At 42.6% G+C, this 1,153,433-nt stretch overlaps 2 protein-coding genes, 4 non-coding genes and 2 pseudogenes across 7 annotated transcripts; 4 read left to right on the top strand and 4 right to left on the bottom strand.

Annotated features, from left to right (window-relative positions):
- Positions 1-1,040: 1,040 nt before the first annotated feature.
- Positions 1,041-1,158, bottom strand: LOC124803506 (annotated as a pseudogene).
- A 189,245-nt stretch (positions 1,159-190,403) lies between these two features.
- Positions 190,404-190,477, bottom strand: Trnat-ugu. The gene has a single exon. It is a non-coding gene; the product is annotated as a tRNA-Thr (tRNA).
- Positions 190,478-241,321: 50,844 nt separating this feature from the next.
- LOC124802913 (prolyl endopeptidase FAP-like) lies at positions 241,322-1,002,178 on the top strand. The gene is made up of 16 exons (XM_047263983.1): positions 241,322-241,424; positions 457,090-457,184; positions 573,731-573,805; positions 610,449-610,501; positions 781,396-781,607; positions 836,810-836,979; positions 893,907-894,022; positions 901,711-901,834; positions 910,965-911,188; positions 919,937-920,083; positions 930,546-930,753; positions 940,238-940,350; positions 962,606-962,800; positions 963,228-963,385; positions 989,705-989,916; positions 1,001,152-1,002,178. The coding sequence occupies exons 2-16, from the start codon at positions 457,167-457,169 to the stop codon at positions 1,001,293-1,001,295; spliced, it is 2,169 nt and encodes a 722-aa protein (XP_047119939.1). The 5' UTR covers positions 241,322-241,424; positions 457,090-457,166; the 3' UTR covers positions 1,001,296-1,002,178.
- Positions 436,596-436,713, bottom strand: LOC124803661 (annotated as a pseudogene).
- Positions 582,550-582,624, top strand: Trnas-uga. Its single transcript has one exon. It is a non-coding gene; the product is annotated as a tRNA-Ser (tRNA).
- Positions 747,234-747,317, top strand: Trnas-gga. Its single transcript is given in 2 exon segments — positions 747,234-747,273; positions 747,283-747,317. It is a non-coding gene; the product is annotated as a tRNA-Ser (tRNA).
- Positions 980,908-980,981, top strand: Trnas-cga. The gene has a single exon. It is a non-coding gene; the product is annotated as a tRNA-Ser (tRNA).
- A 49,942-nt stretch (positions 1,002,179-1,052,120) lies between the features above and the next one.
- On the bottom strand, positions 1,052,121-1,150,674 carry LOC124802994 (protein Spindly-A-like). Of its 2 annotated transcripts, XM_047264096.1 has the most exons (10): positions 1,150,521-1,150,674; positions 1,149,729-1,149,902; positions 1,125,792-1,125,965; positions 1,111,850-1,111,981; positions 1,104,816-1,104,995; positions 1,096,565-1,096,774; positions 1,096,347-1,096,448; positions 1,096,121-1,096,233; positions 1,079,795-1,079,967; positions 1,052,121-1,052,522 (listed from the first exon to the last, which is right to left on the bottom strand). In XM_047264096.1, the coding sequence occupies exons 1-10, from the start codon at positions 1,150,524-1,150,526 to the stop codon at positions 1,052,356-1,052,358; spliced, it is 1,431 nt and encodes a 476-aa protein (XP_047120052.1). In that variant the 5' UTR covers positions 1,150,527-1,150,674; the 3' UTR covers positions 1,052,121-1,052,355. The 2 variants fall into 2 exon arrangements, with proteins under 2 accessions (XP_047120052.1, XP_047120053.1); XM_047264097.1 differs by lacking the exon at positions 1,125,792-1,125,965.
- Positions 1,150,675-1,153,433: the final 2,759 nt, after the last annotated feature.

The raw sequence follows: 1,153,433 nt of genomic DNA, 5'->3' as shown, positions 1-1,153,433 counted from the left end.
TAGTTAGGTTTAAGTAGTTCTAAGTTTTAGGGGACTGATGACCACAGATGTTAAGTCCCATAGTGCTCAGAGCCATTTGAATAGTAGCCACCAGTTTCCTTTCCTTGTTTGATGGCTCCATTCATTAATATGTCTATGTGAGGTGCGGTACCCACACTTTCATGCTAAATTGAGTCACCTCTAGTAAATTAAACTTAATAAGACATCCAATGTGTGACTTCGTTTGTTTTAAATTTTCGTGATCTTGTACGAAGCTTCCCTTCCCCGCAAGTCACGGTGGATCGGATCTGTAGCTCTTAGGGCTACGCTAAACACTTCAAACGCCTCCTCATACAGGAGCAGCTCACCATAACGTCGTTGTAATGGTCTTGCGTTGCATTCAGTGATCCTACACATGGGGCGCATATTGGCCAGCTCTTCTTCAGTATACCTGTCTTTATTGTTGTGTAAGACTGTGAAGATACGACTAATACTGCTGGAGAGAAAAGAAGATCAATGCAAGATTCAGGGCGCAGAGTGAAGTGGGCTTTACTGATTGTCAACGGCAGACACCATGAGTTAATGAAATTAGTATATTTTACTTTATTTTTTTATTTATTTTTCCCCTAAGGGATACGAAGAACTACTGTTGACATCTACACTGTTGTGCTGATTCTTTCACTGTAATGTATAGAGGAAAATAATTGAGGGTAACGAATCAAACGAAATACAATTACTCTGTAACGAGCCACCAGAGACCACCGTTACCTTGTATCAAAATACTCAGAAATATCCCTGGACAACCTACGAACATTTGTAGTGGGGTTTGGGCTCACCATGTATACAGACATTTGTTTACTTAGCACTCCGTTTTCAGGCCACAAGTGGCCAATCGGGACCATCCGACCGCCGTATCATCATCTGCTGAGAATGCGGATAGGAGGGGCGTGTGGTCATCACACCGCTCTCCCGGTGATGATGGTTTTGTTTGACCGGAGCCGCTACTATTCGGTCGAGTAGCTCCTCAATTTGCATCACGGGGCTGAGTGCACCCCGAAAAATGGCAACAGCACATGGCGGCCCGGATGGTCACCCATCCAAATGCCGGCCACGCCCGACAGCGCTTAACTTCGGTGGTCTGACGGGAACCGGTGCATCCACTGCGGCAAGGCCGTTGCCTTTTCTTACTTAGAGTCCAGTTTTATAAGGATGTGGCATTATAGTATGAACAGTACTGGCAATCGCTTGAAGTATTTTAGGAATACCTAATAAAACTTTAATAAGTATAACCGGATAGGTATTAGAGATTGCATCCACCTTGAATACAAGGCCAGCCTGTTAAATAAAGCGCAGCCTCATTCCATATTTGACTAGTGTTCCATAATTTTTCGTTTATTTTTGCTAATATTTTAATTCATCATTTAGAAACCAGTGTCACACTGTTTATTGATTTTTCATCACCCAGCACGGCACACACAACATACGAACACTACATCCATTACGTTTTGTACTATAAAAGGCTAGTGCTACACTGTTCATTCATTTTTCAACACCATTCATTGACACACTGTAGATAAACAGTCAGCTGCCATCGAGACCATGATCATATACTTCGGTGTTAGGAACTCAAGGTTACTCGATGTTACGTTCGAAGTCAGATGTGGACAGAAAACGTTTTTATCACTTCCACTCATACATTTCCAACTAGCTATAAATGTTGCAGTACACTTGAGATTAACGTATAGATTTTGCTAAGATTGGTGGGATCTTTACGTTTGAAGGTTGTCCCCCGAGACAGGTACTTCGTGTTTGTGCAATCACAGAGTGTGCTTTTGGAGTGTGTATGTATATATATTCGTTTCTGCGACATCAGTATCTTCTCAACCAGTCAGATATAGAGAGATTCACGGTTTACAAAGAAATAATGAAACAAACAAAACTAACTTCTAGTATACGTTTAAGTACGCAGCTGATAATATCTATTATTCCATTATCGTGAGAATGACGAAAGAGTAAAATAATTATAGAATGAAATTTTCACTCTACAGCGGAGTGTGCGCTGATATGAAACTTCCTGGCAGATTAAAACTGTGTGCCGGACCGAGACTCGAGCTCATGACCTTTGCCTATTCGCGGGCAAGTGCTCTACCGACTGAGCTACCCAAGCACGACTCACACCCCGTCCTCACAGCTTCAATTCCGCCAGTACCTCTTCTCCTACGTTCCAAACTTCACAGAAGCTCTCCTGCGAACCTTACAGAACTAGCACTCCTGGAAGAAAGGATATTGCGGAGACATGGCTTAGCCACAGCCTTGGGGATGTTTCTAGAATGTAATGATCACTCTACAGTCCCGAGGTCCCGAGTTCGAATCTCGGTCCGGCACACAGTTTTAATGTGACAGGTAGTTTCAGTAAAATAATTATTTAGACCTATAAAACGCTTTCAATCCCAGCACTGACAGTATCTTAAACTGCTAAGAGAGAACCTAAATTAAAAGCTAACAGGCGATTCTCTCATGCTCCATGAACGTAGATAACCCAGTGTATTCGTAAGCCGATCCAATTTGTAAATCCATTTCCTTAAGTGTGTTAACGATTTTTTCCAAAATACCCGTACTGCAATTGTACGAGTATTATTTGAATAAATCAGTAAAAGTAGACCAACATTATAGTAACATGATTTTTCAACTAAATTATTTTTAGAACGTATCACTTTATTCTGAAATAATTTTTTTCTATATCGAGAGAACTTGCTAATTGAATGTGAAACTCATATAGATCTGTTTTAAAAGTATGATATTTCTCCTTATTTTGCAGCTATAAAAATAAATTGCTCCCTGGGGGTCGTTTGAATTTATGGCGACCATAAACGAATTGCCTTACGCCTGCAATTATGCATACTTCTTAATCTGATTATGCTTCCTGGAGGCAAAGAAGAAAGGAAGAGAAGTTTTTATTACGAGGTGGTAAAATTGTATTGGCAGCAAGGTTATAATTTCAGCAGCAGTGTGTACACATTAACGATGGTTGTTACGTACGTCTTTCAGACCTTCCTGAGGCAAATCACTAGTCCGAGCTTGTGGTACAGCTAATGACCTCGTTGTCCGCGGTACGTTATACTCTAACCTTACTTCCTTCCTTCCTTCCTTCCTTCCATATCGTAACATCAGCTGTCAAGTCCGTTGTGAACTCATTAATCGCAACTGAATTCTTGACTTTTCATTCTATTTTAATTAAAATACTGGCTTCAGTGTATTCGCCTTATCAGTGTAGGAGTTCGTGGCGCAAAGAAAGCCCTTTTCACAGCGCTCCTCTTTACGGGCTATTCAATTCGCCAAGTCCTTGTGGTTCTGCTCTGAATCAGGCTCCCACGAGTTCTGTAGCTATTCACAACCAAATGTAATGACTCTGTAGGTACCATTGTCAAATAGTCAATTGCGTAATCCAATTTTCCAGTGTATCCTACATCGTTGTTAGTTTTTTACTCGAAAAGGCGTGAGAACTGACCATCTGTGAATCTTATTCTCTTTTGGAGGCCAAATCAAATTTTTAGGTCATAATGGCGCTTTCTTGTTGTTTTTGTGGGTGGTTCACTGCTCTTACACCAAGGGACGAACGTTGTCTATACCTGCTGACCTTTTCAAATGCACATTTAACCACAGTGACTGTATTTTATGTCTGTTGTCTGATTTGTCTATAGTATACTAACAGCGATCAGCCCTTGCTTTGCAAAGGGCAGCACTAAGTATCTTTGATCATATTACTGACGAAGCGGTAGTAAATTATTACACAAATCTTCCCTGTGATCAGCCTGTTTATTAGAGGAAACGTATCAAAAAGCCTAAGGTATTTCATGAGAGATACGGACTACATTAATTTATTAAATGTATATAATAGGTTAGTGCATAAGTTCGTAGCGTTTTTGTTTTGAATCTTATTATTTCAGTTGCTATGGATTTATTTATCGACTGTCATTTTTATTTGTACTTCACTGTGCTGTTTCAGTTAACATATTGTCATTTTGCCATTTGAAGATAATGAGTGGAGATGTGGACGCTGGAAAATGGAGTACAAGATGGAGAAATCTGAATGTTTACGACGTATTCTTCTGTCTGAATTCGATAGAGGGATGGCAGCAGCTGTGGCAGCCAGAAATACTTGCGCTGTGTATTGGCAAAATGTCATTGGACAGAACACAACAAGAAAATTGTTTTCTCGTCTTAAGGAAGATCGTTTTGACGTTAGCGTACTCCACATTCAGTAAGAGCTTGGGTGTTTGATGAAGATTGTTTACAGATATTAATCAACGACTTTCTACTCGAGAACTGGCAAATGTGATGAACTGTGATCATTCCACCATCGTGATACATTTGGATGCAAAGGGAGTGGTTCAAAAATCGGGTGTGTGGACATGTTCTAAGCCCAAATCACAAATAATCAGCGGTTGGCCGTATGTACACATCTGCTTCCTCTCCTGTATAATTACTGGTGACGAAACATGGCGTCTTTACGGTAACATAAGCGAAAGAAAGGACTGTTGACACCAAAAAAAAAGCAACATCGTACAAAGAACTGCTCCATCCACAAAATACACTACTTGCCATTAAAATTGCTACACCAAGAAGAATTGCAGATGATGAACGAGTGTTCATTGGACAAATATAATATACTAGAACTGACATGTGATTACACTTTCACGCAATTTGGGTGCATAGATCCTGAGAAATCGGTATCCAGAACAACCACCTCTGGCCGTAATAACGGCCGTGATACGCCTGGGCATTGAGTTAAACAGATCTTGGATGGCGTGTACAGGTACAGCTGCCCATGCAGCTTCAACACGATACCACAGTTCATCAAGAGTAGTGACTGGCGTATTGTGACGGCCAGTTGCTCGGTCACCATTGACCAGATGTTTTCAATTGGTGAGAAATCTGTAGAAAGTGCTGGCCAGGGCAGTAGATGAACAGTTTCTATATCCAGAAAGGCCCGTACAGGACGTGCAACATGCGGTCGTGGATTATTCTTCTGAAATGTAGGGTTTCGCAGGGATCGAATGAAGGGTAGAGCCACGGGTCGTAACACATCTGAAATGTAACGTCCATTGTTCAAAGTGCCGTCAATGCGAAGAAGAGGTGACAGAGGCGTGTAACAAATGGCACCCCATAACATCACGCTGCTTGACACGCCAGTATGGCGATGACGAGTACACGCTTCCAATGTGCGTTCACCGCGATGTCGCCAAACACGGATGCGACCATCATGATGCTGTAAACAGAACCTGGATTCATCCGAAAAACCGACGTTTTGCCGTTCATGCACCCAGGTTCGTCATTGAGTACACCACCGCAGACGCTCCTATCTGTGACGCAGCGTCAAGGGTAACCGCAGCCATCGTCTCCGAGCTGATAGTCCATGCTGCTGCAAACGTCGTCGAACTGTTCGTGCAGATGGTTGTTGTCTTGCTAACATCCCCATGTGTTGACTCAGGGATCGAGACGTGGCTGCACCACCCGTTACAGCCATGCGGATAAGATGCCTGTCATCTCGACTTCTAGTGATACGAGGCCGTTGGGATCCACCAGGGCATTCCGTATTACCCTCCTGAACCCACCGATTCCATATTCTGCTAACAGTCATTGGGTCTCGACGAACGCGAGCAGCAATGTCGCGATACGATAAACCGCAATCGCGGTAGGCTACAATCCGACCTTTAGCAAAGTAGAAAACGTGATGGTACGCATTTCTCCTCCTTACACGAGGCATCACAACAACGTTTCACGAGGCAACGCCGGTCAACTGCTTTTTGTGTATGAGAAATCGGTTGGAAACTTTACTCATATTAGTACGTTGTAGATGTCACCACCGGCGCCAAACTTGTGTGAATGCTATGAAAAGCTAATCATTTGCATATCACAGCATCTTCTTCCTGTCGGTTAAATTTCGCGTCTGTAGGAAGTCATCCTCGTGGTGTAGCAATTTTAATGGCCAGTAGCGTATAATGTTATGTGTCTGATGGAACAGCGTCGGTGTGGTGTTCTACTAATTGCTTACGCAGGATGTAACAACAACTGAGACGGCTTACAGACGCAATCCAAGAACAACAGAAGGAAGGTTGCGTGAAGCGATACTACTCAATGATAACCCTCGCCCGCCTTCTGGTAGACTGACCAAAACACTGTACAGGAGTTGGATTGGGATGTCATGGCGAACCAACATTATTCACCTGATTTTGCGCCCTCAGATTTACTCCTTTGCAATCTATATCGAACAACCTTCAAGCAACTTCATTTCTTAATGGAAATGCTCTCCGAACATGGCTCGACAAGTTCGCCTCAAATCAACGTGATTTCAGCAGTTGCGAAATCGAGAAGTTACCCTAGCGTAGGCAGACGGTTGTAAATAGTGCAGGAGAATATTCAGGATGAATCACCAAAAAGTTGGACCACAAATATTACGGAAATCGGAAGCGCTAATGGTGCGCGGTTTTCACAGAATGGATTTATAGCGTATTGTATTTTAGCCAATCAACACATTGTAGTAATACTTAGAAAATGAGTTTTTTGTCCAAACGTACACTTCTGTAAATGGTACAATGTCATTGGTGTTTTTTATAGGACTCTAGGGCAAGATTTTTTTACGAGATATCGTGTTCTGGAATGTTCCCACAGCGATACTTGCACAATACTTGCGGTAGCACACTCTACAGAACAACACAAGTTTATACATTAGTTATGTTGTTTCCGACCGGTAACGAGACAACTAACCATAACAGGTTGTGTTCAAAATGACCACCGACAGCGGCAAAAGAGTCTTCCAGTCTGGCATGAAATGACTAATGCACATACGCTATCATCAGCGGAGATGTCCGAGTAGGCTGCAGTAATACGTCGCTGCACATCATCGAGTGTAGTTGATATGTCCTTATAGACAGCGTCTTTCAACTTTCCTCACAGAAAAGAGACTACATGCGTCAAAGTCGGGGAACGGGCCGCCTAACGTACAGGTCCTCTGCGTTAAATCCAACGATTGGGAAACAGTTTGTGAAGACATGCTGTAGTAATGCGTGCATTATGGGCTGGACAGTCAAGTCATTATGTAGGTACTACAGGCTCCTCCTAGTCAGCAGAGACGTGTCTTCTAGCGTGCGTGGAAGATGCTCTGTTAGGAAGCTGCGTTATTTGTTCTGAGTTCCGTCTATGAAGAACGGGTGTATGAGCTGATGGTTCTCTATCTCACACCGCACGTTTACAGTCTATGGACGCTGATGTTCCACCTGACGAAGCCAACGGGGATTATCAGCAGACCAATAGCGCGCGTTTCGGTGGTTTACCTGGCCGTGATTAGTAAATACGGCCTCATCACTAAACAAGATACAGTACACATCTGGAGTATTCTGTCTCATTGCCCATGTACAGAAGTGGACATAGTTAATATAATCTTTTCCACACAGATCTTGGTGGACGGAGATATGATAGGGATGGAAACTATGCCGATGAAGAATGCGTAGGACACTTGGCTGATTCACACCACCACCTCGTGCGATTATACTGAAGCTGTTGTGCGGATCAATTGAAACAGGAGAAAAGATATTATTTTACCCCTATTCTGTCGTCAGTCGTTTCCTTCTGTTACGTTGTCTAGGCGTTACACTGACATTTGCACGTAAGTGGCTGAAGAGACCGATAAATAATTGCCGAGATGGTTGACGGCTATTAGCATATCTTGCCGCATACACAGTACAACAACTAATTGCATTCTTCCTACACTCTTCTACACCATGAACAGCGGCCTTAGACTATGTGCCGATGATGCTGTAGTCTATAGGAAAGTAGTATCACACGAAAGTTGTGAACAAATCAATGAAAATTTGCAGAAAATAAATGCGTGGTGTAATGACTGGCTGTTATCTTTCAGTATTAGTAAGTGTAACCTACTGCATATAACAAGGCGAAAATCCCCATTAATGTACGAGTACAAAATAAATTATCAGTCTTTGGAAATGGTAACGTCCGTCAAGTATCTGGGTGTGACTATTCGAAATGATCTCAAATGGAATGATTAGATTACACAAGTAACGGGTAAGGCGAACTCTAGATTGCGGTTCATTGGTAGAATCTTTAAACGATGCAGTCCTTCAACAAAGTAAATAGCTTACAACACATTAGTTCGTCCAGTCTTAGCGTATTGTTCGTCTGTATGGGACCCTTACCAGTTGGGTCTGATTCAAGAGATTGAGAAGATTCAAAGAAGAGCGGCAAGATTAGCGACTAGTACATTTAGCCATCGCGAGAGCGTTACAAATCTCATAGAAACTTCGAAGTGGGACACACGCGCTAAACAGAAGGGGCTGCTCACTAAATAACAAAATCCAATCTTCACCAAGTATGTAGAGCATATATTATTACCACCAACTTTCAAATCGCGTAATGATCATCATTCAAAGACAAAGGAAATAAGAGCTCGTACTGAGGCGTTCAGACAGTCGTTTTTCCCTCGCGCGATCCGCGAGTGGAACAGAGGGGGGCAAATATGACTTTGGCGCGAATTGTGACCTCCGCCACAGACCGCTTGGTAGCTAGCGGAGTATATGTGTAGATGTAGATGAACATGTCAGATCTCTCCGTATTGGTAATCCTATTGTCCACTCACGACTTACTGCTCGGACTATTACACACTATCTGACTAGCAAAGAGCGATGCACTCAAGGTATACACAAACTCACTGTAGGCAAAGATAACGACATCCTAGCTAGCAACTACACAGGTTGAATTGTACAACCAAGTGTTCGAGTTGAACCTTTTCAAAATACGACATCGTGTAAACAATTAGCACTAGAATCCTGCTACAAACACCACGGACATTCTAATTTATCGTTACTTTAGTTTCTTTTCTCGATAGGCATTGATCCATTTCTAAAATGTACGTTCGCACAAAAAACACACGTTCTAAGTAGTATTAAAATCTGTTTATTGACTAACAGTACGAGTCCCTGACTACCAGCCCCTCCTATAAAAACTACACATCAATAGCACTTTCCATTTCCGCAATATGTGCAGCTCAAGTTTTCGTGATACATCCTTTAAAATGTATCTGTTGTGTTTATTGAACCTATGTTTTATGGCTGAAAATTACGTACAGATTCTGACCACGACTCACCGGCCGGTGTGGGCGAGCGTTCTAGGCGCTTTAGTCTGGAACCGCGCGACCGCTACGGTTGCAGGTTCGAATCCTGCCTCGGGCAGGATGTGTGTGATGTCCTTAGGTTAGTTAGGTTTAAGTAGTTTTAAGTTCTAGGGGACTGATGACCTTAGATGTTAAGTCCCATAGTGCTCAGAGCCATGTGAATCATTTAGACCACGACTCGCTGCTCTTTGGAACTGCGGCGGCTGTGTAGTGATTTTCCTGCCAGATATCGCCTCGTCTGTAGCTGAACAGATCATAACTCACATAAGTGCCACAATCATGTCACTCCAAACGCTAAATAAATGTTGACCAGATAGCAATACATATATTACACCATCATCATTACCTGGTGGCATTAAATTATATCCACAAACATTCCTTGTGAATCAGTCCGTCTATTAGTGAAAACCGTATCAAAATCCTTAAGTGATTCTTGAGATTAGCCTTCTTATACAGGTAAAAAGTGCAGCGGAAGGACTTCAGTTTATTAGTATGTACACTGAAGAGCCAAAAAAACTGGTACACCTGCCTAATATCGTATAGGGCCCCCGTGAACACACAAAAGTGCCGCAACACGACATGGCATGGACTTAAATAATGTTTGAAGTAGTGCTGGAGGGAACTGACACCATGAATCCTGCAGGGCTGCCCATACCTCCATACGAGTAGGAGGGGATGGAGATCTCTTCTGAACAGCGTGTTACAATGTATCCCTGATATGCTCAGTAATATTCCTGTCTGGGGAGTTTGATGGCCACTAGAAGTGCTTAAACTCAGAAGAGTGTTCCTGGGGCCACTCTGTAGCAATTCTGGACGTGTGGGGTGTCGCATTGTCCTTCTGCAATTTCCAAAGTCCATTGGAATGCACAATGGACATGAATGGTTGCAGGTGATCAGACAGGATGCTTAAGTATGTGTCACCTATCAGAGTCCTATATAGACATATCAGACGTCCCACATCTCTCCAACTGCACACGCCCCACACCGTTACAGAGCTTCCACCACCTTCAGCAGTCCCTGCTGACATGCAGGGTCCATGGATTCATGCGTTCTTTGCCATCAGGTTTTTTCGGATATAACACTTTTTCAAGTTTGTTTTCAACAAATGTTTTCAATTTCAATCCGTACTTTCCTGCAAAGGAATGCCAATTTCTTGTATGACTCCAATCAATGGCAGAATAACTGCTTTAGCATGCAACTGCTGTATTCGTTGCCTAAATTCTTCTTCAGTAAAAACACTTCCTTTAGTAACCGATCGTACCCAACGTCGTGTTCTTTAGCAATGGCATCAGCTGCACTTCGTGGTGCGTCTATATTTATAGGGTTTCCAGGCCCAACATAATCGCTACCTGGTAACGTTAATCCTTTATTTTTCACTCTTTCAATTAATTTCGTTGTCCTGTATGCTACTCCAGCATCTGCTAAAGCTGTTACACCAGCAGCGCCAGCTATTTGCGCTGTTGATAACGAGGCGCTTAAGGTCGCCCCGTCTATTGCTGTCTCAGTCGCTGGCCGGAGTGGCCGAGCGGTTCTAGGCGCTACAGTCTGGAACCGAGCGACCGCTACAGTCTCAGGTTCCAATCCTCCCTCGGGCATGGATGTGTTTGATGTCCTTAGGTTTGTTAGGTTTAAGTGGTTCTGAGTTCTTGGGGACTGATGACCTCAGAAGTTAAGTCGCATAGTGCTCAGAGCCATTTGCTGTTTCAGTCGCTCCAGATAACAGCGCCGTAATTTGAGCTGTATCCATTTCTATTGCTGTGTGTCCTTCCTCACCGTACTAATATGGATGGCGCTGGCACAATCCAGTATTGACTACTTCTGCCGGCTTTGGCTCCAATTCAAATTCAACAACTTCGTCTAAATCATCATATTCTGGATTTTGACCAAATCTAATTTCATTTTCAGCATTTTGCCTATCAATTGTCCGTATACTGTTGCTGCTATTAGCATTAAAATTTTCCCCCCTTTCCACCATTTCAATGTCGTCCACCCGTCCTGGATATAAAGTTCCTCCGTCGTACTGTATTTAACTATGTTGTCCTGTGCTTAAATACTCATTTAAGCACGACATTGTGCTGACTAAAAAAGATTTACTAGTATCTCCGTTTATATAAATATAAGGCAAAAAAGGCGAAATACCCTCAGACTTCAAGAAGAATATAATAATTACAATCCCAAAGATAGCAGGTGTTGACAGATGCGAAAATTACCGAACTATCAGTTTAATAAGTCACAGCTGCAAAATACTAACACGAATTCTTTACAGACGAATGGAAAAACTAGTAGAAGCCAACCTCGGGGAAGATCAGTTTGGATTCTGTAGAAACACTGGAACACGTGAGGCAATACTGACCTTACGACTTATCTTAGAAGAAAGATTAAGAAAAGGCAAACCTACGTTTCTAGCATTTGTAGACTTAGAGAAAGCTTTTGACAATGTTGACTGGAATACTCTCTTTCAAATTCTAAAGGTGGCAGGGGTAAAATACAGGGAGCGAAAGGCTATTTACAATTTGTACAGAAACCAGATGGCAGTTATAAGAGTCGAGGGACATGATAGGGAAGCAGTGGTTGGGAATGGAGTAAGACAGGGTTGTAGCCTCTCCCCGATGTTGTTCAATCTGTATATTGAGCAAGCAGTAAAGGAAACAAAAGAAAAATTCGGAGTAGGTATTAAAATTCATGGAGAAGAAATAAAAACTTTGAGGTTCGCTGATGACACTGTAATTCTGTCAGAGACAGCAAAGGACTTGGAAGAGCAGTTGAATGGAACGGACAGTGTCTTGAAAGGAGGATATAAGATGAACATCAACAAAAGCAAAACAAGGATAATGGAATGTAGTCTAATTAAGTAGGGTGATGCTGAGGGAATTAGATTAGGAAATGAGGCACTTAAAGTAGTAAAGGAGTTTTGGTATTTGGGGAGCAAAATAACTGATGATGGTCGAAGTAGAGAGGATATAAAATGTAGGCTGGCAATGGCAAGGAAAGCGTTTCTGAAGAAGAGAAATTTGTTAACATCCAGTATTGATTTAAGTGTCAGGAAGTCATTTCTGAAAGTATTCGTATGGAGTGTAGCCATGTATGGAAGTGAAACATGGACGATAAATAGTTTGTACAAGAAGAGAATAGAAGCTTTCGAAATGTGGTGCTACAGAAGAATGATGAAGATTAGATGGGTAGATCACATAACTAATGAGGAAGTATTGAATAGGATTGGGGAGAAGAGAAGTTTGTGGCACAACTTGACCAGAAGAAGGGATCGGTTGGTAGGACATGTTCTGAGGCATCAAGGGATCACCAATTTAGTATTGGAGGGCAGCGTGGAGGGTAAAAATCGTAGAGGGAGACCAAGAGATGAATACACCAAGCAGATTCAGAAGGATGTAGGTTGCATTAGGTACTGGGAGATGAAAAAGCTTGCACAGGATAGAGTAGCGTGGAGAGCTGCATCAAACCAGTCTCAGGACTGAAGACCACAACAACAACAACAAGACAAAAATCTGTCACCGCATGGCACTCTCATTTTAAAATTTCTACACGTTCCAACCTTTTGCTGGCGCGGCTGCTTGCCCAGATAATGTCCTAACCGGACTATTATCTCAGCGGGACAGTGACGCCGCCATGCTGACCTTTGTTGATTCCGGTCAACTTCCTTGGGTGTCATGAAACGAAACGACACACGTCTATCCGCTCGATACAATTTGAAACGAGACTCGTCTCACCAGGTAACATGTTTCCAGTCAGCAACAGTCCAATGTCGGTGTTGACAGGCCCCGGCGAGGCGTGAGGCTTTGTGTCGTGCCGTCATCAAGGGTACACGAGGGGGTTTCGGCGCCGGAAACCCATATCGATGATGTTTCGTTGAATGGTTCGCCCACTGACACTTGTTGATGGCCCACCATTGAAATCTGCAGCAATTTGCTGAAGGGTTGCACTTCCGTCACGTTGAACGATTCTCTTCAGTCGTCTTTCGTTCCGTTCTTGCAGGATCTTTTTCCGGTCGCAGCGATGTCGGAGATTTGATGTTTTACCGGATTCCTGATAGTCACGGTACACTCATGAAATGGTCGTACGGGAAAATCCCTACTTCATCGCTACACCGGAGATGCTGTATCCCATCGTTCGCGCTCCGACTACAATACCACGTTAAAACTCACCGAAAGTTTGATAAACTGCCATTGTAGCAGCAGTAACCGATCTAACAACTGCGCTAGACACTCGTTGTCTTCTATAGGCACTGCCGACAGCAGTGCCGTGTTCTGCCTGTTTACATATCTCTGTATTTGAATAAGTGTGCCTATACCAGTTTCTTTAGCGCTTCAGTGTATTTCTGTGTCTTGATAAGAATACGATAAATAACATACATGTTCCTGTAGTTAAAGAAGTTTACTAGGTATTAAAATAGGAAAAGTAATCTCCCTAGTCATATGACCAATTGAAGCTTTAGACACAGGTGTTCTGTAGCATCTACTTTGTGTAACTGTTAGGTGAGAGAAGTTCTTTAAGAGTGGTTGAAAAAGCGAGAGGAATGGCCCTACGTATATACGTCGATTAACTATCGAGTTTCCTATTCGCCGTTGATTAAATAATATTGGCTACAGATCACTATGACATTGTACAATGTAAACGATGAAAAAAATCTCAGAAACATGCAGTAGGACAGAACTAACAATAATTTTTTCTTAAACAGTATGTCCTTCTATAAGAAGATGGATTAGATTAGATTAGATTTTCGTTCCATAGATCCGTGCTGGGGGAGGACCTCGTGGATGCGGAACATGTTTTTTTTTTTTTTTTTTTAACCTGAAATGACAGTACTAATAGCATGAGTATATACAATTCTGCAGTTCTGTGGTGTGCTCCTCCGAGCTGAATTTATTATCAAGTTGTAATTCCAGGAATTTAAGACTGTCAACCTCCTCTATCTGCTCTTCTTCACACTTTACGCATATGCTGGATACAAACCTCTTACAGGTTCTGAATTGCATATAGTGAGTCTTTTCGAAGTTTAATGTCAGTGATTTGGCTTTAAAGCATTTATTAATATCCATGAAAATATCCTTAGCAGATCTTTCTAGAACTACACTCGATATACTATTTATTGCAATACTTGTGTCATCTGCAAACAAAACGAATGCTTCTGGCAGTGTAACTGATGAGAGGTCATTAATGTACACAAGGAAAAGCAATGGCCCTAAGATGGATCCTTGTGGGACACCACATGTAAATTCTTCCCATTCTGATGATGACTGATGACTTAATTTACTAGTCCCTTGCACTGACACCCTTTCTTTCCTGTTAGTGAGGTATGACTTGAACCATTTTGCAACTGTGCCCGTGGCACCATAGAATTCTAATTTATTTAAAAGGATGTTGTGGTTCACACAATAAAATGCCTTTGACAAATCACAGAAAATACCTGCTGCTTGTAATTTGTTATTTAATGAATAAAGTACATTTTCACTGTAGGTGTAAATAGCTTTCTCGTTCTCAGAACCCTTCAGAAATCCAAACTGTGTTCTTGATAATATGTTATTTGTGGTCAAATAGTTGAGAAGCTGCCTGTATATTACTTTTTCTAAGATTTTTGAGAATGCTGGCAAAAGTGAAATCGGTTTAGTTTGATGGTATCTCATTATCCCCTTTCTTGAATAGAGGCTTAACATCTGCATATTTTAGCCAGTCAGGAAATGTCCCAGTTATAATTGACTGGTTACACAAGTAACTTAGAATTGTACTAAACTCACAAGAACATGCCTTAATTAACTTTGTTGATATTTCATCGTAACCACTAGAATGCTTTGTTTTTAAATATTTTATTATGGAAGTTATTTCTTTTGGTGAAGTGAGTGACATATTCATGTACCTGAAGCTGTTTGTAAAGGCTAGTTTCAGATATTCAAGGGCAATATTTACTGATCCTGACAATTCCATTCTATCAGTAACGGATATAAAGTACTTGTTAAATAGATTTGTCACACTATGCCCATCGGTTACTACTGTGTCATCTACCCTTAATGTTATTTGCTCCCGTTCCTTTCTGGTTCTATCAGTCTCCTCTTTCACTATATCCCATATTGTTTTATTTTGTTTCCTGACATTGCTATCTTCGTCTCGTAGTGCATTTGTTTAAATGTCTGAATTACTTTTTTAATATTTTACAGTATTCCTTGTATTTAGCTAAATCATCAGCATTGGAGCTATTCTTGGTCGACAGATACATTTTCCTTTTCGTCTTACAGGAAATCTTCATTCCTTTTGTAATCAATGGTTTTATTATAGACTTCTGTTTAATTAGAGTAACTTTTAGAGGAAAACTGTTTTCAAACATGGTACTGATATTTTTCATAAACGTGTTATATGTTAAACTATTTAGGCATGCCAAAAGTATATCTGGGGGCTATAATCTCAGATCGGAGTTGGAGCAAACAAGATATAAGGGAGAGAACAAGCTAAACAAGCAATCAGGAAACTAAATTTCGTAGTTTGGTGAGATAAAATTAAGAAAAAGTCGAAAAAAGTGTATATGAATCAATACTACGAAGAACATTTCTATGGAACGGAGTCCTGCGAAATGACAAAACAAGATAGAAGAAGACCTGAAGCCGTGCAAATGAATTTCTTGAGAGGAGCTTACAGAGTGTCAAGACGAGGGAAGGTCCTAAATAAAGAAACAACAAAACGAATGAAAACTCCTACTTACATCACCGAAGAGACGGATAAACTGCATTTAAAATGATATGAGTGTTTTATGAGACCATGAGATAAATGATGGCCGGAAAATGTATTACGTTGGAAACTTCCATAAAAGAGAAAAAGAGGAAGACTGGATGCAGAATGTAAAAATCAACTTGATGAGACAAAGTTTCGTTGCCAAATATGCAAACATGATTTACTCAAACTTTTGCTTATATCCGTTAATTCGTTTCTCATGAAACAGATGGGGAGAGCTAGATTTCCGTTAACTAACCTCCGATAGCGACAAGATCGTTTGAAATCCAGGTACAAATCTGCGAAAGCAAGTTGGTTCCTTATCGCTTTATGCGACCCTAGGCCTGAAGTTACTTGGAACTAGTATTTGTGTTCACGGGGAGAATCTGAGTAAATCGACTAATCTGAAGTTTACTGCTGGCGACCTTAAGTTTAAGAAGAGCGATTCGCAGCATACGTATTTGTTCGGAATTCCTGCCTCGGACCGGTCCGTGGAAGCACCAGTTTCTGCGAAGTAGTTCTGTAATTACCGACTACCCCAGTTCTACACTTTACGTAATTAGTTGGAGAAACGCCTTCGGGACGCTCTAAGCGTAACTTGGTGGGCAGTGATGAAGTAGGGAAGGAAGGAAGGAGTGGACACCACGCGTTCTTGGAGGTGGCAACTACGTCTCTGGTTAATGTTTTAACTAAACACAGACGTGACACATGACTACTTCTAAGTCCCTGAACATAAAACATTCTTGGCGTGCGTGTTATAATTCTAAGTAACTTTCCACTCTCTTCAAAATCCGAGATCGGTTGTCCATATGGTTTATTCGAAATCTGTTCCTTTAGATGAAAACTACTTTGTTCGTCATAAATTAACTTATATGTGATAATAGCCACTTTCGGTCACCACATAAAATAGCTCGAATTTTCCTGTTGCTTTGAATATAAATCTTTTTATTCATGTTTACTTTACGAGCTTCTTTCGTCAGATTCAGATTTTCGTATTTATTTTGTCTGTTTGGAATTAATCCCTGCCGCCCTAACACGTAATGGAAATCAGAAGCACCTCTTACTCGCAATGACATAATAGTTTTTGTGGGAGATAGTCCATCAACCAGTTCTCCAGAGCCTGGTAATAGGACACTGCTCATCTTGATTTAGTCACAATTTTTAGAATAGCCTTACAAAACAATTTAAATATTTCAGGGATATAACAGGTTTTTCGATGGTAGCTTCCATCAACTATCCTGCAATGCCTGACAAGAGAATAGTACTAATCTTAATTTTGACGCGCTATTTTTTTAAAAAAGCCTTTTGGAGCAACTGATGTATTTCAGTTGAAGCACGAGTTGAAAATAGTAAGATTCTTATACTTGCGAGAATATATTTTTGAAGAAAACAAGCATTATTAACATCCTTTATCTTTGTTCTTCATGTCTGTATGTTTTCAGCCCTCTGCCGCTATTGGGCCCCGAATTGTAGCATGTAACATGGTGGTGTGTATCGTAACTATGTCGGTGCGTGAGAAACAACGTGCTGTAATAACTTTTCGAATTCGAAGATATCGTCCATACATGACCGCCATCTCCTGCAGCACGACAATGTCAGACCGCACACGACCATTGTAGCGCATACATCAAACCGACGTTTCATGTTTACTGTCACCTTGGCCCCATGATATTTTCATCTGCCTCCAAAACTTAAAAAACACGTCCGAGGACATAACTTTGATAGTGATGGAGTGGTGCAAGCAGAGATGAGTTTTGGTTCAATCAATAATGATAAACGTTCTACAGAGACGGTACCAACGATTGGTCAGCTCTTGGTAGAAATATGTTCGTTGCCAGTTTGACTACATTGAGGAGTAAATATGAAGAGATAAAGAATAAAGATGGAAAATGTTAATAACGTTTCTTTTGTTTTAAAAACTTTAAGAGTTTTCACATAAAAAATTCGGAGGCATAACTTTTCGGCACACATTCGCAGTTTCACTTAAAAGATGATGATCAAGTTTTTATGAATAAATTAAACTATCGGTAAGGATTCACAGATAACTGTTGTAATACTTTCCCTAGATGAAATTTAATTTTAATTCCGTATCCTCTGATGAAACGGAACTGCTTGATATATATTACGATAAATTGTGATTGATTTTTATTTTGGAATTATTGGTTACTTTTTCTTGCATGTTTTAAATCCTACCACTCCCTTTGAATCCGGTTCAGTCGATATATTATAAACACGATTTAGATGTGAAAAATACCGGCAATTTGCGAGGGCTCCCAGCGTCATCTGTACGTAATGAATTATCTGTGTAATCAGCCGTCAACATAAATTTACATGACATTTAATTGGACTCGTAGGACACCTCGTAATTCTAACGTAGGGCTCGACTGACGCATTGGGAATGATGTCACAAACCACCAGAATAGTAACGCAAGCTTTAGCTGAAGGAAGACGCTTGACTAGTTGTAGTGATGGTCTTGACACTGTGCCGACGGGCGTAGCTACAGGACGCTTCGACAGCGACAAATGTGCGTATGTTTCCAAGATACCAGTGTACTGTTTTCGGGGCAGCGTACCTCAATCTATAAACGCCGAATCTTTATAGGGTCACTCTGGAGTTCATATTTTTATATGTCCGCCTTTGCCACTTTCTCTACATCTACATCTACATCTACATCTACATCTACATACATACTCCGCAATCCACCATAGGGTGCGTGGCGGAGGGTACCTCGTACCATAACTAGCATCTTCTCTCCCTGTTCCACTTCCAAACAGAACGAGGGAAAAATGACTGCCTATATGCCTCTGTACGAGCCCTAATCTCTCTTATCTTATCTTTGTGGTCTTTCCGCGAAATATAAGTTGGCGGCAGTAAAATTGTACTGTAGTCAGCCTCAAATGCTGGTTCTCTAAATTTCCTCAGTAGCGATTCACGAAAAGAACGCCTCCTTTCCTCTAGAGACTCCCACCCGAGTTCCTGAAACATTTCCGTAACACTCGCGTGATGATCAAACCTACCAGCAACAAATCTAGCAGCCCTCCTCTGTATTGCCTCTATGTCCTCCCTCAATCTGACCTGATAGGGATCCCAATTGCTCGAGCAGTATTCAAGAATAGGTCGTATCAGTGTTTTATAAGCGGTCTCCTTTACAGATGAACCACATCTTCCCAAAATTCTACCAATGAACCGAAGACGACTATCCGCCTTCCCCACAACTGCCTTTACATGCTTGTCCCACTTCATATCGCTCTGCAATGTTACACCCAAATATTTAATCGAGGTGACTGTGTCAAGCGCTACACTACTGGAACGGAAAGAGGTATCAGGCTGAAACAGTCGTCAGATACTAAGATCTACGGTCCCTTGGCGAAAACATTTAAAGTTCTAAGTCAATACATTCGAAAGGTACGGCCATTTATGCCCCATATTTTGATATTCGCAAATTCACCCATCAAAATCTACACTGGCGCCCAAAATTAAAAGACAAACCGCGAGTTTTCCCTCCTGTGTCTAAGTCACTATATATTCATGCACAATGTCAACCGGTGTCCTGACGGTCGTGTTCTGCAAGGAATAAGACATTACAGTCAACGGACAACCACGCCACCTATGACGTCAGGGTATCTATGAAACGGAATAGTGTTTGCCGGGTAGAATATCCAGACACTCTGGGATGATAATGGCATTGAAACAGAGGATGACACGCGTAAATCTGATATACTAAACACCTTTTTCCAAAGCTGTTTCACAGAGGAAGACCGCACTGCAGTTCCTTCTCTAAATCCTCGCACAAACGAAAAAATGGCTGACATCGAAATAAGTGTCCAAGGAATAGAAAAGCAACTGGAATCACTCAACAGAGGAAAGTCCACTGGACCTGACAGGATACCAATTCGATTCTACACAGAGTACGCGAAAGAACTTGCCCCCCTTCTAACAGCCGTGTACCGCAAGTCTCTAGAGGAACGGATGGTTCCAAATGATTGGAAAACAGCACAGGTAGTTCCAGTTTTCAAGAAGAGTCGGCGAGCAGATGCGTAAACCTATACGCCTATATCTCTGACATCGATCAATTGTAGAATTTTAGAACATGTTTTTTGTTCGGGTATCATTTCATTTCTGGAAACCCAGAATCTACTCTGTAGGAATCAACTTGGATTCCGGAAACAGCCATCGTATGAGACCCAGCTCGCTTTATTTGTTCATGAGACCCAGAAAATATTAAATACAGGCTCCCAGGTAGATGCCATTTTCCTTGACTTCCGGAAGGCGTTCGGTACATTTTCGCACTGTCGCCTGATAAACAAAGTAAGAGCCCACGGAATATCAAGCCAGCTGTGTGGCTGGATTGAAGAGTTTTTAGCAAACAGAACACAGCATGTTGTTCTCAATGGAAAGACGTCTACAGACGTTAAAGTAACCTCTGGCGTGCCACAGGGGAGTGTTAGGGGACCATTGCTTTTCACAATATATATAAATGACCTAGTAGATAGTGTCGGAATTTCCATGCGGCTTTTCGCGGATGATGCTGTAGTATACAGAGAAGTTGCAGCATTAGAAAATTGCAGCGAAATGCAGGAAGATCTGCAGCGGAGAGGCACTTGATGCAGGAAGTGGCAACTGACCTTTAACATAGATAAACGTAATGTATTGCGATTACATAGAAAGAAGGATCCTTTATTATATGATTATATGATAGCGGAACAAACACTGGTAACAGTTACTTCTGTAAACTATCTGGGAGTATGCGTACGGAGCGATCATATAAAATTAATTGTTGGTAAGGCGGGTACCAGATTGAGATTCATTGGGAGAGTCCTTAGAAAATGTAGTCCATCAACAAAGGAGGTGGCTTACAAAACACTCGTTCGACCTATACTTGAGTATTGCTCATCAGTGTGGGATCCGTACCAGGTCGGGTTGACAGAGGAGATAGAGAAGATCCAAAGAAGAGCGGCGCGTTTCGTCACAGGGTTATTTGGTAAGCGTGATAGCGTTACGTAGATGTTTAGGAAACTCTGGTGGCAGACTCTGCAAGAGAGGAGCTCTGCGTCGCGGTGTAGCTTGTGCTGTCCAGGTTTCGAGAGGGTGCGTTTCTGGATGAGGTATCGAATATATTGCTACCCCATACTTGTATCTCCCGAGGAGATCACGAATGTAAAATTAGAGAGATTCGAGCGCGACCGGAGGCTTTCCAGCAGTCGTTCTTCCCACGAACCATACGAAAGGGAGGTAATGCCAGTGGCACGTAAAGTTCCCTCCGCCACACGCCGTTGGGTGGCTTGCGGAGTATAAATGTAGATGTAGATGCAGATGTAGATGTAGTCCCGTAACTACAATCGCTGCTCACACAGTCACAGACGGCGCAGTATTGTACAGAGAAGACTCTATGCGCTGGGTGACCATAGGAAGAATGAAAACAGGACAGTGGCAAACTGATGTGGCCCGACGGCTTAAGGCGAATCGCTCTCTTGTTTCTCGGGTTTGGCGACAGTGTATAGAGACCGAAACTGTCTCCCGAAGAGCACGGCAGGACCGACCACCTTTGACATCAGAGAGTGGACCGTAATTTGGCTGTAAGAGCACGACGGTACCGCCTTATTACTGCAAGGCAACTGACATCTGACCTCGCAGCATTCACTGGACGGGTTGTATCGAGGCAAACGGTGTACAGAAGGCTTCGGCAGAGTGGCCTTTATTGTCGGAGACCTGCTGTATTGTCTACATCTGACGCGTCTTCACACAACGGAACGTGTAGAGAGAAGACTTCAACATGCTACATTGACGGTCGAACGATGGGACATTGTTCTTTTCACAGATGAGTCCCGGTATGGTCTAGATAGTGATTCTCGACAGACTCGCAACTGGAGACAACGTGGAAGACGATTTCGGGACCCAAACACTAGAAAGAAGCCTATATCGAGGGGCATCCCTAGTGGTGAGGGCAGAGATTATGTTGACCATTCGAATACCTCTTCATGAAATTGTATGGGTAAATCGGCAAGGTTTAACTGGTGTCAGGTATCGTGAAGAGGTCTTGGGACCTCTTGTGCGGTTGTTGTGGTGTGATGTGGGCCCAGATATCGTATTAATGGACGATAATGCTCGATCTCACAGAGCACAGGTGATTGATGTTTCCTTGGAAACGGAAGATACCGCAAGCATGGGGTGGCCTGCCCGCTTTCCCGATTTGAATCCCACGGAGCATGTCGGGGATGCACTAGGCTGACGGGTTGCAGCAAATAAGCATCCACCAACCACTCTCCAAGACTGCAAGCAGCTCTGAAGAAGAATGGGTGTTATTGCCTCAAAATGAGATAGCTGCCAGAAGTGGTCACACCCAATACAGAGCACATTAACCAGTTGTCGGAACGTGTGTGCAAATCCGTGAAGTTGGAAAAAATTAAGAACATCTTCGTCTACCTTTACACACATAGCAGTTGTTTACGTTATGTGTTCTTTACATTGTTTCTACTTTACTACCATCTCTTTGTAGTATTTTGCGGCAAAACAAACGCAACTTCGCAAAATTTCCGGTTTTTTGACACCAGTGTGTGTATGAACTATCTGTCTATATACATAATTAAGTTTGTACGAAACCCTCACAGCGCCAGTCCCGTTCAAACATGTCCGGTTTATTTAGAGGTAGCAACACTGAGGCAGCGAGGTACTTGAGTGTATCGCACTCGCGTTATTGTTTTCGTACTGAGCGATAATAATAATATCAATGTCATTTGTAAAGATCATGCCCAACATGTAATGAAACCGTGGACCTGCAACACTGGGCGACCAACGACTGTGAGATAAGTATATCCACGGGAGTTACGGATTTGGGATTCTGTGTCATTAGTGATTGCTCGTATTAAATCCATTTAAAATGCACTGTAGGTAGCTCTCACCTCTTCATTGCGAGCCATGTAATCCGGACAATAACATAATAACCCACTGAAACATCTGAAAGAGGCATAATAAGTTTCATTCTGCAATTTCTGTATACGGATGAAGTGACGAACTCGATTGCAGATCGATTAAGAAGTACAAGATATCTGTCATAGAACGCTTTCAGCGTGGCCAGCAATGCGTGGCAACCAGTGTCCCGTAGTCAGGTTGCGATCACCATATGACGCACCGGCCCGTTTCTCGGAGTGTGTTCTTGGCGCGTGGGCTTATAGAACTTCTCACACAATGAAACTGACACCTGTTTGAGCCCTCATTCAATATAGCACCCGAACCCCTCAAAAGCAACGTGTAGGTATCAAGAACGTAATGTAATGAATTTGATAGCAGCAACGGACTCCAGGTCTATGATCCCAAAGTTTACGAATGGTCTCAGTTTTCACAGCTACGTGCAATGCAGATATTGATTAATAAAACATGTCTTCAAATCTCAGTATTTATTCTGTCAGTAACTCTTGTAATTTCATGTAATCACCAGTCGATATGGATACCGTGACTTTCGTACAAGATGCTGCTGTTATGTATGTGCGAACTTGGACGCTACTCTTATCAAAGAGTGTCAGGCGTGCATATATGTAAACCACTACAAATATCTACGTCCAAACGCTAATTTATTACGTAACGCAAGTACTCAACTTTCAAGTCATCGTTATAAATTACTGGCCATTAAAATTGCTACACCACAAAGACGACGTGCTACAGACGTGAAATTTAACCGACAGGATGCTGGGATATGCATATGATTACCTTTTCAGAGCATTCATACAAGCTTGGCGCCGGTGGCGACACCTACAACGTGCTGACATGAGGAAAGTTTCCAACCGATTTCTCATACACCAACAGCAGTTGACCGGCGTTGCCTGGTGAAACATAGTTGTGATGCCTCGTGTAAGGAGGAGAAACGCGTACCATCACGTTTCCGACTTTGATAAAGGTCGGATTGTAGCCCATCGCGATTGCGCTTTATCGTATCACGAAATTGCTGCTCGTGTTGGTCAAGATCCAATGACTGTTAGCAGAATATGGAATCGGCGGTTTCAGGAGGGTAATAAGGAACGCCGTGCTGGATCCCAACGGCCTCGCATCTCTAGCAGTCGATATCACAGGCATCTTATCCGCATGGCTGTAACGGATCGTGCAGCCACGTCTCGATCCCTGAATCAACAGATGGGGACGTTTGCAAGACAACAACCATCTACACGAACAGTTCAACGACGTTTGCAGCAGCATGGACTATCAGCTCGGAGACGATGGCTGCGGTTACCCTCGACGCAGCATCACAGACAGTGATGGTGTACTCAACGACGAACCTGGGTGCACGAATGGCAAAACGTCATTTTTTCGGATGAATCCTGGTTCTGTTTACAGCATCATGATCGTCGCATCCGTGTTTGGCGACATCGCGGTGAACGCACATCGGAAACGCGTATTCGTCATCACCATACTGGCGTATCACCCGGCGTGATCGTATGGGGTGCCATTGGTTACACGTCTCGGTTACCTCTTGTTCGCATTGACGGCACTCTGAACAGTGGACTTTACATTTCAGATGTGTTACGACCCGTGGCTCTACCCTTCATTCGATCCCTGCGAAACCCTACATTTCAGCAGGATAATGCACGACCGCGTGTTGCAGGTCCTGTACGGGCCTTTCTGTATCAGAAAATGTTCGACCACTGCCTTGGCCAGCACATTCTCCAGATCTCTCACAACCTGAAAAAGTCTGGTCAATGGTGGCCGAGCAACTGGCTCGTCACAATAAGCCAGCCACTACTCTTGAACTGTGGCATCGTGCTGAAGCTGCATGGGCAGCTGTACCTGTTCACGCCATCCAAGCTCTGTTTGACTCAATGCCCAGGCGTATCTTGGCCGTTATTACGGCCAGAGGTGGTTGTTCTGGGTACTGATTTCTCAGGATGTATGCACCCAAATTTCGTGAAAATGTAATCACATGTCAGTTCTAGTATAATATATTTGTCCAATGAATACCCGTTTATCATCTGCATTTATTCTTGGTGTAGCAAATTTAATGGCCAGTAGTGTACAAATAGTCCTAGCCTGTGCTAGTGTCCAGGTCAGTGAATACGACTATCTCCTTCCCGGTGTAGACGCTGCTCCCTGGCTATGTCTTGCTTTCTCCCTGGACTGCTGATTTCTTGTTGGATTTGTCGTCGGCGAGCAAGGCGAATCCATTAGCAAACAGATAACTAATGCTACGTAAATAAGCTAGGATAGAAGTGCTGAGGTCTACGGAACTGTAGCTGCCGCTAAGTCCCAGAACGCGGCTTATATCATGGTTTGGACAGTGATATGAGACTGCAAACTGCTTGCTCCAGTTCATTGCTGACGGACAATACAGCTCCTGTTAATGCTGGCGTCCTTGCTTGTAGGCCGTTCAATTTGCTAGAGGTCTCTCTTCGCCTGGGGTGCTGGCTGCCCCATGCAACGTGCCTTGTTAGAGTGAAGACTACCTTGCAGTAGAGTTCCGACCGTATATCTAGCTGTCACAACTGATACAAACTGAATACGACTGTCATCGGGCATGTTCATACACTGTTACCAACCTACATTTTGTTGACAGTCACAAAAATTAAAAATCTTGCGTGTCCATATGACCTAACACACATCACCTCACTCTTCGCATTTATTCCCACCAGTTCGAGAGATGTCATGTCACAAAACGAAGCATAAAAATGTGCGTAATAATAGAACTAAGCTGTCTGAACGTTACTTCTGTTACCATTGATACAGTGTGTTTAATAAGAACCGTCGCATATTCCCACAGGAGGTAGTATTTGTAAAAACTAGAAAGAAATTCCGATAATTATATGTCCGGAAACCAATACTTGTTGAGATTGCGCTGGTTTACTTGTGAAGAGTAATGCGCAATATTTATAGATGTTTCAGGGTTCACAAGAGATGGCATAGTAATTTATCACAATATTTATTTCTTTATTTATCTATGCGGATAAGATTAGGGACATCTTGTCGTCCATTACATCGAACCAGGTTTTCACGTCTGTAGTATCTTTTTTACATCATGGTTACCAAGGAAACAACAATTTTAATATGGCAAATTGCATTAAAAATTATTTAAATGTGTATAGAAAGAATGTGAGTAAATATTAGTGACTATGAATTAATAAAGTTAATACATGCAGTATTTCTACTACTGCTGCTGCCACAAATAATAATGATAATGATGATGTTAACAATAGTGGTAGTGGCAGAAACAAAAAGAATTTATAGGTGTACAAAATAGATGTTTTATGAAATAGCTAGTTCTGGGAAAGGAAATTTAAGGAGATTACACCAGCTAAGAATGTTAGGAAATGAGGACAATCTGACTGGGAAGAAGGATGTACAGGGTAAATGGCTCTGAGCACTATGGGACTTAACTTCTGAGGTCATCAGTCCCCTAGAACTTAGAACTACTTAAACCTAACTAACCTAAGGACATCACACACATCCATGCCCGAGGCAGGATTCGAACCTGTGACCGTAGCGGTCGCGCGGTTCCGGACTGTAGCGCCTAGAACCGCTCGGCCACCGCGGCCGGCTGTACAGGGTAACTAGTGCGTGTAGAGACAATAGTAATCACTGTTGTTATTTCAGCAGACATGTCATTAACTGCCTTTCGAAGATAGAGAAATTATTCAGTTCTCTAATAAAACATGGGAAGCTGTTCCAAAGTCGGGTTCCGCTACTGAGAAGGACTTCGTGAAAGTGGTTGAAAGACGAAGTGGAACAGAAAGGATTTTTCATCTGAGGGGAACGGGTGTGTCTGCCATGTTGTTCAGAAGAGAGCATGTTAAGGTCGAGGACAGATACGAGCGACAGTGTACGTTGAAAAGACAGAGGAGAGTATGGAAATTACGCTTGTCCCCACGCAGCCAGGATAGCTGTGAATATGATGGTAAATCACGATAAAACAGTCGAACATCACAGATATAACGAACACAGTCATTCATAACCAGTACCAGGCGCCGTGAGTTTTCCTGCGAAAGATCTTACAGGATAACGTCATTGTACTCAACAATTGGAAGTATAAGTGTTTGCACAACTTTCTCTTTCACGTGAAGAGGGCGCGGAGAGTTGCTGAAGCCTTCCAGCACACTGCAGTTACGTCCTCAGTCCAATTAAGATTTTCGTCTATTATTACTGATAGACTCTTCTCGGGGGGGGGGGGGGGGGGGAGGGGGAAGTTGATATTTTTCCCAGTAGGGTTAAAGATGCCTGGGTTTTGTATGGCTTGATCTTAAGTCCTACACTGTAATTTAGCTGGTTAGTAGAGGCAATTGTAAAGCTTTCTTTACCTTTTTAAAAAAAAATATTGGGTTTCAGGACGTGCCCATTGAGCCGTCTCAATAGTGGAATGTCAATTATGACGATACGAACGTAAGTACAACACAACACCCGGTCCCCGACAGACAAAATCTCCTACCCGGCCGAGAATCGAACCTGGACCCCTTCAGTTAGCATTCCGCCACGCTGAGCGTGGAGATACCGAGATGGTCGATAGTAACGTTGACAGTCGATAAAAAAAAACTCATACCAAACAATAAAAGCAAAATCAGATTATCGTAAACGATGAAACTGGCTTTGGAAGAGGGGAAATTGCCAAACGTCTGAATTTATCGCATGAATCCCAGCGAAGACAGAAGACCATCGGTAGCACGACTTATTCGTAGACAATCTCGAGGAAAATATGCTTATGTCAAGCTAACAAAATCCATGCTATTAAAAAATAATAATGTTGATCATCATGCATTTGGTGAAAGACTAATTTCAGAAGGATTCTGTAATGCTAAGTCTGAAGGAAACAGGAACAGGATGCAGATTTTGGTTCCAGACGAGTCATCCAAAGTATAGCAACCAAAATGCCCGAATCCGTACAAATGAACCATAGAAAATTTCTGCAGTCCACCAAAAAAAGCAAGGATTGAAGATAATGGTCGCTGGTGCATCTGTGGCTGTGGGCAAACGGAATTACTGATGCAAAAAGGGCTGTCGGTAGTGGTTACTATTGGGAAATTGTTGTTCCCCTCTGTGCTAGAGGAGTTCAGAATGGTCTTTTCCCAAATCCAGACGATGCTGTCCTTATGCAAAATAGAGCAACAGCTCACACCGCCAAACAAACAACAGGAATTGTGAAGAGAACATTCCTTGTTGTCTGGTATGACTGGCCTGGAAACAGTCTAAACCTAAACCTGTAGCGCACCTGAGGGTCAGGCTACAGGATGCGGTCTTCAAAGAACCTCTGCCACGCAACACAGGTCAGCTTACTGCACGTGCTCAGCAGGAATGGAACTCAGCCATCCCTGATGAAGAGACAACCGAGCTCGCGGAGGGTTTTGACTGACGAATTAAATATGGTCTTCATAGTCAGGGACGTGATACAAAACATTGAAAGAGTGAACAGGTGACGGTTCAAGTAATTCTTTCAAATTTAGAAATGCGTTTTTGTAAAAAAACATTGTTTAATAGCATTATTCTAAAACACTGGAGAGAGAAACTTCCCGTCAACCTTGTAATAGATCAGCAAGTCAATTGTACTGTCCATTTTGTATGTACGTGCTAAACCATAATTAGACAGTCAATGAAAAAGTTGTGTAGTACGAAGCGATTGATTCTTTGCTTCGCTAGGGAGATATTTTTGGTACAGATACGAAGAATTTGTAAATCCCGTGAAAATAAATTCTGGAGTGGCCTGGTTCACCGATTTGGGGCTTTGATCCATCCCACACCGTCATAACAATCGTTTATTTGCTTGTTCGTTCGTCTGTTTGCTTATATCTTGTCACTGATGATGCCGTTAATGTCGGATTAATTGAACGTTACAGGAGCGGAACGATGAGATCGTTTGTGAATCAGACGCTTAAGCTGTCATTACTCCATGTTGCAAACCTGTCTGAACAAATTCAACGTAAGCAGAGCTAAAATGTAAAAACAACGTTCCATCGTATGAGCTCGAAATGCCAATTAGTTCGTTATACTCAATGCCGTACGAAAGCAATCATAGTTCTGTGTTCAACATATCGCAAGACCTCTTTGCTGTTCTTGACATGTGCTGTGCCAATTCAGAATGACTCAGTATGTCATATGAAATATCAGTAACAAAAGTTAGAGAAGAATTTAAAAAGCTGACAAGTAATTTTCCTTCCCTTACGGTGAGGAGCAACGCGCGAAAAGAAATTATGGGATTTTCAACACGGGAGAATAGTGTTATGAGAAACTGGCGTGTTTGTATAAACAAAGAGATTTTTATTACAAATAATTTCAGTAGCGTAAGTTATGTTTTAAAACACTTCGTAAAATATGTTTAGCAGTTTTCCGCGTTACCACTAGTTTCTATCAAGATGGATAGTATTCGTGATAAATTTTCAATCATAATACAAGACGTATTTCTTCTTTTACGGCTCTTATAACGTCTCATTTGAATGAGGCATCTTTTGCTTTATTTGTAGTATCTTCAACCACAATTGTGGTTTCGTTTACAAATCAGTATATTAACACAGAAAATCAGTATCACGTTTAAAATTACTTTTATTACTGCCACTTTCTGCCTCCTGCCTTATTTTCATGCGCTCTCTTATACACAGGCGTTCGATTTTTAGCATATTGCACTACACTTTCAAACAAAATGTATATACCTCATGTACAAAATACACTTTGCCAGTTACTATATATCTTTTCCTGCTTGCGATTCCGTTTTCGTAGTCCCGCAGATCCCTTAGTTCACACTCTACTGTTTTCACCGTACGGAAAATCGCCAGTTTCTCGATAGCCCGCCATGTTACACGGGGCTTTAATGTACCTAAGGCGATTGGTCGGAACACAGAACTGCCATACGGTGACCGAATGCCACTGTGCGTTGCGTTACGTGACCGTTTAACCCATAACTGTCCCGTAACTAATATGAGCCAGAGTAAAAAAAAAACTAATCAAATTGGAATAATTAATCCCCACTGGCTAATGATATGTATATCAGTACCAGTGATTTCCAGTACCTAACGAACGCAGTTTACATTTTTACACGGAATTGAAGTTTTCATCTAAATAAAAGGTGATTCTGGAGGTATATGAAGTTGAGCTGCAGGCGAGCATCAAGCCACGTAGGCCGACAGAGTGGGTACTACCCACGAGGAGAGTTTCCGGCAACCATTAGGTGGCAGCTGCTCAGGTCAGCGTAACTTGGTCGTCCTGCCTTTCTCTGTGAAGTCGACGCTGGGTGCCAGTCCTTGAAGTAACAATATAGATACGATCTTCCACAGTGTAGGGCCAGAAGCAGAATCAATCTGATAAAATGTATCCTGATACTTATTAGAGGACATGAACACGGGTGCGTCCATCATTCAACTTATTTACGGCTTGAACTATGCTGGGGACAGTCTCAATCAGGTGTCTAAGTGCCCGTGAAGGAATGGCAGGCTGTTCTTCCTCAAGAGCCGAAACCAGACAAGATTGTGATGTTTGACGTTGCGCTCTGGGGAATCGACGTTCTGACTCATCCCTGAGGTGTTCCGTTACGTTCAGCTGGTACTCTCGAGATCCCACCTCATTTCAGGGATGTTATTATCCATAAAACATTGCCCCACAAGTCCTGCTACCTGAAAGAGTCCATGGTCATGCTGGTATCAACAACAGTCGTCGTCCCAGATTGTTCCTCTACCTCACGCAGTGCACAGTACTGTAAAATGTGTACATATCCTTCCGTATTCAGCGTTTTCTTAAGTGCAGGAAAGGGGCCAAACTCGTGTGTCGCAAAAGCCGTCAAGCGCCGACGCCACACGGCAATACACAGCCGTCTGGCTGGTTGCCAGCTCAGCCCCTGCGACTACTCGTCGGTCCGACTCCGTCATTTGCAGAGCGCGACCTGCAGAGGGCCAACAAGTACATCGGGCCATAGTCCAGAAGGTGTGTAAGTCAGAAAGAGAGGTAATTCCTACCACAATCCTTTTGCTGCATCCACCAATGTCAAGAGCAGCCAATCAGGAAGAACTGTACCTCCACCGTGCGGGTGTTTAGGACCGCGTCCGTGACAATCACGGCAGTTTACTACGCAAATAGCCAAAAGAGGAAGCCTGCTCCGGATTCAGCACCGCCGGCTGCACGCCGCCGCCGGCGCCGCCCCCAATGGACCTCGGAACCGACTCGCGGACCTGTTGGTATTCTGTCAGACTCGTTTCGCAAGCCTATAGAAACTGTTAACTCGTACAGACTATTTCAATCTATTCCAATGTGCACCGCTCAACGAGAGAGAGGACTCAAACATTTGATAGTTAACTAGTAGTGGATGAAATCTGACTGTGAAAGCCTTCCCTTGTTGTTTCAGGTACTTGCCTTTAGTTGTTAACTTATTTCCCTCTTAAGAAACAGTTAAAAAGTTGGTTCTCGTTTCTTTTGGGGGGTCAACGAAGACCTTTTGTGATGAATTCATTGTGTTCTTAAATGTAGAGCATGAACTACATGCTTGTGTGTTTCCTGTAGAAGCGTTCGAAGTTCAGCGTAATACACACTCTAACGACGAGAAACATTCCCAACATAAAAACCATCTCTGCCATACTTCCCTGTTCGTACTACACGTTATAGCAGGTACAGTTGTTCAGGCATTCGTGAAACTTACACTCATCTGTTGGATTATCACAGGGTATACCGTGATTCATTGCTCCGAATCATTCGTTTCCAGTCATCCACAGTTCAGTGGCAACGCTCTTCACCGCTCTTTATATCACCTAAAGCATCGCTTAACATTGATTACTCTCAACGCACAGTCATCGTACTAGTGGGACCACTGGTAGCACTTTGTAACACTCGAGTGATTGCTTCCTCCGAATTTATGCAATTTTTTACAATCGCCCTCCACAGTGCTCAATGGTCTCTCTCCGTCAGTGCATGAGGTCCGCCTATTTTTTGTTTAGCTGACAACCAACGGTTGGACAACTGTAGAAGGGTTGAGATGGCTGCAAAGAACTTGTTACTGAGGTGGCACCCAATGACCAGTCGACTTTTGAAGTGGCTGGGTTCTCCTGGCCGACACATTGTACAGTTACTGGCACACTACTGACAACATAATAATCCCCCGGATCCTTTTGCATCCTCCGGTTCGCCCCTCGTGACATGTAGTGGTCCATTCCGCGCTACTTTGGGGTGTCCGGATACTTTTGATCAGGTAGTAGTGTACAATGGTGGCACCAGAAACAGTACTTGCGCGACTTCCTTGATATCGGTTCTCTAAATTTGCGCAACAGTGTAATACTCTAGGTCACACCAGCATTTTGTATGCTTTTCCCTTTATGGATACACTGCACATTCCCAAAACCAAGTCATCAAATCTAAGTCTTCCAGGTCCTCTCCGAAATACTCATTTTAATTGATCTTCCCATCTCATATTGCTTCTTAATATTAATCACTTCTAGCGATGTGAGATTCTCCAGATCTATCCACTCCATCTTGTAGTCAGATAATATCGAGTTCTTTCTCTTCATTACAGCAATTTTCTGCCATCTATTCACGTTTAAATGGAGTTGATACACATCGACCAAATGGAAAACGTTGTCCATGTTTTATCGATTTCCTGAAGATCATCGAATGACGATAGTTACCTGTAGACAACAGGGTCGTAAGTCAACGATCTAATGATACTGCTCATCCAATTGCATTGTTTATTTCCGTTGTGAACTTGACCACAAGCCAGATGTTACTTCTGTTGAACATTCTCCATCCAGTATACGTACTGATTTCTATTAGGCAATCGCGTATCTTCAAAGGTACCGGTACTGTGTTTCAGGAAATATTGGTTATTAGTGGGAGATGTCGAACGCTCTAGAAAAATCTGTTTTCCTGCACTTTTATTTTGAATTTTATCGTATTTGAATACAGGAGGCTATTTTCCATGTGGCGTGGTTTTTCCTCAATCCGTACTGAGTTTTTAAGTCCTCCAGGAATGGCATAATATTTCAACTTAGAATACAGCCTAGGATTCCGCAACAGATGTTCGTCAGCTATATCGCTCTGTAGTTCTTTGCAATCAGACCTTTCTCCATTTTATAGACAGAAGTGTCCTGTGTTATTTGACAATCGCAATTCGACGTTCGCTGCACATGACAGTCTCAATAAATACGACCAAGGAATAGGGCTGATTGCGCAGCGTATTTAATGTATCAACTTTAAAGTGGCAATTCTTTCGTACCGTACAAGAACTCATCTACTCCCATGCTCATAAATCAAGGATAATGCTGAATCATGGTGAAACAACGCTCTGGTGGGCGATTTTGCGGGTTTAAATCACCTCGGGGTATGACCATGAGGAACATTTGACTTGCGGTCGTCGCACGGTGACGCTGGGAGCAGTCCACATACGCAGAGATGTGTTGGTGCATATCAGAGTACACTGCAGCGAGTAAGTGTGCAAACGTTTCCAGACGTACTAATGGTGGCTGTGTGTTGAAAATGGCTCACTGAACACATATTGGTGACGTTATGAGGGGTAGAGTACTGGGGCGACTGGATGATGGTCAAACACAGCAGGTCGTAGCACGGTCCCTTCGTGCGCCACAAAGTGTGATCTCAAGATTATGGCAATGATTCCAGCAGACAGGAAACGTGTCCAGGCGCAACAGTACGGCACGTCAACAGTGTACAACACAACAAGAAGACCGATATCTCACCATCAGTGCCCGCAGACGGCCACGCAGTACTGCAGGTAGCCTTGCTCGGGACCTTACCGCAGTCATTGTAACAGTTGTCTTCAGACACACAGTGTACCGACTATTGAACAGACATGGTTTATTCGCCTGGAGACGTGCAAGGTGCATTCCACTGACACCTGGTCACAGGAGAGCCCGTAAGCCTGGTGTCAACAACACGGTACATGGTCATTGGAACAGTGGTCCCACGTTATGTTACAGACGAGTCTAGGTATATACTGAACAGTGATTCTCGGCGGGTTTTCATGTGGCGTGAACAAGGAATCAGATACCAACCTCTTAATATCCTTGAAAGGGATCTGTATGGAGGTCGTGGTTTGATGGTGTGGGGTGGGATTATGATTGGTGCACATGCACCCCCGCATATCTTTGACAGAGGAACTGTAACAGATCAGGTGAATCGGGACGTCATTTAACGCCGGTATGTCCGCCTTTTCAGGGGTGCAGTGGGTCCCACCTTCCTCTTCATCGAAGATAACGCATGGCCCCACTGAGCTACCATAGTGGAGGAGTACCTTGAAACAGAAGATATCAGGCGAATGGAGTGGCCTGCCTGTTCTCCAGACGTAACCTCATAGAGCACGTCTGGGATGCTCTCGGTCGACTTATCGCTGTACGTCTTCAAACCCCTACGTCACTTCAGGAGCTCCGACAGACACTGGTGCAAGAATGGGAGGCTATACGCCAGCAGCTGCTCGACCACCTGATCCAGAGTATGCCAACCCGTTGTGCGCCCTGTGTACGTGTGCATGGCCATTATATCTCATGTTGATGTTGGGGTATATGCGCAGGAAACAGTGGCGTTTTGTAGGACAAGTGTTTCGGATTGTTTTCTCAACATTTCACCAATACCGTGGACTTACAGATCTGTGTTGCGTGTGTTCCCTATGTGCCTATGCTATTAGCGCCAGTTTGTGTAGTGCCACTTTGTGTGGTATCACATTCTGCAATTATTCTTAATTTAAGAGCATGAGCATATTTTTCATGATTTACAATCGGAATTAGGTATGATTTGATAAGCTGTACATCGTGTATATGAATATTTAAAGAAGACCGGTATTGTCACGTACACCTTGTAAATAGTTGTTAACGCTTATTCCATAAAAGGTGATGTATTGTCATTATTATCAAAACGGCATAATGAATGATTGCTTATAATGGCAGAGGTTGTAACGACAGTGTAAACGAAATTGCAGGTGTAGCTCAGGCCCTGGGTGGTAAAGCCCGCACAGGTGTGTTGGTCCAGCTTAACACAGACTGAGTGACAGGAAATGGCAGGTGTGAGATCCTGGCTGCTTAACACATGAGCACTGAAGCACAATTACAGTGGTGGCCGGCTGGTGTTGTAGAGAGGTTGGTCGGCGTTCGGAAGAATCTGTAGAGAGGGAGAATATTTCGTGGTTTCGAGAATATGATTCGCCTTCCGCAATTACGAGGGAGAGGAGCCGAGCTTTTCTAGGAAGCGAGTGGTGGAGAGAAAGTAGTCTTCCGTTTTTGAAGGTCGCTCAGTATCAGCTTTTGTTGGTACACACAGACTTGCTGTCGTTGTTCTCAGGAGATTTTATAGTTATTGAATGTCTATGCATTGTGCTGTTGCGAACTTCGTCTACAGGTAGGGAGTCGTCGTTAAGTACGCAGCGTTCAGTGATTGAGAGCACTTCTTCTGTGTGTAGTCAGGTTGAGACATTACCTGATTTCCGTCCTTGTGGCTGGGAGTTCGCGTTTCCCGTCTGTAGAGCACAGAGTGAAGTAGACAGTATTAGAGTATATTAGTCATAAGACCGCCTTCTGTTGTCCTAGTGTTCGAATGAGGTGTTTTTTTTTTGTTTTTTTTTTTTTACATTTTTTGTGGCTGGAGTCTTCCGTCGTCCCAGACGTGTACTAGGGCAATCACTCTGATGAACTGGACGCAGCACATGCGGTGGTATTGCTAATCACTTCGTTTATTAGGGCTATAAAGCCAAATAGCTGTGATCACGTAACTTTATTTCCACTGAGGTTGCACACCACTGTAGATCATCTTTGAAAGTAGTGTCATCTAGTATTTGGTGCCGGTCGCTGTGACCGATCGTTTCTAGGCGCTCCAGTCCGGAACCGGGCTGCTGCTACGGTCGCAGGTTCTAATCCTGCCTCGGGCATGGATGTGTGCGCTGTCCTTAGGTTAGTTAGGTTTAAGTAGTTCTACGTCTAGGGGACTGATGACCTCAGATGTTAAGTCGCATAGTGCTTAGACCCATTTCAACCATTTGAAGTATCTGGTACCTAGATGATGTCAGGCAGCTCGCGTTATTTATATTAGATTGCATATCCATAGAAAGGGCAGATTTGGGCAATTGATTAGTAATATTGATTAGCAAATTCATTTCTATCTCTTTATGCCATTGGACATTGACATACTGTATAAACATTTGTGATGTATAAAGGGGTTTTAATTTGCAACTAATGTATAAGCAGAAACGATATTTATCATTTTGTAGTTACTAGTTCCCTTAATCACTCATTATGATTTATGTTGTAATTTATATGTTGAGGAGTAAAAAGGAGGAAATATCATCACAATTAAGAGTTCCTAAGATCTACTTCATGGGGTAGTCAGACAGGGCCAAATTTTCATTTTCGCGTTCAGTATTTTCCATTGCGCACATTAATTTTTACAGCCGCCTGGATTAGCAGCATGGAAAACTATCTGGCATTATACTGCGGGGGCTAGGTGCAATGTTTGCTTTCACTAGTCCTTAATTATCTCTAGTGCTGGAGGTGCTTGGATCAGTATCTACCTTTTTGTGAGTCTGTATGTCGGAAAACATTGGTACAGAAGTATCCTCATACATAAAAACATGTAATGCGATAGTTCGAATTTATACTTCCTGCCTGCTGTTCTCGCTTTCAATACCATCTGGTTTGGATCGTTTCCTCGACTTTACGTACGGCCTGAACTTCCTAGCATTTCCTGATAGGTCTTTCGGCACACCTGGTTGTAAAAATTATTGTAATTTTCACGCACAGCGCTTCTTAAGGTTGCGCTTAAAATGCCACCTCACTGTTCGCTGGCATGTCCTGCAGATATGAAACAAGCCCACTGAGTCTCACCGGCGCATTTAATATGCACCGTAACTGCTCGCCCTACTGCTCGCAACGATAGTCACCGGGCGACGACACCAAACTGGTCTGTACACAGTCGAGTGAGATTAATTTACCAACTGTCAAAATCCTGAATAACCACCTTTTGCAGCGCGGCCATCTGTAAGACGTATAGGAATGGAGTCAGCGACGTTGTGGGAGATACATACAAGGATGTGGAGCCAGGCCGACTCCAGATTCGTGGCCAGATGCGCTATGTTTCTCGGCTGAGGAGCCATGGCGTGAAAAGCGCGATCGATGTGGACTGACAGATTCTCTATTTAAATTCGGCTGTTTTCGTGTCCAGGGGAGTACGGTAGTGCGGTTGAATACTTTTGTAGAACCAATGTGCCTTCAATGATGAGGAGATAGCGCAGAGAATGCCGAGGGCACATTCCAGGGACAAAATGCTCCCTCCTGGATGCCTGGTGTTTCTTTCCTGACGATCCAAGCCGTACACGACAATGGACATTTGTCCGATGGAGCATAAAAACGTGATTCACCTGAAAAGACACCTGTCGCCATTCGGTGGACGTCCAGTGGTACTGGCTTGCGAATTCCAGCTTTCTTCCCCGATGAACAGCAGTCATAATGGGTGCATGAACCAGACGCCCGCTGAGGAGGCCCACACGCAGCAACGTTCACTGAACGGTCATTAAAGACCTTGGTTCATTTTGAAGGTCACATCTCTATCGCCATCGTACCTCTGTGATCCAAGGCACGCGGTGTTCCAGAATTTCCTCGGTACCAGATTTGAATAACTGCCATGCACTGTATACTTCAACCATGGCGGCACATAAACTGTTTACAAACTTAATCGTTTCTGAGAAATGCTTCCACCCTTGTCCGGAAAGCCAATAATCATCCTCTTTTGGACGTCAGATAAATCGCTCTGTTTCCGCATTACAACGACTGCACTGTTTTCCGCGTCCTCCAGCGTGCTTCATGTAGCTCCACTGCTAGTGCTGCCACCTGAAGTCTGTGTGAGGTTACTGCACGTTGACGTCGAACGTAAGAGGTGGTCACATTGATGTGACTGGACCGTGTATTTCGTGCTGTGTTACAGTTGCCTCTAGTACTGAATGTTGAGCCTGGTTAGAGGTCACTCTGGTAGTGTTTGCCTGTTCCTCGTTGCGCGGTTACCCGCACAGCGTCTGTGAAGTGCATCGCAGACGGTACTTTCTATTGTACCATATATAAAGCGTGAAAATATGACTTCTTAAATGTCACTGCGCAAGTTGTAATTAGATTAATTTTATCTTCTCGATCACTGCTGTCGGGAGCTAGATCCTCACTTAATACTAGCACTCGAAATATTTTAAATAATCTGTCGAAAGATAGCTTGTGTGCAGTTTCTCAGTATTCTGCCAATAAAATCACCATACGCAGACAGTAATATTGAGCGGACTACAAGTGACTATTTTAAACAGGCACTTACTTCAATATTTTTGGACTAGAAGCTGTCTGGGACCAGAATCATACAGATCATCATAAACACTTCGTGATGGATCGTATTACGCGTAATAACTTTTTATTTTTTTCAAATTAGTGCATCTGTTCCACCTAATGTATCGATTTTTTAATATATGCGCGAAAATCTGAAAGTGGCAGATGTAGTGGGTGATGCAGACGTGGGTGGAAACTGAGTAAATATTACCTCAGAGTGAGTATCCCTGCAAAAAGCTGTCCAACAGAAATTATTCTTGTAAGTTTGGGTCCAATATTCTTATCGTACTCTATTCTGGTTCAATAATATTGAAAATAAATTGGAAATTTTTCTACGGCATTATTAACTTCCCGAAAAAGCACACTGCATGATTTTTGAACTTACCAACCACTTTGGTATTAATTCTTTTTATTTTCATCCAATATCAGCCACAGTCGATCGCACAGTAATTTTTTGTTGTGAATAGCTTACGACCATCAGTTTGGAAGCATGGCCTCAGTCGTAAACGTAATTATACAGTCCCACCAATGCACATGTAACCAAATATTTATTAGTCCTCACTAGTAATCATTACATAAATGCAAAATGACAAATTTCGCATGAATATACAATGCTACTTCTTACCAGTCATTGTATACTCAAGCGAAGTTTCTCATTTTGTATTTATGTAATGATTACGAGTGGGGAATAGCGAATATTTAGCTACATGCACTTTGGTGGGACTGTATGATTATACTTATATACGACTGTGGTTTTCAAATGGACCTGGTGGAACCGAAACTTGTCACCAGAAAGAAATGACTATTATCCCAAATGTGACGTATACTGGAAGAACATAAAAAAAAAAATATTCCTGAGGTGATGTCAGAATTGGTGAAACATCTGCTGTGTGGGAGCTCTACATTCAAAGGGTGCATCCATAACTCTTTCTTCTAGTTTTGAACAACCGCATTTGAGGCATGAGCGAAACAGTATTATTGCTGTCAGACGATGCAAAGAAAGTTGCCTTTTGCTTCACACACTGCAGGCAATCCACTCAACTACTCATGTGTAGGGTCGCATGGTAAAGGCTCCTGGTGGGAAAGTGAAATACTGTGCAGCGATGTACCAGCAGCGCAAATGTAACAAGGCTCCCGGCGAGCTGTGAGATATTTGCCAGAAGCGAGCTGCCAAAGGCATAAATGTACGATAAGGGTGTACGAGCTATTTTTATTTTTTCTCTGTCAGCTTCGCTGCAGTCCCTTTCGAAGCGAGACTGTAGACGTTGGGGAAAATTAATGTGGCCTATAAAATATTTCATTCGCCTTAAGATACGCAACCCAATTTGCATCATAAATTACAGCTGCATATAATATAAGTTGGATTGCCTATCTTAAGGAGAATGAATTTTTTTTATTTTCAGGTCACGTTAATTTTGCGCATCCTGTACTAGTCTCTGCTTTTGCATTTGCTGTTTGCAATAAATACCTGAATAAAGCAAGCTGTGTATCTCACGTGTAATATTTCCTGAATCCGTGCTACTTAGCCGAGAGTGGCATAAGACGACGTGAAATGTAATGTGTACATTGACTTTTGCTATTCCCGATGCGCCGGCAGAATTATAGTCGCGCGTCTCCCCACGTTATCCGCGTGATCCCCAGTGCGATCCTGCACGTGTCTCTACACCGGAAGACGAAGTTTCGTCAGGAAGTGGAGAGGTGAGACGGCGTTGTCTTCAAGACACCGTGGCTAATGGTGGACGACAGTGAGATAGCTTCCCTCTAATTGGTGACACGTTAACTGCCACGAGAACTCACGGCCCTCGTTAATGCCGAGCTGCTGGCCCCGAGGGAGCTGGAATGGATGGAAGCTGGGGAAAAGAGAACAAATTCCAGGACGTAAGCTGCGAGAGGTAGAGCTGACGGCGCGACGTATCTCCGGAGCATCGGTCAGAGGGAGGGTGTGTGGGGTACTGGAGGGGAGTGGAGGGAGGGTAAGGTGTCGGCGGGGCAGCGAGGAGATGGGGGGAACCGTAGAGATGGCGAAGACCATCTCCCCCACGTGGGCCTGGTGCGACGGCACGTGCCGGGGAAGGAGTTTTGACCTTGCAGAAACTGGTAGCGGGGAGGGAGCAGCAGGGTAGACCTGGTGGAATGGGGCTTGCAATTTCCTGCGCTGGGAGGCGTCGCGGCGACACGACACTGGAAATCCGACGCCACCTGCTGTTAAGCGGCCGAGATAGCGGACCGTGGCTGCAGCTGTAATTAAAACGCTCGGAGGGGCTCTGCGAGAGCAAAAGGCCGGGGGGAAAAATCTGGTGGAAGAGGGCGGGCGGCCGCTCGGAGCCACGGCAGTTAAGCGGCCCACGGCGCTGTTAAAAAGGAGCGCGGTTTTCCGAACGTGTTACGACTCTCGTGTCGTTATACAGGTGCGAGCAGTCGGTCGACGCACTGTTTTACAGCTCGCTGCGGAATGACCTCGGCGAGGGGTCGAACGGGGCATAAAGGCACAGTCGTTTTCTTGTTAGACATCCTGGAATTTCTTTCTCTGGCAGAGGTTCCTGGTTAACAGCGCAGTGAAAACTTCATTAAACCCGCAAGTTTTTTTTACACTTTTCCCAAAAGCTACTTCGAAAGAATACGACTGTTCTCTTTTTTTTCTGGGCACTTTGCTCATGTTGTACAGGGTGTCGTGTTAGACCAAATATAACGGTTACTAGCAGCGTTGTAAATGCGACATGCCACCGTCTGCCGAACCTAGCGCCGCCGAGGAGCGATAGTCACACAGTCCTCAGTAAAGTGTGGAGACTTCTCGTTGTGGCGGAATCCAAATGGCGGCAACAATAGCGCAGATAGACCCAGATGTAGCGTATTGTCTCTCTGTACTTTCTTGTCAGTTCAACAAAATAGTATATCACTGAATTTATATCTCACACGTATATTGTAATGCCGTAAAGAGCACCATAGCCACATCTACGAGGGCTATTCGGAAAGTGAGGAACGATCGCTTGCGAAATGGAAACCACTGTGAAAATACGACGAGGCTTTACATAGACGTTTTGGGCAGTGTCTCTAGTATGCCCTTCGATTTCATCAAGCCCCTCTTTTCAGTTGTGTGCGCACTGTGAGCGAGTAAAGGTGCCTAGAACAAAAATGTCTCCCGCCGAGTAGGAGGGCCCGCTAAGAGGCATCGCCTTGATGAATGCAGCCCACCTAACACAACTGCCACGCACTTCCTTCATGGAAATTCTCAGCCGCAATCTTTAGGGGCAGTGAAGACACTCCTGCAGCCTTTTCGATAGGAAGCGTTCGATCACCCACAACACAGCCCTAATTGGCTTGTCCTGAGTATCATCTTTGTTCACATGAAACACAGGATACGAAGACAACATTTGGGCGCAGGCTATGCGATATAGACCAGCATAGAGAATTATCGGGAAGCACAGGCGGCTGCCTTCTACGACGACAGTGTTGGAAATTAGGTATAACGCTCCGACAAATGTCTAGTCGGAGCGGCGACTATGTAGAGTACCTGGAAGGTGTAGCTGAATGTGAAGAGAAAACAGTTTTGATTTTCACTGTGGTTTCCATTTAGCAGCCGATCGTTTCTTACTTTCCGAACAACCCTCGTAAAAATGCCGGGTGTCCATGAAGTCCCGCTATCATTTCGACGGATGGCAACTCGGAAACTATTAGAGACAGAGAGCTATGATTTGTTGTAAAAGGGTTAGCAGCTCTCTAAAATTATTCCTTTTCCTTTGTTGCACATTTGACGTGGACTGCATCAGAATGTATTCTTAGCTAGTGTGCACTCTTTTTTAATTTCTTATCCCTAGAACTCCCTTTATCAGAATACATCAATTTTTGACACCTATAAATTCATTTTATATTTGCTACTATTTATTGTCATTATTATTATTATTATTATTATTATTATCATGATTATTAGTGGCAGCAACAGCAGTAGATGTTCTGCCAGTATTAACTTTATTAGTTCATAGTCAGTATTATTTATTCACATCGTCTATATAGGCAATCAAATCATTTTAATACTATTTCTCATAGTAAAATTGTTATTTATTATTTTTAATTACGATAAATAAATAAAATGAAACGTACACCAACAGTAGGATTTTGGGCTCCGAAAACCGAAACAACACAAGTGAACACACCCGTGCTAGCCCTGAAGCTTTAAAGTTTGGTGTTGGTGAGAGACCCGTTTTTCTTCGTAGAGATAATCATGTAGATGGGAGCTCAATTCTTTAACAGCCGGTATATGAGGGGGAGAGGGCGTCATTGATGGTGATCAATCGCTAGACACTTCCATCACCGGAAATTATGTACTGCGGCTGTAGCGATTTCATGTTGAACTAACAGACATAACTAATTGTAGAAAATGTAGATACCAATTTCATTAATTGTAGCACCGTAAGGCTATGTGCAGGGTGGTTATAATTAAAGTGTCGCTGCTTGAGAGGGTTTCCTTGAATAGCGATTGATTGTGGGACAAGACACACATTTCCATATGAGAAGATAACATTTGTCAATTGCCTTACCTTATTTAGCTTTCAGGCTACAAACATTGCTCAATGTGACGAACATCCGCGTCCACGACAGCCTGAAACCGCACTAAAGTTTGCTCTGCTGCTGCCTGAAATATCTCAGGTGGTCCGTGGAATGTTCAGCTGTCGTGCCACAGCTCGTGCGCTGCTTGAAGATCGCCCATTGCGTCCAGCTTTCACAGCCATGGCAGCAATAACTTTTTCAACAATTTGTGGCACGGCCATCGGCGTCTCCCAGGGGCAATTCCCAAATCGCCAGTTAATTCCAACTTCAAAAGCAAGTTTTTCAACCCCGTTGCGACGATACTTGCGAAGAGCAGCAGCACTATTTCTGTTGTTTTGATAAAAACAACTGTACGAGTAAAACTCTGTTCAGAGTGTCGAGACCCATATTGACGGTCTGCAACTCTAATGCATACTGGTGCCTGTGAGTCAGCACCACCATACCACTAACGGCGCCTAGCGGCAAGACAGGTCACTAACACTTTTAACAATTAAAATTCTGAAGCACAGTGTCTGAACATTGTTGCCATGAAGTTGGATACCAATACAGTAAATCATTTTCAATTTATACTGGCTCAAGTAGCGATAGTTTAATTACAATCAACTTCTGCTTCGCCCAAGAAGATGGGGTTTACAGATTATTTTTCGACAGATTCTTCTGTATTAGTGACACCCTTCGAGGTAGGATTAATACAAAATACCGTCTGTGATACCTATTTCTTACACCAGATATCGACCAGATGCCCCGCACTGTCCTCTGTTCTGTGCCTCTTTCTTAATCCGCTACTAACTTCGTATATTTTTAATATTAACTAGCATTCCACTATTTCCTCGTCTGCCTTCCCTGTAATCTATCCTGTAACTCTTCGCTGCAGGTAGTTTCTTCGCAGTATACAGTACGTCCCAGTACTCTACCCCCAAGTTACCTTTCTTCTCTTTTTCATATAGATACTTCCTTAGTCGTCATTCTGTCAGTGCAAGTCACGGAGCGACAATGTTTCCATTTGAGGTCATCTGAGGTCTCTCCGTGACACCATCGACCTCAGATCTCCTCAGCAGATTGTCTGGAAGCCACACTGATCTTGTGCATTCAGTAACAGTGGCACTCGTTTGAACAACTCACTGAAATGAACATACCGCTTCCAAAAATCCATGTGAACACAGCTGTCATGTCCAGCATGTTGCATTTACCACTGAAACTTTAAAAATATCTACCTCCATAACCAAACTTTATAGCAGTTTGGTTTTAAATGATTTCTACATAGTTGGTCTAATTCCATCAGCTACGTGATAGGAAAAATACTTGCCACCCCCCCATATATATATATATATCAAATTCTCAGCAAATTGAGTAAATAAACAACAATTTCCTGAATGGTAAAACTATTTTTAATATCCGCAGTAGGCTGTCTAATTATTTATAGAAGACTAGCTAAACCTGCCACGATTCGCTGTGGCTCACTCTGATATGAAATGAATAAGAAAGTAAATAAGAGTATTATAGTGAGCATACATTCACCAAGAAAGAAAATCATTCAGTTCAATACCCTCCTCTCGATTCAACTTGTAAGGCATGTAGCCTTTCTTCCCGCTGATCTGCCGATCCTTCTGCCCGTCTTTGGAAGTTGTGTCTCTATAATACGTTCATTTTTGTTTCAATACTCTTGAGCAGTGCCGTTTCATGTCCTTCGACATTATGTGCTAGCGTGTCGAGAACCGCGCCCAGTGTTCGAACGTGGGCAAGGCATTACAGATGATTAATGAATGTGGTATTATGACTTATGACTGAAGGCTGCCGCGCTATAACTGATCCTTTTTCATTGTGACTTTAGGATACGTAGCCCGATCATGCAGAAATTGCAACTGTGTACGCCTTAGCTAAAAGTTGTTGGCCTAGTTACTCTTCTTCTCTTTGATTTAACTCACAAAACTTGTACTATGGCCGGCGCCAACACTGACGACGATCCACTGGGAAAAATTAAAGAAATTAATTGAACTGATTGCAACAATCAAATTCAAAGTGAGTCACAGTAATTAAATCACTTGCAAAACAAAAGAAGCCGGCCGGAGTGGCCGAACGGTTCTAGGCACTACAGTCTGGAACCGCGCGACCGCCACGGTCGCAGGTTCGAATCCTGCCTCGGGCATGGATGTGTGTGATGTCCTTAGGTTGGTTAGGTTTAAGTAGTTCTAAGTTCTAGGGAACTGATGACCTCAGATGTTAAGTCCCATGGTGCTCTGAGCCACTTGAACCATTTTGTAACAGAAATTATCAAAGTGTAGCACAGTCAGTAAAGTGGTTTACCTTTTCAATTTGCGGATGTTACCGGCACTTGAAAATGATTACGGTGTGCAACTGGTCTGTAGTGTAGGGGTAACAGGTGGTGCAATAACGGCCTATGGTGGATATTTAAAATGATTTTTTCATTCGATAATTACGTCGAGACTGTGGACCCACGCATGAAGAAATTAATAAATGCTCTATAACTCCGCAGAAACAGTACGCTTCTTATGTTTACCTATCTATATAAATATACTATTTACTAATTATTTTGTAGATTCTATAGAGAAAAGTTTGTCTGACACATCCTATAGACTATAGATATGAGCTCTTGATATTAATACAGTTTCTCGAAAGATATCTATAATTTTTCTATAGTTTTGATTTTAAGGTATAGAGCTATGGAACTCACTACCCAGTTACACATGCCTTGTCAAAGGAGAAGACTTATGTTTTTTATATAATTATTGTTGCAGATTCTGTTTTTGTAGCTCCCCGCTGTCCTCCCTCGGTCCAATAGCGCACTGTTTCTGCTGTCCCGTTATGTATTAAACAAAGCCTTCGATTTTTACGACGAGAGCCCACTATGAAACTTAAGTTCGCGAGACCGAGGAGATTCAAAACATCTTGAAGTGGAACACTGACTCTCTCTGGGAGCAAACTTGTTGATTGAGGAATAAGTTAAGGAACAGCAGCAAGACAAAGCCCATGCCGAAACTAAACACGTGTGTTTGTCTGACAAAGTGCCCGGGAGGCCGCTAACCGAACATTTCAACCCGAGTGCTCTCTGCCGGGATCAACAGAGCACGGAAAGGGGGCAAGTGATCCTTCACGGTTCTTGACATTTTCATCCGAGCTGCTGACTAAAAGTGGAAGGAGCTGGCGTCCAGTATTCGCGCGTGACCTTGCGGTAGCAGCCGGGCCCTTACTCTGATGCCTTTTCTCACTTCGGACGTTTTTGAAACAGAAATTTTTCACAAAATAGTTTTTCTATAGGCGAACACTCGTTTTCAATTACATAAACATCATCACTCAGGCTTAGAACTCGGGATCAATAAGGCTGAGGCTGATTATTTTTCTCCAATGCTTTGTGCAAAATGGTTCAAATGGCTCTGAGCACTATGGGACTTAACATCTGTGGTCATCAGTCCCCTAGAACTGAGAACTACTTAAACCTAACTAACCTAAGGACATCACACACACCCATGCCCGAGGCAGGATTCGAACCTGCGACCGTAGCAGTCGCGCGGTTCCGGACTGCAGCGCCTTAACGGCGAGACCACCGCGGCCGGCCTAATGCTTTGTGTTCGATTAATTTGCAGAGGGCTTCATGTTACCGAGACTGCGAATTTCACCCATGCTATGAATCATTCTTTCGGAACCATACGTTGGTAATCGTTTCCCCGTGTGTTACTAGGACAAATGTATTGGAAACATTTTATGATTGAACTGAATTAAAGGAAGAAGATGTAACTCAGTGTCTGAATGACTAGAATTCAATGTGTCTGTAACAGCATTAGAATGACTCCAGAGATAACTGACTAAACACAATGGCGATACTGTTACGTATTTCTTGCTTTCATTCGGTAACGTTGGGAGAAAACGTACTTCCATGAACTGTCCTAATACTGTTTAGTAATTTGTTGCCGCAGATAAAACTGAAATCAAAAAGTAGAGTAACCCTTTCAGAGCACACTGATATTTATTGTCTGTTTGAGCGATTACACGTGTGCTCCTGCCGAAGTGTCAATCCTAAAGTAATTTTGGACAGACCATTCCGAACCCAGTAGTGCTTCGCAATTGCTAGATATGTGAAGGTATTGGATATTTCTCCTAATCTCCTTCTGCCTCCTCTTATCTGTCCATTTCCTGCTCCCCTTCTCTTTATCACTCTCCTCATTCTCCTCCTCCTCTCTGTCCATCACTTCCTCCCCACTCTCGCCGTCCTCTTCCCCCATCTCCACCTTCTCCTACCCCTCTCTCTGTCCATCTCTCCCTGCCCCCTCTTGATATCCATTTTCTCTCCCCCTTCCCTGTTCATCTACTCCTCCCCCTCTCACTGATCTTGAGCCTTTCTTGTTACTACTGCAATTTAGAGTCTGTAGTAGTACTCTCATCTTGAGATGATAACCCATAAATGCAACTTTGTGTTTTCTATGAAAATCGACTTCGATGACAAAAACAAAACAGCAATTTCTTCTGTACACAGTTTTTATTTAATAGTATGTACCTGTATAATGAAAGAGGATATGTCTGGGAGAAACAATTTTTCTAATAGTTAAGGCGACATTTACGCCATTATCAACACCTTATTGAGTTTGAACGAGTCGTGTAACAGGCCTACGAGAAGCTGGGTGTTGTTCTGCAACACTGCAGAGAGACTTACCAGGAATGTACCACTGCACATGTTTGCTCGCAGCAGAGATAACTAGAATGTGCGGTCGTGAGAAGACCGGCCTCCGGACGGGAACGTCGCACCACCGAGATGGGAGAGCATCGCGTTCGGGGTATGGCTCTGGGGCATCGTAACTGCATCTGCAGCAGCGATTTGAGCATCAGTTTTCACCGTAGTGACATAACGAACTGTTAAAAATCGATTGCTTCGAGGGCACCTGCGAACCAAATGTCTTGTGGCGTCATTCCACTGACAACAAACCACCGCCATTTGTGACTTCAATGTTGTCATGCGAGAGGTCACTGAAATTTGGTTCGGCCTCGGTTCCAGTGATGGCCATGTGTTGGTTAGGACGAGGCCAGTTGGGGGTCTGCTCCCAGCCTGTCTCATACTTGGACCTACACTTGGAGTTACGTCTAGGGAGCGATTTCGTATGACATGAGCACTCTCGTGGTTATCCCACGCAGCCTGGTACCAAATTTTTTTGGCAGTCTGGTGATTCGACCTTCCTGCCAATCATGAACAGCATTCCAGGGGGTGTTTTCCAACAGGTTGACTCTCGTTCACATACCGCTGCTGTAACCCAATATGCTCAAGGAGTGTCAACATGTTGCCTTGGTCTGGTCGATCACCAGATCTGTCTCCAGTCGAGCGCATATGGGACATCATCGGGCGATAACTCCAGCGTCATCCACAAATAGTATTAATCATTCCTGTATTGACCGGCCAATTGCAACACGCACGAAACTCCGTCGCTCAGACTGACATCGGCGCCTATACAGCACAATGCACGCACGTTCGCCTGCTTGCATTCAACATTGTGCCGGCTGCACTGGATATTACTGTACCAGCATTTCACATCTGCATTAGCTTATCTCGCGCTTACATTACCGAGACAAATGCGTTTCCGAAATTTCATTACACTACATTAACTACTTTTTGGTGATATGGATTTTTTCAATCAGTGTATATGGCTAATTTCTATATCAATTGAAGTAACTTGATCAAGAACGTTCCAAAATTTTGATGCCAACGTTTCTCTGTTACGGTATTTATTATATATAAACTTACATTATATTGTATACTCGTATATTAAAAACGAATAACCTGTGTCCATCGGACTGTTTACTAGGGTAGCGTATACGAAGTAAAGTTCTTATGGGATCAAACTGCTGAGGCCATCGGTCCCTAGGGTTACACACAATTTACTCTAACGTACGATAAGAACAACAAACACACCAATGCCCGAGACAGGACTCGAACCTCCGACGGGGAAAGCCGCGATCGGTCACGAATTTTTGTGATTTTTGGTAAGAACATTTTCCCTTTCAATATTAGACATGTACTTATATAAGATAGCGCTCCAGTAGTTGCATAAAAACACTCGTGTATTCAAGTGCAACATTGTGTCGAATTTTCAAACCGGTTGGTGCAGGACTTCCGGAGATTTAAGATTTTGAACAAACAAACATATACATTTTGATTTATATAGACATATGTACTGTTTGCACTACAAAACATACATTTCTCTGAAGAAGCCTAACGACCGTAGCAATACAAACCGCCGTCCACTGGAACTAATGTAAATAAATAACACAACCTCACTTTATATCCAATCAAATGCAGACATATTAGCATGTTTTTACTATTGAAACAACGTATAGCGTGGCCCTGAATATGGAAATACTCCTGTGCAGTGCAGGAGTGGACGACTTGATGTTGACGAATACATTAATGTAATCGGATAAGTTAGGCATGTGAAGATGTGCGTGGTTGCCTGAATCTGGTTATGGCATTGAACCACAGCTTTTTAAAAGTAGTTTTGGCTGATGACGCCATTCATCAACATTCCTTGCCGACCACGGATTTCAGAAATCCAACATGGAAGAAACATCATCAAATATGGATGCTGACACGGTGATTTGAATTGCTATTCTCTCAAATCAAAGTCCAGTTAATTTCGACTTTGTTTGGTATTCATTTAGGAATTCGATCATTTATGCTGGCGTTAGTGGATGCTGATGACCCGTGACAGCTTACCCGAGACAACAGCAAACGAAAATTAGATACAGCTTACGTCAAAATCTTAAACATGGCTTCTACTCAGCAACTACATAAATCTGAAGAGGTTGAAAAAAGTCTGCTAACCAGTTGCAAACCAAAACTTTATTTACCCCTTGACCTAAGTTCTGATATTTATAAAAATATCTTCTTCAGAAGAAGTGGACCTTAAAAATGTATATAAACGGTTACAAACTATTTTTACACACGTAACAAAACATTAATAATAGAAAAATGTTTGTGAGATAAGCGTACTCACTTTTTACATTATCTGGTGGTAAATTACACTAGCTGAAGCCGAGCGGCTCTTGTCATGTATAAATTTGATATAAAAACTAGAAACATGACATGCCATGGCTTAAGACAGCAGCCAAATTACATTCATCGTACGTCAGAATAAATGCACAAATGTATTCGCCCACTGTTAAAGGCTTTTGTCTACATACAATTATAAAAAGAGTCTAAAGAATAAAATATTTGCCTGACATAAGTATTCACCATGCCAGAGACAAGGGCCAATTGTTCGAACGTGCAGCCTTGAGCGATAAAGAAATATCGTGATGCAAAGGGCGCTAAATACATGCGCGTAAGAACTGCGCGTTTTCGTTTTTCCATTCAGCAATAAACCGTTCTATAACAACGCCACTTTCCCCATACGATTTTCAGAAGAAAGTAATTTAATTAAGTATACTGCTAGCTACAGTGGTTATAAACAAGACGTAATCCACCAGATACTTATTAACAAAAGGGCAAAAAAAATTTAACGATGGATAACAAGAGTAATGAAGATGAAAATGGCAAGCTCATTTCGATTCCATTTTTTGATAATATGTCTTACAGGACTGGCCATCTTCTGACTAGAAAATTCGACTGTAAAGTTAGCTTCTGCACTGACAATAGTTCAATGAAAAATTTAGTACATTCATTAAAATTTGAACAGAATCCTTTCACAGAATCAGGCGTTTATCATATCGTCTGCAAAGATTGCTCAAGCTATTATACAGGGCAGACAGGTAGAGCTGTTAAAACCGAATATGAGGAGCACCTGTTGGGTAAGAAAGAGGGAAATGTTCATAATTCTTCTTTTGCTGAAAATTTACTCATTTCAGGCCATTCTCAGACGGATGCTTAGCTGAGTGATAACTTGTTTGCGTACCATACAGCGGGCCAGGGTTCGACTGCCGGCCGGATTGGAGATTTTTTCCGCTCGTGGACTGGGTGTTATGTTGATCTCATCATCCTCTCATCGTCACTGACGCGCAAGTCACTCAATGTGGCGTCACCTCAAATAAGACCTGCGACACGGTAGCCGTACTTCCCCGGTGGGGCCCCCCGGCCGTCAGTACCACACGATCATTTCATTTTTCTTCCGAGGGAATAAGAAGAAACCGTAATTTTACCTAAGGAAGTAAAAGTTTGGAAATTGGATTTATTAGACGAACTTGAAGTTTATAAACATTTTGGGAAGAGAGATGGAAACATTCTGAACGATCAGTATCATCTCGCGAGTAAGCACTTCACTGATGGCTTTAAACCGAAGCTCATTGTTACATAATACGTATTTACCGATCTCCGCTAACAGCGGCGAATGAGCAGTTTTCCACAAAATACTTCCTCTCTACTTACATTTCATATCACTGGGTTTCTTTTCTCTTGACCTTTTCAGCCTCTGCGTAAACATGCGTACAGTTAGGCAGAAGGTTCTTATTTTTTAGGTTGCGATGTAAATTTATCCATTTCACTCTTTCCTCCAACTTTTTGGAACAGAGGTAATTTTTTGTAATAGAATTGTTATCTTCTGTACGCAAATTTTACATGCAGTATCACTCTCTTATACAAATGTTTTACAGATAATTTTGTATTTCATGCTTGCCTCTAAAATGGTTGCTTTTAGTACTGGCCTTCTCTAAGAGATTCTCGTTTTGCTTTAATGTAAAATTACGTTACGTAACACCAGCAAGACATAGTGCTTTGCGCATGCATACAGCGTCCACTGCATTCCAATTTTTCCTTATCGCTTAACCTTCCCAAGTTTTAAGAGGACGTTTCTCATTTTAGTTATGTTTCTTAGCTCCCATTTGCTCTTCTTTCCCCATGCATTTGCAACAGTGATCGTTTGTAAACAGAAATCTCGTTTCTGCACGCTGATTTTACGTACAGTAATACTCAGTCAGGTTTCATAGATTTTATACGTAATGTATACCTGTACATTTATTGCATTATTTGCAGCCTTGCGGAAGAAATTTTCATTCTTACTTTTATGAAAAATGTTGTTACTTAACACTAGCAAGGCGTGGTTCTTAGGCGAATATTTTTCCTTATTGCTTGACGCTGTACCTTTGCACAGCCGGCCTTCGTCTCTTGCATGGTGAATAATTATGTTATGCAGATATTTTATTCTTCGGACACCTGTTATAATTTCATGTAGACAAGAACCTTTACCAGTGGGCGAATACAGTTGTACATTTATTTATACGTACGCTGAGTGTAATCTGGCTTACGTTTTAAGCCATGGCTTGTGGTGTTTCTGGTTTTTATATCAGTTTTATTTATGACAAGAGCCGCTCGACGTCAGCTATACATGTATGATTATCTCACAAATACTTTTCTGTTATTAATACTTCGTTATGGATATAAAACTAGTTTGTGACAGTTTATATACATTTTTAGGGCCCACTCCTTCTGATGAAGGTATCTTTATAAACATAGAAATCTACGTCAAGTGCTAAATAAACCATTGGACTGCAACTGGTTAGCTGATTCTTCTCAACCTCTTGTCGCTACGTATAATATTTCATTGTGCTAGTTGCCTTTTTACAGTGGATTGTTTCACTTCGCATAAAATTTTCTATATTTGTGTCTGATTGTTCACAGCTGACCTACACGCATTAAAAAAAAGTTTTGCATCACCTCGGTTCCGAGAGTTCCGGAACCTGTACCAAAATTTGGAATAGAGAACAACATAAAAATGATTTCCACCCTCTGTATTGCTCATGAAAACCACACATTGCACGTTGTACCACCACAGAGCGAGACCTTCAGAGGTGGTGGTCCAGATTGCTGTATTCACCGTACTTCTAATACCCAGTAGTACGTCCTCTTGCATTGATGCATGCCCGTATTCGTCGTGGCAAACTATCCACAAGTTCATCAAGGCACCGTTGGTCAACGGCGATTCACCGTAGATCCACGTTTTCCATAAACAGCATTTTTCAGTCTATCCCAGGCATGTTCCATATGGTTCATGACTGGAGAACATGCTGGCCACTCTAGTCGAGCGATTTCGTTATCCTGAATGAAGTCACTCACAAGATGTGCACGATGGGGGCGCGAATTGTCGTCCATGAAGACGAATGCCTCGCCAATGTGCTGCCGATATGGTTGCATTATCGGTCGCAGGATGCCATTCACGTATGGTACAGTCGTTACTGCGCCTTTCATGACCACCAGCGGCGTACGTCGGTCCCACATAATGCCATCCCAAAACAGCAGACAGCTCCACCTTGCTGCACTCACCGGACAGTGTGTCTAAAGCCTTCAGCCTGACCGCGTTGCCTCCAAACACGTATCCGACGATTGTCTGATTGAAGGCATATGCGAGACTCATCGGTGAAGAGAACGTGATGCCTATCCCGAGCTGTCCATTCGGCATGTTGTTGGGCCCATCTGTACAATGCTGCATGGCGTCGTGGTTGCAAAGTTGGACGTCGCCATGAACGTCAGAAGTGCAGTTGCACATCATGCAGCCTATTGCGCACAGTTTGAGTCGAAACACGGCGTCCTGTGGCTGCATAAAAAGCATTATTCATCATGGTCGCGATGTTGTCAGGGTTCCTCCGAAATACAATCGGTAGTTAGCGGTCATCCACTGCAGCAGTAGCCCTGAGCGAGGCATGTCATCGACAGTTCCTCTGTATCGCCTCCATGTCAGGACAACATCGCCTTGGTCACTCCTAGACGCCTGTACACTCCTCTTCCTAAGAACCCTTCCCGGCACAAAGCAACAATGTGGACGGGATCGAACCGCGGTGTTAACCGTCTAGGCATGGTTGAACTACAGACAACACGAGCCGTGTACCTCCTTCCTGGTGGAATGACTGGAACTGATTGGCTGTCGGACCTCCTCTGTTCTATAGGCACTGCTCATGCATGGCTGTTTACATCTCTGGGCAGGTTTAGTGGCATCTCTGAACAGTCAAAGGGATTGTCTCTGTGATATAGTATCCACAGTCAAAGTCTGTCTTCTGGAATTTTGGGAATATTTATTTTAGTGTGTGTATTTAATGCTAAGTAAATGAAAATAATGCTAGTAATAATCATGAATAAGCTGCATGTGTTGACACTCGACTTGTTACGTAAGTTCTGTGGTTGTCACAGTGATCCCCACTAACCTGGCTTTTTATCAATATTACAGTGTCCAAGAATGCACAGAACGATCACTTATTTTGTCATTCCGTTTTTCTCTAAAAGATTTTCCTTCATAAAGCTGAACTGAATCCTTTCTGAACTGAGGTTCCATGTCGTTTGAAGATGTATTTGTACGTTAAGAGTTCAGTCACTTGTAGCAGATTGTAGTGTCTTATTTTATCCTGTTGTCTATAACGTAGCTAGTCTCGAACAGCAGAAACAGCTTGGAAATCCAATCAAATGGCGCATTTCTATTTGTACCGGCTAAATTTGCCATTGCGCCAGCAGCGTGCTACGAATGCGCTGATTATTCAAATTCCCTGCAATATACGTCAGTTATTTGGCTGCCGCCGTTATTTTCGGCATTTACATTTTAATCCGCAGCTATTGTCTAGTCCCTGAACTGATGGAGCACAAAAAATAAGAGCTGCTTATTGGTGTCCACACGAGTAGCATTATACGTAATTTCGTTTTCTTTCTTTGCGAAGGGTGCAATATGGTTGGGAAGTACTGTGCACTGGAAATTAAATTCTCCACTGAGTTTAAATATCTACTGAAGTTTAGATGACAATTGTCTTCTAAAATTTAAAAATGTAGGCCAGTGAGGTTTCATTATTCAGGAACATTTTACTAGGAGGTCCTCATTTTTTCCTCGTTATCGGTGTGGTGCTCACCATGACTAGGCGTAATTGAAAAGTTAGCGGTGAGCAGCTTTAGTGGAATCTCCGTTATTGAAACAGAAGGTAATACTGTTCAGCTAGAGCTTATGAATATTGCATATGTCTCGTGGGGGGTCGGGCAAGAAAAACCGGATAAGTGAACAAGCGGATGTCGGGAAACGTAATGATTATTACTCACTTATTTTTCATTTTATTTGATTCAGTCTTATTAGTCCTTCTTATACATATTTTTTTCTGATTATTTTCATCTCAGATTCTGTTAGTGAGGACGTGGTAATATAAACAAAATTTTTAGCGAAAACTGAATCCAGAGGTACACTATAAGACAAAAAACAATCGACGCACCACGAACGAATAGTCCGAAAGGGACGGGAATCGGTAGATGTGATGTACATGTACAGACAAAGAAATGATTTCGATTTCAGAAAAATTTGATGTAAGAGACTCACAAATTGATCAAGTCAATAAAACGTTGTTCCATCCCTGGCCCTTACGCAAATAGTTGCTCTGCTTGGTTTTGATTGAAAGAATCGTTGTATGTCCTCCTGAGGGACACCGTGCCAAATTCTGTCCAGTTACCGCCTTAGATGGTCAATATCTAGAACTGTTTGGAGGGCCCCGACCATAATGCTCCAAATGTTCTCAGTTGGGGAGAGATCCAGACCCTTACTGGCAAAGGCAGAGTTTCGTAATCACGAAGACAAGCAGTACAATCTCTAACTGTATGCGGCTGGGCATTATCTTGCTGGAATGTAAGCCTGGGGTGGTTTTCCACGAAGGGCAACAAAACGGGGCGTAGACGTACCGCAGTGCTGTAAGGCTGCTGCGGATGGCAATCAAATGATTTCTGCTATGCAAAGAAATATCTTTCCAGACCATCGCTCCTGGTTGTCTGGCCATATGGCTGGCGACAATAGGTTGGTATCCAACCGCAGTCTGGGACGTCTACAGACGTGGAATCTCATTGACTGGAGTTGAGTTGTCTTCAGTGATGAGTCCCGCTTAGAAATGAGCCTCGATGACCAGCGACGACCTGTCTGGAGGTGCCCTGGATGGCGGTGGGATGCCAACTTGGCTGTTAACCGCCATACGGCCCGACCATCAGGAGTAATGAACATTCCTTGGAAGTGCCCGACATTTTTCCAAATTTTAATGTAACACGTCAGGCTTACTGTCTTGTCCGTATGATGTCACAAGTCAACAGATATAGAGTGATATGTTGCAAATGTGACAACTATAAAAATCAGTCGTTATCATCTATGCGTGAATGAACAAAATAATAAGTTATACTGAAGCAACCATTTCCTCAACTGAAGTGGTTTTTGCTACATTAAAAGTATATGTAATCTGCTTTCCTCTAGATTTGCTCGTAAAACGATTTTTCTCAACTTAAATACGCCGCTTTTTATATCTTTAGAAGTAGTAACAGAAAGCGAGATCATAGGGCATATAGACAGATTGAAATTTTTAAGGACCATGCTACATACGGAGGAGACCTAGATCAAAAACACAAAACTCAGAAGTTCAGTTACCTGAACGTGACCATTATAAAATCTCTCCAAAATAAAATAAGAGCAGGAACGTATCTTATGTCAGGTCCAGAACTGCTGTATGGGAGTCAGCCTTCGGTACCGAAAAAAAGGCAATATATAATTACAGGTCTTCGAAATGAAAATCCTCAGGATAAAAGCAGGATACATGAAGTTTGATTATAAAAGAAGCACAAATACAAAAAAAGAATTGGAAATAATTTGTATAAATGAAAAGTTTGAATAAAATAGGGAAAACTGGATATACCGTTGCGAATGGAGGGATCAACATTATCATTTCATTATTGGCAATATATTTCGCAAGGTAAAAATATATTGTAAGACCAGCAAAAAAACTGAAGGACTAAATGTAGCTGCAACAGGCCGAACAGCCATAAAAGAAGAAGAAGAAGAAGAAGAAGAAGAAGAGGAAGAGGAAGAGAAGGAAGAGGAGTAGTTTACGATTACGTAATTTCAGTGCTGCAATTATTACGAAGTTTCAGCGACTGAGGTCAATCGACGGTCCTGCACAATGTCATCTTCAGCTGATGGTGCTGTCTGAAGATGGCCTAAGCTCAGGCCGAAACTAGTCAATTTAAAAAAATACCAATCGCGATCTAGACTGTTTTTCACTGATTTCATACTTAATGCTCTTGTCTGAATAACATGACAGAAACACACGTTCCCAAAATCCTTTGACTTATTCCATTGTTCAGCCACTTTCTCGAGGTCCTTCTCACTAGCAGGAACCCGCCACTGGAATAACCTCCCGCATTATACACACATCAAAAAACGTTTTGCATCACCCCAGTTCCCAGAACTCCCGAAGATAGACGTTGACTGTGGATATTGTATCAGTGACACAGTCCCTATGACTGTTCAGAGATGTCATTAAACCCGGCCAAAAATGTAAACAACCATGCATGAGCAGCGCCTATTAGACGGAGGGCGTCCGACAGCCGATCACTTCCAGTCGTTCCACCAGGAAGGAGGTACACGTCTCGTGTTGTCTGTAGTTCAACCATGCCTAGACGGTCAATACCGCGGTTCGATTGCGTCCGCATTGTTACCTTGTGCCAAGAAGGTCTCTCAGCAAGAGAAGTGTCCAGTCGTCTCGGAGTGAACCAAGGAGATGTTGTTCGGGATGGAGGAGATACAGAGAGACAGGAACTGTCGATGACATTCCTCGCTCTGACCGCCCAAGGGCTACTAATGCAGTGGATGACCGCTAACGGCCGGCCGGAGTGGCCGTGGGGTTCTAGGCTCTACAGTCTGGAACCGGGCGACCGCTACGGTCGCAGAATCCTGCCTCGGGCTTGGATGTGTGTGATGTCCTTCGGTTAGTTAGGTTTAATTAGTTCTAAGTTCTAGACGACTGATGACTTCAGAAGTTAAGTCGAATAGTGCTCAGAGCTATTTGATGACCGCTACCTACGGATTATGAGTCGGTGGAACTATGACAGCAACGCCACCATGTTGAATAATGCTTTTCGTGGAGCCATAGGACGTCGTGCTATGATTGAAGCTGTGCGCAGTAGGCAGCATGATGCGCAGCTTCACTCTTTAACTCCATGGCGAGATCCATCTTTGCAACTTCGGAACCATGCAGCGTGGTACAGATGGGCCCAACAACATGCCGAATGCACCGCTCAGGATTGGCAACACGTTCTCTTCACTGATGAGTGTCGCATATGCCTTCAACCAAACAACCGTCGAAGACGTGTTTGGAGGTAACACGGTCAGGCAGAAGGCTTTAGACACACTGTCCAGCGAATGCAGGAAGGTGGAGGATCCCTGCTGTTTTGGGGTGGCACTATGTGGAGCCGACGTACGCCGCTGGTGGTCAGGGAAGGCGCAGTAACGGCTGTACGATACGTGAATGGCGTATCCGACCGATAGTGCAACCATATCGACAGCATATTGGCGGGCATTCGTCTTCATGGACGACAATTCGCGACCCCATTTCAGGATAATGACATCGCTCGACTAGAGTGGCCAGCACGTTCTCCAGACATGAACCCTATCGAACATGCCTGGGATAGATTGAAAAGGGCTGTTTATGTACGTCGTGACCCACCAACCACTCTGAGGGATCGCCGAATCGCCTTTGAGGAGTGACACAATGTGGACCAACAGTGCCTTGATGAACTTGTGGTTAGTATGCCACGATGAATACAGGCGTGCATCATTGCAAGAGGACGTACTACTGGGTATTAGAGGTACCGGTGTGTAGAGCAATCTGGACCACCACCTCTGAAGGTCTCGCTGTATGGTGGTAAAATGTGCAATGTGTGGTTTTCATGAGTGGTAAAAAGGGTGGAAATGATGTTTATGTTGAACTCTATTCCAATTTTCTGTACAGGTTCCGGAACTCTCGGAATCGAAATGATGCAAAAACTTTTTTAAATGTCTATTAATGAAGTGAATTAAATTCCATCTTCAGAGGACAGTTCATTATATATCTGCTAAAGCAAACAGTAATGGTTACCATTGTCCCTGTACGCAATCATTACTCTTACACATGGTATTTATTTATTTATTTATTTATTTTCCACCAGATCTTCCTCATTTCCCAGTATTCGTAGTATTAAGTTTCCTTTCCCCAGAATTCGTTACATCTGAAAACATCTACTTTGTAGACCTGTAAATTCTTTTTATGTCTGCCACTATCATTATTGCTATTATTATTGTCATTATTACAATTATTACTACTAGCACTAGTAATGGCAGATGCAACAGTAGTACACGTCCTGCAACTACACTACTGGCCATTAAAATTGCTATACAAAGCAGAAATGCAAATGATAAATGGGTATTCATTGGACAAATACATTATACTAGAACTGACAAGTGATTACATTTTCACACAATTTGGGTGCGAAGATCCTGAGAAATCAGTACCCAGAACAACCACCTCTGGCCATAATAACGGCCTTGATACGCCTGCCATTGAGTCAAACAGAGCTTGGATGGCGTGTACAGGTACAGCTGCCCATGCAGCTTCAATACGATACCACAGGTCATCAACAGTAGTGACTGGGGTATTGCGACGAGCCAGTTGCTCGGCCACCATTGCACAGAAGTTTTCAATTTGTGAGAGACGTGGTGAATGTGCTAGCCAGGGCAGCAATCGAACATTTCCTGAATCCAGAAAAGCCCGTACAGGACCTGCAACATTCGGCCGGGCAGTATCCTGCTGAAATGTAGGGTTTCGCAAGGATCGAATGAAGGGTAGAGCCACGGGTCGTAACACATCTGAAATGTAACGTCCACTGTTCAGAGTGCCGTCAATGCGAACAAGAGGTGACCGAGACATGTAACCAATGGCACCCCATACCATCACGCCGGGTGATGCTCCAGTATGGCGATGACGAATGCACGCTTCCAATGTTCGTTCACCGCGATGTCGCCAAACACGGATGCGACAATCATGATGCTGTAAATAGAACCTGGATTCAAGCGAAAAAATGACGTTTTGCCATTCGTGCACCCAGGTTCGTCGTTGAGTACACCATCGCAGGCGCTCCTGTCCGTGATGCAGCGTCAAGGGTAACCGCAAACATGGTCTCCGAGCTGATAGTCCATGCTGCTGCAAACGTCGTTGAACTGTTCGTACAGATGGTTGTTGTCTTGGAAACGTCCCCATTTGTTGACTCATGAATCGATACGTGGCTGCAAGACCCGTTACAGCCATGCGGATAAGATGCCTGTCATCTAATGATACGAGGCCGTTGGGATCCAGCACGGCGTTTCGTATTACCGTCCTGAACCTACCGATTCCATATTCTGCTAACAGTCATTGGATCTCGACCAACGCGAGCGAGCAGAAATGTCGCTATACGATAAGCCGCAATCCCGATAGGCTACAATCAGACCTTTATCTAAGTCGGAAACGTGATGGTACGCGTTTCTCCTCCTTACACGAGGCATCACAACAAACTTTCCTCATGTCAGCACGTTGTAGGTGTCGCCACCGGTGCCAACCTTGTGTGAATGCTCTGAAAAGCTAATCATTCGCAGATCACAGCATCTTCTTCCTTTCGGTTAAATTTCGCGTCTGTAGCAGTTCATCTTCGTGGTGTAGCAATTTTAATGTCCAGTAGTGTATTAACGTTATTAGTTCATGGTCGAAGTTACTTACTCTCATTATTATTATAGACACTCTTATCATATTAATGCTATTTTTCGTATTAAATTTGATATTTCTTAAGTGACTACACAGCAAAAAAGTACTGTACGTGTGAAACCCAGGTCAGATGTAAGAGAGGACAAGATGGCTCTAATCATATCAGGTTAAATTAATAAATAAAGTTTTCGTTTGGGCTGAACAGCTGAGATTTCATTAATACATTCTGAAATAACTGAGTTCAAATCCCCGTTGGCTCATCCAGACGTAAATTTTCCGTAGCTTCCCTTACTGGCTTAAGACGAATTCCGGTGTTATTCCTCTTTAAAGGACATGTCAGATTTCCTTCCTCAGTCTTGCCCCATCCGACCTCGCCTTCGATGGTATCTTAAACACTAAACCTGCTTCTGTGTTTCATTCACTGTTCTGTAATCACGTCCGTTTGTTATCGTTTGCCGGCCGGTGTGGCCGAACGGTTCTAGGCGCTTCAGTCTGGAACCGCGCGACCGCTACGGTCGCAGGTTCGAATCCTGCCTCGGACATGGATGTGTGTGATGTCCTTAGGTTAGTTAGGTTTAAGTAGTTCTAAGTTCTAGGGGACTGATGACCTCAGATGGTAAGTCCTATAGTGCTCAGAGCCATTGTTATCGTTTAAAGACACCTTTTTATTGGCCTTACAGACTCCCTGTTCTCTCGAATATCATCTATTGAATTGTAGAATAGAATAGAATGTTTTCTGTGGCAAGTACATTTCATTAACGGCATACGAAACTGGTTCATCTCTATGCTTAAAAGAGGGAATTTCCTCACAGGGATAAAGAAATTTTGTTGTTCCAATATCTTCCCATCGCCCCGTGGCTTGAGCTAACCCGCTATCCAGACGTAGGAAGGCCGTTTATCTTCTAGAAAGGTTAAAGGTTAGCCGAGTCGTATATATGTCAACGCTACATTGACCTAGGCGCAAGGCGGTATACGACGACAGCATCCAGATGCATCTATGCGACACAACGAAACATCCAACCAATTTCTTAGCCTTACTTGCATCAATAAAACCACGTAGTATGAGAGCTCACTTACGTAACTACTAATTTCTTTGCTTACGAAATCGTTTTATTTCTGTCCATTTATCGGCATAGCTTCTTCTCAAGTGATCGTGTAACGAACGCATTCTCAATCGAACACCGCGTTTTTAAAAGAATAACTTTCGTTGTGAAGTCTAAAACATTGTCACGGAAAAGGCAATTCAAGATCATTTATAACAAAGTTACAAGACACAAAGGAATTAATGGCGTTAGCTGGCAATGGGCAATGATTTACGTCGATGGGGCTCCAGGATCAAAATGTCCCAAAGAACTGACACAACATACATAATTAAGGCGAGGACGGCCAGTGATCACTTCAGTGCGGATACACACGACACTCGAACTCTTACAGGAATCGGCAAAATGCCACGTGTATTGAGGATAATGCTCAAGAGGCACTACATCAGTAGCGTGAGTATAAGTTGAAAATTTGCATTTTACGGGAGGCGTGCTACGGTAGTCCGTGCAGTTGCTATGACCACTGTGTCCACACGGCGCAGTGTGTGGAAGAGCTGACTTTTTCTGTGCAGGCTGCAAATCAAAATTCACCTACCTCAGAACGGCTTCTGCTCGATGCCCCTTCACCCGGCAGCATAGATACTTACAAGATGATGTAAAAGCAGCGTTGATAAAAACTCCGTCTAATATCTACAATTACTGAGGCCGCGCAACTCTAATAATGAAATAAAGTTCTGTAGAATATCTGTCATTCAATTTTATCGGGCAGTAGGAAAATGGATTGTCTTCTGGAAAATAATGTCCGAAATTTCCACACAAAGATCTTTATTTTGTCCTTATAGCCCAAGAAATGGTTCCGTTCAGTCCACTTTTAAACTATTGGCTATTACCCTCCGGTTCGTGATTCATACATGCATTTCACACGCACAGCAGCCAGATGTCCGTCCAAACCCGACCAGAATTAAACAACGTTTTCACAGTCATTAATTTCACCACTAATTTGAGTTATTACATTAGGTCCTTCTTGTGGATTTCTAAAAAAGAAACTGCCCGCCAAAAATGTTCAGTGGTTGAATAGTGAAACATGCCACGCGGATACTATGAAGGCCAAATTTTCACATGTGAATAATAATACCAAAACTGTCCGTAAATACAACAACGTCAGTCACGAAATGTATTAAACGCGACGAACTCTATATTCCTTCGTTATACACATAATGAGAAACATCACATTTAACATGTCCTTCCGCGACAGAAGCTGACGAGTGACTCCCTTCCTGCAGCCTCACTCCCAGTATAACTATCAGGTAACGAGTGGGAACTGTCTCAATTCTCATTGGCTGACCAAACGCCCTGCCAATCAGAACACTCGCTCATGATCACACTCGCGCCAAAACTGGTCTGCACCAATCCTTATATACAGATGCATTTACGTCATTCTGACATGCAAATATTAAAGTAATGTTTAATAAACGAAAAGGCAGTAATTCTGCAAATATTCTTTAGATACAGATGTTACTCCAGCTGACTTTCTGGCTACTCTGTTACAATAGCAATCACAGCCAGGCATACGTCATCAGCAAAGCGAGTAAATCCCCTAGGATCATTTTCCCACGACAGGCTTGTGTAACTCTTGCAAGTTAGTTAAGACAGTACATAATGCAACATACACACTCTCATTTACTCACATTTACTCCCACAACCATATTAGACACAAATAATAACTTTGTCTGATTTTTATATTACGAAAACTAAAAATAATTAAAGTTATAATATGAAAATTTCAATTAATTCTGCACACTAAGAGTTCTGTTTATGTTTTCCATTTATACCAAAAGATAAACTATTGTATTTCCTAACTGAATTTAGTTCCCTAAGTGTCGGTGTTTGACCTTTTTAGTAACTTTTTTAATCTCCGAAACTATAATACTTACAATGTTGAAAGTTTAATACAATCTTCTCCTGAATAACAAAATGTAGTGTACCGATTTTGAAAATTATTGAATAATATTTAACATCATTTATTTAGATTCATAGGTGGTGTGAATATACAGTCACTCGAAGTGACACAGGAGCCATTCTCATGCTGCAGTGGCAGCAGGAGACTCATTTATAGGACACAACGTGCCGTTTCCTTTATCAGCCTCAGACTGCAATGTTGCTGGCTGTATAGCAACGAATGTTATAGCGCATTAACTCGCGACGTTACAAGTGGTCAGCGCATCTGCCTAGTAAGCAAGAGAACTGCATTCGAATCTGTCAGGCACAACTTGTCGACGTTCCCTACTGATTTAAATCAATGCCCATTTGTAGCTAATATCATTAATTCCGCCGGCCGGAGTGGCCGAGCTGTTCTAGTCGCTTCAGTCTTGAATCGCGCTACCCCTTCGTTCGCACGTTCGAATCCTGCCTCGGGCATGGATGTGTGTAATGGCCTTAGGTTAGTTAGGTTTAAGTAGTTCTAAGTTGTAGGGGACTGATGACCTCAGATGTTAAGTTACATAGTGCTCAAAGTCAATCATCATTAATTCCTTTGTGTCTTCATACATTGTGGCTGCAGAATCAAGATGGTGTCTGTTTTTCCGCTCATGTACGAAAGAAAAGACACCACATACACTGATGAGCGAAGACATTACGACCACTGCCCACCGCGAGGTTGTATGCTAATTGCTGTCACCGAGGGCACGTGACGCGGTGATGGAACTATATCTGCGGGAGAAGAGACAAATAGGGAATTATTCTGGAGAAGATAAGCGGCGCAGATGCTGAAATCTGCCGACTTAAGCGACTTTGACAAAAGGCAGATTGTTGTGGCCCAGTGCCTGGGAGCGAGCATCTCGGAAACGGCGAAGCTAGTCGGTTGGTCGAATGCTACTGTCGTGATCATCCATGGAAAGTGCTTGAAAAATGCTGAAAACACGAGTAGGCGATAAGAAGTCTGACGTCCATACCCCATCATATAACATATGGGTCGGAGGGTTGCCCGGTCTCCAAAACAGGATAGGCAGCAACCTGTGACAGGCCTGACGTCAGAGTGTCAGAGTACAGTGCTGGCGCAGGCACCGAGTGTTTCGGAGCGCACTGTCCAGCACACAGAGTTCAACATGGTGTCCCGCAGTAGCGGACCCTTTCGTGTTTCCGTATTGACCCAACAACGTCGTCAATTATGATTAAAGTTGGCCCTGGATCATCGAGATCACTGGAATCAGTGGAATTGGGCTGCCTGGTCGTATGAATCCTGTTTATTGTTACACCAGATTACCGTAATCCAGGAAAACGACTGCTCGAAACATAGCTCGCCAAGGACGTAGGCCGGTGGGAGCAGTATTATGTTATGGGGAACATTCACGTTGGCTCCCATGAGACCTGCAGTTGTAACTGAAGGCACCGTGACAGCTGTGAATCATGTGAACTTTGTTAGGGACCACCTGCAACCCATTATGCTTGATGTCTAACTCGACAGAGGTGGAATCCTCCAGCAGCATAATTGTCGATGTCACAGCGCCAGAATCGTACTGCGATGGTTTGAGTAGCAGCACAGCAAACTCAAATTGATATTTTGTCCATCAAATTTAGCTTATCTGAATCCGATGAAACCCAACTACGGCGCTATCGGGCGCCAGCTCCGGGGCCACAAACCAACCGCCCGTAAATTACGGGAAGAGTGTGACCTGTGCGAAGGCATCTGGTGTCATAATCTTCTGGAAACTTGTCGAATCAATGGCACGCAGAATCACTGTTGAACTGTGTTCCAGAAGTGGACCAACACGCTTTTGAGCAGGTGGTCACCACAGCTTGGCTCATCGGTGTACATGACATTGATACAAAAAAGACCAGAAGAGAAGGAAATCTCTAGAGTAAGATCTGATGTATAACTTCTTATTGTAAACAGTGCCTTCATCTCTGCATAACTACTGCAACCTAGACCTATTCGTAGCACCTTAGCGTATTCAAGCCTTGCCCACTTTCTACGGTTTGTATCCCCTTAGTTACTAAACTAACTTCGTCTCGATGCCTCAGGATATTTCCTATCAACCTATTTTGTACGCATATCGATTCAGTGCCTATTCATAAGTTTTTCTATATACCCACGTAATCTTCAGTATTCTTCTGTACCATGCTATTTCAAGGCAAAGGTTACGAGGCGCCACGGTGAAGAAGAGTTTTTACTTCTTTAATACAGACGAATTTTGCATGAGAACGATACATGCATGAGAACGATACACCCCCTCCTTATCTACCACCTAATTAACTATGCGCACAACGGTAATGGAAGGAAATGACAATGGCCCCTGCTAGTTGGTAAAATAAGGAGCGCATACTCACAATAATTTAATAAAAATCGTAATCTACTCAGAAAAAAGAACTTTATCATAATAAACAATAGGAAATGGGATTCTCCATATATCTACGAAATGAAATGCGGATTAAATGTTACAATAAGATTTATTATACATCAGAACATAAATTCACATGATTATCGACACAAACAGTAGGTTAAAGGATAGTGTATACTGAACTATTGTGAGAATAAATGTTGGCTCGAGAACAAGGGGCTCCTACTCTCTCTGATGCAATAGATTGACAATAATGGCTGGAAGTCCTAATGAATCAAATATTAATATCCCGACTATATATCAAAATCGCAGTTAGTCGTGAGAGGTCAAATGATATCACATGGAGAAACAATCAAGGTGTACTTGGGGCAAGCGAGCGCGAGTGCTCCTGAGGACTTTAGTGTAAAATTGATAGGTCCTACGACGCCGGAGCCCCAAAATACTTTACCAATCCTGAAATTTGTAGCAGGTCGTCGGTAGGCAGCTTTCTGATGATGTAGGCGCCGACTTCTGATGTGCAGCAACTCTGTTTCAACTCCTGGCCTCGAAGGCTGTCAGAGACTTCTAAGTTCTGCCGAAAAAAGTGCGACCAAGTCGCAAGACCGTCCGACTCCGACGTAGATCAGATCCCCGAATCCCCTGCGTCCGCGCAACGCAAGAGCGAAGCCAACATAGCTCAACTCCCTACTCTCCTAGACTACCACAGAGAGCATTCAGTGCTGATTCCAAAATTCCCCCACACTGTCTCAGAACATCATTCGCGCCAATAGTGACCGTTCCCTCCAAATTCGAGCAGGGCATTATAACGTCAACTAGCCTCAGTTTAAGTTGACCAATGATGCCTCTTCTATTCAGCTCAGGGCACTGAACTTGCCGTTTGACCAGTTACGAAAACAACCTGCGTATACCACCGGCCATCTGGCGCCAGACAGTTGCACCCAGCAGGGCACGGTCCACAAGTATTCTTAGAATCAAGAGGACAATGCAGTCAGTCAGTGCCAGGAATCTTCGTTCCTGACGCGCCAGAACCGTAAACACATAAACTGCAGCGACACTCAGACTTCTCGCAAGTCGTTTCGCCCTGCATAAAATAGGTGAAACTCCACCGACGTCATTCGTTCCGCCAGGTGTTTAAGCCCATTGTACGAACCCCTCAGAATTCGGGGAAGTGCAGCCCCCAACCGGAAATGCAGTATGCCGAGTCCTCCGATGCTTGCCTCGCACAGGCCACACAGGTAAGTAACCCAACATGCGTAGGAATCATGTGTAAAGTACAAATACTCTCATTACAATAACCTTATTAGGTCTGTTACCACCGTGCAGTGACATAGAACATTAATAAAATTGATGAAAATTAGAGGCGACATGCAAAAAAGGGCATGGAACCTCTCAAGGTTCCAAGTCTCGATCCGGGAGCCAGTTTTAATCTGCCAGGATGGTTCTGTGAGGCGTGTTAACAACCCTAAATACAACACTAATGCACTCAGATTTCGTTTGATCTGTCAAATAGAACTGGAACTCTAAATCATTTAAATACTTGCCAACAATGTGTTACGTGTACGAAATTGCATTGACAATCTATCACACAGCGTCCAGTCACATTAATCTGACCACCTGTCAAAAGGCTGAACAACCACCTTTTTCAGCGCAAACCACTCTGAGACATGTAGGATGAGATTTTGGGAGGCACCGACAGGGACGTTAAACCATGCCGACACCAGTTTAGTGGCCAGCTGTGCTAGGTTTCTCGGCTGAATATCGATAGCATGAACAGTCTAAACGAGATGGTCCAACAGATTCTCTATTGCCCTTTAATACGGAGAGTTTGGTGACGTAGGGAGTAAGGTAAACTCACCCTGGTGCTCTTCCAACAACATACATACACTGCGAGTTGTGTGACACACTGCATTGCCCTGCTGGTGCATACCGTCGGGCTAAGGAAACACAGACTGCACGTAGGGGTGGATATGGTCGCCAGGCTAGATGCATACTTGGGTTCATCCTTTGTGCCTTCCATCATAAAGACATCACCCAGGAAATGCCACAAAAACATTCCACAGGTCAAAACGCATGCAGGGATTTTGCTTCTACAGGTTTCACGCCGCACACGCCAACTGCCATCTGTCCGATGGAGCATAAAACGTGATTCATGTGAAAAGATCACCTGTCACCAGTCAGTGGATGTCCAATTGCTGTATTAGCATGCAAATTCCATCCTCAATCACCGATGAACAGCAATCAGTATTGGTACATGAAGTAGGTGCCTGATGCGAAGGACTTATGCAGGAACGTTCGCCGAAAACCCGTTGAGGAAACGCTGGTAGCTCCTTCGTTCATGTGGGCGGTGAACTTCCCAGCAGTTGAACGTCTATTCACCAGTATACATATCTGCAGCCGTCGGTCACCACTATATTCTAACGCCCTTAGTACAGGACTTTTGCCTCGGCGACAATTGGGAAGGTCAGTTTGGGTTCCTTAGAAATGTTGGAACACGTGAGGCACTACTGACCCTACGACTTATATTAGAAAATAGATTAAAGAAAGGCAAATCTACGTTTCTAGTATTTGTAGACTTAGAGAATGCTTTTGAAATTGTTGACTGGAATACTCGCTTTCAAATTCTGAAGGTGGCGGGGTAAAATACAGGGAGCGAAAGACTATTTACAATTTGTACAGAAAACAGATGGCAGTTATAAGAGTCGAGGGGCATGAAAGGGAAGCAGTGGTTGGGAAGGGAGTGAGACAAGGTTGTAGCCTATCCCCGACGTTATTCAATCTGTATATTGAGCAAGCAGTAAAGGAAACAAAAGAAAAGTTCGGAGTAGGCATTAAAATCCAAGGAGAACAAATAAAAACTTTGAGGTTCGCCGATGACATTGTAATTCTGTCAGGAACAGCAAAGAACCTGGAAGAGCAGTTGAACGGAATGGACAGTGTCTTGAAAGGAGGATATAAGATGAACATCAACAAAAGCAAAACGAGGATAATCGAATGTAGTTGAATTAAATCGGGTGATGCTGAGGGAATTAGATTAGGAAATGAGACGCTTAAAGGAGTAAACGAGTTTTGCTATTTGGGGAGCAAAATAACTGATGACGGTCGAAGTAGAGAGGATATAAAACGTAGACTGGTAATGGCAAGGAAAGTGTTTCTGTAGAAGAGAAATTTGTTAACATCGAGTATAGATTTAAGTGTTATGAAGTCGTTCCTGAAAGTATTTGTATGGAGTGTAGCCATGTATGAAAGTGAAACGTGGACGATAAATAGTTTGGAGAAGAAGAGAATAGAAGCTTTCTAAATGTGGTGCTATAGAAGAATGCTGAAGATTAGATGGGTAGACCACATAACTAATGAGGAGGTATTGAATATAATTGGAGAGAAAAGAAATTTTTGGCGAAACTTGACTAGAAAAAGGGATCGGTCGGTAGGACATATTCTGAGGCATCAAGGAATCCCCACTCTAGTACTGGAGGGCAGCGTGGAGGATAAATATCGTAGAGGGAGACCAAGAGATCAACACATTAAGCAGATTCAGAAGGATGTAGGCTGCAGCAGGTACTGGATATGAAGAAGCTTGCACAGGATAGAGTAGCATGTAGAGCTGCATCAAACCAGTCTCGGGACTGAAAAATGGTTCAAATGCATCTGAGCACTATGGGACTTAACTGCTGTGGTCATCAGTCCCTAGAACTAAGAACTACTTAAACCTAACTAACCTAAGGACATCACACACATCCATGCCCGAGGCAGGATTCGAACCTGCAACCGTAGCGGTCGCGTGGCTCCGGACTGTAGCGTCTAGAACCGCTCGGCCATTCCGGCCGGCGTTACCCTTTTCGGAAATTCTTCCATCCTTGCCCAGACAGCCAATAATCATGTCCCTTGGACGCTAGATAAATCGCTCCGTTTCCGCATTACGACAACGGCTGCACTGTTTCCGAGGCCTCCCGACAACCTTCACACACCTTCCAGTGATACAGCTGCCACCTGCCATCTGTGGTTCTAGGGCGCTTCAGTCTGGAACCGCGTGACCGCTACTGTCGCAGGTTCGAATCCTGCCTCGGGCATGGATGTGTGTAATGTCCTTAGGTTGGTTAGGTTTAAGTAGTTCTAAGTTCTAGGAGACTGATGACCTCAGATGTTAAGTCCCATAGTGCTCAGAGCCATTTGAACCTCTTTTTTTTTCTTTTGCAATCTGTCAGTGGTTATTTCAAGTGGAAGTCGAACCTTTGCGGTGGTCACATTAACGTGACTTGACCGTTTGTTTCATGGGAGCTTCACGGTTTTTTTTTTCTTTTTTTTGTCAGGAGTTGTATAACAAGAGGTAAATGCTTCTTGTTTTAATTGTGCAACGTTTAGCACTGGCGGAACATAGGGACGACGACAACAGCGTATTTTGTCGCCGGCCCGTTCACGGCCGGCTGGAAAAGGTGATACGTTACGTGTACCGAGGCCGCAATACGCCGGGTCGGCCTCTCTCATAGGGCGGAAGGAACTTCAGCACGCCCCGGGAGAGCGACGGTCGTTTTGTTAATGGGCCGGAAGGCGGCCAGCTGCGTCTATCTGGCCGTAACGAGCCCATCTCCTCGGGCAGCGCCTCGCGGGAAGGCGCGGAATTGGAAGACGTCGGCGGTACGGGAACACGCCGTGCGTGCCGGCCGCTGATTACTGCCCACGTCTCCCACCGAGATCGCCGCTCCCCCCTCCCACACCTAAGGTAAATAAGACTTTTCCGCGACGAGAACGAGTCCCGGGCTGCGCAGTTTGCGGGCATTGCTCGCACCGTCGTAACGACCCGACGATAACAGACCTTTGTAATTGTGGGGGATTGTTCTGTCACTAAGGCTGCGGGGCGCTACGTCTTCCCGGATACGGCTCCCAGTGTGGTAGCCACGTTCGCACCACATTTCTTTATTACCGCGAATAACCTCTGGCACCTGGCGAGTCTCTGAATCTACTGCTACGTTTCTAACTTGCGAGGAGAACACGGAAAATGCTGTCACCCGATTTCCCAGGAACTTTTCTCATTGGAGGGGGAGCTAAATTAAGTGAACACCTGTCTTGGCTTATCCGTAGATACTCCTGACAAAAAAAAAAAGGTTCGAATGGCTCTGAGCACTATGGGGTCATCAGTCCCCTAGTACTTAGAACTACTTAAACCTAACTGACCTATGGACACCACACACATCCATGCCCGAGGCGGGATTAGAACCTGCGACCGTAGCGGTCGCGTGGTCCCAGACTGAAGCACCTAGAACCGCTCGGCCACAGCGGCCGGCACTTCTGAAAAAACGGCGGTCAAATTTTCTGAGGTATTTTTATCAAAAATATCCGGACACCTGGCTGAAAATGACTGACAAGTTCGTGGCGTCCTTCATCGGTAATGCTGGAATTCAATATGGTGTTTGGCCACCCTTAGCCTTTATGACAGCTTCCACTCTCGCAGGCATTCGTTCAATCTGGTGCTGGAAGATTTCTTGGGGAGGAGAGGTGTCGATGTCGGTTGGTGAGGTCTTCCACGAAGTCGGCGTTCCAAAACATCCCAAAGGTGTTCTATAGGATTCAGGTCAGGACTCTATGCAGGCCAATCCATTACAGGGGTGTTATTGTCGTGTAACCAGTCCGCCAGAGGCAGTGCATTATGAACAGCTGCTCGATCGTGTCGAAAGAGGCAGTCGCTATCGCCGAATTGTTCATCAACAGTTGGAAGCAAGGAGGTGCTTAAAACATCAATGTAGGTCTGTGCTGTGATAGTGCCATACAAAACAACAAGGGGTGCAAGGCCCCTACATTCAAAACACAACCACACCATAACAACACCACATCAGAATGTTACTGTTGGTACTACACACGCTGGCAGGGGACGTTCACCGGGCGTTAGCCATACGTACATCCTCCCATCGGATCGCCAAATTGTGTGCCGTGACTCGTCGCTTCACACAACGTTTTTCCACTGTTCAGTCGTCCAATGTTTACGCTCCTTACACCAAGTGAGGCGTCGTTTGCATTTACCGGCGTGATATGTGGCTTATGAGCAGCCGCTGGGCCATGAAATCCGAGTTTTCTCACCTCCTGCCTAACTGTCATAGTACTTGCATTGGATCCTGATGCAGTTTGGAATTCCTCTGTGATGGTCTGGATAGATGCCTGCCTATTACACATTACGACCCCCCTTTAGCTGACGGCGGTCTCTCTTACTTCACAGACGAGGTCGGCCTGTACGCTTTTGTGCTGTACGTGTCCCTTCACGATTCCCCTTCACTATCACATCGGAAACAGTGAACCTAGGGATGTTTAGGAGTGTGGAAATCTCGCGTACAGACGTATGGCACAAGTGACACCCAATCATCTGACACGTTCGAAGTCCGTGAGCCACGGAACGCCCCATTCTGCTCTCTCACGATGTCTAAAGGTTGCTGAGGTCGTTGGTACGGAGTACCTGGCGGTTGGTGGCAGCACAATACACCTAATATGAAAAACGTATGTTTTTTGGGGTGTCCGAATACTTTTCATCACATAGTGTATATGCCTTTTACTGTGCGATATCCTCAGACTGTGTGTCAAAGGTTAGCGTCATTGGATACGAGCCAAAAAATAGATTGGCGACCGTGACAAAGGTTTAATACCTTTCACATAAAAATCGTGTCATTTGGTAGCTTTTCTATTGTTCGGCTCGTATCCTATAAACGATGTAGTTTCCATCCTTTTATAATTGAAATTCACGTCGAGGTTGTTAGCCAACACTAGACAAAATGTATGTCCCCCTCTGCTTTTGCTACAAGCCGGTGCTCAGTGGCTTGTACATGCTTTTAATTATTTTGATAAGGCCTTTATTTACTTTAAATTCCTTTTAATGAATATTCATATTCTTGGCTAGGCTCATCATGTGTCTGGTATCGAACAGTTATGAAATTGCGTACTCAAGTGATTACAAAATGAAAATCGGTGGAAATGAATTTAATCTGAGAGGCAATCGGACTTCTTTTACAAAACGTAGCAGGTTCTATTTTAGAAATACTAAGAAAATAAAATGGAGCAAAATTGTGCTTAACAATGACATCGTTAAAATTACGAATCGGTATCGTTTATGACATTTATATTCATTCAGAACATCATTGTACTGACGAGGAGAGCAAGCTTAAATCAGTATCGCGACACATATTTTAAAAAATAGATTATTAATTCAGTAACATTAGTCACGTACACAAAGGATGACACTCATGACATTACAAGAGCCTAATCAACTTCAGAGTCAGAGAGCTGAATATTGAAAATATTATCGGTTTGATAGACCAAAAACAAAAATGTTCAGCTACATGTTCAGTTACATGTACTTAGCTTTTCTGTTATTTCGTTGGGTTTATTACATTGATTACTGTCGTATGATATTTATATTACAAAACATGAATGTAATATAAGAAAAAAAGGGGCGATAAACGCCCTGTTGAATTTTGTGAACAGACGTGCTTACTTTTCTCATTCACAAAATTCAACCATAGCGACAACATTATCACCTCTTTATTTTGCGCCCCCTTGATCGAAACCCGACTATTATTTTCATTTGTTTTTTTTTCACTATTATTGATTCCTTTAGCTACCCATGCCGACAGAAGGTTACAGTAAAAAGGTTTCTTACCAAATTAGGGAATACAATGGCGTTATATTAATTTTAAAATTCCAACTGGATTTCACAATAAGTGTCACACATTTATTATATAATATGTGTGTGTGTGGTACACTGAGGGCTTAAAAATCTTTTTAAATTTTCAAATTCTCTTATTTCATTCACATATCAATTCTTACATTTATTGATATATTTTATCCATTTGTTTATTCTTCAGGAAGGTTACTTGGATTCCCTTGGATGATATCGGTCGTAGAAACATTTGAAACATAGATTTCCGGACACCACGTTTGCCACAGAGTATTTTATTCGTACGAATCTCACTCCGGAAAGAAACGAAGTTAACACTGGATAAATTTCACGTGTTGGCAATTATTTCGCGGCAGCGATGAATAACGCATTACCTTTCCAGAAACTGGCGTTGCAGTTGACTATGAATCAAGATACATAACAGGAATTTCACCGAAAATAATATAAAATAATTTTCTCATTTTTTTAAAACCCAGTCATCTGACATGCAACTGGTAGACGAATAATAATAACGTTATATCAGTATATACTGCAAAACATTCGTGTAGTAGTCTTCTACAGACATGGCTATATGAGTGAAAAAGGAAAAATAAAAGTGATAGTCAGGTTTCGAACACGGGGTGAAAAATTAAGAATCCACGACGGTAACTTTTTTTTATCTTTTTGTTTGGTCGTTGCGGGCGTCACATGACATTCGTTCAAGTTCGTTTGTTGATCCTTCCTCTCAGTTTTTTACTACAGAGCCATTGAGCCACCATTTCTTCTGAGGATATCAATCGGTGAAAGCCACAGGAAGTACCTTGAAGATGCGTCGAAAACTTTGACCGTCGTTTCTCTCGTAAGCGTCGAGTATTTTCGGATAAGCCGAGACCTGTGTTCGCTTGTTTTGACTCCTCTTCCACTGCGCGAAGTTTGTGAGAAATCGAGATATGGCACTTCCCGTGTGCCCCTCGTCAGTCACGGAGAAAACAGTACTCTAGCCGCACATGAACATGGGCGAAATGGTAGACGCATGTAGTTGAATCGACATAAATCGAACTTTATAAGCACAACGGACAAAAATTAGTAGCTCCAAAGATGTACCACACTAATATTGTGTAATACGCCTCAAGTTACGCAGCCGGTAACGCGAGAAAATGTTATTGGTTTATACTGCCGTTAGACGACGCAGACTTGCAACATGACTGTTTCCGTCGTTTCAGAGAAGAGTACCGGCAGTATACATCGTGAAAGTGTAGAAGAAAGGTGTACACTCGGGAGCGCCCATGTAGCGACTGTTACGGTAATAAATTCGTCTCTTCTCTCTCTCTCTCTCTCTCTCTCTCTATCTATCTATCTATCTATCTATCTATCTATCTATCTCTCTTTTACAAAATCAGCACTCCATCAAGCGTGCTTATTAAGGGATGCTGTTCACCTGAAGTGTCTGTTGTTGTACAAATTTTTTTCGTTATTGGTGGCGGCTTGGGTACTTCAGCGACCAAAATCATGGTGCAGAAACGTCACATAGTCACCTAGTAGCGGAACTGCAGTGGACTCGACGTCTTGCATCATTGCGAGAGAGGCAAACTAGCAATTGGTCGGACTACCCCTACGTACCTCAGTTAGCTAATAACCAGCATGTAGTCCCTCGAGTTCCCGCAAGACTCGGAAGCGACAGTACACTATGCTCACTCAATATAAATCTTGGCAACAGTTCAGTTATAGTATAAATAAAAACTTAAAATGAATCAGACGCGTGCACCTCCTCCTCCTCCTCTATATACAAGAGAAAATGTCCTGATAAACTGGCTGTCAGGTCCCGGCGGAGGTTCGAGTCCTCCCTCGGACATGGGTGTGTGTTTCTCCTTAGGATAATTTAGGTTAAGTAGAGTGTAAGCTTAGGGAATGATGACCTTACCAGTTAAGTCCCATAAGATTTCACACACATTTGAACATTTTGAACTAGCTGTCTCAACATCGCCCAGCCCAATGCACTAAGGATAGAAACTTGAAGTTTGGAGGGGGTATTGATCTTATACTGTAGGCATCGTTTAGGAAGGTATTTTTCGAAATTCAGTCTCTATGTGGATTGAAATGTGTCGCTATTAAGGGAAATAAAAGATAATCTTGGCTCTGAATTCCTAGAAATTTAACCCTTGTGGATGTGGAATAGTGAGTAAAAGATTTTTTTTAAAAAATAAATCATTATTAAGGAACTGCTAAAGCGTTTTTAAAGCTACATCTATGACATTGGTTAAAAATAAAAATACATGTCTCAGTGAATTCATCCCGTAAGGGATCAAATAGTGGATGAAACGTTGTATGAAAATATGTCATTATAAAAGATGATGATGATGATGATGTTTGGATTGTGGGGCGCTCAACTGCTCGGTTATCAGCGCAGGTACAAATTCCCAATCTTTTCTCAATCCAGTCTTGCCACGTGCATGAATGGTGATGAAATGATGAGGATAACACAAACACCCAGTCATCTCGAGGGAGGTGAAAATCCCTGCCCCCGCCGGAAATCGAACCCGGGACCCCGTGTCCGGGAAGCGAGAACGCGACCGCGAGACCACGAGCTGCAGACGCTAGCCCTAAGAAAATTCCTATTTGGCTTCTCGGTAGAAATGAAAAAAATACGGGTTTCAGTGTTTTTGGAAATTCACCCCTTAAAGGAGTCAGATATATTAAAATATTTTTGAACCTAACAGTGTGAAAACTGGTCCATCACTTCTTGGCTAGAAATTAAAAAAAATGTGTTAGGGGATGAAAGTTTCTATGGAGATATCACCACAAGGAATCAGAAGGCAGAATTAAGGAAAATCTCGGACACCAATTACCATGCTTCTTTGGCCTTAATTAGCGTGAATAGTTTAGAAGGTGTTGCAATTTGTGAACAACTTAAAAATTCCATTAAGGAAAAAAAAGGCTGTGCTAACCATACACCCTACATGAGCGAAGCACCGAGAACAGAACTAGTTACTCATAAGAAACATCTTACAAACAGTAGATGCAGGTAAACTCGTACATTTCCTCACCACAGGTTTCCAAAAGGCGCATCAAATCGTCGGCTGCTAACCGTTACAGTTACATAAGGAGTATCTTCGCGGATATGTCATTGCATTGCTTAACGTTTTACTAATAGAACTTAGTATGTTACAATGGACTGTGAATGTTCAACAGAAACGAAATATACGAACGTGCTTCAAAGAAGCATAAATACACAATTTATCGGATAAATCCATCGTCGATATCCCGTTATTTCATTATTATGCAGTTATATAGGAAAGCATCGTCGTTGGACAAATGCAGGGGAATGTAGAAAATAAATTTTCACTTTGTATAATGGATGGCAGCTCTCCTTAAATTTGGATAAACGCAAAATAATGTCTATAAGAAATAAAACGAATATTATCCGATTGAATGATTACTGTTGAATAACCGGAACATTTTACATAGTTGAAATGTTTGTAGACAATATTAAGAAGCACGAAGAAACTTGCCGTTCTCGTAAAATCAGTATTAGTGAAAGTGTGTGGAAGACTTAGACTTGTTGGAATAATTCCAGAAAAGTGCAGTTTATCTGTGAAGCAATCACGTACAAGACGCTAATACTACTAACTATGGAGTATTCTTCTAGCGGTCGAAGTCTTCATCAAGTAATCATGACAGTATGAATCGAAAACATACTGCTGTACCCGAGTCGAAAGTTTAAGACTCTTTCATGTCTCTTCAGTAAAGGCTGGCACGGCATATTAGACTAATAACAGGGAGAAGACAGGCATTGAACCTATCATTCCCCCCGGACTTCCTACGCGAGTTGAAGGAGCCTAGTATGCGGTACAATTGGAAAGATGGCATACATGACACATACATAACATACCGTGTGCAGAGCATAGATGTATATTTAGAAGAAGTGTTCTTCTCGCAAGCTAACAGTGTATACTGCGTGGCGAATGCTATTTCGTGTCATCATTGGCAGTTTTGTATTCTATTACATCCAGGTAGTGTGCGAGGAAAAAAATGTCTACATGCCTCTGTACGTGCCCCAATCTCTCTTATGTTTTTCTCATGCTCCCTACGTGAGATATACAGGGTAGAAAAAAATTGCTGGCTTGGAAAATACACTAAGCAAATGAACCAAAGAGTCACTTTCTTGAAACCTAGTCACTTTCCCTCATTGCGCGGCAGAAGTTTGAAATCTGGCTCCAGGGAACCTACAACCTTCCTCTGTAATATGAAGATAGTAACAGTTCTCGAAAGAACAGATACCATTGATGACCGTATGACCGTGTAGCTCCTCTAGAATAAGTGATAATTAATCTCACGGGATGCGTGCAAGGAATAAGTCCCTGCAGTCGCGCTATTCAACTGTGTCCTCGGTGGCTCAGATGGAATCAAGGTGCAATATGAATCCCTTGCACTGCCACGAGATCGTGGCGGGGTGGGACTGATCCACGTGCCGACTCGTGTCAAGGCACTTTACGTCAGCTCCCAACTAAAACTTTGGCATCGTTGCCCTCACAGCCTTACTAGCCTCCTGCTTCACAACTCTGCGCCGGCCTCCTGCCCTGCCCCCTTTTATTACATCCAACGATTTTTCCTGGAGTTCAGTTATGTCTGCCGCTCCTTACCACTTACACGTTTGTACCTCACGAAAACAGTCTCCGAATTGTTACAACAGTGCCGCCCGTCCAACGCCATCGAACGTAAGTGTCCTCAGTACGTGTGGCGACACATATGGAAGGCGATCCATGCGCGTTTTCTCGAATCAGACGTTCAATCAGCGTGGTACATCACTGTGAATGGCAAACAAGTTAACCGAGATCGTCTGCACCGCATCCATCTCGCCGATTCATCCCTCTGCACCCACTGTGGAGTGGATGACACGGATGTCCACCGGTTCCACTGTGGCACACCGTTCGACGTCTGGACACTTGCGCGGCGAATTTTGGCGTTTCTTACTCGACAGACACCAGCTCAGATCGACGTCCACATGCTTTTGTACCCCGATAAGACTTTCTACCCCTCTGCCAAAACTCACGCTGTGAACTGAATCTGTGGCCACACGATCTGCTATCTTTTTACTTCTGGTGACAAGTCTGCGCTAGGATATTGGACTTATCTCAACGAACGACACTGTGCCCTGATACGCAACCTGCGATATAGGCAATATTTTTCCAATTTCTTACGAAGCAACTTCGATGACCCACCTCGTAGCTGGAACGTCCAAGCCCTGAGAAGCTGAAAACTGTGTTAACCGAACCGAACTGAATAGATCTGCTACCCAGAACCCAAGCCTACGCAATAAGAAGACACGTTTCGACGAGCTGGCCTGCTGTAGGCGGAGACACTTCAGGCGCTCCTGTAAGAACTGGTATTTAACTACAAGTCGCACGACGACATATATATATATATATATATATATATATATATATATATATATATATATATATATATATATATATAAACTTTTCCTTATTTATTCCTCATAATTTATTCTTAAAGGAAAAAGAAATTAGATTTTGGCTTTGAGAAACGTTTTTTGTTCCAAAAGATTGCTTCTTCGCCATCAAGACGAAGGATACTAATTTTTGTTTACTGGAAGGAGAAACCAGTATAATTGGAGTATTTGTTTTCTAAAAAAAATGGTGAAAGTGGTGGAAAAAAAAGAGTGGCCTTGCGGTTCTAGGCGCTAAAAAAAAGAAAAAGAATGATAGAGCGTCTGTCATGTAAGCAGGAGATCCCGGGTTCGAGTCTCGGTCGGGGCACATATTTTCAGCTATCCCAATCGAGGTATATCAACAAGACCTGTAGGCAGCTAAGGGTTTCAATTAATTATCATTTCCTCTGTAATGGTGAAAAAGCGTGGCGCTCTGCTGCGGTACCATCGGACTTTGCGATGCTTCAAACGGCAAGGTGTCTACACGTGTGAAGTAAATGCCAGAGCTCTAAATTTCATGTTCCGTGAAAAGTCGGTTAATGATGTCACATTGGCCCCAAATTTCACAAAAATGTTGCACCGCGCCACCGTGGATGTGCCCCACGATGAAAAAGTTGGCTCCCACACCCTGCCCCCACTCCTCTTCATCCACATATCACCCATTCTCTTTCCTCTGCGGACAAAATTCAAACCGCAACATTTAAAACTGAAATCCCACAGTATCCTTATGGGTAGGCAATGAAAATATTTACCCAGCAGAATACACACAACACGGCCTCAGGAAGTGTCGTAAAAGGCATCACTGAGACCTTCATTTGGGGCGTTCATTTATACACAGTTCGTTGTCGAAAAGGCAGTTTGCTGTGCGATGTGCATGAGAAAGACTTCCTTGACAACCTCTGTTACTGCTGACGGCCTCTGAACGATTGAATCCTTTTCTAACGATATTGTGGGCTGCAACCCCGCTGAACGTATCTGACCGCTTTGGAGTGCAGCGTGATTGCTATTTTTGTTCCGTTATGTGCGGTACAACCGCTAGGAGCCATTCAGAACCATTCAACAAAGTTTTAACACGATCCGAAGAAGCGCATGGTGTTTATGCTCTTTCAGCCTACCTGTTTTGCGCCCTCCTTTGGCGTGATGACATTGCATGCAACATTGACAAGTGCATGTATAAAATGGAAACGACTCCCTCTAAGACCCCACGAGTTCGGGAATTCCCCCGTTGCCCCCGTGCACGTTCGTTAAGCATTTCAAAAATATACCTGCACAGAGTCCACTCTTGATAGATTCCCAGGCGCCTGCAGGCAGGTAACCCCTCTGACACGCCTCAGGTTCTGCATTCCCACAAGCAGCCACCAGACCAGCAGCATAGCGTCAGCCAGCTGAAGGGTTCTGACCTCCATTGCAGAGGAACCAGGAGAAGGGGCGAGATATGTGTGATGGTGTGTGTCGTTTGTTTACTGTGTGATGTGTCCAAGGTGGCGTTAGGCTTAATTGTGATGAAATTTGGTGCCAGTATCACCTCATTAACTTACCTTACACCTCACATGAACCTCTGAGCTCTGACCTTCTTTGTACATGTTTCGACACACTGCTGTTTGAAGCATCGCTGAGCCACATAGTTGAGCCTCAGGGTGTCACCAATTTGCATCATTGCTGAGGAATACCATATTGCAGTGACTATATTTTCCAGAAGTACGATGCAATGTTCCTTTCGACGTATACATAATGGATGTATGAGTGCGGTTGTAGACATATGGCTGACAACGAATGGAAGTTTGGATCAGACCTTGAAGTGTGCTCAGACAGCCTGATGGCAGGGATATCGCCCTCCATAAGTCGGAAATCCAAATTCGAGTCCCAGTCTGGCAAAAATTTTCATTGTAATAGTTCCGTTGTACAGCCGTTGATTGTCCATATCCGCAACAGCGAATACACTTCATTAGCACTGAGGAAGGTTACAGGCGCCTTTCAACCAAATTTCAAATCTCAAAGTCGCAATGGGGGAAAAGAATGCTTTCCAGAAAATGACCCTTTAATTCTCCCAAGTAGTGTATTTGCAGGCCAGTTTTATTTTTCCCACCTTCTATTTCTCGTGTAGATAGCATGAGTAGTACAAGAGAGACTGAAGCACTTTCAGAGATATATAGACAAAGATTTTCCCCTCTCTCTTTACATGGATATAATAGAACAGAAGTGGGGAGGAATTCAGCCTTGTAACTTTGTTTTGATCCAAATGTGTTTCAGTGCTTCTTGAGCTATCTTCAATGGTTTTATCTATTTTTAAGGTTTGAATAACACTTAGGCTGTTTTTTGTTCTACTGATTTTTATTCTGCAGAACTGTTGTCATATGTTAACCTTTAAAGAAACTTATGCTAAAAACATTTACATTTGTAAAATAAGCGATGTAACGGAGAAAGCATGCGAAGTTCAGAAGAACGCGAAATCCCGAAGATTGGCTAAAATTTACAGACGCGCGAAATTTGGCACGGACTTCAATGTGAGATGCCTTTAATAGGTTCCACAACGAAACATTGTCTCGAAATTTGGTAGAAAATCCGAAGAAATTCTGGTCGTATGTAAAGTACAGAAGCGGCAAGACGCAGTCAATACCTTCGCAGCGCAGTGCCGATGGTACTGTTACCGACGACTGTGCCGCTAAAGCGAAGTTATTGAACGCAGTTTTCCGAAATTCTTTCACCAGGGAAGACGAATGGAATATTCCAGAATTTGAAACACGAACAGCTGCCACCATGAGTTTCTTAGAAGTAGATACCTTAGGGGTTGCGAAGCAACTCTAATCGCTTGATACGGGCAAGTCTTCAGGTCCAGATTGTATACCGATTAGGTTCCTTTCAGATTACGCTGATACAATAGCTCCCTTCTTAGCAATCATATACAACCGCTCGCTCACCGATAGATCTGTACCTACAGATTGGAAAATTGCGCAGGTCGCACCAGTGTTTAAGAACGGTAGTAGGAGTAATCCATCGAACTACAGACCTATATCACTGACGTCGGTTTGCAGTAGGGTTTTGGAGCATATACGGTATTCAAACATTATGAATCACCTCGAAGGGAACGATCTATTGATACGTAATCAGCATGGTTTCAGAAAACATCGTTCTTGTGCAACGCAGCTAGCTCTTTATTCGCACGAAGTAATGGCCGCTATCGACAGGGGATCTCAAGTTGATTCCGTATTTCTAGATTTCCGGAAAGCTTTTGACGCCGTTCCTCACAAGCGACTTCTAATCAAGCTGCGGGCCTATGGGGTATCGTCTCAGTTGTGCGACTGGATTCGTGATTTCCTGTCAGGAAGGTCGCAGTTCGTAGTAATAGACGGCAAATCATCGAGTAAAACTGAAGTGATATCAGATGTTCCCTAGGGAAGCGTCCTGGGACGTCTGCTGTTCCTGATCTATATAAATGACCTGGGTGACAATCTGAGCAGTTCTCTGAGGTTGTTCGCAGATGATGCTGTAATTTACCGTCTAGTGAGGTCATCCGAAGACCAGTATCAGTTGCAAAGCGATTTAGAAAAGATTGCTGTATGGTGTGGCAGGTGGCAGTTGACGCTAAATAACGAAAAGTGTGAGGTGATCCACATGAGTTCCAAAAGAAAGCCGTTGGAATTCGATTACTCAATAAATAGTACAATTCTCAAGGCTGTCAATTCAACTAAGTACTTGGGTGTAAAAATTATGAACAACTTCAGTTGGAAAGACCACATAGATAATATTGTGGGGAAGGCGAGCCAAAGGTTGCGTTTCATTGGCAGAACACTCAGAAGATGCAACAAGTCCACTAAAGAGACAGCTTACACTACACTCGTTCGTCCTCTGTTAGAATATTGCTGCGCGGTGTGGGATCCTTACCAGGTGGGATTGACGGAGGACATCGAAAGGATGCAAAAAAGGGCAGCTCGTTTTGTATTATCACGTAATAGGGGAGAGAGTGTGGCAGATATGATACGCGAATCGGGATGGAAGTCATTAAACCAAAGACGTTTTTCGTCGCGGCGAGATCCATTTACGAAATTTCAGTCACCAACTTTCTCTTCCGAATGCGAAAATATTTTGTTGAGCCCAACCTACATAGGTAGGAATGATCATCAAAATAAAATAAGAGAAATCAGAGCTCGAACAGAAAGGTTTAGGTGTTCGTTTTTCCCGCGCGCTGTTCGGGAGTGCAATGGTAGAGATATAGTATGATTGTGGTTCGATGAACCCTCTGCCAAGCACTTAAATGTGAATTGCAGAGTAGTCATGTAGATGTAGATGTAGGTTTGCATACAGTACAGAATAGAGACGTGTATCATTGAGTTGAAGCATTTTGTGTTGTTTATTTACGATGTGTCAATAGGGTGTAGTTTTGTAGTACATTTGGAAATAAGGTGGACGTATGTATTTGTTTGAATACTTCACATGAAGCTATTAGATGTTTATGCCAGTAGCTCAAGGTCTACTACGCAATCTACAGTTTGTCGACTGCAAACAGCAAAACGTTCTGTTTATTATCAACGCCCGACAGGAAATCACTAGCTAGGGTGTTAATTAGCTTTTTGCTTACAGTTTTTGACGTTGTGGTGTTTTTGCTTTGTCTGTGTCGAGGTAACGCGCCTACTTCTTGTTCTTTTGTCGATGCACTTGCACTTTCTACGATTTGTTCGCCAAGCACAGAGTTTTCGTAGTCATTACTTGTTGTTGGGGCTGTGAGATGTTGATTTGTTTCGTAGCTTGTTTGTTTAGAATGTACCGAGCAGATTTAAAATGTTTCAAATGGCTCTAAGCACTGTGGGACTTAACATCTGAGGTCATCAGTTCCCTAGACTTAGAACTAATTAAACCTAACTAACCTAAGGACATCACACACATCTATGCCCGCGGCAGGATTCGAACCTGCAACCGTAGCAGCGGCGCGGTTCCGGACTGAAGCGCCTAGAACCGTTCAGCCACAGCGGCCGGCGTAGATTTAAAGTTTTGTTGACGTTTGTGATGGTTAGTTCGTTTATATATATATATGTATAAACGAACTAAAATCAAACTCCCTTCACCACAGACTGCACACCATTCACTCTACAAGTACGTGCCTATCCACAGCCTCCTCACTCTCCACTCCCCTTCCCCCCCCCCGTCTCTCCACCTCCTCCCCCCCTTTTCACTTGTGTCCCTCCTTGTCTTGGAAATACACACACACACACATACACACACACACACACACACACACACACACATATATATATATATATATATATATATATATATATATATATATATATATATATATATGTGTATGTGTGTGTGTGTGTGTGTGTGTGTTTCCAAGACAAGGAGGGACAACATATATATATATGTGTGTGTGTGTGTGTGTATGTGTGTGTGTGTGTGTGTGTGTGTGTGTTTCCAAGACAAGGAGGGACAACATATATATATATGTGTGTGTGTGTGTGTATGTGTGTGTGTGTGTGTGTGTATGTGTGTGTGTGTATGTGTGTGTGTGTGTTTCCAAGACAAGGAGGGAGACAAGTGAAAAGGGTGGGAGGAGGTGGAGAGACGGGGGGGGAGGGGAGTGGAGAGTGAGGAGGCTGTGGATAGGCACGTACTTGTAGAGTGAATGGTGTGCAGTCTGGGGTGAAGGGAGTTTGATTTTAGAGGGTCTTATTTGCACAGTTCTTCTATTGCACCATGGACGGTTTTACTGCACAGTGTTTAGTACACTCCTACTTTGAGCTATTGATTTCTAGATGTGATAGTTTTTTTCTCTTGTTAATTTTTGGTATAGGATTTTATTAGTCTTGTGGAGTTTTTAAGTTGGTTTAATGTTCGTTGGATGGTTATTCTGGGCTATTAGATGATATGCAAATGCTGAGTGTGAGCTATTGCTTTACAGTGCTCTGATGTGTTCTGTATACCTGGTTGTAAAATTCATGAATGTTTGACTCACATATACAGTTTGACAGCAATTGCAAGTCTATATTTCTTCCTAGTCTCTTCTGCGTGAAGACAAAACTACAAAGGTGTCATGCATAAGGTGAAATTCCTCTCCAATTTTCTTAGTAAGCACGGAAATGAGAAGAACTGCGACATTCAGAAGGTGATGAATAGTACAGAAGATTTCTGATGATGACATAAAACATCATCTGCCATGCAATATAGAGTAGTAGCTTGCGGTGTCTATAGGGAGTTACAAAAAGGTACGGCCAAACTTTCACGAAACATTCCTCACACACAAAGAAAGAAAATATGTTATGTGGACATGTGTCCGGAAACGCTTACTTTCCATGTTAGAGCTAATTTTATTACTTGTCTTCAAATTACATTAATCATGGAATGGAAACACACAGCAACAGAACGTATCAGCGAGACTTCAAACACTTTGTTACAGGAAATGTTCAAAATGTCCTCCGTTAGCGACGATAAATGCATCCACCCTCCGTCGCATGGAATCCCTGATGCGCTGATGCAGCCCTGGAGAGTGGCGTATTGTGTCACAGCCGTCCACAATACGAGCACGAAGAGTCTCTACATTTGTTCCCGGGGCTGCGTAGACAAGAGCTTTCAAATGCCCCCATAAATGAAAGTAAAGAGGGTTGAGGTCAGGAGAGCGTGGAGGCCATGGAATTGGTCCGCGTCTACCAATCCATCGGTCACCGAATCTGTTGTTGAGAAGCGTACGAACACTTCGACTGTAATGTGCAGGAGCTCCATCGTGCATGAACCACATGTTGTGTCGTACTTGTAAAGGCACATGTTCTAGTAGCACAGGTAGAGTATCCCGTATGAAATCATGATAACGTGCTCCATTGAGCGTAGGTGGAAGAACATGGGGCCCAATCACGACATCACCAACAATGCCTGCCCAAACGTTCACAGAAAATCTGTGTTGATGACGTGATTGAACAATTGCGTGCGGATTCTCGTCAGCCCACACATGTTGTTTGTGAAAATTTACAATTTGATCACGTTGGAATGAAACCTCATCCGTAAAGAGAACATTTGCACTAAAATGACGATTGAAACATTGTTGGATGAACCATTCGCAGAAGTGTACCCATGGAGGCCAATCAGCTGCTGATAGTGCCTGCACACGCTGTACATGGTACGGGAACAACTGGTTCTCCCGTAGCACTCTCCGTAGAGTTACGTGGTCAACGTTACCTTGTACAGCAGCAACTTCTCTGACGCTGACATTAGGGTTATCGTCAACTGCACGAAGAATTGCCTCGTCCATTGCAGGTGTCCTCGTCGTTCTAGGTCTTCCCCAGTCGCGAGTCATATGGTTCAAATGGCTCTGAGCTCTATGAGACTTAACATCTATGGTCGTCAGTCCCCTAGAACTTAGAACTACTTAAACCTAACTAACCTAAGGACAGCACACAACACCCAGCCATCACGAGGCAGAGAAAATCCCTGACCCCGCCGGGAATCGAACCCGGGAACCCGGGCGTGGGAAGCGAGAACGCTACCGCACGACCACGAGATGCGGGCGCGCGAGTCATAGGCTGGAATGTTCCGTGCTCCCAAAGACGCCGATCAATTGCTTCGAACGTCTTCCTGTCGGGACACCTTCGATCTGGAAATCTGTCTCGATACAAACGTACCACGCCACGGCTATTGCCCCGTGCTAATCCATACATCAAATGGGCATCTGCCAACTCCTCATTTGTAAACAGTGCACTGACTGCAAAACCACGTTCGTGATGAACACTAACCTGTTGATGCTACGTACTGATGTGCTTAATACTAGTACTGTAGAGCAATGAGTCGCATGTCAACACAAGCACCGAAGTCAACATTACGTTCCTTCAATTGGGCCAACTGGCGGTGAATCGAGGAAGTACAGTACACACTGACGAAACTAAAATGAGCTCTAACATGGAAATTAAGCGTTTCCGGACACATGTCCACATAACATCTTTTTTTTATTTGTGTGTGAGGAATGTTTCCTGAATGTTTGGCCTTACCTTTTTGTAACACCCTGTATATGCACACATGGACGTGGAGTGCAGAAGCTGTGAAATGGAAGTGAAAAGACTAGCTTCAAGGGCCAGTAAACAGAGTAGCCTGAAACAGCAAGGACGGGACTGGTGCATGTAGCGCCGGCCGCGGCTTGCATTCATGTCGGCAGTGAGCGTTAGCAGAGGCGCTCGCTGTAATAAATCCTTCAGTCGCAACGACCGACGCAGCAGCCGCCGACCCGTCTCTCCTCTGTTCGTTTCATGAGCGCGGAATACCGCGGTCGGCCATTCTTGCCCTCGTCTGCGAACGGCCTTCTCAGCATTCCACCCTGCTGCCCGCTTGTTAAAGGGGCCGCTTCGTTCCGAAGCGACATCCCAGGGCGCCTGTGTAGCGACTGTTACGTTCGCAGGATCGTTTCTTCTCGGCTTATTGCTGAAGGAAGGGCTTTGTTACACTTGCTGGTGAAGAGTCGCTATTCACTTGCGCCAGCTGTTTCTACTGCTGGTTACGAATACTATTCTTTACGTTGGTTCTTGGCTGCTTCGGAATTTTAAGGATTATGAAACTTGCGGTAATTCTGCTATTTTGCTGAATGACTGGGTTGCTCTGACGGAATTTGAATCTTCAGTTCCTGAACTTCTTAGCTCTGTAATAGTAGCAGTTTTGCTAACCTCCGGTGAACTGACCGTAATAGGGGCCTCACATAACAATCTCCAAATATTGTCATTTCGCCACTAAAACAGTCATATTAGCACCCTAAAATTTTCGATCTAACAGCGAGTTGATATCCTTGAAAATAAAGTATCGTGGCTCCGGGCGCGTATTAATGCAGACAGTTCTCAGCGTTTTGAAAGTCTCTTCGGGTTTGCTGCCGGATCCTAAAATCAACTTGACTCGATATTTCGGCGATCCAACTGGTCGCCATCTTCAGGAAAATGCTGCTTCTGCTGATGAGTCCCTCTGAGAACTGACGCCAGGTTGCAATCGACGTCCTACACAGGCCACCGTTCAGTACACGACGCATGCGCCGCCCATCACGGTTTCTGTCTTCCAAAACAGGGAGGTGGCGCCGCCTTTAGTGAAACACTGCTGGCAACGATATATCGCAATCAAGGCCGCACCGAAGAACGTTCAGTTTTGATGCCAGATAATACAGGATTCCACGTCTTGCTAAGAGGAAACCCTTGTCTCTGTTGATTAAATTATCAACCAAGCTAATTTCAATCACCTCTTTATAGACACTGTTCCAAAAACCGGAACTGTTGGCAAGAACCACAGTTTCATCAAATTTCATACTGTGTCCCTCATTTAGGCAGTGGCCTTTCTTCCTTATTCTGGTGGCTTATCGTTTAAGATTGGACGAATTTTAAGGAATTTTAACATTAAGAGTGTGTTCCGTCCATCTTCTAAGATTAGGGCTCTGCTCGGCTCTGTGAAAGAGGATTTGGGGCTTAGGAAAACCGGTGTGTACAAAATTCCGTGTCAATGTGGAAAAACTTACAATGGCTGTTCGATTCGCACATTGCATGACAGGTGTGGGGAACATCGCCGTCATACGAGGCTACAACAGCCGGAAAAATCGGCGGTAGCAGAACACTGCCTAAATTAGGGACACAGTATGAAATTTGATGAAACTGTGGTTCTTGCCAACAGTTCCCGTTTTTGGAACAGTGTCTATAAAGAGGCGATTGAAATTAGGTTGGCTGATAATTTAATCAACAGAGACAATGTGTTTCCTCGTAGCAAGACGTGGAATCCTGTATCATCTGGCATCAAAACTGAACGTTCTTCGGTGCGGCTTTGATTGCGATATATCGTTGCCAGCAGTGTTTCACTAAGGGCGGCGCCACCTCCCTGTTTTGGAAGGCAGAAACCGTGATGGGCGGCGCATGCGTCGTGTACTGAACGGTGGCCTATATAGGACGTCAATTGCAACCTGGCGTCAGTTCTCAGAGGGACTCATCAGCAGAAGCAGCATTTTCCTGAAGATGGCGACCAGTTGGATAGCCGAAATATCGAGTCAAGTTGATTTTAGGATCCGGCAGCAAACCCGAAGAGACTTTCAAGACTTATTACGCCGGGAAATCCTACGTAATCACAGTTCTCAGCGTTAATTCTAAGAGTAACTATAAGGACTTGATATTTTTAAAAATACTGATAATCTGACATATCGATATTTTAAAAAATATCACTATCGTCCCGCTATCTATAGAAAATAGGTATTGACGTCTTGACGGAAAAAATATCGTCGCATCGACATATAAAAATGTCGACTTCACATTGTAAACATTGTAAATACGCTGCCGGTTTTGGAGCTGTGTATTTAAGTATTGATTTATTATTAGATATTTTACACATCAACAAGCTAGCAGCCCGCTCATCCCCCTTAGAGCAAGAATTGAACGGAAAAGGAGAAAAGGATGCACGATCTCGCTTGGCGATAACCACTTTGCTAACAAGGGTAACTACATGTAGGTGGCACAATAAAAGGTGTCTGACGGTCCGTCGTTCTGTTTTGTTACACATCGGATTAATCCGGAACACTTCATGTCTACTCCACTGTTTTTCCATTTCTGCAAACGCAAGAACCCAGCTGTTGCAGTGCCAGAACTGTGTGCTGAAGTTCAACGTTGCAGTTTCGGTTGGTAGCGCCGAGCGAGGATTACGTCAGCGTTTACCCTCATACGTCTCCACCCACCGCAAAGACAGATCTAGTATTTAGATTTCCGTTCATCATTTTCAGTAACTGTTTTTGAAGAATGTAGATGTGAAGAAATAGCACACAAGTTGCGTTACTTTTTTTTAAGAACTGGTGTGATATTTCTTCACATCTGAAATCTTTCCGTGGTGCGTGGGGTTGATCTTCTCTTCTGTTATTCTGTGCAACAGATTAATCTGAGATGTACCCTTTACCCTGTGGCTCCTGTAAGATGCAATTTCCACCCACACACTACTACAGAAGTCAGACAGACGCTCCTAACGTTCTAAAGAGAAATCCCTGAAAAACTTTCAGCAATAAATATCTTCTGGAGTCGTCCGCTGTAAGGAAATAACACAAAAATTCACAAAATTTCTTACATAACTAGTGGGATACTTGGGTACTGGAGTAGTGCTACTTAGTGTAAGAAAAACATGAAACTAACGAAAATTATTATTTATTTTGCAAAAATTCTGATAAATCACAATGGCACTTTTAGTTATGAATTGAACAAGTTATATCCTGGTTATTTTCGGAATGTGAAGTTACCTCTCAAGGATAGGATTCGCTAATGAAATTTCTATACAAAGTTTAAGATTGTTATTGACTTGGCAGAATGGCTGAGAGACGCACCTACTCAACTCGAATAATTATCCTTTAGAATGTTGCTAGGTACGATCGAGGCTGTTGCGTGTGAAATGCAGTGAAGTGTACTGTTGTGGACGAAATATGGGGCTCGCAAGAGCTGTAGCGCACAATACCGTAAGCTGCGATGACTGCTGTTTGCGCCGCTCGTTGCTGACAAATAAGGTAACTCTCATTCTATCTGGATTGACCTTCGCCAGTCAAACTCTCCCTACACCTTGATGAAGTCAAGGATTGCTATTCGCCCCTAGTCTAACTATTGGCGTGGTACACTGGTCAGATAACCAGTCCACTGTGATGCCACTGAAAAATTCGCTCGCAGGCTTTTAACTATAACTCTGTCTGTTCACACCGCACAATAAGTGTGTCGGCCAACACAGTGAACAACGCTTAATCGCAAGGACTCAATATAGAGTCGCACTTCGATTTGCTCTCGACCGAGGTGCTCTCCCAGTGAAGTACTGAGGAGAGACTTGTTCCACACTCCAAGAGCGACAACAGAACGGTGCCTCTCCATGCCAGACGTGAAGGGGTATATCTTTCGGTCTCTTCCATTACTGCTTCAGCTCATGGCGTCAGAAATATAGTCTGCCAATCAGCATTGCTCTTCTAAAACAGGAGAATGACGTTTCGTTTAAGGCGACCAATCCGGAAATATGTAGTATCAGCGTTTGGCGCTTGCTGTCTCCCTGTGTAAATCTCTGAAACTGCATGCTATGTGTAAATAATGCATTGGTTGGACTCTCCCACACAATGTAGCGGAATTTGTTTTTAAGCCGAACTCGGGGTTGTTCCCCCTTTCACTTGAGCACATGCTGTCTGCTCCATGGGTGGCCGAGGTTGGCTCGTCCTCTGAAGGGACCAGCCTCCCGGTGTGTGGTCTGCCTCTCTTTGAACTAAAAGCTCCTGTGGCTGTCGTTTCTCGAATGTATGTGTGTACGCCAGCCTCGAGTATTATGACATGAATTCATACAACATTTACTTTATTTTATCGAGTTCAGGTTCTAATGAAGCGTCTTGATGTGCGGAATATGATTGTGATGGCGGAATATGTAAGCAATGAAGGTCAGGAGACCATGACGCCTTACATCCTGTTATTCCATTTACACTGCCACCCTGCAGTGCAATTGGAATTCTTCTTTGTGCCACCTATACTTGCTTCACACAGTCAAAGAGAAAGAGTGGACATCTTGAAACCTTGTAAAGTAGTGAGACTCCTTCACACAGTGTAAATAAAATTATGTTTTACTAAAAACAATGAACAATTTCAAATATTTACCGAAAACTGCGAAAAATATGATACCAAATAAAAATATCGGCCCTTGATATTCCATTTCGACTTCGGTATACCGATATATTGTTGTATGATGAGCAAAAAATATCGATACCGTTCAGAAAAATGTTTATGTATGGATATATCGATATTTTATCATCAGTCCTCCTAACCATCCCCTCCAACTTCGCGTATCAAGGAGTAAATAAAAAAAAGCTGCACTGCACAGCAAATAATGAAATACAGGTCGCCACAGTGTCACTGAAATTCTCTCATCATCTTAAATTAAAACCGTAGAAGTGCGAGTCGATCTCGCGCTCTGAGGTTTCCGTACATATTTGTTTTCACACAGTTACGGAATAACGTATTCATAAATTGTTATTCATGTAGAATAATTGTATTTTTTAGAACGAAAGATCACAACCTGAGATTTCTTTTTTTTTGTACACTAACAGTAAGGGGTTTCCTTCGTAATCCATATACATAAAATGATTAACTAGGACAGACTGCTGCAAAAGTACGAGTAATTAAATCTTCTATACCAGTTGGCGTCACTGAATGCAGAAAAACATAATGGTACAAGCAAAGAAAATTCCAATGTCCATATATATAATAACAATGTTAGTACTCTGTAGTCGTTCCTTCTCTATGTGTCACTTGTCTTAAACTTTTCATCATGGACTTAACCTGTTTTGGTAGAATTTGAAGTAATATTTTGCCATTCAGGGCATAGACATTGTTTCAGAGCAGTATTACTTCGTATTTCATGTTTTCCTCCTCTCTTTCAAGTGTACTCCAAAAATGTTCAGCAGGATTAATATCTCTGCGCTCTCATGCTCGAACGTGAGAACATGGGGAGTATGGTACGAGAACCAGAGACAAACAATTTCCATTGTACTCCTTGAGTGAGTGTCTTGTTGCAAGTGGCAGACAGTGCCTAAACCTAGCAACACTTTTTTGTAGTTTTAGATTTAGAATTTTTAAATACTGATATCTACCCACGTTACCTTCGTCAAAAACATCTTATTCAACACGAGAGATAGCCATACATCCCTAACCCATACCAGAATTCCTTCACTACCGCTTTTCAGTTGGTAGGGAAATGTGTCCTAAATTGACATGTTACTTCTCATACGACAGTATTGTGATGCCGTTTTTCTAGAGGATAAGCGCAGTCGTGAACAGCACTTGTCTGTACGAACTGTCTGCGTGATGTAGAGGTGCTGCAGTGGCCAGCAAGATTCCCAGATCTGTCGCAGATAGTACATGTGTGGGATAGCTTGGGCATCAACTCCGACCCTGCGCAGGTACCCAGGATATTGAAGACCAGATACAACAGTTGTGGATCAAGTTGCATCAGTAGAGGATGTAACGGCCTTATGACATTTTTCCCATCCTAATCAATACGTGGGTGTGGGACAGAGGGGATGCATTGACATACTGATGATTGTGATCATACTGTAAAGTGCTTTTTAAATTTGACTAGATTTTGTAATCACTGCAGTAACATAACATAGCCGATCAATTCGTAAAGTTTCAGTTTATATTCTTACTTCCCTTTTGGATGATTCGCTGTTTTAGTCAGGCAGCATAATTAAAACTGTACACACGGCTGAATGGAAGAGAAGTGGTAATACCAATTCTTTGTTCTCCATTACAAAATATTTAACACCTGACTTCCTCAATTTCCAGCGCTATGGAGGCAGCAAAACGGTTATATGAACATTTCGAATATGTCACAGTTCGGATGTAGGTTGAAGAATCTTGTGAAAAATTTTCCAATAATGTTCATAGCATCTTGATGGAAGACGATCCCTGTAAAATTCCTGATACTATGTAGATGGCTGACATCTCATTTGAATGGGCACTTAATACCCAGAGAAAGGGTGTAGATATGAAGGCTACACACCAAAGACGTTCCGTTGTGATCATTTCATTGTTCCATCTGGAAAAGTTGGAGCGTATTGGAAAGACCAACAGAAAGCTTTATGTGACTGCGGACGAGATGTGTATCATCTAGAAGATGAATGTATAGCCGAAACTGTGGGCGGCCAAACGTGAAAGAGCTCCAGATCGAGCGAAATAGTTCTGGCGACGAGAAAATTGATGGCTATCAGTTCTTATGGCTCAAACTTCTCTACTGAAAACATCTCACGTCTTTTGTTGGAGAAGATAGAACTGCAGCAGTTGGCCCAAGTAATTCTTCTCTTTTATCTAAACAATAATCACAACCACTGTAATGTTGTTAAGTGTAATGTTGTTGCATTAATTTATTCTGAAAGCGGTGCTGATATTCAAGATAATAAAAGCGGGTTAAAAGCCGTGAGCTATCTGGGGAAGTTAACATTACATTATTGCGCAACTGTTTCACCAGGTATCCAGTCTAGCTTACGAAATTCCCAACCAGACTAACATTAATTATAATCTTTTAGTACTCATCTTACGGTAACCGGTGATATAATATATATATATATATATATATATATATATATATATATATATATATATATATATATAAGACACTTTAAATAAAAAGAAATAAATCAGTTTATATTTGGAGATTTATTTTAACATTGATCATTGTTCCATTAAAACTTCAGCATATCAAACTTGATTCATAACTAAACTGGTGCCTTATTTAGGATTGTGAAAATGTGAGTTTGTAATCTTACGGAACACATCAAATAGGGAGCCAAGATTGGGAGACTACATACAACACTGCATTCATAAAATAACACATGAAGAACGTTGAAACATATCCAAGAGGAAATTAACCACAACCAACCGATTCAATTTTCACCCAAAGAAGTTACGTTCGTAGCGCAATCCCATCCATCATGAAATTACCACACACTGGTGTACTAAATTCATACTAACTCTCTGTGCAATCTTTCCGAAAAGAATAGCTGAGGGCTACTTTGATTCTTACACCACATGCGTCACGTGGTCAACTTGGTTTACGCAAAGAGTGCAACTCCACAATACTTTTATAATTAAAATAAATTACATCGAAACGCAATTTACAAAAGAAAAACCTCGAAATGCTTACTATCGTCTTACTATTAACCTGATGGGTCAAACAATTGTATAAGCACATGGTACTGGTCTCACAAAGTACACCCCACGTGGGTTGAACATAAAGAAAAGTTGCTATATTGAAAAATATTATCAAGACGAGACATTATAATCTCACGCACATTCGCATTTAAGATTGGTGATCTTAGAGTTACTGATCAACACGTGGTTCCACTTTACTCACAAAGTAGTGACAAAGCAACTACCGGAAGATATTCTGAACTTCACACTCGAATTACACTGCGTTGCAATTTAAGATAACATTAGATGTTTTAGAGCTAAACCTGAAATAAAGGTGATTAAATTTTCAGTTAGGATGAACTTAAGAAATCCATTGTCCTACGGACTTAGCAAACACGTGCTTAGCTGGAGATCTTACCACTTCACACGCTCGCCGCGGACAGACTGCCATGGGTCCCTCCTGAGGGGTGCCTCACAAATACAAACGGAAGTGACCAGAGAGGCAGCTTCCTATACCAATATGACAAGGGACAGACAGGACCATACTAAGGATAGAAACCTCTTTGCTTTTAGAAAGCTTAGCTACCTGTTCCGACGTTGGTCCTACAGTTCTCTAGCAGACAGGCAGGCTTGTCTGCTACCATCCAGCATGCAACTACAAATACATTTGCTCATTCATCCTCTCCCACAGAAGGGAAGGGGGATGACAGTATCTTATCATATACAGTATATAAAAGAAAGCGGATGTAGGTTCCGTATGAGACTGTGTGACATGAGTTACATATAAACTGTGTTTTAAAGTGTAGTAGTGTTACAGATCGTTCTTGTTTATGTGTAAAAGTAACACGCTTCACTGCTCAGTCTCCTCCCAGATAGTCAGAAAGACCACAGTAAATTTAGAAGAGGAATTTATGCCGTAAATGACAACAGATTTAAGAAATTAACATGAAAGGAATCCAACAGATACCTTTCACCACTATACGGTATCGGTTCCCAAATGTGTTATCTGTTGTAATTGATTCCCTGCCGCAATCTTACCCTTATCAACTTTTCGCCCTCGTACAACTGCATCACCCGTTTTCTTACTTTTTTGGTAAAATGTATCTCTGTGCCAGCCGGAGTGGCCGTGTGGTTCTAAGCGCTGCAGTCTGGAGCCGAGCGACCGCTACGGTCGCAGGTTCGAATCCTGCCTCGGGCATGGATGTGTGTGATGTCCTTAGGTTAGTTAGGTTTAAGCAGTTCTAAGTTCTAGGCGACTGATGACCTCAGAAGTTAAGTCACATAGTGCTCAGAGCCATTTGAACCATTTGTATCTCCGTATATGCTGTTGTGCGTAACACGTTTTTATCATTGTTGTATGCCAGATCACTTCATTAAAATTTCCTTTTTTTGAAAAACTTCTGGGATAGGTTTAGGGAAGGTCTTGTAATTTCCTTGTTGAGTGTTGTTATCGTGTCATGTACCATTCGCCGTATGGTGACTTACGGAGTTCAAATGAAATGCACACAAAAATACCTCAACCCATTTTTCAGTGGATGAAAAATTGTTTTATACCGCCATAGTTCCTCCGTTAGGTTAATTAGTTTATCACGATTAGCTACTTTCGGTCCTGTAGCAATTTTATTGTGTTATACTTGTCTCATGGATCAGTCATTTATGTACCGGACCAACTCATCTTATGCAGGTATGATAAAATACTTGACACAAGTAAAAAGAAGAGTCAATTGTTTCATGCAACTGACTACTGTGTTTTATCACAAGAAACCTCATTCCCAGAACTTAACTGACCTTACGAATTTAATACGTAAAACCAAACTGTAAAATGCTTCCTCCATGCTACATATTCAACGATTTGTCCTTAGATTGAATGTGTCATTATTCTGAAGTGAGCTGCATCGAAGGGCATATCCACATACAAAAATATTGTTTTTACTTTGCAGATTGTTTTATGCCTTCTTTAGGGCACGATAGCCTCGGCAGACTGTCCTGTTGTTGTTGTTGTGGTCTTCAGTCCTGAGACTGGTTTGATGCAGCTCGCCATGCTACTCCATCCTGTGCAAGCTTCATCATCTCCCAGTACCTACTGCAACCTACATCCTTTTGAATCTGCTTAGTGTATTCATCTCCTGGTGTCCCTCTATGATTTTTACCCTCCACGCTGCCCTCCAATACTAAATTGGTGATCCCTTGATGCCTCAGAACATTTCCTACCAACTGATCCCTTCTTCTGGTCAAGTTGTGCCACAAACTTCTCTTCTCCCCAATCCTATTCAATATTTCCTCATTAGTTGTGTGATCTACCCATCTAATCTTCAGCATTCTTCTGTAGCACCACATTTCGAAAGCTCTTATTCTCTTCTTGTCCAAACTATTTATCGTCCATGTTTCACTTCCATACATGGCTACACTACATACAAATACTTTCAGAAACGACTTCCTGACACTTAAATCTATACTCGATGTTAACAAATTTCTCTTCTTCAGAAACGCTTTCCTTGCCATTGCCAGTCTACATTTTATATCCTCTCTACTTCGACCATCATCAGTTACTTTGCTCCCCAAATAGCAAAACTCCTTTACTACTCTAAGTGTCTCATTTCCTAATCTAATTCCCTCAGCATCACCCAACTTCATTCGACTACATTCCATTATCCTCGTTTTGCTTTTGCTGATGTTCATCTTATATCCTCCTGTCAAGACGCTGTCCATTCCGTTCAACTGCTCTTCCAAGTCCTTTGCTGTCTCTGACAGAACTACAATGTCATCGGCGAACCTCAAAGGTTTTATTTCTTCTCCATGGATTTTAATACCTACTCCAAATTTTTCTTTTATTTCCTTTACTGCTTGCTCAATATACAGATTGAATAACATCGGGGAGAGGCTACAATCCTGTCTTACTCCCTTCCCAACAACTGCTTCCCTTTCATGTCCCTCGACTCTTATAACTGCCATCTGGTTTCTGTACAAATTGTAAATAGCCAGCAGGCCGAAGTGGCCATGCGGTTAAAGGCGCTGCAGTCTGGAACCGCAAGACCGCTACGGTCGCAGGTTCGAATCCTGCCTCGGGCATGGATGTTTGTGATGCCCTTAGGTAAGTTAGGTTTAATTAGTTCTAAGTTCTAGGGGACTAATGACCTCTGCGGTTGAGTCCCATAGTGCTCAGAGCCATTTGAACCATTTTTTTGTAAATAGCCTTTCGCTCCCTGTATTTTACCCCAGCCACCTTCAGAATCTGAAAGACAGTATTCCAGTCAACATTTTCAAAAGCTTTTTCTAAGTCTACAAATGCTAGAAACGTAGGTTTGCCTTTTCTTAATCTTTCTTCTAAGATAATTCGTAAGGTCAGTATTGCCTCACGTGTTCCAGTGTTTCTACGGAATCCAAACTGATCTTCCGGAGGTCGGCTTATAGTAGTTTTTCCATTCGTCTGTAAAGAATTCGTGTTAGTATTTTGCAGCTGTGGCTTATTAAACTGACTGTTCGGTAATTTTCACATCTGTCAACACCTGCTTTCTTTGGGATTGGAATTATTATATTCTTCTTGAAGTCTGAGGGTATTTCGCCTGTTTCATACATCTTGCTCACCAGATGGTAGAGTTTTGTCAGGACTGGCTCTCCCAAGGCCGTCATTAGTTCCAATGGAATGTTGTCTACTCCGGGGGGCTTGTTTCGACTCAGGTCTTTCAGTGCTCTGTCAAACTCTTCACGCAGTAACGTATCTCCCATTTCATCTTCATTTACATCCTCTTCCATTTCCATAATATTGTCCTCAAGTACATCGCCCTTGTATAGACCCTCTATATACTCCTTCCACCTTTCTGCTTTCCCTTCTTTGCTTAGAACTGGGTTTCCATCTGTGCTCTTGATGTTCATACAAGTGGTTCTCTTATCTCCAAAGGTCTCTTTAATTTTCCTGTAGACAGTATCTATCTTACCCCTAGTGAGATAAGCCTCTACATCCTTACGTTTGTCCTCTAGCCATCCCTGCTTAGCCATTTTACACTTCCTGTCAATCTCATTTTTGAGACGTTTGTATTCCTTTTTGCCTGATTCATTTACTGCATTTTTATATTTTCTCCTTTCATCAATTAAATTCAATATTCCTTCTGTTACCCAAGGATATCTACTAGCCCTCGTCTTTTTACCTACTTGATCGTCTGCTGCCTTCACTACTTCATCCCTCAGAGCTACCCATTCTTCTTCTACTGTATTTCTTTCCCCCATTCCTGTCAATTGTTCCCTTATGCTCTCCCTGAAACTCTGTACAACCTCTGGTTCTTTCAGTTTATCCAAGTCCTATCCCCTTAAGTTCCCACCTTTTTGCAGTTTCTTCAGTTTTAATCTACAGGTCATAACCAATAGATTGTGGTCAGAGTCCACATCTGCCCCTGGAAATGTCTTACAATTTAAAACCTGGTTCCAAAATCTCTGTCTTACCATTATATAATCTATCTGATACCTTTTAGTAACCCCAGGGATCTTCCATGTATACAACCTTCTTTCATGATTCTTAAACCAAGTGTTAGCTATGATTAAGTTATGCTCTGTGCAAAATTCTAACAGACGGCTTCCTCTTTCATTTCTCTCCCCCAATCCATATTCACCCAGTACGTTTCCTTCTCTCCCTCTTCCTACTCTCGAATTCCAGTCACCCATGACTATTAAATTTTCGTCACCCTTCACTTTCTGAATAATTTCTTTTATCTCATCATACATTTCTTCAATTTTTTCGTCATCTGCAGAGCTAGTTGGCATATAAACTTGTACTACTGTAGTAGGTGTGGGCTTCGTATCTATCTTGGCCACAATAATGCGTTCACTATTCTGTTTGTAGTAGCTTACCCGCATTCCTATTTTCCTATTCATTATTAAACCTACTCCTGCATTACCCCTATTTCATTTTGTGTTTATAACCCCGTAGTCACCTGAGCAGAAGTCTTGTTCCTCCTGCCACCGAACTTCACTAATTCCCACTATATCTAACTTTAACCTATCCATTTTCCTTTTTACATTTTCTAACCTACCTGCCCGATTAAGTGATTTGACATTCCACGCTCCGATCCGTAGAACGCCAGTTTTCTTTCTCCTGATAACGACATCCTCTTGAGTAGTCCCCGCCCGGAGATCCGAATGGGGGACAATTTTACCTCCGGAATATTTTACCCAAGAGGACACCATCATCATTTAATCATACAGTAAAGCTGCATGCCCTCGGGAAAAATTACGGCCGTAGTTTCCCCTTGCTTTCAGCCGTTCGCAGTACCAGCACAGCAAGGCCGTTTTGGTTATTGTTACAAGGCCAGATCAGTTAATTATCCAGACTGTTGCCCTTGCAATTACTGAAAAGGCTGCTGCCCCTCTTCAGGAAGCACACGTTTGTTTGGCCTCTTAACAGTTACCCGTCCGTTGTGGTTGCGCCTACGGTACGGCTATCTGTATCGCTGAGGCACGCAAGCCTCCCCACCAACGGCAAGGTTCATGCTTCATGGGTGGAGGCAGGCTGTCCTAGCTCACAAAAAATTAAATGACGACAGGATTGCGAAAATCTGGCAATTATCAGATTACGCAATGAAGTATAGTATCTGAACTTTTAAACGTTTCTTTTCTAAAACTTTCCACATGTTGTAATGCTTTCTACAGAATCACAACACGACTTGACTACCATTCACTACAACTTCCTGCCAAGTCTGCACACGATAAAGAAGACAGACATACCTACGAAGCAAAGAGTCAATACGACTTAAATAATGAAAAACTGCACCAGTTACTCTTCTTTTCCTTTTTCGTGCTTAGCACAACGCGTTCCCAGAATTTATTCCGATTTTCAACTGCATTTGTTTACATAAATATTTTCTGTGATGGTTGCATGTGTGATTTTCTGCCTCTCTTGGACTGTAGTTCTCTTTTTGATGCTATACTACAGTCGGAAAATCGGATAAATAAATCTTGGATTGTTTTTTACATGCTAATGTTAGAGATAGCATTTTTTTCTGCTTACAAGTATTGTGCATCCTCCATTACGCGGAGTATCAGAAACACGCAAACCATCACTTACACTGTTTGTTTTTGTAATATTATGTTGCTGCTTGTCGCCACGACAACTTACGTTTTACGGCTGTAAATGACTTACTATTAAAAGCCAACAGCGCTACAAATGAACGAAATATTTTATAGGAATGGCACAGGTAAACGTCTGATGGGAGCATAGCGTCCCCTGCTGAAGGCTGCTAGCAATTTCAACACATGGCGAAGGAAAAGAAGGGAAATTTTGGGAGAAAGCAATTATGTAAACATAAGTTAGTTAGTCAGATAATTGAGTGTTCCATTGATGAATCGCATGGTACAGTAGCCGTTATGATGTGGAACGTGGCAAGTGCACAAGATTATATATATATATATATATATATATATATATATATATATATATATATATATATATATATATAGGGTGGTCCATTGACAGAGACCAGGCAAATATCTCACGAAATAAGTTAGCATCAAACGAAAAGACTACAAAGAACGAAACTCGTCTTACTTGAAGGGGTAACCAGATGGCGATATGGTTGGCCCGCTAGATGGCGCTGCCATAGGTCAATCGGATATCAACTGCGTTTTTTTTTAAATAGGAACCCCGATTTTTTATTACATATTCGTGTAGTACGTAAAGAAATAGGAATGTTTTAGTTGAACCACTTTTTCGCTTTGTGATAGATGGCGCTGTAATAGTTCAAATGGTTCATATGGCTCTGAGCACTATGGGACATAACATCTGAGGTCATCAGTCCCCTAGGACTTAGAACTACTTAAACCTAACTAACCTAAGGACATCACACACATCCATGCCCGAGGCAGGATTCGAACCTGCGACCGTAGCGGTCGCGCGGTTCCAGACTGTAGCGCCTAGAACTGCTCGGCCACTCCGACCGGCCGCTGTAATAGTCACAAACGTGTAAGTACGTGGTATCACGTAACATTCCGCCAGTGCGAACGGTATTTGCTTCGTGATACATTACCCGTGTTAAAATGGACAGTTTACCAATTGCGGAAAAGGTCGATATCATGTTGATGTGTGGCTATTGTGATCAAAATATGCCCAACGGGCGTGTGCTACGTATGCTGCTCGATATCCTGGTCGACATCATCCAAGTGTCCGGACAGTTCGCCAGATAGTTACGTTATTTAAGGAAACAGGAAATGTTCAGCCACATGTGAAACGTCAACCACGACCTGCAAAAAATGATATTGCCGAAGTAGGTGTTTTAGCTGCTGTCGCGGCTAATCTACACATCAGTAGCACAAAATTGCGCGAGAATCGGGAATCTCAAAAACGTCGGTGTTGAGAATGCTACATCAACATCGATTGCACCCGTACCACATTTCTATGCACCGGGAATTGCATGGCGACAACTTTGAACGTCGTGTACAGTTCTGCCACTGGGCACAAGAGAAATTCACCAACAGCGGTAACGTAAACCGGCATAATATGCACTATTGGACAACAGAAAATCCACGATGGCTGCGGCAAGTGGAACATCAGCGACCTTGGGAGGCAGGATTCGAACCTGCGACCATAGCAGTCGCCCGGGTCCAGACTGTAGCGCCTAGAACCGCACGGCCACTTCGACCGGCAAGTTATGTTCGACCAATGTTAATTCAAGTTGTTTCACTGCATGACAGAAAGGCGATGTACTTCCAACATCATGGATGTCCGGCACATACCTCGCATGTGGTTGAAGCGGTATTGAATAGCATATTTCATGACAGGTGGATTGGTCGTTAAAGCACTATACTATGGCCCGCACGTTCACCGGATCTGACGTCCTCGGATTTCTTTCTGTAGGGAAAGTTGAAGGATATTTGCTATCGTGATCCGCCGACAACGCCTGACAACATGCGCCAGCGCTTTCTCAATGCATGTGCAAACATTACGGAAGGCGAACTACTCGCTGTTGAGAGGAATGTCGTTACACGTATTGCCAAATGCATTGAGGTTGACGGACATTAGTTTGAGTATTTATTGCATTAATGTGGTATTTACACGTAATCACGCTGTAACAGCATGCTTTCTTAGAAATGATAAGTTCACAAAGGTACATGTATCACACTGGAACAACCGAAATAAAATGTTCAAACGTACCTACGTTCTGTATTTTAATTTAAAAAACCTACCTGTTACCAACTGTTCGTCTAAAAATGTGAGCCATATGTTTGTGACAATTACAGCGCCATCTATCACAAAGCGAAAAAAGTGGTCCAACTAAAACATTCATATTTCTTTACGTACTACACGAATATGTAATAAAAATGGGGTTTCCTATTTTTAAAAAAGCAGTTGATATCCGTTTGACCTATGGCAGCGCCATCTAGCTGACCAACCGTAGCGCCATATGGTTTCCCCCTTCAAGCTAGACAAGTTTCGTTCTTTGTAGCTTTTTCGTTTGACTTTTATTTCGTGAGATATTTGCCTCAGTCACGATCAATGGACCACCCTGTATATATTACAGTATAATGTTAAAGGCTAATATTTCTGTTATTTATCCCATTCCCTTAAATGGCACAAAATGAATATATTATATTCAGAGACTTATTTATTCCTATTCAAGAATTCGTCTATGGTATAGAAGGAGTTGTCAAGGAGATATGATTTCAATTTATTTTTGAAGCTATTACTGCTGTCTGTCAGACATTTTATTTCATCCGGTAATTTGTCAAAAAATTTTATAACAGCACATTTAACCCCTTTCTGTGCTAAAATGCAAGTTGAGTAAAGAGCAGCCTAAGTCTTTCTTTTTTCTGGTACTATAATGATGAATGCCAGTGTTGGTTTTAAACTGGTCCATGTTGTTGAGAACAAATTTCATTAGTGGGTAAATGTACAGTGAGGGTTTTTTAAGAATTCCCAAACTTCTAAAAAGATGCGTACAAGATGTGCGACTATGAACGCCACGTTTTATTCTAACCACTTTCTTTTGAGCAGTGAAAACTTTTTGTCGAAGTGTTGAGTTATCCCAAAATATCAGTCTGTATGACATCAGAGAGTGAAATTATGCAAAGCATGTTAGCTTACTAATTTCTGTATCCTCAATATTGGCAATTATTCTGATTGCAAAAGATCCTGAACATAGTCGCTTTAGAAGATCCAAAATGTGAATTTTGCAATTAAGATTCTCATCTATACATACAGCCAAAAACTTAGTATGCTCTACCCTGTCTACTGACTTCTGTTGACGTGTTCTATTTATTGAGGGAATTGTACTTTTTGCAACAGAAAATTAAATGTACTGTGTTCTTTCAAAGTTTAAAGCAAGCCAATTTGCAGAAAATCAATTAATGACTATTCCAAAGACGTTATTTGTATCATTTTGAATTGGAGTTTCTTTTACTGGATTAATAATAATGCTTGTATCATCAGCAAACAATGTCAGTTCAGCATCTTGTTTCATATAAGAAGTGAGGTCGTTCACATATATTAAGAACAGAAGGGGGCCCCATTATTGAACCCTGTGGAACACCTAATGTAATTTCACTCCAGTTAGATGAAGCAACAAGCTTATTTAAATCACTTGATCCATATAAAGAGACTTTCTGTTTCCTGTTCTGTAGGTGTGACTTAAACCACTCATATGCTATTCCATTTATACCATAGAATTGTAATTTCTGTAACTCAGTGTGATGGTTCACACAGTCAAATTCTTTGGACAAGCCACAGAAAAGTCCTATTGGTGACATTTTACTATTTAAAGACTCTATTATGTGGACAGTGAAATTGTATATTGCTGTCTCAGTGGAACAGCATTTTTGAAATCCGAACTGTGATGTACTAAGTATCCCATTACCGTTGAGATGGCTAACCACTCTTGAGTCCATTACTTTCTCGAAGATTTTTGAAAATGCTCTAAGGAAGGATACTGGCCGAAACTTATTGACATCTGTGGTGTCCCCCTTTTTGTAGAGAGGCCTGACAAAAGCATATTTAAACCTGTGTGGGAAAATACCTTGAGTTAGTGATGCATTACATATGTTACTCAGAACTTCAGCTGTAATTGTTCCACATTGTTTAATATCTTATTAGAGATCTCATCTACTCCAACAGAACATTTATTTTTCAAAGATTTAATAATTTTACTTATTTCACAAGATGTTGTTAGGTGAAACTTAATCTGACTAAATTTTTTCAAAACTGACTCTTCTATGTACTGCCTGGCTTTTTCTTTTGAACTATTCTCACCAATGTTTTACCCTACACTTAAGAAATGGTTGTTAAATACATTAGCTAATTGTGAACTGTTGGGTACGATGGTCTCATTAGACTTGACGTTATTCAACAAACGACTTTTGTACGACAAATAAGTGGGCATGGAATGTCATTAACCAATAGCATGCAGTCCTACTACAAAAATGAACATGTCCAGAGTCAAATAATTGCTGTAGTCTTACGCTCGAGAATCTGAGTACATATATTAATCAGAATTATCAATGTACTATCGGAATACGATGATAATACGGACGCATTCGTCCGGTATCCACATGTATAATATTAAGATCAGACAAGAAACAAACATGAAAAACGGAGACAGTAAGTTACATTGAGGAATAAAATTTTAAAAATACGATATCTACATATCAGACGGAAATTGAAAGTATATTGATGCGCGGTTCTCACAGAATGGACTGGTAGTTATGGGTTTGTATTGTTAGCCAATTAACAGATAGTAATAACAATTGGAAAGAGCATTTTTTGTGCAAACATAAACTCTTTAAAACGTAAAATGCGTATTGACATTAACAAACTAAAAGCAGGGTAAATTAAAATGTCAGTGCTGCTGGTTGCAGGATTCTAGTGCGAGTCATTTACGAAATATCGTATTTTCAAAAGTTCCCATACCGACACTTGCACAATACCAGTGGTAGCACACTCTAAAGAATAACGCAAGTGCATAAGCTAGTTGTATGGATTCTGACGAGTAACGAAACAGTTGGCCATCACGGGTTGTGTTCAAAATGACCACCGGCAGCAGCAACACACGCACTTCCAGTCTGGTGTAGAACAACTCCTGCACACATGCTAGTACTTCAGTGGCCAAGGTACAGGTCCTCTGCGTCCAATTCAACGATCTGAAAACAACTCGTTAAGACACGCTGTAGTGCTTCGTGCACTATGGGCTGGACAATCATGATGGTGGTACCATAGGTTCTAAAAGGAACGTCTTCTAGCATCTATTAGGAGGCTGCGAGACTTTTGCACGTTCAGTATTCTGTCTATGAAAAACGGGCCTATGAGCTGATGGTTCACAATCCCACACCATAGCTTTCACTCCATGGACGATGATGTTTCACATGATGAAGCCAACGGAAATTGTCAATAGAGCAATAGCACATGCTTGGGCTGTTTACCTGCCCGTGTTCTGTGAATGTGGCTTCATCACTAAACAAGATACGTAATACATGTGGAGAATCTTGTCTTAATGCACATGTACAGAAGTTAACACGATTATCTTAAACGTTTCTCTGCAGCTCTTGGGCCGGCCGGAGTGGTCGAGCAGTTCTAGACGCAACAGTCTGGAACCGCGCGACCGCTACGGTCGCAGGTTCGAATCATGCCTCGGGCATGGATGTGTGTGATGTCCTTAGGTTAGTTAGGTTTAAGTAGTTCTAAATTCTAGGGGACTGATGACCTTAGAAGTTAAGTCCCGTAGTGCTCGGAGCCTTTTGAACCATTTTTTTGCAGCTCTTTATGGAGAGAGATGTGACAGGGATGAGACCTATGTTGATGGAGACTGCGAGGACACTAGCCCAAGCCGTGCCACTTCCTCGTGCGACTTGGGCGTAACGTGCAGATCAACTGCAACAGCAGCAATAACATTAATTTCTTTCCTTCTGTTAAGTTATATGTGTGTTACTCTACCATTTTCACGTAACTGCTTGAACAGGCTAATAAAAAAATTGCTGAGATGGTAGACGTTTGTTGGGATATCTTGCCGCCTACACCGTTCAAAAACGAACTGTATTCTTCCTACATTTTCCATATGCCATGAGCATGTCCGCTTTTTCTGCATTAGTAAATCATATCGTCCACTCACTACCTACTGCTTGGTCTGTCACACACAAACTAACTAGCAAGTTGCAGCATACTGTACGCAAACATACGATCATATCTAGTAGCTACGCTGGCTGAATGGCACAAAGAAAAGTCAGTGTGGGAACTTTTTAAATTACAATATCTCGTATAGACTCGCACTAGAATCCTTTAACAAACGCTACTGACATTCTAATTTACCCTACTTCAGATTTGTTAATGTCAATAGGCATTGCCCCATTTTAAAAAGTGTACGTTTGCACAAAGAATACAATTTCTACATATTATTACAATCTGTTGATAGGCTAACAATACGAACCAAATATCATTAATATACCTATTTCAAGGTTGCTTTTACTATTGTCTGTCGGTTCATTAATACACAACACGAACAACAACCATGGCGACACGAGTACCTGGAACACTCCTGAAGTTACCCATACATCTATCGATGACTCACGATCGAAGACGACGTGCTGATGCATCCTTCTTATCAAGAAATCCTTATCCCATTCTAAAATTTTGTTTGGTACCCCGTATAAACGTACTTTTCTTCATCAATGTTGGTGTGGTACCAACTCAAAAGCTTGACCTTGACCCATGGCTGTCTAGATGTCGTGTGAGAAAAACTGAAGTTGAGTCTCCCATGATCCATGTTTTCGGAATCCATACTGGTTGGAATGGAGGATGTCATCCTGTTAGAGACATTTTATCACGTTTGCGGACGTAAAGCGTCCTAGGATTCAACAATGAAAAGAAAAAAAGGGTCCAAATGGCTCTGAGCACTATGGGACTCAACTGCTGTGGTCATAAGTCCCCTAGAACTTAGAACTACTTAAACCTAACTAACCTAAGGACACCACACACATCCATGCCCGAGGCAGGATTCGAACCTGCTACCGTAGCGGTCGTGCGGTTCCAGACTGTAGCGCCTTTAACCGCTCGGCCACTCCGGCCGGCAACAATGAAAAGATGTGAGTTGTTCTTTCTCAAATTACTAGGTAAGTTCTCTTTTCTTTAAATTAAAATGGAAACTATCTCGGCCGCAATTTCTGTACAGAAGTTAACATGGATGCCATGGGGACCTGGAACCTTGCTTACTTTCAGCAATTTCGCTGTTTGGCAACGCCATTGACTACATCTACGTCCAGATCTATACTCCACCAGCCACCTTACCGTGTCTGGCAAAGGGTACATTGTGTAACAATGTCACTGCCCTTTTTCGTGTTGCAGTCGATTATGGTTTGCAGGAAGAACGAGTGCCGGTAAGCCTACATGTAGGGCGACTCTTTCTAATTTTATCTTGATGGTGTTTTCAAGAGATACACGTAGGAGGAAGAAATAAACTAGATCGTTGTTTTAGCAACGTATGGTCTCGTGATGCAGAACGCCTCTCTTTTAACGTCTACTACTAGAGTAGACTGAATATCTCCTTGAAGTTTTCGCTCTTAGTAAATAAACCTGAACGAATCGTGCTTTTTTTTTAATGGCCTTCATTTCCTTCGTCAATTCTTCTGAAATGGATCCCGTATTGGCGAGCAGTATTCAAGTATTGGTCCAGCGAGTGTTCTGTAGGATCACATTTCCTGAGGTGTTTTCCACTGAATCTGTCTGGCATCTGCTCTATCCGCGATTAATTTTATGTAGTCGTTCCACTTCAGATGGCGACGAGGGTAATCCCAAAAGTAAGGTCTCCTATTTTTTATACGTACATAGACCTGTTTATTTCTACAGTGGTTTACAACAGTTTACAGCTTGAACATGTAGCTATTTTTCGACATAATCACCATTTCTGTCGATGCATTTTTGTAGGCACTGTGACAGTTTTTGTATGCCCATGTCATACCATCTCGTCTCCATGCTGTTCAGAAAGTTATGAACATCTTCTTTCACCTCGTCGTCGGAGCTGAATTGCCTTCCGGCCAAATGTTCTTTTAACCTAGGGAACAGGTGATAATCACTGGGCGCCAAGTCAGGACTATAGGATGGGTGGCTGATTGTGTTCCACTGAAACCGTTTCAGGAGAGCAACGGTTTGCCGAGCGATGTGTAGGTGAGCGTTGTCATGGAGAATGTGTACGTCCTTGCTCAACATTCCTCTTCTCCGGTTCTGAATTGACCGTTTGAGTTTTTTTCAGAGTCTCACAGTACCTGTCAGTGTTAACTGTGGTCCCAGCGATTCAGCTCTGACTATGAGGTGAAAGAAGAGGTTCATAACTTTCTGAACAGCATGGCGGCGAGCTGGTATGAGATGGGCATACGAAAACTGCCACAGCGTCTACAAAAATGCGTCGACAGAAACGGTGATTATGTCGAAAAATAGCTAAATGTTCAAGCTGTAAACTGATGTAAACCATTGCAGAAATAAAGAGGTCTATGTACTTATAAAAAAATAGGAGACCTTACTTTTGGGAGTACCCTCGTATTATCATAGATATATTGTAATAGTAACTGGTTCCAGTGATTTGTTTCTGTCTGTGCACTCGCAATATGTCACGTGCTTATTTTGAGGGTCAAATGCCAGTTCCTGCAACAATCGTAAATCATTTGGAATTCTCCCTCAAATTCGCTACAATTTTTCTAGTGTTGCGGCTTCTGTGTGTGCAACGGCATCATCCACGAAAAGCCTCGTAGAACTTGCAGCGTTATCTACTCGGTAATTTGTGTATATTGTGAAACGTAACGGCCCTATAACACATTCTTGGAGTGTCTGAAGACTTCTGTCAGCTAAAACTCTTCAGTTCAGTTACACATTGGTCTGATATTCCGTATGCTCGTAATTTGATTGTTGTGGCAGTGTGGAACGGTGCTGAACGACCTCCGGAAGTCAAGGAACGCGTCATCTGCCTGGACGGCTGTAAACAGGACGTTTATAATTAAAGTTTCGGTCTTGAGCCAGTGTAGACGGAATACTGTTTACTGTATGGGTACCCAGCTTCAAAAGGGTCGTGTTCATAGTGTGCGCTGCGAGATTTGGGTTGTTAGGAGTGTTAGCCTCGCGACTTGCCATTAGTGGTAAGGCGACGTGGGATTGAAAGACAAATATTAGTGTGCATTACAGCTGCAGACTATCAGCTTGGGGCTGGACAATGTGATCAGGACCTTACTTGTAAAATTGTTTTGTCAAAACAACAACAAAAGTGCTGCTGACGTTGGCGAATATCGACATATTGAAAGAATACGGAGGGGTCCGGTATCCTCTTACCGCACCGTGGTTGAAGAACATGATTCGGAAGTTCGAATTAACTGGCGGTTTGGGAATTACTCCTGGAAGAGTCCGACGGGCAGTTGCGCCACACGTTGTTCACGAAGCCACCGTTGTCACGGCTGAGAATGCTGGACGCAGTGTGCGATCTTAAGCAGTGCGGGAACTGTCTCGCGACAACTGAATCTTACATGCTCCATCGTTCGAAAAGTGCTGCGAACAACTGTGGAGTAGTGTATGTACAAACTTCATATTAATCACCAACTTTTGCCGCCTGACTTTTGTAACCTGGAATGTAAACATGGTTCACAAAATGGTTCAAATGGCTCTGAGCACTATGGGACTCAACTGCTGAGGTCATTAGTCCCATAGAACTTAGAACTAGTTAAACCTAACTAACCTAAGGACATCACAAACATCCATGCCCGAGGCAGGATCCGAACCTGCGACCGTGGCGGTCTTGCGGCTACAGACTGCAGCGCCTTTAACCGCACGGCCACTTCGGCCGGCACATGGTTCACAATTAACAAATGTTACCCTTTCATGTGAGAATTATAATGTGTTTCTTTCAATCGTTTATTCGTTATTTCTCATCGACAACTCCTTACAAACTTTGCCACGAAGCTTCAATGTTCTACGATCACTCATTTTTCATGAAGCCTTCTCAAGTAGCGAACGTTCAATTATAACCATCGTGTAGTGCTTTCTGGATCTCTTGAACGAACAGAGCGAGCTCGGTTTTCACAAATTCGTTGTTTTCGGAACCCGTGCTGACTCCTACAGAGCAGATTTCCGGTGTCCAGAAATCTTATGAGGCTAATATAGTCCAGGGTCACATCCTGCAATATGACTGTCACCAGCAACTGCGAGTAAGGTTCCAGTTCATGAAATAAAGACAGCCAGTCAGTTGCCGGAGTGTATTTATAGATCTGACCCATGTTTCGATACCGTTCTTCAGAAAAACGAATTACTTGGATTACATCACGTAAAACGTGTTACATCCATCACAAGCTGAGGTGGCCAAGTCAAATACAGGCAATGTAAATAAAATATCTATCAGAACTACTAGGATTAAAACTGTGGAGTCTTGCCCACTCGTCTCGTATAGCGTGCCTAAAGGATGCTGCAATCTCATAATGCTACACAACAACTCAGTCAAAATAACATTAATAGTTTTTATTACAAATAAGAATATTGAGAATACTACAACGGTGTCGCAAGCGATAGGTGACATGCAACATAAATCGGAGTCCTTCGCTATATACAATGTTATGCAAATTTGACACACAATTTGTGGATCACTAATAACTGCTATCGTAGCGTTCCCTGCTAGGCCTGTCCGTATACTGCCCAAATACTGAGCGGCAGAGGTTGGCAGGAGCGGCGCTTATATTCTCCTCTTGTAGAGGCCGCTCCTGAGGTGGTGCGGTCCTAATCAGCGCACCATTGGCCGACGTCGTTTCACTGCCTTCTCTTCTCTTGCATTCTTCATCTTCGTTCTGGCGCTTGTGGTTCTGCCAGAACAAAAACAGCTATGGACAACGAAAAGACTAACGTCAACTTAATGTCAGTCTAAAAATAAATAAATTTCAGCAACTGATTGTGTTATTACTTTATTAATTGATAATATGTCATAAACAGAGTGTATGGGTGTATCTCCTCCCAAATCCCTAGACCGATTTCAACCAAATTAGACACAGGAACAACAGGCCTCGAGTGTAGTAGCACAGTGCTGTTTACAATTCTTGTCTCCAATAGGAGCGGAGATACCGCCAAAAACGTGTTTTTTAAACACCTGGCTTATAGCGAGAAATGGCTTTATGAGCCCCGACAAGTAGACTACGGTGTATGACAAGCATGTTCTGTTCTATCGGCCAGCTTTGGATGATGTCATGTGCTTCAGGGCCAAATAAATGATTCTTAGTCCCCTGGTAGGTAGCTTGCCCTGTACAATAGATGTGTTGTGGGAGAGGTATTGGCCGACTTCATTTAACTATATTCCAGAGGCTACATGTGCTGATGATCATGTTTTTCCAACTCCTGGCTTATAGTGAGAAATGGCTTTATGAGCCCCTACAATTAGGCTACGGTGCATGACAAGCATGTTGTGTTCTATGGACATGCTTTGCATACTGTCATGTGCATCAGAACCAAATAAATGATTTTCAGTCCCCTGATAGTTAGCTTGCCCTGTACAACAGATGCGTTGTGGGAAAAGTGTAGGGCTACTTCATTGAACTGTATTCTGGGGGCTACATGTGCTGATGATCATGGCTAGGGACAGGTTGAGACGTATAGAGGAGGGGATGGACAGAATGGGGGAGGGGAAGAGATGGACAAAGAGAGGGGGGGGGAGAGGAAAAGTATGAGGCAGGTGGAAGGGATAGGAAGGTAGCGTACAGATAAAAAAAAGAGGAGGGGATGGAGAAATGGAAAGAGAGAGGGGATCATGATATATCAGAGGGTGAAGCAAGGAGCCGGCCGCGGTGGTCGAGTGGTTCTAGGCGCTTCAGTCCGGAACCGCGCGACAGCTACGGTCACAGGTTAGAATCCTGCCTCGGGCATGGATGTGTGTGATGTCCTTAGATTAGTTAGGTTTAAGTAGTTCTAAGTTCTAGGTGTCTGATGACATCAGATGTTAAGTCCCACAGTGCTCAGAGCTATTTGAGGCAAGGAAGATATGGTCAAATGGTTGGAGGAAATGGTTGGAGAGGGATGGGAGGAGACGATGAAGAAACAGAGAGAGTGGGGAGGAGGAAATAGTGATGGGAGGATAAGATGGCTAGACAGATAGAGAAAGAGGCAGATACAGAGAGGGGTGACGCACGTGTGTTCAATATACCTGTCAAGAACATACATAGATGAAGCTGTGGGGAATGGTCTACTAATATAATATAATACTAATGGGTCATAATACTGACCTATATATCACTCATTGTTGTGGTTTGAGAAGAAAACTGGGGCCGTACCACTTGAAAAGTGCCAGAAACCCGGAACTAGCTACCTGTAACAAATTAGTAGACATGCTTACCCAAGACTATAGCAGTTTAGGCAGAGGAAAAGATGGTTCTTCGCTTTACAAGTATTCACGAGGCCGGGGAACACAACGAAACGAAACTAACTCAACTAATTTGTTCAGCGAAATCCCTGTGCAAAGAGGCAGTACCAGGCAACGATAGTGTTAGTATGTTCCCTTGGCCGTAGGCATAGGAGAGTTGGTGGAAGACGGGGGCATTTTGTGATGCAGATGACGTGTTGCGGCGCTGCCTAGCGAGTGCTCGCAGGCGGCTCCTGCAGTGTGGCGTGCACAGAGGGGAGGCGCGCCTTGTCTCGGGTGGGGCCGCGGCCTTGGCAGAGTGCCGGCGAGGAGCTTCTAATGGCACCGTGAGAGCCTCAGCGCACCCCCCCCCCCCCCCCCCCCCTCCCCACACACACACAGCGGCGGGGTGTTTCACAAGTCACCTCGCGACCCGCTCCTCAAGTAATGCACACCTCAACAGCTTTTGAGTACTGGATGGCGCAACGACAGCGAAAACTAGCGAAGATGCATTTCAAGGACTGAGGCAGAAGTTAGTGTCTTTCGTAATATCTATGAGAGTCATTACGAAATTACGAAACAAATGACTCCTATTGTTTTTTGTTGACTTTGAGTGTTAGAGTCAGATTATCTTCTAGAGACCACAAGCCAATTTCATACAATAAAAAATTATTCATATATTGATTGACATCCCTAAGAGCAATAAACTCCTGAATCATTTTTATGTATGTACATCTCTGCGAGCAGTGTGTCATGGAAAAATATCAGGCTGTTAACAAGACATGACAACACATGGGTAAAAATTAAATATTACTTTATTTCAGTTAACTAACGTAATAAGTCCGCCCCGATAGCTGAGTGGTCAGCTCAGCGGTCTGTCACGCCAAGGGGCCCGGGTTCGATTCCCGACTGGGTCGGAGATATTCTCTGTTCAGGGACTGGGTCTTGTATTGTCCTCATTACCAAAAAAAAAAAAAAAAAAAAAAAATGTTCAAATGTGTGTGAAATCTTATGGGACTTAACTGCTGAGGTCATCAGTACCTAAGCTTACACACTACTTAACCTAAATTATCCGCCGGCCGCGGTGGCCGAGCTGTTCTAGGCGCTGCAGTCCGGAACTGCGGGACTGCTACGGTCGCAGGTTCGAATCCTGCCTTGGGCATGGATGTGTGTGATGTCTCTAGGTTAGTTAGGTTTACGTAGTTCTAAGTTCTAGGGGACTGACGACCTAGGATGTTAAGTCCCATAGCCCTCAGAGCTATTTGAACCTAAATTATCCTAAGGACAAACACACACACCCATGCCCGAGGGAGGACTCGAACCTCCGCCGCGACCAGCCACTCAGTCCATGACTGCAGCGCCCTAGACCGCTCGGCTAATCCCGCGCGGCCCTCATCATCATTTCATCATCATCAGTGGAAGACAACGGGAAACCACCACTGGAAGCTCTTCCATAGACGCTCACGCGGTGGACCTCTCTGACGAGGCTTCCCCATGATAAGACCTGCCGTAAGGCAGAACGCAAAGTAACATAAGCAAAACTTTTCATTGCACTGTAAATTGCATAATATTCTTGATAGTCTCTTTACTCTTATTTATTAAGGTAAGGTGTTATTAAGAAACATTACAAATTTTAAAAATTGCAAAAGTTATGAATGTTGTGCCTGTTCTTTCTGACATATCCGAAAGGACAGACACCATTTTGATCCTGCAGCTACTACAAATCAAGACACAAAACAATTAAGGACGTTAACTACCAGTGGATATTAATTCATATCAATGGGGTAAATTGAAAATTTGTGCCAGACTAGGATTCGAACCTAGGTTTTCTGCTTACTAGGCACTACGCCATCCAGACACAATGGTCACCTCAATTGCACGGACTACCCTTCCACGCTTCCCATTAGACCTAAATTCTCAACTTGTACTACACACTACTTATATAGTGCCTCTGGTCATTAGCCTAATCGCCATCTCGCAGAAGTCGTAAGAGTTTGCGCTTGGTGTGCAGCTTCACTGAGGGGATCATTGGCCGTCATCGCCTTAATTACACTCCTGGAAATGGAAAAAAGAACACATTGACACCGGTGTGTCAGACCCACCATACTTGCTCCGGACACTGCGAGAGGGCTGTACAAGCAATGATCACACGCACGGCACAGCGGACACACCAGGAACCGCGGTGTTGGCCGTCGAATGGCGCTAGCTGCGCAACATTTGTGCACCGCCGCCGTCAGTGTCAGCCAGTTTGCCGTGGCATACGGACCTCCATCGCAGTCTTTAACACTGGTAGCATGCCGCGACAGCGTGGACGTGAACCGTATGTGCAGTTGACGGACTTTGAGCGAGGGCGTATAGTGGGCATGCGGGAGGCCGGGTGGACGTACCGCCGAATTGCTCAACACGTGGGGCGTGAGGTCTCCACAGTACATCGATGTTGTCGCCAGTGGTCGGCGGAAGGTGCACGTGCCCGTCGACCTGGGACCGGACCGCAGCGACGCACGGATGCACGCCAAGACCGTAGGATCCTACGCAGTGCCGTAGGGGACCGCACCGCCACCTCCCAGCAAATTAGGGACACTGTTGCTCCTGGGGTATCGGCGAGGACCATTCGCAACCGTCTCCATGAAGCTGGGCTACGGTCCCGCACACCGTTAGGCCGTCTTCCGCTCACGCCCCAACATCGTGCAGCCCGCCTCCAGTGGTGTCGCGACAGGCGTGAATGGAGGGACGAATGGAGACGTGTCGTCTTCAGCGATGAGAGTCGCTTCTGCCTTGGTGCCAATGATGGTCGTATGCGTGTTTGGCGCCGTGCAGGTGAGCGCCACAATCAGGACTGCATACGACCGAGGCACACAGGGCCAACACCGGCATCATGGTGTGGGGGGCGATCTCCTACACTGGCCGTACACCACTGGTGATCGTCGAGGGGACACTGAATAGTGCACGGTACATCCAAACCGTCATCGAACCCATCGTTCTACCATTCCTAGACCGGCAAGGGAACCTGCTGTTCCAACAGGACAATGCACATCCGCATGTATCCCGTGCCACCCAACGTGCTCTAGAAGGTGTAAGTCAACTACCCTGGCCAGCAAGATCTCCGGATCTGTCCCCCATTGAGCATGTTTGGGACTGGATGAAGCGTCGTCTCACGCGGTCTGCACGTCCAGCACGAACGCTGGTCCAACTGAGGCGCCAGGTGGAAATTGCATGGCAAGCCGTTCCACAGGACTACATCCAGCATCTGTACGATCGTCTCCATGGGAGAATAGCAGCCTGCATTGCTGTGAAAGGTGGATATACACTGTACTAGTGCCGACATTGTGCATGCTCTGTTGCCTGTGTCTATGTGCCTGTGGTTCTGTCAGTGTGATAATGTGATGTATCTGACCCCAGGAATGTGTCAATAAAGTTTCCCCTTCCTGGGACAATGAATTCACGGTGTTCTTATTTCAATTTCCAGGAGTGTATATATGGCGTAGTGGTGAGTGCTTCTGCCTAGTAAGCAAGAGACCTGAGCTCTGTTTACGGTCCGGCACAAATTTTCATCAAGCCCCATATTATAAATTAACGCCCACTGGCAGCTAAATTCTTTCGTGACTTGCCAAAGTTTTATTGAAACGAAAAAGAAAATGAATGTAGTAGTATTCTAAGAATTATAAAACTTATTGGGACAATAAGTCTTAGTTAAGAGGAAGAACACTTCGAATTTGTCAGGCTTGAATAATCAAATCTCATGCAACTAATCCTTTCCTTCTTTCTCTTTTCCACTAAGGTAGTGGCTGAACTGGTTTTCCTATTCTTATTTTCCTCCTCTCCTTTATCACTTTCCACTTCCTCGATATCTGCAGTTCCAAAAGTGGATTTTCTAGTTTTAGTTTCATTGTACATCAGATTTTCGGATGTATATTGTTGAAGAATTTACATCATACTATTTTCTTCGACATTCCTCTTCTCATACAATATCCGTGGCAGCTGTTGAAGCCGAATCCGAGACCTACAACATTTTAGTGCTGTTTTACAAAGCATGCTGAACTCGTCGGAAACTACTTGTCGATGGGCGCTCTTGACACAAGCAATTATTCTGAGGATCACAAGCAGCTAACGTGTTCATATAACAGAGTGTACTGAATAAGATAAACATTACATCCAAAAGGAATGCAGTCCACTTTGGGAACAGGCACAATGTAAAAATACGTGCGGGCGAGGAGTTGCTAGATTGTTTGTCGGTGCTGTACGAAATTTTGGCCTTTTTGCTAATGTCCTGTTGCTTTTGTTGTTCTTCGGCAGACAGCAGCATCGGGGAAGCGGTACAGAGTGGCATCTCACACCGAGGTGTCTATAAAAGAGGAATGCGTCAGATTCCTTGCTGCTGAACAAATTATGTCAATTGAAACCGATCGACTGCTGCTGAAGTGTATGGAGATGATGCAATACATGTTAGTGAGACACGGCGTTGGGCGCTGCATTTCAGAAGTAGCGGAAAGGATGTGCGCTTGAAGACACGTCCTGGTCGACCCTGTTCAGCGACTATCCTTCAGGACGAACAGCTTATCTATCATCTTACTTTTGATGATCAGCTGGTGATGAATAATACATGTAATACCGTAAACAAGTTGTTACGCAGCCTCTGTTATGGAAAAGGTTGTGCGAGGAGGGCCTCGTTGATGCTTACACAAAACCAGAAAAATCGTAGATTGGAAGTTTATCGGGACTTGCATGAGTAGTATGAGACTGAAGTTTCCTGAATGCTGTCGTCACCGCAGATGAGACGTAGTGTTCTTACAGCTAACCAGAATCCAAAAGACAGTCCATGGTGTGGCAACATGCAAATCCTCTAACAAAAAAAGCGTTCAAGACTCGGCAATCTGCAGAACAGTCATGTGCACAGTCTTCTGGAACAGGCCCTCGTATGTCTTGGAGTTTAAGGCAACTGTCAGTTCGTTATTTAATTGAACGCATGTTGTCTATTTTACGGATACTTTCGAAAGAACATACACCACATGGAATTTGCAACTGTGATACATTTTATGTGTAAACTGAAGGTGGAGGGGGGAGAGGGAGAAAGGAAAAGAAAGGGATTTGCTGATGTCAACTACATCAGAACATTTGAAACTTCCTGGCAGATTAAAACTGTGTGCCAGACCGAGACTCGAGCTCAGGACTTTGCCTTAGGGGTGCGAGTAAGTGCTGTATTGACTGAGCTACCCAAGCACGACTCACGACCCGCCCACACAGCTTCAGATCTGCCAGTACCTCGTCTCATACTTCCAGACTTCACAGAAGCTCTCCTGCGAACCTTGCAGAACTAGCACTCCTGCAAGAAAGGATATTGCGGAGACATGACTTAGCCAGAGCCTGGGGGATGTTTCCAGAATGAGATTTTCACTCCGCAGCGAAGTAAGCGCTGGTATGAAACTTTATGGTGGATTAAAACTGTGTAGCTCCGTCGGTAGAGCACTTGCCTGCGAAAGGCAAAGGTCCCGAGTTCGAGTCTCGGTCCGGCACACAGTTTTAATCTGCCTAGAAGTTTCACATCAGCGCACACTCCGCTGCAGAGTGAAAATCTCATTCTGGAAGCATCAGAACATTATGCGCAATCAGCGGCGACAAGTGAAAATGTGAGCTGGACTAGGATTTGAACCTGGGATCACCGTCTTGCTAGGTAGGTACGCCAACCACTGCACCACCCGGGACACGAGTTATCGCAACTGCGCGGACTATCTCGGCGTGCCACATTCCCACCGAACGTCAATTACCCCCAGTCACCGTCCATTTCCCCCATGATCGCTACTCTAGATTCACGATGGAGGTCTGATGTACTTGTGCATTTGTACTGAAGAAGATGGATCCACTGTCCCTCTAGGCGAATCAGTTATATGGATGCATTGTCTCTGTTCTTTTGAAAACGTCCGAAAGAACAGGCACCACGTATTCGTATAACTGATTGGCCTAGGTGGACAATGGCTCTATCTTATTCAGTGCGGATGCACAAATACGTGCGACCTCCTGCAGAAATCTCAGAGTAGAGGGCATGGAGAAAATGGACAGGGACTCGAATAGGCGGTGCTCGGTGACGATGTGGATCGGTAGTGAGGCGCGCCGAGATACTCCGCGCAGTTGCGATAACCTATGGCCCGGGTGGCGTAGTGGTTGGGGTAGCTACCTAGTAAGCAGGAATCCTAGGTTTGAACCCTGGTCCTGCAGTAGTCCCTCCATTTTCCTTTCCTTTATACCCCCTCCCCTTTAAATTTAAATATAAAAGAACAAGATGTCACTGACTAGGCTGAAAGCCGCTATTTTTACTGAAGCCACAGCAGAAGACAAACTTCGTCTTGTAACACGATAACTCCAAGCCCCCACGGTAAGTTTGCTACCCCCCCCCCCTTCCCCGTCCCACCCAGCCCTTGTTCGTAGCAACACTATTACCTACAATACAGAAGGAAAATAAAGGCAGCAAAAAGGTCATTATTCACAATGTTGATAACGGCTGTGATGTGGGATGAGTCGGGTACTGTCAAGTGGGGGCTGCCCCAGGGATCAGTGTTGGGGCCACTCCTGTTCCTTGAATGAGATTTTCACTCTGCAGCGGAGTGTGCGCTGACATGAAACTTCCTGGCAGATTGAAACTGTGTGCCCGACCGAGACTCGAAATCGAGAACTTTGCCTTCCGCGGGCAAGTGCTCTGCCAACTGAACTACCGAAGCACGACTCACGCCCGGTACTCACAGCTTTACTTCTGCCAGCAAAGGTCCCGAGTTCGAGTCTCGGTCGGGCACACAGTTTTAATCTGCCAGGAAGTTTCACTCCTGTTCCTTATTTATATAAATGGTATGGCCTCTAGTATTACGGATAACTCTAAAATATTTCTGTTTGCTGATGACACTAGCTTGGTAGTAAAGGATGTTGTGTGCAACATTGGCTCGGTTCCAAATAATGCAGTACATGCCCTTAGTTCATGGCTTGTAGAAAATAAACTAATGTTAAATCACAGTAAGACTCAGTTTTTACAGTTTCTAACACACAATTCAACAAAACCTGACGTTTTAATTTCACAGAACGGGCATTTGATTAGTGAAACTGAAGAGTTCTAATTTCTAGATGTTCAGACAGATAGTAAGCTGTCGTGGTTCAGGATCTTGTTCAGACTTAATACTGCCATTTTTACTATTCTAACGGTATCAGAAGTGAGTGATACTTCGACACGAAAATTAGTCTGCTTTGCTTATTTTCACTCGCTTATATCGTATGGTATTATATTTTGGGGCAACTCTTCCCATTCTACAAAGATATACACTCCTGGAAACGGAAAAAAGAACACATTGAAACTGGTGTGTCAGACCCACCATACTTGCTCCGGACACTGCGAGAGGGCTGTACAAACAATGATCACACGCACGGCACAGCGGACACACCGGGAACCGCGGTGTTGGCCGTCGAATGGCGCTAGCTGCGCAGCATTTGTGCACCGCCGCCGTCAGCGTCAGCCAGTTTGCCGTGGCATACGGAGCTCCATCGCAGTCTTTAACACTGGTAGCATGCCGCGACAGCGTGGACGTGAACCGTATGTGCAGTTGACGGACTTTGGGCGAGGGTGTATAGTGGGCATGCGGGAGGCCGGGTGGACGTACCGCCGAATTGCTCAACACGTGGGGCGTGAGGTCTCCACAGTACATCGATGTTGTCGCCAGTGGTCGGCGGAAGGTGCACGTGCCCGTCGACCTGGGACCGGACCGCAGCGACGCACGGATGCACGCCAAGACCGTAGGATCCTACGCAGTGCCGTAGGGGACCGCACCGCCACTTCTCAGCAAATTAGGGACACTGTTGCTCCTGGGGTATCGGCGAGGACCATTCGCAACCGTCTCCATGAAGCTGGGCTACGGTCCCGCATACCGTTAGGCCGTCTTCCGCTCACGCCCCAACATCGTGCAGCCCGCCTCCAGTGGTGTCGCGACCGGCGTGAATGGAGGGACGAATGGAGACGTGTCGTCTTCAGCGATGAGAGTTGCTTCTGCCTTGGTGCCAATGATGGTCGTATGCGTGTTTGGCGCCGTGCAGGTGAGCGCCACAATCAGGACTGCATGCGACCGAGGCACACAGGGCCAACACCCGGCATCATGGTGTGGGGAGCGATCTCCTACACTGGCCGTACACCACTGGTGATCGTCGAGGGGACACTGAATAGTGCACGGTACATCCAAACCGTCATCGAACCCATCGTTCTACCATTCCTAGACCGACAAGGGAACTTGCTGTTCCAACAGGACAATGCACGTCCGCATGTATCCCGTGCCACCCAATGTGCTCTAGAAGGTGTAAGTCAACTACCCTGGCCAGCAAGATCTCCGGATCTGTCCCCCATGGAGCATGTTTGGGACTGGATGAAGCGTCGTCTCACGCGGTCTGCACGTCCAGCACGAACGCTGGTCCAACTGAGGCGCCAGGTGGAAATGGCATGGCAAGCCGTTCCACAGGACTACATCCAGCATCTCTACGATCGTCTCCATGGGAGAATAGCAGCCTGCATTGCTGCGAAAGGTGGATATACGCTGTACTAGTGCCGACATTGTGCATGCTCTGTTGCCTGTGTCTATGTGCCTGTGGTTCTGTCAGTGTGATCATGTGATGTATCTGACCCCAGGAATGTGTCAATAAAGTTTCCCCTTCCTGGGACAATGAATTCACGGTGTTCTTATTTCAATTTCCAGGAGTGTATTTGGCACAGGCTCAAAATGGTTCAAATGGCTCTGAGCACTATGGGACTCAACTGCTGTGGTCATAAGTCCCCTAGAACTTAGAACTACTTAAACCTAACTAACTTAAGGACAGCAGACAACACCCAGCCGTCACGAGGCAGAGAAAATCCCTGACCCCTCCGGAATCGAACCCGGGAACCCGGGCGTGGGAAGCGAGAACGCTACCGCACGACCACGAGATGCGGGCATTTGGCACAGAAACGAGCGGTTCGGGCAATAAGTGGTGTGAAGACACGAGCCTCTTGTCGACCTCTGTTCACGAGTCTGGGTATTTTGACGATGGCCTCTCAATACGTATATTCATTATTGTCGTTGCTTGTTACCAATATTAGTTTACTCCCAAGAATAAGCAGCTTTCACTCGGTTAATACTCGGGAGAAATCAAACCTGCATTTGGATCGGACTTCCTTAACTCTTGTGCAAAAAGGTGTGCAGTATACAGCTGCATCCATTTTCAGTAAGCTGCCACTCGAATTCAAAAATCTTAGCAGTAACCCACGCGCTTTATAAATCGAAACTGAAGAGCTTCCTCATGGGTCACTCCTTCTATTCTGTCGAGGAGTTCCTTGAAAAATTAAGCTGATTCTTATTTTATTGTTGATAGCATTTACTTAAACTTAATGGACTGACATTTTTCAGGTTCATGAACATTTATTTTTATCTTTTATTACTTTTATGTTCTAATTTCATGTGCTGACACGTTCCATGACCTTGGAGATTTGATCCTCAGTTGGGCCCTATGAAACTTGACGTGTAAATAAACAAATAAATTGACAAATATGGCATCACCGTTATGTCGCGAGTTGGAAATGACGTCCGGTATCCATAAGCTCAGCCCACCACGGGCTACGAATCTTCGTGCAGAAATGATGCCCTGTATCGTTTAGTTCCAGGGCATGTATAAAAAAACTCGCAGACGACGCGGAAGGAAAGTAAGGGGGCAGTTTGGCAGCTTGCCACGCTAGGACGTCCTCCGTAGCTGCAAAGTACGCCTTCGCAACGTGGCCGCACACGACGTTGGCGGCTTCTGCTTGTTGCCGCCGACACCTGCCTGTCGGCTCTCTGGGTCGATCGATCAATCGATCCTTTCCTTCTCGCTTTTGCAACGCGGACGCGTCTCTGGCGGCGGCGGGCAGCGCGATGAAAAATGGCCGCGGCGGGCGCGTGCGGACATTAAAACAACCTTTCGCGTCCGGCGGTATCGTTCCGGCCAGCGGAGCAAACGGCAGCCGACCACAATAGCGGCCGGAGCAGCGAGCCGCGTGATTAATGCTCGCGGCAGACCAACAATTAGAGACCAGCTGTGGGGGCGTCGTCCGATTTATACGTCTGTGTGTCTCTCTCTCTCTGCTGTGCCGTTCTGCTGGCGCGGCGCTGGCCAGAGAGAAATCGTCTGAGCCGAGACAATAGCGGGAGGGACAGGTAGTGGTCCAGCAAAAAGCGCTCTGAGCGATGGCCAACGGGGGGCTCGCAAATGACGTCTCATTTTTCCACCACTCGCTGCAATCTCTCCTTGCGGAAGCAGTAGATTATCTTCTTTTACGTATTAATTTATCCTAGTACTTAATGAGGGTGTGGGGGTAAAAAACTGAAGCTAACAAATGAGTTCCTTTCCTGGCAGTGATAAATTTCACATGTTTTTGACCAAACTATCTCAGGGACTATTAGAAATACTATTACAATTACATGTTTAAAATTTTTGCCATATATATACCAGGAAGGAGTTTACTCCGTTTCCCGTCCGAACAGGACACAGCCGAGCGATCTAAGGCGCTGCAGTCATGGACAGTGCGGCTGGTCCCGGCAGAGGTTCGAGTCCTCCCTCGGGCATGGGTGTGTGGTGTTTGTCGTTAGGATAATTTAGCTTAAGTAGTGTGTAAGCTTAGGGACTGATGACCTTAGCAGTTTAGTCCCATAAGATTTCACACACATTTGATCATTTTTTTGAACAGGACACAGAGTCCCAACGGTACCGACCGACATCCGTGTCACGCTCACCTGTTAGGCATCATTGGATGCGGATGTTAAAATGGCACCCTTAATAGTGAGACGAGGGAAACAATTCAATTACCACTGACGCTGAGTGAGAAAATATACAGAATATCAAGCTCTGACTATATTTGGAAAGTGGTAACAGTGAATTCTCAATCATACCATCGGAGCAACTCAATAATTTGGGCCTCCACCACTCATAAGCAGAAAAACGAGTAAAACTAGAACATTTCAGTCACAGTTAATGAGAGTTCACGCAATAACCTAACTGCTCCATGTGATGAGATACTCAACTTTGATATTCCATGGGATTGTTACTTCAGAAAGTCCTAGGTCCTTGCGTGGCTGTGTTACTAATTTCTAAATAAAACACACAGTCTAATACTTTTCTTGTCATATATTGTGACTGATTACCAAGTACGTATGTGGAATATACACTGGCCGTCCGGCACCCTCCGAAAGACTCTCATACAAACAGCTTTCGAAAGACAATAATACAGACTGACCTAGTGACTCATGCGCCACTTCCTTGTATACAAACCAAAACAATAGAACACATTATCGAATTTGAGATTTACAAAATAACAGTTAAAAGTCATTAGATAATTTTCGTTACATTTATCAAATAATGGGCCACAAATTGCACTATATGTTCTGATATAAAATTCGGAAAAGCTTAGATAGCCCCATGAGTAATTTCAAAGAATATGAAGTAAAAATAATATAAATTATATTTTAGTTGATTGTAACCCAATTACTTTGAATAGAATATTACTAACAGTATTTCGGGTTGCTCTCAAGTAGAGCTATCATTTCAGATGATCTTAATGAATAAACATCGTACCTTTTCAGAAATAGGGGAGAGGTAAATTGTCAAGAATATTTGGTGCAACATGACTGCATAGTTCATATCACGAAATTTCAAAATTGAATTATTAACAAATGGCTTATTCCCCTTAGTAGTATATTAATGTGAAATTTAATCTAAGATAATAAATTCATTTGTACTAATATTTAAAGGGCAGTTTACTATTGGAACTGTGTACAGACATAACAGTATAAAGTCCAGAAAGTTAAAAACTCGAGCTAAAATGACCTCTTCAAAAGATATTGACATGAGGAAGGAATTTCAGATGGAACGACTTTACAGCTCTGAAAAATCGTACAAACTCTTCCCTACGACTTAGACATTGTCTTGGTTGTCATCTTGAAGGAAAATAGGTCAACTTTGACTGTTTGGTAAGATGTCCACGATTTCCTAAAATTCCGCTTTCAATGTAAGCGAATGTGGGACAGCTGCATGGACCGCACGTTTACTTGACCTGACACCTCTTTACTTTTTATTCTGGGCAATCAATGGTAACGTGCTTTTCTACCCTTATCTGCTTCTCTGTCATATCTCAGAGCTAGAATCCATCTCGTAAAAGAACAAATTACGTCTGGCACGCTGAAGCTTGCTTGGCAAGAAATCGACTTCAGATTGGATGTGTGAAGCAAAACCCATGGAAGAAACCTTCAACCTGTTTAGGTTTCTGGTAAAAAAAGTTGCTGTAGTTTGCTATAAAATGATACCAAAACCATTTTTCCAGGTTACAAGAATAAATCTTAATGATTTTTCAAAGTTGTAAAGTCCTTCTTGATACACCTTATATTTACTGTAGATTTGTTGTCACATTGATCCGCTGTAAGGCATTTAGCATTAATACGAAAGGATTCACATTTTAATGACACATTCCATACAACTGTAGAGATAGAAGTATATTAATAAGTTATTCGAGGTGAACATACACGTTTGTTAACGCTACAACTATAGGTTCACCCAAGATGCTGAAGAATACCGCAAAAATACCAACACTAAGTTGGGTATTCGAAATAACAAATATACAAACTGAGAAAAATTCATTTAAAACATTCGAATAGAATATTTTTAAGATTTTAATGAGACATAAATTAGAAACACCTCAATGGATATTGTTAGACACTTTCGCCACCATAATTCTATAGTAACAGCTCTGCTCTCCACTTCTCGTCCTGTTTTGGAACGTTTTTAGTCAAAAATATTTATCAATTTTTGCCGTAAGCAGTTCATGAAGTCTTATAAAAATATTCCCTTGCTCATGAAAAGCAGAAGTCCCGAGTTCGACTTTCGGTTCAGCAAGCAATTTTAATTTGGCAGGAAGTTGCATTCAACCCTAGACTCTTAAGCTAGCATATCAAACGATCTCAGTTTACCGCCAAGAGAATGGTGGTTCAAGCCTCCCCCCTCCCCCTCAACCATCCACTTCGCTGTTTTGTGAAATCTGTCAAAGCAAAGGATAATTAGTACACTATTTTAGAGTTTCGAGTTCACTCAAGATTTCTTGTTGCAACAGTGCATGTGGAGTACAGGAAATAATTACATTTACAGATCAATAGCGCAAATGGTCCTGACGTACTAGGTATCTACGGATGCTGAAACATCCATATTACCGCGTGTTGTACTTCCACGGGCGACAATACAGCCGCTGACTCTAATGGCGAATACTGTCCTGAAACACCTTATGCCGCACCTGCTCGACCTTTTCACGTAGTTCTCTAACAGTGTTGGTTGACGAGTCGAAAGAGTCACTTCTCCTCCCACACGTCCTCGATTAAAGACAAGACCAAAGATCGTGCTGGCCAGGGAAGTTTCTGCACGTCTTGTATAGCACGTAGAGTTTCATGGGCAGTGTGTAGACGAGCATTACCCCCTGTTGAAACAAAACGTCACCTTCCTGCTGTAACCACGTATCAAACAACATTTTGCACGGACCGAGAGCTGATTAGCGTGCCCCCCCCCCCTCCCCCAAGAAACAGCAAAGCTGAATGAGAGTGGGGGCCAGTGTGCTTTGGACGAATGCACTCGACGAGTCAGTGCTGACGAGGTCTATGTAGTACAAGCAAACGGGCCTCACTTGCGTGCAGGCATAATCTGCTTTCATAGCTGAAGACCACGAGGCGCCATTTCATCTTCCGAGTGATCTTCTGACGGCACAGGTCGAGCCGTGCACGCCCATACTGTGGCATGAGTGGAATTCGTGCTAGAGGTAGATGTGCCCGTCGTCCCATTGCTAATAACCAGTTCAGAACAGTTCGTATTGACGAGTCTGGGCTCACGAGCACTTCTGTTTGTGCTGTGGTAACTGTACGATTTGACACTGCTGCCCTTACGATGCGACGATTCTGGAGGGCATCCGTGCTGCGTGGACGTACAGAACCTCACCTACGCGTGTGAGAATGTTCACGTGACTTCTGATACCAGCATCGTTGCACAACTGACGCAGCAGCTCCACCCTGTGTGGTAAATTTCCGAAACAACCATTCTACTACTCGGAAGGCCAAAATTGGAACCCTTTCAAATTCATTCAGTTGGATGTAGGAAGCACGAGTGCGTCTCTGTGGCATGGCTGCCTGCTTGCTTCACCCGTTTGCACCACAATGAGCGTTCTGCCTGTCAACATTCCCTTTAAAGGGAGTCAGACGGCGCTCTGGTATCCGTGTCACTACGCTATCTTTTGGCGGACGACACTGAAACCATTATCAGTACATCTACTATCACCCAGGCGCCGTATCCTGTCATCGGATCAAATTCGACGTCGCTTCACCAGGTAAAAAAATAGAAATGAGCATATGGCATCGCTGGCCGGGAGGCCCCACCGGGGAAGTTCGGCCACCAATGGTTCAAATGGCTCTGAGCACTATCGGACTTAACTTCTAAAGTCATCAGTCCCTAGAACTTAGAACTACTTAAACCTAAATAACCTAAGGACATCACACACGTCCATGCCCGAGGCAAGATTCGAACCTGCGACCGTAGAGGTCGCGCAGTTCCAGACTGTAGCGCCTAGAACCGCTCGGTCACCCCGGCCGGCCCACCAAATGCAAATCGTATTTTTCATTTCCGGCAGTGTATTGAAAACGTTTACCATGAATAGGGTGCATCAAAAAGCACTTCACAACTTCGAGAATTCGTGCAAACGTGTTCGTAAGACTTACAGTCTTAGTCTTGGAGTAATCTTGAAGGAAAATAGATCATGTTTTGACTGTTTGGTAAGTCGTCCAGGGTTTCCTAAATCTCCGCTTTCCACGTAATTAAATAGGCCAAGGTGCGGCAATTGTACAGCCCGCATGTTCACTAGATCTGACAACTTCTGACTTCTTGTTTTGGGGGATCATCAAGAGTACCTTTTTGTTTCACCCTCACTCGCTTCTCTGTCACAGCTCAGAGCTACAATCTACCTCGCAATTAAACGAGCAAAATCTGACGTGCCGTAGCGAGTTCGGCAAGCAATCGACTTTAGATGTGGTTTGTATGCCACATAAACGGTGAAGGTCACATTAAACCTGTTTAGGTATATGATAAAAATCTTGATATATTTTGCTATAAACTGAAAAATTGAAAACTTGTGGTAAGGTCTTATGGGACCAAACTTCTTAGGTCATCGGGTAGATTAAATGAATATGAGTTTGCAAAGTTTTAAAACCTTTTTTTATACACCCTGCTCTTACTGTAGTTCTGCTATTATACTTAGCTGCTATAAAGCTCTTGGCATTAATACGAAAGCATTCACGATATTTATGACACATTTTGACTATTACCAATCTAGACATATAAATATATTTATAAATTACTCGAAGTGAATGCATTGTTCATGCTACGTCCGTAGATTCATCTAAGATCAAGGACACCACGGTATGGGGCAAAGGGCGGCAACCCCACCCTGTAGCTCTTAGAGGAAGGAAAAATGTAGTACAGTCAGGTGCTGTTATTTCAAGAAAATAAATTAGAAGTCGGTATTACGTAGGTTTTTAACAGGGTCGGAACTGAAACCTTTATATGGCTACTTACAAGTCGCCATTCGTCCTCCAAAATATTAAAAATACTCCATATCAGCCCCCCCTCCCCCCCCCCCACCACTCCGGTATAGGACTGGGTGTTTGTGTTTTCCTCATCACTTCATCATCATCATTCGTGACGTTGGCTAGATTGGATTATATTAAAAATTGGGACTTTTTACAGTGGCTGATTACAGCGCAGTTGAGTGCCCCACAAACCAAAAACCAAACCAAACAGAAAAAAAACCGGAGAAACAGACACTATGTTTTCATACAATCGATACGCCTCGATGGGCAGTGGATCCGCAATCTTCAGTGCGGATGAACATTCTGCGCATTGGCGCTGAACAATGCATCCGGCTGGCGCAGTGCTTAACGTGGTTAACGCAACTGCCTAGTAAGCAGGAAATACTGGGTTCGAGTCCCACTCTGGCACGCTTTTCCACTCACTGCCTCTGATATTGCTTTAAATCCCGATGCAGCTGATATCATTAGTTCCTTTCTTTTCCTTTCTCCCCCTGCACCTTCAATTTACAAAGGTGGCTACTTGAAATCGCAAATAGATGAACCGAAAAAAATTCATTTAAAATTTTCGAACACAGTTTTTTTGCATTTTAATGAGATTTTAATGAGAAAGATATCAGTGCACACTGTGAGATACTTTCACCTCCAAAATTGTTTAGTACCAGCTCTGTTGTTCTGTTGGAAAGTTTTGTGCCCAAAATTTTCTTAATTCTTGCCGTGCTCACTTCAGGAATTTTTCAATAATATCTGGCCTGCAAAATGGAGAGGTTCCGTGTTGTTTCTCGATCTGGCACACAGTTCAATCTGCCAGGAAATTCCTTTCAATCATTCACTTCATTATTTTACGAAATCTGTCGAGGCAAGGGGTGGGATAGTTGCTTTGAAAATATTTCCTTACCAATCCGAGCTTGGTTTGCCCCTCCAGTGAACACGTCCATGACGGGTCGTTGAACCGTAATCTTCCTACCATTGTTATGCGTAATGACCACACCGTAAGCCCTTATTTATAGGGCCTTGATACAATTTAAAACATTGTTGTGGTTTCGATCGATCCCGGAACATACCACACACACACACACACACACACACACAGAGAGAGAGAGAGAGAGAGAGAGAGAGAGAGAGAGACGCAGACACGCCTTTCTTCTGTAAGAAAGAAATGAGTTTACTAAAAATAAAATTCCTTGCAAAACATGCCGCATTAAACAACAATAGAACTCCGAGACGGAACCATCAGTTCGAGTAGAGTCAGAGCACAAACAAATTACAACTGTAAACAATCTTTACTTATCAGTTTTATAAATATGTCCGGTTAAATTAAGACTATCAGCGCGCATCGGGTCAAGCCACATGAACAATGCAGCTGTAAAAAGGAAAGCTGATGAGGCAACGAGAAAGTTTCTCCCGGTTGCATCGGAAACTTCGTAAAATTTTGTTCTATTTGACGAATTAGTAAAATAGAAAAAAATATTGATTTTCATTAGTCAGCCAATTCTTAACTTAAAGAAGTGGGTTATAAGCTCAAAAACAGATTACAAATTTCTGAGGATTTAATGGTTATAACCACTGACATTAGATACGAAATACAGCAGCTAACTGCTACGTTGACTATGGAAACATTTCACGAGCCTTCAAATAGTAATAGGTTGTAACAAGCGTGGTTTTGTAAAATGATATGCCACTGTTACAACTATTACAAGTGACTAAAAATTTATCGTTTTCGACATGAGGCTTTCTACAACCCACTAAATCTTCGTGAAAATTAACTCCGAGAGTGAAAGCCTACGAACCTCCAATTTTATACTACTTCGAAAACATTTTTGTTTATCATATGGGTCCCATTTCTCAGTAGTTTTGTTATGCCCTAAGTAAAACAATCAATAAACTGCGTTTCTTTGTCACTATAATACAAAGATAGAAGGAGAATGACCAGTAATTGTATTATTGCGTAATTTTTTAACATAACCCTACATCTTTGTTGCAAACCATTATAGTTACGAATATGACCTGTACGTAAATGTAGCGCATAAAAAAGGGATTCTTCCTGGGCTCATACCTCTGGTTCTGTTGGTGATAGAATGGTAGGATCAAGTATTCTGGATAGCACTTCAACTATTTGTATACGTACCTAATAGAACGATCGTCTTACTGTAATTACACTACAGCTGAGGGTCAAAGTATGAATATTATATCCTTCTTACTGCTTACGCAAATGAAGCAAATCTGCAGGCTCTTTTTGCATTTGATGCGGTGTATTGTGGACCTTAAGAAGCTTATGGAGGCACCATTAGTTGATGGGTGGATCCTGAGAAAACCCCACAAAAAAGTTTTTTCCCAATTTTCTGTATCAAAACCGAGCAGCGGATTCAATGACGGCTATGCACAGAAAATGGATGAAACTTTTACGATATATACCTAATACCCCTATCTCGAAAGACCTTGCAAATTTTCTTTATATCTTTATCCATTTCCGAGATACAGATGTTCAAAGTTACCTCACATGTACGCGTAAAATATGCACGTAAAATAGGATGTGAGGACATAACGTTGTAAAGTGACACAGCACTTAGAAATATGCTGTAAAGTGTCTCCGTTATTATCAGAAGAGACCTGCGAACTCCATGATGTGGTACTCAAGCACATGCAAAATTTTTGTGCACGTAAAATCCTGTCTGAGATGTAAAATTAGTTTTGCGTTATATCGGCTTGACATAAGTAAACAATCAAAATTTTACTGACACATACATTTCTTTTCATAAGAGTGTCATGCCATGCTGTAGCACGCAAAAAGGTTCCAGCGGAAAAATGATCCTGTCAGTGCACAAAACAAGCAAATATGCTTCTGTGTATTAAAAAAATCTAACTGAAAAGTGAGGTACCAGCTGACTCATCCTACCTTCCTTAGCAGCTTTAAACGTTTTGCCAAAAATGTTGGCATGCAAATATATTTCCGCTTTTTTATGCCGAGAGAGAAGGAGACAGTGGCAGTGGGATAGAGACGAAAAAGTAATAAACAGTGGAAGATAGTAGACACTGGTGTAGGAAGAGCGTAGGAGACAATGACAATGTGGAAGGAAAAGAGGGACGCATCGACGGTGGAAAGTAGTTGACAGTGGCAGAACAGGGTTGGAAAAGAGTGAAAGGGGACAGTGTCATTGGGAGACGAAGAAAGAGAAAGCGAAAGAGGAGGTGGGTGAGAGCCAGTGATAATGAGAGATAGTATCTGTGGATGGCAGCGAGGAAGAGACACCAGTAGTAGGAAGGAATGAATGAGATTGTAGAGATAATAGAGAGTAAGAGGGAGACTGTGACAGCGAGAGGAAGCAGCGGTGGTAGGAGAGAGCGAAGGAGGCTGTGGCTATGAGACAGGAGACAGTGAGAGTTGCAGAGCCACAGAACGGTAATGACAATAAGTTGGCTGAAGGAGTGGTGTGAATGGGTGAATGGGAGTGAGTGGGTATGAGGTGCTTACAGCGGATGACTGGTGACTGTGAGCGAGATACAGTAAGGGAGTTTATGAGTGTGAGAGGTGAGTTGCATGTTAACAATAGTGCAAATATGTTCGCATTCCAGTATGTTTGGAAAAATTTTTAAAGATGTGCTGAGAACGGTCTTTTAAACAGGGATATATTCATATTTCTTATGCTTCGATAGGAGCATTTTCCCGCTGTTGGCAAAACTGTTTTCGAGTCATTGATATATAATTATTCATTGTTGCATGACATAGTTGCAATCTCTGTGGCGCTCTCGTGGTACCTCTTTAAAATTACGCTGCATTGCATCAGTTAGAACTGAGCTCGTATTCTATCGGAGTACATTTCTCTCTCGTCACTCCGTACCGCGCAACCTCCACTTGTGCAGGAGTCTCGTCTGGCGGTATAAAAGGTGAATGCGAAGTAGAAGGCAATTCTGCACGGTACACAAAAGCGACAGATGGGCCTCATTATGTGGACAATAAGAGGTGTGAGCTCTCTTCTGTCTTGCTTTTGCGTTCCTCAGCGCCTGTGAGTCGCCGGTGAATGGATCGCCGGTAGGCAGCTTGTGCGTCGCTCTCCTTGTGTTGTCCTAGTGCGCACAATCTGTGTACGAATAAATTCGGATTTGAATTTGTATTATAGTTACCTATACTGTAGACAAAGCTCACGTCATTCTATGCTACCGTTTGTACGGGGGTCACTCCAAAAGAAATGAACGCTTTTTTTAATCCATCTTTTATTCTACATGTTTGAAAGTTTTACAGTGTATAGAGACATCGTTTAGGAACAATATTTTCATTTCTCCACATAATTTCCATCCCTCTCAACTGCCTTACGCCATTTTGGAACGAGCGCCTGTATACCCGTACGGTAAAATTCTGGGCCAGCCTGTTGGAGCCACTGTTTGGCAGCGTACACGAGAGAGTCATCATCTTCAAACCTTGTTCCACGAAGAGAGTCTTCAGTTTCCCAAAGAGATGATAGTCACATGGAGCTGGGTCAGGACTGTAAGGCGCGTGTTTCAGTGTTTTCCATCCGAGTTTTGTGATCTCTTCCATGGTTTTTTGACTGAAATGTGGCCGTGCATTGTCATCCAACAGCAAAACATCCTGCTTTTGCCGATGTGGTCGAACACGACTCAGTCGAGCTTGAAGTTTCTTCAGTGTCGTCACATATGCATCAGAATTTATGGTGGTTCCACTTGGCATGATGTCCACAAGCAAGACTCCTTCGGAATCTAAAAACACCATAGCCATAACTTTTCCAGCAGAAGGTGTGGTTTTGAATTTTTTTTTCCTTGGGTGAATTTGCATGATGCCACTCCACTGATTGATTCTTCGTCTCTGGTGAAAAATGATGGAGCCATGTTTCATCACCTGTCACAATTCTTCCAAGAAATTCATCTCCACCATTCTCGTACTGTTCCAAAAGTTCTCTGCATACCGTTTTTCTTGTTTCCTTGTGAGCCACTGTCAACATTCTGGGAACCCACCTGGCACAAACCTTTTTTAACGCCAATGCTTTCAGTATTCTGCAAACAGTGCCTTCCCCTATCCCAACGTAGCGTAACAATTCACTCACTGTGAGGCGTCTGCCAGCAGTCACCAATTCGTTAAAACTCTGCACATTGTCTGGAGTGTGTGCAATACGAGGCCTGCTGCTGCGAGGACAATCCTCAATATTGCCGTGCCCGCTTTCATCACGTAACCTGCTTGCCCTTCGACTAACTGTACTGCAATCGAAAGCAGCATCTCCATACACCTTTTATAAATTCTTGTGGATGTTTCCCACTGTCTCGTTTTCACAGCGGAGGAATTGTATGACAGCACGTACCTTCTGACGAACGTCAAGTGTAGCAGCCATCTTGAAGACATGCTGTGACGACGCCACTCACGGGAACAGGTTGAACTAAGTTTGAAAACAAGCGGGAAGGATGTATCTACACACTGTAAAACTTTCACACATGGAGAATGAAAACTGTATTTTTACAAAAGTAGTGTGCATTTCTTTTGGAGTGACCCTCGGAATATAACGTGTACTGTGCCCTAGTTGAGAAACGTTATTTAAATGATGTTACTGGGATGAAACCAGGACCTATTGTTGCGCCATTACTCGCGCTACCGACTTCAAGTCAGCACTTTGCACAACTAAGACACAAACCGTGTTACACAACATTTCAAGCACTTTTTGGGGGTGCGTGTGATCATGGGTCCTTTCAGATAGACGAATGTGCAATGAGGCGGCGGACTGTGCATACACCAGATTTGGAGGAGCGGTATCTTCGGGATATTGTATAACCCGATCCTCCAAATATGATTCTACAGGATATGCATACACGGGGTGTCTCCTCTAAGAGTCATCAGGCATATTTTCTCTGGTCTTTCGGCAGATATTTGCAATTTTGTTTTTGTGGTGTATTGTATTCGTTTTATCGATATGTATTAACAGGGCAGTAGAACACGATGAACAGCAGCAGTCAGAGCAGTCTAAGGCGGTGCCGTTGCTGCTGAAGCATTGGTTATTCTTCCGTTTCTTCCATCCCTGTTAACAAATACTGATGAAGTGAACATCGCGCTAGACTATTTTGGGACCACTCTGTGGAATCTAGCCTTAAAATTATTTTGTTTCTAACAGGAAACAAACCGATGCATCTCTTTGACGCTGGGTGTGGGATGAAAGACACGAAGACCAGTATTTATGTGGGCTGACTCAAGCTACATATTTCAAAAAAGATACTCCGTATATACAAGGTGTTTCACTAATTGTGTTTGCCCCTGTAAGTTACGGAGTAATAGGCGACGGAAATAATCATTGCGGTAGGTCACCATAAGAAACGTTACACTGTCTGCGGAGCTATGAACATAGTTTATTGTGTTATTATCCAAAGAGTTACAACAAAAGATATAATTTTTAAAATGGAACAATAGTTGTTTCTGTCATTCGCTGGAATCAGTAACGCCAGCTGTGTATACATCTATTTAAATTACATTACTATCTTTTTAGTTTGGGAGCTGCACCCCTTCAAAATTTCAGGGGCAGATACTACACGCTGTACATAATACATGGCTTTGTGTTGGGTGATGGATGTTCTGGTAGTGGGAAGTTGATTTAAATGAGATGTTCAAATGTGTGTCCGTGTTCCTGAACGCATAATGCAATGCGCCGTCTAAAGGATCTGCGGACGAAATGTAACATCGCCGGTGTCACGGAGCAACATGCGTCCTCGATGCGCCGGTTTAGATCATCTGGGGATGTGGGCTCAGTGACATAAACACGACCCTTTAGATATCCCCACAAAAAGAAATCTAATGGTGTTAAATCGGGCGACCTTGCGGGCCATGAATGAGGACATGGCGCCCCCAACCACCTTCCTGCGAACCTGTTGTTTAGTTCTTCCACGACAGCACGAGCAGAATGGGCTGGGTGACCATCAAAAAGATGGCTCTGAGCACTATGGGACTTAACATCTCAGGTCATCAGTCCCGTAGAGCTTAGAACTACTTAAACCTAACTAACCTAAGGACATCACACACATCCATGCCCGAGGCAGGATTCGAACCTGCGACCGTAGAGGTCGCACGGTTCCAGACCGAAGCGCCTAGAATCGCTCGGGCACCTGCGGCCGGCGGGGTGACCACCGTGCTGCATCCACATATGAACTCTCGTGTGTAGACACACAATTTCAAGGAGACCACCCAAACTGTCGACTACAAACACGCGAGATAACTCACCCGTCAGTGTACCTGGGTAGTAGTGTGCACCAATGATTTCATCCCCAGGGATTCCACACCATACATTAATAGACCACCTGCGTTGACGGTCGTACCCACCGAGGATTGTCTGCGGCCCAGCAGTGCACGTTATGGCGATTCATTGCACTATAATTTGTGAAAGTGGACTCATCAGAGAACATAACACCGTGTAAAGACTCCAGCGTGAAATTACGCATGGACCATTCTCGTACGGAAATCGTTCCCATGCAGCTCCTGGGTCTGTGACTGGCGGTGCGAGCGAAACCTGTGGCCGTGTTCTATACGGCACACAGATGTGAGACTGACACCAGCGACTGCATCAACGGCTCGTAAGCTGCCATGAGGATCGTGGTGTACTGCAGATAAAAGAAACACCTCCGTCTCCTCACTTCTTGCAGTTCTTCGTCTGTTACTGCGGCGCATTACCAACTGGACTCGGATTCGGGAGGACGACGGTTCAATCCCGTCTCCGGCCATCCTGATTTAGGTTTTCCGTGATTTCCCTAAATCGTTTCAGGCAAATGCCGGGATGGTTTCTTTGAAAGGGCACGGCCGCTTTCCTTCCCAATCCTTCCCTAACCCGAGCTTGCGCTCCGTCTCTAATGACCTCGTTGTCGATGGGACGTTAAACACTACCCACCACCACCACCACCACCACCACCACCACCACCACCAAGCTGCCTGTTTCCCGAAGTTGTTGTTCGGCACGTAAGAACGTAATAGCTGCCGGAGCTCATCGCCTAGGATATCTCACGGCGTACGCCATGGCTGCTTCAGTGGCAACGTGTCGGCACTCGCCGAGCATCAGCAACATGTCAACGTACTCGTTGTTCGTGTATGCCATCTTCATCGATGTCAGTAACTGTGGTATGTGGAGCCCCGTTTGTTTGTGTGGCTCGGACTGTCGGGTATAGGACCGTGTGCGGCGACAGTCGGTAGTCTAACAGCGCATCGAGAAAGCTTCTCGGTCCGTCACACTGGCGACATTAAAACTCGGCCGCACCACATTTAGAAGGCGCATTGCGTTATGCGCAGCGTGTGTGATATCTGCCCCCGAAACTTTGAAGCGTTGTAGCTTCCAAACTGAAAGTGATAGGAATGTAATTTAAATTGATGTATACACAGCTGGTGTTACTGATCCCAATGCATGATAGAAACAACAATTGTTCCATTTAAAAAATTGTATATTTTGTTGTAACTCTTTGGATAATAACACAATAAACTATGTTCATAGCTCCACAGACAGTGTAACGTTTCTTTTTGGTGACCTACTGCAATAAATATTTCCGTCGCCTGTTACATCGCAGTTTACAGAGGCAAACACATTTAGTGAAACACCCTGTAAAGTGATTCAGGAGGAATGTACATAATTCGTCAATTGTTTCTACACGCGAAAAACCGAAAAGTCTTATGAACACGTGTCCGATCTGCTCCAGTCCCGTAACGATCGAAAATCGAACACTACACCCACCCATGAATAATGATGAAGACAAGTGTGAATATTACAAACCGAAATGCTGTGTAAGCTCTGTAGTGGATAGAATAATAGTGGGACGGATGACTAATCCATCCTACCAGAGTTGTTCAAAAAGTCTCCACCCATCTCGATGCACTTTTCATGCGTTGGATGGTATGTTGCGTAGCACACTGAACATCCTCTCGGCGGGATTTAATGCTGGAAAGAGCTTCGGTGATACCAGAGACAAGTTCTTCACTTTCATCCATATTTATAGCGTACACATTCCCCTTTAATCAGTCCCATAAACAGAAGCCTAATGTGATTAGGTCGCGTGATATGGCAGGCTAGTTAACGGGAGCGCCACGGCCAATTCACCGTTGAGGAAATGTGTTCTTCAGATAGTGAGATACTTCACTAGTACGGAGAATCGCGATTCATCAAATTGCAGCTACATTTATCGTCGTTGCTCTAATGCCCCCTCTTCTAGAACTACAAGAAGGTCTTCTGTCAGGAAATGAGGGTATGCTGCGGCTGTCATGCATTCTGGTAGAAACACGGGCCCTATCACCAGTTCATCAATCTTTCCACGCCAGACGTTCACTGAGAAACTAATTTGGAATCTTGTTCCCCTAGTGTCATGTGGAGTCTCATTCGCCCGTGTATAAGAAATACGAGTGTTCATAATACCACTGCCCGTAAATGTAGCCTTATCTGTAAATAAAGTGCACTGCATAATATTAATGTGTACAACCAACACTCACAAAATTGTTGTCTGCTTCCTGAGTCACTTTGATGCAGGTATTGCACGGGTGGCATATGGAATGGGTTCGTGAGCTCAGAATATAACGTACGCTACACTCGTGTTTGTGGAATTTCGAAGTGACGGCTAATGCATTTCGTACCGGTGGTGGGACATGGTTGTACCATTGTAGTAATGTCACCCCTTTCCTCAGCTGACTGGATGGCGTCACGTTCTGACGTTACGTGTACACTGGGCAGTGTTCTTGATTCAAGTAATGTTTGAAAAACCTTGTGTAATGCCCTGGCACAGTGGGTTTGGCGATCAGGGAAGCGTCTCTGACTTCCTGTCTCAGATGCACAGGCAGTGCCATTACACTACCCATATACAAACAACATCTCTGCATATTCTGCATGGGTGAACATAAGCAGCATGTTGGTATTCACGGACACAATGGACTTGCTCAGTTAAATAACACTCAAGCACGACACACACACACACGGCCTCAAGACTGCTAACTAACCCAACAAAAGATTGCATACTGAGTAAGCTTGCAGCTGTTGCCTCAGTGTGACGTTACCAGCAGTATCTGTTAGAGCGCCCCCACACCTCTTGCGGATGATGCTGTGGTGTATCGAGAGGTTGTAACAGTGGAAAATTGTACTGAAATGCAGGAGGATCTGCAGCGAATTGACGCATGGTGCAGGGAATGGCAATTGAATCTCAATGTAGACAAGTGTAATGTGCTGCGAATACACATAAAGATAGATCCTTTATCATTTAGCTGCAAAATAGCAGGTCAGCAACTGGAAGCAGTTAATACCATAAATTATCTGGGAGTACGCATTAGGAGTGATTTAAAATGGAATGATCATATAATGTTGATCGTCGGTAAAGCAGATGCCAGACTGAGATTCATTGGAAGAATCCTAAGGAAATGCAATCCGAAAACAAAGGAAGTAGGTTACAGTACGCTTGTTCGCCCACTGCTTGAATACTGCTCCACAGTGTGGGATCCGTACCAGATAGGGTTGATAGAAGATATAGAGAAGATCCAACGGAGAGCAGCGCGCTTCGTTACAGGATCATTTAGTAATCGCGAAAGCGTTACAGAGATGATAGATAAACTCCAGTGGAAGACTCTGCAGGAGAGACGCTCAGTAGCTCGGTACGGGCTTTTGTCAAAGTTTCGAGAACATACCTTCACCGAAGAGTCAAGCAGTATATTGCTCCCTCATACGTATATCTCGCGAAGAGACCATGAGGATAAAATCAGAGAGATTAGGGCCCACACAGAGGTATACCGACAATCCTTCTTTCCACGAACAATACGAGAATGGAATAGAAGGGAGAACCGATAGAGGTACTCAAGGTACCCTCCGCCACACACCGTCAGGTGGCTTGCGGAGTATGGATGTAGATGTAGCATGGATCAGTCGTCTGTCCCACCATTATTCTGTCAACTGCAGCGCCTATACAGCATTTCCGTAAGTAATATTCACACTTGTATTCATTTTCATTCGTGGTTGTGTGTAATCTCGAACCCTCGAACCCGCTCCAGTTCTGTAACGATCTAAAATCGGACACCTGTTCACAGGACTTCTTCGCTTTATTTTCACAAATTGACATTCCCCCCTGAATCACCCTGCCGGTGTCTTAAAAAAGATGGCACTATGGGACTTAACTTCTGAGGTCATCAGTCCCCTAGAACTTAGAACTTCTTAAACTTAACTAACCTAAGGACATCACACACATCCATGCCCGAGGCAGGATTCGAACCTGCGACCGTAGCGGTAGCGCGGTTCCAGACTGTAGCGCCTAGAACCGCTCGGCACTCCGGCCGGCCTTGCCGGTGTCTGTTGGGGAGCAAATAAGCTTGGTGAGGGCGGACAGTCCTAATATGAAGTATAATGCGACGAAATGCCTTGCATTATACAGAAAACACTGATCGGACTTCCCCACAAGAAATTTAAACTGCAAGGTCTAATTTATGAAGAACACAAATTGCACACAATGACGCCTGTGAATGGCGCGCAAAACAACACGACACAAAACCAGTCGCTTCCTAACGTAACAAAAACTGAAACAGAAGTAAATTCTGGAAATATCTTTAGTAACATGTTCTCTATGAGGCTACTATAAAATAAACACGTAAATGCACTGGGGTACTGTTATTATTATTTATAACAGCATAAGTAACGTGAAAATGCATTCTTGCTTGAAGGACGACAGGTGAAAAAATATGATATTCAGTACATTATACGTATGTCAATTTTTTTAGACTGAATACAGAAAATCCTAGCAACGATGGCCACAGAGTAATACAGATACAACACAATTTTATCTTAGAATTATAAAAAAGATTAATTTATTACTTATCTTAGAATTATAAAAAAGATTAATTTATTACATGTTGGTCATTCATTAAATTTCGACGAGGTACACTGAAAGTAACTAGTTTTGTGTTCTGAAAGGGCGGTGTATTTTTAAACCCAAAAGGTGAATATTTTAATGAAATTTAATGACAAAAATTCAAAGAGATTGATCTACGTAAAAGTCTGATATCTTTTTAGGTATTAAGTTGGTTGTTAATGGGTGATGCAACTTGGATTTTTGTGTGTTAAAACTTCCTGGCAGATTAGTACTGTGAATTTTGGATGCTGAGAGATGATGCACCAGTGGGAGTAAAGCTATGAGGACGTATTGTGAATTTTGCTTCGATGCTCAGAGGATAGAGGACTTGCTCTTATAAAGCATAGGTCACAGTTTCCAGTTCTAGTCCCATAAATAGTTTTGATTTGCCAAGAAATTTCAGGTTAGCGTAAACTTCGCTGTAGAAAGAAAATTCTGTTGGGGAATGTAAGTCCTTTCACATGAAATAGGACTACATCTGTGTTGGCATAAGCTGTCGCCAGCTCACTGGTCGGCAAAGAGGCTGCAAGAAGATCGATAACAGGTGAATCAAGTGCGCCAATCAGGAGAGAGGCCAAAGACAGACTCGCAAGCAACCAGCCGCCAACGCCTTCTCGAGCACCAGTATTTAGATCGCTGTGCAGACCAGAGGGCCCAGTCAGTCAGAGACAACCAGCCCAGTTCTAGTCAGTCACAGCCTCTCAGACCCAGCCAGTCGCAGTCTCAGTCCCTATTCTTGTTGGCAGAGGCCAAAGACAGACTCACAATCAACTAGCCGCCAGCGCCCTCTCGGCTACTAGTATTTAGATCACTGCCACATACCAGACGGCCAGTCAGCCACAGACAGCCAGCCCAGTTCCAGACAGAGTCAGTCGCAGCCTTACAGACCCAGCCAGCCTCAGTCTCAGTCCCTGTTCCAGTTGGCGTCTGTCAGTTCACCTCAATGAGTATGAGAGTGTAGTGTTTATAGCGGGACTTGTACTTCACCAGCAGTGAGGATAACATGGACTCCTACAGAAGAGCTGGTACCACAATTTGCTTTAAGATAAGTAGCTTCTCCTTCTTGTGAATAAATGTGTGCAGTTTGTGTTGTAGGAAGAGGATACCACCCACCAAACAACATCCTCTCCCTTTCTTCCCCTGGTACAATACTCTACAATGTCAACGACGACAAAAAGCATCAGCGCAAGGGTACTCCGTTAAGCAGTAGTTGAAGACTGAGGTGATTCGGGTAATGTCTACAGATGTATAGATTCTTTCGTACCCCACTTGTAAAAGGAATATATTTTTCTTCTAGGAATTTCCAGTCAAATGGCTCTGAGCACTATGGGACTTAACTTCTGAGGTCATCTGTCACCTAGAACTTAGAACGTCCGAGGCAGGATTCGAACCTGCGACCGTAGCGGTCGTGCGGTTCCAGACTGTAGCGCCTAGAACCCTTCGGCCATTCCGGCCGATCATCTCCAGTCAAGATGGGTGTAGATAATACTGCCAACCAGGATGTAAACAGAACCCAACAGTATCAACCAACTTCAATTTTGACGTTTTTATCTAGCCGACCACCTGTCAGGTGCCATTCTGGTGAGGGTTTCACACACTCAGGGGAACTTTAAGATTATCTAATATCAATCGTAATGTTTACCATTCTCGAGGGGTAAATTACTTCAGTAGCAGGAGGGAGAGATGTGAACTTCAGTTAATTGATTTAAGTAGTTACAGGCTCTGTTTGTAAATTTTCGAAATACCCAAATGACGTGGAGAAACCCAATTTACAGGCTATTTAAAAATACGTATGAATGGATGTTGTTCAATTATACGAGTAGAAAAATAACATAGTAGAATAAATATTTCATTTAGTAACGATGAAAATAATATGTTTTGCTCTTCATAAGACATATGATTCTAAACTTAAGTGGAGATATGGAACAGAAAGAATTTTCAAGTTTTCTGTAGCTTCCTATAGAAATAATCCTAGATGCCTGTCAGGCATTTACATTATTATTTACATTAGTGGTCAAAATATTGGGTAGCAGAATGATTCGCCCTTAAAACTCGAGCAAATGAGTCCTCGGTCACAATTTTTTAGTCTTATTAACCAGGTTTCAACACTTCTAAGTGTGTTGAAACCTGGTTAATAAGACTAAAAAATTGTGACCGAGAGCTCATTTGTTTCATTTTAAATTTATAAATGGTCACTGAACCAAGCAGCCATGTTCAAAACTTTGTGGTTCATCCTATTCTGATCTCAAATCAGATTTACTTAAGAGCATAGAAGGCTATTTCTTTCTTCTAGAATAATAATTATGAAAACTGTTCCTCATTTTGCACTGAAGTGAATTATTAAGATAAAATGGTGTAAGAAAATATACACTCCTGGAAATTGAAATAAGAACACCGTGAATTCATTGTCCCAGGAAGGGGAAACTTTATTGACACATTCCTGGGGTCAGATACATCACATGATCACACTGACAGAACCACAGGCACATAGACACAGGCAACAGAGCATGCACAATGTCGGCACTAGTACAGTGTATATCCACCTTTCGCAGCAATGCAAGCTGCTATTCTCCCATGGAGACGATCGTAGAGATGCTGGATGTAGTCCTGTGGAACGGCTTGCCATGCCATTTCCACCTGGCGCCTCAGTTGGACCAGCGTTCGTGCTGGACGTGCAGACCGCGTGAGACGACGCTTCATCCAGTCCCAAACATGCTCAATGGGGGACAGATCCGGAGATCTTGCTGGCCAGGGTAGTTGACTTACACCTTCTAGAGCACGTTGGGTGGCACGGGATACATGCGGACGTGCATTGTTCTGTTGGAACAGCAAGTTCCCTTGTCGGTCTAGGAATGGTAGAACGATGGGTTCGATGACGGTTTGGATGTACCGTGCACTATTCAGTGTCCCCTCGACGATCACCATTGGTGTACGGCCAGTGTAGGAGATCGCTCCCCACACCATGATGCCGGGTGTTGGCCCTGTGTGCCTCGGTCGTATGCAGTCCTGATTGTGGCGCTCACCTGCACGGCGCCAAACACGCATACGACCATCATTGGCACCAAGGCAGAAGCGACTCTCATCGCTGAAGACGACTCGTCTCCATTCGTCCCTCCATTCACGCCTGTCGCGACACCACTGGAGGCGGGCTGCACGATGTTGGGGCGTGAGCGGAAGACGGCCTAACGGTGTGCGGGACCGTAGCCCAGCTTCATGAAGACGGTTGCGAATGGTCCTCGCCGATACCCAAGGAGCAACAGTGTCCCTAATTTGCTGGGAAGTGGCGGTGCGGTCCCCTACGGCACTGCGTAGGATCCTACGGTCTTGGCGTGCATCCGTGCGTCGCTGCGGTCCGGTCCCAGGTCGACGGGCACGTGCACCTTCCGCCGACCACTGGCGACAACATCGATGTACTGTGGAGACCTCAAGCCCCACGTGTTGAGCAATTCGGCGGTACGTCCACCCGGCCTCCCGCATGCCCACTATACGCCCTCGCTCAAAGTCCGTCAACTGCACATACGGTTCACGTCCACGCTGTCGCGGCATGCTACCAGTGTTAAAGACTGCGATGGAGCTCCGTATGCCACGGCAAACTGGCTGACACTGACGGCGGCGGTGCACAAATGCTGCGCAGCTAGCGCCATTCGACGGCCAACACCGCGGTTCCTGGTGTGTCCGCTGTGCCGTGCGTGTGATCATTGCTTGTACAGCCCTCTCGCAGTGTCCGGAGCAAGTATGGTGGGTCTGACACACCGGTGTCAATGTGTTCTTTTTTCCATTTCAGTTTGCCGTGGCATACGGAGCTCCATCGCAGTCTTTAACACTGGTAGCATGCCGCGACAGTGTGGACGTGAACCGTATGTGCAGTTGACGGACTTTGAGCGAGGGCGTATAGTGGGCATGCGGGAGGCCGGGTGGACGTACCGCCGAATTGCTCAACACGTGGGGCGTGAGGTCTCCACAGTACATCGATGTTGTCGCCAGTGGTCGGCGGAAGGTGCACGTGCCCGTCGACCTGGGACCGGACTGCAGCGACGCACGGATGCACGGCAAGACCGTAGGATCCTACGCAGTGCCGTAGGGGACCGCACCGCCACTTCCCAGCAAATTAGGGACACTGTTGCTCCTTGGGTATCGGCGAGGACCATTCGCAACCGTCTTCATGAAGCTGGGCTACGGTCCCGCACACCGTTAGGCCGTCTTCCGCTCACGCCCCAACATCGTGCAGCCCGCCTCCAGTGGTGTCGCGACAGGCGTGAATGGAGGGACGAATGGAGACGAGTCGTCTTCAGCGATGAGAGTCGCTTCTGCCTTGGTGCCAGTGATGGTCGTATGCGTGTTTGGCGCCGTGCAGGTGAGCGCCACAATCAGGACTGCATACGACCGAGGCACACAGGGCCAACACCCGGCATCATGGTGTGGGGAGCGATCTCCTACACTGGCCGTACACCACTGGTGATCGTCGAGGGGACACTGAATAGTGCACGGTACATCCAAACCGTCATCGAACCCATCGTTCCACCATTCCTAGACCGGCAAGGGAACTTGCTGTTCCAACAGGATAATGCACGTCCGCATGTATCCCGTGCCACCCAACGTGCTCTAGAAGGTGTAACTCAACTACCCTGGCCAGCAAGATCTCCGGATCTGTCCCCCATTGAGCATGTTTGGGACTGGATGAAGCGTCGTCTCACGCGGTCTGCACGTCCAGCACGAACGCTGGTCCAACTGAGGCGCCAGGTGGAAATGGCATGGCAAGCCGTTCCACAGGACTACATCTACGATCGTCTCCATGGGAGAATAGCAGCCTGCATTGCTGCGAAAGGTGGATATACACTGTACTAGTGCCGACATTGTGCATGCTCTGTTGCCTGTGTCTATGTGCCTGTGGTTCCGTCAGTGTGATCATGTGATGTATCTGACCCCAGGAATGTGTCAATAAAGTTTCCCCTTCCTGGGACAAGGAATTCACGGTGTTCTTATTTCAATTTCCAGGAGTGTATACGGTTAGAAGAATGAAAAAAACACTCGAAACAACGTAACTGCAAAGGAAAGTTCCACTCTATTTCTTGTCTTGTATTGGATCAATGTAAAATCAGGAACGATTTCGAGACGCAGTCTTTTGCCAGCAAATGACCAAACAAACGTGATCTATCAGTTGTTCCTCTGTAACAGTTGAATAAGAATTAAATTTTTAAATTTGTGGTCCCAGCTGAGGTTATCGGTCCCTAGGCTTACACTACTGAATCTAACTTTAACTTACGCTAAGGACAACACGCGCGCGCGCCCACACACACACACACACACACACACACACACACACACACAAGCCCAATGGAGGACTCGAACCTCCGATGGGGGAGCCGAACGAACAGTGCAAGGCGCCTTAGACCATACGGCTACCCCGCGGGGCAATTGAATAGGATGTCACAGCAAACATGTCTGGCTTAAACAGTCTCACTAACTACTCTTTGAGTAAAATAGAAAACATCTAAAACGGATATTTCAGATGAAAAATCGCTACCTATTTGGGGGGGGGGGGGGGGACGTGCAGAACATCACAACCAAGTGACTACAGGACCCGATTCTGACTTGAGAATATTGTGCAGATGAAAAGAGCACATACCTTGGGAGCTTCACAAGCCTACCATTCATGGAAGGGCTGCAACTGTGAAATCCTTCGCAGAGCTTCAAAAGAAACGGTGCTACGATAATAAAACCTGGACATTGATCACTGGATGTATGTGGGTGGTAACGTCCAATGAATCATTATTTACATTGTTTACACTGTTACCTGCAGACGGCGCGGTTTATGCGCGGAACAGCAAAAAAAAAAAAAAAAAAAAAAAAAACTGGTATCGTGTATGGCCCCACGAGCACGCAGAAGTGCCGCAACACGACGTGCATGGTCTCGACGAATGTCTGAAGTAGTGCTAAAGGGAACTGACATCATGAATCCTACAGGGCTGTCCATAAATCCGTAAGAGCACGAGGGGCTGAGGATCTCTTCTGAACAGCACGTTGCAAAGCATCCCAGATATGCTCAATAATGTTCATACCTGGGGAGTGACCAGCGGAAGTGTTTTAACTCAGAAGACCGTTCCTGGAGCCACTCTGTAGCAATTCTGGACTTGTGGGGTGTCGCATATTCCTGTTGAATTGCCCAAGTCCGTGGGAATGCACAATGAACATGAATGGATGCCGGTGATCAGGCAGGATCTTTACGTACGTGTCACCTATCGGAATCGTATGTAGACGTAAGAGGGGTCCCATATCACTCCAACGGCATACGCCCCACACAATTACGGAGGCACAACCAGCGTGAAAAATCCCTTGTTGACATACAGGATCCATGGATTCATGAGGCTGTCTACATACTCCTGTACGTCCATCCACTCGATGCAATTTGAAACGAGACTCGTCCAACCAGGCAACATGTTTCCAGTCATCAAGAGTCCAATTTCGTTGTTGACGGCATAAAACCTTGTATCGTACAATCGTCCGCTCCGAAAGCCCATATCGATGATATTTCGTTGAATGGATCGCACGTCGACACTTGGTGATAGCCCAGCATTGAAATCTGCAGCAGTTTGCTGAAGGGTTGCCCTTCTGTCACGTTGAACGATTTTCTTCAGTCGTCGTTGGTCCCGTTTTTGCAGGATATTTTTCCGGCCACAGCGATGTCGGAGATCTGATGTTTTACTGGATTCCTGGTATACATTCGTGAAATGATCGTACGGGAAAATCCCCACTTCATTGCTACCTCGGAGACGCTGTGTCCCACCCACTCATGCGCCAACTATAACACCACGTTCAAACTCACTTTAATTTTGATAACCTGTAATTGTAGCACCAGTAATCGATCTGACAACTGGGCCAGACACTTCTTGTGTTATATAGGCGTTTCCGACCTCAGCGCCATATTCTGCCTGTTTACATATCTCTGTACTTCAATACGCATGCCTATACCAATTTCTTTGATTCTTTAGTGTATATAGAGAACGCCAAAAGGAGCCGACCATCCGGCCTGCCTGCCTTCTAAAGTCAAGCACGGGAGAGGTTCCGTTACGATTTGGGCTGCTGTATCGTGGTGTTCAGATGGTTCTGTCGTTACCCTCACTGCCCGGATCAGTGCGAATGAATGTCTCTACATTGAATTCCACCATACTACTGTCAAACACCGCCGTATGCCAAGTTCATAATGCGCCCATACACAAAGTCAAAAGGTTCAGGAGTGGTGTGTGGAGCATCAGGATATCATCTAACACATTCCCTGGCCAGCACAATCAACAGGACTCATCTTTCAACTGCTACAAGGAGTTGTAGAGCAGAGAGTGAGGAGCACATTTCCAACCCTAAGCTCGCTTAAGCAGTGGGCGGACGTTTTGCTAGAAGAATGGGAGAACATTCAGTTGGAAACTTTTCAGACACACAATCGATCGATAACGTGAAGAATCGCGACTGTTCTCAAAGCCAAGGAGGCCCAAATCCTTATCAATAAGTATTGTGTATATGCCCGGTTTTCATATTATAGTCCGCAGCTCGTGGTCGTGCGGTAGCGTTCTCGCTTCCCACGCCCGGATTTCCGGGTTCGGTTCCCGGCGGGGTCAGGGATTTTCTCTGCCTCGTGATGACTGGGTCTTGTGTGATGTCCTTAGGTTAGTTAGGTTTAAGTAGTTCTAAGTTCTAGGGGACTGATGACCTTAGATGTTAAGTCCCATCGTGCTCAGAGCCATTCGAACCATTTCATATTATATTGTCCACCTCCTGTAAGAGTGAATCTACTTGGAGTGTCTAATTTCTTGGAGCAGTGTAACAAGAGGCGATCATAAAGTTTCCGTTCGGAAGACATGAAGTCCAGAATCGGAGTGCTGATTAGGGAAAATTGCCTTGAACATGGAAGCAATCATCAAGCGTGATATCTAGTTGGAGTGTCTAATTTCTTAGAGCAGTGCATAAAGAGGCGATAAAAAAGTTTCCGTTCGGAGGCCGTGAAGTCCAGAATTGGAATGATGATCAGGCAAAATTGCCTTGAACATTGAAACAGTCATCCCACTGACGCACCAAGCTGAAGATACACTTTTAGTAAAATACAATGTCCTTCTGTGTAAAAAAAGTCCATAACTGCGTGCTGCAAACCCTCGTCCGACACGAATCGTCGACCCTTCGAGAACATTTTTAAGGGACCGAATGCGCGATAGTCACATGGGGAGAGAACAGGACTATAGGACAGATGCCCTTGTGTCTCCTACTTGAGAGGGGGTAATTTCTGCGTTACGACATTTGGGGTATGGGGACGTGAGTTATCATGAAACAACTGTATCCCTTATCGCCCAGTTCCATAACGGTGGTGATACGCACTGCTAAACCCACAGGTCAGTACAAGTAGCTTCAGTTGTGGTAAGGGGCCAAAATAAACGGCTCTCACCTACACTCGAACAACCTTTTATTTGATCAAACATCGCAAGAACCAAGGAAAAATTTAAAAAGAAAAACTGCTTTAGTTTTGGAAAGTAATTAGCGGCTGAATGCGCCGTACAATCTCATGTCTTAAGGGCAAGACCACTTTCATTTAAAAACAGCTGAAAGCCAATAACTTAAAGCTCAATCAAGATCAGAAATTTAAAAGGCAAATCCTTATCTTAAAACAGTACCTTAATTAGGCTGAAGATCCAAAAAATCTGCCACTTTAAGAGCAAACAACCTAAATTCAAAATCGGCCGAGGGCCCAACACTTAAGACTGAATAACATTAATTTTTAAAAAAACTGCCAAAGGCTTTATGTAAAACAGTTCTTAAATTAGGCTGAAGGCCCAAACCATCTGATGCCTTAAGGACAAAACAACCTTAATCTAAAAATCGGCTAGAAGCCATACAAGTACAAACAACAAGAACAAACAAGAAAAAGCAGTACACCCAAGTTCCGACAATCGGCCTGGAATTCAAACACTAATGCTCGCTTAGGTGGGACAGGCAGTTGGCCCAACCATTGTCGATCCGACGACAACCCAACTGACGGACAGCCAATGGAGCCACCGACAATATAACCTCCGCTTCACCCAACCAGCACACAACAGGGAGTTCAATGGAACACTGTAGAAGGTATTGGCGCCCACAACCAATTACACATTGAGCTGTCAAACTACACACCATTCTGGACAGCGACATCACGATGAGGAAAATCCACTGCCTGAATTTACGTCAATGGCCAGGGCAGGTAACCAGAACGTTGACGGCAACAAGGCAGAAGATTTCGCTGGTGCACTTCAATTCAAATAACCAAGTACAGTTAAACTCCACCGGAGGGTGGCTAAAATTTGCCAACTTGAAAACATATGTTGTTGCTCGTGGGAATATCCCAACAGCCGACAACGAACGCCAAACGACACAATGTGAACAGTCATGACTTGCTGGTAGATTAAGTCAAAACTCAACTGTAATGTCCAGGATCGGTGAGCCACGAACCTTGTAGCAATGGGAAGAGCCCCACACACTCCGACACTGCATAGAGGCTGCCATCGGGCCCGGCCAAACTACGCGCCACAGAGATTTCCTTGCTGCTCCACGCCAACCGACCAACAACCCAGGCCCAGAAATGGTGAAGCGACCAAATATACGTCGGCCGATGAGACGACCAACCGAACCCCGACTTCACTGCTGCTGCGTCCCGAGTGCACTGCTGGTCCGTCTCCAACTGATTGCCAGACACACGACGACCCGGATATGCTATCAGTCGCTCCAGAGATGGTACAACAATGAACTTATCGATGAACGCTGCTGCTGCCACTCATGGGCAAGTAAGGCAGGAAGTTAGTGACGCCAGTAAATGGAGTAAGAAAATGAGGCGGCAGTACTGTAATAAATGGCATGAACACGAGCCGTACACGGCTCAGGTAGCTTCTGATAGACATGCAGCTCTATAAGCGGTTTTCGTTCTTCAATGGATGTCTACCGGTGTTTGTCCTTCGGGAACCAAGAACAGAATAACAGTACGTTGGTCCTGCTTGGACGCATTTGGTAGTGCAACGCCAGAGTTCACATTTCACATTGACCGCACTTCACGTCCGAAAGACGCGTATGCCACACTGATCCCTTGCCTACATGTCGGTGCTTATATACGCGCATCGGTGTCCCACCACGTTGCATATACACTACATCAACGCTCCCAAACGGAAACCTTAATGATGTTATAATACAGGGTGAAAAGTATTTAAACCGACGAACTCTGGGAAGCTGTAGTGGACATAAAAACAAATATTTTTCCCTAATGTAATTTTTTCCTGTGAGGATTATTTAAACCTGTGGAGGTCGTATTACGCTCTTCAGATTTTAGAGGCCGTATTACGATCTTCAGTTGTAGGCAACTGCTGTCCACCAGTGTCTCTGTTTACTAAAGGAGTGATACACCTGGAGTGAATACACTGACATGGTTGGTTCGTACTACGTAGCGCACCACAACGGACGAGCTGCACAGCGAGTTTATCAGCAACAATATCCTAATCGCCGTATCCCGCATCATACGACCTTTGCTGCTGTGTACCAACCTCTGCGTGAGACCGGGTCATTTAGCAGATTACGTGGACAGGGACGCCGTCGCGCGGTAAGAGAGCTGCAATTTGAGGAAGCTGTCTTGCAGCATGTGGAGTGGGATCCTTCAATCAGCACTCGTGCAATTGCATTTAACATGGGGACGAATCAGACGAATGTAAGAACAATCCTTAGAGAGCAATTGTTACATCCATTTCACTTATAGCGTGTCCACAACCTGGAACCAGTTGATTATCCACCCAGAGCACAGTTTTCGCAGTAGTACCTGGAACAGTGTGAAATTCATCCTACGTTTCCATCCTCTGTGTTGTTTATCGATGAAGCAAGGTTCGGGCGTGATGGAGTCTTCAACATGCACAATTCGCATGTCTGGAGTGAGGATAAGCCACATGCCACAGTTACTAGCGCTCATCAAGTGGGGTTCTTCGTTAATGTGTGGGTCGGTGTCGTTGGGGACTGTTTAATTGGGCCGTATCTGCCACCTAGGCAATTAAATGGCAGGTACCATTAAAATTTTCTCGCCAGAGCATTGCCAGAATTGCTGGAAGACGTCCCACTCCCTACAAGACAACGCATGTGGTTCCAACATGAGTGGGCGCCTGCACATTTCATTCGTCATGTGCGTCGATTCATGGATCGACGGTCTCCAGAAACATGAATTGGCAGAGGTGGTCCTGTATCATGGCCTGCTCAATTCCCAGATATATTCCCTCTGGACTTTTTTGCTTGGGGAGAGATGCGCAACCTTGTTTACGCAACTCCTGTTGCATCACAAGAGGATCTGGTTGCCCGTATAGTAGCAGCAGCAGGAACAATTTAGGATACTCCTGGAGTTTTTTCCCTTGTCAGACAGAACATGATCCGACGGTGCAACCTTTGTTTACGTGTCAATGGAGGCATTTAAGAAAATCTACTGTAATTGAAATTGGGTTGTGTTAATTTGTTGTCTCTAGGTCATAAAAAAATGGAAAATTGTTTGTTGGTTTAATTAATTTGCCGCCAGAGAAATCTTCCTCTTCCGGTTTAAATACTCCTCATAGGAAAGAATGACATTAGGGAAAATATTTGTTTTGATGTCCCCTAGAACATCCCAGAGTTTGTCTGTTTAAATACTTTTCACCCTGTATAAGGATAAAGAGAGTTGACATGTGTTTCAGAAGTAGTGGACAGCGAAGCACCAAACTGGAAGCGACAGTTTCCCCAGTGAAAGCTGGCAGAGCTGCCACTTAGACGCTTTCTGCGCTCAGGGCCGAGTTGCTCGGCAGAGTCTTGGTGTGACGTCAGCTGCTACCGTGAAACTGCCCCCATCTCCGCCGGCGTCGTCCCGTGGGGACGCGAGCCGCTTAATCCTGAGTAACGATCCGATCGCCCTCCGCTCTAGGGGGCTGACGTGGCTTCCGTCTTCCCTGAGGCGCCGTACAGGCCGAGCGGTCTTCGTTTCGTAACACCTGCCGGATGACACCTCACGGAGAATTGGCCTCGTCTGAGTCGCCAGCTTGCTACGCAACAACAACGCGAAAATTACACTGACGGGCGAAAACATTACGACCATCTGCTTGCAAGACCCACGTATGAGAGAGAAATCTGAAATCTATCTGAATCCCACTTTACTCGAGAATCACCCACAACCTTGAAACCCAGTGTTAAATTAAGTGTACACAATGGATTTTTTATGCTTTAATTAACTGGCCCCAGAAAATATACTGAAGATGGGGAATTTGACATTATATTATCATTTAAAGGGCTAGTTATCATAATGAACACATTATTTAAATAACACTGTGGTTTACTGAATGAGATTTTCACTCCGCAGCGGAGTGTGCGCTGACATGAAACTTCCTGGCAGATTAAAACTGTGTGCCGGACCGAGGCTCTAAATCTGGACCTTTGCCTTTCGGGGGCAAGTGCTCTCCCAAGCACGACTCACGGCCCGTCCTCAGAGCCTCACCTCTGCCAGTACCTCGTCTCCTACCTTTCAAACGTTACAGAAGCTCCACTGCGAACCTTGCAGAGCTAGGTTTATTATCAAGAAACACACTAATGCACAAAACACAATTATTATGACAAAAGCGTTACAGAGATGTTCCCTACTATACGGTATGTACAATAGACGACGAAAGTCATGGGATACCTCCTAATATTGTCTTGAATCTCCTTTTCCCTGGTGTAGTGGAGCAACTCGACGTGGCATGGACTCAACAAGCAGTTGGAACTCGCCTGCAGATGTATTGAGCCGTCCACAATCGCGAAAGTGTTGCCGGTGCAGAATTTTGTGCACAAACTGACCTCTCGATTATGCCCCATAAAAGTTCGATAGGATTCATGTCGGACGATGTAGGTGGCCAAACCATTCTTTCGAATTGTACTGAATGTTCTTTAAACTAATTGCGAACAGATGCGGCCCAGTAACGTAGCGCACTGATATCCGTAAAAATTCCATTGTTGTTTCGAAACGTCAAGTCCATGAACGGTTGCAAATGGTTTCCGAGTAGCGGGGTATAACGATTTCCAGTCAATGATAGGTTTAGTTGGACCATGTAAACACAGCCCACATCATTATGGAGCCACCACCAGCTCGTGGCTTGGTGACATCTGTGTCACAGTCGAACCCTTCCGCCGGCCGGAGTGACAGTGAGGTTCTAGGCGCTGCAGTCTGGAGCCGAGCGCCCGCTACGGTCGCAGGTTCGAATCCTGCCTCGGGCATGGATGTGTGTGATGTCCTTAGGTTAGTTAGGTTTAATTAGTTCTAAGTTATAGGGGACTGATGACCTGAGAAGTTAAGTCGCATAGTGCTCAGAGCCATTTTTTCGAACCCTTCCACCAGCAGCTACCAACTGAAATCATGACTCTGACGAGGCCACAGTTTTGCAATGTTCTAGGATCCAACTGATGGAGTAACGAGCCCAGGACAGGCGCTCCAGGTGATGTCCTGTTGTTAACAAAGGCACTCGCATCGATCTTCTGCTGAGATCGCCTCTTGTCACCAGATTTCGCTGCATTGCTCTAACGGAAACGTTCGTCATATATCCCACATTTATTTCTGCAGTTGTATCACGCAGTGTTGCTTGTCCGTCAAAACTGATACATGTACAAAAACACTGCTGCTCTCGAACGTTAACTGAAAGCCGACAGGAACTGCGTTGTCTTTCGTGAGAGGTAATATCTGAAATTTCGTATTCTCGTCACACCCTTTGACAATGCAGATCGCGGAATATGGATCTAACTACCATTAGACGTTCAAAGTCTCGTGCGGCCATGAATCACCTAAACACAAACGACACCTCCACCAATGTAGTGCCCATTTATACAACCGCCACCTTTGTTAGTGCATACAACTAGCCTATGACTTTTGTCACCTCAGTGCATAGCTAACTAACGCTCTCGGTTTGCAAAGTTACTAAAAGAAGCGGAGTTGCATCAAATTTCGGTTTTAATATTCTTAAAGCGGCGCAGTAGCCTCACTATGATGAGCACAGCTTATCTAGAACAAACACCCGTAGGTCCTACAGAGCTGAGGAAGTGCTGATAAATGAGCCAGTGGCAGTAATCTGACATCTGAGCTGCAAGGCTCTCAATTTGCCTGATATGCTTGAGTCGTAAGTGATACTTATCACAGTTTTCTCAGAAATGCGAACAGACAGGAGATGTAGCGACATGTTGATTTCAGAATGTAGCTGCAATCTAACTTCCATGTCTCTCGATCGACCACTCTCTTCCACTTCCCGGACATGACTCAACTAGTCCACGTCTTCCCATCGACTTCGTTCTTCGCATCTCAGAAAGGAAGCTTGCTGCTGCCTTCCCGCCAATGCTTAGCGTCCACCAAACCTCTAAAACGCTGCCAGCGCTGTCCAATGGCATGACTGTTTCATAGACAAGCTTCCGCCCCAAAAACTACCAAAACGCCAATCGACCAATCAATCACATTTATTCCACTGTTTTCCAGAAAGCTTTCTTTTGTTTTTTACATTCACATGACATCACAATTAACACACAATTCGTTTATTCTGTCATCATCTGGCCTCACATCACATGTCCCATGAAAACGTAAAAAGCTTATTACTAGGCTAGTAGCCGATTCTGCTACAGTGTCTGTTCACAAAGTAGGTCAGAATGGCTTTCGAGTTTTTTAGGAACACCTGGAGATGTTTATCTCCCGTACTATGTCACTTCACCAGCTTGCAACGCCTGTCACCCAGTGACAGAGTTCTGTTTTCTGGAACGAAGGCCTTTTTATCTTGGCCGCCCATTGACCATCATAAATGAACAATGGCCAGTCCACCAGTGGTCCGTCTGCCCAAGTGACTTTCATGTGATGCCAGTCTCGTGTTCGCAGCACTCCTCACGTCCAAACAAAGCCTGGAAAGTAACTGAAGTACCCAGCACGAAGTACGATTGTAAGAAAACTAAGTAGAGATAGTAAACTCATCACATACCGTCACAGTGATAATACATACTCCATCAAGATAATTCAACTCCCATCCATTTACGTAATTATAGCTGACAAATAATGAAAAGATGCTCGCCAAAGGGCTTGTCGCGCTTCCTGGTTAGTAGTGTTTTGGTCCACCTTTCGAATTCAACTCCGCAGTTATTCTGTTAGGCATGAATTCGACAAGTCTTTGGTGGAGCATTTTTTTCCATCAATGTAAGAGCATTTCGCGAAAACATTAATATCTTAACTGCCAAGGATCTCATCTAAGCTCACTGTCCATATCTATGTAAAATGTATATTTATCAATTAGACTGGTAAATAATTAAACAGTTCGCCTCCTGAATAATTCCATCTCCAGCTTTATTCCGACCTGTTACAGATCCCAACCACTCCAGGAGTACACTAGTATATGTTATACTAGGCTTCTGTACCGAGCCCTCTTCATGGTTCCTACAACTTCTCCGTCTATTTGACTGTCATGGCGCGGTATGGGGTTGCCACAGACTACCTGTACACTTGAGAGCTCCAGTTGGAAACTCATATCAGGTACAACTTGGCATATTACTGTCGATCACCTGGCGTCTTCTAAAGCTGATGATGTCTCCCTTTGGTGCAATAGATACGCTACTGACCATTAAAATTGCTACACCAAGAAGAAATGCAGGGTATTCATTGGACAAATATATTATACTAGAACTGACGTGGGATTACATTTCCACGCAATTTGAGTGCATAGATCCTGAGAAATCAGTACCCAGAACAACCACCTCTGGCCGTAATAACGGTCTTGATACGCCTGGGCATTGATTCAAACAGAGCTTGGATTGCGTGTACAGGTACAGCTGCCATGCAGCTTCAACACGATACCACAGTTCATCAAGGGTAGTGACTGGCGTATTGTGACGAGCCAGTTGCTCGGCCACCATTGACCAGAGGTATTCAGTTGCTGAGAGATCTGAAGAATGTGCTGGCCAGGACAGCAGTCGAACATTTTATGTATCCAGAAAGGCCCGTACGGGACCTACAACATGCGGTCGTGCATTATCAAGCTGAAATGTAGGGTTTCGGAGGCATCGAATGAATGGTAGAGCCACGGGTCGTAACACATCTAAAATGTAACGTACACTGTCCAAAGAGCCGTCAATGCGAACAAGAGGTGACCGAGACGTGTAACCAATGGCACCTCATACCATCACGCCGGGTGACAGGCCAGTATGGCGATGACGAATACACGCTTCCAATGTGCGTTCACTGCGATATCGCCAAACACCGATGCGACCGTCATGATGCTGCAAACAGAACCTGGATTCATCCGGAAAAATGTCGTTTTGCCATTCGCGCACCCAAGTTCGTATTTGGCTACACCATCGCAGGCGCTCCTGTCTGTGATGCAGCGGCAAGTGTAACCGCAGCCATGGTCTCCGAGCTTATAGTCCATGCTGCTGCAAACGTCGTCGACCTGTTCGTGCAGATGGTTGTTGTCTGCTAGTGATAAGAGGCCGTTGGGATCCAGCACGGCATTCCGTATTACCCTCCTGAACCCACCGATTCCATATTCTGCTAACAGTCATTGGATCTCGACGAACGCGAGCAGCAATGTCGCGGTACGATAAACCGCAATCGCGGTAGGCTACAATCCGACATTTAGCAAAGTCGAAAGCGTGATGGTACGCATTTCTCCTCCTTACACGAGGCATCACAACAACGTTTCACGAGGCAACGCCGGTCAACTGCTGTTTGTGTATGAGAAATCGGTTGGAAACTTTCCTCATGTCAGCACTTTGTAGGTGTCACCACCGGCGCCAACCTTGTGTGATTGCTCTGAAAAGCTAATCATTTACACATTACAGCATCTTCTTCCTGCCGGTTAAATTTCGTGTCCTTAGCACGTCATCTTCGTGATGTAGCAATTTTAATGGCCAGTAGTGTACTTTCGCTCGTGGCTTCGTTTGTGAAATGATACTGAAACGGTTATGATTATAGTAAAATGAGGTTGTACCTCTCAGTAAATAACGTAACTTAAGGGATGTCATGTTTCATTCTGTGCTATAAGTCCTTCCATGGAATCGCTACCACTAAATGATTACACCACATGATCACACAATCTGTCACATGCGCATATTGCTGAAACACGAATACAGTGTTGCTTGATAACACTTTGTCATAACTATTCCGTCCTGTGACCTAAGTCTAGAATAATACCACTCATACTATTAACAGAACCTTACATTGGCTGTAAAAGTGACTTCAGCCGACACATATGTATCCATTCATTTTGGCAAACACCGTCGAATTCCGCTATTGCAGTACTTCTTAACAGTAATGTTCCATGCGGGACCGCACTCGGCAACACCCGCCACCAACTCTAGCAAGTACTGATAACGGAGTTCTTCTCTCAAATCTTTCAGATAATCTCTCAGCCAATAACAAGCGTCCATACTGTCTCCAGGCGCCGTTTGGCGCTGTAACTCGTCACCACGACACCTTCCCTTGGTAATAAGCTCCCAATTTCAGGGCTTAATACATGTTGCACAACATAAAATTTGATGGACCCTTATTTGCCATAAATATTACAATCAGCTTCACTCTTCCAGCCCTCTGAACAAAGAACACAACTTGTGTTCGAGTGTAGAGAACTGATTATGCCCATTGTTCACAAAGTGTATACTAAATAAGTTGTTGTGAATACACGCAAGCCATTATAACAAGGCTTTCGCTCCATGGAGTAGGACTCTACCATGGCTAGTACCGGCGTCTAAAATGGTTCAAATGGCTCTGAGCACTGTGGGACCTAACATCGGAGGTCATCAGTCCCCTAGAACTTAGAACTACTTAAACCTAACTAACCTAAGGACATCACACACATCTATGCCCGAGGCAGGATTCGATCCTGCGACCGTAGCGGTCGCTCGGTTCCAGACTGTAGCGCCTAGAACCGCACGGCCACTCCGGCCTGCTATTTATTCAGTAATTCCTGTAATTTGTAATAAAGTTGAAAGAAGGTTCCAGGAATCCAAATGCTAAAAGCCGAAAATTCATTTATTGATTTGGTAGGGCTATCTATGGTACTGTCTACCTTCATAGCTTTTCTAACATTTATTATATATTACATGTTAATCTAATCTATTTATTGATGAATTTCATTTCTTATTAAATAACGCATCCATTTTTCAGAAACAGTTTAGTAAACTGAATGAACTAAGAGTAGTTTGAATTTTACGATAGCTGTGGTACAATAGAGAAAACAGCGATCCGATACTTATTAGTCACTGTTCTCTGACTGTGTGAAGTGCGGGAACGATAACCGCTTGTCGTTATCTATTTTGCATAGCCATATGTACTCAGAAACTCGGCTAACACTGGTGCCTGCCGGACTTGTTTTACATATATTGACGTTGTGTTACGACGTGGTGTGTGCATTCGTCTGATATTGCAGCAGCTTTTCAACTGACGAGCTGCAGAGCAACGTGTGGACCATTTCATTAGTGGGCACTGTTATCGGGTGTCAAACAGGCAGTGACACATACAGTTTACACGATGCAGTCTCAGTTCATAACAGCTCCGCTACTGGAGTGGGGACGAATGCGAGGGAGAGGTCACTCACAGGCTTTAGTGCACAAAATACGTTTCGCATTTCATCAAAGCTTTCAAGGTACGTTTTATGAATGGGATTATTCATACCATGAGGACATTCCATCCTTACAGCTGTAAATTTACATTTTGTAAATTTGTTATATATGAAGCAGAGTCTACGTGTGTATGTCCGGGATCTCCTCCGAAACGCTTGGATCGATTTGAACCAAATTTGACACAAAAGCAGAATCTCTCACGAGCACCAGCATTGTGGGGTTTATAACTTTCTAGCTCGAATAAGAGCAAACGTGTTTTTCTCAGCCTTACACGACAAGCATGTGCATATATATAATCACATGAGATTAACAACTTGACCACAGCAAGAAAACTGAGACTCACCTGATGAAGTTCGTCAAATTCTGAAAACAGGGCATTAAATCTCAGGATCTTAGACCTACAGCTCTTCTCTGACATGTGCATAAACCTTTTGAATGATTACCTCAGCGTTGCCGAGAGACTAATTAGTAGGGTCCGGCTTTTAATGACAAGTCATATTTTTTTCTTGAATTTAACAACATTTTACGCATGTATACAGGTATTACAGTGCAGAAAACTGTATTTTCGTTGCGCTGAAACAGTCATTACTTTTTGTAGTAATAGGTCATGTTACGGCCAGCTTTTACCATAATAGGCCATATCTCGACCCACGTTGCTAAAAATGCACATATATACTATATACATATATATATATATATATAGCAGCGTTGGCCTAAATATGGCCTATTATGGTAATATATATATATATATATATTTAGCAACGTTGGCCGAAATATGGCCTATTATGGTAATATATATATATATATATATATATATATATATATATGGCCGAAATATGACCTATTTATGGTAAAAATTGGCCGAAACATGACCTATTACTACAAAAAGGAATGACTGTTCATGCACAACGAAAATAGTTTTCTGCACTATAATACCTAGATACATGCGTAAATTGTTGTTAAATTCTTGAATATATATCTGTACTGAGTTGTTAACTAAATGCACACATGACATGCAACATGCGACTATTTGTCGAAGTGGCCGACAAATGTCTCCTTCCCCACAAGCCGGTAAACGAAACAGCAGTCGAAGTAATTGATAGGAGCTATTTTCCATTGCCACTTAAGGTTATGTCCACCTCATACGACGAAAATGGGTGAGTATTTTGTGGGATAACATTGGAAAGGGGGAAAAAATAACAGACGAATATTAAACAAGTGGACAGGACTAACCGCTACGGTCGCAGGTTCGAATCCTGCCTTGGGCATGGATGTGTGTGATGTCCTTAGGTTAGTTAGGTTTAAGTAGTTCTAAGTTCTAGGGGACTGATGACCTAAGATGTTAAGTCCCATAGTGCTCAGAGCCATTTGACAGGACTAACAAGATGAAAATGCAGGGGGGAAATGGCCTGGCTTACACAAGAGAGGAAATCATATTTTAACGCAACAGCAAGGACCGAAATGTGCTTTGGTATTGAGCTAACTCAGTAGTACACAGTACGAACGGTTGTAACGTTTACACTAATATATACGGCACCATCTTGCTTCCTCTTTATACAGTAGTATGTCTTTAAGAGGTGGACATACAATAGTCCGTATAATGAGAGAAAGATTTTGCTTCTCAGGCTTGGCACGCTCTTCCAACCACTGTATGTCCAGATGGACTGAATGGACACCCAGTGCATGTTTTGTCTGTTGGTCAAAACAGAGGGGATTTGACAAATTGACGACAGAATAGGAATTGAGTTGTGCCATATTGGAGGTAAATAGTATTCAAGATTAGGAAGAACTGCTTTTAGAAACCGCTTTCTTGGCGAGCGGTTATTTAATAGCATGGGAAGAAGTGTGCTATCCTCGTGTATTTCCTTCTACAGACTGGTAGGTGCCTAATAGTCACTGCAGTAGAATTACGGCTGCCAGTTATCCTCTTGTCTCAAAGGAACCATTAACACTCAGAAATGCGACTCTGGGATAACTGGTAACACAATGGGTCTACTAATGTTTACTTATTTTCAGTCAGCCGGCGTGGCCTAGCTGTTCTGGACTCTAGACGCTACAGTCTGGAACCGCGTGACCGCTACGGTTCGCAGGCTCGAATCCTGCCTCGGGCATGGATGTGTGTGATGTCCTTAGGTTAGTTAGGTTTAAGAAGTTCTACGTTCTAGGGGACTGATGACCTCAGAAGTTAAGTCCCATAGTGCTCAGAGTCATTTGAACCATTTACTTGTTTTCACTGTAATATCTAATGGAAGGTAGCAATTGTGTTGGGATGAGTTTAACTGACCCAGATCCAAAACCGGTATATTTTGTGGAAATAAAACTGTTATTCTATACTCTACATTCCTACTATAAGCACACCAATCCATTTCTGTGTCATTAATTGCAAATATCCCACTGAAGTGCAAATAATTTCTATAAGCAGACTGAGCTGACAGATCAAAAATTTGTACCAAGTCTGGGATTCGAACCCAGGTATCCGGCTCACTAGGCTGATGCGCTAACCACTACGCCACCCTGATATAGTGGCAATGCATAACTGCATATCCTAGCCTAGCGTGCTTCCATCCTCAATTCGAATTCCCATTCTCGCCTCACTCCACTTGTTATTCCCCCGAACTCTTATCAGCATTTCAGAGATGTGGTAGCGTAGTCCGTGCAGTTGTAAAAAGCCACTGCGCCAGAGTGGCGTAGTGGTTGCCGCAACTGCTTAGTGAGATGGAGACCCGGGTTCGAATCTCAGCCCTGGTGCAAATTTTCATTCGTCACTTCAGACTGCATATATACATCATAGATGGCTGAGACTTGAACCATGTTGTTTCATTTTATCAGTCATTGCCTGTAATCAATTAAATTATTCGTTCTCTAACTTAGTAGTGTATGAGATCCATCTTCAAAATTCGCACAGCAAAAGCAATTTTTGGTTGAGAATGTTTTGAGTCCCAGGAAAAATTTACGGTGGATTGACATTTTGCAGATCTTCCAGAAGCACACTTAAGGATGAGATTTTCTTACTGATACTTATTAAAAAACTGACCAAAAAGGTAACTATGTCTAAAACAGTTGTATTCTTAAGGACAAAAGACGTATGTTTACTACCAAGTCGACAAATATTCACGTTGCCCACATACAGCACATTCCTCGAATGTTGCTCCTCCATGTTCATCTACAGAACTTTAGTTTACTGTCGACGAAGGGCAGCTGAGGTAAGTGACGAGTTTCCGTGTGAGGGAGCAGGCGGTCTGAGACAGCAGAAATAATGCAGCGTTGCACCAACGAGTCCCCGAAACGAGCATAAGAAAGCGCCGCGTGCTGCAGTCCGGGACACACAGACTGCCTGATGAGGTGTGCACTGCCGTCCCCTGGCAGCAAATAAACCTCATGTCGTATACCAGCTACCGACCAGCCTCGGAAGCCCATCTAGACGTAAAGGACAAAACACGTCCCCTTATGTGTGGCTGCCAGAAGAACCATGCTCCTGAGTACAAGACCATAACCGTTTTCAGAGGTCAGTTTTACTTTGTTTTTAGAATGTTCAACAGTTCATATTTCCTACAACTCCCTAAACGAGGAACATGTCAATATTTTTACAATTACTCATACTGTCAGCGAGAAATTTTCTGCATGCATATCGTTTGGACTATCGGACTTTTATTTAAATTTTAATCCACAAAAGCAGAAATAAAAAGTAAGCAAACAGAAAACAGGCACGACATGTTCAGAAATTGTGGGATAGAAGGAGCTCATGAGCGTAAAAGATCTAAATCTGTGTTTAAAACTGTCAGTCATTGCCTTTAATTCACACAGTAGATGATCAAATAATATGATTTACAAGTTCCTGTGCTCCAGTATGGTTATGTTGGGGGTAATGGCAGCCATTTTAAGTTTTTGAAAGTTGGTAAGATTGTCAGACGGTGGGAAGTCTTTCAAACTGAAGTTCATCAGAGGGTAAATATATTGAGTTGTTGGATGCCTAGCTTCTTATAGACAATTGCCTACGTGATGTTCGAGGATCTACACAATGGATACTTTTTGTCTGAATGTAGAATTATACCAGAAGATAATAAATACAATTATGTAAAATAAGCTCTTTGGTACTTACGTTATCATACTAAGGAACATTTGTTGCTGAAGTCTATCGCTTGAGAAGATGTACAGTATGGGATTTTTCAAAATATTTTCTGTGAACTATAACAACACTGTAAACAGTACAAATAGAAATGTGTAAGAATCAATATATATCAAAAGAATTAAGGTGAACTATTGTGTGTAGCACATACGTATCCATTAAGTAGGTTTAAGGAAGGTTTCTAGGTGCCAAAAACATAATTCTTTTTAGCTAAAGTTACAGAATACGTAAAGACGTTAAAACATGGTACGCATATGCTTACATATTACAAGTATACACACATTTAACGTGACTACCTGTCAGTCACTAAGTGCACGAATTAACAGTCCATTGCACTATTTCGCATAATGTCTCACCAAAGCGACTGCTGTACACAGTAGTTCATCTTAACTACTTTAACATCTACAATGTTTTGCACCTGAGGATAGAATGCTTGGGACAAAGCACTTGCTTCGCTGCCACTATCTAGAAGACGGCGCACTGTTATTCCTGAGATGTTAGTTTTTACAATAGGGTGAGTTATTCTATTTGAGCAGGTTCCTCATGAAAGCCTTCTGATAAATCATTTTCAGTTTGTCTCCAGATAAAGTAATTTTGCTCAGTTGCAAATATATTTACAACAGATTCACCGGGTCATCAGCCTCTACATCCGCAACTGCCTTCACCAACCTGCCCACCAATTTTAAAGTAAATCACTTGACGACTTCCTCCGCTTTCGTTTGCTACTCATCGGCTAAAGTATACACTACCTCTGAACAACTACGTCCCTGAGCGATACTGCTATCTATAATACTGTCGTCTGCTATTACAATTTGTCGCACGTCAATACAGCTAATAAGTTCCCTGACCTCAATGTTATTGCTACCACCTTCATCCCAAAACTCCTCCTCTTCAAAACCTTGCAAAACTGACTCTACTTCCTCCACCGAAACTTTAACTTTCAGATTGCCATTATTGTCGAAGGTGCAAGCGTTTACTTCACCTTCGTTCGTATCTGATTCAAGCCCGTTAATTTGTTCTTCCCTATTATATGTAGCTTTTTCTTTCTCCTTCCTGGCCCATTTTTATAATGTGTCCAAAACGCTGTCAACTAGATAATGAGAGACGTTCAGCACATTACGGGTACTGTCTGTTCCTGTTTCATCATCCGTGTTATCGGTTTACTCGTGATGACTGACTGTGGACTGTGTTTTCGTTACTGGTTATCTTACTGTTTCTGCCTGGTGAGCACCAGTTTCCTCATAGACCGGACTCAGTTTCCCACATGCGGCCCATTGTGTTCATTCTATTCAGAATCAGGTCGGGTAGCATTCTGCTCTCCGTCTTGTCTCAACTGTACATTATTTATATTTCTTCCTTCGAATTACTGCGAAATCACGGTGGTTGTCCCTCTCTTCTTCCTCCTACCACGGCCTTGACCACAATAATTAGATGGTGTAGTGTGAACTTCCGTACTTCTAATATTCACGTTCCCACTGTCATTATTTTGGTTACTTTTATGACTGTCAGAGAACCTATTATTCTGCACCTGCTCGTCAGCAGCAGCTACTCTTTCTACTCGCTCCTGAACCTGTCCACATTATCTCCAGGCGTAGAAATGATTCTTTTCTGCCAATACTAAGGCAGTTTACCTTCTAGTCCCATGATGATCATTTCCGGTTTCATTTTTTCTGTCAGATGTGATAGCCGTGAAACACACTTTCAACAAAACTTTTTAACTGCTTCACGACCTGGAGTAAACATTTTACCGCTCCAAAATTCTCTCTAGACATCGTTTTGTTTGTTTTATGACCAGTACTCATTAAGAAATGTAGCTTTAAATTCAGAGTTTTGCTTCTAACCCCTACGTCAGCTGACCATCGCAAAGCATCTCCTGACAAACAGCTTCTTCTGAAAGATATTTTCTCGTATTCAAACATGCATTTGGTAAAATATCCTCGAAATCATTCCAGAACTCAAACGATAAAAGATGCGTCAACCGCAGCGACATGGTGTACAGTAGAAGTATAAGAACTACCGCAGGTATACATGTAATACTACCTTTGATGGCAACACTAGTATTAATTCTTCTATTTGTAGTTCTACTGCCTCCACTCTGTCAGAAATATTTTTATCAACATCCTCACATAATTTCACAAGTCATATTTTAGTTTCTTAATATCTTTCTGACAAGCATTTTCTTTATTAGCTGCTTCCTTAAACCGATTAGGACAAAGTTCGGATTCATTGCATATTCTTTATGTGAACCTCCCGTCCATAAGATCATCTGCGTCTCTGAAATCTTTACGAATTTCAACAATCTCTGTTTTGAAAATAATATGCAATTTAGTTAGCTGTTGCCCAACTTTTGACTCGCAGACCATAGTGGTTAGAATCATTTTTATAATTTAAGCTATTCAGTTTTGAGGTCATTACATCCTTTAGTTCTTTCCTACTACCCTTTATTTTATTACTATCCTTTACGTCTTTACTACTATATTCAGTCTTATTGTTCAGTTGTTTATGATGCGATTCGTGTTTAGAAAACAATAACTCCAACCCATATCAAGGCGTTTCAACCGTTTTTAAAGGAGTTTCTAGGAATACGTGACTTGGCTGAATTTCAGAAATATTGAACTCGGTTTCATTATCTGATACCTCCATTACTTCTACATTTTCTTTTTTGACATCATTATTAGGAATTTAAATCTGAAATACTCCAATTCTACTGTTGACAAATCACCTTCGTATTTAGGCTTAATTTCAGTTTCTAATTATGAGGATTCATCGTCACAAACTGGTTCCATTTTAACTTTCACATAATCCTTATCATTAGATTCAATTTTTAATAGCCTGTTAGAAGCAATTAACAAATACTTCAAATATTCTTGTATTAATTGTTTCACCTTGACGAGGGATGTCGGCACGGTGTACCAGCAAACGTGATATGACGTGTGACGCGTTGCAACGTAATATGGCAGTGGGAATCGCCTACTGCCTACTGCAGTAGCTTCGTAAGGCACCAGTCAGCACGCCCAATTAGTTCGAACACGTTATGATAAGAAATGGGTCCTGGTCTGTAGAAGCTACCATCATGGTATATACGCCCGAAATGTTTTAAGAAAAAGAGGAAAATCTGAAACGAGACGGATGATAATGATGGGGTAATGGTCGTGCCTATTGAAATTCAGTGGCGCTTCCCGATGCTAATAGTGATGAATGTGCTATGATACCCTCCGCCACGCGCCGTATAGTGGATTGCGGAGTATGTATGTAGATGTAGATACCGACATCGGGTTTCACCTTTTCCTTTCTGTGATGCACTGTTCACCTGTTCCTGCATCCAGAGGAACCTTTCCGTTCAGATACGCGTTTTATATTACTCTCATCTTATGTAGAAATTCTTTTTTCTAGCACACAGTTCAAGATATTTAAAATACACGATTCAAAGCCCTACTGATTGGAGCAGGCTATGCAACAAGTAGGATTAAACAGAAAACAAGTTGTCGGAAAAGGGAGAGGGGCAAATTACAAGTTTGCCCCGGGTGCTAGTTCTGTTAGGCTGGTGTACTTGGGTGACGCCTGGAGTATATAAGGTCGCTTACCTAAAAAAAAAAAAAGTTGGTGAAATTTTCCGGAAGCGGTGGTCTTTACTACAAAATGAAATGTACACACTATGTATCATTACGAAACTACAGTGAACGTTGGTTTACTCTCTTTACATGTATTTTTCAAAATGAGCTTACAGATACGTTTGGATGACACATCATTTACAATAGAAGGTGGGGAAATGACAATATTGCTTTTTAAGAGATTATTTAGAAACGGCATGAACAGAGGATGTTTTACCAGCTTCCTTGTGAACAACTCCCTCTCCCCGGTTACCCACCCCTACTCCTGCACCCTTTGTGTCTCTCTCTCTCGCATTCCTTTTGTTTCCGCGTATTGACTAAAATGTCCAATGGAAATTGATGCCCCTATTTACTCCACAATAATTCCTGCATCAGCCGTGCATGGAGGCAGTTGCCACGTATCGTACAAATAAGTCAACAGTAAGATTTACAGTGCCATTCCTCGTCCAGCGGCTCATAAGAATTTCCATTGGGCTATTACGGCTCATTCTTCATGCAGTCCATCATTTGGTGCCCCGACCTCCGACGCCGCCCAGTGCTTTTATTCCAATGAAGGGAAGTGAACATCGCATGTCCCTCGACGCTGGGAGGATGCGTCCCGAAAATTGACCTGTAGACGTAATTTACAGTTAACAGCCGGTGAGATACTCTGCGCCGTCACGCAAACCAGTATGAAGGAACATTTTGCACTTGGAACAAAATTCTGTAATCCATGCGACAGCTGAAGAATATTAATTCATTGCCCGCGCAGGATATAAGAATAACGATATAATATTAGTGTCATCTACACATGCTCTATTCTCGGACGGAAGAAAGTAATGAAGGTCTTTTTTTTTATGAGTTCCCTCAAAGGTTGAAGTATTCCTTTAACGTATCCTCTTTTAATCACTACGTCTCCTTACACGTGTCGCAATAACTCGGTTATCATTGCAATGAATTCTTATTCGTAGTGAGTGTGAGTCAAAACCTCTTGCTGCCATCTTGACTGAAATTTTCCACGTTACACCCAAATGACACTATGGTACTAACAGGATGACGTCTTTCAAATATTTATATATGTATACTCGGTGAACACTGTCCATTGTGAAATGTGGCTATATAAGCAAAATTTCGGTTACTACGGTGTGATACTGCCTAATTAGCCTACATAAATTGCACAGATGTCTTTTTGTGTCTGCTAGGACATTCAGAGTGCGAATACGTACACTGAAGGAAGAAAATCACGACACCAAAAAATAATTGATCGCTAATAATGAAATTTCTGTATTACGTTTGTCTAGGTAACAAAAATGGCTCTTGAGCACTATGGGACTTAACATCGATGGTCATCAGTCTCCTAGAACTTAGAACTACTTAAACCTAACTAACCTAAGGACATCACACAACACCCAGTCATCACGAGGCAGAGAAAATCCCTGACCCCGCCGGGACTCGAACTCGGGAACCAGGGCGTGGGAAGCGAGAACGCGTCTAGGTAACATACTTAAGTGATTAACACAGTGTAACAATCCAAGCTTACGATTACCACCCCTGCATTATGTAATAGTAGGTCAATACTCTTATATTTCCAGCTATAATTAAATTCAATTACGTTTCGATAATAGGAAAAAGGCTTTTAGAAGAATAATAGCAATACCAAACAATTGTAGTTACAATACCGTTTGTACCATAAACAATCAAAATCAGATTCAGGAAATTAATATATCGAAAATGTTTAAATAAAAGAATAATATATTTCGTTTTCATCATCTGTAAATGTTAGGAATTAAACTTCGAGCTTAATTAACAAGATATGGATAATTGATCGTTTAGCGTCGTTAGAATGCTTATTTCTGCAATTTCAATATTAATGTGATTTATATGTGTTTAGAAAATGTCTTAAACTTGTTCTGGGAAAGTAGGAAATATTATAGTGTGTTTGATAACGTTGTTATACTATTTAATATCATTAATTATGTTTTGCATTATTATAACCAGTAGTACATCGTAGGAAGAGTATAAATACTCGGCTTCGAGTATTGCTAGGGCAGATGACTGTTTGACCCACTAGAGAACAGATCTGTGCCTACAGCTAAGTTCTTGGTGCATGATTCAGGTTTGGATTTACAATAGAGCAACTCGTGTGTTTGACATTGTCTAAAACAGGATGTTAGAACAGTGCAGTGACGGATTATTTCGGAGTGTTAAACAGTTTGATTTAATATCGCAAAAGGCAGAATGATGTGTGACATTATATTTGTTGAGAATTAGTGTTGAACAATGCAATGGACCTCACACACTCATTTCTATCAAATTACTGCATGTGGACTATTTAATATAGTAAGTGTAGTATGTGCTACCATCGGTTAGCTGTAGTAGTAACAACGAGGCTTATTATACCGAACATTGATCATTAGCTCATAAGCTACAGGTTTTGAAGTGAATAAATCTGCGTACTTACTTTACTTCAGTTGTGGCCTACATCATTGTAGTGAAATCCGTTATGGTATCCTGTATTTATTGAACAAGCATATTTTAGCTCATGTATGCAGTCGTCGAGGGACATCGACGGCAAGACATTCACAGGTCTTTAAACCATTTTCAGCTACTCACTAACCGGTGGGACGTTACAAAGGTAAAATCACAGGGTAATGTAAACGCGAGATAGAGTGTGAAATGTTTGTATGTTATGCACCGGCGTAACCGCCTGAATGTTGTATGCAAACTTGCATGCACTGTGTTGTACAGTTATCGGATGTCAGTTTGTGGGACAGTGCTTGTAGCACTTGGACGGTCAATACACCGACGGTTAATGCTGTTTGTGGATGACGCTGGAGTTGTCGTCCAACTATGTCCAATATGTACTGGTTTGGAGACTGCTCTGCTAATGTCAACACTATGTAGAGCATGTTGTGTTATAACAGCAGTATGCGGGCGAGCGTTATCCTGTTGGAAAGCACCCGCTGGGAATGCTGCTCATGAATGGCAGCGCGAAAGGTCGGATCACCAGACTGACGTAGCAATTTACAGTCAGGATGCGTGGGATAGCAACGAGAGAGCTCTTGTCATACGAAATCGCACCCCAAACGTAGCTCCAGGTGAAGATCCATGTGTGAGACAGGTTGGTTGCAGGTCCTCAACTCGCCTCCTGCTAACCAACAAATGGCCATCACTGGCACCGAGACAGAGCCAGCTTTCATCAGAAAAATCAACCCTGCCCTCCAGTCAGCTCTCACTTGTCCCCATTGAGGTCGCAAATGGCGGTGGTTTGGAGTCAGTGAAATGCACGCTACTTGGAATTTGGTTCTGACCTGCCCTTGAAGTACCCGATTTCTACCAGTTCGTTGTGTCACTGCGATGCAACTGCTGTTGTAATTACTGCTGCAGATGCAGTACGATGCGCCACAGCCATACGACGAAAACGATGGTCTTCCCTCTTGGTACTGCCACGTGGCTGTCTAGAAACTTGTCGTCTTGCGATTGTACATTCTCGTGACCGACGCTGCCAGCAATCGTGTACAGTGGATACATTCCTGCCTTCTGCAATATCGCAGAAGGAACATGTAGCAGCCGGCCGCGGTGGCCGAGCGGTTCTAGACGCTACAGTCTGGAACCGCGCTACCGCTACGGTCGCAGGTTCGAATCCTGCTTCGGGCATGGATGTGTGTGATGTCCTTAGGTTAGTTAGGTTTAAGTAGTTCTAAGTTCTAGGGGACTGATGACCTCAGAAGTTAAGTCCCATAGCGCTCAGAGCCATTTGAACCTTTTTTTTTTTTTTTTGAACATGCCTCTTGTGGCGCTATCACAAGATCTCGTTCAAACTCAGTGAGGCGTTTTTGTCTCCTTAAAGGAATTCTTGACTACCATGGTCTACTAGCGCTACTAGCGCCACTCTTATGCGACCCTCTGCCTTGTCTGTATCACAGAGGAGTATTTCAGACATTAATCTCGGAAAGGCATTTGCCAAGAAAGTTACACGTTTCTCTGTAGAAACTAAATTCTACCATTTCCGAAATTCGTCTGCAGCAGCCTCTTCACCCGCTGTGCTGTGTGTTATGGGGAGCCATCTGGTTCGGCACGTGCTGAAGGCTGAAGGCAGTAGTTGGGCAGTTGGGGCAAAATGTTAAAATGTTTTATACAAGTTAAACAAATTTCTTGATACAATACGCGTAAATTAACGAAACATACACACAAAAAATTTAAATAATATCAGACGGCTAATCCAAATATAACTACTTCATCTGAAGGGTAGGAGAGAATCTCCCGTACTGGATTACAAGGAAACCGCAGCGCAAAAGGATTTTTGTAACTTTTTGTTTTTATGGTACGATAAATTCAGAAGGCAAATACGAATGAACCGTAACAGTTAAATAAAGCTCTCAAGAATTCTCAAGAGAATCGACGTTGATGTTTTCCGAACATCTTTAACATACTAAAGTAAGTAAAGTAAGTCCCATTGGCGGGGGAGGGGTTTATGTGTAGTAGAACGCGCACCTGTCACGTTGGTGGCCTGACTGATGCAAATTTTTAAACGAAGGAAGATATTCGGCGAACATTCCAGGGAAGTGTAAAAGTATATGAAGATGGAAATAAATCGGCAGCGTTCGAAAGTAGTAATTCGTGGATCAAAATGGTTCAAATGGCACTAAGCACTATGGGACTAAACATCTGACGTCATCAGTCCCCTAGACTTAGAACTACTTAAACCTAACTAACCTAAGGACATCACACACATCCATGGCCGAGGCAGGATTCGAACCTGCGACCGTAGCAGCAGCGCGGTTCCGGACTGAAGCGCCTAGAGCCGCTCGGTCACAGAGCCCGACAGTTCGTGGATCAATGGTTTCAGTCTCATTTCAATCATGTTTTTTTTATTATTTTTTTTCTTCTGTTCGATTCCAATACCTACGTCATTTAAGTATAAAAGTTATCAACTATATGCTGATTAACACAAATATGACTGTCACTTTTATGAAAAATGCAAATACTTTTTTCCTGTTACATATCACACAAAAATAGCGAGTTTTCATTACAAAAATAAATTCTTAAATACTTACCTTTTATAAAAGATTGTTAATAAATATTGTATAAATTATTAATCTGTTACATATTTTTTTATCTTTTGTGTTTTACGGTTCACTGAAACGCTCATACAACTCGTACTTCGGTTTAAAAATTCACTCCTGCTCTGAATAGAAATTGGGCGACCTACACTGCAGTTGAGCATTCTACCACAGATCCATAACGCCCCTTCGAAATAAAAACCTTATATTAGGGTACTATCTTAGTGCCCGCTGCTTCGTTCGTACAGACTTTACTGTCTGTACACTTTTCTTTTTTCTTTTCTTTAACCGAACATTTATGTTGTTCACGAATTCCAACTTCTTCTAAGCTTTTTACGCTAATTGATGCCACAAAAGGCTGGCTTTTTCCGACTGTACTTTCTACTAAAAATCGAATCTGATAACTGGTATCGGAGGCCTTACTCAATCCTTCCTTTCGCTTTCTTGTAGTGATATTTCCATAGAAACTTTCACCCTCTAACACACATTTCTGTAGGAGTCAAATATCACTTTTCATATATCTAGCTTTAAAAATATTTTTATACAACGAAATATTTACATAAAAATTTTCACCCGTGTTTCATACCCGTAGGGGTTGAATGTTGAACTAGCAAAAAAAATAAATAAATAAATAAATAAAAAGAAAAAGAAAAACAAAGTAAGTAATAGAGGGGAAGAGACGCCAAGTACAAATTGTCTTCGATTTACCGTTAAAAAGGCCTTCGTAATGAATTACTTTCGTAAAAATTTTCATTCCTTGTTTCTTCCCCTGAGGAACTGTATTTCCGAAAACTCTGAAACATGTACTTTCTATTTCTAACCAATAAGTCAAATGGCAGTTTTCATACATATAGCTTAAAAATGCCTTGCTAGTACTTTAATAATGATTTATTTAAGGCAGCTTTCACCCACTGTATTTATCCTCAGTGACTGAATTTCAAAAAATGCTGAAACACGTTTTTCTTTGTTTGTGACCAAGAAACCAAATACCAGTTTTCGTAGTTCTAGCTTCAAAATTTCGTTATTAGCGACATTTTTCCAAAAACCTTTCATCCCCTACTTCATCATTTTACATGTGTAACTATCTCGTACTAAATTATGCCTACAGTATAAGATAAACGTCATCCTCTCATTTCAAGTCTCTGTCCTGAGCAGTTTGGGATGGGCGATTATGAGTCAATCAGTCAATACTAATCAGTCGGTCACGACTTTCTCTTTTATATACAGACAAGATTAAAGGCACTCAAAATATCTGAAAGTCGATTTTATAGAGAATTTTTTAGAATTACATCGAATTACCGAGGTGGACTGATATTTTAGTTCTGAACCTCAAATAGCACAAATACTTCAAAAAATCCGACTACCAAGTTGTTAAATGTGAGTACATAAGGCGGATGTATGAAACAGCAGTCATGCTGAAAGCAAGAAGCAGCTATAAAGGGACCAGGAATTGGAGGGCTGCATCAGACGAAGTTCAGAGCTAATGACGAAAACAACATCTACGTAAACCATCTCTTTCCAAATGCGCGCACCCTTTTCTGTTTACTCAGTAATTTACTACGTGAGCTACAGCTAGCAATTCCACTGCTTTAGTTAGACAAAATTAGAAGGAAATGAAATGTTTTCCCCAGTGTCAGTTACGTAGAAGGCCAATTTCATCACTGTCACAGAAGTAGTCATGTGGTACATATAGCTCTCTGGATGACGGAACCGGGGTAATAAACAAGACGCATTATTTTCCATTACACATGTCACCCACCGTAGCTATAATGGAATGCTGGCGGCCGCTTCCATTTCGCAGTTGTTTTTCACTGTTCTTTTCTAGTACGCTCGCACGTGCTGTCGCAGGGCGAGGCGAGCTGGAACGTAAGCAGTGAACAATTCAGGAGAGTGCGGCAGTAAAAAAAACCTACCGAGCCCGCAACCCAGATTTGCGCTCTGCAAGACGGCTGTAGACGTGTGTGTGACTATATCGGCAGAAGAGAGCCCTGTGAATTGCTCGGCATCATAAAATACTCGTAGATGGGATTATATGTGGCCTGTAATCGTAAAACCGAAACGCGCACACAAGTGAGACACTTTTGTTAACAGAGAAAGCCCTAAATTTAAGTTTTTAAGCGCTCATTTTAAATGCACCTGCGGCGTGTTTCACATACTACACATCAGCAATTTGTGGCGTTACGCAGGAACCGTAGTTCTGATCTCCAGTGACGCCAATGTTCGTTCCCCCCCGGGCTCTGGCTGGTGGCGTATCGCTTTTAGCTGTACCGAAAGGGCAGCAATCAGTCTTTAGATGACTGATGGATCAGACAGAGAAAATCGTTGCACATTGAGCATATCAGACTGCTGTATTAGCAGCGTCTTCGTACAGGGCTCTTCACAAACCAAAATTAAACATATTGTTGCATTACTGGCCATTAAAATTGCTGCACCAAGAAGAAATGTAGATGATAAATGGGTATTCATTGGACAAATATATTATATTTGAACTGACAAGTGATTACATTTTCAAGCAGTTTGGCTGCATAGATCCTGAGAAATCAGTACCCAGAACAACCACCTCTGGCAGTAATAACGGCCTTGATACGCCCGGGCATTGAGTCAAACAGAGCTTGGATGGCAAGTACAAGTACAGCTGCCATGCAGCTTCAACACCATACCACAGTTCATCATGAGTAGTGATTGGCGTATTGATACGAGCCAGTTGCTCGGCCACCATTGACCAGATGTTTTCAATTGGCGAGAGATCTGGAGTATGTGCTGGCCAGGGCAGCAGTCGAACATTTTCTGTATCCAGAAAGGCCCGCACAGGACCTCCAACATGAGGTCGTGCATCATCGTTCTGAAATGTAGGGGTTCGCAGGGATCGAATTAAGGGTAGAGCCACGGGTCGTAACACATCTTAAATGTATCTTCCACTGTTTAAAGTGCCGTCAATGCGAACAAGAGGTGAACGAGACGTGTAACCAATGGCACCCCATGCCATCACACCGGGTGATACGCCGGTATGGCGATGACGAATACACGTTTCCAATATGCGTTCACCGCGATGTCGCCAAACACGGATGCGACCATCGTGATGTTGTAAACAGAACCTGGATTCATCGGAAAAAATGACGTTTTGCCATTCGTGCACCCAGGTTCGTCGTTGAGTACACCATCGCACGCGCTCATGTCCGTGGTGCAGCGTCAAGGGTAACCACAGCCGTGGTCTCCGAGCTGATAGTCCATGCTGCTGCAAACGTCGTCGAACTGTTCGTGCAGATGGTGGTTGTCTTGCAAACGTCCCCATCTGTTGACTCATGGATCGAGATGTGGCTGCACGATCCGTTACAGCCATGCCGATAAGATGTCTGTCATCTCGACTGCTAATGATACGAGGCCGTTGGGGTCCAGCACGGCGTTCCGTATTATCCTACTGAAGCCACCGATTCCATATTCTGCTAACAGTCATTGGATCTCGACCAACGCGAGCAGCAATGTTGCGATACGATAAACCGCAATCGCAATAGGTTACAATCCGACTTTTATCAAAGTCGGAAACATGATGGTACGCATTTCTCCTCCTTACACGGGGCATCGCAGCAACGTTTCACCAGGCAACATCGGTCAACTGCTGTTTGTGTATGAGAAATCGGTTGGAAACTTTCCTCATGTCAGCACGTCGTAGGTGTCGCCACCCGCGCCAACCTTGTGTGGATGCTGTGAAAAGCTAATCATTTGCATATCGCAGCATCTTCTTCTTGTCGGTTAAATTTCGCGTCTGTAGCACTCATCTTCGTGGTGTAGCAATTTTAATGGCCAGTAGTGTATGTGTGGCAATCTGCTCTTTCGAACATGTAGTGTGTGACAGGTTAGGAATTTAGGTTGGATGAGAAGCGTGCTCGGATAGCTGAAGCGGTTAATGCGACCGCTTGCGTAAATCGTGAAGTCTGGGTTCTGGTTCCGATCTGGCACACATTTTCACTTGTTGCCACTACTGGATTTATTCCACTGCCCGATTGAGACTGAGGTATGAGTGTCTGTTACGTCATCAAAATGAAACCTTACAAAGTAACGGTAGTGCATCAGCGGACGCCATCACATACTGTTACTCATTGTCCATCTCGCTCGTAATCGGAGACTGCCTCCTAGGCATAACTTCGCGCGCAACGCAACACGTAGCACTTACGTATTAGCCTACTTGAAGAGAGCCACATTTCGAAGCTACTAGTTCCCATTTCTAGGCACAAGGCTCTAAGGATCGATTGACATTTGTGACATACATTATGTGATACAGGGCTCGAAAAACGGGATCATACATCCATGTGTAAACAATTGCGCACACATCTCCACTGACTCACCCAACTAAAACGTCGATTTCGGCGTTTCGTTTGTGTCAGTTAGTTGAGGGAAGTTTGTTGAGGGAGCTCTTTTTAATAAGGAAACGCTTCGTGAATTCATGCTTCACTGCTCACGGATTGTTTGCTAATGGTTGCTTCTGGCATGACAAATAGCCGTTGTCATCATTCTCGAGGATGTATGTGTCGTCAAACGAACAACATTGCAACCGATGTATCATACGTGATACAAGGTTCGCTAGAGGATTCTCCAGAATTTTCTAATGATGGTAGTATTGTACGCCAAAGTTATGGAATGAGAGATAACAACGAGAAGCCTGTGTACCACAAATATCTACATATCATCGAAAGTATCAATACATTTGCCAAATACAGCATTGTTTGTAGAGAGCGGGTCAGGGGGAAAGGAAACATTCTTTTAGGGGTGATATTATTGACGATTCTGAACAAAGAACTTCAAATGAACATATTTCCTTTTCTTCACCGTGTCCGACAAACTGCCGTCTCAAATTCATAAGCGTCAGTCGCATGTTCTTCGTCTCCGGCACTCTCATTCTAATACAACCAAAGGTACTGAATATTGTCTTTACTGATCATTCCAATGCCATACAAATATAATATAAAATAACTCTGCACAAAAACAAACATACTTATCAAACACAAACGCGGTATCTTAATTTCCTTCCAAACACGTCAGCAGAATACTAGGAGGATATTCCTTTGGTAACACGAACGTCATCTGCACATTCAGCACGACAGAATATCTGCACGTTCCGTACGTCCATTGATACAGTACCTCCCTGAAATATATCCTTGGCATTAGATCGGTCGTCGTAGGGTCTTTTTCTTTCTGCCCTCGAGGTCACCCGATCTTATTCAATTACATTACTATCAGTGGGATTGACTTAAGAAAAAAGTCTGCAAAATCAGAGTGGACACTAACTAACCTGTCACACGTATTTTATGTGCAAGGGCTCAAGTAAAGGAATGTCTGAATGAGCTCAGATAAGCAACATAGCAGCTGTGTACAACAGCTTCAGAATGTACTGCAGTTGACGCTGGATGTTTTGAACACCTTTTGTGAGGAAATGTGCATAATTGAACAAAACACTAGATCGCAATTTTTATTTACTGTAGCTGCATTTTTCCTGTTCCCCATTGTTTTCATTAATTTCCGCTGAAACCGTTAAGAACAGGATACATGTTCATATGACGATTTTTGTACAGGATCGTTAATACTATCACCGTTCAAATCATCTCTACTCTTGACTCACCCAGTATAACTGTAATGAGTATTAGCAATCAGTAAGCAGTCATTCTGTCAAATGAATTTAACTAAATACAGAGAGTAAATATTGTTAAATGGACGAAACACTCACTTAACATCAGTGATCATTTGAGTCAAGCTAAAATAAGGAGGCTAACTGTCGAAGGAATTTTGAATATGTCTCTGACATGAGAACAAGATAAGACTGCAGAACTGCTTTTCTGTTTTATCTAACATTGTTAGAGGCATGAGTGTCTGGCCCAGCTGATAGGTATACAGCTGACCTGTGCTAAAGAAGTGAAGAACGGACACATCCAGTCGGTAAATCCATACTCTCAAAAATTAAGCTTGGCCGATTACTTGAAAACTAGCCTTTTGAAAAAATTCAACAGGAGCTATTTCATTTTTACTTGCCCTGCGTATGTGTTTGTGTCAAACGCTCAAAAAGATACATTTTTTGCATTAAATTTCACCACCAATAACTCTTGACTACATTAAAAGATTCGTTGCAACGTTGTGTGAAAAGATAGCATTGTTAGTGTTAGACACTGAGGCCTGTATTTCAGATATATGGCCACTTCGGAATTGAACATCATTCTTGTGAGTGAACAGTGAATGGAGATGCTAAGTACAGGACCAAAATTGTAAAGCTTGCTGATTTCCAAATATTGTTCTCAATTAGAACCACTGTATTTTCCTCTGACATCTGTACTAGTGATCAGTGTAATTAAACAGCTCTGTGAATTTATTTGTTTTCAATATAATGAAAATATTAAAATTTTTATATAAGTTAAACAAATTTCATGGCTAAAATATATGTAATTTATTATCAATGGCAGACCTCTCCCACAATAAATTCAAATTACAGCAGATACCTATTCCAAACGAAACAACTTATTTTGGATGGAGAACACCCTCTTTATATGATCTAATTGTATTAATGAGGCAGACATGTGATATGTAAATTTTCATAACTAAATTATTTGCGTTATTGTAATATAAATTTCAGTTGTTGAAGAACCGATATGAAATCTATAAAAAGTGAAAATAAAGGAATACCAATAAGGACAGTTACATTGGTGAAAGCATTATACTAGGAAATAATTTTATTAATATCGTTACTTTCAAGATAGAATTTCGATGTATCTGGTAAAAAAAATTTGTGTGCTTGGATTGCAATTAAAAAAACAGATATGTAACTGGTTGAAGGTGTTCAATAACCATCTTCAGGTCTTTGGAAAAAGTTATCAGTAACGAAAATAACGGTGGTCATAGGATAAGATACACAAAGTTATTTTTAAAAAACTTCTAATAATTAAGACTGGTTGTTGTACCATGCCTCCCCCCCCCCCATGATATATCATAAAGCACATTGTGATTAGCCAATACCGGTACATAGCAAACATCAAATTGTCAGAGCACTCAGTATATAACCAGTGTACTGCAATGAATTTGTTATTGGTCTCTTCTGCAATAAGTTTTATAAACCGAGCTACGATTTAATGTTTTTATATAGTCTGGCTCAAGTGAGCCACCACTGTTTAGGGCCTAAAATAAAAAAAACGGGAAATATTATTTTACCAATATAAAAATCATTACTGGGACCGTACAATGCGTATCTGATAATCTGAATAATGTTCTACCACTCTGGACATGACTGAGTTCCAGGCAGTACCATCTTTGAAAATAGGGAATACATCATTATCACCGTTCCGCTTGCCAATTAAAAAGACTGCAGACTCTACAACTGATTGAAAGTAATATATTTTCGCTTCATTTTAGTTCAGTTTGTACAAGAAAACGACGAACAACTAGAACAAACTTAGTCATATTTTTTTAAAGAAAAATACAAGCAGCACACGTGATGCTGATTCACAGAGTTTTTGAAAACGTTATGAAAGATAACTAAAATAAAATTTTGTTTCTGTTAGGATCCACAGCCTTTAAATACTGGATGAAAGAAAACATGATCTGTGGGAGGCTGTAATGTAATTGTTCTATATTTAAATCATGCAGTTAGCTATTTCAGTCATCAGTCATTTCTGAGCACATCTGACATTACTTTTAAATATTGTAATTATCGGATTATATTTTTACGAATTTATTCTTAATTTAATTAAGGAATATGATGTCTGATTTTGCATGTGTAAAGTAAAAGAATCTGATAATTACTATATGCATTATGTACCATCACACATGTGCTTGAAAATGACTAATGGTCAAAGTCAGCTAATCATCATCATCGTCGTCGTCGTCACAAACAGTCCACTAAGGCCCATGGTAGAAGAGAAAAATATACAAATGAACTGTTTCTAATATGGATACCACACTACAAATTTTCCTTAAAATCTTGATCTCAAGTGCACAGATGTGTTCTTTCATTGTCTGTGTACATGCTCATGTCCCACAAGCAAACAATGTGATTGGCTACACTAGTGACATGTACAACTGTATCTTGCTTTCTTGCGATACATCGCGTGACATGCACAGATGGTTTGAACTGTAGTGCAACCTGTTCGCTGCTATTATTCCTTGTCTAATTTCCTTCTTCACCCCAGGTACCTGAATGTTTCGATTCTTTTAAAATTGTGTCTGTATACGAAATCCTACCGAAATTAGCTTGTCGCACGATTTAAATAAAGAACGTTTAAATTATAGCCTACTGTGAACAACGTTTTCTTATAATAGGTCGCACACATGTACGTCGTTCAGTCCAAAATGGATACAAAAGAACAACTGACTAATACGTATTCAAATAAAATCTTCTTTAGCGACAATGGCGGACTGTCGATAGGGCCTCCACCACTTTCGCATCCATCGTCGAGGTACTGTATTCCCAAGAACTAGAAGCTGTGTGGTAGCTCAGAAGCTCTTTTATCATGATGTGAAACAGCATTCTTCCACAGGTATTGCTAAGAGGCATTTTACCAACTTTACTGCCGTTTTCATACCACTCTGCAACAACTTGAACTTAATATCTTAACACACTTACCTTTGAAATCAGTATTTTGTTGAGGGCATAAAGAACGTATGTAACTTGACTGTTAGAAGTTGTAGGAAACGTGTATCATCATGGCAGAACGTTACGCACATTTTGAGCACCTTGACACTTTGCAAATAAGTGAACAGTGAATGACAGTAAAAGATGCCCACTGTGTTTTGACTTACCAAAAGTCTAAAAATTGTTATTTCAGTCTCTGGTGGGATGATCTTTTGCCTTATGACATGGACTTTACGTACCTTTCGGATTACTTTGAGCAGAACATTGTTTAACATACATACCCTACTATCCCCTGAACGCCCAGTCTTCTGGGGTCGCAGAAACGTTAACTGCATTTAGTCCTACGTTCTACCACAAACGAAACGTGCAACATAAATCTAATTATTGGACTAATGATCAGTCAGTCAGAGAAGGAAATTTACTAAATGTTTCCTAGTATCTTTCTCTAATGGGGTTAATGATCACACGATGAAGGGAGGCATGCTGGATATACATTGGGGATAAGTTTATCAAACCAGATTGATATTTAATGGACATTTATTCTCAAAGTGGAGTGTAGCCCTGAAATTTCAGTGGATAGGGAACGCATTTCCAATTCCAGCACCATGGTTCCGTAAGGATAGACTGTATTAAACACCATTATTCAGGAAAGATTAGGCTGGCTCAGGACTGTAACATAGACGCCCAGATACTCACATACAAATACTCAAACATTCACTGAAGTATCGAAGGCAATATTCATTGTTTTCTAGCAACAGTCGAGTCATCAAAACTGGCTTGTACCTCGCAGCGGAAATAAACACTAAACTCAGTCGGAATCACGCTACATGAAGTGAATCACGACCGGCTAAAGATCAAGTACTGCTAATTCTGAATTTAGGTAAATAATAGCGAAATTATCACTCGCAACAACCTCATAACGTTTCTAATAAACGACTAAATTACAGAAAGTTCCTCACTCGAAAAATCTGATCTAATTCCTGTTAAAAGGCACCGTCTAAGTGTCCACAGAAGTGGCACATCATTACAGAAAGTTCCTGACTCGAAAAATCTGAACTAAGTCACCGTCTAATTGTGCACAGAAGTGGCATATCATACTCATCACACACCAGCTCACCAACTCTTCTACGACTGAGCAATGCTGTACAGAATCCAGCCTCCCTCATCTCCGTGCATGGAGGTCGAAAAAACTTTGAGAGAGAGAACTGACGAATCAACAAGACGAATTAAGACACAAAGGAATTACAGACATTGGCTGCGAGCGGGCATTGATTGAAATCATTGGGGAAAGTTGAAAATTTGTTCCAGATCAAGACTCGAACCCAGGTCTCCTGCATACTAGGTAGATGCTCTGATCACTAAGCAATCCAGACACTATCTTCATTGCAACTGCATGGACTATCATAACACGTCTCCGTCATATCCCATTGATTTCAGTCAATGCCCGCTCGCAGAAAATGCCTGTAATTCCTTCGCACCTTAATTCATAGTGTCTGCTGGATCAAAATGGTGTCTATTCTTTCAGACATGTCCAAAGGAACAGACATCACATGTAAACAAGACGAATTTTCCTGTGGTGCAAGAAACCTTCTCCAATCAGAAAGCAGGAGAGTCGACACGTGTCTATTCGTCCCGAAAATTTTCTATCGGTTCCACGTCTAAAATCTGACCAAACGCGCCCTTCGCCCGTGGATCTGAAGAAGCCAGTCACCACGGCGTGCGTTAGGAAAAACCGCACAGATAACAACTCGCCTGAGCGGCACCACAAGCCATCTTTGAAAGCTAAACTCAACACCCGTCCCAAACCTGAATTCACCAAGTTGCATGCCTTGGCAATTACAACCACATTCATTCAATCTAGCGATCATCCATGCTTAGGTTACAGGTTTATGGTCTACTGAATATCTAACGTAATGAAAATGGAAATAAAACCGTCTGAATTTCAGTTCCAGTTTGATTTTCCTCCTTAACATGGAAAAAACATGAGCGCTGATATATGTTATTTGATATTTAAACTGCAGATGCAATCAATCGATATTAAAAATTTAATATCTAAGGTACTACTTTTTACTGTCTGTCTTTCCGTGCCACATAAGCACTATAGTTCTCATTGGCAGATTTCTTACCGACTCCAGCTACTACCAACCTTCTCTATTCATAGGAGTATTATACAGACTACCTCTTTAGGAAATAAATACTTTTCTTGCCATAGCTACAATTCTGGATCCCCAGTTCAAGCACATTCACTCCGATTTTCCCCATGCAGAGTCAACTGCAATAGCGGAAATAGCTAAGGAATTTTTTTCCGAGCTTAGGCGGATTGGTCAATTGACTCCTGAACATAAAGTTTCAGATGTAACACAAGAAGACTCTAACAAGCGCTCTGTTTAGTCACGAAATGAGAAAGTGTTGCCCCAAAGCTCGGTCACGCAAGAATTTAAAACTCTGATTCTGTGCTCAAGGAGCTAAAACAATAACCACATTTAGGATGGTACTGTGATCCTGTAAAGTTCTGGATTGATAGTCGTCATTTCATCCCAGTTTTGTCATAATTTGCTTAACAATACTTAATATGCCAAACCTCTTCTGTTTTGTTCGCAAGAGTGGCTTGTTAAATAAAATTGGTTGCAACTGATAACAGGAGCAGCCTGACAGGGAACATTATAAAAGCAAGACCTTTCTTAATGTCTATCACTGATGATTATTGGTTTCATTTATTACTTTTTGTAAATAACTACACTGTACGTCTTTTTTGATTAATATTGTAAATGATAAAATATTCTTCAGGTTTTAGATGTTTGCTAATCAATTTCGTGGCTTTATAACTTTTTAAAATTCCTTCTCATATTAAAACTTTCATGCGATACCTCTAAATACAAATAATGCCGCTCGATAACACCGATATCCTTAAAAGAAGACTTGATTCAATACACAATGTTATTTTCTAGAACTTGCCCGTCCCTGAAACACAGGCAGAGAAACGACACAAGCAGAACTTGATAAAACTATGAATTGTATGAAATGTAGACTGACTGACGTTTTTCACTCTGTTTGACGTATCAAAACTCAGATGTGTCGAAAATATGTAATATTTTGGTGTGTAAGTTCGCAGCATTTTTAGTTTCTTTTAAAAATGCAACAGATACACATAGCATACACTTTAGTCATCACTAACACAATCTCCTTCACTATTTACAACAATGTGCCAACGCTGGGGTAACTTCCCGATTACAAAACTGTAGAAATCACGTAGTTTTTTGGCAACGAACTTGCCGAGCCACGTTCGAAGCGCATTTTCATCCGGAAAGTAAGTTCTTTTAAGATTGTCTGATGGATAGTGGGAAAGATGAAAACCTGAGGGCAGAAGATCAGCTGAATAAGGTTGGTGTGGAATGATTTCGAAACCACTTCCTTTAGTGTTTTTTGTCAGTCTAGTAGAATGCGTTGTCGTGGAGTATCATCACTTCATGCAACCTTCCTGGTCGTTGTTCTGGGACTGACAAGACATCTCTGTTTTCGACAGTAAATGTCTGCAGCGATAGTTACATATTGGGAGCTATTCATAGTATACATCACCATCGCTGTTCCACCAGATGCATAACATTATCTTCTGTGGATATGAACAGGTCCTTGTAAGGAGAGTTGCTGCTTTGTTTCGTTCAACTATTACCTTTTTTTCATTATGTTAGCATAAAGACAGTATTTCATGTCACTAGTAACGATACAAGACGAACGGTCGCTGTTGCTCACAAGCCAATTGATGACAAGAAACCAGAGATGCTCATAACGCCACAAGCTATTTTTTTTTTATTTTGACTTTTAGTTTGTGGTTCCCACACAACCGATTTTTGAAGCCTCCCAATGCATGCAAATGTCGCACAATGGTTGAATGATCACAATGCACCACATTTCTAGTTCTCGATTACACTGACTTGGATCATTGCGGATTAATGCGTCTAAACTATCTTCATCAAACCCCAAAGGTCTTCCTGAACGTGGAGAGCCATTAATGTCAAAACGATCCTCCTTAAAAAGAGAAAAAAATTTCCTTGCCGTGCTCTGTCCAATGGCATTATCCTCATACACGGCGCAAGTGTTTCTGGCAACCTCCGCTACTGTCACTGCTCTATTCAACTCAAACAGAATAATACGTCGGGAATATCTCCACTTGGCCCTTCGTATTCTAGCGTCCGCAGCTCCACTCACTATCTTCAAATGACAATATATAAATTCAAAGAGTAACAATCAATTACAAAAATAAACCACAATCGATAAAATAAACCTATAGGAACCGGAACACCAACATGCAAACAAACAAACAAAACAAAAAAAGAAAGGCTACGAACTTATACATCAACCTGTTACACACTGAAGAGCCAAAGAAACTTGTATAGATACGCGTATTCAAATGCAAATATAAGTAAACAGGCAGAATACGGCGCTATTATCGGCAACGCCTATATAAGACAAGTGTTCTGCACTGTTGTTAGAACGGTTATTGCGGCTGCAATGGCAGGTTATCAACATGTAAATGAGTTTGAACATGGTGTTATAGTCGGCGCACTAGCGATGGGACACAGCATGTCTAAGGTAGCGATGAAGTGGGGTTTTCCCGTACGACCATTTCACTAGTGTACCGTGAATATCAGGAATACGGTAAAACATCAAATCTCCGACATTGATGCCGCCGGGAAAAGATTCTGCAAGAACGGGACCAACGACGACTAAAGAGAATCGTTCAACGTGGCAGAAGTGCAACCCTTCCGCAAATTGCTGCAGATTTCAGTGCTAAGCCATGAACAAGTTTCAGGGTGCGAACCATTCAACGAAACATCATCGATATGGGCTTTCGGAGCCGAAGGTCCAGTTGTGTACCCTTGATGACTGCACGACACAAAGCTTTACGCCTCGAAATGCGACATCCCACACGTCCAGAATTGCTACAGAGCGGCTCCAGGAACACTCTTCTGAGTTTAAACGCTTCCACTGCCCACCAGACTCCCCAGCCATGAAAATTATTGAACAAATCTGGGATGCCTCGCAACGTGCTGTTCAGAAGAGATCTCCACTCCCTCTTACTGTTACGAATTTATGGGTATCCCTGAAGGGTTCATGGTGTCAGTTCCCTCCAGCACTAGTGAAGACATTAGTCGAGTGCATGCCAAGTCGTGTTGCGGCACTTCTGAGTGCTCACGGGGTCCTACACGATATTAGGCAGGTGTACCTGTTTCTTTGGCTCTTCAGTGTATTTTTGAGACTACTTATCGGGAAGTGATGTGCCGGCATTTCATAATACTTTTTGCTGCTTGCAGCTGGCAGAAGGACAAGCCCCGTCTCGGAGTACAGTGAAGTCCCTTCAGTGCCTCTGCCCAGTCCCCCTCCCTAGTGCCCACTACCCCATTAGATTGTGCTCCACTGCGCTTACTGCATGTCGCCTGCCCTATCTGTCCGGCGCACGCCTGCAGCCTTCTCGCGCCGCTACCCGCTACCCACTACCCACTAGCTGACTAGCCGCTAACCAGCTTCCAGCTCCCAGCCCCTAATTCTAGTGGCTGCGGTCCCGCGACACAGAAACGCACCGTTGCCACCAGCTCGCTCCTACGACCCTATTCTCCACGCGACACTCTCATTACTTCTGATTTATGAGCACTAAATGCTGCTTCCGCAGATATAGAACTCCCGCTAGTGGTCTTATTGATCTCTCTCCAGCAGCTTCTCCCGTTCCAAAGCGCCTTACAGTCCCTGGAGATCGCTCTTAATGGACGTCATAAAGGAAAGAAGGGCTAATTTGTCATTAAAAGCCCCTTTCAGTCTAAGATGTTCAATGTGCCAAGGAATCAATCTACCTCGCTAAAGTTACTGTCATTTTGAAGACGCCATACTAGAAAAACTTCCTGACAACCTGCTTACAGCGCCAGAGTGAAAATTCAATCTCCCGGTCATGGTGATCAAGCTAGATACACTGACGGAAAAAATCGCAACGCAAAAAAGTAGAGTAATGAAATTTCGAGAATACATTTTGTAACACGCCCGGGAGTACAAATGAGTGGGTACGGACCCTTAAACTGTTTGTCGCTCCTTGACCGTGCGCCCTATCCACACCACGTACCTGGTAATCCCGCGGCGGTCGTATTGTTCTGCTCCACACTGCTGCTGGATTGCCAAAAATTATCTATCTAAATATGCAAGCGGGTTTAGGGGAGCCACTCAGCGTTAAGCACAACACTACTCTACGTCTGGTATGAACAACTATATTCTGAGACGATTAAAGAAAATCGCAAGTTGCACTGTTTACATTCTAAGTCGTAAATTTTTCTCCCAATTAACAATCTTGATGATTATCTGTCCACAATATCACTCAAGACGAGCGTACGCGTAACCGACACGAGGCGGGTGATTGTTGATTATGCGGAAGCCGAATGATCGAACGAAACTTCTTACGCTCGTTACACATACAGAGATATTTGGTACCAGTCCTCATTGTCACTAGTAATGGTATTTTTACACTGTTCATAAAGTTAATTTTTCAGTTCTCAGTTCTCACTTGTACGAGCGTGCGCGTAACCGTCGCGGCGCGGCTGATTGTTGATAATGCGGAACGCGATGACCGAGCGCACGTCGTCACGCTCGCTACAAGACACTGGCACTTGACTGCACTCTTTTATGGTAACTAATTTCTACTGATTCACATCAGTTCATTTCGGGAGACCGAACACGGAGCGGATGATCAATGCTGTGCGACAGAGAGCGAGAGGATACATAAATACGTTATTGACGGCACTGCTCATTTTCAATTACTTCTTGATGCACTTTCCTCTGAACTATTTCTATATACACTCCTGGAAATTGAAATAAGAACACCGTGAATTCATTGTCCCAGGAAGGGGAAACTTTATTGACACATTCCTGGGGTCAGATACATCACATGATCACACTGACAGAACCACAGGCACATAGACACAGGCAACAGAGCATGCACAATGTCGGCACTAGTACAGTGTATATCCACTTTTCGCAGCAATGCAGGCTGCTATTCTCCCATGGAGACGATCGTAGAGATGCTGGATGTAGTCCTGTGGAACGGCTTGCCATGCCATTTCCACCTGGCGCCTCAGTTGGAGCAGCGTTCGTGCTGGACGTGCAGACCGCGTGAAACGACGCTTCATCCAGTCCCAAACATGCTCAATGGGGGACAGATCCGGAGATCTTGCTGGCCAGGGTAGTTGACTTACACCTTCTAGAGCACGTTGGGTGGCACGGGATACATGCGGACGTGCATTGTCCTGTTGGAACAGCAAGTTCCCTTGCCGGTCTAGGAATGGTAGAACGATGGGTTCGATGACGGTTTGGATGTACCGTGCACTATTCAGTGTCCCCTCGACGATCACCAGTGGTGTACGGCCAGTGTAGGAGATCGCTCCCCACACCATGATGCCGGGTGTTGGCCCTGTGTGCCTCGGTCGTATGCAGTCTTGATTGTGGCGCTCACCTGCACGGCGCCAAACACGCATACGACCATCATTGGCACCAAGGCAGAAGCGACTCTCATCGCTGAAGACGACACGTCTCCATTCGTCCCTCCATTCACGCCTGTCGCGACACCACTGGAAGCGGGCTGCACGATGTTGGGGCGTGAGCGGAAGATGGCCTAACGGTGTGCGGGACCGTAGCCCAGCTTCATGGAGACGGTTGCGAATGGTCCTCGCCGATACCCCAGGAGCAACAGTGTCCCTAATTTGCTGGGAAGTGGCGGTGCGGTCCCCTACGGCACTGCGTAGGATCCTACGGTCTTGGCGTGCATCCGTGCGTCGCTGCGGTCCGGTCCCAGGTCGACGGGCACGTGCACCTTCCGCCGACCACTGGCGACAACATCGATGTACTGTGGAGACCTCACGCCCCACGTGTTGAGCAATTCGGCGGTACGTCCACCCGGCCTCCCGCATGCCCACTATACGCCCTCGCTCAAAGTCCGTCAACTGCACATACGGTTCACGTCCACGCTGTCGCGGCATGCTACCAGTGTTAAAGACTGCGATGGAGCTCCGTATGCCACGGCAAACTGGCTGACACTGACGGCGGCGGTGCACAAATGCTGCGCAGCTAGCGCCATTCGACGGCCAACACCGCGGTTCCTGGTGTGTCCGCTGTGCCGTGCGTGTGATCATTGCTTGTACAGCCCTCTCGCAGTGTCCGGAGCAAGTATGGTGGGACTGACACACCGGTGTCAATGTGTTCATTTTTCCATTTCCAGGAGTGTATCATCACTTTACTGTAATAGCACTTGTAGCAACACTTCAACTTCCATACTAACAATGCCTCTCACATGCAGAGCTACACACTACACAACATAACAGTTCCGTGTTTGGTGCTCGACTCTCAACACGCGGCTGCGCGCAAAGATACTCCACAACTAAACCAGCGATATGACAGTACACTTACAATTTGTGTAGGTAACATATTTCAGTGATCAACATTGCAAGATCACAGGTCAATGTCAGGGCGACAAAACTATTGAAAATGTATAATGGGGACACTTTAATAAACGGTATAACTCCGAGGATGTTGAATGCACGCATGCGGTTACAACTGCGCTATGTGTGCGCGCGTTATCCAGTTGGAAAACACCCTCTGGAATGCTGTTCATGGCCGGCCGGTGTGGCCGAGCGGTTCTAGGCGCTTCAGTCTGGGACCGCGAGACCACTACGGTCGCAGGTTCGAATCCTGCCTCGGGCATGGATGTGTGTGATGTCCTTAGGTTAGTTAGGTTCAAGTAGTTCTAAGTTCTAAGTTCTAAGTGACTGATGACCTCAGAAGTTAAGTCCCGTAGTGCTCAGAGCCAAATGCTGTTCATGAATGGCAGGACTGACGTAAAAATTTGCAGTCAGGTTGTGTGGAATAGCTGTGACAGTGCTTCTGCTGTCATACTAAATCACACTTCAATTCATAACGAGAGGTGTAGGTACAATATGTCTAGCACACATACAGGTTGGCTGCATGACCTCAACTGACCTCCTCCTAACAAACACATGGCCATCACTGGCACCAAGGCAGAACCAGCTTTCATCAGAAAACAGAACAGATCTTCACCCTACCCTCTAGAGCGCTCTCGCTTGACACTACTGAAGTCGTGAATGTCTATGGTTTCGGGTCAGTGGATAGCACGCTACTGGGCGTCTGGCTCGGAACTGCCCTTGAAGTAATCGATTTGCAAGAGTTCGTTGTGTCACTGTGGTGTCAACTACTCAAACTGCTACGTAAATTGCTGCTGCAAATGCAGTACGATGCGCCAGACCCATACGCCGTACACGACGGTCTAACCTCTCGGTAGAGCCATGTAGCCGTCCGAAGGACGGTCTTCTTGCAACCGTACTTTTTCGTCACTACCGCTGCCAGCTGTCATGTACAGAAGCTACTTTCCTGCCAAGTCTTTCCGCAGTATCGCAGAAGGAATATCCAACTTCTCGTAGCCCTGTTACACTATCGCGTTCAATCTTAGTGAGCTGTTGATAACGGATCCTTTGTCACCTTAACAGAATTCTTACTAACATCAACTAACCACATTCAGTCTAAAAGGTAACTCTCATGACGTTACAGCGTATATTTAAAGCAAACCTGATTTGCATCCGCATAGTGCGGCTACTATCGTCATTCTTATGCAACGCCAGTTGATCAGACAACGTATAGAAACACGCCTACCAACTTACGCTTATATTGCACAACTCCTTCGTAGTACTGAGATTTTTTCCTTCAGTTGACGATATATCAGGTTGTAAACCAAATAAATCAGTTTCTCTGAAACTCGAGAAAAACCCATTTTAATGTTTGAACAGCTTCAGAAGTTGTTGTTCGAGAGCCGAAAAAACTTGGTGACGCAGAACCGTGAGACTATTACAATGCAGTGTAACAAATGATTTGCATGATAGTAGCAATGTTAATCGGACTCCGTATAAAGAAAATCAGACGGCAGTTTCCACTTGTAAAATCATAAATGTACATGCAATAGCGAGTTGATGGTGTCAGCCAACCCTCTGCTTACCTAGAAACGTATAAATGGTTCACAATTTGTAAGAAAGCATCATAATAATCAAGAAAACTAATATGACAAAGTGCATTTCGAGTTATTAAGCACGTTGCAATACTAAATACAGAACTTCTTTCTGTGCACATTCATTCGAGAGAGCGAACAAGGAGCGAAAGCAAGAGATGAAAGAAGATTAAGTCTTACATCAGTTTTTCGAAATCAGATCATTCTTATGTATTACAGAGATGTACTCTCTATCCTTGACTACAAATAACGAATCGTTACAGCCTGTTGAAAGGAAATGGATATTAAATTACAATGAAATGAACACCCTTAGCTGCTTACAGGCGTTGACATACGTCAACGGGGACAGATGAAAATGTGTGCTCCGACCGGGACTCGAACCCGGGATCTCCTGCTTACAGAGCAGACGCTCTATCCATCTGAGCCACCGAGGACACAGAGGACAGCGCGACTGCAGGGATTTATCTCTGGCACGCCTCCCACGAAACCCACATTCTCAACGTATTGCCCCCGCCCACTATACTCGTTACGCGCGGCGCGTTGCCGATTCCCGTAAGAGTTCGGGCACTGTTTGTGCATTCGCACAGAAGAAGATGATGTTCAGGTGGCCGGTGAGCATTAACTATATATACAGGTTGTTACAAAAAGGTACGGCCAAACTTTCAGGAAACATTCAAAAAGTGGTTCAATTGCCCCTGAGCACTATGGGACTTAACATCTATGGTCATCAGTCCCCTAGAACTTAGAACTACTTAAACCTAACTAACCTAAGGACAGCACACAACACCCAGCCATCACGAGGCAGAGAAAATCCCTGACCCCGCCGGGAATCGAACCCGGGAACCCGGGCGTGGGAAGCGAGAACGCTACCGCACGACCACGAGATGCGGGCCAGGAAACATTCCTCACACACAAATAAAGAAAAGATGTTATGTGGACATGTGTACGGAAACGCTTAATTTCCATGTTAGAGCTCATTTTAGTTTCGTCAGTATGTTCTGTACTTCCTCGATTCACCGCCAGTTGGCCCAATTGAGGGAAGGTAATGTTGACTTCGGTGCTTGTGTTGACATGCGACTCATTGGTCTACAGTACTTGCATCAAGTACATCAGTACGTAGCATCAACAGGTTAGTGTTCATCACGAACGTGGTTTTGCAGTCAGTGCAATGTTTACAAATGCGGAGTTGACTGATGCCCATTTGATGTATGGATTAGCACGGGGCAATAGCCGTGGCGCGGTACGTTTGTATCGAGACAGATTTCCAGAACGAAGTTGTCCCGACAGGAAGACGTTCGAAGCAATTGATCGGCGTCTTAGGGAGCACGGAACTTTCCAGCGTATGACTCGCGACTGTGGAAGACCAAGAACGACGAGGACACCTGCAATGGACGAGCAATTCTTCGTGCAGTTGACGATAACCCTAATGTCAGCGTCAGAGAAGTTGCTGCTGTACAAGGTAACGTTGGCCACGTCACTGTACGGAGAGTGCTACGGGAGAACCAGTTGTTTCTGTACCATGTACAGCGTGTGCAAGCACTATCAGCAGCTGATTGGCCTCCACGGGTACACTTCTGCGAATGTTTCATCCAACAATGTGTCAATCCTCATTTCAGTGCAAATGTTCTCTTTACGGATGATTAATGTGATTTGAAGAGAAGTAATAAAATGAGCTCTAACATGGGAAGTAAGCGTTTCCGGACACATGTCTACATACATATTTTCTTTCTTTGTGTGTGAGGAATGTTTCCTGAAAGTTTGGCCGTACCTTTTTGTAACACCCTGTATACTAAGATGGTATCTGTTCTTTCGTACATGTCGTCTCACAGCCCTCTGTGCTGTAACGTTCCAGGCCGACATGCCGCCGCTTGATGTTACGCCGAAACACTCACACAATCTTAAACTGTTATTAACAAATAGACCTCGAGTGACACGGCTTAATGTAATTTGTTACTAACAGATAAACACAACATAATCCTCTCCCTATGATGTAGAGCTCCAGAATGTACCTCACCCTCCCAAGTGCCCCAGTTATCAAAGATGAAGACGGGGTGGGGGTTTTCAGTCGTTCAGTCGCAGAGGAGGGGTGGCCTTGATTAAAACCAAGTAGTTCGCTGGAGGGGAGGGGAGTGGGCGATGACATTAATTATAAGGCGCTCAAATATGTAGACTGCCACTGGGTGTGAACATGTACCCCCCCCCCCCACCCCACCCCACTCGGTATCGTATCAGTGATATTAAAATAACGTCGTTATGGGCCCGTTCTCTAAATGGTTCAAATGGCTCTGAGCACTATGGGACTCAACTGCTGAGGTCATTAGTCCCCTAGAACTTAGAACTAGTTAAACCTAACTAACCTAAGGACATCACACACAGCCATGCCCAAGGCAGGATTCGAACCTGCGACCGTAGCGGTCTCGCGGTTCCAGACTGCAGCGCCAGAACCGCGCGGCCACTTCGGCCGGCCGGGCCCGTTCTCTCCTTGCTATCCTGCTGAAGTCACCTGAGGACGAATCAGAATTTCATCGGTTGGTTACATACTCCCGTTGCGATCTTTTCTTGTAGGGGAAGAACTGAGCAGGGCAGGTATTTCCGCGTCACTTGTAAACACTCATAAGTAAATTGCATCTCCTAAGTATCGCAACCGCACGTTAATGTTGGAGGACAAACAGAAGCCTAAAGTGAAACCGCTGGAAACGATAATTTATTCCTGTTGTCTCATCCGCGCGGATAGCCTTCTCTGTATAATGTTTAATGTGCCCTAATGGCCATTTACGTAATTCATCTCCGGAGGTGCTTGTCGGTTGTTCCATATACACCGCAATGGCTTGTGTTGATCCTATCTCGATGTTGTTAACTGTGAACCACTGTCATAAACGTTACTGGAAGTACGGATGTTACTTTCGAAACAGACGATAGTAGATTAGTAACGAATTTTTTAATGTAAAGATTAAAGTTAACACAAAACGAATAATCTAAAGAGGTGGCACAGCGGTTAGCACACTGGAGGACGATGGTTCAAACCCGCGTCCGACCATACAGATTTAGCTTTTCCGTCGTTTCTCCAGTTTTCCAAATCGCTTAAGACGGAATGGTTCATTTCAAGCGGCACAGCCGATTTCCTTCCCTGTCTTTAACCAATCCACATCTACATCAACATCTACATGTTTGCTCTCCAGTTCACTTTCATTTACGTGGAAGAAGTTTCATCGAACGGTTTCAGACTATTTCTCGAAAAGTGCTCGGTAAAAACGAACAATGAAATGCCACCTCTTTGGTGTGACGTCATAAGCGAGTGACTGCTTGTGAGATCGCTCTCTCAGTTTTTATATATTTTTACGTTTCAGATACATATTTTAACGGTTTTTGCGATAATATTTACTATATAAGTGACTTATTAGTGGTTTCTTCATTCGCCTCTGCCTTTCTTGTGTTGTGACGTGATATTTGTGAGTGTTTCGTATCGAGCAACGTAACCTCTTAGCTGTGGTTACATTCCGCGCTGACCAGTTGCAGCTGTAGCGGCGCATCGAAAGCTAAGTACTGATTATTTTTTTGTGTATAGTGGTTTATTTAGGAACTTTAGTAGTCTTCAACCGGTGTTTTTTGTGTTTTCTGGTGAAATAATTACAGAAGAACATTTTGGGAACTGTTTTCAGTTTCGTTACTGTGTCATTAGACGTTTGATTCTCTTTCTGTATTAGTCTTTTGTCATATTCACATTTGTTGTTTATTAATACTGTTAATAATAGTAGTTTCTTCCCTTGTAGAGTAAGTTTGTGATTATTATAGTCAGGTTTTAACATCATCTTATTGTAGTAGCGGAACTTAAAAAAAGTAAAATTTTACCATGAGTGAGAAGTGTGGGCTTTGCCGTAGGTTCGTCAGTAGTGGATTGCGGTGTGAGACTTGTTCGAAGTATTTTCACTGGGGGGAATGCAGGGGGGAAGCCAGTGGGCATTCTGGTGAGATCCTCTCCTGGAACTGTAGGTTATGTAGCAAGAGTAAGTTGATAGAGGAGCAGGAGCGTAAGATCTGTGCCCTTCAGGTGCAGTTGAAAAACGCACAGGAGGAGCTAGATAGGATGAGGAGGGAGAAGGGGGTTGGGGAATGGGATCTGGCTGTTGGCAAGAGATCTGCTAGGAGAAGAAGATTTTCAGATAGTTTTATTATTGGTGTTTGTAATAGATATGACCAACTGTCAGAGTCTAGTGGAGAGGAATCTCTAGTAGCTGTAGATGTAGGAAGTATGCAGCAGACCTCAGCAGCTACGGTGGCTAGGACAGTTGCAAAGTCTAAGAGAAAGAAGAAGGTTCTGCTGTTAGGTAGTTCTCATGGTAGAGGTGTAGGCCAGCAGTTGCAGGAAGTTTTGGGGAGTGAGTACCAGGTCACCAGCATTGTGAAGCCTAATGCAGGATTGGCTCAGGTGACTTTTAACATAGGGGGGTTATGTAGGGATTTTACTAAAGAGGATCAGGTAGTGATTGTGGGTGGGGCTGGTAATAGTATTGATAGGGATGGGGAGTATGACGTAGATGGTGACCTGGAAAAGATAGCCACTCACACTGGCAACACGAATGTGCATTTCGTGGAACTGTTTCAGCGTCACGACCGGCCTCATCTTAATACAGCCGTCAGGCGTAATAACATGAGACTTGGGGGTGCGCTGATGACAGAAAGCATGGGTCACATTTCAGTGATGTCGGTGGAGTCTATCAGCAGGACGGGTTTCACTAGACATGGCCTGCACCTCAACAGGTATGGGAAGGGGAGGTTGGCAAAGCTTATAGGTGACAGCATAGGTGGGGTTGGTGGGATCACTCATGGGAAAATTCCTGCAGTAGTGGGTGTTAGAGCTGCACCTTTTTTAGATTGAAGTCAGCTGATAGGTATTCCTGCTTAAGGGAAATCTCTCTAACAAAGGAACCACTTTTGACAAAGCTTAGGTATCCGAATAATGAGGGAATTAGTATATTTCATCAAAATATACAAGGTATTAGAGATAAAGTTAGTGAATTGCTTATACATGTTGACTCTGAAATTGTTGGTGTATCTGAACACTTCTTAAATAAGGAGATAATTCAGAGGCTTCCTTTACCAGTATACAGGTTGGCTGGCAGATTTTCGAGGAGCTCTTTGCGGTGTGGGGGAGTAGCCATGTATGTGAAAAACGGAATCCCATTTCAGTCAATTGATGTTTCAGAGTACTGCACTGAAAAGGTGTTTGAATGTTGTGCAGGTGTGGTTAAATTTAATGGAGCTAAACTTCTAATTGTTGTTATTTATAGATCCCCAGACTCTGATTTCACAACATTTTTGCTAAAGCTAGAGGAGGTTCTTGGTTCACTTTACAGGAAATACAAAAAGTTAGTTATATGTGGTGACTTCAATATTAATTGTATAAGTGATTGTGCAAGGAAGAGGATGCTGGTAGACCTCCTTAATTCATATAATCTTATGCAAACCGTATTCTTTCCAGCGAGAGTGCAAGGGAACAGTAGAACAACCATAGACAAAAATTTTGTTCATTCCTCATTAGTAGAAGGGCATTCTGTTAGCAAAAAGGTGAATGGCCTTTCAGATCTTGATGCACAAATTTTAACTCTAAAAGATTTTTGTGCTGCAACACGTGTTAAATATAGTCATCAGCTATTTGGGAAAGCTGATCCAGTTGCTGTAGAGACCTTTGTAAACCTTATCAAGGAACAAGAGTGGCAAGATGTTTATAGCGCTGATACAGTAGACGATAAAGATAATGCTTTTCTCAAGACTTTTCCCGTGCTCTTTGAAAGTTGCTTTCCGTTAGAACGTTCAAAACAGGGTATTAGCACAAACGGGCAGCCTGGGTGGCTGACTAGAGGGATAAGAATATCTTGTAGAACAAAGTGGCAATTATATCAATACGTTAGAAACAGTCAGAATCTAAATGCAGCAGCCCATTACAAACAGTATTGTAAGGTGCTTAAAAATGTTATAAGGAAGGAAAAAGTATGTGGTATGCAGATAGAATAGCTAAGTCTCAGGATAAAATTAAAACCATATGGTCAGTCGTAAAGGAAGTGGCTGGTCTGCAGAGACAGGTCGAGGATATACACTCCTGAAAATTGAAATAAGAACACCGTGAATTCATTGTCCCAGGAAGGGGAAACTTTATTGACACATTCCTGGGGTCAGATACATCACATGATCACACTGACAGAACCACAGGCACATAGACACAGGCAACAGAGCATGGACAATGTCGGCACTAGTACAGTGTACATCCACCTTTCGCAGCAATGCTGGCTGCTATTCTCCCATGGACACGATCGTAGAGATGCTGGATGTAGTCCTGTGGAACGGCTTGCCATGCCATTTCCACCTGGCGCCTCAGTTGGAGCAGCGTTCGTGCTGGACGTGCAGACCGCGTGAGACGACGCTTCATCCAGTCCCAAACATGCTCAATGGGGGACAGATCCGGAGATCTTGCTGGCCAGGGTAGTTGACTTACACCTTCTAGAGCACGTTGGGTGGCACGGGATACATGCGGAAGTGCATTGTCCTGTTGGAACAGCAAGTTCCCTTGCCGGTCTAGGAATGGTAGAACGATGGGTTCGATGACGGTTTGGATGTACCGTGCACTATTCGGTGTCCCCTCGACGATCACCAGTGGTGTACGGCCAGTGTAGGAGATCGCTCCCCACACCATGATGCCGGGTGTTGGCCCCGTGTGCCTCGGTCGTATGCGGTCCTGATTGTGGCGCTCACCTGCACGGCGCCAAACACGCATACGACCATCATTGGCACCAAGGCAGAAGCGACTCTCATCGCTGAAGACGACACGCCTCCATTCGTCCCTCCATTCACGCCTGTCGCGACACCACTGGAGGCGGGCTGCACGATGTTGGGGCGTGAGCGGAAGACGGCCTAACGGTGTGCGGGACCGTAGCCCAGCTTCATGGAGACGGTTGCGAATGGTCCTCGGCGATACCCCAGGAGCAACAGTGTCCCTAATTTGCTGGGAAGTGGCGGTGCGGTCCCCTACGGCACTGCGTAGGATCCTACGGTCTTGGCGTGCATCCGTGCGTCGCTGCGGTCCGGTCCCAGGTCGACGGGCACGTGCACCTTCCGCCGACCACTGGCGACAGCATCGATGTACTGTGGAGACCTCACGCCCCACGTGTTGAGCAATTCGGCGGTACGTCCACCCGGCCTCCCGCATGCCCACTATACGCCCTCGCTCAAAGTCCGTCAACTGCACATACGGTTCACGTCCACGCTGTCGCGGCATGCTACCAGTGTTAAAGACTGCGATGGAGCTCCGTATGCCACGGCAAACTGGCTGACACTGACGGCGGCGGTGCACAAATGCTGCGCAGCTAGCGCCATTCGACGGCCAACACCGCGGTTCCTGGTGTGTCCGCTGTGCCGTGCGTGTGATCATTGCTTGTACAGCCCTCTCGCAGTGTCCGGAGCAAGTATGGTGGGTCTGACACACCGGTGTCAATGTGTTCTTTTTTCCATTTCCAGGAGTGTAGAATCAGTGCGTAGTGGGAATGTCCGTGTTACTGATAAGTCGCATATGTGTACAGTATTTAATAATCACTTTCTGAATATAGCAGGTGAACTAGATAGAAACCTAGTCCCAACAGGGAATCATATAGCGCTCTTAGAAAAAAGTGTTCCGAGACTGTTACCTGAAATGCTCCTCCATGATACTGACAAGAGGGAGATTGAGTTAGTAATTAAATCACTAAAGACCAAAAACTCTCATGGATATGACGGGGTATCTAGCAGAATACTGAAGTATTGTTCTATGTATGTTAGCCCAGTACTTAGCCATATCTGCAAATTTTCCTTTAGGAGTGGTCGGTATCCTGATCGATTAAAGTACTCGGTAGTGAAGCCACTTTATAAGAAGGGAGACAGGGATAATGTTGACAATTTTAGATTTATTTATATGCCATCGCTGTTTGCTAAAGTTATCGAGATGGTTGTATATACAAGGTTACTGGAGCATTTAAACTCACATAATTTGCTGTCAAATGTACAGTTTGGTTTTAGAAATGGTTTAACAACTGAAAATGCTATATTCTCTTTTCTATGTGAGGTTTTGGACGGATTAAATAAAAGGTAGCGAACGCTAGGTGTTTTCTTTGATTTAACGAAGGCTTTTGACTGTGTTGACCACAAAATATTATTGCAGGAGTTGGACCATTATTACAATTGGTTCGCCTCTTACTTTAAGAACAGAAAGCAGAAGGTAATTCTCCGCAATATTGAGAGTGGTAGTGATGTTCAGTCCCAATGGGGCACTGTTAAGTGGGGCGTTCGCCAACGATCGGTGCTGGGGCCACTGCTGTTTCTTATTTATATACATGATATGCCTTCTAGTATTACAGGTAATTCAAAAATATTTCTGTTTGCTGATGACACCAGCTTGGTAGTGAAGGATCTTGTGTGTAATATTGAAACAGTATCAAATAATGTAGTTCATGAAATAAGTTCGTGGCTTGTGGAAAATAATTCGATGTTAAATCACAGTAAAACTCAGTTTTTACAGTTTCTAACTCGCAATTCAACAAGAACCGATATTTTGATCAGACAGAATGGGCATATTATAAGAGAGACGGAACAGTTCAAGTTCCTAGGCGTTCGGATAGATAGTAAGCTGTTGTGGAAAGCCCATGTCCAGGATCTTGTTCAGAAACTAAATGCTGCTTTATTTACGATTAGAACAGCATCTGAAATAAGTGACACCTCAACACGAAAAGTAGTCTACTTCGCATATTTTCATACGCTTATGTCGTATGGAATTATTTTTTGAGGTAATTCTTCTGATTCAAAAAGGGTATTTTTGGCTCAAAAACGGGCTGTTCGAGCTATATGTGGTGTAAGTTCGAGAACGTCTTGTCGACCCCTATTCAATAGTCTGGGAATTCTGACATTGCCCTCACAGTTTATATTTTCTTTAATGTCGTCTGTTGTTTGCAATATTAGCCTATTCCCAAGAGTTAGCAGCTTTCACTCAGTTAATACTAGGCAGAAATCCAATCTGCATGTGGAATGCACTTCCTTGACTCTTGTGCAGAAAGGAGTGCAGTATTCTGCTGCATCCATTTTCAATAAGCTACCACAAGAACTCAAAAATCTTAGCAGTAGCCCAAACACTTTTAAGTCTAAACTGAAAAGTTTTCTCATGGCTCACTCCTTCTATTCTGTCGAGGAGCTCCTGGAAGAGCTAAAAAATTAAGCAAATTCCAGTGTTACATTGTTGATTTTCTTTATTTAAACTTACTTGTCACCTGAATATGTTTTTTATATTTCATTTTATCTGTTTCGAATATCGTGTTATAATTTCATGTATTGACTTGGTCCATGTCCATGGGGACTTCTCCTTAATTTGGTCCCACGGAACAATAAATAAATAAATAAACTAACGTGCGAGATCTGATTTACATCAATATATTACGATAATCATTTCTTCCTATGTTCAAATGTGTGTGAAATCCTATGGGACTCAACTGCTACGGTCACCAGTTCCTAAGCTTACACACAACTTAACCTAAATTATCCTACGGACAAAGACACACTCCCACTCCCGAGGGAGGACTCGAACCTCCGCAGGGACCAGCCGCACAATCCATGACATTTCTTGTTAAGTCGGTGGGCATCAACACATGTTTTGGCAATCGTAGGAGAAAGTTGGTAACAAAATTTCGTGAAACGATCTCGCCACAATGGGTAACGCCTTTGTTTGAATGCTATTAGTACTCGTGTATCATGTCTGTAACCCCGTCTCCTCTAATACGTGATAGTACATGACGAGCAGCCCTTCTTTGAACTTTTTGATGACCTCCATCATCCCTGTCGGATCTAAGTTCGTAATTCTCATCCCTAGGCATTTAGTTGAATTGACAGGCTTTAGATTTGTGTGCTTGATCGTATAACCTAAATTTAAGCATCAATTGCCACTTTTTTGAGTGTGGGTGCGGTCCGTCTCTAATGACCTCGTTGTCGACGGGACATTAGACACTAATCCTCTTCCTTTCCTTTAAAGACCCATCAGATACGCATTTATGCGTGACGGAATACATCAGAAGAAAAAAAAAACCTTACGAGGCCGCACTTGTGGCTAACGTCAGCGATTTTATTAAATCTATATTCATGCCATCAGTTACAGACTAATTTTAAACATTTCTTGAACCTCTGATGCTAATGTTTTGATTTCCACATACCTTCATTCACGAACACTATTGATTATATACAGAACACGTATTTAAGAACTCCTTCAGTCATACACTACTGGCCATTAAAATTGCTACACCACGAAGATGTCATGCTACAGACGCGAAATATAACCGACAGGAAGAAGATGCTATTATATGCAAGTGATTAGTTTTCAGAGCATTCACACAAGGTTGGCGCCGGTGGTGACACCTACAACGTGCTGACATGAGGAAAGTTTCCAACCGTATTCTCATACACAAACAGCAGTTGACCGGTCTTGCCTGGTGAAACGTTGATGTCATGCCTCGTGTAAGGAGGAGAAAAACGTACCATAACGTACGTAGCCTATCGCGATTGCGGTTTATCGTGTCGCGACATTGCTGCTCGCGTTGGTCGAGATCCAATGACTGTTAGCAGAATATGGAATCGGTGGCTTCAGGAGGATAATACGGAACGCCGTGCTGTATCCCAACGGCCCCGTATCACTAGCAGTCGAGATGATAGGCATCTTATCCGCATGGCTGTAACGGATCGTGCAGCCACCTCTCGATCCCTGAGTCATCATATGGGGACGTTTGCAAGACGACAACCATCAGCACGAACAGTTCGACGACGTTTGCAATAGCATGCACTATCAGCTCGGAGACCATGGCTGCGGTTACCCTTGACGCTCCATCACAGACAGGAGCGCCTGCGATGGTGTACTCAACGACGAACCTGGGTGCACGAATGGCAAAACGTCGTTTTTCTGATGAATCCAGGTTCTGTTTACAGCATCATGATGGTCGCATCCGTGTTTGGCGTTATCGCGGTGAACGCACATTGGAAGCGTGTATTCGTCATCGCCATACTGGCGTATCACCCAGCGTGATGGTATGAGGTGCCATTGGTTACACGTCTCTGTCTGATCGCATTGGCGGCACTTTGAACAGTGGACGCTATATTTCTGATGTGTTACGACCCGTGGCTCTACCCTTCATTCGATCCCTGCGAAACCCTTCATTTCAGAAGACTAATGCACGACTGCATGTTGAAGGTCCTGTATGGCCCTTTCTGGATACAGGAAATGTTCGACAGCTGCCCCGGCCAGCACATTCTCCAGATCTCTCACCAATTGAAAACGTCTGGTCAATGGTGGCCGAGCAACTGGCTCGTCACAATATGCCAGTCACTACTCTTGATGAACTGTGGTATCGTGTTGAAGCTGCATGTGGAACTGTACCTGTACACGCCATCCAAGCTCAGTTTGACTCAATGCCCAGACGTATCAAGGCCGTTATTACGGCCAGAGTTGGTTGTTGTGGGTACCGATTTCTTAGGATCTATGCACCCAAATTGCGTGAAAATGTAATCACATGTCAGTTCTAGTATAATATATTTGTCCAATGAATTCCCGTTTATCATTTGCATTTCTTCTTGGTGTAGGAATTTTAACGGCCAGTAGTGTACATTTTCGTCGTACAGCGACCACTCCCATTAGTTTTTATTACACTTGCATACCTATATTTCCGCTATAAATATCCATCTTCAGTGCTAAAACACAAGGAAAATTGCAGAATCAGAATTAATTTACTTTACATAGAACAACAAGTAAATCACCGTGTTGTCCAACAGTAGCAATCCATTTCGGTCAACACACAAATGGTTTGCTGCTATTGGATAACATTGCCGGACTCGCTAAATTTGTAAACTGTTGGCGTGTCGCCGCGGTTAAAGTATATGGTGCATGGCAAAATTGGGCTATCCAAAACCGGCGCCGAGGTTACTGTGCTGCACCATTATCCATAGATGCCAGGGGTGAACGACGGCTGCGGAAATGGGTAGAAGCGAACAAACGTGCAACTGTTGAACACTTGAACGTTCAGATTAGCCAAGGGGCTGCCAATAGTGTCTCTTCAACGACCGCTCAGCGAATGTTGCTCTGTATGAGCTTCTGCAGCAGGTGCTTGGTTCATGTAGCCACAATGACTGCTGTTCATCGGCGATGAAGGCTGGAATTTTCACGCCAGTCCACTACCTGTGAACTAATTGCGAAAAAACCATGGGTAACAGAAGAAATATTTCAGTTGACTGACGAGAGAGGGAAGTACTAAAATGTTCAGGGAAATTCAGGAATACAGAACTACAAGTCGATTGTTGTTGTTGCGGTCTTCAGTCCTGAGACTGGTTTGATGCAGCTCTCCATGCTACTCTATCCTATGCAAGCTTCTTCATCTCCCAGTACGTACTGCAGCCTACATCCTTCTGAATCTGCTGAGTGTATTTATCTCTTGGTCTCCCTCTACGATTTTTACCCTCCACGCTGCCCTCCAACACTAAATTGGTGATCGCTTGATGCCTCAGAACATGTCCTTCTTCTAGTCAAGTTGTGCCACAAACTCCTCTTCTCCCCAATTCCATTCAATACCTCCTCATTAGTTATGTGATCTACCCATCTAATCTTCAGCATTCTTCTGTAGCACCACATTTCGAAAACTTCTATTCTCTTCTTGTCTAAACTATTTATCGTCCATGTTTCACTTCCATAAATGCCTACACTCCATACAAATACTTTCAGAAACGGCTTCCTGACACTTAAATCAATACTCGATGTTAACAAATTTTTCTTCTTCAGGAACGCAATCCTTGCCATTGCCAGTCTACATTTTATATCCTCTCTACTTCGACCATCATGAGTTATTTTACTCCCTAAATAGCAAATACTCCTTTACTACTTTAAGTGTCTTATTTCCTAATCTAATCCCCTCAGCATCACCCGACTTAATTCGACTACATTCCATTATCCTCGTTTTGCTTTTGTTGATGTTCATCTTATACCCTCCTTTCAAGACACTGTCCATTCCGTTCAACTGCTCTTCCAAGTCCTTTGCTGTCTCTGACAGAAAGAGTACACTGAAGACATCTGTGAGGGGAGGACCTGTCTGATGACGTGATAGAAGAAGAAACAGGAGTCGACATAGGAAAGATGGGGGATCCAGTATTGGACTTTGAAAGAGCTTTGGAAGACTTAATATCGAATAAGGCAGAAGCGATGGATAACATTCCATCAGAAATTCTAAAATCGCTGGGGGAAGTGGCAACAAATCGACTACTCACGTTGGTGCGTAGAATGTATGAGTGCGGGAATATACCACCTGACTTTCGGAAAAACAACATCCACACAATTTCAAAGACTGCAAGAGCCGACACATGCGGGAAGTATCGGACAAACAACTTAACAAATTATGCATCCAAGTAGGTGACAGGAACGATATACAGAAGAATGGAAAAGAAAAGTGAGGATGTATTAGATGACGACCAGTTTGGCTTTATGGAAGACAACGGCATCAGATAGGCAGTTCTGACGTTGCCGTTGATAGTGGAAGCAAGATTTAAGAAGACACGTTCATAGAATTTATCGACTTGGAAAAAAACGTTCACCAGTGTCAGATGGTGGAAGATGTTCGAAATTCTGTGAAAAATAGTGGTAAGCCACAGGGAAAGAAGGGTAATATACAATATCTACGAAAGCCAAGAGGGAACAGTGAGAGGGAAAGACCAAGAACGAAGTGCTCCGATCAAAAATGGTGTAATACAGGGATGTAGTCTGTCTTTACCTACTGTTCAATCTATACATCGAAGAAGCAGTGACGGAAATAAAAGAAAGGTTCAACACTGAAATTAAAATTCAAGGTGACAGGATATCAATGAATATTCGGTGATGACATTGCTTTCCTCGCTGAAAGTAAATAAGAATCGCAGGGTCCGCTGAACGGAATGAACAGTGTAATGAGTACAGAATACGGATTGAGAATAAATCGGAGAAAGGCGAAATAAAGAGAAGCTTAACATCGGGGTTGGTGATCACGAAGCAGATGGCGTTAAGAAATTCTGCTACCTATGCAGCAAAGTAACCCATGACGGGTGGAGCAAGACGGACATCAAAAGTGAACTAGCAATGAAAAAGGGCATTCTTGGCTAAGGAACGTCTACTAGTATCAAACATAGGCCATAATTTGAGGAATAAAATTCTGAGAATGTACGTATGGAGCACAGCATTTCACAGTAGTGAAACAAAATGTGTAAAAACCGGAAAAGAAGGGAATCGAAGCATTTGAGATGTGTTGCCACAGAAGGACTGATAAGGTGAGGAATGAGGAGCTTCTCCGGAAACTTGGTGAGGAAGGGAATATATGGACCACACTGGACCACAAGAAAAATGGACGCGAAGGTAGGGCATTTGTTAAGTCATCACGGAAAAACTTCCATGGTACTTAGAGGGAGCCGTAGAGGGTAAAAACGGTAGAGGAAGACAGAGATTGGAATACATCCAGCAAATAACTGAGGACGTAAATTGCAAGTACTACTCTGAGATGAAATGTTTGGCACGGGAGAGGAACTCGTGGTGAGCCGCATCAAAGGAGTTCGAAGACAGTTGACTCTAAGAAGAAAAAATGATCTCAACTAGATGTCCATCGAGCGACGATAGGTAGCCTTTCCAGGTGAATCACGTTTTACGTGGAATTGGACAGAAGACGGTTGGCGTGCACTGGGTGAAACGTCTGAAAGCAAACGGCCTGCAACAGTTACGGTCTGGAAAACGTTATCGTGACATTTCATGGGTGACGTTATTCTGGAAGGCACAGCAGATCAACACAATTTTTGCATGTATCTCAGGAGATGGCGCTACAGTCTGGAACCGCGCGACCGCTACGGTCGCAGGTGCGAAACCTGCCTCGGGCATGGATGTGTGTGATGTCCTTAGGTTAGTTATGTTTCATTAGTTCTAAGTTCTAGGGGACTGATGACCTCAGAAATTACGTCCCATAGTGCTCAGAGCCATTTGGATGGCAGGATCCAACTTTGAACCGCCGCCTTCCAGAAATCGAATGAATAAGGATAGTCTAACTCAGGGCTTCCCACCCTGTGGTCCGCGGACCCCTTAGAGGTCTGCCGGCTCTTTCTAGGGGGTCAGCTGCCACCTTTCACCAAATCGTGTAAAATCATGAGTAAAATTATTGAATAAAAATGTGAAAATCAAATTCATCACTTTTTTAGTGTGAAAAACTCGTGTACCTTTACTTCAGGTCGTAACCCCAAGCAGCCTTTACGGTTCCTAAGTGAGAACGTATACACAGTTAGTGCCGGAGACTGCGACTTCTCTGATCGACTGTTTAGCAACAATACGGGGATCGTTTATGCGCTGGCTCACGGCGATAGATGCGCTGAAACATTTTACGCATGCGTGGAGCGAGCACTGTCGACCAATCACAGCGTTCGCTGGCACATGCGGCCCCAGGCATCATTAAATGTTAAAATTGCCTTGTCAGTGCACTACCTGTTTCATAAGTCGATTTTTGACCAGTTTATTACTTCTAACATGGATCGGTGGCTGAGGTCAGGATCATTGAAGAAGGCTGCAGTTTCTTCATCGCCTTCACAACAAGGGAAGTTTCCAGCTGAAATGAATGAGGAGGGAAGACGACCAAAGGAAGCCTTTGCATACATTTGAACATTTTTCTTCGGATTTCACGAAAAACCACACACACACACACACACACACACACACACACACACACACACACACACACACACACGTCTTACGAAATATGCATGCTCCTTACACAACAGCAGCCAAAAGTGGAAGTGAACAGACCATAAGTGACAGCTTGTCAACAGCGAACAGTTTGCACGTGACGTTGATTGCTCTTCGAGGAAGAAAGCTCCATCGTGTGAAATTTAATTACCAAGTAATTTTAATCATTCTATAGTGTGTTGAACAAAGGGAGTAAATCCACTAGTAAGTGTCTGGATACAGTTGTTTTCATTCATCTCTAAACCAAAGACTATTGATACTTCGGGGGGGGGGGGGGGGGGGGGTCATTGGTAACATGGCACCTGCATTAAGAAGCTTTCAGTTACCATTGTTTTCGCTCTGAAATTTGAAGTTACTGTGCTCTTGAGTGACTAGGGGTCCGCCATGGATTTTCGACTGAAGAAGGGGTCCTCCAGCTGAAAAGGTTGGGAAGCCCTGGTCTAACTGATTAAGGCTGATAAAAAGGTTTACGTGGAGGAATTTACGATAGAAGAAGCAGCAGAAGGTGTTTCTAAAACTGAGTTGTAACACTGGTCGTAATATCAGAACACTTTTTATCAAGGAAGAAGCTCGTGAGCTACTCAGATTGATATGAGGGTTCGATCGCAGAAGGCTCACCTCATATAAACTTTGACTAGACAATGATATTTGTAATCTGTTTTCACCTAGGTAATGCAACTGTGGTTCAATGACCGATGCCAACTCTCAGTTAGACACCACTTTGACCTGCTTGTTTCTTGTTTGATTTTTTATTAGTTTCATGTACCGGGTATCATTTGTACAATTAATCGCAATGACGTGCAGCGAGTCATAATAGATTCACATTAGAGATTCGTGTGGTAATATAGTTACATGCTGATCGTGACAAACTTTTTTTTTAGAACTGTTGTGAGTTGATAATGTCTACCAATCACTTTTTATACTTTATAAAACTAGAAATTCTTCTGCAGAATAGGAAAAGTTGCCAACGAAGATCTTTTTCAGTTTCTTTCCAAATTTAACTTTGCTGGCTGTCAGAAATTTTGTATCGTCCGGTAAGTGATCAAAAATTTTGGTGACAGCATTGTGCACCACATTTTGTGATAAAGACAACTTAAGTGTGAAGTAACGAATGTAATTTTTTCTTCTGGTGCTTTAATTACGTACATCATTGTTCTTTCTGAACTGCAATGGTTTATTTACAACAAATTTCATGAGGAATAAATAAATTGTGTGGCATTAGAAAAAATTCCCGTCTCCTTAAACAGATGTGTTCTAGCTGATAATGTATGAGCTCGACGTATTACTATTACAGCTCGTTTTTGAGCAATGAACAATTTCTTTGTTAAAGTTGGCTTAGTGATTCTCTCTTCCCAATATTGGAAATGATTCTAACTGCAAATGTAGCTGATCTAAGTTGTTTTAGGAGTTCTAAAACGCGATTTTTTCCCTTTAAGTTCTCGTCAGTATAGACACCTAAGAATTTTGAAGTTTCCATCATACTTATTATTTACACACTGTCTTTCATGCGTACCATTGGTGTAGTACCTCTGGTTGTGGCAGCTGAATATGTTATGCCGTTCTGAAATTGAGTGACATCACTTGCAGAAAGTAATTCTATAATACTTTCAAAAAATGATAGTACTAGAGTCATCCACAAAAAGAACCCATTCTGCTTGTCCTGTGTCAGACGGACAGTCGTTTGCAAGTATGAGTACCAATAGTGGACCTAAGACTGAGTATTGTGGAATCTTGTAAGTGATTTCTCACCATTCATATGAGTCTCCCTGGTTAAACTGGTTGAATTATTAAATATAACTTCCTACAGACTTTTAGTTAGATATAGCTTTATCCACTGGTTTGCTACACCATCAATTCCGTAAAACCTCAGTTAATGCAGGAGATTATTGTGACTCACAGAGTCAAATGCCTTACATAGGTCACTGAAAATACGAACTAGTGCAGTTTTGTTATTTAGTGTTTTTAAAATTTGGCGAGTGAATGTGTAAATGGCATTCTCATTCGAGCAACTCTTCTTAAATCCAAACTGTGATTTAATGAGGATATTATTGTTGCTCAGGTGATGCTATTTTACAATACCAGACGTCACCAAAAATTTTGGAAAATTGTACGGTAGTGAAATAGATCGGGACTTATTGACGCCTCTCTTATCATCTTTCTTATAGAGGGATCTAACCCTAGCATATTCCAATCTCTCCGGAAAAACGTCCTAAGTTAGTGATGTACATCTTTCACAAAAGACATTGCTTATTATGTGGGAACAATTCTTTAGAACTCCGTTGGAAACCCTATTAAATCCAGAAGATTATTTCTGAGAGAATATATAATTTTCTTAATTTCTGAAGAAGAAGTGTGTGAGACATGCATATGATTTAGTTTTATATAAGTTGATTGTTCAACATTCACTCCTGATTTTTCTCTTCAACTGTTTCTCGTTACATTTTCTACTCATTTAAGGTTAATATACCCCAGTTATCCAACTGAGACTGGGGAAAGCGGACCCACAAATTAATGTGGACTTCCAACCAAGTGTCGTACCTGACAACTCCTCACATCGTTGAGAGATGAAAGCTTGATTAAAGGTGGAGAGGAAATCTCCGAGGTTCGGCCAGGATTCGATCCCACAACCTCTCGGTTTCCAGGCACGTGTGTTTATCACAAGAGCAGAGACAGCCACAGCTTCGGAGATTAGCTTTTCTTTCTCTCCCCTTCTCCCCCTCCCCTCTCCCTCCCCCCTTCTCTCTCTCCCCCGCCTCTCTCTCTCTCTCTCTCTCTCTCTCTACCCCTCCCTCTCCCTCTCCCTCCCCTCACCCCCAAAGGCGATTAGCAAGTTACTCATTAAAAGATGGACTCATGCCTTTGAGCCTGGCAACGTGGAAACCAATATCTTGGCCAATTTACGTTCCTAAACTCGATATCTCTAGCAGCAGCGCTAAATAAGGAAAGAATTTGTGACGTGTTAGGATCCTGACAGCGTGTCGCACCTTTCGTTCGATGCCTGTTGCCATGCCTACAATAGAGACTCCAAACAATGGAACAATGGCACTAGCGTCTTATTTCCGATTCCGTTTACAGACGCTCCAAGCATTCTAAGAACCCTTCCAACAAATTTATGTTTGTTGGAATGATGTTTTCGCCATTCGACTGCAGAAACTTCATTTTATATTACTATCATTGTTTTGGCGTTAAACCAATAGCGTGTGTAATTCGACTTTGTTAACTTTAATTATACCCAGTATTGTTGTTTTTGATAAAGGCTTAAGTGCGAAATCACGAAAATAATATAAAATAAATAAGTTTTCACAGTAAAAACATGTAAATATCATTCAAACATTATTACACGAATGTGAGCAAAAAAATATGAAGAGATTATCGAATCTAAGATTCCGAGTCTTCATCCGTAATAGTGAATTTACATAATCGTCCCATTTCAATTGTTTCTTAGTATTTCCCTTCAGTTCCTGCACGATGTGATGTGCTCACTATTCCCACCAATAATCAGTCGATAATAGGCTATTGGGTTCTGTATGTCTGTTATAGGCACATCTCTTTTTATCCACATTTAAAGACAGCTACAATTCTTTAGACAAAACCAATTTTGTCGAAGTTTTTACGTGTTTCCGTACGATCGCCCAACGACGATACTTCCCTGTTGACCTCGATCGAACCAGAACTCCATTTCCTCCCCCAGACCAGAGAGGTCCGTGTGTGGCATTGGGACCTCGTGGGAACGCTGAAAGTTGGGCCTAGTGATAGCGCCTTCATCTGAGTGCCCGCCGGTCGTGAAAAATTAAAGGCCGACCTCCATTTACACCACGACTCCCGTAAGACGTAAAACAGGAAGGCCTTCACCCTCCAAGAGGGCGTAAAATGAAGAGCGCTCGGTGATAAGGTGCTCGGTTGTAAAACATAATAGGGCAGCGCGCGCCTTCGTCCTCTTCTCGCTGCTATATTGGTCTGCTCACTTTTTCCTCAGACAGCCGTTCGGCCATTACTAGTTTTCTTCTTTACGGCTGTTCGTTGGTTCACGGCTCTGTTCTTCTCTGTTTCCCCTATTAAACCTCCTCCTTCCTGGCGGTTATATAGTATGATACTTCATCTCAAGATTTTAGGAATCTTGTATAACTAAACAATATGAGGTTGTTTGTACTCGGAAAAAATTTATACATAGTAAATTTTATGTAGATGGTGTTAATTTTTAAAGGCCGTCATGACCGCTAGGTTACTAGTTTGTAGTGCGTGGATGTAAACGTAGATGATGATTGAGCAACTAATACCTAAACCTCAGATTCGTAAATGACATCACATATCACATCTGTATACACATCAGGAACACCCCCATCTGTACCACCACCAACGATTCTTTAAAAAACCTAACACCTGTGCATAAGACATTTGGCAGCCACATCTCATTGCTCATGACGTCGTATCTCCTGTGCTATGTATCGCATAATGTCATAAAATTCCAGGTTCATGAAGTGGTGAATACTGTCTGCAACATGTGTTGCGAATAGTATTAGTAGTAAGGCAGTAATAGATTGAAAAGTCATGCCTAACGCTGAAGTTTTTTTCCATGGACAGCGAAAACGTACTAAGTGATACACTTTTTTCCTTTCATCATTTGTGAGCGATGTCCATGAGAAACAGTTTCAAAAGAGTTTGGAGTTTGATGTATAGCTTGATAGATGTCTCTAAACGCTCTGAATCTCAAACACTGTATGAAAATATTCATCATACTTTGCGTGGCGTGAGTTATACTGCCTTAAGAAATGTACAGTTTCCAACCGTGATATTTGACTTCACATGTTAAACCTTAAACGTAACATTATACTCTTAATGAGTAAATTACTTCAGAATTTTAATTTTTTTTAATTTTGTCTAATGAAATCCTAGCTGTTTCCCACCACACGTTGCTGTGCCTCAGTCTGGTTAAGTAGAAAGGGAAGAAAACAGAAAACACAGGTTTCTAATATGTGTGGGAATTGAATACACGCCCTAATCTCCTTCTCTCACCCGTCACTATCCATCTCTTCCTCCTTCAACTCTCTTTGTCCATCTAATCTTCCTTCCCCTCTCTCTGTCCATCACCTCCTTCCCTCCCTCTCTTCACATCTTCTTCTCCCCCATCTATGTCCCTCTCCTCCTGCCTCTCTCTCTCTCTCTCTCTCTCTCTCTCTCTCTCTCTCTCTCTCTCTCCCTATCTCTATCACCCTCTCCCCCTTCTCCCCCTTCCCATTTTTTCTGTCCATCTTCTCCCACCTCCTTTCTCTCCATCTACTCTTGCCCCATCTGTCTCCCACTCTCTCTGTACCCTTCACCTCCCCAACCCTTTCTGTGTCCATCTCTTCCTACCTCCTCTCTCTCTCTCTCTCTCTCTCTCTCTCTCTCTCTCTCTCTCTTCTCTCTCTCTCTATCTATATATCTATCTCTTTCTCCTACTTTCCGCTTTCCATTTCCTACCACCACTCTGCCTTTCTCCTCTTACCCCTCCCGCTGACTATGAACTTGTTTATTGTTATTACATATTCAGATTCTGTAGTATTATTGTAATCCTAAGCCGATAAGCCATTAGCGCAGCATTCTTGTTTGCTAACAACGTTTCACTATTATAAAAGTATAAGTATATATATGAAGAGAAAATGTTATTAGCAAAAATCTCGAAAACCCTAATGAAAATTCTGACTGATATAAAGTATGTCAAGAACTTCCAAAAACTTATCGAAATTTTTGGTAATAATTTTTCCCTTATATATATATATATATAATAGGTACACAAATGCACACGCGCTATCGAACGCAACTTTTTCTTAAAACAAAATCAATCGCTGAAGAACTTTCGGAGAAGCGCGATTTTGAACAAACGGACATTTACACTTTATTTGTATAGATTGAAAATCAGATTTGTGTTTCCCCCCGAAGCTGTTAGACAGGCAACGAACGTAAAGTTGAGTCTGGGTGTCGGCTGTTTACTAATGTAGATAAAGCCGCATGACGTTAAAGTACCGAACAGTTCAAATATTTCCTAATTCATAGTCTGCTCCCTGACGACTACATATGCCGGCAAGCAAAGGAGTCTACGTGATGGAACTTGCCTCCTTCTACGTGTACGATCCGAATTAACACAATGTAAGTTCTGACTGTCAATGACTTCTTGTCACTGCTGTTTTTGCCAGGCTGGCAGAGAACTAACGTCGTCGACAGCGTATTGGCTTGAACCAAATCGTATTGGAAGAACAGACTGAGTTCGGTAGGAAATGATTCTCGCTGATTGTGTTTGACATTTATTTTAAAGAAGATCATGAGCACGAGAGTAAGCTGCTGCTCGAATAAAAACATTTTATTACCAGTTTCTGTCGATCAAACAGATAATCATCTGACTCGGAAATGACATAAAGTTTTACAGTTTCCAATATAATAACAGTTAGGTTTCAAAATATTGTGTTGCATACTATATGCCCATTTTTGGTGTTACGATATGGCTTAAAATGGGTACACGTTGACACACTATTACAATTACATCAATAATATTGTGTTAGTTTTGTCGAGGCTGGGACCGCAGTCATTGTAAACAGTTCGAAGGAAGACATTCGATCCGCCATGAGAGTATATTCGCTGAGAACACTATGTAATGTTCCCACAACTGGGAGACTACCGCTATAGAGCCATTTTCAAGTGGACCTGATTGTAAAAAATCCTGAATGCAAGTCATATCATGTTGAAACGTTTGATAGTTTCCACTGCACACAAGCAAAACGATAGCTAATCATGCCCTGTATCTTAGAAGCTATGTAAGGTTTAATTGTCATAAAGCGTGCAGAACAGATGCTCTCTTTTTTCTGTATATGCCCATTCAACAATGATTTTTTGTTATAGTCAAAAGACTTAGCAAACGAAATTTGAATTCAAAATAAAGTGTTTAACATTTTCATACTGAGAGCGATCACATTGTGTGATTATCATGGTCAGTTTTCTGCTTCCTAACAAGCTCTACGTACATTGTCGAATTTGGAATTAATATCATGAAGTATTCCAAGCATACATTAATTCGTTACAGTGGACGTCAGAGCCTGCCTGCTTTCAGAAATATCCACATTTCTTGCATTCTTCAGTAAAAGAAGAAACTTGGAATCGACTTGTTTAACCACGAACTGTGGACAAGATTCATCACTGTTTTATCAGCCGTTTGAGTTTCATATTTTCCTTTCCTCTGCTCGCATACAGTCATCTTCACATGGGACTCATTCTCCCTACTTTTCTCTTAATGAGAGAGCACACTGTTGAGAATAAAACGGAATACGTTGTGTCGCTCACCTTTAGGTACTACATTAGATGGATAGGTAGATAGCCAGATACATAGACAGCGTTGACGAACGATTTTAACTGTTATTTAACGTATGTAATGTTCACAGTACTAAAATATGACACAACAGTGCTCTCGAGAAGTCTTGGTCGAGTCACAAGGTTTATTTTCTTCAACTGATCCCAAAGCGACAGCCTTTACGCTTCAGAAAATATGAAAGTGTTCCTCGTTGGATCGATGAGTTTAACACAGGTGTTGCAAATTTTAAGAAGAATAGCCGTTTTATGAAACTAAAGGAAGAGAAGTTAAAAAATATGGCCTGTTGACTTCGACGTCATTAAAGACGATTTATAAGAATGAAACTATGAATTCTACATATGAAAGCCAGAACTGTTTTGTTGGATTGTAAGGAATTGCTGACATTATACAAACAGTTTGTGTAGAAAAATGGGTTTTATATTCCACTGTATGGTCACGTCAGAGCATATATAGAACCACAAAATGTTCTGAAATTACAATTTCATGCTGATTATTTGTAGGGTTGCTCTCTATAAAGTATTGCTCGCAACGTTTTTTAAGGTGGTTACAAGTGATTTACTTCAACAAACAAATTTTAACAAATTCAGGTAATCTCTTAACCCATTTCTGACATGCTTCTCCCTCTTATCGGTGAGATATAGTATCCCTTTCGCAGTGGACAATGTATTTTGCAGGCAATAAAAGAAACTAAGTTATTTTAGTTACCAAATCTATTTTATCACTTTTTTCGATGGTTCTTTCTACGAATTTTTTTCATCCTTTCTACATTTAACATTTGACGAAGGATGTGTTGCATGTACGAATTTTACTTTAATACAAGTGCCATTGTCTTTGGAGTAGTCGATGCCGTCACTAAAAATCTAGGAAGCTCTAGGTTTGTGGACACATTGACCGTAATGTAAATATCTAATAGTTATTGAAATAAAACTTTTTAATATAACACGTTTTCAAAACGGACTAAAAAGTGTAAAACAACTTCTCCTAACCCCATACAGACTCCAAACTCCATAAAGATTGTCCTGAAAATTTGTGCTTTTCAATTATTAACAGCTATGAAAATATTTTTAGAATTTAAAACGAGAAACGAGGAATGCAAACAAGAGATAATAGTAAGGAGGTGAACTAACCCTGCATCAAGTATGTACTGCATGTGCCCCACGTTTTTCCTTTCAAATTCTACACTAAAATTCACAAGTATAAATTTTCAGGACTATCTGGCTGGGATTAGGAATCTGTATGGGGCTCGGAGAAATCATTCTACACATTTAGTTCTTATTAAAAAAATATTATATTAAAAATCTTTTTATTTAAATAATTATTTTCTGTAAATACATGACATTGTCGGCTGGACAGCGATCAATGTGTTAAATGTAAAGAAAGCTTCACTATGAAATTTTTATTGGCTTGATCACGTATAGGTACACTGGATTACTAGTTTCCACAGAATTAAGTTGCCTTCTTCAGATTCACAGTGTACAGCTTATGAAATCAAGCTGTGCGATAAACCGCACTTTTGTTTTGGACACATAATAAAAAGAATGTAGATCATGACAAGTCAGAGTCATACAAGTGTGGCACATGAAGTAGTGTTGCATGTGTGAGGGCTGGCTCCGGCAACAAACGTGCGGGTTTACAGCACAGCATGATTTCATAACCTCTACAATGAGGATGTGAAGATAGCAGCTTAGTCCTGTAGAAACTAGTAATTTAGTTTACCGACACGCGATTAAGGCAATAAAAAACTTCATATCAGAACCTCTCTTTACAGTGAATTGTTTTCTGCTTTTTAGTGTTGATTGCGTCAAATTTTTCCATCAATTTCAAATATTTTGATGAGGTGTCAACAGCTACATGTGGTAAATTCGAGGATTATTTCATTTTATCTTCATCTGAGTCATCCAATACATTACTTCCTCCTACGATTATCTCACGAAAATAGCTAGAAGGTAAGAATTAGCGAGAATCGAGCTCACACAGTTTCTTACCAGTAACCGTACTTACCACGTAACATTTGCAAGTGGAACAGAAAAAGGAAGAACTAGCAGTAGTACACAAAGTATTTTCAGCCACACATCAGACAAGAAAAAGGGCTTATATTGCATTGTTATACAGTTCTGAACTATGTTGAAAGTTTCAACTTTCTAGCGCATCGGAAAATTATAATGAAGAGCCAAAGAAACTGGTACACCTGCCTAACATCTTGAAGGGCCTTCTCGAGCAGGCAGAAGTGCCGGTATACGACGTGGCATGAACTCTACTAATGTCAGAGCTAGTGCTGGAGGGAACTGAAACTGTGAATCCTGAAGGGCTGTCTATAAATTCATACGAGTAGGAGGGAGTGGAGAGCTCTTCTGAAAAGCACTTTTCAAAGCAACCCAGACATGCTCAATAATGTTCAGGTCAAGGAGACGTTTTGTGGCCAGCGAAAGCGTCTAAACTCAGAATAGTGCTCCTGCAGCCACTCTCTAGCAATTATGGATGTGTGGAGGGTCTCATTGACCTGCTGGAATTGCCCAAGTCAGTCGGAATGCGCATTGGACATGAATGGACGCAGGTGATCAGACAGAATGCTTACGTACGTGTCACCTGTCAGAGTCGTATCTAGACGTATCAGGGGACCCGTAGCACTCCACCTGCACACGCCCCACACGAGCCTGAACAGTCCCCTGCTGACATCGAGGGTCCATGGATTCATGGGGTGGTCTCCATATCCGTAAAAGTCCATCCGCTCGATAAAATTTGAAACGAGATTCGTCCGAGCAGGGAACATGTTTCGAGTCATCAACAGTCCAGTGTCTTGACGGGTCCAGGCGAGACGTAAAGACGCCGGCAGATGTGGCCTAGCGGTTCTAGGCGCTTCAGTCTGGAACCGCGCGACCGCTACGGTCGCAGGTTCGAATCCTGCCTCGGGCATGGATGTGTGTGCTGGCCTTAGGTTTAAGTAGTTCTAAGTTCTAGGGGACTGATGACCTTAGATGTTAAGTCCCATAGTGCTCAGAGCCATTTCAACCAATCGAGGCGTAAGGCTTCGTGTCGTGCAGTCATCAAGGGTACACGAGTGGGCCTTCGGCTCCGAAAGCCCATATCGATGATGTCTCGTTGAATGTTTTGCACGCTGAGACTTGTTGATGGCCCAGAACTGAAACCTGCAGCAATTTGCGGAGGGTTCAAATGGCTCTGAGCACTATGGGACTCAACTGCTGAGGTCATTAGTCCCCTAGAACTTAGAACTAGTTAAACCTAACTAACCTAAGGACATCACAAACATCCACGCCCGAGGCAGGATTCGAACCAGCGACCGTAGCTTTGCGGAAGGGTTGCACTTCTAACACACTGAACCATTCTCTTCAGTCGTCGTTCGTTCCGTTCATGTTGGATCTTTTTCCGGCAGCGGCGATGTCGGAGATTTGATTTTTTACCGGATTTCTGATATCCACGGCACACTCGTGAAAGTCCGCTCTTCATCGCTACCTCGAAGATGCTGTGCCCATCCCTCGTGCGACGACTGTAACAACACGTTCAAACTCACTTAGATCTTGATAACCTGCCGCTGTAGCAGCAGTAACCGATTTAACATTTGCACCAGACATTTCTTGTCTTATATAGGCGATGTATTCTCTCTGTTTACATACCCTTGTGTTTGAATACGCATGCCTGTACCATATTCTTTGGCGCTCGAGGCTCTGCGCACTATGGGACTTAACATCTATGGTCATCAGTCCCCCAGAACTTAGAACTACTTAAACCTAACTAACCTAAGGACAGCACACAACACCCAGTCATCACGAGGCAGAGAAAATCCCTGACCCCGCCGGGAATCGAACCCGGGAACCCGGGCGTGGGAAGCGAGAACGCTACCACACGACCACGAGCTGCGGACGTGGCGCTCGAGTGTAGTTTAAAATTGCAAACTTGGTACCGAACAAACAAACAAACAAGAAAGCGACCAAATAAAAACATTTAAAAGAAAAGGCATAACAGCAAGAAACTATCGTGCATGGAGAAGAGAAAAAAAAAACAGTTCCTTTGTTATTTTATTTAAATCATTTACGACGCAGCTGCAACATTAGTTTTCCTTTCTTGTATAGTCACTAGTGATGAAGTAAGTATTACCACAAGAATAACTGGTAAGGAATGGTTTATTCGTATCACTGAGAGCGGAATCGCTGTCTAGTGGTTTTAAGAACTTCTCTGTTGGTGTGTTATTTTCGGTCCTTATTTTTCATTTTTTAGGGAGAGAAGTACTTTAATTATCCGGAAATGATCCGCGCGGCACTTAGCGGCACGCAAGGAACTAGTGGCGGAGCTAACTAGGTCAGCGCTTCTAGCCTGCAGTTCCTGCCGGGAGCTGCAGTGCCGACCGGAAGGCGTCCATCAGGGCTGGCTGGTCACGAGAAGGCGACCGTCCCTACGCGAGACTCTGAGGCTCGCCCCATGTCGCTGCCGGGACTTCACGTCACCATAACGTGTGGGAAGTCTGGCCTCCAAGTGCATACACCACCAGCCTCACACGAGGCGACCTGGTTCAACGTCAAACACCGTTCGTGTGAAACTTATTATACTGACAGCGGGTTCGCGTTCTGCACGTCTTGTAAATTTCAACTCAACAAGTCTTTAAGAGGCCTCTGCACAGATATTTAACCGTACTGCCTCTATAGGGTGAAAAGTATTTAAACCGACAAACTCTGGGAGGCTGTAGGGGACGTCAAAACAAATATTTTCCCTAATGTCGTTTTTTCCTATGAGGAGTATTTAAACCGGTAGAGGAAGATTTCCCTGGCGAAAAATTAATTAAACCAACAAAAAAGTCCAGAGGGGACACATCTGGGGATAGAGCAGGCCATGGTACAGGACCACCTCTGCCAAACCACGTTTCTGGGAGCCGTCGGTCCAGGAATCGACGCACATGACGACTGAAATGTACCGGCGCCCCGTCATGTTGGAACCACATGTGTTGTCTTGTGGGGAGCAGGACGTTTTCCAGCAATTCTGGCAATGCTCTGGCGAGAAAATTGTAATAGTGACTGCCATTTAATGGTCTAGGTAGCAGATACGGCCCAATTAAACAGTCCCCAACAACACCGACATACACACTGACGGAGAACAGCACTTGATGAGCGCTAGTAACTGTGGCATGTGGGTTATCGTCACTTCAAACATGCGAATTGTGCATGTTGAAGACTCCATCACGCCATGTCAGTGTACTCACTCCAGGTGTATCGCTCCATTAGTAAACAGAGACAATGCACTACTAAACTGGTGGACAGCAGTTGCCTACAACTGAAGATCGTAATACGGCCTCTAACAACTGAAGAGAGTAATACGGCCTCCACCGGCTTAAATAATCGTCATAGGAAAAAACGACATTAGGGAAAAATATTTGTTTTGATGTCCCCTACAACCTCCCAGAGTTTCTCGGTTTAAATGCTTTTCACCCTGTATAGGCGTCCACAATTTCGAAAGTGTTTCCAGTGCAGGATTTTGTACACGAACTGACCTCTCGATTATGTCCCATAAATATGCAGAGAGATCTGGTTGGCCAAGTCGTTTGCTCCAGCAATGAGAGATTTTGTTTACTTTGTATCAAGCAGTTTTACCTACGATAGTGGGACATTTAAACCATTAGATATATTGTTTGTAAAATATACGAGGGGAGGTTGAAAAGTCTGTGCAAAAATAAAAACTACTTACATGTTTGGGGCAATTTTTTTTTACTTTTCGGCATAGTCTCCTTTTAGACTTATACACTTCGTCCGAAGTTGTTCTAATTTGTTGATCCCTTCCGAATAATAGGGATTGTCCAAGTCTGCAAAATAGCTATTAGTGGTTGTTTGAATAAAATCTTTGTCCCGCCAGCCATTTATTCAAATTGGGGAACAAATATAAGTCCGAGGGAGCCACGTCTGGACAATAGGGGGGATGTGAAACGAGTTTGAATCCAATTTCCATTAATTTTGCGACCACAACTGCTGAGGTGTCTACTGGTGCATTATCGTGATGGAAAAGGACATTTTTGTTGTCCAATCGCAGGCATTTTACTTGCAGCTCGGTTTCCAAACTGTCCAATAACGATGAATAATATACACCTGTAATAGTTTTACCCTTTTCCAGATAGTCGATGAGGATTAGCACTTGCGAATTCCAAAAGAACTTTCCGGCCGGAGGAATGGTCTTCGCCTTTTTTGGTGCAGATTCTCCCTTGGTAACCCATTGTTTAGATTGTTGTTTGGTCTCAGGAGTATAGTAATGTATCCTTGTTTCATCCACAGTGATGATTCTCCCTTGGTAACCCATTGTTTAGATTGTTCTTTGGTCTCAGGAGTATAGTAATGTATCCATGTTTCATCCACAGTGACGAAACGGAACTTAAAGTCCTGTGGATTCTTCGTGAACAGCTGCAAACCATCCTTGCAGGACTTAACACGATTCAATTTTTGGTCAAGCGTCAGCAATCGCGAAACCCATCTTGCACACAGCCTTCTCACGTCAAAATGTTTATGCAAAATATTATGTACGCGTTCATTCGAGATGCCCACAGTACTAGCAATTTCACGCGCCTTAACTCTTCTGTCGTCCATCGCCATATCATGGATTTTATCAATGATTTCTATAGTCGTAACCTCCACAGGGCGTCCAGAACGTCCAGCATCACTTGTGCCCATACGGCCAGTCCAAAAATTTTGAAACCACTTATAAACTGTTGTAATCGAAGGGGCAGAGTTACCGTAATGTTTATCAAGCTTCTCTTTATTCTCCTGAGGCGTTTTGCCTTTCATAAAGTGATGTCTAATCACTACACGAAATTCTTTTTCGTCCATTTTTTGACAATCACTTGACTTCCTTGATTCACACGAATGCCAAACACAAAGAAATAGACCAATATGGATGAAACTTGGTGTGCGTTCTTTCCAAAGATGCTACAAACTAAACATGACCTCGATATGCGCCGGTGGTGCCATCTCTCGGACTTTGCACGGACTTTTCAAACGCCCCTCGTACACTGACAAAAAAATTGCAACACCAAGTACGAGTTGTGCGACATAAACGAAAGACGGCAGGCAATTTTAGGGCCAGTAGTGTAGTTGAAGAAAAGATTCCATTGGTATATACGATTTCCGTCCAATCGAGATCAATTTTTTGTTCAGGAAACTGTCAACAGCGTCGATATACTTGGAGAAATGCTTGATACACACTATCAGTTTCGATCATAGACCACCTTCGCATCTGAAATATGATGTCTTCAAATTTCGTGCTCATCGTGTAGGAGAGCCGCTAGCAGCGTCACTATGAGGACGCAAATCAGATATCCATTGAAACACGCAGTAACGGTCGTGAGCGTTAATTACGTTGGAGATTTGACGTGGCGAGTTAACGTTAGTCAAGAACGCCTTTAAGGTGAAAAAGACGTCGTTATCAACACCTAACTAAGTTTGAATGAGGTCGTATAATATGGTTACGAGGAGCTGGATGTTTCTTCTGTGAAATTGCAGAAACATATGGCAGAAATGTAGGCACCGTACACAGTTGATGGCGGTGGTGGTCACGAGAATGTAGGGTCTCAAGAAGACCAGGCTCCGGATTAGCGTTGCGTTGCGTTGAGTTTATCTGGGGGAAGAGACCAAACAATGAGGTCATCGGTCTCATCGGATGAGGGAAGGATAGGGAAGGAAGTCGGCCGAGCCCTCTCAAAGGAACCATCCCAGCATTTGCCTGAAACGATTTAGGAAAATCACGGAAAACCTAAATTAGGATGGCTGGGCGCGGGATTGAACCGTCGTCCTCCCGAATGCGAGTCCAGTGTGCTAACCACTGGGGCTCTGTATTACTGCGTTTCACTACCGATAGGGAAGACCGTAGTGTTCGGCACATGGCTCTGTCGCATCGAACTGCTCTGCAGCGGAAATCTGAGCAGCAATTCGCACCATAGTGACACAACGAACTGATACAAATCCGTTACTTCAACCACAGCTCCTAGCAGGATGCCCTGTAGCGCGCATTCCACTCACCCCGAAACGTCGCCACTTGCTAATTCAGTGGTGGCAGGCGAGTGCTGTTTGGAGGGCGGGGTTAGCTCAAGTAGTGTGTAAGTCTAGGGATTTCACACACATTTGGACATTTTTTGAACTGCCTGGGCTGTTTGGAACAGTGGGTGGTGATGGTCGTAAGTTCCTAGGGGACCAAACTGCTGAGGTCATCGGCCCCTAGGCTTACACGCTACTTAATCTAACTTAAAATAACTTACGCTAAGGACAACACACACACCCATCCCCGAGGGAGGATTCGAACTTCCGACGGGGAGGAGCCGCCCGAACTGTGGCAAGGCGTCCTCGACCGCGCAGCCATCCCGTGCGGCCAGCGGGTGGTAACTGCAGTGTCCGCGGTAAATAGTATTTCTACGGGATCGAATCACCAATGAGGGACTTGTGGACGCGATCTGAAGTGAGGATTGCTAGTTTTTTTTTTTCTTTTTTCTGGTGTGCTTAAATGGAGGTTCTGGTCGAGAGGCACAAAAATGGGTGAAGTTCAGAATTTTATTTTTCATATGTGGATTTTTTTATTATAATGTGCTTTTACCACTTTAATGTACGTACATTCGTGTAATCAGAAAGTTTGTTTATCTTATAACAAATTAAAAGTGGCTGCTGCAGTTGTTATCAAAGCACGCACCAAGCGGCGTGTCCTGATTTACGCGAAGCGTTGTGCAGACTCGCGGATATTTCTGAAATCTATAAAAATAGAAATTTCTTAAATTAAAATTAATCTATGGTGTCATCACGATATGGTTTTAGAAATATCAGGAAAAAATGGCGATTATTGGAAAAGAAATAAAGATGCTAATGTCTGGGGATGTCTTTCCAAGTTCAAATGTTTGAAAAGTATATTTAAGAATCTAATAACAAAAAAGCCCTGGCAGAGGCCCCCTCAACTTAATTATCTTTCGTTAAAAAAAACAGAAGAATTGGTTAATCTCTCGAGGCTACTCTGCCAAGTTTTAGCTATTCGTCCCTATCAAGATTGCTAACATGTTCATGCTCTTCACAATAGATGAATAACCTTTGCTGAATATAATTGCAGCTATATATGCTGCTATTTCAACAGTTTTTGCTCCACACTGAAGATGTTTCGATACCAGTTTCCAAACGCGTGCTTTCGACGCCTCTTTTTCATTTTTCACATTGGCACCGTAGGTCTTTCAAGCTAATTTTAATTACCTGGGGAAATCCATGATTCACACTGTCCTGCTTACAATACATTTATTCACTACCGGTTTCGATCATCGACCATCTTAAAAGTGGAAAAATATGTATTATAACAACTTCAGATGGCATATATGCTTTTACAGTAGATATTTTTCCACTGCGAAGGTGGTCTCTGATCGAAACTGGTAGTGTGTATCGAGCATTTCTCCAAGTATATCGACACTGTTGACAGTTTCCTGAACAAAAAATTGATCTCGATTGGACGGAAATCATATATACCGATGGAATCTTTTCTTGTACTACACTATTGGCCCTTAAATTGCTACACCACGAAGATGACGTGCTACAGACGCGAAATTTAACCGACAGGTAGAAGATGCTGTGATATACAAATGATTAGCTTTTCAGATCATTCACACAAGGTTGGCGCCGATGGTGACACCTACAACGTGCTGACATGATGAAAGTTTCCAACTGGTTTCCCATACACAAACGGCAGTTGACGGGCGCTGCCTGGTGAAACGTTGCTGCGATGCCTCGTGTAAGGAGGAGAAATGCGTACCATCACGTTTCGGACTTTGATAAAAGTCGGATCGCAGCCTATCGCGATTGCGGTTTATCATATCGCGACATTGATGCTCGCGTAGGTCGAGATCCAATGACTGTTAGCGGAATATGGACTCGGTGAGTTCAGGAGAGTAATACGGAACGCCTTGCTGGATGCCAACGGCCACGAATCACTAGCAGTCGAGATGACAGGCATCTTATCCCCATGCCTGTAGCGGATCATGCAGCCACGTCTCGATCCCTGAGTCAACAGATGGGGACATTTGCAAGACAACAACCATCTGCAAGAACAGTTCTACGACGTTTGCAGCGGCATGGACTACCATCTCGGAAACAATGGCTGCGGTTACTCTTGACGCTGCATCACAGACAGAAGCGCCTGCGATGGTGTACTCAACGACGAACCTGGGTGCACCGATGGCAAAACGTCATTTTTTCAGATGAATCCAGTTTCTGTTTACAGCATCATGATGGTCGCATCCGTGTTTGGCTACATCGCGGTGAACGCACATTGGAAGCGTGTATTCGTCATCGCCATACTGGCGTATCACCCGGCGTGATTGTATGGGGTGCCATTGGTTACACGTCTCGGTCACCACTTGTTCGCATTGACGGCACTTTGAACAGTGGACGTTACATTTCAGATGTGTTACGACCCGTGGCTCTACCCTTCATTCGATCCCTGCGAAACCCTACATTTCAGAAGGATAATGCACGACCTCATGTTGCACGTCCTGTACGGGCCTTTCTGGATACAGAAAATTTTCGAGTGCTGCCGTGGCCAGCACATTATCCAGATCTCTGACCATTTGAAAACGTCTGGTCAATGGTGGTTGAGCAACTGGCTCGCCACATACGCCAGTCACTACTCTTGATGAACTGTGGTATCGTATTGAAGCTGCATGGGCAGCTGTACCCGTACACGCCATCCAAGCTCTGTTTGACTCAATGGTCAGGCGTATCAAGGTCAGAGGTGGTTGTTCTGGGTACTGATTTCTTAGGATCTATGCACCCAAATTGCGTGAAAATGTAATCACACGTCAGTTCTAGTACAATATATTTGTCCAATGAATACCCGTTTATCATCTGGAATTCTTCTTGGTGTAGCAATTTTAATGACCAATAGTGTAATTCATCGAGCGCCTACAGCTGCCTATATTTCTGTCAGCGCACTGTTCCCTTCAGCACGCTGTGACTTCTAAAATACTTTCACAATCAAAAACTTATTTTGCAGGCATAATCCATAGACTTGCAAGTTAAATGTAAAAAATCCGTTTTTTCATCGGTATCGACCATAACCTCCCTTTTAGTTACTCGCATGTGTATGCCGAAGTGCTTGCTTCTTGTACATAAACATATGCAGACATATAAACCTATTTTCATGATAATACTAATATTTGCTTGAACATAAAGTGTACTGTGCAAGCTATTTTACGGTGAGTGGCGGAGGCACTTTCTGCACAAGCATCATCTCCCGCACTATTCCACCAGTGGATGGCAGGCTGGAAGAAAAACTGTCGAGAACCGTCCGTATGAGGCAGAATTCCTCTCCTAGCTATGTTTCTACAGTCCCTCTGCTTCGTGGCGTGCATTCCGTCCTGGTGACTTGGAGCAGTGTCTTGTTTTGCCGTGTGGCCAAAGTACGAGGCTTCTGTAACAGCCGCTGCGAGCCGAGCTGTCGATGCTTGCTTACTCGGGAAGCCGGCGCCGCGCTATGTAGTTTCGGCGCTCCAGAGAGCAGTATGCGGACGCGGAACAGACGCACAACTTGTCTGCGCGGAGGGGAGGAGGGGGGAACGGACCAAGTTCGCTCGCGACTTCCGATGACTTGTGACGCGGGAGAGGGGAGGCGGCAAGGGCGGAAACGCAACAGCACCTCTGGGCGCGTTTCCAGTTCTGCCCTCGCCGCTCCCCTGTAGCTATAAAGCTACCAAATGAGTGGCGAATGGAATAGCAGCGAACAGTGTTACGGTGGGACGTTGATGAAATTTACCAAAAATGTCAACTTTCGATTTATTTTCTATTTGTTAGTACAACTCATGGACAGTAAGTTCCCAAAGTTTCAATGTTGAAATCGCATCCGAAGTGCCTGAAAATTAACTAAAATTGTGACGCGGCTTCCCTGCCATGCCCACATTTTGAAACAACACTTCAAAACCAGCTCAGTGAACAACGATTCTGTGTGTTACTTTCAACCAAATGTGTGCGGGATACATCTAGAAGGCCGTGATACATACTCTTTGATTTTATAGATCATCTTTGACTTTGTTCCGTATCTTATAAACTCATATGCAGACGATGCGCTAAAAACACATTTTCATCTGCTACAGTTGTCAGAATTGCAACTTATGATGCAGTTATTGTATTTAATGATGGGAACGTTGGGAGGATGAAGGTATTAGAAAGATTGGGGTTGAAGATAGGAAATTTTACTCAAGACATCCTGAAAAAAAAAATTGATTTACAGCGCCTCTCTGCAGCTGAAAAGTCAGTTGAAGACCTGATAAAGGAAATGAGACAGACAACAAGAAACCAGAAGAGAAGCGTTGAAGGGAAAGACGACCCAGGGTACAAATGTGGTGCCTTCTGAAGAAGTGACATAAGGAAAAAAGTTAGGTTGAACTTGAAATTGCGTTTCCTGAAAAGTTTGTTTTTTAAAGTTTATGTACCTTTTCTTCAGATTCTATGAAGTTTTGTACACATATTTCTGTAAACCTAGTAAATGTTGTCTAAAGAGCAAATTTTGAAATTTTGATTGCAAGCTGAGATATGGGGCAAAGTGCTTGGAATTTTGCATGGACTAAAAATTATACTTATGGAATTATAATTTAAAAAATTTGAAAATTCTCCTATTTGACCTATTCCAAAAACCTCATGAGAGAAGTTTACAACAGATAAAGAGATGAAACAGAGAAATTTTTTGTAGAAATCTCGTGAATAATTTCTGAGAAAAAGGAACATACATTAGTTTTGAAAATAAAGCTTCAAATTTCATTCAAAAAAAGTTGAATATATATAATCAAAGTATTTTGTATGTAAATTTGTTACTTTCATGTAAATAGTGTGTGTTTTTCATCAACGCCCCCCCTTAAGGCGCCCAGCCTGATTATCTACAGTATGGTCTCCAAAAGTGGATCCCTGTCACCTGGCAGCGCTGATTTCAACTGTGTGCATGTCACCATCAAGTAACTTCAATAGGACACTAGTCTATCTTCATTAGTATTACCATGAAGACAACAAGTATGTAGATTATACCTGCAAAAGAATTTTTTGATTGTGAAAGTATTTTAGAAGTTACAGCGTGTTGAATGAAACAGTGAACTGAGAGAAATATAGGCAACTATAGGCGCTCGCTGAATTAGTTCAAAAAAAGATTCGTTCGGTATATACGATTTCTGTCCAATTAATATCAATTTTTTTTTTCAGGGAACTGTCAACAGCATCAATATACTTGGAGAAGCGCTTAATACACACTGCGCTATGTTACAATACATTAATTCACTAACAGTTTCGATCATGGACCATCTTCATAGTGGAGAAATATCTATTGTAATAGCATGTATGCTATGTGAAATTGTTACAGTAGATAATTTTCCGCTGTGAAGATGATCTATGATCGAAAGCGGTAGCATAATACACTACTGGCCATTAAAATTTCTACACCAAGAAGAAATGCAGATGATAAACGGGTATTCATTGGACAAATATATTATACTAGAACTGACATGTGATTACATTTTCACGCAATTTGGGTGCATAGATCCTGAGAAATCAGAACCCAGAACAAACACCTCTGGCCGTAATAAGGGCCTTGATACGCCTGGGTATTGAGTCAAACAGAGCTTGGATGGCGTGTACAGGTACAGCTACCCATGCAGCTTCAACACGATACCACAATTCATCAACGTAGTGACTGGCGTATTGTGACGAGTCAGTTGCTCGGCCACCATTGACCAGACGTTTGCAATTGGTGAGAGATCTGGATAATGTGCTGGCCAGGGCAGCAGTCGAACATTTTCTGTATCCAGAAATGCCCGTATAGAACCTGCAACATGGGGTCGTGCATTATCCTGCTGAAATGTAGGGTATCGCTGGGATCGAATGAAGGGTAGAGCCACGGGTCGTAACACTTCTAAAATGTAACGTCCACGTTCAAGGGGCCGTCAATGCGAACAAGAGGTGACCGAGTCGTGTAACCAATGGCACCCCATACCATCACGCCGGGTGATACGCCAGTATGGCGATGACTAATACACGTTTCCAATGTGCGTTCACCGCGATGTCGCCAAACACTGATGCGACCATCATGATGCTGTAAACAGAACCTGAATTCATCCGAAAAAATGACGTTTTGCCATTCGTGCAACCAGGTTCGTCGTTGAGTACACCATCGCAAGCGCTCCTGTCTGTGATGCAGCGTCAAGGATCTCCGAGCTGATAGTCCACGCTGCTGCAAACGTCGTCGAACTGTTCGTGCAGATGTTTGTTGTCTTGCAAACGTCCCCATCTGCTCAGGGATCGAGACGTGGCTGCACGATCCGTTACAGCCATGCGGATAAGATGCCTGTTATCGGGACTGCTAGTGTTACGAGGCCGTTGGTATCGAGAACGGCGTTGCGTATTACCCTCCTGAACCCACCGATTCCATATTCTGCTAACAGTCGTAGGATCTCGACCAACGCGAGCATCAATGTCGCGATACGATAAACCGCAATCGCGATATGCTGCAATCCGACCTTTATCAGAGTCGGAAAGTGATGGTACGCATTTCTCCTCCTTACACGAGGCGTCACAACAGTGTTTCACCGGGCTACGCCGGTCAAGTTCTGTTTGTGTATGAGAAATCAATTGGAAACTTTCCTCTTGTCAGCACGTTGTAGGTGTCGCCACCGGCGCCAACCTTGTGTGAATGCTCTGAAAAGCTGATCATTTGCATATCACAGCATCTTCTTTCTGTCGGTTAAATTTCGCGTCTGTAGCACGGCATCTTCGTGGTGTAGCAATTTTAATGGCCAGTAGTGTATGAATCATCCATTTCTCCAAGCAGTTAGGATTAGCTTGAAAGATGGACCGGTCCCAGTGCGCAAAATGAAAAGGAGAGCATGAATGTACGCGTCTGGAAACTGGTACCCAAAAATTTTTACTGTGGTGCAAAAACTGTTGAAGTGGCAGCATACATAGCTGCTGTTACATTCAGCGGAGATTGTTCATCTATTCTGAAGAGCATGAACGTAACGCACTAAGAAACGTATGGAAACAGAGCAGAGTCATGGGAATGCCCTAGTGAATATATCCACTGCAAATGGAGAAATCCACTGAAATAAGCGACTGTTTCAAAGGGCAGCTTATTATTATGCAGAGCCTGTGAACGAGTATCTCGAAAACTGCGAACCTGGTAGAATATTACTGTCGTTAGCATCTATGGAAAGTGATAGACGAGCAGCGTAACTACCACCAGTCGCTAAAGTGCTTGGACATCCACGACTCTTCACGGAACCGTGGGGTTTGGAAGCTTTCTGCTCTGTAAAGTAGGACAGATGGCGATCTGTGGCACCTCTGGAGGAAGAGCATAATGCTGTAGACGCACATGTGTTTTGGAGGACACGATTCAGTGCATATTTTTGAAAATGGGCTCCACAGCAGACTATATTGTCTCTCTCTCTCTCTCTCTCTCTCTCTATATATATATATATATATATATATATATATATATATGTATATCTCCCTCTCCCTCTCCCTCCCTCCGCCTCTACTTTTTTCTTTTTATAGAAGGTTTCGGTTTGTTACGTTTGCAATCGTGGATGAAAATAGTTATAAGTCGTGACGTCGTGTATATTTCTCACACTTGTAGTAGTTGCTAAAATATACTAACGATCCTGAATGTCGCTAAGTAGACAAATAATTCTGAATAAGTCTACTAGATTGAGTTGTAACAATTTACTTATGTTTTCAACACATATAGCTAATTCAAAAATACGCTTGGTTTATTTAAAACCTTACTAGTTACTGCCCGATAAATAAATATTGTTGCAGAGAGAGACACGCTATAATCATCTACGTAGCTGCACTGCTATTCTCAGTGTTACGTAAATTCTTTGTTAAACACTGACCCTTTTATACTGTTGGACCAGAATCACTAGGAACACAATTAACGCTGACAGGTACTGTGAGATTATGAAAAAACTCAAACGGGCAATTCAGAACCGGAGAAGAGGAATGTTGAGCAAGGACGTACACATTCTCCATGACAACGCTCGCCCACACATCGCACGGCAAACCGTTGCTCTCCTGCAACAGTTACAGTGGAACATAATCATCCGCCCATCCTATAGTCCTAACTTGGCGCCCAGTGACTATCACCTGTTCCTTAGGTTAAAAGAAAATTTGGCCGAAAAACGATTCAGCTCCGACGACGAGGTGGAAGAAGAGGCTCATAACTTTCTGAACAGCATGGCGGCGAGCTGGTATGACATGGGCGTACAAAAACTGCCACAGCGTCTACAAAAATGCATCGACATAAATGGTGATTATGTCGAAAAATAGCTAAATGTTCAAGCTGTAAGCTGATCTAAATCATTGTAGAAATAAACGGGTCTATGTGCCTATATAAAAATAGAAGACCTTACTTTTGGGATTACCCTCGTAATGGTAAATATGGCTTTAAATTATCTGTGATGCTATTTCCACTATTTCTTCATTGTACTTATAGCCAAGTAGCATACAACTACATTGATGTTCCTATATCTGTCTTAATTATTTATATATTTTTATCCAGTTTCCACATGAGAAAGTAGTAACGATAATAACTTGATTCATTTCATGTCATGTCATTAAACTGCCGTCATTCATGATTATTGTTCTATTGGACCTATTAACCACCCATAAACACCTCAAATCATTACATTTTCTTTGCTGTTTTTGTTTTCTTTTAGCACCTATGTATGTCACGGAAAGCTGGATGCTTACCAATAATGAAAGAGAAAAACTGAATATTTTGAAAGAAAAGTGATCTGGAGACATGTGCTGGAGAATGGCATACGGAGGGTTCGAAAGAACATAGAAATATAACAGTTAATGAATCTGCGTACTGTCTCACAGTGGTTCAGAACGGCCGATTCCCTGGTCAAAAGTCGAGAAATGAAGGTTGAAAGATCGATGTGTTTGGAATGGATTCTTGTAGAGAGGGGGGGTGGGGGGGTATGGGGTATTCAGATCGTATAAGCAGAGATCACAATATTGTATACCTGCTTCCTTGCGACGGTCGCAACTTGCGTCTCGTAGAAACACACGTACGACCCTTCAGTGCCAAGTTATACAGTGCCTCAGAAAATCATACAGAATTTTACAACGACGCATCCGATTCCTATTTTCCAAAATGGAAAATGTTGATGAAGGTATGTAGAAACATTTTATGTACTTCAATTTTCGAAAATGTTTGATGTTTTTTATGAAACGTCATGCAGAAGGTAGTCGTGATTATCATGTTGTTTCGCTTCTTTAGAAATACAGTTTTATCGATACAAAATAATCTTAACATATTTCAACGCTGGCATTGACAGGGACATGTTTGTTGAACTATCTGTTAATGAAATTTTCATGAATTAGCTGCTCGAAAGTTGCTCATTTTGAATAATAACGATTTTAGTGTTACCGTGTACACTGTCGTGCGCATTACGCGCTGTGACTAATGGCCATATTCTCCTCTCAACTTTCTATACCTGGGACTCGAATGGTCCCAAGTATGGAGGGTTTTTCATAGATGTTTTCTATCTCTTTCTAAAGTATTGTGGAGATAAGTACGGTATATTATTGCAACGGTGTGGCATTGTGAATAAAGATTTTAAATAAAATTCCAACCGAAATGACGATTTTTATAGAAATATCGAAATATGTCTACAAATATTATTCAAAACATTGTTCATGGACAAAAAACCCAATTTGTAAAACATAATAATATAGTTTTTTAATCGATTGTTCATGAGTGCAGGATTGTTTATAAAATTTTTACGTTACATACAATATGTATTCTGTATATACACAGGGTGTTACGAAAAGGTACGACCAAACTTTCAGGAAACTTTCCTCACACACAAAGAAAGAAAATATGTTATGTGGACATGTGTCCGGAAACGCTTACTTTCCATGTTAGAGCTCATTTTATTACTTCTCTTCAAATAACATTAATCATGGAATGGAAACACACGGCAACAGAACGTACCAGCGTGACTTCAAACACTTTGTTACAGGAAATGTTCAAAATGCCCTCCGTTAGCGAGGATACATGCATCCACCCTCCGTCGCATGGAATCCCTGATGCGCTGATGCAGCCCTGGAGAATGGCGTATTGTATCACAGCCGTCCACAATACGAGCACGAAGAGTCTCTACATTTGGTACCGGGGTTGCGTAGACAAGAGCTTTCAAATGCCCCCATAAATGAAAGGCTAGAGGGTTGAGGTCAGGAGAGCGTGGAGGCCATGGAATTGGTCCGCCTCTACTAATCCATCAGTCACCGAATCTGTTGTTGAGAAGCGTACGAACACTTCGACTGAAATGTGCAGGAGCTCCATCGTGCATGAACCACATATTGTGTTGTACTTGTAAAGGCACATGTTCTAGCAGCGCAGGTGGAGTATCCCGTGTGAAATCATGGCGGTGAATCGGGGAAGAAACTAAAATGAGCTCTAACATGGAAATTAAGCGTTTCCGGACACATGTCCACATAACATCTTTTCTTTATTTGTGTGTGAGGAATGTTTCCTGAAAGTTTGGCCGTACCTTTTTGTAACACCCTATATATATATACTTTTTTTTAAATTTTAATAGGAAATACATGCAAAGAAATTATTTGTACACGCAGATAAATATTCTTGGCCCTACGTGTTGAATGAAGCTCAAAATTTGACAATCAAATAGAAGTTCTGGAATAATATTTTACCGAATCCGAAAGATGTCGTTTCGCAATTTCAGTTGATGAAAGGAAATGTTTGAGGAATCTCCTATTTACAATGAAGAAAAAAATGGCAGGATAGACGCAAAATTCTGGAGCGCTTTTACGCCAATCATGAAGAATGGCTTGACCAGGACGTAGCTATTGCGGTTTTACTATTTTGTTGTTTCTTATACACTGGAATCTTATTTATGTTGACTGCCGCAAAATCGTAATCAGCGACCTCGAATACCTATTGGTGCAAATTTTCGGACCAATGAAGTGATTATCTTTCCAAAATGTCCGCCATTTTGAGTTTCTTAATTTTGATATCAAATTCGTAATCAGCAACCCCCAAAACCTAAAACTGGAATTTTTTTTAATTATTATTCTCATTTATCGTCTATTGTCCAAGGATTAGGCCGTTATGAACCACTGTGTGTCGTCCAGAAATTTAAAAGTAGGAGACTGCAATCGGCTGGTCATGTGGCTGCAATGGAAACTAACAGAATTCCTAAGAAGGAATTTGAAGGCACACTCCAAGCAACAAGACCATTGGGCCGACCTCGCACGCGCTAGAAAAATGGCACAGAGAAGAACGTACCAGTATTAGGAATCGCCGCAGAGTGGAAAGAGACACGAGAGATAGAAGAACATGGAAGCAGATCGTTGATGCAGCGCATCCTCTACAGGGTTTGTGATCGCTGAAAAGAAGAAGAAGGAGAAGAAAAAGTATTTGGTTTAAGTTTCCGTAATGACTCAGTTCTTAGCGGCTCCGCCATCTTACCGAGAAATATTTGCTTAATAGCAAGCACGAGCTCGTGCAGAAAAGTAATCCTTCCGAATTTTGTATGTGGATACTCTTACAGCTTTTTATGTAAAATAAACGTCACTAGCATTCTATATCTTTATTCTTCATGTCTACATATTTGCAACTGTCTACCGCCGGAGGGCTCCGAATCGTAGCGTGTAACATGGCGGCGTGTAACGTAGCTACGTCGGTGCGTGAGAAACAGTGTGCTGTAATCGAGCTTCGAATTCGACGAGTCTGTCCACACATGGAGCGCCCTCTCCTTCAGCATGACAATGCCAGATCCCACGCGAGCGCTGCGACATCTGCAACAGTCCGACTCCTTTGGATCACCGTTATCGATAATCTTCCATACAGTCTCGACTTGGCACCGTCCTTTTTTCATCTGTTTCCAAGGCTTAAAGAACACATTTTAGGACATCACTTTAATAGTGATGAATCGGTGCAAGGCACAGGTGGTGGTGTGACACCGTCAACAAAGTTCAACGTTCTACAGTGACGGCATCAACAAACCGGTCTCTCTTTGGGAGAATCCGTCACCAGGGTGATTGTGTTGAGAAATAAAATGTGACATGAGTAATAAAGATGTAGAATATTAATAACTTTCGAATTATTAGAAAAGCTTTTAGAGTTTTCAGCTAAAAAAGTTCAGGATAGCCCCGTAGTAAAATTTTTTTGTTTATTTATAGACGCAATCACATTCTTATGACACAGTCACAACCGATTTCGGTCGTACAATGACCATCTTCAGATTCTGTAACAATAAAAAGGAAAATTTATATAAAAACCTAAAAATTAGTGCAATATTAAACAGAGCTTATTATTAATCTAACTGAATTCATGCGAAATACATGTAGTTCGTACCTAAAGACGGCATACGCTGAACACAGGTTCATGCTTTGTCAAACTAGCTATAATATGTAAAACACCGGTCTTATATAGATATAAAAATTTTGTTACTTTTGTTCCCCCTCTTTGCTCTAGATGCGCGCGTCCTCTATAAGATAGTCTTTATTTTTCAAAAGCCTAAAATATGACAAATTTACTATTAGTATTTAGGTCAAATGTATATAAGATTTAAAATTACAGAACAGATCGAGTATTGCACATTCTACATCTACATCCATACTCCTCAAGCCACCAGACGGTGTGTGGCGGAGGGTACCCTGAGTGCCTCTATCGGTTCTCCTTTCTATTCCAGTCTCGTATTGTTCGTGGAAAGAAGGATTGTCGGTATGCTTCTGTGTGGGCTCTAATCTCTCTGATTTTATCCTCATGGTCTCTTCGCGAGATATACGTAGGAGGGAGCAATATACTGCTTGACTCTTCGGTGAAGGTATGTTCTCGAAACTTTAACAAAAGCCCGTACCGAGCTACTGAGCGTCTCTCCTGCAGAGTCTTCCACTGGAGTTTATCTAGCATCTCCGTAACGCTTTCGCGATTACTAAATGATCCTGTAACGAAGCGCGCTGCTCTCCGTTGGATCTTCTCTATCTCTTCTATAAACCCTATCTGGTACGGATCCCACACTGCTGAGCAGTATTCAAGCAGTGGGCGAACAAGCGTACTGTAACCTACTTCCTTTGTTTTCGGATTGCATTTCCTTAGTATTCTTCCAATGAGTCTCAGTCCGGCATCTGCTTTACCGACGATCAACTTTATATGATCATTCCATTTTAAATCACTCCTAATGCGTACTCCCAGATAATTTATGGAATTAACTGCTTCCAGTTGCTGACCTGCTATTTTGTAGCTAAATGATAAGGGATCTTTCTTTCTATGTATTCGCAGCACATTACACTTGTCTACATTGAGATTCAATTGCCTTTCCCTGGACCATGCGTCAATTCGCTGCAGATCCTCCTGCATTTCAGTACAATTTTCCGTTATTACAACCTCTCGATACACCACAGCATCATCTGCAAAAAGCCTCAGTGAACTTCCGATGTCACCCACAAGGTCATTTATGTATATTGTGAATAGCAATGGTCCTATGACACTCCCCTGCCGCACACCTGAAATCACTCTTACTTTGGAAGTCTTCTCTCCATTGAGAATGATTTACTGCGTTCTGTTATCTAGGAACTCTTCAATCCAATCACACAATTGGTCTGATAGTCCATATGCTCTTACTTTGTTCATTAAACGACTGTGGGGAACTGTATCGAACGCCTTGCGGAAGTCAAGAAACACGGCATCTACCTGTGAACCCGTGTCTATGGCCCTCTGAGTCTCGTGGACGAATAGCGCGAGCTGGGTTTCACACGACCGTCTTTTTCGAAACCCATGCTGATTCCTACAGAGTAGATTTCTAGTCTCCAGAAAAGTCATTATGCTCGAACATAATACGTGTTCCAAAATTCTACAACTGATCGACGTTAGAGATATAGGTCTATAGTTCTGCACATCCGTTCGAAGTCCCTTCTTGAAAACGGGGATGACCTGTGCCCTTTTCCTATCCTTTGGAACGCTACGCTCTTCTAGAGACCTACGGTATACCGCTGCAAGAAGGGGGACAAGTTCCTTCGCGTACTCTGTGTAAAATCGAACTGGTATCCCATCAGGTCCAGCGGCCTTTCCTCTTTTGAGCGATTTTAATTGTTTCTCTATCCCTCTGTCGTCTATTTCGATATCTACCATTTTGTCATCTGTATGACAATCTAAAGAAGGAACTACAGTGCAGTCTTCCTCTGTGAAACAGCTTTGGAAAAAGACATTTAGTATTTCGGCCTTTAGTCTGTCATCCTCTGTTTCAGTACCATTTTGGTCACAGAGTGTCTGGACATTTTGTTTTGATCCACCTACCGCTTTGACGTAAGACCAAAATTTCTTAGGATTTTCTGCCAAGTCAGTACATAGAACTTTACTTTCGAATTCATTGAACGCCTCTCGCATAGCCCTCCTCACATTACATTTCGCTTCGCGTAATTTTTGTTTGTCTGCAAGGCTTTGGCTATGTGAAGTTCCCTTTGCTTCCGCAGCAGTTTTCTAACTCGGTTGATGTACCACGGTGGCTCTTTTCCATCTCTTACGATCTTGCTTGGCACATACTCATCTAACGCATATTGTACGGTGGTTTTGAACTTTGTCCACTGATCCTCAACACTATCTGTACTTGAGACAAAACTTTTGTGTTGAGCCGTCAGGTACTTTGTAATCTGCTTTTTATCACTTTTGCTAAACAGAAAAATCTTCCTACCTTTTTTAATATTTCTATTTACGGCTGAAATCATCGATGCCGTAACCGCTTTATGATCGCTGATTCCCTGTTCTGCGTTAACTGTTTCAAATAGTTCGGGTCTGTTTGTCACCAGAACGTCTAATATGTTATCGCCACGAGTCGGTTCTCTGTGTAACTGCTCAAGGTAGTTTTCAGATAAAGCACTTAAAAAAATTTCACTGGATGCTTCATCCCTACCACCCGTTATGAACGTTTGAGTCTCCCAGTCTATATCCGGCAAATTAAAATCTCCACCCAGAACTATAGCATGGTGAGGAAATCTACTCGAAATATTTTCCAAATTATCCTTCAGGTGCTCAGCCACAACAGCTGCTGAGCCAGGGGGCCTATTGAGACATCCAATTACCATGTCTGAACCTGCTTTAACTGTGACCTTCACCCAAATCATTTCACATTTCGGATCTCCGTCAATTTCCTTCGATACTATTGCACTTCTTATCGCTATAAACACGCCTCCCCTCCACTGTCCAGCCTGTCTCTGCGGTATACGTTCCAATCTGAGTTTAGGATTTCATTATTGTATACGTCTGGTTTGAGCCAACTTTCTGTCCCTAGTACCTAGTACTACTCTAGTGCGGACCGCAGCAGATGTCAACAACCTTTAAGGCGGAGTAGCGTGCCAGCCACCTGCAGCAGAGCACTACTCTCATCGTCCTGCTTGTGTCATCCTTGCCGTATTAATGGACAACGGTATAAACAGGCAATGTAGATAGAGAGGTAAAAATTGACACACGTGATTGGAATGACATGGGGTTTTATCAGAACAAAAAAGAAAAAAAAAATATTCCCAAAATATCCGACAGATGGCGCTGGACAGCAAAACTGCTACCGTGCCGGGTGAGAGGTATGCCGTTATGTTACGGAATCGCATCATCCCCAGCCTGGCTGATAAACTCCTGCTGTAACGTACGATGTTTATGCAGGATGGCTCTCCACCCCATATTGCTAGACGTTTGGTGATGATCGTGTGCTCAGCCGCCACTTTCGTCATGCTTGGCTTCCCAGGTCCCCAGACCTCAGCCCGTGATATTATTGGCTTTGGGGTTACCTGAAGTCACAAGTGTATCGTGATCGACCGACATCTCTAGGGATGCTGAAAGACAACATCCGACGCCAATGCCTCACCATAACTCCGGACATGCTTTACACTGCTGTTCACAACATTATTCCTCGACTACAGATATTGTTGAGGAATGATGGTGGACATAGAGCATTTCCTGTAAAGAACATCATCTTTGCTTTGTCTTACTTTGTTATGCTAATTATTGCTATTCTGATCAGATGAAGCGCCATCTGTCGGACATTTTTTGAACTTTTGTATTTTTTTTGTTCTAATAAAACCTCATGTCATTCCAAGCATGTGCGACAATTTGTACCTATCTATTTACATTATTCCGTGATTTATTCAGTTTTCAAATTTACACTGACTTTTTGATCACCTGGTACGCTCTACAAGTGCTACTGCTATTTTCATCTATAGCAATATTTCGACTTGTTCTGAAATGTTATTTCACTCATTTAACTATCTTTTCTGCAATTTTAAATTTTGTATACATTTGACTAAATATTAATAGTAAATTTGTCATAATTTAGGCTTTTGAAAAATAAAGACTATCTTATAGAGGACGCGTGCATCTAGTGCAAAGAGTGGGAACAAAATCTAAAAAAAATTTATATCTATATAAGACTGGTGTTTTACATTTTATAGCTAGTTTGACAACGCATGAACCTGTGTTCAAAGTATCCCGCCTTTAGGTATGGACTATATGTATTTCGCATAAATTCAGTTAAATTACTAATAAGGTTGGTTAAATATTGCACTTATTTTTAGGTTGTAATATAAATTTTCTTTTGTATTGTTATAGAATCTGAAGATGGTGATTGTATGGCCGAAACTGGTTATGACTGTGTCATAAGAATGTGATTGCGTCTATAAATAAACAAAAAAAATTTTACAAAATAATCAATCACTTACTCAATTGACAAAATGTCGTTTTTCCATAGCCCCGTAGTATTTCGTAGTAATTAAATATTGTTCTAATACTGTGGAGCATCGTGATGTCTCCTGGATGTGACAATTTTTTTGTGTGACGTGTGTATACCAAAGTGGCAGAGACATGTGATGTGTGCTGGCTGTGCCCTCTCAATCATAAAACTGTAGATCTATTGGTACTTCCCCTCAGTGAGAACTGCAGAAAACTGAGAAGTGCATTAGCATTGCTCGATTGTCGGCCGCCCCCTCCCTCCGTCACCTGTGGAGGGTCCGGATCAAAGACGGGAGCGGTGACACATGTCGATATCACACACGGCGGCCGTAATTAGCTGAAAGCCCATCGCAGGATCCGTCTCTTTGACGGACGCGCCACGAGTAGGTCCGCTCGGCGCTAGTGGCTGCCAGTACGGCCTTCAAAAGGATGTTTTATCGACAGCGCTGTGGAGGTGCTCCATCAGCCATAGGCGGTGAGCCAGCAGTCGGGAAATCCCCGTATCGCATTCGCGGGCAGTGCTAGCTGGTGTCGTACACGCTTTTACCAATCCACAATATTCCACCTATTTTACTTGAATAATCTAAAATATTTAAAATTCTTATTTATTGCTGGTATACATATATGTCTGCTACCCAGAAAGGTGGAAAGGTAGAAAGAGTGTATAGAGGGTCTATAGAAGTGAGATGAACTTGAGGGAAGTACTATAGAAATGGAAGAGGACGTAAAAGAAGATGAGATGGGAGACATGATACTGTTAGAAGATTTTGACAGAGCAATGAAACTCTTTAATCAAAAGAAGTCCCAGCGCGTGGTAGCCGAGCCGTCTGAGGCGCGTTGCCACGGTTGGTGAGGCTTCCCCTGTCGGAGGTTCGAATCCTTCCTTGAGCGACAATTACTGAGACCCTCTTGGGGCAATCTGGATAAAAATATAATGGCATACAAAGGAAGAATATTACAGAGCTAACAGCGAAGCATTCTGGCGGCCACGCCAACAGAGGACTCTGATTACTTACTACAACTGTCGTTTCATCCATTTGGCTTCTTTCCCCATCTATTTCGTCACTATTAAATATTGTTCTGTTACTTCTGTAAGCTTGTTATTATGTATGTCATTATATTTTTAACTAGAAACCCCACAAGAGAATGTCAGAATTACACTTTGTAACTTAACTAGTTCCTTTTTAACCATTTAATTTTTCGTTGTAGTTTTAATTATTTCATTTTATCATTGAAAGAACTTATAAACTTGGTAAGGTACTATAGACTTTACCGATTGTATTCCTCGCACCAATTCGTAAAATCATATAATTTACGAATATGTGTACACCTTCAGTAGCGACATGTAACAAACTTCAGACACAAACACTTTGTGGCTACTGTACAGCAGTTTGCTATGGACAGTAGCGCGATTAACAAGATGACACCGCCGACATTAAGGCCCAGTGTATAGCACATTTTAAACATGTGCGACGATGCTATTATGACTTTGTGGGAATCTTTTGACGATGACACTGTATCTTCACCATATTAGGACATGTTTTAAAAGAGGTTTGCCTCGTCATATTTTAAGCCCATGTTCTTCACGTCTATGTGAGTAATACTTCTCATTATGACCTGCTTTTAAGATGTCGGCAGTCCACTAGTCGTATTTGTTTTTTTCCCATGTTTTGTTGCAGATCTGAAGATGATCATGCCTAAGGGAAGGTGATAGTCTAAGGGTCTAACGGCCTTGTGATGATAGACGGAAGAAAAGAAAGGGATTTTTTGTTGCTTATGGAACTGTTCAGTTCACTTCAATTCAATTTTTGACCTGTTATCTGGTAACTCTAAACAGATCATACATATTGGTTAATCATGGTGACAAACCAAGTTTTATATTTTATTTGTAGTAGTAAATCATGTTAACAGAAAGCACTGGTAATATTAATGCATAAATAAAACAGAACATTTGAAAACTAAGAATTAATTTAAAAACTAAGATGGAGTTAACTCAAGTTCCAAGTGAATAGCTTCCGTCTTACATTACTAGACATGTTACTGGCATCCTCGGAACAACTCGAGGATTACCGACTAACTACAACTATACCCACTTCTAAACCTATTGTTGCTACACTATTCTACATCTACATCACCCACACCATTATGTGCGTTCCTCGGCAGTCCTCGAGTTGCGCGTCCCTGTATAGGTGGCCATAGCATTCTTGCTCTTCTTTTTATTTCATTTTTGTCTTTTTCTTATATGTATAACGGTCCATTTTAAACGGGTAATGTATCACGAAGCAAATACCGTCCGCACTGACGGAATGTTACGTGATACCACGTACTTACATGTTTGTGACTATTACAGCCCCATCTATCACAAAACGAAAAAAGTGCTCCAACTAAAACATTAATATTTCTTTACGTACTACAGCCGGCCGTGGTGGCTGTGCGTTTCTAGGCACTTCAGTCCGGAACCGCGTGACTGCTACGGTCGCAGGTTCGAATCCTGCCTCGGGCATGGATGTGTGTGATGTCCTTAGGTTGGTTAGGTTTATGTAGTTCTAAGTTCTAGGGGACTGATGACCTTAGATGTTGAGTCCCATAGTGCTCAGAGCCATTTGAACCATTTTACGTACTACACGAATATGTAATAAAAATGGGGGTTCCTATTTAAAAAAACGCAGTTGATATCCGTTTGACCTATGGCAGCGGCATCTTGCGGGTCAACCATAGCGCCATCTGGATTCCCCCTTCAAGCTAGACAAGTTTTGATCTTTGTAGTTTTTTCGTTTGACGGTCACGATCAATGGATCACCCTATATATATATATATATATATATATATAAAAATTGAGGAAACACTTCTTGTAACCTGTTGACATTGTTTTGATATTCAAAACGCCCACTTGCTCTTATAGACTGAAAGTTAAGCTGTTGTCTTTTAGATATCCGATGTGCTATCATATTCACTTTAGTCCACAAATTTCGGTCACTTACAATTGTTTGTAGATCGGGAACGACATGATCAGCCGAACCTTTCTCTCCACATTCACAGAATGGTGTGTACTACGTCCCACTCGATGCAGATGTTTGGGATATGGACCGTGACCTGCTAACAGGTGCGCCGTACCTCGACTAAGGTCAACGTAGCGCAGTTTGAGCCTGTTCCTGATGCTTACAGTGCTCCTAGTGTCCCAGTCAGACTGACATTCATCTGGTTATGGAAACCGATGAATGGGCAACCTGCAACTGGGACTGCTTCAGTCACTGAGAAATCTGAATGAACTTGAGCAGCTGAGAGAATCGCGCACCTCTGCGTCTGTTGCAGGAGCTGGTGGCGACCGGGCCCAACCAGCGCAACTGGCGCGGCATCCTGATCGCGCTGCTCGTGATCGTGGCCGTGCTCGGCCTGATCGTGTTCTCGATCGTGCTGCTGTCGCCGCCCGACGAAGGGCCCAGGGTGAAGGGCACGAAGTTCACGCTGGACGACGTGCTGAGTCCGCGCTTCCGGCCGCCGCCCTTCAACGGCACCTGGGTCTCCGGTGAGTACCCGCCGGCCCAGCACAGCACGCTGCATCTGTCCACCGGGCAGGCCAGCTCGCGGCCTCAGTACGGCTTGATGTATTCTGACTGATCCGCTACATAACCGTGTTCGTACCTTATGGAGTAACTAGCTTAGCGCCCGCTGCTTCACTCGCGTTTGCGTACTAATTACAGAAAATAATTTTATGAACATACATGAGGCCCACTGAAAAATTAAAGATGCGTTTCTTTTTATCTGCAGTTCTGACAAAGTCGATTTGTCTTCCTGACTGTTAAACAGCCTTCTTCGATTTCGTTCACTGATTGCAACACATTCTAAACATTTCATGCTAATAATCATTGTTGTGTTGGCAGAAGAGCAAACACCGTCTTACTAGGGGAGGCCGAAATGCACGCGTTTTAGCTCACGCAGGCTGGCGTGAGGAGGGAAGGACTATACTGACGTGAGGTCTCGAACATGACAAGGAATTAGAATTCAGAAAGCGGACGTAATTAGTTTGATACTTAACTTTAATCCATTAATGATGAACGTCGCTCTTGACGGTACATGATTCACAATATTATCTGTTCAGATTATAGTAACTGAATATGGTGCCTTGCTAGGTCGTAGTAAATTACGTAGCTGAAGGTTGCGCTAAACTGTCGTCTCTGCAAAAGAGAGCGTATGTAGACAGTGAACCATCGCTAGCAAAGTCGGCTATACAACTGGGGCGAGTGCTAGGGAGTCTCTCTAGACTAGACCTGCCGTGTGGCGGCGCTCGGTCTGCAATTCACTGATAGTGACGACACACGGGTCCGACGTACACTAATGGACCGCGGCCGATTTAAAGGCTACCACCTAGCAAGTGTGGTGTCTGGCGGTGACACCACAATCATTTTTGGGTTGAAGCTCTTTTTCCCATGTTTGCTTTGACACTTACGTTTTTGGACAGGGTCCGCCTGTAGCAAAACACAAATATGTTTTTTAATCCAAACATGTTTCACTGCAGTTGCAGCATCTTCAGTGGGCTTTTATTTTATGGCTGTTAAAGATAAACAATATTAAATACTGTTTGTATACATGGAGCTATTAATTTTTAAATCCTAATTACAGATATTTGAAAAGAAACCCACATAAAATTATAGATTCATATCTTTTTGCCACATGGTGTGGTTTTTCTGATGCATTGTGTTTCTACAGTGACTGTTTTGTTTCACAGTTTGTCATCTGCAACCGCTTTTGGCTTAAACAATTTATCTACTTTAAGGTGTAAGTGGTTGCAGATGACAAACTGCGGAACAAAACAGTCCCTGTAGAAACACAATACATCACAAAAACCAACCATGTGGCAAAATGGTATGAATTGATAATTTCATTGTTTTTTTCAAATATCTGTAATTGTGATTTAAAAACTAAAAGTTACATGTTTACAAACAGTAAAGAATATTATTTTTCTTTATCAGGCATAAAATAAAAGCCTACTGAAGATGCTGCAACTGCAGTGAAACATGTTTGGGTTAAAAAACAAAATTCTGTTTTGCTGAAGGGGGACCCTATCCAAAAACATATGTATTTCATGCTAATTAAGGCCAAAGATGCAACGTCTTTTCCTAATGCATTTGTGACCATAAATCGAGTCTGCAGCTGGAGTCTGAGGTTACAGATAATCCTGTTTTTAGACCTCGTGTGGTGATGTTTACGTAGAAACGTTTGTCCTGTAACAGATTCAACAACAGCAACAAATTAAAAATAGACTTCCATAGCTCACCATTCACTAATACGTCCAGTGTCTCATTCACCTGAATTTCCAGTGCCAGTTTTCAAGGAATTATCCTCTTTGGTTGCATAGGAACGGTAGTCTTGTAAAAGTCGAAGTTACCTCAGCGAAAAAATTTTCCCAATGAAAATGATTTCATTCGCAAGAGATTCGAGCTCATGAGTGGAATGACTTGGCACGAAATTTGAGACTATCCAGGAAATCTTCAGAACTGTTAGCAACACAACTGAGAGCGGAAAACCTGCTTGAAAAGAGAGCTGAGGTATCCTACTTTTGATCAAGAGGAAGTGCGTTCCTGTAATACTTTCGAACGGATTTGTATATTGCTATAATGTATGTTGTTTAATGGACTATTTGATACTTCAGCTTATATCGCAAATGAATAGCGATTATTGGTCGATAAGTGCAGTCCCATTAGGCCATTCAGTTCGTTTGCTTGAATAATTTGAAGACATAAACTGAGTCATTGATTCCTTGCAATATAGCATGCATCAATGGATCATCTGTGCTGATCCTAAAACGGTCTGTTTCCTCCTTGATTGAAATATGAGCAAAAAATTGCGTTTTCTACATAGCCATCTTTCTCACTTCCCGGAAAATCTTCGTGCAGTCAGTGATAACCAGCATGTGTGATTCCATAAAGGTTCCAAGGTGATGGAGGCACTGTAAGAAGGTAGATGTGATGCAAATATGATGGCTGACTACTGTTGGAGAATCAGGCGAGAGTGACCACTGATTAAATACTCCGGAAGAAGATATAAGCAAAAATTTTTACTTTATATTTGCCTTTTGGTAAAAAAACTTTACTATTTGTATGAAAACAGTTTAGCTCTCAGTAATTATTACAGCGTTTGTATGAATTAAATTGTCCCTCATCTACAGAATATTTGATAAGTTTGGAATTTATTTTCCTTTGTATTTACATACTGTATGACTTTTGAAACAAAGAGATGGTATTCTGTATGTTAAAAAAAAGTGACTTGAAAGAAAAAAATCTGCAGTTTTTTTTCCTTTTTGATTCAGACTCCAAAAGTTAGTCAACATCAAGTCACAGATCTAATACAATCAAACTGCTTTTCTCCAGTGTAATGGTTTATTTTGAAAAAAAAAATTTCACCCATTTTAAGCCCTGTAGGGGTTTAATTTCTGAAAATTCTGAAACATATACTTTTTTAATTGCTGGCCGAGAAACCAAATACCAAATTCAGTAGATCTACTGACTGGTTTGATGCGGCCCGCCACGAATTCCTTTCCTGTGCTAACCTCTTCATCTCAGAGTAGCACTTGCAACCTACGTCCTCAATTATTTGCTTGACGTATTCCAATCTCTGTCTTCCTCTACAGTTTTTGCCCTCTACAGCTCCCTCTAGTACCATGGAAGTCATTCCCTCATGTCTTAGCAGATGTCCTATCATCCTGTCCCTTCTCCTTATCAGTGTTTTCCACATATTCCTTTTCTCTCCGATTCTGCGTAGAGCCTCCTCATTCCTTACCTTATCAGTCCACCTAATTTTCAACATTCGTCTATAGCACCACATCTCAAATGCTTCGATTCTCTTCTGTTCCGGTTTTCCCACAGTCCATGTTTCACTACCATACAATGCTGTACTCCAGACGTACATTCTCAGAAATTTCTTCCTCAAATTAAGGCCGGTATTTGATATTAGTAGACTTCTCTTGGCCAGAAATGCCTTTTTTGCCATAGCGAGTCTGCTTTTGATGTCCTCCTTGCCCCGTCCGTCATTGGTTATTTTACTGCCTAGGTAGCAGAATTCCTTAACTTCATTGACTTCGTGACCATCAATCCTGATGTTAAGTTTCTCGCTGTTCTCATTTCTGCTACTTCTCATTACCTTCGTCTTTCTCCGATTTACTCTCAAACCATACTGTGTACTCATTGGACTGTTCATTCCGTTCAGTAGATCATTTAATTTTTCTTCACTTTCACTCAGGATAGCAATGTCATCAGCGAATCGTATCATTGATATCCTTTCACCTTGTATTTTAATTCCACTCCTGAACCTTTCTTTTATTTCCATCATTGCTTCCTCGATGTACAGATTTAAGAGTAGGGGCGAAAGGCTACAGCCTTGTCTTACACCCTTCTTAATACGAGCACTTCGTTCTTGATCGTCCACTCTTATTATTCCCTCTTGGTTGTTGTACATATTATATATGACCCGTCTCTCCTTATAGCTTACCCCTTCTTCTTTCAGAATCTCGAACGGCTTGCACCATTTTATATTTTCGAACGCTTTTTCCAGGTCGACAAATCCTACGAAAGTGTCTTGATTTTTCTTTAGCCTTGCTTCCATTATTAGCCGTAACGTCAGAATTGCCTCTCTCGTCCCTTTACTTTTCCTAAAGCCAAACTGATCGTCACCTAGCGCATTCTCAATTTTCTTTTCCGTTCTTCTGTATATTATTCTTGTAAGCAGCTTCGATACATGAGCTGTTAAGCTGATTGTGCGATAATTCTCGCGCTTGTCAGCTCTTGCCGTCTTCGGAATTGTGTGGATGATGCTTTTCCGAAAGTCAGATGGTATGTCGCCAGACTCATATATTCTACACACCAACGTGAATAGTCGTTTTGTTGCCACTTCCCCCAATGATTTTAGAAATTCTGATGGAATGTTATCTATCCCTTCTGCCTTATTTCACCGTAAGTCCTCCAAAGCTCTTTTAAATTCCGATTCTAATACTGGATCCCCTATCTCTTCTAAATCGACTCCTGTTTCTTCTTCTATCACATCAGACAAATCTTCACCCTCATAGAGGCTTGCAATGTATTCTTTCCACCTGTCTGCTCTCTCTTCTGCATTTAACAGTGGAATTCCCGTTGCAATCTTAATGTTACCACCGTTGCTTTTAATGTCACCAAAGGTTGTTTTGACTTTCCTGTATGCTGAGTCTGTCCTTCCGACAATCATATCTTTTTCGATGTCTTCACATTTTTGCTGCAGCCATTTCGTCTTAGCTTCCCTGCACTTCCATTTATTTCATTCCTCAGCGACTTGTATTTCTGTATTCCTGATTTTCCCGGAACATGTTTGTACTTCCTCCTTTCATCAATCAACTGAAGTATTTCTTCTGTCACCCATGGTTTCTTCGCAGCTACCATCTTTGTACCTATGTTTTCCCTCCCAACTTCTGTGATGGCCCTTTTTAGAGATGTCCATTCCTCTTCAACTGTACTGCCTACTGCGCTATTCCTTATTGTTGTACCTATAGCGTTAGAGAACTTCAAACGTATCTCGTCATTCCTTAGTACTTCCGTATCCCACTTCTTTGCGTATTGATTCTTTCTGACTAATGTCTTGAACTTCAGCCTACTCTTCATCACTACTATATTGTGATCTGAGTCTATATCTGCTCCTGGGTACGCCTTACAATCCAGTATCTGATTTCGGAATCTCTGTCTGACCATGATGTAATCTAATTGAAATCTTCCCGTATCTCCCGGCCTTTTCCAAGTATACCTCATCCTCTTGTGATTCTTGAACAGGGTATTCGCTATTACTAGCTGAAACTTGTTACAGAACAATTAGTCTTTCTCCTCTTTCATTCCTTGTCCCAAGCCCATATTCTCCTGTAACCTTTTCTTCTACTCCTTCCCCTACAACTGCATTCCAGTCGCCCATGACTATTAGATTTTCGTCCCCCTTTACATACTGCATTACCCTTTCAATATCCTCATACACTTTATCTGTTCATCTTCAGCTTGCGACGTCGGCATGTATACCTGAACTATCGTTGTCGGTGTTGGTCCGCTGTCGATTCTGATTAGAACAACCCGGTCATTGAACTGTTCACAGTAACACAACCTCTGCCCTACCTTCCTATTCATAACGAATCCTACACCTGTTATACCATTTTCTGCTGCCTTAATAGCGATATATTTTCAAAAAAAATTTCATCCTCTGTTTCACCCTTGTAGTATTTCTACGTTATAAGGTCAACAATTACTCCAAATTTTTCGTTTCCATTCTTAGCAGTTGTGGCTGGTTAATTATGAATCGGTGAATCAGTCTGAAAAGCTTTAAGGGGTGTTGCAGGGTAGCTTGTGCTGAGAAATAACTGTTAATACAAACACTCGATACATTTCTGCGTCTCTGAGTTCATTGGCATTGACCGCAAACAGTCTCTGTCCCCAGAGACGAAGTCGCCAAACATCATCTTTGTTTGGTTTCCTAAACCCGAACAAGAGAGCGATGCAAAATTTGACATAGAAAGATAGAGGGATCGAACTTAAGCCAAAGGCTAAACAATCCAGTGCGCAGTTACGTACGCTATGCCAACAACTGACATTGTATCTGACGGGTCGCTTGAATTTGTGCGTGCAACGGCCTGATTGGCTAACTTCAAAGCTAATTAACTCGGAATCGGCGCAACGTATCGAGTTCTTTTCTGGACAGTTATATCTTAGCACAGTGTATCCTGCAGCACCCTGATAAGCTTTTCATACTGTTTTCGAACACCCTTTATATACAGATGAATACGTAGTGACAATAGAAAACTTGTTTGGATGATTTAGTGTCACCTGAAGATGTTATTTTCCTTAATTAGTTGTACGATTGCACAATGTCAGTTTTAGAGCATTGCAAACTACAAACAATTCATCTATGACTCATTGTAGCGTTCAAGTCTATGCACCTGTGAAATTTAAACTTCATTCCCTGTATCGTGTGTGTCAGTGCAGGTGTTGTAATCGTCATAAGTTTGAAAACACTACCTCGTTAGCATTTTTAAAATTACAAACATTTCACATCTCATCTCAGTCAACGTATATCGTGTGCTTACGTGCATGTCTGGAAGACGAACCGCAGCTGCAAGAAATACTTCGAAATTTATTCGGAGACTACGATTTTATCACAACCATCAAAGCATTTACGACTGCGTGTCAATTGCGTTGCCGCTTTTACAAGTTCTAATGACGACTAGAAATCCAAAATCATTTATTCATACAAGTAAGTTAAAATGTGACCACGCATGCGAATTTGTAAGTTTTGTAAAAGTTCAGTTCTGAAAGAAATAAAAATAAGAAGGAGGCAAATAAGACTGGCTTGGGAGAAAATAAAGTGGCTGAAAAAATGGACAAAGATGTTAGAGGATGATAGCAGAGAAGTAAGAAAGAAATGTTTGGAATGTCATCTTGGAAAATCAAGTTTTCTGCCGCCAACTGACATCGTATTGGCTCGATATTTCGATCGCGTAACTCGCAATCTTCAGCAGGTGCTTCCTGAGGCGTTTAAGTATGACGTCTATTACAGACAGAAAACCCGATTTTTTAAGACGACAGCACCTCAGCAGGAAAGCGTCAAGACCTGCTCTATGGAATGGATAACTGTAAGAGGAGAGATATAAGAAAGAATGCAACACTAGTGGACAGGAACGTGAAAGAGGACAATAGGTTGGTTGATTTGTGGAAGGGGTCAAATTAATGAGGTCATCGGTCCCATCGGATTAGGGAAGGATGGGGAAGGAAATCGGCCGTGTCCTGTCAAAGGATTCATCCCGACATTTTGCCTGAAGCGATTTGGGAAATCACGGAAACCTAAATCAGGATGACCGGACACGGTTTTCAACCGTCGTCCACCCGAATGCGAGTCCAGTGTGCTAACCACGGCGCCACCAGGTTCGGTAGATTAATAGAAGAGAAGATACTGTGGAAGGGTACTTTCAGCACTTGCTAAATCCAAACGGACTTGGAGATAAAGGAAATAGACCAAAGGAGGTAGAAGTAAACTCTGGGGCGAAACGGACCTGACATGAAAAGAAATGTAAATGGCATTGGACAAGATGTAAGGCGAAAAGGCACCAGGATGGACGAGGTAAGTGTCGAAATGGTGAAAGCGGCAGAGGAGGTTGGGAAACAGTGGTTATATCGTGTGATGAGCGTTGTGTGGAATGAGAAGAAGACTGTAGAAGATTGGAAGGGGGACACTAATTGTCCCTATACTCAAGAAACTGGGTAGGAAGGATTATAGAAACTACAAGTGAGTCACTCTGATACCACACTGTACCAAGGTATAGGAAAAGATCCTGGAGAGCAGGATCCGAACTCGGGTCGAGAACACATTGAAAGAGAAATGGCTTGGCTTCAGACCTGGAAGTTCAACTTCTGTCCTCATACTTGTAGTGAAGCAGCCCCAGGAGCATCACTATGAATATGGGGAGAACATTGTAATGGCCTTTCTAGATATAGAAAACGCATTTGATAGTTTCTCTAGAAGAAAGGTATATGAGGCTCTGGAAAAGAAGGGAGTGAAAAACGAGACAAGATGCCGAGTGGAGGATATATACTGTGGAAGTATGAGCTGTATGAAAGTGAGAATGAAAGGATGCGTTGATTTCAGCAAGCAAATGGTGTGAAACAAGGAAGTGCATTTTCATCTCTCCTCTTCATTCTAGTCTTGGATGAGAGGCTGGATACGACAAGATGAAAGCAATGGTGTCTGCGGATGACTGGATGATCTAGGGAAGCAAGGAGAAGAAGATTTGGGAAACAACTGGATGTTTAGGAAGAAATTGTAAGACAATATGGAATAAAATTTAGTGTAAAGAAATGTTGGGTCCAGATTACAACTAGAAAGAAAGATAGGCCATCTAGTGGAATAGGGACTGGAGGTGAACAATTGATGAGGGTGTCAAGTACTTGGAAGCGTGATAGAGGAAAATGGAAGAAATCGTAAAGAGATCAGTGGCCTTGGCCAGCAGGCAGAACCATTCCTGCGAAGTGTTATGAGCCTGGTTTGGACCAAAGATGCAAAGAATATATAGAAGTTACTAGATACCAGTACCGATCTATGCATCTGAAATATGGGCAATGAAGAAAAGGGATGTATGTAGATTGCAGGCATTTGAAATAAAGGTCTTCAGAGTACAGTAGGAGTAACAAGGATATGTAGGATGAGGAATGGAAGGTTAAGGGAAATACTGAAAGAGGAACACTTGCAGAGAACAATGAAAACATTAAGGCGAAAATGATATGGGCATCAAAAGATAGTGGAAAACAAGAGGATTCCTTAGAAGAATATGAAATGGATTTGCGAAGGAAACGACGAAGAAGAAGACCAGATGATAGATGGCTGGAGTAGTGTGTTGAAAAGGAGGCGAGGAAGGAACCAAAGTAAACTCAGATTGATTGTGGGAAAACAGGACTAGATGGCGAGGCGTATATTCCAAACAGGCCCAGCCTGGGGCTGGAAGCTGTTCGAGACGCTAATGATGATGTCAGCATTCGAAAGTATTGCCCACCAGAGAAGTTACAAGAGCCGCTCGGCAGCATTGCCATCCAGAATTTTGTTTCTGTACACGGTGACGCTAAGCCGCCCACCAAACCAACTAGTGCCGCGTCGTCTCAGTACGTCAGCTGCCGGCTTTTGCGCCTGAATCCCGGCAAACGGCCGTGCCGTGCGGGCTGCGTCAGCCCCTGCCACCTGTTGCTGTGCTGGTGATTATGCCAGCCCAGAACACCACAGCACAGCCTGATGGCGTTACGGACAGTTAGCCGAGCGGCGTTCCTTCTGCGAGCTGGCGTACGTGACGCACTGCCAATGCACTCGCCTCGTTCGTTCAGAAGCTTGCCGTGTTTCTAAGCTCCTTTTCGTTATCTATCTCTAGAGAGAATGTCATAGGAACATTATTGGTAGGTTGCCTGGGGCCCGTACCACTGACTCATATCTTCTTAAACTTAATGTTTTATTGACGCACAGTATTTCAGCGTAAAGCAAAACTAAATTTTATTTCTAAAACTAGCTGAAAAACCCGCTTCGCTTGGTCATGAAGCCGGTGTTGTGTTGTCGTGGTCTTGTCTTGACTGTAGATATTTTAGTATGTGGTTCTCTTGGGCTGTGGCGTCGTCATGTGTGCAGATCTGTACGTAAATCGTTCTTGGTGTTACCAGAATATGCCAGATCTTATTTTGTTTGAGTAACACGACGTCGAAACTTCAATTCAGTTATCATACTCTGGTCACTTGGAAGAAAACAGATTATGAACCGACATCTCGCTTCAAGAGGAGACAGTTCGTTTAGATTTTATTTAAATAGTTCATAGTCACTGCATGCAATACTAATGAGCTTTGCATTACACACGCTGCAGAACGGGCTGCGTAGACATAATTATTAACCATTATTATTTTTAATTACAGGTTTGCAAAGTTTTCTGTCTTTCTTCTCTCTTGTTCTTTAGACAGTCCAATAAATATTCATCAACAAGTCATCAAGATGTTCCAGCTACCTCAAAGTTCACGTCCAACCAGTGATTATGACAGTCTGCTTTATTGAAATATTATACTAACACTTGAAATTAGATATCAATACTGTTAATGTTTGTTAATATTCACACTAAAATGCAGTTAATTTCACCTTTTACTTTTCACTTGATAATTCTCTTTAACGTCATATATCACAAATTTTGAATTCTAGTCAGTACAGAATCTTTCTTTCTCTTTAAATAAATTCAAGTCCCTGGAACTACATCTCTGGAGATGAAAATTACGCCGACTTGGCGCAGGTAATACTACAGTAAAATGATCGGTACACTTTTTAAATAACTTTGATATTTTCAGTACTTCACTCTACACAACACGTAATACTAGCAATCACAACCACAGTAATAACAGCAATCACAGGACGGGAATCAGAGCAGCAACCGAAATAGTAATAAGTATAGTAATGGGAATAGTATTGAGCTAACAATGATAGGTATGTGCATATTTAAACAAACTGCGATATTACAGCTTTGTTTTTTTATAACTTTATATTGCTAGTCATTTTACTACCTTCTAATTGAAATTTTTACTTAAATATTTCAAATAATGCTAATTAAAAGTTATTATGAAAGAAAGCCCCCCATGAACCATGGACCTTGCCGTTGGTGGGGAGGCTTGAGTGCCTCAGCGATACAGATGACCGTACCGTAGGTGCAACCACAACGGAGGGGTATCTGTTGAGAGGCCAGACAAACATGTGGTTCCTGAAGAGGGGCAGCAGCCTTTTCAGTAGTTGCAGGGGCAACAGTCCGGATGATTGACCGATCTGGCCATGTAACATTAACCAAAACGGCCTTGCTGTGCTGGTACTGCGAACGGCTGAAAGCAAGGGGAAACTACAGCCGTAATTTTTCCCGAGGACATGCAGCTTTACTGTATGACTAAATGATGATGGTGTCCTCTTGGGTAAAATATTCCGGAGGTAAAATAGTCCCCCATTCGGATCTCCGGACGGGGACTACTCAAGAGGACGTCGTTATCAGGAGAAAGAAAACTGGCGTTCTACGGATCGGAGCGTGGAATGCCCGATCCCTTAATCGGGCAGGTAGGTTAGAAAATGTAAAAAGGGAAATGGATAGGTTAATGTTAGATATAGTGGGAATAAGTGAAGTTCGGTGGCAGGAGGAACAAGACTTTTGGTCAGGTCATTACTGGGTTATAAATACAAAATCAAATAGGGGTAATGCAGGAGTAGATGTAATAATGAATAAAAAAATAGGAGTGCTGGTTAGCTACTACAAACAGCATAGTGAACGCATTATTGTGGCCAAGATAGACACAAAGCCCATGCCTACTACAGTAGTACAAGTTTATATGCCATCTAGCTCTGCAGATGATGAAGAAATAGATGAAATGTATGACTAGATAAAAGAAATTATTCAGGTAGTGAAGGGAGACGAAAATTTAATAGTCATGGGTGACTGGAATTCGTCAGTAGGAAAAGGGAGAGAAGGAAACATAGTAGGTGAATATGGATTGGGGGGAAGAAATGAAAGAGGAAGCTGCCTTGTAGAATTTTGCACAAAACTTAATGATAGCTAACACTTGGTTCAAGAATCATGAAAGAAGGTTGTATACATGGAAGAAGCCTGGAGATACTAAAAGATATCAGATAGATTATATAATGGTAAGACAGAGATTTAGGAACCAGGTTTTAAATTGTAAGACATATCCAGGGGCAGATGTGGATTCTGACCACAATCTATTGGTTATGAACTGTAGATGGAAACTGAAGAAACTACAAAAAGGTGGGAATCTAAGGAGATGGGACCTGGATAAACTGAAAGAACCAGAGGTTGTAGAAAGTTTCAATGAGAGCATAAGGGAACAATTGACAGGAATGGGGGAAAGAAATACAGTAGAAGAAGAATGGGTAGCTCTGAGGGATGAAGTAGGGAAGGCAGCAGACGATCAAGTAGGTAAAAAGACGAGTGCTAGTAGAAATCCTTGGGTAACAGAACAAATATTGAATTTAATTGATGAAAGGAGAAAATATAAAAATGCAGTAAATGAAGCAGGCAAAAAGGAATACAAACGTCTCAAAAATGATATCGACAGGAAGTGCAAAATGGCTAAGCAAGGATGGCTAGAGGACAAATGTAAGGATGTAGAGGCTTGTCTCACTAGGGGTAAGGTAGAAACTGCCTACAGGAAAATTAAAGAGACCTTTGGAGAAAAGAGAACCACTTCTATGAATATCAAGAGCTCAGATGGCAACCCAGTTCTAAGCAAAGAAGGGAAGGCAGAAAGGTGGAAGGAGTATATTGAGGGTTTATACAAGGGCGATGTACTTGAGGACAATATTATGGAAATGGAAGAGGATGTAGATGAAGACGAAATAGGAGATAAGATACTGCGTGAGGAGTTTGACAGAGCACTGAAAGACCTGAGTCGAAACAAGGCCCCCGGAGTAGACAACATTCCATTAGAACTACTGATGGCCTTGGGAGAGCCAGTCATGACAAAACTCTACCATCTGGTGAGCAAGATGTATGAGACAGGCGAAATAACCTCAGACTTCAAGAAGAATATAATAATTCCAATCCCAAAGAAAGCAGGTGTTGACAGATGTGAAAATTACCGAACTATCAGCTTAATAAGTCACAGCTGCAAAATACTAACGTGAATTCTTTACAGACGAATGGAAAAACTGGTAGAAGCCGACCTCGGAGAAGATCAGTTTGGATTCCGTAGAAATGTTGGAACACGTGAGGCAATACTAACCTTACGACTTATCTTAGAAGAAAGATTAAGAAAAGGCAAACCTACGTTTCTAGCATTTGTAGACTTAGAGAAAGCTTTTGACAATGTTAACTGGAATACTCTCTTTCAAATTCTGAAGGTGGCAGGTATAAAATACAGGGAGCGAAAGGCTATTTACAATTTGTACAGAAACCAGATGGCAGTTATAAGAGTCGGGGGGCATGAAAGGGAAGCAGTGGTTGGGAAGGGAGTGAGACAGGGTTGTAGCCTCTCCCCGATGTTATTCAATCTGTATATTGAGCAAGCAGTAAAGGAAACAAAAGAAAAATTCGGAGTAGGTATTAAAATCCATGGAGAAGAAATAAAAACTTTGAGGTTCGCCGATGACATTGTAATTCCATCAGAGACAGCAAAGGACCTGGAAGAGCAGTTGAACGGAATGGACAGTGTCTTGAAAGGAGGATATAAGATGAACATCAACAAAAGCAAAACGAGGATAATGGAATGTAGTCGAATTAAGTCGGGTGATGATGAGGGGATTAGATTAGGAAATGAGACACTTAAAGTAGTAAAGGAGTTTTGCTATTTAGGGAGTAAAATAACTGATGATGGTAAAAGTTGAGAGGATATAAAATGTAGACTGGCAATGGCAAGGAAAGCGTTTCTCAAGAAGAGAAATTTGTTAACATCGAGTATTGATTTAAGTGTCAGGAAGCCGTTTCTGAAAGTGTTTGTATGGAGTGTAGCCATTTATGGAAGTGAAACATGGACGATGAATAGTTTAGACAAGAAGAGAATAGAAGTTTTCGAAATGTGGTGCTACAGAAGAATGCTGAAGATTAGATGGGTAGATCACATAACTAATGAGGAGGTATTGAATGGAATTGGGGAGAAGAGGAGTTTGTGGCACAACTTGACTAGAAGAAGGGATCGGTTTGTAGGACATGTTCTGAGGCATCAAGGGATCACCAATTTAGTGTTGGAGGGCAGCGTGGAGGGTAAAAATCGTAGAGGGAGACCAAGAGATGAATACACTAAGCAGATTCAAAAGGATGTAGGAAGCAGTAGGTACTGGGAGATGAAGAAGCTTGCACAGGATAGAGTAGCATGGAGAGCTGCATCAAACCAGTCTCAGGACTGAGGACCACAACAACAACAACAACATGAAAGAAAGAGTTACTGAAATATGTCCCTAAACTGACGAAAATGAGAGAGTGGTTGCAGTCGTTTCTTTCATTTGTTTTCTGAGGACATTCTACATTACTCGAGAACATTGTGAACATCGTAAAAATTAAAACGTTGAAACTCCACTTAATACACTGTTTGCTATCTCTAGCGTTCCAATTGCACTTAAATTGGATTCATTCTCTGTCCCTTTCACTTTCTCTTGGATTCTACGAATCGATTTCTAAAAGTACGAGGGCAGTTTGTTTATTAACGGTCGATCGCAAAATGTGAACCACAGTAAGCTTTGCGCAGATGTATAGGGCAGAGTTTCTAGTATACCAGTCGATCGCGTCACGTCGCTCTTTCCACTTATGAGCGCACTTTGTGTACGTAAAGACGCCTATAATGTAGTGTCACCCGCCAAATATGAGAGCCCGCTGGGAGATTTCGCCTGATTTCACGCAGTCCACATAATGTTTCTGTCGTACATTTGCTTCTTCGTGGCGGTCTTTAGCCGCACGTTACAGCGGCAATGATGACGCTCCTGTAGTGATTTCGCTGGGAAGTGTCTGATCACCGACCATCCAGCCCGGACTTAGTTCCCTCCGATTTTCATCTCTTTCCTAATATGAACTGCTAATTATGAAGGCAACATTTCGGCACCAACAACGAGCTGCAACCCAATGTAGAAAATTCGGGAAATGCACAGACGACTGTCTTATATGACGAGGGTATTGCAAGCTTGTTACCACCCAACGACAAACGTCCAAGCAGAAGCGGCGACAGCGTAGAGAAGTAGCTGGAAGCTGTAAATAACTGTTGTAAATAAAGCATTTTTGATTTTTACTGTGATTCGAGCTGCGAGGTACCACTAGCACGACAGGATAATGAAACTTTCTACAACATTCTGCAAGCTCTGGAAAATTCTGGAATGTTCTCGACCACTCCTATTTTAAACGAGCTTCTGAGAACGAGTGCAGATTGTCCGTGTTTTGGCCTGACTGGCTAGCGCTCATGTACATTTACAGCTATTGTCGTAGCTTTTGTTAACAGCGAATTTGTAGTGAAGCTTCACCACGCCATTAGCTCTACAGTCGTCTGTTCCACTTTTAATTTGCGACCGTTACGACTGGTCGTTTATTAGTCAGCCTAAGTTCTGCCACACAGGTGGGAGGAGCGACCAACCGTGACTGCGGCCGCAGTTTGTGTAAGTACGCAGTGTTTGGTTCAGTTGAGTCCGCTTTTTCTAAAAGAGTTTCTGACAAGAAGTGAACACTACCTGTATTTTAGATTGACTGGTGTTTATTTACATTCAGAGCTTCCTTGTTCATTTCTTGCAGCAGCTTTTGTGAAAGCCACCTTCTAGTGACAAGTAACTGTACATACACCTCTTGTCAGCAATGCTATTTAATTCTGATTTAAGAGCTTGCGAATATTGTGATCTCAGGCTATCTGATGGTTCGATGCGTGGAGCTACAGAATCCTCTCCTGTACCAGTTGCAACATACATTATCAATTATTTGCTGGATGTATTCCAATCTGTCTTCCTCTACAGTTTCTACCCTCTACAGCTCCCTCTAGAACCATGGAAGTAATTCCCTTAAGTCTGGATACATGTCCTGTCACCCGACCCCTTCTTCATTTCGGCATTTTCCATATTTTCATGTATTCCGATCCTCTCCGATTCTGCGGAGTACGTTCTCACCCCTTACCTTATCAATTCACCTGATTTTCAATATTCTTTTCTAGCACTACGTCTCAAATGCTTCGATTCTCCTTTGTTCCGGCATTCCCACAGTACATTGCTGTGCTCAAAGCGAACATTCTCAAAAATATCTTCCTCAAATTAAAGCTTACGTTTGATAGCAGTAGATTACTCTTGGGTAGGAATGCCCTTTACGCCAGTTCTAGTCTGTTTCTTATATCCATCATGGGTTACTTTGCTTTCTAGCTTGCATAATTCCTTAACTTCGTCTAATTCGTGATCCCCAGTTCTGATGTTAATTTTCTCGCTGTTCTCATTTCTGCTACTTCTCATTACTTTCGCTTTTCTTCGATCTCCTGGCAATACATACTCTTTGCCCATTAGACCGTTCATTCCATTCAACAAATCCTATAATTCTTCTTCACTTCCACTGAGGATAACAGTGTCATTAGCGAATCTTGTGATTGATATACTTTCATCCTGAATTTTGCTACTTCGATGTGTAAGTGGAACAGTAGTGGAAAAAGGCTACATCCCTGACCTAGACCCTTTCCAATTAGAGCAGTTCGTTCTTGGTCTTCTAGTTTTATTTTCCCTCTTGGTTCTTCTACATATTGTATGTTAACCATCGTTCCCTATACCTTACCCCTAATTTTCTCAGAATTTCAAATATCTTCCCCATTTTATACTGTTAAACGGTTTCTTCAGGCCGACAAATGTTATTCTCTCAGCAACTTGGATACATGAGCTATTAAGCTGATCGTGCGATAATTCTCGCACTTGTCCGCTCTTGTTATCTCCATAATTGCGTGGATGATGTTTTTTAGGAAGTCTGATGGTATATAGGCAGTCTCATTTATATTTACTATTAAAAAGAGTAGGAACCTCTTTCTGCTGCAGTAGTAGTGATTCCCCAGCAGAAAGAGATTCCTACTCAATATTCTGAAGATGACCGCAGTAGTGGTCGAAACCGGTCACCTTAATAAATAAATCGTGATCAAGACTATTTTTAATAGTAAATATTTGTAACTCATTGATCACTGCTACTGCCATAATGTATTTAAAAGTAATTAGTCTCATATATTCTCACACTAACATAAACGTAACTGCATCTTGCAGTTATCGAGTGTGAGTCTGCGGCCGTCACTTGAATAGCTTGCTTTTAGACTACCAGGTTCGACTCCTCGGTATAGTTATCTTCAGGCCCTGTACAGTAAAAATTACTGAACATCAGAGAAACACATATTAAAATGTCATACATAGTATTATACAAACGGAACAGAGGATACAAGTAAAAATTTGTAAGTAAAAGGAAGCCAGTAATGAACTAACACACTCAGGATACAGTCAATAATATACTGTGAATATATAACACACACTCATGTTCAGAAAAAAACAGAACACTTTGAATGACTAGAGATAGGACTTTCATATTCACAGGACATGCACGTTAGTATGTTCTGCAGAAATGGTAAGCATTTGCTCCATGTCCGCATGCGGGTTAAAGGCCAACGTCGATATCGTGGCGCAACACCGGTAAAACGTGCCTGGGCTCTCGTTGTCGCTATAAACCGAAGGTAATGGACCAGTGTGACTTGATCAGACGTGTAGAATGCCTCGCAGACGTATGAGCGAACCGTACTGTCAAGTCAGTGAGTTTGAAACAGGGCGCATCATTGGCATCAGAGAATATGATGTATCTATCCGGGAAACTACTGTTGCCGGCCGGAGTGGCCGTGCGGTTCTAGGCGCTACAGTCTGGAGCCGAGTGACCGCTACGGTCGCAGGTTCGAATTCTGCCACGGGCATGGATGTGTTTGATGTCCTTAGGTTAGTTAGGTTTAATTAGTTCTAAGTTCGAGGCGACTGATGACCTCAGAAGTTTAGTCGCATAGTACTCAGACCCATTTGAACCATTTTTGAAACTACTGCTCTTGTAGGACGAAGTGTTTCGGCAATGCAACAGATTGTGCCGAATGGTTCACGGAAAGCCGTAGAACACAATGAGATGGGTCAGGTCGCACACCCTGAGAAGATCGACACCTGATGCGAATAGCATTTCAAGACGTATCTGCGTCCTCCTAGGCTCTGCCGCAACAGTGGAACAGTAGAACCCATCATACGCTATGAGGGGTAACAGTCCTTCGCCGCTTCTTACGGCACGGGTTACGTGGGTGTTGTCCACTTGTCTCCCTACCTTTGATGAGTGTGCAGAAACATGCTAGACAGCAATGGTGTATAGAAGGACGTCACTGAGGACAGGCATGGCATCAGGTAGTCTTTCCGGAAGGATCCAGTACCTATTTGTTTGAAAATGATCACCTCATTTTGGTTCTCCGCAGAGAGAGGGAGCAGCATCACTGTGACTGCATTCTTACAAGACATACAGCGTCAACTCAAGGCCTTACGGTGTTGGGTGCTGTTGAGTACAACCACAAATCACAGTTTCCCTGTTCGTCCATTACGGCCACGGGACATCAGCTGGTAGGTACTTTTCAATAAACTTTACCAGCAGCCGTAAACTTTAAGATATTGTATTTTATTCTGAAAGCAACCAGTTCGGAAATTCATTTTGCCATGTTCAGGCCCCATACGCTTTTTTCAAATCAACGAACTTATCGTATAGCCTCGTAAAACTGGATATCGTGAATTCCAATCGTTATGCAGCTGCTTTGTATGAAAGCATGACAGCGCGACTGTACGTTTTCGTATCAAACAGCTGCGCAACGATTGGAATTCACGATATCCAGTTTCATGGCAAAATGAATTGCCGAAACTGGTTGCTTTCAGAATAAAATAAAATATCTTAATGTGTACGGCTGTTCTCTGCCTCGTGATGACTGGGTGTTGTGTGATGTCCTTAGGTTAGTTAGGTTTAAGTAGTTCTAAGTTCTAGGGGACTGATGACCATAGATGTTAAGTCCCATAGTGCCCAGAGCCATTTGAACCATTTTTTGTGCGGCTGTTGGAAAGTTTATTGAATTGAAAACAAATCACATTTGGTGGCCGTCCAGGGCATTGTGACCTACATGAATGTCACCCTGCGACTAGTAGATATACAGCCACACCCTTTCTGCACAACACTTTAGACGCCATTTTTCAACAGGACAATGCACGACCAGATGTTGCTGCACGAACATATGCCTTCTTTGTATCACAGTACGGCAGCCTTTCGCCCTTGCGCGCCAGATCACAGACCTGACGCCAATCGGAAATGTGTGGGATATGGTGAAGCGACGGGTGCAGTGCTGTGACCCAATGCCAACCACCACAGATGAGCTTTGCAACCAGGTGAATGCAACATGGGTTGGTATATCAGAGGACGACATTCTCGCCTTATACGTGTCGATGCCATCATGCGTGGAACAAGTTGTCACGGCCCAAGGCCGACGTTGTGACTGCTAGGGAAAAGGCCACATGCTGAACCGAGGTGACTGAAATGCTAATGTACACTACTGGCCACTAAAATTGCTACACCACGAAGATAACGTGTTGCAGACTCGAAATATAACCGACAGGAAGAATATGCTGTGATATGCAAATGATTAGCTTTTCATAGCATTCACACAAGGTTGGCGCCGGTGGCTACACCTACAACGTGCTGACATGAGGGAAGTTTCCAACCGATTTCTCATACACAAACAGCAGTTGACCGGGGTTGCCTGATGAAACATTGTTGTGATGCCTCGTATAAGGAGGAGAAATGCGTACCATCACGTTTCCGACTTTGATAATGGTCGGATTGTAGCCTATCGCGATTGCGGTTTATCGTATCGCGACATTGCTGCTCGCATTGGTCGAGATCCAATGACTGTTAGGAGAATATGGAATCGGTGGGTTAAGGAGGGTAATACGGAACGCCGTGCTGGATCCCAACGGCCTCCTACCACTAGCAGTCTCTACCCCTGAGTCAACAGATGGGGACGTTTGCAAGACAACAACCATCTGCACGAACAGTTCGACGACGTTTGCAGCAACATGGACTATCAGCTCGGAGACCATGGCTGCGGTTACCCTTGACGCTGCATCACAGACAGGAGCGCCTGCGATGGTGTACTCAACGATGAACCTGGGTGCACGAATGGCAAAACGTCGTTTTTTTCGGATGATTCGAGGTTATGTTTACAGCATCATGATGGTCGCATCCGTGTTTGGCTACATCGTGGTGAACGCACATTGGAAGCGTGTATTCGTCATCGCCATACCGGCGTGATGGTATGGGGTGCCCTTGGTCACACGTTTCGGTCACCTCTTGTTCGCATTGACGGCACTTTAAACAGTGGACGTTACATTTCAGATGTGTTACGACCCGAGGCTCTACCCTTCATTCGATCCCTGCGAAACCCTACATTTCCTTTACGGGCCTTTCAGGATTCAGAAAATGTTCGACTGCTGTCCTGGCCAGCACGTTCTCTAGATCTCTCACCAATTGAAAACGTCTGGTCAATGGTGGTGGAGTAACTGGCTCGTCACAATACGCCAGTCACTACGCTTGATGAACTGTGGTATCGTGTTGAAGCTGCATGGGCAGCTGTACCTGTACACGCCATCCAAGCTCTGTTTGAGTCAATGCCCCGGCGTATCAAGGCCGTTGTTACGGCCGAAAGTGGTTGTTCTGGGTACTGATTTCTCAGGATCTATGCACCCAAATTGCGTGAAAATGGAATCACATGTCAGTTCTAGTATAATATATTTGTCCAATGAATACCCGTTTATCATCTGCATTTCTTCTTGGTGTAGCGATTTTAATGGCCAGTAGTGTACCAACATATATGTCCTGTGGACATGAACGGTCTTATCTAGTCGTTCAGGGAGTTCTGTTTCTTCTGAAATTGAGTGTACTTATACCCCTAGGACTCTGTACATACTTGAAAATAGTGAGAGTAGTACAAAAACTTCTGAAGCACTGAGGTCGAGTAGATTATACGGAGGTGGCAGCGTAATTAAACGCTTGGCGAGGCTGGACACTGCGCTCGAGAGACAAAGCGCTCGGCGTGGTCGCCGTATTCGCAGCAGTAGCAGCCGCCGCTCTACGCAGCGCGTTGGCCGTAAAGCAGGCGTCTGGCAGGTAACGGCGAGTCGTGATACATCGCGCCGGCCCCTAGGAGCCGCAGCCGACACCTCCCCAGCGTGCGCCGCCGGGCTCCGGCCGCGGCGATAAATTCCGGGAATCTCCGCTAATCCTGAGCTGAGCTGAGCGCCGGCAGCGGGACACGCCGCCTCAGAGGGCCGCCTGTCTTTCCAGCCTGCTGCAGCCGCCGGCAACACTGCGCTACCTGGCACACGTTCTGCCCTCATAAAGAGGGACGGCAAAATAAACCTGATTTCGAAGATATCATGCACCTTAAGGATAGGCGACCAACTTACATCTTCCACACTTGCGGCAGATGACGTAAGTTGAGTTTTAAAGTGCATGAAATACCCTGCCGAAAGAAAGAAACAGCAAAAAAAAAAAAAAAAAAAAAAAGTTCAAAGGTGTGTGAAATCTTATGGGACTTAACTGCTAAGGTCATTAGTCCCTAAACTTACACACTACTTAACCTAAATTATCCAAAGGACAAACACACACAACCATGCCTAAGGGGGGACTCGAACCTCCGCCGGGATCAGCCGCACAGTTCATGACTGCAGCACCTGAGACCGCTCGGCTAATCCCGCGTGGCAATGAAACACCCTCCAGTACTGTGTTCCGAGGCACCTTTGTACAGGGCGATTATAATTAAAGTTAAACTTTCAAACCGCTTTAGAAATAACCCGCTGGTCAGAATGGCGTCAAAGTGCAACGGTATATTATCGGAGAAAAGGGAAAACGTATGGCAGAAGAAAAATAGTTACACAATGTAGCAATAGATGGCCCTGTAATCATCATAATTTAATAACAGTCGACTACAAATGACAAATGAATCATATAACAAGGCCTACGGTGTACGCTTCACGTTAAACAGACTGTACTACTTAGTGTGCATGGGTGTACAGGTCAAATACTGTTAGTTACGTAAGCCCAGACACAATGGCAGGTTCAAATCACGTAGGATGGGAAAAATCGGTTTTCAATTCTCCTGAGGCCAAAAGTCGCATACAAAGCATCACTCACTTCGCTTTTTAACTATCCTGAGGGCAAAAACCGCACAAAAAGCGTCAATCACATCGGGTTTTAATTGTTCAAAATGGTTCAAATGGTTCTGAGCACTATGCGACAACTTCTGGTGCGAACAGCTCGAGCGAGGTGCTCATACACATTCTCGATTCGGTTTAAATTCGGGTAGTTTGGTGGCTAGGACAGTAAACTCATCGTGGTGCTCTTCAAACCACGCCCGTACACTGCGAGTGTGTGACACGTTACAGCGCCCCGGTCGTAGATGCCATCGCATCAAGGAAAAAGCAGACTACATGTACGGGTTACATGGTCCTCAAGGATAGATGCATACATCTGTTGATCCACTGTGCCTACAAACTGGCTATATCACCCAGGAAATGCTACGTAATCGTTCTCCCGGTCATAACATTTTCTTCTCCTGCCTGGGCCGCTTCGAAAATTGCACACGCCAGTAACCACCTGTCCGGAGTGGCATAAAATGTCATTCATCAAAAATTTTACCGCAGCGGCCGTTCACCCCTGTCATCTATAGGCCATCCATTGTGCACGACCACTGCCTCGGCACCCGTTTTCGATAATGTCATTTTGCCATCCTTGGCATATATTAACGACGGCAGCACGCGAACAGACTACAAACTTAGTCCTGTCTGAAATGCTTCCATCCTTTGCCCGAAAGCCAGTGGTCATGCCCTTCTTGACCTCAGATAAATCTCTCCGTTTCTGCATTACAACGACTGCACTGTATCCGCGTCCCCCGGACATTCTTTATACAACCGCCTCTGCTAGTGCTGCCACCTGACGTCTCTGAGCTGTTATTACACGTTAATGTCGAACGTAGGTGGTGGTCACATCAATGCCAACAGGCTGTGTATGCTGTATTAGAATCAAATATACACTACTGACCATTAAAATTGCTACACCAAGAAAAAATGCAGATGATAAACGGGTATTCATAGAACAAATATATCATACTAGAACTTACACGTGATTACATTTTCACACAGTTTGGGTGCATAGATCCTGAGAAATCAGTACCCAGAACAACCACCTCTGGCCGTAATAGCGGCCTTGATACGTCTGGGCACTGAGTCAAACAGAGCTTGGATGGCGTGTACAGGTACAGCTGCCCATGCAGCTTCAACACGATACCACAGTTGACCAGACATTTTCAATTGGTGAAAGATCTGGAGAATGTGCTGACCAGGGCAGCGGTCGAACATTTTCTGTATCCAGAAAGGCCCATACAGGACCTGCAAAATGCGGTCGTGCATTATGCTGCTGAAATGTAGGGTTTCTCAGGGATCGAAGAAGGGTAGAGCCGCGGGTCGTAACACATCTGAAATGTAACGTCCACTGTTCAAAGTGGCGTCGCTGAGAACAGGAGCTAACGGAGACGTGTAACCAATGGCACCCCATATCATCACGCCGGGTGATACGCTAGTATGGCGATGACGAATACACGCTTCCTATGTGCGTTCACCGCGATGTTGCCGAACACGGATGCGACCATAATGATGCTGTAGACAGAACCTGGATTCATCCGAAAAAATGACGTTTTGCCATTCGTGCACCCAGGTTCGTCGTTGAGTACACCATCGCAGGCGCTCCTGTCTCTGATGGAGCGTCAAGGGTAACCGCAGCCATGGTCTCCGAGCTGATAAACGTCGTCGGACTGTTCGTGCAGATGGTTGTTGTCTTGCAAACGTCCCCATCTGTTGACTCAGGGATCGAGACGTGGTTGCCCGATCCGTTACAGCCATGCGGATAAGATGCCTGTCATCTCGACTGTTAGTGATACGAGGCCGTTGGGACCCAGCACGGCGTTCCGTATTACCCTCCTGAGCCCACCGATTCCATATTCTGCTAACAGTCATTGGATTGCGACCAACGCGAGCAACAATGTGGCGATACGATAAACAGTAATCGCGATAGGCGTCATCTTCGTGGTGTAGCAATTTTAATGGCCAGTAGTGTAGATGAAGTATGCTTCATTGATACATTACCTGCATATATCCAACTAACTGTGTGCTTATACACAGGGAGTTAACAGGGCCCACGTTATACTGTTTAACAACGAAATTCACGTATTGCTAGAAGAGTTTACATGTATCAGATTTCCTGCAGACACAGCTCTGCTGCGGTATGGGTAATAGGAGCATCACGCTGTCCGAGAGAATTTTAGACTCAACACAGTCCTAAGTTTTAGTACGCGGGATAGTGCAACGTCTGAGATTAAAATCAAATGATAATTAAATCAAGACCCTAAGCTGTCGACAGGCGCTGATATATATCAAGGGGGACAGTTGAAAATGTGTGCCCCGAACGGGACTCGAACCCGGGATCTCCTGCTTACATGGCAACACACCATCCATCTGAGCCACCGAGGGCACACAGGATAGTGAGGCCCACATTCCCAACTTAATGTCCACACACTTCATTCGTTGTGCCCCTGCCCATTTCACTCATTACTCGTGGCAGACATTCTTACCGAGTCCCGTAAGAGTTCGGGAAATTGGTGTGCATCCAGCACAAAAGATGAAGGTCAATGGCGGGTTAGCTTTAACTATTTGAAGTTGGTATCTGTTCTTTCGCACATGTCCACACACACTTCATTCGTTGTGCCCCTCCCCATTTCACTCATTACTCGTGGCAGACATTCTTACCGAGTCCCGTAAGAGTTCGGGAAATTCGTGTGCATCCAGCATCGGTGACCATGCAGCTCTCTTAGAATGAAATGATAATTAAATCAACACCCTAAGCTGTCGACAGTCGTTGGTATACATCAAAAAATCTAAACTGCACACATATTTGCCGTGAAATTCTGGTAATATATAGACCAAATGCAACGCCGCGCCCAGCTTAATGAAACGATGCCAATAATTAGCTCATTGCCGCAGAGACGTGGGTGATGTTGTTCTGGAAGTCCAAATCTTGTATACCCTGCGATTTTGATTTTTATAGCGAGCTGAAGGAATATCCGCAGGGGCAATAGGTTTTCCAACGATGAGGAAGTACACACAGCGGTTCTCGAATGGCTCCGCGACGAACAGGCGGATTTGTATAGCGGAATAATTTTAACGATTGGTAGATCTTTCCGACTGCTATTTACAGAAACTTTGTGAATATGTTCAGAAGTAGTGTCATGTATCTATGTTACTTCGAAGTGCTATACAGTATTCATGGAAAGTTGTTCGGCCTTCTATTATAATGTGGAACTTACTTTCTGAAGTCCCCTCGTAGTTAAAATATAATGAAATTTTTCGTGGGTGACTGACTACGGCTCTTAAACATTTTGAAAAAAGCATATTTGTGCCATTAGCTGAACAGTTTTTTGCTTATTCCCTACCGGGTTCACTTGTTACAACCTGCTTCAAAGGAGGAAACTATAAGGTACAAAAAAGAACCGATATAAAGTATACACTGATCAGCCAGAACATTATTACCAGCGTGAACTATCAGTGAGCGTGCTGTCCGTGTGTAGAATTGGGAAGGCGCGCGATCTATCTGCGTTTGATCGTCGGTAGACTGAGTGACCCGGAGGCTAGGCACAAGCATTTCGGGAACTTCACGGTTTGTCTTCAACACGTGGCGAAACCTGTATGAAAATACGTCCAGACGTAGTGGGGCTGGGCGGAAACCCATCATTACAGACGTCGGACATCGTAGGCTGGGCAGACTGGTAAAACAGGGCAGGCAGAGAATTGTGGCGGAACTAACATCAGACCATAATGCTGGGTAGAGTACAAGTGTGTCTGAACACACAGTGCACCGAATACTCCAATCGATGGGTCTCCGCTGCCGACGAACCCTGCATGTGCCAATGGTAACACCACGACATCGGCAACGACGATTGAAATGGGCACGTGACCATCGGCACTGGACGTTGGCGCAGTGGTCTGATGTGTCCCGATACCTTTTTCATCATGTCGATGGGAGGGCGCCAATCCGTCGTCTTCCAGGGGAACAGCCCTTTGACACCTGTACTGCGGGACGGAAATCAAGATGGCGGCGGCATCACTATGCTCTGGTGAACATTCACGTCGGCTTCCATGGCTCCATGATGGGGAAGGAGTATCGTGCACCTGGTTGCAGACGACGTACGACCCTTCATGACGATCATGTTTCTAGACAGGGGTGGCATTTTTCAGCAAGACGGTGCGCCATGTCCCAAGGCTGGGAGTGTGCTGGAGTGGTTCTAGGAACACAGTGATGAGCTGCAATTAACGTGCTGGTTCTCCAACTCGCCAGAACTGTACTCGATCGAACACATATCTGGGATGTGATTGAACATCAACAGCCGGCTGGAGTGGCCAAGCGGTCCTAGGCGCTACACTCTGGCACCGCGCGACCGCTACGGTCGCAGGTTCGAATCCTGCCTCGGGCATGGATGTGTGTGATGTGCTTAGGTTAGTTAGGTTTTATGTAGTTCTAAGTTATAGGGGACTGATGACCTCAGAAGTTAAGTCCCATAGTGCTCAGAGCCATTTAACCATTTGAACATCAACAGCTTTCCTCCTTCCCCGGAATTTCCGAGAATTAGGTGACTTGGGTGTATAGATGTGGTGCCAACTTCCTCTAGCGACCTACCAAGGCCTCATTGCTTCCATGCCACGACACGTCGCCGCTGTTATACGTGCCAAACGTAGACATATCGAGTACTTGGTAGATACTCATAATGCTCTGGCTAATCAGTGTGTATGAACATAATAGCTACTTTAAAGGTTTTTTAAATTACCGCTACCAGTCCCAAACTTTGTTTACTATTCCATTACTTATTTATTTAGCGACATGGTTCAATTGGCTCTATGCACTATGGGACTTAAAATCTGAGGTCATCAGTCCCCAGACTTAGAACTAATTAAACCTAACTAACCTAAGGACAACATACACATCCATGCCCGAGGCAGGATTCGAACCTGCGACCGTAGCAGCAGAGCGGTTCCGGACTGAAGCGCCTAGAACCGCTCGGCCACATTGGCCGGCTTAGCGACATGTTTCGAGGGACTACGTCATCTTCAGGCTAAACAGCATTACAAAAAACAATTTTACAATAAGGATATGCTGATGTTACATAGTATTTTCATAAATGTTGTAGTTATCCTGTGAAAAAAGAGAAATCTTAGTAAGAGGCGATGTCACTTTGGAAGCTGGACTGACGTTTTTATGAAAATGTTTTGTAACGGTCGCTCACTTTGGTCTTCTGGCGTGGAAGTCTCGTTGTGATGAGCTGAGGTGTTACCATTTCCGTAGCTCTCTTGGCTTTCTTGATCACTGTTCAAAAATTTTCACTAACGTAACAGTAACTTGGAAACACGATCACACAAACAAATCTGTAGTGCAGTGGACAAGATGGCGGTCGAAACACAGCTGGTTTCGATTTGACTATCGATTTGTCTATCTATGTGGTGTCAGATGTTTACATGTATTCTGCATGTCTTGTTATCGTATTACAGATGTAGGTTGACGAAATACATTACAAATTGAGCACCTGTTACAATATTTTTGCACACATCATGATATAAACTATTTATTTTACGTATTTCTAAGGTATTACTGGGGCTAGAGTCGAACGACCGTCATGTTATGTACCTTTGTAGTGAAATTGGAAAAGAAATGTGAATTTTAAAGTCTGTCGTTTCATTCAGGATCTTGTTATTCTCCATGTGGCCATGGATGAATATTTCCATTTCTTCCAAGATGTCCATTTTCCAGCTCTTTTCTGAATTATGTAGTAATTTGAGATCGTTGTCTATTGTAACACCGTGTCCTGTTTCACTTATATGTTTCGTTATAGCTGATTTATTCGGTTTGCGAAGTCTGAAACAGTCAATGTGTTCTTTAAAGCGGGTTTTAAAATGTCTTCCCTTTTGGCCAATGTAATATTTGTTGCGATCACTGCATGTAATTTTATAAATTCCTGATTTGTTAAGTTTCTCTGTGGGATGTGAGATGTCGTGTATCACTTTCTTTTGAAAGTTGTTGGTGGTGAAACTGATGTCTGTTTTTTAAACAGCTTTGCTATTTTGTCTGATATGACACCTAAATATGCTAACGTTATGCACTTGGGTTTTTGGATGTTGTGTGAGGAACCTGTGTCACATTGTTTGTTGTTATGTTTATTTGTGCATTGTGACTGTGTGTCTATTTCATGTCCGTGATAGCCATTATTATGTGCAATGTATTTGATAGTGTTCACTTGTGTCTTATAGTCTGCAGCATTAAGTGGGAATTTCTGTGCTCAGTTTAAGAAGGATCTGAATGCAGCTTGTTTATGTGAGTTGGGATGTGTGGAAGATTTATTAATGACTGTGTCTGTGTATGACGGGTTTCTGTATTCATTGATATTTAGGGTTTGGTTTGTGTTACTTATTATAATGTCTAGAAGGTTAATTTTGTTATCTTGTACATGGTTATTCTGAAAGAACCCAAGTGTTTTATTTCAATATTCATGCTTGTCCATGATAACTACTGTAGTGCTTTTGTCAGATTTTACTACTAGTGCATTGCCTCAATGAGCTTCTTGTTGATGTTTTTAGGTAACTGGTTTTCTTCTTTAGCTTCTTTTGGTCAATTATTGTTGAGGTGTTTGCCTATTAATTTGTTAGTTTTATGTCCTATTATTATTTGTTCATTTTTGTCTAGTTTGGCTATATCTGCTGCCATTTTGACGGAGCAAATGATGTCTTTAATGTTCTGCTGATTGAGTTCTGTTTTTAGGTTATGTTTAAGGCCTTTGTTTAGAAGACTTTTAAGACTGGACCGGATTAATGGTTATTTGAGACACAGGTTTTCTACGCCTGTTTCCAACAGTCTGGTACTTTGATTGCCTTTGTCGATCTGTATGCATAATAACTTCGTCTGCAATTATCAGTTAGTGCAACTTTTTTAAACGTTTACTCCATTGCAATGTTAGTGTAACTTTTTTGAAAGTTTACTCGACTAAAAACCTTTAGAATGATTACTTTCACAGTGTTTAGTACAGTTAAATACCTTGTCTTTGATTTTGATACCGCTAAGGTCGACATATCACGCTATATCAGGATCGATATGTAAGCTGTTCAGAGAATGGACGCATCTAGCTGGTTGTGTGATTCGAGGGAGGGAACCAAGCAGCAAGGTCAGCAGCCCCATTCTATTAGGGAAGTAGGGGAAAGAAAGTTGGCCGTTCCATTTTAACGGAATCATCCCGGCATTTGCCTTAAGCGATTTGGGGAAATCACCTAAAACCTAAATTAGTATAGCCAGACACGGCTTTGTACCGTCGTCCTCCTGAATTCGAGTCGAGTGTGATGACCACTGCGCCACCTTGATCGGTGTCGTAACTATATTTTTGTAACTATTATCTATGACTAGATCAAACATTTGTAACCGTTTAGGTATTCATACTTTGTATGTCTGTCAACTTGGTCTCTTTGAAGATCACACAACGTTTGTACTTTTGAAAGTTATACAGTGTCAGTAATAATGCATGGAGTTCTCATAAAGTGTACATTATTGTAAGTGTACAAAGGTATAGCATATTTATATGGACTGCGCTCTCGAATACTCTTAAAGCAGTCGTATGTTCTACGTTTGGAAGCGTCATATTTGACGAATACGTAATTTTGATACACTGACGTTCGCTATGGAAGTACTACGGTTTAATTTTCTGTTATTTATATATATTTTTTATTTTTGTTCTTTATAACACCTTACAGTTTTCTCCTGTGAAGATAACTGAGACCGGTAGAGAAAAAAAATACAATTGTGCAGCTGATGGCACAAATATACTTTTTGCTGTATAAAATGTAGTGGATGTAAGCAGCATCTGTACAACTGTTTCTTTGATTAATGAGCGGTTTCGACGGTTTTAGAAAACTAGTAAGGGATCCGCAACTCAGTTGATAGAAACGGAACCCTTATAGGACCACTTTCTTCTGTCAGTCCTGTCTGTCTGCCTGTCGAGAAGCCGTATTCTCGGAAGTGGCTAGACGTATGAAGTTGAAATTTGTGTCACATACTGAGGTCTACAGTCCCCTGGCGGTGTAAAGCGTTGAAGCTTCTAAGTCAATGAAATCGCACAATACGGCCCTTTGTGCCACATATTTCGATACTCGAAAACTTTCATCAAAGCCTATAGGGTACTTCCATTATTCTAGAATCTGAAATTTGGCAAGAAGCAAGGTTGTAATGTACAAGTGAGGGAAAAAAATTTGAGAATTATGAATTTGTAATCATGTCATACGAAAAATTTTTTTATTTGCCATCCGACTATGTCTGTCCGTCTGTGAAGCCCTTTTTGCCTCATGAACGGGCAGACGTATGAAGTTGAAATTTTAAGTCACATGCTGAGGTTTAGTCGTTTGGTGATGCAATAGTGTTAACTTCTAAGTCAACGCAGTCAAAAGATATGGCCATTTATGTTACATGTTCAAGTACTCGCATACTCACTCATTAAAATCTGTAGGGTACCTCCCCTTGACGTAGCATCATGAATTTTGGCAAGAACAAAGATTTCACAGCGAAACCACGCGAAACATTTTTTTTTTTGTCATTTGTTATCCGACTTAAAACTTGACGTGAAAACATTCTCGAAAATCAACCTGCACTGGAAATGTTGTGGTGTCACTGTAATACTGGCGAGGTTGCTCGTATATCAGAAAACTGGTATCGTTGTGACGTAGTAGCTTTGCATCAGGCAACTATATAACAGGTCCCATCGTCATTAGCCCGTTGTTTAAAGTGTCGCACGAAAAACCGGCCTCGACTACTAGACTGCTCATTGACGCCCGTCAATATAACATACTCTCTTTCAGCAGTCAGTTAATGAAAACGGTTAAGTTTATTTGTGCTGTTCCTCGTTTTGTCGGACGGCACATGCAGAACCGAATCAGCCGGAACACAGCGCGGGTATAGTGCGCCATTGCGTCTTTCTGCCAGCAACGTGTAATGGCACGGGCTGAAATCATTTCAACAGAGACTCATTGACAAACCGGAATTTTAAAGCGATTTCGCGTCATTTGCTATTCTGCACAAAATCTGTACCGCTGTCTGGGCTGCGACAGCTAAAGTTAACGAGATATTGACGATATTCTGGAGGCCGTAGTGTGCAACCGCAGAAGTCCGCTTGTGATGCCGCAGCCGCTATCATAATATACGCAGCGTGGGTGTGTCGGGGCGTGGGCGGCTGCTGATGGCGTCCCGATACTGGGAGGAAGCGGAAAATTCATGGAAATTTGGTGGCCAGGTGCGCGTCAGGTACACCTGTATCACTAAATGGCTTAAATCGTCATCCAATACAGTGGCAGGTTGCCTATCTTACGGCCTCCAGGGGAAGCCAACATTTGATTTTCAGTATTTCATATATTTACTAACCGATTTAAAAAAGAAATTAAAATTATGTCCAAATCTGCTCATTAAGAGGTGTAATCTTGGATTAAATGTTTGACGCTATAAGCCAAGTAGTGAAGTGTACATTTCTTCATGGACCACATGGAAAGAATGTTACTCAGCCTATAGTCAAACTATATTTGAACGACTTCCAACAAAATTGACACATAATTTCTAACTAATCTGAAATTTCCAGAATGAAATTTTCACTATGCAGTAGAGTGTGCGCTGATATGAAACTTCCTGGCAGATTAAAACTGTGTGCCGAACCGAGACTCAAACCCGTGACCATTAGATGGCTTGCGCAGTATGATGTACATGTACGTAGATGTAGAATAACTATCGGAACACGGTGCAGGGCAGAGAAGCAATATGAACACGCCCACGCCAAAAAGAGATACAGTATGTACGAAAAGAAAGATGAGCATAAATCTGTATTCTAATGCTTCCTTAAGCCTATATCAAACCTTTCGCTATCTGTCTCTTCTCGTCCGTGTTTCTCGGTGGATGTATTGCTTGAACATCAGACAGCAATACACATATCTGTGTAAAGGTTTTTGCACTATATCTTCTGGAAAGGGAAGCAGTTTCATTTCTAAAGAGCTCATTCTGATAATGATAGCCGGATACACCGTAGCCTGCAATCATCGGATATAGGCGTAAAGGCGGCATTATTTATGATGATATTATGCTGCGTTCTTAATCACTGAATTAGATCCCAAAGCTTTTTCTTCAAGAGATGAGAAGTAAATATCACTCTGTTCAAAACGTGTTAATGTTGTTGTTTTGTGGTCTTCAGTCCTGAGACTGGTTTGATGCAGCTCTCCATGCTACTCTATCCTGTGCAAGCTTCTTCATCTCCCAGTACCTACTGCAACCTACATCCTTCTGAATCTGCTTAGTGTATTGATCTCTTGGTCTCCCTCTTCGATTTTTACCCTCCACGCTGCCCTCCAATGCTAAATTTGTGACCCCTTGATGCCTCAGAACATGTCCTACCAACCGATCCCTTCTTCTAGTCAAGTTGTGCCACCAACTTCTCTTCTCCCCAATCCTATTCAATACCTCCTCATTAGTTACGTGATCTACCCACCTTATCTTCAGCATTCTTATGTAGCACCACATTTCGAAAGCATCTATTCTCTTCTTGTCCAAACTGGTTTTCGTCCATGTTCCACTTCCATACATGGCTACACTCCATACAAATACTTTCAGAAACGACTTCCTGACACTTAAATCTATACTCGATGTTAACAAATTTCTCTTCTTCAGAAACGATTTCCTTGCCATTGCCAGTCTGCATTTTATATCCTCTCTACTTCGACCATCATCAGTCATTTTACTCCCTAAATAGGAAAACTCCTTTACTACTTTAAGTGTCTCATTTCCTAATCTAATCCCCTCAGCATCACCCGATTTAATTTGACTACATTCCATTATCCTCGTTTTGCTTTTGTTGATGTTCATCTTATATCCTCCTTTCAAGACACTGTCCATTCCGTTCAACTGCTCTTCCAAGTCCTTTGCTGTCTCTGACAGAATTACAACGTCATCTGCGAACCTCAAAGTTTTTACTTCTTCTCCATGAATTTTAATACCTACTCCGAATTTTTCTTTTGTTTCCTTTACTGCTTGCTCAATATACAGATTGAATAACATCGGGGAGAGGCTACAACCCTGTCTCACTCCTTTCCCAACCACTGCTTCCCTTTCATGCCCCTCGACTCTTATAACTGCCATCTGGTTTCTGTACAAATTGTAAATAGCCTTTCGCTCCCTGTATTTTACCCCTGTCACTTTCAGAATTTGAAAGAGAGTATTCCGGTTAACGTTGTCAAAAGCTTTCTCTAAGTCTACAAATGCTAGAAACGTAGGTTTGCCTTTTCTTAATCTTTCTTCTAAGATAAGTCGTAAGGTTAGTATTGCCTCACGTGTTCCAACATTTCTACGGAATCCAAACTGATCTTCCCCAAGGTCCGCTTCTACCAGTTTTTCCATTCGTCTGTAAAGAATTCGCGTTAGTATTTTGCAGCTGTGACTTATTAAACTGATAGTTCGGTAATTTTCACATCTGTCAACACCTGCTTTCTTTGGGATTGGAATTATTATATTCTTCTTGAAGTCTGTGGGTATTTCGCCTGTCTCATACACCTTGCTCACCAGATGGTAGAGTTTTGTCATGACTGGCTCTCCCAAGGCCATCAGTAGTTCTAATGGAATGTTGTCTACTCCCGGGGCCTTGTTTCGACTCAGGTCTTTCAGTGCTCTGTCAAACTCTTCACGCAGTATCTTATCTCCCATTTCATCTTCATCTACATCCTCTTCCATTTCCATAATATTGTCCTCAAGTACATCGCCCTTGTATAAACCTTCTATATACTCCTTCCACCTTTCTGCCTTCCCTTCTTTGCTTAGAACTGGGTTGGCATCTGAGTTCTTGATATTCATACAAGTGGTTCTCTTCTCTCCAAAGGTCTCTTTAACTTTCCTGTAGGCAGTATCTATCTTACCCCTAGTGACACAAGGCTCTACATCCTTACATTTGTCCTCTAGCCATCCCTGCTTAGCCATTTTGCACTTCCTGTCGATCTCATTTTCGAGACGTTTGTATTCCTTTTTGCCTGCTTCATTTACTGCATTTTTATTTTTTTGTCCTTTCATCAATTAAATTCAATATTTCTTCTGTTACCCAAGGATTTCTATTAGCCCTCGTCTTTTTACCTATTTGATCCTCTGCTGCCTTCACTACTTCATCCCTAAGAGCTACCCATTCTTCTTCTACTGTATTTCTTTCCCCCATTCCTGTCAATTGTTCCCTTATGCTCTCCCTGAAACTCTGTACTACCTCTGGTTCTTTCAGTTTATCCAGGTCCATTCTCCTTAAATTCCCGCCTTTTTGCAGTTTCTTCAGTTTCAATCTGCACTTCATAACCAATAGATTGTAGTCAGAATCCACATCAGCCCCTGGAAATGTCTTACAATTTAAAACCTGGTTCCTAAATCTCTGTCTTACCATTATGTAATCTATCTGATACCTTTTAGTATCTCCAGGATTCTTCCAGGTATACAATCTTCTTTCATGATTCTTGAACCAAGTGTTAGCTATGATTAAGTTATGGTCTGTGCAAAATTCTACAAGGCGGCTTCCTCTTTCATTTCTTAGTCCCAATCCATATTCACCTACTACGTTTCCTTCTCTCCCTTTTCCTACTACCGAATTCCAGTCACGCATGACTATTAAATTTTCGTCACCATTCACTCTCTGAATAATTTCTTTTATTTCATCACACATTTCATCAATTTCTTCGTCATCTGCAGAGCTAGTTGGCATATAAACTTGTATTGCTGTAGTAGGCGTGGCCTTCGTGTCTATCTCTGCCACAATAATGCTTCACTATGCTGTTTGTAGTAGCTTACCCGCATTCCTATTTTCCTATTCATTATTAAACCTAGTCCCGCAATACCCCTATTTGATTTTGTATTTATAACCCTGTAATCACCTGACCAAAAGTCTTGTTCCTTCTGCCACCGAACTTCACTAATTCCCACTATATCTAACTTTAACCTATCCATTTCCCTTTTTAAATTTTCTAACCTACCTGCCCGATTAAGGGATCTGACATTCCACGTTCCGATCCGTAGAATGCCAGTTTTCTTTCTCCTGATAACGACGTCCTCTTGAGTGGTCCCCGCCCGGAGATCCGAATGGGGGACTATTTTACCTCCGGAATATTTTACCCAAGAGGACGCCATCATCATTTAATCATACAGTAAAGCTGCATGTCCTCGGGAGAAGGAGTGTTAATATAGATTTCAATTTAGAATGTTATAGTGGTAATAGTAGAGAGAGACTGTGGAGGTGCTAACTTGACACATGAATTGCTGTTGGTGCAAGTATCCGCCAGCCACACACCTCGAAATAATGCACTATATTCGCACCTCCTTACGGTGCCAGTACTTAAACACCATCATAGGGCTAAGGAGAATCCCGGTGGTATGGTGGCAGCGAGGCATCAGCAACTCTTCAGCCTCAACGTAAGGGCGTGGTTTATTAGCAACCACCTCGTGGAACGTGTCATGCTTCCAAAACGCCCAACAAGCGAGGCACCTCTGCACTTCCTGCTGGTGATTCTGTCTCCCCTGCTGAAAGACGTGCCTAGCTTAAAGTCTAATACAGGCAGAACACTCCTACAGCCTTGTTTAATCTCGTGTGTTGCTTTGTACCGGCGCTGTCAAAGATCTTATGTGTCCACCTTGGAACGCATTTACGATGATACGTCCATGTGACTTTTTTGCTGCTTGTACTGTCAGGGATCGTTTCAGGCACTTTGCCCCATTCAGTAAAATCATCCAGTATCCATATTACGAACAATTTATTGGGTTGCTGCAAAAGTTCATTGCGTTTTTCCATGAATTTAATAAACACAAGATATACAAAACACATACTTTAGCCATTAATAATACAGACTCTTTCACTATTTACACCAATGTGCCAGCGTAGGAGTAACTTTTCCATTCCGCGACTGTAGAATTTATGTGGTTTTGAGGAGAAAAAGTCGTCTAACCTTCCCCACAACACATGTTCTTTCCGAGTTAAATTGTTCGTAATTATAATTTCTAGATATTTAGTTGAATTTACAGCCTTCAGATTTGACTGATTTATCGAGTAACCGAAGTTTAACGGATGCCTTTTCGCACTCATGTAGATGACCTCACACTTTTCATTTTTTAGGGTCAATTGCCAGTTTTAGCGCCTTACACATCTCCTTTCTAAATCATTTTGCAGTTTGTTTTGATCTTCTGATGACTTTGCTAGACGATAAACGGCAGCATCATATGCAAAAAAACCGAGCGAGGTGGCGCAGTGGTTAGCACACTGGACTCACATTCGGGAGGACGACGGTTCAATCCCGTCTCCGTCCATCTTGATTTAGGTTTTCCGTGATTTCTCTAAATCGCTTCAGGCAAATGCCGGGATGGTTCCTTTGAAAGGGCACGGCCGATTTCCTTCCCCATCCTTCCCTCACCCCGAGCTTGCGCTCCGTCTCTAATGACCTCGTTGTCGACGGGACGTTAAACACTAAACTCCTCTTCCTCCATATGCAAAAAACCCAAGACGTCTGCTCACATTGTCTCCTAAATCGCTTCTATACACAATGAACAGCAGAGGGCCAATAACATCGTTTTACTCGATGCCATTCCATCGATTAACACGGACTGTGACCTCTATGACAAATAATCACGATTCCAGTCACATTACTGACACGGTATTCCAAAAGCTTGCAATTTCACTAAAAGCTGCTTGTGTGGTACAGTGTCAAAAGCCTTCTGCAAACCCAAGAATACGGAATCGATCTGAAGTCCCTTGTCAATAGCACTCAACACTTCATGTGAAAAAAGAGATAGTTGTGTTTCACAGGAACGATGTTTTCTAAACCCATGTTGACTGTGTGTCAATAGATTGTTTTCCCCGAGGTAATTCATAATGTTCGAACGAAATATATGTTCCAAAGTCCTGCTGCATATCGATGTTAACGATATGGGCCTGAAATTTAGTAGATAACTCCTACCTTTCTCGAATATTGGTGTGACCTATGCAAATTTCTAGTCTGTGGGTAAGGATCTATCATCGAGCGAGCGGTTGTATATGATTGTTAAGTATTGAGCTACTGCATCAGCCTACACTGAAAGGAAGACTTGCTTTTATTAAGTGACTTAAGTTGCTTCACTACTCCGAGGATATCTACTTCTAAGTTAGTCGTGTTGGCAGTTGTTTTTGATTCGAAATCTCGAATATTTACTACGTCTTCTTTGGTGAAGGAATTTCGGAAGGCTGTATTTAATAACCCATTTTGATTCACAGGAACTAGCTAGTTCAATTACGCCGTAAGATAAACTACTTCTAACAGCAACAAACACGCCCACCGTGTTTAGGGAATCCTCTCTGAACACCATTGGTCCTTCGCAAAAACTTCGGTTGAACTTATCACCGGCTTTAGCTTGCTTTCGGTGCCTATAACGATATAAGCACCAGTGCTTTCTACTAACTTTTGATGCTCTGGTACGTTCCGGACACAGCTACGACAATTTTCAACTATTATACCGTTCGCTTCTGAATCTACATTCTACCTGTGCTCAACCTGCACCCCATATGGTCACCTACTGGTTTTTGTGATTTAAGCTTAGAACATGTGGTACCAATACACCCGATTTTTGACCATTTTATGTTGTTATTGTTGTGGTCTTCAGTCCTGAGACTGGTTTGATGCAGAGCTCTCCATGCTACTCTATCCTGTGCAAGCTTCTTCATCTCCCAGTACGTACCGCAATCTACATCCTTCTGAATCTGCTTAGTGTATTCATCTCTTAGTCTCCCTCTACGATTTTTACCCTCCACACGGCCCCCCAATATTAAATTGATGATCCCTTGATGCCTCAGAACATGTCCTACCAACCGATCCCTTCTTCTAGTCAAGTTGTGCCACAAACGTCTCTTCTCCCCAATCCTATTCAATACTTCCTCATTAGTTACGTGGTCAACTCATCTAATCTTCAGCATTCTTCTGTAGCACCGAATTTCAAAAGCTTCTATTCTCTTCTTGTCCAAACTATTTATCGTCCATGTTTCACTTCCATACATGGCTACACTCCATACAAATACTTTCAGAAATGAGTTCCTGACACTTAAATCTATACTCGATATTAACAAATTGCTCTTCTTCAGAAACGCTTTCCTTGCCATTGCCAGTTTACATTTTATATCCTCTCTACCTCGACCGTCACCAGTTATTTTGCTCCCCAACTAGCAAAACTCCTTTATTACTTTAAGTGTCTCATTTCCTAATCTAATTCCCTCAGCATCGCCCGACTTAATTCGAACTACATTCCATTATCCTCGTTTTGCTTTTGTTGATTTTCATCTTATATCCTCCTTCCAAGACACTATCCATTCCGTTCAACTGCTCTTTCAAGTCCTTTGCTGTCTCTGACAGAATTACAATGTCATCGGCGAACCTCAAAGTTTTTATTTCTTCTCCATGGATTTTAATACCTACTCCGAAATTTTTTTTTTGTTTCCTTTACTGCTTGCTCAACATACAGATTGAATAACATCGGGGACAGGCTACAACCCTGTCTCACTCCCTTCCCAACCGCTGCTTCCCTTTCATGCCCCTCGACTCTTATAACTGCCATCTGGTTTCTGTACAAATTGTAAATAGCCTTTCGCTCCCTGTATTTTACCCCTGCCACCTTCAGAATTTGAAAGAGAGTATTCCAGTCAACATTGTCAAAAGCTTTCTCTAAGTCTACAAATGCTAGAAACGTAGGTTTGCCCTTCCTTAATCTAGCTTCTAAGATAAGTCGTAGGGTCAGTATTGCCTACGGAATCCAAACTGATCTTCCCCGAGGTCGGCTTCTAATAGTTTTTCCATTCGTCTGTAAAGAATTCGCGTTAGTATTTTGTAGCTGTGACTCATTAAACTGATAGTTTGGTAATTTTCACATCTGTCAACACCTGCTTTCTTTCGGATTGGAATTATTATATTCTTCTTGAAGTGTGAGGGTATTTCGCCTGTTTCATACATCTTGCTCACCAGGTGGTAGAGTTTTGTCGGGACTGGCTCTCCCAAGGCCGTCAGTAGTTCTAATGGAATGTTGTCTACTCCGGGGGCCTTGTTTCGACTCAGGTCTTTCAGTGCTCTGTCAAAATCTTCACACAGTATTGTACCTCCCATTTCTTTTTCATCTACATACTTTTCCATTTCTATAATATTGTCCTCAAGTACATCGCCCTTGTATAGACCCTCTATATACTCCTTCTACCTTTCTGCTTTCCATTCTTTGCTTAGAACTGGGTTTCCATCTGAGCTCTTGATGTTCATGCAAGTGGTTCTCTTATCTCCAAATGTCTCTTTAATTTTTCTTTAGGTAGTATCTATCTTACCCCTCGTGAGATAATCCTCTACATCCTTACATTTGTCCTCTAGTCATCCCCGCTTAGCCATTTTGCACTTCCTGTTGATCTCACTTTTGAGACGTTTGTATTCCTTTTTGCCTGCTTCATGTACTGCATTTTTATATTTCCTCCTTTCATCAATTAAATTCAATCTTTCTTCTGTTACCCAAGGATTTCTATTAGCCCTCGTCTTTTTACCTATTTGATCCTCTGCTGCCTTCACTACTTCATCCCTCAGAGCTACCCATTCTTCTTCTACTGTATTTCTTTCCCCCATTCCTGTCAATTGTTCCCTTATGCTCTCCCTGAAACCCTCTACAACCTCTGGTATAGTCAGTTTATCCAGTCCCCATCTCCTTAAATTCCCACCTTTTTGCAGTTTTAATCTACAGATCATAACCAATAGATTGTGGTCAGAGTCCACATCTGGCCCTGGTAATGTCTTACAATTTAAAACCTGGTTCCTAAATCTCTGTCTTACCATTATATAATCTGTCTGAAACCTGTCAGTATCTCCAGGCTTCTTCCACGTATATAGCCTTGTTTTATGATTATGTTAGGTATGATTAAATTGTGCTCTGTGCAAAATTCTACCAGGAGGCTTCCTCTTTCATTTCTTAGTCCCAATCCATATTCACCTACTACGTTTCCTTCTCTCCCTTTTCCTACTACCGAATTCCAGTCACGCATGACTATTAAATTTTCGTCACCATTCACTCTCTGAATAATTTCTTTTATTTCATCACACATTTCATCAATTTCTTCGTCATCTGCAGAGCTAGTTGGCATATAAACTTGTATTGCTGTAGTAGGCGTGGCCTTCGTGTCTATCTCTGCCACAATAATGCTTCACTATGCTGTTTGTAGTAGCTTACCCGCATTCCTATTTTCCTATTCATTATTAAACCTAGTCCCGCAATACCCCTATTTGATTTTGTGTTTATAACCCTGTAGTCACCCGACCAGAAGTCTTGTTCCTCCTGCCACTGAACTTCACTAATTCCCACTATATCTAACTTTAACCTATCCATTTCCCTTTTTAAATTTTCTAACCTACCTGCCCGATTAAGGGATCTGACATTCCACGCTCCGATCCGTAGAACGCCAGTTTTCTTTCTCCAGATAACGACATCCTCTTGAGTAGTCTCCGCCCGGAGATCCGAATGGGGGACTATTTTACCTCCGGAATATTTTACCCAAGAGGACGCCATCATCATTTAACCATACAGTCAAGCTGTATGCCCTCAGGAAAAATTACGGCCATAGTTTCCCCTTGCTTTCAGCCATTCGCAGTACCAGCACAGCAAGGCCGTTTTGGTTAGTGTTACAAGGCCAGATCAGTCAATCATCCAGACTGTTGCCCTTGCAACTACTGAAAAGGCTGCTGCCACTGTTCAGGAACCATTTTATATTGCATGCAAATTTTGCACGATGGTGGAATTATCACAGTTCATCACTTTTGCCAATTCCCAAGCACACAGATGTGGATCATTGCGGATGAATGTGTTTATTTCATCTTCTTGCCGTGCTCTTGTAAGGCGTCTAAATTTTATTTACATTTCTTGAGTTTGATCCATAATGACAGGAATATACAGTATGAGATCCTCAGAAAATAATAATTACATTATATCAACAAAAGGCAATTGCAGTTCAGTAAATCTCATCTACCGAAATAAAAAAAAAAAAATCTCTACCAATATGTACTGGCATGAAGAAGCAAGTTAAAGTGAAATGCAATGTGGAGATGAACCGAGCAGGTGGTTAATGATATCGTAAAACTCCCATTTAGCAAGAGAACGGCGAGCTTCAGGACAGAAGGGATAAGACCAGAACAATACATTATTCCTTTTAACGAAAAATAAAGCCGGAACTGAGGGTAAGTGGCTGCATGTCATTAACAGGGCTAGGCTGTGACCCTGCAAGAAAAATAAAAATGTATTCACGTCTAGCGAGACAGTGATTGGCTGAAGCCCTACTTGGAGATGCAGATGCGACACGGTGGGGAGATCCCCATCATATAAAGTCATTTTTAGAGCTAAAATTTCTATCTCGTCTCATGGCGGACCGCACAAGTGTGTGGAAATAAGCGAGGGACAGGTTTGCTTTCTGTGAAGTGATGGCGATACACTTCACGTATCATGGCGACAGATAGCAAAGCAGTATTTAATTATTCCTGGGGGAATTTTTGCAGGCGAAGAAATTGTCCAAGTCAGTCCAGCGTATAGCATGTATGCAATAGCCGTTATTTCGACTAGGGAAAGATAACCATTCTACGGAATGCAGGAAAGTTGCGACTGAGTGAATTCAGTCAAGGCCAGAGAAGGGAATTACATTTTCCGATCCAGCACGGAGACAACACCATTGCAGATGCCACTTGGTAAAATACCATCACACATTAAGCCACAGTAAATGTTCAGTCTAGATTTTGCTCACTCCAACTTGCGTACGCTTTGACCATTGAATATCAAAAGCTAGGACACTAACCTACCCTCACATTGAGTACGTGAAAGTTTTTTCATTGGTTCAAAATCTAAATTTGTTCTCCACCAACTCGGTGCATTGACCAGCTACGACAGTGTAGGTTTAAATAAACTAATGAGGATTTTTGACAATCATTCTTTCCCGTGATAAGAAAATTTTATGTGTAGAGATAACGATTTTAATAATCGTCATTTCAATATATCCAGGAATTAAACATTTTGTTATTGAGTGTCAGAAGTAATTGAACATGATTGTTGTTTATCATTTAACCCTTGTAAGCAATCGTTGATAAATTTTATGTAGAATAAAAAAGGGAATAGCTGTCTTGTCTTTCCAGAAAAGACCCCAAACGTTCACTTTTATTAATTCATGCATTCAAGGTACGTGATAGCAGCATTTCTAATGATTTTTGTTATGATCTGCACCCGATATTAGCTGCCTTACAGGGCAATGGTCATATTTATTTAGAATGTCTGTTTGACACCGTGGGTTTGAGGAGACAGTTCAGATGTTTTGTCCATTTGCGCGCTAAGTGGCAAGCTAAGTTTGCACACATTAGTCCACTCTCCGTGCAGATACAAAGGTCGGATGTACGACACTGTGTCTAATGGCATTATCCCCATACCCAGCGAAAATGATTCTGGCTGCCTCTGCTGCTGTCGTCACTCTATTGAACTCAGACCGAAGAATATGACGGATATGTTCCGATTTCTCCACTTGGCATTCCATGTTCTAGCGTCCACGGCTCCATTCACTATCTGAAAACGATAATATGTAAATTCAAATAGCAACAGTGAACTAAAAATAAAAAATTACAATCGATAAATAAGCCCACAGAGACCAGAATAGCAACATGCAAAATAAACATTCTACGAATCTATGCATCAGCCTTATAAATACCTCACACCTAGCTCTTTAGGATATGATAGACATATTTTATACAAACTTTATTTCATAAAATCGCTGCCATCTTCGTTCAGTACCGGTACTGCTAGTCTTCAGATTATTAGCAGCCATGGTTTCGCAGCCGATGCATTGCTCCTGTGCCTTGTATGCGCAGACTCTAATCATTCCCTTTGAAAGTGGTGATTAATGACAGAGAATTATTAATAAATAGTTCAGCAAGCCGCTTACAACGAAAAATTCAGGTTTTCATAACTGACAAACCTATTATTTATATCCCATCTTTGTAGAAGATGGCGGTTGGGACGTCGGCTGGCCAGTTTGAAGTAAACAGTAGTACACCTTCGACCATCAATTTTGAACTGTTTATTAACCTACTGGCTTCTACGTCACGTTACATCGTTACCAGGCCTCTGTATAAACAATAATATAATCAAACGTAATAATCAACAGTACTGAAGAGGACAGTTATCTGATGAACGAACAATCGTTTGGGAGACGTATTTACTGTCAACAGACCATATAATACTTATAGGGATCAGTTAATATAATAGGGAGGTTAACATAAATAATTACCAAGATTCAATTTAAGGAAGCTGTCTCATCAACATGGGTGTAATAATTAGCAATATTAAAATGGGATCCATATAAAATAATTAAAAGTAATAGCGAACGAATATACATTATACTCAAGTCATATAAAAAACAACACACAGCAGTTGGACGTTAACAGGAGGCAAATGACAACTCAAACAATTTATGGTATTTTATCTCTTTAATAATAAAATAATCTGCAATGGGTTGCCAATGCTAACTGCAAGGAACTTCCATTGCGTAAAACTACCTAAGAAACATAGAAAATAAAGAGATATAATCACAGATAAAATCATAGCTGGGTAAATAATCCATTCATTAAGTGAATAAACCATGTTTGGGCAGACAAGTAACAGATAAAGTTAAAATTGCTTGTACATGACGCGACTAATGCATTTGTAGGGAATAACACCATTACATAATGTAAAATAGGAGGGAAGAAGGAAAATGAATAATGCAAGTAGCAAAAAAGAGTAAACTAAGAAGAAGACAACAAAGTGGTTGTGTACGTAAAAGACAGAGACAGTAAATCCAGAAACTATATCCAAACAAGACCATATGGAAGCAGGACAAGTATCTATTCTAGAAATCGTCCTATGTAAAGTAATACAATGTCTTATATGTAGATTCTTGGATAAATAATTATGGATTTACCAGAATGAGATTTTCACTCTGCAGCGGAGTGTGGGCTGATATGATACTTCCTGGCAGATTAAAACTGTGTGCTGGACCGAGACTCGAACTCGGGACCTTTGCCTGTCGCGGGCAAGTGCTCTACCAACGGAGCTACCGAAGCACGACTCACGCCCCATCCTCACAGCTTTACTTCTGCCAGTACTTCGTCTCCTATCTTCCAAACTTTACAGAAGTTCTCCTGCAAACCTTGCAGAACTAGCACTCCTGAAAGAAAGGATATTGCGGAGACATGGCTTAGCCACAGCCTAGGGCATGTTTCCAGAATGAGATTTTCACTCTGCAGCAGAGGGTGCGCTGATATGAAACTTCCTGGCAGATTAAAACTGTGTGCCGGACCGAGACTCGAACTCGGGACCTTTGCCTTTCGCGGGCAAGTGCTCTACCAACTGAGCTACCCAAGCACAACTCACCCCCCGTCTTCACAATTTTACTTCTGCCAGTACATCGTCTCCTATCTTCCAAACGTTACAGAAACTCTCCTGCGAACCTTGCAGAACTAGCATTCCTGAAAGAAAGGATATCGCGGAGACATGGCTTAGCCACAGCCTAGGGGATGTTTCCAGAATGCTTGGGTAGTTCAGTTGATCAGCGTGTTCGGTCAGAGGGTTTAGCCACCCTCTGTAATAAAAAATTAAGTAAATTGATCAACGAACAAACTGAACGAGTGTCATCGGACGTCCGTCACGAACAAATTCAACGAACAATATAGAACAAAATGCATGCCGGCACGGTAGCTCAGCGTGTTCGATCAGAGGGTTAGCTGCCCTCTGTAATGAAAAAAACTGAGTTAATAGATCATCGACGAACTGAAACGGATGTCTTGCGACGTCCGCCCCGAGCAAATTCAACGAACGAATACGAACAAAATGAGATTTAAAAAAAAAGTTGGTAGAGCACTTGCCCGCGAAAGGCAAAGGTCCCGAGTTCGAGTCTCGGTCCGGCACACAGTTTTAATCTGGCAGGAAGTTTCAATTATGGATATACATTACTTTTCGTTTTACTATTCATATCTTAATTATGGATTGATTCTTATGCGTATTATTTGATTTGTTGGCAATGTTTACTTGTCGCAAACTATTGTTCGTTCATCAGATAACTGTCCTTTTTATTGTTTTGACTCTTACATTTTCTGTTAATGCAGGGACCAGATAAGGTCGTAATGTAGCTTAATAAAGACTTCAAAATTGACGGCAAAAGGTGTACTGCTGTTTATTCCTAATTGGCCAGCCAACGTCCCAACCACCATCTTCCACGAAGATGGACATACAAATATTAAGTTTGTTATGTTAAACTGAAATTTTTGTTCTAAGCAACTTGCTGAATTAGTTCTTAACAACTCTATGTCATGAAATATCACTTTCAGAAGATATAATTAGCGTCAGCTCATGAAAAGCACAGCAGTAACGGATTGGATACAAAATTGTGGCGTATTGCGGTTAACTTCTACTTGACAAATGTTGTAATAGTTGAAATGGCTTTTGCTAGGCGTTACAGAATTTTGGTGTAGGGACTACCAACCTCACAAGATGCATACTGAATGTGCAACAGGCTATAGAAGACCGTCTTCGAGACTTTGAGAATAGGGAGTTGGACAGATATAGCTCTGCCACTGGTAATACTCCCTTCTGCCGCCTACAGCAGTCGCGACGTATTTTCCTGAGTGCCGATATCGTATAGCAAACGGATCCGGCTGTTATCACAGTGTGTTAGCGTCCCCTTTCCAGAGACGGCGTCGATAAAAGCGAATTCCCCTGGGAAAGGGCTATAGCTGGCGTAAGCGTCACAAATAACGATCACGAACTGGGAGATGGCGCCCGAAGAGTCTTCAAGAGCGAAGCTTCGCGGGCCCCGCCTACTGCCAGAGGGATTCCTCCGCATTCGCGAACCAAGCGGTTGCTGAATCTAGTCGCGTTATGGCTTGGGCTTTCCTCCTTGAGACGGGAGAGATGTGGCGAAGGAAACCACGTACTGCCGATATTCTCGAAATTCAGCGATAGCCAACCCAAATGTAGCAGTGTCCCAAAAAATGAAAACGAATAATGACGCGTTTCGAACTACACCAATATCAATAATACAGCTGGTACTCTGAGTACTCCATTTGAGTGCATCTGTATTACCTTACCTTTTGTCGGTATCATATCGTACAGATTCTCCAACCTTCTCAAAGGTGACCGAATCCAGTACCAGATCATTCACACCATTCTAAGATTTCTTTTGCGACTCAGGAGTCTATAGACTCAGTTGTGCTCAATACCCTCATACAGATCACGAGGTTACATTACGGTTTCGGGAGCACGTAAGAAGGGCGCTGTAAGAAAATCTTCCGCTGAAAATCTTAGGGCTAGTGGCCATTGTGAACCGACGCTCGATTCTCTCCAGATGCTACATGTTCTACCTAAAAGAAAAGAAATTAACCATTCTGGAAGATCTACATCTACATGGATACTCTACAAATCACATTTAAGTGCCTGGCAGAGGGTTCATAGAACCACCTTCACAATTATCTATTATTCCAGTCTCGTATTGCGCGCGGGAAGAATGAACACCTATATCTTTCCGTACGAGCTCTGATTTCCCTTATTTTATCTTGTTGATCGTTCTTCCTATGTAGGTCCTTGTCAATAAAATATTTTCGCATTCGGAGGAGAAAGTTGATGACTGGAATTTCGTAAGAAGATTCCGTCGCAACGAAAAACGCCTTTCTTTTAATGATATCCAGCCCAAATCCTGTATCATTTCTGTGACACTCTCTCCCATATTTCGCGATAATACAAAACGTGCTGCCTTTCTTTGAACTTTTTCAATGTACTCCGTTAGTCCTATCTGGTAAGGATCCCACACCACCCAGCAGTATTCTAAAAGAGGACGGACAAGCGTAGTGTAGGCAGTCTCCTTAGTAGGTCTGTTACATTTTCTAAGTGTCCTCCCAATAAAACGCAGTCTCTGATTAGCCTTCCCCACAACATTTTCTATGTGTTCCTTCCAGTTTAAGTTGTTCGTAATTGTAATACCTACGTATTTAGTTGAATTTACGGCTTTTAGATTAGACTGATTTATCGTGTAACCGAAGTTTAACGAGTTCCTATTAGCACTCATGTGGATGACCTCACAATTTTCGTTATTTAGGGTCAACTGCCACTTTTTGCACCATTCATATATCTTTTCTAAATCGCTTTGCAGTTTGTTTCGGTCTTTTGATGACTTTATTAGTCGATAAACGACAGCGTCATCTGGAAACAAGTAAGACGGCTGCTCATATTGTCTCCAAAATCATTAATATAGATAAGGAACAGCAAAGGGCCTATAACACTACCTTCAGAAACGCCAGAAATCACTTCTGTTTTACTCGATGACTTTCCGTCAATTACTACGAACTGTGACCTCTCTGACAGGAAATCACAAATCCAGTCACGTAACTGAGACGGTATTCCATAATCATGCAGTTTCACTACGAGCCGCTTGTGTGGTACAGTGTCATAAGCCTTCCGATAATCCAGAAATACGGAATCGATCTGAAATCGCTTGTCAGTAGCAACCTTGAAGACTGGGCAACAAAACAGCTACGAGTATTTATCTGGGGTATTAATAATCGCTTCAGTTGCATTTAGTCCTTTATTACTGGATCACTACCGGTTTCGTGGCACTAAAAGCCTCATCACCAGGTGAAAATACAAATAAAACATTAGAGCGGAAAACCTCAGAGTTTTTTACCCAACATTTGTTGTCCATCAAAACAAAATGCCGCTAAAAGACGGTATGTCGTAGATTAAAAACTGCCGGATTCCAATCAGTGGATGGGTCCAAAACAAATCGTACCATAGTGATCGCTATTCCTATATACGAAACCGCGTACAGGCGACACAGCACGCGGCCGCGCCCCCTGTGCGCGGTTCCGTATAGAAATTAAAAGTGTAAGACTTTCCCGTGACGTAGGTTGATTGGTTGATTTGTCAGCGAGGTCATCGGTCCCATTTCAAAGGAACCATTCTGGCAAAGCCTGAAGGATTTAGGGAAAGCCTAAATCAGGACGGCCGAACGCGGGTTTGAACCGTCTTCCTCACGAATGCGGGTCTACTGTGCTAACCACTGCGACATACCGGTGACACACTAATTGTGTCGTTGACGACTAACGACCCTGCAGAACAGTTGAAGGGAACAGAAAGTGTCTTTAAAAAATGCTGCAGTTTTAGCATAAATAAAAGTTAAAAATGAGTAATTAAACACACTGGAATTAAATTAGATGATGCTGAGGTAATTACAATGGGAAATTGGACACTAAAAGTAGTTAGTAAGTAATACTACCTGGGCTGCACAATAACAGACGACGCCAAAAGAGAAGAAGATATAAAAGTAGAATGGTTATAGCGAGAAAAACTTTTCTGAAGAGAGAATTTTAAATTTATATAAATTAAATTAATATTAAATTAATTAAAAATTAATATTAAATGTATATAAATTTAAATATCAGGAATTCTTCTCTGAAACTGCCTGTTTTTAGTGAAACGTGAACGGTAAATAGTACAGACGAGGAGACACTAGAAGCTTTTAAAATGCGATGCTGCAAAAGAATACTGATACTGGCCAGATAACTGTGAAGGCGTGCTGGAAAAAAATACCGATTAAAACCGTTAGACGATTGTAAGATAAAATACAGTACAGCACATCATTGTTAGTAGAGACGCCATCTTGTGGAACTGAGGAGTGTCCAGTAGAGGATTCGTGTCCTGCTTTTTTCCCTTTCAAGTATTCTTTAATATTCTAGGGCTTTCGTATGAAAGTAACGGAAATAATTTATACATTATTTGCTGTTATGTAAATATAAGTATGTTCTTTGTCAGGAATAAGATTGTTCGATTTAGTCAATTTTTATAAGCCAGTGCCCTTACTAACTCGACGTGTACCTTTTCTTTTCGTCTTATTACATGTTCACGGAATTGAAGTTCCAATTTGTGGATACCACACACAGAACAACACGGCTGCTATATGGACAAGGCAGGAAATGTGCATTTTAATAGAGCCAACATAAGAATTTTACGCTCCTTCATTTACACGAACAATCTGTATGACTTGCGAGCTAAATAAAACCAACAACTGCCGCTGGAGAGCGTTGAAAGCGCAAACTCACGTTAAGCCCGTGTACCAATGGCTTTGTGTCTCGTGACGCTGGATATCGCGCCTGCATGATCGTAAACGTTAGCTGCCTCGTCCCGTGTGACGACGGCCTTACGTGCGGCCGCTATGATCGTAGATCGTGGGAAATCACCAGAGACACTTCACGAAGGCCTTACCATCTTTGTCGTTTTCAGAACGAATTACGCATCGCAGAACCACCTGGTCGTATTACCGAGTCGGTCATGTTATCTTCAGCTACGTTAGAACGATTTTGTCGCAAAGCAGGAAAATCAGACTCGGCAGCGGGCACCGCGGCACCAGAAAGCCTGAAGCGAGGTCGGGAGCAGGCGGCCGCCATCTCTTTTTAATAGGAGAGGTCCCACCGCACGGCGACGCGCCTTTGTCTCCCGGAATTCATTAACCGCTTTCCTGGAACGCCCGTAAAGGAGTGACTGCGAGAGCCCGCGCACACCGGCAGCGCGGCACAAATGGGCTTTCGGGATTTCCGCGTCGTTTCGAAACCACCGCAGGCTCTCGGGCAGTCGTGAAAGAGACGGTCGTCCCTTTTTATTTAGCTAGAGAGCAGAAATATCTGTAGGCAGAGCGCAGCGAGCTCCGCATGTAGCCTATGTCAAACCAAAATCGTCACGTGACACTGATATCACACTTTTTTACATTTTGGCTAAGACCGAAAATTTCTCTTATTTGCTCCGTTTCATACATTTATTTATTAGTAATTGTGACGGCGTAAAGTTCGAGAATGATAGAGAACACTTGGCTATAAGAAGATGTCAGCCAATTGCACTCTGACCGACACGTCTCCAGGACGACAGCGGCCCCTATGTGAAGAGGACATAAGCGCCACGACCGACTGGCGACGCTCCAGCTGAAGAGTAGCTTCAAGATTAGCATGTTGTACAGAAGCGCCAACACTAGTTACTTCACTTGTATTCTCTAAGCCACTCAGACATGGAAATGTTTAATACGGAAGAAGGTTGATTATTTAGTATGTCGCCCTTTGCTTGCGACAGATCTGTGTAATTGCAAAGTACTTTCTCTATTCATTTTGTAATCAAACTCATTAATACAATTTGTTTGAATTGTTTGTCTAGCGAACCGAATGTTAAGGGTTCCTAGACACCCCATATTTGACGTCGAGCGTGGAGATATGCACTACTGGCCATTAAAATTGCTACACCACGAGGATGACGTGCTACAGACGCGAAATTTAACCGACAGGAAGAAGATGCTGTGATATGCGCATTATTAGCTTTTCAGAGCATTCACACAAGGTTGGCGCCGCTGGCGACACCTACAACTTGTTGCCATGAGGAAAGTTTCCAACCGATTTGTCATACGCAAACAGCAGTTGACCGGCGTTGCCCGTTGAAAAGTTGTGATGATGCCTCGAGTATGGACGAGAAATGCGTACCATCACGTTTCCGACTTTGATAAATGTCGGATTGTAGCCTATCGTGGTTGCGGTTTATCGTATCGCCTCATTGCTGCTCACTGTTAGCACATTATGGAGTCGGTGGATTCAGGAGGGTAATAACAGAACGCCGTACTGGATCCCAACGGCCTCGTACCACTAGCAGTTGAGATGACAGGCATTTTATCTGCATGGCTGTAACGGATCGTGCAGCCACGTCTCGATCCCTGAGTCAACACATGGGGACGTTTGCAAGACAACAACCATCCGCACGAACAATTCGACGATGTTTGCAGCAGCATGGACTATCAGCTCGGAGACCATGGCTGCGGTTACTCTTGACGCTGCATCACAGACAGGAGCGCCTGCGATGGTGTACTCAACGACGAACCTGGGTGCACGAATGGCAAAATGTCATTTTTTCGGATGAATCCAGGTTCTGTTTACAGCATCGTGATGGTCGCATCCGAGTTTGGCGACATCGCGGTGAACGCACATTGGAAGCGTGTATTCGTCATCGCCATACTGGCGTATCACCCGGCATGATGGTATGGGTTGCCATTGGTTACACGTCTCGCTCACCTCTTGTTGGCACTGACGGCACTTTGAACAGTGGACTCTACATTTCAGAAGTGTTACGACCCGTGGCTCTACCCTTCATTCGATCCCTGCGAAACCCTACATTTCAGCAGGATAATGCACGACTGCATGTTGCAGGTCCTGTACGGGCCTTTCTGGATACAGAAAATGTTCGACTGTTACCCTGGCCAGCACATTCTCCAGATATCTCACCAACTGAAAACGTTTGGTCAATGGTGGCCAAGCAACTGGCTCGTCACCATAAGCCAGTCACCAATCTTGATGAACTGTGGTATCGTGTTGAAGCTGCATAGGCAGCTGTACCTGTACGCGCCAGCCGAGCTGTGCCCAGGCGTATCAAGGCCGTTATTATGGTCAGAGGTGGTTGTTCTGGGTACTGATTTCTCACGATCTATGCACACAAATTGCGTGAAAATGTAATCACATGTCGTTTCTAGTATAATATATTTGTCCAATGAATACCCGTTTATCATCTGCATTTCTTCTTGGTGCAGCAATTTTAATGGCCAGTAGTGTAATACTAATATCAATGGATGTTTAGTTGTTTGTGTTAAAGGTGCAATTCCATATTCATTAAAAAAGAAAAGTTACTTTTCGTAAGTAAATACCACAAAGATATAACTATTATACATGCGTAATAGGCTCATTACCTGTTTATTAATATCGAGAGACAGTGTAAAAAAAAGTTAATATGGTAGGGATACCAGAACGAAATTTTCACAGTGCAGCAGTGTTCGTTGATATAAAACTTCCTGGCTAATTTAAACTTAGGGCCGGATCGAGACTTGAACTCGGGACCTTTGCCTTTCGTGGGCAAGTGCCGTACCGACTAAGGTGCCCAGCCACGACTCGCGACCCATCCTTATAGTTTTAACCTGAATGAAAGTTTCACGTCCACGCACACTCCGCTGCAGTGTGAAAATTCAATTCTGAAAATATCCCCCAGGCTGTGTCTAAGTCACATCTCCGCAATATCCTTTCTTCCAGGAGTACTGCTCTTGAAAGTTGAGCTTCTGTGGAGTTTAGAAGGTAGGAGACGACGTACTGGTGGAAGTAAAGCTATGAGACAGGATAACGAGTCGTGCTTCGGTGGCTAAGTCGGAGAGTGAAAAACACTTGAGCGCAAAAGGCAAAGGTTCCGAGTTCAAGTCTCGATATGGCATACAATTTTAATCTGCGAGGAAGTTTCACTGTAGGTATAATTTATGTGCTTTTATAGCCGCCGGCCGGAGTGGCCGTGCGGTTCTAGGCGCTACAGTCTGGAGCCGAGCGACCGCTACGGTCGCAGGTTCGAATCCTGCCTCGGGCATGGATGTGTGTGATGTCCTTAGGTTAGTTAGGTTTAATTAGTTCTAAGTTCTAGGCGACTGATGACCTCAGAAGTTAAGTCGCATAGTGCTCATTACCATTTGAACCATTTTTCTAGTGCCACCGTGTCAAGCAAATGTTTAGTTAGTAACACTAGCGTGCAGTGCCACGCATTTTAATGAATTGTAGCACTAAACAACTTTTTGCTACCCTGGACGTTTGGGCTGACTTAATAGTAACATTCAGTTACAAAATCACAACAACACCAACGCACCTCGCAATACCACATGTCGACTATCTTACTGTAGTATTGTTTCTTTAGGACAGCTTAATGTCTCAACAGATTAATGGCATTACGGTGCTTTCAGCATAGTGTGTTTAGTAATAAATAAATACCGTACGAAAGTAGCGTCTAAGTAAACAGCCGTTGTTGGGAATTTATTGTTTACCTACCTTCGAATATTCATCTGAAACTGTTAGCTTCAGCTATTAGGACTATGCTCCGCAGAATTACCGGTTATTAGCCGGGGCAAGTTAGTTTAAATGCACACACTTAGCTTCCTAATGGTGCATTTGCGACATCTGGTTGTGTGGAAAAATTTGCTCGATTTGACGCCTGCTACCCTGCTCACACACCATCGGGATTTCTTTCTCCAGTCTGTACATTTCGTATGCTGTTTCAGTGAGTGATTATATGGACTGGAAATTTCGATGCTAATAGTCGCACTGGTTAATACATCCTCATAGCCGAGAGAGCAATTATGGTTGGCGCGCCGGGCGAGCAGGTCGTGTATGGCTTCCGCCCCTACTGTAGTGCCACGCATGCTTGCTTCGTTTTCCTGCAGTGCTGTGTGTATCAGATCGTCGTTTGTCAAGCAGCATTTGTTGTTAGTGTGTCACTTCTGGTCACGGCATTTGCCTGAGGCGGTGATGTCTACCATGATTCCCAAGCATGTCCAAATAAAGGTACTGTAAGTTTCACTCTCGACAAGTGCACGCTTCATATTCAGCCTGGGTCCTTGGAAATTCATGACTGGCTTATTGTCAAGGTACGGGTAACTACAGAATAGGTTCATATGGCTTATTTTTATTCAGAGTTCTACATATTTTTTGTCAAGTTTCCGCGTCCAATCCAAACAGACAGGTTAATTTCGCTTCATGGTACCCGAGTTCCTTCACCCGTCGCGGTGGAACTACCAGTATGGTTCTTCTTACTAATGCGGAAGTCGAATAGGCCCCTCTCGACGGAGGTTCGAGTCCTCCCTCGGGCATGGACTTGAACATTGTCCGTAGCGTCAGTTTAATTTAAAAGTCTAGGGTCTGGATACCCCTACAGCTTGGTCCCTTAGGAATTCACATACATTTGAACATTTGAAGTCGAATATACCAATGTCAGGATTTATAATTTTCCACCTCAAGTTGATCATAGTTTCCTTAAGGAAGTATTTCTCCAGTACGGGGAAATACGGAGTATGCGACGAGAACACTAGTCCCCCCAACATCGATTTCAGCGTAGAGCGGCAATCGTTCGGTGGAAAAGTGTGTAAAACTGAACATCCTCTTTCACTTACATGTGTGTGGATAGAGTGTTCGTATTACTTATACAGTACAAGTAGGGCCATGCTTTGTCTGTAATGAAAGTGGCCACCTCGCATCAGATTGCACGCATCTCGTGGTTGCTTTAAAATCAACGTCGTAAGTTGATATTGGGAGACCTTGTTCAAAATCATGCGGAAGCTTTGGCTTCTGATGTTACCAAACAACATCAGGAGCTTCTGCCTGGCAATTCTCGAGATTTTCCACTCTTAAATTCACGTCGTGACGTTGCAACTGTAGCCACCACACTGCCGGCGCGTGCAATTCAACACAATCGTCGACAGGCGCAGGATGTTGACAACTCAGATGAATGAAACTTCCTGGCAGATTAAAACTGTGTGCCAGACCGAGACTCGAACTCGGGACCTTTGCCTTTCGCAGGCAAGTGCTCTACCATCTGAGCTACCCAAGCACGACTCACACCCCGTCCTCACAGCTTTACTTCACCCAGTATCTCATCTCCTACCTTCCAAATCAATCAGCGCACACTCCGCTGCAGAGTGAAAAGCTCATTCTGGAACTCAGATGAATGTCCCACTTCTCCCTCAGCCCCCCCTGGAATGTTTCAGCTCAAGGACGCTTCTTCCCATACTGAGTCCCCACCTTCTGCTAGAGTAGGAGAAACTGCACGGGATCAGACTGATTCCGGTACACCCCCATCCCCACCTCTGTTATTCCATTGAAATCAAGAACGTTCCTTCGGTATCGCCCAAGGATGGAGATGTTGTAGCGTCTCAACGGAATCACAGACCACTCCTGGGGCACACATTGCTTACATGCTTCTTATCCGCCCCCCTTCTTGAGGAAACCTTGCAGCAGGTCCGTAATGATGATTTAACGGCGACACTGCAGTGCAGGATGTATTGCCTGATAGCTCAAGTTCTTTACTGTCTACTACCTCTTTAGTCAGTCAACTAGATTCCCAACGCTCACATCCAGACGGGTGGGGAGATTCGTTCCTCCATGTTGGGCTGTTACACGTGATTTCCCCACGTTACCGCATGCGGAGGCTGTGTTGCCACGAAGCAGCAGTAAACGTTTTCAGCCGGAACGTGAGACTTCCCACAAAAAGAAGCAGCATACGGAACCTGAATAATCTATATTTGGGGCACAAGCACCTTACCCTCCCATTCGCGCTTTGACTTCGCCGTGGATTAGAAGGCACAACATTGATGTCATCTTTTATTCGTGATTTCTAATTGTTTCTGTAAACAGCGGATGCGGGCATATATCTTTCTTACTCTGAATGTAAATAGAATCGCTTCTGCACTCCTTTTCGCAGCTCTGCGCCAATTAATAAATAATTCAAGTGCCGATGTGATGCTTTTCCAAAAATATGTTGTTTGATCAGTTTTCTTTCCTGGATTTTCTACGGATTCTTACGTGGCGTCTGAACATTCAACTGGGACTGTCCTGTAGGGAGGGTTTGCCAGTGACTAATATCGATAAACTTGAAACCGATCGGGGCATAGTCTTCTTTTACGACCTTACTTTAATTATTTTTATGTGCTATCTGGATCTGGCCGTTATCTGGATCGTTCGCGTTTTTACAGGGAAGAAATTGTATATTTATTTTATAAAATTCCGCATAGAGTTCTGTTAGACGATGATTTTAACTGTATGTTGTACCCTGTGGACGAAACCCATAAATTTAAATTTCAGGCAGTAACTTAATGTTTTGCTGAGCTCATTACGATTACGTGATGTATGGATCTGTAAATCTCCTACTCTTATCAAGTATCCATAGTTTACAGTTGTCTCCAGCAGCAGGCTTGAAGTTTTCTTTCTGATTGATTATGTGCGCAATTACTGGTGATGGATTGTATACCCGCAAGCTTCACCGATCACTGTGCCGTAGCCGTAACTTTGAATCACGGATGACGACCAGTGCACCTCTGTCGTTCCTCTTGGATGCTAAATACATTTAATTTAGAGGATCCTTCTCTCGGTGATGTTATTAGCGAAGTATGGGATCCCAGACTTCGATCCAAGGGAAAACATCCCTTGGAGAAGGAATGCAAAACTGCGGCTCCAAATGACGTTAATGCGATTTGGCATTGTAAGAATGAGGGACGTCCGGAAGACCCACCAATTTTGCTATGCCATTTTACAAAATCCTTATGATAGTGTTCGGCACGCTGCCCTGTAAATTACAGACGTTCGGCGCTTCAAACTAAATTGCTTCAGCTTACACTACAGCAAATGGAAGGTTTTTGGATGAGGCCAAAACTACGCTCGTTGACTCAAGATGAGTTAACCTTCTTATACAGTCTCATTCCGTTTCGAGCACATTGTAAACGCGCTTGTACCGCGACTCTTACAAATAAAGATGGGCACGTGATGATGACGCAATGAAACGTATCGTATACGATACACCAATACTTTTCTGATCTTTATGCAACGCCGGCTTCTGATACTATGTTTTCTGATGATTTTACTTATTTTCTGGATTGTGTAAACACTCACACATTAAATGCTGAAATTTTAGGTGACATTCATCTTGGTGACATCTATGATTTTATTTTTCATTCACCCTCGAGTAAATCACGGAAATTACATGGCCTCCCTAAAGAATTTCAAGTGCACATTTTTGTCATTTATTGGGGACAAAATAACATCGCTGGTAAATGAACTTTTGGGGGGGGGGGGGAGTGGCAGGGGGGTGAAGGTTTGGTTCCCGCCCCTTTCAAGGTTGGTAAGCTAGGCTTAAGCCCGTAAACATCTGGATGTGCAAGTATTGACAAATACTGCCCAATTACAAAATTGTTTCGAGTGCAATAAATAGCCGCATGCCGGTCTTGCTTGCCAAAATCCTTGCAGTTCACCAAAGTTCTGTTGGTGGTCACGTGATCCTGAGCCCTATCGCAGAGTTTCGTGGTGTCGAGTCGGTGGCTGCCACCAGTTCTGTTCCTGGGGTCTTACTTTTTATTGATTTTAATAAGGGTTTTAACCGAATGTCACAGTCTGTTATGGCGGGTATTGGAAGCTGTCGGTTTTAAAGAAAAAGCGCATCAAGTGTTGCTCAAGCAATCTTTGGCCGTTACTGGCCAACTCACTTCTTAAATCATAACCTGTTGGTGTGTCCTACAAGGGAGTCCCCTCCCCATATCACTGTTTGTATTATTTCTGGCTCCCTTACTTCGTCGTATCACTGCTCAGCTCCGTGGCTGGACGATACTAGGGGAGCAGTTTTCGGTACGAGTTTATGAGGACGACCTCATTGTCTTATTTCCTAAATCATATGAAATTCCCTTGCTCAGCGGAGCCTTGGGTGCCTTTTATCATCTCTCTGAAGCCCGCATTAGTGAACGTAAATGGATTATATTGAATTTATGGGGCTTCACCGAAGCTGTGATCCCATGGGCCATGGTGGTTGATCACCATAAATCGCTGGGTGGCATTATTGATAGTTGCCCGATGAAAAGTGCCGCATTCAACTGGGAATCGGTTACAGATAAAATGCAAGGAACGATTCTCGAACACGAGCGACGCTCCCTTACATTATAGCTAAAAGTCCTGATCTTAGATACCTATTTTTTGTGTAAAGTGTTTTGTGCCGCAAAAATTTTGCCGCTTCCTGCGATGATAATCCGTAAACTAAAGCAGTTATCTGTATCTGGGCATTTCCTGCGGGAATATCATATTTTTAGAGTACGATATGAAGTGATGGCTTCCTAACATGCAAATGAAGGCTTGGGTATTATTTATCCGGCGCACTATCTTAACATATGCTTAAGTCGCTCATTGTATCATGTATCGATTGTTTATCTGTCTCCGGCTGGTCAGTATAGCTCCCACTGTCGATAATGGCCGATGAAACGCAAACTGGTGCATATATGGGAATTTTATTTCGCTGTCATGTATTTGTGGGCTGATATCCTCTCAGTGATACATCTCCCTACCAACCTCTTGTTACGTCACTGGCAAGGTCTCGCTTGTGTCTCCCCTAATGAACGTGCGTCACCACATCTTGGAAGCGGGTGTAATTCCATAGTAGTCTTACTATTCTACCGATGGACATGGCATCGCCGTGGTATAAGGTCGTTCAAAAGCTGGTACAAACCAATGAACGTCTTTTTCGCATCGCCGTCGTATAAGGTCGTTCAAAAGCTGATACAAACCAATGAACGTCTTTTTCGTATTGGCCTACGGGCGGTCGTCCAGTGCACCAACTGTCTCCAAACTACCACACTAAAAAATAGGCAAATCTCAATGGCCTCAACCACAAGAGACTTGCCTATGGCTTAGTGTATCGGTTTGGAGACAGTTGCTGCACTGGTCGACCGCACTTAGACCGCTGAAGTTTCAACCCGGTAGCAGAAAGATCCCAGGGGACTGAAAATTTGTTTCATAACGTGTCTTGGCATGCCGAATTCAGTGGGTAAACCCAATTTACTAAGCAACATTATTTTTATATTGTTTGATTTTTGAGTTTTGAAGAAATCGATACTTTTTCAAACCCATACTTGGAGTTGTTCGTTATCAGGTAATGTATTCTCAAAAAAGCCAAATTTTTTAAAAAATTGACAGAGGAGTAGCATTTTCTGTTTTGGCCATTCTGTTCTTTGAAGTATAGTGTCCTATTTAACTCTCTACGCATACGAAAAGCGTAAATGAATTATAAAAATTCTGCATTTACAACACGTGACAAGAAATTAGCGTAAAATAAAATTACTACATTATGCAGTGTTTGGCCCAGTGTAAAATAAAAGTAAATAAAATATGACTTGATACGTTTGAAAATTGTTTTTTGTATTTTCAATTTGCAAATTGCATCACACATTCCAGTCTCCGCTGCCTCCACACGGGTGGGTCGTGTGCTGCGGGTATAACTGTCTACGTGCAATACAGGTGGGTCTCTTCTGGCCGCCAGGCGTCTTGCTGTCATCAATCGCCAGGCTTCCGCGTCGCGCTAGACTTGATAGACTGCAGACTGCTGGGGCTTTGCCGCTAGAGTGTGTGTATGTATCATGGTATGAATGAAGTTATGTAAAGAAACTGGACTGTGTCATGATTGGCTGCTTGCCCTTAAGTACCTCATACCCCACCGCTATCCATCCTGGACCAGAAACCTTTATAAATATTTACTTTTCAGTTCACAGTTGAGTCCGCCGCGAACGTAGATCTAAATGTATGGAAATTCCAAAAAAGTAAATTACAGCTACATGCATTTATTTACGTTGATTTCGGATGTACATATACTCGTAGATTAGCCACAATTCCATACACGATTACGGATGTTCGCACAGATTATGCACATATACAGACATATTCATATAAAATTAATGTTTCAGTAAATTTATGTACCAAATTTATCTGTCTGCTGACAGAAAACTAACTATACTAAACTTCTTTTAAAAAAATCGAAATGGTCAGAGTAAGAAAATGCTACTCCTCCTTCAGTTTTAAACATTTTTGGCTGAAAATGTTTTATGTATACATTCCGTTACAGCCAACCAGTCCATGTATGGGTTTTAAAAAATATTGTTTGCGAAACTCAAAAATCAAAAGGTATGAAAAAAATTGTTCAGCAAACTATATTTACCCAGTGAATTGAACATGCCAAGATACGTTATGAAACAAATTTCCAGCCCTCTACGATTTTTTTACAAGCGAGTTGAAATTTCACCGGTACCTCCCCCTAAGAGAAGCTAGTTCTCCACGCCCTTCAATGTTTACAATGTCATTGCTCTTGAATTATGTGCAGTTCAGTGGTGTAATTCTGCAGACAAACTAACTAGCGCAGGGGTTGGACAAAAATACGGAAACAGCGCAAGAAATGCTTGCCTGCAGATGCTAGCCAAGCCTGCAGGCTGCGCTGTTGAATTCCACCGCGGACGGCAAAATGGTTCAAATGGCTCTGAGCACTGTGGGACTTAACTTCTGAGGTCATCAGTCCCCAAGAACTTAGAACTACTTAAACCTAACTAACCTAAGGACATCACACACATCCATGCCCGAGGCAGGATTCGAACCTGCGACCGTAGCGGTCGCGCGGTTCCAGACTGAAGCGCCGGCCGGCCGCGAACGGCACCTCGGCAATGTCCTCAATAAGCAGCAAGTGTCAGTCGTGGTCAGGGGAGAGCTCTCTGTAGTTGTGACTACATTATATTGGAAAAGGGAACGGGAATGAGAACCCAATGATCAGGCCCTGAAGACTACGCGGTGTTCGCCCGACGCCGTGTCATTCTCTGTTTTTTCATCATCGGATGCGGTATAGAGTCACACAGAATCAGTATACTGCACTCGCCGCCGTTATCAACGTTTCGACCTTGGAGACACTACCTCCAAACAGCTGTCTCCTCAGTTGACATTACGAGGCTGAGGGCACCACTGTCCAGTCTTCCTACCGAGGAAAAATGCCTGGCAGCGCCAGGAATCGAAACCGGATCCCGCACACAATGGTCTGTCTCGTCGACGACTCCGCTACGAAAATGGATGTGTTTGTTGGAGCTAAGTCAGTTCGTACGTGGCGAAATGTTGGGCTCGTGTGTTCGGAGCTACCGTAACCAAGATATCCGTAGTTCTTGGTGTTCCAAAAGGCACCATATCGAAGATTTATAACTCATACATAGAAAGCGAGAAAACATCATCCGCTAAGTCACAACGCAGACGGAAGTGTGTGTTGAGTGATCGTGAAGGACGGTCAATTAACAGAATTGTGTCTAAAAATAAGGCGACGGCGGCTGAAAAAGCTACTGCAGAACTGAACGTCGCACCAGCACCAAAACTACACGAAGGGAACTCCATAAACAGGGAATTTCAGAACGAGCTGGAATTCTAAAACCACTCATCAGAGATGCAGATGTCCGTAATGTGTGAACGTGGGACCAAAGCTGTAAAACTTGGACTGTGGAGAAACTGAAGAAGGTAATGTCAGAGTTCAGTTGAAATTACGCTGCAAGAACAAAAAGTAGCTGAGATTAGGTTCTGGAACACTGTGGGGATAGTCCAATTAACTGCGCGCTGATGCAACAAGTTTATAGTGGCTGCGCCGGCCGGAGTGGTCGAGCGGTTAAAGGCGCTACAGTCTGGAACCGTACAACAGCTACGGTCGCAGGTTCGAATCCTGCCTCGGGCATGGATGTGTGTGATGTCCTTAGGTTAGTTAGGTTTAAGTTGTTCTAAGTTCTAGGGGACTTATGACCACAGCAGTTGAGTCCCATAGTGCTCAGAGCCAATTGAGCCAATTTATAGTGGCTGCAATACACAGGCTGACCATGGTAGCTTAATTAAAAGGATAGTACTGGCTGCAGATAACCGAGTTGGCGTGCGAATCATTCAACGAAACATCATTGATATGGGCTATCGGAGCCACTCGTGTACCCTTGATGACTGCACTACACAAAGCTTTATTCCTCGCCTGTGTTCAACACCTTGGCGGGTGGAGCGGTGGCAATACACTGGACTGTGTAACACCTACAGCGCCTCCGAGTTGAAAAAACGAAAATAACTCCCAAATTAGCTCCCATGTCCTTAAAATATCAATTCACAAAATGACCCAAGTCCGTCCAAGAGTAGTAGTTACGAAAAATAAAAAACAAATAGAGGGAAGTATCTAGTATAGAAAGCAAAAGAAAAGAAAAGGAAAATTTAATTATAGAAACATGGGAAGGGTGAAAACAGTAGAAAATATTGAAATATTAGTTATTCCAATACGTAAGAAAATCAATATTATAGTCATAGAACGTAAGTCTGGGACACCAAAGATAGTGTTTATTAAAGTATAGCCGGCCGCGGTGGCCGTGCGGTTCTAGGCGCTCGAGTCCGGAGCCGCGCTGCTGCTACGGTCGCAGGTTCGAATCCGGCCTCGGGCATGGGTGTGTGTGATGTCCTTAGGTTAGTTAGGTTTAAGTAGTTCTAAGTTCTACGGGACTGATGACCACAGCACAGAGGGAAGTATCTAGTATAGAAAGCAAAAGAAAAGAAAAGGAAAATTTAATTATAGAAACATGGGAAGGGTGAAAACAGTAGAAAATATTGAAATATTAGTTATTCCAATACGTAAGAAAATCAATATTATAGCCATTTGAACCATTAAAGTACAAATAGCCATACGTTGTAATTACGTTACTCCAGTCTCTAGTCTGTTCTAGTTCGGAAGTTATTTAGGACGTACAGCTTTAGAGAACAACAATTGGGACTTTATTAAACGGGGATCAAGAATAGATAGTGACGAGATTGTTTTTGAGGATTGTCAATCCAAGACCTTAATTTGGACATTTATCAGATTAGATAAACAGGAAGGTGAATAGTAATCTCTTTGGCTTTAATGTCAATTCGTGTAAATATTTAAACGCTTTAGTGAATTGAGAATTTTAACTGGATTCGGACTTTGAATTGTGATAGTGGGAAACTTTAACTTCACGCGACTAGCGATCATAGTTAATGATAGTTTGCGGATATTAAATAGAAATAACTTATTTACCGAAAATGACAGGATATTATCTAACATCTCTGATGGTAGCGGGAATCCTAATTAGACATCTAATTAAAGAACGTCTTTGAATGAGATCGTATGAGTGAACCTATTTATTACTAATTCTTGTCAATAAACTGACGTTATTAATTTGAAACATAATACAAGTCTTGAACATTAATTTAACTTAGATTAATAAACGTTAAGGTTACGTGATCTATGCCAAGAACAAACTAGCGATTCGTAACTAAAACAATTGAACGAAACGTTAAAGTATCGTCGTCTGTAACATTTGTAGTAAAGCTACTAAAGATTTTTTCTCTCAGAGTTGGGAAGACTATACGTGTAGTGACCCACGTTTAACATTGGGTTTTAAAAGTAATCGAACTGATACTTAGCCGGGACAATATTAAATAAAAGTAAAACCCTTCAATGACAGTCAATGTGTAAATAAATAAAATCAAACTTTCACCTATTAGACGAAAAAGCGAAAACAGAAAAAGGGCTGCTACAACTGGCATTCGAGAGAGCGACTATTTGGAGCTCCGTACGACAGTCAACATTTAAGATTTCTGGTTTTCTTAGTACAGTTGAGGAAAATTTCGGGGTGATTACTTTCTAAAGGACACGGCCAAGTCGTGCCGGGCCCCTAACGACCTTTTGGGTGAGGGATGTTAAATCTTTACATTACTTCGTTTTCGAATGCAAATGATGGAGTCAGAAGTAGGTGAATTTTTCATTTGGGTAGCAAAATAACAGCCGGTGACAGAAGCAGAGACGATAAAAAATTCAAACTGTCATAAGAAGAAAAGCATTTCTGCTAAAGAGAAATTTGTTAACACAGGATTTAAATTTAAACGTTAGGGAGTCTTTAGTAAATACATGCGTCTGGTGTGTACCAAGTCAAACGTTGCCGATAAGCAGTTCAGACAAGAAGAGAATAGAAAATTCTCAATTTAATTGCTGCAGGGAACACTGAATGTTAGACGGATATGTCTGGTAGATAATGGGGTGAATGCGGAGATACGAAATGGAATTCGGTAGTCTTCTGTCACAAAAAGAAGGGATCGTCTGATAGGACACATTATGAGGTATCAGGCAAGGTAAGGAAGGAAGGGGTGGAGGGGGGTGGGAACTCCGTGGGAGACCTTTGCTCACACAAAATAAGCGGATCTGGTATATGTAGCCTGCATCAGTTATGCTTAAATGACGAAGCTGGTCAAGATAGACTAGCGTAGAGAGCTGTACGGAACCACAGTATAGTGGAGTCTGCAGAGGCAGGAGTTGTAGTAGACTAAACAGAAAACTCGCTGAACAGAGAGTCTCAGTGGACAAAGTTCAAATGGGTTATTAGGGTGCTGCACCAGATATGAGATGCTACTGTTCAGTAGTGACACTCCAGTTAGCTACTAAAAACCAAAATAAACTAAACTCCGTTCGGACAGGCCCTCGAAGGCCAACGGTACCGACCGGCCGTCGTGACAACCTTAGCCCACAGGCGTCACTGGATGCGCATATGGAGGGCCATGTGGTCAGCACACCGCTCTCCCGGCTGTATATCAGTTTACGAGACCGGAGCCGCTATTTTTCAATCAAGTAGCTCCTCGGTTTGCCTCAGAAGGGCTGAGTGCACCGCACTTGCCAACACCGCTCGGCAGACAGGATGGTCATCCATCCAAGTGCTAGCCCATCGCGATAGCCTTAACTTCGATGATCTGATGGGAACCGGTGTTACGACTGCGGCAAGGCCGTTGGCTACTCCAGTTAGCTACAATGGCGTGTAACTTAATGCGCCAACCACCAAAACTGGAGGTGCATTATGACTTTGTCGTCGTAGAAATCATTTCACTGAAACGAGGAATTTGAGGCTTCTTGTAGGTGTTTTATAGCTTCCCAATATAATCATCAGCCATTCGATATTTACAGTTTACCGCTATAGACAAATGCATTATACAGGGGTTTGTTTAGGACCACAATCTGCCGTTGTTACAAAAATCCAAAGTAACATTATCCCAGAATTACTACAACAACTCATAATAGCCGTAATTTTGAAAAAAAAGGGAAAACAATACAGTACAGCAAATATTATCTGAGGTCATGAACTATCCAAAAATATCTACATCACACTAATAGATGTTGACTGACAAATTATACAATTCAAGTAAATGTGTCGGATAAAATAAGCCATCAAAGAATTCCTACCGCGTAGTAAGCCTGAGGTATCAACCGTGACCTTTAAACACGTCCGGCTGCTGGAAATCCATGCTGTGATTCACTGAGGACACACTGATCGAAAGGTAAATAGGTAATTAAAACACGTGTACACCAGCTGTCAAACTATCTGCCAACACGGGTCGTAACAAATGTCCAGAGAAAACAGCGACTGCGACATCAATGGCGAACTCCACATGAGTTTCAATTTAGGAAATGTTACTACAGTTAAAATTTCTGCCTTAAAATCGCTGGAATTGCTAGAAAGAGATTTCAGGAATGGAAAACAGAATATTATGCATCAGAATTCTCTGTCATTTATATCACGGCAATGTGCGCTGCAGCACAACTGCACAACATACTCTTTAAAAAATATGGCGCACAGCGAAGGAATAATCCGAAGGGACGGAAATAGGTAGATGTGATGTTTATGTTCAGACAAACAAATGATTACAATTTCGGAAAAATTTGGTGATTTATTCAAGAGAACGAGCGTCACAAATTGAGGAAGTCAGCAATTCGTTGGCCCACCTCTGGCCCTTATGCAAGCAGTTATTCGGCTTGACACTGATGACAGTGTTGCTGGAAGTCCTCCTGAGGGATATCGTGCCAAATTCTGTCGAACTGACAGACCGGAAAAATCCAGATCTACTTGGAGGAGCCTGGCCACAATACTCCAAACGTTCTTAGTTGAGGAGAGATGGTTCAAATGGCTCTAAGCACTATGGGACTTCACATCTAAGGTCATCAGTCCCCTAGACTTAGAGCTACTTAAACCTTACTAACCTAAAGACATCACACACGTCCATGCTCGAGGCAGTATCTGAACCTGCGACCGTAGCAGCAGCGCGGTTCCGGACTGAGGCGCGTAGAACCGCTCGGCCACAACGGCCGGCTTGGGGAGAGATACAGCGATCTTTCTAACTAAGGCAGGGTTTGGCACGCACGAAGACAAGAACTAGAAACTCTCGCCGAGTGCGGGCAGCTGTTATCTTGCTCAAACTTTAAGCCCAGGATGCCTTGCCATGAAGAGCAACAAAACGGGGTGAGGAACATCTTAGACGTACCGCTGTACCGTAGGGTTGCCGCGGATCACAACCAAGGGGGTCCTGCTGTAAAAAGAAATGGCACCTGTAATGAATCTTGCCTCCTTGGAAATTACGTATGTCAGTTGAAATGTACGATTCCGTGTACATTTTGCCAGTCCTGGATTAGTTTTCATACTTAAATTGTACATTCCACATCTAAAGATATTTCTTAATCTATTTGATTGCCTAAAATCTATTTTATGGTAATATTTTTATATTATTCATATCGATACAGTTCGTAATATCGATCTTGAACTTGGAAAATTAGTAATCACAATTATCAACTTTAATAATATGGAAAACAGTTTACAGGAAGTCAGTATTATTATGTTCCAACTTTCATTCAAACAAAGCATCCGTCTTCAGTTTTTATTTTTCTAGGTTTACTATAGATAATTAAACCGATTTTATAAAATTACTGGAAGTAGCTGTTTTTCATATACACTCCTGGAAATTGAAATAAGAACATCGTGAATTCATTGTCCCAGGAAGGCTCAAATGGCTCTGAGCACTATGGGACTCAACTGCTGAGGTCATTAGTCCCCTAGAACTTAGAACTAGTTAAACCTAACTAACCTAAGGACATCACAAACATCCATGCCCGAGGCAGGATTCGAACCTGCGACCGTAGCGGTCTTGCGGTTCCAGATTGCAGCGCCTTTAACCGCACGGCCACTTCGGCCGGCGTCCCAGGAACGGGAAACTTTATTGACACATTCCTGGGGTCAGATACATCACATGATCACACTGACAGAACCACAGGCACATAGACACAGGCAACAGAGCATGCACAATGTCGACACTAGTACAGTGTATATCCACCTTCCGCAGCAATGCAGGCTGCTATTCTCCCATGGAGACGATCGTAGAGATGCTGGATGTAGTCCTGTGGAACGGCTTTCCATGCCATTTCCACCTGGGGTCTCAGCTGGACCAGCGTTCGTGCTGGACGTGCAGACCGCGTGAGACGACGCTTCATCCAGTCCCAAACATGCTCAATGGAGGACAGATCCGGAGATCTTGCTGGCCAGGGTAGTTGACTTACACCTTCTAGAGCACGTTGGGTGGCACGGGATACATGCGGACGTACATTGTCCTGTTGGAACAGCAAGTTCCCTTGCCGGTCTAGGAATGGTAGAACGATGGGTTCGATGACGGTTTGGATGTACCGTGCACTATTCAGTGTCCCCTCGACGATCACCAGTGGTGTACGGCCAGTGTAGGAGATCGCTCCCCACACCATGATGCCGGGTGTTGGCCCTGTGTGCCTCGGCCGTATGCAGTCCTAATTGTGGCGCTCACCTGCACGACGCCAAACACGCATACGACCATCATTGGCACCAAGGCAGAAGCGACTCTCATCGCTGAAGACGACACGTCTCCATTCGTCCCTCCATTCACGCCTGTCGCGACACCACTGGAGGCGGGCTGCACGATGTTGGGGCGTGAGCGGAAGACGGCCTAACGGTGTGCGGGACCGTAGCCCAGCTTCATGGAGACGGTTGCGAATGGTCCTCGCCGATACCCCAGGAGCAACAGTGTCCCTAATTTGCTGGGAAGTGGCGGTGCGGTTCCCTACGGCACTGCGTAGGATCCTACGGTCTTGGCGTGCATCCGTGCGTCGCTGCGGTCCGGTCCCAGGTCGACGGGCACGTGCACCTTCCGCCGACCACTGGCGACGACATCGATGTACTGTGGAGACCTCACGCCCCACGTGTTGAGCAATTCGGCGGTACGTCCACCCGGCCTCCCGCATGCCCACTATACGCCCTCGCTCAAAGTCCGTCAACTGCACATACGGTTCACGTCCACGCTGTCGCGGCATGCTACCAGTGTAAAAGACTGCGATGGAGCTCCGTATGCCACGGCAAACTGGCTGACACTGACGGCGGCGGTGCACAAATGCTGCGCAGCTAGCGCCATTCGACGGCCAACACCGCGGTTCCTGGTGTGTCCGCTGTGCCGTGCGTGTGATCATTGCTTGTACAGCCCTCTCCCAGTGTCCGGAGCAAGTATGGTGGGTCTGACACACCGGTGTCAATGTGTTCTTTTTTCCATTTCCAGGAGTGTAGTTAAAATTTACAACCTTTTTTATTAACCACTGGGCATATCAATCTTCAAGGAAACAAATATTTACAGAAAACATTATCTAAATTAAATCTAAAAACATTTCTGTGAAGATAGTAATGTTAATACTAATTTGGACTTCAAACTGTTCTGGAAGTTCCTGGAAAGTGGATTTGTAATACTTACAGAGCTTTTTCATGCCAAGCACGCCAGAGTTGTTTCAGAGTTGCTCTAGACAGATTCAGAGGAGAGTGGATTTAGCAGTCATTGAGTTTGGTATACGCTATTTTCTGATGGCTATGTTTTTCGTCTAGTTAAAAAATGCTGCACACTGTGTTTTCTTAAGTATTGTTGTGAAAATACTGCAAGAACAGATCAATAAATGAAAACTGTGTTCAAAAGTAGCAAAATATTCCAGCAATTTGCTATTAAAAGCAGATACATTAAAAGTTTATATAGAAACAATGAAGCCAGTCTAAAAAATCGAGAAACTTGGCAAGGTAAGTAGATTTATGTTCCAGTATAATGTTTATTCCCTTCCAAAATTATTTGAACTTTGACAACATTAGAATAATCAATTTAACGTGGTAAATTTGCTTTGTTTTTTGTATGAACAATAAGTACAAAACAGTTACATTATACATCCCGGACCATCGCCACTGGTTTTCTGGCTGTAGGGAGGGCAACAGTCTTGTTGATATTCCACCGCTGTCCGGAGCGTCTCCAGACGCTGGTCCTCGGGGCTCTGTTCGAAGTGGACTCATTAGCGAAGACAATTCTACACCAGTCAATGGGATTCCAGGTCTAAGACGTGTCTGGAGACATCCCAGACAGTGAGAGACACCAATCCAATTCTCGCCAGCCATATTGCCCGATACCAGGAGTGATGGTCTGGGATACCAATAATCATTGTTTCTCGTCTGCGGCACCCTTACAGCACAGCGGTACGTCTACTATATTCTACGACCCGTTTTGTTGCCCTTAATAATCGTGGTCCTGCGGTAACGTTCTCGCTTCCCGCGCACGGGGTCACGGGTTCGATTTCCGGCGGGGTCGGGGATTATCTCTGCCTCGAGATGACTGTGTGTTGTGTGTCTTTCATCATCATTTCATCCTCATTCACTCGCAAGTCGCCGTAGTGGCGTTAGAGAACTTGTGGAGAGGCGGCCGAACCGCCCCGCAAGGGGTCTCCCGGCCACCAATGCCATATGTTCATTATTATGCCCGCCTGCACTCGGTGAGAGTTTATATTGCTTACCTTCGTGCTTCCCAGATCCTACCTTTCCCAGCGAGGTCAATGGCTCTCTCACCAACTGAGAACGTTTTGAGCGTTATGGGTGGGACCCTCCAAAACTCTCCGGAGTTTAATAATCTCCCTCAAGAGAACAACTAACAATTCTGTCAGTTAATGCCAAGCCGAATACCTGCTTTCATAAGCGCCGAAAGTGGACCAGTGCGTTATTGACTTTGCTCAATTTGTGAAACTCTTTATCTTGAATAAATCCTCGAATTTTCTTGAAATTGTAATAATTTGTTTGTCCGAATATCTACGTCACATCTACCGATTACCGTCATATTCAGATGATTTCTTCGTGGTGTAATTATTTTGCTCTTCTACTCTTAGAAAACACCGTAGATTTTTCTGACAAGATAGTTCTGAACATATTTTAACAGCATTGTTTTGAAATTGAGAAGCGCAGACTGAAGAGTAATTCAAAGTGGGAAACAATAATTTTGTTGCAATCAGCACGTTATGGAAACCACACTGTTGTTGTGGTCTTCAGTCCTGAGACTGGTTTGATGCAGCTCTCCATGCTACTCTATCCTGTGCAAGCTTCTTCATCTCCCAGTACCTACTGCAACCTACATCCTTCTGAATCTGCTTAGTGTATTCATCTCTTGGTCTCCCTCTACGATTTTTACCCTCCACGCTGCCCTCCAATGCTAAATTTGTGATCCCTTGATGCCTCAAAACATGTCCTACCAACCTATCCCTTCTTCTAGTCAAGTTGTGCCACAAACTTCTCTTCTCCCCAATCCTATTCAATACTTCCTCATTAGTTACGTGATCTACCCACCTTATCTTCAGCATTCTTCTGTAGCACCACATTTCGAAAGCTTCTATTCTCTTCTTGTCCAAACTGGTTATCGTCCATGTTTCACTTCCATACATGGCTACACTCCATACAAATACTTTCAGAAACGACTTCCTGACACTTAAATCTATACTCGATGTTAACAAATTTCTCTTCTTCAGAAACGATTTCCTTGCCATTGCCAGTCTACATTTTATATCCTCTCTACTTCGACCATCATCAGTTATTTTACTCCCTAAATAGCAAAACTCCTTTACTACTTTAAGTGTCTCATTTCCTAATCTAATCCCCTCAGCATCACCCGATTTAATTTGACTACTTTCCATTATCCTCGTTTTGCTTTTGTTGATGTTCATCTTATATCCTCCTTTCAAGACACTGTCCATTCCGTTCAACTGCTCTTCCAAGTCCTTTGCTGTCTCTGACAGAATTACAATGTCATCGGCGAACCTCAAAGTTTTTAATTCTTCTCCATGAATTTTAATACCTACTCCGAATTTTTCTTTTGTTTCCTTTACTGCTTGCTCAATATACAGATTGAATAACATCGGGGAGAAGCTACAACCCTGTCTTACTCCTTTCCCAACCACTGCTTCCCTTTCATGCCCCTCGACTCTTATAACTGCCATCTGGTTTCTGTACAAATTGTAAATAGCCTTTCGCTCGCTGTATTTCACCCCTGCCACCTTCACAATTTGAAAGAGAGTATTCCAGTCAACATTGTCAAAAGCTTTCTCTAAGTCTACAAATGCTAGAAACGTAGGTTTGCCTTTCCTTAATCTTTCTTCTAAGATAAGTCGTAAGGTTAGTATTGCCTCACGTGTTCCAACATTTCTACGGAATCCAAACTGATCTTCCCTGAGGTCCGGTTCTACCAGTTTTTCCATTCGTCTGTAAAGAATTCGCGTTAGTATTTTGCAGCTGTGACTTATTAAACTGATAATTCGGTAATTTTCACATCTGTCAACACCTGCTTTCTTTGGGATTGGAATTATTATATTCTTCTTGAAGTCTGTGGGTATTTCGCCTGTCTCATACATCTTGCTCACCAGATGGTAGAGTTTTGTCATGACTGGCTCTCCCAAGGCCACCAGTAGTTCTAATGAAATGTTGTCTACTCCCAGGGCCTTGTTTCGACTCAGGTCTTTCAGTGCTCTGTCAAATTCTTCACGCAGTATCTTATCTCCCATTTCGTCTTCATCTACATCCTCTTCCATTTCCACAATATTGTCCTCAAGTACATCGCCCTTGTATAAACCCTCTATATACTCCTTCCACCTTTCTGCCTTCCCTTCTTTGCTTAGAAATGGGTTGCCATCTGAGCTCTTGATATTCATACAAGTGGTTCTCTTCTCTCCAAAGGTCTCTTTAATTTTCCTGTAGGCAGTATCTATCTATCTTACCCCTAGTGAGACAAGCCTCTACATCCTTACATTTGTCCTCTAGCCATCCCTGCTTAGCCATTTTGCACTTCCTGTCGATCTCATTTTTTAGTCGTTTGTATTCCTTTTTGCCTGCTTCATTTACTGCATTTTTATATTTTCTCCTTTCATCAATTAAATTCGATATTTCTTCTGTTACACAAGGATTTCTATTAGCCCTCGTCTTTTTACCTACTTGATCCTCTGCTGCCTTCACTACTTCATCCCTCAGAGCTACCCATTCTTCTTCTACTGTATTTCTTTCCCCCATTCCTGTCAATTGTTCCCATATGCTATCCCTGAAACTCTGTACAACCTCTGGTTCTTTCAGTTTATCCAGGTCCCATCTCCTTAAATTCCCGCCTGTTTGCAGTTTCTTCAGTTTCAATCTGCAGCTCATAACCAATAGATTGTGGTCAGAATCCACATCTGCCCCTGGAAATGTCTTACAATTTAAAACCTGGTTCCTAAATCTCTGTCTTACCATTATGTAATCTATCTGATACCTTTTAGTATCTCCAGGATTCTTCCAGGTATACAACCTTCTTTCATGATTCTTGAACCAAGTGTTAGCTATGATTAAGTTATGCTCTCTGCAAAATTCTACAAGGCGGCTTCCTCTTTCATTTCTTCCCCCCAATCCACATTCACCTACTATGTTTCCTTCTCTCCCTTTTCCTACTGACGAATTCCAGTCACCCATGACTATTAAATTTTCGTCTCCCTTCACTACCTGAATAATGTCTTTTATCTCGTCATAAATTTCATCAATTTCTTCATCATCTGCAGAGCTAGTTGGCATATAAACTTGTACTACTGTAGTAGGCATGGGCTTTGTGTCTATCTTGGCCACAATAATGCGTTCACTATGCTGTTTGTAGTAGCTAACCCGCGCTCCTATTTTTTTATTCATTATTAAACCTACTCCTGCATTACCCCTATTTGATTTTGTGTTTATAACCCTGTAATCACCTGACCAAAATTCTTGTTCCTCCTGCCACCGAACTTCACTAATTCCCACTATATCTAACTTTAACCTATCTATTTCCCTTTTTAAATTTTCTAACCTACATGCCCGATTAAGGGATCTGACATTCCACGCTCCGATCCGTAGAATGCCAGTTTTCTTTCTCCTGATAACGACGTCCTCTTGAGTAGTCCCCGCCCGGAGATCCGAATGGGGGACTATTTTACCTCCGGAATATTTTACCCAAGAGGACGCCATCATCATTTAATCATACAGTAAATCTGCATGTCCTCGGGAGAAATTACGGCTGTAGTTTCCCCTTGCTTTCAGCCGTTCGCAGTACCAGCACAGCAAGGCCGTTTTGGTTAATGTTACAAGGCCAGATCAGTCAATCATCCAGACTGTTGCCCCTGCAACTACTGAAAAGGCTGCTGCCCCTCTTCAGGAACCACATGTTTGTCTGGCCTCTCAACAGATACCCCTCCGTTGTGGTTGCACCTACGGTACGGCCATCTGTATCGCTGGGGCACGCAAGCCTCCCCACCAACGGCAAGGTCCATGGTTCATGGGGGGTTATTAGGTGAACAGAGAAAATTTAGTAAACGTTTTTAGTTTCATTATCTTATGCGGGCTGCCGCCGAAAAACAGCTTCGCAAAAGTTTAAAATTATGTGAAAAGTTTGTTGGATTTTGCTAAGTTCTGACATTCTCAAATAAGGGATTATAATACTCTAGGTAATTTGCGAGCCATAGTGACGCCGCCTCGAGACATATAAACAGTATCTAGCTTTGGTGATTATTTTGTTAAACCTTTAACGTAAGTTTATAGCTCTAAATGAGTATATAATGAGAATATTAATGTTTTTAATTCGGTCAATAGTTATATAAATTATTGAAAATCTTATTGAAAAAGATCGCTTCAGCTGTATGATAAATATTTATTTATTATCGAAATGGTTTCGTAGCGTTAGAGCCACATCTTCAGCGATACATGTGTGTATAAATAACAGACGACGTATAAAGATTCTGCTTCCGGGAAGAATGTAACTAAAATATAAGTGAAACTACATGGGAAAATTGTGCACTCACATTCATTCATAACTTACTTCAGGCGATAACCAAAAGATGACCGAACACTATCTGTCAGTTTCTGACAAAAATGGTCTACCGTAAAGAGGTTGGTAGTCCATTTAAAAATACTTCAGAATGCAGGCAGCATAATCCCGATCCCATAAATCTAAAATAAGGATAAAATGGCTACGTTGGCTGACGGCCATTGCGGAGACAATTTTGGCAGCCCCTTGGTTCATCTGATTGGTCAGCTGATCAGCTGTTGCAGATCCAATTGTCTGTACACAAACCTACATCCATCGGTCACATCTGTCATCTGTGGCCCGCGATTTTGGATAGCGCCATTGTGCTACGTACGGTATACTTTAACCACGCCGGCAAGCGAACAGACAAACTTTGCTGTTTCGGAAATAATTCTACCCTTATCCCAAAAGTCAATGATCAAGCCCCTTTCCAAGTCGGATAAATCGCTCTTTTTCTGCATTACGGCAATGGTTGCACTGTCCTACCTGCCTCGCACCCCCCCCCCCCATCACCCCCCCCCCTTCCAACGAGCTTTATATAGCCTCCAGCACTAGTGCTGCCGTCTGTGCGCGATTATTGCACGTTGACGTCGAGCATAAACTGTGGTCACGTTAATGTGACTGGCCGTGTAGTAAATGATAACAAAAAATTATTACACTGTAAATTAGAAGGGCCGTAAGAGGAGTAGACATAGGGCTTTAAATATCGCCCTGAAGAAAATAGAACTACATAATCAATTTTTTGTTTGTTTGCAGATACATGTTTGCAGTCCTGAAACTCATTGAGGTCTGGACGCCACAGTATCGTAGGAAACTGCTAGGCTCTAGGTGATTCAAAAGAAAATGGGGCAGCATATCTACACTTTATTTAGTTTAATTGTGTATCACAGATCACACAAATGACTTCGTAGGTGGTTTAGTGCCATCATCATTGTATTTGAATACATTATATAATAGTTCATCAACAAATTTGCGAGACGGTGATTGCCTTATGTAGCATGCCTATATTAAAAAAATGGCAATGTTGAGGAGTTGCAGATTCGAAATCTGACATAGGCCCCAGTTAACCTAGTTGTCCCATGTGTTGATGTAGCGATGCAATTTTTTCTGGCTATAGTGTATTAGCAGACAAGTAAAGAAATATTTGCTTGTCTCCTTAGTCGTCATTCAGGATATTCGTTCAACCTAGATTTCTGGTCAGTGAGGCCATTACTTGTGTGCAAGATATAAAGGTATTATATTGCATTTGTGCCACCAATCACTGTGAGTGGACTGTGTAATTGGATCGCGCATTACTGCAATGGGGTATTCATTACAGAGGAGGTGCAAACTGAACGTCAGGTGGGAGGCTGCATTTTTCTGGGTGGGCGCGCACGCATTGTTTGCCGCTGTGCGCCGTGCCTAAAAGCGCCGTCTTTACCGTGGAGAGAGACAAAGGGAGCACGTAGCGGCGGCGGCAGTAGCAGCTGTTGCGCCGGGTCGATACCCCGCTGCGCCCCTCCCCACCCCACCCCAACAGACCCCGGCGCCTGGACCCTCCTCACCAGCCGACGGTCTCCATGGCAACGCGCCGTCGGTAAACACATTATGCCCGACAGCTTTCGTGGGCGCTTTTCGCCGGCGCCCGGACTCCCGCCTCAGTAGGATTGCAGCCTGTCTGGCGTAAGTGGGAGCTGCACACGACCACTGCACGAGGGCTGGCCGCATCTTCAGCGAATTATTCTGTGTGCAAACCAATGGTGTACTCGTAGAAGGTCTGAGCGATAAACTGAGTGATTAATGCTCAAAATGACCTTTCAACGTTTATTATTTTTATACTACAAATCCTAATAACTAATATTTGACACTTACATGCCACAGGAAAGTATTCCTAGCTAATTAGCCAACCCTGTCTCAGAAATTTCCATTAACGCAATTAGCAGCTGGCTTCATTCCTAAGGTAATATTGTGTCTTCTCGTTTACACATGGTTTCGCCCACATATGCGTTCGACACATATATTGAAAACGCCTCATCTTCTCATCCTTCCTTTCTCTGTGTCGCCACCATCCTCTCACGGCTATCTACCTATCTCCTCCTCCCCACTCCCTCTGTCTCTTCATCTCCACCACTCCCAATCTTTCTCAATTTCCTCCACCCCCTCTCTCTGATAATATCTATCTGCACCCTACCTTATCCTCCTTCTCCTCTACCTTTTTATTTCTGCCTTCCTCTTTTCATTTTCACCTGCCCACTACCCCTCTACATCTTCCACCTGCCTAATGCACCCCACCCTTCTCCCCACACTCCATGTATTCCCTCTTCTGCTCACTCTGTCCATCCCCTCCCCTATCCATCTCAACCTGTCGCCAAAGGCACTTGTACGATCAGTTGAGCTGGCTGATTTTACTCTCACAACACACATGTCATGCAGGGCAGCCTACATTTTGGGGCTGGGAAAAGCGTTTCTTGTGCCTGACATGTATGCTCACAACACCAGAATCGATATTCTTTATACTTATATCATAAACTTCTTTCTCTGCTTGTATCTAATGTGACATCTGTGTAACTGTCCTCTTTGCATAACATCTATGTAAATGTTTCATTCATTATTTATGCCCCTTTATGTCAATATAATTAATCTATGGATGTAATTTTAAAATTAATGTTGTGTGAATGAATGGAAATGTTAAAAAATTACATGTAATACTGATTCATGCATAGGGTACTAAACTCTTTAATGCTGTAAAGCTGGAGGGAAGTCCCTCCACAACAAAATTCACTTGGCAGGAATAGAAAAGGCGGATTTGGCAGTCGAAGTGTCATGTTCCTTAATGGTACAAGTTAGTCGTTTGCAAACAGTGAGAGTCGGTGGTTATCAAGCAAAGTTTTCGCATCTTGTGTGCTGAATGAGGCAAGAACAGCAGGAAGATTACATGATGTACCATCAGATGTGTAAGTAACTTGGCTTCTTAGTTATGGCTTGCACCAGTTAGCTTGGTACAAGGAAAAGTCGTCGTGAAGAAGAGAATTGTCAGAGCTTCTTACACAGCAAGAGTCATGGGTACTCTTGCAGCCTTTTTGAGTAGCCACAGAATCTTGTGGACCAATCATAATTCTATTTTGTTTAAGCTATGTGTTGAAGATCCATATTTAATCTCTTGCCATTTATAGAGACACGGTCCTTCTCGAAGTGCTGCAGTGTTTCCGAGTATCCTAACCTTTTTAATCGAAAAGTAATTATTTTCTGTAACAAAATTTAATAACTTTTGTGGAGTAGTAAATTTAATAATTATTCAGTGAGCCTAGTTTTAAAACACTCCACGTGTTTTTTGATAAAAGCACTGTCAAAGTTTTGCCAAAACACAATCGCAAAGAGGTGATCTAAAGTGTTTTGCTTAAATTTTGTCCTGCTGAAAGCTCAGTACAGTTTTAAAGATACATTAATAAAACTGGGATTATTCAGAATAGTTACTGTTCAGTAAAACAGAAGGGCCAACATTAGGAACAATTACTGCACAGGTTTGCAATAATATTTGTATTTTAATGTGTATGAAGTTAAAAGGCGTTTCTCTTATTGTGTGTTAACTAAAATGTTCTGTCTTAATCTGAGTCAGTTTATAAATAGTTTTTGCGTCCCCATGCCAGTTTTCAAGTTAGTTTTACCAATAAAAATACTAAAGAAATGCAACTTTCATTCTTATAACTTGTGGAAACTGTAATAGACTTCAGAACCACATGTTTCTGAGCTATGTAGTATGAAGAAGTAAATGCTGATTGAGGAAACAAATAGTAATCAGAATAGAGAATATAATTACCCCCATTTCAGTGACAGTATTTTCCAATAATTAAGCTGGTAACAGAACCTCTTGTCGACGTTAGTATTCCTCCATCATTTGTAATCATTTACCAATAATGATCACTAGATTCCTACAATAACGTACATATGGTGAGTGTTGCTGAGAGACGGTTGCTGACAAAAGTTTCAATATTAGTTCAGTGATGTTCATATCAAATTGCTGTTGCTTTCAGTATCAAGAAAAGTCAGTCCCAGTAGTTAGTATCTTTATAATCAGAGCTAGTACTTGGAACAAGTTCGCATAATTAGGCTGGCGACCGTTTCCTTTTATGTAATTGCCGTTTACTTATAACTGAGAGAATCTTGGTGTGAGTGCCGATTGTTTATCTATTGCTAAGAATAGTAGCACTTTTAGCGAAGTGTGTTGTAGCCTGCCCTTCACAAAAGATTGATTTGGCTGGCTGATACTGTTCCCACACAACGTATCAGTCGCACAGGCCACTCTATACGCCAGGAGCTGGAAAAACCACGTTATTGCTTGTATCTCCAGTCATATTGGAGCTAGGTGGTTATAAACTCAAAGTACTTGTAAAACCTGTTGTTTCTGTACAAAATTTGGCTGAAACATCCAGGAGTTTGACTGGAGATGCCTCACACACACACACACACACACACACACACACACACACACACACACACACACACACGCTCACAGACTGCATCATATATGCAACACGTAACTGTAGCTTAAAGACCATCAATGTTTCTCGACCATCAACTTAAATACATTACACTAATGGAGAACTTTGCTCAGCTGAGAAACAGATCACATAAGCATCACACCTAGATAGCAGTAAGTGCAATGGATACATATCACGTTTTCTGAAAGGCCTACAAATTAAGTTTTTATTGGCGTATTTAAAACAATGAACTACCAGTAACATTACATTACTTTTTAATGAAAACATTATTCCATGGGTTGAGGTAAAAACTTACAAAACTTACAATGGCATGGTAGTTAACAACTTCAAAAACATAATTTTGAAAAAAATGCTTTAGCCTGCCCAGCAGAACCTACCTTTTAATAATCCCGAGAACGACATGCCTAGTAAAAATAATAACAGAAAAACTCTCCCTTAAAAAAATGGTTCAAATGGCTCTGAGCACTATGGGACTTAACTGCCGTGGTCATCAGTCCCCTAGAACGTAGAACCACTTAAACCTATCTAACCTATAGACATTACACACATCCATGCCCGAGGCAGGATTCGAACCTGCGACCGTAGTTGTCGCGCGGTTCCAGACTGTAGCGCCTAGAATCGTTCGGCCACTCCGGCCGGCTCTCCCTTAAAATGAATGTTTTGCAAAAGGCTCTATTGAGTACCCAGGCCAATGACTAAAGCCCTTAACCAATGTTAAACAGTTTAAGGTACAGCCCATGAGCAGTAGAAACAAAACTATACTCCAATTAAAATCACTTTTTGATTGACAGACCACAGTGGCGGGGGGCAGTGTTGCCAGCATGCAGCCAGTCACGCTTCACTAAATATTGCAAGTACTTACAAAACAGGCAACAGCCTGGTGTTAGAGAAAGAACTGCAATTCGAGGGCCGTTGTCCCCTACCACTCGACTCTCTGAGACGTCAGTCACAAAGCAGTTTTAACCTGAGTATAAATGACCAGTGTACAACTCGCTCATGGCATACACTGACAACAAGCTGCTCCATACAATAGGCGCCCCAGGCAAGTCTTTGCACAACTGCTGGACATCAAATGCTTGTAACCTTAAACCAGAATGTGATCATTCATGGGGAACTGTAATTAACTTGACGTAATGCCATCTGCAAACTTTTCTATGAGCCAGTAATTGCACAAACAAACACTGTAAGTCAGGAACCAAACCGTCGACCTCCTGACACGTCAAAACAAATTATTTTATCCAAATACGTGAATAGAGAGTTCCTTAAACGCACTACATTTTGTGCCACAAAACACCGCAGGTTAGCCCCAGAGTCGGAAGGCAGTGTGGCCTTGTTCCATAGTACTTTCGAAACTTCGGAAAGTTCAAGTACTTGACAAGAAGGGACAATCAAATTAGCAACCACTTCTGTAGTTAGAAAAATGGAACCTACCACTTCCGTTCACTAAGTTGTCGAGTGAACTGCATCTCATATCGAACAGATGTGCCAAGACCTCATTGAGAACATCCACAGTGCACCACACTACACACGAGTTCCAGCACAGCCCACGGTAAACGTCGCGTTGCGAATCCTGACGCAACTATCGGACACATTACCAGTGACACTACAATATACCCACTCGGTGTTTTCACATTCTGGCGTCTTGCCGAAATGTATTTCTTCTCCACAAGGAGAACGTTCACGTTTGGCTGCCAACACACCACAGTCTGACCTTCCTCGGCTTCGTTATAGAGGAAACCACAAGACTCAGAAGCAAGGGCCGACTTCTGTGTGGCCAGTCGAACCACGCCATTTGCGACATAAACAATGGTATCTGCTATAACAGAAACTGGTGATGAATGTGCCGCTCTTAGCGGTACACCTCTGTGAAGCGCATTATGGTTTCTTTCCGTCAAATTCGTGTATGGGAAAACTAACTGCTTAAATGCCTCAGTAAGCGTCGTAATCGGTAGGCAGGCGAGGAGGCCTGAAATAATCTGTCCCGTGCTCCCTTCAGCTCTATGACTGCCCGGAGCTTTCCGAAAAATATTGCTTTACAAGTTGGTTTCACTGTCAGCCTTGTGTTCCATTCTTCACCTAACAATGATTGTAATTCCCCATCTAGGCCAAGTATCGATGTGGAACAGAGGACAGAAATAATAAGTCTTTATCCAACAGCCGTAAGTTGCTGCGACTAATGGTCCTACCGCCACAGTCAAGTTCGACAAAAGAGAGGATGGACAGGACACGTCGTTTCCTAATGTACTTTACTTGCCATAGAGGGAGGCAGGAAGCTTAAATTTTGTATATGAACATGGGATGTGTGGCCTTTTCTTCAAGGGCGGAGGGCCAAAAAGAAGCTATGTTATAATGGACAGCCGTCTGTCACGGGTAGACAGCCATGAATTCATACCCAAAGGAACATTGCATCGTAATTTGGAATACCACAGGCACTGCAATATCGTATTTAACCGCCGACATCGTGCAAGCGACTTTCAAGTAAAACGTACCCCGGAATATACGCAGTGGATGTACGAATACAGGTTGTAGACACATGGTTTTACGACACATCGAACTTTGGATCTGGCTGTTAGTCGTATTCGGATAGCTTAACACTAAGGCGATCTCGGGTAAGTAGGAAATCCGGGTTCGAGTCCCCATCCAGCATAAATTTTCACTGTCTTCATTTCATTATACATCTGGTGTCCGTACTTTGCGAATAAACTTCATGTATACTATCAAAGTGAAGTCCTTGAAGGTGTTTTTTAAGGTTTTGAAACAGATGAAAATTGTCTGGGGCCACGTCGGTACCCTATGGAGGGTCATCGGTGACAGTGAACCGAAGGCTTTGGATTGTTGAAGTTGCTTCTTATCTGTGGTATGGCATTCTAATGTTGAAGGAGAGGATGCTCCATTTTTGGACGAATTCATCGAATTCGAAACTCGATTACAGCATGCGGTTCCCCACGCACCAATGTAGTTACATTAGACATCGCCATGTTACACGCTACAATTCATCGCCCTGTATTCGTAGAGGACTGCAAATATGTTGACATGAAAAGAAAGACGTAGAATGTTAATAATGTTTGTTTCATTTAAAAAGATTTAAAAGTTTTCACATAAAATAATCCAGAGGCATCACTTTTCAGCACGCCCTCGTATCACCATTGCAAGTTGGTTAGTGGCAACCAGAATTTTTGAAGTCCCGCCCGAATAAATTTCGTACCTTAAGCAGTCACTGGCCCACAGATATTCGTGAGTTACTGCATCTCATCGTTCAGCAGTCTTCTGAAAAAGAAGTACTCTCCATAATATCCCGAGAATTTTGCCGAAACACACCACACACAGTTATTGTTCAACGCGAAAATTCATACGCAAATAACTTCCAACAAATCCACTTAGCATATCCAGACTTTCACTACAACATTTAAAACTGAAGTCGCTTCACAATTATAGCAAAGGGACCGAAAGAACGAAGGAGTTTTTCATATCAGCCGGAATTTGTACGTCGCGATTCTAGATGATCTGTGCAGTAAGAGGTTTCAACGAGCGACTCTTCCAGACATAGAACTGTAGCATACGAAGCCCTAGCCTAATTGCTGGAAATGCTTAATTCCTATTGTCTGACCATAAAGTAGCCAATCGGAAAAGCTCCAACCCTCAAACACTCGCGGTCGTCCCTAACTTATCTACTGGAATTACGCAAAGCGATTTATGAAAGAACTGCTAAATTTACTACAGAAAGTTCGAATTATTCTCAGAAAATTAATATTAATTGCTGTACCGCCCATCTTTCCTTCTCGCTGCTTTTATACAGAATCATACACACAGGGAATACATCACAAGACAGATGGTTCCACAAGAATTTTCCCTTACATACATTTACGTAGTTTTCAATAAAATAAAACATCCACACTTTACGTTTATCCTCCGTGCACTCTCTCATTCTGCACGATACTCACAAATCAAAACATGATTAAATAATGATTTTAAGTTGATCACTTTTGTCATACAGCTATTGTAACGAAAGCAGTGAAAAAATCTAGAAAGACGATATCTAGGAAATAAATCTTTCTAGTTACTTTAAGATTAGATTATGAGTGAATACATTACAATCTCTAGTTCACATTGTTAGTACCGGAAAAGTTATTACGGGCTTTAGCAAAAATTTCATACCTATGAAAGTAGTGAAGATAATGAGCTGAGGTTTCAACAGTATTGTAATATCAGTACAAGTCTGTATATAGAGAATTAAAAAGATCGAATATAGTTTTAATATTACTTTTTTTTTAGATTCATAAGGAGTGTGCATAACGTATCGCTCGCACGCTTAGCCAGCTCATTGGCCAGCAGTTTCAGCGTCAGTTGTGCCAGTTGTGCGAATACGAGACCCAAAGAAACTGCCCTCCCTCCCGGCTACAGGACCAGACACTCTCTAAGATCACTTACTTTACGACAAGGAGTTAACACTTGGAGTAAGCTGCTACGTTACACACACTGTGCGCAAACAAGCTATTTCTTTTTGCTGTGGTTTTCTGGATTTAAACGCAAAATTTGAGGCCGGCCTCCGTATTTTTTACATTAGGGCGCTCGGCTGTACAGCTCCCCTATGTGACAGAGTTGGCCATGTTCGCAACTGGCATACCGAAAAACTTCATTATATATCCATTCGTCATGAGGAGATTCACTGGCAAGGGATGAAACCGATCTTGAGCCTAAGTGTTGGGTTTTTTTGTAAATGTTAGTAATATACTTAAATGCGCTCCAAGGCAAAATTACAGAAATGAAAGAGGATATGGATGAAGATGAGCATTGACGGACATAAGCCGAAACGAGGCCCTTCAAGTAGACATCATTCCATTAGAACTACTGATAGCCTTGGGAGACCCAGCCATGACAAAAATCTTCCAACTGGTGTGCAAGATATGTCAGACTGCCTATACCCTCAGAGCTTCAAGAAGAATATAATAATTTCTGTTCCAATAAAATCAGGTGCTGACGTATGTGAATATTACCGAACCATCAGTTTAATAAGTCATGGCTGCCGGCCGGAGTGGCCGAGCGGTCCTGGCGCTACAGTCTGGAACCGCGCGACCGCTGCGGTCGCAGGTTCGAATACTGCCTCGGGCATGGATGTGTGTGATGTCCTTAGGTTAGTTAGGTTTAAGTAGTTCTAAGTTCTAGGGGACTGATGACCTCAGAAGTTAAGTCCCATAGTGCTCAGAGCCATTTGAACCATTTTAAAGTCATGGTTGCAAAACGCTAACACTAATTCCTTACAGAAGAACGAAGAAACTGGTAGAAGCCGACCTAGGGGAAGATTCCAGAGAAATGTAGAAACGCGAAGTTAAACTCACCTTAAGGGTTCTCTTAGAAGATGTGTAAGAAAAGGAAAACCTATATTTATAGCATTTGTAGACTTAGAGAAAGCATTTGACAATATTCACTGGAATGCCCTGTTTGACGTTATGAAGGCAGCAGCGTAAAATACAGGGACCGAAGGCTGTGTACAATTAGTATAGTAACTGGACGGCACTTATAAGAGCCGGCCAGTGGCCGAGCGGTTCTAGGCGCTACAGTCTGGAACCGCGCGACCGCTACGGTCGCAGGTTCGAATCCTGCCTCGGGCATGGACGTGTGTGATGTCCTTAGGTTAGTTAGGTTTAAGTAGTTCTAAGTTCTAGGGGACTGATGACCTCAGCAGTTAAGTCCCATAGTGCTCAGAGCCATTTGAGCCATTTGAACTTATAAGAGTTGAGGAGCATGAAAGGGGAGCAGTTGTTGAGAGGGAGGTGAGACACGATTGTAGCCTACCCCTGATGTTATTCATTCTGTGTATTGAGCAAACAGTAAAGGAAACCAAAAAATATTTGGAGTAGGAATTAAAGCTCACGGAGAAGAAATAAAAACTTTGAGGTTTGCGGATGACATTGTAACTCGTCAGAGAAAGCAAAGGACTTGGAAGAGCGGTTGAACAGAATGGACAACGTCTTTAAAGGAGCATGTAAGATAAACACCAACAAAAGCAAAACAAAGATAATAGAATGTAGTCTAGTTTAATCAAGTGATGCTTAGGGAATTAGAGTGGAAAACTAGACGTTTATAATAGTAGCTCAGTTTTGGTATTTGGGCAGCAAAACAACTGATGATGGCAGAAGTGGGGAGGGCATAAATTGTAGGCTGACAATGGTAGGAAAAGTGTTGTTGAAGAAGAGAATTTTGTTAACATCGTATATAGAATTAAGTGATACGAAGTCTTTTCTGAAAGTGTTTGTCTGGAGTGTAGCCATGTATGGAAGTGAGACATGGGCAATAAGGAGTCTATACAAGAAAAGAACAGAGGCTTTTGAAATGTGGTGCTACAGAAGAGGCCGGCCGGAGTGGCCGAGCGGTTAAAGGCGCTACAGTCTGGAACCGCACGACCGCTACGGTCGCAAGTTCGAATCCTGCCTCGGGCACGGATGTGTGTGATGTCCTTAGATTAGTTAGGTTTAAGTAGTTCTAAGTTCTAGGGGACTTATGACCACAGCAGTTGAGTCCCATAGTGCTCAGAGCCATTTGAACCATTTTTTTACTACAGAAGAATGCTGATCAGGTGGGTAGATCATATAACTAATGAGGAGGTACCGAACAGAATTGGGGAAAAAAGAAATTTGCGGCACAGGCTGACTAGTAGAAGCAATCGGTTGATAGGCATATTCACAGACATCAAGGGATCACTAATTTAGTTTTGAAAATAAGTGTGGGGCATGGGGTGCTAAAAATTGTAGAGGGAGACTAAGACACGAATACAGTATGTACACTCATGCTCATAAATTAAGGATAATGCTGATACATGGTGAAACAACGCTCTGGTGGGCGGTTTGCGGGTTTAAATCACCTCGGGATATGACCATGCAGTGCATCTGACCTGCGGTCGTCGCACGGTGGAGCTGGCAGCAGTCCACATACGCAAAGGTGTGTTGGTGCATGTCAGAGTACGATGCAGCGAGTAAGTGTGCAGACGTTTCCAGACGTGCTAATGGTGACTGTGTGTTGAAAATGGCTCAGTCAACACGTATTGATGACGTTATGAGGGGTAGGATACTAGGGCGACTGGAGGCTGTTCAAACACAGCAGGTCGTAGCACGGGCCCTCCGTGTGCCACAAAGTGTGATCTCAAGATTATGGCAACGATTCCAGCAGACAGGAAACGTGTCCAGCCACCACAGTACGGGACGTGCACAGTGTACAACACCACAAGACGACCGATATCTCACCATCAGTGCCCGCAGACGGCCACGGAGTACTGCAGGTAGTCTTGCTTCGGACCTTACCGCAGCCACTGGAACAGTTGTCTCCAGGCACAGTCTACAGACGACTGAACAGACATGGTTTATTCGCCCGAAGACTTGCAAAGTGCATTCCACTGACCCCTGGTCACAGAAGAGCCCTAAAGTCTGGTGTCAAGAACACAGTATATGATCATTGGAACAGTGGTCCCACGTTATGTTCACGGACGAGTCCAGGTATAGACTGAACAGTGATTCTCGGCGGGTTTTCATCTGGCGTGAACAAGGAACCAGAGACCAACCTCTGGATGTCCCTGAAAGGGACCTGTATGGAGGTCGTGGTTCGATGGTGTGAGGTGGGGTTATGATTGGTGCACGTACACCCCTGCATGTCTTTGACAGAGGAACTATAACAGATCAGGTGTATCGGGACGTCATTTTGCACCAGTATGTCCGCCTTTTCAGGGGTGCAGTGGGTCCCACCTTCTTCCTGATGGATGATAACGCACGGCCCCACCGAGCTTCCATCGTGGAGGAGTACCTTGAAACAGAAGATATCAGGCGAATGGAGTGGCCTAGCTGTTCTCCAGACCTAAACCCCATCCAGCACGTCTGGGATGCTCTCGGTCGACGTATCGCTGCACGTCTTCAAACCCCAGCCCACTTTAGGAGCTCCGACAGGCACGTGCTAGAATGGAAGGCTATACTCCAGCAGCTGCTCGACCACCTGATCCAGAGGATGCCAACCCGTTGTGCGGCCTGTGTACGTGTGCATGATCATCATATCCCATACTGATGTCGGGGTATATGCGAAGGAAACAGTGGCGTTTTGTAGCACATGTGTTTCGGAACGGTTTTCTCAACTTATAACCAATACCGTGGACTTACAGATCTGTGTCGTGTGTGTTCCCTATGTGCCTATGCTATTAGCGCCAGTTTTGTGTAGTGCCACGTTCTGTGGCACCACATTCTGCAGTTATCCTTAATTTATGATCACGAGTGTAAATTCAGAAGGTTGTAGGCTGCAGGTATTCGGGGATGACGGGACTTTCACGGGGCAGGGTAGCATGGGGATCTGCATCAAACAAGTCTTCATGCTGAAAGCCACAATAACAACAATATAAAACAAACAAGGCAACATCGTGGTTCTAAAAATTATGCATAGAAAACAATGCGTTAAATTTCCTACGTTGATAGGTGATTTACAGTACAGTTACGAATACATACAAACGGCAGCGTTGGTGCTGCTGTGAAATAATGATTATGTGTCAAACATTATCATTACGATGGAAATGAAAAGATGCATACGATAATGAGTCTATTAAAGAAATTCAAAAAACATGTGTAACAGAGTGAATGACACGGAAAATTAGGCAGAAATGCCAGGATACATTGGGTTAAGAGTGTAATGGGGGCTGTGGGTTATGACTGCTGGAAAGGCTAAATGTCGGGGTGAAATTCCAAGTGAGGTAGTGTCTGCAGCAGAATACATACGCAACATACTTTTCAGACATATATTGTTCTTTGTCAGTGTCATGCATTCTCATTATTGTGCTTTTACTATCACTGGCCAAATATCTCACTGGGTTTTTTATGCTTTTAGCAAGCCCCTACCGGAAAGCGAGAATTTCATGTCGTCATGTCGAATCGTGCCCGATAAGACGTTTAGAGCTTCTTCACGAGTCGTCCCAGATGTCTCTCAGATCGCCATTAAGATAAACTTTGACAATCTTCTGGAACTTCTTCGCTATTCAGTTCTGAGGATGACGCAGGCGTTGAACTGATCCCGGCGATGCTCAGTTGGTAATATTCAGGTTTCTGTCAGAGACTGAGTTATGTTGGCGCTGCAGTCGAGCCCACGCCATCGAACCCATTATCTAACGGACGCAGAATAATTCCGTTTGTGATTTATCGCCCAAGGGTAGCAGCTTAAAGACCTGCAGCAGCAACCGATCTCCGCCTGCCTCTCGATTAATTTCCAGTTACTGCTGAACGTACCGTTGTCTGTTGCCAGTATAAGGAACACCCACTCTCTGTGGGTATAAATCTAATCTACAGATCGCACTAAACGTCTCAATGAAAATTGTTATTATGATTTACACATGGTAACCACGTACTTCCTCCATTATATAGAGTGCCGATTTGTTATACAATACAGGGCTAATCAGCATTCTCTTTTGACAGACACATCGTTGTTAGTTTGTTACTTCCAGCTCCGTTAGAGTTTCCCGTTGCATGGGGAGCAGGAAGAATGATTGATTGAATGTCCTCACGATGCGGGGGTGGGGGGAGGGGGGTTATTGCAGTATATTCCTGGAATCCTTACTTACAGCTGGTTCTTGAACCTGTTTAGGTAGGCTTTCACCGGATAGTCTTCGTCTGTCTTCAAATGTCTGCCAGTTCAGTTTCTTCAACATCCTAGTGACACTCAAACCTGTCACCGTTCGGATTGCTCTTCTCTGTACACGTTCACCATTCCCAGTTAACTCCTACATGGTACAGCTCCTTTATACTTGAAAACGTCCTAGGCTTCGTCGCACATGTAGTTTGTAAGCAGTCTCCTCTGTGGATTCATTGCATTTCTCTAGTAGTTTACCAGTGAAGTCTGCCACATGCTTCATCTAACACTGTGTGTATATGATCGTTCAATTTAATACCCCTACAAAGTGTTACACAAAAATATTTCTGTGAGTTGAGCGAATCCAGCAGTGGCCCGTTGACGTCGTAGCCATAGGACACGACGTTTTATCATTTTGTGATGTGCGCAGTTCTGCATTTCCGAACATTTAAAACAAGTTGACAATCTTTGCAACATTTTGACATCTTATCAAACATCGTCAGAATATTTGTGCAGCTTTCGTGAGACAGTACTTCATTATCGATAATCGGATGATCTGCGAAAAGTCTGAGGTTACAAAAGTGTGTGTTATTGCATGGTGGTGCGAAAATGAAACTAGAATAGTAGTACTGGATTTTGCCGTTGTGTAGGAACAGTGAAAGACGTTCTGCATTTTTGCTTTTGCAAGGCTACCCTCAGTTTCGGTTCCCGTGTTATTGATTCGAGTCAACACACCAGCTATGGTCCCTCTGAGAGTCCATACGACGATACTTTCTTTCCGTTCCTTGAGATTCTCTTACAATGGTCACTGAAGACTACAAATTTCCCTCTTGAAAGTCCAGTGCTCATCATTCGGCATCCGTTTATTGCGTAGTCCTACTTTTTGTTTTGTACCGATTATTATGTAGCAGTCACAGTTCCTTTAATAGTTAATTTCAAGTGTTGTTTCTTTGTAATTTCCTTACAGTTCTATCTGTCAAAGGATACAACTAATTACAGAGCCCCAGAGGAAATTATAGATTAAGCAAATCAGTTACTTGTATTTTAAACATGCTTTTCATCATGAAACTTAAATGTCTTTCACACATATCGTTCTTTAACAGGCACCGTTGTGTCAAAAAGGTTATAAAGCGTCTTCAGTAGTGAATCATTTGCTTTATTTACAGCGCCTAAAGGATTTTCCCGGATTTCTTCGTTTATCTAGATGTTGTACGGCGTATCTGATTGAATACTTTTGATGATGATGCGATAGTGCACCACACATCTTCTCACAACATATTACAGAATCACAATATTTTGGGATGAACATGTTAGCTATCATAAAGATACGACGGTGATTCAAAAAGTAAGAGCACACTATTTTTTGCGAAGCATATATTTCACTTACAGATACAAGCAAGATGCCATATTTCAGCACAACTGCCGTCTTTTTCGATACGCTTCTCATACCGTTGCACCAGATTTTTTATTCCATTCGAATAATAGGATTTCCGTTGTGCCCGCAACCAAGAGAGCACCGCTTCTTTAACCTCATCATCACTTTCAAATCGTCGTCCTCTGCGGGCGTTCTCCTGGGGTCCCAATATGGTAATACGAATGAGCAAGGTCAGCACTGTATGGGGCATGCAGTACGACCCAAAATCGCAGTCTCCGAATGGCAATAGTTGCAGCGGCGGTGTGGGGGCGCGTGTTGTCATGAAGGAGAACAGCACTTCTAGACGAAAGTCCTCTGCTACGGCTCCGTTTTGTTGGCTTTGGCCCATTCTCCAACATGGCGCTGTACCGGGCACTGTTCAGTGTTTCACTCCTTTGCTGACAGAGCTCCAAAATCGGCCCATTCGTATCCCGAAAGAGGGGGAAAGACCTCTCCTGCAGAGAGCTGAAAGTTGAATTTCTTCTTGAGTGGAGAAGATGGGTGTCGCCGATCTGAAGACGGTCTTTTGCTTTCTGGTTCGTAGTGAGGCACCCAGGTTTCGCCTCCTATGACGGTAAGTGTCAGAAAGTAGTGACCCTCACAAGGGAACCTCCCCATCGCACCCCCCCTCAGATTTAGTTATAAGTTGGCACAGTGGATAGGCCTTGAAAAACTGAACAAGGATCGATCGAGAAAACAGGAAGAAGTTGTGTGGAACTATGAAAAAATAAGCAAAATGCACAAACTGAGTAGTCCATGGGCAAGATAGGCAATATTAAGAACATTGTAAGCTCAGGAGCGCCATGGTCCCGTGGTTAGCGTGAGCAGCTGCAGAACGAGAGGTCCTCGGTTCAAGTCTTCCCTTGAGTGAGAAGTTTTACTTTTTATTTTCAGTTTATGTGACAAACTCTTATGTTGTCATCACTTTTTTGGGAGTGATTATCACATCCACAAGAAAACCTAAATCGGGCAAGTTAGAAGAATATTTTTACCCATTCGCCAAATGTACTAGTTGGGTGGGTCGACAACATATTCAACGCATATGCTGTCACCAGTGTCGTATAGAATATATCAGACGTGTTTTCCTGTGGAGGAATCGGTTGACCTATGACCTTGCGATCAAATGTTTTCGGTTCCCATTGGAGAGGCACGTCCTTTCGTCAACTAATCGCACGGTTTTGCGGTGCGGTCGCAAAACACAGACACTAAACTTATTACAGTGGACAGAGACGTCAATGAACGAACGGACAGATCATAACTTTGCGAAAATAAAGAAAGTAAAATTTTCAGTCGAGGGAAGATTTGAACTAAAGACCTCTCTTTCCGCAGCTGCTCACGCTAACCACGGGACCATGGCGCCCCTGAGCTCAGAATGTCCTTAATATAGCCTATCTTGCGCATGGACTACTCAGTTTGTATATTTTGTTTATTTTTTCATAGTTCTACACAACTTCTTCCTGTTTTCTCGATTGATCTGTGTTCAGTTTTTCGAGGCCTATCCACTGTGCCAACTTATAACTAAACCTGAGGGGGGGTGCGATGGGGATGTTCCCTTGTCAGCACTGCATAGCACTAGAAATGATGTATCAGCCTGAACACGCATAAACTTGTGTTCATCAGTGAGCATCCTAGGGACCCGTCGTACACACAAAACCAGTGTTTGAGCACTTCGCTGATAATGGTATGAGCGGATTGGACAGTGATACTTAGTTCCCTGGCTAAAGCTTCGACAGAAATACGGTGGTCTTCAGGAATAGTGGTGAAAACGCGTCTCACAGCCGGCAGTAACGGCCGTGCTGGGACGACCAGAGCGTTGCTCATCGGTGACTGACGTATGTCCACTTTTGAAGGCATCTGCCCACTCGTACACTCCTCTCTCACTAATTCAGTTATCTTCATTCCTTTCCAACATCCTTCTACGGATTTTACGCCATTCGACCACAAAAACCGTATTACCGCTCGCTGTTCTTCTACGGTTCACGCAGTTGGTCCCGGCGGAGGTTCGAGTCCTCCCCGCGGGCTTGGGTGTGTGTGTTTGTTCTGAGGATAATTTTGCACGCAATTAGGGACGCGGCCATTTGCTTTCAACTGTCTTTCCTATTCAGCTTGTCATGCCATCGTTCGACAAATGTCAGAACTTCCTCAAAGCATACATCTTCACTTCCCGGGAGTTTCAGATGTCTGATGTGTTAATTACATTTAATACTGTTAATTTGCTGTTATTTTTTCAAACTATCCTCACAAAAGATTTCAGCAGGAGATGCTTGATAGATTCTGAGATACATTAATGTTATAGTGTTCTTAGCTGTACACAATATTGTAAGCAAGAATTTGACTACTTTAGTCTTAAAAACAAATCGAATCTGTGATGAGAATGAGAAGGGCAGAAGATTGTAACTTGGAAAGCTTTTCAGACATTTGACCCTAGGTAGCCCTGTAATAGAAGATTAATGTATTTCCTTTACTCTATTTTGAAATGGTAACATTCACTTCATGTTTGCTGCAGTCTTTTTCTGAAGTTCCAAAAATTACCCCAGAAAAGTAAGGCTTTTCCAAGTGCGCAAAACTGTTTCAAGGTACAACTTGGTCATGTACCTAGCAACAAATGTTCTATTTATGTTTAAAATTGTTACAATCGAGAAAAGTTTTTTCAATAGTGTACTTAATTGTCTAAGTGATACATTATTACTCTATAATGCTCATTTTGTGGTCGAAGCTTGCTTCCTGATACGGTATGTAATAGGGAAATGTTGTCCTCCAGTGGGCAAACGGAATTTCTGTAGTTTTACCATTCAGACATGATTTGGAGAAGTTTCTCCATCTTCAGTGGGTTTTATTTATTATCTGTAAAATAATATAAAAGGAATTTGAATTTACGCATCTTGATATTTACCAGATTTTGACATTTTAGTATTGACAGAAACATTAACTAGAACAATAAATATACAATCAAAATATCCATAGGCCATCGAAATTCGCACCAATGAGGACCTCATAAACCGTGACTGTGGCTATAATCTTAGCAAGGCTTGGGAACCAGCGATTGGGTTAATCAAGAGTAAATCGAGCAAACATATAGTTGTGGCGACCACGGCGGACAGAGCCATCACACCGACGTCATCTCAGACGCCGTCACAATCTGGTCCACCGCGCGACCGTGGCACGGGGCGCGGAAGGCGGAGGGAGCGCGCCGCGGGCGGAGGGTATTTAAATAGGCCACCGCCGCTACCGAACCCATGACGATCTTCGACGACTAAGTCGAAGAGAAAATCCCAACACCCAATCCATCATCCTGTTCCTTCCCATATAACACCAAACTTCTCGCCTACCTCAGGCAAGTACCAGACACACTCACAACAATCATCACAAATCACAGACACCAAAAACTATAGAAAAATCACACACACACGTTCACAGGGGAGTAAAAGCCGAAAGGCTACAGACTCCCCCTCACACTTCCCCAAAGAGGGGAAAGCAACAGATGAGGGCAGCAGGCAGCAGCGACCGAACCCAGTTCCCTCTGAGCAGCCATAGCGTACGGATCTCCGTGCCGGCACGTTCACAGGAACTCAGTCCGTCAGTTCACCTGATGATGGCGACATGTATGATCGCCGAAATATTGTGCCCGTTGGACACTGTAGACCGGCAGTACACCAGTGGATATTTTAATTATCAAATACGCCGGGAGAAACTCAAGAATCACAATAAATATATACCTTATTACTACATTTTGGTGCTCACATGTCTGCTTGGTATTTGCTGCACAGGTACAATTATTGACATCCAGGATGTCATCTGCAACTAATGAGCACTTATCAATGTTTTCTTGCGTAATTCCTCAAATTTCAGGGCTAATATGACACAGATTTTTTTCCGAAGCTCTACTGTCATTTTATTGTTTTGTAAACATATGTTTGCTATTTTACTCTTTGACAAACGGCAATAATATTACGGTATTATTTTTCGAAAACTTGTTGGATTGTAGGCTGATAGTGATTAGGCACTGAGAAATGATGACTGGGGAGAGAGAACAGACTATGTATATACATGTGTGCTTACTTCTTGTAGATCTCTTATTTTTGTGCTTCTACAGGGTGTTTGAGTGAAACTTCGTAACACAAACCGTTCACTGTTTGTGTGATGTTCACTTGTTCCTCAGGCTTGCCCTGGGTGAGAATTTTGAAGTTTGCAGTGTCATTAGCCTAAGGGAGTTTGTGTTTTTGTTTGTGAGTGTGTGTGTGTGTGTGTGTGTGTGTGTATATTATCTGCCTTGGTCTTCTTACAACTGCTTTAGAGCTGTTCTGTTGCATTGTGCTGTGTATTCATTCAACAATTCTTTTCCTTTCACTACTACTTTTTGTATAAAGTAATTTTCTTCTTCTACAAGTTTCTGTGGAGGACAACTACAAATATGGACTTCAAATAAATAGCAGTTGAAAATGGATACAAACAAACATGTTAGACAAAACTAAACCAAAATATTAGAACAAAAATGAGAACTGCACCCAACACTGAGCAGCAAACAGATCAGCACCAATACACAGACTCGCAGAATATACTTGCACAGAACACAAACACACACAACACTTCTGAAAACGAAGCATCAACAACAACAAACAAATTGCACATACACACCCCTACAACAATAAAGCATCTCACAAAATAGATAGTATATTCAGGAAAACTGCCTACACAACAGATAACTCTACACATAAGAAACTGAGAGTAACTAACACACAGCCGGCCGAAGTGGCCGAGCGGTTCTAGGCGCTTCAGTCTGGAACCGCGCTGCTGCTACGGTCGCAGGTTCGAATCCTGCTTCGGGCATGGATGTGTGTGATCTCCTTAGGTTAGTTAGGTATAAGTAGTTCTAAGTTCTAGGGCACTGATGACCTCAGATGTTAAGTCCCATAGTGCTCAGAGCCAGTAACTAACACAAACACAGACAAACACAATGTATCTGGGATACAGCACCTCATGCTTCAAGACTGCAACTCTATTTACATTGTACAAACAATTAAAAATTTCAACATTAGGTACATTGAACGCAGAAGGGAACTTAAGAGTAACAGCAGACATTCCACATTTACAGGCCAACAGACATAAAGACAGACTTAAAAATTTTTAAATGCAGCAATAACCCTGCTCAGAAACTTCTAATAGAAGATAATTACCATGCATAAAAAGCCACCCATGACAAGATAGCGGAACAAGCGAACATCACACAAACAGTGAAACTCTGTGTGTTATGAAGCTCAAATCAAACACTGCAGAAGCACGAAAACGCGAGATTTGCAAAAAGTAAGTACTCAAGTAAGTACACACATTTACACAGATAATCTGCTCCCATTCTGCAATCAATATTTCACAGTGCTTCATCACAATCAGCATACATTCCAACATCTTTTTCAAATAACTGTACAGTTACATGAAAAAATGCTAATCAGAGTAAACTTGCGAATCTTTGAGTATAAAACGGCATAATATAACCACAATAGTGCTATAGAAAAAAATCTATATTATATTAGGTGTAGAATTTGAGAAGTTACGCAACAAAACATTGATAAACGCGTATTAGTTGCAGATGACATAACGGAAGCCAACAATTACAGCTGTTCTGCAAACACTAAGCAGACTTTCCATCACCAGTATGTAATAAAAATCTATATATTTATTATTCATGTTAATATTTCTGGCAATACTTTTAGTAAAGTAAATATAATATCAAAAACTGGTAAATATCTTAATGTATAAATTATTTGCGTATTGGTCGACACATAATATATAAAACCCACTGAAGATAGAGGAACTTCTCCGAAACATATATGAGTAGTAGAACAAGAAAAATTGCGTTTGCTCAATATTTCCTTACTACACCAATAATCACTATACGAAATCATTTTCAAAAGTATTATCAAAAACCAGTTACGAGTTTTTAAAAAAAAAAAAAAAAAAAAAAAGCTATTGATAATTAATACAAATTTCCATTTTCACGAAAGGGAAAAATGTTTGGAAATTAAAGAAACTGCATTCATTTGGAAGTACCACATGTTCGATGGTAGAAGTTTGATTGCGTTCTCGCCGTTGCTACATCACTTTTCGTAAGAAGCAATAGTAAAACAGAGGAGAGGGTAGACTTGCACCACACTGTCTCAATATCGTTGAATCGCTTGATAGCACTGTAAGTTTCACCGCTTAACAAGTAGGCAAATATATAGAGGAAAGATGCCTATTATGCTATAGTTCCCTAATGTGCGACACCTCGAATTTGCTCATAATAGGTGCTGAACTCTGGTGGATAGTTTCTTAAATAGGTCTCTAGCGTGTCCAACGACGACACATCGACGAGGGAGCCATTGTAGAGCTGGACAGAGTGCGTAGAGGCTGTTATAAAATGTTCAGTGTTTGAAGTTTTTTTTTCCGGCAATGGTGGCCGAGCGGTTCTAGGCGCTACATTCTGGAACCGTGCGACCGCTACGGTCGAAGGTTCGAATGCTGCCTCGGGCATGGATGTGTGTGATGTCCTGAGATTAGTTAGGTTTAAGTAGTTGTAAGTTCTAGGGGATTGATGACCTCAGAAGTTAAGTTCCATAGTGCTCAGAGCCATTTGAACCATTTGAAGTTTTTAACATTGGTGCTAAGTAAATATACGTTCTTACACGTGAGTGGCTATTTCTTTACTCTCTTATTGTTGTTATATGGGATGGAATTAACTAAGTTTATTGACAATTGGGTTACTTTTTTCACGAACTTTGTTAGCATAAGCGTGATTATTTGTGCAAGCCGGCGAGATTCTTAAGATGCAGCAGTATGGGCCTCCAAAGATACCTATAGCATGTTGGTGGAACTTGTTCTCTCACAATTTGTTGTATATAATTTATAGAATAATATCTTAAAATAACAATATGAGTGAAAAATATGGAGATTTTCCGGATCATTGCTCTAGGGGAGCATTTTGTTCCTCATTCAAAGTACTCAGCTTAAAGTACTGATAGAAAGAAATCTAACACATAGAATCAAAAAAGTTGAAGTGTTGTGAATATTATTTGCGATTATTGTATTTATTCTTAGTAGGTGGCATCGGCATCTGAAAGGAAAACAGGACAAAAGCCACAGTGCGTGCCATTACATGTGTCAGGAATGGCGAAATATGAAACTTAAAAGCCCCGAAACTTTTTGCTGTACCAAAACGTACGACGGCATACTGAAAAGTAATGCTTCAGATTTTTATATGTCAACATTCTTGAAACTTCGTAAATAAAACAAACTTTATTAACATTCTACATGTTTGTTATTCATATCTACATATTTATTTCTCAAAATTGTCACCCTGGTGGCGAACACATTCCTTCTTCATGTTGTGGAAAAAGATGAAAAATCAGATGGGGCAAAGTCGATACTGTATGGAGGATGATCGAGGAACCCAAGCTGTTGGATTGTTGCAGATGTGACAGCACTTGTGTGTCGTTTGGTATCGTCATCCTGAATGAGGAGTTTCTCTGTGTGTGGACGAACTCGAATTCGTGGTTTCAGGAACTCAATTACAGAACGCTGTTTCTCAAGCACCGACATAGCTACGTCACACACTACCATGTTTCACGCTACAGTTCGGAGCCCTCTAACGGCAGAGGATAGTAACCTGCGCCATCGGCACAGAAAAACCGACGGAGTAATAAGCGTGACATGTGATACCTCAACTGATATTCCATCTTGATGGGAGGACTGACTCAGAGAGTAGTGACGACACAGTGCACTAAATGTTTGGCCGGCTGCGGTGGCCGTGCGGTTCTGGCGCTGCAGTCCGGAACCGCGGGACTGCTACAGTCGCAGGTTCGAATCCTGCCTCGGGCATGGGTGTGTGTGATGTCCTTAGGTTAGTTAGGTTTAAGTAGTTCTAAGTTCTAGGGGACTTATGACCTAAGATGTTGCGTCCCATAGTGCTCAGAGCCATTTGAACCATTTGAACCAAATGTTATATCTGGGCCCATGAAGATTGCGGTGTCGAAGAAGACAATTTTGTTTGTCCGCAATGTCGTAGAGATACACATACATATCGTGAAATGAGTGAATCTCAACATATATCAATAACGATGTACAAGTATATGTGTCAGTTCATACACTCCTGGAAATTGAAATAAGAACACCGTGAATTCATTGTCCCAGGAAGGGGAAACTTTATTGACACATTCCTGGGGTCAGATACATCACATGATCACACTGACAGAACCACAGGCACATAGACACAGGCAACAGAGCATGCACAATGTCGGCACTAGTACAGTGTATATCCACCTTTCGCAGCAATGCAGGCTGCTATTCTCCCATGGAGACGATCGTAGCGATGCTGGATGTAGTCCTGTGGAACGGCTTGCCATGCCATTTCCACCTGGCGCCTCAGTTGGACCAGCGTTCGTGCTGGACGTGCAGACCGCGTGAGATGACGCTTCATCCAGTCCCACACATGCTCAATGGGGGACAGATCCGGAGATCTTGCTGGTCAGGGTAGTTGACTTACACCTTCTAGAGCACGTTGGGTGGCACGGGATACATGCGGACGTGCATTGTCCTGTTGGAACAGCAAGTTCCCTTGCCGGTCTAGGAATGGTAGACCGATGGGTTCGATGACGGTTTGGATGTACCGTGCACTATTCAGTGTCCCCTCGACGATCACCAGTGGTGTACGGCCAGTGTAGGAGATCGCTCCCCACACCATGATGCCGGGTGTTGGCCCTGTGTGCCTCGGTCGTATGCAGTCCTGATTGTGGCGCTCACCTGCACGGCGCCAAACACGCATACGACCATCATTGGCACCAAGGCAGAAGCGACTCTCATCGCTGAAGACGACACGTCTCCATTCGTCCCTCCATTCACGCCTGTCGCGACACCACTGGAGGCGGGCTGCACGATGTTGGGGCGTGAGCGGAAGACGGCCTAACGGTGTGCGGGACCGTAGCCCAGCTTCATGGAGACGGTTGCGAATGGTCCTCGCCGATACCCCAGGGGCAACAGTGTCCCTAATTTGCTGGGAAGTGGCGGTGCGGTCCCCTATGGCACTGTGTAGGATCCTACGGTCTTGGCGTGCATCCGTGCGTCGCTGCGGTCCGGTCCCAGGTCGACGGGCACGTGCACCTTCCGCCGACCACTGGCGACAACATCGATGTACTGTGGAGACCTCACGCCCCACGTGTTGAGCAATTCGGCGGTACGTCCACCCGGCCTCCCGCATGCCCACTATACGCCCTCGCTCAAAGTCCGTCAACTGCACATACGGTTCACGTCCACGCTGTCGCGGCATGCTACCAGTGTTAACGACTGCGATGGAGCTCCGTATGCCACGGCAAACTGGCTGACACTGACGGCGGCGGTGCACAAATGCTGCGCAGCTAGCGCCATTCGACGGCCAACACCGCGGTTCCTGGTGTGTCCGCTGTGCCTTGCGTGTGATCATTGCTTGTACAGCCCTCTCGCAGTGTCCGGAGCAAGTATGGTGGGTCTGACACACCGGTGTCAATGTGTTCTTTTTTCCATTTCCAGGAGTGTATTATACAGTAATGAAAAAAATACGATTACTGTTTCCTTTTAGGAAACCTTTATCTCATTTCTGTGAAATGCATTTTTTTTAATTAATAATTACATTGAAAGTTCGCTTATTGTTATCAATATGATTTTTTATTTAATTTATTTGTTTTATTTAATCGTATGGCTAAGGCCCCCCGTCGGACAGACCGTTCGCCGGGTGCCGGTCTTTCCATTTGACGCCACGTCGGCGAGCTGCAGTCGATGAGGATGATGAGGAGGACAGCACAACACCCAGTCTCTAGGTGGAGAAAATTCCCCGACGCAACCGGGAATCGAACCCGCGCCCAGCGGACTGCCAATCCGTCACACCGACCATTCAGCTACCGGGGACGAACTTCAATATGATAAATGTATGGGACGGTTAAATAATGAAAGCCGTTGTTACCAGGATAAAAATGTATTTGCATTTACTTTTAGGTCTTTATAATAGATTTGAGAAAGCGTCTTTCACATTAGGCATTCACAGCCTATTTACGATTATCATATCACCGTCACTAACAATCGGCAATAACACTATATACAGGATAGATTGTGGAGTTCATCAAACGACATTTAGGACTTCAGTAGCTTAAGAAATGTCAACGACATATTGCCACTTCGTGAGAAAGGAATGACATTCGTGACGAATTGCATATTTTATAGATTTCCGAACAAAATTTCGAACTTGTAGTATATCCCACTGATCATAAATATTGATAATGTTCGATGGCACATAAAACTGTCTGAATGTATTGCCGATTGATTATAAATAATGCTGTTGCTCGTTGGCACATAAAACTATCTGAAAGCTTGCAAAAAGTGACAATTCATTGACGAGAGAACGGCCAAGCTTGATGGATGTTCTGTCTGCATCATTAGATTCAACAGGCGATGTGCTTCAGAATTTACAACTTTTTTCATGAATATTTTTCCTGCTTTTCTGCACAATATTTCGACGTCACACCTATTTATCTTTATCAGATGCTGCTCTTAACGTGTTAGTAGTCAATCTCCAAACATTATTACACAGCACTTATGTATACAGAACTCGTAATATCTATAAACGCTGCTTAAAACACAACCTCATGTCTCACAACAACAAGAACAGTACAAAATGCTTATGGCAGTTTCTAGGGCCACTCCTTCATGTGATTCTAAAATCAGTTACTAGCTTGAAACATCGATTGAAAGGCATCGTGTGTTCCTAATTACACTCTCCTCCGGGTACGACTCGCCCCCTGTTACAGATATGCAAATTTTGGCAGGTTTATATTCTTGCATTTCATACGAGGGACGTTCAGTAAGTAATGCAACAAATATTTTTCTTAAAGCAGGTTGGTTTTGTGCATGATTCAAACACACCCTATAATTCACCCCTCTTTTGGCTAAAAAATTCTATTTTTCAAGACAGTCTCTGTTCAAGGCGTCGGCCTTAAGTCACCTTACTGCGAGGATCTTTGCGACGCAGGGTACCTCTGTGATCGACGTCGGATACAATGTCTTGCTGCATCAATAACCTCTCTGACATCCACGTACTGATTCCAGCACAGTGCATCCTTCGTTTGGCGAAACACATGGAGGACAGACGGTGCGAGATCCGGGCTGTAGGGTGGATGAGAAAGAACAGGCCAATGAAGTTGCTATCGTGACAGACTCCTCTCCCAGGGTTTCTCAGCGCTTTTGTTCACTGTCAGGTCTCCGTAGATATTCTGCAAAACGCCTATGAATATCTACAATGCTCTGCTTCTTCACCAAAAGAAAGCCAATGATAGTTCTCTTCTTGGAGCTCACCTTCGTTACACAAGCCATTTTGAAGGCTGCGTACAATACCGCGATCTATCGGAACTTCATCGATCTGTATGGGCTGCAGCTGCAATATTGCGCGAACTCTCCCAACAGATTCCGCATTTTTTTTTTTTCAGTCGAAAATGTAGGAAGAAAAAAGTGATACATTACTTACAGAACGCCCCTCGTATAATCAATTAGCATTATTTCCTTGAAAATTAAAAGTGAAATATGATCATAAATACCTTTTATAGTTTACTGTAAACAATATCGATTGCCAATGGTTGTAGCTGGTGAGATATCACCCAAGGAAACATACATTATGTGATCGAAAGTATTCAAACACCTAACTGAAAATGACTTACAAGTTCGTGGCGCCCTCCATCGGTAACGCTGGAATTCAATATGATGTTGGTCCACACTTAGCTTTGATGACAGCTTCCACACTCGCAGACATACGTTCAGTGAAGTACTGGAAGGTTTCTTGGGGGAATGGCAGCCCATTCTGCACGGAGTGCTGCACTCAGGAGAGGTATCGATGTCAGTAAGTGAGGCCTGGCACGAAGTCGGCGTTCCAAAACATCCCAAAGGTGTTCTGTAGGATTCAGGTCAGGAATCTGTGCAGGCCAGACCATTACAGGAAAGTTACTGCCATGTAACCACTCCGCCACAGGTCACGCATTATGAACAGGTGCTCGATCGTGTTGAAAGGTGCAGTCACCACATCAGATTGCTTTTCAACAGTGGGAAGCAATAAGTTGCTTAAAGCATCAAAAATGTTCAAATGTGTGTGAAATCTTAAGGGACTTAACTACTAAGGTCATCAGTCCCTAAGCTTACACACTACTTAACCGAAATTATCCCAAGGTCAAACACACACGCCCATGCCCGAGGGAGGACTCGAACCTCCGCCGGGACCAGCCGTACAGTCCATGACTGCAGCGCTTCAGACCGCTCGGCTAATCCCGTGCGGCTTAAAACATCAATAGACGCTTGTGCTGTGATAGTACCACGCAAAGCAACAAGGAGTGCAAGTCCCCACCATGAGAAACAGGACCACACCAGAACACCACTGCCTCCGAATTTTACTGTTGGCACTACACACGCTGGTAGTGACGTTCATCGGGCATTCGCCTTACCCACACCTTGCCGTCGTATCACCACATTGTGTACCGTGATTCGTCACTCCACACAACGTTTTTCCACTGTTCAGTTGTCCAATGTTTATGCTCCTTACACCAAGCAAGGCGCTGTTTGGCGTTTACCGGCGTGATGTGCGGCTTATGAGCAGCCGCTAGACCGTGAAATCCAAGTTTTCTCACCTCCCGCCTAACTTTCATAGTACTTGCAGTGGATCCTGATGCAGTTTGGAATTCCTGTGTGATGGTCTGGATAGATGTCTGCCTATTACACATTACGACCCTCTTCAAGTGTCGGCGGTCTCTGTCAGGCAACAGATGAGGTCGGCCTGTACGCGTCCCTTCACGTTTCCACTTCACTATCACATCGAAAACAGTGGACCTAGGGATGTTTAGGAATGTGGAAATCTCACGTACAGACGTATGACACAAGTGACACCCAATCAACTAACCACGTTCGAAGTCCTTGAGTTCCGCGGAGCGCCCCATTCCTCTCTCTCACGATGCCTGATGACTACCTAGGTCGCTGATATGGAGTACCTGGCAGTAGGTGGCAGCACAATGCACCTTATACGAAAAACATATGTTTTTTTTTTGGGGGGGGGGGTGTCCGGATACTTCTGATCACATAGTGTAGTTAACTTTTTCAGTCACTTTTATTTCAAAGACCTCCATACGTTTCTGTGGTCATTTCTACTTCTAATATCATAATCTAATTAAAAATGTTAATTTTGTCAGTTACAAGTAAAAATGAGCTACATAAAAAATATTCATCTAGCTCTTTTGTATTTGTAACTTTGAAAGAAATAGTATTTGTAATTAGCTTATGATATTACAACTAGAATGACCACCGAAACGCGTTTGAAATAAATGTGACTGAAGCAATTAAACTATTTTTATTGGAAAAAACGGTCCAACATGTACAGTATACTTGTTAGTCTTTACTAACCAGATAAAGTTTTTGATTTTGATTGTATTTTAGTTTAAGGCTCGGGAATTATTGACAGAGGGAACTGAATATTCGTTTAGCTTGAGTGAGGTTGGGATAATGAACAGTGAGGGAACGGCTTATCATTGCTGCTGAGTAATTGGTGTGACATGGCCGTGTTGGATAGAGCCCTGGGGCAAATTTGGTGAACGCTATGTTGCTGCAAAAACGCATCGCGAAAATTAATGAACTGGGATCACAAGCAGGACACTCAGGTCATTAACATGTAGAATGCTACTCTTTGCCTGGGACTGTTAAGGCTACTAAAATTTAGTGTGAGCAGAGACCGCTTGACTTTAGTGAAGGTTGGATTTGAGCAAACAATCATGTGTAGCCTGTTCCTAGTTTTAGCTTATTTAAATTCTGTGGGGTTTGTTATGTAAGATAAGAAGATAGAGAGCAAGTGTCAGCACAAGACTCGAAGTTAGTGAAATTCTACCGCTGAGGCATACATTTGGGAAATAGAATAGTCACTCCGTGCACAGAGATATTTGGCGTTGTTTTCCTCATTGTTTCTCAGTAATTTTTAGCCTTTCCGTTACCCCGCTAAAACAACTGAAAACCTATGAAAACAAAAAGTTTTCCATATAGGAAATGTGAAACGATAACGATTGTTGCAGCTTGAGGGTAAACAGCGGTAAAAGGACTGTTACACTTTTGCCTTCGTGAATAAATTTCTTCACTGCACTACTATTTCAAAAGGCTCTGTCCGATTGCCACTAAAGTGAATAATTAAACAAACGTGTAAAGGCGATTGTGTGTGTGTGTGTGTGTGTGTGTGTGTGTGTGTGTGGTTCGGGATGGGGGGGTGGGGGGGGGGGGGAGGCTCGTCGCAGCCAACGTTGCCTAGTTTTCCTACTACCTCGGGACGTGTCGTCTGCGCGAGTCTATTTTACGTACTATCATATTTTACATGGTACCTTTAGTTGGGCATGTGGGATGCGTAATGTTTGGCGTGGTGGTGCACAAATTAAGAGCTTTGCCCTTGGGTTTTAGTTGTAAAGTCCCAGAAATTGTCAGTGGTGATCTATCTGCGTTATGCATTCGTGGAACTATAGTGGTGCACAAAACTTAGGGATCAAAATAACTTTCGCATAATGTGTGAATGCCAGGTAGCTTAGGTCGATGAAACTTGGACCGAATGTTGAATGAACTGCTACAGTATACTACAGAAGCAAACCGAAAGAAAGGCCCAACAAGACGGACTGTACTGACACTTTTATTTTAAGACCATAATTACACTGAAGTCACCACGATTTATGATGATCCCCTGGTCACTGCGAAAGGCGGAGCGTTGTTCTTAATATGGTGCGTGAAAACCACGGACGGCAATGTATGCTCGCAATGTGCTCCCACGCTAGCCACGACGTTGGTAAGGAATTCTTGTGCTAGAGTGTTCCATTCCTCAACTGGCGTGATTGACAACTGTTCAATGGTTGTATTGGACGTGCTCCAATATGTCTCCACACGTGTTCGATGGGATTACAGTCGGGAGAACAGGCAGCTCAGTCCAGCCGCCGAATATCTTCACGAGAGGAACGATCCAAGAGCTCCTACACCTGCACTAGTGCTGGTCGCTGTGGCCGAGCGGTTCTACGCGCTTCAGACAGGAACCGTGTTGCTGCTATGGTCGTATGTCTTAAAGTTTAATAAATATATTCATTCAAAATACGTGTATTCTTTTGAAACACGATGTACTTAAATCTCATGGGGAGAGATCGAAACTTTATCGACGATGTGTAGGGCTTCGCAGAGAAACTTTTGCACGTAGTCGAAACAACCTGAACAACACTTGAGCCCACCCATTATGCCCACTACATTGTCAAAGTGTCACTGGAAAGCCCTTAAAAATCCTCCATAAAATACCGGCCTCCCACCCCCACCCCCCCTAAGCCTTAAAATTTTTCAAGCCCTTGCTTCGGATCAAGAGGTGCACGGCTTGGTACCATCATGGTTCCGTAGGCAAGCGCAAACATTTTTCCATGAAGGCCAACGTCTTGTCTCACAGTGGGATAAATTAATAACAGTTATGGCTATTACCTTTGAAATAATAAAGAAATTACCAACTTTTTCCAGTTGTGTCCTTTTCATTTGATTGCCCTTAACTCGTTTTTAACTTTTGTAGAGCAGTTGTGTTTGTTTCTAATAAGTATGTTGTTGTGTTTTGTTCTGTGCGTCAAGTCGTGTGCTTTAATTGTGTGTATATGTGCAGAGCATTAAATTGTTAAACTGTATAATTTGTAGGCACATTTACGTATAGTTACACATCAAATGACGCTACACTCACTAAAGTGATGAAACAACTTATCACGAACATATTACACAGTCTCTTATTATGGAAATATTAACTGAAGGTTTAATGCCCGCAGTATGAAACACGTGAAGAGTGGTGTGAAGCACCGTACTAGCTCGTATGTCAACAAAACCTCTCAGGTTCTTTTGGCGTTGCAGTTTCATTGAAAGCAATACTGCTTTAATGACATGGGTTCGCATAGATAAATAATATTGTGTGGCTTATTTATCACCGATCATTATGGAGTAAGTTAATTTCAGAGATAAAAGATGACCGTTATGCGCGGGCGACCACAAGAATTTAATGAAAACTACCATTAATCTTTGCAAATTAAAATGATCATCATCATCATCATCTTGGACAGTTTCCAGCCACTGGCTGGGTCTGTCGGGAACACAAGCCTCTCCATCGTGTTCTGTCTTTCCACCATTCCCCCTCTTCCACCTTCGTCCAGTTCTCTCCTCTCCTCTTCTCGTCACACATTCCTTCACTCCCTTCACCCATCTATCTCTTGGTCTTCCCCTGGGCCCCTTCCCCTCCAGTTGCAGATCAAACATCCTCTTTGGAATTCTTCCCTCATCCATTCTCTTCATGTGTCCATACCACTGCAGTCTTGATTTTTCTATCCTGTCCTGTACTGGTTCCTCCTTTAGTCTTTCCCTCACATACACATTTCGCAATCTGTCTCGTCTTGTTACACTCAACCTGCTCCTCTGGAACTTCATTTCACTAGCTTGTATTCTACTTTTGTCGCTTTTGTGCATTACCCATGTCTCACTTCCGTATGCCAATATGGGGACAAAGTAGGTTCGGTATATAATTCCCTTGGATTTCTGTGGAACCTCCTTGCTCCAAATAAGCCCCCTAATGCATTTGAAGAACTGCCCTGCTTTTCTGCACCTTTCATTTATTTCCATTGCGTTTCCCCCCTTACTTTCAATCATGCGTCCCAGGTACTTGAAGTTCTCTACCACTTGTAGTTTTTCCCGTCCACAAGTTATATCCACATTTGGCCTATTCTTCTTCCTTGTTGTGACAATTATTTCACTTTTCTTTGCAGAGAAATGCATTCCATATTGTGCTGCCGTTGCCTCCCATACATCTAACTGCTCTTGCACCTCCTTCTCGCAATTTCCCCATAACATCAGGTCATCGGCAAAAAGCACTGCTTTCATTTTATGATCTCCAATTGCATCTGATACTTGCTGTAGGATTTCATCCATAACAATAATAAACAATAAAGGCGAAAATGCACTTCCCTGTCGCAGCCCATTTTCCAGCTTGAACCATGCAGTACGTTCCCTCCCCACTTTCATACAACTCTCACTTCCCTCATACATTTTTCTGACTTTTCGTGTTATCTCTTCATCTATCCCTTTTGCGTTCTGCACATCCCAGAGCTTGTCCCTATAGATACTGTCATACGCCTTCTCAATATCTAAAAAGGCCATGATTAAGTCCTTCCCGTACTCATAGTGCCTTTCCTGCAGTTGCCTTACCGCAAATATGAGGTCCGTTGTTGATCTTCCCTTTCTGAAACCATACTGCTCCTCTTGCAGTCTACTTTCAATACTGCTTCTTATTCTCTTCTCCAGGATCATTTCATAGATTTTTCCACAGTGGCATAGCAGGGTGATTCCTCTGTAGTTCTCACATCTCCTTTGATCCCCTTTCTTGAAGATCGGGACTATAATTCCTTTCTTCCAATCCTCAGGAATTCTGTTCTCCTTCCACACCACCCTCATATCCACTGTTACTTCGTCCCAACCTGGTGCCTTGCCCCCTTTCATCCTCTTTATGGCTTCTTCCACTTCATTCCAAGTCAGATCATCAATTTCCCCACTATTATAATCGTCTGCTGCCTTAGGCTCTCCATCGCTGTTAGTTACCCGCTTGACGGCATTCAACAGATCTTCAAAGTACTCCTTCCAAATCTTTTTGAGCTCATGCATTTCCTCCACAACTCTTCCATTATTATCCATGATCCTCAGGCACTCGCTTCTGTCGTTTCTCTTATTTCTTACCATGGTGTAAAGTACTTTTTTGTTCTTTTCACTGTCCTCTTCTAACATTCTTGTCCATTTTTCCATCCACTTCTTCTTCTCCGCCCTTACTATGGTCTGTGCCGCTTTCTTGCTTCCCTTATATTTTACCCTAGCTTCCTCTGTTCGGGTCTGGAACCATTCTCTGAAGGCTTTGTTCTTTCGAAGTACTGCCTCTTTACATATGTTGTTCCACCATGGGGTTTCCTTACTTCTCCTCTTTGTGCTAGTTCTTCCGCACACAGTCTCAGCTGCCTCGACTAGAGCCCTCTTAAAATCTCCCCATTCTTCTTCCACTGTTCTCTGATCTTCCTTTGGCAGCTTCTTCCTGATCAGTGTCTGGTACTGGGTCCTCCGTTCATCCTCTTTCAGCATCCATGCCTTCAACCTTTTCTCCTGTATGTCTGTTGCCCTCCTATCTTTTTTCTCTCTCAGGGTGGCTACCAACAGCCGATGGTCACTGTCTAAGGCCTCAGATGGAATGACCTTAACATCTGTGAGGCTGCTCATCATCTGCCTATCCACTAGTACATAGTCTACTACTGAAGTTTGGGACCAGTCTCCACTGTACCAAGTTATTTTGTGGCTACTTCTCTTCTTGTACCAGGAATTTGCGATCGCCAGCCCATTCCTCTTGCAGAATTCCAGCAACAATTTTCCTTCTCTATTTCGGTTCCCCCAGCCCTCTGGTCCCATTATCTCCTCGAATCCTTTCCTGTCTGTGCCAACATGTGCATTGAGGTCCCCTATTATAATCGCAAATTAAAATGATACTGAAGTTAAATCATACAATTAAAATGTAAACTTTGTAAGTTATTGTCGAAGCTCTGTGCCCCTTATTATCGGTAATATTCAAACGACACATCGCGGCCTTCCAAATGGCCGACAACAATCAATCACAGTTCGCGCTGTATTGCGCGTTCTGATATTCTGAAAAATAAGTTGTTAGCCTCTTAACATGTATGGATGCTAAAGATACATAAATAAAGGTTTTAAGAGCAAATAAAGACATATATATTAATCAAAATGCAACGTAAGTACACTTACAATGACTCTCACGTCTAACCTCATCCTAGTTCAAGGTCAAAGTAAGTAATTACATAAAATCATTCGACTGTTTCACAGTTATTAATATTTTTAACATAGAACAAACAGTGATACACAAAATAAATGGATACTGTTTTTAAATACAATTACGTTGAATGATAAATGTTTTAGTACATTTTTACGCACGTCATTCAAGAATCAAAAAAGTCTCAATTCATTGCATTGTTCGTAATTTCATATGAATAAATATTGTTCTCCCCAGGGCAACCAATGCACAATGCAAAAAAAATGGCTCTGAGCACTGTGGGACTTAACTTCCGAGGTCATCAGTTCAAAAATGGTTCAAATGACTCTGAGCACTATGGGAATTAACACCTCAGATCATCAGTCCCCTAGAACTTAGAACTACTTAAACCTAACTAACCTAAGGACATCTCACACATCCATGCCCGAGGCAGGATTCGAACCTGCGACCGTAGCGGTCGCGCGGTTCCAGTCTGTAGCGCCTAGAACCGCTCGGTCACTCCGGCGGGCTGCACAATGCAGTTTAATTATTCAGCCTTTCTGGCCTTATGGTGGAAGGTAGTCTTCTGAAACATCCAGTGTTCAGAATAAATTAATTCACATTATCAGAGGCTGAACATTTCTTTTGTCGCTGGTTACATTTGAATAGTTTTATTGGATGTATTTAGTTAGCATGTAAGCTGGCAAGTATCCGCAAGAAGGTAGTCGAACTTATAACACACTTTGTGATAACTAGTTTTGTGGTGTTGATCAAAGAACGAAGTCTCAGCGCAAGGTTGGTACCTCACTAAGGAACCACAAGTAAGCACGAAACAGTGTTGCAGTGCCTTTGTCATTCCGAATTACGATGCAAAGTTCCTTCGGACATGAATGCATCTCCGAAGAAGCAGGCACTGCGGCGACTACAGCCATTGTGACATATACGAAATGTTCTCGCAGTTGCAAATATGGACAACAATCAGCTGTATAACGGAAAGACGATAAAGAAAATTTGTGCCGGTAAATCCGGTTTCGAATCCCGGTCCGCACAAATCTTCACTGTCATCATTCCTTTATATAGATGATGGTTGCCGCTGTTCGCAATTGCGAATGCGTTTTGTGTACAAGTAAGTACAGTCGCTGCTAGACGTAAACATTAATGAGCGACGTTGGCGTAAAAACACTATTAATTATGCGTGTCCTTTGGAAGTCAGATCTGGAAGCTGGAGAAATCTGGAGAGATTGAATAAGAGTCCCTGACCGTTCTTTCCACCAACCTGTCGTCTTCTAAAGTTGTGGCCCCAGCGCAAAAGACAGCTCGTCGTTCGTGGGATGCTCTTCGGCGGAGGCTGCTATGCTGTCATCTCGAACCTATGATTGTACTTTTTATGGGATACCACTAACCCAGGTTAGTCTCTGTATCTACAGGGGGCAAAACCTGAAATACTGACAGCCGACCGGGGAGGCCGGGCCGTTCTAGGCCCTACAGTCTGGAACCGCGCGACCGCTACGGTCGCAGGTTCGAATCCTGCCTCGGGCATGGATGTGTTTGATGTCCTTAGGTTAGTTAGGTTTAAGTAGTTCTAGGTTCTAGGGGACTGATGACCTTAGAAGTTAAGTCCCATAGTGCCCAGAGCCATTTGAACCATTTGAAGTACTGACAATGATGGTAGGAGACACTTCTCATTAATGTATCCTGTTATTTAAATATTCATAAATTTTACACTGTCTTTTACAACACTCGACATAGCTTGCTTACTTGTACGGTAACTTTTATGACAACTTCCGATATAGAATATGACATGTTCAGCCCGAAGCAGAGACACATGTGCTGTTCTGAAGAACGCCCGAAACAGTCTGACCAGCGCAGCCGAAGTACGCCTCTCAGGCGCGCCATAGCGACCCGAAGGTGTCCGAAGCACTTCGGTTGTAATATCGTTACTCTTATGTTTCTCAAAACTAGTGAAATTTAATAAACAAAAACGGTGGCCATGTAGGGTAACCGTGAGAGATTGTTATACTGAAAACTGGGTTAAATACAATGAAGAGTATATAAATAATTAATAAGAAAATTTATGCGACTTGGCGCCTAGTACCCGTATATGCCGACCAATCAGAAGCAAGTTCAGTACAATTGGCGGACTCTCGCACGGAACTGGTACATACTGTACCGTCTGTTGCTTGTACCTTGTCCGCAGCTCGTGGTCGTGCGGTAGCGTTCTCGCTTCCCGCGCCCGGGTTCCCGGGTTCGATTCCCGGCGGGGTCAGGGATTTTCTCTGCCTCGTGATGACTGGGTGGTGTGTGCTGTCCTTAGGTTAGTTAGGTTTAAGTAGTTCTAAGTTCTAGGGGACTGATGACCATAGATGTTAAGTCCCATAGTGCTCAGACCCAAGCTTGTACCTCACTCCACTTTTGTACCATATGCTACTTCACGTCTATGAAGCTGCATCAAGGCAAGCTTCTAGCAAAATAAAGTACTGGCGGCCACAGCCAAGAATATTACAACACCCTCAAGTGTTCCATGCGCCACCGCTGTAGGATGCTTAGTTGCATGAGAGTGGTGTACCGCACAGCCCAGTCTACAATCCTCGCCGAAGACGACAGAGTCGTCTCCCTACAGCCAACAGTGCGAGAGTTACATCTGACTGTCGATGCAGCAAAGTTTAGAGACATTTGTACTTTTAGAGAGAAGACTAAAGGCTTGTGATGCATCAAGTGATACTTTAGTGTTCAGTGACAGTAACAAATGGTTCAAATGGCTCTGAGCACTATGGGACTTAACATCTGTGGTCATCAGTCCACTAGAACTTAGAACTACTTTAACCTAACCAACCTAAGGACATCACACACATCCATGCCCGAGGCAGGATTCGAACCTGCGACCGTAGCGGTCACGCTGTTCCAGACTGAAGCGCCTAGAACCGCACTGCCACAACGGCCGGCCTGATAGTAACAAATATATATATGACATTCCGGGAGCAATGGATTGTTTCATAGCATGTCGTCTTGTGCAAGTTATAATAAAGTTATGTAATATTTTTTATGTGCTATAGCATCAATTCGGCCTTCTCCAGAAGGAAATCTAAGAACACATCACAGGGTCGAAGAGATTTATTTCGCCCGACACAAAACTTTAAAATCGTGCTAGTGCCAAGTTTTCTCTCATCAATAACTACGCTTCACAGTTAGTAAAATACTCAAGGTCGGTAAAAAAAAGACATCGAAATTTTAGATTCACTATTTCCGCGTAGTTGCACGCTTTGTTTAACCTTAAACTGAGGAAACACAGCGTTTCTCATGCAAGGTATTGGAGTTGCGGGTAAACAGCACCGATTCTGAGGTCGAAATGTGAACACTCCACCCAGACAGTTTTGGTGTGACTAGTACCGTGCGTTCTGAATGGCTACACGGATCCGCACTAGAGCTTGAAGTGTCTTAGTCGGTTCAGCTTTTACTACCTCCATAATAACCTTTTCGAGGCTGACCATTCACATTCAGGAAAACCAGTAGAGGGATGTGTTTGGACAGTTACGTGCTGAGTTGTGATATATTGGAGAGAGGAACAAGGGCGGAGAAACTGTTTCTGCAGTGTTCAATGCGAGGTGAGCCAGAATTTGTCCTGTAGGTGTCTGACCTAGGAATACTGCATTGAAATGCAGTTAATAAAACAAAGAACCGATTTGAAGCCTACCAAGCAAAGGGCCAAAGTAGAAATGGAAAAGTCTGCGGGCTCAGTCCTCGTTCAGATCTAGGCTTCTTTTTATCTAGGTTCTTATTTCACCTTCAGAAATAATTTTTGTATGAGAAAAATGCTGACTTCCACCGTGGATAGGAGTACAAGCCAAACTGTAGGTCACCTATTACTGTCTGGATAAATTAAGGACCTGGAGGAAGACAAAGGCATACCAATGACAAGAAGATAACATTCCGTCGTGTCCTGACATAGTCTAAGTAATTTAGCTGGGCAGCCTGTAGCAGCAAATACAAACATATTTTAAAATGTACGTATGTCTTTTGAATGTATATATGTATGTATGATTGTATGTACCACATCTCCTCCTACACCAGTGGACCTATTTCAACCCAACGTGATACATATATCACTTACTGTCTGCGAAGAATCGCTATGGGGGTAAGAAAAACTTACCTATCAAAGTGGTGGGGGCGAGAAGTGTATCCACGACACGCGAAAACCCAGACGTTATTCATACAGTATTTGAGAACGAGCGTACTTAATTGCAACAAACTTTGTATGTAATTTGAGACCGTCACGAAACTTTTGTCGCTGACAATACACACAAAACGATAACAGGCAAAGAAGTTAAAACTTTGAACATAGCAGCTAAGGTTCAGTGACCGTGTCAGTTATATTAGAACAAAAAAGCCCTCGGTCACAAATATTAATTCAAAATTGACCAGGTTTCGACGCTACTATGAGCGTCGTCTTCAGAATTAAACCAACTGTTCTAAAACATAATAGATATATAAGACATTAATAAACTAAAGTGTGTACTGACTGGAAAGAGATGCAGTACTTACAAGCCACATTCTAAAACGAAATCTAAGCCGGAAAGGCGACGTCATGAAAAGTTGTAAATAAGATGGCGAGCCGCTAAGGGCTGCTCGTACTTGAGTGAACATGGGTTCTGAAGACGACGCTCATAGTAGCGTCGAAACCTGGTCAATTTTTACTTAATATTTGTGACCGAGGGCTTATTTGTTCTAATATAGCAAAGAAGTTAATCCTTTACTATATTTTCGTTGTTCATGCAGTAAAACTTCAGCATCAGACATTACTTCTTATTTTATTTCTTCCTTAACACTAACTGTTCTCGCAACACATTTTGCAGACAGTGCCGACATACACCACGGAATGCGCTTACACTGTTATTTCATTGTATCACACCTAGGTCAGGAGATATGACGTCATAAACTGTGAGAAATGTGAAAAACTACTGCATCGTACTTGTCGTTTAAATTTATTACTTATTCGCTACTAACTCTATTCGTAATCCATTTCGCAAACAGAATCGACATATGCCGATGAATGTACCAACAAAATTACACTGAGGTGACAAAAGCCATGGGATAGTGATATGCACATATGAAGATGGCGGTAGTACCGCATACACGAGGTATAAAAGGGCTGTCTATTGCCGCGGCTGTCCTTTATACTCGGGTAATTCATGTAAAAAGGTTCCCTACGTGATTATGGTCACACGGCGAGAACTGACAGACTTCGAAAGCCGAACGGTAATTGGAACTAAACGCATGCTACATTCCGTTTCAGAAAGCGTTACGGAATTCAGTATTCCGAGACGCCTAGTGTCAAGCTGGTATGGAGAATACCAAATTTCAGGCATTACCTCTCAACACGGACAACGCAGTGGCCAACGGGCTTTTCGTAATGACCAAGAGCAGCAGCTTTTGCATAGAGTCTCCAGTGCTAACAGACAAGCAACTCTGCGTGAGATAACCGCAGAAATCAATGTGGAACGTAAGACGAACGTATCCGTTACAACAGCGCGGCGATATTTAGAGCTATGGCGTGTGACAGCAGACGACATATGCGATTTCCTTTGCTAACTGCAAGACATCGCTTCAGCGCCTTTCCTGGGCTCGTAATGATATCGGTTGGATCTTAGGCGACTGGAAAATCATGGTCTGGTCAGATGAGTCCCGATTTCAGTTGGTAAGAGCCGATGGTAGGTTTCGAGTGTGGTGCAGACCCCACGAAACAATAGACTCAAGTTGTCAACAGGGCACTGTGCATGCTGGTGGTGGCTCCATAATGGAATGGACTGTGTCCTTTGGTCCGACTGAACCGATCACAGACCGGAAATTGTCATGTTCGGTTACGTGGAGACCATTTGTGGCTATTCATGGGATATATATACGGGGCCAGATGACACGAAGAATAATCAGCAGCTCAGCAGTGACATCATCCCTCTGGACAGCGCTCAACGCTGAATGTTACCCCCATGCAGCAGCGCTGCTCGTTCGCTGATGGAGTATAGGCTATTCACCGTGTTGTACTGCCCTGTTAACAAATGTCGATGAAACGAATAGCGCACTAGGATAATGTGGGATCACATAAAATACCGCCTTGCTTTAAAAATAATTTTCTTTGCAACGGGAAAAAAATCGACGCTTTCTGTCAACCTTGGGGCTCATATTAAACATGTGACTGACAGTTTTTGTTTGGTCCGACTCCAGCTACGAAAACGAAATTGCAAATATCCGACACATAATATCTATTCAAATATAACGCCAGTCGGCAGGAGCTAGTCTTTAGTAGCGTCAGTATGAGGATGCAAATCAGGTTTCCTTTAAACACACTCTGTTACAGTTGTCAACGTTACTTACCTTTGAGATTGGAAGTGGTGAGTTGATGTTAGTTAAGAATGCCTTTAAGACGGGAAAGATGCCATTTTCAAAACACCACTGAGCTTGGTTCAAAAATGGTTCAAATGGCTCTGAGCACTATAGGACTCAACATCTGTGGTCATAAGTCCCCTAGAACTTAGAACTACTTAAACCTAACTAACCTAAGGACATCATACACACCCATGCCCGAGGCAGGATTCGAACCTGCGACCGTAGCAGTCGCGTGGCTCCAAACTGTAGCGCCTAGAACCGTTCGGCCACCACGGCCGGCACCCCACTGAGTTTGAACGAGTTTGTGTAATAGGCCTCGAAATGATGGATTTCCCTCTGCAATGTTGCAAACAGACTTGGCAGGCATGTAGTTACTGTACATAATTACTGGCAGTGATGGTCACGAGAATGTACGGTCACGACAATACCGGGTTCCAGACAGCCTCGTGGCACTACTGAGAGGGAAGACCATCGAGTTCGGCGTATGGTTCTGTGATATCGTGCTGCATCTGCAGCAGCAGTATGAGAAGCAGATGGCATCACAGTGACGCAGTGAACTGCTGCAAATCGAGTACTTGAAGGAGAGCTACGACCCTGATGCCCTGTAGCGTGCATTCCATTGACCCCAAACGTCTGCCACTGCGACTTCAGCGGTCTCAAGCGCGAGCTCACTGGATGGCAGGATGGAAGTCGTTTCTTTTCTGATGAAGTCTCGCTCTGCCTCGGTGTCAGTGATGGCAGTGTGTTGATTGGAAGGAGGCCAGTTGAAGGCCTGCAACGAACCTCTTGGCATGCTAGACCACTGCACCTACACCTGGAGATATGGCTTGGGGTGCGATTTCGTATGCCAGCAGAAGCACTCACGTGGTTATCACAAGCACCCTGCCTGAAAATTTGTACATTATTCTGGTGACTCGATCTGTTGTGCTGCCATTTATCAACAGCATTCCAGGAAGTGTTTTCCAACAGGACAACATGTACCACCGTTGTAACCCATCAATTTTCTATAGAGTATCGACATGTCGCCATCGCCTGTTCGATTACCAGAGCTGCCTCCAATCGAGCAAGTATCGGACATTATCGGACGACAGCTTCAGCGTCATCCACAACCAGTAATAACCGTCCCTGTGTGGACCAACCAAGTGCAACAGGCGTGGAAGTCCACGGAACAAACGGACATCCAACATTCAACATTCTGGCGCTTACACCGGTTATTAACGTGCCAGCATTAACATTTGCAAAGGCTTATCTCGCGCTTTCATTAACCTTTGATCTTACAATGTTAATCACTTAAATAAAGTACTGGCCCTTAAAATTGCTACACAAGGAAGAAATGCAGATGATAAACGGGTATTCATTGGATAAATATATTATACTAGAACTGACATGTGACTACGTTTTCACGCAATTTCCGTGCATAGATCCTGAGAAATCAGTACCCTGAACAACCACCTCTGGCCGTGATAACGGCCTTGATACGCCTGGGCATTGGGTCAAACAGAACTTGGATGGCGTGTACAGGTACAGCTGCACAAGAAGCTTCAACACGATATCACAGCTCATCAAGAGTAGTGACTGGCGTATTGTGACGAGCCAGTTGCTCGGCCACCATTGACCAGACGTTTTCAGTTGGTGAGATATCTGGAGAATGTGCTGGCCAGGGCTGCAGTCGAACATTTCCTGTATCCAGAAAGGCCCGTACAGGACCTGCAACATGCGGTCGTGCATTATCCTGCTGAAATGTAGGGTTTCGCAGGAATCGAGTGAAGGGTAGAGCCACGGGTCGTAACACATCTGAAATGTGACGTCCACTGTTCAAAGTGCCGTCAATGCGAACAAGAGGTGACCGAGACGTGCACCCCATACCATCAGGGTGGGTGATACGCCAGTATGGCGATGACGAATACACGCTTCCAATGTACGTTCACTACGATGTCGGCAAACATGGATGCGACCATCATGATGCTGTAAACAGAACCTGGATTCATCCGAAAAAATGACATTTTGCCATTCGTGCACCCAGGTTCGTCGTTGAGTACACCATCGCAGGCGCTCCTGTCTGTGATGCAGCGTCAGGGGTAACCGCAGCCATGGTCTCCGAGCTGATAGTCCATGCTGCTGCATACGTCGTCGGACTGTTCATGCAGATGGTTGTTGTCTTGCAAACGTCCCCATCTGTTGACTCGGGGATCGAGACGTGGCTGCACGATCCGTTACAGCCATGCGGTTAAGATACCTGTCATCTCGACCCCTAGTGATACGAGGCCGTTGGGATCGAGCACGGCGTTTCGTATTACCCTCCTGAACACTCCGATTCCATATTCTGCTAACAGTCATTGGAACTCGACCAACGCGTGCAGCTATGTCGCGATACGATAAACGGCAATCGCGATAGGCTACAATCCGACCATTATCAAAGTCGGAAAAGTGATGGTACGTATTTCTCCTCCTTACACGAGGCATCACAACAACGTTTCACCAGGCAACGCCGGTCAACTGCTGTTTGCGTATGAGAAATCGCTTGGGAACTTTCCTCATGTCAGCATGTTGTAGGTGTCGCCACCTGCGCCAACCTTGTGTGAATGCTCTGAAAAGCTAATCATTTTCATATCACAGCATCTTCTTGCTGTCGGTTAAATTCCGTGTCTGTAGCATGTCATCTTCGTGGCGTAGCAACTTTAATAGCCAGTAGTGTATGCTACCTGGACAAATATATTACAGAAACATCGTTATTCTGCATTAATTATTTTTTCTGTTGCGATTTTTTGCCTCAATGTGTGTGTGTGTGTGTGTGTGTGTGTGTGTGTGTGTGTGTGTGTATGAACGCGGGTGGGAGGGTGAGTGAGCGGGTGGGTGGGTCGTGTATGCGTTGGTTCGAGATTGGACGGGAATTGCACACAGTGCAAATTAAGTGATTTATTTGTAACCTCGAGGGAGCCCCGGCACCACACCAGTATCAGTATTGAGCTGCGCTGAGCGCGGGCCGATCGCCCTCGGCTACGAGCCGCTGAGCGTCCAATTTGACGCCTCGCCAGCGACACCTCCCGGGGGCGCCACAGCTCACCTGTAGCTGCGGACCGCTCTCCGCTGACGACCTTCTCATCGCCACTGTCGCCGTCCACGTCGCCGGGCAAATTCATTTACACGCTGCGACAAAAACAAATTGCTTCGTCTCGCGACGTTGCTACGCTGGGCGTTCATTCAAGATACAATTTGGAGAAAATCGGGCCGTGGGGACTGATGGTTTAAGTGATGATTTAAGGATCGGTGGTTGTAGGCCTAAATCTGGGGACATAAAAAGTAAAGCAGACGCAAATTTTCAATCGTTACGTACACTATTCAATCAAGAGTATCCGGACACCCCCAGAATCATACGTTTTTCATATTAGGTGCATCGTGCTGCCACCTACTTCCATGTACTCCATATCAGCGAATCAGCTTGGTGTAAGGAGCGTGAACATAGAACGATCGAACAGTGGAAAAACGTTGTGTGGAGTGACGAATCGCGATACACAATGTGGCGATCCGAAGGCAGGGTGTGGGTATGGTGATTGCCCGGTGAATGTCATCTGCCAGCGTGTGTAGTGAGAACAGTAAAATTCGGAGGCGGTGGTGTTAATGGTGTGGTCGTGCTTTTCATGGAGGGGGCTTTTACCCCTTGTTTTTTTGCATGGCACTATCACAGCACGGGCATACATTGATGTTTTAAGCATCTTATTGCTACCCACTGTTGAAGAGCAATCTGGAGTGGCGAGCTAGCACCTGTTCATAATGCACGCACTGTGGAGGAGTGGTTACGCGACAATAACATCCCTGTAATGGACTACCCTGCACAGAGTCCTGACCTGAATCTTACAGAACACCTTTGGGATGTTTTGGAACGCCTACTTCGTGCCAGGCCTCACCGACCGACATCGACACCTCTCCTGAGTGCAGCACTGCGTGAAGAATGGGCTCCCATTCTCCAAGAAACCTTCCAGCACCTGATTGAACGTTTGACTGCGAGACTGGAAGCTGTCATCTAGGCTAAGGGTGGGCCAACACCATACTGAATTCCAGCATTACCTACGAAGGGCGCCACGAACTTGCAAGTCATTTTCAGCCAGGTGTCCGGATACTTTTAATCACATAGCGTAAGTACAATCACACAGTACACTGTATTACTGTGTTATTACCAAAGAACTGGTACTATTGTACTGAATAAGTACAAGTGTTCATTAAAAGTACCAAATAGAGGACGGTAATAAAAATAAATTTTGCACCCATAGAATCCTCTCAAAGATATTTCAGGACAACACGTACCACCGCTGTAACACATCAATGCTCTATAGAGTCCTAGGAATCGAGGATAAACAACTTGGAAAGTAATAGGAGGTTGCTAAAAGACCGCTCCTGTGCCGAACAAATTTTTAATTTGAAATAAATAATCCGACACAGAATGCTGAATGGCAAAAATATAGTGACTTCAAAAAAGCCTTTGACTCGGTGGATAGAGAGACTCTAGATAGGATCATCAGAGAATTTGGAGTTAAAAGCAAACTGGCAAACATTGTCAGAGAAACTTTAACAAGCACAACTTCCAAATTGAAGTTTATGGGAGAATTGTCCCAACTATCTGAAATCAAGACAGGTGTGCGACAGGGCGATGGATGATTACCAATACTATTTAACTGTGTCCTGGAGAAGATTCTGAGAATCTGGAATTCCTAACTTGAAAATCAAGGGATTAGCCTAATCTGTCTAATAAGAAAATTAGGGTGAATCAAAGTGAACTGCTTGGCTTTCGCTGATGTTTTTGCAATACTTTCAGAGAACTTGGAAGAAGCGGCCATACGGATCAACCTACTAGAAAGGATCGCTGGCAAGACAGGACTTAGGCTCTCGAAAGAGGCCAAATTCATGACAAGTGACAAACATGGTTGACAGAGATTGGACGGATTGAGAGGGTAAAAAAATTCAAATACCTCGGTGAAGCCATACAAGAGAACGGACTGGAGAAAGCTGCTGTGGGGGACCGGATCACAAAAATGGAGAGAGATGACGGATTAACTAAAACATTTACAACAAAAAATTCATCTCTTGGAATACTGCTGTGGTAAAAACAGTGCTGGTGTGTCTGTATGCCAGTTGGAAAGGCTGGAGATACTAGAAAGAAAAATATTACGGAATATCATGGGTACAGCCCAGGTTGAAACTGGTTGGAAACTTCGGAGCAACAATGAAATCTACAAAAAGGTGGAGAAAATTTCGGAGACCATGACAAAGAGGTTATCATTTGTAGGTGACCTGTACAGAATGGACAAAACCAGACTAACCAAAAGGATATTCGACAACCTGTGGAAAAGAAGACAACAACATTGATTAAGGATGCCCGTATAGATCTGGAAAGGTTCAACATCCACGAAGTTTAGATGTTAAACAGGGATAAATTTCGGAATACGATACAAAATTTGGAAGGGTTTGAAGTCCAAAGAACTAAGAAGACTGGAAGAGCCTGGACGGATGAACAGAAGCAACAGCACAGCGTCCATATGAAGGAGTACTGGAGAAAGAGGAAACTTCAGACAAAGAAGAAATGAAATTGTAGCGTGATCCTAAGTGATCAATCAGCAAATTAAAAAAATTGATTATTTATTAGTCTTCAGAGATCTGAGAAACGTTTTCAATAGCAGCAGCTGACTGAGGAATGGAAGTGACTGTGTATTAAAGGGGCACAAACGTATTTAGTAGGCACAGTTTTACTGTAACAATCCGTATCTAGCTGATCACAATTGTCAAACATCAAGTAAAGCAACAGCAAGAACATTTATATCAAAATGAGCAGAGGAATCATAGAAACCTTAACTGATTCCCTTTTAATTAAATTCAAAGACCAATTTTGCCGAATTCTTACGTGATTGAACAGTCAATTCCTTAATATAGGTTATTTACCGTCTCTTTTAGACCATGGGAATTTCACTTTATTTCGAAGTGTCGGCAATGGCCACTGTAATAATTTAGCATTCTTACAAATGTGTTAGACAAGGTAGTAAACAGTTCTCATGTTTTAAATTACTGGTATTAAATTACAAAAAGCACTTTATGCTGAATTTTCAGGCATAAAAAGTGCATGAAGAAATTAGTGGTACGAATAGGAAAATTTCTGAAATTGCACCCATTATTCCGTTCTTTTCGACTGAATTGAACGAAAAGTGTGAAGACTTTATACACTACTGCAAAGTACGCTGGTTAAGTCAAGAGGCGTGCCTGGAACCATATTTCAATTTAAACACCGCTATCATTGAATTTGTGAAGAGGAGTGCAGGAGCAAAAACTAAAACATCCGGAATGGACTGCATACCTCGGATTTTAAGAGCACTTGACCAGTGGCGTGTGGTGACCTTTTTTATAGCCGAAGATCTGAATATTACAATTATCTGTAAACAATAGCAAATTAAGGGACAGGCTCGTCTCGATAACACTCACAACTGGTAATATCTTAAATTAGAAGAATAAATATCAAAGATTGAAACGACAACTGGTAAAGTTTAAGTTGAAAGAATAATACTGATGTAATTAGACCTAATACACTGGTCTGCGTTTCAAAACTTTTTTTCTGAGGTCAGTGGTTTTGTAGGCTATCTTTTATATTTAGTGCACACTAAATTTAAAAAAATCTAATTCACTTTGCTCAATCAGGTCACGTTTCTTCGCTACCTCAGACAGGTAATACGCTACTACCTAAATACTAAGTCATTCAAGTGTTCGAAATTTTCAAGTTTATTACCGCAAAACAGAATTCTTTCCATATCATATAGCTACATTAGATATATGCTATTCAAATAAACGTAGTTAACAAGGATGAAAACGTACTACTATCTGTGTTGTGTTGTTTAAGACGTTGAAAATTACGCCAGAGTTAGTCATAGCTGGCAGTTCTGTACACGGAGATGGGGGGGTGGAAATTCTGTTGGAGAGAGAGGCAAGGATTAAGCTGATCTTGCTCCTCGCTTGTAGCAACTTGCAGACTGTTATAATTTGAGCTCTCTGAGTGAAAGCAAAATTGTTACAAAATGAATCGAAAGTGCACGGATCATCCTGACCGATTTTGCTAGATTTATGATAAAGTCTTTATGGTACATAGGAAGTTAAAAATTATTTCCTTTGCGAAGAAAATGTATCATGCTGACCGTGGAGTTAAAACTGGTGATGATGACAAGCCCCTCGTACCACACGTGTGCTACAAAACGTATCTTGAATGTCTGCGGCGCTGGAGCATAAAGTAGAAGAAGTGTTTTTATTTTGGTGTAGCTATGATTAGAAGGAAAGGAGGAAATCACACCACCGACTGTTAATTGTGCATGACAAATAGACAGCGCAAGTTAATGACTTCGATTCTCATTAGCTTAATACATCTCTTTACTAGTACCATATAAATTAATTAGAATAAGTATCTTAGTTGAATTAATTTACGAATTTATCTGTCTTCACTTTTAAGTGTAAACCAAAACTACAAAAGGAGTATGGAATATCCGAACGTGCCATTTGCCGTAAGACCACTGCCTCACGGACCAGGAACTACGAGTACAACACCCTCTGATAACCACAGTGACTTTACTGACCCAGATAATGAAATGGCTGGAGAAGGTACCGGGGGTATTGGGGGTACATATCATGTTCCCTCAATTTCGTGCAAACCAAAACCACTAACTCAAGCTGACCTGAATGATCTGGCACGATATTTGTGCTTATCCAAGAATCTGTCAGTTACTAGGGTAATGTCTTCGTAGAAATGTCCGCCCCTGGTAGCTGAGTGGTCAGCGCGCCGGCATGTCATATCTAACGGCCCGGGTTCGATTCCCGGCTGGGTCGGAGATTTTCTCCGCTCAGGAACGGGGTGTTGTGTTCTCCTTCTCATCATCATTTCACCCCCATCGACACGCAAATCGCCAAAGTGGCGTAAACTCGAAAGACTTGCACCAGGCGAACGGTCTACCTGACGGGAGGCCCTAGCCACACGGCATTATTATTATTATTCGTGAAAATAGATTGTTAGCTCCTGGAATAACCTTCTAATTGCACCACAGTCATCGAGAAGACTTTCGACAGTACTTCAGAAAGGATGGAGAAACTTCTTTCATTTACTGTCATGGCACTGGCGGAGTCACTGAAACTTTGGGTATAACGTATATCTCTATTGAATGGCTGCTTCTCATAGATTCATCAAGAAGTAGTTTGAAAGATGTACTACTCCACATCAGTAAAGTTCGTTCTAGTGGGCCATTCATCACAAATTAGTAAGAGCTACAGTAATATGGAACGTTTTTTTAACTGCTGTGAAATATGGAAGTCACAACTGGAAGATATGTGGAGGTACATTTTTGAGCTTAATACACGATATGCTTAATGTGTCGATGTAGGCTTAATGTGTCAGGTACACAGTAACCCTATTTGCTACGTGTAGTGGCCATGATTCTGGGTCTACATGGTGGCTACGCCAGATATGCATGCTTCCTATGTCAATAGGGCAGTCAGGCACATAAGAAATACTACGTACAATGCATCGTGGGAGCAAGACCTGCCGTGACACCGGTTTGCGCACCATTAAGCCTCAAGCTCTCATTGATCCTGAGAAAATAGCGCTTGCTCCGTTACACGTTAAACTTGGTTTAATGAGGTCGTCTACAAAGGCAGTGAGCAAAGAAAGGAGTGGTTTTACTGTCTTAAAACATAAATTTCGACACATTAGTGAGACCAAATTTGATGAAGGTGTTTTTGATGGGGCTCATATCAGTGTGCTTGTGAAAGATCCACTATTCGATGAGAGTACTGAGGATACGGAGACGAATGTCTTCTTAGCTTTGGAATCAATAATATTAAACTTCCTTGGCCACTATAGGAGCCCCCAATATGAAAATTCTGTCGAGTTGCTGATGCAGAACTTCAAGGTACTTGGTGCTCGTCTGTCAACAAGTATGCACTTTCTCAGCTCACATTTTGATTACTGCCCTTACAACTGTGTAGATTATAGTGAAGAGCAGGGTGAGTGTTTTGTAGAGATATTGAAATGATGGGGGAGTTTGTGAACACGCTTGCGGACAGTTGTTTGTGCTTCAAGAGAGACATTCCAGATGCAAAACGCAACCTAGTCCTTGAAATGAACCTTTCCTCCATAAACTGATGTTATTGTACGATCTTACAAACATACTTTAGACGTCATCCAAATGCAAGACTGTTCTGAAATCATAATCGGTACATACATTATATTAAAAAAGTTTTTTAAATGTCATATTTTAAAAAGCGAAATAGCAATAATATCTGACCTGACTGAACAGAATTAGTTACATTTCTCAGTTCAGAAATATTAAGAATCAGTTTCAAAGCCTTAACCTCAGAAATGATGCAGAGCAGTGATTCAATTTTTATCACTATAAGCAAACTGTTATAGAAAGTAAATAGTTTCTTGCGCTGGATTCACCCGTGACATTTCGGTAGACCACCTCTGCAAGATCAACGCTACTGAAACCCTATTTTTGTCTCTTGAAAAGCAAATTCGGTATCCACCTCCTCAAAACGTTTCTTCTTCCTGAGTTCTTCAACTGGACGAGCTTCAATTGAAATAATTCCAAAGTGAGACAGTCTTCTTCTCCTCAAGCAGAATTTCGAAAGTATCTTTTTATTCTCTTCAGCGCTAGAAGCGACCTTTCTACCGAAGACCTCGTCTCAGGAACTGCATACAGTAGTGACACTATGGAAGCTGCTTTCCGGGAATTGGTTTGAATTTTGTCCATAGTTTTCATGTAACAATAAATTTAAGAATTTCTGTTTAGGATAATCTAACGTTCTTCTATCTGAGACACGGTTTCCTGGAAAACTTATTCACATTCGTGAAGTAGCGCGGCTAAGGAGCGGCGCTATTCTTGGATTTTCTGGTCACAGTAGAAAATCTTTCTTGGTTCGGTAGGTATAGTACAATACATAAATAATGTAGTAATTAATAGGATTACCGGTAGTATTGGTAGCATTGACAGGGAAAGAAAAATAAGTGATGTGTAAGAGACGAAGTGGGAGCTGACGATTTTTCTATCTCCCTCCCCCCCCCCCTCTCTATTTCTCTTTCTTTCTCTCTCTCTCTCTCTTTTGACATAAACAGAACCGCACATCATTTTCAGTGTTAGTTCGTTGCGTATTTCATATCCTCACAGAACACAAATTGCATTATATGAATAATAAAAGTGAAATGCTCGCATAGGAGTGCTTTCCTCATGGCCGGTAATTTGAACAACAGTAGTTACATTTCTAACGTCTTAAGGCTGGTGGCGTGCCATGTCTTTCAGGTCTCCGTGCCGTTATCTTTCAGCAAGTTAATGCGAGTCCGCATGTCACAAGCGCTGTCTTGGCAAACTTCAATGAAGAGCGAGTTCGACTGTAGATGTGGCCAGTTTCGACTCCAGATCTCTCACCTAGTGGCATGCTAGCGCTCGTCAGCCTTTGCTATTGATGAATTCTGACTTACAGCTGAAACATTTCGGAACCAGCGGAGAAATACCCCTATTGGAGGACAAAGAAGGTGCCTGATTCTACCTTTCTCAGCATCCTTAAAAATGTACCCAAAAATTTTGGTATACGCAGCGCCATACATCTCACCCTCACAAGCTCACCTAACTGTAAGTCGCTCACACCCGTTAGCCCGTTAGTCCAGCGCTGTAAATAGCTGATGCCTCCCACTTGCTCATTCTCACTCATTCATTGAGCCCAGCTCATTGTGATTATCTCTCTGCGTCTCTCTGTCACTGTTTACTGTCCCACAGCCAGTCTTTTCCGTTCTGTCCTACTAATACTGCCTTCTCTCACTGACACAGTTCCCTCTTGCTCTCTCTTACTGCTTCAGTCTCATTCATTCCTTCCCACTGTTTCTGTCTCATCTCACTATCTCTCTCTTTCTTGTTGTCATTGTCAAAGACTCTACATCTACATGGATACTCCTCGAGGCAGAGGGTTCATCGAACCACCTTCACAGTAATTTTCTATTATTCTAGGAAGAAACGAACACCTGTATCGTTCGGTGCGATCTCTAATTTGAATTATCTTATTATGATGATCATTTCTCCCTTTGTAGGTCGGTGATAGTAAAATATTTTCGGATTCGGAGGAGAAAGTTGGTGATTGAAATTTCGTGAGAATGTTCCTCCGCAACGAAAAATGACTTTTTTTTAAGTATCTCCACCCCAAATTCTGTATCATGTCCGTGATACTCTCTCCCCTATTTCGCGATAAAACAAAACGTGCTGCTCTTCTTTGAACTTCCTCGATGTACTCCGTTTATCCTATCTGGTAAGGATCCCAGACAGTGCAATAGTACTCGAAAAATGGACGGACAAACGTAGTGTAGACGGTCTCTTTAGACAGATCTGTTACGTTTTCTAAGTTTTTTGCCAATAAAACGCAGTCTACAGTTTGCCGTCCAAACAACATTTTCTGTGTGTTATTTCCAATTTAAATTGTTCTGAATAGTAATTTCTAGGTATTTAGTTGAATTTACGGCCATTACATTTGATTAATCGTGTAACCGAAACTTAACGGATTCCTTTTAGCATTCATATGGATGACTTCATATTTTTGATTATTTAGGTTCAGTTGCCAATTTTCGCACCATACAGATACACTGGTGTCTAAAATTAAAGCAACAAGCCGCTGTTTCCACGTCCTGTGACTAATCCACGATTTAATCATACAAACTGTCAACCAGATGTCCGTACGGTCGCGTTCTGCACGGAAAATAGCATTCCAGTCAACGGATAACCGTGCCAACTATGGCGTCAGGGCACCTATGAAGCGAGGTAGTGTTTGTCGGGTAGCCCCACATCCACAATCGCTTTGACGGTGCAGCATGGCACAGAGAAGATGCCTACGAGACTCTCTGCGGTGGAGGACCATAGAAATAAAGGAAGGAAGCAGGACAGTCACAAAGCCATTTAGGCCAAATGGCTTAATGTGAATCGTTGTGTTGTTTCTCGGATGTGGTGACAGCTTATAGAGACCGAAACTGTGCCCCGAAAACCAGGGCAGGGGCAACCACGTGTAAGTTCAAAAGAAAGGACTTTTATTTGGCTGTAAGGGCACGACATTACCGTCCAGCATCCACTGGACGTGTTGTACCAATGCAAACGGCGCGCAGAAGGCTACGGCAGAGTGGCCTTTATTGTCAGAGACATGCTGCATGTCTACCTCTGACTCGTCTTCACAGAAGGGGACGTCTAGAGTGGAGTCATCAACATGTCACTTGGACACTCGAACAGTGGGCCAATGTTGTTTTCACAGATGAGTCCCGATTTATCCCGGAGAGTGAGTCTCGATAGATTCGCATGTGGAAGGAACGTGGAACACGATTTCGGGACCCAAACATTGTGGAAAGAGACAGAGATCCAGGAGGATCCCTAATGATGTTCAAAAATGGTTCAAATGGATTTGAGCACTATGGGACTTAACATCTATGGTCATCAGTCCCCTAGAACTTAGAACTACTTAAACCTAACTAACCTAAGGACAGCACACAACACCCAACACGAGGCAGAGAACATCCCTGACCCCGCCGGGAATTGAACCCGGGAACCCGGGCGCGGGAAGCGAGAACGCTACCGCACGACCACGAGTTGCGGACCCTAATGATGTGGGCAGGGATTACGTTTACCATACGAACCCCTCTTCATGAAATTGTACGGGTGAATAGGCAAGGTTTAATTGCTGTCAGATATTGTGACGAGATCTTGGGACCACATTTGCGGTTGTTACGAGGGGCAGTGGGCCCAGACGTCATATAGATGGACTGTAATGTTCGATCTCATAGAGCACGGGTGGTTGATGTTTTATTCTGCTCGCTCTCCCAATCTGAATCCTACACAGCATGCCTGGGATGCCATAGGAAGACGGGTTTCATGACGTCAGCGTCTACCAACCATTCTCCAATACTACGAGCAGCTCTGCAGAAAGAATGGGCCTTATTGCCTCAGCGAGATGGATGGCACCATTCACAGTATGTTCCGTCGTTGTAAGGCCTGTATTGTTGCCAGAGCTGGTCACACCCCATACTTAGCAGATTAACCAGTTATCGGAAAGTGTGTGCAAACCCGTTAAGTTGGAAAACACGAACATTTTCGTCTACCGTTATGCATTTTGCAGTTGTTGCGTTCTGTGTTCATTATATTGCTTCTGCCGTAATATCACCTGTTTATACTGTTTTGTTACGGAATAAACACAGCCTTGCAAAATTCCCTTTTGTTGCTTTAATTTTGGACATCAGTTTATCTTTTCTAAACCGTTTTGCAATTTATTTCGATCTTCTGATTACTTTAATAGACTATACACAGTAGCATCATCTGCAAACAACATAAGATGGCTGCGCAGGATGTCTCCTAAATCGTTTGTATAGATAACAGCAGAGGACCTATTACACTACCATGGGGAACGCCAGAGATCACTTCTGTTTTACTCGATGATTTTCTGTCAATTACTACGAACTGTGTCGACTCTGACAGGAAATCACGAATCGACTCACATGACTGTGACGATATTCCATAAGCAAGCAATTTCACTACACGCCGCTTGTGTGGTACATTGTCAAAAGCTTCTGGAAATCTATAAAAGCAGAATCAATTTCAAATTCCCTGTCAATAGCACTCTACACTCCGTGTGTGTAAAGACTTAGTTGTGTGCCGGCCGAAGTGGCCGTGCGGTTCTAGGCGCTGCAGTCTGGAACCGCTAGACTGCTACGGTCGCAGGTTCGAATCCTGCCTCGGGCATGGATGTGTGTGATGTCTTTAGGTTAGTTAGGTTTAACTAGTTCTAAGTTCTAGGGGACTAATGACCTCAGAAGTTGAGTCCTATAGTGCTCAGAGCCATTTGAACGTAGTTGTGTTTCACAAGAACGATGCTTTCAAAATCCATGTCGACAGTGTGTCAATAGACCGTTCCCTTCGAGTTGGTTCAAATGGCTCTGAGCACTATGGGACTTAACATCTATGGTCATCAGTCCCCTAGAACTCAGAACTACTGAAACCTAACTAACCTAAGGACATCACATAGCACCCCGCCGGGAATCGAACCCGGGCCCTTCGAGTTAATTCATAATGTTCGAAAATTATATGTGCTCCAAAATCCTGTTGCATATCGACGTAAATGATATGGGCCTGTAATTTAGTGGATTACTCCTACTACCTTTTTCTAGTATTGGTGTGACTTGTGCAACTTTCCAGTCTTCCGTAACGGATCTTTCGTCGAGCGAACCGTTGTGTATGGTTGCTAAGTATGAGACTATTGCATCAGTACTCTGAAAGGAACCTAATTGGTATATAGTCTGGACCGGAAGACTTGCTTTTATTAAGTGATTTAAGTTGGTTCTGTACTCCAAATATATTTACTTCTTAGTTACTCATCTTGGCAGCTGTTCTTGTCTCGAATTCTGGAATATTTACTTCGTTTTCTTTTGACGGCTATGTTAAGTAACTCTGCTTTGGCAGCGCTGTCGTCGATAGTATTTCAATTGCTGTCGCTCAGAGAAGGCATTCGTCGTGTCTTGCCGGTAGCATGCTTTACGTACGACCAGAATCCCTTTGGAATTTTTGCCAGGTTTAGAAACGAAGTTTCGTAGTGGAAACTATCATAAGCATCTTGCATTGAAGTCCGCGCAAAATTTCGAGGTTCTGTAAAAGATCACCAATCTTGGAGATTTTGCGTTCGTTTAAATTGGGCTTGCTTTTTCCGTTGTTTCTGCAACAGTGTTCTGACCCGTTTTGTGTACCACGGGGGATCACCTCCGTCGTTTGTTAATTTATTATTATTATTATTATTATTATGTGCGTGTGGACCCTGTCGGATCACGCATTACATTTATGATTCGCCTTTCTATATGCCCACATACGTTTCATTCTTTCGCTATGTGCTTTCTTCTTTTCTTCTGACCACTTGGTCCCTAATCTTTTAGGGACTTCATTCTCTGGCTTTACTACCCAGCTATTTATCTTGTGACGGTAAAGTTTCCTAATATGTCCGATGTTTCTATCTGTGACTTTTCCAAGTCATATTTGACTTCTTCTATCCATGGAATGTTATTCAGTTTTGCAGTGTTGTCAATTTCTTGTGAGTTAGCCTTGACGGTGGGAGTCTATGAATATGTTTATAGATTTCAGCCTTCGTTTCCTGATAACTGCAGCAAGGTTTGATAGTTCTTGGTAGCTTTGCGCGATTTGAGTCTATACCCCTCTTCTGTTTTATCTGGTCCCAGCATATTCCTCATGATAAGTACTACGGCCGTAATTTTTCCCGAGGGCATGCAGCTTTGCTGTATGATTGCAGATTCAGAAGGATGTAGATTGCAGTAGGTACTGGGAGATGAAGAAGCCTGCATAGGATAGAGTAGCATGGAGAGCTGCATCAAACCAGTCTCAGGACTGAAGACCACAACAACAACAACAACATGTCTTTTCTCCCTCAAGATGTTCTCCAGATCGCCTTTTCTATTAAGTACCAAGGGGTCGCATACAGCACTTCAGGTTTAATCGCTGTATTATAATGTTTGATCTTTGTATGAATGGACATACATTTCTTGTTGTAGATTTCACGCGTTCTCCCATATGCTCGTTTGAGCTTTTGAAACCGAAGTTTCTGTGCTTCCTTTTCCAACCTTGTTGGTTCTATGATCTCACCGAGATATTTGAAGTGTGGTACTCATTTGATCTGCCCGTATTTTGTGTTCAGTTCATGAATGTCCAATTTAGTGCCAATGAACTTGGTCTTCTCGAATAAAATTTGTAGTCCAGTTTTTCTCAGCGCATTCCTTGAGGACTTCTTATCTGTTTAATCGCTGTATTTTCGCAGACCCCAAGTACCGGTAGGTCGTCTGCGAAAGCTAAACAACTGACCTTGATGTCATTATTCTTTCGCCCGAGTTGAATGGGTTTCCAGTGGTCCTGAGTTTTCAATTCTTTCTCCCATTCTCGGATGACTTTATCCAGAACAAGGTTGAAGAGCAGTGATGACAATCCATCACCTTGTCGCAGACCGGTCTTTGTCTAAAAGGGCTCTGACAATTCGCCCATGAACTTCACTTTCGCCTTTTTGCCTGTGAGTGTTTCCTTGATGAGTCTTAATGTCTTTCGATCAAGTCCTTGTTCTTCTAAGATGTTAAAGAGGGACTGTCGATCGACCGAATCATATGCCTTCTTGAAGTCGAGGAACATTCAGATGATCGGGGAGCTTCGGGTTGCTCTATATTTCAATAGCATCTTCAAATTGAAAATTTGTTCAACACAAGAACGCCCCGGTCGGAAACCGGCTTGATAGTCACGAATTTTGTTTTCAAGCTGTTCTTGTGTTCTTTGAAGAAGGCACGCGTATAGAATTTTGCAGGTGACTTCAAGGAGAGAAATCCCTCTGTAGTTACTGACATCTGTTCTGTCACCTTTCTTATGTAACGGATGGATGAGTGCACATCTACATTCTTCAAGCTCCTTTTCCGTTTTCCAGATGTCTACGATGATTTGTGTGAGATCCTCAAGTGTATTTGGGCCTATGTTCTTCAATAGTTCTGCAACTATACCATCTTCTCCAGATGCCCTGCTATTCTTGAGTCTAAAGATTTGTCTATGGATTTCTTCTTTGGTAGGTTGCGGAGATTCTGGTTTTACTTGTGTGGGAGTCTCTTTGGGCCATCTTGATGTGGGCTCCTGGCAATTGAGTAGCTATGAGAAATATCGAGCCGGTTCTCTACATTTATCTTGGTTGGTCAGCGCGAGTTTGCCGTCTGGTTTTCGGAAACATAAGTTCTGAGGCGTGTATCCTCCAGTCCTCCCTGCGAACGTCCTGTAAAAGACTCGAGTATTGTGATCTCGGAGGTCTTTCTCTATCGATTCCAACTGGTCCTTCATGTGCCTCTTCTTTGTTTGTCTGATAATTTTTGAGGCTTCCTTTCCGACCTGAAGATAATGTTGTTGAGTCTCCAGTGACTTCTTAGAGTTATATTTCTGGAAAGCACTCTTTCGTTCTTCCAATGCCTCTTCACATGTGGAGTCCCACCACGAGTGTTTCCTATTCTTATATAAAACTCGCAATTGCAGTCGATACTATTGCTTTGAATTCAAGCCACGTCTGGTCTACACTTAAATTGTTAATTTGGAAGGAATGGAGACTGTCTTTCCGGAAGACGTCAAGTGAATTTTTATCTGCTTTTTTGAATAGTTACATTTTTCGTTTGTCTCTCATTATCTCTGGCTCCCACACACTTCCACCTTCTTCTTCTCTTTATTCCTCTCCCACAGGCACTGTCGCTTTCACTCTTTTTCCAGCACTGTTCTGACACTGCCAACTATGTTCCACTGCCATTGTGTCTCTCTTTCTGTTACACTAACATCATTTCCTTTGCTCTTTCTGTACCATAACCACTATCTACTGTCTTCCAGTATTTATTACGTTTCCGTCTCTTTCCCCACTGTCAGTGTCTTCTTGTCTCACAAAAACGCTAATATGTTCGCAAGCCAAAATTTTTGGGACAGCTTTTTACGTTACTGAGGAAGGTAGAGTCAGGTAGGTGGTATCACACATTAAAGTCAGTCGTTTAAAACATGAGCATACTTACCTTTATTGTGCTCCGATAGGAGCATTTTTTTCTGCTTTCCTGCTTTACTTTGCTATAGAATCGTATTCACTCATGTAAAAAGAATTTTATGGGCCAGTAAAATTTTTGTAGTTTACTGACGTGAAATTTAAATAACTCAAAACAGACTTTACGTCTCATGCTGTATTTTACGTGAACAAAAGTTTTGCATGTGCTTTAGTACTACAAATGCGGTAACGTGTAAAAATGCGGTAACTTTGAACCTCTTTATCTCAGAACAGGATAAAGATATCCAGAAATTTATCAATGATGTTCGACATCGGGATCTGAGGAAGAAGTTGTTAAAGTTTGTCATTTTCTGTGCATAGGTTCCTTCGAATCAAAGGCTCCGTTTTGGTACCAAAAGATCATGTTTTTCGAATTTTCTTAGGAACCGCCCATCTCCTAAATGGCGCCTACGAAAGCATCTTAAGGTACACCGCAGACCTCATCTTATGCAAAAAGAAACAACCGATTTTCTCCATTTCTCTAAACTGGAAGAAGTGTGTAACATTCAATCTTTGACCCTGTGGTGTAGGATATTCACATTAAGACGACCCTTCTGCTGGGTATACACATGGTCCCTAGTCGGAGGGCTATCGAAAACGTCTCTACGTTTTTATCGCCAACAGAATCCGATGTATAAGCCTCGGAAAAGTCCCGTTTTTATGAGGAGCGTTTTGGAGCATGCGTGCCGATAGCGTACCGTTAATGTCAACCAAGCTCGGTCCGACTTGATGGCCGGCCGATATGGAGTCATTGTTCCTGCCAGAGGCGGCAGCGTTTTGGTACATGCCTCACACTGAATATCTCCATAACATCTACAAATCTAATCACGTAACGTCCAGCAACTGTGTATACACACAAAATGTAATTTTTTTAATACCCTGAGTATAAGTCAACAAGAATTACAGGACGTGTTGAATGGAGTAAACACTGTAATGAATAGAGAACATAGACTGACACTAAACTGAAGAAAGACATAAGTAATGAGAAATAGCAGAAATAATACTGCCGATAAACTTAACACTGAAAGTGGGTATCACGAAGAAGACAAAGTAAAGAAGCTACCTTGGAAGCAAAATAACCCTTGATGGACGATGCAATAGCACACGCCAAGAGGACATTCCTGGCCAATGGAAGTCTCCTAGTATCAAACATCGACCTTAGCGAACATCAGTCTTAATTTGAGGGAGAAAATTCTGAGAAAGTATGTTTTGGAGCAAATCATTGTACTATAATGAACCTCTGATTGTGGGAAAACCGGAAACGAACAGAATTGGAGAGTTTGGTGACGTGGTGCTATAGGAGGATAATGAAAATTAGGTGGACTGATAACGAAAGGAATGAAGAGGTTCTACAGACAATCGGCGAAGGAAGGAACGTACGGGAAACACTGACAAGAAGAACAGCGAGGTTGGTCGATTTGGGGGAAGGGACCAAACAGCAAGGTCATCGGTCTCATTGGATTAGCGAAGGATGGAGAAGGAAGTCGGTCGTTTCCTTTCAAAGTAACGGAGAGGATGACATGGTATGTCTCATAAGAATAACTTCTGCGGTACTAAAGGGAGCTGTAGAGGGTCAAAACTTTAGGCGAAGACCATGATTTGAATACATCGAACAACCAACAAAGGCGGTTGGCACAAGAGAGGAATTCGTGGCGGGTCGCATTAAGTCAACAAAAAGTACGACTAATTTTAAAAATTTTAGGAACTTAATGAACCATGGACCTGGGCGCCGGTGGGGAGGCTTGCGATACAGATGGCCGTACCGCAGTTGCAACCACAACAGAGGGGTATCTGTTGAGAGGCCAGACAAACGTGGGGTTCCTGAAGAGGGGCAGCATCCTTTTCAGTAGTTGCAGGGGCAACAGTCGGAATGATTGACTGATCTGGCCTTGTAACACTAACCAAAACGGCCTTGCTGTGCTGGTACTGCGAACGGTTGAAAGCAAGGGGAAACTACAGCCGTAATTTTTCCCGAGGGCATACAGCTTTACTGTATGGTTAAATGACGGTGGCATCCTCTTGGGTAAAATATTCCGGAGGTAAAATTGTCCCCCATTCGGATCTCCGGGCGGGGACTACTCAAGAGGACGTCGTTATCAGGAGAAAGAAAACTGGCGTTCTACGGATCGCAGCTTGGAATGTCAGATCCCTTAATCGGGCAGGTAGGTTAGAACATTTAAAAAGGGAAATGGATAGGTTAAAGTTAGATATAGTGGGAATTAGTGAAGTTCGGTGGCAGGAGGAACAAGACTTTTGGTCAGATGAATACAGGGTTACAAATACAAAATCAAATAGGACTAATGGAGGAGTAGGTTTAATAATGAATGAAAAAATAGGAGTGAGGGTAAGCTACTACAAACAGCATAGTGAACGCATTATTGTGGCCAAGATAGACACGAAGCCCACACCTACTACAGTAGCACAAGTTTATATGCCAACTAGCTCTGCAGATGATGAAGAAATTGATGAAATGTATGATGAGATTAAATAAATTATTCAGGTAGTGAAGGGAGAGGAAAATTTAATGGTCATGGGTGACTGGAATTCGAGAGTAGGAAAAGGGAGAAAAGGAAACATAGCAGGTGAATATGTATTGGGGGTAAGAAATGAAAGAGGAAGCCGTCTGGTAGAATTTTGCACAGAGCGTAAGTAAATCATAGCTAACACTTAGTTCAAGAATCATAAAAGAAGGTTGTATACATGGAAGAATCCTGGAGATAGTACAAGGTATCAGATAGATTATATAAAGGTAAGACAGAGATACAGGAACCAAGTTTTAAATCTTAAGACATTTCCAGGGGCAGATGTGGACTCTGACCACAATCTATTGGTTATGATCTGTAGATTAAAACTGAAGAAACTGCAAAAAGGTGGGAATTTAAGGAGATGGGACCTGGATAAACTGAGAGAACCAGAGGTTGTACAGAGTTTCAGGGAGAGCATAAGGGAACAATTGACAGTAATGTGGGAAAGAAATACAGTAGAAGAAGAATGGGTAGCTTTGAGGGATGAAATAGTAAAGGCAGCAGAGGATCAAATAGGTAAAAAGACGAGGGCTAGTAGAAACCCTTGGGTAACAGAAGAGATATTGAATTTAATTGATGAAAGGAGAAAATATAAAAATGCAGTAAATGAAGCAGGCAAAAAGGAATACAAACGTTTCAAAAATGAGATCGACAGGTAGTGCAAAATGGCTACGCAGGGATGGCTAGAGGACAAATGTAAGGATGTAGAGGCTTATCTCACTAGGGGTAAGATAGATACTGCCTACAGGAAAATTAAAGAGACCTTTTGGGAAAGGAGAACCACTTGCATGAATATCAAGAGTTGAGATGGAAACCCAGTTCTATGCAAAGACGGAAAGCAGAAAGGTGGAAGGAGTACATAGAGGGTCTATACAAGGGCAACGTACTTGAGGACAATATTATTGAAATGGAAGAGAATGTAGATGAAGATAAAATGAGAGATACGATACTGCGTGAAGAGTTTGACAGAGCACTGAAAGACCTAAGTCGAAATAAGGCCCCGGGAGTAGACAACATTCCATTAGAACTACTGACTGCCTTGGGAGAGCCAGTCCTGACAAAACTGTACCATCTGCTGAGCAAGATGTATGAGACAGGCGAAATACCTGCAGACTCCAAGAAGAATAAAATAATTCCAATCCCAAAGAAAGCAGGTGTTGACAGATGTGAAAATTACCGAACTATCAGTTTAATAAGTCACAGCTGCAAAATACTAACACGAATTCTTTACAGACGAATGGAAAAACTGGGAGAAGCTGACCTCGGGGAGGGTCAGTTTGGATTCCGTAGAAATATTGGAACACGTGAGGCAATACTGACCTTACGACTTATCTTAGAAGAAAGATGATGGAAAGGCAAACCTATGTTTCTAGCATTTGTAGACTTAGAGAAAGCTTTTGACAATGTTGACTGGAATACTCTCTTTCAAATTCTAAAGGTGGCAAGGGTAAAATACAGGGAGCGAAAGGCTATTTACAATTTGTATAGAAACCAGATGGCAGTTATAAGAGTTGAGGGGCATGAAATGGAAGCAGTGGTTCGGAAGGGAGGGAGACAGGGTTGTAGCCTCTCCCCGATGTTATTCAATCTGTATATTGAGCAAGCAGTAAAGGAAACAAAAGAAAATTCTGAGTAGGTATTAAAATCCATGGAGAAGAAATAAAAACGTTGAGGTTCGTCGATGACATTGTAATTTTGTCAGAGACAGCAAAGGACTTGGAAGAGCAGTTGAACGGAATGGACAGTGTCTTGAAAGGAGGCTATAAGATGAACATCAACGAAAGCAAAACGAGGATAATGAAATGTAGTCGAATTAAATCGGGTGATGCTGAGGGAATTAGATTAGGAAATGAGACACTTAAAGTAGTAAAGGAGTTTTGCTATTTGGGGAGCAAAATAACCGATGATGGTCGAAGTAGAGCAGATATAAAATGTAGACTGGCAATGGCAAGGAAAGCGTGTCTAAAGAAGAGAAATTTGTTAACATCGATTGTAGATCTAAGTGTCAAGAAGTCGTTACTGAAAGTATTTGTTTGGAGTGTAGCCATGTATGGAAGTGAAACATGGACGATAAATAGTTTGAACAAGAAGAGAATAGGAGCTTTCGAAATGTGGTGCTTCAGAAGAATGCTGAAGATTAGATGAGTAGATCACATAACTAATGAGGAGGTATTGAATAGAATTGGGGAGAAGAGGAGTTTGTGGCACAACTTGACAAGAAGAAGGGACCGGTTGGTAGGACATGTTCTGAGTTATCAAGAGATCACAAATTTAGCATTGGATGGCAGCGTGAAGGGTAAAAATCGTAGAGGAAGACCAAGAGATGAATACACTAAGCAGATTCAGAAGGATGTAGGTTGCAGTAGGTATTGGGAGATGAAGAAGCTTGCACAGGATAGGGTAACATGGAGAGCTGCATCAAACCAGTCTCAGGACTGAAGACCACAACAACAACAACAACAATTTTTTTTTTGAGTTAAAAATTAAGATTTCGTGACGAATAATGTGCCTTATGGTTGTCGTATTTCCAAGTAAACAGCCCTTGCATGAGTTGCTGTAGTTGCGCGACAGTGGCGTGGGCGCTAGGCGACGGCTGCTGCAGACGCTGTCAGGACGGCGGGGGTCCCCATTACTCGCCACCCCGCTGGCGACAGACTGCTCCGACCGCAGCGCCGACTTCTTGAAATATTCAGCCGCTGCCGCCCACACCCAGTGCAGGACAGGACGGACGCCTCCGCGGGCACATCCAGTGCCGCCGCCCCCGCCGCCGGTCCCTCTTCCGATTGCGACTGCCGGAAAGGACGCAGTTCTCCTTCGCTAGCTGCGATCCTACAGAGCGAATTCCCCGCTCCGCTCTTCTCTGGGCTTTCATTACTGCCACGACGCCGCAGAGAACAGCGACTTATGACGTCTCTTTAAGAACCCCATTTCTTTGAGTGTCAGTTTTCACTTCTGTTTCGAGAAACAAAGTTAAGAACAGTCTCGGCATACATTTCATTCAGTGGAAGAGGCCACAACAACTGTGCGACGAGAAAGTACAATGAACGTTCCATAGGGCTCAGTTATGGATCCAAAATTGTTTGACATAATTTGCCCGCAACCTTCACGTTGCAATTTTAATGGCCAGTAGAGCAGACTGGTAAGCAAATAGTATCATTAGGAAATAGACGCTTAGGCCTTTCTGTCAGAATGAGCGATGAAATACGAACAGGAAAAATAAAAATTATTGTGTGAAATCGATTAAACAGTGCAGTATCAAAAAATAAGCCTCAGTCGTATAAAATGTTAATGTAGCTTTCTTATCAATCTCCTGACTGGTCTGATACTGCCTCGTTTCCTGTGCTAATCTGTTCTTCTCAGAGTAGCGCTTACACCCAATACCATTTGCTAAACGTTCTTTATCGCGCCTCTCTCTCTCTCTCTCTCTCTCTCTCTCTCTCTCTCTCTCTCTCTCGCCCCTCAGTATTTCTGCCCTGCACAGAATCTTAGAGTACTATGGATTTTATTCTCAGAAGTCTCAAAAATGTATTATAAACCTAGCCCCCTCTTTTAATTTGTGTCGATTCTGAGGAGAACCTCTTCATCTACAAACGTTTCGGTTGTATTCTCTTCTGATTTCTATAGAATTCAAAATTCCCTTGCTTACAACACTCAATATGCAGCTTCCCAGAAATTTCTGTCGCAATGCAGTTCCTATCTTTGACGCCAGGATACTTCTTTTGTGAGAAATGATCTCATCTCATTAAGTCTGTTTCCAATGTCACCCTTGCCTCGTCCGTCAGGTGGTGTTTCGCTTACAAAGTAGCAGAATTCCTTCACTTGGTTTACCACATCATCCCTAACTTTGCCGTTAATTATGTCGCTAATCTCACTTCTTCTGTGCCTTAGTACTGCTACATTTCTTCAGCTTACTCTCTATGCTCAGTAGAAAGTTTATTCCATTGTACACATGTAATTCTTCCTCACTTTTACAAAGGTAGCAAAGTTATCGACTAAACTTACAAGTAACATCCTTTCACCGGGTGTTTAAACTCGCTTCGGAACTCCCCCCCCCCCCCCCCCTTGCTTTCTATAAGTAACGATCAAAAAGCATCCGTTTGAGGACCGTACTGCGGCTTGTACGCAAGGTAGCGTGACTTTGATGTGGATATGTAAGCGCGGGCATGTGAGCAAGGGAATATTGCAGCATTAGCGTCTTAACAACGTGCGCGTGGTAAATACGGAAACGTGAACCATAACGACGTTAAGGCCAAATCGGTCCAAACATGACTAACGTGATGTTATTCTTTTCTTTCCTGTGGAAGAGCAAACGCCGTAGACATCCACTGCAGATTTGTTCTCGAAACCTAACGTCTGGAACGGTGCGCTAAGTTCCGTGCTGCTTCATGATAAGGCACGTCACCATATCGCAAATGTCATATCGTAGAAGTTAAGACATGTAAAAGGTTAGACACTGGAGCACCTGCCCTATAGTCCAGTTCTCTCCTCAAGTCACGCCTTCGCTTCCTTAAAAATAGGAGCTGAAGGGTCGACAATCACTGTCAGACGAGTATGTAAAGCAGACAGTTAAGGACTCCTTCGCTCCGCACGATGTCTTACCACACTGGAATCTTCAACATGATGAGTCGGTGGAATGATTGCCCACAGTATATCTTTCTTAAGTCTTATTTAATCCAAACCCTTGTCTCTTGTGCTTCCACCTGTGCGTTTTTGCATATTTTGTGTATTGTACGTCATACTTTTTCTATCTGTGTTTTCATAATGGAGGAAAGCACGTGAAACTATAAGTAATTGCTAAGCGTGAAGAATTCGTTGGTAGTAATACTGGCCGGCCCTTGGTGGCCGACCCGGCGGGGTCAGGGATTTTCTCTGCTTCGTGATGACTGGGTGTTGTGTGATGTCCTTAGATTAGTTAGGTTTAAGTAGTTCTAAGTTTTAGGGGACTGATGACCATAGATGTTAAGTCCCATAGTGCTCAGAGCCATTTGAACCATTTAGTAATACTGTTACGCACCTAAGACGACAAGCGGACGATGAACAACAGAAGTTGAGAAGCGGAGTACGAGGTGTAATCACAAATTGTTAATTAATAACTCAACTACAAAAAAAAAATGTTGGAAGATGCAAGTAGGGCACGATTTCTGAACGTTCCGCAAGAACATAATGAGGTATGTAATTTAATTAGGTATGTCGATGCAAAGAATCGAGAATCTCGACCAATTTGCCTGTTACCGAAATTCATATTGGCAACATATCGGTCCCAGGAATTCCAAGACTTTCGAGAATGTTTTAATTTTAAAGTCTGACAACAAATCACATAACAAATTTTTCTCTTGTGTGATATAATTACATATTAACAGTTTCCATATTTTTCTCTTTATTTGGACTGCAAAACTTTGCTTCTTGTCAAATTTCGTTATGCTAGGCCAACGGGAAGTACCCTATAGATTTTGAAGAGTGACTAGGTACGTGACGTGGCTGTAGGATTCTGCACAACTGAACGAAAAAAATGTTGCCCTCTCGAGTACTAGTTGCATGGCCCATTGGGTGTGGTCGTGCTGAATCCATCGATTCCATATTCGCATGACAATCGTGGGGTACCGACCATCATGGGGCAGCAATAATGTGGAACGATAAATCAGAAACTTGATACGTCACTGTCGAGTTCCGACACGTGTTGGTATACGTTTATCATTCCTACATGATACATAACACAATTTTGCCACAAATAAACAGCATTCACAGGCGATTTCTAAATAAGAAACACTGTGTGATCTCTCCTTATACGCATCATACACGTGGCGTTAGTCTACCTGCGTTTTGTGGTTCCATTAAAATTCTGATCATTTTTATTTTCAGAGCCTAGCAAACTTCTTGTGAATTTGACGTTTGCCGCCTGCTGCGTTCATTTTGTTGAAATTTCTTAGCCCAGCTGTCTGATTTCCTGTCAGGCAAGTAATGTTAACGTTCATGCGAGTACATTTTAGTAATTTTTGTTACTGGGAGGTAAACCGAGAAAGAAAATCGGGCATTCAAAGCACGATCCTCCTGAAATCTTTTGGAAAAGCAGAGTTGAACAAATTTTTAAATTTCAAAGAGCGGAGCAGCGATCTCAGGAACAATTTGAGATTCCACAACTAATGGATCTGGGTACAACATGCGTTACATGTTCCGACTTTCTTCCGACAAATTCTGAACTAAAACGTCTGTGAGGTGGCGAGCACTGGACGTGAGTTAAATTTGCCAAGATGGTGTGTTTGTGTGGGGGTGGCTGGGAACCGGGGGGGGGGGGGGGGGGGAAGGGGGGAACGGAGGGAGGGGTGGTAGTAATGCAGATCAGAGATTCATACTGTGTGCACTGACACTATAGTAACTAAGGGTAAGTCAAACAACTCTGTTCAACACAGTTTTTATCGCAACCTACTAGGTGTGAGCCCTGATCACTATCCTTTTTTGCACTGCTACAGACTATTTTTGTTCAGTTTCATTTGCTCAAAAGACCCTAAAATTCAATTCTCAAAATTTGGAAAAAACAGTTAATACGAATTGTTGAGATCAGTTATGAATACGGTATTGGTGGCACTATTAAGATCATAACTGTATTTTGTTGCCGGCCAGAGTGGCCGATCGGTTCTAGGCGCTACAGTCTGGAACCGCGCGACCGCTACGGTCGCAGGTTCGAATCCTGTCTCGGGCATGGATGTGTGTGATGTCCTTAGGTTAGTTAGGTTTAAGTAGTTCTAAGTTCTAGGGGACTGATGACCTCAGAAGTTAAGTCCCATAGTGCTCAGAGCCATTTTTGTATTTTGTTGAACGTGTAAACACAACCAGATAATTACGCCCTAGGCATGTTTTTCAGCAGTCCACTAGTGAAATCAGCTAATTATTTTCAGCCCCCCCCCCCCTTCACCAGAATAGTATTTACTTTTTGAAAAGATTGTCTAAGGCAACAAGATGGCAACTCACTTGGCACTTGTCTTAAGCAGAATAGGAACCTATGTCCGTTCTGCTAGAGCTCGATTTCAAACTCATGTCTTGCTTAAATTCAAGACAAAACTTTAAATTTACTAGTACGTGACACCATTTTTCTAATTTGTATCCTAATATAATCTTGAAATCAGGAATAATTTCTTTACTTTCTTCCCACTAGCAAGGGAACCGTACGAAACTTTTGGTTCACACTCGAAAGGTATGTAGAGCACATGCAGGGTGAACATTAAGCAAACGGGCAAGGTGCGGGGACGGATTCGTGACTGGAAATGGGGAAATGGAGGGAAAAATGTCGTATGAACGTGTGTCCGGAAATGCATCATTGCCACGTAGACGACTCTGTCGAATAACAGTTCCTCTGACCACGTGCCATGTGTTGACGCAGAAAATTGTAAGCAGCTGAATGATCCGGTATTCATGTCGGGAACAACATGAGATGGTGCCTGTGCACGGCCAGTTTCGCGTTCATTGAACGAGTTGCATATAGCAATAATTATTGTTTTCCATCTTTCTACGATCAGTATTACGCTGGTTCGTGCAGTGTTCTATAGTGCGGCATTACATTTGTCACAAATGTAGATGCAATAACATTAAAAAAATGATTATACTGATTTCACTGAGCAACATTTTTGAGATCACTTGGTTAGGTATCAATTCGTTAATAGAACCTGGCTCTTCAATAACTGATTAAGACAACCTACGTTTCTTGAAATGCTGCTCTAAACACTACAATTAGGATTATAGCCCCTAAAAACTTTCTGTAATGTCTTTGATTAGATGCACAATAAAATTGTCAACTCCCTTTTAATATAGAAATAAATAGAAAAATCAGACTCAAATTTTCTTTTGGCTTCGCCTTTTCTCTCCTTTTCTTCCCTTTTTGAATTCTTTAGCCATTTATTGATTTCTTTTTTTTTCTTTTGATGCAGCTTAGAAAACAGTAGCTCTATGAGAGTGTCAAAAAATCATAGACCTCACCTTTTGAAGAATAAAAATCTGGCGCTACCGTCACTTTTTCCCTAAAGTTAGTTAAAACAGCCTATATTATTTTCCCACCTCAGGCGCATTTAAAATCTCGCTATGACTGCTGAAGAAAGGACACTATCTATAAAACTGAATAAAAGTCCAGAAAATGCTGTTATGTTGGATTAATGGCAAATAATCAAACATTCTCTCAATGCTGCCGTCCGGTGTGGCCGTGCGGTTCTAGGCGCTTCAGTTTGGAACCGCGTGACCGCTACGGTCGCAGGTTCGAATCCTGCCTCGGGCATGGATGTGTGTGATGTCCTTAGGTTAGTTAGGTTTAAGTAGTTCTAAGTTCTAGGGGAACGATGACCTCAGATGTTGAGTCCCATAGTGCTCAGAGCCATTTGAACCATTTTCTCTCAATGCTGCCTTCCGTCAGACGACTCATAGAAAGTACTTTGCAATTAACCTGAACCACCATTCAAAATTCCACAAAATAGAGAAACGATACTGCATAAAATATCACCAATGCTACTGAGACGTCAGCTCGCTCTCAGTGCAATTATTCACAGCGCCAGTTATCCAGTCATAAACCAGAAGTCATTCAATTACCTAGAGCCCTCCGAGCAGATTTGCCATCCTAAGAAATCGGAATTAAGTATTGGTTTGTGCTCCGTTACCGTAAAATTTAACAGCAAATTCAATATTATTTCCTCCACTTACAACCAGCAGCGTTCCACGTTAAAGTGTCAGATCTTGAACGAAATTAGCGCCTGGACTTCAAAAACTATCCACATGGCCTTAACCGCTGTGGACAAGATCAACTATTAGCAACGACCTCACGAACATCAGTTATACTCAGATGGAATATCTGACTCACCTCCTGTTCGCATCTAGTCCTAACTTGCGTTGTAGCATCGGTCTTCTTCCAACTAGGTTAATACAGGGCCGCGCGGGATTAGCCGAGCGGTCTCAGGCGCTGCAGTCATGGACTGTGCGGCTGGTTCCCGCGGAGGTTCGAGTCCTCCCTCGGGCATGGGTGTGTGTGTTTGTCCTTAGGATAATTTAGGTTAAGTAGTGTGTAAGGTTAGGGACTGATGACCTTAGCAGTTAAGTCACATAAGATTTCACACACATTTGAACACACTTTAATACAGGATGCTACCTATGGCATTTCTTCCAGTCCATATGTGGCATACAGCAAACCAGTGCTTAACAATATTCGTTAAAAACAGTCTTGGTTGCAATTGTAGTTTTTTTATTTTTGAACGACGCGTTTCGCCTTATTTAGGCATCCTCAGGTAATCTTTTCTAGATGGACGCGAGACGCACCAACATCTGCATAACGCGTTCCCGTTCACAGGAGCGAGTAACAGAGTAAGATGGGGCCTCAGGAAGTAAGCATAATGCACCACAGTGTCGTGTGCTAGTCAACTCGCTGTGGTGCATTATGCTTACTACCTGAGCCCCCATCTTACTCTGTTACTCGCTCCTGTGAACGGGAACGTGTTATGCAGATCTTGGTGCCTCTCGCGTCCATCTAGAAAAGATAACCTGAGGATGCCTGAATAAGGCGAAACACGTCGTTAAAAAATAAAAAACTTTAATTGCTACCAAGACAGATTTTAACCATTACTGCTACCTATGGACAATAACCCAGCTACAGGGGTGGAAATTCAAGAACAGCCACTCTGTTAAATCAATGTAGAAACCATTAGCAGACCATTAAACGAATAAAAGAACAGCGCTTTCCACCCTTTTTAATAATAAATGCATTTTTATCGAAGCCGTCAGTCGCTGCTTCTCATTCTCTGCTCGTCGAGGCCGCCCAAACTGCTTGGCAATGAGAAGGTAGCTTTAACCCTCGACGGCCGCCTACATTACTTGCAGTACGTCTACAACAATGATTTGAGTACTAACATTAGTACAACATCATCATACAACACAATAACCATACTTTGTAAAAACATTTACGTAAATTGTAATACGTAATAAGCAAAGGAGAACAGAGAAACAATGGTGTGCCAAAAAGAAAAAATAAAAAATATTTTCGCGCACCATGCACATCACTGGTTACACACGTAAGTGTACCCTTGTCTTATTTTACATGTTTCTATTTTTTATACTTTCACAATAAGCTACAAAATTCTGGAACCCTGTAATGAGGGAGGTTAACGTGATGGATGGGAATGGAGGCTTTAGTTAATTTAAGCTACTTTTTCCTAGCTGTAGGAATGACCAGCAACGAGCTGACTAACGCGCCTGCGAGACCGGGCTTCCCACTCGCACAGTGCCAACATTGCAGAGCGTTATCCTAGGGTGCGAACAACGCAGGGTCGCTGCGGGCTCTACCTACGGCGAACGCTTGCGTGATCCGTGAGGAGTCTGTCCCGCTCGTCACAGCATTTGCTTCGGTGAGGGTGAACCTGACAGCTATCCTCCGCTCGTCCATGGACTGCTGAGTAAAAGTTCACTACAACAACTCGATAAAGAAAGGCGTGAGGACGGGATGTGTTGTTCAAATACACGGCAAGAGGACTCGACCTTACATCCGAATCCAAAAAACATATTTGCGGCATTGGGATGTACTTCAAAAGTATAAACCGAAGAGATCAAGGACGTGCCAACAGCTAGACTCTTTCGCACGAAAACTTGTCTTCCATCTTCTGTCTCTAGTGTTAGCAATGAGCAAGGCCCCATATGTCACCACTGCAGACTCCGACACCTACAATAAGTGAAACATGATTCCTCTACTGTGATATGTAGTATTATTTACTTTATTTCGGCTGCAATACATTTAATTCAAACTACACTACTGGCCATTTAAATTGCTAACCACGAAGATGACGTTCTACAGACGCGAAATTTAACCGACAGGAAGAAGATGCTGTGATATGCAAATGATTAGCTATCCGAGCATTCTCACAAGGTGGGCGCCGTTGGCGACACCTACAACGTGCTGACATAAGGAAAGTTTCCAGCCGATTTCTCATACACAAACAGCAATTGACCGGCGTTGTCTGGTGAAACGTTGTTGTGATGCCTCGTGTAAGGAGGAGAAATGCGTACCATCACGTTTCCGACTTTGATAAAGGTCGGATTGTAGCCTATCGCGATTGCGGGTTATCGTATCGCGACACTGTTGCTCGCGTTGGTCGAGATCCAATGACTGTTAGCAGAATATGGAATCGGTGGCTTCAGGAGAGTAATACGGAACGCCGTGCTGGATCCCAACGGCCTCGTATCACTAGATGTCGAGATGACAGGCGTCTTATCCGCAGGGCTGTAACGGATCGTGCAGCCACGTCTCGATCCCTGAGTCAACAGATGGGAACGTTTGCAAGACAACAACCATCTGCACGAACAGTTCGACGACGTTTGCAGCATCATGGACTATCAGCTCGGAGACCATGGCTGCGGTTACCCTTCACGCTGCATCACAGACAGGAGCACCTGCGATGGTGTACTCAACGACGAACCTGGGTGCACGAATGGCAAAACGTCTTTTTTTCGGATGAATCCAGGTTCTGTTTACAGCATCATGAAGGTCGCATCCGTGCTTGGCGACATCGCGGTGAACGCACATACTGGCGTATCACCCGGCGTGATGGTATGGGGTGCCATTGGTTACACGTCTCGGGCACCTCTTGATCGCACTGAATGCACTTTGAACAGTGGACGCTACATTTCAGATGTGTTACGACCCGTGGCTCTACCCTCCATTCGATCCCTGCGAAACCCTACATTTCAGCAGGATAATGGACGACTGCAAGTTGCAGGTTCGGTACGGGCCTTTCTGGATACAGAAAATGTTCGACTGCTGCCCTGGTCAGCACATTCTCCAGATCTCTCACCAATTGAAAACATCTGGTCAATGGTGGCCGAGCAACGGGCTCGTCACAATATGCCGGTCACTACTCTTGATGAACTGTAGTATCATGTTGAAGCTGTATGGGCAGCTGTACCTGTACACGCCATCCAAGCTCTGTTTGGCTCAATGCCCAGGCGTATCAAGGCCGTTATCACGGCCAGAGGTGGTTGTTCTGGGTACTGATTTCTCATGATCTATGCGCCCAAATTACGTGAAAATGTAATCACATGTCAGTTCTAGTATAATATGTTTGTCCAATGAATATCCGTTTACAATATGCATTTCATCTTGGTGTAGCAATTTTAATGGCCAGTAGTGTACAACGTTTTAGTCCCATTCTCAGTCCCCTTCCCTGTCTTCTGAAACGGGGGAAACTACACGTCTATAAATTTTAGTGTGGAAAGAAAGCAACCCAGTAAGACCCAAGAAGGTCAACACATAGCAGAAGTTCGACAAATCGCCATTCATTCGACTGAAACAGTGGCCCAGCAGTGCATGTAACAATTGATACTACGACACGTTGCCCGACAACTCACATTAACGTTAGTTACTAATGAGAACCTTACCTTACGTAATTGCGAGTTTTTCTGCTGGTGCAGTTGGTTTCGCCACTCGATGGTAAAACTGGTTGGCTATGAATCTGATAAAATATATAATACTTGTCCACATCGTCGAGTAAACGCTTTGTTACTATAATGATATACTCTCCTTCTTCGCAATGTAAAATCATTTGTATGGCTCATTTGCTTTTCCTGAGTACTCTTTCCAGTGATAAGTAGTCTTCCTCCTCCACCTTAACTTCCATGTTTTGGGTTAGTGCATAAGTTAGTAACGTTGTCCCGTAAGCTCAATAAACGCAACAGATACACACAACAGAGACATTAGACATTAATCATATATTCTCCTTCATTATTTACAACAAAGTCGCGACTGCAGAAATCACGTGGTTTTGAGGCGAAGGACTCGCCGAGTGATGTTTGGAGCGCATTTTCATCCGGAAAAGAAGTTCCTTGAAGGTTGTTCGATAGGAAGCGGAAAAGATGAAGATTTGAGGGCGTAAGATCAGATGAATAAGATGAGTGAAGAATGACTTCCCAACCCAACTCCTGTATAGTGTTTTTGTCAGTATAGCAGAATGCGAGTGGCCGTTATAGTGGATCACTTCACGTAGTCGTTGTTCTTGGACTGCGTCTGCAAGACTTTTAGTTGTTGCAATAAATGCGAGCAGTGATGGTTACACCTCGGGGAACCATTTCGCAGTTCTCCACACCGCCGCTGTTCCACCAGATGCATAACATTATCTTTTGTGGATGAGCGAAGGTCGTCGTACGGTGAGCGGGAGCTCAAACATTCCTTTGTTTTCCCTATGTTAGTATAAAGACATCATTTCCTGTCACCAGTTGGTGTTGTTCACGAGCCAACTGATAATGAGCAAGCAGGGATGCACATATAGTCACTCGCTGATTTTTGCCACTTTGGCTTAAAGTACGATGTATCCATAAACTCGACTTTCAAACCTCCCCCATTGCCTGCAAATGTTGCACGATGGAGAAATGATTACACTTCATCACATTTGCCAATTCTCGAGAACACTGACATGAATGATTGTGGATTAATGCGTTTAGACGATCTTCATCAAACCCCGAAATTCGTCCTGAACGTGGAGAATCACTAACGTCAAAAATGATAATCCTTAAGCGGGAAAACCATTTTAATGGCGTGCTCTATCCAGTGGCATTATCCCCGCACATGGAGCAAATGTTTCGCTGCTGTCACCCCTCTACTGAAATCAGAGAGAGGAATATATCAGAAATGCTCGGATTTCTCCACTTGACAGTCCGTTTTGTAGTGTCCACAGCTCCACTCATTATCTCCAAATGACAATATGTAAACTCAAATAATAACAGTGAATAACAAATACGAATGACAATCGATAAATAAACCCATAGCAAACGGAATAGCAATAAAAAACAGAAACGCTATGATGAACCACACAATATCGTTCTCGCGTAGGTGTAGCACCTTCTGCACTACTGTAAACTATAAAAATAGATTCAAACCTTTCCGAAACTTTGTCTTGCCTCCACCCCCTGAAAAAAAATATGATTGGGAAAAGAGTTTGTCGCTTACTACATTGCGGATATTGCTTTGGTAAAAGTACCAGGTTAGGTGAGAGAATTTAATTTATCATTTCATTATTACTGAATCTATTGGCCAGAAAGTTTGCAGACGTTACAGACACATACTACCGAAAGCAATTACAAAATTAAGTTGTTGCACGATACATGGTTTAGGAGATATGGCGTAATAAATATTGAGTAGCGTGAAAAATTTCCTTTTCTTAAAAACTTAATTATTTCTCTTCTTCAAAGCACAAAATTGTCGAATTAAAAAAAAGGTGTCAGAAGGTAGCCCTCATATTATACTCTATCATGTACAGTTGCCGTATTATAACAAACACCACTTTCATTTTTTACGTTCTGACGCGCACCGCCCCGCGTCTAGGAAAACGTTTCACGCAACCACCTAGGAACACGTAGCTTTAGGCGTGGGCTCTAGCCTTCAATTCGTTTGAATCTCGGCAGAAATGATATCGATCCTCCTCTTGTCAGTGGAATTGCAACGGGACACTATAGATGGAGCCGGAAAACAACCACTATTATGCAAGCTGTTTCACAACTCCTGTTACAGGCTTCTAAAGGTGCAGAAGGGACTTAGTAGGTACAGCTTTAACAGGAAACCCGTGTCCGGGAATCTACAGGTTGAACATCGAATGACATTCAAATATCCCGTTTCATGGTGCGTACACATCGGTGACAGTAAGCTCTGACATGTGTGCTCTACAGGAGCTAGTGACGTGAACGATATTTCTAGTACTCGTGGTGCGGTTTTTCTTCCACGTAAGGAAAGACGTCCTCTTCAAAGACAAGAGTGCGGCGCATTCGTCGAGCACTGCAGTTAACTGTCCTGGCTACCATCGTACTTCTTTGCCCAGCTGTTGCTGTAGTCGGACAAAAATGGCATGTGGAGTCACAAGTTCAACAGGAACTATTGTATGCGTACCGTGAAGCGATAATTTGAAAATGATCTGATTTCCAAACTTACTTTATAGGCAAACGGTACATTTCCGGACGTGGGTTCCTTATCAGAATTTTTATCTGCTAAGTGGCTCTACAACTACTGAAGTGCCGGCCGGTGTGGCCGAGCGGTTCTGGGTGCTTCAGTCTGGAACCGCGCGACCGCTACGGTCGTAGGTTCGAATCCTGCCTCGGGCATGGATGTGTGTGACGTCCTTAGGTTAGTTAGGTTTAAGTAGTTCTAAGTTATAGGGGACTGATGACCTCAGATGTTAAGTCCCATAGTGCTCAGAGCCATTTTTGAACTACTGAAGTGTGAGACACCTGTACACAGGCGATGCTCAACCAGTCCAGTACTTACACCAACTCATCCAGTTCCCGCATACTTTTCGCTTCCTAGAGCGCCTCCGTCCCCACCAAGTAAACAAGAATGGCAAGTCCCAGTTTCCAACATCGTTCATCACAAGAATAAACCTGACGTAAACATTGCACTATGTATTCTTCCTAAAACCGCAACACGTTATCGTTTTTAGCTAACGTATTATTATAATTAAAAACAAGAATGATGAAAATTCCTGACTTAACCACAGGGTAATTTTTCGCCATGAACAATGTGTAACGTAAGGGACTGATGAAGGATTTCACCGTATAATTAAATATTGAAGCCACTGAAGGTATTACTTACAGTCAGTCGTCTGTTAATATCTTAGCTCCTTCCTTATCCGAATCCGAGAAATTCTTTTCAGTTCTGGAAGAGTCACCTGATACGTTGATAACGAGCCTATCAACAACAGAATCCACGAAGCCAACCAGGCGCAGCATTTTCTCTTCTTCTTTTATGACGAGCCGTTCTATATCACGCCAGCGATCTGCAGTGACGTGTGAAAAAGCTGCGTGCGTTAGTTCCAGTACGTCTGGCAGCTTAACAGTCTTGTTACTTCTCAGCCCAAATCCCGCAGCTTGGCTCCAGATCAGTTCTGTTGGTTTCATATTGTAATGGTACAGCAGCAAACGTAAACATTCAGCATCTGTACGACGTGCTCGATGTTGTGAAAATGATTGTTTTTTTCAAGTTTCTATGAAACTTATCTACCTCTGTTGTATAAAACGATGGACATAGTCCAAATAAAGAGGATTTCGTTTTTCATATTTGCCTTAAAAAATTAAATATTTATGTTTTTTTTTAATTTAAACAACTTTTATGAAAACTCTTTCATAAAACATCGATGATTAAGAATTTGTATTTGAAATGGAAACAAGAATTTCGCGTCCAATATTTAATTACAAACAAAAAGACGTGCATTATTCATAGAAAATGATGATGAGTTTTATAATTACAAGATGTAGGTATTTAAAATTGAACGAAAAAAAGATACTGGGGAGGTCTGATACAACGCACGAATTACCGCATTTACTTCACATTCCATTACGCTACCAATTGCGCTACACGTTCAACCTGAGTTTGTGTATCAACTGTATTATATACACAACTGGGAAAACTTCAAAGCCGATTATGTCCGTAAATTTGTGAAAAACACTAAGAACAGCTATTTCTCGGCGATTTTTAACCGAGATCCACTACGGAACAGAAAGCAGCCTCAGCCATTTTCATACTGCGCATTAACAGCGTTACAATCAGAGCACGACGCTGCAGAGGCTGTGACTGTACATGATTTTTGAAACGAAAACAACGTAGGAAAAGCGTGATTATGAAAAACGTTGATGACTGTTAATACATTTGAATATTTTAAAGATTCATTTACCGTAACTTAGTAATAAGATATCTAATAGAAAAGTCGGTCCAACTTCCAAGAGCGTAACAGGAACAGTGTACGTGTGCTACGGGTTCTGACCAATCATCGTGTTTGTGTTTGTTTACATCAGGTTTACTCTTGTGATGAACGGATATTAGTCTATAATTTCCAATCGAAAGAGGTACCCTGCTTCGCCATTACAAGCATATTCCACCTTGTACACACCTTCATACCTGGTCCATCTTCTGCTTATCTCCTCCTGCGGAGCTTCAGCCAATTCCACTTCCGAACAGTGAAGTGTACATATAAATAATATGTAACTAAAAGACACTGCATGTTACACACTGATGATTGGATTCTAAGGGCATTCGCTCTGGTTGTAGGATTGGAAACAACGCATACAAGCCACAGTCTATGTTCCCCTTCTTTTATTATATCAGCACGTCTCATAGTCCCAACGGTCGCCCCCCCCCCCCCCCCCCCCATCAAAAAATTGTCCTTCGATACCTGTTGGACCTTCGTCGTTCCTTCTGTGCCCGATTATAGAAATTGCCGTTTCATCTGCTTCGGAAACGTGATCGTTTCCAACGGCATAAAAAATATCATTTCTGAATATTTTCTATTATTTCACAAATAACGTACAGGGTGAGAAGTATTGAGTTATACGAAACAAAATCGTCACAGCTTCTGAACGGTTTGCGTTAGGACACTGAAACTGCACTGTTGGCCGCGGGCATGATGGGAATTAGAATGCGCATTATGGTTTGGTTTAGCGACGAAGCCCACTTTCATTTGGATGGATTCGTCAATAAGCCAAATTGGCGCATTTGGGAAATCCAAAATCCTCATTTTGTGAACGATAAATCTCTTCACTCTCAACGGGTGACTGTGTGGGGTGCAATGTCCAGTCACGAAATAATCGGTGCGGTATTCCTTGATAGCATGGTGTCTACCGAAAGGTACGTGAGGGTTTTGGAAAATTACTTCACCCCCATTATCCAAAGCGACCCTGATTTATACAAGATGTGGTTCGTGCAAGACGTAGGTCTGCCCCATGGAAGCAGGAGGGTGTCTGATGCTCTGGAGGAGCACTCTGGGGACCGTATTCTAGCTTAGGGTACCCAGAGGCCACTGGCATTGGCCTCGATTGGCCACCATATTCTCCGGATTTCAACAGGTGCGAATTCATTTTGAGGGGCTATATTAATGACAAGGTGTACAACAATAACCCGAAAACCATTGCTGAGCTGAAAACAGCCATTCAGCCGATCATCGACAGCACTGATATCCGACACTTCACCGGGTCATGCAGAATTTCCATATTCGTCTGCGCCACATCATCGCAAATGATGGCAGGCATATTGAACATGTCATAACCTAAATCCGAATATCTCTAGTGACGTTAAAATGTCGAATAAAGTGTGTGCACACCACTGTTTGTAAATAATTTATGTCTTTCTTCATATAGTTCAATAATTGCCACCCTGTATGAAGTCTTTTGATATTCATCACATTTCTTCTCTTAAAATCGTAAAAACGTTTCTACAGCTCCTTTTTTATTTTTTATATCCTACCTGCATTTTCAAACTGTAAATATTTTAAGCTGAGTGGGTATTTTTCGTTAGCAGCCCGAATAGGAAGGATAATAAAACGAAAGAAAATGAATGGTCCAGTGCACAGTTTATTTTGAGTCCACAGAGGAAACATCCTTAATCTGCTGTCAAAATACTGTGGAAAAAATTATATCGACGTAGCTGCAAACTGGAGACATGGACAAGCTGGCAAGATCACAAATTACTTGGTTTGTTTGTTAAATTTAACATTCTTATATGGAGTGAAACGTTACTCCGCACTATAAAAAGCAAAAAACAAAAACGAGATATTCGTGCAAATCAGAGGTGTACTAATTATTTTAAAAAATGCACTGCCCTATCCTGCGTTAGTAATTACTCGCGGCGTTATATAGGTAAACAATATTTTTCATAATTAAATTGCCACCATGCTCTGAATGTACGAGTATGCTTATAAAAACCATGTTTTATATCGAGAATTTCACATTATTTATGCAAAACAACATCACTTGAATCCCTTGTAGTTTTTTCATCAATCCATCGACAACATTTTTTAAAAATGTTGTTTATTTTATCGGTATGTATCTGTTTTGTGTCTCGTGGACACCTAGGTCATTTATGATGTTCTATTCGTGTCTATGGAATTATCAGTTACATCTTTGTGTCCTCTACACAACAAACTGCTCGTTTTTGGGGAATGATAAGCGATTTTGTGTACACCTTGGCTTTTATTTCGTTGGTGGAGAACGAGTGTTACTGTAGCTAACTTTCTGTCGTCATCACCCCAGTGGTGCAGCTATTGACAACAACATTTGGTTGAATAAACGCAAAGAAAATCAAATGCTTTATTTTGTACTGCATTTCGATATGCCACGTGTCGCCTGAAGTCCGAATATGCGGTTTCGCTCTTTGTGCAACACCACTCAAAGGTAATTAAATTTTATATTCTGGTTTATTTCGATATGGAAAATTCCGCTTGAAGTCGCTATTGTGTTGTATTTCGTTTTCATAAAGCTTCCTAGTGGTAGACGCGGTATAGTCAGTGAGCTAACTGCGATCAAAGCACTGAGAGCTCCTGTGCGTAGGTTACATCACATCACAGCACGTCGTATCTTAGTGCTAGCGAAGGGTTTATTATGTTTCGTTGTTGCTTCCGCCGGTAAGCGAAGGTTTACATAGACTAAAAGCTGCTTACAGAATACAGGAACGCTATGGCAGAGGTGCGAAATTTAGACTGAGGTGACAGTAGTCGCAGAGAATATCGTGTCGGACTGAAATCTGGTTTCGTAGCACAGAGCGGATCAGGTTCTGGAAAGTGGCCCAAATCAGTTGCTGACAGTTGCTCAAACATACAAACTTTATTTTGCTGAAACACTTAATCACACATGAACTTAAAAGAATTCAGAAATAATACGGCTGAAGGCCAGAACACAAGTTATTAAAATTGCCTTAAAGAATACACACGGCTGAAGGCCTTAGTTACAAAATAGAAGAACTCAGGGGTTAAGACCTGGATAACCAGAATTTCAGTAAGAAAATTTTAAAAGGATTTTAATTTTTATTTAAGACAGCTGAAGACCTTATCTTAAAATATTTCACATAAAGTTCGGCTGAAGGTCATATACTGAACATTAAAACAAACTAAATTAATACGCGGCTGAAGACATCGCACAGTATTTGAGACTAAAAGAAAATCACGATCCAAAATAACAGGACGGTGGTGTCCAGAAGTGTTCCAAGGGTCGGCCTGGGAAGGAAACTCTAACATAAGTATAGGTGAGGCAGCCAAGCGTAATACTAAATAATCAGATGGCAACACGACCTAGGGACGGCTGAAGAACCAACCAACAACCTAATCAATTCCCTTCCACCTGACCAATGGCACAACAACTGAAAATATCAGCGAGGACAAAGAAACAAGCAGCACTTTGTCTTGACAGTTGGCTTCTAAATGCAGTCAAGGCACAATAACCACTAAAAAAAATATGAACAACGCCAAGGCTTGCCGGACAGCATCAACACGGTGAGGAAAACACACTGCCATAAAACTATGCTAACGACCAGGGCAGGTAACCAGAACGTTAACGGTCACAAGGCAGAAAATACCATCTGTGCACATCACTAGTTATTTACAAACAATTCAACAGTTAAACACCATACAAGGAGACAGCTGCAAAATTTTGCCGACTCGAGCACACCATACGTTGCTGCTTGCGGGAACGACCCAGGAAGCAATAACCGGCAGTGAACAAAGAGATGTCACAGCAGTTGAGGTTTCATAACAGGTTAACTGATTACTCAACTCCAGTATCCAGGTTTGGTGTGCTACGAACTTAGCAGCTCTCGCAGCTAGCGCCTCACAAATTCGACCGCGCGTGCAAGCCGCCAGCGGCCCTCGCCTGACCACACGTGGCGGAGACTTCCTAGCTGCTCTGTCGCAACCGACCGACTCCTCACACACACCACCACACGGAAATATAGCGGTCACACCAAAGATGGTACAGCAGTACTAGTATCGATAAATGCTGCTGCTGCCACTGACGGAGGCAAATCAGGAACTCATTATGGTAGTAGCTCACGGAGCAATAAGACGCTACTCGATTTTGAGAAAATGCCAAAGAAGGAATGGCATCTACACAAGCCAACCACGGCTCACAGACCTTCTCTTGCCCAGCGTAGTGCAGGTACTCGACATGGCATGGACTCCACAAGTCGTTGGAAGTCCCCTGCAGAAATATTGAGCCACACTGCCTCTATAGCCATCCGTAATTGTGAAAGTGTTGCCGGTGCAGGATTTTGTGCATGGAGTTACCCCTCGATTATGTCCCGTGTCAGATGGTAAGGGTGGCCAAATCATTCGCTCAAATTGTCCAGAATGTTCTTAAAACCAACTGCGAAAAATTGTGACCCGGTGATATGGTGCATTGTCGTGTATAAAATGTCCATCGTTGTTTGCGAACATGAAGTTTATGAGTAGCTGCAAATGGGCTCCATGTAGCTCAACATAACGATTTCCACTCAATGATCGGTTCAGTTGGACCAGAGGACCCAGTCCATTCTAGGTAAACACAGCTCACACCACTATGGGGCCCCTGCTTGCTTGCACAGTGCTTTGTTGACAACTTGGGTCCGTGGCTCCGTGGGGCCTACGCCACACTCCAACCCAACCATCAGCTCTTACCAACTGCAGTAGTGGCTCGTCTGACCAGGCCAAGGTTTTACAATCGTCTAGGGCGCAACCGATATCGTGACGAGCCCACAAGAGACGCTGCAATCGGTGTCGTGCTGTTAGCAAAGGCATTCCCGTGGGTCATCTCCTGCCGTAGCCCAGTAACGCCAAATTTATCCGTACTGTCCTAACGGATGCGTTCGTCATAAGACCCACATTGATTTCTGCGCTTATTTCACGCAGTGTTGCTTGCACTTGAGTTCTGACAATTCTACGCAAACGCAGCTGCTACGGGTCCTTAAGTGGATGCTGTCGACCGCGGCGTTGTCTGTGGTTAGAGGTAATGCCTGAAATCTGGTATTCTCGGCACACGCTTGACACTGTTCATCTCGGAATACTGAATTCCCTAACGATTTCCGAATTTGAATGCCCCATGCATCTAGTTCCAACTACCATTCCGCGTTATAAGTCTGTTAATCCCCGTTGTGCGGCCATAACCACGTCGGAAACATTTTCACATGAATCACCTGAGTACAAATAACAACTCCGTCAATGCACTGTTCTTTTACACCTCATGTACGCGTTACTACCGCCATCTGTATATGCGCATATCGCTGTCCCATTGTTCAGGTTCGCTCATACGGGATCAATTTCGACGGCAGAAAAATTGTAATACAATGGCACCGTTCTTTGGGACGATAATCAAATTCTCTAATATAATACTGTTGCATAGAAATAATAATAACAATTGAGTGTGTCTCAGTGACGAGTATATGTCTTTCGATTGGATGACACTTCGGCTGGCCGGCCACTGTGGCCGAGCGGTTCTAGGAGCTTCAGTCTGTAACCACGCGACCGCTTCAGTCGCAGGTTCGAATCCTGCTTCGGGCATGGATGTGTGTGGTGTCCTTAGGTTAGTTAGGTTTACGTAGTTCTACGTTCTAGGGGACTGATGACCTCAGATGTTGAGTCCCATTTGAACCATTTTGAACACTTCGGCTACTTGCGTATGCCTAACGTAACCCAGAAATCCTCACTAGCATACAACTGAGCGTACAGTTTAGCGTGGAATCATAAACACGTGTCGTTCCTGGCGACTTCTCACATCGTCAACAGGTCGAGGTTAGATTAAAGACAGACTGAGAAACACCGTGGTCCAGCCAGGATTGGATGCCGCTACCTCTCGGCTTACACACTGCGAATGCCTAAGAAATAATGGAACGGTTTGATGTGCCGCTTAGGGATGCGAGACGTTTATCGTAACTGTTAAAATAACACTGCTACTAAGTCGTACGCAATAAGCAAATAATACAGTCCGCTTTTGACCTACTACAGTTTTTCCACCAACAAACAAGTGAGTTTTTAGCAGTGAGACTTTTATTACAATGCTTTTGATCACTTTTAAACAAATCAATAACATTCGCGGATTGTCGCTCTAACAGACAGCCCCAGAGTTTAGAACGGTGAAACTTCTTAAAAATGATATTAGTTACTTAGAAATAACTGAGAAGACGAAACTTCTTTATTAAGTTTTTACTTAAACTGCTGAGTGAAACTGAACCTAACTGAGCCTACTTTCTCTTTACTTATTCTCATCACTTCAGCACTGACCTACTGAATTTGGCCTGACTAACAGAACTCAAACTTTTCCTACATATTAATTACCCATAATATTCAACGGTAACGTAATCTAGCTGCTCTAAAGGTAACTCAAAAGAATGACCCTAACAAGAAGAAATCCTAACAATAACCTACACATTATATAAGTCACTCACCTCACAAAAATCTTCATTACCCGAATTACTTCAATTCAGCAAACGCCAATACAGCCAGCTAAATAAAAGATGATAACCGCTGTAGGCTCTAACTACTAATAGGCATACGGTTAGCAAAGGAAAGATTTTGTTGCAAAGCTGTGGTGTCACCGCCAGACACCACACTTGCTAGGTGGTAGCCTTTAAATCGGACGCGGTCCGTTAGTATACGTCGGACCCGCGTGTCGCCACTATCAGTGATTGCATGCCGAGCGCCGCCACACGGCAAGTTTAGAGAGACTTCCTACCACTCGCCCCAGTTGTACAGCGGACTTTGCTAGCGATGGTTTACTGACTACATACGCTCTCTTTTGCAGAGACGACAGTTTAGCATACCCCTCAGCTACGTCATTTGGTACGACCTAGCAAGGCTCCATATTCAGTTACTACGAATATATTCTCAACAGATAATATTGTGAATCATGTACCGTCAAGAGCGACGTTGATCATTAATGGATTAAAGTATCAAACCAATTACGTCCGCTTTCTGAATTCTAATTCCTTGTCATGTTTCAGACCTCTTGTCAGTATAGTCCTTCCCTCCTCACGCCAGCCTGCGTGAGCTAAAACGCGTGCATTTCGACCTCCTCTAGTAACAGGGTGTTGGCTCCTCAGCCAACACAACAAAAGCAAATAATATATTTTTACCTTAATAATGTGACATCCAGTTCAAAAAAATATATAATCTTCCGTGACATCTAGTTCCAAAAATTGTATAATCATGAATAATATCTCCAAGTCGGACAGCCGACCTGGGTGGTCGAGCGGTTCTAGGCGCTACAGTCTGGAACCGCGCGACCGCTACGGTCGCAGGTTCGAATCCTGCCTCGGGCATGGATGTGTGTGGTGTCCTTAGTTAGGTTTAATTAGTTCTAAGTTCTAGGGGACTGATGACCTTAGAAGTTAAGTCCCATAGTGCTCAGAGCCATTTTTTCCGAGTCGGACACGTCCAGATCGTCCGCTGGCGCTAATACTGCAAACCTCCAACACTGCTAATTATTAACGTCTAACCTCCATCACTGCTGACTTCACACACCCAACTTCCATCACTGCTGGCTGTTCACCTCCAGCTGATGAGTCCGACCAATCACAGAGTCTCTTACAGAGTGCGCACAGCGCTGTCAGAGTTATTAATGCAAAGCGCTGCATAACGCTAACAACATACAAACGCATAAACAGCCTACTTACAACGGCAACCAGACACAGATAGCCCTGTATGGTCAAGATGTTACACAGCCGCAAAATAAATAAATAAATAAATAAGTAAATAAAATAATGAAACCTGGTTGATCATTTTAGAAGTCAGCAGGATTTAATGTTATAATTGTACATGTGGTAGTACATCAAATTATTTCCTTTACAGATCAATAGCCCAAGCGATTCTGAGGTACCAAGTATAAACCCGTGCTGAAACGCCCATGCTAGTACGTGGTGTAGGCTCCACACGCAGGTGCTGACTCTGGCATCAAGTCGATCGTACAGACGGCGAATACTGTCCTGCGATACGCTATTCCACGCCTACTCGACCTGTTCACATAGTTCTGTAACAGTTGTTGGTTGACTAGTCACACGAGTCACTTCCTGTTCGTCATATCCCACATGTGGTCGATTGGAGACAAGTCTGGACATCGTGCTGGTCAGGGAAGTTCCTGCACGTCCTGCAGACCACGTTGAGTTTCACGAGCAGTGTATGGGCGAGCATTAGCCTGTTGGAACCACACATCACCTTCCTGTTGCAAAAAGGGGAAGATAACGGGTCTAGCAACATCCTGCACATACAGAGCGCTGGTTAGCGTACCCTTCAGAAACATAACAGATGAATGAGAGTTATGGCTTATCGTACCCCAGACTATAAGGCCTGCGGTTCGGCCAGTGTGTCTTAGATGAATGAACTCTGCGAGACAGGACTCAGCAAGTCTACGTTGTTCACGCAAACGACCATCAGTTGTGTGCAGGCAGAATCTTTCATCGCCAAAGACCGTAGCGCGCCATTCCATCTTCCAAGTGATCCTCTGATGGCTCCAGTCCTGCAGTACACATCGATACTTTGCGTGAATGGAACACTGGCTAAGGTGTGCGTGCCTGTAGTTACACCCGTCCGTAACAGTTCGTGTTGACACGTCTGGGCTCACAAGCCCTTTTATCTGTGCTGTGATAGCTGTACGATTTGCCACTGCTGCCCTTAGAATACGACAATCCTGGCAGCCGTCTGTGCTGTATGGACGTTCAGAACCTCGTCTACGGGTGTGAGAATGTTCACTTGACCACTGATGACAGTATCGTTGCACAACTGACACAGTACGTCCAACTTGTGGACAACTTTTGAAAGGACCATCCTGCCACTCGGAAGGCCACAATTTGACCTCTTTCAGATCCACTCAATTGGCTGCAGGAAGCTTGAGTGGCATGGTTGCCTGCTTGCTTGCTTCACACGTTTGCCCACACTGAGGCTTCTGGCTGCGAACATTCCCTATCAAAGGCCAGACACAACTCTGGTAACTACTATGCCGCTTCGCTATCTGTTGGCGGACGACGCTGAAACAACTATATCTACTCGTACTATCCCCCCAGGTGGCATATGCCGTCATCACATCAAAATCGACATCGTCTTTCCAGATGTATTAATTTTTTTCGGCAGCGTCTTTATGAGTTGGGGTGGGTTGTTTGGGGAAGAAGACCAGACAGCGAGGTCATCGGTCTCATCGGATTAGGGAATGATGGAGAAGTAAGTCGGCCGTGCCTTTCAAAGGAACAAAATGGTTCAAATGGCTCTGAGCACTATGGGACTTAACTTCTGAGGTCATCAGTCCCCTAGAATTTAGAACTACTTAAACCTAACTAACCTAAGGACGTCACACACATCCATGTCCGAGGCAGGATTCGAACCTGCGACCGTAGCGGTCGCGCGGTTCCAGACTGTAGCGCCTAGAACCGCTCGACCACACCGGCCGGCTTCAAAGGAACTATCCCGGCATTTTCTGGAGGAATTTAGGGAAATCACGGAAAACCTAAATCAGGATGGCAGGACGCGGGATTGAACCGTCGTCCTTCAAAATGTGAGTTCATTGTTACATTTATGAGCTTGCAACATCTTACTTACTTCCATGCGTGCCACCACAATCTGACCATGCGACCTTTTTGTGTAGTTCTGTTTGTTTGTCAACAATGAATAAAACACAGACATCTAATTATTTATAGGCTATTGTTCTGGAAGACACAAAAGCAAAAAAATTTTGGCAGTGTCGTATTTGTGTTTAAACATTATGTTTCAAAATGCATGTGCGTAACGTTATGAAAGGTGGTGTCACTACTAAGGCAGACGCTTTCAATTGTCTTACAGCAGATAAAATTTTCGCGTTCTGGTTTCTTGTTACGAACGTTTCAGCGCACTAGACAATGTACGTGGGTCATAAGAAATAATTAATAGGTTTCTTGAGTCTGTAATTTTGTATCCCGCATAGATAGGCGGCGCGTGGGTCTGCTCCTGTAAAATGAAAGGTAGGCTGAATGTAGGAAGCGAATAGGAGCAGGAAAAGGTGAAATACTTCGGTACTGCTTGCAGATTTTACAAGTTTACTATAGTCAAAATTATGATTAGATAATGGTTACTTAACTTTGGCTGAGATGAGCACGTAGGTGCGAAGCAGTACAGGTATGAACGCTAACAGCTACTAGTAGTTGTACAAACTATCATTGAAGTAACTGAAGTAACAAAGTCTGTAATGGATAGCCCCCTATGAAGTAGAAGCTAAGATGCTTGATCGTCGGCTCGGAATCAAATGGGTAGAATCTGGAGCGGCGTAGCGCCGGCTAGAAAGTGCTGTCGTCGGTGTCGGTGTCGTAGTGCCAATCTAAGAACTTTCACCTACGCCGTGGCATCGTAGCTATCGATACCACGTATAAGATGCTTCACACTAAATCTCTGTAACTTATTACTCGTAATTAATAATTCGTAGTACGTCTGACGTACCTTCCTATACGTAAAGCTCAACTGAAAACCACAGCACTTCATTAAGCATTGTCTAATTGGAAGTGGTATGACCTTAGCTTTTTCTGACCTTTCAACTGACTTACCAAGCCAGTTATCGCAGAACCTATAATTTAATATAGACTTCATTACACAGCTTAGCATTTTTCACGTCAACAAAACGTTTTTGAAGATAAAAATTCGATACCTCAAAGAGGAAATTGTACTTCCGCCCAAGAAAAACAATATTAGGGAAAGGAAATTAACTCTGCCAATGTGCTGGATCGATAGTATGTGTGAGTATATCTCTTAGTAACTGACATACGTGTTTCTCTTCCGAGCGCGCATGCGGACATCCGACCCATTGCCAACTTTATGAGGTAGCCCTCCTTGAACTCACGCAAAGCAGGTGATTTTCGTCCTTTTTTTTCAAATAAAGTAAAAGGAATCACTTTTGTGTTCACATCTTACGCTCCCTTTAACCGCCGCACCATGTGGAAGATTCCCCTGCAGCCCTCACATTCATCGGCGGCGGCAATTCGCGAAGCCCTTCTACAGGATATGTAACAAAATAATTTTGTGTAATTCGTTTTCAATATATTATCAGTATACATAGGACAATTAAGGTATATTATGTTCAAACTAAATAGTGACGGATTGAAACAAATACCATTCTCTGCGCTCGCAAAATCGAGACAAAATCGTGCACCGAAAATAGAATTTCGAAAGCGGTCAAGGGCGCTGCAATCATGGACTGTGCGCCTGATCCCGGCAGAGGTTCGAGTCCTCCCTCGGGCATGGGTGTGTGTGTTTGTTCTTAGGATAACTTAGGTTAAGTAGTGTGTAGGCTTAGGGACTGATGACCTTAGCAGTTAAGTGTCACAAGATTTCACACACATCAGACATTCCAGTGTATCGCAAGAAGGCTACATAAGCTGATAGAGAATTCTATTTAGAATGCCGGAATCCAATGCCGATCAAAATCGTTTGTATCATTCATATGTTATGTTTCTCGCCAATTTGAAAAATATGGTTTAGAGAAAAACGTGTTTTAAATTTCTGAGTTACCTTTTTTTTTACCTCTAGTCAGTGCTGCCAAAGCTGAGTTACTGAACACAGCCTTCCGAAATGCCTTCATAAAAGAAGACGAAGTAATTCCGATCGAGAACAGCTCCCGACATGAGTAACGTAGAAGTAAATATCCTCGGAGTAGTGAAGCAACTTAAATGACTTAATAAAAGCAAGTCTTCTGATCCATACTGTATACCAATTAGGTTTCTTTCGGAGTATGCTGATGCATTAACTCCATACTTAACAGTCATATACAACCGTCCGCTCGACCAAATATCCGTACCCAAAGACTGGAAAGTTGCACAGGTCATACCAATATTCAAGAAAGGCAGTAGAAGTAATCCACTAAATTACAGGCCCGTATCGTTAACGTCGGTATGCAGCAGGATTTTGGAAGATATATTGTGTTCGAACATTATGAATTACCTCGAAGAAAATGGTGTATTGACACACAGTCATCATGGGTTTAGAAAACATCGTTCCTGTGAGACACGACTAGCTCTTTATTCACATGAAGTGTTCAGTGCTACTGACAAGGAATTTCAGATCGCTTCCGTTTTTCTGGATTTCCGGAAGGCTTTTGACACTGTACCACACAAGCGGCTCGTAGTGAAATTGCAAGCTTATGGAATATCGTCTAAGTCATGTGACTGGATTTGTGATTTCTTCTCAAAGAGGTCACAGTTCTTAGTAACTGACGGAAAGTGTTCGAGTAAAATATAAGTGATTTCTGGCGTTATCCAAGGTAGTGTTATAGACCCTTTGCTGTTCCTTATCTATATAAACGATTTTGGAGACAATCTGAGCAGCCGTCTTCGGCTGTTTGCAGATGACGCTGTCGTTTATCGACTAATAAAGTCACCAGAAGATCAAAACAAACTGCAAAAGGATTTAGGAAAGATGTCAGAATGGTGCGAAAAGTGCCAGTTGACCCTAAATAACGAAAAGTGTGAGGTCATCGACATGAGTGTTAAAAGGAACTCGTTGAACTTCGGTTACACGATAAATCAGTATAATCTAAAAGCCGTAAATTCAACTAAATACCTAGTTATTACAGTTACGTACGACTTAAATTTGAAGGAACACATGGAAGATGTTGTGGGGAAGGCTAACCACAGACTGCGTTTTATTAGCAGAGCACTTAGAAAATGTAACAGACCTACTAAGGAGATTGCTTACACTACGCTAGTCCGTTCTCTTTTAGAATACTGCTACGCGGTGTTGGAGCCTTACCAGATTGGACTGGCGGCGTAAATCGAAAAAAAAAATCAAAGAATGGCAGCACTTTTTGTATTTTTGCGAAATATGGGAGAGGGGGTCACAGAAATGATACAGGATTTGCGCTTGAAATCATTAAAAGAAAGGCATTTTCCGTTGCGACGGAATCTTCTCACGAAATTCCAATCACCAATCTTCCGAATGCGAAAATATTTTGTTGACACCGACCTACATAGGGAGGAACGATCAGCACGATAAAATAATGGAAATCAGAGCTCGTACGGAAGGATATAGGTGTTCATTCTTTGCGCCCGTCTATACGAGATTGGAATAATAGAGAATTGTGAAGGTCATTCAATGAACCCTCTGCCAGGCACTTAAATGTGATTTACTGAGTATCCATGTAGATGTAGATGTAGAAGTAACTCATTTGTAATGTAGTCAGTCACCTGAAGCTGTTTTATACGTGGGAGTGCAATTCCTTAAGGGGTCAGGGAGGCGGGAGAGTGAGAGTGTTACCGGTGTTCTTCTCATTTGTATGACACACATTGGAGAACTCTTTACGGTATATTCGTTTGCGTTTCCGTACACAGTATTCCGCTGTTCCACATATTAAACGTACATCTGCGATTAGGCACTTCCCCCAAACCCAGAAGACATGTTATCAATCTCTTCTGCCTCATTTTGTCGCAAATCTTTCGTGAAAGACAGCAGCTGTAAACACGTGCCTCTCACGACTTGCTTATTCGAGGCCTGCTACGCCTGAAGTACTCGTTGGCACCCATTGGTTCTTTGTCTCAAAATATTCAGATTAGAATCGTCTACACTCTGTATAATTGTTACTCCGAAGTTAGAGGCATCAACGAAAAGGACGAAGAATAATGGAAGGGAGAAAATATATAAAAAGCAGCTACTGCAGCAGGCAGAAAGGAACACAGACGTATAAAAAATTATACTGGTATAATGTTCAAAATGGCTAGGCTCTACAGCATGCACGAAAACTATAGAGATAGATGCCGCCTATAGGGAAATCAAATATTAGGAGCCTATATGGAAAACGAAGCATCCTCCTCTTATGTACCTCGCTACTAAGCAACGAAGGCAAAGCTAAAATGCAGGCCACAGTAGGATTATATAAGGAAAATGACAAGACTAAAACAGAAAGGGAAAAGGAAGTAAATGATGACAACGTGGGAATTGTGATAGTGCGAGAAAAATTTGACAGAGCTGAGTTGAAACATCTGGAGTAGATGATATCCCCTCATAATTGTTCGTGCATCCTGTTTTTTAAATAAAAACTAAACGAGGCATACACTCAACTACGTATTCCAGAAGATGATGATTGACCTTCGATAAATCGCGGAACGTCCAGACTAGTAATAGTTTATCATTTAAATATTTTATTATATGCTCAGTAAATGTGTAAGTAGATTACTCAGTTAGTGGCCTTTTTCAGATCCAAACTGTAGCACATTATTACGCAGATGGTTGACAAGCCTGTATTACGTACCATCTCAAAAATTTTAAAAGATGTAAGGAGTGATACTGGGCGATAGTTATTAACACCTGTACAGTCAGCCCTCTTCAGTTGAAGAGCAACACAAAATACTGGAAGTGCCAAAGTGTTCATTTTCTGTTTAGAGCAGACCGTTTGTCTCCTTTACACAGAGTAAAATGAAAATGACTATTTCGTGCTGACTACATGAACTATTACTCTCTTGTCTCTCCTACACTACTGGCCATTAAAATTGCTACACCAAGAAGAAACGGGTCCCGGGTTCGATTCCCGGCGGGGTCAGGGATTTTCACCTGCCTCGAGATGACTGGGTGTTTGTGTTGTCCTCATCATTTCATCATCATCCAGGAAAGTGGCGAAATTGGACTGAGCAAAGATTGGATAATTGTACGGGCGCTGATAACCACGCAGTTGAGCGCCCCATAAACCAAACATCATCATCACACCAAGAAGAAATACAGATGATAAACGGGTATTCATTGGACAAATATATTATACTAGATCTGACATGTGATTACATTTTCACGCGATTTGGATGCATAGATTCTGAGAAAACAGTACCCAGAACAACCACCCCTCGCCGTAATAACGATTTTGATACGCCTGGGCATTGAGTCACACAGAGCTTGGATGACGTGTACAGTTACAGTTGCCCATGCTGCTTCAACACCATTGACCAGACGTTTTCAGTTGGTGGGAGATCTGGAGAATGTGCTGGCCAGGGCAGCAGTCGAACATTTTCTGTATCCAGAAAGTCCCGTACAGGACCTGCAACATGCGGTCGTGCATTATCCTGCTGAAATGTAGGGTTTCGCAGGGATCGAATGAAGGGTAGAGCCACGGGTCGTAACACATCTGAAATGTAACGTCCACTGTTCAAAGTGCCGTCAATGCGAACAAGATGTGACCGAGACGTGTAACCAATGGCACCCCATACCATCACGCCGGGTGATACACCAGTATGGCGATGACGAATACACGATTCTAATGTGCGTTCTCCGCGATGTTGCCAAACACGGTTGCGACCATCATGATGCTGTAAACAGAACCTGGATTCATCCGAAAAAATGACGTTTTGACATTCGTGCACCCAGGTTCGTCGTTGAGTCCACCATCTCAGGCGCTCCTGTCTGTGATGCAGCGGCAAGGGTAACCGCAGCCATGGTCTCTGAGCTTATCGTCCATGCTGCTGCAAACGTCGTCGAACTGTTCGTGCAGATGGTTGCTGTCTTTCAGACGTCCCCATCTGTTGACTCAGGGAGACGTGGCTGCACGATCCGTTACAGCCATGCGGATAAGATGCCTGTCATCTCGACTGCTAGCGATACGAGGCCGTTGGAATCCAGCACGGCGTTCCGTTTTACCCTCCAGAACCCCCCGATTCCATGTTCTGCTAACCAACGCGAGCAGCAGTAACGCGATACGATAAACCGCAATCGCGATAGGCTACAATCCGACCTTTATCAAAGTCGGAAACGTGATGGTACGCATTTCTCCTCCTTACAACAACGTTTCACCGGGTAACGCCGGTCAATTGCTGTTTGTGTATGAGAAATCGGTTGGAAACTTTCCTCATGTCAACACGTTGTAGGTGTCGCTACCGGCGCCAACCTTATGTGAATGCTCTGAAAAGCTAATCATTTGCATATCACAGCATCTTCTTCATGTAGGTTAAATTTCACGTCTGTAGCACGTGATCTTCATGGTGTAGCAATTATAATGGCCAGTAGTGTATTTCTCTGCATCTACTACTCCTGCTGCTGCTGCTGCTGTTACAATTACCTGTATTTATCTCTCAATATTTTTCCCTTATTCGTCCATCACTCACTCATTCACCCACTCTGCTTTTCGTCTTCATTATCACTCTATTCCCTAATTTTGTCTCTCATGTTTTCCTGTCCTCTTCCTCTCTCTCTTCTGTTTGTCTTATTTTCTATCATACCACTCTTCACCCAACCACCCCCTCTCTTAGTGCCTGTCTTCCATTCCCACTTTCTTTTACACACAATTATTTTCCTTTGTTTCACCTCTGCTCCCTTCTGCTCCCACATCCTTTCTATTCTCTACTTCTCTTCCTTCTCTTTCTCTTATTTCTCCTTTCCTGCGCTGTCCTTCTGTGGTGTGCGTACTGTAAGACCTTCGGTACACACACCATCAGATTATTTGACTTGTCGCTCTAACGAAGTAGGCGAGTGTCAGCAATATGTCTCGTGGTCTTATCGTGACGTGTTTATCTTCCGCCGATAGGTCAGATGATAGAAATGCCACTTGCACACTTAGAGTAGCAGATTGACGGTGACCAACTTTAAACTGAACTTGATTAATTTTCACACACATTTATTAAATATGGTCTTGGTACGTAAATCTTATTCTCACATATCTCTGATACTTGACAAAGTGTCTATACATTTCTGTTCATGGCTATGTACAGGAATATGATAATCTTATTAGGTGCAGACTGAAACTTGACTATAGACTGGTACAGACTAATGCAGACTGGTACAGACTGGTGCAGACAAATGCAGACTGACTAATCGGAGGTCTGGACACTTGTTATAATACATCGCGCATTCAGGTATCACTGCGCGAGTGTGATCCGCGAGGAGAAAAGGTTCTGCATTAGCAACAATCTCATTGGCTGCGTTACGTATTAATACGCGGATCGGCTGAAGCAGAATTTGGTCCGTCTCTAAGGCAGCGCCATCTCGTAGTGCGGAGATGGACGAGCACTGCGCGTGCGCTGTTGTGCTTAGCGGGGCGCGCTCTAGTGGGAAAGTTGTGTACGCGCTGACTACCGAGAACTATGTACACAACACCTTCCAAATCTTCTGCAACCCCCTTTCTTTAGTCTTCTAAATTTCCTCTTCACTGGCCCTCTTCCTCTCCCTTCAGTTCCACTCCTTCTCATCCTCCTCATTTTGCTTGGTTTTGTTTTCCTTTGCTCTTGGTCTTTCTTTTGATGATTTGCTTTCTCATTTACACTTCTCACTCTTCTTTTCTTTCACGTATTCCCTGCACAATGTGCCTGGCCGGCACCATGCCGCAGAGATAGCCTCACGTCCCCTGCCCACCGCCGCCTCCGCGCTGCTCGTGGTCAGTGGGCCTTGTGCTGTCCTGGCGGCCGCACGCGTGTGGGGTCACGCAGGGGGCAGTCGATACGCGCGCCCGACACTCCGGAAATAGCGCCACCATCCGTCACAGCCGCAAACGTCGACACGGCGCCTCGGACGGAGACCCTCCTTCCTTCCGGCCTGCGCGACATATACTGCCCTCCAGAACGACGCTCCGTAGATTCGCCGCCGGAGCAATACTCGTCTACGTCTACGTTGCACACCGGAAGCCACAGTATGTTGCGTGCTGAAACGCACTTACAATGGGAGGCCACGACGTTTGGAACGCTGATTTACTGCAAACTTCGTACAATCGTAGTACTCCATGAGGACAACAAGATGTGTAAGCCGTAGCGCGTACTTCTCAAGCGTTATTGAGAAAATCGTAAGATAATTTCAGTCGTCGAATGTATATCTATGCCAGCACGGCAACTCAGCGTGTTCGGTCAGGGGGTTAGCTGCCCTCTGTAATAAAAAAACTGAGTTAATGGATCAACCACGAACTGAATCGGGTGTCTTCCGACGTCCGCCCCGAGCAGATACAACGAACGAAAACGAACAAAATGCCGGCACGGTAACTCAGCGTGTTCGGTCAGAGGGTTAGTTGCCCTCTGTAATAAAAAAAAACTGAGTTAATGGATCAACGACGAACTGAAACGAGTGTCTTGTGACGTCCACACCGAGCAGATGAAACGAACAAAATGAGATTTTTTAAAAAAAAAAAAAAAGTTGAATGCGTAATAAACTGTGAGCCAACTGTTAAAAGAAAAAGAGGGTTAGCCACCTTTTATAATAAAAAAACTGAGCGAACGGATCATCGAACAAACCTAACGGGTGTCATCGGACTTCCGCCCTGAAGAAATTCAACGAACAATATAGAACAATTTTTTTTTTTAAGTGTTTAGCGTTCACCCCCGCTGGATCGCTCGATCGAGTTTCGTTCGTCAGTTTTTATTTTTATTTTCAACACAGTCATTTTCTTTATTATTTATATTACAATTGATATAATGGGGAAAATACGTGTAATCGGATGAAATTTTATTAATGTTTCAATGTTATTTGGCAGTCTACTAATTTTTATTATCACAAATTTTGTAATAATCATAACTATCGACTAGTAAACGACCAAATGCGTAAATTCATACTGAAACTGGATGCTTGTCCGTGATCTGAGAAATCCCTTATACCTGGAAGGAGCCCGAAACGACTTGTGACCTCCAAGTTTTGACCGACACAGACGGCATTCGAAAGATGTACAATTAATCGTCGCTTTCGAAATTACGAGTAAAAGTTGCAGGATGGTATTTTTCGTAAAAACATGGAAAACATACAGTTAAACGGCACCAGCTACATTGAATAAATGCTATGTTTCCGCATACGCAAGGTCTTTTGACGTTTTCCGTGGAAAAACAAACCTCGTTAACATTTTCAAAAACCTCTCTTTCACATGATAATCTGGAAGCAAACCATGCATAACGCAGTATTTCCTAAAAAATCGGCTGTGATAATTGGTTATGCAGTATCGAGTGTATTTTAATAGCGTCTTCCGAGAAGCAATTTTTCGTTCTCTTACGATTAAGTTTTGAAGACACGACCAAGCACGCATTTTCAGTATCACTTTATGCGTTTGGTCGTTTACTAGTTGATAGTAAACGAATGTTTATATTATATTATGAATATTATATTATTTGTGATGATAAAAATTAGTAGACTGCCAAATAACATTGTAAATTTAATAAAAGCTCATCCTATTACACGTATTTTTCCCATTATATCAATTGTAATATAAATAATAAAGAAAATTACTGTGTTGAAAATAAAAAACAAACTGCGAACGGAGCTCGATTCAACGGCTTGACCGCCAACCACTTTTTTTTAAAAAAAAAAGGAAAAGAAAAAACCATTTTTTTTCTATATTGTTCGTTGAATTTGTTCAGGGCGGACGTTCGATGACACCTGTTCAGTTGCTTCGACGATCCGTTTGCTTAGCTTTTTTATATTATAAAGGGTAGCTATCGCTCTGACCGAACACGCTGATCTACCGTGCCGGAACCGCTCGGCTGCGGCCGTTTCGTGGTAAAAATGGCCACGCACAGATTGTATGTTTGACGACCGAAATTATCTTGCGATTAGCTCAGTAACGCTTGAGAAGTACGCGCTACTGCTTACACATCTTGTTCTCCTCATGGAGTACTACGAGTGTACGAAGTTTACAGTAAATCCACGTTCCAATCGTTGTTCCCTCCCCTTGTTAGTTTAAAAGTATTATTTTCCTTCACTCCTGTTCCATTTACATTTTGTAAGACGGTAGATAGATATTCCGTACCTTTGCACATGGGTTCTGTCCTGAAATATATTAATTAAAATTGTTATGTCTTCCTGGCTCGGTGACTCATTGACAGAGCGACAGGCTATGGATCTAAAGGTGTCCGTTTCAACCCATATAGAAATTTTCTGACTGTGCGAATAGTCTCATATTATAAAAACGTATGTATGTATTTTTGTCCAACATCCCCTCCTAGACCACTGGGCCGATTTCAACCAACTTGGTACACATATCGCTTACCGTCTGTAACGAATCGCTCTTGGGGTAAAAACTGCCTGCCCGTCAAAGGGGTGGAGATGGAGGCGAAAAAGGAGTTTAGCTCCTACATTAGTTCCTGAGATTAGCCTTCATTTTTATAGAATCATCAGTCATCTGACAGGGTTGATGCGGCCCACCAAATACTTCTCCTGTGGCAACCTTATCAATTCAGAGTATCACTTACAACATATGTCCTCTTATTTTCTACATGTGTTCCAATCTCTGTCTTCCTCTACAGTTATTACGCTCTACAGCTCTCTCTAGTCCAATGGAAGTTATTCCTCGTGTGTCTTAACATATGTCCTGTCATGGAGTCCGTTCTTCTTGTCAGTGTTTTCCATATATTCCTTTCTTCGCCGATTCCGTTGAGAACCTCCTCATTTCTTACCTTATCAGTCCGTGTTTCAACGTCCGTCTGTAGCACCACGTCTCAAACGCTTCGATTACCTTCTGCTCCGGCTTAGAGCTAGCGTCTTTGACTAGCAAAGATGTCCTGGGTCCCGGTTTGAAAGCCAGCCGCTGCTCATGTTGTGAATAAAATTCATAATCAATGGTGGACGAAGGTTTTTGGCATAAGAAGTTGCCCTCGTTCTCACAACGGTCTTCTCAGAGAGGGCGGGCTAGCGGACAGAAGTTCAGGGCGCTCTTTTGCCCAAACGGCTGCGTTAAAGACACACAGTGTGTGTTCACAGGATACGTTGCCTGTAATTGGAAAAGTGTTATGTTGATCTCTCCATTGGCAAAAGATTCCGGACTAGTCCCCCATTCGTATCTCCGGGAGAGAAATGTCAAGGTGGAGGGAAATGTCAAGTGGCAAAATGGTTCAAATGGCTCTGGGCACTATGGGACTCAACTGCTGTGGTTATAAGTCCCCTAGAACTTAGAACTACTTAAACCTAACTAACCTAAGGACATCACACACATCCATGCCCGAGGCAGGATTCGAACCTGCGACCGTAGCGGTCGTGCGGTTCCAGACTGTAGCGCCTTTAACCGCTCGGCCACTCCGGCCGGCGTCAAGTGGCAGGTGACGAACGGAAAAAAAGGAGTAATCACCGAAAGGATAACGTTCTACGAGTCGGATCATGTAACGTCAGCAGTTTGAACGTTGTAGAGAAGCTAGAAAACCTATAAAGGAAATGTAAATGCTCAATCTAGATATGGGGGTAAGTGAAATAAGTACTGATGATAAGGACTTCTCATCGTACGAATATAGGATATAGGATACAGAAAATTGTAAGCGGCAGTAGGATTTGTTATGAATAGGAAAGTAGTGAAGAGAATCTGATAATGTAAACAGTTCAGCGATACGGTTGTTCTCATCATATTCTACAGCAAACCAACACCGACAATAATAGTTCAGGTATACATACCGACGTCACAAGCAGAAGATGAAAGTGAGAGCATACACTGATCAGCCAGAAAATTACGAGCTCTTACCTAATAGCCGGTATATCCACCTTTGGCACAGATAACAGCGGCGACGCGTCGTGGCATGAAATCAATGAGGCCTTGGTAGTATGTTGGAAGGAGTTGACACCACATCTGCAAACACATAACTAACCTAATCCCCGTAAATTCTGGGGGGGTGGGGGCAGAGGCTACATTCAATCAAATCCCAGACGTGTTCGAACGGGTGCAGAACTGGCGAGTTGGGGGACGAGCACATCAACTGTAACTCCCTACTGTGTTCCTCTAACCACTCCATCACGCTCCTGACCTTGTGATATGGAGCATTATCCTTTTGAAAAATGCCACTGTCGTCGGGAACGATGGTCGTCATGGAGGGGTGTACGTGGTCTGCAACAGGTGTGCGATACTCCGTGGTCGTCATGGTGCCTCGCACGAACTCCGCAGCACCCACGGCTACTCACGTGAATGTTCCCAAAGCATAATGGAGCTGCCGCCAGCTTGTCTCCGTCCCACAGTACAGTGTCAAGGAACTGTTTCCCTGGAAGACGACGGATTCGAGCCATCCCATCGGCATGATGAAGAAGGCATCGGATTCATCAAACCACGCAACGCTATGCCATTGCGCCAGAGTCCAGTGCTGATGGTCACTCGCCCATTTCAATCGTCATTGCCAATGTCGTGGCGTTAACGAGAGCACATGCACGGGGTCGTCGGCTGCTGAGTCCCTCGTCAGGAATTTTCGGTGCACGTTGTGTTCAGATACACTCGTACTCTCGCCAACAATAAAGTCTGATATTAGTTCTGCCACAGTTTGCCGCTTGTCCTGTTTTCCCAGTCTGCTCAGCCTAGGACGTTCGACATCTATAACGAGGGGTCGCCGTCCAACCCCGCGACGGTTGAATGTGATTTCACCCTGGTTTCACCACGTGTCGAAGACACCACAGCACGCCTCGAACACTCGTGGAATTTCCGAAATGCTCGTGCCGAGCCTCCGAGACAACATAATCTGCCCTCAGCCGAACTCAGATAGATCGCGTGCCTCCTCGATTCTACACACGGACAGCACGCTCACCGATACTACACGCACAGTGCGTATGGCTGACTAGCAGTCATTTCTCACCAGGTGACGTTGCTATCACCTGGACGGGTTTGGTTCAAATGATTCAAATGGCTCTGAGCACTATGGGACTTAACAGTCCCCTAAAACTTAGAATTACTTAAACCTAACTAACCGAAGGACATCACACACATCCAGGACCGAGGCAGGATTTGAACCTGCGACCGTAGCGGTCGCGCGGTTCCAGACTGAAGCGCCTAGAACCGCTCGACCACTCAGGCCGGCCTGGACGGGTTATGTCGATAGTACGTCGGTGGTCAAAAGTTGTGGTTGATCATGAGTATACTGAACAGATAATTCAATGTTAGGGGAGATGAAAATCTAATGTCCAAGAGAGACTGGATTGCGGTTGTAGGGAAAGGAATCGAAGAAAGGGGAGAATATGGTATTGGCAGAAGCAAAGAGGGATGGGACTAATTGAGTTCTGTAATAACTTTCAGGTGGTAATAGCGAAGAACCACAAGAGGAGGAGATATACTTGGAAAGGAGCCGGAGACAGGGGAAGTTTCCCGCCGGATTACATCACGGTCGGAATTGGTGGATTGTAAGACGTGCCCGGAAGCAGATATAAACTCAGATCACAGTTTAGTAATAATGAAGAGTAAGACTGATGTTTGAGAGAACCTTCCAGAAGAATTAGTCTGGAAGAAAATGGGATACTGAAACACTAAAGAATGATGAGACGCGTTTGAGCTTCGCTAAGGATGTGGATACTGCCGATACGGAATACCAGAGTAGGCAGTCATTTGAAAAGCATTGGAAATCTATAAAAATGGCAGTCGCAGATGTTGGACAGGCAAACGTGTGCACAAGGTAGGCGACGTTGAAGAGACCTTGGGTAACACAAGAAATACTTCAACTGCTCGACGAAAGAAGAAAGTACAAAAATTCTCAGGGTAAGACACGAATACAGGAATATAAAGTGCAGTGAAGCCAAGGCTAAATGGCTGCAGGAAAAATGTGGATGGATAAAAAAAAGAGTCAGAAGGACTGTCTCAGCATATAGAAAAGTTGAAACAACATTGCACCAAATTAAAACAAGGGTGGTAACATTAGCATAACAATGGGAATTTCACTGTTACACGCAGAGAAGAGAGCGGATAGACGGAAAAATTACATTGACGAGCTCTATTAGGGGGAGTACTTGTCTGACGGCGTGACTGAAGAAGAAATTGGAGTCGGTATGGAAGATATAGGAGATCCAGAATTAGAACCAGAATTTGAAATAATAATAATAATAATAAAATCTGGAAGCCTTGATACCAAATAAGGCAGAAGGGACAGATAACACTGCACCGGAATTGGTAAAATGATGCTGTTCAAGTTGGTGTGCAGAAAATACGAGACCAGCGACATACCATCAGACCATAGGAAATATATAATCCACAAAATCCGACGATAGCAAGGGCCAATAATTTCAACATAAACCGCACAATCAGCTTAACAGCTCATACATTCAAGCTGCTGGTATAACTAATTTACAGCGAATGGAAAAGAAAAGTGAGCATCCGTTTGATGACCATCAGTTTGGCTTGAGGAAAGGTAAAGGCACCAGAGACGCGCTTCTGATGTTGCGTTATATGATGGAAGGAAGAGTAAAGTAAAACTAAGAGACGCTCGTAGGATTTGTAGACGTAAAAAAAAGCATTCGACAAAGTAAAACGGTAAAAGTTGTTCGAAAGTTTTAGGAAAGTAGTAGTAAAATATAGGGAAATGGGTGATATTTGGTATGCACAAGTCCCATGAAGGATCAATAATATTGGACTACCAAGTACTCGGATTAAAATGGATGTAAGACAATGTTGCAGCCTGTTACCACTACTCCTCAGTCTGTACATTGAAGAAGCCCTGACTGCCGTAAAAGTAAGATCAAGGGTGGGGTTAAGATTCAGGGTAAGAGGATCTCAGTTATAAGATTCGCTGATGACATTGCTATCCTAGGTGAAAGCGAAGGAGGCTTCCAGGAACTGCTGAATGCAATAAACTGTCTAATGAGTACGGAATATGGACTGAAAGTAAACCGGAAAAATACCAAAATAGTAGGTTCAAATGGCTCTGAGCACTATGGGACTTAACATCTATGGTCATCAGTCCCCTAGAACTTAGAACTACTTAAACCTAACTAACCTAAGGACAGCACACAACACCCAGCCATCACGAGACAGAGAAAATCCCTGACCCCGCCGGGAATCGAACCCGGGAACCCGGGCGTGGGAAGCGAGAACGCTACCGCACGACCACGAGATGCGGGCAAAATAGTAGGAAACAGCAGAAATGAGACTAGCGAAAAGCTTAACATCAAAACTGGTGTTCACAAAGTAGACATAAATGAGTTCTGTCACGTTGGAAACAGAACAACCCATGACGGAGGAAGCAAGGAGGACGTCAGAAGCTGACTAGCGCGGGCATAGAGGGCATTCCTGGCCAAGTTAAGTTTACTCGTATCAAAGACAGGCCCTAATTTAAGGAATAAATTCTAAAAGTGTAGGTTTGGAGCACACCATTGTGTGGTAATGAATCATGGATAGTGCGAAAATCGGGACACAAGAGAGTCGAAGTGTTTGCGGTGTGGTGTTGCGGAATGCTGAAACCTAGGTGTATTGGTAAGATAAGAAAAGAGGGGTTTTTTCGCAGAATCGGTGACGAAAGAAACATATTGAAAACACTGACAAAAAGAATGGACAGAATGATAGGACATGTGCTAAGAAATCAGGGAATAACTTTCATGTTACTAGAGGAAGGGGTGGAGGGCAAAACTGTAGGGGAAGACAGAAATTGGAATACATCCAGCAGATAATTGACGATTTAAGGTACAAGTGCTACTCTGATATGAAGAGGGTGGCTCATGATATCAGTCAGAAGACCGATGACTCAAAAGAAAAAAGGTATCGCTTCACTGCAATTGCATGTTTCCTATCTGCGATGAACATGTAACAGTTCTCTCAGTTACCTAGGGAGCCAAACCGTCACTACTAAGCGTGAATTGCTAACTAATATTGGCGAGTCAGTTGCAAAGACAGGCAGAACTCGTGACTCATCGCCGCTGCACAAAGGATTCAAGCCAACACTTTCTTTCAACTTGCATTTGACGCATACATTAGCCCGTGCACTTGAGAAATTTAGCCAACACTATCTGATCAAAAATATCGGGACACCCCTGTGTAATGCAGAGTTGATCATTAGATGCGTATGGGCCAATATAAAATTAAATGGAGAATATTCTGTTGTCAGTAGAGAAGAGATAAGAGCAAATGTCGGTCAGAACAACGTTGACTAGTCATTGGGTGTCACCTGATCAATAAATCCGTCAGGGACATTTCAACCTTCTTGAAGCTGCCCGAGTAGACTCGAGATTGTGAGACGGAAACACGAAGTAAAAACCACAGCTAAACCTAGATCGGAAAGGCTTCTTATACTGACGGGTAGGAACCGTGGACCATTGCGAAAGATGGCCGTAAAAATCGCATGAAATCAGCAGCAGTAATCACTCTTGACTTCGGTTCGATTCCCGGCGGGGTCAGGGATTTTCTCTGCCTCGTGATGACTGGTTGTTGTGTGATGTCCTTAGGTTAGTTAGGTTTAAGTAGTTCTAAGTTCTACGGGACTGATGACCATAGATGTTAAGTCCCATAGTGCTCCGAGCCATTTGAACCATTTGAATCACTCTTGACTTCCTAAGTGCTACCAGTGGTCCAGCTAACACAATTACTACTGTATTTTACGGACTACAAGAGGCTACGGACTATAAGACGCGCCTTAATTTTTAAGCATTTTTTGAATAACTTTTTCACCATTATTAGATTGCAAATCCAGATTTAAAAAACTCTCAGTTTTGTAACGTCCCCTTACGTTGTTTGATTTTCAAACAGCTCAGCAAAACTGAACGTACTCACACATTTCTCTCTTTACTTACTCTGACCATCACTAAATTAACACACAATATTTTTTTAGCGCAACTGACTTTCAGTAATCCCTACAAAAGAATGGCCCAGACTAGCAATAACCTATACCTTTCATGAACCACTTACCTCACAAAAATCTTCGTTACTCGAACTACTGCAGCACAGCGAGCGCCAATACTGCCAGCTAAATAAAGGACTCTAACCACTGAAGGCACTAACTACTGATAGGCATAGCTAGCAAATGAAAGATTTTGATAGAGAATAAACAACGTATTTACCTTAATAGTGTTCAAAAGTCATATATATATATATATATATCAGTTCATGACAGCCAGTCTTACAAATTTCGTTTTTCTGACGGACACAGGTCCAGATCGTCCGCTCTCAAAACTCGGCCATCTCTCTTCCCACATCCACCACTGCTGGCGGCTCACTTCCAACTGCGCAGCGCTACGAGCTGTTCACATCCAACTGCCCAACACTACAATAACAAATATTCCAACAATGCAAACCAGCCACAGACTTCACACAGCACAGTCAGTGATTTTCATATAGAGTGCTGTGTGGCGTTACCAACATAAAAACCTAAACAGCCTACTTACAGTTTATAAGACCAAACTGACCTTTAAAAAGACTTAAAATGATCATCTGAACTTTCCTCTTATTGTTATTCTTCTTTTTTTCTTCTTCTTCCTCCTGGTCCTCTTAGTATATGAGATGGTCTTAACTGCCATTGAGAGCTTTACGTATCCCTCACTTCTTGCAAGTTTTAACAATAATGTCTTCTCTCACTCTTTCTGACCGCGACTGTTTCATCCATTGACACACCTGTTTGATTGTAAGTCGTTTTAAAGCTCCATTCGGCGTGGATTAATGTTGGGTTTCATCCATCATCCTTTTTTTCCATTCCTCTCTCATGTACACTTTCAATGGTTTATTTATTGAGACATCAAGAGGTTGCAGTTGTGAAGTCATTCCTCCTGGAATAACAATAATCCCCGTATTTCCCCGTCTCAATTTCTGTTTCACAGAATTTTTCAAATGACTAATAAACTGATGCAGCACAAGAAGAGGACTCTTTTTTCAATGAATCACGTTTCCTTCTCTCCAAAACTCTGTTAATCCATGGACGCCATCGTCCGTCTAACCCTTGTCATGTACGTGAGCAACAACACCTGGCGATATTTCAGAAGGTTACTCCTGAATGCCTTATGGGAGTGACAGTGATGAATGTGTTAGAAATATTTACTATTAAAAACGGTCTTGATCACAATTTATTTATTACGGTGACCGGTTTCGACCACTACTGTGGTCATCTTCAGACCAATGAGTAAGAACCTCCTTCTGCTGGAGAATCAGCAGAAGGAGGTTCTTACTGACCGAGCTATCTGAACACTAGTCACGACCCGTCATCACAGCTTCACTTCTGCCAGTATCTCATTTCCCCCAGCCTCTAAGCCTCTGCAGCATCCTCTCATCCAGAAGCCTGCTAGTCCTGCAAGTTTCGCAAGAGAACTGTGAAGTTTGGAAGGCAGGAGATGAGATACCGGTGGAAGTGAAGCTGTGAGTATGGGTCGTGAGTAGTGCTTAGGTAGCAGTCAGTAGAAAAGTTTCCAGCGAAAGGCAAAAGTCCCAGTTCAGAGTCTCGGTCCAGCATACAGTTTTAATCTGTCAGTAAGTCTCGTGCAAAATATTTTTAATAAAATATTATCACTCCCTCTATGGGAGTTACTGCACTATCGCAATAAAAGTAGTCAAACTGAAAGAAATGTACAGCAATTTGTGATATATCCGATCACGTAAGCACAGTGTGATCGAAACAACAAAAACTCTTCGCACACAACCAGATGTGTGCCACATCGACCTGATTTTCTAAAAAATAAACGTCGAATACAACACTTTTTTACATTTAGGTCTGACACGATATTACGGTGTATGCCGTGACTTGTCACCTCTGTGTATGTTCAAGCACGCATTTCTTGAGCCGTTTCGATATTTTCGTCCATTCCCCGTACTCCCTTCTGATAATGCATCACTTTTTTACGAAACATGCGAGTGAAGTGCGGTTCTGTCCGCTACCATCACGCCCTTTCCTGAAAAACTGAAAAAAATAATAATGAAGAAAAGCAACAATTCATTTTAATAGAAATACGCCTCTTGCCTTTTTATGAGCCAAAGTGTTGCCGTCAACCCTTTACGTGAAACCTATCTTCTGTCTTTTTTGTGTATCCTTTAGACCTTCTTCCCAAGCCAGTTACTGTGCAGAATAACCGTTACACTTCGATTATCTGTGATCATTATGTCGACCTCAAGAGAGCAAAATTCGCTGCGAGCCATCTGCGCTGCTAATGGCACGACCGGCTGTTATTAGCAGCGACAGCCCGGCTTTACAAAAACGAGGTCGCAGTGGCAGTCAGCTGACAGTCGAGGCGCCGCAGAGTAGCGAAACTGGGGCGCTGCCGTCGCCGAGCCCCGCCCATCCCGCGTCGCGTCATTTCAGGACTGCCGTCATTACTCAGGAAGCAGCCGCGCTCGCCTCTCCGCGCCAGGTTTGCACGACAAACTATCAATCCTGCCTCGTTCCTCGCGGCTTTCTCTCCCACATGCACGCACGCACACGCACGGGGCAGCTTTCATCCGCCGCTCTTATTCCGGAGCTCGCTTTCAGTTATTCACTCCGCGGATGCACGACTCTGGCAACAATGCCGCCAGCTATAAACGTGCAGCGTGCCCTCTCCCTTACGTAGGGTGAACGACTTCTGCTCTACTCCTGTCCCACGCAAGCCGCGCTGTTAACACCGTTTCTCTGAAATAATCGGTAATAATCTCTTCACAGTTCATTTGTAGCATTAACTAGGCACAGTCGACTCTTGCTAATTTGAACCTCTATGAATGGAATTTCTCAATAAAATGAAATACGAGCGTCAGCCAAAAAGTAATGCTTCCTATTTTTTATCTCCTTAAGGGGGGTAGGATGTCAAACGGGCCGACTTGGAGCAGGAGAGGCATCACAGGACATTTTAATTTCAACTGTCTATACTTTTACAAATAAATTCATAAAACTTTGTCGCAATACCAGGAAGGATTCAGAATTTACACTCACAGCAGTGGAAGTTCGAAAACATAACAAAATAATTTTTTTTTTACATGTGAAATTTCATCATTTTTTCACTTACTAATGGCAGCATTTGTTGCTATAGGTCCACTTTTCTTCATAAGTAAGAGAGATTCTTCGATGAATTTTGCACAGCATACAAACCATACGCAAAGGTGTATGAAACTCTAGAATTTTACAAATCTATTAAAAACTGTGGTAAAAATTGAGGTAATTAACTAGAAAATTTTTGTTTTTTCTAAACATGAAGTTTAAAATACAACAGCTCATTCGTTTTTTCATAAATTAAATAAATTCTAGAGTTTCATACACCTGTAAGTATGGTTTGTATGCTGTGCAAAACTCATCGAAGAATCTCTCTTACTTATGAAGAAAAGTGTACCTATAGCAACAAATGCAGCCATTAGCAAGTGAAAAAATCATGAAATTTCGCACGTAAAAAAATTTATTTTGTTATGTTTTCGAACTTTCACTACAATGGGTGTGAATTCTGAATCCTTCCTGGTGATGCTGACAAAGTTTTATGAATTTATTTGTAAAAGTATAGACACTGGAAATTAAAATGCCCTTAATGCCTCTCCTCCTCCAAGTCGGCCCGTTTGACGTCCTACCCCACTTAATTAAAATTGAATTTTATGTTCGGCGATCTGGGTGGCCAAACCAATCGCCCAAAATGTCCAGAATGTTCTTGAAACCAATGGCGGACAATTGTGGCCCGGTGATATGCATCTACTCCAGTTCAATGCAGTAATAACTTTCTACGCCACTGACGCTAGTACTGCAGTCGTTTGCAAAATGGCCGATACTGATTTGCGTATAAGGGTGCGTTCACAGTGGCACCGAGAACGTTCGTCAGACACAGTCATCTGGTAACATCGACCACAGTGCGTCCAAACTCCGTCAGATTTTGGCTGGATCAAGGACGTGAGTTTGGGTTAGGTTAGAATCTATTCTCTAGATGTAGTAGGTTAGATTTTAACCTCTTAGAGTGGGATGAATACCGCAATGCCCCTGTACTTGGAGACGAATGCTACATATCAGCTTTTGCTATTCAAAAGACACCGAATGCATACGAATGAGCTACGTCTGTCTCGAAAAGAATGTGGCGAGTACAGTACACTCTGTCCTCAGTCATTGGAATAACCAGAAAGCTTTACGTGTATATGAGATGATAGGAGAAACGTTCTGTTACATGCCCGATATAATTCGTGACGATCTTGAAAAGCAAGTTATAAAAACTCCGTTTCGCTGTACTTATTTGAAGCTGGGTAGACGTACTTAAATTAACCTTAAATGACTGTCATTCAGCACGCGTGTGAAAGACAAGCATAAGGTATAGCCAAAGATACTCTAAGCAGATAAAGCACTGAAAAGTGGAAATACATACGGTACACCACATTTGCAAACCACCATTCTTTTCCTTCTTGTCATCGTTGTTCAGAACATTTCAATTTGTTCGAATTTAAAATTCTGTGGATCAATGGGGCTCATCCAGTGAACCTCCATACCGTTCTCACAGTCCAGTTATTTACATTGGCATTCGATTAAATCCTTTCTACTAATGTTCCTGTGGTACTAAGTTCATTGTGTTGGAGACTTAAATTATAAATTCAAATAAAAACTACCTTGCCTCCCAATTTTGAATGTGTCTTCGAGACGAAAGTGAGACGGAAATTGCATATCATCGGGGCACCAAGACGGCGGTGACCATTACAGAGAGTCTTATGTGGAGAAGGACGCCCGGAGCGCAAGAATACCTTTCTGGCAGATTGTAGGTCGTTAGGAACAGCCAGTTGATGGCACCTAAACAGATCTTGAGAGTTCCCTCAAAAGTTGCTTTTTGTAGATACAGTCGTTTAGGGTCGCAATGGAAAATAATGCCTATCCTGGGAGTCTGGTGGTTTGTTGCTCTGGCCAAATCTTGAAGTAGAATCCAGCATTGTCACTCAGCCTCTGTGTTCTGGAGCAGTCAACACTCAGAGTCCGCATCGTCAGTGTCCATCACAGAGGACCTCGTGGTATCCGCCATGTTGGTGAAAGTCGGATTCCAAGTCCTCACATGCTTAAGGAAGTAGACAGAGCCTTTGAAAATCGTATGACGTTTACGAGACGTAAGTGATCTATTTTTCCATTGTTTGTAAATTTTAAGGAAATCTGGATCACTTCCATTGTTATGCACCACCAACACTATGTGATCAAAAGTACCCGGACACCCTCAGAAACATACGTTTTTCATATTAGGTGCATTGTGCTTCCATCTACTGTCAGGTACTCCATATCAGCGACCTCAGTAGTCATTAGACATCTTGAGAGAGCAGAATGAGGCGCTCCGCAGAACTAGTGGACTTCGAAGGTGGTCACGTGATTGTCACTTGCGTCGTACGCCTGTACGCGAGATTTCCACACTCATAAACATCCCTGAGTACACAGTTTCCGATGTGTTAGTGAAGTGGAAACGTGAAGGGACACATACAGCACAAAAGCGTAAAGGCCAACCACGTCTGTTGACTGACAGAGACCGCCGACAGTTGAAGAGAGTCATAGCGTGTTATAGGCAGACATCTATCCAGACCATCGCACAGGAATTCCAAACTGCATCAGGATCCACTGCAAGTACAATGACATTTAGGTGGGAGGTGAGAAAGCTTGGGCATGGTCGAGCGTCTGCTCATAAGCCACACATCACGCTGATAAATGCCAAACGACGCCTCGCTTGGTGTAAGGAGCGTAATCATTGGACGATTGAACAGTGGAAAAACGTTGTATTGCGTGACAAATCACTGTTCACATTGTAGCGATCCGATTGCAGCGTGTGGGTACGGCGAATGCCCGATGAACGTTATCTGTCAGTGTGTATAATGCCAACAGTAAAATTCGGAGGCGGTGGTGTTATGGTGTGGACGTGTTTTTCATGGAGGGGGCTTGCACCCCTTGTTTTTTTGCATGGCACTACCATAGCACATTCCTACATTGACTTTTACGCAACTTCTTGCTTCCCACTGTTGAAGACCAATTCGGGGATGGCTATTTCATCTTTCGTCACTATCGAGCACCTGTTCATAATGCAACGCCTGTGACGGAGTGGTTACACGACAATAACAGCCCTGTAATGGACTGGCCTGCACAGAATCCTGACCTGAATCCTATATAACACCTTTGAGATGTTTGGAACGCCGACTTCGTACCAAGCCTCACCGTCCGACATCAATACCTCTCCTCAGTGCCGCAATCAGTGAAGAGTGGGCGCCCGCATCTCGTGGTCGTGCGGTAGCGTTCTCGCTTCCCACGCCCGGGTTCCCGGGTTCGATTCCCGGCGAGGTCAGGGATTTTCTCTGCCTCGTGATGGCTGGGTGTTGTGTGCTGTCCTTAGGTTAGTTAGGTTTAAGTAGTTCTCAGTTCTAGGGACTGATGACCATAGATGTTAAGTCCCATAGTGCTCAGAGCCATTTTTTGAAGAATGGGCTATTCCCCAGAAAACTTTCGAGCACCTGATCGAACGTATGCCCGCGACAGTGGAAGCTGTCATCAAGGCTAAGGGTGGCCCAACACCACACTGAATTTGAGCGTTACCCATAGAGGGTGCCACGAACTTGTAAGTCATTTTCAGCCACGTGTCCGTATACATTCGATCACATAGAGTATATCTGCATAACTAGTTTTTAGTTCACACTTAACTGCCTGGCAGAGAGTTCGTGAAACCACCTTCAGACTATTTCTCTACCGATGCACTCTCTAACAGCGTGAAAAATGTACGCTTCAGTCATCCTCTCTCGTTTCTCATATTGTATTAAGATTTCATTTCATCCTATGTCGGTTACCGACAACGCGATATTTTCACATTCAGAGCAGAAAGTTGGTAACTGAAATTTTGTGAAAAGATATCCTCGCAACGGAAAATGCCTTTGCTTTTAGTGATTCCCATCCCAACTCGCTTATCACTTCAGTTTCACTTGTAAGTAGGCTGTTTATGTTTTCTTATTGGCAACGTTACGTAGCGCTCTGTATGAAAATCACTGGCTGTGCTGTGTGCAGTCTGTCGCTAGTTTGCATTGTTGTCTGCCATTGTAGTGTTGGGCAGCGGCAGCTGGATGTGAACAGCGCATAGCGTTGCGCAGTTGGAGGTGAGCCGCCAGCAGTGGTGGATGTGGGGAGAGAGATGGCGGAGTTTTGAAATTTGTAAGACTGGATGTCATGAACTGCTATATATATTATGACTTTTGAACACTAGTAATACATTGTTTGTTCTCTATCAAAATCTTTCATTTGCTAACTATGCCTATCAGTAGTTAGTGCCTTCCGTAGTTTGAATCTTTTATTTAGCTGGCAGTAGTGGCGCTCGCTGTATTGCAGTAGTTCGAGTAACCAAGATTTTTGTGAGGTAAGCGATTTGTGAAACGCATAGGTTAATGTTAGTCAGAGCCATTTTTTTTGTAGGGATTTTTGAAAGTCAGATTGCGTTGCGCTAAAAATATTGTGTGTCAGGATAAGCACAGTCTTTTTTAATTGTTCGAAAGGGGACGTTTCACAAATCGCTTACCTCACAAAAATCTTGGTTACTCGAACTACTGCAATACAGCGAGCGCCACTACTGCCAGCTAAATAAAAGATTCAAACTACGGAAGGCACTAACTACTGATAGGCATAGTTAGCAAATGAAAGATTTTAATAGAGAACAAACAATGTATTTACCTTAATAGTCATAATATATATAGCAGTTCATGACATCCAGTCTTACAAATTTCAAAACTCCGCCATCTCTCTCCCCACATCCACCGCTGCTGGCGGCTCACCTCCAACTGCGCAACGCTGCGCGCTGTTCACATCCAGCTGCCGCTGCCCAACACTACAATGGCAGACAACAATGCAAACTAGCGACAGACTGCACACAGCACAGCCAGTGATTTTCATACAGAGCGCTACGTAACGTTGCCAATAAGAAAACATAAACAGCCTACTTACACACTCTCTCCCCTATTTCGCGATAACACAAAACGAGCTACCCTTCTTTGAACTTTTTTCGATGTCCTCCTCCACTCCTGCCTGGTAAGGATCCCAATACTCTAGCAGAAGACAAACAAGCGTAATGTAGGCAGTTTCTTCAGCAGACCTGTTGCCTATTCTTAGCACTCTACCAATAAAACCTAGTGTTTTGTTTGCCTTCCCCACAACATGATCTGTGTGATCATTCCAGTTTAAGTTGTTCTTAATTGTAATTCCTAGGTATTTAAACGAATAGACAGCCTTTATATTTGTGTGTTTTTCGTGTAACCGAAATTTAACGGATTTGTGCATGTATTCATGGGAATGACCTGACACATTTCCTTATTGAGAAACAATTGCCACTTTTTGCAGATATCTTGCCTAAATCATTTCGCAATTGGTTTTGATCATCTAGTATTTTAGTCACTTTACTAGATGATATGTGACAGTACCATCCGCAGACAATCTAAGACGTTTGTTTAGATTGTCTCTTAAACCGGTTCTGTAGATCAGGAACGGCAGAGGGCCTATAAAACTTCCTTGGGGAACGATGGACTTCTGTCTTATTCGATGATTTTTCGTCGAGTTCTACTATTCTGACCAGCCTTCTGGGAATCTAGAAACATGAAATCAATTTTAGATCCCCTGTCGATAGCATTCATTACTTCGAATAAATTAAGAGCTGGTTATATTTCACTAAAACGATATTTGCTGCTTGCTGCCTGTTGTCAATTGGAGCGTTACTTTCCTGATAATTTACAATGTTCGAATGTAGTGCGTGTCAAAATCCTATTGCAAATCGACGTTAGTTCTTTTGTTTCTGCTTATTACAGGAAATAATAGGTAGGTGAGGCGTACCGCTACATTATGAAGGTGTGGGGAAGAAATAACGACAGGAATCTGTTCGTTCGGCGTGTCATGGCTACATCTGAAAGCTTTCGCCCGCTGTCGGTAAATGCCTAGTTCAATTACTCTCAGATACATGATTCAGAGCGGCATAAACAACGATGCTTATAAGCCGACAAAATGCAAAAACGATTCAACATTTGTAGTTCAGCTTCACTAATAATCCAAATTATTTAGACCTATATGCATCTTTCAGTGTACTCCCGATGCACGCACTGGCTAATTACCTTCAGTTATTACCTACTGACGCTGCGCTTCGCGAACGGGTTGTGGACCTGTCGCTTACAACATACATGTCCGCGCTCAAACTACGTAATCCATAGACTGTAAGAAAGATACAAGGTTTACTGTAACATACGTTTATTTCAACACCAAATGTGCTACGATAATGGAAAAATTCTTTCAATGTGCCAGGAGCCTCCAACAGTCTTATGTTAAAGCAGCAATGTAACAGACGCCGGTAGATCTTCCGCCTTATTACAACACGAAACAACCCTGTCCTAGGCGTCACTTGAAATAACGAGATTCCAAACGCCAGAAATTTATTTTAGCCGTGTTCTTGAGTTTGTGACTTATTATGGGACTTGGCTTACAATGTCAGAATGAAAGGAATAAATCCATTTCGCAATCCTTATATAACGATTACAATTCGTGAGTTGTTTCGCTGCTTCACTAGATTCATCCAATTAAGAAGGAACTTCGTATACCAATTAGAAAGATACAGGAGCACAACGAAAGTTCCACCGAGTGCGTTTCACGAAAGGCTCGTCCTAATTTCGCTTTCGGCACGAGGTCGAGGCTCCTTCAGGGCATCGAAAGGATAACAAGAGAAATCCCGTCACCTCTTGATTATACGTCGACCATTAGCAATCCCGTCAAATTTCATTTCCAGACCGGAATATTTTTTCTTACGGCCCGTCTACATCTACATCTAAACGCTAAAAATCAATGTGAAGGCACTTTCCACTGTACCATTAATTAGGGCTTTTGCTCATTCCATTCGCATATTTAGCGTGGGGAGAATAATTGCTTAAATGGCTCTGTGCTAACTGTAATTAGTCTGATCTAGTCTTTGCGAATCTACGCAAGTGATACGTACGGGCTTCTAGTACATTCCTAGATTTCTGAATACTAGTTCTTGAAACTTTGTAAGTTAAGTTTCTTGGGACATAACTGACTTCATGTGTGGGTCCAAAGACGCGATTTTATTTCTGAATGTTAAAACCATTTCAAATGTCCACCGCAGGCTGTCAAATTTTTTTATACAGGTTAAGTGCATTGTATCATGTATTACATTACTCACCAGTTTTCAAACGTAAATGTCGTCCGACATTTCTGTCTGGGATATCCCGAGGAGCGGTTTCAGCTGTCTGTCGGAAAGGATGCACCTCCTCCCCACACACTGGCCCCTTTCCTTGCAGATATGTGAGAATTATGCCGTATGTATGTTTGTGGAATGTATGTGACTGTAATGGAGGCGTGTATTGTGCAGTGTCGTGTTTGTGTTGTATGACGATGATGAAAGAAGGGAGAGGATAAAATCAAATCAGGCGCCAGGACATAGTCTGCTCCACTCGTGTTTATCGTAGACAAGTGTATCATCAGGAGTGGCCTAGGAAAGTGCGATACGACCGCTATTATTTAATATACTCATGGATAACCTGGTGGACACTGTGGGATGAAATCTGCAGTTGGTTGCTGATGATGCTGTGGTGTACGGGAGGGTGTGGGATTCGAGTGACTGTAGGAGAATACAAGGTGACTTAGACAAAATTTCTAGTTGGTGTAATCAATTGCACCTAACTCTAATCACAGAAAAAATAAAGTTAAGGTTCATGAGTAGGAAAAACAAATCCTTAATGTCTGCATACAGCGTTACAAATATGCTACTTGACACAATTACATCGTAAAATATCTGAGCGTAACGATGGAGAGTGATATTGAAAGTATCTAACCAAAGTTGTTTCCTTTTTAATTAGTGAAAGTATCAATGACAAGATTGTTCCAAATTAATTATTCAACAAACCTGCATCTGACTGCGTCTGCGAACTTGTTTCATGCACTCCTCCATTTTGCCAGTAATGAAATATCTATTTGACTCAGCAATCAAGTTTAAGAAAATAATGCCGTTTGTGCAATAGCATTAAGATGATACTGAAAAATTAACTTTTGGCCCTGATGTTTACTTCACGAAATTATATCTTGCCTTGAACAATGCCAGTTGTGCAATGGCATAAAAGTTGTTATTTGAAATAACTTTGCTCTGATAGCTTTAGTTATACCAAAATCGATTTCAAACCATGAACTGCACATATATATTGCATAGAGGCCTCATCATCTTTATGTTCTTTCGTTGGTGAGTAACTTTACTTTACTACTCATTTTCATATTCAATACAAGCAAAGGATGTGGATTATGATTCAGGCTGTTAGATTTAAACACAATGTTGATCTCAATATATATATTGTTAAAATTTTATGTCATACACAAAAGCTGCAATTTCCAACATTTTTGTAGCACGAATTACTCTTACAAAAATTTTTACAAAATACTTACTGCGTCAAACCTTGGACATACAAATCCTAACTCTGAACATTATCTAACAAAAACCATTTTTGAAATCATTATATATCTTCTCTGATTTTTGTGCTAAAGTTTGCTCAATGTAACTGCGCAGTGAGCGTGCGTCCTACCTTAAAGCTGTCACCACATATCTGCTTCCTCCGGGCACCTAGCTGCGACTCCCGAGGTTTTTACTGCGCGCTCTCGGCTCTCTTAACCATCAAAGATCCTCCTACTCAAAGATATTATACTTGTTGTGTCTAGACAAGACAGCCTAGACACAATGAGAGGAAGCCGAAAGGCACGCGCTTAAACTCACGCAGGCTGGCGTGAGGTCTGAAACAGGATACGTAATGAATGCTATAAAGAAAAGTACGTAGCTTCTGGAATACTTAACTTTAATCCACATTTGTAGAACATCGCTCTTGATGATACATTAATAGAATCTCAATATCAATTGAATACGGCGCCTTGCTAGGTCGTAGCAAATGTAGCTGAAGGCTATGCTAACTATCGTCTCGGCAAATGAGAGCATATTTGTCAGTGAACCGTTCCTTGCAAAGTCGGCTGTACAACTGGGGCGAGCGCTAGTACGTCTCTCTAGACCTGCCGTGTGGTGGCGCTCGGTCTGCTATCACTGACAGTGGCGACACGCGGATCCGACGTATACTAACGGACCGCGGCCGATTTAAAGGATACCACCTAGCAAGTGTGGTGTCTGACGGTGACACCACAATACTCATTTCATCTTGCGGTTGGCAACTACCGACTTTATTTTCTGGATCTACCCTGATCAGCCCTTAGCACATACCTTTCAATATGAAACGGAACAGGCATGTGATGATTGTGGTAGGATTGCGAATAGTCGACTTAGGTTTATTGAGAGAATTTCGGGAAAGTGTAGTTCATCTGTAAAAGAGACGATATACAGGTGCTCGAGCGTTTGGGATCCACACCATATCAAATTAAAGGATGATATCAAAATGGCTCTGAGCACTATGGGACTCAACTGCTGTGGTCATAAGTCCCCTAGAACTTAGAACTACTTAAACCTAACTAACCTAAGGACATCACACACAGCCATGCCCGAGGCAGGATTCGAACCTGCGACCGTAGCGGTCGTGCGGTTCCAGACTGTAGCGCCTTTAACCGCTCGGCCACTCCGGCCGGCCTAAAGGATGATATCAAAGCCTCTTAGAGGCGGGTGCTAGACTTATTACCAGTAAGTCTGAACAACACGCAAGTATTATGGAGATCTTCTTGTAGAAATAGTAAACAGCCAGTCAGTTGCAAAATGGAAGATTTATTAAAACCACTTCACCATGGTTCCAAAGTTTATAAAAACGTCTTCCTCAGAAGGAAATATTGACAGCTGGATTATATGTTGTGGCAGAGATACATTAAAATATAGCCTAAAGGCGTCAGTGAAATATAAAATTTCACCCCCATAATAATTAAAAGATGCAGAACATGGTATGTGTAATTTGTTAATTCCTCACTAATGTACAAGTAGTGTAATGACATTGCGTTCTGCATCCGTTGGTGATTCACTGTTAAAATTCCGAGAGCTTTCCTTCTTAGAAGATTCAACCAATATATTACTTCCCCTTTACATATATCTCTCGAAAAGATCATGGAGGTAACGAGACTCTATCTCACATGGAGGCTTAAAAACAAGTATTCTTCTCAAACACGATTCACGACTGGAATATTAAAGGGATGAAGTGGCAGTGGCACACAACGTACACTCCGTCACACACCATAAGGTCGCTTATCCAGTACAGGTGCAGATGTATGCCAGATCATTATGACCACTGCTCACCGCGACGCTAGATGCCAGCTGGTGGCGTTTCAGGCACGTGACGCTTTAAAGGAAGTATGGAAGCGGATGGGGGATCACGCTAGCGAGGGTATGTGCTGAAAATGGAGAAATCCACTGAGATAAACGACTTTGATAAAGGATAGATTATTATTACGCAGAGCCTGTTAACAAGGATCTCAAAAACGGTGAAACCGTTCGAATGTTGCTTGCTACTGTCGTGAGCATCTACGGGAAGAGGTAGAAGAACAGTCAAACTACCAGTAGGGGCTAAATGGTTGGACGTCCACCACTCTCCTCAGAACGTGGGGTTCAGAAGCCTGTCTGCTCTATATAGTAGGATAGATAGTGGTCTGTGGCATCTCTGCCGAAAGAGCACAGTGCTAGCGCATGCACAAGTCTTTCGGAGCACACTGTTCACCGTACGTTCTTGAATATGGAGCACCGCAGCAGACAACCCTTACGTGTTGTCATGTTGGTCCAACGACGTCGTCAATTACAACTGCAGTGGACACGAGACGATCGAATTCGACCGTCGATAAATGGAAACGTGTCGGCTTTTCGGGTAAATCACAGTTTTGCTACACCAGCTCGATGGTTGTCTCCATAAACGCCGTCACCGAGGTAAACAGTGGCTCGAAACGTGCAGCGCGCCATGGATGTAGCCTGGTGGGAGCAGTATTACGCATTCTCCTGTGCTTACATGGGCTCTGTGGTAGTAATCGAAGACATGCTGCCAGCTGCGACTAACCTGCATCCCTTCATGCTTGATGTCTTCCTCGATGGCGAAAGTATAGCTCTCCTTGTCTTGGAGCTCGAACCGTGCTACAGTGTTTTCAGGAGCGTTATAGTGAACTCACGTTGATGCCTCCCCGCCCAAATTCACCTGATGCAAATCATAGGAAACCCATCTTGCTCGCTATCGGGCGCCATCACCACGTACGCAAATCAGCGACCCATTATTTACGCGAATTATCTGAGCTGTGTTAAGACATCTAATACCACATGCCTCTACAAATCTACCAACAAACTGTCGGATCCGTGATCCGCAGAATCAGTGCTGTATTTCGTTCCCAGAATGGAGAAACAAGCTATTATGCAATTGGTTATAATGTTCTGACTCTTCAGTGTAAATGTTTAGTATGGACCTTTGTGTCATTGTGCTGGTTTTATTTTCAGTTTTCAGGGTTACACTTCTTTATTGTTCTACTTTTTTTTCATTTAATTTCTCATATGTCATACCGAAATTTGATTAATATGAAGTGGCCATAGTCTGAAGTGCTTTATGGAAAGCATGTGTCAAATAAATGTCGTGTGACTAGGGCCTCAGTCGGGTAGACCGTTCGTAGGGTGCAAGTCTTTCGATTTGACGCCACTTGCCGGCCGGTGTGACCGAGCGGTTCTAGGCGCTGCAGTCTGGAACCGCGCGTCCGGTACGGTCGCAGGCTAGAATCCTGCCTCGGGCATGGATTTGTGTGTGGTTAGTCAGGTTTAAGTAGTTCTAAGTTCTAGGCGACTGATGACCTCAGATGTTAAGTCCCATACTGCTCAGAGCCATCTGAACAATTTGACGCCACTTCGACGACTTGAGCGTCGATGCGGATCAAATGATGATGATCAGGACAACACAACACCCAGTCCCTGAGCGGAGAAAATCTCCGACCAAGCCGGGAATCGAATCCGGGCCCTTAGGATTGACATTCTGTCGCGCTGACCACTCAGCTACCGGGGGCGGACAGTATGTGTGTACTAACCAGTAAAAAAAGCTTATTGACATTTAATCTGTCGCAGGCTTTCTCATTGTGAATTCTGCTACCACTTTAAAGTCCTTCGGGACAGAATTAAAATTACTCCTTGCTGGAATACTATTTCGAGCACACAGTTTCGTACTATTTCGTTTGTCTCAATGTCTTATCCTAGTACACACTTACAACAAAGTGCCGCTCAAGTCGTAATTCAAAGCCTCCACGCTTTTAATAATTTGAATTCCCTCTCACATATCAGAGAAGGTCTGTTTGCTTCCACTGCGTACAGAGGGAGAGTTGCGACGACTAACGTCATAGATGTCTAACTTCTCATTACATATTAATGGAGTTTAACAATAGGGAAATACTCACGATAGTCGTTTGCAGACGACATGAGAGGCGATCAAAATGTTTCTGTTTGACGGGGTTGCTGCGGCGTATATGCAACGTAACGTGACTCCGATGCGGGTATATAAGCACCGACAAGTAGGCAAGTGATTATTGTGGCATTCGTGCCTTTTCGGCTTGCGTGCGGAAAATGTCGAAAGTAAGCTATGGCGACCTTATTAAAGAACGCGTCCAAGCAGGACCAAAGTGCTCCTATTCTTTTCTTGGCTGCCGGTAGACATCCTTAGGAGAATGAAGAATGTCTATGAGATGGCATGCCTGTTGTAAACCGTCTTTGTGGAATGGTGCGCGAAGTTCCGTACTGGTCGCAGTTCGACCCTAATCGGATATGTAACGCAGAAGTTACGCCAATTCAAGTGGGAGACAATTGAGCTCTCGCCCTATAGTTCTGGTCTCTTCCCATGGTATTATCCCTTAGAAAGACCATGAAGGATCGACGATTGCTGTCGGTGGAAGATGTGCTACAGGCAGTTGCATACTTCTTCACACAACAGCACACAGTGTTGTACCAACCTGGTGCGTCGGTGGGATTTTGTCTCAGTGCTCACGGTGATTTTGCCTGGCTGGCAAACCAATTCTGGACCTCTGGCTTCCGAACGGAAACTTTTTGATCGCCCCTTATATGTAGCCTACAAGAAACGAAAACAATAGTGTTCGAAAATAAATTCTCCAGGAGCATATGGTATCACATGACTATATGTGGTCTATTCTGTTCGCAAATCTTAAACCTTTGATAATTTTAGAGACAGAATTGTAACAGTAGCACCTATTTCCTTAAAACAAGTTATTTAACTTATTTAAAGATGCCAGTGTTCTCCTAAAGACAAAAAGGTTAAATTCATTTTAGCACAGCACATCATTTATCCACATTTGACAAACAGTTTTATACAGATGCGGCAGCGTCCATAGTACGATATTAAAAACACACCACCATGCTGTAACTGCAATTTATTTATTACCTATTATGTCAATTAATAGTTAAAGGTATCCCATTTACTAATGTGTAACTCATTGTCCATTGTGTGGATTACTTTTTGAATATGACTCCTGACAAATGATGCCCCCTCTGCACAACACATTCATCTAGGCGGTTGGAAGCTTTCCGTAACTCAGCGTAACGTATTCCCTGGGACATTGCCGACGGCTGTTCTGATGATATCCTTCAACTCAGGAATGGTGGCACAACGTGTTCGGAACACTTCTTGCTTCAGCCAGCCCCAAGGAAAAAGTCTCCACATGAAAGGTCAGGTGAGCGAGGCGGCCAGGAAATGTCACCAAAATGGGAAATTACTCTACCGGGAAGTTTCTGTCACAAGAAATCCATGTAAATTCTGTCCACCATTCCTGAGTTGAAGGATCGCATCATAACTGCCGTCGGCAATGTCCCAGGGAACTTTACGCCGAGTAATGGAAAGCTTCCAACGCCGCCTAGATGAATGTGTTGTGCAGAGGGGGCATTACTTGACAGGAGTCATATTCAAAAAGTAATCCACGCAATGGACAATGAGTTACACATTAATAAATGGCATACCTTTAACTCTTAATTGACATAATAGGTAATAAATAAATTACAGTCACTGCCTGAGGGTGTGTTTTTAATATCCTACTATGAACGCTGCCGCATCCTGTATTTTTCTTTGTTGTTGTATAAACTGTGACAAAGGAATCTATAACGAACCTTCCAATCTGTATCCAAATACGTACTGTTATAAAAGTGAGCCCGATCTGACCGTGGCCGCTTGCATTCCGCAGACAACGTTTTTCAGAACGAGTTACTATGCGAACTGTGTATTATAGCACCAGTGCTGTAAATTTCTGTGTGTGCATTTCAGTAATCAAAACGAAAGTTTAGAGACCCAGATTTTGGGTACGTTCGATTAGATTGCTTTCCCATTCATTTCAGTTGCAACTGTAAACTTCTCTTATCTTTTCGATATTGTAACGAATCGAAGTACAGATAGGAGAGTCGCTTTATCTCGCAGATGATGTGATTAATCTCTCTGTGTCTACGGCGTTATCAATAAAATTTTATCGTTCACGTTTTCATCGACCCAATTCGTACAATATTTGGTATCTGTTAATAAAGTGAAGTGATACAGTTAGATTTTTCTTTATCTGGCTGATGAGTGTATGTGTTTCCCTCATAACTAATGCTCTCGGTAATACCCTATTTACGATGATATTGCCTACATGTGAAATACTGACTTTTATGTAGTTATTCACTTTTTGCTTGCAATATTTTACTTTTTAGACCACAGCACAGATTTTTAAATGTTTCCTCACAAAAACATACGTAGTGTTCCAAAACTTTAGGGACAGTATTACAAGGATGCTAGCACTCCGTCTTCACACTACAAGTGGCCCATGGGGACCACCCGACCGCCGTGTCATCCTCAGCTGATGATGCGGATAGGAGGGGCGTGTGGTCAGCACACCGCTCTCCCGGTGCGTTATGATGGTTTTCTTTGACCGCAGCCGCTACTATTCGGTCGAGTAGCTCCTCAGTTGGCATCATGAGGCTGAGTGCACCCAGAAAAATGGCAACAGCGCACGGCGTCCCGGATGGTCACCCATCCAAGTGTCGGCCACGCCCGACAACGCTTAACTTCGGTGATCTGACGAGAACCAGTGTACCCACTGCGGCAAGGCCGTTGCCATAAGGATGTTAGAGGGTCCTAAAATCAGTGCTTTGACATTGGGAACTAATGGTTGCAAATAAATATTTTTTGTTGACATAAATAACTTTTACCTTACAGCAACTACATAAACTCAAGATGGAGAAGCGGGGATAGGTAAGTTAGGGACGACATTACATTATCTGCTCAAAACTATCTCGACACCTACTAGTGGATATTAATATGAGGTGCGTCATCCCATAGACTTCATGGCGGCTTGAACTCTGCTCGGGACGCTTTCAGTGAGGTGTCTCAGTGTCTTTGGGAGGATGGCAAATCATGTTCCTCAAGAGCCGAAACCATAGAATGTAATGATGTTGAACGGTTGGATCTGGAGCGACGTCTGCGTCCTGACTCATCCCAAACGTGCTCCATTGGGCTCAGGAGGACAAAATCGGCAGGTCAGCACATTTCTGGGATTTTATTGTCCAAAAACCATTGTCCCATACATGCCGTTTTATGGCAATGTGCTTTGTCAAGCAAATACAAACACTCATCGTCTGCGAACTGTTCCTCTACAATGCACAACAGAAAATGGTGTAAAACATATTCATGTCCTTCAGCAAATACCGTTTTCTTAAGTGCAATAGGGCTACTGTGCCCTAGCCACGGAAAAAAAATCGTGCCATTAATAGCATCTCCTCCATACTTCAATGTTGACACTACACATGATGGTAGGTAACTTTTTCCAGGCCTTCGCCAAACCCTAACGCATCCATCGGATTGTTACTGGGGATTGCAAAATTCATCGCTTAAATAACTCGTATCCAGTGATCCACTGTCCACTGTTTACAGCATCTGATGTGTCACCTAGCATTAACTGCAAAAATGTTTGCATTATGTGGAGCTGCTCTACCATTTCACTGCATGCTTTTTTAGTTCCCTACGCACTGTCACTGTGATAGCTGGGCGACTGGCAACCCTACTTATCTCTTGAGTGACCCCTCCGACTGATTCCATGCTATTTTTTACAGTAACCGTCTGCAATGTTCGACGGTCACTGCAGGTCAGTGCATGAGGTCAGCTTGCTCCTGGTTTAGCTGTGGCTGTTCCTTCATGTTTCCACTTCATAGTTTCATGACCATCAGTCGACTTCAGTAGCTTTAAAATGTTGGATTGTCCTTGATGTGTTTCTTTCTCACAAGAGAAACTCCCCATCGCTACCCCTCAAATTTAATGGTAAGAGGACCCAGTGGACAACCCGTCAAAAACTGAATACAGATCAAGCATGGACTGTGAAAAATAAAGCAAATTAGAAACAGTGAACAGTCCAAGAACAAGAAGTGCAGTATAGAGCAGCAAGGCAAACAACGAGTGTCGTGGTCACGCCGGCACAGTAGCTCAGCATGTTCAGTCAGAGAGCTGCCTGATCTTTGTAAAAAAAAAATTAAAAAAAACTGAGTGAAGGAATCAACAACGAACTTCAACGGATGTGATTTAACGACCATCACAACCAACAACAAAGAAACAAAATTATAAAAAAAAGAAAAATGAAAAAGTGGATACCGAGTGGGACCTGCCTGCACGGTAGCTCAGCGTGTTCGGTCAGAGGGCTGCTTGCCCTCTGCTGTTGTTGTTGTGGTCTTCAGTCCTGAGACTGGTTTGATGCAGCTCTCCATGCTACTCTATCCTGTGCAAGCTTCTTCATCTCCCAGTACCTACTGCAACCTACATCCTTCTGAATCTGCTTAGTGTATTCATCTCTTGGTCTCCCTCTACGATTTTTACCCTCCACGCTGCCCTCCAATGCTAAATTTGAGATCCCTTGATGCCTCAAAACATGTCCTGCCAACCGATCCCTTCTTCTAGTCAAGTTGTGCCACAAACTTCTCTTCTCCCCAATCCAATTCAATACCTCCTCATTAGTTACGTGATCTACCCACCTTATCTTCAGTATTCTTCTGTAGCACCACATTTCGAAAGCTTCTATTCTCTTCTTGTCCAAACTATTTATTGTCCATGTTTCACTTCCATACATGGCTACACTCCATACAAATACTTTCAGAAACGACTTCCTGACACTTAAATCTATACTCGACGTTAACAAATTTTTCTTCTTCAGAAACGATTTCCTTGCCATTGCCAGTCTACGTTTTATATCCTCTCTACTTCGACCATCATCAGTTATTTTACTCCCTAAATAGCAAAACTCCTTTACTACTTTAAGTGTCTCATTTCCTAATCTAATTCCCTCAGTATCACCCGATTTAATTTCACTACATTCCATTATCCTCGTTTTGCTTTTGTTGATGTTCATCTTATATTCTCCTTTCAAGACACTGTCCATTCCGTTCAACTGCTCTTCCAAGTCCTTTGCTGTCTCTGACAGAATTACAATGTCATCGGCGAACCTCAAAGTTTTTACTTCTTCTCCAAGAATTTTAATACCTACTCCAAATTTTTCTTTTGTTTCCTTCACTTCTTGCTCAATATACAGATTGAATAACATCGGGGAAAGGCTATAACCCTGTCTCACTCCTTTCCCAACCACTGCTTCCCTTTCATGCCCCTCGACTCTTATAACTGCCATCTCGTTTCTGTACAAATTGTAAATAGCCTTTCGCTCCCTGTATTTTACCCCTGCCACCTTCAGAATTTGAAAGAGAGTATTCCAGTTAACATTGTCAAAAGCTTTCTCTAAGTCTACAAATGCTAGAGACGTAGGTTTGCCTTTTCTTAATCTTTCTTCTAAGGTAAGTCGTAAGGTTAGTATTGCCTCACGTGTTCCAACACTCCCCGAGGTCAGCTTCTCCCAGTTTTTCCATTCGTCTGTAAAGAATTCGCGTTAGTATTTTGCAGCCATGACTTATTAAACTGATAGTTCGGTAATTTTCACATCTGTCAAACCTGCTTTCTTTGGGATTGAAATTATTATATTCTTCTTGAAGTCTGAGGGTATTTCGCCTGTCTCATACATCTTGCTCACCAGATGGTAGAGTTTTGTCATGACTGGCTCTCCCAAGGCTGTCAGTAGTTCTAATGGAATGTTGTCTACTCCCGGGGCATTGTTTCGACTCAGGTCTTTCAGTGCTCTGTCAAACTCTTCACGCAGTATCTTATCTCCCATTTCGTCTTCATCTACATCCTCTTCCATTTCCATAATATTGTCCTCAAGTTCATCGCCCTTGTATAAACCCTCTATATACTCCTTCCACCTTTCTACTTTCCCTTTTTTGCTTAGAACTGGGTTGCCATCTGAGCTCTTGATATTCATACAAGTGGTTCTCTTCTCTCCAAAGGTCTCTTTAATTTTCCTGTAGGCAGTATCTATCTTACCCCTAGTGAGACAAGCCTCTACATCCTTACATTTGTCCTCTAGCCATTCCTGCTTAGCCATTTTGCACTTCCTGTCAATCTCATTTTTGAGACGTTTGTATTCCTTTTTGCCTGTTTCACTTGCTGCATTTTTATATTTCCTCCTTTCATCAATTAAATTCAATATTTCTTCTGTTACCCAAGGATTTCTATTAGCCCTCGTCTTTTTACCTACTTGATCGTCTGCTGCCTTCACTACTTCATCCCTCAGAGCTACCCATTCTTCTTCTACTGTATTTCTTTCCCCCATTCCTGTCAATTCTAGCCTTATGCTCTCCCTGGAACTCTGTACAACCTCTGGTTTAGTCAGTTTATCCAGGTCCCATCTCCTTAAATTCCCACCTTTTTGCAGTTTCTTCAGTTTCAATCCGCAGTTCATAACCAATATATTGTGGTCAGAGTCTTGCCCTCTGTAGCAAAAAAGAAGAAAAAAAAAAAAAAACAGCTGAGTGAAGCAGACCACGATCAACTTGAATGGATGTCTTGTGGCGTCCGCCCAGACCAAACGCAACGAAGTACATGTAAAAAAAATAGAGCTGCCTGCTCTTTGTAATAAAAAAACTGATAGAAGGGATCAACGACGAACTTCAACACATGTCATATAACGACCGCTACGACCAATAACAACGAACAAAATTACAAAAAAAGGAAAATGGAAAAAAGTTAATACGGAGCGGGACTTCCATATGGGCGAGCCATGTTCGAATCTCCCTGGCGTCAATCTTTTTCAGCTGTTGGCTTTATTCAAATTTGTGGCTGCGACATGTTGTAACGTCCGTTTTCAGTAGTGAGGTGTAAGATATAATGACAGTTGATTCTGCACAACTATTCTATTAGCAGCCAAAAGGAAGTAGCTTTCGAAAGGGAACCGCATACGTTTGATGAAAGGCGACAAGTCAACCGAACCCTCCACCGGAAAACACGTCTGGTGTGTCATACACGGCATTAGCGACAGCACGTGTGTCATGTGATAGGAATCTCTTACCGATGCACCTAATTTGTACGACTGGTAAGTGGGTGAGATATGCATTCTTGGCCATGTGCGTGTTCGTATGAATGTGAATGTGGTCACTCCCAAGGAAATGATGAAAACGTAATAATTTGTCACATATGCTGCAACAAATGAACGCAACGGTTTCGCAGTCACGCAGTTTCTCTGTAGTCTGTCAAAACATGTGTTTCAACGTTTTTAAAATTGCGTTCCGTTTTCGAGGTCTTGACTCTTGAATTCCTTTGTTGTATCATAGTTCACATCCGTTTTTCTTGTTTGCATTTCTGTGAGATGTCTATGTTGTTCTCGTCTGCTCTCAATGTTCATCACACTTATTTGCGGCGGTAACGTATTCTAACCACTTGACTCATATTCTATAACCAACGTGTAGGATGACAACTGCCAAACCTACAGAAAGAGAACAAACATTTCAGTGATCCGACGGACAGTTCATAATGTCACGGTACAAAAATACGGCTCGTGCGCGTGACAATACAAGACCGTTTCCACTCCACCACGGTGCTATTAGTGTAACAACCTACTCTATACTACTCTTGTTGTTCTTGGTCTGTTCACTGCTTTGCTTTCTTTTTCACAATTCAGTACACTTACTTCTTGTTTTCATTCTTGATCTATGCTCAGTTTTTTACGGCGGACTATCTACTGGGCCATCTTACCACTAACTCGGAGAGGGTGCAGAGGGAGGGGGCGGGGCGATGGGAAGTTTCCTGTCGGGTGACATCCCTAGTCAAATGGTTCAAATGGCTCTGAGCACTATGCGACTTAACTTCTGAGGTCATCAGTCGCCTAGAACTTAGAACTACTTAAACCTAACTAACCTAAGGACATCACACACATCCTTGCCCGAGGCAGGATTCGAACCTGCGACCGTAGCGGTCTCGTGGTTCCAAACTGCAGCGCCTCCGGCCGGCCCATCCCTAGTCCACGTTCGAAGACACCGAGCTCTCATAAGCTACGCATTCACTGCTTTTCTACAAACAACAGGATACTCGCAGCCTCCTTTTATATTTTCGGATCCGCGTCTCGTGACATCTAGCCGTCAATTCTGCATTAAGCAGGGCTGTCTGGATGCTTTTGATCGGTTGGTGCATGTTGTCTCACAGAGCTACACAGTTACGTTATGCAACGTTGAACGATAATTTAAGAAAATGTTGATCAAAACTGAACCATATATTCGTCACCAAGTTAGTGTTGAAAGCATTTTAGAGTTCCCATTTTTTTAATGAGTTTCTGAAATGTTTTGGAGCATATCAAATATCAGTTGAGCTCTGTTTTATTGCATCACCCTACAAAACAAACCGGGGTGGCTGTAATTATCATTCAAATACTAGCATAGTTATAATAGTATTTCGAAATTCTAAACAATTTTTATATGCTTGACATTACTCAAGTATGGGCGTGATCGAGAATAACATCAAATACAGAAGTAAAAACGTCAAATTGCCAAGATCGCTAAATACAGCTTCATTCTGATGATCGATTTCGGCAGTCTAAGCTGCCGTAATCGGGTCTTTTGAAAATACCCCTCACTCCATCATATGTACAATATACCATGTCACGTCGTAACAAGTCAGTCCAGGAAGATGCCGGTGTACAGCGTTGTTCATATCCCTGGAATGACTGTTTATGATGCGACACGCTATACTGTACATATGATAGAGATGTATTTAGGTCTATTTGCATAAGATCCGATGATGGCGACTCAGACTGTCGAAACCGGCTATCAAAGTAAAGCTGTATTCAGCGATTTTGATTGTTTGAGATTTTTACTTCTATATTTCTTGTAAACAATTTCTTAGCTCAGTTCATGTTGTAACGTTTTCTTCACTAGTACGTAGATACTTTCAAATGATACACAAGACCTTTTTTCTGGAGACGCGCTTTCACTAAGGGATTATGAGACAAAAAGGTTATTCGTGGGTTTTTCCACTGAAAGTATTCATCATTGCCATCAGCTGACGCAAAACACAGCTTGTCTGTGAAGATGGTGCTCTTGAATCGTAATGCTGAGGTCTTGTGGTAGACACCCGCCTCGTATGTATGTGTGGAAAATTTTTTAGAAATTCTATGGTGAGTTCCTACGGGAACAAACTGCTTAGATCATCAGTCCCTAGGCTTACACACTACGTATTCTAACATAAACTGGACTGTGCGGCTGGTCCCTGCGGAGGTTCGAGTCCCCCCTTGGGCATGGGTGTGTGTGTTTGTCCTTAGGATAATTTACGTTAAGTAGTATGTAAGCGTAGGGACTGATGACCTTAGCAGTTAAGTCCCATAACATTTCACACACACATATTATAACTTAAACTACCTTACGCTAAGGACAATAAGCACACTTATGACCGAGGGAGGACTCGAACATCCTACGGGGGGCCGCACGAACCGTGGCAAGGCGCCTAGACCGCGCGTTAACTCTGATGACACGGCATCTGTAGCAGTATCATAGGTATGAATATTCGATATTAATCACGAAGAGAATCTCGCGGATTTTGTAACGCTGCTGTGTCTTTCTGTAGCTGTTTACCATACAAGACGGTGGTGGAACTATTTTTTGCCAAATACCATGCAGCTGCTCGTAGATCTTTTTCCCGTATCTACAGGCAATTTGCAATTCATGAATCGGGAGCCTGTAGCGGCAGCAAAAAGCGAGTGAACACACGGCGTTTTCTCACGCGTTATTTCCAAAGCCAGGTCCAGTCAGGCCGCTCTGATTTTTCGACCGGCCTGCACAGTGCGTCCCAAATCCCAACGACCTGGGAACAGCGAAAGCAAAATACTTAAAATGCAAAGCGGTTGTGATCGTCAGGTGCCGCGGAGAAGCAAAACCTCGCTTATACAGCAATTCCGCACGCGGAACTGTCACTGAAGGCGAGAATCCTATTCCGTTACTCTCCAGTGGCGTCGTGGCCCTTCGGGGTTAAGATAAACAGTGGGTGAGGGCCTGCTGCGCGGCGTGTTGTGTCTCATAACACGGACTCTGGCAGCGAACCGCCGTTCTCTTCCTCGTACTGGTGTCTAGACCGAACTGCGGGGCACCTCAAATGCAAAGATTTATATGTGCTATGAGGACTTCAGTCATAGACCCAGAGAAAGCATTTGATAATAGTTAATGCAAAAATTAAAAGTCATGAAGGGTACGCGTTTGGGCTGAATGGACAGGAGAGCACTTTCACATGATCCGAACTATTGAGACTAATAGAAGACAAGCAACGCAAAAATTATGAGAAGAATAGTTGGAGGATGTATCTTATCATACTTACACAACATCATGAATGAAAATGCCACCAACACCTTTCATTTATTAAATATGTAAACCAATTTTTGCCGGCCGTTGTGGCTGAGCGGTTCTAGGCGTTTCAGACCGGAATCACGCTGCTGCTACGGTCGCAGGTTCGAATCTTGGCTCGGGCATGGATGTGTGTGATGTCCTTAGGTTAGTTCGGTTTAAGTAGTCCTACGTTCTAGGGACTGATGACCTCAGATGTTAAGTCCCATAGTGCTCAGAGCCGTTTGAACCATTTTGACTTTGAACCAAATTTTTTATTGTACAAAACCTTTCTGTGCCTAGACCGCAATTTTCAGTATACGAGTATAATTACAGCACGATGACCATTATCAATTTCATAGTGGTTGATACCTGACTTTGGGCTCACATTTTTGTCACATCTCATGACGAACTTCGATTTATTCTACCTTACTGGAATTGCGGAAACGTCTACTTTTATTTGGTGTATGAATATTACATTTTAGTAAAAAATTGGGCAGCTTACGCGGTAATATTTAAGAGGAAGCGTGCTTTTTCGGTCATTTTTTGGCGAGAGTAAAATTTGAGGAGTCATAGAAGTCAGACCGCAATTAGGAGAAAAAATTCCTTCACACAGTTTAAAGATACAACCATACTCAACTTTCAGCCAAACTGTCGCTGCTTTCAAATTAGTCGTTTTGTCCTTATAATGGTGGGCGTAGATTGCTGCAATTCGTCGAATAGTGACATATATTAACAAGACGAAAAGTGTAAATGCAAGCTCTGCTGGTGAATTTCACAGCTGTTATGTTTTTATGCACGTAAATCCACATAAACCGCTAATATCACATCTTTTGCTTTTGCGTTTCTGTGCCCCGCGTTTGATATGTTGCTGGATCTCTGAACAGTATTGCAGCCACTTCGAAGAACTGTGCGTCAGTGAGGGTGAAATGATGATGATGATGAATGATGATGATGACGACGACGACGACGACGACGACGACGACACAAACAGTCCCTGACCATAGAAAATCTCCAACGCAGCTGGGAATCGAACCTGCGGCCCCTGGCATGTCAAGCCGGCGCGCTGCCCACTCAGCTACAGTGGCGGACCACAGCGAATAAACATTTACACAATGCGCCCTTGAATTAACAACTTTAAATTGCTTAATGCGATTTCAACAAACGATATCTCAGCTAACAGCATAGTGCTATAGCTATCATCTCTGAAAGCCATATATCTGTATCTATTTTATTTATGATTTGCGTCGTCTTTTATAGCTTTTCATTATGCAAGTGTTTGTCAGAAGCTCATATCCTCCGGAATTCAACAGCAAATGAATACAGCGTGAGTGCCTCATGGGTTGTCTTTCTTGTGCAGTTGTGCAATGAAGAATTTACAGTTTTTCCGGTAGCTTTCGCTAAATGTTAACTGCAAGTGCTATTAAAAGACTGTTCTAATTTGGAAGTGGTCAAACGCATGCGCTGGCGAATATCACAGTTTCAAAAAGAACTGAAAGACGCTTCTGTCAAGAAGGAGTAAATAGTTGGTTCAAATAGCTCTAAGCACTAAAGGACTAAACATCTAAGGTCATCAGTCCCCTAGACTCAGAACTACTTAAACCTAACTAACCTAAGAACATCACACACATCCGTGCTCGAGGCAGGATTCGAACCTGCGACCGTAGCAGCCGAGTGGTTCCGGACTGAAGCGCCTAGAACGGCTCGGCCACCGCGGCCGGCTTGTAAATAGTTGTTTAAATAATATTTAACGACAGTCTTATGTCATTTATCGTGAGCACACTTGCGCAAGAATGCCGGTTTATTTATGTATAAACCAAATATTACTTATATTTATTGTAAATATCTGAGTGTAACCTAATGTTTGTGAGATTCCTTTATTTAAATATTGTTGTAATATATTAGTTCAGTCTACGAAGTAGTCATGTTGAGTCATATCATGCCTGTAGAGCTTAATAACGATGGGGGGACAGCGTTCAGCCAATCGAAAAGTAAACAGTAACAGAACGCTACAGGAATCAAGTATAAACTGTGACTCTCAAGTGAAGAGATGAAGGGAGCAATTCTGGACTTGTGCGTTTGTGCTTGAAGGAGGCAGACCGACCTGTGTAACGAGTTATAAATGATTGTGAGTGTGATTGATTATGTGCGGTGAACGGCCGCTACCATACTTTAAATTCTGAATGTACTTTATATTTCTAGAGGTCTCAATGTGCTCCAGTTACGATAGACAGAGTATGAATTATTACTCTCTGTTTCACGTGTGTCCGTTTGTGAATCATCATGTTGAGCTCTGAACTGTTTTGAGCTGGTGAAATTTCGTGGTTTGTGATTACGAAATTGACTTAATTTTTTTTATCTTAGTTTGAGAATTTTGCTACCGTTCTAGTGACGCTTTCAATGTAAAAATGTTCAAATGTGTGTGAATTCCTAAGGGACCAAACTGCTGAGATCATCGGTCCCTAGACTTACACACTACATAAACTTATGCTAAGAACAACACACAAACTCACGCTCGAGGTCCGTGACATGGCGCCTCAAACCCCGGGTGGCCGCTTTCGATGTAACTTTAATGCATTTGATAAGGATATTTTCTGTCTACACTTTCAATGAAAATAGTAGTAACACTTGCGTTTATTTGAAATGTCTTTTCTTGAAAAAACATTATTCAGCATAATTCTCTGCCGGCCGGGGTGGCCGAGCGGTTCTAGGCGCTACCGTCTGGAACCGCGCGACCGCTACGGTCGCAGGTTCGAATCCTGTCTCGGGCATGGGTGTGTGTGATGTCCTTAGGTTGGTTAGGTTTAAGTAGTTAAAAGTTCTAGGGGACTGATGACCTCAGAAGTTAAGTCCCATAGTACTCAATGCCATTTGAATCGTTTTTAATTCTCTGTTGTCTGTCTCAATTGCAAAAGTTAGAATAGACACCCTTGTTATTAAATTATTGATTTAACTTTTGTTTTGTATTTCTATTTATTTTATTAACTCGCAATTCAAGCCAATTCATAGACTGTTTAACTGCAGGGCCACAGCTACAGGTTATTATTTGCAGCGAATTAGTTGCGGGGCATGAAAGCAGACGTGTGCCACTCGACTCTATGACCATATCGAGCCATTCTTTTTAAACAGAGCCGTAGACAGCCCAAGTACGCCGGCCGCTGTGGCCGAGCGGTTCTAGGCGCTTCAGTCCGGAACCGCGCGACTGCTACGGTCGCAGGTTCGAATCATGCCTCGGGCATGGACGTGTGTGATGTCCTTAGGTTAGTTAGGTTTAAGTAGTTCCAAGTTCTAGGGGACTGATGACCTCAGATGTTAAGTCCCATAGTGCTCAATGCCATTTGAACCATTTTTGCTCATTTGGGATGGTGTTCAGAAGAGCAACTACACTAGCAGTAACCGCTAGGTACCGTCGCATAACTCCGTCTTCAGATGTACCTGGTATTGTTGTTCCCGCGTAGTGATTTGCGAAGATGGAAAAAATCTAACTGATACGAGGTACGTTTTCCATAGGATCACATCTTTCTGCCATCATCATACAGCAGTGGCGTGGGCTGTAAAACCTGTGTCCACAGCAAAATTCGTGATCACAGTAATCTGTGATCCTATGAAAAACATATCTCGTACCGATTAGGTGTATACAGAGTGTTTTGGTAAAAGTGTTTGCCTCTGTAACTTACAAACTAATACGTGACGCCAAAATTTATTGCGGTAGATCAACATAAGGAACGTTACACTTTCTGCAGAGCTATGAACGTAGTTCATTGTGTTATTTTCCGAAGAGTCACAGCAAAGAGATACAATTTTATTTAAATTTAACCATTGTAGTTTCTATCAGGCATTGGAATCATTGAAACCAATTGTGAACAAATCAGTTTAAATCACACTCCTATCACGTTTAGTTTGGGAGCTACAACGCTTCAAAGTTTCAGGAGCGGATACCGCACGCTGTACATAACGCAATGCACCTTCTCAAGGTGCTGCGGGCGAGATGTAACGTCGCCGGTGTCACGTAGCGACAAGCTTCCCCGATGCGCTGTTAGACTGACGTCTGTCGCCCTACACGGCCGTATACGCGACAGGTCGAACCACACAAACAAACGGGGTTCAGTGTGTCGCTATTACTGACGTCGGACGGAGGTGGCATACACGTATAACTACTACATTGACATGTTTCTGATGCTCGGCGAATGCCGACACGATGCCACTGAAGCACCCAAGGCATATACTGTGGAACATCCTAGGAGAAGAGCTCCGGCAGCCATTACGTTCTTACGTGCTGAACGACGGCTTCGGGAGACGGGCGACTTGGGAAGGCGCAGCAGTAACAGACGACGAGCAAGAAGTGAGGAGACGGAGGTGTTTGCTTCAGCTGCAATACACCGCGATCTCCATGTCACTGGGGTTAGCCTTGCATTTATGTGGCGTACAGTACAGGGTCACAGGTTTCACCCGTACCGCGTTTCACTAACGCAGGAGGGAACAATTCGAATCGGAGAGTTACTTTCTCTGAATGGACCATGCGTAATTTCACTCGGGACCCCTCAAGCCGTCGGCATACGGACCGTGCTGTCGAACGTTAACGATGAGCGTACGAAGTCCAACGTGCTGCTGAACGCTCAGGAACGATGCGACTCGTGCATACGGTACGTGGGCCCCAACGTGGTATACGCGATCGCAACGCACTCCAGCGGCAGTTGAGGGATGTTTCTAGTTCGTAAATCACATTGTTTACTCAAAGAGGCGCGTAAAATTCCCACATTTGCTCTATTAAAACGCACATTTCCTCCATCGTCCACGAAAAGGAAAGTACCATGTCCAATCAATAAGGACACAGATTTATAAAAGTTCCATTACAAACAGTGCGGTACAAATTTGGAATACTTCTCCGCATAAGAATAACATTATTTCATCATTCCTACATTTTAGTAAAACCCCAAGGTCAGTCTTACTTGATCAGTGTTCCTACTCAGTAGCAGAATCTTTGCAATATGTGAATTACGAAGCGTAAAAGAAGAAGGAGCAAAATATCTTTATACAAGTAGCGCAAGCTGTCCTGTAGATTAAGCCAATCGAACAAAGTCACCCCTCAAAAACAGGTGAATTTATATTTACATAACATCAAATATTATAGTATATACTTATATTAAACTAACAATAAAGTACCAGAACCCAATAAAAACGCGAATGTCAGGAAAAAAATTTGGAAGTGGGACGATGCGAGCCAACGCCCAATTACACTCCTCTGTAGCGTGCAGAGACGCTAGTCGTTACGCTACAGCAATTACTTGCTTAACATATCTAATGATAGTATCTTAGCTCCTGCAGAAAACATTAATCGTAGATATGTTACTAATTGAAGTTTAATTATAACAAATTGTACCAAGAACAATGCGTTTTGGGTAGATCTTCAGTGAGTCGTTCGCTTCAAATAGGCTAATCTCATAATGCGCAAGTTAGAATAATTCTTTTGCCACGAATATGATGCTTTTCATTATTTTATTGGAACGAATCACACAGTTAATAACAAGTTTTCCAGTGATTCTCAATTTGCTGGTGCTCAGAATAGGCATATATACATATAGGCTTGAAATGAATGCCAATATGGCGCCTCACAACTCTGTACTGAAGGGAGACGGCGTGCGTGTGACGTAGGTGGCGTTGTGCCACCTCATTGGTCAACTTGTTAGGAATACGATTTAAATTGATTTGTACACAGCTGGTTTCAATGATTTCAGTGCATGACAGAAAGAACTATTGTTCCACTTAAAAATTATATCTTTTTGCTGTAACTCGTTGGAAAATAATACAATAAACTATTGTTATAGCTCCGCAGAAAGTGTAACGTTTCTTATGTTGACCTACCATAATAAATTTTTTTCGTCAGTTATTACTTCGTAAGTTACAAAGGCAAATACTTTTACCGAAACAAGGTGCGTCTCAGGATGGAGCCGGTAGCTCCGAAACTGAGCACGGTACAGTTAAAAGAAACTGAAGATCATTTTTATAGTTAGACTCAAATTTATTCATAATCTCAAAACAGATAATGGAAAGGCATGAGGAAATCATATATAGTTTATAGTGTGGCAGAGATACAGGCTCCCTACGGAACAGAAAAAAATCGGCTATGGTATTCCGACAGAGAACCCAAGAATACGATAACATATAAAGCCTCTTGATTAAGGGGCGTTTTTGGATAAGACGCCGATTAGACGATACTTTGTTCCAGGATCGTATGAAAGATTTGTAGAAGAAGATGCACAAAGATTTAGTGTTATGCAAACGTATGGTCAAGGTACTGGACGTATCCGGTCTGGTATTGCAGTTATGGAATTGGTGACAGGTACTTTCTTTGTGAGGAAAGATATTGTGGGCATAAATGTTTAAGAAACTGGTGAATTAAATTGAGTATATGAAAAAAAAAGACGCCTATCCGCTCGCTTCCAGAATTCCTGAGCACAGGATGGGTCGAGGTGACCAAACAACCGCATGCTATACGCACATCTTACGCAACTTCGATCCTCTTAGAGTTGTGCACACTGGAGACGTTCCAGTGCTCCTGAAGTGTAACTGTTCCCTGTGAACTTCGCTGTGGGCGCTTTAGTGGTGCTCTGTCGCCTACTATTTATTTATTTTTTTTCAAACAAACTTCTTACAAAGTCTGGTATAATGCGATTTTATAGCTCATCTGTATACCAGATAAAAGTCAAATATAATTATTGACTTTTATAAAATAATGACTGCTTAAGTTCCCTAATTTAGATGCCACAACATCTATACACACCCTATTTTCAGAAAAGTGACGAAGCGTTTTTGGAAAAAAAAATACGGTCCAAACTGAGAGGCTACGTGAAGAATTTGTTCCACAGCAGCACACAAAAAAATGAAATCCTTCAAAAGTTTTCAACATATTAGTAGTACGCTTGTGCTATTACATGGGTTTCTCTTTGTGTATCCTCTTCACAATATTAGTTTTGTATCGGTATCGCTCATTATACAGTCCTCACAATGTTATTTTCATGCTTACACATCTCTCTTTCAGACAATGAACCAGTAACTGCACCCGTGTCACCCCCAATTCCTTGAAGAATCGAACTACTACGTATAAAACAAAATATCTCTTTACTTGAGAGACAAGGTAATGTGTTAAATAACATGTCTGTCGAAAAGGCCTTTACAACTTTGAAAACTCGTACTGATTTATTCATTTATCTTATAGACATGGCTTGGGTGTCATTTTATAGTAAGAGACTCAAGCTTTCTGCCTTATGCCTAAAAAGGACTAATGTGACTTCCATTGCTTATAAAGCACACATTCCATCAGAAGTCGATTTCCTGCCAAAACTCGCTGTAGCATGTCATGTATGAGTTCCTCAGTTGAGAGGTAGTGTCTAGGTCTGAGCTCTGGTAGAGAAGCCAGTAATGGTGGAATAAACTTAGCGGCCGTAATGAATCCCCAAAAGAAAAAGATGAGAAGTGGTGGGTCTGGTGAACGTATAGGTTATGAAATTAGAACTCCTCTACCCATTCACAAAGCTACTGAAAAGTTCTTGCATCGTTGTAAACTTCTGTGGTTTGAAATCGAACATTTTCTCAACACACGCCAAACTATCATATGTGAGACACCCAGTCCAGGTACATGGGGACGAGCTGAGGATTTGTTACATCTTTCAGGACACCTAGTTTCAATAAAACACTTGCGCCACTCATTAACAGTAGACCTACTGGGAGAATTTTCACCATACTCCAAACGAAAATTACGTTTCACAGTGTTGAAGACTTTCACTCTTCAAACGAAACGCACACGCTCGGAACCGGTAGAGGCAGCCAACTTTGCTGCAACTGCTGTGGCGCTTACGGTGGCGCGATTCTGTACTAGTGTACCACATGTGTCAAAAGGTAATGTCTCCCCCCCCCCCCCCCCCCTCCCGCAAGGTAACACCAACACTAAGTCTGTAAGTCGTGTGAATTATTCGCCCATAGACTAATGGCAAAGTCAGAACGAAAAGATTTGAAATAATTTTTAATTTTTTTGCGGATACTCTCTGCAACATGTGTTACGAAAGGATAAATAGTAAAGAAGTAATAAATTACAGCGTCATGCCAAATGCGGTGTTTTACTACATGAAAAGCGAATATGTAGTAAGGGATAAATTTCTTTCCTCTTATTATTTTGCGGGAGAAGTTTCGAAAAGGTTTGAAATAATGTGTAAAGTTTGTTGTAAGTCTCTAAGTGCTCACATTCTCAAATAATGGACGAATATGGTCTCAGTAAACTGCGAGCCGTCGTCAGTTGAAATGCCTCAAGACATGTACAGGGTTTCTCAGTTTACTTGTCTTGTTGCGTTAAATGTTTGACATAAGATATACCTGTTAATGAGTAGCTTATTGCAGCATTTTAAATTTTGGAATTAGGTCAAAAATAATATGAAAGATTGAAAATCAAATTTTATTGCCCTTGGAAAGCGGAAATGGGCAACCTGCGACTGGTATTGGGTGACCCTTTTGGCCGCTTGATAATTATACGTTCCTTAATCCGAGAAAAAAATTTAGATCAGTGATTGTACGTTTTTTCTGGTAACAGGTGAACCGTATAATTGCGCACGCCTGTTATCTGCTATTTCAGTGACCTCGCAGCCTCACGCAACTAAACTCGCTACTGGCGGTGCATTATTGGTTTTATGAAGCGATCCACTAACCAGCTGCCCGCCTGCAGAAAAGGTAATCTCATTCTGTGCAGCAAGCCGAAGTTATTACGTGGCTGAACATAAAATGTCAGTTTTGGGAATGACGTAAATTGGATAGCCCCAGACGCTCCCAGACTGTTATCTGTAGGTGACACGTAACCTGGTCTAGTACATTAACTGGTGATCAGCGTGACGATACAGGGTTTTTTCGGTATAAGTTATCGCAACAACGACGTATGGTTAGTGTCTACCCGAATTTATTAAAGTGCTGTTAATTCTTTTTGAGAAGTGCAAATGTGTGTAGTTTCTTTTTTATGTTTCATGAGGGGGACTGGAGCTAAGCGCAGCCGAGGGGATCTTGTACGGAATGTTTAAGTTGCCGGAAGTAGACGGACCCGCGCGAGTCGAAGATGCCGGAAGCTCCCCTTAGATGCTGTGGCCTATGTTAATGAAGCAACGTAAAATTGTTTCAAAACAAAAATGAACTGATGTGTGTTCTGTTTTACTGAGATCTGTATCAGAGAACGTCTGTGACAGCCACGTTTACAGACATGCATATTAAATTATTTACGTGGCAGTAGTCGTGCGTACTGATCAGAAATAAAACGTTTTGTGTATCCTGAAAAGAAGATAAAGTGTTTATGAAACGAATTGTTTTGAAAAATACTGAACCGAGTTTATTTATATTGATATGTGTTTGACGATCAAGAACAGGAGTGATCATTCCTGAAGGACAATTTAAAATGCAGTTCGACACTAAAAATATCGCTATTTAATCTATGACTGGGTAATCACATAAACTTGTTATAAACGGTGAATACTGAAATATTTGGAGACCATAAGGAATATCACTCAAAACTAATCAGTTTTATTATTCAGGAAGTGTCTAAAGTGATCAAGAATTTCGTAAAATAACTTTCCACATTTGAGAATTTTTAATACGCCAACCAGAGATAATTGCATTCGCTGATCTTGGTGGCAACAATAATCCATGGTCGGCATAGTAACCAGTTAAATTGATAAAGGGAATCTTTGATTCAACTCAGGCAATTAAATTTAGACCATAATTTTCTGCAGTATTAATACTATTCAATGATTCGGCTGCTGGAGCAGAAAAGAACCGGTTTAAATAATAATCTTGCCAATATTCGGATAACAGGGTGTGCCAAAACTCTCGTTACAGACTTTTAGGACCTGTAGAGGGAATAAATACATAACATCTTGAATAATAACTCATGTCTGGAAATGTATTCCAACGGTGCTAAAGAGCGAAGAAGTTAAAGGCGCCGGGTGTATATACAGGGTGTTTCAGTGATGATGTTACAAACTTTCTAGCATGATGGATAAATGTATCAGTCTGAGGAGTCTCCAAATACATATGTGATGTGACGAGAGCAAGCCATTAATGTTTATTTCCACCTGGGCTGCAGATCAAGCGTTGAAGTGGGGACACATGGACGCAAAACGGTTAGTCTATACCGACAAGCATAGTCCAGTCAGTGGTGCAGTTACGAACGTGCTGGAAACAAGAGGTACTAAATTACATAAACTACTGTTCCATAGTACCCCTATAAAGAAACTGTAATGTAACCAGGCTGAGATAATCTCAAGATGCCCCTTGTCGACAGGACTTTCTAATCTAACGTTGCGTAATTCCTTTTAGAATGTTAGCACGTTGTGCAGTGGTACGGACTTAATACGATCTTTAGGCAAACACCGTTACTTCTTTCTTTGTTAATTAAAATTTTACAGTCGGTAGAACGGTAAGGCGACCATTTAAAAGATATCCACGCTGACAAACAGAAGCAGTGGGTATTGACAAACTACGAGCTTTATCTTGAAGGCTGATTTTCCTCATAGGGTATCAAAGAACTGCGCGTGCTTTGTTGCACACGTTTTGCCAACTCCAAAAGACTTTCGAAAGTCAAGATCTCCGTCCCTACTAACGTCTTCGTCAACGGCATATTAAACCCTTCCAATTCTTCTGTTATACAGGGTGATTCACGAAGATATGCAAATATTTTAATATGTTATTCTACAAGTGAAATTAAAGAAAAACGTTCATATAAACATAGGTCCGCAAATGTTTGGTTACGAAGTTACGGGTAATAAAATATTTTGAATGAAATTTAGCAACTTTGCTAATATGAAGCCATCGCAAAAGTGTAAGAGGTTAAAGTAAAGCACGATTGCCATTTGTTTTGTTGCTATTGATTTGGTGAATCTAATAAAACGTGTCCCAGACGTGTATCTGCAGTATTTTCCAGAGCATACAGAGAAGCAAAGAAATAATTTCGTAAAATTTTTAATTTATTAACTGCTAGGGCCAATTTGTTTTTTTAAATTCCATACAATTGCACTAAGTTTTCAACAGGAGTTGTATATAATTTAATCTAGGAAAAATGATGGTAATAACGTTAACTGAAACTGTATGAATGTGTCAGATAATCTGCTTTTATTAATACCATAGCACACGTCAATTCATGCTACACCGGAGGTTAGACAATTTAATTTATTTGTTATGTGCACAGGGACCAAAGTTATCAGTTTTGAACAGGGCCAGTTGATTCAGAGCCTAAGGAGCTGAATGTATTTTGCAGTGACTGTATTTCTTTATTGGTATTGGGAGCTGCATTGCCCAATCAATTCGTCTACAGTTTTGCTAACAGTAACACAGAGTAAGCACACCATTTGCGTTTACAACACGCAACATTTCGAGTTCAGTACTCATTTCACAGATCAGACATTCATTGAACGTAATCGAAAAGTTTATTATTTCGTATTTTAAAGAGCGTTACAATATGACGTCACACTCATTCATATGTGTGAAAAACTTTTCTTAAAAAAGAAAGGCAAATTTCCCAGACTGTACTCATCCAGGGTTTTATAATGAAAGCACTTAGTGACTTCGAACAAACTTTACGCGTAGTGTCAAACGTTTTTCTAAACGTGTTTGCCATAATATAGGTCAAACAGCTTGTCGCTAAATAAATGCTCTTCATTCAAGTGGTAGAACTACAGTATTAATCATGATGTGAAGGTGCTTTACACAAGCGAGTTTAGTCACTTAAGGAATCAGGTACTTCAGGGAGTGGTGCGGGGGGGGGGGGGGGCGGTGTGTAGAGGGTACTGGTATTCCCGTACTACAAGAAGTATGCATTTATGTAAAAGCATAACTGAAGAATTTCCCGTAGTAACGTTACTTCACAGGAAATATAGCAGAGGTAATTTGCGCTATTAACACATTTACGACACGTTGGTGTATGTATCTTTTAAAATTCTATTGCTAACAAGTAGTATACAATTATCATGAAAACACTTTGAGAAGTCTCAAAACATTATGCATTGTTACAAGAATTCTTAAGATCGGAAGACTCTCACCTGTTCACGAGGCTACTGATCATATGCTTAACATCTGTACTGCTTGTACCCGACCGTTTAGTCATAACCCATTGTGAGAATTATGAACTGCTCATTTAGTGCTCTCAACCGTTTATGTTTGGACACGATATTTAGTGAAAAAGCATAATTACAGATAATAGCTACAGGTCGAAAATTAGAGCCAATATGCAGATTTTAACGATACTTTTGAACACAGTTGCATCAAATTAACGAATCTTGGCTCATTTCATTTAAAATATTTTGATGCTGAACAGTGTCACAACGGCATATTGCAACTTTATTACTATATTACATATTACTAGTTGAATGCATTTTGTTGCAGTTTTCTCATTGTAAGCCACATTTTAAAATGTACAAGTGATATGTATTAAGTAATTTTCTTGCTACCTATGAGCTAATCTGTCAATAAAAGTACTATTAAACGATGAAACGCATCGCCATCTATGCCAGCGAATGTATGCGTAGAAATTCATACAGTGAAAATTAATAATGTAACCTATTTTAAAACAGGATTCTTTCATTAGAAATACTTTAGGAGCATATAAGAATCATAAAATGTTGTGTGTGGTTAATCAGAAGGCAAGTGTGTGGCACAGTATCTTGCCTTGTGCTCCAGTAGCCTTCTCGCTGCCACGAATATTTCGAGCGTGGTCTCACCTGGTACTCCACTCTGTTACAGAGACCGAGCTGGTGTTTCGCGACCAGTTTGGCGGCGTCTCTCTCCTCAACGCCGAGAACCTCACCACTAGGGTCATCATGACCAACTCGACCTTTGTAAGTACGCGCTTTAGGCTGGGCCATATGCATTAGACTATTAGCTGCCAAACATTGTGCGATAATTTTACACCCGAAAATGTTTAGACACCCCAATAATGTTTACCACCTACCAAATGTTAGACAAAAAACAGACCTTTCTTCACACTACGAAAAATAAATTATAATCAGTCGAAGATCTAACAAGTAAAATTTAAGTATTTTGCAGGCATTGTATTAAACAAAGAAATAATAGAGTCAAAGAGAAGATTGGTGCTGCTTCTTTCCAACAATTTTGTTTGTTCGCGGTTAGATGTAAACTCATTCTAGAAATTCGTTCAGCTCCTCATTCAAGTTTTTATTGCTATCACACGAGGTGTGGGAAAAGTAATGAGACTGATCTAACAAAACTTTTATTTTTTTCAACAACAATATTGTCCCCATTTGGATATGCAGCTCCTTGAGTTTACCGTGGTTGCAGTTAAAATTGTTGGATGTAAGGTCCGCAAGTTACGCGAAACACAATATTCAGGAAGCCAACAACCACAAGAATCACCATTCACAACCTACCAAACCACCCATTGACACATAAGCAAGCAAACGTCAGATTCATGCTCCATAGATTAAACAGAACAACCATGAGTAAACAGAACTACACACAAGAACTGAACACAATAAAACAAGTAGCGGTGAAAAGTGGTTATGACACCCATAATGGTAGACAAATTAAATCAAGAAATACATAAACAGTACAGAAATGAACATATCACACACACACACACACACACACACACACACACACACACACACACAAGTCCTTAACCAACACAGAACAACACAAAACAAAAACAATGACCACACACAAGACAACAGAGTAACAACACACACAAAACGAAATGGCACATACTCACCTACAGTAGCAAAATTGTTCACAGAATAGGCAACATATTAAAGGAACAGGGACTCCAAATAGGATACAGGACAAAGAACACAACGCAGAAAAAGATCAGAACACAAGAAACACCCACGGATAAATTTAACAGACCAGGAATATATGAATTCACATGCAACATTTGCCAGTCAGTATACATAAGACAGACATGCAGAAACTTCAAAATCAGATATTCAAGTGGTTAGCACTCTGGACTCGCATTCGGGAGGACGACGGTTCAATCCCGCGACTGGCCATCCTGATTTAGGTTTTCCGTGATTTCCCTAAATCGCTCCAGGCAAATGCCGGGATGTTCCTTTGAAAGGGCACGGCCGACTTCCTTCCCCGTCCTTCCCTAATCCGATGAGACCGATGACCTCGCTGTCTGGTCTCCTTCCCCAAACAACCCAACCCAGATATTCAGATTCTCAGAGCTTTAAAAAGCAACAGGTCCCGTAGCACCTTTTCTGACCAGCTAATACCCCACAATCACCACCCAACTACTATGGAAACAGACTTAAGAATACTAAAACCCAGCCACAGCCTGTACAGCAAACTGACCATTGAGGAAAAGTTCCACATACAGGAGGCAATAGCAGAAGGAAAACAGATCATAAATGAATACACTGCACTGTGCAAGGGCACACTATGTAACACATTAAAGGAACATTACAAAAACGGCAACACAAATAGCTAAAAAGTCTACACACACACACACACACACACACACACACACACACACACACACACAGAAAAACAAAGATAAAATGTAGACAAAATTCAAATTTGGCGCCAAACTCACTGGTGAACAGATGAACACTGACTGGGCTGGCACACACAACAACAACGATTACTGTCCGTTTTCATGAATTGCAAAGTGTTTTTAGGACCATATTTGTTAAAATATGTGTTATATATACGTGTACTTCACAACACCTCATCAGGATGCTGAGAAAAATGGGCTTGCCACCCCAAAACGTAAGTAAATACGAATATAGGTGCGAAATATCGCGATAGACTAAACTACATTTAATGCATAAAATGATAAGGTAACTCCCAACAAGATGTCTCATCAACATCGTTTGGTTGCTGATGACAAGCTACCAGTAAAAAAAATACACAAGTGGTCCTGAAAAACCATGCAAACCGAATGTAAAGGTATTAAGAAAAAGAAACAAATTCTTGTTTGAAGTAAATATTTCTCTAATTTGGTAATCGTTTAGTAAAAATGTTCACATTGCAGATTAAATAAAACAGAAACACACTGATGATGGCACAGAGGTGATGTTTGGGTACCGGGAGAAAACGGTGTTTTGCATAACTGGCGGACCTTACTTCCAACAATATTTTCCCTTTCACAGTATTTCCTTTCGGCAGCTATATGCCGGCGGAGTCGTCGTTCCCAGTCTCGGTAGCAATGATGAAAGGCTTCAACTGGTAGGGCCTGTAACATGTCGGTCACATTCTTTTGAATGTTCTCCAGGATCTAAGAATTACGTCCTTTTAAGGTGTTTTTCAGTTTTGGAAAAAAAACGCGAGGACAGATCAGTTGAGTAGGGGGCCAGTGGAACAACAAGAATCCGTTTTGAGATCAAAAATTTCTTGATGGAAGTGGCCGTTGTCATAATACAGCATCCACTTGCCTGCAGTGTCCAATCGCACTCGATTCACCTTCTTCCTCAGCCGTTCAAGGGCATCTCTGTGAAACACTTGGTTGATAGTTTGGTCTGGAGGAACAAATATTGTATGCACGATACCCCTGCTACAAAAAAGCAAATCGGCATTGTTTTGATCTTTTATTGGTCGAGGAGATGTCTCAGTGTGCCATTCCGCATTTTGTCGCTTTGTCTCAGGATCTAACCTAAAAATCCAGGATTCTTTACGTGCTATCACACGACTCAACTATTCTCAAGAAGATAATCGCAGACGTTTCTTCGATTGTCCTTCTGCTCAGTTGTGAGGTTTTGTGGCACCATTTTGGCACCAACCTTTCACATATGCAAACTTTTGGTCAAAATTTGATGTACAGTGAATGTGTTTAGGTTTAACTGGTCACGCATCATCGTTATTTTAAACGTCAGGCTGATTATATACTCGTTTGACGTGTTCGTCGGTTCTTGAAGCTGGAAGTCTCCCTGAGCATGGTTCAATGTGTCCTTGACCTTCGAAAAATGATTTGTGCCAACGAAAAACTTTTGTCCATGATAAGGAATGTTGCCCATATGCTTGTTTCAGCTTTTCAAAAGTCGCACTCGCAGATTCCCCAAGTTTAACGCACAACTTCATGGCATAACCTAGCTAACTTAAGGACATCACACTTATCCATGCCCGAGGCGAGATTCGAATCTGCGACCGTAGCAGCAGCGGGGTTACGGACTGAAGTGCCTAGAACCGCTCGGCCGCAGCGGCCGGCGTTCCATGTCACATGGCTGCTTCCATCACAGAATTTTTGTTCCCAAAAGGCATCATTGTTGTTCTACAGCTACCTATTCGTCTTACCTGAGTCCTTGTGATTTTTTTCTTTTCTTGAAATTGAAAAAGTTTTAAAAGGACGTCATTTTGGGACTCAAAAACAATTCAAAAGAAAGTGACCAACTTGTTAGAGGCCTTACCAGGTGTATAGCTGCCGAAGGGAACTACTGTGAAGGAGACTATTGTTGTCTGAAAAAATAAAGACGTTGGTAGATGAAAAATCAGTCTTTCTTCATACACTTCGTACGAGCAATGCGGTGGGCAGACACGGTGTTTGTCCGAGAATCTGGAAGAAACACATCTTCGTTGCCGTAGTGTTCCTGTCGCAGAAATGCACGAATCCTCCAAAAATAGGCAAACGAAGGACCATCATGGGCGTCATTGTTGTTGTATCCTGTAGCAGTGAGTGGGTTCTGAAGGAAAAAACCGGAAATGACACAACAACAGATGTGTGAAACGCATTACCTAACTCTATGGATCGTCCTATACAATGCAGACAGATCCAAAGTTCGTAGTCAAGTCTGTTATACTGTACTCACTGATAGAGAGAGGATGTATACTCATTCACGATCCAGTAGGGGGCTGTTGGTCGCTCTTACACACGATGAGAGCGGCGGTGCAGGCTCCGGCCATGGAGAGTTTGACAGTGTTGCAGCCATCGGTTGGCGTCCGCCGGTCGTTGTGTGGCTCTCCCCGGGGTGACACACGACACCACAGTCACCTTATGTGTGTTCTTATCAAACAAATGTATAAATCAAGATCCAAAGGAATTAAATAGTTCAAATGGCTCTGAGCACTATGCGACTTAACATCTGAGGTCATCAGTCCCCTAGAACTCAGAACTACTTAAACCTAACTAACCTAAGGACATCACACACATCCATACACGAGGCAGGATTCGAACATGCGACCGTAGCGGTCGCGCGGTTCCAGACTGAAGCGCCGAGAACCGCTCGGCCACACTGGCCGGCAAAGGAACTAAAGGTATTAGCTGCCAGACGGTACCGATTTGTATCAGTGAGGCAAACTGTAAATATGTGCCAGCCCGGGATTCGAACCCGGGTCTCCTTCGGTCACCAAATAAACATAATTGAGAAGATGACGGCCAGTGATTCCCTCAGTGCAGATGTACACCAGGCTCAAACTCAAAAGGGGTATCGGCGAGACGCCGCGAGTAATGGGGCAAGTGCGCAGGGGCAGCACATCACTATTTGGGTCTGAAGTGAGGCGCGCCAGGGTAGTCCACACGACTGTGGTCACACTGTGTGCATATGGTGCAGTGGTCAGTGCATCTGCTGAGAAACCAGAAGACCGGGGTTCGAATCTCAATCCCGTACAAATTTTCATACTACGCTACTGATATATATAAATGCCCACTGGCATCTAATGTCTTTAATTCCTCTGTGTCCTCTGTGTTTTTATTCGTAATGGCTGCAGGATGAATACGGTGTCCGTTCTTTCCGATGTGTTCGAAAGAAGAGATACCAGATATAAAATGGATAAATAAATGTTTTTACTGTGCTGTACACTTAGCATTATAGAGAATACGAATTCGTTTCCTGCAGGTAAATTTGAATTTGTTATCGTGAGAGATACCACAATGACCATAAACTTTCGTCACTTCTTAGAGATTCAGGCATTTTACGCAAAAAAAAAACTTCAGTTACTTTTGGTTTCGCAAATGTGTCCAATTTTCCCGTTCCATACTTAATTTCTCCTCATTCCACGTTTTCTAGGTCTCACGCGATTTTCTGTTCCTTTTACACCCATGTCCAATAGCTTCTACCACTTTCCTCTGTCGGAGTTTCTGCACGTCATCAATTTAAATCTCATAGGCAACTGCGAGGTATTGAATGGAATCGGGGAAAAAAATTCAAGGCACTGATAGACTAAAGAAGGGATCAGTTGATAGGACACATCCTCAAGCATCAAGAAATTGTCAGTTTTGTAAGGGAAACAAGTGTCGGAGATCAAATTGAACAGAGAGACTGAGGCATGAACGCATAAAGCAGGTTCAAATGGATGTAGGTTGCAGCAGATAAAGAGGCTTGTGCAGGACAGATTAGTGTGGTAAAAAATGCATCAGACCAGTCTTCAGAAAAATACAGGCTATGCGATATTGGTTTACCGGTGACGAAGTGTTATGAACCTGAAAATTTGTAGCCAATTCATTTCATGGTACAGACTCATTTTGTTATATACCTTATTGCAGTACATGTTACAGTTTCTTTATTAAATCTATTTGCTTCGTCTTGCTACGTCTACTGACAATAAATAATACGTTCAAACGAAACATGATGTATATCCAAGCAGACTGACACGACGAATGAAAATTTGTACCAAGATCAGGATACGAACCCCGCTTCATATCCCGGTCTTGGTACATATTTTCGTTCGTCGCGTCAGTTTGTATGTATGAATAACACATTAACTATAATACATTCCTACGTAAATAGCCAATTAAGTTATGGTTCTCATAGTAGTTGATGTCGACACACTTAATCGTTGCGACGGATTTTTGTGGTGTAATCAAGTAATAAGTGTCCTGATTCTCAAACAGCTCAGACTCTCCTCGTTCGAAGAGGTCTCGTAAGACCCAACGATACTGGCCAATCGTCGTGTCATCCTCAGCCGATACATGTCATTGGATGTGTATGTGGCGGGACATCTGGTCAACACACCGCTCTGCCGGCCGTTGTCAGTATTCGTGACTGAAGCCGTTACTTCTCGATCAAGTAGCTCCTCAATGGGCCTTATAAGGGCTGAGCGCGCAGCGCTCAGAAAAACCGAAAGGTCACCCATCAAAGTTTAGCCGATCCCGACAGCGCCTGGCTTCGGTGATCTGACGGGAGCCGGCGTTACCACCGCAGCAAGGCCACTGGCTGAATCACAAGGAGAAACTAGTTAAAAAGATACCATACAGCAATGTGTTGAATGGAACTTCATCATCACATACAACAGAGAAACACTTTGTTATACTTGCATTGCCAGCTGTTGCTTTAGCTGAAGGACAGCTATAGTCGTCAGGGAGGGTAAAGCGGCCACTTCGTTTCATACTCTTCGAGACTGGTGCAGCCTTAAGACCATAAAAAGAAAATTCCTTGGTTTTGTCAGCGAGTTTCATGGCGACAGTTGCGAGCACTCCTCTGTAGTGAAATATTATGTGTGTTCCAATCGTCTGATGTAAGGCAAGTGATGAATTCATTTGCCCTCATGACATAAATTTTATTGTGCTGGTTAAATGCTACAATGCTGATGAAACGTTATATTTTAGGCTTCGAAATCACTTGTTCATGAATTGTCTAAATTATGTAATTTGGTATTCTGACGACACGACATTTAGCGTAATGGCGGCTAGTTGCGCACAGCGACCAGTTCATTGACAGGAATAACTGGCCACTTTGCTCAGGTGGCCACTTTCCCCGAGAAAATACTTTGTAGGGCATTTGCGTCGTTTCAAGATAACGGAATTGATAATATGACAAGAGTATTTCATGAAATAAGTATACTGACGCGTTAGTATATTAATAATTTGTTGAAAACCAAGTACTCTTATTATGTGGGTATGTTAAGATGTAATCAAATTATTTTAGAAAGTTACTACAACGATCATGAGATTCTCAAGGAATGCAACAGGTATTGAATCCTGTATGGAAAGAAAAGATGTCATTCCTTACAACTTTCATACTACTCAGTTTCTCATGAAACGCACTTTAAAGAAGAGCTCTTAAAGAAATCGTGACGCTACCGAAGATAAAAAATTCTTGGGAATTTGAGATGTGTATTCAGCCAAGAGCAGAAAAAAATGGTTCAAATGGCTCTGAGCGCTATGGGACTTAACAGCTGAGGTCATCAGTCCCCTAAAACTTAGAACTACTTAAATCGAACTAACCTAAGGACATCACACACATCCATGCCCGAGGCAGGATTCGAACTTGCGACCGTAGCGGTCGCGCGGTTCCAGACTGTAGCGCCTAGAACCCCTCGGCCACCCCGGCCGGCGGTGAAGAAGGTATCAGTATTAATCAGACCACGCAACGCTCTGCCGCTGCGCCATCGTCCAGTACTGATTATCACGTGCCCATTTCAGTTGTAATTACCGATGTCGTGATGTTAACATTGGCACATGCATGGGTCGTCGAGACACACACATAGTTTGCCCAGCATTAAAGTCTGATGTTAGTACCGCTACAGTTAACCGCCTGTCCCGTTTTACCAGTCTGCCCAGCCTACGGCGTCCGACCTCTGCAATGACTGGTGGTAGCCCAACCACACAACATTGGGACGTGGTTTCATCTTGGTTTCGCTACGTGTTGAAGACTTTCTCCACAGTATTCCTCGAACACCCGACAAGTCGTGCAGTTTCCGAAATGCTCGTGCCGAGCCTCCGCCGCTACAGTCTGGAACTGCGCGACCGCTACGGTCGCAGGTTCGAATCCTTCCTCGGGCATGGATGTGTGTGATGTCCTTACGTTAGTTGGGTTTAAGTAGTTCTAAGTTCTAGGGGACTGATGACCTCAGCAGTTGAGTCCCATAGTGCTCAGAGCCTCCGGGCCACCACAATGCCCTCAGTCAGAGACAGTCAGATCGCGCACCTTCCCTATTCTACACACGGACAGCACGCTCACTGATAATGTATGTACCGTGCGTGTGTCTGACTAGTGGTCACTCCTCGCCAGGAGACGCTGCTATCGCCGGTACTGGTTTATATCGATAGTAGGTCAGTGGTCATAATGTTCTGGTTGATCAGTGTTAGTTAATCTATTAAGACATCAGGGAGTAACTACCACGGTAACTTGAGGCAGAGAGTAAAAACTGCAGAGGAAGACAGATATTGGGATACAGTAAATAATTGAGAGCGTAGGTTGCAAGTGCTACTCTGACATGAAAGGATTGACATCAAACCAGTCAAAAGTGTGATGACTCAAGGAACAGTGTGGACGGAAGAGCCATACTTCGCCGGTCGTACACCGAAACAGAAGCTCTATTGTCATGGAACATGAGATATTTGAAAATTCAGTAACTTTCGGTAATGTCTCGACAATTTTACTTCTCTTGAAAATGGAGATTTGTGTTCGTTTCCGATAGCTTCTATTTCAAAATGTATTCAGCTTGTAACTGTGTTTTTATAATATTTCTGCTTACTTTATGTCACTTGCTGATTATTGGTCTATAACACCCATAATGCAACAGATAAACTACTAAATATAGTATTGATAAGATTTTAAATTTCAAAAGAGTATTTCTTCCTACATAAATTACCATATTTTGCATTCGAAGATGCTTTTACGTTTGGAAATATATCAATTTTCTGGAGCAATTTTTGTAATTTCAAAAAAGATTGCAGAACATAAAAACTGAATGATCTCGTTTAAATATGGAGTAAGAAAATATACAGGGTTATTACAAATGATTGAAGCGATTTCACAGCTCTACAATAACTTTATTATTTGAGATATTTTCACAATGCTTTGCACACACATACAAAAACTCAAAAAGTTTTTTTAGGCATTCACAAATGTTCGATATGTGCCCCTTGGCGCAGCATGTCCCCATCAATGAGTTCGAAAGCATCGTTGATGCGAGCTCGCAGTTCTGGCACGTTTCTTGGTAGAGGAGGTTTAAACACTGAATCTTTCACATAACCCCACAGAAAGAAATCGCATGGGGTTAAGTCGGGAGAGCGTGGAGGCCATGACATGAATTGCTGATCATGATCTCCACCACGACCGATCCATCTGTTTTCCAATCTCTAAGAAATGCCAAACATCATGATGGAAGTGCGGTGGAGCACCATCCTGTTCAAAGATGAAGTCGGCGCTGTCGGTCTCCAGTTGTGGCACGAGCCAATTTTCCAGCATGTCCAGATACATGTGTCCTGTAACGTTTTTTTTCGCAGAAGAGAAAGGGGCCGTAAACTTTAAACCGTGAGATTGCACAAAACACGTTAACTTTTGGTGAATTGCGTATTTCCTGCACGAATGCGTGAGGATTCTCTACCGCCCAGATTCGCACATTGTGTCTGTTCAGTTCACCATTAAGAAAAAATGTTGCTTCATCACTGAAAACAAGTTTCGTTCTGAACGCATCCTCTTCCATGAGCTGTTGCAACCGCGCCGAAAATTCAAAGCGTTTGACATTGTCATCGGGTGTCAGGGCTTGTAACAATTGTAAACGGTAAGGCTTCTGCTTTAGCCTCTTCCGTAAGATTTTCCAAACCGTCGGCTGTGGTACGTTCAGCTCCCTGCTTGCTTTATTCGTCGACTTCCGCGGGCTACGCGTGAAACTTGCCCGCACGCGTTCAACCGTTTCTTCGCTCACTGCAGGCCGCCCCGTTGATTTCCCCTTACAGAGGCATCCAGAAGCTTTAAACTGCGCATACCATTGCCGAATGGAGTTAGCAGTTGGTGGATCTTTGTTGAACTTCGTCCTGAAGTGTCGTTGCACTGTTATGACTGACTGATGTGAGTGCATTTCAAGCACGACTCCTGTCGCCATTTTGTCACACTGCGCTCTCGAGCTATCTGGCGGCAGAAACCTGAAGTGCGGCTTTAGCCGAACAAAACTTTGAGTTTTTCTACGTATCTGTAGTGTGTCGTGACCATATGTCAATGAATGGAGCTACAGTGAATTTATGAAATCGCTTCAATCATTTGTAATAAACCTGTACTAATATTTCACTTCGGAGCTGGCTAGATGCGAAAGTCTGATAGTGTTACTCGGTACAATACCATTCAGACAGTGCGCCATTATCGCTGCAGAATGATCTTAGCTTGGGACGACATGTGTAACTTACTTTCTGAAGTCTCTAAGTATTATTTTATTTAGGCAGGTAAGGTTCAGATACGTGGAAACATTGTCTATTTTCACCTTTCAGTAGTTTTTATCATTGTCTGGTAACAGGAGAGAAAAGAGACAACAGCAAGTAGGACCCGCACTCCGAGGGTCCTGCACAAACTTGATCTATGTAGATAGTTTTTCCATACCATTGAGTCGAATACATCGACGAGTTTTGCCTGCTATTGATATCGATACTGGCACGAATTCCAAGGCTTTCGGGCTAAAGTTACTTATTAAACTCCCACTGAAACCTTGTATGTGGTATCTGTAGCTCAGACCGAGGTTGAGGTTAGGCTGGACGGTGACAGTCTGGTTGTGAATTGGCCAAGCCAACTAACGTGAATGCACAAAAGTTGTGGTAACAAAATGACTGGCAGCGTAGGCTAGCGTTTACGTCTGCGCCCTATTGAAAAATGCATTGAAGGTCCCACATGTAACTACCATCAACTTTGAAGAACTTTTTAATTTTGAGTTTAAATTTGACATTCATTATTCTTAACTTTTATTTATTTTATTAATTTTGGAATTACATTAACATGCTGCGCTAACTGGCAATTGCAGATGCTTTGATTCCGTCTGCTCTCACCCCTGCTGCCATTAATGGTGTCATTTTACGGAAGTCTCCTAAGAAGAGAACGGTACAGTCAGTCGTAAGACTATTGTCGTTACGCAGATGTCGAACTGTTCTGTGGAACGCTTCAATGGATATTTTATAGGGTATGAGTATCTCATCCCAGGCAACAGAAGTTCAATCCTGCATCAATTACCAGTATTATTTTGCTTTGAAACATTACGTATGTTGTCGAGTCATAGGCACAGAGTGTCAGAGAATGATTGTATGTAGAATGAGCAGTTCGTAAAGGACCGATGATGCTAGTGCCCACGTTGTATCTGTTACTATTAGGCGGCAAAGGTACCAAATTTCACAGCGGAAAGAGACTTCACTTCATTGTAGCTAATCCAGTTAGCACCCATTTTTTTTTTGTAAATTACGTACGCAAACTTTCCTCGTTTATCACTCAACACATTACTGAAAACCATATCAAAATCTCTGTAGTTTGTGTTCATCTGGGCCCATTGCGCCGTATATGTCATATAAAGACATTACATATTGTGCTATGAGACCAAGACGCTGCTATTGCAATATTGTGTTGTAATAGTTGTAATACCGCAATAAAATATAATCGAACACAGCAGCGTCTTGGTCTCATAACATAATCCCTGCAGTAGTTCCTGAGATTCTGGTAGATTGCTAATGCAATGTAGTCTGCAATCGCAAGTACATGTGATATAATTACAAATTATAATTTTCGTATGTTTTTCTTGACTTGTACTGTGAAAACTTGTTTCTTGCCAAAAGTCATGATTTTGGATCAACGGGAAGTATCCGTAGCGGTTTTGATGAATGAATTTGCGAGTAACAAAAAATTGTCTTATCTTTTAATTGCATTGACTTAAACCCTTAAATATTTGCCATCGCGGAGGGACCGTAAGCGTTAGCATGTGACACAAATTTCAGTTTGATACCTCAACTCGTTCTTGAGAAAAAGGGATCTTAACAGTCAGACAGATAGGCACGCAGACACGCGGACAACGAAATGAAAAGGGTTCTGTTTTTACCGTTTTCAATAGCAAGTACAACAGTGGTGATCGGGAAAATATTTTTGAGATTTCATGAAAAATTCCCCTGGATACACTTAGGATTAGTCAGCGAAATAGTGGGTGAAATAAAAGTCGCCCGGAGATTAGAGTTCCAGGATACAAAGAAAAACAGCAGAAGAAAAGAAATACAGTTCGTAACTGACTGTAGCAGATCTTGAAAGTGATCGCAATTCATCTCTGGGCACTCTTGGGCCTGATCAGCAAATTTCTGAAGGCGGATCGAAGCTGGACTGCTAGAATCGCTGCAGTCTAATCCGAAATGTTCTGCTGCAGTTTTTGAAGAGTATTAGGATTGTTGCGATGCTCCTTAGACTTGAGGGCTCCCCACGCAAAGTAATTGCACACTGACAGATAAGGTGATCTGGGTGGCCAGCTAGGACCGCGAACAGACTGATCTCTGCTAACAACTCTGTCAGGTCTGAAGACTGTGTAAATGTGCTCCAAGGTTCGGCCGGCTGTATGGACAGTTGTTCAATCCTGTTGGAAGTAACCGTAGGTCTCTTCCTGCTCCGTTAATGCTACCACAAATGGTATCAAAATGTTGGCAATGTAACGCGCCGAAGTCAGTGTCTGATGAATGAAGATGGGGCCAGTAATGCTGCATTCAGACACTGAACACCAAACCCCAACCTTCTGATCTTGCAATAGTGTTCTACATCTACATTTATGTGATGCTATTCACAATAAAGTGCCTGTCAGAGGGTCCAATGAACCACCTTCAAGCTGTCACTCTACTGTTCCACTCTCTACCGGCACGCGGAAAAACGAGCACTTAAATTTTTCTGTGCGAGCCCTTATTTCTCTTATTTTATCGTGATGGTCATTTCTCCCTATGTAGGTGGGTGCCAACAGAATGTTTTCGCAATCGGAGGAGAAAACTAGTGATCAAAATTTCATGAGAAGATTCCGTCGCAACGAAAATTGCATTTGTTTTAATAATTGCCACTCCAATTCACGTATCATGTCTGTGACGCTATCTCCCCTATTTCGCGATAATACAAAACGACCTGCCCTTCTTTGTACTTTTTCGATGTCATCCGTCAGTCCCACCTGATGCGGATCCCACACTGCACAGCAATACTCCAGAATAGGGCGGACAAGCGTGGTGTAAGCAGTCTCTTTAGTGGACCTGTTGCAGCTTCTAAGTGTTCTGCCAATGAATCGCAGTCTTTGGTTTGCTCTACCCGCAATATTAACTATGTGATCGTTCCAATTTAGGTTATTTTTAATTGTAATCCCTAAGTATTTAGTCGAATTTACAGCCTTCAGATTTGTGACTTATCGCGTAATCGAAATTTAGCTGATTTCTCTTAGTACTCATGTGAATAACTTCACAGTTTTCCCTATTCAGGGTCAATTGCCACTTTTCGCACCATCCAGATATCTAAATCATTTTGCAAGTCCCATTCAGGCGAAGCCGGGCCTCATCAGACATCAAGAAGAGACCCATGTCCAGGCCATTCATTGTTGCCTCAGGCAACAGCCACTCACAAAACTGGAGGCGCTGAGGAGTATTTGCTGGTTTTAATGCATGAGGAACAACAGATGCTCGGTAGGGATGCATGTGCAGTTCCAGGTGGACTATCCGCCTGCATGGTCGACGTGATGTGCCAGCCTCTTGTGACAGGCGTCGGGTTGATTTGGTAGTTTTCTGAACAATTTTATGGTGAACCGCAACCATATTTTCTGCTGTGCGGGCACCTTCCGCAATTTTTTTACTTTATTTTATTTTATTTTATATATATATATATATATATATATATATATTTTTTTTTTTTTTTTTTTTTTTTTTCTACCTGTTCAAATAGATGCTGGCTGGCGCCATTTTCGGACTAACCGTCGCATGGCACTCTTTGCTGGCACTTTGACACCATTAAACTCCTCAGAAAACAACCGACCACACCGTTTCCACGACTTTGTTGTCACGTAACTTTCCACAAATAACACCCGCTGCTCCACAGTGAGTACCCCTGTTCCCTTTGCACTCCACTCATACTGATAAATCTCGCACTACGCTCTGAACCGGTGTGGATCACGTGGCCGGCTTACACGATATGTGCGTGTCGCGGAGTGTGGTTATTTGCCCCATACAGTGTGTTCTGGATTTCTTGAAACTGATGCGATTTTTCCTCCCTACAGTGGTTGGGAATTTCATCATTCCCGCCTTCGCTGAGTACGCCCTTAAACTGATATCAATCTGCGAAGTAATCATCCGCAGTGGTCCGTTACTTTATGTGTTACCCTCGTATAAAGCGCACTCTAAAAAGGTTTGGTGAGCCGCGGGCAGCCTGTAATGAGTTTTGACGCACCAGAATATTCCGCTGCGCAAGTGAAATTCATTAATGAAATCTAGTAAGCGCACTCTAAAAGGACGTCACGAGCTGGACAAACAAACGGGACGTAATCACGTGACTGGGAGCGTTCGGTTCGGCTGGGCCCGGTTCGGCTACTGCATACAATTGGGATGCAAGCCGTCGACGCGGGGGTACGAGTCGGGGCCGGGTCCGTGTTTGCGCCGGTTTCCGATAGCAAACGCCGCCGCCAACTCCGCTAATTGGACTTGCAATCACGTCCGTCTACGGCCGCAGGTGGAATTAAATGGAAAGCGGCGCCGTGTTGCCCGGGAGGCCGGCGGCGAAAGAGCCGCAGCCGCCCGGGACGGGACTCTTAGCTCCAGCCGGGGCGGTGGGGGCTGCGGGAGTAAAGCAGATCAGGCGAGGACCACGGGCAACAAACTGACTAGACTACATCAAATTATGCTTGACTCTCCGAACGGCATGGGCTTTATCTGTAACCTTTCTCGGTAAGCTACTGGTTCATCAGCCAGCGTTTTCCAATGCTAGTACGCATTAGATACAGTGCAAGAAAAAAAAGACTCACCATTAAGGAATTTTCCGAATGGGACGGAAATCGGTAGATATGATGTACGTGACAGACAAACAAATGATCAGTTTTAGAAACTCTGAATGATTTGTTCTACATCTACATCTACAGTTATACTCCGCAAGCCACCCAACGGTGTGTGGCGGAGGGCACTTTAAGTGCCACTGTCATTACCTCCCCTTCCTGTTCCAGTCGCGTATGGTTCGCGGTAGGAACGACTGCCGGAAAGCCTCCGTGCGCGCTCGAATCTCTCTAATTTTACATTCGTGATCTCCACGGGAGGTATAAGTAGGGGGAAGCAATATATTCGATACCTCATCCAGAAACGCACCCTCTCGAAACTTGGACAGCAAGCTACACCGCGATGCAGAGCGCCTCTCTTACAGAGTCTGCCACTTGAGTTTGCTAAACATCTCCGTAACGCTATCACGCTTACCAAATAACCCTGTGACGAAACGCGCCGCTCTTCTTTGGATCTTCTCTATCTTCTCCGTCAGACCGATCTGGTACGGATCCCACACTGATGAGCAATACTCAAGTATAGGTCGAACGAGTGTTTTAAGCCACCTCCTTTGTTGATGGACTACATTTTCTAAGGACTCTCCCAATGAATCTCAACCTGGTACCCGCCTTACCAACAATTAATTTTATATGATCATTCCATTTCAAATCGTTCCGCACGCATACTCCCAGATATTTTACAGAAGTAACTGCTACCAGTGTTTGTTCCGCTATCATATAATCATACAATAAAGGATCCTTCTTTCTATGTATTCTCAATACTTTACATTTGTCTGTGTTAAGGGTCAATTGCCACTCCCTGCACCAAGTGCCTATCCGCTGCAGATCTTCCTGCATTTCGCTGCAATTATCTAATGCTGCAACTTCTCTGTATACTACAGCATCATCCGCGAAAAGCCACATGAAACTTCCGATACTATGTACTAGGTCATTTATATATAAATTTTTCAAGAGAAAGAGTTCACAAATTGACATAGTCAATAATGCGTTGGTCCACCTCTGGCGTTTATGATAGCAGTAAATCGGCTTGACACTGACTGAGAAACGTCGTGCCAAATTATGCCCAATTGGCGCTTTAGATCGTCAGATTCCCATATGGTTACAGGGTTCTGCACATAATGCTCCAAAAGTCCTCAGCTGGCTAGAGATCCGGCGTCCTTTCTGACTGAGGTAGGGTTTGGAACCACGGAGACGAGCGTTAGGAGCTCTAGTATTACGTTGCTGAAATGTAAGGCCAGGACGGCTTGCCATGAATGGCAACAAAACGGAACTGTAAGGCTGGAAATAGGACATTTGTGGTAAGGTCTTATGGAACTGCTGAGGTCATCGGTCTCTAAGCTTACACACAACTTATATTAAACTAACTTACGCTAAGGATGACACACATATCTATGCCGAAGGGAGGACTCGAACCTCCGACGGGGGGAACCGCCCGGACCATAACAAGATGCCTCAGGCTGCGTGGCTACCTCGCGCGGCACTTTAAGGCTGTCATCGGTCTCTAAGCTTACACACTACTTAGTCTAACTTACGCTAAGGATGACACACACACCTATACCCAAGGGAGGACTCGAACCTCCGATGGGGGGAACCGCCCGGACCATAACAAGATGCCTCAGGCTGCGTGGCTACCTCGCGCGGTGCTTTAAGGCTGTCATCGGTCTCTAAGCTTACACACTACTTAGTCTAACTTAAACTAACTTACGCTAAGGATGACACACACACCCATGCCCGAGGGAGGACTCGAACCTCCGATGGGGGGAACCGCCCGGACCATAACAAGATGCCTCAGGCTGCGTGGCTACCTCGCGCGGCACTTTAAGGCTGTCATCGGTCTCTAAGCTTACACACTACTTAGTCTAACTTACGCTAAGGATGACACACACACCTATACCCAAGGGAGGACTCGAACCTCCGATGGGGGGAACCGCCCGGACCATAACAAGATGCCTCAGGCTGCGTGGCTACCTCGCGCGGTGCTTTAAGGCTGTCATCGGTCTCTAAGCTTACACACTACTTAGTCTAACTTAAACTAACTTACGCTAAGGATGACACACACACCCATGCCCGAGGGAGGACTCGAACCTCCGATGGGGGGAACCGCCCGGACCATAACAAGATGCCTCAGGCTGCGTGGCTACCTCGCGCGGCACTTTAAGGCTGTCATCGGTCTCTAAGCTTACACACTACTTAGTCTAACTTAAACTAACTTACGCTAAGGATGACACACACACCTATGCCCGAGGGAGGACTCGAACCTCCGATGGGGGGAACCGCCCGGACCATAACAAGATGCCTCAGGCTGCGTGGCTACCTCGCGCGGCACTTTAAGGCTGTCATCGGTCTCTAAGCTTACACACTACTTAACTTACGCTAAGGATGACACACACACCTATACCCAAGGGAGGACTCGAACCTCCGATGGGGGGAACCGCCTGGACCGTGACAAGACGCCATAGGCCGCGTGGCTACCTCGCGCGGCACTTTAAGGCTGTCATCGGTCTCTAAGCTTACACACTACTTAGTCTAACTTAAACTAACTTACGCTAAGGATGACACACACACCTATGCCCGAGGGAGGACTCGAACCTCCGACGGGGGGAACCGCCCGGACCATAACAAGATGCCTCAGGCTGCGTGGCTACCTCGCGCGGCACTTTAAGGCTGTCATCGGTCTCTAAGCTTACACACTACTTAGTCTAACTTACGCTAAGGAAGACACACACACCTATACCCAAGGGAGGACTCGAACCTCCGATGGGGGGAACCGCCCGGACCATAACAAGATGCCTCAGGCTGCGTGGCTACCTCGCGCGGTGCTTTAAGGCTGTCATCGGTCTCTAAGCTTACACACTACTTAGTCTAACTTAAACTAACTTACGCTAAGGATGACACACACACCCATGCCCGAGGGAGGACTCGAACCTCCGATGGGGGGAACCGCCCGGACCATAACAAGATGCCTCAGGCTGCGTGGCTACCTCGCGCGGCACTTTAAGGCTGTCATCGGTCTCTAAGCTTACACACTACTTAGTCTAACTTAAACTAACTTACGCTAAGGATGACACACACACCTATGCCCGAGGGAGGACTCGAACCTCCGATGGGGGGAACCGCCCGGACCATAACAAGATGCCTCAGGCTGCGTGGCTACCTCGCGCGGCACTTTAAGGCTGTCATCGGTCTCTAAGCTTACACACTACTTAGTCTAACGTACGCTAAGGATGACACACACACCTATACCCAAGGGAGGACTCGAACCTCCGATGGGGGGAACCGCCTGGACCGTGACAAGACGCCATAGGCCGCGTGGCTACCTCGCGCGGCACTTTAAGGCTGTCATCGGTCTCTAAGCTTACACACTACTTAGTCTAACTTAAACTAACTTACGCTAAGGATGACACACACACCTATGCCCGAGGGAGGACTCGAACCTCCGATGGGGGGAACCGCCTGGACCGTGACAAGATGCCTCAGGCTGCGTGGCTACCTCGCGCGGCACTTTAAGGCTGTCATCGGTCTCTAAGCTTACACACTACTTAGTCTAACGTACGCTAAGGATGACACACACACCTGTACCCAAGGGAGGACTCGAACCTCCGATGGGGGGAACCGCCTGGACCGTGACAAGACGCCATAGGCCGCGTGGCTACCTCGCGCAGCGCTTTAAGGCTGTCATCAGTCTCTAAGCTTACACATTACTTAGTCTAACTTAAACTAACTTACGCTAAGGATGACACACACACCTATGCCCGAGGGAGGACTCGAACCTCCGATGGGGGGAACCGCCTGGACCGTGACAAGACGCCATAGGCCGCGTGGCTACCTCGCGCGGCACTTTAAGGCTGTCATCGGTCTCTAAGCTTACACACTACTTAGTCTAACTTAAACTAACTTACGCTAAGGATGACACACACACCTATGCCCGAGGGAGGACTCGAACCTCCGACGGGGGGAACCGCCCGGACCATAACAAGATGCCTCAGGCTGCGTGGCTACCTCGCGCGGCACTTTAAGGCTGTCATCGGTCTCTAAGCTTACACACTACTTAGTCTAACTTACGCTAAGGATGACACACACACCTATACCCAAGGGAGGACTCGAACCTCCGATGGGGGGAACCGCCCGGACCATAACAAGATGCCTCAGGCTGCGTGGCTACCTCGCGCGGTGCTTTAAGGCTGTCATCGGTCTCTAAGCTTACACACTACTTAGTCTAACTTAAACTAACTTACGCTAAGGATGACACACACACCCATGCCCGAGGGAGGACTCGAACCTCCGATGGGGGGAACCGCCCGGACCATAACAAGATGCCTCAGGCTGCGTGGCTACCTCGCGCGGCACTTTAAGGCTGTCATCGGTCTCTAAGCTTACACACTACTTAGTCTAACTTAAACTAACTTACGCTAAGGATGACACACACACCTATGCCCGAGGGAGGACTCGAACCTCCGATGGGGGGAACGGCCCGGACCATAACAAGATGCCTCAGGCTGCGTGGCTACCTCGCGCGGCACTTTAAGGCTGTCATCGGTCTCTAAGCTTACACACTACTTAGTCTAACGTACGCTAAGGATGACACACACACCTATACCCAAGGGAGGACTCGAACCTCCGATGGGGGGAACCGCCTGGACCGTGACAAGACGCCATAGGCCGCGTGGCTACCTCGCGCGGCACTTTAAGGCTGTCATCGGTCTCTAAGCTTACACACTACTTAGTCTAACTTAAACTAACTTACGCTAAGGATGACACACACACCTATGCCCGAGGGAGGACTCGAACCTCCGATGGGGGGAACCGCCTGGACCGTGACAAGATGCCTCAGGCTGCGTGGCTACCTCGCGCGGCACTTTAAGGCTGTCATCGGTCTCTAAGCTTACACACTACTTAGTCTAACTTAAACTAACTTACGCTAAGGATGACACACACACCTATGCCCGAGGGAGGACTCGAACCTCCGATGGGGGGAACCGCCTGGACCGTGACAAGACGCCATAGGCCGCGTGGCTACCTCGCGCGGCACTTTAAGGCTGTCATCGGTCTCTAAGCTTACACACTACTTAGTCTAACTTAAACTAACTTACGCTAAGGATGACACACACACCTATGCCCGAGGGAGGACTCGAACCTCCGATGGGGGGAACCGCCCGGACCATAACAAGATGCCTCAGGCTGCGTGGCTACCTCGCGCGGCACTTTAAGGCTGTCATCGGTCTCTAAGCTTACACACTACTTAACTTACGCTAAGGATGACACACACACCTATACCCAAGGGAGGACTCGAACCTCCGATGGGGGGAACCGCCTGGACCGTGACAAGACGCCATAGGCCGCGTGGCTACCTCGTGCAGCGCTTTAAGGCTGTCATCAGTCTCTAAGCTTACACATTACGCTAAGGATGACACACACACACACACACACACACACACACACACACACACACACACACACACACATGTCCAAGGGAAGACTCGAACCTCCGACTGGGGGAACCGCCCGGACCGTGATAAGACACCTCAGACCGCGTGGCTACCTTGCATGGCGCTTTTAAGTCTGCCAAGGATGACAGCCAAAGGAGGCCTACTATGAACTGAAATGGCACCCCAGGCCATGACTCCTGGTTCTCGGCCCGCGTGGTGGCGCCAGTGAAGTTTGTGTCCCACCGCTGTCAGAGGCGTCTCCATATACGTCTTCGCTGATCATCGGTACTCATTCGAAGCGAGACTCATCACTCAAGATAATTCTGCTCCAGTCATTGAGATTTGAGACCAAACACGAGTCTGGATACGCCCTGGACAGCAACTTGAACACAGCCCGACAACCAGGAGTGATGGTTCTGGGTGCCAATTCTCTTCATAGCAGGACTCCTTTGGGTGTCATCCGCAGCACCCTTACAACAGCGGTGCGTTGACGATATTCTAAGCCCCGTTTTGTTCTCGTTTTTGGCAAGCCATGTTGGGCTTACTTTACAGCAAGATCACGCCTTCACACACACACACACGTCGAGAGTTTCTACTGCTCGTCTTCGTGCCTGACAAACTCTACATTGGCCAGCAAGGTCGCTAGATCCCTCCCCAACTGAAAACGTTTGGAGCATTATCTGCAGCAGCGTGCAACCATCCTGGGATTTTGACGATCTAAAGCGCCAGTTGTACAGAATTTGGCAGAATATCAAATGGTTCAAATGGCTCTGAGCACTATGGGACTTAACATCTGAGGTCATCAGTCCCCTAGAACTACTTAAACCTAACTAGCCTAAGAACATCACACACATCCATGCCCGAGGCAGGATTCGAACCTGTGACCGTAGCGGTCGCGCGGTTCCAGACTGAAGCACCTAGAAACGCTCGGCCACTCCGGCCGGCGGCATGGTATCCCTTAGGAGGACATCCAACAACTCAATATATGTGAAGCCGAATAACTGCTGGCATAAGGGGCAGAGGTTGACCTAAGTATTATTGACTTGCTCAAATTTCTCTTTAATAAATCATCCAATTTTTCAGAAATTGTAAATATTTCATTGTGCCATCTTCAGGCTGTAGTTAATGCAGAAGGGGTTGATACGACCCCTATATATATCGCATCAGTGGCCAGCGTAACTGTATGAGCAAATAATCTGAAAACTTAAGTGTTGACACTTAAGTTTTCAGTTTCTTCTGTTTACTGGCACCACTACTTTTGCTATCATTGTCTGTCCGTGAGTGGCAGCAGCAGCGGTTATCCATATCTAGTACTGCGCTTATATCTTTGGAAGGACGTCAAGTGTTTCCATATCGGAGTGAGGCGGTGAGTTCAGTTGGGACAGAGCATTAGTGAGGTCCAGCAACACGAGGACATGCCGGGACCGCTGGCGGCGCGCAGGCACTGCCAGATCGAGAGGCTGCAGTTGCGAGGGCCACAGCCTTGTTGTCCACCGGACTCAGGACGTTTGAGTTGAGTGAACATTAACCCAGCAGTGAAACCTCCACTATTTTGAGATCACGCCGTTTGTTCACGCGTTGTTGCTCCTCACAGGATCACTGAGACGAAGAGCAATGAGTGGAGTGTTTGCAGTTGGCGCAATTAGTTAGCCATCCTCCGCGTCTTATTGTTAAGCATTGAATTCCTTGTGTTTATTGTTGAGGTGCAACCAGCGGTATTTTTCTGCCTAGTGGCCGCTAACGGCCCAGTTACCTGCCCTGGAGGTTAGCGTATTTTCGCGGCAGTGTATTTTTCCTCGCCTTGCTGCTGCTGTCCGGTAAGGCGTGTAGTTCGACAGCCTCCTTGGTTGTGGTCTGGATATGTTGTTTCTTTTGGACTGCTTTGGAGGTAGTGGGACTGCCACGGTCGCAGGTTCGAATCCTGCCTCGGGCATGGATGTGTGTGATGTCCTGAGGTTAGTTAGGTTTAAGTAGTTCTAAGTTCTAGGGGACTGATGACCACAGTTGCTAAGTCCCATAGTGCTCAGAGCCATTTGAACCATTTTTGGAGGTAGTGGCCGGCCGCGATGGTCTAGCGGTTCTAGGCGCTCAGTCCGGAACCGCGCGACTGCTACGGTCGCAGGTTCGAATCCTGCCTCGGGCATGGATGTGTGTGATGTCCTTAGGTTAGTTAGGTTTAAGTAGTTCTAAGTTCTAGGGGACTGATGACCACAGTAGTTAAGTCCCATAGTGCTCAGAGCCATTTGAACCATTTTTTTTTTTTTTTTGGAGGTAGTGGTTCCTTCTGCTACTGGATGTTCTAAACACCGGACTCTCAAGACGCAGTACTGTCTGCCAGTTCCGCCTTGCCTGAGTTATTCCATCGTTGTATTGGTTATCAGACGTTAGGTAGATTTTACAAGAGTGTTGGTTTGCGATTAAACTGTCACTAGACTGAGTTGCCATCCAGTTAAGTGAATACAACTCTTGGCTGCCTGTCTCATCGGTTACGAATTTGAGCTGATCACTGGAGCACTTTCTGAGGCCTACTTCTCTCTTGGTTTGATCAGATTGTGATGATCGTTTTCCTTTAAATATTTTAATTTTGAGTTATTACTATTGAGGCCTTCAGCCAACAAGTAATTTAAATTTCTTTTCAATAAGGTCTTCGGCTGTGAATGCAATTTGTCTTAAGAATTTTTAATTAGATAATTTCTCTTAATACTGAAATTTTGATGACTTTTTTTTTTTCAAAAAGTATTTTAGTATCTCTTGGAGAAATTTAACTGTTCTTAAGAATTTGGTATCCAGGCCTTCAGCCATCAAATTGTTTTTTGAGTTATTACTATTGGGGCCTTCATCTGACAAATAATTTGAATTCAGCTGTGAGTGCAACTTGTTTAAGAATTTTTATTAGACATTGTCTCTCAACAGTCAAATTTGATAATTGTTTCTTACTGTCAACCGTATTTGCAATTGGTTCCAAATAAAGGGTACGTGATTTTTTTAAAAATTGAGAAATCAACGGTAACTAAGTAAGGCCCCATCCACACCTAACCCTGCCTTTCCCTAAGTGCCACGTCTCATCCTATGCGTTGTGTCCGTTGCAATAGGAAAGAGGACCGAAAAAGCAAGAAAGAGTTCTTGTCCTGCCATCGTCCAGTTTGCAACGAGAACAGCTACGCTATCTGCGAATAGATACGCAGATTTCTTTGAAATTCTTTCGTTTCGTTATTATAAACATGTTTACTCTATTTTCCAATTAATTTCCTGTGAATATTACGTCCAAACAAAAACACTTTCATAATTTTGACAATAACACAATTTTCACTTCTTGACGAGATACTTCCCTTTTATTTTTCACAATAAATTAGTTTTCCAGATAGTTCAGTAATAAAAAATTTTTAAAATTATCTTGAAAAATCTCAGGTAAATTTTTAGCCACTTAAATAAAAACGTAGAGAAGTTATGACTTTTAAAAATAAAAAAACAGCAATGTTCTTCAATTTTTAAAATATTTGTCTTTCTTAATGTCATGTTTTGGTTATATGACTCTGATAACTTCAGAACTCTAGCTTCTGAGAAGCTATAAAAAATTTCAAGTAAAAATATTCAATAGATTACATTTGTTGTTATGATCGTTGTTGTCACTGGAGGACGATCCACCCCAGCGTATCAAGCACATCACTGCACAGAAGTGTGTGAAGTACGAGTTAACTTCGATGACCGGATGAGGACCAATGTACCCAACACGGCAAGGCTGTTGGCGAGGAGGGAACGAAAGACATAAACAAAATTTACACACCAATCAAATTATCGACTTCACACCTGTACACATTCAATTACACACAGAAATAAGCTCTAGGTTTTCACATTCTTTTCTGGGACGTATTCCCTCACAAATGAATTAAAAATAGCTACAAGTATTCTGTTACGGACAAAGTATTCTGGGAGTTTCTCTTGGTTATAAGACAATTAGTGGAAATGGTAATCGCCGGCCGAAGTGGACGAGCGGCTCTAGCCGCTACAGTCTGGAGCCGCGTGACCGCTACGGTCGCAGGTTCGAATCCTGCATCGGGCATGGATGTGTGTGATGTCCTTAGGTTAGTTAGGTTTAGGTAGTTCTAAGTTCTAGGGTACTGATGACCTCAGATGTTAAGTCCCATAGTGCTCAGAGCCATTTTGGAAATAGTAATCCTCTCGCAAATATTCCCAGTTGGAAGATCTTCTACAAGACAGGCAGCTCGCTGTTGTTTGACTACAATGAACCGACCTCGATAATGGGGCAGAACTCAAACACCACGTCTTAAGACGATTAATCTGACTTTTCGGAAAAGTCCGCAGTAGATATATGACAGTCACATCCGGAAGTATTGTTAGTAACACTTTGTTCCTCGATGTTAAATCGTAAATTTATATGTTCTCGACTTATGATACATTCTCCTCTTATGCTCGGTAATATCACAGATGACAGCGCCACAAAAGTGGAGTCATGAAGCACATTTTTCCGAAATTCCTTCACTAAAGAAGACGATGTAAATATTCAAAAACTGGGAACGAGAACAACTGCTACCATGAATAACTTACGAGTGGAAGTAGATATCCTCGGTGTAGCGAAGCAGCTTAAAACACTTCGTACAGGTAAATCTCCAGTTTCCGATAGCTTACGAATAAAGTTCCTTTCGTAGTATGTCGATACAATAGCCCTTTACTCAGCAATCGTATACAACCTCTCGCTCGACGAAATGTCCGTAGAAATAGACTGAAAAGTTGTAGAAGTCACACCAAAACTTAAGAGAGGGAGTAGGAGCAATCAGCTAAATTGCAGATCCATATCACTGACATCGATTCGCTGTAGGACTCTGGAACATATACTCTGTGCGAACATTATGAATAACCTCAAAGGTAACGGTCTATTGGCTCATAGAAAGTACTTATTTAGAAAACATCGTTCTTTTGAAACACAACTAGCTTTTTATTCGATGAGTGCTATCGAGAGAGGATCTCAAATTGATTCTATATTTCCAGATTTCCAGAAGCTTTCAGCAGATTTTCTCACCATAAATCTTTAATGAAATGGCGTGTCAGTGCAGTATCGCTTCAGTTGTACGACTCGGTTGTTGGTCTTGTCAGAAATGTCACAAGTCGCAGTAATCGACAGAAAATTGTCGAGTAAAGCGGAAGCTGTTTGTGGCGTTCCCCAAGGAAATGTTACAGGCGTTCTGCTGTTCAACTATACGCAAGAGATTTAGGAGACATTCTGAGCATTCCTCTTAGACCGATTGTAGATGATTCCGTGAAGTCGTCAGAACCATTTACAACCTGAAAGACACGATACCTGCATGGTGTTAAAGTTGTCAGTTGTCTCTGAATAAGGAAAGTAGTGAAGTTATCCACTTGAATACGAAAACAAATCCGTTAAAGTCTGGTTACAGCAGTAAATCACATAAATTTAAAGCCTGTCAATTCAACTAAGTACCTAGGAATTACAATTACCAACAACTTATAATGGAACGACGCCATAGATAATGTTCTGAAGAAGGCAAACTAACGAGTGCGTTTTAATGGCAGAACACTCACAATTATAAAGGCACATTTGCATGCCGAGCGTGAATTTCCTCGGAAACGCGAGATATTAATTAAATAAATAATCTGTGAGAAATAAATAAAGCCTATGGCACAGAACTGCAGCGCTGTGTCGCTGATAAAACAAAAGTACATTTACGTTACTCGTATGTTTGATTAAGAAAAGAGAGCTCTGGTTCAAGTGGTGCGAGAAGCACGTATTTTAGTTTATTGTCTGGCACACCGCCATATTTCATGTTATAGAAAATTACTGCGAGTTGCAACCATACTAGGCACTCGATTCTGAAAAGAATTTATATTTATAAAAGTAAGTAGGATTGTGAACTGTAGGCTTATTCATTGAATATATGATTCAACTAACTGTGTAATTTTTTTGTTTAGTAGACAATCACCTCTGTACGACGTTTTGGCATGGCTGGCAAATTATTGTAATATTGAGATTTAGTTTATGAGTCCGCACCTACCGCAGCAGTCTTTGGAATCGATTTAATTACGAAGTCCGATTATTTCAGTTTTATTTCACGGTCAAGTACGAGTAACATTGCCTTTACAAAAAAGCCATTGTCAAGCGTCTGATACCGAATAATCAAAACCTGACGACTCATAGGAGAGCCAATCATACAGATAAAAATAATTAATATTTCATTTTATTTTATTTTATTTTATTTATTTTATATTGGCGACCGTGACAGGACTTGTTATTTTGTCATTTGTTACATTGTTCTCTTTGTTTCATGTGAAAAATCAACCTTCTGGTCCTGGACTTGACTATATGAGAAATAAAAAAATCAGAAGATATTTGCCAATTACAAAATTTTGCGGGAAGACGCAAAGAAGCTTCCAGCAAAATAAGGTAAGACGCAGCATCTTTGCATTAGCAGGCTTGACCAGACGTATAATTCAGTGTATTAGCTTTTCAGTAAAATTCTGTAGTGTTTCTTTTCCGCATAACAGTTTCAGTGATAAATTCCATTCTCAGTATTTTTCCTTAAACAATAACGTATGCAACAATACCAATACACGAGTGTACAATATGGCCGACTTCTGTACGATATCATGTAACATGGCCAGCAGCCATTACCAATAATCTCAAATTCAGTTTATATTTTTAAATTAACAGACAGCCATTGTTGCTACGACCGATTCATACTCAACTGTATTTTATTATTAAAATCAGTGTCAAATATTTTCTTGAAACATATATCACGTGTGGCATGGTAATAACTAGAAAACAATACGCAAAAATGGAACAGCAAAGACGTACTATTCAGACGCAATCCGACTCGGACGAGAGACAAATGTTAGAAAATGACTTTACGACAGCAACCGGTAGTGACGATTCATCAAACATTGACGCGAGTGTTGACGAAAATTTTGACAATAGGCCTTCCACCACAAAAATTTCAAAGTCTCAATCAGAGCCCATGTTAATGCATGACGTCACGTCTAATGACGCGGCGGGGGCAGAGACCTTGCAAACGGTAAACATTGCCGACATGTTACAAATGCTAATGAAACAAAACGCAGAAAACATGGCAACCTTACAGAGGCAAAATGAACAGTTAAAGACACAAAATGACGGAATCAAATCTGATCTCATAGCACTCAGGACAGCTAATGACACTTTATGTAAGCGTGTGGAACTTATAGACGCCACACTGACCAAACAGATGACTGAACTCAGTACTAAATTTTCCCAGCTTAATACGAGACAAGAAAAGACTACAAATGACGTAGCACTTTTACAGACACAAGTAAAAAACCTTAATGTCACGTGTGAAGTTCTTACTGAACAAATTCAAACATATCCTTCAGTACATGACAACCTTGAAAAACGAATTACTGACGTACAGAATAAATTTGACAATGTTGAACAACACCTGACTGACATCTTACAATCTGATGCCACAGCTCATTTTCAAAATATTAATAAAGAATTTCATGATTGGGTAGTCAACAAAGACAAACATTTTGATAGATGCTTACGTGAAAATTTACCAACAATTGTGCACGACTCCGTAACGCAATACATTACTAATAACAAACAGCTGATCAGTGACGCAGTACAATCCGTCACTGCACCCATGAGACAATTCACCGATCGACCACAGTCTGAATGTAACGAAAATATCAGTCAAAATGTACAGTTCAGAAATCAATATACATTCGAGTATGACGCACACATACCGCACACAACATTCACACAAGAACAAAACACACCAAGACAACAACACATACCACAACGTGCAAACACAAACACAAAGTATTATCATGGTAAACCACAGCAACATTATCGTAATTACTCGCCAGCTGGACATAGCAGTAATTACAGTGGGACAAATCCATATCATAATGCAAAGGAAGACGAAAGCTTAATGAAACACAGGCAATTTCAGATTTTTATCCCAGAAAAACGAACCATTCATCCGGTGATTTTTCTCAAATCTTTTAGTAACTCATTTCCACGCACTTGGAGTGACCGGAAAAAGATTTCATATATTGTCGGTTACATCCAAGGCGATGCAGCTGTCTGGGCATACAGTCAAGCTGACGTATGTACCACGTACAGTGAGTTTGAGCGTGCTTTTCTAAACAAATTCTGGTCGCAATCCGTTCAGGAGCGACTCAGAAGACAAATTTTAGAACCTGAAACTTTTAACAGTAAAAATGGTAACTTACGTAGATATTTTGAAAAATACTTGAACATGGGACATTTTTTAGACGAACCAGTCGCAACACGTGATATACTCCGAGCGTTGAAGGCCAAATTGCCTTTCAACATTAAGGAAAAACTTCTACATATCCCGGAAGACGATTCAGATTATTTTTTAACAGCTTTAGATTCGGTTGACATGTTACTTGAAGATCAGCGCTTCGCGCGGCAAAACAGCAGCCACAATGTTTACACTAGTGGTATGCAAAACATGCAGGCTTGCCAACACAATTCTGGCGCGCCCACAGTTGGATACGCGGTACAACAAAAACAGCAAACTCACATGCCGTCTCAGTACGGAAATCAAAATCAACACGCGTATTCCAATACGAACAATAGTTACAACAGTAATAACATTTCATGCGGCAATCCATACAAAAGGCACCGCGATAATAACTACAACGGTAACAACGGATACAAAGGTAATAACAAAAACACAAACAGAAATAGAAATAATAATAACTACGAGCCAAGACAGCATCAAGGTTGGACTCGTAACGATCAGTACTTTCATTCAAACTCTGCTTTACCACAGCAGCCACCAGGTCAAAATTGGAGCATACCTTACGACCGACAGGTAAGTTATAATGCGCAACAGCAACAACAACCGCAAAAGTTTGGAGATCATAATAGGCAATATCCGAATGTGAATATAATAGAAATGACACCTGATGCACAACCTCAATCTGTGTCAGTACCTAGTACAAATGCTAATCCAACAAACTAGAAACAGTCACTACTTTGCCCCAGGTCGTGGCTGAAGAATCCTTGGGGGGCGGCTTCAATGTTAATCAGTTATTTGACACCACACTTGAACAACAGAATAATGATATGCCGAGTAATTCTAAACAAAAACTACCTGTTTTATTTATAAGATACAACCACAATAACAATATATCAGATGAACTTTTACAAGACAGTACACAATGTCGTTTAAACACAAATGAAATTGTTTTAGCATCCACTACTGGTGTAGTAGGTGGGATTCCAACTACTATTATCCTAGATACAGGTGCAGCTGTGAGCGTTTTATCTTTTAATTTTTATAAAAAGATGTGTGAATTCGAACCTGTGCCTGAGTTTCCTGCCCAAAACTGTAAAATAACTACTGCACTAGGTAATAAGTCATGTAGGGTTACGAAGCAAGTTTTTGTAAACGTTAAAATAGGTAATGGAACCGTACAATGGCCATTCCTGGTTGTACAAAACCTTGTGACTAATTGCATATTAGGAATAGGTATTATGGGCGAGAAGGACTGCATTATAGACTTCTCCAAAGGTAAATGTATTTTAAATGATAAAAGCAGGGTAATTATTATTGATTTGGACAGGAGAACTCTAAAGCATGACAAACACTGTACAGGGTACAAGGTTCAGTTAGTACTTGACAAAGACATTCAAGACATGCAAACACACTCATCTGACACAGAGCTAATGGACTTGAAAACATTGCTTGATCATAAGATAAGTGAAGCTACAGCTCTCAGTGTACATGAACGTATAAAACTACAGGAAATGTTATCCAAATATTTACAAGTTTTTACCAAACGATTAGGTGTTATCAACACGTATGTGTACAAGATTGAAGTTAAGCCTCACAAGATCTTCTACCATAAGACATATAACGTACCGTTATCTCAACGACCTGCTGTGTGGCAAGAACTAAAACAAATTACAACATAGATTGTAAGTAGTATAGAAATTTTCATTTCAGCGGTTCCAGAGTCGCAGTTGAAGACAGAAGAACTTTTCTTTCAACGCCGCGGCTCCACCGAGAAGACTGAATATTAAAGTAAAATTTATGATTACGTAGCAGTGAATGATATATAAATTTTTCACGGAACATTTGTGACTGTAGGTACCACTGACCTGGTATGACACCTGACGAACTGACAGACGTCATCTGTGAAGCGATCTTTTACTTTGAGAAATAGATTAGACGCACATCTCTCAACACGAAAAGCATCTATTAGTAGTCAAGGCCACACAGACACTCTACACACACGCACAAAACGCGAGGAATCGAACATTTTCTCTCTCTTACTATTTTGGATATTTATTGAGTAGCGAAAACGCCTGGTCTTGCCTACTGATGTAATGAATGTTGTGTCTAACCTATCTTAATTTCAGATGACATCACAAAAAACATCGATAAAATCCCAGCAAAACCGTTAAAGAGGACGTAAATATCTGCAATCCATGTAATCAAATGTGACACAATGTAATAATTTATAGCTATGTAATAATGATGAAAACATGTTTATGTGTAACTGTATTATGTTTATGCTAAGAAAATATGTGACGTGTATATGTATGATTACTTATGTTTTTTTTTTAACTGATGTATAATGTAACTGTTACTGTGTGAAAATTTGAACGATAACGAGTCCCAAAATGTGAAAAACTTTTTAAAAAAAAAAAAAAATGCGTAGTGAACCACTGTTCACGGACATTAACGTACATTACTAAGTCTGCAACTACGCAGAAACCTATGTGAAAGAAACTGTTAATGACATTCATGATGCATCGTACCTTTGTTAACGCGATGAACGATTTCTTCGATGAGTAACCACGAACATTTAGGTGAGCTATATTTAAAAAAAAACTGAATATGTGAAGTGAATAATTCGTGCATCGTCTAGTGACATTACTACAGTACCCAGCTTCAAGATGTTAACTGGATTAAATGGACACAAAGTGCCTGTCCAGAAAACAACACGACGAGTGGAAGAATTTTGGTTGGAACTTCAGGGAATGAAATGTTCTCGAAATGTGACGGACACTCTTACCTGGACTGTCCAAGGATCGACGCCAGCTATGTGCCGTCCGAGGTTCTGCAACCAAGCTTCCACGGAATGTAAAAAAAAAACGAACTGCACGTGGACCAATTACTCGACGGGTCACGTCTGATCTGTAATAAACAATGCTTTTTGTCACAACAAACTGCATCACAACGACTATAATGGAAATAGGAAATGGACACGCTTATGTATTAATCACGTTGTTATACAACGATGTTACTGTGATCAAAAAAACTTTACCACGACGATACTAACCTGTAAAAAATTATTGTGCAGTAGATGAATATGAACTGTAATAACGACACGATGTGTATAGGTCAACGCACCTGAAACAACAGAACATTTTTCGTTGAAGCATTTCATTGCAATGCTATGTAACTAAGAACATTCAACAATCTAAAGTTGTATTGTATTATAACAAATATTGTAATTTTAAAACTAAGTTACCTGTCATAGAATGTAGTCTTCATATGTAATCTTGGTGGAATATTTTCTTTGTGCAACGACTAAGAAATGCGCGCGCACACGAACAATATGAACTGCAATACTGTGCCGCGTGATCTAAATTTACGAAATAACGGTAGTGCCGTAGTTACACAGACGCTTCTGCGCATGCGCGCACTCTGTTTTGCCAACATAAGAACTTTTTCGGCGCACGCGCGTCATTCAAATTTTGTATATAATATACAGTATAATGTAAGTCATGTAAATAGTTGTAGATAACTTAGATTTTCTTGTGCCTTTAGGTGAATTGCTCGCCTGCAGGTGTGTCCTTTCGCCTCGCAATTCAGGGGGCAATATAAAGGCACATTTGCATGCCGAGCGTGAATTTCCTCGGAAACGCGAGATATTAATTAAATAAATAATCTGTGAGAAATAAATAAAGCCTATGGCACAGAACTGCAGCGCTGTGTCGCTGATAAAACAAAAGTACATTTACGTTACTCGTATGTTTGATTAAGAAAAGAGAGCTCTGGTTCAAGTGGTGCGAGAAGCACGTATTTTAGTTTATTGTCTGGCACACCGCCATATTTCATGTTATAGAAAATTACTGCGAGTTGCAACCATACTAGGCACTCGATTCTGAAAAGAATTTATATTTATAAAAGTAAGTAGGATTGTGAACTGTAGGCTTATTCATTGAATATATGATTCAACTAACTGTGTAATTTTTTTGTTTAGTAGACAATCACCTCTGTACGACGTTTTGGCATGGCTGGCAAATTATTGTAATATTGAGATTTAGTTTATGAGTCCGCACCTACCGCAGCAGTCTTTGGAATCGATTTAATTACGAAGTCCGATTATTTCAGTTTTATTTCACGGTCAAGTACGAGTAACATTGCCTTTACAAAAAAGCCATTGTCAAGCGTCTGATACCGAATAATCAAAACCTGACGACTCATAGGAGAGCCAATCATACAGATAAAAATAATTAATATTTCATTTTATTTTATTTTATTTTATTTATTTTATACAATATGCAACACGTTTACTAAAGATAATGCGTACACTACGTTTGTTTGTCCTCTGCCAGAATATTTCTTTATGATAGGGGATTCTTACCTAACAGGACTGATGGAGGACATCGAACAAGACCAAAGAAGAACAGCTCCTCTTGTACTATCACAAAACAGAGGAGAATGTTATGATAAGCGAGTTGGGATGGCAATCACTAAAAGAAAAGCGTTTCGCTTTACGGCGAAATCTTTCCATGAAATTTGAATCAACTTCCTCCTCTCAACGGTAAAATGTTTTATTGTCTGGGTGTTGTGTGATGTCCTTAGGTTAGTTAAGTTTAAGTAGTTCTAAGTTCTAGGGGACTGATGACCATAGATGTTAAGTCCCATAGTGCTCAGAGCCATTTGAACCATTTTTTTTATTGTCTCCAACCCACATAGGCAGAAATGATCGTCGTGATAAAATAAGAGATATCAGAGCTCATACAGAAATATTTAAGTGTTCATTTTTCACAAACGAGGTTTGTCAGTGTAGCGGTAGAGAAATATACTGCAGGTGGTTCGAAGAACCCTCTGCCAAGCACTTAAGTGTGAACTGCACGGCAGTGATGCATAAGTAGATGTAGATGCTCATCATAATAGACACGTCCCTTCATTTATCACTATGTTCCCGTGTTGGTCTCTAAAGTGACCGTCTCTTGCTTACCCAGTAAACGTGAAGCATGTATTCGTGATGGAACACTGGTCCCCTAACATATATTGTTTTACTTGTTGCCCGCATCTCGTGGTCGTGCGGTAGCGTTCTCGCTTCCCACGCCCGGGTTCCCGGGTTCGATTCCCGGCGGGGTCAGGGATTTTCTCTGCCTCGTGATGGCTGGGTGTTGTGTGCTGTCCTTAGGTTAGTTAGGTTTAAGTAGTTCTAAGTTCTAGGGGACTGATGACCCTAGATGTTAAGTCCCATAGTGCTCAGAGCCATTTGAACCATTTTTTACTTGTTTTTGGTAGTGATTCTTTTCTGAACGACTGCAGAAACCTGCCCAGAATTTATATAAGCAGTCAATCCAGTCGTTTGTTTGCTTGGATAACTTCATTAATGTAATTGTGATGGATTTGAATGCATACTGTAAATCTCACGCATTCCACCAGAACTAGAACAGACCAACGCAGATTTAGGAGATACTCTTTATTCTTATGGTTTCCGCCACGTAGCTTATGCGTACAGTAACAAATTTTTAGTTGTTTCAGACTTTTATAACCAACGGATTATGAACATACCACTGAAAGTAGAGCTCAAAAGCTACAGGTTTCAAGGCTACGTTAAAGAGTGTTTTAGGTCATATGCAGTTAAAAACAATTTGCATGCATATGTTTCAAACTGATAAAAGTTTCGCAACTTACGTCATTCTAGATATTCTTAAAGTTGGAAAAATATTAATTCTAGTTTTTTCTGATTATATAAATGCTTGTATTATGTAGTAACTCTTCACGGTTTGATATTTGACTTTTGCAACCCAATAAACAAATGAAACTGTTTCTGCATATACAGATGCATTTTCAGTAAGAGGTATAATTAAAGCATTTCGATACGAGTATTCCAGAACAGCTTAGTAAGGCTGCATACAACTGACATTTTAAGCAGCCAATGTCTTTGTGAGTGACTGATATAAAATACAATGAGGTGCCAGAAGTCATTGGATAGCGATATGAACATATACACACGACGGTAGTATCGCATACAAAAAGTATAAAACGGCATAGCATCGACGGAGATGTCACTTGTGCTCAGCCGATGTATGTGAAAAGGTTTCCTACGTTATTATGACCGCACGACGAGAATTAACATACTACGGACACTGAATAGTTCAAATAGTTCAAATGGCTCTGAGCACTATGGGACTCAACTTCTAAGATCATTAGTCCCCTAGAACTTAGAACTAGTTAAACCTAACTAACCTAAGGACATCATATACATGCATGCCCGAGGCAGGAATCGAACCTGACACCGTAGCGGTCGCGCGGCTCTACACTGTGGCGCCTAGAACCGCTCGGCCACTCCGGCCGGCGCCGCTCCTGGGCTCGTGACAATATGGGTTGTGTTTGACCTACATTCTGGACAATTCGAGTGAATGATTTGGCCAACAATGACGCCCGACATGAATCCCATCATACATTTACGGTACATAATCGAGAGGTCCGTTCGTGCACAACATCCTGCACTGGAAACATTCGCAGTTATGACGGCTATAGAGGCGACAAGGCTCATTGCTCCTGCAGAGGACTTTTGACGAATTGTTGAGTCCATACCACGTCTAGTTGCTACACTTTTTTTTGTCATGAGTCTACTGACTGGTTTGATGCGGCCCGCCACGGATTCCTTTCCTGTGCTAACCTCTTCAGCTCAGAGTAGCACTTGCAACCTACGTCCTCAATTATTTGCTTGGCGTATTCCAATCTCTGTCTTCCTCTACAGTTTTTTTTTTTTTTTTTTTTGCCCTCTACAGCTCCCTCTAGTACCATGGAAGTCATTCCCTCATGTCTTAGCAGATGTCCTATCATCCTGTCCCTTCTCCTTATCAGTGTTTTCCACATATTCCTTTCCTCTCCGATTCTGCGTAGAACCTCCTCATTCCTTACCTTATCAGTCCACCTAATTTTCAACATTCGTCTATAGCACCACATCTCAAATGCTTCGATTCTCTTCTGTACCGGTTTTCCCACAGTCCATGTTTCACTACCATACAATGCTGTACTCCAGACGTACATCCTCAGAAATTTCTTCCTCAAATTAAGGCCGGTATTTGATATTGGATTAGTCTCTTGGCCAGAAATGCCTTTTTTGCCATAGCGAGTCTGCTTTAGATGTCCTCTTTGCTCCGTCCGTCATTGGTTATTTTACTGCCTAGGTAGCAGAATTCCTTAACTTCATTGACTTCGTGACCATCAATCCTGATGTTAAGTTTCTCGCTGTTCTCATTTCTACTACTTCTCATTACCTTCGTCTTTCTCCGATTTACTCTCAAACCATACTGTGTACTCATTAGACTTCATTCTGTTCAGCAGATCATTTAATTCTTCTTCACTTTCACTCAGGATAGCAACGTCATCAGCGAATCGTATCATTGATATCCTTTCACCTTGTGTTTTAATTCCACTCCTGAACCTTTCTTTTATTTCCATCATTGCTTCCTCGATGTACAGATTGAAGAGTAGGGGCGAAAGCCTACAGCCTTGTCTTACACCCTTCTTAATACGAGCACTTCGTTCTTGATCGTCCACTCTTATTATTCCCTCTTGGTTGTTGTACATATTGTATAAGACCCGTCTCTCCCTATAGCTTACCCCTACTTTTTTCAGAATCTCGAACAGCTTGCACCATTTTATATTGTCGAACGCTTTTTCCGGGTCTACATATCCTATGAAAGTGTCTTGATTTTTCTTTAGCCTTGCTTCCATTATTAGCCGCAATGTCAGAATTGCCTCTCGCGTCCCTTTACTTTTCCTAAAGCCAAACTGATCGTCACCTAGCGCATTCTCAATTTTCTTTTCCATTCTTCTGTATATTATTCTTGTAAGCAGCTTCGATGCATGAGCTTTTAAGCTGATTGTGCGATAATTCTCGCACTTGTTAGCTCTTGCAGTCTTCGGAATTGTGTGGATGATGCTTTTCCGAAAGTCAGATGGTATATCGCCAGACTCATATATTCTACACACCAACGTGAATAGTCGTTTTGTTGCCACTTCACCCAATGATTTTAGAAATTCTGATGGAATGTTATCTATCCCTTCTGCCTTATTTGACCGTAAGTCCTCCAAAGCTCTTTTAAATTCCGATTCGAATACTGGATCCCCTATCTCTTCTAAATCGACTCCTGTTTCTTCTTCTATCACATGAGACAAATCTTCACCCTCATAGAGGCTTTCAATGTATTCTTTCCACCTATCTTCTCTCTCCTCTGCATTTAACAGTGGAATTCCCGTTGCACTCTTAATGTTACCACCGTTGCTTTTGATGTCACCAAAGGTTGTTTTGACTTTCCTGTATTCTGAGTCTGTCCTTCCGACAATCATATGTTTTTCGATGTCTTCACATTTTTCCTGCAGCCATTTCGTCTTAGCTTCCCTGCACTTCCTGTTTATTTCATTCCTTAGTGACTTGTATTTCTGTATTCCTGATTTTCCCGGAACATGTTTGTACTTCCTCATTTCATCAATCAACTGAAGTATTTCTTCTGTTACCAATGGTTTCTTCGCAGCTACCTTCTTTGTACCTATGTTTTCCTTCCCAACTTCTGTGATGGCCCTTTTTAGAGATGTCCATTCCTCTTCAACTGTACTGCCTACTGCGCTATTCCTTAATGCTGTATCTATAGCGTTAGAGAACTTCAAACGTATCTCGTCATTCCTTAGTACTTCCGTATCCCACTTCTTTGCGTATTGATTCTTCCTGACTAATGTCTTGAACTTCAGCCTACTTTTCATCACTACTATATTGTGATCAGAGTTTATATCTGCTCCTGGGTACGCCTTACAATCCAGTATCTGATTTCGGAATCTCTGTCTGACCATGATGTAATCTAATTGAAAACTTCCCGTATCTCCCGGCCTTTTCCAAGTATACCTCCTCCTCTTGTGATTCTTGAACAGGGTATTCGCTATTACTAGCTGAAACTTGTTACAGAACTCAATTAGTCTTTCTCCTCTTTCATTCCTTGTCCCAAGCCCATATTCTCCTGTAACCTTTTCTTCTACTCCTTCCCCTACAACTGCATTCCAGTCGCCCATGACTCCTTTACATACTGCATTACCCTTTCAATATCCTCATACACTTTCTCTATCTGTTCATCTTCAGTTTGCGACGTCGGCATGTATACCTGAACTATCGTTGTCGGTGTTGGTCTGCTGTCGATTCTGATTAGAACAACCCGGTCACTGAACTGTTCACAGTAACACACCCTCTGCCCTACCTTCCTATTCATAACGAATCCCACACCTGTTATACCATTTTCTGCTGCTGTTGATATTACCCGATACTCATCTACCCAGAAATCTTTGTCTTCCTTCCACTTCACTTCACTGACCCCTACTATATCTAGATTGAGCCTTTGCATTTCCCTTTTCAGATTTTCTAGTTTCCCTACCACGTTCAAGCTTCTGACATTCCACGCCCCGACTCGTAGAACGTTATCCTTTCGTTGATTATTCAATCTTTTTCTCATAGTAACCTCCCCCTTGGCAGTCCCCCACCGGAGATCCGAATGGGGGACTATTCCGGAATCTTTTGCCAATGGAGAGATCATCATGACACTTCTTCAATTACAGGCCACATGTCCTGTGGATACACGTTACGTGTCTTTAATGCAGTGGTTTCCATTGCCTTCTGCATCCTCATGTCGTTGATCATTGCTGATTCTTCCGCCTTTAGGGGCAATTTCCCATCCCTAGGACAAGAGAGTGCCCAGAACCTCTATCCGCTCCTCCGCCCTCTTTGACAAGGCCGTTGGCAGAATGAGGCTGACTTCTTATGCCGGAAGTCTTCGGCCGCCAATGCAGATTATTTATCACTACATTGTCCAAAAGGAGGTTCAACACAATATTAGGAAGATCCCATGACTTTTGACCCCTCAGTGCACATACGGTCCAGTCACATTAATGTGGTCACTGCATTGGTCAACGTGCAATCACCACCCATGCACGGCAGGTGACAGCACTTGCAGTGGAAAAAATATGAAGCTGGTCGGGAGGAGGGGTTGGAGCTGGGAAAGGGAAGGCGGAGGGCGGACAGCAGTGCAGTCATTGTAAATTGATCTCTTTTCCAAAAGGACACAATCATTGGCCTTCAGGCTCAGGGTGGATAAGATTCTGAAACGCCTAAGTTTGTCGCCGTTGTGAGCGTCGGGGTTTTTTTATTCTGTTATTCTGCGCAACGGATTAATCTGAGATTTACCCTTTACCCTGTGGCTCCTGCAAGATGCAATTTCCACCCCCACACTACTACAGAAGTCAGACAGACGCTCCTAACGTTCTAAAGAGAAATATCTAACAAACTTTCAGCAATAAATATCTTCTGGAGTCGTCCGCTGTGAGGAAATGACACAAAAATTCACAAAATTTCTTACATAACTAGTGGGATACTTGGGTACTGGAGTAGTGATAGTTAGTGTATGATAAATATGAAGCTAACTAAAATTATTATTTATTTTTGCAAAAAATTCTGAGGAATCACAATGACACTTCTAGTTATGAATTGAACAAGTTATGTTCTGGCTCTTTCCGGAATGTGACGTTAACTCTCAAGGATAGGATTCACTAGTGAAATTTCTGTACAAAGGTAAAGATTGCTATTGACTTGGCAGAATGGCTGAGAGCCGCGCCTACTCAACTTGAATAATTATCCGTTACAATGTTGCTAGGCACGGTCGAGGCTGTCGCGTGTGAAACGAAGTAAAGGGTACTGTTGTGGAGGAAATATGGGGCTCGCAATAGCTGTAGCGCACAATACTGTAAGCTGCGATGACTGCTGTCTGCGCCATTCGCTGCTGACAAATAAGATAGCTCTCGTTCTATCTGAATTGACCTTCGCCAATCAAACTCTCCCTACGCCTTGATGAAGTCAAGTACTCCTATTCGCCCCTAGTCTAACTGTTGGCGTGGCACAATGGTCAGATAACCAGTCCACCGCGATGCCACTCAAAAATTCGCTCGCAGGCGTTTAACTAACTCTGTCCATTCACACCGCACCATAAGTGTCGCGGCCAACACTGTGAATAACGCTTAATCGGAAGGACTCAATATAGAATCGCACTTCGATTCGTGCTCTCCCAGTGAAGTACAGAGCAGAGACTTGTTCCTCGCTCTTTGAGTACACGTAAGAGCGCGCACGCTCTTGTTATGTGTTCTCGCTCCAAGAGCGACAACGGAACGGCCCCTCTCCATGCCAGACGGGAAGGGGTATATCTTTTGGTCTCTTCCTTTAGTCCAGCTCAAGGCGTCAGAAATATAGTCTGCCAATGAGCATTGCTCTTCTAAAACGGGAGAATGACGTTTCGTTTAAGGCGACCAATCCGGAAACCTGTAGTATCGACGTTTGGCGTTTGCTGTCTCCCTGTGAAAATCTCTGAAACTGCGTGCTATGTGTAAAGAATGCATAGGCTGGCCGCTCCCACACAATGTAGCGGAACTTGCTTTTAAGCCAAACATGGGGTCGTTCCTCCTTTCAGTCGGGCAACCGCTGTCTGCTCTATGGGCTGTCACTGGCTAACATAGATAGGCTGGGTCGTCCTCTGAAGAGACCGGCCCCCTGGCGTGCTGTCTGCCTCTCTCGAATTAAAGGCTCCTGTGACCGTCGTGTCTGGAATGTATGTGTGTACGCCAGCCTCGAGTATTTCAACCACGGTGCGCTTGTTATTTGCATATCGTTTACATGAATTCATACAACATTGACTTTATCTTATCGAGTTTGGGTTCGAATGAAGCGTCTTGATGTGCGGAATATGATTGTGAGGGCGGAATATGTAAGCAATGAAGGTCAGGAGACCACGACGTCTTAATCGTGGTTAATTTAGAGTGTTCTTAAAGTATACAGTAGATCGAAAAAGGGCGCTATCCAATGCCAGAGCAGAGGCAACTTGAGGTGCTCCACAGGTCGTAGGTGATAGGGGTGAAATACAGCTGCAGATATGTGTACAGGCGAATGGAATAGACGTGGACCTGCTGTGCATCTTACCGCCAAATGAATCAACAGGCTGCCAATGGTGTCTCGTCAACTGCCGTTCCCACAGCTCGTGGTCCAGTGGCTAGTGTTGCTGCCTCTGGATTACGGGGCCCCAGGTTCAATTGCCGGCCAGGTTGGAGATTTTCTCTGCCTGGGGACTGGGTGATTGTATTGTTCTCATCATTTCATCACCATCATCCTCATTCGTGCCAGTGGCATGATTGGATTGTGTAAAAAATAATTGGACTGTAAAAATTGGGGCTTTGTACGGGCGCTGACGACAGCACAGTTGAGCGCTCCACAAACCAATCATCGTCATCATCAACGACCGTTCAACGAACTTTCCCGCTTATGGGCCTCCGCAGCAGGCACCTGGTTCATGCATTCATGCTGAATGCTTTTCATCGGCGAAGAAGGGTGGCATTGTCACGACAATTCCACAGAGTAGCGATAGGTGACCTTTCCAGATGAATCTCGTTTTATCCTCCAAAAGCAAGCACCTCACAACAATCGCTGGAAGCGTCCAGGCCAGAGGAGCGACTGTTTTGGTCTCTGGAATGTTGTTGTGGCATTCTCTGGATGATGTCGGTCATTATGGAAGGCACAATGGATCGTGACAAACATACATCTATCTTTGCGTACCATGATCTCTCCTGTAAGTTTTTCCTCAGCACGATGAATGTACCAGCAGGAAAATGCAACGTGCCACAAAGCTTCGCAATGTTTGTAAGTAGTTTGAAGAGTACCAGGATGAGTTTATCCTACTCTCCTGGCCACCAAACTCACCGGACTAAACCCAATCGAGAATCTGTGGGATTACTTCGATAGGGCTGTTCGCACCATGGATCCTGAACCGAGAAACCTAGCGCAGCTGGCCATAGTACTGGAGTTGGCATAGCTCCACACTCCTGTCTGTGGCTCCCAGGCACCCAGTGACTCTCGTCCTGCACTTCTCGTAGCGGTCCGCGGTGTAAGAGGTCGTTATTCAGGCTTTTGACAGGTGGTCACATTAATTTGAACAGTGTATATTATAATAATAAAGTCATTATTATCCAACGTCATCCTTATTTTACTCAAATATAGCCGTTTCGTATTTATTACTTCACACTTTGCTTTTGTTTATAATACCCGCCAGGACAGCCGAGAGCGCTAACGCGCTGCTTCCTGGACTCTGGTAGGCGCGCCGCCCCCGGATCGAATACGCCAGTCGGATGCGGTTTTTAGGCGGTTTCCCACATCCTACTAGGTGAATACCGGGCTGGTCCCCACGTCCCACCTCAGTTACACTCCTCGCAGACATTTGAAACACATTCACACTGTTTCACTATTTCCACTAGACGCAGACAGCTGGGGTACACTAATTCCGTCCCAGGGGGTATGGGGTGCCAGCAGGAAGGGCAGTCGGCCACCCCTTAACTTAACCATGCCAAATCTGTACTTAACCCTGCCGACCCTGTGCCCATTGCGGGATAAAGGCAGTAGCGAAAGAAAGACTTTGCTTTTGTTTATAATTTTATGCCGTATAACTGTTACACTAGTCCATAGTACATTTTACTACGTTAGATATTTTAATTCTTTCGTAGGTAATTAGAGCATGCATAATACTAAACTTTTTGATGGTATATGCGCCGCGTAGGATTAGCCGAGCGGTCTATGGCGCTGCAGTCATGGGCTGTGTGGCTGGTCCCGGCGGAGGTTCATGTCCTCCCTCGGGCATCGGTGTGTTTGTCCTTAGGATCATTTAGGTTAAGTAGTGTGTAAGCTTAGGGACTGATGACCTTAGCAGTTAAGTCCCATAAGATTTCACACACATTTGAACATTTTTTGATGGTATATGCGATAGCGCATCTGAACTAACGCCATCTAACGGATTCGGCTTGTTCTTATATATATGGACCAAAGATAGCTCATTAGAGGTACTCAATTGACATTGACACCACTAGAGAAAACGCCCCATTAGAATGAAGAGAAACGCACTATATACAATTATCCTCCATCTTGATCGCTTTTATTGTATAAATTTTACAATTTTACGCGTTTTGGCTTTAAGCCATCCTCAGAATTTATCTGATATAAAGACGGATAAAAAACCATTTGAATTAGTTATCTTACAAAACACAAGGATAAGATAACTAATTCACATGGTTTTCTTTTTTTCATTGTATTAGATAAATTCTGATGATGGCTTAAAGCCGAAACGCGTAAAATTGTAAAATTTATGCAATAAAATCGATAAGGATGGAGTATTATTGTATACAGTGTATTTCTCTTCGTCCTAATAGTGTATTTTCTCCAGTGGTATCAATATCAATTTAGTGTCTCTAATGTGCTATCTTTGGTCCCATCTTAGGGGCTGCACACATGTATTTCCTGGCATTTGGAAACTCTCTCTGGCTCTTTCTCCTCTTACTTCTCTCTCTCTCTCTCTCTCTCTCTCTCTCTCTCTCTAATGTTTTACCAATTGATATCATACATAATCAAAACAATCTAACATTCTGAACGTCATGAATCATACGGAGCTTTTGGTGGAAAATATCGATTTCAAATTCCTATGTGTAAGTAGTTATCGCAGTTAACCCAGCTTGCTTGTTTTTGCAAAACAGTTTACTGTTCAGCATTCACTGGTGTAAGTAAATTCTTGCAAAGTTCTTAGTTGCAATGCGGGTGCCAAACGAGAATTTTGCTTTAGGCTGAAAGAAAAAAGTTGTCTGTTTGTCTTACAGATTTTGTTATTCGTATACAGGGAACAGAGAGTCGATACGCTATTTGCATTTCAAATTAATCGGAAATCTTATTAAATTCTGGCAGAGGAAGCCACGCGGAATATCCGACTTGGAGAAAACTTCACAGAGCTTGCACTTCTGACAACAGCGCACTGCTTTGCAAACTGCTGTTTCATTTTGCATACTAACACGGATATTCCAACAGGAAGAGTGAATTTGTTAGAACATGGTTATGTGCACTGCTGGAAAAAAAGTAACAGCCTCAAGGACAAGGTCACTTTACTGACAAGTGGGATGACAAGTACTTCCCCATTCTAGGACCATATGATAAAAAATTCACAAGGAATAAAACACATTTTACAAATTCAATCAACTTTACCAACAGCCGAACACTTTAAGATATTTTATTTTATTTCTAAAGCAACCAGTTTCGGCAATTCATTTTGCCATCTTCAGGCCCCGGCATAATAAAATATACATGTAGTAATATAAGGGTGCACAAATCAAGTTTACAAGAAGTGTCAGGTAATCGTAATCCCGCTTAAGCTTAAAAATGATGAAAGTATTGGCGTTAAATCAAATCTTCATACATCCAGCGCAATAGACTAAAACATGTGTACATATTTGTTAGTCATAAAACTATTAACATCACACATTTACTAGGGAACATGTAAACTCATTAAAAAGACCAGCACTAGACAGCGTACAATCAAGAGCTCCTTAGAAACAAAGATCGTCATTTTTTTAAATTTATGTGTTTATTCATTTATTTATTTTGTAATAATAAAATCCTTTAAAATTCTTTTAGATGAGAAAACGCCAAGTATATGTGAGTACCAATCTTTATTTAAAGTAAAATTCCTCACAGTAAGCTATGAAATACAACAATATGCATATTTACATCCTAGATAATATCACGGATGGTAAGACAAGTAGTTGTCACAACGTCAAAAATAACTTGACGCAAAACCCAACGGCAGTCGACATATTGACGGAAAATAGCACGCATAGCGAACACTGAGAACATTCACAACTATGTTGTGGCCTAGGTTGTACAGTAAATCGGAATATAAGATATGATTGGTTTCCTTTAGATTACTTAACATTTCGCTATGCATGCTATTTTCTTTTGATATGTCGACTGCCGTTCGGTTTTGCGTCAAGTTATTTTTGATGCTGTGACAACTACTTGTTTACCATCCGTGATATTGCCAAATACGTACACGTGTTTTAGTCTATTGTGCTGGATGTACACATAGATTGGATTTAACGCCAACACTTTCATCATTTTTAAGCATAAGCGGTCTAATAAATGCTTTCGAAGTAAAATAAAATATCTTAAAGTGTACGGCTTTTGGTAAAGTTTATTGATTTGGAAAGTACGTACCAGTCTATGTCCCCTGGCCATAACGGACCAACAGAGATTAAATAAAACACACGTCGCAGTACAGAGGTGCCCACACAGTCACGTCAGTACGCAATGTACCACCCCCACCACCCCTCCCCCTTTTTGAGGCAACACAGGGGTGTATTTTCGCATTCAAACGATCATGAAGGTGCCGACTGGCTTCCTGCGATAGATTGTCACAACCGCCTTGTCCCTTTTGTAGCGATTTGGCAGTAGTTCTGGCAGGCCCTGGGAACGAGTAACTGAGTTCCCAGTCTATTCTGTCCCATACGTTTTCGGGTTGAGATCTTGTTGGCCAGGGAAATTGTCGTACTCTGCGAAGAGCACGTTCGCCATGGCAACCGTATGTGTACGTGCAATGTTCTGCTGGAAAAGCACATCACCTAGCTATCGAAAAAACGGCAGTGTCACGGGAATAACAGCCTGTGAATTGTAGCGGGCACTAGTTACTTCACCCTGCATACACACTAAATATTCGACTTGTGGCCATCAAGCCTGTGATGGGACTTGTGTGTCGTAGGTGAATGCACTCTGAAATAACCAGGTCTATGCCGTACACGTGGGCGTCCATCACTCACATACATACGTAACGTACCCTCGTAACCGAAGACAACAAAGTGCCACTCTTTAGTCAACGCTTTCTCTACACCAGAGTAGTCATGATTGGCGATGTCGTGGTGTCAGTAATAGTCTGATCAGAGTCATCCGTGATCTTAATTTTGCTGCAGGCAGACGGTTTCCATTTTTGCCTGATGACACAGCATGTGTAGCATGTGCCCGGATTCCGCCCGTGGATGATGGATGATATACACTATGTGATCAAAAGTATCCGGACACCCACAAAAACATACGTTTTTCATATTAGGCGTATTGTGCTGCCACCTTCTTCCAGGTACTCCATATCACCGAACTCAGTAGTCATTAGACATCGTGAGAGAGCAGAATGGGGATCTCACGGACTTCGAACGTGCTCAGGTGATTGGGTGTCACTTGTGTCATGCGTCTGTATGCGAGATTTCCACACTCCTAAACATCGCTAGGTCCACTGCTTCCGATGTGACAGTGAAGTGGAGACGTGAAGGGACACGTACAGCAGAAAAGCATTCAGACCGACCTTCCCTGCTGACTGACAGAGACAGTTGAAGAGGGTCGTAATGTGCAATAGGCATTCATCTATCCAGACCATCACACAGCAATTCCAAACTGCATCAGGAACCACTGCAAGTAGTATGACAGTTAGACGGAAGGAGAGAAAACTTGGATTTCATGGTCGAGCGGCTGCTCATAAGCCACACATCACGCCGGTAAGTGCCAAACAACGCCTCGCTTGGTGTAAGGAGCGTAAAATTTGGACGAATGAATAGTCAAAAAACATTGCGTGGAGTGACGAATCTCGGTACACAATGTGGCCATCCGATGGCATGGTGTGGGTATGCCAAATGCCCGGTAAACGTCATCTACCAGCAAGTGTAGTGCAAATACTAAAATTCGGAGCCGGTAGTGTTATAGTGTGGTCATGTTTTCCATGTAGGGGGCTTGCCACTATCACACCACAGGCGTACATTGATGTTTAAGCAACTTCTTGCTTCCCACTGTTGAAGAGCAATTCTGGGATGGCGATTGCATCTTTCAACATGATCGAGCACCTGTTCATAATGCACGACCTGTGGCGGAGTGGTTACACGGCAGTAACATCCCAGTAATGGACTGGCCTGCACAGAACACCTCTGGGATGTTTTGGAACGCCGACTTCTCGCCAGGCTCACCGACCGACATCGATACCTCTCCTTAGAGCAGCACTCCGTAGAGAATGGGCTGCTATTCCCGAAGAAACCTTCCAGAACCTGATTGAACGTATGCCTGCGAGAGTGGAAGCTGTCATCAAGTCTAAGGGTGGCCAACACAATTTTGAATTCCAGCATTACCGATGGAGGGCGCCAAGAACTTGTAACTCATTTTCAGCGAGGTGTCCGGATACTTTTGATTACGTAGTGTAGGTCGCGCCCCACTTCTCTTATAATGCATCGATCCTGACGAGGGTTTGTAGCAGTTTACTTCCTTCGTACCCGACACCTTGCGAACAGTAGGTTCAGGTGAGCAAGTAGATTCTACCCGCCTGTACTTCCGAAATGCTTTTGAGACTATGATACATAATGAAATAATAATCAAGATACGGTCGATGATTCTGGCTGATATCCAACTGGGCCGATAAATGTTTGAGGAAAAGAGCCCAGAAGGCTACACTGAACGTCTAATGTTCAACAGAAATGAATGAAGGGTTATGAAAAGGACTTTACAACTTTGAAAACTCGTACTGATTTGTTCATTTAACTTGCTGACATGGCTTTGGCGTATTTTATAGCAAAATACACAAGTTTTTACCTTATACCTATATAGGTTCAATGTGACCTGAATTTGCGCGCGCAGCAGACTGATTGGTGAACTTCAATGGCGCAACGTATCGATTTTTTTTAACATTTGTTTTTCAGCACAGCCTACAAAGTTTCAGGGCTTTACTCATCGCTCTGTATGCGAAGGCTTGCTGAAAAGTAATGCCTCCGAATTATAGTTTTTTAAATAAAACAAATGCTATTAACATACTACATCTTTATTCTTCACGTCTACATACTTATATCTCAACATTGACACCCTGGCGAGAAACACATTTTTCCTAAAGAGAGACCGGTTCGTTGATATCGTTACTGCAGAATATGAGACATGTTGACGGAGCCACGACCTTACCTCTACTTGCATTGCTTCATTGCTATCAAACTGAAGTCCTCGAAGGTCTTCTTTTAGTTCTGTAAACAGATGGAAATCGGATGGGGCCAAGTCGGGACTGTATGGAGGATGATCGACGACTGTGAAAGTAAGGCGTTGGATTGTGGTAGATACCGCAGCGTTCGTGTGTGTTCTGGCCTTGTCATGAAGAAGGAGACGATGCTCCAGGTGTGGGCGAACTCTTCGGATTCGAAACTAGATTACAGCACTCTGTTTCGCAAACACCGACGTAGTGCGTTACACACCGCCATGTTACGAGGGTTATTCGGAAAGTAAGGAACGATAGGTCTCGAAAAGGAAACCACAGTGAAAATCCGATGCAGTTTTGGACAGGTGTGTTGGGCAGTGTCTCTAGTATGTCCGTAGATCGCGTTACGTCGTTCTTTTTAGTTCTAAGCACACAGAGAGCACATAAAGATACCTACAACAATAGTGTCTCCCGCTATGTACGAGGGCGTGGTGAGAAATTTCGCCTGAAGCTATGCTGCCACGATTACATAACTGTCGTGCGTTTTATTCTTCAAGACGATTCTCAGCTGCATTCTGCAGGGGCAATGAAGATGCTCCTGATCGTTTTCAATAGGAAATGTTTGATTACTCACAATACAGCCCGTAATTGTCTCCCTCTCAGTTTCATCTCTACTCACATGAACTGCTGGCTATGAAGACATTTTGGCTCAGACAACGATCTGTAGGCCAGCGTAGAGAACTGGCGGAAAGCACTGGCGGCTGCTTTCTATAACGAGGGTATTGGAAAGTTGGTACAACGCTACGACAAACGTCTAATTCGGATTGGCGACTATGGATATAAGAAGCTGGAAGTTGTAGCTAACTGTTGCAAATAAAACAGTTTTGATTTCCACTGTGGTTTCCATTTCGCGACCTATCGTTCCTTACTTTCCCAACAGCCCTCGAATATGCTATAATTCGGAAGCCTCTATCGGCACAGGGCTACAAAATATGTAGACATGAAGAATAAGGATGTAGAATGTTAATACCGATTGCTTTTTTTTAAAGGAAGCTCGGCCAGCCGGAGTGGCCGTGCGGTTCTAGGCCCTACAGTCTGGAACCGAGCGACCGCTACGGTCGCAGGTTCGAATCCTGCCTCGGGCATGGATGTATGTGATGTCCTTAGGTTAGTTAGGTTTAATTAGGTCTAAGTTCTGGGCGACTGATGACCTCAGAAGTTAAGTCACATAGTACTCAGGGCCAAAGAAAGCTTGAAGACTTCTCACATTAAAAAATAGGAGGAATTACTTTTCAGCTCGCGCTCCTATTATATAGTTTGGACCAGAAGACTTGCCTTTATCGACGTAAACTGCTGCACTACACTGAATGTCAGTACTTCCAAACAACTCTCTTGAACAACACCACACTGTCGTTAAGCCCTGTTGTCGCTAATGTCACATTCCCTGAGGAGTGAATAGCCTCTTAACTCAGACGTTGTGAAGTGTGCCTTTTGTAGACACGGGCACACTTGTTTTTGTGTGCTAAGAATTTGAACGTCTCCCCTGGAGTCCTTAATTCACATTCCTTTGTAGTACGGGAATCATTCACCGATGGGAGCTGTGTCCCCCACCGTGTCTCTTCTTTGACAATGTTCTCTTAGGAGATGGAGAATGGGGAGGGGTAGGGAAGAGGCACATGTATTTGAATGCCTTTCATAATGCGTGATGGCTTCAAGATATTCATCTGAAATTAACCCTTTATCTGGCAATGTTGCTCTCCAGCAAGATCAAAGTCGCACACTGTTTTCTGCAAAAGTTTGTATTTTCGTTTTTGGATGGATAACGGTGCCAGCAAAATTTGAAATCTCATATATAGCGATATTCTCTTGTCCCTGGTGAATGTGAATGGTGTGCATCTTTGGCAGACATCTTGCAATGGTATGTCAGCACAAGATACCAGCTTTGTAGTTTGGTTCGGTATTGTGGGACCTGTTTTTTACTGTGAAACGAAAACTGCTTTTAAACCGAAAGAAGAAGTCTTGTAAATGAGTCGTTATACAATTGTATCATCGAAGTATTACCTGTGGTATTGCAAATGAACCTATCTCTTCTGGGAAGACGAGACCTCGCTTTCCATAATGGACAGACAACAAGAACAGAAGAAATAGTAAACAGGAGCTCCTGTTCCAGTGAATGGTGTACGATATGACAGTTTTGGTTACTGTCCGAAAAAGATGTAAGCTTTACTCTCACGGGTAGCCTACTGCAAAATACGTAAAATATGGAACTGTTCTGTGCTTAGTAGCAAAAAGGAATTGTTTTAAGACTTTTTACAGGCTATAGTGAAAAACTGAACCATTTTTTCAGCCACAGGAATAAGATTGTAGTACTTTTCTGTGACATCCATGCTCCTTTGGTGGGTAATGATTCTTACATGCACTATATTTACATGCTGATAAGCTGTATTAACAATGCAGCATATGTCAAATTATTCAAATGACCACATACATCTAATTTAAGTAACTTAACACTTTTCCTTCACAGTATTTCTCTGTGTGCCAAATAAAGGTTTAAAGAGAGCCTGTGATAAGATGCTTTTCGCTCTCCTCTTTTCCGTCGGTGTTTCACCTGTTCAATGTTCTTACGCTTTTGTTAGGATAAGAGTGCAGAGCGGGACAGTACATTGAATGATAAAGCCTGCGAAACTATGGCGGGGTTATTTAGTTTGTTTATCACTGCAGAAGGAACGGCAGAATTGATCGCTGGACTGGTAAACATTAAATTTGCAGGATGCGCTGTTACTCACAAAAGGAATTTCCGGAGACGGAACTTTCACGCCATAAAAATCGGAATCTCTGGCTTCCTCCAGTTGAGCAAGAAACGTGGGCGCGTTTAATGGGTGGATCTAGCTGAGTAACTTCCGTATCTGACAAAAGTTTTTGATATATTTGCAAGAAAAACTCTTAATAATGTCCGTGTTTGTGTGTGCTTCAGAGGTATTAGGAGAAGCAGAAGAATATTTAAACTCTGATGCTACATGGAGAAGCAGGCTTTCCCGGCGAATTTCGTTTATAAAATTTCTCGGATTATCAGCCGAGTCATAACATCTTTTAGTCTGAACGTTTAGACGTGTTTCCTACTCATCATCTCCTGGCGCAGTGTCTTTCTCTTCACCTGAAGAACACGAGTAGGAAAACTTGTCGGAACGATACGACAGCACGTAGCTACGACTCAGCTGGTAACCCGATAAGATTTAATCATCTCTGATGCTATCTTTTGAAGGCATATCAATAGGACTCCGAAGTTCGTAACAGTAAATTCAGTAAAAAACAGTGTTTAGAACGAGGTAAGCGGATTTTGTTGTCTAAGAGGATCAAACTGCTAAAGTATATACACTACTGGCCATTAAAATTGCTACACCAAGAATAAATGCAGATGATAAACGGGTATTCATTGGACAAATATATTATACTAGAACTGACATGTGATTACATTTTCACGCAGTTTGGGTGCATAGATCCTGAGAAATCAGTACCCAGAACAACCACCTCTGGCCGTAATAACGGCCTTGATACGCCCGGCATTGAGTCAAACAGAGCTTTGATGGCGTGTACAGATACAGTTGCCCACGCAGCTTCAACACGGTATCACAGTTCATCAAGAGTAGTGACTGGCGTATGTGACGAGCCGGTTGCTCGGCCAACATTGACCAGACGTTTTCAATTGGTGAGAGATCTGGAGAATGTGCTGGCCAGGGCAGCAGTCTAACATTCTCTGTATCCAGAAAGCCCCAAACAGGACCTGAACATACGGTCGTGCATTATCCTGCTGAAATGTAGGGTTTCGCAGGGATCGAATGAATGGTAGAGCCACGGGTCGTAACACATCTGAAATGTAACATCCACTGTTCAAAGTGCAGTCAATGCGAACAAGAGGTGACCGAGACGTGTAACCAATGGCACCCTATACCATCACGCCGGATGATACGTCAGTATGGCGATGACGAATACACGCTTCCAATGTGCGTTCACCGCGATGTCGCCAAACACGCATGCGACCATCATCATGCTGTAAACAGAACCTAGATTCATCCGAAAAAATGACGTTTTGCCATTCGTGCACCCAGGCGCTCCTGTCTGTGATGCAGCGTCAAGGGTAACCGCAGCCATTGTCTCCGAGCTGATAGTCCATGCTGCTGCAAACCTCGTTGAACTGTTCATGCAGATGGTTGTTGTCTTGCACACGTCCCCATCTGTTGACTCAGGGGTCGAGACGTGGCTGCACGATCCGTTACAGCCATGCGGATAAGATGCCTGTCATCTTGACTTCTAGTGATACGAGGCCGTTGGGATCCAGCACGGCGTTCCGTATTACCCTAGTGAACCCACCGACTCCAGTCATTGGATCTCGACCAACGCGAGCAGCAATGTCGCGATACGATAAACCGCAATCGCGATAGGCTACAACCGACCTTTATCGAAGTCGGAAAGGTGATGGTACGTATTTCTCCTCCTTACACGAGGCATCACAACAACGTTTCACCAGGCAACGCCAATCAACTGCTGTTTGTGTGTGAGAAACCGGTTGGAAGCTTTCCTCATGTCAGCACGTTGTGGGTGTCGCCACCGGAGCCAACCTTGTGTGAATGCTCTGAAAAGCTAATCATTTGCATATCACAGCATCTTCTTCCTGTAGGTTAAATTTCGCGTGTGTAGCACGTCATCTTCGTGGTGTAGCAATTTTAATGGCTAGTAGTGTACAAAAATGCCTGAATTTAAGCTAGCAAAAATATTATTAAATTTGCCGTAGAAAAAAGTCTTCAATGATAGATCTTAAAACATAGAAATTTGACCAACTAAATCTACACTGATGGAAAAAATATCGCAACACAAATAATAATTAGTGTAGAGTAATGTAATTTAGGAAATACATTTGTCTAGCTAACATGTTTAAATGATTAGCATGCAAGATCAAAGGTTAATGTAAGCGCGAGATAAGCCATTGAGAATGCGGAAGTTTGGTACATTAACAACCGGTGTGACTGGCTGGATGCAAGCATGCGAACGTTGCATGCACTGTGTTGTACACGTGATGGATCTCAGTTTGCAGGACGGAGATCCACGCCTGTTGCATTTGGTCGGCCAACATAGTGACACTTGTCGTAAGATAATATCACATATGTGCTCGACTGGAGACAGAGCTGGTCATCGAGCAGCCCAAGACAATTTGTCGACGCTCTGTAGAGCATGTTGGGTTACAGGAGCGGTATGTGGGCCATCGGAATCCCGTTGCAAAACACCTCCTGGAATGCTTTAATGAATGGCAGTAGATCAGATCGAATCAGCAGACTCGCGTACAAATTTGCAGTCAGGGTGTGTACGAGAGGTGTGCGCCCGCTGGCGTCATTGACACTGAAACGCCAGCCTCTCATGACCCAGCTACAGGCACACCATCTTGGCCATCGACCAACTTATCGTCTATAGACTGTTTGTGTCCGGGAAAATTATGTGGGGTTGGCAATTTAAATGATGGGAGGCCTACCCCAGCGATACATCAGGTTAATTAGTTACGCGTTATTGGCTTCTGTAACAATTTAATCCCTGTCAATTCACGAATCAGTTTGAAATAATGAAAATAAACATTATTGCATTCTGTACATAATTGAATGAACGTGAATACTGCTTGTTTAAGTTTGGCATATCCCTGAGATTCGCTTTCACTTATGGCCACCCTCTGTCAGTATAACGCAGCACTGCTTTAGTTCAACTAATTACATTGTTGCAGGCTGGTTTCAGTCAGAAGAATGAATGCATAGTTCAGTCATCTAAAACACTAAAGATTTGTTGCAGTTAAAAGAATGAAGACATGGTTCAACTGACAGAAAAACTACTGATTGTTTTCACTTGAAAAGGAAGAATGAATAATTCAGTCAGTATGCAAACTACAACGGTGTTGAATCTGTTCATTCGATTTCTACCTCTGATTGCTTTTACTCGAAAAAAGTAAATGAATAATGATCCAACCGACAGGTAAAACTACAACCGACTGACACTATTGTTTTCATTCGGTTGCTCCCACATACTGGTTTCATTCAAAAGAATGAATGGATAGTCTAACCAACTGAACGACTATTTCATTTGATTGCTCCCACAGACTAGTTTCATTCAAAAGAATGAACGAATAATTCTACTGATACATGCAACTACAGCCGAATTAGTCGATTATTTTCCAGCAACCGAGTGAATCGAATCTTTTCATCCTGTTGTTCCCATAGATGACGGGGGTGAAAGAAGGCTGTGGAGATGTGAACAGGCGAATATTTTTGTGGCATTCCCTGGATGATGTCGTCATTATGGAAGGCACAATAGGTCAACGACTATTGCCACCCATACGTGTACCCTGTTTTTCCTCGGCACGATGGCTGCACCAGCAGCAAAATACAACGGATCACAAAGCTCGCAGCGTATGTGCGTAGTTTGAAGAGCACCACGATGAATTCACTGTACTCTCCTGGCCTCCAAACTCCCCGGATTTAAATCCAATGGAGAATCTGTGGGACCTCCTCGATCTAGCTGTTCCCACTGTGGACCCTCTGACAAGAAACCTAGCGCAGCTGACCATGGTGCTGGAGTTGGCATGTCTCCACAAAAAAAAAGCTTCAAATGTGTGTGAAATCTTATGGGACTCAACTGCTAAGGTCATTCATCAGTCCCTAAGCTTACACACGACTTAACCTAAATTGTCCTAAGGTCAAACACACACACCCATGCCCGAGGGAGGACTCGAACCTCCGCCGGTAACAGCCGCACAGCCCATGACTGCAGCCCCGTAGACCGCTCGGCTAGCATGTCTCCACACTCTTGAGGTATCTTCCAGAGTTTCACTGACACACTACCTGCACGTTTCGCAGTGGTCAACGCAGTAATAGTTGTTATTCAAGATTTTAACAGGTGGTTACGATGATGTGATTAGACAGTGCAGATTCTTAGGGAAAAACTAAGGAAAGCTGATTTATTCATCGTGTGTGACATCACACTAGAATGTCTGTAGAATATGTGAACAGAATGTGAAGTGAAACCCCTCTACGACTTTCAATCATTACTCTGCAAGACTTCACAGATAGAATGAGTTCTTCTTCCTGTCACATTCGTTCTGTGGCTGTCGCGCATCCCACATGTCTTTCGCCAGACATCTCGGTCTCGCCATTCTTCTTCATTCTTTTCTGTTCCTACTTTCTCCATCGCTTCTTGAATTCCGTTTAGCAGTTCTTTTCGTGGTCTTCCTCTTCTGCTCTATCCATTAGATTGACATGAAATTGTCCTCTTTGGCCCTCTGTCTGCTTCCATTCTTCTGACGTGCCCTAACCGTCCTAGGTATCTTTCTTCTATTCTACCCGTAATACTTCAGGGTTTCTGCACCCTCTTATTTCCTCAGTTCTTACGCAGCCAAGTCGGTGCATTCTACCTGTTCTTCTCAAGTGGTCCAACTCGAAAGCTACAGGACTCACTGTCATACCTTGTTACTGGTTCCATGATGGATTTTTAAAATCGCATTTTAATCCTGAAGCTCATTTTCGAGAACCGAAATACAAGATTGAATTTTTGGCTAGCCGCCCTACCCTGCTGCCTCTGGATCATGGAGTCCCGGGTTCGATTCCCGGACGCTTTGGGGATTTTCTGCGCCCGGGGACTGGGTATTTGTGTTGTCCTCATCATTCATGAAAGTGGCGATATTGGACTGAGGAAAGATTGGGAATTTGTACGGGCACTGATAATTGTGCAGTTGATCGCCCCACAAATCAGTCATCATCACCTCGCTTCTTCGGTCACGTGTTAGTATAGCATCGAGCTACTTAAACTTTTCCTAGGCTGTAATTTGACGACTGCCAATGTCCAAGTCACTTCCCTCCTCTCCGAGACATACATATTCCGTCTCCCCAAAATTAAATTTCAAAACCCACTTTTTTTCAAGCCCAATTTTTATATTCACCTAACAGTTTTTAAGCATGTAAGATTTGTTCTCCTCGCCGGTTGGTGTAAGGACCTGATTATCAGAATAGATAAGTGTGCACATACAGTGATTTCCTTCTTCGGTCCCCATGCCCCTGCATTTCCTACGCCAGAGATCCAGAGCCTTCTACACATATATCTTTAAGAGTGAGGAGGACAGGCAGCAACCTTATTTCAGTCCTATAGTTATGTGTAATTTCAATAACTAATGAATAGCTGACTTATGTGCTTTAAATAATAGTATAGTTTCTGTAATTGCTGTTCAAAAGTGTGATCGGTATATAACAGGAACCCACAGAGGGTGAGGCTACAAAAGGCCAGTGATGGTTATGGTATGCGAAGCCCCTCACATATTGCCTACCATGCAACCACAATATTGGCTGCTAATGGCGACAGGGGTGGGACTGGAGGTATCCAATGGTGAGCACAGCAGCAGGTTACAGAGCGTGGTTGAACCGCTTAGTCGACGAGTAACTCATAACAGTACTACAGTGGTAGTGGTGTTGATTAAAAGGAGAGTAATGGCAACGATAAACAAAGTAAACATTACATCTACAACTGCAGTCGCCGAAGTTGACATCTCTTCAGGAAGGAACTCAAACAATTTGACAGAGTGAGAAAGAAGTGGCAGACTAAATATTAATGCTTCTGCAACGTGATTCAGTGGAATGGGTGGTGTCGTTTAAGCTCGACTTTGCGGACAAGGTGCAAGAGGAGTACAATGGTGACGTTACGTGCTTAACAAGTGAAAGCGATTTTGGAACAGGTGTCGAATCGTGTACTTTATCAAACTTGTCGGAAAGGGAGCCACAAATCTCCTGTCCATGAAACATAGTAAAGAACTATCGTTGTGCAAGGAGCGGGTACTAAACACATTTATGTACACGGGAAATCAGCCACAGCATAGTAACAAAATGATTTCGAATAAGTCCGCAGAAATATGATTGTGTGGTGCAAAAGAAAAATTAAGAATATTCAGGGGAAGACAAGGCACACCTGTCCCAAAAACTGGTGGTTGCGCGATTCAAAGACGCTCGATACAATTTCAGTGACCGACTACGTTGTGTACGTCAAACTGCAAGCGACATTGATTACAGTGATTTCAAGAGAAGCAGTTGATGGTTGCATAACATCAGACAGTGCTACAGGATTGGAAGACGTAAGATAACGAAATTTCTAACAGATCATCAGTAAAGATGCAAAGGAAACAGCGGAATCGGCCAGAGAACTTGTAGTTGAGATAAAAAACTTGTCACATCGTTCGGTAAGGAATTTGTTTTCATTTCCGACCAATCGATATCTGAAGCGGAAGTACATGTGAGAGGAACCCTGGAAATCAGAGGTACCAAGAAAGTTCTATTAAGATCAGCTAACGTCTATGCCCTAAAGCATTCGCTTACAATTATGCCTACTGTTAATCTGGATGATAAATTTGTTAGAAAGTTATTTATTGTGCTGCAAGAAGTTGGCGATGCTCGTACCCCTACGATTATTTGTCGTGTGCGTGATCTTGCAAGGACAGTAGGGAATAATTACGTCACAGCAAGTAAGAGAATGAAAATGGACGTAAGAAATGGATGTAAGAAAATTACAGCTGTGGTACAAGCACTGATTTTGGCCAAAAGCTGGTCAAAATAACTTTCATTTGCTTGATTCCTGGCCTGCGTATAAAAATCATACTCCTTTGGAGCAAACTATCCATCCTGAAAAGTTTGCAACACTGCAGTTCATGCCACCTGGAATCACTGGCAAAAATTCAGCCTCTGGATATTTGTTTCTACCGTGGCTATGAAACATATTATCGCATTGAAACTTCCTGGCAGATTAAAACTGTGTGCCCGACCGAGACTCGAACTCGGGACCTTTGCCTTTCGCGGGCAAGTGCTCTACCAACTGAGCTACCGAAGCACGACTCACGCCCAGTACCCACAGCTTTACCTCTGCCAGTATCTCGTCTCCTACCTTCCAAACTTTACAGAAGTTCTTCTGCGAACCTTGCAGAACTAGCACTCCTGAAAGAAAGGATATGGAATACCTCATTCTGGAAACATCCCCCAGGCTGTGGCTAAGTCATGTCTCCGCTATATCCTTTCTTTCAGGAGTGCTAGTTCTGCAAGGTTCGCAGGAGAACTTCTGTAAAGTTTGGAAGGTAGGAGACGAGATACTGGCAGAGGTAAAGCTGTGGGTACCGGGCGTGAGTCGTGCTTCGGTAGCTCAGTTGGTAGAGCACTTGCCCGCGAAAGGCAAAGATCCCGAGTTCGAGTCTCGGTCGGGCACACAGTTTTAATCTGCCAGGAAGTTTCATATCAGCGCACACTCCGCTGCAGAGTGAAAATCTCATTCTGGATATTATCGCATTATTGTCAGCTACGTCTTGAAGGATAGCCAGGTTCACGATAAGCTCCACAACAGACTGTTTCGCATTCGGTTGCATGCCATCACATTCCATCATACACCAATATGATTGCATGCGCATTATTTAACAGAGGAGGCATAGCTGAACGTCCTGCACGATTTATAACTCCCAAGGAGTTCGCATTCGATCTTGATGGTGCGAACCTTTGTGATCTCTGTGGCGCGCCATTTGTCATTCGTTGTTCATGGCGCAACATTTCAAAAAATGGTTCAAATGGCTCTGAGCACTATGGGACCCAACTGCTGAGGTCATTAGTCCCCTAGAACTTAGAACTAGTTAAACCTAACTAACCTAAGGACATCACACTCATCCAAGCCCGAGGCAGGATTCGAATCTGCGACCGTAGCGGTCTCGCGGTTCCAGACTGCAGCGCCAGAACCGCGCGGCCACTTCGGCCGGCGGCGCAACATTTCTTGGATTTTGACGATGTCTGTTTTGTGAAATGTAATACGTACATCCCATAGAAGGTTGATCTCTGCAATTCCCGGACACACTTTTTCTGTCACTCTTCTGATGCCCATGGTGAGTCATTAGCAGCTAATATGTTTCCTGTTACAATTCTTAACACAACGCTTTAAAATGTGCCCAACTGAAGATTGAACTTGCAACATCGCACCCCAGAGGTTCCTCGTAAAACGGAAGGCTCTCGCCGTTGTTCTCAGTTACCATAAACCTTTCCCAAACTTCTTCCGTGTCATGGCCTATAACGACAAGAGGTGACACTGTGGTGATGTATGGGAACCAGGAACGTTTTGTAAGTGTAATGGATAATTTTCCACTTTTTTTGGTTATAAAAGCAATCCATAATTTCTGCCCTTTTCCTGTTGAAAATTTTGCTGTCTGTGTAAGCAATTTTGGCGGCGAATAGTAGCTTCACATTTCCTTATACCCAGCACTAAACACTCTGTTGGAGAGAAACAGACGGAATCGCGAAAACATATTGCCGGCAGCGGTGGCAGCACTCTGATAAATGAGTGGGAACTTATTACACGGCCCTCCACGTGCGCCTCACGATGACAGAAGCGAAAATGTAACGGAAATTGCTGTCTGGAAGGGAAGCTAGAGGCAGCAATGATTTATACTTCGCCGCCTGCTCTCTTATAGAATAACGAATTTGGTCACAAATTCACTCCCAGCCCGGCTTTTTCCATGGCTCCGATTTTAGCGCCAACACGTTTACTACAGAAAACAATTCAGTTTCTTGGAAGCAAGTAGGTACTTAGACAAATAATCCGTGCAACCTATCTGTTTACTTCTAATTCTTTCACATTATGACTGTTTCCGTGACATGGGAAATTCAGCAACTCCACAGCCAATATATCCAATACCACCAGCGGATCAGGGGTAAAACTGTAAGTCAGAAGCATATATGTAGGAGCAGTGCAGCCTATTTACCTATTGTTAGAGTCTAAAGTAAATAATATGTACGCAAAAAAAAGCTGCTTGGAAACAATAAAAAATGTTATTCCTCTACGGCTTTCATTTTGTAGTTTTTAGTTGGTATTTGCAGAATATAACGCATCTCAGTTTTTGCTGTGTGACTTAGTTGTCAAAGATATTTTATGGATTATTTCCTCAGAGGCATTCATCACCATCATCATCACCATCACCATCACCATCATCATCATCATCTTCATCTTCATCATCATCGTCATCATCATCTTCATCATCATCGTCATCATCATCCTAATCACCATTATCACTGTTTTATTCACCGCTGTATACAGGGAGTCCCAGAAATGTTGCAAAAAGACCTCAAAGGGTGACATAGGGTGTCTTGAGGAACAAATCGCGGATAAGAGCCCGTCCAGAAACGTCTTCCAACGACGCTACAGAGCGTCGAACTTGCAGAACCTGGCACCTGCCGCTAAGCCAGACTTTCGGCAGGTAATGTGACTTTGTACGCTGAACGTCTCGTTTTGTCCTTTGTTATTCACTGATCACAACTAATTGCCACGATCGCCAGTGGAGAAGATGGAGGAAACTGTCGCGTAGACTGGCCTTGTCTCCCATGAATACGATGCTGTGTTGCCTTGGTGGATGACGGTTTTAGACACAGGTTTCCATCTGCTGTTTAATTTTATCCTTCACACCGAAAAACATTGTATATTTTAGTGGATTCTAAGAGAAAAAGAAACTGTGGATGCAAACCTGTGTCCAAAATCATCATCTCACTGAAGCAACACAGCATCGCATCCTATGATCGCATTCATAGGAGACAACAGCTAGCTCTATCTTCAACACTGGCGATCGTGGCACTCAGTCGCGATCAGTGAATACCAAACAACACTGCGAGACTTACCGCCTACGTTCCGTCACGTTTGCTGCGAGAGGGGTAGCCTAGTAGCAGGCGTCACCGCCTAGAGCTTCGACGCTTTGTGTGGTCGTTGGATGACGTTTCAGGACATGGGTTCCTATCCTGGATTTGATCCTCAAGACACCATCTACAAGGCCTCGAAGTTTGTCGCCACAATGAGGATGCAAATAAGGTTTGCTTAAATACACCCAGTAACGGTAGTGAGAGTTAAATGTCTTTGAGAGTGACCATGTTGTGCTGATGTTAGTCAAGAACGCCTTTAAGGTGACAAGGATGTCATTATCAGCACCTCACTGAGTTTGAACGATGTCATGTAATAGTGCTAAGTGGGTGTTCCCTGCGATATTGCAGCAGGACTTAGTAGGAATGTAACCACTGTAGGCGATTGCTGTCACAAGAAACCCAGGCTCTGGATGACCACGTCGCACTATCGAGAGAGTAGACCATCATATGCGGAATACAGCTCTGTCACATCGTTCTGCATCTGCAGCAGCCGTTTGAGCAGCAGTTGGTACCACAGTGAAACAATGAACTGTTACAAATCTGTTACTTCAAGGACAGCGCCGATCCAGACACCCTGTAGCTTGTATCCCACTGGCCCCTGACTAAGACCAATTGGGACTTTAGTGGTGTCAAATTGTTTAAATGGCTCTTAGCACCATGGGAATTAACTTCTGAGGTCAAACTTAGAACAACTTAAACCTAACTAAGGACATCACACACATCCATGCTCGAGGCAGGATAAGAACCTGCGACAGTAGTGGTTGCGCGGCTCCAGATTGTAGCGCCTAGAACCGCTCGGCCACTCCGGCCGGCTCAGGGGTCTCACGCAAGAGCTCATTGGAGGGTAGGGTGGAGGTCTGTTATGTTTTCTGATGAAAGCTGGTTCTGCCTTTGTTCCATTGATGGCCATGTGTTGGGTAGGAGGACGCCAGATGAGCGTCTTCGACCAACCTGTCTGCACGCTAGAGACATTGGACCTACACCTGGAGCTATGGTGTGGGATGCGATTTCGTTTAACAACAGGAGCAGTCTCGCGGTTATCCCATTCAACCTGACTGCAAATTCGTATGTCAATCTGGTCATCTACCCGTTATGCTGAAATTTATGATCAGCATTCCAGGAGCAGTTTTACAACAGGATAACGCTCGCTCACATACCGCTCTTGTAACACAACATGCTGTACACGGTGCCAGCATGTTGCCTTGGCCTGCTCGATCCGCACATATGTCTCCAATGGAGCACATACAATGAAGTGACATTGGATACCTCCTAATATCATGTCAGACCTCCTTCTGTCTGGCGTATTGCAGCATCTCCACGTGACGACAAGTCGTCGGAAGTCCCCTATAGAAATACTGAGCCACGCTGCCTCTAAAGTCGTCCATAATTTCTAAAGTGTTGCCGACGCAGATTTTAGTACATGAACTGACCTCTCGATTACGGCCCATAAATGTTAGATGATATTCATCTCAGACGATCTCGGTGGCCAAATCAGTCACTCGAAGTGTCCAATTCCATCAAACCAATCGTCAAAATCTGTGGTCCAGTGATAAGGTGCATTGTCATCGACAAAAATTCCACCGTTGATTGGGAACATGAACTTCATGAATGGCTGAAAATGGACCAGAGAACCCAGTCCGCTCAATGAAAACACAGCCCACACCATCACAGCTTCATAGTGCTTTGTTGATAACTTGGGTCCAAACTCGAACCCTACCATCAGCTCCTTTTAACTGAAATCGGGACTCATCTGAGCAAGCCACGATTTTCCAGTCGTCTAGGGCTCTACTGATAAGGCCTCGATCCCAGGAGACGAGCTGCAGGCGATGTTCGTGCAATTAACTAAGACACTCGCGTCAGTCGTCTGCCTGCAGTAGCCCGTTAACACCAAATTTCGCCACGCTGTCCTAAGCGATACGTTTGTCGTATGTCCATATGGATTTCTGTTGTTATTTCACGCAGTATTGCTTGTCTGCCAGCACTGACAACTATACGCAAACGCCGCTGTTCTCGATCGTTAAATGAATACCGTCGGTCACTGTGTTGTCCTTGGTGAGAGGTAATGTTTGAAATGTGGTATTCTCGGTACACTCTTGACTCGGGGATCTCGGGATACTGAATTCCTCAACGACTTCCGAAATGGAATGTCTTATTTGCTTAGCTTCAACTATCACTCCGCTTTCGACGTCTGTTGGTTCCCGTCATGCAGGCATTATCACGTCGGGAACATTTTCACATGAGTCAGCTGAACACAAACGACAACTCCGCCAGTGCACTTTCCTTTTACACCTCGTGCACGCGATACTACCGCCAACTGTATACAGGGTGTTACAAAAAGGTACGGCCAAACTTTCAGGAAACATTCCTCACACACAAATAAAGAAAAGATGTTATGTGGACATGTGTCCGGAAACGCTTAATTTCTATGTTAGAGCTCATTTTACTTTCGTCAGTATGTACTGTACTTCCTCCATTCAGCGCCAGTTGGCCCAATTGAAGGAAGGTAATGTTGACTTCGTTGCTTGTGTTGACATGCGACTCATTGCTCTACAGTACTAGCATCAAGGACATCAGTACGTAGCATCAACAGGTTAGTGTTCATCACGAACGTGGTTTTGCAGTCAGTGCAATGTTTACAAATGCGGAGTTGGCAGATGCCCATTTGATGTATGGACTAGCACGGGGTAATAGCCGTGTCGCGGTACGTGTGTATCGAGACAGAAGGTGTCCCGACAGGAAGACGTTCGAAGCAATTGATCGGCGTCTTAGGGAGCACGGAACATTCCAGCCTATGACTCGCGACTGGGGAAGACCTAGAACGACGAGGACACCTGCAATGGACGAGGCAATTCTTCGTGCAGTTGACGATAACCCTAATGTCAGCGTCAGAGAAGTTGCTGCTGTACCATGTAACGTGGACCACGTCACTGTAGGGAGAAAGAGTTGTTTCCGTACCATGTACAGGGTGTGCAGGCACTATCAACAGCTGATGGGCCTCCACGGGTACACTTCTGCGATTGGTTCATCCAACAACGTGTCAATCCTCATTTCAGTGCAAATGTTCTCTCTACGGATGAGGCTTCATTCCAACGTGATCAAATTGCAAATTTTCACAATCAACTTGTGTGGGCTGACGAGAATCCGCACGCAATTGTGCAATCACATCAACACAGATTTTCTGTGAACGTTTGGGCAGGCATTGTTGGTGATGTCTTGATTGGGCCCCATGTTCTTCCACCTACGCTCAATGGAGCACGTTATCATGATTTCATACGGGATACTCTACCTGTGCTGCTAGAACATGTGCCTTTACAAGTACGACACAACATGTGGTTCATGCACGATGGAGCTCCTGCACATTTCAGCCGAAGTGTTTGTACGCTTCTCAACAACAGATTCGGTGACCGATGGATTGGTAGAGGCGGACCAATTCCATGGCCTCCACGCTCTCCTGACCTCAACCCTCTTGACTTTCATTTATGGGGGCATTTGAAAGCTCTTGTCTACGCAACCCCGGTACCAAATGTAGAGACTTCGTGCTCGAATTGTGGACGGCTGTGACACAATACGTCATTCTCCAGGGCTGCATCAGCGCATCAGGGATTCCATGCGACGGAGGGTGGATACATGTATCCTCGCTAACGGAGGACATTTTGAACATTTCCTGTAACAAAGTGTTTGAAGTCACGCTGGTATGGCTGGTACGTTCTGTTGCTGTTTCCATTCCATGATTAATGTGATTTGAAGAGAAGTAATGAAATGAGCTCTAACATGGAAAGTAAGCGTTTCCGGACACATGTCCACATAACATATTTTCTTTCTTTGTGTATGAGGAATGTTTCCTGGAAGTTTGGCCGTACCTTTTTATAACACCCTGTATGTGCATGACTCTATCCCGTGACTTTCGTCACCTCAGTGTATGAGCTCTCTCTCTCTCTCTCTCTCTCTCTCTCTCTCTCTCTCTCTCTCTCTCTCTCTCTCTCTCTCTCTCCACATACAAAAACCCAAACGGCGGAAATATTCTCTAATCATTTTACCTCTAACTAAAAGATTAATGAAAATAGACATACAGTAAGGTCTTTCAGTTCGATAATGTAAATGGTAGTGAAATGAGACTTATAATCACATCCTGCTTTATTAAATAATTAACAGCCTAAAAATCGGTAATTTTCAATTTTGTGATCGAGACAATGATACTGTTGTTATGATCAGCTTTTAACCATGTGGTACAGTAAACATAATAGTAAATTAAAATTGTATGTGCCTTTATCTTCTGCAGCTCAGTACATAGCTTAAATGTTTTTTCCACAGAATGGTGTACTGGACTTAGAGAAAGCTTTTGACAACGTTGACTGGAATACTCTCTTCCAAATTCTAAAGGTGGCAGGGGTAAAATACAGGGAGCGAAAGGCTATTTACAATTTGTACAGAAACCAGATGGCAGTTATAAGAGTCGAGGGGCATGAAAGGGAAGCAGTGGCTGGGAAGGGAGTAAGACAGGGTTGTAGCCTCTCCCCGATGTTGTTCAATCTGTATATTGAGCAAGCAGTAAAGGAAACAAAAGAAAAATTCGGAGTAGGTATTAAAATTCATGGAGAAGAAATAAAAACTTTGAGGTTCGCCGATGACATTGTAATTCTGTCAGAGACAGCAAAGGACTTGGAAGAGCAGTTGAATGGAATGGACAGTGTCTTGAAAGGAGGATATAAGATGAACATCAACAAAAGCAAAACAAGGATAATGGAATGTAGTCTAATTAAGTCGGGTGATACTGAGGGAATTAGATTAGGAAATGAGGCACTTAAAGTAGTAAAGGAGTTTTGCTATTTGGGGAGCAAAATAACTGATGATGGTCGAAGTAGAGAGGATATAAAATGTAGGCTGGCAATGGCAAGGAAAGCGTTTCTGAAGAAGAGAAATTTGTTAACATCCAGTATTGATTTAAGTGTCAGGAAGTCATTTCTGAAAGTATTCGTATGGAGTGTAGCCATGCATGGAAGTGAAACATGGACGATAAATAGTTTGGACAAGAAGAGAATAGAAGCTTTCGAAATGTGGTGCTACAGAAGAATGCTGAAGATTAGATGGGTAGATCACATAACTAATGAGGAAGTATTGAATAGGATTGGGGAGAAGAGAAGTTTGTGGCACAACTTGACCAGAAGAAGGGATCGGTTGGTAGGACATGTTCTGAGGCATCAAGGGATCACCAATTTAGTATTGGAGGGCAGCGTGGAGGGTAAAAATCGTAGAGGGAGACCAAGAGATGAATACACTAAACAGATTCAGAAGGATGTAGGTTGCAGTAGGTACTGGGACATGAAAAAGCTTGCACAGGATAGAGTAGCATGGAGAGCTACATCAAACCATTCTCAGGACTGAAGACCACAACAACAACAACAACGGTGTACTGGAATGAACTACAGTAAGATCTGCCAATGAACAGCTCATTCTATTTGCCTGAAGAAAGTAAAACATTAATGTTTTCAACCAACATGTCTCAATTCTAATTTAGTCTGACTATTTCGATTTTCACGTACTACATTACACAGGGTGAACCATACTTCTGCCGACAAACTTTCAGAGGTGGTGGTATGGATCAAAACAGGGAAAAAGTGTCTACTAAACATGGGCACTATAATGCATACTTTAAGAGCTATGAGCACATGTTCAGTAGAGGAGAAGTGTTTCACATTAGCCATGATGACATGTACTTATAGTTCTTAAGGTGAATACTTTACAGCCCAGTTTACTGAATAAATTTCTCTTATTTTGATCCATACTACTTCCTCTGAAACTTTGTTGGTGGAGTCGTGGTTCACCCTCTAGAGTCGCTGCCGTGATTGAGCAGTTTTTGCTAGAAGAATATCTTTCAAGAAATATAAAACATTTTTCTCCAACATTTCACTGCATAAAGTAGCTTTGATGCGATGCCTGTTTGGGACAGTATTTCATTTTCAACAGATTATTGCAAAACAGGACAGAGATTCATTACAGATAATATCTGTTATGATTATGTACCTGTAGGGTTTTCAAAACATTTATTAATGGAGATTTCTTAAGAATAGTAGAGTAAATAAAGTCAAAAGCTTTTTTAAATATTGTGATTGGACGTTGTAAAAATAGGGGTTCAATATCCTGAGTATATTTTTAATAAGTAGAGCGTCTGTATATGTGATTAAATATGCTTTGCACTACTGCCCCTCGTTCGTGTGTTGCTTTTGTATAAAGGAAAGATGCAAAATAAGAAAACTGAATTAATATACAGGAACATCGGCAGAGGGCAGACGATAAGTGGACTAGCAGTTGGACCTTATCGTAAAGGAAAGTAACGTTTTCCGTATAAAAAGATGGAAAGATTCGCTTTTGTTCGATTACACTATCTATATCTACATCCATACTCCGCAAGCCACCTGACGGTGTGTGGCGGAGGGTACCTTGATTACCTCTATCGGTTCTCCCTTCTATTCAAAAATGGTTCAAATGGCTCACAGGACTATGCAACTTAACTCCTGAGGTCATCAGTCGCCTAGAACTTAGAACTAATTAAACCTAACTAACCTAAGGACATCACACACATCCATGCCCTAGGCAGGATTCGAACCTGCGACCGTAGCGGTCGTTCGGTTCCAGACTGCAGCGCCTAGAACCGCACGGCCACTCCGGCCGGCCCTTCTATTCTAGTCTTGTATTGTTCGTGGAAAGGAGGAGTGTCGGTATGCCTCTGTGTGGGCTCTAATCTCTCTGATTTTATCCTCATGGTCTCTTCGCGAGATATACCTAGGAGGGAGCAATATACTGCTTCACTCCTCGGTGAAGGTATGTACTCGTAACTTCAACAAAAGCCCGTACCGAGCTACTGAGCGTCTCTCCTGCATTCCACTGGAGTTTATCTATCATCTCCGTAACGCTTTCGCGATTACTAAATGATCCTGTAACGAAGCGCGCTGCTCTCCGTTGGATCTTCTCTATCTCTTCTATCAACCCTATCTGGTACGTATCCCACACTGGTGAGCAATATTCAAGCAGTGGGCGAACAAGTGTACAGTACCCTACTTCCTTTGTTTTGGGATTGCATTTCCTTAGGATTCTTCCAATGAATCTCAGTCTGGCATCTGCTCTACCGACGATCAACTTTATATGATCATTCCATTTTAAATCACTCCTAGTGCCTACTCCCGGATAAGTTATGGAATTAAATGCTTCCAGTTGCTGACCTGCTATATTGTAGTGATAAAGGAGTGGGAACTGTACAGCCACAAAATATTTGTGAGGACGCATCCATAGTGACGCAAAGTGAAATGTCCAACTTAAAACTCATTGCAGGTAAAGCATATGCTAGGCTCAGGTGCACTGCAAGACTCCTGAGGAAATGTACTCTGAGGTGGCAAATACCATGAGATGGCGATATGCACATATGAAGACTGCGGTAGTATCGCTTACATAATATTGGCGGAGCTGTCATTTGTACTCATGTGATTCATGTTAATAGGTTTCCAATGTGATTGAGGCCGTACGACGAGAAATAACCGACTTTGAAAACGGAATGGTAGTTGAAGCTAGGAGAAGGTGGACAGAGAAAGAAGGAGGAGGTAATGGAGGGAGAGCGGGCAGGAGAAGACCGAAAGAGAGAGAGTGGGGAAAGAGAAGGTGGACAGAGAGAGGGGAAAGAGGTGGTTTCCGTACACAATTGGAAGTGGGAGATGACAAAGAAATGGGGAGGGGAAGATGGACAAAGACAGGTGAGAGAAGGACATTAGGACATAATTACATCAGATTCCCATACATATTAGAAACGTGTGCATGAATCACAGCAAATTGTGGCTGGGTACAGATAGTATGAAATAAATATGCGATTGCGAAGTTATTTTTCGTTTTTTGTTTTACGAGAAATCTTCGTGAGGAAATACTAGAGATTTATTAGCCAATCGCCAGTTCACCTACGCAATCGAAGAATGTGTTAATGACTCTCAAACAAATATCTTGAATGAATCCCTAAAGTTGAGACTAGAATCATCCTCATTTATTTCAAGTTATCGTCAAAGACGCCATCTGCCCCTGAGGTAGTGGCTCTATTGGCTGAAGGTCTCTCTTAGGCTTACAGTTTGACTGTGACGTCAGTAGCGCTGTCGTGCCTGCCCACGTAGTTACGCCGGGATTCCGAGCTCTGAATTATTGCCGCGGCACCGGCCTGTTAAGCGCAGGCACGGCGCCGAGTGACGCGATGAATCATTGCGTAATCCTGTAGGGATACCGGCAATCCGATCGATATGCGCATGGAAAAGAAGAGGATATGCATATCGACTTAGGCCGAATATACTTAGTGGGGGATTTCGAGACGCTAACTTTCGAGCTCTAGCGCTGCGAACGAGTCATTTCTGTTTAATTACACGTAAAATAATGGTAAACGTATAGGGAAGCCGAGGTGTGACGTCATAAGCGCGTGACTGCGTGTGAGGTCGCGCTCTAAGTTTTCATCTATTTTTAGGTTTCAGATATATATTTTAACTGTTTTTGTGATAATATTTACTATATAAGTGACTTATTAGTGGTTTCTTCATTCACCTCTGCATTTCTTGTGTTGTGGCCTGATATTTGTGAGTTTTTCGTATCGAGCAACTTAACCTCTTACCGGTGTTTACATTCCGCGCTGACCAGTTGCAGCTGTAGCGGCGCATCGAAAGCTAAGTACTAATTAATTGTTTGTGTATAGTAGTTTATTTAGGAACTTTAGTAGTCTTCAACCGGTGTTCTTGGTGTTTTCCGGTGAAATAACTTCAGAAGAAATTTTTGCGAACTGCTTTCAGTTCGTTACTGTCATTAGACGTTTGATTTTCTTTCTGTGTTAGTATTTTGTTATATTCTAATTTGTTGTTGATTAATACTGTCAATAACAGCAGTTACTTCCCTTGTAGAGCAAGTTTGTGATAATTGTAGTCAGTTTTTAACATCTTCTTATTGTAGTAGCGGAACTTAGATAAAGTTGTTTTCTTGTTTCAATAATTGTAAAATTTTACCATGAGTGAGAAGTGTGGGCTTTGCCGTAGGTTCGTGAGTAGTGGATTGCGGTGTGAGACTTGGTCGAAGTATTTTCACTGGGGGGAATGCAGTGGGGAAGCCAGTGGGCATTCTGGTGAGATCCTCTCCTGGAACTGCAGGTTATGTAGCAAGAGTAAGTTGATAGAGGAGCAGGAGCGTAAGATCTGTGCCCTTCAGGTGCAGTTGAAAAACGCACAGGAGGAGCTAGATAGGATGAGGAGGGAGAAGGGGGTTGGGGAATGGGAGCTGGCTGTTGGCAAGAGATCTGCTAGGAGAAGGAGATTTTCAGATAGTTTTACTATTGGTGTTTGTAATAGATATGACCAACTGTCAGAGTCTAGTGGAGAGGAATCTCTAGTAGCTGTAGATGTAGGAAGTATGCAGCAGACCTCAGCAGCTACGGTGGCTAGGACAGTTGCAAAGTCTAAGAGAAAGAAGAAGGTTCTGCTGTTAGGTAGTTCTCATGGTAGGGGTGTAGGCCAGCAGTTGCAGGAAGTTTTGGGGAGGGAGTACCAGGTCACCAGCATTGTGAAGCCTAATGCAGGATTGGCTCAGGTGACTTTTAACATAGGGGGGTTATGTAGGGATTTTACTAAAGAGGATCAGGTAGTGATTGTGGGTGGGGCTGGTAATAGTATTGATAGGGATGGGGAGTATGACATAGATGGTGACCTGGAAAAGATAGCCACTCAGACTGGCAACACGAATGTGCATTTCGTGGAACTGTTTCAGCGTCACGATCGGCCTCATCTTAATACAGCCGTCAGGCGTAATAACATGAGACTTGAGGGTGCGCTGATGACAGAAGGCATGAGTCACATTTCAGTGGTGTCGGTGGAGTCTATCAGTAGGACGGGTTTCACTAGACATGGCCTGCACCTCAACAGGTATGGGAAGGGGAGGTTGGCAAAACTTATAGGTGACAGCATAGGTGGGGGTGGTGGGATCACTCATGGGAAAATTCCGGTAGTTGTGGGTGTTAGAGCTGTACCTTTTTTAGATTGAAGTCAGCTGATAGGTATTCCTGCTTAAGGGAAGTCTCTCTAACAAAGAAACCACTTTCTACAAAGCTTGGGTATCCGATTAATGAGGGAATTAGTATATTTCATCAAAATATACAAGGTATTAGAGATAAAGTTAGTGAACTGCTTATAGATGTTGACTCTGAAATTATTGGTATATCTGAACACTTCTTAAATAAGGAGATAATTCAGAGGCTTCCTTTACCAGGATACAGGTTGGCTGGCAGCTTTTCTAGGAGCTCTTTGCGGTGTGGGGGAGTAGCCATGTATGTGAAAAACGGTATCCCATTTGAGTCAATTGATGTTTCAAAGTACTGCACTGAAAAGGTGTTTGAATGTTGTGCAGGTGTGGTTAAATTTAGTGGAGCTAAACTTCTTACTGTTGTTATTTATAGATCCCCAGACTCCGATTTCACAACATTTTTGCTAAAGCTAGAGGAGGTTCTTGGTTCACTTTATAGGAAATACAAAAAGTTTGTGATATGTGGTGACTTCAATATTAATTGTATAAGTGATTGTGCAAGGAAAAGGATGCTGGTAGACCTCCTTAATTCATATAATCTTATGCAAACCGAATTATTTCCAACGAGAGTGCAAGGGAACAGTAGAACAACCATTGACAATATTTTTGTTCATTCGTCATTATTAGAAGGGCATTCTGTTAGCAAAAAGGTGAATGGCCTTTCAGATCATGATGCACAAATTTTAAGTCTAAAAGATTTTTGTGCTGCAACACATGTTAAATATAGTTACCAACTTTTTAGGAAAGCTGATCCAGTTGCTGTACAGACTTTTGTAAACCTTATCAAGGAACAAGAGTGGCAAGATGTTTATAGTGCTGATACAGTAGACGATAAATATAACGCTTTCCTCAAGACTTTTCTCGTGCTCTTTGAAAGTTGCTTTCCGTTAGAACGTTCAAAACAGGGTACTAGCACAAACAGGCAGCCTGGGTGGCTGACTAAAGGGATAAGAATATCTTGTAGAACAAAGTGGCAATTATATCAAAACGTTAGAAACAGTCAAAATCTAAATGCAGCAGCCCATTACAAACAGTATTGTAAGGTGCTTAAAAATGTTATTAGGAAGGCAAAAAGTATGTGGTATGCAGATAGAATAGCTAAGTCTCAGGATAAAATTAAAACCATATGGTCAGTCGTAAAGGAAGTTGCTGGTCTGCAGAGACAGGTCGAGGATATAGAATCAGTGTGTAGTGGGAATGTCCATGTTACTGATAAGTCGCATATATGTACAGTATTTAATAATCACTTTCTGAATATAGCAGGTGAACTAAATAGAAACCTAGTCCCAACAGGGAATTATATAGCGCTCTTAGAAAAAAGTGTTCCGAGACTGTTACCTGAAATGCTCCTCCATGATACTGACAAGAGGGAGATTGAGTTAATAATTAAATCGCTAAAGACCAAGAACTCTCATGGATATGACGGGGTATCTAGCAGAATACTGAAGTATTGTTCCATGTATGTTAGCCCAGTTCTCAGCCATATCTGTAACTTTTCCTTTAGGAGTGGTCGGTTTCCTGACCGATTAAAGTACTCGGTAGTGAAGCCACTTTATAAAAAGGGAGACAGGGATAATGTTGACAATTATAGACCTATTTCTATGCCATCGATGTTTGCTAAAGTTATCGAGAGGGTTGTATATACAAGGTTACTGGAGCATTTAAATTCGCATAATTTGCTGTCAAATGTACAGTTTGGTTTTAGAAATGGCTTAACAACTGAAAATGCTATAGTCTCTTTTCTCTGTGAGGTTTTGGACGGATTAAATAAAAGGTTGCGAACGTTAGGTGTTTTCTTTGATTTAACGAAGGCTTTTGACTGTGTTGACCACAAAATATTACTGCAGAAGTTGGAACATTATGGAGTAAGGGGAGTAGCTTACAATTGGTTCGCCTCCTACTTTAAGAACAGAAAGCAGAAGGTAATCCTCCGCAATATTGAGAGTGGTAATGATGTTCAGTCCCAATGGGGCACTGTTAAATGGGGCGTTCCCCAAGGGTCGGTGCTGGGGCCACTGCTGTTTCTTATTTATGTAAATGATATGCCTTCTAGTATTACAGGTGATTCAAAAATATTTCTGTTTGCTGATGACACCACCTTGGTAGTGAAGGATCTTGTGTGTAATATTGAAACATTATCAAATAATGTAGTTCATGATATAAGTTCGTGGCTTGTGGAAAATAATTTGATGCTAAATCACAGTAAGACTCAGTTTTTACAGTTTCTAACCCACAATTCAACAAGAACTGACATTTTAATCAGACAGAACGGGCATGTTATAAGCGAGACGGAACAGTTCAAGTTCCTAGGCGTACGGATAGATAGTAAGCTGTTGTGGAAAGCCCATGTTCAGGATCTTGTTCAGAAACTAAATGCCGCTTTATTTACCATTAGAACAGTATCTGAAATAAGTGACATTTCAACACGAAAAATAGTATACTTAGCATATTTTCATACGCTTATGTCATATGGTATTATTTTTTGGGGTAATTCTTCTGATTCAAAAAGGGTATTTTTGGCTCAAAAACGGGCTGTTCGAGCTATGTATGGTGTAAGTTCGAAAACCTCTTGTCGACCCCTATTCAATAGTCTGGGAATTTTGACATTGCCCTCACAGTATGTATTTTCTTTAATGTCGTTTGTTGTTAGCAATATTAGCTTATTCCCAAGAGTTAGCAGCTTTCACTCAGTTAATACTAGGCAGAAATCAAATCTGCATGTGGAATGCACTTCCTTGACTCTTGTGCAGAAAGGAGTGAAGTATTCTGCTGCATCCATTTTCAATAAGCTACCACAAGAACTCAAAAATCTTAGCAGTAGCCCAAACACTTTTAAGTCTAAACTGAAGAGTTTCCTCATGGCTCACTCCTTCTATTCTGTCGAGGAACTCCTGGAAGAGCTAAAAAATTAATCAAATTCCAGTGTTACATTCTTGATTTTCTTTATTTAAACTAACGACTTGTCGCCTGAATATGTTTCTTATATTTCATTTTATTGTTTCTACAATCGTGTTATTATTTCATGTATTGACTCGTTCCATGACCATGGAGACTTCTCCTAAATGTGGTCCCACGGAACAATAAATAAAAACAAAAAAAAACAAACAAAACTACCAAGGTCCTGCACACTCATTCAGGCACTTCATAAGCGAGGTGATAGAATGGATGTAAACAATTATTGTGGCATCTCTCTTCCCTTAATTGAGTTACCTCGAAATTATCACAAGATAAAATATTCAGTTCGGCAGTGGCAAAATCCTGACGCACACACCGAGAAATAAACGTGAACAATCTTATACAAAATTATATTTTATCAAATAATTCTAATTAAAACGGTCTTCTTAAAAATTCAGAAAATAGCAATAAAGGCCACCAAAGAAAACAATTATTTTTCTTTAATACATTGTATTGAATCTTGACTCGTCGGAACTTCCGCAGGTTAAGCGAAATGTTCGATTCCATCTAAACAATGGTCAGACTTGGGTTAATTTTCTTACTTAAATTACGTATTCCTTATCTATAGATACTTCTGAACATATTTGATTGCCAAAATGTTATTCCTCTCTTAATATATGTTTATTATTTATATCGATCCATTTCACAATATAGATTGTGTACCATGAAAATTAGTAATTACAGTTGTCAACTTAAATGATCTACAAATGAATTTACAATAAACGCAATATTATTATGTGTCAAAAGTGGTCACAAACGGTCTCGACCGCGGTCGAGCCTATTTGTTTCCCTTTTTAAAGAACTTTCTGCCAGACCGCTGCTCTTCACGAGAAATGTCTCAAAAATTACTATTATGCTTCAGTTTCCACGTAAACAAAATTTCTGTCTTCATTTATAATTTTTCTTATTTTGCTATCGATAATGAAATCGACCTTATAAAAAACAGGAAACTAATGTTTTTCATACTTTCTAAATCTGCAACCATTGTTTTTAAGCATTAGGTCTATAAATCTTCACGTAAATTATTATTTCCAGAAAACATGATATAAATTAAATATGAAAAACAAATTCAGTTAAGATAATCAACTCAATAGCAGTTTGGACTACATCCTATTCTAGAAGATACTGGAAGCAGGGTTCGTAGTTTATATTTTTGGCGCCAAGCACGTCACAGTGGTTTCAGTAGCTATTGAGTATGGTACATTATGCTCTCTATCCGATTGTCTTCTTAGTATAGCTCTAGAATGTTGCACAATGTATGTATGTTAAAAGTGTTGTTGGAGAATGCGTGTCTCGATCATATAAATAAAAAAAAGAATATAGTTAAAAGCAACATAATGTTTCAACGACTTGTCATTTCAACAACTCTCGACAGAATCAGGTAACAAGTGTATATGGACAAAGGTGCCAGCCTAGGCAATGAGACCGACTTTGCAAATATAATGATTCTCCCTTACTACATTACATAAATGTTGTTCATACTATAAAATAATAAGTACAATTTAGTAATTTTTTCTTCGTTATATGCAGGCAAAGAGTAAAGGAGGGCATTATGACATGTACAAAGTAAATATTAAATTAGATACAATTCCATTGTGAAATCCGAGTGCTCATAACAGCTTTAAAATAACCGCTGGGTCTGGCACCCCAAAATACAGTGAGCTATTCAAACAGATTAATTTTGATACATAGGGAATGACGCTCTTCAGCATTCTAAAACTCGCATAGGAAACAATTACAGCACATGTCTTAAAATGTATGTATTTTACATTCTAAAGGAGGAAGTACTCTTTCTTTGCTAATGTGATAAGAAAACCAAGTAAGGGAACTAAACAGATCTTAAATCAGGGGCACCATAGAATAATATGCCACTCTTAACTGTGAAATAAACAACAGGATTTTTCGAGTGCTTGGACAATTATCAGGCATTAAAAGATTAAAACTACTTTTCCACAATATGATTTCAATGTAGCCACAATCTCTCTCTCTAAGAAGAAAAGACCACTTATCTTAACCAAGAGCAGATCTATATAAATATACTTTCAAAACAATTTAAAAAAGAAACGCTTAGCAAGACAAGGGCCATGCTCATATATGATTTTTACAAAGACTAAATCAATAAGCATCAACATTAGTTCACGGCACTCAGCCGAAATCAGATTACAAAAATCTGGGAACCGCTGGGCGTAGAATGTACTACTCACAATATAGACTTGACAAGAATGCTCTCAGACGCCGCGAGACTTTAAAAAAGATTAATCGGTGGCATTCATTAATACCAAAGCTGAAAAATGTTTGTGTTGCTACGAAAAATAAAGCCGTAATGTTCGAATACAGTACTAAGAGTGTGCTGCTCGGCAGTCAGGTCGATTAAATGTCCAAGCATAAAGTTGCAAAGCCGTATGAAATGGAAAACTGTAGCAGGGAAGGCGAATGGTCGATTTCGCTTTATTGGAAGAATTTTAGGAAAATGTGCTTCATTTGTTAAGGAGACCTCATATAAGAAACTAGTGCGACCCATTGAGCACTCTTCGAGTGTATGGGACACGCACCAGGTCGGATTAAAGGAAGACATCGAAGCAATTCAGAGGCGAGCTGATATAATTGTTACAGATATATTCGAGCAACACACAAGTATTAACGAGGTGCTTCGGGAACTCGAAATGGATTCACGGGAGGGTAGGCAACGTTCTTTTCGAGGAGCACTGCTGAGAAAATTTAGGGAACCCTGAATTTGAGGCTCGCTGCACAGTGATTGTACTGCGTCAAAGTACAATTCGTATAAGGGCCATGAGGATAAGATTAGGGAGATTGGTCGTTTCCCCTAGCTCTGTTTGCGAGTGAATGGTACGCTCCACCAAGCATGACACGATGACTCACCGTTTATTCGTTTGCGTTGTGCTTCCCTTGTCACGGTGATAATACGCAGGCAGTACCGTAACATTCGGCCAAATTACCAAATGAAACGAGTCGTACTAGTTGCACCTGTTGTCCTTTAACTAAAACATGCAGCCCATTCAAGCACACTCGTAATCTCGAAGGAGAATAATACAATCCAGCAAGCTTAATACCTACCTAACGTCGCGCAGTTTAAACTCAAAGTATAAGTCGAACTCCATTTCACATGCAGATGACCCTCCAAACATATGTTATGAATGCTGTCGTCGAACTTCCGTCCCAGGTAACACTGTGCCAACCCCGAGGCATCAACTCCAGATGGGAACAGGTCTTCGTTGTCCCACAAGACTACTCGTTCTTGCATACGCAGGAGGTTACAAGACCATCTACCGTCCCGCAGTCTCATCGCATGCCACACCTAGCGGGACGCCGAAGGAGACATTACCAAGAAACGCGGCTCCAATACCTTTAAATATCAATAGCTGAAAGGCTTTTTAATAGCCTAGAAGATTCTTTAGAAAGAGCCTCAGACTAGGACAGGAAAACAACTTCACTCACAGCTGGGAGAATACCATGGAAGTTTCAGGAAAGTACATTCGTGTGCTGAACACTTTCAAGTGTTCTCTCTTACTTAAAATGTAAAAGTAAGAACTTCATAGTGACCTTCATAGGTGACAGAGACCCTGTCAGCAGTTCCTTGTGTTGTGGTTAGCATTGCTGACTCTCGATGACGGAGCCCTGGGTTCGATTCCCGGTCAGATCACTGATGTCCTCCGCTCAGGACTGGGTGTGTGTCTGTAACTCTCATCATCATTTCATCATCGTCATCAACGATTAAGTTGCCGAAGTGACGTCAAATAAAAATATGTATATAAAATAAGAGTTGCACCAGGTAGTCGGACTCTCATATGCCTTATGCAAAGGCTCGAATTGATTGACAGAATAACTATTCCCGAAATTTTTAAACAATTTGGCTTAAATAATAAAACAAGGGCTATTACCAGAAAGACTATTGTACTGTATTGTATTGTATATTAACCGGCTGAGCAGTTCTAGGCGCTACAGTCTGGAACCGCGCGACCGCTACGGTTGCAGGTTCGAATCCTGGCTCGGGCATGGATGTGCGTGATGTTCTTAGGTTAGGTAGGTTTAAGTAGTTCTAGGTGACTGATGACCTCAGAAGTAAAGTCCCATAGTGCTCAGAGCCATTTGAACCATTTGAAGAGGCACCATCTTCGTCGCAGCCACAGTGGTCCACAACCCCACGACGACCACCACAGCCCCCTTCACCCCTCCGCCGCACACCGAACGACTTTTTCAGGGTTATTGTGCGGGTCGGCCCCCAGGGAACATCTCACACCAGACGAGTGTAGCCCCTATGTAGAGTAATGGTGGTGTACGCATACGTGGAGAACTTGTTTGCGCAGCAATCGCCGACATAGTGTAGCTGAGACGGAATAAGGGGAACCAGCCCGCATTCGCCGAGGCAGATGGAAAACCGCCTAAAAACCATCCACAGACTGGCCGGCTCATCGGACCGCGACACAAGTCCTCCGAGCGGATTCGTGGCGGGGACCAGGCGCTCCTTCCCAGTCCGGAAAGCCGTGCGTTAGACCGCACGGCCAACGGGGCGGGCCATCAGACAGACTATTACTAATACGACATCCAGAGTGAATCTCATGGGAGAAACTTCAGACGCTTTTGAAATCAGCTCGCGAGTCAGGCTAGGAGATGGACTCGCGCTTCTTCATGTGACCTGTATAGAAGAAAAATTAATCTATTTTTTTCCTTATTGTTACTTCATGTCCTTCACCCAGTGTGGGCATGGGTGCACTGTCAAAGGTATAGAGTAGTAGTTTATTTTAAAAAAAGAAAAACAAATTTTATAGTTTATATTAGTAAAAAGATGAATTCTTTAGGACAGTTTTTCAGAATTTTGAAAATAGGTTTTGATCTATGGTATTAAATAACACACATTTAGCCATTATTTAATTTTTAAATTTAAAGAAAATGAAGTCTGTTGCTTTCAAACTGTGAACCAGCTTCTGGCCTGACTGTAAGTAAAGTTTTTTTTATTTGTTTATAACATGCTTCATTACATTGTTTGTAATACTACATGTATATATTATCTGTGTGTGTGTGTGTGTGTGTGTGTGTGTGTGTGTGTGTGTGTGTGTGTGTATGTGTGTGTATATATATATATATGTGTGTGTGTGTAGGTCGGTGGGTGGGTGGGAGTGCATCTGTGTTATATGATGATGATGATGATGAAGATGATGAGAGAAGCAAGAAGCTGATTGCCAGTGCTGGCACATAGTCCACTCATTTCGAATACCACCGAGGGGGCCGTCAAGCTTAACGTCCCCATCCGACGGATGCATCACCATCATCAGTGTCACATGACTTCTCTTCAGAAGATAGTGTAAAGAAGATTGGTATTTATACCAGGGTATTGGAGCAAAATCTGGTGATCAGGAACTTTACGCAACCACATCTTCTCCCTTAGCGACGAAACAGTGACAGTGCAATTTTTTTCCACCAGCAGGTTCGACCCAGCTTACCCTCGTGATTCTGTAAGTAGACTGTAGCCTTTCGTTCGCCACGGCTGTAGGAGGGGAGTGTGGTGGGTCCCCCATCCCGGCCAGCTTTTACCCCGGGTGGGAAAGATCACTGGTACTCAGATTGATAGCAGGACTGTGTGGATGGACTTGGAACCGTCCTTTGAGGGACTGGAACGAGAAAAAAATCCCCACTCCCACTTGAGACTGAACCGGGACCTCCACAGACGGAGTGTAGCGTAGTATCCACTATATCACCACCGTCACTTTTAAATTAAAATAAAAAATAAAATGATAGTTCATAAAAGTGGAAGACGTTAACAAAGCATTGTACATTGGCTGGTGTTGGAAGGTTCTGCACTGTGATGCTTAAGTTACCAGAGTATAGGTTAGAGGTTATGTAGTGTCGTATAGCACTAAGATGGTTCACTATTCCACGTACGAGATGAACAGATAGTTCATTATTAATCTTGTAAGAATGCTGTCTCGTGGCAGCAGCATTGAATACAAAGTCCACGAGCTTCCAAGCACTCGGTCCTTGGCCATTGTCAAGTGGTCTGTCACTGTCCTGCTGGTACCATTCTATACAGTAGCTTCCGGGCTGTGACATCACTGGTGCTCACGGTATCGCCATAAGTACGTTGACTCGAAATTCGATGATCCTGCTTCAACCTAGCAAAAGCTTAGCTCAACGCCGCACTTAGCTGCACGTCGCCATAGCTATTAGGTGTGTAATTGCTGGTTTTTATTTCAATGACTTCTTTAATTACAAAGTGCCAGAAGCTGTTAGTGGGAGCCGCGGCAGAGATTCCGTCAAATTTGATCCGTTGATGGTTTCCTAAACTACGCTCTCTTACGCCCATTTCTCTGCGTAGCGTAGGCGATAAAATTCTCGTTCTCCTTCCTGAGTCGTTCTACAGTGCGTGCTTTTTGTTGGGCGTAAGGCTGACCACATCTACATCTGCATCTACATCTAAATGGTTACTCTGCAATTCACATTTAAGTGCTTGGCAGAGGGTTCATCGAACCACAATCATACTATCTCCCTACCATTCCATTCCCGAACAGCGCGCGGGAAAAACGAACACCTAAACCTTTCTGTTCGAGCTCTGATTTCTCTTATTTCATTTTGATGATCATTCCTACCTATGTAGGTTGGGCTCAACAAAATATTTTCGCATTCGGAAGAGAAAGTTGGTGACTGAAATTTCGTAAATAGATCTCGTCGCGACGAAAAACGTCTTTGCTTTAATGACTTCCATCCCAACTCGCGTATCATATCTGCCACACTCTCTCCCCTATTACGCGATAATACAAAACGAGCTGCCCTTTTTTGCACCCTTTCGATGTCCTCCGTCAATCCCACCTGGTAAGGATCCCATACCGCGCAGCAATATTCTAATAGAGGACGAACGAGTGTAGTGTAAGCTGTCTCTTTAGTGGACTTGTTGCATCTTCTAAGTGTCCTGCCAATGAAACGCAACCTTTGGCTCGTCTTCCACACAATATTATCTATGTGGTCTTTCCAACTGAAGTAATTTTAACACCCAGGTACTTAGTTGAATTGACAGCCTTGAGAATTGTACTATTTATCGAGTAATCGAATTCCAACGGATTTCTTTTGGAACTCATGTGGATCATGTGGATCACCACAGTGACAAGGTATCTTCTATACCCCATACGTTCTCAGATTTTCTGCATCTCTGACTCGTGTCAGTAATCGTCAGATTTTTGTCGGACGCCTGAAGTTCGATTTGATCTTGTTTCTTTCCGGCAGGCAGCTTATCTTAATCGACAAAGTCACAGAATGACAAGAAAACAGGTTCCTGTTCCTGTAAATCTTGTTTGAGCTCACTTCTTTTACTTTGGGAACACTGTATGCATTGTTCTTGAAGAGCTTGTATATGTCGCTCAGCTCAAGGCGCAGGTTATCGGAGTCTGCTAATCGTTCTTGCACAATGGTTCAAATGGCTCTGAGCACTATGGGACTTAACATCTACGGTAATCAGTCCCCTGGAACTTAGAACTACTTAAACCTAACTAACCCAAGGACACCCAGTCATCACGAGCCAGAAAAAATCCCTGACCCCGCCGGGAATCGAACCCGGGCATGGGAAGCGAGAATGCTACCGCACGACCACGAGCTGCTAACTTGCACAATGCACTAACGTTTGTAACACAGTGCGCTTCTGTGCCGAGTGATTATGGCTGCTGGCGTGCAAATATCGATGTGTGTGATCAGGTTTTCTACGGGTGATGTAGCCAAGACATCCATTTAGTTTGCAGTGAACGAGTACGTAGAGGAACGACATTATATTGTCTTTTTCTTCTTCCATAGTGAACTGTAAGCTTACACCAGTCTGTACTTGCACGCCATCAGTCATCGTGAAAATGTAATTCATCCACGAAGGAAGTGGCTTAAGAGACGCTTCTTCAACCGATTTTCACAATTTTTCATTGATATGGGACCCTTACTGGTTAGGACTGATAGATCAAATAGGGAAGATCTAACGAAGAGCGGCACGTTTCTTCACAGGATCGTTTAGTCGGCGCGAGAGCCTTACAGAGATGTTCAACAAACTCCAGTGGCAGACGCTACAAGAGAGGTATCGTGAATCACCAAGAGGATAACTATTGAAGTTTTGAGAGATTACTTTCCTGGTAGAGTCGGACAATAAGTTATTACTTTCCACAAACATCTTGCGAAATGACCACAACGAGAAATTTCGAGAAATTAGAGCTATACAGAGGCATACCGACAACCATTATTTCCACGCGCATCAGAGGATCAGTTAGTGATACCAGAAGTGCACTCCGCCACCCACCGTCAGGTGACTTGCGAAATATTGATGTGGATAACCCGTCACAGATGCGCAGTGTGTTGCAAATATTGGTGCATCGTGCTAGAACGATATCAGACTTCGATATCCAGCTCCATGCGCTGAAGTGGCTGGAAACCTAATTATGTTTTATTCATAAGTGGCCTTTTCCCCACGGTTACGCCCCTGTATGGACTTGAAAATGTATTTAACACACGTCCCTGTGTAAAGTTCTTTCTCCCTCTGTCTATCTACTTCATCCTCCCTCCTCTGTCTACCTCCTTCTCCTCCCAGTAGCTCTGTTTCTCATCTCCTCCTCCCCTTCTTTTTGTCCATTTCCTCCATCACCTCTTTATATCTTCCTCCCCCCACCCCCACCGAGCGAGGTGGCGCAGTGGTTAAACACTTGACTCGCATTCGGGAGGATGACGGTTCAATCCCGCGTCCGGCCATCCTGATTTAGGTTTTCTGTGATTTCCCTAAATCGCTCCAGGCAAATGCCGGGATGGTTCCTTTCAAAGGGCACGGCCGACTTCCTTCCCCATCCTTCCCTAATCCGATGAGACCGATGACCTTGCTGTCTGGTCTCCTTCCCCAAAACAACCCCCCCATCCTCCCCCCCTCCCGTCACTCTTTCCATCTATGTCTCACCCTCTTTCATCTCCACCTTCCATGTGCGTTATGCAACTCCCTCCTCACCTGTCTCTGTCCATCTTCTGCTCTGTGCATCTCACCCTGTCCCCAGCCATGCATACCTTCATGTGTGGCCCCTACAGTACAGTTCAATAAAGCTGGCCAACACTACTCCCACAATATGTTTGTCTTATAGGGTAGGCTACACTTCAGAGGCTTGAATATCATACATTTGCCTGTGGCATACTGGCTGCCATGCAAAGCAGGTCAATGAAGCAGGCCAATACTACTCCAACACAACACACCTCTCAATCAGGGCAGCCTACATATCAGGGTCCATTTCTTGCGCCTGACATATAGGCTTCCCTTCAAAGCAGGTTGATTCGGCAGCCCAATACCTGTCATACAGGGCAGCTATGGGCTGGAAAAACACGTTTTTGCCCATATCTCCACTCTTATTGAAGCTAGGAGATTTTAAACCACACAGTGCTAATACTCATGAAGCCTGCTGTTTCTGTGCCATATATGGTTGATATCTTTCCAGAAGTCTGGGAGCAGATCCTGGACATACATACAAACACCCACTCACATTTTATATATGTAAGAAATTAATGTTGTTTGACATACTGTGGTGAAACTAGAGATTCACTCTAAGACACTAACATTAGATCTTCTGCTCACAAGATGCATCCATTGCACCACCACCTCCCCTTCCCTTTTCAAGTGCTAAGGTGGTGGTGAAACTTTCTTGTGGGACCATTTCCCAAAACGAGTACATTCATACTCATCAACATTGTTTTAATTCCATATTAACACACTGAAAAAAGTTAGTCCCACAAGGAGGCATGAGAGCAAACACCTTGTAACACTGATTTGACAAATAGACTCCACAAATTTTGGTAGCTGAAAGTATGCACTTCACACTCATCAAGATGTAGAAGAAGCAGTAACATTTATCACCGAGAATGGTGAAATAAACACACTGGTTTATGTTTAAAGTAACCAGAATGCGTGGACTCAAGTGATAATACAAAAAACCAAAAAAATACCTCCAGCTTGAATTACTCACTCCATTGTATGTCTCATTTGGTTGTTGGTGCTCTTGACGATTTAAATCATTTGGAATAAAAGAAAAGTCGCGACTCTTCGGACTACACAACACGTCTCTGGTAAGCTGTTGTCCATTTTCTGTAATTTTTGCCCATTGAACATCTGCAGTCTTGTGTGTCATTGTGAGTGAGGTAGCAGAGTCCAAATGTGCATTGCATGCATTTCTGTTCAGAATGTTCACAGAGGTGCATCTGGTTTCACTGACAGCAGCAATTCCTGCCACGTTTAGACAATACGTGACACTCATCTCTGGTCTCTCTCAGTTAGTTTCAATAACTCGTGGCTTTCTGGTTAGCGTTGCTGACTTTCGATCAGAAGACACCAGGTTTGATTCGTGGTGGGGTTGGGGTTTTTTCTCTGCTCAGGGTGGGGTATAAATCGTCGAAAAGTTGCTGAAGTGCTATGAAATAAACCGACTTGCACCAGACAGCAGAATTCCCTGGTGTTTCCCAGCCAAAAATGCCTGTGCACACCAGTAGTACGGTATTCTTTGGAAACACTTTGGTCGGTTCACGTTGATACAACAAAAACAAAATGGGCAACTTCATTCATGGTGTGGTCAGCGATAAAGGGCGCAACCAAAAACGGTAGCTCCATTGTGACATTAGCGCACGTCATCACGTCGATCCAAGCTACTTATGACCCCATACAAGCGTCTGACTATCTTATTAAAAGTATCTGCACACACGTAAGTAGTGCAGAATTGACTAATAGTTGGCACGGGAGGTGGACCTGCCAGTATAAGAGGAATGGAGGTGGTATAGTCATCGGAGGTAACCTGAGTATCAGTTCCATCAGGAATATTTCAACCTTTATGAAGGTGCCGAAGCTGCCTATTGGTGATGTAATGGTGAAGTGGAAACGCAAAGAAACAACCACAGCTAAGCCTGGGTCACATGTGTACCGACAGCCAGGGACTTTCGAGTTGGAAACTGTGGCTACAAAAGCTCGCATGAAATCAGTGGAAAGAATTGCTCATGAATTCCAAAGTGCTACCAGCAGTCCTGCTTCAGGTGGTGTGCGATGCCACTGGACAGTGTGTGTCTGGAAACAAGTGATTTTGGGTGATCACTCGCGTGAAAAATCGATGGAAGGGTTTGGGTTTGGCAATTACCTGGGGAACGTTACTTGGCATCATATGTAGTGCCAACAGTGAAGAACAAAGGAGGTGATGTTATGGTCTGTGGTTGTTTTTCATGATTTTGGTGAGTGTCTCTTGTTGCTCTTAAGCAAACGCTAAATGCGGAAGGATATGAACGTATTGTACAGTGTTGTATACTGTGTAATGTAGAGAAATAGTATGGTGACGATGATTGTATCAGCATGATAATGCACCCTGTCAAAGCAGCATCTGTGAGGCAATAGTTTGTGGACAACAACACTCCTTAAATAGCCTCTCCTGCCCAGTTTCTTGACCTAAATCCAATGGAACATCTTGGAGATGATTTGGAATGTCGACGTCACTCCAGACCCCAGCATCCAACATCACTATCGCCTCTGGTTCGGCTCTTGAGGCTCAGTGGCCTGCCCTTCCTCCACAGCCAATCAGACACATAGTTGACAGTGTCCTCAGCAGGTGGACAAACCTAATATAATGCCAACTGATAGGTGCCCAGATACCTCTGATCAGATAGCGCACACACCACTTACTCCCATTATTACATAAGCAGTGAATAGTCACTTTCTCGCCTGACATCTGTTCTACGGCGTCTACAATTCTCCAAAGTAACCACCGCACTGTTGCAAAGGTCTAACTAATTTTACATAATGGATCATTTAGCACTGTATGTTATAAAATTAATTTTTAATACCTTATGAGGTGTGGGAGAAAAGTAGTGAGACTGATTTCTTACCTATCAATGTTTTTATTTATTTATTTCTTTGAACAATATTACCCCTTGAAACTTCCTCCACAATATGCTTTCTTCCAGGAGTGCTAGTTTTGCAAGGTTCGCAGAAGAGCTTCTGTGAAGTTTGCAGGGTGGGAGAGGAGGTACTGGTAGAATTGAAGTTGTGAGGACGGGGCGTGAGTCGGGTAGCTCAGTTGGTAGAGCACTTGCCCGCGAAAGGCAAAGGTCCCGAGTTCGAGTCTCGGTCCGGCACACAGTTTTAATCTACCAGGAAGTTTCCGCTGCACAGAGGGAAATCTCATTCGGGAATATTACCCCTTCAAAGCAGTACCCTTCAGCAGCTATATGCCAGCGGTTTTGTCGTTCCCAGTCTTGGTAGCAGCGTTGGAAGGCTCAACTGTTCGGGTTGTAACACATTCCTCTGAATGTTCTCCACAGTCACAAAATGATCCCCGTTTAAGACAGTTTTCAATTTCCTGAAAAGAAAGAAATTACAAGCACGCAGACCAAGTGAATAGAGTGGCTGTGGACCAACAGGAATGCCTTTTTGAGGTAAAAAATTTCGTGAAGGAAGTTTGCATGTCAGATGTGGCGACGTCATGATGCAATGTACTGTCTCACTGATTCACCATTTTCCTTATCCTTTCAAGGACACCTTTGTAAAACACATGGTTGATACTTTGTCCTGGATGAACAAATTCTTTATGCACGATACCCTTATTGTCAAAAAAGGAAATCAGCATTGTTTTGATCTTTAATTTGCTCATAAGAGCTTTTTTCGGTAAAGGAATTGTCTCAGTGTGCCACTCCCCACTTCGCAGTTTTGTCTCAGTATCGCAATAAAATCCAGAAATCATTACCTGTGATCACACGACTCAATAATTCGTGGTCATTGGCAATCCTCTGATGAAGATAACGCACACGTTTCTTCGATCGCCTTTCTGCTCGGTTGTGGGGTTTTCTGCCACTATTTTGACACAGTCCTTTCGCATGTGAAAAACTTCGGTCAAAATTCGATACGGTGAAAGCGTTTAAGTTTAACAGTTCACTCGTCGGTTTTTGAAGCTGAATGTATCCCTGTTAACGTGTTATCGGCCATTCAAAAATGATTTGTGCCAGCGAAAACTTGAGCTCTTGACAAAGAATGTTCGCCATAATCATGTTTCAGTTTTTCAGAGGTCATACTCGCGGATTTCCCAAGTTTAACGCAAAACTTGATGGCATGACGTTGCTCTAAATTTCGCTGCTCCATTTTCAAAGCACACAACAAAATCACGTCTTCACTGATCGCGCTTTCAAAAATCACGTGATGGCTGTACGGAGCTGGAACTCGGACTGATCATCTGGAAGCGATGAACACACTGGTCTACACAAGTAGCAGACCGCAACGTTGCCAGATCACTAACGGTGGAGTCAGTCTAATTACTTTTCTCAAGCAACTCTTATATTAGCAGTTCTTACTGTCCGCAGGTTTTTGTGATGTGTTGTATTGTATTGTATTGTAAACGAGAATATATGAACATAGTTAACTTACATGTCTGACATGATGTCAAATGTTGTCATATACATCTCGGTGTATTATTCCTGTAACCTACCAGACTATACATGTGTACTCCTTACGAACAATACTGTAATCTCATGCTATTATTTATTTAACGTTTATCGTCTACGAAGATATGGTCTATCAAAAAAGTTATAATTGCGCTATCTAGTGCTCTGAACATCCAATTCTCTTACATAATGGCTTTATATTTTATAATTATCTGCATGAAAACTTTTACATAATTTTTAATACCGTTACATAGCAGTTTTTCATGGTATTACTTGCTTGTTTGCGTATTACTTTACGTAAGAAAAATATTTAATGTAAATTACACTGCCACCTCGTGGTTTACAGGCTGTATGCTAGTCTTTTTCCAGCTGGTAACATGGGTGTGTTATCCAAGACAGTACTGGCTAAATGTACTTTCTATCAACGATTATAACGTTTGATGTACATTTTATATCTGTAATTGCTGTGGAGCGTGGTATGATATTACCTGTATTGTGCAGTACGACAGTTATGAACACACCTTGGATTATTTTACTTATGACTGTGGATAATTTTCTATGTATTCACCTGTTTTGCTCTAACAGTAACATTATTATCCATAGTGGCAAAGTGTCTACCTATAATCGATGTTGTAACGCTACTGCTTGCACTAATGTGATATGTAATTCTTTTACCTGTTTCTTTATTAACATACATTGCACATTCAAGTCGAAAAGTCACCTGTAGCCTCAATCTCCTGCATTTTCAGATTTGAAAATGACAATTCAAATTTTCCAAAGCTAGTCGTCACTGTACAAATCAATGTCTGTATAAGAAGACTTCAACATTTACAAGCACACATCGCCTTCTACAAGAATTTCTATGTCAGATAATCTGACTAACTAACAGTCTGTTGAATGAGGTTATTTTATTGTATAATATTGGCCATCTTTACCTCTACAGTTAATTCCTGTTAATACTGATAAAACAACTACAACAGTTCAGAATCAGCAGCGTCGAGTGAAAAGGTATGCAGGACTGGAACTAAAATTTGGGATCTCCTGCTTATGAGGCAGTGTTAACCATTTCGCCCCCTCACCTCCCCTCCTCCCCCATCCCCCCTCTCCCCCTCCCCCCCTCCCTCCCCCCCCCCCCCCCCGTGACACAGTATTTATCACAAATGTGCGGCACGCTCCCCGGTCGCTTCACATTCAGATCTATCACCACCTATGTGCAGTCTCCACGTGTGTCCTCCATGCTCCCTAAGTTTATATTCCTACTGGAAGTCAAACATCATTACGTATTCACTCTGAATGTTGTGCATTCATTGCCCACTGCGGCGAATCAATTATATGAATACATGGTGTATATTTTTTCGTACATGCCTTAAAGAACAGGCACCACGTATTCATACAATTGAAGCAGTTCTTTTGAATGCCACCGGTCGTGAGATAATAAATGTGTGACAGTAGAGCTGTGGTGGCTTATTATTAATACACTACTGGCCATTAAAATTGCTACACCAAGAAGAAATACAGATGATAAATGGGTATTCATTGGACAAATGTATTATACTACAACTGGCATGTGATTACATTTTCACGCCATTTGGGTGCATAGATCCTGATAAATCAGTACCCAGAACAACCACCTCTGGCCGTAATAACGGTCTTGATACCCCTGGGCATTGAGTCAAACAGAGCTTGGATAGCGTGTACAGGTACAGCTGCCCATGCAGCTTCAACACGATACCACAGTTCATCAAGAGTAGTGACTGGCGTATTGTGACGAGCCAGTTGGTCGGCCACCATTGACCAGACGTTTTCTATTGGCGAGACATCTGGAGAATGTGTTGGCCAGGGCAGCAGCCGAACATTTTCTGTATCCAGAAAGGCCCGTACAGGACCTGCAAAATGCGGTCGTGCATTATCCTTCTGAAATGTAGGGTTTCGCAGGGATCAAATGAAGGGTAGAGCCCCGGGTGTTAACACATCTGATAAAGAGGTGACCGAGACGTGTAACCAATGGCACCCCATACCATCACGCCGGGTGATACGCCAGTATGGCGATGACGAATACGCGCTTCAAATGTGCGTTCATCGCGATATCGCCAGACACGGATGCGACCATCATGATGCTGTAAACAGAACCTGGATTCATCCTAAAAAATGACGTTTTGCCATTCTTGCATCCAGGTTCGTCGTTGAGTACACGATCGCAGGCGCTCCTGTCTGTGATGCAGCATCAAGGGTAGCCGCAGCCATGGTCTCCGAGCTGATAGTGCATGCTGCTGCAAACGTCGTCGAACTGTTCGTGCAGATGGTTGTTGTCTTGCAAACGTCCCCATCTGTTGACTCACGGATCGAGACGTGGCTGCACGATCTGTTGCAGCCATGCAGATAAGATGCCTGCCATCTCGACTGCTAGTGATACGAGGCCGTTGGGATCCAGCACGGCGTTCCGTATTACCCTCCTGAACCCACCGATTCCATATTCTGCTAACAGTCGTTGGATCTCGACCAACGCGAGCAGCAATGTCGCGATCGATAAACCGCAATCGCGATAGGCTACAATCCGACCTTTATCAAAGTCGGAAACGTGATGGTACGCATTTGTCCTCCTTACACGAGGCATCACAACAACGTTTCACCAGGCAACGCCGGTAAACTGCTGTTTGTGTATGAGAAATCGGTTGGAAAGTTTGCTCATGTCAGCACGTTGTAGGTGTCGCCACCGGCGCCACCCTTTTGTGAATGCTCTGAAAAGCTGATCATATCACAGCATCTTCCTCCTGTCGGCTAAATTTCGCGACTGTAGCAGGTCATCTTCGTGGTGTAGCAATTTTAATGGCCAGTAGTGTATTATTATTGCACTTAGAGGTGCGAGTTACTGGCGGTTGTTATGTGCTAATGAAGGATCGGAAATAAGATTATTCACTTCGCGAAATAATGTGTTCAGCGACGTTTGGGAAATGTATACTGGAGGAAGAGAGAGAATGAAAGATGTCATATCGCCGTGTGAGTTAGAGTATTGGCGGCCACTGTCGATGGGAGAGGCGCAGGTGTGAAACAAAAGCAATCGCTCCACTTCCGTTGCGTTTGTGCGCCAGTGGCGGGGTTAGGGTGGCATTGATGGGGGAGGGGGCGCCCGCCGCGCCATCTGTTACCCGTGGCGTAATTCGCGACCGGCGCAGTCACGCGCGGTCTCGCTTTATCTGGCGATGTCGCCGCCGAATTAATCTTTCGGGTAACAGATGGCGCGCGAAATCCAGCCGCTTTGCGAGTGATGGCGAAGGAACAGCCGGCGGCTGGCGAGCGGATTACCACGCTCTCGCCAATCTGGCTCTCAAACACGACAGCCCACCCACGAGGAACAGCGTTCTGCTCGTCCCCACGTCTTGACTACGCGATAAATTCTGATTCGGTATCCGTACAGATGTAGCGCGAATTTATGTTACTTACTTCAGTAGTGTACCCACAGAGAACTCCGTCGATTCCCCCCCCCCTTTTGTTTTCTCTCCCCTTTTTTTCACCTCGTCTGTCCAGGTCCCCCCCACGCCCCATCTGCCCTTGGCTGTGGTGTGTCAACTTCGTGCCGACTTTTAAGTGCTGTGTTTCCAGTGATTGTTCAGTGTTGTGCGTCTTTTCGGAAGTGTTGCGAACGGAACTCATATTGCCACTGGGTGCGATTTTTATATCTCTTGCGAACAGAAAGGAGACTGTTGCCGTGTTTTTTAATTGTCTGTCTACTATTTTACCTGTCTGCTTCCTGTGTATTTTATTAGCATCGCCAACCTTTGGTTTTATGTTTTAACTTTCTACAATTTTCAGCCGTTTTACAATTTAAGTCAGGGTTTTATCGCCTGCTTTTATTATTTCTTATTTTCTTCTTATGCTTTAAAAATTCTGTAGGCTGAAGAGCAGCGTACTAAGCTGCTGCCAGCCCGCCCCCTTCCGGGGGAATCAAAATTCAATAAAGGAAAAAAAACACAGAGAGCTAATTTTTCCTGCGTTAAGGATTTCAATAAGGTTTTGATGGAGTAGAGTTGCCCAAAACAGCGTGCAACTGGTGTTTAATTTGCGTAGGCGTATTGCCTTCCAAAAACAAAAATCTAATGACATCTGGATAGCCGATTTTATCAAGTTTTACAATAACACATCGACTCACAAAAACGACTGTCATGCAACAACTGCGTGTGTCCGAAATGACTGTAATTTTGGTGAGTGCCTTACTATGCTCGTACACACAGCTTTCCCCAATTTTTGTCGCCAACTGCAGCTATCTCGATGTTGAGATCATAAACTTTTCAGACTATCATCTTATTACAGGCATATGGTTGACGGTTGCGGTGCCAGGCCTGCATAACCTACCAACGACTTCCTAAACGCTCTGTGTTGTAGGAAATATATTAAACTTATAAAAATGTAAACATAGATTATTTGTATATACTTGATAGTGAATAAGTGCATTGACTGAGGTGACTAAAGGCATGCGATAACGATATGCGCATGGACAGTTGGCGGTAGTATCGTTTACACAAGGTACACAAGGACAGTGCTTTGGTGGAGGTGTCATTTGTACTCTGGTGATTCACGTGAAAAAGTTTCCGACGTGATTATGACCGCACGACAAGAATTAATGGACTCTGACCACGGAATGGTAGCTGGAGCTACGCGCATGGGACATCTCATTCCGTAAATCTTTAGGCAATTTCATATTCCGAGGTGCAGTGTCAAGAGTGTGCCGAGAACACCAAATTTCAGGAATTACTTCCTACCACGGACAATGTTTGCCCCAATAGCTGAGTGGTAAACGCGTCAGTCCGTCACGCCAACGTGCCCGGGTTCGATTCTGAGCTGGGTCGGAGATTTTTCTCCGCTCAGGGTGTTGTGTTGTCCTCATTATCATTTCATGATTGTCAGTGGAAGGCAACCATTGCAATCACTTCCCTAGACGCTCATGCGGTGGACCTCTCTGACGAGGATTCCCTCATCACCAGACCTGCTGTATGGCAGACCACAAAGTTTTTGTACGGACAGTGCAGTGACCGAAGCAGTGACGTTTGCGAACAGTTGTCAGTCGCAACCGACAAACAATGCCGCGTAAATAACTGCAGAAATCAATTTAGGTCGTACTACGAACGTATACGTTGCGACAGTACGGTGAAATTTAGCGTTAATAACAGCAAATGATCGACCCGAGTGCCTTTACTACCAGCACGACATTACCTGCAGCGCCTCTACTGGGCTCATGACCAATCGGTTGGACCCTATACGAGTGGAAAACCGTGGCCTGGTCAGATGACTCCAACTTCAGTTGGTAAGTGCTGATTGTAGGGTTCGAGTGTGGCGCAGACACCAAGATGCCAAAGACCCAAGTTGTCAACAAGGCACTGTGCAAGCTGGTGGTGTCTCCATAATGGTGTTGTCTGTGTTCACACTGAATGGACTGCCTCCTCTTTCCCAGCTGAATTGATCACTGACTGGAAAAACGGCTACTTGGAAAGCGTTTGCAACCAATCATGGACTTCGTGTTTCCATGTCACCGGGCCGCAATTGCTCGAAAGTGATTTGAAGAACATTCTGAACAGTTCGAACGAATGATCTGCCCACCCAGGTCGCCCGACTTGAATCCCATCGAACATCTATGAGACATAATCTAGAGATCAGCTCGTGCACAAAATCCTCAATTGGGATCAATTTCGCAGTTATGGGCGGCTATGAGGCAACATGGCTCTCTATTTCTGCAGGGGACTTCCAACGACTTCTTCAGCCAATGCCACGTCGAGATGCTGCACTACACTGGGCGGAAAGACGTCCGACACGATATTAGGCAGTATCCCATCACTTCTGTCACCTCAGTAAATGATGTGAAGATGATAGAAACACAGCTTTTTATATAGAGTTCATGTTTAAGAGATATTAAAGGAAATGCAGCAAGTAGTCGCATAGAAAATAAAGTTTTCGTCGGGCTGACGTTTGGCCAGCAAGTGGCCGTAACTAAGACCGACCTCCGTTACCGTCGGGCGTTCTGTGACGTACTCGTGCTGTAGTTGGGCGGCCAGCATACAGGCACAGTTCCCGTTCAGCTGGGGCTACAGTGGGACAGACCAGGCGTGGTAGTTTGGCGCTTCCATCATTGTCACGAGGTTTCACTCCATACGATAGGTAAACATGGAACAGATAACTTTGTGACTCCTGAGATCTTTTGTGGCTTGTGCAGCTTAAATCCTTTACGTTATATGACTGTAATGATACTCAAAAAAAATGGCTCAAATGGCTCTGAGCACTATGGGGCTTAACATCTGAGGTCATCAGTCCCCTAGAACTTAGAACTACTTAAACCTAACTGACCTAAGGACAACACACACATCCATGCCCGAGTCAGCATTCAAACCTACGACCGTAGCGGCCGCGCAGTTCTAGACTGAAGCGCCTACAACTGCTCAGCCACACCGGCCGGCAATGATACTCAGTTGCCGGCCGAAATGGCCGTGCGGTTAAAGGCGCTGCGGTCTGGAACCGCAAGACAGCTACGCTCGCAGGTTCGAATCCTGCCTCGGGCATGGATGTTTGTGATGTCCTTAGGTTAGTTAGGTTTAACTAGTTCTAAGTTCTAGGGGACTAATGACCTCAGCAGTTGAGTCCCATAGTGCTCAGAGCCATTTGAACCATTTTTGAATGATACTCAGTTTGTTAACATCCAGTATTGATTTAAGAGTCAGGAAGTCATTTCTGAAAGTATTCGTATGGAGTGTAGCCATGTATGGAAGTGAAACATGGACGATAACCAGTTTGGACAAGAAGAGAATAGAAGCTTTCGAAATGTGGTGCTACAGAAGAATGCTGAAGATTAGATGGGTAGATCACATAACTAATGAGGAAGTATTGAATAGGATTGGGGAGAAGAGAAGTTTGTGGCACAACTTGACCAGAAGAAGGGATCGGTTGGTAGGACATGTTCTGAGGCATCAAGGGATCACCAATTTAGTATTGGAGGTCAGCGTGGAGGGTAAAAATCGTAGAGGGAGACCAAGAGATGAATACACTAAGCAGATTCAGAAGGATGTAGGTTGCAGTAGGTACTGGGAGATGAAAAAGCTTGCACAGGATAAAGTAGCATGGAGAGCTGCATCAAACCAGTCTCAGGACTGAAGACCACAACAACAACAACTCAGTTACTAGTCGTTACACTCTGAATTTGTAAAAATGTCATAGGCTACCGTAGACTATCATACATACGCGTAGGCTACGGCTGATTTCCTAGTAGCTTTGGTCAATTAAGACTGTACCCTCGTTATGTGTGCGTTACGTGTGTTCCCTACCTATCGGTCGTTACCTCATAACAAATGCTTTCTTAACGTGTGCGGTCAGTGTCATACTAGGTTTCCCCAAATCCATCTAGAATCTGAGTGAGGATATGTAAAGTGCCGCGTAACATACCGGAAGTTTTTGTTCTACATGATATTCCTCCTGTCTGTTACTTCAAAATAAACAATGTTTATAGCAAAATTGAACTTGTTAATATTTAATTCAGGTCTAACTCGAAAATTGTTGATTTATGAGGTGAAACAAAGAGATTTTCAAGCAAAAATATCATGTATCGCTAGAAAACGCTATTTACCCAACAAAGGGGTAAAATAAGAAGAAAAAATAATAATACAAAAATATATCAAAAATTGCTTCAGTACTTAGTTGAACTAATAGAAAATATGTTGTTGTGTTATTAATAAACAACTTTCGCATTTATCTATAATAATAGACAACTCTTACGTTTGGTGATGATAAAGAAAATAACAACAATAGATGTACATGTTCTTCATGTTTGTGCATGTAAACTGTTTTTATATCAAAAGCAATTGCTTTGGTTGCACAAAAGCGCAGAAGTTGTTTGTTCAACTAATTTTTATTACTTACAAAATTCAAAAAGATGTAAAATACATGACGGAGAAACACTGAATGACGTGCAGTTCTAATTATATGCAAAACAAACAACCAAACAAACAAAAAAAAACGAAGACAAATCGTCGGCTTCCAGTTTTCTCTTTTTCACATTCTTTACTTTCTCTCCCTGCTAATACTTCCAGTACTACCGATAATCTTACCATTTAGTACGTCATTTATGTAGTGTACCAAAAGTACCGAACCGCAGTTTTGGACCAGCGCAATTCTAATTTTAATCATCACGCAGTGGCCTGTAAGCAAAATTAACCCTATGCGAGACAAGTCATCCAAGCTGTACATACTTAGTGCTTAACTATGCAAAGTCAGGGCGGGACGCTAGATGGACATTAATCATATTGCGAAACACAGCATAAGGTGACTACGTTCACAAATGTTGACAACGAAATACAGAACACAAATACTTGTATCAGTCTAAATCAGGCCTGCCTAGACAGCGTTCCACGAGCGCTAGTGCAGATGCGGAGCAGTTTGCCCACAGAACTATTGTGTTAAATTAGATACGTTCTGCATTACGAATACTATGTCTACACCCTTGTCCAGAAAAGAAAAAAATGGTGGGGCCACATCGTTCAGAATGTTCGCAGCTCGTGGTCTAGTGGCTGCCGGCATGGTAGCTCAGCATGTTCGGTCAGAGGGTTTAGCTACCTTCTGTAATAAAAACCTGAGTAAACGGATCAACGAACAACCTGAACGGGTGTCATCGGACGTCAGCCACGAACAAGTTCAGCGAACAATGTAGAATAAAATGAAATCCAAAAAAAGGGACTAGCGTTGCTGTCTCTTGATCACGGGGTTCCGGGTTCGATTCCCGACCGGGTTGGAGATTTTCTCTGCCCGGGGACTAGGTGTTGCGTTGTCCTCATCATTTCATCATCATCATCATTCGTGACAGTGGCTAGTTAGATTGTATAAAAACTGGAGTTGTAAAAATTGGGACTTTGTACGGGCGTTGATGATCGCGTAGTTGAGCGCCCTACAAACCAAACATCATCAATCGTTCGAAACGAAATGGAATTGCCATGCTTCACGTACTGAGTTCAGGGTTAGTTGAGTGGTGACAAAATCTTTTACGGCCGACGTCATCAATTATTTGAATCTGTTAAATGTCTTAAGGCAACGGGAGAATCATTTGGTAACAGATATGGCGTACAAGATTGATGCTATCAAACGAAAACTAATCCTACGGAAAAATCAGCTTCAAGTTCATGACATGGAACATTTCACATGACTCAAAGTAGTCGTATGTGAACCAGACATGACCGACTGTGTTTCAGTAATTGAAACATTTCAGCATAAGTTCTCAAAGACCTTGCACAACTGAATAAAGATTTTCATTTGTTTTCCAGACCAACCTCGCTTTTGGCTACTAATGTACGTCATTCCTTTCAACTTGAACTTACATACGTACAGCGTAGTACCCGTCTCAACGACCTGTTTGTCCAGCTCAGAAATTTACAAGACTTTCATAAAATGTTACCACAAAACCAATATCATCGACTACACAGACAAGTCACTAAATTTATTACACTGTTTTGTTCAACACATCAGTGCAAATGTTTTTCTTCTGTTATGATATGGTCGACGCCCCACTATCGTCCAGGTTTAACAGATTTTAATTTGTGTAACCCCATATGTTTAAGTGTGACAGAAACCATAGTTCCAGATATACATTACAAATTCTGAAGTTGAAACATCAGAGTTGAATTTTAAATGCCTGTCTGTAGTTCTGTTCACTTTATTATCACTAACATACGTATTTAATCAAGTAATAAAAGTTTATACTTTGGCAAAAAAATAAATAAATGCAATAAATTCCTGTTGATAAAAGAACTCTGCAACAGCCGGCACTTAGAAGTAGTCGCACTGTGTTTGAAACACCTCTTTCTAAGAGGTGCACACAGAGCGAGCGCACTCCATGAGCACAAATCTTGGACAGGTATGTTAGATAGACAGTGTCAATCGACAGTGTATTATGGAAAATGCGTCAGCATTTGTTTTTAACGCTCTATACGACCGGGTAATATCTTTTATTGTTGTGGTATTCAGTCCGAAGACTGGTTTGATGCAGCTCCCCATCATAGTTTATACTACGCATGTTTGTTCATCTCTATAAAGCTACTCCAGCCTACATGCATTACTTTACGTAGTCAAGCCTTGGTCTCGCTCTACAGTTTTTACCCGTCCCACATTTTCCTGCAGGATTAAATTCTTTAAGGCAACGTGTGCCATAAATTTATTTTATCCTCCATTCGATTCATTAGCCCCTCATTAGTTATACAATATATCCTCTCATCTTCAGCATTCTCCTGCACCACCACACAGCCGCGGGGGGTTAGCCGAGCGGTCTTAGGCGTTGCAGTCATGGACTGTGCGGCTGGTCCCGGCGGAGGTTCGAGTCCTCCCTCGGGCATGAGTGTGTGTGTTTGTCCTTCGGATACTTTAAGTAGTGTGTAAGCTGAGGGACTGATGACCTTAGCAGTTAAGTCCTATAAGATTTCACACACATTTGAACATTTTGCACCACCACATATCATAAGATAGTGTCTTTTTGTATAACATGATAATCGTCAAGGTCTTACATTAGCGCCAGTGCACAAGCTAAATAAATTCGTATTCTACAACACTTGATTTGCGCCTTTCCTTATGTCTGACAACATTAACCATTTGTTATCTTCTACCTATCAATCATCGTTCGATATTTATATACACAAAAAGAAAAATTCATCTGCGACTTTCAGTTTCTCATTTTCTAATGTAATTCCCTCACAATCGCCTGATTTAATTCGACTACATTACATTACAGTTCGCTTACTTTAGTTGGTCTTCATCTTGCAACTCCTTTTCACGGCACGTTTAAATGTTCTTCCAAGTCATTTGGCATCTCTGACAGAGATTTGTCTCAGGCAAACCTCGAAGCTTTTATTCTTTTCTCTAAATTTTAATTTCCTATCAGACTTTCTTCTTGGTTTTCTTCACAGCCCGCTCGGTGTACAGACTGAACAACATCAGCAGTGTATTTTAATGACCACTGGGCAAAATTGGCCAATATTGGCCAATGTAGTATCTTATTCAAACAATGCCTTGCCTCAGCTGCCAATGACTTATTTATCGATGTTTGATGACTGTAGATCGAAGCATAACGAAAAGGGTAAAAGAATAATTGTCATCGGTGTTCTAGATTTTGTGACCTTCAGTCCCGAAACTGGTTTCGATAGAACTCTTGCCTACCCTGAGGAAGTATATTCAGCTGTTCATAACCTCTGTTACCTACATCCATATGAACTTGTTTACTGCTTCAAGCCTAGATCACCCTTTTCAGCTTTCTCCCGTCACATCTGCCTGTAGTACCAAACTATTTCTTGATGCCTCAAGATGTGTCCTATCAACAGAGTCCTTCTTTTCAGAAATATGAGCCACAAAGCTCTTTTCACCTCATTTATATTCCGAGCTCATCATTAGTTATCCTATCTACCCATTTAATGATCTACATGAATAATAACCCCCCCCCCCCCCCCCCCATGAACCATGGACCTTGCCGTTGGTGGGGAGGCTTGCGTGCTTCAGCGATACAGATGGCCGTACCGTAGGTGCAACCACAACGGAGGGGTATCTGTTGAGAGGCCAGACAAACATGTGGTTCCTGAAGAGGGGCAGCAGCCTTTTCAGTAGTTGCAGGGGCAACAGTCTGGATGATTGACTGATCTGGCCTTGTAACATTAACCAAAACGGCCTTGCTGTGCTGGTACGGTGAACGGCTGAAAGCAAGGGGAAACTACAGCCGTAATTTCTCCCGAGGACATGCAGCTTTATTGTATTATTAAATGATGATGGCGTCCTCTTGAGTAAAATATTCCGGAGGTAAAATAGTCCCCCATTCGGATCTCCGGGCGGGGACTACTCAAGAGGACGTCGTTATCAGGAGAAAGAAAACTGGCATTCTACGGATCGGAGCGTGGAATGTCAGATCCCTTAATCGGGCAGGTAGGTTAGAAAATTTAAAAAGGGAAATGGATAGGTTAAAGTTAGATATAGTGGGAATTAGTGAAGTTCGGTGGCAGGAGGAACAAGACTTTTGGTCAGGTGATTACAGGGTTATAAATACAAAATCAAATAGGGGTAATGCAGGAGTAGGTTTAATAATGAATAAAAAAATAGGAGTGCGGGTTAGCTACTACAAACAGCATAGTGAACGCATTATTGTGGCCAAGATAGACACAAAGCCCATGCATACTACAGTAGTACAAGTTCATATGCCAACTAGCTCTGCAGATGATGAAGAAATTGATGAAATGTATGACGAGATAAAAGAAATTATTCAGGTAGTGAAGGGAGACGAAAATTTACTAGTCATGGGTGAGTGGAATTCGTCAGTAGGAAAAGGGAGAGAAGGAAACATAGTAGGTGAATATGGATTGGGGGGAAGAAATGAAAGAGGAAGCCGCCTTGTAGAATTTTGCACAGAGCATAATTTAATCATAGCTAACACTTGGTTCAAGAATCATGAAAGAAGGTTGTATACCTGGAAGAATCCTGGAGACACTAAAAGGTATCAGATAGATTACATAATGGTAAGACAGAGATTTAGGAACCAGGTTTTAAATTGTAAGACATTTCCAGGTGCAGATGTGGATTCTGACCACAATCTATTGGTTATGAACTGCAGATTGAAACTGAAGAAACTGCAAAAAGGCGGGAATTTAACGAGATGGGACCTGGATAAACTGAAAGAACCAGAGGTTGTAGAGAGTTTCGGGGAGAGCATAAGGGAACAATTGACAGGAATGGGGGAACGAAATACAGTAGAAGAAGAATGGGTAGCTCTGAGGGATGAAGTAGTGAAGGCAGCAGAGGATCAAGTAGGTAAAAAGACGAGGGCTAATAGAAATCCTTGGGTAACAGAAGAAATATTGAATTTAATTGATGAAAGGAGAAAATATAAAAATGCAGTAAATGAAGCAGGCAAAAAGGAATACAAACGTCTCAAAAATGAGATCGACAAGAAGTGCAAAATGGCTAAGCAGGGATGGCTAGAGGACAAATGTAAGGATGTAGAGGCTTGTCTCACTAGGGGTAAGATAGATACTGCCTACAGGAAAATTAGAGAGACCTTTGGAGAGAAGAGAACCACTTGTATGAATATCAAGAGCTCAGATGGCAACCCAGTTCTAAGCAAAGAAGGGAAGGCAGAAAGGTGGAAGGAGTATATAGAGGGTTTATACAAGGGCGATGTACTTGAGGACAATATTATGGAAATGGAAGAGGATGTAGATGAAGATGAAATGGGAGATACGATACTGCGTGAAGAGTTTGACAGAGCACTGAAAGACCTGAGTCGAAACAAGGCCCCCGGAGTAGACAACATTCCATTAGAACTACTGATGGCCTTGGGAGAGCCAGTCATGACAAAACTCTACCATCTGGTGAGCAAGATGTATGAGACAGGCGAAATACCCACAGACTTCAAGAAGAATATAATAATTCCAATCCCAAAGAAAGCAGGTGTTGACAGATGTGAAAATTACCGAACTATCAGTTTAATAAGTCACAGCTGCAAAATACTAACGCGAATTCTTTACAGACGAATGGAAAAACTGGTAGAGGCGGACCTCGGGGAAGATCAGTTTGGATTCCGTAGAAATGTTGGAACACGTAAGGCAATACTAACCTTACGACGTATCTTAGAAGAAAGATTAAGAAAAGGCAAACCTACGTTTCTAGCATTTGTAGACTTAGAGAAAGCTTTTGACAACGTTAACTGGAATACTCTCTTTCAAATTCTGAAGGTGGCAGGGGTAAAATACAGGGAGCGAAAGGCTATTTACAATTTGTACAGAAACCAGATGGCAGTTATAAGAGTCGAGGGACATGAAAGGGAAGCAGTGGTTGGGAAGGGAGTAAGAGAGGGTTGTAGCCTCTCCCCGATGTTATTCAATCTGTATATTGAGCAAGCAGTAAAGGAAACAAAAGAAAAATTCGGAGTAGGTATTAAAATTCATGGAGAAGTAGTAAAAACTTGACATTGTAATTCTGTCAGAGACAGCAAAGGACTTGGAAGAGCAGTTGAACGGAATGGACAGTGTCTTGAAAGGAGGATATAAGATGAAAATCAACAAAAGCAAAACGAGGATAATGGAATGTAGTGAAATTAAATCGGGTGATGCTGAGGGGATTAGATTAGGAAATGAGACACTTAAAGTAGTAAAGGAGTTTTGCTATTTAGGGAGTAAAATAACTGACGATGGTCGAAGTAGAGAGGATATAAAATGTAGACTGGCAATGGCAAGGAAATCGTTTCTGAAGAAGAGAAATTTGTTAACATCGAGTATAGATTTAAGCGTTCGGAAGTAGTTTCTGAAAGTATTTGTATGGAGTGTAGCCATGTATGGAAGTGAAACATGGACGATAACCAGTTTGGACAAGAAGAGAATAGAAGCTTTCGAAATGTGGTGCTACAGAAGAATGCTGAAGATAAGGTGGGTAGATCACGTAACTAATGAGGAGGTTTTGAATAGGATTGGGGAGAAGAGAAGTTTGTGGCACAACTTGACTAGAAGAGGGGATCGGTTGGTAGGACATGTTTTGAGGCATCAAGGGATCACAAATTTAGCATTGGAGGGCAGCGTGGAGGGTAAAAATCGTAGAGGAAGACCAAGAGATCAATACACTAAGCAGATTCAGAAGGATGTAGATTGCAGTAGGTACTGGGAGATGAAGAAGCTTGCACAGGATAGAGTAGCATGGAGAGCTGCATCAAACCAGTCTCAGGACTGAAGACCACAACAACAACAACATGAATATTAACGGCAATGTAGCTAGAAAAGTGGTGCATCTGTCTATGACACCCAAGTCCCATCACGGGCTTGATGGTGTGGGGGCTATCAGTTACAACTCGCTGTAGTATCTGGTGTTTCTACAGGGTAAAGCCCGCTACAATGCAGAGGCTCAATGTCCCAAGCTATTGCCATTTTTTGGACGGCAAAGTGATGTGCTTCTCCAGCAGGACAATGCACGTCCAGATATAGCTGCTACAACGCAGTGTGCTCTTTGAGGTGTTCACCAATAGCCCTGGCAAACTGAACACGTACGGGACATTATCAGGCGTGAACTTGTTCCTTTTCCAGCGCCAGTAAGATCTGATGCCGAATTCCAACACCAGGAGCAAGATACTTGAGACAATCTATCGCATCCACTACTCAGGAACACACATCTTCAATAATTTGCCAGCAAACATAAAAAATTTAGTTACAAATAAAGATCAGTTTAAAAGGATCCTGAAAGACTTACTAGTGGCCAACTCCTTCTACTCCATTGAATTTTTTAATGGAAAGAAATGATGTATTTATATATTCATACTATTGTATTGTTATTTCTGCTTAATAAAAAAAGAAAAAGAAAACATTGACATGTTCCACATCCACGAAGATCTCCTCAGCACGGATCTATGGAACGAAAAACTAATCTAATCATGCCATTCGGCACCTTTGCGATAATTTGCATGCGAGAATCGTGTATTGGCCATCCTTTACTTTGATGCGTGTCTGAATATTTCGTCGTATATTTCTACATGATGCCGGCCGAAGTGGCCGTGCGGTTCTAGGCGCTGCAGTCTGGAACCGCGAGACCGCTACGGTCGCAGGTTCGAATCCTGCCTCGGGCATGGATGTTTGTGATGTCCTTAGGTTAGTTAGGTTTAACTAGTTCTAAGTTCTAGGGGACTAATGAGATGAGAAGTTGAGTCCCATAGTGCTCAGAGCCATTTGAACCTACATGACGAGCTACATTACTGGCCATTAAAATTGCTACACCAAGAAGAAATGCAGATGATAAACGGGTATTCATCGAACACATACACTATGCTACAACTGACATTTGGTTACATTTTCACGCAATTTGGGTGCATAGATCCTGAGAAATCAGTGCCCAGAACAACCACCGCTGGCCGGGATAACGGCCTTGATACGCCTGGGCATTGAGTCAAACAGAGCTTGCATGTGTGTACAGGTACAACTGCCCATGCAGCTTCAAGAAAATACCACAGCTCATAAAGAACAGTGACTGGCGTATTCTGACAAGCCAGTTGCTCGGCCACCAATGACCAGACGTTTTCAATTGGTGAGGGATCTGGAGAATGTGTTGGCCAGGGCAGTAGTCGACCATTTTCTGTATCCAGAAAGGCCCGTACAGGACCTGCAACATACGGTCGTGCATTATCCTTCTGAAATGTAGGGATTCGCAAGGGTAGAGCCACTGGTCGTAACACATCTGAAATGTAACGTTCACCGTTCAAAGTGCCGTCAATGCGAACAAGAGGTGACCGAGACATGTAACCAATGGCACCCCATACCATCACGCCGGGTGATGCGCCAGTATGGCGATGACGAATACACGCTTCTAATGTGCGTTTACCGCGATGTCGCCAAACACGGAAGCGACCATCATGATGCTGTAAACAGAAGCTGGATACACACGAAAAAATGACGTTTTGGCATCCGTGCAACCAGGTTCGTCGATGAGTACACCATCTCAGGCGCTCCTGTCTGTGATGCAGCGTCAAGGGTAACCGCAGCCACAGTCTCCGAGCTGATAGTCCAAGCTGCTGCAAAAGTCGTCGAACTGTTCGTGCAGATGGTTGTTGTCGTGTAAACGTCCCCATTTGATGACTCATGGATCGAGAATTGGCTGCACGATACATTACAGCCATGCGGATAAGATGCATGTCATCTCGACTGCTAGTGATACGAGGCCGTTGGGATCCAGCACCGCGTTCCGTATTACCCTCCTGAACCCACCGATTCCATATTCTGCTAACAGTCATTGGATCTCGACCAACGCGAGCAGCAATGTCGCGATACGATAAACCGCAATTGCGATAGGCTACAATCCGACCTTTATCAAAGTCAGAAACGTGATGGTACGCATTTCTCCTCCTTACACGAGGCATCACAACAACGTTTCACCAGGCAACGCCGGTCAACTGCTGTTTGTGTATGAGAAATCGGTTGGAAACTTTCCTCATGTCAGCACGTTGTAGGTGTAGCCACCGGCACCAACCTTGTGTGAGTGCTCTGAAAAACTAATCTTTTCACAGCATCTTCTTCCTGTCGGTTAAATTTCGCGTCTGTAGCACGTCATCTTCGTTGTGTAGCGATTTTAATGGTTACCTGTCACCTCAACTGTCAGTAAAATTACCTTGTCCGTGTTGCATTTCTTTCCGGCAGTTTAAATTGTTTACGATTCGTAGACCTTTACTGCATCGTCAGTCTTCCGACTAATCTGATGCGGCTCCCCGCGGTTTCCTCTATTGTGTACATTTATAAGCAGGATGATTTTTTTTCAGCGTGCACTCAGCCCTCGTGAGGCAAACTGAGGATCTACTTGATCGAAAAGTAGCGGCTCCGGTCTCGTGAACTGACATCCGGCAGTGAGAGCGGTGTACTGACCACATGCCCCTCCATATCCGCATCCAGTGACGCCTGTGGGCTGAGGATGATAGGGCAGCCGGTCGGTATCGTCGGGCCTTCATGGCCTGTTCGAACGGAGTTAAGCTACGAACTCTAGGGATTGATCGGTGAAATGATACGGAACAGAAAAGGTCTAATGAACTTACGTACGAAAATGTGTGGTCTCCATGCTAGACATCACTTATTCAACCATACATTGTTACAGAGACCACGGTCTAATACGCGCTGTACCTGACAGGCACGGCTACAGTATGCATGGTTTCCTCCTAGGCTGTTAACTCCTAGACTGCTCCTCATACATCATGCCCTAGTGCCCTCTCCTGCCATAGTAATTGGTAATGTTGTGTCCGATTCACTTCTCTTGCTGACTCACCTTATAATCGATGTGACACAGCGCTGTACCCAATGGTTACGTATTTGAATCGAGAGGTTGCCGACATGGTGCTTACTTACGGAATGGCAAATGACAATGGTCGGCGGGCAGCAAGGTTGCATCCCCGCCAACCACAACCACAGCATTCAATGTTTGCAACAGTGTTTCCCCGTTTGTCTGAGACAGGGTCGTATCAGAAAGCAGGAAATCGTGAAGGACGTAGCCGAAATGCTCGGAAACCAGACTTGAAGGAAAATGTGATTATTAGTGTGGAAGGCGGCCGCCTTGTCAGTAACATGCCCGCTGGTACAGGGTGAGCCAGACGACCGTCTGGAACATTCATCACGATAACTGTTATTGCCATTATTACTTACAGGTTGTGCAGAGCTTATTAGCGATAGACTTTCCATATCGTGAGCAATTTTGTCACTGGTTTCTTCATCAGGCAAACACGATTCCGGGATTTTGTCATCCATCCCATTCACAGATGAGGCCACCTTTACGCGGAGTAGTACCTTCAACTTTTATAACAGTCATCTGTAGGACAGTATGGTGACAGCGAATCATTAGCATCGGTGCAGCCTGACTGTGTGGGCCGGGATAATTGGCAATCGTATTTTGGGACCAGTCTTCCTTCCACGCCACCTAACAGGCCGGAACTATCGGCGTTTCTTGCGGATGACTTTGCCTCCCCTGCTGGAAGAAGTGCCATTGTTGATTCGAATGGTTATGTGGCTGCTACACGATGGTGCTCCACCCCACTTCCCGTTAACGTCCGGACGAAATCTCAATCGTGTCTTCTCTGGCCGATGGATGGAACGAGGGGGTCCAGTTGCATGGCCTGCTCATTCACTTAATCTCAACCCGTGCGTCTTCTGGTTATGGGGCCATCTCAAAAGTTTCGTGTATGTAGAGCCCATTCCAGATGTGGAGACACTGGAGCAGCGTATTCATGCTGCCTTTCACACTGTTCGGATGTAGGATGGCCGATGTGAACGTGTGAGGCAGATCATACTACAGCGCGTACACGCCTGCGTTGAGACACATGGAAACCATTATCAGCATATACTGTAATTGTGGCTGCATCGTACAGCGCTTATTAGACTGCACTCACTGTAACAATGTATGGTTGAATAAATAGTGTCTAGCATGGATGCCATGCATTTCCGGACATAAGTTCATTAGATCTTTTTTGTTCCGTATCCTCTCACCGATCAGTCCGTAAGGTTTCTACGCGGTGGAAAAAATCACCTGTACGTACTCCGTGGGCACCATACGGTGGATGCTGGACTGTGACACGTACGAAACTAGTCATTTCCTATCCTGTTCCACTTGCAAGTAGAGCGAGAGAAAAACGATTGCCTTAAAGCCTATCTACAAACGCAGATTTCTCGCATTTAATCTTCGTGGATCTTCAAATGGTTCAAATATCTCTGAGCACTATGGACTCAACATCTGAGGTCATCAGTCCCCTAGAACCTAGAACTACTTAAACCTAACTAACCTAAGGACATCACACACATCCGAGCCCGAGGCAGTATTCGAACCTGCGACCGTAGCAGCCTCGTGGTTCCGGTTTGAAGCGCCTAGAACCGCTCGGCCACCGCGGCCGGCTTTGTGGATCTTACACGAAATATACGTTAGCGGCAATAGAATCGTTCTGCAGTCGCCCTCAAATACCGGTTCTCCTTATTTCCACAATAGCGTCTCGCGCAAACAGCGTCGACTTGCCTCGAGGGATTCCCATTTGAGTTCACGAAGATTATCTGTAACGCTTGCGAGCTAATCGGTTCCAGGTAAACATCTAGGAGCACGCCTCTGAATTGCTTCTATGTCTTCCTTTAATCCACTTTGATGGGGATCCCAAACACTCAAACAGTACTTGAGAATTGGTTACATTTGTATTCTATATACAGACCTTTATACATGAGCTACACTTCCACAAATTTCTCCTAGTAGAACGAAATCGAGCATTCATCTTTCCTCCTACCACTCTGACGCGCTCATTCGATTTCGTATCATTTTGCAACGTTACGCCTGTATGTTGAATCGATGTGGCTGTGTCACGTAGCAACCTGTTAATGGTGTGTTCGAACTTTACTGGATTGTTTTTCCTACTCGTCCCAGTTAGCTTAACGTTTTCCTACATTTGAAGCGAGCTGAAATTTATCACACCAACTAGAAATTTTGTCTACGTCATTTTGTATACTGCTATTCGTGTATACTCTTATTCGTGATGTTTTAACGCATATTTCCATAAAACTTCGTCTCAAATCATTCAGTTGATTTCTTTTCCAGTTTTCACACAGCCTGTGTTATACTGCCATACAATACTCCAGAGGTATATTCTCACAAATGTCTAAATTAACGCCTTTGTTTGATGCTAGTAGATGTCTTTTGACGGGGAATGCTCTCTTCTCATCTGCCTCTTCCATCTTCCTTCCTTTGTCATGGATTCATGATTACCTGTCAGAAAGGATACAGTTCGAGTCATTGACGGGAAGTCTTCTAGTGAAACAGAAGTGATTTCTAGCGTTCCCAAGGACGTTTTATAGGCCCTCTTGTGTTCTTAATCTACATAGGTGATTTAGTAGTCTTCTTACAGTTTTTGAAGATGATGATGTAGTTTACCGTCCAGCATACTCGTCGTGAAGTCAATATGAATTAAAAAATTAGTTATATTAGATCTCTGCGTAGGGCGAAAAGTGTCATTATGAGTACTAAGGGACTCCCATTAGGTTTCGATTACACAACAAATTAAACAAATTTAAAGATTGTTGATTCAATTAAATACCTACGCATTACAATTACGAATAGCTTAAACTGGAAGCACCACACACAAAATATTGTGCAGAAGGCGAACCAAAGTCTCAGTTTTAGTGGCAGAACACTCGGAATATGCACCAAATCCAGTAAAGAAATTGCATGCACTACGCTTGTCCATCCTCTTATGGAGTATTGTTGCGCGGTATGCAATCCTGACCAGATACATCTACATCTACACCTATGTGAGTACTATGCAATTCGCAATTATGTTCCTGGCTGAGGATTCGTCAAAACACCGTCAAGCTCTTAATCTACCGTTCCGCTCTGGCAACACACGGGAAATACGAACACTTAAATCTTTCCGTCCAAGCTCTTATTTCTCTTATTTTATTATGATGCTCATTCTTCCCTATGTATCTGGGTACCAACAAAGTTAGTGGAAATATCCTGCCGCCAATTTTTTTTTTTTTTTTTTTACGATTACCACAGTCAAAATGCGTATCGCATTCGTGGAACTGTCTGCCTATTTCACTACAATAAAAAACGAGCTGCAACTCTTTGAACTTTTGCGGTGGCATTCGTCAGTCCTTTCTGATGCGACTACCATACCACGCTGCAATACTCCAGAAGAGGGCAGATAACTGTAGTGCAAGCAGTCTCTTCAGTAGGCCGGTACCACTTTCAGTGTTCTGTCAGTAAATCGCAGATAGGATTGACGGAATGGTATTGAAAACATTGGAAGAAGGACGGCTCGTTTTATACTATCGCGGAATAGGGGAGAGAGAGCCACGGATATGATAAGCGAGTTGCGGCAGCACTCAATAAAACAAAGGTGTTTTATTTTACGCCGAAGTCTTTTCTCGAAACTTAAACCAACAACTTTCCCCTGCAAATGCGAAAATTTTTTTTTACTCTCACCAAAATAGGAAGAAACAACCGCCGTGATTAAACAAGAGAAATCAGAGTTATCACACAAAGGGTGAAATGTTCATTTTTCCCATGTGCTATTCGAGAGTGAAACAGTAGAGAAACGGACTGAATATGGTTACATGAACCTCTGTCAATCACTGTAATGCAAATTGGGGAGTAGACACGTAGACGTAGATGTAGATAGATACATGATGTATAAGTTTTCTGCCCCTTCGGTTAATTCTGTGGTTTGTATGTAGGAATATCATCCAGAAACCCTAGTACAGGAAGTGTCGAAATTGAGTGGTGTCTTCAAAAACGAAAAGACGGTGGAATAACGTTTTTTGCCCGCTAACTAACCGTAACAGGCAATTCTTTCTTTTAAACCTGCATGAACTCTTTTTATAAATTCAGCGACAATTTCAATAGATCAAAAGCAGTTTAGTGATGTGGTATAACAATTGAACTTCTCGGGTGGAAAGTCTGTAAACCGAGCTTGATGACGTTCCTCACAGAGTTATTTAACAAAAGAATAAATTATACCTTTAGTTCATTGAGGGTCTTACGGTGGAATATGTAAATAACTGTAAGTATTTTGTATGAAGCTGTCCACTGCCGACATCACTGACTGAAAGTAACAGAAGTAGCGGAAGTAAAAACTGAAAAATTACTACTGGAAGCGTAATATGGAGATCAAAAAAGACATAGAATTATTTTTTAATAACGTACACATCTGTTGCGCTAACATTTAAGTTTTCAACGACGGCTGTTGTTGTGAGGGTCTGGTACAGAAATGTCGACCGTTTTCTCTTACGTGTACAAATTGAAGCTAATGTGGGCTGACTGGGTACATGACATTAAAAACCTATAGCAGAACATCATTGGACATGTAGGGACTGGACAAAAATATGGAAACATCAAAAAAACACAACACAAAAACACATTACCGCGCCTAATACGGTGTCGGAAAACAATTGGCATTTAAAATAACTTCCAGTCGTCTGGGGATGGATAAATACACGTCCTGTATGAAACTTCCTGGCAGATTAAAGCAATGTGCCGGATCGAGACTCGAACTCGGGAATTCTCATTCTGGAAACATCCCCCAGGGTGTGGCTAAACCATGTCTCCGCAATATCCTTTCTTCCAGGAATGCTAGTTTGAAAGGTTCGCAGAAGAGCTTCTGTGAAGTTTGGAAGGTAGGAGATGAGGTACTGGCAGAATTGAAGCTGTGAGAACGGGTCGAGAGTCGTGCTTGGGTAGTTCGGATGGTGGAGCACTTGCCCGTGAAAGGCGAAGGTCCCGAGTTCGAGTCTCGCTCCGGCACACAGTTTTAATCTGCCAGGAAATTTTATATCAGCGCACACTCCACTGCAGAGTGAAAATCTCATTCTGGAAATGTCCTATATGGTTTTCCTGCAAAATAGTGGCAAGCTCAAGTAACGATGATGGAGCTGGATAGCGATCTCGCGCCCTTCTCTCCAAAGTGGACTTCAAAGTCCCAACAATATTTATAGCTGATGACTGTGGCGGTCAGGGGAGATACGACGCTTGATCCTCGCTCCCACAAAACCATCCTAGACGATGCGAGCTGTGTGGCCAGTGGCCGTGTCACGTTGGAACACAGCGTCACCATTGGTATACAAACATTGTGCCATATAATGGACATGATCACTCAAAACGGTCACATAATCTTGGCAATAATGCGATCTTGCAGAGCACCCATGGGGCCCTTGGAATGCCACGACATGGCTCATCAAATCGTAGCCGAAACCCATCATGTTTCACTTTTAGGACGTACACTCGGCCGGACGTTGGAAACAGCGTGCGATAAGACTCATCCGACCAAATGACTTTCATACAGTATTCAGGAGTTTAGGTAGTATGGCTTCAACACATCATTTTCTTGTTACGGACATTTGCATCACTGATGAGTAGTTTTGCAGTTCCAGGTCTCCCTGCAATTCCCCACTTATGATACCCCCTTCGTGTTGTTTTGGTGCTGAAAACGTTTGCGAGCGTGACATTCAGTTCTGCAGTAACTTTTGCAGCCACTGTCCTCTTACACTACTGGCCATTAAAATTACTACACCACAAAGATGTCGTGCTACAGATGCGAAATTTAACCAACAGGAAGAAGATGCTGTGATATGCAAATGATTAGCTTTCCAGAGCATTCACACAAGGTTGGCGCCGGTGGCGACACCTACGACGTGCTGACATGAGGAAATTTTCCAACCGATTTCTCATACACAAACAGCAGTTGACCGGCGTTGCCTGGAGAAACGTTGTTGTAATGCCTCGTGTAAGGAGGAGAAATGCGTACCGTCATGTTTCCGACTTTGATCGTTTCGCGACATTGCTGCTCGCGTTGGTCGAGATCCAATGACTGTTAGCCGAATATGGAATCGGTGAGTTCAGGAGGGTAATACGGAACACCGTGCTGAATCCCAACGGCCTCGTATCACTAGCAGTCGAGATGACAGGCTTCAACAGATGGGGACGTTTGCAAGACAATAACCATCTGCACGAACAGTTCGACGACGTTTGCAGCAGCATGGGCTATCAGCTCGGAGACCATAGCTGCAGTTACCCTTGACGCTGCATCACAGACAGGAGCGCCTGTGATGGTGTACTCAACGACGAACCTGGGTGCACGAATGGCAAAACGTCATTATTTCGGATGAATCCAGGTTCTGTTGACAGCGTAATGATGGTCGCATCCGTGTTTGGCGACATCGCGGTGAACGCACATTGGAAGCGTGTATTCGTCATCGCCATACTGGCGTATCACCTGGCGTGATGGTATGGGGTGACATTGGTTACACGTCTCGGTCACCTCTTGTTCGCATTGACGGCAATTTGAACAGTGCACGTTACATATCAGATGTAGTACGACCCGTGGCTCTACCCTTCATTCGATCCCTGCGAAACCCTACATTTCAGCAGGAAAATGCACGACCGCACGTTGTAGGTCCTGTGCGGGCCCTTCTGGATACAGAAAATGTTGGACTGCTGCCCTGGCCAGCACATTCTCTAGATCTCTCACCAATTGAAAACGTCTGTATTTTTCGTTACAATCCTCTCCAATGACTGTCCATCACAAGCACTCAACACACTCTTTCGTCCACGCTGTGATTTAGCGATGATGTTTTTCCTGCTACGGTCGCAGGTTCAAATCCTGCCTCAGGCGTCGAGGTGCGATGTCCATAGGTTAGTTAGGTTTAAGTAGTTCTAAGTCTAGCGAACTGATGACTTCAGATGTTAAGTCCCATAGTGCTTAGAGCCATTTGAAACATTTTGATGTTTTTCCGCGTTCCCTGTACGCGTTCTAAATGTTTCATACGGTGCCCTTTAACACAAAACACTACGACTATCTTGGTTACGGAAGTACCCCCCAACGAGCACAAAGAAACTGCCCACGTTCGAATTCACTTGGCTACAACATAAGACACTGACAACTACACAGAACACTATTCTCATCATGACTGACACTTTCAGTGCACTGAGGACACTGTAAGAGGCCGTTCGCGGTCAGATACAACAGCGAAACTTGCAGGATTGGATAGCATCTGCATTTACGTTCAAGCAGGCGTTTTTGGCGATGTTTTCATACTTTCGTCCAACCCTATAATTTAAAACAGTAATGCATGGGAATGTGTAGAGGACTCTCATTCAAGTGATGACTGCGGTGTCGCTGGTGGTATTGGTGATGCTGGTGTTAGTAATGGTGGTGGTGGTGGTGGTGGTGGTGACTGAGTGGTTTACGAAAACAAAAAATTCTACATCTACATGGATACTCTGCAAATCACATTTAAGTGCCTGGCAGGGGGTTCATCGACCCACCTTCACAATTATTCTCTATTACCCCAATCTCGTATAGCGCGCGGAAAGAACAAACACCTATATCTTTCCGTACGAGCTCTGATATCCCCTATTTTATCATGGTTACCCATTCTCGCTATGTACATTGGTGTCAACAAAATATTTTCGCATTCGGAAGAGAAAGCTGGTAATTGAAATTTCGTGAGTAGTTTCCGCCTCAGCGAAAAACGAGTTTGGTTTAATGATGTCCACCCCAAATCTTGTATCATTTCAGTGACACTCTCTCCCCTATTTTTCGATGATAATAATAATAATAATAATAATAATAGAATAATGCTGCCCTTCTTTAAACTTTTTCGATGTACTCCGTCAGTCCTATCTGGTAAGGATCCCACACCGCGCAGCAGTATTCTAAAAGAGGACAGACAACCATTGTGTAGGGAGTCTCCTTAGTAGGTCTGTTACATTTTTTTAAAGTGTTCTGCCAATAAAACGCTGTATCTGGTTAGCCTTCCCCACAACATTTCTGTTCGTTCCTTTCAGTGTAATTTGTTCGTAATTGTAATTCCTAGATATTTAGATGAATTTACGGCCTTTAGATTTGACTGATTTATCGTGTTGCCGAAGATTAACGGATTCCTTTTAGCACTCATGTTTTTCTCTGCCTCGTGATGACTGGGTGTTGTGTGCTGTCCTTAGGTTAGTTAGGTTTAAGTAGTTCTAAGTTCTAGGGGACTGGTGACCATAGATGTTAAGTCCCATAGTGCTCAGAGCCAAGCACTCATGTGGATGACATCACACTTTTCATTATTTAGGGTTATTTAGGGTCAACTGTCAGTTTTCACACCATACATATCTCTTAATCGTTTTGCAATTTGTTTTGATCTTCTGATGACTTTATTAGTCGATAAATAGCAGCGTCATCTGCAAACGACTTAAGACGGCTACTAATATTGTCTCCCAAATCGTTTATGTAGATAAGTAACAGCAAAGGGCCTGTAACACTACCTTGAGGAACGCCAGAAATTACTTCCGTTTCACTCGATGACTTTCTGTCAGTTACTACGAACTGTGACCTTTCTGACAGGATATCAGAAATCCAGTAACATAACTGAGACGATATTCTATAAGCATGCAATTTCACTACAAGCCACTTGAGTGGTACAGTGTCAAAAGCCTTCGGGAAAGCCAGAAATATGGAATCAATCTGAAATCCCTTGTCAATAGCACACTCAACACTTCATGTGAGTAAAAAGCTATTTGGGTTTCACGAGAACGATGTTTTCTAAATTCATGTTGACTGTGTGTCGATAGATCGTTTTCTTCGAGGTAATTCATACTGTTCGAACACAATATATGTTCCAAAATCCTGCTGCATATCGACGTTAATGATATGGGCCTGTAATTTAGTGGATTACTCTTACTGCCTTCCTTGAATATTGGTGTGACCTGTGCAACTTTCCAGTCTTTGGGTACAGATCTTTCGTCGAGTCAGTTGTCAAGTACGGAGCTACTGCATCAGCATACTCTGAAAGGAACCTCATTGGTATACAGTCTGGGCCAGAAGACTTGCTTTTATCAAGTGATTTTAGTTGCTTCACTACTCCGAGGATATTTACTTCTAAGTTACTCATATTGACAGCTGTTCTTAATTTGAATTCTGGAATATTTACTTCGTCTTGTTTTTTGAATTCATTTCGGGAGGCTGTGTTTAGTAACTCTGCTTTGGCAGCACTATTTTCGATAGTATGTCCATTGCTAATGAGCAGAGAAGGCATTGATAATGTATTATTAATACATTCCAATTCTTCAGTAATCTTCCTTTCCCCTCTTAGAGGGGCTTCACTCCGATGCTCTGGCATTCATACGGACACCAAAGAAATATTTCACTTTGCGCTACGGACTAAGTATTGCTATATTGACTTCTCACTATATTTCCGCCACATCATTGTCAATCGCTATCGCAGAACAGACATTTTCTAGATCAGCCAAAGCATTTATTCTCTTTGGCGCACCCGTCTTTAAGTATTTTGAACGTGTCTGCCAAAAATACATTTTTATTACTCTACTTACTGTGAAGACTATGAAGACTATATTATATACTCATGTACTTATTACTGCAGTATAATGGTGTGACTAGGTAAACAGAGCGGTAAGTAAAACGGAGAGTCTCCAGAACGAATTTTCGCATTGCAGTGTAGTAAGCACCGATTTCAAACTCTCTCGCAGTTTAAAACTTCTCAGTGGACTAGGACTCGAACCTGGTCAAGTTTAATTTATTCCAAAACAAATAGTTCTTTAAGAAATACACGCACTCGATGTGTACTAATACGGATAAAAGTAAAGACGATCTATTTTAAATGTCAGTATATTATTTCATTCCTCATATTCAATGTAGGCATGCAACGATGAAAGATTTAAAAAATGTAATACTATATCCGCTGTGCCATTTATCCATAATACAGCGATTATTCTTCGTGTCAGTTTAACAGACAGGGTTTCCTTTGACATGCGTTACATATTCATGAACTCATATATAATGCGCGCCATAAACAGTTCATTGGCTGTGCACGTTGATAATTAATTAAACTGAACGATAATTTTAAATCCTTTATTGTATGATGGGCAATCAGTACTACTTGAATTGGTCTGAATTCATCTAGAATTTTTGTTGCAGTGGCTTTGTGATAACTTTAAAACAATACACTAAATGGTTAGAAATATCAATACAAAATTAAAGTAGTTTCAAAACTGAAAATTCGTTTCCTCTTATAGTGCTCATGTAGTCAAGGGGTCTTTTTACATTACGTCATTGTTTTTCTTTTTAACAACGCTGGAATGCTGTATAACAGTTGCGAGTAAGGTGTACTTCACATGACCCTTATATAATAATGTGAGATTTGTTACTTTATTACTTTCACTGAGGTCAGAGGCTTTTTAATGCAGTATGTATTCAATTTACGTAACTTGTTTTATCAAGAGAGATCGCTGAAGAGAATCGATATAAAGTTTATATTGTGATAAATTGTTAACTTCTACTAACCAGTATCAATGGAATGATTCTCACTAAAATACAGTATTACTGTTACCTAAGTCAACCTATGAGCTATTCTCGAAGCTGATGATAAGGTTACTATGGTGACTGCAACACCAGTAAGTGTAGCTAAGTGGCGCAGGCTCGCAGTATATTAATGATAGAGACGGCGGAGGGATCCTATATTGCCTACAGAGTGCCTCTTATCAGAAACTACTTCACTGTGCACTTCATGTGATACTTGCAACGAGAAGAGAACTGCGACCTCCGCGCTGTTACTTTGAAACATTTGGAGGATAACGCTTGGGTCTAAACAATTTTTGCAGAGGTGATGTCATTTTGACGTCACACACACACTATCGACGACCGATGATCGGATATCGATTTTCGGTAGCATTCTATAAGGACCTCTCACAAGATTTCATGCTCGCGTACCGGAGATTTACAGAAACATTTCATTCTTGGAATGATTTATTTTAATTATTTCTATAATATCACGTGGCGATTTATCAACGTTTAATACCTTCATATAAGAGTTTACTCTTAGGAGTGAGTTATTATCGTAAATAATTTACAAATTAAGAACGAAACACACTTCTTTTATAATTTTCAGTTTGCCGTTTCAGTGTAATGGAGCACAGAAAATTTGTCATTAACACATCACCATTATCATTAAATATCATGCATCAACGATACAAGCCTTGAAGATAGAATACGACAGCCAAGGCCGGAGTTAAACATCGCATGGGTAAGTGCTAAAGTAATAAATAACGTCGTGGTTCCTGGCGTCGAAAGCTGTTGGTTCGCATCCCGTTAAATGTAACTGTTTCATGTAAGCGTTGTTAGCACGTTCTGTTACTTTGTTATGAATGTAATACAAGTATGTTATGCAATACTAAATGTTATTTACATTCAGTCACATCCGACAATGATGGATGAAATAAATATTTAACTATTTTGGAGTATGTGCTTAGGCAGGAAATTAAGGAGACACTTAAATTTCTGCGACTGAAACGTGCAACAATAAAATTCAACTTCTTCCTCCTCACAAATATTTGGCTCTTTATTTCCGAATATGTACGACTTTAGACTATGTGGATATGCAGAAACCTAAGAATGCAGCTTAAACGGCTGCGAGTGAATCGAAGAGCAATGATATTCACATTCTTCCTTGTCACAAAGTCGATAGTCGATCATGCGGTTGTCGATATTGCACGTGACGTCAAAATCACGTCACGTTTGCGTTTACAGTAATTATATTAGATTAGATTTACTTTCATTGCAATTGATGCGTAGTGAGGAGGTCCTCCAGGATGTAGAACATGTCAGAAAAAACAGTAATACTTGACAAATATTTACAACTCAAACAACCTAATGTACCATTCCACAGGTCCCAGGCGAATTGATCGTCAATTTTTTTAATGAACACTATATGAAAGAATCATTTTACAAATACTAATGCACTGAATTTAAAATAAAAAAAGTTTTTCTTTTATTTATAAGCTAATAAACACATAATAGAACTACTACAATACTTATTTACAATGAACACATTACTGCACTGAAATGGTACAGAAGTTGGATTGTACTTACACACACACACACACACACACACACACACACACACTCTTAAATAAGTAAATAAGATTTTAGCAGTTTGCCCACGCTAGAACAATTTAACTGACAATGTTTTCTTCTGCTTTTTCAGAGACAACTGAACGCGGCGGACTTCCTCATTTCGAGCGACCTTAAGTACGTCCTGCTCGTGTATAACAAGAAAAAGGTGAGTGAGCGGTTTCATTCTCGTATACACTAAAAGGTTCTGCCCGATTTGTTGTTGAGAAGTGGCATCATACAATCAGTCACACCTGAAACCCTTTGCAGGCATCATTCTTCAGAGGCCGTGCGGGGTAGCCGCGCGGTTTGGGCACTTTGCCAAAGTTCGCGCGACTACACCCGTCGGAGGTTCGAGTCCTCTCTCGGGCATGGGTGTGTGTGTCGTCCTTAGCGTAAGTTAGATTAAGTAGTGTGTGAGCCTAGGGACCGATAACCTCAGGAGTTTGGTCCCATGGGAATTACCACAAATTTCCAACAAATTACCATTGTTCAGACACTTTAATCATAGTTCACATGACGTTTATTTATACAGTAATCTCGTTTCATAAATCTACGAGTACATGCATCTCCTCCCCTCACATCCCTCCTCTGGTTTCCCACAACCAACTGCAATACTAGTTTCTTCGGGGTAAAATTAATCGATACTGTTTTCTAATGATAATAAAGCACAGTTTAAGTATACTGCACAGTGATGCACATGCAGTCCTAAAGAATTGGAAATAATAGATATTGACATCATGTTTATGTATTTGGGATCGTTTTTTGTAATTCCATTACACTGAATAGGTGTTTTACTAACCGATATGTTCCTCTGTTGTCTGCTGTGAATTATTACGCACTTGTGCCACAATATATTCGACGAAGGTTTCTTCTTTGACATTCGTAACATAGTTCGTCTAAAAATCTTTTGTTGATATACCTTCGTATTGAACTACATAAACCGCAAAGCAAAACAGTAGGACAACTACGACACTCCTAAGCCTGCCAACTACACTGTCCAGTAACATTAATGTGACCACCTGTCAGAAGCCTCCATAACAACCTTTAATAGTGCAGATCGCTATGCGAAGTTCAAGAGAATCATTGAAGCTCTGGAAGGGACCGACAGGGATGTGGAGCCATGCCGACTACATTACCATGGGCAGCTGCGCTATTTTTCGCGCTTGAAGATCCATGCCGTGTACAGACCGTTTGGAGGTGACCCCACAGATTCTTGACTAGATTTTAATCTGGGGTTGCTTGCTGGGGAAGTACGGTAAACTCGTCTTCAAACTGCGCAACTACACTGCTAGCTATGTGACATGTTGCATTGTCCTGCTGCTAGATGTCATCGTTTCGAGGAAAAGCAAACTGAATGAAGAGGTGGACGTGGTCCCCAAAGAAAGATGCAAATTTGTTTATGCATTATGCCTTCCAGAATAACAAACTCATCCAGACCATAATGTTCCCTTTTCCAGCCTGGACCCTTCCGGCGATTGTCACAGGGAAAGATTTAGACTTTCCGTGGCGTACATGCCAACGGTCATCTGTCCGATTGAGTTGAAAAAGTGATTCATCTGTAAAAGCGACGTGTACTGGCGTGCAAATTCAGTCAGCTTTGGTGCTTGAACCAGTCGCTTGCTGTGGAGGCCCATATGCAGCAACGTTCGCTGAACGGTCGATGAAGAGACACTTTGGTAGCATCTTGATTCATTTGAGCGGTCAGTTGCTCAACAGTTGCATGTCTGTTCGCCCATGTAGTGTCCTGCGGTCGGCAGGAAAGAACTACGAGTCGGATTTGAACACCCTTTATTATAATAAAAGAATATACGCCTTCTCGGCGTACATTAATTTTTTAACGCAAGAACGACAAGAAGACCCCACAACTCTTGTGAATGTAAAACCGGATATGAAAACAAGCCAATGGAAGAAAGTAAAAACAAAATTCAGCTCTACTAAAAACAAGATGCAATGTGCTACTAAAATGCTGTAGTGAGTGTATAGAACGCTAGAGCCGGCGTAAGTACTTGCCGGAGCTGTTCATAACGGTAGGTAAACAATGCCAGTCTGGATGTGTGGGCGAGCTTATAAGGCCGAGTTGGCGGAGCGTCACATGAGTTCAAATTGGTGGAGCACTGTCACATGTTATCTGGCGAAGTAGTTCCGTGTTTATTCAGAAAGCTTGTTATTGTTCATAATCACTGGCGATGTTTCGCTCTACGCTCTTGAAAGGAGGTCGGCATCCCATCTTGCTTGTCGGTTGTGCGGGCCCTCTAACTGATAAGGGGCCGCTACGACAACCCGCACACATCTCCGCAACCGTAGTTCATCCCTATTGTCTGTGGTCCGTGGTGCACCATAGTTGCCTCGGCACCAGTTTGGGATAGTGCCGTTTTCCTTTGGATGGTATACTTTAACCACAGTGGCATCAGAGTAGTTTACAGACTTAGCCATTTCGGAAATGCTTCCATCCTTGCCCCAAAAGCCACTAATCATGCCCTTATGGCTATCAGATCAGTCGCTCTGCTTCCACAATGTGCTAATGACTGTACTGTCGTTCTTTTCTCCCAAGACGCTCTATACATATACAGGGTGTCCCAAAAAGAATGACCCTATTTTAACTTGTAATAACATTGACACAAATGTCACTAGGTTACTGAAACAGCGCTAGATGTAATCGGTATGGTCTAGAGTTTCAGAAAAAATCCGCTAGATGTCGATACGAGCGCTGGCATGGAGCGTGCAGCCAGTCTCGTGCAATATGGCGTCCGCTTAACAGAAGGCGTACTGTGTTATTGAATTTAGTCGTATTCAATCAGTGATCGCAGTTCAGCGGGCGTTTCATATTCGATTCCGTGCTAAACCACCATCACAAAGGAACATTCGACGGTGGTATAAACAGTTTGAAGAAACAGAGAGCCTTTGTAAAGGCAAAAGTCATGGATGGCCAGTTTGGGGTGAATTCGGCTATCGGCTAGATGACGTCCGTGCAGACAATGGAGGACATATTAAACATTTGTGATGGATTTTTATTAACTTCTGTCTTTTCTGAGTAATTTAGTATGCAATTTGTTGGTGTCAAGCCCTTCTTCCTAATAAATAATTCTATTTAAAATCGGGTCATTCTTTTTGGGACACCCTGTATAACCCACTGTTAAGTGCTGCCACCAGCCGCTGTGGCCGAGCGGTTCAGAACCGCGTTGCTGCTATGGTCCCAGGTTCGAATCCTGCCTCGGGCATGGATGTGTGTGATGTCCTTAGTTTATTTAGGTTTACGTAGTTCTAGGGGACTGATGACCTCAGATGTTAGGTCCCATAGTGTTCAGAGCCATTTGAACCATTTTTAAGTGCTGCCAGCTGCCGCCTATGAGTGGTTTTTGCGCCCTGAAGTCGAAAATAGCCGGTGGTCATATTAATGTGACTGGACTGTGTAGTTTCCATGTCATCAGGACGGTACAGACCACAGTCTTACATAGAATGGCATTGAGTGGCCTACAGCAGGCGCAACTGAGTAAGGCCAGCCTCTAAAGCACAAGAAGGCAACACCTAATTTATGCTTCTGCCTTACATCATTCAAGCAGTTGCGAAGTAGACATACATTTGCCGAATGCAGAGATAATCAAATCCACACCCACAGCAACAGTATCACCACATTACCTCAAGCAGCATCAAGACTGGTTATGCACATGCCGCCAACGAGCACCAAACTGGATATTCTACAAGTGATGGTAGCTGTTGTTCACTGGATTCAGCACTAGACCAGAGTGCAATTAACCTTCAACTGTTGCCACACACTATCTTCATACTATAGTAAAGTATTATGTATGTCCTAGAAATAAATTATTGTAAATTGTTGGTAATATATGTTCCCATAATTTTGCCATAGAGTTGCCTAACGCTATTTTGTCTGTGATGAGAATGTGCAGTTGCTGTGTACAAAATGGTTCAAATGGCTCTGAGCACTATGGGACTTAACTGCTACGGTCATCAGTCCCCTAGAACTTAGAACTACTTAAACCTAACTAACCTAAGGACGGCACACAACACCCAGCCATCACGAGGCAGAGAAAATCCCTGACCCCGCCGGGAATCGAACCCGGGAACCCGGGCGTGGGAAGCGAGAACGCTACCGCACGACCACTAGATGCGGGCTGCTGTGTACAAGCAAGACATCTCATAACAGAAATTTCTTCGGTGATAGAGCTTATCTTCCTGTCACAAATTTATATTTGACACCAAGAGTATTTGGTGAACACAATTAGATACCTACCCTGTTTTCATCGCATGGTTGGGAACTATTTGCATAACGCAGAAACATGAAACGGGCCTTGCCTTGTTACATCAACTCTGGAGGCTGCCTGAACTCACTCTCGAGTGTAGGCAGCTCGGAGTCCTTATGTCTGTGGCTGTGTTCTCTATCTTCTGGAGAACACGGCACTATTCATTTGAATTAAGATTGATGATAATCTAACTTACTTAATGCTGTTTTTGTGGTCTTGTTTTACGTTACTTTCAGTAATCTTCAGCCTGAAAGCAAACACCCTGAAACAGTCGGCGTAAGGATTCAGACCAGAGGAGGGAAGGTTATGACCTGGGCGATATCATCATTCTGGAAGGTACAATGGATGAGTCCAAGTTTTCATCTGTTCTTGAAACAATGTCCACACCTACATGCAGTTTGCTTTTCCTTGGCACGATATTATCTACCAGTAGGACAATGCAACGTATCACACCGCTCCCAGTGTACGTGCATAGTTCAGAGAGCACTACGGTGAGTTTAACGTCTTCCCCCAGCCACCAAATTACGCGAATTTAAACCAGATCAGGAACCTGTGGGATCCCCTCGATAGGCTGTTCTCGCCAAGGATCCTCAACCAAGGTTATGGTGTGGGGAATGTTTTTGTGCATAACGTTATGGAAGATACAATGGATCAACACTAGTACGCATCTATTCTTGTGGGACATGTCCATCCATACATGCAGTTTGCATTTCCTCGGATCGATGACAACTACCAGCAGGAAAATGCAACATGTAACACAGTTCGCAGTGTATTTGCGTATTTTTAAGAGCACAGGGACGAGTTTACTATACTCTGGTGCCACCAGACTCCCCGGATTCAAACCCAGTGGTACCACTTCGAGCGGGCTGTTAGCGGTTTGGATCCTCCACGAAGAAACGTAGCGCACTTGGCCACGACGCCGGAGTCGGCTTGACTCCACATCACTGTCTGTACCTTATAGAACCTCACTGACTCTTTCGCGCTGCAAAACGCTGATAAACATCTTTTGACAGGTGGTCGTATTAAGGTTCAAATGGTTCAAATGGCTCTGAGCACTATGGGACTTAACATCTATGGTCATCAGTCCCCTAGAACTTAGAACTACTTAAACCTAACTAACCTAAGGACAGCACACAACACCCAGCCATCACGAGGCAGAGAAAATCCCTGACCCCGCCGGGAATCGAACCCGGGAACCCGGGCGTGGGAAGCGAGAACGCTACCGCACGACCACGAGATGAGGGTCGTATTAAGGGGACCGGACAATATTTGTGTACCAAAACGGCTAGGCCACCAATTTATCCAATGTATCCTGTATCGCAAAACCAGCGCGAAATGAGAAGTGTTGTGCAAGCTTATCACACCAGTGTTGTGCAAACACATCAAATGTGCAGAGCACAAAGTCCACTGCTCACGAGGATGCAGGTGCAGGTATTGTTTTCGAGAGTTGTCACATCCAGGCTGGCTCGCGCAATGAATGTTTGTGCCAACCAGTTAGGGGATAATTTTTATGACACCAAAATTGATGAGCTGATTGTCATCCGAAAAGGACAGTATCCGCCCCTTCATACACATTTTCGATGTATCATACAATACAGGGTGTAAATTTTAAGTTGACAAACGAGAATAACTCGAAAAATGAGCTTCACGCTAAAAAATGTGTAGAATCCAAAGTCGATTATTTCCTAGGGGGACATCTGCTGGTGCTAAAATTAGCCCGGCACCCCAGCCCCTTGGGTATGGGCGGGAGGCAACTTTAAAATTTCAAATGGGAACCCCTATTTTTTATTGCTGAATCAGATTATAGATTAAAAAACTACATACATTATGTCTTAAACATTAGTTTTGATTCTTGGTAATTGGGTCTGTAATTCAAGAAAATACATGTTCTCATTTTTGCGTAGGAAGTGCTTACGGATAAAAAAAATACTTATTTACTTTGTAAATTTTGATTCGGTAAAACTAAAACTCTCCCTCTCTCCCCATAGGGTGGGGTTTGAGAGAGAGGTATTAGAGTTTTACAAATGTTGACCCAAATACTAATTTTTTCCGCAGATTCGGATAAATTTTGTTTGTTTCGTGGTCATGAGGCCATACAACTTTTAATTATCAAACAAATGATCTGACTAGCTAACTAACTAACCAAACATCCTACTTACTAACGTGTGAATTCATTAACTAAAAAACTAACTGACTCACGAACCTAATTCTTTATTAGATTCGGAGTAATCACTCTTGTTTGTCGAGAAGTCTCACAACTGGTGTGCTTGCTTAGTTTGGGTCTTTTACATAGTTAGCTAGTCAGATCATTTGTTTGATAATTAAAAGTTGTGTGGCCTCATGACCACGAAATAAACATAACTTATCCGAATCTGAGGAAAAAACATTTGTAAAACTTTAATTCCTCTCTCTCAAACCCCACCCTATGGGGAGAGAGGGAGAGTTTTAGTTTTACCGAATCAAAATTTGCGAAATAAATAAGTATTTTTTATCTATCCATAGCCATTTTCCACGCAAGAATGAGAACATGGATTTTCTTGAATTACAGCGCCAACTACCAAAGATCAAAACTAATGTTTAAGAAAAACTGTACGTAGTTTTTTATGTTGAATCCAATTCTGCAATAAAAAATGGAGATTCCCATTTAAAATTTTAAAGTTGCCTCCCGCTTCCCTCCCAAGGGGCTGGGGTGGTGGGCTAATTTTAGCACCAGATGTCCTCTTCGAAAATAATCAACTTTGGACTCTACACATTTTTTCGTGTGAAGCTTATTTTTCGAGATATTCTGGTTTGTCAACTTAAAATTATACTCTGTATATGACCCATTTTACTGCTTTCGGAATTTGCATTTGTCACCTGTGTCGGTGATTCATGTTGGTATTTATTTTTGCGTATAATTTTACAGTAATTGCGGCCTGGAAAAATAATTAGGTCCCCCTTATGAATTGGTGAGAGCCAAACCCTCTAGAATATTTAATAACACTTTAAAGCTAACTACATACGCAATTTAAACGCAAGGTTGCGATTAGTTGCCTTCGTTCTCTGATGGGTTCCCTGTATTTTAGGGGCGCAAGGCAGGAAGGTCCGTTGCCCGTGACACCACGGGAGTCCGGGCGCACCCCTTCAACTTTTCGCAAAAGGCTACTGTGACACTAAACGCTCTCGCCAAGTCTAGCGAACTGCTTCCTCCTGGCCTGTGCCAGCACGCATTGTCCTAGCGTTCTCACAGCATCTGACGAGAAACTTGCTGTCCCCTTACCTACTTGCTCCGTTCAATTACACCAGAAGAATTAATACATACATCAAAAAAAGTTTTCCATCACCTCAGTTCTGACAGTTCCGGAACCTGTACAGAAAATTGGAATCAATATCAACATAAACATTATTTCCGCCCTTTTTATTGCTCATGAAAACCACACATCGCATGTTGTACCACGATACTGCGAGACCTTCAGAGGTGGTGGTCCACATTTCTGCGCACTCTGGTACCTCTAATACCCAGTAGCACGTGCTCTTGCATTGATGCATGCCTGTATTCGTCGTGGCATACTATCCACAAGTTCATCAAGGCATTGTTAGTCCAAATTGTCCCACTCCTCAACGGCGATTCGGCGTAGACCCCTCAGAGTGGCTGGTGGATCACGTCGTCCATAAGCAGCCCTTTTGAATCCAACCCTGGCATGCTCTATAGGGTTCATGTCCGCAAAACATGAAGGCCACTCTAGTTGAGCGATGTCGTTATCCTGAAGAAAGTCATTCACAAAATGTGCACGATGGGGGCGCGAATTGTCGCCCATGAAGACGAATGCCTCGCCAATATGCTGTCGATATGGTTGCACTATCGGTCGGAGGATGGCATTCACGTATCGTACTGCCGTTACGGCGCCTTCCATGGCCACCAGCGGCGTTCGCCGGCCCCACATAATGCCACCCTAAAACATTAGGGAACCTCCACCTTGCTGCACGCGCTGGACAGTGTGTCTAAGGTGTTCAGCCTGTCCGGGTTGCCTCCAAACACGTGTCGGACGATTGTGTGGTTGAAGGCATATGCGACACTCATCGGTGAAGAAAACGTGATGCCAATACTGAGCGGTCTATTCGGCGTGTTGTTGGGCCCATCTGTACCGCGTTGCATGGTGTGGTGGTTGCAAAGATGGACCTCATCATGGACGTCGGGAGTGAAGTAGCGAATCATGCAGCCTATTGCGCACAGTTTGAGTCATAACACGACGTGGCTGCACGTAAAGCATTATTCAATTTGGTAATGTTGTTGTCAGGGTTCCTCCGAGCCGGCCTCAGCGAGGCATGTCATCGACAGTTCCTGTCTCTCTGTATCTCCACATCCGAACAACATTGCTTTCGACACTTCCTGGCAGATTAAAAGTGCGTGCCTGACCGAGACTCGAACTCGGGACCTTTGCCTTTCGTGGGCACGTGCTCTACTAACTGAGCTACCCAAGCACGACTCACGCCCGGTCCTCACAGCTTTACTTCCGCCAGTACCTCGTCTGCTACCTTCCAAACTTTACAGATGCTCTCCTGCGAACCTAGCAGATCTAGCACTCCTGAAAGAAAGGTTATTGCGGAGACATGGCTTAGCCACAGCCTAAGGGATGTTACCATAATGAGATTTTCACTATGAAGCGGAGTGTGCTTGGGTAGCTCAGTTGGTAGAGCACTTGCCCGTGAAAGGCAAAGGTCCCGAGTTCGAGTCTCGGTCCGGCACACAGTTTTAATCTGCCAGGAAGTTTCATATCAGCGCACACTCCTCTGCAGAGTGAAAATCTCATTTTGGAAACATCGCTTTTGTTCACTCCGAGACGCCTGGACACTCCCCTTGCTGAGAGCCCTTCCTGGCACAAAGTAACAATGTGGACGTGATCGAACCGTGGTATTGACCATCTAGGCATGGTTGAACTAGAGACAATACGAGCCTTTTACCTCGTTCCTGATGTAATGACTGATCGTCTGTCGGACTCCCTCCGCCTAATAGGCGCTACTCATGCATGGTTGTTTACATCTTTGGCGGGTTTAGTGAAATCTGTGAACAGTCAAAGGGACTGTGTCTGTGAGATAATATCCACTGCGAACGTCTGTCTTCAGGAGTTCTGGGGACTGGGATCATGCAAAATTTTTTTGATGTGTGTACAGTGGATTTACGGAGAGAGTTAGCGAGGAAAAGGTGCAACTACTGAAACGTTGTTTTAATCATGAAAATTTAAGGTGGAGGGGGAAGAAAGGAAAAGAGAGGAAATATTTATATCAGCCCCATCGGGATATTATGCAGTTTCAGCGGCGACGAGCGAAAATGTGTGCTGGACCGGGACTCGAACAGGGGACCCCTCCCTTCCTAGGTAGTTGCGTTAACCACTGCGCCACCCGGACGTAGTGTTTATCGTAGATTCGCGGACTATCTCGGCACGCTTCCCAGACGTCCGTCATTGCCACCTAGCGCCACCTGTCTGCAGTCCCTGTTCATGTCCTCTGCGCTCGCTAATTTTAGATCCCCGCTGGAGGTCTAACGTAACTGTGCATCCACTCACCGACGTGTATCAGTTATATGAATGCGTGGTGTCTGTTCTTTCGGACATATCCAGAATTATTAATTTATTTTTTAATGAAAATGAAGTAAGTCTGAGGAAAGAACATTTATTATACGACGTAACGAAATACAGTGTTAGGGGGATATCTGACTTTGATCGACCTAAGCGACTCAATGTCAAGTGAAGCTGAGTTTTCCACATTGACATCAGTAATTCGTGTTCTGTTGTGTGATTTGATGTAATTCATCTGACTAAAAAGCTGTTCACACCTGTGTTTCCAAAAAATTAAGCCATTTTCAAGCACGTTTGTAAAACGCTGGTTATTTCTTCTAGTCAAAATACGTTTTATAGAGCTCTTCCAAATCAACCTGGTTAAATTTCTCTTTGAACTGTGCATCATATTACATTTCTCAGCATTCCATTTGTGAATGAATGTTCCGGTAGTGAACTCATGTTTACGTATAATGGCGTAGCAAATAATGAAACAAGCAGTCGATGCTTCTTAAAATCTTGAAATCAGTTTTCAATTCACAATCAGATATCAAAGAAGCAGATTTAATCACTGCCGACTGTGTGACGTCCGATTGCTTTGACAGTGTAGGAAAATATGTGAAGTCTTTTGTTCGTAACTGTTGTTCCCAAAGCCCAAGTTGTGGTCAATTTTTAAACAAAGGTTCATGTTGCACGTGCACTTCCTTGAAGCGTAGGATACATGAAGATGGAAAAAAGCTGGATTTTTTATTTGTAATTATAAACATTGAAATGAAATGAAATGATCGTACGGCATTGTTGACAGGTAGGCCCCATGCGGGGTGTTCGGCCGCCGAAATTGCAAGTCCTTTTCAGCCGACGCTACTTCGGCGACTTGCGAGTCAGTGATGATGAAATGATGATGAAAGACACACAACACCCAGTGATCTCGAGGCAGAGAAAATCCATTACCCCGCCGGGAATCGAACCCGGGACCCCGTGCGCGGGAAGCGAGAACGCTACCGCAAGACAACGAGCTGCGGACATTATAAATAATGAGAGTGTATTTTTCATGAAAATTAAAATTAAAAATGTGCTAATTAGCATATATTTATGTGACCTAGGTATTAGAACCGAGCGGAAAAAAACTAAAAAAGGAATGACCGAAACTAGACTCGCACCAGCAGTCCAATAGCTACCAGTCTCGACCGCTGGTTTTTTTCCCGATCTCTGCATATTTCACGCCTTACAGAAATGTTTGTAGAGGATGCAACTACGTTTAAAATATATATCAACTACGCAGTTATGTTTAAAAACACAACCCCCTGGGAATCGAAACCTGGTTCCCTACATTGGAGGCTAGCATCGTACCACAGAACTACACTGCTCTTTCATCTGAGTACTGCACGTACTTAGGAAACTTTGTAGTTTGTTCTCTCGAGAATTTTTGAGAGCAATATTCAACTGCTTTAGGAAATTAATATTTTAGTTCTGAACATCATGTACCATAAATATAAAAAATTACATACGCTTCACTTAACCTAGCAGCATTGCTTTAAATTTTCCACCCCTATTTCGACTTCGTTTGTTGTGATTGTTTCTAAAAACTATTCTACATATCAAGTTGATAATGTTATTAGCGGATGGCTGCCCCCGTCGGAGGTTCGGGTCCTCCCTCGGACATGGGTGTGTGTTGTCCTTAGCGTAAGTTAGTTCAAGTCAGGTTAAGTAGTGTGTAAGCTTAGAGACCGATGACCTCAGCAGTTTGGTCCCTTAAGACTTCACACACATTTGAACATTTCGAATGTTATTAGTTGCTGTAAATAAGAGAGAAAGACAGGTGTATTACGATGCACTACGAGGGTTCTCTTCTTCCTTTGTAATGTGGAATCCTTAAACCTCATCAGTAAAAACGCATTATTATAATGAAGTATTTATTTATTATGTACTACTAAAATTAAAAGAAGGCACTGAAGCTGAAACCATTACTAATGTCGACTAGTGTACCGGCTCACCATAATGAATACTTAAAATCAAAGCAAGCCTACTAAAATTAAAGACAAGCATCACAGATAATTTGTAAAAAGATAAAACTTGGCTTTATTTACCTGAATTGATGATATATTTATCGCGCTCGAATGTGCACCACATACACTCATGAAGGGTTGTAACTTTACGGCCGATAGTGTTGTGAGTTTGCAGTAAAGTTAAGTATGGAATTTATTTGCTATATCTGGCACTCGTCTCACTCGGGCAGCGCAACAAACGTATCCGGTTGCGCAACTCATACTACTGCTGATTGTTGGTTGCATATCGCCAAGGCGAACTATATTTTCTTCAAGATCGTGCGCGGCTTTTTCAAAATAGATCCAGCACAGTGATACAAGCTGACCGCACAGTGGGCCATCTTACTTCAAAACCTGGACGTAGTAGAAAAATGTATATAAAATCCTACAACAGTGTGTTCTTTTTAGATTTTTGGGTTCGCTGATTACGATTACGTTGTCGAAATTACAAAATTCAAATTGGCGGATTTAGTACGGAGGATCTAAACAGTAAAAGTAGAAAATTGGAAAAAAAAGTTCGGGTTATAGGTAGTCTAAGGTCGCTGATAATGAATTAGAAGTCGGGCCGGCCGAAGTGGCCGTGCGGTTAAAGGCGCTGCAGTCTGGAACCGCAAGACCGCTACGGTCGCAGGTTCGAATCCTGCCTCGGGCATGGATGTGTGTGATGTCCTTAGGTTAGTTAGGTTTAACTAGTTCTAAGTTCTAGGGGACTAATGACCTCAGCAGTTGAGTCCCATAGTGCTCAGAGCCATTTGAACCATTTTGAATTAGAAGTCGGAATTACCGTGTTGAAATGTTTTATTCTAAACTGTACACTTTTCAAAAGAAATCGTCGTCACATTCGACTTCCGCGTCACTACCGCTATTTTATAACGCAAAATTAATACGAGTATTATTACACTAAAATAAGGCACAACGTGTTGAAATGAACGATGAAACGGACGCGATTCGTACTCATGACAAATATAATTGATCCGTACGACCACTGTTTCCTGGAAACGTCAAATAGATCGCGTTTCCGTTGAGGCTGGTCACCTCATTCACAATTTCGACAAAATTAATGGTAGTTGCTTTTCATTAGCAGCAGACAGCTGAAACGGACTTCCTACATCCTCAGACAATTTTACTCTTCACCCGCGACTTGACTGTCAGTACCTGCTGCCCATACATTTCGCACAGAGTCAAATATTTGCCTATGTGCTCAGGTTTTTGAATGGGAATTAGATGCTGAAAAACAAATCATTTAAAATGTTCATCATGCGCCGGAGATCAACGCCTCGTGTTTCTGTGTGTGCCGTCGTTTTGTGCTTAAGTGGTTCAGTGTTATTCGTTTTGTGGACCTACGTTCACGTGTGACAATTTTTGTCTATGTATGTGTCCAAGTGTCTGAACAAATTTTATCTTGGACTCTACGCCCGTGAACGGCTCCATGTATTTTAAAAAGTGTTTGTCTCCGTATATATGTCCACCATATTTTTATCTCACATTGTCTTCATTTGTCTCTTTTATGTTTCTCTGAGGCCAAAGAGCGGCGTAGTATGCTGCTGCTGGCCTGCCTGTAAACAGGTTTCAAAATAATAATAAAGAAAAAAAATGTTCATCACACGATACAGTGTTTGTTGATTGATTTTCATGTCTGTGATCAAGCAATTGTTTAATTGCTTATTAGTTAATTCATGAGTTATTATCTATTAGTCCACGATAATTTAACAATACTGAACATTGATTACAGAGTGCTATACATTACTGCACAATTGTCTACCGTGTGGTCGTCCACCAAAAAGGCGCATATATGCCCACGAAAGTTCATTTGAACTTGTAAACTATACTATCAAGATAGAAGGAGAGCCATTTAAAAAATAGAGCCACGCAGAAGAAAGTATCTAACAAATTATTCCGGTTAATATCGGTAGTAGTTTGAAGTCGATTAGTGTTATTAGAGCAGTTAAAATGCCGTAAATAAACCTTCTGGAGTGCTAACCATCTTATTGTATCCTGACAATTGGGTGGAATCGCTGTCATATATTAAACAGGCCACACAAACAATATCTGAAAATTGTATAGTTGTCCTATTCCCTGTTTACTAACAAATGTCATGGCAAGTATTATATCATCTTGTGACTGGAATGCCACCACTGCATTGGGCAAGCATGCACCAATGCCACCTACACAAGATGTCGTGAGACTTAAGGCGGAACGTACACCTTCCCCTGTCTCTGTCCAGAGTTCGAAGCCAGGTGGGGAGGAGCGGATTCGATCTGGGGCCAGCACGTCTCCCCAAATCCCGGTAGCACTGCGCTAACAACAATAATAAGTAGCTTCGATCTTTTACTTATGACACCGAAATTGATGAGCTCAGACTGATTCAAAAAGCAAAGTATTCCTCTCTTTGTCTGGAATTTCGATGTATCATATATGAGCCATACGAGTCATTTCGGTGATTGCGATTGTGAGCCGTGTTGAGAATTGCGATATTGGTAATTTATAGCAGAACTTGTTTCAAACGTTTCCACGCGCCACGTATACTGAAGAGCCAAAGAAACTGATACACCTGCCTAATATCGTTTAGGGCGCCTGCAAGCACGCAGAAGTGCCACAACACGACGTGGCAGGGGCTCGATTAATGTCTGAAGTAGTGCTGAATCCTGCAGGGTTGTCCATAAATCAGTAAGACTACGGGGGATGGAGATCTCTTCTGAACAGCACGTTGCAAGGTATCCCACATATGGTCAGTTATGTTCATGTCTTGGGAGTTTGGCGGCCAGCGGAAGTGTTAAACTCAGAAGAATGTTCCTGGATCCGCTCTGTAGCAATTTTGGACGGGCGGTGTATCGCATTGTCCTGCTGAAATTGCCTAAGTCCGTCGGAATGCCGCCAGACACTTGTCTTATACAGGCGTTGGCGACGGCAGCGCCATATTCTGCCTGTTTACGAATCTCATTATTTGAATACCCATACCTATACCACTTTCTTTAGCTTTTCAGCGTATTTCTTAATTACGAGGGTAAGTCAATTATTATCCGCAATTTAGCTATATTTTTGTTTATTTGGTAGTACTGTCGTTTAACGTTGAAGACGCATGCTTTGTTTATTTGATGCTATATCTTTGCAATTTTCAAGCTGCTAGGTTAGTTTTGTTATCGCTGTCGTGTTGTTAATCATGACTGCTGAGCTGTCTATTTGCACCAAAGAAGAGCAACGCTAAGTGATCAGTTTTTTGTGGTCTGAAGGCGTATCAGGGGCCGAAATTCATCGAAGACTTTCGGTACAGTACGGAAACAGTGTTTTGTCACAACGTAGTGTCTACGAACGCATTGAAAAATTCCGAAATAGTCGCACAAGTGTTACGCACGATAAATGAGCCGGATGACTGTTCAACGCCACAAATGAAGAAACTAATGAGCGTTCACGTGAAATGATTCTCTTACACAGACGATTAACTATTGACGAAGTGGAACATCGTCTGCAAATTAGTCCAGTTCTGCCTGGTAAATTGTCCACAACAGACTTGGGGTTCATAAAGTTTGTGCAAGATGGGTCCCAAACCAACTTACACAATAGCATAAACAAACGCGCTTGGACGTCTGAAAAAAACATTTGGGTCGCTATGGTAACGAAGGGGACAACTTCTTAGACAGGATCATTACTGGTGACGAAACATAGATTCATCATCAAGAGCCGGAGAGTAAATTGCTGAGTATGAAATGGAAACATCCAAATTCGCCGTGGAAGAAAAAGTTCAAGACCCAACCGTCCGCAGGAAAACTGATGCTTTCGGTTTTTTGGGACGCACAAGATCCAGTACTGGAACATTATGGGGAGAGGGGCACAACAATAAACAATGTACGTTACAGTGAGATGCTTACTGCCAGGCTAAAGCCTGAAAATCGAAGCAAACGCCGAGGATTGCTGTCAAAAGGTGTTGTGTTGTTGCACGACAATGCCCGTCCGAATACTGCTGCCCATACTGCTGAAACGCTCCAGACACTCAAATTTGAAGTACTGGAACATTCTCCATATAGTCCCGATCTTGCACCTTCTGACTATCACTTGTTTGGTCCACTCAAACGGGCATTACGGGGTCGTCGATTTGCCTCGGACGAAGCAGTGAAAGAAGCGGTGCATTCCTGGCTCGCAGCTCAACCGAGAACCTTCTTTTATGAGGGAACCAGGGAGCTTGTACAACGATGGACCAAGTCCGTTGAAACGCAAGGAGACTATGCTCTTGTAAGTTTCCTATTTAGTTACAATAAAATTTTATAACTACTTTGAGGATAATAATTGACTTACCCTCGTATATACTACTTTGTGGAACAAGTGCCCTACGTTATATGGCAGCCAATTCTCGCTGGAAAAGCAGTCGGAAAGAAAATGCCAGTTGAGAAGCGCATGTTCGCTGGCTCGGTGCAGTACAGGATAGCTGCAGCAGTCGATACCAGACTCGAACGTCTGTTTACTTCTGCTGTTTGTCCGTTGTGTAGTCGCGAACGGAATGTGATTAGGGGATACAGAGGTACCGGTCACGAGATACTAACGGTGCCACATCCAGTGTCTCACTACTGTTACCAAGTAAACTGGCATTCAGAGAGGTACAACGGCTGTGAAGCTGTTTGTTCCGTTAACATCTAGGCAATAGCAGCGTGTCCATTTGCGTGTTCTCTCTCTCTCTCTCTCTCTCTCTCTCTCTCTCACACACACACACACACACACACACACACACACACACACGCGCGCGCGCGGGCGGTCGTTATGGTGTACAATGTGAATCCATAGCCCACTGACGAAATTTTAGAGGTTCTTCAGGGATTATTTTTGAAAATATTGTTGCGGATTGTCAGCGATCGGAACAGAATATTGAAATTAATTATAAAACATTTTAGTTGGTAAAGGCACGTTTATTAAAAGATAACCAGTTTCCATTATTACATGCTCATCTCCAGATCTTCAAAACAGTCATACGATACAGGATGCAAATTAGAGGCATACATAAAAATAACTTTAAATTAGGTATATAATTACTAAACGTAGCTACACCCATCTTGATGGGCACTGGCTGTAAACGGAGCAGGATCGTCTGAGTGACGATAGTGAACTTCTGGAGAGAACAGCGCAGCTATTTTTTAAATACTGAAATCTGCATCTACTGCTGACAGCATGATGACAGCGTTAGCCGTCAGGTTTAAGTCGCGAGAATTAAAGTCAATAAGAAGTACTTACCAACAAATATAACTCCAAAATTACGTAGAATAACTCTATAATAAAGAAGAAAGAGCTCGTTGATACAGCTATTGTCAAATAAATTAAGAACTTTTCAAAGGAAACGAATAAACATTGCCGGCCGGTGTGGCCGAGTGGTTCTAGTCGTTTCAGTCTGGAACCGCGCGACCGCTACGGTCGCAGGTTCGAATCCTGCCTCGGGCATGGATGTGTGTGATGTCCTTAGGTTAGTTAGGTTTAAGTAGTTCTAAGTCTAGGGGCCCCCCATGAACCATGGATCTTGCCGTTGGTGGGGAGGCTTGCGTGCCTCAGCGATACAGATGGCCGTACCGTAGGTGCAACCACAATGGAGGGGTATCTGTTGCGAGGCCAGACAAACGTGTGGTTCCTGAAGAGGGGCAGAAGCCTTTTCAGTAGTTGCAAGGATGATTGACTGATCTGGCCTTGCAACACTAACCAAAACGGCCTTGCTGTGCTGGTACTGCGAACGGCTGAAAGCAAGGGGAAACTACAGCCGTAATTCTTCCCGAGGGCATGCAGCTTTACTGTATGGCTAAATGATGATGGCGTCCTCTTGGGTAAAATATTCCGGAGGTAAAATAGTCCCACATTCGGATCTCCGGGCGGGGACTACTCAGGAGGACGTCGTTATCAGGAGAAAGAAAACTGGCGTTCTACGGATCGGAGCGTGGAACGTCAGATCCCTTAATCGGGCAGGTAGGTTAGAAAATTTGAAAGGGGAAATAAATAGGTTGAAGTTAGATATAGTGGGAATTAGTGAAGCTCGGTGGCAGGAGGAACAAGACTTTTGGTCAGGTGAATACAGTGTTATAAATACAAAACCAAATAGGGGTAATGCAGGAGTAGGTATAATAATGAATAAAAAAATAGGAGTGCGGGTAAGCTACTACCAACAGCATAGTGAACGCATTATTGTGGCCAATATAGACACGAAGCCCATGCCTACTACAGTAGTACAAGTTTATATGTCAACTAGCTCTGCAGATGATGAAGAAATTGATGAAATGTATGATGAGATAAAAGAAATTATTCAGGTAGTGAAGGGAGACGAAAATTTAATAATCATGGGTGGCTGGAATTCGAGAGTAGGAAAAGGGAGAGAAGGAAACATAGTGGGTGTATATGAATTGAGGGAGAAAATGAAAGAGGAAGCCGTCTGCTAGAATTTTGCACAGAGCATAACTTAATCATAGCTAACACGTGGTTCAAGAATCATAAAAGAAGGTTGTATACATGGAAGAATCCTGGAGGTACTAGAAGGTATCAGATAGATTATATAATGGTAAGACAGAGATTTAGGAACCAGGTTTTAAATTTTAAGACATTTCCCGGGGGAGATGTGGACTCTGACCACAATCTATTGGTTATGAACTGTAGGATAAAACTGAAGAAACTGCAAAAAGGTGGGAATTTAAGGAGATGGGACCTGGATAAATTGACTAAACCAGAGGTTGTACAGAGTTTCAGGGAGAGCATAAGGGAATAATTGACAGGAATGAGGGAACGAAATACGGTAGAAGAAGAATGGGTAGCTCTGAGGGATGAAGTAGTGAAGGCGGCAGAGGATCAAGTAGGTAAAAAGACAAGGGCTAGTAGAAATCCTTAGGTAACAGTTGAAATACTGAATTTAATTGATGAAAGGAGAAAATATAAAAATGCAGTAAATGAAACAGGCAAAACCGAATACAAACGTCTCAAAAATGAGATCGACAGGAAGTGCAAAATGACTAAGCAGGGATGGCTGGAGGACAAATGTAAGGGAGTAGAGGCTTATCTCACTAGGGGTAAGATAGATACTGCCTACAGGAAAATTAAAGAGACCTTTAGAGAGAAGAGATCCACTTGTATGAATCAAGAGCTCAGATGGAAATCCAGTTCTAAGCAAAGAAGGGAAAGCAGAAAGGTGGAAGGAGTATATAGAGGGTCTATACAAGGGCGATGTACTTGAGGACAATATTATGGAAATGGAAGAGGATGTAGATGAAGATCAAATGGGAGATACGATACTGCGTTAAGAGTTTGACAGAGCACTGAAAGATCTAAGTCGAAACAAGGCCGCGGGGGTAGACAACATTCCATTAGAACTACTGACAGCCTTGGGAGAGCCAGTCCTGACAAAACTCTACCATCTGATGTGTATGAGACAGGCGAAATACCCTCAGACTTCAAGAAGAATATAATAATTCCAATCCCAAAGAAAGCAGGTGTTGACAGATGTGAAAATTACCGAACAATCGGTTTAATAAGTCACTGCTGCAAACTACTAACGCGAATTCATTACAGACGAATGGAAAAACTGGTAGAAGCCGACCTCGGCGAAGATCAGTTTGCATTCCGCAGAAATGTTGGAACACGTGAGGCAATACTGACCCTACGACTTATCTTAGGAAATAGATTAAGGAAAGGCAAACCTACATTTCTAGCATTTGTAGACTTAGAGAAAGCTTTTGACAATGTTGACTGGAATACTCTCTTTCAAATTGTAAAGGTGGCAGGGGTAAAATACAGGGAGCGAAAGGCTATTTACAATTTGTACAGAAACCAGATGGCAGTTATAAGAGTCGAGGGGCATGAAAGGGAAGCAGCGGTTGGGAAGGGAGTGAGACAGGGTTGTAGCCTGTCCCCGATGTTATTCAATCTGTATGTTGAGCAAGCAGTAAAGGAAACAAAAGAAAAATTCGGAGTAGGTATTAAAATCCATGGAGAAGAAATAAAAACGTTGAGGTTCGCCGATGACATTGTAATTCTGTCAGAGACAGCAAAGGATTTGGAAGAGTTTTTGAACTGAATGGACAGTGTCTTGAAAGGAGGATATAAGATGAACACCAACAAAAGCAAAACGAGGATAATGGAATGTAGTCGAATTAAGTCGGGTGATGCTAATGGAATTAGATTAGGAAATGAGACACTTAAAGTAGTAAAGGAGTTTTGCTATTTGGGGAGCAAAGTAACTGATGATGGTCGAAGTAGAGAGGATAGAAAATGTAGACTGGCAATGGCGAGGAAAGCGTTTCTGAAGAAGAGAAATTTGTTAACATCGAGTATAGATTTAAGTGTCAGGAAGTCGTTTCTGAAAATATTTGTATGGAGTGTAGCCATGTATGGAAGTGAAACATGGACGATAAATAGTTTGGACAAGAAGAGAATAGAAGCTTTTGAAATGTGGTGCTACAGAAGAATGCTGAAGATTAGATGGGTAGATCACATAACTAATGAGGAGGTATTGAATAGAATTGGGGAGAAGAGGAGTTTGTGGCACAACTTGACAAGAAGAAGGGACCGGTTGGTACGACATGTTCTGAGGCATCAGGGGATCACAAATTTAGCATTGGAGGGCAGCGTGGAGGGTAAAAATCGGAGAGGGAGACCAAGAGATGAATACACTAAGCAGATTCAGAAGGATGTAGGTTGTAGTAGGTACTGGGAGATGAAGAAGCTTGCACAGGATAGTGTAGCATGGAGAGCTGCATCAAACCAGTCTCAGTACTGAAGACAACAACAACAAGTCTAGGGGACTGATGACCTCAGATGTTAAGTCTCATAGTGCTCAGAGCCATTTGATCTTTTTTTTAAATAAACATTGCATCTGTTGTGTATAGTTTGCTCTCTTGGACATCGTAATTATTTTTCCAGTATGTCCCTGGAGGGTAACCTATACACAGGGAACACGACGTTTATTTGTTACATTTTTAAAGTTCTTATATATTTCTTTGACTGTGTTAACAAGCTGTTTCTCCTTTATTATAAAATTATTCTATGTAATTTTGACGTCCTATTTAATAATAAGTACATATTTTCGTACATAATTTTCTCGACCAACACCTGACTTGCTGACGCTGGTATTATGCTGTCAGGCGTAGATCGGGAGTTCACTATTTAAAGAAAATAGCTGCGCCTCTCTCTCCAGCAGTTGACTCACGTCATTAAGACGCTCCTGCTGCGTGTACGGCCATTGTCTATCAACATGCGTATATCTATTTCTTTTAATTATATAGCTAATTTTAAGTTCTTTTGTTGTATACCTCTAATCTATGTACTGTAACATATTACTGTTTTGAAGGTCTGAAGATGATCATGTGATGATCGAAACCCGTCATCTCGAAATAAGCGTGAATAAATTTGCCTTGTGATCTATCGGTACTATTTCATAATTAATTTCAAATCTTTAGAGATATTTTGGTATAAGGGAATCGTGCCTCCGTTGGCTCTGTACAGAATAGCAATTTAATTGTGATTCACTCGGTTCGTCACCTCATTTACCTTTCTTTCTGTGAAAATACCAGCAGTGAAAAACACTAATGCACAATCACAAAAATCTACAATGCGAAACACAAAGTAACGCAACGACCCTCAGATGCAAAAGTTCTGTGAAGTGAGTCTCCTCACTGCGGTAACCGCACAACATAGCTTCAGTGGGACGCTCTTCCACTACATTCAGTGATCCCACTTGTAGGGAATATATCGACCAACTCTTCACCACTACACCCATCCATACCCCTATGTATCGCTTTTAATATACAATTTTCTCGACCAGAAAAACTTACGCAAGACATCTCCGAAAAAGTGATGTTGTTGTGGTCTTTAGTCCAGAGACTGGTTTGATGCAGCTCTCCTTGCTACTCCATCCCGTGCAAGCCTCATCATCTCCGAGTACCTACTGCAACCTTCGTCCTTCTCAATCTGCTTAGTGTATTTATCTCTTGGTCTCCCTCTATGATTTTTACCCCTCAAACCTCCCTCCAGTACAAAACTGGTGATCCCTTGATGCCTCAGAACGTATCCTACCAACCGACCCCTTCTTCTAGTAAGTTCAACTAAATACCTAGGAATTACAATTACGAATAACTTAAATTGGAAGAAACACACAGAAAATGTTGTAGGGAAGGCTAACCAGAGACTGCGTTTTATTGGCAGAGCACTCAGAAAATGTAACAGATCTACTAAAGAGAGAGCCTACACTATAGTTGTCCGTCCTTTTTTAGACTACTGCTGCGCGGTGTGGTATGCTTACCAGATAGGATTGACGGAGTACATCGAGAAAGTTCAAAGAAAGGCAGCACGTTTTTCATTCTCGCGAAATAGTGCAGAAAGTGTCATTGAACTGACGCAGGATCTGGGGTGGACATCATTAGAACAAAGGCGTTTTTCGTTGCGGCGGAATCCCCTCACGAAATTCCAATCACTAACTTTCTCCTCCGAATGCAAAGATATTTTGTTGACGTCGACCTACATAGGGAGGAACGATCAACATGACAAAATAAGGGAAATCAGAGCTCATACGGAAAGATATAGGTGTTCATTCTTTCCTCACGCTATACCAGATTGGAATAATTGAAATTCTTCCAATCCATATGTGGCATACAGCAAACCAGTGCTTAACAGTATTGGTTAAAAACAATCTTGGTTGCAATTTCAGTTTTTTATTTTTCATCGACGCGTTTCGCCTTATTTAGGCATCTTCAGGTTATCTACATAGAAAACAGAGAACAAATACATCTATTTAAGAATCACGATCATGTTGTGCAGACCTGGATAACCTATAAGCATGTATAAACAGAGCACCTATTGAAAGAGCAAATACCTTAATTTGGTATTTCTAAGAAGAATCCATTAGTCAATGTAGCCAAAGGGCATCGTCAAATATATCAGGTCAACATCGCCTTCGTTAAATTCAGTAAATACTAGAAATGTAATGTAGTAAAATCATTATCTTTTCCAGATGGACGCGAGAGGAACTAAGATCTGCATAACGCGATCCCGTTATCCAGGTCTGCACAACGCGATCGCGATTCTTAAATAGATGTATTTGTTCTCTGTTTTGTATGTAGATAACCTGAAGATGCCTAAATAAGGCGAAACGCGTCGTTGAAAAATAAAAAACTAAAATTGCAACCAAGACTGTTTTTTAACCAATACTGGAATAATTGAGAATCGTGAAGGTGGTTCGATGAACCCTCTGCCAGGACTTAAATGTGATTTGTAGAGTATCCATGCAGATTTGGATTTAGGTGTAGATGTTGTATCGTACTTACATTGTCCAATGACAGAACGTTCTCTGTATCACTGACAGATCCATTCATTACTCAGTGCTATTCAGAGATGTACAGTACAATACGATGGACCAGTACCGGTATAATTTCGCAGCAGTCACTGACATGTACCTTGCATATAGAGGAGTACGTTGCAATGCTCTCGCTACTAAAAGGCTGTACAGGGAACGATTTCCTAACAGGCATCATCCGTCACAGGGAGTGTTTATTTCTCTCGATCGACAGTGTGGGAGACTGGTTCATTGGAAAGAAGATACGACGGATCTGGTAAAATGAGGACCACACGTACACCCGATTTTGAAATGGAGATGCTGGAACGTGTTGCGGACCCACTACGAGTACTCGTCGTAATGCACGTGAAATGGGCGCTGCACATATTAGCGTGTGACGAGTACTCCACGAACAACAATTACACCCATATCACCCACAACGAGTACGTGGAATGCTTGCGACTGACTCTGCACCAAGGGTTGTGATGTGTCAGTGGTTGCTCCAACAATGGACTGATTGACCAGATTTCCTCAAATTCGAGCTGTTTATTGAAAAGGCCTCATTTGATCGTGATAGTATTTCGAACAGCAGAAATAGCTATGCGTTGGATGTGGGAAAACCTCATGCGGCTGTAGAGACACCATCAAATAGTTGTGCTGTGAATATCTGGATCGGTAATGTAGGTGACAATGTCATTGGGCCATATCTTCTACCTGGCCGTCTGAATGGCCGCCCGTACTTGAGGCTCGTGCAGATAGCGCTACCTGCGTTGCTGGAGAACATACACTTGACTGTTCGTGAGAGGATTGTGGATACAACATGACGGCGCATCGCCTTACTTCAGTGTGGATGTCCACAAGCATCTCAGTGCTGTGTTTCCTTTCGCTGGATTAGAAGCGGAGGTAGTATTCCATGGCCTGCGAGGTTACCTGACCTGAACCCATTTGTGTACGTGACGCCATTGGATACGGAGATGGAATTAGTTGCCAGAATTGTAGCTGCCTTTTATGTGATTCGAAAACCACCAGGGATATTTGTCAGTGTGGGTCAGAATCTTGTTCGTCCATGTCATGGTTGCATCGAGGTTGATGGCCGTCAGTTTCAGCACATTTTGTAAGATACAGTACAAACGGTACGTCCATTGTGTCAGTGATTGCATTTGCAGTTAACTGTAACTAATATAAATACAAAAGTGTAGTATCATTACTACAGATACTACTACAACGCAGTGGCCGTGCGGTTCTAGGCGCCACAGTCTGGAGCCGTGCGACCGCTACGGTCGCAGTTTCGAATCCTGCCTCGGGCATGGATGTGTGTGATGTCCTTAGGTAAGTTAGGTTTAATTAGTTCTAAGTTCTAGGCGACTGATGACCTCAGAAGTTAAGTCGCGCAGTGCTCAGAGCCATTTGAACCAGCCCATCGTCTGCCGAGCACAGCGCACTCTTGCGGGCTGTGCAGCTCGACGGAACTGGAGTGTGCCTCGTTCACTTCTTAGCTAGATTTCAACCTAAGCAGATGCACTTTCATAATCGGCCCTCAGCCACTTCTGTAATGTTTGCATTGATTCTCTGAGGAGGCCCCATGAGGCTTAAACCCTGAGAATATGTTGTAGTAGTTCATGGTATTCCATGTTACGAGATTGTCAGTTCATAGCCGCAGCCGCAGTCCTTCAAACTACTGAAGAGAAGTAATTTCATTGTACTATGTGTTTCTTGAATAATAATCCTTCTCTCTAACATTGTGCCGTACCGCATATTATTGTAACCTGAACGCCTCCACCTCCGTTCAACTCGACCTCCTACTTATTTGCATTTAGTGACGATCTGAAAACACCCACGCGTTTTGTGCCTCTAAACAGTGAGACACAATAAAAAGTACAGAGTAATGTGATTTTATTCCTATTATCTCCTTAACTTGGCTTCTCCTAACCCATATTCCCTAACTTATATTGTTCAAGGGAGCATTCTCTATGTCCTGTTACATTTTTGCACGCTCTTCCGGAAACACCCTGTATAGGCACCGACATATAGGCAAGCAATTAGTGTGGCATCCTGTCTTTCTGACGTGCATGGGAGAAATGCGAAAACGTGAACTGTGGCGACGTTGTTACTAAATGCTTTGAAACAGGACCAATGTGGTGTTATTCTTTTCTTGGCTGCCGAAGAACAAACACCGGTAGACATGCATTGGATAGTGAAGAATGTGTATGAGGTAGCATGTCTGTCGAAAACGAAATGCGACAGGAATTGCTGCTGCTCCATCATAACGCACGTCCCCATGTCGCAAATGCCGCAACGCAGAAGTTACGCCAAGTCAAGTGGAAGAGACTCGAGCAGTCACCCTGCTCTCCTGACGTTCCCCCATTCGATTATCACTCTTTCGGTCCTTTGAAGGGTCGACGATTCCTGTCAGACGAGGCTACGCAGCAGGTTGTTCCGGGATTCAGAATGAGATTTTCACTCTGCAGCGGAGTGTGTGTGCTCTGATATGAAACTTCCTGGTAGATTAAAACTGTGTACCGGACCGAGACTCGAACTCGGGACCTAGGCCTTTCGCTGGCAAGTGCTGTACCTTTTTTTTTTTTTTTTTTTTTTTTATCGATGTGTTTGGTCGTTGCGGACGTCACATGACATCCGTTCAAGTTCGTTTTGTTGATCTTTCCACTCATTTTTTTCTTACAGAGGCCAACCAGCTGTCTGACCGAACACGCTGAGCTACCGTGCTGGCAGCATCTGAGCTACCCAAGCACGACTCACGCCCCGCCCTTACAGCTTTACTTCTGCCAGTATTTCGTCTCCTACCTTCCAAACTTTACAGAAGCTCTCCTGCGAACCTTGCAGAAGCAAGCAGTCCTGAAAGAAATGATATTACGGAGACATAGCTTAGCCACAGCCTGGGGGTGTTTCCAGAATGAGATTTTCACTCTGCAGCGGTGTGTGCGCTGATATGATAGGTTCGCAGGAGAGCTTCTGTAAAGTTTGGAAGGTAGGAGACGAGATACTGGCAGAAGCAAAGCTGTGAGGACGGGGCGTGAGTCGTGCTCGGTTAGCTCAGATGGTAGAGCACTTGCCCGCGAAAGGCAAAGGTCCCGAGTTCGAGTCTCGGTCCGACACACAGTTTTAATCTGCCAAGATGTTTCAGTTCCTGGGTTCTTCACGCAACGGGACATAGTGTTTATATTCAACCTGGTGCGTCTTTGGGATGATTGTCTGAATATTCAAGACGATTTTGCCTGATTGGTATACCGATTCTGGACTGCATGGCGTTCGAACTGAGACTTTTTAGTCGGTCCTTATAGAATACAGTGGACGAATACACACGAGGGTGGCAGGGATGCTTAGGATATCAACAACTAACTTGAAAAAAGAGTTGGAAGATCAGACTAATTTTTTTTGTTTGTTCTGATAGCTAAGGCCGTCCCTACCACATCACGAAGTTCATCAGATGGTGCAACATGTCGTCAAATAACGAACTGAGAAAACCTGCATCATAGCTAGAAATGAATACGTAATGAAAAAATCCCCGTGTAAGAACGGTCCCTTAAGGATGACAGCCGTGAAACTGTTGACACATCGTTCTACTGATCGACATCCGGCAGTTTATGCTATGAACTATTTCATGCTGTATATTCACGTGGAAGCAGCTAAAATAGGCCACCTAAAATACCGGATATCAAAAAGTCAGTATAATTTGAAAACTGAATAAATCACGGAATAATGTAGACAGAGAAGTACAAATTGACACCCATGCTTGGAATGACATGGGGTTTTATTAGAACCAAAAAATACAAACGTTCTAAAAATGTCCGACAGATAGCGCTTCATGTGATCAGAATAGCAATATTAGCATAACAAAGTAAGACAAAGCAAAGATGATGTTCTTTACAGGAAATGCTCAATATGTCCACCACCATTCCTCAACAATAGCTGTAGTCGAGGAATAATGTTGTGAACAGCACTGTAAAGCATGTCCGGAGTTATGGTGAGGCGTTGGCGTCGGATGTTGTCTTTCAGGATCCCTAGAGATGTCGGTCGATCACGATACTCTTGCGACTTCAGGTAACCCCAAAGCCAATAATGGCACAGGAGGCCAAGCATGACGAAAGTGGCGGCTGAACACACGATCATCATTAAACGACGCACGCAAGAGATCTTTCACACGTCTAGCAATACTTCTTTTTTTTTCTAATAAAACCCCATTTCATTCCAAGCATGTGTGTCAATTCTTACCTTTCTATCTACATTATTCCATGGTTTATTAAGTTTTCAAATTTATACTGACTTTTTGATCACCCGGTATATTCCGAAAGTGCAGTAGTGTACAAAGCTTGAGGGCGAAAGTAATTTTCGCATCATGTGTTACTGCCAAGTAACATGACTCGATGAAACTTGGACCATATAGCATAGTACGAAAATACGAAATGATACGAGACAAATGACACTTTTATTCAGATACAATCATCACACTGAAGTCACCGCCATTTATGTGGTCCCATGGTCCCCCCCCCCCCCCATGAGTTACGAAAGGCTGGACGTAGTTCCTAATAGGGTTTGTGATCATCATGGACGGCAGTACATGCTCTGAAACGTGCTCCCGTGCTGGCCAAAAAGTCACTATGCCCGTTCCGTTTGTCCATGAGCGCGGTTAACAACTAGATGAAAGTTGGTACAATTAAACGCGCTGTAGTACGTCTTCCAACGCATCCCAGACGTCAGGCAGGCCAGTCCGTTGACCACATATCCTTTTGTTCCACGAGCCCATCCCCCTGCTCAGTCTGACGCGGTCACGCATTGGTATCCACAAAACTGAAGTCAGGGTCGAATGCAGCCATGAGAAGAACCACATGAGATGCAGTACATCGTCGCAATAAAATACATCGGTGATTATACTGCGTTTTAAAAATTTTTATGACGGTACGCAGATGCAAAATTATGCCTCCCTACCTGCACCACCAGAACGATTACGTTCGACAGTTTTCTTAGGTGCGTTACTTACTTTCATATGGAGGGGTGTGCGAACACACAGGAAATTATCATCCCATGTGGTGGCTGCCGTTAACACCACAGCACAAATAGCTGCATTTGAACTAGTGCCGTTACCAGGGAGCATGGACTGCTGATGGGATCGCATTCCTTTCAGTAGAAATCATGGATGATGGCCACTGTCGGCACTATAGTCGCGACCTGGGGAGAGCTACCACTCTTTTAGTGTTGTGAAGACGCACAGCGCTGTCAGTACTGGCATCGTGGTGTGGGGAGCCATCTGTTATCACTTCAGCTGACTTCTGGTACTCATTGTGGGCACTCTGACGGCACAACAGTATGTCACGTACGCCTTGCGTCCTCAAGTGTTTCCACTCATATGACATTATTCGGCGGCCGGAGTGGCCGTGCGGCTCTAGGCGCCACAGTCTGGAACCGAGCGACCGCCATGGTCGCAGGTTCGAATCCTGCCTCGGGCATGGATGTGTGTGATGTCCTTAGGTTAGTTAGGTTTAATTAGTTCTAAGTTCTAGGCGACTGATGACCTCAGAAGTTAAGTCACATAGTGCTCAGAGCCATTTGAACCATTTAACATTATTCTGGTGCCATTTTTCGACAGGACACTGCACGTGAACACTGTCTGCGTGATGTTAAGATACTCCAGTGGCCAACAGTATCTCCACATCTGTGCCCGATACTACACTACTGGCCATTAAAATTGCTACACCACGAAGATGACGTGCTACAGACGCGAAATTTAACTATCAGGTAGAAGATGCTGGGATATGCAAATGATAAGCTTTTTAGAGAATTCACACAAGGTTGCCACCTACAACGTGCTGACATGAGGAAAATTTCCAACCGATTTCTCATACATAAACAGCAGTTGACCGGCGTTGCCTGGTGAAACGTTGTTGTGATGCCTCGTGTAAGGAGGAGAAATGCCTACCACCACGTTTCCGACTTTGATAAAGGTCGGATTGTAGCCTATCGCGATTGCGGTTTATCGTATCGCGACATTGATGTTCGAATTGGTCGAGATCCAATGACCGTTAGCAGAATATGGAATCGGTGAGTTCAGGAGGATAATACGGAACGCCGAGCTGGATCTGAACGGCCTCGTATCACTAGCAGTCGAGATGACAGACATCTTATCCGCATGGCTGTAGCGGATCGTGCAGCCACGTCTCGATCCTTGAGTCAACAGATAGGGACGTTTGAAAGACAACAACGATCTGCACGAACAGTTCGACGACGTTTGCAGCAGCATGCACTATCATCTCGGAGACCATAGCTGCGGTTACCCTTGACGCTGCATCACAGGCAGGAGCGCCTGCGATGGTGTACTCAACAACGAACCTGGGTGCACGAATGGCAAAATGTCATTTTTTCGGATGAATCCAGCTTCTGTTTACAGCATCATAATTGTCGCATCCGTGTTTGGCGACATCGCGGTGAACGCACATTGGAAGCGTGTATTCGTCATCGCCATCCTGGCGTATCACCCGGCGTCATGGTATGGGGTGCCATTGGTTACACGTCTCGGACCCTCTTGTTCGCATTGACGGCACGTTGAACAGTGGACGTTACATTTAAGATGTGTTACGATCCGTGGCTCTACCCTTCATTCGATCCCTTCGAAATCCTACATATCAGCAGGATAATGCATGTTGCAGGTCCTGTATGGGCCTTTCTGGATACAGAAAATGTTCAACTGCTGCCCTGGCCAGCACATTCTCCAAATCTCTCACCAATTCAAAACGTCTGGTCGATGGTGCCCGAGCAACTGGCTCGTCACAATACGCCAGTCACTACTCTTGATGAACTGTGGTGTCGTGTTGAGGCTGCATAGGCATCTGTACCTGTACACGCCATCCAAGCTCTGTTTGACTCAATGCCCAGGAGTATGAAGGCCGTTATTACGGCCAGAGGTGGTTGTTCTGGGTACTGATTTCTCAGGATCTATGCACCCAAATTGCTGGAAAATGTAATCGCGTGTCCTAGTATAATATATTTGTCCAATGAATACCTGTTTATCATCTGCATTTCTTCTTGGTGCAGCAATTTTAATGGCCAGTAGTGTACATGTATCTCATCAGTGGACGTCAAATCTGTCCCAGTACCAGTATACGGGATATCATGAACCACTTACACTGATTAGCCAGAGTTTTAGGACCCCGTACCTAACAGCTATTATGTCCATCTCTGGTAAGGATAACAGCGACGACACGTCATGGCATGGAATCAATGAGGCCTTCGTAGAGGGAGCTGACGCCACAGCTACTCACACATGTCACATAATTCCCGGAAATTCTTGGTAGGGGCGCGATGAGCTTTGACGCCACATTCAATCACATCCCAGATCTGTTCGATCGGATTCAGTTCTGGCCAGCTGGGAGGCCAGTACTTCAATTGGATCTTTGCCATTGTGTCCTCGAACCACTCCATCAGACTCCTGCCCTTGTGACGTGCAACATTATCTTGTTGAAAAATGCCACTGCCGTCATAAAGCACGATACCAATATAGTGTTCTAATCGAATGAAGAATCGTAAGAGTTTAACAGTTTCTTAGCCCATTTCAGTAGACAAACTAACAGCGCATTGAACAAATGGAAAAATACTGATGTAGACATTTCTATACCACCACTATTCATAAGTCTCTTAACCAACCCTTGGATTATGACGCCACGAAGGTAAGATTCACACTTACTATCAAACAACTTGCATCGCCATTTTAATATATTAAATCTGACCTGTAACTGGAAGAACATGATTTTCTAATTCATCAGTTACCGAAATTTGTTTCAGAATATCTACATCTACATACATACTCCGCAATCCACCATACGGTGCGTGGCGGAGGGTACCTCGTACCACAACTAGCATCTTCTCTCCCTGTACCACTCCCAAACAGAACGCGGGAAAAATGACTGCCTGTATGCCTCTGTACGAGCTCTAATCTCTCTTATCTTATCTTTGTGGTCTTTGCGCGAAATATAAGTTGGCGGCAGTAAAATTGAACTGCAGTCAGTCTCAAACGCTGGTTCTCTAAATTTCCTCCTTAGCGATTCACGAAAAGAACGCCTCCTTTCCTCTAGAGTCTCCCACCCGCGTTCCTGAAGCATTTCCGTAACACTCGCGTGATGATCAAACCTACCAGTAACAAATCAAGCAGCCCGCCTCCGAATTGCTTCTATGTCCTCCCTCAATCCGACCTGATAGGGATCCCAAAACGCTCGAGCAGTACTCAAGAATAGGTCGTATCAGTGTTTTATAAGCGGTCTCCTGTACAGATGAACCACATCTTCCCAAAATTCTACCAATGAACCGAAGGCGACCATCCGCCTCCCACACAACTGCCATTACATGCTTGTCCCACTTCATATCGCTCTGCAATGCTACGCCCTAATATTTAATCTACGTGACTGTGTCAAGCGCTACACTGCTAATGGAGTATTCATACATTACGGGAGTCTTTTTCCTATTCATCTGCATTAATTTACATTTATCTATATTTAGAGTTATCTGCCATTCTTTATACCAATCACAAATCCTGTGCAAGTCATCTTGTATCCTCCTACAGTCACTCAACGACGGCACCTTCCGGTACACCACAGCACCATCAGCAAACAGCCGCACATTGCTATCCACCCTATCCGAAAGATCATTTATGTAGATAGAAAACAACAGCGGACCGACCACACTTCCCTGGGGCACTCCAGATGATACCCTCACCTCCGATGAACTTCACGTTCTGGACGCGATTACACAAACTGTTGATCTGAATTTGAACTTGGTAAATCTGAACTTGAGAATGGCTCCTGGACTCTAAGAAATGGTTTAAATGGCTCTGAGCACTATGCGACTTAACTTCTGAGGTCATCAGTCGCCTAGAACTTAGAACTACTTAAATCTAACTAACCTAAGGACATCACACACATCCAAGCCCGAGGCAGGAATCGAACCTGCGACCGCAGCGGTCGCTCGGCTCCAGGGACTCTAAGAATTCAATGTTCTCCTGTACACTGGTCAGTAAGCCTTAGGGAAAAATACAACAGCAAGCACGTCGCCGTCGTTGGCTGCGGCAACTTGTCATGGCCAGCTCAACACGCTACGGAGTCGTAGAAACAGCTCGGTGGACACAACCTTCTGCTGATGGACGACAAATGTTCAACGCATACTGGTTGTGTTTTCTTTATCGCATGAAATCTCCAGTTCGCGCCTTGTCTTCGTAATTTGTGCAAAGGCACCTATAACATAAACTCAGCGGCGGACACCGAACATGACACATCCCCCAAAAATTATTTTTAGTTTTGCAGAATAAACAAAATCTGTTTTTTTTATAGTGTTTGATGCACCAACCACATAACAACCTTCAGTCAGGCTATACACAACTACTTAAGAATTAATCACGTGCCCCACTGACACGAAAGAATTTAAAAGCGTGAATTACAGCAACCAGTTTACAGTTAGCGCCTGACCTCTGTCACACGCCTTGACACGCGCACCTCTTGGTAAGATGACGTAGCTTCGTAATTTTTCTAGGGCACTAACCTGTCCATACATGGAAACTACAACTTTTGAAAGTTTCCCATAAAACATGGAAATGGGTCGAACATACACAATAATAAAAATATGAAAACAGAAGCTCCATGTTACACACAGAGCATGTTTAGTGGCATAGATATGACATCGCAAATCATTTTCGTCCAACTAAAACAATAGCTGCTGTATGTTTACAGTATGGAGGATTGGGTGAGGTTCTCCACGGATGCGCAGCACTCTCAACTTTGGAGAAGAGAGCCTTCGCCACTTAAAAGAGAACCCGACGACGACTAGTCGGAATATTGCCCACTCCACGAGCTTCTGTAGAACACAACGGTCAGAGCTCATTGTTTCCGCTGTGTACGTACAGTAAAGCGGGAGACTTGAAAGTTACTCGATTTTCAAACTTATTTTACATCCAAATGGTACATATCCGGATACAAGTTCTTCATCAAAATCGTATTCATCAAAATCGTATCTACTAAGCACCCTCTACAAGCCCTAGAAGCTTCTAATGATAACGACATTCGAAGCAAAAACGTACTGTAGACATGAGCTCCAAAATGCAGACCTTAAGAGCTATGAGTAGTTGTTGAACAGTACAGACGTGTTTCACAGTAGCGAAGACGAACAAGAGGTCAACACTTTAAAGAGCATGTTTACTGGAAATTTTTTTCTAGCTTTGGTCCAAACTACCACCTCTCAAAACACGGAAAGCAGAGAGTTTGCAACAGCAGGAATTTATTTCACAGTATCGAAGATGAAGAAGTGCTCATGGCCTTAAGGTACGCATTTTAGATCCATGTTTACTAAACGTTTTCCTTCTAATGATCGTCCCTCTGATGTCCCTAAGTAGTTACCATTCCTGGTGGGACACCCTGAAGTTGTGGCCTATCTTAACATGTCCTATGAAAAACCTCCATCACTCCAATGGTTGCTACGTGCAGCAGAACTTGTTTATATCCTGTATAATATTGCTTCTGGAATTTCCGTATATATGGATCTAGCAGTCCCTCGGCTTCTTTCCGCATCTGACAGCTCCTGGAGTCTATTTTTTGTATGAAACACGAAACTAAGTGATCGTGAAAGTGCCGGGTAAATAAAGAAAAATATGATTTATTTTATAAGTTCTCTTTCATGCGTATTTCTGGTAGCAATAGGAATGAAATAGCATTAAGTGGTGTATTTAAGTATATCTCAGTCGGTACTTCTAATCGTAGTGAATATACATGATATTTACATCGATATATGCATTAACTCTCATAATTGCGGATAGGAACGTACACGGCAGCGTCAGAACCAGCGTGATAAATAATGATTCTAAATTCTAATCTTAATGCATCTGGTGAATCTTGCAATAAATCAGCTTCGAATTTTTGCTGTATTGTGGATTCTTTTTTATTGACTACTTCCATGTGATTCTGGACAAGTGAAATTCACATCGTAATAATTACCGCCAATGGTAACATATAGACAGTACTGTGATGTTCCTCAATAATGGCACAATTTTGCGTAAATGTTATAGATACGTAATGATCTGTTCTCATAAAAAAAAACTTTAACCTGTCCCAGTTGATAGACATAATAACACAGAAATAGATTACCAATTAATGAAAGAAAAGAATCAGAAATATATTTAATAGAACACAATTAACTACGCCAACAACAAATGGTATATTCTTTAAAACAAGTGAATGAAGAACATAACTTTGATTCGACTTTAAATCGATTGACATTACGCCAAGTAGTCCCCTTAAATTATTATAAAAAAAGGCAGGAAGAACAGAAACTTAATGCTATACTGAAAAATGATCATTTAGAGTAACAGAGATAAAAAATTACTACGTGGTGGTTTGACTCACAAAATTTGGGCGATTAAACCGTGGATCCGATTCAACAACTATTACAGTTCCCATCAAGTATCCGCAGATTTGAGATATTCCTCTGAATTCGTACCAGCTGCGGTAAATGCGAAACATCAAGACACTTTTATCTGTCTACGATCTACAGATCTGTGATTCTGGAAATATCAGATTATATCGTAGCTGATAGCATTTCCCACTAATCTTTCAATTCCTTTTCCTTCAGGTTTTTCTTAACTTCGTAACTTGCTTTCAGAAAAACACAATTAAATCAATAACAATGTCACGTACTAGAATCACAGATACTCAAATAATTATTATTAGAACCGTAAAACCACCGTTCTATAAACCGAAAATGACAAACTGATCATCGCATTTACGTTTTGGTACACAGTCTTCTAAATTTACAAAATTTTGCTGCAAAATTTATATACGAAGTGACTGGCGGCGTGCAACGTTCAGAATAGACGTCGCAATCGCACCCTCATTTTACAATCTTTTCTGTCAGTTTGCGGCGGGTCGGGTTCCATTTTCGTTCGTTCGTCGTACTGTGCACTGTTCAACTGCAAAAATCCACCTACCTCAGTACAGCGTCCACTCACCATCCCTTTTCTCAGCAAACGTACGTACTGTTGAGACGTCGGAAAAGCAGCGTTGATAAAAACAACGCATGTACTTGCGTTGCAAAGTCCGCGTAAACTCTAGTACCCTGCTGTCCTGCAATTATCTCATAGTACATATCGGGTGGTAATGTTGGTGCTTCTGTCACTAGAAATTGTTGAAAATTCGAAAAAGAGTCTTTCTTATTTGCTTAATCATAGATTTAAATCGGCCAACAAGTCCACATTTACTTAACTAACGAATATACAAGTCTCAGTTCTCAGTTCATACAACTTCACACGGAAAGCAGCCAGAAATACAAGCCGGCCGGAGTGGGCGAGCGGTTCTAGGCGCTTCAGTCTGGAACAGCGCGGCCGCTACGGCCGCAGGTTCGAATCCTGCCTCGCGCATGGATGTGTGTGATGTCCTTAGGTTAGTTAGGTTTAAGTAGTTCTAAGTTCTAGGGGACTGATGACCTCAGATGTTAAGTCTCATAGTGCTCAGAGCCATTTGAACCATTTTTTAAATTCTGATTAGCTGATCAGTCTGACGGACCAATCAAAATTATCCTTCTAGATCATTCTCTCGGCAAAACTCGCCTAAGCCAATCACTATTCAGAAAAGCATTTGCCTCTTACAAAATGCAAATACTTACATAATGTTAATAAAACAAAACGAAATTAAAATTAATCTTGAAAAAAATTTAGAAAACGATTACTCTGCAAACGGCTATTCGGGTTGCCTTCTTACAAAAGCAATCACACCTAGACATACGTCATAACCAATGTGGGTAAAACACAACTTTCCCACGTTCTAGTTACGTAATGTTGTACATAATATTGTAGTGATGTCATACATACACACTCTCACTCATTATCATTTATTCACACAACAACCTAATAAACAGATAATAATTTTTGTGAATTTTATACTACAAAAATGAAAAATAATTTAGATTTTGAAAATAAAATCATTCTGCACTTTGAGAACATAGTAATGATTTCAAATGATACTAAAAGACAAACTGTTGTTATTCCTATCTGAGTTTTGTAGTCTAAGTGTCGGTTTAGGGTGTTTTAGGTGATTTTCTGAATCTCCGAAACTGTAATATGTACGACTTTGAAATTTTGTGAAGACCTCCTTCTGAATAACAAAAACTAGTATACCAAATTTGAAAATAATCTGTCCATAGTTACTGTGTTTTATTTAGATTCGTATGAGGTGAGTATACAGACGCTGGAAGTGTCACAGGAGCCGTTCTCACGCTGCCTAGCAGGGACAGCTGTGCTTCTGAGTCACGGCTAAGACACAAGTTTGCAGCTTCCTAAGCTCCAATACAGCGGGCCATGTTGCACTGAATGTTATCGCGTAATAACTTGCGACCCCACAAGTTTCCATTTCGCAAGCCATTTTCCATTCTCCTCCTTGGTTCCTTCGTAAGGCTAACGCACTTTTACTGCCATCCTGCAACAGTTCCTGTAGGTCGTTGATCTTTCCTTTTTGTTTCAGTGCCTATCTGTTTCTGCTGCACAGTACCTCACCAAGAAAGCACCTGACTGACAACACACACACACAACATCAACGACGTAACAATATCTATAAAATAAGTTACATTATTTCAGCAAGTGGATGTGAAGTGTCAGTTTGTACTACGGTCGACACTCTTTCTGCTATGTGATCTGACATATAGTTCATTGTTACAGGTGTGGCGCTACTCCTACCAGGCGAGCTACCACGTCTACGAGGTAGAAACACAGTAAGTAGACGCTAAAGTCGTCGTTATTTCTTGACAATTTGTCATTTACTTCCTGAAAAATAAGCGTACAACATAAATGTGCCCGCACGCTCAATTACTCCCTGTTACTTCTGCTGTGACGTCTGGGGAGTGCTGCCACTGAACGATTCATGCTAGTCAGCTGTATTGCTGTTTGAACGTAATATTAAAGTGTCACTGCTGTTGTATCTGATAACAACGAGGGCGTACCCAGCGCGAAGCGTTTCACCCCCCCCCCCCCCCCGCCCCCTCCCGAAATCGCCCCCTACAAAAATTCGAAACTAACTGGAGATGGGTTTAGCTGTGCAAATGCCCAGGGCGGCATGTGTTAGTGGACTGCAGTATTTGTAGGACACTGTACGAAAAACCTTGGGCATCAAACAAACAAACAAATACCTAATTCGCAGAGCTGATTAGTTTCCACGCCACGCTCACATTCCTAAAATTTAAATTTCTCACTCACTAGAAATATTAGTTGACGCACATCCAGAAGTGTGTTACGTAGTGTCGTTTATTCTTCATATTATTAGCAAAGCCAAGAAATAGTTTGATATACGGACATTAATTAGTTATTTTTATAACTTATGCCAGAGCGTTCTTTCATTTCTCATTTTCTGTTGATAATTATGTTACAATGTTGTTGAAATGACGTTAAGGTACATCCGCACCAGCTCGGTTTCGTTTTGTTATTAAACTCTTAACAGTGGATATCCTTGCACATTTCTTCCTAGCGTAAACAAAACAACACTATTGTTAATCTTTCTGGGTGTGTTTTATAAACGGAGTTTTTTAACTTCTTCGAGTCAAATCACGAATTAACTTGTGATCGTCTGTTTGTTAACTCTTTTACGTGCGCATATAATAGCAGAGAGAAACAGATTCATGTCTGTACGGTTTTCATGCGATCATCTGAATGCAGTTTGCTTTAGTTCGTTAAGTGAAGTGGTAAATGACTTATAATTTGATTCCTGATGTAATAATCACTGAAGGAAGTGACTGGGAGAAGACGACAGCGAAAAAAAAAGAGATGAAGAAGCATTCAAGAAAGTTCCACGCCTTGATATTTTTACAAAATCCTCAAAGAATTCATGTTGAATTTATTGACCACATGAAATTGGACTACGAGGAAATGGTAATCTTGTCTTCTAATGACGGGGAAACGAAAAAGCTCCTTGTTATTTAAATAATCAGTGTTTTGTCCCTTTGTAACTTTTGAAGTGTAAAGTCCTCCAGACATGTATGCATGTTTGAAGGACATTTCATGGAACATCGTGGATCACAGCCACTGCAAAATAGTAATATATGCATAGAAAGGCCGCGACAATAATAAATTAGTCTCTCCCTGTGCAGGAATCACAGCAGTTGTTCGAGAGCAGCACGTTGACATATGGAGGTTTTGATCGTTCCAGGAGGCATCCTGGGATAGCCGAAGATGTTAAGGCAACCACTCACGTAAAGCGGGATATCCGGGTTCGAGTCCCATTCATATCTCGTTAGTAAATTGTGCAACTGAAGTCTAATCATATTCGCAGTTGCGAATACATATGTTGTAAAGCAAATTGTTCGTATTGTTTCTATTTAATTTTAATAAAAGTGCAATTATAGTGTACGCATTTTATATTTATTGTATGACACTTTATTAAGTATTTCTATTTCATATTTTTATAAAAGCAAGTTTCTCGATTTGCAACTCATAGTTAAGTATTACACAGACAAAAACACGCCCACACGTTAGGCAAACTTTAATAAATACCAGTATCCAAGTCTGTATGGGGAATGGGGTAAGGCAGCAAAGATCTTCTTGTCCAGGGGCGTCAGGAGTTCTAAATATGAATATGAATCGCGCGCCGGTCCGCCATCTTGGGAACCAGAGTCATAATTTAAGCGCCTAACACCACGTCTACCAACACCACAAAATTTAACTCTAGACGGACCGGCAACTGGCTCAACTTCATTTGCAGAACTATCACACTCTTTTAAGACAGAAGATGCCTGTGCACATGGAATATCTTCAGAATCACGTAAATTACTACCATCCAAATCAGAATTCTGAGAGGAAGAGAATTGTCCTGATAATATGCTAGCAAGATTGTCATTAGGAATAGCATTCTCCTCTGGAAGATTATCACTAACTATATACCTTATATAAGCTGCATCCAAAAAATCATCCAACTTATTCATTGTCAAAAATAACTTTAACACTAAACTTAATTTTGTACCTAAATATCCTACTTAAACAACGTGCCAAACGGTGTCTACCAGTTATCCAACGTGCACAAACAAATAATCACCACCGTCAGGATACAGAATATGTGAATTCTGCTTTGAAGACTCTTTTAAGTCAATGTCAATAACTACAAACCTCATCAATATTTTTAGTCAAATTAAAAAAAAAAATTTCACGAGCGGTCTGGCGCGACCAATAACCACCTATACCAATGTTTCACACCAATCATTCATAAATATACCAGTGGAATATTGGAGAATTGCTTGATTTATTTAGTGAAGTGTACAGGCTTTTGGTGCGTTTGGCCAACGCTGAAAGGTGTGGATACAGATATTGGCACATTAAAAAGGGAAAGTGGTTGCCTTTGTGGTATATCGTCCATCTGTGTTACAAACCAAACTCGCATCGTGCAGAGAGATGTACTGATTTAGCATCCCTTTGAAAAAAATCCAGGACGTGTAATAGATCTTGATTAGTAGCAGTTAGGCCCACATCTATGTGTCATGAACTCTCAAAACTATTCCGTCGTTCACTGCGAAAATATGACGAGTAATTTTGTACTATTGCTTATGCACATTACGCTTTTCATCGGATTGTAATTGCTGCACTACACTGTAGCATCGGAAACATCAAATTGACAATAGTTGACATACACGGGGAGTTTGAGAATATTCCTATTAGAAGCTTCTATGGGTTGTAGAGGCAACGTAGTAGAAACATTAAAATTGTGGTTCTGTGTCGAACCACAGCCTCTAAATGCATACGTATTGTATCTATGTCTGCATGTTATGTTCCGCATCTTCCAATCTACTGCACTGATTTCAACCAAACTTGGTACACATATCACTTACTGTCTTGGAAATAACTGATAAGAAAAAAATTAGATCTTGTTCCGTTTCCTGGTGAATTAGCTTTGAAGTTAGCCAATCAGGCTGTTGCAAAGCGAATTCAAGCAGCCCGACAGAGACGGTATCACCAAACGTGTTGTCTGTTTGGTTTCCTACGACCGCATGAGAGAGCGATACCAAAATTGGACGTAGGACGTTAGTAAGGGTCAAACCTGACCAAAAAGCTGACCAGTTTGTGCGGTATCATCTGCGCTATGAGAGCAGCTGAAAACTGTATTTGGCGGGCCGCTTGAATTTCCGCCCACAGCGACCTGACTGGTTAACCTCAAAGCTAGTTAATTCGGAAACGGCGCAACGTATCGAATTTTTTTCATTACAATTATTTCTCAGCACAACCTACCCTGCAGCGCCCTTGCAAACTCTTCAGACTGTTTCTGACTTCCCTATACGTACGGTTATAATTGCGGACTCGTGGATTCGCTTTCCTTCCTACGCGTGTCGACTATCGAGTCCACTTGTACCCGACAACAGACTCCAGTAACGAGTTTTCACTATAAGGACGGCGGCGGAGACTGGCAAGTCAAGCCTCCGAGTACATGGATACGGCGTCCGTGATTACGTCACAGGTCTCACTGGCGAGTTACTAGGGCTTCTGCGGACATAATGTCCTACAGATATATAATACATATGAAAGTGATGGGTATGGCAGCTGGTAACAATCCACAGAACCAGTGCCACGAGGGTGTACTGGAAACTAGTTGATGAAATAGTGCAATACGGTACACTTCGAAGGGAACCATCAGACCTGCTGTTCACGGATTCTGGTCTTGAAGGTACCTGTCCCAAGTACATAGCTAGCGGCTTTTCGTGCAACAGCCAGTAGTTGCCAAGATAATCGATGTTGACATTTCACGCGTCCCTCGTTTACCTGTAACTTTAATAATGTTTCGACTGGGCGAGAATAGCGCAGAGGCTTCGGGTTCACGGCCACCACAGTGACTGTACGGGTTCGAACTCTGCCCGTGTACTTCTTTTTCTTTAGTATCATCGTACAGAATAGCATAAAATAGCGAAGGTCCCGAATTTTTTTTTCAAAAGTAGTCATTTTCACCGTAGTAATTTTATCAATAAACCATTTTTATGCATGTTATGTTCGGCATCTTCCAATCTAGTGCACCGATTTCAACCAAACTTGGTACACATATCACTTCCTTCAAAAATTACGCTTATGTTTCATAGTTACTATTCCAAATATTCGGACAGCACCAAAGTGTTCTCAACATTGGGCGAAGTCTTAGCAATTTTTGAAGGATTCCAGATACAGACGAAAGCTCTAACCCCTACTTTTGACCACGATTAACTACATCTACATCCACACTCCACAAGCCACCGTACCGTGCGTCGTGGCGGGTACCCTGTACCTTTACTAGTCATTTCCTCTTCTGTGCTACTCGCAAACAGAGCGAGGGAAAAACGACTGTCTCTATGCCTCCGTAAGAGCCCTAATGTCCTTAATCTTATCTCCATAGTTCTTAAGCGACACGTGCGTTGGCAGAAGTAGAGTCGTTCTGCAGTCAGCCTCTCTCTAAACTTTGTCAATAGTGCTCCTCGAAAAGAATGTCAACATCCCTCCAGTGATTCTCATTTGAGTTCTCGAAACGTCTTCGTAATACTTGGGTGTTGTTCGAATCTACCAATAACAAATGTAGCAGCGCATCTAAGTTATCCTCCTAGCTTTACTCAGCGACGATAACTTCCCATACGCCACAGTATCATCAGCAAACAGCCGCAGAATGTAATTAATACCGATGAAACTGGCTGCCAGTAGCAATCAACGTACAAAATATTCCTTGCGGAAAAAGAAGCGGAAACCAATTTGAACGAGATCAGTCATTCTTTTCAACGGAGCACACTATAACCGCGCCAGGAAAGGGATTCCCTTACGTTTTCTTATGTATGCAAGAACCATCAGGGAAATTTGGTCGCAATGTTCAAATAAGAATTGAAGTATTGTCTCGTTAATAAAAAATATAATTGTGACCTGCACGAAATCAGGGAAGTTCACGAAAGTGTTGCACAAATAGTTTTTAAAAATGCATCATTCTTTTGTACGTGTTACTAGATCACACTTTACGATCAAATCTTTGTAGATGAAAGAAAATCATCCACATGTGCAGTAAAAACTATCCCACCAAAACGTGCTCCATTTTGCCAACCCAGTGTTTATTTCCACAGGCAGGTTAAAGACTAATGGAGAAATCGTAAGAGGGAAAAATCCATAAAAATCTATTCTTTAATTCTGCACCAATCAGATGCACCTACTTTCACATGAATTATGAAATACGTGTGGGTCGCATCAAAGCTGACTGAAGAAAGTAAAATCTCTTTCAGTTTAAGCGTTTTTTTTTTTGTTTTTTTTTTACAGTGTCGCTTCTGAAAAATACGTGTGCCAGCAGGGCAATAACTTTCATTATACGTGCGTGGCGCTCTAGGAATTTGTATTTCGGTTGCTTCTACGACAAACACCATCCTGAATTCTCTTCTAGCGATGCGAGCGATAGCGAGTAAGACGATACTGTAATCTCTGCTGTAACAAACGGAATGCACATTTGAAGGAAGTTTGCTGTAATTGCAATCGGCAACAATTGCCAGTTCTCTAAATTTTCTTAATAGTGTTTCACGGGGAAAAAAATGTCTTCCTTCATGGGATTTCCATTTGAAGTCACGGACCATTTCTGTAATATTAACGTGTTGACCGAATCTACAAGTAAGAAATCTAGCAGTATGCGTCCGTATTGCTTAGGTGTCTTCCTTTAATCTCATCTGGTGCGGACCCCCAAAACCTCGAGCAGTACTCAACCATGGGTTGCACTAGTCTTCTATGCGCAGGCTGCTTTATAGATGAGCTACAATTTCATACAAGTATCTCAATAAAAAGAAGCCGACCATTAGCCTTCCCTGCTGCCGACCTTACGTGCTCGTTCGACTTTACATCGTTCTGGAAAGTTCCGCCCATAGCGGGGTTTCATTTTTGATTTGAGAGGCCGTATCATGGGATTCCATGGATCCCATGGTTTCTCTGCAAAATCTAATCACAGCCAAGGATGGTGTGACCGTTTTGGCTGATCAGGTCCGTCCCATGGTATAACGTTCTTTCAAGAACGATGATGCTGTGTTCCAAGACGAAAGATGCCCTGTTCATACAGCTCAGTCACCAGATCTCAAAATTTGTATTACAGACTGTTTTGCGCTCTACTTTAGAGAGGAGGATGCATGATCACTATCCACCACCATCGTCTTTACCTGATCTTGCCACTATTTTGCAGGAAGCTTCCCTTGTAAACTACGCATGACCTGTATTTATCTATTCCGTGATGACTGGAAACTGCTTTGAATAACAAGCGGTTTTCTACCTCGTATTATGCATGGTAACGTGTTGTATTTTTAGTGTTTCCACCTCCTGACACACTCCAGAGATCACCGTACGAAGTCTGGTAGAGGATATCTTATACCACTGATCCTAATTTTCTTTCCTGTTACACTCTCAAATCAAAAATGGTTCAAATGGGACTTAACATCTGAGGTCATCAGTACCCTAGACTTAGAACTACTTAAACATAACTAACCTAAGGACAGCACACACATCCATGCCCGAGGCAGGATTCGATCCTGCGACGGTAGCAGCAGCGCGGTTCCGGACTGAAGCGCCTAGATTCGCTCGGCCACAGCAGCCGGCACTCTCAAATCGATAGTGAGAAAAACGACTTTTTATGCACCTCTGTACGAGCCGTAATTTCTCTTGCTGTCTCGGTCCATACGCGAAATGTGCGTTAGCGACAGTGGAATCGTTCTGCAGTCAGCCCCAAATGTTGGTTCTCTAAATGTACTCAAAACTGTTTCGCGAGAAGTACGTTTTTTTGTTGTTTTTTTTTTTTGTTTATTTGGCCTTTGAGTGTGTACTCAATTTAGCCATCGGCAACACATAGTGACAATGTACACATAATTGAATAAACAAATACATAAATGCATATTTACAAGAATAAAAAGCTTAACTGTTACAGTTTTGTACATACTGTTTTAAAAATTGAATTGAATTGGAAAATAATTAAAAGTGTCTTGGTTTACAATTCACACCAATTCTGAAATATCTTCATCAGCAGGACATATTTATAATTGACGTACACCATTAAAACCTATAGATTGCGGAATTTTGGAGCCATCGGTATATACACAGAGAAAACCCGGCAATTGTGCTTGAACGAGACGATTGAAGCCAACGTTGACGTTAGTACTGTCCAGCCAGGTCGTACTTAAATAATGGACTGGGATCTGGGAGCAGAGCGTTTGAAGATCATATTCAAAAACAGGTAGATGCGCTGAACGCCGTATAGAATGTATGACAGGTGACCAAGTGTCAAAGCTGGCACAAATGGCTGGCACTTTATTCCTTCTGTGGGATGCAATCCACAGTCGATAAATGCAGCCTCTACTTTGATAGACGGAACTGTCCATAATGGCCATGCCTTGAATGTAGAATTTGTCCGATAACATTTGGCGCCTAATGCTCAAGGGCATCTCCCCTGCTTCTATTAAAAGGGCGTTGGTGGGCGTCGATCGCATGGCTCCAAGACAGGTACGAATGGCTCTATATTGAAGAGTATCTAATTTGGAGAGATGAATCTTTGACGCAGTGTGGTAGAATTGACAGCCATAGTCTAATCGAGCTCGAATTATTCCTCGGTACATGGTGAGTAAAACACTCTGGTGCGCTCCCCACCAGACACGAGTGAGTGATCTGATTACATTTAAACCTTCTTCACACTTGGTAACGGTGGATCGGATGTGGGGCGCCCAGCTTAACAGAGAGTCAAAAATCATCCACAGAAATCGAACGTGAGATTTTATTTGGAAGGTGTATTTGCCACGGGTAATGTGATCTTCAGTGCGAGCTGTCGTCGACTTGGAGAAGGGAACGACTGCTGATTTCTCAGCCGAGATCTCCAGCCCTTTGATAGAGAGCCACTCATCGATGTGTGCGATGGTTGTGGTTAATGCCGTTTTGGCCTGAAGATATGAAGCAGCAGTAGAGTAAACACATATATAATCAGCATACTGTAGGATTTTTGTGGGGGGAGTAAGTATGCGTTCTAGGTCGTGCGTATATAGAGTATACAGGAGAGGACTTAAAACTGCACCTTGCGGCAAGCCCTGGGAGACATAAAAAGGTCCGATCATGGTAGCTTTGAAACGGACGTAGATCGTTCTTTGAGTAATTAGGGTACTGATACCGTAGATCATCCGTGAAGGAATTCCGAATCCTGCCAGCTTGTCCAAGAGTATCGGTATTTCTACGTGATCATATGCACCCTTAACGTCAATAAAAGCTGCCACTACTGTCTCTTTCGTTCGAAAGGCTGACGTGATATCCATGTTAAGCAAAAACAGGTTATCCAAGGTCCCTTTGCCTTTTCTGAAGCCGTATTGACTCCGAGGCAACAAATTACTTTTTTCAAGCCATCATTCTAGTCTCCTTTTTACCATTCGTTCCAGAGTTTTTGCAACACACGACGACAAGGCAATAGGTCTATAATTAGTACCGACATTTGGATCTTTACCACGTTTGAGAATTGGAATTATTACTTGCGTCGTCCATGTTGATATGAGGTCTTTCTTCATCCAGTACTGATTACAAATGTTCAAGAGAAAGTTTTTCGCTTCTATAGGCAGGTGTGCAAGCATAGAGTAATGTATATGATCAATGCCAGGGCAACTGTCGCTCGATACTTTAATAGCTTCGTTTAGTTCTTCTATAGAGAAAGGACGAAGGAGAACATGATAGCGGTCTTCTTCAGCAGGGAACCGATGGTTTAAAAATGGCACCGTGGGAGGAGCGATTGTATCTATGAATTCCTCTAACCAGGCCGTGGTAGCAGGAGGGGAGGAAGACAGTCTTCTTGTTCTAAAAGCTTTTATTTTATGCCAGATGCTTGCCATACTGGTTTCATTATTTAGGGACAGGCAAAATTGTTTCCAACTGTCCTTCTTGGTTTTCTTCAGGAATTTGGTAACTCGCGCATTCACTTTTTGTACAGCCAAGAAGTTGTCCAATGCAGGATTCTGACGATAGGTTTTCAAGGCGAGTCGTCGCTTCGCAACTTCCCGAGAGCACTCAGAATTCCACCAAGGAGGAGGACGGTGCTTCAATACTGTAAATTCTTTTTTCTTAGGGATGCTGATGCCAGCTGCGACGTTCATAGCATTGAGTAAAGCTGGGTATGCATCTTCGTCCCGTAAGTCACGTCTCGTATTTGCGAGTGCCCGCCGAACCGTTTCCCTATAAGAGGCCCAATTGGCTTCCTTGATTTTCCACGTACTATTAGAGTAACAGATGTGCGTAGTATCGACGTTGATGTTAATGTGAAACTCTATTGGGAGATGATCGGATCCCACTGAATCCTTTTTAACGCACCAATTAGATATTTCAGTAAAGCAGGGGGTGCAAAGAGTTACATCAACTGCGGAGGGTCTACGGAGAGGTGAAGTTATCATAGTAGGAGAGCCATCGTTGAGTATCACTAGGTTATTATCTTCGATGACGCTTATCAAGGTCCTGCCGTTCCTGTCTGTCACGTCTCCTCCCCACGCTACATGGTGGGCATTCACGTCTCCAGCTACGATAAAGGGAGGACGAAGCTGACTTATTAATTGTCTCCAGTCATCTTCCACGATACTGTGGTGAGGAGCGTTATACAACGAGACAACTGTAAAGGTTTTGTGGGCAGTTCGTATCTCCACAGCAACTAATTCAAGGTTGGTGACAGGTACGTGTAACGGGTGTGGTCGATGCGGCAGCGAAGTTTTTACCAGTATAGCTACGCCGCCCAACCCATCGAGACGGTCTTCCCTTACTATAGAATAATTTTGAAAGCGAACAGTTCGTTCGAATTTGAACCAAGTTTCACATAACAGAACGATATCAGGCTGACTTACGAACAGTTCTCGTTGCAGGCTTTCTCTATTAGAATTAGCCGATCTCGCATTCCACTGCAATACTTTTAAAGCCGCCATAATTTAGGGAGAGAGAGATTGAAATATGCCAGTAACGAGGTGCCGGATATCGGACTTGTTCATAGCACTATTTGCATGACAATATCAATCACATTTATTATCTTATCTATAAGTACAGCATGACCTTGAGGCTGTCGTTGATTCGGCGCTTGTGGGGTTGCTAATCTGTGAGCAGCAGGCTGGTATGGATTTTGGCTGATAGGAGTGAATGAATGTTGCATGGGATATAACAGGCTGCGGTACTGAGACCACTCACGAACGTTACTTTGGTTGTTTACTTGCGCCTGCCGCCGGGGAGGCCGGTAAGCGACGTGTGTCTGCTGGGGCACAGTTGCACACTAAGTTGCGTCCCCACTTCCGCGTTGTTGACTCTGCATGCTTGCTGCGGGAAGAGTTGTGGGTTTTGAAAGTCCGGAGAGCTCAAATTTGTTGGAGCAGGAATGATCAGAGCCGGCAAGTGATGTTGTTGAGCCCCGGTGACGGATGCATAGGTTGGCATGCGAGCAATAGACAGCGCATCCCTGAAGTCAATGTTGTTGAACGTAACTAATTCTTGAGCTCGTCGCCGTATATGGTATTCCGGGCAGGAACGGTCCGTGGATGCGTGTTGTCCCCCGCAATGCGCGCAAATAGTGATAGGTGAGACACAGGATTCAACATTATGTGGACCACTACATTTAATGCATCTCATCTGAGATCGACATTGTTTGCTGATGTGCCCGTAACGAAGACAATTAAAGCACTGCCTGACAGTTGGTACATAAAGGTCTACGGGACATCTTGTTCCGTGAATAGACACGGCTTCCGGTAAGGTTTGAGAGTCGAAGGTTAACAAAAAGGTCTGCAATTTAACGATTTGGTCTTTACCATATCTCTTCGTAAACCTCCGAACACCTACAACAGGGAAGGGAGATTGTACGACTTCCAAAATCTCCGCTTCTTCAAGGTTGGTGTCTACTTTCCTGATTACACCCGGCTTATGGACAACAAAGGAAGGAATGTAAACTTCTATATTTTTTGACTTTAATACCTCACTGGTAACTAGGAAATTAGCCTTGTCTGGGGTTTACAGTTCCACCTTAACTTTTGTTTTTCCTGTTGAAGAGATGTTAAGGATAGAATTCTTCACTTCTGGCAAGGAAATATGCAATAATTTCCCTAGTGCCATAGGGTGCAAGCGGCCAAAGTTTTTGTCCAAACATTCCATGTAAACTACGAATGGTCCTCTATCTGTACGTTTGTAAAAGTTGAGGGTTCTCGGAGTAGGTGCAGGTCCCACAGGAGGGGTGTTAGTTACAGGAGTGAGCCCATAGGCAGTTGTTACAGGGGGGGGTCAGCTACATTTGAAACGTCAGTTACAGGTAAGAGTTGATTAGCGTCTGCTATGAAGGTTTTGGAATTTCTTAATTCCAGACTGACCTCAATTTGTCGCTTGTTTCTCGTAGCGGAGAAGCTGGAGGAATCCTGTTCCGATAAATCCATATGCTCTTCTGCCGGCTGTATTCCAGATTCTCCCCGAACAACAGCTAACGAGTGGCTGATCACAGCCGTCGTGTTGTCCAATGTAGTTCCTGGAGGAGCTGGTAAGGGTGCTGCATCTGGATGTAGCCGTTGGGCAGGTGATTGTTGCTGATGTTGTCCCATAGGGGCGTCGAAGTCACCACCCCCTTCTCCATACACCCCACCATACATGGCGGGGCTTGCCGTCACCGATAGTAATGTCAGGTGTTAATGTGCCTAACAGAAAACCGTACCAAACGATAGCTGTTACGCGCGTGCACTAGTAGGTAAACACAAGCGTCACACGGAAGAGCGACCGCGTAGCACGTCTTAACACTTCCGCGTCTGCAAGCGAACTGAAAAGTACGTTGTCTACGGCTGTTGATTGAGCCTGTCGGCAACAAATCTAGAAGCACCCCTCTGAGCTGCTTCGATGTCTTTCATTATTCCGATCTGGTGGGGATTCCACAAACTGCAGCAGCACTCAAGAACAGATCGCACTAGCTTTCTATATGCAACCTCCTAGATGAGCTAACGTTTCCTAAAATTCAGCCAGTGAGCCGAGGTCGCTCATTTACCTTCCCTACTACCAACTTGGCGCGCTCGTCCCACATGGTATCGCTCTGTAACTTCACGCCTAGACATTAATGAGACAGTACTGTGTCAAGCAGCACGCTACTAATACTGCATTCGAACATTACAGGATTGTTTTTCCTATCCATCTGCAGTAACATAAATTTTCCTCCATTTAGGGTAAGCTGCCATTCATTACACCAAATAGAAGTTCTGTCTGCCATCCTGCATCCTCCTACAGTCACTCAGCGACGATCCTTTGCCGGACACAACAGCGCCATTACCAACAGACGCAGACTTCTGCCCACATTGCCGTCAGATCGTTTAGGCATGTAGAGAACAAAAGTGGGCCTGTTACACTTCCCTGGGGCACTCCCGGAGGTACCCTTATCTCCGATAAACTATCGCCGTCAAGGACAGCATACTGGGTCGTATTACTTAAAAAGCCTTCTATCCACTCACATGTGTGTGAAACTGTTCCGTATGATCGTATCCTCATTAACAGTCTGCAGCGGGACATGGTATCAAACGCTTTCCGGAAATCTAGGAATCTGAAATCATCGTAAGACACAAAGGAATTACTGATATTGGCTGCTATTTATTGAAACCAATGGGAAAAGTTGAAAATTTGTGCTGGAACGGAATTCGGACTCGGATTTCCCACTTAGTAGCAGATGCTCTGATCACTGCGCTACCCTGACACAGTGGTCATTGTAACTGCACGCGAATTGCCACGATTGATGAGAATAATGTGCAAGAGGCACTACATCAATAGTGCTGAGAATTTGAGTCTGGCTAGAGAGGTCCATGCAGTTGCGATGACCGCTGTGTCACGATGGCTCAAGCTGGGTCGCTGGATCGAGTCCCGCTCGCCAGTTTTTTTATTTTTTTTTTATTTCTAACACAGCTATTTTCTTTACTATTTGTAATTGATGTAATGGGAAAAATACGTATAATCGGATGAACTTTTATTAAATTTACAATGTTATTTGGCAGTCTAGAAATTTTTATTGTCACAAATAACATAATATTCATAACTACCGACTAGTAAACGACCAACCACATAAAGTGATACTGAAAATGTATGCTTGTCCGTGATTTCAGAAATCCCTTGTACATAAAACAAAAAATAGTATTTTCTTTCAAGAAAACAAAGAAGCAGGAGACCCGGGTTCGAATCCTGCTCCTGCACAAATTTTCAACTTTCTTGATTTCAATCAATTCCCGCTCGCAGCTAATGTCAGTAATTCCTTTGCGTCTTAATTCGTTATGGCTGTTAGATCAAAATGACATCTGTCTTTTCGAACGTGTCCGAAACGTATTGTCTGGGATTTTTGCTTGGTGGAACGACTGGAACGGGCTACACCCAGCCTTATGATGGTAAGTGGGCAGCTACTTGGCCGAGCAATAGCACTTTTAGGTCACGATAACTGAGAACGGCGAGGTGGAGCGGTGTATTGGCCCCACGACCCTACACACCGCATTTAACGACGCTAATCGCGAAGGATGACACGGCTGTATGACGGCACCGATGGGCCCGCCAGGGCCTAAGGACGGAGTTACGTACGTTTACTGTTGTCCTTCACCCATGGTTCGCAGAATACCATGCGAAATCCAATTCCAGAATAAACAACCCGCCGTTGTAAGAACTCTACAGTGTTCGCTGTTGCTATCTCCCCTCCCTGTTTCTCGGGGCTAAACACGACGTTGTTGCCACCCTGGCAAGGCCTTCACTTCCATTTGTTGTGCAACAAAAAGACTTCATAACAAAAACGACCGTAGTCAGCTTTTTTCGTTTTCACGATTTCAGAGCAATCTTGTAGCCATAACAGAGACGCGATTTGTTCTAATGAGATATGACAGAAACGTCCCTTGTCCTGAGTTACCGCAGCTCAAAATGTGATGGTTCTACAAAAACAGTCTTTGATGAAATAATTTCTGACAAAAACAGCCCTTGTCATTTTTGTGTGAACGCTGGCGACAGTCAACCTCAAAGTTCATTGTCGCCTTCATAGTACTCGTTGAATTATTTCAGTCTACTCTTTGGCAATTGACGGTTCAGTATAATGAATTGAGAAGACAGTGTTATGAAACCAACAATGTCGCGCAAAGTACTGCGTGAAGTGGGAGCATTGAGGGTGATGGCACTGGTTCACTGTCCAACAACCCTTTTGCATATGTCTGTTTTAAGTACAAGTGACTGCTGATGCTGCTACAGAAAATATCAAATGCGTGTGAAATCTCATGGGACTTAACTGCTAAGGTCATGAGTCCCTAAGCTTACACAGTACTTAACCCAAATTATGCTAAGGACAAACACACACACACCCATGCCCGAAGGAGGACTCGAACCTCCGCCGGTAACAGCCGCACAGACCATGACTGCGATGCTGCCACATCAGAAGTGCCTGTTTGCAGAGAGACGTTCATGGCATTCCACGCAATCTCTCGGTTTCGACTACGCAAAGCATCTGATCTCAAACAACGGATCTCCAAAGGATATGAGAGACAAGCGCAATAACAGCCCTCGGGTAGTTCCTCGGTCACTCAGGAACCTTGTTGAACAGCACATACCTTTATTTAAAGGAAGGGTTTCTCATTATTTATTCGTAAGAGTTTGTTCAAAAGATATCTGCCCGAAACCCTGCGGATAAAATGCACGAAGTTTTTATGGACTATTTAGAACGTTTTCTCACTCTCCTGAAAAAGTAAGTTTTTGACAAGAGCTATTTTGTTATGAAGTCTTACGTGATTCGTTGATCGCCCAGAATGTGGCCCCTTTGATGCTGTACACAGTTTCGAATTAAGCAGTTAAAACAGTGTTAAAGGCGTCTCCAGTAGAGAGCAAGATTTTATCATTCTTGCGACGTAAGGTACCTTTTATATTCTTCTCGAAATGTTTCGCCATCAACCGTTTAGCGACAGCGAGACAGGGCGTAGGGTAGCGAGACGATGGCAAGGGTGTCACCAGTTTCCTTCTCACGCCTCCCCCACCTAATTACTCCTTTTAACTGGCAGCTGTTTCTTGAAATGGACCTGCAATGCCAGCCCGATACTCCAGTGACTGGATTTCTCCCTTAATACTCTCAACTGAAGACATCCACGGGACTTCCTAAGAAATTAGCCAACATTTCAATTCGCGTAGCTTCAGATGGTATCTCGTGTCGGGTGACCTCCTTTCCCTCTTCCAGATGGAGCCGTTTCGAGAACTTTTCCGTCGCCCCTGTCTCGTTTATTAAGCACCGTGTCTGGCGCTGCGGGTTTCATTAAGGGGCGCTCGCTGTCAGCCTGCCCCGTTATCCCCCGGTAAGCAGCTTACCGAACGATTTAATAATGGCCGACAGTAAAATCTAGCGCGCTTCTGGTGAGATTGCTGTAATAAAAAGTCATGCCCCTTGGTTTTGCAGCCGGCCTCGAAGCAGGCGCGCCATTTTACGATTGCGTCTCTCCTCCTGATTGAAAGCGACAGTCCTGGAAATGCTGTGGAGTACTCTCGCCACCAAATTTTGCAAATCAAGTTCATTATACACTACTGGCCATTAAAAATGCTACACCAAGAAGAAATGCAGATGATAAACGGGTATTCATTGGACAAATATATTATACTAGAACTGACATGCGATTACATTTTCACGCAGTTTGGATGCATAGATCCTGAGAAATCAGTACCCAGAACAACCACCTCTGGCCGTAATAACGGCCTTCATACGCCTGGTCATTGAGTCAAACAGAGCGTGGACGGCGTGTACAGGTACAGCTGCCCATGCTGCTTCAAAACGATACCACAGTTCATCAAGAGTAGTGACTGGCGTATTGTGACGAGCCAGTTGCTCGGCCACCATTGACCAGACGTTTTCAATTGGTGAGAGATCTGGAGAATGTGCTGGCCAGGGCAGCAGTCGAACATTTTCTGTATCCAGAAAGGCTCGTACAGGACCTGCAACATGCGGTCGTGCATTATCAAGCTGAAATGTAGGGTTTCGCAGGGATCGAATGAAGTGTAGAGCCAAGGGTCGTAACGCATCTGAAATGTAACGTCCATTGTTAAAAGTGCCGTCAATGCGAACAAGAGGTGACCGAGACGTGTAATCCCTTACCATCACGCTGGGTGATACGCCAGTATAGCGATGACGAATACACGCTTCCACTGTGCGTTCACCGCGATGTCGCCAAACACGGATGAGACCATCATGATGCTGTACATAGAAGCTGGATTCATCCGAAAAAATGACGTTTTGCCATTCGTGCACCCAGGTTCGTCGTTGAGTACACCATCGCAAGCGCTCCTGTCTGTGATGCAGCGTCAAGGGTAACCGCAGACATGGTCTCCGAGCTGATAGTCTAGTCCACGCTACTGCAAACGTCGTCGAACTGTTCGTGCAGATGGTTGTTGTCTTGCAAACGTTCCCATCTGTTGACTCGGGGATCGAGACGTGGCTGTACGATCCGTTACATCCATGCGGATAAGATACCTGTCATCTCGACTGCTAGTGATACGAGGCCGTTGGGATCCAGCGCGGCGTTCCGTATTACCCTCCTGAACCCACCGATTCCATATTCTGCTAACAGTCATTGGATCTCGACCAACGCGAGCAGCAACGTCGCGATACGATAAACCGCAATCGCGATAGGCTACAACCCAACCTGTATCAAAGTCGGAAACGTGATGGTACGCAGTTCTCCTCCTTACACGAGGCATCACAACGACGTTTCACCAGGCAACGCCGGTCAACTGCTGTTTGTGTATGAGAAATCGGTTGGAAACTTTCCTCGTGTCAGCACGTTGTAGGTGTCGCCACCGGCGCCAACCTTGTGTGAATGCTCTGAAAAGATAATTATTTGCATATCACAGCATCTTCTTCCTGTCGTTTAAATTTCGCGTCTGTAACACGTCATCTTCGTGGTGTAGCAATTGTAATGGTATCTGTATTTGTCGTACGAGGATCGTTCAATAAGTAACACATTTTTCTGGACAAACTTCGGTTGAAGGAATGTGGAATTTGTTTTGTGGCGTCACGTTGTACTCCCGTGTCAGCCCCTAGACTTTCATGAAGTTCCGTTAGGTGGCGGCACTATATGTAGCTTTGAATATGGCTCCTGTACAAGAGGTGCGTTCCAAGCAGAGAGCTGCCGTTGCGCTTATTTTGGTACAAAACCAGAGCATTACAGATATTCATAGGTGCTTTCAGTATGTCTACGGAGACCTGGCAGTGAACAAAAACATGTGTGGGTCGTTGGGCGAGGCGTCTGTCACCATGGCAACAAGATCGCTCAAACCTGTCCGGTCTCGCGCTTGCTGGCCGGTCGCACACAGCTGTGACTCCTGCAGTGTTAGAACGTTCGGACACTCTCATTCGAGGTGATCGACGGATCACAATGAAACACCTCGCTGCTCAAGTGGACGTCTCTGCTGGTAGCGCTGACACACTCGTCCACCAGTTGGGATGCTCAGAGGGGTATACCCGCAGGGTTCCTAGTCGCCTGACAGAATACCATAAAGAGCAACGAAAGAGCATCTGTGTGCAGTTGCTTGCGCGTTACGAGGCTAATCGCAACAATTTTTTATCGAACATCGTCACAGGTTATGAAACATGGGTTCATTACTTCGAACCGGAAACGAAAAATTTCGCAACCACACGCTCAACCGGTAAAGTCATGGCAACGGTCTATACGTCGCGACGACGCGCAAACCGCTCCACACTCTCCAAGTCTCTCCGCGACTCCGCGTCCGTAGCGCCGTCGCGTCCAGCACTTTCCGTGTCCTGTGCGACCGTCCCTCGCGCCGCAATCTTCCGAACTACCCCGTATCCTCTCTGGAAACGATGCTTCTCCCCAACCTCCATACGTCTCTCTTAGTAACGAGCGCTGTGATTGGCTGGAGCGATTGCACCATGTCTTCAAACCAACATACCCACACAACCATAATGAAACACATTCTAAATACTGCATTTACATTTAAATAACTTGAAATTAAAAAAATATTCCTACGGATGGACCATAAACACGCTCTAACACACAAATTAAATAGGCACATATCAAAGGAATAGAACAAAAGGTAGCACAGTAGCCTAATGTCTCTGCGCTTTCTAAAACACAGTAAATATTTAACGTTTCTTCATTAATAGTATATATCGGATAAAAACAAAGACATAGATGAATAAATATATTTATAAGCATGCAGCTACCGTTATTTCGTGTAATTGTAGAGTACTTATGGCCTGACGCGGTGGATAGTAATCGGCCACTTTGACCTTCAATAACTCGTGTACTATTTAAGTTAGATGCATGTAATTCATAACAATTTAGGTTTAAACTAATAGCTTTCTCAAGACACGGCGATCGACGAAATCGGATGAACCGTTTAGATTTTGGAAATTCGTTTCTGGGTGTTACTTGTATAATTTTTCCGTCAGATACTAAACTTTAAAGTAATAAAGATATTGAAAATCTGATTACACCATCAGAAAAAAATGGTTCAAATGGTTCTGAGCACTGTGGGACTCAACTTCTAAGGACATCACTCACATCCATGCCCGAGGCAGGATTCGAACCTGCGGCCGTAGCGCCTAGGACCGCTCGGCCACCCCGGCCGGCCACCATCAGAATCGTCGTGTAAATAATGTACATGTTTCTTTTTGAGGTATCATGATTCATCTGGCTACTATTAATTTCTGTACGAACGGTGAAATGTTTCTTATGATGGTTTCACAAAGTCCGCCATCTTGGCACTCTCGGCATACAAGTCTCTCCCATTGACACAGCGTCACCATGGAATTGCCAGCCACTCGGTCGAGCTGGACCCTTCTTGCTTCAGCCAACGTCCGGCACCACGTGTTCGGCCCGCGCCCGCCGAGCGTCCTGTGCGGCCGCCCCAACTCCGAACATATAATATTTCCAACTCGCCTGTAACCTCACAAGTTAAAATGAACACTCTGTAAATAGTAGTGAGCAAAACATAAGGACGAAGACAACGTCTGCATGTTGTGTCGCTGCCCCGTGTCAAAGCTCGATGAAAATTGGACCATTCATAAAAAGAACTGTTACAGTGTAGTAAGGTTGTTGTTGTTGTGGTCTTCAGTCCTGACACTGGTTTGATGCAGCTCTTCATGCTATTCTATCCTGTGCAAGCTTCTTCATCGCCCAATACGTACTGCAGCCTACATCCTTCTGAATCTGTTTAGTGTATTCGTCTCTTGGTCTCCCTCTACGATTTTTACCCTCCACGCTGCCGTCCAATGCTAAATTGGTGATCCCATGATACCTCAGAACATGTCCTACCAACCGATCCCTTCTTCTTGTCAAGTTGTGCCACAAACTCCTCTTCTCCCCAATCCTATTCAATACTTCCTCATTTGTTATGTGATCTACCCATCTAATCTTCGGCATTCTTCTGTAGCACCACATTTCAAAGGCTTCTATTCTCTTCTTGTCCAAACTATTTATCGTCCATGTTTCACTTCCATACATGGCTACACTCCATACAAATATTTTCAGAAACGACTTCCTGACATTTAAATCTATACTCGATGTTAACAAATTTCTCTTCTTCAGAAACGCTTTCCTTGCCATTGCCAGTCTACATTTTATATCCTCTCTACTTCGACCATCATCAGTTATTTTGCTCCCCAAATAGCAGAACTCCTTTACTACTTTAAGTGTCTAATTTCCTAATCTAATTTCCTCAGCATCACCTGACTTAATTCGACTACATTCCATTATCCTCGTTTTGCTTTTGTTGATGTTCATCTTATATCTTCCTTTCAAGACAATGTCCATTCCGTTCAACTGCTCTTCCAAGTCCTTTGCTGTCTCTGACAGAATTACAATGTCATCGGCGAACCTTAAAGTTTTTATTTCTTCTCCATGGATTTTAATACCTACTCCAAATTTTTCTTTTGTTTTCTTTACTGCTTGCTCAATATACAGATTGAATAACGTCGGGGAGAGGCTACAACCCTGTCTCATTCCCTTCCCAACCACTGCTTCCCTTTCGTGCCCCTCGACTCTTATAACTGCCATCTGGTTTCTGTACAAATTGTAAATAGCCTTTCGCTCCCTGTGTTTTACCCCTGCCACCTTCAGAATTTGAAAGAGATTATTCCAGTCAACATTGTCAAAAGCTTTCTCCAAGTCTACAAATGCTAGAATCGTAGGTTTGCCATTTTTTAATCTAGCTTCTAAGATAAGTCGTAGGGTTAGTATTGCCTCACGTGTTCCAATATTTCTACGGAATCCAAACTGATCTTCCCCGAGGTCGGCTTCTACCAGTATTTCCATTCGTCTGTACAGAATTCGCGTTAGTATTTTGCAGCCGTGACTTATTAAACTGACAGTTCGGTAATTTTCACATCTGTCAACGCCTGCTTTCTTTGGGATTGGAACTATTATATTCTTCTTGAAGTGTGAGGATATTTCGCCTGTCTCATACATTTTGCTCACCAGATGGTAGAGTTTTGTCAGGACTGGCTCTCCCAAGGCTGTCAGTAGTTCTAATGGAATGTTGTCTACTGCCGGGGCCTTGTTTCGACTTAGATCTTTCAGTGCTCTATCAAATTCTTCACGCAGTATCATATCTCCCATTTCATCTTCATCTACATCCTCTTCCATTTCCATAATATTGTCCTCAAGAACATCGCCCTTGTATAGTCCCTCTATATACTCCTTCCACCTTTCTGCTTTCCCTTCTTTGCTTAGAACTGGGTTTCCATCTGAGCCCTTTATATTCATACAAGTGGTTCTCTTTTCTCCAAAGGTCTCTTTAATTTTCCTGTAGGCAGTATCTATCTTACCCCTGGTGAGGTAAGCCTCTACATCCTTACATTTGCCCTCTAGCCATGCCTGCCTAGCCATTTTGCGCTTCCTGTCAAGGTTACAGAACCAATTACGCAGTGAGACGAATAAACACTTTTATTTAAAAAAACAATGTGTACACTGAAGTCACCGCGATTTATGATGTTCCCGTGGACATTACAAAAGGTAGGTGCGGAGTGTGATCATCTCGGATGTTAATTTATAGCGTCTGCCATACTGGATACGAGGTTGGTAAAGAGTTCCCGTGGGAGGGCGTTCCATTTCTCTACCAGCGCCGTTAACAACTGCTGGATGGCTGTCGGTGCATGTGGGTGAGCTGCAGTGCTTCCCCTCAACGCATCCATCACGTGATCGATGTGGTTTGAATCAGAATTACGGGCAAGCAAGTCCATTCTCCGAAAATCGTCTAGTTGCAAGAGCTCCTACACTTGCATCGTTCGATGCTCTCGAGCTTTGTCATCCAGGGCCGAGTGCACTACTCAAAAGCTGTACTTTGCATTATCACAGTGTCGTAACGACGGTGAGTATATCGTGTTCAGAGATATGGAGATAGTGGCACCTTGCAATATTATGCCTCCCCATATCGTAATACCCGGACAACCAAAGCGATCATGTACCCACTTCTTGCTATAACAGGTTATGTCCAGAATCATGTAGAACATGATCCTTTTGGTGGTACGTGTGTCGTGGTGTGGGAAGGCACAATGTTGCACTCGCAAACTGACCTCCAAATGTTTTAAAAGTGGACGCTCACCGGTCAGTGCTTCTGTGACGCTGCACTCCTTCCCCATGTGCATGTTTTCAGGGGTTCATTCGCCCATTTTCATGGATGACAGTTCGCGCTCACATGTAACAGCGCACATAGAGGAACTCTTGGAACTAGAGGATATCCGGCAAATGAACTGGTCTGCCCGTTCCTCCAATTTAAATCCCTTCGAGCACGTGTGGAATGCCTTGGGGAAACGTACTGCAGAACGTCCAAATGCACGAACGCCAGCAGTGTCAACAGCGTTGGTGAATGAATGGAACGCCCTACCACAAGATGTTCCTATCAACCTTGTGGCCAGCATGTCATCATGTTGCATAAGCGTCCTGGGTTTTGACACATCCTATTAGAAACCATGGCAGGTCTTTTGTAATGTTCATGGGAACTTAATAAATCGTGGTGTCTTCAGCATAATTATTGTGTTTGAATAAAAATGTCATTTCTTTTCGTCTGTTAACTTTTGTACTGTACAACGACAGTTTTTTCTACAATAAAAAAGTGCAGCGAATTACGAGAAGACCTTCAGAGGATCGATGACTGTTGCTGGAACGTACCGCCGATCTTGAACATAAATAAATGGAACGCACTGAACATAAATAAGCGGAGAATTCCACTACTTTACGATTTCCCTGTTGTCAATGATTCACCGGAAGCAGTAACTACCGAAAAAAAGAATGTTTTCTTATGGCGACTATTGGCAATTGCTATACACTATGTGATCAAAAATATCCGGACACACCCAAAAACTTTCGTTTTTCATATTAGGTGCATTGTGCTGCCACCTACTGCCAGGTACTCCATATCAACGACCTCAGTAGTCAGCAAACACCGTGAGAGCGCAGTATAGGAAACTCCGCGGAACTCGCATACACCGCGTATGCGAGAGTTCCACGCTCCTAAACATACCTAGGTCCACTGAGAAAGGACACGTTCAGCACAAAAGCGTACAGGCTGACCTCGTCTGTTGACTGACAGAGATCGCCGACACTTGAAGAGGGCGGTAATGTGTGCTAGGCAGACATCTGTCCAGACCATCACACAGAAATCCCAAACTGCATCAGAATCCAGTGCAAGTACTACGATAGTTAGGCAGGAGATCAGAAAACATGGATTTCGTGGTCGAGCGGCTGGTCATAAGCCACACATCAGGCCGGTAAATGCCAAACGACGCCTCGCTTGGTGTAAGGAGCGTAAACATTGGACGATTGAACAGCGGAAACACGTTGTGTAACGTGACGAATCACAGTACACAATGTGGCGTTCCGATGGCAGGGGGTGGGTATGGTGAATGCCCGGTGAACGGCAACTGCCAGCGTGTGTACTGCCAACAGTACAGTTGGGAAGCGGTGGTGTTATGATGTGGTCGTATTTTTCATGGAAGGACCTTGCACCCCTTGTTGTTTTGCAAGACACTACCACAGCACAGGCATGCATTGATGTTTTAAGCACCTTCTTGCTTCCCGCTGTTGAAGAGCGATTCGGGGGTGGTGATTTCATACGATCGATCACCTGTGCATAATGCACGGCCTGTGGCGGAGTGGTTACTCGACAATACCATCCATGTAATTGACTGGTCTGCAAAGAGTTCTGACTTGAATCCTACAGAACACCTTTGGGATGTTTTGGAACGCCGACTTCGTGCCAGGCCTCACCGAGTGTCATCGATACCCGTCCTCACTGCAGCGCTCCGTGAAGACTGGGCTGCCACTCCCCAATAAAACTTCCAGCACCTGATTGAACGTATGCCTGCGAGAGTGGAATATGTCATCAAGGCTAAGGTTGGGCCAACACCATATTGAATTTCACCGTAACCCATGGAGGGTGCCACGAACTTGTAAGTCATTTTCAGCCACGTGTCCGGATACTTTTGATCACATAGTGTATGTTTCAGGAAACTCATTACACTTGGCTGTATTAGAACAATCTATTAATTTGCTACAGCTTTCGGTCAACGACCATCATCTAACACCTGAATCAATGTTACGACCAGAAATGACAAGAAAATGTCAATGTACGAAACGTCCTAAAGACACGGGATACAAAAACGTAACTTACAAAGTCACATGCCAATGACATTGGATTATGCAATCGCATTAATTGTCAATTTCACGAATAATAACACAGAAGAAGAAGAATTTTCACACATCAGAAACTTTCGTCATCCACTCACAACAGGAAATTGCACATTTGTAGTTCGGACAAAGCAAGAGTTGCCGAAGGACTCGTAGCGTCAACGACAGCACGAAGAAGATAGCCAGTCGATATAAATCATAATGTAAAAAGATAATTTTAAGATAAAAAATAGCCATAATTACAACAATTACACTACAGTCACCTCCACATACAAACGGCAGTGTTCCGACTGACTGACTCACTCTCTGACTCATCATCGACCAGCCCAAACCACTAAGGAGAGAAACTTGAAATCTGCAGGGCATGTTGATCTTACACTGTAGGCTTCCTTTAAGAAGGGATTGCTCGAAATTATACTTCTAATGGGGTGAAGCAAGGAATAAAAGGTTTTCTGAAATTATTTCGGTACCAATACAAATTTCAAGCTACAACTACGAAAATTTGTGTTTCGTTTCTCAATCAGAAACAAAAAAAATACATGTTCCATCATTTTCCGAAGTTCAACCACTAAGGCGGCAAAACAGTGGGTGAAAAGTTTTTTGAAAATATATCATTCTTAAAGAAGTACTAAAGCATTTTAAAACAATACACATGAAAATTGATTTTTTTGGCTTCTCTGTTAGAAATTAAAAAAAAAATACGTGTTTCATTGTTTTTGGAAATTCAAGCCCCTAAGCGAGTGGAACAGATGAATTTTTTCATTACGAAAGCATTTTTCAAAGATAAATCAATGAAAATTTGTAATTGGTTTCTCTTTTAGAAATAAAAACAGACTGTTTCATTGTTTTTGGAAATGCAACCCGTAAGAGTGTGAAATAGTGGTTGACAATTTTAAGAAGATATTTCGCTATATTAAATAACTTTTAAAGCTAAATCTATGAAAACTGGTATTTCACTTGTCGGTTTCATATAAAGAAATAGGTGTCAGACGTGAAAGGATCTATGGAAATATCGCCACAAGAAGGCAAAAGACATGATTAACAAAAACCTTGGACACCAGCTACCAGAATCGCTTTACGATCAGAAGTACATTCGGAAAAAAAAAGTGATTCTATGGCCTTAGTTAGCTTGAAAAGTTTAGAAAGTGTTGCACTTTGTGGACAACATAAAAATTAAAGAAAAACAAAGAAAATCAGAGCAGGTTATACAGTCTACGTGAGCGACCCAGTGGGCGCTAAGCTAGTAAGTGATAAATATACAAAAAATCACAAGCATCCATTACCAAAAACAGTTTAGATTTTTGTTTCCGGACTATATGCGTTTAATTTCCTGTTGTGTGTGCATGACGATGGTTACTAATGTGCGAAAATTATTGTTCTTCTCTGTTATTATTCATTAAACTGACAGTTAATACAAGTGTATGGTTCAACATGATTCACATGTGACATACGAAGCCAATTTTTCACAAGTTACATTTTTATATTTCGCGTCTTTATGACATTTTGAACATTGAGGTTTTGTTGTCATTTCTGTTCCTAAAGTGACTCAGGTCCCAGAGGAAAGCTGGTGATGAAAACCGGTTTGTTGTTGTTGTGGTCTTCAGTCCTGAGACTGGTTTGATGCAGCTCTCCATGCTACTCTATCCTGTGCAAGCTTTTTCATGTCCCAGTACCTACTGCAACCTACATCCTTCTGAATCTGTTTAGTGTATTCATCTCTTGGTCTCCCTCTACGATTTTTACCCTCCACGCTGCCCTCCAATACTAAATTGGTGATCCCTTGATGCCTCAGAACATGTCCTACCAACCGATCCCTTCTTCTGGTCAAGTTGTGCCACAAACTTCTCTTCTCCCCAATCCTATTCAATACTTCCTCATTAGTTACGTGATCTACCCATCTAATCTTCAGCATTCTTCTGTAGCACCACATTTCGAAAGCTTCTATTCTCTTCTTGTCCAAACTATTTATCGTCCATGTTTCACTTCCATACATGGCTACACTCCATACGAATACTTTCAGAAATGACTTCCTGACACTTAAATCAATACTGGATGTTAACAAATTTCTCTTCTTCAGAAACGCTTTCCTTGCCATTGCCAGCCTACATTTTATATCCTCTCTACTTCGACCATCATCAGTTATTTTGCTCCCCAAATAGCAAAACTCCTTTACTACTTTAAGTGCCTCATTTCCTAATCTAATTCCCTCAGCATCACCCGACTTAATGAGACTACATTCCATTATCCTTGTTTTGCTTTTGTTGATGTTCATCTTATATCCTCCTTTCAAGACACTGTCCATTCCATTCAACTGCTCTTCCAAGTCCTTTGCTGTCTCTGACAGAATTACAATGTCATCGGCGAACCTCAAAGTTTTTATTTCTTCTCCATGAATTTTAATACCTACTCCGAATTTTTCTTTTGTTTCCTTTACAGCTTGCTCAATATACAGATTGAACAACATCGGGGAGAGGCTACAACCCTGTCTTACTCCCTTCCCAACCACTGCTTCCCTTTCATGTCCCTCGACTCTTATAACTGCCATCTGGTTTCTGTACAAATTGTAAATAGCCTTTCGCTCCCTGTATTTTACCCCTGCCACCTTTAGAATTTGAAAGAGAGTATTCCAGTCAACATTGTCAAAAGCTTTCTCTAAGTCTACAAATGCTAGAAACGTAGGTTTGCCTTTCCTTAATCTTTCTTCTAAGATAAGTCGTAAGGTCAGTATTGCCTCACGTGTTCCAGTGTTTCTACGGAATCCAAACTGATCTTCCCCGAGGTTGGCCTCTACCAGTTTTTCCATTCGTCTGTAAAGAATTCGTGTTAGTATTTTGCAGCTGTGACTTATTAAGCTGATAGTTCGGTAATTTTTACATCTGTCAACACCTGCTTTCTTTGGGATTGGAATTATTATATTCTTCTTGAAGTCTGAGGGTATTTCGCCTGTCAGGACTGGCTCTCCCACGGCCGTCAGTAGTTCCAATGGAATATTGTCTACTCCGGGGGCCTTGTTTCGACTCAGGTCTTTCAGTGCTCTGTCAAACTCTTCACGCAGTATCATATCTCCCATTTCATCTTCATCTACATCCTCTTCCATTTCCATAATATTGTCCTCAAGTACATCGCCCTTGTATAGGCCCTCTATATACTCCTTCCACCTTTCTGCTTTCCCTTCTTTGCTTAGAACTGGGTTTCCATCTGAGCTCTTGATATTCATACAAGTCGTTCTCTTATCTCCAAAGGTCTCTTTAATTTTCCTGTAGGCGGTATCTATCTTACCCCTAGTGAGATAGGCCTCTACATCCTTACATTTGTCCTCTAGCCATCCCTGCTTAGCCATTTTGCACTTCCTGTCGATCTCATTTTTGAGACGTTTGTATTCCTTTTTGCCTGTTTCACTTGCTGCATTTTTATATTTCCTCCTTTCATCAATTAAATTCAATATTTCTTCTGTTACCCAAGGATTTCTACTAGCCCTCGTCTTTTTACCTACTTGATCCTCTGCTGCCTTCACTACTTCATCCCTCAAAGCTACCCATTCTTCTTCTACTGTATTTATTTCCCCCATTCCTGTCAATTGCTCCCTTATGCTCTCCCTGAATCTCTGTACAACCTCCGGTTCTTTTAGTTTATCCAGGTCCCATCTCCTTAAATTCCCACCTTTTTGCAGCTTCTTCAGTTTTAATCTACAGGTCATAACCAATAGATTGTGGTCAGAGTCCACATCTGCTCCTGGAAATGTCTTACAATTTAAAACCTGGTTGCTAAATCTCTGTCTTACCATTATATAATCTATCTGATACCTTTTAGTATCTCCAGGGTTCTTCCATGTATACAACCTTCTTTCATGATTCTCAAACCAAGTGTTGGTTATGATTATGTTGTGCTCTGTGCAAAATTCTACCAGGCGGCTTCCTCTTTCATTTCTGTCCCCCAATCCATATTCACCTACTATGTTTCCTTCTCTCCCTTTTCCTACACTCGAATTCCAGTCACCCATGACTATTAAATTTTCGTCTCCCTTCACAATCTGAATAATTTCTTTTATTTCATCATACATTTCTTCAATTTCTTCGTCATCTGCAGAGCTAGTTGGCATATAAACTTGTACTACTGTAGTAGGTGTGGGCTTCGTATCTATCTTGGCCACAATAATGCGTTCACTATGCTGTTTGTAGTAGCTTACCCGCATTCCTATTTTTCTATTCATTATTAAACCTACTCCTGCATTACCCCTATTTGATTTTGTGTTTATAACCCTGTAGTCACCTGACCAGAAGTCTTGTTCCTCCTTCCACCGAACTTCACTAATTCCCACTATATCTAACTTCAACCTATCCATTTCCCTTTTTAAATTTTCTAACCTACCTGCCCGATTAAGGGATCTGACATTCCACGCTCCGATCCGTAGAACGCCGGTTTTCTTTCTCCTGATAACGACATCCTCTTGAGTAGTCCCCGCCCGGAGATCCGAATGGGGGACTATTTTACCTCCGGAATATTTTACCCAAGAGGACGCCATCATCATGTAATCATACAGTAAAGCTGCATGCCCTTGGGAAAAATTACGGCTGTAGTTTCCCCTTGCTTTCAGCCGTTCGCAGTACCAGCACAGCAAGGCCGTTTTGGTTATTGTTACAAGGCCAGATCAGTCAATCATCCAGACTGTTGCCCTTGCAACTACTGAAAAGGCTGCTGCCCCTCTTCAGGAACCACACGTTTGTCTGGCCTCTCAACAGATACCCCTCCGTTGTGGTTGCACCTACGGTACGGCTATCTGTATCGCTGAGGCACGCAAGCCTCCCCACCAACGGCAAGGTCCATGGTTCATGGGGGGAGGATGAAAACCGGTAGCAAATTAATAAATTGTTCTAATGCAGCCAAATGTCATGAGTTTCCTGAAAATATACCGTAAAATACCTAGGGGTAGACGTCGGAAGCTACCGAAACTGCAATGACCACATAAAACCAATAGTACAGAACACTTGTCCGATCGATTCTTGAGTATTGCTCATCGATCTGGGGCCCGTTATAGGTTGGATTAATAGAGGAGATAAGCTATTAGATCGTTTACTCGGCATGACGGCGTTACGGAGGTGCTCAACAGACTCCTGTAGCAGATGATACCAGAGAGGCATTGTGCATCACGGAGAGGATTACTGTTGAAATTCTGGGAGAGAATATGTTCCGGGATGAGTAGGACAACATACCACTTCCTCTCACATACGACTCGCGAAATGACTACAATTAGAGTATCTGAGAAATTAGAGCGAATGCAGAGATTTACCGACAACCATACTTCGCACGCGCTATCCGCGAGTGGAACGGAGAATGGCGTATCCGATAGTGGAACCAGAAGTACCCTCCGATGCAGACCGTAAGCTGTCTTATATATTGTAGGTGTCTTTTAGAAACAGAACCAAATATCTTTCAAATAAATTCCGGGAATTCAGCCACGTAACACTTTCAGTGAGAATACCTCAAAATTTTCAAGGCAAACTGTAACAGACAGGCGACGTACATGCAAATTTAAAATCTCAGTTCTCAGACTGATGCAGGAAAGATAACACACACACTGAACACTAGTGCCACCAAAGATGACCAAAGTCAGAGATATCGGTAGTGGGACTACGAACTCGCAGGTGAGGTAACATTGACTCTGTCCCTCCGTTTTTTTGACAAGGGAGAGAGCCGGATTCCAAACAGAGTTTAAACAAAAACTTCCATTCCTGTTAACAGGGTTGTTTGCTAATTTAATCTCAACTGCTTCCTTAATAACACTGTCGCAATTGCTGGACGTACATGCCAATTTCTCTGTGTTATTATATAACATGGAGCGACCAGTATCCAAGCAATGTTCGGCAGTAGCAGATCTACTTGGGTGCTCTAATCGTGTGTGCCGTTTATGCTCAGTACATCTGTCCACCATGTCCCGTATCTCCCCCTAAAGCCCATGAGCGATTTCAACCAAACATGGCATACATATCAAATACTGTTTAGAGAGAATCGCTGTCAGGATAAGAATAACCTGTGTATCAAAGAGGTAAATGTGAGGGTGTAGGTTAGAGTGGAAAAGACACCAAGCCCACAACGCACAAATACCCGGATTTTATTTATCCAGTATTTGAGAGTGAGAGCAATTAGTGACATCCAACAAGCCTTACACATACTTTCAAACCTTTATGTTGCTTTTTCTCGCTGACAACCCCCACAAGATGATGAAAGGAAAAAGTTTAGTCCTAACAACATTTTTGTTGTTTATGCAGTAAAACCACCGCATAAGGCGTAACTTTCACTTCTTATTTCTTTACTACTAATTGTATATGGGACACTTTTGCAGACGGTATTCACATATTCCACGGAATGTATCTGTAAAACTATATCTCTTTACGACACATAGTTAAGGAAATATCACTCCATAAATACTGAGATGCGTGAAAAAACGCCGCATCAGGCATGACATTTAAATTTATTAGTTCTTTGCCACTAAATCTGTTCAACACATACGTCTGGAGGAATGACGTCATAAACATTGAGCTGAGTGAAAACGAAACTGCAGGGCGAAATTCGTTAGAGATGCAGGTGAAATATGCGTACAAATACGTGTGAAAAATGTTAAATGTATATGACATGTGCGCACGTGGCCAATTCCACGAGTAAAAATCTCTTCATAACCCCTGGATCGATATCAACCAAACTTCGTGCACGTACTACTTACTAACTGGAAATAAACATTCTGCAGGTAACCACCAACCTGCTACTGAGCTGGGGGTCGTAATGTGGAGATAGAAGATGGTACGAAGAGACGGACAGAGATAGGGTGGAGGAAGCGATGGACAGAGATAGGTGGAGGGGCAGATAGTTACAGAAAGCGTGGACAGAGAGAGGGGCAGGAAGAGACGGACAGGGAGTGGGAGAGGAGATGAACGGAGGTAGGAGGGGGTATGAGGCAGAAAAATAGTGGGGAAAGGAGAATATGGACAGAGAGAGGTGAAAAGAGGAGATGGAGGGGCTGAATAGAAAATAGAGTGGAAGGAGGAGATGGACAGAGCGGAAAGGAGTAGATGGAAAAAGGCTGCTGGAGCAGACGGGCGGACAAAGGAATGAGGAAGATGTGGACAGAGACTGGGGATAGGAAGAGATAATCAGACAAAGGGAGGAGGAGAAGATGGGCTAACAGAAGACTGAAATATATACATACCCAGGTAACGCCGGGTACTCAGCTAGTCATAGGTACTTTTGTGAAAGCTGCGCGCAAGAAAGCTGGCAAAATAGCTTACCGACAGATGTGATCATTTAGTCTGAAGAAAGAGTAAGATGTAAAACATCGAAATGAACGTACTCCTGATTTTAAAGTTACATGCAAAGTTAGAAGTTTAACACAAAACAGAGGCTGCTTTCTTGACAAGTTTACCAGAAAGACTTGGTCATTAACACTGTTGCAAAATTCGACTTTTAGGCGTCTAAATACAGTTCGTGATTAATGAACCGGCTGGGAAAAACCGCTGACCACAAACTCACTTTCAAACAGTTCAGTCTCACAAAGAAATTAATTTCGGCTGTCAGGCCGTAGCAGAAGCCTACAGAAAACAGCGTTGCCAGCTTCCCTTCAGGCGCCATCGACTTCTTTCTCTGACGCGTCTGACAGAATTCTTCGCTGTTAACCTCGCCTGTGAGTGTCCCTAAACCACACACACACACACACACACACACACACACACAGAGAGAGAGAGAGAGAGAGAGAGAGAGAGAGAGAGAGAATTCTTACTCTCGCTCAGAACGCCGATCATATTGCAATCATAATACACTAACGCTGTGCATGAAGGAGCTCATACTGGTAACCCCCCCCCCCCCCCCGATAATTACTGCAGTTTTAAACTGTAGCTTGACAGGTTCCATATAATAAAACTCCCGTCTTCACCACAAGTAAGGATGAAAGAAGTAAACTTCTTTCATCCTTACGCGTTTCGTCATTACGCCATCTTCAAGCAAACAAATTTCTGTTAACACAAAGTGTCGCGTCCGGCTTCATTGCGTTAAGAAAAGCGCATTTCGAGCCGCGTGCGCGCCAGTTTTCTGTCACGCACGTCGAATATCGATAGCTGCCGCCGTTTTTTGCGTATCTTTGGCGTTTCCTACAAAGGATACCACGCCGAACCTACAAGATGGCGGTACGGTGGATGACCGCACTCTGATTTAACGCTGTGTACTGGCTGGTTTGGAGCATCTAACGTGGAAACCTCACCTACTAACAGTGTAGCAGAAACCCCACAACAGACTAAAACTACTAATTGGCCGAACTTGGGGATCACAACCTTCCACTCTTCTCCACACGAGAAAATCCTGAACCGACACATCATATGCTATGCAAATGTTGCATGGCTATCCGTCTCACCAAAGTTCTATGTCCTTCCAAACCCTCGAACGCGATGCACTCCCTCTCACTTTCCACATCTGTTTACTTTTCCCAACAGGGATCGTCTACCATCTCATGATATTCCCATCCATCCTCTCCCACACCGAACACCTTCACATCTCCTGTATTATCCGCAAACTAGATTCCAATAACCCTATGATCACCCCTTTGATCATGAACCTTGGTATGCTGCCACCCCTTTACGAACACATCCCACTGTTCACACACCTACACGCATACCAATCTGTATTCCAACTTCTGTCTTTCTTTACAGTTTTTACCCTCTACAGTTCCCTCTAATGCATGGTGATTGTTCCCTAATGTCTCAACACATGCCTTATCTTCTTTTCCCTTCTTCTTATCGGTGCTTTCCATATGTTTCTTTCTTCGTAGATTCTGTAGATAATCTACTCATTCTGTATCTTATCAGTCCACCTAACTTTCAACATTCTTCTGTAGCGCCACATCTCAGACGATTTGATTCTGACGTGTTCCGGTTTTCCACACTGTCCATGATTCGCTTACCATACAATGCTTTCCTCAGAGCCTTCATTCTCAGAACCGTCTTCCTCGAATTTTAGGCTTGATACCAGTAGACTTCTCTTCGTCACGAATGCCCTCTTTTCCCGCGCTGGTCTGCTTTTTATGTCCTCCTCGCTCCGTCCCTCATAAGTTATTTTGCTTCCAAGATAACAAAATTCCTTAACTTTTTGTACTTTGTGATCACCAGTTTTGATGTTACGTTTCTCGCTATTCTCACTTCTGTTAGTTTTTATTACTTTTTTTTTAAATTCTGAATCCGTATTCTGCACACATTAGTCTGCTTGGAGTTAGACGCTAATTATTTCGCGAAAGCCTTCTTGCAGAGTTTCACATAACATCGTCAATTGAATAATTTAGGAATGAACTTCAGTCTCCTACTTCTTGCTACCATAGGAATAACGAAGACAAGATTACACTAATTTCGGCATGCATAGGAGAGTTTAAGGAATATGTTTTCCCGCGCCCCATACCTGAATGCAGCGGAAAAAAACTCTAATAAGGTGTGCAGTGGGAAGTACCCTCTGCCATGCACTTCATATTTATTTGCAGAGTATAGATGAATATTTATTTATCGTTACGGAAAAAAATAAAGAGAAGAGCTACCTGATTCAGAGGGGTGTGGTGGTCCAGTGAGTAACGCAGTAGACTTCGATCCTTGAGTTTTGGGTTCGAATCCATATAGAAGTAAGTTTCCCTTTCTTCTGCTGGGGCGAGAGATCTGCCAACTGACCATCTCCTAGTGCTGTGGTGGGCAGAACGGCCGACAGCCCGGTCACTTGCGCCACACTCATTACCTTTACTTTTACTTCGCTCTGTGTGGACCATGTTGCAAGTGAAGTGATTCAAATATTCTTCTTTGAGTCGCTAGTAATACAATACGAATTCTTTACAGACGAATAGAAAAACTGGTAGAAGCCGACCTCGGGGAAGATCAGTTTGCATTCCGTAGAAATGTTGGAACACGTGAGGCAATACTGACCCAACGACTTACCTTAGAAAATAGACTAAGGAAAGGCAAACCTATGTTTCTAGCATTTGTAGACTTAAATAAATTTTTGAAAATGTTGACTGGAATACTCTCTTTCAAATTCTGAAGGTGGCAGGGGTAAAATACAGGGAGCAATAGGCTATTTACAGTTTGTACAAAAACCAGATGGCAGTTATAAGAGTCGAGGGACATGAAAGGGAAGCAGTGGTTGGGAAGGGAGTGATACAGGGTTGTAGCCTACCCCGATGTTATTCAATCTGTATATTGAGCAAGCAGTAAAGGAAACAGAAGAAAAATTCGGAGTAGGAATTGAAATCCATGAAGAAGAAATAACAACTTTGAGGTTCGCCGATGACATTGTAATTCTGTCAGGAACAGCAAAGAACCTGGAAGAGCAGTTGAACGGAATGGACAGTGTCTTGAAAGGAGGATATAAGATGAACATCAACAAAAGCCAAACGAGGATAATCGAATGTAGTTGAATTAAATCGGGTGATGCTGAGGGAATTAGATTAGGAAATGAGACACTTAAAGTAATAAATGAGTTTTGATATGTGGGGAGAAAAATAACTGATGATGGCCGAAGTAGAGAGGGTATAAAATGTAGACTGGCAATGGCAAGGAAAGCGTTTCTGAAGAAGAGAAATTTGTTAACATCGAGTACAGATTTAAGTGTCAGGAAGTCGTTTCTGAGAGTATTTGTATGGAGTGTAGCCATGTATGGAAGTGAAAATTGGACGATAAATAGTTTGGACAAGAAGAGAATAGAAGCTTTCGAAATGTGGTGCTACAGAAGAATGCTGAAGATTAGATGGGTAAATCACATAACTAATGAGGAGGTACTGAATAGAATTGGAGAGAAGAGAAATCTGTGGCACAACTTGACTAGAAGAAGGGATCGGTTGGTATGGCATATTCTGAGGCATCAAGGGATCACCATTTCATTATTGGAGGGCAGCTTGGAGGGTAAAGATCGTTGAGGGAGACCAAGAGATGAATCCACTAAACAGATTCAGAAGGATGTAGGTTGCAATAAGTACTGGGAGATGAAGAAGCTTGCACAGGTTAGAGTACCTTGGAGAGCTGCATCACATCAATCTCTGGACGGAAGACGACAAACACACACACACACACACACACACACACACACACAGTAATACAATTTGTTTAAATTCACTGTTCACTGAAATACATCATTGTGAAACGTATAAAACGCTCTCCATACACATAAATTTAAGCCCCCTAGTCGCATATGTCTGTATGTTCAGACTAGTCTCAGAAATTACATATGGATTATTATCAGGTTTTTACTAACAGGAAGGCCTGTTTCCTAGTAAGGTTTGTATATAGAATGTATAAATATTTCCTGCAAGGTGGCTGAGCTGTAATGAATTAAAGTCAACCATCGCTGTGAAAAGGATGCCATTGCCATCTCGTGGGGAATGGCACAACTCGTAGCGTGGACTACTGCTGCGCAATCGAAAGTATCCATTTCATATTCACCACCCCCATCTGCGGCAATGGTCCTCTGCTCGCTCCGAGACGCCATTGTCACAGCTGTCTGACCTATTGTGGTTTTCCGTTCTTTTGGTTGTATATTTTGTGCTCCCATGAATCAAGTCAATGTTATGCAGTATGGACATGAAGTGGTGGTTAACTGGAAGACTTGCAACACGCCATTAAGCCAAATAAAACTACTATTATCACAGTCTGAAAATCTTTACATTTCTGCTTCTATATATGTTATAAATGAAAGTCCCCTGCTGCTTTTTTTTCTTATGTGTGAAGGTTAATCTCAGGAACTACTGTAGAGATTTTGGTATAGTTTACACTAATACATTGATACAGGGTGCACTCCACGTCTCGGTAGGTCACAGATTCCATAATTGCCGCGAGGTGTCATTCCGAACACCAGTCAAATATGGAACACACAACATTCTTGCCTCCTTATAACTATCCTGATGGGCACCGCTTAAATCGGTTACGTTAGATGAAAGAGATGTTATTCAGTTGGCTGGCTATATTTCTGAACTTTAATCATAATTCTGTGCACTAGCCCATAAACAAAATGACCACTACACGAGACAAGTCGTGCGACTGTAGATAGTGAACCTGGAGCGGATCGCTGATCTGAAATAAATCTGTATTTAATGCACAAGTACTCTACTAGCTGTTCATATGGACCGTTCTTGGGACTGTTGTTTAAGCAACATGGCGTAAAGTCTTATGTCAGAACAACATAACGCGGAGTTTAGTAACACCAAACAGCTCAGTACATTGCTGACAAATCAACAGGTGCGACAGGACGCGGATCAACGTTTTCCAGTAAACATGAAATATGAGGTGGGTGTGCCATCCGATGGAAGAAGACGAAGTGCAAAAGGAATCAGGTGTGCAGGTTCAAGGGTCCCAGCAGAATTTGAGGAGGACATAATGTAAAGTACCACAGGCATTTTTTTACGTCATTGAAGCATTAACCTTCCTTAAAGATTCTTGTATATTTCCCTTGGAGGCGGCAGCCTGCTCTCTAAATGTGCCGTGTGACTTGTGAGTGTACCACGAATTTTATATGTACAGCCAAATTTTTTTCCTTGCACTAGAATATTTTTTTTTATTTTAACGAGTAATGAATGTATGAAAATAAGCAGCAGTAATTGTAATGCCACTAGGAAGCACGGTTTCCGTTGACCGCTGCAGTGATGTAGACAGCACTGAACTGCGCAGTGTCATTATTAGATTGCTCTGACAATATAGGACAAAACGTGCAGAAACTAATCAGGTTTCATTACCGCTGCATTCAGTACAATTTCAGCACGATTAAAGTGCTAGTATTTGGCGTAAGAGAGAATGAACTGTATCGTCCAATCTCATGCAGCGTGCTGTTTGTAGAGACACGTGCACGTCATTTGCTTTCATACTGGACTGATTTTCTTTTTCGTCTATATATGTGTACGGTCTGATGGAATAATGACTGTATCGAGGGCAGATAACGAATGTAGAGACACGGCTGCAAATGGCTTCTGACTGCCAGACAAATGACAGCGTTGAATAATACATTGTCGCTCACTTCTATTGTAAACATCATCTTTGAGAATGTGAGGGGTAGTCCTCGTAGGAGTGTTAGACGATTAGCAATTTAAATGGAGAAACAATTTTTTGTTGGAGATGTTCACTGGAAAATACTCTTTGAAAGAGTTATAAGCGTCAAAGGCCATGAAAGGGTTAAAAGTAGCTAAGAAGATTGTAATCAGAGTCGTAGCCTATCTCCGATGTTATATCTACATCGAAAAAGATGTTAAAGGAAACTCTGAAACATTTGAAAATGAAAATGTAAGAGCTTTGAGATTCGCTGAAGACACTGAAATTCTGTCAGAGACAGCAGACGACTGGATGATCGTTCGAACGGAATGGGCAGCGCCTAGAAAACAGTTCTCGTAAGGTAAATAAAATACTGCACAGCTGAAAAGTAGTCAAGCGAGTGATAAAATTGTGTTAAAATGACTGAGATGACTGTAAGTGGAGCACGCCCGTTGAATATGCAGTGCTGGCATAACCAATTTCCCCGCCTGGAAGAACCGAAGGACAAACAAGCAGGGAGCTAATTGTCTCAGACTGCGCCAGAGAGAACAACAGTGAAGAACGCTTTCTCTAACAGGGCTACATGTATTTACTACACTGAGCGATGACACAAGAACACCTTTCAGGTTACAAACTTTGCTTAAAAGAACTCTCAGAATCTCTGAATGTAAACATCAGGTTACCCAAGAATGTTAACAGGCTCAGAAAATGGGAGCACATTCGGTCACCTGTGGGGACATCATGTCATTGACTACTACAAAACCCTCTCCTTTTTGCCACCCATGCTCAGAGTCTGGTCACTCCATCGCCAACACTGATACCTGTCTAGTGGCCCCTTATCAGTTAGAGGGCCCGCACAACAGACAAGCAAGGTGGGCTGCCGACCTCACTTCAAGAGCTCAGTTCGAAACATCCCCAATGGATGGAAGCAGCAGCAGACTTTCCTCATAAAGACGGAATTACTTTGTGAAAAGCCATGTGACAGAGATCCACCAATTGGAAGTAATGTGACTACGTGTAGCACTCCGCCGAATCGGCGCTATAAGTATGCCAGTAGGGTCAGACTGGCAGGGTGGGCCCACAACCAGGGCAGCTGCAGCCAATACCTACGCCGGCTCTAGCATAGTAGACACTCGCCGAAGCATTCAGTAGAAAGTTGTAACTTGTAATTGTGTAGAGTAGTATTTTGGATATTATTTTCTTTTCATTGGCTTGTACTCTTATCTTGCATTTGGAAATTATTGCACGCCAACAAGGCGTTTTAGTTACAATAAAGTGTGTTCAAACTTGATCGTTAGTTATTTCCTGCCGACCGCAGGACACTCCAATACCAATGGAAGTTCAGCTCTTCTAGCTGCAGGGTGACCTGGTGAATATGACGAAGTGTTACCAGCCGCCGCCAGCTTAGAGTCTACTACTTCAAGTTCGCAGCTGTCTGGCTGTGGAAGGAACCTCAACTCAGCAAGCCACTTTCCTGCAGATCACACCGATGTTGAGATCCAGGCTGACCTGATCGTCTGTGAACCCATCTGCTATTTTGCAAGTTATTGAACTTGGGAGCTGGGCTCCTGTGCTGCCACTCCTGGGCAATACAATTAGTGCGTTGCTGGCTGTATGTTAGGACCGCCTCCTGGATTGTACTCCGTGTCGCTGTTGAGTTTGCACGCCACCTCGACAACTGACGACATGGACATGCAAATTTCTGTAGCCAAATCTACGCTACCGGTCATTAAAATTGCTACACCAAGAAGAAATGCAGATGATAAATGGTTATTCATTGGACAATTATATTATACTAGAACTGACACGTGATTACATTTTCACGCAATTTGGGTGCATTGATCCTGAGAAATCAGTACCCAGAACAACCACCTCTGGCCGTAATAACGGCCTTGACACGCCTGGGCATTGAATCAAACAATGTTTGGATGGCGTGTACGGGTACAGCTGTCCATACAGCTTCAACAAGATACCACAGTTCATCAAGAGCAGTGACTGGCTTATTGGGACGAGCCAGTTGCTCGGCCACCATTGACCAGACGTTTTAAATTCGTGAGAGATCTGGAGAATGTGCTGGCCAGGGCAGCAATCGAACATTTTCTGTATCCAGAAAGGCCCGTACAGGACCTGCAACATGTGGTCGTGCATTATCCTGCTGAAATGTAGGGTTTCGCAGTGATCGAATGAAGGGTAGAGCCACGGGTCGTAACACATCTGAAGTGTAACGTCCACTGTTCAAAGTGCCGTCAGTGCGAACAAGAGGTGACCGAGACGTGTAACCAATGGCAACCCATACCTTCACGCCAGGTGATACGCCAGTATGGCGATGACGAATACACACTTCCAATGTGCGTTCAGCGCGATGTCGCCAAACACGGATGCGACCATCATGATGCTGTAAACATAACCTGGATTCATCCGAAAAAATGACGTTTTGCCATTCGTGCACCCACGTTCGTCGTTGAGTACACCATCGCAGGCCCTCCTGTCTGTAATGCACCGTCAAGGGTAACCGCAGCCATGGTCTCCGAGCTAATAGTCCATGCTGCTGCAAACGTCGTCGAACTGTTCGTGCAGATGGTTGTTGTCTTGCAAACGTCCCCATCTGTTGACTCAGGGATCGAGACGTGGCTGCACGATCCGTTACGGCCATGCGGATAAGATGCCTGTCATCTTGACTACTAGTGATACGAGGCCGTTGGGATCCAGCACGGCGTTCCGCATTACCTTCTGAACCCACCGATTCCATATTCTGCTAACAGTCATTGGACCTCGACCAACACGAGCAGAAATTTCGCCATACGATAAACCGAAATCGCGATAGGCTACAATCCGACCTTTATCAAAGTCGGAAACGTGATGGTACGCATTTCTCCTTCTTACATGAGGCATCATAACGACATTTCACCAGGCAACGCCGGTCAATTGCTGTTTGTGTATGAGTAATCGGTTTGAAACTTTCCTTATGTCAGCACGTTGTAGGTGTCGCCACCGGCGCCAACCTTGTGTGAATGCTCCGAAAAGCTAATCATTTGCATATCACAGCATCTTCTTCCTGTTGGTTAAATTTCGGTCTGTAGCACGTCATCATCGTGGTGTAGCAATTTTAATGGCCAGTGGTGTAGTTGCGGCTTCACTCAACAAGAACACTGAGGTTCCGACACACTTTCACAGCCAAGCCAGGCTGCAGACACGCACCAGCCACAGTATCCTCGTGAGATGAGGCCGCAGTACTGACATCAGATTATGGTATGGGCTGCTCCAGGAAATTCTTCACTGATCACTGATGGCTACCCTGCACCTTGTGTAACCCTGACAGAATATGGCAGCTGATAGACCACGCTGGGGAAAAAACAGTGAATGTAAAACTCTCGGGAATAAATAACTATTAACCAAATGGTGTCTTATTAGCACCTTGGCACACAGCAGGAACACACCGCCGTACCTTCGCTCAACTGTCTAAACCCACATAGGAGGCCGCATCTAGCAAGCTCTTACAAACAGTACAACAAGGGTAGTGGAATGTAGTCTAGTCAAATCAGGTGATCCTTAGGGAAAGAGACACTGAAAGCATCAGGCGTGTTTTCCACTTTGGGGAACAAAATAACCGGTGACAGAACATAAAATACAGACTTTCAACAGTAGGAAAGATTTTCTGAGAAAGAGAAATTTACTAACAATACCAGCTTAACCGTCAGAAAGTTCTTGTATTTATCTGGAGAGTGCCATTATACTCAAGTGAAATTTGGGCAATGATGAGTACAGAGAAGAGGAGAATTGAAATTTCTGAAATGTGTTGCTGTAGAAGGATGGTGAGGAAGAGATGAGTAGATCGTGTAACTAATCAAGGGAATATCGGAGAAAATAAATTTATGCCACAAATTGTTTAATAGAAGGACTCAGTTGATTGAACACATCCTGAGGCATCAAAGAATGGTGGATTTGATAACGAAGACGGGGCAAGGATAAAAATTGTTGAGGGAGTCCTAGGCATGGATACGGTTCAAATGGTTCAAATGGATCTAAGCACTATTGGACTTAACATCTGAGGTCATCAGCCCCTAGACTTAGAACTACTTAAACCTAACTAACCTAAGGACATCAAAGACATCCATGCCCGAGGCAGGATTCGAACCGGCGACCGAAGTGGCAGCGCGGTTCCTGACTGAAGCACCTAGAAACGCTCGGCCACAGCGGCCGGCATGGATACGGTAAATGTGTTTAAATGCATGTAGGTTGCGGCAGTCATTCAGAGTGAAAGGGGTTTGCACAGTGTTATCATGGAGAGCTGCATCAAACAGTTTTCAAACTTAAGACAACAACAACAACAACAACACAATCTTATATCCATTGGAGATTCTTGATGGACCTTGGGAAGTGATCCTGGCTAACTGCGAATAGCCATGATGGCAGAAACTCTTTGATTGGTTATATATGAATAATGACGTCATATCACAGTTGCAGTCGCAGTGTATTTCCGTGAATAAAAACACCTATATCAGTGTCGGTACATTTGTGTCGTTTGCTCAAAGCCTACAATGAAACAGACTTTTTGGAGCAACCTAATGCCTACTCTTAGCATTAAAGATCCACGAAACTAGTGAATTAAAGGTGTACATGTATACCAGCGCTGCATCAAGATATATCACCAGTATTCAGTCACTGGAGTTTCCCTCTGCCCTACGAAGTACTTGTACGCAGCTGTGATCATTGAATCGTACTCTAGGAATATCTTACCGGTGAACTTCAAAGAATTGTAGACGTCGTTCTGACGAACCAATGTTCTGAAATGTCACCGAATTGTGTGTGTTTTAGGGGCCAACGACAATGGTTAGGAGTCACCTTTGACATAAAAGGTGAAACGCATGTATCTGTCGGTCAGAGTGCACTAAACGCGAGGCAAGTTTTTCTGCACTGATTATTTTCCATAACAAATAACTACCTTGGAAAATAGTACCTGTGGTGTGTCCACGGTGAGGTCTACCACCGTTTACAGTTCATGACTAGATGTCGAATATGTAGCATTACTCGTCACTGGAAAAAGGAGGCACATATTTCATGTAGTTCAAGCTCTGGTCTTCAGGAAGAACTTCAATGAAGTTTGGATAGTAGGACAAGAGAAGTAAAGCTGTGAAGACGGGTCCCCTATTGAGGTTGGACAGCCCAGTCGGTAGAACACTTTTCTCCAAGAGGCAAAGGTCCATGTTTCGCAACAATTTCGGGTCCTTCTATTCCTTACATATATGAATGACCTTCCACTTAATATTCAACAAGCAGGAATGGTACTTGTTGCAGATGATATTAGTGCTGCAACAAACCCCTTAGAGAGAAACCAACAGAAGATCTAGTAAGTGATATTTTCCAAAGCCTCAGAAAATGGACTCTCCCTAAATTTTGAAAGACCTTCAAATCACACAGTATTCATTTCTGTACAACAAATAGTAATACCAACAGTTAATGAAGAACTTGAGCAGGACTCAGTAAACAGAGTAGTATGCTCATGACTTAGGGTGTACAGTGAACTGAAAGAAGCATATTACTGAACTTACCGTACAATAAAGATCAGCTACTTTTGGTTTTCGTATAATTGCTAATCTTGGATACAAACGAATTAAACTCCTGATATATTTTGCATATTTCCACCCCAACTGGGTCTTATGGAATAATTTTCTGCGGTAAATCATCACTTAGAAATAAAGTATTCATTGCACAAAAGAGGGCAGGGAAAAATGATCTTTATTACCCATTATTAAAGCTGTCAGACGCTCAGAAAGGAGATCAATAGGCAGCAACAAAAATCTTTGATCATTTGCCCAATAACACCAATTTTCTGACAGGTACAGAAGTAAATTTTAAATCTAACTTAAAATCGTGTCTCCTGGACATCTCCTTCTATTTCACTCACGAAAACAACTCGTAGCCACTAACTAAAATTTATAAATATTATCTTGTAGTTGCATGAGTAGGACTAAAACATTGTGTTCATTACTCTTAATACTAAGCATTATTACACACTCAGTAAACTGATTGATTCCACATGACTTCGATAAATTAATCGTTCAAATGATAAATGGAACATCTAACTAAAAAGCTTTGCATCAGAATTGGTGATTACGAAGTAGACCTACCTCGGAAGTAAAATTTCCCATAACGGACGAAGGAAGGAGAGCATAAAAAGCAGACTAGCACAGACTAAGAGCGCGTTTCTGTCCAAAAAAAGTCTCTTAGTATCAAATGTAACCCTTAATTTGAAGAAGAAATTTCTAAGAATGTACATTGGAGCTAAGCATTGCATGATAGTGGACCATGGTCTGTGGGAAAACCGGAACAGAAGAGGATCGAAGCGTTTGGAAAGTGGAGGTGCAGAGGAATAAAGAAAACTAGGTAGACTGATAAGGTAAAGAATGGTAAGTTCTCCTGAGAAACGGCGAAGAAAGGGAGATTATGATAAACACCGACAAGAAGGACGCTATGATACAACGTGTTAATACATCAGGGAGTAACCTCCATGGTACTGGACGGAGTTGTAGAGGGTAAAAACTGCAGAAGAAGGCAGAGATTGGAATACATTAACAAATAATTATTGAGGACAACGGATGCAAGAATTACTCTGGGATGAAAAGGTTGACACATAAGAGGAATTCGTGGTGGGTCGTATCAAACCAGTCCGAAGAGTAATGACTTAAACAAAACAAAAATCGTTGTTCGTAAGGGATGTACCGTAATAGAAGCATACCATCGAATGCTACCTCCGGCCGGAGTGGCCGAGCGGTTCTAGGCGCTACAGTCTGGAACCGCGCGACCGCTACGGTTGCAGGTTAGAATCCTGCCTCGGGCATGGATGTGAGTGATGTCCTTAGGTTAGTTAGGTTTAAGTAGTTCTAAGTTTCTAGGGGACTGCTGACCTCTGAAGTTAAGTCCCATAGTGCTCAGAGCCGTTTGAAAGCTGCTGACGAGTTTACAGAAGGCTGTCAAGATGAAACGAGACTGCTCCACAACGCCCCAACTCATTCTGTGCAGGACTCAGTTACATATGCTGTCTCTTTGGAGTTTGATTCTAAGCCATCCTCTCTGCCATAGTATCCTATCAAGGCACCTGCAGAAGGAGAATACATTGCGTGGTACGTATTTCTAGAATAATGACTAGGTGAAGAGATGGAACGTTCACTCAACAGCCAAAATGCAGACCTCGTGACCACCTCTTGTCGCGACGCTATCGCCAATCAAATGGTTCAAATGGCTCTGAGCACTATTCGACTTAACTTCTGAGGTCATCAGTCACCTAGAACTCAGAAATAATTAAACCTAACTAACCTAAGGACATCACACACATCCACGCCCGAGGCAGGATTCGAACCTGCGACCTCAGCGGTCGCTCGGTTCCAGACTGTAGCGCCTAGAACCACACGGCCACTCCGGCCGGCTACCGCCAATCCCCAAACTTCGTGCCTCCCGCTCGGGCCAGAGAACCCCGTATATACAGGGTATCCCATTTATCTTGACCACCCTAAATAACTGTTTGCCCAGAGGCAAATTAAAAAATGTTTCATGCAAATGTTCTTTAGCAATCAGGGGAACATCAATCAGCATGATTGTCTTCGTTATAGCTTTGTTCTTTACAAAGACATTAACGGCGGTATGGCTTTTTAAAAATTTCATCCTGTATTTCTTATTCGGTAATTCATTTTCTCTCCTAAAGGCCTATTTAAAAATGTATCACAGTGTACCATTCACTGAAACACAACGTTATTAATTACATAAAACAACATTGACTTTGAGCGAGGGTTCACAAACTCGTCCACTTGCTGAAGCTGTCAGAAAACAAATGAAAACCAAGTAAAAACATAACTCAAAATTGACTTTGACTCTCGTGTGCCATTTCCCAGGAGTAGAACATTCAAAGGTGCTCAAAGTGGTGACCCTGGACACCGATACACTGGTGCACTCATTGAATGAAAGAATTATTTACTGCTTCCATTGTTGCCTGCTGAAGAGAATTACAAGCAAGCACTATACGTCCCTGCATGTCCTCTGGAGTAGTTGGAATACCGCGATAGACAACGTCTCTAATGAATCCCCAAAGAAAAAAGTCCAGAGGATTTAAATCATGAGACCTAGCAAGCCAAGTAACTGTTCCTCCTCGACCAGTCCATCTGGCAGGATACCTTCAGTTCAGAACACGACGTGCTCGCAAGGCATTATGTGCCGGACATCCATCGAGTTGATACCACATAAGCATTCTGGTTCTTAGCGGCACTTCTTCCAGAAGACGAGGAATAATTTGTCTGAGGCAGTTGGCATACGCAGTGCCATTCAGACAACCATCGATGAAATAACGGCCACTAATTGTAGTACCAAGCAGCCTACATCAGACGTTAACTCTCCATTGACGCTACTGTTACACCTGTGTAAGCCATCGTGGGTTGTCGCTGGACCAATAATTCATATTCCTTCTGTTTACCTAACCAGAATTTGAGGAGGAGGATTCATCGGTAAATATAACAGTGGAGAAGTAGTTCGGGTTAGCTAGGATTTGCTACTGTGACTACTGTCAGAACTGTACACAATTCTGAAAACCATTCCCGTGCAATTCTTGATGTAGGTGTACATGGTAAGGATGGCACCGGTGACGTGTAAGAATACGATGTACATAGCAACGGAAGCGAGAACAGTAACTTCGGCAGCTTCGTCTGTGCGAATGCACGCTGCCTGCGTAGCATTTCGCCTACCTTCAACAACAACAACAACAGCAACAATAATTATGGTTCAAATGGCTCTGAGCACTATGGGAATTAACTTCTGAGGTCATCAGTCCCCTAGAACTTAGAGCTACTTAAACCTAACTAACCTAAGGACATCACACACATCCATGCCCGAGGCAGGATTCGAACCTCCAACCGAAGTAGTAGCGCGGTTCCAGACTGTAGCGCCTAGAACCGCTCGCCACCCCGGCCGGCACAATAATAATAATAATAATAATAATAATAATAAAAGTGTTATGTCGATGCAGTTTGTTGGAAGGACAGCCTTTACTGTATGCCTACTCTACACAACAGTATTTAAAAGGACTAAAGTACTGTACTAAATGTATCCGTACGTAAAAATCAGTATTGCAATTACTGTTCTGCAAACTTACATTCCCCATAGATGAGTAGCATTTGTACCTTCTCTTAGATGGTGTACTTTCTACTCAAGCAACTCTTCAGCTAACGATGGTTGACGGGATGACGGATGTGCATTCTACTCATGTTTACATTTGTCCTCTGTCAACGTCAGCTCGTGGATGTGTTCCATTACCCCGAGTACCTGTACTAAGCGCTGGGAGCGTCAACGTCAATGTTGTGCTATGTAATTAATAACGTTGTGTTTCACTGAATGGTACACTGTAATACATTTCTGAATAGGTCTTTAGGAGAGGAAATTAATTAAAGAATAAAAAATACAAGTTGCCATTTAAAATAGTCATGCCGCTGTTCATATCTTTGTAAAAAACAAAGCTATAACGAAGGCAATCATGCTGACTGATGTCCCCCCCTGACGGCTAAATAACATTTACTTGAAACATTTAGTAATTTGCATCTGGGCAAACAGTTATTTAGGGTTGTCTAGATAGATGGTTCAAAAAAGTGGCTCTGAGCACTATGGGACTTAACATCTGTGGTCATCAGTCCCCTAGAACTTAGAACTACTTAAACCTAACTAACCTAAGGACATCACACACATCCATGCCCGAGGCAGGATTCGGACCTGCGACCGTAGCGGTCACGCGGTTCCAAACTGAAGCGCCCAGAACCGCACGGCCACACCGGCCGGCACAAGATAGATGGGACACCATGTATAACGGCCAGCAAAGATCTTCTAAGGGCACAACCCACATATACCGACTTTTCCTCATAGATACTGGCAATGAGGCCACAAGAGGGGAAGTCTATACTCCCCTGAGTCAGTGGCGCCAGACAAAAGTCTAACTCAATGGCTCCACGACACTCGTAGAAAATAAAAAAAAGAAAACTAACAGGAGATTTGCACTTGTGGAAAGCTTCTACATCTACATCCATACTCCGCAAGCCACCTGACGGTGTGTGGCGGAGAGTACCTTGAGTACCTCTATAGGTTCTCCCTTCTATTCCAGTCTCGTATTGTTCGTGAAAAGAAGGATTGTCGGTATGCCTCTGTGTGGGCTCTAATCTCTCTGATTTTATCCTCATGGTCTCTTCGCGAGATATACGTAGGAGAGGGCAATATGCTGCTTGACTCCTCGGTGAAGGTATGGTCTCGAAACTTCAACAAAAGCCCGTACCGAGCTACTGAGCGCCTCTCCTGCAGAGTCTTCCACGGGAGTTTATCCATCATCTCCGTAACGCTTTGGCGATTACTAAATGATAGTGTAACGAAGCGCGCTGCTTTCCGTTGGATCTTCTCTATCTCTTCTATCACCCTATCTGGTACGGATCCCACACTGCTGAGCAGTATTCAAGCAGTGGGCGAACAAGCGTACTGTGACCTACTTCCTTTGTTTTCGGATTGCATTTCCTTAGGATTCTTCCAATGAATCTTACTCTGGCATCTGCTTTACCGACGATCAGCTTTATATGATCATTCCATTTTAAATCACTCCTAATGCGTACTCCCAGATAATTTATGGAATTAACTGCTTCCAGTTGCTGACCTGCTATATTGTAGCTAAATGATATGGGATCTTTCTTTCTATGTATTCGCTGCGCATTAAACTTGTCTACATTGAGATTAAATTGCCATTCCCTGCCCCATGCGTCAATTCGCTGCAGAGCCTCCTGCATTTCAGTACAATTTTTCATTGTTACAACCTCTCGATATACCACAGCATCACCCGCAAAAAGCCTCAGTGAACTTCTGATGTCATCCACAAGGTCATTTATGTATATTGTGAATAGTAACGGTCCTATGACACTCCCCTGCGGCACACCTGAAATCACTCTTACTTCGGAAGACTTCTCTCCATTGAGAATGACATGCTGCGTTCTGTTATCTAGAAACTCTTCAATCCAATCACACAATTGGTCTGATAGTCCATATGCTCTTACTTTGTTCATTAAACGACTGTGGGGAACTGTATCGAACGCCTTACGGAAGTCAAACACAGCATCTACCTGTGAACCCGTGTCTATGGCCCTCTGAGTCTCGTGGACGAATAGCGCGAGCTGGGTTTCACACAATCGTATTTTTCGAAACCCATGCTGATTCCTAGAGAGTAGATTTCTAGTCTCCAGAAAAGTCATTATACTCGAACATAATACGTGTTGCAAAATTCTACAACTGATCGACGTTAGAGATATAGGTCTATAGTTCTGCACATCTGTTCGACGTTCCTTCTTGAAAACGGGGATGACCTGTGGCCTTTTCCAATGCTTTGGAACGCTACACTCTTCTTAACATTTGTTCATCGGCAGCTGAGTTGCTTGAGTTACCAGCAGGCGTCTTTACTGCCACGGGCCATTACTTGACGTAGGGGTCGTCCGGTTGGACAGGCGGTGCTCCCGCTTCTGCTAGGGGGAGATTAATGGCCGAGGGCCTCTGCCGTGACCGGGCCGGCCATAGAAGGCCGGAGGAGAACCCGAGGTCTCCGCCAGAGGCAGCGCCCGGTCGGACGAGACCAACATTAATCTCGCACGTCACCCGTCAAGTTCGTGCCTCACCTCACTCTTATGGTAGCCAGCTCCTTACACACGTCTGTAACGGCTAGTGCAGCCTGCCGAGAAGGCACATTTGATATAACAGCTGCTTCTGACATTCTAAGGTCAAGGCATTCAATATAGTTTTGGCAAAATAAAACTGTGGGATAATGCAGTCACGCGGCGGTAACATTCAATAAAATGTTTTCAGCCATCCAGCCGCGTTAATATTATTATTATTATTTCTTTCCTTTCTCAGACATTATGTCTGGTTAAAAATGGAAAGTGACGCGGACCTTGATCAAGCGTGACTTCTTTTTAACTGCACGGTATATGTTACATTGCATTTAGGAACTTTCGGGTAATTGAACATGTATCAATAATTACAGATTTCTGTAGTTGTATATATAAGTTTGGATGTAGCTGTATTGCGTTCATGTACTGGTGGATATTGTGTGGTATGACTCCTGTAGTTGATAGTATAATTGGTATAATGTCATCTTTATCCTGATGCCACATGTCCTTGAGTTCCTCAGCCAGTTGGATGTATTTTTCAATTTTTTCTCCTGTTATCTTCTGTATATTTGTTGTATTGGGTATGCATATTTCGATTAGTTGTGTTAATTTCTTCTTTTTATTGGTGAGTATGATGTCAGGTTTGTTATGTTCTGTTGTTTTATATGTCCTGTTCCAGTGTAATTTGTATTCATCACTCTTCAGTACATTTTGTGGTGCATACTTGCAAGTGGGCACGTGTTGTTTTATTAGTTTATGTTGTATGGCAAGTTGCTGATGTATTATTTTTGCTACATTGTCATGTCTTCTGTATTTTCTAGTATTGTACATCCGCTTGTGATGTGATCTACTGTCTCTATTTGTTGTTTGCAAAGTCTGCATTTATCTGTTGTGGTATTGGGATCTTTAATAATATGCTTGCTGTAATATCTAGTGTTTATTGTTTGATCCTGTATTGCAATCATGAATCCTTCCGTCTCACTGTATATATTGCCTTTTCTTAGCCATGTTTTGGATGCGTCTTGATCGATGTGTGGCTGTGTTAGATAATACGGGTGCTTGCCATGTAGTGTTTTCTTTTTCCAATTTACTTTCTTCGTATCTGTTGATGTTATGTGATCTAAAGGGTTGTAGAAGTGGTTATGAAGTTTCAATGGTGTAGCCGATGTATTTATATGAGTGATTGCTTTGTGTATTTTGCTAGTTTCTGCTCGTTCTATAAAGAATTTTCTTAAATTGTCTACCTGTCCATAATGTAGGTTTTTTATGTCGATAAATCCCCTTCCTCCTCCCATTTTGCTTAATGTGAATCTTTCTGTTGCTGAATGTATGTGATGTATTCTATATTTGTGACATTGTGATCGTGTAAGTGTATTGAGTGCTTTTAGGTCTGTGTTATTCCATTTCACTACTCCATTATTATTATTATTATTATTATTATTATTATTATTATTATTATTATCATTCTTCTGACTGGTTTGATGCGGCTCGCCATGAATTCCTCTCCTGTGCTAACCTCTTCACTTACAACCTATGTCCTCAATTACTTGCTGGATCTATTCCAATCTCTGACTTCCTCTACAATTTTTGCCCTCTAGGCTCCCTCTAGTACCATGGAAGTCATTCCCTCATGTTTTAACACATGTCCTATCAACCTGTCCCTTCTCTGTATCAGTGTCTTCCACATATTCCTTTCCTCTCCGATTCTGCGTAGAACCTCCTCATTCCTTACCTTGTCAGTCCACCTAATTTTCAACATTCGTCCGTAGCACCACATCTCTAATGTTTCGATTCTCTTCTGTTCCGGTTTTCCCACAGTTCATGTTTCATTACCATACAATGCTGTATTCCAGACGCACATTCTCATAAATTCCTTCCTCAAATTAAGGCCGATTTTTGATATTAGTAGAATTCTCTTGGCCAGGAATGCCTTTTTTGCCATAGCTAGTCTGGTTTTGATGTTCTCCTTGCTCCGTCCGTTACTGGTTATTTGCCTAGGTATCAGGATTCCTTAAATTCATCTACTTCGTGACCATCAATCTTGATGTTAAGTATCTAACTTTTCTCCTTTCTACTACTTCTCATTACCTTCGTCTTTCTTTGATTTACTCTCAATCCATACTGAGTACTCGTTAGACTGTTCATTCCGTTCAGCAGATCATGTAATTCGTCTTCACTTTCACTCAGGATAGCATTTTCATCAGCGAATCGTATCATTGATATCCTTGCACATTGAATTTTAATACCACTCCTGAACCTTTCTTTTATGTCCATCATTGCTTTCTCGATGTACAGATTGTCTTACACCCTTTTTAATACGAGCACTTCGTTCTTGCTTCAGCCGCGTATGTGGTTAAAATGCCACGAGGATTCGACAGAGTTCTCCTTGGCCGCTGTCAAGTGGTAATGCCAGTGGACTGCTGGTATGACGTTATATATATATATACACTAGCTGTCGGCTGTGACGTCATTGTTGACTACCGAGTCACCATATATGGGCATACATCGTCACTGATAACACCCTTGATGGACACAGTGGCCTGCATCTCATGAGGAGAACACAGCGGCAAGTGCCATCATCCGCATCAAAATATGTGACACATGTCTCGGCTTCTCCGTAGGTACTCGATCGTTTCTGTAAAAATAAAAGTTAAAGTTTTCGAGGTATATTTATGTGCCTTTTATCGAGTGATGTCCTCAGTCGAACAAACAGAAAGGTGTTTTCCCACAACTATCCATACTTAAGACTCAAGGGTGATATGTTGCAATGTGCACAATTCATAAAATGATTATTTTATTCATATGTTATGGTGATGTACTTGTTTTTTATTTTTTATTTATTTACACGCCAAGTTCCGTAGGACCAAATTGAGGAGCAAATCTCCAAGGTCATGGAACGTGTCAGTACATGAACTTACAACATAAAAGTAATAACAGATAAAAATAAATGTTCATGAACCTGAAAAAAGTCAGTAAGTAAGTTATACAACGTTATTTCGTTAAATTAGTCTTGAAACAAGGAAACAAACATTGTGGCTGAGTGGATAGCGTCGTCAGTTCTTAATTTTTGGACTCCCTGTTCGATCCCAATTATTGTTCTTGTTTATTTTATTTTGTTTTATTTTTGTTGATTTCATTTATCTACGAATTTCCGTAGACTGTTCCTACATGAATGCTTCTTACTAAATTAGGAGATGCAAGGACGTTATATTAATTACAAAATTACAACTGCATTTCACAATAAGTGTCATACATTTATTATATTATACATGTGTATGTGTTATATTCAGAGGTTACAGACATTTAAAATTCTCGTGTTCTGATATGTCTTTCTCATATCAATTCTTATATTAGTTTGTATATTTTATTCGCATATTTATTCTCCAGGAAGATTTGGTGTATTGTCATGGATGTTACCGATCGTAGAAACATTGGAAACACAGACATTGCAAACACTATGAGCATCACGAGAAGGTAGGTTTGCCACAGTGATATTTCTTCGTATGAATATCACTTGGGAAAGAAACGTCATTAACATTAATGAAGATATCGCGCGGTGGCAATAATTTCGCGGCAAACCATGTATAACGGATCACTTTTCAGAAAACTGGCAATTTTAATTGGTAATTAATCAAAATACATTACAGGAATTTCACCGAAAACAATTTCATTCATCTGAAAAACAGTTGGTAGTGCGAATAACGACAGCGTATATCAGTATACGGTGGGCGACATTCGTGTAGTAATCTTCTACAGACATAGGTATATAAATGAAATACAAAAATAAAAATAATAATCGTGTTTTGAAGACGGGGCACAAAATTAAGAAACCAAGACAACTGTGCCAACAATACTTGTGTCGATATAAAAAATGAATACCTGCAAAACACCTCGAAAACTTAGAGTGACGTTTTTTCAGAAAAAGTTTAGCGTCTACAGACAAGCCGAGACAGGTTCAAATGGCTCTAAGCACTATGGGACTTAACATCTGAGGTCATCAGTCCCCTAGACGTAGAACTACTTAAACGTAACTAACCTCAAGACATCACACACAGCCATGCCCGAGGCAGGATTCGAAAATGCAACCGTAGCAGCAGCGCGGTTCCGGACTGAAGCGCCTAGAAGCGCTCGGTCACAGAGGCCGGCTCTACATAATCACCAGCCAATAGGATACATTTCTGCCAACGACGAACAAGTTTTCTGAAGCAGCCACAGAAGAACTCGACAATCTGTTTCCACAACCAGAGTCTCACAGTTCCCTCAACGTCTTCATCAGAAGCATAATGATGTCCCCGAAGATCGTCTTTCATTATCGGGAACAGATGGAAGACAGACGGTGCTAAATCTGGACTGTATGGAGGATGCCGTAAGGTCTCTGAAGTTCTGCTGCGGTGGCACGTTAAGTGTGTAGTTTGGCTTTTTCATTCTGCAGGAAAACATTTCCCTTTTCCTTTCGGACCCTTGTTAGCCATCGTTTCAGAGTTTGCTTCGTTGTGATGTCACACTCTGTATTTATTGTTGCTTGTGAAACTCGGTGGTTGCTGTCATGCAGGTCAGCAGTTCCCACCTCAACATATTTAAACTTCCTCGCCCAACGACGCACAGTACTCACATCAACACAGTCATCACAAACTGCTTTCATTCTCTGATACATCTCCTTTGGGATGACACCTTCTGCTGTCAAGAATTCAATGACTGCACGTTACTTAAATCGCATTGACCGACCGTCTGCGAAGTGTTCCATACTTTACACTGTAACAACACAACAGTTCAATGCTAAGGCTTCCCGCCAACTGGAGCTGTAGAGAAGAGGCTACGGAACAAGCCAGTACCTGCCGCATACCAATGCTGCCAACTGTTGATGAATTACGAAGGTGGAGGCATTACTTTTCAGTCAACTCTCGTATATAAATACCCTGAACTGTTTGTCGAACAGTGATATAATTTTGCAAGTTTATTCAGTGGTAAATCTAGATACTGTCTACAAAATGCAAATGAAGTCAGTAGTAAATAATCAGTAAATTAAAACGTCATGCGTCATGGTGAAGTTTTACTGCATGAACGGTGAAAATGTAATAAGCGGTAAACTCTTTCCCTTCCGTTATTTCTTTCATGTTGTCAGCGAGAAAGTGGTTCGCAAATGTTTGAGACTAAGGGTAAAGTTTATTTGAAGTCCCTAAGCAATGTCATTCTCACTCGATGAATATAGTCTGGGTAATTTGCGGTCCATGAGGTACCCTCCCTCAAGACATAAACAAAGTTTCTATTACCTGACTTATTGTGTTAAACCTCGGACGTAACATTATAGCTCCTAGTGAGTAGACCATAATGGCAGTTAACATTTTTAAATTCGTTCAGTGATTACAAGAATTTTTTTTTGCACCTGGAAGCCATTAATCAATCGTTTTAACCCTTTGGTAATGTAGACGACCAAACGCAATTTCCGCCTTCGCCTCTATTAAATCAAGTTTCAGCTGTACAAATATTAGACTGCAACTATAAATTCAATTTTATTTGTCCGCTGTTGTTAAATGTAACTATATGCACATAAAATTTTACTTTAATTAATGTAATCACTTCTGTGTGACATAAAATGCAATGCTTCCCTTTGTAAACATTCCATACGTCTTTTTTTTTTTCCTTCGGTATATGTAGAATCAATGTGAGTGGCACTTTATTTTATCTGTGTTTATGACATTCATAAGTCACTTAATGGCCGCACGTAGCGACCGCTTGGTTCGAGGCGCCATGTCACGGACTACGCGGTAGCTCCCGCCGGAGGTTCGAGTCCTCCCTCGGGCATGCGTGTGTGTGCTGATCTTAGCATAAGTTAGTTTAGGTTAGTTTGAGTAGTATGTTAGTCTAGGGACCGATGATCTCAGCAGTTTCGTCCCTTAGGTATTCACATACATTTGTACATTTTATTCACTTGATGATGGCCTAAGAAGGTGAAAACCTTTTCGTAACCGTGGGTTCTGTTTTTACGAAGTAACGTGGCTTGTAAACCGAGAATTTATTCAGGCAGGACACTGCAAACGACTCCCAGGACAGAAATAATATTTTGCAGCACATTAGGGAAGTGTGTCATGTTTGATAACGTTGTCATCTGTCAATCACTAAGGGAAAGTTTACGTAATGTAAATAAGTAACAATGCACTGAAATTTTTTGACAAAAGGTTTTAAACATACCTATCATATGACTCTCAAATAATTTAACTTTACAGTGCATATGATTTAAAAGGAAATATTCCTTAAATTTAACTTGGCAGGTATATAAAGGTACTGGTGCCCGAAAACGGTTTAGGGAATACGCGGGACTAAATTCTAGTTTAATGGGCAAGAATTTAAACCGCGCTCCTCCTGAAAACGAGTGCAGCATAATATCAATTCGCCACGTCGCTTGATCATTTTTCAAGAGGCGCTGCGGAAACTAGCATAGGTCAGTGCAGTGTAGCGGTCTGCGTCGTAGGCTATAAGAAGTGAAGCTTCGCCAGCAGTTACAGGCAAATTGGTACCACAACCTTCTCTTATAATGGGATGCGCCAACTTCGTGACATGCTGCTATAACTTTTGACAGTACTAGCCGAGACGGCCGCACATCATGCTAACTCCTCTGAATGCACGACCAGTAAAGTCGCTAGGAGATTGGGATGTGATGATGCTGTCTCACTGCCACGTGTAAAGTACATAACGGCTATTCTAGACTGCATTAACTGTTAACCAACAATTATGGTGCCATTTAGGAAATACTCTGCCTTCAGATTCTACTAATGTTCTACAACTACACTCCTTATCCTGTGTGGAGAAGAGTACTTCGTATATCATTCGCACTTCCACTCACGAATAATGCGCGCACGGCAATAATTATTGCTGGTAAGGCTGCTTGTGAGCTCAAATCCCTCTAACTATACCATCATGATCTCTTCGCCGTATACAGGGAGTAACAGGCATAACATCTACATCTACATGTACATGTATACTTTGCAAATCACATTTAATTGCCTTGCAGAGGGTTCATGGATCCACCTTCACAATTCTCTGTTATTCCAATCTAGTATAGCGCGCGGAAAGAATGAACACCTGTATCTTTCCGTAAGAGCTCTGATTTCCCTTATTTTATATTGATGATCGTTCCTCCCTATGTAGGTCGGTGTCAACAAAATACTTACGCATTCGGAGGAGAAAGCTGGTGATTGGAATTTCGTGAGAAGATTCCGTCGCAACGAAAAACGCCTTTCTTTCAATGATGTCAAGCCCAAATTCTGTATCATTTCTGTGACACTCTCTCCCATATTTCGCGATAATACACAACTTGCTGTAATACACAACTTGTTGTACTCCGTTAGTCCTATCTGGTAGGGATCCCACACTGCGCAGCAGTATTCTAAAAGAGGACGGACAAGCGTAATGTAGGCAGTCTCCTTAGTAGGTCTGTTACATTTTCTAAGTGTCCTGCCAATAAAACACTGTCTTTGGTTAGCCTTCCCCACAACATTTTCTATGTGTTCCTTCCGATTTAAGTTGTTCATAATTGTAATACGTAGGTATTTAGTTCAGTTCACGGCTTTTAGATTAGACTGATTTATCGTGTAACCGAAGTTTAACAAGTTCCTTTTGGCACTTATGTGGATGACCTCACACTTTTCGTTATTTAGGGTCAACTTCCACTTTTCGCACCGTTCAGACATCTTTTCTGAATCGTTTTGCAGCTTGTTTTGATCTTCTGATGACTTTATTAGTCGATAAACGACATCGTCATCTGCAAAACAACAGAAGACAGCTGCTCAGATTGTCTCCCATATCGTTTATATAGTTAAGGAACAGTAAAAGGCCTATAACACTATCTTGGTGAACGCGAGATATCACTTCTATTTTACTCGATAACTTTCCGTCAATTACTACGAACTGTGTCCTCTCTGACAGGAAATTACAAATCTAGTCACATTAACTGAGACGATACTCCATAAGCACGCGAATTCATTACGGGCCGCTTGTATGGTACAGTGTCAAAAGCGTTCCGGAAATCCAGAAATACGGAATCAATCTGAAATCCCTTGTCAATAGCACTCAGCACTGCATGTGAATAAAGAGATAGTTGTGTTTCACAGGAACGATGATTTCTAAACCCATGCTGACTGTGTGTTAGTTGACCGTTTTCTTCGAGGTAATTCATAACTTTTGAACACAATATATCTTTCAAAATCCTGCTGCATACCGACGTTAACGATATGGACCTGTAATTTGGTGGATTGCGCCTACTACCTTTCTTGAATATTGGTGTGACCTGTGCAACTTTTCAGTCTTTGGGTACGGATCTTTCGTCGAGCGAACGCTTGTATACGATTGTTAAGTATTTAGCTAAAGCGTCAGCATACTCCGAAAGGAACCTAATTGGTATACAGTCTGGACCAGAAGAGTTGCTTTTATTAAGTGATTTAAGTTGCTTCGCTACTCCGAGGATGTTTACTTCTACGTTGCTCATGTTGGCAGCTGTTCTCAATTCGAATTCTGGAATATTAAGTGCAGATATATATTTGGGTGGCTGAGGATGGTGTACTGAACAACAGTAAATAAGTACAGGATGTTTCAAAAATAATATACGTATCTCGAATGCATATATTTATTAAACTTTAAGACATACGAATATGAAACTTTACACATATATTTATGAACCTCTCAAGTTCAGATTACAGATGTTCAATACGTCCTCCATCAGCGAGACGAACAATATCACGTCGATACTCAAATTCATCCCATACTCGGGCAAGCACATCCTTCGTCACTGATGTTATGGCAGTACGGGTCCGGTTCTTCAACTCCTCTAGGGTCTGTGGGAGAGGTGGTACATAAACGTTGTCTTTAACGAAACCCCACAGAAAGAAGTCATAGGGTGTCAAATCCGGTAACGGTGGAGCCCAGCTGAGACATGCTAAGTCGCCAGCTCCTTGATGACCAATGCAACGGTTTGGTAGAGTTTCATTCAGATATTCACGCACTTAGCAACTAAAGTGAGGGGGTGCCCCGTCTTGTTGAAAAATTTTGTCTTCGTGCAGCCTCTGAAACAACCAGTTTTGTAACATAGCGAGATACTGCTGACCGTTAACTGTGTTTCCATCAAACAAGAATGAGCCGTAAACAGATGATCGAGATATCGCACAAAACACATTGACTTTGGGCGAATCTTGTGCATGTTCAATGGCTGCATGTGGGTTCTGTAGACCCCAAATTCGAATACTGTGTTTGTTTACCTGACCACTAACATGGAAAGTCGCTTAATCACTGAACACGATGCGTTGTGCGAAAGTGTTATCATTGTCAGTTGCATCAAGAATCTCGTTACAAAATGCCACCATTTGCGTTTGTCATGAGGACGCAGAGCTTGTAACAGCTGTAACTTGTACGGCTTCATAAACAACCGACGTCTCAAAACATGCTAAATTGTTCTTGTAGGCCGACTGGCACGACGAGTTGATTTTGAACGACTACGTTGGAAAGTAGTTTGAATTCGTGCAACATTTTCTTAAGGAGCAAGAGGGCGTCCAGCGCTTCCCTTTACATACACCTCCTGTATCTGGAAACTGCCCATACCATCTGCGAATGTTCCACGGATTCGGTGGATCAATTTGGTACCTCAGCCTAAAACGTCTGTGCACTGTAATCACGGAATTGCACTTCGCAAACTCGAGAGCACAAAATGATTTCTGCTGCAGAGTAGCCATTTTAAACGTATGACGGTTACCAAGCAAAACAGAAGACAACTGACATCTAGCGGCTATTAAACTAGACTATGTATTCGTTTCTCCAATAGTCAAGCCGAGGCGAAGCGATCGATAGTTTGAACAAAATAATACTTTGTAATACGTATATTCTTTTTGAAAAACCCTGTATTTACGTCATTTACAGAGTAATAATTATAGCTACTATAAGTCGTATGTTTTAAGGTTGGTTTGTACCGCAACTACATGTGGCAACAGCAAGCCATTAATGTTTAATTTTCCGTGAGCAGTGGGCCAGGTGTTGAAGTGTGGATGCGTGGATTCAATTTAGTGAATCTATTTTTTTTTATCGTGTCAGAAACACACACTATAGCTTACAAGTTACGCAAAATGTTCCAAAACATCGCACTATAAGCATCACAATTACAATTAAATGCGGCGTGACCAGTATGCAGCAACTTCGCATGCTTCCTTGGTGGCATCGATGACATTCCGTGACATGCATGACGTTGGGAATAGGCTGCAGACAAGATTATGACTCATTGTCTGTTCTTCACCACATTCACATGCTGTGGAGTCGCATGCAAATCCCCATTTTTACAAGTTGGTCTTCGTTCTTCCATCTCCAGAACGCAGCCTGGGGGTTTCCATATTGACCATCGTGACCTGGTGGGAGGCTTTCGGACGGGATCATCCGCTCTGCAAGATGGCTGGATCTGGAACGCCGTGAGTTGACTCTGAAGTTCGAAGGTGGTTCATTGAGGCTTTCAGCTGAATGGAGAAAGCTTTCCCTTAACTTCAGCCTTGGTACTGCTGGCTGATACCCGTGTAGAGCGTGGGTGGGTGTGTGATATCTTATGGGACTTAACTGTTAAGGTCATCAGTCCCTAAGCTTACACACTACATAACCTAAATTATCCTAAGGACAAACACACACACCCATGCCCGAGGGAGGACTCGAACCTCCGCCGGGACCAGCCGCACAGTCCATGACTGCAGCGCCTAGACCGCTCGGCTAATCCCGCGCGGCGTAGAGCGTGGGTCTTCAGATTCAATGCCTTAGACTTTTCCAGTCTGGATGCACATTCACGACGGATATCTGGAGGTGGAATGCCCGCTGTACAATAAGCTTTATCAAATGAAGCTGATTACTGTACGTGGTGTCCTTGCATAGGTACTTGGAATCGATTTCCAATACCGAACTGAGCATCAGCATTCCAGAAGCATACATTCAATATAAGATGAGCTAGATGGTTAAGCTATAATAACCAGTGATGGAGATACAACCACGCCGAAAACACCAGGCCTTAAAGTTTCTGACATGTTTATGGGAAGATTGTTCAGTGCAGAGAAAAAACAGTCAACACGCTCATGTGTTTACATATTAAGGTACTACCTATAAATCTACCCATTGAAACTTGTAAATGCAGCAAGGAGCAATTTGTTGGTTGTGTCTTGTAGGAACACACGCTCTCAGAATACTAACAGTAAACAATACTGTGATACGCAACGCACCTTCTGTAATATCTGCAACTGCAGTTGGATGAGAATCTCCGTGATGCTTTTGCTAAATGAACCAGTATCGACACATGTTGTTATTCGTTGGATTTTTTCTATTTTCCCTACCAATCATGTCTTCTAATTCACATTCAAGTATTGATCGAGCAATGATTTTGTAAACTATCTTCCTGAGGATACTTCCAATTAATCTCAGCATATGGTTTTTTTACGATTATTTCTATGTGATCGCCCACATTAAAACACTCCATACGCATACTTTCAGAAATTTAGTGGATATACTGCTTCCAGTAGTTCTTTTACATCCTTGTAAACACGCAATAACTATTCTTTCCCCTAATTTAGTCTCAATATATCGCATTTTTCTATGTTCAGGGAAGGGACCAAACCGCGAGGTCATTGGCCCCATCGGATTAGTGAAGGATGGGAAAGGAATTCGGTCGTACCCTTTCAGAGGAACCATCCCGGCATTTGCCGGAAGCGATTTAGGGAAATCACGGAAAACCGAAATCAGGATGGACGGACGCGGGATTGAACATCACTACAGTTTTCTAGCGTTGCAACTTCTGTGTAGCATCATACGCGAACAGTCTCATGCAGGATCCGACGCTACCTTCTGCAGCATAACGTAAACTGTGAACAATAACAATCCCGTAACATTTCCTTGGGAAATGGCAAAAGTTCCTTTTCCTGATGATTTATTTCCATTAAGAATTACGTGCTTCAACCAGAAAAAAATCCCTATTATACTAATTAGCTACGGACTGTAACCCACCTATTTACAAAATTAGCAACGATTTCTACTAGTTGCGCGGGGGTTCAAATACAACGACACTATACAACAGTGCTCCCTACAGTGATGGCTTTCAAAGGTGAACATACAAACAGCTCGCATCGACCTACTTTGTTTGACGACTCTTCCAGGTCAGCGTTACTACAACCTCAAAATCTCACCTGCAAGACTCCTCCGACGTTGCACTGTGCCTCGTGACACATTTGTATACTTCGAATTAAGGTCTGGTGAAAACAGGCTATATCGATGAGACCCTGTATCCTCCAGTTAAGTCGTCAACACTGCCTGAGAAAAGAAGTGAAGCACCCAGAACTGGAGAAGGAAACGAAATGAAGCTTAACTAGTCTAGAGGGTATGTGATGCTAATTCAGTGATTACTAAAACAAATTTACAAAGAACTTGGAACTGTGACCCGACGTTAGTTGTTTGGTTCGTTGGTTGATTTGGGGAAGGGACCAAATAGCGAGGTCATTGGTTCCATCAGATTAAGGAAGGATGGGAAACGAATTCGGTCGTGCCCTTTCAGACGAACCAAACATTTGCCAGAAGCGATTTAGGGAAACCACGGAAAACCTAAATCAGAATGGGCGGACGCGGGATTGAACCGTCGTCCTCCCGAATACGAGTCCAGTGTGCTAACCACTGTGGAACCTCACTCGTTGGTAAGACATTGCACGCCTTCTGGCCTGGACTGATTCGGTTGGGAAGGGGGCCATAAAGCCTTGGTATCCTTTCCTAAGACAAGTGGTTCCACAACTTTTGCGTCTTAGCCTTGATATCCTGCATACTGGTTCAGGGACGGAGTTGACCACCGACTGGCCCCACGCAAATTCTGTCTGGGACATAAGTGATATTGCTGGCCACATCACATTCTTTCTGGGACATTAGTGATCTCGCTGGCCACATCACATTCACACAGACAAATGGCATGTGTGGACGAGTATTCTCCATTTGAAAAATGACACCACAGTATTGTCGCACGGCAGGCAACACAGCTGGATTTAGGATGTCCTAGATGTGCCGTTGTGCAGCCAAAATTCCATCAGTCACTACCACCCATGATCTGAAATGATACCCTATGGCTTCCCACACCACAATGCCAGGAGTAGCCCCGCTGTGCCCCTACAAAACATTGGACGAATGGGACGTCTCCCTGGTCATCTCCATACTCAAGGACGATGGTCAATGAGGACTATTCAGAACCGCAGTTCATCGCTGAACACAATCTAGTGTCATTCATTAACAGTCCATTTTTCCTGGTCAAGGTACCTCTCCAACGAAGACGTTTGTTTTGTGTTGTTAACGGCAGCGTTCGTATAGGACGCTAATTCCCTAGTCTGAGTGCTGATAGTCCCTGCCCAATGGCGCAAGATGACACAGTGTTGCAAAGGGTTAATTGTGTGTTCTAGGGTTGCCGGCACAGATGTAAAGGGGTCACGATGACCTTGGGCTATCCTCGTTTGTGGCAGTCAGACGTGATCGACCAGTACCCTGACAATGAGTGTGCCTTTCCCCCACATTCCCATGTAGTCCAACATCACGCTACTCCCACGTCCGAACGCCTCGCAAATGTGGATATTGCACCATTAGACAACCGAGCCAAACTGGGAGTCTCAATGCGGTCCGTTTCAAACTTTGACAGATGATGACAATGTTATCTCGCTTGTGTATGTGATGCCTCAGTTTCCATTACAGTGATCTTTCAACATCTGATACTGCTCACACCCCCTAGCATACCATACTAGGCTAGGTGACAATCCAATGTTTTACCTGTTGTAAAGAATCGCTACTCTAATCATTTACATATGCACTGGTGGTGTGTCCATGTACAAAGTTTTATACAAAATTACACTGGCATAAGACCAAGCCTCACTTTTGCCAAGCAGTGTATATGCATGACCAACTGAACTGTCTTTCCTGGATGGTTTCAGCTGATGGTACACCTGTGCCATTAGGAGTAGACGCGAACTGCGATCGCTCCACAGATGTACCATTAGCCGCTAGGGAAACAAAGGTTGACCCAGACAGAGTTCCGCATGTCCCAGAGGTTGCCCACTAGAGACTGTTTTTCCTCAAGAGCTATTCACCTCATCAGCACATAGCACACTTTGAAGCCAAAAGGTTGTTTTTTTTTTTTTTTAAGTAGAGGACTGTACCTTCCTCATGGTCTATCCTGTCAAGGCCCGTGTTCTCCAAAACATGCAACGTTCCACTGCCCCGCCTAATGATGGTCCCTGAAGTATACCTAGAGTTTACAGTAGTAGAGGGATGGCGGCGCCAGCCAGTTCCGAGCTCGGGAAACCGGGTTTCGCACCACCCATACCTAACGACTACTGGTGGAGCTCCCTGGGAAAAACACAGCCCTCCCTTCCCTCAGTTGTGTAACGCACTTCGTCAGCCTCTCCGCTGAGGCCTGCCCCGTTTGGGTGACATGCCAGTAACTATGCTATCATCGACGCAGCCCTACGTCGTTGAGGCACACAAACCCTCCTACTCAGCACTAAAGATGTACCCCAGGACGGTTTCAGCTATACAATTACTAGACTGCAAACTGTAAATTCAGTTTTAATTCACTTTCAATTTCTCATCTGTTATTAAATATACTGGTAACTATAGCCACATAAAATCGTTATTTTTCGTTTTAGGTAAATTAATGTAATTATTTTTGTGCTGCATAAAAAGTAATACTTTCCTTTGTAAGCATTCCATGTGTCGTCATTTTTTTCTATCTTCTGTATATGTAACATCACTGTGAGTTGCACATTATTTTATCTGTATTTATGAAAATTGAATAGTCACTTGACGATTAACTAAGAGGGCGAAAACTGTTTCGTAACTGTGCATTTCAGATCAGGTGCGTACTGAGACCTTTTTGCTTCTAGTAACGTGTACTCTCAACAGTATGTGTTTACGTCATTACTTATGATACACCCTGTGTACAGGGTGAAGAAAAAAAATACCGCACTTGGCGGTCAGCATGAGATTTTTCATCCCCCTTTAAACACAGAAGTGGTTGTAGTAAAACATCGTCCCGCCATTAGGTATAATAGAAATGCGATTTAAAAAACGAAGCTCTAGCATTGCTGTAACTGCGTGTAGCACGGCCAAGAACAGGTAGCATGAACTCAGCACCGTGACGGAGCTGTGGCAATGGCATGCGGAAAGGACATGAAATCTCGCCGATGTTCAAGCAGAGTTCACGGCAAACTTTTTTTTTTTTTTTCAGACAAAGCATCAAACTGTATCCAATTTACACCTCCACAATGCGCCTGCCTGTGTATTTCTTTCTATTATTCTTACCTTTATTTAAAACTTAAGACATAACATGAACTTCTTACAGACATAAATGACCACTTTATTTCGTACGTGACACAAATAAAACCAATAGAAAATAATAAATACAATGGCTCCACCGAGTGAACAATAACATAATACCTGCAGATTAGAGCAGGGGTGTAATACACTACTCGCCATTAAAACTGCTACACGACGAAGATGACGTGCTACAGACGCAAAGTTTAAGCGACAGGAAGAAGATGCTGTGATATGCAAATGATTAGCTTTTCAGAGCATTCACACAAGGTTGCCGCCGGTGACGACACCTACAACGTGCTGACATGAGGAAAATTTCCAACCGATTTCTCATACACAAACAGCAGTTGACCGGCGTTGCCTGGTGAAATGTTGTGATGCCTCGTGTAAGGAGGAGAAATGCATACCATCATGTTTCCGACTTTGATAAAGGTCGGATTGTAGCCTATCGCGATTGCGGTTTCGCGACATTTCTGCTCGTGTTGCTCGAGATCCAATGACTGTTAGCAGAATACGGAATCGGTGGGTTCAGGAGGGTAATACGGAACGCCATGCTCGATCCCAGCGGCCTCGTATCACTAGCAGTCGAGATGACAGGCATCTTATCCGCGTGGCTCTAACGGATCGTGCAGCCACGTCTCGATCCCTGAGTCAACAGATGGGGACGTTTGCAAGACAACAACCATCTGCACGAACAGTTCGACGACGTTTGCAGCAGCATGGTCTATCAGCTTGGAGACCATGGCTGCGGTTACCCTTGATGCTGCATCACAGACAAGAGCGATTGCGATGGTGTACTCAACGACGAACCTGGGTGCACGAATGGCAAAACGTCATTTGTTCGGATGAATCCAGGTTCTGTTTACATCATGATGGTCGCATCCGTGTTTGGCGACATCGCGGTAAACACACATTGGAAGCGTGTATTCGTCATCGCCATACTGGCGTATCACCCGGAGTGATGGTATGGGGTGCCATTGGTTACACGTCTCGGTCACCTCTTGTTCACATTGACGGCACGTTGAACAGTGGATGTTACATTTCAGACGTGTTACGACCCGTGGCTCTACTCCTCATTCGATCCCTGCGAAACCCTACATTTCAGCAGAATAATGCACGACCGCATGTTGTAGGTCCTGTACGGGCCTTTCTGGATACAGATAATGTTCGACTACTGCCCTGGCCAGCACATTCTCCAGATCTCTCACCAATTGAAAACGTCTGGTCAATGGTGGCCGAACAATTGGCTCGTCACAATACGCCAGTCACTACTCTTGAGGAATTGCGGTATCGTGTTGAAGCTGCATGGGCAGCTGTACCTCTACACGCCATCCAAGCTGTGTTTGACTCAATGCCCAGGCGTATGAAGGCCATTATTACGGCCAGAGGTGCTTGTTCTGCGTACTGATTTCTCAGGATCTATGCACCCACTTTGCGTGAATATGTAATCATATGTCAGTTCTAGTATAATATATTTGTCCAAAGAATACCCGTTTATCATCTTCATTTCTTCTTGGTGTAGCAATTTTAATGGCCAGTAGTGTAATTCTCCTGTTTAAAAAAGCCAGAAGGCGGAAACCCACCAACTTTAGAGGAATAACCGAATTGTCTCATGGGCTGAAAATAGTTGAGATGATCATAGAAAAGAGACTGAGAACTATCATAGAACCACAGGTAGAGGAGGAACAATATGGCTTCAGAAGTAACAGATCAAGAATAGATCTAATTTTTAGCACCCGCATGTCGATGGAAAAGTATTCAGAGTAAGGCAAGAACCTGGCCATTGTATTTCTGGATTTAGAAAAAGCCTATGATAGTGTTGTACGAGATATGATCTGGGAATGCCTGAGAAAAAAGAATGGCCTGAAGGACTAATAAAAGAAAACATGTTATACAAAGACTGTACTAGCTGTTTACAAACTGGGGAAGGACGTTTGTCATCGTTTGAGACCAAGAGTGGAGTTCAGCAAGGAAGTGCACTGTCCCCACTATTATTAATCACCGCTATGGATACCATAACGAGGAACGTCAAGGAGAAGTCAGGCGAACTGAAGGCATTTGCCTTTGCTGATGACATCATGAAACGGAAGAGGAAGTACAGATCAGACTTGATGAATGGAAATCTCAGTTCCAGAAATATAACCTCAACACCTGTAAGACCAAGACAGTGGTGATGGCAGTCAACAGAGATGGGCAACCAGCATGTGTAAAACTAGGAGACCTCCAACTAGAATGTGTGGGTAGTTTTTCCTTACCTTGGAAGTGTAATTTCCGGTGATAACTCGGTCAGAAATGAAATCACCAACAGAGTGAAAAAAGGATCTGAATTCTACCAACAAGTAAGACTACTTTTATGCGATGATTTGATCTCAAAACCGGCCATAGCTATTTCATACCAATATTGACCTTTTGTGTAGAAACATGCACCCTCACAAAAAGAGAATCATCAAGGCTGCAAGCAGCAAAGACGAAATTTCTTAGATCCACCATCCAGAAGACCAAGATGGACAAGTTAAGGAATGAGGAGGTGAGGATAGAAGCCTGCATAAAGACATTCCTATTAGAGCGAATTGGCGCATCTAGACTTGGATTGTACGGGCATGGGATGAGAATGGAGTCAACTTGAACAGCCTAAATAAATTTGGAAAGACAGGCGGATGGGAAAAGACCTCAAGGAAGAACTTGAACCCGATGGATGGACTTGATCAAGGCTGATATAGTGACCAGAGGATGGACAGTGGATGATGATCTCCATGAACAGGTGTTGTGGACACTACGAAGTGGAAAAGGCTCATTGTCACTACAGAGGAAACTGGAACTGTTGAATGATAATGATAATGATGATGATGATGATGATGATGATGAGAAAATGACAGTGGATGCAGTAACATCGTCTGTACACAATGAAGTACAAAAAACACAATAGGCAACGCCAGACTGCGCTTTATGTTATGTACAATCGTGAACAAAACGAGCGAGACCCCTCGCCTTTTCGTTATGCTGATCCGCACAGCTTTAAAGTCTGCTACACAGCATAACAGGCAAGGCGACGAAGTGCTGCCAAAATACTATGCACAGGCGTGAAACTGAAAAACTATCGGAACTTTGTCAGACTGTTTTCAGTTATGTTTAAGACTATATTAATGCTGATTAGTGCGTTAAACACAACACGTAAATATAAGATATAAATGAAAGAAGAAACGTGAATTAGTATGAACTGTACTAATAAAAATTAATTTCAGTTTATCGAGATAACGTAACTGTTTTAGTAAGACAAGGTACCCCAGATCGTCACGAATTAGCAAAATGTTATGCGCATTCGGCCGCGAAACAGCCTGTGTCAACGTTCAGAAGAGTCGTACTGGATTACCGTTGCTTACCTACCATGAAAGTGTGCAAATTTAGCAATGGGTGAAGATTCATAACGAAATTCAGTTAAAAATCATTCAGTGCCACGCTCAAATCAATTAAATTATTGACTGAAGCGGAAAAAGTAGGCATTAACAAGTATGAAACTCTACAAGAATTTCATATTGACATCCACAGAGCGTCAGTACAGAATAAAGGTTTCAATAAAACGTATTGGGGGCTCAAGAGTTTCTTAAAATTGCTTTACTGAGAGTCTATCTGCCTCCATCGAGATTAGAACCGGAAACAAACCAGACCTCCCTTGCAGTAGCAAACCCCCTTCACTAGACTAGCAGACAACCCAGGTAACAGCCCTCTATTATTACCCCAGACATGAATAAGCCGGCAATTTCGCAATAAAAATGGCAATAACAAAATAGTATTATTAGCGAGTAAATTTAGTAGGATAATTCTGCACCACCCCAGGAAATAAACGGCGACATAGCTGCCAAACGTATTATACAATGTTTCGAATTCTCCATTAGACTCGCCAGAGCCAGAAAACGTTCATTAGCCGAAGTGTTTCTAGCTGGCAGTGGGAATGCTCGCACTTCTAAAACGCGGTGGCATTAATACTGGGGTCTGAATTACCACGTGTATAGGCAAATGGATTTTATTTGCATTCTTGTAAACGTGATTTGGATCGAAAGCATAGCAACGAGTAATATGCTGATGTATCGACTGCTGCTAGAACATTTCGAATAAAGAGTAGAGGGAATTATTTATGCGGCCCTCATCTTCAGTGACTGTCGTACCTATTAGGATTTCGTCACCTAAATCGGTAAAAATGGAACCCTACTAGTCATATTTTCTTGACCGTCTACCTGTCTACCCAAAGTTAAAACTCGTTTACCGCGAGTACGGGTAGACATGATAAGCGGAAATGTAGACCTAGAACTACTTAAACCTACCTAACCTAACACACATCCATGCCCAAGGTAGGATTCCAACCTGCGACTGAAGCAGCCGAGTGGTTCGTGACTGAAGCGCCTAGAACCTCTCGGCCACCGCACGCGGCGAAACCCTTTTTACGCCATGAATAATGATGATATATATACTGTCTAGTGAGGATGAACTGTATTCGCCAGCAACTCAGATCGTTTTATCACGGAACTTTTAAGAAGCTAGATTCAAATTTTGTTGGAAGTCGTCTGCAATATCCATTTATAAACGCCCTAGGAACGTCGTATGCGATATCCACTTCTAAAGACGCTTGCAGATACTGCAGTGCCATATCAAGTAGTTAAGAATTTATTGCTATTTGTCCATGCATGACATTTTATTTCAGCATCAATTTAATGCACCTAGGTATTTGTCTATGGCTGAAAATAATGAACAAAAAATAAATAAACAGCAAACAACTTCCATGTTCAAATGAAATGTAACTCACATGTCGCAATTACAACATAATTTCGTTGTTACATCTAGATGACTACATCTACAGGATTTCTTTGCAATCCAGACTTAAGTGGCTGGCAGATGGTTCATCGAACCACCTTCTGACTATTTCTCTACCGTCCCACTCTTTAACAGCGTGCCGGAAAAAGGACCACTTAAATGTTTTCTTACGAGTTCTGAATTACATTATTACTGTGGTCATTTCTTCCTGTGCTAGTTCCCGAGGAAGTAATGTTTTGGCGTTCAGAACAGATGTTGGTGATTGAAATTTAGGAAAAGATCTCGCGCAACGAAAAACGCTATTGTTTTCATGAATGACACCCCAACTCGCATATTAAATCTGGGACCCTCTCTCCCCTATTTCGTGACATTACAAATCGTGCTACCGTTCCTTGGACGTTTTTGGCGTGCACCGTCAATCACGTCTGTCAAGGATCCCATACCGCGCAGGAATACTATAGCAGTGGACGGACAAACGTAGTGAAGGCAGTGTTTCAGTAGACCTGTTGCGTATTTTTTGTGTGCGGCCAATAAAACGCAGTCTTTCGTTTGCCTTCCCCACGGAAGTATGTTTGCGCTCGTTCAAAATAGTTCAAATGGTTCTGAGCACTATGGGACTTAATTTCTGAGGTCATCAGTCCCCTAGAACTTAGAACTACTTAAACCTAACTGACCTAAAGGACATCACACACATTCATGGCCGAGGCAGGATTCGAACCTGCGACCGTAGCGGTCGCGTGGTTCCAGACTGTAGCGCCTAGAACCGCTCGGCCACACCGGCTGCGATCGTTCCAGTTTAAGTAGTTTTACTGGGTACTGAGATGAACTGACAGTATTTCGACGTGTGTTTTGTCATGTAACCGAAAGTTAATTGTTGTTACTGGACGCAGGTTTCGTGTTTAATGTGTTTAATATATTCCTCATTCAACAGAGTACACTCCTCGTACTCCACAAGTAACTGTTTCAAAGTATTAAATTGTTACTTATGTTACCAAGTTGCAATGGTCATCTTAAGTTGCCGTTTTGAAACAAAGGAAAATATTATAGCGAAATATGGCAACTAAGAAGTGGACTATCCAAATAATCGAATATTTCTGGTTCAAGTCGTTGCAGTTCATTTACTACACAGTAACGTAAATTAGGAGCAAAGTCCGTTAGTAGATCGTTATCAGGAAAACCAGCACTCATAATGTAAACTGCCACTACAAGAACTAAAGTTTCCAAACATGTCAAATGGTAGTCGAGGAAAGTGGACGCATAATGTCTACTGAATCGCAACGCACGCCACTTACGAGGGGATCCGCCACGTGTCATACCCCGATCTTGCTGAAACTTCGCTCAGTGAAAGAGGGGACAAAATAAGCGAACACGTGTCTCAGCTTATCTGCATACACTCGACCGCTTCTGAGAAAACGACGGTAAAAGTTTTCAATGCGCTGTTGATACAGTGTAGATACCTTTTAGCATGTAAGAATTCAGTTGAAGTGGTGGCTCAGAGGCTGCCGTCGTAACTTCAGAACTTTATGCTGCGAGTTCGAAACTCGGTTGTCCTCCTCCGTCCCCCCCCCCCCCCCTTTCCCTCACTCTCTGAATTATCTACGAATGTTTATTCCCATTTATGTTGAAAAAATGTTGTCGTTATTCGTCAGTTAATTTACTGTGTAATGAAAGAAGTTTAAAAAAAATAAACGAATGAGAAAATGATATGAAATATTTGTGAATGTCCTTCCAACCTTACAGGTTGTAAGGAGGTTCAAAAATATTTCACATTATTTTCTCATTTATTTATTTTCTTTTTAATTCATTAATTACACAGAAAGTTAGCTGACGAATAACGACAGCATTATTTCAACATAAATTGGAAAAAAATTCGTAGATAATTCTGATAGAGAGGGAGGAAATAATAATAATAATAAACCAGTATGGCCTCGAACTCGAGAATCAAAGTTATGAAGGAACGACGGTAGCCACTGAGCCACAGCTTCAAATGCATTCTCGGGCGCCAAAGATGTTTACACTACAGCAACAGCGCGTTGATAACTTTGAACGTCGTTTTCTCTAAAACGGTCGAGTGTCTGCAGATAAGCCGAAACACATGTTCGCTTATTTTGTCCTCTCCTTCACTGAGCAAAGTTTCCGGACAATCAGCGTATGGCACCTGGCGAGTTCCCCTCGTTAGTCGAGTCGCTTCTTACGCTCGGCGAGAACTATGTATGCCTCAGAGTAAACTGCGCCACTGGGAAACACGGCGAGCGTTTTCCTTCTTATAAGGCAACCTTCTACAGCTAAAATTCACAGAGTGTTCTTTAGGTTGTCTCAGATATTTGAGAAATGTTTCTGGCGTTAGGCCTGCCGTATATCCAAAACGTAAACATTTCATTTCATGTAATATTTATCAGGATAAGACATGACAAGAGCGGACCAGTCCCTTCTGAGAAAAATTACAGATTCTAAGTTGCTCCACGTCGTACTGACACGGGTACGGGCTTGCGATCTCTCGCTGATGCCATCGATTTCCATGTTACACATACTTGGCCATTGCGTTGTGGCTGCAGTCGTGGAGGAGGCAGTCTGTTTCCAACTAGCGCTGTTTTCGCAGCAGATATTAACCGCGACGAATCATTCAGTCAACGCTAAATGTCCCATCTGGCTGAGGCAGACAAGGGTCCTATAATAGCACTCCTTGCAGAGGGATTTTCAAATGGTTATATAGCAAGAAATATGGGTCTTTACAAGTTGACGTTCCAGGTGGATTAGACGAAAGAAAGATGGTGGTAACCGGTATGGAAGGCATCATGGCCGCCACCTCAAAACAAAAGCAACTCAGTATCGGCAGGTACACCGTTTCAATGAGAACCACCCATTTGTCAACGCACGACAAATTCAGCAGACTTTGGGTCTCAATGTTAGCAGTAAGACCGTCACTCGTCGTCTAAGGGAAGGTGGACTGAGAGCAAGAAGCGCTGCTGTGGAAGAGACATCGACTGTTTCCCACAGAGAAGCCCGCCTTGCTTTTGCTGCTGAAAATGTCCACAAACCTCTCCAGTTTTGGAGGCGAGTGATTTTCACGGTCGAAAAAGTTTCCGTTACGGCATTAACGGGAAAAGTACTCGTTTACCAGCCAAACATACAAATAGATGTGTGTGAAATCTTATGTGACTTAACTGCTAAGGTCATCAGTCCCTAAGCTTACACACTACTTAACCTAAAGTATCCTAAGGACAAACACACACACCCATGCCCGAGGGAGGTCTCAAACCTCCGCCGGGACCAGCCGCACAGTCCATGACGGCAGCGCCCGGAGACCGCTCGGCTAATCCCGCGCGGCTGCACCGGCCAAACGGTGCTAGGTGTAATCCAAAATATATTTACAGTTGCCGAAGGAGTGGCAGGGAGTCAGTAATGGTATGGGCATGGATATCGGCCGAAGGGTGTGGGCTTCTGTGGGAAGTGGAAGGAAGGCTCGATGCGCGCAGTTACATATCAATTCTGGAGAACGTGATGTTGCCTTCTGTGACAGCAAAATTTGGCGATGATCAGATCATGGTCCAACAAGATCGCTCGCCTATTCATATGGCACGTGTGTTTAAGAGGTGGTTCGACGACCATAGTAATATTACTTTAATGGAATGGCCACCTAAAGGAGCCGACATGAATCCCATTGGGAATATTTGGGCAAAAATTGTCAGAGTAATACGGGAAAAGGGACAGTCAACGTCGACTCGCCGGCAGCTTTATGATGTGACTCAGCTGCAGCAGATGTTTCAAGCTATTTTTTTTACAGATGTATATTTTATATAATTTTAAGGACACGCAGTAAGTGGAATCTGGACAAACAAATTAATTCACAAGAAGATATGTAATATTTAATTTGCTAAGAGAAGAAATACCCTTGTTATATATTCAAGCAGTCTCTAAAAAATACATGGCACACGTGTATATGCAAGAAGGGTAAAAATCAATTCAGCACAAATGAAAAATATTGAGGAGAAGCTCGCCGATGAAGTCGTAATTGGGGAGCAAAGGTTGGGCTAGAAGCGGAGGTGAGGAGGCACGAAAAAGAAGAGAAAAATCAAATTCCCAGTAGACACCGAGTAGTTGTCGCAGCCGAGGGCTGTTGGTATATGCGATTCGGAGCAACAGCAGAAGAATAGATTTATTTACTGCTTTTTGACGGCTAAACATTGCTGCTTAATGAGACCCACTATTTGTCCACATGTGGCTAAACGTCAGAGGTGTAAGAAATTTTGAGATGTGCCGAACTGCTCTGGAACAGTAACGTGTTTTAGACAAGGAGATGATTTTTAGTTCATTTCATTTTAACCATTTGAGACTCTAATCTATAATTTCATTTTATTATTATGTATCTTTTCTTCACTGAGAGAGAACGGCAATAGGTTTCAAGATATAAAGAATAACTGGAAGTTTTTAATTTGTGGAATACTTCAGTCCGAAACCGCGCTGCTGCTACGGTCGCAGGTTCGAATCCTGCCTCGGGCATGACTGTGTGTGATGTCCTTAGGTTAGTTAAGTTTAAGTAGTTCTAAGTCTAGGGAACTGATGACCTCAGATTTTAAGTCTCACAGTGCTTAGAGCCATTTTGTAGAATAGCGTATTTAACAGTTAATATTTTCAACAAATCTATAGGTATAGGACATATTATGAAGCGAATAAAAAATGGCATAGTGGAAAGATCAGGTTGGTCTCTAACTAAAGGGTGACGACGGTCAGGTAGCAAATACAAAACTATGGGTAACAACTGGCCCGCCCGGTTGGCCGTGCGATCTAACGCACGGGTTACCGGGCGGGAAGAAGCGCCAGTCCCAGACACAAATCCGCCCAGCGGACTTGTGTCGAGGTCCACTGAGCCGGCCAGTCTGTGGATGGTTTTTAGGCGGTTTTCCATCTGCCATGGCGAATGCGGGCTGGTTCCCCTTATTCCGCCTCAGCTACACTATGTCGGCGACTGCTGCGCAAACAAGTTCTCCACGTACGCGTACACCACCATTACTCTATCACGCAAACATAGGGGTTACACTCGTCTGGTGCGAGACGTTCCCTTGGAGGGGGGGGGGGGGGAGGGGGGGGTCCAACAGGGGCCGAACCGCACAATAACCCTGGGTTCCGTGTGAGGTGGCGAAGGGGTGAAGTGGACTGCGGTGGTTGTCGTGTGGTTGTGGACCACTGCGGCTGCGGGGGGGACGGAGACTCTCCGTCGTTTCTAGGCCCCCAGTTAACGTACAATACAATACATACAATGGGGAACAACTACTGTTGATGATGAGGATCGATAATCGATATGCCACTATTCTGTAACTGTATTTCGGAAGTTTATCGTCGATCCTAGGACTGGAACCTATACTCTGTTTTACGTAAAGAATATAACCTTAAAAATTTACGTAGCACCGCAGAATATTAATACACAGTATACAGATCAGGAACCTAATGCCACTGCCACGGATGGCACTGAGACAATAAATAACAAGAGGAATAACAAAATTCTCAGAATCAATGCAGAGAATTCAAGTGTGCAGTGGGTTCAAAAGTTTGCTATAATAGCGAATAATTGCTTTCACTGACTCCTTCATGCCTACGTTTTCTCAGTCAGACAAAGTTTGAAACTAGGACTAGCAAGGTAAAACACTTTTCCAAAAACTGTCAGATTGGAAGTCGAAGAGCAAGTTACATGAATTACGATGACAACAAACGTTTTTCAAGTAGACTGGTCACTGTAGGCTGCCAACGCTTTTATTGTGTGTTACATGCACAGTATGTAAACTGGCGACGCCACCATCACACAGTACCACTAAGCTGTGAAACAACTGTAGCAGAACAGAGCATCCTCGTTGTCCATGTGATGTATAAGACGACTAATTCGCAACATAAATGTCAATGTAAACAGCAATTTCTTTTGGAACGTGCTTCCTGAACCAAATAACATACATTTCCTACGTCTTCAGGGCGAATCATGTAGCAAATGTAATATAAAGGACATAAAATATGGAATGGATGTACAAACCAAATTATGAACCACTCAAGAACGTAAATCTATGGTCACATAGTTGTCAGACGTATTCTACGGTGTTTCCATTGTCCATTACACTAGCAGCAGGAAGAAATCATTCGCTCAGCTGATGTGCTGAGATAGGTAGCGCTGGCGAAGCTCGCGCTTCGAAGACGCCACAGCATTGTCTGCCACCACTTCGTGGGAAACGAAATACCTCATGTGTTGTATTCGCATACCTGTGGCTATGACTTGGCGCTAAAGTGTGGTTATGGATAGTGCGTATGCTCAGATTGCAAATCTAACAAAAATACAAATAAAGACAATGGGAAATGAATTAGGCGTCCTTCCTCTTCCGTAACATCATATATATTTCAGTTATTCTATCTTAAATGAATTGCGCAGAAAATCATTCACCAGAAGTGAATAACTTTATAGCAACACCAGATGATATTAACAGCTTGCCGGCGCGGGTTAGCAGTGCGTTCAACGGGGTCATATCGCGGACCGCGCGGCTGCTTGCGCCGTCAGTTCGAATCCTTCCCCGGGTATGGATATGTATTAGGTTAGGTAGATTTCAGTAGTTCTAGGTCTAGGCGACTGACTACCTAAGCAGTTTGTCGCATAGTTCTTAGAGCCATTCTTTGACCTTTCACGTAGGTTTTCCTTACATAAACAGCCGTAACTTTAGATTGCGTTGACATTGAAGCTCACTTTTTTATACCACCAAGGGGCCGTATACAGCTGGAAGTGCGATACATTTCCGCTTACTATGTCTACCCGTACTCGAGGTAAACGGGTTTTAAGGGTTGGGTAGACAGATAGACAGTCAAGAAAGTGAGACTAGTAGGGTTCCATTTATATCGATTTAGGTGACGAAATCATAACCACGAAAATAGCTACGACAGTTACTGAAGATGAGGACTGCATAAATAATTCCCCCTACCCTTTATTCGAAATGTTCTATTTGCAGTCGATACATCAGCATATTACTCGTAGCTACGCTTTCGATCCAAATCACGTTTACAGGAATGCAAAATAAAATCCATTTGCCTATACATGTGGTAATTCAGATCTCAGTATTGATGCCACCGCGTTTTAGAAGTGCGATCATTCCCATTGCTAGCTAGCTTAAGAAAAACTTCGGTAATGAACGTTTTCTGGATCTGGCGAGTATAATGGAGAACTCGAAAATTTGTAGAATACGTTTGGCAGCTATGTAGCCGTTTATTTCCTGGGGTGGTGCAGAATTATTTTTGAGTCCAGAAAGCTCTATGCAAGAGAAACTGCAGATCATTTTGCCATTTTCATTGCGAAATTGCCGGCTTATTCATGTCTGGGGTAATAATAGAGGGCTGTTTGCCTGGGTTGTCTGCTAGTGTAGTGAAAGGTGTTTGCTACTGCAAGGGACGTCTGGTTTTTTTTCGATTCTAATTTCGAAAGAGGCAGATAGACTATCAGTAAAGCAATTTTAAGAAATTCTTGAGCCCCAATACGTTTTATTGCTACCCTTACACTGTACTGGCGCTCTGTGGATGTCAATATGAAACTCTTAGCTACTTTTTCCGCTTCTGACAATAATTGAATTGACTTAAGCTTGGCAATGGATGTTTTTTAACTGAATTTTGTTATGAATCTTCACGCATCGCTAAATTTGCACACTTTCGTGGTAGGTCAGCAACGGTAATCCAGTATGACTGGTCTCAATGTTGACACAAACCGTTTCGCGGCTGACTGCGCATAATATTTTGCTAATTCGTAACGATCTGGGGTACCTTGTCTTACTAAAACAGTTACTTTATCTCGATAAGCTGAAATTCATTTTTATTAGTATAGTTCATACTAATTAACGTTTCTTCTTTCATTTATATCTTATATTACGTGTTGTGTTTAACACACTAATCACCATTAATATAGTCTTACATACGATTGAAAACAGTCTGACAAAGTTCAGATCGTTTTTCAATTTCACATTGTGCATAGTACGTTGGCAGCACTTCGTCGCCTTGTCTCTTATGCTGTGTAGCAGACTTTAAAGCTGTGCGGATCAGCATAACGAAAAAGCGAGGGGTCTCGCTCGTTTTGTCCACGACTGTACAATAATTCCATTCTGTATATTTGACCTCCAGGCTTATCTTCACAGTGCTGGGTACGTATACGTACAAGGAACGTTCACTATAGAGATGTTCAAAGCGACCACATTGCATTTGCAAACATTTTGCCACTAGCTGAATCAAACTTTGCTAGATCCTATACAACACACCTGCACCCATCATTGCCTAAGTGGTATGTACATGAGCTATTTGGCCGTGTGCAACCAAGGGCAGAATACTATAAACTTGTTCCATTATGTGTCCCTGCAAATAAAAATCTACTGGATTAAGTACCGAGGAACGTGGAGGCCACAACACTGGACCTCCACTAACAATCCATTCTCTGGAAAAGGTTCATTTAAATAGTTATGGACATACATTCCAAAGTGTGATGATGCACCATCATGCTGAAACCACAGCTGTCGCCTAACACCATTGGAACGTTTTCTAATGTATCAGACGACGTACAGTAAAGAAACGAACGATACAAAGACGGATTCATCTTGTCTGGCAATAGGTAACGGCCCAACAGCAGTCCTCTCAAGGTTACAGCTCACTGGTTTATGCCAAAGCAAGGTATTGATATTTTGTGTGAAATCTTATGGGACTTAACTGCTAAGGTCATCAGCCCGTAAGCTTACACACTACTTAACCTAAATTATACTAAGGACAAACACACACACCCATGCCCGAGGGAGGACTCGAACCTCCGCCGGGACCAGCCGCTCAGTCCATGACTGCAGCGCCCGTAGACCGCTCGGCTAATCCCACGCGGCGCCAAAGCAAGCCTGAAAGCCACGCTCACGGTGGAGATATGGATTGTATTCCAACCAATAATGGCTATTGTTGAGGTCGACAATACCATCATGAGTGAGGCAATGTTAGTCAGTCCATTTCATATTTATAGTATGTTCGTTATCCTCTACTTGGTGCAAAAGCCATTCACAAAATCATAATTGTCGAATACGGTCTTATCGTCACTGATGTTGAGTTGACGTGTAATAATATGGATGCAATTCTTCATCGTGCAACACTTCGACGACCAGTATTTGAGATACCTAGAACTTCAGAACTTCCTTGAAATACCACGAGTACTTCACCGAGATGGTTGGAGAAAGGTTTCAAGAACTGCGTCCTCTGTTTCTGGAGTAAGTTGACTCCTTGGACTTGTGAACGAAGATTACCAGTTTCCCAAAGGCATTGCTCCAGGCGACTAAAAACATTCCTATCGGATTGGCGCCCTTGAGGATATGGTGCAGTATACGCATGATCACCAGCAGGAGCTTCATTATTGGATGCACCCACCATCAAAAGCATATCGACGTCTTCATCGTTTGTGTAGTCCATCGGGAAACCGTCCTACATGAATTTCAGTGAAGCAGTTATGGTTATGAACTGCGCTGTTACGAGACACATGTATGCAGTTTAATGGCTCCCACTGCAATGTGATAAGCTATGTCATGTGGCAAAATGATGTCCTGTTTATAAACTACCAGAACTAAGGAACAAACGTCTAAAAAATAAAAAACCAACCTGACGTGGATTCTGGACATAGCTCCATAGTGGATGTGGATTTGATGTCCCAGCAGCCTACTTTTTTTTTCCTACAGCACGTCTTTGGGTTCTCCATATTATTCCATCATCGGCTACCTTTCGCCACCTGTATGCAAGTTTCCTTAAATAACTAAATTCTCTTTAAATTTAACTAAAAACTTCAATTTCCTTTTGAAACCAAGACATTCTTTTTCTTAACGGTATGTTATTGTTTAGTTCGTGGTAGCATTTTACAAGAATTAAAAATATGTTTGGACTGTATTTTAAATAAGAGAACTAAACTATACTTCTACATAAATTCTAAACTTCCTCTGAAACGTAATAGATTGATGTTTGAAAACTGGTATGAAACAGGATCAATCGTGCGAATCCTCTACTTGTAGTCCAGCATGCTACCAAAGTGTGTTTTCGAAATGCACCCGATCTCATTTTGTTAGATGAACTTCTGTCTCTAATATGGACGAGGAATCGTATGCAGACCTCCAAGTGCAGCATTTTTCATTCACCCTGTTTATGTACAGCAAAATAAGCGCCATAGGTCGCTATTGTGGTTTAAGAATAAAAGGTGGCGGCCCGCATGCGAGAATCAAACAAATGGGCAGAGATGGACGTTATACAGTAATCTTACCTTTTCATTCTTGATGTACAAAATTTTTCAGAAATATTTCTTCTACCTGAATAAAGATAGGATTTTGAAGTAAATTTTAGCTGACGAGTGGACCACAAAGCTTTTGTTCTGAAAAGGTTACACTTTGTACAAGCATATATACAGGGTGGACCATTTTAATCCTTAATGAGGAATAACTCGGCATGAAGATGAGATATACTATAATGTTTTAGATAAAAGTTGTAGGTGACAAAGAGGATCATGCATTGCCGTGACCTTGAGCTTGATTTTCAAAGTCATTTGATGGTTAAAATGATTCCTTAAACTGTAAATCCTAAAATTTGGTTCAAGATTTGAAAAGAGTGAAGAAGTTTACGTGTAGAATGATACATTATTGAAGGTCATGGCAAGGTTCAATCAATATCAAGTAAGCAAATACATTTTTAGTTCTAGTGGAAATAAACACGATGTAGAGAAGGAGTACAGTAAAATACAATGATAGATGCCGATTGGAAGGGACATGAGGGGTCATGTATCATTACCAATAACCATGATTTTAAAGTCAGTCATCGAAGGTCGTTCGAAAGTCGAGCTTTGTTTCATGGAAACCCCTCTTTGTGACGACGGATTTGGAAAAAGCAAACAGAGATTAGAACTTCAAGTTTAAATGACAAAAATAAATACATTACTGTGTGGAAATGCTATTGTGGCATTTGTAAGACAGAAAAAACATAAATCGAACGTAGATAATTGATTTACAAGTCGTTGAATGAGTCCTCTCGCCTCTCATTCCTCGGGATGGCCCTTCCAATTTGTATCTAACATTGCATTTTGCTCTACCCCTCCTCTATTCTAGACCTAGAAACGCAGTTTCTTATTTGCCCCTCATTGAGGTAGCCATAACCTTGAAAATATATCATTTTATGTGTAAAATTTGCCACTCTCTTCAAATCTTGAATCGAATCTTAGGGTTCGCATTTTAAAAAATCACCTAACCTTCATATCACCTTAAAAATAACGTTCAAGGTCACGGGCATTAGGGTAGCAATGCATGACCCTCTTTGCCACCTACAATTTTTGTTAAAACATTTCCTGTATCTCACTTCCATCCAGAGTTATTCCTCATTATGGCTTAAAATGGCCCACTCTGCATACACATCCTTGGGCTACGTTATACAGTTACGTTTAGGATCAAAGGTTTAGGTCACCGTTCGCAAGTGCTCAATGCGCCCTCCATTGGAAGCATGATAAACATCCAAACGATAGTCCAACTCGTCAAGTGGTTCCATGCTTTTGCGAAAATGTATTCAGATACTGCATTCATTGCTGTTTCTATGCGACATCGAAGTTCTCCCATAGGTTTGGAGAGGGAGGCATTAATGCATAGTCTTTCCCAGAACATCTAAATAAATCTCAAACCGTGAGCTGAAGGGAACTGGGATTCGAATGTTGGAATGCGAAACTCGTATGCCGCTTACGGCCGATCCATCGCTGTAAGATCCCTTTGACAAGAACAGTGCTTCCACATGGAGGTAACAGGGCAGTGATGCTCCGAATAAAATTGTGGGTGTGTTTTCCCACTGGATTGCCCTCGTCTCGAATCGTTACACGTTATGCAACGACGAGTGGTCAAGTGCCGGCAACCACACGAACCGGTAGGTTACAGTTAGCACTAAAGTAAAGCCTCAGCTTCGATGCGTAAGATAAAGTCCATCCCACAGTTTTATCTCGATTCATGCAGAAAATATATCCGTGTGAAACCGAGTGAGTTTTTCTGAAACACCCTGTATTTGTAAATATAATATAAATACAGGCTTCATATTAACTTACAGCGGTTCTGGCGCTACAGTCTGGAACCGCGCGACCGCTATGGTCGCAGGTTCGAATCCTGGCTCGGGCATGGATGTGTGTGTTGTCCTTAGGTTAGTTAGGTTTCAGTAGTTCTAAGTTCTAGGGGACTTACGACCTCAGCAGTTGAGTCCCATAGTGCTCAGAGCCATTTTGAACAGACTACGTTACCTTACTCTCCAATAATCTATTTAGTTCTGCCTTTTACTTACGCTGATCGACAGAAGGTAACCTTTGTGTACGTGAATAACTCCGGTTTTATTCTTTGGAAAACATATTTTCGTACTGGATCATAATAGTAATGACTGCTTTGAACATAAAGTTACGTGCTGCAAATTACTCAATCGAAAGTTAGCATTTCGCTCCATGCGGTAATATCCTTGTAAGTGTTGATAACAGCTCATAAATCCTTTCGCTTAATGCCAATAACTGCTGCACTTTCAGCTGAATAATGAGGTGTGCAGCGAGGGGAAAGAAAATGGAACTAAGCATTGTATACATAATCAATGATATTAACTCTGATATCGACTGGTTAATAAATCTTAAATCATCTATAAAAGGAAAAATTGAATCCTGCTACATTAAAATCAAAACTGTAAATCGAAAACAATTGTGCTGTATGTAATCGTAATTAGATATTCCACCAATCACCACCTTTCCATATGCAGGTCCGACGGGTCAAGCTGTTATTTCCCTCGCTGCATCAAGGATGTGTGTCGTATGTACTTAATTATGCAGAGTTTCTTGCTTTTCACTAACGTGAGCTTGAATGTGGCAACGAATTATGCGGCGAAGGACTTCAATCAAACGTGCAGTATTGTAATGCACGTGAGAAGGAATGCATGACCAGGAAGAACTTAGGGATATAAGGCGACCATACAGAAGTAAAGCGGATAATGACGTGGCAACATGCAGTACGAAAATCACTAACACCAGATGGAAATTTTGTGAATGAAAACAGTTATCTGTGTCAGTCACTTTAATATTCCTTCACTTCGTATGTCGATAGATTACACTCCTCATCTTGTGGTGAATTACGTTATAATACCTCGTCGCCACATTCAAGCCCACGCTAGTAAATAGAAAAAAGCAATGCATGATAACTTACTTACGACAAATGTCAATACTACAGTGAGGCGAAAAATAATTTGATGCGATATTGCAGTTCCTGTGTTGCTCAGAAAAGTGATACAAAGTTGCTTTGGACATGCATGCGTGCAAGTGGCTGCATATTTCAATGCTAGGCCATCAGCAATTGTCAGCGTGCGAACATTCCACGAAACATCACCGATATGGGCTTTCGGGATGAAGGCCCACTCGTGTACGCTTAATGACTGCACGACACAAAGCTTTATGCCTCGCCTGGGCCCGGCAACTCCTTCATTGGACTGTTGATGACTGGAAACATGTTGCCTGCATAGTGCGAATCAATGTGTCTGAGTATGGAGACAACCTCATAAATCAATGGACCCTGTATGTCAGCAGGGGACTGTTCAAGCTGGTGGAGGATCTGTAACAGTTTGAGGCATGTACGCTTGGAGTGATATGGGCCCCCTGATACGTCTAGATACGACTCTGACAGGTGAGACATACGTCAGAATCTTGTACGATCACCTGCATTCCTTTATGCCTATTGTGCCTTCCGACGGACTTGGGTAATTCCAGCAGGACAATGCGACATCTCACACGTCCAGAATTGCTACAGATGGGTTCCAGGAACACTTTTCTGAGTTTAAACACTTCCGCTGGCCACCAAATTCCCCAGACATGAACATTATTGAGTGTATCTGGAATGCCTTGCAACGTGCCGCTCAGAAGAGATCTCCAACCTCTCGTAGTCTTACGGATTTAAGGACAGTCCTGCAGCATTCATGGTGTCGTTTCCGTCCAGCAATACTTCATAAATTAATCGAATCCATGCCCTGTCGTGTTGCGGCACTTCTGCGAGTCGAAAGAAAACACCAAATGGGGTTGTGGAAGTTGGTGGGTTAATCAGAAGGAGTGTTTTGACACTCCTGATGGTCTTCTCTGATTATCTGATACTGTGACGCTGTCTGTTAAAATGAGAAGCTCTAATATGCAAAACAAGAGTGTTTCTGACGCTTACTGACTCGAGTGAAGCCAAGGAGACAGCGAGACCGGTCTCGAATGACTCATCTGCTCACGTTCGCACCACAGGTTGCGCCAGAAGAAAAAGAAACCTGACGGCTGCAATGAACTCTTGGTCGGTGCAACTTCTCCTTTCTGTCCTTTTGTAGTTCGGATTTTATTTGTCAACTTACTTTGTAATTTACTGATGTGAGCCTTTCCACTATCAAACGGCAGCCTGCTCATTATAATATTCGTTCCAGGTTGTCATATATTCTCCACACATTTTATTATTATCATTGTTTCTATTCACTAAATATTGCAAGTAGGTAGATCTTTTTTACCAGCAATATTTTTTCTTTCTATTTGAGATCTGAAGACGATCGCTTGAGGAGTCGATAGTGGTCAACATTTTATAAATGTGCGATTAAGACAAATAAATTTCGTATTGGCTACTGTAGGGACTTTTACCGGTTTCGCTAATAGGTAAACGGGATCTTTTTGGGTTCATACCTCGTATTCTACTGGTAATAGAAAGGTAGGATGAAGTGTTGTGGATAGCCCTTGGGCTAGGGACCATTTGTGTGTCCAACAGAATGATAGTCTCACTGTAACGATCCTACAGTACAAGGTCAAAGTTTGAATATTACGCACGTTCTGCGGCTTAGCAAATGGAGCAACACGGTTGGTTCTTCTTGCATTAGATGTGGTCTACAGTGCGCCTTAACCCTTTCGCTGCTGTGGGTGTGTCCCGGGTTCGATTCCCGGCGGGGTCAGGGATTTTCTCTGCCTCGTGATGGCTGGGTGTTGTGTGCTGTCCTTAGGTTAGTTAGGTTTAAGTAGTTCTAAGTTCTAGGGGACTGATGACCATAGATGTTAAGTCCCATAGTGCTCAGAGCCATTTTTTTGCTGTGGGTGTGTATACGCGTACTGCTCCGCCGTCCTGCAGGTGCTGTTGAATGTGTATAAGCGCTGCTTGAGTTTTCCTTCATTGATGTGGACGTGTGAAAGTGTCCTGGGTCGCCGACATCTCACTGCTGTGGACACGTTACTTCCACAACTCAGTGAATTAAAATGTTTCGATTATTTATCATTCAACGTATTTTCTTCATTGTGCGTCATCATTTGCAGAAGAACGTCGTTTCGATATCTTGAACCATTTATGAGGTGTGGTGATTTTTATGACCTTATGATTCGCGATGAGCAAGCATGTGAATGGGCGCGTAGCTCGCCACCGTCTTTCAGATATAAAACACAAATTATTGAGAATGAAATGAGATATCGTTCTGATCTCAGCTTGAAATAAAATTTCGATAACTTATCCGCTTTCGTTTCCTGTAATATATGAGCTAAAATTACCCATACGCAAAGTTTATGCAAACAGTTTTTACCTCTGTAAACTCTTTAAAATTTCATGCAATGTTTTACTTAATTTAATGCAGGGCAGTTAGTATGATGTATAACGAAAAGCAGCTCAGTTCTGTATCGACTTAAGATATCAGGCTGTAAGATGTACAAAAATCAATTTTTTTCGGGTAATAGTATTTCATATCGGCCGGATTGCCGTCTCTCAGCGAAGGCACCTGCATTTGGCGAGTACGACAACCGTAACGAAACCGTCTGAGCACGAAATGTAGAGAGCAACTCTGTTGAAGCTAGAGGGTTAATAAGCTTATGGAGGCTCCATTTAGTACATGGGCGGTTCGTGAGAACACTCGAAAAGAAAGCTTTCTTCAACATTTTTTGCCGTCATCAACGGATATCTAAATAAGTAACAGCAGCAACATTGTATTTGTTATACCGGAGCCAAGGTAGCCCCTGAGGGTCGGCAACCCATATTACACCACAGAGGACGAAGTTGTCTATGCTCAAGGCATACCAAAAGCACCATGGTAAACACCGGCTATCTACACATAAGACAATGGAAACAAACATTCCGAGCACTACTTGCTGCAGGGGGAACTCGAGCCACAGCCGGCAGGAAGTATCACTACGCCAAAACCTGATTGGCTGGAGACAGTTATTTAGGGGCTAGAACCAGCCCCGAAGTTCAGTTCACGCCAGATGCTGACCTCGTGTACAGCACACATAGAATATTACGTCTTTGTCTCTGAATTGGACTGTTACTAGTGTGTGTGTGTGTGTGTGTGTGTGTGTGTGTGTGTGTGTGTGTGTGTGTTACCATGAACCTTTGTGGGAAATTACAAATGAACTTTTATTTGCCTCTATTAGGAGACTTTTACTGGCGTCGTTATTGTTACCTTTCGTTTGTTGTTCAGTCATCAACCTTGTAAACTTTCATCAATAAAAGTTGTGTTTGTGAAAAATTGCGAATTCTCAGTCACAACAGTATTCTACAGGCATTCAGCTACAAGTGCCACCTTCCGTTGCCGATAAATACCCTAAAAACATGCGCACCAAAACCGAGCCTCGGATTCCAAGACATCTACACACAGAAAACGGCTGAAATTTTTACGAACATATTCCTAAGTTCCCAGTCTCGAACGGCCTTGTAGTTTTCTTGATGTATTTATTGATTTCCAAGATACAGAAGATTAAAGTTACCCTATTTGTACACGTAAAATACACACATAAAATCAGGTGTGAGGCGAAAACATAATTTATTAAGTGACTTAACACGGAGAAATAAGCTGCAAATTGTCTTCGTAATCATCAGAAGGGTTCTGGGAAACAGGTGCAGTCCTGAAGCACATACAAAACATTTGTGAATGTAAAATGAGGCCTGACTTGCAAAATTAGTTTTTCGTTATTTCAATTACATACTTAAACCGTCAAAATATTATTGACACACAAAATTCATTTCATATAAGTGATATTCCCTGCTGGACAAGGGAACTGAATGAAACCAGCGGGAAAGTGCTTCTAGCGGAGTGAAAAAGGTGAACATGGTCCTGTTTATTAAAAGAGTCTGACTGAAAGATGGAATACCAGCTGCCTCGTTCTACCTTCCTCAGCACCTTCAAAAATATTCCAAAAAATCTTGGGATGCAAAGGTGTTTGCGGTTTTTTAAGCTGAAAGAGAACGGAAAAGTAAACACAAGAAGATACGAGACAGTGGTTGAGGTATAGAAAGAGTGAAGGAGAGAAAGGCATTCTGTGAGGGATACAGTTAGACAATGGCAGTGGAACATAGTTCATAGTAAGGATAGTAACAGAATAAGAGAGAAGGAGACACTGACAGTGGGAGAAGGAGAAAGTGGAAGTGGATGAGAGCCAGTGATAATGAGAGATGGAATATATGACAATGACAACGAGGAAGAGAGAGAGAGAGAGTGACAGTGAGAAGAAACAGCAGCAGTGGGAAGAAAGCAATGAGGCAGTAGCAGTAAGAGTGAGCAAGAGGGAGACAGTGACATTGAGGGGAGACAGTAGTAATAGTAAATCAGAGCAAAGGATACTGTGGCTGTGGGACAGGACACAGTGACAGAGAGACACAAAGAGATGATGACAGTGTTGGGCTAAATGACTGAGGGAGAACTGGCAAATAGGAGAGTATGGGCATGACGGACTTACAGCGATGAAGTAGTGGGTATGGGTTAGTTACAGTTAGGGCAGCATGTCAGACTGAGACGTGAGTTGCATGTTAAGAAGAATGTAAATGTCTTTAAATGTCTTCCCACGCCAAATTCTTGGGAAAGATTTAAAAGCTGCTGAGGAATGTAAAATGAGGGAGCTGGCACCCCGTTTTCAGTCAGTCTTTTAAACAGGAGCACATAGGCTTTTTTTGCTCTGGTAGAAGCCATTTTAAACAAGCTAAATAGTCTCCTGCCGCATTTTTCCGTCTCTATGTGAATGCAAATGTCAGGAACTACTGTAGGCATTTTGATACAGTTTCTAGCAACACTTAGTTTTAGGGAGAAGGCTTGTATATACAGCTGCTCCTACTCACGGGTATCATGCAACCCGCAACGCCTTCAAATACTATGTGCAAGATTTTCATATTTCTCGCTCATTACCTCCAAATTGTTAGTCCTGCAGATATTATGAACTGGACCCTTTCTGTTGGAAATTTAATATAGTTAAATTTCGTACCTGGATACTTTTCCACTAGAGGCCATAGTTTTCGAATTATTTAATAAAAACTTACAAAAGCAACCGTAAAACACTTTTTGCTTAAATAACTCGAAAATTCTGGCTTCCAGTGAAAATGTATCCCAGTAAACATGTAACTGCCTTAAACTTCCGACGAAACGGTCCTACTTATTTTTTTCTGTAGTACAAGTAATTTGGACGAAGCGAGTGAGAAAATATGAAAATCTAGTGTGTGGTTTTCGAAGGTATTATGGGTGGCATAAAACTTATTGTTAGGGACGGATGTATCACCTTGTAAAATTTATTACTGCTACGGCAGTCAAATCGTCCGATCCTAGACAGAACTACCAATGAAAATCCAATGCAGGTCTCTAGTTAATCATTTCACTGCAGTGTGTGCATTAAAAGTACGCACATCCATGTGTGGACAGCATCTTCCACATAGCAGTGTCCACAGTGCTGGGCACGATATGGCGTTCAGTATTGTAGAAGCTGCTGTAGTGAGTCGTTAACATCGCAGGTTCTTCTGCATTTACTGTACCAGTAATTTCTTTAAATTAAATTTACTTTGAATATTATTTTTCGTGTAATTCCTAAAACTAGATACCATTACAAAGAAGCACATCTGGAAAAGTTTTTTTGTGCGATATATTTCGAAACAAGGCACAACGCACAGTCCCACATCACACTGTTTACAGCCGTAACGCAATTCGTATAGTTTTTTGTTCCCAGTGCATATAAGACATCTCCTTACAGATGCGTGTTTTACTGACAATTCAACGGCGCTTATAAATTGCCTCTTCTGGAAGTCGCGATGGATTTTCCTCATCTGATTGACGACCTCCTCTCTTAGTGGTATACCTCTAAAATTTCACGAATAAGATTGAGATGAAATTCTGTGATTCAAGTATCCTTTCCGGTACAAACATTGTAAATAGCACAGAAATTTAGCATTCGCATATCTGATGAATGTGTTTCGTGAAGACATTGAGTTGAGCTTAGTACCGTGTACTTGTCCACTGCACACATAGGGTTAGCTGTAATCCGATACATATTTTGATTTAAGTATGTCGGTATCTGTTTGGTGGACTATTTTGATAGATAACTTCACAGCATCTGTATAACATATCGTCAGCATCCGTATGTCTCTTTTGTCATTCCACTTCAAGTATATCAATTTGTTTGTTGAGCTAAATTCGGTCTCTCCTCTTTGCGATTTGGTTTCAGATTTTGGCGTACGTTTCCTGTTAATGCGAATTGCATTTGTCCTTCTTTTATGTAAGTAGTGGAAGAAAAATTGTCTACATATAGTGCCTGTTCTACAGCGCACATGTATTAAGAAAACCTAAAAACGTACGCTCACCGTACAAAAAAAATAGTCATCCACAGAGCAATAATGCAAGCATTCCTAGAATGAAATTTTCACTCTACAGCGGAGTGTGCGCTGATATGAAACTTTCTGGCAGATTAAAACTGTGTGCCGGTCCGACACTCGAACTCGAGACCTTTGCCTTTCGCGGGCAAGTGCTCTACCAACTGAGCTACCCAAGCACGACCCACTCCCCGTCCTCAGAGCTTTAATTCCGCCAGTATCTCGTCTCCTACCTTCCAAACTTCACAGAAGCTCTCCTGCGAACGTTGCAGAACTAGCACTCCCAGGCTGTGGCTAAGCCATGTCTCCGCAATATCCTTTCTTCCGTGAGTGCTAGTTCTGCAAGGATCGCAGGAGAGCTTCTGTGAAGTTTGGAAGGTAGGAGACGAGGCACTGGCGGAATTAAAGCTGTGAGGACGGGGCGTGAGTCGTCCTTGCGTAGCTCAGTTGGTAGATCTCTTGCCCGCGAAAGGCAAAGGTCCCGAGTTCGAGTCTAGGTCCGGCACACAGTTTTAATCTGCCAGGAAGTTTCAATGCAAGCATTATTTAATACCGTGTAATTCCGCCCCATGGACTTGGTAACCTAGATTCTGCTAGGAAGTGAGACCACAAAGTTACACCGCACGTCGCGTCCAGATTGGAGTCACTCAGTGAAGACTTCTTCGCGCAATTCCTCCAAATTGCCAGAATGCCGATATCGGCGTTTTACCTACTGTGCCAACATGTCCCACTTATTTCCTGTGGAATTCAAGGCAGGTAATTTTCCAGGCCGATCGAGATGTAAGAGAGTGGGGAAGTGTTCATAAAACTAGTCACATATTCTTTCAGCCCAATGAACTTCGTTATTGTCATCTTCATGTGCCTGTGTGAGCAAAGGCCAGTTGCGAGCTGACCGACTCCAAATGTTCACTGCATACAGTTCACGCCACCATGTTCTCTCACTAACAGGTCGTGATGGACTTCCATTCACTGCTTGTAACAATTCCTGTCGGTGAACTTGGAGAAGTTGAAAAAAGCAGGCATCCAGTTTAAAGTAAAGGTTTATTGATACCCTTGACCTAGGTTCCGACAATTTTAAAATTATCTTCTTCACAACGTGTAATGCAACTTGTTACATCACGCGCTGCTCAGGTACACTGAATACAGCCAAAGGGCTCTTGTCGTATGAGACATCGATCTTCTGAACACAAACAACCACAAACCGTGACTTGGATATATGTCTCCTATTAAAGCAGCCGTTTGGCTTTATTCAACGTACTTAATCGGCATATGATGTACAAGGTCCATTACACCATCTGAAGAAGACATTTTCAAAATGGTTGAAATCTTGAGCATACGGTTCAACTAAACATTTGTTTGCATCTAGTTGGCTAATATATTTCTACCTCTCAAGTTTACTCTCATACACTTCCTGAAGTTACGACCATGTTTAAGACTTTAATTCGTATTGAGATTTGAAGCGATTTTGATTCACACGCTGTGAAACGCGCCCCCTTTTCCTCTCAGTTAGGATCTTTTTCCGACCACAATTCAGACGTCGTGTTTCGTGTCCATGTGACTTACGCCACTGATTGTAGACATGTTGAACACTCCGCCGTGAAACACCAACAAATTCAGCAGCTTCACACACTATATGGCCATGGGCATGGATAAACGCGATTGCCTTTTTTTCCTACTCTGTCCTCACATTTACTAATCTTTACGCATAATGTCCGCTTGAAACATAAATATCTATCTGATAGCTTCTGCCTTACTCTCACGTACCAGCAGGGCGCGCGGTTGAACACATGATTCGGTCGTTACGCCATCTATAAAGGCTTAATAATTAATCTGTGCGTGAGCACTGGGGTGACTAATTCTTTTTTTTTTTTTTTTTCCAGTGAGCTTATATATCTGACGGTAGCACTCCTACCATCGTCAGCTCGTGTCTCTTATATACGTCCTTAGCACTGCACGCAGAACCACTGTGCACGGATATATAAGCCGGTATCAGTTAAAGGGTTACAGATAAAAGAGACTGTGTTTAAAAGAGAGCTAGGTACCCAGTAAATGTCACTTTCGCCTGTTTGGTGGCAGTGACTGGTGCGTTCCTGCAGCCCACTGTGCCACAGGCCTACACGGGTTTGCTAGTCACGTGCACGCCCTGTTCTTATCACAAGATACAGTGCTCGCTCCCCACGGGCGGCGCTCCGTCGTAAAGCGACAGATACGCCGACACAGCGGTACTTGCAGCCCTCCCCGCGGGACGGGCGCCCGCAGCTTCTGCAACCCGCGCAACTCGCCGCGCGGGTTTGCCTATACTGGGCTATGTCGCGTGTTCTGCAGTCTGCATGGTCAACGTTTGTGAAGTAGATGGACGCACTGGATAGCAGACACGAGCAACTCAGCAAAAACACGAAATAAATTAAAAAACAACCTGATGACGACATTTGTTCACAGGGAGAAAGCACTCCAGATGGAAACCCCGCGAGACATCACGTTAATACTGTGTAACACTGTCTCTAGCATCGATAGTGTTACCAAATCGGCAACTAAGACTGTAGGGAGGAGATAACTTACGAAAGCCTCTTCCGACCGATATTTATTTCGCGAATTCAAGATAGGATTCAAATAGAAAATAGAGAAGATCCAAAGAAGATCTACATGTTTCATCACAGATTCGTTTAGTAAGCGTGAAAGCGTCGCGGAGAAGCGGATTCAATCCCAGTGGCAGGCGCTACAAGAAAGGCGTTGTGCATCACGATGTGGTTTGCTGTCAAAGTTTAGAGAGTTTGCATTCCTAGAGGATTCAATTGGTGTATTGCTTGTTCTACGTATATCCCGCAAAAGCACCAAGAAGGTAAAAGAGAGATTCGATTTCACATTGACTCTTAACATGAGTCGTTCATCCCATGCATAGTTCGCGCGACTGAAGTAGGAAAGCGGGTTTATGAAAGCGGTGTACAAACTACTCTCCAACACACATCATAGGCCTAAAATGGTTTGTGGAGTGTAGATACAAATGCTGAAACTCGAATATGGGAATAACTTTGCATCACAGGATTAGTTCCTTAAATAAGGGCCTGAAACGGCTTATTCTTGTATGGCTTCAGTATCTTTCTTATTTTTGCGTTCATCTCGAGATGTATCCCTCGTAATATTCTCGCTCAGGAAAGCGCGAGGACGACCGTCCCGCATGGTGTACAATAAAATGTTCGTTGTAGTCTCGTATAAAGTAGTAATTGACAGTTGAAAGGTAGCGGGCTAAACCATTCCACCCAGCAATATGTCAGTAGGTTCAGTTTCCACTGCGTTGCCTGTCAGTTCTGAAATAGCATATTTTCCCAGACGGAAACTTGTCCCCATTTCAAGAAAAAATAGAACCCCAATTAAAAAGAAGAATAATTTTTTTAATGTTGAGAGATACCATGGAGGTATACCCGGAATGTGAATTTCAGAATTTTACGCGATTTTTCTGTGGGACAGAGACTTTAAACTTCATACTTGTTACGAGCTGACTACTGAAAAACAGCTTTCTCCGGTCTTTAAACGTGACAGACACGCAATGGGATATGAAACTTCTGAAAGATCACGAAGGTATTTTAATAATCAACGACAAAAAAGAGTAAGTCCAATGGTCTCCGGTACACAGGGTGGCCAGAAACAGTCTGAAAAGCTTGAAACTGTGTTGCAGCGCACCTAGTGCTGAAAAACAATTGTTAATAAAAATATTCTTCGTTTGTTTTCCTAAAACTGAACAAGAGACTGATGCAAAAATTATACACGGGACAGTAGCATGGATCGAATCCGAGGCAAGGGCTGAGCAGTCTCGTTCGCTATAATTTATGCTATGAGAAAAACAGACACCAATTGTATTTGGCGGGCCGCAAGAATATGCGTGTGCAATGAGTTGATCGCTAAGTTCAGTGCTAATTAACTCGGAAACGGACCAACATATCCAATATTTTTTGCCAATTATTTCTCAGCGCAGCCTAGCCTGCAAAACCCTTAAAAGCTTATAAGACTGTTAATGATCACCCTGTACTTAAAGCTGTTTTCAAGATAGAGAAATTTTATCCGTTTCATATAAGTTAACATACCTACTGTCATCATTGAAATTATCAAAGATTTTTGAGATACTCACGACGTTTGATACTAAAAAAGGAAGAACCCCGAAGACGTGGTCGGACGTCAGTGAAACGTCATACAAGCACACATCATCAGAGGGTATAAAAGAGATTACAGCTGCAATTGTCTGAGACAAGTGGAACAACCAATAGAGTAGATCTGTGGTGCTCGTGTTTAGGTCTGGTAGGGAATATAAGGGGCGTGAGCAGCGTCAGATTTTGAATGATAACTGTGTAGGACACAGGAGTGCCACGTACTCGTCCGAGACAGCATTATCAGTGACTGGCAGACTTCGAAAGGGGCCTCGTTGCGGGTCTCCATTTGGCCAGTTGGTCGGATCGTGCAGTATCCAGATTTGTGGGGCAGTATGATGTGACAATGGCCCAATGTTGGACTGCGTGGAAACGTGAGAGCAGTCACACATGTCGTCAATGTTCTGTCACGTTATTTGTAAATTTGTAAAATTGACGATCACCGATATAACATCACACACCCTCTCAACATGTAGTGTTTCATTTCGTTTCCTCCTCCCCTTACGGGTAGCACCGTAGACACACTATAGAGAGCCTTACCGTACGTCAGTTACAGACACTTCATGTGTGTTTTCCATGTTATAGAGGCTACAATGCAGCATTTATCGCGACAGTGTCGTAGCTGAGCCGTGGCGCCATTGAGTTAGTAGACTGTTCGGTCTGGCGCCTTGGCTCAGATGTAGTATCGACTATCCCTCTTGCGGCCCCATTGCCAATATCTATGAGGAAGAGTTGGTATCTGTGAGTTGTGTCCTTAGAAGGTCTTTGCCTGCCGATATATATACGGGGTTCACTGGCCCAAGGGGGAGGCACAAAGTTTGGGGATTGGTGGTGGCGTCGCGACAAGAGGTAGTCACGAGGTCCTAGTGGCCGAAGTCACGAACTGCGCAGTGAGGCCCTGTGCAGAGCGAAGATACCGGAGTACTTCACCGATGTCAGCGTCGACTACAAGCAGCAGGCCGATATCCCGTCGGCTGGTTGGCAACATTCGTGTCGGACGACCGCTCGTGGCCTGGCTGCCCTCTTCTACCTGGCTTTCGTCGGCGCCACTCAGTAACCGCTGAGACGCACCGTGGATCCATGGAAGTTCTTGCTGATAAAGGGGAGTAACATTCTGTAACCCTCTTGGTAATTTGTGTCATTGTCTACCTGCCCTCCTTATTCTTTTCTGGTTTGAACCCGACCCTCAGATTTTTATTCGGTGGTCTCTTTGGTCGTAAATATAGGCCGTAGTATTGTGCTAAGATGCTAGTTGTCGTTTTAAAATTTGTCCCGCTATTATACTGCCTTTCCTTTCTGGTTTGTACCCGATCATTAATGTTCTGATGAATCAGTTCTTGTCGTAAATACAGTCGGAACAATTGTACTAAGGCACAGGTTACCGTTATCAAAAGAGGGAACTTGTGGTTAGATTTAGATGTTAAGCGGTTCAGTTCTTTGATTGTAATTGCATTTCTCAGTCATTAGTTATAATCTGAACAACCTGGGGTACTAAGCTGTTCGTCACTGTGCTGGAAAGACCGGGTTATTGTTAGTGTATTTTAGCTGGACCTCATGGTTCCGCCGAGTGAGTTCTCTTGTAATAAGTGTTCAAAAGTAATATTTTAAGACTTTCCTTCAGAGCGGTCTTCATAATGACAATCAGTTTAAATTTGAAAATATTAACAGCCAACTGTCACCAGGGCTTTATTCAAAATAAAATTATCAGAAGGGACGGGTTGGGATAAGGTCGCACCTTGGTTGTCGATTGAAATTGAGAGGTTGGTTGCTTTGAAGTAAGCCTTATCATTGTCTTATTGTTTCCTAATCTGTTTAACCTTAAAGCACAGGTGCGCATCTTAACCCCGAACCTTTCGACATACAGCTTTCAAATTAAAAGTTATGTCATCTGTTTCGAGTAATTGAATCACTCGTATCATCTATGGTGCTTATACAGTCTTCATGTGTTGCAGGAGGGCATTTAATAAGACAGACAGTGTCCAGCGCGGTAGTAAACTGATTTCTTTTGCAAAAAGCTTATTCAACTTAAGGTTTAAACTCAAAAGAATTTTGCAAATTTGTTCATTTAGTTAAAGAAAATTTTATAGTTAGATATTGTTATATAAACTGTTTGTGTGAAAAGAAAGATATATTGGTGGGTCCTCCCTTCCACGTTTTCCCTAATTCCAGTAAGTACCACGTATCAGTAGCTTTGCATCTTATAACATCAGATGCCAAATAGTGTAAACGAGACAACAGGAATACCGATGCGAAGCAGGGAGCTCGTGATAAGGGGCGGTATCCAGGCAACGCATGTAGGGAAGGAGGCTGAGTTGACTGTTGTAGGAGCTACCTGACAATCAATCGGTGATCCTGAATCAGTCATGTGATCCACTACTTGTTCCTCTCAAAACTCAGACAAATTGGACGGTCCACTCTTAATTGTCGCTCGCAAATCGGCCCCCCGTTGTCGCCGTGATAAAGGAGGAATCTTTACATCTCAGCTTCAGCTTGTATTCGCAATCAGTAATTGCCCTGAAGCACTTTGCCTCCCTCTAGGTTCCCGTCCTCTGCACACGAGCAGTGGTGGACGAAACCTGTTAGGTGAAGTTATTCAATAAAAGAGAGTATAAAATGAAATTGAGGATCTGTTGGATGAATGCCTGTTCCACTTTAAGAAATGTAGAGGAACCAGAGAGGCACTTCTATCACTGTACTTGATGATGGAGGCAAGACTTAACAAAAATTAAGACACCTTCATAGGATTTGTTGACGTAGATAAAGCGTACGACAATGGTGGGAGATGATGGAGATTCTGAGAGGAGTAAGTTACATGAAAAGAAGGATAATAATTCTTGCAAAACCGACAGGGAATAATAGGAATGGGAGACCAAGAACGACATTCTCGGATTGAAAAGAGTGTAAGACAGAGATATACTGCTTCAACCTTACTGTTCCATCTATATATCGAAGAAGCAACGACGGAAATAACGGGTTCAGGATTGCAACGGATATTCATTGTGAAATAATATCAACAAGATTCGCTCCTGACATTGCAATCCTCTGTCAAAGTGAAAAAGATCTATATAACTTTTTGAATGGAATGAACAGTTTAATATGTACAAAATATGAATTGGCTGTTGTCCGAGGAATGACGAAAGTTATGAGAAATAGCAGAAATGTGATTAGTGATCAAAGTGGGGTCCCTGACATATACAAAGAGAATTTCTGCTACCTCGGAGCCGAAATAATGTATAAATGACGAATTAAGTAAGATATAAAAAGCAGAGTAGCGCAGGCAAGTCGGCTAGTGTCCACGTATGCCATAATTTCAAGAAGAAATTTCTAGGAATGAACGTCTGGAGCACACCATTTTGTGGTTGATTGATTTGAGGGAGGGGACCAAACAGCGTGGTCATCGGTCCCATCGGATTGGGGAAAAATGGGGAAGGAAGTCGGCCGTGATCTTTCAAAAGAATCATCCCTGCATTTGCCTGAAGCGATTTAGGGAAATTATGGAAAACGTACACCAGGATGGCCGGACGCGGATTTGAACCGTCGTCCTCCCGAACGCGTCTCCAGTGTGCTAACCACTGCGCCACCTCGCTCGGTCAGCATTTTGTACAACTGACTCATGTTTTGTAAGAGAATCTGAGGACAAGAGAATAGAACGGTTTGAGATGTGGTGCTACAGAATTATGTTAAATCTTTGGTGCACCGATAATAATTCAGGAGATTCTCTATAGAATCGTCGAACATATAAATATAAGAAAAATATTGACAAGAAGAAGGGACATGGAGATAAGAGATGGGTTAAGATATTAAGGAATAACTTCCATGGTACTCGGAGTTGCTGTAGAGGATCAAAACTGGAGGGGAAAACCGAGATTGAAATATATCAAACAAATAATTTAGAGCGTTGGGGTGGTGTGCACATGTGTGTATCGTGCTGCTGAAATAGCCTCACATTGTACAACGTATGCATTATGCAACAAACTTAATAATTTTTTAACATGGTTTATGTTTACTAACGTAAAATGAGATGTTGCATTCCCTACTTCAGCATCTTAAGTAACGATTCTTTTTTTAGTTTCTAAAGTAGCCTACGTTCTTTCTCAGGGTTCAAACCATCCACATACCAAATTTCATCGAAACGTAACATAATTACATTCGCATTTAATACTATCAGTATGGAAGTATGGAGTAAACACGTTGAGGATTGTATAAGCATTTTATCCATTACATTACATCGCATTACGCGGGGTATATCAACCAAGAAACTCATTTTGACAAATGTAATGAAGTTCAGAATTCAAAGAATGAATAGCTCCTTCAAAGTGTGAATACGTACCCTAATTCGCTTTACAATCTTCAAGTCATTAAATGTCTTGTACTACACCGTTCCTAAAGTAGCCTATCAAAATTCCTACACTAGTTCCTCAGGTTATACTTTTCGTAATCAGAAAAACACAGCAGCGTGGGACTTGGCATTCTCAAAAGTTCTCAATATCGCTTGATGTATTACATGTCATGCATATTACTCGGTCGACTTTCCCGCTTCGTTGATGCAACTTGAAACCCTCTGCCTCTAGAGGGCTCCGAATTGTAGTATATAACATGGCGTTGTGTAATGTAACAATGTCGTCGCATGAGAAACAGTATGCCGTAATCGAGTTTCTACCCGCAGAAAACGTGCCTCCAGTTGAAATCCCTGTTGAAATCTCTGTAAGATGATGAATGTAATGTCTGACGTTGAGTTCTTCGTCCTTGTAGTGAAGAAATGGTGGTTCCGATCAAAACGTGTGGGACAGAGCTTGGAGTGTTTCCAAAACTTAAATAACACCTTCGAAGATTTGTCTTCGTTGGTGATGAAGCAGTGGAAGTGGAGGTGAGGTTGTGGCTCCATTAACAAAGCCAAACATTCTTTAGTGACGGTATCAACAAACTGGTGTATCGTTGGAAGAAGCATGTTCGTCGCCAAGATGAATATGTTGAGAGATAAATAATTATGTGGACTGGTAGAATAAAGATATAGGGTGTTAATGAAGTTTATTTTACTTCAAAGGCTTCAAGAGTTTTCGCATTAAAAATTCGGAGGCATTGCTTTTCAGTACGCCATCGTATATACAGATTATGAGTAAATAATGGAAGCATTTTAATTGCAAAGCATTTGAACTGAAAGATTTCTGAGACAGTGAGCTCTTAATACACTGACGGAAAGAAATCGCAGCACCAAGAGGAGTCGTGCGACATAAACAAAAGTTGATAGGCGTGTTTCTACTCCTAATCAAGTTTAGCGCTAATGTCACCACTATGTGGATGTAAATCAGGTTTGATTGAAACACACGCTGTAGCGGTCGTGAGTGTTAGTTACCTTTGGGATTGTACGCGGTGAGTTGATGTTGGTCAAGAATGGCTTTAAGGTGACAAAGACAGCATTATCAACATCTCGCCGAACTTAAACAAAGTCGTGCAATAGGGTTATGAGAAGCTGGATGTGCCAATTCAATACTGGAGAAAGTCTTCGTAGGAATGTAGCCACTGTATATGATTGCTTGCAGCGGTGGTCAAGAGAATGTGCAATCGCAAGAAGACTGATCTCGAGGCGGCCACGTCCACCATCGAGATGGAAGACCATCGTGTTTTGCTATGGCTCTGGCACACCGTTCTGCATCAGCAGCGGCAATTTGAGCAGCATCTGGCACTGCCGTGACAATAGGAATTGTTACAAATCTGTTACTTCAAGGACAGCTTCGAGCTAAACGCAATGAGCTGTTCCGTCTCGGTGCCATTTATGTTTGTCTGTTGGTCAGGAGGAGCGCAGCAGCCAACCTGTCTGCGTGCTAGAGACGCTGAAGCTGCACCTGCAGTTATGGTTTGGGGTGCGATTTCATATGACAGCCGGTGCATTCTCGTAGTAATCCCATACACCCTTAATACAAATTTGTACATAAAACTCGTGATTCGACCTGTTATGCGGCTATTCATCAACAGCATTCCAGAGGGTGTTTTACGTTAGAATAACGCTCGCCCACATATCGCTGTTGTACCCCGACATTCTCTACAGTGTGTCGACATGTTGTCTTGGTTTGCTTGATCACCAGATCTGTCTCTAATCGAGCACTTCAACAGCGGACGACAATTGCAGCCTCATCCACAGCCAGCATTAACCGCCCCTCTACTGACCGACCGCCGGCCGCTGTGGTCGAGCAGTTCTAGGCACTTCATACCGGAACCGCGCTGCAGTTACGGTCACAGGTTCGAATCCTGCCTCGGTCTTGGATGTATGTGATGACCTTATGTCAGTTAAGTTTAAGTAGTTCTATGTCTAGGGGGACTGATGATCTCAGATGTTAAGTCTCATAGTGCTTAGAGCCATTATTTGAACTGCCCGATCAGTGCAACAGGCATTCAATTCCATCCCATACTGACATCCGGCACCTGTACTCGACAATGCATGCACGTTTGCTTACATTCAACATCAGAGCTCATGTACCGGTTGTTAACGTACCAATACATCACATTTGCAATGGCTTATCTGACGTGTACATTAATCTGTTACCTTACAATGTTAATCACTTAAATATCTTACCTAGACAAACGCATCTCCGAAATTCCTTTACTCTACGTTAATTATTATTTGGGTTTGTTGTTTTTTCCGTCGTTGTATGTACAGATTGTGAGTAAGTAATGGAGATATGTTATTACACAGCATTTGCAACTGAACGAGTACTGAGGTACTGACCGATTAACATGAAGATATATACCTCATAAGTAACAACTGTGGAAGTGGACAAGTGCTGACGGCGCACGGAAAACTTCCAATTCTCAAAGAATTCTCCGTGCGGCTCCCCCCCTCAGAAGTTCGAGTCCTCCCTCGGCATGGATGTGTGTTGTCCATAGTGTAACTTAGTTTAAGTTAGATTAAGTAGTGTGTAGGCTTAGGGACCGATGACCACTGCAGTTTGGTCCCATAAGACCTTACCACACATTTTTTTTCAAAGAATTCTTCTTTTAGTTATTACACTACTGGCCATTAAAATTGCTACACCAAGAAGAAATGCAGATGATAAACGGATATTCATTGGGCAAATATATTATACTAGAACTGACATGTGATTACATTTTCACGCAATTTGGGTGCATAGATCCTGAGAACTCAGCACCCAGTACAACCACCTCTAGCCGTAATAACGGCTTTGATACGCCTAGGCATTGAGTCAAACAGAGCTTGGTTGGCGTGTACAGGTACAGCTGCCCATTTTCCGTATCCAGAAAGGCCCGTACAGGCCCTGCAACATGCGGTCGTGCATTATCCTGCTGAAATGTTGAGTTTAGCAGGGATCGAATGAAGGGTAGAGCCACGGGTCGTAACACATCTGAAATGTAACGTCCACTGTTCAAAGTGCCGTCAGTGCGAACAAGAGGTGACCGAGACGTGTAACTAATGGCACCCCATACCATCACGCCGGGTGATACGCCAGCATGGCGATGACGAACACACGCTTCCAATGTGCGTTCACCGCGCTGTCGCCAAACACAGATTCCACCATTATGATGCTGTAAACAGAACCTGGATTCATCCGAGAAAATGACGTTTTGCCATTCGTGCACTGAGGTTCGTCGTTGAGTACACCATCGCAGGCGCTCCTGTCTGTGATGCAGCGTCAAGGGTCTCAGAGCTTACAGTCCATGCTGCTGCAAACGTCGTCGAACTGTTCGTGCAGATGGTTGTTGTCTTGCAAACGTCCCCATCTGTTGACTCAGGGATCGAGACGTGGCTGCACGATCCGTTACAGCCATGCGGATAAGATGCCTGTCATCTCGACTGATACGAGGCCGTTGGGATCCAGTATGGCGTTCCGTATTACCTTTCTGAACCCACCGCTACCATATGCTGCTAACAGTCATTGGATCTCGACCAACGCGAGCAGAAATGTCGCGACACGATAAACCGCAATCGCGATAGGCTACAATCCGACCGTTATCAATGTCGGAAACGTGATGGTACGCATTTCTCCCCCTTACACGAGGCATCACAACGACGTTTCACCAGGCAACGCCGGTCAACTGCTGTTTGTGTATGAGAAATCGGTTGGAAACTTTTCTCATGTCAGCACGTTGTAGGTGTTGCCACCGGCGCCAACCTCGTGTGAATGCTCTGAAAAGCTAATCATTTGCATATCACAGCATCTTCTTCCTGTCGTTTAAATTTCGCTTCCGTAGCACATCTTCGTGGTGAAGCAATTTTAATGGCCAGTAGTGTATATACGTCATAAATAACAACAGTGGAAATGGACATATGGTGACGGCTCACGGAAAACTTCCAATCTTCAAAGAATTCTTCGTGCGGCTCCCCCCGTTGGAAGTTCGAGTGCTCCCTCGGGCATGGGTGTGTTTTAAGTTAGATTAAGTAGTGTGTAGGCTTAGGGACCGATGACCTCTGCATTTTGGTCCCATAAGACCTTACCACACTTTTCGTCAACGAATTCTTTTTTTAGTTATTATTAAGAAATGTGTCGTAGTGTCTTAGGAAACAGATTTCCGGTAGCTGAGCTTCAGATGCTGTAAGTATTAAGTGGGTCAGTTTGTAAGATCTACTTGTCAAAAAGCGTCTCGCCCGCAGTGCAATCTCGTGAGCTGTGAGGAGCGGAGAGTGCTGCTGGCAGGTCACGCAGCGCCATCAGCTTGAGGCGGCGGTCAGCTGGTGGCTGTCGTTGGCGGTATGGAGAGGGGCTCTCACCCCTGAGAGCTTTTCGCGTCCTCGCTCCCCACAGGGCCGTGCTCCCTAAAAACACACGCAGCGTGGCGCGGCCAGACAGCCCTCTACATCAGCCGCAGCCCGTGGTGGCGACACGAGTGAGCTCTCAGACCAGACCACTCCCCACCTCCCCACACACTCAACCCCCAGTTCCCCCAGCCCTTCTCTTCCATCTCAACTGCAGCTCTCTTCCTGTCCACCTCCTTCCCGGAATCGTCAGACCACTTCTTTCTTCACATCTACGCTCCACAAATCCTAAAATTTGTTAACCCTTGGAGTAACAGTAATTTCTTCCTGAAATTATTAACTATTTAAGTACTAACTTCTTTCGGGTGAAACTACTGATGCTATTGTAAGACAGAGACTTCTAGTCCTACACTGAGGTACTTCTACGAATGAAATTAGAATGAAAAGAATACCCCTAGCTGCATACAGACATTGATACAAGTCAACGGGGACAGTTGAAAATGTGTCACCCGACCGGGATTCGAGCGCGGGATCTCCTGCTTACATGGCAGACATTCTATCCATCTGAGCCACCGAGGACACGGAAAGTAGTGCGACTGCAAGGACGTACCCCTGGCACGCCTCCCGTGAGACCCACATTGTCAGCTTACTGCCCCCATTATATTCATAGTGCCCCTTCCCATTATACTCATTACTCGCGGCTTTTTGTCGATTCCCGTAAGAGTTCAGGTACTGCTTGTGCATCCGCACAGAAGAAGATGGTCAAAAGGTCGGTGAGCCTTAACTATATATATGAAAATAGTATCTGTTCTTTCGCACATGTCCATTCTAAGAAGCTGCATGGTCAGCGATGGTATCTGTTCTTTCGGACATGCCCGAAAGAATAGATACCATCTTCACACACACACTCACACCACACACACACACACACACACATATATATATATATATATATATATATATATATATATATATATATATATAGTTTCCTTTCGTTTTTCGTCTGGAGAGTCGTCGTAGACATCTTCCTTCCTAAATTTCTAGTCCGTGTTCCACTACACGGTAGTGAAGTTCCCGTGGGAGTCGTTTCATTTCTCGCCAATCATCTGAGTTCCAGAATTATTTGTGGGGGGGGGGGGGGGGGGGACCTGTTTTCATTGGTTGGGGTTGGGTTCTTTGGGAGAAGAAACCAAACAGCGAGGTCATCGGTCTCATCGGATTAGGGAAATACAGGGAAGGAAGTCGGCCGTGCCCTTTCAAAGGAACCATCCTGGCATTTGCCTGGAGCGATCTAGGGAAATCACGGAAAACCTAAATCAGTATGGCCGGACGCGGGATTGAACCGTCGTCCTCCCGAATGCGAGTCCAGTGTACTAACCACTGCGCCACCTCGCTCGGTGTTTTAATTGGTATTCTGGTCTTGGAAGAGCAGCAAAAAGTGGCCGTGATGTTGGGAATAGTTACGGATGGTGAAAGGGCCATTTCATTTTGCCTGTTAATATGGTAGCTGTCTCGATGAGTCCTGTAGTGCGAACATCCGTGGTGAGGCGGATATCGTTGTTAAGGAAGACCCTGTATTGGTCCCAGTCGTCTCCATTTGTGGGAGCACGTGGCCCAAGGCTTTGATGATCATTCTGACCACTGGGTAGTGATCCGATCTCAAATCATTGACTGTCTTCAGCTAGAGGTCAAATTTGAGATTCCCCAGCATGAAAATATCCAAAAGTCAAATCTTTGATTTGAATTTGCTGGAATGTGTGTAGGTTCGTCAGGGCCATACGTTATTGCTTTCAGGTATTACTCCAATGTGGGCAGCTGGTTGTCCCTTATTTTGGTCCCCCGGGAGTTACCTGCAAAGTGCTTCACATTAAGGGCACCATATAACATGATTCTGTCGTAGAGGTCGAAAACTGAAAACAGGTCTTCCTCTCCAATGGCTGAGGTTTGGCTGAGGTATGCCAATACAAGAGTGATGTTCACATTTTGGTGTACGTCATACCGCCCCCTGCAGTGATATCAGCTGAGGTAGTGTTGTGGACCTGTGTGTGGTCGAGAGCCTGAGGTAAGTCGCTGTGCCATCCCCACGATCATTTACACTATCCGTGTGGTGTCTCACAACTTGATCTTTAACTTAGCTATTTGGAGGCATGGGAGTTTGCTTCAGTCAGATTCAGTAAGTCAGGCTTAAGTCGTGTGATGAATACCTCCAGTTACAGCTTTTTGGGTATTGCCCACACGCAGTGAATATGGAAAATCTGTCATACTTTCGTATTTGTGTATGGACCATTAGCAGAGGTTTCATGGTGCCGTTGAATAAGATGAAGTAGTTTGGAGAGTATTTCTGGTACATAGCTGAACACTTGGAGTGCCTCTTGGATTATCACTAGGATGTTAATCTGTGAGAGTGTTCTCCAGAAGATCATGATGCAAGACAACATGTTCAGTCGCTTGGAGTAGTCTGAGGTCTCTGCGCAGCTGTTGTGGCACTGGTTTGTTGTTGACCACTTGGTCCGACAATGGGCCATGCAGCTGTCACAGAAGGCCTCGTCTTACTTAATAGAGGGGTGCTGTTGTGGCTGTTGATCTGTGGAGGTACGGGACAGAAGCATGCTGTTGTCGTCGGGCTCATGCAGACTGTGTGTATTCGTAACTCTTGTCAAGAACTGGGGCTGGGTGATTGCTACAGTTCCGTTTTTGAGCTGCTGTCTTCTGACGGGGTTTTGAGGGATCATAACCCATGCACTTACGAGTAATGCTTGCTGGCAAGCTGCAGTAATTCGCCATATCAAAGAACCGCTAACATCTAATTTTCAGAACGTTTTGGACTAATGAGGCATTCTCTTTAACGGCAAATAAAATAATTAGTTGCAAGGTAGAAAAAGTTGCAAAGTAAAGATATATGATTTCTCTCGTAAGAGTGGAGTTCGATAACCTACAGTACAGGAGCTCTCACTGGATAATATTGTTAATGGTAACAATGCCGCCTCCTTGTACGACGCAAATTATACACCACCAGCTCCAGTAACGCCATTAAATCAGAGTATGCAACAAAAACGTCAACATCTAGAAGATTACAAAATATCAAAATTAAGATGTCAGAGATTGAGTGACTCAGCATTTAACAAGACAATTTTTTCTGGGATAATTAGGTTACTCATGATTTGGACTGAGTGTCTGTTAATTTTTTTTTAATAGATAGTATAAGATTTTATTGTAACGCCTTGTAATGGGAAGAAATTTATCACCGTTTGTGTTTTATCACAATTTCCGCATTCAGGACACCATCCACCGAAATTTGTGAGAAAGTGAGTCATTCAAGCCACAGTGATGAGACACTAAACACGTATTTGGAAAGACAGTGGTTCAAATGTTCCTACAGTCATCTACACTGCTAGTCAAGGAAAGAGGAACACCGAGAAGACATTGTTGGATTTTAACGCAACTTTGCACATGTACAAATCATCATTCGAGATGTAACTGATCAGAGTTTCAATTCTCAGTGACAGACAGAATGGTCACCAGAAAGCGTTAGTGCTGTTTGTACTTAATGTTGTTACCAGGTATGATAGGATATATAAGGAGCGCCAGACGTAGAGTAGTCACTGTGCGGGACAGGGATATGCCTCACACTCCTGTGAGACGGCGTTATCAGCACATGATAGTGTTTGAGCGTGGCCTAGTGTGAGCCTCCATATGGCTGGCGGTTTGAATCGTGCTATATCCAGCTTTGTGGAGGAAGGACTGCTTGGAAACATGAGGGTAGGCGTACTCGATGTCAAATTCTGATCGACAACGTCTGACATCCATAAGGGAAGATCGCCTACTGTACACCTAGCACACTGGAACCCCTTCACATCTGTACCAGCCGTCTAAGAACAAGTGATGTATTCCCTACATTCTGTGCCATCCCCCACTGCTGGTCGGAACCGAGTAGTAGCCGGCCAAGTAATTACTGTCACATGTGCAGAATGGTCGGATCCTAGTAGCAGCCAGCCAAGTAATTACTGTCCCATGCGTAGAATGGTCAGAGCCGAATAGTAGCCGACCAAGTAATTACTGTTCCAGGCGTAGGCTGCCTTTAGCACCGTAACACAAGCTATTGAGAGTGCAGTGGGCCGTGACCGAGAGGCATGGACGGCTGATGAATGGTATTGCATTGTTTTAAGCAATGAATTGAGATTCTCCACTATCCCAGTTGACTACCATTTGTCGAATCCGCAGAGAGAGGTCCCGTATACTGTCGGGGCGCAACAGTGTGAGGAGTCGTCGCTTATGACCTTGGTAGTAAATCATGGACCTCTGATGGAACAACTGTACATCATGGACAACCTGTATCTTTACATGTTACTTCTCATGCGAGTGTATCACGGTACCATTTTTCAGCAGGACAATGCTCGTCTACACATAACACATGTCTCTATGAATCATCTGCGTGATATTGTCGTACTGCTGTAGCCACCAAGATCCTTAGATCTGTCCCCGATAGAATATGTGTGGGTCCATCTCGAACGCTAGCTACGTATCCATAATATCAGGAATCGGTCACAACAGTTGTTGGCCAGTTTGCCTCAGGAGAGGACATCCTGACAGCCCGATTCAGTGCACGCCAGAGGGAGTCGAAACGTCGTACTGGTAAGTGGGCTCATGTACCTAGCTCTTTATAAATTTGACTCGATGTTATTATCACAGAAATAACATCACAGATCCTGTTAAAACTGGTACCTCCTGCCCTTCTGACTGCTTAACTTTTTTGTCAGGGAGTGTGTGTTTAGATTTTTCCTGGTTTCCCTAAATCGTTGGTGGCAAATGACAGAATTCTTCCTTTGAAGAAGAGGCAGTTGATTTCCTTCTTCATCCATCCTCCAATCCGGCTTTTAACGACCTCGTCGTAGGCGCTGAATTGCACATCCTTCTCTGCTCATTTTAGAATTCTCTAACGCCTGCATAATTTTGGCCGCTAACGTTTAGGACATCTGGTACGTAGTAAAGATTGTACATAAGTTGAGAAATGATATTTCCGGCGTGTTCTGCACGCCCATTCCTGTGCAGCGCAACATTATCCCCGCACTCAGCATCTCTCTCTCTCTCTCTCTCTCTCTCTCTCTGTGTTGTGTGTGTGTGTGTGTGTGTGTGTGTGTGTGTGTGTGTGTACAGGTTGCAGAGCTTTAGGGAGCTCCTCTCATACGTTAGCGACGCTCGCTTTATTAAGCGGTACCAAATATTTGCGCAACAGATTGCTGCCGTGCTCCTGCAGGCATCTAAAGCGGCCATCTTCATTGTTTACCACATAAATTACCGCCACACTGGCCGCCGATCCTTTTCACCGCGCTGCCCGCATTCCTCTGTGGCGCATTTGCACGCTGCGAGCGCACTGTTTTGTACCTGCGTGCAACCAAAGCTGCGCTGCAAAATTTATTTTAATGTTACGTTGAGTTCATTTAGCGAACGCTATCACGTATACAACCGCATAGTCACATCGCGTTATCGTCTCTGCATCACAGATGAGCGATCTATAGGCCACCGTGTAATAGAATTGCGTGGACGTGGGTAACCTATGAGGACGACACGGAAAGTGTCACAACACGATTTCGCAGAAACTTCACGCAGTGCAAACGAACATGTGTCTCGGCTTATCAATAGACATTCAGCAGTTACTGAAAAAACGACGGTGAAAGTTTTCGAGATTCTTTCCAGATACTTTATGTGCCTTTTACAGTGCAATATCCTCAGACGAATTGGTGGCACAGTGATTAGCGGTGCGGCTTGTTAACTTTGCGCCCCGTGTTTGGAACCGGATGATTACTTCTACTTTTGTTTTTCCTTTATGTAGCCATGTCTGTAGAAGATTACTACACGAATGTTTGTCATTGTATATTGATATACAATTGTCCTTGTTCGTCTACTAATTGTATGTCAGATGAATGCATTTTTTTTTAAATGAGAAAATGATTTTAAACTGTTTCCCGAGAAATTCCTGTAGTGTATCTTGATTCATAATTGCAGGCGCCAGTTATCGGAAAATTGATCTGTTATGCATGGTTTGCCGCGAAATTATTGCCAACGCGCGGATTCGTCAGCGGTGTTAACGACGTTCCTCTCCAAAGTGAGATTCGTAAGAAGAATTTACTCCAAACTGGGATCTGCTGCGTAATAAGCATCTACATCTACATCTACATCCATACACCGCAAGCCACAAGACGGTGTGTGGCCGAGGGTACCCTGAGTACCTCTATCGGTTCTCCCTTCTATTCCAGTCTCGTATTGTTCGTGGAAAGAAGGATTGTCGGTATGCTTCTGTGTGGGCTCTAATCTCTCTGATTTTATCCTCATGGTCTCTTCGCGAGATATACGTAGGAGGGAGCAATATACTGCTTGACTCTTCCGTGAAGGTATGTTTTCGAAACTTTAACAAAAGCCCGTACCGAGCTACTGACCGTCTCTCCTGCAGAGTCTTCCACTGGAGTTTATCTGTCATCTCCGTAACGCTATCGCGATTACTAAATGGTCCTGTAACGAAGCGCGCTGCTCTCCGTTGGATCTTCTCTCTCTCTTCTATCAACCCTATCTGGTACGGATCCCACACCGGTGAGCAATATTCAAGCAGTGGGCGGACAAGTGTACTGTAACCAACTTCCTTTGTTTTCGGATTGCATTTCCTTAGGATTCCTCCAATGAATCTCAGTCTGGCATCTGCTTTACCGACGATCAACTTTATATGATCATTCCATTTTAAATCACTCCTAATGCCTACTCCCAGATAATTTATGGAATTAACTGCTTCCAGTTGCTGACCTGCTATTTTGTAGCTAAATGAAAAGGGAACTATCTTTCTATGTATTCGCAGCACATTACACTTGTCTACATTGAGATTCAATTGCTATTCCCTGCACCATGCGTCAATTCGCTGCTGATCCTCCTGCATTTCAGTACAATTTTCCATTGTTACAACCTCTCGATACACCACAGCATCATCTGCAAAAAGCCTCAGTGAATTTCCGATGTCATCCACAAGGTCATTTATGTATATTGTGAATAGCAACGGTCCTATGACACTCCCCTGCGGCACACCTGAAATCACTCTTACTTCGGAAGACTTCTCTCCATTGAGAATGACATGCTGCGTTCTGTTATCTAGGAACTCTTCAATACAATCACACAATTGGTCTGATAGTCCATATGCTCTTACTTTGTTCATTAAACGACTGTGGGGAAATGTATCGAACGCCTTGCGGAAGTCAAGAAACACGGCATCTACCTGTGAACCCGTGTCTATGGCCCTCTGAGTCTCTTGGACGAAGAGCGCGAGCTGGGTTTCTCACGACCGTCTTTTTCGAAACCCATGCTGATTCCTGCAGAGTAGATTTCTAGTCTCCAGAAAAGTCATTATGCTTGAACATAATACGTGTTTCAAAATTCTACAACTGATCGACGTTAGAGATATAGGTCTATAGTTCTGCACATCTGTTCGAAGTCCCTTCTTGAAAACGGGGATGACCTGTGCCCTTTTCCAACCCTTTGGAACGCTACGCTCTTGTAGAGACCTACGGTACACCGCTGCAAGAAGGGGGGCAAGTTCCTTCGCGTACTCTGTGTACGCGATGCGTTAACCAGTGCACCACCCAGCCACAGTGTTTATCACTGTGCGTGGACTATCTTGGCACGCTCTTTAGCCGACACACATTCCCACCCAGGGCCACCTATCCGCAGTCCACCCCTCACCAATATTAGAATCCCCCTAGAGGTCAAACGTTAATATGCAACCGCACTGAATGTTTTGGATTGATTGCCCATCGAGACGAATCAGTTGTATACGAAAGCAAGGTGTCTGTGTATGAAAGAACAACCACCAAGCACTCATATACAGAGTGTTTCACTAAATGTGTTTGCCTCTGTAAGTTACGAAGGAATTGGCTCAAAAAATGGTTCAAATGGCTCTGAGCACTATGGGAGTTAACATCTATGGTCATCAGTCCCTTAGAACTTAGAACTACTTAAACCTAACTAACCTAAGGACATCACACAACACCCAGTCATCACGAGGCAGAGAAAATCCCTGACCAGGCCTGGAATCGAACCCGGGAACTCGAAGGAATAGGCGACGGAAATATTTATTGCGGTAGATCACCATAAGAAACGTTACACTGTCTGCGGAGCTATGAACACAGTTTATTGTGTTATTATCCAAAGAGTTACAGCAAAAAGATACATTTTTTAAATGGAACAATAGTAGTTTCTATCATGCACTGGAATCAGTAACACCATCTGTGTACACATCAATTTAAATTACATTCCTATCACTTTTAGTTTGGAAGCTACAACCCTTCAAAGTTTCAGGGGCAGATACCACACGCTATACATAAGACATGGATGTGTGGTGGGTGATGGATGTTCTGGAGGTGGGAAGTTGATTTAAATGAGATGTTCAAATGTGTGTCCATGTTCCTGAATGCACAATGCTATGCGCCTTCTAAAGGATCTGCGAACGGGATGTAACATTGCCGGTGTCACGGAGCAACATGCGTCCTCGATGCGCCGTTTAAGACTATCTGGGGATGTGAACTCAGTGACATAAACACGATCCTTTAGATATCCCCACAAAAAGAAATCTAATGGTGTTAAATCGGGCGACCTTACGGGCCATGAATGAGGACCATGGCACCCCCAACCACCTTCCTGCGAACCTGTTGTTTAGTTCTTCCACGACAGCACGAGCAGAATGGGCTGGGTGACCATCAAAAAGATGGCTCTGAGCACTATGGGACTTAACATCTCAGGTCATCAGTCCCGTAGAGCTTAGAACTACTTAAACCTAACTAACATAAGGACATCACACACATCCATGCCCGAGGCAGGATTCGAACCTGCGACCGTAGAGGTCACACGGTTCCAGACTGAAGCGCCTAGAACCGCTCGGGCAACAGCGGCCGGCGGGGTGACCACCGTGCTGCATCCACATATGAACTCTCGTGTGTAGACACACAATTTCAAGGATACCACCCAAACTGTCGACTACAAACACGCGAGATAACTCACCCGTCAGTGTACCTGGGTAGTAGTGTGCACCAATGATTTCATCCCCAAGGATTCCACACCATACATTACAGACCACCTGCGTTGACGGTCGTACCCACCGAGGATTGTCTGCGGTCCAGCAGTGCACGTTATGGCGATTCACTGCACTATAATTTGTGAAAGTGGACTCATCAGAGAACATAACACCGTGTAAAGACTCCAGCGAGAAATTACGCATGGACCATTCTCGTACGGAAATCGTTCCCATGCAGCTCCTGGGTCTGTGACCGGCGGTGCGAGTGAAACCTGTGGCCGTGTTCTATACGGCACACAGATGTGAGACTGACACCAGCGACTGTAGCAACGGCTCGTAAGCTGCCATGAGGATCGTGGTGTACTGCAGCTAAAACAAACACCTCCGTCTCCTCACTTCTTGCAGTTCTTCGTCTGTTACTGCGGCGCATTACCAAGCTGCCTGTTTCCCGAAGTTGTTGTTCGGCACGTAAGAACGTAATAGCTGCCGGAGCTCTTCGCCTAGGATATCTCACGGCGTACGCCATGGCTGCTTCAGTGGCATCGTGTCGGCACTCGCCGAGCATCAGCAACATGTCAACGTACTCGTTGTTCGTGTATGCTATGTTCATCCGATGTCAGTAACTGTGGTATATGGAGCCCCGTTTGTTTGTGTGGCTCGAACTGTCGGGTATACGGCCGTGTGCAGCGATAGTCGGCAGTCTAACAGCCCATCGAGGAAGCTTCTCGGTCCGTGACACCGCGACGTTACAACTCAGCCGCACCACATTCAGAAGGAGCATTGCGTTATGCGCAGCGTGTGTGGTATCTGCCCCTGAAACTTTGAAGGGTTATATCTCCCAAACTAAAAGTGATAGGAATGTAATTTAAATAGATGTATACACAGCTGGTGTTACTGATTCCAGTGCATGATAGAAACAACTATTGTTCCATTTAAAAAATTGTATCTTTTTACTGTAGCTCTGAGGATAATAACACAACAAACTATGTTCATAGCTCCACAGACAGTGTAACGTTTCTTATGGTGACCTACCGCAATAAATATTTGCGTCGTTATTCCTTCGTAAATTACAGAGGCAAACACGTTTAGTGAAACACCCTGTACAATAGTGATAGTAGTTACGATATTTTCAAAATACTTTCGTGACTCAAACACAGTTAAACACTATTGGTTTTACCACTGAAGGGGTTGCTAACCACGTAGGCAGAGGATGGCGGTATGTCCTTCCTGTCACCATCCCTTTCCCCGCCAGACGGAATCTGTGTACGCCAGCTGTCTGCGTTTAATGTTATCGACATGAAAATGTACGAAAGTTTTTTTTTCCAAAATGCTTGCCAATCCTGCAACTAAGGCGGGACGTGATTAACAGCCCCGTATTCAACGTACATGCTATTTATTACACAAGTAGCGACCTCGCATGGAAAGCAGGAAATGTCTACACACACACACACACACACACACACACACACACACACAGGTCACAAAAGTCGTGGGATTTCGAGATGTACATTGACAGATGGTGGTAGTATCGCATACGAAAAAGTATAAGATGGCAGCGCTTTGGATGAGGTATCATTTGTAGTCAGGTGGTTCATGTGAAAAGCTTTCCGACGTGATTATGGCCTCACGGTGGGAATTAGCAAACTTTGAACACGGGTTGGTAGTTGGAACTAGACGCATTGGACATTCAGTTGGGGAAATCGTCAGGGAATTCAGTATCCGAGATTCAAGAGTGTTCCGAGAATACCGAATTTCAGGCATTACATCTCACAACGGTCAACACAGTGGCCGACGGCATTAACGATCGAAAACAGCGGCGTTTGCGTAGAGTTGTTAATGTTAACAGACAAGCAACACTGCGTGAAATAACCGCAGAAATCGATGTGGTAAGTGTGAAGGACGTATCCGTTAGGGCAGCGCGGCAAAGTCTGGCGTTAATGGGCTATGGTAGCGGGCGACCGACGGTAGTGCCTTCGCGTACAGCACAACTTCGCCCGGCTTGTAAACATATCGGTTGGACCAAAAACTACTGGAAAACACATGATGTGAAAATTACCGAACTATCAGTTTAATAAGTCACAGCTGCAAAATACTAACACGAATTCTTTACAGACGAATGGAAAAACTGGTAGAAGTCGACATCGGGGAAGATCAGTTTGGATTCCGTAGAAATGTTGGAACACGTGAGGCAATACTGACCCTACGACTTAGCTTAGAAAACAGATTAAGAAAAGGTAAACCTACGTTTCTAGAATTTGTAGACTTAGAGAAAGCTTTTGACAATGTTGACTGGAATGCTCTCTTTCAAATTCTAAAGATGGCAGGGGTAAAATACGGTGAGCGAAAGGCTGTTTACAATTTGTACAGAAACCAGATGGCAGTTATAAGAGTCGAGGGGCATGAAAGGGAAGCAGCGGTTGCGAAGGGAGTGAGACAGGGTTGTAGCCTGTCAACGATGTTATTCAATCTGTACATTGAGCAAGCAGCAAAGGAAACAAAAGAAAATTTTGGAGTAGGTATTAAAATCCATGGAGAAGAAATAAAAACTTTGAGGTTCCCCGATGACATTGTAATTCTGTCAGAGGCAGCAAAGGACTTGGAAGAGCAGTTGAACGGAATGGACAGTGTCTTGAAAGAAGGATATAGGATGAACATCAACAAAAACAAAACGAGGATAATGGAATGTAATCGAAGTAAGTCGGGTGATGCTGACCGAATTAGATTAGGAAATGAGACACTTAAAGTAGTAAAGGAGTTTTGCTATTTGGGGAGCAAAATAACTGATGATAGTCGAAGTAGAGAGGATATAAAATGTAGACTGGCAATGGCAAGGAAAGCGTTTCTGAAGCAGAGAAATTTGTTAACATCGAGTATTGATTTAAGTGTCTGGAATTCGTTTCTGAAAGTATTTGTATGGAGTGTAGCCATGTATGGAAGTGAAACGTGGACGATAAATAGTTTGGACAAGAAGAGAATAGAAGCTTTCGAAATGTGGCGCTACAGAAGAATGCTGAAGATTAGATGGGTAGATCACGTAACTAATGAGGAGGTATTGAATAGAATTGGGGAGGAGAGGAGTTTGTGGCACAACTTGACAAGAAGAAGGGACCGGTTGGTAGGACATGTTCTGAGGCATCAAGGGATCACAAATTTAGCATTGGCGGGTAGCGTGGAGGGTAAAAATCGTAGAGGGAGACCAAGAGGTGAATACACTAAGCAGATTCAGAAGGATGTAGGTTGCAGTAAGTACTGGGAGATGAAGAAGCTTGCACAGAATAGAGTAGCATGGAGAGCTGCATCAAACCAGTCTCAGGACTGAAGACAACAACAACATGACGTAATTACATTTTCCTAGAGACATATTGAGTCTCAATCGTACCCTCAAAAAGGGTAGCAAGTGAAGCAATGAATGAATATTTGTGCCATGGTTGGCACTTGACAAGATTCTTCAGCTTACTGAGTAAATTTGCTATTCATTACTCCACCCTGGCATTGTGGCTAACACAGCTGCGTGGTGTAGTGAGTAGCACGACTACCTAGTAAGCCGGTGTTTCATGTTCAAGTACCGGCCTTCGCACAGATTTTAATTCATTACATTACCTTATATCTTTATCAAAGATAGACTATGTAACGTTATTTCAGTGCTTAAAACATCTAGTTAAATTTACAAAGAAGTACGAGCGCACTGATCAGTATTGCGTCGCACCCCTTATGGCCTGGATGCTTGTACTGAAATACCTTTATCCTCTCCTGAGGCAAGCTGGCCCAAAACTGTTGTAACTGGTCTATGAAGTCCTGACTACTGGCACTGGGATACAGGTGGCACCAGAGCTGATCCCACACGTGTTCTATCGTGAACAGTTCTCGGAATCTTTCTGGTTGCACCTCAACATCAGGTAGAAGTACCTAGAAAAACATGTTACATGTAGACGAGCGTTGTTCTGTTGAAAAATGGCACCGTGACAAGCACACTACTTGCTACACCACGAAGATGACGTGCTACAGACGCGAAATTTAACCGACAGGAAGAAGATGCTGTGATATGCAAATGGTTAGCTTTTCAGAGCATTCAGGTTGGCGCCCGTGGCGACACCTGCAATGTGCTGACACGAGGAAAGTATCCAACAGATTTCTCATACACAAACAGCAGTTGACCGGCGTTGCCTGGTGAAACGTTGTTGTGATGCCTCGTGTAAGGAGGAGAACTGCGTACCATCATGTTTCCGACTTGTAGCCTATCACGATTGCGGTTTATCGTATCGCGACATTGCTGCTCACGTTGGTCGAGATACAATGACTGTTAGCAGGAGGGTGATACGGAACGCCGTGCTGGATCCGAACGGCCTCGTATCACTATCAGTCGAGATGACAGGCATCTTATCCGCATGGCTGTAACGGGTCGTGTAGCCACGCCTAGATCCCTGAGTCAACAGATGGTGACGTTTGCAAGACAACAACCATCTGCACGAACAGTTCGACGAGGTTTGCAGCAGAATGGACTATCAGCCTGGAGAACATTCTGCACGAACAGTTCGACGACGTTTGCAGCAGCATCGACTATCAGCTTGGAGACCATGGCTGCGGTTCTCCTTGACGCTGCATCACAGATAGGAGCGCCTGTGATGGTGTACTCAACGACGAACCTGGGTGCACGAATGGCAAAACGTCATTTTTTGGAGGAATCCAGGTTCTCTTTACAGCCCCATGATCGTCGCATCCGTGTTTGGTGACATCGCGGTGAACGCACATCGGAAGTGTGTATTCGTCATCGCCATACTGGCGTATCACCCGGCGTGATGGTATGGGGTGCCATTGGTTACACGTCTCGGTCACCTCTTGTTCGCACTGACGGCACTTTGAACAGTGAACATTACATTTCAGATGTGTTACGACCCGTGGCTCTACCCTTCATTCGTTCCCTGCGAAACTCTACATTTAAGAAGTATAAAGGATGACCGCATGGTGCAGGTCCTGTACGGGCCTTTCTGGATACAGAAAATGTTCGACTGCTGCCCTGGCCAGGACATTCTCCAGATCTCTCACAAACTGAAAACTTCTGGTCAATGGTGGCCGACCAACAGGCTCGTCGCAATACGCCAGTCACTACTCTTGATGAACTGTGGTATCGTGTTGAAGCTGCATGGGCAGCTGTACCTGTACACGCCATCCAAGCTCTGTTTGAGTCAATGCCCAGGTGTATCAAGGCCGTTATTACGGCCAGAGGTGGTTGTTCTGGGTACTGATTTCTCAGGATATATGCACCCAAATTGCGTGAAAATGTAATCACCCATCAGTTCAAGTATAATATATTTGTCCAATGAATACCCGTTATCATCTGCATTTCTTCTTGGTGTAGCTATTTTAATGGCCAGTAGTGTAGATTGAAAGATGTTTTGTGGAAAACATGATGAGAGAATTTTTATTTGCATTACTACATGGAAATTTTGCTCTTAAATTGGATTCTGGTCTATGTGGTTTAAATACGTTTTTGAACAACAGTATTCAAGTCTAAATTCAATGATTACAGATACAAGGGATAGACAATACCTAGAAAAACATGTCACATGTAGACGACGTTGTCCTGTTGAGAAATATCACCATGACACTGTCACACAAAGTGATGCAGGATGTCTGTGATGTATCATTGTGCCATCAGTGTGCTAACGTTATCTGGAGACATACCCAGTGGCTCCCCACACCATTACGCCAGGAGTAACACCACTGTGACTCTCCAAAACGCTGCAAGAATGTGACCTTTCTTAAGGTCGTCACCATGCTCTCCATCCATGCTCATCGAGGATACTGTAGAACCACGATTCATAGCTGGGCACAATGCGCCGCCATTCACCAGTAGACCATGCTTCCCAGTCGCAGCATCACTCTAAAAGTAGCCCTTGTTGTCGTGTTGACAGTAGCCTCCACAGAAGGTAACTTCCTAGTTCGGCTGCTTCTTGTCTCCTACAAGCGGTGCAAGATGGCACAGAATGTTACAGGAAGTCTACTGTTCTCGCCTGGCAGGCGAGATGTGAAGAGGTTATGGTGGGGCTTGGTGCGCAATACGGCTATCCAGTCTTGTGGTGGTCAGACATGGTCAAATAGGACCTGCAGTCCAACTTTAGGGCTAATGTGACATAAATATTTTAAATCAGGGCTCGACCAGACGGACAAATGGACAGCAACAGTGGGACCACTTCCATCTGTCAGGTGTAGATACTGTTCACACCAGTACGTGGGTTCTAGGTTTGCTCTTCACAGTTATCGCCGAACATCTGACGCTGTTCACGCTACTTATAAACGCCTACACCATCCCGTGCAGTTCAACGTTTGGCCACTGTCAAAAGGTCGCACAGATATTTCAAATCAAAAGTCCTCCAGCCAGCCTAATAGAGACCAATAATGAAATCCCTTCCAACTGTCGGGCGTTGATAGCGCTATTCACACTAGTACGCTGCCTCTAGGTGTTTCCTTCACAGTTATCATTCAATACCTGACGGTGTTCACGCTCCTTATAAATGCGCACGCCATCTCGTGCCGTCCAACTTCGGACCTCTGTCGTATCCAAATGCCGCACAAATATTTCAAATCAACATTCGAGCAGCTGGCCAAACGGAGATCAATAAAGAGATCCCTTGCAACTGTCAGGTACTGATGGCGCTTTTAACACGAGTACGCGCTATGTAGGTGTGTCACAGTTATCACTCAACATCTGATGCATTCACGTTCTTTATAAAACCTACCAGACCTAATAACAGTATTAAGTACGATGAACACTAATGGGCTATAGTGCTCCGCCTACCTGTCACAGAGAACTGCAACTCTAATCATTTATATACCCGCCGATGGTGTCTACGTCTACAAAATTACATTCGCATCCAACCATGTTTTCTAGGTGCCTCATATTTTTTGTCTGGCTGTTTAAAAAGAAACTATAATCTACAGCATGGAATTCCGCGCGATATTTCCTGTTAGGCGATTTATATTTCCCTCAGAAATCGCCGACCGATGTGGCCGAGCGATTCTAGGCGATGCAGTCTGGAACCGCGCGACCGCTACTGTCGAATCCTGCCTCGGGCATCGATGTGTGTGATGTCCTTAGGTTAGTTAGGTTTAAATAGTTCTAAGTTCTAGGGGACTGATGACCTCAGCAGTTGAGTCCCATAGTGCTCAGAGCCATTTGAACCATTTTTCCCTCATAAAACACAATAGAATGCAAGACTTGTATTTTGTGCTTCACACACAAATTGTATACTCGAAGAGCCGTGTACTGTCGAAAATTTAGTTGCCAAGACGTTGTCAGCAGGTAAGTAAAATGAAAATAATTGCTGATAGCGGAAACGCGTGAAATGTGAAGCAAGCGCTAAGGTAGCTAAATTATTTAAAGTAACCAAAGAACTCTAAATCAAAAGCTAAGAAGTTCAATGCATGTCGGAACTTCTGCTGTGCACATTTACAAAAGAGAGAAGGAAATAGGCTGGATGTCATAATGGTATACAAGGTAAGTACACAAAGGGACCGGAATGAAGACCCAAGCAACTTCGCAAACAGCTACAGCAACGGTCGTGATCGAGTTCATCGATAAAAACGTAAATTGAAAGCGCCGAATTCACCGTATCGTCAATTTTTCTTTTTCAATAACGTCGCCGCTCAGTGGAAGAATAGCACATAAGATTTATTGCCTCACTGACGTCTCCTGGTACGCACCGCATTACAGCTGCGCCAGTCTCGAAACATTTTCATTTCACCGAACTTTACGTAATAAAGTGAGTGTAGGTACGAAGTCAGGGAGACGACTTATAGAGATGGAAATGTTTGAAATGATATTATTTGCTCTCTCCTTGTATGTAGCTATTGACGGATGAATACTGGTAAAGTTAGTGGCTTGTAACTACTACTATCTTCGGAATATGTTATCGAATAACAAAAGCAAACTGAGCATAGTTCACTAATGGAAAGAAGGACCAAGTGCAACTGTCGTTCGCGAAACTAAGATTTACGCTATATGAAGGTGGTATCTGTTCCCGAAAGAACAGATACCATTGATGTCAGTGCAGCTACTCTAGAATGAAATGATAATTCAATCGAAACCCTTAGCAGCCGGCAGGTGTACTTGATATACATCAATGGGGACAGCTGAAAATGTGTGCCCCGACCGGGACTCGAACCCGGGATCTCCTGCTTCATCTGAGCCACCGAAGGCATAGAGGGTAGTGCGACTGCAGGGACTTATCCCTTGCACCCTTCCCGCGAGACCCACATTCCCTACTGTCCACAACCTACATTCTTAGAGTTCCTAAAAGATATTTGCCCATTCACTCATTACTCGCGCCAGTCTAAGCTGACGAGTCCCGTAAGAGTTAGGGCAAAGTCCGCATTCGCACAGAAGGAGGTCAATGGTTGGGTAGCCTGTAACTATATGAAGATGCTATCTGTTCCCGAAAGAACAGGGTCTCGATTTAATTATCATTTCATTCTAGAGTAGCTGCACGGTCATCAATGGTATCTGTTCTTTCGGGAATAGATACCATCTTCATATAGTTAAAGGCTACTCGCCCATTGACCTTCTTCTGTGCGAATGCGGACTTTGCCCTAACTCTTACGGGACTCGTCAGCTTAGTCTGGCGCGAGTAACGAGTGAAGGGGCAAATATATATTAGGAACTCTAAGAATGTAGGTTGTGGACAGTTGGGAATGTGGGTCTCGCGGGAAGCGTGCAAGGGATAAGTCACTGCAGTCGCACTATCCTCTGTGCACTCGGTGGCTCAGATGGATAGAGCGTCTGCCATGTAAACAGGAGATCCCGGGTTCGAGTCCCGGTCGGGGCACACATTTTCAGCTGTCTCCATTGATGTATATCAACAACATCTGTCGGCAGCTGAGGGTTTCGACTTAATTATCATAAGACGTACAGTGATGAGCCAAACGTAATGACCACTTACATAAAAATCACGTTGGTCCACCTGTGGGACGCAGTTTAGCAGTTATTCTGCGTCCCGTGGATTAGACAAGTACCTGATATGTTTCCAGAGATTTGTGGCACCGATGGCTAAGCACAGATGACACACTTGCCGTAATTTACGGGCGGTTGGTTTGTGGTCGCGTAGCCCGCGCGCGATAGCATCCCAGATGGGTTTCATTGGATTCAGATAAGCAGTATTTGATGGCAAAGACATCAACATGAGTTCACTATCATGCTCCTCAAATCATTGCAACACCGTTCTGGCCTTGTGACACGGGCTGTTATCCTGTTGGAAGATGCCACCACTGTTGAGAAAGACATCAAGTATAAGGGATTACAGGTGCCACCGCTGTTGAGAAAGACATCAAGTATTAGGGATTACAGGTGATCCCTAATAATGTTCACGTAGCCGTCCTGATGCCTTCGATGAACACCGCAGGTCCCATGGAAACCCAGTTGAATGTCCCCCACTACATAATACTGCTCTCATTGGCCTGCGTCCGTGGCGCGCTACATGTTTCGGGCAGCCGTTCGCCTGGATGACGGTATATCTGGACACGAACATCGACGGGATTCATAAGACCAGGTGACACGATTCCGTTGATCCGCGGTCCAGTCTCGATGATCCCGTGCCCACTGTAATCATAACTGACGATGTCGTTGTGTCAACATGGTAACACGTTGGGGTCCTCTACTGTGGAACACCATGTTCAACACTGTGCGCTGAATGGTGTGTCCCAAAATACTTGTGTTTGCGCCAGCTCTTTACTCTGTCATCAGATCTGCTTTAGAGAGCGATCTAGCCTCCTATCCCTATATTCTACGATGAGGTCTGGACGCCAAATTCTTGTCCCCGTTCTTATTCTCGGCCATAATGGCTATACTTGTGAACCGTGACTGTGTAGGATAATTATTTATTTCTATTTCTTCTACCTGTCACTTTTTTATTTTATGTTAGTCTAACATAATACAACGCGTTTCGAACATATTCTGTTCATCTTCAGGCGTTATACATACAGAGAAATGCTACTTAAAAGTAAACAGTCTTAAACTAGATTAATCTAGAACTCTTTGTCCATTGCTTGTTACTGTAACGGCTGGTGTGGCATTTGGGAGGGCGAGGAGGAGGGCAGTGGATGGCTAGAAATCAAAATTAGTGATGTCTTCTGCTGGTGTTCTTCCTTGTGGTTGACTATGTATGATATCACAGCCTGTATAGGATGCAGATAGATTTCCATCAGTGTGAAAGGCTTTTATATGACAGTAGACCACTTACGATTTCATCATCTTGCTGCTTCACTTGCATCACTGGTGTAGTGGCGGAGCTGTTTATTAACATTACATTATTGCACATTGTATTTATGATTGCCAACGTAATTCACTGCACAAATTGCTTGGACGTACATGTAAACTTTATCACACAACACAAGATGGCGGACCGACCGCCATATGTGACACGGCTGTATCAACTTGCACGACCGAGCGAACAGTGTCTGCCCTCTCCGTTACTAGTTGCGTGGGCCGTTGATGTCCTGCTTGGCGTCAGTATATCCCTCTTCAGCCCATCTATTCCATATTCAGGTGATACTCAGGGGATACCGACTAATATCGTTGGTACGCATACTTTGTAAGGCCAGGTTGAGAAATTTGGAATACACGAATATAGTCTTTGCAGAAAACTCTGGCTTCCGGGCAGTACTGCCGAGAGAAGTGGTGCAGTGATTAGTACTGGATCCACAATCAGGGCGACGGCGGTTCAGATCCCCATCTGACAGTCCACATTTAGGATATTTTCCATATATCTAATAAGTCAAATGCCAGGTGGATGTTTTGAAAAGGCACAGCAGATTTCTTTCCCCAATGTAATTTTGCTCTCCGTGTTTCGTGACCTAATTGTCAAGAGGACATTAAAACAAATGTTCCTTTTTTCTAGATCATCAACGATTTGATCTTAAGATATTTTATAAAAAAGAGAAAATACAATATCTACACTGGACAACACAATCAAAGAATCACTTTTATCACTTTTTAAAGCCTGCAATTGTCTCCCATTGCGACCCAATTTGTGTTGGTACAAAAGTGTGGCTTCGTGCAGCGTGACGTCACCCCCGAGCTGGACAACTCTCCAAACAGCATGTTCAGCAAGAATGATGTCACAATGGCACCAAATTTATCCCCAGTTCTGCCCAGCGACACAGAGGGCGTGTCAAGCGGTGGGAACGTCGTCACAGCCCCCCCCCCCCCCCCTTACCCGCACTTCATCCCTTGTTTTGGCACCTTTTCTATGGAAGTCACAACCACGACGCCCGGAGTTGGAATCACGCTGTTTTCTTTTGGGTGGTCGAGGAAAACATTTCAGACCCACCGCAGCTCAGAGTCGACACGAGAAGGGCGTCAGGAGTGGTATAAATGGCGTAAGTGAAACCACCCTTTCCTTGGGCGTTTATACCCGCACATTTCTCGGGAGAGAACGAAAGTGCGGTGAGTACCAAGAAGTTTTTCTCGACAACATTTGACACTGCTGACACCCCGAACATTTGAACCCCTCCCTAAGAACACTGTGGGGCTGCAACCACATTGAACATGGATTTCAACACCATCCAAACCAGTAAATTGTGCTTATGCTTTTGCAGGCCTCCCAGTTCTACAACGCCCTGGATGGCACTCACTCATCTTGACTGAGAATTTTAAAAATAAACGTGTGCAGGGACAACCAGTGAAGTAGTCCTCGGTGCCTGCAGGCAGGCAACCCCTGCCTGCATGCAGGCGGCTGGAACCACTTGTATTTTGCAGGTTGTCTCTGTGAAGAAATATTTTTAAGATTTTCCGTAAAGGTCGGCTTCAGCCACCGAGGGTGTTGCTGAGTTTTGGGATCTTAGAGGGATCCTTCGTTGTTTGATTCACGCATGTGTTAATGTCACCCCATGCTGTCACATCGTCACAGGAGGGCGCGAAACAGGAGGGCTGGAAATACATGGGCACCATTTTCTGCTGCAGATCACGTTCAGATTTCGTCGAATAGTCCCCAGCTATCGCGCTGCGCTCCAAATGGTGCGATCACTTTCAATGGGGATGCAGCCGTACAATGTACTTAGAGAAGGGCTGAAACCATCGGGGTGTCAGCTGTGTCAAAGATTGTCGAGGACGTCGTCCTGATACACATCGCACTGACGTCCTTTATGCCACCCCTAAGGTCTTTTCGTGCTTATCCAAAGCTGTGATGCGTCTGAAAGGTTTTCCTCGACAAGTCGTGAGAAAGTGGCGTTATTTCAGGGCTGGCCGTCGCGATTGTGACCTCCATTGCAGAGGCGTCGAAACGAGGGATGAAATACGGGTAAGAGGGACTGTGATCACCTACCACTTTCTCATTGCGTAGCACGTCCACGGTGGCGTTGGGCAGAAATGTGGTGATATTTATTTTAAATTTGACATTACTAACCCACCTTACACCGCACTTGAACTTCTGAGCTCTGTTTCCTGTCGCATTTGTCAACACCGTGCTATGTGAAGCGTTGTCGAGCGCGGGGGTGACGTCACGTCACAGGGCACTACATACGAGAGTTGGAACTTTAATAGTGGCAACTATTTATTCACAATCGATACAAAAGAGTTACATGTTTGCACCTGTTACTGTCCTTCAAAGTAGTCACCAGCATTGTGTAGAACGCGTTGCCAGCGATGTGGAAGGCGTAATATACCGTTAGCAGAGCCTTTTCTGTTGATGGTGCGAATGGAGCGGTCTAAAGCTATGGTGATTCCCGTGTACGACTATGATGTTGTTATCCTAATGCATTACGTTCCTCCACGGCAGACCGTCAAAACACAGTATTACTGTTCGTTTCTGGAACATCACCTGCGACCAGCTTTGCGAAAGAAGCGGCGACACTTTCTGTGCAACCCACCCATCATTTTGCACGACAATGCGCGGGCGGATACAGCGCAAGCTGTGGCTGCTCTGTTCTGTCGATAGGACTGGGAAATACTGTACCATCCACCATACTCCCCGGACTTACGTCCTTGTGACTTTGATCTGATTGAGTAGATGTAGGAACCACTTCGTGGCATTCGTTTCAGAACTGCCTGTTCGACAGGCAGTACACGGCTCCATTCAACACAACAGGCTCTGCTAACGGTATACAACGCCTTCCACATCGCTGGCAACGGGTTCTACACAACGCTGGTGACTACTTTGAAGGACAATAACAGGTGCAAACATGTAACTCTTTTGTATCGGTTGTGAATAAATAGTTGCCACTATTTATTTTCCAGCCCTCGTATTTGCATCATTACAGGGGGAAGCAGTAGGCACCTTTGTCCCATATTTCAAACTTACATATTGCAAAGAGAGACAATTACGGGGTTTCGGAAAAGTGATCCTTCAATCGTGTTGCGCAGTGTATATAGGGAAGGCAGAAACACGCATGCTGTTCATAGATTCCTTGAAGACTTTAGACAGAGTCCGCAGATGGCCTCTAAGGGAAGTGACATAGCTAACTTGTGTCCGACTACAATCTTTTATTTATTTATTTATATATTTATTTGAGGTAGTGGAATAAATCCGCCAAAATATTATGACCACTGCTCCTAGTGAGACTAAATGCCTCCTGGTGGCTTTGCAGCCACATGATGCAATAAGAAAAGTACACTACTGGCCATTAAAATTTCTACACCACGAAGGTGACGGGCTACACACACAAAATTTAACCGACAGGAAGAAGATGCTATGATATGCAAATGATTAGCTTTTCAAAGCATTCACACAAGGTTGGTGCCGGTGGCGACACCTACAACGTGCTGACATGAGAAAAGTTTCCAACCTATTTCTCATACACAAACAGCAGTTGACCGGCGTTGTCTGGTGGAACGTTGTTGTGATGCCTCGTGTAAGGAGGAGAAATGCGTACCATCACGTTTCCGACTTTGATAAAGGTTGGATTGTAGCCTATCGTGATTGCGGTTTATCGTATCGCGACACTGCTGCTCGCGTTAGTCGAGATCCAATGACTATTAGCACAATGTGGAATCCGTGGTTTCAGGAGCGTAATACGGAATGCCGTGCTGGATCCCAACGGCCTCGTATCATTATCAGTCGAGATGATAGGCATCTTATCCGCATGGCTGTAACGGATCGTGCAGCCACGTCTCGAACCCTGAGTCAACAGATGGGGACGTTTGCAAGACAACAACCATCTGCACGAACAGTTCGACGACGTTTGCAGCAGCATGGACTATCAGCTCGGAGACGATGGCTGCGGTTACCCTTGACGCTGCATCACAGACAGGAGCGCCTGCGATGGTGTACTCAACGACGAACCTGGGTGCACGAATGGCAAAATGACATTTTTTTGGATGAATCCAGGTGCTATTTACAGCATAATAATGGTCGCATCTGTGTTTGGCGACAGCGTGGTGAACGCACATCGGAAGCGTGTATTCGTCATCGACATACTGGCGTATCACCCGGCGTGATGGTATGGGGTGCCATTGCTTACACGTCTCGGTCACCTCTTGTTCGCACTGACGGCACTTTGAACAGTGGACGTTACATTTCAGATGTGTTACGACCCGTGGCTCTACCCTTCATTCGATCCCCACGAAGCCCTACATTTCAGTAGGATAATGCCCGACCGCATGTTGCAGGTCCTGTACGGGCATTTCTGGATACAGGAAACGTTCGACTGCTGCCCTGGCCAGCACATTCTCGAGATCTCTCACCATCTGAAAACGTCTGGTCCATGGTGCCCAAGCAACTGGCTCTTCACAATACGCTAGTCACTACTCTTGATGAACTGTGGTATCGTGTTGAAGCTTCATGGACAGCTGTACCTGTACACGCCATCCTAGCTCTGTTTGACTCAATCCCAGGCGCATCAAGGGGTGGTTGTTCTGGGTACTGATTTCTCAGGATCTATGCACCCAGATTGCGTGAAAATGTAATCACATGTCAGTTCTAGTATAATATATTAGTCCAATGAATACCCGTTTCTCATTTGCATTTCTTCTTGGTGTAGCAGTTTTAAAGGCCAGTAGTGTATGTAAGATGATTAGAGTCGAATGGAGATCCATTCTAGCGACGACACAAAACACAATCGGGGAATCTATGGACATAAGCAGCTTTGAGACTAGTAGATGACAAAGTGTCGGACGCCCCCACAGAACGTGAAAGCTGGAGAGCGGGATAAGGCGGCTATCTGTAGCAGATATGACGACAGAGTTCAATGCTGGTAGAGGCACAAGTACTCCAGAGCTCACCGTTCAGCACTCATTGTTGAACATAAGGCTCGGCAGCAAGTGAATTCTAAATGTTCCCATGTTGACTTCAACTACGATTGCATTGAGCGCAGAGCCATCGGGACTGGTCCTTGGATGAATGGGAATGTGTCGCCTGGTCGGTTGAGTAACCCAGCTTATTAATTTAGGTCAATGGTCGACCCGGGACACGCCGTCATCCAGGCATACGCTATCGGACACCAGGTCCGCGCCCACAAAACACCGATTGCTTGACCGATGCGTTGACATCTTGGGCCACATACTTCCCGAAATCTACCAAGGACTTGTCGCTTCCATGTCACACATAGCCGTTATTCTATTGTGTTTCAAAGGTGGACGCATATATCATTATGCATTCAGGAAAGATGTAGAACACTATCAACAACAAAAATTGTCTACAAGGTTGTATTTCACCAACCACTGTGTTTTATTTCTTGGCAATATTATTAGATAACAGACAAATAAATGCAAAACAAAATCTTTAACACAGAAATTGTTGCATGTAGTTTTATTTGCATCCTTATGTATACAGACCATGACTGTCATATCACAACAGAAACAACATCTACAACGTAAACCTCACACATTACATAACAGCATCGTCGATGCCGTCGATTTATATATGAACGTTAGGCATCCGCCTGTTTTCCTTCAAAAAGTTTATGGCTACTCCTCCCTTTTCCTGTTCCACTTGCGAATATTCCTGACAAGAATGGTTGCTGGTAAGTCCCCATGAGTTAGATCCTCTCTCATTTTTTCCTTCAAGGTCTTTTCATGATATAATCGTAAGAGGAAGCAATGTATTGGTTGACTCATGTGAAGAGTAACTGAACAATCCTGAAATTTGCTACATTTTTTTGCTATAATCTCGTCAAAATGTTTGAAATAGATTGAAAAATATGACACACACAAGATTAAAAATCAGAAAATAATTATTCAAATAATAATTTTTTTAATATATCGCGTTTTTAAAACGGTCTAAAAAGTAGAATATAATTTATCCTGTCTCCAGACAGATTCCTAACCCCATACAGACAGTCGTGAAAATTTCTGCCTGTGAATCTTTAATAGTTAAGGGAATACTTGTAAAACTTAAAACGAAAAACTTGGGGTGCATACAATACATAACTCATGCATGAAAAGCTTCACTGCCTTGCTATTATCTATTGCAAGCGCCCCACATTCTTCGTTTGCAATTCTGAAAGTATATTCTATTAAAAATTCACAAATACAAATTTGCAATACTATCTGTATAGCGTTATGAATCTGAATGTGGCTAAGAGAAATTACTTCATGCTTTTTAGTCCGTTTTAAAAATGTGTTATATTAAAAAGTGTTTTATTTAACTCATTCTTCATCCAATTCTCACCTCCGAGAACCGATGATATGAACATAGTTTTATAAAATTTGACTTTTGTATCTTCTTGGGTTTTGTAGTTAAGTGTTTATTTATCGTCCCACATATTACGAGGAATTTTTGTTACATTTCTACTCTATCATTATCATAATCATAACTTACATCATAGCCCAGATATTTATACTGCGACATCCGTTCAATTATTTCGTTGTTAATTACTGTCTTCGACCGAAATGGGAGTTTATTTTGAAAAGCTGCAACTACCGTTTATTTTTTGTAACGCAAGTTATGGAATTTACAGAAGAGTGTATCATATAAATTCTCCGAGATACCTAAGGCTGTGAAAACGTGTAATCTCAGAATTACATAAAGTTACAAAACACGTAAGCCTAGAATTTATTTATCACCATTACGACGCAGACCATCCTCAGACTATCATAGACTATAACAACCGCAACTCTGCTGGTGAAACTCTGAAAATAACACAAGCTAAAAGAAGAAAAGTTGAATAGTTGTATTTCCCAAAATAATACCTGCAGTAAGCTGCCTTGTGGTTTGGCACGTTCCATATCGTAACGGTTACCGTGAGATTGATCAATGGAACACGTAACTAACTAAACAAACAAGAAGGAAGAAGAAATTATGGTACAGTATTCAGAAGAGGGAACCAATAGTGGTAAAACTGAAGCCACGAAAGACCGTGTAGCCCTCTGGTTCACTGGAAAATGTTTTATTCTTTTTAAACCTAAAATCTGTTTCTTAGCTTTTTCAGTTTTTTCCGGCTTCGGAGCGAAACTTAGTATGTAGACATTCCCGTGTCGCCCATTAGGAGAGAAGAAATCAAACAACAACAAAGGAAATTTTAATAAAAGAAACAAGGAACTATATCAAATAATCAGTGACTTTTTGCTTTACTTTAGTATTTACGGCACTGTTTTTCCTACTTCTCCTAATGACAAAGAAAGGTTTTTTTCATCTGACGACCAGTGCGGAGCTTGTAGCTGCACTACAATTCTATAGACACGGCCAAATCGTTGGAACAAATTCCAATTTAAGCTGAAAGACACCTAACATAGTACTTGATATGTATACTTCTGGGATTATTTTCTCGACAACAGTTGGCAAAATTGAATAATAAATGAAAGAAAATGTGCAAGTATTCGTCAGATGAATTTTGCCGCTAAGTCTGACTGTCGTTTATTCATAATGTTTGTGTTTTTGTTATTTGATACTCCAGTTCATTAAATTACTATGCGTAATACATTTCAAGAAAAAGGTATTCGAATAGTTGTATCTATTTTCTTGTTTGAGGAGACAACAGTGTCCCATAACATTGTGACTGAAGTTACAAGAAAGAACTGTGACCTCTCTCAGAGAAAAATACCCATTTTAAAAACTTTACTTGCTGAAAAGAGTTATACACAAGAAGCAATAGCCCAAAAATTAGTTATTTGACAAGATCAATGAACCGAATTAGAAAGCTTGAAAATTGTGTCCAAATAAACGCTGAGCGTCTAGCAAACAAATGTGAACGCCTAGAACAGCGAGAAATTTTAAGAATTTCATACTCAGTAATTGAAAACTTACAAGTACTGACGTAGGATTTGTATTAACATGTCTCCCAGCTGTTCAACATAGGTTTGAAATATTACGGCTTCCAACATTTCCAGGAGACGTCGGTGGACCAAGAGGTGTGAAAACTGGTCATCTCAATAGAAGAAGAAGATATGTAATATTTCAGAGGTATAAATCATAACTTGCTAACTTCCACGAGCTACTTTTTTGAGTACCCAAAGTACAAATATTCTTGCCATTGTTTTCAGTACTGTAAAGCACCAGTCATTAGTGTACTGTTTTATTGCTCCTGTCAGATATGTTTCATTGACGAACATATGTTCTAAATTAGAGAATAGATCGACGAAGATATGAGATGAAGTGAGCGAAGGCCACCATGGTCGACTGCATATAGCAAACCGTGTAAGATACTACGACTATGATGGTGCGGAGTATGGTAGCATGGCATGGTCATTGAGAAATACACACCGTTGAAGAGACTGTCAGATACGATCAGAACTTAAAACTCTTGAAAACTTCTTGATGCCGAAAATGGACCAGAGATATATGGAAGAATACTGCATCTTTATTCAGGATTATGTTGTTTGCAAGCTAGAAAAAAGTTGTGGATTTTTTCACCCGAAGAGCAAAGATGTACTTGACTGGCCTGGAAATATCCAGGAAACTGTTACAATTCAAGATTTGTGTGGGTATTTGTCGAGAAAAAGTTGAGAAAGACCACAATAACACCATCAAATGAGCTCTCTTCTAAGGCTCATCAAACCTGGTTTAAGGACGATGACGTCAGAACACATATCAAGTCCTAATAAAAGGGGCGCGGAGGTGTATCATCCCTCATCCTGTCTAAAGACTGGCGTAAAAAGTATTGAAACACAGATATTTAAAACTGGTTTGTGTAATACATGATTGAGTCAATAAATTATGAAAATGAAACTTCGTTCTAATGATTTGGCCACGTCTGTACAAATCAGGCTTACCTACGTCAGAATTCAAAGAGTGAGCCCTTTAATCGTTCATTACACTAACGTACTTCATTCCTGTTAAAGCGCTGGCCGCCATTTACATAACTGATAATGAATTGTGTAGCTCAGTGTTCCCGTATCTGTCCGCCCTACTACTTTTTTTCTTTTCTATAATAATTTCTGCATGACAATATGTTTCGCTAAATTAGTACGAATGCCATTCGCGCTGGAATTTTTATAATACTTTTGATACAGGATTCCAATTAAGAGACAGCAGAACAGTATACAACCGACACCGATTTTAAAAATCGTTCATCACCGCTCAGATTGATGTAACAGATAATAAACGTGCAATACAACACCAAATCTCTCTCTGCGGTGATTAAAATTTTGCCACTATACGTCACTCGGATGTAAGCTCCGCTTTAAACGCTAGTACTATCTGACAGGAGAGAATTATTGTTATTCTGTTTCAGTTATACCAACGCATTTCTCCACCTAACACAATTTTATTCAGCATATTCGACAGCGAGACACAATATCACAAGTAGAGGGACAATATTAGACTGAAACCCAGATTTTTCATAATTTGAATGTATTTACGATAGAAGAAATAAATAAAATACAAGCTTTCCGCCTATTTCGAAGTAATAAATCTAGCCAGCATGTTTAGTATTTTTATGCTTCCGTACGACACTCGGTAAAAACAGAAACCTTACAGGACCATTTTATTGTCCCTCTGACTGTCTGTGCATCCAACTGTTCGAAACCCATTTTATCGGGAACGGGAAGACGTATCGAGTTGAAATTTATATCTCATACTAAGGTCTGCGGCCTCTTTGCGGTGTAGTAAATGTAAATAATCAAAAAATACGGCAATTTACGTCATATACGCTGATGGAGAAAGAAATCGCAACACGAAGATGGAGTTAGGAGAAACAGAAGCAAGTTGGTAGGCGAATTTCTATATCTGAAACATGATGACCATTCAGATTTCGTGCCAGTCGCATGAGAGTGGCGTTAATAGCGCTATTACGAGGATGAAAATTAGATTTGCTTTAAGTAAACGCTTTAACGGTCAGGAGCGTTAGCTACCTTTCAGGTTGGACGTGGTGAGTCGATGTTAGTCAAGAATTCTTTTAAGACGACAAAGACACCATTACCAACATCTCACTGAGTTTGAGCGAGGTCATGCAATAGGACTACGAGAAGCTGGATGTTCCTTCTGCGTTATTCGAGAAAGACTAACGTCGATCAGTTGTAGAATTTTGGAACACGTATTATGTCCGAGTATAATAACTTTTCTGGAGACTAGAAATCTACTCTGTAGGAATCAGCATGAGTTTAGAAAAAGACGGTCGTGTGAAACCAAGCTCGCGCTATTCGTCCACGAGACTCAGAGGGCCATAGACAAGCTTTCCCAGGTAGATGCCGTGTTTCTTGACTTCCACAAGGCGTTCAATACAGTTCCCCACAGTCGTTTAATGAACAAAGTAAGAGCATATGGACTATCAGACCAATTGTGTGATTGGATTGAAGAGTTCCTAGATAACAGAACGCAGCATGTCATTCTCAGTGGAGAGAAGTCTTCCGAAGTAAGAGTCATTTCAGGTGTGTCGCAGGGGAGTGTCGTAGGAGCGTTGCTATTCGCAATATACATAAATGACCTTGCGGATAACATCGGAAGTTCACTGAGACTTTTTGTGGATGATGCTGTAGTATATCGAGAGGTTGTAACAATGGAAAATTGTACTGAAATGCAGGAGGATCAGCAACGAATTGACGCATGGTGCAGGGAATGGCAATTGAATCTCAATGTAGACAAGTGTAATGTGCTGCGAATACATAGAAAGAAAGATCCCTTATGATTTAGCTACAATATAGCAGGTCAGCAACTGGAAGCAGTTAATTCCATAAAGCATCTGGGGGTAGGCATTAGGAGTGATTTAAAAGGGAATGATCATATGAAGTTGATCGTCGGTAAAGCAGATGCCAGACTGAGATTCATTAGAAGAATTCTAAGGAAATGCAATCCGAAAGCAAAGGAAGTAGGTTACAGTACACTCGTCCGCCCACTGCTTGAATATTGCTCACCAGTGTGTGATCCGTACCAGATAGGGTTGATAGAAGAGTTAGAGAAGATCCAACGGAGAGAAGCGCGCTTCGTTACAGGACCATGTAGTAATCGCGATAGCGTTACGGAGATGGCAGATAAACTCCAGTGGAAGACTCTGCAGGAGAGACGCTCAGTAGCTCGGTACGGGCTTTTGTTGAAGTTTCGAGACCATACCTTCACCGAGGAGTCAAGCACCATATTGCTCCCTCCTACGTATATCTCGCGAAGAGACCATGAGGATAAAATCCGAGAAATTAAAGCCCACACAGAGGCATACCGACAGTCTTTGTTTCCACGAACAATACGGGACTGGAATAGAAGGGAGAACCGATAGAGGTACTCAAAGTACCCTCCGCCACACACCGTCGGGTGGTTTGCGGAGTATGGATGTAGATGTACAACGTAGGCACTAAATGTGACTGCCGACAGCAGTAGCCACGAGAATCTACGGTCGCAAGACGACGGATGATCACGTGGTACTGCCGAGGAGGAAGACCATCTTGTTCGGCATATGTCTCTGGCGCATCACACAACACCTACAACAGCAATGTGAGCAGCAGTTGGCACCATAGTGACACAACGAACTGTTGCAAATCCGTTACTGCAAGGAAAGCTCCGAACCAGATGCTTTGTAGCGCGCATTCTATTGTATCAGACCATCTCCATTTGACTTCAGTGGTGTCAGAGCTGAGATCTGTTCTGTGCTTTTTTTTTTTTTGGCGCGGGATTTGCCGAGCGGTCTTAGGCGCTGCAGTCATGGACTGTGCGGCTGGTCCCGACGGAGGTTCGAGTCCTCCCTCGAGCATGGGTGTGTGTGTTTGTCCTTAGCGTAATTTAGGTTAAGTAGTGTGTAAGCTTAGGGACTAATGATGTTAGCAGTCCCATAAGATTTCACACACATTTGAACATTTTTTTGTTCTGTTTTCTGATGAAAGCTGGTGCCAGTGATTGCCACATTTTGGTTAGAAGGAGACCAGTCGAGGGCCTGCAACAAGCCTGTCTGCATGATAGGCACAGTGGACCTGCACTTAGAATTATGGTCTGGGGTGCGACTTCGTATGACATCACTCTCATGGTTATCCACGCACCCTGAGTGCAAACCTGTGCTTCAGTCTGGTGATTCGACAAGTTGTGGTGCCATTCTTGAACAGCACTCCAGGTAGTGTTTGCCCACAAGATAACATGTAATGCTGTTGTAACCCAGCATGCTCTATAGAGGACCGACATGTTGCCTTGGCCTGCTCGATCACCAGATATGTCTCTTATCCAGCACTTATGACTATGGGACATCATCGGACAACAACTGCAGCGTCATCCACAACCATCATTAATCGCCCCTGTATTGTCCAACGAAGTGCGACAAGCACAGAACTCAATCCCCCAAACCGAGCGAGGTGGCCGAGTGGTTAGCACACTGGACTCGCATTCGGGAGGACGACGGTTCAATCCCGCGTCCGGCCGTCCTGATTTAGGTTTTCGTGATTTCCCTCAATCGCTCCAGGCAAATGCCGGGATGGTTCCTTTGAAAGGGCACGGCTGACTTCCTTCCCCATCCTTCCCTAATCCGATGAGACCGATGACCTCGCAGTTTGGTCTCTTCCCCCAAACAACCAACCAACCAATCAATCCCCCAAACTTATATCCGGCAATTGTACAGCACAGTTCATGGACGTTTCCATGCTTGCACTCAACATTCTGGCAGTTACACCGGTTATTAATGTACCAGCAGCTCACGTTTGTAATGGCTTATCTCGCATTTACGTTTATCTGTGATCTTGTGATGTTAATTACTTGACTATGTTACCTGCACAAGTGTATTCCCGAAATTACTTTACTCTACAGTAATTATTTTTTTCTGTTGCGATTTTTTTCTGTGAGCGGATTTTGATTCTCACAGATTCACTCATCAAAGCATATAGGGTACTTCCCGTTGGTCTAGAATCATAAAATTTCGCAAGAAGCGAGGTTTCACAGTACACTGCAGCGTCATCCACAACCATCATTAATCGTTCCTGTATTGTCCAACGAAGTGCGACAAGCACAGAACTCAATCCCCCAAACTTACATCCGGCACCTGTACAGCACGATTCATGCATGTTTCCATGCTTGCATTCAACATTCTGGCAGGTACATGGGTTATTAATGTACCAGCAGCTCACGTTTCTAATGGCTTATCTCGCATTTACGTTTACCTGTGATCTTGCCATGTTATTTACTTAAATATGTTACCTGCACAAGTGTATTCCGGAAATTACTTTACTCTAAATTATTTTTTAATGTTGCGATTTTTTCCCGTAAGCGGATTTTGATTCTCACAAATTCACTCATCAAAGCCTATAGGGTACTTCCCGTTGGTCTAGAATCATAAAATTTCACAAGAAGTGAGATTTCGCAGTACACCTAACATAAAAAATTCGAAAATCGTTAATATGTAATTATATAACATGAAAAAAATAATTTTCACTGTCGTTCTCGAAGGTTTTGGAATTCCGGAACCGATATCTTGGCAGTATTGATATCGATAACAGGCAAAATACGTCAAGATTCTTGATTCCCAGAATCCATGAACTGTCTATATACATAATTAAGTTTGTATGAAAGCGTCATGTCTGTTCAGACATGTCCGAAAAATTAGCCAATACGCGAAATCTGCAGCTGTGACACAAATTATGTAAACTAGAGGTGAACGGGTCAAAAGAGAACGGAAAGCAAGAAAACTAATGATATCACCTGCATCGGAACTTTATGCGCAGTCAGCGGCGACCGGTGAAAATGTCTGGCTAATCGGGACTCGAACCCTGAATCTCCTTGTTCCTGGGGATTGGCGTGGACCACTGCGTCAATCTAACGCATTATTTGTCGCAAATGCTCCCCGGCCGACCCAGTTCCCACCTACCTACACTTATCCCCAGCCCCCCCCCCCCCCTCCCAATGTCCTATGACCTCCATACTCAATAACACTATATTTCCGCCGGAGGCCGAGCGTTGTTGTGCATCCACATTTAACTGTTACCCCTCGATGGGCAATGGATCTACATCCTTGAGTGCAATTTGCTGGATGTACTCAGGAAGTCTTTCGAAGTCCCTCGCAGAAATATTGAGCCAGGCTGCTCGTACAGCCGTCTATAGTTTCGAAACTGTTGCTGGTGCAGAGTTTTGAGCACGAACTAACCTCTCGACTATATTCCATAAATGTTCATGACGGGCGATCTGTGTGGCTGTGCTTCAAACCAGTCGTGAACAGCCTGTGGCCTGGTGGCGTGATGCATATTCGTCCGTAAATATTCCATCGTTGTTTGGTCTCCAAGTAGCCGATCATAACCATTTACAGTGAATAATTAGTTCAGTGGGACCAGAGCATCCAGTCTATTTCAAGTAAACACAGCCCACACCATTATCGAGCCAGCACCATTTTCCACAGTGCAATTTTGACAGCTTTGGTCCGTTGCTTCGTGGGGTCTGTGCCACACTCGAACCCCACCATCAGCTCTTACCAGCTGAAATCGGGATTCATCTGACCAGGACACGGTTCTGCAGTTGTCTAGGGCACAAACGACATGGTCGCGAGGGTCCAAGAGAGGCGCTGCAGGCGATGTCGTGCTGTTAGCAAAGGTACTCTCGTCGGTCGTCTGCTGCCATAGCTGATTAACGTGAATTTTTGCCACACTGTCCTAGCGGATACGTTCGGCGTACAACCCACATTGATTTCTGCGGTTATTTTGCGCAGTGTTGCTTGTCTGTTAGCACTGACAATTCAATGCAAACGTCGCTGTGTCGGTTGTTAAGTGAAAGCCACCGGCCACTGCGTTGTCCCTGAAGACAGGTAATGCCTGAAATATGGTATCCTCGCCACGCTCTTGACGCTCTGGATATCGGAATATTGAATTTCCTAAGGTTTTCCGAAACGGAATGTCACATGTGTCTAACTCTAGCTATCATTCTGCGTTCAAAGTATGTTAATTACCGTCGGAAACCTTTTCACATAAACACCTGAGTACAAATGACACTCCGCCAATGTACTGGCCTTTTTTACACGTGTACACGATACTACAGCCATCTATATATGTGCATATTGCTACCCCATGACTTTTGTCACTTCAGACTATATTATGTAAGCGCGAAGTATCATTAGAGACAATACCTTTAGTACATTATATTAGAAAATTCGATGAAAATTTAACTGAATTAACGAATAACTTCTACTAGTATGTATCTGAGATCGTTGTACAGCATTATTCAGTGTTTCTCAACCACCAGTTCACTGTTGAAGCCATCGACGTGTCCAGAATCTTTTTCGTGATTTTCTCCGCTCTTCTTCGACAATCGCTACCAGAGGTAACACAGCTGTCTTCGGTGCGTCCATTTTCGTAATGTATCTTTGTGGTTTGCGAGCCAAATAAGGTCGACTACGGACGCTGTAGAGCGCTTAGAGCGCAAATCACGTTAACCAACTCGTCCCATGTGCCGACTTCGCTGCCCCACGTATGATTGGCTGTCACGTATGAACGTTAGCTGCCTCGTCCCGTGTGAGGACGTCTTAAGACAGGGTGCCAAATGCACTGATGTGTCAAGTGATCCGGCGTTTGACACAAGGCACAAATATAGCTTGTAACTTCAGACGGAACAAAAGCGCTGCGCGGTGTGGCCGCGCGGTTTGAGCCGCCATGTCACGGATTGCGCGACACCTCCCGCCGGTGGTTCGAGTCCTCCCTCGGTCATGGGTGTGTGTGTTGTTTAAGTGTGTAAGTCTAGTGACCTCAGTTGTTTGGTCCCTTAGGAACTCACACACATTTGAACAACAAAAGCATTTTAGTGGAGCAGAGCCTACTGACACGCCACATAATTGATTCGTATGGAAAATCGTTACGGGAAGTGGCAACAAAACGTCTATTCACGTTGGTGTCTAGAATGCATGAGACTGGCGATATACCATCTCACTTTCGGAAAAATATCATCCACGAGATTCTCAAGACTGCGAGAGCCGACAAGTGCGAGAACTATCGCACAATCGGGCTAACAGCTCCTGCGTCCCTGTTGCTGATCAGAATTATATACAGAAGAATGGAAAAGGAAATTGAGTATGTCTAAGATGACGATCAGTCTGGCTCTAGGAAAGGTAAAACATCAGGCAAGCTGGTCTGACGTTGCAGTTGATGGTGGAAGCAACACTAAAGAAAAATCAAGACACGTTCATCGGTTTTGTCTACTTGGAAAAGGCATTCGACAATGTAAAATGATGCAAGATGTTGGAAACCCGAGAAAGCCGGCCCGAGTGGCCGAGTGGTTCTAGGCGTTACAGTCTGGAACCGCGCGACCGCTACGGTCGCAGGTTCGAATCCTGCCTCGGGCATGGATGTGTGTGATGTCCTTAGGATAGTTAGGTTTAAGTAGTTCTAAGTTCTAGGGGACTGATGACCTCAGAAGGTAAGTCCCATAGTGCTCAGAGCCAAATCCGAGGAAAATAGGAGTAGCTATAAGGAAAGACGGGCACTACACAATATGTACAAGAACCAAGAGGGAACAATAAGAGTGGAAAACTATGAACGAAGTGCTCGGATTAAGAAAGGTGTAAGACTGGTATGTAATCTTTCACCCGTAGTGTTCATACTGAACATCGAAGGTGCAATGAGGGAGATAAAATAAAGGTTCAAAAGTGGAATTAAAATTCAAGGTGAAAGGATATCAATAATATGAATCGCTGATGACATTGCTATCCTCAGTGATAGTTAAGTGAATTACAGGATTAGTTGAACGGAATGAAGTCCAATGAGCACAGAATATGGACTGAATGGCGGAACTAATGAGAACTAGCATAAATGAGAACAGCGACAAAATGAACATCAGAATTGGAGATCACGAAGTAGACAACGTTAAGGAATTCTGCTACCTGGGCAGAAAAATAACCTATGACTGACGGAACAAGGGGGTTATAGAAAGTCGACTAGCACTGGCAAAAACGTCATTCCTGACCATGAGAAGTCTACTGGTATAAACATAGGCCTTCATTTGGGGAGGAAATTTCTGAGAATGTACGTTCAGCATTGTATGGTAGTGAAACATAGACTGTGTGAAAACCGGAACAGAAGAGATTCGAAGCATTTGAGATGCGGTGCTACAGAATAATCTTGAAAATTAGGTGCACTGATAAGGTAAGGAATGAGAAGGTTCTCCACAGAATCGGAGAGGGAAGGAATGTATGGAAAACACTGACAAGAAGAAGGGGCGGATTGGTAGGTTATCAGCGAAGACATCAGGGAATAACTTCTATGGTACGAGATGGAGCTGTAGAGAGTAAAAACTTTAGAGGAAGACAGAGACTGGAATACATCTAGCAAATAAATGAGGATATAGGCTGCACGTTCTACGCTGTGTTGAAGATGAGGGCACAGAATAGGAAATCATGGTGGGCCCATCAAGCCAATCAGAAGGCTGAAGACCCAAAAAATAGCGAATTTTGTACCGCAGGAACAACAAGGGCGAGCTGAAGAGTAATGCCTTCGAATCTTTTACGTGAAATCTATTAAATATTTTAAATAAGACATATGTCAGCAACATTCTACATTTTTGTTTTTCATGCCTACATATTTGCAGCACTCTACCACTGGAGGGCTCCGAATTGTAGCGTGCAACACGACGGTGTGCGACGTAATTATGTAGGTGCGTGAGAAGTAGCGTGGAGTTTCGAATTCGAAGAGTTTGTCCACACACGGCTCACCCTCGTCATTAACGTGGCAATGCCAGACCACACACGAACGCTGCGACTATCCGACACCTTGGGTGCTCCGTCGTCGAATCATCCTCCATACAGCAACCGGCTTGGTCCCATCCGGTTTTCATCTTTTTCCAAAACTTAAAGAACACCTTCGGGGACTTCACTTTCATAGTGATGAAGCGGTACAAGCAGAGATGAGGTTGTCATTCCGTCAACAAAGTCAAACGGTCTGTAGTGATGGTATCAATAAACCGGTTTCTCCTTGGGAAAAATGTGTTTGTCGCCAGGGTGGCTATATTGAAAAATAAATACGTAGACATGAAGAATAAAGATGTAGACTGTTAATAATATTTGTTCTATTTAAAGAACTTTAAGAATTTTAACATAAACACGTCGGAGATTTTTTTTTTTTTTTTCAGCACGTCCTCGTACTAATAGTCAGTGTTTATAAAATGATTTGCGCAGTTAACTTTAAACGTGATTTCAAAACTTATATTAACAATTGCGTTCTTTTGGAGGCTTATATACATTACTGGCCACTAAAATTGCTACACCAAGAAGAAATGCAGATGATACACGGGTATTCATTGGACAAATATATTATACTAGAACTGACATGTGATTACATTTTCACTCAATTTGGGTGCATAGATCCTGAGAAATCAGTACCCAGAACAACCACTTCTGGCCATAATAACGGTCTTGATACGCCTGGGCATTGAGTCAAACAGAGCTTGAATGGCGAGTACAGGTACATCTGTCCATGCAGCTTCAACACGATACCACAGTTCATCAAGAGTAGTGACTGGCATGTTGTGACGAACCAGATGTTTTCAGATGGTGAGATCCGGAGAATGTGCTGGCCAGGGCAGCAGTCGAACATTTTGTGTAACCAGAAAGGCCCGTACAGGACCTGCAACATGCGGTCGTGCATTATCCTGCTGAAATGTAGGATTTCGCAGGGATCGAATGAAGGGTAGAGTCACGGGTAGTAACACATCTGAAATGTAACGTCCACTGTTCAAACTGCCGTCAATGCGAACAAGAGGTGACCGAGACGTGTAACCAATGGCACCCCATACCATCACGCCGCATGATACGCCAGTATGGTGATGACGAATACACGCTTCCAATGTGCGTTCACCGCGATGACGCGAAACACGGAAGCGACCATTATGATCCTATAAGTAGAACCTGGATTCATCCGAAAAAAATGACGTTTTGCCATTCGTGCACCCAGGTTCCTCGTTGAGTACACCATCGCAGACGCTCCTGTCTGTGATGCAGCGTCAAGGGTAACCGCAGCCATGGTGTCAGAGCTGATAGTCCATGCTGCTGCAAACGTCGTCGAACTGTTCGTGCAGATGGTTGTTATCTTGCAAACGTCCCCATCTGTTGACTCAGGGTTCGAGACGTGGCTGCACGATCCGTTACAGCCATGCGGATAAGATGCCTGTCATCTCGACTGCTAGTGATACGAGGCCGTTGGGATCCAGCATGGCGTTCCATATTGCCCTCCTGAACCCACAGAGTCCATATTCTGCTAACATTCATTGGATCTCGACCAACGCGAGCAGCAATGTCGCGATACGATAAACCGCAATCGCGATAGGCTACAATCCAACCTTTATCAAAGTCGGAAACGTGATGGTACGCATTTCTCCTCCATATACGAGGCATCACAACAACGTTTCACCAGGCAACGCCCGTCAATTGCTGTTTGTGTATGAGACATCGGTTGGAAACTTTCCTCATGTCAGCACGTTGTAGGTGGCACCACCGGCCCCGACCTTGTGTGAATGCTCTGAAAAGCTAATCATTTGCATATGACAGCATCTTCTTCCCGTCGGTTAAATTTCGCGTCTGTAGCACGTTATCTTCGTGGTGTAGCAATTTTAATGGCCAGTAGTGTAGAAAAGAGTTAAATGGTTTGCAGAATGACGGTCTCTTTAGCTCCTATAACAATAGTCTCACAAGTTTTCGAATGGATGCTTTGTAAAATTAAAATCGCGAGTAATATTACCTGAGATAGCTTGCGAAGAAAACGTCATCTGCACGACGCTTCGTGAACAGGAGACAGCACCTAGAGCGGCAGCTGTTGTTCTTCCGTTGCTGTTTTGCGCAACAGCTGCATCAGGGGGCCCTTATCATCGCCGGGAGAAACACTCGGGCCCCGCCACTGAGTCTTTCCCTAAACAGGATTAGCGCTCTGCTGTGCTACGTGTTTTTCCAGCCACCGGGCTCCGAATCCGTTTCCGATAATACGCGCTCCGGCAAGCTGTTATTTCGGAGGACAACCGTCACGCGGCTCGATGCCATCCATCGCGCACGGCCGAAAAATGAAGACTAAGCATTCGCAAATCGGATTGCCCGAGAGTGGCGCGCGGCAGCTTTGCCTGCCTCGCCCGGGAAGCGTCCGGCCTGAGACGCATCAGATACTCGGCGTGGTCCAGCCAGTGGCTTTCAGTAGAACTAGATTACGATTAACGCATGATTGGCATGAAGTCAGTGAAGATGTGATGACATGAAATCATATCAGCAACACTGGTCAGAAATGTGAAGAAGACTGGGGCACATTTTCGTGGATTTCTTTTCAGAATTTTAATTTTTTTCCGTGTTTAAAATTCTTTAGTCTTACAACGTTTTTATTAAACTTAGTATATACACTGATAGGCCAAAACTTTATACCACTGCCCACCACTACGTAAGATGCCGTCTGGTGGCGTTGCCGGCAACTGACGGCGTAACACAGGTATGTAAGCGGAACAGAGACCCTTGCGAAGATATGGGCTGCAAATGACGAAATCCATTGAGATAAGCAATTTTACAAAGGGTAGATTAATATTACGCAGAGCCTCTGTACGAGTATCTCGAAAACGGTGAAGCTGGTCGAATGTCCACGTGCTACTGTCGTAAGCGTCTATGGAAAGAGGTAGAAGGATAGTGAAACTACCACTAGGTGCTAAATGGTTGGCCGTCCACGGCTCTTCACAAAACGCGGGATTCGGAGGCTTTTCTGCTGTGTAAAGTAGGCTAGATGGTGATCTATAGCATCTCAGCCGAAAGAGCACAATTCTGGTGCATGCACAAGTGCTTCACAGCACACCGTTCATCGTACATTATTGAACATGGATCTCCACAGCAAACCATCCTTACGTGTTCACCCAACGACATGGTCAGCTTCGATTGCAGTAGGCACGAACTACTGCGGTTGCCGCGCGGGGTAGCCGCGCGATGCCTTGCCACGGTTTTCGCGGCTCCACCCGTCTGAGATTCGAGTCCTCCCTCGTGCATGGGTGTGTGTGTTGTCCTTAGCGTAAGTTAGTTGAAGTTACATTAAGTGGTGTGTAAGCCTAGGGACCGATGATCTCAGCAGTTTGGTCCCATAGGAACTCACCACAAATTTCAAAATTTTTACCACTTAACAAGATGGCCGTCGAGTGAGACAACAGGTATCTTCTTCGTCCAGTAAAAGGACTTATTTAAGAGGAAATAGTGTCAAATTTAAATTTTCTTTGTTTCATATACTTGCTGTAGTGTCAGTTCCTGTCACACAACTGAATGCTATCGTCCCAGTAGAGCTTATTCTTGAAAACACTTCGTGTAATCTCAAGTCCCGATAATCGCGACATAACTTGAAATTGTGTTGAAGTTTTCTTGATAGCGCAAAATTCGTTAAAAAAGGACAGCTACTAGTTTAATCAGTGTCTATTGTCGCAATAAAAGTGTAATTAAACGTTTCTAAATCGTATTTAACTAACACATTTCGTATTGTTTACTAGTTAGATAGACGCAATCTAGGTCTAAATTTTCAGAGTTATAAACGTTTAAAAACCTGACCAAACACGCTTGATAACGCAAATTCTCTAAAAGGAAAGTAATTGCTAATTCATTCTTCTGTCACAGTATCTCTAAATCAGTGCAATAACAACAACAACCGCACATAAGACCTTTGTGTCTCTTTTGTTTATATACAGCCAACCTCGCATCCTTGACAAATTTGAAACATTCTTTAAACGTAACTATTCTTTTGAAATTCACCATGAGTAAGAAATGTGTGAGCTGTTATATGGTAGTGAGTAGAGCGATTTATTTGCCAATCTTTTAGGAAATATTTTCACGGGGGGGGGGGGGGGGGGATGCAGTGGGGAGAGTGTTGGGAGAACAGAAGAAGCTATCTCTTGGAACTGCAGAATATGCAGTAGGAACAGGAAAGGAAAATATGTTCCCTTCAGGCACAGTTGGAAGATGGAAGGAAGGAACTGATAAGAATCAAGGGAGATAGGGGAGAGGAAAGTGGTTGGGAACTGGAGCTGGTCGGAGAACAGGAAGAAAGAGAACGCGATCTGACAGTTTTATCATCATCACCAAAAACAGGTATCTACCACTGCCAGAGTTAAGTGGAGAAGAACCTCAGGTAGAAAAATGAGCAGGAAATGTGCAGCACACTTCAACCGAGGCCAAGAAGTCTAGGAATATATAAAGTGTTAGGAAGAAGGAAGTGCTGCTGCTAGATAGTAGCCATGGGTGAGGTTTAGGCCCCCACTTACAGGAACGTTTAGGGGCAGCGTATCAGGCCACCTGTATCTTCAAGCCAAATTCAGGGCTAAGTCATGTGATAGGGGACCTAGGGTCTTTATGTAAGTACTTTACAAAAGTGGACAATGTAGTGACAGTGAGTGGGGCAGGAAACAGTTTGGACAAGGATGGGGCACATGACATTGGTGGTGACCATGACTTGAACAAGATAGCTTCACTGACTCATGGCACCAACGTACACTTTGTTGAGCTGTTCTGGCATCATGATCGACCATACCTTAATGGAGCTGTGAGGCGAATCAATGTGGAGTTAGGGATGGCTCTGAGGGAAGCCGACTTTGCTCATGTTTCTCTGGTGCCCGTTGGGACTATCAACAAATGGGGTTTCACTAGGCATGGCCTACACCTAAACAGGACTGGGAAGGGAAGATTGGTACAGCTGATTCATGGAAGTATAGGGGGTGGTTCTCGGGCCACAGATCATCAAATATCTGTTGTCTATGGTGGGAAAAGTTAGTCTTTTTTAGGATAAATCCAGACAACAGGTTCCCCTGCCTAAAGAGTATCTACAACACTTCAAAAAATACTGAATCAATCACTCACAAGACAGATTTTAAAACTGCAAATATCACACATACCAGATGTCACAAACAAAAGCAAACCATTGGAAAGAGTAACATGGGGCATCTCACAGACTTAACAATCCTCCATCAAAACATGCAATCGATAAAAAAATAATTTACAGCTACCGCTCCAGTCTTTGAACTGGACAGAGTGCATGTTACTGAGCACTCATGTAGAGACATAGAAATCCAACATATAGTATTATCATTGTACGAAAGGGCGAACTCTTACCGCAGAACTGCTTCAAGGGGTGGAAGATCAAGCATTTATTTCAGAAAAGGAACACAGTTCAAATCAAAACGTGACCCCACTACAGTAAGTGAAAACAAACACTTCGAAATATCAGCTATTGAATTAACAGGGCTTGATATCACCAGGAAACTAATCGTTTTGTGTGTGAATAGATCTCCCAGTGGTAATATGGACACTTTTTCATTAAATTAACGTAAGTTCTAGATAAAGTCTCAAGTACAAAGGTCAACATAATTCTGTGTGGGGACATTAACATCAAAATTTAAATCATAAATGAATCCAGCAGCGCCCTCATAAATATCCTTCAAAGTTTTGGCATATCCCTATTGGTCAATAGTGAACCAGAATTACACAATGACTGCATCAGTAGTTGAACATGTAGTCACAAATATGGACAGGAAAAAATGTGATGTAGCCGTGAAAGATCTCGGACTATCAGATTGCCTCTGTGAAATAACAACAGTAAAATCATGCATTGAATCATTTCCTAAACTACAAGTGTACAAACGACATCTATCAGAAATCAGAATAAAAAAAATTTCAAAACAAGTAGTAAAACAAAGGTGGGATGTAGTGTATAAGGAAACCAATATGAATATCAAATTCTATAAATTCTCCACATTATTTAAACTGAACTTTGAAAATGCATTTCCAAAAATATGCATGTCTGTATCAACATCTCACAAAAACAGATGGATAACAGCAGGTATTAAGAAGTCCCCCCAAATGCTTATGTACCTCAGTTCCGTTAAAAAGGGTCACAGTGATCCAGAACTCTTAAATTTTGTCATAGATACAAAAATATCTATAGGGAGGTACTGATTGGCGCAAAAAACTCATTTAATGACAAAATAATACATAGGCAAACAAATGCAGAGTCACATACTGCTAAGGGAGGGGGATAAGGTAATAAATGATCCAAAAAACTAAGCAAACTATGTAAACGAGAATTTTTCCGGTATTGCAGAGAAGTTACAGCAAAAATTCGCCAAAACAAATATAACACCAGTAAATAATGTTGCACTACATACAGTTGGCTTATTTCCAACCACAGAGAATGAAGTCAATAAAACTGTTCAAAAACTAAAAAATATAAAGTCAGTAGGCTTAGATGAAGTACCAATGTGTGTACTGAAACAATGCATAGAGATTATACAAGGCCCCTTAACAAATATAATAAATTAATCCTTCACATCAGGGACATTCCAGAGCAGTTAAAACAGGCAAGAGATGTACCTTTGCTTAAGAAAGGTAATGTAGAAGACATAGAAAATTACCAGTCCATTTTCCTGCTGTCACCATTCTCAAAAATAATAGAACCAATTGTGAAAGACAGATTAATGAATTAACTGAATAAATACAATCTTTTAAGCGAATCACTGTTTGGTTTCTGAAGTGGAAAAAAACAGAGTCAGCCGTAGCAGAATTCACAAAGTAGTGCTTGATGCTCTTGTCAAAGATGTGTGTGTCACAGACATATTTTTGGATCTTTCTAAGGTCTTTGATACAGTTGACCACAAGAGTCTATTAAATAAACTAGAAGCATTAGGAATAAGAGAGGCAGCTAATGACTGGTTTTGATCATACCTAGCAGATAGGGTACAAAGAGCAGAGATAACACATACATCAAAGAGATCTAAATATTTAGTAAAACACTTATCAAAAACTAAAATACATTAATATAGGTGTTCCGCAAGGTAGCAAATTAGGAGCAATACTATTCCTGATATACATTAATGACTTTCCCAGTAGTGTTACCCATGGTGAAAAAATTCTCTTCGCTGATGACAGCAATATTACAGTCACTGAGAAAACAAGAGAACTACTTGCAGAGAAAGCAAGTGAAACTCCCAAGGAAGTTTACGATTGATCAGTATGCAATAAAGTGAAGTGTGAACACACAAAGGTACTTGCAAACAGAATGTCCTCAGCATGTTGTCCTTAGAATCCTATCATCAGTGTGTAACATGCAGTGTCTTTTAGTTCTTTTGGTTGCATACTACATATATGTCCACTCATTTCATAGCTATGGCATTCTGTTTTGGGGAACAAGTGCACAAAATCTGAATACAATTTTCAGACTTTAGAAGAGAGCCATAAGAATAATAACTAAATATAGTAATCGAGCTCATTGTAAAGATCTGTTCAAAACATTGGGGATTTTAACTGCCGCATGTGAATACATTTACCACTCAGTAGTAGACATCAAAAACAGCTCTGTCCATGACCATGGAACAAGAGCTAGACTCAACTTACATTTACCAAGAAAAAATTAACATAAAATTCAAAACAGCATTTTCTACCAAGGATGCTGGGCAGAGTACAAGTGTAACGGCCTAATACCTGAAATATGTTTTGATTTTTGGAAACTTTGATATTATTGTCTATGATCTTGAGAGGTGGTATCTGTGTACTGTAGAGCATCTTAACTATTGTTTGGCCAACCTTGTAGAATTTTATATAAGATTGCATTTCATGGGCTTTTATTTAAATGATCATTTTAGTATATAAGGTTGCCAACCTTCCACCGTAAGACTTTTCTTAGAAGTTAAAATCAAGTTGCACCTTCAGTGGCAAGGTTAATATTTTAATTGTTAGTGTTTTGTACCATTTCCACCCCTCCTACGGGGGGTGCATAGTTTGTGTGTTGTGTAAATTGTTAAAACTCTTAGTTTAAAGTAATCTGGTTTGTTGCAGATTTTCACCAGTGTAGTTTTTCAGAGGCTGTTGTGAGTGGTCGTAACTATGGCCGTGTCAAAAGGTTCTCTGCTGGAAAGCTCATACAGTCAAAACTTGTTTCTTTCTGCCTCTGAATAAATTGTAACTTTGATATTTAGAGGGTGCTTTCTGATTATAATTTTAAATCTGTTTCTTTTAAAAAATGCTTTTAGACACTATTTAAGTTAATAAAATTCCCATTTGCTAAAAGGAATTTGGTTGTGGTTTCATCAGTTACTCCCTGGCAACTACTTCCATGCTTACATAGTGTGATTAAATGTGTTAATGTTCTTGATGAATCGCTTGTAAATAAAATAAATTCTTAAGAATATTCTTTGAAAACAAATCACGGTTCAGCCAGTATGTCCACCTTTGTTACCGATGAGAGCGGTGAAGCATCGTGGTATGGAAGCAATGTGGCCTTGGTAGGTCGCTGGAGGGAACTGGCTCCACATCTCCACGCATGGGTCACCTAATTCCCATAAATTACGGGGGGGGGGGGGGGCAATGAGCTCTGACAACGCGTTCAATCACATCCCAGATGTGTTCGATCTAGTTCATCAGATCTGGTGAGTTCGGGGGCCAGTACGTCAATTAGAACTCGCCACTGTGTTCCTTGAACTACTCTATCACACTCCTGGCCTTGTGAAATGGCGTACTATCTTGCCTTAAAATGCCACTCTCATCGGGAAACATGATTCTCACGAAGGGGTGTACGGTGTCTGCAACCGGTATAAGATACTCCCTGGCCGTCAAGGTGCCTTGCACGAGCTCCACTGGACCCATGGATGCCCAATGAAGCATAATGGAACTGCCACCAGCTTGTCTCCGTCCCAAAATGTTCAAATGTTCAAATGTGTGTGAAATCTTATGGGACTTAACCACTAAGGTCATCAGTCCCTAAGCTTACACACTACTTAACCTAAATTATCCTAATAACAAACACACACACCCATGCCAGAGGGAGGACTCGAACCTCCGCCGGGACCAGCCGCACAGTCCATGACTGCAGCGCCTAAGACCGCTCGGCTAATCCCGCGCGCCTCAATCCCACAATACAGGTGTCAAGGAGCTCTTCACCTGGAAAACGACTGAGCGAGGTGGCGCAATGGTTAACACACTGTATTGCCATTCAGGAGGGCGACTTTTGAAACCCATGTCAGGCCATCCTGATTTGGGTTTTCCATGATTTCCCTAAATTGTGTCTGGAAAATGCCAGGGTTTCCTCTGATAGGGTACGGCCGATTTCCCTCTTCATTCTTCCTAATTCGAGCTTGTGCTCCATCTCTAATGACCCCACTGTCGACAGGACGTTGAACACTAACTTCCTACTCTTCTTGGAAGACGACGGATTGGCACCATCCCATCGACATTTGAAGAAGTTGTTGGGATTCATCAGACCATGCAGTGCTCTGCCACTGCCAGACATACTAGCACTCCGAACGACAGACAGACAGTAACTACCTAACAAATGCGGACGAGAGACAGATTAACAAGCTGGGGACGAGACACTGACCGAATGGCGAGATCATAGCGCCCGTTAAATGCACGAGAACACGTAACATTTCCCCTTTCCCACCAGAGTTAGACACCAAAGCTGCGACTGCGGCGCCACCACCAGAAACGAAGGGCGACTGCTTCACACTACGCGCTGTGGCGCGCTCTTCAAAACAGCAATTTGTACCACGGCTCACTGGCTATTATGTAGGTGCTCATAATGTTCTGCCTGGTCAGTGTAAACGCTGTTCTACGCAATATACCGTTTCGTGGGAAGTAATTTTGCCTTTCAATAAATTTCGAATGATTTTGGGACCAAACCTGAAAATAATAAATCAACATACCTTACGTAACATTAGGTAGCTTTGTACATGTTTCACTGTAGCCCATCTCAGGGTAAGCGACGCTGAGGAGTGGAAGCTGCGATTTGTGAACAAATGCGCCGCACAAGTTTCCTGCTCTGCAGCGTGCCCCACGAACTGCCGGAAAGAGTCCGAATCTTCAAAGCTACTCTGCAGTAAATGAAAAAAATAAGGGGAGTCGAGAAGAACAAACGCCTGCTTCGGGTGGGTCCTCATCGCTGGGATGCAAAGCAGCTCCACCAGCGGGAGACGTTCGTTATTAAAACGCGAGGGGGAAAGGGGCAGGCAGCAAGCATAAGCAATGAGGAAGTGGAACGGACAATATGCAGCGAGACATTGTCAGCGCAGCCGGCGACTGCGCTTCGCCGGCGCAGCTGCGGACGATTCTAGCCAATAAGAACGCTCCACCTGTACCGCCGCAGCAAAACAAGAGGGCAAGCCAACAACAGGCCAGTGCGCGGCTGTCTTTGTCTGGGTATGTCTGCCTTGTCGACTGGTTTTTTTTTTTTTTTTTTTTTTTTTTTTTTTTGTCGTACTCATCAGTCTCGTGGCGGTGGGGACGGGGACGGGAGGGGCGCAGTAAATGCTGCGCATTAGCAAACGCGTTTCTGTCATTATGCGCATAACGTCAGAAAGGAACATTTTGCGACATGATAGGATAATTCGTGGATGGTAAAATGATAATGAAAGAAATCTTCGCAGAGATATTCTTGCTGATTCCTACCAGATAAGTAATTGTCTTAAGGTGAAATTAATCACTGTTGCCTTCATCAAAGATCGACTTATGAGTCCCTACATCTACATCTACATCTACATTTATACTCCGCAAGCCACCCAACGGTGTGTGGCGGAGAGCACTTTATGTGCCACTGTCATTACCTCCCTTTCCTGTTACAGTCGTGAATGGTTCGCGGGAAGAACGACTGCCGGAAAACCTCCGTGCATGCTCGAATATCTCTAATTTTACATTCGGGATCTCCTCGGGAGGTATAAGTAGGAGGAAGCGCCCTCTCGAAACCTGGACAGCAAGCTACACCGCGATGCAGACCGCCTGTCTTGCAGGGTCTGCCACTTGAGTTTGCTAAACATGTCAATAACGCTATCAAACTTACCAAATAACCCTGTGACGAAACGCGCCGCTCTTCTTTGGATCTTCTTTACATCCTCCATCAACCCGATATGGTACGGATCCCACACTGATGAGCAATACCCAAGTATAGGTCGAACGAGTGTTTTGTAAGCCACCTCCTTTGTTGATGGACTACATTTTCTAAGGACTCTCCCAATGAATCTCAACCTGGCACCCGCCTTACCGACAATTAATTTTATATGATCATTCCACTTCAAATCGTTCCGTACGCATACTCCCAGATATTTTGCAGAAGTAACTGCTACCAGTGTTTGTTCTGCTATCATACAATAAAGGATCTCTCTTTCTATGTATTCGCAATATATTACATTTGTCTATGTTAAGGGTCAGTTGCCACTCAGTGCACCAAGTGCCTATCCACTGCAGATCTTCCTGCATTTCACTGTAATTTTCTAATGTTGCAACTTCTCTGTATACTACAGCATCATCCGCGAAAACCCGTATGGAACTTCCGACACTATCTACTAGGTCATTTATATACATTGTGAAAAGCAATGGTCCCATAACACTCCCCTGTGGCACGCCAGAGGTTACTTTAACGTCTGTAGACGTCTCTCCATTGAGAACAACATGCTGTGTTCTGTTTGCCAAAATCTCTTCAATCCTGCCATAAAGCTGGACAGTGCGGAACTGTATCGAACGCCTTCCGGAAGTCAAGAAAAATAGCATCTACCTGGGAGCCTGTATCTAATATTTTCTGGGTTTCATGAACAAATAAAGCGAGTTGGGTCTCTCACGATCGCTGTTTCCGGAAACCATGTTGATTCCTACAGAGTAGATTCTGGGTTTCCAGAAATGACAAGATACGCGAGCAAAAAACATGTTCTAAAATTCTACAACAGATCGATGTCAGAGATATAGGCCTATAGTTTTGCGCATCTGCTGGATGACCCTTCTTGAAAACTGGGACTACCTGCTCTCTTTTACAATCATTTGGAACCTCCCGTTCGTCTAGAGACTTGCGGTACACGGCTGTTAGAAGGGGGGCAAGTTCTTTCGCGTTCTCTGTGTAGAATCGAATTGGTATCCCGTCAGGTCCAGTGGACTTTCCTCTGTTGAGTGATTTCAGTTGCTTTTCTATTCCTTGGACACTTATTTCGATGTCAGCCATTTTTACTTTCATGCGGTGACTTAGAGAAGGAACTGCAGTGCGGTATTCCTCTGTGAAACAGCTTTGGAGAAAGGTATTTAGTATTTCAGCTCCCTATGTGCATCAACACAAATAAAAGTTAAATAAAGCAAGAAAAGCACCATTCATAGGGTCTCCTGATGCGCGGATTGATTTCAAAATATTGCCTAAGTCACTGTCCAGTTGCTAACCACCAGTGCCTCCATGAAATGTATTTGCAGTTGCGATATGGACAACCATCAGCTGCATAGTATAATCACAACAATGAATATGTATTCATGCATGTCCGAAGGAACTTAGCATCATAATTCGGAATAACACAGGCACTGCAATATCGTATTTAGCGACTTTATATTAAAATGGCTCCCCTGTATGGGAATATACGTAATGGATGGTCGCGTTCAAGTTGTAGACGCCTGATTGACGAAATATGGAATTTGGGTCTGGCCGTAACTCATGCTCGTATAGCCTTAAAGTACGGCTTTCGCTCGCGATAAGCGGGATATCGGGGTTCGAGTCCCGGTCAGGCACAAATTTACATTGTCGGCATTCCATTATACAGCTGACGGTTTTCCATATTCGCGTCTATGCATGCATTTCGTGTATTTCATAACTGTTGTACTCACCACAGTGACTGTTCCTTCAGACACGCATGCACGCCTCATGGCATCGTTATTCGGAATAATACAGGCACTGCAGTGTCGTACCAATGCACCTGTCGAATTAACCCTAAATGAAACCAAATTAGAATTATATTAATACCGTCAGCTGCTGACGGGTGTTGATATATATCAACGGGGACAGGTGAAAGTGTGTACCCCGACTGGGAATCGAACCCGGGGTCTCCTGCTTACATGGCAGACGCTCTATCCATCTGAGCCACCGAGGGCACAGAGGATAGTACGATTGTAGGGCCGGCCGGAGTGGCCGAGCGGTTCTAGGCGCTACAGTCTGGAACCGCGCGACCGCTACGGTCGCAGGTTCGAATCCTGCCTCGGGCGTGGATGTGTGTGATGTACTTAGGTTAGTTAGGTTTAAGTAGTTCTAAGTTCTAGGGGGCTGATGACCACAACAGATAAGTCCCATAGTGCTCAGAGCCATTTGAACCACTTGAACGACTGCAGGGACTATCTCGCGCACGCCTCCCGCGAAACCCGCATTCTCACCTTGTATGTCCACGCACTACAGTCGTTGTTTCCCACCCCAACATACTCATTACTCGTGGAAGACATTCTTACCAAATCCCGTGAGAGTTCAGGGAATATGTGTGCATCCGCACAGAAGAAGAAGCTCATTCCCGGTATTGCCAGAACTATTTACTTATATGGATATGGTGTCTGTTCTTTCGGACATGTCCCAGCCAACGTTCGGCTGGGGTGAGGAAGCGCCCTTCTGACGTTTCAGCTAAGTACAGCTATTGACATGGTACACACGTACCGTTTATTTTACATTTTATGCGAGTCTTTTGCCCTTTTGGGCATCCTGTATTAATGTTGGACCATGCCTCTTTGGGCAGTTTGTAGTTTTAGTGTATTCCGAAGAAGGCGTGGTTAACCGCTCCGAAACCTAGGTCAACATCTGGTTTCTATTTGCAATCGATTCGGATTCCTTATAATCATCACGTTAATGCCTCGGCGACCAGATTCACCTGATGTAAATCCTATGCAACCCATCTAGGTCGCAAATGGGCGCCATCACTGCGTACGCAAATCAGCGGCCCATTATTTACGTGAATTACATGACCTGTGCGTAGAAATCTAATTCCACATACCTCCACAAACCTACCAACAAACTGTCGGGTCCCTGATACGCAGTTAGTGATATATTTCGTTCCAAAGACTGGCAAATGAGGTATTAAGAAGGTGGTCATAATATTTTGGCTCATCAGTGTACACTCAGAGCAAAGCCACCATTAGCAAACCCATCGAATGTTTCCAAATAATGTGAACCTAGCGATACCATTGTTGATTGAAATCACAGTACTGACCGATTATCAATTACTGATACCGAAGTAAATTGCCCAAAATGACACAAAAAATATCAAATTCTTAGTAACATAAATTGAGTGAAAGGAGGAGTGTTATATAAAACAGGCCCCTTTCAACCTAATATGACCAGCACACGTATTTGTTTAACCTTTCAGAAATGCACAACGACTGTTTAAATCTACTTTAGCGCGCTTCTAATCTGAAGTTCTGTAATTGTGAACAAACAAAATTCTAGTTGTTAATTATTCTAAGTCCTCATACTGAATAAATGTTTCAAAGTCTTTGCGATCGGTACATGCAAAATACTGTTAAGTCCCAAACAAACAGTTCGGTAAACGTACTTCAGACTTGGCGTGATTGTCACACATGAAATTTTTACAAGCCGACGACCAAATCCTTAGAAAATGTTTCCGTTGCACACATGAGGTAACGTCCAGCCACACATGCGCCCCATCTGGCCACACTTTCTGCTCCAACTGAATACAAACCCTGCGCGAAAATGGTAGCCGGTACTTACAGCCTCGCAGTGATGTGAATCAAGCTCATGCACTTTTGACTTCCGAAAGCATACATATACTATACATTTCATGTTAAGTACACTAATGGCCATTAAAATTGCTACACCACGAACATGACGTGCTACAGACGCGAAATTTAACCGACAGGAAGAAGATGCTGTGATATGCAAATGATTACCTTTTGATAGCATTCAAACAAGGTTGGCGCCGGTGGCGACACCTACAACGTGCTGACATGAGGAAAGTTTCCAACCGATTTCTAATACACAAACAGTAGTTGACCGGTGTTGCCTGGTGGAACGCTGTTGTGATGCCTCGTGTAAGGAGGAGAATTGCGTACCATCACGTTTCCGACTTTGATAAATGGTTCAAATGGCTCTGAGCACTATGGGACTTAACTTCTGAGATCATCAGTCCCCTAGAACTTAGAACTACTTAAATCTAACTAACCTAAGGACATCACACACATCCATGCCCGAGGCAGGATTCGAACCTGCCACCGTAGCAGTCGCGCGGTTCCGGACTGAAGCGCCTAGAACCGCTCGGCCACACCGGCCGGCTATCAAGGCCATTATTACGGTCAGAGGTGGTTGTTCTGGGTACTGATTTCTGAGGATCTATGCACCCAAATTGCGTGAAAATGTAATCACATGTCAGTTCTAGTATAATATGTTTGTCCAATGAATACCCGTTCATCATTTGCATTTCTTCTTGGTGTAACAATTTTAATGGCCAGTAGTGTATAAATATTAACCATTAATTTGGACGCAAATTTCATCAGCTGTTCAGTGCTGATCGTAGTTTGAGTGTAACATTATTGATTTTTTTTCACAAATAGTGCTTTTGTTCATATGGACGTCGTCTTACGTCGTTATATCATTAATAAATATTAAACAATTAAACTAATTATAGTCATACATCTGTAATTACACTTGTTTACCAATGCTGCTCTTAATTTGACTATTGTGTGTTTTATCTAAGAGAGAATTCAGTACTTCGTATGCGGAATATATGTTCTGCCCTGTAATTTAAAACATGTAATATTCACAAAAAATCTCCCCTAACATATCGAGAGTACTCAGTGAAACCTATCCATTGCCCTTACATTTTTATGAATCGCTTAAATTATTAGTGAAGTATTACTAATTAAAGATCATTTTATATCCAAAACATTTTACATCAAATAACTTGAAAACTAAATCGCTTATCATTGACGTGTCTTTATTCAAGCACTCGTCTAATTTTTCTCTTTAGGACCATATGACTGGCCTCTCTGTCACCGGTTTGGTTTAGTTTTTGTTTAGTGTTACCCTTATTTCGTATTTTCTATATTCAGGCAGTTCGGCCATGGGCGGCTACCGCCCCTCCATTCAAACGGTTGGGTTTTCCCACCACGCGGCCTGTGTCTCTGACCTGCATTCAGGATTTCTCATGCTTTCATCTGCCAGTCATCACACATCAAAGGAGCACTGCCTTCCGGCAGGGCCGCAAAGCTCGTTCGACTCATCACGGCCCTCTCAGCTCTCGAAACACGCTTTCTTTGCTATCAAAATATTCGCCGATTAAGCTGTTGGCATTATATCAGGACGTGCGAGCACGACGGACATCTGTTGTTACAGCTTTTCGTAGCCATTTCCGGGCTGTACCGCCTCAGCTTCACTCTCCAATTTCTGTTGATTTCGTGAATGTTGTGATTTACGCTTAGTTACTTTTGAGTAATGAGTGTTTTTGCTAATGACAGTGTTTCGAGTGTGTGCGAGCTATGCCAGATTGTGCTGTTTTGACTGTAATTCTCACAATCGCAACACAGAAGATGGTTCAAATGGCTCTGAGCACTGTGGGATTTAACATCTGAGGTCATCAGTCCCCTAGAACTTAGTACTACTTAAACCTAACTAACCTAAGTACGTCACACACATCTATGCCCGAGGCAGGATTCGAACCTGCGACCGTAGCGGTCGAGCAGTTCCAGGCTGAAGTGCCTAGATATATCTAATTAAATCCTCTGTAAAATCACATTTAGAAGCTTCCAATCTCTTCTGGTCTGAACTGTACATATTGCACGTTTCATCTCCGCACGAGACTATATTCCAGCAAAAACCTTCAGAGAATACTTCCTAGTACTAAATTTATATTGAGAGGCACCCACTTGCCTTTCTCATACTGTGGCATCAAGCAGTCAGGCCTGCAAGATGTGTGGTTTGCCAAGCGAGTGGAATCTTCCTTAATTTATCGAGCAACATGAATTCTCGTATCTTACTATTTAGTTACAAATTATCCTCCTGTATGAATAATACGCAACGGAAACACGCATCTGACTATCAGTGATTTATAGAACTCTGACTGTACACTACGCACTGGCAATACCACATTCACCTTTTGTCTTTGATTTAACGGCTTTTATATAAATTCGGGACATTACAATAACATACAATTTAATGAAAAAAGGCCACCAATCTCTTTCTTTTCACTATTTGATTTATTCCTAAACACACAAATTCTACAACCTACAACAAAATCACATGAGAAATTCCGCCCAGTGGGCATGGCTTTACGTTAGTGAATCTCTATACTATGGTCTCGTAATCTATTTACCGCAACAGTGCACTCCCTGGATCGGATGGTGGATCTTTTATTATACCTCACACTTCGCCTCTCACAATAATCCTCACGAAACTTTCCTCCAGATCGGGCGATACAGAAGGAACAGGCATACCCACAAATCTTTCGAAACTACCTTGCTACTCCCATGCAAAACACACATACCCAAATTACAAGACATACACAACACAACAATATGAAATATTACACAAAGAACGGTTACAACTTATCCCAGTTTCACACGACACTGCCCCACTTTGTAATTTCTACTTTCCTAATGTGAACTCTGGAGATAAACGCACGTCTTCCTGTGCAATGCAAGCCATGTGGCGTTGCTGGAAAAACGGCCGACTCACCTTGATTCTCTCTCAGAGTTTAAATTCAGCGTCACACGGAATGATATTTCTTAAATACTTCAACTTATGATACACACGCTATTTCTTAAATATTTCAGCTTATTGTACACACGCTATTAATTCTTAAATATTTCAGCTTATTGTACACACGCTATTAATTCTTAAATATTTCAGCTTAAGCTCACGGAAGTATCTCAACTTATATCTACACGTGGGCTCTTTGTGACCGTTGGTTTACTACAATCCCCTTAAAATTACCTGCCTCACTTTGTAATTTTCCCCACAAAAGGTCCTGTGAAAGAGAAATTATTAATTCTAACTACTCTTAAATATTCCACATCCATACCATGCCTCCACTCTTTCATTCCGGAGCACAACAAAAAAACAGGTCTTTACAGCAGAAGGTTCAGCGGCAGAGTGCCGAAACATGGCCGTATTCTGATTCTCTCGCACCTCTCTCGAAGTGGGAGAAGCACCTTGCTACCTTATTGGTCAGCCACATTTCAGACGCTCAAAGCTCTGGTAACTTCCATCTCTTTGGTCTCACCAAAGGTAGCCAAAGGATCGACTCAAAGATGATCATATATTCCGATTCACTATTTGTGGTTAGCAGACGACCATACATTCATTCCTTTCACAGATCTCACCAAACTGGATGTAGGGATTTATTTTGAGGGAGTGCACATGTGATCAATTAAATAAATAAATTGTCGTTCTTTCCCACACTGGTATCCGGCTTCGCTGTATTAATTGAAATTGAGTTACTTTTACACAAAAAATGTGTTGTTCTGACAAGAATTTCGTACCTATTTTCAATGTTGGGCGGTACTGTACCCTTTCAATATTAGATGTTAAAATATTATCCTCTTTTAGTTATAAATTTCTTCCTATTTCCAGTAAGCGTTATCTGTCCTCTATTTCGGTTATCACCAGTTATTTTGCTGCACAAATAGAAAACCCTTCTGCTACTTTCGGTATCGCAGTTCAATCTAATTCCATTCTGGAATGTTCCATTACCGTCGTTTTATTTTTGTTGTTATTGACCTTCAAGCCTCTTTGAACACACTACTCTTTTCAGCACGCTATGTTTTCTGTTTAACTGATGTGCCAGTCTTTGCCGCGTATGGCAGTGTTCTGCTATCGGCAGTGTTTTTATTTCTGTTCCCTGAGCTTTAACTCCTTTTAGAAATTCCTCCTTGGTTTGTTTTGCTGCTTGTTCAGTGTGCAGATCGAATAACATCGCGGATAGGCCACAACTTCTCACTTTCTTCAAAATCACTGCTTTTTTCTATTAACTGCCATCTCGTTTCTGAAATACTTGCACATAAAATTTCATTCCCGTTATTTTATCCCTGCTACCTACAGAATTGCAAACAGTTTATACCCGTCCCCACAGTCAAAAGCTTTCTCTGAATCAAAACATGCTAAGTTGTAGGTTTGCCTTTCTTAATCTTCTAAGATAAGTTTGGGGCCAGTATTGCCTAACGTGTTCCTTTATTTCTATGGAACGCAGACATTTTGTCCGATGTCGGCCCTGATTTATTGAAGTGATGGTTTAACGTCATTTTTATTCAATTTTACTTTTTATACTTTCAGAGCAAGGGGCTTATGGTTTTATTCTCTCTGTGTTTCACACTTTTTATGTTTTAACACTAATTCAGTTTTAGTTACTTTATTTCTGCTTTTATAAGTTACAATTTTATGTCTTTTACAGTTTCCCACATCCATTCTTCTACCCTTTGGATACATTAGCGAAAATTTTTTACATAACTGACTTTTTGCAGTTTCGAGACACACTCTTGTTAAAACCACATCATCGCTACAACTTCCCTCTCCCCCCTCTCCCTCCACCACAATCAACCTTCCTTCCTTCTTTCCCTGCTCTCAGTCCCCCCTCTCTCTAATTTATAATTTTACTATTTTAGCGTTTTCCAGATTACACACCCAATGTTCTACACTATTAATGTTTTAACGAGAACTTTTACACAATTAATCATTTTAGCGTAAGACTCTTGCTTGTTAAACTCATGATATCCCTACCACTCCCCATCCCTGCTTTCTTTCCTCTCTCCCAATCACCCTCGCTCCATTCTTTCCCTGCCCTTCCACCCTGTTCCATCCCTTCCTCCTCCTGCCTCGTCTGTCTCCTACAGTTAAAAACAATGACCGCAATTAAAAAACACAGTACTATTATATGAAGTTCTGACGCAGGCAAGACAGATTGCTGACGCATCTACTTACAAACGAAACCCCCCTTCGCACCCCCTTCAGATTTAGTGCTAAAATTGCCCAGTGGACAGCCCGTTAAAAACTGAACACAGATCAAGCATGAAAACAGGAAGAAGCTGCACTGATCTGTGAAAAAATAAACAAAATAGAAACAGCGAACGGTCCAAGCGCAAGATGTGCTACATCGAGCGAATTCTAAGAACTACGTCAAGGTGGTTGCGTGGTCACAGTATCGGACCGCGAAGCGACAGATCTGTGTTCAGATTTCCCACGTTTCCACTGTTTCAAAAAATTATGAACTTTCAGTCGGGTCACTGACGTGGCTGTTCTCCTTCTTGACAATTGCCATACTATATATTGGTTGTAGACTGTGAGTCGTGTGGTAACAATATATTATCGTCGCAAGTAAATGTGATGAATGATGAGAGCAGATGAGGTGCCGTATAGACTTCTTATAGAAAAGAAAACAACAAATTAACGTGTATGAACTACGTTTCAGCAAAGAAATTCAAGAACCAAAACTTCCAAAACGGAACGCAAGAGTCATAACACGTGACACTTGTGCAGAAGAAATGGGAGATACGTACATCTGGTGGTCCCCTTCTTACACCTCGCTGTTAAGATGGACGTTACACCACGACATAGACACAAATCTGAATACAGCAACAGACATGTCAATCACCGTACGAACATTCCATAATTTTGTGCAAAAAGACCGTGGGACGCTAGGAACATTCGAACACAGATCTCACCCTTCGCAGTCCACCACCTAACCACGACCCAGTGACAAATCAAATTTGCTCCCTGCTGCACATGCTGAGCTTGGATCGTTCACTGTTTCTGTTTTCATTCTTTTTTCACAATTTTTCATAGTTCAGTAAACCTCCTTTCTATTTTCACATTTTATCTGTGTGCAGTTTCTGTCGGAGTATCTAATGGTCCTCTGCACCACTAAATCTGAGGGGTTGCGATAGAGAATTTCCCTTGTTAGATATATTCTACATTTGTATACTTTTCATCTCAAAATTGCTCCATTCCATTGTGGCAGGGTGGTACAGAAATTATTTCAGAATAAAAACAGTCTTGGTGGGGAAGTTACTTACAATCAGTAAAGTGTTTCACCCTTTTGTGGCATCAATAAATAATAAATAATAATAAGTAAATAATCATCAGATGGTGTAAAGGTAGATGGATATATAATCCTACCCATCGTAAGTTCATACTTGGACTTTCGCCTCCATTTTCCATTTTATATGCCTTTATGACGGATAGATTACATATCCTGCTACTTTTGCACGATCTGATGATGCCCCCAAAAGGGTAAAACGCGTCATTGATATCAAATAACTTCGCAACCAAGATTGTTTCTATTCCGAATTAATTCTTTCCTACTAACTGTAATATACGTTTAAGACTGTACATGTTTAGCTTTACTCTGGTTTAGATCTGAAGATGATCCAGAGAGACCAAAACATGTAATTAAAAATGTGCACCTGAAACTGATGAACAATGAGAATTGTTTTAAATTTATTAAAGTGATGGTCTGGCAACATTCACACCAGTCAGCATCAGCCTTCTTTGCAACTGGAATTAATACATTCTTCTTGAAGTCTGTCTCATACATCGTGTGTAAAAATATCGTCTGGTATTTAGATAAACTCTATGGGATGAGATGAGGGGCAGTGCGAATAGTTCAAATTCCAGTGAGCAGAGCTTAATCCAAGTACGTACCTTTGATTTAGACAAATATATCTTTCTGTGTTAAAGAGCTGTAGAACGGTTTTTAACCATTAGAAAATAGTGGATTTAACGTCACATGTCTTCGTCACATGGCAGGGACTTGTTAATGTTCGAAAAATTCCTTGCTTCAGGCTATTTTATTGGAATTACAATACAGGAAAAGAAATTCAGAAATGGACGACTCTCAAAAGCCATCATAGGTTAAATCCCCGTCTCTTTAGGTGACAGTATAAGGAGCGGCGTAAAAGGACAGAGAGCAGCCGTCGTGGCTTAAATTGCTTCGCGCAGCCCGGTGCAGATCAAAGGCGTTCTTTGCCAACTGCCTCGCCAGATACACATAAGACTTCGCGGAAACCCTCCCCTGTGGATCCTCTTACATGAAAGGAATAGCTCCACTGAGGTTCCTGCAAGCTGCTGTCGTAATGGTCAGGAATGCTCTTCAACGATTGTGTCACGAATAAATATGGCGGAGAGACGGCAGACATTCTTTGTAGTCTGTTTGACGTTAACAGCCAAATTCCGTCCTTTTACTTGCATTTTTCCAGCCTTCTGACTAGATTCATGCAGCCCATCTTGATTACCTCTCGTATGCCAACTTCTTAATTTCGGAGTAGCGCTTACATCCAACCTCCTCAATTATCTATAGCGCTAAATGCTTGAAACAGTGCAGAATATAAGCTACAAGCTGACTATAAAGCGGACAACCTTTATCACGTACCCGGTACGTAATGGTGTGCGACAAGTACGGATCGAGCTATCAAAACATGTGCGGTCTTGCCGGCCACTGTGACCGAGCGGTTCTAGGCCGCGCTGCTGCTACGGTCGCAGGTTGGACTCCTGCCTCGGGCATGATGTGTCTGATTTCCTTAGGTTAGTTAGGTTTAAGTAGTTCTACGTTCTAGGGGACAGATGACCTCAGATGTTAAGTCCCATAGTACTCAGAGCCATTTGAAACATGTGCCGTCTTATCTCACAATTGGAGGCTGCAGAGTGATAGTCATTTACGACGGTCAGCTGAAAAATTGCTCAGGTTGTGGTCAAGAAGCCACGTTCGCTCAGCGTGTCTCCAACGAAGAATTCTACAGATACCGACAGGTGAATCTGTAGCCATACCTGTGGCGACGTCTCTCCCTCTCATATTTGCGCCCCCCTCCCTCTCACCCCCCCCATCCAAAGCCCTTTCTTTTTCCGAATGGGACAACACAATATTGAACCAGGGATTGTATTCTTCCCGGACGAGACTTACTACCCACGTACCAAAATGAATGCCGTTACGTGGCTTCGAGGCCAGACTGTGCTCTATTTGTTCAGAGATGGCCCAAAGAATGTAATGGACTTTTTCGCCTTTTTACAGGAACGACATCTATAGAACGTGAACAATCCGAAATACCGACACTATTACTCTAACTTCCTATGGAGTGCGTTTCAAGAGCTGCCGCATAGCTGGAACGTCCAGGGTAGGAGAAGTTAAATTACCGATGCGAAGAAAGCATGAACGGAAGATAAGAATAGGTGGATACATTATACTTATGAGAAGACATACCCGGATGACAGAACAGAGGGGGAGGGGGGGGTATGTAATGCGAGAATAATGTTCAGTTTACTAACTTTCAAGCAATAGAGAAATATTACTTGTGGTATAACAAGACAGTGGTTTTTACCGAAATTTAACAACACTTGAATGTTATATGTGAACCTGGATTTGCTTTAATTTGTGAAAGATAGTCATCGAAATTTGAAGCATAGTTGGAGAAGTATTTCTTCTTAACGTACTTTTATAGTGTTTTTTATTTCTGACGTATGATTACCTTCCAAACCTTACTACTTATCACAATGTTAACTTTATGTCGGCCTGGTTATAATTCTCCTATATAAGCTGACTATATATATATATATATATATATATATATATATATATATATATAAGCTGGCCGTAGGTTGTGTTCCAAAAATGAACAGCATAGAGACAGAAGTGATGACACTTTCTGCAGGACCTGACCACCATTTTGCAGGACTGGGGCTGCTAAGTGCTATACCACCTACTGCACTCACCTAAGCCCTCGTAAGTTCAACTCGATTTCAAAACTCAAGGAAACACTTCATGGCATTCGCTTCAGAAATGCTACAAATTCATGGGGCAATAGACCGCACCGCTCGAACGGTCAATACAACTGGCACTGCTAAGAGTATCCTATGACTTCCACATCGCTGACAACGGGTTATACACAACGCTGGTGACTAATTTGAAGGTCAGTAAAACTTTGAAACACATCTATTTTGTATGAGCTGTAAATAAATAGTTGCCACTGTTAAAGTTCCAACCCTCGTATATAAGAAAATAAAGACGAAACGAAATGGGACTTCACTGGCTAAGAGGAGGATATATGACGGTATTTCACAAAATACAATCTCGAGTCAAATTTACAAAGCAGTTGGCAGTATGAGCTCACTTATCAGTCTGATGTCGTATCACCTCTTGCTAGGATTCATGCACTAACTCGGTTGGGAAGGGTGCGATAAAGCCGTTTAATCCTCCCTTGATGCAAGATAGCACATAGATCCTGGGACAAAGTTGATATCTGACCATTCCTACATATGTTCTGAGGGGGGGGGGGGGCAGATCTGGGGATCTTGTTGGCCACGAGAGCATCGCAACATCATGCAGAAAATTCCTAGAGACACATGCCATATGTGGACGAGCGCATTCCCTTTGAAAAACGAAACCGCGATGCACGTGAGGACGCAGGACGTTCGTAACGCGCCGTTATGCCGTCAGATTTGCTTCAGTCGTTACCAGCCGTGGTCTGAAGTCATACTCGATAGCTTTCTACGACACCACGAATAACAATGCTGAGCTTCTCCAAGACATTGGGAGGATGGGATCCCTCCCCAGATCCCCGATATACTCGCCGACGATGGTCATCCGAGTTGGTGCAGAATTACAGTTCATCGCTGAACATAATGCGTCGCCATTCACCAGCACTGCATGCTTCCCCGCCACGGAACGAGTCGAAGCGCAGCCGCCTGCGTTTGGGTGTTAACGATAGCCTGCGTATGTGATGGTAATTCCCTAGTTTGACTACAGTCAGTTGGGAGACAGGGTGTGAATCGGACAACCAACAAAGCTACCATCCCCCTTGAAAATGTCCTCCGCAGATGGAGACGAAACGCCGTGTTTTAAGGTGAAATCAGTTCGACCACGGCAAATAGACCGGAACATTTTATTAATTGTGCCATTGCCGACCGTGAAAGTTCACATTTTCTCTTTCAAACCGTCAGGTATTTATAATACAGTCCTTCACAATGAATATTCAACATATGATGCTGTTCACCACCACGCCATATTAAACAGGTAAAAAAAACTCCGCCCGAACAGGCCATGAAGGGCCGACCGGCCGCCGTGTCATCCTCAGCCCACAGGCGTCAGCGGATGCGGATGTGGAGGGGCATGTGGTCAGCACACCGCTCTCCTGGCCGTATATCACTTTACGATACCGGAGCTGCTACTTCTCTATCAAGTACAGTACTGGCCATTAAAATGGCTACACCACGAAGATGACATGCTACAGAAGCGAAATTTAACCGACAGATGCTGTGATACGCAAATGATTAGGTTTTCAGAGCATTCACACAAGGTTGGCGCCGGTGGCGGCACCTACAACGTGCTGACATGAGGAAACTTTCCAACAAATTTCTCATACACAAACAGCAGTTGACCGGCGTTGCCTTTTGAAACGTTGTGATGCCTCGTGTGAGGAGGAGAAATGCGTACCATCACGTTTCCGACTTTGATAAAGGTCGGATTGTAGCCTATCGCGATTGCGGTTTATCGTATCGTGACATTGCTGCTCGCGATGGTCGACATCCAATGACTGTTAGCAGAATATGGAATCGGTGGATTCAGGAGGGTTATACGGAACGCCGTGCTGGATCCCAACGGCCTCGTATCACTAGCAGTCGAGATGACAGGCATCTTATCCACATAGCTGTAACAGATCGCGCAGCCACGTTCGATCCCTGAGTCAACAGATGGGGACGTTTGCAAGACAACAACCATCTGCACGAACAGTTCGATGACGTTTGCAGCAGCATGGACTATCAGCTCGGAGACCATGGCTGCGGTTACCCTTGACGCTGCATCACAGACAGGAGCGCTGTGTACTCAACGACGAACCTGGGTGCACGAATGGCAAAATGTAATTTTTTACGATGAATCCAGGTTCTATTTACAGCATCATGATGGTTGCATCCGTGTTTGGCGACTTCGCTATGAACGCATATTGGGAGCGTGTACTCGTCATCGCCAAACTGGCATATCACCCATCGTGATGGTATTAGGTGCCATTGGTTACACGTCGCGGTCACCTCTTGTTCGCATTGACGGCGCTTTCAACAGTGGAAGTTACATTTCAGATGTGTAACGACCCGTGGCTCTACCCTTCATTCGATCCATGCTAAACTCAACATTTCAGCATGATAATGCACGACTGCATGTTGCAGGTCCTGTACGGGCCTTTCTGGATACAGAAAATGTTCGACTGCTGCCCTGGCCAGCACATTCTCCAGATCTCTCACCAATTGGAAACGTGTGGTCAATGGTGGCCGAGCAACTGGCTCGTCACAATACGCCAGTCACTACTCTTGATAAACTGTGGTATCGTGTTGAAGCTGCATGGGCAGCTGTACCTGTACACGCCATCCAAGCTCTGTTTGACTCAATGCCCAGGCATATCAAGGCCGTTATTACGGCCAGAGATGGTTGTTCTGGGTACTGATTTCTCAGGATCTATGCACCCACACTGCGTGAAAATGTAATCACATGTCAGTTCTAGTATAATATATTCGTCCAATGAATACCCGTTTATCGTCTGCATTTCTTCTTGGTGTAGCTACTTTAATGGCCAGTAGTGTAGCTCGCTAGTTCACGTCAAAAGAGCTGAGTGCACCCCGCTTGCCAACAGCGCTCGGCGGATCGGATGGTTACCCATCCTAGTGCTAACCCAGCACGACAGCGTTAAGCTTCGGTGATCTGACGGGAACCGGTGTTACCACTGCCATAAGGTCGTTGGCCCCTGTTAGGCAGGTAACAACACTAAACACATACAGCACTAAGAGACTCTGGTGGTCGTTCTGTTGTCACAGAGATTTGCAATTCGAATCATCAAGTATCCGCTGGTGGTATGTACGCGTGCAACTTGTATGAAGTTACAATAATGTCTGACTATGTCATCTGTCTGTTTCACTTCTTTTCATGCAGTAGAATATACACTGACGCAAAAAACGCGTGACGCCAAGGAGTTGTGCGACATACGCGAAAGTTGGTAGCCATGTTTCTGCATCTGAAAGATTATGTCTATTCAAATATCGCGTCCATCGCAAATGATGCGCTAGCAGCGCCACTATGAGGATGCAAACCAGTTTGCTTAAACTGCACGCCGTGTTACCTTTGACATTAGATGTGGTGAGCTGATGTTAGTCAAGAATGCCTTTAAAGCTACAAAGACGCTGTGATCAACACCTCGCTGAGTTTGAACCAGGTCATGTAACAGGGCTACGAGAAACTGAATGTTTCTCTCACGGTATTACATAAAGACTTGGCAAGAATTTAGCCGCTGCTGGCTGGCGACTGTAGCCACGAGAATGTACGGTCCGAAGAATACCGAGCTCCGAACAGCCACATGGCACTATCGAGAAGGAAGACCATCGTGTTCGGCGTATGGTTCTGGCGCATCGCACTACATCTAAAAAATGGTTCAAATGGCTCTGAGCACTATGGGACTTAACATCTATGGTCATCAGTCCCCTAGAACTTAGAACTACTTAATCCTAACTAACCTAAGGACAGCACACAACACCCAGTCATCACGAGGCAGAGAAAATCCCTGACCCCGCCGGGAATCGAACCCGGGAACCCGGGCGTGGGAAGCGAGAATGCTACCGCACGCACTACATCTGCAGCAGCAATTTGAGCATCAGTTGGAACAACAGTGACACAACGTCTAACATTCTGCGTGGTGTCTGTTTGTTCTAAACTGTGTCTCCCTACCACTGTCGCGCAACGACGCTCTGAGCGTGTTTTTTAGGGAATTGACTAGTTTGAAACTGGGACCTGTTGCTGGTAAGGAGACACCAGACCACACATGACATGTAGAGTTCAGAAGAGTTCAGTGAGACTAGCGATGATATAATCAAATACTTAATGATTTCAACGTCAGCTCCACTGCACTCCCTGTAAAAGAATCTTAATACTAACTAAATGTAGTGGAAGGGGTTCAAGGCTTTCCTATTTTTTAGTTAGCTGGTAAAATAACCTCGAAAAAGCAGTTAAGTTTACCACTGGAATTTTTATTCTACTCACAAAACATTGTTTATAAATTGCACTATTGATAAAAGGAAATATTTTAATACAGGATGATAAAAACCAACTGCGTTCAACAAAAATGTGAAAGAATATTCCCTGAGTGGGTTTCCAAGTTCTACAATGGATCGAAGGATGACCTATGCCCTATCACATCTATAATCTAGGTTTAAGTTAAGTTTCATAAAAGAGAAAACTATCAAAATTGTCTACAGTGACCCTCAATTATCTTTAATTACTTAGTTGGTTTAAGAAAAGCTATCTGGCTGTGTTTTCAACTGACCAATCAGGGTCTCAATGTTAGCCTTAAGCTCCGCCTACAAAACTTCTGTCTATCCAATGAGAAACGTTATGCTTTTCGTGGTGGGGCAATGTTTTTAATGTTTGCAACGTAACAGAGACGCGAAAAAGTCTCACGCTAAAACTTGCATCAGGTGTGGCCCTTTTAGTGTTATCGTAAGATCTATACTGTTCTTCTGGAGGGCTCTATCTTTTAACATGGGCTGGGGGGTGGTTTTGGCCGTCGGCTGGCGACGTGGGTGTCCGTCCCTTATCGTAGGGCCTCCTAGCCTACACGATTCTGCTCTCGGCTTCTGTTCTCGTTCCTCCCCTCGGAACTGCGTCTGTTTCACAGTGGGAAGGTATGACATGCATTTAGGCGTTCCTGAGTTAGTCTGTGGTATTCCATTTGCTCACTCGTTGATCGTATTACTTTGGTTAATTTAATGTCAGGATTTATTTGGAGCTATGTGACATACTGCCGGATTTGCTATCACGTCAGGGTTTTCATCGAAGATGTTGGATTTGCCTGACACCTTACAAACGAACTGTTACAGATTGGTTGCTTCAACGAGCGCTCCGAGCCAGACGCCCTGTAGCGTGCATTCCGCTGACCCCAAACCACCGCCATTTCCGACTTCAGTAGTGTCCACTCAGACCTCGCTGATGGCAAGGAGGACGTTTATCGTCGTTTCTGATGAAAACTGCTTCTGCCTTGGTGCCAGTGATGGCCGTGTGTAGGATATAAGGAGACAAGTTGAGGACCTGCAACCGGGCTGACTGCGTACTACACACACACACACACACACACACACACACACACACACACAAACACTCGACGTGATTTCCTCTGACAGCAGGATCACTTTCGTGGTTTCCTACGCTCCATGACTGCAAATATGTACGTCTGGTGCTGTTGTGCTAGCATTCGTGAACAGCACTCCAGGGGTGTTTTCCAGGAGGATAACGCTCGCCCACATAGTGCTGTCGTAACCCATCATCATCCACAGAGTCCCAGCATGTTACCTTGGCCTGCTTAACGATTATATCTGTCTCCAATCGAGAACATGTCGGACATCATCGGACGACAACTGCAACGTCATCCACAACTAGCATTAACCATCTCTGTATTAACCGACCACGTAGCAGCATTTCGCATTTGCACTCTGTCGTTGCTAAGGAAGTTAATTACAGTGTCAACAAAAAGTTTAAAGTTTCTTCCACTTCATTAGTCAAATTACACTAATTTTGGGTTGAGAAAAACAAATGTGACAAACAATTTACCGCCCTAGTTTCTGTGATGTACACCCGATGGAAGTATTATATTTTAACAGATTTAACAGACAGTGATACATTACACACTCCATTAACATTGGAAGTCTCTTTCACATTTTTTGTGAGAGCTATATTCTAAGAGCTTTAAATTTATGGAAGAACACACAGCCATTGGCTGGGAGTGAAAATAATTATGTAGTGGCTATATGAGATCACTATTTTTTGGCTTGTCTCTTTTTAGTGAGTTCTACAGACTCTCTACAAACAGATCAGCAGTAATAGGCAAGGATTACTTCATTCTAAGGCCTTGATATGTTTGTTCCATTACAGAAATACCTTGGAGAAATGTTATTCCGTGCTCATCAGTGCCAACTGCAGATCTAGATTTATCATCTTTTTCGCCAAATCAGACCCAGGGTTTCTGTAAGGCTTACTGGGTTTTTCTTCTCCCATATCCTCATCATTTTCTGCTTGAAACTCATAATTTTAGGGCTGGAGTAGGAGCTGGTAAACTACCTGAATCTGGCGTAGTTCCAATAGCAGATGAAAGAATCTCTATTACTCTTTCTCTCATTGACAATCGTGGTTCACAGGTGAAGTCAATTTTATTTATCAATATAGTTTGTAGGCTTCCGAGAAACCATAGGACATAGCCATCCATTGCCATTGTTATTTTTCAGCCATTCTCTTAGTAAAACTGAACAGAGGTACAACATATATGCAGAGCCCATTACTTTTCCTGGTCCCCTACCTTCATACCAAAATAATACTGATACGCAGTCTTCGCAAGAAGCTACAGACGAAAATGTTTCTTCACCACATAGATAACAAAAGTTATCCACTGAATTTTTCAAATTTTTCGGCATTTTGATACAACAATTTTCACACATCAAAGGCTCTCTAAAACCAAATATTTGGCACTAATTACAACACAAGCAATATCAAACCGACAGTCACAGCATGTTTGTAACAGCTCGAGAATGTTGTGTTTAGTCGTTTAACACATATGACAGATCGAAAAACAAAATTATCACCCAAAGTAAAAAATGCAGATCGAAAAAAGTGTCATGCCATTATACCTCCAAAGAAAGAGCTAATGAGTCACATTTATGGTCATTATTGAATTACACAGGTGGAAAAATGTAAGGATGAACTATTTTTGAGCCGTCGATTGCCTTCGGGTGCTGCTGTATTCTCTTTGGGTGGTTTTTCGGGGACGACAATTTCGTTTGTTGTTTTCGGTCTCCTTTTTTCTGAACGCGGGCCCTGATACAAGTTTCTGTGCGATGCCAAGCAACTTTACAACGAAGGACTGAGTTTAGCCTTAACTCAGCACTGTTAAGAAAACTTGTCCGAAAACTATTAAACATTCCTTGGTTTTAGGCATTGCCATAAGTAAATAAAAATTTTAGAATTAGATGTGGAGCGCGGAGCAGCCGCGTGGTCTCGGCGTCTTGTCACGGTTCGCGCTCCTACCCCCGTCGGAGGTTCGAGTGCTCCCTGGGGCATGGGTCTGTATGCTGTCTTTAACGTAAGTTAGTTTAAGTTGGATTAAGTAATGTGTAAGCCTAGGGACCGATGACCTTAGCAGTTTGCTCCCATAGTACACTATTGGCCATTAAATTTGCTAGACCACGAAGATGACGTGCTACAGAAGCGAAATTTAAACGACAGGAAGAAGATGCTGTGGTATGCAAATGGTTAGCCTTTCAGAGCAAGCACACCTACACCTGCAACGTGCTGACATGAGGAAAGTTCCCAACCGATTTCCCATGCACAAACAGCAGTTGACCGGCGTTGCCTTTTGAAACGTTGTGATGCCTCGTGTAAGGAGGAAAAATGCGTATAATCACGTTTCCGACTTTGATAAAGGTCGGATTGTAGCCTATCGCGATTGCGGTTTATCGTATCGCGACATTCCTGCTCGCGTTGGTCGAGATCCAATGACTGTTAGCAGAATTGGAATCGGTGGACTCAGGAGGGTAATACAGAACGCCGTGCTGGATCCCAACAGCCTCGTATCACTAGCATCGAGATGTCAGGCATCTTATCCGCATGGCTGTAACGGATCGTGCAGCCACATTCGATCCCTGAGTCAACAGATGGGGACGTTTGCAAGAACACAACCATCTCAACAAACAGTTCGACGACGTTTGCAGCAGCATGGACTATCAGCTCGGAGACCATGGCTCCGGTTACCCTTGACGCTGCATCAGAGACAGGAGCGCCTGCGATGGTGTACTCAACGAAGAACCTGGGTGCACGAATGGCAAAACGTCATTTTCTCGGATGAATCCAGGTTCTGTTTACATCATCGAGATGGTCGCATCCGTGTTTGGCGACAACGCGGTGAATGCAATTGGAATTCTGTATTCGTCATCGCCATACTGGCGTATCACCCGGTATGATGGTATGGGGTGCCATTGGTTACATGTCTCGGTCACCTCTTGCTCGCATTGACGGCACTTTGAACAGTGACGTCACATTTCAAATGTGTTACGACCCGTGGCTCTACCCTTCATTCTGTCCCTGCGAAACCCTATATTTCAGCAGGATAATGCCAGACCGCATGTTGCAGGTCCTGTACGGGCCTTTCTGGATACAGAAAATGTTCTATTGCTGCCCTGGCCTGCACATTCTCCAGATCTCTCACCAATTGAAAAGTCTGGTCAATGGTGGCCGAGTAACTGGCTCGTCACAGTACGCCAGTCACTATTCTTGATGAACTGTGGTATCGTGTTGAAGCTGCATGGGCAGCTGTACCTGTACACGCCATCCAAGCTCTGTTTGACTCAATGCCCAGGCGTATCAAGGCCGTTATTACGGCCAGAGGTGGTTGTTCTGGGTACTGATTTCTCAGGATCTGTGCACCCAAATTGCGTGAAAATGTAATCACATGTCAGTTCTAGTATAATATATTTGTCCAATGAATACCCGTTTATCATCTGCATTTCTTCTTGGTGTAGCAATTTTAATGGCCAGTAGTGTAGTTTCCACAAATTTCCAATCTTCCAAAATAACTTTGATCGACACTGTAGATCACAGTTTGTCCGTAACAAGCTGTGTGGGACTTTTCGGCTACAGGAGGGGGTGTGTTGCAGGAACAAGTACTCGGTGTCGCCGGTGGAGCTGGACCGGCAGGCGCCGCGCCTGCAGCACGCCGTGTGGTCCCCTCGCGGCTCCAGCCTGGCCTTCGTGCACGACAACGACGTCTACTACAGCGCAGACCCGCGCCGCAGGGCGCCCGTGCGCGTCTCCAGCACCGGCGTGCCCAACACCGTCTTCAACGGCGTCGCCGACTGGCTCTACGAAGGTAAGCCGCAAGCGCGCCTCGTCTTCTAAGCAGCGAATGGAAGCCAACAGCGGCGGACCGGCCACCGCAGTCAACTCACCAGTGTTCACTCCCATTCGCTCGTATCTGTGAACATGCGTATACACTGGCAGGAATCGAAGAGAACGAACGTAGCGCAACATCTCCGTTATCAACACATCAACAAAAATAAATGATAATTAATTGTAGCCCTCAGCTGCCGACAGGTTTTGTTGATATACCTCGATGGGGACCGCTGAAAATTTGTGCCCCGACCGGGACTCGAACCCGGGATCTCCTGCTTACATGGCAGACGCTCTATGCATTTTTTTATTACTTTTTGTAATCTCATTTTGTTCGTTTTTGTTCGTTGCATCTGCTCGTGGCGGACGTCGCAAGACACCCGCTTCAGATCGTCGTTGATCCAATAACTCAGTGTTTTATTTCACAAGGCAGAAAACCATCTGACCGAACACGCTGAGTTACCATGACGGCAATCTGAGCCACCGAGAACACAGATGAATAGCGCGACTGCAGGGACTTATCCCGTGCACACTTCACCTTAGTGTGCGCGAGTAGTGACTGGATGGACAAATATCTGTTAGGTACATTACGTATGTAGATTTTGGACAATTGGGAATATGGGTCTCACGGGAAGTGTGCAAGGGATAAATCCCTGCAGTCACGCTATTCATCTGTGTTCTCAGTGGCTCAGGTGGATAGAGCGTCTGCATTGTAAGCAGGAGATCCCGGGTTCAAGTCCCGGTCGGGACAGACATTTTCAGCTGTCCCCATAGAGGTATATCAACAACACCTGTCGGCAGCTGAGAGTTTCAATTAACTATCATTTATTCTAGAGAAGTTGCACTGTCATCGATGGTTACTGTTCTTTAGAGAGCAGTTACTACCTTCAGTCATCAACAAAAGTATTTCAACACTCCATTATTTCGAAATTCATGCCACAGAAATCAAAAATTGGCCCTGAGGAATGCGCATCTATTCATTTGCAATGTGCCCAGACTACCAAAAAAAAAGAAAAGAAAAAAATTGAGCGCGTCTGTATAACGACAAAATCTTACGTTTCCCATTGGGTGGTAGGAGGGGGGGGGGGGGGGTGATTCACAGAATTCGTGAGCTACGTCAATACGTGGCGGGACACTTCCTTGCCAGATAGAGGCCTGAGTGCGTAGTGGCGTACCTTCAGTGACCCTGGTCCAAAGTGCCGCATTTTTCACTGACTGTTCTGCCTAAGTAGCTTAGAGTGCGCTGAGTTGAAACAAGTCATAAGGTACGCCCAATCTCGTTTCGGAGCTACTTTTGTCCGGAGTAGTGCAGCAGCTCGACGTAGCATGCATTTACAAATCATTGGAAGTCCCCTGCAGAACTACTGAGCCATGCTGCCTCTATAGCCGTCCGCAATTGCAAAAGTGCTGCCGGTGCAAAATTTTGGGCTCGGACTGACCTCTCGATTATATCTCATAAATGTTCGTTAGGATTCATGGCGGACAATCTGAGTGAATTGTCCAGAATATTCTTCAAAACAATCGCGAACAATTGCGGCATTTTCATCCGTAAAATTTTGTCGTTTGTTTTGGAATGCCGGCCGGAGTGGCCGAGTGTTTCTAGGCGCTACAGTCTGGAACCGCACGACCGCTACGGTCGCAGGTTCGAATCCTGCCTCGGGCATGGATGTGTGTGGTGTCCTTAGGTTAGTTAGGTTTAAGTAGTTCTAAGTTCTAGGGGGCTGATGAGCTCAGAAGCTAAGTCCCATAGTCCTCAGAGCCATTTGAACTATTTTTTTGGGACCGTGAAGTCAATGAGGGCTGCAAATGGCAAATGATCAGTTGGACCAAAGGACCCACTCTATTCCATGCAAACAGAGCTTACACCATCAAGACGTCACTACCAACTTGCATAGTGTCTTCTTGACAACTTGGGTCCATGGCTTCGTCGGGTCTGCACCATATTCAAACCCTAAAATCAGCTCATACCAACTGAAATCGCGTAACTTCATACGCCGTCTAGACGCTGTGGTAGGTTGCCACCGTAGAACTTTGTAACCAACAGGCACGTACTAGCGTATAAAGCCAGTTTGATACCAGCCCTGAGAACAGCAACGCCAGTAGGCTCACAAGGGTTAGAAAGAGAGCGAAAACGCCAAAAACTGTTGACCTAGCAGTCCCTCCTCCGGGGAGCCCGAGGGGTGGGGCTAAATGACGTATAACAATAGCGTTGCAAGCCTTATTTGGCAGAGCAGTAACGTTTAGCTTTCATCTGAATAATGTTGATATCAAATACGGACTTAGTTAGTGCAATTGCATTAACATCCCCGCCTTAGGAGCAGTAGAGGGGATCTAACTAAACCGTGATTGGCAGGCGCCTGCAAGAGACCTGCGGGATTGGCTGGGTGGCTTTAAGTGGGAAAAACAGTGCCCCGAATCGACTCTTTAAAACCCCTAGATTCCGCATTTTGGCGAAGTTCTCAGTCCAAGAGTCTCCACAACGAGTTCCCTACCGAGTCTCACCACCTGCATTTCTAGTAAATGCCTGTACCAGAGGTGGGTCAGATGGAAGAAAACAGTTAAATGCCTTTAGTGTGAATTGTCCTTCTGCCTTCTGCTCTGTACTGCTCGGGAGCGCAGACTGGCCAGTAACCCCTTTTCTCCCTCTCCCACCTATGTCAGGACACGACAACGTTCGTCGTATATCCCACATTGATTTCTGCGGTTATTTCACTCAATGATGCTTATCAGTTAGCACTGAAACCTCTACGCAAACACTGGTGTTCTCGGTACGTTCTTGACACTTTGTATCTCGGAATATTAAATACCCCAACAGTTTCCGAAATCGAATGTTCCATGCGTCTAGCTCCACCGACCATTCCGCGTTCAAAATCTGTTTATTTCCTTCGTGCGTAAATCTTTTTACATGAATCACCTGAGTACAAATGACATCTCCACCTATGCACTGTCCTTTTGTACCTTGTGTACTCGATAGTACCGCCATCTGCAAATCTGCATATCGCTATCACATGACTCTTTGTCACCTCAGTGCATGTGGGTGTTTTCAACATCAAAAAACAGTTTGTTTCAATCGATCCCACACAGAGTGGGCTCATGTTGGATGAACAGGCAGCCCTCTCCATTCTAATGACCCTAGCATTTTGAAGGAACGTGTTCATGAGAACAGGACGTTCAGCGCACGAGTTATCCTCCATCAAGACGAAACTGTCACCATCATGTTAGCAATACGGTCCCACTACTGTTTGCAGATTATCGTAGGTCCGCGAAGCAGTGAGATTGCCCTCAACAACCACGAGAGGTCTACGGTCACCCCATGTAATGCCCCCCCTGAACATCACTCCATCACCATCTTGTTTCACCTGAGGCGTTAGATATTACCGGGTCGTCTGCAAAACCACGGTTCTCTGCGATTACCAGGGATACAAACAGATCCGAGTTTCGTTTGTAAACGAAACTCGACGCAATTTTGGGGCGTCCATTCAGCCATTCAGCATGATTTCTTGCCCATTTGTAATGGAGTCCGTGGTGCTGTTGTGTACGACATGGTGCACCCCTTGGTCGTCGGGAATGGAGATTCGTATGATGCAAGCGCCCCGTAACAGTTTGATCCGATTTATGACGTCGTGTAGCCTTTTAAAACGCCGAATTCAGTTCTGCCTCATTCAGCCCACGCTTCCTTTGACTCAGAAGTCGTAACTATCGATCATCCCATGCACCTGTAGAACGTGGACGACCTGTTCTGTGTAATTGTTAAACACTATCTGTGAAGTGGAACCAATTCCATGTTCGCACCACGTCACTTTGATTCCAGTGCACACGTGGAGGAAGTTCCCTGGCTGACAAGTTTTCTACGCGTACACTGATGATGCAGACACGATAATTAGTTGTGATTGTCCTTCGTAGCATGAGGAAGGACAATCACAACTAATGATCGTGTCTGCATCAGGCCTCTCTACTGCGTCCCTACTGGTGCTTTACTGTCAACTGAAGTGCTGCAATCCATTCGAGTGCGGCGTTCTACCCATAGGGAGAGCTCGTGGTAGCTGCGTGTATCTTTGGAAACAACGTCAGGTGTGGCCTTCCGATTGGTGCAAGATAGTCATAATAGCAACACGCCTGCATCACATGTTGAGTGATCCACAGCTATTGTTAATGTGTGTAGTTTTTTTCGCTGCTAGATAATTATCACATAGGTCTCACAATATAGCAGCCATGATGCAAAACTGACATTCAGGTAGGATTATTTTTCGTAGCGAGCGCTCTATTTTTGACGTAGGAAGCAAAATAGCGTAGGGAAAATTGTTGTGGGTTGGCAGGAGAGCCAACACCGGGTACTAGAGGAAGCCGAGAGGCACGCGTTTTAGCTCACGCAGGCTGGCGTGAGGTCTGGTACAGGACAAGGAATTTAGACTTTAGAAAAACGGACGTAGCGGGTGGAATACTTAACTTTAATCCATTAATGATGAGCGTCGCTCTTGAAGGTACATGGTTACAGTATCAATAGTAACTGGTACTGGCGCCTTGCTAGGTCGTAGCAAATGACGTAGCTGAAGGCTATGCTAACTATCGTCTCGGCAAATGAGAGCGTATTTTGTCAGTGAACCATCGTATCATTGTAATTATTTAAAGGTGTCAATGAATTCTTCAGGCCGGCCGGAGTGGCCGAGTGGTTCTAGGCCCTACAGTCTGGAACCGCACGACCACTACGGTCGCAGGTTCGAATCCTGCCTCGGGCATGGATGTGTGTGATGTCCTTAGGTTAGTTAGGTTTAAATAATTCTAAGTTCTAGGGGAATGATGACCTTAGAAGTTAAGTCCCATAGTGCTCAAAGCCAATTTTTTGTGGAGGAAAAATAAAAACGAAAAGCTAATAACCGACGATCAACATAATCTGAAAAAAGATTAGAATTTACACACTGATTATTAGCAGCAATAGTCATGTACGTTTCGCATGTCAGCAGCTGCTACACCTCATATAGTTCACATGTCTACACTCATATATACGATCAATTAAAGTACTTTATTAAAGAACCAACAAGGGAGATCATGTCAAGGAAGTATGATGAATGAAATGAGAAATATACATAAAATGTTTCATGTAGGCTACTTTATAAAATCTGCTATATACGAGGGCTATTTTCTTTCACTGTCCAATAGTTCTTGAAATGGAAACCGCAGTACAAATAAAAAATGTTTTATTTGAAACCATTCTGCTATCCCTCCTAGCTATTTCGCTACGTAGATGCCACTCCAACTGAGACATTTGGCATAGCGATGTACCAACTTGCCAATACCCTCGTCATAGAAGGTAGTCGCCTGTGCTACCCGCCAGTTCCCTACACTGGTCTGCAGCTCGCTGTCTATGCCAAAGTGCTGTCCACATAGCCAGCAGTTCATATGTGTGAAGAGATGAAAACTAGAGGCAGCCAAGTCGGGACTGTATCACGGATGATCGAACACTTCCCATTCAAAATGCTGTAGGGGCGTCTTCATTGCAGCTGCAGCTGAGCTTTGTCATGAATATGGTCAGTGCCTAATCAGAACATTCCTAAACGCTTGTTCTGAATTGCATTTCGTAGTAATTTTCTCGAGTCACCTGATCCACTCGCTTCAATCTCTGACCACCTGCATCATGAACGCCAGTATGTGCTGTTGCAAATTTCCTGCATTACTGCTGCACTTTGCTGTCATGCATGACAGTTACGTTATGTGGGTTGCATGATATCAGGCGGAACCGCTCTGCATGAAGAAATTGAACGATAGCGTGCACTTCACACAGGGCGCGAGAGCCTATTGTTCTAGGTGCCTTTACTTGCTCTCTGCGTGCTCGGAGTTGAAAAGTGCAATGTGACGCGATCGACAGGCATACTAGAAACAATGTGCAACATATCTGCGCAAAGCTTCATTGAATATTCGCTGTGTTTTTGATTTCTCAATTGATCAGACCTTGAAAAAAGTAGCCATCGTAGTTTGTTGCAGGGTAGATAGCGTGATACCAAGCAAACGGTTTTGATTTGTTTCTTTCCACATAAAAAAATCTCTAAAATAATAATGATCATGAGGCATGCAACTACAGCTACAACAAGAACGATCAGGTCCTTCACATATTTTGAAATTTAATCAGCCTAATATTTCCAAGGAAATTTATTGTGCTGTTCTTTGGTAAAGAAGAGATAAATAAGGCTTGTGCTTATTCGCTCCGATCCTTCCTGATAGAAGCATCTAATGAACTGAATATTTCTTTAGAATGCTTTTCTACAGCTAGAAACTGCGTGACATGCTTTGTAACAGTCCACCAGAGCTGCTTTTTATATATTTTTTTGGTTATGGCTACCGGTTTCGAGCATGACTCATTTTCAGGTATTTTAAAAGTAGCATTTACGATTTCATTGCTTACCGCTTGAAAATGAGCCACATTCCAAACCTGGTGGACGGTCAGTACAATATATCTAATGGAAGTATCGCCTTTCTCGTATCCCCAGTTGGACATTTGAGTGCTTCGGCAATTTTCCCACAATAATATTTGTTTTACCAGGTGATCAAAAAGTCAGTATAATTTTGAAAAATGAATAAATCACGGAATAATGTAGATAGAGAGGTACAAATTGACACTGCATAAAAACATCGTACGTTGTAGCAGGTGTTTATCAGCCAGGATGGGGATGATGCGATTCTGTAACATATCGGCATACCTCTCACCCGTCACGGTAGCAGTTACAAAACCAGAATCACGCATTTCCTCGAAGAAAAAAGGCCCGATAACGGTAGATGTGGTAAATCCAACCCATACCGTGACTTTCTCATTGTGCAATGGAGTTTCCACGACAGTTCTAGGATTGTCAGTAGCCCAAATTCTGCAGTTGTGGGCGTTGACAAACCCTCGGAGCGTGAAATGAGCTTCGTCGGTCCACAACACGTTACTCAACCAATCGTCATCTTCCGCCATCTTTTGAAACACCCACACCGCAAATGCCCTCCGCTTCACTAAATCGCCAGGTAACAGTTCACGATGCCGATGAATTTTGTACGGATAGCATCGGAGGGTACGCCTCAGTGAAAACCAAACAGTAGTGTATGGAATGCCGGTGCGACGTGCGACTGCACGAGCGCTGACTTCCCCGTGCATAAACGAACCCGCTACAGTCTCCATTTCCTCCTGAACTGTCTCAGCAGCATTACGCCTTGTGCTCGGTCGGCCACTACGGGATCTATCGTCTAAACAACCCGCGGCTCCGAAATTCGAAATCATTCTCGCCACAGCTGCATTTGTCAACGGACCTTTACCCGTTCGAATCCCCTTCCTATGGTGATAGGATCGTAAGGCTGAACTAGCACATTCCCCATTCTGATAATACACCTTCACTAAAAGCGCCTTTTCAGGTACCGTCAACATGCTGCGACTGCTGGCGCATCTGACCCTCTCTCTCATTACAGCTCCTTTTATACACGATTGTCATGCGCAGTCACTGACGTTTTGCTGTCCAGCGTCATCTGTCGGATATTTTGTGAACTTTTTTTGGTTCTAATAAAACCCCATGTCATTCCAAGCATGTGTGTCAATTTTTACCTCCCTATCTACATTATTCCGTGGTTTATTAAGTTTTCGAATTTATACTGACTTTTTGATCACCCGGTGCTTCGACATTTGTGCTATTTATCTCTTTGATCCCACAAGCGTTTACAAGGGGCAATCAGATGAAACCCAAACACCCGCCGCAAAAAAGGTTTCAGTCGAAAGTAATGACTCGCTCGACCGCTGACGGATCCACAATTGCCCGCATCTCGTGGTCGTGCGGTAGCGTTCTCGCTTCCCACGCCCGGGTTCCCGAGTTCGATTCCCGGCGGGGTCAGGGATTTTCTCTGTCTCGTGATGGCTGGGTGTTGTGTGCTGTCCTTAGGTTAGTTATGTTTAAGTAGTTCTAAGTTCTAGGGAACTGATGACCATAGATGTTACGTCCCATAGTGCTCAGAGCCATTTGAACCATTTTTTTTTTGATCCACAATAGCACTCCCTCTTGCACTTCCTCGTCCGACGGAAACCAACGTTCACGCATGTCTTTCCTCAGGTCGCCAAAGATGTGAAAATCACACGGTGAAAGACCCTGCTGTACAGAAGCTGTGGCAGTTCTTGGCAACCACACCGCTGAATCGAAACCTCCGTTAGATCGGCAGTGTGGCAGCAGACGTTATCGTGCAACACTAGGCATACTAATTACTGCTTCCCAGTATATTTATTCCTTAATGAAATTTGTCATTAAAAATATATCACTTTTTCAAACCAAGAGCTCAATTCATGGAATCAATACTAGAAATAAGAATAATCTTCACAAGGATTTAAAGTCACTTACTCTTGTACAAAAAGGTGTGCATTATTAAGGAACACACATTTTCAATAACTTGCCAGCAGCCATAAAAAGCTTAACAACCATTGAAATTCAGTTTAAGAGAAGCCTAAAGGATTTATTGGTGGCCAACTCCTTCTACTCCATTGATGAATTTCTGAGTAGAACCAACTGATATACATACAATATAACTTCTACACAATTTCAGCGCAGTAATATGTTCATTGTAAATAAGTGTGTGTGTGTGTGTGTGTGTGTGTGTGTGTGTGTGTGTGTGTGTGTGTGTCTGTGAGTACAATCTAACTTATCTAACTTCTGCACCAGTCCAGTGCAGTAATGTGTTCATTGTAAATAAGTATTCAGTAGTTGTATTACACGTTTATTATCTTATAAATAAATAAAAAACTTTTTTATTTTAAATTCAGTGCATTTGTAAAATGATTCTTTCATATAGTGTTCATTAAAAAATGACGACCATGCCACTTGGGACCTGTGGAATGGTACATTAGCTTATTTGTTTGAGTTGTAAATATTTGTCATGTATTGTTGTTTTTCTGACTTGTTCTAAATCCTGGAGGACATCCTCACTACGGATCAATTGGAATGAAAGTAAATCTAATCTAATCTAATCTGATGGTTCCTCTGCTTGTCGAGTTCCTCGAAAGCGGAACCACGATCGATGCGCAACGGCGTGAAGACACTTTGCAGAAACTGTGGCACGCCATAAAGTCAAAACGGCAGGAATGCTGTAGAACGGAATCTTGTTGGACAGTAAGGCTCGCCCCCACACTGCCAATGGGATGAAGGCTACGATTCAGCGATCTGGTTAGGAAACAATGCAACATTCACCATACGGGCCAGATCTTCACATTTTTGGTGACCTGAAGAAAGACACGCGTGGGCATCGGTTTCAGTCGTACAAGGAAGGGCGCGAGTGCAGGTGGTTCTGGATCTGTCACCGGTCGACCGCGTTCTGCGAGACAGGAATCGATTTTCTCGTCTCTGTAGTGTAATAAATTTCTTAACGCCTGTGGTGATTACTTTTGAATGGAATACGCAAGTACACGAAGGAATTTGCCCGCCTTCTTGCAGCGGTGTACCGTAGGTCTCTAGAAGAGCGTAGCGTTCCAAAGAATTGGAAAAGGGCACAGGTCATCCCCGTTTTTAAGAAGGGACGTCGAACAGATGTGCAGAACTATAGACCTATATCTCTAACGTCGATCAGTTGTAGAATTTTGCAACACTTATTATGTTCGCGTATAATGACTTTTCTGGAGACTAGAAATCTACTCTGTAGGAATCAGCATGGGTTTCGAATAAGACGATCGTGTGAAATCCAGTTCGTGCTATTCATCCACGAGACTCAGAGGGCCATAGACACGGGTTCCCAGGTAGATGCCGTGTTTCTTGACTTCCGCATGGCGTTCGATACAGTTTCCCACAGTCGTTTAACGAACAAAGTAAGAGCATATGGACTATCAGACCAATTGTGTGATTGGATTGCAGAGTTACTAGATAACAGAACGCAGCATTTCATTCTCAATGGAGAGAAGTCTTCCGAAGTAAGAGTGATTTCAGGTGTGCCGCAGGGGAGTGTCGTAGGACCGTTGCTATTCACAATACTCATAAACGACCTTGTGGATAACATCGGAAGTTCACTGAGGCTTTTTGCGGATGATACTGTGGTATATCGAGAGGTTGTAACAATGGAAAATTGTACTGAAATGCAGGAGGATCTGCAACGAATTGACCAGTGGTGCAGGGAATGGCAATTTAATCTCAATGTAGACAAGTGTAATGTGCTGCGAATACATAGAAAGAAAGATCCCTTATCATTTAGCTACAATACAGCAGGTCAGCAACTGGAAGCAGTTAATTCCATAAATTATCTGGGAGTACGCATTAGGAGTGATTTAAAATGGAATGATCATATAAAGTTGATCGTCGGTAAAGCAGATGCCAGACTGAGATTCATTGGAAGAATCCTAAGGAAATGCGATCCGAAAACAAATGAAGTAGGTTACAGTAAACTTGTTCGCCCACTGCTTGAATATTGCTCACCAGTGTGTGATCCGTACCAGACAGGGTTGATAGAAGAAATAGAGAAGATCCAACGGAAAACAGCACGCTTCGTTACAGGATCATTTAGTAATCGCGATAGCGTTGCGGAGATGATAGATAAACTCCAATGGAAGACTTTGCAGGAGAGACGCTCAGTAGCTCGGTACGGGCTTTTGTTGAAGTTTCGAGAACATACCTTCACCGAGGAGTCAAGCAGTATATTGCTCCCTCCTACGTAAATCTCGCGAAGAGACGCTGAGGATAAAATCAGAGAGATTAGAGCCCACACAGAGTCATACCGACAATCTTTTTTTCCACGAACAATGCGAGACTCGAATAGAAGGGAGAACCGATAGAGGTACTCAAAGTACCCTCCGCCAAACACCCTCAGGTGGCTTGCGGTGTATGGATATATGGATATATGGATATATGGATATATGGATAGATCCACTCCATGTTCCGGTTATGGCGGGTCTTCGGTTTTCTTTCGGCCGACCCTCATACGATATCTACACTGAAGCGCCAAAGAAACTGGAATAGGCATGAATACTCAAATACAGATACAATTAAACAGGCAGAATACGGCGCTGCGGTTGGCAGCGCCTATACAAGGCAACAAGTGTCTGGAGCAGCTGTTAGATATCGCTTACTGCTGTTTCAATGGCAGATTATCAAGATTTAAGTGAGTTTGAATGTGGTGTTATAGTCGGCGCACGAGCGAAGGGATACAGCATCTCCGAGGTAGCGATAAAGTGGGGATTTTCTCGTACGACCAGTTCACGAATGTACCGTGAATATCAGGACCCGGGAAAACATCAAATCTCCGACGTCGCTGCGGCCGGAAAAAGGTCCTGCAAGTACGGGACAAACGACGGCTGAAGAGAATCGTTCCACGTGACAGAAGTGTAAACCTTCCTCAAACTGCCGCAGAATTCAGTGTTGGGCCATCAATAAGTATCAGCGTGCGAACCATTCAACGAAACATCATCGATATGAACTTTCGGAGCCGAATGCCCACTCGTGTACCCTTGATGCCTGCACGACACAAATATTTACGCCTCGCCTGGGCCCGTCGACACCGACATTGAACTGTTGATGACTGGAAACATGTTACCTGGTCGAACGACTTCCGTTTCAAATTGTATGAAGCGGATGGACGTGTACGGGTATGGAGACAGTCATGGACCTGCATATCAACAGGTGACTGTTCAAGTTGATAGAGACCCAGTAATGGTATGGGGCGTGTGCAGTTGGAATGATATGGGACCCGTGGTACGTCTAGACACGACTCTAACAGGTGATAAGTCCGAAAGCACCCTGTGTGATCTCCCGCCTCCATTCATGTCCATTCTGCCTTCCGACGGACTTGCGCACCTCCAGCAGAACAATGCGACACCCAGCCGTCCATAATTACAACAGAGTGGCCCCAGGAAAACTCTTCTGAGTTCATACACTTCCTCTGGCCACCAAACTACCCAGACATGAACATTATTGAGCATATCTGGGATGCCTTACAACGTGTTGTAAGATGCCCACTCCCTCGTACTCTTACGGATTTATGGACAGCCCTGCAGGATTCATGGTGTCAGTTACCTCCCGCACTATTTCAGACGTTAGTCGAGACCATGCCACGTCGTGGTGCTACACTTCTGCTTGCTCGCGGGGTCCCTACACGACATTAGGCAGGTCCACCAGTTTCTTTGGCACTTCGGTGTATATTCTTCTTTCACCAACATTACATTCTCTTTAAACCACTCCACCGCTCAAGCAAACTCGTGTCAACAACAAAAGCAGTTCGAATCAAAATCGAACTTGAATGTTCTGTTTGCTGCTAGCACCGTTATGGAGGAATCACGAATTTCCTTTGATGCTTCGCTAAAAGACTGACAACCAACGGAACACGAGCGAGCACCAGAAAATGCAAACGGAATACGACCGAAAGCTGTTCGCTCGCGCTCGCCTACCGTTTACACTAAAGAGACTTCTCGTTCAATGATGCAGATTCGCTAGCGTTCGTTCCGGTGTAAACCAAGCTTAACATGCCTGACGCTGCTGTGCGGGGATGTTTCATTATCGCATCCTAACACGCCGTATTTTCTGGAAAAGATAAATACACTATTGGCCATTAAAATTGCTACACCAAGAAGAAATGCAGATGATAAACGAATATTCATTGGACAAATATATTATACTAGAACTGACATGTGATTACATTTTCAAGCGATTTGGGTGCATAGATCCTGAGAAATCAGTACCCAAAACAACCACCTCAGGACGTAATAAAAGCCTTGATACGCTTGGGCATTGAGTCAAACAGAGCTTGGATGGCGTGTAAAGGTACAGCTGCCCATGCAGCTTCAACTCGATACCACAGTTCATCAAGAGTAGTGACTGGCGTATTGTGACGAGCCAGTTGCTCGGCCACCATTGACCACACGTTTTCAATTGGTGAGAGATGTGGAGAATGTGCTGGCCAGGCCAGCATTCGAACATTTTCTGTATCCAGAAAGGCCCGTACAGACCTTCAACATGCGGTCGTGCATTATTCTGCTGAAATGTAGGCTTTCGCAGGGATCGAATGAAGGGTAGAGCCACTGGTCGTAACACATCTGAAATGTAACGTCCACTGTTCAAAGTGCCGTCAATGCGAACAAGAGGTGACCGAGACATGTAACCAATGGCACCCCATACCATCACGCCGGGTGATACGCAAATATGGCGACGACGAATACACGCTTCCAAAGAGCGTTCACCGCCATGTCGCCAAACACGGGTGCGACCATCATGATGCTGTAAACAGAACCTGGATTCATCCGAAAAAATGACGTTTTGCCATTCGTGCACCCAGGTTCATCGTTGAGTACACCACTGCAGGCGCTCCTGTCTGTGATGTAGCGTCAAGGGTAACCGCAGCCATGGTCTCCGAGCTGGTAGTCCATGCTGCTGCAAACGTCGTCGAACTGTTGGTGCAGATGGTTGTTGTCTTGCAAACGTCCCCATCTGTTGACTCAGGGATCGAACGTGGCTGCACGATCCGTTACAGCCATGCGGATAAGATGCCTGACATCTCGACTGCTAGTGATACGAGGCCGTTAGGATCCAGCACGGCGTTCCGTATTACCCTCCTGAACCCACCGATTCCATATTCCGCTAACAGTCATTGGATCTCGACCAACGCGACCATCAATGTCGCGATACAATAAACCGCAATCGCGATAGGCTACAGTCCGACCTTTATCAAAGTCGGAAACGTGATAGTACGCATTTCTCCTCCTTACACGAGGCATCACAACAACGTTTCACCAGGCATCGACGGTCAACTGCTGTTTGTGTATGAGAAATCGATTGGGAACTTCCCTTGTGTCAACACGTTGTAGACGTTGCCACCGGCGCCAGCCTTGTGTGAATGCTCTGAAAAGCTGATCATTTGCATATTACAGCATCTTCTTCCTCTCGGTTAAATTTCGCGTCTTTAGCACGTCATTTTCGTGGTGTAGCAATTTTAATGGCCAGTAGTGTACATAAAAAACCATGGAACGAATACACAACACTAGTGATTTTTGAAGAAGCTGCTCTTTGCGTTATGTAATTCTTTGAAGCGCCAGTGAAAGCTTTTGCAGCGTGTAAATTCAGTGCAGCCTTCTCGGGTTTATCACCGCGTCAATACGCGTTGTCTTCGCAATTTTTCAGAAGGTTGATGCATACGTTTGTAGCGTTTTTCCATAAGTTTAATAAACACAACAGGTACACATAACACAGATTTTAGTCATCAGTAATATATTATGCTTCACTATTTACAATAATCTTCCAACGCTGGCTAATTGTTCAGTTCCGTGACTGTAGGAATCAGATGGTTCTGAGGCGGAGAGCTCGTCGAGACGTGTTCGGAACTCATTTTCATCCTGAAAGGAAGTTCCTCTGATGTTGTCCGATCAAGGACGCAAAAAGTGAAAATCTAAGGGCACAAGATCAGGTCAATAGGGTGGATGCGGAATGGCATCACTTCACGCAATCTTCCTCGTCCTTGTTCTTGGACTGCATCTGCAACACGTCTCAGTTGTTGATAATCGATGTCAGCAGTGATGTTTCCACAGCGGGGAAGCAATTCGTACTAAATCCCGGAATCAATTTCAAACGAACTTGGTTCATATACTACTTACCACTTCGCACGAACGATAAAATGGCTGACATCGAAATAAGGAATAGAAAAGCAACTGAAATCACTCAACAGAGGAAAGTCCATTGGACCTGACGGGATACCAATTCGATTCTACACAGAGTACGCGAAAGAACTTGCCCCCTCCCCCCTTAGAACAGCCGTGTACCGCAAGTTTCTAGAGGAACGGAAGGTTACAAATGATTGGAAAAGAGCACAGGTAGTCCCAGTTTTCAAGAAGGGTCGTCGAGCAGATGCGCAAAACTATAGGCCTATATCTCTGACATTGATCTGTTGTAGAATTTTAGAACATATTTTTTGCTCGCGTATCATGTCATTTCTGGAAACCCAGAATCTACTCTGTAAAAATCAACATGGATTCCGGAAACAGCGATCGTATGAGACCCAACTCGCTTTATTTGTTCACGAGACACAGAAAATATTAGATACGGGCTCCCAGGTAGATGTCATTTTTCCTTGACTTCCGGAAGGTGTTCGATACAGTTCCGCATTGTCGCCTTATAAACAAAGTAAGTGCCTACGGAATATCAGACCAGCTGTGTGGCTGGATTGATAAGTTTTTAGCAAACAGAAGACAGCATGTTGTTCTTAATGGAGAGACGTCTACAGACGTTAAAGTAACCTCTGGGGTGCCACAGGGGAGTGTTATGGGACCATTGCTTTTCCCAATATGTATAAATGACCTAGTAGATAGTGTCGGAAGTTCCATGCGGCTTTTCGTGGATGATGCTGTAGTATACAGAGAAGTTGCAGCATTAGAAAATTGCAGCGAAATACAGGAAGATCTGAAGCGGATAGGCACTTGGTGCACTGAGTGGCAACTGACCCTTAACATAGACAAATGTAATATATTGCGAATACATAGAAAGAGAGATCCTTTATTGTATGATAGCAGAACAAACACTGGTAGCAGTTACTTCTGTAAAATATATGGGAGTGTCCGTACGGAACGATTTGAAATGGAATGATTATATAAAATTAATTGTTGGTAAGGCGGGTGCCAGGTCGAGATTCATTGGGAGAATCCTTAGAACATGTAGTCCATCAACAAAGGAGGTGGCTTACAAAACACTCGGTCGACCTATACTTGAGTATTGCTCGTCAGTGTGGGATCCGTACCAGGTCGGGTTGACAGAGGAGGTAGAGAAGATCCAAAGAAGAGCGGCGCGTTTCGTCACAGTGTTATTTGGTAAGCGTGATAGCGTTACGGATATGTTCAGCAAACTCAAGTGGCAGACTCTGCACAGGAGGCGCTCTGCATCGCGGTGTAGCTTGCTGTCCAGTTTCCGAGAGGGTGCGTTTCTGGATGAGGTATCGAATATATTGCTACCTCCCCAGGAGATCACGAATGTAAAATTAGAGAGATTCGAGATCGCACGGAGGCTTTCCGACAGTCGTTCTTCCCGTGAACCATATGCGACTGGAAAAGGAAAGAGAGATAATGACAGTGGCAACTAAAGTGCCCTCCGTCACACACCATTGGGTGGCTCGCGGAGTATAAATGTAGATGTAGATGTAGAAAGAAAGATTGTGGAAGTAAGAACTAGCAACCTACTCTTGAAGTCGGAGTGATAACATCGAGAGAGAGAGTAGGAAGAGATGGATACTGACAGGGGAACAAGGGGATTCCCCAAAACGATGTCACGCAACCGATTCAGACAAATATTATCATTTTACATTTTTCCGACAGCAACAGTAAACCGGATAATGCCGACTGACTTGTCAAAGTGCAGTTCGTAACTGATTATTTTTCCAAAAAGTTTGAAGAAAGTTTAATCTATCTCAAAACAGCTCAAATTGAAGGAATGACACCGTGGACGGACGGCTAAATTTTAAAGTTTACAATCAGTCAAAAATTACAAAATATGGCATACTTATTCGGGTACTGTGTGATTCGAGTACGGGATACATTTCCTCATTCAAGATATATTCCGGCGCTGCGCAGCCTTTAGCAAATACAGTGATGGAACTACTGACAACTTGTGATGGAAAAGCGGCATCACTTCGCCATGGATGGTTATTATAACAGTGTAGAACTTGCAGAGAAGTTACTTGAAACGAAAGTTCGAGTTTGTGGAACGATATGGCTAAATAGAGGATTTCAGGAAAATTAAAGCGCTAAAAAGTCAATGTGTTTGAAGCTTGTCATCAACGGAAAGGTGACAAGTGGCCGGCGACAAGCCAAGTGCCGCGCGGGATTAGCCGAGCGGTCTAAGGGCGCTGCTGTCATGGACTGTGCGGCTGGTCCCGGCGGAGGTTCGAGTCCTCCCTCGGGCATGGGTGTGTGTGTTTGTCCTTAGGATAATTTAGGTTAAGTAGTGTGTAAGCTTAGGGACTGATGACCTTAGCAGTGAAGTCCCATAAGATTTCACACACATTTGAACAGTTTGAACAAGCCAGGTAATTTGAACTAGCCCTGCCGGCGCCAAGCGAATAAATTCGTACGAGACGTGCGGACGGCAAAGTCTTAAAATGAACATCCGGGAGCATGTTGACAGTAACCTGAATACGTAAGCCCAAGCCATGGCTGGTTCAAATGGCTCTGAGCACTATGGGACTTAACTTTTGTGGTCATCAGTGCCCTAGAACTTAGAACTACTTAAACCTAACTAACCTAAGGACATCACACACATCCATGCCCGAGGCAGGATTCGAACCTGCGACCGTAGCAGTCCCGCGGTTCCGGACTGCGCGCCTAGAACCACTAGACCACCGCGGCCGGCCCCAAGCCATGGTATGAAAAACATCACATAACACCTCTGGCCTGAGCTGCTCCCTCCACGTTCAGAGATTTAAAGGCCTCGTTGGTCCTTCTGTGCACTCGACACCTTGCATTAGTTGAAAAGAGGCAAAGTTGTGAAGGCCACAGTATACGTCCATTGTCATCTGCTGTAGCTTTTGGCCTATTTAACACGTGCAGCTTTGTGCGCCAGTGTAAGAAATGACTTTTTTCAATGTTCCTGTCTCCAAAGGTCTGTTAAATGCAAGTTCTCCTCAGAGTGTTCGTTCAGCAACTGGTGGAACTGGATCCGCATTCACTGCCAAGGGGACCCTCCATACTGTAAATCACGGATTTTAATGCGCTTCAAATACGTATGTTGTAGAGACACTTACCCTTACCCTGAGCACCTGGCTATCCGGTTTTTTAGCGACGGGTCTTGGTTTTTGAGAAAATCGATTTTGAAGTTCATTGCGCGCTTTTTATACCCATAACATTACATGCGTTCCGAGCACGTCACCGTAGCACAGCGGTAAAGATTCACGGCTACCACGCTGGAGGTACTGTGTTCGAATCCTGCTGCCACATGTTTTTTTATGTGTGCAAGAACCGTCCGGAAAATTTGGTCCTAACGGTCAAAAACGATTAGACGAATTAACTGGGAAATACAGATATGTAGTCGTGTCCTGCACGAAATCCGGTAAGTTCACGAAACTGGTGTCCGAACAATTTTTGCGTTCTGTAATTCGTCCGTACGTGGGACAGAATTTTTTTTTTTTTTTTCATATTAACGATTCGTAGGGATTGCAAACCGATTCAACTTTGTACGATCATCTATTCACTGATGAAAGGAAAGCGATCACCTGCACTCTAAAAGTGGTCCCACCAAAGTGCACTCCTTATTGCCAGCCCTGCGATGTTTATTTTTACCGTCAGGTGAAAATCTTCACGAAAATTATTCAGAATGCTCCCGACTTGATGAGAGACAATAGAGAGATCGCTTTTAGGGAATATTCGATAAAATTAGGTCCGCTAATCCTATATCAATTCAGCGCACCTAATTTTGAAAGCATGATTAGATACGCATGGCTCGCATCGAAATTAGCGGATGAAAGAGAAATCTTTTTGAATGCAAAAGAATTGTGTTTCCCGGTATCGATCATGAAGAAACCGTGCGCCAACAAGGCGGTTGCTTTCATAAAATTCCCGTGGTGCTGAGAAAATTTGTGCTCCGGTTGTTTCTATGATAAGTATCACCCACAATATTGTTCTGGCACATGAAGCAATGTGGACGATGAAAAATAAGATTTTGTAATATTGTATGACAGAAGAAATTAATAACTGAATATATCTTTATAATTTCGCGCACCTTACACTGTTTGTTGATATTCTTTGAAATAAAATTGAAAAATTCCGTCGATTTTGCCAAAAAAAAGAAAACGAGCAGGATTCGAACGCGGTACCTCCAGCGCGGTAGCCGTGAGCGTTTACCGCTGCGCTGCTCTGACTTGCTCGGTATATATGTTAACGGTATACAAAGAGCGCAATGAACTTCAGAATCTAAAAAAAAAAAAAAAAAACGGATAGCCAGGTACTCAGGGTAAGTGCCTGTACAACATATTTGAAGCTCATCAAAATCCGTGATTTACAGTATGGAGGGTCCCCTTGTGAGAGCAGCAGTTCCTGTCTGGTTTCACGCCGACTGCTACTGACAATGCGTGACTCTCGCTTCCGGTCCCTGTCGGCTGGGACTTTTTTACGGCCACTGTTTCTTAGTCCGCTTTGACATACAACTTCAGTCACGATGTTGTCATGGGCACGTCCTAGCACAGTAGTTCATTTCTACCAGTTTGACATATACTGACCGATAAAAAAGCGCAGCATCAAGAAAGAGTTGTGCGACGTAAACGAGATTTGGTAGGCGTGTTTCATCTCAAACATCATGTCTATCCAGTTTCGCGCCAGTCGCTATGAGGATGCAAGTCAGTTTTGCTTTGAACAGAAGCTGTAACGGTCGTGAACATTAGTTACGTTTGAGACTTGACGTGGTAAACCCGTGTTAATCAAAAATGCCTTTAAACAGACGAAAATTCCATTATCAACAACTCGTCGATTTTTAATTAGGTCATCTAATATGGTTACGAACAGCTGGTAGTTCCTTCTCTGATACTGCAGAAAGACTTGACAGGAATGCACCCGCTGTACATCACTGCTGTCAGCGGTTGTGACGAGAATCTACGGATGCAAGAAGACCGGACTGAGGACGGCCACTACCAAGAGGAAAGACCATCGTGTTCTGCGCATGGGTCCGGCTCATCGAACTGCGTCTGCAGCAGCAATTTGAACAGCACTTGACATCACAGTGACACAACTGCTACAAATAGTAAAACGTACACTTTCACGGCCGAAAATGTCACAGTTAAAAAATGTCCCGGGCTATTACGCCGTGATCGAATGGATTTCACATTAAAACCGTATGTGCGTCCCCATTTGCGGAAGACATTTTCAGAGGGGATCTTAGCTTCTTTTAATGTCAGTCAGTAGCGGGCAAGGGTGTGAATCGCACATCAGAAGAAGCTACGACCTCCCTAGAAAATGTCTTCCGCCAGTGGAGACGAAAGCTTGGGTTTTAATGTGAAATAAATTCGACCGCGGATGACTGGTATCAGTTACTTCTGTAAAATATCTGGGAGTATGCGTGCGGAACGATTGAAGTGGAATGATCATATACGAGTAAAATTAATTGTTGGTAAGGCGGGTGCCAGGTTGAGATTCATTGGGAGAGTCCTTAGAAAATCATCAACAAAGGAGGTGGCTTACAAAACACTCGTTCGACCTCTACTTGAGTATTGCTCATCAGTGTGGGACCCGTACCAGGTCGGGTTGACAGAGGAGATAGAGAAGATCCAAAGAAGAGCGGCGCGTTGGTCGCAGGGTTATTAGGTAAGCATGATAGCGTCACAGAGATGTTTAGCAAACTCAAGTGGCAGACTCTGCGACAGAGGCGCTCTGAATCGCGGTGTAGCTTGCTGTCCAGGTTTCTAGAGGGTGCGTTTCTGGATGAGGTATCGAATATATTGCTTCCCCCTACTTATACCTCCCGAGGAGATCACGATTGTAAAATTAGAGAGATTCGAGAGAGCGCAGAGACTTTCCGCCAGTCGTTCTTCCCGCGAACCACATGCGACTGGAACAGGAAAGGGAGGTAATGACAGTGGCACGTAAAGTGCCCTCCGCCACACACCGTTGGGTGGCTTGCGGAGTATAAATGTAGATGTAGAATACCCTGGAACATTTTATTAATTATGCCGGAAATTGGTTACTTCAAGGACAGTTCCGAACCAGACTCCGCTGACCCCAAACCAGCGCCATTTGCGACTTCAGTGGTATCAAACGAGGTCTGTTGTGTTTTATGCTGAAAATTGGTTTTGCCTCGCTGCCAATGATGGCCGTGTGCTGGCTAGGAGGAGGTCAGGTGTGGGCCTGCAGCCAACCAGTCGGTGTGCTACATACACTGCACCTCACCTGGAGTTATGATCAAAGGTGCAGTTTCGTATGACAACAGTTGCATTCCACGAACACTGACTGCAAATTTGTACGTCAGTCTGGAGATTTGGCATCTTGTGCTGCCATTCGCGAACAGCATTCAGTGGATGTTTTCCAACAGGATAACGATAGCGCACCCACCTCAGTCACATGTTGCTGTTGTAATCCAACATGCTCTACAGATGGTTGGTATGTTCCCTTGGCCTCCAGTCACCAGATCTGTCTCCAATCGAATACATAATCAGAAAACAACTGCAATTTCATCCATGAACAGAATTAACCGTCCCTGTTTTAACCGACAAAACGCAACAGGCAAAAAACTTCATGCACAGCAAATAGGGGCAAAGCTAAGGGCAACATCAACTTATTATTAGTTGTTAGTGTGTTTAGATTATCTCGAAAATAAGAATGAGATTGATATACTCTTTCTGTCTGAACGCCATGTAACTGTGGGGAAGGACAGTGTCAGTATAAATGGGTATGATTTAGCATCTTACCCTCGTAGATCTAGAATGGATAAAGGAGGAGTTGCCATTTTCATAAAGCAAGGGTATTAATACAAAACTGTAGAAGTAAGCAAAGTTTGTGTTGATCAGCTCTTTGAGGTTTGTGCATGTGAACTTCAGCTAGATAATGTAGTATTGATATGCAACAGTGTACGTGTCCCCATTAGGAGACTGGGAGGTATTCATAAAAAAAAATTGACTCCCTATTATGCTGTCTGTCAGACAAAAAGAAGAGGTTATTAATCTGTGGTGATTTCAATGTAAACTTTCTAAGTACTTCTGGTGAACTAGAAGTGTTATTAACAACATATAACTTAGAATCAGTGGTCAATTTCCCTACACATATAGCTCAAGACAGTAGCACTCTAATAATGTATTTGTACAGAAAGAGGATGTAAAACAAACACATGCTTTCCCTGTGGCAAATAGATTGTCAGACCATGATGCACAACTGATTAACTTACGAAACCTAGCAGGGTGTACAGCTCAGAAACCATTAAGTAAAAGTGTGAGGTTGCTCAACCTGGTATCTATTGTGCCCTTCAGAGAAAGTTTAAGGAATGTTACATGGGGAGATGTATATAATGCTAATGATAAATGCAACATATTTCTTGATAAATTTGTATCCCTTTTTGAACATAGTTTCCCAAAGAAAATTACTAAATGTAACACCATACACTTTTCAAAGAAACCTTGGATTACTACAGGTATTAAAAGTGTCTTCAAAAAGAAAAAGAAAAAGAAAACTGTATGAAACAGCAAGAACTAGTAAAGATGCAGAAGTGGTTGTACGCTATAAAAATTACTGTAACACACTGAGAAAAGTTGTAAGGAAATCAAGAAATATGCCTCTTAAAGAAGAAATTAACAACTCCAGCAACAAAACCAAATCAATGTGGAATGTTGTTAGAAGGGAGACAGGAAAAGTAACCAATGAGGTAAGTGGTATTACTATTAAAGAGAATGAGACCATCCTAACCAACAGTACACAAGTAGCTAATGTATTTAACAACCATTTCTTAAGTGTAGGAGAAAAAATTGGTGAGAATAGTTTAAAAAACCAGGCCGTACATAGAAGATTCAGTTTCGAAAAATTTTAATATTATTTTCACCTTACAACCTCATGTTAAATAAATAAAATTATTAAATATTTGAAAAATAAATGTTCATTTGGAGCAGATGACATCTCTAATAAGATATTAAAACAATGTGGAGCACTTACAGCTGGTGTTCTGAGTTACATATGTAATGCATCACTAACTCAAGGTATCTTCCCAGACAGGTAAAATATGCCATTGTCAGGCCTCTCAAAAAAAAAGGGGGGACACCAAAGTTGTCAATAATTATCAGCCAGAATCCTTGCTTACAGAATTTCCAAAAATCTTCGAGAAAGTAATGTACTCAAGAGTGGTTAGCCATCTCAACAGTAATGAATACTTAGTAAATCACAGTTCAGATTTCAAAAATACCGTTCCACTGAGACTGCAATATACAATTTCACTGTCCACATAATAGAGTCTTTAAATAGTAAAATGTCACCAACAGGAATTTCTTGTGACTTTTTCCAAAACATTTGATTGTGTGAACTGTGACATTATGTTACAGAAACTACAATTCTATGGTATAAATGGAATAGCATAAGAGTGGTTAAGTCATGCCCACAGAACATGAAACAAAAGTTTCTTTGTATGCATCAAGTGATTTAAATAAGTTTGCCACTTCATCTAACTGGGGTGAAATTACGTTAGGTGTTCCACAGGGTTCAATCATGGGTCCCTTTCTGTTCTTGATATATGTGATTGATCTCCCTTATTATCTGAAACAAGAAGCTGAACTAATACTGTTTGCTGATGATACAAGCATCATTATTAATCCAGTAAAAGAAACTCCAATTGAAAATTATACAAATAAGGTCTTTGGAAAAGTCATTAATTGGTTTTCTGCAAATGGGCTTGCTTTAAACTTTGAAAAAACACAGTACATCCAATTTTCTGCTGCAAATAGTACAGTTCCTTCAATAAATATAATACAACAGACATCAGTATACAGGGTAGAGCATACTAAGTTTTTGTATGTGCAAATAGACGAGAATCTTAATTGGAAAATCAATATTTTGGATCTTCTAAAGCGACTAGGTTCGGCAACTTTCGCAATCAGAGTAATTACCAATTTGTGGATACAGGAATTAGTAACCTAACATACTTTCCATACTTTCACTCTCTGATGTAATACGGAATAATGTTTTGGGGTAACTCAACAATTAGACAAAAAGTATTCACTGCTCAAAAGAAACGGATTAGAATAATGTGTGGGGTTCATAGTTTGACATCTTGTAGGCATCTTTTTAAAAGATTGGGAATTTTTACAACAGCCTCACAGTACATTTACTCACTAATTAAAATTGTTTCAACAACAAGGACCAGTTTAAAAACAACAGTGACATTCATTATTATAATACCAGAAAAAATGAAGACTTACACTATCCTTTACTCAACCTATCTTTGTCACAGAAAGGGGTAAAATATGCTGCTATAAAAATTTTTGACAAATTACCAGATGAAATAAAATGTCTGACAGACAGCAGTAATAGCTTCAAAAATGAACTGAAATCATATCTCCTTGACAACTCCTTCATACCATAGATGAATTCTTGAATAGGAATAAATGAATCTATAAATATAGTATATGCATGTTGTGCCATTTAACAAAATGGAATAAATAATAGAAATATTTACATATATGGATATTGTGTCTGTTCTTTCGGACATGTCCGGGTAGGTACACTACGAATGTAATGTGTTGACATATAAGGCGAGAATGTGGGTCTCGCAGGAGGCGTGCGCGAGATAGCCTCTGCAGTCGCACTATCCTCTGTGCCCTCAGTGGCTCAGATGAATAGAGCATTTGCCATGTAAGCAGGAGATCCTGGGTTCGATTCCCGGCACACATTTTCACCTGTACCTGTTGATATATATATCAATCCGCATCAGCAGATGGGGGTATTAATACATATTTCTAATAGAAATATTAATCTTTAACACTGTACTGTAATATATATTAAAAATTCTAGTTTCATATGTGCATTTCTTGTGCACTAGACACGTTCCACATCATAATGGCTACCGTATCTTGCGATTGATCAATGGAACACGCAACCAACTAACTAACTAACTCCCACAAACTGACACCCAGCAGTTGTACAGCACAATGCATGCGCGTTTCCAAGGTTTCATTCAACAATCTGGCTCTTACACCGGTTAATAACCTACCAGCATTTCACATTTGCAATGGCTTATCTCGCTCTTACATTAACCTGTGCCCTCTAATCGCTTAAATATGTTGCCTACACCGATGTATTCTCGAAATTTCATTACTGTTCATTAACTATTTTTTGGTGTTGCGATTTTTTTCCGTCGGTGTATCTCCACGTCGACCTACGTTAGTACACTGATTCCATACAACTGACACGTACAAGGTACTTCACTACGATTCATTACTACTACTGTGGAAGGTCGCATGACCATCTGGCACCAATTCGACGCTATCTACAGCGCTCCATAGAGAGCTCTGTGCTCTTTTGAACCGGCGACTAATATTTTCACGGTGTGCTTACTTTGTGGCTGATCTAGACTGAGGCGGATAAAACATTCGAATACATGGTCATCAGTCTACTGACTGGTTTGATGCGTCCCGCCACGAATTCCTCTCCTGTGCCAACCTCTTCATCTCAGTAGGACTCTAACCTCCGATGGAGGTAGCCCCGCGAACCGCGACAAGGCGCCTTGACCGCGCGGCTGCTTCGCACTGCTCGAATACATAAAAGAAAAAAAGAAAAAAAACATTGTGCGGTTTACCGCCAATCTATGGACTTTGAACGTGAAGGATTGTTCTTTGGTTATTTTACGTCACTTTGTACTTGAACGTCTTTTATGTTTTAGAACAAAACCAATTCTAAGATGGCTACACAGACAATTTTCGAAGCCAAATAATGTTATAGGAGCAGCCGAAGGCGTGCCTACATAGAAAACCGCTCGTTTCTTAATTTAGTTTCGTAACATTGGACGTAAATCTCCCTCGCTTCAGTTTTGTTAATTTCATGGAAATATCAGTGCATCTGCAGCACTACAGAAATGAGAAATACAATCCGAGTAAGTTATTGCGCCTGATTGGAAAGCTGGAATTATGGAAGAGAGACGGGTATAGGGCGGTATGCGTGCAGCTTGCGGGGTCAAGCCGCTTACGAAACATCTCCGCCTGATTTCCCAGGGTGCCTGCTAAATGCACGTCGTATAATAGAACAGAGCGCGAGCAATGGAAATGCAGACGCTACGCCCACGCGATGAGCGCTTTGTTCAGATCGGTCATCACAGGCACCTGACGCCAGCATTCACACCCGGCCTTCCATAGAAGGGTAGTACCACGGTCACACTTCGTATTATCAGCCAATCATTTTTTCCTACGAGACCAACAACGCCCTAATATACGATTTTTGGAGATCGTGGGATTTTGCATTTTCTGCGCTTGTACAGTTAACGTTCGAGAACACCTAAAATTCATAGGTAGTATCATTCCAAATGTGAAATGCTGGTGCATTAATAACCGGTGTAACAGTCAGAATGTTGAATACAAACGTGCATGCATTGTTTTGTACAGGTAATGGATGTCAGTTTGTGGGATGAAGCTCCACTCGTGTTCCACTAGTTTGGTCTTATGCTGTTTGTGGATGACGCTGGAGCTTCCATCCGAAGATGTCCCAAAAGCGCTCGATCGGAGACAGATCTGGTGATCAAGCAGACAAAGGCAACAGGTTAACACACTGTAGGGAACGTTGTGTCACAGCAGCGGCATGTGGGAGAGGGTTATCCTGTTGGAAATCATCCCCTGGAATGCTGTTTACAAGTGGTAGCACAACAGCACCAGACTGACGAACAAATCTGCAGCCATGCTGCATAGGATAATACGAGAGTGCTCCTGCTGTCATACAAAATCACACCCCAGGTGTATGTCCAGTGTGTGTAGCATGCAGACAGGTTGGTTGCAAACTCTAAACTTGCCTCCTCCTAATTAAAACACGCCCATCACTGGCATCGAGGCAGAACCGGCTTTCGTCAGAAAAAACACAACAGACCTCCATCCTCCCCTCCAATGAGCTCTCGCTTGACATCACTGAAGTTGCAAATTGCGGTGGTTTAGGGGCAGTGGAATTCAAGCCGAGCTGTGCACGCCTCGTGTTCATGGCATTTATTGTTTGTCAACTTCTATTACGGTACTGCCGCCTCGATTTCTTATTCCATTTACTGGCGTCACTAACTTCCTGCCTCACTTGCCCGTGAGCGGCAGCAGCAGCAGCGCGTATCGATAAGTGCACTGTCGTACCGACTCTGGAGCGACCGACAGTATTTCCGGATCGTCGTGTGTCTGGGAGTCAGACGGAGACGGACCAGCAGTATAGTCGGGACGCAGCAGCAGTGGAGTGGGGGACGGAGAGCCGGTGAGGCGCCGACAGCCAGTGCTCGCCGACCGCTGGCGACACACATGAACTGTCCGACGGAGGGAGATTGGAGCAGGACGACCGTTTGTTGGTCGTGTCATCGGCCGACGTATATTTGGTCCTTTCACCGTTTCCGGGCCTGGGCAGTTGGTCGGTTAGTGTGGAGCAGCGATGAAGTCTACGTGGCGAGTGTCTAGCCGGGCCGCTGGCGGTGTCCACCCGCGGTCGGTGTGTGACGGGCTGTTCCCGTTGCTACGAGGTCCGTGGCTCACCGATCCCGGACACGAGAGTTGAGTCTTTACTTAATCTACCAGCCAGCCCCAACTGTTCACATTGCGTCGTTTGAATTTCTTTGGGGGCTGTAGGGACATTCCAGCGAGCAACATCGTGTGTTATCAAGTTGGCGAAATTCTAGCCGCCCTCCTGTGGAGTTTAACTTAATTATTTTGAATTGAAGTGCACCAGCGGAATCTTCTACCTTGTGGCCGTTAACATTCCGGTTACTTGCCCTGGTCGTTGATGTAAATTCAGGTAGCTTATTTTCCTCGTCGTGTTGTGGCTGTCCAGCACGGCGTGTAGTTTGACAGGTGAATGTGTAATTCGTTGTGGGTGCCGATACCTTCTGCGTTGTTCCATTGAACTCCCTGTTTTGTGCTGGTCGGGTGGAGCGGAAGTTATCCCGTCGTTTGGGCCGTTGACTGTCTACCGGTTGGGTTGTCGCTGGATTGAGAATTGTTCGGCCGACTGCCTGCCTCACCTAAGCGAGCGTTAATGTTTGAATTCCGGGCCGATCCTTGGAAACTCCTGAGCGCCGTTTTATGAGCTGCCTTTTCTTATTTGTCGTTGTTGTTTGTTTATGTATGGCTTCAGCCGATTTTAAATTAAAGTTGTTTTCCCCTTAAGGTGTGAGATTGTTCTGGCCTTCAGCCTGATTTAAAGAAGTGTTACGATAAGGCCTGCCTCTTTAATTCAAATTCCTGTTTTTGAGTCTTAAGTTATTGGCCTTCAGCCGGTTTTAAATTAAAGTAGTTTTGCCCTTGAGGCGTGAGAGTGAATGGCGCATTTAGCCGGGAATTAATAATAAAATTAATGTTTGGCTTGCTCTGTTTTTAATGTTTTCTTTACTCTTGTAATATTTGTCAAATGAATAAAGTAGTATATTCGGAGTGCAACTGACAGCCACTCATTTTCACTCCATTCACAAATTAAACATCTGTCCTGTCCTGCGGGTATAGCAAGGGATCTCACACGCTACGGGGCATTTAGTTCGAAGCTGACCTCAAGGTAACCGGTTTGTAACAGTTCGTTGCGCCATTGTGGTGTCAGCTACTGCCGACATTGCTGCTGCAGATGCATTACGATGCGCCACAGCCATACGCCGAATATATGGTCTTCCATTTCGGTAGTGCCACATGGCCGTCCGGAGCCCAACCTTCTTGCGACCGTACATTCTCGTGAGCGCCGCTGCCAGCAATTAACTACAGTGGCTAGATTCCTGCCAAGTCTCTCTGCAGTATCGCAGAAGGAGCATCCAACTTCTCGCAGCCCTATTACATGACGTTGTTCAGACTCGTTGAGATTTCATAACGGCCTCTTTGTCGCCTTAAAGGCATTCGTGAGTTACATCAATTCACCACGTCCAATCTCTGAAGCACCTAACTCTCGCGACCGTTACAGCGTGCATTTAAATCAAACCTGATTTGAACCCTTATAATGACGCTATTAGCGCCACTGTTAAGAAACTGGTGCGAAACTTGAACAGATATCTTCTTTCATAAGTAGAAAGAGACCATCAACTTTTGTTTATGTCGCACAACTCCTCTTGGTGTTGTGATTTTTGCAGTCAGTGTAAGTAGGGATTGTTGTATATCAGGCGGGGAATTCTTTTTAAAATTGTCATCAGGTAGTGTAAGTAATAATTAAAACAAATTGAGCAGGGGCGCACAGACCACCTGGTACAGTTGCCCTCCATGCAACTACATCTACAACTACATCTACATAGATACTCTGAAAATCACATTTAAGTGCCTGGCAGAGGGTTCATCGAACCACCTTCGCAATAATTCTCCATTATTCTAATCTCGTATAGCGTGCAGAAAAAAACGAACACCTGTATCTTTCCGTGCGAGCACTGATTTCCCTTATTTTATGATAATGATCGTTGCTCCCTATGCAGTTCACCGTCAACAAAACAGTTTCGCATTGGAAGGAGAAAATTGGCGACTGAAATTTCGTGAGGAGATTCTGCAGCAACGAAAAACCCCTTTGTTTTAATGATGTCCACCCCAAATCTTGTATCATTTCAGTGATTTTCACTCACCTATTTCGCGATCGTAAAAAACGTGCTGCCCTTCTTCCAACTTTCTCGATTTAATCCGTCAATCTCATCTGGTAAGGATCCCACACCGCGGAACAGTATTCTATAAGAGGACGAACAAGCGTAGTGTAAGCGGTCTCTTTAGTAGATCTGTTAGATTATCGAAGTGTCCTGCCAATAAAACGCAGTCTTTAGTTAGCCTTCCCCACAACATTTTCTATTTGTTCCTTCCAATTTAAGTTGTTTGTAATTGTAATTCCTAGGTGTTAAGTTGAATTTACGGCCTTTAGATTTGATTTATTGTGTAACCGAAGTTTAATGCATCCTCACATGGATGACCACACACTTTTCGTTATTTAGGGTCAATTGCCAATTTTTCGATCCTACAGATATATTTTCTAAATCGTTTTGGAATTTGTTTTGATCTTCTCATGACTTTACTTTGAAACGTCCCCTTAGAAAAATTATACATGACTGTGCTTAAACTGACACACAATTTTTTTAGCGCAACGCAATCTGACTTTCAATAATCCATACAAGAGAATGGCCCTGACTAAATTAACCTATACGTTTCACAAATCACTTACCTCACAAAAATCTTCGTTACTCAAACTACTGCAATAAAGCGAGCGCCACTACTGTCAGCTAAGTAAAAGATTCAAACTACTGAAGGCATTAACTACTGATAGGCATAGTTAGCAAATAAAAGATTTTGAAAGAGAACAAACAATGTATTTACCTTAATAGTGTTCAAAAGTCATAATATCTATAGCAGTTCATGATATCCAATATTACAAATTTACTGTCTCTGTCCAGATCATCCGCTCTCAAATCTCCACCATCTCACTCCCCACATCCACCAGTGCTCGCGGCTCACCTCCAACTGCGCAACGCTACACGCTGTTCACATCCAGCTGCCCAACAATACAATGGCAGACAACAATGCAAAATAGCCACAGGCTGCACACAGCATGGCCAGTGATTTTCATACAGAGCGCTACGTGGCGTTACCAATAAGAAAACCCAAACAGCCTACTTACAACTTGTCGATAAACGACAGAATCATCTGCAAACAACCTAAGATGGCTGCTCAGATTGTCCTCTAAATCGTTTATATAAATAGGTAACAGCAAAAGGCATCCTATAACACTACCTTGGGGAACGCCACAAATCACGTTTGTTTTACTCGATGACTTTCCGTCAGTTACTACGAACTATGACCTCTCTGAGAGGAAATCACGAATCCAGTCACATAACTGAGACGATATTCTATAAGCATGCAATTTTACTTCAAGCCGGTTGTGTGGTATAGTGTCAAAAGCCTTCTGGAAATCTAGAAATACGGAATCAATCTGAAATCCCTTGCAATAGCACTCAACACTTCATGCGAGTAAAGAGTTAGTTTTGTTTCACAAGAACGATGTTTTCTAAATCATTGTTGACTGTGTGTCGATAGACCGTTCTCTGTTGACTGTGTGTCGATAGATCGTTCTCTTCAGGAAATTCATAACGTTCGAACACAATGTATGTTCCAAAATGATGGTGCATATCTACGTTAATGATATGAGCCTCTAATTTAGTGGATTAGATTATATGATGGTAACACAGAGATTTAGGTATCAGGTTTTAAATATAAGACATTTCCAGGGGTAGATGTGGACTCTGACGACAATTTATTGGTTACGAACTGTAGACTAAAACTGAAGAAACTGCAAAAAGGTAGGAATTTAAGGATATGGGACCTGGATAAACTGATGGAACCAGAGATTGTAAAGAGTTTCAGAGAGAGCGTTAGAGAACGAATGACAAGAACGGGGGAAAGAAGTACAGTAGAAGAAGAATGGGTAGCTTTGAGAGATGAAGTAGTGAAGGTAGCAGAGGATCAGGTAGGTAAAAAGACAAGGGTTAGTAGGAATTCTTGGGCAACAGAAGAGATATTAAACTTAATTGATGAAAGGAGAAAATATAAAAATGCAATAAATAAAGTAGGCAAAAAGGAATACAAACGTCTCAAATATGAGATCGACCAGAAGTGCAAAATGGCTAAGCAGGAATGGCTAGAGGACAAATGTAAAGATGTAGAGCCATATATCACTAGGGGTAAGATAGGTACTGCCTACAGGAAAATTAAAGAGAGCTTTGGAGAATAGAGAACCACTTGCATGAATATCAGGAGCTCAGATGTAAAACCAGTTCTAAGCAAAGAAGGGAAAGCAGAAATATGGTGGCTCTATACAAGGGCGATGTACTGGTGGCAGTATTGTGTAAGTGGAAGATGACATAAATAAAGATGAAACGGGAGATATGATACTGCGTGACGGGTTCGACAGAGCAGTGAAAGACCCGAGTCGAAACAAGGTCTTGGGAGAGACAGCCCTGACAATACTCTACCATCTCGTGAGAAAGATGTGTGAGACAGGCGAAATACCCTCTGACGTCAAGAAGAATATAATAGTTCCAATCCCAAAGAAAGCAGGTGTTGACAGGCGTGAAAATTAAGCCACAGCTGCAAAATACTAACACGAATTCTTTACAGACGAATGGAAAAACTGGTAGAAGCCGATCTTGGGGAAGATCAGTTTGGATCCTGTAGAAATGTTGGAACATTTGAGGCAATACTGACCCTACAACTTATCTTAGAAGATAAAGGAAAGGCAAGCCTACGTTTCTAGCATTTGTAGACTCAGAGAAGGCTTTTGATAAGGTTGACTGGAATATTCTCTTCGAAATTCTGAAGGTGGCAGGGATAAAATACAGGGAACAAAATGCTATTTACAATTTGTACAGAAACCAGATGACAGTTATAAGAGTCGATGGGCATGAAAGGGAAGCAATGGTTGGGAAGGGAGTGAGATAGGGTTGTAGCCTATCCCCGATGTTATTCAATCTGTGTATTGAGCAAGCACTAAAGGAAACAAAAGAAAAATTTGGAGTAGGAATTAAAATCCATGGAGAAGAAATTAAAATTTTTAGGTTTGCCGATGACATTGTAATGCTGTCAGACACAGCAAAGGACCTGGAAGAGCAGTTGAACGGAATGGACAGTGTCTTGAAAAGAGGATATAATATGAACATCAACAAAAGAAAACCAGGATAATGGAATGTAGTCGAATTAAATCAGGTGATGCTGAGGAATCAGATTAGGAAATGAGACACTTAAAGTAGTAGATGAGTTTTGCTGTTTGTGGAGCAAAATAACTGGTGATGGCCGAAGTAGAGAGGATATGAAATGTAAACTGGCAATAGCGAGGGAAGCGTTTCTGAAGAAGAGAAATTTGTTAACATCGAATATAGTTATGTGTTAGGAAGTTTTTTGTGAAAGTATTTGTATGGTGTGTAGCCATGTATGGAGGTGAAACATGGATGATAAATAGTTTGGACAAGAAGAGAATAGAGGCTTTCGAAATGTGGTGCTACAGAAGGATGCCGAAGATTAGATGGGTAGATCACGTAAATAATGAGGAGGTACTGAATAGAATTATGGAGAAGAGGAATTTGTGGCACAACTTACCTAGAAGAAGGAATAGGTTGGTAGGACATGTTCTGAGGCATCAAGGGATCACCAATTTAGTATTGGAGGGCAGCGTCGAGTGTGAAAATTGTAGAGGAAGACCAAGAGATGAATACACTAAGCAATTTCAGAAGTACGTAGATGGCAATAGGTACTTAGCAATGAGGAAGCTTGCACATGATAGGGTAGCATGGAGAGCTGCTTCAAACCAGCCCCTGGACTGAATACCACAACAACAACTCCTACTACCTTTCTTGAATATTGGTGTGATCTGTGCACTTTCCAGTCTTTGGGTATGGATCTTTCGTAAAGCGAACCGTTGTACACTCCTGGAAATTGAAATAAGAACACCGTGAATTCATTGTCCCAGGAAGGGGAAACTTTATTGACACATTCCTGGGGTCAGATACATCACATGATCACACTGACAGAACCACAGGCACATAGACACAGGCAACAGAGCATGCACAATGTCGGCACTAGTACAATGTATATCCACCTTTCGCAGCAATGCAGGCTGCTATTCTCCCATGGAGACGATCGTAGAGATGCTGGATGTAGTCCTGTGGAACGGCTTGCCATGCCATTTCCACCTGGCGCCTCAGTTCGACCAGCGTTCGTGCTGGACGTGCAGACCGCGTGAGACGACGCTTCATCCAGTCCCAAACATGCTCAATGGGGGACAGATCCGGAGATCTTGCTGGCCAGGGTAGTTGACTTACACCTTCTAGAGCACGTTGGGTGGCACGGGATACATGCGGACGTGCATTGTCCTGTTGGAACAGCAAGTTCCCTTGCCGGTCTAGGAATGGTAGAACGATGGGTTCGATGACGGTTTGGATGTACCGTGCACTATTCAGTGTCCCCTCGACGATCACCAGTGGTGTACGGCCAGTGTAGGAGATCGCTCCCCACACCATGATGCCGAGTGTTGGCCCTGTGTGTCTCGGTCGTATGCAGTCCTGATTGTGGCGCTCACCTGCACGGCGCCAAACACGCATACGACCATCATTGGCACCAAGGCAGAAGCAACTCTCATCGCTGAAGACGACACGTCTCCATTCGTCCCTCCATTCACGCCTGTCGCGACACCACTGGAGGCGGGCTGCACGATGTTGGGGCGTGAGCGGAAGACGGCCTAACGGTGTGCGGGACCGTAGCCCAGCCTCATGGAGACGGTTGCGAATGGTCCTCGCCGATACCCCAGGGCACGTGCACCTTCCGTCGACCACTGGCGACAACATCGATGTACTGTGGAGACCTCACGCCCCACGTGTTGAGCAATTCGGCGGTACGTCCACCCGGCCTCCCGCATGCCCACTATACGCCCTCGCTCAAAGTTCGTCAACTGCACATACGGTTCACGTCCACGCTGTCGCGGCATGCTACCAGTGTTAAAGACTGCGATGGAGCTCCGTATGCCACGGCAAACTGGCTGACACTGACGGCGGCGGTGCACAAATGCTGCGCAGCTAGCGCCATTCGACGGCCAACACCGCGTTCCTGGTGTGTCCGCTGTGCCGTGCGTGTGATCATTGCTTGTACAGCCCTCTCGCAGTGTCCGGAGCAAGTATGGTGGGTCTGACACACCGGTGTCAATGTGTTCTTTTTTCCATTTCCAGGAGTGTATTTAATTGTTAAGTATGGAGCTATTGTATCAGCATACTCTGAAAGGAATCTAATGGTTTACAGTCTGGACCGGAAACTCGCTTTTGTTGTGATTTAAGTTGCTTCACTACTCCGAGGATATCTACTTCTAATCACTCATGTTGGCAACTGTTCTTGATTCGAATTTTGCAATATTTAATTCGTCTTCTTTGGTAAAGAAATTTCGGAACGATGTGTCTAGTAACTCAGCTTTGGCGGCCCTGTCGTCGATAGTATTTCCATTGATTGTGTCTTGCCGCTAGCACAGTTCACATACGACCAAAATATCTCTTTATTTTGTTCCAGGTTTCGAGACAAAGTTTCGTTATGGAAACTATGATAATCATCTCGCATTGAAGTCCGTGCTAAATTTCAATTTCTGTAGAAGATGACCGATCTCGTAGATTTTGCGTCCGTTTGAATTTGGCATGCTTTTTTTGTTGCTTCTGCAACAGTGTTCTGATCCGCTCTGTGTACCAAGGTGGACTTTTGTTAATTTATTTCGTATAAATCACTCAATTGGTTCAAAAATGGTTCAAATGGCTCTGAGCACTATGGGACTTAACATCTGAGGTCATCAGTCCGCTAGAACTTAGAACTACTTAATCCTAACTAACCTAAGGACATCACACACATCCATGCCCGAGGCAGGATTTGAACCTGCGACCGTAGCAGCAACACGGTTCCGGACTGAAGCGCCTGGAACCGCTTGACCACCGCGGCCGGCCACTCAATTGATGCCGATGCTATTTCTTTGAATTCAAGCCACAGTTGGTCTACACTAACATTCTTAATTTGGAAGTAGTGCAGATTGTCTCTCAGGAAGGCGTAAAGTAAATTTTTATCTACTTCTTTGAATAGGTATACTTTTCGTTTATTTTTCGAGGATTTGAGGATTACAATACTGAATCTCGCTACGACAACCCTGTGTTCAATAATCCCTGTATCCGTTTTGATGCTTATTATTAACTCAGGGTTATTTGTTGCTAAGAAGTCAAGTGTGTTTTTACAACTGTTTACTGTTCGCGTGGGCTTATGAACTAACTGCTCGAAATAACTTTCAGAGAATCATTTAGCACAATTTCGGATGATGTTTTGATTTAAACATGTATTTCTCCAACATACCGAAGTTAAAGTCACCACCAACTATAAATGTATGAGTCAGGTACGTGTTTGAAACCAAATTCTAGTTTTCTTTGACCCTTTCAGCAATTGTATCATCTAAATTGGGAGGTCGGTGAAAGGATCCAACTATTATTGTATTCCGGTTGCCAAGAATGACCTCCGCCCATACTAACTCATAGGAAGTATCTACTTCACTTTCGCGACAAGATAAACTACTTTTAACAGCAGCAAACACGACATCGCCAACTGTGTTTAGCTTATCCTCTCAGATCACTGTCAGATTTTTCGCAAAAATTTCGGCTCAACTTATCTCCGGCTTTACTCAGCTCTCAGTGGCTATAACGATTTGAGCATCAGTGCTTTCTATTAGCGCTTGGAGCTCTGGTACTTTCGCAACACAGCTACGACAATTTACAGCTGTTATGCCGATGGTTCCCGTATCTACGTTCTTCCAGTGTTCGGCCTACACCCTTTGAGAGTGAAGCCCTTTTTATGTTTTCCCGAGACCCTCTAATCTCAAAACCGTCCAGTCCACGCCACACAGCCGCAGCTTTCCGCGTAGTCGCCTCCTGCGTGTAGTGGAGTCCTGACCTATTCAGCGGAACCCGAAATCCAACCACGCTATGGCGCAGGTCGAGGAATCTGCAGCCTACATGGTCTTAGCCTCTGATTCAGACCCTCCACTCGGCTCTGTACCACAGGTCTGCAATCGGTCCTGTCCACTATGCTGCAAATGGTCAGCTCTGCTTTCATCTCGCAAGCAAGACTGGCAGCCTTTACTACTTCTGTTAGCCGCTCGAAACCAGGGAAAATGTCTTCCGATCCAAAACGAGACACATCAATCGTACCGACGTGAGCCACTACCTGCAGCTGGCTGCACCCTGTGCTCTTCATGGCATCCGAAAGGACCCACTCCTCGTCTGGAATGACTCCACCCGCTACGCACACAGAGTGCACATTCCCCTTCTTGGCAGCCATGTCCCTAAGGGGCCTCATAAGGCGCCTAACATTGGAACTATACTCACAATGACAATTTTAAGGCCCTGATCCATCTCACTGCTGTTATGATAACGTCTAGAACTGTTACATTGATTGCGTCAAATAAAGATTTTTAATTATAATAAAGCAGCATATCTCACAAACTAGACAACTGAGCAGTCTGGCGCTGGGAATATTCTGCAGTGAAGTAGGGTTAAACGTACAATAGTAAAAAATGTAATAACTGGAGACATAATTGAGACATTTATTTTCAGTTTGCAGCTACAAGTATGATAACTCAAAAAGGTTTATCATTTTTGCTTACGGCAACTGATACCGCTCGCGCATCCACGTAACTGTTTTGAATTCCACGCCAGAAGGCGTTCTGTATGCTTTTTCTCTCGCAGAGTTAAATTTGTTACACTGGTACACCGTCGTTTACGGCGTGCGTATGCAATCCGACCAGCAGACGATGTTTTTACTTAGGTAACAATCAAGAAATGAGACAAGCGGTTTGGGAAATTGGGAGTTTGCTTTCGACGTCGGGACAGCACGCCTAGGATGCAGTTCCCTCTAGAAGCCCAGAAAATGCACCAGTCGATTTTTTTCAGTGGTGTTTCATCAGAATCAAGTGTACTAGACCCTAGTTCCTTATCTACCAGATGTGTGCCACCGCATTCGTGCTTCTATCGCAAATATTACGCCTACAGTGCTGCAAAACACTTGTAAAGGAGTGGGATACAGATCAGATTAATGGCATGCACTTCGAGGTGTATTAGGTGTGCAAAAAATATTTCCTGTTACCATACTCGTAGAAATATACCGTCAATAAATATCTCAATTACTTCTCAATTTATTACATTTCATATATAAAAGCCATAAGCCATGTCCTGACTGACTGAAAAATCAGCCAAAGCCGCCAAGGACAAATGGTTCAAATGACTCTGAGCACTATGGGGCTTAACAGCAGAGGTCATCAGTCCCCTAGAACTTAGAACTACTTAAACCTAACCAACCAAAGGACATCACACACATCCATGCCAGAGACAGGATTCTAACCTGCGACCGTAGCGGTCGCGCGGTTCCAGACTGAAGCGCCTAGAACCGCTCGGCCACACCGGCCGGCCGCCAAGGATAGAAACCTGAAATTTGGAGATGGTGTTCCTCTTATACTGAAGGCGTCGTTCAAGCAGGGATTTTTCGAAACAACGCCCTTAATGGGGTGAAATGTGTGTGAAAAGGTTTTTTAAAAATATGTCGCTATTAACTTTTTATAGGGCAAAACTTCCTTTTTGAAAATAGTGTTGAAATATTATTTATTAGGTTACTTATAATACCCAGTTACATAAAAATTATTTAAGATTTGAAAAATCTTATGGTACTAAGTATTATAAATTTTTATGCTCAGCAAAATCTTGACCATATTGGATTCTGTGGAAGTACTATTTTTGTGGTAGATAATGCAACTACGTGATGGAAATGGGGTCTTTTTTACAAAATAGCAGTAAACGCAAGAAACTTAAGCTTTCTTTGTTGTTACCTTTTGTTATTTTATGTATGTGCATAAAAATACATATAAAATACACACACATACAATCAGAAATCATAAACCAGATTTGTTCTGTTACTTAGTTCTGCTAGTGGAAAGGTTCAGACTACGTTTAGGTTTGCTTCGTGTGCTGCAAAATTAACTCCTTGCTTCACTTACTGTAGTCATATGCGCAGTCACATTCCTGTATTGCATCCCTTGGAATCCTGTAACTCATTTCCGAGATTTTTGCCTACTAATTACTATTTTTGAACTGGGTGTTGGTCCTATTTTCAGTTGTGAACAGATATTTAAAATTAGCTCATTGCCACAAAATTTCTAATTTAGATGTGACGGGTGTTTAGTATTCACAGTACGTAAGATAATCCCCTTATAAAGTACTTATGTATTTAACGTTGCTGCATCAATGAAGTAATAGAAAATTTCCATCCATCCACGCCTAGGTGGGAGTGCAAATACACAGGAAATCTATGACCCAATGGTAGTAAAAACACTCGAATGTTAGATTGATATGGGTTCATACACTGTTTAGAAAACTTCAGCTGATATGGAGCAACTAAGGGCATATTATAAATCTCAGCATCTGATTCTCAATCATAAATGTACTCTGATACTTCCTCACTGTCTGACTGAACTTCATCAAAACTCAGTTGTGACTGATGCCTATGGCAGTGACTGGTGCCTACTACATCCTCCTCATCTGTGTTTCCTCCATATTTGAAATTGGAGCCGATGTCGTCAGACACATCTCCCAAGAGGAGCTGTTCTATCTCAGAAGTCCTCAGGAGTGATTTTCCCCAGGGAGTTAGGATCTAAATTGTAAACACAAATATTTATATTGCGACATTGCAATTGTAGCAGAAATGTGTAAGAATGAGATATGGAAACAAGAATGTAGAACATTTACTGAGTGCGAGTACTATGATTCTGGAAGTATTTGCTAAAAATCTCAAGTAAATACTGATGTACCATAATAACACAAAATAACTTGTGCAGATATATTTGCTTCAAAAACGATACGTTTGTAGAAAATTCGTATTATGTATGTATTTTTGCCGAGACGAGACAAAAAGAAAAATAATTTTACAGGAATTTGCACCGCACACAGTGCAACCGGAGGCAGATTATCGTTAGCGTATCTGTATTACACTACAGAATCGTAATAAAACGATTTCATTTTCTAAATATCAAGACTCATCAGCAAAATCTGGTGACTTTGCAGCAGGAGTCCAAGGTTTTTCTCAGTCACCGCTTTCGCGTTATTGTGGAGATATTTCCACAGAAACTTTCATCTCCCAGCACACATTTCTTTATATCCAACTAACCGTGCATTGAAAACTGAGACTACTCTGTGGTTATTTTATCGACCACAAAGTACAACGAATGCTACGATGTGTTGGCAAAACAGTGTGACCTCATTCTTGGTACGTTGTTAGCGACGGATCTTTCCCATACAGTAGCTGAATGCGATAGAGTCGTTTACAGGCATCATATTACGGAGATTTTGAGCCCTCAGCATTTTTGAAAATTTAAGACCTATGGAGATGAAATAGTGGGTGAATTTTTTCAATAAATCATTATTTACTAAAATATTTTTAAAGGTACATCTATGAAAATTGGCATTTGACTTCTTGAATAGAAATAAAAAAGTAATTGTTTCAGTGCTTTTTGAAATTCAACAGCTAGGGGGATGCAATAAAGGATGAAACTTTTTACGAAAATATTTTGTGTATTAAAAAAAATTTAAGCTTAATTCATGAAAATTAGTATTTTACTTCTTGGCTGGATATAAAGAAATGTGTGTTAGGGGATGAAAGTGTCTATGGAAACATGAACGCAAAAGGCATGACTGACAAAAATCTTGAATTCCTGCTATCAAAATCACTTTTTGGTCATATATACATTCAGAAAAGACAATGTTTCTATGGCCTTAATTAGTGTGAAAAGTTTAGATGTTGTAAAATGTGAACGGCAAAAAAGTTCAATTAAAGAAAAACAAAAAAAACATACAGTCAACGCGAGCGATACAGAGGACGCCAAGTTAGTATTATTATATGTTTCTCCCGAACACTCTGTATGTAACAGAATGAACTCCTTTTCTAAAATATTCGGTAGCGCTGTAGCAGCCGCCCATCGTCTTCTCCACGATCAATTCGAAATCTGCACACCATTTTTTTAGAACGTTCTGACCGACTTATCCGCAAATACTGCCTGAAATGCTCCGCTCGCGTTTGCTTTGGAAGTGTTTACGCTTAACATCTTGTTTGCATAAACTCTCCCCTTCCAATACACTCCCATCGAAAAACAAAAAAGGGAAGGGGCAGGTGGACGGTATTAAGGCGGGCGAATGCTGAGGTAAAACTTGCTACGAAACAATGGGACACCAAAAGCAGGAAGGAAGATAGTTTTATGCCTCCTGTGAGAAATACACACTTCTACAAGCACGTGCAGTAATTCGACAGTGGCAGGATCGTGACACAACGGGATTGCTGTTTATTGTGCTGAAATATTGCTGGTCGCTTTTGCTGGAATCCGACGACGCGAGTATAGTCCACCTCCATATTTGAGTTGTCAGTGAAACTGACTGCCATGTGGTGGACTTGGATTCAATTCTTGCTACTGAGAGATGGGAAGACTGGAATAGGACCGACTGAGCCCAGTGGTGTCAACCGAAGAGCTACGTGAATGAGAAGTAGTGGTACCCGGGCTACTTAAACCTACCACGAGGCTATAGTTGCACTGACGGTGTTCCGAGTGCTGCAGTGGGTGTTGTATACATCGTAGGACGCTAAAAAAAAAATAAAGCTCCACTTTCTGCCACTAGGTGAAAGTATGACGATGTAAGAAGTCAGAATATGGTCGCGTGCAGGGAAGGGAGAGGAAGAAACCAAATACATGTTAACGGTGGTTCTGGCCCGTTTATTAGAATATGGTCACAAGTTATAACATCTCTCAGTCGATCCAACGGTGATTTTTGTTTGGTAAAGTTATAACATGTGTTCAATACGGACTCCCGACTCACCAACATGCCGCATCCGCAATACAGCACGATCGTCAGTTGCTCGCAGAATATCACATGTAATCAGAGCGATATGTCGTTGTATCCCATCCTTCAGATCAGGAAGACTCGAAATACATCCCTAATAGACACGGTCTTTCAGATATCAAAAATGTCTCTGAGCTCTATGCGACTTAACTTCTGAGGTCATCAGTCCCATAGAACTTAGAACTACTTAAACCTAACTAACCTAAGGACATCACACACATCCATGCCCGAGGAAGGATTCGAACCTGCGACCGTAGTGGTCGCGCGGTTCCAGACTGTAGCGCCTAGAACCGCTCGGCGACCCCGGCCGGAATCAAAAGCGCAACTTCCGTTTCTACGTCACATATACAAAAATACAGCCTGCCTGATACTGTGTGTCACATGCACATTCTGAAATTATTAAAGCAGAGATAAACATTTACATCTTAACCAAGTCGTGGCTCTTACAAAAGTGGCGTGTTTGGCCTCTTCGTTCGCTATATTTTCTGAAAGGCGTTACTGGGATCAGTAATAAACTTTATGTTATTTCGTTAACAAAGGTACGCTATTAGAGTATAGTCTCTGTTGTATTCATATCCTGTACAGTAATCTATACTCTCATCGACTATAAGGAAATGAAGTATTATATAGTAATACTTATACACTATAAGAAAAGAAAGCGACGCACCACTAAGGTATTAAGCGAATGGTACGGAAATTGATGGATGTGAAGTACATGCACAGAAAAAACAAACGATTACAATTTCAGAAAATTTGGATGGTTTATTGAAGAGAAAGAGCTTCACAAACTGAAGAAGACACCTCTGGCCCTTATGCAAGCAGTTATTCGTCTTGGCACTGATTGCAGAGTTGTTGGATGTCCTCCAGAGGAGTATCATCCCACATCCTGTCTAATTGGCGCGTTAGATCGTCAAAATCCCTGTCTGATTCTCAACTGGAGAGATCCGGCAACCATGCTGGCCGAGATAGGGGTGACAAGCACAAAGACAAGGAGTAGGAACTCTCGCCGTGTGGGCGGGCACTGTCCTCTGATATGTACGCCATAGATCAACCAAATTGGTCGTAGAATATCGTCGACGTACCGCTGTGCTGTAAGAGTGCTGCGGATGACAACCAAAGCGGTCCTTGTGTGAAATGAAATGGCACCCCAGACCGTCAATCAAGGATGTTGATCCGTATGCCGGGTGACAGTATGGTTGGTACCCCACTGCTGTCCAGGGAGCCTCCAGTGACGTCTCCGCTGGTCAAAGGGGCCTGGAATCTCACTGAATGGAATACAACTGTCTTCAGCGAAGTCCCGCTTCGAACTGAGCCCCGATTTTTATTTATTTTTTATTTACACGTCAAGTTCCGTAGGACCACATTGAGGAGCAAACCTCCACGGTCATGGGACGTGTCAGTACATGAAATTATAACATAAAGTAATGACAAATAAAAATAAAATATTTACGAACCCGAAAAGAGTCAACCCATAAGTTTAAGTAAACGCAATCAACAATACAACAAGAATCAGCCGAATTTTTCAAGGAACTCCTCGACAGAGTAGAAGGAGTGACCCATGAGGAAACTCTTCAGTTTCGATTTGAAAGCGCGTGGATTACTGCTAAGAATTTTGAATTCTAGAGGTAGCTTATTGAAAATGGATGCAGCAGTATACTGCACACCTTTCTGCACAAGAGTTAAGGAAGTCCGATGCAAATGCAGGTTTGATTTCTGCGTATTGTTAACTGAGTGAAAGCTGCTTATTCTTGGGAATAAGCTAATATTGTTAACAAGAAATGACAGTAAGGAATATATACATTTAGAGGCCAATGTCAAAATACCCAGACTCGTGAAACGGGGTCGACAAGAGGTTCGTGAACTCACACCACTTATTGCCCCAACCGCCCGTTTCTGAGCCAAAAATATCCTTTTTGAATGGGAAGATTTACCCCAAAATATTATACCATACGACGTAACCAAATGAAGATAAGCAAAGTAGACTAATTTTCGCGTCGAACGATCACTCACTTCACGTATCGTTCGAATAGTAAAAATGGCAGCATTAAGTCTTTAGATAAGATCCTGAACATGGGCTTTCTACGACAGCTTACTATCTATCTGAACACCTATAAATCTGAACTGTTCAGTTTCACTAATAATAAGTCCATTCTGTGAAATTAAAACGTCAGGTTTTGTTGAATTGTGTGTTATAAACTGCAAAAACTGAGTCTTACTCTGATTTAGCATTAGTTTATTTTCTACAAGCCATGAACTTTTATTTGTTTTATTTGTTTTATTCATATACATGTCAAGTTCCGTAGGACCAAATTGAGGAGAAAATCTCCAAGGTCATGGAACGTGTCAGTACATGAACTTACAACATAAAAGTAATAACAGATAAAAATAAATGTTCATGAACCTAAAAGAAAATCAGTCCATAAGTTTAAGCAAACGCTATCAGCATTACAATGAGAATCAGCTTAATTTTTCAAGGAACTCCTCGACAGAGTAGAAGGAGTGACCCATGAGGAAACTCTTCAGTTTAGATTTGAAAGCGCGTGGATTACTGCTAAGATTTTTGAATTCGAGTGGCAGCATATTGAAAATGGATGCAGCAGTATACGGCACACCTTTTTGCACAAGAGTTAAGGAAGTCCGATCCAAATGGAGGTTTGATTTCTGCCGAGTATTAACCGAGTGAAAGCTGCTTATTGTTGGGAATAAACTAATATTGGTAACATTAAACGACAATAAGGAATATATATATTGAGAGGCCAATGTCAAAATACCCAGACTCGTGAACAGAGGTCGACAAGAGGTTCGTGAACTCACACCACTTATTGCCCGAACCGCCCGTTTCTGAGCCAAAAATATCCTTCTAGAATGGGAAGAGTTACCCCAAAACATAATACCATACGACATAAGTGAATGAAAATATGCAAAGTAGACTAATTTATGTGTCGAAGTGTCACTCACTTTCGATACCGTTCGAATAGTGAAAATGACAGTATTAAGTCTTTGAACAAGATCCTGAACATGGGCTTTCCATGACAGCTTACAATCTATCTGAACACCTAGGAATTTGAACTGTTCAGTTTCACTGATCATATGCCCATTCTGTGAGATTAAAACGTCGGGTTTTGTTGAATTGTGTGTTAGAAACTGTAAAAACTGAGTCTTACTGTGATTTAATGTTAGTTTATTTTCTACAAGCCATGAACTGAGGTCATGAACTGCACTACTTGAAACCGAGTCAATGTTGCACACAACATCCTTTACTACCAAGCTAGTGTCATCAGCAAACAGAAATATTTTAGAGTTGCCCATAATACTAGAGGGCATATCATTTATATAAATAAGGAACAAGAGCGGCCCCAACACTGATCCCTGGGGCACCCCCCACTTGACAGTACCGCACTCAGATCCCACATCACAGCCGTTATCAACATTGTGAATAATGACCTTTTGCTGCCTGTTGCTAAAGTAAGAGGTGAACCAATTGTGAGTTACTCCCCTTATTCCGTAATGATCCAACTTCTGGAGCAATATTGTGAGATCAACACAGTCAAATGCCTTTGTTAAATCAAAAAAATACGCCAAGCGTTCGAAACTTTTTGTTTAGCTCATCCAGTACCTCACAGAGAAAAGAGAATATAGCATTTTCAGTTGCCAAACGACTTCTAAAGCCGAACTGTACATTTGATAGCAAATCGTGTGATATAAAATGATCAATTAACCTTACATACACAGCCTTTTCGATAACTTTTGCAAACACTGATGGCATAGAAATAGGTCTAAAATTATCTACATTATCCCTTTCTCCCTTTTTATAAAGCGGCTTTACTACTGAGTACTTTAATCGCTTAGGAAACTGACCATTCCTAGAGGAAAAATTACAAATATGGCTAAATACAGGGCTAACATGTGCAGCACAGTACTTTAATATTCTACTAGACACTCCATCATAACCGTGAGAGTCCTTAGTCTTCAGTGATTTAATTATTGACTCAATCTACCTCTTGTCTGAATCACAGAGGAGTATTTCAGACGTCAATCTCGGAAAGGCATTTGCTAAGAAATTTATATGATTTCCTGTAGAAACTAAATTTTTATTTAATTCACCAGCAATGCTCAGAAAATGGTTGTTAAATACTGTACATATATCTGATTTATCAGTAACAGAAATATTATTACTGTGAACTGACTTTATATCATCAAACTTGTGCTGCTGACCATACACTTCCTTCACAACTCACCATATGGCTTTAATTTTATCCTGTGAATTAGCTATTCTATTTGCATACCACATACTTTTTGCCTTGCTAATAACATTTTTAAGCACCTTACAATACTGTTTGTAATGGGCCACCATAGCTTGATTGTGACTACCTCTAACATTTTGATATAATTCCCGCTTTGTTCTACATGATATCCTTATCCCACTAGTCAGCCAACCGGGCTGTCTATTACTGCTAGTACCCCGTTTAGAATGTTCTAATGGAAAGCAAATCTCAAAGAGCATGAGAAATGTGTTATGGAAAGCATTGTATTTATCATCTTTATTATCGGCACTATGAACATCTTGCCACTCTTGTTCCTTGACAAGTTTTGAAAAACTCTCTATTGCTGTTGGATTAACTTCCCTACGTAGTTTGTAATTAAATACGACGTTGGTTTGAGTACAAAAACCTTTTAATGTTAAAATTTGTGCATCATGGTCTGAAAGGCCATTGTCCCTTTTACTAACAGAATGCCCATCTATTAATGAAGAATGAATAAAAATATTGTCTATGACTGTGCTACTATTCCCCTGCACCCTAGTTGGAAAAAACACAGTTTGTATCAGATCATATGAATTTAGGAGATCTAACAACATCCTTTTTCTTGCACAATCATGTACAAAATTAATATTGAAGTCACCACATATAACTACTTTATGGTACTTCCTACAAAGTGAATCAAGAACCCTCTCTAGCTTAAGCAAAAATGCTCTAAAGTCGGAGTTAGGGGACCTATAAACAACAGCAATTAGAAGTTTAGCTTCACTAAATTCAACTAATGCTGCATAACTTTCAAATATCTGTTCAGTGCAGTGTCGTGATACGTCTATGTACTCAAATGAAATACTGTTTTTTACGTACAGAGCCACTCCCCCACCCAGCAAGGAACTCCTTGAGAAACAGCCAGCTAATCTGTAGCATGGTAAAGGAAGCCTCTGAATTGTCAAATTATTTAAGTGGTGCTCTGATATACCAATAATTTCAGAGTTAACATCTATTAGCAGTTCACTAACTTTGTCTCTAATACCTCTTATATTTTGATGAAATATGCTAATTCCTTCTCTACTTGGAAACATTACATCCTCTGGAGGTGAGCCCTTAGTTCGAGGCACTTCCTTTAAGCAGCTATACCTATCAGCTGACTTCAGTCTAAAAAAGGTGCAGCTCTAACACCAACTACTACAGGAATTTTTCCATGAGTGATAGCACTACCACCACCATCACCACCCACTACACTGTCACCTATAAGCTTAGGCAACCTCCCCTTCCCATACCTATTGAGGTGCAGGCCATGCCTAGTGAAACACCATCTACTAATAGACCCAACTGGCATCACTGAGATGTGATCGATGCCCTCCGTCATCAGTGCCCACCCCAGCCCCATATTAACGCGCCTAACAGCCGCATTAAGGTGAGGCCGATCATGACGCTGAAACAGTTGCACGAAATGCACATTAGTGCCACCAGTTCGAGTAGCTATCTTAACCAAGTCACCACTGACATCATATTCCCCGTCCCTATCGAGATTCTTCCCTGCTCCACCCACTATCACTACCTGATCCGCTTTCGTAAAATTCTTACATAACTCCCCTATGCTTTCAGTCACCTGAGCCAATCCTGCACTAGGCTTCACAATGCTGGTGACCTGGTACTCACTCCCCAACACTTCCTGCAACTGCTGGCCCACACCTCTGCCGTGGGAACTACCTAGCAGCAGAACCTTCTTTCTGCTAGACTTTGCAACTAACCTAGGCCTCCTAATTGCTGAGGACTGCTGCAAGTTACCTCCTCTCCATTCAACTCTGACAGTTGGTGGTATCTATTGCATGTATGCAAAGTAAAACTGTCTGAATACCTCCTCTTCCTAGCTACCTTCTTGCCAACTGCCAGTTCCCATTCCCCACCACCCTTCACCCTCCTCAACCTATCTAGTTCCTCCTTTGCGCATTGTAATTGCACCTGAAGGGCACAGATCTTGCGCTCCTGCTCCACTATTAACTTGTTTCTATTACAGATTCTACATTCCCAGGAGAGGATCTCCCTAAAATGACCACTGGCTTCCCCACTGCACTCCCCCCAATGAAAATACTTTGAACAAACCCCACACCGTAATCCACTACTCACAAACCTACGACAGAGCCCACACTTTTCACTCATGGTAAAAATTTTACAGGTACTAAAAAAAAAACTATACGTCTACGTTACCAAAGTTAGTTACACCAGTAGAACTATTTAAGAACTAACAATAATGGTCTCGAAATTCTCTGCCTACGAAGAAAGCAGCTACTTGTATTAATACTACTACAACACAGCCGATACCAATACCAGCAAAACTTCACAAAATTATTAGCTAAAACTAAAAAATTAAAACGACCACTGTAACACTAAGCGAAGTTGAAACACTAAATGAAAATTTTACTGAAATATTTCACTAGAAAGAATAATAAACGTCAGTTGAAAACTAAAGCACGAAATTTACTAACGACTTCAACACACTGAAAACTATAAAACACAACGAGCGAACGATTACAGAAGCTTATTAAGTCGTTATTTCGCCACAAACGGCACGCAACACCGCTGAAATCTATTAAATTTAATAACTGTGTTACAGAGCACAAATAAGTTTGTCAGTACTTAGCTTATATCCGCTACAGCTGCAGTGCACGCTGCAAAATGTAAACGCACTACACTATTTGAAACCGAGCAAACGTTGCACACAACACCCCTTACTACCTAGCTAGTGTCATCAGCAAACAGAAATATTTTAGAGTTACCCATAATACTATAGGGCATATCATTTACATAAATAAGGAACAGGAGTGGCCCCAACACTGATCCCTGGGGCACCCCCCCCCCCCCCCCCACTTGACTGTACCCCACTCAGAGCCTACATCACAACCATTCTTAATCATCTGAATAATGACCTTTTGCTGTCTGTTGCTAAAGTAAGAGGTGAAGCAATTGTGAGCTACTCCCCTTAATCCGCAATGAAGTAATATTTTGTGATCAACACAATCAAACGCCTTAGTTAAATCAAAAGATATGCCTAGCGTTCAAAACCTTTTGCTTAACCCATCCAGTAGTTAAACGACTTGTAAAGTCTAACTGTACATTTGATAGCAAATTATGTGATATAAAATGATCAATTACCCTTACATACACAGCATTTTCAATAACTTTAGCCAACACTGATGGCATAGAAATAGATCTAAAATTGTCTACATTATCCCTCTCTCCCTTTTTATAAAGCGGCTTTATTACTACCTTAATTATGACCTGCGAAGCGGTGGGACACCAACCTGATGTCGCCTTCAGTAGGGCTTGACAACCAGGAGTGATGGTCTGGGGGCCATTTCATATTTTCAGAGTATTGCGAGTACATATGTGCCTACCAACTGGCGTTACGAGTGCAGTGCATGATAAAATGGTGACAAAACAAGAATACACTTTCTGTGTGTTGAAACATGCGATATCTTTATCTGTTACAACAGTGGAGCTTGCATTCAGGAGGAATCATGGAAGAACAATCATGTAAACGGAGCATTGTGCGTTGGCATCCATCCATGATTTGGGGACAATGATTGTCTGTGTAAAAAGAAAAATATCATCAACAAAATGTGCCAGTTGCAACTGCGGAGAGGGTGAGGGAAAGTTCCGTACGCAGTCCAAAAATTGAACGGTCCGCCCAAGCCACGAACTTGCAATACCGCAGCGAACTGTGTGGAATATTTTGCGACGTCAGCTAAAACAGTACCGTCTGCAGCTCGTGCAGCAATGAAAACCGGAAGAGTATGCTCGGCGCCTTCCAATTTGCATCACAATGCAGGAAGCACTTGAGGACGAAGATTTCGCCTCCAAACTTTCAGCGACGAAGCAACCTTCCATTTTTCTGTAAATGTTGACCATCACAATATGAGAGTGTCGGGTATTGAAAATCTTCCTGAAATGGTTGCGCATGAACGACATTCGCCGAAGGTCAACGTTTCCTTTGCAATGTTGCAGTCGAAGCTATATGGGCCGTTTTTCTTTTGTTAGAAGACTGTGACGGATACTTCTTACCTTGATATAACGCAGTAGTTATTGTTTCCACAACTAAATACTGATCCCGAGAATTTCGTGTTCCCACAAGACAGAGCATAGACATTGGAGCATCAACGTCCATCGCCACCTAAACGACGAACTTCTGCGTCGCTGGATTGGGCGTAGTGGTGAAGATGAAGTGGCTCTATTCCTTCGCCCTCCCCCCTCCTCCTCCCCCTCCATGGCGGCTGACCTAACGCCTTGCGACTTTTTCCTTTGGATGGTAAGTTAAGCACGGTGTTTACGACGATGGAACAGCTGAGAGAGCGCATCAGTATTGCTGTGTTGACCCTTGACATGATGTTGCCACAGGGGTTATGGAACGCACTTGACTATCCCTTGGATGTATGTCGTGTGACCAGAAGAGCACTCATAGAACAATTGAAGAATACAAAATCTAGGCTTGGTAAATCATATTTAGTCATCAATCGTATTCGTACACGTAATACTTTAGAAAATATAGAACTTTGAAAACGAATGTATAATTTACAGTCACCCTGCACATGGTGAAGCTCGTGACTGTTTCACATGAGATAACTTTGGACTCGTTAAAGATACACTTATTTGTAAACAATTTCCAATTAGATGGATAGAGACCAGGGGCTCAGGAGACCAACTCGTTCTGCAAATTTATCACTGAGATCTGGTTTTCATTTTGTACATCGAACTGTGGCAGTTCTTTACACCAGAAACTGGGTGAAAGAAAATGGATGACATAACTGTTCTGTAGAAGAGCTGGGGGACCACCACATCAATGGGAACTCCCCACTTTATTCCTTTAACCGCTTCATCACACTCCTGTCTGCATCTACGTCTACGTGATTACTCTGCTGTTCACAATACAGTACCTGGCAGAGGGTTCAATGAAACCCCTTCAAGCTGTCTCTCTACCGTTCCACTCTCGAACGGCACGCGGGAAAAACGAGCACTTAAATTTTTTCTGTGCGAGCAATGATTTCTCTTATTTTATCGTGATGATCATTTCTCCCTATGTAGATGGGTTCCAACAGAAAGTTTTCGCAATCGGAGGAGAAAACTGGTGATTGAAATTTCATGAGAAGATCCCGTCGCAACGAAAAACGCCTTAGTTTTAATGATTGCCACTCCAATTCACGTATCATGCCTGCGGCAATATCTCCCCTACTTCACGATAATACAAAACGAGCTGCCCTTCTTTGTACTTTTCGCTGTCATCAGTCAGTCCCACCTGACGCGGATCCCACACCGCATAACAATATTCCAGAACAGGGCGGACAAGTATGGTGTAAGCAGTGTTAGTAGACCTGTTGCACCTTCTAAGTGTTCTGCCAATGGATCGCAGTCTTTTGTTGGCTCTACGCACAACATTATCTATCTTATCGTTCCAATTTAGGATTTTTTTAATTGTAATCCATAAGTATTTAGTTGAATTTACAGCCCTCAGATTTGTGTGACTTATCGCGTAATCGAAATTTAGCGAATTTCTTTTAGTACTCATCTGAATAACTTCACACATTTCTTTATTCAGAGTCAATTGCCACTTTTCGCACCATACAGATATCTTAGCCGGCCGCGGTGGGCGAGCGGTTCTAGGCGCTACAGTTTGGAACCGCGCGACCGCTACGGTCGCAGGTTTGAATCCTGCCTCGGGCATGGATGTGTGTGATGTCCTTAGGTTAATTAGGTTTAAGTAGTTCTAAGTTCTAGGGGACTGATGACCTCAGAAGTTAAGTCGCATAGTGCTCAGAGCCATTTGAACCATTTGACAGGTATCTTATCTAAATAAGCTTGCAATTCGTTTTGGTCATCTGATGACCTTACAGGATGGTAAATGACACCTTCATTTGCAAACAATCTAAGACGGCTACTGAGATTGTCTCCTATTTCGTTAATATAGATCAGGGACAATAGAGGGCCTATAACACTTCCCTGGGGAACGCCGGATAATATTTCTGTTTTACTCGATAACTTTCCGTCTACTGCTACGAACTGTGGCCTTTCTGACAGGAAATCACGAATCCAGTCGCACAACTGAGGCGATATTCCATAGGCACGCATTTTGATTAGAAGACGCTTGTGAAGAACTGTGTCGAAAGCCTTCTGGAAATCTAAAAATATGGAATCAATTTGACATCCCCTGTCGATAGCACTTATTACTTCATGAGTATAAAGAGCTAGTTGTGTTTCGTAACAACTATATTTTCTGAATCCGTGCTGACTATGCGTCAATAAATCGTTTTCTTCGAGGTACTTCATAACGTTCGAATACAGTATATGTTCCAAAACCCTACTGCAAATCGACGTTAGTGATATGGGCCTGTAATTCAACGGATTATTCCAACTTCCCTTTTTGGGTATTGGTCTGACTTAAGCAATTTACCAGTCTTTAGGTATGGATCTTTCTGTGAGCGAGCGGTTATATATAATTGCTAAATATGGAGCTATTTTATCAGCATACTCTGAAAGGAACCTGACTGGTATACAATCTGGAGCCTTGCTTTTATTAAGTGATTTAAGCTACTTTACGACACCGAGGATATCTATTTCTATCTTTATCATCCTGGCAGTTGTTCTTGATTGGAATTCAGTAATATTTACTTCGTTTTGTTTGATGAAGGAGTTTCGGCAAATCTTGTTTAATAACTCTGCTTTAGTGGCACTGTCATCAGTGACTTGAGCGTTGTTATCGCGCAGTGAGGTTATTGATTGTGTCTTGCCACTGATGTGCTTTATGTATGGCCAGAATCTCTTTGGCCTTTTGTGCCTGATTTCTAGACAGAGTTTCGTTGTGGAAATTATTGAAAGCATCTCGCATTGAAGTACGCGCTATATTTCTATCTTCTGTAAAACTTTGCCAGTCTTGGGAATTTTGCGTTCTTTTAAATTTGGCATGGTTTTTCTCTGCTTCTGCAACAGCGATCTGACCCGTTTTGTGTACCATGGGGGATTAGTACCATCAACTATTAATTTATGTGGTTTATATCTCTCTATTGCTGTCGATTCTATCTCTTTGAAGTCATTCCACAACTTTCTACGCTTTCATGATCAGATCGGAAGGAGTGCAGACTGTCTCTTAAAACAGTGTCCCTGTGACATAGCGCATTACCTTGAAAAATGCCACTGCCATAGGGAAACATGATCCCCATGAAGGAGTGTACGTGGTCTGCAACCAGTGTACGATACTCCTTGGCCATCATGGTGCCTTGTACTAACTCAACTTGACCCATGGATGGCCACGTGAATGTTCCCTAGAGAATAATGGAGCCGCCGTGAGCTTGTCTCTGTCCCGCAGTACAACTGTCAAGGAACTGTTCCCCTGGAGGACGACGGATTCGCGCCCTCCCATCGACATAATGAAGAAGGCATCGGGATTCGTCAGACCGTGCAACGCTGTGCTACTGTGTCAACGTCCAGGGCCGATAGTCACGTGCCCATTTCAGTCGTAGTTACCGATGTCGTGGTGTTAACATTGATACATGCATGGGTCGTCGGCTGCGGAGGCACAATGTTCGGTGCACTGTGTGTTCAGGCACACTTGTACTTTGCCCAGCCTTAAACTCTGATGATAGTTACGCCACAGTTCGCCGCCTGTTCTGTTTTACCAGTGTGCCCAGCCGACGACGTACACTATATGTAATGAGAGGGGGGGGGGGGGGGGGCACTCAACCCCACCACGTCTCGATGCGGTTCCACCGCCGTTTCGCCACTTGTTGAAGACACTCACTACAGCACTCCTCCTAACAAGTCGTGCAGTTTCCGAAATGTTCATGCTGAGTCTCTGAGACATCACACACTGCTCTCGATCGAACTCAGACAGATCAAGCGCCCTTCCCATTTACAGAAAAAAAAATGGTTCAAATGGCTCTAAGCACCATGGGAATTAACAAAAAAATGGCTCTGAGCACATGGGACTTAATATCGGAGGTCATCAGACCCCTTGAAATTAGAACCCCGTAACCTCCCAGCAGAAATTGATAAATGGAAATGGAGCCAAGTGTAACCTCTTCACACAAAAAATGTTAAATAATAATGAAAAATGGAGCCAAGCGTAACCTCCCCACAAAAATTAAAAAATGATAATTGACCATAAACCTCACAATAATATTGATTAAATAATGAACCATGAACCAAATGTAACCTCTCAACAGAAATAATAATATCTGGTAAATTTTATAAGGGCAGCAGCGCTGACCTTCGGCCCTGTATTCTGAATAAAAAAACAAAAATTCTTACCTCAATAAAAACTGCATCTATATCTGCTCTTAATTATACATTCTTCGACACAGCTTCGTGCAATGCTGGCGTATATATATATTTTGATTCTTGGAAGTAATGATAATGCATTGGAGATTGAAATGAATGCTTTTCTTTAAAAGAGTTACTTTATATTATAAAATTATTATTGGGGCATTTTTTCTGAACAAATTAAATTACAATTAACATACATTATTAATTATGCGCAAGGCTGCTTCTTTACCTTCTACAACAATACTCATCCTCCAGAATCCTGACCAGAGTCGCGAGCAGAGCACACAGCCGATGCATGCCGACTCCCGCAGACTACAACCGTCCACTCGCTACTACAGCCGACCGACTACTGTAGACTCGCGCAGACTAGCGCAGACTCGCGACAAGCAACAACTAACAATAAACTACTCTCTGGTCAGAGATTCTGTCATGCTTCGCCCATCGCCGGCGAAGCATACTCCTTACAACCCAACTAACCTAAGGACATCACACACATCCATGCCCGAGGCAGGATTCGAACCTGCGACCGTAGTAGTCGCGCGGTTCCAGACTGAAGCGCCCAGAACCGCTCGGCCACCGCGGCGGCCATGGGACTTAACATCTGAGGTTATCAGTCCCCTAGACAGAACTACTTAAACCTGAAAGTTTCTGACAGATTAAAACTGTGTACCGGACCGAGACTCGAACTCGGGACCTTTGCCTTTCGCGGGCAAGTGCTCTACCGACTGAGCTACCCAAGCACGACTCACGCCCCGTCCTCACAGCTTTACTTCTGCCAGTACCTCGTCTCCTACCTTCCAAACTCTACAGAAGCTCTCCTGCGAACCTTGCAGAACTAGGACTTCTGGAAGAAAGGATATTGCGGAGACATGGCTTAGCCACAGCCTGGGGGATGTTTCCAGAATGAGATTTTCACTCTGCAGTGGAGTGTGCGCTGATATGAAACTTTCTGGCAGATCAAAACTGTGTGCCGAACCGAGACTCGAACTCGGGACATTTGCCTTTCGCGGGCAAGTGCTCTATCAACTGAGCTACCCAAGCACGACTCACGCTTCTGTAAAGTTTGGAAGGTAGGAGACGAGATACTGGCAGAAGTAAATTAGTGAGGACGGGGCACACTCCGCTGCAGGGTGAAAATCTCATTCTGGATACTTAAACGTAACTAACCTAAGGACATCACACACATCCATGCCCGAGGCAGGATTCGAACCTGCGACCGTAGCAACAGCGTGGTTCCAGACTGAAGCGCCTAGAACCGCTAGGCCACTGAGGCCGGCTTCCCATTTACACACGAACAACATGCTCATTGATATTACGTACACTATGCGTGTGTCCGACTAGCAGTCATTCCTCGCCAGGTGACACTTCTATCGCCTGGACGAGTTTATATCCACAGTGTTCATAATGGTTTGGCTGATCAGTGTGTACTGTAGCAGTTCTTTGAATGTTTGGTCCAAGTTGCATCGAGCAGTGGTACTCGGAAATGACACATGATGCGGAAGTTGCTTGCGTCCTTAAGTTTTGCATAGATGTAGATGTCTGGAAACGAGTACGTTGGATCACTGAAGGAGTTGCGGCTGTGGCCGTGCTTGTTGCAGAGGAGATCCTGAAGAGCAGCGGCGCGATGTGGTTCAGCCCGGATGGCCGCTACCTGCTGTACGCCACGTTCAACGACACGCGAGTTGGAGAGCTGCGCTACCCCTGGTACGGTACCGCCCAGAAGGACCGACCCCAGTACCCACAGCTGCGCACTCTGCGGTACCCCAAGGTAAGCCCTCCGACCCAGCACTGTACATCAGATCTCGTGAAAGATCCCTAATAGCTCGTCGCGCTACTGCCAGATTTCAGCTGCGAGGTGCTAACGGCTGCAGGCAAAAACAATAGCCGTCTACAGAGGTGTGACAACTTTCTGGCGTGCCACAGAAACATTTAGAAATTCGTGTTACGATGTCAGTTCCGGTAGGCCCGCGAAGCTGATTCACCCAGCCCACTGCAACTGTCATAAATTTCTTAAAAGACATCATAGTCGCCGTTGACTGTATAAAATATTTATTGTTATTATTGCAATTTCGACCTTATGGCCATTTTCAAGTAACACTTCAAAGTCATCTAAACACAAAAACACAAAAGTGAAGCACAGGGTGTATATACATAACTAAGCAAACATTTCATTAAGAAAGTAGCTCAATTATAAAAATTGGAGATAAATCTACATTACTTACAATCTGTCAGAATATAAAACTATTTGACATGAGTACTTGTCGTCGTCAAAATGCAGCCTTTTGACTGTGAGAGTCCCACAAGATCCGCTGAGTACGACACTTATTACATCGTAATATGTTGTCAAATATATACTGAACTGTCGATGTTACCATCGTTCTAATAATCTATCACACATACAAGTTCAGGTACACTGACAACATGTGAAGCTAAATCAGTTGGCGCGAACATACATTTACTAAAGATACTGCCTGTGCAGATAGCAATGATAGTGCACACCAAGGATACAACTTATAACCTTTATATCGTAAAGTCTTTTAATCTGTCGACATCATACAGCTTACTAAATAGTGCTATGATTGTAATGGGCAGTAGGATAGGATGGGGATATTTATTTATAATATAATAGAGGATAATACATGTGTTATCTGTTAATAAGCTCTCACATTGACTTAAGTGCTCGTAAATGAGATGAAGACAGAGCTCTGATACATAATACTTTGTATGCGTATAAATTTTACGAATATAAATGGCGTAAAACGCTCGCCAGCAATCCAATTCACTGTACAGCACCACAAATTCTGACGAAACATCACAATGTCTCTGCACATTGCTCTATTATAGCAAACAGGACTAAGTAAATATGTATACTATTCCATCGAAATTGTTTAAAATGTTTTCGGTAAGTGTCTAAAATAACTGTACAATTCAAAAAAATGGCTCTGAGCACTATGCGACTTAACTTCTGAGGTCATCAGTCGCCTAGAACTTAGAACTAATTAAACCTAACTAACCTAAGGGCATCACACACATCCATGCCCGAGGCAGGATTCGAACCTGCGACCGTAGCGGTCACGCGGTTCCAGACTGAAGCGCCTTTAACCGCACGGCCACACTGGCCGGCTAACTGTACAGTTCTATGAATTATTTTTGAAGTAGACTGATACAATAAACCACAGGTTCAGATATAATGAAATGTCGGGGCTACATTTCATTTATAAAACATACAAAAATAAAATACATTGGAGTATGCTTTTCTTCCCTCGTTATAGCCCATAAACTTTTCTTTACAGTGAAATACACCAGATTACTGCTAAAATTTGTTACTTATGATTTAAGACAAGACGCATAAAAATTGATCTTAAAATACATAAAATACGTGGATACATTGCAAGTGGTAGCGGATATGACATTGCACAGTTACTAATATAATTTTGAAGCATCTACGTATTTTTTAAAAAAAAAAAAAAAAAACCTCGTTTACACGCTTGTCTATACAAAATGTCAGGGTGGTAAACTCCCATCAGATGTCAAGGTATTGCGCCTGTACGCCATTTTACAATCTATCATGTGTACATAAAACGGACTGGAAATTATCTAAAAATCTTTTATTTTTTAAATCAATCTGATCATTGAGTAGATCACTGGGACAATTTTTTATACAGTTGTAAATCTCTGTTTCTTCTAGAATATTCATAATTCTACTTTTAGGCACAGTATGCAGTATTTTAAGGGATGAATCTATGTTGTTGACCATATGTTTATTCTCAATTAAGTATTTGCTAAAGGTAGAGGTATAAATGGACAAATGAAAAAATACACGACGTGGCATGGACTCAACTAATGTCTGAAATAGTGCTGGAGGGAACTGATACCATGAATCCTGCAGGGTTGTCCATAATTCCGTAATAGTGCGAGGGGGTGGAGATCTCTTCTGAACAGCACTTTGCAAGGCATGCCAGATATGCCCAATAATGTTTTGTCTCGGCAATTTGGTGGCCAGTGGAAGTGTTTAAACTGAGAAAAGTGTTCCTGCAGTCACTGTGTAGCAATTCTGGACGTGTGGGATGTCGCATTGTCCTGCTGGAATTGTCCAAGTTCGTCGATATGCACAATGGACATGAATGGTTGCAGGTTATCAGACAGGTTGCTTACGTACGTGTCATCTGTTATAGTCGTATCTTGACGTATCAGGGGCCCCATATCACTCCCACTGCACACGTCCCACACCATTGCAGAGCTTCTACCAGCTTCAACAGTCACCTGATGATGAAGAGGGTCCATAGATTCATGAGGTTGTCTCCATACCCGTACACGTCCATCCGCTCGATACTCGTCCGACCAGGCAACATGTTTCCAATCAACAGTCCAATGTCGGTGTTGACGGGCCCAGGCGAGGCGTAAAGCTTTGTATCGTGCTGTCAGCAACGATACACGTGTGGACCTTCGGTACCGAAAGCCCATATCGATGATGTTTCGTTGAATAGTTCGCACGGTGACACTTGAAATTTGCAGCAATTGGCAGAAGGGTTGCACTTCTGCCATGATGAACGATTCTCTACAGTCGTCCTTGGTCTTCTTCTTGCAGTATCTCTCTCCAGGCGGACATTCAACGTTTTACCGGATTCCTGATATTCACACTCCTGAAATGGTCGTACGGGAAAACCCTCACTTCATCGCTACCTCGGAGATTCTGTGTCCCATAGCTCGTCCGCCGACTGTAACACCGCATTCAAACTCACTTTATAACCTGCCATTGCAGCAGCAGTAACCGATCTAACAACTGCGCCAGACACTTGTCTTACATAGGCGTTACCGACCACAGCACCGTATTTTGCTGATTACATACGTGTGTATTTGAATACTTGAATACTCATGCCTAAACCAGTTTCTTGGCGCTTCAGTATATATATATATATATCTTTGGCTCTTCAGTATATACACTCCTGGAAATGGAAAAAAGAACACATTGACACCGGTGTGTCAGACCCACCATACTTGCTCCGGACACTGCGAGAGGGCTGTACAAGCAATGATCACACGCACGGCACAGCGGACACACCAGGAACCGCGGTGTTGGCCGTCGAATGGCGCTAGCTGCGCAGCATTTGTGCACCGCCGCCGTCAGTGTCAGCCAGTTTGCCGTGGCATACGGAGCTCCATCGCAGTCTTTAACACTGGTAGCATGCCGCGACAGCGTGGACGTGAACCGTATGTGCAGTTGACGGACTTTGAGCGAGGGCGTATAGTGAGCATGCGGGAGGCCGGGTGGACGTACCGCCGAATTGCTCAACACGTGGGGCGTGAGGTCTCCACAGTACATCGATGTTGTCGCCAGTGGTCGGCGGAAGGTGCACGTGCCCGTCGACCTGGGACCGGACCGCAGCGACGCACGGATGCACGCCAAGACCGTAGGATCCTACGCAGTGCCGTAGGGGACCGCACCGCCACTTCCCAGCAAATTAGGGACACTGTTGCTCCTGGGGTATCGGCGAGGACCATTCGCAACCGTCTCCATGAAGCTGGGCTACGGTCCCGCACACCGTTAGGCCGTCTTCCGCTCACGCCTCAACATCGTGCAGCCCGCCTCCAGTGGTGTCGCGACAGGCGTGAATGGAGGGACGAATGGAGACGTGTCGTCTTCAGCGATGAGAGTCGCTTCTGCCTTGGTGCCAATGATGGTCGTATGCGTGTTTGGCGCCGTGCAGGTGAGCGCCACAATCAGGACTGCATACGACCGAAGCACACAGGGCCAACACCCGGCATCATGGTGTGGGGAGCGATGTCCTACACTGGCCGTACACCACTGGTGATCGTCGAGGGGACACTGAATAGTGCACGGTACATCCAAACCGTCATCGAACCCATCGTTCTACCATTCCTAGACCGGCAAGGGAACTTGCTGTTCCAACAGGACAATGCACGTCCGCATGTATCCCGTGCCACCCAACGTGCTCTAGAAGGTGTACGTCAACTACCCTGGCCAGCTAGATCTCCGGATCTGTCCCCCATTGAGCATGTTTGGGACTGGATGAAGCGTCGTCTCACGCGGTCTGCACGTCCAGCACGAACGCTGGTCCAACTGAGGCGCCAGGTGGAAATGGCATGGCAAGCCGTTCCACAGGACTACATCCAGCATCTCTACGATCGTCTCCATGGGAGAATAGCAGCCTGCATTGCTGCGAAAGGTGGATATACACTGTACTAGTGCCGACATTGTGCATGCTCTGTTGCCTGTGTCTATGTGCCTGTGGTTCTGTCAGTGTGATCATGTGATGTATCTGACCCCAGGAATGTGTCAATAAAGTTTCCCCTTCCTGGGACAATGAATTCACGGTGTTCTTATTTCAATTTCCAGGAGTGTATATACACTAAAGCGATGTCGGCAGGTTGAATATTTTCGTTGTAATGATGCCACCACCGCTCAGCATAGTCACAGCGATGTGGCATGGCATCGCCTACCCTATGGCCAGTGCACGGAGTTGGACTTCATCCGAGCAACCGTATGCAACCGCTACACACATTCACAGAGCCAAAGAGTCGTTCGAACTGTGATCTGACAAGTCCCAAACCATTTGCGACTGGACACTGGTTGTTCTCGCTGACTCAAATTGCTCACGTGCACTTGAACACGTCCGAGAATTTTCATCAAAGTGCAACTCAGCCTTTGTTAATACAGGCAGACTGATGTGTATTGTAGCACGAGACCTGACTTAGGTTCAGTGTCAGTTTTGTTTGAGTTTGCGGATCCAGAGAGTCTAATGTCACGATGCTAGCTGCAGTTGTTGCTACGGCACGTGATCAAGTGCTTTCGGCCGCCATTAGGCGAGAACAGCTACAAGCGCTATTTGTTACGTCATTAGTGAAGTAACTTTTGAATAACTGCTCACTTCTCATCGGGGAATAGGCAGTTTATTCGACTGAGTAGACCCTACAAGTGTAACAAGTTTTTTGGTGTGCCGATTTTCCGCAGCAATTAAACAAACACTCTTTTTATAAATTCGGACGCGTTTTTCTCCCTTAAGTCTAATAATTTTGTTCCAGAGACTTTCGCCTTTTATATTTAAGTCATCTCCGGTGGATTTAATAGTTATTTTCTATCTTACCAAAAATCTGCGTTTCCTCTCATCTGGTCGCAGGAACTTGAAATCTGGTTTCGCAAGACAGAGCGGATCAGGTTGTGGAAAGGGGCCAAAGTCAATTATTGTCAGTTATAGAAGAACACATACAACTTTATTGCTCAAACCAATGCACAGTTTTCTCTTTAAAACAACAAAGATCAATTCACGGCTGAGGGCCCAGTAAAAAAAATTTTCTTTACATAGTAAAAGAGAGTCTTTAAAGATAAGCTTTTACTCAGTACAACAAAAACATCTTAAGAAAACTTGAAGTATCTTGTCGGCTGAAGGGCCAAACAATTACTCAAGAATAATTAAAGATCACCTTAAGATAAACATGTACAGAACACAGCTGAAGGTCGTTTCAAAAATTCAAGATAATTAAAGTGAAACCTTACAGACAAGGATCTACATATTAAAGCCATAAATGGTTCAAATGGCTCTGAGCACTATGGGACTTAAAATCTGAGGTCATCAGTCCCCTAGAACTTAGAACTACTTAAACCTAACTAACCTAAGGACATCACACACATCCATGCCCGAGGCAGGATTCAAACCTGCGACCGTAGCGGTCGCGCGGTTCCATACTGAAGCGCCTAGAACTGCTCGGCCACTTCGGCCGGCTTTAAGCCATAGATTCTGAAACAAACACGTCTGAAGGCCTAATCTTAAAATAGTAGTCATGAAGTCGGCTGAAGGCCATATACTAAACATAAAACAGACAATATTAATACACGGCTAAAGGCCTGGCACAGTACCTGCGACCAAATAAAATGACAATCACAAACAACAACAGTGGTGCTCAGAAGTGTTCCATGGGTCGGCCTGGGAAGGAAACTCTAACAAGGTGAGGCAAGCAGCCAACCGTAACACTAAATAATCGGGTGGCAACACGATCTAGGGACGATTGAAGAACCAACCAACAGCCTAATCAATTCCCCTCCACCCGACACACTTGCTGCTCTATTTCAACCGACCCACTGACTACTCCAGTACGCAGACAGCATTCATCTGCTCATTGGAAATCAGAGAAGCTACACACAGTTCCACGTAAACACACACTTGTACAAGAACTCGAACAATCGTAAAAGCAGTCACTGTGGGACAACAAGAACGAATGAATTCGACACACAGAGAGTTTCCACAAGCGGTCGGCGACCAAATACACGTCGTCCGATGAGACGACCGACCGAACGACCAACCCAGGTCGTTCCCACTGAAGTTACGTGTGTCGGCAACGGTCGGGCGGGTCTTGGCTATCCGAAACTGACTGCAGCTCCAACCCGACTCAACTCGATGTCCGTTCGGAATTCGGAGACACGGCGACGCGGGCACACTGGCTCGGACCCAAGCACGCAGAGGTAACTCTTGCCCATTGGCTACGACATCTCTGCACAAGGAAGGAACCGACCCACGTCCGGCAAGATAACGAACTGACGAGGCGCAGAAACGGTCCAAAGACCAAATACATGTGGCCCAATGAGACGACCGACCGACCATCGGTCGTCCTGCTCCAATCTCCTTCCGCCGGACAGTCCATGTGTGTCGCCTGCGAACACTAGCTGTAAGCACCTCACTGGCGCTCCGTCCCCGACTTCACTGCTGCTGCGTCCGGACTGAGCTCCCAAAAGGTTCAAATGGCCATGAGCACTAAGGGGCTTAACATCTGAGGTCATCAGTCCCCTAGAACTTAGAACTACTTAAACCTAACTAACCTAAGGACATTACACACATCCATGCCCGAGGCAGGATTCGCACCTGCAACCGTAGCAGTCGCGCGGTTCCAGACTGTAGCGCCTAGAACCGCTCGGCCACAACGGCCAGCCTCAGCTCCCAACACACGACGACCCGCAAATACTATCGGTCGCTCCAGAGATGGTACGACATAGCACTTATTGATAAGCGCTGCTGCTGCTACTCACGGGCAGGTAAAGCAGGAAGTTAGTGACGCCAGTAAATGGAATAACAACACGAGGCGGCAGTACCGTAACAGAGGATGACAAACAAAAAACAAAGTGTACACGAGCCGCGCACCGCTCAGAACTTACATTTCACGTGTAAAAGTTTTGTACCTATTTAATTCGAGATCTCGTAGCACTTCGTTTCCAAACCGTGTGCACGAAACTGCAGCTGCCGTCCTCTCTTTACAAAGACATAGCGAAACACACAAACTACGCTGTCCTGTCACATTAATGTGACCACCTGTCAGAAGCCTGAATAACCACCTTTTGCAACGCGGATCGCTGCGAGACGTCCAGCAACAGGGTCAGTGAGGTTCTGCAAGGTTCCTACAGGGACGCGGAGCCATGTCGACTCCAGTGCCGTTGCCAACTGCTGACGATCCATGGCGGGAAAAGAATGGTGAGTACGTAAACTCATCCTGATGCACTTAGAATCACTTACTTACACTTTGAGCTGTGTGACGGTTGCATTGTCCTGCTGGTAGATGTCATTATGCCAAGGAAAAAGTAACTGCTGGCAGAACTAGACATGGTTCACAAAAATACACTACTGCCCATTAAAATTGCTACACCACGAAGATGACGTGCTGCAGACGCGAAATTTAACCGACAGGAAGAAGATAGTGTGATATGCAAATGATTAGCTTTTCAGAGCATTCACACAAGGTGGTGACACATACAACGTGCTAACATGAGGAAAGTTTCCAACCAATTTCACATACACAAACAGCAGTTGACCGGCGCTGCCTGGTGAAACGTTGTTGTGATGCCTCGTGTAAGGAGAACAAATGCGTACTATCACGTTTCCGACTTTGATAAAGGTCGGATTGTAGCCTATCGCTATCGCGGTTTATCGTTTCGCGACATTTCTGCTCGCGTTTGGTTCAGGAGAGTAATACGGAACGCCGTGCTGGATCCCAACGGCCTCGTATCACTATCAGTCGAGATAACAGGGATCTTATCCGCATGGCTGTAAAGAATCGTGAAGCCACGTCCCGATCCCTGAGTCAACAGATGGGGACGTTTACAAGACAACAACCATCTGCACCAACAGTTCGACGACGTTTGCAAAAGCATGGACTATCAGCTCGAAGACCATGGCTGCGGTTACCCTTGACGTTGCATCACCGACAGGAGCCCCTGCGATGGTGTACTCAACGACGAACCTGGGTGCACGAATGGCAAAACGTCATTTTCGGATGAATCCAGGTTCTGTCTACATCATTATGGTGGTCGCATCCGTGTTTGGCGACATCGCGGTGAACGCACATAGGAAGCGTGTATTCGTCATCGCCATACTGGCGTATCACCGGGCGTGATGGTATGGGGTGCTATTGGTTACACGTCTCGGTCACCTCTTGTTCGCATTGACGGCACTTAGAAAAATGGACGTTACATTTCAGATGTGTTACGACCCGTTGCTCTACCCTTCATTCGATCCCTGCGAAACGCTACATTTCAGCAGGATAATGCACGACCGCATGTTACAGGTCCTGTACGGGCCTTTCTGGATACAGAAAATGTTCGACCGCTGCCCTGGCCAGCACATTCTTCAAATCTCTCACCAATTGTAAACATCTGGTCAATGGTGGACGAGTAACTGGCTCGTCACAATACGACAGTCACTACTCTTGATGAACTGTGGTATCGTATTGAAGCTACATGGGCAGCTGTACCTGTACACGCCATCCAAGCTCTGTTTGACTCAATACCCAGGCGTATCAAGGCCGTTATTACGGCCAGAGGTGGTTGTTCTGGGTACTGATTTCTCAGGATCTATGCAGCCAAATGGTATGAATATGTAATCACATGTCAGTTCTAGTATAATATATTTGTCCAATGAATATCGGTTTATCATCTGCATTTCTTCTTGGTGTAACAGTTTTAATGTCCAGTAGTGTAATTAATTAAAAATGGCTTGTCGTTGAAGTATCATTCCCTAATGGACCAATTAAACGTAATAACTATAAGTTGCCGGAACAGCTAGTCACCTCAGTAAACTTACTCCCACTTCTACTTTCGTCCCATTATGTGCCACACCGATGACATATTTACTTACAATAACGTAGCAAACAACGCCAAGAAAGGTGCTTCAAAAGTCCTGTTGTGGTGAAAGGGCTCACATTTCGGTCGTTTTGCGTAGGGATACTGTGTTTTCTGACATTCCAGCGCCAAAGGTACAGCACATAGGCACTTCACCTGCTCTTGGCGCTATGTGTTCATGTCTTGCCAATTGTGTTGGGTGCTTGCCGTTGTCCTGGGCTACTTAAGTGTCAGAGGTGGTTTAGTCAGGTCTCCCCCACTAGGCCTCGCATCTGGAGTCAGGTGGTGGGAGACCTGCTCAACGGAAATTAATGAAAGGCGAACCTATTGATCCGTCAGCGTGCCGTTAAAAGATTTGTAAGTAATCGTCCTCGGTCTGCCTCCTTCGATGCAACCACGTCTACATGTGAACACTTTCTCCAAGAGATGGGCCCGTCGAGTCATTACTCTCACGCGCGTGGGTTTGCATCTCTCTCTCTCTCTCTCTCTCTCTCTCTCTCTCTGTGTGTGTGTGTGTGTGTGTGTGTGTGTGTGTGTGTGTGTGTGTGTGTGTGTGTGTGTTTGCAGAAAAAGAGCATTGTTAATCGTTTTCTACATCCACACTTGCATCTACGTCCGGCAGAGCACGTTGCACCACTACCAGTCTTTTACTGTCCTGTTTCACTCGCAAATGGAGCGAGGCAAAATCGATTGTCTACATGCCTCCGAATGAGTTTTCATTTCTCTTATCTTATCTTTGTGGTCTTTTTACGAAATGTTCGTTGGCGGCGGAAGAATCGTTCTGCACTCAGCTTCAAATTCCGGTTCTCTAAATTTTCTCAGTAGCGTTCCCTGAAAAGTGTGTCGTCTACCCTCTAGGGATTCTCATTTGAATTCATGAAGTTATCTGTAATTTGTCGATATGGATATAAGCTGAAGTAAGGAGTTAAAATTTGTGGCAACTCCTGGACTTGAATCGAGGTCCTCCGCTTACTTGGCAGATATGCTAACCACTACACCATCCTGGTGTTGTGGTTCACACACCTGTATGGTCTACCCTAGTCCAGTGCCCTCCATAATACAAGTCTCAGTTCACACCTTCAGCCAACTTTCCCCTTCCTAAATCCACAGCTGGTAGTAAGAAATGAGTGAAACTACCACACATTTATGGGCAAACAGTAATAGGACTTAGGGGAGAGTTTCAAATCCTACTTGGATACTCCTGTTTGTCATTTGGCTTCCTAAATCACTTCAGATAAATGCCATAAGGGTGTCATTAATAAGGACTCAACAGCTTTTCGCCACTGTCCTCATCAAACTGACAAGCCAACACCGTGTGTGATGCTGCAATGACCCCTTTACGGATGGGACGCTAACATTTCACGAAAAATAAAAAAAACATTAACTGTATATTGATGTCACATATTAATGCATGCATGTCAAAGGAACTTTGCATCGTCATCAGAATAACACAGGCAGTGCAATATTGTATTTCCCTCCCGTAAACGGGTAAGCCTCTTTCAAGTACAACGTCTGACCTGTACGTGAATATACGTAATGGATGAATGAGTCTAGGTCGTAGACGCGTGGTTGACGACACATGGAGGTTTCAGTCTGGCCGTGAGTCTTGCACTGATAGCCAAATGGTCGCCGGCACGGTAGCTCAGCGTGTTCGGTCAGAGGGTTAGCTCCCCTCTGTAGTGAAAAAAACTGAGTCAATAGATCAACGATGAACTTGAACAACTGTCATAGGACGTCCGCCCCGAACAGATACAACGATCATTTACGGACAAAATGAGGTCAACAGAAAAAAAAATGTAAGGCCACCACTCGCAATAAGCGGGAAATCCGGGTTCGAGTCCCGGTCCGGCAAAAATTTTCGTTGTCGTCATTTCATTCTGCAGCGGATGGTTGTCCCTATTCGCAATTGCGAATACATTTAATGTAACTTGGTTAAGTTCCCACATTTTTCGAAAACCTATTTCTTCCGCGTAGCTATTAGACGATAGATGATACAGACCGCGCACGAAACCAACATCTGTATCAGTTGTTTAGTGGTGGCAACCAGACTAAGTCTGAAATACTGTTTAGTTCATATTTATCTTAATTGTAATATTTTCAGTAAAGGTTCCCTTATTACTATGCTGAAGGCTTGTGCATCGTTAGGTTGCAGCAAAAGATATGTGACAGCATGTAATATTTCGTTCAACGGTTGAAGTTGTTTCAGGAACATAAAAAAACAATCATTTTACCTTGAAACCCACTACACAGTAGCATCAACACAGTACACAAACAAATCCACCTCACAATGGAAATTTAAGAAAGAAAGAAAATAAATTCCCAGTATCTTGCAATTATAAGGAACAACAATCAACATCTATTTTCCATCTACGGAAAACCCACATCCACAAGTACTGTTATCCATAGCTCATCCAGCCAACCGACAGCTCTTAAATATACCAGCTTCACACAGGTACTGCGCAGGATAAACAGGACACCTCTTAAAGCAGAGAACTACACACAGGAACTAAAAATAATCAAACAAATTGCTGTTGAAAATGAAAACAAAACGGTCACCATAAACAAGCTCAACAACAAGGTAAAAATGAAAGATAATGATAGTGGTCACCCATTCAAGGGCACAACCAAAGAGTCTTTAAATACATGGGCAGAACACACAGACAAGGCAGCAGACCACACCGCATCGGGAGAAAGAAACCGATGGCACACACTGACATGCAATAATAAATCAGCACCTGGAAATATATTGAGCAATCAAAGGACCCCAACAACAAAGTTTAGAACAAACAACACAGTTCAGCAAAGGCTAAGATCAGACAAAAAAAACCAGGAATATGCTAACTTACATGTAACTCTTGTCAAGCCCAGTGCATACGATAAACAAGCAGATACTTACAAACATGGTACACAGAGCACATGAGAGCTCTGAAGAGTGACAGCATAGATTCCATTTTCGCAGAACACCTAATGAATAAAAATCACAGTCCCACTAATATCTAAAGTGATCTACACATCCTGAAACACTAACAATAGAATAAAATAGTACATACAAAAGATTATAGTTGCAGGGGAAAACGTAATAAATGAAAACACAACACTTCGCAATAACGCACTCTTTACAGCTGTAAGAGAACTAACACAAGACAGGAAACAGGAGAACTACAACTACTACTACCACCACTACTACTACTAAACACACGTACGTAAAATCACTCCCCCATCGCATACAGTGACATATAAATAAGGAGCAAAAGTAGCCAGAACTCCCGCTACAATTTTCTAAACCTCGCAATATGCGATAAATTCTCACGACAACCGCCAACAGGAAGATGACGTAATGTTCTGAATTACTACCAGAGTGCAAAAGTTACGTTTTTCTGTGTTTAAAAGCAAATGCAAGCCGACTAACGAACGTGAGTACATGACAAATTACATAGCAACGCACATAAAACCTGTATCCACAACACTACCACAATTCCCAATAGTGTAACGCTGACGTATGTAAGTTCTCTTTTTCATATTTGTTAATAATAGCCACTCATACAGCTGCAGATGACATCTGTATGCTGAAGAAACGGCACCAAAAGCACAGGAAATATGCCGAAAATAACGGCAAAAAAACGCAAAACCCATGCTGTGACAAAGTAAATAAGGTACTATGAAACTTCAGAGAATACAATATTTTGAACCAAACAGTACACATGTAATAATGTTTCACAATCTTTATAAGGATGCTATTTTTACATGTTTTAGGATAAAGGAGGAGCCCACTGATGATGGCGATATTGTCGCTGAAACTAGTTTAGGAAAGAAAAGAAAATAAATGAAAACAAAAGTATTTTACATCAGGGGGACCAACAATCTCATATTGTTATAATTTTAAAAAAGTTGCAAACACGTTGTTTTAAAGTTAAATTTTTTGATGGTACTCTTCTATAAATTTTGATGAAAGTCCAAGTTTTTTGATGGCAGAATGTTAATATCTGCTACGCTACCAAGAGTTCTCTCTTTAACCAACCTTTGTAACAGTGCGGATTAGCCGCGCAGTCTAAGGGGTCCTGCACGGTCCGCGCGGCTACCCCCATCAGAGGCTCGAGTCCTCCCTCGCGCATGGGTGTGTGTGTTGTCCTTAGCGTAAGTTAGGTTAAGTTAGATTAAGTAGTGTTTAAGCTTAGGAACCGATGACCTCAGCAGTTTGGTCCCATAAGATCTTACCACAAATTTCCAAATTTCTTTCTTGTGCTTGTGCCTTTTTCCCACAATGATGCAGGGTCTGCATGCTTAATCGGAATTGGCAAGGTTAATTGAAGGGGTGGCCGGATGCCCTTCCTGCCACCACCCATATCCCCCGGGACAGAATTAGTGTACCCAACTGTCTGCATCTAGTGTAATCCACGGAATAGTGTGAACATGTTCAGATGACTGCGAGCCGTGTAACTGAGGTAGAACGCGGGGACCAGCCCGATATTCACCTAGTGGGATGTGGAAAACCGCCTAAAAACCACATCCAGGCTGGCTGGCACACCGATCTCCGTCGTTAAGCCGCCAGGCGGATTCGATCCGGGACGCGCCTACCCGAGTCCAGGAAGCAGCGCTCTCGGCTAACCTGGCGGGTCCACAAATTTCCAAATTTAACCAACCTTTTCTAACACGTTGCAGGAAAAAATTGGTACACCTGGAAAGACGACGTAGATTTGGATCCGATGACGTGCAGATGCCACCTGGGGGATAGTAGTTGCATTTATAATGGTTTCAACGTCGTCCGCCAACAGATAGCGAAGTGGCACAGCTACCAGAGTGCCATCTGTGTCTACCCATTGAGGCTGGTCCCGGCGGAGGTTGGAGTCCTCCCTCGGACATGGGTGTGTGGGTTTGTCCTTAGGATAGTTTAGGTTAAGTAGTGTAAGCTTAGGAACTGATGACCTTAGTAGTTAAGTCCCATAAGATTTCACACACATCCATCCATCTATCCATCTACCCTTTGATATGGAATGCTGATAGCCAGACGGCTCAGTATGGTGCAAATTTGCGATGCAAGCAGGCAAAAACGCCATGGAGACGCACTCGTGCCTCCTACCGCCAACAGAGCAAGTTCGAAACGGTTCCAATTGTGGCCTTCTGAGTAGTGGGATAGTCCTTTCGGAAAACTGCCACACAAACTGAGGATGCTACCTCGTTTTTCAGCGATGCTGGTATCAGTGGTCATGTGAACATTCTCACAGCTGTAGAGGAGGTTCTGGACGTCCACAGGATTGTCGTGTTGTAAGGGCAGCAGTGGCAGATCGTACAGCTACCACAGCACAGATAAGACGGCGTGTGAGTCCTGACATGTCAACACGAAATGTTGCGAACCAGTTATTAGCAGTGGGACTACTGGCACGCACGCCTCTAGCCTGCCGTTCACTCACAGCGCAGCATCGACATGCACGGCTCGACTGGTGCCGTCAGAGTCTCACTTGGAAGATGGAATGGCGCGCCGCGGTGTTCAGCGATGAAAGCAAACCCTATCTGCACGCAAGTAATGCTCGTTTGCTGGTACGACATAGACATGGTGAGCGCTGTCTCGTACAGTGCATTCATGCAAGAGAGACTTGCCCCACCCAGGCCTTATGGTCTTGGGTGCGATAAGCTACAACACTCTCGTTCACCCTTGGTGTTTCTGGGTGGAGGGGGGATGCAAACCAGCGCTCGGTACGTGTAGAATGTTGTTAGACACGCTCGTCTGCTCTTGTTGCAACAGTGCGGTGATCTACACCTACATCTACATTTATACTCCGCAAGCGACCCAACGGTGTGTGGCGGAGGGCACTGTACGTGCCACTGTCATTACCTCCCATTCCTGTTCCAGTCGCGTATTGTTCGCGGGAAGAACGGCTGCCGAAAAGTCTTCATGCGCGCTCGAATCTCTCTAATTTTACATTTGCGATCTCCTCGGGAGGTATAAGTAGGGGGAAGCAATATATTCGACACCTCATCCAGAAACGCACCCTCTCGAAACCTGGACAGCAAACTACACCGCGATGCAGAGCGCCTCTCTTGCACAGAGTCTGCCACTTGAGTTTGCTAAACATCTCCGTAACGCTATCACGCTTACCAAATAAACATGTGACGAAACGCGCTGCTCTTCTTTGGATCTTCTCTATCTCCTCTGTCAACCCGACCTGGTACAGATCCCACACTGATGACCAATACTCAAGTATAGGTCGAACGAGTGTTTTGTAAGCCACCTCCTTTGTTGATGGACTACATTTTCTAAGGACTCTCACAATGAATCTCAACCTGGCACCCGCCTTACCAACAATTAATTTTATATGATCATTCCATTTCAAATCGTTCTGCACGCATACTCCCAGATATTTTACAGAAGTAACTACTACCAGTGTTTGTTCCGCTATCATATAATCATACAATAAAGGATCCTTCTTTCTATGGATTCGCAATACATTACATTTGTCTATGTTAAGGGTCAGCTGCCACTCCGTGCACCAAGTGCCTATCCGCTGCAAATCTTCCTGCATTTCGCCGCAATTTTCTAATGCTGCAACTTCTCTGTATACTACAGCATCATCCGCGAAAAGCCGCATTCGACTTGATGTGTTGTTTCAACAGAATAATGTTGGTCCACACAACGCCCGTGAAACTCGACATGCACTGCAAGACGTGCAGCAACTTCCCTGGTCAATCGATCTCGGAACTTGTCTCCAATCGAGCGTGTGTGGGATATGATTGATGGTGCGAGAAGTGACTAGTGCGATTCGTTAACCAACAACTCTTAGAGATGTACGTGAACAGGTAGAGCAGGCGTAGAATAACGAATCCCAGGACAATATTCGACATCTCTACGGTCGACTGTATGTCAGAGTCAGTGCTGACATTGCCGCCCATGGAGCCTGGACCACGTATTGACGGGTCGATACTTGCTTCCACAAAACCTCTTGGTCTCTTGATCTGTAAGTGTAACCATTCCATGTTCCATATGCATTGTGCAGTGAATTGGAAACCTCTAAAACGGTGTACTGTTTTTTACCGGCAGTGTACCGGGTGATCAAAAAGTCAGTATAAATTTGAAAACTTAATAAACCACGGAATAATGTAGATAGAGAGGTAAAAATTGACACACATGCTTGGAATGACATGGGGTTTTATTAGAACCAAAAAAAACCTCATATTGCTAGACGCGTGAAAGATCTCTTGCGCGCGTCGTTTTGTGATGATCGTTTGCTCAGCCGCCACTTTCGTCATGCTTGGCCTCCCAGGTCCCCAGACCTCTGTCCGTGCGATTATTGGCTTTGGGGTTACCTGAATTCGCAAGTGTATCGTGATCGACCGACATCTCTAGGGATGCTGAAAGACAACATCCGACGCCAATGCCTCACCATAACTCCGGACATGCCTTACAGTGCTGTTGACAACATTATTCCTCGACTACAGCTATTGTTGAGGAATGATGGTGGACATATTGAGCATTTCCTGTAAAGAACATCATTTTTGCTTTGTCTTACTTTGTTATGCTAATTATCGCTATTCTGATCAGATGAAGCGCCATCTGTCGGACATTTTTTGAACGTTTCTATTTTTTTGGTTCTAATAAAACCCCATGTCATTCCAAGCATGTGTGCCAATTTGTACTTCTCTATCTACATTATTCCGTGATTTATTCAGTTTGATCACCCGGTATATTATGTTTCTTATCTGATTTTGTTTCGGTATCTGTACTGGATAAAAAAGATAAACGTGCATAAAGGTTAATGTTTATTTCGTTAAAAACCAGAATTTACGGATAGAAATGAGTGTCATTTCTTATAAAAACATAGCAAATATATCACACCTGTTGGGGAACCGTCAGTAAACTGACATTAATGCTTCCTCTCAAACTGATATTTGGTCTTCTAGTCCGGTAGAAGCATCATATTTAATGACTCACATTGCAGTGATAACAGGAATTCACTGAAGAACTAGAATTCTGTCGTTTATAATAAGAAACACTTGCCAATACATTGTTTATAGTATTCGTTATCGTTTCACCTGAGCAAATGTGAAAACGATAACCATCGCGTTAATGCTAAGAATTTGGGAAAAAATACGCATCTGTACTACTGAAGCACAAAATCGTTCAGTTGTTAAAATTAATTCTTGATTCAGCTATAAATGAGAAATACTGTAACGGATGGCCCTACTTTGCACAGTGCGCTAAGGGTAACGCCATCGTGCGTTTTCTACGCCATTCCTGCCATCTGGCGACCGTTCGCCGAAGCAGGTGCCCTGTGACTCGCAGATGGTTTGCGCCCACGCGCCCCGTGTGTCGGGACCAATTTTCTGCCTCACGTAACGAACAAAGCCGATCGCAAGCTTTTTATTTTCCCTATTTTGTTTTCCCTCCCCGCGCCCTTTTTCGGGATTAGGGGTCGTTTTATGACTCGGTTGTCACACGGCGTTGACGTCCATTCGTGGAGGATCGACAGCTTTGGATACGGCTTTGCTTGTACACGCTGGCGTTCTGCAGTCAAATACCAACGTGCCCGCACCACGGGAAAATCGCACCAGACGCACTGTATATACGTGATAGCTCTATAAGCACTCCTAAAATCCGCTAACAAAAATAAATGCTGTGATTGTAAAAAGATATGTCAATCAAGTCATCACTGCTGGTTCATTACAAATTTTTGTATATTTCCTTTTTTGGTAAGACAGCCCACATCGACTTCTCATAAATTAATGTTAGATTCCTTTTTGTTTTTCGTCATTTCATTCCCCCCCCTATTTGGATGGTGGGTGGGCTGTCAGCAGATACAAGTCACCGCTCTTCAGCCATATGAGAATTGAAAACATATTATGAAACAGGACTCGGCAGTTGACAAAATGAACCTTTAACATAATAAAAATACTGATATTCAGTTGTATAATTTAAAATATAAAAGGCTGATTTATTGATTAATGAAAAGATTGACACAGATGAAATGGGAAATAAATGTTTCACAATAGATGAAAGACAAAGGGACAATTGTATAAAATAAAAAAGCACAAAGCCAGTGTTTTGAGTTACTAGGATAGACATAGATGAGTGAAGTTATGGGTGGGCCTAAACTGCCACAAGGAGGGGATATCAAGGGGAATGTAGCAGTTGGGGTAATGTGTAAGAAGGTATATACGTGGATGGGCCTTTGGAGGAGGGATGCAGGAGAGTGAAGAGGGATGCTGTCCCAGGGAAAGCCTTAGGATATGGGTGGAGAGGAAAGGGTGGAGTAGGTTCCATTTAGATATGTTGGGATAGATATATATCAAAGCGAATTTCATGGTCAGAGAAGTAAAGGTGATGAAAGTTTGGTTGGGGGAAGATGTGGAGAATGTGGAAGTCTATGTTGGAGGAATGTGGTTGTGAAGATGCGGCGGAGTGCTAGAAACTGTGAACAGGGCGGAAACTAGGGGGAGGGTAGTGTCGAGATTACAGGTAATGTAAGATATTCGGAGGTGTTCAAGATGGAAGAGAAGGGCGGGGAATTTTATAAGTTGGAAGAGGATGCAGATGCAGGAGGGTAAGCGGATTCGAAAGGCTAGGTGGAGTGCGTGGCATTCAAGGACCTGTAGGGCATTATAAAAGGAGGGAATCCATGCCACATTTGCACAGATCAGGGATTTATAGATGTGGAGGATTGTGGAAATATGCAACCCTCATGTTCAACCAGTTAGCAGGTTTAGTAATTTTTCTCTATTGTGGGCTTTTTTAAGCACGGTTAATAGACAGGACTTCCATGTCAGTTGGCGATCAAATGCTAGTATGAAGTATTTTAGTATGTTAGTTAACTGACTAGGCCAGTTGTAAATGATAAGGTAAAAGTCGTGGGGACGGAAGCTGTGGGTCTTTCGGCCTATAATTGTTGCATGAGTTTTGATAGAACTGATTTTGAGGAGCCACTGGTTGCACCAGCAAGTGAACTGATTGAAATGAAGTTGGATGGATTGTTGGGATTTCTGAAGGGTGGGGTAGAGGGTGAGGAACCTGCTGTCGTTGACATACTGGAGGAGATGAACAGGGAGAGATGGCTTTGGCATATTGGCTGTGCAAAGGACATACAGGAGAGAAGACATAACTTTTGGGCACACCTGCAGTGGAACAGAAGATACGAGTTGGTGATGGCGACATAAGACAGGCAGTTAGATAAAAAGGATGTGATAAGATGGACATAGGAAGTACATAGGTCTGGAGCTTAAAAAAAGGTCGGAATGCCATACATGGCCACATGCTTTTTCGAGATCATGGGAGAAAAAAATGGCGAATTTGCGGCTTTTGTTTTTGGAGGCAGGAGACGAGTAAGATACATGAGTGGGTCATCGTACGAGAAATTGGGACAGAAGTCCCTTTGAGGGACAGGAATGATTAGGTGTTATTGTGAGTGTTTATGGATACGGCGAGCTAGATTGGACTCAAAAACCTTGCTAAACAAGTAGACAAGGCTGATGGGACTGTAGGAGGAGGCGTCAGCGACAGGTTTATTAGGTTCGGGAAAGAGGGGGACTGAATAGGTTGTCACGTGGATCAGGATAAAAGTACCTATGTAGATGTAGATGTTATCCGTGTCAAAGGCGGATATACTGGCTATTTGATAGATGATCAGATTTATCTGGCTGATCAGTGTATGTGTGGTGTGTTATGATGGACAATCAGTCAATTGGACCTGATTTTACCGCATCATCTTACAGGACGGCGTTATCTATAATTTCTTGAAAGCGACCTTCCAGCATTACTGGAAGAGCTTCCTTCGGCTACACACAGGGGTATGTTCTTCCAGCACGATGGAGCCCCCCCCCCACACATTCTAATTGTCAAGTAACACATCATCTAAGCCTAACATTCCAAGGAATATGGATCGGCAGAAGTGGTCACGTGTCGTGGCGACCATGGTTCCTGGAACTTACCTCTACAGATTTTTGCCTCTGGCGAGGTTTGAATGGCGATTTCTGCAAAGAAAAATTAAATACAAGAGACGAGTCGATCATTCAGATCATGAATAGTGCTGCTCTTATAAAAGAACGCCAACCTGGCCACAGAAGAACTACACGTGATGTCAAAGGAATTCGACAGTGAACTGAAGTCGGAAGTGGAATTTATGAAAATCAACATTGAACTTAATTATTTGCCATAGTTCAATGCCACCTCTGAGTATTTGGCAGAATTGCATTCTAACTGCCGTATCTCTGTAACCAATTGAAATTGGACACATATTGTAAGGAATGTTTTATTCGAATTAGTCCAAACAACGGACGGGAGGATTTCGGCACGCGGAACGAGTGCCATAGCGCTCCTCCACCACCACGCCACGCCGCCTTACCACTAGGAGGAGGAAGACGGAGAAACTGCGAATGCATCGCATTTAAATGGCACTGTATACTACTTGTTTCGATATTTAACATTTATCAACAACATAGGTAACAAACAAAAGAAAGTTTCAGTGTTAATTAATTAGTTTTGGCGCACTGAAGACATAATATAATTTTTCTTTGGTGCAAACTGCAGGCATACGGACAGACTCAGACCATTTCGTAGTGTTTCGCACTCGAGTTGTCCTTAATCGTGACTTATTTAATTCGTGAAAAGGTCTTTCACACAAATATGTCGTTCGAAATATTGTTGCACTTTTGCAACCTCATTACGGTGACTTGGAAACTCTACCTGCAGTAAAGCAATGTGGACATCCTGGTCAGTTTTAACGTAAAAAGATTTGTCATTAAAATTGGAATAACCCTGTAGACCAGTCAGTTACATCTGCACATGCACAGGAACGACTTCAACTGCAACGGCAAAAGGTGTCCAAAAAAGCTCAGGAGCAGATGCGAGGTTGACAGTATCCTCAACATATTTATAAAACTATCATTGTAATTGTTTAAAGGTGTCAATGAATTCTTCAGACGTCGCGTTTTCCTCAGCGCCAGAAAAGTTAAGGAATTGGGCTGTCTTTGTCACGCTATGTCCCGTCTACAACGCAATTTTCTTTTTAAATGCATACCCAGCAAAACAAAAAGATGTTACTATGCAAATGTCTTACTGTGGGCAGTATGCAGTCAAGTCTAGTTAAAACTCGAGTGTGCGCTCCTCTCCGGATGTTCTATGAGGGCATTTCGAAAAGTAAAGATACAATGGCTCGCAGTTCTTAAATAGAACATTTATTTAGAAAACTTCAGTTACATCTTATTAACTGGATTAATTGTTATTTTTCGACATAATCATCCCCATTATATAAACATTTGTTAAGTCGGTGCACAATCTTTTGTATCCCACAATCATAGAAGGTTGCTGCCTGTTGTGGGAACCACATTTCAACTTCATCTTCGATCTCTTCATCGTCGTGGAATGATTTTCCACCAAGATGTGACTTCAGGTAACGGAAGACACGGAAGTCGGTGGGCGCAAGGTCCGGGCTGTATGGCGGATGGTCCAATACGTCCCATTTGAATTGTTTGAGTAGTGCTTTGGTTACGAGCGGTGTGTGAGGCCGAGCGTTGTCATGAAGCAAGTGGACTCCACTTGTTAGCATTCCCCTGCGTTTGTTTTGAATTGCCCTTCGAAGACGTTTCAAAGTCTGGCAATATGCAGCAGCATTAATTGTCGTTCCAGGAGGCATAAATTCCAACAGAAGAATGCCTTGTCTGTCCCAAATCGACGTTTTGCATTTCTTGGCTTTTGGTGAATTCGAAGGGCGCCATTGCATTGATTGTTGCTTGGATTCAAGTGTATGGTGATAAACCCACGTCTCGTCACCTGTCACCATGAGATCAAGGAACTCATCACCTGCTTCAGCATAGCGTGTGAGGAAGTCGAGTGCAAAGCCCGTCCTTTTCTTTTTGTGTTCTTCCGTTAATAGTTTTGGAACCCAGCGCGCACACAGTTTCCTGTACCCTAACTTGACAGTCACAATGTCATAAAGAGTTGTCATTGACACGTCCAGTATGATCCGATGCAATTCTTTCAATGTGAGACGTCTATTCGCACGAATTGCTTCCTCTGTTCTCCGAAGAAGGGCATCAAAGATCACAGATGGCCGACCTGTTCTTTGTTCGTCATGAACATCGGTCCTACCTTCAGAGAAATGACGACACCATTTCGTTACATTTTTTCGATTCATAATGTTCCCAAAAACAGAAACAATTTCTTTGTGAATATCCGCTGGTCGCTGACATTTGGCATGAAGAAAACGTATGACGGAGTGCACTTCGCATTTGGCGGGATTCTGAATCGGCGCAGCCATTTTAAACACGACCTGCTCCAACCAGAAGCAACGTTCAACTGCCCAACGACCGCGAGGAGAAAGCTAACGGTTCAAGGTTAACACCAGTGTTGCCAACTTGCTCGCCAAAACCCTTATGTTCCTCTGGCGTACAGTGTATCTTTACTTTCCGAAATACCCTCGTAATTTTCGTTGCTAGACCCATTTTTTGTTCATAAATTCAATACTAGGTAGTTTTAAACTGAAGAATCGTTCTGGGCATGCCCCTTGATGTAACCAACGCACTTTTCAGTAATATATGAAGTCTCCATACTCTTCGTTCAGTTCCATTAAAAACTGATGCAAATGTTAATGGAATAGCGCGTGTGACTATTCGTACCACCAATTTCTCCACTTGCTCCAGGCCTGCCAATTTAACACAAAATGCTTTCTGATGTACAGAACAATGAATCCCGTCGGTCGATCATCAACATTTTTTGCTCTTTCGTTGTCAACTAAATCTTTAAATTCCTTCTGCGTGGCAATTTAATCTCGTCTCGTAGGAAATACACAATACGAGTTGCTTATGCGAACTGAGAATTGACCTTCATCCAATCTGTCATCCCCATTCATTTTAAAGGATTGTGACGACAGATCGCAGGAGTGCTTCTTTTTGCGCGAACAGCCACTGCACCTATAAACGTTCTTCACATCACTAACAAGTAGCACGACTCTACCGAACTCAGGAGAGATGTGCCGACCGAAGAATGCCGCGCCGCAATGCTAAATGAAAAGTCGCGCTGCTCCGGGTACGGCCGAAGGAGCGAACAAAGCCGAGTGTCAGGCCCAGCATCGGTTTCCCCGTGACCCACAAACGCTGCACGCGTGACGTTTGCCACACCGTGACCGGCGCTGTCCCATCCTAAATTATCTGCTATTCCTCCTGAAACAAACTCTATATAACCTCCAGCTAAAATGTATTCATAGATGATCTTGAGGTTGAAGCTCTTCTGTCTTTGTGTGCTTACAAATAGATTTGGTTTTGGAGAGGATCTGCCTTGAGCAAAACAATTTTAATCTTTCCTTTTATTTGCCAGACATGTTTCGCCGAAGTTTCACCATCATTAGTGGGCTTTTATTGTCTGTCTATAAAACAGGAAAAATTCTGTTTACCCCTTTTTACACACATAAATTGGAGTTTCTAAGACAGTATTCATAAATTTGAAAAACAGACTAAGTTTTGTATAAATACCTTATCATCACATGCTGTGGTTTTCCTGGACTTTTACACTACTGGCCATTGAAATTGCTACACCACGAAGTTGACGTGCTACAGACGCGAAATTTAACCGATAGGAAGAAGATACTGTCATATGCAAATGATTAGCTTTTCAGAGCATTCACACAAGGATGGCGCCGGTGGCGACACCTAAACGTACTGACATGAGGAAAGTGTCCAACCGATTTCTCACATACAAACAGTAGTTGACCGGCGTTGCCTAGTGATACGTTGTTGTGATGCCTCGTGTAAGGAGGAGAAATGCGTCCCATCACGTTTCCGACTTTGATAAAGGTCAGATTGTAGCCTATCGCGATTGCGGTTTATCGTATCGTGACATTGCTGCTCGCCTTGGTTGAGACCCAATGACTGTTAGCAGAATATGGAATCGGTGGGTTGGCTGCAGTTACCCTTGACGCTGCATCACAGACGGGAGAGCCTGAGATGGTGTACTCAATGCCGAACCTGGGTGCACGAATGGAGGTTCTGTTTACAGCATTATGATGGTCGCATTCGCGTTTGGCGGCATCGCGGTGAACGCACGTTGGAAGCGTGTATTCGTCATCGCCATACTGCTGTATCACCCGGCGTGATGGTATGGGGTGCCATTGGTTACACGTCTCGGTCACCTCTTGTTCGCATTGACGGCACTTTGAACAGTGGACGTTACATTTCAGATGTGTTACGACCCGTGGCTCTACCCTTCATTCCATCCCTGCGGAACCCTACATTTCAGCAGGATAATGCACGACCGCATGTTGCAGGTCCTGTAGGGGCCTTTCTGGATACAGAAAATGTTCGACTGCTGCCCTGGCCAGCACATTCTCCAGATCTCTCAGCAATTGGAAACGTCTGGTCAATGGTGGCCGAGCAACTGCCTAGTCACAATACGCCAGTCACTACACTTGATGAACTGTGGTATCGTGTTGAAGCTGCATGGGCAGCTGTACCTGTACACGCCATCCAAACTCTTTTTGACTCAATGCCCAGGCCTATCAAGGTCGTTATTACGCCAGAGGTGGTTGTTCTGGGTACTGATTTCGCAGGATCTATGCACCCAAATTGCGTGAAAATGTAATAACATGCCAGTTCTAGTACAATATCTTTGTCCAATGAGTACCCGTTTATCACCTGCATTTCTTCTTGATGTAGCAATTTTAATGGCCGTAGTGAATGTTTTTGCTACAATTCTTTTCTTTCACAGTTTGTCGTCTGGAACCATATAGAACTTAGTGTAGAACAATTATTTACCCGAAATTTTACGACTGGGAATGTTGTGTTTATGCCTGGCATTAACTAATTCTATTGTGTGTGTATGTGTGCGTGTGCGTGGGTTTCCACATTATCTTCACTGCGAAGGCCTGCATCAACCAACTTTCACTGTCACGCAGAAACACGATGGTGGACAGCTGATAGTTGAATGTTTTCTGGGTGGGACTTTTGAATCGTTGTGAGGTGTATCTGCTATTTTGTGTGTGTGTGTGTGTGTGTGTGTGTGTGTGTGTGTGTGTTGTGTGCAGAGAGTAGGGGGAGATATTGGAGAGTTTATGGCTTGTTGTTGTCTGATAGTTCTATGCCAGCAGGGAACAGAGTTCCATTGCGGAGAACTGTGAATTCGTTTATTTCATTCTTCGCAACTGCAGCAACAGCTATCCACAAAAAGAAATAGAGAAAACTGTCAAATACAAAGAGCCATACTTGAAGAAAAACAAATAATAATGAATACACAGTTCTCTCCAACATAACTTTGTTCTCCGCCCTCAAAAGAACTATCAGATAACACCAACCCATAAACACCCCAACCCTCCCCTCTCTCCACACACACACACACACACACACACACACACACACACACACACACACAGAGCCGGCCGGGGTGGCCGAGCGGTTCTAGGTGCTACAGTCTGGAACCGCGCGACCGCTACGGTCGCAGGTTCGAATCCTGCCTCGGGCATGGATGTGTGTGTTGTCCTTAGGTTAGTTAGGTTTAAGTAGTTCTAAGCTCTAGAGGACTGATGACCTCAGAAGTTAAGTCCCATAGTGCTCAGAGCCATTTTTGAAAACACACACACACACACACACACACACACACACACACACACACACAAACAAACACAAACGCAATGGCAATACATCTCAAGAAGATTCGAAACTCCCACCCAGAAAACATTCATTTTGTTTCTGTAAACTGTAAACAGTGGCAGGGACAGTTACTTCATGCAGCTCTTAATAGTGAAGATAATGAGGAAACCAGAAAAAGTAACTGAAACATACTGCACACACACACACACACACACACACACACACACACACCTTCCACATAGTATTACTACTGAATATTAGGCATAACTGCATTATTTCCAGTCGTAAAATTTCGAAGTAAATCACTGTTTTATATTAAGTTCTATATTGTTACAGATAACGAACTCTGAAATTCAACAACTCCAATAAAAAACATAAAAATCCAGGAAAGCCACAGCATGTGTTAATGAGATAGACACACAAAACTTTGTTTTTCAGATTTGTAAATACTGTCTTAAAAATTCAAATTTACTCATGGGCAAGTAGTAAAGAGCATTTTTCCTGTGTTACAGAAAAATGATAAATGCGCACTAATGATTCTGAAATTTCAGCGAAACATGCCTGGAAAATAATAGAAAAGATAAAAATTTTGTTTTGGTTAAGCAGAGCCTCTCCAAAATAAAAATGTATTCATAGATTTATGTAAGCGTGCACGAAAACAACGTCCACTACGTTTAGTTTTTAAGTAGATTTACATTAGCAGCAGACATGGAAACACTGTCACAGTATGTAACCGTTCCAAGGACGAAAACAAGGTTAAATCTTAACGTTCCATCGACAGCAATGTCATTAGTGATGCAGCATCAGCATTGGGCAAGGAAACGGCTGCGTCCTTTTCGAAAGGAACTAAACCAGCATTTGCCTTTTGTGATTTAGAAACTGTTGTCGCGATGTTCTGCGATTACGGATATCTCACATTTATTAGCCCTTGCGAGGGGTTATGAATTAATGAACCAGTCCGATTCCACGTATTGCTGACAAGGACTACTGTCGGTGAATTACCGCTGCTTGAGCTTGGCACACAGAACCAGGCTGCAGCGCATGGGAGATTGTGCAATGTGTTAACCTGTTTGCATTTCATTACGAGTTCAGAATCCCTCTGAGGCCAGGCAGAGGCCTCGGGGAGCAGGAAACATTTCTGATAGCGAATAATCTGTAACACGCCGGCGCCAAGGCTTAATTCGCTTCCTGTTCCTCTGGCATGTCCCATTTCGCTGTCCTTCGTTTCTGGGATTTTTTCCTTAAGTACGATTCAGAATTAGTTTATGCAGTTATCCTTCAATCGACTTTATTAGTCTTTAGTTTTTAACATTTCAGAATTGCATAACATAGTAGTGGAATATCCGGCACGAAATTATGAGGGCTATTTTTATTTAACCTCTGATCGGTTGCGAAATTAAAATAACAGTGAAAACCCGTTGAAACTTTGCACAAATGTGTTGCACAGTCTCTCTGATACACCTGTCGAAGGCATCACATCGCCGTTTTCAGTTCTGAGCGCACAATGAGTGCGTAAAAATGCTTAGATCAATAGATTGGCCCATCAAGTGTAAAGTACCTGCTGAAGAGTTCCGCCTGGTTTCATTCAACCCACATAACGTAACCGTCATGCGTTTCGTTCTTCGTTGCCTAGAAACAGTCATAAGTCAGACAGAGTTAAATAAAGGAGGAACCTTCTTAAATCGTTCACTACAGAACCTAACCTACACTGACGATGTGGCATTACTCGCACGAAACACTGCTGTGCTAGGCGAAGCCTATCAACAACTGGAGAAAGTTGCAAGGGAACTTGGCCTGACAGTCAATGTTGAAAAGAACAATTATATGGCAATGACTGACCAACAAAACCTACCAAATCTCAGGATAGCCGACAGGGAGTTTGAAAGGGTGAGAGACTTCAAGTACCTTGAGTCGACTATCACTGAGACAAATGACATTGGCAGTGAGGTGAAAGCCAGAATAGCAGCAGGTAACAGATGCTACTTTGCCGCATTACACGTGCTTAAGAGTTCGCTTCTATCACGAAAATCCAAAATCCTCATTAACAAAACAATTATAAGACCAGTTGTTATGTATGAAGCCGAAACGTGGACCATGACTGTAAATGAGGAAAGGATCCTTAGCATATGGGAGAGAAAGGTACTACGTAAAATATATGGCCCAACATATGATCAAGAAGATTGGCGCATTCGTATGAATGCAGAACTACAACACCTTTTTGAAGAACCTGACATTGTGACTACGATTAAAATAAGAAGACTGCGGTGGGCAGGGCACGTGGTCAGAATGAAAGAAGACAGAGCATGTAAGAGGATTTTTGATGGCGAGCCTGGAGGCAGACGGCGGAGGGGACACCCCAGAAAGAGATGGGTGGATGGAGTTGAAGAAGACATGAAAAAGCTGGTTTGTCAAGGGATGGAGATGGAAAGCCATGGATCAGATAGAATGACAGGATATTTTGGTGCAGGCCAAGACCCTTCAAGGGCTGTAGAGCTGAGGAGTGAGTGAGTGAGTGAGTGAGTGAGTGAGTCATCTTTCAATCGATTTTATTAGTCTTTAGCTTTTAACATTTCAAAATTACATAGTAGTGGAATATCCTGCACGAAATTATGAGGGCTATTTTTATTTAACCTCTGATCGGTTGTGAAATTAAAATAACAGTCAAAATCCGATGAAAATTGGCACAGGTGTGATGCACAGTCTCTCTAATACGCCTGTCGAACGTATCACGTCGCCGTTTTCGGTTCTGAGCACACAATGAGTGCGTAAGAATGCTTAGAGCAATAGAGTCGCCCATCAAGTGTGAAGTGCCTGCTGAAGAGTTCCGCCTGATTTCAAGCAGCCCACATAACGTAACCGTCATGCGTTTCGTTCTTCATGACAATGCTTGGCCCCACGCTGAAGGGACAACGAAGCTGGTTGCCCACTACACAGTCAGACTTGTCTCCCTCTTATTTTCATCACTTGACTCGTATGAACTGTGTGGACAGTATTTTTGCACTGACAGCGAACTGCAGACCAGTGTAGGAAATAGTTGGAAAGCACAGGTGGCTGCCTTCTGTGATGAGAACATTGGAAACATGGTAACATGCAACAACAAATGTCCAAGTCGGAGCAGCGACTATGTCGAGAAGTAATTCGAAGGTGTAGCTAAATTAACAAATAAAACATGTTTTATTTTCACTGTGGCTCCAACTTCGCGACCGACCAGAGAGTGAAAAACCAGTCCTCATACGAGGGCAGTTCAATAAGTAATGCAACACTTTTTTTTTTCTCGGCCAATTTTGGTTGAAAAAACCGGAAATTTCTTGTGGAATATTTTCAAACATTCCCGCTTCGTCTCGTATAGTTTCATTGACTTCCGACAGGTGGCAGCGCTGTACGGAGCTGTTAAAATGGCGTCTGTAACGGATGTGCGTTGCCAACAACGGGCAGTGATCGAGTTTCTTTTGGCGGAAAACCAGGGCATCTCAGATATTTATAGGCGCTTGCAGAATGTCTACGGTGATCTTGCAGTGGACAAAAGCACGGTGAGTCGTTGGGCAAAGCGTGTGTCATCATCGCCGCAAGGTCAAGCAAGACTAGTCTCCCGCGTGCGCGCCGGCCGTGCACAGCTGTGACTCCTGCAATGGCGGAGCGTGCGAACACACTCGTTTGAGATGATCGACGGATCACCATCAAACAACTCAATGCTCAACTTGACATCTCTGTTGGTAGTGCTGTCACAATTGTTCACCAGTTGGGATATTCAAAGGTTTGTTCCCGCTGGGTCCCTCGTTGTCTAACCGAACACCATAAAGAGCAAAGGAGAACCATCTGTGCGGAATTGCTTGCTCGTCATGCGGCTGAGGCTGACAATTTCTTGTCAAAGATTGTTACAGGCGATGAAACATGGGTTCATCACTTCGAACCTGAAACAAAACGGCAATCAATGGAGTGGCGCCAAACCCACTCCCCTACCAAGAAAAAGTTTAAAGCCATACCCTCAGCCGGTAAAGTCATGGTTACAGCCTTCTGGGACGCTGAAGGGGTTATTCTGTTCGATGTCCTTCCCCATGGTCAAACGATCAACTCTGAAGTGTATTGCGCTACTCTTCAGAAATAGAAGAAACGACTTCAGCGTGTTCGTAGGCACAAAAATCTGAACGAACTTCTCCTTCTTCATGACAACGCAAGACCTCACACAAGTCTTCGCACCCGAGAGGAGCTCACAAAACTTCAGTGGACTGTTCTTCCTCATGCACCCTACAGCCCCGATCTCGCACCGTCGGATTTCCATATGTTTGGCCCAATGAAGGACGCAATCCGTGGGAGGCACTATGCGGATGATGAAGTTATTGATGCAGTACGACGTTGGCTCCGACATCGACCAGTGGAATGGTACCGTGCAGGCATACAGGCCCTCATTTCAAGGTGGCGTAAGGCCGTAGCATTGAATGGAGATTACGTTGAAAAATAGTGTTGTGTAGCTAAAAGATTGGGGAATAACCTGGTGTATTTCAATGCTGAATAAAACAACCCCTGTTTCAGAAAAAAATGTGTTGCATTACTTATTGAACTGCCCTCGTACATAAACTTATCAAAGTTGCATAGGTTCTAAGGTTATTTATGACTGTTGCGAAGTACCAAACGTCTAATAAATTGAAAAAAAAAACACTGCATTCAACAGAACTTACGTCGCCCAGTGATGGACTATTTTGGTTGGTTCAAATGGCTCTGAGCACTATGGGTCTTTACTTCTAAGGTCATCAGTCCCCTAGAACTTAGAACTACTTAAACCCAACTAGCCTAAAGACATCACACACATCGAAGCCCGAGGCAGGATTCGAACCTGCGACGGTAGCGGTCGCGCGGTTCCACACTGTAGCGCCTAGAACCGCTCGGCCTCCCGGCCAGCGATGGATTGTTTTAAAACAAACTTTTTTATGTATCACCTATCACGTAATAAAACAGAAAAAAACTATATATTAAATTGGAAACAATTTTCTGTTTAATATTGTTGTGATGTTTTGTGAAACACTGGAGGGAAATTCAGTTAATCACGTTTATATGTTGGTTACCATTGCTTTGAAACAGGTATTGAGTTGCTGTGCTCACTTATTATGACGTAGTTATTTACAAAGTGAGCATAGTGAGCAGTGTACTGCACTTAGTAAGGACAACCTTTCAGAATTGTTCCGAGCAGCACTGTAACACATTTTGAAAGTTTTTTGGACGGCGCAGATACGACAAAACGGTCAAATAGGGTTAGCCAACAGCTAAACAATAATATATTATACTGTAATAGTGTGTTGAGTGCGAATATATGTAACTGCTGTTCTATTTCCAAAAGTGAGGCGAAGTGAAAATAACGCCAATGCAGCATAAGAGGAAGTAAAAAAAGGGAAAAAACTGTCAAGTTTATAAGTACAACGAAGTTTCTTTCTACTTCAACCTCACTAACAAAGAAGGAAAAAACAGTGGTTGGCAGAATATGTGAACCAGAAACAGAAACTCCAATTTAAATTTAAATAACCCAGCCTGTGTGGTTTCTGAGGTACCGCTTCTTCGTTTCTCTCATCTGCGTCCAAGATTTTCAGCGTTCGGAAGTATTATCCGGTTTTCCTCCCAGTCCCTACTACAATAGCGGCCAGCCGTCACACTATTGTGTACCAGAGCTCAGGTGCCACGACGTCTGTCTAGCTACTTCCTGTGTTTAAGCAGGACCAACACCAGTGCGGGCCTTCCAACCAAAGCTTGAGTTCTGCTTCCCGTTTCATCTCCACTGGCATTCCAGCCTCTACTACTATAGGCAAACATTCACTACGCCGTTTTTATAATAAAGACACTCCGTCACCGTCATGCAATAAGCGTTAACAATTATTTACAAGACCTACGTGACAATGTCAGTCTCCTTTATATATTCATATATACGATGTACAACCTATCACAAATGGTTCAGATGGCTCTGAGCACTATGCCACTTAACTTCTGAGGTCATCAGTCGCCTAGAACTTAGAACTAATTAAACCTAACTAACCTAAGGACATCACACACATCCATGCCCGAGGCAGGATTCGAACCTGCGACCATAGCGGTCGCTCAGCTCCAGACAATAGCGCCCCGAACCGCACGGCCACTCCGGCCGGCAACCTATCACATGATACCTAATTGTGTTTGTAGATCACGGAAAAGTATATGGATGAGTTCTTGTAAGGTGCGAAATTATAGCCATCTTAGAATACTGATAATTTTTTTGTGATTTATGTTGTTGAGATGCAAGAAATACACTACTGGCCTTAAATTTGCTACACCACGAATATGACATGGTAGAGACGCGAAATTTAACCGACACGAAGAGGATGCTGTGATATGCAAATGATTAGCTTTTCAGAGCATTCACACAAGGTTGGCGCCTGTGGCGACACCTACAACGTGCTGACATGAGGAAAGTTTCCAGCCGGCCGGTGTGGCCGTGCGGTTCTAGGCACTTCAGTCTGGATCCGCGTGACCGCTATGGCCGCAGGTTCGAAACCTGCCTCGGGCATGGATGTGTGTGATATCCTTAGGTTAGTTAGGTTTACGTAGTTCTAAGTTCTAGGGGACTGATGACCACAGATGTTATGTCCCATAGTGCTCAGAGCCATTTGAATCATTTTTGAAAGTTTCCGACCGATTTCTCATACACAAACAGCAGTTGACCGGTGTTGCCTGGTGAAACGTTGTTGTGATACCTCGTGTGAGGAGGAGAAATGCATAGCATCACGTTTCCGACTTTGATAAAGGTCGGATTGTAGCCTATCGCGATTGCGGTTTATCGTATCGCGACATTGTTGCTCGCGTTGGTCGATATCCAATGACTGTTAGTAGAATATGGACTCGGTGGGTTCAGGAGGGTAATACGGAACGCCGTGCTGGATCCCAACGGCCTCGTATCACTAGCAGTTGAGATGACAGGCATCTTATCCGCATGGCTGTAACGGATCGTGTAGCCACGTCTCGATCCGTGAGTCAACAGATTGGGACGTTTGCAAGACAACAACCATCTGCACGAACAGTTGGACGACGTTTGCAAAACCATGGACTATCAGCTGAGAGACGCTGGCCGTGGTTACCCTTGACGCTGCATCACAGACAGGAGGGCCTGCAGTGGTGTACTCAACGACGAAACTGGGTGCACGAATGGCAAAACGTCATTTTTTCGGATGAGTCCAGGTTCCGTTTACAGCATCATGACGGTCGCATCCGTGTTTGGCGACATCGTGGTGAACGCACATTGGAAGCGTGTATTCGTCGTCGCCATACTGGCGTATCACCAGGCGTGATGGTATGGGGTACCATTGGTTACACGTCTCGGTCACCTCTTGTTCACATTGACGGCACTTTGAACAGTGGACGTTACATTTCAGATGTGTTACGACCCGTGGCTCTACCATTCATTCGATCTCTGCGAAACACTAAATTTCAACAGGATAATGCACGACCGCATGTTGCAGTCCTGTACGGGCCTTTCTGGATACAGAAAATCTTCGACTGTTGCCCTGGCCAGCACATTCTCCAGATCTCTCACCAACTGAAAACTTATGGTCAATGGTGGCCGAGCAACAGGCTCGTCACAATACGCCAGTGACTACTCTTGATGAACTGTTGTATCGTGTTGAAGCTGCATAGGCAGCTATGCCTGTACACTCCATCCAAGCTCTGTTTGACTCAATGCCCATGCGTATCAAGGCCGTTGTTACGGCCAGAGGTGGTTGTTCTGGGTACTGATTTCTCAGGATCTATGCACCCAAACTGTGTGAAAATGTAATCACATGTCAGTTCTAGTATATTTGTCCAATGAATACCCGTTTATCATCTGCATTTCTTCTTGGTGTAGCAATTTTAATGGCCAGTAGTGTAGGTGAGTGCTAAGGCGCTCGTGACAGGACACAGCCCACGAGTCGAATTCTTGGTCGCCTCTGATTTAAGTGTTCATTTTTCCCACGTGGTACTGAAGAGCATAATAGCCCAGAAATAGCCTGAAATCGCTTCCGTGTACTCTCTGCAGAGCACTCGAGTGTGAATTGCAGAGCAGTGTTGTAGACGCAGACTGGAAAATCGCCGGAACTGGCAATGCCGTGCGCCAGAGACGGCAGGTCCGCGCCTGCCTGGCATCCCTGCGGCTGCTGCCGATATTCCAGCCACGCCGGACATCCGGCCCGCAGGCCGTGTTGCCCGCACGCTTGCAAGCCTCACGCCAACACCCCTGCCACCTTGCGCACTCTGCGGGCGCCGACACCGCTCCCAACTGCTTCCACTACGCTGGGCTGTGCCTAGGGACGGGAAAGTTTCACGTAAACGATAACGCGAAATCGCAGTGGTTACAAAATGTTGCGAAATTTGGCGTTTTCCTGTTTCCCGATTAAAAATGTTGTTAATCTAAGCGTAGTATTTTGATAATACTGTTAACCGGTGGCTACAGAGATTACTGTGAAGGAAATGAAGCATCTACATCTACATCCATACTCCGCAAGCCAGCTGACGGGTAGTGGCGGAGGGTACCTTGAGTACCTCTATCGGTTCTCCCTTCTATTCTAGTCTCGTATAGTTCGTGGAAAGAAGGATTCTCGGTATGCCTCTGTGTGGGCTCTAAGCTCTCTCATTTTATCCTCACGGTCTCTTCGCGAGATATTCGTAGGAGGGAGCAATATACTGCTTGACTCCTCGGTGAAGGTATTTTCTCGAAACTTCAACAAAAGCCCGTACCGAGCTACTGAGCTTCTATCCTGCAGAGTCTTCCACTGCAGTTACGAAATGATCCTGTAACATAGTGCGCTGCTCTCCGTTGGATCTTCTTTATCTCTTCTATCAACTCTAACTGGTACGGATCCCACACTGCTGAGCAGTATTCAAGCAGTGGGCGAACAAGTGTACTGTAACCTACTTCCTTTGTCTTCGGATTGCATTTCCTTAGCATTCTTCCAACGAATCTGTTTGGCATCTGCTTTACCGACGATCAACTTTATATGATCATTCCATTTTAAATCACTCCTAATGCGTACTCCCAGATAATTTATGGAATTAACTGCTTGCAGTCGCTGACCTGCTATATTGTAGCTAAATGATAAGGGATCTTTCTTTCTATGTATTCGCAGCACATTACACTCGTCTACATTGAGATTCAATTGCCATTCCCTGCACCATGCGTCAATTCGTTGCAGATCCTCCTGCATTTCAGTACAATTTTCCATTGTTAAAACCTCTCGATGTACCACAACATCATCTACAAAAAGCCTCAGTGAACTTCCGATGTTATCCATAAGGTCATTTATGTATATTGTGAATAGCAATGGCCCTACGAGACTCCTCTGCGGCACACCTAAAATCACTCTTACTTCGGAAGACTTCTCTCCATAGAGAATGACATGCTGCGTTCTGTTATATAGGAACTCTTCAATCCAATCACACAACTGGTCTGATAGTCCATATGCTCTTACTTTGTTCATTAAACGACTGTTGTTGTTGTTGTTGTTGTTGTGGTCTTCAGTCCTGAGACTGGTTTGATGCAGCTCTCCATGCTACTCTATCCTGTGCAAGCTTTTTCATCTCCCAGTACCTACTGCAACCTACATCCTTCTGAATCTGCTTAGTGTATTCATCTCTTGGTCTCCCTCTACGATTTTTACCCTCCACGCTGCCCTCCAATACTAATTTGGTGATCCCTTGATGCCTCAGAACATGTCCTACCAACCGATCCCTTCTTCTGGTCAAGTTGTGCCACAAACTTCTCTTCTCCCCAATCCTATTCAATACTTCCTCATTAGTTATGTGATCTACCCATCTAATCTTCAGCATTCTTCTGTAGCACCACATTTCGAAAGCTTCTATTCTCTTCTTGTCCAAACTATTTATCGTCCATGTTTCACTTCCATACATGGCTACACTCCATACGAACACTTTCAGAAATGACTTCCTGACACTTAAATCAATACTGGATGTTAACAAATTTCTCTTCTTCAGAAACGCTTTCCTTGCCATTGCCAGCCTACATTTTATATCCTCTCTACTTCGACCATCATCAGTTATTTTGCTCCCAAATAGCAAAACTCCTTTACTACTTTAAGTGTCTCATTTCCTAATCTAATTCCCTCAGCATCACCCGACTTACTTAGACTACATTCCATTATCCTTGTTTTGCTTTTGTTGATGTTCATCTTATATCCTCCTTTCAAGACACTGTCCATTCCATTCAACTGCTCTTCCAAGTCCATTGCTGTCTCTGACAGAATTACAATGTCATCGGCGAACCTCAAAGTTTTTATTTCTTCTCCATGAATTTTAATACCTACTCCGAATTTTTCTTTTGTTTCCTTTACTGCTTGCTCAATATACAGATTGAACAACATCGGGGAGAGTCTACAACCCTGTCTTACTCCCTTCCCAACCATTGCTTCCCTTTCACGTCCCTCGACTCTTATAACCGCCATATGGTTTCTGTACAAATTGTAAATAGCCTTTCGCTCCCTGTATTTTACCCCTGCCACCTTTAGAATTTGAAAGAGAGTATTCCAGTCAACATTGTCAAAAGCTTTCTCTAAGTCTACAAATGCTAGAAACGTAGGTTTGCCTTTCCTTAATCTTTCTTCTAAGATAAGTCGTAAGGTCAGTATTGCCTCACGTGTTCCAGTGTTTCTACGGAATCCAAACTGATCTTCCCCGAGGTTGGCTTCTACTAGTTTTTCCATTCGTCTGTAAAGAATTCGTGTTAGTATTTTGCAGCTGTGACTTATTAAGCTGATAGTTCGGTAATTTTCACATCTGTAAACGACTGTGGGGAACTGTATCGAATGCCTTGCGGAAGTCAAGAAACACGGCATCAACGTGGAACCCGTGTCTATGGCCCTCTGAATCTCGTGGACGAATAGCGCGAGATGGGTTTCACACGATCGTCTTTTTCGAAACCCATGCTGATTCCTACAGTGTAGATTTCTAGTCCCCAGAGAAGTCATTGTACTCGAACATAATACGTGTTCCAAAATTCTACAACTGATCGATGTTAGAGGTATAGGTCTATAGTTCTGCACATCTGTTCGACGTCCCTTCTTGAAAACGGGGATGACCTGTGCCCTATCCCAATCCTTTGGAACACTACGCTCTTCTAGAGACCTACGATACACCGCTGCAAGAAGGGGGGCAAGTTCCTTCGCGTATTCTGTTTAAAATCGAACTGGTATCCCATCAGGTCCAACGGCCTTTCCTCTTTTGAGCGATTTTAATTGTTTCTCTATCCCTCTGTTGTCTATTTCGATATCTACCATTTTGTCATCTGTATGACAATCTAGAGAAGGAACTACAGTGCAGTCTTCCTCTGTGAAACAGCTTTGGAAAAACACATTTGGTATTTCGGCCTTTAGTCTGTCATCCTCTGTTTCAGCACCATTTTGGTCACAGAGTGCCGGGACATTTTGTATTGATCCATCTACCGCTATGACATAAGACCAAAATTTCTTAGGATTTTCTGCCAAGTCCGTACATAGAACTTTACTTTCGAATTCATTGAACGCCTCTCGCATAGCCCTCCTCACACTACATTTCGCTTCGCGTAATTTGGAGAAGGAAATGGAGTTCATGGAGAGGAAATAAAAACATCGAGCTCTACCAATGACATTGTATTGGCTTGGTACGTAAGCTCGTAGCGTTTTTCTATACTTTTAATAAACACAATAGACACGTTTCACAGAGATTTTAGTCATCAGTAATATACTCTCCTTCATTATTTACAACAAGCTGCCGACGCTGGGGTAACTCTTTGACTCTGGGACTGTAGAAATCAAGTGGTTTCCAGACGAACTCGTCGATCCATGTTCGGAGCGCGTTTTCATCTGGCACGGAAGTTCCTTGAAGGTTATTCGATAGAGAGCGGAAAAGGACAAAATATGAGGTCGCTAGATCTGGTGAATAAGGTGGGTGCGGAATGACTTCCCAACCCAACTTCTGTACTGTGTTTTTTATCGATCTAGCAGAATGAGTGCGGGCGTTATCATGGAGTAGCATACATAGGGTGAACATCAGCAATAGTAAAACAAAAGTACTTTACGTAGTCAAGTTAAATTGGACGATGCGAGAGAATTTGATTGGGAAACGAGACATTAAAAAAAATGTTCAAATGTGTGTGAAATCTTATGGGACTTAACTGCTAAGGTCATCAGTCCCTAAGCTTGGACACTACTTAACCTAAATTATCTTAAGGACAAACACACACACCCCTGCGCGAGGGAGGACTCGAACCTCCGACGGGATCAGCCGCACAGTCCATAACTGCAGCGCGCAAGACCGCTCGGCAAATCCCGTGCGGCGAGACATTAGAAGTAGTAGAGGAGTTTTGCTATTTGGACGACATATAACTGATAATGGTCGAGGGAGAGAGGATGTGAAACGCAGATTGGCAACAATAAGAAAAGTAAATCTTGTACTCATTTCCGTAATTTAATTCCTTCGTCATCATCTGATTCAGTTCAGCTATATTACATTACTCTTTTTTTTTGTTGATGTCCATTTTATAACCTCTATTTCAAGGCCTTATCCATTTTGTTCAACTCCTCTTGCAAGTCGTTTACCGTCTCTGACACAATTACAATGTCATCGGGCAACTTCAAAGTTTTTACTTCTTCCCCCGAACTTTAATTCCCTTTTCTGATTTTTCCTTTGCTTCCGTTACTGCTTCGTCAATGGACAGACTGAAAACATCGAGGATAGGCTACAACCCTGCCTCAATGTCTTGTCGACTACAGCTTCCCTTTCAGGTTCTTCGATTCATATAACTGCAATCTGCTTCCTGTTAAAGCTGAAGAAATCTTTTCGCTCTCTATATTTTATACTTGCTACCTTCAGAATTTTAAACAGTGTGTTCCAGTAAATATTGTAAAAAGCTTTCTACAAATCCACAGCGCTGTAAATATAGGTTTGTCTTCATCAGCCTAGCTTCAAAGATAATTCGTAGGGTCAGTATCACCTCGCGTCTTTCTACGGAATTTGAATCTCAACAGCCGGCCGTTGTGGCAGAGCGCTTCTAGGCGCTACAGTCTGGAGCCGCGCGACCGCTAATGTCGCAGGTTCGAATCCTGCCTCGGGCACGGATGTTTAAGTAGTTCTAAGTTCTAGGGGACTGATGACCTCAGGTGCTAACACCCATAGTGCTCAGAGCAATTTTTTTGAATCTCAACAAATTTAAAAGTGAATGGAATATACTTTGCAGATATCTGCAAATTCAGTCCCTGAGACGTGATACAGTGAAGAACAACGGATTCGTCTCTACCAACGTCAAAGGAATAAGGGACAACGTCCGATAAATACTAGCGACAATAAACAGAATTAGGCCCAGTACAATCACGCCAACAGACTTCTTAGCTCCGGATACTAAGCCCATCTCCATCTCATAAAGCAACGCTGCGAACTGGATAAAGCGTCACACAACGTGCTACATCCTGATAGATGAAGAAAAAGTAAAGTAAATTTCTGGTTTTTCATAACATGGCAACATCGTAAGTCAGGACACCGAAAAACTATGGAGATAAGGTGAACCAAAAATGTCGTAAATACAATTACATGAAGTGGACCTGAACACATTGTACGTTGCTTCGGATCAGACAAAATAAAAGTTACGTCGAGAATCATGTCATTGGGAAAAAATTAAACTCGAACTTAACAACAGAAAGGTAATTGGATACATCACATTCTGCGTGATCAGCCCGGCATTCGTCTCACGTGAGTGAAGGAAACCTGGGAAGAGCGGAATGGATGGCTGGGCTTGTATTTGAAACCAGCTCCTCTCATAAACGAGAGTCGCGCTCAGTATCGCCAACCATGACAGCGAAAATGACGCAAAAGCCTACGGTGATAGACAATGTGGGGATTGGCAACGGCGACGGGCACGCCGTTGTGTGTCATATGGCTGTACTCACAGCGGCAGTTGGGCGGACATAATGCGCTTAACAACGAATTAGCGTTGTTGTTCCCCACTAAGCCGCGTCGATGCCCTCGCACAAGCATAACCTTCCGAAGCACGTAATATGTGGGGCACCGAAAACATATTACACTACTGGCCATTAAAATTTCCACACCACGAAGGTGACCTGCTACAGACGCGAAATTTAACCGACAGGAAGAAGATGCTGTCATATGCAAATGATTACTTTTCAGAGCCTTCACACAAGGCTGGCGCCGTTGGCGACACCTACAACGTTCTGACATGAGGAAAGTTTCCTACCGATTTCTCATGTTTCCGACTTTGATAAACGTCGGTTTGTAGCCTATCGCGATTGCGGTTTGTCGTCTTGCGACAATGCTGCTCGCGTTGGTCGAGATCCAGTGACTGTTAGCAGAATATGGAATCGGTGGGTTCAGAAGGGTAATACGGAACGCCGTGCTGGATCCCAACGGCCTCGTTTCGCTAGCAGTCGAGATGACAGGCATCTTATCCGCATGGCTGTAACGGATCGTGCCGCCTCGTCTCGATCCCTCAGTCAACAGATGGGGACGTTTGCAAGACAACAACCGTCTGCACCAACAGTTCGACGACGTTTGCAGCAGCATGGACTATCAGCTCGGAGACCATGGCTGCGGTTACCCTTGACGCTGCATCACAGACAGGAGCGCCTGCCATGGTGTACTCAACGACGAACCTTTGTGCACGAATTTTTTCGGGTGAATCCAGGTTCTGTTTACAGCATCGTGATGGTCACATCAGTGTTTGGCGACATCGTGGTGAACTCGCATTGGAAGCGTGTATTCGTCATCGCCATACTGGCGTATCACCCGGCGTGATGGTATGGGGTGTCATTGGTTACACGTCTCGGTTACCTCTTGTTCGCATTGACGGCACTTTGAACAGTGGACGTTACATTTCAGATGTAGTACGACCCGTGGCTCTACCCTACATTTCAGCAGGATAATGCACGACCGCATGTTGCAGGTCCTGTACGGCTCTTTCTGGATACAGAAAATGTCGACTGCTGTCCTGGACAGCACATTCTCCAGATCTCTCACTAATTTAAAACGTCTGGTAAATGGTGGCCGAGCAACTGGCTCGTCACAATACGCCAGTGACTACTCTTGATGAACTGTGGTATCGTGTTGAAACTGCATGGGCAGCTGTACCTGTACACGCTATCCAAGCTCTGTTTGACTCAATGCCCCGGTGTATCGAGGCCATTATTACGGCCAGAGGTGGTTGTTCTGGGTACTGATTTCTCAGGATCTGTGCACCCAAACTGCGTGAAAATGTAATCACATGTGAGTTCTAGTATAATCTATTTGTCCAATGAATACCCGTTTATCATCTGCATTTCTTCTTGGTGTAGCACTTTTAATGGCCAGTAGTTTTTTTTAAAAGGACGTTACTTCTACAGTTGACGAATACGATGCATTTAAAAAATTCTACATGACAGACCCAACTATAAGAAGTTAATCGGTTGAACACACATATACACTGACGGAAAAAAATTCACAACTCCAAGGAGGGGTTGTGCGAATTAAACGAAAGTTGGGAGGCATGTTTCTGAAGTTGAAAGATGACGTATGTTCAAATTTCGCGCCAGTCGCAGAAGAGTGGGGCTATTAGTGCCACTATGAGGATACAAATACTAGTTTGAACGAGGTGGTGTAATAAGACTACGAGGAGCTGAATGTTACTTACGTTATTTTGAAGAAAGACTTGGGAGAAATGTAGCCATCCCACATTATAGCTGGCAACGGTGGTCACAAATATGTACGGTCGCAAACGGCTCTGGCTCATCGCGCTACATCTGCAGCAGCACGTTGAACAGCAGTTGGTACCACATTGATACAATGAACTATTACAAGTCAGTTACTTCAAAGGCAGATCCGATTCAGACGCCCTGTAGCGTGATTTCCACTAACCCCAAACCAGCGCCACTTGTGATTTCAATGGTTTCAAGCGACAGCTTGTTGAAGGGCAGCGCGGAGTTCTCTTGCGTTTTCTGATGAAAACTGATTCTGTATCGGTGCCAGTGAAGGCCGTGTGTTGGTTAGAAGGAGGCCAGGTGAGGCAACGACACCTTTTAAACTACTGCATTTTATATACAGCCTCTGCAAAAACTGCTATCACAAGTAACTTGTTTGTTTCATTTTAACGTAACTCTCATGAACCAGTCTGCAAAAGTTCTAATACAGTTGGCAAAGCAAATTGCAGTAAAATAAAATTTATTTCAATATTTTCCCACTGGAATACCATCATGAGATTTATCGCATGCATTAAAAATAGTGTGTAACAGTTTTTAAGAAACTCTAATTCCGAAATTTTAAGGATTAAAAAAATGGGTCTGGAAGTATTCAGCGTTTTTGTGAATCTAGTAAAGTAGCACACAACTTTAAACCTTAGAAGAAACTGAATAAAGTGGTACAAATTTCAGGTCTGTAAGTCAAATAGTTTTGGGGTTGTGGCCTTTTTAAGGTTTCAAAGCAAGACAAAAATTAAGAACTCTAAAATAAAGAGCACAAAAAATACTCAATTTTGGATTTTTCGTCATTTTATTAGAATAAAATGAAATATACAAAATTTCGAATCATCAATGTTAAATTAAATTTTGTACTCACGGATTTCACATGGAAAGATCTTGATGTTTTCATTATTAAAAATGCTAATTTGTGTGTAGTTAAGAACATGTGTATAGGCCTAATGAATCCATCAATCCCGTTACAAGTTTTGGATTTTCAGTGTAAAAAAACAGGTAAGTTTTAATGTATTAGCGTGTGAAATAATTGATATAAGAGAAATTTTGCTGAAATAACGGTGTACGACACTAGAAACATAATATGTAGCCAGAGAAAAACGTTTCTAGAAGTGCTTGCCAGTAGAAGCTGCTCTTTGATGGACGGAACTTGTATGACTACTCTTGGCAGGCGAGCTGCTCAGCGCACAGGCCTTCTCTCTAGGTGGCGGTGGTTGAGGGCCTGCAACCTCCCCACTTTGCGTGCTATACGTACACCTAGAGTTATGGTCTGGCGTGCTATTTCGTATGACAGCAGGAGCACTCTCGTGGTTATCTCACGCACTCTGATTGCAAAACTGTAAGTCGATGTGGTGATCCCATCTGTTGTGCTGCCATTCATCAACAGCTTTCTAGTGGGTGTATTCCAACGGGACATTGCTAGCCCATATCGCTGTTGTAACTCAGCGTGCTATACAGAATGTCGACATATTGCCTTGACCTGCTAGATCACCAGATATGTCTCCAAACGAGCCTATGTGGGACATCAACGAACGACAACTCCAGTCTAATTAACAACCAGCATTACGCACCGTCCCCGCCGGCCGCGGTGGTCTAGCGGTTCTAGGCGCGCAGTCCGGAACCGCGCGACTGCTACGGTCGCAGGTCCGAATCCTGCCTCGGGCATGGATGTGTGTGATGTCCTTAGGTTAGTTAGGTTTAATTAGTTCTAAGTTCTAGGCGACTGATGACCTCAGCAGTTAAGTCGCATAGTGCTCAGAGCCATCATCAGCCAGCACCGTCCCTGTACTGACCGACCAAGTGCAACAGGCGTATAACTCCATCCCACATACTGTCATCTGGCACCTGTACAACACAATGCATACGTATTTGCATTTAACATTTTGCTGGTTACACCAGTTATTAATGTACCAGCATTTCACATTTGCAGAGGCTTATTTCGCACTTCCATTAACCTGTGATCTTGCAGTGTTAATCATTTAAATACACTACTGGCCATTAAAATTGCTACACCACGAAGATGACATGCTACAGATGCGAAATCTAACCGACAGGAAGAAGATGCTGTGATATGCAAAAGATTAGCTTTTCAGAACATTCACACAAGGTTGGCGCCGGTGGCGTCACCTACAACGTGCTGACACGAGGAAAGTTTCCAACCGATTTCTCACACACAAACAGCAGTTGACCGGCGTTGCCTGGTGAAACGTTGTTGTGATGCCTCGTGTAAGGAGGAGAAATGCGTACCAGCGCGTTTCCGACTTTGATAAAGGTCGGATTGTAGCCTATCGCGATTGCGGTTTATCGCATCGTGATATTGCTGATCGCTATCACTAGCTGTCGAGATGACAGGCATCTTATCCGCATAGCTGTAACGGATCGTGCAGCCACGTCTCGATCCCTGAGTCAACAGATGGGGACGTTTGCAAGACAACAACCATCTGCACGAACAGTTCGACGACGTTTGCAGCAGCATGGACTATCACCTCGGAGACCTTGGCTGCGGTTACCCTTTACAGGAGCGCCTGCGATGGTGTACCCAACGACTAACCAGGGTGCACGAATGGCGAAACGTCATTTTCTCGGGTGAATCCAGGTTCTGTTTACAGCATCATGATGGTCGCATCCTTGTTTGGCGACATCGCAGTGAACGCACATTGGAAGCGTGTATTCGTCATCGCCATACTGGCGTATCACCCGGCGTGATGGTATGGGGTGCCATTGGTTACACGTCTCGGTCACCTCTTGTTCGCACTGACGGCACTTTGAACAGTGGACGTTACATTTCAGATTTCTTACGACCCGTGGCTCTACCCTTGATTGGATCCCTGCGAAACCCTACATTTCAGCAGGATAATGCACGACCGCATGTTGCAGTCCTGTACGGACATTTCTGGATACATAAAATGTTCGACTGCTGCCGTGGCCAGCACATTCTCCAGATCTCTCACCAATTGAAAAGTCTGGTCAATGGTGGCCGAGCAACTGGCTCATTACAATACGCCAGTCACTACTCCTGATGAAGTGTGGTATCGTGTTGAAGCTGCATGGGCAGCTATACCTGTACACGCCATTCAAGCTATTATTGGCTCAATGCCCAGGCGTATCAAGGCCGTTATTACGGCCAGAGGTGGTTGTTCTGGGTACTGATTTCTCAGGACCTATGCACCCAAATTGCGTGAAAATGTAATCACATGTCAGTTCCAGTATAATATATTTGTCCAATGAATATCCGTTTATCATCTGTATTTCTTCTTGGTGTAGCAGTTTTAATGGCCAGTAGTGGATGTTATCTAGACAAATGCACTCCGGAAATTTCATTACTCTACATTAATTATTATTTTTAATGTTCCGATTATTTTTCTGTCAGTGTGCTGAAAAAGGTAAGCGCCACTAATTCGTGGGCAGTATAAATTAAACTGAGGTACGATGTAACCATGATCCCCCTCCTTGTTTACGGCATCATGGAATGTGAATGTTTAGAGATGTGAAGTCAGCACACTGTTCTCCCAGCAGCTGTTTGCTATTCGAACTGCAGCCATTATTCTCCTTCATACAGCTCCTCAGTTATCTTCAAGAGATTGTGTGCACTCCTTGAATGTACGGGAAATCGAATCCAGGTCGATTTAGTAGTCAGACCCGTCCAGTTGTCAGGTAGTGAGGTAGACTTTTACGAAAGAGTGCTGTAATAAATCTCTCGTACCGTCCCTTTTGTATATTACTTAAGTCTTTGGATACCTAAAGCGTTAGTCTTCACAGATTAAAACGCAATGTTAAATTTATTATTGCTTAGTACACACTACGCGGGTGTGACACTCATGTCCATTGTTTTTAATTATTTATTTACATTTTCAGTTCCCTATTAAATAGAGTTCGGCGGTTTGTTATAGAACTTTGTACCCTTAGCCTAATATCTGAGCAGACTGGTATGCGGGCTGTTGCGCTGGCAGTTGGAAATATTTGGAGGGAAATTTCCAATTCTAGCATTCGCCTGGTAACCAAGGAAAACCTTCTGAAGTCCTTGGTCAGAGCTGAGGGATTGGAACTATTTTAAGTCTAGAGGACGATATTTTTGGCTCAGAAACGGGCGGTTCGGGCAATAAGTGGTGTGAGTTAACGAACCTCTTGTCGACCTCTGTTCACGAGTCTGGGTATTTTGACATTGGCCTCTCAATATGTATATTCATTATTGTCGTTTCTTGTTACCAATATTAGTTTATTCCCAAGAATAAGCAGCTTTGACTCGGTTAATACTCGGCAGAAATCAAACCTGCATTTGGATTGGACTTCCTTAACTCTAGTGCAAAACGGTGTGCAGTATACTGCTGCATCCATTTTCAATAAGCTGCCACTCGAATTCAAAAATCTTAGCAGTAATCCACGCACTTTCAAACCGAAACTGAAGAGTTTCCTCATGGGTCACTCCTATTCTGTCGAGGACTTCCTTGAAAAATTAACCTGATTCTTATGGTATTGCTGATAGCGTTTACTTAAACTTATGGACTGACTTTTTTCCGGTTCATGAACATTTATATTTATCTGTTATTACCTTTATGTTGTAATTTCATGTACTGACACGTTCCATGACCTTGGAGATTTCCTCCTCAATTTAGTCCACCAGAACTTGACGTGTAAATAAATAAAAAATAAATAACAGCTGTCAGCCACAGTAACAATTTTAGAAACGTTTCCTCCACTAATCTTTCGAAAAATACCGCCAGATCATCTTATGACACTGCAACACAGACGTAAAATATTTTCTGTACATTTTTATGGAGTAATTAAAAAAACTTCGTCTTCTGAATATTTCGTTTCGTAATTCCATATATTTGACCTGTTTGTGAAATGCTATTGATATGAACACACTGATGAGCCAAACAATCATGATCACCTTCTTAATAGCTTGTTTGCCCGCCTTTGGAACGAAATACTTCATTGATTCAGGGTCCTGACGGTTTGTTGGTAAGTTTATGAACGTTTGTGATACTGGATGTCGACACACAGGCCATATAATTCGCGTAAATAACGGGCCATCCCATAGCGACCCAGATGGGTTCCACAGTTATTACGAAGTGCCACAATAAAGTAATGAGACTGATTTTCTTCGCAAGATGTGGCAACACTGCAGGCTTGGGTAGGCACAATATCTTTGACCTTGGTCTACAAGCTGCTTCTAGTCCAAGCGGCACATCGATGCAACTGCTCAGTCATGAGTTGTGCTGTAAAAAGTTAACATGTATTTGTGTTCCTCATCACGGAAATGGAACCGCATAGTATTGCGTTAAATTTGGTGAAAACGCGATGACAACTTACAGTAAGCTTGAGAAGGCTTTTGGAGAGGAGTTTATGTTAGAGCTCAAGTTTTTCATTGGCGTAAAATGTTTAGTGAAGGCAGAACGAATGATGAAGATTAAGACCGCAGTGGACGACCATCAACCTCACAGATGGATGTTGGTCGGCCGGAGTGGCCAAGCAGTTCTGGGCGCTACAGTGTGGAACCACGCGACCGCTACAGTAGCGGGTTCGAATCCTGCCTCGGGCATGGATGTGTGTGATGTCCTTAAGTTAGTTAGGTTTAAGTAGTTCTAAGTTTTAGGGGACTGATGACCTCAGCAGTAAAGTCCCATAATGCTCAGAGCCATTTGAACCATTTGAATGGACGGATGTCAACTTGGCCAGGGTGCGTGAACTCGTACGATTTGATCGAAGATTATCTGTGAAAATGATTACAGAGGAACTGAACATCAATCGAGAAACGGTTCGTCTAATAATAACTGAAGATCTTGGTATGAGAAAAATTTGTGCAAAAATGGTCCCCAAAACTCTCACATCACAACAGTGGCACCGATCTGTTGGAGAAAACGGAAAAAATCCAGAATTGTTGAGCCGTGTTATCACTGGTGATGAAAGTTGGTTTTTTCAATACGTTCCAGAGACAAAACGGCAAAGTTCGCAGTGGTGCTCAAAGGGATCACCCAGGCCAAAAAAGCTCGCATGTCAAAAGCGAAATGCATGCTTGTGTGCTCCTTTGATCCCAAGGGAAAAAACAGTTAACCTATATTACTACAAAGAAATTTTAGAAAGACTTCGTAAAAGAGTTCTTCGTGTCCATGCTAACATTGCTGATAATTGGATTCTGCATCGCGATAATGCGCCATCCCATACTGCTCTGTAAGTACAGCAATGTTTAACCTCAAAACAAATTTCAGTACCACCACAGTAACCTTATTCACCAGATATCGCTCCGTGCGATTTTTTTCTGTTTCCAAGAGTCAAATCTGCGGTCAAGGGACACCATTTTCAAACAACACAAGATGTCCAAAAAGCTGTGATGAGGGTCTTGTAGGATATTACAGAAGATGAGTTCCATAAATGTTGCCATCAATGGCAGAAGCGCTGGAAAACGTGTGTCCAATCAGAAGGAAACTACTTTGAAGGAGACAACACTAAACTTGTTTAAAACGGCAAGCAACATTTTTTCATTTTTCATAACAGTCTCATTACTTTACTGTCGCACCTCATAAATCAGGCGAAAACAGTCGCCGAAACATCAACGTGAGTTCACCATAATGCTCCTCAAACCACTCTAGCACGGTTCTGGCTCCGAGACATGAACAGTTACACTGCTGAAAGATAACATCGCCATCGGGGAGACATCAAGCATGAACGGATGCATGTGTCTTCCTACTTTACAGAGCAGACAAGCATCCGAAACCCACGCTCCGTGAAGAGTCGTGGACTTCCAACCATTTAGCGCCTAGTGGTAGTTTCCCTGTCCTTCTGCCTGCTTCCGTAGATACTCACGACTGTAGCACTTGAACATTCGACCAGCTTCGCCGTTTTCGAGATACACGTTCACAGGGTCTGCGTAATAACAATCTGCCCTTTGTCAAACTCGTATATCTCGATGGATTTCCACATTTGCAGCCCATTATCTACGCTAGAGTGATCCCTCGTATCTGCTTCGATTACATTCTTTGGTAACGCGTCACGTGCCCGAAATGCCACCTGGTGGCATCCAACGTCGCGTTGGAAGTGGTCTTAATGTTTTGGCTTAACAGCATATGTTTTCTTCTCTACATACGACGTTTCGTAAAGATTCATGCTACTTGACAGAGCTATTTCTTAAATGAAGATAGAATTCTGAAGTAATTTTTAACTGGTCTATAGGACTACATGGTTTTTATTTTTAACCATTCGACTTCACAGGGGTATATCTTTTACATAGTGCAAGACAACGACTAGAGCTAATAAACCTTTCCGTCGTTTCCATACTTCGTACTCGCCGGACCGACTGTGTGACAGTTTACTCCGTACAAATTTGTCACGTAATGACCCGGCTTAAAGGATAAGGCCGTCGAAAATAAGTCTGGGTGTTTGTACTTATAAAATCATTGAGGATTTACGCTGGGACAGGTTATCTATCTACTAAATGGATAATGTGGGTCCAGATTAACCCCAGTTTTATTTGCTCTTTGTGAGCACACGCCGCGTGGAGTGGCCGCCCGGTTTGAAGCGCCATGTCACGGATTACGCGGCCCTCCCGCCGGGGGTTCGAGTCCTCCCTCGGGCATGTGTGTGTGTGTCTTGTTCCTAGCGTAAGTTAGTTTAAGTAGTGTGTAAGTCTACGGACCGATGACCTCAGCAGTTTGGTCCCTTAGGAATTCACACACACATTTGTGAGCACACGCACCGCCGGGAAACACATATTAATTCGATTTACAAATACGAAAATACAAGCAATTAACGTCAGGATAATTTAACTGTACCTTCAATCTGTTAAACAGGAAGGAATGGATAAGGTTAAAGTAACGATTATCTTAGCGAGTTCTCCCCGGAGTTGAATAATTCCCGTAGGATGCGTAATAATTGCTCTCTGTTCGCAGCAGGAAACAAGGTCTTGATTTTACATGCAAACATCTAAAACAACTCAGTCATGGATGATCTCACTACTATAAGAACTGTCTCAATTCCGAGCTGGTTGGAGGGCCCTGTCCATAATGTTCCAAACGTTTTCAATTGGGGAGACCCTGCTGGTTAAGATAGCGTTCGGCAAGTACAATGAAGAGCAGTAGATACTCTCGGCATACGCTGACCATTTTGCTGAAATGTTAGCCCAGGATGGCTTGTCATAAAGGGCAACAAAACGGGGCGTATAATATTGTCGACGTACCGCTGCGCTAAAAGGGTGTCGCGGATGACAGCCAAAGTGGTGCTGCTAAGAAATGAAATGGCATCCCAGACCATCACTCCTTTTTTTTTTTAATTCTTTATTCAATACCATTACAATTATACAAATATAACCCACTGCCTTAATTCATTAGTGGGTCCTAACAATGATACATTTACATTAAATTTTGCAGCTTAGTGTACTGTTAGTGTGTGAGCTACAGTTAATGTTAGTAACAATGGGCATCTAATGTCTACTTGTACTATTTATACCTAATTACTATTACTAATTTAATTATATATGTATTCTGCAGCGTCACATGTGTGCCAGTGAAGAAGATATAAACCTACTTTTTCACGCCCTGCTCTTCGAGCTAATCCCGAAGAGCATGCCCCTGGCACTGGGCGGGCCTCGATGTTAATTCGCTGCAGTCTCTATCTTAATTTCCTATAACTAAGTCCTACAAACTAACCTATCCTACGTCATGTCCGGTGTGTGTGTCACAATTAGTAGTTGTTCCCCACTCCCCCTAGTCCTGCACGTGGCGGATCCCAACTTAGATGTAGTCGGCCAGTCCACGCACAGGCGGTATGGGAATAGGGCTCTTTGACGCAATTGGTGGTTATTGTCGCTTATTGTTTACTGTATCTCTCCTAAATAGTCAATTAAAACTTTTCGAGATACCTCGTTTGCCAAGGTGTTTAGAGTCTGAAAAGTCTCCTCTCGTCTAAGTAGTTGGTGTGTGTCACGGTTGGGTAGTCTGTCTCGCGGTGTGTTGGCGATATCATTGAAGAGGGGACACTCGTAAACTACATGCTCAGGCGTGCCTTCCGGATCGCCACAGTCGCACGCTGGTGTTGCCCTTTTCCCAAATCGACATAGATAAGTCGGGTAGGGTCCATGGCCAGTGAGAAAGTGGATCAACCCTCCTTGTCATCAGGCCGTGTGACAGGCGACGGTCAGCTCAGTATCCCACCACTGTCCAGGGCGTCTCCACATATATCTTCGCTGAACATCGCGGCTCAGTTCGAAGCGGGATTCATCACTTAAGAGAATCCTACTCTAGTCCACGAGATTCCAGGCCGAATGTGCCCGACAACTCAGCGAACGGGCTCGTTAGTATACAGACCAACGGTAATCGGCGCAAGGGACGACGTGAGCTCAGCCACCTTTCTGTGAGCCACCTATTAATGGTCCTTGTGCTCACTGAAACACAAGTTGCACGTTGGACCGATGATAATGATGAATCTGGGGCTCTGAGTGCCTCTCTGACTATTGCTCGGTCCTCACGTTCGTCGTCTCTCTCTGTCTCTGTCTTCGGCCATGGTTCACCCATTCCTGCCAACATCAACAAATAGTTCCATCGCCCGTACACAAATGTTGAGCGATTCGCCAATTACTCCGACCGGCTTCTTTGAACCCAACTGCACGTCCTCTCTCAAATGCTGACATCTGCGTATATTACACTACTGGCCATTAAAATTGCTACATCACGAAAATGACGTGCTAAGGACGCGAAATTTAACCGACAGGAAGAAGATGCTGTAATATGCAAATGATTAGCTTTCCAGAGCATTCACAAAAGGTTGGCGCCGGTGGCGACACCTACAACGTGCTGACATGAGGAAAGTTTCCAACCGATTTCTCGTACACAAACAGCAGTTGACTTGCTTTGCCTGGTGAAACGTTGTTGTGATGCCTCGTGTAAGGAGGAGAAATGCGTACCAACACGTTTCCGACCTTAATAAAGGTCGGATTGTAGCCTATCGCGATTGCGGTTTATCGTATCGCGACATTACTGCTCGCGTTGGTCGAGATCCAATGACTGTTAGCAGATGAACCCATGTTTCGTCGTCTATGACAATGTTCGACAGAAAAGTGTTACGATCGGCCTCGTAAGGCGAAAGAAACTCTGCACAGATGGTCCTTCGTAGCTCTTTATGGCCTTTTTTTTGGGCGACGAAGAACCCGGCGGGCACTCACCTTTGAGTACACCAACTGGTGGAGGAGTATGTCAGCACCACCTACACAGACGTCCAGTTGTGCAGCAAGGTGTATGATTGTGATCTGTCGCACACCTCGAATGGGATGTCCGCACGTTCCAACATTCCGCATTGCTTATACCTGAGAGAACAGACGATAAAACTTACACTACTGGCCATTAAAATTGCTACACCAAGAAAAAAATGCAGATGATTAAGGGGTATTCATTGGACAAATATATTATACTAGAATTGACATGTGATTACATTTTCATACAATTTGGGTGCATAGATCCTGAGAGATCAGTACCCAGAACAACCACCTCTGTCCGCAATAACGGCCTTGATACGCCTGGGCATTGAGTCAAACAGAGCTTGGATGGCGTGTACAGGTACAGTTGCCCATGCAGCTTCAACACGATACCACAATTCACCAAGAGTAGTGACTGGCGTAATGTGACGAGACAGTTGCTCGGCCACCATTGACCAGACGTTTTCAATTGGTAAGAGATCTGGAGAATGTGCTGGCCTGGGCAGCAGTCGAACATTTTCTGTATCCAGAAAGGCCCGTACAGGACCTGCAAAATGCGGTCGTGCATTATCCTGCTGAAATGTAGGGTTTCGCAGGGATCCAATCAAGCGTAGAGCCACTGGTCGTAACACATCTGAAATGTAACGTCCACTGTTCAAAGTGCCGTCAATGCGAACAAGAGGTGACCAAGACGTGTAACGAATGGCACCCCGTACCACCACGCCGGGTGATACGCCAGTATGGCGATGATGAATACACGCTTCCAATGTGCGTTCACCGCCATGTCGCCAAACACGGATGCGACCATCATGATGCTGTAAACAGAACCTGGATTCATCTGAAAAAACGACGTTTTGCCATTCGTGCACCTAGGTTCGTCGTTGAGTACAACATCGCAGGCGCTCCAGTCTGTAATGTAGCGTCAAGGGTAACCACAGCCATAGTCTCCGAGCTGATAGTCCATGCTGCTGCAAACGTCGTCGAACTGTTGGTGCGGATGGTTGTTGTCTTGCAAACGTCCCCATCTGTTGACTAGGCTACAATCCGACCTTTATCAAAGTTCCGCGTAGTCAGCGCGTTCACAACTTTCCCACTAGAGCGCGCCCCGCTGAGCACAACAGCGCAGGCGCAGCGCTCGTCCGTCTCCGCACTACGCGATGGCGCTACCATAAAGACGGACCAAATTCTGCTTTCGCCGATCAGCGTATTAATATGTAATGCAGCCAATGAGATTGCTGCTAACGTAGAACCTTTTCTCCTCGCGAATGACACTCGCACAGTGATACCTGAACGCTCGAGGTATTATAACGAGTGTACAGACATCCGATTAGTCAATCTGCATTAGTCTGCATTTGTCTGCACCAGTCTACATTAGTCTATACCAGTCTATAGTCAACTCTCAGTCTGCGCCTAATAAGATTATCATATTCCTGTACATAGCCATGAAGAGAAATGTATAAACACTTTGTCAAGTATCAGAGATATGTGAGAATAAGATTAACGTACCAAGACCAAAGATTGTCAATTGTAAATAGCATCCAGAATCAAGTTAAGTAAGGTTTATGATTGTTATTATTTTAATAAATGTTTGTGAAAATTAATCAGTTCTGTTTAAAGTTGGTCACCGTCAACCTGCTACTCTAGGCGTGCAAGTCGCATTTCTATAGTCTGTCCTAACGGCAGAAGATAAACACGCCCCGATAAGACCACGAGACATATTGCTGACACTCGCCTACTTCGATAGAGCGACAAGTCAAATAATTTGATGGTGTGTGTACCGAAACGCCGGTCAACTGCTGTTTGTGTATGAGAAATCGGTTGGAAACTTTCCTCATGTTAGCACGTTGTAGGTGTCGCCACCGGGGCCAGCCTTGTGTGAATGCTCTGAAAAGCTAATCATTTGCATATCACACCATCTTCTTCCTGTCGGTTAAATTTTGCGTCTGTAGCACGACATCTCCGTGGTGCAGCAATTTTAATGGCCAGTGGTGTAATACTGAGCTCCGCTGAAATCACTGAATCTCTGGTTTGTGCTTTAGCCTCCAAATATGAAATCAGTTATTTTCTACGTGGGAGAGTCCACCACTCTGGTACTATAGAAGCCCTTTGGTACTATAGAAGAAGAAGAAGAAGAAGATGCTTGACCCAACTTTATCCACAAAATTGGTGTAAAACGTGTCCTCGGAAGATCCTTCTACTTCATCCCACTGTTGCTGGTCCGGTGCACTGGAATGGGGCGAAAGTAAAGCCCTCTTTCCTATTGTAATGTTGCTGCTGGTGTGCCTCTTTTCTTGAAATGAGGACTAAAAATGGGGCCTTATGGAGACGTCTTCTGAGTTTAAGCTCAGTACCCTGACGTCAGTACGACTCAATTCTCAAAAGCACTTGAAATAATTGATTTTAAAATTTGACAAGCGCTATTCAGGGCAAAACATATTCCTGTACTTAGTTTAGTAGCTTGTAGCTTATCGTGCAGCATTTTATTCTTGTATTAATGAGGTCAATGGTTCAATTCCTGCCCGAAACACATTTTTTCAAATGTCTATTTGAATTCAATATTTGTTAATAAATTGAAACATTAATGAAAAAACTGGCATGAATCATAATTCTTTAATTTACATTTTGGAACAAAAATGGGCAATATTCAAACGGAAATTAAAACACTTTGTTAACTCTGGAGATCACGAAAGTACAAACATAATATTTAAAGTACCAATACGATGTGACAATAAACATTTAAAAATTTTATTTGAGTAGCAAATAAAACCGAGAATGTGCTTTTGATTAAAAATTATGATCAGTTCGATATTTGTTAGTTAAAATTGCGTTTTAAACATGAATGTGAATTCAAATAAAAGTTAAAAAAAGCCTCTAGTGGGAATTAAACCAGCGACCACATGATTCTAAAATCTAACAGTACACAGTCAGTCACTCTTTTTATTAATTCTTCGTTAAACTGAAATAAGAATTACGAGGTTTTTACAAATGTTTCTGCGTGTTTATCAATATACAAAACATTTCACTTTTTCTCTAATACTGAAAATAACGATGATAATAATAATAACAATAATAATAAATTTTAGAGGAAAACAATAAAGGTACACCAAATACTGATCTGTCTCTGTTGCATTCTTGTAAGTGATCTGAAAACAGTCTGCGTTAAAGAGTCTTTTTCTTAGCAATTAAAAAAATATTGTTTCAAAAGGTTGATTCCATCAACTGATTGTGTTACTGACTAATGCATAATCTTCATCTTTGTTTTCCTTTGTAAAGTTGTCTCATGAATCACACGCTGATAATTATGTACTGACAGTCCATATCAGGTTCCTAGATGAGAAGTAAGATTTCAATGTTGCAAAGAAAAATAGTCAGCAAATTCCTGTATCCAGAATGAGATTTCCACTCTGCAGCGGAGTGTGCTCTGATATGAAACTTTTCTGGCAGATTAAAACTGTGTGCCGGACCGAAACTCGAACTCGGGACCTCTGCTTTTCGCGGTCAAGTGCCCTACCAACTGAGCTACCCAAGCACGACTCACGCCCCGTCCTCACAGCTGTACTTCTGCCAGTACTTCGTCTCCTACCTTCCAAACTTTACAGAAGCTCTCCTGCGAACCTAGCAGAACTAGCACTCCTGAAAGAAAGGAGGAGAGCTTCTGTAAAGTTTGGAAGGTAGGAGACGAGGTACTGGCAGAAGTAAGGCTGTGAGGACAGGGCGTGAGTCGTGCTTGGGTAGGTCAGTTGGTAGAGCACTTGCCCACGAAAGCAAAGGTCCCGAGTTCGAGTCTAGGTCCGGCTCACAGTTTTAATCTGCCAGAAAAGTTTTAAATTCCTGTATATCGGTGCCGTGGAGTCTGACCAGAAAAAAGTCAAGTGTCCAGCAAGGCGGGCAAAAACATTGTGATCATCGTCGGGGAAATATTTCAAAAATGGTTCAGATGGCTCTGAGCACTATGGGACTTAACATCTTAGGTCATCAGTCGCCTAGAACTGAGAAGTACCTAAACCTAACTAAGGACACCACACACATCCATGCCCGAGGCAGGATTCGAACCTGAGACGTAGCGGTCGCGCGGTTCCAGACTGAAGAGCCTAGAACCGCTCGGCCCACCTGGCGGCGGTCGCCATTTATTTTATTTATGTTCGTCCTCGTGATAATAGAGAGCTTTTTTCTTACCTAATTCCAAATATTAGTTTTTTTCTTGTATTGATGATGTGTTCTACAGGGTGTTACAAAAAGGTACGGCCAAACTTTCAGGAAACATTCCTCACACACAAATAAAGAAAAGATGTTATGTGGACATGTGTCCGGAAACGCTTAATTTCCATGTTAGAGCTCATTTTAGTTTCGTCAGTATGTACTGTACTTCCTCGATTCACCGCCATGATTTCATACGGGATACTCTACCTGTGCTGCTACAACATGTGCCTTTACAAGTACGACACAACATGTGGTTCATGCACGATGGAGCTCCTGCACATTTCAGTCGAAGTGTTCGTACGCTTCTCAACAACAGATTCGGTGACCGATGGATTGGTAGAGGCGGACCAATTCCATGGCGTCCACGCTCTCCTGACCTCAACCCTCTTGACTTTCATTCATGGGGGCATTTGAAAGCTCTTGTCTACGCAACTCCGGTACCAAATGTAGAGACTCTTCATGCTCGTATTGTGGACGGCTGTGATACAATACGCCATTCTCCGGGGCTGCATCAGCGCATCAGGAATTCCATGCGACGGAGGGTGGATGCATGTATCCTCGCTAACGGAGGACATTTTGAACATTTCCTGTAACAAAGTGTTTGAAGTCACGCTGGTACGTTCTGTTGCTGTGTGTTTCCATTCCATGATTAATGTGATTTGAAGAGTAGTAATAAAATGAGCTAAAACATGGAAAGTAAGCATTTCCGGAGACATGTCCACATAACATATTTTCTTTCTTTGTGTGTGAGGAATGTTTCCTGAAAGTTTGGCCGTACCTTTTTGTAACGCCCTGTATACACTTCGCATAAAGCTGAGGGTGTCAGTTTAGTTTTATATGGACCTTCAACTCATATAACTGAGATTCGGAGCTTATACTGTCTATTAACCTATTGATAAATCAAACCTTTCTGATTGCAGGTGGGCACGCCTAATCCCGTGGTGACGCTGTGGGTGGCGGACGTGAGTAACCCCAAGCAGGTAATCGTCACCGACCTGAAGCCGCCGCTCGAGGTCAAGTCTTCACAAGCTCAGTGGTCAGTAAGCACGCTTACTATTTACTTTCTTTACAATCTCAGTTGTCTAGCGGGAGGTGGACACGATTAAAATTTGGCAGATCTGATTAATCGTGAGTCGGGAAGACGCAGTTGTGAATCTAAAAATGTAAACCGGCAGTCAGTTGGCAATGAGTGGGGACAAGTTCATGTGGTAAACAGATAGAGTTGGAGGCTTTCAGTGCAGTTTTGTCTCAGTTTTACAGAGAGTACTCTACTGCATTGGCTCCTTACTTAGCTTGCATTTATCGCGAATCTCTTGCCCAACGTAAAGCCCCGAGCGACTGGAAAAAAGCGCAGATGACGCCTGTATATAAGAAGGGTAGAAGAACGGATCCTCAAAATTACAGACCAATATCCTTAACATCGGTTTGTTGCAGGGTTCTCGAACATATTCTCAGTTCGAATATAATGAATTTTCTTGAGACAGAGAAGTGTCTGTCCATGCATCAGCACGGCTTTAGAAAGCATCGCTCCTGCGAAACGCAACTCGGCCTTTTTTCGCATGATACCTTGCGAAACCATTGATGACGGGTATCAGGCGGATGCCATATTCTTTGGCTTCTGGAAAGCATTTGACTCGGTGCTCCACTGCAGACTCCTAACTAAGGTACGAGCATATGGCATTGGTTCCCAAATATGTGAGTGGCTCGAAGACTTCTTAAGTAATAGAACCCAGTACGTTGTCCTCGATGGTGAATGTTCATCGGAGGTGAGGGTATCATCTGGAGTGCCCCAGGGAAGTGTGATAGGTCCGCTGTTGTTTTCTATTCACATAAATGATCTTTTGGATAGGGTGAATAGCAATGTGCGGCTGTTTGCTGATGATGCTGTGGTGTACGGGAAGATGTCGTCGTTGAGTGACTGTAGGAGGATACTATATGACTTGGACAGGATTTGTGATTGGTGTAAAGAATGGCAGCTAACTCTAAATATAGGTAAAAGTAAATTAATGCAGATGAATAGGAAAAAGAATCCCGTAATGTTAGAATACTCCATTAGTAGTGTAGCGCTTGACACGGTCACGTCGATTAAATATTTGGGCGTAACATTGCTGAGCGATATGAAGTGGGACAAACATGTAATGGCAGTTGTGGGGAAGGAGGGTGGTCGTCTTCGGTTCATTGGTAGAATTTTGGGAAGATGTGGTTCATCTGTAAAGGAGACCGCTTATAAAACACTAATACGACCTATTCTTGAGTACTGCTCGAGCGTTTGGGATCCCTATCAGGTCGGATTGAGAAAGGACATAGAAGCAATTCAGAGGCGGGCTGCTAGATTTTTTACTGGTAGGTTTGATCATCACGCGAGTGTTACGGAAATGCTTCAGGAACTCGGGTGGGAGTCTCTGGAGGAAAGGAGGCGCTCTTTTCGTGAATCGCTACTGAGGAAATTTAGAGAACCAGCATTTGAGGCTGACTGCAGTACAATTTTACTGCCGCCAATTTATAATTCGCGGAAAGACCACAAAGATAAGATAAGAGAGATTAGGGCTCGTACAGAGGCATATAGGCAGTAATTTTTCCTTCGTTCTGTTTGGAAGTGGAACAGAGAAAGAAGATGTTAGTTGTGGTACGAGGAACCCTCCGCCACGCACCGTATGGTGGATTGCGGAGTATGTATGTAGATGTAGATGTAGATCTAGCAATAGATTATTGTGTTGTGCTGCAATACGATTGTCGTCGTGAGCTCTATTGCATTCTTCAGAAGTGCCCAAAGAAGGATGCTGCAACCCTTGACGTTCATGTTTCTCGAATGTGGTTTGATACGTCTGCTAAATTTCCTGAAATAATGAAACATCTTTATTGCGCCTTCATGGTTGGTAAGCTTGATTATACCAAGTCTCTTATAAAGAATTTCAACAAGGTACAGTTCATTGTTGACAGTCGTCTTCATTGGTCAGTGTGTCGACTGAAAATGGATAAAATAGAGTTTCGTGCCGTTATTGAACATCTTCGTTTCAAGGGTTGGACTGCCGCACCAATCAAAATAGAATTGCATAAAGTTCACACGGACTCCGCCCCATCACTGAAGACCATTTGCTTTTGGATTAATGACTTTAAACGTGGTCGGACAAGCACCGAAGATGAAGCGCGTTCCAGCCGTCCAGTTGACGTCCTGCTATCGTAATTCAAGACCACTGAATAAAAAATGGTGAGACTCCTGAGACTGTGAAGAGGCTGTGTGCGAAATGGCACCGCAATTGCTCACAGTCAACGAAAAGCGCATCCGGCACAACATTTCAACACAATGTCTGGCGATGTTTGATCGCAATCCGCGAGAATTTTTGCGCCGAATTGTTCTTATCGTTTACAGTCACCGAATTACTGTATATTTTTTCTGTTGTATTTGAAGGAAGCTCCCAAGAGAACTTCAATAACATAAAATGTATGGGACATTATCAGAAAGTATCGAGATGACAGCGCCGCAAAGCACTGTCCCGCCGTCAGGAGAAGAGGTTTCACAAACGTCTGCCCCATTATACCAAACGCAAGCGGTTCGTTTATTTGATGTAGACCTTGAGCATTGCTACACGCTAGAAAATTATTCCGGAGAAACAATACTGCCCGTTGAGCATCTGGAGTTAACGAGAGCACAGGCTAGTGTTATAAGGCATTACATACGTTCGGGATTCGGTGTTTTCTAAAGACCTCTTGTTTTAATCATCGCCACAGATAAGAGTACAGAAGTGGTAAGTTAGATGGCTGTGCAGACCATTTGACGTTTCCTGAACTGCCGACCCAATGCTCTCCAAATGTTGTCTTAAGAGGGTCCATCACTACGTGTGTGGAATAGGAGGGACATCAGTCATCTGGGTGCCACACCTATTGCCTTATGTACAGTAGGATGTTTTCCAATAACAGCGGCAGCAGCATATCTTAGGAATTCGAGATACTTGAGTGATTTAGACTCCTATCAATAAATCAGAGATGAATGATGCGGGTCTTGAAAAACATGCACCAAACGTTGATAGAATAAGAGCATTATTTTTATTCACTTCTGTGAGCCAACTTTGATTTTCAGCTCACTATTAGTGCATATTACGATGATTGTCTTTCCCATTGTTTGAAACAAAGCTTCTTCCTTGAGCAAAATTTTGTATAGACATGTCGCATCACTTTGCGCTTTTCGTAGATAACTTTTGGAGAATTGTAACCAATTTTGTAAATTTTGTAAGTCATTCACATGAAGCTGTAGATGCAACGAAATGTGAAAAGGATGAAATGCGATGGAATGTAGTGTTGTTTGGTTTATCTCTCTCGTACTTCAGAGATGCCTCTTACTGACATTTGCACTGTATGTTACTGCTGTTAAAATGTTAGTTTCATTTCTTTCGTCAGTTGCTCTTGTTTTTCCTTGGCGTGTTTTATTCTCCACACTTCCAGTTTCTAGAACCTTTTTATAACGTTTGCAACGACTGATCATGAGTACCTGGCACGATCTGGATATTCTTCAGCATACAACCGCATCGCTGCTATAATAGTTTGCCGAGATCCGCCATAAACGATATTTACTTTTTCGACTGTCATATATATTGTGACTGTCTCAATAGCTTTACAAGAAAGCTATGTGATTGTTACAGCTGCAGAACCCACGATGCTGGGCTTCAAGCCCACAGGTAAATACTAGAACCTTAGCTGAGTTTCGTGTTTGCTTGCATCTGGTGTAACAGGGCAGACGTTAGAGGAAACTCTTCTCTTGACGACGGGGCATAGTTAGTGGCGATGTTAACTTTATGCTATTTGATCAAGTCCTTTACGTGTTATATCGTTGACGTTCTCTTAGAACCTTCTTTCAAATGCCATAGAAAAAAATCGCTGTCGTAATTCGGTGACTATAAACGATAAGAATCACTTGCGAACGTCAAGAACTTCGCCATATTGTTCGCTATAACTTGGGGAAAACAGCACCTCGATATATTTATTCATTCGGGATAAATCTGGAGTTGCCAGTCTTAGCTGCCTCGCCCCCTTTAGAGAAAGACAGCACGAATGGTGACAGGATTGAGTGACCCGTGTTTCGGAGATGCGGAAGAAACAGAACTGGCAGATACTTGAAGATGACGCAAGCCATCCCGAGAAAGCCTGCTTACGATGTTTCAGTCACCAATTTTAAATTGCGAATCTAGGAATATACTAGGACGCCCTACGTATTGTTACCACAGGGATGGTGAGGACGCGATTAAAGCGCGCTCAGAGGCGTTTAAAGAATCATTTTCCCGTCCTTCATACGGGAATGGGAAGGGCAAAAGCCGTACGCTAGTGATACAACGGGAAGTAATCTCTGTTATGCACTTCACAGTGGTTTGCACAGTATGGTTGTAGATGTAAATGTTGAACTGTATGGAACATACTAAGTCTTCTAACTACAGCAGCACCATAACATAGGAATTATGTTATTGTTGTTGTGGTCTTCAGTCCTGAGACTGGTTTGATGCAGCTCTCCATGCTACTCTATCCTGTGCAAGCCTCTTCATCTCCCAGTACTTACTGCTACCTACATCCTTCTGAATCTGCTTAGTGTATTCATCTCTTGGTCTCCCTCTTCGATTTTTACCCTCCACGCTGCCCTCCAATACTAAATTGGTGATCCCTTGATGCCTCAGCACATGTCCTACCAACCGATCCCTTCTTCTGGTCAAGTTGTGCCACAAACTTCTCTTCTCCCCAATCCTATTCAATACTTCCTCATTAGTTATGTGATCTACCCATGTGATAGGAATTATAGCAGGAGCAATATCGAAAAAACGGTTATTCTGTTTGAACATACACTGAGGTGACAAAAGCCATGGGACACCTCCCAATGTCGTATTGGATCTCCTTTTGCCCGGTGTAGTGCAGCAATTCGACGTGACCTGGACTCACCAAGTCGCTGAAAATCCCCTGCAGAGTATTGAAACGTGCTGCATCCATAGCCGTCCATAATTGCGAAAGTATCGCCGGTGCAGTATTTTCTGCACAAACTGGCATCTCGATTAGGACCCATAAATGTTCGATGGGATTCATTTCGTCCAAATCATTCGCTCGAATTGTCCAGAATGTTCCTCAAGCTAGTCGCGAACAGTTGTGGCCTGCCGACGTGACGCATTGTCATCTATAACCATTTCATCGTTGTTTGGGAACATGAAGTCCATGAATGACTGCAAATGGTCTCCAAGTAGCCAGACGTAATAATTTACAATCAATGATCGCTTCAGTTGGACCAGAGGACCCAGTCTATTCCGTCGAGTCATAGCCCACTCTATTACAGAGCCCACACCAGCTTGCACAGTGCCCTGTCGATAACTTGAGCCACGGTTTCGTAGGGTCTGCACCACACCCGAACGCCACCATCAACTGAAATCGGGACTCGTCTCACGAGGACGTCGTTTTCCAGTCGTCTAGGGCCCAACCGACATTGGCGCGCTGCAGGCGACGTCGTGCAATTAGCAAAAGCTCTTTCGTCGGGAATATGCTGCCGTAGCCCATTAACGTCAAATTTCGCAGCACAGTCCCAGCGGATACGTTCGTCGTACGACCCACATTGATTTCTCAGGTTATTTCACGCAATGTTGCTTGTCTGTTAACACTGATAACTCAAAGAAAACACCGCTGTTCTCGATCGTCAAATGAAGACCGTTGGCCAATGCGCTGTCTGTGGTGACAGGCCAAGCCTCAGACTTGGTATTCTCGGCACACTCTTGACACTGGGGATCCTGGAATAATGAATACCCTAACGATTTCCGAAATGGAATGTCTCATGCGTCTGGCTTCAACTACCATTCCACGTTCAGAGTCTGTTAATTGCCGTGGTGCGGCCATAATCACGTCGGAAACGTTTTCACATGAATCACCTCAGTATGAATGACAACTCTGCTAATACACTGCCCTTTTATACCTTGTGTACAAAATACCACCGTCAGTGTATGCGTACATATCGCTGTTCCTGACTTAACCGAACATATTTTCGAATGTCTTTGAGGAAAGAAGACAACAGAGTCCTGGATTAAACAGACTAAGAAATATATGAAAATAAACCACACGCGAGAAAAAGAGGTGACAGAAAAGGAATTTTTTATGAAGAAAGGATTGAAAGTAGGTGGCGTGGTTGAATGGAAGAATACTAAGAAGTAGAAAGACATACCAGGGAATCAACCAGAAAATTGTCCATGATCCTTAGGAGACCAAAACTGGAATGGTTAATCAATAATGCTAATAACAATAATGTGTAAGTGGTTGCTAAGGTGTCAGGGCTGTGAATGCGGATGCTACTGAATCTCGTGGTGATGGTAATGCCCTGTGACTCTAGACGAATGCCGGCCGCTGTGGCCGAGCGGTTCTAGGAGCTTCAGTCTGGAACCACGCTGCTGCTACGGTCGCAGGCTTGAATCCTGCCTCGGGCATGTGTGTGTGTGATGTCCTTAGGTTAGTTAGCTTTAAGTAGATCTAAGTGTAGGGGACTGATGACCTCAGATGTTAAGTCCCACAAGGCTTAGAACCGTTTGAACCATTTCTAGACTACTGCAATATTGAATTTATGGTGTTGTTTCATCTGAATGCAGAACTGTATAACACAAAGGACGCATGAAAGGGAGATAATTGCCATATTTGTTCAGATGAACAATTTATAGGAAAGTGAGACTACTAATTTTGAGGGGCGATCAAAAGTTTCCGTTCGAAGGCCTTACAGTATAGAATCAGTATGTCAAGGCAAAATCGCCGTGAGCACTGACGCAGTCATCCCACATCGACGCACCAGCTTGAAGATAACCGTTTGGTAAAACACCGTGTCCTGCTGCGTGAAGAGGTCAGTAACTAGAATGAGATTTTCACTCTGCAGCGGAGTGTGCGCTGATATGAAACTTCCTGGCAGATTAAAACTGTGTACCGGACCGAGATTCGAACTCGGGACCTTTGCCTTTCGCGGGCAAGTGCTCTACCATCTGAGCTACTCAAGCACGACTCACGCCCCGTCCTCACAGCTTTACTTCTGCCAGTATCTCGTCTCCTACTTTCCAAACTTTACAGAAGCTCTCCTGCGAACCTTGCAGAACTAGCACTCCTGAAAGAAAGGATATTGCGGAGACATGGCTTAGCCACAGCCTGGAGGATCTTTCCGTGAAAGGCAAAGGTCCCGAGTTCGAGTCTCGGTCCGACATACAGTTTTAATCTGCCAGGAAGTTTCAGGTCAGTAACTGCCTGCTGCGCTCCCGCGTCCAGCAAGTATCTTTGACCCGTCAAGGCTTTTATTTAAGCTACTGAAGGCGTAATAATCCCATGGAGAAAGACCATGACTATAGGGCAGGTGCTCCAGTGCCTCCATTTCAGTTGTCGTAACTCCTGCAGACGTACATTATCATGAAGCAGCAGCACCCCTTCTTGCCCAATTCCACAATGGTGGGTTTCCACAGACATGCTGCCCCATACTCGTTCTTCATCCTCCGATGGATGTCTACCCGTGTGTGTCCTTCGGCAGCCAAGAAAAGAATAACAGCGTGATGGTCCTGTTTGGACGCATTTGGTAATAACATCAGCATAATTCACGTTGCTGCATTTACCGCATGCATCGGAGTCTCGCTACGTTGCAAATTTGCTGCAGCAGCGCCCTCAAACGGAAACTTTTTGATCCCCTTATAATTCTGGGATTTTCTGAGTCGATGTGATTTATCACAAATCTGTGTGGGATTGCAGGGACCAGTACTTCACGTCGGTGAGGTGGCTATCTAACGATGAGGTGTCCGTGGTGTGGTTGAACCGCCGGCAGAATGTCTCAGTCATATCCATTTGCCGCGCCAAGGTGTGGAATTGTGAGCAGGTGAGTCACCCCAGTGCAGTACTGGGCTTCGTTTAAGATTTATCTCTACATTATCTGATTAACTAGCGCTGCTAGTTTCCTTTTTACTGCCAATCTTACATTAAATCCAAAGATAAAAAATCTACACATTATTTCTTAGCAGCCAGTCACTGTTAACAATGCTGCTCTGCTGGCTATTAACCCTTTGGCTGCACATTTAGTCTGAGCGTCCGCCTTCTATGTGCGTGGAATTTTCAAGTGGAGCATATACACTGACGTAAAAAAAAATCTCAGCACCAAAAAATAAATAATGCTGAGTAATGAAATTTCGGGAATACATTTGTCTAGGTAACATTTAAGTGGGCACTGCAAGATTACAGGTTAACGTAAGCGCGAGATATGCCATTGCAGATGTGTAATGCTGTTACGTTAACAACCGGTGTGACTGGGAGAATATAGAATGCAAACGCGCATGCATCGTTGATTCCATATTTTTAGATTTCCAGAAGGCCTTTGACACCGTTCCTCACAAGCGTTTTCTAACCAAACTGCGTGCCTGCGGACTATCGCCTCAGTTGTGCGACTGGATTCGTGATTTCCTGTCAGAAAGGTCACAGTCCGTAGTAATAGACGGACAGTCATCGAGTAAAACAGAAGTAACATCCAGCGCTCCCCAAGGAAGTGTTATAGACCCTCTATTGTTCCTGATGTATATTAACGACATAGGAGACAATCTGAGTAGCCGTCTTAGAATGTTTGCAGAAGATGCTGTCATTTACCGTCTTGTAAAGTCATCAGATTATCAAAACGACTTGCAAAATGATTTAGATGAGATATCTGTATGGTGCGAAAAGTGTCAATTGACCCTGAATAAAGAAAAGTGTGAAGTTATTCACATGAATACTAAAAGAGGTCCGCTAAATTTCGATTACGCGATAAGTCGCACAAATCTGAAGACTGTAGATTCAACTAAATACTTAGGGATTACCATTACAAGTAACCTAAATTGGAACGATCACATAGATAATATTGTGGGTAGAGCAAACCGAAGACTGCTATTCATTGGCAGAACACTTACAAGGTGCAACAAGTCTACTAAAGAGACTGCTTACACCACGCTTGTTCGCCCAATTCTGGGGTATTGCTGTACGGTGTGGGATCCGCATGAGGTGGGACTGACGGATAACATCGAAAAGGTACAAAGAAGGGCAGCTCGTTTTGTATTATCGCGAAACAGGTGACATAGTGTCACAGACATGATACGTGAATTTGAGTGGCAATCGTTAAAACAAAGACGTTTTTCATTGCGACGAGATCTTCTCATGAAACTTCAATCACCAGTTTTCTCCTCCGAGCCGGCCTCTGTGGCCGCGCGGTCCTAGGCGCTTCAGTCCGGAACCGCGCGACTGCTACGGTCGCAGGTTCGAATCCTGCCTCGGGCATGGATGTGTGTGATGTCCTTTGGTTAGTTAGGTTTAAGTAGTTCTAAGTTCTAGGGGACTGATGACCTCAGATGTTAAGTCCCATAGTGCTCAGAGCCATTTGAACCATTTTTCTCCTCCGATTGCGAAAACATTCTGTTGCCACTCATCTACATAGGGAGAAATGATCATCACGATAAAATAAGAGAAATAAGGGCTCGTACAGAAAAATTTAAGTGATCTTTTTTCCCTTGTGCCGTTCGAGAGTGGAACTGTAGAGAGACAGCTTGAAGGTGGTTCACTGAACGCTCTGCCAATATTGTGAACAGCAGAGTAATCACGAAGGTGTAGATGTAGATGTACTGGTGCCGGATGTCAGTTTATGGGATGCAGTTCCACGCCCGCTGCACTTGGTCAGTCAGCACAGGGACAGAGGAGATGTCGTCCGTTGATGTCCCACATGTGTTAGACTGGAGACAGATATAGTGATCGAGCAGGCCAAGGCTACATGTCGACACTCTGTAGAGCATGTTGTGTTACAACAGTGGTATGTGGGCGAGCGTTATCCTGTTGGAAACCGCCCCTGGAATGCTGTTAATGAATGGCAGCACAACAGGTCGAATCACCAGAATTACGTACGAATTTGCTGTCAGAGTGCGTGGGATAACCAAGAGAGTGCTCCTGCTGTCATACGAAATCGCACCCTAGACCATAACTCCAGGTGTAGGTCCAGTGTGTCTAACACGCAGGCAGGTTAGTAGTGGGCCCTCGACTGGTATCCTTCTAACCAACACACGCCCATCGCTGGCATCGAGACAGAACCACCTACCTTCGGGAAACACAACAGACTCCCACCCTGCTCTCCGATGAACTAACGCTTGACACCACTGAAGTCGCTAATGGCGTGGTATGGGGACAGTGGACTGCACGCTCCAAGCCATCTGGCTCGAGCTATCCTTGAAGTGACAGATTTTTAATAGCTCGTTGTATCACTGTGGTGCCAACTGCTACTCACACTGCTGCTGCAGATGCAGTACCATGCGCCAGAGCATAGTAGCAGCAGCACCACGTGATCGTCCGGAGCGTGGTCTTCTTGCGACCATACACATCCGTGACCACTGCTGTCAGCAGTCATATACAGTGGCTACATTTATACCGAGTATTTCTGCGATATCGCAGAAGCAACATCGAGCTTCTCGTAAGCCTATTAGACGATTTAGCTGAAACTCGGAGAGATGCTGAAATGGCGTCTTTGCCACGTTAAAGGCTTACCTGACTAATATCAGCTCACCACGACCAATCTGAAAGGTAATATTCGCCGCACAACTCCTACTTGGTGATGCGATTTTTTTCCGTCAGTGTTTATACGATTCTAGCAGTCGATAGTTATTACGGAGAAAAAAATTAAGACACATAAAATGCAGAGTTATAGTGTTAACTTACTTTCTTTTTTTAATCGTTATAGAGACTTACTTTTTTTAAGAGATCATATTAGGTGGAAAAATATGTAAGTTTTTACATTAGCAAAACTTCAAAGTGTGGTGTCTTTCAAAACAAAAATTCAAACATAAAGGTTCATTACATTTTATACAAATTTATCTAGTGTCACTTCCTTTGTAATGTATTGCGCATACAGCACACTGTCTGTTGGCAGTCTTCTTTGATGTTCCTAGGAATAACGAGATAACGTGGCTCTCGGTTAGGGGAGCAAATATCAAATCAGCCGATATGCTTCCACGAAGGCCCTCTGTTGAAAATGAGATATTGAAATACACTACTGGCCATTAAAATTGCTACACCAAGAAAAAATTCAGATGATAAACGGGTATTCATTGGACAAATATATTATCCTAGAACTGACATGTGATTACGTTTTCACGTAATTTGGGTGCATAGATCCTGAGAAATCAGTACCCAGAACAACCACCTCTGGCCGTAATAACGGCCTTTATATGCCTCGGCATTGAGTGAAACAGAGCTTGGATGGCGTGCACAGGAACAGCTGCCCATGCAGCTTCAACACGATACCACAGTTCATCAAGAGTAGTGACTGGCGTATTGTGACGAGCCAGTTGCTCGGCCACCATTGACGAGACGTTTTCAATTGGTGAGAGATCTGCAAAATGTGCTGGCCAGGGCAGCAGTCGAACATTTTCTGTATCCAGAAAGGCCCGTACAGGACCTGCAACATGCGGTCGTGCATTATCCGGCTGAAATGTAGCGTTTCGCAGGGATCGAATGAAGGGTAGAGTCACGAGTCGTAACACATCTGAAATGTAATGTCCACTGTTCAAAGTGCCGTCAATGCGAACAAGAAGTGATCGAGATGTGTAACCAATGGCACCCCATACCATCATGCCGGGTGATACGCCGGTATGGCGATGACGAATACACACTTCCAATGTGCGTTCACCGCGATGTCGCCAAACACGGATGCGAACATCATGATGCTGTAAACAGAACCTGGATTCATCCGAAAAAAAGACGTTATGCCATTCGTGCACCCAGGTTCGTCGTTGAGTACACCATCGCAGGCGCTCCTGTCTGTGATGAAGCGTCAGGGGTAACCGCAGCCATGGTCCATGCTGCTGCAAACGTCGTCGAACTGTTCGTGCAGATGGTTGTTGTCTTGCAAACGTCCCCATCTGTTGACTAAGGGATCGAGACGTGGCTGCACGGTGCGTTACAGCCATGCGGATGAGATGCCTGTCATCTTGACTGCTAGTGATACGAGGTCGTCTGGATCCAGCACGGCGTTCCGTACTACCCTCCTGAACCCAACGGCTCCATATTCTGATAACAGTCATTGGATCTCGACCAACACGAGCAGCAGTGTCGCGATACGATAAACCGCAATCGCGATAGCCTACAATCCGACCTTTATCAAAGTCGGAAACGTGATGGTACACATTTCTCCTCCTTACACGAGGCATCACAACAACGTTTGCCGGCCGGTGTCAGTCTGGAACCGCGTGACCGCTACGGTCGCAGGTGCGAATCCTGCCTCGGGCATGGATGTGTGTGATGTTCTTAGGTTAGTTAGGTTTAAGTAGTTCTAAGTTCTAGGGGACTGATGACTACAGATGTTAAGTCCCATAGTGCTCAGAGCCATTTGAACCATTTGAACAACAACTGCTGTTTGTGAATGAGAAATCGGTTGGAAACTTTCCTCTTGTCAGCAGATTGTAGGTGTCGCCACCGGCGCCAACCTTGTGTGAATGCTCGGAAAAGCTAATCTTTTGCATATCACAGCATCTTCTTCCTGTCGGTTAAATTTCGCGTCTGTAGCACGTCATCTTCGTGGTGTAGCAATTTTAATGGCCAGTAGTGTATATCTTCCCGTTTGAATTTTATACAACGCATGCGTGTTCAGCAGAGACAGATCCACCAAATGAAAAAAAAAATACTTTTCTATATCATTTTACAGTTTTTCGTACATATTACACTGAACTTAGCATCATGTCGCTCCCGTCGACGGCCCCCATATTTTCAGTGTAGCTCACGATGCAAGCAGGTTTTCTTTCTGATTCATTTGTGCTTCTGTGAGTTTTATCAGTAGCTATATTTTAGCTTTTATTAAGAGTTGAAAGCCTTCTCTCTTTCCGCTTGTCGCGACACTTGAGAGCAAGAAGTTTATCTCTTGACAGAAACACGATGTCACACGGCTTAAGATTTTTCCTTACAGTTCCATAAGTATATGTCATTTTGTCATGCAAATAAGAAAATGACGCCGGGCTAGTGTACCAACTGTCAACACATGGCGCGTTTGACCTTTACCAAAATTGAGTTCTAGTGAATTGTCGGCCAGTGTGGCCGAGCGCTTGTAGGCGCTTCAGTCTGGAACTGCGCGACCGCTACGGTCGCAGGTTCGTATCCTGCCTCGGGCATGGATGTGAGTGATGTCCTTAGGTTATTTAGGTTTAAGTGGTTCTAAGATCTAGGGGACTGATGACCTCAGATGTTAAGTCCCATAGCGCTCAGAGCCATTTGAACCATTTCTAGTGAATTAAGAACAATGCTTCCAGGTATTCCAGCATTTACAGCAGAATCGATTTTTTTTTTTACGTCCGTTGCAGCATCCATTTACACGAAACAAAAAACTTTACGCTAGATTTACAGCATTTGGATGGGACGTGCTGTTTGAAGAGGACAAGACCTTTGCAGAGAATAAATTCTTGTGAATGCACAATTTTTTAAAAGGATGAAAAGCATCTGGAAATTTTTATCTTAGATGACTCGGAGTTCCCCTAAATTTCCAGGCTTTATCATCTCTTGGCATGATCTGCACAAACATTGGAGTATATCGTTGATCCAATAATTGTTTATTTCATTTTTCCTCACTTGAGCCATCAGAAAATATACAGCAAGGAAACAGTAAATTTCACCACCGTTTGTGGTTTTCCACGGCCGCAGTCTTGATTTTTCACTGGTTTCGTTGCAAAGGTGCTCATAATATAAATTACATTGCTCAGCTATGTATTTTACAATTTCTTGACCAAAACAGCTTGGAAGCGGTCACATACAGTAGATTTATCATCTAAATTGACGATTTTGCAACCAGAATGACTATTATCGAAATTACACACTTATGGGTCCAAATCATAGTCTTCCCCCCTTAAATCATCTGTTTTGTGTCTTTTAGCAGATTTGTCAGACGTATGCTCAGACTCTTCTTCGATTTCGGAGGGAGGAGCGGGAGTAACATCAAAATCTGGATCTATGTTTGCTGGTTCTCAAATATTTTGAATATTTGTGGTGACGGATTTACCTACAGGCTCATTGGAGTCACTGTCTGTCCAACCATCATCAACAGGATCGCGCAAATGAAGTCCTTATCGTCACTTTGATTTAGAAGACCCAGCCGCTCATCTTCCGTAACAGGACGGTAACGTCGTGTCATTTTATTCGATGACACGGAAAGTGCAGCAAACAAATCAGGTAATGTTATGATACCACTTACCTCTGGTTCAGCATTCAATAAGTTGTTCGGATGATTCCCAGTATTCCAAGAGTTAGACCGCCAACTTATATAACAATCATCTCCGACTCGCTGGACGGATAGTAGACGTCATACGTATCTATGCGATTGTGGCAGTGAACTGCTGTAAATATTTTTCATACTAAGTCGTATATATACGCCTGGAGCACTGGAATTGTTAGCACATAACGGGTGTCTCTCGTAAGAATGGTCAGGCGCGTTTTCTCTGGTGTTTCGACAGACATTTGCCATTTCGTTTTTGCAACGTGCAGCTGGTGTCAGTCCAAACAAATCCTGCTCACCGCCTCTTTCATACGACGCCCGGAGACTTCGGAATGCGCTGGTTTTTTTCCCGTTCCGAAGAAAATGATATTTGAATCGGAATTTTACGTGCTCATTCAACAGGGCATTATCAGATTAGTGTAAAACGATGGTTGTTTTCCCGATATGTTACAAAAGGAACAAAAAAACGCGAATAATAATCAGTAATCTAGCAGCGACTGAGCAGTGCGTTTGTGTATGATGGTAGCAGTCAGCACGGGCCAGGGCAGCATAGTCGTTGCTGGAGTATTCGTCAATCCTCGCGTTTTCTTGTCCCCGTTTATACATATCAGTAAAACGAATCCTGCACTGCACTGCCCCGCCAGGTTAGCCGAGAGCCCTAATGCGCTGCTTCCTGGACTCGGGTAGGCGCGCCGGCCCCGGATCGAATCCGCCCGCCGGATTAACGACGAGGGCCGGCGTGCCGGCTAGCCTGGATGTGGTTTTTAGGCGGTTTTCCACATCCCTCTCGGTGAATACCGGGCTGGCCCCCACGTCCCGCCTCAGTTACACGACTCACAGACATCTGAAACACATCCTCACTTTTCCATGATTTACACTGTACGCAGACAGATGGGGTACTCTGATTCTGTCCCGGGGGGTATGGGGTGGCGGCAGGAAGGGCATCCGGACTCCCCTCCACATTAACATGCCAAATCTGATTTAACCAGGCCCACCGATCGCAAAAATGCGGGACAAAGGCGCAAGCGATAGGTAGATAGAATAGAATCCTGCACTGGACTAAGTTGGGACGACCGCATCTGGCACGTAAAATTCCACTTTAAAAATCATTTTGTTTGTAATGGTAAACAAACCGACGCATTCCATCGACGCTGGGTGTCGCTTGAAAGACGCGACGAGCAGCATTTGTTTGGGCTGACTCCAGCTACAGGTTGGAGAAACAAAATTTTAAATATGTGCCAAAAAACCAGAGAAAAAGCGCCTGACGGCTCTTTGGAGAGAGGTCCCATATATAGGGCTACATCTGGAGCAGTGAAAGTGTTAAAATTGCAACATCAGGAAGGAAAATAAACAATGAAATTCAGCTTATTGTGTGTATAAATTACAGATAGTCCAGTCGCGTTAATATGGCCACCACCTATTTTCGACGTCAACATCCAATGATCACTCACGGATGTAGGTGGGAGTACTAGCAATGGGGGATATATAAAGTGTGTCGGTGGGGTAGCAGGGGGGAATAGGGGGAGGGGGGTTGGAAGACAATGTAATCATTGCCGTAGTGCGAAAACGGAGCGATTTATCTGGTGTCGAAAAGGGCATGACCATTGGCTTTCAGGCCAAGGGCGGAAGCATTTCCTAAATGGCTAAATGTGTTAACTGCTCACGTGCTACCGTGGTTAAAGTATACCGTGCATGGCAACATGGCGTCAGAGCAACTGTGGTGCGTGTGGCGCCATAGATGATAGAGGTGAACAAGAGCCGCAGAGGTGCGTAAGGGCAAATAGATGTGCAACTGTCGACGTGACTGCCCAGATGAGCCAAGTGGCTACCAACAGCGTCTCCTCAACGATCATTCAGAGAAAGTTGCTGTGTATGGACGGCTCTCCGCAGCATGCACCTGTTTCGTGCACCCATGCTGACTGCTACTCCTTGGTGACGAAGGCCGGAATTTGCACGCCAATACTGGCGACGTTGCCGTTTTTTGATGGCGCTCCATGAATCTGTTATAAGAGGCGACCAAAATATTTACGTTCAAAGGCCGTACAGTCCAGAATTGGTATGGCAATGAGGCAAAATCGCAATGAGCATCGAGGTAATCACCCCACCGATCCACCAGGTCCTGCTGTGTGAAAAGGTTAATAACTGTCTGCTACACATTCTTGTCCAAAAGGAATCGTCGACCCTTCCAGGCCTATTTTAAGGGACTGATGGCGGGATCAAAGCGTAGGGAGAGATCAGGACTATAAGCCGGGTGCTTGAGGGTGTCCCACTAGTAATGGATGAGGCTGGCCATCAAGATCGACCAGCGTCTTGTCCTATTGCGACCAGCACAGGACTTGGCACGCCATTCCAGAATGCTGGTTTTCGATAGATACGCTGCCCCATACACATTAATCATTCCCTGATGGATATCTATCGATGTGTGTCCTTCGGCAACCAAGAAAATAATAACAGCACGTTGATCCTATCTGAATGAATTTGTTAATAACGTCGCCACAGTTCACGTTTCCGCATTTACTGCCCGCACTTTGGAAAGACACAAAAGGCCATACAAAGCCCTTGCCTACATGTCGGTGCTTATATACTCGCATCGGAGACGTGCTAAGTTTCATGTACACTGTGGTAACGCCTTCTAGCATAACCTTTTTGATTGCTCCTTGTATTATCAGAACATCGTTGAAATTATGCATTGCATATGTAAGTGCCTCTCTCACAGCTTGAGCCTCAGCCAGTTCTGTCCCTGTTGCAGACGCACCTCGAGCAGTCCAGCACTTGGCTGGAGCCTGGCGAGGCGCCCCTATTCTCCCCGGATGGTGCGACGTACGTGACGGTGCTGCCGGTGCAGGAGGCGGACCTGGGCAGCTACCCACACGTGGTCCAGGTGGAAACGGATACGCAGCGTGCGACCACGCTCACACAGGGCGCCTTCGAGGTCACCAGTATCGCCGCCTGGGACCACGAGAACCACCTTGTGTACGTTGCCCCACGTCAACCACACAGACCAGTGCTCTGACTGTACAGGATTGTCGGTCAGTAGCTTAGGGGTTCCGAAGGCGACTGTGCAAAAACTAAGACACACAGAAAAACGACAAATACGAGGGTCACTCCAAAAGACATGCACATTATTTTTTTTAAAATCCATCTTTTATTCAACATGTTTGAAAGTTTTACAGTGTTTAGATACATCCTTTAGGAACAATATTTTCATTTCTCCACATAATTTCCATCCCTCTCAACTGCCTTACGCCATCTTGGAACCAGCGCCGGTATACCCGGACAGTAAAATACTGGACCAGCCTGTTGGAGCCACTGTTTGGCAGCGTGCACAAGGGAGTCATCATCTTCAAACCTTGTTCCACGAAGAGAGTCTTTCAGATTCCCAAAGAGATGATAGTCACATGGAGCCAGGTCATGACTGTAAGGCCGGTGTTTCAGTGTTGTCCATCCGAGTTTTGTGATCGCTTCCGTGGTTGTCAGGCTGGCATGTGGCCGGACATTGTTGTGTAACAGCAAAACATCCTGCTTTTGCCGATGTGGCCGAACACGACTCAGTCGAGCTTGAATTTTCTTCAGTTCGTCACATATGCATCAAAATTTATGGTGGTTCCACTTGGCATGATGTCCACAAGTAAGAGTCCTTCGGAATCGAAAAACACCATAGCCATAACTTTTCCAGGAGAAGATGTGGTTTGAATTTTTTTTCTTGGGTGAATTTGCATGGTGCCACTCCATTGGTTGCCTCTTCGTCTCTGGTGAAAAATGATGGAGCCATGTTTCATCACCTGTCACAATACTTCCAAGAAATTCATCTCCACCATTCTCGTACTGTTCCAAAAGTTCGCTGCATACCGTTTTTCTTGTTTCTTTGTGAGCCACTGTCAACATCCTGAGAACCCACCTGGCACAAGCCTTTTTTAACGCCAACACTTTCAGTATTCTGCAAACACTTCCTTCCCCTATCCCAACGTAGCGTGACAATTCGTTCACTGCGATGCATCTGTCAGCAGTCACCAATTCGTTAACTCTCTGCACATTGTCTGGGGTGTGTGCAGTACGAGGCCTTCCACTGCAAGGACAATCCTCCATATTGCCGTGCCAGCTTTCGTCACGTAACCTGCTTGCCCACCGACTAACTGTACTGCAATCGACAGTAGCATCTCCGTACACCTTTTTCAACCTCTTGTGGATGTTTCCCACTGTCTCGTTTTCACAGCACAGGAATTCTATGACAGCAAGTTGCTTCTGATGAATGTCAAGTGTAGCAGCCATCTTGAAGACATGCTGTGACGGCGCCACTCACAGGAACAGGTTGAACTAAGTTTGAAAACAAGCGGGAGAGTGGGGCACTCTGAACCACGGGGCACAATGAATCATGTAGCATAATTTCAGTATAAGGCGGTAAATTATTTTTTCCCCTGTGCATATGTTGTCAGTACTGCTCTACCGACTGCCATTTGTTTCCTGCGGGATCTAGTTCCCGCCATTAGTGTTGTACTCGTGATATGTTAGTTTTGCGACAGTGAAGTAATTTTTGGAGACGTAGATAGATTAAATATTGTCCATTTTGCGACAGTGAAGTAATTTTTGGAGACGTAGATAGATTAAATATTGTCCAATCCTTTGTCACCAAAGTTTAGAGAAAGTAAGTCATTGTAACAATATCAATACCATATTTTAATGATATAGTTCTTCAAATATTAACGATGTTCATTCATAACCTCACATGAGCTTTCTTTGAAATATGTACTATTGGGGCACATTGAAGCAAGTTCTCTTGGGGCACAATGAGCCATGGTTCATCGTGCCCCAGGAATCTTTTAATTGTCCAATACGAGCACTCTGTACTTTGTTTCCTTAGCATGGGTAAAAACATATGTGTAGATATTTAAGGCTTTTAAATTAGAGACGTTCAGCAGTCCTGTTTTATATTATCAGGTTTGAAGATGGTTCATTCATACCACAGGAAGACGGACAGAGGTAGAACTGACCACAATGTTACGCAAGAAACTGAACAGGATGTTCTCAATAAGGGCACGACAGTTCCGCCAAGCAGCTAAATCTCATTCAATACCTTACCCTACTCTTCAATGATATGTTCAAAACATTAAATGTGGTTCCAGCGAAAGACTGACACCAAACTATGACAATCGTAAGGTGTTTTCTGTGGAGCACGAGAAAGAATTAGTGAAGTATTTGTTGCATTCTTTTAAGATATGCTTTGGTGTTGACACTAAAACATGCAGGCACTTAGCAAGTGGGCTGGCTTTGAAAAAAATGGTTCTGAGAACTGGACGGAGGGAATGGCTGCAGTGGACTGGTTCTATAGGTTCATGAAATGAAATCCCAGTTTACATATCCAAACCCCAGAGGGCTGCAGCTTATTCAGAGCAATGTCCTTTAATCGGTATACTGTTTCAAATTTCTTCAAAAACTTAAAAGACCTTTACCGGAGATGCCCTACTTTTGCAGATGATACAAGGATTTTCAATCTGGATGAAAGCAGTACCTTAACTGTACCAGATAGGCTTCCAAAGGTCTCCATCCCATCAAGGATGCACAATCTGCAGGACAAGCCTCAGTCGATGTCAGCCAGTCACAAGATCTGCAGCAAGCAGGACCATCAGCAGTGCTTAAAACCCAAACTGCTTTTCCTAATGGAGTTTCTCCTGAAATAATTCGAGGATATCCAAAATCAGAGAACAGAAAGAAGAGCAATAAATGTAAGAGAAGATGAAGTTTAATTGCAACTGATACACTGGAGAAAGATTTGTTGCAAGCCACAAAACATCACAATAAAAAGGACAACCGTAAGCTTTATAAGCAGGAATCAGATGATGACATTAGTGAGGCGTATTATGAAGAGAGCGATGCCAATGTGGATGTGTCTGGTGAAAACTTTGAAGACTTGGACAAATTACCAGAAACAGATGATTTCGTTTTGACCAAATTTGAATTGAAAAACAAAACACCAATTTACTAAGTGGGGAAGTTTTTGAAACCGAAGGACGACGCAGGAGACTATCAGGTATCATTTTCGAGAAAAAGTGAAAAATGGGAGGGAAATTTTATTTTCTTCAGGTAAAGGATGAAGCTTTTGTTTCAGCTAGCAGCATACTTTACGTGCCCCCATGACCTGCTACTAATGGTGTGACAAAGAGACAAAAATCATATTTCAAATATGGAATCAGCTTCGAGTCCATGGATGTTCCGTAATTCCAAAATAAGTTACATGATTGTGTGCCTCCAGATTTAATTATATGATTCACATGTGGAATATATGTAAACATTATGTTTAAAGCACATTTACACTTACTTTGTATGCTAAATAGGTTCTTTCAATGAACCTGTACCCCACATGTGGGGCACAATGAACCATTTACCAAATTTTCTTCGAAGGTGTGCAGGTAAAAAACAATTCATGACAATGCAATCATATAAGGCCATTTGATATTTGAATGAATAAACTGTAACATCTGTAAATCACAACTCTGTAATAAAATTATTGGATGAGTAACATGGAGAAATATTTTTTGTGGTTCAATGTGCCCCACTCTCCCATATCTACACACTGTAAGACTTTCACACTTGCAGAATTAAAACTGTATTTTTACAAAAATAGTGTGCATTTCTTTTGTAGTGACCCTCATGTTAGGGGTAGAGCATCTCTAGAGGTTTCGATAAATAATACGCAGAGGTGGCAAAAGTCATAGAATACCTTTTAATATTGTGTCGGGCATCCTGTAGGGTGTAGTGTGCTGGGTGTATTGCAGTAACTTGACGTGGCATGGAATCAACAAGTCGTCGGAAGTCATGTGCAGAAATACTAAGACGTACTGCCTCTACAGGTCTCCATAAATGCAAAAGTGTTGCCAGTGCAGGGTTTTGCACAGAAACTGACCTCTCGATTATGTCTCATAAATGTTCACTCGGTGGCCATATCACTAGCTCAAACTGTCCAAAATGTTCTTCAAAACAATCACACACAATTGTGGCCTGCTGACATGCCACACAGTCATCCATAAAAATTCCTTCATTATTTGGTAACGTGAAGTCCTTGAAATGCTGCAGACGGTCTCCAAGTAGGCGAACATAACAATTTTTCGTCAATGATCAATTTAGTTGTTCCAGAGGACCCAGCCATTCCATGGAAACACACCTCATGCTATTATGGATACAACATCAGCTTACAAAGTGCCTTGCTGAAATCTTGGGTCCATGGTTCCGAGGGGTCTGCGCCACACTTGAACTCTATCACCAGGTCTTACTAAGTAAAATCGGGACTCATTTGACCAGACCCTGGTTTTCCAGTCTTCTACAGTCCAATCGTTATGGATCAAGAGCCCAGGTGTGGTGCTGCAAGTGATGATGTACTGTTAGCAAAGGCGCTCACATCTGTCATCTACTGTCATAATCCATTAACGCCATATTTCTACGATTATTTCAAGTTCTGCTACTTGTCTGTTAGCACTGACAACTCTACGCAAATGCCGCTGCTCTCAGTCATTAAGCGAAGGCCATCAGCTGCTGTGTTATCCATGGAGCGAGGCAATGCTTGAATCTGGTATTCTCGGCACACTCTTGACACTGTGGATCTCAGGATATTGAATTCCCTATCAATTTGCAAAATGGGATGTCCCGTGTGTATAACTCAATTACCATTTTACTTTTAAAGTCTGTTAATTTTCACCATGCGGCCATAATGACGTTGGAACCTTTTCACACGAAGCACCTGAGTACAAATGACAGCTCTGCCATTGCACTGCCCTCTTGTACATTGTCCATGTGATAATACAGCCATCTCTGTTGTGTCCCATGACTTTTGTCACCTCAGTGTGTGTGTAGTGGCAAAGATGCAAAGAGCAATACTGGGGGGCAAAGCATCAGAACATGTACACAAATCATCTGTTCCTTATTGTCACACCAAGTGCCGGACTGAGACTTGAACTCGGGACCTTTGCCTTTCGCAGGCAAGTGCTCTACCGACTGAGCTACCCAAGCACGACTCACACCCCGTGCTCACAGTTTTAATCTGCCAGGAAGTTTCATATCAGCGTACACTCCACTGCAGAGTGAAAATCTCATTCTGGAAACATCCCTCATGCTGTGGCTAAGCCATGTCTTCGCAATATACTTTCTTTCAGGAGTGCTAGTTCTGCAAGGTTCGCAGGAGAGCTTCTGTAAAGTTTGGAAGGTAGGAGATGAGGTACTGGCAGAAGTAAAGCTGTGAGGACAGGGCGTGAGTCATGCTTGTGTAGTTCAGTCGGTAGAGCACTTGCCCGTGAAAGGCAAAGGTCCCGAGTTCAAGTCTCAGTCCGGCACACAGTTTTAATCTGCCAGGAAGTTTCATATCAGCGTACACTCCACTGCAGAGTGAAAATCTCATTCAGGAAGTTCAAGCCTGCAGATAGGCAACCCATTGAATACCTACAAACACCTACAAACTCTGATACAGTGACCCCATTCCAGAAATCCTGGAGGATCTCCAGTCTCTCCTCAAACCCTTAGGTCCATCCCAGAACCTCTGCCTGGAGTCAGTCTCTCACCCCTACCACTCTCTGCACACCTACCTTCTACACACTTCCCAAAGTCCATATACCCAACCACCCAGGATGCCCCATTGTGGCTGATTAATGTGCCTCCATTGAGAGAATCTCTGCTCTAGTAGACCAAAACTTTCAGCGTATTATACATAACCTACCCTCCTATACAAAAGGTACCAACCATTTCCTTCACCGACTCTCCACTGTCCCGGTTCCATACAGTGCACTGCTCGTCACTATTGATGCCACCTCCCTTCACACTGACATCCATGGCCTTGCTGCTATTGAACGCTACCTTTCCCAACACCTGACATATTCCAAATCTACAACCTCCTTGGGCACCATGACCAACTGTATCCCCACCAACAACTGCTTCTCCTTTGGAGGCATCACATTCCAACAAGTCAAGGGTATGGCACTGGGCATCTGCATAGCACCATCCTATGCCAGCCTATTTATGGGCTACCCAGAGGAATCCTTCATAACCAATACCAAACCATTCATTGATGATATCTTTGTGATCTAGATTGAAGGTGAAGACACCCTATCCACTTTCCTCCAGGAACCAAACACCTTCTCCCTGATTTGCTTCACTCCGTCCTCCTAAACCTAATATGCCACATTCCTTGATGTTGACCTCCATCTCAAGGATGTCTACATTACCATCTCCACCCTTTTCAAACCTACCAACAATGAGCAATACCTCCACTTTGACAGCTGTCACCCATTCCATACCAAGAAGTCACTTCCATACAGCCTGTCTATCTGTGGCCATCACATCTGTAGTGACAAGCAGTCGCTCTCAAAATATACCAAGAGTCTCACTGAGGCCTTCAGAGAGTGTAGTTGTCCTCCCAGTCTTGTACAGAAACTGATCTCCTGTGCCTTCTCTCTCCAGTCACCCACCATCTCTCAAAGTCCAACTGTCTGGCCACAAAGGAGCATTATCCTCCTGACTCAGAACCACTTAGGACTTGAGCAGCTATATCATATTCTCCACCAGGATTTTGACTACTTCTTGTCATGCTCTGAAATGAGAAATGTCCTACCCACCACTCTTCTTGCACCTCCCACAGTGCTTTTCCACCACCCACCAAACCTACACAATATCCTTGTCCTACACAACCTGTGCTCGCAACCCCTTGCCTCATGGCTCATGCACTTGTAATAACCTAGCTGCAAGACATGTCCCATAATCCTCCCACCAACACCTACTCCAATCTAGTCACAAGCTTCACCTATCTCATCAAAGGTAGGGCTACCTGTGAAAACCATTCATGTGATCTACAAGCTATGCTGCAACCACTGTGCTGTGTTCTATGTGGGCATGACAGTCAACAAGCCATCTGTCCACATGAATGGCCACCGACTGTGGCACAGAAACAACTGGACCAACCAGTTGCTGAGCATGCTGCCCACCACAATGTTCTTCATTTTAATGACTGCTTCACAGCCTGTGCCATCTCGGTCCTTCCTGCCAATGCCAGCTTTCCTGAATTGCACAGGTGGTAACTGTCCCTGCAATATATCCTACATTCCCATAATCCTTCTGGCCCCAGCCCTATCCATTACCCAGCTGTTCCCTTCCCTATTCCCACCTCAGCATTATACAGCCTTCCATTCCACCAACACAACCGAAGCAGCTTTTTACTGGCCCCCACCCCTACCCTGCTATCTCTCCCCTCCCCACCCCACCCCAGCCTCCTCCTTACTCGCAGCACCCAGACTACTTCTCCCATAATGCACAACTGCTCACAGTCTGGCCTCAGCAGCCAGCGACAGTTGTGTTTGCATGAATGTTATCAGACTACTCCTCCCATAATGCACAACTGCTCACAGTCGGACCTCAGTAGCCAGAGACAGTTGCGTTTGCATGAATGTTATGTGTGAATGTTGTCCAAATCTGAAGAAGGCCTGCTGGCTGAAAGCTTACTTGTTTAACAATCCTTTTGTTGTGCATCTCTGCAGTTTAACATATCATCTTTATGGTGAGTAGCAATCTATACTTTTCATAATGTTGACACAAACACTTATCATTTCAAAACTGCTCCTCTGTTGTATGAAGTACACGCTGATGTAAAATGTGTTCATATTCTTCAACATTTAGCAGTTTCTTAAGTGCAGAAATGGGACTATGTACTAACGACAAACAATTCCCCTATTCCATAACACTGCCTTCTCCATACTTCAGTGTTGGCACTACACATGATGGCAGGTAACATTCTTCAGCTATCTGTCAAACCCAAATCTTTCCATTAAACTTCCTCAGTCTATCAGTACATGACGTCTGCCAGATATTGGTTTACCTGTGGTTGTTCCTTTGTATTTCCACTTCACAATTACCTCATCAACAGTTGACTCTGTTTTAGAAGCATTGAAAATGTCCCTGATGGACTTGTTGCTCAGCTGGCATCCAGTGACTACTCTATGTTTGAAGTCACTGACCAGCCCATTCAGCTGTTACTGCTTCTCTTCTGACAACACAATACTCTCTAACTCCTTTCATATGCCCCTTGTAGAATCTAGTGGTCAGTTATGCATTACATAGTGGATTCCTGATTCTTTTGATCAGAGAATGTATAATTCTCACATGTAACCTTAAGGAATGTGTCACAAAAATGAAGCAAACAGTGGAATAAAGATGAAGAAGAAAAAGAAGCACAAAATCCATTATGATAAAATGAGTGAGTACAGCATACTGAGGCTTTTGAAACTCTATACTTGGCACAATAACTGACATCACTAATCCCCTCATGATGTGACAGGCAATTGAAAGAAAGTAGCTCATGTAAACCAGGCTTAAAGAGTATCCCTCTGAGGTGGCTGATGGGTGTAGCACAATCAACAGATGCTGAATGCTGTTGACCAATAATGGCTCCTTTCTAATAACTGTAGCTGAAATAAAACATCTCTTTGATTGACAAATGTCTATTGTGAGGGCAGTGTTACTAACTAATAATGCTCAGCATATCATAGACATTTTTGGTAGTGTATCTGAAATATAAACTTTTCGATTAAGTCACCATGTACTTTGGCTCAAATTTCACCCAGATAGTGCTTGAGGGCCACAAACACTACAATGGTCAGCTCTGTGTAGCACAATGCTTTCAGTTATGTATAGATCACAACTGGAAAGACATGCACTCAGATTGGGAATCTAATCAAGCATGTTAATTTGCAGATATTTCGTGGCAGCTCCCGAAGGTGTCCCTGGGGAGAGGCACCTCTACAGGGTGGGCGATGCCAACAGCACACTCAAGTCATGGGAGTGCCTCACCTGCCCACCCCCAGAGGTACCCCCTGGACATCCTGACACAGTCAAGCCCTGGTAAGTAGCCACATCACAGTATGACAACATTACCAAAATGGCATTTTCAAGCTGTAGCCTGTAACACTGTTCCAGTGCACACTGCAACGTGCTTTATTAAGTATTGTTGTGATAGTGAATTTCAAATTTTCCTGGCATCTCTACATTCTAGGCAGCCTCTTATTCTACCATTTTGAAAATTATAATGCAGTGAAGTTATTTTATGAAGCAAACTTCACAAGCATCTTCTGTGAATCCATTTACAGCATATTTTGTCAGACCTTGACAACGAATAAGATAAAAGGATTAGAAATATCCATGCATTTTTTTTTCAAATTGACATTATTGATAAGGTTTTTCTATAATTAACTTCTTCCATTGTCCATTCCAGCTTGACGTGATTGCTGGCACAGGTTTATTCTAATGGGATGATATTTCTGATTAAAAAATAGTTGCGAGGTTTTGGGACTCTTTATGTACATGAAATGCTGAAGGCATTGACTTGAACTCTGCACAGTTTATTAACACATTCCATACAATTCTTGTCATGAAGTCAAACTTTTGATGACTTACAAGCATGTGGCCCATACAATAACTCTTCTTCCCAAACTTCTTCAAGCCAAGAACTTGACACCAAAAATATTACTGCAAAGCCATCCCAATGGTTTCAATGTTAATACTTTAGCAGAAAAGGTCCTCACTTACAACCCATTTTTAATTTATTATTGCCAAGCTTTTCAATGAGCAATGTCTATACTAATAATAATTATCACAACAATAATTGGCAATGTAGCCAGTTACAAAATAAACACAAAATAGGTGCAACAATGTGAAAAAAACATCATGTAAGTGAAAGTAAGTTTTACAGTTGCATTCAACATTAATATATAAGTGAATGTCACATAATATCTGCATTATAAATAAGGATGTAAAAAATGTCACTGTGAGAGAAGTTGTCTTGGATCATGTGGATAACTAGTGCAGTGTACTGAGTTGAGTTGTTCACTAGAGAATGACGTATTCACTGACCATTTTCACCACAAAATGAATATACTAAGAACAAATTGTTACCCAAAGTTCTCTCTCCACGTTTCCTACATTGGACCTCTTTTCTATTTAGTAAAATACTTCTGAATACTGACTGCATCAAGGAATAATATCATTGCATTTGCAGCTGAATTAGCTCATTTTTAACCACGATCATTTCAACAAAAAGCCATACCTAGTGTTTGGAAGAATGCACTAGTCTCATCCATCTGCAAGACAGCAGGAGGAGTGAGGCACAAAACTACCATCCAGTATCCTTGACATTCACTTGTAAAATCTTAGAACATATTCTGCACTCAGATGTAAAGATATATCTCAAACAGAATGAGCTCCTCCTTAGCAATCAGTACATATTCCACAAAAAAAAGAAAAAAAAATCATGTGAAATCCAACTTGCACTGTTGTCACATGATGTCCTGAAAAGTAGGGATGAAGGTAGTTAGGTAGATGCAGAATTTCTGTCTACTGAAAAGAATTTGATTCAGTATCACACCTGCATCTATTACTGAAAGTATGACGGTATGAGGTACCAAATTAAATTTGTGTCTGGACTGAGTGTTCCTTGATAGAGGGGACACAGCGTGTTATCTTGGCTGGAGAGTCATCAACAAATGTAGAAGTAACTTCAGGTGCACCACAGTCATCTCTGCTGTTCATATTGTGTATTAATGACCTTGCAGACAATAAACCTCAAATTTTTTGCAGAGGATAAAGTTACCTAAATGAAAAACCTGCACAAATTATCAGATAAATCTTGATAAGATTTCTAAATAGTGCAAAACCAAACAATGGAAATTCCAGGATGGAATAATTACAGTATTATGAAAGCGATAGTTGCTACTCACCATATAGCAGAGATGCTGAGTCGCAGATAGACAACAAAAAGACTGTCAGCAAGTAAGATTTCAGCCAAAAAGGCCTTCATCAGAAATAAACAAACCCCCCCCCCCCCCACACACACACACACACACACATACACATACACACACACATATAACCAAAACTGGTTATCTACAATAAAGTTTTTATAGTGATCTCAGCTAAGAAGTTCTTCTTCTCCTAAGTAATTACAGTGGGAACGGTGGCATTGCAGCAGTCATTCTTCACACACTCTACACATAAAGAAAACATGCAAAATCCCTAATAACTGGTACAACAAGAAGTGCATACTGTCATGCACTTCACAGTGGTTTGCAGATTATAAACATAGATGTAGATGTAGTATACCAAACAAGCATTTCAGTCCTTCCATTTTCCGGTAGTTGTCAGAGAAGCAATAGTTTCTTCACCAATGAGTTGATTAACTTTTAATTTTATTTTTTTGAGAGGTGCGACTGGTGTTGGTGAAAGGTTTTTAACAACATTTTCAGGTCCACTTAAAATATTTCATAATTTCCAAATGAGAGTTATATCATACCATGCTACTGACCTCTAAAATGGGCTAGTAACTGCAGCATTAAAGTTTTTTTGAAATGATCACTGAAAATTTAATTAAGCCATCAAAATCTCTGATGGTATGTTCCATTGTTAGCAGAAGAATCTGGTTATTTGACAGAAATATTACACTATGGAAAATTCTTAACGTTGTTTAAGAGTAACCAGAAACAACATTTATTTAATTTGTTATGTGATCAAGTGAGTCAAGTTAATGATGCTAAGAAATTTTGTAAATTTTTGTAAATGTCTGTATTTGAAGGTACCATGAGTTGAATCCCTGCAATTCTGCAAAATCATCAGGAGGACAGAATAAGACATCACCAATGAGGAATCACAAGCAGAAGTGGTAAAAAAAATGAATACGACGTATGAAGTATCTGCTTTGTTTCAGCTTCAGTTTTTCATAATGTAGTTAGAGCACTTTTGACTGCCACCAGCCACTGAATAAGCTATGCAGCTATATTGCCTCTGGAACACTGACGGAAGTCTATTTTTCTGCTGTTCATTGCTGTGTGCCACCTTCATTCATAGATGTTAGCCCATAACTTAAATGAGGAGCTGTAGAAGTAGTTGGCTAATTTATTACACACAAATGTAGTTCACGGTGAAACAGAATAAAAACAATGGCATATTTCTAAGCCTTTTTACTTAATTTCTTTTGTTTGTTACTTTATGCAGATCTGTCTCAGTATTGTTATAATAGTGATCTGAAGTAAATGTGACATCGACCCACTGATATGCTTTTATTCACAAGTGTGATGAAATCTAAAATAATTACTGGAGTAGGTAAACAAAATATATTTGCAACAGTTCTCAGTAACAACACGTAAGTGATCTCTTCTGAAGTTAGAACAAAATTTTTAATTAAATTACTATGAACTACTATGAAAAACAAAACAATATTCTGAAAGAGTTATTATAGTTTGTCAGGACCCCTGCAACTTTTGCTTTGCTTTGAGCACATTATACATATAACATTATAGCTATACTCTCTAAACCCAAATCCCTTATCCCCCTCCCAGCCCTCGTCCCCACACACATACATATCTATATATTTATAAGTATATATCTAAAACAAAGATGATGTGACTTACCAAACGAAAGCGCTGGCACGTCGATAGACACACAAACAAACACAAACATACACACAAAATACTAGCTTTCGCAACCAACGGTTGCTTCGTCAGGAAAGAGGGAAGGAGAGGGAAAGACGAAGGGATTTGGGTTTTAAGGGAGAGGGTAAGGAGTCATTCCAATCCCGGGAGTGGAAAGACTTACCTTAGGGGGAAAAAGGACAGGTATACACTCGCGCATAGACACACATATCCATCCACACATTATAAGTATATCTATATACCTGTCTCTCTAATAAGTTTTCCTAAACAGTATTATGCGAGTTACATGACTTTTTTTAATATGAAGCATTTTCATAGAAGCTGAATTATGCTTTACATTTCACTTTTCGATTAATAGTAACACCTTATTGGCTTCCACAAGTAAAACCCATGTAATAAATTAAATGAATAAATTAAATGTCACTCATGCTTTCTTCATTATTTCTTGTTTATTACATGAAAGCTCAATTTTCTGTACACCAAATTTATTTCACTATTATGGAAGTTAAACCATCACAGTTCAGTACCTAACAGTTTCATAGTTTAATTGGTTCATGCTGTATACTATCTTACATTACTACATTTTTATTAATGGTATGGTAGTGCAGCAAGATCTATTTCAAGAAGGTGAGGTCTTACAGCTTTTCTTTTACAAAATCCATCATCTGTAGATACTATTTGAAAAAAAAGATTAGATTAGTTGCTTGTAAAGTTGTGCATAATTATAATGAATGATTTTACACAGTTGCCTTTCAATTTTCATTGGTCTCAGACTCAAATACTTTTTTAATTTCTGTTTTCATTTTACTTAAAAATTGAAAAGCTATGAAAATTGAGAAATACTTTTGATGGTATATTCATGAAAACTGGGTATTACCTTTCTTTCCATAGTCATGTATCCTGCAGAGAAATCATGTGTGAATAACATATTTTTACAGTGACTCAATTTTTTTCTTCCATACGCTTGTTGTTTCCAAATATACAGTATATTTCCACAATGATGGTAAAAATTTTGAAAGAATGATGGAGAAGGGTATCAGTTTGAGGCATGCAATCCTCATCAGAAAATGTAATCAGCAAAAATTTACTTCATCATCATCATCATCATCATCGTCATCGTCGTCGTCGTCGTCGTCGTCGTCGTCGTCGTCGTCGTCATCATCGTCGTCGTCATCGTCATCAGCCAGTTTTATCACATAGTGATGTGGCCTCTTTGAGTTGGCATATAACAAAGCATTCCAGTAAGATCTTCCATTTCTTCCAATTCTGAGCTTCCCGTTGTCAATTGAATTCCACTGTCTTCCTTATCTCTCTGTCTCATCTGTCTAGTGGTCTTCCTCTAGGTCTTTTTTGCTAAATTGGACTCCAGTCTAGGACTTGTTTAGACCATCTACCATCTTTTGTTCTAGCAACATGATCAGCCCACTGCCATTTCAATGTATTCACCCTTTCCATTATGCCAGTGACCTTCGTTGTTCGTCATATTTCAACTGCTCTCTTCCTGTCTTTCTTTGTGTAACCCAACATTGATCTTTCCATTCCTCTTTAGACTACTGTTAGCTTCCTAACAATGAACTCATTTAATGTCCATGTTTTGCAGCCATAAGTTGTTACTGGCAATATACATTGGTCAAAAATAGATTTCTTCAGCTCAACCAACATCTTAGATTTCTGAATTGTAGAGTGCCTCCCATAAGCTTGCCAGCCCAATTTAATTCATTGTAATATTTCTGGTTTTAAATCTCCTTTCATGTTTGTCAGTTAACCCAGACAGATATATTCTGTGACTCTTTGGAGTTGTGTACTTGCAACTGATATACTTCCCTCAGGTGTCCATTCATTGAACATTATCTTGGTTTTACCAATGTTCATTTTTAGTTCAACTTCAGAGCACACTAATGCAAGTTTGTTAACTAATACTTGAAGTTCTTATGATGATTTACTTATTATGATAAAAATCAAAAATACACACTTGTCAACAGCTTTATTTACTGGCATTTACTGGTATAACGTCTGTGTGTTTCAAAGTGAGGTCCCCCAGCTTCTGAGAAGGCATGATATTGCTTTTTGTACGTATCTACTCCACAAGCCACTATACAGTGCATGGCAGAGGGAAAATGTATCTATATTATTGATTTTCTCTACTATTCCATTCCCATACTGAATGAAGGAAAACTTACTAACTGTGTGCCTTTGTACATGCCCTAATCCCTTTTGCCTTATTTGCATCATCTCTACTTGGGATGTATGTTGGTGGCAACATAATGGTCATACAGTCTTCTTTGAATACAGTTTCCCCAACAGAGTTTCAGGAGATCTATGTTATTTCTTCTCCAAATATTTCTATTTAAGTCACATATAATGTTGTTGTATTCATTTGAACAACCCCAACATAATTCAGAAAGTGTCATAGGAAATGAGAATACTTCCCAGCAGATTCTCTTCAGTTACAGTAGATTAGTTGTGGTAAGTTTCAAGTTGCATGAATCATATGTACAATTGTCATTTTACATTCTCATTGCAAATTAATGTTTAAAAATGGCTATGCGCTGAGCATTACAGAATATAGAACATTTATAAGTGTGTCTTTACATATGTTTCTGTAAATATGCTTGGATTGATTATAATGATTACAATTCTAGTGTCATCTGCAAAAAGAATTCATTTTACTTATTGTATATTAAATCGAAGATCATTTTTGTACATGAGGAACAGTAGTGGACCTAAAACTGAGATTTGTGGAACCCCATAAATGACTTATCCCCAGTCAGAATTACATCACTGGACTATATTAATTAAATTACTATTTTGCATGGGTCTGCTCCTGTAAACTGAAGGGCAGGCTGAATCTAGGAAGTGAGTAGGAGCAGGAAAAGGTGAAATTCTTCGGTACTGGTTATAACTCTTTTACTTAACTTTGGCTGAGACGAGCACGTAGGTGCGAAGCTGTATATCAAGTTACAAAGACAAAATCTGTAGTGTCTCACCCACTATGAAATAGAAACAATGTTGCTTGGTCGTCTTCTCGGAATCAAATGGGCAGAATCTGGAGCAGCACTCATAGAGCTGCACAGCAAAGGCTCGAGGACACTGTCATCAGTGTCGGTGTCGTAGTGCCAATCTAAGAACTTTTACCTACACCATGGCATCGTAGCTATTGATACCACATACTAAGTACAAGATTCTGCATTTCTTACTCAGATATATCCACTGGTTGGCTGTATCATCAATCCCATAAAACTTTAATTTATCTAGGAGGATACTGGGGTTCACAGAGTCACAGACATTATATAGCTCACAGAAAATCCTAGCTGGTGGTATTTTTTATTTAATGCTTGTAAAATTTTGTGAGTGAACATGTCAACAGCATTCTCAGTAGAGAATCTCTTCTGAAACCAAAACTGTGATTTGTTGAGGATTATTAGGTATGCAGATGTATTCACATACCCCCATAAAAAGAAATCATGAGGAGTCAGACTAGGTGAATGGAACTGCCACAAAAAAGGAACTTCTTTCACTAACCACCCTTCAGGAAATATCTGACACATACTGTATTTTTATAAGCAATATGTATAAAGTTAGCTTGGATTCCATCATTTTGGAGTCGCAAACATGTGCAGTCTTGTGGAATGTCTTCTGAGAGTACAGCAAGTATGTCTCTTGGAAACACTATTTTCAGCATTGCTGTTAAATTGGGAGACAGTGGATATATGCCTACTAAATAATAATTGACTGTACCCACCCAGTATGAGGACTCTCAATAGCACATAAATAATTATTACAGCAATAACTGATCAGTATATTACATTGTGCAGACAATGATTCATCAGTGGAACTACAAAACCATCAAAGCTGCAAAGAAGTTTGTTTTTATTTAAATGGTGACCAGTTTCAGGCCTTTGTAACCCATTATCAAGCCATCCACATAAGCTCCGCATGACGCCATAATGGGTGTACACTGGCCACATGGCTTGTATGAGCCACTGAGTGCAAAATACTATTTATGTACAACTGTCCAGTGTTGCAAGCAGCAAAAAAAAAGAAACATGAAGCACTGGACATACATAAATAATATTTTGCACTCGACCACTTGCACAAGCATTGTGACCAAATGTCCACACGTCACAGTGTTATGTGGGACTTATGCGGATGGCTTGAAAATGGATTACATAGATCCAAAACTGGTCACCATTTAAATAAAAATGATCTTCTGTGCAACTTTGATGATTTTGTAATTTTATTGAATCATAGTAAGTTCATGCTAGAACTAAATAATTGATTCATAGGTTTTCATATCCCACTGATGAAGTTACCTCAGTAGATTGCATATTTGATTTTGTAACTTTCAACTCAAGCATATCAAGCTACTGTTCCTTATCTCTGATTGATACATTAGCTCTTCGCTATCATCCCAGAAAGTTCATATCACCATCATAGAAACATACTGCATACTGTTGGTTTACTTATGTACTAGTTTGCAAATTTCAAATAATTTATTTTAATTTCAAATTACAAACACTCAGTTCACATATTCCTTTTCCTCCATCTTTTTATGTCATCATTCCTACTATTCTACTACAAATAGAGGTAGTACTTGACACCAAAAGACAAAAAATGAATGTTCATTGACCTGATTTATGCAAACAAGGAAAAAATTTTCAGTTTGGCAATGAAAGGCAGTGTTTTTACAAGAAATATTGCACTTATGTTTGAGATCATCCTCTTTTAGGTCAATGAACTTTACCTAATGTTTACACAGTGTGTAGATTCCATCTCAAAAGTGAGATTCTGGAAGCTCTGTAAAAAACCCATTTATGACTGTGATAACCTCACCATGAGACACACAACATATTCCGGTTACAAATTTCGTTATAAGTGGCTTAGGTGGAAATGAGAAGGTGCCAAATCTAATAAACAAGATGATGTACCAGCAATTCTCACAATGGATGAAAACACACACGACACTGCTGTAATATTCTACAATGTTCATTATTTATTTCACAAAACCAGCTTTCGGCTATTACAACAGTACTGTGTGTGTTTTCATTCATAACGTATAAAATATTTTACCAAGAACCAACACTCTAGTCAATCAATTCAAGCAATTATCATTTCAAAGCTGTCCATTTTCCCACTGAAAAGTGCCTTTGTGTAAAGGTTCAGTGACCTTTTTAAATCCAAGCCTCTTTTCCATATTTTTTTTATCAAGCTGACTCAGTAGAATTGCACAATAATTGCCAATTAATTCTTTAACCTTTGCAGAGGAATCAGTAGGAATAGTCTCTTTTTTTGCAGTCCAGAAAGCATTAGCCATAACATTTAGGGCAAATGAAATTCCTTGATTAAGGATCACTGGATTCTGCCAGCATCTCCTTTGGTCCCCACTTTCTTTAATCATGAATTAGGGATATTCATCTCAGTCACTGAAAGAAATTAATACACAAAATCAGTTTGTTCTTCTTCAAATGATCCAAATAATGCCAAGGAATCATTCTCGCATTATGTTTTTTGTCAGCGTTCATCAAATGTGGCAAATTTTTTCATTGATAATTCTTCACATAAAGTGCACCATGGCTGCTGTTCTGATAAGCCTATTTTGTCAGTTATTTCACACATCATAAGTTACCAATTGTACTCTTTCTTTACTGTTCCAGCCACAGTAGCATTTTGCCCTGATTTGATTTATTGATCCATCTTTAAGTGTTTTCCATGCAACTGATGTCATTTTACATATATTGTGTAGCTGCATAATAAGTCATGCATTCCTAACACGTTGAGTGAATTTGTATGGTTTATACTGGATACATTCAGTAATCATTAAATATATATGCTTCATGCAGAATGACCAATAGAAGAAACATTTTGAGAAGGCTTTCATTTGTATCACCTTCAAGAGAAGTAAAACCACAATTTATTACAGACTGACACGCTTCCCTTCTGATGAAAATGGAGTGGAATCCTTCCATGTCTTCACTGACTATGGATGAAGTTTTACTGCCAAGAAATTGCTTAAAATGTTGACTTTCATAATAGTTCGGTATTCGAGTTTATTCATTAAAAAACTAAATAAATAGGTGATAAAAGAAAACATACAAAAAAACATTTGTACAGATCAACTTGATCCATTGAAATGCATTATTTTATAACATATAGCAATGAAAAAATCTAAGTTTCATTCATATCAACATACCTCCACGCCAGGTCAAGAAATTTTCTCCTTATCCTAGTAGACAGATTCTGCAAAATTCTGGGAATTCTGGCATCCCTCACATTAGGGATTTTAATAGTGACAAGAAGCCACCAACATTCCATATGCATTGCTTATTCACTGCAAAGTCAATGAACAATGCTCGAAGTACAAGACCAGAAATGAAACAGATAAATGAATGCATAAATAAAGTAAGTCTGAAAGAAATAAATACTAAAAATAGTTTACTGTACTAGTAAGTACTATGTTACAGTATTTACAAAAGTATCAGAATACGTTTGGTTCACCTAGACCAATTTCTGTGCTTCTGGAGCTTCGGCAGATAAAGAAGATACACTTTAACTTTTATTAAACATATTTGCGAGAGCCTTGAGAGATGAAACAAGTCTCCAGCAACATCAAAAATCTAGAATAATATTCTTTTTGAACAGCATAACCTTAAACAATGAGTAATTTTTTATGTCAAATTATTTTTTTAATTTCAGTTTTCATGAGGTTGACTTTGTAGATACTGAAAACAATACAATGATTTCTTTATTCCAAGGTTCCCATTAATTGCTTTGATTTTTGTTGATTTCACTCCATGTAATATTTATTGTACATACATTTTTTAGATTTTTAGAATTTTACTGATATTCTTCACCATTACTATCACATCTGTTGTGTTTTTGTACAGCAATGAAACTAGTGACTTGGACTGGGTGTGCCTGTTTGTGCAACCTCACTTCAGTCCAGGCCTGTCACCTAGATACTATGTCCTGGAATGCCTAGGGCCCGATCCACCATTTCATGTCTTGGTCGACGCACTGTCAAACACCAGAATTGCTATGTTGGATTCCCTAAATTCTTTAAGAGACAGACTGGCAAAAATGGCTATGCCTCAAGTAAGTATGACAGAAATCTTATGCCTCATTTTTAACTAATTCTATGTCACCTAATATACTGATATAATAATAAGTAACCTGCTTCATAAAAAAGCAATGAAGATTCACAGCACAGTTATGTAATTGAACAAATTCACATTGGGTTATGTTTTATAATTGCATACAGCCACTGAACCATCTTATGCTAACAAAATTTCAGAAATGTGTAGACAAAGAACAAAAGAATTTGTCATGCTACTGTGTTTGTCAATTGGTATTAGCCAAGTCAATAAACTTTTTGAATTCATATTTTCTCCATAATAATATGGAATTTATGGAATTTGTGTCCAATCTTACAAAGGGTCAACTAAACAGTGAATCATCCACCTGACTCACTGAGAAGTGCACATATAAAACAATAACTGAAAAGAATTGTTTCACAAGGAAATCAAGGCAAAAGATATAGTTGTAATTGACTTGTGTAACATCCCAAAAAGATGTAAGCTGTTCATTCTTAATACGAGGTCTGTTCAAAAAATTCCGGAACATTCATAATTTTGCAACAATGGTATGTTGGAATGAAATACAGTTGGCATCCCTGCACACACCTGTGTTTAATGTGTAACTGCCAGAAATTTCATTGTTGTATGTCTTTTAGTTATTGTTCAGGGCTGTACTGAGTAAGACATATTGTCGCATAGTTTATGAATTTCAAGATGGCAGAGTTAGAGGAGCAATGCATCTGCATTGAATTTTGTGTGAAACTCAAGAAAACCTTTACAGGGACACACCAAATGATGCAGTAATTATAGGTTGAGATGCTAAGACCAAGGTTCAGTCTTCACAATGGGTTGGGAAAGGCTCATCATATCACGCCAAATGTCAAAGTCATGCTGATAGTTTTCTTTGATTTTGAAGGATTAGTTCACTATGAATTTGTGACACAGGGACAAAATGGTTAATTAGTGGTACTATCATGATGTGTTGCAACACCTGCAAGAAAATGGGCTGAAATGTGGACACAATTCGTGGCTCTTGCATCACGATAACACACCCAAATGGTCATCCCTGTTGGTGCATCACTATTGCACAAAAAAAAAATCACTATGCTGCCTCATCCTCGGTACTCTCCAGACATGGCTCTGTGGACATTTTTTTATTGAAAAAGTTGAAAAAAAACATTAAAAGAAGAAAGATTTGCAATGATAGACAAGATAAAAGCAAATTCGCAGATGTAACTTCACACAATCCAGCAAGAAATGTAGCACGACTGCTTCTGGAAATGAAACGGCACTGGGAGCAGTATATCAATTATGTAGGAGAGCATTCTGAAGGAGGCCATGCACAATAAGTAAAAGGTAAGTGTAGAAAAATTTTGTGGACAAAGTTCAGGAATATTTTTAACTGATCTCGTATGACTTTGATGAAATTATCTCTATCTGTCCATTGGATTTTGCATGCAATTTACAATACATAGCATTGGTAGGTAAAACTTAATGCAGACCTGTGGGGGGAGAGAAGTGACCATTGTCTGACACAGTGTGCAGGTATGATACGGCGGCAAGACAAGGCTATGAAGAGCAGCATCAGGAGGCAGTGGGGCAGGAGATGGGGGGCAGGGCAGGGGGGGGGGGGGGGGGAAGCAAGAAAGGTAAGGAGCAGAGAAGTGGAATAGATTGGTGGATATGTTGGCAGAGAGTGGTCCACAATGAGGGTTAGGGGGCATGAATTGGGAGGAGCCGATAGGGCAGAGTGGGTGAAAACTGTTGGCTGGAGGGTGTGTGGACAGTAGGTTACCATATATTAAGGGCAGGATGATTTCAGAAGTGGAAAATGTGTTGTAAGTACAATTCTTGGAAACTATTGGGTGGAGGGTATGGGGACAGTAGGCTACCTTATGTCAAGGCCAGGATGATTTTGGGAGTGGAGAATGTGTTATAAGGATGACTCCCATCCACACAGTTCAGAAAACCTGGTGTTGGAAGGGAGTGCGCCACAGAGTGGTCCACTTCACTCTCAGCCAGTCTGGCAATGGCCAGTCATCCTGATGGACAGCTGGTTGGTAGTCATTCAAATACAGAAGTCTGTGTAATTATTGTACCAGGTATACTACATAACATGTCTGCTTTCACAGATAGCCCAGCCTCTGTTGGAAGAGGATAAGCCTGTGACAGAACTGGAATGCAATGTGCTGGGTGGGTGGAGTGGACAAGTCTTGCACCTGGGTCTTCCACAGAGGTATGATCCCTGTGATAAGGGGTTGGGACTGGGATTGGGATTGGTATAGGGATGGACTAGCATATTGTGGAGATTACAGTGGGAAGGATGTCCTTCATTCCAGAGCTTGATGGTAGATGGTTCAGTATGGAGTGAGTGGTGTTGGGTACAAAGGGGATGCTCCTTTGTAGCTGATTCCTAGGGGTGGTGGGAGGATAGATGTGTGTAGGGATGTGGCACAGGAATTCTGTTTGCAGACTAGGTCAGGGAGATAGTGCCTGTTTCTGAATGCCTTTGTGACACCTTTAGCATACTGGGCACGAGAGATCTTGCCACTGCAGATACACTGTCCTCCAGATGCCCAGGCCATATAGGAGAGATTTTTTGGTGTGGAAGGGATGGCAGTTGTTGGTACTGTTGGTGGTTGGTGGGTTTAATGTAGATGGAGCCATCAGAGCCATCAGAGACAAGGAGATCAATGTCTAGGAGGGTGACACACTGGGTTGAGGAGGACCAAGCAAAGCAGATGGGAGAGAACGCGTTGAGGTTGTGAAGGAATGGCCCTGAGTTCAGCTCAGAAGATACCATCGATGAACCTGAACCAGACAAGGAGTCTGGGGTTTTGGAGGGCTAGATGGCCTATAAAAGGGTGGTGTAAGAGGATACCATGCAAGTGCTCATGGCTGTACCAGAGAATATTTGTTTACCTTCCCTTCAAAGGAGAATTAAATGTGCATTAGGATCAAGTTAGTAAGGTGTATGAAGAATGAGGTAGTGGGTTTGGAGTCTGAAGGACTTCAGTAGCAGCAACACTATGACTGTTAAGGATGTTGTTTTATAGGGAAGTGGCATCACAGTGATGTAGGGATCCAGGAGGTAAAGATGTGAGGATGGTGCAGAGTTATTGAAAGAAGTGGTTAGTATCTTTCATGTGAGAGGCTAGATTTTGGGCAGTCAGTTGAAGGTGTAACTCAATGAGGGTCAAAATTCTTTCAGTGGGAGCACAATAACCAGCTACAATGGGTAGTCCTGGGTTGATGAGTCTGTGAATTTTGGGGAACATGTAGAAGGTGAGTGTGCATGGTATTGTAGGGGTGAAGAGGAAAATGGATTTAGGAAAGAGATTCTGGGAAGAGCCTAAGGACTTCTAGAATGGGATCAACATTGCAGCATTTATAGGTGAAGCAGTCAGACAATTGGCAGAGGGCTTCCTCCAGGTAGTCACTGGGATTCATAACAACAGTGGTGGAACCTTCATCTGTAGGTAGGGTATTTAGGTGAGGATCTGTTTTGAGGCTGTGTATGGTTGTCCTTTCTTCTGCTGAAAAGTTGGTGCCCTTAGGAAGGGACCTGGGGAAGGCTTGTGAGGCCAGGTTGGAGGTAAGGAATTCCTGGAAGCTGACCAGGGCTTGGTTACATGGGAGGGAGGGAGGATCACAGTTGGATGGTGGTATGAACTGGGATTGGGTTGGTTTTGGTTGGAGAGATTGGTGGCAAACAAATGTTTCCACTACAGGGATCAGGAGAAGGAGAGTAGGTCTTAGACAAGTCCAACATGGTTAAATGTGGGTGTAGGGCTGAAGGTGAGGCATTGAATAGAACTGAACCTTCTGTAGGGCTGAGGATTTTGGTGGAAATGTTAACAACAATGTTCTGCAGATTGTTTCAGTTCTGGATATACTGGAGTGCTGGTGAGGAGTTTATGGGCATACGGCATGTTGGAAAGGTCAGCTAGGTAGGGTCTGAGTGCAATGAGGGGCTAATGAGAAGTTACACTGTCAGTAGGATCATACTTGGGTAGTGGTGCCCCAAGGCAGCAGAAGGATGTCACAAGGCTGGATAACTTGTGGAGATGGTGTCTTCACAACATCCTAGTCCATCCCCATGCCACTCCCAGTCCCAGAACCTGGCCACAGCAATAATATCTCTGTGGAAGCCCCAGGCGCAAGACCTGTCCAGTCCACCCACCCAGCTTTTCCTATTCCAATCCTGTCACAGGCTTATCCAACCCGATCAGATGCTGGACCACCTGTGGAAGTGGCCACGTCATATATCAACTGTGTTGCAATCGGCTGTCCACCAGGATGAATGGCCATTGCCAAACTGTGGCTGAGAGCAAATTGGACCACCATGTGGCACAACATGCAGCTGAACATAACATGCTTGATTTCAAAGATTTCTTCACAACCCCTCCATCACCAGGTTTTCTGAACTGCATAGATGGGAATTATCCTTACAACAAATTCTCCATTCCAAAAATCTTCCCAGACTCAACCTATGGTAACCTACTGTCCCCACACCCTCCACCCAATAATTTCTGTCCCCTCTGTCTTACCACCTCCTCCAATTTCACGTTCCCTTGCTCTCATTATGCACTGCTCTCTGCTAATGCACCCACCAGTCTTTCCAACTTCTTTGCTCCTCTCCTTTTCCCCTCCCCCTTTCCCTCCCCCTTTCCCTCCCCCACAGCCACCCGACTCTGCACCTTGCAGCCTTGTCTTGCCACCATCTAGTCCCTGCATGCTCTGCAAAGCAGCACTCATTTCTCTCCCCACACCTGTACCCCCTCACTTGCCACTGTAGATTGCTGCTTCTGTCTGATGTAATTACATTGTGGCCAGATTGGTCAGAGCTAGAACTCATGTCTGTATGGGGTCCACTTGCTTGTGAGAATGTCTGTGTGTTTCCTTTCTGAAGAAGACATTGGCCAGAAGCTCAGTGTGTAACAGTTCTTTTGTTGTGTCTTTCTACAGTTCAAAGTGTCATCTTTAAGTTAAGTGGCAATCTAACCTTTTATAATATTGTTAATCCAGACCTCAGGCTGAGCTACAGATCAGTCTAACACCACAACATAGACTCTGTCTTTCAAACAAAATTGTTATATATAAAAACAAAGATGAGGTGACTTACCGAACGAAAGCGCTGGCAGGTCGATAGACACACAAACAAACACAAACATACACACAAAATTCAAGCTTTCGCAACAAACTGTTACCTCATCAGGAAAGAGGGAAGGAGGGGGGAAGACGAAAGGAAGTGGGTTTTAAGGGAGAGGGTAAGGAGTCATTCCAATCCCGGGAGCGGAAAGACTTACCTTAGGGGGAAAAAAGGACAGGTATACACTCGCACACACGCACATATCCATCCACACATACAGACACAAGCAGACATATTTAAAGACAAAGAGTTTGGGCAGAGATGTCAGTCAAGGCAGAAGTGTAGAGGCAAAGAAGTTGTTGAAAGACAGGTGAGGTATGAGTGGCGGCAACTTGAAATTAGCGGAGATTGAGGCCTGGCGGATGACGAGAAGAGAGGATATACTGAAGGGCAAGTTCCCATCTCCGGAGTTCGGATAGGTTGGTGTTGGTGGGAAGTATCCAGATAACCCGGACGGTGTAACACTGTGCCAAGATGTGCTGGCTGTGCACCAAGGCATGTTTAGCCACAGGGTGATCCTCATTACCAACAAACACTGTCTGCCTGTGTCCATTCATGCGAATGGACAGTTTGTTGCTGGACATTCGCATGAATGGACACAGGCAGACAGTGTTTGTTGGTAATGAGGATCACCCTGTGGCTAAACATGCCTTGGTGCACAGCCAGCACATCTTGGCACAGTGTTACACCGTCCGGGTTATCTGGATACTTCCCACCAACACCAACCTATCCGAACTCCGGAGATGGGAACTTGCCCTTCAGTATATCCTCTCTTCTCGTCATCCGCCAGGCCTCAATCTCCACTAATTTCAAGTTGCCGCCACTCATACCTCACCTGTCTTTCAACAACTTCTTTGCCTCTACACTTCTGCCTCGACTGACATCTCTGCCCAAACTCTTTGTCTTTAAATATGTCTGCTTGTGTCTGTATGTGTGGATGGATATGTGCGTGTGTGCGAGTGTATACCTGTCCTTTTTTCCCCCTAAGGTAAGTCTTTCCGCTCCCGGGATTGGAATGACTCCTTACCCTCTCCCTTAAAACCCACTTCCTTTCGTCTTCCCCCCTCCTTCCCTCTTTCCTGATGAGGCAACAGTTTGTTGCGAAAGCTTGAATTTTGTGTGTATGTTTGTGTTTGTTTGTGTGTCTATCGACCTGCCAGCACTTTCGTTCAGTAAGTCACCTCATCTTTGTTTTTATATATAATTTTTCCCACGTGGAATGTTTCCTTCTATTATACAAACAAAATTGTTAGTAGTATTTCAATACAGACAGTGTAAAACAGATGTATGTGCATTAAAAAAGAAACTCCTGCAAGCAGTAAAAGCAGAAAATGAGGAAAACAAACTCCACAAAACACAAGTAATCAATATGATTTTGACAGCATAACCAATATTTTAATTTTAGATGAAATCAGTAATAACATTTCAATATAAAAGGTGAATATATGTATTTAGCACATAAGTGGCAAAAGCATAAAGTGAAAGAAAGTCCACCCACAAAATAAGATCAATTCATAATTTAGTAGCATTCAGATGTATCTAGCTAACAGCTGTTCATTGGCTACCACACTGTCCTCCCACTGGCGGTCTCCAATTTGACAGGAAGATGTGTTGCCAGCATCCGCTCTTTATCATGAACAAGAGCAGCATTTAGGCAGCCCTTTGTAAGGCTTATCACATTTTGTAACTCTGTTATTCACTGAACACAAAACATTTAGCACCACAATTAATCATTTTGATTCTTCAGAGTATTTTGTGCAAATATGGGCAGCAGTTCCACTCACAAAAAAACTTGAGATTAAATGACAAGAATTCTCGTCCTCTCATAGTGAGATTCATTATTTCATGTTCCATAGATTCCATCAAGAAGGAGAAACTTGAGGGATGTGAAACAAATTATGTTGAACAATAATAAAAGACAAGCAAATTATAGAAATTTGACATTCATGATGCATTAACAATAAACTATCATTACATTGCTTAATTGTATTTGTGTTCATGCCAGCTAAATTTAACCCAGTAAGTTATATGTCAATCACAGGTAGAGTGTTATCAAGTCTAGTGGCTCCAAAACTGCAACACTGTCCCCCACCTGTCATCCCACTTGCCACTGCAATCTGTCAATCACAAAGTTCCATAATGGAAATTGCAGTTGGAACAATACTTAAAGATAAATTACTGATACAGGTGCCCAGTTTCTGAATGTTGTTGCCTGAGTCGATGAAGGTAGGTAGGGGGGTAGGGAAGGATGCAAGAAGGGGGGCTGTGGAAAAGAGGCGGGTCTCTGGACAAGTGACTTCATGGCCATACAACAAGATGTAAAAAGTACAGAGGGTACCTCAAAAACAGATGAAGGATGTAGGAAGAGGGAGAGGGGGGGATGATGGGGGGAGGGGGAGGAGACAAATGTGAAAATGAAGAGGGGGGCAGGCAGGGGAGAGGGGAGGGAGGGAGGAGTTGAAAATGGAGTAGAGGAGAGCAAGGCAAAAAAGAAAGGGAGAGGGGAGGAGGAGGAGAGAGGGAGAAAGAGAGAGAGAGAGAGAGAGGGAGAGAGAGAGAATACTCACATGGTTGGGGGAAGGGGGGGGGGGGGAAGAAGAAGAGTGGTGGGAGAAGTCAGTGCATGATCTGTATGGAGGAGGAGTGGTATGGAAAAAAAAGAGAAAGCAAAAGTAAAGGTGAGGGAACAGGTTAGCAGAGGTTTAGGCCAGGGGAATTGCAAGGATGCAGGATGTGTTGGAGAGACAGTTCCTGTCAGTGTAGTTCAGAGAAACTTGTGCTAAAGGGGATATCAAAATGGTCCTTGTTTTGTGGTGTGGAGCATGCTTGGCAACTGGATCCTCAAGTCCACAGTTTACCACAGTTCAACACTGGCCTTTCATGTGAGTAGACAGTTGGTTACTTGTCATGCCCACAAAGAATGCTTTACAGTAATTGCATCAAAGGTGATATATAACATGACTGATTTCACACATGTCCTTGCCTTATATTGAGTAGGAAATGTCTATGACTGGACTGCGATGGGGATGGGTACACGAGACAGGTCTTGCACCTTGGGCGACCACAAGGGTATGACCCAAGGGGGTGCAGGAATGGAAGCAGTATTAGAATAATGATGAACAAGAATATTCTTTTAGTTGGGTAGGTGGTGGAACATTACTTTGGAGGATGTGGGTAGAATTTTGGGCAGGATAGCCCTCACCTCAGGGCACAACGCAAGGTAGTTGAAGCCCCAGTAAAGGACTTGGTTGAGCTTTTCAAGGCCAGGGTGATACTAAGTGATTAAAGGAGTACTAGTTACTGACTGGTTAATGGGTTTAATGGAAGGAAAAGTGATACTATGAAAAAAAGTTGTACCTCCAAAGTTGTATTAAGTGTCTGATGTTTCCTCTTATCACTAATGCAATATTTATTTGATTACATTGGTATTTTTCAAAGCAAATAGTTGGCTACATTTTTAAATGTGTTTTACACTAGCATTATTCACAAAGGCAACACAATCAGATATATCACACAGCCTAAAATTGAGCAAAACAAATGTGTGCATATCCCCCTCCCCAAACACACACACACACACACACACACACACACACACACACACACACACACACACACTTTCTCTTTCTCTCTCTGTCTACCAATACTTTTTGGTCTCTTTTTATTTAGTCATTAGTACTACTCCTATTTGGTGGGAGGTGATTTATCCTTATATAAATATTCCATCCTGAATTTTCCATCAATGTATTAAAAATACATACAAAATATTTACACACTTCACTTTACACAGTAAAAATTGTGTGTTTAAAGATGTATGTTATAATTACAAAATATTCTGTATCCACTTAATGGTTGAAGACCAAGTAGCCAATTTTTAGAATGAATCTATTAAATAAGAAAGAAAGAGTAGTATAGCACTTCTGTTTCATGTCAGTTATTGATGACAAACAACTGAGAGCCTTTGCCAATGTAACATTCTGGGGACTAAAACCTGAGATGACTATGACCTGGTTGTGAAGTAAGAGTTCATACCAACACAGGCCATTGTGTGAAAGCATCTACAATGCCACATTTCAGTTAATTACTATAATTAAACAATCATCAGGTTATTATTGTACTTCATACATTAAGAGGATAGGACTGACTACTTCTCATCAAATGAATGTGAAGCAAGAAATTAAGTGAAATGATACTTATGACAGTTCTTACACTGGGAAATCATTTCTTTATATTAACCCAAATTATACATAACAGTAGCAAATAATGTATCAAAATATGTCCAACAAAAATATAATTTATCATAAGGTTTATTGTGCAGTTTTTTGTCTGACTTACCTATGGCAATGCTTCACAGGTGAAAACATTCAAAGTCCAAGTTGCTGATGGTTTCCATGCTCATGTAAGGTTTCACTTGCCTCCGGGATTGCGAGAATATGAAGACATGATATTTCCATTGGTACTGCATGTGTAAGTAGCACTTCTTATGAATATGTTTCTTCATTTTATTTACAAGTGTGACTGCATGAATTATCTGTTTGGGAAAGATTTCAAATGTAGGGGGTGACCGATTATATGAAAATGTATACAACACTAGATAACTAGTAATGCCAACTGACATAAAATGTGGCTTCAGTGCCCCTCTAGTTTTTCTTTGTTCCTGAAGGTTGCCATATTGAAGTAAAGCTGTGTCTTATTAAACATAAATTTGAATAAAGTGGGAATGAATTGTAATATTGTAGAGATACATGGGAATGGCAATGTACAGAGCTATAAAACAGGACCGCTGTTAGGATCAGCCATGAGTAAATTAACTGTCAAGTTTCAGTTCATAGACTGAAGATTGGGAAACTAGGGTTCATCTAGAGCAAAATGTTGGACACATATTTGGTTTATGGCAGATCACATAATGTTGCATCACCCTTTGTGCCCAAGATCTATAATGCACACTTGTATGATGGCAATTGACTGACAATCCTTACAGTGGAAGAAATTCAAGAGTAGGTGGCTGTGTTCGAGCACTGGGTTTCAGCCTCTCTTCATCATCAGACATCATGAGCATGACACCACAATATGCACACTCACTCCCAGTACAGTCACCTGCACTAAACAGATACACTTAACACACAATTCTCACACATTGTGAAGAAAACGTGACTAGGTCATCAGGGTCTCCCAGCCAATAACGCCATATGGCTTCACTTACTTTCAAAATGTTGTGAATGTGAGTGAATTATGCACTAGTTTGAGTGACAGAGGAAAGTAGATCTTTTCAGATGAAAGTTGAACACAAGTCCATGAGTTCATTCAGCTGTTACCAGGGATGACGTATTTCAATGTTCAGCTACTTGTACTACCAAATACGATAAGAAGGGTGCAGTCATCACAAAATAAATTACCTTATTTCATAATGCAGTTGTCAGTGCAAATGTAGATGTAAGCACCTTCAACAACTCACTTATGTGGGATATTAACTTTAGTATTCTGTCTGTGAATGTTTAGGAGATAACACTTGATGCAGAGCATATACATAAGAATGGTGTGTTCTCAAACTTATTTAAAGTACCTGAATTCATAGTCTCATTGTGACAAAAATTATTAAAATCTTCTCAAACTTCCACCTGTATTGTGGTTCAGCTTGTTACTGGTTCATCCTCAAACTGAAGTAGGCAACACAGATGTGGTGCTTAAATCAATGCCCTACTTGGGAATATATTGAGCACTACTGATGTAATTCATTCACAAGTCACATTCCATTAAATCTGTAATAGAGGCAAGCCATGTTTAGCTACCTCTGTAACACATACTAACAATAGATTATAATTATTGTTGAGTCACTGTAGAAAGATACCTAATAGTTGCAATGGGCTGGGCAAAGCAGCTCCTGATGACAACTGCAACCAATCACATCATACAATTTTGTATATGCCTCTATGGCAACACCTCAGTGTTGCTGGAACTCTATAGGCAGCTACTGTTTTCTCCTACAACCATTTGCACTTTGCATTGCCGGCTGACAGGGATCAACTTACACCAACTCAACTGTTATGGCAATCACAGACACTGATAATTAGGGGTATTACATTGCTGGCCATTAAAATTCCACCACTGAGAAGAAGGCATGCAACAAACATAAAAATGACATGAGGTGTACTGTAAGCTTGGATATGGAAATGGTTAGAATTTCAGCACAATCACACAGAGTAGGTAGCAGAAAAGCTATTTGAATTCTGTATATAAAGAAAGATTATGCTGTGGGTTTGTCGTTCATAAATCACATTTTAATATCAGTTCTTTGTTAGAAGATCATGTTATGTCTTGTGTAAGAAGTAGGAATGTCTCCCAACACATGTTGTAATTTGACAGTGACAATACAGTGGCCTTTCTAGCCCTTTCACTTTATGTTTTTTTTCCAAATTATGTTTCAAAAAATATTTTTATAAATAAAAAACATCTTATAATGAATGATATTACGTACAGACATATAAAGATCGCTTTTAAAACTCAAAATAATGAGTTACAAAATTTTGAAGGTCACCAATAATAAAATCCCAAGTGTAATTGTGCCCTGGACTTTGATTAAAATATTCTGTAACTTGAAGTCAAGTTTTAGTTTCTGTGTATCTATGAAGTCTAACCATGTATTTCACAACAGTTTGCTGTGAACATAAATCTTGGAGAAGCTGGCTTGAGCACTGTGGCTGTACACTGATCAACCAAATATTATGACCACCAACCTACTATTGATATGAACCCATCCAGGCAATAGCAGCATCATGTGGTGAGGAATGACTGCTATTCAGACACATTCATGGTGCATTTAATATCAGTGAGCATGCTGTCCGTGTGCAGAATGGGGAAGGCGTGCAATCTATCCAAGTTTGATTGAGGGCAGGTTGTGATGGCCTGGAAGGTCAGCATGAGCATTTTGGAAACTGTATGACTTGTCGGGTCTTTGGCGAGTGCTGTGGTAAGTGTCTGCAACTCATGGTGAAACTAAGGTGAAACCACACCCAGACATCATGGGGTTGGGCAGCCACTCCTCATTAAGACATTGGATGTCGTAGGCTGGGCAGACTGGTAAAACAGGACAGATGGTGAACTGTGGTGAAACTAACATCAGACTTAGATGATTTTAATGCTAGGCAGGATAAGAGTGCGCATGAACACACAGTACACCGAAGATTCCTAATTGTGGGCCTCTACAACCAATGACCCATGCACGTGCTAATGTTAACACCACAATATCACTAACTATGACTGAAATGGGCAAGTGACAATCAGAATTGGTCATTGGCACAGTGTCAGAGCTTTGCATGGTCTGAGTAATCCCAATACCTACTTCATGATACCAATAGGAGGGCATGAAACTGTCATCCTCCAGGGGAACAGCTCCTTGACACTTGTACTGCGGGCAGAGACAAGCTGGTCACAGCTCCATTATGTTCTGGGGAACACCCACATGGGCATCCATGGGTCCAGTGGAGCTCATGCAAGGCACCATGATGGCCAAGGAGTATCATACACTGGTTGCAGACCACGTACACCTCTTCATGATGATCATGTTTCCCCAATAGCAATGGCATTTTTCATAAGATAATGCACAATGTCACAAGACTAGGAGAGTGGTGGAGCGGTTTGAATAACACTGCGGCAAGTTGCTATTGATGTGCTGGCCTTCCAGCTCACCATATCTGAGCCTAATCGAACACATCTGAGATGTGACTGAATGTGATCTCAGAGCTCAGCACCCACTCCCCAGAATTTATGGGAATTATGGGACTTTTGTGATGCAGATGTGGTGCCAGCTCCGACCAGCAACCTAAAACGGCTTCATTGCTTCCATGCCATGATGTGTTGCTGTTGTTATCCATGCCAAATGTGGACATACTGACTATTAGGTAGGTGATCATAATGTTCTGGCAGATCAGTGCACCAAGCGAGGTCGCGCAGTGGTTAGCACACTGGACTCGCATTCAGGAGGATGACGGTTCAATCCCACATCCGGCCATCCTGATTTAGGTTTTCCACGATTTCCCTAAATGACTCCAGACAAATGATGGGATGGTTCCTTTGAAAGGGCATGGCCGACTTCCTTCCCCATCCTTCCTTAATCCGATGAGACCGATGACCTCACTGTTTGGTCTCTTCCCCCCCCCCCCCCCCCCCCCAAACAATCCAAATCAAATCCAAATCCAGAACAGTGCATTTATCTCATGCTACTGGCAAGCAATTGTCACTCAACAGACAAACTGTCATCACTTTCAGTCTCTAAGGAAATAACATTAAATTCTTCTTCACTTTCTGAGCTGCTGAGCTCAATTTCAAACTCAGGATCACTACAACCATCCTTTTTTGAAAGCATTGCCTGAATAACAATACAGGAGAGTATCTGAAAGTGTGCATTTTGCTGGAAAGTATCCAGATCAGCACACAGTAAAGACGATATCTAGTAGGAATCACCTCAACTAAAGTCCACCCCCGGTAGCTGAGTGGTCAGCGCAACAGAATGCCAATCCTAAGGGCCCGGGTTCGATTCCCAGCTGGGTCAGACATTTTCTCTGCTCAGAGACTGAGTGTTGTGTTGTCCTAATCATCATCATTTCATCCCCATCAAAGTGCAAGTCGCCGAAGTGGCGTCAAATCGAAAGACCTGCACCCGGTGAACAGTCAACCGACAGGAGACCCTAGTCACATGACATTTATTTTTACCTCAACTATAGCCCAATAGCCAGCCTACAAATGTAGTGCTAGATGCTAACTAATAGCCAAACATGTAACTATCATTGCTGAAATGGATATGAGCAGGGTGTATTTTATTGAAAGTCTGTTCTTAAGTTACCCGCATACACTCAGGATTTTAAATTTCTGTCAGAATAATAAAAATGAGATGACTCAGCGTTTTATGTTAAGGGGCCAGATTATGGTTTATCATTCCACAATACAGCTGCTCACATTGGTTGGGTCCCACGGCTAACATCTGAATATGCCATCAATGTCTCTGTGCCACTAGCAGTCAAGAGGACAGAGGTGCAGCATCAAACAGCCACGTCACATACCTTGAGTACGCAAATGGGTTTGTTTGCAGCAAAACAAGGATCCACATAGACAGTACACTGATGTCTGGAACACCACAAACTGTCAACAAAGTGACATTGCTACAGCTTCCCTCAACACACAGCAGAGAGTGCTGCACTGACAGTTGTGAGTGACAAGAACACTGGACACCACATCATTTTTCAGATGAGTCCTGGTTCCAAAAATAGCATAATGATAGATATATCCCTGTGCAGAGGCTCTTGGGAGATTGAAGGCTGCCGGACTGTATTTGCCTGAGTGCAATTAGATACACAATGTGATCACCTCTGGCTCACATAACTGCTAATATGGACAGCAGGCATTATACACTGATGACCCAAGACATAATGACACCCTGCTTAACAGCTTACTCATCCATCCTTGGAACAAATGCATCACTGATTCTGTGTATCAGGGGTCTGACTTTATTGGTAGGTTTATGGAGGTATGTGGCATTAGATGTCTATGCGCAGGCCACTTAATTTGCATAAATAATGGGCCGATGAATTGCATATGTGGTGATGGTGCCTGACAGCAACCCAGACGTTTGTAGGATTTACATCAGGCAAATTTGTTCATTGAGACATCAACATGAGTTCACCACAATGCTCCTCAAACCACTGTAGCACAGTTCTGGCACCAAGACATGGACAATTATACTGCTGAAAGGTGACATTGCTGTTGGGAAAGACATCAAGCATGAAGAGATGCAGATGGTTCGCAACAGTCAATGTGTCTTCAATTATTACCACAGATCCCATGCAAGTGCAGGAGAAGGTCTCCCACAGCATAATACTGCTCCCACCAGCCTGTGTCCATGGGGGCTGCATGTTTCAAGCTGGTGCTCTCCTCAGTGATGGTATTTGTAGAGACCTTCATCCTGTTGTTGTTGTGGTCTTCAGTCCTGAGACTGGTTTGATGCAGCTCTCCATGCTACTCTATCCTGTGCAAGCTTCTTGATCTCCCAGTACTTACTGCAACCTACATCCTTCTGAATCTGCTTAGTGCATTCATCTCTTGGTCTCCCTCTATGATTTTTACCCTCCACGCTGCACGCCAATGATAAATTTGTGATCCCTTGATGCCTCAGAACATGTCCTACCAACTGGTCCCTTCTTCTTGTCAAGTTGTGCCACAAACTCCTCTTCTCCCCAATTCTATTCAATACCTCCTCATTAGTTATGTGATCTACCCATCTAATCTTCAGCATCCTTCTGTAGCACCACATTTCGAAAGCTACTATTCTCTTCTTGTCCAAACTATTTATCATCCATGTTTCACTTCCATACATGGCTACACTCCATACAAATACTTTCAGAAATAACTTCTTGACACTTAAATCTATACTCGATGTTAACAAATTTCTCTTCTTCAGAAACGCTTTCCTTGCCATTGCCAATCTACGTTTTATATCCTCTCTACTTTGACCATCATCAGTTATTTTGCTCCCCAAATAGCAAAACTCATTTACTACTTTAAGTGTCTCATTTCCTAATCTAATTCCCTCAGCATCACTCGACTTAATTTGACTACATTCCATTATCCTCATTTTGCGTTTGTTGATGTTCATCTTATATCCTCCTTTCAAGACAATGTCCATTCCATTCAGCTGCTCTTCCAGGTCCTTTGCTGCCTCTAACAGAATTACAATGTCATCGGAAAATCTCAAAGTTTTTATTTCTTCTCCATGGATTTTAAAACCTACTCCAAATTTTTCTTTTGTTTCCTTTACTGCTTGCTCAAGATACAGATTGAATAACATCGGGGAGAGGTTACAACCCTGTCTCACTCCCTTCTCAACCACTGCTTCCCTTTCATGCCCCTCGACTCTTATAACTGCCATCTGGTTTCTGTACAAATTGTAAATAGCCTTTTGCTCCCTGTATTTTACCCCTGTCACCTTTAGAATTTGAAAGAGAGTATTCCAGTCAACATTGTCAAAAGCTTTCTCTAAGTCTACAAATGCTAGAAACATAGGTTTGCCTTTCCTTAATCATTCTTCTAAGATAAGTCGTAGAGCCAGTATTTCCTCACGTCCTCCGACATTTCTACAGAATCCAAACTGATCTTCCCCGAGGTCGGCTTCTACCAGTTTTTCCATTTTTCTGTAAAGAATTCACGTTAGCATTTTGCAGCTGTGACTTATTAAACTGATAGCTCGGTAATTTTCACATCTGTCGACACCTGCTTTCTTTGGGATTGGAATTATTATATTCTTCTTGAAGTCTGAGGGTATTTCGCCTGTCTCATACATCTTGCTCAACAGATGGTAGAGTTTTGTCAGGACTGTCTCTCCTAAGGCCGTCAGTAGTTCTAATGGAATGTTGTCTACTCCCGAGACCTTGTTTCGACTCAGGTCTTTCAGTGCTCTGTCAAACTCTTCACACAGTATTGTATCTCCTATTTCATCTTCATCTACATCCTCTTCCATTTCCATAATATTGTCCTCAAGTACATCGCCCTTGTATAGACCCTCTATATACTCCTTCCACCTTTCTGCTTTCCCTTCTTTGCTTAGAACTGGGTTTACATCTGAGCTCTTGATATTCATACAAGTGGTTCTCTTCTCTCCAAAGGTCTCTTTAATTTTCCTGTAGGCAGTATCTATCTTACCCCTAGTAAGATAAGCCTCTACAGCCTTACATTTGTCCTCTAGCCATCCCTGCTTAGCCATTTTGCACTTCCTGTCGATCTCTATTTTTGAGATATTTGTATTCCTTTTTGCCTGCTTCATTTACTGCGTTTACTACCTTCAACCAAGGTGTAGCAAAAATGTGATTCACCTCAAAATCCAATATGTTTCCATTGATTGGCAGTTGAATCCCAATGGTCCCATGCGCATTGCAATCATAACTGATGAAGTTGTTGGGTCAACATGAGAACATGTAGGGATGGTCTACTGTGGAGCTCAGTAGTCAGCAATGTACCAAGAACAGTGTGCTCTGAAACACTTGTGCATCCATCAGCATTATACCCTTTCAGCAGATCATCATCTATTCTCCCTTCTAGAGTAGCAGAAGAGTTGTGAATGTCCAACCATTTAGCACATGGTGGTAGTTTCATTGCCCTTCTACCTCTTCCCGCAGGTTCTCATGAGAGTAGCACGTGAACATTCAACCAGCTTCACCATTTCTGAGGTACTCACTCATGGGCTTTGTATAATAATAATCTGCCCTGTGTCAAAATCACTTATCTCAATGGATATCCCCATTTGCAGCCCATATCTTCACTAAGGTGATCCCCCCTTCCATGTTTGCTGTGCTTACATATTTTTGTTACCACATCACGTGCCCACAATGCCACCAGGTGGCGTCCATCACAGTGGGCAGTGGCCATAATGCTTTGGTTTATCAGTGTATTCCTGATGTAAGCAAGCAGCTTTGCTATATCTTTGAGGCTCTGTGACATCATACTTCAACAAGATACCATAAGAATGCATATTGCCCATGCTAACTATCTTGATGTGGAGGGCATTCAACTATGCCCTGGGTATCACATCCTACAGATCCCTCACCCATTGAAAACATGTGGTCATATGTTGCAAAGAAGCTATTGCATCATCACACCAGCCACTATTATCGGCAACCTCTGACATCAGGGTGATGTACCCATAGCTGTCATTGCCAATTTATCTTTGAAAATCTCTCATACAATAAATAAATACAAAAATATACTTGCACCCTGAGTCTCTTTTATTTATTGTTATTACAATAAACAGCTGCATTGTCCCCAATCAACTATGATGGTCTAGATGTATAGGTTTGTTTAATCTGTGGGAGAATGTAACAGAGATACTGAAGGAACTGAACTGGAAGACTCTTGAAGAAAGACGTAAACTATCCCAAGAAAGTCTATTAACAAAGTTTCAAGAACCACCTTTAAATGATTACCCTAGGAATATACTACAACCTCCTACATATCACTCATATAGGGATTGTGAGGATAAGATTAGAATAATTACTGAACACACAGAGGCATTCAAACAATCATTCTTCCGATGCTCCATACATGAATGGGACAGGAAGAAACTCCAATAGCTGGTACAATTGGAGGTGGCCTCTGCCATGCACCTTGCAGTGGTTTGCAGATTATAGATGTAGATGTGTATCCATGGGCATGTGCATTTGGAAGTCTGTGTGTTCCATTAGAGTAAGAGCAAGAGCTCAAAAGCTAGTATAAATATTGTTTTATTTTGGGTGTTTCTATGCACTACACACAAGTCAGATATGGGTGAGTTGTTGCTTTTCCTTCATTTTACTTAGGTATCCACCCAAGATATATTTCTCATGCTGGAGGAGATAAAAAAATCAGTGAATAGCTTTATACATCAAACATGGATTCTCAGCTCAAAAACTTTAACTGAAGCATGAAAACATCATTTGAATAAAACATCATGTAAATCATGGTAGTTTGAAACTAAGCTTAACACAAAAGTAGTGATTATTGTTTTTCATCATTCAGTAGTGGCATTATTAATTAATGAATTCATTTAGTCTTCTACTAATAACTAAACTTTTAGAGCTGCTGAGTAGTGTTCCATGTTAAATTAAAGGGAGTAATTTACGAAGTATTTGTTTAAAAATTGATACTGATACTTTAAATAAGAAGATCTTAACAGGTTAAGAGTGAGAAAGATGAGGAGAAACATGAAGTGAGAAAGGCAATAAGTACTCGAAAAAGTTTTGCACCATCTGCATATCGACAAATTTGTAACATAAAGAATTACTTTATTGTGAAATAAAAACAAAACAATAAACAACATAATGGCATTCTCTTTGAAAGTGCACATCAAATCAAAAACCTACTGCTGTGTAACATTCAGTACTGTATTACACTGCCCCCACACATTGTAATCTGCTTGGATCCTTCTTGACATGCTGCCCATGAGGTGACTGACTGATATCTGCTCAAGCCTTTCAGTTGAATCTTTGCCTTGTGGAGGAAGGATTGCACACAGCTGTTATGGAGTGCTCATACATTATCATCTTTAAACACAAATCCATCACTGATATACTGACTCTAGGTCTAGACAATGGGTTTGAACACCCTGTCTCAAAACTACGCAGCCCTCAAATTGCCTTTCATAGCAATGAGAGGTGTCCACAGTTCATACATAGTACCAGTCCAGAATGTGATTGACCAATCTTAATGCCAAACCCGTGGACTGCATGCCTGAGACATGCATGGGTACCTACCTACGTGCCTCCACACTCTCCTACAACACTTAGACAAATCCTGAACTTGATGGCGAAGAAAACCTGACACCATCAATCCAGGTTCCATTCACAGTGTTCCTTTACCCACCACCTTTGGGCACCATGATGCTGTCAGGTTTATACCATTCTAGATAATGCTTATAATGCATGCCTAGAAGTCAGAGTGATCAAGTGGAGATGGTTGAATACTGCATAGATCCACACAGCCATCTCAGTTACCTTCACAGTGTCAACTCTCAGTTCTGACACAATTTGTAGCTTGTTGTCATAAGCTTGTGTTATTGAGTGTAGGTGATATTATGATGCAGACCTCCAGGTTTTATGTCTTGACTGTTGAATAGTGTCACTATGGTGTAGACCAATTCAGCATGCAACTTCCTGTGCTGACAAGCTTTCTTCCCATAAAGTAACAACGCAGGCACAGTCTAAGCTTGAAATGAGCCTGAGCAGTGTACACAACCCAGCTTGTCCCATTCGTGCTTGGATACACAGTGCACTCTGTTGCACTGGAATGCAGGTTTATTTTAGTACAGTTCCACAGGTGAATGTATATAGTGATTCCCTGCACTCAAATGAGTATTAAGAAAGTGGTTCCAAATAAAAAAAAAGTAAATTATGCAAGTCACAATGGTGGTGAAAGCTGTTTCTGAACAGTGCTTTTCTTAAAACTCTTGTATATATTTCTTACCATTCCCAGAATTATATTTATGCCCCAAGAGCTTGAGACTTATTATCAATGTCCTCTCTTTGTATATTCATAACATGGAAATTCAGATTACACTGTAGTTTCAACTAGCTTTCTCCCCATGGCTCCGCATAGGTGCATGTAGGTTGCGTATAATGTGAACATCTCTTGGTCCACCTCCTCCCAACTCCCAGCTCATCTCCTCTTCCTTCCCTTCTTTCTGTCCATTTCTCCAGCCTCTCTCTCTGTCCATCTCTGCCTCTCCCTCCCTGTACATCCACTTCTGCCCCTTCTCTCCCTAATCATCCCCTCCTGTCTCCCCCCTCCACCCTCTCTCCATCTTCTCCTCTACCCTCCTCAACCTCCCTCATGCATGCCCATCTGCACATGTAGCCCCAGCAACAGAGGTCAATAAAGCAGGCTGACACTATTACTACTACATGCCTCTTGTGCAGCACACCCTATATGTCAAGGGCTTGGAAATTCTTTTTCCTGTGACATGTAGGCTGCCATGCAGAGCTGGCTGAAAAAGCAGACCAATATTACTCCAACACAACACACCTATTGTGCTTGGAAGTCTACACACTGGGGACTGAAAAACGATTTCTTGCATGTTGGTAATGCAAGTTAATACTATTCCCACATAACACACCTATTATAAAGGGCAGCCTATGTAACTATTTGAGCTAAAGCACTATAACACCCCCCCCCCCCTCCCCCCCCCCTATATCCCATCACAATGGTGGCCCTCTCAGGGCAAAGACTTTGTGTGCCATATTCGGTCCATTGCAGTCCAAAGGACTGAAGGAGTCACCAGACATACGTACATATTCTCAGCTTTACATATACTAAGATCTATACTGAAGAACCAAAGAAATTGGTACACCTTGTCACAAACCCACTCTACTGTGCAGGAAAAGTTATCTCCATAAGGACACCATTACAGTGTGGCTAATGGCTGTATAGTACTTTAGTAGAGCTGGCCATGATGTCTCCTTTGTTGATGCTGCTGAGTCTGCGTTGTCCATGTGGCTTCTCGTTGTCTAGGTGATGATTCCTTGGCTGTTCTGGGTCCAAGAAAAGGAGCGGGTTTTTTAATTATCACTGGACTATCAAAATCATGACGCAGTATTCCACGGTTTCTTTGTATCAAAAACACACTTTTATTGTCAAAACTAGATACACAACTACTCTCAACTGCGGCCAACACTCAAGTGTCCGAAAACCCGTTGTAGACCAAAGATCACGGTCATAAGCTACAAAGAACATACAATTCCAATATCGATTATTGATCGCAACACCTAACTTAGTATTATCTTAAGCAAAAGCTTTTTTAACATGACTTTAGTGTATAATATAACAAAATGATGTCTATTTGTCAGTTCCATTACAATAGCCCCCCAAGAATTTTGTAAGTATGAAAATGTGAACAAAATTCTGACACCAGAATAATGGAACTGCCAAGAATATGATTTTAAATAAATTAAAATTTTTAATAGGACTGTTTTCTTTGAATTATGCTAACACTGAAATTGTTACACTAAGTAAAGGAACACATACAATTTTTAACCTTAGAGTAAATGAAATACAAAAGAAGATTCATAATTTTCACTTAGCAGAGTCCATAATGTTGTAGCACTTCACATGAAACCATTGAAAGACTGTAACTTTTAACTGCAGGCCTGTTTTATTTTCTTTTGTTGCCCACTTTTCACACTACTCACAGTCTGTCCCGCATTGTCCATCTGCACATAGGTGACTTCCATTAAAAGGTCTGATTGCTGCTTTTCCTGCAGTGCGTCTGTTTCCAAAGCTTAGCTGTTTGTATTGCTTCATTGACTATAATGCCATGTTATCTAAAAATCACATACAGAGATCACCTTTTGGTTACATAATGTTTATATGTAAGTACATGGTTAGGATACATAGTTAACCTTCTGGTAATGTTTATCTAGTGGGAGAAGTTTACAGAATCTGTCTGAGTAATACTACAAAGGTATGAACTGGTCCAAAACAGATCCTTTAAAAAATAATAAATTCAATAAACATGTAATACAAATGCAACAACATATTGGGTGTAAAATGTCTTATCACAGACTACAACACTTACTTCAAGGATAACAAAATTAAATTGTTTTCAAAAGTAAAGTTACAGGAAGTTTGTTACAAGGGTTCATATTCACAGTAAAGGTGCAAAGGTAGAATCATGGATGAAAGTTTTGGAATGGTATGTATCTATCAAAATTAAAAAATATTATTGGCTATGCTTTTGCAGTGGTTGAGAAAGAAATGTACAGTAATTCATGTGGTTTACTAAAAATTATTGTCTCCTACTAGAGTTGGACATATCAAGCACTTAAGTGTGTAGTAATTAGGACTCTGCCTTTAATATTAAAAAAATTAAAAAACTTAATTGTTGCAAGACAGATTTAGTGCTGATCAGTGGCTTGCATTATAAATGATGTCTCAACAAGTGTGGTGTGAGAAAGTTATACAAGCTAAAATTACACAAATTATCAAATATCAATCAAATTGCATAAACATACAGAAATATCAAGAACTAACATGGCAAGCATATTACACAGAAAATTCATTGCAAACACTTCATACAGTGAATACATATTAAACAAATAACAAACATTTTAAAGGGCACAAAACTGTATCAAAATCAGACAATTTTTTACATACAAAATTTCCAGTGAAAAACTTCCATTGAGTCAACTTTTCACTTTCTCAGACTAGTCTTATCCCTTTTGTTTATACAATTTCAACGAGACAATATTCCTTAGACCGAGAACTTTCCTGGATTTAGGATACACCAACCGGTATGCATTCGGGTGTGGATGCTCTACAATCTTGAATGGACCCATGTATATATCAAAGAATTTCTTTATTTCAGAAGTTATAATTTTTGATTTCTCATGTGATTTTACTAAAACATAATCTCCAACTTTAAACTTGGTTGCTTTGATCTTGCCATCATGTCATATTTTTCTCATTTCCCCCTGTTTTATCATGGTTTCTTTGACTATTGCTTCACGTTCACGCATAGTCATCATTGTGCATGGTGGAAATTCTACGAGTTCATTGATAATGTTGTCTGGTTTTAGATGAAACATAATTTCATGAGGCGAAAATCCTGTGGAAGTGTGCTGCAAGCTATTCATAACGTCTTCAAAGTCTCGTACATGGTCATACCATTAGGATGTTTATGACTGCAATATGTACAACCAATCTCGCGCATATACCTCTCAGCTGGGTTTGACAACGGATTATATACAGATATTTGAACATGTTTGATTCCTGATTTATCAACAAAGGCTTTCCAAACTTTTGACAAAAACTTAGAACCGTTATCCGATGAGATTGCTTTTGGTTTCCCCACGTTCAAGAAATAGTCTTTTCAACTTTTGTAACTATCTCTTTACCTGTGGCTTTTCTGACAGGATACAACTTGATTAGTTTAGAAAATATATGCACCATGACAAAAATGTAGCAGTGGCCACTCCTACTCCTTGGAAGAGGCCCATAGAAATCAACAGTGACTAAGTCTAGAGGTTGTGCAGGAATAATGTTTTGCATTTCACCTTGACGTTTTCTGTACTTACTTTGACTCGTTGGCGCTTATCACAAGTTGACAATTCTTTTCTAACTTTCTTGGCCATATTGTAGAAGTATATGTTTTCTTGTAATTTCTGCATACACTTCTGTATGCCACAATGACCATAGTTCTCATGAGTATACCTAATTAACCTCTCAGCTTCCTCCTCTGGCCAGCATAGTTTCCAATTGTCAGAGTCTTCATCAGTTCTCCTAAACAGAGTACCTTTAAACACCTTATAGTACTTGTCTAATTTTTCATAGTTCTTTTTCCCTAAACAGCTCTTTACTAATTTCCAATTTGCATCACGATTCTGGCTCCTCCTGATTTTATCACACAATGATCTAACAACTTTTTCATCTGTGACCCCTTTAATATACCTCATTTTAAACTGTTTTTCTCCATTCTGATCAAAAATTTCTGTTTCCCCTCCTACTGGTAGCCTTGATAGAGCATCCGCAACTATGTTGTCAGTGCCTTTAATATACTTAATTTCAAAGTTGAATTGTTGTAAATACAATGCCCATCTTGTAAGCCTATCATGATAGAGCTTGCATTCCTGTATATATCTTAAGTCTTTATGATCAGAGTACACTATTACCTTATGTCCAAGTAAATAGGTCCTGAATTTTGAAAATGACCACTGTATGGCTAATAGCTCTTTTTCTGTTACTGTATAGTTCTTTTCATGCTTCAGTAACATTCTGCTTGCAAATGCAATTGTAGCATGGACTGTCTCCCCATTGACTTCTTTTGCTTGAAATAATTCAGCACCTAGCCCATAATCACTGCTGTCAGTATGTAAACAGAAAGGTAAATTGAAATCTGGTCTGTGTAACAGGTTCTGGTTATTCAGTTCCTTTTTTAATATGTCGAAAGGCTCTTGACAATCTTTACTCCACATTCAAACAGTGTCCTTCTTTAACAAGTTATTGAGACAGGGTGTGCTTAAGCTTTGTTTACTTACAAATTTTCTGTAGAAGCCACATAGCCCATAAAATGATTTCAGTTGTTTTCTGTCACAGGGTATAGGAAACCCTGCAATAGCTTTAATTTTGTCTGGATCAGCCGTAATTCCTTTTTCTGATATGACATGTCCCAAAAATTTTAACTCAGGTACTGCAAATTTGCACTTTTCTAGTTTTAGTGTCATTCCCCCACTTCTAAGTTTCTCACATGCCTGTCTTAAAAGCCCAACATGCTCATTCCAATCTTGTCCAGTTACTAAAATGTCATCTACATAAATCACTAATTTGGATACAAGTTCCTGCCCAAGCACATGGTCTAAAGCTCTAATGAATTCTGCTACCGATGAGTTCAAGCCAAAAGGGACTACACAATACTGATAGCAATGACCATTGTAAAGAAAAGCAGTGTATTTCCTAGATATGGGTGCCAGGGGTACTTGGTGAAAGCCTGAGGTTAAGTCTAGACTTGACATTAATTTTATGTCCTTGAACTTGTGCAACAGCTCATCAATGTTTTCAGGGTGGTCTGTTTCCCTGTATAAGATCTTGTTTAAAGGCTTGGAGTCAAGAACTATTCTCACTCCCCCATCCATCTTTGACACAACTACCAGTGGGTTATTATAAGCACTGATACTCCTTTCAATAATGCCACACACTTCCATCTTATGTAATTCTTTCTCAACTGCTGTACGTTTTGCTATGGGCACACCATATGGTTTTATGAAAAATGGGTCATGTGGTCTTACTAGCAAAGTACATTCGCAACCCCTAACTTTCCCTGGAATGTTGCTAAAGACATCACTGTATTCCCATAACAAAGACTCTAGTTCCTGTTTTTGCTCATCATTTAGATCACTAGCTTCTGCAATCTTAGCGTTTACCAGTGTGTTGAAATCTACTTCACTTAAATCTAGCTCTGTTATGTGTTTGTCAACATATCTTTTCTCCTTTACAAGATTTATAGTGTTAAATTTATCATTACACAAAACTGTATGTGATCTGACAAACTTGGTGGAGATACACCCCCCATTTGGTGTTGTTATGATAAGTTTTTGTCCTCCCCAGTCAAATCTTGCATCTACACTCCGAATCCATGACATCCCGAGAATACAGTCCTCACTGAGGCCTGGTATAATTAGGCATTGTGATGTTACAAAATAAAAGTGATGTTGTTATTCAATGGAAAGTTGGAAATTGAGATTTAGCTTACTGTTTTATCAATCACAATTGGCATAAGAATCATGGATTGACCATTGTCATAAAATATTGCATTATGAGATGTGAATAGTTTCTACTTGCAGTTTCGCGTGGCTTGAGGCAGTCTCAACTAGCGTGCTATTGATTAAGAAATTGCGTTATCGTCTTTCTAATTACTTCATGATCGTAGATACGATCATACCCGGTTGTGAAGTTATTGTTATGACAAAACAATTTCCTAAGGGACCAGAAAGTTCTTAAGGGCGCAAAAACAACTGTAACATCACACAAAAGGGAAATTCGATATTAAAGCTGATGCAAGAAGATGATAAAACAGTTTTCTTTTTATCAATGTAACACGCACATTGGACTGCTGATCTTGGTGTCTGTAATATTAGCAAAATGCATAATTAAAATGAAAATAATACTGTGGAGATAATAGGAATGAGCACTGCTAAGTGATTCAGTATTCCCAGAACAAATATTTATTATAACTAAAACATATATCGTACCTTAAGCTTAATACAACAATGACGGTAGATTTTTATGTCCGTATCATGTCCATTGAGCGCTCTTTTATATAGCCATTGTCTTCTTTGAGTCGCTCGTGCATCGTCACGGTAAGTTATAACAGTTCTTTACACTTCACTCAAACTTAGACATAACACGTTTTTATACATTTAGTAAAAATTAGATCAGACTGCCACAAATCTGCGTCCGTCTTACTTGAGAAAAACAATACAAGTCTTTTTAGCGCTCAAGGCTTCATTTGTTCTCCAGCGAACAAAATAGTGAAGGATCGCATATCTATCCATATTTCTGTTTATATTGCCGCCCAAAGACGACGAATTACATTATTTAGAAAATTCCACCGTCACCATGCGACGCCTCATTATGCATTAATCATTATTTACAAACAAGTATTTGCCTTCTGGCTGAAAGTATTAACTACTCGTATTTGCTATTTTAATGAAGTCAAAAATAGCGAATATCACAGCATCCATGTGTAAATGTGACTCCCTCAATTGTAAAACATAACAAAGTTTGTCTTTTCACAGTTTTACTATGTTTTCCTGTACCCCCTCTTATTTTCACCCCAATGACTGGCATTTCAATGTAATCTTTCTCGCACTTCAGCTTTTTGCTTAGAATTTCAGATATTCCTGACACCTGACTCCCTGTGTCTATAAGGCACTTGCCTTCCCAGGTACCAACTTTTGCTCTAATGAATGGACTAACTATGTCATCACCTTTTTCAGGCTGAACATATTCATACAATAAATCATTTTGAATTTCACTGAAACAATGACTTTCTGACTTACAAGTACCTATATTACTGTCACCTTTATTATCTACGGTCATTACATTAACACACACATCATCAGCACTGTCGCTTGCATTGACAATTTAATTAATCCAAATATTTTCATGCATATAACATTGTTCACCACTAAGGAATTTATCCTTCAGTTGTTCATCAATAATATGTTTAGTGTTTTGCCACCAATCAGGATATAAAATTTGAGACATATTAAGAATCATTTTTCTAAAATTGCTATCATTTTTAATTTCATAACTATTTAGCCACATATTATAAAGAAATAATTCACCTTTGTTCATTGCAAATGGTAGCCTACTTGCACAGTCAGTTTTACTGTTCAGGGAATCTTTATCAACTGCCCAGGTTCCTTCATAAGATGTTGTATTACAGAGCCTATTGGTTGTGACACTGGCATTAACACCACTTAAACTGTTAATAACATCCTTGGGTACATCTACAACATGCATATCAGTTTCTCCCACAACACCTAATGCCTCCATTTCCTCTTTCAAGCAAACAAAATATTTTTCACCATCATCATGTATCATTAAATCTTCATTTTCCCAAATACTACAATCAGCAACCTCTCTCTCCCAAAAACTTAAAACATTGCTTTCACACCCAAGTGTACTTAATTCTTTGCTCGTTAAATCAGTGTCAACAATTTGCTCACCTGGTTCCTTCATCAGTGCATCAATTCCTAAATCATTTACATCATTAACCTGCTGGTCCTCTGACAAACTACAAGCTTCTGCCCATTCATAAAATTCAACTAAGTCAATTATTTTCTCTGGCTCTTTATTACAACCAATGTGTTCATTCTTAACAGGTATTGTGTTTAGAGGGTAGTACACATTCATAAGATAACTACTCATTACTTGAGACATATCTCTTGGTGCAACGTAGTCAGTGTTATTGGTCCATCTATTATTTATGCTTTTCGCCCCTACCTTGTGGACCGCCAATGGAGCGCATGCTAGTTTTTTACTTCATGACTTCCCATAGCATTTTGACTCCTGGTGTCACTATGTTCATGCCAATTCCTGTTTTCAGACTCCCTGTTATTACTTCTGTTCCAGTTGTTCCCAGATTGTCCTCTTGAATGGAAATTATAGTTTCCCCTTGAATTGAAATTATTATTATTAATATTGTGACTATTTTGTTCCCTATGATGAAAACTGTTAAAATTAGTGTTTCCCCAACTATAATCCCCACCTCTTTGTGTGTGATTGAAATAGTTTTTTGGTTTCCCCACTTTGTCTATAATCCCGTCAAGTTTGTCCACGTAGTTTAGAAATTGTTCAGTGTTGTCATCTGGTCCATACACTAGGTCCCATTGCACATCTGTTGGCAACCTTCTCTTTAAAGCATCTATCTGTGTGAGCTCATCAAAGGGTTTACTCAAATGTACTAGTTTCTTCAATTGATTTTTACAAAACTATTTCATAGTCCCCTGTGCTTCTCTATAATTTGGTCCATTCAAGAACTCGCTCTTTATCCTGGCTTGTTCAGTTTCAGACCAGAACCGTTTTAAGAACTCAATTTCAAATTCTGCATAAGACATGTCCATAGAAAAATTTTGATTGGCGCATGACAAAGATTCCCCCTCCAAAAATTTTTTAACAAACTTAATTTTGAAACTTTCACTCATATTGGGCAAAAAATTGTCTCTACAACTCTGCAGAAAGTCAACAGGATGCAAACTACACTCATTAGAAAAGTTTTTAACTGGAATGTTGGATAATAAGGTACATGTGTTCATAGAAAATTTTTTGTTAGCTACATCATTGCTAAATATTTCAAACTTCTGGTTTAACTCTGATACTGTACTTTTTAATTCACTAACGTCTGTCTTAGTTTCAACCTCGTGGAGTTTTACTGTGTTACTGACTGTTTCCACTTTATCATTCACAACATTTAGTTTTGAATCTACTCTACTTTCAAGATCTACTGCCATAGCTTTTACATTTACACAAACTGTATCTATTTGACTATTAACATTAACAAAACACTTCACATTTTTCTCTCTGTCTGTGACCAGTTCATTTTTTACAGACTGAATTTTGTTACTCAGATTAGATTTTACTTCTCCCACTTTAGATTCTACCGCCAAAATCTTTGTTTCTGCCTTGCTAAGTTTCTTGTCTATCTTTGATATATCGTTGCAAAGTTTATTACCCCAAAGTAAGATATTATCAAATTTTTTGTTCATAGCTCCTTCTAGACGCGACACTTTCTGATTTATAACCCGAAAACTGTCCGCGACCATCCGATTCATGTTTTGCAATTGATCTTCATTAGCTTGTAAGCGGGCTGCAACTGTTTGATTTAAAGCTAACGATTGTTCCATCATTTGTAACAGTGATTTAATGTCCGACGTCTCACGTTCTGATGAATTATGACTTTGATCTGCTTCTTTGACTGACTCATCTTCTGTTTTTATCGGCATGTCTACGTCCCCAAAGACTAACAAATTTTCACAATCCCGCTGATGACCACGCTGTTTAGTGCCCGAAAACCTCAAACCCCCCCCCTCGATTCAGCACCACTTTCCTCTTTCACAACGGTCATTTTCGTGAAATTTCATACACAAAATAATAAAAGGAATAAACAGCACTAAATAAATGTACTTATCTTTTCAGTCTGGGTCCTCACTCGTGTGGTTAGTCCACTTTACTGTTTTGTTTCGTCTCCCTTTACTTCCATGTATAGCACTTCTTTGTACCACGTGGTCATTAGACTTCTGCAAAACAGATTTCATCAGTCCAGTACATATAAATGTCTTAATCCCGGCTGAGAGCCCCCAGTTGTCACGAACCCACTCTACTGTGCAGGAAAAGTTATCTCCATAAAGACACCGTTACGCTGTGGCTAATGGCTGTATAGTACTTTAGTAGAGCTGGCCATGATGTCTCCTTTGTTGATGCTGCTGAGTCTGCGTTGTCCATGTGGCTTCTCATTGTCTAGGCGATGATTCCTTTGCTGCTCTGGGTCCAAGAAAAGGTCCGGGTTTTTTAATTATCACTGGACTATCAAAATCATGACGCAGTATTCCACGGTTTCTTTGTATCAAAAACACACTTTTATTGTCAAAACTAGATACACAACTACTCTCAACCGCGGCCAACACTCAAGTGTCCGAAAACCCGTTGTAGACCAAAGATCATGGTCATAAGCTACAAAGAACATACAATTCCAATATCGATTATTGATCGCAACACCTAACTTAGTATTATCTTAAGCAAAAGCTTTTTTAACATGACTTTAGTGTATAATATAACAAAATGATGTCTATTTGTCTGTACCATTACAACCTGCCCAATATTCTATAGGGCCCCCACCATCACGCAGAAGTGCCACAACATGCACAGCATGGGCTCAGCTGAGGTCTGTAGTAGTGCTGGAGGGATTTGACACCCTGAATCCTGCAGGGCTGTCCATAAATCCAAAAGAGAATGAGACGATGGAGATCTCTTCTGAACAGCATGTTGCAAGGCATCACAGATATGCTCAATAACATTGATGTCTGTAGAGTTTGGTGGGCAGTGAAAGTGTTTAAACTCAGAAGAGTCTTCCTTGAGCCAGTCTGCAGATCTCTTCTGAACAGCATGTTGCAAGGCATCACAGATATGCTCAATAACATTGATGTCTGTAGAGTTTGGTGGGCAGTGAAAGTGTTTAAACTCAGAAGAGTCTTCCTTGAGCCAGTCTGCAGCAATTCCGGACATGGGGGGTGTTGCATAGTCCTGCTGAAATTTCCCAAATCTGTCAGAAAGCACAATGGACATGAATGGATGCAGGTGACCAGACAGAATGCTTACATACGTGTCACCTGCCAGAATCATATCTAGATGTATCATGGGTCCCATATCACTCCAACTGCACACACCCCACACCATTACTGAGCCATCATCAGTTTGACCAGTCCCCTGCTAACATGCACAGTCCATGAATTCATAAGGTTGTGTCCATACCTGCACATGTCCATCACTTGATACAATCTGAAACAAGACTCATCTCACTATGCAACATGTTTCCAGTCGTCATAGTCCAATGTTGATGTTGATGGGCCCACGCAAGGCATAGAGCTTCATGTTGCGCAGTCATCCAGGGCACATGAGTGGGTCTTCAGCTCCAAAAGCCCATATCAATGATGTTTCATTGAATGGTTTGCACACTGACACTTGTCGATAGCCTAGCATTGAAATCTGCAGCAATTTGCTGAAGGGTTGCACTTCTGTCACGTTGAATGTCATCTTTGGTTCCGTTCTTGCAGGATCTTTTCTGGCCACAGCAATGTCAGAGATTTGATGTTTTATCAGACTCATGATATTCACAGTACACTCATGATGTAGTTGTATGGGAAAATCTCCAATTCATCGCTACCTCGGAGATGTTGTGTCCCATCGCTCATGTCCCAGCTATAAACTCTCTTAAGTGTTGATAACCTGCCATCATAGCAGCAGTAACCAATCTAACAGCTGCACCAGACACTCGTTGCCTTACATAGGCGTTGCCAACGAAAGCACTGTATTCTGCCTGTTTACATATATCTGTATTTGAATACGCATGCCTATAACAGTTTCTTTGGCACTTCAGTGTATAACAAATAAATGAGATTTTTGGTATGTTTACTATAAATATTGCTTTTATTTACAGATGTGGAGCTCCTGGATCACAATTAGTGTCTTCAAAATGGGGTGTTGACTGGCCAACATACTTGGCTGGCAATAGGAATTTCATTGTTGCTCAAGTTGATGGCAGAGGGTCTGGTTTCCAAGGAAATCGGATGAGGCAGCAGCTGTATAGGCAGCTTGGTTCTGTTGAAATTGAAGATCAAATTGCTGTGATTAAGTAAGCTGCAATCTCCATTAATTCCAAGAAATACTACAAACTAAATTGCACGTTCCATGAGATTTACCATAGTTCTCATAACCTGTCATTATAACTGGCCATAAGACATGATTAAAAGACATAACTGTAAGGAACAACCTTGAAATTTAGAGATGGAGAATCTAACCTACCTCTTGCAAATTTGTCAAAGGTTTTAATTTAAATAATTACCTTATCATTCAGCAGTCCGTCTCTCCTTTAATTTACTTAATGCATGATGTTTACTTGGTTTATATTAACTCACAGATCACAAATCCTGCCTTGTATGTTTGAATAGGTTACAATTGCCATTTATAGCTAATAAAGCCATTTATAGTGCACATGAAGTAATGAGTATATGAACAAACAAATGCAGTTGTAAAAAGGATTTGTGAATATATTTCAACAGGTACCTAAAAGACAATCTTAAGTTTATTGATAAAGAACGGGTTGGTGTTTGGGGATGGAGTTATGGTGGATTTGCTGCAGCTATGATTCTTACTGAAGATGAGAAGGTGTTCAGATGTGGCATATCAGTTGCTCCTGTTACAAGTTGGGCTCATTACGGTAAGCTGTGTCATTGCATTCGAATATACAAGTAAGATTTTCAAAAATGGAATAGTAGCTCTCATCTTTTATACTGTTCACTTTTTATATGTGACTAAGATGTTTACCATTCCATATCATTATATCCCATAATTCATATTCAGTGGATCCCGTGCAGATTTATCTCTGGGACATGGAAAGAAGCCAAGACTGTACATTTTATTTTAAGTACAGTGCAGAAGAATAACTTAATAGAATTAACTATACTAGTATTAGAATGCTAAGAACATCATAACTCAATACATTAGTTTTAAAAGGCTCTTTGAAGATATCTTTTAATGTAGTAGAAGGAGCTGTTAGGGAGAATAATCTTTTATTTCACCTATAAATTCCACCATATCACCCATAAAATATTTAATATATTGCAGCAGCTTTTTGAGGTCATGTGTACCCATATATCTAACTGTTATACTTACTGATGTGAAACTCTTGAAATCATTATTGAGGTTGCTTTCAGTCATTTTATTATTATCGTGTTCAGCACTATTTTTTGAGAAGTAGCAAAAGACTGTTGAGCAGAATTACATCCAGAAATAGGGACTTTCAGTGTTAGGTCTTTGGGAGTAATGCCAAGGGACAAGCAGGACCTTAGTTTTGATAGTGGAAAAGCACATTTTCAAAAAGAATGGATGTAATGTGTGATGGGATTCATCATGGCAAGAAAGGACAGTTTGGAGTGCTAGAGATGGTGGGGGTGGCAAAAAAGAGAAGCAGAAGGTGGAAAGAGATAGAAAAACGAATGAGAGGCAACAAGAAAACACAGAAAAATCAGAACAATTCATATGAAAATTGTCAGAACAGACAATGGTTAACAAGAGCTAACGAGTGGGTGAGAATTTCTCACCAGAAAAGTGGCTTATACAAAACGAGAAAATGACTGATAAAGAAAAAATTGGTAGGTAAACTCATAAAAAGTGAGAAAATTTTAAAAACTGGGCAAAGAGAAAGTCATAGGAGAAAACATGAATTACTTTGTTTGGCAGATAAAGTAACCTAGGATACGGCAGTAAAATTCAATGAGAGCAGTTTAGCAAAAAACAAATGCACAAAAATGTGAAAGAATTATGTATAAAAAAAGAAAGTGGATGGTGGGAAAGAAAATAGTTGTCAAATATGGAAATAAATGGGCAAAGATGATCGGGAGAAGGCCCTGCAATGTAGTGATCGGTTGATTGATTTGGGGGAGGGGACCAAACAGTGAGGTCATTTGTCCCATCGAATCAGGGAAAGATAGAAAAGGAAGTAGACCATGCCCTTTCAAAGTAACCATCCTGGCATTTACATGAAGCTATTTAGGGAAATCAATGAAAAACCTAAATCGAAATGGCCGGATGCAGGTTTGAACCGTCATCATCCTGAATGCGAGTCCAGTGTGCTATCACTGCACCACCTCACTTGGTACACTGTGGTGAACCGTAAACAAATTGTTGTACGCAAATTCACAAATAACAATGGAATTGTTTTATACAAATTTGTAAATAGCAGTAGACCTACCTGTGTGCACAGTAATCATTACTATAAAAGATGTAGGGGCAAAGTGTTGAAAAATGTGGATGGTACAGATAAATAAATGAACAGATTAGCTCATAAGGTAAAAACAGAGGACAGTTTGGACACATGATGAAAAAGACTGACAAGAGGGTTACATAAGAAGGAATGATGGGCACATGGGCTAATGTAACACAAAAATAATAAATTTTTGACAGTATAGTGTATTTGAATAGATACAAAGTCTATTCCCCCCATGAACCATGGACCTTGCCGTTGGTGGGGAGGCTTGCGGCCCTCAGCGATACAGATGGCGGTACCGTAGGTGCAACCACAACGGAGGGGTATCTGTTGAGAGGCCAGACAAACGTGTGGTTCCTGAAGAGGGGCAGCAGCCTTTTCAGTAGTTGCAGGGGCAACAGTCTGGATGATTGACTGATCTGGCCTTGTAACATTAACCAAAACGGCTTTGCTGTGCTGGTACTGCGAACGGCTGAAAGCAAGGGGAAACTACAGCTGTAATTTTTCCCGAGGACGTGCAGCTTTACTGTATGATTAAATGATGATGGCGTCCTCTTGGGTAAAATATTCCGGATGTAAAATAGTCCCCCATTCGGATCTCCGGGCGGGGACAACTCAAGAGGCCATCGTTATCACGAGAAAGAAAACTGGCATTCTATGGATCGGAGCGTGGAATGTCAGATCCCTTAATCGGGCAGGTAGGTTAGAAAATTTAAAAAGGGAAATGGATAGGTTAAAGTTAGATATAGTGGGAATTAGTGAAGTTCGGTGGCAGGAGGAACAAGACTTTTGGTCAGGTGATTACAGGGTTATAAATACAAAATCAAATAGGGATAATGCAGGAGTAGGTTTAATAATGAATAAAAAAGTAGGAGTGCGGGTAAGCTACTACAAACAGCATAGTGAACGCATTATTGTGGCCAAGATAGACACAAAGCCCATGCCTACTACAGTAGTACAAGTTTATATGCCAACTAGCCCTGCAGATGATGAAGAAATTGATGAAATGTATGACGAGGTAAAAGAAATTATTCAGGTAGTGAAGAGAGACGAAAATTTAATAGTCATGGGTGACTGGAATTCGTCAGTAGGAAAAGGGAGAGAAGGAAACATAGTAGGTGAATATGGATTGGGGGGAAGAAATGAAAGAGGAAGCCGCCTTGTGGAATTTTGCACAGAGCATAACTTAATCATAGCTAACACTTGGTTCAAGAATCATAAAAGAAGGTTGTATACCTGGAAGAATCCTGGAGATACTAAAAGGTATCAGATAGATTATATAATGGTAAGACAGAGATTTAGGAGCCAGGTTTTAAATTGTAAGACATTTCCAGGGGCAGATGTGGATTCTGACCACAATCTATTGGTTATGAACTGCAGATTGAAACTGAAGAAACTGCAAAAAGGTGGGAATTTAAGGAGACGGGACCTGGATAAACTGAAAGAACCAGAGGTTGTAGAGAGTTTGAGGGAGAGCATAAGGGAACAATTGACAGGAATGGGGGAAAGAAATACAGTAGAAGAAGAATGGGTAGCTCTGAGGGATGAAGTAGTGAAGGCAGCAGACGATCAAGTAGGTAAAAAGACGAGGGCTAATAGAAATCCTTGGGTAACAGAAGAAATATTGAATTTAATTGATGAAAGGAGAAAATATAAAAATGCAGTAAATGAAGCAGACAAAAAAGAATACAAACGTCTCAAAAATGAGATCGACAGGAAGTGCAAAATGGCTAAGCAGGGATGGCTAGAGGACAAATGTAAGGATGTAGAGGCTTGTCTCACTAGGGGTAAGATAGATAGATACTGCCTACAGGAAAATTAAAGAGACCTTTGGAGAGAAGAGAACCACTTGTATGAATATCAAGAGCTCAGATGGAAACCCAGTTCTAAGCAAAGAAGGGAAAGTAGAAAGGTGGAAGGAGTATATAGAGGGTTTATACAAGGGCAATGTACTTGAGGACAATATTATGGAAATGGAAGAGGATGTAGATGAAGATGAAATGGGAGATAAGATACTGCGTGAAGAGTTTGACAGAGCACTGAAAGACCTGAGTCGAAACAAGGCCCCGGGAATAGACAACATTCCATTAGAACTACTGACGGCCTTGGGAGAGCCAGTCATGACAAAACTCTACCATCTGGTGAGCAAGCTGTATGAGACAGGCGAAATACCCTCAGACTTCAAGAAGAATATAATAATTCCAATCCCAAAGAAAGCAGGTGTTGACAGATGTGAAAATTACCGAACTATCAGTTTAATAAGTCACAGCTGCAAAATACTAACGTGAATTCTTTACAGACGAATGGAAAAACTGGTAGAAGGGGACCTCGAGGAAGATCAGTTTGGATTCCGTAGAAATATTGGAACACGTGAGGCAATACTAACCTTACGACTTATCTTAGAAGAAAGATTAAGAAAAGGCAAACCTGCGTTTCTAGCATTTGTAGACTTAGAGAAAGCTTTTGACAATGTTGACTGGAATACTCTCTTTCAAATTCTGAAGGTGGCAGGGGTAAAATACAGGGAGCGAAAGGCTATTTACAATTTGTACAGAAACCATATGGTAGTTATAAGAGTCGAGGGGCATGAAAGGGAAGCAGTGGTTGGGGAAAGAGTGAGACAGGGTTGTAGCCTGTCCCTGATGTTATTCAATCTGTATATTGAGCAAGCAGTAAAGGAAACAAAAGAAAAATTCGGAGTAGGTATTAAAATTCATGGAGAAGAAGTAAAAACTTTGAGGTTCACCGATGACATTGTAATTCTGTCAGAGACAGCAAAGGACTTGGAAGAGCAGTTGAATGGAATGGACAGTGTCTTGAAAGGAGGATATAAGATGAACATCAACAAAAGCAAAACAAGGATAATGGAATGTTGTCAAATTAAATCGGGTGATGCTGAGGGAATTAGATTAGGAAATGAGACACTTAAAGTAGTAAAGGTGTTTTGCTATTTAGGGAGTAAAATAACTGATGATGGTTGAAGTAGAGAGGATATAAAATGTAGACTGCCAATGGCAAGGAAATCGTTTCTGAAGAAGAGAAATTTGTTAACATCGAGTGTAGATTTAAGTGTCAGGAAGTCGTTTCTGAAAGTATTTGTATGGAGTGTAGCCATGTATGGAAGTGAAACATGGATGATAATTAGTTTGGACAAGAAGAGAATAGAAGCTATGGAAATGTGGTGCTACAGAAGAATGCTGAAGATAAGGTGGGTAGATCACGTAACTAATGAGGAGGTATTGTATAGGATTGGGGAGAAGAGAAGTTTGTGGCACAACTTGACTAGAAGAAGGGATCGGTTGGTAGGACATGTTTTGAGGCATCAAGGGATCACAAATTTAGCATTGGAGGGCAGCGTGGAGGGTAAAAATCGTAGAGGGAGACCAAGAGATGAACACACTAAGCAGATTCAGAAGGATGTAGGTTGCAGTAGGTACTGGGAGATGAAGAAGCTTGCACGGGATAGAGTAGCATGGAGAGCTGCATCAAACCGGTCTCAGGACTGAAGACCACAACAACAACAACAAAGTCTATTCACCAAGTGGCAGCAGGAAAACACACATACAAAAAAAGGTTTTACTCATACAAGCTTTTGGAGCAAGTGGCTCCTACATTTGGTAGAAGGGTTGCAGGCATAGGAATATGGGTGACGGGAAAGGAACTGGAGAGAGATAAGACAAGGGGTAGAGTTTGGAAAATTCACCCAGAAACTTTGGTCAGGGGAGACTTATTGGACAGGATGAGAAGGACTGCACCAGTTGAGATGTGAAAACCTGAAAGCTTAAAGGAGGAAGACAGGATAACATGCAAGACAGAGATTACTGCTAAAGCATCATGAATGAGTTAATAACAGTGAAAAACTAAATGCACTGTATGTAACAGAAGTGGGAGAGGGATGGCAGAAAATAAACAGGTTAGAAAATGAAAGATATAGTGAACTAAAATGGAGTGAGGAAAGGAGTAATTACTGTGAAGAAATGTGGAGATGGAAGAAATTAACTTAAATTAATGCCAGGTGAGTGGGGAGAACCAAGTACATTAGTGCTAGTTTTCACCTGCAGAGTACTGACAAGGGAACCTCCCCATCGCACCCACCTCAGATTTAGTTATAAATTGGCACAGTGGATAGGCCTTGATAAACTGAACACAGATCAATTGAGAAAACAGGAAGAAGTTGTGTGGAACTGTGAAAAAATAAGCAAAATACACAAACTGAGTAGTCCATGGGCAACATAAGCAACATCATGCAGAATGTGAGCTCAGGAGCGCCGTGGTCCCGTGGTAGCGTGAGCAGCTGCGGAACGAGAGGTCCTTGGTTCAAGTCTTCCCTCGACTTAAAATTTTACTTTCTTTATTTTTGCATAGTTATTATCTGTCCGTTCGTTCACTGACGTCTCTGTTCACTGTATAAGTTTAGTGTCTGTGTTTTGCGACCGCATCGCAAAACCGTGCGATTAGTAGATGAAAGGACGTGCCTCTCCAATGGGAACCGAAAACATTTGATCGCCAGGTCATAGGTCAACCGATTCCTCCACAGGAAAACATGTCTGATATATTCTATACGACACTGGTGACGGCATGTGCGTCACATGACAGGAATATGTTGTCGACCCACCTAGCTTGTACACTTGGCGAATGGGTTAAAAGATTCTTCTACCTTGCCCGATTTAGGTTTTCTTTTGGATCTGATAATCACTCCCAAAAAAGTGATGAAAACCTAAGAGTTTGTCACATAAACTGAAAATAAAAAATTAAACCTTTTACTCGATGGAAGATTTGAACCAAGGACCTTTCGTTTCGCAGCTGCTCACGCTACCACGAGACCACGGCACTTCTGCGTTCCCAGTGTCCTTGATGTTGCTTATCTTCTCATGAACTATTCAGTTTGTATATTTTGCTTATTTTTTCACAGTTCCACACAATTTCTTCCTGTTTTCTCAATTGATCTGTGTTCAGTTTTTCAAGGCCTATCCACTGTGCCAACTTATAACTAAATCTGAGGGGGGTGCGATGGGGAGGTCCCCTTGTGAGAAACGTGTCCATTGGAAGACTCCAGATGGCATGTGTGGTGAAACACGCACCGAGGTCATAACTATCATGTTGTAGAGCATGCTCTACAACATTCTATTGTGTGTTGCTAGTATTTGTCCTCTGCCTGTGTCCTTTCATCCTAATTGATAACTTGGTGGTAGGCACGCCGATGTAGAAGGCTGAACAGTGTTTACATAATAGCTGGTATATGATGTGTCGTATTGCAGGTGGCTCTCCCTTTGATAGTATATGTTTTGCCAGTTACAGGGCTATTGGATGTGATGGTAGGAGGGTGTGTAGGGCAAGTCTTGCAGCGTGGACAGTCACAGGATAGGAGCCTTAGGATAGGGAGATGGGTGCAGAAGGAGCATAGGGTCTGACAAGGGTATTGCGGAGATTTGCAGGGTGACAAAAAGCTATTGTAGGTGTGGGGGGCAGAATCTCACATGGGACTGATCTTATTTCAGAGCATGGTTTTAGGAAGTCATGGTCCTGTTGAAGTAGCTGATTAATACATTCAAGGAGAGGATAATACTGAGTGACAAGCAGTATGCTCCGAAGTTGTTTTTTGGAGGGATCAGCAGTACCAGGACTGGATGTGATGGCCTGGGAAGTGTGCTTTTGAGCTAGGCTGGTGGGGTAGTTATGTCCAGTGAAGGCTGAGGTGAGAATGGTGGTGTATTGCTGTAAAGAATCTGCATTCGAACAAATATGTTTGCCTAGGATGCTAAGGCTGTACAGAAACCAACATTTGACAAGGAAAGGATGGCAACTGTCAAAATGTAAGTACTGTTGTTTGTTAGTGGGTTTAATGTAGACAGAAGCGTGTAGCTGGCTTTCAGTGAGAATGAGATCAAGATCAAGGGAAGTGACATGGGGTTCGGAATAGGACCATGTGAAATTGAATTGGGAGAAGGTATTTGAGATTCCAGGAATTTTAACCGCTCAACCTCACCATGAGCCCATGGGGCTAAGATGTCATCAATGTAGCTAAACCAAACCAAGGGCCAAAGGCTTATGGCTCCCAGGAAACCCCCTCTAAGTGACCCATGAAATGGTTGGTATAAGAAGGAGCCATCCTGGTTCCCATGGCTGCACCCCTGATCTGCCTGTATGTCTGCCCCTCAAAGATAAAGTAGTTGTTGGTAAGTATAAAGTTGATTAATGTGAGCAGGAAAGATGTAACAGGTTTGCAATCATGTAGGTGCTGACTGAGGAAATGTTCAGCAGCAGACAGACCATGTACATGGGGAATGTTGGTATAGAGGAAGGTGACATCAATGGTAACAAGCAAGGTGTGTGGTGGGAATGGGATGGGCATGAATTTCAGATGATCTAGAAAATTTGTGGTGTCTTTAATATAGGAGGGAAGTCTATGGATTGCTAGTGCTGATCAACTAAGAGAGATAAACATTTGGTGGGTGCTTTGAAGCCAGCAGCTATAGGATGGCCAGGATGATTGGGTTTGTTGATCTTAGGAAGAAGGAAAAGGTGGTTTGGGTGGTGTGAGAAGTTCTGTGGGTTGAGTTGTTAGTCCTTGTGAGAGGCCTGAGGTTTTAAGGAGGGATGCAGGTGGGTTTGAATCACAGGGATGGGATCTTGATGGCAGATGCCATATGTAGAGGTGTCAGATAGCTGGAGTAGACCTTCACTAACATACTCCTGTCGGTCAAGTAAAACAGTGAGAGATTCTTTTTCTGCTGGCAGGACAGTGATGGAGTCATCAGCTTTTAGACAATGCAGAGCTTGGAGTTCTGCAGAGGACAGGTTAGGGTCATATTGCAGGGATCTGAGGAAGAGTTTTGAAGCAATGCTAGACATAAGGAATTCTTGGAAGGCCTGAAATGGATGATACTGAGGTAGTGGTGGTGGATCAAGTTGGAATCATGGTTGGAGCTGTTCAAGGAAGGGTTCTATGTCAGGTTTTCTGTTGGAAACGTTTTGGGTTGGGTTGCAAGTGATATTTCCAGTTGACATTGTGTGCGAGGGAAAGTAGGTCCTCACCAAAGCAGCATGATTAAATGCAGGTTCAGGGCTGAAAGTGAGACCCTTAGGTAATAAAGATAATTTAGGAGGAGAGAATGCTTTAGATGGGAGGTTGAGAACAATGTACTGTTGTGACGTTCTTGAGATTATGAGTTACTGTTGGTCTGGGAGGCAGTGGTGAAGGCTGTGGGATGTTAAGGAGGTCAGCCAAGCTCAGTATGTAGGAGAGGAGACAGGAAGGGAAACACCACTGCTGAGATGGTTTAGGAGAAGGTGGGACAGATTTTGATGTGAAGTCTGGCATGTTGTTGCAGTTTGAAGTAGTCTTGGAGATGATACAATCCAAGCAAACATGACGGGCAGATAACTGCAGCATTTTGTAGAAAGAGGGAAGTCTGGTGGAGTCTAAATTGGCATATGAGGTAAATGGGTCACATATTAGTCGTGCAAGAGCAAGAGACTGTTGTATTTGAAACTGTAGAAGTGTCTGAAGTAGAGTAGAATTACAACCAGAAAATGGGACTTTTAGTATTAGGCCCTTGGGAGTAACTCCAAGGAAAAAGCAGGTTTCAAGAAACAGAATGTGGGACATAAGTTTTGATAGTGCAAAAGCATGTTTTCAAAAACAATGGATTTTGGGGGAGGGACCTTTCCTGGTATCCATAAGCCTTCAGCCCCTGATTTGATTTTGATACATTAATGACATCTTTGGCATATTGATTCATGGTAAGGCTGACCTGTTAAAATTCCTGGTATCTCTAAATATTTACATTTTGACAGTTGCCATCCTTCTCATATCGAATGTTCCCTACCACACAACCTTGGCATTCAAGGCAAATGTATTTGTTTGGATGCAGATTCTTTACAGCACTACGCCTTTCTCACCTCAGCCTTCACTGGACATAACTACCCCACCAGCCTAGCTCAAAAGCACATTTCTCAGACCATCATATCCAATCTTGATACTGCTGATCCCTCCAAAAAACAACTTTGGAGCACACCACTTGTCACTCAGTATTATTCTCTCCTTGAATGTGTTAATCAGCTACTTCACCAGGGCCTTGACTTCCTAAAACCATGCTCTGAAATAAGAACAGTTCAATGTGAGATTTTGCCCACCCCACCTACAACAGCTTTATGTCACCCTGACAATCTCTGCAATATTCTTGACAGACCCTATGCTCCTTCTGCGCCCATCTCCCTATCCTATGGCTCCTATCCTGTGACAGCCCCACTGCAAGACTTGCCATATGCTCCCTCTTACCACCAACTATACCAGCTCTGTAAGTGGCAAAACATATAGTATCAAAGTGAGAGCCACCTGTGAAATGACACCTCATATATGAGCTGTTATGTAAATACTGCTCAGTCTTTTACATCGGCATGCCTATCACCAAGTTATCAGTTAGGATGAAAGGACACAGGCAGAGGACAAATACTAGCAACACACAATAGCCTGTTGCAGAGTATGCTCTACAACATGACAGTTATGACCTCAGTGCCTGTTTCACCACACATGCCATCGGATTCTTCCAAGAGACACCAATTTCTTAGTACTCATCAGCGGAAAACTAGCACTAGAACATGTCCTTGGTTCTCCCAACCCACCTGGCATTAATTTATATTAATTTCTTCCATCTCAGCATTTCTTCACAGTAATTACTCATTTCCTCACTCCATTTTAGTTCACTACATCTTTCATTTTCTGACCTGTTTAGTTTCTGCCATCCCTCCCCCACTTCTATTACATACAATGTACTTATCTTTTCACTGTTATTAACTCATTCACAATGCTTTAGCAGTAATCACTGCCTTTCATATTATCCTGTCTTCCTCCTTTAAGCTTTCAGGTTTTCGCATCTCAACCAATGCAGTCACCAACAATCACTCTCACCTTCTCATCCTTTCTGTTAAGTCTCTCCTGTCTCAGAGTTCTGGGTGACTTTTGCAAACTCTACTCCTTTTCCTAAACCTCTCAAGTTCCTTTCCCTTCACCCATCTTCCTTCCCTTTCAATCCTTCTGCCAGAAGAAGGAGCCACTGGCTCCAAAAGCTTGCATAGGTAAAATCTTTTTTTTATATGTGTGTTCTCCTGCTGCCACTTGGTGAGTAGATTCTGTATTTATCCAATTACAGTATAGGATGATGTGTTATTCCAAAGATGCATTTGTCAGAAATAAGGTAGAAATAGCTGTGTATCGCTGTATGGATGCTGGGCTGTTTAATAAGTCTTTCACACATAAATATGAGGGGGTATCCAAAACAAACTGGAATAATATTGCCATGGCCAGAGCTTGTGTAGTACGCATTTGTGCCGCTAGGCGTGTATAGCTCAACTCATTGCCAGTTCAGAGCCACCTGTATTGTTGACCTGGCTTTATCTGTTCATCTGAAGTGATTGTTTTTGCTAGCACTGTTTTGTTCTTATTTCATTTTTCACAATGGCAAATTAAGTGAACAATGTGCAGCTGTGAAATTTTGAGTAAAAATGCTACTGAATCTGTTTTAACGTTGAAAACAGCTAACAATAAGACACCATGGGAAAAACTCAAATGTATGAGTGGTTTGCTTGGTTTAAAAATGGTGACTTGTCAATTTATGACAAACCTCATTCTGGACATCCATCAACTGCCCAAACTGACAAAAACATTGAAAAAATTTGAGAGCTTGTCCTCACAGGCCATCAAAAGACAACTGATCAACTGTCAGAGATGAGTAGGTAATCTTGGAGCACGATTCATGGAATTTTAATTGAAGATCTGGGAGTAAAAATGGTTGCTCCCAATTTGTTCCTTGGGTTCTGACTGATAGTTAAAAGGAACATCACATTGAAACATGTTGTGCTTTGAAACAACAGCTTGAAACTCATCCAGATTTTTTGGTAAAGGTGATGAGTCATGGTGTTGTGGTTATGACCTAGAAACAAAGCAACAGCCAAGACAATGGAAGACGTCATCGTCATGCCACCCAAAAAAATATCATCAAGTCAAACCAAACATCAAAACAAATGCTGATTTGCTTTTTTGATGCAAAGGGCATAGTTCATTCAGTGTTTGTTCCTCCAAGTCAGACCCCCAATCAAACCTTTTAATTGGAAGTTTTAAGAAGCTGCCCACCTGGCCGGACTCCATGTGACTTTTTGTTATTTCAGTGCATGAAAAGCATTGTGAAAGGGCAGTGATTTGACAATATTGAAGAAGTCAAGAAAAAATGAGGGAGGAGCTGTCAGACATTTCTAAAGATGACAACAAAAATATTTTCAACAGTACCACTTTGTTTATTCTAAATGTATATTCTACATTTATTGTTCTGTGTATTTTTTTTTTTTCTTTTTAATTTTATGAGATATAAAATATCTTGCATTGTATTTGTGTTTTCCTCTTACATTTGGTGTATTATTTATTTTCAAGTTCCAAACTTTTTGGATTTAATTATGTGATATTTGAAATTGTTTGTACATCATTGTTGTAACATTAATGTAAATCTGTACAATGCACAGAATTGTTTGACACTTTGATAAAGAGATATTTCTATCTTATTAATGACAATTACGTCTCTGGTATACTAGTTCATCGTGTATGACTGAATTTGGTATTAGCAATGCTATACAATTAGCTATTAGTGAAATGTCAAAATAAAAAACAAAATAGTGGGGGGAGGGGATTTTGGGGGAAAAAAAACTTTTTCAATAAATCTGGACGCACGATTGCAATATTCATTAAAAACCACAGAACTTTTATTTGAACTTTTCAGTGGTAGTCATTCAAAAATATTAAACTCAATTTGTTTTCAAGGGGGTGTTTCACCCCCTTAACAAATATATGGGCATCCATAGAAAGATTTGTGTGTCTTATTTTGGTATACACAACAACACATTCAAATCTGTTCAAAGTCAAAGTGTAGTAGAAGCTTTCATCATCTGTGTCTTCAAATCAGGAAATCTGTGTTACAAGATTGGTCAGATGAATAGCAGTATTACATTTCTCTTTTCACCAGAGGATGTTGCAATTACCCTCTACAAGTAAGGTATTATTATCATCATCTTGTCACAAACCTTAGAAATATCATAATGTGATTTATGTTGAGCACATTCAAAAATTTTCGGGAAATGAGGATGTCTGATCCACCATGCAAAAGCTGTTTCTTGAAATTCAGTTGGTAATTTTTCTCACCCAAGAACACTGTAACTTTATTACACTAAAAAGCATCAACACATTAGAGAGAAAGTACATACAACAGACAACATACAAGTGTGTAGCAGAGCATTGCACTCCAGCCTATACAGTCATTAGTTCTAATAGGAGCACAGACAGCACGCTGCACATGCAACTTCTGTCATACTAGCAGGTCGGGTGCCCTCTAGTGGCCAAATCAAGCACAAACTTCATGAACAAACTGTGAAGTGGTGCACACACTAATTTGGTAGTTACAGCACTTCCCTTTCTTTTCGAAGAAGTTAACACTGTACTCACACCCATTTCTTCTGTCAGTGTGCCGGAGAAGTTGGTTGTTGAATCACACGATGCCACAGGTGCATAGGATCAGAAGAGGTATGAGCACGGACACATACAGTGCCACCCGCTGTGACAGATCATATGGTAGAACAGGTGGCACTGGCATTGTTCCCACTGCCATGTCCGAGTCCAACCCTGGTGAAGGAGGCTGCGGTGAAGGTGTCTGAACAGGCAGTGCCTGCTTTGATGAAGGCAGCAGTGATGGAGGCGGCAGCTGGGAGAGTTGGCTCCGTGCCTCGGCTCCTGAGAACTGAACGGAGCACCCTCAGCAGAAGACAGTGTTGTGAAGGCATTGGCAGCTGTGGTGGATAAGATGACGGCACTGGCCACGATGTAGGAGATAGCCGGACAGGTGGAGGATGAGTGGATGGTGGAGGCACTCCCAGTGCACAGCTGTCCACGTGAGATTGTAGCTAGTCAAAGTGTCCTGACATCCTACCCCCAGCAGTGTGGATGACACAGTCATCAGTCATGGTGACTCTTGATGACAATCAGCCCCCATTTCAGTCAGGGGCCAAAACAATGAGCCAAAACAGCTGTGCCAGGCGAGAAGAGTTGCAGCACCAGTGTTGGCAGATGTCCTGACATCAGTTGAAGAAGATGTAGCAGAGTCCAGGGCTTACAGGCATGCAACAACTCTGCTGGACTCTTTTTCTCCACCAGGGGAAAACCTATTGTAACTGAGGAATAGGTGAAGAGCTACTTTCGGTGACACATCCAAAATATATTTTTTCATCTGAGTCTTAAATGTTTGTACAAGTCATACTGTTTCCCTGTTTGACTGAGGGGGGATAAAGTTCCTGAGATATGAACTGGGGGGCCATAGTCTGTAACTAACGTATACAGAAGATCTCCCATTGCAAAAATTTTTCACAGAGCTGAAATTGTTGCCATTGCAGAAGCAGACAGACAGGACACCATATAAGGAAACTTAGAATATACATCAATTACAACAAGCTAATAGAAATTTGAAAAAGGTCCCACAAAATCTACATGAATCACTGTGACAAAGATGCACAGGGGTCTGAATGATTGGGGGGGGGGGGGGGGGGGGGGGCACAGTGTGAGCAGGCTGTTTGTCCATCAATGCCTGACTAAAAAACATGTCTCAATGCTAATGCTTTTGTATGTGACACACCTCAATGGTCCACATGTAATAAATGCATAACATCATGCCAAAGGATGGGTGGAACTACAATCCAGGGAGCAGTGGCCTCTGTAGCTAAAAGCACAACTCCGTCCCGAAGAGAAAGATCTGAAGTATGGCCTGGAAGCTTGTCTGGTCAGTCATGCTGCACAAAGGATAAAACGGTATCCGCAGCTACTGTAGCTGCAGTTTGAATGCTAATAAGAAGAAAACCATCTATAATATTTTCAGCTTCCATGTCCAAATGAAAACAAAGCAATTCCTCTTTATCAAAATATGGATTTGGACCAATTGGCAAAACCAATAAGGTATCCGCATTTGTATGTTGCACCATAGGTCGAAAATGTATCTCATAATTGTATAGTGGCAGGAAAAGGGCCCAATACCATAAGCAATGTGTGGCCTTGTCTGGCAAGGATGCTGGTAGTTTAAAAAGAGACACCAGTGGTTTGTGGTCTGTGATCAGGTAAAACTTAGATCCATATAGAAAATATGAATTTTTTTTTAGAGCATACACAGTTGCTAAAGCTTCTTTCTTTATCTGTGAATAATGCTGTTGTGCTGAATTTAAGGTTTTATAGGCATATGCAATAGGGTGTTCCAATCCATCCGCATATTTGTGAGCAAGGTTGGCGCCAAGGCTGATCTGAGATGTGTCCATGGCTAACACAAGGTACTGGCCTGGCTATAAAGTGACCAAAGAAGGGGCTGACTGCAGTTTCGATTTCAACATCTTGAATGTGAGGTCACAGTCTGGGGGCCATTAAAAGGAACATCTTTTCTTAACAGCATGGAGTGGTTGAGCCACAGTAGCAGCATCCTGTATGAATTCGCAGAAGTATCTAATTTTGCCTAAAAATGCCTGTCAATCATAGATGGATGTGGGGTGTAGCAACACAGCAGTAGCCTCAGTATGGTGGCACAATGGTTTAATGCCAGCATGAAACACTTCAAAACCCAAATAAGTAATAGAAGGTTGAAAAAACTGTCTCTTGTCCACATTGCATCGACTGTAAAACAGAAAATAAAGCATCAGGCTTATGCAAATGTTCCTCTGTAGAAGTACCAGACACTACTATGCATCTAAATAGTTGTCGCAGCCACCAACTGATGCAATAAGATGCTCTAAAAAGCTTTGAAAAATAGCTGGTACACTTGCCACACCAGCAGGCAAATACTGGTAATGATATAGTGCAAATAATGTACTGAAAACTAGAAGGTATTTAGATTTCTTATCTAGTGGAAGCAGTAAGTATGCATCTCCTAAGTCAATCTTTGAATAATAATGGCTCCCTGACAATTTTGCTAGCAGCTCAACAGTGTGCAGTAAAGGATAGATATCAATGACTGACTGTGCATTAATTGATTTTTTTTTAAATTGCTGCAAAGGCATAATTTACCTGTAGATTTTTTTACTATCACCAGTGGTGTTGACCATTCACTGGATGAAATAGGCTGAATAACATCAAGGCACACAGTTTTAATCTGATCCTGTAGTTAAGTGTACTGGGTGGGTCCAGAAAAAATGGGGGTAGGCAGACTGTTTTATCATCAAGAGATTGAAGGTGATCTAATTCTGCTTTTATTTGATCCTGTAATTAAGTGTACTGGGTGGGTCCAGAAAAAATGGGAGCAGGCAGACTGTTTTATCATAATACAAGCCTGAAATTCTGTTGCACAAACCAGTCTTGGAGGAAATGAAGAGGAAAACTTGGCACAGAGGTAATGTAACTGTTGATATGGCACTTGATCAGAAAACAAATGCACTTCATCATCAGTGGAGAATCTGAAAAGCTTAGAAGCATCCAAACCAAACAGATTTTCTGTCCCGACGTAACGACAAGCGCTAGCACGATGATCAAGAACAAAAGAGCAGAGAGGGCTGTGAGATGACATCAACCAATAGTACACTGACAAACCCCTCTCTAAGACAACACTGAGACAGGATCAGCCTCTACACGGAGAGAATATATATGTCATGCTGCCTAGCTGTGGCCTGAGTTGAAAACTAGCCACCCTCTGAACACTACAGCAGTGACTTAAAAACTGTATTGTTTCTAGAATGAAATTTTCACTCTACAGCAGAGTATGCGCTGATATGAAACTTCCTGGCAGATTAAAACTGTGTGCCGGACCAAGACTCGAACTCGGAACCTTTGCCTTTCGCGGGCAAGTGCTGTACCAACTGAGCTACCCAAGCACAACTCATGCCCTGCTCTCACAGCTTTACTTCTACCAGTACCTCATCTCCTACCTTCCAAACTTTACAGAAGCTCTCCTGCGAACCTTGCAGAACTAACACTACTGAAAAAAAGGATATTGCGGAGACATGGCTTAGCCACATCCTGGGGGATGTTTCTAGAATGAAATTTTCACTCTACAGTGGAGTGTGCGCTGATATGAAACATCCAGGCAGATTAAAACTGTGTGCCAGACAGAGACTCGAACTCGGGACCTTTGCCTTTCGTGGGCAAGTGCTCTACCAACTGAGCCACCCAAGCACGACTCACGCCCCGTCCTCACAGCTTTACTTCTGCCAGCACCTTGTCTCCTACCTTCCAAACTTTACAGAAGCTCTCCTGTGAACCTTGCAGAACTAACACTCCTGAAAGAAAGGATATTGCAGAGACATGGCTTAGCCACAGGCTGGGGGATGTTTCTAGAATGAAATTTTCACTCTACAGCGGAGTGTGTGCTGATATGAAACTTCCTGGCAGATTAAAACTGTGTGCCGGACCGAGACTCAAACTCGGGACCTTTGCCTTTCGCAGGCAAGTGCTCTACCAACTGAGCTACCCAAGCACGACTCACGCCCCATCCTCACAGCTTTACTTCTGCCAGCACCTCGACTCCTACCTTCCAAACTTTACAGCTCTCCTGCAAACCTTGCAGAACTAGCACTCCTGCAAGGTTCACAGGAGAGCTTCTGTAAAGTTTGGAAGGTAGGAGATGAGGTGCTGGCAGAAGTAAAGCTGTAAGGACGGGGCGTGAGTCGTGCTTGGGTAGCTCAGTTGGTAGAGCACTTGCCTGCGAAAGGCAAAGGTCCCGAGTTCGAGTCTCGGTCCGACACACAGTTTTAATCTGCCAGGAAGTTTCATATCAGCGCACACTCCGCTATAGAGTGAAAATTTCATTCTAGAAACATCCACCAGCCTGTGGCTAAGCCATGTCTCCGCAATATCCTTTCTTTCAGGAGTGTTAGTTCTGCAAGTTTCGCAGGAGAGCTTCTGTAAAGTTTGGAAGGTAGGAGATGAAGTGCTGGCAGAAGTAAAGCTGTGAGGACGGGGTGTGAGTCATGCTTGGGTAGCTCAGTTGGTAGAGCACTTGCCCGCGAAAGGCAAAGGTCCCGAGTTCGAGTCTCGGTCCGGGCCGCAGTTTTAATCTACCAGGAAGTTTCATATCAGCGCACACTCAGCTGCAGAGTGAAAATTTCATTCTAGAAACATCCACCAGCCTGTGGCTAAGCCATGTCTCTACAATATCCTTTCTTTCAGGAGTGTTAGTTCTGCAAGGTGAGCTTCTGTAAAGTTTGGAAGGTAGGAGACGAGGTGCTGGCACAAGTAAAGCTGTGAGGACGGGGTGTGAGTCGTGCTTGGGTAGCTCAGTTGGTAGAGCACTTGCCCGCGAAAGGCAAAGGTCCCAAGTTCGAGTCTCAGTCCGGCAGACAGTTTTAATCTGCCAGGAAGTTTCATATCAGCGCACACTCCACTGTAGAGTGAAAATTTCATTCTAGAAACATCCCCCAGGCTGTGGCTAAGCCATGTCTCTGCAATATCCTTTCTTTCAGGAGTGCTAGTCCTGCAATAGTCCTGCAAGGTTCGCAGGAGAGCTTCTGTAAAGTTTGGAAGGTAGGAGACGAGGTGCTGGCAGAAGTAAAGCTGTGAGGGCAGGGCGTGAGTCATGCTTGGGTAGCTCAGTTGGTAGAGCACTTGCCCACGAAAGACAAAGGTCCCGAGTTCGAGTCTCGGTCCGGCACACAATTTTAATCTGCCAGTAAGTTTCACTGTATTGTTTTGCTTGCATTGTAATTGTATATACTGAAGAACATTGATTATTAGCGTGTCGCCATTTGTTTGTGATGCACCTTTGTGAATATGCAAAGTTAAGTAGTGTCAATTTACCTTACTGTAATAAACTTCATTAATACAATTTGCTCGAATTGTTGCCTAGAAATCTGGGAAACCATGTTTCCTAAACACCCTGTATTAGACGAGTGGGCAGAACACAACATTTTCAGCATAAGCATTGTCAGCAACTAGGAATGTTAACAACTGCACCATGGCCGTGTAAGTTACGGGTGCAGGAAACTGTCCAAGAATGGGAATCTGTTGTTCGTTATAACTCAATAACTTCCATGACAATGGAGCCAGAGACAGTTCAGTGCATAATTTGCTTGGAAACACCATCACTGCTGACACATTGTTTACATCCATGTTTGTTTCATCCTCACTCGGGTTTGGAAGAGTGTTGCATACAGAAGCAATGCGTCATTTTTTATGTCACCTTATACATGTTGCCCAGCATCTGGGGCATGCGGTCTTTTTGTGTTAAATGAAACAGCATGGGCATGAAGGCAGCAGAGCAAGAGGCTGTTGCTGTTGTGATGTAGACTGATGTTGTCATGAACAACAATTACCTACATGATGCTGAGACGTGTATTGGACTACCACAATAGCTTCTCCATTCCCTTGTGAACTGACTGAAGGCTGGGAGGGGTGAGAGGAAGTGATTTCTGAAACTTTGGACCACACTTCTATATGACTATCTGCAGCTTATGAAACTCTAAATGACTGAGCTATGTTTAACTCTTCTGAAAGTATAGGATTTTCACCCTGTAGAGCTCGCTCTTGAACTTCCCTATCAGGAGCAAGACATACGATTTTGAACCATTTGATCTGCGTAGGATTCCTTACAAACATTTGTCACAAAATTACAATGAAGACTGAGTCCATGTAATTCTGCTGCCCATCCCCTGTATGAGTGTTCTGGCTGTTTTTGGCAATGGTAAAACTCCACACAAGCAGCAACAATGTGAGTATATTTACAGTGATAGATAGAAAGTAACACACATCTGATCAGAAGAAAGACTTGAAGGTTCTTGTTAGATGGTGGACTGACACAACAACTGATATGCATGAGGTGAGATCCACAACAAAACAACAGTGTTGCGCAAGTTTACGTCTGTTGCCCCAAATGTCTGGAAATGTTGTCGCAGGCATTTTCTGTAAATGTCCAGTCTTCTGTTGCATCATTGTAGGCTCAGAATGGCTGAGGATATATTGTTGGCAGGGCTCCCCATTGTGCCGATATAGTTGTTAAACGGGAAACACAAAGTGTCAGCATATGCTGTTGGTCAAGGAAAGATTTAAGCACTGCTTCCACGGAAATTAAACTTAAATGACCAATGACTGAAGTGGAACACATGGTGTTGAATACAGTACTCATCACCAATATGTTCTAACCCAAGAACGCTGTAACTTTATAACACAAAAAAGCATAAACATATGAGAGACAAAGCAAATATAATGGATAACACACAACTGGCCAGTTGAGCTTTGCACTCTGGCCTATTCAGGGTGATTTTTTCCACAATGCACAAAATCTAGGGATTGATCCCATGAGAGGATGTGGAACAAAAAAGGTCTAATGAAATTATGTCCAGAAATGCATGGTTTCCATGCTGGAGACTAATTATTCAATCATAAGAGACTGTGGTTTAATATGCGCTGTACCATGTAGCCACAGTTACAGTATGTATTGTTCCTCATGAATCATGCCCTAGTGCCCTCTCCTGCCATAGCAATTTGTAATGTTGTGTCCAATTTACTTCCCTTGCTGGCTTACCTTGTAGTGGATGTGATACAGTACTGTACTTGATGGTTCCATATTTGAATTGAGGGCTTGCCGACATGGTATTTGCTTAACCAAAGGCAAATGTCAATGGGTGGGGGGTGGGGGGGGTGGGGGGGGGGTAGCAAGGTTGTATCATGAGACCTATCCCCACTGACAACAACCCCAGCATTCAATGTTTGCAAAAGTATTTCACCATTTGTCTGACAGGGTCATTCCAGAAAGCAGGAAATCATGAAGGACACACCCAAAATGATCAGACAGCAGACTTGGAGGAAAATGTGATAAACACTCTAAAAGGTGATCACCATGTCAGTGCCAGGGAGATGGTCCACCAGTACAGGATAAGCCAGACAACCGTGTGGAACATTCTCCATGACAATTGTTACTACCCATATCACTTATAGTGTGTGCAGGGATTATTAGCGACAGACTTTCCACATCAGGAGCAGTTCTGTCACTGGTTTCTTCCCAGGTAGCCACGATTCCAAGATTCATGCCATCCACCTTATTAACAGACAAGGCCACCCCTTTACACAGAGTGATATCTTCAGCTTTCACAAGTCATCTGTGGGGTAGTATGCATAGCCCACATGGTATGGTGGCAGCAAATTATCAGCATCAGTGCAGCTGGTATGTGTAGGTCGAGATAAGTGGTGACCGTATTTTGAAACCAGTCTTCCTTCCACATTGCCGAACAGGCTGGAATTATAGGTGTTTCTTGCGGGTGAGTTTGCCTCCCCTGCTAAAACAGGTGCCATTGCTGATCCAAAGGGTTATGTGGCTGCTACATGATGGTGCTCCAATCCACTCTGTGGTTGACATCCAGACACATCTGAACTGTATCTTCCCTGGTTGATGGATCGGATGACGGGGGTCTAGTTGGATGGCCTGCTCATTCACTGGATCTCAACCTATGCAATTCCTGGTTATGGGGCCATCCCAAAAGTATCATGTATGCAAAGCCCATTCTAGATGTGGGGACACTGGAGCAGCATATTCATGTTGCCTGAATAAATGGTCTCTAGCATGGAAACCATGCATTTCCGGACATAAGTTCATTACACCTTTTTTGTTCCATATCCTCTCACTGATCAGTCCCTAGAGTTTGTACATGGTGGAAAAAATCACACTGTATACTCTTTAGTTCTAAGAGGGGTGCAGCTGGCAGTCTGCGCATACAACTGCTGTTCAAGGAGAGAGATACCTCACATAAATCATTCAGTCTTACAAAACAAGCGAATACAGTGAAACCCCTATTTTACATTTTCATGTGGTACAGACTGAAAAAAGCAAAACTGAGGAAAATTATGAATTGAGGAAAATGTTAAAACCCCCAAAATATGAGCAAAAACACATGTAATTGACATATGTGATTAAAAAGCGCTTTCCTCTCTGATAAGTTACGCAAAATCTGTCTAAATGAAAGAAATTAAATGTACAGTACATTGTTTGTACATTAATTTGTGGTAATGAACTTTATCAAGTGCTTGAAAAATCACAGATGCGTAACATAAAGTAAAAACTCACCAAAAAATTGAAATTGGTATCTGGGTACAAGGTAATTGAGCCATTTTTCAACATGCTATGCCCACAAATTATACATTCAAAACATGAGATTATCCTTTGGGCTCACCCAGAAAAAAGCAAAAATTGATGACCCTGTTGAATTAAACCAAAAACATCACTGCACCTAGGTTTTTAAACCATAAGGGTAAATGTGGACAGCTGCTTAATGACATACTTTGTCACCATTCTTGTTATTGTTTAATGCTTTTCTTATGAGCTACACTTCATTTTCTCACCACCATTAAAGTGTTATTTTAGGCTTGAGGAGAGAAACAGAGAAATCTAAAAATGAGTTTACTTCCCCAAATGACTTTAGAAGCTTATTAGAAATCAGCTCAGTGAATTTCTGTACACTGTGCAAAACATAAATTGGAACGACAGCTCAGGTGCTACAGTTTCACTTCATGCACTTCTATCACTGTTACCAACTTTTACAATCTATAGTTTGTAATGTGTGTGGTGCAAAGTACGGTATATACATGAGTAGTGTATGTAGTTGTTGTAACTGCATCATGTCAGCTTTGAACACAAAAATCTTTAAAATGTACTACTGTAAAACCCTTGTTCTATTTCTGTGTGACCTCTCTGTCTTAGTACATCATCTGAATGAAAAGTATATTTTCAGCACTTCATAAAATGCATTCACCCCAACCTGCACTTCCATCACTGAAGGACCACTGCCCCTCTCCACACATCCAGTAGACAAACTCATTTTACATGTGTTAGTATGGTGTGGTGACTGCACTGGCTACTGGATGACTTAACAAGTCACCAACGAGTAAGAGTTCACTAGCCAGAAATGGGTGACTTTTCCTTTATTATGACTGAGCGTATTCTTCGAGACTCGATGTTTTAACTTAAAGGGTTAACAATTGATGTTGTTGCCAAATACAGTACACTGGGTATACATGCAAAAAGATGAGACTGAATTATAAGTGGCACAACAAAAGGTAGCTGTTGGGCCCCTTCATCATGTATTGGCTTTGTCCAGAACACTTCGCACTAACAGTCTTGTTATTACATTACTGCTGCGACCTAGCAATAGTTGTACCATAGTAGCACAGTGAATCTAAATGTTGCAAGTTGTGCTGGCAGCACCTGTGGCAGTCTTTCTAGCACATGTAAACTGTCCATAACTTCACTAACAACAAGACATGTATTACAGATTAACACTCATTGTCAATAATCCATTATAGAAGCACAGCTATTGTTGAGATCTGTCAGTGGCTAGAAAATTATGAAAAGCAATGCATTCATTCTGGCTAAGTTTAGCCACATGCTTTTATCCTTTTATCAACACAGCCCAAGTTCTCTGAAGGGAACCATCTCTGAGAAAAACTTTTTTGCCAGCTTTAATTGAGTTGGAAAAGTATCAACCTTTAGCTCCCAGGGGAAGGGGTATCCAAAACTATAGACAGGTTATTGGTCATGGACATGTCACAAGGTTAGAAGCCCCATATTTACCCTAAGATGGGAAGGGAAAAAACATAAAAATATTTCAGGTATTTTTTTATATTGGGATGGTGGCTTGCATCATCTCCCAGAAGTAAAACATGAGTTTCATGTATAATAATGTATCCTAAATTAAAATATTCATTCCTATGAATGAATAACCCACAAACCAGTAATCCACACTCTTGGTAATCAACAGCTTCTTGTTAAACCTGTTATGTTGACATTCCTTCTTAAAATCCAAACTGTTTCCTACAGAGAATTTTATATTGTGCCAAGTGTTTAAAAATTCAGTTTTACAAGAGCTTCTCAAATATTTTGTGATTCGATATAGCAACAGCATATTATGTAAGTCTCCGAAAGTGCCACTACAAAGAGGTTAGCAGCATAAATAAGTTAGTACACAGCTCAGACTTGCAATATTACTGATTTCATGGAAATCACTGAAACATTTATTTTACAGATAGCTGACAACATTTAAAACTTATTTTTGAGACTTAGCATACACAAGATTTTGTATATAGGACATCCACAACTGAGAGGCATGTTAATTGATTTAAAGAGATCTGCTTCAGTTGTACTACAACTGAAGCTAAATTAGTTACCTAGCATACAGTTGAATTTTATCAAACTTATTTTGAAATGTAATTTGGGGGTGATTTTCTAGTTAATTATTTACCTTTAAAGAAATTTCCGAAGTCTCTCATTGCAGCAATTACGAACCTATTGTTAGAGGATCTAACTTTTTCCTGAAAAATATTTACATTTTGATGTTATAACAGCTTTACTTTGAATTTCACAATATAATCTGTAATGCAATTAAACCCAATCATTAGCATTGCCCACTGGTGTTCTGAAAAGTATTTTCTTAGTTTTGTATGGTATTCTGATGCAATTTTAATCCAAGAGTTAGTAGAATTTAATGTTATGATACAGGATTATTTTTTATAACATAAAATTTCCACTTAGTAATACTTCATTTCATCTAGAAGTTAAAAAATGTGTAATAAACAACTCATTTCATGAATAACTTAAAATTACTATCTGGAGCCCTCTATATTGCAACTATTACTATTTGCTCTCCATGAATTTCTACTAATGTAGCAATTGCAAAATCTAGTAAGTCTTGTATCTGCATCCCTTCCTAAGGCAAGCGGTAAATCCTCTTTTTTCCATATCTGACCTCAAGCAATTGGATGCCGAACCATATTCATCTATATGCAGGATACCTGTTTTGATTATTAAGTAATCATCAGACATTTCAGGAATGTCTGACAGTAAGATTGTGGTCTGCAGTCTCTTCCAGTAGTAAAACATTAGACCCTTGCCTAATAGAGTATTGTAAACAAATATATTTGTTCTATTTAAAATAGAATGCCAGGAATCAGGAACCTTTTTATTTTCTCAAAACTGATGAATTATGCCTGGATAATCTGCAAAGCAAATAATCCTCCCACCCCCACCTTACACACACACACACACACACACACACACACACACACACACACACACACACACACACACAGAGAGAGAGAGAGAGAGAGAGAGAGAGAGAGAGAGAGAGTATTTCACTTTAATGAGTCAGTTAGTTAGTTTCATGTTCCTAAATTGTAATGATGCAGAACAAGTCTTTATACATTCACATCACAAATTAATTTGTAAATAAGGGTACAAGCTAAACATTTTTAGGCTTTAGTGATTCCTACCCACCACTTTTTACACAATACAACATTAGAAATTCTTCTGTGGAACAGAAGGAGTTATCAAGGACAAACTTTTCCAGTTTGTTTTCAAATTTTACTTTACTGCCTGTCAGACATTTTATATCACTGGATAAGTGATCAGAAATTTTTGTTGCAGCATTGTGCACCCCTTTTTGTGCTAAAGATAACGTTAATTTTTCCTTCTGATATTGTAGTTATGTACATCATTGTTCCATTTCAACTATAGTGGATTATTTTCAACAAACTTCACAAAGGAATAAGTATAATGCAATGATACAGTAGTAAGAGAGAGCCCAATTCCTTAAATACATGTCTACAAGATGATCGTGGGTGAGCACCACATATTATTCTTACAGAACATTTTTGGGCAATGAAGACTTTCTTTCTTAAAAATGAGTTGCTCCAGAATATTATTCCATAAGGCATTGAATGAAATTATGCAAAATTGTTAACTTACTGATTTATTTCTCTATGAGATCTGCAATGATTCTAAGTTGTGCTTTTTCCAGTTTTATTCTCATCAATATGGACACCTCAGAATTTTGAAGTTTCCAACCTATTTATTATTTTCTCACCATGTGTTAAGCTTTTGACTGGTGTAACACTCCTAAATGCGCAGAATTGAATATGCTGTCTCTTTTTAAAATTGGAGGTGAGAGCATTCACAGAACACCACTGAATGATACTTTTAAGTACATTGTTTATTGGGTCTTTTATTTTTGTTTGTATGCTTTGAATGACTGCAGTACTACCCGTCTGCAAAAACAACTAATTCTGCTTGTTGTATATTAAACGGAAGATCATTTATGTATATGAGGAACAGAAGTGGACCTAAGAATGGGCCTTGGGGAACTGATAATTGATTTATCCCCAGTCAGAATTACACCTCCATACTATATTGGATAAATTACTACGTACAACTTCCTGCATTCTTTTGCTTAGATATGACACTATCCATTGGTTGGCTACATCATCAGTCCCATAAAACTTCAATTTATCTCAGAAAATACTGTGATTTACACTGTCAAATGCTTTAGATAGGTCACAGAAAATACTGACCAGCAGTATTTTATTATTTAAAGCATGTCAAATTTGGTGAGTAGTGAATGTGTGAACATGTAAATGGTGTTCTCAGTAGAACAACATTTCTGAAATCCAAACTATGATTTGTGTTGGATATCACTGTCGCTAAGAATACTTCACCTTCTCAAAAATTTTGTAAAATGAAGTCATCTATGTAACAGTTTGGTAGGCACTGATATTTTCCTTATCAACGTTCTTAAAGAGGAGTTTAACAATGGCATATTTCAGACTCACTGGAAAAATGCCTTGAATTAATGCTCCATTACATATTTCAGATAAGATAGGGCTTATTATAAGGAAACAAATCTGTAGTTCTCTATCAGACATACCATCAAAATGAGATGAGATTTTGTTGTTGAGAGAATGCACGATCGTCTTGGGCCTATAGTTATACCACATAACTGTATCATCCACAGATTCTGCATACTCAGAGCGATACATGGGCTTGCCAGAGGGAGAGGACAACTACCTAGGATATGAAAAAGCAGATGTAACAAAAAGAGCAGGAAATCTTCAAGACAAAATGTTCTTGTTAATTCATGGTACAGCAGATCACACTGTGCATTACCAACAGAGTATGTTGCTTGTACGAGCACTAACAAAAGAAGGAGTGCTCTTCAGGCATCAGGTAAGCTAGCATATCAGTTCACTAAATAAAATCTATGTTTTTGCTTTAAGTACATTAATGTAAAGAGAATGTTGTGTACGTGAATTCAGATTCATATTTAAATAAATAAAACAGTTACTGTCATGGGGCAATGATTTTATTTTCATTTGGATGACTGATTACTTTTCTCTGATTAATTATTTTAGCACCATATCACTGTGTAGCATATTAGTGAAGAAAATTTCTCAGCAGTCACTTTTTACATCATCAAATTTATTCATTACCCTTTACTGGTTTCAAGTGTTTCCACTAACATCTATGGAAGGTGGGTGCACATCCAATTTTACTGCATAAAACTAGTAGACACTCTCATATTCTCTCTCAGCACTTGCATACTCTTTTCTCTTTTCATTTGTGGCTACTGAAATATTCAAACGATGCACTGTAAAGACTACTTGCATGTCTCTCATGTGTGAGGTTAGAGCATTTGATTGTTTCATGCTTGCAACCATATGTACATTGACCATTGACTCCTTAGCTTCTGTTTCTTCATCTTTCCTGTCTTTAATCACATATAGTTCACCAATACACAGCTTTTTACATGCAGTGTAATGAAAGAATTGTTCTCGTGCATTAACTTACTTACTAGCGCAAGGACATGCAATAAAACTAAAACAGAAGCAACAATGGACAGTATAAATGTGACATATCTATATGCATGGTACAGTACCCAACATTTTGTGACACACTGTCAAGCATGGATTAGCATAACTGCTATATTTAACAATATAGATACTATAGTAATGATATATAGCTAGAAATGACTTTGTGAACTGCTTTTCAGCGAAACAACCAGTGAACAGAATACTGTGGAAACTGACAGCTGCGATGCAAACTGCTACATAAATCATTTATTGCTATGCAGAATACTTTGTTAAACCAAGATTTAACACTGCACTTAACATGAACAGTTAAGTACAGTGAATATCATTGCATCTCAAAGGGCACCAGTGAGAGTCCAAGAGGGTTGATAATGATGTTATTATTTGGCTGTCTTTAGGTTATTCTAATTGTTTCAGCCTTATATCAATGTAAATTTATACTCAGTGGGCAAAAAGTAAGGTTTTCTGGAAAACAAAAACATTTAAGGCAGTGAAGTAATGTCAGAGTTAATTACTACTTATATTTTCACATGTATTAAAGATTAGCCACATATCCAGGATTTCTCATTTCTTTTATGTCTCCTTTATCCCTCCAATACAAGTGAGATGTTATCAGGTCTATTACCAATTAGCTGACGACTCTGAAAGCCTTTGGATATTAGGCAAGGTTCAGACTTTTTTACTGTCTCCCCTATCACCATCTTCCCACCCCTATGAATGGGTACTAAGGGGGGTACCAGTGCCCTCCACGACACTGGTTACCATCTTGTGGCATTATGAGCATGTGTCTTGGTAACAAAATTATATAAGTGGAGCAGACACGGACGGGGCATCACCCTAGCAAAGATAAGGGCTGCAAATGGGAAATCTGACAAAAGGAAGATTATTATTATTTCTTTCTTTCCTTTCTCAGATGTTATGTCTGGTTAAAAATGGAAAGTGATGCGGACCTTGATCAAGGGTGACTTCCCTTTAACTGTACGGTATATGTTAAATTGCATTTAGGAACTTTCAGGTAATTGAACGTGTATCAATAATTACAGATTTCTGTAGTTGTATATATATGTTTGGATGTAGCTGTATTGCGTTGATGTACTGGTGGATATTGTGTGGTAGTTGATAGTATAATAGGTATAATGTCAACTTTATCCTGATGCCACATGTCGTTGACTTCCTCAGCCAGTTGCATGTATTTTTCAATTTTTGTCTCCCATTTTCTTCTGTATATTTGTTGTATTGGGTATGGATATTTCGATTAGTTGTGTTAATTTCTTCTTTTTATTGGTGAGTATGACGTCAGGTTTGTTATGTGGGGTTGTTTTATCTGTTATAATGGTTTTGTTCCAGTAAAATTTGTATTCATCATTCTCCAGTACATTTTGTGGTGGATACGTGTATGTGGGAACATGTTGTTTTATTAGTTTATGTTGTACGGCAAGTTGTTGTTGAATTATTTTTGCTACATTGTCATGTCTTCTGGGGTATTCTGTATTTGCTAGTATTGTACATCCGCTTGTGATGTGGTCTACTGTTTCTATTTGTTGTTTGCAAAGTCTGCATTTATATGTTGTGGTATTGGGATCTTTAATAATATGCTTGCTGTAATATCTGGTGTTTAATGTTTGATCCTGTATTGCAATCATGAATCCTTCCGTCTCACTGTATATATTGCCTTTTCTCAGCCATGTGTTGGATGCATCTTGATCGATGTGTGCCTGTGTTAGATGATGATGATTATTATTATTATTATTATTATTATGCACAGCATGTGAACAAATAAAGGCAACGGTCTTACTGCAGTGGTAACATCGGTTCCCGTCAGATCCCTGAAATTAAGCACTGCCGGGCTGGGCTAGCACTTTGATGGATGACCATCTGGTCTGCCAAGTGCTGTTGGTAAGCAGGGTGCACTCAGCCCTTGTGAGGCAAACCGAGGAGCTACTTGATTTAGAAGTAGCAGCTCCGGTCTTGTAAACTGACATATGGCCAGGAGAGTGCTGTGCTGACCACATGCCCCTCCTTATCAACATCCAGTGATGCCTGTAGGCTGAGGATGACATGGTGGCCGGTCAGTAACATTTGGCCTTCATGGGCTGTCCAGGCAGAGTTTAGTTTATGTGAATGAGTATCTTGAAAACGGCAAAACTGGTTGATTGTTCACATGCTACTGTCGTGAGCACCTACGGAAAGAAGTAGAAGGACAGTGAAACTACCATTACGTGTTAAATGGTTGGATATCCATGACGGGACGTGAGGTTCAGAAGTTTGTCTGCTCTTTAAAGTAGGATTGATGTTGATCTGTGGCATCTTTGGCGAAAGTACACAATGCTGGTGCACACACAAGTGTTTCAGAGGACACCATTCATCGTACATTGTCAAACAGGGAGCTCTGCAGCAGACCACCCCTATGTGTACATATGCTGAGCCAATGACATCATCAATTACGATTGCAGTGGGCATGGCACCATTGGGAATTGACTGTAGATCAGTGGAAATGTGTTGGCTGTTGAGGTGAATCACATTTTTGCTACACTTGGTCGATGGTCATCTCCACAAATGCCATCATCGAGGTGAACAGCAGCTCGAAATGTGCAGCACGCCACGGACGCAGGCTGGCGGGAGCAGTATTATGCTACGGGAGACATTCTCCTGGGCTTGCATGGCACCTGTGGTAACAATTGGAGACATACAGACAGCTACAAACCACCTGCTTTCCTTCATGCTTGATGTCTTCCCTGAATGCGATGTCATATTTCAGCAGTATAATTTCCCATGTCTCGGAGCCAGAACCATGCTACAGTGATTTGAGGAGCATCATAGTGAACTCACATTAATGTGCCAATGACCAAATTTGCCTGATGTAAACCATAAAAAGACCATCTGAGTCACCATCAGGTCCCATCACCGCATACAAAAATAAGTGACCCATTATTTATGTGAATTACATGACCTGTGGGTAGACATCTAACGCCACATACCTCCGCAACCCGGTACAGTTTGTTGAAAATCACCAAACAATAAAATGAGTATGCCACCAAAGAGCTATTTACTTTCTTTCAAATATTAAAATCCAAGGAACGTATGATGAAGCACATCAAATGGTTTCTTGCGCACCATAGTACATTTGTCCCATATAATGAGTTGACATGACTTGAGCACTTGGCCGATCCCAGAATTTTTGTTGATATTGCATTTTGGTATTTCAGTGATTTGCTTATTCATTGACAATTTCAGTGCTGAATGTGCTGTTTCGCCACCAACCAGAAACACTGACACAGTTCTAGGTGATGCGATTGCTAGTGCAATATTTTCTTTGTTACTGTGTATTTGTCAAAATAAGTGAAATGATAGAAGTTTTGCTTATGTCTCTGGGTGTATCTTGGAAATACAATATGTTGCTTTGGCTTGTAACTGCATGCATTATTCTCTCATAAGTAATGCATTTTTGTGTAACCAATTTCAGAAGATTTGTGTAAACAATTGTACCCAATTCATAAACATCTAATTGTATTTCTTGCTGTAAATCATGATTGAGATGATCTTTTGCAAATCAATTCAGCACATTTATTCCCAACTGCTCCAGTGCTTTGTTAGCAATTGCCAAACATATTAATTCAATCAAAATTGATCATTATACACATTTGGTGTGAATCAGATATCCAAAATATGATTCGTAGCACATTGATGAAGTAGGACATCTTCACTCGTTTCATCTTTTGGATTGGATGGGAAGCATGCTGTCAATATGATTGCAAATAATGTGTGTATCTATTTTGGTTGTATAGTATTCAATACATCAGCAAGTTAAGTGTCCCAATGTGCATCGTTATCAGTCAGACTTAATTCTTGGTAAGCTTCACAACAAGTGCAACATATTTTACTGTTCTCAATTCTTGGAAGGAAGTCAGTTCACATACATTGATTAACAGTAATCACAATGCAATCATTCAGCATTGTTTGTGTGAATAATGTACAGATGCAAACTTCCTGGCAGATTAAAACTGTGTTCCGGACCGAGACTCGAAATTGGAACTTTTGCCTTTCACGGGCCAGTGCTCTACCAACTGAGCTACCCAAGCATGACTCACGCCCCGTCTTCACAGCTTTAATTCCACCATTACCTCATCTCCTACCTTCCAAACTTCACAGAAGCTCTCCTGTGAACCTTGCAGAACTAGCACTCCTGGAAGAAAGGATATTGTGGTGACATAGCTTAGCCACAGCCTGGGGGGATGTTTCTAGAATGAAATTTTCACTCTACACTCCACAGACGAGGTATTAGTGGAATTAAAGCTGTGAGGACAGGGCATGAGTCGTGCTTGGATAGCTCAGTTGGTAGAGCACTTGCCAGCAAAAGGCAAAGGTCCTGACTTCAAGTCTCAGTCCTGCACAGTTTTAATCTGCCAGTAAGTTTCATATCAGCGCACACTCCGCTGTACAGTGAAAATTTCATACTAGAAACATCCCCCAGGCTGTGGGTAAGCCATGTCTCCGTAATATCCTTTCTTCCAGTAGTGCTAGTTCTGCAAGGTTTGCAGGAGAGCTTCTGTGAAGTTTGGAAGGTAGGAGACAAGAGACTGGCGGAATTAAAGCTGTGAGGACGGGGCGTGAGTCATGCTTGGGTAGCTCAGATGGTAGAGCACTTGCCCACGAAAGGCAAAGGTCCCGAGTTCAAGTCTTGGTCTGGCACACAGTTTTAATCTGCTAGGAAGTTTCATATCAGCACACACTCCACTGTAGAGTGAAAATTTCATTCTAGAAATGCACAGATGCATTAACATGTCAGTCATATATAAATTGGATTGTCCTGCTACACATCTTTTGCAATGATGAAACTTGTTCATTGAGGCATTCCATGTGTAATATGTTGGCACTTCAGAGTAACATAACATCTTACCAAACATATTATCCCATCGCTGTGAGAACAATGCATTTAATGTGACAATGCTCTTGCACGTACATTTTGTGTTGTAAAGTATGCACACTTCCCATTTTCAAGGTCCACTGCCAAATGACAAACTGTTAGCTGTCATTCATAGATTTCAAATGATAAAATGCAACATACTGCTTCATTGCTACTAATGTAGCATCCCAAGTGATATTGGTAAATTTCATAGACAGATACTGCAACATTTCCCACTCCAAAAACTGTCTTTACTGGTATATTTTCAAATTCACTTGATCCGTTCCTCCAAATTGCTCAGCATTCACATGTGCTTCATACATTTTCAAGGATAATGGTGAGTATAGTACAACCCAATTATTATCAGCTTCAACATCAATGTGTCATGCTTCAAAAGTGATGGCTTTGCTGTTGTCTTCAGTTGATCATTGATAATACAGTGGATACCCATCATTGCTAATGATATTCTCAGCAGTTGTGTCTTGGGTACCATTTTGTGTGTTTTCCATCAGCCATTCATGATGAATTATTGTTGAGTAAGCCACATGGGCCATGATTCATTTGGTGATGACTTCAAATAAGTCTGAATAAATACTGACATCTGGTATTTCTGTTGCGATGACTTAATTAATTTGATGTGATGTGTCTTTTTCGATCAACTAACTCAAAATGTGCACATGTGGCAACTTCCCCTTTTGTCACTCACTGGAATACATCCAACAGCATGTCTCTCTGAAAACATGATGCTTCGCAATGAAATCCATTAAAGATTTCAATTTTTGTTTGAACACACTTGGATAAATATCACAATGATCTGGTGACTGCCCAGTTAGCAAAAGTTACATTATTTTATCTTATAATTTGGGGTGGCCATATGCATGAACATGTGCCATTGCATCTTGGGTGTATTCATGCATGAATACTGAGACTGAGTACTTTCCTGTAAATGTGGCCATCAGTAAGTGGAACATACCTTGGTTTTATTTAATTGAAAATAAAAAAGTCATTCAGTTTTTATTTTTGCATATGTATCAACAATATATTGATTGAACAGTTGTTGACATTTTACAATATTTTCAACATTTTCACAAACCAATATGAATAGCCACTGAGTTTCCTATTCATTTGTTTATCTCTTTGGGATTTCTCATTACAATGTTGAAATGATAGCAACTTCCTTCCCCTTGGCAAAATTATTGTATCATGTTGTGATGCTTGGGTTATAATGGCAGAAACACAGGATGAGAGACACAACAACAGTTAGGTAAAAATCATTTATTTAAATCAGTCTGTTGAAGAACACTAGTGTATTCAGATTCAATACAATAGCAAGAATGTCCAAGTCCTTACTCAATTCTGTAATAATGTAATCACTAAGAAAGAGACTGAGTACTCCCAGATGTATATCACAGTACAGAAGGTGGGCTGATGATAGCTTGTGGCAGCATCTTACTCCCGCAGCAGCACTACCAGCACTGGCTGAGAGAGGGCATGTGGCCTTTGGTTGGTGGCCATCAGTTGCTCTGTGGCTGCCTCTGGAGAAGGTACTAGGAATTTCTGGGGCCCACCTGTGAATTACAAATGGACACACCTGGTGTCGTTTCTGTGTTGAACGACATTATATTCCTCCCCCAGAAATCTCTTCACTGTTGTTATGTTCTGACATTGCTGGTAACAACAGGAACGGGAGGGAGGCAGTGGGGGGGAGGAAGGGGGGGGGGGATTGAGAGTTGGAAGCAGGTGTCACTGAGGAGGCAGGAGCTGGAACAGTGGCTGATGGCAAGTTACTGACCTCATTCCCCCCTTGTGAATGATTGGGAACACCAGCCAAGATAAATTTGCTTCCAGGGATGGAGCAACTTTTGGAACTGGTGATGATGCAACAGTGACTGGTGGGCCCTTGGAGGCATACAGAAAAGTGGCGGTATGTAGAGGACCAGACCTCTGTGGCTGGGGCTGCTGACTGTGGTGGCAGCAGAGTTGGCACCACCATATTCACATCCATGGGCTCTCCATACAGCAGCGTATGACATGACAGAAGCGAGAGCAGCTTGGGCTGCAAGATCCTGTAGGATTCCACCTCTGAAACCAAGAAATCTGTTGGAGGATCACACAGCTGACAGGAGTAGAACTGATTCTGATGCCACATGTGCAGTCCAGTCGAACCCAGACAAATCAGCCAAAGACTTGAATGATGGCCAAAGACTCTGAAAAAGACATGATCAATGAACTTAAATTTAGTGTGTTGCAGAGGAAGGACCAACTGATGTGGTGGATGCAGCAGTACTTTGTGTCAGTGTCTGTGTAGTAGCTCTGCAGGTAACTTGCCATTGTGTGGCTGGGAATGATATGAGGATAGGAAAATCACCAGGGCTTGCTCCCATGTGTGGGAGGCACATAAATTTTACGTTTGTTGCTTAAATGTTTTCACAAAGTGTTCTGCTTCACAACGTGTCACATGTTGAATGTTGTTGGAATTCAAAAGTGCTTTAAGTCTGGCAATGTAAACTGTGGTCCATTATCTGAGATTATCAGACGTAAGAATTTTTTGCCATTGTGGTCTGTTGCTTTGGTTTCACAAATGGAAATTTGCCTTAAGTGTCAAAAACAATCAGCCCACAAAATTAATGTATAGCCATTGCCGAGGGGCACTGGGCTTGGACCAATCAAAGAAATTGGAGGTGGAGAAGCAGCCTGGTGCTCTGCACATGTCTGACAATGTGAAATGAGTCAGTCACTGTTTTCAAGGTTCACCATTGACTTAAAATCAACATAGAATCTTAATTTGCTACATAGTTTTGTGATGACTACTGGAGTAGATGCTCGCTGACTAGCTGCTACTGGAGTGATTACACCTTTGTCCTGCCAGGTCAACAGTTGTTGTGCCATTTGATCACTGATTGTCTGAGAGACAGACCATGCCCAATAAAATTGAGGTTACCCATTTTCCTTCATTGTAAATAAGCTTTCAAATCAGTTGTTTTGCCCAGGCCAGAAATGTGAGGAGAGTCAAAAACTAACACAGTATTATCATAAGAGTCCTACAACACATTTAATTCTAACACTTGCTTCAAACTTGGGTCCAGATACTTCAGTATTTTTTCATTGAGTGTGGGGACAGACACATTCTGGGTGACAGCATTTCAAATCATGTCATCACTGTAATATTTATCATATTCACAATTAAACTTGCAATGCATAATCAGGTCTTGTAAATCAGCTACACACTGGCTGTAAGTTTGATGAGGTTATCTACACAATCTGAAAAACTTGTAAGGAGCAGCAGCCATGTTCACTTCATCATTAAAGTACTTGGTTAACACCAAAATCAAGCCGGCCGGTGTGGCCGTGCGGTTCTAGGTGCTTCAGTCTGGAACCGGGTGACAGCTACGGTCGCAGGTTCGAATCCTGCCACGGGCATGGATGTGTGTGATGTCCTTAGGTTAGTTAGGTTTAATTAGTTCTAAGTTCTAGGCGACTGATGACCTCAGAAGTTGGGTCATATAGTGCTCAGAGCCATTTGAACCAACCAAAATCAAGTTATCATGGTCTACACTTTCTAGGTGGGTGATGGAAAAAGTTTACATCCCAGCCTGTATACTGCAACACCTACCATTGCCAGAAATGTCATTTTCTGCCCATACCTTGAATATGATGTGCAATGAAGTTGGTATCAAGCTGAGCACGATATTCAAACCAGTCTTCGTGCTGTACATTGAATACCCGGAACTGTGGTGCACAGACAGACAGTGCTTGTGATGGCACAGCTTGGGGTGCAGTGAGTGAGGCACTGTCATGTAACAGTTGGAATTGCATCAGTTTTTTCATCCCTTCCATAAGTTGTTGACTTTTCTGAATCCTCAACTGAATAGCTTGGCTTAGAGACAGTTCCTGCAGTACATGGCCATGATTCAGTACACAATACACACTAAACAGAAACAAAATGTAAACACTGGAGCTGTAAAGGATGTCTCAATTAGAAGTCACAGACAACAATATGCAAAAAATATCAGCCCCTGCAGACAGAAAAGAACGAAAACAGAAGTTGCAGGTCAGAATGTTCTGAGACACAAACAAAGTCAGTATAAACACAATGCAGTGGGCAAGCATGGTGTTTGTCAAAGGATCTGTAAGAAACATGTACTACCATTATTGTCACAGTGTTGCTGTGTCAGGTCTCAGCAGGGCACAAGTCCACCAAATAACAGGCAAACGAAGGATCAGCCTCAGCGCCAACGTTACTGCACCCTTTTGTAGAAAGCATAGAATGAGAGACACAAGAAGAGTTAGGTAAAAACTGTTTACTTAACTCAGTGGGCTGAGAAACACTAGTACAGTCACATTCAATACAATGTCGAAAGTGTGAGAGTCCATAGCCAAGTCTGTACAATACCCAAGGTGGGCTGCGATAGCTTGCAGCAGCCTTTTATACACTTTGGCAGCGGCGCCGCATGTGCCAACTGAGGAGGGCATGTGCATGTGCATGTGCATGTGCATGTAATTCCCATCAGTTGGTGGCTACTGGTTGCTGTGTGGCTGTCTCTGGTAAGAGTACTAGGAGTGTTTGGTGCCATCCTACGAATTATGAAGAGACACACCTAGCATGTTGTCCGTGGCAAATGAGACCACAAAAATAAAATCAGGTATTGTAATCCATCATATGAGTGATGAGTTTCTGAGACCCAATGAGCATCACAATTTCTGGAATGAAGAATTATATGGCAACTATAACAATCATCACATCATCAATTGTTGGTGTGTTTTACTGTCTTTCATGTTGGTTGACAGGTGTTTTGTCAGCTGTAACTAAAACTTTGCAGTTAAATGTTGGCATTTGTTCAAAGGCAGGTCCGAATTATCGACTTAATTCATACTGTTGATGAAATAAGGTTTGTAATACAACTATAATTTCCCATGAAATAAATTTGTAATCCATATTCAGCAGTGGTAGTAGTGATCCTGCATAATGATACATTTGCCCTAGCAATTTCAGTGCTGTGTAATTGTCATGTAGTGTTTGTTGCACTGAACAATGTTTTGATTGGCTTGTGTCACCTGATTCCAATATTTACAATGGTTTTATTGGTGATATTACTTCTGGCAATTTCATTTCACCACCCACACAGAATATTTGTGGAGTTTCGTCCATAAATCTGAAGGTACTATTGTACAAACATAATTTATCCATTTTTCTCATAACCAATTTGCATGAAGACTGTAATAACATTAACATCATAATGGAATACACCAAGCTGTAAGTCAGCATTCAGTGTTCATATGTACTGAGTAGTGTGCACTTGAACAGTACCCAGTCTTGCTTCCCATTCCTCGACTGTTTCAGAAGAATGGTCTTGAACATTGTGTACTCAAATGTTTTTTCAGTCTTGCGCCCCATTGTTCATCTGTTTTTGAATCTCATGATGCCTTTTTCTTTCATGCTTGAGGTGTAGATTGACCAGTTGCTTGTCACTATAGTGGCATAATTAATTTGACAGTTTCCATATTCAATTTTTTTTATTACCTTCATATATCACCTTTTCATTCTTCTATCTCCTCTTTCCTAATTATATAATGCTGCTTTGGATGATACATATTCAGCCATGTCAGTCCAGTGAAAGACATTGCTGTATAACTGGTAAGCAAAAGATATTTTGCATGGGTAACATTGTGGTTTCTGCTTTCTTATTCCAGACATATCCCGATGAAGGAAACACATTCTCTGGAGTCAAAAATCACTTGTACCGAGTAATGGAGTCATTCTTCAATGACTGCTTTGGACCACTGGATTTTGAAGAATGGGAGTTTGGAACAAATCTTTTCTCTTTCAAACAATAGCAGAACAGTGAGGCTGCAATTGTGCAGTTTCTGTGAAGTTTGTCTCTATTTTCTGCTGAGAAGATGATCGTGGTGCTGTACTTGAGCACCTCTGTTTTTGCATCACAGCCATGGAATACAGTAGCTGAATGCTGCAATCACTAAAGCACACTAAAAGAATTGTGCCAGATACAAGTGCAACGTATGCAGTTGTTTACCAGTGTGTAACTTTCCTCCTATGGCAGTATTTTTATTTTATTCTCTTATTACAGTTTCCCTTTCCTTGTCAGGCAGTAGAATATTAACAAGAAGTGGTCATTTGTTAGATCAAGTCTTTCTTAATAAGATATTGCATAAAACTGCTTATTTATGAATAAATTTCTGTTGTGAAATATACTCAATAAAGATGGCCAAAAAAATCTTGAGACCAACAGTAAGAAAATTAACTTTTTGTCTTTCTATATTGATATAATGCTGCAGTATTTTCTATTCCATTTAACATTGTAATGCACAAATTAGATTGTGAGTTCTGACTCAGTGTTTGTGCATAATCTGCTAGTAACTTTGGCCTTGGGTATATATATGTATTACTGTACTTCATTACACTATGTGTTACAGTTTCCTGTAAACAAAACATGAGCAAAGTAATATTGCTCTCACTCTGCAGATGAAAGTCATGTATCACACTAAAATGGTTCAGAGACAATCAAATTTAGAAGAACAAATATTTGATCATATTGTATGAACAGGTAGTATTTACATTTCAGTCCATATTTTCCTCTGGTTTCTCACTGAAATGCCCTACATTTCACTAAAACTCACACACAGCATTACACTATAAATAAAAATTCATTCTATTATTATAAATCCTCTTATGGCCTACTTCTTGTTGATATGAGTGATTCCTCTCTGTGACTAGCCTTGGTATAAGAATATAGTCTGTCTTCCCTTTTTTTTATTATTATTATTATTATTTTTTTTTTTTTTAAATTGAGAGAACTGGTGATCTTACATTTCATTATATACCAGTAAAAATTTCAAATACCTTTGCACTGAAATCACAGTCCTTGAGTACTTCTGCCATATTCTGCAACAGAAATAAAACTTTGATTTTCTTTGTCCGTATACTGCTATGTATATCTGCCCAGGCACCATCTTTAAAACTATGAATATTATACAACTAATTTAATTTTATCAAAAGTTCAAAAATTATTTTATAAACAAATACAAATTTAGCTCACTTTTCATTATCAATGACAACTTTACATCATCATCAGCATGATCTATCTTTCTAACATTTTCCCACCATTACTAATGTAACTTCATTATAATACATAAAATAAACACTGTACTGCTGAAGCAAATGAAAATGTTTTAAAACCTCATGGTTTACCATGTGAATGCTACTTTGCTGAAATTGTTTTATTCTAATTTGTAAACTTGGTACAATCAAGAATAGTGCTGGTGGAGAATAATTTCAAAAACAAATAATCCACCACCATTTCTTTGTTTTTTCATGAATTGCCTATTCAGCTTTTCAGTCCTCATTTGATGATGTTTTACAGTAACAAATTAACTCCTCATCAGAGCTGAATGTTTTTTTTTTAATTATTCATAAAGTTTCATATTTTTATAAGAATCAAAATAAAACCAATCGTAACAAAGAACCAGTTTTGATAGTAATAAATTCTGAAGTACAGGGCAGCTACTTAGCATTAAAGTACACTGTGTGGGCTTTCAACTACATATACTCCAAGTTATATACTTCTGTTGGGGGAGTACTCACAAGAAACTAATGAACATTGTGTAGACATAACGACTGTATGCTAAACAATGGTTGTAAGTATTGTTACTTAAAAATAAATATATTTTTATGATAAACAACTAGTTAATAAATAATGCATATTAAATGTAAAAGCTAACTTGAAAAGGACATTTAAGTATAGAATCTAGTTGTCTATGAAGAGAGACTTTTTAGTACGGATCAGAAGAACCCAGTAAGAAGACTGTAAAATTCCTTTGCAAAGTCAGTCTACAAGTGCAGTTATGTTTATTACAATAAATTTATAGTCTATGTCTATGAAAGTGAAGGAATTCCATCCAAGATGCAGATCATATGGTAATGTGATTTTTAATTATATGTACCCTCACCAACTCTCCTAGAGTTGAGGGTTTTCATACAGACAAATAAACTTCTGCTGGTACTCCAATTGTATCATTTCATAGAGTCATGAGTTCTCAAGAAATGCAGCTAACAGTTGCAAAATTCAGACTGTGCAGCAGTGTTTGCAATAGTGCCTAAAGTTTGTGCATCTCAAAGTACATTGAAATGTTTTAGTAACTAGTGAGTTATTTATTTCAAAGTTAATTGCAGGTCTTCATTGAATTTAATTTTAAATCAGCTGGATAGTGAAAAGTTTATAGTTCTGATTGTCCTTTGTGCCCTGTTTTGTGAAACCTCACAGTTCCTTTATTTTTTTGCCAGTGTTTATGGTTTCAAAATATCTCATATTTGTTAACTTCAAATAAAGATTGAAAAATTACAGAGACAGAAAATCATAAACTACAACACTTATGTCAGTTAATATGTTGCTAACATACTGACAATATTTAGTAAATTCGTAAACATAATGTTTTCAACTGAAAATTTTGATAAGTTTACTAAAGTTTATTACTGTCCCCTCCTCAAGTATAGATTAATCAAATTTCTCTTCACATATACACCACAATCAATCAACCAATGTCAGAGTAGAACAGAAAACAGAGATAGAATCCAATATTCAGGAAATATAAATAATAAAGTCTTTAAATTTCTTTGTATCTGATGTCAGGAGCATAGTTATGTTGACTTGTGTCAGATGTACATGACCGTAAAGTGCAGCAAATGGCTAAAAATATGCTGACCTATGGAAATGGGTTAATATGTTGACCATTCTTATTCAGCCTTTGCAGATGAACTGTGTACTCACAAAAAAAAAAAACAACCATTTCCATAGCTCAAAAGCTTTCTTACAGGCAATGAAGTCATCTGCCATATCAGTCCACATTTTCACAAAACCATCTGTTCTAATAGTAACTTAAACTGTTATTGATCCGAAGATAATTTCTGCAATTCTACACTAGACAGTACTTTTTTTAAATTAGTGAATGGTATTTGCAGCCAAAATCTTTTCAAATTAGTATCACAGTACTATGATTAGTTCTCCATTTCTGATCTTAATTTTTTTTCTTTTTTTATGTAAGCAGTAACACACTTTAACACTTTAGTGGGCTCATTTAATTTGCATGTAACATGTCTATGGCTTAATGGTCTATTATCTTCAGTAATTTTGCAACAAATAAGGAGGATTATGGGATTGCATGCAACTTCCCCAGCATTTAGTAAAAGGCATCATTAATATCAATAACACGCTGTTCTGCTTTACTGAACATGGATGAACATTATTATCATTGTGCTTAATTTACATTAATAAACAGTTACATATCTAAGATTCAGTTGTTTGTATCATCCTATTAATCTCTTCTAAATGTGCAATATGTTCACCTAACTTTCTTTTAAGTGTTTACTGTTTATATATTAATTTACAATTGAGCTGCTAGCGTTTGTAACATATAGAAGTTATTTTCATTTGGTGATTTATTAATTTTATGAAAAGCACCACGTGTATTCAGTTAAATATGACTAAGATTTCTCAATTTAAAAAATAAAAAGGAATAAACCTCTTCATATTTCAATCAGTTCACGTGATAAATACTGCTTCTGCTTCAAGTTTATACTTAATTTTTGTTCTATGTTATTAACAATGTTAATTTTTTTGTATTATTTAATCTTATGTGGCTAAATATAGGAGACTCTTCTTTAATTTAATATAAGCAGAATAAATACAAACTTACATGGGATGGTCATTTATGCTGATCTTCTTTCACTTCCTAATACCACTGAAAATATGACAGGTTAATTTCACAGTTCACAGTGAGTAATATATTTCACCCTTTGATCATTTGTAACATCTCAGTCTCATAAGTTGTGAGAAAGAAAACTTTCCATCTTATATTACTGTGCAGAAAATACTGTCTGTTGCTAGTTTAAATGGTTGCAATTATGTGCTTCCATTTTAATAACATTATAGACTCTTTAATTGAAACATAAATACCTGAAAGGTAACAGAATTATGAAAGAGACATTATAACTGCAGACAGCTTTTGCAAAGTTCAACAAGAAGCAGTTATTTCAAAATTCTCCAGAACTGTAATTTGAAAATGCTTCAAATTTGGTGTTTCAAATAGGAAGCCATTATTTTCAAATTATTTTGTATGTGCTAATTGAAATATACACACACACACACACACACACACATATATATATATATATATATATATATATATATATATATATATATATATATATATATATATATATATATATATATATATATATATATATATATATATATATATGAAGAGAAAACATCTATGTTAAATCTTCTACTCAGACACTTTCATATTCCAGTAAGGCACATTTTCATTCTAAACAGTTTTAAGTGTGTTAGTCTAATAACAAATTAAAGATTTAATTATGTGAGAGTCGGTGCTTGTATTTTCTGAAGTTTCAAGAAATGTAACTTGAAGTTGTCTAAAGCTATGTTTCTGTATGAACCATTGTACATAGAAAAGTTTCTATAGAAGAGTACTAAGAAATATATTTACCAAAGCAATGTATGTACTTGTCACTACTTCACTTGCTTCACTAAACAGACATGTCACTGCATCTAAAACTTAAGATTTGACTATCTGTTCACAGAAGTTGTTGTGTTTATGACAAGCAGTAGACAAATGAAAAGTTGCTAAGGAATGAAGAATATTTAAGATTTTACAGATGGTTACTGTATAAATGACTTATTAATGCATTATTAATGCATTACTGTTATTAGTCTGGGAAATAATGTAATATTAAATGGTATTATGCATTAACAGTCCAGCTGTCAATCTGTGTTGTATTGAATATCAGTACCAAATTTAATTTTGTCAGTGTATTGCTGCTGGTGTGATTAGACCTATGGATGTTTTACATGGTATAATTAAAGTTTTTATGGTGTAATCACAAGCTATGAAGAAATATTTGTTATGCAGTTTTCATTACGTATACTGTTATTTTGTAATAAAACATTTTTTGTAATAAAACGCCATTGTAAGCACTTCTTTCAGTCACAGTATTCCTCATAGCTGTTATAAAGCAAGAGTTAAATATTTTTGGCACACAAATCATGATAGATAAAATAGAGAGGATGTAAACTGTTTGTTGTACCTACCCAGAAAACAGGAAAAAATTGAGTTTACAGCTAAATTTCCTTCTTGTTGGGTGTCTCTGTCAGAGGTGTGTGCTTCTTCTTTTTTCCTTTTAACATACATCAGGGGTAGTGCTAAAACCCAACACAGTTCCACTGGTGATACTGGACATCCATGATACTACAGTTTGAGGAGGAAAAGGAGGAGGAGGAAGAAGAAGAAGAAGAAAAGAAAGAAAAAAAGCATAATTTATGTACACTGCCATTTACATACTTAAAAGTTTAGTTTGACAAGGATGGGACAGGTAGTCGGTGATGGCCTTGTGGTAGGAACTACCCCAGCACTTGCCTGAAATAATTTAGGAACACCACAGAACAGCTAACTCAGTACAGCCAAATGTAAATGGCACCTCCATCATCCAAAACACAAGGTCAGTCTGTTTTAAACAGAGCAACTACATTTGATTTATCCCTAGTGCACATTACAGTTTTGCAAAGAAGTTGTTTAACAATGGAAAAAGCTCAAGCTACACAATTCATTCATTTTTCACTAGCACTGTCCACACACAATATAAACACATTATTCCATAATGTATCAGTACACACACTATCAGCTGACATCAGGACCATAACAACGGTGTTTGGTTTCCATTTCCTTGCCTGAAAAACTGCATCAGAATCCATCCACAATGGATTGAAACGTTGAGCTCAGAAAGAGGATAAGGTGTTAGTATTATACATTGCTGAACTTTGAGAAACAAAGAAAAGAAACATAGTTGTATGAAAGTGTATTGCGAAATAACAGACATTTTTATCAAACCATACTCTGTGCCACATACATAATCCGACACTGTAAAGAATGTATTGCTTAATGAGTACTATTTAACTACCTTATTAAATTATTTGGTTTTAGTGAATTCTGTAAACTCCTTGGGGGAGTTAACTGGCTAATTTTATTTTTTGGTAGAAACTGTTCTTTTGAGTTTAATGTTTATTCTTTCATGGTAAATGTGGGTTCAGTCTAGATCTTATCAAGGTTATATTTAACCTGCATAACTGATCAATAACTTTACTCACATGGTGTGGTTAAAATCCCATGTTTTCAACAGTTAGTATTTCTGGTTATTATTCTTACACCTTTCTTCAATAGTTTAGAAACTGTGTTCATACTTCATGCATTTATTCCTGAGAAAAGAATTCCGTAGCTTTGGGAAGTTCAACCAGCAGTGGTGAGAGCAGCTGTCGAGTTGGTCTCAACTACATGTGCTCTATTACTGCAGGCTCTTAGCATCCATCAGTAACCATTACTGGGTGTAATAGAGCAATGTGTCAGAGTCTTATTAGAACCAACAGCATCACAAGGACAGCAAAAAATATCATTCCCACTGATGTACAGGGCTCTCCGGTAAATCTAATATGCAACCCACAAAGTGAGTGTGCTGTCAAATTCTCCTGTGGAATTCACTAGCTGTGGGAAGGCTTAACAGACACACTGAAATCTGTAAAGCACATTAATATTCCTGCTCATAGAAATAGCCACTTCACTTCAAGCAAGTAACATTTTATACTGCATATACACTAAGAAGCAAAATACACATGAGCTGTTCAGGAGCTGCTTGGGAGAAAAACTGATGTAGAGAGCACTGGTAGCAAATACCAAATATTGTGGAACTGTGGCTGGCAAGCTGTAGCATGAACTAAGACACAATGCATGATAGGTATAATGATGTGTATTATGGAGAAAATAGCAGGCCCAGAAGTGTAGTGACTGTCTCTGCAATCACATCGCTTACTTGACACCATTATAAAATATGAACTCTTAATGCTCTATTTGGTGTTGAAGAAAGTATATGAGTAAATTGCAGAGAAATGGCATAGCTTCAGCCTAGGGCATTGTATCCGGAGTGAAGTTGCACTGTGCAGTGGAGCGTGTGCTGCTTTAGTGTTCCTGGCAAATTGGAGCTGAGTGCCAGACTTAGACTTTTGGTCCAAAGCCTTTGCCTTTCACAGGCAATTTCTTCGGCGGCTAAGCTATCCAGGGGCAACCCACGTCCCACTCTCACAGGTACAGGTTCAGAATTCGAGTCCCATTCTGGACACAGTTTTGGTCTGCCGGGAAGTTTCATGTCAGTCCACAGTCTGCTGTAGAGTGGGGCTTCATTTTACAGACATACATATGTCTGATACACACAAGAAAAAATAATTAGTACACCTGGAAAGATGACATTGATTTTGATCTCACAATGGCATATGCCACCGGGGAAATAGTGCATGTACTGATAATTGTTTCAACATTATCAGACAACAGAAAGCATGGTGGCATAGCTATCAGAACGTCATCTGTGTCTACCCTTTAATAATGAATGCTCACAATCAGAAGGCTCAGTGTGGTGCAGACTTGTGAAGCAAGTAGGCAACCATGCCACAGAGATGCATTTGTGCTCCCTACAGCCAAGAGAGCAAGTTTGAAATGGATCAAATTGTGGCCTTCTGAATGGTGGGATGGTCCTTTTGAAAAAAACGTCACACAACTTGTATGTGCTGGGTCAGTTGTGCAACAATGCTGGTATAAGTGGTCATGTGAATATTGTCACATGAGGAAATGGGGTTCTGGATGTCCACGTTGCACACCCACCCACCAGGATTGTCGTACTGTAAGGACAGCAGTGACAGATCTACAGCTACCACAGCACAGATAATAGGGCTTGTGAGCCCAGTCATGTCAACATGATGAACTGTTGTGAACCAGTTGTTAGCAGTGGGACTATGGGCAGACACATCTTTAATCCATCTTCCACTCACACCGCAGCATCGACACACAAGGTTCAACTGGTGTCATCAGAGGATCACTTGGAATATGGAATGGTACACCATGGTCTTCAGTAATGAAAGCACATTCCGCCTGCGTGCAAGTGATGGTCACATGCATGTACGATGTATACCTGATGAGTGCTGTCTTGTAGAGCGCATTTGTCCAAGACACAGCGGCCCCACCACAGGCCTTATGGTCTAGGATCCAATGAGCTACAACTCTCGTTCACTTTTAGTGTTTCAGAAGGGGATGCTAATCAGTGCTCAGTATGTACAGAATGTTGTTAGGCCCATTTTTGCCATTCTTGCAACAGGAAGGTGATGTGTCATTCCAACAGGGTAACGCTCGTCCAAACGTTTCCCACAAAACTCAACAGGAAAGTTGTTGCACATCTTTGGAGCATTCAAAAGAGGTGCAACAACTTTCCTGGCCTGCACAATCTCTGGATTTGTCTCCAATTGAGCACATGTGGGATGTGATGGTACAAGAACTGACTCATAGGACTCATCAACCAACAGCTCTTACAGAATTACATGCAGGTTGAGCACGCATGGACTAAAGTATCCCACGAGAGTATTCACCATATGTATGATCAACTGGGTGCCAGAATCAGTGCCTGCTCTGGCACACGTGGAGACTACACCATTTATTAATATGTGTGCTTCAGTATGGGTCAATAGCTGGTACTTCAGAACTGCTTGTGCTATATCCCGTGAAAGTCAATAAATCCTGAGTGAACTGAAACCTCTAACTAAAAGGGTGATCTAATTTTTCCTGCCAATGTATTTTTAGAATTATGACATATGTTGAACCACGGTGATTTCACTTTGTTCCACGTGAACATGTGAAAATGGATGGAGGCCAGGAGGAATGCTGGGTTTTGTAAGCCGAGGTTTTTGCAGCTGGGGTCATGATGCTGACTTTAGTAAAAAAAATTTTCTATGACCGTGAATTCAACCAATAAAAATCATTCTGATGAAGGATGCTACTAGCATCTGAAGAGACTAACTGCTGAGAGAGAATGAGGACAAAGGGCTGCTGCAATCCGAACCATTCAGTTGAAAACAAGAAGCCTAATCTGCAGTAATAATTGGAACTCTGCCACACATGATAATATACCATACATGTTTGATTATAAACTAATGAAATGAAGTATTTACCTATGGGAAAATACGCTCAAAAAAAATCATTGAACTTCATTCCACACCGATATACTGTAAGGAATATCAGATATGGCAGAAGTGAAATATTGCACGTTTTTTAGAGTAAATATTTAGCAGTAAAAGGAGACCACTCAACAAATAGCAGAGGCATTGAGTCATCAAGACCCATTTACGAAAGAGAATGAAAACTTTGCTAAGCTAGTGTGTGTATATATACACACACACACACACACACACACACACACACACAAAAGTGAAAAGCAGGAGGAGGAGGAGGAGGAGTTGGGGAAAGGTAGCTTGTAGCACAGAGGGAGGCAGTAAGTGTTCATGACAGGAATGTGGCAGGGAGGGATGGTATGTGAATGGGCTAGGCATGTATCTCAAATGAACAGGAGTTGGTGAGGTGCGTTGCACAATGAATGTGATTGGAGGCATGGATAGGGAGGGGTGACAAGACAGAGGGAGGGGAAACTGTCAGAGGAACATGTGTGGACACGGTGTAAGTAGAGGTTGAGAACAAGAGGATTATGAGAGCAAAGAATGGTTTGTCATGGTAACTCCCACATACGTAGCTCATGAAGGCTATTGTTTGGGGGAAGAATCCAGATGACATGGGTTGTGAAGCAGCTACTGGATTCAAGCATGCTGCGCTCAGCACCATGTTCTGCTACTGTATGATCGACATTGTTCTTGGCCACAGTTTGACGGTGGCCGTTCCTTCTGATAGACAGAAAGTAGCAGGTCATGCCCACATAAAATGCTGTGTGTTGACTGTAGGACAGCTGTATATGATGTAACTGCTTTCGAAGGTGGCCCTGTCTCTGATGGGACAGGATAAACATGCAATGTAACTGGTGTAGCATGGGCTGGGTGGGTACACCAGGTAAGTCTTGCACATGGATCTTCCACACAGACAGGACCCCTGTGGCAAGGTATTGGGAATATGGACATGGGGATGTATTAGGATGTTGTCTAGGTTTGGCGAGTGATGGAATACCACATTAAGATCTCAGGTAGGATGCACCTCATTTCTGGGTACAATGATAGGTAATCAAAGCCGTGATGAAGGAAATGTTCCAGTCCAAAGTGATACTAGCTGACAAGGGGGAGTGAAATGTGCCTCTTGAGCTTCCAAAATTTCTTTCTCAATAAACATACATGACGTATTTGAATCAGAATTACAGAAAATAGCAAAACCTAATGAGTACATGCACGAAACTCATAACAATGCAAGTACAATTTGGTTCAGTCAGCCATGACAATGGCTCTTATGTTTGCTACTGTTTCTTTAGTAGTAATTCTAGAAACTGACAACAGAAGGCACATAGTGAGATGTCCATACATTGTTTTCATATCAAATGAGTCCAGCTTTCAAGCAATAGGTGGCTTGCACATTCAGAAAATCATGGACCAAGATATTCTCGGGCTTGGTCATCTGATCACAGTGTTGTGGCATGAATTACATTTGGTCTTGCTCGCCAAAACATTATTAATTGTTTTAATTTGCTCTTAAAAGATTTTGATACAGTTTCTTTATATCGTTACACAGCCTGTTAAAGAAATGTCTTCCACCAGCAAGTGGGCTGGGCTGTAGTCCATGTTTTTCCCTCTCATCCTGTACAGTCTCTCCTGACCCACGGTTACTTTCCCAAAATCTATCCCTTTTCCTAGACCTCTCCAGCCCTTTTCCTCCAGCCCACTTCCTCCCCCTTCAACCCTCCTGTTCGAAGAAGGAGCCACTGGCTCCAAAAGCTTGACAAATTACAACCTTCTTTTATGTGTGTGTTCTCCCGCCAGTTGGAGAGTAGATTTTTTTATCTATCCTCTTAAATTCTTTCATTACTCAGTCTTTCATGATAATTAACTCTGGTTCATATAGTGTAATGATGCATGTTTCAATTCATTATGCTGTTTTTACATTCTCTTTCTCAAATATAATTCTCTTAAAAGTGTGCAAAGAAATACTCCCTACAGGGTTCTATTTACTTATATGAAGTGTGAATGCATTTGATGTAATGGCGACCGGAACGGTCATGGGGTAGTAGTGACGGAAACGTGGCGGGACCCGCAGAGTGGCCCGCAAACAACAACACAACAGAGAGGACAGACACGACCAATGGAGGACCTTACGACACAACAAGAACAGACAACAGAGTAACAAACCAAACAAGACAACCATGTCCACTGAAATAGAAACATGAAGTTAATACGCTGTCTGAGACGATATGTCCTGAGACACAACGCGATGTTAGACTGCTGGCTGAGCGCGAGGTAGGCGCTTAAGTATGCTATCGGGGGCGCCGCTATTGGCCACTGGGACCACGTGTTCCACTGTGGCGCCCTCACACTAAAAGCGGGCCAGGAGGCGCGCACCACCACAGATTATTGCGCGATGGTGCAGAGACCTCTATGGGTCTTCAATGACCATGGCGTCTGGTGCGGATTCAAATTCTGCAGCGCACGGTACCAGATCCCTCCCCCCTGAAACTTGCGTGTAGGGGCGGAAATGCCCTGGACGTTGCTGAGGTGGGCGGCAGTGGGACGAGGAACTGGTGTATCAACTGCAATTGTTGGGGATGAAGGGGCGCCCGAAGTATCCATGACAGCCGATCCAGAGTCCAGGGCAGGGGAGGGAGCCGCTGATCCACCCGGAGGCGGAGAGGGCTGGCAGCAGGCCTGCGGGGTGACTCGAGGACCACATCCATACCCAGAGGAGGTAGGGAAAGAGGCGGCGGCACAAGTCCCAAGGCAGCACGAGGGCGGAGCTGATTATGATGGCGGTGCTCCAACCCTTTCGACGTCTGCACCAACGTCACACACCGCCCATGGGCCGCGGGTGTCCAACCCGCCTTGCGCCCGTACTCGAGGGCCCACATGGCCGTGTCAGGGGCATACCGACGCGAGGGCCGGGAGTGGGGGTGGGAGGAGGACAGCATCAGCAAATGGAGCAGGGTGCGTGGCTGTCGCCCATGAAGGAGCTCTGCCGGACTGCGTCCGTCAATGGGTGTAGTGCGATAGGTGCTCAAAAACAGGGTGAGGGCCGATGTGGTTGGGGATGTGTCGACTGCCTTAGCCAACTGGTGTTTAAAGGTGCAGACAAGCCTCTCCGCCACGCCATTGGATGAAGGGTGGAAAGGGGGGCTATGGATATGTTTGATACCATTGGCCTGACAGAAGACATAGAAGGAGGATGCTGTGAACTGGGGACCATTATCAGAGACCAACGTGTGGGGCAGGCCCTCAATGGCGAGAAACTGGGTATGGGCCGTGAGTGTAGCCTCCGTGGTGGTGGATGCCACTCAGACAACAGATGGGTATTTGGAGTAGGCATCAATGATGAGCAATGACATGGACCCCAAAAACGGGCCTGCAAAATCGATATGGATGCGACCCCAGGGCCAGCGAGGCACAGGCCAGGGTGCAAACGACTGAGGGGGGCTTGCCTGGTGACGTTCACAGACAGTACACCCACGGTCCAGGTGCTCAATATCGCCATTGATGCCGGGCCAGTACACATGCCAGTGAGCCAAAACAATCATACGGGACATACTCCAGTGCCCGCGGTGTAACAAACTGAGCACCCGAAGCTGCAATTTCGGAGGGATGACCACCCAGTGGGCATCTGACTCTGCGAGCAACAAAAGGACATCACTGACCACAGAGAGCCTGTGGGACAGGTGGCACCAGGAGCTGAAATCGGACTGCATCCAACAAGTAACATAGGACGGCCACCCGTGGACCACATAGTTGAGAACCTGCCGCAAGACAGAGTTGGGGCGGGTAGCCGCAACAACGTCAGCAGCCATAAGAGAAAGACTGTCCAGCGCATCCCAGCGGGCGGAATCAATGTGAAAGCAGAGGATCTTCTGTTGGTCAAAGGCAGGATCAGGGCCTGCTGGGAGATGTGACAAAGCATCCGCATTAGCATGCTGGGCGATGGGCTTATACTGGATGGTGTAAACGTAATTACGTAAAAACAATACCCACCGCTGGAGACATTGAGCCGTCCACTCGGGAATGTGAGAGTGGCGCCAAAAAAGTGTAATGAAGGGTTTATGGTCCGTCAGGAGGGTGAACTTCGCCCCAAAGAGATAAGTGTGAAATTTTTGGAAGGCGAACACGATCGCCAGGGCTTCCTTTTCAATCTGTGAGTTGTTCTGTTGCACTGGGGTTAACGCCTTAGAGGCATAAGCAATGGGCTGTTCGGAGCCATCGGCATCCAGGTGCATGAGGATGGCCCCAAGGCCGTATGCCGACGCATCAGCTGCCACAACCAAGGGGCGGTCTGGAGAGAAGGGAGTAAGGCAAGGGGTGGACTTCAGCATCACCTTTAAATGGAGAAAAGTCTGGTCACAGACAGGAGTCCAAACAAAAGATACCCCTTTGTGATGCATGTGACTGAGGGGTTGAGCAATGGAGACAGCCTGTAGCAAGAACTTTAAGTAGTAAGTAACCGTGCCCAAAAACACCTGCAGTTCAGATAAGTCCTTGGTAGGAGGAAGGGCCTCAATGGCCATGACATTAGGACCCGAAGGGCGAATGCCATCTTTGCTAAGCCAGTGGCCTAAGTATTCCACTTCCGGTTGAAAAAAAAGAACACTTGTCCAGCCGACAGCAGAGACCAGCAGACTGCAGTGCGTGAAATAAGACGCTGAGGCTTTGCAAATGTTCCTGGCGGGAACGCCCGGTGACTAAGATGTCATCCAGATAATTCACACATGCAGGGATAGGCTGTGTAAGCTGCTCCAGGAATCGCTGGAAAATGGCCGGCGCCAAAGAGACACCAAAGGGAAGGCGCTTGTACTTATACAATCTGAAAGGCATGTTAATAACCATGATGTTCTGAGATTCGGCATCCAAGGGCAACTGGTGGTATGTCTCAGCCAGGTTGATCTTGGAAAAATACTCTCCCCCAGCAAGCTTGGCAAGAAGGTCTTCCTGTCGGGGAATGGGGTAAGTGTCAACGAGGGAATGAGCATTGACCGTAGCACCGAAGTCCCCACACAGCCGATGGGACCCATTGGGTTTCCGTATGGCCACCAGTGGTGTCACCCATGCATTGTAAGTTACAGGTTCCAGCACGGCAGCGGCCCGGAGCTGATCAAGTTCCTGCTTGACGGCTGGCCGTAAGGCCACCAGAAGGGGCCAGGCCCGGAAAAAGCAAGGCTGTGCATCCAGCCGTAGGGTGATGTGCACCTGAAAGCCGTAAGCACATCCAAGATCCAGTGCAAACAACGACGCAAAAGCAGAGCACAGATCATCCAAGTCCTGAAAGGGAACAGCCGTGGAAACGACCTTAACTTCGTCAGAAATTGAAAAGCCAAACAGTTGAAACGCATCCAGGCCAAAAATATTCGAAGCCGATGGATGGTCGATGACAAAGAGGATGAGGAGCTGTGGAACCTGCTTGTACGTCACCTGGAGGACGAACTGCCCACGAAGGGGAATGGAACCGTCTCCATAGGCGACCAAACAGCGAGAGGGAGGCGACAACACAGGAGAGCCCAGCCGTGTATACGTCACCATATTAATCAGGGAGACGGTGGCCCCAGTGTCGACCTGAAAACTGACATCCTCTGTGAAAATGCGGAGCTTGAGGAAAAGCCTCCACGCTGATGGATCATCCTGTGGGACGACCGATTGTAGAGCATGGACGGTATCTTGAGGCCCAGGAGGGGCAGGACTGGATCGAGTCAAGCGACTACGACAAACCAATCAGATGTGGCCCTCCTTGTGACACAGCGCGCACGTTTTCCAGTGGTGAGGACTATCAGCCCACGAATGAGCAGTAAAGCACGGTGGGCAAGATGGAAGTGGGCCGCGTGACCGGCGACGAGGGGTGACCAAAGGCGCCGATGCCATAGACGTCAGACAATGAGGAGTCCTGACGGTGCTGGCCTGTTGGCTGGGCCATGCCGACAGCGCAAGGGAGGAGCCCGCCGTGACGCCGCAATCGCTGCCACCTGCGGTCGTGCCGTAAGACACTCACTAGCCGCTTGAGCAATTTCAAAGGAGTGGGCAATGCGGAGAATCTCTTCCAAGGAGGGGCTCTCTAGTTTCAACTCCGCAGTACAGACCTCAGGATCGGGAGCAACCTGAACCACCACATCTCGGATCAGGGAGTCCACGTAAAAAGCCTTACACTGCTGATTGGTGCACATAAAATCGCATTGACGGCTGAGACCCTGCAAGTCCGTAACCCAGGAACGACACGATTGACCAGGCTGTTTATGGTACTGGTGGAACTCCAGCCGAGAGGTGACCACATGGTAGCGTTAGGAATAATAGTTTGTCAGCAAAAGGCAGATCTCCTGGAAAGAGAGAGACACAGGATCGGACAACAGTGCCAACTTGCAGAGAAGAAAGATAGTGTCCAGAGAGGCCCAAGACAAAAATAACGACCACTGCAAGGAGTCGTCCGTGACTTGAAAAGCCATGAAATGTTGTTTCAGCCGATGTAAGTAGGTTTCCCAGTCGTCTTTTGTGTCATTAAAGGGTGGAAACAATGGTGGATGCGGGAAAGCATCGGACACCCGAGGACTCAGAAGCTGTTGCAGTAATGCGTACCGGGCATCGACTTTGTCCGTGAGCAACTGCAGCGACTTTTATAAGATAACTGGAGCTGCTGCTGCTGCATGAGCTGCTGCTGTTGCTCCAGCAGACAGACCAACTTTGCCTCCATACCAACAATGACCACCATTTACCTCATCACCAAATATGTTGTAACGGCGACCAGAACGGTCGCGGGGTAGTAGTGACGGAAACGTGGCGGGACCCGTGGAGCGGCCCGCGAACAACAACACAACGGAGAGGACGGACACGACCAACAGAGGACCTTACAACACAACAAGAACAGACAACAGCGTAACGAACCAAACAAGACAACCACGTCCACTGGAATAGAAACACGAAGTCAATACGCTGTCTGAGACAATATGTCCTGAGACACAACGCAATGTTAGACTGCTGGCTGAGCGCAAGGCAGGCCCTTAAGTATGCCACTTGGGGCGCTGCTATTGGCCACTGGGATCACGTGTTCCACTGTGGCGCCCTCACACTAATAGCGGGCCAGGAGGCGCGCATCGCCACAGCTTACGGCGCGATGGTGCAGAGACCTCTATTGGTCTTCGACGTCCATGATGTCTGGCGCGGATTCAAATTCCACGGCGTGTGGTACCAGAGCATTAGCGTTAAGTTTGTTATCATATTGAACAGGTTATGTCTCTATGATTTAATTGTTTTATGTTAATGTATGCTCTAATGTGATATTCTTTGTTTCATCTACAAAGTTTCTGACTTTTTAAAAATATAATTAATAATATCGTTCAACAGGAGATTTTGTTGACAAGACAACCTAAAGCTTGTCACAATGCAAGCACTGAAACAGACAACATTATAACAATAACAACAATACGCAAAGGATAGAGTGCTAATCACCACATACAGGGTGCTGAGTTGCAGACAGGTAAACAGAATCACTTACACACATGGGACCACTGTCTCTGGTCACTGGAGCCTGTTTGCCATCCATATTCTTGTTATTTCACTTAGAACAATAACAAAATATGCTTAATTTGCATCCTGAATAAACAAGTCCATAAATAACCTGAGTCAAATCTGTTAATTTATTCATTATAGGTGTGACAGTTAATATCACTTCTTTTGAAAGTCATCTTTTCAGTTTTACGTGTTAATTCTAGTTCAATCTCCACCATCATAACACAGTACTACAAAGCAATTCATAATACCAACCAAACACTGCTCTGAACTGAGACATGTGGTCACAACTGCATTCGCCTACATAATGTTATGGCAATCAAATTACATTTTATGAAATTCATGACACACAGCTGTCTACATGTCCTTTATTATCGCTACCAATTTAAGTCAATAATCATCATAGTATAAGAGGTCCTACATTATTTATGTATCATTTGATGCCATATCTGCAGAGCAGAATTATCAAATAGCCCCATCAGAACTTCTAAACATCAAAGAACAAGTATATATCTGTGCACAAGGGGTGATGAGTCAGATATCCATTAGTTCTTTTGAGATTCAACAGTTCTGATGGGGCTATAGTAACAGCATTGCTACATATGTATGACATGACATTGTACATAAGTAACATATGAACACCTATACTGTGATGATGGTTATTAACCAAACCCAGTAGTGGTAATGAAGGACTTTTAGGCAGCTCTGTGTCTTGAAGCTCAAAAACACTTAACAACTGTTAGCAATCACCTACAAAAAAATCTTTAATCAACTCACAATTTTCTTTGTTACAACTTACAATATAATTAGATTTTTACAATTCAATTGATTTCACAACAAATTTCTAATTAGAGATTACCTGACATTTTTAACTACCAGAATTTTAATTAAATATTCTGTGGAATAACATGTTCCACTTCTAACCACTCAGACCAGTGAAAGATGTTCATGGAAACCAGAAACATTGTTTATGTATTTGTTAAGTGTGGAACATCCCACTGCGCCACCTCTGGCTTGTCTTACGTTCAGATGGGTGTAAAAGACTTCAGATCAAAACATAGACATGGGACGACAGCGAGTGAGCACCTCCACCTGCTGGGGAACACCACTTATGCTTTGGCATTGTGGCTTGGTGGTGCCTTAGAAGCCACAGACCAAAGGACTTGGACAATAATTTCAACACCAGAACAATTGAAGAATGTACAACGTCAGATCAGTAAATCTATACATGTTGTGATATATTGTGAGCTACAAGTTGAGAGAGATTTGTTTCATCCACAACTGTAATGAAACTGTACAGTGGAAACAATGTGCTTATAATACACATCTACATCTACATTTACATCCATACTCCGCAAGCCACCTGACGGTGTGTGGCGGAGGGTAATTTGAGTACCTCTATCAGTTTTCCCTTCTATTCCAGTCCCATATTGTTTGTGGAAAGATAGATTGTTGGTATGCCTCTGTGTGGGCTCTAATCTCTTTGATTTTATCCTCATGGTCTCTTCGCGATATATACATAGGAGGGAGAAATATACTGCTTGCCTCCTCGGTGAAGGTATGTTCTCGAAACTTCTTCCAATGAATCTCAGTCTGGCATCTGCTTTACCGACGATCAACTTTATATGATCATTCCATTTTAAATCACTCCTAATGCCTACTCCCAGATAATTTACGGAATTAACTGCTTCCACTTGCTGACCTGCTATATTGTAGCTAAATGATAAAGGATCTTTCTTTCTATGTATTCGAAGCACATTACACTTGTCTACATTGAGAGTCAATTGCCATTCCCTGCACCATGCGTCAATTCGTTGCAGATCCTCCTGCGTTTCAGTACAATTTTCCATTGTTACAACCTCTTAATATACTACAGCATCATCCGCAAAAAGCCTCAGTGAACTTCCGATGTTATCCACAAGGTCATTTTTGTATATTGTGAATAGCAACGGTCCTACAACACTCCCCTGCGGCACACCTGAAATCACTCTTACTTCAGAAGGCTTCTCTCCATTGAGAGTTATTGCACAAATGGCTACATTATTTTAGTAGCTTGAATAGATCAGAGCCCTCTTTCAGTGCCCAGCCCTGCAAAAGGTGAAGAGGTCCATTATCAAGGGCTAGTCACAGTCCAGGGGGCATAGCACAGCATATCCATTATAGCAAATAATATTAAAAATGATGACCACAAGATATTTGCACATATCAGCTGTGTGACATTGTGTAAAAAGTGGAATACATATCAAAATCACATCTGTGTCACTCCATTTGTCGTCTTAGTGTATGACACAAATTAGAGGTGCTAAAAGAAAAGAACTTTAATAATAACAGAAAGAATTTACAAGAGATTTGATGAAAACAAGGGACAAAGACATAGTGTTGCCCAGGGCGACCCAAGTCAGTAACTGAGAACATATGAACAGTCATACACAGTGGTACTGCGTGAATTGATTTGAATATTTAATAAGAAATTAGTTTCATTTGCTTACGATCAAAGACATGTTAACTGACAATCACGAGTTGGAGAAAGGGTGTTAGTTGACCTCAGCAATGAGGTCAAGATCAACAATGAAAGATATTCACATGCTTAAGTAACCTTTCACACTTGAGTAGAGAAGAATTTCATTAGCAACAGAGAGGAATCCTGCATTGTGATATCAAGACTACAATTGCATAGATCTTGACTGCATTCCTCTGGCGGCCAACCAGCACAACAACTGTGCAGTCCTGCTTCACTGCGTAGTGATCAATCAGCTGGCTATGCAGTGTCTGCACAGCAGGGCATTGCAAGTGACACCTTGTAGATAGCTGTACACCTGATAATGTGAGCTGTAAACAGTTGGACCTGAGATTTTTTTAATATATAATTTATTCTGTGAAGATATGTAAAACGACATTTCACAGGCTTTGTTCAGTGGTGTCAAAACATTGCAACAATGTTTAAGTGCTACAGAGTAAAGATATATATTGTTGCCTATACCGTATGGCAGTTACTATCCGCAACACAGAATATTTAAAAAATTAGAGGAAGTGTCTAATACAGTTCAAGCCACCAAAGAAAAGTTGTCAAATAGTATTAAAACTCAAGGGGAAGCATTGTCAAGTAGTACTGAAAAAGCACTAAAAAGTACTCAATGAGTTACAAATGGAGACAATTAAGCAATGTGACTTAGTATGGGAGTAGGTTACAGAACAGTTTAAAGAACAAAGCAATAAGATAAAACAAACAGAGGAATCTAAAACCAATAAATTCAAAAGTATATATAATCAAATCTCAGATACAGAAGTCTGAAGAGGCATTAGAACAAAGCAGAGAATTTGGTGATGTAATTAGTGACCCATACACATTAATTAGTTTGTAAGTATATCCATAGGAACTAGCTGAACAAAAAGTGCAAGAGAATGTTAAGTCTGCTAGCTGTACCACCAATTCTTTGGGTGATACTGTAGAACCCAGAAGGAATTTCGGAAGTCAGTAAGAACTTGGTAAGATGTTGATGATGATGATGATGATGATTGGTTTGTGGGGCACTCAACTGCGCATCATCAGCACCCGTACGAAGTCCCAAATTTTACACAGTCCATTTTCTTTTAACAATCCAATCCAGTCACTCTCACAAATGATGACGATGATGATGAAATGATAAGGACACAAACACCCAGTCCCCGGGCAGAGAAAATCCCATACCGGCCAGGAATAAAACCTGGGACCCCATGATCCAAAGGCAGCAACACTAGCCCCTAGACCACGAGCTGCAGATAACTTGGTAAGAAAATGACTAACAATAATACTTGAGTATCAAGTGATTTAATAGAGGAACTTAAACTAGGAAATGGTATGAATTTATCAAAACAATTTCCAAAGTTCAAACCTCATGGGGAGATACACTCAGTCCATGTTTTGCAAGTATTTTCTAGGCTGTTACGTAAGAAATGGGAAGATTACAAGAAAATAGATTTTGCACTTAGTTATTTGGTAGTGGATGCAGCGTAATGGGGAACTACTCCTTCACAAGACTTTAAATCATGGGAAAATTTTCAGGAAAAATTTCGAGATGAAATACTGGTCCTCCAGCATAAACGAAAAACTGCCTTTAGAATTACTAACCCCAAAATATTGTAATAGTTCTTGGGAAAATTATAAGAAATACATTGAGTGGCATCTAACTTGATCTAAATATTTGTATAACCTATTACAGGAATCACACCTTGTGAAAGTATTGGTATACAGGTTGTCACACTATTTAAGAAAGTCAATTTGCCATAGAGGGTGGACAACCATTAGTGATTTGCTGACCTTTATTGAAAGGCTACAGACTTTTCATACAGATTGCTGTAAGAATGTTATAATCTTACCCTCCCACACATCACTGTTAAATTCTCTGTCTTTGCACAAATTTTGAAAGTTTCATGAGGTGTAAGATGTACAAAAGAAAAACTTTTTACTTACCTTCAGTATCTCGTTGTTATTGCTGTTGTAGGCTCCAAGTCTTGTCTAGGGGTACATTCTTGCAGCTGAAACTTTAACATTCTGGGTTCCTGAAGATGAAATAACTGATGAAGATTTTGCCTGTTGTTACGAATATCTTTTTATTGTATCCCATTCTTCTAAATCACACCGACTTTACAATTTTCACTTCTATCACACCAAAAATTGCATTGTTGTTGACAAGTTTAGCAAAATACGTGCATTTCCATCAGAGGCATGCCCACCACTGCTGCTTACATTCTGCACAATTCCAAATAGTTTACAAAGCAAGAGAGTTTACAAACTTTCTTGATACAAAAAGCATCTTTACTAATTTACATCATTATTTTATAAATGAATCCAGAATTAAATTTAATAATTCGCATTAGATTGTCCAATTACTAATATGAATTTTAAGTACGCCAAAAATTTTGTAATTTCAAATATTTCTAAAACAATAATAATTTTAACTGTTAGTACATATCAATTTTAAAACATTAATTTCTTTTTATACATTTTAGCCTGAAATATAACGCATCATATAGAAAATCATATGAATTCTTTTAGAGAAACAGCCAAGATAATTTTAACCTATGTAAGAATTGATAGTATACATGGCATCAGTTATTTCTATAATAAAAAGGTAATGTTAGAGGAGGATGACTCATTATAATGTCCAGGGAGAAAACTGAAGAAATGATAACACAAAAGGCACGTTTACGTTTAAGAAATGCGGTACCAGAGGAAATAAACAAGATTATAGAAAACTAAATAGCTGAACACAGTGCTAGTATTTACATCAATATCTTGTTGTCTGGCTACAGGTGGAGTACGTCTGGTCTTAGACGCACTTTCAACAAACACGTTGAAACTGAGAGAGATGGACCTCTGTGTATTAATGAGTTGCTAACCATGTTTGAACAAACTGGATATTTCAGTTTGATTGGCAGTTGAAGTTACTTGAACATTCAAAACATTACACAGCCTTCTTGTTTGATGGAAAGTCATATTACGCAATTCACAAAACGAAAACATAGTATCCTATGACTATAATATCAATGAGTCACTGCTGGAATTGGCCACCTCATACTAATATCTGGGGATAACACTTTGTTGGGATATGAAATGGAATGATCATATAGGTTCAGTTGTGCATAAAGGAGGCGGTAGAATACTGAGGAAATGCTATCAGTCTACAAAGGAGATTGCTTACAAACCACTCATGTGATGAGTTCTAGAATACTGCTCAAGTGTTTGGGACCCATACCAAATAGTACTAACAGGGGTATTGAATATATAAAGGGAAGGGCAGCACAAATGGTCACAGGTTTGCTTGATCCATGTGAGAGTGTTACAGCAGTAATAAAGAAACTAAACTGGGAGACTCTTTAAGATAGGCATAAACTATCCCGAGAAAATCTACTAACAAAATTTCAAGAACTGGGTTTAAATGATGACTCTAGGAATATACTACAGCCCCCTATGTATTGCTCACATAGGGATCATAAGGATAAGATTAGAGTAATTACTGCACACACAGAGAAATCCAAACAATCATTCTTCCTGTACTCCATACAGGAATGGAACGGGAAAAACCATAATAACTGGCACAATGGGACATATCCCCTGCCATGCACCTCACAGTGATTTGCAGAGTATAGATGTAGAAAGTCCAGTTGATTCATATCTACATTCTGAGAACCTTTTACATAATTAAATATTTCAGATTTGGTATTTATATTGCTATAGATGGGCCTCTGGGGAACAAATTTTTACAAGAACTGGTTATCTACATGAATGATATTTTAATAGTGACCAAGATGTGGGAAGAAGGTTATACGTTATTAGCAAAAACTCTGCACAGGTTTTATGAGAAATCTCCTTTCAACAGGAAGGAACTAAAGTTCTTAAGACATCAGGAAGACGTACATGAAATCAAATCCTATCCTGAAAGGAAAGGGATTATAAATGATTGTTTGGAACAGCAGAACATGAACCAATTACACTCTTTCCTACGACAAGCAGATTTCTATTGTCGGTACATAAACAATCCTTGATTATTAATATTATTAAAACAAAGATCAAGATGGATATGGGTGAAGGGGCATCAGCAAATATTAAGAATTTCAAGCAAGCATTAGTAAATGCACCTATGCTGAGCCATCCTGTGAAGCATGAGCCATTAAAATTAGCAACCAATGCTTCAAAATAGGAAGTCACTTCAGAAATTCTGGAGCAATGGAATTCTGAAGTTCAGGAACATAAGACTATCAGTTTCACAAGTAGAAGCCTTAATAAGCACAAGTTAAATTACACAGCTATGGAAAAGGTGTTATTAGCTATTGTTTGGAGCATTCAAAAATTGCAAATGTTGATTAGGGGGTCAAAAATAATTACTTCAACCAGCATTCTCAATGGAGCGTAGGTTATTACACATCAATTTAATGATGTGGGCCTTGCTTTTACAATACTTCCAAATAGAAATTCATTACATAAAGGGTTCTCAAAACCAAGTTTCCGATGCATTGTCAAGATTACCTCTAGGTATGAGTCAAATGAAAAGGACTGAAGGACCTGGTGTCATCGTTGCAATCAATTTTGTAACTCAAGTTATACCAATAATGAGGTTAGAACCATAGCAACAAAAATAAACCAGGAAACAGAAACACATGAATATTTTAGCACTAAATTTCAGCAATGCGAACAGACATAACCAGGTGAGGCGGTATTATGGAAGATAATACCATAAATGGTACCTTGTTCTGGAGATTAAATACTACAGTATACAGCTGGAAACAATGCATCCTGCATAGTGTTGAAGATCTCATATGGTTTATCTATAAAGACATGGAAATTTTGGTATACATAAGTGCATAAAGCACATGAATAAATTTTTTTGCTTTAAGAACTTAAGTTGCAAAATAGTAAAGCTACTATAATATTGTGAAGTATGACAGTAGGTAAAAGATGATAATAGCCATCATAATACTAAATCACCAGCTACTCATGGATACTAGATCACAATTACAAGCAATAACTTCACAGACTATCTAGCATGAGAAGGAATAGAACATATAGCTATTTCTAAATATCACCTCCAATCTAACACTTGTGAATGAGTCACGAAAGAGATTGGACATCTGTATAGAACATATTGTTCTAACAAGCATACCACATGGGCTCAGACGATTGCTGAGTTCCAAAATATTTTGAGTAAACTACTGCATATGTCTACAGGTTTATCAGCAGCAAAAATTCCGAACTTAACTTTCATTGATGAACCTATCAAAGTTGCTTAAGAGGCGACCTTCAATGGAAATTACAACACACGATGTACAGAATATGGTACAGGAAAATTTACAGAAACCAGTGCAATTTTGGATACAGACACACAATAAAAAAGCAATTATACCCACATTCCACATTGAGGACTTAGTATTAGTCAAGGATTTCCATCCTAGTTCTAATCTGAAGAAAGAAACAATCAGATTGTTTCCACACTACAGGCTACCCTTCAAGGTGTTCAACTTACCTCATCCAAACACTGGATTCCTAGTAAACTCAGAAATTGGTCAAGAAAAAAGATTATGTAATTGTGACATGTTAAAGAAATTCATAACTCAGGACAATTTGTGCCCATTGCAAATTCGGTGGAGTGAGCTCCATCTGTAGTCACAGTTAACTGCTTCATTACTTCCTATATAGTTTCCCATGCAGCAATGTCTTCCTCTTCAATTATCCTGTTTCCTTCAAGGCAAAAAAAATCTCCCATTGTCCTATGTTAGGTTTACTGCTAGAATGAGAGGGATTGGTAGTGTCCTAATACAGAGAGAATAACCATTCTTTTTTCACAGGTAAAATAAACAAGCACATTAATATAAAAAAGGATACATTACAAATGTGATAGAAGAGAACAAAACAACTGAATATCCACCGTAGGCTGTATATTTGTGTGTGATGTTGATCAAGTATAGTAGTTTCCAGAAACAGATGACAGAATCATGCTGTCATCTTCCAATTGGCATTACACTATATGAAAAGAAAATAGGTAATTGATAACATGTACAAGATACAACCATTTCTTGGATGACCCAAATTTTACAAAAACTTGCTTATGTGAACAAATATATGCGTAATTGACATTTTGAGAACAAAATTCAAACATATTAAAACCTCCACATGGTTTGTCATTTATAAAACAGAATGTTCCCTAGTGGGTTGTCAAATGAATAAAAGGTAAAAGTACAACATCCATAGCACCAATAGAGTTAAAACTATGCACCATGCCGACAGCCTCATGCGACTAACCTAGGGTGCCACAGAGCCCTAATGACTTGCCATGTAGACATCAGGTGGCGCCATCGTATTAACCGTCAATATATTGAAATATTTTGGAATTAGTCTAATGAAAATTTCATGCAATTTAGAAAGCATATATGTACTATAGGAATCACAAAGGTAAATCTTCACACCTGATTCATACACACAGATATTATGCAACTCACCAATATAAATTACATGTGTGGAAAAACATAGTGGTAACAAACATTTATAATCCTTTTAGATGGTCGTTATGTGCTAGAGGGCGCTCAGTACATCACAACATATGAGCTTGCCCACTGCACAAAACAATCTTTTTATTTATACTCTACACATACCATTCACTAATCCATCCAAGCCTAGTCATACAAAAAAATACTATATGCACCATTGAACAAATAATCCAAAAACAAGGTGGATGCGGATGGAGATGGGGATGGGGATGGGGATAGGGAGGGAGAGGGCGAGGTAATGAGGAAAGGAGTGGCAGGAAGTGGAAGGAATCCTAGAGGATTAGGGAATTGTGTAGGGAACAGGGGTGGAAATAAGAAAAGGGGGGGGGGGGGGGAGGTGGTACATGGTTAAAAGTTATGTCACGTTAAATGTACAGTATCTTTGTAAAGATCAACAGTCAAAATATGGTGCTTACAAGGAAATAATAACACACTAATGCCACAGTGTGCATGAATTCACAATCATAAGAGTAAGATGATACACTAAGTGCCAAAAGTATCCGGACACCCCCAAAAACATACTTCTTTCATTTTAGCTGCATTGTGCTGCCACCTACTGCCAGGTACTCAATATCAGCGATGTTGATAGTCATTAGACATCGTGAGAGAGCAGAATGGGGAGTTCTACAGAACTCATGGACTTTGAATGTGGTCAGGTGAGTGGGTGTCACTTGTGTGATATGTCTGTACACAAGATTTCCACATTCCTAAACATCCCTAGGTCCAGTGTTCCCGATGTGATAGTGAAATGTAAACGTGAAGGGACATGTAGAGCACAAGAGCATACAGGTCAACCTCATCTGTTGACTGACAGAGACCGCTGACAATTGAAGAGGGTCATAATGTATAATAGGCAGTCATCTATCCAGACCATCACACAGGAACTCCAAACTGCATCAGGATCCACTGCAAGTACTATGACAGTTAGGCAGGAGGTGAGAAAACTTGGATTTCATGGTCGAGTGGTTGCTCATAATCCACAAATCATGCTGGTAAATGCCAAACAACGCCTCACTAGGTATAAGGAGCATAAACATTGGATGATTGAACAGTGAAAAACATTGTGTGGAGTGACGAATCACAGTACACAATGTGGTGATCCAATGGTAGGGTATGGGTATGGCAAATGCCCGGTGAACTTCATCTGCCAGCTTATTTAGTGCCAACAGTAAAATTCAGAGGCGATGGTGCTATGGTGTGGTCGTGTTTTTCATGGAGGGGCTTGCACTCATTGTTTTGCGTGCCACAATCACAGCACAAGCCTACACTGATGTTTTAAGCACCTTCTTGCTTCCCACTGTTGAAGAGCAATTCGGGATGGCAATTGCATCTTTCAACATGATCGAGCACCTGTTCATAATGCACAGCCTGTGGCAGTGTGGTTACATGACAATACCATCCCTGTAATGGAGTGGCCTGCACAGAGTCTTGACCTGAATCCTATGAAACAACTTTGGGATGTTTTGGAACGCAGATTTCATGCCAGGCCTCACAGACCGACATCGATACCTCTCCTCAGTGCAGCATTCCGTGAAGAATGGGCTGCCATTCCCCAAGGAAACTTCCAGCATGTGATTGAACGAATGCCTGCGAGAGTGGAAGCTGTCATCAAGACTAAGGGTGGGCCAACACCATACTGAATTTCAGTATTACCGATGGAGGGTGCCACAAACTTGTAAGTCGTTTTCAGCCAGTTATCCGGATACTTTTGATCACATGGTGCAGCTAAGCAGAATTACAGTTCTATCCCCCTTGCCCCCTTCCTGTTTCTGCCCCAATTCCCTAACCCTTTGGGATTCTTTCCACTTCCTGAAACTTGTTCTCTCATTACCTCCATTTCCCTGCCCCCTTTCCCTTTTGCCTCCCCCACCCTCTATCCTTCCCTCTTCCAAATCCCTCCCTCCTCCTCCTCCCCCCCCCCCCCTCCCATCTTCCCACCCCCCTCCGCCTGGTTTCTAGATTTATTTTTCTATGGCGCATACAACTATTTTTGTATAACATGACTTGGATGGATTAGTGACTGATATGTATTGGGTATAAGTAAAAATATTGTCGTGTGCAGTGGGCGAGCTCATTGGCTGTTGCGGTGTAGGGAGTGCATTGTAGCACATAACGACAATCTAGTAGGATTAAAAATGTTTGTTACCATTACATTTTTCCACACGTTATTTACACTGGTGAGATGCACGATATCTGTGTGTATGAATCAGGTGTGAAGATTTACCTTTGTGATTCCTATAGTATACAATATGCTTTTCACATTGCACAAAATTTTCATTAGACTAATTTCAAAATTTTTCAATACATTGCCGGTTAATACAATGGCGCCACCTGATGTCTACACAGCAAGTCAGCAGGGCTCTGTGGCACCTCAGTTTAGTTCACATAAGGCTGTCAGCAAGGTGTGTAGTTTTAACTCTACTGGTGCTAGGGATGTTGTACTTTTACCTTTTATTCATTTGACAACTCACTAGGGAGCATTCTGTTTTATAAATGATAAACCATGTGGAGGTTTTAATATGTTTAAATTTTGTTCTCAAAATGTCAACGACACATATATTTGAACATATATGCAAGTTTTTGTAAAATTTGGGTCATCCAAAAAATGGTTGTATCTTGTGCAGATTATCGATTATTTATTTTCTTTTCATACAGTGTATTGCCAATCGGAAGATGACAGCATGAGTCTGTTGAAACTAGTAATTGGAATAAAGGTCTTAAAACCAAGTGGTATTGGCTTTCACAAAATACATATACAAACAGAGATCACCCCAATAACATGTGTACGTTATATAATCATGCATGTTACGTACAATGAGAATTTTATACTTTTTCTATACTTTGATGTATTATATTTCAGTTTGAACAACTTTTTGAAAGGGAGTTTACACACCATAAGGCAATATGAGGTTGTGGAGGTAATCACCACAGATAGGCATAGTGACATTGATGTCACCTCACTGAGTTATAAGCATGTAGTTACTCTCTCTTCATGCTAATTGTAGGGTTTTCTTAGGCTCAATTTTCAGGGCCTTACAGGTGATGCCAAGACAAGTCTTTTCTTTGGGTATGCGGGATGTTCTTCATCCCCTGGCATCTCAGTGATGAAAACATCAAGGAGGAGATCCTGGGTTGGGGAGTGCTATAGGACTCTATCACCTTTCTCTCTCCAAGCCCACCAAATCCTAACATAGGACAGCAAGGGAAGTAACGCAAGTATGATGATGAATACAGACCCTGTTAAGTGAGTCAGGCCATTTTTTTTCCCTTGGACAAATGGTTTATGTTTAAATATATGATAAGCACTTCATAAAAAGGAAGGGAAGAGGTAGGAAAGGAACCTGTGATTATAAAGAATACCTTGACATGCTAACATGATCAGATAGTACCACAAAATAGTGCAACTAAAGCTGACGAGCAAAGATAATAAAATAAATAAAAAAGGACATGAATTATCCCTGACAAGAGAGAGCTCATGAAAACAATAAATATGCCTTGAGTTATCTCTGTTGAGAGAATGCTGATGAATAAATGACTTAAGTGAATAAAATAAAACAGGCGATAGTTATTAACGTATTTTGTCAGGAGGTATAAAATCGAAGTATTGAGTAGACATTTCTTACCTTATAAATACTGGAAAGATTAAATAAAGATTATGAGTAAACTTAGAATTAGTCTCAACAGATTTCAAGAAGCTACCTTACAGACAGTGAGCATTCGTCAATAGAAATGAGGAAAAGACTACATTTCACAGAAGTAAACACAGAGGACTATATTATTGCACTGTTTTTTATGTGAACAGAATGTGACTGCTTTAATAATAAATAATACACATAAAGTTTATATTCTGGTAACAATGAATAGATCCCTAGAGACAGCCATTGACAACAAATATTTATTGATAGGTGAAGACTTTCCTGAGAAGCCTGCCTGAATGTTAGTAGTTCAAGGTTCAAATGTATGTGAATTCCTAAGGGACTGCTGAGATCATCAATCCCTAGACTTACACACTACTTAAACCAGCTTAAACTAATTTTTGTAAGAACAAAACACATACCCATGCCCGAGGGAGGTCTTGAACCTCCGGTGGGAGGGGCCGCGCAATCCATAACATGGCACCTCAAACCGCACGGCCACTCCGCACAGCTGTTAGTAGTAACTTTGCTAAGAACAACACACACACCCACGCCCAAGGGAGGACTCGAACCTCCGGCAGAAGGGGCTGCGCAAACTGTCACATGGCGCCTCAAACTGCGTGGCTGTTAGTAGTAACTTGTGGTAAAATGAACAAGGAGAAAAAACATGAGAGAAGACTCATTATTAGATTATGTAAGTTCAGGTATTAAAAGGAGTACAGGTAAAAAGGAACAAAGAAAGGAGTCAGGGATCATGCATTTGGAATGCATTATGTCACAGAGAAGCTTCATCACTGAGATGCTTAAAAGTTGTTATTATTATTATTATTATTATTATTATTATTATTATCATCATTATTATTGTTGTTGTTGTTGTTGTTGTTTCCAACACTCTCTTCCCCCTGCATACTATAGCAAATGATTATTTTTTTTTTCTTTTCTTTCAATGCCACTTATTTCATAGCCAGCAGCCACCTATTTAAACAATTTTATTGTTCATTTTATTTATTTCAAAGTACTGGGTGGTAACAGAGACAGTATAAGTCACAGCCTCCACTAAAACATAATAAACAGTTACATTTGTAGTCAAAGACGCAGTTGTGCAGAAAACACATCCTCGGGTAGGTTGCAGATGTGACATCAGGCATGGGGTGCAGGCAGGGGTCCTGAGAGCACGTAGCAGGCGCTCTGTTTTTGGCAGTGCAATATCTGTTGCAGGCGATCATATTTATGAGTTCTATAAATTTGTTCCACAATTGTGGAACTTCATTTTCCATCAGTCATGACTATTATTCATTTATTTAACTGTTATTATTTGAACAAATTATACAAGAACGTCATAAACAAAAGGTCTGCATATGCAAGCTGATTTATTGTGTTGCCTTATTCTACCTGGGTTTACTTTTTGTGTTCTAAAATTAAATTAAAAATTATTGAAGACGGTGTGTCTCCTTGTCTAACACCGTTATGACTCTGAAATACTCTGCATTCTTGTACTTATCTTTACTCTGCAACAGGTTTCCTGTACACACATCTGTACTATGATTAGACACTGAGGTGACAAAAGTCATGGGATACCCCCTAACATTGCATCAGACATCCTTTGCCCAACATAGTGCAGCAACTCAATGTGGCATAGACTGAGTAAGTTGTTGGAAGCCCCTGCAGAAATACTGAGCCATGCTGCTTCTATAGCCATCCATAATTGTGAAAGTGTTGTTGTTGCAGGATTTTGTGCATGAACTGACCTCCTGATTATGTCCCATTAATGTTCAGTGGGATTCATGTCAGGAAATCTGGGTGCCAAATCATTCACTCCAATTGCCCAGAATTTTCTTCAAACCAATCATGAACAACTGCGGTCTAGTGTCAAGGAGCATTGTCATCCATTAAAATCCCATTGTTGTTTGGAAACATGAAGTCCATGAATGGCTGCATATGGTCACCAATTAGCCAAACATAACCATTTCCAGTCCATGATTGGTTGATTTGGACCAGAGGACCCAGTCCATTTCGTGTAAACACAGCCCACATCATTATGGAGCCACCACCAGCTTCGGCTGGCTCTGAGCACTATGGGACTTAACATCTATGGTCATCAGTCCCCTAGAACTTAGAACTACTTAAACCTAACTAACCTAAGGACAGCACACAACACCCAGCCATCACAAGGCAGAGAAAATCCCTGACCCCACCGGGAATCGAACCCGGGCGTGGGAAGCGAGAACGCTACCGCACGACCACGAGATGTGGGCACCACCAGCTTGAGCAGTGCTTTGTCGACAACTTGTATCCATAGCTTCGTGAGGTCTGTGTCACCCTCTAATGCCATCATCAACTCTTATCAACTGAAACTGGGATTCACCTGACAATGCCATGGTTTTCCAGTCAGCTGGTGTTCAACTGATATGGTCACAAGCCCAGGAGAGGTGCTGCAGGTTATGTCGTGCTTTGGCAAAAGGCACTCACATTGATTGTCTACTGCCTTAACCCGTTAACACCAAATTTCACCACAATGTCCTAAAAGATACATTTGTAGTATGTCCACATTGATTTCTGTGGTTATTTCACACAGTGATGCTTGTCTGATAGCACTGACAACTCTATGCAAACGACACTGTTCTCGATCGTGAAGAGAATGCCATTGGCCACTGTGTTGTCAATGGTGAGGGGTAACGCCTGAAATTTGGTTTCCTCATCACTCTCTTGACTCTGTGGATCTCGGAATATTGAATTCCCTAGTGTTTTCTGAATTGGAATGCCCCCACGCGTCTAGTGCCAACTACCATTCCATGTTCAAAGTCTGTTAATTCCCTCATCATATCATAATCAAGTCAGAAATCTTTTCACATGAATCACCTGAATGCAAATGACAGATCTGTCCATGCACTGCCCTTTTATACCTAGTGTACACAATACTAGCACCACCTCTATATGTGCATATCGCTACCCCATGACTTTGTCACCTCGGTGTATATGCAGACACAAACAAAAATTTGTACAAGGCCAAGATTTGGTACGAGGTCTTCTGCTCACTAGATAGATGTGCTAACCCCTATGTCATCCTGTCACAGTGGCTTTGCACAACTGAAAGGACTACCCTAGCACACCTTCCTCCTCAATTCAAATTTACATTCATGCCTGAGCCCACTTTGTGTGCCCCTAACTCTAACAGCATTGCAGAGGCTCTCCAACTGTATCAGAATAGCACCTCAGCAATGAACAAACACCCTGCAATGCTGTTCAGATTTAGAGGGAATACCAAGTGGGCTGAGGCATGAACGGAAATTTGGGTTGAGGAGGGAGGAGTGCTATGGTAGTCTGTCCAGTTGTGCAAAGCCACTATGCCAGACTGTATAGTGGTTAACGTATCTGTCTAATGAGCAGGAGACCTGGGTTTGAAGCCTGACTTCAGCACAAGTTTTCATTGGTGCTTCTGTCTGCATGTATATTCATCATAGATATTTGAGATATGAAAAGCTATCTGGAAGCATATAGTTTCTCTTCACATCTGTACTGGTTGTATTAACTCATGTGAAAACAAGCTCTTTCAAGACACTGGTGACAAGACACGGGTGATTGTGTCCCTATGAAACCACATTGATAGTCCACTCAACTTCCTTCCGCAACTGGGATCGTTCTGTTCAGTAGACACTGCAATAGAATTTTGTAGTTTACATTAAGGAGTGTGATCCCTCTATTGTTATTACTTACCAGGGGATTGTTCTTTTTTAGCATAGGACTGATTATGGGCATTTTCCAATCTTCAGGTGACGTGTCATATTTCCAAACGTTTTTTCACACTTTTGTTATTAGTTTAACCATTACCGTTCCTTCACTCCTTATTAGCTCTCTTGCAATCTGATCTCCACCAAAAACCTTATTGTTTTTTAGATTTTTTATTATTTGTCTTATTTCTTCTTCATTTGAGGCCTCTTACTTTGCTGTCTATGGTATCTGGTACCTCAAATGGAAGACTCAGTAGGGTTATCACAGCTTAATAATTCTGTGAAGTACTCTGCCCAACACTGTTCTATTTCAGTGACATTCATGAGTATCTTCCTGTGCCTTTAATAAATGTTTAGTTTTTCTTACATTTCTGTGTTACGTTCTTTACTTTTCGGTACATTTGTGTTGCCCTGTGATGAATACATCTTCCTTCCACTTGTTTTAGCTCCTTATAATATTTGTTTTTCTCCTGTGTTAGTGTAGTAGCCATTTCTTTCTTCTTCTGTCATCATCGTTTTGCAAGCAGACTTGATTGAACCATATCTTATCTGACCACTTCCATATCCCTAGAATTCTGGAAGCTACTCTGTTTACGGTCTCCTAATTTGAGATCAGTCGTGGTTGATACCACAGTCTCCTATCTCTTCCTCACATTTATTTTGGTTGCCTGCTAGTGTTGATTCTTATTTTCTATTAATCTTCATCTCTTTTAATCTATTTATACTGTAATCTATAGTCTACTTTGGCATTCTAAGCATCTTCTTAAATTTAATGTTCATCTTACTTATCACCAGGAAGTGATCAGTGTCGCAGCCTGCTTGCATACCTTTGATGATGTTTCCATACTGTTTCTGGATACATACATGGCCTCCCTAGTGTCTGGTGCCACCAATGTGCCTTTAGGTATGTTTCATGTTGAAATCATTTACTCATGGTGCAGATATTATAGTCAATTGCAAAACTAATCAAATGGCTGCTGAGCCACTGCTCTCTTGATGCAGACTTGCATTAACAGTCACAGATTTATACATGTCTTCCTGAACCACTTTGGCATTAAAATCACCTTATGGTTTGGAAATGAGTATAGACATGATCAAATTCAGTGCAAAATTCCACCTTATCCTCATAGGCTGTGTGTGCATTAATCAAGGGTAAGTCACTATTACAGAAAACAATTGCAGTCTTGGAGATTCTGTTGTTAATGGAATTAAACTCTTTAACTTCAGAAAGCAAAAAACATACTATCGTATAACTAAAATATCACTCAGCCACAGTTGGAATCGGCCAGCTTGTACAAACATCCTGCGGTATCAGTTTGTACAGATATGAAAAGGAACATTCACATAACAAAAGTCCTGTGATGCATAGCAGAATATTGCTCAGCTGTCAGGATCTGCACCAAACAGGACTACCAGGATATTGAATGTATACAGAGAAGAGCAGCACAAATTTTCAAACATTTGTTTGCTTCATGGGACAGTGACACACAGATCCTGAAGAAACTGGACTGGTATAAGTGTTAAGATATACGTGAACTACTCAGTGAAAGTCTGCTTACAAAGTTTCGAGAAACAACTTTAACTGATGAATCTCGTAACATACTGCAACCCCCTTTGTTTTGCTCCCACTGTGATTACAAAGATAATAGTAGACTAATTACAGCAGGCACAGAGGTTAATACACAACCTTTCTTCCAACATTCCATACTTGAATGGAGCAGGCAAAAGCCTTGGTACAATGGAAAGTACACTACGCCCTGCACTTCACAGTGATTCGCAGAACTATGGACTTTGACGGTGAAAAAATTCCCATGAAGGATGTTACTCTTGAGTTCACACAAATTCTTTTTGACTTATCAATTGGTACTTTCCTATCGATGTGATGCAGGGCTTTAGAAATCTTGTTAGCATTTGTGATCTGTAGTGATCCCAGTAAAGTCAGCTGTAATATCTCTGCTTTCTGTCCCCCATATTCTGGTCACCTGCATTGCATTCATAACCCTCCCTCCCCCCCCCCCCCCCCCCCTCACTTTCTGTCCATATTCCAGTCACCTGCATTGCTTTCATACCAGTGGAATTTTGATTTGCTTTTTTAGAGAAATCATCTTACAGATGGAGATCAAATAGTTTTCCTCAGTCCCTCAACCTACAAACACTCAGCAAGTTGAAACTGGCTCACCTTGAAAAAATCTAGCTGTAACCAAGAAACTACTACTGTCCTCAATGTATACATTTCACAGTTCCAAAACTGGCAATCTTGTACCAAAAAAGAATATATCTAATGATGGCAAAGCACCACAATGGAAATAGTTACTTGAGGGTAAAAGGTTCAGGTTGATTTCTAAGACAATCGTCGAGCTATAAGGAACATTTTTATTTTTTGTGGGAGGGTGCACTGAACATTAATCACCATTCACTGTATCTTTGCCTTATTCTGGAATACAATGAGATGGCAAAAGTCATGGGTTACCTCTTTTTACCTGGCATAGTACAGCTACTCGAAGTGGCATGGTCTCCTGCAGAAATATTGAGCCATGCTGCCTCCCTAGCCATACATAATTGCAAAAGCGTTGCCAGTGCAGGATTTTGTGCATGAACTAATCTCTCGATTAAGTCTCATAAATGTTCGATGGGATTCATATCAGGCAATCTGCGTGGCCAAACCATTCGCTCGAACTGTCCAAAATGTTCTTCAAACCATACATGAACAACTGTGACCCAGTGACATGGCACTTTATAGCCATAAAGATCTCATCGTCATTTGGAAACATGGTGTCCATGAATGTCTGCAGATGATCTCCAAAATGGCTGAACATCCATGGGACCTGGTCCATTCTATGCAAACACAGCCCACATCATTATGGAGCCACCATCAACTTGCACAATACCTTGTTGACAATTTGGATTTATTGCTTCTTGAGGATGTGCATCACATTCGAACCCTACCATCAGATCTTACCAATTGAAATTGGGACTTATCTGATCAAGCCATGGTTTTCCAGTTGCCTAGGGTCCAACGAATATGGTTACGAGTCCAGGAGAGGCACTGCAAGTGATGTCGTGATGTGATGTGCTGTTAGCAAAGGCAGTCCCATCAGTCTTCCAATGCCATAGCCTATTAACGCCACATTCTACCGCACTCTGCTAACATATATGTTTGTTTTACTTCCCACACTGATTTCTGGGGTTATTTCACACAGCGCTGCTTGTCTGTTTGCACTGACAACTCTAGGCAAATGCTGCTGCTCTCAGTCAGCCAGTAACTGCGTTGTCCGTGGTGAGGGGTACTGCCTGAAATGAATGAATCACCTAAGTACAAATGACAGCTCCATCAATGCACTGCCCTTTTATACCTTGTGTACACAATATTACTGCCATCTGTATATGTACATATCAATATCCCAACTTTTGTCACCTCAGTGTACAGATAGAGGCAGTTAAAGGTATCTACAGATTCCTCAGTGGGAGACCACCCAACATGCTCCCAGTTGGTGTATCCCAACATCTGAGTGTCATATGCAAATCTCACATCATTATTTTCCAATGGTCACCTTTCTAAAGCTGTGTAAACTTTCTCCTGGATTGTGAATATAGCTGAAAAACATGGTTGCTGATTGGTGATAGTTAATACCTTGGCACTGTTATCCACAAGGCAAAACAAGTATGAGGAGCAGTCTAAGTATTAATTATCACCTCAAAAAACTCAAGCTGCAACCACGAGACTTTATAGTGGTGTTAGTCTTCCTCTACATAAATGCCCTTCAATGCAACATCTTTTTACCAATGTTGGATGACTTGATCGAGACTTTGATTGTAGAAGTCTGCACTTTGGCTATTCAGGAAACGTTCCACCTCAAAAATCACCTTGTTCTGGTATGTCAGGACAATACAAGGAGGGGGTGAGGCAAAAATTGGGTAGACCACAGCAGCAGCATCTGTGACCATCCTGTTCAGAATGGCCCATAGTGTTATCATGGAGAAAAATATCTCCTAGACAGCTTACTACAAGACTTTGCCTCCATAAAACTTCGCCTTGAGAGTATCTTGTAACCTCATCAGGAGATTTCAGTGGTACATTTCTGCAATGGTTTCACTCCTTTCTATGCAAAAGTTGAATCCATCATAGGGAAGTGCAGATCAGTTTTACATTCTGCAACAAAAATTAAAGGGCCACTTTTTCGAAAACCTGTAATTGTCGTCCATTGGATGCAGAAGTTTCAGATTAGGTGCCAAAAACCTTTCCCTGCTTTGCTGCAAAATTGTGGTGCTCTGCAACATTGCCCTCAGGCTCAGCAAAGCTTCAAACAGCAAGGTGATAACACATGTGAAAGAAAGGTCAGAGCTCAGATGTTCATGTGTGATGTAAGGTGGGTTAATGATATCACAATGACACCAAATTTCACCACAATTCTGTCCAATGCCATCATGAACATGTCTCATGATGGGAAGCTCATCAAACCTCTTCTTACCCACATTTTATCCCTTCTTTTGACAATTCCATGATGAAACTCAGAACCATGATGTCCGGTGTTTAAATCATGTGGTTTTCTTATGTATAGCCAAGGAAAATACAAAATCGACATGAAAAGGCCACTGGGGGTGGCATACAGGGTATCAATGAAACCATCCATTCCCTTGGAGTGTTGATTTCCACACATTTTGCGGTTGAAAACATTTAGTAATGTGATACACAACAAGATGACATTCTTGGCAATGTTCAACACTACTGACACCCCCTGGATGATTCAACCCTTCCTCTAAAGACATTAAGGGGTTGCTACCCCAAGAAACATGATATGACCCTCTTTGGAGTGTATTGTGATCACTATTTTTACTCTGGTGTACACAATGGAACCACTATGGAACGTTCTAAGCTGTCTGATGAAACTCTAACATAATTCAAAGCAACAAAGGGTATTTTTTTCCCAGCCGTCCTGTTTTGTGCTCTTCTATAGTCTGATCATGTGGTGGAGCGAGAGGAAGGGATCGGGTGGGGTGGGGGAGAGGCATGGAGGTGCAAAGGTTCCATCCAACACACACACACACACACACACACACACACACACATGCACACACCACAAGTTTTTCCCCAAGTGAAATTCCTAATTTCCCTGATTTCCAGACATGCTTTAGCATTTTTCCCTGACAAATTTTGAGATAGATTGATTGACTAATTAATTGAGATGGTTTATGGAGCCAAATGGCGAGATCATCAGTCCCACGATTTCGAAGTTACTCACAGAAGAAATAGGATCAGCTAAAAGTAAATGGATCCAGTCAGGTGATTCAAACAATAAAACTAGAACATTAAAAAACACCACAGTAAAAGGCATAAAAGGTTAGACCAAACCTAAAAACCGGAAAAAAAGAGTGATCTTTCCACGGGGGAGTGGTCATGGGGTCTCAGACTGAGAAAACGTGAAGAGAGGCCTCAATCACAATCATCCTGCCTCTGCCCCAGGAATAAAGCAAAACCTTATATCTGGAAATAACCACTTTCACAGAGGAAACTGATGACCAGTTCAACCATCCGTAAATTGTCTGCTAATATTAAAATTAAGGTAGACTATACTTAACATGAAGGGGAAAGTCTACCAATATTTTGTAGTAGGAGAATCCCCACTTCCGTGAGGAGACTGCCAATGGGATTAGGGCAAAAGGCACCAATAGCCAGGCACACCCCACAATGGTGAACAGGATCAAGTATTTTCAGAGTGGAAGGAGCCACTGAACTATAAACCTGACTTCCATTATCTAGTCTGGACAAGACCAGAGCACTGTAAATATGGAGAAGATTAGTATGGCCTGCACCCCAAGATGTGTGGGCCAGGAGGTGGAGAGCATTAAGCTTCCGCATGCATATAGTCTTCAGGCGATGAATACAGGGCAAACACGTCAGCTTTTCATCAAACAAAAGGCCAAAGAAAAGGGAGCTGGTCGCCTATACAAAGTTCTGGATCAGGGTGTACTAGGAATTGACAGCAAAAATGCGTAACCCGCATTTTGGGGGAAGAAAACTGGACGCCAAGAAAGACAGCCCACACAGAAGTTCATTGGATGGCCCCTTGGATCCGGCACTCAGGAGACGCTACCAAGTGGCAGCTGCACCAGATGCAAAAATTGTTGACATACAATGCCAGGGTAATCTGAGGGCCAAGAGAGGTTACAAGCCCATTGATGGCAATGAGGGATACCATTCTCTCTATGTGTGATACCATTCTCCTGAATCCGAGGGATGCTGAGTGAAGTGTCAAATGGAACTCAGAGAGGTGGTGAGATAAAAAATCGTGAATAAAAATCAGAAGGGAGCCATGACAGCTCCAGTCACAGAGGGTAACTAAAACACAATGGCGCCAAGCCATATCATATGCCTTAGGAAGGTCAAAGAAGACCGTGACATGGTGTCAACAGTTAGTAAAAGTCAGTCAGATTGCAGTTTCAAATCTGAATAAATGGTCAGTTTGAGATCATCCTTCCTGAAAACCACACTGATATGGGGAGGCCCCAAGATTCAAGTACCCAACATAATCGGAAGCAACCATCCTGTCAGGCAATTTACAAAGTACGTTCATCAGGCTAATTGGGCAGTAGCTGTCGAGAGATGTTGGGTTCTTCTCAGGCTTAAAGATGGGGATAACTACACTGTGTCGTCACTGTGAGGGGAAGGCACCCACGAGCCAAATGTGGTTGAAGACCCTGTGTAGGCCAAATGTGGTTGAAGACCCTGAGTAGATATTGCCTCTGTGTAATGTCCAAGTGTTGGATCATCTGGTTGTGATGGAATCTGGGCCTGGTGCCGTGTCATGTGAAGAGGTAAGAGCTGCAAGAATTCCCATTCAGTGAAGGGTTCATTATAGGGTTCACCTTGGTAAGAGTTGAAACAGAAGGGGGTCTGTTCAACTCTGTGGTCGTGCGGTAGCGTTCTCGCTTCCCACGCCCGGTTTCCCGGGTTCGATTCCCGGCGGGGTCAGCGATTTTCTCTGCCTCGTGATGACTGGGTGTTGTGTGATGTCCTTAGGTTAATTAGGTTTAAGTAGTTCTAAGTTCTAGGGGACTGATGACCATAGATGTTAAGTCCCATAGTGCTCAGATCCATTTCCATTTTTCAACTCTGTGCTTCTGCCAGGGAAAGGTGGCAAGATACGAAGAGGAAGCCGATGCAGTCACAGTGTGTCGCAAGGTGTTCTGCAAGGACCAGTGGATCAGAAGACAAGAGCACCTTGGAGGATAAGCCCCAGGACAGTTGACTGTCAATGGTGGCCCAGAAGGCTAGAGAGCTTGGACCAAACTTGCAATGAAGAGCCATTTGTCCCCAGGGAGGAAACATAGCACTCCCAGCATACCTTTTTGCTCAGCTTAGTAAGGTAACAAGCCTTATCAGAGACGCTTGAAAGCGAGGAGGTTGGTCTGCGAAGGGTGTCATTTAAATCGTTGCAGTGCCTGTAGGCGACTGCTATGTCCTTGGTACATCATGGTACTGGTCGATGATGAGGGGGACCTGTGGATAGGGAGACAGCAGTGCCAGCAGCATGAATAATAGTGGCAGAAATACCTTGCACGACTGCATTGATGCAGTTCGAGAGACGTGTCTAAGTGCACAGCAGATGTATATAAAGGCCAATGGCCCCTGCAGGATGCCCAACGTGGGGCCTGTCTCCCTAGTGGAGGCAGGGGAATGACGGAATCACTGGAAAGTGGTCACTGTCCCAAAGATCATCAAGGGGGTGGCCAATGTAGGCAAGCCATGAGAGTAGAGAAGGAGATTGTGAGATTGACAGCAGAAAAGGTTCCACGAGCGGCACTGAAGTGGGTCGGGGAACTGTCATTGAGGAGAGACAAATCAAAGTCTGTAATAAGTTGGTCAAGTAAAAGAGCCCTACCCAACGAAGTGGCACTCCCAGATTGGGGGATCCAGTCACTAATGATATCGATGCGAACCAAAGTATAAACCCCTCCAGAAACTATCCCGGAGCCGATAAAGTTCTGGCACAATGCTCAATAACACAAAACTTTAGAGAGTGGTCATCTTGAAAATGGGTTTCTTGAAGAGCAAGACAGAATGAAGAGTAGGAGGGAACAAGGCATTTTATTCACGGGAGGTTGCGATAATATCCGTCACAATTCCATTGGACTATCGTGTGGTGAGAGTCCAGGTGAGACATAAAGAAGACGAGGGGAGGTCAAGTCACTTTCTCGGTGGTCTTCACCAATGAGGATGGGGTGACATCCTTTAAAACTGGGTCTGATTCAGGATGAGGTGGAGGGATGAAGCCCTCCGGGAAAGCAGGGAAGCCCCATCCATTGACTTGCACTGTTTCTTCTTCTTCTTCTTCTTCTTCTTCTTCTTCTTCTCCTCCCTCGGAGGGAGGGAGGCGGCATTTTCAGTAAGGGGATAGGTGGCAGTGATTTCAGGATTGGACAGAGAATGGGTGGCTTTGGGGCCCTTGGAGAGTGGATCTCTCCTCCTGCCCAAGGGTGCAGGCTTCCTGTCCTGAGAATTCCGGGGAGGGGTGTTCCGAGATGGAGTCCCATCCCTAGCAGGAGTCAGAGGATAGGAAGTTTTCCCTGGCAGAGGAGGATGAGGAGGAGTGGTTCTTGGAGGAGGAGGAGCCACTAAGGGTGAGGAAATGGAAGGAGGGCAAGGGTGGCGGTAAGGGTGAGGGGGGAAGAGGTGAAGGCATAACTGAGGCACAGGTAAAGGAGAGATTTACATGGCGAAGTAAATCATATTTCTTCTGGGCTTCAAAGCACCTGAGACAGTCTAGTGTCTTTATTTCCTGAATTCTTTTTTCCTTCACGTACACTGGAAACTCTGGTGAGTGGGGAGAATGGAGACCAGAGCAGTTTACACAATTAGATGGTGGGGTGCAAGGGCTCCCCACATGAAAAGTGTGCCCACAGTCACCACAGATGCGAGCGGCATTGCATCGCTAGGACATGAGGCGAAACCTGAGGCAATGGAGGTGAAAAGTACGGTTTCACATTGCACCTGTACACCATTACCTTGATCTTCTCGGGCAGGGTATCATCCTCAAATGCCATGATGAAAGCACCAGTCTTTATACAATGGTCCTTGGGGTCTTTCTGGACACGCCAGATGAAATGAACGCCATGTGTTCCAACTCGAGGAGAAGGTCCCTATGGAACATTACATCCTGTGTCACACTGACGGGGTTGTCTCCTAAACAGTTGCAGGCACAGAGGGAGGCTGGCTGACTGGCATAAGTTGTCTTTATAAGGAGAATGATCCCTGTGATATTGAGGGGCTTAGTCAGCCCCACCACATGGACTGGCTACCAAGCAGGTGACCTGGCAAGAAGGCAAAAGGACTTTGGCGGGGTGGGAGGGGAAGGGAGAAAAGGGAGAGGGGAAGGGAGAAAAGGGTGAAGGAGAGGGGCGAGGGGGAGGGGGGAGGGGAGGGGGGAGGGGAGGGGAGAGGGAGGGGGTGTGGGAGGGGGAAGGGGAGAGGGAGGGGGTGTGGGAGGGGGAGGGGGCAGGGAGGGGGATGGGGGCAGGGAGGGGGAGGGGAGGGGGAGAGGGAGGAGAGGGAGAGGAACCCACGCCAAAGACTCTAGGGAGGGAGTTCTTCCCCATCTGGCTCACACTACAGATTTCAATTAGAGAGGGAGGTCGAACGCCTGAGGGGGGAATGAAAAGGAAAAGCCAAAAAGGATAAGGAAAAGCAACCAAACAAAACCGCAAGATGAAGCAAAGTCATGAGGATAGCCAGACCGACATAAAGAAGAACACCAAGAGAAAGAATGGAAGGGGCAAAGGGAAAGGAAGGAGGGCAGGGAAGAAGAAGGAAGGGGCAAAGGCAAAGGAAGGAGGGCAGGGAAGAAGAAGGAAGGGGAAGGGAAAGCAACCCAGAAAAGAATAAAGGCTTCAAATAGCTCAGGGACCCATGTCCACCACACACAAAGCCATCAAACAGCTGTTGGCCCGCTGCAGGGACAAATTTTGAGATCTCAAGGGTAAGTAAACAAAGTAAGTTGACACAAAAGTTTAAGGACTTCTATATTTCTAAACATGAGAGCAAAATTCTTAAGTACTAACATTAACATCTTTTGCAATGAATTGTTTTTAAATGGGGAAAGCAAGTCAAATGTTATATGCGTTACATTATGATGTCAGAAATAAAAGTAGGCCTCTTGAAAGAAGTGTATAAGGCAGGGAAGAGTTCTATGAATCAACACTACAGGTGACTGCCAATAAAATATTGGTTCTACTATGTTTGTTATTGTTGGTTGCTGCACACTGTGTTGTCTATTATTTTACAGGTATTGTGTGGTTTTTCTTTCACAAAATATGTGAGTACATAGCGTACAAATTGCCAGTGACTGCCATTATTTTCTTCCTCCTATCAACCACACTCTCTAATATATAAACTACTTTCTAATATATAAACTACTTTTAAAATGCCAAAATGTACTAGAATAAATAAAATGTCCATAAAATTCCCCACTGTACAATGTTCTTGCAGTGAGACAGTCGTAATTCCTGAAATCCATTGCCCATGGCCTCTGGCCTGCCAAGAAGCACCACAGTCCTGAGTCCATGGATAAACCACAAAAATCTGCCACATTACACCACACACAAACAGACCTGGTATGTGAGCAGATTGGTGAGACTAGACTCAACGGGCAGGGCATGCACTTTAGTGGAAAATGATGGACTTCAGACTGGCAGGCCCAGTCCATTAGAGATACCCACAGTAATGGCCTGTGGTTTTGAGCCATCATGGAAGTCCACTGGTGTGGGCAGCTATTTACATGTCACAGACACCATGCTGATGAAATGAAACCACAATGATCAATCCATACAACAGATAACTTGCAAGAGTACTCTGGAAATGAATACTGATGAGGATAGGCAGCAACTCACTGTAAAGGTGATCACTGAGCTGCAGACAGGCACTTAGAAAAGACAATCACACTCTCACAACAAAATTTTTGGTCATAGACTTTGTCAGGAAATGAGAGCGCACACACATTCACACAATCATTCAGACACAATTTATGCACATGACTGCTGTCTCTGGCCACTGCATCAACAGTCTCTGAGAATCAGATGCAAACAAACCTCTCCTCATGTCTCCCATCGGCAGCTACTGGGCTAGCAGCAAGAAGTGGTGGCAGCATTGACTGAAAGCTGAGGGGAGTGGCAGAAGGGGAAGAAGCAATAAGAATGATGGAGTAGGGAAGAGGCTCACATACTCAGCTGTGCCCAGCCAGCAAAGATGCACGATATCTCAGTAAACAAACCATTTCCTCTCCTGAGACCAACACTACATTTTTTCGGTGTTTTTCCAAATTTCCTTGATTTCCCTGACACATTTGAAATTCCCTGATATTCTGTGATTTCCGGAACTTGCGGCAACCCTGCTATGTTTCTATATTTTTGAATTTTTATGAATGACCTGCTCATGTAGTTTGACACGCAGCATGCTATTGTGTAAGACAGGGAGGTGAAACAAATTCACACCACGGATTAACAACTATTGGTCTGGTACACCAGCCAGGCTGAGAGAGTTTTCTATGCTTGTTTAGTCAAATTCTGCATTGGTTCCCACTTTCCATCACAGAAAATACCATAAACAAACAGTTAAATGAGTGACAAACATCTAAAAGACAATAAATATTTAAAACTATACTAAAACTGCCTTTGCAAAGAAATATTTTGTGTGTTCTAATAACTGTAGAGCAACTACAGACTCCAAGGACACAAAAATGAAGTACACAGAATACAGTTCACATGTTTCACAGAAAGACATTTAGAAGGAGACTGACAAAAGCAACCCATTTCCTTTCTGTTATTACCTTTCAAATTCCTATTACTTTCATTTTCGCCATTATTCAGTGTTGTTATGATGCAAGTTTATTTCCCATTCCCTATATTTTTATGCGACAAATGCATCTCTTAGTATCAGAACGTACCTTAAACAGTAGTCTCATCTGATCCTAATAACCATAGGAATTTGCGGTCATATGCAGGTGGATCATCTTACACTTTGTGCTAACAGATCTGCTAACCTGAAATTTTACTACCTAAATGTAAGTACCTTTAAGGAATTTCGTCTCAGTTTTAAAGTTTTTCCCTCTACAGTAGGATTAACCCAGGACTGATAATGTCACCACAGGGTCTCTGCAAAACTTACGCTTGCATTTTCAATAGTTGCTTCTACTACTGTATTTTACATTTTTGGCCAGACTGTTTTCCGTTTCCCCGACTATTAGTGATTGTCTTCGGTAAAATTCTTAAACGTTTGTCTCAAGTTCTCTCTTATGTGGTTAAGATTGGCATTTAGTTTCACAAACATTATAACCTAGGTCCTTAAGCCCAATATTTTGCTTTAGCTGCCCACTACTACTACTACCTAGCAGCAGAGCTCTATTTTTCACCCAACTTACCTGTAAGATACCTAGAAGTGTTCTGCTGCATATTTACCGCTGCCCGTCTGTAGAAAGCTTCTCCTCCTCTAATTCTAGTAACAAATCAAATTTATTTGTTATCTGACTTTTGAATGTGCTAATTAAATGTTTGTCCTTCCCTCTTTGCTGGTCACCCTTTTTCCCAGCACCAGTACCCCCATCCTTTTAACTGTCCCAATTTAGAATTTCATTTTGCAATTCTACCTGTTGTTGTTATGGACTCCAATCCAGAAACTTGTTTGATGAAGCTCTCCTGCTACCCTATTCTGTGCAAGCCTCTTCACCTCTGAGTAACTACGGCAACCTACATGGTTTTGAATCAGCTTAGTGTACTCATCCCTTGGCCTCCCTCTACAATTTTTAGCCTCCGCGCTTCCCTCCAATACTAAATTGGTGATCCCTTGATGTCTCATAACATGTCCTACCAACTGATCCCTTCTTTTAGCCCGGTTGTGCCACAAAGTCCTCTTCTCCCCAATTCTATTCAGTACCTCCTCATTAGTTAAGTGATCTACCCATCTAATCTGCAGTATTCTTCTGTAACACAACATTTCAAAAGCTTCTATTCTCTCTGTCTAAACTATTTATGGTCCATGTTTCAATTCCACACATGGCTACTCTCCACACAAATACTTTCAGAAAACGACTTACTGACACTTAAATCTGTACTCAATGTTAAGAAATTTCTCTTCTTCATAAACGTTTTCCTTGCCATTGCAAGCCTACATTTTATATCCTATCTACTTCGACCACCATCAGTTCTTTTGCTCCCCAAATAGCAAAACCCATCTACTACTTTAAGTGTCTCATTTCCTAATCTAATTCCCTCAGCATCCCTGATTTAATTCAACTACATTCCATTGTTCTCGTTTTGCTTTTGTTGATGTTCATCTTATATCCTCCTTTCAAGACACTGCCCATTCCGTTCAACTGCTCTTCCATGCCATTTGCTGTCTCTGACAGGATTACAATGTCATTGGCAAACCTCAAAGTTTTTATTTCTTCTCCATTGATTTTAATTCCTACTCGAAATTTTTCTTTTGTTTCCTTTACTGCTTGCTCAATATACAGATTGAATAACATCAGAGATAGGCTACAACCCTATATTATTCCCTTCTCAACCACTGCTTCCCTTTCATGTCCCTTGACCCTTCTGTCTGCAGTCTGGTTTCTGCACAAACTGTAAATAGCTTTTCACTCCCTGTATTTTACCCCTGCAACCTCCATAATTTGAAAGAGAGTATTCCAGTCAACATTGTCAAAAACCTTCTCTAAGTCTACAAATGCTAGAAGCGGAGGCTTGCCTTTCCTTAATCTATCTCCTACGATAAGTCGTAGGGTCAGTATTGCCTCGTGTGTTCCAACATTTCTATGGAATTCAAACTGATCTTCCCCGAGGTCAGCTTCTACCAACTTTTCCATTCATCTGGAAAAAACTCGTGTTAGTGTTTTGCGGTTATGACTTACTAAACTGATAGTACGATAATTTTCACACCTGTCAACTCAAGATTTCCTTGAGATTGGTATTATTATATGCTTCTTGAAGTCTGAGGGTATTTCGTCTGTCTCATACATCTTGCTCACCACATGGTTCAGTTTTGTCATAGCTGGCTCTCCCAAGGCTATCAGTAGTTCTAATGGAATGTTGTCTACTCCCGGGGCCTTTTTCTGACTTAGGTCTTTCAGTGCTCTATCAAATTCTTCACGCAGCATCATACCTCCAATTTCATCTTCATCTATGTCCTCTTCTATTCCCATAATATTGCCCTCAAGTACATCACCCTTGTACAGACCCTCTACATAGGTCTCTCTAATTTTCCTGTAGGCAGTATCTATCTTACCCCTAGTGATATATGCCTCTACATCCTTACGTTTGTCCTCTAGCCATGCCTGCTTAGCCATTTTGCACTTCCTGTCGATCTCATTTTTGAGACGTTTGTATTACTTTTTGCCTGCTTCATTTACTGCATTTTTATATTTTCTCCTTTCATCAATTAAATTCAAAATCTCTCCTGTTACCCAAGGATTTCTACTAGCCCTCGTCTTTTTACCTACTTGATCCTCTCCTGCTTTCTCAAAGCCACCCATTCTTCTTCTACTGTATTTCTTTCTCCTGTTCTTGTCATTCATTCCCTAATGCTCTCTCTGAAACTTTCTACAACCTCTGGTTCTTTCCATTTATCCAGGTCTCATCTCCTTAAATTCCTTCCTTTTTGCAGTTTCTTCAGTTTTAATCTACAGCTCATAACCAAAAAATTGTGGTCACTTCACATCTGCCCCAGGAAATGTCTTACAGTTTGAAACTTGGTTCCTAAATCTCTATCTTATCATTATATAATCTATCTGAAATCTTCCAGGGTCTCCAGGCCTCTTCCATGCATACAGCCTTCTTTCATGATTCTTAAACCAAGTGTTAGCTATGATTAAGTTATGCTCTGCGCAAAATTCTACCAGGCGGTTTCCTCTTTCATTCCTTACCCCCCAGTCCATATTCGCCTACTACTTTTCCTTCTTTCCTTTCCCTAGTATCAAATTCCAGTTTCCCATGACTATTAAATTTTCGTCTCCCTTCACTATCTGAATAATTTCTTTTATCACATCATACATTTCTTCAATCTCTTCATCATCTGTGGAGCTTGGTGGCAAATAAACTTGTACTAGTGTGGTAGGCGAGGGCTTCGCTTCTATCTTGGCTACAATAATGCGGTCACTACACTGTGCTTAGTAGCTTATCCGCCCTTCTGTTTGTTTATTCAGTATTAAACCTACTCCTCCATTACCCCTCTTTGATTTTGTATTTATAGCCCTGTATTCACCTGACCAGAAGTCTTGTTCCTCCTGCCACCGAAATTCACTATTTCCCACTATACCTGACTTTAATCTAACCATTTCCCTTTTCAAATTATCTAACCTACTTACCCGATTAAGGGATCTGACATTCCACACTCCGATCCGTAGAACGCCAGTTTTCTTCCTCCTGATAACAACGTCCTCCCGAGTAGTCCCTGTCCCGAGATCCAAATGGGGACTATTTTATCTCCAGAATATTTTACCCAAGAGGACGCCATCATCATTTAACCATACAGTAAAGATGCATGCCCTCGGGAAAAATTACGGCTGTAGTTTCCCCTTGCTTTTGGCCGTTCACAGTACCAGCATAGCAAGGCCATTTCGGTTAATGTTACAAGGCCATTTCGGTTAATGTTACAAGGCCAGATCAGTCAGTCATCCAGACTGTTGCCCCTGCAACTACTGAAAAGGCTGCTGCCCCTCTTCAGGAACTGTGTGTTTGTCTGGCCTCTCAACAGATAGCCCTCCGTTGTAGTTGCCTGACAGAGAGAGAGAGAGAGAGAGAGAGAGAGAGAGAGAGAGAGAGAGAGAGAGAAATTTAATTAACCTATGGCAATATCCACTCTAATCACATATGGATGATCTGTTTTATGGAACTAGCAGCAGATAAAATGAGATAAAAACAAAATTAATGAAATAATAAATTTTTATCAATATTTGAACACTTCCTTTGCATAAAATTAATCCCAGGAACACATCTACTATAGCAAGAAGAAATATTCACTTTTCACACTGCTTTACTGCAAATAACATCTCACTTACCTCCCCATCTGCGACAACAGTGTTTAATTTTGTGGTTGTAATGTAGTGTTTTTGCTCTATTTTTTGAGATTTCTTTTGATATCCATTAGGTGCTTACTTCATTAAATATCTCTCCGCTCCTTACTCTTTTTCATCTGTTACCAATGTAAGGAGAAAAATCAAAAAGGTGTTTATTGGTCTTCTTCTTGTGGCAGCAGTTGCAGTGAGTGGACACAGTCCAGAAGTTGCTTCCACTCTGGATAAAATTTTACTCAGTGTGGTGGTGAGCTGATGTAGAATTTGTTGAGGTCTATATTATTCAAATTTCCTGTAAAACTTAATGATATCTAGGTTGCAAGCTTATCCAGAAAGCAGAAACAAAGTGTGAAGAGCACATTGAAGATTTTATTTCCTCTATCCGTAAGTGGTCTGATGGGCAGGGTGGGGGAAATCAGCATCTCTTTGCTGATGAAGTATCATTGCTGAATGATTGTAGAAGGATACAAGATGACTTAGACAAAATTTCTAGTTTGTGTGATACGTGACAGCTTGCTCCAGAAGTAGAAGAATCTAAGTTAATGCAAATGAATAGTAAAAACAATCCTGTAATGTTCAAATACAGTATTAATAGTAGGCTACCTGACACACTGCATCAATTACATACCTAGGCATAATGCCACAAAGTGATAGGAAATGGAATGAGCGTGTAGAGAATGCAGCAGGGAAAGCAAATGCCTGACTTTGGTTTATTGGGAAAATTTTAGGAAAGTGTGGTTTATCTAGAAAGGAAACCATGTACAGAATCTAGTGTGACCCATACTTGACTACAGCTTGAGTGTCTGGGACCCCTACAAGGTCGGATTAAAGGAAGACATTGAAGCAATTCGGAGGTGGGCTGCAATACATGTTACCTATAGGTTCAATCAACACGCTTGTGTTATGGAGATGTTTTGGGGACTCAAATGGGCATCTCTGGAGAGAAGGCGATGTTCTTTCTGAGGAACACCATTGAAAAAATTTAGAAAACCAGCATCTGAAGCTGACTGCAGAACTACTGCCTCTAACTTACATTTAGCTTAAGGACCAAATTATGTATTGTACAGAGGTATATGGACAGTCGCTTTTCCCTCACTCAGGAAAGGAAATGACTATTAACAGATACAAAGAGCCCTCCAAATCACAATAAATGGTGGCTTGTTGTGTATCTATGTGGATGCAGATGAGAGAACAAGATAGGATTTTTTTATTACATTATAATCACTAAAATGTCCACTTAGACAATTGCTTTGAAAATACACTTTTATCAGTATGACATATTACTTATAATCTTATTTATTTAGTTGTCTATCACAGTGGAATTCAGAATACACTTAAAGGTGCAGTATTGCCTGCACAGAGGTACCAAACTTACTTAACCATACTTTCAATATCGGAGAAGGAAAGTTGCTCCTTGCCATATAGCGGAGATGCAACTTTCCTTCTTTCCTATTGTTACTTTCCATCCTGGATTTTCCATTGTTTGATTAACCATACTTTTGTGAGATATGAACATTCGTGTAGAATTCAAATCACAGAGCATTCCATAAGAGGAAATAGTACTGACTGTTATAAAAGACATAAGAACCAGGTATTGCAAGAATACAAAAAAAAAGATTGTAATGAGCATTTATTACAAGGCATAAAGTTCTCACAGAAAACATATGACATTTCCCTCATATTCATACAATATCACAGAATAATCTTCATACATAAATTTTAGTAAAAAGTATGTACAGGTTTTGCTCTTCATCAAAATAAACATTATGTAAAAAACATTGACACACTACAATAAAATCACAAAAGCATATACAACTGACACACACACACACACACACACACACACACACACACACACACACACACACACACACTTACATTTTTAACTACAAGTCAAGCGACCTCTTTTATCCGCTTCTTTCTTGGTGAGAAGTTTTCTTGTAGAACAATCTACTTCTTCTGCAGCAAACTTGCTCTTCCTTATGTTCTGTACTTCTTTAAGAGGACATCTTTCAACAACTAGTTGCAGCACATTCTCTTTATGGTTATCTGTAAAATTACAACCATGACAATCTCAAAAATTCATCCGGGACTAATTTACATATTTTCTATAATAATTCATTTTCAATATGGCTGCCTTTTCCGAAGGAAAACTACAAAGTAAGTAATTGATGAATAAAAATCTAATCCCTGTCACAACCACGTAATGCAACTGTCATGAAATCAACGACAAAGGCCTGTTACAACCAATGAGGAACAATGTCTTCATAAGAGTTTATTGCGTAATATTAAGGTTTGATGAATCTACCTGCAGTAGTGGTGGTGGTGGTGGTGGTGGTGGTGGTTTCCCTCCATTACCAAACAGACTATTGCTTGATGCCTCATGTGTCCTGTCAAGCAATCCCTTCTTTTAGTTAACTTGTTCCCAATTACATTTAGTATCTCCTTATCTGCTATTCAATCTAGCCCTCTAACTTTAGCATTCTTTTGCAGCCACACTTTTCAAGAGCTTCTATTCTCATCTTGTCTGAGCTGCTAATTGTCCATGATTCAAATCCACAGAAGGCTACACTCCGGATAAATACCTTGAGAAAACACTCCCAAACACTTTACATTATATCACATGTTAAATTCCTCTTTTTCAGAAAACTTTTCTTCTTACTGCCGGCCTGTATTTTATATTCTTTCTACTTCAGTCATCATCAGTTATTTTTCTGCCCAAATGGCAAAATCCATCTACATCTGTATGATGGATCTATAAAAACTCTTGTTTAAATCCATTGCTCTATCTAACAGAATTACAATGTGATCGATAAACTTCAAAGCTTTTATTTCTTCTCCCTGAACTTTAATTCTCTTTACAAATTTCTCCTGTTTCCCTTCCTGCTTGCTCAATGTACAGACTGATAACTTCAGGGATAGGCTACAACCCCATATCACTCTCTTCTCAACTATTATTCCCCTTTTGCATCCTTCAACTCTTATAACCACTGTCAGGTTTCTGTACAATCTATAAATAACCTTTAGCTTCCTGTATTTATCCTTGTTACCTTCAAAATTTTACAGAAAGGAGTGCAGTAAACATTGTCAAAAGACTTCTCTAAACCTATAAATGCTTTAAATATAGGTTTGGCTTTCTTTACATTATCAAGTCAGATGTAAGGTCAGTACTCTCTCGCCTTCCTACATTTCTCTGGAACCCAAACTTACCTTCTCCAAGGGCAACTTCTACCAATTTTTCTCTTCTTCTGTAAATAATTTAGGTCAATATTTTCCAGGCATTATTCATTAAACTGATGGTACAGAAGTATGCACAACTGCAGCATCTGCCTTCTTTGGGGTTGGTATTACTACTACACACTTCAAGAAGTTATTTTGCTTGTCACATGTGTCTTCCACCCCAGGAGGAATAAGTTTTATTATAGTTGGTTCTCCAAACGATTTAAATAGTTATGAAGTAATGTTGTCAAATTCTCCTCGCAGTATCACGTCTCCCATCTCACCTCAACTTACTTCCTCTTCTCTTTCTGTAATATTGTCTCCACATTTGTTTCCCCTATACAGACCCTCTATATATTTGTTCCACATTTCCTTTCACTTCTTTGCTTAGTACTGGCTTGGCATTTGAGCTCTTTATATCCATACAACTGCTTCTCTGTTCTCCAATGGACTCCTTAATTTCCCTATAGGTAGCACCTGTTATTCTCCTAGTCACACATGTTTCTGCAGCTCTGCATTTGTCCTTTAACCATTCCTGTTTTTCCTGTCTTCCTGAATTTCCTGTCAATCTCATTTTTTATGCATCTATATCCCTTTTTGATTGCTTCATTTGCTGCAGTTATCAGAAGATAGAACATGTAAGGTAAACCAATAGGATATGGGAGTTAGGCAGTGGACTGTGCAAACTTAAAAGAGTCATGAGAAATATGTGCTACAGTTGAAATATGGTCTCTTATTTTGGTGTCAAAACACTGAAGTTAAAGATACAACAGCATAAGTAAATTCACATCGAGGTTTTCATTCATATTTATATTCATTTATGTGACTTTCTCTCAAGTTCTATGGTAAACTCACAGAACTGTCACAAGTCCTACTTTGGTGTCATCAATATTTAAACTGAAATTTATACATTATGATTAGTCACTTCATGATGTTTCCATGAAAGAAAAAATAAGTTTTTGCATGTTTGAGGAACTGTGGGCCTTAACACACCAACAGTTGTAATTTGTACTCCATTAATGGGTCAGTCACTAAATTATTTAAAACCAAAGAGTGTAATTTTTTTATCCAGGGAATCTATGCTGTTGAAGAGTACTTGAATAATGCATAATTCTCTTAAATAACTAGGTGATAGAATATAATAACAAATGCAGAAGTCAGCAAAACACTCTTCTCACTTCTTGCACATCACACAGACTACTCATGAATCTATCTACAAACATATAGTATGGAAGCCTATTTACCCCAATATGAGCTATGAGCTATGAGCCAACATGCAAATTAATATAAAGCCTTTGCAAAATGGAAGTTCTTATCTGTAAATATTCCACAGCCAAAGGTTCTACCCAGAAACTTAATACACACTGAGTTCAGTAGCACCAAAATAGGATAACTAATATTCATTTTAACAGCTGCCACAACTTACACATTAAATGTTCTCTAACTGAGTGGACGTGTTCTGACAGATATTCTCAGTACGTAAACCAACGATCTTGTAACTGCTTTTACAACCACAATTACCATATTGAACACATAAGCAAACAAATATCTTTGCTATATATACCCCACTCAAAACCATGATGCTACTATAAAACAAAAGACTACTGCCTTGTTAAGTTTCATCCTGGTCAAAAATCTATAAATATCAAGATTATAAATTCCTCAATCACTCCTCCTCGTTATCCACCTGGTCTTAACTTACATTACTTCTTGAATTTGCTTCCTTCCTAAGCCTACCTCAATTTCCTTTCAAGCTACATTCTTAAAGTTGCTAATATGACACAATTGGCATAATGTAACAGAATAGATATCAAACAAAACTACTTATAGGTCAGAAAGTACATCTTAAGAGGACAAAACAAGCAATGTTTAATTCTATAGTAATTTTCTGCTGTCTTACACATTGACATACCTTGTTCCTGGCTTTGAACACGATTCACAATGTTGGAATCTGACAGCTATAATCCGATTAAAATTACTTGAGAGTTCAACTTAACGCATTTGAACTGGTTTCCTCCAATCAGAGCTCTCAATGCCATGCCCAAATTCTTCACAGTTGGCAAACTCTCAGTTCACTTTCAGTTCCTTGTCCGGATTTTTTTCTTGATGTGTTTGGATCCTGAATCATAAGTCTGACACTCCTACTTTGTATTTCATCACACTGCGCAAGACAGGATTCAACATCCCATATGCCCTAAGGAGCCAAAACATGACCACCAACCTACTATCAATATAAAGCCGTCCAGGCGATAGCAGCATCAATGGGCCAAGGAATGACTGCTTATCAGACACAGACAGGGTGTAAGTAGTATCAGTGAGCATGGCGTCCATGTGTAGAATGGGAAAGGCACGCAATCAATCTGAATGACTTCAACACATGGTGAAACCAAGGTGAAACCATGTCCCGATGTTGTGGGATTGGGTGGCCAACCCTCATGACAGATGTCGGACGTCATAGGCTGGGAAAAGTGATAAAACAGGACAGTCAGCAAACTGTGGCAGACCAAACATCAGACTTTAATGCTGGACAAGGTAGAGGTGTGTATGAATACACAGTGCACTAAACACTCCCAATGATGAGCTGATGACCCATGCACGTGCCAATGTTAACACCACGACATTCGGAAGCTATGACTGATAAGGGCGTGTCACCATCGGCACTGATGTTGGTGCAGTGGCAGAGCATTGCATGGTCTGATGAATCCTGATACCTCTGTCATCATGCCAAAGGGAGGACACGAATCCATCGTCAGCTTCTCGATACCTGTATTGCAGACCACAATCAAGCTGGTGGCACCTCCATTATGCTCTGGGAAACATTCACATGGGCATCCATGGGTCCAGTGGAGCTTGTGCAAGTGAGTTCCAATTGATGTGCTGGCCCCCCAACTCGCCAGATCTGAACATGATCAAACACATCTGGGATATGATTAAACATGGCATCAGAGCTCATTGCCCCCATTTCCAAAATTTACGGAAATTAGGCAACCTGTGTGTGCAAATGTAGTGCCAACCCCCTCCAGCAACCTACCAAGGCCTCATTGCTGCCATTCCATGATGTCGCCACTGTTATTTGTACCAAAGGTGATAATAGACAATTGAAGGTGGTATGGAGATATTTATGAAATTAATGATTGCTAGAAGGTTAAGGCAATTTTTTTTACCTTCCATGCCCAACTGCTGAGGTACTTCAAAATGTTGAACATACTTTGATTCATCTTGCTCACATATATTATAGGAGACAGTATCACATCAGAAGTTTTCTGACAACTATTTGTGGATGTTAATATGCTCACTGCACTGATGGCAGAACTTTGGAACTCTTGAGTACTTCCTTCTGTAGATATCACGTGACTTTTTAATGCTACCCCCATAGCACTCCATAGTCTCTATCCCTCAGTATATGAGATCTCCCTGGTCTTTGTTTAGCTGTGGTTGTTGTCCCTTCACATTTTCACTTCACCATCACATCATCATCAGTTGACCTGAACAGCTTCAGAAGAGTCTAAATGTCTCTGATAAACTTTCTACTCGGGTGACACCCAATGACTAGTCCACATTCGAAGTCACTGAGCTCTCCTGATTGACACATTCTGCTATAGCTGCTTCTCTACAAACAATACAATACTCCCTGGCGCCTTTTACAAGCACATCTGCCTCTCACGACATCCAGTGGTAAATTCCCCATTTTGTAGGTATGTCTGGTTACTTTTGATCAGATAGTTTACATACATCCTAATTTCTCTTCTCCTTTATCTTTACTTCTCACTCTGTCCTTATCTCTAGAATGAAGCTGGCACAGTACTTACCAATGTACCACCTCTGACCTCTCTCCAATGCTTCCCCCTTCATCTTTGTCTACCCTCATCATAATTACTGGTGGGTCTCTCGTCCTAGTGTCACAATGACTTGACTTTCCCTTTTAACCTTCAGCAGCATGTCCCTATCTCCTCTGCCACACAAGAACTATTAGCACCAAAAGCTAAGTAGTGTGTATTGACAGTACTAGTACTACCTAGTTCATCTTCTGCAGTTAAGTACTAGCAAGCAATACTACCTCTCAATTTCTCAGTGTGTAACATTCATGTCAAATGGGAGTACTGTACATACTTCTAAGCAACCAAAAGACACAAATTTAACAAGCATTTAGCATACCCTTTAACCATAATGATGGGGGCAATTTATTGTGGCATATACCCTACAGGACACTAACATCATGGAGCCATCCAGGTCCACGACCACTCAATTACCACCCATAACTTATGAACATTTGTCAGTACTGGATCCATGGTGTACATTGTACACTTATCACTCAATGGTGCCCCAGATGTGCCCAATGGAATGCAAATTGGGTGAACTGGGATGCCACACAAGCATTCTAACATCCATAACATTTTGCGGATGATGATTTTGTGGTGGCCTGCCTGCTACAGCAGCAAGTTTTTCTTCGAACTCAGCCTTCCGCCACAGACTGCTGCATGATCGGTTACCTGCACACTATGGTCACTGGCTACAAGTGCAAAGAGTGTTGCTCGGGGTGTAACAAGGCTGTCAGCCTAGCTTTGCTCAGACTGACTCTTTTCCTCATTGTGTTAGAATCGTTCCAGTCCTGCAACTGTGTTTCGGTGGACACACCATGTAGCAACACATTTGTCGTTGACAAACGTGCCATCAAGTGTGAAGGTGAAGGTTCACCCACACCTTGAGTGAAAAATAATGTGCAACAAACATTCCAACTGGTGTGCATTTTGTGGCTATGCGGGTATCGCCGTGCAAAACTTGATTCTCCATTCGTCATCTTGCCACTGATACTTCCCGCGAGAGACGATTGCAATGCGCGCCTTTACTTAGCACCGCAGAACTTACCAAGTGATCTCCTGCAAGGAAGTTAATCTGTGAGGCAAATTCATATCCCTTTGGTGTAGCAATTTGGTTTTTAATAAAAGTGTCATTTTCTAGCCACATGTAGAACCTAGCACTCCACACTCCACTACACTGTATTTAGTTTTAGAAAATTAGTTAGGGAAACAATCCCCACAAATTGTCCTTCTGAAGGTACATGACACAAGCAGGGTGCTGTAGTTGAAGAAACAGATCCACATGGTCAAATAGAAAGTGTCTTTATTGTCTGACAGTAAGGTAATGCCAAGTGTGTGTTCTTTTCTTTGTAAACATCCACTATACAAATATACTCCATTACCTGCCTGAATGGTGTCCTTGTTGGCAAGAGAAATGTGAGGCCTCACGTGGCTTTCAACGCATTCATACCACACCGCCAGCTTATAACAACATATAGACTGACTCTCCACTTCAGGTGACAAAACTTAATGCTTTTAGTGTCGATTTATTGTGTTTTTGTGCCTGTGTTAATTAGTATGCCTTGGGTGGTTTTGCAAGCAGCGATGCAAGTATAGGGTAGTGGTTTCTGTACCTAAAAGCAAGGATGTGATTCTGGGTAGTATATCTGTTCAACTGTCATTCAGCATTAAATTGCAGTGCAACCATTAACCCACTGGTACAATCCCAGATAGTGAACATGGACTCTTGTCATCAGCACATTGTCGCTCAAGTTCACTGTCTCTGAAACCACATTTTCCAAAATCTTAGCACTCTCAGCACACTCAATGTGGCATAACAAGAAATCTTAGTGCGTACATAACCTATGAGATGCACAGGGCAAAGAGCATGAGCACCCATATTCTGCCTACAATCAAATATGCTGATGTTTTCCTTATCCAACTTTCTCTCAATTGCCATGCCAAATGTAATGTCTGACATCCCAGTCATGGCACACACAAACTATTTAAATTCTAGCTATAATACAGTTGCCTGTGAGTGTGTTACCTGAACCACATGACAACAGCACTTCAGGAATCAAATCTTGAAAACGAGAGAGCTAAACAATAACTGGTAAAAATCATCAGAAACAATTATTACAGAAGCAGCATAGGATATGGAAGAAAAATAAGGGGGGTAAGGAAAGCTATTGTCAGTGCACTGACTAAGAAAATCTCATTACTTATCTGGATACAGCCACCCTAACTAACAAAGAGGAGGATTAACATGATCAAAAAACCAAATCTTACACAAGCATGGTTTCTGAAAACTTCAGATGACAATTTGTTCCACCTTTATGTTCATCATAATGGTAAAGAATCAGCACAACAGTTACTGGACTACATGATTTTATATGGTTTCTCTGAATTTTTTAAAGTGCAGATTAGCAAGTGAGATTTTCCGCATATTGTGATACACTCTTGACCAATTTAAATTCTTACTATGGAATATGGTGGAAGCTTTTACTGTTTTGACAAGGTAATGAGGCATCAGCAGGATGTGTGGGAGGAGCTGCTTCACGAAAGTCTTGACCGAAAATGATTTAAGAATCAGCTATAACAGGGCGTATATGTGGACAAGGGGGAAAAAAATTCCCAGATTTTTCCTGGGTGTCCTGAGTGAAAATACACTTTTTCCCAGGTGAAAATATACTTTTTCCATGTTAAGTGCCAGAATACTTTCTCCCGAAACCATAAAACTTATTGCCCCTGTGAATGATTAAGGTTTTATACCCCGGCATAAAACTTCCCTGCACTTTAGAAAACAAACGCCCTCCCCCCCCCCCCCCCCCATGGGGGGGAGAGGGGGGGGGGGGAATTTGGAAAGATCTTTGATGTGCAACAGCATGTACGCTGCATATTTTCGTATTACAAAAGTATATGTTTGGATTCCACCAAACACAGCACATTAGTTTCCAAAGCATTGAAATCTAGATTGCGATGCCAATCATAGCCAGCCAATGACAGCAGATATTCGAGGCATAGGACACATGAGTCAGGCCATAGCAACCAACATCACTGTCCAGTAGCGCGAACAAATAAATAGGAAAAGTTATTTGTTTAAGTTAATATATACAGTGTAGCTACACGAGAAACTAAGCTTTCACATATAATATTGGTCTTTTTCGCACGTGTTAAACTTTAATATACATCACACAAACGTGCCAGTAAAATTTTAAACAATACACAAACGTTTGGGTCGAAATTCTTCTAAGTGGTTGGCCCTCAGCGTATTAAGCTTTAAATGGGAATCAAAAGCTTTGTGATTTCAGAAATTCAAAGCACATTCGCGCATGTAACATAATTCATCTTGCGTAAAATGAAATTTACTTTGAAAGTAATGCTTTTCAACCACCATTCGCAATATTTTCCACAACCTGTTACAGTTCGTTTCAGCAGTTGTCAGAGAGCGACAGAAAACGGTATTACAATGCATGCTCAGCTATGATGATGTAGGAAGCCCACATGTTCATACCGATAGAGCTTTATGAGATCTTACATTACATCATAAATGAAACAGAACATCAGAGGGTACTCGAAGAGAATCTGAACTTCGCAAAGAAATAGGCCCCAACCTTATCTTAAGCTTTTCAGTGTGGTTTTCAGACTGCAAATTTTCTTGGAGTACCAGTACTGTATTATCTCACGTTTGGTTCTTTATTATGGCATAACATCATATGTGCCAGGAAGTAAAAATGGGCACTTTTAATTCAGCAAACAGTTGACACTAGCCAATACTGTAAAATGAAACACTCTTTTTCAAATAAATTGACTGCTTCTGCGGAAAAGATTAATAAAAGCCAAATTTCTTTAGCAAATCGACAAAAATAACTTTAGTGTTGTGCAAGGCAGTAAACTAAAACTAATAACATATTCTTGCTTTCCACATGTATGTAAATGTATTTTAATTCACTCGCTAGCTCTCACAGAAATCTATTTTGTTTTCATTTGATACGAGAGTTGTAAACAAAGACAAAACAGTGAAATCACTAAACCTAAGCACGGGGCATGTGAAGACTATCACATGGAGACTACTACCCTCTCCACTGCAACTTAGACTGCTCTGCACATGCATGCGTGTATCTGGCAGCTTGGGCTCACCAGAAGTAGTTTCCAACTAGTGTCTGGCTGCTTGTTGCTACTGCTGATACAGCTAACAGCCGTACTTCAAGTAGCCATAAGCGCGAGCAGGTACTGCTCATACACGACCGAACTGAGCATACACACGAGCCCGCTGGCACATGTTCAAACGAACCTAATGTAAACTGTCGTGACATCACAGTCATTGGAAGCAGTCTGTTGTTAGGAAGTATTGCATGGTCTTCATCCTAAAGCCTTTGACATATTTTGGTGCTGGCAGACATTTGTGTGTGCACTGTGTTTTGTTGTTTGAAATGGCGCATTTCCTTTGCAATTTAAGTTTATTTTGGTCCCACAGCTGCAATATTATTCTGCAGTAGTGGGCTACAGTAAAATTCTCTGTTAGAGTATCAGTTCTTACCAGTCAAAATTACAAAAATTTAACTGAAAACTAAAACAATGAAAAATTCCTGGGTTTTTCCCGGTTTTCTCCCACATGAAAAAATTCCCGGGTTTTTCTTGGTTGTCCTGTGGCATATACGCCCTGTATGGAGTGTAGCCATGTATGGAAGTGAAACATGGACGATAAATATTTTGGACAAGAAGAGAATAGAATCTTTCGAAATGTGGTGCTACAGAAGAATGCTGAAGATTAGATGGGTAGATCACATATCTAATGAGGAAGTGTTGAATAGGATTGGGGAGAAGAGAAGTTTGTGGCACAACTTGACTAGAAGAAGGGATCGGTTGGTAGGACATGTTCTGAGGCATCAAGGGATCACCAGTTTAGTATTGGAGGGCAGAGTGGAGGGTAAAAATCGTTGAGGGAGACCAAGAGACGAATACACTAAGCAGATTCAGAAGGATGTAGGTTGCAGTAGGTACTGGGAGATTAAGAAGCTTGCACAGGATAGAGTAGCATGGAGAGCTGCATCAAACCAGTCTCAGGACTGAAGACCACAACAACAACAACAACAACAACAACAACAACAACTTCTTTGAGTTCAGTCAGTGTGTGCTCATCTTGAAACTGAAGGAAGATCATTAATCATGCCTGAAAAGCAGAAGTGGTATTCTTAGAGCTGGTACTTAGATATGTTGTCAATAACAAGAATGTAACAGCTGATATACTACTACAGCAAATCAACAGAACACGCGTTGAAACCCCCAGGTCTCCTAAGAGCACATGTGATAGCCCTTCTCCAGTCTTGTCAATACTTTGTCTCAGGTAGCTATCAAATCATGTGGGCACATTATTTAAGAAAAGTAAGATATCCACGCATCAAATGCCTTTGTGAATTTTCTTATTCTTTGGTGCAGTCTGAATCTGACCTGTGTTCCCTATCAGTTTGTTATGTGCCACTATACAGCACGAGAAACTGATGTCAAAAGTGCCAATTTCAAGGCTTCTAATCATTATTATTTTCATTCTCTTTGCATTATTGCCTATTGTCTCATATAAGTTTCCCACAATGGCTTTCTATACTCCACTTGAGAAATGGTCTAGCTTCAGCTGCCACAGACTGAGATTATGTGTGTGCGAGTTGCTTTTGTGAGCACATGTGCATGCGTGCGTGTGCATGTGTGTGTGTGTGTGTGTGTGTGTGTGTGTGTGTGTGCGCGCTTGTGTGTTTTGACAAATGCTTTGTTGGCTGAAAGCTCACTTTCCAACAGTCTTTTCGTTGTGCCTATCTGCGACTGAGCATCTCTGCTGTATGGTGAGTAGCAACTATCCTTTTCATAATATTAACAATGGAAAATACAGGCTGGAATGTAATAACGTTATGTAAAGGATAGTTTCTGCTCACCATATAGCGGAGCTACTGAGCCGCAGATTGGCACAACAAAAAGACTGTCACAAAATAAGCTTTCGGCCAACAAGGCCTTTGTCGAAAATAGACAGCGCCCCCCCCCCCCCCCCCCCACACACACACACACACACACACGACTGCAGTCTTTGGCAGCTGAAGCCAGACTACGAGCAGCAGTGCATGATGCGACAGGCAACCAGGTGGGGTACCTAGGCAGTTGCGGTAGGGAGGAGGAGGGATGGCAGGGTAGTGGCAGGGAGGGTAAAATACTGCTAGTGGCAGTGTGCAGGGACGAGGTGGAGAGAGGGTAAGGCATTAAGGTGCAGTTGAGGGGTTAGAAGTGAAAAGACTTGGTGCATTGGTGAAATAGTGGGCTGTTTAGTGCTGGAATGGGAATAGGGAAGCGGCTAGATGGGTAAGGACACTGACACTCCTGCAGCCTCTTTTCCTAGCAGTAGTACACACATTCACACAAACAACCACACCTCTGTGCTCAGGAAGTGTGCATTTGTGTGTGTGAATGTGTGTACTGTTGCTAGAAAGAGGGAGTGCTCAAAAGCTAGTGTGAATGCTGTTTTCTGTTGTATGTTACTGTCCTCCATCCATCGATCTGCTGTAGGTGAGTGGTTGCCATTGCCTTTCCCTTATTTTACGTACTGCACCATCCAGGAATTTCCACTGCTTTTGATGCATTAAATATTTGACTTGAATTGTATAATTGAGAAAATTATGTGTAAAGTTTGTTGCAAGTAACCAAGTGCTATCATTCTCAAACACCAGATGAATATAGTGTTGCACAATGTCAGTTGTATTGCCTCAAGGCGCGCACAGTTTCTAATTGTAATACTTGACTTATTATGTTATGGTTACAACATAAAATTATCTTTCATAGCATGAAGGTTATGACAGAAATTTAAATTTTTAAATTTGCTTGATAATTATGTGAGATATTGAAAATCAAATTTCTGTTGCCTCTGAAGATCAATCAACAGGCAACTTGCAACTGGGACTGTGAACCACAAACCAGGATAGGGATTTTGTAACATAGATAGAAGTCGCTTGAGCGGGATGGTGTCAAAAGCCTTCAGGAAACCTGAAAATGTCATTTCCTGCATTCTTCACAAGTTCAGATGTTTGGTTTCAGAAAATCCATCATAAGCCATAAATTAATTATCTATCGGTGTGATACAAAGAAAAGAACACAGTGATATGAGTAACACAAACTTTTGTCCGGCCTTCAGCCACAGTGTGGAAGTCTTAACACACACTGTATAAATTGCCAGAGTGAATTTGTCCTAAGTTCCAGAAATACAAAAAACACCAGCCATAACTTGACATATATCCAATGATAGGACATAAGCGACGAGACTATATTAGATCATGAAATTGAGAATTCATTTGTACAGTCAAAGACAGCTCCTGTTTCATGGCTGACAGCGGAGATAAAAGAAAAGATAATTATTTATTATAGGGACCCCGATTTCAAGGTCTTAATGATTGCCTGAAGGGCAGTCATTTAATTTGGTTGAGAAAGAGTAGCACTTGCTTTTATCTCTTTTCATCTTAAACTGTGAATCAATTATTACTGCTTTTAGGCAACTGTCACTGTTACCAGGCCCAGTAGTTCATATTTTGCCCCAGTGTGTAGTTGTCCACAAAAGGAAGAAATTGTAAACAGAAGAAAAATTCATGAATTGGAGACTTTTTAGGGATAAAAATAGAATATTATTCAACTCTTCTTAAAATATTTATTTAATTAAATGCATTCCAGTACAAAAAATATGTTTTGCATGATGCAAAAACTGTGCTACACTTCGTCCATCATGAAAGAAATGTATTTAACAAATAATATAAATCTAGTTCATTACTAATGTCACAGACCACATGCAAAATAATCGTATGGTTCAGTCTACCTTGTAACATCTTTTATCTTAAACAAGTTTTTCATAAACTTACAAAAGCATTGTTTATTACAACAAATGACCAAGGAAGCTTAATAAGAATGCAAACAAAGCACGCAAGCTTTGGAATTAATTGTCTTGTCCACTCATAACTTTTTAAAAACTCCACAGTTTTCCTAACTGCTCATTTTCTCTCTCTAAAAGTTGCAAAAACACATCTCTTACTTAATCTCTCTCCATCAGACCCACTTTTGTAAAATTTTACAATTCCATCCAAGTCTGTATTATGTCCAAGGGTATATTTTTCCAATGATTAAAAAAATTTCAAGGAACCAATGCTGAATCAACCCTAGAGTGATGCAATAAATTGATTTAAAACTTCAAAACACAATTTTCTGAAAAATTCTTGAGGCATTCTGAATTTGATACTTTCATCAAGATGTTTTGAGTTAGAACCAAGATAAGCAACTGTCTGAGCACTTTTACGCGAAAATTCTTCAAATTTAAAATCACAAGAAGCACTTAAATCATCAGTAACTGGTATTTTTTCACACAATTACATTTCTGTAATTCTGTATTTAAAATTTTTAACCAATGAAAAACTTTAATAACCATTGTTAAATTGAAATAACACTTTCACCTTTGCAAATAATCATAATCGTAGAAACCCATGCTTTGGCCGATACCTTGCTGCCAATTCCCTTGTCAATAGAAATGTCATACAGAAGCTACATCAGTTATTTATAATTTGCCATTACAACCTTGCTATACTCTATTTGTGCTACACGTCTGTTAAATAGTAATGTATACCAAAATGAGACATCAACCACAATTCCATAAAATGTTAAATCTTAATATATAAATTGTTGGACTGTAGGCTGATGGAGAAGGTAAACATTTTTCAATTTCTTTCTCACTTTCAAACTGCAACTCTTTGATCTGAACACAGCGCTTCGTTGACTCCCGTATAAAGTTTACTAAGTCTTTCATCATTCCAATAAATTTTCTGACAGGTAAAAATGTTTGAATTCCATATTGCATGATGAAATTAAGATTATGAGAATTACAATTCAAAAGTAATGCTCAAGGCTCTTGCTTGTGTATCTGTGACTGCAGACTTAGCCAAAAATATTTGAGGCCTCATCCTAATACTGGCCCCTTACTTTTGACAGTGATAACTTGTGTAACATTAACATTTCTTATGTTTGTAAATGACTGATGCTCAAAGATACTTTTTCAGTTTGGGACACATCAGAAGTTTCATGTTATAAAACTGAAAGACAAGCAGAAGTTTCTATCTCCTTCATAGGGCTTAAAAAGTCTGTAGTTGCCACCAGATCAAGAATTTAATTTTGATTATGGTTTTGTTTTAGGGCACAAAAACAACTAGGTCCATAAGCACCCACATCAGAACTGTAGAACACAAAGACAAAGAGAGGGGTTAAAAACAACTACACCTTAATACCAACTGACAGAAGAGAAGACAGCTAAAAACATAGATGTGGAGAAAAGTCCATCATTTGTTTGAAATAAAATGACAATATCGACTGAACTTCATTATTAGTTTCAATGGGTATTTTATGTGCTGATACAATTAACATGAAAAGATGGTTAATTTTGGGGGAGGGGACCAAACAGCGAGGTCAGGAACCATACAGAGAGGTCATTGTTCCCATCATCTGGATTGCAGAAATCGAGGGAGGAACAACACTCATCATAGTTCAGTCAAGTGGAAGGTATAACATGCAAAGTGGAGAAAGGGATATCAGGACAGAAGGAAGAGGAAATAACAGGAGTGCGGTGGGTGGAAATGGGGAAATCAGGGGTGCCCCACAAGCGTTATGCACGGTGGGGCATCAGAACAGCCACTGATTTGTCCTGACACCCACACCATGCTATTATCACGATACAACAGGACAACACCAGAGGAAGAAGACACTAGAAAAGAGGAGCAAAAAAGCAGAACAGATAAGACCAAATGTAAGGAAAAGGTAGGGAGAACCTGGCCAGTGTGGAGGCAAGATCAAGGTCTTCATAACCAATGTCTACATTAAACTGAGGGACTCAAAATTCCAAAGGAAAATTCAAGGATTTATACCCAAGAGTACGAACCACTTTCACAAAGAAAACTGAGGACAGACAAACATGTGACGATAGTCTGCTAACACCAGAAACAAGGAAGGCGGGAGGGCATATTTAGTACGAAGGGCCGAAAGCTGGCGGAGGTCCAACAAAATATAGATCACTGTGCGAGAAGCCCCACAACTGCAAAGGAATCATTGCAGAATAAAAACCATGGGCCAACTTAGTATGGCCAATATTAAGATGGAAGAGGATAGTGAACTCCCACCAGGAGAGGCAGGGAGAAGAACATCACATGGTGGGAGTCGCCTTGATGACACAAAATTCATTAGACAGGGGATAGCCTCCCAGGAGTAAGGCCACGACTGAATAAAAAGGGATTTGACGTCAAGCCAGGATACTTACGTGGCCAGGAACCAAAAGGAAATCAAACCAAACAAGCAGTCATGAAGGTGAGCAAGGAGGTCGTGAACAGCAGAGACCAAGTGGTGGTGGGAAACACATCGAGTGATAGATGAAAGACCACGGCGGGAGACGGGCAGGAGGAGGGAGGGTGGGAGACAGGACTGGGGCAAGGAAGAGGTAGGAGGGGGAAGTATGCACCAGTAGAAATCATCAACACAGGATGAGTCAGTCATATTTTTACTATCCTCAGTGTAAAACGAATGATCAAAGAATCTCTTATATTCTTTTCTTTCTGGTAAATCAGGTGGTATGGTGAGCATGGAGTGTCAGTCATGACAAATTACACACATGGGTGGCAGAACGCATGTGCTCCCCTCATGGAGTGGGTACCCATAGTCACCACATGGCAGATCCGCGATACATCAGGAAGATCTGTGCTTGACATGCAAACTCCAAGCATCTCACAGGCAAAGGGCCGTACACTTCACCTCACACTGATAACACATAACCTTGACCTTCAATGGGAAGCTATCTCTCTCAAAAGCCAGAACACAGGCCGCAGTATCGGTGCAGTTGTCCCTACAACCTCCCTGCACATGTCACACAAAATGAACGCCCCATCATTCCAGATTAGCCTGTAGTTCATCAGTCTAAAGGTTGAGGTCCCCGTGGAAAATGACTCCCTGGATCATTCTCACAGACTGGTGAGGTGTAATACACACTGGAATCTTTCCAAGATAATCATAAGCCTGAAGGGCGGCAGACTGGGCAGCAGAGGAAGAATTGATCAACAGCCAACCCCGCAGTATCTTACTGAAAGAATCCACTTCATCAAACTTGTCTTTCATATTTTCTGCAAAAAAATTGCTTTTTGTCAGTGAATGTGTCCCATTCGTCCTAGTACAGACCAGGTAGTGGGGAAAGTTTTTTTACCCCAAACCTTCCAGGGTGCAGCCAGAAAAGGGAAAGTCGCAGGCTTATAGGAAGCAGCATTCAACAGTCTGTTACCACACGAAGAGATGGTCATAGGAGAATGGACATTTTTGGAACTCAATATGGTTCATGCACAAAGCATCCTCCCGATTACCGCCCATTCGACCAGTGGCTCACCTCATGGACACCACCCAGCCACATCACGGGCCATATGGCGCAGTGGCCATTTCCAAGAGCTCCAATGCTCCAGAATGACAAGCAACCACTCCTAGGCATAAATGGGGATGCAACAGCTCAGGTATCAGAAGTGTTGTCAGGTGGCCAGCCAGTTGTTTACATAACAGCCCCACCACAGACTGGCTACACGTGTTGGGACCTAGCAAGGCAGAGTGGGGCTACCACAGAGAGGGAAGAGGGGGAGGAAGGGAGGGAGACACTTATGAAGGAGTTCTTCCCCAAATAACTCACTCTACAGACAGAACATTTAGAAGTGGAGGCAAATCCCAAAAGGGGACCAAAAACGCCAAAAAGGATGAATGAGAAAAGGCATGGGGGAAACAAAATTGCAAGGAATACAGGAATCCAGGTGGAGTCATGTTGACATGAGTAAGAACACCGCGAGAGGGGGAGTAGGGGGCAGCGGGGGAGGAAGAATGGGCTGCAACAGCTCGGGACCCAGTGGGTGCCATGCACAAACTCACGAAAGAACCATGAGCCCCCTGGAGGGAACATGAAAAGAACTTTATGTGTGAGCCCTTTTTTGCTCTGCTCCAGGTCTCCAGTTTGAAAATCAATCACCACCCAAAGCGTTTTACTTAATTTTCTGGTCTACATGTCAAAACTTTGAACTTTCACTCACTCACTTTAGCACTGATTTGACGAATTCCGTATATCTATCAAGTTGAAGCCAAAGATTATTGTTGTTGTTGTTGTTGTGGTCTTCAGTCCTGAGACTGGTTTGATGCAGCTCTCCATACTACTCTATCCTGTGCAAGCTTTTTCATCTCCCAGTACCTACTGCAACCTACATCCTTCTGAATCTGCTTAGTGTATTCATCTCTTGGTCTCCCCCTACGATTTTTACCCTCCACGCTGCCCTCCAATACTAAATTGGTGATCCCTTGATGCATCAGCACATGTCCTACCAACCGATCCCTTCTTCTGGTCAAGTTGTGCCACAAACTTCTCTTCTCCCCAATCCTATTCAATACTTCCTCATTAGTTATGTGATCTACCCATCTAATCTTCAGCATTCTTCTGTAGCACCACATTTCGAAAGCTTCTATTCTCTTCTTGTCCAAACTATTTATCGTCCATGTTTCACTTCCATACATGGCTACACTCCATACGAATACTTTCAGAAATGACTTCCTGACACTTAAATCAATACTGGATGTTAACAAATTTCTCTTCTTCAGAAATGCTTTCCTTGCCATTGCCAGCCTACATTTTATATCCTCTCTACTTCGACTATCATCAGTTATTTTGCTGCCCAAATAGCAAAACTCCTTTACTACTTTAAGTGCCTCATTTCCTAATGTAATTCCCTCAGCGTCACCCGACTTAATTAGACTACATTCCATTATCCTTGTTTTGCTTTTGTTGATGTTCATCTTATATCCTCCTTTCAAGACACTGTCCATTCCATTCAACTGCTCTTCCAAGTCAATTACAATGTCATCGGCGAACCTCAAAGTTTTTATTTCTTCTCCATGAATTTTAATACCTACTCCGAATTTTTCTTTTGTTTCCTTTACTGCTTGCTCAATATACAGATTGAACAACATCGGGGACAGGCTACAACCCTGTCTTACTCCCTTCCCAACCACTGCTTCCCTTTCATGTCCCTCGACTCTTATAACTGCCATCTGGTTTCTGTACAAATTGTAAATAGCCTTTCGCTCCCTGGATTTTACCCCGGCCACCTTTAGAATTTGAAAGAGAGTATTCCAGTCAACATTGTCAAAAGCTTTCTCTAAGTCTACAAATGCTAGAAACATAGGTTTGCCTTTCCTTAATCTTTCTTCTAAGATAAGTCGTAAGGTCAGTATTGCCTCACGTGTTCCAGTGTTTCTACGGAATCCAAACTGATCTTCCCCGAGGTTGGCTTCTACTAGTTTTTCCATTCGTCTGTAAAGAATTCGTGTTAGTATTTTGCAGCTGTGACTTATTAAGCTGATAGTTCGGTAATTTTCACATCTGTCAACACCTGCTTTCTTTGGGATTGGAATTATTATATTCTTCTTGAAGTCGGAGGGTATGTCACCTGTTTCATACACCTTGCTCACCAGATGGTAGAGTTTTGTCAGTAGTTCCAATGGAATATTGTCTACTCCGGGGGCCTTGTTTCGACTCAGGTCTTTCAGTGCTCTGTCAAACTCTTCACGCAGTATCGTATCTCCCATTTCATCTTCATCTACATCCTCTTCCATTTCCATAATATTGTCCTCAAGTACATTATTAAGACAATTTTTAAGAACTGGAAAGACTGAAGATTTCTCTGCATCTGACACTAAAATCAAAAATGTATTTTTATGTTGTACAAAGAAACATTTAAAAAAAATCAGCATGAAAATAAAACAATACGAATGATGCTGATGTTCTGCGTTACTGCATATTTTTCATTTATATTTCAGGTAGGTAATATATTTAACGTCATGTTCGTCAATTCATTGTCATAGTTGTCGGATGTAAGTTGTTTATTAAAGTCAAACTTTTTGTAAACTGCAGAAGTTTTTAATACATGCTTTGAAAGGTAAAATTATAAAACTACACACTTGGTTCTCAAAGTACAGAGTAGTTCCTAACTTCATGTTAATAACAATATTTTACGCACATTTAAATGAATACCACACAGTGATTTTATTCCTTTAGTCTGCCTGTTGCAATGTATATTTAGCTGATAAGAAGAAATGTGAACACAGTACTACAGATATTCAGATTTAGGTTAGACAGGTGTTGCCATCATTGGAGGCGATGTGACACAGACAAATAGCAAAATTCTGCATGACCTGCTGAAGTGTCGAAACATCAATGCTGTCGATGACTTCCTGAATGTCTGTTTTCAGCTCAGCAGTTGTTTTGGGGTTATTGCTGTACACTTTGTCTTTAATATAGCCCCACAAAAAGGAGTCATACATATCCAGATCCAGAGAATACGGCAGCCAATAGAGGTCTATGTCAGTTGTCAAGAGGTACCTCAGTGCCAGAATGGGGTCCCCAAAGTGCTCCTCAAGGACATCAAACACTATCCTGCTTCGACAGGGTGAAGCATTGTCTTGCATGAACCACATCCTGTTGAAGTCAGTGTCACTTTGGATAATGAGTATGAAATCATCTTCCAAATCCTTCACGTACCTTTTGGTAGTCACTGAGCCATCGAGGGATATCATTTCTATTATCCATGAATGGACATTGCATACTGTACAGTCACCCATTCAGGGTGAAGAGACTTCTTAATTGTTAAATGCGGATTCTCAGTCCCTCAAATGTGCCAATTTTGCTTATAGGCGAACCCATGCAAATGAAAATGGGCTTCATTACTAAACCAAACCGTGCATTCGCATACTAATTCCCATGATGCCCCACAGCTAACCGTGCAGTTTGAACGTCCTAATGCAAACCGCTCAGAAGTTACGATGACTGTCATATAGTTCAATAATGGTCATTCTGTATATTGTAATTTATTTTAAATGTAAATGTAGTCTATGAACCACCAGGTTTTGATTTTAAACATTTCACACACACAAAGCTAGGGACACTTCTTGTCCATTCTGATTCACAGTAAATACATTATTGGAATCGTAAATACGTCTCAAGTGGAACATGAACATATACTCATAATTTATTTTCTACAATCACTATTACAGTGGAACTTCGATTTTACGTTTTTTGCGATTCTACACCATAAATTCGTAGCCTCTATGAAAAGCCCCGAAGATCAATGCTAAAAATTCTTCAATTTTATATTTCTTCCTAGTAAGGTTTACTTCGATTCTAAATACTTACTCGGCGTCTCACTTGACTTCATCCCGTTTTCTTCCTATTGACAACTAAAGTGACTGAACGAGTTATAAGTGGCACAAGAAGGAAGATGGCTCACACCATGGGTGGTGGCGGAATTAAGGGAATATTTTTGGCCATTGCAGAGAGGGGTGCCAACACAACTTGCGACATTTCACTTCACCGCGCAATTATGATAGAGCTACTGCAAGGTTACAGGAGTAAAGGAAAAACAAGACAGTCAACATGAAGTGTTCCAGACCAAGCCAATACATGACGAAGGGACCCAGGCACCATCTTTTCTTGAGCCAATTATAACTACATCTCAACTTTTAGCACATATTTCCGATGTATTGTATTCAGCAACAATATCAATTGTCAGCCTTTTAAATTCAAACCAAGTCTCAATATGCTTGGTCACAATCAAGGAAACATCACCTCTTTCTGGCTAGTGAATTCTTATTCATTAGTGACTTGTTACGTCATCCAATAGCTAGCCCAGCCACCACACCACACCAACACACACAAAATAAGCTCTCCTACTGGATGCGTGGAGAGGGGGTGTGGCTCTTCAGTGACAGGATAGCATGTAACGGTGAAAGAATTTTGTGAAGTGCTGAAAATGCTGTGCTATGACAGAGCTATCACATGGGAATAGAACAAGGGTTTTGCAATAGCCTATTTTAAAGACTTCTGAAATGATACAGTTGCAAGAAGTACATACACAACTTGTGCATGTACTCTGCATCGCACACACCACACACAGTAGATCGTAAAGACTGGCAGCAGTAACAGAGGGCATGAAGCAAAACTGTAGCACCTGAGCTTTATTTCAGACTTACATTTTACACAGTGTACAGAAATCCACTGAGGTAACTTTAAAATGCTTGTAACATCAGCTGAGGAAGTGAACTCATTTTTTCACATCCCTGTTCCTCTCATCAAGCGTAAAATAAGACTTTAACAGTTATCAGCATACAAAGTGCAGCTCGTCAGAAAGTCATTAAACAATAACAGCAATGGTGACAAACTATGTCATTAAGCAGATGTCCACATTTATGCTTATGGTTTAAGTATCTGCTTGCTGTGATGATTTTGGTTTAATTCAACATGTTCATCAATTTTTGTTTTTTTTCTGGGTGAGCACACAGAATGATTTCTCAAAAACACTTGTTTTGAACATATAATTTGTGCTCATAGCATGTCTGAAAACAGCTCAATTACCTTGAACCCAGATACCAATTACAATTTTTTGACAGGTTTTTACTTGCTGTTACACATCTGTGATTTTTTAAGAACTGACGAAATTCATTACCATAAAATATTGCACAACATTGTATTGTACATTTAATTTACTTCCCTTAGATTTTGTACACAGTATTGGAGAGGATTAAGATTTTTAACCACATATGCAAATTACATGTGTTTTTGCTCATATTTTGGGGGTTTTATCATTTTCCTCAATTCTGCGTTTTTTTAAGTCTGGAAAGCACAAAAACATGAAGTAGGGGTTTCGCTGTACTTTGGGCCAAGGTTTGTCATGGAATATCAGTTGGCACAAATAGTCGACATTTTAAGGTTTCAGCAAATTCCATTATTCTTAGCAGTAAAAACACTAACATAAAGAATCATCAAAACATATTCAGGCAGAACAAATTTTTAAAGAAAGATTTCAATATTTAAAACTAATTCTTTTACTCTATTCTGCAAAGACTATCTCTGGATATATAATTTCTTACAAGATCATGTTTCCTTAATTTTATGAAAGTTATGCCATAGAACTTTCATAAAACACTTCAACGCCAAATAAAACAGTAATACTATTCCTAAAAATATTTAACTACTTTCCTACTAGTTTATTTCTCCTATTTTTTGTTTTCTCTATACAATTTGTATCAAGGATATTGTCATAAACACAGATTATTGCAAGCAGCTGGATTCCGATGTTCAGTTAGTACCACAACATAAGAGTGGAAGCATTTGTGGTGAGTAACTGAGATTATTTAAAATTTTCATTGCACCTAGGGATTCCAATTCATAACAATCTGAGGATTTCTTGGTGGAAGTAATAATGTGCTGGGCACTTTTCTTACAACTATTGCAGATTTCAGCAAGAGTACAACACAAACTTTGCTCTGAATAGGCCATTAAGTTGAACAGTATGTACATAATTGATGATGAGTGTTAGTTGATTCAATCTGATATTTATTTATTTAGATATTATCAAGGTCTTAAGTCAAGGGAAGGCAAGAATAATATAACTGTATTTTTCTTTTCTTTTTGGTGTCTGGGTTTTTGTGAACTCAAAGTGCGTGGACTTCAATTTCATTTAAAACAATCCTAGATACAGAATGGGAGTAAGAGGTACACATGTAAATACTGTGCTGTCTCATGTGGCTTTACATTCAAAAGCTGAGCAGCACGTTGCACGCATGTAATATTCATACTTATCACTACAAACACATGGTGTACCACAAAATAAAGTGAACTGTCACATCATTTTAAGAGTTTCTACAGTAAAAGGAAAACCAAAGATACAGCTCCTTTCCACCTATCAGCAAGAGTCTTATAATATTATTGGCTCACTGGGCCGAATTTCACTTGGTAACACGAAAATACAAATATAAATCAAATGACGAATGTTTACTGTTAGTCTCTTATTCAGAAGTAATTTAGAAGTACAGAGGACCACACACCGAACAGCAACAGCATAGAGTCATCAACAGGCACACACGAAAAAAATAATGAAAACTTTGCTAGCTTTCTGAAGAATTCCTTTGACGAGTTAGAGAGAAACACACACACACACACACACACACACACACACACACACACACACACACACAGTGAGGATGACATATGGAGACATGGACTGGGAGGAGGGGTGACAAGAGCAAACAGATACAGGGTGTGGGGACAGCAAGTTAGTGGAGATTGAATCCAGGAGGATTACAGGTGTGAAGGACATATTGAACGATAACTCCCATCTAAGTTTGAGGACATGATGAAAAGTAATGCCTCCAGATTTTTTATTCCGTTTGCAATATTGGCTTAGGTATTACTCATCGTGTTTATTACTCTGTTGACTTTCCCACTTCGCCAACACAAGTTGCAACCCTCTGCCACAAGAGGGTTCTGAACTGTAGCACATAACATGGTGGTGTGTAATGTAACTATGTCAGTGTCTGAGCAACAGTTTCAAATGTGATCAGAACGTCCACACATGGAGCAGCCCCCCCCCCCCCCCCTTTCAGCATGACAATGCCAGGCCACACGCAAGTGCTGCGACATCTGAAACAATCTGATACCTTGGATTCACTGTCATTTACCATCCTTCATAGTCTCAACTTGGACCCATCGAGGACGTCACTTAGATAGTGATGATGCAGTGCAAGCAGAGTTGAGGTTGTGGCCCCATTAATACAGTCAAACATTCTACAGTAATGAGATCAACAACCTGGTCTCTCATTGGCAGAAATGTGTTCATCGACAAGGTGGGTATGGTGAGAAATAAATATATAGCCTTGAAGAATAAAGATGTAGAATGTTAATAATGTTTGTTTCGTTTAAAAAGCTGTAAGGTTTTTCACAAAATTCTGAGGCATTACTTTTCAGCATGTCCTCTTAGTTCAGAAAAGCTGGTGCTGCAAGGAAGGAGATGGCACAAGTGGTAAAGTAGCCACTGAACTCTAGTATTTTATGCTAAACAGTACGTTCCAACACTGCACTGTCAACTCTGTTCTTTGCCACAGTTTGACAGGGGCATTCATTCTGATGGACAGCTGGTTGGTAGTCATGTTCACAGTCTGCCTCATTTGGGATAAGCCTGTGACATGACTGGATTAGGAAGTGCTGTGTGGGTGAACTTGACAGGTCTTCCACAAGGATACAACCCTTGTGGCAAGGGGTTGTGAGTAGGAGTGGTATAGGGATTGGTCAGGATGTCGTGTAGGTTTGATGGGCACTACTATAGGAAGAATAGGAAGAATCATCAGTAGAGTGCCTTTCATTTTCAGGCAGGTAATCAAAATCCTGGGATGGGTATGGTTTAGTTTTTCCATTCCAGGGTGATATTGAGTGATGAGTGGGGCACTCCTTTGCAGCTAATTCTTGGAGGTGGCGGGGGTATGTGCGCAATATGCCATGGGAAATCTGTTTGTGGACTAGGTTTAGAGGGTAGTACCTGTCCGGAAAGGCCTTTGTGAGACCTATAGCATACTGGGCAGTGGAATTCTCGTCACTGCTGATACACTGTTCGCAGGTGCCCAGGCTGGCCTTGGGGTGAAATTCTGGTTTAGAAGAGCACGACAATTGTCAAAATTAATGCACTACTGGTGGTTAGTGGGGTTAATATATACAGATGTATGGACAGAGCAGTGGAGGTCAACATCCAGTAAGGCAGAGCACTGGATTGAGATGGACATGGTAAAGAAGATGAAAGCGAAGGTATTGAATTTATGGAGGAATGAGGATATGGCATCTCAGCCCTGCGTTCAGATCATGAAGATATCATCAATGAACCAGAACCAAACAAGAGGTGCGGGTGGCTAGGAAGGTTTCCTCTAGATGGTGAGTACACATTTTCGCACAAGATGGTGCCATGCGGCTGCCCATGACTGTGCCACTGATTTGTTTGTATACTGTCCTATCAAAAGCGGGAACACAGCATGTGAGGCTATAGTTGATAAGGAGTATAAGGAATGAGGTAATGGGTCTGGGAGTCCAAAGGACAACAGGAGCAGTAAATTACTTATATTCTGCCTGAACTTTCCACACAATGAAAATAGATTCATATTGTGCAACTATGCACTGATGTCAGCTGTTTGCAACACATGAAAATTTATGCCTGACCAGGATTCAAACCTCGAAGTGAGCAGTTGCTTTAAAACCCGGCTATCCAAGCACATCTCCAGGACCGATCAAAACTTCCATACACCAGATATCATCATGATTCCACACTATGTTTACCCATTTTCTCATGCTATAAGTGTACCAAAACAACACTGTCAGATGGAAATTCACTAATTCTTTTTATATTGCACAACTGTCACGTGATGTGTCAGGTAGTAAGTGTTTAATAGTCTGAAAAATAGCTTTTGTTGCTTGGCTGCAGTAAGAGGTCAGAATGATATCCAATTTCCATATATATATAAACAAAGTATAGTGCTCCCCTGCATCCCTTGTTGTCTTTCTTGTAGGTTAGTTATCTTGATCATATGTTTTCATAAATGAATGTGTTTGTACACAGAGTGGACACTGGTAGAGCTCCTGTCCTAATCACAATGCCTGCAGTATCTCATGATGATTACCAGCAATCTTATCAATTGAGTAAGTTTCTCCCCCATTTGAGACCACAGTGTTCCCAAATGTGCAGCAGCTGCTGCACCAGTATGTCAGGTTAATACTGCCGCCACACGTTTGTGATGCTGCTGTACCACTTGAAATGGCCACAGTATCATTTGAGGCAGCAGCTCTCCCAAAGAAGATATGTCTGCTGTCTAGCATGTAGGAGCAGACAGGTTACTATTCATGAGAGCAGCTTTCCCAAAAGTATGAGAGAACTCACGCTAAGTAGTATGTGTGTCTTGGTAACTGCGATTAGCAAAGCTGCTGTGCAAACATTCTCTCAGTGTAAATGAGGTGCTGAGAACAATAAGGGCCTAAAGCACATCATCATCTATTTTGAGACTGCAACATGTATGCATGCGCCTGGCACGTGTTGATTTTATAACGAACCAGTTTCAGCGATAAACAGGATTCATCCAACTAGTCAACAATCTCAATTATACCAAGCCCCAAGTAACCATAACTGGTGGTGATGATGATGATGATGATGATGATGATGTTGGATCAACATGGGAACACATAGGTGTTCTCTGCAGAGAATATCATGTTCAACACCGTGTGCTTAACTTTGTGCTACAGAAGACTTGTGCCTGGACCAGCACTGTACTTTGTTATCAGATATACCACAGATCACCTGCTTTAGAGAGTGGGCAAGCCTCCGGTCCATATGTTCTGTGATGAAGTATGGATGTCCAACTTCTTGTTGCCTACTTGCGGTTTCAGCATTCTTCAACCACTTTCCATGTGAGACAACCAAGCTTTGCCATTTCCCAATGCTTACTCCCAAGCACTGGGGCACAACAATCTGATTTTTGTAAAAGTTGTTTAAGTCAGTGGATTTAAGCATTTTCGCCACGTATCAGCACTAGAAAGTGTCCCCTACTCCACTTTACTGTTCTGTTTCTGCTCCGCTCATATATTTCTCTTACTCCATCAAGTATGCTCACTGCCACCAGGCAGCATACAACCTGATAGAGGGCGGTGGTCATATTTTGGCTCATTAATGTAGCTAAGTAGTCAAACTGTGACACGAAAGTACGTAGGTTCCATATCACACTAAAGTGATAATGAATATTACATTCATGTTGAAAAAGTCAGGTCAAATGGTTACAGCTCTGTTAGACTAACATGGTTGTTCCTGTATAATACTTAGAACCACTTTTAATTTCCAGCATCATCTTTGAAAGCCACACTTTGTCAGACGTGGGCTGGCAGCTGACACATCCAAACTTAAGATGACAAATCCAATTAGCTTTTTGTGGTTTCTACACTGTATCGTTCTTTATCTCTATGCTGGGAGCTCACCACATGTACTACTCCATGTGCTTGACAGTGATTTGCAGCCTAATACCACTTCTTTCAGCAAGTTGAAATTTTGCATTGGCATCAATATACTAGGACAAATGTACCTTAAATTCAGCAATTACTGGGAAAACAGACAGATCCCATACTTGTATATGGTACCAAATGAGATTTTGCACTACTGATTCAAAGTAACTGCTAAATTTGTGACAACTTGTTATTATTAAAGCCCTCTTTTCTTAAAGGCTGTCGTACTTGTAATAATTATCAACATATTTATTACTATAACAAAACTGATTGTAGTATTTTTCTGTATTATCCCAATCATCAAAACAAGCTTCTCTTAACAAAATTAGTCACACACAACAGACAGCCTTCTTAAAAAAATATTCCATCAAAGTTACCTTCCTCACTCTTCAGGAGCTGCAGTTTAAGTTTTACTATTTCTGCCTCAGCACGCAGTTTCATACTTTCCACAACTGCTTTCTCACGTTCAGTGGCTGCGACTTCTTCAGTTGCTGCAATGTACCTTGCCATTATATCTTCACATCGTTCCCACACCTGTTTTGTCTTCTCTCTACAGGAAAGAAACAGAATTCAAAAAATGGTTCAAATGGCTCTGAGCACTATGGGACTTGACTTCTAAGGTCATCAGTCCCCTAGAACTTAGAACTACTTAAACCTAACTAACCTAAGAACATCACACACACCCATGCCCGAGGCAGGATTCGAACCCACAACCGTAGCGGTCGCATTGTTCCAGACTGCAGCGCCTAGAACTGCACGGCCACTCCGGCCAGCAAACAGAATTCAATAGCACAATCTGCAGAGGATGTTTTCTTTCAAAATGAGGGTGTACTCACAAAAGCTACAATCACACAATGACAAGGAGGAGGTCAACCAATGAAAAACTAAGTCTCATGGAACATGATTATGAAGGACAAAGGAAAGCATCAGAGGATGAAACACCACAAACCAGTATGGAAGTTCTACTAACAGACTGGTTACAGAGGAGAAATGTAAAATAATTACTACAAACAACATCTTTCTGAGATGGCTTCCCTTTGAGGTTTTGAGAAAAACCAGACTTCCCAAATGAATTACAGCAGTCCTAAATAGTAGATAATGAATATGTTATTAGATTTCATCTCTTAAACAGTGTTTTTTCAATGGTGAAATCCATCATAATACAGTCCCCCCCCCCCCCCCCACACACACACACACACACACGCACACACACGCACGCGCGCGCGCGCCTTAAGGAAAGTGTAATGAAACAGTGTAATAAAATAATAAGCACTATGTGAAATGAATTAGACTGAGTAAAAGTAGGATGATTAGACTGAGTAAAAGTAGGATGACTAGACTGAGTAAAAGTAGGATGACTAGACTGAGTAAAAGTAGGATGACAGTATTCAAGGAGAATACTATTACACACAAAGCTGTCGAAATTAAATTTTACCACTGTTTAATGTCACTGGTGCCCATAGCTGTTGCTATATGCAGTTTACAAGTCTGTTGTTCTCAAGATTTATTTTACTCCCTGTACAGAAGAGTACAAATAAAGATGTTCCATAATTAAATGGTGTGCCTGTTACTTCCAAACCACAACACTGGGCACAGGTTACGCAACTGGTAAAAGCAACATTTTTCACACAGAGAAAGTGTAGAAATAAACTCATTAATGTGATGAATACGGCACACATGACCACTGTACACAGAGTTCGACCAGAAATGCTGTCATAAAATAATTACAATACTCTTCAAAAAAGACACATGGGGATATCCATCTGGAAAAGTAATGCAACTTGTAGTGACGTGGTGAAGGTGAAATGCTTGCTGGGGCAGAAGCTGCATACAAAGCATGGCTAGCGGCAGATAAAATGGCAAAAGAAAACTTGATTTTATAAATCAGAGAGACCTGAAGCAAGTAAAGAACTGCACTACGTCACATGAAGTATAGCCTAGACTAAAATCAATCTATGCGTCCGAAGGACCTGCTGACTAAGCATAGCTGCTCAAATGCCTCACGTTTCACAAAATGCAACCCACTGATGATGTAACAATATCTTACTGAATTCTTCAATGCTGTGAACAAGTTACAAGCAATCTCTGGCAATCTATTGCCAATAATGCTGCTCTATGGACACTTATGACAATTTTAAATGTGCTATTGAATCCTGTTACCATCTACCAGATATCAAGACACTAAAATTAAAATATCCTGGAAGAACATACTGCAAGGATTCAGAAAGACAGTGAAAATGTAAGTGCTGCAATGTTTGTTAAACAAGGTAAGCATTTCGTGAACAAATTAAAAAGTCCTGCTAGCCACAGTGACAAATGGTAATAAAAAAAAGGTCAGCATACAAATGCAGCTTTTGTAACAAGGGCACGAATAAGACTTCCCATTACAGATTTGAAATTCAGTGACGTCTATCTCACTAGATGCACTGTGTGTCCTGAAGGAAAAACCACATCAATTTCCTTCATCCACAAAGAAAGGAACTCAAATGAACTTCTGGATGTCAGTGGACCAGTAAGAGATATATCTTCAGAGGGTGGGATTTTTTTTTGTGTGTGGCATTTATAGACAACTACATCAGACAGTGTAAAGTATATTTCCTTCAACATAAAGGAGATATTTGTAACAAATCTGTCAAATTCAAAAACACAGTTTAAACTCAGACTGGTCATGCAATTAAATTCTTTCAGTCAGACGATGATATGAAGTACAGCACTGAAGGAATGGACTCCATCCTCAGAATGGTGGAAATACAGCAATGTCTAACAGTTCCATACAAATTGCAGCAGAATGGTGTTGCTGAATGAAAGAACTGTTCATTGGGTGAAGTGTTGCTCGAGTCAAGTCAACCGTCGTCATTTTAGCCTGAAGCCGTCAACACAGCTAACTACATTTGAAATTGTCATTTAATTCAAGGACTGTGCAATGGAACTCTGTATGCAAGTGGCTGAAGAGAAAACCTGATGTATCTCGTGTTCATACATTTGGTCAAAACATTGCCATCCTAGATAAATTGCCTTGAGGGTCGCACTTTCCTTTCTTTGGTAAGGAAGAGATTTTTGTAGGCTATTTTAACTGTTCAAAAGCCTACTGTGTGTGGGTACAAGAAATTACGCGATTCTCTTGATAATCGATGTGAGGTTCCTTGATTAGGACAGTTTCGAGCCCCAGCAAACTTATGTGGACTCCAACAAAGATGAGCCAGTTCATCACCAAAGAGGAGGTATAAACATCAATTCCAGGAGTGGGTATTTCAGTGATGATACAAACGATGAATCCAGGTTGTCATCACAACAAACCATTCTACGGCTTTGAAGAAGAAGTTATTCTGCCATCAAGCAATGGTGTTAACATGGCAACAAGATGGAGAGATGGCACACCAAAGCTAGTGCAAACAAGAAACAAGGGTTTCCAAATAAGGCATACAGACTTCCAATCACTGCAGGACACGAATTCACCCCTGAAAATGACTTCTGTGATGATGACAATAATTCTTCAATTGTCACACCTGCTCAACAGTTTGAGCCAGATGTAGACTCGTCAGATGTTTCAAACCATGATAATTTCATAGCAAATGCGATAGAGGTCAACATCAATGATTCATTGCTTGTTCCGAATCACCAAGAGTGCTTTAACCTGTGTATGATGAAATCAGGTCAACTATGACACATGGGACATCACAGACAGACCAATGAATGAAAGGGTAATTGACCCTAGAATTGTTTTGAGGAAGAAATACAATAGTGATTGATCTTTGCCGAGGAGATGAGTAAGAATAAATGCACAAGGATTTCATCAACAACCTAGAGTTGACTATGTGGAAATGGTCTCTCCAATTGCAAGAATCTAATACTTAGGACTATGCATGGCTCTGTCAGTCAAGCTTAACTTGTATGTCTCCCAACTGGATATCATCACTGCATTTCTCTTGGTAAAATTGACACAGAAATATTCATCAAAAAGCTAGATACACTCGTTGAATTCTTACAAAACAGGAGAGGCGAACAGAAAGATAATCATACAGTCAAGGCGGCAAGTGACACGTTCCAAACATTGAAATCCAGTGATACAGTGTGCAAACTAAGAAAAGCTATTTATAAGCGGCACCAAGCTGGTCAACAGTGGTGAGAAGTTGAATGTAAATCTAACATCAACTTCATCGAACCCATTCTGGTCCATGCATCTCTGTAAACAGTGTATGAAAACTGTCTAGTCTTCATACTCACTTTAGTAGATGACACTTGTTTCAGCAGATGCAGAAATAACAAAACAAATTAAGGATGAGTTACCTGCCAGATTTGACGTCAAGGATCATGGTGTCAGAACTGGATGGAGCATTGATGTTCACTGCCATCAGTACTCAACCAGACACGCTATGCAGTCAGTAAGCTAAGCTAGTATAGTAACAGCCATGATTTTGTTCACTGGTAAGCACCTAAGCAAATACTTATATTCTTCAAAGTAACTGACCTACATTAAGTGCAACAAAGGAATCTTCAGTTTCATGGAGGCTGTTTGATGAGTTCTGATGGAAGGCTACAAGGTTCACCAGCAATCTCATGGTGTTCACACAAGAAGAGAGCTGGTAGTCCAACAGAATACGTGATGACAGATGCCAAAAGGCTCTTCCTGCACTGAAGCACGGAAATGTGTTTAAGTACTTTGACTTCAATCCTAGAACCATAAACTTAACGATTTATAATTGTTCGTAAAGCTTGAGGAAGTGTGCTGAGCTACAAATTCTACTGACATGTAATATCGTTAGTATCCATACATGTCGCTATGTGCACGTTTTCAGATCTGTTGTTCCCAATCCTATGTTATCCTCCATACAGGAAACTACAAATAAAGTTGTTCCGTAATTAAATTAGGTCAATTCCTGAATTTTGAAACTACAACCCAACATAAACAAATGTTCAGAACACATTAATAAAAGAAAGATGATTGGAAATTGTTTGTTTGACTCTGAAATGCATAAAAAAATTGCGCGCAACTGGAGCCCATAATTTTTCCATTCTTTGGACACAAGTAAAGGGTCATCAAAGTAGACAGCCATCTTCTGGATGCAGCTTATTATTTCAAGTTGTTTTAACTCCTCCCCCTGGGTTGTCAGCGAAACAGCCCTATGTCACTATCCTTGCAGCATGTACAGTTGTGTACACGCAGTTCTAGATATTCATAACTTTAATGATCAGCCAGTTAAAGACTTGCACTTACAAGATGATCTCTTCAATTTTCTTCATACTTATACTGCTGAGGTCAGCACCTAGAAACCAATTTCCTAAAGCAGTAGGGACACTTCTCCAAAAAACTTAAAAAGGCTTTTGCAAGCAAAGATTTTTTAGCGTTGTTAAGAATAAAAAATGTAGAATATTTTATACTTTTTTGCCAGGTCTTTTTATTTTCCCCTTATAAAATTTACACATCTTCCTAAGAAACAAACTTTTCATTCTAAACTATGTAATGCTACTATTAACAACGTGGTATCTACAAATTTAATTGTGCCCCGAAATATGGTGAAATTATCTTACCCACCAGCAGCTGGGAGCATAAAGTAAAACTCTAGTAGTCACAAAGTACCTAGTTCATCATCTTTCACCACCACCACCACCACCACCACCACCTCCTCCTCCTCCTCCTCCTCCTCCTCCTCCTCCTCCTCCCTTTCATCAAACGGGAATGTTAGTAACAAATATTGAATATCAATTTTTAAATAAAAAAAAATTTAATTTTAATTGTAAATCACAATAAATTAAAATTTTATGCTGAAATGTGAAATTCTTTACTCCCAAACCTAAAAATGTATAAATCAATAACAGTGTTCAATCTCTAGAAACAGGAAACTTATTTTCTATTTGATGTTTTGCATGGCAGCGTGGAGGGTAAAAATCGTAGAGGGAGACCAAGAGATGAATACACTAAGCAGATTCAGAAGGATGTAGATTGCAGTAGGTACTGGGAGATGAAGAAGCTTGCACAGGATAGAGTAGCATGGAGAGCTGCATCAAACCAGTCTCAGGACTGAAGACCACAACAACAACAACAACAACATGTTTTGCATTTTTGTACTAAATTAAATTTATTGTGAATGCTCTCATTTTCATGTAATTAATAACTAAAAACAAAAAAGTTTTGTTAATATTTCCATTTGTTAATAAATATGGAAATGAAAGTTGAAATAGGTTGCTTCAGGTGATAACTGAACCAGCAATTTCCCAATTAGAAGATATTAAAATGCTTGAAATTGTTTGAAAAACAGTGTTTGGAAATCTTCAAACACAATTTTTCCCTGAGGTTTCTTTTTTCCCCACATTTCGTGTGTCTTACTGCTTTGGTAAATTTATGTCCAAACACAGACCTACAAATCCAGTAAGTAGAGTACGCGAAGGATACGGTGGCTGGTGAATAGTGACCAATTTCCATCTAAAGTTATGCAGGAGTTCATTTTTTCGGAAGGAGATGCCAACATTGTTTGTCCCCTTTCAGCTAGTTGGTGACACACTGCAATGACAGAATGGTGGCGTATGCCTTGCAATCATCCTCAAATGATCTTACAGAAACTATATGCTAAAAAAATCTTTTTGCCTTACTTATAGCTTTAGACATCAGCTTCATAATGATGTGCCCATCATTTCATTAATGGTCACTGTTATTGCGATGATATGTATAAAAGAAAGCGAAATTTGAAAAAGTTTGCAATGAAAAATGGGGTGGGGGGGGGGGGGGCTATTATTTTGAGTTTGGTGCATATTACATATGTTGCTGCATGCGAAATTTAGTTAACATATTGAATTTTTCTTTAGACTTGGATGGAGGTCTCAGTCACCAGTCTCAAGAAAATTTATTTCATGTGGCGCACTAATTTGCTATCGCGCGCACCAGCAATAAAGCCACAATGAAATGTCCATAAATTTCCGCATATCTCAAATGGCAAATGGTTTGAGATACCGAAACGAGATTTTGACAAATGGTATCAAGCAAAGAGGAGAGTATTTTGATATATGGATTGTTATGTCCTAGCCAGTAATGCCACCCGAGCCCGCTGCCAAAAGGTTGGCAGCATCAAAGTCCGGACACCGTCCGCATAAGCAGCGCCAGCGAGACAGCAAATCGCCGCAAGTCTGCGCGTGCCACCGCTGGCTTCTTGCTTCTTAAGCGCTGGAGTCGCGAGCGCTAGGACAGTTCTGTATTCGCCGCTCAGTTGTATACTCGCCACCGAATCGTGTACTTGCTAGTCAGTTGTGTGTTCATCGCAGCAGAGTTGTTGTTTGTCGTCAGCCGACGCTGACCAGCCGCTCCGACTCGAACTAGACAGATTTCTGTAGACACCGAGTTCACTACTGTGTTTCTGTATCTTCATGAATAAAGATAAGTACCGACTTATTTAATCAGAGTGTTTGGGGTTTCATCTTTCTGTTTACTGTTCCAGCGGACCGGTCGGCCGCTATTAAAAGTGTGGCGGTGACTTCGTAAGCCATTTCTACAGCCAAGTGTTTGTCGCTACGAACACCGCCACAAAACTGGCGACGAGGTCTTCCGAACTCGTGTGCAGGGCTGGTTCAACTTGTTCTTGTTATACTAATTATAGAGATAAACTTTTGGGGGCTGGTTTAATTTGTGTTCACTATGTCTGCCGAATTACAACAGTTGATCTTGTTACAGAGTCAGCAAGTACAAAGTCTGGTGGAAGCAATCGCCAAACAAGCGGCTAATCCTCCAACACAAAAGGAACAAGCACAGGCAGCACCACAGTTCCGGGCTTTTGATGAATCCAGAGAAGAATGGCAAGAATATTTCGCGCAGTTGCAGGCGCACATGACAGTCTACAAAATCACAGGTACTGAGCGGCAGCTTTATTTAATTTCCACTGCAGGCGTGGAAATCTATCGACTCCTTTGTAAGTTGTTCCCGGAATCCCAGCCAGAAGCTTTAGACTATGACGTTGTTGTTAACAAGCTTGCTGAGTATTTCGAGTCGCGAGTTCATGTGGCAGCAGCCAGATTCAAGTCCTTCAGATTAAAGAAACTGCCACATCAATCTAATAAACAGTGGTTAACAGATTTACGGGGCCTCACCCGTCAGTGCCGATTTAATTGTGTGTGTGGAGCTTCCTACAATGATGTCATGTTACGAGACGCTATTACGCAAAACATTGCAGATTCTCGTATTCGTGCTGCTATCTTAAAGTTGCCTGACCCGTCATTAGAGACTGTGATGAACATCATTGAAGCCCAAGATACTTTTGACTATGCTGAGTGTGAGTTAGATCAGCCATGTATTTCTCACATTGCCTGTGCTAAGCAAGTTAGGTCACGCCCGCGGCCCCACCGGCGGAGTCAGACTGTAAACACTAGCCGGCCGCGTCATGTTAAACGTATTCGTCAGCCGCGTGTGCAAAATGATAGAGTTAAGTCTTGCCCTAAGTGTGTTCTTGCTCATCCTCGTGAACGTTGCCCGTTAAGAAACGCGGTTTGTCACTTTTGTCAAAGGAAAGGACACATCCAGACTGTTTGTTTGCGTAAACGCAAGAACAATTCTAGTGCTGCCCAGCCCATGGATATTCATGTTCTTCAAAGCCAGCCCGCCCAGAAGGTCGCGTTTAAAGACTCTTCCACGGTTCGTGTGGGTAATAAACTTGTTCGCAATAAGCCACCCACCCAGCCCTCTGCTATGCGATCCAAGCGTAATTCAACCGCTGTAAAAAGTAATGTACAGACTGCAAGTGAAGCGGGAGTTGTTGTTCCACCCGCCCAACCCACGAGTTGTCGTAAGCAGCGAACACGCGCTGATTTTGTGTCTTCCGCCTCCACTGCACCGATCCAGAGACAGTGTAATAAACTATTTGTGAAGCTACGCATCCAGGATAAGACCTTCAATTTTCAATTAGACACTGGTGCATCTGTGACTCTCATAAATAGTGCTACGTATGCGGCTATCGGCCGCCCTAAACTTTCAGCGGCAAAACATTCTTTGGCTACTTATAGTGGAGAACGAATTCCTGTGTTAGGTGTATGTAGCGTGCCAGCCACATTCCGTGGCAATACAAAAACAGTTTCATTCACAGTGCTCCGCGCTACAGACAGTGTAAACATTTTCGGATTAGACTGTTTTGACTTATTGGCCTGTCTATCCAAGACAATGTGTTGCAAATTAATTCTGTTGTTGTTCCTCAAGACAGCATAACCGAGTTGTGTAAACGATACAGTGACATATTTAAAGACGAACTAGGTTGTGCTGCGAACTTTGCCGCTCATATTACGTTAAAAGATAATGCTCAGCCTCGATTTTGTCGTGCTCGTCCAGTGCCTCACGCCCTCCGGGCACCTGTAGAAGATGAACTTCGTCGTTGGCAAAACAACGGTGTTATTCAACCCGTTTCAGCGAGCCAGTGGGCTTCTCCCTTAGTTATTATAAAGAAACCGTCTGGCAAGTTACGTTTGTGTGCTGATTTTAAGTCGACAGTTAATCCTCAGACTGTCATTGATTCTTTTCCTTTGCCTAGACCGGACGAGCTGATGGATAAGTTAGGGGAAGCTCGTTTCTTTTCCAAAATTGATCTCCGTGAAGCATATTTGCAATTGCCCCTCGACGAGCAATCACAACAGTATTTTGTCATAAACACGTCGTTGGGGTTGTTCCGTTTTCTGCGTTTGCCTTTTGGTTGTGCGTCAGCTCCAGCTGTTTTTCAGCGTTTTTTGTCACAACTTCTGGCTAATGTGCCATCGTGTTTGAACTATTTAGACGATATTGTTGTGTCCGGTCGGACGCCTGCTGAACATTTCCGTAATTTGGAGTGTTTGTTTAAAGTGTTGTCTCAGGCAGGCCTCCGTTGCAACATCGATAAATGTTCATTTTTCCTTACGGAGATGGAGTATCTGGGACATGTTATTAACGCTCAAGGCATTCATCCCTCCCAGTCACATTTAGCAGCTATTCGTGATTTGCCCGCCCCTCGCAATCTGCATGAATTGCAAGCAGTTCTTGGCAAATTGACGTATTATATTAGGTTTATACCTAATGCATCACAGATTGCTGCATCGTTGCATCGTCTCCGCCGTAAGAATGTTCCGTTTGTGTGGTCAGCTGATTGCCAATCAGCCTTTCAGCAGCTTAAAGAGGCTTTATTGAATGATCGTTGTCTGGTCCATTACGACCCTAACAAGCCTCTGGTGTTAGCTTGTGATGCCTCTTCTTACGGCCTCGGTGCTGTGTTGTCTCACCGAGTCGGTAACACCGAACGTCCTATTGCGTTCGCATCTAAATTGCTAAACAAAGCTCAGTGTAATTATAGCCAATTGGACAAGGAAGCGTTGGCTATTGTGTTCGGTGTCACAAAATTCCATCACTACCTCTATGGTAGACCATTCTATTTAGTAACAGATCACAAGCCCCTGACGTCACTGTTTCATCCGTCTAAACCAGTTCCTCAGCGGACAGCTCAGAGACTACAACGTTGGGCTCTTTTGTTATCACAATACCAGTATGAGATACTGTATCGCCCTACAGCTCAGCATACAAACGCTGACGCGCTTTCTAGATTGCCGATTGCTGCGGATGATGTCTTCGATTCCTCTGACGACTCTTGCCATCAGATTGATGCCGATGAGCATCAATCCCTCCGGGATTTTCCGACTGATTATCGTCAGGTGGCACGTGAGACAGCTACGGATCCTCATCTGAGTTTACTATTACGTTTTGTTCAACGTGGTTGGCCGTCCAAGGCAAAGGACATATCTGATCCTGTGGTTCGTCGCTATTATCCGCAACGTCATCTGTTGTCTGTTTCGCACGGAGTTTTGCTGTTACGCAGCGAGAATGACCAGCTTCGTGTAGTGGTTCCCCAAGTGCTCCAATCCAAGGTCCTCGACTTGTTGCATCAAGGTCATTGGGGAGTGGTCCGCACCAAGTAGCTTGCCCGCCGTCATTGTACATGGATCGGCATTGATAAGCAGATTACGCAGATGTCTACAGATTGTTCGACGTGTGCCGAACACCAAGCTGCTCCGCCTCAACGCTATTTTGAGTGGGCACGCCCTGCCGGTCCCTGGCAGCGAGTACATATTGATTTCGCTGGTCCATATTGGAATTCTCGTTGGCTCATCGTGATAGATGCATTTAGTAATTTTCCGTTTGTTGTGCCCATGCAGTCTACAACGTCTGCACAAACTATACAGGCGTTGACTTCAATTTTTTGTATTGAGGGTCTTCCAGAAGTTTTAGTGTCTGACAATGGTCCACAATTTACCTCTGCTGAATTTGAAAGTTTTTGTTCTGCCAATGGCATTCGCCATGTTCTTACTCCGCCGTTCCACCCTCAATCGAATGGTGCAGCGGAACGTTTTGTACGCACATTCAAGGATCATATGGACCGCCTTCGTGCTACGCACTCTCGTCAGCAGGCCCTCATCACGTTCCTGTCGTCGTACCGGACCACGCCACGCGACGGCCCTTCGCCTGCGGAGCTTCTCCACGGCCGTCATCATCGCACCCTACTACGGTTGTTGCACCCCCCGGATCGACCCGCTGCTTCTGAGCATCGCACGCGTTTTCAGCGCAACGACGCCATTTTTTTCAGAGTTTATCACGGTCGCCGTCGTTGGGAACGTGGTACCGTGATAAGTGTCCAGGGTCGCGGTTTTTATACTGTTCAAGGTGCTACTGGGGTGCACAGGAGGCATCAGAACCAGTTGCGCCGCGCTGGCCGCCCGGATTCTGCCGCTCGTTCTTTGTCCACAGATTTGGTCCGCGGCGGGTTCCAGCCGCGCCTTCCGACTTCGCTGCCGCCCCCAGGGCAGCAGCAGCAGCAGCAGCAGCCGTCGCCGCTACCACGCCGACAGCCCGTCCCGTTGATGCCTCCCGCGCAGCTTCATTCGGGAGCGCCCCAGGTGGTCGCTCCGGCGCCTGCGGTCCCTCTTCAGTCGCCACCGCCTTCGGAGCTGATGGACGTCGACCCCTCAGCCGGGCCGCCTTCCCAAGCGGTGGCTGTGCAGCCTGTCCTGCAGCCGCTTTCCTTGGGCACCCCCAAGGAGTCTGACACCGCAGCGCCTTGTCCGGCGCCCACTCAGCAGCCGTCCACGCAGCGTCAGGAGACGCTGCCTCTCTTCGTGGATCCCGACACCCCGTCGCGTCCAGTACCAGAAGCTGCGCCCGTGGTCACAGGCGTGCACCCTGACCTCGGTTTTCAGTCGGTGTTTCCCGAGGCCCCCCGCAGCCAATGCTGGGGTGCGGACCGGGGACTGCCACCGACAACAGTCTCCGTCCCGGTCTCTTCTGCTACGCCTGCGGCCCGACCCCTCCCCCGCCGTCGACGCTCGCCACGTCATTATTCAACGACGGTGCGGCGATTTGGGGGGGAGGAGTGTTATGTCCTAGCCAGTAATGCCACCCGAGCCCGCTGCCAAAAGGTTGGCAGCATCAAAGTCCGGACGCCGTCCGCATAAGCAGCGCCAGCGAGACAGCAAATCGCCGCAAGTCTGCGCGCGCCACCGCTGGCTTCTTGCTTCTTAAGCGCTGGAGTCGCGAGCGCTAGGACAGTTCTGTATTCGCCGCTCAGTTGTATACTCGCCACCGAATCGTGTACTTGCTAGTCAGTTGTGTGTTCATCGCAGCAGAGTTGTTGTTTGTCGTCAGCCGACGCTGACCAGCCGCTGCGACTCGAACTAGACAGATTTCTGTAGACACCGAGTTCACTACTGTGTTTCTGTATCTTCATGAATAAAGATAAGTACCGACTTATTTAATCAGAGTGTTTGGGGTTTCATCTTTCTGTTTACTGTTCCAGCGGACCGGTCAGCCGCTATTAAAAGTGTGGCGGTGACTTCGTAAGCCATTTCTACAGCCAAGTGTTTGTCGCTACGAACACCGCCACAAAATGGATAGTATGCAAAACTTTATTATCTACACTGTTATTCCACTAGCTACAGATTTTTTTTTTTTTTTTTTTTTTTTTTTTTTTTTTTTTTTTGAAAGACAAACTTTTAAGGGCCATCAATTGCTGGTGAACCAGGAAGTGCTGTGTGTTTTGGAACAACGTAAGTGAAGGCATTACACATTCATTTCTGTATCAAGGACGTGCTTTTTCATAAGCTACTGACCTTACTTGTCATCAATTCCTCACTTAATAAACCACTGTTACAGGATTTTGTTGTGATTGCAACTGCAGAACACGTTGTGTAAACTCTGCTGTGTTTTGACAAAAGGAACAAATTTTAACATGTCTACAAGAGAAGTTTAGGCTTCACTCAAAATTTGCTATTCATAACAATTTGTAACTTTCAGAGAAGTGTTAACAAGTCAGGCAAGAATAAATTGTCACTAGTTGCATTTTCAGCAGGATTCTTTTTAGTTACTAACCAAAGCAGAGGTGACAGTAGATCTTTCTGGATGATCACCATACAGGTGTGGGTGTGGAGGGGCTCCACTTAATATTTACAACAACTACAATCATAGGTTTCTGTTTGAATGGCACTTCCCCTCCAGTGCTTGGCATTTACCGTACAACACGTTGACAGTCTACCACCAACTCCGACCACTACCACTCTCTCCACACTTGCCCTGTCGACTGCAAATCTACCAGCCATGTTAATCTATGCACATTACTACGGAAATCAAAGGGGGTGAACCAGAAACAGTCTGCTGCCCTTCTTACTTCATCGGAAAGGCGGGAAGGCAGACACACAGCAATTGCCTCATAATTCACTGATGAAGCACTGCGAGCAAGCTATGAAGTAGCATACGCTTTTGTAACAACTGACTCTCAGTTACCAATGGGCCCTGTTGAAATCATGTCTACTCTCCATCACAGAATGTGTAATGTCATGAGGGTGCACAATTTGATGCAGTTTGCATCTTCAAGCAATTCTAAGTTCAATGCTATCCCAAGAGAAGAACCTACTTATTATTAACAACTGGGATAAAATTAATGCACCTATGGACAAACTGTCCATTGCCTGCTTTGCGCTTTACAACCTCAATGACACCTGTAGTGGTATTTCTACCCTGTCAGAAACTGTTGTACATTTTGAAACAGTTATCTAGATGGTTGTGCATGAAAGCACTAAGCAAGTGTAATACAGATGTACCACTTTTTCTAACTTAGTTTTTCAGTGTTCTTACTGATGTCAGGCAGCACTTATTAATTTCTTTTTAGTCCAGAAGTAAATATGTTTGTAGGTTTGAAAATTCTTGGTGATGTCTGGTGAAGCTTTGCATTTGCTTGGTGCACCGATGTACTGTTCACAAGTAAGTTTTTTTTGTTAAGATCATGTTTTTATAAGCTTTATAAATAATGCCATTCAGCTTGTGCCATTATTTACAAATAAAAATTATATACAGTGCTATTTAAAAAGAAGGAACAGATTTCAAACATTTATTGTTGTCAAACTACAAAAGACAGAAACACAATTCCAGTGTTCTTGGAAAGAGAAAGTTCACATTTTTCTGCATTCAGTGTGGGCATCATGTGTTACATGACAAATATCCAAATGGTGGTTCATTTCCTGCCACACACGAAGCAGCTGGTCTCTTGTTAATGAATTCACAGCTTCAACAATGCAATGTCACAGGCTTTCAAGAGTGTTAGGCACAGGGGACAAAAACATGGTCTTTTATATAACCCCACAGATAAAAGTTACAAGATGTGAAGTCTCAAGAGCTGGAAGGCCACTGGCTATGAATTTCATATTCCGCTCTTCCTCTTCCAATTCAACATCCTGGAATGGTGTCCTACAGGTAACGTCTGGCGTGCTTATACTTTGTATAGTCTGAGCATCTTTCTAATGTCGCATCATCAGCATACCGCTCTCATCAGTTTTAGTTTTTTTTACGCTTAGTGTTAGTACTGATTAAAGGTGAGCATGATTACAATAATTGTGGCAGGTTTTTAAAGAAAACTTTATAAAACTGTCTCTTACCCAAAATCTTGCCTTAAATCTGTTAATTCATCAATCAATGAATGAATGAATGAATGAATGAATGAATGAATGATGAATGAATATATAAATAAATTCCTCTTCCCTCTTTTTGCAGTGTAATACTAGGCTCACTGTTGAGTGACAAATTTGACTTGGACCTTTGTTCACAGAAGCTCGGAAACCATAAACAAGAGCTTCACCAGCAAATGTGACCTCATAGGTATCTCTAAATCTTTATAAGAGATAGATTATACATTTCCGTCTCGATATCTATATAAGCTAACAATTATGACATCTACATTTAGCCATATACAACTCCATTCTCTGCCCAGCTCAACACAGTGAAGGCCAACAACTGCCTTTTAAAACATTAAAGTATATTTGATAATATTCTCGCAATTCTACTCTTTTACTTCTGCAAAATGTCTTCAATGGTATAACTATGAAGAAAAAAATGTACATAGACATTTTCAGCATTGCAGAAAGTTTCTAATTCAACTAATGTTAATTTGCATCATAGTCGGTGATTTCTTTTTATTGTTACTGTCTATGAACATTTTCCTTTTGGAGTCTTACTTTTAGTAACATGCGAAGTGAATAACGTGTTCACAGATTTATGACGTATAAAATGAGCACTCCTGGAGACCGCAGAGCCAGCAACGTCGAATTGGTAGATCTGCAAACACACAGAAAATCTGAACCTGTTTCCCGAGAATAATCATTTATTTATTTTATTATGTCAAGTTCTGTAGGACCAAATTGAGGAGCACATCTCCAAGGTCATGGAACATGTCATTACATGAAATTACAACATAAAAGTAATAACACACAATAATAAAATGTTTATGAAGAGGGGGGAGGGGGGGGGGAAAGGCCACAAGTTTAAGTAAAAGCATGTTGGAGTCAAAAAATAATCATGCTAGGGACCAGGAAGAATTTGATAACACTGGACACTTCTTATTGTTAGCCTTGTAATTGTTGGAACAGCATTATAAGATTGTATCGGTTACCACTTAGAGCTTATTCAAAGTAGATGTTTATGATCTGGTAATTGTTAAAGGATGTGAATGTGTCACTTCCGTACTTTTCAGTTCTGCCTCGAGTGAACTGAAACCAATGTTAATTGGCCAAGAGAAAATAATTTATGCTTATTGAGCATAGAAGAATTACAACTTTTCTGCACAATTAGTGGGAACATCAGTAAGCTACAATCAATTCTGGAAGTGGTTCTTATTTCCTTGTTTGGAATAACTGAAAAGTAATTGAGTGGAAAAGTAGTCTTCGAGACAGTAATTTTATTTTTGTTTGGAATTTTGACTGAGCTAGACATTAGGGCTTGTGTGTACAGAATTCTTCAGAAATGAACAAGGATGACCTGTAAGATTATGTGCTTGTATTCCATTAGCAAATATAAACCAAAAACTTCTTAATTATCTTCAAAAGAATTACTGTCTTCTGTATTTAATTAGTTCCTTTTGCTTTTCAGGTGCTATCACAAAGTACGATTTCTCCCAATTGCTAAATGAGAAGTATGGGTATTTAAGTTCATTACTAATACCAAATCATCTTAACCTACAGCCTTCAGCCAGAATAATGAATCTTTTAAAAAAGATGAGAAGAAGGGGTTTTGAGCTAAATTACACAATGCTATGCCATATAGTACTGAAATTACAGCATTACTTCTGAGCCAGAGAACTGATCTCTCTCTCTCTCTCTCTCTCTCTCTCACACACACACACACACACACACACACACACACACACATTCATTTTTAAATAAGTGGTGCATCTTACCTCTCTTCCCTCAGTAAATTATCATAAAATTTCCCTGTCTCATCATCTTGACCACGAACAATGGGTCCAGCAGCTTCTTCCTGATCCCATATTTTTTGTGCATCTTCTAGATCCTGGGACAGTCGTAACAATTATTAGGAATTTAAACATTTATTTGCAGTAATTTGTTTTTCATTTTTACCAGTCTTACTAATTAGAAAGCAACAAAGGAAAGCACTTACATTACCTTTATGCATTGTTTGTATGTAGTGAGTTGCAGTTTTAATTCTTCCGTTGATCTTTGTTCTTTGGCATGTTCTAGTTCTTCAGACATTTTGGCATTTTCTTTCTAAAAATGGAGAACATTTCTTAAGTGCCCTATATTCCACTCAAGCAAAAACAATTAAGGATAATGATTTTTTATTGTGACAGCTGTAAATTCTGAGAAATGTCAACAGTACAGACCATAAGTTTCCGAATCTCAAACACTGTCTGGGAATATGTGTTCTGTAAAGCCAAAAGCTGCTCTTTCTGCTTCTTGGCCTCATTTTTCAATTGCTGTCGACTAACTTCAACTTCAGCAAACAGTGAGTTTCCTTTTGAAGAATGATTGCCCACCTTTCCCTTGAGCATTTCAAGCTCACCTTTCATTATGAGATTTTCTTCCTGAAGAGCCTACAGTATAAAATAGAATTATAAGCATGATACTGCAAAGTCTACTCCTAAATGATACAATACTTACAGACTAATAAATTAAACTGAAGCTGTCCCCAGTAACTTTACATTCTTACTCTACCTCCATTCTACTCACACTAAAAAAATATATACAGGGTGAATCACCTGAAGCTTGCACTGCAAGAGAAATGAATATGGCCTCCATGGTGCTGTAAACAATGTTTTTGACTTTTTAAACGTTTATAGTATGTGCTTTTCAAATCGTTCTGTTTAAAGGATTGTAAATGTTCGTGAGTTTCGAAGAACATCGTCATTACTGACGCATGCATACGAAGTCAGATGTCTGCATTAACTACTCATTCTGTACCAGGGACTGGCCCTACCAAGATCATCCAGAAACGTCGTGCTGGCTCAATAGGGCCTACTTTGCTTTGTTCAGTTACTCCACATTTTGCTGAAGTTCGCCTGGATTCGAAGTAAACAAAACAATGTTGTCACCCACAGTTTGAAGGTGGTTCAGGCCACTGAAGATGCCTTGCAGAAAATAAAGGCATTATAAAGGCGTCATCATCCACTCAGGACCACACATTTACAGTCCATGAACGGTGACGTTCCATCTGCCAAAGCCAATCGGGACCGTCAACAGATCAATAGCGCGTGTTTCAGCGACTGATAAATGTGGCTTCATCACTAAACAAGATACACGATACATCTGGAGTAGCCTGTCTTAATGCCCACGTACAGAAATTAACATGATTCTCATAATCGTTTCTATGCAGCTCTTGGTGAAGAGAGATGTGATAGGGATGGAATCTATGTCAATGGAGAATGCGTAGGACACTTGTCTGACATGTCACTTCCTCAGGCAATTGTGCAGGAGCTAATGAGCAGATCAACTGCAACAGCAGCAGAATATTAATTTCTCCCTCTTCAGTCATCACTATTTCCTTTTGTTGTCGTCTAGATGTTACACTATCACTTTCGGGTAACTGGTTGAAGAGGTTGATGAATAATTGTCGAGATGGTTGACATTTACTGGGATATCTTGACAAACATTATACAAGAACAAATTGCATTCTTCCTACACACTCTACACACCATGAACATGCCATCAATTTTGGTACTTGTAAATCTCATCATCCACTCAGGACCTACTGCTTGGACTGACTGACTAGCAAGTCACAGTGCACTCAAGGAACACAAAAGCACATGTAAGTAAACATGATAACTTTGTGTTGAGGAACTAGGCAGGTTGAATGGCACCAAAATAGGTATGTGTGGAAACTTTCCAAAATACGATCTCATAAATGGTTTGCACTAGAATCCTGCAACAAACACCACCAATATTCAAATTTACCCCTGCCTTTAGTTTGTTAATGTCAATAGGCATTGTCACATTTAAAAAAGTGTGTCTGCACAAAACATATTTATTACAATGTGTTTACTGGACAACAATACGAGCCCTGACTACCAATTTATTCTGTGAAAACCACAGGTCAATAACACTTTCCATTTCCACAATATTTGTGATGTAAGATTTAGGTGATTCACCCTACGTATAAAAGCACTTAAAGCTGTCACTCTACAGCAAGTAATTCACTATAATAATGAACAATTAACACTACCTTAAACAAGTCAAAATAACAATGAGTAATCAAAATATACTTGTGGACCCATGGAAAAAGCAGATAGATATTTAATCCTAAGTTAATGAAAATTACAGAATTTTAATGCTCCAGTGATGGACAAAATAAGTTTGACTCCAATTGGCAAATAATGTGTTTATCATTAGACTCTTTTCTGAAAAATAATTTGATGAAGATTGCATGATCAGGCTTCACACAGTTATGTTAAACAAGATTTGTGATAATGTGATGGCTTGTTCCTTTCCATTTAACTCACTCTGTCCTAACAGACCAGACCTTTCTGTTGTTCCACAATTAAATATTCTAGAATATTTTCGATTGATAATTTAAAAATACTAGCTCCAAAAGGACAATAGTTCCAAGTTGAGTAGGAATCTGCCACAAACTGATGAATAACTAAGCAATGAAAGTCTATTATTTCTGAGAACTTTCCTTGCTTGTATTTGGAAACATGCTCAGTTTCAAGACTTACATACAGACATCGATCTATTGAGGCACTTATCTAAACTACTATTAAGTATAGTTATGACAATGAAGGAGTTTAATACTGCTATATCTGATCACCCAATTGTTGGGAACAATTACTGAAATATTTATTGTATTCTCAAAAGAGACTACATATTTACAACATCTTCCTGTTCCAGTACTTCCTTTGCATAAACAGAGTTTACAGCACATCAAAGTGATGAACTTAATTCTAATGTTAAGCAGGGTACCAGGTACAACAGCATCTATCAATAGTTATTCTCTTGTGGAACCTAATTACTGGTCTTTGCGTAAGATTATTATTACTATATTGCTATTATTATTATTATTATTATTATTATTATTATTATTATTATTATTATTATTATATTCCATCCTGGATTTTCCATTGTTTGGTCTTTGCATAACAGTAGTCCAAACCTTATTTAAGAAATAAATAAATATTATGTAATTATTTCTTGTATGCAGTCCAGATACACATTGAAACCCCACACTAAAGAATCATACCACTCTGCTACAGCCGAAACAAAACAGCAAAGCCCATTTACTCTTTATCAACGGTTTGTGCCATTTTGTTTTGGCTTCTCTGTGGGGATTCTACTGTAATGTGGAGAAAGGATTACAGAAAGTACCAGACAGCAGATGTGTACTGTGGAGGGGGGGGACTTTCTTTTTTGTGATAGTTAAATCTGTATGACTACCCCTCAATATTACAGCAATGGTCCTAGATATGGCATACAGAACAATTAAGTTGGCATGGGCAGGAACTCTTAGTGACTTTACGGATTCCCATGTTCCAGGTCTATTTACTAAATCATTTTAGGATTTTTGATGTTAACCTCTCATATCTAATAATAATAGCAAAAATGTGGCAGCAGAGGATAGGTATTAAATTACAATTACTTACATCTTGTTCTGGCGTGTATAAACCTGATTATGATTGGTTGGTTGGTTTCTAGCAATTAACCCTCTGGTGTGCATTTTCAGTGCAGTGGACAGTTGTTAACAGTCACTTCTTTGGTGTTTTTTATCAGTCGTGATGCTGCAAATGCACCCAGGGCACAGCACCAGCAGGGAATATCCACTGGAATGGACTGCATACACTTTCACCTCCGGACTGATTGAGAATGCCAAAGAAGCAACATCAAAAACTGTTCACTGAAGTTGACATGTGCACCACAGGGTTAAGGGAATAAACAGTGAAGTCATCAGTCCCCCGTTCAGGAGAAAGTCCATCAGGAATTAGTGATGTCAGCCACAAACTTGATTTGCTTCTGACAGTATGTAGGAGTAGTAACATTGAGATACTAAATGCAAAACTGATATCAGAGATGATAAATAATTTAAAGAGAGGTAAATGTCTATGGATATGCCAGTCTATGAGGGTTCCCCAGCACTAATCTGTGGTGGGGTACACACCACCCAAATCTTATCCCCTCCCTCCCCCACAACCCAGTAAGTGCTAAGACAGAGTGGAAGAAAATAGGCCTTCTAGATAGAATATTCACAACAGTAAAAGTCAGAAGGCTGAAATCATAATAAACATTTTTTGGACAGAGAATTAATCATATCAGTACTGAGTAAGGCCAGCCAAGTGGCCTGAACTCTGCATGCGACAGGACCTGTCTCTCCCACACGATACCTATGGGTAAATTGCTAAATATAAAAATGATTCCATTCCATTGGAGGAAGCATAAAGCCCTGTTGAACCATTCTTGTGACATCAACAAGTATCGAGGTTAAGGAATCCTTAAGATATCACATTAATTTAAGAAGCACTCCTAAAAAGTAAAAGTGGGTGAAGCAGAAAAATCGTTACCCACAACCAAATGTAATTGAAACAGAATAAAAGAGGGACAATCATGGCAGCTAGCACAAGAGGTATGACTGAGGGCCCCTCTCCCAGAATGTGATGGAAGACATTCCAACCCAACGGCCATGTCCCCACTCCAAAAGCAGTTTAAAATATTAGCTCTGTGAATAACCAGTTTCTCAAAGGAAACAAAACTATCTCAACTGTCCATATATCATCCACCAATGTTAGAGGCAAAGAATCTGGAAAACCATGCTTGGCATAGGTAGCCAGGAGGAGGAGGTACACTACCAGAACGTGCGCTACTGTCTAATGCTAGGCAAGCCTCAACACATCAGACAAAATTTAGGCCTAATCTGGTATGACGAATGCAGAAGTGACATGGGATGGTAGATTCCTTCTATGCGGAAAAGAAAAGGGAGCATCATGCTGCCATAGTCTCCTTGATAGTGTAGGGTTTATTAGAGGGGACCGTGGCCCACCAGATGTCTAATTTGCACCAACAAATACACACCTGGGATTGTCAATGTGGATACTGTGTGGGTAATTGCTTCTATAGCCAAACAATCAGACAATTTATTCCCCAGGATATCCACAGCTTGGGCCCCAACAAAAGACAAGTGAGTAGGTAGTACAACTAAGGTCAGAGAGAAGCTCCTCAATGGCAGACATCCTAAGGAGACAAGAGTAGCATCGATTAAAGGCCCAGCAACTGCTCTTTCAATCACTACAAATTAGAACACTTGCATAAAAGATCAGTTTAAAAAAATGTAGGGCTACATGAAATGTATTTGCAATTGCGAATATGATCAGATTCTGGCTGTGCAACGCACAATGAAAATTAGTGCCAGACCGGGACTTGAACCCACATTTCTTGCTTTACATGAGCTGTCACCATAACTGCCTCTGCCATCCGAGCATGCCTCGAGAACCGACACAAACCACCTTAAGTCTCCACATGTCTACATACTATACTCGCACAATTACTGTTATTCCCACACAGTAAAGAGGCTTGCAATTACTAGCAGTATAGTAAAATGTAGGGCTCTGTTATTGGCTACCAGATTCACAGTAAAAAAACTACCATTCTGGACAGCAAATGATAATCTGGATTCGTGGGAGCTGTTGAAGTGTGTCTCATACCATCCATAGTTTTAGTGTCATCAGTGTAAATGACGATACCACTCCTGAAGAACCAGGAGAAACAGAAGCCAAAAGATCTATCAGGTAACTGAAACTTTAGGTCCTTGAAATAAATCATTCCTTTTTCGTTGTCTGGGTACTAACTAGGAGAAGTGTTCAGGAATATATCGGCAACACATTCCAAAAGGGACAGGCAGAGGTCCAGGAAGTGTGTCTTGCTGTGCAGTCCAACTGGTAATCCAACCCAAAGGCAAGTGTCCCAGGCTCTTCTACTCTCACAAAAATGGATAAGTCAGATGATTAGTAAGTTGCTGAATGGTAATTGTGTATCGGAACTGAAGAAGTAAGATTCACAATTCGGCAAGGAGACTGTTAAACCTGTCAACCATAGTCCAATTGGGGTCAAGGTCATGTCCCAGTAACTATGGAGTAGAGTAGTATGATTCACACTCCAAGGGGCATGGGCTGGGAAGCAGAGAGTGTTAACCTTCGCAGACGAGACAGTGTTTCTCTCTCAGGCAGCTTTTGGGAGCAAAATATGCCGTGTAAACAGCGCCAAGAGTCAGCTCACTGGCAGTGTCCAAGAGTAAGGCAAAATCTCAGATAGTTGCACACTGCATGTTCAGACCTCCCATGTAGACAGCAGCTTACATCTCTCAAGATCTGCTTGGTGTAGCTCTGAAACAAGAAAAATTATACCGGCATTGTCAGGAAAGCTGAGAGCACTCCTAATGCTGAGCAGCCATATTGTATCCAGGATTTGTGCCTTATTTCACTGTTTTTACACTATCACATGTTGCTAATATATTCTGAGTTACTCATCCACACATTACATCTAAGTACACATGAAATTGTATGTTTCGAGCCATAATTTGTGGCCATGTCATATTTCTGAGCAAAGTAGTCATCTGTTTCACCTCTTATACAAACAGCAAGATAGATAGGAATACAGCAAAGGAAAATGCTTCTAGCCAAACAAAGCTGAAGACTGGGTAGATGAGTCCGAATAACATTCTGATGTTGAATTATGTGATTATGTATCCATTCAAGGCCTATTGCTGTACCATGTGGGGAGTCATAAGCCTGAAGCAGTTCTCAGTTGGTAAAAGGTTCAGTATATAATTCAGTGTTACGGAGGTTAAAAGATACGGGGATGTCTTCAATTTGTCATGTGTGTTCGAAAGGTAACAAGGAAGGAAGGAAGACTGGGTTTAACATCCCATCAACATCGAGGGTACTAGAGACTGAATACAAGCTCCTGATTGTCAAGGAAGGGGAAGAAATCTGATGTACCCCATCAAAGGAACCAACCCGGCACTTGCCTGGAGCGATTTAGGAAAATCATGGAAAATTTAAATATGGATGGCTGGCTGGCTGCGGATTTGAACCATTGTCGCCCCAGAGAAAGGTAACAAGGCAAGAAGAGGATGACACCACCATTGCAAAGTGGGTTATGAGGTGTTCAGCATGAATTGACGCATCAGAACAAATATCACCGTGATGGAGAACACCCAAAACAGCTGACGATCTTTGGTGGCTCAGTATACAACAAAGCTTGACTCACACCTCAGATGAGGAGGTATATATTCCCAAGGAGAAGCAGCATTCCCAACATTTGTTCTTACTGCATTTAATTAGGTAGCAAGCCCTTGTACAGAGTCACTTAAAATGTGATAAGGGTGGTATGTGAAAGATGTCACATGAGACTTTTCACAGCCTTTCTGCAATTCTTAATAGCTGTTACAATCTTTGATAACAGCTGCCGATGGAGTGAGCCCATAGGAAAGGAGATGGCAGTTTAAGCGACAGGTTAATGCATCAGGGATGCTTCCCACAATCTCATCAATGGAATCTGACAGAGGGGATGAAGGTGACAGCAGAGGTATAAAACTGCCAGGTGGCTCTTGAGAGAATCCAACATGGTAACTGGTCCATCAGTCAGTGACAAAGAATCCATGCTTAGCACAGATATCTGGGAGGATAGGCATTACATATGGATGTGGGCTACTGTCTGCAAGGCTCCACAACCACAATGTGGAGTTGGCTCATGACATTACAAACATGAAACTACGGGTTAATCTACTACAGCCAAAACAGAGGTGACAAGATGGTGCATTTCTTCTGGGAGGAATATGAACAGGAGCACCATACAGCAGTAGCGTCCTCGATAGTGCATCTACATCTACACCTACACTTATACTCCGCAAAACACCATGAGGTGCATGGCAAAGGGTATATCCCATTGTATCAGTTATTAGGGTTTCTTCCTGTTCCATTCATGTATGGAACGTGGGAAGAATGATTGTTGAAATGCCTCCACGTGTGAGTAATTATTCTAATCTTATTCTCATAATCCCTATGTGAGCAATATGTAGGGCTTGTAGTATTTCCCAGAGCAATCATTTAAAGCCATTTCTTGAAACGTTGTTAATAGACTTTCTCGGGATAGAAGTGCCATGTTTGTCAGTTAAGGTTCAACTGCTAATTTGTTAAGTTTCTATATGTTACAAGACCATTATTACTGTACTTACTTTCTGCTTTGTATTTTAATGCACTAGGTGTTTGGAGAATTACAATCAGCATGGCTAACAACAAAATACCCATAATTCTAACTCGATGCCTCCGATATAATTCCCGTTTGCACTCAGAGTTATTTCCTTTTCATATTGTTTTCTACAGTTTGTCACTTCCTTTCCTTTTTTCTTTCATCCATAACTTGTCATGGATTACATCTAAATCTACACTATTAATTAAAAGGTAACAAAATACAATAAACATGATGACATGTTATATAAATAAAGCTAGTTTCTTCCATCCCTTAAAAAAAAAGCAACTGTACAAATGTATTTCCTCATGAAATAACCTCCTTTTTATAGTTACACTGTAAACTTATCACGAAATTATAATCCATGCCTGCTATAAAATGTAAAGTATTAGAATCAGCATGCCTTACCTCCATTTTTTCATTGGACATATTGCACTCCTCAACTGTCAGAGCCAGTTTTGAACACAGTTCAGAAATTTTTTCTGAAAGCTCATTTGTTTCACTTGCCAGTAGATTATTTTGTGCATTAAGCTCTTCAGTTCCCTTCTGTAACTCTGAATAGGTTTTCCAAGCTTCACATTTTTCAGCCTGCAACAAATAATACCAAAATCACACACACACACACACACACACACACACACACACACACACACACACACACACAGAGAGAGAGAGAGAGAGAGAGAGAGAGAGAGAGAGAGAGAGAGAGAGATATTTTTTATTTTATTTGCTACCATTTGCAAATGACCTGTCACATTGATACTAACACAGGTACAGTTTTCACAATATAAAACTTTACATGTACAGAATGTGAAACTTATTTGATATTTATTATTTTTTAATAAGATTTAACAATGTTGCAGCTTTACATATTTATAGACTTTAAAATAATTAAGATATGGCAAATCTTAATAATGACAATTTATGTATCGAAGACAGGAATTTTGGAAAATAAAGAAGAGGTTAAGACATTATAAACCTGGAAAAAATTTCTAAAATAACTAGATTCTTGCATTTAAACAGGAGAAATAAAAGATAATAGGAAAGTACACAGATTTGTATTACAGATCATGCCACCACCTAGCTAGCCTATCTCTGATGCTCGGCAAAGCATCAGGCCTGTCACATTCAAGGCAGTGTACAAAATGTATCTAATATTCATTTTATAAATTTATGCATACAGAGGTATATTTGTATTATTACATTATTTGAGCATCTTTGGTTTCCTATTTGTGTGTGTTATGTGCACAGATCTTTGTGTTGTCGTGTATAGGTAAAGCTGTTTTTTTCTAAGCTTATACCCAACTATCTCACTTTCAGTTCAGGTATTACTTTATCTAAGCTTAATAAACAATTACATCATTTAAATTACATGCATTACACAAGACATTTGTAAATACATTAAAATATTTTATGACAGCTGATCCATTTTTGTGTCCCTTAATTTAGGCTCACCAATTTAGTATTGGAGGGTAGCATGGAGGGTAAAAATCATAGAGGGAGACCAAGAGATGAATACACTAAGCAGATTCAGAAGGATGTAGGTTGCACTAGGTACTGGGAGATGATCACTGGATAGAGTAGCATGGAGAGCTGCATCAAACCAGTCTCAGGACTGAAGACCACAACAACAAAAATTTATCTTACTCTTGTTGTTGTTGTAGTCATCTTCAGTCCAAAGACTGGTCTAACACAGCTCTCCATGCTACTCTATGTTGTGCAAGCCTCTTCATCTCCAAGTAAGTAGTGCAACCTACATCCTTCTAAATCTGCCAACGTATTTCATCTCTTGGTCTCCCTCTACGATTTTTACCCTCCATACTTTCTCCAATACTGAACTGGTGATCCCTTGGTCACTCAGTATGTCCTATCAACTGATCTACCCTTTTAGTCTAGTTGTGCCACAAATTTCTTGTTCCACAATTCTATTCAGTACCTCTTCATTAGTTATGTGATCTACCCACCTAATCTTCAGCTCTCTTCTGTGGTACGGGATTTCATAAGCTTCTATTCTCTTCTTATCTAAACTTTTAATGATCCATGTTTCATTTCCATACATGGCTACACTTCAGACAAATACTTTCATAAAAAGACTTCCTAACATTAAGTCCATATTTAGTGTTAATAAATTTGTCTTCTTCAGAAAAGATTTTTTGCCATTGCCAGTCTGCATTTCATATCCTCTACTTCAACCATCACCAGTTATTTTGCTGCCCAAATAGCAAAACTAATACACTACTTTAAGTGTGTAGTTTCCTAATCTAATTCCCTTAGCATCCCCTGATACAATTCGACTACATTCGACTATTCTTGTTTTGCTTTTGTTAATGTTCATCTTATGTCCTCCTTTCAAGACACCACCCCTTCCATCTGGCTACTCTTCCAAGTCCTTTTCTGACTGGCAGGATTACAATGTCATTGGAAACCTCAAAGTTTTTATTTCTTCTTTTTTTCTTTCATTTCCTTTAATCTTGCTCAATGTACAGAATGAATAACATTGTGGAAAGGCTACAACCCTGCCTCACTCCCATGCCCAGTCGTTCTTTAACCTCTCTTCTAAGATATGTCGTAGGGTCAGTACTGTCTTGCATGTTCCTACATTTCTCTAAAAACTGAACTGATGTTCCCTGAAGTCGGCTTATACCAGTTTTTCCATTTTTCTGTAAAGAAATCATGTTAGTATTTCACATCCATGACTTACACACTGATAGTTTGGTAATTTTCACACCTGTCAGCAACTAATTTCATTGGAACTCTAATTATTTCGTTCTCATTGAAGTCTGAAGGCATTTCGCCTGTCTCATACAACTTGATATCAAATTGATGTTTCGTCACGGCTGGCTCTCTGATGTAGTTCTAATAGAGTGTCATCTACTCCAGCTACTCCTGGGTCTTGTTTAGACTTAGATCTTTCAGTGGTGTGTGTGTGTGTGTGTGTGTGTGTGTGTGTGTGTGTGTGTGTGTAAAGAAATGAATGAGGAGAAAATGACAAACTGTTATCACAGATTGAGGAAGAAAGACACAAAATGACAATCGCTTACTCACTTCCACATCATGAGCGTTGACCTACACAATCACACATCTGGTCAATCCATATGAAGTGATAAAAAAAATTACATGTTGCTTGAAAATTTTTTATTTCAATGATTTCTGTATATGTTAAAATATAGTAAATAATTAGTTCAAAATAGGTTTATTTTAACATATGCTAAATTCAATAACATCCAAGACTATGAAGGTAACCCCCAACCTGAAGTGATACAGACTATTCCTTGTAAATTGTTAGCCAAGACTGCTAAAGACAGTCTTATTCAGCGTAAATGTATGTTTTTTCAAGTACAATACATTATGTAACATTAAATCCATATGCATTTTTTTAATCATCTGTAAGTGAATCTTCTAGGCTTTTATGTACGTAGGTTACTTAACGTGGGCAACTATGAAATAGTGTGGAGGACATTTATTAGTACGGACAATATAACAAGATGATGTATACATGTCTGCTTTCATACACTGATTTGGGTCCTCAAGTTACTGGTTTGTGTAATCATTCAAAGCTGTTTATGACTGTGTTTACCTGAATTTATCCTGAGTATTGCAACCATTGTATCTGATTGAATCTTGAGTAGTGGACAGACTCGTGCTCAACTGTTTTGGGTTCCCTGGTGAGTCTGTGTGTGTGTGTGTGTGTGTGTGTGTGTGTGTGTGTGTGTGTGTGTACTTAAGAAGAGGGTACAACTATTGATTGAGACTAGATGCTTGTTACAATTACTTTTTGCATACGATTGTACTTACTGGTATGATTATGAGGAGCTCTATTCGTTTTGCTGAGTCAAAACATTTGAATACCATGGTTTATGTGGCTGACTGATTCCTACTCATTATTGAGTATATTATTATTGTCTGTACCCATCGTCATGAGTTTTTAGAGTTAGCTCACTCGTCATACACATAGGCTCTGAAATTTTTCTCTTCTATTTTTAAGGTTGGTTTGTATGGATGTTAGTAAAATTTATAATTCTAGTAATTTACATTGTCTCTGTATTTATTTATATAGCTTAGTGGTGTATTGATGTAGTATTATTTGTATTATTTGTCTTGTAACAGTATATTCCACAGATCTGAAAATCTGAATGCAATATCCTGATATATGCATAGATTATGATTTGTATAGTAGATACTTTCTTATCTTCTCTGTAATATGTTACATGTAAAATACTTCTATACATCCATCTCTTATCCTGGGCATCATTTTGTTCACTAGTTGGCAAACCTTATAGTCTGTCACAAAATATTGTACACATTGTTTCCAAATTTTATGAATGGGATATTGTAATAGGTCACTCTCCTCTAACATTACCTTTTATCATAGAAATAGCTGATATCATGTATACCATCGATTCTTGTACAGGTGAACATTATATCAGCTGTCCAACTGAATAAACTTCATATGATTCTGTATACGGTGTATTATGTTTCAGGCTAAAATATTTAAAATTAAATTAATTTGTTAGTACTCCATGTGTACAGTTAAAATTACTTTTCTTTTAAAAATATTTGAAATTACAAAATTTCTAGCACATCTAAAATTCATATTATTAATTGTACAATCTAACACTAATCAATAAATTTATTTCTGGACTCATTTAAAAAATATTGATATATTTTAGTGGAGATTCTTCTTTGGTCAAGAAAGTTTGTGAGCTCTTTGGAATATTGTAATTACCACAGAACGTAAGTAGCAGTGGGCATGCCTCTGATGGAAGTAGATGTTTTTCTAAGTTTGTCAACAACAAATGTAAATAATGTTTTTTTCTTAATCTGGAAAATGCAAAGACAGTGTGATGTTTAATAATGCGACAAAGAATAAAATTCAAGGAATATACAAGCAAATCTTCATCAGTGATTCAGCTCAACAAGAACCCACAACATTATAAAAATTACAGCCTCAAGAATGTATCATGGATGCAAGACCTTGAGTCAACAACAACGAGATAATTAAGATAAGTAAAAAGTTTTGCTTTTGTATACCTTATGCCTCTCTAAGCTTTTGAAACTATGAAGGTGGTGATGTGTCTTACAACACTGGAGGAGGAACAGAAAACAAAATCATCCGCACTGTACAGGACTCCTTACCGTTGATGCGAAACTGTTTATGGCTATGGCAAAGAGGTCAATACTTGAAACACTGCCTTAAGAACACAGTTCTCCTAAACGATCAGACAGCAACTCCGGACCTAAAAAAGCAATTCGACAGGAAGGACCAACTGTATGAAGTTGGGGAGGTGGACACAAAAGCCCCATTGATGGAGTTTCATGAGATTCTGTGTCCTTGAGTACTGCTGTACACCTTTCTAATATCAAAGAACATGGCAATATGCTAATCTTCTCTGTATTGTTCCAATATTAGCATATGTACCACTAAAGTGAATCCCATTGCTTTGTCAAATTATTCTTGCAATATCATGTGCCCCATCTCATTTTCATCTACATGCTCTTCCACTTCTGTAATACTGCCTACAAGTTCATCTCCCTTGAACAGACCCTCCATATACTCCCTCCACTTTTCCGCTTTGCTTTCTTTGCTCAGGACTGGTTTTCTATCTTAGATCTTGATATTCATACAGCTACTACTCTTTTCTCCAAATGCCTCTTTAATTATCCTGCAGACTGTATCTATCTTTCCTCTAGTGAAATATGCTTCCAAATCCTTAGCTTTGTCTTCTAGCCATTCCTGCACCTTCATTCAATTTCAGTTTTTAGATGTTTGTATTCCCTTTTTGCCTGCTTGATTTGCTGCATTGTTATATTTTCTCCTTTCATCAATTAAGTTCAATATATTCCATGTTATCTACAAATTTCTATTTGGCCTTGTCTTTTTACTTATTTGATCCTCTGCTGCTGCCAATATTTCATCTCTCAAAGCTATCCATGCTTCTTTTACTGTACTTCTCCCTTTTCTAGTCAAGCATTGCCCAATGCTCCACCTGAAACACTCACTCAACATCATCTTGTTCTTTCACCTTATCCAGCCCCCATTTCCTTAATTTTCTGCCTTTTTGCAATTCCTACAGTTTTAATCTACAATTCATAATCAATAAATGGTGGTCAGAGTCTACATCTTCCCCTGGAAATGTCCTAAAATTTAAAATCTGGTTCCAAAATCTCTGCCTTACGATTATAAAATCAATCTAAACCTTCCAGTGTCGCCAGGTGTCTTCCATGTATACAACCCTTTTTCACAATTCTTAAAACAAGTGTTAGTGACGATTAAATTATGCTCTGTGCGAAATTCTACCAGGCAGCTTGCTCATTATCCTTCTCTTCCTTTTCCTACTATAGGAACAAAATTTTAGTCTCCTTTAATTATATGAATAATTTCTTTTATCTCATTATACATTTCATCAATCCATCTGAGGAACTAGTTGGCACATAACTGTAATGCTGTACGTGTAAGATGCGTGTCTATATTGGTTATGATAATGCATTCACTATGCTGTTCACAGAAGCTTATTTGCATTAATATTTTCTTATTCAATATTAAATCCACTCCTGTATTACCCCTATCTGACTTTGTATTCACCTAACCAGAAGCCCTGTTCCTCCTGTCAACAAATTCACCAACTCCCACTATATCTTATTTCAAACCTATCCTTTTTCCTTTTTAAATTTTCTAATCTACTTGCCCGATTAAGGGATCTAACATTTTACACTCCAATCTGTAGAATGCCAGGTTTGTTTCTCCTGATGACGACATCCTGCTGAGTAGTGCCCACTTGATGGTCCGAATGAAGGACTATTTCACCTCCTGAATATTTTGCCCAAGGACATCATCATAATCCAACCATAGAGTAGCTGCATGCAATCAGGAAAAATTATGGCTACAGTTTCCCTTTGCTTTCTGTCATTCGTAGTACCAGCACAGTTAGGCAGTTTTTGTTGTTACTAGGCCAGTTAAGTCAATAATTCAGACTACTGATCCTGCAACTGCTGAAAAGGCTGCTGTCCTCCTTCAGGAACCACACCATCATCTGGTCGAGAGAGAGAGAGAGAGAGAGAGAGAGAGAGAGAGAGAGAGAGAGAGAGAGAGAGAGAGGGGGGGGGGGGGGGGGGGAGGGACTTTTTCCTTAACTTTAAAATGACTGACATTACTGAGTACCCTGCCACGTTAGTATTCACATTAATCTCACACAATGAACTGTGGACATTATTTGAAAGTTCTGCCTACCTTACAACATATTTCCCATGGTAAAATATTCTTGTTTAAACTTTTTGCCTTTATTGATATAATAGATATATCATACAAATCTGCCTACCTCGAATAATGTTTTAGGGCATTTGAAGGAAAATCATATTTGAACTTACGTTTTGAATTGTAAAAACCGGCACTGGAAAGTGAAAGCTACTTATCAAAAGTACACAGGAAGTTGAAATCCTTTTACCTCTAGCATCAGTAATTCCTCTGAAATGTCAGTAGTTAGACTAATACGTTGCTCTTCAGCCTTTTCGATGCTTGCTCGTCTCAAACTTGAAATTACTTCGAGTTCTTGAATTTTTGACTCCAGCTCATAAATCTGAAAATACATAAATTAAATGCATTATTTGAAAGCAGTTCTCTCTAATAACTATAAAAAGGCTGGATGAAATTATGTTTAAATTAATATTTAAAGCAACACACAAACTAAATTACTTATACATGAGCTCACTGCAATACACACATTTAAAATTCAGACAAGAAGAGCGCAAATATTACACACTTCTATCATCAAGTAAGTTTACACTAGTACAAACAGAAAGAAGAATACTATGCCCATTAACTATCTCCCCCCACTGTGTGTTAACAAGTTATGTCATAACCAGGGTTTCCATTTGATTTTAACTCATTGGGCAGTTTCCTTTTTTTGGCACCAGAAATTTTTATTCCTGGTGTAATCCACTTAAATTTACTTTTCCCCAGGTCTACAATATAAAGTTTCAGTACAAATATCTAAATAGCTATTTAAGAATTTGCCACAGTTTATGTAGTGCTCTGCAGACCTGCTCACAGTACTGAGTTTACCGTGGAATAAATCCATATTTCCTTTGCTGAAATTCCGTATGATATACAATTTTGGAGGCTTTAATCTATCTGCCTTTGGGAGCTCAACAGAGGCATGATTCATTAATTTGAAGAGATCCTCTTCAGTTGCACGAATCATTTATTCAAAGCACAACTGGTTTTGTGATGTTAAAATCCCATCTACAGGTGTATAAAACTGTAACATACTAGAAAGGAGAGGAGGGAAGAAATATAATACAACATATCCAGAAAAACCAGAAGGGCAGACTAATGAAATAAGGTGACTCACTTCTATGTATCACTGCATTTTAGGCAGAACTAGAAAAAAGAAGAGGGCCTAATAGTGAAATGGACTTAAGAATGTTGTAACTGGACAGGTAGGAAGAAAGAGAGAGAAACCATAACAAACTGTGTGAGTACAGTGTTCGTTTCTCCTTCATCCCACCCACCCAGAGCTACATACTTAGATCTGTTTAATTATTACAACTTCTTTTCTCTAGATCCTCACTTGATTCTGTGATTTTGAATGCTTTCTAACTGACCTGACTGCATGTTACGCATTACCAAATACCATAAGTGAGTGTTTTTGTTTAATTAGCCTGCTCTTCTGGTCCTTCCAGATATGTTTATTATATTTCTTCCTTCTTCCTCTTTGTATGTTGGTTTTATACAACTGACATGGGATTTAAACATCCCAAAACTGGCCGTGGTTTGAATAAATCTTTAGTACAACTGCAGCAGATCTCTTTACATAAATTAATGTTCCTAGGGGGTGACTGAACAAGATAATATTGTCCTTAAAATGTCCTGTATCACAAACAGATATTACATACCAAGTGAGACTGAATAGGCAAATGAAACAACTGTAATTACACAACATAAAATTTTAACTGGGTAAGTGAAACTACTGTAACTGAATTAAAGGAAAAAAATAGGGCATTTTGATAGTAGGCCTAAGTGTTATCTTGATGGGATTAATAGCAGTACCAGTAGCTACAAGTGTTGAGCAATAGAACTGCGGTTCTCCAGTACTCAGCTTGGGAGAGTAAACATGTTTTGACAACGTTGACTAGAAAACATTCTTTGAAATTGTAAAGGTAAATAGGATAAAATACAGGGAGCAAAAGGTTGTCTGCAACTTTTACAGACACCCAACAACCTCGCTCTATTTTGGACAGTATTGTTTGCTTATGTGCCGCAATCGTAACATGAATATGGTCTAGGTATGCCAAACATAACACACTGTGCCACAGACTGGTATATGAAAGTTTTCCTGACAGGATGTCTGTGCATACACAGGCCAGGAGAGAGGGCATCCTGGAAATTATATAGTCTGATGGTTTCAGTGTGCTGTCCCAATGCAGTGATCCAACTCCGGTAAGTTCATAGAAGTCAGATCGTCCAGCAATGGTTTGCACAACAGCCTGACATTGACCTGATCGACTACCTTGTTTGAGCACCGCACTTCACTCCCACTGAAAACTTGTGGGCGAAAATTAACTTCCACTTGCCAATACTAGCCCCTGGAACTAGTGCTGGATACATGTGCAAGTCTAGCTGATGATGAGATATTTCCAGAGGCTGACTGCTTCCATGTCTCATCAAATGAGGCAGATAACTGATGCCAATGTGGGTGGCTCTCATACTAGCCTAACCCCTGATGTTTAACTTACCCTATCCCACATTGGCTATTGTGTTCGGTGTCACAAAATTCCATCACTACCTCTATGGTAGACCATTCTATTTAGTAACAGATCACAAGCCCCTGACGTCACTGTTTCATCCGTCTAAACCAGTTCCTCAGCGGACAGCTCAGAGACTACAACGTTGGGCTCTTTTGTTATCACAATACCAGTATGAGATACTGTATCGCCCTACAGCTCAGCATACAAACGCTGATGCGCTTTCTAGATTGCCGATTGCTGCGGATAATGTCTTCGATTCCTCTGACGACTCTTGCCATCAGATTGACGCCGATGAGCATCAATCCCGCCGGGATTTTCCGATTGATTATCGTCAGGTGGCACGTGAGACAGCTACGGATCCTCATCTGAGTTTACTATTACGTTTTGTTCAACGTGGTTGGCCGTCCAAGGCAAAGGACATATCGGATCCTGTGGTTCGTCGCTATTATCCACACCGTCATCTGTTGTCTGTTTCGCACGGAGTTTTGCTGTTACGCACCGAGAATGACCAGCTTCGTGTAGTGGTTCCCCAAGTGCTCCAATCCAAGGTCCTCGACTTGTTGCATCAAGGTCATTGGGGAGTGGTCCGCACCAAGCAGCTTGCCCGCCGTCATTGTACATGGATCGGCATTGATAAGCAGATTACGCAGATGTCTACAGATTGTTCGACGTGTGCCGAACACCAAGCTGCTCCGCCTCAACGCTATTTTGAGTGGGCACGCCCTGCCGGTCCCTGGCAGCGAGTACATATTGATTTCGCTGGTCCATATTGGAATTCTCGTTGGCTCATCGTGATAGATGCATTTAGTAATTTTCCGTTTGTTGTGCCCATGCAGTCTACAACGTCTGCACAAACTATACAGGCGTTGACTTCAATTTTTTGTATTGAGGGTCTTCCAGAAGTTTTAGTGTCTGACAATGGTCCACAATTTACCTCTGCTGAATTTGAAAGTTTTTGTTCTGCCAATGGCATTCGCCATGTTCTTACTCCGCCGTTCCACCCTCAATCGAATGGTGCAGCGGAACGTTTTGTACGCACATTCAAGGATCATATGGACCGCCTTCGTGCTACGCACTCTCGTCAGCAGGCCCTCATCACGTTCCTGTCGTCGTACCGGACCACGCCACGCGACGGCCCTTCGCCTGCGGAGCTTCTCCACGGCCGTCGTCATCGCACCCTACTACGTTTGTTGCACCCCCCAGATCGACCCGCCGCTTCTGAGCATCGCACGCGTTTTCAGCGCAACGACGCCGTTTTTTTCAGAGTTTATCACGGTCGTCGTCGTTGGGAACGTGGTACCGTGATAAGAGTCCAGGGTCGCGATTTTTATACTGTTCAAGGTGCTACTGGGGTGCACAGGAGGCATCAGAACCAGTTGCGCCGCGCTGGCCGCCCGGATTCTGCCGCTCGTTCTTTGTCCACAGATTTGGTCCGCGGCGGGTTCCAGCCGCGCCTTCCGACTTCGCTGCCGCCCCCAGGGCAGCAGCAGCAGCCGTCGCCGCTACCACGCCGACAGCCCATCCCGTTGATGCGTCCCGCGTAGCTTCATCCGGGAGCGCCCCAGGTGGTCGCTCCGGCGCCTGCGGTCCCTCTTCAGTCGCCACCGCCTTCGGAGCTGACGGACGTCGACCCCTCAGCCGGGCCGCCTTCCCAAGCGGTGTCTGTGCAGCCTGTCCTGCAGCCGCTTTCCTTGGGCACCCCCAAGGAGTCTGACACCGCAGCGCCTTGTCCGGCGCCCACTCAGCAGCCGTCGACGCAGCGTCGGGAGACGCTGCCTCTCTTCGTGTGTCCCGACGCCCCGTCGCGTCCAGTACCAGAAGCTGCGCCCGTGGTCACAGGCGTGCACCCTGACCTCGGTTTTCAGTCGGTGTTTCCCGAGGCCCCGCGCAGCCAATGCTGGGGTGCGGATCGGGGACTGCCACCGACAACAGTCTCCGCTCCGGTCTCTTCTGCTACGCCTGCGGCCAGACCCCTCCCCCGCCGTCGACGCTCGCCACGTCATTACTCAACGACGGTGCGGCGATTTGGGGGGGAGGAGTGTTATATCCTAGCCAGTAATGCCACCCGAGCCCGCTGCCAAAAGGTTGGCAGCATCAAAGTCCGGACGCCGTCCACATAAGCAGTGCCCGCGAGACAGGAAATCGCCGCAGGTCTGCGCGCGCCACCACTGGCTTCTGGCTTCTTAAGCACTGGAGTCGCGAGCGCTAGGACAGTTCTGTATTCGCCACTCAGTTGTATACTCGCTTCAATTTAATCTTGCTTGCAGTACCTTGTACAGTTATGGTAATATTTAACATTCTAAAGCTTATAAAGTCTAATAATTTTCATTGATAAAGTTACATTACTAACAGGCAAGTTCCAACGACTATTTTCTGAATTTTGAGATCCTTATACACACTACAAACTACATCTGTCAATTGTGTAACATTAAATTTCCATAGTAACATATTTCAAGCCAAATTATTCTCTAAGATCTTCCGAAGCAATTCACATGAAACAAAAATTTACCTCCATTTCCTGCTATGAATTAAATGTCCCAACAACAGTTAACGTTCAAACTTAACAACCATATCATCATATCATCCAAAGATATTACTAACGAAAGGCATTCTTTTGCACATCATTGGTATCATTAGAGCCACTTGTAGCTCTGAGATACGGCAATCTGAACGTGCCCCGACACATTCAATAATAATGTTGAACCATCAATATATAGACTGCTTGACAGTGCCTATGAAGATATTGTTAATATAGATGAGACACATAAACTTGTAGGAGGCAGGCAACCATGGTCATATCCTACTGTACTTTTTTGGAGCTAAATAGGACACTTTAGCAAAGTCTCTCAGCCTGTCAACAAATGACATTAATAATCAAATTTCTCATGTGACATGTTTCAGATTTATTTCGATAATCGGATATCAGCTAATATTACATATGCATTTAGTTACCCCAGCATCTTGTGACCGTATTCGCACTTCGATACATGGTGAAGGAAATAAATCCGAAATTGCATCACATGAAAAATTTGAATAATAAAGCAATTTTTCACCTTTTGAAATGACGTTTGCTTCTGTGATATTAAGATCATTGCTAGCTAAATTTATTTTGTTTCGTTCTAATGATTTAGGTTCAAACTGCAACATTTTGATTTCAGTTACATTTACATTCAGTCCACTTTGATGGAATTGGGATTTAATTTTCTCTACAGTATTTACAACACTTTCCGGAGTTCTTTCAGGCACCTCATTTTCAACTAGGACTGATGTATCGTCAACAAATAAAACTTAATGAGCACCAGTACAAAATGGTAGGTCATTTATGTAGAAAAGGAACATGGACGGACCCAATATAGAACCCTGCAGGGCTCCTTGGCCAATTATTTTCCAGTTTGAGTCTTAATTTCATGAGTTTGGAGTTATAATTACTCTTTGTTTCCTATCTGTTGTGAGGTGAACATATAATAAAGCAGTGTGTGAGATTCTGTATACATGAATTATGCGTAGAAGTAAGGAGTATTTCATGAATCTAAAGCTGTTGTAAGATAAATTATTCCTGTGACCTTTCTGCCCTTGTCTACTCATCCAACCCAGATGAGGTTTTGTTTTTCTAAAGACTAAATTTCATTTTCCACGTCCCTTTGAGTGATTTTTCAAACTGTTTCAAAGATGTGTTCAGGTTGTATCCAACATTATGTGATTTACATTTTCTTGATAGATGCTATACCTTCATCTTACATCATTCCATTTAAGAAGAATTCATTGAAACAATCTGACATCTTATCAAAAGGTTTTATTAGATTAGATTTATTTTCATTCCAATTGATCCATACTGAGGAGGTCCTCCAGGATGTAGAACACGTCAGAAAAACAATAATAGGTGACAAATATTTACAACTGAAACAGATAAGCTAATGAACCTTCCACAGGCCCCAAGTGGAATGATCGTCATTTTTTTTAATGAACACTATATGAAAGAACCATTTAACAAACACTCATTTTCGAAGATCGCATTAATGCACTGAATTCAAAATTTAAGAAAGTTTTTATTATTTGTAAGGTAACGAACATTTAATAGAACCACCACAATACTTGAAACTTCCTGGCAGATTAAAACTGTGTGCCCGACCGAGACTCGAACTCTGGACCTTCCCAAGTTTGAGTCACAGTCGGGCGCACAGTTTTAATCTGCCGGGAAGTTTCATATCAGCGCACACTCCGCTGCAGAGTGAAAATCTCATTCTCGACCACAATACTTACTTACAATTAACACATTACTACACTGAAATGGTGCAGAAGTTGGACTGTGGTGTACACACACACACACACACACACACACACACACACAAATAAATGAGTTGGCCATCAATAAATCAGACTGTGGTGTACACACACACACACACACACACACACACACACACACACAAATGAGTTGGCCATCAATAAATCCTTTAGGCTTCTCTTAAACTGAATTTCATTGGTTGTTAAGCTTTTTATGGCTCCTGGCAAGTTATTGAAAATGTGTGTTCCTGAATAATGTACACCTTTTTGTACAGCAGTAAGTGATTTTAAATCACTATGAAGATTATTATTATTTCTAGTACTGATTCCATGAATTGCGCTATTGGTTTGAAAAAGTGATATATTTTTAATGACAAATTTCATTAAGGAATAAATATACTTGGAAGCAGTAGTTAATATCCCTGGTTCCCTAAACAGGCTTCTGTAGGATGGTCTTGAGTTCACACCACATATAACTCTTACTGCATGTTTTTGTGACCAGAAACCTTTAACTTGGCTTGATGAATTACCCCAAAAAATAATACCATATGACATTATGGAATGAAAGTAAGCATAGTATGCCAGGTTTTTCATTTTTATATTCCCTACGTCTGACAAATCGCATTGCAAATAGGGGTTTGTTAAGATGCTTCAGCACTTCTGTGAAGCGCTCCTCCCAGTTGATAATAAATTTAAGCTGTAATCCCAAGAATTTAACAGTGTCCACTTCTTCTATCTGTTTGTCATGGTATGTTACACATATACTCGGGGGACACCCCTTACAAGTTCTGAACTGCATGTAGTTTGCTTTTTCAAAGTTTAGCGACAAAGAATTGGCTACGAACCAGTGATTAATGTCCACAAATATTTTATTAGCCGATCTTTCTAAGAGTACACTTGATTTGCTATTTATTGCAATGTTTGTATCATCGGCAAACAAAACAAACTTGGCATCTGGGAATGTTATTGATGAAAGGTCATTGACATACACAAGAAAAAGTAGTAAGGGCCCTCCTAAGATGGAACCTTGTGGGACCCCACATGTAATTGGCTCCCAGTTGGATGATGCCTGATAGCTTAATACAAGTATCTTTCCTGCCAGAGATATAAGATTTGAACCATTTTGCATCATTTCCTGTTACACCATAATATTCTAATTTATTTAAAAGGATATTGTGATTTACACAGTGAAATGCCTTTGACAGATCACAAAATATACCAGTTGCCTGCTACTTTTTTGTCTAATGAATTAACTACATTTTCACTGTAAGCGTAGATAGCCTTCTCAATACCAGAACGATTTAGAAATCCAAACTGCTACTTTGACAGTATGTTATTTGTGATAAGATGGTTACAAAGCCAACTGTACATTACCTTTTCTAAAATTTTTCAGAATGCTGGCAAAAGTGAAATTGTGCGGAAATTTGATGCTATTTCCTTATATCCCTTCTTAAACAGTGGCTTAACTTCAGTGCATTTCAATCATTCAGGAAACATTCCACTGATTAACGACTGGTTACACAGATAGCTTAATACGATACTTAACTCAGAATCACATTCTTTAATTAACTTTGTTGATATTTCATCATAACCACTAGATTTTTTATTTTAAGACTTTATGATGGACATTACTTCTGCTGGGGTAGTGAGGGTCAAATTCATATTATGGAAGTTACTTGAAATGTCTGGTCTGAGGTATTCCATAGCAGCATCTACAGAAACTGACAACCCCATCCTTCCAGTAACAGTTATGGAATGTTTGTTAAAAAGTTCTGCAACACTATAAACATCTGTCACCTATGTATCATTTACTCTTAATGCTATTCGGTCCTCTTCATGTCTGGTTCTACCAGTCTCCTCTTTCACTATATCCCATATTGTCTTTATTTTGTTATCTGATATGACTATCTTTTCCTTGTAATGTATTTGCTTTGATGTCCGTATTACAGTCTTTAATATTTTGCACTATTTCTTGTAATGTGCTATATCATGACATCAGAACTGTTTCGGATAGACATATAGTTTTCTTTTTGTTTTACAAGACACCTCTATTCCTTGAGTAATCCATGGCTTCTCTGTAGACTTTGCTCAACCTTGGTTAGTTTTGGGGGAAAACAGTGTTCCAATAAGGTAAGCACTTTATTAGCAAAAGTGTTATGTGTTTCATTCACACCATGAGCGCTGTAAACATCACTCAAGTGAATGTCTCTGAGGAGTGTCCTAAAATAATCAACTTTTGGCTTATCCATTACCCTCTTGAGCTCAGATTTAACAGATTTTATATCCTGTTCAGTATTAACATTTAACGAAGGAACTGCATGTCATGGCCTGAGAGACCATTGACTATTGGTTTTGTAATATAATTTTGTTCATTGGACTTTTCTATGAAGATATTATCAATGGCTGTTTGTGAGCAATTGGCTGCCCTAGTGGGCAACTTTATAGTGGGAATTAAGTTGAATGGTAGTGTTACTAACTCAAATAAGTTCTTATTGGGAGAGTCTAAGGAAATCTACATTGAAGTTACCAGCAACCACTATTTCTTCATTTTTTATTGTTAAATAGGCCAGTACAGCTTCAAGGTGGTTTATGAATAAATTAAAGTTACCAGCAGGTGCACGATATAACTTAATATTACCAAGGATTTTTTGTGAAATTCTATTTTTGTTGCACATGCTTCCACATGCTGTTCTAGGCAACATTTATGAATGTCTGTTTTCTTAAATTTATGACGGTTCCTGATGAATGTCATAACTCCTCCTTTCTCCATTTCTGCTCTACAAAATTGAGATTCTAACCTAAATCCTGCAACACTTAAAAGCTCTATTCCAGTTGTCACATAATGTTCAGTATCATTTTCAAATCTAATTTTCAAAATCTTATGACTACAACCTTGGCTCCTAATTCTGACTGAACAATTGATCATACTGCATTAATCTTATTACTATGTTGGAGGATGAAAGTATTATTGGCTATTTTTTCAGATGCAACTACAACTTTCCTGAATACAGCTTTATAGCATCTGACATACATAACAAAACCAGGGTTTCTATTTGATTTTAACTCATTGTGGAGTTTCCTTTTTTTTCTTGCAGCATAAATTTTTATTCCTGGTGTAATCCACTTACATTTACTGCTGACATTCTTTTCCCAAGATTTACAAGGGAAAGTTTCAGTAAAAATATCTAAAAAGCAATTTAAGAATTTACCATAGTTTATGTAGTGCTCCGCAGACCTGCTTACAGTACTGAGTTTACCATGGAATAAAACTGTATTTCCTTTGCTGAAATTCCGTATGATATATAATTTTGGAGGATTTAATCTAGCTGCCTTTGGGAGCTCAACTGAGAGGCATGATTGATTAATTTGAAGAGATCCTCTTCAGTTGCACGAATCATTTATTTGAACCAGTACTGAATTTGGGATGTTAGAATCCCATCTTCAGGTGTATAAAACTTTAATATACTAAAAAGGAGGAGGAGGGAAGAAATATAACACAACATATCTGGAAAAAACAGAAGGGCGGACTAATGAAATAAGGTGACTTACTTCTATGTATCACTGCATTTTAGGCAGAACTAGAAAAAAGGAGAGGGCCTAATAGTGAAATGGACTTAAGAATGTTGTAACTGGACAGGTAGGAAGAAAGAGAGAGAAATCAAAACAAACTGTGTGAGTACAGTGTTCGTTTCTGGTTTCTTTCTCCTTCATCCCACCCACCCAGAGCTACATACTTAGATCTGTTTAATTATTACAACTTCTTTTCTCTAGATCCTCACTTGATTCTGTGATTTTGAATGCTTTCGAACTGACTGACTGCATGTTACGCATTACCAAATACCATAAGTGAGTCGTTTTGTTTAATTAGCCTGCTCTTCTGGTTCTTCCAGATATGTTTATTATATTTCTTCCTTCTTCCTCTTTGTATGTTGGTTTTATACAACTGACATGGGATTTAAACATCCCAAAACTGGCCGTGGTTTGAATAAATCTTTAGTACAACTGCAGCAGATCTCTTTACATAAATTAATGTTCCTAGGGGGTGACTGAACAAGATAATATTGTCCTTAAAATGTCCTGTATCACAAACAGATATTACATACCAAGTGAGACTGAATAGGTAAATGAAACAACTTTAATTACGCAACATAAAATTTTAACTGGGTAAGTGAAACTACTGTAACTGAAATAAAGGAAAAAATAGGGCATTTTGATAGTAGGCCTAAGTTACGAAGTTATCTTGATGGGATTAATAGCAGTACCAGTAGCTACAAGTGTTGAGCAATAGAACTGCGGTTCTCCAGTACTCAGCTTGGGAGAGTAAACATGTTTTGACAACGTTGATTAGAAAACATTCTTTGAAATTGTAAAGGTAAATAGGATAAAATACAGGGAGCAAATGGTTGTCTGCAACTTTTACAGACACCCAACAACCTCACTCTATTTTGGACAGTATTGTTTGCTTATGTGCCGCAATCGTAACATGAATATGGTCTAGGTATGTCAAACATAACACACTGCGCCACAGAGTGGTATATGAAAGTTTTCCTGACAGGATGTCTGTGCATACACAGGGCAGGAGAGAGGGCATCCTGGAAATTATATAGTATGGTGGTTTCAGTGTGCTGTCCCAAAGCAGTGATCCAACTCCAGTAAGTTCATAGAAGTCAGATCGTCCAGCAATGGTTTGCACAACAGGCTGACATTGACCTGATCGACTACCTTGTTTGAGCACCGCACTTCACTCCCACTAAAAACTTGTGGGTGAAAATTAACTTCCACTTGCCAATACTAGCCCCTGGAACTAGTGCTGGATACATGTGCAAGTCTTGCTGATGATGAGATATTTGCAGAGGCTGACTGCCTCCATGTTTCATCAAATGAGGCAGATAACTGATACCAATGTGGGTGGCTCTCATGTTAGCCTAAACCCTGGTGTTAATCTTACCCCGTCCCAAATGGTTAAAATGGTTCTAAGCACTATGGGAGTTAACATCTGAGGTCATCAGTCTCCTAGAGTTAGAACTTCTTAAACCTAACTAACATAAGGACATCACACACACGCACACACACACACACACACACACACACACACACACACACACACACACGCCCAAGGCAGGATTTGAACCTGCGACCGCAGCAGCAGCGCAGTTCTGGACTGAAGCGCCTAGTACCGCTCGTCTACAGCAGCTGGCTACTCCATCCCACGTTACTCCGCTCTATACAGCAACATTTGATACAACTGTACTTTTGTTAATTGGAAATTTACAGGACATCATTGTACTTAACATTTTATTTACTGAATTCATGCTCCTGAAAACTAGATAAATGTAAATTTGGAAACATTGAAACAAATCAATTTGAAAATAAATAGTGTCCTAATATGAGACAATCAGAAAAAACAATATCAATCAATGTAACACCAGATTAACCCTGAAGTAATGAATCCCATCTTCAGGTGTATAAAACTGTAACATACTAGAAAGGAGAGGAGGGAAAAAATATAATACAACATATCTGCAAAAAATAGTAGGGCAGACTCTCTTTCTTATTCTCCCTCCAATATTTCCTGCATTTGTTGTGCAAAAGAAATGCACTCAGGATACATAAAAGCTTTCTTTAGAGTTAACTTTGTTCTGAAGCCCATAGACAGCATCCCATGCTCTGTTCCATTTCTACATGTTAGTCTTTAGACAAACAACCACTGCAGAAAATGCATTCAGAGTTAAACTCCCTGTGTATTGCAAAGTCACTGTCTCAATCACATGCCCGCCGCTCAGGGTGGCTGAGCAGTTCTAGGCGCTACAGTCTGGAACCGCGCGACCGCTACGGTCGCAGGTTCAAATCCTGCCACGGGCATTGGTGTGTGTGATATCCTTAGGTTAGTTACGTTTAAGTAGTTCTAAGTTCTAGGGGACTGATGACCTCAGAAGTTAAGTACCATAGCGCTCAGAGCCATTTGAACCATTCAACCACATGCCTGGTACATGTGAAGAGTCCCATTTTTCAGAAGCCTTTTAGAGCATTTTCCATTGTTACTGCTCTCAAATAGGCCACACCAAAGAACTGTGCAATAACAAATGTTCCTACTTGACCTGGGTCATTTTAACACCATATTTCTATTTCTTGGAGATCATCTGTTGTAAAGAGTGACATAAATTTTACGCAAGAGGCTAAATTTTATGCGTAGAATGGGGTGATAATAGTCTTACTGCCACTGCTCTATGTTTTCGGTGCTATGTGAACTAAGATCTGATAGCTCTCAACAGAGCTGAGCACTTGCTTTAGTCAGAATCTAGCTGTCTTACATTTACATTTTCCACCTACCTCAGCAAAACTATTCACAACTTACACACGTCATTGAAACAGAAACAACACTACTTGTATGAAGATTGGAGCCATGCGAGACATGAAAAGGTAGATTGATAAAGCCACCAATATTAGTCAAACTTTACCAGAGCTATACTCACAGCTGTCTCAGCATAGACCTGACTAGTTCTGAATGTCAAAGCACACAACCAACGCAATCAGTTCATACACTAATCGTGTGTCAGAGTACACAACCTCCAGCCTTCAGTCAATACCCTTTGGCAGTTCTTCTTTCTCCCACCTGTAATTAACTGAGTTGACAAAATAGCAGGCTTCTAATAGCCACGCTGTCAGCAGTGTGCACTGTTGAGCAACCCATCCTAATTTGTTCACCGTAAAGCAATCCAACAAGAGTATTACCCCATTAATGATTTTTCCACGATTGAGTATTGGACTTCCGACATTGAAAAACATGGTGAACTTCACCCTGCTTGCTCAGTGCGCAGCTCGCAATTTTTGGGGAAGATGATGACACCACATTAGCATTCCCAGATGCCTCACTACGTTACCTAAAAGCAATATATCGGTGGTAGGCAATGAAAACTTCAAACTCCATTTTGTTTCATTTTACATAAGAAGCACGAACAGTTTGTTAAATACATTTTAAAGTGATACAAAAAGTTGCTACATATGTAACTATATAGTAGAGGCCCAGTTATTGACAGATTAGAGAAATCTATGCACATTCAAATCTTTTTGGTAACTGAGTTACTGGATTTACAAAGCATTCACAGACTAATGGAGTTACAAGGACCTCCTTGATATCATCATTTGCAAATTTCAACCTGTTTGTTTCTTACGATGTTTCATACATTTTCATTTGAAAATTCGTTATAAATCTGGACGGCAGGACAGAGATATCAACTATCATCATTCCAGACCCAACTCCAGTTTGCTACCCACTGCACCACTTTGTTGTAGAGTGATGAAAGTGTTGGAAAAGGGTACCATTACATAGGCTACTGGGTTGAAACATCAGGCACTCACCTCTTCATTCAGTTCAGCTAGTTTTGTCTCATGTACCTTCTCAGTGCTTGCTTGCAGTTTATCTTGCTCCTCATTTTCCACCTCCAGAGATGTAATAACATTCTGTATTCCTGCATTCTCATTTTCTAAATTGGATAACTGTAAACGTAGTCTGTCAATTTCATGCTGTTGTTCCTGTACCATTAACAGAATTAAAAATATATTAAAACGACAAGACAAAAAATAACCATGGTGGCCAAGTTCAGATGTCAATGATTTAGCAAAGAAAGTAGGTTAATGGCCTCCAATGTAGTCTTCACTTCACACAATGAAATACGAATTTACTAACTCTTTCTTCCCTCACTAAAGACGAAGATTCCACCCCCCACCCCCGGTAAATCAAGTGGCTTTATAATCCTTTCACAAACACAAATGGCGTGGAATGGTTAGTACGTGGAAGTGGACCCAACCCTGAAATCCTGGCTGCGATTTCAGCTGCAGAATTGGTTAAACTGAACTTTCTCTCTTTTTAGGTTTAGCTTGCTTTAATTTAATCTTGCGCACTGTAGCTCGTACAATTATGATAATATTTAACATTCTAAAGCTTATAAAGTCTAATAATTTTCACTGAAAAAGTTACATTACTAACAGGCAAGCTCCAACGACTATTTTCCGAATTTTGAAATCCTCATACACACTACAATCTATGTCTGCCAATTGTGTAACATTAAATTTCCATAGTAACATATTTCAAGCCAAAAGTGTCACAACAACACTGAACAACAAAGTTTAAATTTAACAACCATACCGAGTGAGGTGGCGCAATGGTTAGCACACTGGACTTGTATTTCGGGAGGACGACGGTGCAATCCCGCATCCGGCCATCCTGATTTTGGTTTTCCGTGATTTCCCTAAATCGCTCCAGGCAAATGCCCTGATGGTTCCTTTGAAATGGCGCAGCCGACTTCCTTCCCAGTCCTTCACTAATCCGATGAGACCGATGACCTCGCTGTCTGGTCTCCTCCTCAACAACAACCCAACCCAACCCAACCCAACAACCATATGATCACATCATCCAAAGATATTACTAACCAAAGACATTCTTTTACACATCGCTTATTTTGTTGAAGCCACTTGGAGCTCTGAGATACAGCAATCTAAAGGCGCCTGACACATTCAATAATAATGTTGAACCATCAATATATTGACCACATGACAGCACCTATTAAGGTATTGTTAATATAGATGAGACATGAAAACTTGTAGGAGACAGGCAACCATGGTCGTATTATCCTGTTGTACTTTATTGGAGCTGAATAGGACACTTCAGTGAAGTCTCACAGCCTGTCAAAAAATGACATTAATAATCAAATTTCTCATGTGACATGTTTCAGATTTATTTCCATAATCAGATATCCAAGTGCACTGTGGATGACAGGATAGGAGCAATTCTAGATGTATATGTAACACAAGCTGAGTGCTCACTAGCATGTCAGCTAATATTACATATACATTTACAGAGTCTATATGGGGACAAGGAAAAATATTCCTGGATTTTTCCCTGATCTCCCGGTTAAAAATACACTTTCTCCTTGATGAAAATACACTTTTTCAGTATTAAGGGACAGTATACTTTTCCTCAGAACTGTAAAACTTATCAATCCATTGAATCATTGTGGTTTTATACATCAGTGTAGAGTTTCCCAGCACTTTCGGAATGAAACTGGGGCAGGGAGTATCTGTGTTGTGCGGCAACATGTACACTGCATGTTTTCATACTGCGAAAGTATAAATTCGAATTCCACCAAAAACTGTGTGTCACTTTCCGAAGCATCGAAATCGAGATTGCGATCCAATTCTGTAAGCCAGACACAGCTCAAGTCGTGATCTCGCCAGCCGATGACAGTGGACATTCATTCATAGCAGAGGACACCTGACATACTCAGCCAATAGCAGCAACATCACTATTGAGTAGCGTGATCACACAAAAACAGGAAATGTTAATGGTTTAAATTAATATACATAGTGTTGCTACAAGAAAAGCAAAGCTTTCATATATGATATTGGTCTCCAAGATTAATAAGCTGCAAGAGAAGCTAAACTTTCAAATATAATATTGATATTCTTTGCCCATGTTACACCTTAAGATACATCACACAAATGTGGCAGTAAAATTTTTAATAACAGCATAAATGTCTTATCATCTGGGCTCGAAATTCTATTAAACGATCGTCCTAAACAAGTTGATTTTTAAATGGGAGTCAAATGCTCTGTGATTTAAGAAATTCACCGTACATTCTCGCTCATAGTTCGTTTTGAGTAAAAGGAAACTTGCTTTGAAAGTAACGCTCTTCAAACAACCATTCGAAATATTTTCCCACGAACTGTGGAAATAGGTTCGTTTCAGCAGTTGCCAGAGCGGGCCAGACAGCATGCATCATCGCACTTGCGCAGTTACGATGACGCAGGAAGCCTGTATGTTCATACAAGTAAAACATTAAAATATCTTACATTATTTCATAAAAGAAACAAGATATCAGAGGATACTTCAAGAGCATCAGAATTTCGTGAACCATACTAAAATCCAAAATTTGGCATAAGTGCTTATTTGTAAGTCCAGATTCAGATGCAAACTTTCTTGGAGTACCAGTACTGTATTATCTCGTGTTTGGTTCTTTATTATGGCATAATGCTATACGCACTAGAAGATGTTAACATGCACTGCAAAGCAGCAAACAGTTGAAACTATCCAATAGTGTAGAATTTAACACTTAGTTTCAAATAAATTGACTGCATCAGCGAAGAAAGTTAATAAAACCCAAATTTCTTTAGCAAACCGACAGAAATTACTTCATTGTTCTGCAGGGCAATTAATGCTTGCCTGTCAGAAAGGTGGAAATAAAATGAAATCTGTAACTAACAACAGATTTTAGCCTTCCGTAATTATGTGAATGTATTTTAATTCACTTCATAGCTCCCCACCACAGAAATCCGTTTTATTTTTGTTTGACGTGTGACAAATAATCGAAGAAAAAACAGCAAAATCACTACACGTAAACACGGGTTGCGTGGAGACTACCCACCTCCACATTACAACTCAGTCTGCTCTATGTATCAGTCCCATATCTACAATATTTCCGAACCAGGGTAATACTAGATAGTGGCACCCCCCCCCCCCTTTTCCATCGACGGTTTGAGGTAGGACACCAAAAATTTAAAAAAATCGACTTAACTGGGCATTTACGAAGAAAGAGAAGAAAACAAACAGTGTGAGTACAGTTTTTGTTTCCTTTTCTTTGTCCGTCATCCCGCCTACACAGAGCTACATTTTTAAATCTGTTTCATTATTAGGCTCTATCAATTTTTCTAGTTCCACATAAGATGCATTGACTTGGAGCCCTTTCTGACTGGCCCACCTGCATGTTATGAACTACCAAATACCATAAGTCAGTTGCCTTGTTTAATTAGTCTGCTGCTCTGGTTTTTCCAGATGTGTTTATTATATTCCACATCTCTAGCACAAACTATATAATAATTTTATTGTTAATAACATTTGTTTTCAATAAACAGTAAAGGAAACAAAAGGGAAATTAGAAAGGCGAATTATAATTCAGGGAGAGGAATTAATAACTGTGATGTTCCCCACTGACATTTTAACTCTGTCACAGTCATCTGCAATTAGCTGATGTGACTTACCAAATGAAAGCTTCCAGTGCTTTCGTTTGGTAAGTCACATCTTTGTTTTATATATTTTCAGAGTTCTTTATAGATATGCCGTAGTTCTAGAGTTCTCTGCACAAAGTTGCAATAGTTATACAGGATTTTACGAAGAAAACAATAATACTCGGAAAAATTTAAATCTCTGACAAAAAATTGCCAGATTTGCAAAAAAAATTAATAATCACAATTCTGAATAGCTCCTAAAGAGCTCTACAGAAAACACTAATGACATTTTTTGTGCAGATAATACATTATAAGATAACTGCGATGATAAGTGGTCCATTTGCACAGTCATGTGAAGCTGGCACCCGCCTTTCAAGATATACAAATATGATATAGCTCTAGAGTTCTCTGTCAAGATTTTTAATTGTTCTATAGAGTTTTGTGGAACAAAACATGAGTGCAATTCTGAATAGCTGTGAAGTTGGCAACCAGTTTTTCAGGGTTATTCATAGTTATGCTACAATTCTAGAGTACTCTATACAAATTTTGAATAGTTCTGTAAAATTTCACAAAAAATAAAATAAAAAATAAAAAACTGTAGAAACTGGGAAAATTTTAATGTTGAAAATAATATTTGACAATCTGGAAAAATAAAATTGCGATCACAATTCTGAAGAGCTCGCCAAGTGTTGTACAAGGAACTTAATGATATTTTTTGTGCAGTTAATAGTTTATAAGATAACTGAAATAATGTGTGACCCATTTTTACTACACAAAACATACAGAATCACACTAGTGTTCTGATGACAGTTCCGGTCATCGTTCTGGATAGCACCCCAAGAGTTTTACCGAAAACCCTTTTGTAATTTCTTGTGAAGATATTTGCAATTGCAATAATGTGGGACCTGTTTCATTAATGTATTGCTTTTCAATCGCAAGCTGAGCATTGGTGCCCTAGTTGTGATAGGAGCATGTAGGTACAAGTGACTAAAGTCTTGGACACGGAAAGTATGAAGCGCTAGGAAATTCTGGATAGAAATCGGGAGTGGGCCTCTGAGACCCCACTCGTATAATGTGGCGAGGATATGATGTCACCAAGTCATGTCATACGCTTATCATAAAGCAAAAATGACAGCAACCATGTGTTGGTGTCTGGAAAAGGCTGTTCGGATGGCAGACGCTAGGGACACAAGATTATCAGTGGTAGAGCGACCCTGGCGGTAGCCACCCGGACATGGAGCCAGTAGGCCATGTGACTCCAGAACCAAACCCAACCACATCATATGTTCCAGCAGCTTACAAAGAACATTGGTGGGGCTGATGGGCCAATAGCTATCCACATCAACTGCATTTTTACCGGGTTTGAGTTGAGCACCGGAATGATGGTGCTCTCCCGCCACTGCGATGGAAGAAGCCATTGCACCACATCCAGTTGAAGATGACGAGGAGACGTCACTTGTGGTCAGATGAGAGATGTTTAATCATCTGACTGTGGATCCGAGCTGGTCCGGGAGCTGTGTCGGGGCAATGTGCAAGGGCACTGAGGAGCTCCGACTCCGTAAATGGGGCATTATAGGATTCACTGTGGCATGTAGTAAGCGAGAGGACTTTCCCTTCCAGTCGCTGTTTGATGTTAATGCCAGGGACACCTGTTGGGATCTGGTACCCAAAAAGATGTCTGATCTTCGCCCAGACTTGGGAAGGTGACGTATGGCACCCAATGGTCAACATGTACCTCTCCCAACACTCCTGTTTCCGTCATTTTATAAGCTGGCGAATGTGGGCACGGAGCAACTTAAAGCCTATTAGGTGCTCTAGGGAAGGGTGCCGCTTATGTTGCTGTAGAGCTCGCCGACACTCTTTAATTGCCTCGGCGACTTACGGCGACAACCAAGGGACTGTCTTTCACCGGGGGCACCTTAAAGAACGAGGGATCGCGTTTTCCGACACAGAAACAATTGTTGTGGTGACCTGCTCAATGACAAGATCGATGGCACCAGGTGGAGGAGATTAAGCAGTGACAGCAGAGGTGAAGGCTTCCCAGTCTGCCTTACTGAAGCCCATCTGGGTAGGCGTCCATGGGCATGATGCTGGGGGAGTGACAGGGAGATGGGGAAGTGGTTACAACCACAGAGCTCGTCACGTGCTCTTCAGTGGATAGATGGGAGAAGGCCAGGACTCTAAACCGAGAGATCATTGCCAAATACGTGCCATGTGCCACACTGAAATGTGTGGGGGCACCTGTATTTAAGAGGCAGAGGTCGAGTTGTGACAGTAAATTTTCGACCTCCCTACCTCGGCCAGTAAGCATGATGCCACCCCACAAGTGGTTATGCGCGTTAAAATCTCCCAAAAGCAGGAAAGATTTAGGGATTTGATCAATTAGTGCAGCCAATATGGTCAGGGGTACTGCACCATCTGGAGGAAGATATACATTGCAGACAGTTATTTCCTGTGTTGTCCTTATCCTGACAGCCACAGCTTCAAGAGGGGTTTGAAGGAGCACAGGTTCACTGCATACTGAGTTCAGGACATAGATGCAAACTCCACCTGACACTCGATTATAGTCGCTACAGTTCCTGTAATATCCCTTATAGTCGCGGAGGGCAGGGGTCTGTACTGCCGAGAACCAGGTTTCTTGTAGGACAATGCAGAAAGCTGGTGTAAGGCTTAACAGTTGCCGTAGCTCAGCCAGATGGTGAAAAAAACCGCCACAATTCCACTGGAGGATTACGTGGTCATGAGACTGGGAAGGCATGAAACACTCAATGAGGCAGTCTACGCCTCAGGGTCACCTGCTGCCACCAGATGAGTACCTGTGCAATTGACATCCATTGTGTCTGAGGGCCCATTTTGATCTAGGTCTTCAGCAGACGCCAGAATCTCCACCTCATCCTCAGACACAGAGCTTGTAGATAGTGGTGGTGGTGGTGGTGGTGGTGGTGGCGGCGGCAGTCACTGCAGTGCCTTGGTTCTTGGGCGTCTGTTTCTTGTTAATTACCTCTCGCTGCTCCTTAGGTTTGTTTGGCTGGGAGGGCTTCTTTGATGCAGTCTCAGGGACTGAGGAGGATCGTGAAGTCCTACGACCAGCTACCTGTGATTGCTTCAGCCACTGGCAGTTATCAGCTTTGCCACTGGTAGGAACCTAGGAAGGGAGTGACCCAAGGGATCCCTTCCTGGCGAGAGGAGACAGAAGATTAATGCTTCTCCGGCTGAGAAGTGGGGACTGACATCCCTGATGGTTGGGGGAAGGGGGAAAGGGGGGTGGGGGGGGGGGGGGTGGCAGGAGTGTTGCTCCTTAAGTACTGAAGTAGGTTGTGCAGGAGTAACAGGGAGGAAAGTGCCCCCCACCATCAAGGGGGGAGGTGGAGTTTGACAGCTCTGAGAGCCAACTGTACATGGGGGAATGGAAGATAGTAGAACAGATGTAGCGGCGGCATAGGTTGACGACATATGCACAGCATGTAGCCAATCATATTTCCTCTTAGCTTCAGTGTAGGTCAGTAGGTCCAAGGTCTTATATTCCATTACTTTTCTTTCTTTCTGGAGAATCCTGCGGTCTGGCGAGCAAGGCGAATGGTGCTTTCTGCAGTTGACACAGGTGGAAAGCGAGGCACAGGGAGTATTGGGATGTGAAGGATGTCCACAATCCCGATAGGTGATGCTGGAAGTACAGTGGGAAGACACATGGCCGAACTTCCAGCACTTAAAGCGCCGCATCAGGGGAGGTATATGTCGCTTTATGTCACAGCGGTAGACCATCACCTTGACCTTCTAGGGTAATGTGTCATCCTCGAAGACCAAGATGAAGGCACAAGTGGATGCACAGGACAAAATGGACAATTCGCCGCTCTAAATCAGTGCACAGCTCATCGTCAGACTGTAAACGAAGGTCCCTGTGAAACATTATACCCTGGACCATATTTAAGCTCTTATGGGGCGTGATGGAACCAGAAACATCCCCCAGCTTGTCAAAGGCAAGCAGTGCCCGTGACTGGGGAGAGGACGCTGTTTTGATCAAGAACAACCCTGACCGCATTTTGGATAAGCCTTCCACATCCCCAAACTTGTCTTCTAAATGCTCCACAAAAAACTGAGGTTTCATTGACAAGAAAGATTGCCCATCAGCTCTCGTACATACGAGGTACCAGGGTGAATAAGCTTCACAGCCATCATTAGCCTGGCTTTCCTCCCATGGTATGGCCGGAAGGAAGGGAGGGAGGGAGGGGGGGAGGGGGGAATTTAGGGTCATATTTCTTAGCACTAAAGTTAGATCTTGACCGTTTAGGAGAGTGCTGGTGTTTGACCACCAGCAAGAGATGCTGTACTACACTTCATGGCGTGTCATCCGCCCTGATGCCAACCACTCCGACAAGGGGCCCTCCCCACAGGCGCCACCCAACTGCAGCAAAGGCCACCTGCCAGGATGGCCATTGTCAGGACTCCCGTTGCCCCAGGGTGACAGACATCTACTCCTTGGTATACGTGGGGAGTTAACGGCACAGTCATCAGCAGAGCAATCCCCACTTGGTCATGGGGCTACAACCAACAGGGTACATGGCGGCCCCACCACAACTGACTGGCTACCGTGCTGGATATCAGGTGCAAACAAGCTAAGAAGTCCATTATCGTCGACAGCGCAGAGAGTGATACTGCACAGAGGATGGAAGAAAACTCACCCAGGAGGGTTACCTTGCCCGACAGCTGGAGAATGAGCGGAAGTGCAGTTTCATGTCGATGAAGGATGGGAGAGGTCTCAGTGCATGATGGACACTATGCACCATGCAAGGCACCCATCCCCAATTGGCTCACTCTTCAGGAAAATTTTGAAAAATGGAGGACAAACCCTACAGGGGACCATCACATAAAGGCTGAAATTTGTGACACTCCTTTCAGTCGCCTCTCACGACAAGCAGGAATACTTCGGGCCTATTCTAAGCTCCGGACCCGCAGGGGGGCCCTAGTTTGGATCCACGGATCAGATTGTGTCTCTAATGAGCGAGGCCACACATAGGTAGCACACTGGGAAAAAAAATGACACTTGCGCAAGAGACCTCGCAGGTCAGCAATTCACACTGCATAAGACTGCAAGGGTGCTTATGGTGCTGGTCAAGCTGTAACCGTGCCACCAGCACATGGGTTCGGCCACCAAAATACTGTGTGAGCAACTGACAAAGTTCATCAAAGTCACATTTCTCAGGCTCGGTAGGGGGCTTCAAATTCCATACAATTTTGTATAATCCTGTACTGTTGGACATTAATGAGGCAGCCTTATCAACTGGATTGACACTGTGCCTTACTTGCCAGTGCAGCAAGAATGGCCACAGGTAATATTCCCAACTTTCCATAGACCCATCGAAGGGGGAGAACAACATTGGGGTGGCATGGAGAAAGCTACTCCGCCAGTGCCTGACTCATTGTCAGCACAGCATGACTACGGAGCAATTACGCATTCTCACTGAAGAGTTCCTGCATCTGCTCCTGCTGAAGTTTCTGTTGTTACTCCTGGAGATGCAAATACTACTGCCAGCATCGCAAAAATGTCAGGTCTATGATGGCCACAATTTAACACCAATGAAAAAGGAAGAAAGAAAAGTATCACATACGTAAGGTCACCCTACATCACACTTTTATATCTGTGCAAGGCTTGACAATGCCATGAACCATCACTGCTGCCACAAATGTAAACTATATGAGCTGAGAGCAGCTCAGCAGCAAAGCTGTGAGTTGGAACCAAAAAAGGGAACATAACTATACATGCGAGTCACTCTACTGGGGGGGGCAGAACAATGAAACAAAGTGTAGAGACAAGCTAACAGATAAACACAAATGCAAGGCTTGACAATGCCATGAACCATCACTGCTGCCACAAATGTAAACTATATGAGCTGAGAGCAGCTCAGCAGCAAAGCTGCGAGTTGGAACCAAAAAAAGGGAACATAACTCTACATGCGAGTCACTCTACAGGGGGGGCAGAACAATGAAACAAAGTGTAGAGACAAGCTAACAGATAAACACAAATGCAAAAAATGTTTACTACTTTCACTAGCGCACAGAAAAAGAGCATGGCTTGAGGCGAGCGATGATCAGATGTAGTTGCAATCAGCATAAGAACTGCCAGGTTAGTCCTACTGTCATCAACACACAAACACCTGAGTCAGTCACTTTGTCCTTGCCCCACTTCATGTGCGCCCGCATCCTAGCATTTTAAACCACCACCGCCACCACGTGGTATTCCTGCCAGCTCATCACCCTCTAGTCATGCGCATCCCACAGTTTTATAAAAAATGATTCATGTAATGGCAAATTTATTTGAAGTTACTATAGGAAACCCTCAGCAACTTTTTTTTCCATGTGAAAGTGATCCACGTGACTAGTTTGGCAGAATAGTATCTAGTGTGTACCTAGTTTGGTTTAAATCGATCCAGTGATTTATGAGGAAATGTGGAATACATACACATCCATTTCTATAACCCATAGATCATAGCCCACTATTCAAGTTCAGTAGAAAGATAGATGTTAGCAGCTAAACAAACATAACTTTCCCATTATCAAGCATAGATGCAATTGTTATTTTGCTTTCCTCCAACTGGTTAGATCCAGCTTGTTATTTCCTGCCCTGTACCAAGCTCAAGAGTAGACCTGGCACCCAATGTCCTAAATTATATGCTTCATATATTCCAATCCGTGTCTGCACTACAATTTTTGCCCCTTGTGGTCCTCTAGTGCTACAGAAGTGTTGACAGTAAATACAATTCATTTGTTCAGCACAACATAATCAATTAATTACAATGTGTAATCATAAGACTGCAAGAAGCATCTATATCTTTTGTTTTTAGTTTGACGCAGGGCAAAGTATCAGAGCTTACACTGCACACACAAAAAGTAGATGGTTCACTGTTCACAGAAGTAATTTCCTGATCATCATCATCATCATTTAAGACTGATTATGCTTTTCAGCGTTCAGTCTGGAGCATAGTCCCCCCCTTATAAAATTCCTCCATGATCCCCTATTCAGTGCTAACGTTGGTGCCTCCTCTAATGTTAAGCCTATTACTTCAAAATCATTCTTAACCGATTCCAGGTACCTTCTCCTTGGTCTACCCTCTACAGCTGAACCCACAAGTCTCTTGGGTAACCTTGCTTCTCCCACTCATGTAACATGACCCCACCATCTAAGCCTGTTCGCCCTGACTGCTACATCTACAGAGTTCATTCCCAGTTTTTCTTTGATTTCCTCATTGTGGACACCCTCCTGCCATTGTTCCCATCTACTCGTACCTGCAATCCTCCTAGTTACTTTCATATTTGTAACCTCAGCCTTATTGATAAGGCAACCTGCATCCACCCATCTTTCGCTCCCATACAACAAGTTGGTTGAAAGATTGAACGGTGCACAGATAACTTAGTCTTGGTACTGACTTCCTTCTTGCAGAAGAGAGTAGATCGTAGCCGAGCGTTCACTGCATTAGCTTTGCTACACCTCGCTTCCAGTTCTTTCACTGTGCTGCCATCCTGTGAGAATATGCATCCTAAGTACTTGAAACCGTCCACCTGTTCTAACTTTGTTCCTCCTATTTGGCACTCAATCCGTTTATGTCTCTTTCCCAGTGACATTACTTCCGTTTTGGAGATGCTAATCTTGATAACGTAGTCCTTACTTTTCTGATCTAGCTCTGAAATAGTACTTTGCAAGGCCGGCCGATGTGGCCGTGCGGTTCAAGGCGCTTCAGTCTGGAACCGCGTGACTGCTACAGTCGCAGGTTCGAATCCTGCCTCGGGCATGGTTGTGTGTGATGTCCTTAGGTTAGTTAGGTTTAAGTAGTTCTAAGTTCTAGGGGACTGATGACCACAGATGTTAAGTCCCATAGTGCTCAGAGCCATTACTTTGCAAACTTTCAATTGAATCTGCCATCACAACTAAGTCATCTGCATATGCGAGACTGCTTATTTTGTGTTCACATATCTTAATCTCACCCAGCCAGTCTATTGTTTTCAACATATGATCCATAAATAATATGAACAACAGTGGAGACAGGTTGCAGCCTTGCCTTACCCCTGAAACTACTCTGAACCATGAACTCAATTTACCGTCAACTCGAAATGCTGCCTGACTATGTACAGACCTTTAATTGCTTGCAAAAGTTTGCCTCCTATTCCATAATCTCGTAGAACAGACAATAACTTCCTCCTAGGAAGCAGATCTACAAAGCATAGATACAATTCCCTGTTCCACTCTTAACACTTCTCCATTATTTGCCGTAAGCTAAAGATCTGGTCCTGACAACCTCTAAGAGGCCTAACCCCACACTGATTTTCATCCAATTTGTCCTCAACTAATATTCGCACTTTCCTTTCAACAATACCTGTGAAGATTTTTCCCACAATGCTGATTAAAGAGATACCTCTGTAGTTGTTACAATCTTTTCTCTTTCCATGTTTAAAGATTGGTGTGATTACTGCTTTTGTCCAGTCTGATGGAACCTGTCCCGACTCCCACGCCATTTCAATTAACCTGTGTAGCCATTCAAGACCTGACATTCCACTGTATTTGATGAGTTCCGACTTAATTTCATCCACCCCAGCAGCTTTATTGGACTGCAATCTACTGACCATTTTCTCCACTTCCTCAAATGTGATCCTGTTTCCACCATCATTCATATCCCATTGTACATCAAAATCTGAAACATTACTGATCGTATTTTCACCTACATTGAGCAACTCTTCAAAATATTCCCTCCATCTGCCCAACGCATCAACAGGATTCACCAGCAGTTTTCCTGATCTGTCCAAAATACTTGTCATTTCCTTCTTACCTCCCTTTCGAAGACTGCTAATTACACTCCAGAATGGTTTTCCAGCAGCTTGACCCAAAGTCTCCAACCTATTTCCAAAGTCTTCCGAAGATTTGTTCTTGGATGCTGCAATTATCTTTTTGGCTTTGTTTCTTTCATTTCCTGATGTCTCAACAAAAACCATCTAATTGTGCCACTTCGTATAATTGTGCCACTTCGTATAATTGTGCCACTTCGTATAATTGTGCCACTTCGTATAATTGTGCCACTTCGTATAATTGTGCCACTTCGTATAATTGTGCCACTTCGTATAATTGTGCCACTTCGTATAATTGTGCCACTTCGTATAATTGTGCCACTTCGTATAATTGTGCCACTTCGTATAATTGTGCCACTTCGTATAATTGTGCCACTTCGTATAATTGTGCCACTTCGTATAATTGTGCCACTTCGTATAATTGTGCCACTTCGTATAATTGTGCCACTTCGTATAATTGTGCCACTTCGTATAATTGTGTCACTTCATATAATTAGTGCTTTGCTTGTGTCACTTCATATAATTAGTGCTACTCATTTCTTATCTTTGTCAAATAAATATTCAGCACTCTCTCTCCCTCTCTCTTTTTGCTTTAGGGCGCAAAAAAACTGTGGTCATACAATCCCATGTCAAAACTGTAGAACACAAAGACAGAGAGGAGTTAAAAAACGACTATACGTCAGTCCCAATTGACATAATAGAAGACAGCTAAAAACAGGCAAGTGGAAAAAGGGCTAAAACGACACCACACAGAAATGGAGGTCCAAAACTAAAAAATTAAATGGCCTTTGCCATATTGCTTTGGCAGATAAAAAGTAAGATGCGGTCGACAGCCATGCGTCATTTGCTAAAACAGCCAATAACTCCGACGGCAAACCCAAACGGGGATGTAAAAGGTTAAAAAATGGACATTCCATCAGGAAGTGGCAGACAGTTAAAACTTGAGTGCAATGTGCACAAAGTGGTGGGGTAGCACCACTTGGCAAATGACTATGGCTAAAAAGGCAGTGCTCAATACGCAGCAGAGTTAAAATAATCTCTGCCCGGCGGGAGGGCCAAGAGGTGGTCGTCCAAGCCGCTGGGAGAACCTTAATAAGCCGGAGCTTATTCCCGTGAAGGGAGGACCATTGGCCACGCCAAAGCAACACCACCTCCTGACAGACGGCAACAGAGAGATAATTGGAGGGAATATAGGTACTCGTAGGCTGAGGTACGAGGACTGCAGCTTTAGCAGCCTCATTTCCTGGCAGACCGACATGACCAGGAACCGACAGAAACATCACACTGGCTCCACCAAGAGTGAGCAGTTGACAGTTTTCCTGGACCCGCTGCACTAAGGGATGGGCAGTGTACAGCACACACAGACTTTGAAGGGCACTGCGAGTGAGCAGAAGACACAATTGAAAAGCCTGTGTCACCGGATGTACTCCATGGCCTGCTACAAGGCGAAGAGCTTGGCTGTAAGACTGAGCAGTGTGCCGGAAGCCGAAATCTAAAGACATTGGTGCCAACAATGAAGTCACACCCGACCACACAGTCAGTCTGAGGGCCATCAGTGTATACAAAGGTAATATCGCGAAGTTCCATGTGAAGGTCGTGAAACTGGAGGCGATAGACCGAGGCTGGAGTAGTGTCCTTAGGAAGCGAATCAAGGCCAAAGTTAACATGGGCCACTTCACGAAGTCAAAGTGGTGAAGGGTTCAGATCCACCGGAAAAGGTGCAGGTAGTGTGAAGTTAAGCCGCCGTAGCAAGTGCAGAAAGCAGACTCCACGAGGTAACACATAAGGACGAGCTCCATACTGACGATCAAAGGAATCATCAAAGAAGGAGGCATAGAATGGATGGCCACGCAGGGCAGACAAACGGCTTGCATACCTGCTAAGGATAAAGTCACAGCGGTAGTACAACGGTAGTTCAGCAGTGTCAGCATACAGACTCTCAACCGGGCTGGTGTAAACACTGCCCGTGGCCAAACTGATGCCACAATGATGGATAGTGTCAAGATGGCGTAAGAGGGTTGGGCGTGCAGACGCATAAACAAAGCACCCATCGTCGAGTTTCAAACGGACAAGGGAGCGGTACAAACAGAGGAAGGTGGTTCGATCGGCACCCCAGGAAGTACCATTGAGGAATTGTGTACAGCTGGCTGCCAGGTAACATACATGGGAAGACCAAGAGTTTCCTATCGAGCATGAGCCCGATTTTGTAGAAGGACAAAAGGCCCAAGATGTAAAAATGGTGGGACCAATTGCGGTTGGTTGGTTTGTGGGATTGAAGGGACCAGACTACTAGAGCCATCAGGCCCTTTTTCCACAAACTTTAAACACCCACAAAGAATAAGAACAAACAATGGAGATGACAAGAGATGACACAGCACAAGAAAGAGACAGACAGAGACCAGAAAAAAGGAATTAAAATCACACCAAGTGTGACAGTGGTTGGCCGACCACAGAAACAAAAAAGGAAAAGCCAACCACCAAGAAACGCACTAAAAACCCCAGTCTAAAATCGTAGGCCAAAGGCTAGACTCAACACAAAAAAAGGACAAACACTTAGATCAAGCGATAAAAGCCCCCTGCACAAATAAAACTCAAAACTAAATCTGCCATCGCAACGTCATCTGATAAAAGTGCAGGAAGAGTATCAGGCAGTGCAAACATCTGCCTGAGCGGAGTTAAAAGTGGGCAGTCCAACAAGATGTGGACCACCGTCAAAGCTAACCCGCAGTGACATAAAAGTGGGTCCTCACTGTGCAATAAATAGCTGTGTGTCATCGAGGTGTGGCCAATGCGCAGCCGGCAGGGGACAACAGAGTCCTTGCAAGAGACACACAAGGAGCGCCACAAACCGGTAGCCTCCTTGATGGCCCGAAGTTTGTTGGGTGAAGGAAGGGGGCGCCATTCTTCACCCCAGGTGCGAAGTACCTTCTGCCGCAAAACTGACCTGAGGTCACTCTCCGAAAGGTCAATCTCCAAGGCTGGTGCACCGACTGCCTTTTTGGCCAGTATGTCAACACATTCATAACCTGGGATGCCGGCATGACCCAAGGTCCTCACAAAGACCACAGAGCGGCCACAACGGGCAAGAGTATGGAGGGACTCCTGGATAGCCATCACCAGATGAGAGCGAGGGAAACACTGGTCGATAGCTCGTAAACCGCTCAGGGAGTCACTACAGATAACGAAGGTCTCACCTGAGCAGGAGTGGATATACTCTAGGGCGCGAGAGATGGTGACCAGCTCGGCAGTGAAAACACTGTAGCCAGCCGTCAATGAGTGTTGTTCATAATGATTCCCTAGAGTAAGAGCATAACCGACATGACCAGCAGCTATCGAGCCGTCAGTATAGACAACGTCAGAGCCTTGAAATGTGTCAGAGATTGAATGAAAGCAGTGGCAGAGGGCCTCAGGAGGGACTGAGTCCTTCGGGCCCTGCGCCAAATTGAGCCGAAGGCATGGGCGGGGCACATGCCACAGGGGTATACGCAAAGGGGCCCAGAAAAGAGGTGGAAGAGGGAAAACCTCAAACCCACAGAGAAGAGCTCTGACGTGAACCGCAATTGTACACCCTGACTGGGGCCGCTGTTCCAGAAGACGGACGACCAACTGAGGGAATAGGAGATGATAATTGGGATGCCCGAGCAAGCTACAAACATGTGTAGCATAAGCGGCCAGTAATCGTTGGCACCGGAACCGCAATGGAGGGACACCTGCCTCCACAAGTATGCTATTGACAGTGCTTGTCCGGAAAGCTCCAGTGGCGAGTCTGATCCTACAGTGGCTCCAGTGGCGAGTCTGATCCTACTGTGAAGGATGGAGCCCAGCAACTGCAATGCACAAGGGGATGCTGAACCGTAAGCCAGGCTCCCATAATCTAGACGGGACTGAATTAACGCCTGGTACAGCCATAGAAGGGTAGACCGATCAGCAGCCCAGCTGGTGTGATGCAAGCAACGGAGAGCGTTAAGGTGCTGCCAGCACATCTGTTTAAGCTGCCGAATATGAGGGAGGCAAGTCAACAGAGTATCAAAAACCAATCCCAAAAACTGATGCATCTCCACCACAGCAAGAGGTTTGCCGTCAAGATAAGGCCATGGCTCAGGGTGAACAGTGTGTTGACGGCAGAAATGCCTAACGCAGGTCTTGGCAGCCGAAAACTGGAAGCCATGAGCCACATCCCAAGAAAGCACCATGCGAATAGCACCCTGCAGTTGCCATTCAGCAGCTGCAATGACAGTGGAGCTAACAGATAGGCAGCAGTCGTCAGCATACAAGGAAGCTGAAACAGATGTTCCCACCGCCACAGTGAGCCCATTAATTGCAATTAAAAAGAGGCAGACACTTAAGACAGATCCTTGCAGTATGTCATTCTCCTGAACTTGGGAGGAACTATGGGAGGCCACAACTTGCATGCGTAAAGAACGATGCGACAGAAAATTTTGTATGAAAATTGGGAGCAGACCCCGAAGACCCCAACTATGAAGCATAGAGAAGATGTGATGCCGCCATGTCATATCGTAAGCCTTCTGCATATGAAAAAAGATGGCGACCAGATGCTGGCGGTGGGCAAAGGCTGTATGGATGGCAGACTCGAGGTACACCAGATTATTGGTGGCAGAGCGGCTCTTATGGAACCCACCCTGAGACACAGCCAGAAGACCCCAAGACTCAAGTAGCCAACTCAACCTCCGGTTCACCGTGCATTCAAGCAACTTACAAAGAATGTTGGTGACGCTAATGGGGCGGTAGCTGTCCACCTCCAGGGGTTCTTGCCAAGTTTCAACATGGGAATTATAATGCTTTCCCGCCATTGCGATGGGAACTCGTGCTCAATCCAGATACAGTTGAAAAGGTCTAGGAGGCGTCGCTGGCAGTCCACCGAGAGGTGTTTGAGCCTGGAGAAAGATGGAGACTGCAGACAGTAACAGCCTCAGGCGTCCACACCCGAACAGCGACAGCCTCTAAAGGTGTTTGTAGAGGGAAAGACTCGCTGTAAAGAGAGTGAAGGACGTAGATGCAGATGCCACCAGATACCCTCTAATAAGCTGCCCGGTTCTTATAATAACCACGATAGCCACGGAGGGCGCGGGTTCGCCTTGTTGGAAAGCAAGTTTCCTCATGAGCAATGCAGACGAAAGGGTGAAGGCTGAGAAGTTGTCAGAGCTCAGCAAGATGGTGGGAAAAAACCGCTGCAGTTCCACTGGAGGATGACATTGTCCATGGCCGAGAAAGGCATGAAGGGACCAAGGAGGCAGATTATACCGCTGGGTCACCTGCTGCCACCAACTGAGTACCGACAGGAGCGACATCCATCATGTCTGAGGGACCAGTGAGATCTAGATCCTCAGTGGACGCCAGAATCTCCACTGCGTCCTCAGATGCATGGCTTGTAGGTAGCGGTGGAGTGGGTGCCACCATGATTTCCTTGGTCTTAGGGGTCTTTGACTTCGATTTCTCACGCTGATCCTGTGGTTGCCCTTGCTGGGAGGGCTTCTTTGATTCAGTCTCCAGGACCGAAGAGGACCGCGAAGCCCTATGACCAGCTACCTGCGGCTTCTTCAGCCCCTGACAGGTGTCTGGATTGCCACTGGTAGGAACCTGGGAAGGGAGCGACCCGAGGGATCCCTTCCTAGCGAGAGAAGGCGTAGAAGACTTACGCTTCTCCGGCTTAGAAGTGGGGACTGGTGTCCCTGATGGGAGGGGTTGTTGCTCCCAAGGTAGGTGGTGCGGGAGCAACAGGGAGGGAAGAGCCCCCCCACCATCAAGGGGGCAGGTGTGGTCCTTCGGCTCTGAGAGCTGACTGTATATGGTGCAACCTGTAACAGGAGTGACAGTGGCAGCATAAGATGACGTCATGCACACGGGATGAAGCGGTTGAAATTTCTGTTTAGCCTCAGTGTAGGTCACTCGGTCCAAGGTCTTGTATTCCATTATTTGCTGTTCCTTCTGTAGAATCTTACAGTCCGGCGAGCAAGGGGGATGGTGCTCTCCGCAGTTGACACAGATGGGAGGCGGGGCACACGCAGTATCGGGATGGGATGGACGACCACAATCGCGACATATGACGCTGGAAGCACAGCGGGAAGACATATGGCCGAACTTTCTCAACACTTGAAGCACCGTATCGGGGGAGGGATATATGGCTTAGCATCACAGTGATAGACCATCACCTTCACCTTCTCGGGTAATGTGTCACCCTCGAAGGCCAAGATGAAGGCACCGGTGGCAACCTGATTATCCCTCAGACCCCAGTGGAGGCGCCAGATGTAATGGACACCTTGTCGTTCTAAGTTGACGCGCAGCTCGTCATCGGACTGTAAAAGAAGGTCCCTGTGGAAGATAATGCCATGGACCATACTTAAGATTTGGGGGGGGGGGGGGGGGGCGTGATAGTAACAGAAACATCTCACAGCTTCTTACAAGCGAGTAATGCTTGTGTCTGGGCAGAGGATGCTGTTTGTAGCAAGACTGACCCGGACTGCACTTTTGACAAGCCCTCCACCTTCCCGAACTTGTCCTCTAAATGCCCTACAGAGAACTGAGGCTTCATGGACACAAAGGATTCCCCATCAGCTCTCGTACAGACTAGATACTGGGGTGAATACGTCTCGCTGTCATTCATAGCCTTTCGTTCCTCCCATGGTGTGGCCAGGGAGGGGAACGATTTGGGGTCATACATGTGTGCATTAAAGTGAGCCCTCTAACACTTAAGAGACTGCTGGTGGTTGGCCACCAGCAAGAGAAGATGTGCCACACTTCATCGCGTGTCATCCACCCTGATGCCACCTACTCTGACCAAAGGCCCTCCCCGCGGGCGCCACCCAGCCACAGCAAGGGCCACCTGGCAGTCCCGATGCCCCAGGGAGATAGGCATCGGATATTAGGTGGCGAGTGGTCCATGGTCGTCATCAGCGCAGAAAGCGACACTGCTGAGTGCATGGTGGAAATCGCACTCAGGAATGTATCCTCGCCCAAGAGATGGAGAGCGAGCGGGACTGCAATTCAATGACAAATAAGCTGGCTAAAGGTCTCAACCCCCCCATGAACCATGGACCTTGCCGTTGGTGGGGAGGCTTGCGTGCCTCAGCGATACAGATAGCCGTACCGTAGGTGCAACCACAACGGAGGGGTATCTGTTGAGAGGCCAGACAAACGTGTGGTTCCTGAAGAGGGGCAGCAGCCTTTTCAGTAGTTGCAAGGGCAACAGTCTGGATGATTGACTGATCTGGCCTTGTAACAATAACCAAAACGGCCTTGCTGTGCTGGTACTGCGAACGGCTGAAAGCAAGGGGAAACTACAGCCGTAATTTTTCCCGAGGGCATGCAGCTTTACTGTATGGCATGGAGAGCTGCATCAAACCAGTCTCAGGACTGAAGACCACAACAACAACAACAAAGGTCTCAATGCACGATGGACTCAATGCACCAAGTAAGGTGCCCTTCCCCAATTGGCTCGCTCTTCAGAATAATTTTGAGCTATGGTCATCACACCCAAGAGGGGACCATCACATAACGGCAAAAACGTTTGAGTCTGCTTTTAGTCACCTCTTACGACAGGCAGGAATACCACAGGCCTATTCTTACCCCCTAACACGCAGGGGGAACCAATTGCATCGCCAGAAATTTATACAGAGGGTTTTGTCAGTGGAAAAGTGTAATCCGATGCCGGTGGGAAACAGGCCATTATAGGGTTACCGGAGATAGCAAAGAGGACGATGCTCAGGACGGAACCCTGAGGCACACCGTTTTCCTGGACAAGGGTGTCCAACAAGGCAGGACCCACACATACCTTGAAAACTCAGTCTATAAAAATCCCTGAAGGAAACAGGGCAGGCAGCCACAGAAGCCCCACGTGTAAAGAGTACGGATGAGACTAGTTCTCTAGCAGGTGTCGAGGCCTTCTCCAAATCCCGGCAGGGTCACATTCTGGGATTTCCGCAGAAAACCGTTCATGACATGGGTGGACAAAGTAACAAGATGGTCAACTGCAGAACGCCATGCTCGAAATCCACACCGTTCATTCGTCATTAAATTGCGAAACTCGAGCCACCATACCTGCCGGGCATGAATAATATGTTCCATCACCTTGCAAACACAGCTGGTAAGAGAGATGGGGTGGTAGCTAGAAGGAAGGTTTCTGTCCTTACCAGGCTTATGTATGGGTATGCCGGTGGGCTCACGCCAGTGTCTGGGAAATGTGCCCTGTGTCCAGATGTGGTTGCATGTGTGAAGCAGAAAGTGCTTGCTCGCAAGAGAAAGGTGCTGCAACATTTGAATGTGGATGGCGTTCGATGCTGGGACAAAGGATCAGGATGAACTGAGAGCATGATTGAGGTCCCTCGTAGCAAAGGCAGCATTGTAGCACTCACGATTCAGAGAAGAGAAGGGTATTGCCCGAGCCTCCACCACTCACTTCTGGTGGAGGAAGGCAGGATGATAGTGGGAAGAGCTCGAAACTTCCACAAAATGGTGGCCCGAGATGTTGGAGATAGCAATAGGGTCCACGGTAATGCCGTCTGCTACTGTCAGGCCAGAAATGGGGGAATGGATCTTGGTCCCTGAGAGCCGTCGGAGGTTGGGTCACACGACGCAGGTGGAACTGTTAAATTCACTAGCGAATGAAATCCAGCTAGCTCATTTGCTACCTCAAAGACCATGACAACACTTTGCATGCATCTATTTATAATTAATGCAGTTAAAAATGCAGAGAGCACATCTCTGTGCGCGAATTGCATCGCGGCATACCTCAGTCCACCAAGGGACTGGGACACGATGTGGTGAAGATGAAGTGCAAGGAATGGAACATTCTGCAGCAGTAAGGATAACGTTGGTGAGGTAGTCCACTTGGTCATAACAACTGGGGAAATATTGTTCTTCGAAAATCACCAGGGTGAAGTAAAGCTCCCAGTCAGCCTTAGTAAGGTGCCATTTGGACGTGCACGCAGATGGGGGCAGGAGTCAGCAAACAGAGAGCACGTGGGAAATGGTCACTCGAGTAGGTGTTAGAAAGAGTGGACAACTCAAGACGAGGGGCAAGCTGGACAGTGCAAAAGAATAGGTTCAAATCGGGATAGGTGTGCAAGGAGTTGGAAAGGAAAGTAGGTGCTCCAGTGTTAAGGCAGAAAAGGTTAAGTTGGTTAAGGAGGTCAGCCAAGAGGGAACTCCTCTGACAGGCCCTGGGAGAACCCCAAAGGGGATGATGCGTATTAAAATCACCCAGTAGCAAAAACGGGGGTGGAAACTGCCCAATAAGCTGAAGGAAGTCTGCCCTGGTGCCATCAAATAATGGAGGTTTAAGGTACAGAGGAAAAAAAGTCAGGCGGGGAAGGAAAAGGCGAACTGCAACAGCGTGAAGATGGGTAGTCGGGGAGATGGGATGACTATGAATGTCATCCTGTATGAGCAACATGACACCCCCATGACATGAAATGCTGACCTCAGGGGGAAGGTCAAAGCAGTCGTGAGGGCGCAACTTCATTTCCTGTAATATGCTTCCAAATTTTCAGTCTCTTTTCTGGTTTCCTCATAGTCCACAATTCACTTCCATGTAATGTTGCATTACAGATGTCAATTCTAAGGTATTTCTTTCTCAAATTAAGGCCAATAACTAATACTAGAAAAATATGCATGTATCATCTTCTTATGCCTTTTAGTTCCATCCATTTCACATTAAGTTTACTTACAAGGCAGCAGAATTCCACCTCTGTCTGCTATGTAGTCCACAATTTCCGTAAGTTCATTGCAGATCTCATTTCTACTACCACATACTTTTGTGTATTTGATTTATTCCAAATAAATGCTATGTGCTTAGCAGATGACTCATTCGATTCAACAGGCACTGTAATTCTTCCTCACTTTCATAGAGAACAGCAACACCATCAGCAAATCTTATCACTGATATCCTTTCACTCTGATCTTTAGTCTCACTTCTGAACCTCATTACCACAAGGAAAGCATTATTATTTTTTTATTATAATTACTCTGTTTATTAAAGGTTCAGATACATATAACCACAGAAGTAATTAAGATCCACACCATCTTGCTACCATATCTTTTTTGAACTGTATTGTTTGTTGACATGTTGCAAGTGTAACATGAATATAGTCAAGATATGCCGAACATAACACACTGCACCACAGGCAGACTTCAGTGTAAGTACGTCTGAGCATAAACAGGCCATGCAAGACGGAGCCCTGGCACTCATACAGTATGATGGTTTCAGTGGGCTGTCCCAGTGCAGTGATCTGGTTCCGATAAGACCACTCACTGACACACACAAGTCTAATTGTTCAGTAATGGTATTCACAACAGGCTGCCCCTGATGAACTAATCTTTTCACGCACCGGACAACATTTGATACAACTATATGTCTGTTAATTTGAAATTTATATGAAAACACTGTACTTTAATTCTATTTATTGAATTAATGCTACTGAAACGTGAAAAATGCAAATTTTATATATGGAGAATGGAGCCATGTGTGGCACGAAAAGCGAAACTGATAAAGCCACCAATATATGCACCGTAAGTTTTCAGCAAAACTTTTATAATCATAACCAATGTAACAACTGTCCCCCCAGCCAAAGAGTTTGGCAACATATTTCAACATTGCCAAACTTTACCAGAGCTTTACTCACAGCTGTCTCTGCAAAGACCCGACTGGTTCCGAATGTCGAAGCGCAAAATCAACAAACTCGGTTTACACACTAATCATGTGTCAGCAGAGCCCTCAAAGCTTTCAGTCAATAAAATTTGGCAGTTCCTTTTTCTCCCTCCTGCAATTCACAGAGTTGAGAGGGTAGCAGGCTTTGAATAGCCATACCATCAGCAGCGTGGATGGTTGAGCAACCCATTCTAATTTGTTCACCATAATGCAATCCAACAAGAGTGTTACCTTGTTAACGGTTTTTCCATGATTATTTGACCTCGGACATTGAAAATCTTTGTGAACATCACCTTGCCTGCCCTGTGCACAGCTTTGAATTTTTTCGGAAGGCAATGCACCACATTCACATTCCTAGATGCCTCACTATGTTACCCAAAAGCAGTATATTAATGGTAGGCAACGAAAACCTCATAACTCCAGTTTGCTACATGTGTTACCATACAGTAGAAACCTAGTTATTGACAGATTAGAGAAATCAATGTAGTTTCAAATCTCTCTTTGATAACGGAGTTACCAGTTACTGGAATTACGAAGCTTTCACAGACAGCTGGAGCTACGAGGTTTTCATTGATTCCATTGACATGCAAATTTCAACCTGTTTGGTCACTAGAATGTTTCATACCTTTTCATTTGGAAACTTGTTACAAATAAGGATGACCGGACATAGCTTTCAACTGTCGTTACTCTGACCATAACTCCAGCGTGCTAATCACTGCGCTACTTCTCTTGGTCGTGATAAAGATGTTGCAAAAAATTACCATGAAGTAGGCTACTGGGTTGAAACATCAGGCACTCACCTCTTTATTCAGTTCAGCTAGTTCTGTCTCGTGTACCTTCTCAGTGCTTGCTTCCAATTTATCTTGCTCCTCATTTTCCACCTCTAAAGGTGTAATAACATTCTGCATTCCTTCATTCTCATTTTTTAAATTTGGTAACTGTAAACATAGCCTCTGAATTTCATGCTGTTGTTCCTATACGGGTAACAGAAATTAAAAACAAAGTAAAACCACAAGATATAAAAAAGAAAACATGCCACCAGATTTCAGAGGTCAATAATTTTGCAAAGAAAGTAGGTTAATGGCCTTCAACGCAGTCTTCACTTCACATAATGAAATAGGAATTTTCTAAATCTTTCTTCCCTCACTAAAGATGAAGATTCCACACCCCACCTCCCTCGAAAAATCAAGTGGCTTTATAGGCCTTTCACTAACGCAGATGGCGTGGAATGGTTAGTACGTGCAAGTGGACCGAACCCTGAAATACTGGTTGTGGTGACAGCTGCAGGATTGGTAAAACTAAACTTTCGCTCTGTTCAGGCTTAACTTGACTTAATTTAATCTCGCGCACTGAAGCTTGTACAATTATGATAATATTTAACATTCTAAAGTTTATAAGGTCTAATAATTTTCATTGATAAAGTTATATTATTAACAAGCAAGTTCCGACGATTATTTTCTGAACTTTGAAATCCTTATACACACCACTACCTAGTCTCCAAATTATGTAGCATAAAATCCCCGTAGTAACATATTACAAAAAAAATTATTCACCATGGTCATCCGAAGCACATCACATACACAAAATTTTACCTCCATATCCTGTTATGAATCAAATGTCACAACAACGCTAAGTCGCAAAACAACAAAGTTCAAATGTAACCACCAAACGATAACGTCATCCAAAGATTTTACTAATCAAAGACTTTCCTTTAAACACCACTGACCACATTGGAACCACAGTCATAGAAATGTATGTCCTTGAGTCATGAGTGGAGGAAAATTGGAGCTCTGAGGTGCGGTAATCTAAAGGAAGATTCACACAGTCAATAATATTGTCAAACCGACAATATATTGACTCACTGAGGGCGCGTATTGACATATTGTTAATATAGATGAGACACGAAATCTCGTAGGAGGCAGGCGACTGTGATTTTATTATCCTGTAGTACTGTATTGGAGCTGAATAGGACGCGTCAGGTAAGTCATAAAGCAGGTGGAAAATGACTTCATTAGTCAAATTTCTCATGTGACGTGTTTCGGATTTATTTCTAGAATCTCATATCGAAGTGCACAGAGGGTACCAGGATACGAGCAATTCTAGATGTATATCGCAGTCTAACATAACAGTCGCGACACTTCGCCTCGATTTTGTTGCCTTCAGCGCCAGCAGCGCTCCAAGCGGCCGGTAGGTTGAACTGTGAGTTCGGCGCGATCGTGAAAGCGAACAGTGATTGTTTATTTTGATTTATACAATGGTTTTTACCATCGGGAGCGTTTGTAGCGCAATAAATCGCAGCAGCACTAGCAAGAAGACACCACAGCTGTCTTTTTAGGTTTCCTAAGGATCCTGAGAGGTATATACCATCATGTTACTAAACTGTATCGTCAGGATTCACTTGCAACTATATGTGTAAAAATTATGAATGTTTCGTTTTAGGAGGAAAAATGGCTAGTTAATAGCAGACGAGAAGACCTTATGAAGAAAGACCCGGTTTACTGTATAATAATATTAGGTTTTGTTCGCTACATTTCGAACAAAACCAGTTCACGAACGCAGACAATAACAAACTCGTGTGGAATGCAGTACCCACACTGTTTGACATTCCAAATAAGCCATCTCAGCTGATGATGAAGAGGAAACTGCCACAAAGATTCGACAGCCAATCTAAAGCTGTAAACAGTCCTATGACACAGATGCAGCCAGTTCAACTCTCCACGTATTAGTGCCAGATTTGTGAGAATCGTCAACATAGACCTGCTTTGACGATGAAGTGTTTAGATTAAGTGCAGCTGTTCGTGTCTTACAAAAGCGTGTGAAGTGTCAGAATGTGCAGCTCGCTAGACTTCGAGACAAGGAAAGTGCCTACAGACAGATTGTTTGAAAATTATTCAAATATTTGGTTTTTCGTGAAATGTAATGTAATCAGCTCCTTATAATGTTTTCAGCATATTTCTCCCACTATTTGTCAGTTGCTTGCCCCACTTAGAATAATATAAAAATGAAGGTCGTACTTGTGGCAACAGGCGACAATGACAAAGACAGTAGGCCCACAGAACGATAAATGCGCTGTCGGTCGCTTTTGCATGTAGAGGTACATGTCTGTGCTTCTTACGTGTGAATCTGTGTGTTTATATTCTTTTGATATCAACGTGGTAAGCTGCAATTCTGTCCAATGTCACAAGTGTTGCTTAACGAATGTGTTGTAGCTTGCCACTCTATTAATGGTTTTTGTCCATACTTGCGCTTATTTTAGAATCATTTTTAGAAACATATATGCCTTCTGATACTACAAAAACTCTTGGAGGCAAGAAACTAACTCGAATAATTCGGAAATTACGTAGGAAATGGATGCAAAACAAACATTATGCTTACGACGCGTCTGACGTTCACCTTACCTGCCGCTTGGAGCGCCAGTGTCAAACGGCAACAAGTTTTACAGCAGTGAGTGTCGAGACTGTTATGTTAGACTGTGATGTATATTAACATATGGCGACTACTCACTATTCTGTCAGTCAATGTTAAATTACAGATTTAGTAAACATGCGTCAAGTGAGGACTATGGATAGTAAATTAATTTTTCACTGGTTGTGTGACTCTTTTGAGGCGACCTATTGAGCTCCAATATAGTACTAAGTAGTGTTTTCTCAGTACTGCAAATATTGACGAGCGATATTAATCGCCTTAAAACATTTTTAGCAATTTCAATACATATTGAACGTATGGCGTCAAGTGTCAACAGTTTGACAGTATTCTTCATTCCGATGTTGACACAGCTTCATGAACAGTCACATGGCGATAGTGTGCACTGTTTTCAATTCGCCTTCGTGGATATCACATCCTAGATTGAGTTTTTCATATAGTCTTCTAACACAAAATAATTTTAATAATTTTAAACATAAACCATACAAGAATATTACTCATATAATATAGACAACAGGTTACAATAAGATTTAACTTGACCTCGTTGCGACACCGACCTTGACTTGCTTTATCAAAAAACTGAAAACACTTTTAATATACTTCTGAGAGAATAATCATTACATGTAACATTTTAGGATGATCAACAGAGCATTCTCTACGACAGTCCTGACTTTGTTAATTTGAAGATACAGTAAGTCTGTAGGTTGGTGAATTACATTTAACAGAAATTTAAGAAAAGGCTTCCACTTCGAAAAGCAGTCACCTCATATAATCTCTCGTCCACTGTGATTGCTTCTCTCAATGGCGCATTTTGTTTTCCTATTTTATCTAAAGTCAGCATTAATAACTTCTCACATCCTGCAGGATTCGTCGGAAATTTAATTAAGAAATCTTTTGGATCAATAGATCTGATCTGTCCGCAAATTAACATGCGACGGGCGCACTCCCACTATTATTCAACCATTCTCAGACAGACTGCGGATTTTTCATTGTTTTCTGCTGCTTGTGAGCGATAGCTGATATAATAGCACCACTTGGTTTCTTTTCAGTGTTGAGCATCTTACCCTTGTAAAATCATGTTG

The sequence above is a fragment of the Schistocerca piceifrons genome, chromosome 6 (assembly GCF_021461385.2).
Source record: "Schistocerca piceifrons isolate TAMUIC-IGC-003096 chromosome 6, iqSchPice1.1, whole genome shotgun sequence".
Lineage (NCBI taxonomy): Eukaryota > Metazoa > Arthropoda > Insecta > Orthoptera > Acrididae > Schistocerca > Schistocerca piceifrons.
Note: the sequence above shows the minus strand (reverse complement) of the source record. Positions and strands in the feature narration are given on the sequence as shown.

Excerpts from the sequence above, each read along its gene's own strand:
- LOC124802994 (XM_047264096.1), bottom strand. Across the intron at positions 1,096,449-1,096,564 it reads TTGAGATTCGGAAACTTATG|AAAGAAAATGCCAAAATGTC; the intron begins GTCTGTACTGTT and ends CTCCATTTTTAG. Across the intron at positions 1,052,523-1,079,794 it reads GCTCCTGAAGAGTGAGGAAG|ATAACCATAAAGAGAATGTG; the intron begins GTAACTTTGATG and ends GTAATTTTACAG.
- LOC124802913 (XM_047263983.1), top strand. Across the intron at positions 963,386-989,704 it reads TACAAGTTGGGCTCATTACG|ATTCTGCATACTCAGAGCGA; the intron begins GTAAGCTGTGTC and ends TATCATCCACAG. Across the intron at positions 989,917-1,001,151 it reads GAGTGCTCTTCAGGCATCAG|ACATATCCCGATGAAGGAAA; the intron begins GTAAGCTAGCAT and ends TTCTTATTCCAG.